Below are 1,153,433 nucleotides of genomic sequence, written 5' to 3' on the forward strand. Positions count from 1 at the left end.
GAAATGCGTGATTCTTTTTTCTTAGTCCATAGAGCAATCTGGTTTTCCTTGTATGACTATGCAAAATAGATCTGTGTTGGTACAGGAGGTGGGGAAGCAAACCTTACAGTGATAAATAGCAACCAATAAACTGTACAGGGAAAGCAGTCGTCTTTTCCTCCAATACCGTTACTTACAAGGTAGCATAGGAAATAATCTTGAGAAGGAACTCGTGTTGTTTGTTTTGTTTAAAAACCAAACCAAACAAACAACAAAACAATCTACAACAGTCTTCACTTGTACTGTGGCTCCTCTGAAGTGCTGCCTTCTTACCTTGTCAGATCTTAGGAAAACTGATCAGTCCTTGCTGGGCTCTTAGATTCTGCTTTGCTGACACTTTCTTTTCCTGGAAATCACCATCTTGTCATCTGTGATGGATGGAGCCTGGAGATGTCCTTTGAAGTTCCTCTGTGAGGTGTGTTCAGCCAGGGGCTGATTTTGGCAATTCTGCTGGGCCTTGGGGAGCGTCTGGCCCAGGAGTCAAAAAGAGTGCTGTGAAACATCTGGCAGGGGTCTGTACTGCCAGCGTTCGTGACTTGGCTGATAGAGGTGTTTGCGGTAATACCTGTCAGCTCTGCTCGTTGTATCTGCTCATGCGGGCTATTGAGTTGCTAATTGAGCAGATGGACCCACTGGTGACAGCAATGGAACAATTCTGGGTGGGGGAAGTGACCAAGGCTGCCATGGGCAGTTTGTGACAGCTCAGGAAAGGTAGTGCGATTCCTCTGGTATCTGGACCTACTGCACCCTGAACCACTTCTGGTGGCAATTCTACTGTCAGGGTTGAATATCTGCATTATTACATATAAACTGTGAGTCCAGCGTTGCCTGGGGCTTGGCAGGAAGAATTTCCTCATTGCCTCAAGCAGTCCATCACTTCTAACCTTGAATCTGGTGTGTGGTGCGTGTTCTCTAGACATACAGGCAGCCTGGAGAAGGACCTTGTGCAGCCTGCTCTATTAGGGACTCCAAGATCTTCCCCAGAGCGTGCTTCTAGTTCCCTTGACTGGGATTGAGACAGAACTTGCAGTGGATGGCGATGGACAATTCAGTGATAGTAACGGAAAACAAGAGAAATCACCAAGGAGGCTGCAGCTGTGAGTCTGATCCCTTGGCACTTGGTCTTGCTGTGGATGCAAGATGGTCATCTTGCAGGCTGGACACTGCTCTTGGCCCATGGCTGTAGATAGTGTGGCTTACCCAAGTCATCCTGGGGAGGTTAAATCATCATCATCATCATCATCATCATCATCATCATCATCATCATAGAGGTTGGTTTTAAATGTAGAAGATCCACATGTCCTGCAACCAGTTTCAAAGCTGATCAGCTGCTGGCACTGTGTGTTTGTCCTCTTTGGTCCTTTTGATCCTCACAAATACTGTACTTCATAGACTTTAGTAGGTATGGGCAACCACAGCAGTCCTGAGGATGCCGTAGACTATTGCTTAATGGATGTTCGGTGTAGAGGTTGTTCCATGTGGAGGAAAACTTGTCAACCATCCTCTGGCTGTGTCAGCAGTTGGATCTGCTTCTCCAGCCTGAGAGCAGCCCCGTGCAGGGAGCTCCGTGTGGGGCCAGAGCTGGAGCGCACCGTGACCACCACCACAGCCTGGATGCTTCGCCTGGCGCTCTCTGCTTCAGCTGGTACTAGTTCAGGTTTAAGGCAGGTGGGGTTTTCTGGCAACAAAGTGTCAGAAGGTCTTGCTTTAGTGCTGTCCTACCAAAGATGCAATGAAGTTTTATCTAAGCAGGTATGTAAAACCATGGAATTTAGTTATTGTATATTAATGTCGAAGCTCAGGCCAGAATCCACATCCCATTTTGGTTTCACCAGTGAAAATTTGTGGTGTGGCAATGCAAATAAATATGAAGTGGCAAAGAAAACCATTTGGTTGATACCAACCGCATTAACACTCAGGTTGTCAGTTTGGGCTCTTCATTTGAGACCTTTCTGCTGTTACCCTGGTGCACATCCTTGTGGAATGTCTTAATTACACAAGTGTAAGAGTTCATATAGAGTGAGTTTAGATGAAACATTGGAGAGTCCATATGTAACCTCGACATGATAAAAATAATTCCCCCAAAATATTCTTATGAAAGACTATAAAAATGAATTTTAAAATTTGATATTTTTACCTTCTCCATTCTTTAATCATTTTACACTTGAGTCGAAACTGGCCATCTTTAAACAAAATTTCAGAAATCTGATACTGCTGCAGATTGGGTTTCCTGATAGAAAGATAGTTCTCTGGGCTGCAAGGGATACCACATCTCCTGCATCAGTAACAGGATTCTCTAGAGACAGAAATCAGAGAGATTTTATCTTCCTTTCTAGCTCTCAAGAGATGAAGCTACAACCTTCAGTATGGACACCTGGGATAAAATAAGCAGCAGCAGTTGCAGGTTGGATTCAATTTTTCCAGTACAATTTTGTATAAGCTTATTATCTGGAGTAAGACATAAGGTCACGATGGAGAAAGATTTGTCCTTTTTGCTTTCTTTGTTTCCTACATTTGATTAATAAATTCAAGCAAAAGAAAGCAAATTAATTTTAGGGACAAGCTTCCAAAATTATTTAATTTGTTACTCATTTCATTTATTACTTCAGTCTTTATGTTTAAAAATGATTGTACCTTACGTTTAGGCACACTTGAATTCTTAGATACCCACCCACTCCTCTTTTTGCTTCTAGCCCTTCCTTCACACAGCTCCTGCCCCTTGAGCATCATTGTATTGGTAATGGAATTTATCAAGGATTAGGTGTCTGCCTCCTGACAGCATCACTGTCCAAGCCCCTCTCTGCACACAGGGTTGTAAATTAAATGAAATCTTTTGTTTTTGCTCATGTGTGTGAATGGATGGGAAGTGAATTATCTGACTAATTGAAAAATGCAGTTAAACAAATGGACCTAAGTGGTAGACGGCCACCAAAACAGAGTGTTTCTGGCTAAATGTTTTACTTTGGCATATCAAGGAGCGCCCTAATATTTGATTAAACCATCTCTACAATAGTGCTGACTGGAATCGAAGTCAAATCAGCCAGGTGAGGGATAGGAGTTTGACCCTGATGAAAGCTCTGCACGCTCTGTTTACCATACCTATAGCCATGGTCATACATTTTGTGTAGTGTTCATTGACCTGAGCATCAGATGTCTAAATGTTAGATGCCAAATTGACCCAAGGCTTCCTTTGCAGTCACTGGAAACACACATTGACCTTCAGAGGGGGATTCGTTGACATGAATTTTAGTCCTGGGGTATTTCTCTCGTGGCTGTAAAAGCAAAATAGTGTGGATGGTATAGAATCAGGTACGAAACTTTTAGCCACCTAAAGTAGGGCACGTTAATCCTACTTTGCTGGTTTGTTCTGCAGTGAAGCCTTTGGTGTTTGCAGCTGTGTAATTAGTTCAGCTGCCACTGGAAGACTTTTTTCTTTTTTCAATTTTATTTTATTGGTTTGCTCTTAGAAAAAAAAAGATTTCCAAATGCAAATTCCATCATCCTGCACCAGCGCTCAGAAAGTCTCCCCCGGCGCTGCGGTACTGCAGCTGCTGAGCTGCCCACCTCTGTGCCCGAGACAGCACCCAAACCAGTCACAGCCAGCACCAGAATAACTCACAGGTGCACCTGAAGAGATCTGTTTCTTACTAAAATGAGTAACTCGAAGGCCAGGTAAGATCAGCTCTAAGCTTGACGTGCTCCTGGGGAAATGCTGCTCCTGTTTGCAGGGAGCTGTAGGGGTGGTGCTGCTTTCATTCTTCACCTGTTACACTGAAAATCCCTTATGGCAGTGCTGCTGCCAGATGTGAAGATGTGATGCCATCGAGCTGTAAAACCCTTCCAGAAACACAGAGCCCTCCCTGCTTGGCCAAAATCCTCTGTGTAGCGCAGACACTGCGACGTGTCTCCTGCCGGCAGCTGCAATCGAGGGTACCCTGTGTTCAAAGGGAGCAGAGGTGACAGACACAAGGCTTTTCGTATGTCCGTGATGTTATCTTCAGGCTGTAGCTTTGCAGCTAAGTCAAAGATACTCCCAGCAGACCTTTATTAGGTGACCAAACAATGTTTGCAGCGCAGATAAAAACAGTACAACAGTTCTTCCTTGCAAGGTGGGGGAACCACTGACATTTTACGCTCATCCTCCATCCATGAATCCTGGTTCCAGTCTTTTGTAAACCCATGCCATGAAGATAAGACTGTTTCCAAGTTTATTTGGTAAGTTATTTGTTCATCTGGCCTATGTGGATGGCAGAAGTAGCTCTAGGATGGATGTGGATGGCAGAAGTAGCTCTAGGATGACAAGCGGAGGCTGCACAGGAGCCCTGTTTCTGTAACAGGCTGTGGCTCCCGACATGTGCTGTTATTGTGCAGGCAAACGCAGCAGGAGGGGTGAAACACAGAATTTAAGCTGCATTTCTCACTTGTTCTTTGTTCATTGCCATTTAATCTAATAGTTCCTGATAGCAGATAACCAGCACTGAATATAATGAGGCGAGCCTGTCCCTGGTCTTATGAATATGAATGTTATCCTGGGACGAGGTCTCTGGTCAGTCTTCCCACTTTTTGGCTGTTGAGGGGTCTGACTGTTCACAGCTCTTGCTTGCTTGTGCTACAGCTCGTTTTCACAGCTCAAGAAGCTGGCTTAAGCAATTCCTTCCTCTCCTGAGTGCAGCTGCATGTTTTGCTGCTGTACTGTCTGCTCCTCCAACCCAGGCGTGGTTTGTTTTTAGCATAATTTGTTAATATTTCAGCGGTGTTTATACCATGAGCTGTATCGGTACCGATACAGCACAAGCAATGCACTGTGGTAACAGAGTAGAAACTTGAGGCTGGCTTTTTGGCTGCAGAAAGTGTATTGTGTTGCTACACACAACAGTGATCACCGGCATCAACTTTGAAATAAATGGGAGCCATCGAAGCTATTGAAATGAAATTAATTCCCATTGTCTACAGAGTGGAATTTATACAGTGAATGTGAGTAATGTAGATGGCCAACAATTCTGGCCTCAAGGTGACATAACGCCACAGTTAGAGACAGCCATTATTTCCTATGGGCATGTTGTGCATTTCAATTGCTCTACAAATACTGTTTTCTAGATTAGAAAAACCCCAGAAGTTCAAAGTATGCAAAAGAATAATTGTGAAATAATTGTTATAACTTGGAGGAAGCAACAGATGTTTCACTTGTTGCTGGAACTCTCTGAAGGAGAACTAATTTTCCAAGCGTATCGAGTACATGCTAATCAGAAACATTTTTCCCTATGCAGCAGCATAATAGTATTTCTCAAAATGCTCTTTGTGTTAGCTTAATAATAGACAGCTGAAGGATGCACTACTGGGATTATTGTAGCAGGTTTTGCCACTACCTTTATATTTATTTCTTTCAAATTCTCTTAACTGGGCCAGTAAACTTTCTTGAAATAAAAGACAAAATCAGTTATTAATGCTTAAAAATAACATTAAAAAATCCAAGACCCAGCTGTAAAAAAAAAAAAAAATAACAAATTAAACAATCTAGTTTTACTGAAGATAAGGCTGATGCCTTATTGAAGTTACTACTGATAATGCAGATTTAACACCTGGAGCTCACATATGGGGAATATACTGAAAACTGCAATGTTTTTTGCCTCAAATCTGATCTTTTGAACCAGCTCTTTCTATCAACAGCTGTGACTTCTACTCTTCAAGATACCAGCCTGGCTCTGCAAAATTAATATCTGTCATTGCAGTGCAAGAAAATGATGCGGATTAGATAGCTTAGACAGTGGTTGTGGTATCACCAAGATCATTAAAATATCCACTGACCTTAGACATGGACAGGCTGGGAAGGGTCCAAAGGAGGGCTATGGGGATGATCAAGCCACGATCTGAACCTGCCCTATGCGGAAAGACTGAAGGAGTTTGGTCTTTTCTCCCTGGAGAAGACAAGGCTCAGGAGACCTCACCAAGTATTCCAGTGACTAAAGGGCAGCTCCGAAGAGGATGGTGGCTCGCTCTTCACAGGGAGCCACACAGAGACGACAAGGGACAACAGGTACGAGTTGCCTGTTTCAGCCACAGATTTCCTTGCATACACAGATATATGTTTTAAAAACGCAAAGGCTTTCACTACATCAGAATGCAAAGTAAACCAAGAGATAAAAAGCAACAAAGATCAACGAGCAATGCTGTGGGACTGGTAATTCCCTGTGATGCTCTTTATCAAATGCAATTATTATTTGAGAAAACATTTCCAGAGCCTCTGGGATACGGCTGTGTGAGCCCAGCCAGCGCGCTCCTCTGGCTGGGGCTGCCGCTGGCTCTGCACAGGGCGTTCAGAGCCTGTGCGGACTCTGCAGAATCATCACCTGGGAGCACCATTTCTGGTTATTCTTGAGGATTGTCACGTTCTATACCAATGTATTTCGTTTAATACCAGCAGCAGGATTATCTGTTCAACACGCCTGTGATGCTACAGTTTTCAGTTGACATGGCAGAGGGAAAAATCTGAGTATTACATTTAGGTTGGAGTGTTTATAGAAAATTTTCACTTGGATGTACGTTGAAGTCCTGCCTTTTTGGGTTTAAGCAGCAGTAAATTACTGAATGTTTGTCTACAGGCAAACACTGTATGTGTCCCAAAACCTTAGTGGCTGTGATTTTGCAAATGGTTTTAAGCATCAGTATAATCAAGCTCAAAGGACCAGCGATAACCCTGTGTGGGGGTGTGCACAGCCTGGTTTAAACCAAGATGCCCTGAGGTTCAAGAACCATTAGGTGAATTTTATATCAGACAAAAATAACGGAGGTAGGCATATGAGGTTGTACAGACTATTTAGATGGTCTACTCAATAATATGAGGATTTTTTCAGTATGTTTAAAAATTTTGAGATTCCTCATATTCCTTTGAATTATCCATGATCAGCTGACAGTTTATTTTAAGATTTGCAGGAGGTGTTGGTTTTATGACAGAGCGATGTCTTGTTCATGAACCAGGTGAGGGAAGGAAGAGGAATTGTGATGTGGTGGGGAGGAGCAGACAGATGTGTTGCTGAGACGAGGAGCGAGAGCAGCGTGTGCTGGGTGCATGGGAGGAGAAGAAAGGCTTAGGGCAAGACCAAGAATTACTAGCTAGGATCTTGAGGAGAACATATTTTCCCCACAGAAATATGTCGTTGCCTCATTAAGGGTGAGTACATGAAAAGCTGGTGTTATTTAGAAAAATGATAGAAACTGGGAGTAGGATTGCATGAAAGCACAGGTCTGCCCACACTGCATGTAACTCCTGTGTGGTGTAGGGAAGCAGAGAGGTAGGGGAGGAAGCATGTCAAGCTGAATGGAGCACAGGTGTTTTCCTTTGAGTCTTGGTGCCCAGGATTTCCTCCCATGTTTCACAGGGGGTGGGAGAAGAAGGAATGTCTGTCCCTGGGTCTTTTCTCCGTGCGAGGTTGAGGTGGCTGTGGTGCACACCTGGACCTGGATAGTAGGAAATCATAGAGTCATAAAATATCTTAAGTTGGAAGGGACCTATAACGATCATCAAGTCCAACTCCTTAGTCCTTGCAGGAATACCCAAACTAAACCAGATGACTAAGAGTGCCCCTTGAACTTGGACAGTGTTGGGGCTGTGACCACATCTCTGGGGAGCCTGTTCCAGTGACCTACCACCCTCTCAGTGAAGAACCTTCTCCTAATGTCCAATCTGAACTTCCCCGGACATGGTTTCACATTCCATTTCCTCATGTCCTGTCGCTGGTCACCAGAGAGAGGAGATCAGCACCTCTCCCTCCTCTGCCCCCGTGATGAAGATGAAGGCTACGATGAGGTCACACCTCAGTGATGAGGTGATCCCTGAGCCTTCTCTTCTCCAAGCTGAACAAGCCAAGTGACCTCAGCCACTCCTTGCAAGTCTTGCCCACAAGACCTTTCACCATTTTGGTTGCTCTCCTCTGGACATATATTGGGGTGCCCAAAACTGCACACAGTGCTCAAGGTGGGGCCACAGCAGAGTGATGTAGAGCAGGACAATCCCCTCCCTGCCTGGCTGGCAATGCTGTGCTTGATGCACTCAGGACATGGTTGTCCTCTTGGCTGCCAAGGTCACTGTTGGCTCATGTTCAACTTGCCATTGACCAGAACCCTCAGATCTCTTTCCCTGGTCCCAGGGCTCTGGGAGTGAGGGAGAGCTCGTGTGGCTACAGGCATGGAAAAGGAGAAGATACTTTGTAGAAGGGTGGTATTTGTAAAACAACCCTGGAATGCTCCATGCTCTTGTTAGTGTATCAGAGAGATGCGGGCGGCATTTCTTGCTTTTTTCTGTTTGCAGAGTTAGCGGCACTTCATCTCTGGGTACTCGTGCCGTGTACTAAAACATATGGCAAATTACTTGCCCATATGGGTTCAAAGAGTGATGTGTGTTCGGCAGATTAAACCCCAGAACAATCAGAAGATGAGCTTTGCATTCTGAGCTGGAGAGCATGGCAATAATCTCACATTGTCTAGACTTTCCTCTCTCTGTCATTTTTACATATTTTGCGGTGATTACACTCATTTCCTCTGGCTTCCTTTCTGCCAAGATCCATCTGCAGCTTAGAATCAGTTAAGATAGCTTTTCATGGTATTAGTCACTGTGAGCATATTTGGGGTGAGTACTTCTGATGCTCCCATCAATTTTTGTTATAGTAAATTTATCCCCTTCTGTGAGGGTAATGGAAACTGTGGTGTTTGGTTTTTATTTTATTTTTTTTTTGTTTATCTATGCAAATATCATAAATAAAATGAAAAAAATCAAGAAGCTGATGTTTCAAAATAATGATTAATCCCATTTTCTTGGAAGATATATTATCAGACAGATATGATATAGAAAACTCATTACTTCAGCCATAAAAATGCATTAATTAAAGGACAGTGTCACCAAAAAAAAAAAAAAGAAGACAAACTTATTACAGAGTAATTTTCATTTGATACTAATGAAAGTGCAGTTCTTGGCTAGCTGGATTAAGGGGCTAATATTCCCCTTTTCAGTTTGCTGATGTTGATGGGATTTTAAATGACTTTTGACAAGTCTGAATAACATTGCATATATTAGCAAGCTGTCTGTCAGCAGGCAAAGGAGAGTGCTTAGATAACGGTGAAATCTCCAAACACAAGGAAGGGCTAGAAGGTGGACTTTAATCAAAACCTCCATACTCCTCATGTTTTCTCAGCTGAAGGGAATGTTCTGTTACCCAAAATTACTGATTGAGTTGTACTTTCCTTTTGCCGTGGGCTGAAGCTAAAAGGCTTGTTCTCAACCACTTCTTTTCCAAAGAAGGAGTAAGAAAAATTTGCCTTTAAGATTTTGGTGCCTTAGGGTTCGGACACCAATTTATCAAGCAGACAAAATTTTTGGTATAGGCGGGAGCTTGATGTTTATTCATGTTTGAGGGAGCAGTGAGGTGCTGTACAGATGCTGTAGAGCTCACAGCTCAACTGTGCGTACCCCCTCCCCAAATTCTTCATGTTTATTGCCCTTCAGCTGGAAATTTTGGAAGACATCTGGTTTATTCATGCAATTGAGATGTTCCAGTGCAGTGTGAGACTGGGGAAGCTGCTGTGGTTTGGGGGGTGGTTTGGGTCACTGGAGCAAGGTGCTCGGCTGACCCCCGCTCCAGCCGCCGTGTTCCTGCAGGGCTGGGTGCTGCTCTCCCTGCGTCCCTGCTGCTGCCACCCTGCCATCCCTGCGTTATGTGCTGCCACCCACACACCCCCTCTGCCTCATGTGCACAAATGCAATATCTGTCTGTGTATAGCTTTTCCCTCCTTAATTTTAAAATTATTGCTTTCTGCTTTTTTACCAAAACAGGTGTGTATGCATGTTGCAAACTTGTACTTAACCCTCAGCCTGACTGTCTGGCAGAACTGCAGAACAACTCCCCATTTACAGCCATGCAAGGAGACCGGACCCCTAAAGTGTTGGCGGGTAGGTGATGAAGTGATGAACGGTAGATGAGATTTTGTCTGCAGATCACTGCCATGATTTGCACAGCAGGGCTGTTCTTCATCCTTCATTGCAGTGCTGTGGCTCTAACCCAGCTCAGCCCAGCACCCCCGACCTCCAGGCCCAGCTCAGGCCAGCTGGGGTGCGGAGCTGCTCTGCTCCATCCTGCCTGCAGATGGGGACTGAAAACTGCATTTTGAAGGCACAGCTACGGCGAGTGCTGCAGCTCACTTCCAGAAGGCAACTACTCATCCCTTGCAAGCCAGGCTCTGCCTCCTCCGAGACCCGCATTTCTTGAAGAGGGGAGCGCGGTGTTTAAAGAGCAGCAGTTCTTCCCCTTGAGCTGACTTCCCAGGTCCTCTGCTGAAAAACAGAAAGAAGCTGAAGGACCAGCATTAGAGATCATTTATCAGTGCAAAACGCTGTGAGAAATTTTCTCCAACATGTGTAACTGCATACGTATATACACACATGCACACATACGCATTTAATATGCTTTATTTCATATATATCAAATAGAAAATGCTAGATAAACAAAACCATAGCCAAACTGTCCTTTATGTTGCCTGCACTGGGGCACAAAGCAGTGGGGAAAGGCAGCTTGGGCATTCTGCATTTGATGTCCTGGGAATGGGTTATTTGGACTGCAGGTGATCCAGCTTGCATTTGTCACACTGATAGGCAGAGCTGACTGCTGTGCATCGTACTCTTAGCTGACCTATAGGGTCGTCTGACTGTGCTTATTCATATTCCCAGGACAGCTCAGCTGCGCAGGTGACTTGAAAATGCATGACCAAGGCACCTCGGTAGCTCTGCTTGGAGGTGTCCGGGTCTCACCAGGGCAGGTCCGAGCGACGGTGCAGCACTTGGCACCCCTGCAGTGACCACTGCGCTTTGGATGGAGCAAATCTGGATATCTTTCCAGAATGTGCTGAAATCTTCCATGACATGTATGAATTATTTTTCATTTTGGAGAGAGGCAAAGACAGGGGACTCAGCACGAGGTCTCTGGCTTTTATCTTCCTCATAAAAGGCCTGAAATGCTCAGGTAGCCCGGTACTCAGCTGGGGGTTCTTCTCCCTGTGCTGTAATAAGCTGGGCATAGCAGCCAATTTCCCTTCCAGGTGTTATATGAAATTCTGTCCACCCTGAAATCAGAGGTTTATGTTTGATTTCAGTGGAGCCAAGCTTTCATTTTTATTTCATGGGAAGTTTGCTCTGATTTATAGGATTAAGAATTTTATAAAACTTATTCTTGTAAGGATACTTCTTTTTTTCCCCCTTTAGAAGCTTCCTAAGCACGGAGGGGCAGGCATACCCACAAATTATGTCTCTAAGGTGAGGGTGTTTTTGTGACTGTAAGCAGTAAGATCAATAAACAGGGAGAAACCCATGACGGTCTCGTGCTGCCTTGCACCCCCCTAGGCAGAGCCTAGAGACTGAATGCATCAATGAGGACGTGCTCAGAAAAGCACAAAACACGAACACCTCCAATTTAGCAGCCCAGTACAACTGCCATGTGGGGATGGAGGTGTGCGAAGCAGATAATGTCACTCTCAATTTTCTTCTCTGCCTTGAATTGGCCCTTATGAGTTTCTTCTCCTAGATTTTCAGATTGAAGGTGTATAAACTCTGCTTGTTTACATTTGCAGATTTTTTGTATAAAGATTTTTTTTTTTTAAATCAAACGCCTACTAGTCTTTCTGTGTTCACGTTAAAGAAGACCACGGAATGAGCGACATTGGACCTTTGCCTCAGCTCCCACAAAGAGCTGTTGCAGGATGGCGGCATTAGGATGCTGGTGCTGCAGCTGCCCTCAGGTTCCTTAGGGGGACAGAAACCTTACATTCGTCGTTGGTTCTCTAAGGTTTGTGAGTCCCGGCTTTGTGCTACACCATGTGTGCTTGTGTTGCAGGATGTAGATCTCTGAACTCTGGTGGTGTCAACCATTCTGCTCCCCGGAACAGCCCTGCTGGGACACAGGCTGCCACAGCTCATCCCACACACTTGTGCTCATGAACATCCGTCTTGCAACTCACACGAAGTGTCTTCCTTCCCTTTCCATCTCCTTGGTGTCCCTGAGTTCCCACCTGTGTCACCCATGCTGGCCTTTACAAGCTTTACAATGTCTTTTGTTAAATATTTATACCTTTTCCATCACTTTGTCAGGTTTTACAGGTTCCCGAGAGACGGAATTTTCAAAGCATTTTTTGTCAAACAGCCCAAACTTTAAGTCCCAGCTGTCTCTCCAACTTGTACTCTCGCTCTGCCAGCAGTTACAGCCTTTGATCATCAAAATTTCTATTAAGCTACTTGATTAAAGGTATTCAGAAATCAAGGTGAGAGCAGAGATAGATTTACATTTCAAGTGATTTATTAACCTGCCATAATTTAAGGTCATGATAGTTTCAGAATATTGTTAGTCCTTAATTTCTGTCTCTCTTTGTGCTATCCAGTAATAGACAACTAACGCTACTTTAATTCAAAGGCTTTTTGCTTCCTTGGAGGAAATATTAGAAGGAAATAAAAATTCTGTAGTTGGTAAAAGGGACTAGGAAAAAAAAAAGTCCTTTTGAATTCCTGTTCCCAAAATCCCCAGGCTATAAACACAACTGATTAAGATATCACATAGGTAAGAAATAAAATATTACCTCTGGTGCGTCCCAATTTGCATGGTACCCTTTGTGTCACCTACTCAGTAGCAACCAGGTGTCAAACTGAGCTGTGAATGGTGCACATACACTGTAACTACAGGGTTTGCTTGGTAGTGCTACAATCTCCTTATGACATGAAAAAATCCTGGATGGGTTAATTCTAGAACAGACAAATGCAGTTCAGCTGAGATGCTCAACATATGACTGTGATATCCTGCTCATCTGCCAATGTCACTCCATCATACAGGGTGGGGATAACAGTTTTAATCACTTTGTGTGTTAACCACCCCCTAACCATCCTTCCAAAAACTGAGGAAGTTAAAGAGTACCTTGGGATTCAGGCACGGTACAGCTGGTGCTCGCTAAGCACTCCCTGTTCTTTGTCTTCATATGATACACCTTTTGTTTCCTTGAGAACAGAATAATAATTTGATATACATAAATACAAGTACATGGTTAACTTAAGAAAATAATGTCAAATGCAAAATTCAGGTTTCATGATAGAAAGCCAAAATGGTCCCAATATGAGAGAGCTTCAGGCCTGAATATACAGAATCACAGAATCACAGAATGTCAGGGATTGGAAGGGACCTCAAAAGCTCATCCAGTCCAATCCCCTGCTGGAGCAAGAACACCCAGATGAGGTTACACAGGAATGTGTCCAGGCGGGTTTGAATGTCTGCAGAGAAGGAGACTCCACAACCTCCCTGGGCAGCCTGTTCCAGTGTCTGTCACCCTCACTGAGAAGTTTCTTCTCAAATTTAAGTGGAAACTTTTGTGTTCCAGTCTGAACCCATTAGCACTTGTCCTATCATTGGTTGTCACCGAGAAGAGCCTGGCTCCATCCTTGTGACACTCACCCTTTATATATCTGTAAATATTAATGAGGTCACTCCTCAGTCTCCTCCAAGCAAAAGAGACATAGACTTCACTGGCAAAACTCTGCCTGAGCAGGGCTGCTTGTGTGACTGGCGAGACGTGTTTTTGTGAGTGTGCACATGTGTGTATGTGTGCAGGTGTAGATTCTCTTTGCCATGCTGTGCTTGGGCAGGAAAGTTCTGCTTCATTTTCTGTTCCTCACCAATCACACCACAGGTGCAATGAAACTGAAAAAATGTCTGTGTTTCAAAAGAAAAATGAGAGTACCCAGGTATTGATTTCCTCCATGTTCTATAAGGATCTGCTTCTATTTCTTTGAGAGACTCAGGCTTAGATTTTTAAAATATCCAGTATTCTTTGAAAATAGAGAAAAATATCACAAGGGCAATTTATGGAGGAAAAAAGCAGACCACACAAGTAAAATAACTCAGGAGCTCTGCAAAAAGGAAAGGAAAACAAGTCTGGGGTAGTTAGAGTTGGGATGGTGGGCTGTGTGTCAGAGACAGATGCATTGATGGGTTCTAGGCAAAAGCATCTGAAAGGATGGACCCGTGATGACCCACGCAGGAACCACACTCTGAGGGAAACCATGTGTGCAGGCTGTTAGAAACAAGCAGTTTTGTCTCACAGCTGTACACCAAACCCTGAACTGCTGCCTCTAGACAGCTGAATGCACGTCATGGTGAAAAGCAGCGTCATCTCATTGGGAAGAGGACGCAGGTTCTGCCGTGCAAATGTGAACTTCAGAAAGAGACACTTTAAGTTACCAACATGACACCTGTTCAAACACATTAGTAATTACCTGTTAGTTAGATGCACTGCAAAATATTTGTTCTTATAAACCTGCGACATCCAGTTATTCATTTTTGTGTTACTTTCTGAGTGTTGCACATGTGTTCTGCTTCGAAGGACTCAGGGCAGGAGCAGGGAGGGCAGTAACAGAAGCTGGGAGCTGTGGCTTCAGCAGGACTCCCTGAGTGGGAAGGTCCTGGCTCTCAGGGGTCCTGGCCACCCCTCTTCCCTGTCAGTGGTGGTGGCAACCCTCTTGGTTGCTCCACATCATCAGAGCTGGAGCTGAGCTGCTCCCTAATTGCTGGACGTCTGAGTGGGGATGTACACAGACAATATGACTAACAGCTCTGACTGAACCCTCAGAGTTTTCCTGCTTATCTCCTTCACACAGCCTGATCCTATAGATACATCTCAAAGGCGTTTGGGAGCATTTTAGTAGAGACTTTTCTATCCTGAGTTCAGGAAGTTAGACATCAGATGTGACCCAGAGCTAGTAACCCCGCATGCACTTTCTAAAAGTGTCTATTGGTCTCCTCTGTAAGAAGCCTAGAATGAGTAACGGTAGTGTAGATATCTAAACTTGGACGAGATGTATTCTGCTCTGCATTCATATCCCATTAGTCTCTGGAGCAGGGACTGAACTTGGGGCACTAACATTCATCTTCCTAACTGTTGGGCTACTGAATATTCTCAGTTCCGCTTGGTCTATATTGCATAGATGTTTATAGGGAGAGAGGATTTGCCTTGAATCCATAATGACTGGTTGTGCATCTGAGCATTGCAGCAGCACCGTGTCATGGAGGAAAGCCGGAGCAGAAAGCACACGCACACATATTGCTGTTAAAATCCCGGTTTTCCTTACTCAGTGGTGTAGTAAAAGATAAACTTATAGAGACGACTGCTGAGCTGCAGTGGCAGAATGTGGCAAATGGGAAAACCAACAGCAGAGCTCTTTCTGGAGGTGATGGGGGAACCTCCGCAGATATGCAGCAGCATTCACCATGTGTGGAGTCCTTAACCAAGGGAGAAGGGGATTGAGCAATTCCTTTCCCTCTTCTCCCTTTGATCCCATTCTTGTAGGGTCCATAACTGCCTTTTGTACCCTCTTGCTTGTTTGTACTGTCAATCTATGCAGTATATTTCATGTTATGTTGTCTGCAGTGCCCTAAAAACTGGTTCCTCCCAGCTTTTGAGGTCACGCTCCTTTTGGGCTCACTAATTGGAAATTCGCGCTTTGTGTTTGTGACCTTGGGACCCAGATGACATCCTGTTCCTCTAAAGCATCCTTTGGGGAGTTCCTCTGCTGCCATCCTACGTTCGTGCTTTCAGAGCTCCTTGCTATACAGTATAGACTGAAACATTGATTATCAATTCCTGATATTGATTAAGGCTCTGTGTCCTTCAAGTTCTTGAATGTGACCCGCTACAAAACAGTTAACTGTCATGCTGGAAGAAATAGAAAAACTCGAAAAAGTCTTTTTCATACTGGAAAACTAACTAAAAAGTCATTGCATAGTGAACACACAAAGAAGAAATTACAAATCTTCTTGGCTGAAAGATCTTTTTCTTGTGAAGCTGACCCCACTTGGTGTTAGGCTGACCAGATACCAGCCAGATACCAGCCTGGGGAAAGATATTTCATCTTTGCCAAAGGCTCAAAGTTTGATATTTTTCTTGTTTGTTTGTTTTGTTTTCTGTTTTTTTTTTTTCACTATTTTCTAGTGCTATTTTCATAGAATTATGTAGTTGTAGTTTACTGTTTATGGATTATATCCATTGGGTTACTTAGGCTGTAGGTCAGATTGTGTAACTGTGTTGTTGTGATTTGAGTTCTTATGACTTCGTAGTTTCTCCTGTGTCAGTTTTATTCTGTGTTTTCATGCCTTGATTCCATTAGACATCTTAAAATATCTGGTAGTTCCCTAGGGTTATATGCTTACAAGGTAATTTACAATAATTTCTTAAAATGGTGAGATATTAGCTAACTATAGGAATTCTATGACTATGTATATTATTTATGACTTAATGGACAAAATTCTTTCCTCTTAAAATATTATGTTTTTCACTTTTCTACTGAAAGACCTTAGTAGAAAACATGATGTTTGCGTTTTCTACTAATGCTTACTGCTAAAGCTCGGAAGATCAGTGCTGGGTCATAGAGTCTATTTTCTCTTGCCTATAAATACCTCTATATACGGAGGAGAAGAGCTTTAGCAGGGTCACGCCAGCATGGCTGGCACCCCCTCCTGCCAGTGGCACGGTCCCAAGTAGGCCTGCCTTGGGCTGGAGTCATCATGAAGATCACACGTCCGAGTTGTCCTTTCCCAGCAGCGAGGCTGGGAGGGAGAGTCAGCACCAGCACCAGCGCTGCCTCCTGCTCTGCTGCTGATGTGTGTGTGGGCGCCTGCGCCGTGATCAAGGGCACAAAGCAACATCATCAGCAGCTCATCACATCGAACTTTCCCCCGTTCCCCACAGAGCAGCTCCCACTGTTCCTGTATCCTAGAGAAGATGGCCATGGATGGCTTTTTGACATACAAAGGCTGTCTCTAACTGCAAGAAAAGGGAGTAAGAGGTGCCATTAAAATGAACAGCTCAATTTATACTTCATATTTCACATGCTACAACTGCCTTTTTGCTTTTTTTATCTTACTTCAATACAATCTTTTATTAAAAAAAAAAAAAGTAATAGTTCCTTAATATCCCTCAGTGATTCTGTGATCCCCCAGTCTGTGCTGGCTGAGATTCCTACTTAGCTTGACGTGAGAGTAATTGCTAGTGTTGTACAGCAACAGCCTATACCACCCTGCTTTGACTCATAGGGCCCATTTATTCCATCTGAGCCTCCAATGTTTGCAAGACCAGCCCTGGATCAGAGATCCCAAGCACTTTTCTATGTTGCCTGGGTCACCAGGAAGCAATCCAGACCAGGGTGGTAAAAATCAACATCTGGTTCTTCAGGGTAGTTGGTCCCAGCCACCCTGCTCTTGGGCTGACGGTGGCAGAGCGATATGCTGCTGTGCCCCTTATTTACTGGGTCCTCCTGGTGTGATGAGGAAAATGTCTGAAATTAATGAGAAAATCAGGGGGGATTTGTCATTAGGCTGGTCCATCATTTACTCCCTTTGGACTTCTGCAGCTGCATAAGCAACAGGGATTGCAAAGCAGAACATGGACACCTCAGTGGGAGGGTCTGACTAAGAGCAGAGAACTCTGGTGACATCCAGGCCAAGCACACTTGGCACCTTGTCACCTCCAGCCCCACTGCTGCTGTACTAGCTGGCATTTTGCTGTAGCTAATGAAGCTCAGGGATGCTAGTGCTTATAAGTGGGGCTGAAGTATGAATAATTTCTATGTAATGTGCAAAACACATTAACAATCAATCTTAAAACCACCAGATATCAAACCTTCTGAATTTATTTCAAAGTCATTTAGTCTGGGAAGGAGCTGCTAATCAAAGAACATAATGGACTTATACAACTGTGAAGTACAGACCTACTTGTTAACATCAGGGGACCGAAGGTATGGAGGGGATCAATTGAGGCTGCATTTGCATTTGTATGGCATCATGGGAAACGTTCCATATAAAGAGAAGATAAGAGGAAAAGAGAGAAGGGAACTGGGCAGAGGCTGCTTGAGGAATCTGCCCACAGGGAGAGAGGTTACTGATCCTCTGGACTTGGTTTCTGAGCAGCTGGGGATGGGCTTTTTCAGCTTTGTTAAATGTGAAGTCTATCTTGTATTTTGGGATGTGAGATCAGGGCAGAAGCATTGCTGAAGCTGCCCTCTCTCAGGAAAACTGCCTCTCTATCAATCAATCTGGCAAATGAATTAGCAGCCAGGTTAATGGGGCTGTATGCCCCAAAATAGGATCACAGGATAAACTGTTGCAGTGAGGGGAAAAGCTTTTTCTCCTTGGCACAAGGCTAGTTTGGGGGCTCGTGCTGTCGGGTACAAGTTGTTTGGGAGGTGTCACAGCACAGGACTTAGTGCCACGTGCCCGGAGACACAGAGCTGTTTGTGCCGTCCCATGGCCAGGTTTGTGACCCCTTTTCAACTGGATGCCATCTGGGCCTGCTCTCCGTGCTCCTGGGTGTAGGGGGATGCTGTGGGGCTGGTGTGCAAGTCAGGCAGGAAGGTGCCTCCAAAAAGCTTTGTGACCTGCTGCAGCTGCATGGCATGGTGGCACTCAGGACGTGTCTCTATCAGCAACCACCCCGAAAAGCTGTGCTGTGCCAGCAATGTGGGAGACAGGAGTCACTCAAGAGGAGGCACATGCTCTCATTCATCTATCCTGAGATGATATAAAAGGGTAATCAGTTGGTATTGTTTGTGATGTTGGAGGCTTGAGAAGTACTCTGAAATATTCTGTACTAACTCATCACAGTGCTCCGTGTTACCTGCTGGGCTTTATTTTTTATAAACCTCTGGAGTGACTGAAGTGCTAATTGGAATATGTGTTTTGTACATGGAGAGCTTTGTGGACTACACAGGAAGAGGTCTGATTTTCTTCCTGAATTAAATAGGTACCTAAATGTAGCTCTTTGTACTTGCTGGTTTAGAGACAGGACGGACAATTTTCTGGTTTGTAGACTGCAGTTCTTTACATACTTTAGTTAAAGCTCTTGGCACAGTTTTTAATCACTCTGGGAAAGTATAAACAACAAAATTCATTAATTTCATACATATATATGCATAGAAACTTCAGAGCAATGGGCAGCCCTACCACTTGGTGATGGCAGAGGGGCGTGTTTTTGCCTGGTTTGGTTGCCTTCACTACTTACAAGCAAACAGCAATCCAGGAAGTAAAATCTTAATTTTTTTAGAGTGTTAGAAAAGCAGTGTAAAAATTCAGGTGGTTTCAGTGACAGCAAGGGTCAAATTTACTGGGATGGGAGGTCTAGAAGAACACCAGTACCCTGGCCTTTTTCCTGCTGGGTCTCCTGTAGTAGTTGTGGTTCTGTGGTTGCTCAGATCAACTGGGGTTGGAAGGAACCTCTGAAGATCATCTAGTCCAACCCACTCGCTAAAGCAGGTTCACCTAGAGAAGATTGCATAGAAATGTCTCCAGGTAGGTCTTGAATGTCTCCAGAGAAGGAGACTCCACAACCTCTCTGGGCAGCCTGTTCCAGGGCTCTGGCACCCTCAAAGTAAAGAAGTTTCTCCTCATGTTCAGATGGAACCTCCTGTGCTTCAGTCTGCCCCCCTTGCCCCATATCCTATGATTGGGCACCACTGAAAGGAATCTGGTCCCATCCTCTCAACATCTACCCTTGAGGTATTTATAAGTATTCATAAGATCACCTCTCAGCCTTTTCTTCTCCAGGCTGAACAGACCCCGCTCTATCAGTCTCTCCTCATAAGAAAAATGCTCCAGCCCCCCAATCATTGTAGCCTGCTGCTTGACTCCCTCCAGTAGTGCCTTGTCCTTCTTAAGCTGGAGAGCCCAGAACTGGACACAGAACTCCAGATGCAGCCTCACCAGGGCAGAATAGAGGGGGAGGAGAACCTCCCTCCAACTTCTTAATGGACCCCAGGACACTGTTGGCCTTCTTGGCCATAACGGCACATTGCTGGCTCATGGTCAACTTGTTGTCTACCAGGACTCCAAGATCTCCCTCTGCACTGCTGCTTTCCAGCAGGTCAGTCCCTAACCCCTACTGGTGCCTGGGGTTATTCCTCCTCAGGTGCAGGACCCTACACTTGCCTTTTTTGAATTTCATTAGGTTCTTCTCTGCCCAGTCCTTCAGCTACAGCACAGCCTTCTGCTGTATCAACCACTTCTCCTGGTTTTGTATCATCAGCAAATTTGCTGAAGGTACACGCAGTCTCTTCACTTGCAGCTGCACCGGGGCTCTCACCACGGGTCTGGATTTGACCTTCACATTTTTATTAGTCCCCCCACTACTTCCACATCTACAGCATCTTTGGGTGGGCAACAAGGCTGTCCTTTGGCGGTACGCAGCAGTCCTGGGGCACGGAGATAAAGAGAAGCGTCACAGGGGTTTGGATTCTTGACCTTTCTACATTGCAGGGAAATAGTTGCTGCTGCCAGGCTGTCACTGCAGAGCCAGTGCACTGCTGGGGCGGCTCAACATGCTGGAGAAATGGAGGGATTAGTCTGTGTGGAAGAGCCCATCAGCACCTTGGAGTTGCCCTGGAGGGTAGGGGACAGTGTGTTCCCCTCTCCTCTGGTACCATCCCTCTCCTTGTGTTTAACTAGGCATTTTACTTACTTTTTTTTTTTTTCTTTTGGAAATGTAATCACTGAATATCTTTTCTTGCCACCACCAAAACTCGCAGTGCTTTATTGAAACATTTCTTGTGTTCTATAGGTCATCTTTTTTTCATTTTTAAGCTTGAAGAATTTGAAAATAGAGCAGGTTAGCAAGTGGCCACATCACAAAAAGCCCTGTCATTCCTCTTTGTCACCACTCCCTTTCTTTCTTACTTTTTCAGTTTGAATATTTCCTACATTTAAAAAACTTATTACAGTTCATTTGTGGACGACCAATAGCTTTCTCTATCAGTCAGCATCCTTATGTGGTGTTTTGTTTTGTTTTGTAGGTTTGTGTGTGGAGTTTCTTTCTTTCTTTCTTTCTTTCTTTCTTTCTTTCTTTCTTTCTTTCTTTCTTTCTTTCTTTCTTTCTTTCTTTCTTTCTTTCTTTCTTTCTTTCTTTCTTTCTTTCTTCCTTTCTTTCCTTTCCTTTCCTTTCCTTTCCTTTCCTTTCCTTTCCTTTCCTTTCCTTTCCTTTCCTTTCCTTTCCTTTCCTTTCCTTTCCTTTCCTTTCCTTTCCTTTCCTTTCCTTTCCTTTCCTTTCCTTTCCTTTCCTTTCCTTTCCTTTCCTTTCCTTTCCTTTCCTTTCCTTTCCTTTCCTTTCCTTTCCTTTCCTTTCCTTTCCTTTCCTTTCCTTTCCTTTCCTTTCCCTTTCCTTTCCTTTCCTTCTTTTTTTTTCTTTATCTATCTATCTATCTATCTATCTATCTATCTATCTATCTATCTATCTATCTATCTATCTATCTATTTCCTCAGAAAGACAGGCACCCATATCAGCCACAGATAGTTGGGAAGTCCTGAGTGGAGATGGGAGGTGGTGCTCCAGGACTCTGTGTGGGTATTTGCGCAGTGGTGTTCCCCCAGCTGTTTAAAAGATATATATTTGTACCTTGTAAGCCAAACTCTCCTTATTGATTAATTGAACTGGCACAGTAACTTACAGCCATACAGGCACTAAAGGCAGGAAAGGACAGAACATCATTTTTATATTGGCTATAATTCAGAGATATTGGTTATGTTACTGTGCCTTGAAGATATATTTTTAAAAAAATTGCTCTTAGCTTAGGAACAAGCTATGGAGATAAATGTGCGGTCACGTCATTTTACCAAGAAAAATATTTGGGGACTGGGAAGACTGGGCTGAGCATGTCTGTGCTGGCTGCGGGAGGGTGAGGGTCTACGTGGAGCTTGTGGATACTTATTTGGGCAGCAAGAAGAGGCTGTTGCTCCAGGGGAGAGGCCATCCCTGGGTGCTGAGCAGGGGACCTGCAGGTTGGCCAGCGAGGGGTTTGGGGCATAGGTGACATTTGAGCCCTGGCCCCTTCCGAAGCACAGTTGTTTCTGTCCAGATGGTGCACTGGATTTTCCTTTGGGAGTAGCAGCTAATTAAAAAAGTCTTGCTGTTTTGATGACAGCTGGGAAGGTAAATGTGATGTTCAGCTCTGATGTGATAGATGGAGACACAGCCTTGGGAGTCCTTGAGTCTAACAGATGTGGGGGTGGGAGCCCCGCATGACACAGCCAGGGAAACTCTCTCCAAGTCCTCTGTTAGTCATGAGAGCAGGCAGCCTGCCTTGCCTCTGTGGCCTTTTTAGCAACAATTACGGAAAATATCCTAGGCGTCAAGGGGACAAAAGAGGGAAAGGACTCTTTTAGAGACTTACAGAACTGAACTGTGAAGTAAACTTCTAATGAGATCAGTCATCCCAAAGCCTTCTCTAACTTTGAGCTCCCTGGCAGTGCACCAAGAAACTTTTCCTTGTCACACCAAAGCTTCCCTTCGAGCAAGGAGAAGCATGGAGGGTGACATTCTCATTAGCTGAGCTGTGCTCTTCTACTTAGGCCTTTGCAGTTCTGGCCCCACATTTCTGCTGCAGCAGTGGTGCACAAAAAGCATGTGGTGGCTAAGACAGAAATGTGCCCATGGCTTTGCTTGTCCTTGCCTTTGTAAAACGAATTTGGAGATTTCCAGTAGAGATCATAGCATGTTCCAGCCACAAAACCCGGCCTGAATGCTTGGATCATTATCAGTACAGACATTTAGCTATAACAGCACTGAAAGAAAAACATTATTTGTACTTGCAAAGGGAGTTAGAATTAGTTAGAATTAGTATGTCTAATCAGTAACCAACTGCTTCTGATTTCTGTGTGCAAGGTAGGTGATTTGCACCGGGTTTAATACAAGGTGTTGGGTGTGTCTACACGTTTATATGACATGCAGGAGTATGTTAATGACTTGGCCAGTGTTAGTAACTGGTCATGACACCTCTTAATAGAGGTGTCTAAGGTGGACCTGCTGAGGTAAGGTAGAGGCTGAGAGCGTAAGGTAAAAATGTAAGGTAGAGGCTGAGAGTGGCAATTGATGTCAGCTGGTGAGAAAGGGCTGGAAGGAAAGAGGAGAAAAGAGGAAGACAAAGTTCTGAGGGATGGAAGAGGAAAATGGAGAATGGAAGAATCAATACACTGGAAGACAGCAGGACTCAGAGATAGGACTAAGAGCACAAGCAGTGGGGAGCTGTGAAAGAGGAGAGATTCAGGATAGATACGGCGATGCTGAGGGCAGCTGGGATGTAGGGAAAGCTAAGCATGAGATGTTCATATTCAGTGGAGATGAAGCAAATCAGGCTGAAGCTGATCTTTGATGGAGATGAGAAATTCTTGGCAATGGTGGACGGCTGCACATTCAAATAGGAAATTAAAAATATCAGGTAAGAAACAGATCCGTTCTTGAACTTCTGCATCAATTCCTAGCAGACAGCTGTCCATACTGGTTCTGAATTGTTGGCAGTCTTACCACGAGGCCATGGAGTAGGTAGATATAGGGATATAGGAGGGTAGATATAGGATATAGGAGGGTAGATATACCTCCTGTTTAGGGGAGGGAAGTGTAGTGAAACCAGTGCAACCAATGCTCTGTTGCACCTAAATGAAGAGTGCTATAAGTCCAGCACCTTTCTGGAAGAAAGGATGGCATATTTGGCAAGACCTTGTAGGAGTGCAGATACTGTACTACTACGTTTAACAGAGAAAGGATATGTTACAAAGTTAGACCAGGTGAGGCTATATGGCTTCAGCACCCTTCCCCGTGATACCACACCGTCTGAATCAGGCCCATAGTCAGGTTTCTGACCATGAAAATGATGGCTGTTTAAAGAGCAGCAACTATTTTCGCAGTATTAAAGATGCTTTACATTTCTTATGTATTTATTGTAATGAAAAATGATGTTATTAGTTCAGCTGGTTGAAATTTTTATGTTGAACATTAATCTTTTGAAAAACAAGGCTCTGCAGAAACTGACTTAGGGTGTATGAAGTAAAATTAGTGTTCTATGAAGAAAATTATATTTTAAGGAAAAAGGAAATATTTATTTAAAATAATGTCACATTCATATGAAAAATAGTGCTAGTTTTGCAGCCAGCACATCTTAGGGTGTCTACAGACTGTAAACTGGTCATTTATTTTGCCTAACTGAAAGGACGGAGCATTTTTCTGTTCCGTTTGATGGGGGATGCATTAGGCCCAAGAAGAGGCTGTGCGGATACAATTATATTTACACCCTTAGGATGTATTCTGAGACATTGTTTCTGTAAAGTAAAATGGAAATCAGATTATGCCCCCTTCACTCAGCTCTTAAACAAACCTTTCCAGGGCTAGTTAGAGCTGCCAAATTCATTTGTATATATGGTGCATGCCCAGAAGTTGTCTCCCAGTGCTGGGAGTCTGGCCACCTTGGTCCTGTGTCCCCTGGGGCTGGAAGGAGAATAAGAGGTCTGGCTTCTCCACCAAGGGAGAGATTTCTCAGCATCTGTGTAACCTCTTAACTTGCCTGTACAGAATTTGTTTGGTCACCTACATGTAAATTCGTAATTTTTACCCCTTTTCAGAGTAAGAAATCAAAATGGGCCATTCCATTTTTTATAATGCAGTAGTTGTTTAATTCTACTCATATGCTTGTAGAGATTGTTTCTTGGTGTAACACCGAAACCTGTTGCTCAAAATTAAAAGCTATGTACAATTGAAAAAAAAAAAAAGATTTTTGGATATATATTTTATTTGACAGTGGTTTAGAATATCATACAGTAAACAAGATTTCTGTAAAAGTTAATTTATCCATAGTGGTGCGTTTCATAAAAATAGTTGCTCACTTACAGCCTTTCTGTGACTATTAATACATGGAATTATATTTATAGAGATAGAGCTGTACAGGGTAAATTCACAGCTAACACTACACAGAAATATTATTTGGAATGGGGTTTAGATGATGTGCTGTCTTCACAGGTTATCGATTACAGCCGCATAAAGCAATTACTGCACAAGGAGTAGCTGTGAACTGTGCAAATTAGAGTTTATGCAAGCATAATCTCAACTGTTTTTCAGATTTCATTGTTTGCTTTCTTTATACATAAAAATAAGATACTGGGACGTGCATTTACACTACAGAAGCATTGTCCAAAATCAGATTCAATAAATTAATGGCAAATCATATTGGATTCTAGTTCAGGGGATAAAGATTTTTTTTTTTTTTCATTAAATAAGAGTTTTATAAACAGCTACATGGACTTGTGCTTTTTTAGAAATTATAAATGGATTTTTGTTCCTAAAAAAATTGTTTGAAAGCTGCAAAATCCTTGACTTGAGGCTTTTCGAATAATTGGACAGGAAGAAACATGCCTGTAAATTTCTCAGTCCAGTGCAATGTTTGAGACATACAGTAATGTGCTAATTTCTTGGAACAAAGCCAATCTCAATCTAATTTTTCAGCAGAGCATGTGAGGAACTAAGATTGCTACAGAACAATAGTTTTTAAATATGAATTTTTGACATTACTTAGCTTTATGATTTATTTTTTTAAAATCACCAATGCATTATTGCCCAGGATTTTGATTTAATTTTGACAGACAAATAAGCATATGCACACTTACACAGGCACACACACGTCTTTTTGAAACAAGATAATGACTGATTGACTAAACTCGGAGTTATTTCCTGTGAAGGCAGACTGGAATGTTTACCTGGCACTTAAGGCTTGAAATTCAAAACAGACAAGCGAGAAAGATAAAAACAAAAAGACCAAAAAGTAATAAAAAAAAATGGAGGTAGGGAAAAAATGATAAAATGGAAATATGTCAAATTAACTGAATGAGGACACTGACAACTGTACTTCAGAAACCAGTCTAGTCATTGTTAGTGTGTGCCGTAGAGGCACCTGCTCTGCCAAACTGAGGGGATGAAAGGTGAGAGTGTCCTAACTAAATGTAGATGGGTATGAAACATAGCACTGTTGATAAGTGAAGCTCTTGTGTTCTGCAGGAGGGAAAGGCCTTTCCTTAAGGAAACTGCAGCTTTTTCTCTGTAGCACTCTTCCTTTCCTTGCAAGGGCCTTGCAGATGTCTGTGTTTTGAGCCTGACCAATTGGTTTGTGTGCTACCTCGCAGGACTTGGGGAACCTGTCGTAAATCACTTTTGAGAATAATTTGCAAATACAACTCCACTCTAACTCCTTTCCAATGTACAGAAACGTGGTTTGTTCACAAAAATGGCAGTAGAAATGGTATCACAGAAACTAATCCACTGGATTCCCCACTCCTCCTGTAGCTCCCAGTGAACTATGCTACAGGGTATCATGTGGACTATCCCAAAGTGTTAACAGTGGAGACGTGTCATGGGTGTACAGTTCCAAACGATGCTTCAAAGAAACCCTTTAACCCCTGTCTAGATATGTCGAGAACAATTTATTTACAACATTTTAGCTCCATGAAAAGATCCTCTCTCGTTTTCAGCTTGCTCCGTGCAGTTTTATTTAAGGCGATGTTCCAGTTTGTGATTGCTCTATCTTGTTCCAGTTTCTTGATACAAAGTTTGAATGAAATCCAAGTCCTTCATGCAGTGGGAAAAAAATGCTAAAGCTACACTGCACTATTCTTCTCTGATGTACTGTCCTTCATAGTGTTTTGGTTTCTTCCATAGCTGCCAAAGTCCCTAAAATGGAACTGGGACTTTAGGGTCGATTTTAAATCTCCGTGTTGACTATACGCTTTTGAACTTATTAGATACTGTGCACATTGTCATGGAATTACACACTAATGTTTTCATCCCTCAATGCTTTGTGTATATGTGTGATAGTTAAAAATAAATTAAAACAAACCAATGTGAGACAAAAACTAAGAAGAATGTTCTGCGTCAGTTTGAGACAGTTAGAGGGCAACAGTCCCTTGCTTATCTGCTCATGGCAGAAGTACCAGACTTCAGGACGCTAGGTAGCTTATCCGAGCCAGGGATTTTCCACGGCCCCGGGGAGACGGTTGCCTTTCGAACTGTGGTGTTGGTGCTGCGAGTGCTGATGGAGTGGAGATGTCCCTTCCTGGGGAACTCGCTGGGTTTCCCATCAGGGTCCCTCTGGCTGTGGTCCATATCACTTCCAGGCGAGCTGCAGCGGTTGCTACTGTACGTCTTGGTAACACCTGGATCAAGCTTGACATGGTCGGATGCTGCAGCTGACTTCTCACTGGTATTTGTGGATTTGTGATCTTCTCTTTTGCCAAGAGATCCTCCTCTCTTGCTTTCCGGCTTCCTCAGCCTCCCAAACTGTTCATCACTGGTTCCAGCACACACGTGCTCTCTTGCGCCAGCCTCGATCATAACGCTGTGTCCCACCACTTTGCTTTCTGAGGTGGGCCTGCCACCATCAGCGGTCTTATTTTTGCCTTCTGAATATCCTTTCCAAGAAGCCTCTTCATGCTTTGACCTGTCTACCTTTTTAGGACTTGCTGACCTTTCTCTTTGTTCTCCTAACCTTTTCTTTTTGTGACCGTTCACCGAAAGCTCCTTTGGTTTCCTTACATCGTGTTCCCTCTTGATATCCCATGTTGGCTCTGGGCTTATCTGGTGAGAAGGGTCAGAGGGTGGGGCTATGTGTGATGAAGATAATGGTGAGATTATGTCGTCGAGGGAAAGCGCTACTTCCGGCAGACCTGGGGAGGTGGCAGAGGGAGCACTCCAGGAGTTTGGTTCGTCTGTTGTAACAACAAAGAGAAGGGAGTTAAGGGCATATTTGACAGCACAGGCATATGTATTCTGAGCAACATCAACACCCAAACCACATACCAGTCTTAAACTCCTCTGTTTTAGAAATACAGAACTTAAATTCCTCTGTCTTAGATAAGGCAAAACTCCCAGGGGAGTCAGTGGGGAGGAAAGCAAAAATAATATCCCTCCCCCCCAAAAACAAGTTCAGGAGAAGCAAGAACCACAGGGCTAGTAACTTCAAATGCTGAAAGCCTTGATCTTTTTTTCATATAGATTCTACCTTACTCTGTCTATGTTAAGTTATTCTTAAAATAATAAAAGCACACGCTCATGAAATCAAATTGCCTCCTTTGTAGCCTCATAAAGGATTTCTTAGCCGGGCAATATTGGAGCTATCTCTCAGGACAAATGAGAAAAACTTCCTGCCATCTCTTAAACATGTCCCTACAAGTGTATAATAATTGACAAGAATTTGTAGCTAAGATAAGGTCATCATTGAATTCTGTCTCATATTTTTTCTAAACACATATAATATTACAGTGTTTATGGCCCCACAATTCTTACAGGGTACTTACAAAGCTCTGCCTTTGTATCACAGCATCAGCTTCTTAGTGTCTTGCCCATGCATTTTGTATCTTTCCTGGTAACTTAGTCTCAACACAATATGTTTGGATTGTGCAGATCCTGTTTAATTTAGCTATATAGACGTCTCCTTTGCTGAATCATGATGATTTTCCTAATCCATTGGTACAAAACAGAATATTCTGAGATGCCTTTCTCTTGCATACGTGATCCTCGTTTCTTTTGATTAATGTTCCCGCAGACAACAAATCCCTCATGACTAATGACAGCATGGCTCCTATTCTTGCCCATCTACACGGAGGTTAGAGAAATCACTGAACTTGGCTAATGTCATTCCCTATTTAGCACCATTGCCTGGCACTGAAAGGTATGAGCAATAATCTGTCAGAGATGAAGGACTATCTCAGGGATCCATGGAAACGAGGTGGAACTCATGGCAAGAGCTGCAATTTCATGGAGGGGAGAAAATGTAACCTTCCAGCAGAAAGACAAGCATGGACTTCTGCAGGTCAGGACCAGAATCTCTGAGTGATATCAACTGTCCTTTAAAAGATACATTTATTTTTCTCAGTGCTATGGCTGCCTTCAAATTATCATGAAGATGCACATCATCTCGAAAAATGGAATGGGTTTTAGTGCCCAGCCTGGGATCTGCAGCTTGCTTGACTCAGACAGCACTTTTAAGTTAATAGATTGATTGAGTGATTGCTGTCTTGCAGATAAAAATAGGAGAGACAATAGTGAGGTGGGTGACGTAAAGGGAGAGAGCAGCGTGGTTAGCTGAGGAGCTATTTATTTTCCCAGATGGTGTTTGTCATATGCTTTTGCATAATGAGCATATGTGTAGAGAGGATTAGCATTTGAGAGGGGAGAAAGTACAAGTTCTGTGTAAGACAAATAAACTTTGAGCTGGGAATCTAAATGGGCTGAGGATCTCATTTTTTTTTCTTTTTTTTTAATCACACTTTCTTACCCTCCAGTTAAGGCTGAGTAATGTACCATCTGCTGCCTGCTTGGCACTGGAGCGAGAAAAAATAAAAGGAAGGCTCATGAATGTAGAGTGATCAGCTCTTAGGAGATTGCCTACAAAAAGCATCTGCTTCGATAGGCTTGTTCTTTAATACTGGTCTTCATCGCCACCCCCCTGGTGTAGGACTGCAGGCTGTGCCCAACAGGGGGGGTGCAGATCCCACCCTGGTTCTTTTAGGATCTGAAATCCAGTGGCTCCCCTTTTGGCTAACACTTGAATCAGGGACCGTGCCTGGGGTCCAAGTCACCTTGCCTGGTTCTCTAAAACCACGTCTGACTTTGCCAAGCAGCAGTAAGCTGCCTGTGTACACCAGCAAGGTACCTGAGCCAGCACTAAACCAGACACTTTGGGTCTTAGAAAATTAAGTTTGTGCTTGTTATGGAATTCTCGCACCTCCCCAGGGTAGAGGTGGTGCCAAGCATTGCCCTGATCAACGTATTTGACTTAACTAGTCTTCTTTTCCAGATGTCCATGGGATTATGTTTTTCACTGAGTAGCAGTGAAGAGCAGTGGGCCATCACCAGATCTTGTGTGAGGCCCTGGGAGCATCTAAAGTTACAGAAGTATCAGCTACACCCCAGTAAAAACACCCCAAGATGCTTTCAGGTAGCAAGACTGCCTCTATGCAAAAGGTGCCACTATGCCCAAATCAGCTGTTTCTCATACAGGTGCACAAGCCAGGTGTCCACTATTCAAAACCAGGGTGGCAAACACCTCTCATGGCTCCTTTGAGGCATGAAGGGCAATATTGTACCAGTTATTTGTGGGACACTCAGGGAAGGAGACCCAGGGGTTAGTGGCCTGTTGTTTTGTTCCCTGGAGATGACAGAACTGATTTATTAATGGTCTGTCCCCCTAGACAATTTACATTTAAAACAAAAATTATCCCTTGGATGGGAGGGAAAAACCACCAAATTTTGCAGTGAGAAATTGTAGCAGTTTAGAACCTATTTCAACAAAAGTGAATCACCATATTTGTTACAAGTAATGATATACAAATATACATATCTGTAAACTTGAATGCGCACTGTTATATACGTTACTGGATTACTGCCTCTCCCTCAGAAAACCTTAAGCAAAAGAAAGCTTGGCTAGCTACGCAAGACTTGTAGCCACAGCTTAAAGGGAAGTTTGGTTGTGGGAGAACCCCAGGGGGCCACTGGCTGCAGTTTGCTTAAGACACTGTGCCTGGTCTTCTTGCCTGGAGACACCTCCAGAGGCTGTAGTTCTGGTGGCTGGGGGAAAAAACTGCCAGGAAATAAAAGTACCGTTCCTATTCTGCGGTAATATTGTACTTGTAAGTAAGAACTCGAAAAAGGACTTTCCATAAGGTTTAAGTACCATCAATCTGAGACAGCCAAAACCCAGACTAACCAGCTTTTTCTTTCAAATGAAATGAAATTATGTAGAAAGCCATTCACAGCCTTCGTAGACACTAGTGTCAACAAGCCATTGTTGCCATATGTCACTGGATAGTGCAGAGAATACTGATAGGAGAGTATTGTAACCGACTTTCCTCTAATGTTTGAACATTATGGGAAAATATCAAAATTACTAGGGTAGAGCAAAGTGCAGTAATGTAAGTAATTTGTTGCTTGAAAGAGAAGCCTTTTAAAGGGCTGTGTTCAAGCCATAAGGGTTCATTTGGACTTGTTCAACCAGCACTAAAGTGATTGCTTTTCCATAACAAATATACACATGAGAAAAAGGCAAAATTTTATTCTGCAGGGGAGCTAAACCAATGATTTCTCTTTATGGTTATTCTGGGGTTATAGCTGCATTTTGGAGAGAGTTATTAATAATTCTGAATATTTTTTTCCTATAATTTTTAAGCTTTATATAATACCTATGTGTTAAGTGTGAACATAACCTACTTTTACTGTTATTCCAAAGTAACTCAAAACATTTTGCAAACATAGTAAACCAGAGACTGAGCAATGATTTTATTTTTTTCCTCCTTCACCTCTTGTAGGAACTGAAGACAGTATTTGTTTAATAGAGCATGAACTACTAATGCCCAAGTAACTTACAAGCAGAAGTGAAGGTTATTGTATTCAGTTGAAACTGCAGGAGAAATTTAGAGATGATGTAGTTTTAAATTTGTTTCTGACTTTGTCACTATGGATATCACCCTTACTCTGGGATAAATTGTTTTTCAAAAGCATAGATCTCACTGAAGGCTAATAGATGCCTTCCTCCCTTGTTTGAAGGGAGAAAACCTCCCTTGACCTACTAATTTAGGCAAGATAAATGAGCTGGGAGCAGCACTACAATCTGTCACTGTGATGGCGTTTGATTTGGGGTAATTTAGTAGGTGTTTTCTGGGTGGCTTTTAGTTTCCACGAGCTACTGACATGCAGGTTGGCGGTACTTCTCCATGGGATGTGCAAGAATGACTCAACCTACGACCTGTTTCGCATAACTCCCAGGCGAGGAGTAAATTGCTAACTGAGTAAGAGACACCACAGACACAAGATCTTGAGTGTGTAGGAGGACAAGTAGGAGATGAACACAGCCACTTTGGAGGATGAGTGACTAGGGGAAAACATCAGGAGCAGAAGTTTTCTGTCTTAAGACTTTTTTGTTTGAGGTAGACCTGCCACATACACGAATTGTTTGCTTTGCTGTGTCAGCTTACGTGTACTGGAAATGACGGTACTACTCTCATGAGTCTACTTGCTCCTCAACTAAAGCCCAGTCCTCTACTTGGATCTGGTGCTTGCTGATGGCTTATGTCTGAACCCCTACCAAAAGAAACCGGGCTTTATTGCTAACAGAGAAGAGAGGACTGCCTGTCTTACTTTCTGAGCATTGCCTGTGTACTGTCAGAGGAAAGAGTTCAGACTACTGATTAAGTTAATTTAATTTCCTTCAATACTTATGTTTTCTTTACAGATTCCCATTCTAAGATTCTCTCAAGTCTAGTGTTGCTGTGCTTATCTGCTGTACCAAGATCTCAGGTCCAGAGAGGTTAGTCTCAGATTTCTGACTAGGTACTCCTTTTGCATTAAAATATTTTAAATAATTGCTTGATAGTTATCAAGAATGTGGGATTTTTCATCAGATAAAATTACAGAATCACAGAATCACAGAATGTCAGAGATTGGAAGAGACCTCAAAAGCTCATCCAGTCCAATCCCGCTGCTGGAGCAGGAACACCCAGATGAGGTTACACAGGAATGTGTACAGGCGGGTTTTGAATGTCTCCAGAGTAGGAGACTCCACAACCCCCCTGGGCAGCCTGTTCCAGTGTCTGTCACCCTCACTGAGAAGAAGCTTCTTCTCAAATTTAAGTGGAATCTCTTGTGTTCCAGTTTGAACCCATTACCTTTTGTCCTATCGTTGGTTGTCACTGAGAAGACCCTGGCTCCATCCTTGTGACACTCACCCTTTATATATTTGTAAACATTAATAAGGTCACCCCTCCGTCTCCTCTTCTCCAAGCTAAAGAGACCCAGCTCTTATAGATTATAGATTTCAACTGTCCCAAGGAGAGTTGAATCGATGTATCACATTATAGACATGGAAGGGAAGCATGTGAAGTCTGACATAGGGGTACTTTGTTTCAAATATTTATTTGGTAGTAACAGTAAGAGTAAAAATTTTATTACTTAAGTACAATAAAATCTCAATGCCTTTTAAATTTCCAAATTATATGGATAACAAACAATGTATTAAAGCTTTGAATGCTTTTGGTAGTGAGAATGAACCATTTCCTGAAATGTCTAAGCAGCTGTTTTTTTATCTTCCCAGAATTATTTTCCTAGGGAATCAAAGAGTTTTTGATTAAAAAAAAATGGTACTTTATTTTTTTCTCCCACTTTTTGTGCGAAATTATGTATTACCAGAAGGTGGGAAACAGTTCTTACAGATGCTGCTAATAAAGAAAAATGGGACAAATTGTCCCCTGGTGAGTATCCACTCATGTTGGCAGTGTTACATCAGGAATGCATTTGTCTCTTTCTCATCATAGCTTGACATGTCTGTGATGTTCCTGATTGCATTGGTCTCCTGCAGCTTGTTTTTAACACTCACTAAGGAAGGATATTTCAGAATATTTGAAGAATCTTTAATCTTTCATCCTGGAGCTTCCACAACCCAGACATACAGCACCCTTTGTCTCCTGAAATAAATGATTCTCTGAGGTTTTGATGGTTAGAAAAGCTCTTGGTACCTTCTGTGCAGCTGTCAGCCTCATGAAAACACGACATGATGTGCCACCCCTTCCCCAGCCTCTCCCGGATAGCGAGTGGCAATTGGCTCTGGCCTCACCTCACAGGCTCCCTGTACCTCTGGCTATAAACTTGCACTTCTTGTCAATTATTCAATAGTTCTGTGCAAATGTTTTCTCACAAATTTCACTTTTCTTGGCTTCCCTTCCACTGCTCTTATCCATGTTAAAAACACTCAACACTGATAGCTCTGGAAATAAACATCAATGTATTCAGGGCCTTTATTTGGTCAGTCACCACGGGCACACCCAGGTGAGACAGCCTTGTCATCATTAGCATTGCCCTTACGTGTTTTTTTAATGATGGCAGTGTGCTATGGGTGCAAAACATTGATCCTCTGTACAAAAATGACATACATGCCATATACATTTGCAAAAATAAATCCAGGTTGTGCTTAGTTATTTTGATACAGAACTCCTTTGCCTTTCCTATACATGCAGTTAAGTAGATCTGTTTGGTATTGTAACGTCCTGTTGCTGATGCAATGAAAACCTAATCTGATTTCTTGCTATCTTAATGTAACCACATTCATTATACTGCTCACCTGTTTATACTCAGCAATGTCATGGTGACTTTGACTGTTTACAGTAGCCTGTAAATGTAACTTTGCTAAAATGAAAATGAACATGCATCTGAGTTCCTGCTTCTTTTACTTCTGAATTTTGTGCTCTGTGTTTTCAGGAAAGAATAATGATTTGTTACGAGAAGACTGATGTTTGGAGTACGACACAGTGCCATGCCTAGTGTCTCTGTGACCCGAGTCATCGTGGACTTTTATTTTCATCACTGGTCTAATAGTGGAAGCGGGGGGCACTACTACTTCTGCAGGTGTCCACAAGAACTGAAGAGATGTGACTGTAAAGGTAGGGTAGATGAGGAATAGTTTTATCTCCTCTGTAAACTTCAAATGCTTAATTTTACATGCAAAGAATTCTGAAAATTCAGGCATTGACCTATCCCAACACAGGGAAGCATAGCTCTACTCCCTGCTTTACTCCCTGCTTTATTCCCTTCCCAGTGCCATTCACACTCTGAATCCCTACTTCGTGCTACTAATTGTTATTGACGAGAAACAATTTAGTTCCTTTGGGTTCATTATATCCATCTTCCATTGTATACTTTACCTAGACACTAAATGGGAGATGTTCCAAATATTTTCACAGTAGATACGGTGTTCATAAAGTCCTTGCAAAGGCCATCTAATGAGACTTTGAATGATCTCAGCTCAGGTAAGATTCACTTTTGTCACTGTTTCTGTGCTCTGCATGGAGGTTTATTAGAAAAAGTGCTTTCTGGTTATGAGATCTAACTGGAGAACTATTGAAACACGCTTCAGAAAGAGCAGATTGTTTATTATGCTTGGAAGACCAAATCTGCAGAAGTTCAGAAGATTATATTGCTTGTTTTGGGGGAAATAGGGGAACAGAACGAAAGAGAAAATTTAAATATGGTCAGAGAGGGCAAACCAGCATATTGCGGGGAAAAAAATTTAAAAAAAACCTTTAGAAAAATGCTGAATGTTTTCTTGAAACAAGAAAGTCACACCCCTTGATTTGTGTTGGCTTTAATCTTCAGAAAGTGCTATAGATAAAAGCACTTTTCAATTTTTTGTGTAACCTATATAAAGATGGTTAGCAAAGAAACATGGGAAGTGATTGATCTGACTTGGAGAGTTTCTGTTCTTATTCCGCATTGTTTCTGATCCTACACTATACTCAGTGCATCCTCAGTAAATCCCTTTCCCTGAGTTAGTTCTTTAATTATGGGAATGCTTCACCAGTGTTTTACTGTTCTAATCACTTGAGATAATAATTTAGTTGCCTTGAAGAGTCAGAGAGAGAGAGGTGTCTCCAAAGACCTCTGGAAAGAGATGTCTGCTCTTCTGTTGAACGTGTACACACTGATGTTGGGGTGCTCCTTCTGGGAAGCCCGTGCAGAGGCTGCAGGTCAAAGCTGAGTGGATGGACATGAAGATCCACACCCTTCGCCCCACCTCAGGTCCCTTTTATCAGACATGGCCCACTGCAGGTAAGTGGCCCGAGACCTTTCAGGCTGATACAGGAGATAACTAATGAGTTCAGAAACACCCAGGGTTTCTGCCCTGGATGGATTGGATTGTCTCCAGGGCTTGGATGAATTTGGTGCACTGTATCTAATTTCAGCTCTCTCCTGGTTATGCTGCAGTTCTCCACTTAAATAAAAATCATATCCATAAGCAATTCACAGTGATTTTGTAAATAATGCCTAAGCACTTCATCATTTGGCTGTCTCCAACATCAGTCACATCTTCCAGCAGGACCAAGGTAATTTTAACACTGCTTTTACAATAGCAAGAATAAAAAATAGTAATTGTTTTATGCAGAAAAAAAATACCTAAAGTGCAGAATGGGAGAGGGAAAAAATAATCAAGAGCCACACTTAGAAACAGGTTATATTTCAGACCTGAAACAGGTAAATAAATTGAGCTAATTTACTCTAATAGTCTCCTGGCTGTGCATCTTATGGCCAGATGATTGATTAGGAGTACACAGTTTATCATTCATTCCAAGACCCATTTTAGACTCTTCAACAGATATAGATCTTGTAAACAGTCCTATCCATTAAATATTTAAACCAATGATCATGATCACTAATCTGAGTGAACTTGGTAAATTTTATTTTCCCTTGCATCAAGTTAATGTATCTGCATAGATGTTACAGGATTACCCACTAATGCTGTGAACAGCTGAAATGAAAAGTTGCAGCCTGTACAGTCCTTTTATCTTCCACAGCAAACTCCTCACCGCTCCATCATTGCTAAATCTATGGACAGCCTAAGTGTTAGTCTTGACTAATGTGCTCTAACCATTCATTATCATTCACTAGGTCCTTCAGGTGGTCTCGTATCCTTTTTGAAATGCTGAGCATGTCACATATCTATCAGATCAGAGTTACTGAGGCAAAAAGACCACATCCCTCAAGTAAAGAAGGTTCTCTTTTTAATGTGTGGTCAGGCAGTAGAATAGAAGCTGCAGAAACCTCAGTAGTTCTCTTCCTCAGCCATGTTGAAGCTGGACAATCTACATAGCAAGTTACTGTATAATTAAAAAAGATAATGACTTTCAAGTTAGTTTTTATTAATAGAATTAAGCCACATTAAGTCATAAAAGGTGTTCATAAATATGCTAATAGAATGTGTGGTAGTAATGAAAAACATTCTGCAGAGACTGAATAATTTAAGAGTTGGATATTACACAATTAAACTTAAATATTAAAATTATTAATTATCACAGCTAAAATGGATGTTAACAGTAGGCATCACATCCTGTCTGGTCAATAAATAGCTGCCACTACTAAAAGTATGTAAATAGTGTATAACATTTATTTAATAAGTGAGGAATTCAGAGAATTTTGACTGTGCATGAAATGCCCCTAGAAAGTTGTTCCTGGCAGGTATTGAGTGCTGGCAGCTCTCACTTAAGATCGCAGCAGGATCTTAAGCAAAACACATAACTTGGTTTGAACACATCCTTATTTACAAAGCTCATGAATAAGTATTCCTATCCTGCTTAGGGCAGAAGCTGCAGAATTAGTTTAGTCTTTCTTTAGCAAACTCTTTTCAGACTTGTGGCCACTGGGCACTGAAGGTGCGGAGCTGGCCCTGGGACCGTGTGTCAGGGCTGTTGTGGTATCTGATATCTTTTTGATGCTGAAACAATTTTCTCTGTAAACTCTATAATGAGATGGAAGTGCTTGAATAAATGAATGTCACATTATAATATTCAGCTCCTAATGAGTAAACATGAACTACATGTTGTTAGAAAACCCAGATGTTTAAAATTCTGAGTTGCACATGTGTTGCTGTAGCTCAACAAAATATAACATGCTCTGTGGTCACGTACATTAATTGTCTCTTGGAGAGCGACAGTTACCTCATAAATTAAAAAAAAAAGCGTTTAATTTTCTCAGTGTTTTTTCCCCAGCTAGGCGTAAGAAGCCATAAGGAATATGACAGAGGCCAGGAGCTTTTCTAACCTCTCTCTGTTGGTCAGGTCACAAAGCACCAGCCAGGAACTGCACCACGGGATGGTGGAGCAAGAAGAGCCAAGGCAGGACCAGCTGCAGGTCCCCATGTGGGCAAATCTTACCCTGCTCCTCTCTAATGGTTGGAATTAGATTTTTTTTTTAATGTCACTCTCTGTGTGACCATTTAGACTCATCAAATTTCAGATGTCAAAGACTAGAGTCATAAGAGGCCCTGTTAGTCTGATTTAGTCTTAGGTAACACAGCATCAGGCTGCCGGCGAGGCTTTTCAGATGCACCTTGATTGCCTCTTCTTGTACTTTTATATAACTTTTGGTACTTACATGGCTGTGCTTTTGTTCCTAAAAGAGCTGATGGCTCTTTTAAAATTCTTCTAAGCAGGCTAAAAAGCCAGATCTGTTACACCTGGATGACCACAGATCAATTAAAAAAATCATATAAATGAGTTCAAAGCTATTGTGTCCTAGCTCAGCTGATATTCCTAGAGCTGGTGCCTGTGTTGGGAGGTACAAAGATAAGATATTCTTGTTTCTGTCAAGTCAGAGGACACACAACAGTTTCTGGATCCTTCTAAAGAGTATGAAGTTTGGCCCCTCCAGATTATTATTTACTTAAAAATGTAGATAAGTGTCTCTGCTCTCCTTTGGGGAAGTGCATGCCATTGCAGAAAACTGACTGTGCTGAAGAGATGTGGAACTCCTTTCAGACAGCCTGAAGTCTGGCCATTGAAGCAGCTCCTGCACAACCTTTGTGATGAGAATTATTGGGCCAGGCCACCAGAGCAAAGGTTTGTGCTTTCACACCGTCTCCTTCGATGCAGAGATCTGTATGGGGAGGATGCCATCACAGACATGTAGGGAAGCTGACTCTGGTTAAGAACAAGTTGGGGTGATGCAGTCTTGCTATTAACGGGGGGCACATTGCAAATTTGTGAGAGGAACTGCAAAAGGAACAGCAGGAGAGGGATTTTACGGGACACTACCCTGCAAGAGCAGAAGCCTGTACTGAGTCCTACGGCAAACTGCAAAGACATAGTGAATGCCACTGAATTCCTGTTTTCCCTATTTCTCTGGATTACACGAAGAAAGGAAAAACTGATGCTGTGGAGTTGGGGGATGACTGTGTTCTTTCAGGCCCTGTATTTCAGGTGCTTATTTTCAAATATTATCAACTGGGTGGAAATACAGGAAGCCACAGAAAATGTTAGAAAAAGATTTGTGGGTGGGACTTTTCCCTTCTTTGGGTGGGAAGTCTGCTTGCCAGTTCATGTGAACAAAACCAGGGATAATGTTTGTTCATCTGTTTTATTCACTGTAGTTTAGCTGTAATCATCTACACTTTACACCATATTAGTAAATCTACTCCAGAATATTACATTATAATAATTAAGCCTTAGTAATAAGAGAACTTGCTCAGCAGCCTTATTATTAAATCTTTACTCGGATGTGGGGGGACACTGCCAATTTTGGTGTGGATTATGTGTGTGGATTAGCGAGGTTCTGCTTTAATAATAATATTGAGTAGTCAACTAGGAATTTTAATCTTTAAAGTGTTTTTCAGGCATTGAATAACTAATCCCCACAACACTCCCATGAGATAGGTAAGTAAATATTACTATCCCTGTTATACAGATGGAGGAAGTGTGGGTTAGAGAATTCAGCTGGACTGGCCAAAGCCACTGGGAATGTAATTGCCAATGCAATGTTTAGGACTATGGAAGAGACTTAGCATTTTTGCATTTAAAAAGTAGGGAAAAGGTATCTCTTCCCTGGAAGCACAACATTGCCATAGAACTGAAAATGCCTTCCCATGTGTCCCTCTTCCTTTCAAAACCATGTTTTCTATTTCTACATCAAGGGATACCTATGTAAAAGGTCTACATATATTTTAAAATAAAAATTTGCATAATGAGACAGAAATAACCCAGATATACATACACAGACACTGTTACTTAACAGAAGGTTGTTCTACTTTCCTACCAGCTGCTGTATATTTATTAAATACTAAAGACATGTTCATAAAGCAAATTTTAATATTCAGTTTTGTCCTTGAATAATTTTTACCCATAGCAATAAAACAGCTAGAACCTTTGGGAGCACATATTCAAATTGCCTGACGCTTTTAGACCAATTTTGTTAACCAGTATACTGATTCATTTAGTTAGTCCTTTTTTTTTTTTTCTTACACACCACAGGTTCCTGAAATTAAGTTGATATTGCTAGAAATAAGAAGGTGGTATTAGAAATGCAGCAGGAATATGAATGAATGTTTGCAGTTCCACCAAGGTGGTCACAGATGGAAAGGGCACTTTTCCAAAATTACTATTGATTTTTGCACTCACATCAGATGAATGATATATAGGGTAGTTCAAGTTTCAAATAACACTCAACCTCAGCTCTAGTGATTTCTAAAATGGGCATTAAAAATAGGATGAATTAGATGATCTGATCAGTAAACTGAACAGGTAGGAGTATCAGGCCAAGAGGCTTTAGCCATTTATTAGACAAACATAAAAGTTTCAGACATACTAACAGAATTGAAGAACTAGAAAAATGCACTTTGGAGCTGACTAGAGATTTCGGAGGGAATTAACTGTATTCAAACAATAAAAACACACTACAAGATCCCAATTTTTCATCTGGTTTTTCAAATATAAGTGTGGTGTTCACTAGTAAGAGCTAACAAACCTGTGGTGTAAGAAAGCACAGGCACACATCACTTGACATCTGGCACCTGCATCTCTCCTGTGCTATATCTAACTTCAAGTAAGCCTATGGATCATCTTCCTAAGTGACTATTTATACAAAATGGAACAATTCCAGTGGGAAACATGTGGACTCATAACAGACCACACTGTGATGTTATGGGAGAGGCCTCTCCTTAGGTGTGCTAGAATGGTTAATGTATCTGTTCTACATCAGGAAATTTGAGTTACATCCTTGATCAGGGCTCTTATGAATGGTAGCACAGCCACAATTTTGGTTGGGAAAAGCCCCATTGCAAAACTAGCTGTTTAGGAAAAACCTTCCCCTCAAAACACCTGAAATGGAAACATTTTATAACACACCTATTTTCATTTGACCTTCTATTACTTTTTTATCAATCAAGTATTTCAGTTTTGGTGTTGATCTAAACTAAATTGCTTTGGATTTTCTGGTTATATTTTACTGGGAAAATAATTCTGTCCTAATGCGTCCTGCCAAATAAATAATCAGAACTATTCACAACTGAGTGACTCTGCAAAACTAACTTTAGCTGCATTTATAAAGGATTTATGTTTCTACTTATTTCAGGAAAAAAAATACTAATTTCCTGTGTCATTTATGCTATAGGAGGAAAAACAAAGATAATGCATAGAAAGCTGTGGTTATAAATAGTTGTAGTGAAACTGCAGTTCACTGAACTTCCTATGCTTGACAACTGGAACTTGTAAAATGGCCCTAATGTCAGCCTGGATTTTTAATCTTGTGACATCGCTGAACTACTTTTGGTGAAAGAACAAAGCAGAAGTGAGGCAGGAATGATTGCAAGGAATGGCACAATTCAGATTTCTACAGAATGCAGAAACTTCTTTGTTGCAAGGAGGTCTCTGATGGTGACATAAATGCTTAAACTACATGGGTACAATTTTCAAATGGCCTCTAGATGTGTCCAGCTCTGCACTAGCAAAGTATAGGGACATGGCTGTGTTCAGAAAATTTTTACTTATAGAAACAAATTGGAAATCACCTGTAACTGGCAAGACACGCAAGCAATTGATTAGGCTACCTGAATTTGCATGCACAAGACTGATACATTAAGCACTTCTTAGTACCTGGGTGCTGGGGCAGGAATTCTGTGGGTGTCACACTGGAGGAGCTGCTCCAAGCCCAAAGGCTAGCAGAATACCTTTGGGTATAAATCCCTTTCTATTTCCAGTCTACTTCAATAGTGTGATACTGGCCTTCTAATTTTAGGATACATACAACACTGTGCAAAGTAAACGGCAGACAGACTGAGTGCATCTGAATGCTTCTGCATTTCCCATGACGACAGCAATCAATAACCAAATAGGAAAAATAAGTTTTTCTTTTCCTTTGCTTTTCAGGTATCATTTCTGGGCCTTGACTCTGCATTATAGATTTGCTGTATCTGAACAAGCTGTGCAGTTGGATCTGATTTATGATGAAAATAGCTTGAAATCAAGTGCAAAGTGCTGTGTGTAAATTTAGCATAGCCACTGGGTTTAAAAAATAGGTATTGCCTAACAGCATGTTCCAAAAAGTCTTCAATTTTGCACTAGTTATTTCTTCAAGAGGATGCATATAAATATTGTTTGAGATCAGCATCTAACTTCTACCCTCGCATTACTAATATTTTTGCAAGCCAAATACCATAATAAAGAGGAAAATTATGGCTTTGGTTCCCAAAAGTTCAAGATTTTCTAACTGAAAAGTCATATTCAGAGTATAAATTTTTGTCATGCGAAAAAAGCAGATACATAGCAGACCTATGGCTGTGTTTCTTGCACTAGAAGCAGTGTAACATGATCAACTAGTTATCTAGGATATTAAAAGACATTTGTAAAATGCGCAGCTGCTTTGATATCTAAGATAATTTATTATGAAAGAAATGTTGAATACTGTAGAGACTAATAAGCAAGCTAGCTTGTAAGACGTTGGAAAAGCGTCTATTAACAGTTGTGAGAAACAAAAGCATATTAGAGAAAGATAGTACACATGCAGAGTTTACAAACCGTGTCTTTAGGGTGGCCCAATAAGTAGAAATATGGGGACCCATGCTTGTCACTTTTCATGCACATGGAGAGACTGGAAGGTACCATTCCTAAAGGAAGGGGAGGAACAGCCTAGGACCAATCATTAGAATTAACAGAACCAGTGACATACAGATATTTCACTATTGTTAGAGCAGAGAATTCTTAGTAAGTTTAGAACAACTGAATAAAAGGCTTATATGTAACAGGACAGAAGTATTTCTGAAAAGCTAAGACAAATAAGCGTGCTGTAAGTCTAAATATTAGTGGATGACTGGAACTACTGTGCATATATATTCAGGACATAGATTCGCCTGGACTACAGATGTGGAGTACATCTTGAGGTGCTTTCTGAAGGAGTCATAACAAATCAAAAGCAAAGAGTTTAATGCATTTCAGAACTCTGCCAAATTACTTGTATGAAAAATCTTTGTATTGGTATCAACTCTGACATTTTTTGGATTTGTTGGTGGCGTCTTGTCGAATTATGAGCTGAGGATTTCTTCAAGGCCCTGACTTACTACTAAATAACTTGTAGCTTTTATCTGTTAACCAGCAATGATTTTCTGTATACTGAAGCTTTACTGTTGCATACAGAACTCTTTCTCCCTTAAATAGCCAAAACTGAATCTAAACGCTAGTTCTGCAAAATCATTTGAATGTCATGAACCAATGGGATGAATTTTGTACATAATTCAGCACCGTGTGAAGCAACAGAGATTCCAAAAATGTACAATGCGACCCCAGGACATGTCTAATTAAGTCAAACAAGGCTGGGGACAGAGGGAAAGAACCACCATTGTGTAAATCCATACAGCATTGACCAGCCATGAGACACAGATTCTGCGTTCAGCAAGTCTCACTGATTCTGGTTCTAGCAGCTCTGTGTGTGTTAGCGTTGTACCATGAGCCAGCACGCTCAGCGACAGATCCAGATTTCCAAGGCAGGACAATGGAAAACTTTTCCAAAATCTCAGTGTGAATGGGCTGGAGTCTCTAAAACTTTCTGTAGGAGCTCTCAAGCAACTTAAAACTAAGTGAAAAAACTACCAAACTTGATAGAAAGTATGATTTTGAAGTCCTGCTGTGAAAGCAGGAATTAGCTTTTTTCCTAGATATTCCTTATGGGTGAAACTCAGTGTTTCTTCTTCCTCTGCAATGCCAGACAGAAAGTATCTGGGGAGGGAGGTTGTGCCTGGAGTCAACCTGCAAGTGTTAACTGTGCTTCAGCCTCTGCCACCTTCATGCTCTGTTTGCAGTTATTTGGTTATAAGACTCGTTGCTTTCACATACTTCTAGGAACTTATATATTTCAATGTAGCCTTGAGTAATGAAAGCTCCAGCTGGGAAATGCCAGAAGTAAACCAGAAGAAGCAAGCTGCCAGGACTGCTGGGACTGAGAATGAAACATCCCTGGCTTTCCTAGGCACCGTCTTCCATAGATATTTAGAGAAAACAGTGGTTGTTCTCAGAGAAAACTGTAGCTTCCTGGGGCTGATCTGTCATTAGAATTAACTTGCCTCTTGCTGAGCTCATTGCTGGATGGAAAGGCTATGTTTTGTTAGTTTTATTTAATCTTTAATGTTACTATTTTGGGATTTTGTGAACAGTTTTCCCACGTTTTGCCTTTAGGGATGTCTCTTCATCCCAAAGTTTGGCTGCACATTGTACATGTCCTTCTCACAGTGTTTATACAGCTATGGCTAAGGCTTGAAAAATAGGAGAATCTGTAATTAGACTCCCACAGTGTGAGCAGTCTGATTTGTAGAAGCACTGCACACCCAGTAGCTCCTGCTGAAGTCAATCAGCTCTTAGGTAGACGCCCATGCAGGGAATTAGGCAGCCATTGCAAGAAAAATCTTGATCTGTCATTTTATGCAAATTGTTTTCAATGCCAGGGTGAGAAGTGTTCAGTGCTACAGTGATAACCATGAATTTTGTGTCCTGTGACATCTATGAAACCTCACACTCCCTCCAGCTGGACTCCCCGGGCATTAAGTACCTTTTGAGGTCAGGATTTCCAGCAGTACTTCTAGTCTTTGTTGCACAGTAATGTGATTTCTTACTATGACTTGGTTCTTCAGAGAACATGGCTGGCAGACTATTTCCTATGAAACACGATGCTGATGTTCTTCGGGTTTGGATGAGCTGTGATAATTCACCTTCAGTGGAAGCTCAGTTCCTCTGGCTATCCTTATCCTCAGCAAACATGTTCTGAGATGCTGGGTGATAAAACATCTGTTTTCTAAGCTTCTTTTCTTGCACCCTGCTGTGAAATCAGCTACCATTTTGGAGCATTAATCACATCTGTGCTCCTTCCCATATAGTCTGATGGTACTGTGCACGCTACAAGGGGATTTCTCCCTGTGAAAAAGGATCGCTGGAATTTGTTTTCAAGCAAAATCAGCAGCTGGAGTTGAAGTAAATGATGCATTTGCAACACACTTTATTTCTTCCCCTAGGTTTAAGTAGTGCTTCAGCTCATCCAGAATTTTCCGAGATGCACTTGTAGGGACAGATTTCCTGGCAGCAAAAAGTGACATAACTCATTCAGGAGATTTACAGCCTCACAGAAGCTTGTTCTTAGTTTCTTTACTGAGTGCTTTCTTCTTTTCAATACACATTCTTTTCTTTCACAGATCACTTTCTTACTATTGATGATTTTTTTCTTAGCACTGCTTTTACTGATGTCAATAACATCATAATTCAAACACTTTGCACTTAAATATGTGAGGTCATATTTTGTACTAGCAGAAACATGACTCTAGAATTATAAAAAGCATTGATTATATTGCACAAGGAAAATCAAAAAGCTGAAGACGGAGAGACAATAATGTGGTGGGTTTTGGCCAGTTGGTTGAAGTTGTTCTTGGTAAACTCTCTTCTTTTTAATGCTGTAAATCTGAATGGAACCGCTGTTGGAAAGGTCTTTGTCCCAGTTTTGTTAAAAACAAGTTTCTCTTTCAGTGAATTTGCCTGTCAGCTAAACCTTCATATTAGCTGCATTTTCCTGGAAAACCAGATACAAGTTTTGGTAAACATAGTAATGGAATGCAAGGTTATTGATAATGACGGATGCCCCTCGTGAGAGGGGCAACGAGAAACAGGTGACCAAAAAACTGACCAAAGAGTATAACATCCCATTCACGTGAATACTTCATATAAAAGTGGGAGATCACGAGGATCTCGCCCCTTTTCGTTATGGCTGACATTAGGAGAGGACCTTGCTAGTCGTCCCTGTGAACTGAGGCCTAGTGACAGACTGAATCCAGTTCCGGTTGGCTGTAGAGTCCAGTCCAAGACTTCGGGTGCTGGCCCCTCATCTACTGGAGCATTAGTAAAACATTTTAAATTTTTCCAGCTCTCTTCTCTCTGTTCTTCTTTCCCTCTCAATCGCCTGTCCTGAGTGGGAAGCAGGGAGAGGGAGGGACTGAAGGAGGAAGGAGGCAGGGAGGGGGTTAACAATACATCTGCCATGGTTTTATTGTCACCCTGCAATCAAAACCTCGACAATCTTCAAACACAGACTTGAGAAGACTCTGACCATTTCACTTGTCAGAGACTGAGAATATCCAGGAAAGGACTCTGGTATATTTGCTCTGTTTTTATGTTCCTCCCGAGGCTTCTGCACACCACTTTTGAAATATGGATACCAGCTCAGTCCTCCAGTCCTGCATTGTTGTAATCAGCTAAGTCTTATTTCCAACTGATGGTCTCCAGAGCTGGGCCCTGACGAGAATAAGAACTATTTCTGACAGGTACTTGCTAAGAAAAAAAAAAAAAAAAGCTGATTATTTCAGTAAAAAAGCTCCACTTAGTTTTGTCACATCTCAACCATGTAATTGTGGTGGGAAGAAGAGGGAACTACTAAATATTGGCTGGTTTATCTGCTGTCTTCAGAGCCACTTTGTCCTTGAGCTTACTGTCACAATCTTCTCTGTGTTCAGTCTTCCATTACTTGGAAAGGACATTCTTTTCTGGGAGTCCTTGTCATTAATACTCTGGCAGACATTCTTTGCAGCACAATTACTTCCCCTTGAGATTCTGGCCTCCAGTTTTAATAATTTCTGTTTGTTAATTTCTGGTTTAGCTTCCTAAGCAGGTTGCTGTTGATTTTTACGTGCACCTTCTGTTTGTTCTTAGAGTATTTCTCATTGCTTTGGGAAATGACCTAGGGACAACTTTAATATTTCAGTTAATTTCAACAGGCTTCTTCTCATTTTGCTTCCATTCTGCCTGCAGACTGGATACAGCACTGATACTTCTCTGCCTATGCAATGCACATATTAAGAACTGCAGACATGTGGATGTTATCCTTTGTTGTGATGCTTTCTCTAGGTTGTGTGCACATTGCAAAGTAAATCCTGAACACTTTTACTGCTTTTTCAGTGCAGTAGGACAACACAGCTTTCAAGCACACCTACTTAGTTCTCCTCCCGTAGAGAGCTGTAGGCTGGGGATGCAGCTACAAAGACGCTCTGATTAGACAACACTACTTTGCAGCAACTTTTATATCACAGTAATCTGCATTTTTACACAGCCTTTCTGCTGAAAAGTCCAAATGCGTTTTGAACGGTGAGCATGGCCTTAAACAGTCCTGTGAAGTTGTCTTGTTTCTTTCTGTTATCATTGTAAACTGTGCCCAGATTTGTTGTGGTTTATCACTATTTTCTACTCAGGTTCTTCTGAGGAAGGGAAGGCTCATGAACATTTATACCTTTTGGGAGATTTTTTTCCCCCAAACAATGCTGTTTACGCTGAACTTTTTTTTTACATCTATTTACATTTTCTTATGATTCTGTAATAAAGTACAGATTTAGAAGACTATCTAAATATGGACATTTATTTTGAATCTCTTGTTAGCCAAGGTTTAAGTACCATCCAGAACTGGGATCTTAACAAAGTCAGATTTGAAGTGGGTCTGAACTGCAATCCTTTGCTCATAACAGCCTCCTGTGACCCTCCTTAGACTAAATAATTTGCTGACAAAACAGAGAAGTGCTGATATTCTGCTATTCTGCTATTTGAGGATTACTACTGCTGTATCAGTCCCAGAGGTTTGTTTGTTCTTTCATTAAAACTGATGCACCTTTCCCTGCAAAAGAGTTTGGGATGTGGTCTGAATCTCCACTGGAGGTTGCCCTGAAAGGATTATACATTGGTTAAAGTTGATATTAAATGTCCTAATAGCAATTTATCAATAATCCCTGAATGCAATTTGACTTTGTTCCTACTCACTAAAAGTATAACTCACTAACTTTATTATCAGATGGGTGAGCTATGGCCCATCCTTGCTGTTCTTATTCAGGAGCTCCTGAAAGCTGGAAACAATTCAACAAGCGCTGTCCCAAGCATTGGCCCAGCCACAGAACTGGCTTTAATTTAGAGAAGAAAATGTTGCAATTACCAGGTATACTGACAGGTGGCAAAGCACTGACTTCCAGTGGAGTTGACTTTAATGTCTTCAACAGAGGTAATGAGTTTATGTTGCTAACAAAGACTGACCTGAACCTACAGTTAAGCCTAAGTGTTACTTTGATTTTTTTATACACTACTGCATTTTCTGATTCTCATGGGAAATGATGCTGGAATTTCAAAAGTAACTTTAGAGAAGTTTAATAGAGTTTTGGACCTCCTAGCATAAGGAAGTCAAGGAATTAAAAAAAAAGCAAACCTTTCCTGTGAGATTTTAGGCCCATCACAGAACTTATGTAAATATATGACACTGTCACACCACGTTCTAGAATAAGCCCTGATTTCAATTCTAAAAAGAGCTTTTTGTCTTTGAATTACCTTTGGATAATTTATTTCTACTTCTTGTCATTTCAGTAGTGAAATAACGTTACTGAGTGACTGATACTTTTTGAAATACTTGAAAAAAAAGGTCCTAGAAGTCACCCTGAAAAAAAACATGAGCAGAATGGATCCTGCTTTCTCACCATAATGAGCGAAGTCTCCTTTTTATTTCAGAGTTGGCTTCTACTTGATTATCCATGTATATTGTCAGAGATAATATAATAAGTGAGGTTGTCAAAGAAGTACATTCTTGTTAATGCTTTGAGTTTAAACTTGAGCCACTGAATTGCATGGCAACAAGATCATCTGCTGTGATTCAAAATGTGCAGAGAAGTACCAATAGAGGAAGAAAGGACAGTTTTTTGGCAAATCAGCAACTCCCAGCACACTCAGAGATGTCCCCTAAAGAGTTCAAAGTGCTTCCTCCAGTGCACATCTTACAGGCCATTGCCTGTGTCAAGAAGGCAGCAGATGACAGTGATGTACACACATATACTGTCTTGAGCCAAGGAAGCACTTAAACACACAAATAAGTCCACCTCTACTCAGGTAAGCACTTAAGCCCATAATTAATGTGCCTCAGGACATTACAATATAAATATCTGCAACAGCTACTTAACTCAAAAGCAATGTAATTAATTTACATAGGTTTGTGCACATAGAAAAATATAAAGATGAAAACCCACCATATTCTGGGACCTGGCCCGTTCCACGTTTCAACAACAGTCGCACTCTCCTGCCACCAGACTTGATTAGCTCTATTGCTCTGGCATGTGTCATGTCCCTTGTGCTTTCTCCATTGATTTCAATTATTTGATCTCCTACCTGTCGGGTAAGAAGAATATTGAGTCAGACAGAATTGCAGTAAAATGAGCATTTCAGAAAAAGACATATTCAATGGATTGCAGGTTACTTGAATGACAGACAGACACATCAAGGTAAATTTGTTCCTGTCTGTCTGAGGGATATTACTGGCAGATTGAATAACCTCCAAAGTGGATTCTGAATGTGGTGTATCAAACACTGCTCCTCCTCTGCCAAAATCAGTGCAATGAGTTTGCAACTTGCCTCATGTCTTCTACACATAACAGCTTTTTTTTTTTTTTTAAATTGCTTGTATGTTGGAATCACTGGAAATTTTATCTGTGCTATCATTTAATTTGCAGTATTGTATGAGCCCAAGAAAGCTGTTGCTGCATTTGACTTGCTGTTTTACAGAGAAAAAAGAGGTTCAAAGTACAAAGATCCATCACTTGAATATAGAAATTTTGGTAGCAAAGTTTCACACCAAATTAAGGATCGTTATGAAGCAAACTATTAAACAAAGAAAGATTAGTGGCTTTGGAGCAGATCACACAGATTTGCTGGAGTTCTTAGGAGAGCATGCTTTGAAATATTTATTCACAGAAGGTTGTTGCTTGGAGTAAGCACAGCCCCTGGCTGAGCCTTCTACTCAGAATAGCTGACTTCAAGGTTACAGATTTCTGCCACTCATCTCCAGGCTGGCTTTCCAATCACAGTTAGCTTCATTATTATTTTTCCACCTCTGTTTCTACAGCTGTAAAAGGCGGTACTGATGTCTGCATCTCCCATCCACCCTGATCTCCTTCCTGGCTTTGCCTCCCACTGGGATGTTTTGGTTCTGCTCTTCTTTCCATGAGAAGAGATGAATTGCAAAGCTAGAAACCTTCTCCATGAGCAGGAGAGCAGACACTTTCCGCCGTGCCTGGTTGACATTGCAGACAGCACACGTAGCACGCAGCAGCTGTACAGCTTGTTTGGTGCTGCAGTATCACAGCCACCCACTCTTTTTTTTGTGAGAAAGTTAAACAAACAACACTGTGAGGTAGTGTGTGAGCCTCGTACTAGCAGTATCACAGCCTTTGGAGTTCATGTTTTGCAGCTGTGTTGCAGAAGCCTCCAGCCCCATCACAAGGTGGCCCAGGTGAAGGCCAGAAGGAGGGCTGATCTCCTGGCACTGGTACAGGTGAGAATCCAGGTGATGGGCAGCCAGGAGGGGTGCGGGAGGGACTTAGGTGAGTGGGTTCAGCAAAATCGTTTATCAGAGTCAGAGATGCACATCTGCTCAGGAGGGTCACACCTGCCTCGGTCTGCAGCTCCAGCTTCCTCACCGTACGTGTCCACTGCACTACATTAGCAACACTGTGTGCATCCTAGAGAGGGTTTTAAAGAGACTATACAGATATCAAGATGACAGGCACTTCCTTTTCCTCTTACAAGCTTGTCTTGACAAAACCAGCTCTTTGCTGGCCTTGGACATTGAAATATTTTCTGGTTTGTATGTTTTATTTGCCGTTATTGTATTTCTGCCAACTAAAAGTGTAATCCTTTAGAGGTTTTCCTTCCTTCCTGAGTTTGAGATATAGTATTTACCAAATAAATGTGCAGAATATCAAGTGTCAACAAGACTCCTAACATCAAAGAAAACTAGAAGGGATGTTAAGAAGTTATCTAGTCCCTACTTTTGTTCAGAGACAGAAAGGATGCTACTAAAATCACTATGACAGTGTTTCTCAATAGGAATTCATACTTTGTCAAAACGGGTTGTAGCCTATTTTAAAAAGTCTCTCAGGATCCTGTACACAATCTATGCCAGTACTTAACTAAAAAGCCATTGATCCAAATAAAACCTCTCAGTCTTGCTATCACACATGGTAAATACTGCAGACTGAGCAGTGGGGGAAAATAATCAGGATTATTTTGTGCAAAAAGGCCTTATTTTTGCAGTGCAAATTTCTTCCTTAGCAGATTTTCTCTGTTAGGTAGAATGTGTTTGGTTGTACCATGCAGTACACACGTTCAGACACTTCTGATGACCTCCAAGCCACGGTGACACACAGTGTAGGTTCTCTCTGGATCTTGGAGAGATCTCCCCTGGGTTTGGCCATGCAGGGCTGTTTGCATCACCCTGACTTTTGGGGTGGGTGGTAGGGTGTAGTTGCTGCACACAGAGCAAAAAACGGAAAATCTCTTTTATCACTTCTGTAACACAGACAGAAGATGAATTTGTAGCATCCCCACAAGGACACTAGTCAGGCCAAATACAGACAAAATTCAACTGTTTTGGGGAAACCTGTTTCTAAATATCGTGAAACAAATTAACCTGGGTACGAATCCTATAAAAGTAAATTCAGATTTTCCAAAGGCTCAAAGACAGCTCTTTTTTTGTGTCATGTTGCCTGGATAGACAATGTTTTGCATAAGGTATTTAAAATGATCTTGTTATCATGCTTTGAGAGAAGATGTGCCAGATTAGATCAAATGAAGGAGGTGTTTTAACACTCCTTGATAAATAGCCTTTAAAATGAGTCCTGATGAAAGCTGTGCAGAGCACATACAGTCCTTCAAATAAAACCCTCTGCACTTCAGAGCGGAAACACATAGATTTTAATACAGTTTAATATGTAAAAAGGTTAAGTTAATGTCACATTTTTCCCTTACTGTTTGTGTTTCTTATATTCTCATTGGTCAATATGGAGGAACTATCTTGTATTAATGTAACTTTTACTGTATTTCAGTGGATTAATATTTTTTTTTCTCTGTAGGCAGCATGTAGCTGATCTGATAGTTCCCACTTTTAATATAAAACTCTACATGCAAATAACCTTGGAAAGCTTAGAAAAGGCCAGCATCTTGCTTATGTGACTGAAGGGGGGGAGATAAACAGGCTTGTGAAAATTAGGAACTCTGAATTTTACAGCAGGTATGAGAACAGAGTTAAAATGAATATTTGCAGGAGCAGAGGGTTAATTATATTCCATGCACTTGTGTCTTGTGGCTGACTGAGGTACAACTGAATTATACCACCTTTGCAGCACAAGACCAGCTCTGATTAGATAAGAAAAACAAAACAAAAAAGTTACCAACACTCTTATGCTGAGAAAAGCTTCAGTTAGACTTTACATTCATATCTGGGGAATTCATACAAAAGAGAACACATCAACTGAGAAGTGGTTCCTCAAGTCTCTAACAAGGTATAAAATGATATTCTTAATTTTCTCTGCAGTTAAACATTTATAACCTTCCCCTCCCCCTGCCAATGTAGATTCTCTGATGTCTGATATGGGAGGAAACCATGCGGTATGCTTTCTCTCTGTCCAGGCATTCAGACATACTCACTCTCTCATATTTTCTATCGTGGAACAGATTTTTAGAAATTGTGGGGCCTTTTTAAAATCCTGTGGTTATCTAACAGAAGCTTAGATAGATCCATATATTGAATATGCATGAAGGTGAGGCCAAAGGTAATGGTAAGCATAGAAACAGGTCTGAAAAGAACTTAGTGCTTTTTATATGGGATCCTCATTACTCTCTTTTCAGGATCAAAAGTCAATTCCTGCAGTTTTATGCCACACACAACATTTCCCTGTACTTCTCTTCTGGATCCTTCCAAGTCTGTCTGCAGTCTCCAGACTGGAGACAATACTAAGCTGAGGGTGGGCAGAACAGATCAAATGATAACATTCTTCCCATGTGGGAGAAACACTTAACAATGTCCCCAGAATTACACCTTTGCCTTTTTGTAACACACCATATTTGCAACTTGCAAATTTGCCCCCCGCAGTACTGTCTAGGCAGTTATCCCACACTTCACATTGTGCATCTGATTTCTCTGCCCTAAACCAAGCACAGGGCACCTCAGTGACTTCTGTCAAATTGACTGCATTAATATTATTCTTTCATTTTGAAATCTAAGTCAGTTCCTCAAAGTTCTTTTAAACCCTTTGTGAATACTGACATCTTGGAATCAGCAAATTTTATTTTAGTATTTATAAACAGTTCTGCAGTTATTAATAAAATTATTGAATAGAGATAGTTTCATCTCAGACCGATCAGAAGCACACTTGTAACTTCACACTTGGAATTTCTAGGCAGGAGCAAACCATTCAGAGCAGCCTTTGAGAGGGTTTATTCTCAGTAACCACATGACAGTGATTCCACCTAAAGTCCTCTTTCTGTGAATTCCACACAAGCCAGAGTTGAAAGGTCAGAAGAAGATGCCTCATACATTCTCCTTGTCCCTTTTTCACAAAGGAATTAAAATGAAAATCAGAAATGAGAAATGAAAATTAGACTGATATTACAAGATTTGCTTTCCACTATTTACATGTCGATGGATTTTTTCAACTCTTCGATAACTTGGCACAGATGATTACTGAGAATGAAAGTCAAAGGAACTTTTCTCATTTATTTCACTTTAAAAGTAGGGAGTATGTTTTCCTTTCTCTAGTCTGCTACTAATGTTCTTGTCCTCCATTAATTCTTGGACATGCTTTAAGTAGTTTTTAAGTATGCTTTAAGTAGTTTCTCCTTATACTGATTTATACTAATTTGTCTTTCCTGAAGTTGATGTAGTAAGTTTATGGTCCTGAACATTTCAAAGAGACTGATACAAAGAAAGCACTGAATATTTCATTCTCCACATTCTCAGCAAGCAATGGACCTTTTCTTTCCTGTTCTTTGTATTTCTTTTAACATATTTATGTTACATTTTCTTGTTACCTTTTATACTTTCCTTGGGGGCTGCTTGGATATAATTTTGACACATTTAATCTTCTCTCTGAATCTAGAGGGACAGCAGCCACCTAACAGTTGTTGCAGCATCAAGCTTTGAGTGTCTAAATCTTTTATTGGATACGGACCTGTGGCTTTAGCTCCTTTCATGGAAAGTGACACATTTGAATATCAGACCATTATTTTTAAGAGGCATTTCAACAAGCTGCCTGCTGTGGAGTTATAAAGCTTCTCAGATGAAACACCAGAATATTTTAAAAGATAAACTTCAATGGAACAACATTACCTTTTTGCACGGCATTTAGGTCCTCTGTCATTTTACATTTTATGGATTTCATTTTTGTCAAGAAATTAACAGAAAAAACAGTTCCCTAAATCTGGAGAGTTAGCCATCACTAAAAATGATACCTTCAGCTCCCACACCACTGAGGTACAATTTTTGCATGACAGCCTGACAGGACGTTTGGATCCGAACCACCGCGTTTTAAATCCACAAATAGCAGGGAAAGCGTTTGAGAGCACGTAACTTGAAAACCAATATTTTAATCTCACAAAGCCGCAGACTGCCTTTGGCTTTTTGGAATAAACTTTAATCTGAAGGTGTTGTTACACGGGATGGGTGCGCGGGGCAGTGGTGGACGCGTCCCTTTGCAAGGCTGGCAGCTGTCTGGTGGCCAGTCATGCAAAATGAACCGACGGGACCTTTCCCGCTCCCAACAGGCAGGACACCCCCCAAACTGGCATCAGCTCTGATTTGTAACATTCCTGGCAGTCTTCAGCAAAACTACAAAGCCAGACTGATTGGCTTCCACACCCTCGAGACACTCCCAGCAGCTTCGGGTTGAAGCACATTGGCAAGCCAGCCTGGGAAGCTTGGATGGCTGCTGCCTGACCTGCACTATATTCTGAAGAAACATGCTCTTTGCAGTTATGAATCTAGCAATTTTACACACTTTGATTTTGCGTTATGTTTCTTTCTTTTGACAGAATGTGCCCTGGCTGAGTTTCTATGCTGTTCAGGATAAATGTCTGCCCAAACCCACCAGTTCTCCTCCTGACCCGATGGTATTTGATAAAGAGAATGCTCCTCTATTATGTTCTTACAATGTGCAAGCACAAAGTAAACACCAAATGCCTCACCCATCTTAATGTTTTTAAAGGTGAATATTAATGTTTTAAATGTAATTATGGAAGTAGTTTGTGTGTATGGGAAATGTCTCTTAAAAATTCTGTTTCAGCTCAAGTTAATTCAGACGCTCCATCCATGTATAAGATCAACTGAGCTATAAAATTGGGCAGCATGTTTTCTGGCAATAATGAGAAGATAATGTTTCTAAGGAGTGTTTAAGTGACATCACTATTGATAGGTTAATTAGAAAGACTATTGTAAAAGTTCTCTGAATCATTAGAATTAAGTGCCTCTAGTAAATGTGAGTTTAGCTGCAGAGTCTTCATTCTGGACATATTTTATAGTAATTATCACCTGTCTTGTTAAAAAAGCCCAGCCATACATATAAGCAGAATTTCAGAAACAGGCTAAATTGGAAGGAAATACATATGGCTTTAATGTAGTAAAAAGGTTTTTCCTTCCTCAAATGTGCTTTTAAACTACTGATGGTAGCCTTGTGTATGTTTGTCTCTGTCAGCGCATGAGGAATGGTCTCTAAGCAGGTGTATAGTTCTCAGTTGCAGGAAATAAAGTTAATTGTGTATGAATATTTTCGTTCTATGTTAAATAAGGAAATCTAATGATAAAAGCAGACTCAAACGATTTGTTGAGAAGTTATCACTATCTGTCATTTTATTAATGGATTTTATAATTAAACCTCAGGAAAGGGACTAATTACACTTAATTCCTTTTATATAGGTGTTGTATTTTTATAACTGAAACATTTTTTTGCATATTATTTGTTGTTGTTGTTATTGTTAATGAGTCCAAAAAGCTGAGAGATTGTCTGTATTTGGAGACTGAATAGCAACTCCAGAATATCTATTTTGGTGAATTTCCAAGTACTGTCAAGCCCCGATATCATTGCCTGGAGTCAGGCACAGACTGGATATCTGCTGTGCAAATTTCCTCACAGCAGAGATCTGTAGTGCTTGGAAATCCCAGGTGTAATGTGTGGCCTGAGCAAAGCTACGGGATATTTCTAGCCTTGGACTCACTCCAGTTCATTTTACGTACGTGAGCTTGGGTGTCTCAGTAAGACACATATGCATTTCTCTTTGCAGGAATTACAAAAACGTGTCCCATGGCCACTTTTGAAGCAACCACCCATGAGGGTGGTTTCTGTGGCCAACCAGCTTTTTAAGCAGCTGAGGCTTCTTAGCCCTGGAGATGCTGTGCTCCTTGTTCCTGCAGAGGGCTGCTCTTGGCTCCTGCCCAAAACAGGGGGCACGCTGCGGGGAAGAGAGGGGCCACGGGACATGGACTGAGCTGCTGCAGAGCATGACATGGCTTTCACACCACCCCTCTGCAGGTGCTCCAGCGTTTTTCTTTTCACCTTTTCCTGAGAGAGGGAGAAATGTTACAAGTGCTGTTACAGAAAGAGAACTTGGGAAGTGGAAAGTGTGTGTGACCAAGTGTCTGTGGGGAGTGCAGGAGAGAGAAATGAAGTTTGCAGTGGTAGGTGGCTCACGAGACAGCAAAGTGGCCTTCTGGTACTACAGTAGACTTGATGCCTTCTGCATCATTGCTGCAAAATAATACATATATATGTGAATTAGAGATGTCAAAGATAAAAAGATAATTCATTATCTTACTGGAGTTAATCGATATACGATTACTTTTTTTTAATTTATTTTTTTTAAATAGAGCTAGGATTACTCTGTGTAGCATAATGTAACATTAATAGCACCTAGTGCTTATTTCACCAACACAACTGTTGATAGGAACAAGTAAAGACTGTTAAAAAGGAAGAATACAATTTTCTAGTATCTTCTTGATGGTATCTTCAGACAGTTCCCATTAGGCAAAAGCAAAGCAAGTTCAAGACTTGACAATTTGTTTTTATAGATCCTACATAGAAGCCTAGGCATAAGTGTTCATGGACACTGCTTTGCCCAAATTTGCATCCACACAGAAAAATAGAAGAGAACATAAACTCTGACAAGTTACACATAAAACTGCATGAAGATTTTGAGAGGAAAAATGCTGAAATGTAGGAGCTAAGAATATACTTTCAAACACATCAGAGTTATGGAGGCTGTCAGAGAACCAAGACCTCAAGAGAGAGTTTGGGCACAAGGCAGAAAAGACCACAGAAAACAGAGAATTCTTTGCCTCAACATTTGCTAAAGAGGAGGGCGGCAAAACTGCTGCAGAGGGTCTGCTTACCACAGGGGTGAGTCTGAGGAACTGACTCCAGTGGCAGGGTTGGTGGCAACTATTTTTTAACAAACTGATGAAATGGATAGTAAGAAACCAACAGAAATAGATGGCTTTCCTCCTCAACTCTAATGGAATTTGGATATGAAGCTGCTGAACAAGTAGCTACAGGACATAATATACTGCCTAAATCAGTAAATTGCTGAGTAGCAGAGGAATGGGAAGTGGCAAGTGTGACACCAGTCTGTAAAGATGGTCCTGGAAAGTAACCAAGCAAGTCTCATGTTCAATTGAGCAGGCGGAAGGAAGCAGTAAGGATGGTGAGGGATAGTTGGCACATGGATAATAATGATATAGTGGGGAAGGGTCAGTGTGGCTTTTGTAGAGGGAAGCCATCCCTCACAGATCTATTTCAGGTCACTGGAGCTGTCAATGACTATATAGATAAATGTGATCTGGTTAGTACACTGACATTTTCAGAAAGCTTTTAACAGTAAAGCCTTCAGTGAAGCCTTCATCCTGCTGTGGGATGAGAAAGAACAGAGTCTTCTAGATAAGAGATTAAATTCTAGGAAAAAATGCTTTAAATAAGTGGTCAATTTTCACAATCAAAAGACCTTACCACAGTGATTATTCTGTTCTGCATAGTTGTGAAAGGCATGGTGAAGAGGTTGAAGTTGAGAGTTGAGTGGTGATAAGATTTGCAGGCAACACAATACCATGCAGGATTATCAAATCTAAATTTGAAGTTAAAAGCTGTAAAAGGATAGTGCAATACTGCGTGGTAAAGCAGCAAGTGAAATCCAGTGATGCTAAGTGCTAAACATTAAGTACGGTACAGGTGGAAAATTACATACACAATCAGTCTAAATTAACCATTACTCCTGAAGAGGCAGATCTCATAGTCCTTGTGGTTAGCTCTCTGAAAATGTCAGCCCAGTCAAAAAACCAAACAGAATATTAACCGTTAGGGAAAGATTAGAGAAAAAAGGAGAAACCATCATTATGCTGCATAGGAGCACCAATATCTTGAAAACTGCAGATTGTTGTGGTGCTTCCACCTCCAAATGAATGTCATAGAATGAGAAATGTTTCACAGGAGGTCAAAGAGTCTGGTCAGGCAAGATGAAATAGACTGGTAAGCTCCAGTGGGAAAAAGGTGGATATAATACAGGTCAATAGAATAAGGACTGATATGGAGAATGAGGAGGCAATCATAAGATTATTATTTTGTTACATATTATGTTGCTACAAACAAAAAAAAGAGCTTTTTCAAACAATGCAAGCATTTATCTTTGGAATCCATTGACACAGTGTATTAGGAACGTCAAAAGCATGAGCAAATTCAAATAAATGGTTAAGAGATATTACGTATGAAAATTCTAGCATAAAAAGCCCCTGTAAACTGCTGATTGCCAGTTTCTTGGATCTTTTTATACTCAGTGAAGAATAATTTCATACTTATCCTACTTATCCTACTTTTCCTAGGCATTCTCTACTTGTCCTTGTTGGAGTGAGGATAATGGCCTGGGTGGGCCATAGGAATGGGTCTAATATCTAATATCCTTTTACCTTCATAGGTGATCTCTCCCAATTTCTACTTGTTACAGTTTGGGAAAACACAGAAGAGAAGCTACCTCTATCATTCCTGTTTTTGGACAAAGTGTTTCTGTTATCAGAGTGGCATCATTTGATGTGTTCATTTTTTTCTAACACTCTTGATTCTTATTTTCATGGAATCATAGAATGTCCTGAGTTGGAAGGGTCCCACAAGGATCACTGAGTCCATCTCCTGTCCCTGCATATGACAACCCCACAGTTCACACCATGTGTCTGAGGGTGTTGTCCAGTCTCTTCTTGAACACTGTCAGCCTTGGGGCCGTGACACCTCCCTGGGGAGCCTGTTCCAGAGCTCCAGCACCCTCTGGGGGAAGAACCTTTTCCTAATGTCCAACCTAAACCTCCCCTGGCACATCTTCCTGCCATTCCCTTGGGTTCTGTCATTGATCACCAGAGAGAAGAATTGGGCACCTGCCCCTCTTTCTCCCCTTGTGAGAAAGCTGGAGACCTCTTGTCTAGGCTGAACAAACCAAGTGACTTTAGCTGCTCCTCATACGGCTTCCTCATCAAACCCTTCACCAAATTTGTAGCCCTCTTCTGGACACTCTCCATTAGCTTAATATCTTTTTTATCCTGTGGTGCCCAGAACTGCAGCCAGTGCTGCAGGTGAGGCTGCACCAACGCAGAGCAGAGCGGGACAGTCTGCTCCCTGTCCGGCTGGCAATGCTGTGCTGGATGCACCCAGGACAGGTTTGTCCTCTTGGCTGCCAGGGCCGCTGTTGGCTCATGTTCAACTTGCCATTGACCAGAATTCCCAGATCCCTCTCTGCAGAGCTGCTTTCCAGAATCTCATCCCCCAGTCTGTATGTACAGCCAGGGTTGCTGTGTCCCAGGTGCAAAATCCGGCACTTGCCCTTGTACTTCATGGGGTTGGTGATTACCCAGTTCTCCAGTTTGTCCAGATCCCTCTGCAGGGCCTCTCTGCCCTTGAGAGTGTCGACAGCTCCCCCCAATTTTGTGTCATCAGCAAATTCACTAAGTAATCCCTCCAGTCCTGAGTCAAAGTAATTTATAAAGACATTGAAGAGTGCTGGCCCTAAGATGGATCCCTGTGAAACCCCACTAGTGACTGGTCACCAGCCTGACGTAACCCCATTTACTAGAACTAGAATTTTTTTAAAAGTTATTTTTTAGACCTGAAAACCATTATAAACCTTCAATAGAATACAGACTGAAATATGGTACCACCTATTTTAGACTTAAAATTTCATAGTAAACTATTTTCAGTAAGATTATTAACTAGTTGGTGTTTCTTTTTTTTTCACAGCTGGCTTGAAGGATTTTGTTTTTAGGCACAGAGTTACAAGGATGCTTTAAATGTGTCAATTTGAGTACATTTTTGCAAGACTGATGTTAATTACATGTGTGAAAGGAATATTCTCTCTCTTTACCTTTCTGTAAAAAAATTCTGAAAAAACACACTGATGTGATGCTGAATAATAGTTCACCTACAGTTAATTCATTCTTGATTTATTAAGCTTTTACACTGTCAAAATATTCTGGATCTCTGAGGATTTAAGTTTACATTTCTTTGTTGTGCAAACAGAAGGATGCTGATCACCTTTATGTCTGCTTGTCAATATGTTCTTCCCTGAGTTCTGCCAATTACACTGACCCAGCACCAAGCTTCTCTTGCCACAGGCTGGCATACAGCTCATATACTCGAGTATCCCAGCTGAGTTCCTGGAGTTCAGATCAATCACATCCACTCTCACCACAAGTGAGGTTGGACAGTGATATATGTAGTAGAGAATTGGTGTGTGAATGAGTTTACCCCAAAGGGACATGCAATTAGGTGGGAAAGCATAGCTAACATCTTCCTGTGCTGTTCAGATGGATCACAAATCACGGAATAAATGGATGAGACTAGGAATATCTTTTTGTCTTTGTGCTCCATTGTAATGACAGTATTGACATTCACTGAACACTTACTATGCAGGTAAGATTTATATTACAGCATAAAGTAAGCCAGGTATGCCGGAAGTTTTAAGAGTAAATGCTACTTATGTAGAAAAGATTGACTACTTAACCATCAGGAATCACTCAGTATGCATTTGTCTTTCAGATGTGTGCACAAGACCTCAGTCAGAGGCTGGTGGAGCACTGTGTACTCCTGGAGCATAAATCTGTCCCTTATCTGTGGGCATAACATCAACATTGTATATCTAAATATTAAAAACTTTTTAGTGGGGTTTCTGACAGCCTTCTCAAGCCCACACTCACATCAAGTGCTCAGCAGCTGCCTCCCAGTACACCACCTGGGGAACACCCTTTTCTCTCTTAGAACCTGTCATTGCTTCTTCCACCTTCATGCTTGTTATGACTTGTGTAAACTTGTGAGGGGCTTTCCAACAACAATATCCACTTTTCTTCAACATTCTGAACATCTAGGAGAGGCTCCATACCAGTGAGGAGCCAGTGCAAATTGTGGGATCTGTATGGCAAATTGCTTTTAAAGATTTCCATTTACTGTAGAGGATTGAAGAAATAGTAGTAATGTGTGGAGAGCAAAATCACAAAGATTAGGGGGAGGTCCCTGTCTGTAAAGCTACAGGAACTATATGTGATTTTTGGTACAAAATTTGTCTGTGGAATGGGAATCTCATAAAAGAGTATACATGGCAGCCCAACCATTTCTGCTTGGATTTTCTCTTCTCTGAGATGCAAGAAAACAACTACTAAAAATACATTTTAAAAAGAATGACAAACTTTATACATGATGACATAGGCTTAAAAGAAGTGTCTGTGGAAGCTGTATTATGTTAAAGACTCAGACATGGAATGATTCCTGAATTGGTGGAAATGGATGACTTTGATATTCTAAAAACCTAGAAATAAAGGTCTGCTAAAAATGGGTACAGTGATAAAGTGACTAGATGAACTCCAAATTGAATGTGTACAACAACAAGAAATTAAGAAAGCTGAAATGGAAAAAACCCATAATGAAGACAAAAGAGAAAGACTTCTGCTTTGTGTAGTATAAAAGCTGTTTCAAACAGTGCAGGGACATAACAAGCTATAGCTGCTCTAAACTTTGCCTCCTTTTCAGCTCTGCCTATCTATCCAGTGAACCCACAATACCTCAAATGAATTCTGGGTGCCTGACTTGGGACATTCGGGAGTGTCCTGCTCTGGGGAGACAGTTTTATGTTCCTTTGTTAAACTCAACTGCTATACAGTGTTTACAGAGCCCCTACATATTGCCTAGTCCTTTGAGAAGCCTGAAGAGTTAGTCTTGATCCTAACTAATTTACTCCAGGAGACAGAGTTAGCAAAAGCCATCTATTACACGACAACCTACTGTTCAGAAGCCTGGCCTCCAGGATTTTTGAAGAGGATTCAAAATTACGCCTCCTATGGCTCAAGAGAAGGCTTTAATGTCAGGTTATGGGTTTCATATATGCGCTGTCCCTCTTATTGCAAACACAAATGCACAAGTCATGTTGTCAGATGTTGGCTGACCTCGTCTTTAGGACACTTAGAGGGAAATGTCAGTTTTGAATGCTGTTGAATGCTTATACATGGGTTTTGACAGCAGTTCCATGATTTGAAACTTCAGTTCTGTTTCCTTCCAGATGTTAATAAGCGACAGGGTTCCTCTTGTCTGCCTGCCTTTTTTGATGCTTGGCTCTTGAATACTGAATTCTCCATTTCTGCTAAGAATAATTCTTGGTCTAGGTGGAACCACCTAGGTGGAACCATCCCTGAACCACCACAAATAAGATTGGTGTGGACTCTATTATCATGGGACAGGATGAAATACACAAACTGTGCAAGTTTGTAGAATGCTGTGAACCTGTCCAGAGCACAGGTTGGTTACTGTTGTGAGTCTCACTGCACTGCTCACTCTGCCAGCTACAACAGACCAAGCAAGGCCACACAGACTCCTATGCAACAACACCGCAAAAGCTCAAAATTAACACTGTAGGAACTTCCCGTCCCTTGTGTCTATTAACTCCAATTGTACAAATGAAACAAAGAGAGGGGCACAGATCACAGGAAAAACAACAAACAAGAAAAAGTATCAGAGTCAAAGGAGGAAGGCAAAGCATGAAAGATATAAAATGCTGCAGTGCCTGTATTTCAGATGTCTGTTCTGCAAATATATGAGAAAAATCTACAAAGGAATGAGAAAAATCAGGTAGTATTAGGAGATAGGAGGAAGCTAGAGATAGGACTAGCTGGTGTACGTGGCCTGAGAAAAAAGCATTGACAAGGCAATGAAACTAGAAATGTCAGAGTTGAGAAGTATGACTTTTAAGGAAGATGTGGGAAAAAGATTGTAACTTATGAAGAAACAAAATGACACAGATGAACACTGTGTATAAAAAAAGCACATTTCGCCTTCTTTCTTCATGAATTTCACATCTCAAAACCCATTTGTGCAAGGTACTCTGTAACTTTACAGCCCTCAGCCACAGGCTCTTTGCTTGATGCCGGTTTCAATAAACACTCTGGCTGCAGGAGATATCATTCAAGGCAGTAAGAGATCTGTTGATCATATCTCACATGTCTAGCAAGCACTACAACCATCCTTAACAATTCTCCTGAGAGCAGTGAGTAGTTCCCCTTCTCTAAGGCAGGAAGGGATAGAGATCTGCAGGCAGAGCTCTGCGGATCATTGTCCTCAATGTGAGACAAGAATAAAATATGAATTATCATCAGCCTTATCTAAATAGACCTAAAACTGTTGCCAGTAGCGTTTGAATCTTCGAAGGCTGTGTGGACTGTGCTCCACATTGGCTGCGTTGTGTCCTTCATCTCTGATAACTGATTCAACCCAACACTGCGATCATGGTCAGTGTGTGTGTGTGCCATATTTTTGCCCTTCTCTGAGACTAGGCCTTGCTAAATGTTTTACAGGTAACATGCTTCATTATATGATCTGTTATTTTCAACAGCTTAGCTATTTCTTTTTCTTTTCTTGGCTTGCTGAGTGGGAATGATGTTGGAGTTATATGCATTATTTTTTTCTGTAAGCATGACCTGCACCTCTTGTTATCTGCTTCATGTTTTTCTGTAAGGCTTCAGTTAGGTCAAAGTAGGCTGCTCAAGGAGGAGGAAACAGGAAGCAAAACAATAATGGAGATAAGTAGATCATGAGAACTATTAGCTGGAAAGTGCTCCTGATAAGATCCTACTCCATAAGCACGGTTTACTATCCCCAGTGCTGTAAGCCTAGGATCAGAGAATCTGATCTTTAAAGATGATGGTATATGAAGTGAGAAACCACTAACAGATTTTTGCATATTTTGTGACAGAGATGCATCTGTGAAACAGAGAGATACAGAACTGCGGCAAGCAGGCTGGCAGTCGCAGCCAAGAAATGGGAATGAACGTGCATTTTTGACAGCAGATGTAAACTTAGGCAAGGAGATACGGGTACAGAATTCTGCTTCCTTTGCCCATCTTCCCATATACTCTATTCCTTTCAGCAATTACTTTTTTTGTTGTTGTTGTTTTGGTTTGGTTTTCTATTTTTGTTTTGAAAAAGCTCTTTCTTAAGCTTCTGCTGTCCATCAGTTACAGGTCACTGGAGATAAAAGTCTTGCAAGTTCCGAACTGATTTGTGACTGTCACATTAAAATGGCTGTTAAACAGGAGGATACAACACAAGATTCAGTGACAAAGCTGGAGGGTAAAACCGATTCCAGAGAAGGATGCTTTTAAGGGGGAGAAAAAATCCAGTTACCGCTGTCTGGCCAGAATAATACTTGGCTGTATATTATGGCCATGTCACCAAAAAGCTTTAAAATAACTTATTTTAGAAAATATATTAACATTTTTCATTATAAGTTACAGTATTTTTCCTAATGAAAACACACTTGGTATAGAGTGGATAGTCTAAATTTATTTTCTGGTACTAGTTTATTCAAATTATGCATACATTTTAATAGGTTATTTTTTTGCCTAATGCAGGTTATTATTTGAAATGAACCCTATCTAAAGGTATTGTTCTATCATCTTAGCCCTGTGTTTCCAAAAACATGATTCCAGAGCTCATTAAAAGCACAACTTATTTCTCAACTTTAATCACATTATGGTTGATAACATACACCTGGCTTACAGCTTTTCACGAAGAACAACTGATTGTGATAGCGCTACAGTAAAGAATGAAAACACTCACCAGGTAAGATATTCTTGGGTTGGAGTTCTAGCTGCAGCATTAATTCACCTTATTTCATACAACAAATACTGTGGGAATAGTTCTCCATTCCTGCTTGCCTTCCTGGCTTCCTGAGCACAGGGACTGTTTATGCCATTGCTCCTCTGTGCAAGCTCCCAGTGCCAGGGTTTTGCACTCCCTGGTATGACTGAGAACTACCTGACTTCTAAAATTCTACAAAGCAGGCAAGTTAAGGGTGATTTGAAGCATACTAAAACTCCTGAGTTATATACAGGAAGTCTCTGACTATATTTAGACCGATGACAATGCTTTTTCAGCATGAAGTCAAACTTGGTGAGATCATTAGTATCACAAAAAAGAGTCTGTGTAACAACTGTGACATTTTCAAATTCTGCTATTACTACTGTACAGAACACAAGTTCCATTTCCTGTCTTTATAATTAAATATTGGTTCAACAAGGCTGCACTAATTAGATACAGGAACAATTTTTTTGTGTTGACTCCAGTACAACTGAACAGATTAAAACAATTTACTTTGATTAGCTTATTTTTTCCTAAACAGAACATGTATGTGATAGATTCATTTCCTCCCCACTGCCCAAAAACTGCCTGACCAATAGACCACTGTGGTCATGTATGTGGTCCTTGGTCAACAGACAGGGCCCTTGACCAATGAGATGTCTTGGTTGAGAGAAGTTTCTGGACAACTAGCACAAACGACCACAGCTCAGATTCAACTAGGGTATAAACGGAGCTGATGGAGACCCCCATTGAGTGGGTCTTCCTTGAAGCAGTGGGTCTGCAGTCAAAGACTCTCCTCCTTAGACTGGCCAACTGAGGAACATTCCTTGAAGACCGAGACACCTTGCCAAACTTGTAAGAGATCTTCTGGGTATCTTTGAGAGTCCTCACTTTGTAAAAGTAGGAAGATGCACATTTTAAATCATCACTCTAGAGTTCTGGGGTCTGATCTTTTGAGTCTGAATCACCTATATAGTAACTGAACTCCTAATCAGTATCTGAACCTGTGTTTTATAATGTTGTCAATGTTTTTAATAATTTTGATAAATCCCATTTCTAGTTGGTTTTCTGTTAAACAGTTCTGGTTGGAATAAAGTCTGTTTGGAGCTTATTGTCTTCATAAATTGACTTTTAGGGTGCCTCCGTGACAACGTGTTTTTTTTTAAAATAATGGAATTTCTTCGATGAATGCTTTTACATTTAGTATTTGGATGTGGTATTATGATGATTTCTACCAATGGAGGACTCAAACGCACTAAGACCTATGTAGACAAACTGTAGTTAAAACTGATCCCTACAAAAAAGATTCAATAATATCAATAAACAAACTTAGCAAACACTATGAAAGCAACTTGATTAAATTAGTAAAATAACACAGATCAAGTCTTAGGTTTTGTAGCTATCCAATAAATGTCATATAGCTACCGCTTTGCTTTTGTGATTACAGACATAACTGTTAATTTAGCTGATATTATCAAAGAAATACCAAACTCTTTGTCAGAGATTTTTAAGTTGCTTAGATATGAATGAAAGAATAATGAGAAAAATGTATAAAACAGTAAAAGGTACTAACAACAAGAAGTAATACAATTATTACACAAAGAAACTACACAGGCTTACTATATGTTTCAAGTAATTTCTTCAGCTCTTCCAGGACAAGTTTATAATATTAAAGGTGTTTGGCATTGGTTCTTTAAAATCTGATCTGAGATTAAAAAGCTGCTTCTCTTTGACCCCATCAGCAAACATATCTGTAAAGGCTGAAAAAATGTTACAATACATTTTACTTACCCTCATCCTTCCATTTCTTATTGCTGGTCCATCTTCTGCTAACCTCAACACATACAAATCCATTTTGTACTCTCTTCCTCCTCGAATACTAAACCCAAAGCCTTTGGCTCCTTTCTCCAAATCAACAGTGAAATAATCAAAGTCCTGTATAGAGAAATACAAAATGAAAGACAACCATATGAATGCCATGGTATATATTCAAGAAAACTTCAAATACAAGTCTTCAAAATGCATCTATCCAACTGTTCCCAGCAAAAGGACCTTCAAAGTATGCTTCCACACTGATACTGGCCATTTCTGAAAAGAGACTTTAGTAAAATGTAAATGCTGAAGTCTAAACCACTCTGAGAGGGTGTCATCCAGCAGTTGCCTGGTACCAAAAGCTCTCTAGATGGCTTCCAGATTCACCTTTAATACATTCATGGTACCTAAGTGTGTTTATATCTATGGAAGAAGTGCTGATTTGACAAATGAGGTATCAGGCAGTTCTTGTATAGGCACCATCACAACTAAAAATAAGTATAAGAGACATCTAGATGCCCCATCCCTGGAAACATTCAAAGCCAGGCTGGACAGGGCTCTGAGTAACCTGATCTAGTTGAAGATGTCCTTGCTTATTCCAGGGAGGATGGACTAGATGACCTCTGAAGGTCTCTTCCAACCCAAAACTATTCTATGATTCCATCTCCTAAATTTCCAGCATGATCAGCAGGCATGGAGTCACAAAGTACAGTGACTCTCATCAATTCAGTTAAAACGTGTTTGAGGAGGAAGTAGAAAGTAGGAGATCTCAGTTTCACCCTTTCTCTGTCCTGCAGAGCCTCAGATTCATCTTTCCAGTTTTTCCTTGGTGGACCCTAACTAACACCCCGTAGAAGACTCTGGGTAGGAACTTGCTTTGTTGCTTCTGGTCCATTGGCAGCCAGGAATGCAAGAGCTATGGGAGCATGAGGAAAATGAGAGTAAGCCTGTGGTTAGAGAATTAAACCAGAAATTGTGAGAAACAGGCAATCTGAGCATCTTTGTAGATGCCAAGAAGCATCTTATAGGGTATGTATATGGGGATGGTGATTTGCTATTTAACACTGAAATGCAGTCTGGCCTTAGTACATCCACTGTTTGATGACTGTATTAGGTTCCTAGGAAAAAAATATCTCTGCTGATGCAAGGAAAGCTTACTTTAGCACTTCTATTTTAACACTCCAATACCTTAAAAATAGCATTTGTTTAACATTATAGTTGCACAGTTATAAATACAGTGTTATTTGACAGATCACATAGTTCTTCACCAATATTAATGATTGTGAATTCATTTTCTCTACAGAAAGTTACCAGGAGTAAAAACAATAAAGGTGCCTTTTTCTTCTGTAATGTCAGTTTTTTAACCAATATATATGACTGCTCCCAACAAAACCTAAAGCTTTCTGTTTAGGAGTGCTCTAAGTGTTTCAGGTTGTACCTGGGGCTGCCTGTACTCTGACAGAGGGTACTGCCTGGTGTCGGGTGAATGTTGCCTGTAATCCATCAAGGGTGGCTGCCTGTAGTCGAGCGGTGGTGGCTGCTGGTAATCCATCACCGGAGGATGCCTGTAGTCCAGCGGAGGCTGTCGGTAGTCCTGGGAGGACTGCCTGTAGTCTGTAAACGGAGGTTGCCGGATGTCAGGTTTCACATCCTGCCTGGCTTTTACTTCTGACCTATAACTGAGAAAGGCAAAATGACTGAGTTTCAGAAAGCGGCAAAACATTAAAAATACATATCTCATGCAATATTGAAGAGTGAAAGCAAACTGCCTGAGTGCAAAATTGCATCAAACAATTTTTCACAGAGAAGCAAAACTTCCAAGGGTAAATTGTCGAGGCATCCAAAAACAGTGAGTGCTTTTGAAACATGGACATAAGCAATTTTACCTTAGGTCACACTGTGCAATTTTACAGCTCGTAGCATTGAGATCAGGATTAGGCTCAAAGGGGCAAGAAGAGGAAAAGCATCCTGATTCCCACTTATCTTGCCCGCTTGAAAGATGAAACTGCATGTGAAAACACCCACATACTCACTACAAAATAATGCACTGAGTTTATAAAGATTTCTATAGAGTAAATGAAACATCAGTGCAGACATTTATAAACCCTCTTTCATTGACGTAAACTGTTTATATTGTGAACTTCTGAAGATTAAATAAGGATATATTATTTGTACCAGGGGGTATCTTTTTGATGTGTTCTTTGATACATGCATTCTTCTTATTATTTCTACACACTCCCTGTAATACTGTCTGGCTACCAGCCCATAGCAGGTCATATCAGCAGTTACACACAGAAGTAACACAAAGTGAAAGGAAAATAAATTTGGCTAATGAGGAATTAATAATGAATAAAATTTTGCTTTAATTGGTGACTGGTTATGGGAAGATGAGTTCTAACATTTCAAAGAAAAGTGACTTTCTGTAGTACAGCAACTAGTTCATTAATTTACTCATGGGAATGAGTGGCTCCCTTACCACACGGAAATCAGTGCATAATGGCATTTCACACTTCAGGGTGAATTATGGAATATTTCTCACTGCAAACCTCTGTGCCTCAGCTGTGTAACATGCTGAAAGGGCACAAAGGAAGTTCCGAACATTTTTAGCAAGGTAACTCTGTAACAGTGGTTTGAGTTAGATTTAACAAAATTTTTCACATAGTGGATGTTTTTACAGCATCCTCTAAGTGATGAAGGAAATATTTTTTTTCCTGTACAAGAAATGTAGACTTTGAACTCTGCTTTAGTATTGGTCTGGAAGTTTTCAGTCAACCAAGTGACCATGTATGTACATGTACATATACAGATACTTGAACTCATATAAACTATGAAAGGGATTTTTAAATATACTTACTGATTTTAAAAAAATACATTTTGAATAAATGAAAGATTGCTTTTGGTTATGTTAATTTATCTGTGAAAAGATAACCTAAATCATCTAAACATTTCAAAACATTTCAGATATGTTTCACAACTTCATTACTTTATTAGTACAGTTACAGTAACATTATGGCAAATCTTCCTACACACTAGCTTTAATTAGCTAAATGTCTAATCAGACACAAAAATACCAGAACTATTTCCCTTTGGCTTTTCTGAGAAGATGAAAATAGTCTACTGCCACTAGTTCTTCTAAAACCTGTACATGGCATCTATAAGACTCGCATGTATACATGCAATCCTCTTACTTTCTTTACTCAATATTATCATCCTATACAAAGAAGATGGAGAATGAGCAGGATTACAGTGATACTGAATCTTATTATTATTGGAAGTAGAAATTCTAGTTTTTAAACGTCTTATTGTATTTTGATTTTGAAAACGAAACAATGTATTTGACTATATAAACAAGCTGTAATCTGACGTATAAAACCTAATGAAAAACGATACTGTATGAACTAGCAACAATGGAGCTTTTTCTGGAATAAGAGTCATCCTTAGGCAGGTTCCCAATACATGTACATTTACAGCTGTATCCCAGAAGATGGTGTTTTTATTTACAGTTGGAGGCACTGTAATTTTTGGTGAATATGTAAATGGTGACACGATCGATTATAACTTATGCTTTTCAGTAAAACTGTCACAGAATTTCTTTTTGGAACTTTAAATAACAGAATTTAGTGGTCGCCTCTGAAAATTTCAAATTCAACAGACATTTAATACTGACTTACAACTGCACAGAGAGACTTCTGTGAAAGCTTTGCATTGGATTTTGTCACAAACATATGTCTCCCAGGAGATGATCACTTTTGGAAAAAGTACTCAGTGAAATATAAGACAAAGAAATTTGCCAAATGTCATTAATTGAGAGAAAATAATTTCAGGCAAGTGAAAGTGCTACATCTGTTAAGCAAGGAGAGTTAGAGGGCAGAATGCCTAAATCACAACTGAACTCAAGTATCCCCAGAAGCAAAAAGTTCCAGTTCTGTAACCACCATCTCCTATTTGGGGAAGAGGGTCTTGATGAGGTATGTGGGTTACTGAACATTAGCATAAAGACAGTCAGTGTAATCAGCCTCTTATAGCATCCCAAAAATTTACCCAAAGACTAAATAGTGTTGATTGAGGATCACAGAAATGTATCCTCTCACAGCCTGAGTGTGCTTTTTATATACACAGCTTTCAATACAGCTGGTTACAAAATCTCTATCTGTCTGCCATTTAATTTCCAACACAGACAAAATTTGTTAACACATATGCATAAATTACACAAGAGAAATTTACTGGAAAATGATACAACATAGACTAAGCCTGTTACGAAAATATCTTCAAATATCTTCCTGAGTCCAGAACTCTAATAGACCAAAAACAAAACAAAACAAAGACATGCAAGATAATGAAAAAAAAAAGAAAGGACACTTCATGATCAGACTCTGAGATACCCATACTTTGTAAGCTGTAGTGACATAAGAAAGCATGTTAGCAATGAAATTATTAGTGAGGAATACTTCAGTGTTTATTTCCTTGGCAAACATATAATCCTGATGGACGTTTGAGGAAGTTTAGCTAGACACGTTACATACCTGAGTAAGACTTCCAGATCATCCTGGCATGCACAATTTGTGCTCTGCGAGGGCAATCACAGGGCTGCGGGGCACCAGAGCCCCACAGGCGATGGCTCACAGCTGCTGGGAACATGATGAAGACCCAGCAGGAGGCTGTCCCGTGGTCCTGGAGGAGTCGCTCTTACCTGTTCTCGTGTCCCTGCAGCTGGAGGGGCTGAGGAGGCGGTGGCTGGGCCACGGGGCTGTGCTGGGCCACGGGGCTCTGCTGGGCCAGGGGGCTCTGCTGGGCCATGGGGCTGTGCTGCTGGGCCATGGGGCTCTGCTTCTCCGAGCCGGGGGCCGAGGCCGGGCTGTTCAGCTCTGCGTATTGGGAAGCTGGAGATTAAAGACCTGTCACAGCGCGGCATTTAATAAAGGGCAAAGGTAGGCAATAATCGTTTTTGGTCACACGCTACCTCTGAAAAATTTATGCTTTGTCACTTTTACTTGCTTGGGTTATAATTAGATTTTAAGACATCTGAACCTAATGGGCTCATTTTGATAGTGGGATCTGAAATCTTGGTCACTTCTATAACTCCCGTTGACACCTCCATTATTTAAAAGCTAATTGAACGAGACAAATGGCTTCTGTGTTCCATGTTTTCTTTTAAAGCCTAGAAATACTGATATTTGAAATTTTCCATTTTGAGAGAATGAAAAATTTTATTGCTTTCACCACTGTTGTAGCATGACAGACTGTCCTCACAAAAGCTAAAACTCTGAGGTGCTTGCGTTAGCTCCTGCTGGCTTAGAGCTCAAGAAGAGTTTCGTATCTTTTTAAATCTTTGGGGAAGGTGAACAGTAAAACCAATTTCAATAAATTCTGAAAAAACAGATAAACCAATGTTTTATTTCACTGTATTATGCCAAATGACCAGGGTTTCACATAGGAACACTGTAGAAAAACAGAATCCTTCTTTCCAAACAACATAAAATCCAAAAAGACAGGCTGAGGTAGGAAATGTGGCCTGTGGCCTTGATGCAAATAAGGAATGTCAATCTTCCTTCAGGCTTCCCGCTGCATTTGGGGGAAGACACATTTAGCACTGAGCTCATATCAAATAAATTTCTCCTGAGACACTAGAACAGTTATGTTGCTCATCATTTACCTATTAAGAAGCATAAATAAGAGAGGCTCCACCCACAGGCAGACAGAGCACTGCAGAAGCAGTTGCTCACGCACTATCAACAGCAAAGGTACACTTCATATTTCACAAAATCAGACAGAATCACAGAATGTCAGGGGTTGGAAGAGACCTCGAAAGATCATCCAGTCCAATCCCCCTGCCAGAGCAGGAACACCCAGATGAGGTTACACAGGAATGTGTCCAGGTGGGTTTGAATGTCTCCAGAGAAGGAGACTGCACAACCCCCCTGGGCAGCCTGTTCCAGTGTCTGTCACTCTCACTGAGAAGAAGTTTCTTCTCAAATTTAAGTGGAACCTTTTGTGTTCCAGTTTGTACCCATTACCCCTTCTCCTATCATTGGTTGTCACCGAGAAGAGCCTGGCTCCATCCTTGTGACACTCACCCTTTATATATCTGTATTTGTTTTATTTCTTCTTGCAACAGAACAAATGAGGCCAGCATGACGTGGTGCAAAGTGTCCAGAATGGGCATGTATATGTCTGAGTATTACTAATAGCAATAGCTATGCATCATCCAGGTGTTGCCTAGTTTTATATCTGAATCCAGTTTGAATTTTGAATTATTTTATTTTTTATTTTTAACATGTGATTTTGTCCCCTACGGCTGCACATTTCTGATGGCTCTCTACTTATTTATGCCTGTAATTATTTTAAAAATTTTGTCTACTTTATTAAAAATCTTTTCAATTTAGGCTTAATTGTCAAAAAAGCTTGTATATTTGCACTTAAAACACTCCTCATGCAGACATAAACAATAGTTGTCTGTGTAATTACTACGCTTAAAGCTTTAATTGCCCATTTTGCGTCTGTGAGTCTCTTGTATTGCAAAGTTTCAGAGACGAAGATTGGGAATATTGTTCCTCATTTCTACATTACTCTCATAACTATGGATGAACTAGATAAATCATAAGCTGCTTCTAAAACTGCTTTGCATTTATATGGTATTTTTCACCTGAAAGTGCATTATAGAGGTATTAGATTTTTTCCCAATTTTAGAACCTGGCAAGCTAATATCAGGAGGTAAATGAGTGTCACACACGGAAGCCATCACTTGGACACATAATTTCTCACCATCCAAGAACATCTTGTAGCACTGCATCTCAGATGCACCTCTGCTTTCTTTCTAATTTAAGGTATCCATCTCTAACACTGAAGTATTAGCAATTTGCTATTATGAATTTATCTGGATACCAGGGTGGCCTAAAGAAGCTGCACGGACTGCATGCAGCATAACACTTTTTTGTAGATGCTTGCAAACCTGACCTCAAGTGATTATACAGCAGCTCTTTGGTATGAATTCTGAACTTGTGTATGTTTGTATTTTTCCTTTCACTGAACTCATTTAACAAAGCAGATAACTTCCCCCAGCCGCAGTCCATGGTCAGTGTCAGACTGTCTCCTTGTCCCATTGCTGGATGCAGCAGCAGGTGAAGGTCGTCTAACTGGAGCATGGGTCATTAAGCAATTACACAACTTGCTGTGTGACATTCCTGGCTCTAATGGTATTTCTGAGATATAAAGCCACAGTCTCATTAACATAGTATAACTCATACACCAGTACGGCACATTACTAAACTAAAAAAAGCCCTGAAATCAACCTGAAACCCATGAAGCCAACATCAAAAGACCTTCACTGATTAGCTGTGGAGTAATGACCAAACTAATGAGTCTGTCCCCTTATCCTCACCTTGCAAATGAGATAATACAGGGTTTAGATCTTTTCTGCTTCGTTCATTTATAGTGATATATGTGGAAGAAACTACTAAATCTGAACTCTTCCTTCACATAACTTTGTCACAGGTAGTTGGTGGCTGAAGATGCCTGGTGATGACAATTGCAGTCTCCTGCAAGCCAGACTTGAGTCTGGTTTATAGCAGGATATAAGGGAATGAACTCAAAACCTGGCTCTCTTGTAGGGTGTTTTTCCATGTAGAAAACAATTATTTCAAAAGACATTAACACTGACTCTTTGGTACTCAGCTCTCGCTCCGGTTTATCCAAGTTTGCTTTAGATATCCTTTTCATAACCAGAAACTTTTTCAAGAATTCAGTTATTATTCCAGCTAGTTGTAAGGCTGTAATTTTGGTGTGCTGTACATTACAGCTGAGAAAGTGAAACAGAAGATATTCTTTCAAGTGGTGACATAATTCAAGGTAATTGGAGGCTACTTAAAATTTTCTTCCTGTTTTTAAAGGCTGCTGACTTACCCTCCTGAGGAATGATGCGAAGAGTTACACTGAGACCTGCATCTTTAATTAGCTTCACAATATCTGCATGAGGCATGTTGATAATAGACTGGCCATTCACAGCTAAGATCCGGTCTCCAACTTTAAGTTTTGCACAGCGATCTGCAGGACTTCCATCAATTATCCGCCCTATTTTATGGGGTACAGCTAGACAGGGAAAAATAGTCACAGTTAACATATGCTGCAACGAATGGTGATGTCCACAAACAAAAGAAAATGAGTTCATTTGGAAGAAAGTTCTATATGAATTAAAAAACAGCTTGTGTATAAACACTTAAGACTATAAATTCATATATAACATGATTTGCATTAACACAGTACAGATTTCACTAAGAATTCAGAATCCAGATGTGCATATACATTACATATGAAGTTCAAAATCAGATTATGGTTCAGCTAGTTTGCAAACCTGGCATGTAACAAGATAATAAACAGATCAGGAAAACAATAAGGCTTTTAAACCGTGAAGGGGATAAATTTGCACAATAAGTAGTAGTCATAAATTGCCTCCCACCTCCTAGCTTACGGAATTTCTTTATTTGTATGTTGCAATAGAGGCACTGCAAACATGATTTATTTTATATAGAAATAGATGCTATTACTGACAATTCCCAGGGTTCACTAAATTGTTCTCCTCCTCCATTCAAATAAGTTACTTGAAAAACAGAAATCAGACTGAAGATTTATAGAGATGCGCAGCTTTCTAATTAGATAAACACCAGCATGAATTTACACATTTGCTACATCAAATAGACATGCACGCACATGCATTCTCAAAACGTTAGAGATAAACTTTTCTTCCCTTTTTGTTCTTCTCTGTGGTTCTCAATCTTTCTGTGTACTCTATCCATTCTCTTGGTTTGCCATTTCCTTCATTTCCCAATGCATTTTCTAAATATTACTCTTGTTCTTTCTCCCAGTACATCTCTATTTTCCTGCGGTTTTTAACTACATGCATATACTAGATCTGACTCTTCTCTCTACCTAGGATCCCCAAAGAGCATGCTATTTTCCTTTTGCTCTGCTATTCATAAATACACTTATCCCAGTTAAATTTGGCTATATATTTTATTAGTATCGTAATGGTGTTTGAGTATTCCTCACCAATCGCACATTTCAGTCTTGGCAAATCTAGCACAAAGCTGCTTGGCCTCACTGTCCTCCTCCAACTGGTGTTTAAAAACAGTTGGCTTATTTCCCTTCCCCCTCCTCCCCCCCCCCCCCCCCTTTTTTTTTTTCTTTGAAATAATATAACCTTTAAAATTCTCACATCTGAAGATAACTTGGAAAAGGTGAAAGAAAAGATTAATCAATCACTTTTGGGGAAATATATAGGCTATCAATGCTTTTACAAAACAAAGCTCTAACAGGAGACATGTTCAGAACACTCCATCACCACAGAACAAATTTCTCAGCCCTCTGATAGACATTCCCTGAAGGTCACGGTGACAAACGCAGATTGCACATCTCATGTAAAGTCACAATACACACACACCTCAAAGTGACTTTTGTTTCTAATGTGGACGCAAGTGTTGTTTACACTGTTAAAAATTAATTTTCTGAGAACTAAAAATATGAGTACTCTGAAGTGCAACCCATAATTAAACTGCATGTTTCTTTACCACTATACTTCAGGCAAGAATACAGATTAAATTACAGCTTTAATAATATGGACACAGCTAGGCATACTTCAGAAATGTCTTGCTGCTTAGGAAATAAACACCCAATTTATGTCACAATGCCTAATCCTTTCTATTTAAAAAAAAATATATTAAGTATGAATAGCCACACTTTGTACACAATTTGCATTTATTTTGACCATGATGCAAATATATAACTGCCACCCATGCACATCAGTAAGTAAACAAGTAAAAGAGGAACTTGACAGTGAAACGGTTTACATTCACACAGAGCCTTTCACTGAATCTTAAAGCATCACCAAGTATCATTTAAGTTAAGACTAAAACTTGCCTGTTTCCAGTATACGTAATGCAAGAAATTATCATGCCTATAGTACACATCAGTGGAGATGTGAAAACGAGACTGCCATATTTGAAAGAGCAAGAAATTTAGTAGGAAGAAACAAGTGGATGTATTATGGCCAATATGTCACAGTAAAAATTCGCATGGTTGCCATTTGTAACCTTGAAGAAGATGTGTTTGCTAGCCTAAATAATTGAGTAGGAACATACTTTCAGTAGTGAGGTGAGGGGGGTGGGAAATTCTATTAATTTTCCAGCACAGTTTTTGTTGGGGCTGACGAGAAGGTGCAGATGCCTGCATGTTTGAGATACCTGCTAACTCAGAGGTGGAGGTGGAGGAGCCACGAGAGTCTGACCCAGCTCCAAATCCTGAGAAAAGGGAAGAGGGGAGAAAGAGGAGGAATGTTTTAGGCCCTTATCTTCCTGATGAAGGTAACTACTCTAAAAGTTTTGGTATCACTGCACCCCCTTCTTCCTGCCATGCTATGAAAGGATTAACAGTGTGACCTTCAGAAGAAAACTCGTGTGTCAAGGTACCTGTTCCACTGCACTTATTTTTTGAGGACTTAATGGTCTTCTTCTGAGGTTGTGTTGATGCAATGTGTTGCTGTATGATCTCGTTGCAGAATGGGGTGTGGAAAGCTTTTGCGGAAGGAACTCTATCAGAGTCTGCAAAAGAGACCACTGGTATACTATATCAGGTTTTTACTGGCAAATCCAGTTAATTACTAATGAAACTCACAGCAATTCAGCAGAAGTTGTTTTCTCTGCATTTCTAGATGATATGAGGAGAAGTTTACCTCCCGGCTCCTTCTCTCCCAGTAATATCCCAAGGAGCACCTGGTCTCTGCTTGCTCTCCCCAGTGGAGTTCCACCTGAGTCTCCTCCTAAGCCACAACATCCCGGCCACCATGGTCCCTACTGCTCCTTTGGGAGGGGAGGATTTATTCAAGGATTTATTTACAAGCATGAGTGCTTCTAAGGGATGTAGGTTATCTCATATACAGGTTGTTAATGAAAAAATGAACATGTCAGAATGTGTTAGAAAACTTTTAAGACCCTTTGGTGATGAAATACTGTGAAAGGACAAGGAGGTACTTTCAGAGGGAATTAATTAGGTAAAAGCTAGGAAGAAAATGTAGAAATGAACTGTGAGTTTTCATAATGGAGAAACTTTCAGAATGGTCACATCTAAAATAGGCATGGAAGAGCTGTAAAACTGTTGGTATTGAGTGGGCTGAGTGAAGTGGCAGACAAGATCTCATGAAAAGAAATGCAAGATGATGCACATGGGGAAAAAATAACCCTGGCTAAGCTTAAGCAGGAATGGGCCCTACATTAATTAATACCACTTAGGAGATCTCTAAATAAGTTTGCCTACTTCTCTAAAAACGTAAACTTAGTAAAACAGTAAAGAGAATTTTAAGATTTAGGAAAACACTATCAAACAGAACATACCCTTGTTAGTTACTGCTCTGCACCTGAGTATTGCTGACAGTTCCATTACCCCCACTCAAAAATCACAGCACTGAGGCAGCAAAGGTTCAGTGAAAGGCAGCATGGCAGTCAGAATAGGACAGCCTTTCTGCAAAGTAGTCCATGAGCTCACCATCTGCAGCTTGGAGAAGGTGCGACAGCCTTCAAGGAATGGTCAGGGTTGGAAGGGATGTCTGGAGATCATCCAGTCCAGCCCACCTGCTAAAGCAGGTTCACCCAGAGGAGATCACACAGGAATGTGTCCAGGTGGGTTTGAATGTCTCCAGAGGAGGAGACTCCACAACCTCTCTGGGCAGCCTGTTCCAGGGCTCTGGCACCCTCAGAGTAGTTTCTCCTCATATTCATATGGAATCTCCTGTGCTTCAGTCTGTGCCTGTTGCTCCTCATCCTATCAGTGGGCACCTCTGAAAGGAGTCTGGTCCCTTCTGAAGGGCCAGAAGAATGTGAGGATTCAAAAAGGAATTAGACAAATTGACAGGGGTGGATCTAGTGCCCGTTGTTGTGAAAGCTGAGGAGATGCCTGGGGAAGGTCTCTGTCTGCTGTAGGCAGTGTCCTCTGCTCCTGGTCGTGGCCAGGGACAACATGGAGCTCCACAGCTCTTCCATCTCTCACAGCATCACAGATGTCTCCGCAGGAAGGAACCTCCCATGTTTGGCATTTAATTACGGCTTTGTTAGTACGTCGTATTTTTCCTTAAATTGCATCTTTGGTGTTTCAGTTTTATCTAACCAGAGCAATTAATAATGGAGCCTTTCAAAGGAAGTCCCAGATCACTTGACTGGTGATAAATGATTCCACTCGCCCTTAAAAATTTTTACTAATCTATTCACACCTCTTTTAAGAATTTGCCACAAGCTGTTCTCTAAACATATGCACATCTTGAAAAGTGGCAGCACGTGCCCAGATTAGACTCTGCAGAGAATTTAATCCACTTATTTCAAAACACAGAGTTACCTAAGCAGCATTTAATATTAGCAGGCTATACAGAAACACTTGGATTTTTTTTTTTAATTTTTCATTTTTTTCCCTAGGAATGCCTTTATTCACAGTAAGAATGAACACAGAAAACAAACTGTCCCTTTGCAGGACAACTAATTTTTCAGTTCTCTCAGACTACACAAGGGATGAGACTGCAAGGGAGAAATATTTTGGCAAACAGGGATTTATAAAGATTTTTTTAAACTGTTGAAAATATGGGAAATTAGTGAGATGATACACTTTATATGTGTATGAAACATACAGTCCTTCAAAACAGATATATATAGATTTTTTTCTCTAATACCATCAAGTCATCCAAAATGTGATAGCTAAGAGTGATATATATGGATATCTACCTTCAGAAAAAAAGACCTTCCAAGGCAGAAATCATAATTCTGGATCCAAAAAAACCTAGCCAAGAACACAAATGCTGCAGAAGCATTTCGTAACAACAGATCTTGTGATGGAATCTAATTTTTCTGCAGTGTGTTTTACTAAACTTTTACTCTACGTGGTCCAAATTAACATCCTTCCCACACCTTCTTGTCATAGAAAAGCAAGAGTAAACTCTGTGACTTTACAACTGGGGGTCCATAGCTTGGGTCAGCTGTACACAAAGCCAGAGCAATTGCTGAATACTGAAGATACTGCTTCTAACACTGTATATTTCTATAACAGCCTCTTGCTTTTTGGAAATAAAAATGATTTCTCCTTACTTGGGAGACCCATATGCTGGAAATAGCTGTTTCTAAGAAGATGTCACCAACAAATAATGCTTTTCTGGTTTACATCAATAATTTTTTCCATGCATTCAGTTTTTCTAGTCATAGCTGTTGAGTGTGTATTTTGTAAAAAGTACCTTTCCTGTTTTTTCCCATTTATAGTAGCTGAATGTCAAAAAGGATCAGTTAAGGGGAAAAAAAATCAAACCTCTACTTTATCTATTAAACTCTCTGGCAGATAAATTCTTGCAATCTTTTCTAATATTAATGGATATAGATAGTAAACCAAGTAAATGAACCTTCCTGAGCCAGCTGTCCTTTTCAATTTTATGCAGCTGATCACATGAATATTTATTATATATTCAACTCTCAAAAGGTGCAAGAGTTTTCATTCAACCAGCAAGCTCCAGCATGACAGATTTTAATTGGGAGAATATATTAAATGTAAACATCTGTAATTTCACTGTTACTGAATAATCTAAGATTTGGGAAGCTTGTGTACAGTGGACTTTCTATCAGGGCTAATATTAGAATCAAGGTAAAACATTTTCCTGAAATTGATGAGTTTTTTATGTGACATCCATTTGGAAAATATAAATCTGTGTCATGCTGCATAGTTGCAAATGATAATAATTCCTTTTGTTTATAAGGTTAATGAACCTATGAATGGAAACATCCTGTTGTGTGCCAATACAGAGCATATTTACTTGCAGAGCATGATTTTGACACAGGTATAAGAAGACAGGTGATAAGGTATGTGTGTCACTTAGAAATCTAAAGATCTAACTAAAAAATCAATGAAACTTTGATACCTTAATTCAGGCTCCTCCTGAAAGCAAAATGGGACCTGTGGAATCATTAGAAAAACTTTGATTCCCTTCCCAGGTTTGTACTAAGAAAACTCTCGGAGCTTGATCTTAGAAAACACAAGAGCAGCCCCACTAGATCCAGACAACCTATTTGGGAACAAGCTGGAGGACACAAGTCGCCTAGAGAGGGGAGTGATGTGGCTGAGATTCTCCATGCTTTATTCTCCAAAAATATCAAATAGCAGATTGAGTAATTCATGCCTGCAAACTTCAACAATGTATTTTCAGTGATATAAAAAAATCTTTTTCACTTATTTCATTATTATTAATTTCATATATTGACTTGAAAAACTAATCAGGTAACAATTTCTTTTAGCTCCAAATTATACTATCAGTGAAATAAGCTTAGAAAGTGTATTTTTGTAGCTGAGGAGGCAGGAGAACAGCTCAAACCTGAATATTGAAGCCAAGCAGAAATGAGAAACCAGATCCTCTGCCTGTATGTACCTGCCACAGGGGATTCCTGCTGCAGGTGGGTTTTCACTGCTCTGTTCTAAAGACCTCCATGCTGGGGTAGGTGGACATCCTGATTCCTAAAGCTCTTTTTTTCTTCAGCATTTGTAGATTGGTCACAGAAAATTGTGTCCCCAGGCACCTTCTTACCCAGGAAGGACCATGGGTGAAATTGCAGCACAAATAACTGTCTCAGATCACACGGTTATCATTGATCAATAAGCTGTTTTTTATCTCTAAACTGCAAGGAGTTCAAAGAACCCTGGGACTGAATGGGACTTATTTCAGAATGCTGTTTTCTGCAGTCAGCAGAGGCTTATCTTGAATTTATGGTTTTTAGTTAAGACTGCATGTTTTGAGAAGTGAGAGAAACTTCTTTCATTAGATTCCGGTTTACTATTTTTTGAAAATCCAGCAGTCACTGACATATGCAGTGTAAGGGCAAATTAAATTTACACCCCTCCTTTTATAAACAGAAGGAAGATCATAACAAGTATGTACAGTATTCTGGCTTTAGTTCTTTAAAAATTGTTTTTTGATTATGCCTGTATTTTCAGTTTGTTTACGCTTTATAACTGTGCTAATTGACAGTATTTGCTACAATAAAATTCATGGAAATATTGTCAATTTTCCAATTTCACTGGAAGCTACCAGTTAATGGACCTGTTTGCAACACCTTTTTTGTTTTTTTCCTACAGAAATTAGGGTGTTAAGAGATTTAAAGGGGACAACATGTTCTACTAGAGGAAGCTGCATCCCAAACTCACAAAGAAAAAGCAGCAGGAAGAGATGAAGTGGGTAGGGACAAGTGCACTCCATAAAGCTCTGGGACAAATTAATGCAGAAGTCTCCTTTTGGCCATTTCCAGCTGTCTGGAAGCACATTTCCATGGGATGCAGATAGTGAACTTATCTTGATACCCTAAAGTCTCCACAAGAAGGAAGTTTTACCATGGAGGACACACACTGTTGAGTATTATCCTAAACATAATGCAATGAGTAGATTAATTAATTCAGTGTTTTAGCTGTAATGTGACACTCAGTGATGTCATGTGAGGCAATGCCACCCCAGGACAGCCGCACCTCCATAGCCTCACATGTTGCTGCAGGACACTGGGGACTCAGAGGGGACAGTGCCATGAGGAGCCCTTCCTCGCAGAATCACATACACTTCAAGTATTTTTACCAGGGGAATCATGAAGATATTCCTTGGGACAGGATTTCAGAAACAGGCTGTAACTTGCTCAGTTTGGCCACTTAACTCTGCCGCTGAACCAGGGCATCTAAAAGATGTTAATAATCTGGGGGGGGCAAAGGCAGTTGCCTGGGAATGTCTCCACAGAGACATGAGGTTAAAGCATTCCAGATCTACTCCAAATAAAAGTGAAAAAATAGAGTTTGTAGCTTCCAATCATTCAGCTGGGAATGTGACACTGAATCCGTTTAAAAAATACCACTGGAGATTACAACATGTTGATCATCTATGTGTAGCCCACACAGCAAAGGAAAACCCAGAGTAAGGTCAAATTTAGGCGGCCTATCAGGATGAGAGACAAAGCACCTTTAACCTTGGGATGGGGTCTGGGGGAAAGTATGGTAATATGTTTTATGGGCAGTGGAAGTTGATCCTTTCATTAGGAGGAGGTTAGGAGCCTGGTCAGGTGAATTTTCTTTTATTTTAATCTCTTAGTACTCTTAGGTCCTCTAGATTCTGCATTAGCCAAAATGACTTGCTCCTGGATGTACAACTCAAACACTTTTTTTTATTTGTACACTTTATCTTCTTTTACTGCATATACTGCAGTATATTTACTGCATATATGCATATATGCAGTATATTTACTGCATATAATTTTCAAGCATGGCTGATCTTGTCCTACACCCCTGCTTCGCCCTGTGAAATTTCTGCTTTCAAACTTTGTCACTCATTTTCCACTCCTGATGTGTGCCACATCAGAACTGTAGTTTGGTCCAAGATAATAATCTATGCTGGATTATAGAACATCTTGAGCAATGCTTTGACAAGGGGGAGACAAAATTTCTTCCATTATAAAACACAAGAAAAACGTGTCACAGGAATTGAATGTTTAAATGAGTACCAGTAAGTCAAAATTACATCCAGTTCTAAAGGTTGCCTCCTAACTAACTAGTAGTAATTTACTTAAATGACAGCTACTACAGCGATGCCTATAACAAAATGTGAAAGAGCCTATTCCCTGTAGTTTGCCCTCACTCTGTGCCTCTTAGTGTTTTGAATATTTCTGCAAGGCATAGGCAGGTCTGTAAATCAACAGTGGTGATGAACCCATTGCAAAGCATGTCAAGAGAAAAGCTGACCAAGACCACAAGACTTGGAACAAGAAAAACATGCTCTACTCTGGGAGCTCCTGAGTGTTTCATGGCTCCTTGCCAAGTCAGGGGGAGCATGAAGCACCCCTAAGGGGCTACATGGGAGCAGCACAGCGAACACCCCATCACAAAGGGTGGGAAAGGGATAAGAGACTCATCTGGAGCTCTGCTCCTCTGACTTAGTGGGGTGCTCCTACAGCTTCACAGCCACAACTGGTTTTATCTTTGGCAAACACCCACAGGCTGAGCTTTTGTGCAACCCCTTGAGCTTCAGGGCAACTGCAAAGCAGCAAACACACGAACCTGCAGCTCTGAGGCTGGTAGCAACTGTCTTTGAATTACTGCCTCACTTTTAACAGTGCTTGAAGCACAAGTGCCTACTGACACAAGGTTCATGCTTCTGTACTGAGCAAGAGCTGTTGTAATTTGTTGGGTTGTAAAAAAACAGTTTATAAGTGTGATTTCAAGAAAAAGGAAAATACTTCCAGTGCACAATTAATTGCCTTCTTAAGAAAAAGTGATGATGATACTTAACTTCCAAATTCTCAAGTCTTTTGCTTTTACAGGAAAGTAGAGGGGGGAATAGAGTTATCAAAATAAACATTCTTAAATCAAAGGAACTCTTCTTTACTTTGCTCTGAGGATGCTCCCAGTGAGCAGACTTCTTAGGTTATGCTATTCTTAGTAGTGTCTGTCTGGCACTACAAGATATTACTTTTCCTGACCTCTTTTGCCCATTTTGATTCTTTCAGTGTTGCCTTGCAATTACTACATCAACATTTAACTGTGTATGTTTATGGTATGTCTGCGCAGCATCATTCTGAGCCATGCTGGGATGCATGATCTGGAGATAATCACACTGGTTCTGAAGCCAGAAACACTGGAACACTTGTACAACATTTCACCAAATTAACATACTGCTGCTATGAGAAGTGACTACCAAGGTACTTGGTGCCATGCAGATCCGTATTTCTGTATTGATGTAAGCTATATTTTGGACATTACACCTCCTACATCCAGTTGATACTTTCTTCTTGTTGTATGCTTTCTACCCCTTATTGTGCATTTTAATTAAAGGATTTTAGGTTAATTCAAGCTGGAAGAGACCTAAGGGAGTTTTCAGTGGATGCTGCTGAACTTTCCTTGTCTTTCTTGTACTGAAGGGCCTAAAACTTGGATGATGTATTCTAGATAGGTCCTAATGAATGCTGTCAAAAGGGGGATAATAATCTCCCTGCAATCTACTGTCTATACTCCTGTTAATATCACCCAAATACATGTTAAGTGAAGAAAGTAAACTGCCCTCAAACTAGAAATGGCCAAGGATTTTTAGGCTGTTTTTATCACTAATGACAGATTATATAATTTTCAGCTTATTTTTCCTACTACATTTTTGAAACAGAATTCACATAGAAAGGTATTTTATTCTCTGTGCTGTCACTGTCTACAGCAAATGTAATTTTTTGGTTCACTGCTGTTCTTCTAAACTTAGGATTTGGGTGCTCTTTGGGATGACTGAAATGCAGTGCAGTTATCATTTGAATAAATTCTCTTGTCACTTCTGCATCAGACTGTCATTTTTCTTTACTACTCGAGGTGTTCAACAGTGGCTCCCTATGAAGTTTCTTGAGGAAGAAGAAAAGTACCACAAGAACATGTTGGAGGGCAGGAGGCAAAGCAGGATCTTGAGCCTGGGTCTGTTCTCCTCAGCAGGATACTCCAGCCACAGAACTTTTGGTTGCTTAGGCATTTTCTCTTTCTGCTTCCTTTCCTCTTTCCCTCTACACCTTCCCAACCACAAAGCCTATCTGTGAAATAATTTTCTTGAAAAATTCATGACTGACTTAACCAATTAATATGTATGTCTCAATGTCCTCTATGGATTATTCTTTTCCCTGTCTGATCTGCAAAGAACTTCCAGTTGGCTATTATATTCAATAAAGTGAAAACTTAGAGTCCCAAGAGGCTAATTATCCATGGTTTTGTTACAATATTAATTTTGGCAATCATGGAATTTTAAAATTCAGCTGAGCTAATATGAAAAGCAACTCTTTTAATAACTGCATGATCATGAAATACTGCAAAGAGGTTTTCTGAGATAATTTGCTGTTGTGCAGTATATCTTTCCCAGTACACTCTTAGTTGTTTTCCTGTAATGAATTTAGAAGAATGAAGTTTGGCCCTAAAAGTTGAAACAGTTATTTCCTCAGGAAGCAGTTTTGGGGAAAACAACAGTTCCTTCAAAACATGTTTTGAATGCAGGGAAAGGACTGCATTAGGCTGCGATTTACAAAATGACAAACATTATCACGTGTCTTGGTTTTTGAGCTGTGATTACCATTCACAATTTCAGATGGGTGTGGTGGGAGATCACAGAATCACAGAATATCGGGGATTGAAAGGGACCTCAAAAGATCATCCAGTGAGATTGCACTCCCCCTGCCGGAGCAGGAACACCCAGATGAGGTTACACAGGAAGGTGTCCAGGCGGGTTTTGAATGTCTCCAGTGAAGGAGACTCCACAACCACCCTGGGCAGCCTGTTCCAGTGTTCTGTTACCCTCACTGCCAGTTTCTTCTCAAATTTAAGTGGAACATCTTGTGTTCCAGTTTGTACCCATTACCCCTTGTCCTACCACTGGTTGTCACCGAGAAGAGCCTGGCTCCATCCTTGTGACACTCACTCTTCACATATTTGTAAACATTAATGAGGTCACCCCTCAGTCTCCTCTTCTCCAGCTCCAGAGCCCCTGCTACCTCAGCCTTTCCTCATAAGGGAGATGCTCCACTCCCTTAATCATCTTTGTTGCCCTGCTCTGGACTCTCTCCAGCAGTTCCCTGTCCTTCTGGAACTGAGGGGCCAGAACTGGACACAATATTCCAGGTGTGGTCTCACCAGGGCAGAGTAGAGGGTAAGGAGAACCTCTCTCAACCTACTCACCACCCCTCTTCTAATACACCCCAGGATGCCATTGGCCTTCCTGGCCACAAGGGCACAGTGCTGGCTCATGGTCATCCTGTTGTCCACCAGGACACCCAGGTCCCTTTCCCCTACACTGCTCTCTAATAGGTCATTCCCCAACTTATACTGGAACCTGGAGTTAAGAAGTTGATGTCTCTCAATGTAAAGCCTTTTATGCTTTCTGCTTCTAGCGGGTGCAGCTCTCAGTTAGTTAAATGCCACTTGAAACACCCAAGGGTGCCCCTGTGTCTGCAGCTGCCACTACCAAAGGGTCAGAGTCTCCTGTAGGTCCTGTGTCACATCTGCCTGACTTCTCCCTAGATGTATCTAGAACATCTTTTGAGATGGCACCAGATGCCTGTATTAAAGCAATGAAGTTGAGCCCCAATAAATATTAGTTTTCTGGACATAAACTAGGCTGTAATCATTAAGGGCATATTCTGCCACTACACTTACTATCTCTCTGTACACAGTCATAAATTTTACACTATGTATAGTCCAGGCAGTTAAAAAATCAAGCTCCCTGAATGTCCATGTAACCAGTTTTCCCATTTTTCAGTAGCTTCTGCAGTGCCAAAATTGGACAGCTGCTGTCATGGGGTTTGCTGTGATCTCAGCTTTTATTTCAAGTTCCTGAACTTCGTTTTGATTTAAAAAAGTGTAATTCAATTGCCCGTGGGGGAATCATTTATTCACATAACCCTGATGGTTACCTGCAGTGTGTCTCCTTGGGATAGAGGAACAGAGAAAATCTACTTTGGGGGTGAATCCTGTGGCAGTCTGACAGCCAAATGAGTGTGTGAAGCACAGAGCCTCAGAGGCCAGAATAACCTGTGTCCAAGGCGCAACAGACAAAAAAATGGTGCCCTTGGAAGAAACCTTGAGAGTCCCTTCAGTTTTGATCTCTGCAGCAATTACTAGCTTTTTTTTTTCTTTTTCTAATTTGGGGTGCACTTGGAAAAATATACTCTGAAAAATGTGGTTTACTTACTTATTGTGGACCCAGATTCGGGCCTGTTCAGGGAACTGATGATAACAAAGCCAAAGCCTTCATTCTCCTTGCGGTGGATCACAACGTCACTGGTTTGCAGGCTGTGAGCAGTGAAGCCCTCGGGGGGTGTAGCATTGCTACTAGAGACAGCGTGATTACTGTTAGCATAAGTAGTGTAGTCACTTCTTGGAGAACTGTGGTGTGTAGACACTGAGCCTGGGCTTCTGCCATTCTCTGGGCACGGTTCTCCTACAACATAAATCACACCAGTATTACAGTCTGACTAGCTCAGTGGCTCCATGACTTACACTACATTTGCTAATGCAACATGAATACAGTTGACTGCCTATAGCCCAGACTACCGCAAGTATTAAACTAGGAGCTGTAATAGATGCAGAGAGACAGGGATCTACACAATTATGCAAAACATTCAAGGGCAATCAGATAAAGCAAGCATGAACACTCACTGCTAAGCTATCTACGAGAGAGGAAAGGAAAGTAAGAAACAGTGGCTATCTGGATTGCAAAAACATTAGCAAGAACTGTTCCCTTGTCTGCCGGTTGATCTGTCATCAAGAGGAAAATGTGACTGTCTAATCCAATATAAAATTATTTGTGTTTGGATTAGAAGAATTTAAGCAGTCAGCTAACATAGAGTAATTAGGATTAGCTGCATAATGTTCTTCTTACAAGTTGATTAGCATGCTCAAAAGACATTAATGATACAGAGCAGTTATACAATGAAAAATAATCACAAATAGCTTTTCTGTGGGTGTCATGACAGAAGCAGTACTCATTTAAAGGTTTTGAAGATGCTCTTGTGTGGTGAGTTGGAAAGAGCAGAAGTGAAAATGGAGTCCATCCACACTTCACTATTGCTTTGTAGTAACAAGAATGGGGAACAAGTTAAATCTTGTGGGATTACACGCTTTTTTAGTACAAGCATTTTGGCAATTGAAAATAGTAAGGTTACACTTACAGACAGGAAAAAAGATTTATATTCATCACAAATCTCAGTTGTTTACACAAATCAGTATTTATTGGCAATTTTAATACAGAACTTTCAGATGAATCTAAGTAATACGTTTTCTGTTCGGAGTGATGAGAGTGGCAGAGTCATTCTACTGAACATGTGAAGAGCTTACGCATACACTCATACATCCTAGGAAGAGAGCCTGCAAATTAGACTTTCAGTATGTATATATTAATAAAATAAACGTAATCCAAGGACAAGCTGTTGTTTCCTTAGTCAGGTGTGTCCTTTAGTAGTCCTTCTGCAACTATGAAATAAAGTGATTAGAGAGAATAAAGAGGTAGCAAAACAAACAATTATTATACTCCTGCACCAGAATTGAAAATCTCCAGGAGTTATTGAACCAAATCTGCAACTAAATGCTATAGTCAGTGACAAGAGAAATCTCATTTTCTGGCTGTCATGTTTCAGAAAACTGAATACTGTTTATGTCAGTGTGGCTGCAACAAAAAGGAAATTATCTTACCCCGCAGAATGACCAAGAGCTGGCTTGGCCATAAATGAATGCAACTGAATGCCATTAAGCACAGAAAAAGAAAGATAAAGGAGGAAATGTTTAAATGGCTATTCGGTCGTCAGCTGTGCAACAGATATTCATCACAAAAAATGTGTTTTGCTTCTGCCTGTGAAAAAATGGCATTTTAATCCGCATTGTTCTGAATATCACATTTTCCTAATGAAATTGTTTTCCAGGGCTTGTGAATGGTGATTTTCTGTTCCAGATCTGCATAAATATCTGTGCAAAATGGTGATTCCAGGTGAGGGCTAAGATATGTGCATCAGCTGTCAGGCAGGTAAGGAAAACCCCAGATCCCTCTGCTGTATACATTCACACTAGTGAGAAATTCACGGGAAATCAATTGACCTGATGAATTAGTATTGCATTTTTCAGTCATGCTCAGCATCAGTCATTTAATTTTTTTTCCCACAAAGCTTATGTTGTAACACACCAAATTAAAATCCTGTTCAGCTCCTGAAATGCTTAAACATTAATGAGTTACGCACTCTACTCCCCGGTGTGGCACTCTCAAGGCCCAAGAATGACTCCAGGTGTTTTACCAGCTTGCCTCATTTTCTGTGCCAGGAGACCAGAGTGTCTAATAGACCCTTTTATTTAATATTTCACAAGCAGCAGCAAAGGCTGGCATCCACTCTGTGCTACCCCTCGTGCTAATTTTGCCTGCAGCCTGTACAGCCGCCTGACCCGGGAAAGGTGCTAAATCGCAAGCGCTCGGCGGATTACCTTGGTTATTGGCCATTTTCCTAGCGCTGGGGGAGCTGCGAGGGGGCGTCGCGCCGGGCGGAGGGGGACCTTTCTGGCTGGAGGACTCTGGAGTCAGTAACAGAAGAAAGTCAGTCCCGCGAGAGCGCGGCTGGCAGGGAGCTGCGGTGCCGCAGTGGGAGGGGGACTGGGAAGACGAAGGTGAGTGGGAGGGCGGCTTTTTTGGCAGGGGAGCGAAGGAGATCGGCACAGGCAACGGCAGCGGATCTGGGGCGCGGGGAAGCAGAAGACACGACAGGCTGGGGAGGTGATTTTGCTCATTTCTGGTGCCTCAGTGAAGTGTACTCACCACAAATGTCTCAAAAGTTCTGAAATAAACTCCTTTCCTCATGTAAGCAAAGGTTGCAATGGAAAGGCAGCAGATTCTCCCTTTAAAGCTTTAAGAGACGCTGCCACACATTTTTCCTGGTTCCAGTGTTTTTCAATAATTGAGATTGAGCTAGTCTAAACATTTAATTTACTTCAGATTCTTCATATTGTTTTAGGCTTACTTTCTGACTGTATCTGTTTGAAGAGAGGATCCGGCCCTGTTCCTAGGAGCTGCTTGTGCCATACCAATGGTTTTAAGGCAGCTGGTATTGCAGTCGGGGGGAAATCTCCAAGTGACATCAGTGAGACCAGAAATGGGCTTTTAACACATACAAGAGTGAAATGAGTTCTTGCCCTAAATGGTCAACAGTCTTTGATCCTTTCTCTCATTGCTTATTGACATGGTCAGCAATAACAACTTAGACTTAGGTGAACTTTTTGTCCCAAAAATGGACAAGAGGAGACAGCACAGACCAAGACAGCATGGAACAAATCCAGGGCACTCATGATCACCACACCGGGGTTGCCAATATTGTTTCCACTTCTAAAGGAAACAACACTCAGCTGCAGTGTTTTTGTCACAGAAACAAGCAATACATCTTTACAATTATTCTTCAAAATGACACAAACATTCAGTTTGACTTTACGTATCTCTATTTTTTAAAGCAGCACGTGTTTGCGCTGCCAGCATTGAGATCTGTTTTCCCTTTCACCTTCCCCAGGCTTCACTTACCCGTGGGTAGCACCTTTCTCCTCACAGTAAGATTCACTTGCCCATTTCGGGCAGCGTTATGCATAAGATCAATCACATATCGGTGGGTTTTGCCAGCCACTGGAATCCCATCTACATACACCAACTCATCACCAGGATGGAGACGGCCATCTCGGTCTGCTGAGCCCATGGCAATCACTGCTCCGATGAGAATCTAGGCAGCAAAGAAACAAAATCCTGTCATATGTACACTGAGCCTCCAATTCAGTGCTATGAATGTTGCAGTGATTGTCCCTTTCTTTCAAAATTAAGCTAGTGATTCAGTGCAGGTCAAGATACCTGTGTGTGTGTCTGAAAGCTTTGCTTCTTCTCTGTGGGTGTGACTGGAGATGCTTCCTTGCCTTTGGTAAGAAGGCAAGATATCACCTACCCACGTAGGAGTGATACACCTGAGAATGGATGATCTACCCAATCTACCCGAAATCTTCAAATCAAGACTGTCTATTAAGGTGTGTTGAGTTTATACAGACTACATTATGCAGAAGATCTAAACAGATTAATTCCATGTACGGGTCTTTTTGACTCAAAATTAGCTAGTCTGCATATTTTTTATTCAAGGTTCCTCACTGCTGTGTGATTTAAGCAGCTGGAGTAATTCACTTGAAGTCAGTAGTGGAAGTGGTCCCACTACACAGAGTTTGCTTTGGGCTTCTTTAGGGGAAAAGAAATGCTATATTAAATGCTGTTACTCATAATAAGTAATTGCTCAGCTAGTGGTTGATTAACAAAATGGAAAAAGGGGAAAATGTCAGCTTACTCTGGGCAGATGTTGTTTTCTCAAATTGACATTTTAATGTAATTTGTATGGAACATATAAACTGGAAAAAAATCTGTTCAAAACCTTTTAATGACTTTCTCCACTTTCTATGCACATAACTTCACATAATTTATTAGAAAACGACATATATATTTTCTCTGAGGAATAAGTGATAGAACAGTTGAGATTGATTCAAACAGAACCTGTTTTCTTTGAAAGAATATTAAAGCATTCACAGAGTGTGTTACAAAGTTTCCTTTTTCTTGTTCAGTGTGAGAGTGAGTATAGAATGATGGATATGACATGCCGTGTGACAATCCACTTTAAATAATAAAAGATAAAAGCTTTCAAGTATTGCTTTTCATGATGAACTGCAAAGGCTAGATGAGGTAGTCACGCAGGTAGTCTTACGGTTTTTTATGGTCTTAGCAACTATCCCAGCAGTGTGTTTAAATGAAACTCCACATGGAACCTGGAGAATTTTCCCCAGTTTCTAGCCTCCCTTTGGCTCACTTTTGCTGTCAAAACTTAGCAAAGAGAGAACACGATGTGGCACTTTCCTGCTTCCTGGTGTTCCTGGGATCCTGTTAAGCAGTGCCAGACTGAGTTGCCAGAGACACTCTTTCAGGTATCTCCATTCTGTTCTTCAAACAGTGGAAGAATATATCTCAAAGCTTTGCAAAATACTTTGTGCAAAATCAAACTATGAAATATGTATTTATGCTCCTTTACTAGACAAGAAAAAAAGCTGTCCAAAGCTACATTTATCTAGATCTCCACAAAGCATTCTCAAAACCTTTACATTTGTGCATCTTAAATGAGTAAGAATTTTTTCCTAGTTATCTTGGGAAGAGATGGGTGATAACCCTCTGCAGGTTGAAAGACTGTAGGTAATGACTTCCTCCTTTGGTTTTACTGATAATTTGCAGTTTCTTTATAATTGGCTGCTAAAGGATTGAACATTTTGTGCATCTTGATCATTTGGGGAAACAGAAATGCAGCTCATAGCAAGGTAGGTCATCAGTATGTCCAGCAAAGTGCAAAAACTCTTTCTAGTTTTGACTAATTAAGCAATTGTTGCTGATATTTCACATGTCCACAGTGAAATGTAATTGTGTTACTCATCTCAGTGGTAGAACAGACTCCTAACATAAGCATCAGGTTGGTGAGTTTGTCAAGATGATGGCCACCATATCTGTTATGTTATTGGTTATATTTAATAGCAAGAATAACTTAATTTTCCTTCTCTTTAATTTTTTTGTGTCTGAACTTGTTTCTTATCCAGTATCTGCTCTCATTTAATGGTTGAGTAGTTTCCATAATAGTTACAAATTCTATAAGCAAAACACAAATGGAAAAATATTTATCAAGATTGTATTTCTTCTGTAATGCAGCTTCATACTGCCATGAGATTGCTTTGAATGCATGAGGAAAAGGAAGATGACATGTAGGCCATAAAGAGTGTGTTGTAGAGAAAAGGGAAAGTTTCACCTATTGCTTGAAATTAATCATGAGGAATACTGAGATTAGGAAGACCGTGACAGAGCATAATCTGAAATTGAAGCCTGGGTCTATTAATTCGTACATGTTAATCTGTTGTGATATTGAGTTTCTTTCTGATACTTGGTAATTTTCTGACTTCGAGTTTCAGTTTATCTGAATATAATACAGTAAATTCACAGGCACATAGTAAAATCTAAATAATACACAGAAAATGTGTGACTCATCGCACCTCATTTTAAATGTCTGTGATGTCTAAATCCAAGCTAATAATCTGAACTCTGTCTAATCGCTGCTAAAACTAGGAGCTCTTAAGTAGTGGTCTGCATTACCCTAGTGTTTTACTCTATGGACATCTGTTATGTCTTGGCACTGTCTGTTTCTTGTCACTGATCATAAAAGGAATACAGAAATACATTTTGCAGGCATTTTGGAGAAGAATCCCAAATAATCTGTGTTGAAAAGGTGAAACAGTGTAATTATATATCCCATGATTTTGAGTTTGAGCTGCACAAACGTGTCCAAAATACTTCTCCGTTTTGCAACAGCAATTTTCAGCTTCAGTAAAATTCCAGTTTATGTATATTTGCAACCTTTTAGTGATATTATAAGTCATTGTAATAGAGTCAGATTATCTCTAACTCCTCAAGTAACCGGGAGATGTGATAAATACCTGTGGTGGTACAATCTCTTGAGATTTCAGAGATGATTAGAAGTGGCACAACCCACAGTCTTGATATTTGAAATTTCTTACTAAACTTAAGTCCTTGGGAAAGTATCTTTATGCTTACAAATACAGAAACTGCAGTAGCCCAGCAGCACTTTCTTCCTCTAAGGTGCCAGGTAGATGATATAACTAGAAGGAAACTCAAGCTACATTCCCTCTATAGTGTCAGTGCTACCCTTCTAAAAAAAACTTTGTGGATTCTGCTTATTTGAAAAACTTATTGCCTTATTCTGAAGGAATCATACTCCCTTTTAGAAACCAAACCACAAAGACAAAAGGCAAGGAAAGCTCCCTCTTGTTCTGTGTTACCTGACTGCACAGCAGGAGAGCTGAAACAAATATTTCAAAGCATTTCTGTTCTTGTTTCATAGGAAATACAGGGGTTTGGAGGACAGGCAGAAAATTCCTCTCCTTTTCTGGGGGTGAAAGAAATGGGAGGCTGCAGGTGGGCTGTCCATGGGGGAGCAGGGAAGCAGCGGAGTAGAGAAAACAGAGTTAAGAAATCTTGTGTTTTGAATACAAAATAGATGGAAACTAAAAAAAGTGGAGTACATCTATTGTCTTTATTAGTGATGAATCTGAGCAGTGAACACAAGCAGAAGGACAACAAAGAGACAGTGAGAATTGAGAGGTTCAGCACTGCGACACCTTGCTTTGAGGTGTCTTTTTGCCTCGTAGGATCCTCAACCTCAAGCTAGGATCTTGTTCATTTTGAGGACCTTGAGACATGGCTTGTGGGAGACATAAAACCTGTTAGATTGATACGTGTGGGGAAAAACACTTTCGTATTTGCAAGACCTGAAATAGAGACAGCGACCCTGAGGCTAAGTGCAGGCTGAGAGCAATTGTTCAGCAGGACAGTGAAGCATCTTAGAAGGTGGTTCATAGAAGGCAGAATTTTTGGTCATGCTCTCCAAAAATAGCAAGGTGCTTATCTCCGCACTTGGTATCCAGCTGTGACTCTCTGACTTTGGACACTAAAGCCAGGTCAGTCCTTTGCTGAAAAGAAACCAGAAAGACCTGCTTCCTCCGTAACAGGTCAGTGCATAATGCATGTAGCTGGGAGGCAAGCGACTCGTTTCCGAATTCCCACTCTACTGTACTGTTGAGCAGAAATGTAGATTCAGGTCTTCCACAACTCCAGCATGTATTCTTAACCACCAGAATATTAGATATTGTAAACCAGTTTTGTCACAGTCCTTTAGGTTGAAATAATTCTGTTTTATATAAATAATCTTCTTTTAGATGAGGCATCTGAGCTGCACTTTTCCTCATGAGAATGTCATAAACCTCCAGTCAAACACCAGGTCTGTGACTACTTAATTATTCATTTATAATTAAAAAAATACACTAGAGAAGACACCAAGACACACATTCCCAGAACACTGAGCAGCCCTGTAGCCAGGGACACTTTCCTGGGAGATGAGAAATACCACTAGACACTACTGTCCAAAGCAAGTAAAAGGATTTTTCTAAATCTTCGACTAGTGCCAGTTCTTTACAGGGTAAAATGATAAAATGGGACATTTCCTCTAGCTCCTAATAGATTTCCTCTCTGATTTCACCCAGTAGGTGAGCTTTGAGAACCTGTACTGGCTGGGCCATCCAGAAATGACAGGAAAAATGCTCAGGTGTAGAATTTGAAGATGATGGCTCAGTGGCCTCATTTTATGTGCACTGGGATCTGGTCCACGGCAGAAACTTACATGCCAGAGGGGCTTCAGCCACACTGCAAGTGTAGATGATGAAATGTTGTTTTGAAGTTCATCTGTACAGCTTCACCTTATTTAGCTTTGAAAATCCATTACAAAACACTTAGTCTAAAATAGAGTCTCTGCATTTAAGCCAGCACTTGAAGCACCTTTGTTAGAATACATTGCATTTGTTTCTTTTTACAAGAGGCATTGGTAAACAATGTTTATCAGTACTTCAACAGATGTTGACAATGTGTTGGTTAATGTTAATGCTTGAATGACAACTATATTATTCTGTATGAAATTGAATATGGAATAAATAAATCTATCAACTAGTTATACATTATCTCAGAAATGTGGTAACACAGGACTTGGACTATGCATAGGGTTGTGATAATAAAATGTTATCATTATTAACTTGGGATTAGCCCTCAATGGCAAACCATAATCATAGTTATTTTGAAGGAGTACTAATTCTGCCTGCTCTCTCAAAACTATAGTATTTATACATATCACTAATTTACCAAAATATGTACAAATTTATTTAAAAAATCATGTATAAGTTTTATTTTATATTTTATTTCACCTGCAATGCATCTGTGTTGGTTTTGTTACCTGTTATTTGGTTATGGGGATGTCTCCCTGTTAATGGTATAAAGCTACCATTTTTATGCCCGATGCACTATGTGATGCTGTCATCTAACCTAGAACATGGACTACTGTTCCCTGGTGGGGCTTTCTGTGTTTTTGGAAATAAACTGCACTGTCAACAGTACTTTTAACATTATACATATATATAGTCTGCCTATACTGAACAGAGTTATGCATAGTTTTACGTAATCTGGTTTTTAAAATTTTCTGCTTAAACTTGGTTTTGGAAAGTAAGGATTAAAAGATGCCAGGCCACACTCTTCAGCAAAGGGCTGAGAGTCCTGTATTTTTCTATGGATGAATAAAAAACCCATTTCACTCATAGCCTTAATAGGGCATTCATTTGGGCTCAGCTATGTAGCACTATTTTTCTGAACTTTACACAGCTTATAAAATTATGAAAAGGAAAGTTAGGAAGAAACAACTCACAGGCTGTCCAGGCTCATCTCCTCCCAGGATTCTGAAGCCAAACCCAGACTCCATCCTCCGAAGGTGAACATCCAGCTCCTTGTAATCGGGACCTGGTTTAAAGGGAAATCCCACTGAGCAAAGCATTTTGGCTTTGTCTTGAGAATATGCACCATCTTCCCTCCCACCTTGTGTTCACTGCACATGACTAATGGCATCCTGGTTAGAACTGGCGGAAACAAATGGGACACAATGTGTTGTACAAAGACAAGGAGGAGACTTGAAAATGTAGCTATCTTGAAGGATGATTATGCTCAGTAGAATATACTAAACCAAGCTAGAACACATTCACAGGAGAACAGTACTGGAAACGTCTGTTCAAAATAGAGGTTATAAAGGTGCCTTCTTCCTACAACTGACTTCACAATATACTGCTGTTCATCCACCTCTGGCATTTAAATTGCTTTCCTTGAAGTTTGTTAAAACCTAAAGAGAATAAACTGAAATGGGAGATAAAGATGAATTGAAAAGTTATTAGTCCAGCTTGGAGAAGATGAATAATCATTACAAGTTGCTTTAGTTTCACATACAGATGTAAACCAGTCTTTTTATGTAATGTGTCTTTTAAGTACTCCATTTGCAGGTAATACCTTCACTTAGGAGTTTTAATGAAAGCTATAATTATAAGCCTTTGACTCCTAGGGTTTAAATTGAAAGCTAACATCATTAACTTGAACTCCTTAATGCTACTCCATTTAAGTCTCAACAGGTTTATGAATCATTAAAATTGTGCTTCCATATGCCTGTGTAACTTGCCTGTAAACATACATTCTGCCCTGGAATATATCTGTTCAGGAATGTACTGCTCTTTAAAAGCCAGTTTCTTATAAAAGTGTCTTTAGGTTCATTTGAAAGAGACAGTTGTTTTGGATCTTGATACCCTCAAAATATAAAAGAGACATTTTGAATAAAATTTCAAATCATATAAAGCGAAACAATAAGGAGCTAAAGGACAAAGAAGTGGTCTATTTTGACTATTGCTTTGTCTGCATGTTCAGCGATGCTTTAGACTCATCACCCAAAGCAGGACAGTGATTAACAAGATGACCTTTCGTACAGCTTGCACTCTGGCCTGCAAATTGTGACAGCTTTTGGCCAATGTGAGCTAGTTGCTAAACCCAAAATACAGAACGGAATGAGTAAGTTTACTTCAGCAAACTGTAGTGTCTCCTGTTGTGACTTCTTTCCTCAGGAGGGAAGGGACTACAGATGGCTTAAACACAGTATTTCAGTGACTGATTTACAGATACCTCCCAGATGCCATCAGTGGACACCTCATAAACTGCAGAGTTGCACAGATCCCAGGTTTAATCTGGATTAAAGCTGATTCAGTTTTAGTCAGGTTTTGCAAAGATAGACACAGAACTACATGCAAAGGCAATATACCATGACTATGCAATAAAAATCCTCTCTGGACAGAAGCACAGAGATGCTCTTGTGCTTTAATGCTTCTTGGGTTCCCCCCCTATCTGGGACTAGAAAGTGCATTGTTTCAGCAATGTATATCTGTACGAGTGAGACTGAATCACAAATATTTCAGATGGAAATATAAAAGTATTACTTTTCCCTTCCAACTTGCTTCTCATATCTTTAGAAGACAAATGCAAAAAAATTTCTAACAGGTTATTACCCTGACTTTTTTCAATTTATTTAGAAGTGTCCCAACAGTGCATAAAAGAACAAGTTTGTGCATGTACAGTGTGTTAATATAAAGATTGTTTCAAAGTTGTGAGAGGCAAAGGAATTTTAAGATGAGAGCGATACTTAATCTTCACATGATCTGCTGTGCCAAGGTATAACAAGGATGGAGCTCAGTACTAGGGAGAGGGCTTTGTAGACAGACACAGTGGGATCATCATTTATAGCACTCATTTATAGCACTCAAAGGCGCTGCTTCCAGCAGTGTGTCACAAGCCAAGAACTACCTTTATTTGCACACACATGAATGAATATACACAGTTGGGAACACATCAAGAAAGTGTGAGAATATCAGGGTGTGAAGAATACATACTCTGGCATACTGAGATGAAAACTTCCCTCATGTACATGCATTGACAAAGCTCATCCAAATCAACATTGGCACCAGACACCAAAATAAGAGGTACCATTTTTTTAAAAAGAGGCTGATTTCTACATGGAATGGAAGAGGTAAGCTCTGTTGACCATGAAAAGGTTTAGGCTAAAAATACTGTATATGAGCATACTTTTTAATCAGTTCTAACACAGTTTGGAAACCTTTGGATAAACCAACCACACCATCATGCTTGTTCAGAAGTGCCTTCCCTCCCAAAGAGCTGGAAGTCTATGGAGTCCATTTTCTGCCAACTCTTATCAGGTCATTGAAAATTACTTTTAAAAAATAATGTTATTTTCCGTTCCACCTGGCAAACAAAACATAGAACTGGAAAGAATCCCTGGGTCATCTAGTCTAGCTCTCTGTTAATGCAAGTCTCTGCAAGCAAACAGCACACAGACCTTTCCAGTAAAGACACAGACAAAGAAGACACTGTTTGTTGTCTTTGTCACTAGGTCACCTGCCTCAGTCAGAATTTTCCCTAATGGATTGCACATCATGATTTACTTACTTTTTGACAGTAATATTGCACTATCTCCAGTGACTGACTAGTACGCTTAAAGTGTTTCCTCCAGTGCTGTTTCTGTTTGTTTCAGCTTTTGTGCTTGGTATGATACGGCTCCATTGGCTGCACTGGCCAGCTCTCCATTGGTCTGGAGAAAACTATACCACAGATACCGGAAGTTGTATGTCTAAGTGCAGACCTGATTTCCACCCTTAGATTTTGTGCTTAGGACATTATTGAAAAGCTCTCCATTAATGTTACCCTTTCAGTCCAGAAACTGTTCTTTTGGTAAAATTGCTTATCTTCTTTCTAGCCATTCTTCTTTACATTTTGTGCTAAGCACTGTCTTCTCAAGGGTAGCATGGAAGTCCATCAACTATAACTGGCATTTTGTAAAATGTCAAGTTGAAGTCTAGATTGACTAAACATGCATTGCTTTTTTGGTGCAAAAAATCTGCTATAAGGTTAGTCGATTTTTGGTAGACTTCTTTTGCATTAGGTCTCAGCTTATCTCTATATCACCAGTCTTTAATCAAAAATATGTTTGAAAGTCTCACTGATGATGAAATATCTTTTTTTCCTGTTTCCTAAAGACATACAAGTTGTTCACTACCATGTGTTTTTACTTCAGAAGCTCATGCTTGGTAGATATACTAAAAGTTCCCACTATTATGTGGCAGCAGTTTCAATATTCGTGAATGTACATCAATCAAGTATTCTCATCCATACAAATAACTACATTTCCTCTGATATTTCTTCAGTTCTTGCTTCTCTATGATTCTGATACTTCTTTTTTTTGTTATGTTTGTTACATAAACTAAACCTTTTCTTGCGGGAACAGATGTTCCATTGATCATACAAAGAAAATGACCTATATCAACAGGAAAATGACACTCCTGTTCTTTGCAATATACTGCAAACTGTTGGTTAATACAACCTCATCATGAAAAATAAATAAATTATTTTTTCTGTTTGTAAGCTAGATTAGCACCTTGTAGTTCATGCCAAGCACGAAGAAATGAATAGGTTTGCAGACATGGGAGTCAAGCCAAAACTAGAGTTAGCATAGTCTTTTGTACACTTTGCTCTTCCTTTGAGTCAGCTTAATACACCTGAATGTCTCATCTCCTACAAGTTTCATTGAAAGGAGAGTTGTAGCTTAAAGTCAACATTTCTGATCATATAATATGGGTATCCTGTGCAAGAATAACAATGTTCCCTGTTCTCCCTTGCCTACCTATGCATTTATATTAGTAAAAGAATTTTAGATTTGCCTGCTAGTAACTTCATTGTCTTTTTTATAGTTATAGCATTTTGTTTCTTCTTTTTGTGTAAAGGAAAACTTTATTAACTGATCATTTGGTCTAGAAGAGAAAAAAAAATACAACGTTTTGCTATGTTACAAAACCAGCTGGCTCCTCCATGAATTTGGGAATGGTATTGGATAAGTTGTGATTCGCCCATTGTTGCACAGTGAGAATGGTAAAGAGCATTGGGAAATTCTGTTGTCTGTTTCCTGAACTGTGAGGAATGTGCTTTAAATGTAAAAGTACCAGAATAGATTGTTACTGAACAACAGTGAGATCTCATAGGTAAAGATGTGATTATCAACTCTTAGCTACATTTCTGTATTGTATTCATCTTGATTCCTAGGTGAATTATGCAATGATAAGTGTACATGCAGTTGTTTCTTAAAAGTATGTAGAGAAAATATATCCCTGAAGATGATTAATTCATTTTCTGTATGAGTCAAGTTGCACAAGTGCTATGTGATTTTTATAGTGATAAACCTGGTATTTGCGGTGATGCTGTATATTCTATTTTTTATTAGTATTAAATCTGTTCTACATTGCAATTAAAACAGGGATGAAGAGCTTTGTTGTAGTAATTTTACAGTTTTTCTGGGTGTACTCTACTTTCCTGCTAAAAATAAAAATTAATTTGGACTTCTTTGCTGAAGTTGATGAAGATTTTTGTTCCATATAAATTATTACTGTGAAATGTGAATTGTGGTTGACATAAATCTACAATAACTTTTTATCTGAGGTGCAGTTGCTCCTGAAAGATGTGAAAAGCTTGAAAACAGTGATGGGTCTGCTGCTCTCTGACACGAGTAGCTTTTTAAAAAAACACGGACATTTCCTCTTGGGTGTTTATAGAGAGGGAAAACTGGTAAAGACTTCAGTATAAAAATCAGCAAAGCAAAAAAAGCCCCAAAAATAGAATTGGTGAGATAACAGTGTTATTCAATATATAAACCCTACTGGGATGTGCAAAACTAGCCCAATATCATATTCAAGTTAGGATGTCTGTCCAACCTGTGTAGGACTAGAAAAAACAGGATTGTCAAAACAGCCTGTTTTAACTGTTCACTTAACATGATCACATTGGGAAATCAGGTACTGCTGGTTTTTAAACAGGTCTATTGCCACTTTACAAGACCAATCTTGATTCAAACATCCCAAAAGCTACTATTTTTGAAAGTTTTTGCTTTTAGGTGTTTACAGAACAAGATACAGATATGGGAGCAAGGAATGGCTTGGTCTGCCTAATACACTTATTTTGTTCTTTTACAAATAAAGACCAAAGTAACTTCAGTTTTACACAAAATATTGCTTAAGCTTAAATTTGGGTATGAAGTATAGATATATTTTTATGTTAAAAAACTGAACACTAAAGTATGAGAGCACACATGAAACATCGTAAAACATACACAAAGACTGCCTGAAGAAAAATAAATACTTTTCCTTGCTCAGAATGATTTATCTTGCTCAAAAAAGACTTACAGTTATCATTCTATACCCCACAAAGTTCATACAAAACTAAAATGGTGACCAAGCTGTCATGACTGGCAATTATCTAGAAAAATGATTAAATAAAGAAGAATAACTAAAACATGAAATGGAGGACAATTGGTTTACAGAACAATGAAGGCTGAAGAATACTTGCCAGAGGAATCCGCTCGAAAACCAGTCCTGGGCAGCACTTGTTCTGAATAGGAAAATGGGGAATTAAAGATGAAATACATTTCTCAAGTTATTTAAAGATGCAGCATCAATTTCTCTGCTGTGTTTTGAATTACTGAAGTGCAATTTCTACTTTTTATTGCCTTATTTCTTGTTTTTTTTAGTCCTCCCCTCCTTCCTCACTTCCTTGGTGGTACATGTATGTGTTCTGTCTAGACATACACCTGCCTGTCCCTTTCTATGTGGAGGGAAACAGATGGTGAGATGGTAATGTTCCTTTAACATAACATAGGTTATGATGAAGTTAAAACCGTTAATGTGTTTAAAATTGTGTAAGTTAAATATAATGTTTATTCTTATTGAAGTACAGCAATAAAAGGGAAAATTTAATAGCTGTGTTTAGATGACTTGATGACTGCTTTTATTCATCTCAATTGCAAAATGTCTTTTATTATCAAGAAGAGCAAGATTTTGCTAGAGGGATGTATGTTGCCAATAACAACAACTGCTTGTAAGTTAAGGCAAATGCAGGTAAACCCATTTAACCTACTTTTCACCTGCTGTGTTAGGAGTTGTGTCATGCGGGCTATGGTGTTTTACTTTGTAGGTGGCTGCACATCTTTGCTTTGGTGCTTAAAAGAGGTAATTTCTTCACACACTTCAGATTTTGTAAAGTGATTTGTGATCCTTCAAGATGAGAGGTGATATCTAAATGTAAATTATTCTACCAGCACAACTATTGAAAGCCAGAGCCTTTGAAACTGATGCTGCTCCACTGGAAACTTGGAGAAATGATTTTTTTACTCACATTCCTTCAAGATTTTAGAGGGATTCTTAAAAGAGACAGAGTTATTTTAATGTACAGAAAGCAATTTCATTTTTATAGTCTCGATTAGCTTTTATTTTTGAAAGGACCCAAGCCTTTTCTGTTGGTCATCTAGCTGGAATTACTCTTTTGAGCTGCTGTAAGATTGGTTCATTCTGTGTTTCCATTTCTGCTTGCATTCACAGAATCACAGCATCACGGAATTTTTGTGCTTGGAGTGCACCTCTGGAGATCATCTGGTCTAACCCACATGCTAAAGCAGGTTCACCAGAGCAGATCACACAGGAATGTGTCCAGGCGGGTTTGAATGTCTCCAGACGAGACTCCACAACCTCTCTGGGCAGCCTGTTCCAGGGCTCTGGCACCCTCAAAGTAAAGAAGCTTCTCCTCATATTCAGATGTAACCTCCTGTGCCCATTGGCCCTCACTCTAATATCCCTCAGATCCGGCCTCAAGCAGCAAAATGAAAGAAGCACAAGTGTTCCCGACAGATCAGGGAACAACTTGCTGTGTTAGGATAGTCACATATCTTAAGTGAGTTAGCAGTATCTTTCTTGTAAACTGTTTTTTCTGGTCAAGCAGAAGTGCCTGTCAATGAGGTAGTTTCCTTCAAAGCTAATCTTATTAAGCTTGATCTGGCTTTTGTTCTTGGAAAGATGACTGTTCTTTGCCTTGCAGAACTTCATGTAGTGTCTCATGGTGTTAATTATCAACTCATAATCAACCATTATGAAATCTACCATTTTTTCTTCATTGCAGTTTAGAAATTCACACATATGGAGCTTGGAACTTTGCTATGCTGAAGATGTTGAATCAAGCCTTAAAGTTCTTAAACATAAAACCTAAGCGCAGACCTGTATTTTTGGTAAATACAGCAAAGCAATGTTCATTTTAGGAAGAACCTACTATCAGCAGTCTGGTTCTGTGTGCAGTACATGATATTTATAATTATGTCACTGGCACTTTGAAAAACAGAATATAATCTTTAAATTGTTGGCTCATTTAATAGGCAACTGTAAGCAGCTAGTCAAAAACTTCAAAAGTGGAAAGATCTGTGAAGAACATTTAACATACAAGAAGGGGCTTTATTAGCAATGTATTCCTATATGAAATACTGAGATATGGGTAGTTATTTTCAAAACTGATATAGTTCTGGGCTCAAAGACCCTATGGAACAGCAACTTCTAAGTGAAGAGGAAGGACCCCTTGGACTGGTCCTCAACCAAGCAACCAGTGTGTGCACATCCTGGTGCCCTGTATCTGCTGAGAACAAACTGATTGAACTGGTGACTTTACCAAAACACTGAGACAGACACTCCAGCAAGATCTGTTTTATAAAAACCCTGTCAATTAGGTTTTGTAGGAAACTAACCTTTACACAAGACAATTTGAAACTTTCCATTTACTTATTATTAAATTAATTTGGGCATTTTCTAAACTTTGACTAAGTTACACCTCATCTCTTAGGAAATGAGGCAGCAGAAGGCATGTTTGGAGACATCCAGACTACCCAAAACTGTGACCATGAAGAGGCATTCGAAGTGCAGAAATCTTTAAAATGTTGACATAAGGTTTGTGTATTCTCCAAACAAAGCCTTTTTGGTTGAACTTCCATGGCTGCATTGTCATGAGTAGCTGTAGTCTTTTCTGTGAAACAGGAATGAAATAATTGCAAAGTAGAGCTTGAGTAAATAACAAAATACCTGGTAAAATGGCTGCATTAATTTTTCTAGTTCAGCTAACCTGTCCTAGAAACAAGAATCAGGAAAGTAAAACTAAGAAGCCTTCCTCTGAACTGGTACTTCTATGTAAGTGTAACCGAAACGAATCTGCACCATGGGGATTGCTCTATGTACTCTAAAGAATGAGGATGCAGCTGTGGATTTCAAAGGTTCTTTCTGTACTTCAAGATTTCTTCCATACCAGATGAATGCAAAGTCAAGGTTAATTTTGCCATTAGAAGATAGAATAGTAAAAAGCTTGCACATTTGGCTTCATGCTTAATCTACAATAAATTACACTCATGGTTTTGAAAGTGAAAGCTGCAAAATATTTGTGAAAACAGATAAACAATAAACAAGACCTGGGATACAATCCTGACTTAACTGGAATTAACGGTGAAAATATCAGACTTCTTAGCTGGCAGATACAGCCCTAGGAGCACAGTTCACCTACAACATGACACAAGGGTACTCTTATTTGCAAAACGGAGTCACTGGTATTCTCTGGAGGAATGAAACTAGTACTAGGAAGCATTTATTTTTCAGCATCTGAGTCCTAGCTGTGCTTAGGTAACTAGGAGTTTTACAAATGAGCAGAATTAATATGATCATACTGCAACGTCCTTTCCAAACAGGGGCAAGCAGCAGTTTGAAACAGCACACAGGCAATGAATTTTCCATGCGCTTGTGACCAATTCCCCAATGCTTGCATGTTAGTTTTCTTAAATTATTATTTTGACTTCTTAAGCACACCCTATCACTTTGCAGATGAAAATCTATTTGTATACATTGTAGTAAAGTGTAAATTGTTTAAGAGAAAGGAATTCTGCATCTTTAATACTGCCATCAGTTGTAAAACTGACACTTCACATTAGTGTAGGCTGTTTGGGACCTACTTTGCAATCCAGCAATCAAAATCACTTTACATCCACAGTACTGTGATGATGTTAGTCTCATGATTTCATTTGAAAATGCTTTTGGTTTCCCTGTCAGTTCTTATAACCAACAAATCCATTTTGTCATGGCGAGTAACTCTTTCTGCAGTGATGAACAGTACAAAATTATTTGATGGTGGTCTGTTAAAATGTATCTCCTTTTGTTATGTATCATACCTTATTAAAAAAAAAAAGGTTACATTAATTTAGTAATGTAAGTTCTTAGACCTTCTCTATGCTATTGCTTGGGATAGCAATAGATGCAAGCAAAACAACGACCTGTACTGTCTAGAAATTACTTTGAGAAATTACCTTTGAGAAATTACCTTCATATAATTAAATTGCTCATGGTCAAGGAGTACTTTGATGATAATATGTAATAATTAGTAATTTCCCAATACTCTTTTATTTACTAAGTGAAGACAGGCAAGTCTTTACTGGTACAAAGGGCAGTAACTGCTGAACAGAAGTATTGAAAGTATGGCAAGCTGAGCTCGATGAATATTTTAAACTAGAACATAATTTTCTAAATTTGTAGTCCCAAACCCTTTACCCATTCAAATAAATACTTTCTACCTCTAGAATACTTCAGAATACTGTGTATTTAACACTAGCATAGTGCTATATACACATACATACGCACACATACGTATATACCTTTTTAAAGCACCATAACCAAAGTGTGAATTTTTTTTAGACTAGAGATGAGCAAAAATGGGAAAAATTGTTACAGGCAAAATTTTTGTTAGAAAAATATTGTCTGAAAAAAATGCATTAACAGTTATGTGAAAAATTTCCTTCCATTTTTAAGACTGTAACTGTGTAGGCCTTCGGGCAAAAGGCATTGACAAGAAGATCCTGCTTAGTTGTAGACCATGCCATAGAACCTCTCAGGTGATCATTCATTCAGTTCTATATAACTAGCATTTTTTTAATGCTCCACAAGTATCATGTTTAGGAAACCCTGATGGTCTTTGTATTTTTCTGCAAGAATGGTATTTTCAGAGTTACAGATTATGATTAAGTATAATGCTGTCTGACAAATCTTTCCTATTTTTGATACTTTAATACCTGATCTGAATACCCACAGTGGTATTTCAGATGAAAAGTATCCTGTGAATATGTATTGAAATACTTGTCTATGACCCTTAGAGAAAGTTATTCGTAAGTCTGCATAAGAAAACACCCTTATTTTATGAAGGCTAATAACGCATTGTTTTAATACATGGGCTATTTACATGTCTCACAGTTGTTGGTGGACTGTGCTTTTTGGTTCTTTTCCAATTTGTCTAACTATCTGGCAGAAAAAAATGTACAGAGTATAAGACAGATGATGGATTAGAAAGGAATTTGGGGAATTCGTGATACCATGGTCAGAGGAGAAAATAACATGGGAGATTTTGAAGGAAGGAACCTTTGTTATTCCAGTAAAAGGTGGAACTGTAATTATTCAGTTTTCACTTTTAATGAGAGCTTATCACTGGCTTAACTCATTCTTCTTACTGGCATTTCTGTGTCACATCACCAGTCTTGGTCTAATACACTCACTGAAGGACAAATGTAACCTTTTATTTTACTGCTTTCTTTGAAGGAATATAAACCTGAATTTATATTATACATTTTATAACTACAGAAATACTATAGCATTATGACGCCCAACAGTTCTGTGTCCCTATTTGCCTAATGTCTTCCTGCACAGGCCCCTGGACAAAGTTTGTTATAAACTGTGTATTTACAACAAACAGTATTCAATATAACATATAGGACAGGATAAAGAAAATGTTAAATTCAGGAGAATGAGTTCTGCCAATGGCAGCTGTGGAGCTCCATTTACAGCTGTAACAACTGGTGCATATCAAGTCTCATAATTTTTTTGTTAATATTTTTTGTTAATAATTTTGTTAATTTTGTTAATAATTCCTGATCTGATGTTCCATCTTCTAGCTCTTGTACCAAGCTTCCATGGATACAAGCAGAGTCACACTGTCAATTACATCCCAAGAGTTGTTGTAAGGAGAAAGAAGTTAAAGGATTGCCTTTCAGACATCTAAAATTTATAGTTGGATGTAAAAAGGAAAAATAATTCAGTTGTTTGAGCAGGTCTGCTCCTCCATTTCTGAGTTTTGAAAAATAATGTAACAGCAGAAAGCTTGGTAGGTTCTCTTTACCAAAGCGAAGAAATAAGTGGAGGGAAAAACAACAACTAACCAACCAACAAGAATCAGAGGGAGGGAGAGACATAGGTCCAGAAAAGAAAGAGAACAATATAATTTCCCGTCTTTTACTTTTAGGCAACTGGTTTGGATGATGTGATGCTCTTCAACAGTCTTTGGAAACACTTTATTCTCCTTTTTGGCTACTTGGAGCTATTGAGCAGAGCTGATGGGTGACAGTAGGAGCAGGTGAGAGCTAACAGGTAGGAGCTGACAGGTAATAGCTAACTAGTGACAAATAATTTTCCAAGGAGCTACGACTTAAAAAATATAGTTGCACTCCACTTCTGTACTAATGGATCATTTGATTTGTCTCAAATCTGTATTGATAGAACTGCCTCTATGGAACTGTTTTCAGTGAGAAAGCAATAGTCCTTTTTAATTCCTATGTGATCATTAAAAATTGAAATCTCTCTATCGCACAGGGTCAGGCAGGTCCTTGACGTGTCTGAGGTGGAAAGACATTCCTGTACAATTAAAATCTTCCCTTTCCATGGAGACTTTGTGTTTGAAGCCCCTTTCTAGCTATCATTAGGTAGGGATGAGCATACCTAGTGGCAAGAGCAAAAGCTTGTGAATCAGGCTCCTTGGGCTTCTTGCTTTGCTTTGAGTCGTGTGGCTTGTGCTCCTCACAGAACTACGCTGTGATGCATAACTGACTCATCTCCCTGACACAGAAGCAGGAGGATTTGATAAGGTCCTGGTGAGTGCTGTAGTGAGATCCTCTGACAAAAGGACCTATAGAAATTCAGAGGTCTAGCAGTACGAAAAGGAACTGTTTAGTAACAGTCTCACTGTAGAGAGAAACAAAAAATCTAGCACTATGTCTTTCTTTTTGAGTTTTCCAGGTCATAATTGTTCACTTCTTTGCACTATTTTTAGAAGATTAACCTCTTTCTTTTCTGGTCTTGCCAGCAGATAAGGTAGGCTTGCTTTGAGATATGAAGTACTTAAAAAAATCTGAAAGTAGCTGAACTTTTTCTGTACACTTTAAGGGTATGTCTTTACTGAAGATAACAAACCTGACACAGCCATATGGTAGGAAACTGTATTATCTTGAAACTCTCCCTCCCATATACTCAATTTAGATGACAATTTCTTGACTCAGTAATGGATTTTCTGCCTGTTGTTCCTCTCACTTCAGGAAACACTAGCACTAAGTAGAGAATAAAAGCAATCAAAGGCTTGACAAATTGAATTTTCTAAGATGTGTGGTTATGGCATTCAAGAAACAAAAATCTCAGGGAGAAAAGAGATGTTTGGAGGCAGTTATTTAAGACCAAGGAATATGAATATGTGCAGAAGAGATGTGGTTGGAATCAAGAACTAGAGAAAATGTTCAAAGGATACCAGTGTCAGAAGACAACAAATTGAAGCTTTCAGGATTAGCTGAAAGATCAGGACACTGCTGGAAATCTAGGAGGAGTGGTTACCATACTCTTGTTTTTTCTCTCTCACTTTCTTTTTTTGGGCCTAACAGCTTCATGATTTTTAATTCTTATTTTGTCTGGATTTAATTCTTATTTTGTCTTTGGCTGAAAAAGGCTTGTGTACTATTTCCAGTTGCCTCTTGAACAGAACTCAAATGCAATTAAACCATTTAAACACAGGCTTTAGCATAATTCCAACCTACAAGTTAACAGCTCTTCCCTTGGTGTAGAACATGCTCCTTAACACAGCAGAGTATATCAGTAAAAGACTGGAGTTTGTGTTGATCGAGAAAGAGGTGCAATTCAGGGACTACGTTAGAGTTAACTTAGAGCTGATAAAAAAAAACTTGGTGTTCCTCCATCCTATCCATCCTGCTGGGGACTGGAAATACCAAAAAATATCAGGAAATGCTGATGCTATAGTTAAAGAGCCAAGGAAAGTAACAGCATCACCAAACCCATATCTGGGACAATAACGTAGAATCACAGAATCATGGAACCATTTTGGTTGGAAAAGACATTTAAGATCACTGAGTCAAACCGTAAACTTAACACTGCCAAGTTCCATGAAACCACGTCCCTAAGTGCCACATTGTCATGTCTTTTAAACACCTCCAGGGATGGTGACTCACCCACTTCCCTGGGCAGCCTGTTCCAATGCTTGATTAGCCTTTTGATGAATACATTGTTCCTAATATCCAATCTAAACCACTTCTGGCGCAACTTGAGGCTATTTCATCTTGTCCTATCACTTGTTACTTGGGGAGAGCAGACTGATACCCACATCACTACAACCTCCTTTCAGGTAGCTGTAGACAGAGATAAGGTCTCCCCTCAGCCTCCTGTTCTCCAGGCAGAACAGCCCCAGTTCCTCAGCCACTCCTCATCAGACTTGTGCTCTAGACCTTTTGCCAGCTTTGCCTATCCCTTTGCACATTCAAGAAATTTGTACCTTGCAGATCATGGATTATGATAGTTTATGTTTATCTCTGTCTCAGGGACCAGGCAATATTAATGGGCTAATCTGGATCAGCTGCAGTGCAATATTTTATGTGTAATTTATAAAGTAATTTGGTCTATAGGCTGAAGTAATTTATGAAATTAATTGAAAGGTGGCATGTTCAAGTAATAATTGCTATGAAAAAGATTTAATTAAACAAACAAACTACTTTGAGGCTCTGATGTTAATAAGTGTAAAATCTCTGTACAATTTAGAGTAAAGTTTTCAGCTAAAATATTATTTATGATAAGGAGTATATAAGTTTAACCCCTTTTATACTTGTGGAAGATATATGGTACACCACTCAAAACCAAGAAAAATAAAATCAAGATGGCAATCTTGATGGCTCAGAACCGTTTTGTATAGATCTTCAAATAGTACTTATTAGTGCTATGGGTTTCCTTCTAACTACTGAAGACAATGTGAAAACTTGCCCAAGTAATTTTTATAAAAACAAAAAAAATCTGTAATTTCTTTAATAAATCTCACTTTAAAGTGAAAGTAAGGGAAAGAATTCTGTATTGATAAATTCACATCCTCCTATTGGTTAACTATGAAGAAAAATAGCACAGTAAAATGTGGTGGCATATATACTGTTCTTCACTAAGGACTTAACAATCAGAATGAGGAAAGTAAAAATATAAGGGAAAATACCTTCAGAATCTACACAAGATCTAGGAAAATGTATAAGTGTAGAATTTTCGAATCATTTATAATGGCCTCTATTACTAGGATTATAGTTGCTTTCTTTAAATTACAAAAGATAATTATGGAAATTATGCCAGCAGTGACACATTCACAGGCAAAAGCTTAAAGTATTAAATGGTCAGCAGGGTGAACAGGGCTTTCACTTACGCCTACTTTCATATATAGCTCTTGATTTCTCATACAGCTCATACGGGTCAGGTTTTCGTGGATCAAAGGCCTCTGTTGAATCGGGAAATGAACTCCTATGAAGAGCGGGTGGATAGGGAATATTCTGTGGCATAGCTGGAGCCGATAGGCTTGTTTGAGGGCTGCCTTGATTCTCCCATCGTTCCATCACCTGGAATAAAAACATACAGGGAATAAAGATAAAGTTTTGCCAAAATTGTGACTTCCACAGTGAGACCCAAGACGCTGATTTAAGTTAAAGATGTATTTTGTAAAATTAGCAAGTCCCTTTGCTGCCTTTTGAGATGAAAGGTGTGTGTTGTGCTGTTTATAAAATGATGTACTTAAATTTACTCGTCAATTTGTTGCTCATGGGAAGATGTGATCTTTCTTGGATAGTATGATCCCATATGGATTAGGGTTGAACGTTACCCTTGAGACATGTTTAATGCCTTTCCCAGCATGTGCTGAGCTGTTGGAAGTTTTGTGCTAATGGCAGAATCTATGGGTCTGTGAAGATACAGTTGTCAGATGCATCAAAATATATAACAGAAATTAGTGTTTAACAAAGAAGTGGCCAGATTGGGTAGCAACTGAATGATCTTAATGCTGTATCTTTTTGAGAACGCATAAAAAAAGCTAGCTGTCCAGGGAGAAGCAGATTACTGTAACTGAGCAGAATTCACAGCTTCAGTTGAAGAAAAAAAAAAAAAAAGGGGGACAATTATTGCAGCAGGTATTTGAACATCTAGTGATAGCTGAAAGTTCAATGGTAAACCACAGAACACAATGAGCAAAAAAGTGAGCATTAGCCTGATGAAGTCTTTTTCATTTCTTACTGTTTCTTTCTTATACAAAAATTACGTTGGCACCCTCCAATTAAACTCCCAAGCATCGAACAAGCTTTCAACTCTTCCAGACCATTTAGAGTAGAGAAGTACACAGCAGTTTATTATCTATGCATGAAAGCCACTTCTGTCCATGTTTTCTACAAGACTGCCCTGAGTGGTCTCACAAGTACCTCAAGGCAGAAAAGACATAATACAATAGATTGCACAAAAGATGACTTGGGGAATCTGCATTTTTCTTTTTGAAGGACTTGGCTACTAATTAAATTGCATTAGCAAATATATTTGAAGAGGCTAAGTTAAACAAAACACAAATGTTTATCCCAGGAAAAGAATATTTGCCTTTTGCTGTGATCGCTCCTGAAGCAAAGTATGGTAAAGACTTCACAACAGTATGTGCTTGCACGTAACCCAACAATCAGTTAATTATACAAAAAATGACCCTTGGATACATTGTGAACTGTAATTAAGTACCACCAACTTCTAGTGTTTTATCAGCAGTGCCTTATCAAAGATGATCGCAGGTTTACAGTAAGTTTGCTCTACAAATTCTGTGATTAACCTTTGCCTTTAGTTCCTGGGTTTCAGAAGATGTTTGGCTCAGCAGGCAGGCTTTGCTCTCTGTTCTGATGATTAACAGCATCAGGCTTTTTGCATATTGAGTATGTGTGGACTACAGATGTTTTAGAGTCCTCCTGGTGAACATGCTGAGTAACTATCACTCTGTACATCCCAGGTGATCTGACACTTGGCTTCATACTTCAAAATAAATAGAATATGGATATTGACCATTTTAAATTGTTGAGGACCTCATTCTATATAGAGATTAGTGTTACAAATCAATCTGTGCTTCTGTCAGAGTTTCAGCAATAAGTAGGGCTGGTTCATTAGAAACAATGAAGAAAGATCTCGGTATCTCAGTCAATCATAGGATGACTCTCACGCACTAGTATGCATTTGGTATGATATCTAAGTTGAGAAGTGTTATGAAGTGCTAATGATGAAGATATGGAATACTGTATTCAATATTCACCAATGTTGTTTGAGAAAGACACATTTATTTTGAGTCATATACACAAGATGGCAACTAGGATGTGATATAAGAGGGAACTATAGATATGTAGATCCTGTGTGATACACTGATATATGGACATACCTGAGTTACCATCAAAATAGCTTAGGTACAGGAAAGTACCTAGGGTACCCTCGGGTACCCTTTATACCAAGATAAACTCATCCTCTTTGTTGGGCAAAGTAGCCTATGTTGTAAATCACCTGAATGTCACTATAACACTTCTGGTAGCTCTTCTGGATCTAAAGGAATCTAAAGGAATTATCTCAGGTATATATACAAATATATACAGTATATCATTGTATCGTGGAAGTGTAAATTCAAAGGTCTACAGAAACAAACCTGATTATGACCCCTGTATCTAAATAGGAAAGGAGAACTGGGCTCAATATATGCTCCTTATGATCAAGGAAAATAATGGAGAATTATGTTTAGGTTTTACCTTCAGAAGAATCTAAAAAATAATACAAGTCAGTGAAACCAAACTATTTATCTTATTGCTATGAAGCAGAAAGACATGTGGGGTCCTGTCTATCTAGAAGTGAAGTTTTCCTAACTTCTTGGTCAGTGCCAGAGAAATAGAACACTTACCTCTTTCAAAATGTGAAACTAAATAAAATTAAAATATTTAAAGAATGCTTTAAAAGAGAAAGGAAAATATAATTATCTTTGATGAGCAAAGTTTTCCCTGGAGGAAGAACAAGAAACTGGAGATCAATTGGTAAAACCCTGCTGGGTCCCATATGTCTAACTCTTGCTTGCTGCTTAGCTCTACATCTTCAAGAGTGAAATTAAAAAGCAAGGAAAACATTCTTACTTGTGGGTAATACTGCTAGCATAGATAGTTATATGAACAGATAAACACAAATTGAATTATATATTCCCAAACCTGTATCAAATAGTTAAACAGTTACACAGTGTTTTGCAGTGCGAGTTATCATAATGTCAGCTCACAGAGCAAGGTGCTCTTGGAAATGAGTAAGCGTGGTATTGAGTGCAGGGCATCAAATCTAAGTCAGGGTAATGGTTTGGTGACATTGCTCAAGTTAATTTTGTACTAATCAAATTGTATTACATGTGATATATATAATATATGCACTATATACATAGAAAACACAGAAAATTTCTATCAGTCCAGGTTACTCTGGGATGTTGAGCACACTAGGATGCAGTGAACACCATCCTTAAGCCTCTGCCTCAGGGAGAGGAGCTTGTCTCTTCTCCTCTTCCAGCCAATGGCCCGTGGTCCCCTTTTTGCTATAAAGAATGGTGGGTGCTTCTCCTCTGTGTAGCCAGAGAGGTGAGGGGGCAGCAATAGTCACCCATGCAGAGAAGAAACCTGCGTTTGGGCTATCTACAGTTTTTCTTTCCCATTACACACCTACAGGGCTGTTCTGGGATGCTGGGAAGGCTTTCTGAACCTGCTGGTGCTGGCCTGATTGCTTCCGACTGTCTGCAGACAGTCAGTGCTTCAGGGGAACCTTGTTTCAATCTTATCTTCACATCTTGGGCACTAGAGATTTATGTCTGATCATTTCTCTAGTTAAAGTGCTGACAGAGGAATTGCATACTACCTTTGTAAACTCCCCTGCTGAGACTATCTCAAATAAACTAGCTGTCAGTGGTTAGCCTGCATGCAGGTATGGTATCTGCGAACAATGGTGTTATGTTATTTTGTGGGCCCTGGTTTCCTCAGACTGTTGCATGAAAAACTGCATCACTTGGGTTGTTTATCCAGATTCTGATTATTGGCAAGTGCTACTTGAATATGAACTACTATACTGTTTATATAACAAAAGTGTGCAAAATATCATCAACAATATGCTGATGTTTATACATCTGGTGCATATGTAAAGAAGGTGAGCATTGACAGTTGTGTCAGCTGATTAATTAGTTGCCATTCATATTTGACAGGCTACACAAATTATTTTGGTATGCGTTAAATGTGTTATGATCCAATATGAGAGGATGTGAAGTTGTCCAGATTCAACATACCACCCCACTCCCCCTCCAAAACATAATAAAGGTATAAATCCTGTAAAAAAATATTGCTATTGTTATTTCTATTCCTCTCAGAAGCCTTCAGGCAGAGACAGGGCTTTTTTTGTCCTTTACACACCTCTGATGAGAGACAGGCATTGCTTTAAGATCTTTACATCTAAATAAAAAAGCCAAATTAAAAAATCCAAAACAAACCAGACAACCAAAAAAATAGACTATGATTTCTTTTTACACTGTGAATGTTGTCACAACTTCAAAAATGATATAATGTGGCATCAACAGAATACATACAGTCACTGCTTACAGGTCTTACAGTAGCAAAGGTCTTCATACCTTGGGATTTAACGTCAAAATCATAGAAACATAGAAATATTGCTTAGAAGGCACCTCAGTAAGTTACCTAGTTCAAGCTCTCACCCAAAGTGTGACTATTTCCAGCTCTAGAACTACTAATGCAGGAAAGAGTAACAATCACTTTAAGGATGTTAAGCTCAATCCACTTGTAAACCAGAAAAAGTGCAGGTTGTCCATTGCAAAGAGGTTACCAACGAGAAGGCCAACTAGACTAGCCTCACTGCTGAGGCCTTCTGCTGCCTTCTCCTCCAGACCCCTCCACTGCATTTCTGGTTCTTGACACCCATCTTAACAGCGAGACGTTCCTTTCTCCAGACCGCTGCTGGCAGACTCCAAGTCAATAGATTTGCAGAGCTTGTTAGTGAGGCCACCCCTGATGCTGTCTCACCTAGAGCTGGGGTACTGCTGAGAGGTATCTCATGAGCTGCGAACAGGAAGGTTATGTGAAAGTCTACAGAAATTTGCTTTGAATGACACTCATCATATGATGCCGATGTGTATAATTTTGAAAGGGAACTTACAGGCTTTGGAGTTTTCCATGGAGAAAAGAAACCTGAAACAAACAAAAAATAACATTAGCAGATTTTTCTGATGCATAAAGAGTGGAGGCTAAGTGGTGCCTATACTCCCATTCTCATTCACGTCTACAGATAATATTGGTATATATGAAAATTTTCTACACACAAAGGGTGAAAACAAAAACCACAGGGGATAATTTCTAAAAAAATATATGCATATATATATTTGTATATATATACACATAAATATGCAAGTGGAGCTATTGAGATCATTGCCATACTTTACAAACAGCATGGAATTAGGTGGAAATTAAAACAACTTAAAAAAAGGACTTCCAATTGTCTTGGTGGACATTGGATAAGACACCAAATGACCTGGTATTGATGTGTCAAATGCAGTTGCACCTTTAAGAAGAAGCAATGCAGATCATCCCATCAAGAAAACCTAATAATACAAGAGATTTTTTTTTAGAAGAAAAATGTTGAAAAAAACCCCAAACCTGTTTTATCAGTCTAGATAAGGTAGGCAAGTCTTGGGAGGGTTGCTTGTTTTGATACTGTTCTGTTTTTTTTGTCATAGTTAGCAAGTGGTCAGACATGACTACCTCTGCACAACTGGTTATCATCTCCTATTCCTTGGCCATTGAGTGACTGATAACTTACTTTAGTGACTTTCATGAATTTCAACTATTGTAGCTTACAAATGTTTAGAACTCTCCTTTTCGCAAAAGGACACAATTTGAATAGTCATTGTAAACACAGCTCTTGTGTAGCACAACATTAAAAAGCTTAGAAAATGTTAAATAAAAAGAAGCATTTCAAAGGATATTGGGTCACATGTTTTAAAGTATCAGCTTTCAGCATAGCTTTAAATAAAAAACTCAGTCTCAGTTTAATAGCAGGTAAAAAAAAAAAGAAGTATGTGGACCTTCCGAAGTAAGATTAAAAGCTAATAACAAAGAGCTCATTTGTTTTGTCAGAAGCAGAAATGAGGCTTAAATTGAGACATCTACTAGGAAGGCTACTCTTTCATTCAGAAAATGAATGAAGCTGTAAGAGTAGTACTTCTTTTTCTAAGGTGAGTCTAGAAAAAAATTAAAATCACGAGAACACTAAAGAAGTATTTTTTTATAGGCAAATCACAATAGGAATTATATTTGTGTAATATATATATATTTAATGCATGTGAGGTTCCTAGAATTAGGTGATAATGAGATATTTTTTTCTGTCATGATATCAAATTCATTTAGACTGAAAAATTCTTGCAGTGAAAAAGCACTTGAGCTGTTTGCGGAGAAACACTGGCTGTTTTCCAATGCTGATGTATAAGCTATTAGTGCTTTTAAATGAAAAGTATATTGGGAAAAGTAATCATGGAAAGGTTTATGTTTACTGACTCTACAGTATCTGGATAAAAATGGCTATATTAAAAAGTAGACAGATTTCATCTACAAATTCAAGTTGAGATAATAGACATCAAGGCTTGTAAATCACCTTTAGTATTAAATATTCTGTAGTAGAAACTTATTAAATAATTTCTTGGATGGCAGATGGCTACCTTTGTATTACCTGCTATTGTTATGTAGTGAAAGAGTGAAAGTATAAGAGTGAAAGTTAAAAAGTATTTTCCCTCTCTAAGCTAAAGATAAGATTTGAAGCTTGCAAGGTTTGCTGAAAGGTATCTGAAATCAACGTACTACACTGATTTGGTGTTTGGGAAAAACTGGTAGAGGTAACACTCCCTCCTCACTGGTACTGGTGTGCTTCCCATAACTCATAGGCAGCAAAAATTACTCAAGGTCAAATTGAACTGCCATTTTTTCCTGTTTACTTACTGTCTCCACCTAAAAATATGTTTTTCTGGAGTTATCAGAATTTTTTGTCATTGATTAAAAATATGATATGCATTCATAAATCAAATACATAATGAGAGATAAATCAAGATTTTTTAAAAAACCCTCTCAATTTAAAAAACTCAGTTATTCACCCAAATAAGGAGAACATGGACTTATATTTAGCTTGGAGGTTATGGGCACAGACTGCAACACATAAATGACAACATCTACACTCAAAACAAATAAAAGACCATATTTATTCACACAGCATGAAATTATGTTAAGAAAACTAATAGGTATAGGATGCCACAGAAGTAAAAGATCCAAAGCAAAATTTTAAAAAAAGTGTTGGATATCTATATGTGTACAAAAGCATGTTAGAAGCTAAAATTGCTAAAGGTAACAAACCTTGAAGCTGATATTGAAATCCATTCTTCAGATTTAAATTCAGCTATTAGACCAAGACCTCACATAAGATGAGATGGTGCTAGACTAAATAGATTAAGGTCTAGTTCCATTAAGCAAACTCTTATGCCTTTCATGTATTTAATTTTGCCTCACATAACATCTGTATTCTCAGCCAAACTAAACACCCTTTTTCCCAATCTAAACAAAACTTAACTTTAGACAACGTATGGTGTTATCTGTTATTCAACATGTCCAAAATAATCCCTAATATTTAAATACATGCAACTGTTGCTGGAAATTCAAGAATTTAAGAGCATAATACATATGTAGTATATTGTAAGTATAACGGAAACTTCACATGAAAAAACATAAAAGCAAAATGCACTTTCCTGTGTATTCTGCATGCTCCCTTCAAATTTTCACCTTTAAATATTGTTCTGCATTCTGCATGGGATCAAATCCGCTACATGTTGAAAATTACGGCTCGGAAATGCACCTGTAGAATGTATCTTAATAATGTGTACGTAGTGCATACTCAACAGTGTTGGCCACCTGCAGCCACATCTACAGCTGGCAACAAGAAGCAGTGGATTTTCACCTAGTTTGACCTCACTTCACAACACCAAGTTTCCCCTTGACTTTCTGGAGCTGGTTCATTACGTGCTGTAAAATTTCCTGGCCAGAGACAGAGAGACCACACCTGAACAACAGCCACCAGCAGACTGGCAGCAATTCAGTACTGACTCAGAGGCAAGACTGGAATTTGTGCTCTGAAGGGTGCAGTTTCTGCTGAGTATTAATCCAGTACTAATAGTGCTCAGCCTTCTAATCAATTAACATCTAACTAGGCATGCATACTGGATAAGGTCTTATAACCTCCTTATCTCACTTCCAGACCTCCACTTTTCCCTCCCCAGACTCCTAACTATATCTGTCCAACTTCTACTGTCCAACTTCTGATGTCCTCTATAAAAGCATGAGTAGCTGAGAATATTATATACATGTACATATAAACAATCCTCACCTCCTTATTCACATATACTTTTAAAATCTGAAATAATAAAAGTAAACTTAGATCCACCTAAAAATACTTCATGCAGTCTGTTCTTCCCATGAGTGGCTTTCTGCTCCCCCATGTGCCTGACAGCCACCCCTTCTCATAGCAGCTTCACCACATAAGTCGTGGTTCACTTTCTGAAGACTCACATATCTTTCTATTTGTTTTAAATAATTTTCTATTAACACTCTGTGTAAAGACAGCAGTACAGGTCTGAATTCATTTTGGAGAGTGGGGTTACTGGCTTCTGTCAAAGAGCGACCACCACCACGCATCAAGATGCCAGCAGGAAAATACTATAGTTACAATCTGGTGTATTGTAATATTATGTGTAAGCATGTGAGGATAAAATACATAACCTCATATGCTTCTCCAAAGTTAGTTTTGAGAATACAATGATTTATTTTTCAGTGTTGACCACTTGAACTGTAATGCGGTACAGCTGTTGGTGGCTGACACCTTTATTGAAATTTTAATGTTTTGTTTTAAATAAATAAGCTGAGGTACAGTAACAACCATATGCTTTTTAAAAATCAGAACAACATTTTCTCATAAAGAAGTGTTAGAAAAATTATTGTTGACATTGCTTTTTACATTATATTCACCACCTTCCAAAATGAGCTTCCCTGGAAATCAGAGATGTGATGGTTTCAATGTTGTAACTACTAAAAACCACCAGTGACGGAAAAGAGATTTTGGATTCAAGTGTATTTGTGGGAAAAAAGAACCTTTTTTTTTCACATCAAGGCAAATTCCAGCTTCAGGTTACTGTACTTCTCCTTTTTGATGAAGATATCCTATAACAAAAGACAACTCACATCACATTCATTGTGTCTATTTCTTCTTATATACAAATTTAAGTATGCTTTTGTCATAAAATATGCCTACAGATTTCACATGCCTTACACTTCAGCCAGTATTTATTGTTGGAAAGTTTAGCTTTCTAAAAGCAGCTTATCAGACAGGACTTAAAGCATTTGCAAGATAGAGTCCTGATTTGTTTGGGTTTTTTTTTTTTTTTTTTTAGAAATAACAATCTGAATTCATCATATTATGCAATATCAGTAATACAAAACCAGCATTTGGTTATTAGTCTGCTGCCATGTACATGCTTTTCATTAAATTTTCATCTCCTTATTCTTTTCCACTAGATAAACCAGTATCCTCGCTGTTTTGTATTGATTCCTGGAAAAGTTCTTATGATATTGTAAAATCACAAGTAACTAACATAGGTGTTGCTCAACCACAGGACCTTTAATAACGTTCACCTCTGTGGCACGTGTGTATGTATAATTAAACTGAAGCCCGGGAACAGTTTGATTTCTGCAGTGATGGTGTGTGGTAGTGCTGCAGGGAGGAACTCAACAGCATCAAAGTAAAGCCCTTTCATACAAAGCAATGTTCAGTGCATGTCAACTCCTCTCCACATCACTTGTCACACTGATGATACAGCAAGTGTTTTGCCCATTAGCTTTTTCTGGGCTTCTTATTTTGTGTGTGTGTGCTATAAAAGCCTTGCTGTGCATGGCTTCCTGAGCAAAGCTGTCCCAAGCACTGCACAGACCTTTCTCAAGTAGATGCTTGGAAGTCAACAAACAGATGGCTGACGAGCACTCCCAGAGCATTAACTGACTCCATGGGCATCTTATCAATGTCCATGTGACAACACTTCAACAAAAGTTTTCCTTTCTAGAAAAGTTCCTGTATAAATTTAATGTAACAGTACTTTGGCTTTTATTTTCTGTACTTCTTTCCCTTACTGGGATTCCTGAGATGTGTATCAGTTGCCTACACTGGGGCCTCAGTTCCAGAGCTGTCAAATACCAATTAACTTCAAATGGATCTGACAGTAGAGAGCTTCTTTGAGAGTTCAGACTTATTGTGTATGCCACTAGGATGCAGAGAACTGTTTCTTACCATTCGTGTTATATCTGGCTTATCGTCCTGTGTGTTTCGCTTTTGTTGAGCTATGCTAGGTGTGGCTGGATTAGGTGCACAGAATTCAAGCTAAAATTGGGCTTACTCATTAAGATGTAAAATATCCTTAAGCGAAAATTAAAAAAATACTGGTGGGAGAGATAATTTTTTTTTTTTGCATACATAGAACAAATATATAGCATCAATTCAACTATTCTTCAAATATTTTCCCCTTTTTAGGAAAACAATGAGAACAGGTAAATTAAATTTATATACTGTAATAAGCAAAATCTAAAAGGAAACAGTGATTTAAAATAAATAGAAATAATACTTATGAAAACAGTAGGTGATAAAAAGTTTGAATTGGTCATGTCATATTTAAAATATCAGATGATGTATAGGGAATGGCAATTAGTAGCTCCATTTCTAATAAAATCAATCATTACCAAAGAATATATTTTCAAAAGTCCATATTTTCAAAAACCTTTAAGTATTGAGCTCTTACTCTAGCAACAACAAAAGTTGATTTACCTTGAAATAAAGGGAAGGTGTAAGAAGACTGGGAGTCTAGCTCTTCAAGCATAGTTAGCTAGTCCTGTTGTCAGATGTGCTTCAGAGTGACAGTGCCATGCCGTGGAGGATCCATTGGTCTTTGGTTGGGACGGCACCCGATGCAATGGGTCAAAAATCAACACAGCCCACATGAGGGTGATATGAATGAGCCATCACGTTTGATCAGGCCCACAACGCTATAAAAGGTCAGACTCAGCATCTTTACCTTGCTACACACTGGCAGCGCCGCAAGTAACTGACGTATCGCTGCACTGCACTGGGATGAAAGCTGGTCACGGACAACAGCTATATCAAATACAGGTTCAGATTAATAAAGCTGTGAAATATGTCTGTCATCTTTAGGCCTATAACATAAGCCCAGATGTTATTAGCCATTTTTGCCTGAAAGAGACTCGCAACGGTACAAACTGATGCTCAGCAGATGCTTGTGGTGGCATTTTGCTTTATGCTTCACTATTCCATTGCTCCTGATCTCAGTCCACATGAGACTGCCACAGAAATAGAGCTCCAGTCCAAATCAGCACTTATTTTCATTCTCTTCGGCCTACTACACCTGTGAAAATTGACTCCAAAGAACAACTCCTTTCCTGCTCACAGATAATGACTCTATGAAGGCACAAGGCAAAGAGCAGACATGCTTCACAGGAAGGTTAGCTGGAGCTTTAGACCCCACTGAGGTAGCACCTTCTCTGGCTCACCTCTTCTCCAGATGACCTGGGGGCATCATGAGTCCAAACCTATATTTCTTCCCTTCAAACTTTCAGATTTCTTGATGACTAACATAAAGCGAGGGAAGGAGAAGTTTATCAGAAATTGTGTGGAAGCAGAGGAGTACCTTGGGAAATTAAACTGATCTCGTCTCACTGAAGACTACAGAACTGATACAAAAACTCAATTGACTGTGAGATCAGGTACTAAGTTAATATTCATCTTTTTATACATAGGAACACTTTTTATGCAGTTCATGAAGTTTCACTGACATAGCCTTCTTAAGCAACAGCTTTTCAGTAATATTCAGACCTTCACAAAAAATTAGAAAAAGGATAGCTATTCAAAGCTATGAATGATAGAAGTACTTGCTGTTCAAACTGGGACCCTCACTGGTCACCTACATCTATGAGAATATCCTCTAAAATACACCAGAGAATCTCAAGCTACCATTAAGTTTTCACTTTCATGAATAGCAAAGAGTCTTTGTTAGCAAGAATACCGCTATCAGAAAAGGTCAGAAGCTGGAATAGTAATGAGTTAATTTACATTCTAATGGACATACAGCTATTTATTTTGCTTGACTGATACAGCTCTGTGAATTGCTTATCAGTCAGAGATTTAAAATAATGTATGAAAGTAGAAAAAACCAACAAATTAAATATCCTCTCTTGATTAATCTGCATGTGAATCAGAGAATTTCTGGATCATAGCTAAAATAGTGCAGAGGTAAATGCAACATTATCAGTGACACTTTTTGGATACTTAAACATACCTGAATTGGGAAAAATAATAAAAATCTAAAACAATTTCTGGAAATTAGAAATATATTTTTGGAACAAGCAGTTTTTTATGTGGTCAACAAGAACAGATTATTTTCCACAGATGAATTTTGATATTAATCACTTTCACAATGTCTCATTGGGTGACAATTTAAACAAACCTTTTTCTCTTTTCTGGCACCTATTATCAGAACAGTGGCACACTGCTACAGATTTATCTCCTTGCTGGTAGCAAACTGTGTTATCTGAAGGACAACCATGTCTTGTAATAGATAAAATGCTGTTACAGTACAATTTGGAACAGATTTTCCTGGGACAACTTGACCCGGAGTAAAAAAAGATATCTTATGGAATGGAAGAAGACATTTGTCTCTTGCCTTTTATTACAGAAGCTCCTACTAAAAGTTCAAGTCATTGGGTCTATGTCCTGGTTTATGATTTGCAACTGAAAGTATTACTGGATGAACCATTACTTTCCTCAGTGAGCTCTCTCATATATGCATTTTATGTGAATACTAACCCAACTACCAAAAGTCCGCATGCCCAGGTACTAACACACAGTGAACGGAGAAAGAGCTAAGAAGTTTGCTCACATGTTGTAAACTCTGCCAACACCTTGAAAAGGTCAAGGTTATTTTTCTCTACATACAAGAAAAAGAACCTTTTCTTTGGCAGAAGGAAGATTTCCCTGAAGAATCTTCAGTTTTGCTCGTGTGTTCTCCAATCACTGATGCTAGTTCACGTGCCCAGGTGAGGGATTACGCTCTCTACCTTACTGCTCTGACACTGCAAGAGTTAGTAATGCAAATAATGCACCGTTTTTTGCAAACTAATTGTCACACACAACTCTTCCTGAGCAGAGCAGACAAAGCAAGGTGAAAAGAGCGGTATATGTCACACACACTGAATCAGCAACATAATTTAGAACAGAAACTGAGTCTTCAGGGTCCTGACAGCTCATGACTGTTGCTTCTAGAAGGGCCAGTGAGTATTTCCATACACATAAAGACTTTGTATGCTTGCTAAGAACACGTCTGACAACTTAGCCTGACTTTACCGAAAGCTAATTTAAGCTTCAAAACTAACTTTTTAGGAATACTGCATCATATCTTCAGAGCTTTCTGACAGTCAGAAACTCTAACTATGCCAGTGTTTGCTCTTTCCTGTGTTTAGAATTCACTCCCATTTAAGCTTTTACAGTTTCTAAGTACATTAGAGAAATCTCAGTTTACATTAGGGCATGTCACTTTGATGAATATTGAGGCACGTTCCCAATATTTTCTGTTAAAATGCAGATGGAGCATAAGCTGTTTGTAGTGTCCTAAAGTCCTTTTAATGAAAATACATTCAAAAAAGTCTTCAGCAAATGTGGGGGGGAAATATTCAGTAATAAATGTTTTCATTTTCTTACATGTGAGCTTCATATTAGGGCACAGGTGAAAAAGGTCACCAGATATTTAGTATTGACATCTGTGCTAACAGTTTCTCCTCTTATAAATTTATTCATCCCATCCATGCATTCTCTCAGCTATCTGCTTCTTTAGATATCTGTTCCTGGACTCTCACAGACTTTTCCTCCAGGATTTTTGTCTCTGTGTCCTCATCCCAGTTTGAAAACCAGCTAATCCTATCCCTGAAACAGTGATCAGAAGAATCCCCAATAAAAGAATAAAACCAGACAGATGTAGGGAAATGCCCATGGTGTCCATGACTGTTTCTAAGTGGGAGACAGAAAACCAGCACACTTCAACTAGTGGTGAATCATGCAACTGAGGTAGGACAGTCACGAACTGAGTCTAGAAAGATTTCAGACAACAACACAGAGATGACGATCTCACAGTAAGCTGAAAAACTGTCTAGACTCTGATGTTCGTACTGAATAGATTTTCACATGTCAGCTCAATTGTGTCACCATCTAGTGTCTTTTGGGTTGGAAGATGTATCCTCATGGCATTGCCAGCAGTGACGGAGGACCCATAGGTGGGAGGTGAGGTGGAATACCCAAGGGCATCTCGATTAGCATAGAATGCCAAAGTTTATGCTGTCTACTGAAGCTCCCATCAGTTGTAATGGACACATAGACACTTGCACCAAACTTAGACACCTATATGCAAACATCTAAATTCCAGTGTCATAGTCTGTGAATTTGGAACTTTACACAGATTCACAACCATAGGTTTAATATCAAGGGTCTAGTATCACGGCTGCCACGCCTTCTGTTACATAGAAGTCCATGCTGGATTGGAAGATATGACACAGGATATACAAGATACATCAGAGCTTCAGTTTTCAACCGGGGCAATATCAAATCTCCCACTGTCTCTGCCATTTCTTGATAACCTAGTGTATCTCAGATGGTCCTGGATGTCTGTTAGTGAGCTCAGAGCTCAGCTTAGAATTTCACTCCTATTGATTTTTTTGAGGTTTGAGAGCACTGGACAAAAGTTCATCATAAAGCAACAAATAAATTAAATTGCAGAGACTGAGAGAGCCTGGTGGTTTCACCTGCCTGTCTTTCTGTCATTATTAAATTACACTGTAGTAACTTCAGAATTTTGTGTTTAATATGCACCAAGCAGTCAGTGTGGTTCTGAATTTTATTGATTTGCCTTTGAAATATCTTCTGTGACAATGGGAAGTGTCAGGAGCTCAGGCATGTTGATCATAATTGGCTCATTTTCATACCACGTGGCAAAATCATACATGCTTGATGGCAACGTAATGAAAAGGTAATCATGCCATTTAGCCACGGTGGTGGAAACTGGAATAAGCAATAACACGGTTATTTCATTCTTCAGATCCAGATGTTATTCAAAATAATAATTTCCAATTTCCTGTTCTTTCACACCAGCTTGACAGACCAGTTCATTCCTGGTAATAAGGACTCAGATAGAACAGAAAGGTTGACAAACACTGGGAGAAAAGATGAACAGTAGAAAAAAAACTTATCACAAGATTCAAGTTTTACATGGTTGAATCTTAGCTGTGAAGGTTTATCGTTTAGTGCAGGAAAGCAAAATATTTGGCAAGGGATGTTAGTGAGAGGCCAATGTCCAAGGAGTAACAAAACTGTGAAGAAAACAGTGAATTTCCAAACTCTCACTTCTGTGGTGGAACCTCTGGGTAATTCACTTTGCTTTGAACTGCTGAAGATTTGATACTGTCTACCCTGACACGTACCTAATAGAGATAAACCTTTGCTTTCCTGTTCAGCCAGTCAAGGGGCAAGTCTCAGTATATCACTTACTTATCAAGAAGAACAAAGCTGAATTAGTAAAAGATTTGCAGCAATCTAAATTATAATGGTTAAATGACATGAAGTTCAGAAGATTTAGCATAAGACCATAGGAGCCTGAAAGAAAAAAATGATAGAGAAGTAATGATTGATGGATGTCATACTATTGCAGTAGAGAACACTTAAAGAGTATGAAGCATGATAAATGGATCAAGATGATCTGGTTTGCAAGAAAAAGGTTGAGAAATGTCACATTTTTCTGAATTCCTCAAGATTCAAAGATGAGAAATTAACATAAAAAAAGACTGAGTCCTTAAGTCTAATGAGAGAGGAACAGTACTGATGTGAATTTTATAATGTTTAGATTGTGTGCTGGTCATGTGTAGTCCTGTGCGGTATTTTAAAAAGTTAATGAACAGAACACTAAAAAATGATGCTGATAAAGGATCCTGACAAGATAGTCAGGAAATGATAAGTATTAAATGAATGTATTACAAGGAGAAGCAAGAAAAACCATGAATAGGTATTTTTTTTCCTGTGACAGTGCTCTGTCTCTCAGAGGAACATAAATTGATTTCAGACTGTTGAGTTTTAGACGACATGCTTAACATAATGGAAATAACCCCTCAATACTGAGAAAATTGGAACAGTACATAAACATCGACAAGTTAAACAGAGAAGATTATTATGCTGACAACCGTGAAGCACCTTGTGGACCTCACAGCTGGCCTAAACTTAAAAGTTAGCATTTTGAGAAAGACTTGCTAGGGTACCTAGCATGTATGCCACTCCTTTTTTAAAACCAGAATTTACTGCGTAAGAAAGCAAACAGTACAATTAATCAGTGATGGTCCTCAAATCAGATGTGATACATATTTTTTCCTTGTAGCTCCCCCAAGAACAAGTAAATAAAAAGACACTAAAGGTAGATCGGTATCCTCTTTACCCAGTCACCATACAGTTTTGCTGGCTTATAAACCCGATCAGCTAGGATAGGAAATTGTAGGGGATTTTGCCCCTGGCTTTGTTTGTTTGATTTTAACTCTTATGAGCTAATTTTGAAAGTATAACTCAGGTCATAGGGATCAGCAACAAAAGGTCTACTTCAGGGGAAGGAAAAGGTTGATTTAAACTACTGCTTGTTTTCATTGGTGGATGGTGATTCACTAAAGCCATTTTTGTGAAAAGTAGCTGCCTTTCCAGAATACACAAAACATTTAATTGTTAAAAATAAAAAAAAAATCAGCTCTTAGATGAATTTCTAGTTAAATGCTAGATAAAATACCTAGCAGCCATCTAATATTTAGCAGGACCACCTAATATCTAGCAAGCACTAAATATTAGATCCTCTTGATAACATGGAGCCTGAATTAATTTATCATATTATTAAAAGGCCTTTGTTTCTTATAACATAAGTAAGCTTTTTGATCTATCCGGCAATTGGCCATTGTAGACTAAATTGCTCACTTTCACAGTGGGTGTTCTCGTTGGTGAAATTTTTTAAAAGGTCTGGGACTCAATCTTTCTGGGAGGTGTTTTAAGCTTAATAATATTTCATAGGCTAAAGGAAACTAATTACAATTCCATACTAGTTTCAACAGAATTATACATCCTGCTACTCAAAATTTAATAATTCAGAAATTATTGCTTCAATTTGAAAATATTAGCTAATATAAAACAGAAAGCATACAAAAATATCTTCAGATCCTCTATTGAACAGCTTTTCCACGAAGAATGTTCTGAAAGTTATGTAAGTGTTCTGCTATACAAAGAAAGACCCTAAATGGGAGACGTAATGAACATCTTTAATCTGGTAAAGATTATTTACTGTTAATGAAAACTAGAAAAAACAGTGTGCAAGTAGCTACCACATATTAATGAATAAAAATGGGTACCTCTGTGCAAAAACGCAAGTAGTGAATTTTCATTCATCCCTTTTCCTAGTATGAATGAGTTAGAAATGCATCTGAATTGCAACTTTTACAGCAGCACTCTGCACTAGATACATTTTGATTTAATGACACAAATACATATCTTGTTACACTGCAGTTCTTTATCTCTCAGACAACACAGGGGAGCAGAATAAAAAGCTTGGGAATACTTGAGAATTAATTGCCACTCTCAGATTAGTTTTAATTCTCCAACCACAGAATTTCAGAAGCATTAATTTTTCTCTGTTCAATTTGTTTAATTTGCAACATTATTTTCCATAGGGAATTGGAAAAAAAATTCTTATTTATTGTATTGCTCTCTAAATTGCCATTATTTATTTTTATATCCACTATTATTTAAGATTTGTGTATATTTACAAATATAACCTTTGTAGTTGTAAATAGCAAAAGGGAAATTTTTAGAAAAGTAGCAGTAGTAAATTGCCATTTATGTCTCTTTTTCTGACTTCATCATTACAATGATGCAATTTATCTTTGTGTTTTATCAACACAAATTGTATAACTGGTGTAACGACACTTTGCCCTTTTGTAAAAATCTCTGAAATCCCTAGAATTTCTCTGTAATTTTGTTTCTTTATTACTAGATCTTATTTAAATAGCCACAGAAATTATGTCAGAATTACTGCTCAGGAGGAGAAACATCTTCACTTCTTAGTTCCAGCATTCAAGCCCTTGATCTGCAATGTGCAGAATATGCCAACCTGGGATGTTGATGAAGAAATTACTTTTTATTTTGTGGAAATGTAGCAAGTCTTGATTTGGTGTTTTATTCCTGCCTGAGATGGAATCACAGTTTCACCAAAGCTTTAAGTTAGATCTGCCTGGACTCCTCCTTCCAGACAGGTCCAAAGGCTCTCCAAACCAAACCAAACCCTAAATCAAAATCACCAGGCTTTACTATAATAAAACTCAAATACATAACTTTTTTCAAATAACAAACTGTAAAATGATTAGCTGGAATATAGAAGCAAAAGGGTTTTCTGAACAGCTTTCCCTACTCACTATTTCCCTACATTACAGATTCTTGTTTCCAGTCTAATCAATGACTTGTTAAAAAAAGCTCTATATCATTCCTGCCAGCTCCCAGAAGATTTTAGTCCCATTCCCTCTGAGGTCTACGTGTCTTCTCCCTGCTGACTTCAGCTGGTTCCTGGATTAAACTCCAGATGTCCAGCTCTTTTTCCTGAGTTGACTTCCACTTGCTCAGATTCCACAACTGTTGGAAATGTCTCTCTATGAGGAGGACACCAGGGAGGAGTGATCTGCCTTCACTGCAGGAGGACCTGCCCGACCCTGGTACTACTCAGAGGAAGGAAGGTCACATACACACTTGGAAGAAACCAAATAGATTCTCTGAATCAGACTGCTATTCTGTCCTTGATACAAAGGATGGTTGTAGCTCTTTTAAGTAAAGAGATTCTCATGTTAACCATAAATGTCTAACAATAAATTTTATATCTAGCAGACTCATGTACCCAGAGGTACATGATAATGAGGTACAAGGATAATCCTACAACATGAGTCCTTAGAGAATCAGTTCAATTCAGATACTTCTGAATCTGGGTATTAAGGAAACACCTTTCCATCTACCTTGCACATGGACAATTGAATCAACCATTACTTTTGTTAATAAAGAATTGTGTGCTGTCTACAGCTACCTGAAAGGAGGTTGTAGCATGGATGGGGTTGGTCTCTTCTCCCAAGTACCAAGAGACAGGACTAGGGGAAAAGGCCTCAAGTTGTGCCAAGGGAGCTTTAGATTGGATATTAGGATATTAGATATTAGGAAAAAAAATCTTCATGGAAGGGGTTGTCAGGCATTGGAACAGGCTGCCCAGGGCGGTGGTGGAGTCACCATCCCTGGACGTGTTTAAAAGGCATTTAGACAAGGTTCTTAGGGATATGGTTTAGTGCCGGAGTTAGGTTATGGTTGGACTTGATGATCCTGAGGGTCTCTTCCAACTCAAATGATTCTATGATTCTATGATTCTAAAATCCTAGAGAAATGCCATATTTCAAATGCCATTACTAACAGTAACAGAACTTTAGTTAGATAAGACTCCCACAAGAGTCTCGATCTTTGCATTGTGTATGGAAGTGTCATGCAATAACTTTGAAGTAAATGTGGAAAATGAGAAAAAGGATAGAAAAACAAATACTAATTTAAGAAGCAGGAAGAATGATCTGGAACAGGATCTCATTGATTTTGTTAACATTCATAATAAATACAATAAAATAGTTTACTGATGATATCTTACTGAGAAAAAATAAATAAACAATGTTTTATTTTAAGAAATTGTGCTGAATTTTCCTTTGTTATGGTGATGTTATGCTCAGTTGATTATTTGTAATGATTCAAAAGCACTTTGGCAAATTTGGACTGCATTCTTTTCTCTCCGTTTCAGGAATTAATTTACAATGACTGCATAAAAATTCTCCCTGTTTGCTGATGCTTAATTTATGAAGTATTCTAAATTGCTCTTTATCAGTCATGTGTCATCTGTCCAATGGCATGGACCAATCTCTCTGCCTTCTACAAACTTTATCAGTATTGATTTTGTTTTCTAAAGGATCTTCATAAAAAGACAATATATAGGCAAAAGCCAAGAACTTATTCCAGGGGAAGCTCATTAAAAATATATTCCCTCACTAATTTCCTACTTATAATTATGTTAAAAGATCAATCAGTTAACTAATTTTTCAATTCAATGTCAGCCAGACTAATTTTACTTCTCTCCATTTTTAAATAGAGAGGGGTTGTTACATGTAAAGCCTTACAAAATTCCATTATGTAAAAACAACTAAAATTTATAATCAAACTTGTAATATTAATAAAGATATTAATATGTATTTAATCAGAACTAATCTATTTTCTGCAAGCCCACATTAATAACTTCCCTTGTTATAAAGAAACCCAGATTACTTTCTACAGTAGCATAAATGGGATTCCAGATTTAGCTATAGTGCATAACTCAGATTCCAACTTCGGTGATAATATACTTTTTTTTTTTAATAACTTCAGTTCTATGCTTGCCTCTGGTGTGTGTGCAGGACTCATGGTACGCACCCTTGTCTGGCTGGTCAGATAAACTATGGTCCTTGGCCAGACTCCTCTGCAATAAGTGGAGCGTGATGCGCAAACTCAGAGATCAAGCTGCTTAAGCAACGACTGAAAAAAATGACAGAACCGATCCTCTTCAGATACTTATTTTACACTACTAACTGCAGGGGGGACTATTTTGACTAGTGTAGACTACAAATCTAACTTTTTTACAGTTAAGTTGGGATTCATCTAACCAAAAGTGAGTAGAAATTTAAATATGAAACTTGGGTGCGTGAGTTTTTAAAAACTGTAACAATCAACAGGGAAGAATAGGCTCTTTTGGAATACTATTCATTTTAGCTACTCCAGATGTTCGCAGTAGCTGAGATGTGCCAGTTTTCTTCACCAGACAGGGATCCCTGCTTGCTGCCCAGCTCAAGTGAGGAAGGATGCCCTGTAGCTCTACACAGGATCCCTGATAACAACATCTGAGCTGAACGTGTCTGTATGCATTGCAGGGCAAGCCTGGGAAGACAGGCTGAAGTACATAGCATGCAAAACAGTTCCAGCCTCTTTGCCTCTAAGGACCTATAAAAATGTACATTGACAATTAATTATCATGACTATTTAAAAAGGGCCATTTTGACTGAAACTGTATATAGTTTCTTCTTCTTTTAGTACAATGCATACTAATGTGCTTTTAGTAGGATAAAGAGGTTGATAAAGTTGGAAGTCTGGTATACAATGAACAAGTTACAAGATAAACCTCTTCCTTAATTAAGATTAACCTTAGTAGAAATAATCATTACAGTTGATATTCATGTAGTGAACGTTAGCTGGCTCAGATTATCTAGCTGCTCCTATTTTAGAGCCAACCTCACAAGCCATTGAGATCGCTAAGGAATATTATATAATAATTAAAAAAAATGAACACTGTGATTTTTCATCTATAGTGTGAGAATAATTTGCTCTGTATGTAATGTCGATGAACACATCTGGCACACTGAAATAAAAAGCATATCTTCATTCTTTCTGTCTGCATCAATTTCTAAAGAACTTTTGTATATAAAGTCATATCTATATGTGTTATATAAAATATATATATATATACATGATTAAATAACTTCTCTTTCTCTCTGAGAAGTATTGTGAAAAAGTTGAAAATTATCCAGATGGTGATTTATTACATTCAGTCAGAGACCCTCTCTTTTAGCAGCTTGGGCCCTCAAACATGAGAAAGATGGAGAACCATAGAATAATAGAAGTGTTTAGATTGGAAGGGACAGTTGGAATTCATCTAGTCCAATCACCTGCTCAAAGCTAAGCTAAGTTCAATAACTGTGCTGACATCAAAGAATGACAGCTTCTCTAAATCGCTGAAATAAAGGAAAATGGAGCCAGAATGACAAGCAGTAAACATACAGACTGAGTAAAACCTGGAAAAAGCTAGTGAGAAAGGGTAGAAATTGGATGGAGATGACTGTTTTTGGCGTTATCACTACTTCACAGATACGACAGTGTTTATACTACTATAGGGAGGCACTGCTTGGCCCCAGATGCCTAAGATAATCACGCTTACTGAGAACAAGTATTTTAAAATACAGGAACTATTTCACATGAACAGTAAAAAAAGATCTTGGCTTTGTATTGACAAATTTGTTTAGTTAAGCTATTAAAATATATGTAGATCATACTATGTTATTTCCCATAATCAACAAACTTTGTCTATGATGCTGACTAATCCCTGAAGTATTACTAAATGATTTTAAAAAAATATTTAAGGAAAGCGTACTATTATTATTGCTATCATCATCATCATCATAATTTATCGTTTTTAAAATATTAGCAAGCTTTCTGCTGGGGAAAAAAACAACTCGTGGAAATGGAAATTAATTGATGAAATTAATTTAGAGATCATTAAGCTATTTTCTCATTCAGAGGTTTTGAGTCTGTGCTTTTATTCATGCACATGCTGTCTTTTTCTAATTATCACAGGATCTTTAGAAGTTCTCTATCTAGAACACATGAAATCCAATAAAAATGCTTACAACAGAGAAAAAAATATTCTGAAAAGTCCATCAAATACAACTTTCACCTAACTGAATTATATACTAAACATAAGGTGATGCTAGGAACGTGTGCATAAAAAGCTTGGCTCACGGTAATAAAAAATATGAAAAAAAAAAAGTCAAAGTTTTTCTCATTTAACAAACACGAAAACAGCATGGTATGTTTCTTATACACTGAAATACTGTTCCAAGTTATGACAAATCTGGCTTTGGAAAGAAATCGATTTCTTTTTGAAATCTGCTTTGACACACTTGGGAGTCAGCTTTCAGAATTTGTGCCTGACAGCTTTGGCTTCCATGTCCTTTTTTATACTGTATTCTGAAGGTGACACGCAAAGATGTATGTATCCTGGTGTTGGTTTTGATTGTGTTTGAATTATGAGTCACCCAAAGGCTTTCTGGGAAGGGCAGTGTTGTATTTAATAAATGCACGCTCTTGGTTTATAAAAAAATTTAAAAGTTGAGCGTTATTCACAGACGGTAAGTGTAGCCATTGCAAAGCCTTCCTTCCCTTTTTAAGAATGTGAAATAAAATTGCTTAAGGAATTGTACAGGTGTAAATACTTAATCTAGAAGACTAATTTAGTTTCTGCATTTTTAATTGACAGGCAAACTGCAGAAGCCAAGAGAGTTTTGTGGCCGTTGAAAGTGGTTTGGGAAGTGCTTGAAAATCACACCTTCCCATCTCCCCAGTGCTGTATCTCATGTCTGTAGCACAATAGATAATGTACTCACTTGTTTAATAGTGTATTAGCTTACTTTATTACTATAAAATATTGCACTATATTACAAATCACCACGTCACAACGTCTACACAATGTACTTTGACAACAGATTTGGAAAGCCAACAAATGTTGTTTAATAGGACATTACATTATACTGAACCAACAGAAACATTGTTCAACACATTCAGACTAAACTTAAGACATGCCTTAGTACACAAGCACAGTTTATATGGTACTTTTTTAGAGTCCAGCTCTGTAGTTCTCCTTCCTTAGGCTGAGATCTCCCAAATCTCCTCTGAGGAAAGCTAGGCTCACCCAGAGTAGGCTCACCCAGAGGCTACACTATGGGCAATTAGGAAAACAAAAAAGAGTTTCTTCATGCAGTGGGTTCTCCCATGTACTACACTTGGGAGGTATTTGGCTTCAAATGGTGCCATTTTTTGATTAGATACACAGTCCAAAATAATCTGGTTCATTTTCTGATAATACTGCTTGCAGTAACAGAGGAGAAACCTCTCTGGTCTGGCCAGATTCCAGTGTAGGCAAGCCAAAAGGTCTGTTTTCTCAAATAAACCATTGTTCAACTAGTATTAATTCATTCTTTAATATCAGTAAGACTGAAATCAGTCTGCAACACTGCCAGTAGAGCTCCTGTGTTCTCGCAGTGACATGGGCTGCAGCTGCCAGACACAAACGTGCCCTGGACTCCTCAGCAGAGACAAGTGGTTGCCTGTCCCACAGGCAGAGTTCCTGCAGCTCTCACAAAGCCTACGTGTGTGGCAAGTCTCTGCGTAGACCTAATAATGATAATGTCTGACTGCTTAATGTATGTACCCTCATCTTGGGCAGAAGAATTTAATGGCAAAATAGCCATTGGAGCTATGGTAGTTACCTCTTCATGCCACGCAATGATGAGAATCTGTGTGTACACACTTGTATTTCTTTTTGCTAAAAGGTCTTCTACAGCAATCTATTTCTCCAGCGTGCAAACTAACTCCTCTTAATGTCAACAAGAGTTAGGTACGCACATCCCTAGGAGAAGTGTCCTCATAAGTTTTAATAGAAGCACTGTTCAAATTTAATACAGACCATGTAAGCCTACATTAGAAAACGGTTGCACCAATAGTAAAAGTACTTTCAAAACAAAATGCTTGCTAATAGTCATGAAAAACCTTCTATGCAATACACATAAAAAAGATTTATCTAATGCTTTGCGAAATTATCCACAAATGTACCACATAGCGCACAAACATTAATAAGAAAGAAGCAGCAAAACCGTAACACTACCACTTTGAAATGCAATGCAATTAATACTACTTCCATTAATACAGCGTAATAGCTACTAACTATTATTGATGTCTATTTTTTCAGGAATCCATATTCATTAAGAAGGTCTATGGTTTCCTTTCCTTTTATTCAGAAATATGGAAGCAATTGCACACTGTTTCACTGCTAATCAGAGCCATACAAGAAAAGATATGAAAGTCTCATTAGTGTGAATTTTCAGATAACCGGTCTCCTGCCATGACTCCCTCTGTTCAAATTTGTCATTTCCTGCACTACTGAGAGGTTATGATTTCTCTTACTAACAAGATTTAGATTGAATCCCTTCATAAACTGGCTACATATGCAACTTATTTTTCATTTACCTGCTATAACATAAAATATTTATTAAAATAGATTTTATACCAGATGATTACAACAAGTTGCTTAAAAAATATTTCAAGTTGATCCAAAGTATAAAATAGTTTCAATGTGTGGGACGAAAAGGATGTAAATAATTTGAAAGATACTACAGACTTAACAGCTAAAAATATGATACTCCATGAGGTGAGACACACTTTGTAAAAATGAATCTGGAAAGCCATGCTTCCAGGAGTTATGTTAATATAACAGCACTATTTCTTGCATGGTAACAGTATTTTCCAAAAATCTTTCAGAGATTTTATTTCTGGAATTAACATAGGAAAGACAACCGCCCCTCTCACAAGGCTGTAATGGAACTTTCTGGCACAAGTTAATGATTTCTATGTAGGGAAGGCAGGCAGGGGCAAGTGGCCAAGGCTGGGGGTGGGGAAAGGGCAACATGACGTCTAACAGCAAAGTCAATGAAGTGGACAATGTACCATGACTCACAATATTTTTGATGGTTAAATACTTCTGGCATTACTAGCTAAGAACGGCAACAAAAATGCGAAAGAAAATGAAACAACTCAAAAGCCAGCATGAGAAGGATATGTTTACAGAGAACTCACGCTGAGGAAACTGTTGAATTCATGATATCATATAAAAGCTCATAATTTTGAGACGGAAAGGAAAAAGGTCAGCTATGAACCTTTGTTTTCCATCAGTTTGAAAGCAGACAGACCCAGGAACAACAAAGCACTTCATAGAGGGACGGCAAGGCAAAATGGTGTGGTAAATCAGAAAGAGAAAACTGAAAGAGGATGTTTTAACAGCACATTGGACACAAGAAGTTTATGTCATTGACTAGGGTTCAGTGGTTCACATGGTTCACTTCAAATGGGTCAGTGGTTCACTACTAGGTTCATGTGCACATTCCCTTTTTGGGTTTAATGTCCCTTAGACTCACAAACAAGAGATATATGTGTCATTTAAAAATATAGCAGGGCTAAAAATGCAGATGTTGCCAAATGGATCTAAGTTCCTCTCAACACCAGAATACTGTAAAGAATGAGGGAAAAGGGATCAGGCACAAATGTACAGTTGGAGTAACGGTCTGGAAAGGAGAAAGTACAGCAGGAAGCAGGAAAGCTGTCAGACCTTGTATCTCCTGATATCTCTCCTCAGAGACAACAGAAAGAAGCACATATTTGTGAACAAAGTAAGCATGAATAGACTGCTATTACTTCACAGTACCCATAAGAAGCAATTAAACCAAGACTGGGTCCTTTTAGGAAACGACTGGAAGGAAAAAATCACCAATGACTCAGGGATGTAAAAGAGTAGAGACAGTACAATGACAGAAAACCTCCATTAATCCCAAATCAAAAACCTACACCATTCTCCTAACAATTTTATTTCTTCAAACCCTCAGCACTGTTGACTAGAAAGTCAAAAGTCCTGAACTGGGGATGAGCAAGCCATGAGATGCAGGGTCTCCAGTTTGCACCAGGTTCTGTCTTAATATTTTGAATGAAGAACTTCAGAAGCAGAGTCAAAGCTCTAGAGACCTCAGTGGTGGGCTGAGGCCATGGAACCTGGAGATCGCAACTGCCTGGGACAGACTTGTCTTAGCACGGTGATAGTGCTGCCTGCAGCTTTATCTTGTGCAGCTTTCCCAAGAGAGAGGACAACTTGGAGAAAAATAAGGATGAGCTTTCCTGACCAGAGGAATTGAAAGACATCTTATAAGACATCTTATAGCAACCCTGGACAAAAAATATAAAGGAAAAAAAACTCTGAGATCAGTTAATGGAATGGGTACCGCGGATGTAGCTTTCCTTCCATTTAAGTCTGCTTATTTTGAGGGGCTAGGCTGATTCACTAGAATATGTAGACATGTTTTTTATGAAATTTCTGGCTGTTTTGGAAATTGCTGGTGCTTTGTGTGAAGTACTGGTATCTGTTTGCAGTCTTAAGGAATTATAAACTTCTACTGGGTTTTATGTAAAATCTGAGCAAGATACTTCACCATCCTTTTATTCTAATGGTTTACATCTACACAGTTAAATTCTCTGCCTTAATCTCGACTGTTTGAGCGTTCCATGTGGCCCACACTCTCTCCCATATTGTGTCGGAGTGAAACTGGCTGCTGGCTTATTCCAATCACATGCCAGGACTGGGCTAACAATTAACCAGTATGGACAATGCATCAGTTTTCTGGCTCCATTTCATACCAAGTGTCCCTGAGCCTGCTTTGATTCCGCCAGGATAAAATAGCCACCTGAGGTAAGAACTTTGTCAGGCTCTCTCCCACTTTTTGCATTTAGCTTTAATGTTTTACTCACAGCACTTGTTTAGGGGCCATCATAGCTTCATGAATCAAACCTAAGTTGTCTTCAGTTTTCCTTAACGACAGTGTTTCAGATGGATCTAAATTTTAATGTGTCAGTTCTTTTTTAGACAGGAATACTTCTGGGGCTGGGCTGCTGTCTATAGGTTCATAATTTTCAAAGGTATTTTCCAAAAGAGATGGCATGTGTCAGATACTTGGATAATTCTTTTAGTAGAACATGCCAAAGCCAATTTTTGATGTCCTAATTAGCTAATATTTTGATCTACACAAATTGGGCACACACTGATTCTATCAGTTAGCGCTGTTTTTCAGTAGCTCCAGACTCTATACTCAATGCAGGCTGTTGCAGAAGCTGGGAATGAAGTGTGAAGGCTGAAGCAAAGCTGGAAAGGGGTAAATCTGGGTAACACACATGTTCATATCTTTTTATTCATTGTTTTCCTATTATTTTTTTTTTCCCGCCCAGTATGTATATTCTGTCAGCTTATAGTAATCGATGGAAACTATATGGCTGGTCAGCAAAAACAGCAAACAGCAAAGAAATCAAACTAAGGAGCGCATCTGTGTTTAGCAAAGACCTTGACTAACAAACAGAAAGTTTGCAAGATCTCAAGCCATAGAGTATCAAAGTTGCCACCAAAACAAATGTTGCTCAGTATTTTCTTAGATATACAATTATATTATTTCCATGTTTTTTTTCTAAGAAGAAATGTTAAAATTAGTACTTCCTCCATTTGGATTCTACCTCATGACAAGTCTCTGCTGTTGTTTCAGATGGGCGTTTTTAGTGGCCTCTTCAAATCTGAGTGCTGCTCTTCCCTCCACCTTTTTGAAATGTGCAGAACTTTCTTTCCAGTTCATACTCTGTCTCTTGATCTCCTAAGCTTGAGGGACAATGGCTTTTTAAATGCTGCAGCATGCATACTATATGCATATGAGAGAGTGTTCTTTCCTGTTTAAGATGCTTTTTAGCTATAGTGAGAATATATCTCAGCCAATGCTGATTTTTTCTTGTATGCAATGTAGATAAGATTGCTGGATGAAAGAGAGGAAATTTAGTCATTTACAAAAATGGATTTGCCACAGTGTACTATGCAGTCAGGCCATATTCATATCAGAGACAGAATAAATTACAAGGCAAAACACAACCTTATGCAAAACATAGCCTTCGTCTTCCAAAGACAGGAACAGTACTTTGATCTTAATCTTAAAAATGAGATGCTAAAGACAGGATGCATAGGGCAGTGATGGAAAAGGATGGTATTATTCAATAAACATTAAATATAATAAAATAAAAATTGGATCCATGAGTAAGGAGAAAGTCTGCCTTGCTTCGCCAGTGTCACAGATTAAATATTTTAGAATCATAGCAGGTTTCTCTAAGTATTTTAGAATCATAGCAGGTTTCTCTAAGTACTAGAATTCTGTTTTGTATTCAGATTATCTCATATGACCAAATCTCATCATTTATTTCTTATTCATATCATGTGGGATAGACCCATACATCTGAACCAGTCATCCTGAATTCTCTTTATAGTCAGTCATGCAGAATATGTACTTTCAGGGTATACCTGACTTATTTGAAACATCTACCTTGGAATTACATTAATTGCACCCTAGAAAGGCCTATTTCTGCCCAGGGACTATAAAAGGAGACATGATGACTAGTACAGATAAAATTACCTGCATTATAGATGTATATTTGGTCACATGGATTCCCTTTTCCTATAAATTTATGAAAATAATCAAGGCTGTCACCTTAAAACAGTCCTCATGTTTCTGCTAAGCTATGAATTAACAATCTCAGATAGAGTAGGTTTGTCTCATACACTGAACTTTTTCACTTATTTTGAATAACTCAAACAAATGAGCCCTTTCTTTAATTTCACAGCCTAACAAACTTCCATTAAGGTATATTCCTTATTTCTGATGTACAGAATTTTCTGATAGTAAACTTTCATTTGTTCTGTATCATCCCATTAAGCTTAATCACTCTGTAGTACTTCCAAACAGTTGCTTAAGTCTTAGTCATTGTTTTACCATGAACAAAACGTATTTTTGTTCCCTTCTCTGCATTCTCTAAAGTGACCAAACATCCTCTTCCCCAGCAACAGAGGAATAAGACTCAGGAACACATCACTGCATTTGGACCTAGTATTTTGTGTCAGCTGAGTTAGGGTAACTATATGGACCCCCAAGCTTGTCCTGACAAAATTCAAGAAGGTGTAAATCTATACTGCTTTTATTGAGGATTGAGTTTAGTGTAGTGCAGTATCTCCTATCTCCATGTGCAGAAAATAACCACGGCTTGGTTAATGTATCAGAACTTGTTGAATCATCATGTTGATCAACATGTTTTGATCATGAATCGATGCTCTAAGAAGAAATTTTCATGAGAGGAGTTTTCCTCATGAGCTTGAGTATGTTGCTGCTTCAGTTTTTTTTTTTTTTTTTTTTTTGCTACTGTCCTGCACTGATTGCAGAAATATCTGTTTTCCTGTCTGTTGTCACTCAGGCTTGTTCAGCACACTGGATTTCACACTTCACTTCTCTCTGGAGATTGGTGTTCTGAATTGTTTTCCTCTAGAGGAGGATTAGTTTGCATTTTTCAAAATAAAATTCCACAATTTGGGGTTACATTAACTCCTCTAATCCCCTTTACACTCTTCTTTTCTGCTACATAATTTTTCCTAATTTGTCAGCATCTTCAGAAAAAAATGTTGCATACTCCATTGTTCCAGATGCTTAATGGATGTTGCATAAAACCAGATTTAATACCAACTAATATAGGACCTCTGGAAAAATTAACTTTCTCCAAGTTCATATATTATAGTGACACCAATTAGACTTGACTTATCACTCTTAATTAGGTTTCATTCCAAATAAATGTCAGATTCTGTCTCTTACAAATCATTCTTTTAAATATAGATATGAAAAAATACTTTATTGACTATGTGAATCTGCAGATAAACACCTTGTGTTTATTATTTCTGCAATTTGATAAAATGTTACTGTGTTCTAAGGCTTTGTAGGTTTTCTTATAACAAATGTGGCATACACAAATACTAAAGGTTCATTTTCCAACCTCTGCTCTTCAGAAGGAAATAATTAGTATAGAATCTTTTTTTTTTTTCTTTTGAAACATCGAGTAATGTACATTCAGTGACATATGAATGCCTTTAGAGGAATGAAGATCTTTAATTAAGGATATTCAATCATTATGCACTTCAGGTAATAATAAAGTGTGATGGATGCTTATTTCAAAACATGGAAGAAAATTTGTTTGGCTAAAATATTAAAAGCTATTAAATTACTTATCACTGTCAAGGTATTAGGACTTCTTCAGTTGTTACTGCTTTCCTACAGGCAAGTCTTGACTCCCCTTCCGGTGGTGTATATTCAAGCTTACTGTGCCAGGCTGGTCAGAAAAGACAAGTTGCTAGAAGCTATTTTTTTCAAAACAGAGAAACATGTACTATGGATCTTTGTTGTCAAGAAACAAGCAAAACAACCGTTGTACAATACTTTTACAGTGAAGGAAATGGAGGCAAAATGACTTATCAAAACCACTAACCTTGTACAGGGATAATAGATTGTTCCGATTTTGGTCTACTTTAATGAGTCAATATACACATTCATATCTAAAGCTTGCAGCACTACTTTGAGACTACATAAATTTGCTGCAGACACCATACAAATGATTATGGGGTAAAAGGCCTAGAACTGCTTTAGTTTTATCCTTATAGAGATGGGACCATTGACACTCAAAACACAAAAAGGAATGTACAATAAATTGTTAGATTTTGCCTAGGATACTTAATTGCAGATACACTTTTTCAGAACCAATGGTTTTACCTCCCGGAACATGGAAATCAATTTCCAATCTAGCACAAAAGGATGTAGTGAGTATATGTATGTCTTATGGTTTAGAACCTTTTACACACATTTTCGTAATTGTACAGACTTTCCAAACTTACCTCCTCTATGGATAATCAAAGAAGTTTCACTTCCAACAGGACATTCTTTAAGTATATCCACTACTTCTGCATGGCTCAGGTTCTGTACATTCTGCTGGTTGATCTCAACAATGAGGTCACCTTCACACAAACCAGGACATCCCTGAATGTCTAGAATTTGCTTCACCCTCTGTCCTGTAGGACTGTCTGCTATAGTGAAGCCAAAGCCCTGGGCCCCTTTCACAATGGTTAAGGTCATGAGTTCAGCTTGGGTGGCCCCAGAAGAAGCCATTGATACATTATCATCATGGGCAGGTGGTGGGAATGTGCTATCAAGCTGACTATCTGCTGGAATGGAGTGCAAGGAGTGTGGTGGTCGATCTGTTACGTCTGGAACAGACTGAGAAGTCCTAGAAATGTATTCCAAATAAGTTTCATAGTTATGTCTTCCATTTACCACTACCGGAGGCCTCTCCATTACTGCAAGGGGTGGCACCATGCTGTTGGCAGGATCTTCAGGATCAAAGGGCAAAGGGTATCCACGACATAGCACCAAGTTGACACTCTGACCAATAGGAACAGACTGGAAGAGTTTGACTACATCTGCGTGAGTATGTCCAAGGACACAAACTTCATTAATATAGACAATGACATCACCTAGAAAGAGAAGAAAAAATAGTGTCAACATGAGACGGCTTCAGCTACTATATATGCAGTGCAATTTTTTTTTACTAGATAGAATTGTACTGAAAAAAATAAATTAGATTAATATGCCAACTCAAATAATGAAGACAAAAAATTAAAGTTTGTCTTCCAATAAATGCAATACAAATAGGCAATGACAGTACTTTTTCTCTTCTGGGGAAACTCACAAATGGAGAATTAAGCTGGATCTAGACATACACCTTTTCTTAACTATCAGTGTAGTCCACAAATAATTTTTTATAAGATACAATGGAAGTATATTTGGAAGGTTAGTTGTCAAGAAATACCACTGTTTTGTGAAGAGTACGAGGAAAATTAAAATGAAATAGTAAGTAATCAAGGACTTGATTCATGAATAGGATGCAAGACAGTGTATGCATGTGCATGAGGAAATACTTGTTGCATTGATTGTGGTATTGACATTTTCCTATTAAATGTCATTACTTGCCATCAGACGTCCAGGACTACTGCAGTCATTTCCTATTCTAGGCATGAACTAAACTGTATCTTGGTTCAAGGACAATGACAGGAAAGATTTTGTTGGGAGGTATAGGAGCTTTTCATTAGAGAAATCTAGGCAAATGTCTGGAAATCAGTTTAATATTTCCGACTAAACCAGCTGATTGAACAAAAATAAAGATACTACCTTTACCTCCAAATGTTGCCTCATAGTATAGTACAGAGCTGCCAGTCAGAACATATATGAAAGCAGAATACTTTATTCAACAGGCTATTTATTGGTCTCCATATTGCTAATGCCCTACCCAGCTTCTGGTATTGAAAAGTTCAGAAATAAGTTTTTTCTTGTTGTTAGAATGGATATATGTATATATAACCATAAATTATTTTTATGGTATTGTCAAGGTGCCTATCAAAATAAAAGTGAATAATCAGTACGAATGATATTAAAAATAGTTTGATGACCCACAATCAGTTTCCACTTCAATAAAACAGCTTGCATCTTTATAACAAAGGAGAAGGATGTTTCATTAGAGAACTCCACAATTTCACGTACTTTTCTAAGTGAAGAACATCTTATTATCCAACAATTAATTAGGAAGAATAAATCATTTATACAGACAACACTGTTAGGTGTCTACAAAGTACACAGTTCAATAATTAACCTATCATAACATAATGTTTTTTAATGGTATTTCAAAATTCAGCAATAAAATGAGAATGATTTAGGGAGGATGAGGTGTTTTCTGTGGAATTGCTCTCAGTGTATTTATGAAATTATGTCTTTCAAGTACTTCAATCAAAAGATCTAATCAAGCAAACTGAGGAAAAAAGAACATCATCAAGATGCCAGTGCAAGGGCTGTTTCTAGGTGACAATGAAAGGCAAAAGCTGTTTCTCTGTGAAAATGAAATGGTCAATTCCCACATGATCAGCCTGTCTAACAGCCTGACAGTAATTAATTGCGTATGCACAAATTGTGATTCAGAAAAAAAAATTCTTCAGAGGGCATCTAAGGAAAAAAAAAAGCTAAGAGAGTTTGTTTAAATGTTTGTGCATATTATTCACAAAAACCTTAAGAGCTGCAAATACTGTGTTAAATTGCATAATAAATAGATTTCAAACTATAAGCAAAAGCAGAAAGGTCACTTCACAGGCAGTGCTGAAAGAACTCCAGTGTTTCTGTTTCAAGCAGCTGAGAGCACAACAGTTTTGAAAAATCAAGATTTAAAAGAGAGAAAGAATGTACTGTACTAAATTATCACAGCAATGGCTGCAATTAATTGTGATTTGCTCATGCCCTGGTATAGAAGATCTTACCTGCATTCTCGTCCCTGGCTTCCTCATTAGCAGTGAGGCTGACATTGCTCATAATAGGACCGAAACTCTTGAACTGAGACCTCTTCAATGCATGCTCCTGTTTTGGTAGCTTATGCCTTAATAGTACCCTTGCAACTTTTTCATCCATGCAGTCTTTATTTCCCTGAGTGCTGGCAATGCAGATATGTGGTGGGAGGAGACCAATCTGCTTGTTCATTCTCTCTTGCAATACTTAAGCGGCGTGCAAAACGAACAATGTATTTACTGTGCTGGGCAAGTAAATCATTGTCTGTTCTCACCGCTTCACTTTATACATTTCTACAGCATTAGCTATGATCTCAAACTTAATATGGTTTTCATAAATCAGAAATCATATAAACTAGTTGTCATTACATAGGTCTCCAGTGAAAAGAAATTAGCTTGTGCACAAGGAGTGCAGTCAGGAAACATCTAGGCCAAGAAGCACCTTTCCCAGTCACTAACCAGGCAAAACTGAGCATTAGAAGGTCTTGGGTAAGAAATCCTTCAAATACTAACCCTGCATTATCCCTCACAATAACAGAAAAAAAAGAAAATCAACATTTTCCAAGGTCTTTGTGGTTTCTGAGGTACAACACGAACATCTAGGCACACTCTGAATTGTAACTCACTCACAGCTGAACTGTTTGAGACCTATAATGCTGTACTGTCATATGGAGAACATACAGCTGAAAGTTAAGGAGGGGTGGGGAAAATGGCATGACTTACTAAGTTCAACTCAAAGAAACAGATACAGCGACGTCAAACTGGGAAGAAACAGAGTTTCAGATCATGAGACACGAAGGAGGAATAAAAGGGGTTAATTTCAGAAATGCTTCTAATAAATCACTGGATTGTAGGTTTTTCTCCCAATCCAACTCATTTTCCAGGCTGAGAGTTCCTCATTGCTGACACAGAGAGAAGTACCCAGCATTTGGTAGGAAGAGAGAGGTAAGAGCATTACAGAGCCAGTGCCATGCCAATGCAAAATTCAAAACCTCTCTACTTCAGGAAAACTCCCAGAAAGGTTCCTGTAGCAACTTTTCTGTCCAATCTCTCCTGGTGCTTCTAATAATAATGAGTGCATATGGACAAACATAATAGCGTTCCCTTCTATAATTCTTGCCTGTTTTCTGAGTAAGCTGTGTTCTGCCTCCAGAAATCACAGTTTCACAGTGAGTGGGTATCTTTGAAGTTATGTAGAACATTTATATTAAGCATCAAACTTTCCTTGGCTTTTAGAATTAAGCCTACTAAAAGACCAGAGCTTGCTTACAGATCTACAGAATGATTGAGGTTGGCAGGGAACTCTGGAGGTCATCTTGTCCAATCCCGCTGCTCAAGCAGGGTCACCTAGAATCAGCTGCCTACGATCACATCCAAGTGCCTTTTGATTATCTCCAAAGTGGGGACTCCACAACCTCTTTGGACAACCTGTTCCAGTGCTCAGCCAACCTCACAGTGACAAAGTGCCTGATGGCACCTCGTGTGTTTCACTTTGTGCTCATTGACTCTAGTCCTATCACTGTACACCACTGGGAAGACCTTGTCTCTGTCTTCTTTGCATGCTCTTTTCAGGTATTTACGTACATTGGTAAGATTGCCCTGAGCCTGCTCTTCTCCAGGTTGAACATCTCTACTTCAACATCCTCACTATCAGGTGTTCTCCCCAGTTTCATCTTCCTCACTAGCCTGTACAAACTCTATACATGCCCTGCCAGCCTCATCTTACTTGAGACTGTTCAGGGATGACTGAGACCAGGAGGGCTGGTCTATGGAGAAGGCATCTGAATGAGAGTCTCAAGATGAAGTGGCAGGTTTGATAGATACCCAGCAGAGGAGACAATAAATATCCTGTCCTACATCTCAAACATCTACATTGTCACAAGAAAAAATTCTTCTGTCTAGCAGCTGACGTCCACAATCAGCACTGAGTCAAAGAATGTTAGAGAATATTGACAGTGAACAAATTTGTCAAACTGTCTTACAATTAACTCTGCTTTATTTAAGGCTCTTGTGTTTAACTGACAAATTTAGGAACATAGGTCTGGAGGGGACTTCGTGGATGGTTGAACCTAGTCTCCTGTTATTCAGTACAACACAGCATGTTACACTTGATGAAATTCAATGTCTTCTTAATAGAAATATCCATGAATGCCCAGAATATTTAACTTCTTTAACTACTTATTTTGTTTATTAAAGTTTGCTGATTGTTACTTTGTCATGTTACGTAAATCAATCCAGCACCTGAATGCTTGGTTAAAGGTTACATTTTGTTATCTACATATTTCAAAGAAAGAAAACAGATCTAAACCATTATTCTATTTTGTTTGCTTAGTTACTGGTGAAGAAATTAGTGAGATTCAATATCCTCTCACGACAGATTCTTACTTGCATTCCTCTCTACAATAAGGTTACAGAATCAAGTCTGACAGCTTGAGGATTTTTTGCTGGCATTAATTCTGGAAAAACACCTTTTTTTTTTTTTTTATTTTCCATGCTTGAAGTGCTTGATCCAAACGTAAATTGTTTTATTGACATAACTCATTTCATTCCATACTATCCTAATCTTTCATATAATGCTACCAGCAATATTTCCCTCCTTTCTGAAGAACCTGTATGATTCAGTGACTCCAGTTATTGTTTCTGCTATGTTTTTATTACCCCTGGGATGTCTGTATACACATTTTGCACCAGTATGTAAAGTTCTTCCATTTTCTTACGCATATTCCCACCACTTGTATACAAACACTTTGCTTACTTCTTATTATTGTTTCTTGTTCACTTGGTTGCCTGGCTGGAATTTTTTATGGCATCTCAGTGAACTGAATTGCCTACTGGGCTGTCCTTCTTATTTAGAATCCTCGAAACTTTGAACTCTGCATGTAGAGGAAAAAATGCAGATTAGATCTGTTTTCTTAATTAACGATCATACTCAAAGTTTAGCAGAAATGTCTCCATTGTTTCTGATGAGTTTAGGATCAAACTCTTTGTATCTGTGTTCATGTCCTTAAAATATGGCAGAATACTGTGATGTGGTGGGGGGCAGAGGCAGCTCTGCTACCCTCCTGCAGCCAGCAAAAGGCAGCAGCAATGGAACCAACAACAGCCCAGACTTTGGAAAGTCATAGAATCATAGAATGTCCTGATTTGGAAAGGACCCTCAAGGATCATTGAGTCCAGCTCCCATCCCTGCATATGACAACCCCACAGTTCACACCATGTGTCTGAGGGTGTTGTCCAGTCTCTTCTTGAACACTGTCAGGCTTAGGGCCGTGACACCTCCCTGGGGAGCCTGTTCCAGAGCTCCACCACCCTCTGGGGGAAGAACCTTTTCCTCATGTCCAACCTAAACCTACCCTGGCACATCTTCCTGCCATTCCCTGGGGTTCTGTCATTGGTCACTAAAAATAAGAGATCAGCATCTGCTCCTTCTCCTCCCCTTGTGAGGAAGCTTTAACCACGATGGAGTCTCCTCTTAGTCTCCTCTTCTCTAGGCGGAACAAACCAAGTGACTTTACCTGTTCCTCATATGGCTTCCCCTCCAAACCCTTCACCAACTTTGTAGCCCCCATAAGGACAAGTGCAGATGATCTGGAGGTTTCACTTAGTTCCTTAAAGAATAGTCATCCGTGTCACCACCCTGGCTGGATGGCCCGTAATAGACTTTGTAGCCCTCTTCTCAACACTCTGTAGTCAGTGCAGGAAGCTCCAGCTCTGCAAGACTTTGGTTGCATTTTTTCCTTTTTTCTACCTGCATTTACAGCCCAGGTAAACTGTACTATAATAACTTCTCTAGCATTACTTACTCCCACTTGCATTTCTCAACCACACACTGAATTCTATGTATGCGTATCTTGCGTGAGCTTCAGACCTAGCAGTACCTGATTATTGTTGAAGTTTTCCCTTCCCCTGCCCACCCACACTATCTACTGTCATTACCAGCTATTTCTGTCACTTCTCAGCAGTGACCTTGTCTTCTCTTTCTGCAAAGTGCTGCAACATTGCTGACACTGTAGCCTATTAATAACAAATTCAGAGGTGTTAGCATGTTTCCAATACTGAGATACGAAACATGGGGGTTATTTTAATAACAACAGCACGTGACTGGTGGTCATGGAAGAAACAAAGATTGTTTAGAAATGAGGTATTTTTTACAGGTGCACATAGAGTTACTAGTAGCAGCACAGAGAACCAGTGTGCGAAGAATCATTTAGTTAAACAGTAGCAGAAAAATTATATTCTGAAACTTTGTATCTCCTTCTTCGTTCTGCCTGCCATAGGTGGTAATCCAGTGTATGAATAAATCATTTTTGTTATGGGTGTGTAGAGGCAATTCTTTGTTTCTGCATAAACAGAACTTCTCTGTTTTCTTGTAGTCTGACCTGACACACAACCTTGTGAAAGCAATTTGGCTCCAGCTGTTAACATCTGCATGGTATAACTGTTATAGACAAAAGATAAACCTCAGGATCTTGTGGTTCATGGTAGCCTGATTTACCTTTTTTTTTTTTTTTCTTTTTCTTCTTTTTCTTTTCTTTTTTTTTTTTAATTTGCCCCTGCTTTTTGTCAATACTCTTTATGTAATTACCCCTATTCCTTCAAGTAAGAATTACTGAATTATAATAACTTCTGAAAGGAGATTGCTGTGTAAGATGGCTATTGCATATTAATACCGTAATGCTTAAAAAACCTTCTAACTTATTTCTTTTAAAAATAAACATTAAATTATCTGCTAAAAAGTATCAAGAATGTAATATGGGGAGAAGTACGCGTATGATAACCACAGATACTGACTGGAAAAACTAAATTCAAAACTGACCACTTTATTATTAGCTTTATCACAACTTTATCTGATAGATAGCACAGCAGCAGCCACAGTGAAGTGAAAAGAGCTGCTGAGAGACATAACACTCAGCTGCCTCCACACTCAGAAATAACTTCAGGACCACTTACTGGTATGTGAGAACACCGAACAACCCAATAGAACAAGTCTGTTCAGACTGGCATGGAAGAACATGTCTGCAACTTTACCATATCTGCTGATTAAGCAGGTGCCATTTTTATACAATCAGTTTTTTAGAATCCATTTTAATTCTGCTGTGACCCAATGCACATGCTTAATTAAACGGCTGTTTATTCAAAATTTTTGTGCTTAACCAGCATGTATCATGTAATTACACCCAGGCAGATGTGGATTAGTAGAAGAAACTATTTACATTTTATTTGTATTTTGCATATAGTGGTAAAAGCTATTTAAATAGAGGCACTTAACTTTTTTGGGGGGGAAGAGGAATAAAATACATTCCAAAAAAATCTAAAGACCTTGATTATTTGCTGATCCAGTAAACATGAAACATTGCAGATTAAAAATGTAAGTAAAGCAATAGCAAAAGAACGTTTAATTGAATGCTGCTTAGAAAGTGCCAAAGAGCAGGCAAATTTTTGTCTTAGCTAGACAGTTTTTCACTTCTTCAAGCATCTGAAAGCATAGCATGGATGTTAAAACCAACACTTTTCAAAAAAGTAATTATGTAAAAGATAAGTAATTTGGAGGCAAGACAACCTACAAAGAAAAAGGGTCCAATTTTCAAGGCAGCCTTTAATTCACAAATTATGTAAACCTGTTCTGTCTGGGTTTTGCTTGCAGGAGCTACTTGGGCATCCTGAAATGCCTGGTGTGAATGAACTGTGTGACAAAACATCACTGGACCTGAAGAGCAAGATAAAAAATGTATGCTGTGTTTGCACAGCTATTTGGGATCCCTTTGAAAGGTGTCACTGTGTGCAGAGGAGAAAGGAAACAGTTTTTTTCTTCAGAAAAAGGAGGTCAAAATTTACAACACATTTGCTTTTGTATGCACAGTGTTTTATTTCTGTATGCAGAGCATCACATTTATCTAGGTAATATCTCCCAGGAGGAGGAAAGTAGCCCAGCCAGCCTCCCAGCAAACTAAGGGCATAAGAGTACGGCAAAGCATGACGTAAATGCTGAGCAGCCCCTGTCCCCACCTGGGAAGTCTGGCCATGTGCCACCTGTCCCCAGTGGAAGACATTTTCAGCAGCATTGTCAACTACACAGCATTGCAGTTGTGAATTCCTGACCTAAACTGCTAGGAAGGAAAGAGGGAGATGAATGAGGTGAGGAACTAGATGGAGCATTTACAAAGAGGCTGCAGCAAAAAGCAGAAAGTCTTTATATGTTGAAATATATATGTAACTGGGATTTTTCAGTAATAGGCAGGCATGTTTTACTTGTGAACCAAAATGGTTAATAGAATGTTTTTCTTTCTTTGAGTTATGCTAGCACCATGAGGAAAAGTAATAACCAGTCACACACTAACTTAGTACTTAGTGAAAGTAACAGCAGTTAGTTGGACACTTAAAAGTGTGTGCAAAAAAAAAGGAGTAGGATTAGCCTCCATTTAAAATCTATACAGGTATAACTTGAAAGTTCATTTTGATTTTATAGATATTATGGTTTCTGAGGACTTTCCCTGTAACTGTAGTGGGCACTACGGCTAGAACAGGGACAGTTTTATAACTCTGTTATCTCTTTACTAAGACTGTGATTTTTGTCATTGCTTGATCAATACTCTTTTTCTTGCTCTACTCAGAAAGAGTGCTCATCCATGTGCCTAACTTCAGCAGCTGACTCTGAGACAGGTGCAAAACTGATTTCACTACCAGTCAGATCATTAACTTAATTTAAAGCTAAGACTAAAAGCTTTGATTTGTGGTGTTTTTTTTGTATATTCATTGCTCAGGTCCACGGTCTGCTGGACAAGCTCGATGGGAGCTGCAAGCACTCAGCACCTCTGAAAATCAACAGCTTATTTCAGAGCCAAAGATGGATGTGGAGCCAAACGCCAGGCACCAAATCTGAAGGTGTTGCTCTGATGTATTGTTTAGCAAGTTCAATCTATTACCATAATATGCATCCAAATGCTTCCCATGAGAAACGTTTGCAATTGCTGTTGTCCCAGACACTGCTGTTAACACTATTAATTCACTCCCAGACTTTATGCTGAAGAATCTGATTCTGGCTAAACATCTTGTGTCCGTAATCCTGTCAGTTGTAACTAACAAGGTGCCCATTCACTGCCTCATCCCAGTTACTAGAGCATCCACTGTCTTGCCAAATGAGAAGTTCAGAATATCTATAGGAACATTCATATTTGTGTATATATATATAAATCCTCAAATCTGCCTGTATCTTGAAAGCAGTCAAGTGGATTTACAAGGTCAGTACCTTCCAAATCTGGATTACTGCAGGTTAATGCTTTTATGCAAAATTAAAGACAGGAAGCATTATAATTTTATCAAGTAGAATTTAAATGTATCAAAACAGTGAAATAATTTCCAGGTAAATAAGTGGATTTTTATTATACTAAGTATATATAAATACTTCAGTGCATTTAAGATGGAGTCATCTTTGATTACCAGTTCATTAACAAATATCTCATACAAAAGTATGGCTAATATATGAGTCATTTTCTACTTAAGAGATTTATAAAGGCTGTTCAGCCTTTAGGTTGATACATGCTTATCTTATGTATTAGCTCTATTTTGTCTTTTTTGATGGTAAAATCATCAACGCAGAACTTACATTTACTTCAGAGAGGTTCTCACATAATTTCTATACTTAAATATCTACTCACTAGTTTCTCAGGAATGTATATTACTTTTTTTAAAATTGTACAGAAAAGAGAAATAGTGGAGTTCCTTTTGGTACTCTCAGGTTTTACTGTATTTTTCCAAGTTAATAGAGGGTAATGCATTATCAAACTGACCTTCCTTCCAAGCAAATGTTATCTTAATATCTCCAGAGCCTCTTTCACTGCCAAGCACTCATTTTCAAGGACAATATATTTTTATTCTTTGCAAAACAATTTAACACCTTCACCACTGAATAATATATGCTTCCTTTTACAGCTCATTCCTGAGTCCTACACCGAGTCTAAACTACAAAATTCAGCTTACATAATAATTTTTTGCTGAGATGAAGGAGGCAAAATAATTTTAAGATTGCCTTATAATACAACAGGAAAATTCAGCCTTATGGTGGTTTGGCAAAGGTCACTTGTCACCCTTACAGCTGCATGGCTATGGATCATATTCTCCTTGTATGTGGATTATCCAATCTCCCACTACCTGTTCTGCCTCCTTGTATGTCTCATTCACCGTCTCTGTTTTCTATTTTGGTTTATAAGCTCCCTGAAAGAGAGACGAGAATTTGAAGTACTTTTGTATGGTCTATAACACTGTTAAGTCACAGCTTAATTACGACTTCATTTCCACTACAGTAAATATTTGAACAATAATAACACCGCTGCAGTGTAAATACTCTTATCATTTTGCAGTGCAGTGTAGGGATTCAGCTTAATGCTTGGATCCTAACCCTTGCAAAAAACTAAGGTGCATTATGGATGCATCAAATACTGCTCAACAGTCAAATCTCAGATTTTATATATAAAGGGCCGTTAATCCTCTGTTGTGTATGAAAACACACCATATCTTCCTTTTTAGGAAATAATTAATTTTCTGGATGCTTGAATTTATTAATTTGTTAATTAGATAATGAATAAAAGTACATTAAAATGGGTTATTATGAACAACTGTGATCCTGTGTCAGACTATTTGTTCAGACTGAAAAAGCAGTCTCACAGCATGCCTGCCATCTCCTAATGTTGTCACTGTGAATCATCCCATGGGTGGCTGGCAGTTAAAAAGCCCTTCTCAAATTGATCATTAATTTTCCTTCAAAAGGATATTCAAAAGGATACCATTATTGTCATTTGCTTCCATACAATATTTCTATCCTGCTCCTGAAAAAGCAGGTGGTACTATCTCTATTGAGAGTGTATTTCTTCTACCTCTATCAAAAATGGAAAGCAAGCTGTGGTCTCCCACCTGACTGGAGATAGTAGCGGGAGTGACAGAAGACAATTAATGGAAAATTCATCTCAAATGTATTTTTTGCACAACTTACCAATATTTGGCAAGCCTGTGAAAATATTGGGAAATAAGACAGCCATTTCACAAACTTCCAAGATCTGCTGCAAAGAAATGCACGAAGAAGGGTAAAAGTAAGATGTGTGCAGGGGTGCAGCGTGTCAGAGACAGGAGGTAACTAAGGATGTGCAATGGATGAGCATGTGTGCTGTGGGATACGGGAACGAAGGAGTGGGAGGAATTTGGGATGTGAACACCAGCAGCAGAGAGCTAGAGAAAGTGGAAAGAAAACTGATGTGTGTTGGGTGCTTTGTTCTTCCCTGTCTTTAAAAATATCCTAACAGGCTGCATGTCTAAGAGCCCTGTCCTGCTTCAGGCAGGCACAAAAAGCCTGGATTCTATTGGTGAATCCTCCTCCAAAATTAATGTTTTTAAAATGGATGGCAATTTATATTAAAACTGATTTTATTATTTTTGCTCTTATGACAGTTCAAGTATGAAATTATTAATTTTTCAGTCTTGCGTGCACACAATGTTCACATATATGCCCTGCCAGAAAGCAATTTCCAGACAAAAAGCCACAATAAGGTATCAACTGTATATATGAGCGATTTTTTTGAAATAAAGTGAAATGACAGAGTCATTAATTCCAACGGGGGTTACAATCAAAAGAAATTCACCTAAGGTTAAACTAAAAAGAATCAAAGAACCCTAGGTATAAAAATGAAAGCAAGGCCCCTTGTCTATTTTAATTCTTTCTGCATTTAGTATTATATAATCAAGATATAGTTACCTGAAAAGAAACCCAAATTTGTCTTTATGAATCACTCAAAACAAATCTAGGGCTGCTGACACTAATGAGGGTGACATCATTATAATTAATATTGTTCTACCAGTGAAGTTAAGCATGGTTGGGTGAAGGATTTCAGTGTTTATTTACTTTGCATGTTGTGATTTCATGGATTTTACAATGGATATAACAGGGAGAACATGTACTTGTTCATAGGATGATAAACCGAACTGTAAAATACAACAAGCTTTTACTATAATTGAAAACAATGTCCTAGATGTTATAAATACAAAATATAATTATGCAATTTTTTTCTGATTTTATACTAGTGAAACTTTATATATCATGTTCCCAATTAACATTTAGAGTAATGAATTACAGCATTTCCAAACTGGCAGTCCTTTAGCTTTTCTCAGCAAGGAATCACAAAACTGTTTAGCCCTGACAAACTTTACATACATAAAGATGAACCAATCAATCAATGAATTTAATGTCTAGTGAACCTGGAATACTGTAAAGTATTACTGAAACATTGTCAAGACTGGATCTTCAGGGTTAATTAATAACTGGAATTATAGTTAGACACTGTGAAGAAACAAATTCTGAAAAGTTCTGTAATTTTATTTCCATTGAAAATGAAACTATTCAGTCTTTCCCTGTTACTCCATAAATACGTATATTATTATCCCACATGAGAGAACTATGGTAAAAGCACTGCTACTATTCTCATGGCAAAGAGTATTCTGATTAACCGGGGACAGTGGAGGAGGTTTATGCAATGAAAAAGTTTGATACCATGCTGTTAATGTCACTATAGTACAATTACTAACACTATTTCTAAGAATGATTTAATATGTGCTAGAGATAACTAATGTGAAATGCTTCTCAGCCTGCTTATATGATGTCATACGATTAAGATAATATAAAGAGAGGACATGAACTCTGCTATTTGTGGTAGCCATATCCATTTTCTTTCTCAGACTTCACTGTCCTCTAAGATTTATTGTAATGACCTGAGGATTAAATGCTGAATATCATAAAGCACTCCTAGTAGAACTCATATAAATGGTGCTTTTGGAAAACAGAGGTATGCATTTTTTCACATTTATTCATATAGATTCAGCCAGCTTCAAAAAGAGTAGTGATTTAGAAGGAGAATCAATGATCCATCTAATCTAAAAACTGAAGAGTATATTTTGGATTCTGAAGTAATCCTGAATTTATATAACAGCAAGCATAAAAGCTTCTGTGGTGCAGTGTTGCTGATAACCACAGGTGGCACATTTTCTTCCAGCTGTGCTCACCTGGACTGGAAGGCACAGGGCAGCATTTACTCTGCAGGAGCTGAGACCATCTGCCTCCATGTCCAGCTTTAGGCTGTTGCTATCAGAAAGAGCTCCATAGCACCAGAGATCCCTGGAAGCCAGCCCAGCACAAGAGGGCTGGGAATATTGGAACTGATAATATTACATAAGTGACACAGAAATAAAGAAAAACACAAATACTGGCAACAATGGAGGAAGAATCATTATGATATGGACAAAGTGTAGGATAAATCCCTCCAGCATTAGGCTAGTGTCTCACACGCTGGCCAAAAAAGATGAAAGGCATTCTGTATTTGCACTATCAGTAGATAATCTTACAAAGAGCATGTCCCCCAAACCTGCCAACAACTGTGTCCTAGCACTCAAAAATGATACCATCATTAAAATGAGTAACGTCAAAGATGAGGTTTAGGTCTAATTGCAAGTCTTCTGCAAGCACAGGGACGAACTGTTTGCACATAACAGATGTGCTTTTCCTCCACTGGAGTCTAGTCAGGTTCTACTTTGCATTCTAATTACATATTTCCCCAATTTGGTTCTTACCCACTTTCTACATTTCTTCTGCTGAAGGATTCTCCCACTCCCTTGAACTATAAAAGAAGTAGAACAAGTGTACTTGTCTGCATGATTATTTTTGTGTATCTAAAGAGAATGTGCAAAAGCAAGGCTGTTTAAGATGACTGATAATATATTCTTCTTTTCACTTGCACAAATAGAATCCATTTGGGAGGGATGCTCTCGAGGCATAACAAAGATTTTGAATACCTAAGTAAGACACAGATGTGCTCAGATACCAGCAAGACGTGAAAGAGATTAAAAGCTGTCGTCATTAAAAGATAAATTAGTTACGTGAGCTTTCTGCAATTTCCTCAAATCCCTCACTCTCCAAAATTAAAAAACAGACATACTACCTAATTCATAAACAAAAATACAAGATATGCCTCATCTAATGGCAAATTAATATTGTCACAAATTGACTGAAATGTAAAGAGGTGAAAGAAAAAGGAATAAAAATTGTATGAGCTTAATGTGATTTCTCTGTTTTCCAGCTAAATGAAGGTTTAAAGGAACATCTAATTCCATCACTGATAGCAATATAATAGTAAGGCTACAGTGCATGAAAAATTTAAATTACCTTGAAGGAGCAGATTCGATATATAGCCCGTCCCTAAATAATACTATTGCAAGACACAGAGGTCACAAAGAAGTCATGGTAGCCCGTGTCACTTGTAACATTTGGAAGAAGAACTTCCTGACACTGCAATGAGTAGAAACCTTGCTGAAGTCTGTTGGAGCAGATGCAATTATACTGTACAAGAGATTATGCACCGCTCTGCTTGTCAATGGGATGGGGCCACTTCCATGGTATTTACAGGCAGGTTATCAGGGACTGACTAAACACACTGACTTTCCCCTTCCAGTCTTGACTCAGAAAGGGATTGTTTCAAGTCTCGTATGATATCTATTGCATACCCCAAAAGAAAATTTTTGAATTTGGAAAATGATGGATTAAAGGTTGTCTACATGCATTTGATGTGTTTGCATTGATTTTGATACAGACTTTATTGAGATAACACTACATATTTTATCTTGTGCTTTAGTGCCTTTGTTCCAGTCCCTTCTTTTTCCTGCACTTGGTCTGGCTTTTCCCCTCAGCTGCATTCCAGTTATGTCTGTGTATGAGAGAAAGAAAAGAGTCTTGGTGTTGATTTCTGTGGCCAGTGTCCCTCCTGCACTTAACTGGTAGGAGACCCAAATCAGGGAAAGCTCGTTTTTTTTCTGTAAGCCCAAGAAAAAGTCACACAAAAGTCATAGTGAAAGAAAAGTAGCTCCCAATTCTACCACACACATGTAAAATGAGTTAAGATCTACATGTGGATGTATTTCTACAAGAGAAAGTCAAAATTCATATCCCTGTAAAAGTGACTGATCCATGGCATGGAGCCCCTCACTGATATGTCTATAAGAATATCTGATACGATGAAACAATATCATAGTTCCTCTCTCTCCCCTGGTTCCTAGAAACAACTGCATTTTTTTTTTTTCTGAAATTGACTCAAATTTATGTTTATTTTATATTTATACATATACATATACATACATATGTAAATGTATATATATTCACACATGCACTTGCATATTTTTAGAGATACACCTTCAACATAGCTATCCACAGGCATACATATATAAAAGCACTTTATCATAAAAATTCAACATTTCCTAGTATTATAACCAATTTTATATTACTATCTAACACTTTTAGATACATCCAGATACTTGTACTACATATGCATACCATTGTTTTATAATGTATTACCTCTAACAGAACGTGATTAGAAAAAGTATACATTTGGAAGTGCAACCGAGAATTAAATTACTGAGGTGAAACTTCAGCTGAGATTGTATCTTTGAAAATGGTTATATAGTATGTTGCTGTAAAAAGACCTGGGGTGCTAACATACACATAGTTAACAAACTTTAAGAAAATTCTTATCATTAAGAGCCTTGGAGAACAGATAAGATATATTTTGTAAAAAGTGGTTAAACAAAGAACTATGTATTTTCTGAGAATTTTTTTCTAGATTGGGGTCAAGTAGAAGAAATTGCCAGTTTGTGGCAATTTTGCTGAAATAGTTAAATTTAAAAGACTAAAAACTAGAAACGTTATGGTTTTGTTTCTTCACTGAATTTTCTTAAACTTGTGTTATTTTCAATTCAAACTTGTTTTAAAAAACATATTTGCCAACAGTTTTTGAAAAAGATTACTTCCAGTTGACTTGAAATTACATATGTTATGCTCTAGAAAAGCAGAACTAATATTTTTGTAGCAAACGAAATGTTTAAAATATCACAATCCTGCACTGAGACCTGAACATGCTATTGAAAGATAATATTTACAACACTGTACATTTTAAAATAAAAATCCATCAGCTCGGCACCTTGGATAGATGAACAATTGTTCAAGTGCAATTCTTATCATTATCTCTATTTCCCAAAACAATTCAGAACTATTTTTTAAATAAGTAGGAACTGTACTAGAAACACTTGAATCTCTTATGTAATAGCCAACTCTATTTCCTTTTGATGCAATCAAGTTTGGCCTAAAAAACATACTCTGTCTGATATACAGAAAATAATTGGAATAAGACAGACTAAACAGATTGCTGAAAACAATCTACCAAAAAAAACCAGAAAGCTTTTTTGAACTCTGAGTAATGATGCTGCCATTCTAACCTGTCTGGAAAATGACCAGAGGTAAAACGATGGTATTTTTAACTTCTCTTGTCTATATTAGAACAAAATCTCCTTGAAATAAAGCAACCTTCAAAAATGATACAAAAAGTATGAACACATGGAGGTGATAAATATTTTAGTACCATGTATAGCATTGCAGTATCGCATGAATTTAATGTGGAATTTTACAGAGGAATCTAAGCCCGAACCCCCCTATTAATTAAACAAGGTTAAATAAATGTGTGATTTCTGCTGCCAGTGACAAGGTCTGATGGGGGTCAGTGTCTGTGCTTCTTCTCCAGCTGTATGAGGACAACCTGCCTGAGCCTTGAGGAGCATGGACTTTTCTAAAGGTTTCAGTGGAGGAAAATCAACCGGGCTACACTGAAAGAGATGAGAAGCGAGAGCCCTGGCTGGGGGTCTGGCCAATATCAGGGGAATAATCCTACTAATACACTAGTGGCAGAGGTACAATTAATGCCACCCTGCACATGGCTTTCCTTCCTATACAATCACAATGTTTCTGTTAAATTATGACCCGCACCTCTCCCTTACAAGATATGAAAGCACTGTCAGGTATGCCTACCTCAATTTCCTCATTTTTCCCGTTTCCCACCTCCTTCTGCTGCCTGCTTGCTCTGAATTGCCCCAAGGCAAACCCACCAATTTTTCCTGTGCTCTTTCCATCCTTCACCATGTTACAGGTACCCCCAGCTCAGCCCTGCCAGCTTCTGCAGAGCTAATGGGTTTGCAGGATTCAGCAGTGTGATTTCAGGTCAATAATCATCAACTGCAGATAGTCTTTGCTTATTGAGCCTGATATTTTGTGTACGTAGAGTTGGAATAGAAGAGACCATGAATAAGAGAGCAGCAGTATAACCCAGCATGCTTCATGACCCACTATTAGCCTATGGATAAATTCTCAAGGAACAAACCCATCAAGAAAAGACGAGTTGTCCAGTATTATCTGACTTTTTCTCAGCTGTATCACAGGTGATGCTCAGTATGGCAAAGAAAGTCCCAGTAAAAACTGCATACAACGATGCTGATTTTAATGCAGAAGAAATTAGTTGAATACAAAGAATTTTAATTTACTTTCATTAGGAGCTGAAGACGAAACAATACAAAAGGAGTGAAAGTGCCAATGTTTAAAAGATCTATACTCACATCACTGCTCTCAGACCCTTCTCACAGAGCTCCTCTCTTCTTTAGTACCTTGCCCTCCCCTCTCCCACCTCCTTCTACATGCACACACATGCATATAAAAAACACCCACTCTCCAGCCATCTCTGAGCATGAAATTACTGCCTTTTCTCCCCACCTCCCTGCAGAAGAAAAACAAATTGTCACATCTTCAGCTCCGACAAATCCTAGTCCTAATCCGTTTTCTCCCAGTACTTCACTCAGGCTCTGGAGACGGGACCCTCTTCTCCTGCCTCCACCTAGTCACCCCCTGAGATCCATAGCTGAGACCTGGCAAAACCCCTGAGCTCCAGCCACCAAGTATTTGTCTATCTCCTGTACACAGTCCCTGTGTCCCTGCTTACTTGGCAAGAGGGAGGAGCGGTGTTTAGGGGAGCCTGGCTCTGCTCTCCCAGCACCGCTCCCCTGGGGTATCTCCTGGAAGGGGAGATGAGCAGAAGCGAGTGCTGCCCTGGGCAGGTCTGGGCTGCCACATGCACAGAGCACATGTAGTAGCATTACAGCTCAAGCTCCACTGACCCTCCACCTCCATTTCACCAGCTCAAAATAAATATCCCACTTATGTGACTGCTGGAGGGGAGATTTCTGTGGGGTGGAGAGAGGAAAGGCTGGATGAAATTTTCCAGGGGCTTCTCACTTTTCATCAGGATTACCTTCATGCTCGCCTGCCCCTTTGAAAAGTGCTCCTTGTGTTATTGAGAAAAACTCATCACAGGTTTTTAAACAAACAAACCATTTTTTTAAATGTCCGAATCATCAGTTATGGAAAGGCAGTTGCATAAGTGCTGGAATAAACTTTGCTCTTCTGACAAAGGCTATGTGGAGAGCTAAACAGGGTGAGATGAGAGGTGCAGTCATGCTAATATCCTGACTCCAGCCATAGACAGTGAAAGATGCTTTAGAAGCAAAATCGTAACAAAATTGCCTGAAATGTCGCTGTAACCTCAATTAGTTAAAGGTTCACAAAGCTCCTGGAATATGATTTATATGCCTGGAAATGTTTCTTCATCTCTAATGCAACTCTGGATGTTTTTACTTTATGCCACGCGTAAAGTAAATGAGAAACTCAGAATACAAACAAAAAATTGATCTACATGCAACTGAGCACAGTTTTCTGTTTTAGCGTATACTGCACAATGGGACATACACAGTAGTCAGCCTAAGTATCTTAAGCTCAGCTTCACTAACGTTTGTAGTAGTTATAATGGGAGTTGCTAGCTGCAGTAACTGTTGGACTTTACAAAGTCCTAAAATTACTATTTCTCCTCTTGGATGGGGAAATTCAGGTACAGGGATATTAACTAATTTTTTTCAAGTAAAATATTTGCTAACTGTCAAGAAAGATATTCCCCATTCTAAATATACGGCAGAACTTGTATCTTAACAGTCATTACTTAGTTTTTTTCTTAATTTTTCGAAGGGTTTAAAATTTGCTTCAAATGTTAGCTTTAAAATTTGTGCTCAAAATAGTTAAAGGCAAGTGAAGAGCTGAATTTCTGAACTCTCAAATTTTACTACACATAGAGATTGTGTTTGGTTGCACAAATGTGGAGGCAGAGAAGATTATGCATTCTTAATGTACTTGATTTTTAATATTAAATGAACATAAATCCGAAACAGCTAAATGTTTGCTTTTTATTTTGATAATTGAATTGTGTAATAAAGTCATATCTGTCAAACAACAAAATTAAAAGAAAATCAAAGATGGCATAGATTAAATTGAAAAGTATACTTCTAGATTATTTCATTAGTACAAGATGAAGTTCTCACTTTCCTGTCATTTCTTTATATAGAAAGAAGCTCTTGCCCATCTCCTAGATCATTCTTGTTAAGCTATAAGATGTCATTCTTTATTTTACGAAATGGTACATGAGAAGATGATGACTATTATTTTCAATGTATATTCTTGTCTGTTCATACAAATACTCATATCATGCAAGACAGATGTTAATTACATTTGTCAGGAGAAAAGTTATTTCTGCAACTGCTGCATTTTTGGCAGCCACTGAGTTCATTGCACAATGCTTACTCAACTGGCAACTTGCAAACCTTACAAACATTGTTTTAATAAATGTGAGGATTATGACAATATATTTATAATTTCCTGGCCTATGTTAAATATCCTAATAAAGGAATCTACAGGCTTTGTATGATGGAGCTTAGATCGAAGAATGAATTTATGAGCTTCTGAGACTTGTCATACACACCGGTTTGCTGTTGAACAAAATGAAGAGTAAAATGGGATTAAAAGTATCTTAGTATGTGATAATAGAAAAATCAGTTAATATTTCTACTGCCTTTGTATTTTGCATACTGCAATATGTATGACATAGTTTTAGTATCCTTGTCTATGCTCTTGGCCTTTGTGGCCATGTTTTCCATAGAGTCAGGCCTTGAATTAATAGGAAAGTGAGGCTGCACATATTTGAATAATTAGTGTTCCAAATACTCTCTCTGCTTTTTCACCTTTCCTCTTTTATATTTTCCTTTACTATGTTTCTTGATTTCTGTATGACCTCATTCTCTGCTAAAAATACAGCTCTTTTGAGCACCAGATCTCCATTTACTCTTGCAGACCTAGACTCGTGGCTTATGATAAACAGAGTGTGTACATCTGGTGGTGTGTATGGTTTGTGTTGTGTTTGTCCACACGAGGCAGGATTGATTATATTATCATAGATAATATATGTCTTATGCCCACTCTTCCCATCAAATTGCTTCACCTTTGGTTTCTGGGTTAAATAAAAACATAACTGCAGTGAAAATCTGGTCAAAGGTGAGCCAGTTTGTTAAAAAGACAGTAAGTGCTGTACATGTGGAATCTAGTCTGGCTGGACATGGTCAGACCTCAGCCACCTGTAATGAAATGTGTTCCGCTTTCTACGGTGAGTGCTGGAAGAGCTGCTCTAATGGCTTAGCCATCAGAATTAATTTACTACATGTAGACAGATTAGCTTATATACTCTCTCCTGCAGAAGACTATGTGGCACACTTATATAACCTGGGATTTCACCTATTTACATGTCCAATGTTCTGCTGTTCCAAGTAGCAAGCTAATATTATCATTCTTAGGACTCATAAACGTACTTCAAAATATTGCATCAACAAATGTGAAATTATTTCAAAAGGAAATAAGTGCCACAAACCATGTACACTATGAGTTTTCTCCCATGTATATATATTTTATCAAAGCAAAATGAAAGTCTTCTGAAGAAGAGTCACTATAGGAAAGAGAACAAGTGACATATGTTCTTTAATCCTAATATTTGTATGTATTTTATGGGCACCAATAATATCTGAACAAAAATATTATAAGTGTTGGAGATGAAAAAGAATTTATAATAATCAGTATACACTTGAACTCAACCATCAGACTTCGTATAATGTTGTTGTTCGAATGGTTAAATGAGAGAAAATTAAGCCTATTAAGTTTAAAAGGGTTTTTGCTGTTTCTTTTAAGTGTTCACAAAACCACAAGTGTGAGCTTTGAATTAGGCTAAGGGAAACACTTATCCATAAAATTGTCAGAAAAGGGTTATTATTACAGTGATGAATCAGTCAATGCTTGCTGTAATGGAGGATGAGGGAAATAAAAGGAGTCTATTAGCACACAATTCTTGTAAGGCATTGAAGGACTGATGTGGTTGTTTAAATAGGCATCCAACGTCATTTACAACAGCCTTGGGCATGTGAGATGTTCAGATGGGACTTGCAGATTCGACACAGGCCTTAGAAAAGACTGCTGCCTGGAAGGGCACTTTTAATGGCACTGGACAGCTATGTTTGTGCAACTGAATTACACCCCAAACCTTGGTAGACTCAGTTTTGTGCTGCAGGCAATTTTTTCCTCCTTATTGACACCATATTCGGGGATCTATGTTCCTTGATGTGATGCTTCGAAACACCATGAATTAAGCTACTAACTGTAAAGCTTCCCAAAATTTCTAAATTATGGCAAACTTCAGGGCTAAAATCCAAGATATGGAGTCAGAAACCAGAGACACATTTGTACTAGTAATGCAGAAACAGAATCATCCCACGAAGTAAGACAGAGCGTGAGGTGAAAACAAGACATTCCTAAGTATTTTTTTCTAATTATTCTTGTGTCTTAAAGAACATACTATTCATTTTCAGAAGCATTTTGAAATCCAAGTTAGATGCCCTGCTGTAACTGCACTTCCAGCTTGTGTAAATAATTTTAATTGAAGACTGCAAGGGAATAGCCAAGTGACAGGGCTATAAAGAATCAATAGCTCTCTTCATACCTCGAGGAATATTTATGCAAAGTGGAATGGTTTTAACAGGAAAGATTTGTATGCAGTGCTTAATGAATGCTCAGTAGCTTGATAGATAGGCAACATGGACTTAAGCGCTAACTCCAGATCAGGCAGAACAGATAGCAACATATGGATTTTCTGCACCTTTGGGAGAACACAAGGCTATTGAATATCACACCAACCAACCAAGAAATCTGACAAAACAAACACAAAGACCTCAGACGCAGACAGCAACAGAGTGTAGTATACAAAATATTCATAGAAATTTTTTAGTCTAGGCTCATCTCTGTCCTGGTTATCACTCAATGAGTACCTAACAATCTAGTGAATACCGAAATAATAAAAATATGAAGAAAACACTAAAATAGGAATCTCATTAAGATTAGTGTTCAGTACCTTTTGACAGAAATGGACACTTTTCCCAGGTCTTTGGTTAACGTAAAAAGCAATTTACAGATATTACTGTGACCACTGTAGCAAGTTTGTTTTATGTGAAAGCAATAAAAACAAATTAAGAAACAAAATGATATATTAATATTAGAAAAGAACCCACAAGTAATAAAAATTTCTAGCAACATAAGTGCTATCTTCTGGTTTATGTATTTACGTGCAGAATTCAATAAATTGCGTACTTTAAAATAGGAAAGGGAGACTGAAAAATAATATATTTCTGTTACCATATTCTTCATTGATATCAATATTCCTAAAATGCAAGCATTATTTTTACTGTCACCATCAAGTATTCAAAACCACAAGCCATATCCCTTCCCCCAGCCAAAGTGACAGCCACAATACATGACAAAAAATAAACAGTAAAATTGGCATTTTTTTCTTTGCTTTCTGTTTGAAACCTCTTAAGTATAATATGGTGATACTTCAGAGCTTTCCTCTGTAATGAGAGAAATATAAACTTTTACCTTGTAAAATTTAACCTAAGATTCACACCTAGTCACCCTTAAAAAAAAAAACAGTTGAGCTCTAAAAAATTCTGGTTACATAAAGATTCAGGATAAAATTGTGAGGACTAGCAACACTGCATCAGTCTACCTTGGGGAGATTCTCAATCTCAGGGTTAATTTTACCCATACACCTCTTAAACAGTTCTGGCAATATTTACATGAGATATGGAGGCTTTTATGGCGAGAAATATAAAGAGGACTGAATGAAATAGGATGTTGCGTACTGGACAAACAAACAAAAAAAGTCAAGTGCAGCTCCTAGATGGCGATTCATCTTAGCTATGAACTAGCAGGGCATTCATTAGCTCCATCTTCATGTAGGTACAATGACCACAGCATACACACTGCAATTCTAGTCTGAATGCCCTCTCAATCTCCTCTCCTTGGAAAGCCAAATTAAATTGTGAAATGAAGAAGACTGGTTTTAGAAATCCAGGTTAAGGTTTTATCTGATGGTTACTCCTGGTTTGGCTCACAAAAAGGAAAATGTAACCAGTGTCACTGGTGAAAGGAACTGTAGGTGTCATGGCTGAACAGAGAATGTAAAGATTTTGGTTGTACGTGATGCAAATATACTGTTTCTGCTGTGCTTTGCACTGTTTCCTCAGCTGCTTGTACTGATGGGAGCAGGAACACAAGCAGTAAACATAACACAATTCCGCACTGACTAGGCTAATACTAACGGGAAAAATTCTCCCTCTCCATGATGACTGAAATATTTTTTCTTATTTGTGTTAGTTATTTTCCAGACAGTTAATTTTCCTTCTCTTTACTCCATGGGATTAATAGCAACACCTGAAGAGAGACCAATCTTCAGTCTGAGCTAGACTGAAACGGGGAGAGAAAGACCACTGCGGGTTCAGATCACAGAATCACAGAATGGATGGGATTCGAAGAGACCTCTGGAGATCATCTAGTCCAACTCACTTGCTAAAGCAGGTTCACCTAGAGCAGATTGCACAGGAATGTGTCCAGGTGGGTTTTGAATGTCTCCAGAGGAGACTCCACAACCTCTCTGGGCAGCCTGTTCGAGGGCTCTGGCACCCTCAAAGTTTCTCCTCATACTCAGATGGAATCTCCTGTGCTTCAGTCTGTGCCCGTTGCCCCTCATCTTATTGTTGGGCACCACCGAAAGGAGTCTTGTCCCATCCTCTTGACATCCACAATAGAGATATTTATAAACATTGATGAGATCCCCTCTCAGCCTTCTCTTCTCCAGGCTGAACAGACCCAGCTCTCTCAGTCTCTCCTCATAAGAAAGATGCTCCAGACCTGCAGATCTTTGTAGCCTGCTGCTAGACTCCCTCCAGTAATTCGTTGACCTTCTTAAACTGGGGACCCCAGAACTGGACACAGTACTCCAGATGCAGCCTCATCAGGGCAGAGTAGAGGGGGAGGAGAACCTTCCTCGACCTGCTGGTCGCACTTTTCTTAATGCACCACATGATACTTTTGGCCTTCTTGGCCAAACAGGGCACATTGTTGACTTATGGTCAGCCTGTTGTGACCAGAAGTCCAGGTCCTTCTCTGCAGTGAAACATCCTTGCTTCCAAACAAAGGAAGTGTATTAAGGGAGGTTGGTAACACAAGCTGGTTTTAAGTATGTTGCTCTGCTCCCACAGAACTGCCACGTGGCATAAGCTTGCAGCTGCAAGATTGATACTTGTTGAAACCTTGGCATATATTAAAAGAGTGTTTTAGCCCGCAGATGCATAAGGATAATGAAAAGATACTCCTTCCTCAGCAGTCCAACAAGTAGCATTATCGTAGAATGATAGAGTAGTTTGGCTTGGAAGTGACGTTCAAAGGTCATCTAGTCCAAGCCCCCTGCAATAAGCAGGGACACCTTCAACTAGATCGTGTTGCTCAGAGCCCCATCCACCTTGGCCTTGGATGTCTCTAGGAATGAGGCATCTACCACCTTACTGGGCAACCTGTTCCAGTGTTTCACCATCTTCTTTGTAAAAAAATTTATTCCTCATGTCTAGCTTTTTACTTTTTGTAAGTTTACTTTTTGTGGTGTTGCTGAAACTGGACAGCTTGCATCTCATCTGGTCTGACATTAGGTGAGATAATGGTTTGTTCATCTGAACTGACAATGGAAAAACAGTAAACAAACTACTAATAAGAATCTAATTGAACTTGTAAAAATGCATCCTTTTGCAGATGTCCTTGGTTCCTCCTCACTTAAGTACTCTACTTTTTACAGAGGTTGTGAGATATTAGCCTTACTGTGCAAAAATATGCAGGAATGATGACTAGATAATTATTCCCTAAGCTTAGTGACATTCTAGGGTCAGCCACCTGATAAATGGCTTTAGTTTTTTTCTTATTCAAGTGAATAACAACATTTATGACTTTGTAGATCAACAAGTGTGCAATCTCTCCAATTTGCTTACATTTAGACTAACAGTTTCATGAAAAATTCATCATGCATAGAAGAGTGTTATGGGTCTTGATGGTAGGCCCACAGATAGTAGCAAGGCCATGGGTTACTTCTTGCAGTATTTCTAACAGCTGGCTCACTACCCTTGGAGACCTCTCAGGTGCAGCAGAAATTCTGAGTGGTCGATGTGGGACTGATCTGTAGACTCTAGTCTCTAGGCTTCATCCTAATACAGTCATCTAGAAGTGGCAGATGTCTACTCATACAGTAGGTGTAGGCATCTGTCTTGTGGACATCTATATTTGTTAGCCGAAACTTATCTTACATTTATGCATTTTTATCTCTAGAATAGGTTAATATAGTGAAGCTACCATTCCTAAGACAACAGAATCTAAAAGAGCTCAAGTCTGAATTGTTTACAGATGATTTAGCATCTTGGAGCTGGCCAAATATATGCATGGCTGATTAAATGGAAGAGCATTTTCCTCATTTCTTGATTCACACTGTTGAGCTATGACAGTTTACCACAGATGGATATGTTTCTGGGAAGTTCAACCTGCAATGACCACAGCTATTCATCAGTCAGAAGGGTCATCAGCAGACTCCATTAATCATTTGTGCACCATGTCTTTGAGCTGTTTCCTGGAAATTTTCACCAAAGGAACTGGAACTTGCTGGAATACAGAGAGCGTGAATCTTTCCCGAGCTTGATTATGTGGGAGTGTTTCAGGTTTATCTAGTTTGTTGAATAACCTTGAGAACTGTAGAAAAGTTTTTCCCTTCACAGCTTGAGCTTTTATCTGACTCAGCCGCAGGCCTATATCTTTGTTTGCCTTAGAACAGCAGTCATTTACAATCACTCACTGTATAAAAATCTTTTCATGTAGATGCAGTCTTTTACCAGTGACGTTCACTCAGCATTTTAATGGGATACAGGGGCCTCTTAAATGCAGACAGTGTGTGAGGCTTCAGACAAGACTAAGCAATGTAACCTCTCAGGAAGGAATGTGGTATCAGTTCCTAGGCTGTCTTGAGGTAGACAGAGATGCTGTGGAGTGTAATGTTCATATCCAGCAGCTAGATTGAGCTCCAAATGCTAAAATGTGTCCTAGAAAGGCATTTGCAGTATTATTAACAGCCATTAGCTCACAGATGCTAGATTTACACGCGGGCATAATAACCCTTAGGAATTCTGAAACATCTGGCAAATGGGATCAGGAATGTAATTTTGGCTGTTTTTGACTCATCCACTGAGATGTGGTTCCTCTGAGTCTGCTTGTGAGGTTTGCTGTGGGTCTGGGACAATTATAGCTAGCTCTTAAGGCCCAGCACTTGGCTCTGAGTGGTGGTGTTAGATCAGCAGGACTTCAGATATCTCTTGTTGCATCTCAGTGTACTCAGTTTGCCTCATTGCTTTAATTGTTTCACAGCATCACAGTGATACCAAGTCACTGTTGGGCAGCTGCTTCCATGTTCCAAGGGATGAAATCCAGAATTGTTTCATTTTGAAACCTACAAGTGAAATCACTGTGTTGCAATCATGTTAAAGGGTGACAATAACATCTTATATAGATTCACCCTTCTCTTTGAATAGCATTTGTACCTGACCGCTGAATTAGATTTTGGGTGGAGAAGTAAACCCAAGTTACAATATTATTTCTCTATGAGCTTGCTTCTTTAACAGTCAGGATAAAATACAGCATTGGTCTCTTCAGCCTATGGCCAAGATCAGGTGAGATGAAGGTGATGGTGCGTTTTCTTCCTTTTTCCTCATATCTGTTGCAGGTCTGAAACACTAGGATTTTGTTTACCACTTGGTGAAAAACAAGTACTAGTCTTGCAAAGGAAAAACTTCAGAGTTGTATGATAGCTGGGAGCAACAGTACCTGTGGTGATCTGTTACACCCAGGTTGCTTCACAGATTATATATAGTGCCACTGTCCTCAGGTTTTCTACTATGATGTCCTACTGCCACCATATTTTTTTGATAATTTGTCAAGGCCTCCTATGACTGTGATCAGAGCTGGAATGCATAGAAATTGCACAACACCACACAGTTTGTGTCAAAAGAATACATAAAATCTATTTTAAAAGCCCTATTCATCATCCAGTGATGCCTACCTAACAGAAAAAAGCTATGTATGTTATTTCAAATAATTTTAAAACATAAGATTTTAACAGCTTTATGAAAAAACGCTATTGTTGGATCTCCCGTTGATTAGATTATAATATAGCTGAATAGGGAGAGAAATCTTACTTCAGGAAGTGTGAAAAGTCTTGGGAATCAGGAAATACAAGCACTAGCACTTTGCTGATCAGTATTTTTATAAATATTCTGACCTGAAATATATATATTTTTTTTCAGTTTAACATTATCATTTTTAGAAGTCTCTTGAAATATTCATAGAAACCATGTTAGATGCCACAATGAGCCTCAGATTCTCCAATTACTTTGCATCAGAACTCTGCCACTCTTCTCAAAAATGAAGACATTTGAGGCCAGAATTTATTCTGAGATGTTATTCTGTACATATCAGGCTCACATAATTATAGAGTGATTACATATTTGAATGTACATTTCTGTCTTGCATTCTTAATATAGTTGAATTAATTACCTCAGAAAAAACCCAGTTATTTCTATGCATTTTAAAGCACATTTTTCCTACATATTCTCATCACAATCCATGCCTACAATACTCACCACCAATAGTATTTTGATACCCATATTTAATTTCAGCATCAAAGTTTAAGTAAGTTGCAAGGATATTACATTTTTGAGATAAAATAACTGCATATGAACAAGTTCACCAATAACCAGCCCACACTTTAGATGGATTAGCAAGTAACTGTATTTGAGTGCTGCATCTGAGAATGCTAAACCCTGACAAACAAGGAAAATTTCTCATACGGGTAATACAAAATTACAAGGAGAACTGAAGTTCATGTTACTAAAATCTCCTGAACTTCAGGAAGTCTGTTGTATCCTTTGTTCACTTAATCAGCTAATTTAATTTTGCCTTTGGGAACCAAATTGCAGTAAGTTAAAATGGCAACAAGAACTGAGAATTAAAAAGCTGTTAGACTATTTTTTTTCTTATAAAACCAATGCCAACAATCTATATTCTACTTATTTATTACATTTTACTTTTTTTTTATATAGGTTATCTGTTTTATATCAGTAATATCATGCTGCCTGTAATATAAGACTTGAGGCAAACTGCTTGTTTGTTTGTTTGTTTGTTTTAAATAATGCTTCTCACAACCTTCACACTTCCTATTTCTGAAGTCCTGGAGAGTCCTACACAATAAACTAGTGTTCAGGGTGATTTATTCTGACATAACGATAGTCCAGGCCATTCCTTTGCTACATTAAAAGAAAGATGAAAGGAAATTTCTAGAAGAATCACTTGGCACTATTCTACCCACATTATTTGTACTCGTGTGTATATGTGTCTGTCTCCTGTACTGTGACACACTAAAAGGATCCTGCTCTGCTGCTGCGGTCCACGCACAGTGATCTGTCACAGGCCAGGAAATCTTTTTACTGTCACAGTGAATCTGGCCACCACGGACTTGGTTTTCTACAGAGACAACATAAACCTCAAACTAGCATTTCTTCTGAGAAGTCTTGATGTGAAATGGAAGGAAAAATGATGCACACGTCCCGGTACTAACGTGCAGCCTCACTGTTATCTGAGGAACAAGGATTGCTGGGATGAGATGGTACACAGTGACAGGGCTGCCAGAATACAGAGCTACACTCACTGGTAACCGATTGTACCAATGGAAATCCCAGCTGGATCTAAAGAACAAAAAACTTCACCATGAGAGTGGTTAAATATTGGGACAGGAGCCCACTTTCTGAAGTCCCCTGAATGAAACCCTGAGCAATCTGATCTATTGACAAAGTTAGACCTGCTTTGAACAGGAGGTTGGTAACTGGATGACCCTGCCAACTGAGATTATTCTGTTATTCTCTGATTTTCTTATCCTACAGGAGATGATAACTGGCTTGGAAACTGGGTTCTTCTTCATCCAAAAATGTTTAATATATATGTAGACCTGATGTGACCCTGAAAACCTTTAAGAAGGCAGTTTGCAACCTTGATCAATCTGTGAATTTGAAAATATTTCCAGTGGTAGTCCAGATCTTAAGAGCAGCTTTAAATCCCTTCAGAGGAAGTTTCTTTTATTTAGTTAGTTTTCACAGATTCTTTATTAGTAGGTCACAGATGTCTATGTGTCCATATGCCACACTGAAAACTCTTGTCTTGATGGTTCTAATGAGAACAATGTTGTAGCAGACTTGACTGATTATTTTGCAAAAACATCCTTTCTAAAAATAAATTTGCACTTAGTAGTCTGTGCTTTCTCTGCCTGTCTCTTCTTTCTGCACAGATTCTTCTTGAGTAAACAGCCTACAAACTAAAGAACATTCAATCCCATTTTCATGTAGGAGAATGCAGAGAACTTTTTCCCTTAAAATATTCTGAAAATAACCTACTTGGCATTACTAAAAAGAAAAATTACAAGAAATTTCAGTCTGACAAGCTTTTCTTACAGAGCAGCTGTTTTACACATTATCACAAAAAGTCATATGGAAAAATGTATGTATTTATGCAGAGAATGAGACTCAGAAATCTATATCTCATTCTGCTTCTCATATAGAAGAACAAAGGGAACCATCTTAATTACCTGTTTCCATTTTCCCATCTTGTGCTGCAGGCCCATCAGGAATTACACTCTTCACCTGGAGAAACTCATCCGGCTCATCCCCACCAATGATGGTAAATCCAAAGCCCATGTTGCTTTTTTTAAGTGTTGTGCTGAGGAAAGTCCCCTTCAGCTGCGATGCATCACGGGTGAAGAGTGGTTTTTCTACATTAGTCAACACAAACAAGAAAGACAAAAGTTCTGATCTAGTTACAACACAGCAGGGACAGCAGATAACAATACTGGCTGACAGCAGGTGACAGTGTATGAAAACCAAGGAAATAAAGAGTGCAGGCATTCCAGAAAAAGATATTTGCGAGCTCTTGTATTAATGCAAAACTTAAAATGTATTTCTTATCTATGGCAGATCATCCATAAGTGGGGAGTTAAAAATATTCTTTCACATTAGAAATACATTTAGAAGTGGATATTGTGTAGCTAAAATAATTACAACAATAAAAATGATCTGTGAGGTAATTTTAAAACCTCTTTCCTAACTTATAAATTCAGCTTTGTTTACAAAGTCATACATTCTCCATAATTTCCCCCCCAATTGCAACAAGGAAAATATCCCCTGAATATCTCATTCCATTTGTTAACAAGCAGTGCTAAATATAAGGTGAGCTTTGTGAGCTTTTCTCTCCAAACACGTGGGGTTTTGGCATCCAGCAAGTGACAGACGTAAGGGCTGTGCAACCTCCGCGTCCCCTCTCCGCGTGCCTTGGTGTGGGGTGTGGGTGGCAGGGGCTCCCCGTGCGTCTCTCCCGCGCTGTGCTCGGTGAGGAAGGGTGGGAGGAAGGTGCACGGGTTGTGGTTTCCACCGCAGCGGGGCTGGGCTGGTGGGCAGCGCGGGACGTACCGTGCAGCCTGCGCGTCCCGGTGGGGCACTGGGACAGGTCATTCACGCTGCGGGATCTCTTGGGAACAGGGCGCAGGTGGGCGAATTTGGGTCTAGGTAAGGTTGATGAGGAGCTTTGTACTGTTACAAAGGAGAAAAAGCCTCATTCTCTGGCTAGAACCTTACATTAAAGTTTATTCGTCTCTACCAATACTGTTTGCTGCTTATACAGCTCATTTTAAGCATATTAATTTTTATGTTACTGAGAGGCTGTATTCTTGTAAACTCCTACAACACAGTGCTTGAGGCTTTTAACTTAATTGATGCTTGCTAGATGAGCTAGCTTAGAAACATACCAAACATCAATTAATGGTAATTTAGAAAAAGTACAATTAATTATTTCAGTGTTGCCAACCTCGGGTGCTCAAGAAAGAGTCGTACGTTCCCAAGAAGAGAGTTTATGATTTTATTTAGAAAATTACCTTGGAGCTCTTATCGTGCTTTCTGTTTCTCAGCCTTTAAGAAACACTAGGGTCAACTTTTCTGTGTTTTCTCTGTCCCTCTGAGGGTTACAGTATTTTAGGTGGCTCATGAGTCTCACAAATCTGTGAGCTCGGACATTTAGGGAAGAAAATTCTAGGAGATTGGTGATAACATTGTGAGAATTGGCAACAACACTCTTTTAATCAGACTATGACAAAATCATTGTCACATCAACAGGAGAGCAGGATCTTTCACCTTAACTAAGACAGCTGACATGGTACTGTACCTCGGAAACCTTGGGCCTGCATAGGCTTTGTTCCAAGTTCTGCGTTGGGCATGTTATGCTGTTGTAGCTTCCTTTTTGCTTCTAGGACAGGGTTTTCAAATTGTGTTCTTCTATTTATGTGGCTGGAAAAAATTTGGTTTTGATTAAAAACTGGGTTCAGTTGGGGAAAATGAGCATTTTCACAGTACGATGCTGTATGTGACTTAGGTACATGGTTTGAGAGCAAAACCCTTATGAATCCCCAATGGGCCTGAGCATGTCCCTTGTACTCCACACAGTTTTGTTGGGGATGAGAAATGGACAATCTAGCGCATTGCATAATGAACAGCACTGAGAAGTGTCCTATCGTGTCAATATGCTGAACTCTGCTACAGACAAATGGTTTTGATGTATGGGACTATATATTAAATAACAGTACTGCTGAAGCATGCTACAGTGACAGTTTTTCATGTCTTTAGTGCAAGCATTGTTCTGTGCTTGATTCAGAGGATCTGCACCAGTTTTGTGCATTATTATCCATCAGCTATAAGTGAAATTACTTAATAGCTTACAGAAAAGTTAAAGCCTAGAACACAGAGCGATTTCATGATCATAGCTTAGAAATACATCTAACGTAGGAAATAAAATGAACATGATTTCATTTTAGTTCTATGTTATATATCTGCTCAACTGTAGAGAAAAATTGGATGTTGTGTAAACTAAGTCAGATGGTAGATTACATAGATAGATAAATATATGTCACTATATGTTAACTACACAGATAAATATATGAAATATAAGAAAAGTTAATGTACACATTTTTTTCTTGATGTTTTACATTTTCTACAACAGATCAGTAAGTACATCTGTCACTACATCGTCAGTTTTCTGTATTGTGTTTGGAACTATCTTAACTACACAGTATCATAATATCCTTGATTTTAAATCTTTAATTTAAAGCATACATTTTATCATCAATGAGTAATCCTACAATCCTATCCTGTGATATGTTTCATATATTATCTGGAGAAGGCAAAACGTTTTAAAAAGCTGCATTGAACAACTCCTCAAAATAGGGTCATGATAGGGCCACAACTGAGAAAAGAAGCTTATGCTGCAAACGTTACTCTGGGGAAATAAACACATGTACAAAAGGGCAGGTTTTCAAATGCGACTCTTTATTTGTTCTCACTGAGCTACTATGTATTGAGTTGTTCTGAAATCCAATCCCAACCATGGGCTTTAAATCCTCGGAGAGATGACCTGGGAACTTTTGAAACTCTGAGATCCCAAGAAGTGTTGGACACCTTCAGTTGATGTGGAAATGACCTTTTATGCCATGTCAAGCACTTTTCAGGTCCCTTGGGATTCAGATCCTACCACTGCTTCAAAGAAAGTAAGTGGAATTGCCATTGAGAAGTCAGGTAGAGGAAAGGCAGCAAGTCCTATGGGAATGCAATACACTTGGAAAATTAGGATTTAGTGGACAGAGCTAATGCAATTAAAAGATTTCCAGTCATATAAAAGAATATTTGTTTTAATGAGAGGAAGTACATGTGATAAATCCTAGAGTTGCTATTTTGTTAACATGGCTATAACTCATTAAAGTGTCTGCTAATTTACCCTGGTACCCTAAAAGTTTCAATAATAGTTTTCTTGTAAATTCTAATCTATGGTGCAGACAGAGAAAGCCCTTTTTCTTTCTTTCTTTCCTTCTTTGGATGGGCTGTTTAAGATTGTAGGCTTTCCTTTCCTAGACTTTTGTTTTCTAGTTAGATCACAGGTCTTCAGAACCTTAGTCTAATGCAAACCTGGAAATGTATGATGGAGGGGAGACAAACTTCACTGATTAAACATGGAGAAAGACAGGACTTACATGCATTAAACAGGCTAATTATGAATCACTAACATAAGCATGAAAAAGCTAATTTTCATGCTACCACCTATCATGTGATTTATTTCAATACTGCTATTAGAAAAGACAGTGATGAAACATCATGTGAAATACTACGGAAGGTTCTGATCCCCTGTGACCAAATAAAATGAATCTATAGAAAAGGTTTTACAGAAAGACCAGTGACAGAGAGTCTTCTATGACAGAAGACCAAAGGAGTTTTAGCTTTTTATTCAAGCAGAATTAATTCTGATATATAATTACATTTCATTAATACATTTGGAAATGAATACTGTAATGTATTAAAGATGTCAAGATTTCAGACTTGGAATCTGTAGTCTTCTGACAAGCAGAAAAGTGAAATTATGAAACAGGTTCAATAGCAGATACAGCGTAAAGTATCTAGCTTGTTTTATGTTAGCATTTGATAAGGTTAAAAACAGGGTTGCCACACAGTGGGTTGAATCAATTGCTTCAGGATAGATATCATGTTTTATTTTAGAGGCTCTAAAGTATCCTGCCCTGGTCTTCAGTTGCCCTTCGAGAAGAGTGCAGGTTTCCCATAGCCTTTGTGTCATCTCACGCAGATGTACTGGATACCCAAGATCACACCACAGATTCGCATTCAGGACCTTGAACTGTGCTTAGTGTCATGCTATAATTGCAGAGCACATCTCAGTGCCACAGGAGACCTCTTGCAAACCTAAGTTACAACTTATAATAGATGTGGTTCTGTGATACCATAAAAATATGGGATTTTAGCTAATATAGGACGTGTCCATGGCTCAAGGAGCATCAGTTCCTGTGGCACTGAAATCACAGCTAGAATCTGTTACGCACTGCCTCTCTACAGTTTCTACGCAGAGTTTAAGTTGTGGTTTAGTCCATGTACACAGAAATGTCTTCAGTAGCGGCTCTCTTGAAAATGACTTTTGTCCTAGTGGATCAGACAGGAAGACTAGCAGAGGTATTCAAGTTGTTGGTGTAACTTTAATAATTCTTATATCCAACTTATTATCATATTTTGACTGTTTTATGGTAGTGTGCAGTCCTGAAAGCACAATGTGAGAATTCCAACCATTTCAAGCAGCTGCATTAAATATTGTGTCCAAGAGGAGTCAAAGAAAAGAAAACTACACTGATAATCAGTTGTTTTTATCAGTCAGTAACACTGGATTTATGCTCCCAGACTGATGAGACACAAAACACCTCCCTTTCAGGCAATTTTAAGTGCTATACAGCTTCACGGCTAAATCAGAAAAATTGCTACCTGAAAAAGAAGTTATTAAGCTAAGTAGTTCCCTTGAAAGGACATTCTAGCCTTTCATCTAGCTACTTCAACTGCATATAAACTAGATATTACTAACCAAGGCCTTAATAAGACAAGCTAAATGTGCGTTTTAGAGATGGTTGCAAATAAGTACTTTTGTGGTTAAAATAGATTTTGGATGTGATTCAAAAATGTATTGCTAATTGCTTGTAGTATCTAATTCAGTGGGCATTTTTATCTTTACTTTTCTTCCTTTATTTTATGCAATGCATATGAAATATAAAAGCCTAATCAAAAAATGAGAATCCAGCTAATTTGTTCTCATGCCATTGTGGCTGTACCGAAGAATCACGCTGCCTTTTGTTTGCATTCTCATGTTAGGAACCCTGAGTCTCCCTCTGCAGAGAAGAAGGGGTAGTTGCTGCTGTTGTCCTCTGTTAGCTCACCATATGCTAACTGGGGACAACCCTTTGAGGCAGGATTTGGTTCTGGGCTGCATTTAGCCGTGAAGTTGAAATACTGTCTCTTGTGTTATGAGTAGGTACCATCATCACCAGTCAGCCTGTAAGACATCGGCACCGTTCTGCCATCTCACCAGTGAATGTGGCCAGGCTAAGTTGTTTCTGTGATGGAGTTTCACATTAGACATGCTGAAGACAACTGAAACACATTCTAAGAAGATTTATGGGCAGTAATGCCTAGTATGCAAATTTTAGTTGATGACCAAGATAACAAGCTCTGATACAATGGTCTAAGCACATGCATCAGCAGAAGGAGCTTAATCTATCTCTTTAGCTACATTAATGCATGTTTTTTTTTGTAGTTTGTGGCTCTAACTTTTAAAATTGTTGCTTATAACCCACCCAAGTAAATCTGAGAATCAGGATGCCTAAAAGATACACATTCTGATGCATAACTTGTTAGTGCCGAACTCCTCTTTACATTCACATTTTCTAGTTCCTAATATATTATAATGACAAAAAGACCTGAAATAATGTTTTCTAGTTGAGTAATAAGAGAGTGTTGTCAGAAATTGTATGTGAAGGGGGTATATTTTTCAGAACAATACCTGTACTGCTAACATACCTGTTCTATTAAGGGCACCATGTCTGGAAATTGAGCTCCGTGTTGTAGTTAATCATCCTTAAAGGGGAAAATAATCTTTTGGCAATTAGAATGCTGAAAGACCCAGTGCACTCTAATAACCACATTCTTTCCATAGCCCTGCACAGCTAAATGCTGCTAGTTCTTGGTTTATAAATTAAGAGAAAATTGCATGAAAGTCAACCCATGTATAGCAAACACTTCTCATTTATATCGAATGTCTACACCTTACAAATGAAGCCTGGGCCTGCATAAAAAGGCAAATGAAAATTTTAATAACGTTTCACACCTACATTCATGCATGATTAAGAGAGGAAGTTATACTGAAGACCTTATTTTTTAATAGAATTTGCAAGGATGTTGTGATTAGTCTTTATTAACTTCACTAGCAAGACCTTTGAGGTTTTCTTTGCCTCTTTTTTAGCTTTTCCTCTCATCTCAGAATACTGGAGCTGAGCATGGCTGGTGAACCTGACTCTGCCTCATTGCTCATCCTTAGAAACTTCACATGGGATACAAATATTTCAGTGAACTGAGTATAAACCCTTCTTTCACTGACAGTTTTAAAGGCCTGCATGTAAAGTTGGACTGAACTTGAGTGTAAGAAACTTCATAACCTAACTTTTCATGATTTACTCACTTTTATGACATAATTAAGAGAGTTTATTGTAATCTGATGTTATCTAGTTAAAAATGAACTCGGCTGTTGAATACTGGTAATAAAAAAGGCGCAACTGACACTTTTTAGCATGAAAAATGGAAAGCAATCTTTATTTCAAACTTATTGAGCTCAGACAGCAAATTAAAGTACAGCTACATTTTACTGACTATAAAACTCCTTATGAATTTAGCATGGCTGCAGTTTTAATGCCACCCTGTGAACATCCATTCTACTTCTAAAAACCTCTGAGCCTGCAGTAGGCTTGATATATCTTTCCACAAATCTTAGCTGTGGTAGGATTAATAAATTTGACACTAACAGCCTTAAAGTATGTAATTACATAATAACATCTGGGCTTGGTGCCTTGTGTCTGTTTACCTGTGGATGGACATAAAATGGAGACAAATACTTGTTCCTTTTCTGACTGCAGTGAAGCGTGAACCTCACTGGTGCCAGAATGCCTTTGGCTATGCTAACAACAAAGTGGGGTCTCAGTAAGAGATTAACACACCGAAATTGCACAACACCTGTTACTCACCAAAATACACTAAAAACCACCGGGGCAGAAGACTTATTCACACCCAGCAGCTGCATAATTGCATGTGCAGAAATATTCAGGGAGGGTTAAGTACAAAGAGATACAAGAACTCCAGCCTCTAGCTACTTGGGGACATTGTAGAACTCAGGCATAAAGACAAAGGGGAAATTAATAGTATTACATAGGGACTTCAAAAACTTACCTATATTTTGCTTGGATCTGGACCGACTAAGCTGATTTGGGCTGAGTAGCAAAGCAGATGGGGCTGCTGGCTCTTTCACCTGAGGGCAGGGAACAAGCTGGGGACAAAGTAGCAGAGCAGGTGCTACTGCATTTGGAGAATGGGACAGAAGGAATCAGCAGGGCAGTGGCCAAACACTGTTTTCATTTGTTTATTTGTTTTGCAGGAGGGCTAGGGAAGGTGCATGAACATCCACAACTGCTGCTGTTACAGAAGTAAAGGAAAAGGAATCTTAATCTTCCAGCCCTCCAGATATCAGATCTTTTTTTCAGCTGTATGTCCAGCTCTACCCTCTGTGTATTAATAGTAGCATATCCTGAGGTCTGGAAAAACTGCAGCCCCAGTATCTATTCACGGTGATCCTGCAGCCAAAGTGTTGGCACAGATTTGAACGACAAAGGGAATTATGTGATGCATAAATTAAAATTTTCTATTCTATATGAAACAACTAGAATAAATTTACTGCTTCAGTGCCAGGATTTGAAATGAAGATTTTAGGTCAGGGGCCACCTTCTCTGAAGATCTCTCTTCTCTAATAAAAGGAACTAATGGTAGGTCTTTCTCAGTCTTTCAAAGCGCTGTCTGCACAGCGATGGGGAGAGGCTTTCTTGCTCCTCTGCCGTATACTTTGTTCAGAGAGTGAGAATGGACCACTCTAAACAGGTATCAGAATTTTGCATCTAGATTCACTTTGCATAAGTCTCATTCACTGTGTTAAGCTAAAAAGCAGAGAAAATATTATCTCTGATTTACTTATTTTATGTAGAACTGGCCAGAACAGGTTCTACCCAGTATTTCAAACAAAAGCTTTCTGTTGCACTTTACACAGAGGAGTAAGAATTTTTTTTTCTTGTTTCATGACAAAAAAAAAAAATCTAAAAAAAATGAAAGCAAGAATTGTGCTGTGAAAATAGAAATTTATATTATTTTCAGCTGCACTTTTAAGTACAAGTGAAACATAGCATCGCTAAGATTTTATATAAAAATATAAATAACCTGCCTTCTGGTACAAAAAGTGTGAACATCGGATTTGCAGCAAGGAATGACTACCCAGAAAAGGATCTTAGCTGAGCTAAAATTATTATGATTTGCTCTGTTTATTGATTAATAATATCTTTACCTCACTGGATATCCATACCTTACATAGAAAACAAAATATTTCTTTAATGAATATGATCTTTGTACAAGTATCATCTGGAATGATACCATGAAATCAGACCCTGGAGAAAGAGAATGACTGAATGCCTGAGCCACTGATTTGAGACATACTGAATATACTTGGACACATTAGCTGTATTGATGACTGAGAATTAGTGTATACCTTCAGTTTAACATGCCAAGTGATCATACCCATGCCTTGCCAGTCTAAGCACTACAGGGAATGCTAGTATTAGGTTATGACATATTAACAGCAACTTAATATTGAACTTGGGAACTTACTCAACATAATAAGTGCCATAAATGGGATCATCAATTTTCTCCCAGCCATATGGAAGCTCTGAAAAACAAAGAGTTATCTCTCTCAGTAAATGCAGTACAGAATGCTATGATTTCTAGTAACAAAATTGTGTATCTTTGCAGGGCGTTGAGGGAAACAACTTCATAGTGAAATTAGATACGGTGACCAAAACAAATGTCAAATCTTGAACATGTACTATGGCAGCCACAAGTAGCAGTAACTTGAAAACTGGCATGCAAACACAGATCTCAGTCTCTACACATTTCTACACATTTTCATTGTTCCAACAGCTGTGCCAGCCATCAACTATAGCCCATCTTGTGTGACACCACTGCCGGAGGAAGTGAGCGCACTCTGTTTTCCCAAATAGGCACACACAAAAAAATACTTTGCTTTTTGAGCTTTTTTCTTTGCTAGAAAACCTGGAAAAAATTGCCATGAAGGAACAAAGAGTTCGCCTTCTGCCATGTAAGTACAGTAATTAAGTATACTTAAATGTTACTAAGAAGTTTGTACTATTGGTCTTACTGTGATGGCAATTCAACAGCCTCCAAAGGCATCCTGTTCCAAAGCTGAGTTAAATATCAGGGACATTGGAGTACATAGTACTATACATCAAAAAAAAGATATGACAGCAACTTCTGGCCTTAAAAATAATTATGTTTTGCAGAAATAGATAAGACATTTAATTGATAGCACCTAAACCACTCAGGTATGAACAATTAAAATGTTAAATACATTCATTTAATGATCTTGAAAATTAATCTGTGTTCATGTACAAACAAACTCTCATATATATATCCATCTACATCCATAAATACATTTTATTATCACTCACACTGAACACTTAAAACATTATTATACTGCCAAGACAACTTCATCTTGTGTTTAAAATGCACCAGGTGGATGTTGATACTGAGTAAATACCTCAGTGCCAGATGTGATGACTTTGAGGGAGGAGACTCACAAAAGGATGGGCATTACCATCACACACAGGTATTGATTTTTGTGCAGTTAAAGACTATGGCACAACACATAGAGAGTGGTACTGAGATTCTATAAGGAAATTTGATTCTGGAATTCCTTAGCTCAGATTTTTTTTTTTCTTTTCTAACTCAGTTGCACTTTTAAAGTAACTTTTTTGAGACAGAAGAATACTGAACTAGACAGAGCAGAACTCATATAACTCATACCGAACACAGTCACTAAACTGGCCATAGAGAAGTATTCCTGGATGATTTGAGCTTTGCTTTTTTTCTTTTTTTTTCCAGTGACAATGTGAAGAGACAATTATTTGTGTGCTGTAAAAGGCACATAGAAAGTAGAGCCTGACTGGCAACAGGGAGATCAAAGAGTTAAAAAACAATGTTGAGGAATTGCTTCACCTCTGCTTGTTACTTCCCCTTTAAACACACCTGTAACATATTGTCCTTTCTTGAGTGAACCTGCTTGGACTGCTGCAGTCTTCATGTGACATTGCCCCAAGAGGGTGTTCCTGCTCAGCCCTCTCCAGTGCTGCAATGAAGGTTACAACCCAGAACTGGACCCAGAACTCCAGCTGTGTCTCACCAGTGCTGAGTAGAGGGGAAGGATCATCTCCCTTGATCTGCTGGCAATTCTCTACCAAATACAGCCCAGGAGGCTGCAGCCCTGCTTTGTTGCAAGGACATGTCACTGGGGCATTGTCAATCCACCAAGCACTAGAAAACCCTGATGTTGCTCTTTCCAGACCTGCCCAGAACTTCAGTAAAATCTGTAGGAGATTGACCCTACAACGGTTCTCACAAAGTCCTGTATATCCTGAGACAAGACTATGGAATGTAATCCATAAAGAGTGCAAAAGAAAACAGCTGATGCACAAATCTTGCACTGCCCTGCAGGAAGTTTCATTCCCAATGCATAAATGATAAATAAGGCAATAATATGAAAAAATGATGCTTTCACCTCACCTTATGACACAGAATAAATAAAGTATTAGTCTAAATCCTACGGGTACATAGTTTTTTCCCCTAATTAACTTAATGTTGCTTTCATATCTGGTCATCTAAAATTACACTCCCTTAGAGAAAAGGGAGGCAAGGACCAGTAAAATCTGTATGTACTTCAAAATACACACACACATACATGCACACAGTGATGCGTGCATAGGGCCCTTTCCTGAAATGTATTAGTGGATGAAGTTTTTTCCAACTATGAAATTAAATAAGTAGAAGTTTTACCCAAATTTAAAAGTATCTTTCTAGGTATCTTTCTGTAAATATATACACTTTAAAGTGTATAGATGCAGAGGACACATTTTATTTTACAAATTGATCAGAACCTGAAATAATCTGAGGATTTACTATTAACCTATTGGCCTATTTTTTCCTAAAGTAATGATGTATAACTGTAGTTATGAACTGGCACAACTATTGAAAAGACAAATGGCAAATCCCATTTTCTGGTGTAAAAGTCTGTAAAAATTTAATGAACTGGACATATTATGTAGAACACACTTTTAAATGCATGGATTAAATCCCTGATTATCTAACATCATAAAATAGTCATGGGTTCAGAAGAAAGGAACTGAAAAATTACCTTAGTGCAGCACAACACATCTAAACTCTATGTAAGCCTATGCTCTAATTTCATTTTTCCATTTGAGATGCAGCCTATAAGCTATGTTTTATTAAAATTCTGTATTGATCAGTAAAATGGAATTGCTAGAGCACAAACCCTAAGCCCCTGCACCCCCGTAAAGTATGGCAGATAAGGTTAGTGGAGTGTAGTTTACTACAGAGCTTCTGTTAGAAGAATCTTCTGCTACATTTGCTTTCAGGACAACTGTGATTATTTTTCATTACATTAAATAATGGCATCTCTTCCATTTTTCACTACTGAAGTGAAAGATTACAGGACAGAAATACTTTAGCACTTCATAAAATAGGGAGCGAAGCATTTGCCAAATTAGTGGTGAGCGCATCACAGTTTGTCTTATGTGTTTCACTGTACCCAGTGACAATCATTAGGGATGAACGTGAACAGTAAATATTTATAAAAGAATATTGCTATAACATACTTGTGAAGGAGATTACTGTTGGCCACCATGATTTGAATTGGGAAAGGAGCTATAAATCATAGCGATCTCTGAGATTAATTTGGTAGCGCTAGCATTCTAGTTCACGTATAATTTCTGCAACCAATCAATTCACGATTACTATGCCATATATGAGGTCTTAATTTTCATGAGCTCCACACTTCTATCATCCATGTCTTTCAATTCTACTGACTCCAGGAGAATTTCTCTGTATAGGAGGAAAAAAACCCCAAAAAACCTATCCTTTGTTTTCAGTCTTCAGACTAATATGAATTTAAGCAGGTCAGTTTAATAATCAATATTAGTGTCTTTTCATCACAGGCTGCTTATGCTAATGGTCCAGATGCTCTTAATCTGTGTTCTGAAAGCTGTTTGGTTTCAGAGTGACTTTTGATAGTGCCACTTAACCTTCCCTGGGGATGAAGGAAGGAATACAATTTGGATCTCAAATGTGCCAAGATGAAAAAGCATAATATCGAACCCCGAAATTAATATTCCTGAAGTTTATTAAGTACTGTGTTAAAGAGAGTCATAAAAAGCTCTCAAGATTTCAGAACAACAGCCATCATTGTGTCACTACCCTACTGACAGGCTGGAAAGAAAGATGAGAGTGTTTCTTGAATTGGCTGCAATCGCAACATTTGTATAGTACAAACGAATATAGTATGAGAGAGAAAAAGAAAACATAATGCCTACTGTTATTGAAAATGCTGTCAATAGGGATGTGTAAGCTCCGGAATTCAGCATGAATGTGGTTCACTTGCTCTGTTAACACCCAGGTACAGGTCAGGAATCCTTTTGAAAACTATATACAAAACTTTTCTGAAAAATACTGCATCCTTCCACTCAACAGCCAGCGTTTGTTTTATCTCTTGCTTTCTCTCTTTCTCCCTGTTTCAAATTCGGTTTCACCTTTTCAAGTCAGTTACTTACTACAGAGTGTATCAAAAGAGCTGGGTTAAGAGTTACAAAACACCATGGAGCTCCACAAGCCAATGCAGTTGAACACTATTGCGATTTCTTTGAGAGGTGTAGTCTTGGCAAATATTTACCTGCAAGTTTAAACCACTGTTCCTCACTGCTTAGCTTACACAAAAAGTGTTGCCTACAATACCCTGAAGCACAGTGCACAGATTAGCAGAGAGGGGATGCTGCCCATGGCATGTTGTGCTGCTCCCCCAGGAGCAGAGGGATGGAGATGTCTGGTTTAATTATTTTGTTAGCACCTATCCACATCACCCAGCTGATATGTAAAACAGATACAGTAGTTGCCTTGCTGCTCCTGAAACCTTCTGTGACAGGTCACCATAAGAAAAGAGAGGACAACATTACTCACTGAAAGTCAGTATTTAACCTACTATTCATATACCTTCTGCTAGGTCACCTCTCTGCAGAACATCTGGGAGCTCCAAAAAACAACAAAAAATAACAGGTATTAGCTATGGTAAAATCCTTTATACTACTTCAACAGGTTCCTCCACTTAGCCATGTTTCATGCCTAAGCTGGAAAATGCAGTTACTAACATGGACTTCTCTATGTTAGTGTACAAATCAAAAGCTGAGGGAATAATAAATAAATATTTAAAAAAATGCACATTGAATTTCTCACTGTCTCAGTGAAAATAACAACAAAGGCATGAAGGACAACCCCAACTACATAGAAAATAAAAGAAAAAAATCACTCTTCCTATCATGGAAGACCTGGAAAACTTAGGGAATGTACCAACTCCAAGCCAAGCCATATTAGCTCAATTTCAATTAAACTTGTTGTTTTCCGACTGCCATTCTCATACCAGCAAATTTCAGAAAGTCATGACTGTTTATGTTCTGTCTGCAAACACAAACCATTCATGTGCAATTTATTCCCATGAATAAAATGACATTATGGATAATTTCTTCTTGCACAATAGAAACAAATGTCTAAGTAACATTCACACCTGATAAATGCAGCATCTTCCTTCTGGGCTGCTTATTGTGACATTCTACATTCTTAATTGTGCAGAACGTAGATTACTAAATATTACTATCAATTCAACTGTTATCAAGTGAAATATTCCAACATCCCTCTGACATGGAGAACTGTGTAACATCTGTCAAGATTTGTATTAATACAGTGAAAAAGTACCAACCGAATTACTGAGTTTTAACTATCACAAAATTTTAAGAAGGGCTTGTTAGCTATTAATTCAAACTAAAAATAAAAAATCCCCTCACAAACAATTAAAAAGAAATTAGGGGAACAAATATCTTAACTATTGAGAATTTAGTTAGGTTAGGCAGTGCCTGAGATGGTTTTCTTAATAAAGCATTAATAACAAACTCAGTTCTCCAGAGTTTACTGGGCAATAGCTGAAGTTTGTCAGAGTACCCTCCATGGAACTTTTCTAGAGAAAGCTTAGAGTTTCTGTTAAAATATTCAAAAAAACCACAACAAAATTCTGTTTTTCAGTGTATTTAGAAATAATAGACATAAGGAAAGCAGAAATACTGATTTAAAAACAATTGCTATTAAAACTAAACTTTTCTAAATTTCTTTTTTTTTCATCAAATCATGTTATCCTTTTGTCTTGTTCCCTGTCCTTTCTCCGGTGTTATTTGTGCTGGGTACTTGGTTTGTATTACAGAATGTTTGGGGAGAAAGAAGCTTAAACCAGTTCCTTGTTGGTCTCACAATTTCCACTGAAGTGACTTGTGTTTTACTGGGGTAATAGATCGCTAGGAAACACTGAAAAATCTCATTTTTTTGCTACAAGTTCTTGCCCAGGAGATAGGATATGAATGCATCCAGGCTTCTATGGAAAATTTAACAGTACTGTTCCTTAGCTTCCAAGAATAATTTCAGATTTTTTTTTCTGAATTCTGTGTTAATTACACGCTATCTCATTTTTAATACAACAATGGGTAGGTCTAAACAGAGTCATTGCAACCCTTGTCCTCACAGATGCTGCCTTTAAACTGGCTAATGTGCGCTCTCCTGGAAGTGAAGTCACTTCAGGGTGAATCTCGGTGCAGGGCGCGGACCTGCCGGAGCTCAGCCCAGGAGCTGTGAGGCTTTGGTACTTTGTCAGATACTTTCAAGATCACCTTTGGAGCCTCCTCACGCATGGCGAGGAGCTGTGACAGCTTTGCCAGCTGGTTTGAAGCACAGACACGCACGTAAAAGGGGCTGTCACCGGCACACTCGTTTTACCAGTGGAAAAGGAGCCCCAAGTCCATCAACTGCACGCTGCATTATCAATTTGTATTCCTCATACTCAGCAGATTTGCCGTACGCCATGTATACCTCCAATGTGGGAGATTCTGCCTTTGAAATGGATTTTATTAACATAGCTTTTTTTATGCTATATTCTTTAGACTTTGAAGAAAACAGGCTGAAAAGAAACATTCTTTTTGATCTTTTTGATCTTTCGGATGTTCAAATCTTTCAGTGCTTGTACCTCTTTACTGACTGTATCAATGCAGCCTTGTTACAAACCAGTGTTTTTGAACTAATAACTGCCTGATCTTATGAAGTCAGGCTTTTCTTCTTCTATTAGCTTTTCAGTCTCTTAATTTATTTATATTATTTCCTTTGCTGTTAATTGTTTAACAACATATGCTGTGAATTTATTGAGTTATTGAATTCACTGTTATTATATAACCTAAATTCTAAAGTTTTGCTGCTGACCCAAAAAGAGCCATAAAAGTATGTAGCTACTAATAGTGTGGGCTTGACCCTATGGGAGGCAGCTAGGTATTCTGTAACTAGTGTCTCAAATTCATATATAAGCTTTGACATACTCTAGCTAGCTGTTCACCTCTTAACCTCTGGTATGAATGAAAAAAAGCCTATTATTCTATGACAAACCCAAATGACACATTTTAATGCTGTTTTCAGTGCCAAACTTTGCTAAGGGGGAAACAGGATGACCCTCAGCTTTTCCTCACAGAGCAAGTGTCTCTAACCACCTTGGTGGCCCCCTCTGCTGAAATTGCTCCCCTGTATCAACCCAGTTTATCATGTACTGGGGGGTCTCAAAGCTGGACACAGTATTACAGATGTGGTCTACGGAGTCAGATCCCAGCCTGTGGAGTTGCAAGATTTTCTTCCTTCTTGGGTGCATGACATTGCATTTGTCCTTGAATTCTGCAAGGTTTCTGCTGGCCTGTTCGTCCAGCCTGGCTAGGTCCCTCAGTGGCAGTCCTGCCCTTGGCCATGTTGACTGGCCACCCTGGGGTCACCTACGAAGTTGACTTTGTTGCCTCCTTCAGGCTATACATAAAGCTGTCTAACATGACAGATTCCAATCTAAACCCTTGTAGTACTCCTCTTGCATAGGCATTCAGGTATAGTATGGTAAATTAACCACTACCTTCTGAGCCTCACCACCCAAGCAGCTATTTACTTGTACAGATCTCCATACATCCAGATTTTTAATGCCCTAAACATAAATCACAAATTTTGTGGGAGACAGTGCAAAAGTCTTACAAAAGACAAGGTAAAATGACATCTACTGCTTTTGCTTCATCCACAAATCTAGTCATTTTAGCATATCAATCAAGTTGGTCAGGCATGATTTTCATTGCATAAATACACACTGGCTGTTGCCATTCACCACCCTCTCCTTTGGGTGTCCAGAAATCTGTTCTTAGAGGACCTGTTTCATTATTTCATCAGGGACATTGTCAGGACCTGAGACCTTCCAGTATCCTGAGATCCCCTGACACAGTATCTTGAACTTCACTGTTCATGGTCACTAGAGCCAAATCTGCCATTGATTATCACATCTTCCAGTAGTTCTTGCTGTTAGTTCATGACAGTCCAGATGTGCATCACCCCCCAGTGGCTCATCTGGTACCTGTTTCAAGAAGTTATCCCCCAAAACTGCCATAAATCTTGTTGCCTGCTTGCTTCTGGCTTGCTGCCCATCTAGCAGATGTCAGCGAGGTTAAAGTCCGCCATGAAAACCAGAATCTGTGATCAGAGACTTCTTTGAGTTGTTCAAAGAAGGCTTCCTCACCATGATCAGGGGTCTGTAACAACAACCCCCCACGGTCTTCCTTACTGGTGTCTCTGATCCTGAGCCACAAACACCTCACCAGTTAGCCATCCATCCCATAGGAAAGCTCTGTACATCCAAGTTGTTCCTCTGCACAGAGGACGCCAGCTTTTCCTCATTTTCCCTTCTCCTCTGTTGATCTTTCCTGATCAAACAGGTTATTTTACCTTGTTTCTGACTGATTTTTAAAATAACAACACTAATTAAAATTTACATCAACATTAGAAATAATTTGTTTCATGACTTCATTCATCTCACTGGGTGTTGCGAGTCTCAAGCAAATGTTTCAAAGTAAAGCACACACTAAAATGCTTTCTGATTTGTTTTGTTTTGTTTTTCTGCCTTGTTGTAACGCCAAATGGCAATTACTTTATTTTATGTGACAGGCCAGTGAGGCAAATGGATAGATACATTATGAAAAGAGATAGGAAAACGTAGCATCTCTAGTGATAATGAAAAACAAAAAGACCAGCCAAGAAATACTTTGTATGCTTACAAGGCACTGATTGTCTGTGGGTGGTCTGCAAATAAAAAGCTCTCCTGCCCAGACTGTAAAATTGCACAGGTACATTACTCATTTGTGATGAGCTGCAACTGCCTCAGAAATATCAGCTACTGGCCTTGGATGGAAATCTCAGAGCAGATTAAATAAACTAGTGCTCTGATCAAGTACAAGACATCTTACATTTCTATATTTTATTTCCAAGTGGCCAATGAAGTTGTATGTAATCAGACAGAAGAATCCTCCCCAAGATACTTCCTACATTATCTGTTTCCATGACTACCATGCTTTTTAATAATGTGTTTTCATAGTTTTGAACAGGAACTGGATATATGTAATGCAGACACATTAGTTATTTCAAGAGTATTTGATGAAATAGATAAATCAATAAAATTGATGAGGGAGATTACATTGCACTGTGGAAAATTCAGGTTAACACTGCAGCTGCTGAGGCAGCAATTACTGATTTGTACTAGTGAAATAAGATTAGAATCAGATTTTGTCTCCTCAGTGGCTTCGTTGTCTTCTCAAAGGTTAGAATTTTACAAGTCACATATTTTACTACTTTTTACTTTGCTGCATGACAGATAAAAAGCTGCTTTAGTTGCATGTAACTGCTTTCGAAAACTTCTTGTCATAAGTTATTAATAATTAGTTATATTTATAAGGACACTCAAATTGATTCACTCTATACTTCAAACATTGTGTTAAAAATCCCTTGGCATTTGAATGAAAAAGCAATATATGAATTCAGTAGCTTATTTTTCTTTCTTTGAATTGTAATACCATCTGCCAAAACTCTCAGTATGGTTCTGCGACAGCATCAGAAAGGAACTTTGCGTGAGAAATAGGTGTGTCATCCTTTCTTAATCTACTAGACACATTTTGTTTGCATTCTTAAAGGGAACTTTGCAAATATGGTGTCCAGTTAATACACCAATCTGTGACAATGACAAAATCAGGTTTCTAAGTCACTTTTCTTTCAAGAATTTTAACTGTGTGGGATAATAATAAAACAATTAAGATCTATCAAGGTTTTCTTCATGTTTTAATGTTCAGTAACATTGGCATGTACTAACATGTTTTAAGAAGAAAGAAAAAAAAGGGAAGGAAAAGTTGTACCTTCGTGTGCATTTTGGTGCTCTGCAATGTCATGAAAAGTGACAACACACATATTTTTAACACTCCTTTCCCCTCCTCTCTTCCTTCTAAGTGTAAAACTTTCACAAACGTGAACAGAGTTGTAACCCAAACACTAGAGAGGGGACTAAGAAGGTTCTCACCGTGTTAGAGGGATAGGATGGAGATGGAGATGGGACAGAGAGATGGAAAAAAACACAAAGAGCAGGCTGTGGTTCTTCGTGTGTCCTCTTTATTACTAAGCAGCTCCAAACCCTTTCAGCTTCTCTTCACAAGGAAAATAACCTTTTCTCCCAAGAAAACCCAAATCTCATTCAAAGACAAGCTGCAATCTATTCCTACTTCTCCAAAAACGTAGTAGGTTTTTACCAAAGGAACGTGTTATTCCCCTTGCCTCCGTGAGAGTCCTTCCTTACAACCCCACCAGTGACACAGCCCCCCTAGCTGTGCTGGACAGGAGCACATTCTTTGCCATATGCAAGCTCAAATCTTGCCCATTCCCAGAAGTTCTGAGGAGAATAAGATTACAGAGATAAACAAAAGTCTGCTGTAGCTACCTCAGAAAAAGCATATCTACAACAGATAATGGAAGAAGAGAATGTTTGCTCTTTTTTTTTTTTTTTTCATTTATGTGCAGCACTAGCCTATTTGCATTAGTCAGGGGACTTTCAGCTTACTCAGTCATATGACTGCCTTTATTGTAAGCATCAACCCAGAGAAATGAGGTATCTGACTCCCGCAATACTGCTATACAAAATTTTGGAATCAGAAACTGATCTACTCGAGTTATTCCTGCAGAAACTAATTTTTTCCTCAGTGTATGCCCTTGCAGAGGTATTACATTAATAAATTAAATTCACTACTTTTAATGTGTTTGTACTTAATAACTAAAGGTAGGTCTCCACATTGAATCTCTACCAAGTAGCATAATAAACAAATATTGAAATTTAAACTCCTCTTTTTCTGTTAATCTTTAAATATTTGCTCTTCACTGTTCCCCAGTCTTTTCAGCTCCTTAAATATAAAGGTCGCTACAAGTTCTTTACAATAAAGAGACTCTGCAAACTGCTTCCTCTACAACTTATCCCAAAAGATGGATGGTCTGTACAAAGTTTGTACAGAATAGATCCCACAGGGAGCCTACAGGAACACCAAACGTGAAGCTTGAAAAGCTCTCTCACTGCAGTGTCTCATTTCAACCCAGCTTTGCCTGAATCTATTTTATACCTTTCTAATTCCTCTGTAAGCCACCTTAGAGATAATCAGGTACAGGTGTGCAAAGACATGCCTTTTACAGACTGACCCAGTGATATGTGTTTGAAATCTTCTGGCCCATGAGAACAATTCAGATGGAGTGGTTAGGCTGGGCCACCTGAGTGTCAGCACACCCTGGTCAGAAGGCTCAGTAAGAAGGGCAGCAGCATGACCCTACTCACTAGAGCCTCGGTTACTTCAAAAATACAGGTATGAAGGCCTAATAGAAAATATAAAAACTACTCTTCAACCAAAGCTGTCCCTAAATTAGTAGAAAGGAGTCTGAAGATACCAGACACATAAACTATAGAAATTGCAAGCAGGAGAAATGGAGCAATTAGGCTGTGGCAACCTGGATTTTAGGACCAGCTTTGTTGACTTTGTCTGTAGCTATGTATAGTTTTAATATATATCAGGGGAGAGCAAATAAGCACAGAACAGAAAAACTTTTAGTGGCTGGTTAGATTCCTTCTCATTCATCTGCAGGCTTCATAAAACTTAATAAACTCTACCAGCCATCTACAGGCAGAACTCGGAGGATGAGAATTTTGTTGGGACTTCTTTACTGGACAGGTGTTGAGACTATAATTGTCTAAAATCAGGCAGAACTGGAAGGGACTGATTTTACATCTCTCTTGATGGGCACTCCTGACCTTGTTACAGTAATTCTTGCTATGAGTGCTGTAAAATGTAAAGTCTGGATTATCTTCCATAATTTTCAGATGCAGCGCAACAGGCAAAATTGATTTAATTTATTATATATTCACAGTGTGCCCTAATCAATAGCTAGTTAAGTTTTTCCTTGGTGAACCTTAATTATTTTGAAGAATATGTTAAACGCTTACAGAATATGTGTGCTCAATTCCTGAGTTTGCCTTTTGTGCTGAGCTGCAGTCAGGATTTGTGGAATTAAACTAGTGTATGTTTTCTTCTTTGATATGTAATTAGGTGCTCTCGTTTCACAGGCTTGGTTTACATCTGGCTCATTGGTCTGTTCTCACCGAGAAAGATTATTTCTGTATCATGGGAAAAGAGAAGCCTGTAATCTTTTATAAAAAGTCTTACAAATGTGAAGAATTGAATGCTACATGCATTTCAGGCGCATATTTTTCTCTGCTTCAGTGACAAATTCAGTTGTGCAACTGCCATGTTTGTAGAACAGTTGGCTCTGAGCACTTGCAGCACCTGTGGCAGAGACACCTCTCCCAGCCTCTTAGTACACAGTGAAATGATAAAAATGTATTAGTTTTCCACTTTGCAGTTGCAGTCCTTATAACACAATACAGCTGATGCTCCAGGAAAATCCACACCATTTAAAAGGAAAGGAATTTAAGTGGAAGGAGCGAGGATTACTTGCAACTGTGTCTCTTTTATCTTTAATCTCTTCTTTCTACCATTTAAAATGAGTGGATGATGAGAAAGGGCAAACAGACAAGAAGTGTACAACAGATGGGTGGAAACGAGTGAGAGAACGCATCAGTGTGACAGTGAGGGGAGGAAGATATGTTGCTGTTATTGGCACGATGGCTGGGCAAATCTTGCTTGGACTAGCCCTGAATTTGTTCATTTCCCTCCATATCTTATTTCTCTCATCCCTTCTTTGTCAATCTCTTCTCTTTTGCCAGTTCTATTTCCTCCATTTTTCTCCCCCTTTTTTTAAAAAATAATTTTTAGCATCCTACCCTCCCTCACCCCCCTTTCTTTTCAATTATTATTTGAGTCAGTAACAAACAGGGTACCTTTTGGTTTCCTGAAAATTATGTACAACAATGGTATCATCTGCAAGTTAAAACAGGAAAAATGCTCATGCCTAAAAAAGGGAGAATGTTTGTGTTCATAACCTCTGAGTGTGCAAAAGCTGAGTCTGGATATCGGTACTAAGTCTAAAAGAGAGTGGGGATTTTATAACATGCTTTTAAGATCATGAGGTGACTGGTCCTTTTGGTCCTTTAAAACACAGGAAACCCTGTGATATATAATTCAGTAGTGAGTACTTAGGATTCTATAAAATTAAAACTCATTCACATGCCAGTCTAAGGTTCTCCTGAGAATATTTGCATTTCCTTGTCTTCCTTTAATAAAGGTAGTTAATGCCACTCAGTTGTTTTAGGACAATAACTGTAAACAGGATAATTATGGGCTGTTTCAGGTCTGTCAATTTCACATTGTGCTGAAGAGCCTGAAGTTCACAATACTCTTATGATAAGTATGATGATATTTGTTTACCTCAGAAAAACGGGGACCTCATGAGCGACTGCAATCCTGCAAGCACCAAGGTCATTGCCATGTCCCTTCAGAACAGGGCTGCTAAAAGCAATCGGTGTCAGATAGTATCTCTGAGCTAAACTCTGTGCACTGTTCGATTTGCAGGTCAGACTTCTGCCATGCAGACGTTACTAAGGTTCTGAAATAATTTAATAAAGTGAACCGAGGCACCAGCTATTCATAGGAGTCAATCACCAGCATCCTCATCCACAGTTAGTTGTGACAGCAAGCGGGAAAACATATTGAAATAGCCAATGAAAGTAACGAAGAATATTGCATTGGTATCAAGGTCCTGGTAATCTTGAAACATTCTTAATCAATTATCAATCCTGTCTGTTCACACAACAAAATCTGGAGTCTGGAGTCTGTTTTGACCTAAGAATGACCAGCAACAACACCTTCTTTGCTGTAGCAAAAGTAATTCACTGCAACCAGACAACAATTGACACCATTTCACAGCTCCAACTATCCTTGAATGATGGGACTTGTATTCAGCCCTGCTCATGTTTCTGCTCTGTTCTCTTTAACTATTATTTTTATGAAAGTTTTGCTATCTCCTTTCAGGATCTTTCTTTTAACTGTTAATAGCAAGAGGATTATTTATTTTAATTCCAACAGAAAACATTCAAAAAATCTTTAAAAGACTGAAATTTTGCTCTGGCTACATTGATGACTGTGCTATTTTCTGTAATCACGCTTGCCCTTCAGGAAGAGAAACTCTCAATAATGGGCTCAAATTGTGATGTGAAGCATACGACTTTGGTACAGATATTGTTAAGTGTTCTGCAAGTCAAGGTTACACTAAGAGAAGGAATATTTAAAAGGGCAGAAGGACCAAGGAAATACAGATATGCATCATGTGGAAGTCACCACAGAAGAAACGCTTCTGTGTGTGGACACAGGACTCCGCAAATCCCACTCGCAATGGCTTTCTGGCCCTGAGTGGTCTTTGCATCCACATGTTGGGATCCAGCTGGTGGGATTCAGCTCTGAATAGGCAACAGGGCAACCCCTGCCCCACAGCATCCACCAGTTTCACTGCTTCAGGGAAGCAGCAGAGTTTAACCCATAGTAATTGTTCATTATCCACTATCTCATCTAAAAAAACGAGAACTCTTGATGAAGGGGTTTTTCTGCCTTATTTTAGCTAGTCTAACAGTCAGGAGGAGACAAATCTTTAGATAAACTATTGCCGCTGCCTCATAAGTAGACTTCTCCATTTATCTTTTCAATTTTCGATGAACTGATAAACATTTCTGTTATTAAGGATAATTAAAGACTGTGACAATAAAAGGAAAAAATATAATAAAAAACAAAATCAAGGACATCAGCACTCGATCTTGTGAGAGTAAAATATTGGATTAAAGAAATGGAAAACTCATTCAATTACTGCAATATGAATGGTCTTGAGATGTCAAATATGAATAGAAAATTCAATTTTTAATCTATCTAAAAGTGTATGTCTGCATTTTTTGATTTAGCCTCATGTCTAATGCAAATCTTATTAAGTAGAATAAAATGTTTGGAAAAAAGAAGAGAGAGCAGAATAAAATGTATAACCTTCTCCCTTTCCCCCTAAAATAAGACCATGATTTATTAAGGATAGCACACAAAGGCCCTTAATATTTTCCCTAAATAATTTTTTACCTCTGTGTCTCTTTTGTTTTGTTTAATCTTAATGGATATTTATGCTAACCTTTGAGTTATCTTGAGGCCAGAATTGGGAATCTCTGACAGATGTTCTAATTCTAGCATGTCCTGTTCCCTTTCAAAGAGATATAAGCTAATAAAATGAACAATAGAAATGAAACAAATGGGTTTAAGCAGACTTTGAAAACAAAAATGTGTAATTTTTCAATTAGGATAGTCTCTGTTGTCCATTCCAAAGCATACAGTAGACTGACAACACCTACAGATTATTTTTCATATTTGCCAAAGAAAATACCTTGTAACCCCATTTGTAGGCAGTGTATGCAAGATGAAAATGATCAAAATAACAAAGCCAGACAGTGTGGCCATATGTTCCAGTACAGAAGCAAATTATAGTACATTAACACCCCATCACTATCATCTAAAAAGGCTGCAAAGATAAATGTTCCCTAAAAAATATCTGCTAAAGAAAAAAAGATGGGTAAGGTAATAGTTTTAAATAAAAAATTACAAAATAGTATTTTTTCCCATTTTCCTTTAAGATTCCTCTACTTTTTTCACTCTTCACATTATTCCTGTTGGTACAGATTGTTTCATTAGTTCCTTTTACTATTGTTAGACATCTTGATGTTATCCTTGACCAGTAGCTCCGAGTTTATTTTTCTTACAATTAAATTTTCCAGGAGCTGTAGTTTGAATAGCCCAAGAATATCTAAGCTTCTGTCTGATACACCAAAAAATCCTAGCCCACATGTTAGTGGTCCTCAGAGCCTCAAGCTGTAGTATTATATATGCTGGTCTGTCAAAATTCCCCCCTTTTTTTTTTTTCTCAACATGAAACATGCAACTTGTCTAATTTAGTATTTTAATAAAAGCCTAGATTTTCTCATTTCAACCCCATTTCTTTTTCCCATCAGAATTTATTTCCATTTGAAAGCAGTCTGGGATTAAGGTAGGCTGTGCTTTGCTTTTCTACAGTTCTTGGTATGCATGGGTATTATTCTGGAATAAGAGTATCTTTTACTAGGTTAACCTTCAGCTGAATACTGAACACTTCTACACATACACAAGGATGCAATGTTAACAATGAGCTAGAAATATGAAAAGGATGAAAATTCCTTGCATTCAATGTTCTGCTTCCAAAGTATATAGATGTACTGGATACTTCAGTTTCCCTTTTATCTTCAGAAGAAGAAAAAATAATTACCTATATGTTAATAACTACATGACAAACTCCAATGGAATTGCAGTCTTCACCTGAAATGAAGAAGGAGGTCTTTGAGCAACTTGATCTAGTGAAAGATGTCCTTGCCCAGTGGTAGGAGGGTTGGACTAGATGATCTTTAAGGACCCTTTCCAACTCAAACCATTCTATGGTTCTAAGAATAATAGGAAATGTGAATGATTATGGAATGTAGGAATGTGGATAACTTGTTTCAAGTAATTCCAGTTTTTCCACTTCTTTTATTGCTTCTCCTCATGCCCTCTTTTCTCTTAGAAGTTTCCAACCAGTCACTGTTAAGAGGTACTTTTTCCAAATTACCAGTTCCATTCTCATACAACTTCCACAAATGTTCTCCCTCTTTTTTAATATACATTCTTTACCTACTATCTCTAATAATTTGGGAAATGAATCGGAAACCTTCAGAAGTGTTGATTTCTACAAAATCTGTCAGAGAGAGGTTTTTCTCAGGACCGCTGACTCTTGATGATGGTGTAGGTGGGCTTCTTAGCCCAGCAAGGTGATTGTCACTGATTTTTGAAGTAGACATAAGACAAATATATTAGTCATAGAACCACAGAATCATAGAAACACAGAATCACATAATCATAGGATGTCCAGAGCTGGAAGGAACCCACAAGGATCATCGAGTCCAACTCCTGTCCCTGCATATGACAACCCCACAGTTCACACCATGTGTCTGAGGGTGTTGTCCAGTCTCTTCTTGAACACTGTCAGGCCTGGGGTTGTGACACCTCTGTGATCCAGTGTTCCACTATCCTCTGCATGAAGAATCTCTTCCTATTATCCAATCTAAATTTCCCCTGGCACATCTTCCTGACATTCCCTTGGGTCCTGTCATTGGTTGCCAGAGAAATGAGTGCCTATCCCTCCACCTCTTCTTGTGAGGAAGCTGTAAACAGCGATGAAGTTTCCTCTCAGTCTCCTCTTCTTCAGGTGAGTCATTTATATGGCATTCTTCCACCAAAGTAATGATGTTAGAGCCCCCTCAAGGCCTGTGAACTGATCTGGTGTGCGGTGTGCCAAACGTGACTGCACTGACCACACCGACTTTCTAGTCAGGGAAGGAGGGTTGTTTACAGGCTCCTTAGGAAGGATGAACTGGGAAGACGTAGAGTTGCCTTTTATATGAGAGAACAACTGGAATGCACAGAGGTCTGCCTGTGGATGGATGAGGAGCCAACTGAGAGTTTATGGGTGAGTATTAAAGAGAAGACAGGTATGGGCGACATTTTAGTCGGTATCTGCTATAGGCTGCCTGACTAGGAAGAACAAGTAGATGAGACACTTTACCGAAAGACAGGAGCAGCCTCACATTTGCAGGCCCTGGTCCTCATGAGGTACTTCAACTACCCCAGTATCTGCTGGAGGAACAACACAGCAGAGGTTCCTGGAGTGCATCAACAACTTTGTCACTCAAGTGACAGTGGAGCAAAGGAGAAGAGGTGGCTTGCTGGACATCATATGCACAAACAAGGCGGGACTTGTTGGGGATGCGAAGGTCAAAGGCAGCCTTGGCTGCAGTGACCATGAGATAGCAGAGTTCAGAGGCAGGAATACCTTCCACTAGACCAGGTTGCTCAAAGCTCCATCCAGTCTGGCCTTGAACATTTCCAGGGATGGGGCATCCAAAACTTCTCTGAGCAATCTGTTCCAGTGCCTCACCACCCTCATGGTGAAGAATTTCTTCTTTATATCTAATCTAAATCTACCCTCTTCCAGTTTAAAGCCATTTCCCTTTGTCCTATCACTACATACCCTTGTAAAAAGTCCCTATCCAGCTTTCTTGTAGGTCCCCTTCAGGCACTGGAAGGCTGTTACAGAGTCTCCTCGGAGCCTTCTCTTCTCCAGGCTGAATGACCCACAGCTCTCTCAGCTTGTCTTAATAGGAGAAGTGCTCCAGCCCTCTGATCATCTTTGTGGTCCTCCTGTAGACTTGCTCCAACAGGTCCATGACCGTCTTATGTTGGGAGCTCCAGAGGTGAACAGAGTACTGCAGGTGGGATCTCACAAGAACAGAGTAGAGGGGGAGAATGACCCCCCTGGATGCGCTAGCCATGCTTCTTTTAATTCAGCCCAGGTATGGTTGGTTTTCTGGGCTGCAAGTATACATTGCTGGGTCATGTTGAGCTTCTCATTAACCAACAGCCCCAAGTCCTTCTTCTCATTCCCACTTTCAATTAATATTCTTCTCAGGCCGTATTTGTGCTTGGGATTGCCCCAACTCATGTGTAGGACCTTGCATTTGGCCTTGTTGAACTCTATGAGGTTTGCCCGGGTCCACCTCTCCATCCTGTCATGATCCGTGTGGATGGCATCCCTTCCCTCCAGCATGTTGACCGTACCACACAGCTTGGTGTTGTTGGCAAACTTCCTGAGGGTGCACTCAGTCTCATTGTCCATGTTGCTGACAATGATGTTAAACAGCTCCGGTCCCCATACCAACCCCTGAGGAATAGCACTCATCACTAGTCTCCATTTGGACATTCAGTCATTGACCTCAACTCTTTGAGTGTGACCATCCAGCCAATTCGTACCAACTGGGTGGTGCATCTGTCAAATCTGTGTCTCTCCAGTTCAGAGACAAGGATGCCACACCGGACAGTGTCAAATGCTTTGTACAAGTCCAGGTAGATGATGTCAGTTCCTCTTCCCTTATCTGCCAACATTGCAGAAGGCCACCAAATTTGTCAGGCACAATTTGCCCTTAGTGAAGCAATGTTGGCTGTTGCCAAGCACATCCTTATTTCCCATGTGCCCTAGCATAGTTTCCAGGAGGGTCTGCCCCATAATCCAGCCAGGCATGGAGGTGAGACTGACTGCCGTGTAGTTCCCAGGGTCTTCCTTTTTCCCTTTTTAAAAACAGGGGTGATGTTTGCCCTTTTCTAGTCAGTGAAAACTTCACTGGACTGCCATGGCTTCTCCAATATGATGGACAATGGCTTAGCAACTTCATCCACCAGTTCCCTCAGGACCCAAGGATGCACCTCATTGGGTCCTATGGACTTGTGCACCTTCAGGTTCCTTAGATGGTCTTGAAGTAATTGGGTACCTCAGCCTTCTCCATATTCTTAATTGTACATGCCATCTCTTTCAAATCTAAGCTATAGGACCCTTAATCACACTCAGATATCCAGTAGGTTCACTCCAGTCATGCAGGTAACCTTTTATTGACCTATTTCAGTTCCAGCTCATTATGCACAGATGTTCTGATGTTTAAGAAAAGAGCAGAATCTAAAAAACCCACAAAACCAAAAATTAAGAGTAAAAATATAAAAGTAAGATAAACAAAATGGCCAATCTAAATTCTCAGGTCCATCCAAGGCCTTTGTTTTTTTCTCACTATGCACTGAGGTGTATGAGCAGAACTTCCAGTGAACAAAAGAGACTAAATATTGCCCCCAGTCTGTGGTGGGTAAGCCCCAAAAATTGCAGACACACACTATTAGTGTGAATGAGGTAGCTTAGATCCCAGAAACAACCTAGTCTAGACTTGGCAGCACAAAGCTGCATGCAAACTGAATTTATCCTGCTGCTTCTGATGCAGAATAAGACCCTTAAGACCTAGTCAGGCACCCCCTAAACATGTTTTGAAAGCTGATTTTAGTCTGTTCACTGCGTTGAAGTTGTCAAGAGATTTCTTAGACTGGAAGTTCTTCTGGGCAGAGATCAGCTAATACTAGTTTGTTTGGTAACTACAAAACAAGGCTGACATTCATGCTCCATGACAGCACAAATTAATAATCATAAAGCTATAGCAGCAACAGGTCAAGTAGTAGCAAAACACGGTTTCCTAAAACTCCACAGTAATTTAAAGTTATTTATTCTGGAAAACTTCTAAGCAAACACCAGAAAGAAACACAGGAAGGATGTTGTAAAAGTTTTATCTGATATAAATAATGAAAGGAGCTTTAGCTACTATAAACAGCAAATCAGAAAACAATGCTATATTCTTATCAGCAGGTTGGGATTGAAGCAGATGGAGAAAATGATATAAAATGGGATGGATGGCATTTTAGCTTCTGGGCCATACTGTTTAACATTTTTACTTTTCTGAGATTTCCAGGACATGCAGATATGTTTCTATTCAATTAAGGCCGAATTTGCCTCTAGTTACAACTCAGCATTTATTGAATTGCAAGGATTCTTATATTCAAGAGTTTATGTGCTGACTTCAGGTAAATCATACTTCTCTACAGTATCATCCTCACTACTGAGGTATTTTATGTTTGTTCTTTAAATTACTTGCCCAAAGCCATACTTGTTTTTCAAATGTGTAGCTGAATAACTAATTTCTCTGACAGCTTTGCAAAGTATTTTCTATACAAAGTGCTAAATCTGGTTACTGTGTTCAGCTTTCCTTTTCCACATGGGTACAGATATGTGTTTACAGATTATTCTAAAATATCTACAAAATACAATAACATTATGTTAAGAAGTATTTATGATAGGCTAAACTGTGCTTTTGATTCATGATATTAAACTCAACAGATTAACTGATTAAATCTGAAAAAATGACTGCACCTGGTTTTGAATGTGGAGCTGTTATTACTGGTGGCATCATTAAAGCTGCATCGAGATTGGTAGCTACAGCTTGTACTAAATCCCTTGGATCTGGGCCAGCTCACATTAAAGTCAATGGAAAGGAGATTTGCTTGCACTGAAATTCATCAGAAATGAACTCATGACATTTAGAGCTGGCAAAATTGTATATATTGGCTACTTAGTTTTCTCAAAGCACAGATGCTGTACCTGCAGAAGCTATGATTATCATAAGAACTGCAGGAATGCAAAAATAGGGATAATTTCAAAGGCACAAATGGCATTCATGTCCTTTGTTCCTATTAAAATTCTCTTTAAGTATTCCCTTTAGTAAGGTTTTGGTCCTATAGGGGGGCAGTCATGCTTAACCAAAAAAATGGAATATTTTTCCATTTTATTTAATGGGAAAATCAGCAGCTTTATAATGTCTTTTCTTCAGAATAAACCAGTGTTTTTAAATCTCAGATAAAGTAACCAAATATTATTATGCTTATTTTTGAAAATGGGGATATTCAAGTGTGATAAGATGGAGTTTCTCGTAATCACATATTAAATTACTGGCAATGCATGAGACAGTGTCAGTCCAGGACTCCTAACTCTCTGTGAACCACTAGACTACACTATGTCTCAGCATGATGTAAAGAACCACCCTCAATCTCAGAAGACAGATTCGGAAAATATAATTTTGCAACAGATTCTCAGCAGTGTTTCAGATACAGTAGTTATAATTCCATTTTTTCCCATTCATCCTATTTCCCAGTTTTTTGACTTAGCAATATGCTTTGGTATTAGCTCCTGAGAACCCTGAGTTTCAGTCAAAAATGGATTATGGATAGGATAATGCTAATTACAATTAATAATGTGGACAATAATATTGTACATTGAGAACTTACTAAGGCATTAATTTTAATTTTGTCACTGAAAGTTGGAATAATGCTATAAGAAAACAAAATCCATAACCAGGGACCAAAGTATGAAAAATATAGAATTTAAGACTGACCATATTTGTTCTGAATGGAGCTGGACGAAAAGTAAATTTGCCTAAAGATCAGAAATTGGTCACTCCATAACTATTCAGAAAATGAGAATAAGATTTGGGATAGATTTGGCTGCTGATATTTTCTCTGGGTGAGATTCATAAGGGATCATATTTGTTTAATTTAAGTGCAGAGTGCAAGTACTCCCCACCATGATGTGGCCTTCATGTCAGAGGAGATTTGAAGGAAATTTACCACTTTCCAGAAGTATAGCCTTACCAATGTGCTCAGTCAAAAAGCAAAGACTTTAATTTGCTTTTTCTCCTTCACTTACTATGACTATTTATTTAACAGCATAGAACCTGGAGTATACACATTTTCCTGTAAAGGGGGCATCCTTTTCACTAGGCTACAACTTGCACATAATCTGTATTTTTGCTGGTTGACTGTGTAAAAAAATATCAGGGATCAAGCACAGGAGGGATTAAGACAGCAATTATGTACAAGGGCCTGGTGCTTAAACATATAACTGAGTAAAGCTGTGCCCACACCAAGACTTTGATGATTATGATGCACGTGACTAACAAAATGTCTGTTCAGTACCTTAAAATACCACATTCAGGATTTATTGGAACAGGTGGATAAGTAAATATGTGTAATTTCTATGTTCACATCAGCTTTTTCTTTGTTTTCCCAGTGCAGGAGTTGGTGGTCAGGAACATCTATACAAATTATAAGGTCAGGTTAGAATATATGGAAAGAGGTAATTAAGACACTTTCGTGATTTGGTGCACTGTTTCTAAAAGCCATTCTTCCCAAACACCGAGTAGAAATTTTATGTGTAAAATTTTGGAAAATGGATAAATTTTTATGGTATGTCAAAATTTCAAAATTGACCTCTAACATGCAATGTTCTCCCAGAACATGTGAGCTTCTAAGTACTGAATCACAATATTTTCAAAAGTAGTTTTTGACATATTTAATTTCATGAAAAATTACAAACTACTTAGAGCCGTTGTGCAAGCAGCAAAATATAACTTCTAAATTAGGTGCTCAATTATTTTCACTAGTATCATTAGAGAACTGCTGACTATGTGGTATTATCCTCTTAGCCCTAGTTATGTATATTATTTAAAATTATTGCACTGGAATCTGTTTGTCCAAGGGAAAAATAAAAGCAAGTGATGAAACCAGAAGTTAACCACAATGGTATTCTTTATAATAGGCCTTCCAAACACAGCAAGACATACATTGGGCTGATTCTGTCATTAGAATAGCTGAAAGCTTGCAATGTTTATGAATAGACACTTCAAAAATACAAATTCTGATATGTACATTTTATTCTCCTAATTCAAAGCAGAAAATGGTAGATAAAATCATTACTGCAGAAATGTTTGAACCCAGCTTTACACTTGTTCACGTGTCTTTATCTTCATCCTTTCCCCAGCCTATTATGGCAATTATGTTACATTCTAAAATCCCTGTAAAATATAATATGATTCAATTTTTATCATTGCAGTGAAATATTGACTTGCATCTAAATCTTTTATTGATACTATTACACATCTACTGCACTTATACTAAAGCGCTTGGTGGAAATAAAAAACATTGCATATGTGTTGGATATAAAAATTGTAAATTCAAACAATGGTATACACCATTTTAATAAACTCTTGCACATCAATATCTGAAAACAATGAGTGATGCAACAGATGGCAATGCCTTTGTAGCAATTGTTTTAGTTCATCTGGAATCCTTAACTATTGAAGCATTTTATTTCCTGGTGCACAGGCATCATCAGCACACAGTATCGCAGAATGCTTAAAACTAGCAATCCCTGGTGGGTGCTTTGAAAGTATAATACAGATATGGTATTTCATTTAGTTTCAGTATCAGCCTGACATAATGAAGCACCAGTCACAAAACAGTGGAGATTTTGGAGAATGGCAGGTGACCCATGAAACTATTATAATAAATTAATCTCTTGAAGGGCTTCTGAAACTGTACAGGCACTTGAATTGCCAGTGTAGCACATAAAATTTGGAAAAAATGATAAACATTTTCAAATCAAAGTTAGAATGTATGATGCTGGGCTCAGGGTCCCAGTAATGCCATTAGCCAGCTCCAGGAGCAGAGCTGACTGTAGAGCAGCCCGACTGGAGTCTGAACAGAGCAGGCACACAAATATATATGCCTTTGATTTTGTGGATCTAAAGGCACCCTATACTTTGCAGGTCTCACTCTTGAACCTTTAGACATATAACACCTGATTTCATAATTCAATGTATCTTTTCACAGTATTATTTTTCTAATACTGACATTTTTTCCTGCTCCTTGCAGAAAATCCAAGCTAGCAGGGAACAGCTCTGAATCAAATGGAAAACCAACCCAAAATGTAAAAAAGAAATCTTAGTGAGGGAGTGATTGAGTCTTAACTATTTTAATGTAGAATATATTAAGCTTAAAGTTACAACATAGCATTTTCATCTTTAAAGTCTTAAATAACCTCAACTAAAAATAGAACTTGAGGTTTGCAGCCATTTTTCATGCAAAGCCATGCTGGAAAACAACGTTATTTAAAGACTTTTAACTTAGTAGTTTCAAACTTCTTTGGTATAACCACATGGAATAAGCCAACAGAAGAAATAAAATCCTGCCATGGTATCTGATGCTAACATCTCCATAATACCTTTTCTTAGAAGATAGAAATCTACCTGGTTTGCCTCTTTAAACTAAAGTCAGAAGAATTTCCTCAAATATATACAAATATATGGTCTGCAGTGTGACTCACTTCAATTTAGGATCTAGAAAGAAAGAAATAATTGGTCTTGCAAACAAAATGATCAGCATAGGAAAAAAATGCAATGCAGAACCATCAGTAATGAAATGAGAGTTTCAGCCAAAGACATTCTGGAGCAGAGGTAGGATAAACTTTACATGAATGAAAGCAGGGATGTTTCCTCCTGCTTGCAGTGAGGTGAGGTAGAGCTCAACAGAGCTAACCAATTCTTGTGTCATCACTCTCTGGTCAAGCAATGGAAAAGAGAAACTATCCAGGAAACTTGTCATACAAAGAGATTTGTCTGTCCTACCAGGGCCATATTCACCCTCAAACAGATGGCAACTGTATTTTAAAGAAACCAGCCCACGATTCTGTGGCAATTCTGATGATTAAAATGTGTGCCCAGACCTGGGTGGTTCTCCTGGCAGTTTTGTAGGCAAACAGAACATTCCTGGGTAGGACCTCACTCTGGAAGACAAGGTGTCCATGGAGCTGCTTTGTCGTGGTTTGGGAGCAGTTCCCTTACACTGTCAGCAGCATTGGTCACAACTACTGCCTGTCACCAGGCTGCCAGAAACCTCCCGTAGTAACACTCCTTCCACTCGCTTGGAATTTCTGATAGAAAAATTAAGTCAAAATGGTCCAGCTCTTTCCTAGAACAAGGCCAGAGAAAAATATTTCTGACAACAATAAAAAAATCACTATATCTTGACTTTGAAATGTTCCAAGGAGATATCTGCTTAGGAAGCGAACTTAAATCTACAAAGAGAATGTCTTTATGTCAAGGAGGGCCTTTTGTAGCCTCGAAAAATCACTTAATTTTCAAAACCTGCACTTTGCACATGGCTGTTGTCCTGTCCAGGCAAAATTTCTGAAGATTCTGTCTGTGTTGAGCACAGAAAAATCTGTTACCTGATGAGACAGATCAAACTGCCCCACTCTGCCTTTTCTTCCTGCAATTCCTTGCATTGAGAACTTTGCAAAAAAAGCAAAACCATCCCACAGCCTCAAGTCTGATCTTCTACAGAGCTTTGACTCATACCAGACTATACAAAGGGTTGTCCTCTGCACTCTGTGAAATTAGAGTCTAAGTGAAAAATACTCATACCCATGTAACAAAAAGAATGGCACAGTCTCTATGAACAAAAGACCCAAACTAAAGTTGCACAAGAAACCCAAATTTTAATGCATTCAGATTTTCAGGACTATGTTTCTGCCATCTTAACAGCATTATTTTACAGTTGGTTGTTTGATGTCTTTTTTTTTTTTTTTTTTTTTTTTTTTTTTAGTGTTGATGTGTTGAATTATATCATCTAGTCTGAACTTCTGTTCTGTCTCCAGTTGTATACTAAGCTTCAGGAAGACAATTATCAGATGGCAATTTCTTCATACCAGAGATTCCTTTCAATATATGTTTCACACTGATATGCTCACAGAAAAGCCAATCTACTTATAATAATACTGTTTCTCCTAAAAGCTCAAATGGAATGCAGAGAGTGAGATTTGCTGTGGTTTAACCCAGCAGGCAGCTAAACACCACATACAACCATTTGCTCACTCCCCTGCCCCAGCAGGATGGGGAGAGAATTGGGAAAAATAGGTAAACCTCATACACTGAGATAAAGACATTTTAATAGGACAGAAAGGGGAAATAATAATAATAGTAATAATAATAATAATAATGATAATAATAATAATAATAATAGAATATACAAACTGACTGATGCACAGTGTAACTGCTTACCACCTGCTGATCGATGCCCAGCCAGTTCTCGATCAGCAGTCCCTCACCTAACTTTTCCCTAGTTTATATACTGAGCATGACATCATATGAAATATTCTTTTGGCCAGTTGGGGTCCAGCTGTCCTGGCCGTCCCCCCTTCCAACTTCTCATGCATCTCCAACCTCCTCCCTGAGAAGTGCTTGACTTAGTGTAAACATTGCTTAATGACAGCCAAATAATCAGTGTACTATCAACATTCTTTCCATACTAAATCCAAAACAAAGAATTAAAACAGCAATTAGGAAGAAAATCAACTTTATCCCAGCTAAATCAGGACAGATTAACATTGTGGTTTTGGGTTTTGATTACTTAGTGGCATAAAGATACTTCAGTAAATAAGTTAATATATACAGCAACATGGAAATAATGGTATTCCGAGCAAGAACACAAGTTTTTAAGGCACCTAGAAGACAGAGTACACATCTCTGAAGGGACCAGAATGTGGACTGATGAAAGGCGGAAGAGGGAAGAAATAGTTGTATATTTATACACACAGTGACAGAAAAAGACACTGGGCAACTATTAATAGATCACTTGTATATGTATATTAAAATCAGCAACTGGGTTTTAAACAAGTTTAAACTCACTTAAATACCACACTACTACAGAGTAGTTGAAACAGGTAAATAAAAGGAAAAAGGAGATAGTGGATTATAACTCTTTAGAGATTCCATCTGATAATTAAATCCAACAACTAAATGATAAGGTTTTACTGATTCTACTTCCTGAGATCCAAATAAGGTGATATGACCTCTGAATAGAAATATTGTTAATTAATCTCATTCAGCAACATGATTAGCAGGGAAGTAGCACCAAGCCACCAACAATATAAATCTAGCTAGAACATTTATTACATAAGTAGCCACAGGCATTAATTATTTTAATGCTTAGTACCATCCTAGCTTCTTTTCTGATACTGGAGAAGTATGTGTAGGATGCAATAGTGATTTCACAGTACAGTTAGTTAATAAAATTGTCTTTTTGATATTGGATATTTACTTCTCAGCTGAATAGGTGCAAAGGTACACAGGTGTTACAGCAGTTTCACTAGCACTAATGAAGCAGTTTCCCTTGAGCTCCTGCAATAATATTAGTGGTTAATTTGGGTTTAGAACTTTGTAGAAATAGTTTTAGTTTGTGTCTTGGTAAAGCTTGGGAAAAAACACTGCGAAGAAAATCCTATAACAAATCCTTTGGACAACAAAATGTTTTTTCCCACCATCTTGTCTGGATACACGGAAATGAGCTAACTCCCAGTGCAATGGAACTTATGGCCACTGGCATTTTTACTTGCTTTGGAATTTGGACAGAATTTCAGTGAAAGCATCATAGGATTTTTCTGTAACAAAACAGATCTCCATCTTATGCAAAATAATATTCCCAAATCCACACCACTTGTACTTACAATGCAGTGTAAGAGCATGTGTGAGGCAAGGCTCGAGATTAAATTCACCAGTCACCCATCTCTTTTGCCTTTAGAAATGCTCTACATCAGGGGTGGCAAACTAATTTTCACCAGGGTCCACATCAGTCCCGTGGTTGCCTTCAAAGGGTAGAATGTAATTTTAGGACTGTATAAATGTAGGAGGCAACCACCAGGCTGATGTGGCCCTGGTGAAAACGAGTTTGACACCCCTGCTCTGCATGACTGCTCTGAGGCAACTCAGGTGTTACTACTCTGAGCAGGAGCTTTGGATGCATCTTGTGCTTTTGAGTATTGCTGATGCTGTCACAGTTACAAACAAGCCTTAAGGACAGGTCCAGGAGGTCTGCAGCTGCTTTAGGAGCCTTCAACCAAGCCACTGGCCTGTAAAGCAATAGTTGCCAGTTTGGGTAGGCAAGACTGCACACCATCCATCCTAGGAAGATCCTGGCATCACCTGTCAGAGGGATGCATGTATTAAAGTCTTCCTCCTTTCGTTCCATTATTCCTGCCTTTCTAGCATCAGCACTAGTGTCTCCTATCTCCTCCTATGAGGTCTGGAAATATTTCTAAAAATATCCTGAGAAGATGGACAGGAAGCCCCTCTTGGATTCCTTCCCCTAAAACATCCAAGCCCAACAATAGGGCTAGATCCACCACAAAACCCAGCTGGCAGGGAGAGGAGAGAAAAAGCTTCCATAGCTGTCTCTTCCAACTTCTGTGTGCTGAAGGAGAATAAATGGACAAGTACTTCTGCCTACACAATGCAATGGATGTAGAAATAGCTTGGAAGACTGCCTGTGGTCCAGGGCTCTTGGTAATGCAGGCCAGGTGTTGACAAGGCCATTGATCCTCAGCATCACACTGGGGAATTTTACCAGTGTTAAATAAAAAGGTAAAGGCAAATGAATTCTATACAAAGGGAGGCTGAAAAGACCGGAACTGTTTTAAATGGGGGTTGTTTTACAAATGGGTGTATAGAAAATAAATTGAACATGGTTATTTTCCCTCTGCCCTTTTAAATGGGAAATTTAAAGGCAGTAAATTTAAAAGTGACAGAGGCAAATTCTTTTTATAAGACCTGAGAAACTCACTACCACACAGCATCACTGAGACTTATCGGGATTTAAAACAGGTTTAGCAATTTATAAGCATAATTAATATTTGTGATAATAACTGAAGGAAAAACGTCCTTCAGAATGAGGTCATATCACCAGCTAATGAAGGTTAAGAGGAAACTTCCTCTAATTCAAATTAATCTTTAATTGCCACTCCTGCATTCTGTGTACTTTTCTCTGAAGCAACTGACACTGCCAGTGTTGATCAGGAACAGGAGTCTCTATGCTCACAATATATCACTCTGCAAAGCAAGACCACTAACATAAAAAAAACAAACCAAAAAAAACCAATGCAACTTCTATTGTAAGCCACTAAGAAAAAGAGTATTCACCTGTAACACTCTGCCAGTTACAGCAAAATGGGGAATACAGAAGAGGCAACATGCAGGGATGCAGGATGGAGAGAGAAAGAAAATTTTGTGGGTCTGAGTTTCTCTGGTATGTTTTTGTCAGGTTGTCCCAAATGATTGTCTTTAACACCAACAAGGCAATGGAAAACATCCTTTAATTTTTGGAATAAATTAGATACAAATCAGGGCATGCAGTGTAAAGGGTTCTATATCTGAGTATTTGCTGCGTATTCAGTTTTTGAATAATCATGTTGACGTTGCTCTCTGATGGCTGTCCTTTGTGAGTTACAGAAATTATATTCCAGAATCCTTCTCTTCAAACAAAATTTATATATAATATTTCAACCAGTGGAGCTTGGCTATGTGTATTCTTATGACAACGTGAATGTGGCTTATTCAGTGGAATTCCTGCCTTGGTAAAGGGAGGACAAACTGTCACCCCAAGTTTCTCCTGCCAGCTCAGCAGATTAGCAATATTCTTTGCACTCTTTGTTTAAAAATGTTTATTTACTAACATTATATTTCAGTAAAATGTTCTAATGTACCTTTCAGTACTATCCCAGACTGGAAAACCATTCTATTTTGTTAATCAGTGGGAGAATACAAAAAACACTCAGATTCTAAAAAAACTGGTAGAACAAAACTAAAAAAATTCTACTAATTAGGACTAATAAAATGCTTTCTAAGTCACTTTATAGCTATGACAAGTAACAAATTAACAAACTATTTACATTAAAAAACAAGTTTGTGTGTGTGTCCATTTACTTTCCCCTTTACACTGCTTTTCCAAACCCAGAATTTTAAAGATTAAAATAATTTTTCCTAAAGACAAACAATTTCAGAAACTCCACTGTAAGTGGTTTTTCAAACAGCTCATCAGAAGCTTACATTAGTGGTTCCAGGATGTCACAGCTCTTTTTTCTTTCTTACTGACAGTTTTACTTCCTGATAAATAAATAAATTTTAATACTAAATAAGTGTGTTTCAGTCTACTGCAAAACACATATCACATATTGACTCTAATTTGAAAGTTAAAAAAGAACACCACGTTCTTGGGAAAGCAGGTCTCTTGCATCTTCGGATACTTTTAGCCAAACATTTTGCAAGCAAGCCCTTTGAGCCTGATTTATTACATACTCAACTACTTTACAGGATTTGACTGGAAAGTCCAGAGATGGCCACTAATCTATTAGTGTACACACACATCTTCTCCCACAAACTTTTACACAATTAGGCCAGGCTATAAATTTAAATATAAGTGCTCATTATCTTAGCTACACAAATCTTTAGTTAATATTCACACACTATCATAGAATATGGGTCAACCTCATTATTTCCTGTCTACCGAGGATAATTCCTCCTTCCTGTTCATAAAAGCTGAATGTCATAACCTATGAATTAAAAACTTGCCTTGTATTCTAGCTATTATTATTATAATCACTATACAAGTTCCTCTAGAAACAGGACTTTTTGTTCTGTCTCTGGAAGTTCAAAGCCCAAGGTGAAACTTCAGACTAAAAATTATATGTGATTAAACTGGAACCTGGCAGAGACACAAACCCAACACGAAGAGTTCAACTCATTAAAAAAACATCAGGCAAGCAGGTGCTCGGCAGTTTTGGTATCATTGAGTCACACAGCAGATGGGGGTGAATACTAAAGGGCAGATCTTAGCTGGCAGATATTGTCCAAGCTCCGCTGGCTTCAACAGAGCTGCCACAGTTTATATCAGCAGAGATATGCTCCCGAATACTGAATACAAAAAAGCAGCTAGCCATGTATTTGACTTAGAAGCAACGGTAATGCAACATGAGGCTAAAAATTCCACCTTAAAATCTTCATATTTCATGAGGAAAACTGCTAACTCAAATTCCAGATTTCTTTTATTTTCTTCATTTTTATTTTTTGATGTGTACACTTTAATTAATAACTCTCTTTGATTGAATGGAAAAAGTAAGTAGTTTAGGATATAAACTTTTTAGAAACACTATAACTCCTCCACTATTAACAAAGTTTTATTAACAAGAAGAAAACTGCTTTCTAAACAAGGATGAGTGAGAATGCTCCAAGCTCTGCTGTTTTTCAGTGGAGAGTACTGTTGTGTACAAGCATTCAAAAAATGAGCCTTTTAACTGTTTTACAAAAGTACGACCCAAATTAAAAGCTTATTTTCTGCAGTTTTAGGGGCAAATCCTTATTTCAGAGGATTTTCTTCTATTTTTGTAGAGGTCTGTTAGTTATAACGATCTTATGTACCCTCTGAGAGGGCTATTGATTTTAAGCTTTTGTCCTCCTAGTAACAGCATGCATGCTTAATCTTTGCCAAAACTCAAATGTTTGGGATGCCTTGTGAATTGTCTAGGCTCCTGTGAACTGACGTTAGATAAAGGGGCATATGGGTACACCGGTATTAGTCATAGGAGAGGTATGTTGTGTTAAGGGAATGGGATGCAGCTGCAGCTGGTCAAGAAGATGTTGCCCAGGAGGACTCATTGCAGCACAGGGCTGTGCATGACCATGAATCCCTGGCTGCAATGCATCTCCTCATAGAATCATAGAATATCAGGTTGGAAGGGACACAAAGATCATTTGGTCCAGCAAAACCACAGTTCTGTAGCCTTGTCCTGCACTGGAATGTTCTGTATCCCAGATCCAGCAGCTGGATGGTTTTCCCCTCTGGACATGGTGAGGCTGTGCTGAAGAAACCTGAGAGAGCAGCTGTGGGGCAATGGGAGGTGAGAGCTAGTAAACATATCGCAAGAACATATGAGACTCAGCATATCTAAACTGGTTCACAAAAGAGAAATTCATGCCCCAGCCTGGGCTCTGCTGTACTAATTGGCATTGGAGGGTGTCTGACAGCTAGAGACTCCTGCAGCTAATAGGACTTGTGGCTGAAATGTGATGTTTGAATTGTAAAATTTCAGCACTGCATACGATCTTGCACGATACCGATCTGAATGAAAAACTCTGGAAAGTGAGTAAAAGTCTTGGAATCTATCAACTTTTCTTCTCAACAGGGTAAATTGGCACTACTCCTGATCACAGCAAAGCCAAGAGCTCTCTGGTCAGTATTATCTAAAAGCAGACACAGCTCACGATCACATAATGATTCTGTGGCTGCTGTCAGATTGACCTGACCTGCAGCAATTTTTTTATTTGTGTAATGATCCTGTCCTACAAATTCTTAATATTACAAGGATAAATACAAACCTGGACTAATTGTAAACAGTGTTATGCAGGATTGGGCACACTGTTTGTGCTAACAGAACCTCTTCACACTGACTTACTGTGCTTCTTAATTACCATGACCTTGTAGGTCATCATTTTCATTTAACGGAAATGCTTAATGAGCACTCCACTTAGTTGTTCAAAAATAATCAGAGACACTTAAAAATACAAGAGTCCTTACAGAAGTACCTGTCTCACCATGCTCCCACAGGCTTGACACTAATACCTGTTCTGCAGGAGCAGGGATTTATTTTCTTTCGCTGACAAGAAAAGGAAGACAATTTGAAGCTTCAGATATTATCTGAGGGCACTAATTCCTCCCATCCCCTGTCCAACATTGTTAAGGAAACAACACAATCAGAGGATGAGAGATCTAAAACACTAAGGATTCCATGCTCACTCCCCCCACCTTTCGAGTTACTTTTCTAGAGTCAGCCTAGGTTATTTTGTGGACAAAGAGCAGAACCACAACATCACTAAGTCCAACGCAAGACAGCCTTTGGCATCCATGGGGAATGAGTTTTGCCTCACCTACCAAACCTCAGAAAAGCCACAAACCAGCCATTTGGGCGTGGGGTCTGCAGAGGGGCTGCCCTGGCACCGCTGCAAACAACCCCCAGGTTCCGGAATTTCAGTGGCCATGTCACTTCACATGCTTAGCTTGATTTTCCCATCCTGACTTACAGACTACTTCAGTAATTCTTAATCTCTGTATATTTTGAGCTCCATTCAGCCTCCCGCCTTCACTTGACTATTGCCCTTCCTGGGAACTGTTGGTGGCTCTGACAAGAAAATGCCCAAGAAGTTATGAAAAGGGGCATTGCTTCACCTTTCCAATTCACTTAGTCCTTGGTGTGAGGAACCCCAGAGGGCAGAGAGTGGTCTTGCTCCGAGTGACTTCTTCCTTTGCGACAAACACAAGCACCAACACCCCTCATGCCTTCATCACAGCTGAGAACTGTGAGAGGCATCAGGAGAGAGCTGGGTGGTAGTGATGTGACAAATCATTACTTGACATCTTCCCTTTTTCCTGCCCAAGCAGTTTATTCTGTCACCAAATACACTGTATTCTTTAGGTCTACCACCAAACTCATCCCATGATTGTTCCTGTCTCTGACCCAGCTTTGCTTCTCCTGTTACTCCTAAAATTCTTGTTGAACAGGACAGAAAATGCAACAAGGTCACCATCTTGGCTTCCTCTGAGGACACGGTCCTTACCTTAAATTATGCCTCCCAAGAGTGCAAAGGTAAGGAAAGGACTATACTCATCAGTTTGTGAGGAATTTCCTCTTCCCAGAAATGTTCTTATTCAGACAGTCCCACTCAGTGGCAAGACATTTCAATTTCCCAGTTTGCAACAGAGAAACCTGTTGGCATCCATCCCCCTATGCACCCGTGTTGATGACTCCTCATGATCTCAGCTAGAAGATTCAGGCAGCGCGTTTTGATCCCTCTCCATTCCAACATCCTACTGAGGCTGAGAGATCAAAATATTATTTCCCATATATAATGCTTTCATTCTTCATAGCCCCATGAATCAAAGATGAAGCCGTGCTAATAGCCTCTGTTGCAACTGTAAGATTGAAATCGGACTGCCTGTGGGAGGAAAGGTTGCAGGATCAAGTATATTACTCTCAGATGACTCCAAAATAGCTCCACCAGGTCAATTATTGCAAGCTATTATGGTATCTGTCTCCTGCATTCATAAAGACCAAGTGCAAAGCCTCACTTAAACTGTAGATTCAAATGGAAAAGCGGTTACAGCCTCTACATAGAATTAATGACATATCACAATTCTTAAATATATTAATTATTTTCTGTTCATTTATAAAGAGAGAATAAATAAGTTATCACTTAAGAATGAAGCTACTTGGCACCCTTAGCAGATACTCCTCTTCTGCATCTTATATTACTATGTACTTTTGACAGTTGAAAACTGGACAGTATACACAATTCAACACTTAAAAATTATTTTAATCCTTAATGAAAGAGTATTGCAGCCAATCTGACAAAAAATAAAAAAAATGATAATTACTTCTTGACAGCTTATTAAATGATGAACAGAAGATTGTAAAGGAACTCCCTGGTACAACATAAACAACAGTTCTGACCAATTAAAAATGTATATCACCAAGACACAAGCTTTCATGTTATGGAGTAACTTCAGTTGATTTCTATCAAAGGCTATCTCAATAGAGAACTGATGAGAGACAGAAATCTGAGGAAGCTAGACACAGAGATATCATGAGCATCCAGTGACAAGATAGATATTATTAACATCAAGAACAACAAATATTAATTAGATGTCTGCAATGAAGTTTAAGCATTTCTGCAGCCTTATATAGGTTGAACTTCAATAGTGTACATGTCAAATGGCATTTCTCGCATCATCTTTTTCACTTGCAGTCTTTTGATGACGTCCCTAACTTTCAAGCATGGTGATTTTTCCCAAATGTCCTTTCCAGCTAGTCAGTGAGGAAGACATCAGATCAGAGACAGAGAATTTGGGTGATATATTTTAAGGTATATATTTTAAAGTAGTAGCTGATTTTGCTCTGTGGGTCAGCATTTCCCGTCTGACAATATCTTTCTCTTAAAAAATATTATGAACTGAAAGAATAACAAAAAAGACATGGCAAAAGAACTAATTGTGACCTTGCCTTCAGCTTGACCTTGGGCTCAGGGCAAGGTACCCAACCTCTCCTGCCACTCCACACCCTCCAGCCTCCCTCCGCCAAGCTCTCTGCTCTGGCTGGTCATACCACTTTCTTCTGCCTTCTTGGCAAACAGACATGATTCTGCTTTCCTTCCTCACTCAGACACGCTCTCAGAAGCGACACAAGCCTCCTGCGGGGTACTGGGTTTCTAGATGGCAGATAATTATTGATGTTTCAGCGAGATCTGTGTGGGGAAGGTTACTAATGCATTACAGGAGTGATGCAAGGCTGTCTGAAGGACAAAGAGGTGAGACTTTATTGCTATACAGGATCATAGACTTTGGAAGAATGTTTCCTTTTGAGAGGTACACCAGAACTGTACATTCACTAGCATTACTTTCAAAGAAAACCTGTCCTTTGCTTTTGTTATAAACTAAGTCAAATCTACAATTTTTAGATCAATAATGCAATTTTCCCTTAAAATCTAACAGCTCCATGGGAAGGACTATGGATTGTAGCTAATCAATACATATTTTCAAATCTGGAATACAAAACATGTGACAAAAACCCACCATCTGATTATGTTGGATTTACTGACAAATTTACTGCAAATATTTCTAACCAGGAAGAATCTGACGGATGAGCTTGGAAAGCATGGCGCAGAGGTTACCCAGGGGATCAGGATAGTGTGGGATAGGGATGCCCAGGGGAATCTGATGCTCATACATGTTTTTTAGCTCTTTCTGGATACATATTCAAAGTGGGACCAAAAAAAAAGATCAAGTAAGTTTCTCCGTCATTTTGGAAGTTGCATAATTTTGGGGGGCTTTCCAACCTCAGTAGATAAAAAGTTTCATAACTTGCTTTTTCTCCATTTCAGTGTCTCGTGTGTTTTACATAAGTGCCCCTGATGTGGCTTTGTTAAAGCTGTAAATATGGAGATGGAGGCACTTTTTCTCAAGCTATATTTATGAAATCTCAACTGACACTTTTTCAAAGGATCAGACGAATCTCTACAGCTGTGGAGACTTGACCCTGCCAGAGTTGGAAGTCAGCAGAGAGACTCACTGGGGGGCTGCAGAAGTCCCAGGTGCACCCAATTAAAATTCATCCATATCTCTGAAGGAAAAGCTGACATGAACTTATCTCTGAAGGGAATTATCCTCTCCTAGGATCCTGCATCCTTAGTTTTAGGGCTCAGAAAAATAATTCTGAAGTAATAAATGTTGCCTTTCTGATATACCAGAGATTTGCTGAGCATTTCACAAATATTACTAATTCTGCCTTATTAAAATCAGTACTTCAGAATATCACACAAGTTGTCCAGCTCACATCAGTCAGACTATCAATGAGTAATGACAGTGTGGAGGAGTAAAACCTGAAGATTAAGGACCTAACACTGCCTGATTTTGTGTGTGTGTGTGTGTGTGTGTTTGTTTGTTTTACTTCTCTTATGGTTTTGAAACTGCCATTGACTCCAAAAATAAAATATTGTTTTGTAATTACATGTTTGCATATTAAAGTTTTATTTTACTCACTTGCAGAATACATTTTCACTGAAGATATTTCTTTTGCTTCTTTGTATTACCATTTCTTCCTATGCAAGGTTGAAAATGGAAACAATTGGCATATGAAAATACCAGTAAAGGTACCTCAGTTCTACTACAAACTGCAATAAAGTGTTTTGAAAAATATTGTGCCTCTCAGTGGCACCAGAAAGAGATGGGACGCACAGTGCCTGATAAACTGCAGCTCAGTTGCTAGAACACCATTTTAGTGAGCACTTTGTGTTTCTGACAGGCTGAAGTTTAAAGAATTTAATATTATCTTTCAATACAATTGCAGCTATGCAAGTTTTGTTAAATGCTAAAGAAAAAGTACTTTCCTTTGACCATAACTTAGCTGTCAATTAACTCAAAGTCTGTGATACTCCTTTCAAAATACCTTGCAATATTTATCTGCTGTTTCTCAAGATGAACATTTCTTTTTGTCATTAAAATGATTGAAACTTGTTAACACTTCGGAGAAAATACTAAAACTTCATTTTCTTCCAAAGAACTTGGACATGTTAAAATGCACATACAAGGATGTAAAACATCCTTTGTACGTTAGGGTCATTTAATAAGGTAAAGCTCAACTTCAGTAATTAGGCTAAGACAGCAGGACTTCATTTTGAAGGAAGAGCATGAGTAAAGAAGTGGAACGAATAAATGATAGCAAAAAGAAAAGTACAGCTATTGATGGTTTAACATGCCTGATACATGCCATTCTAAAATAATTTTTAGTTACTTAAAGATTTTGTAAATCTTAAAGCCATTTAACCTAAAATTTTATGCGCTGGGTGTCTGCTATAATAACTGAGACCAGGAATCCTTTTTAATAAAAAGATGGAATTAACATGTATCTCAATTCACACAAAAAATATTGGACTAGAGTTGGTAATGCAGCCGAAGTTTTGATGTTTTCTTACCTTGGGAGCTTAATGTTTGTTATTTTAATGTATTCATCTTGAATTTAATTGTAAATTTAAGAGCTGTATAAATTCAGTAAGAGCTTTCAGAGACACATCTACCGCTTGAATTGTACAAGGAACTGAAACTAATCTTGGGATTGGTGGTGTGCAGAACCCGCACTAGGACTTCGCTGCAAAAAGACAGCATGGGCCCCAGAGCACAGCCTGGAGAACAAAACGAGTCCATTGAACTTAAACCAAACTGGCTTATGAAAACTGGCTTCCCACGAAAGAAGAATTTCCCAGGAAGTGTGCAGGCTGGCAGGTGTCCCCAGTTGTGGACTCAGGAGCCACTGGGAGCTCCCGGCTCCTCAGCTCCGATGTTGCAGCTCTCAGCTCCTTAGGAATGCACAAGGTGATCCCTCAATGTGAAAACAAGACTGAAATACTTTCCTAGAATCACAATATTTGAAAAGCTACTCTTAGTAGGTTTTTTTGAAGTCTTCTAATATCCTTAAACTCACCACAAATAATGGAAAAAAATACATCTGCAGGTTATAGGAAAATATAGCTCTGCTAAAAGCCTGCAAGCATTGGATAATTACAAGGCATTAAAATGGTGCATAGCACTGAAATGAGAGTGAAAGGTAAACTATTGAATGTCCAAAAGCATCAGCCTTTATGTGATCACCCTTTCTAAACCCTTGGCAGGTGCCATAGGAAATGGTTTTAATGGCCTCAAAGAGCATAGAAGAGAGGTCTGAACACACACACACACAAAAAAAAAAAAAATCTATGGAAATCTTGCTTCATTGTAAAATCACAAATTTTACATTACCTTGTAACACCTATAGACTCTTTTACTCCTGTTTTTCAGTTTTACAAAAAGTATTTATTGCTGTTCACAGAAATACAATTGTATAAAAGGAATGTTAATGCACTAAGGAAGATGCAGCTCATGCCACAGGTGAGCTGATGCTAAAATTGTCTCTTTTTCAAGAGCACAGTGCTACAGAGTACCTGGGAACTTGTGCTGACCTTCTGCACCTGCGATTCTGTCTTTTCGAAGATGGAAAAGGATTTTCTTTTTTTAAACACAAGAACCACTAGAGTGGTTTTTGTTCTATAGCTTGTAGATTTACTAGAGCAAAAGAAATGAGAGGTTTAGTCAAATGTGAAGGCAGGCCTCCTCATGAGATTACAAAATCAATCAGCTCTTGTTTACTGTACATTGACAGAGTCTCCTGCTGTGGCTAAGTTGCAGAGACTGTTAAAACACTAAAGAACATTACCAAAAACCTTATCTAGTTGGCTGAGTTCATCCAGTTGTCCCCTGACAGAAATGTAGCTTTCTCATTGGTGTAAAGTTGAGCCAACAACATTTCAGTCTGGGGTGAGAAGGTGTACAGGAGAGGATGGGAAGAGGTCCAGAAAAGCAAATGTGTATCCTTACGGCAGGGCACCCCTTTCCTCCTTTTTTGCTCCTTGGAGTCTGGAGGAACGATGACCAAACACAGACAAGGAGCTGGTGATGTGCCTTGGCCAGTTATCCCACTCTCTTCACAGTTGATCATGAAGAAATCCTGCTTTTCAGTCAGGAACTGGAGTACTGAAGATGCTATAAGAGATGGAGCTCTTTCATGCTTATCACTTCAGCCTATGTGCTGGGATGGATGGGACTGAAATACACCGGTGTGCCTTTACCCTTGCCATAAATGCTATGGGACTCTTAAAGGCCAGTCTCACATCTCTGACAATTTCAGCAGGAAGTATCCCCATAACTAAGCTGGGCAGTTGTGTCAGGAGTGTCTAAAAAACATGTGCCCTCTAACAAACCATCAGGACCTCTTTCTGCACTGAGATTAGAAAACACCCATGGATCTTATTTATATGGCAAGAGTGGGGACTCCATTCTGGCATGTCACAGATTCCTACGGTTGCACAGCAAAACAGCTTTACACCTTGATTCAAGATGCATGTATTGCATAATATACCTATTCTTCGCCCCATTTTAAACTCAAATTTAAACAAAGATTCCACAGAACTTTTTTCTTGGTTTAATATTCGCTATTTGGAATAGTAAATCAGTAACATTTCCTCAAAGTTGAGAGGTATGCCTCTATGGGCAACAATGCAGAAACTTTGGCATATTTGAGTCAGTGTAAATTTGATGTGTTATCTGTGGCTTTAGTCTCCTAAATGACAAGTTCAGACAACACATTACCATTATCCTTTTTGCAGTGCATTAATAAAGACTGCAGGACACAATACAGCAAGTTCACCAAAGCAGAAAAGCAAGCTGCTTGTAATGTACTTACTTAATTTTTTTTCTCTATTATTGACAGCATGGCATACCACCCATAGTTAACAATCACAGTGAAGAACTACATATGTTTTGTTTTCCATTTCCAGTTATTTATTTCTCAAAGATTATTCCTCCAGTGTTTTTTAAAAATACACCGTTTTCTTCTCTAAGTCATCTACTGTGTGTGCTTTAAAATCTATTCGTTTAGGCCTATCCAAAGCACAACTTCACATGGAAAACTTCCTGGTTTTGATGTCTGCATACAACAGAGCTGTTATTAATGCTGCAGACAAATGCCAAATGAATCCTGTTTTGTGGTGATGGATGACTAATCTAGAACCATTGGTTATTAAATTTTCCATATGCATAGGCATGGAGAGCTGGGTCCACATAAGAGAATTTAAGAAAACAGGTAGTTCAGGGCTATGGCATTGAATACTGTGTGTACTGTGCTCAGAGCAGAATGCACAGTGTGATTTAAATACCTTGTATTATCAATATATCCTTACTGAAAGTTCACTGAAATTTCCAAGGTGCTCTGCTCCAGAGAGAAAATCCAAACAGCGTGAACTATGGGCTTTGTTCTTTATCTGTACAGCTCAGGACAACAGAACTATACCAGTATCCAACAAACTGAATTTCCATATGGAATCAAATCAGCTCGCTCACCAAAAAAAGATTTATTATGCCACTTCCAATTAAACACCAAAATATTAGAACCACTGCTTTTCAATCCCCCAGCAAAAGGGAAATGATAATACATTTTGAATAAAATCAGCATTTGTAATGACAAAATCAGGAAAAAAAAAAATTAAGCTGATCAGTGTATTGCCTTGGTTTTGCAAACCTACAATAACTGGTTTGTAACTTTGACAACATCTTGAGAAAAACAGAAAATCTTTTTTTCTGCTCTTTTATCCAAACCTTTTCCTGCACAAATGGACAGACGGGTTTATCTTTTGTTTGGTATACATAAACAGAAATGTTCTGCTTATGTTTCTGTATAATTTTTTTAGTTTTTTTGTTTGTTTGTTTGTTTTACTGTGTTAAAGTTCTTTGCATTGCTGATTTTTTTTTTAAAACAAAACTCCAATGGATTAAAAATCTCCTGTTGAATTATTAGTAGTTTCTTGCCATTAGATAGATTTTTTTTTCTTCTATATCAAACCAATTCTGTAGAAGAAAATTTAAGATGAATATGTCAAGCTGCTAAAAAATCCTGAGCATTCATTGTTCAGTCATCAATTCTCATTGTCCTTTAACAGTGTGAATCACTACATTTTGAACTGACCTACAGCAAAGTTATAAAGGTAAAGTGATTTCTTCTACTTTGCAGACTGTGTAGATTTCAAATTTCAAAATCTAAAATAAGCACTAGAAGAATCATAGCAGAAAGTCTACTTCAATTTTTTTGAACGGGAGTAAGTTCTTCAATTTTTTTTGCTCTACATTTTCTTTTAGCAAGTACTAACAGTTAATACAAAAAATACAAGAGAGCTTTTTAACTAATAAACCGTCCTTTCTACAATTCCTGTCCATCATCTTCCTTAGCACTACTCAATCCTGGTTTTTCCCCTAGGACTCTAGCAACTTGATTAGATTTGGGGTTCTGAGACTGCAGAGGAAAAGGACATATATAACTTCCAGACAAACTATGTAACATGTATTCTAATGTTAACAGAGCTGAATGTGGAAATGTTATCCATAGCTTATGTTCAACAGCAGCTACACAGAGTAGTGGATTAATACTTTAGACAGAAGAAACAGAAAGAGCAGTAAACCAGAGAAAACTAATTTTAAGAATAATGTACTAGCATTTAGAAACACCTAAAAATAATTCTGCACTATTGCCTTTTATTATGAACTGCATTTTGTTTCACCTTGGTGAAAGAATATAGAGGAAACTATACAGGTGTACCATATACTCATCAAGACTTCCTTGATGAAGATGAAATCTAAAGCAGGAATATAAGAAGTTATGATTCTAAATACCAGAAATCTTCAAAGAAGTCTAGGGATTACTTAAAAGTTATAGGAAATGAACTGACAAGAATATGAGTACATTATATACTAGCAATTTTTTTTTTCCTAAATCTAGTAGCAAGTAACTGTATTTACGACATAGAATCATTATGGTGATTGTCTTGATTTTTGTTAGTTATAATTTTGATATGAATTCGTGGGTACATATTAGGAGTGAATGAGATACAAATAATATCGTTCTAATGCCCATGTTCCTATCTGAAAGGACATTGTTTCCATGAAGTTTGTCTTTCATACAATGGTAAAAGCTAATGGCAGCAGCTCAGAGCCATTCCAGGTGTTGGGTGATTATACAGTAGAACATATTAACTGGTCAAGGGGTCATTTAGAAGAAGTTGACATATACTGACATGATCTTGCTGGATCAAGTGTCTTTAATTAACTCTCAAGGATCAGAGGAAAAAATTACTCATGTCCCTTGAAAAGTCAACTTTTAATTGTTCATACTGTTCAGTAGCAGAAGATGGAGGTTAACTCCCAGTAGGGTGCTAGCAACAGGGTTAGGGTTAAACAGGTGTAGTAAATTTTACAGTTATGATTTTTTTGTGATTCTGTGATTCTAAACTGCATACGCATATCAGACAGCCTCATGGTATATTCCATACACAAACCAAACATTTGGGCATATTGGGACACTGCTTAAAGAGGAGGGAGTTAAAATATATCACCATGATTCCTTTTCCCAGATGTTTGAAGATTTGCAGTGAGAGGTACTTCAGCTGAATTATAAGCTTATTTTTTGGCCATGAATTTCCTAACATTCCTCTGCCACTAAATATCCAGCATTTTAGAAGTCATCAAAGCAACAGCAGCAAGAAAAAGTTCATTGCAACCAACTCTCTATAGAAAAGTTTCATGTCTCCTTGTCTGTAGATGTGGGTATTTCCCAAACCAAGGCCTCAACTCCCACTGTTGTGCTCTGTTTATCTAGCTTCCCGTCCTTCCTTTGGACAGACCCCTCTATATTTGTCTATCTATCTCTCCACCCCATTTTTCCTCCATTCCATTTTGCTTAATGGTGGGATGAAATTATGTGTCTTGTGTATGAGGAATCATATGTTAATTTAGATTCATTCATTATCAATGTTTTTCAACTGTATTAGCATCAGGATTCCTTGATCTTTACTGCGATAAGGGATGGAGAGAAACCCACTGTGTTTTTTGTCTCAGGACTTTCTTAGCAGTCCACAAAAAGGAAAAAGGCAGAATCCATTTAGACTACCAAAGCTTTGCGGTTGCTATTTCCTGTGCAAAAAGCAACATGTCAAGCCATGAAAAATTCAAGTTAACAGAACAGAGCAGAGAGATTGGTTCATGCACATCCGGCTGGGACAGGATGAAGAGTGAGGTTCATAGCTACTCCCTTTGTTGACAACTTAACATTGCTTTACTGGAGATGCGGTGGGTGCCATATAATGAGTGAGGTGAATGCTGCATGTTGTAGACCATTTGATGCATACTGAAAACCACCAATGAGAATCTATGTTTCCAAGAAAACAACTACCAGACATATTCTTTCTTGGGAAAGAATTATTAAATTCAGTGGCAATAAATCTGCAATACTAATTCCACCTTACACCTCCAGCAGAAATAACAAAAGCCTAGGAAATGCGTAGATGAGGATTCCTGAGCACTGAGAGAAGATAGCATTTAAAGAGAAATAGCTTCTAAATGTAACTGCAGCGAAGCTCATTTTTGTAGCTCATTGGGGAAAAAAAATGGACACAAGGTAAAGGAATATTGGGTATTTCTGGTAAGCAAAAATTGCCTCCTGAATGTGCTGCAGCTGGATTACACAGGACTTCTGCTGATGATTTCAGCTAGAGCAGAGCAGCTCTTTCTGTGGAATGCTGCCAGGCCCTAGAAAATATTTGGTGTCTGAAAAAACCTAACAAGGTGAAGGACAACGGTTTCAAGAGCACAGTTACAGAATCAGAAGTGGGAACAGTCCCCATCTGTGTCAGTGAAAGGAATAATCACATTTCAACAGAAACTTCCTTGCTAGGCTTTGTTCAAAGAATAAAAGCTGTCAGTATTATGGCATACTAGTAACAAAAAGAAAAAACTGATCTAAAAATCACAAAGCTGACAGAAACAGTATGTCTACAGTTACTACAGACAGCACTTGCCCCTGTTTTCAATGACAAAACTGAAAAGTTTCCATTTCATTTAAAAAGGTCAAAATCATATAAATGCATGATGAGGAAGTTCTGATAATAAAACAGGTCTCCCTCCTCAGCATAAGCTTTATCCATCTACTCTTGAATGAGCTTGTAATACAAACCTAATGAGTTGGGCTTTTACATATCTTCCTGGGAATTCCCCCCAAGACCCAGCCATCTCTTGTGCAGGTGTCTACGTAATTAAATGCCTCTCATTTATGCCCCCCTCTAGCACCTGCAGCTTGTGGGGTCTCTCCAGCCTCAGCCAACAGGGAAAGTCTGTACTTTAGGTTAATAACATGTCTGCAAATTGCTCATATCTGACCTCTACACAAGTCTGCTTTTACCAGGAATTTGGGAAAGTAGAGTCACACGACTATGGAGAACTGTCATACAAAATTATGAATGCGTTTATGTATTGCATTCTGATTTCAATTTCTGATTCTAGACTAAGCAAAACAGCTGGTTTCACATCATTCACTTTTTACTATCTTTAAAGAGCTCTGGAGTCCCATTCTGTATTTTCACTTCATTTTTTATAAATTGCACTAGGTAGAATAAGGCAGCATGGCTTCTAGTTCCCTGTATTTGAAAGGCAGTAGTTCTGTCTGACTTAGACTAATCAAGTGAAAGGCCATGGCACACATTCATGGTTTTGGATTGTCTGTGATTGGCACAGTGTAAATGTGCATCAAGGCGATACAAATTAATTTTGAGCCATAAAAACTCTGTTGCTTTTCTTTGTTCTAATCCTAAAGGCAAATTGTTCATAAATATTATTTGAGGTTAATACAACTATATGAATATCTATAAAAATATTTAAACAACCAACAATTTAACTACCAGGTAGTGGCAGTTTAACTACCACTACTTAGGCATTATTGGAGACTTTCCATTGGAAGTTATATTTTCATCAGACTTTAATACATAGATATAATTAATGGATAGCTGTCACAGCTGCTCTATCTGGTGATTCACTAAAAGATGTCTGAAAAATAAAATGTATTGCAGAAGTGCCAGCTGCAAGTGGCAAACTGGAAAAATGACATGTTAAATTATTAAATGAAAAATGATTGACTATGCATTGCAATATGCATTCAGATGAATACTAAGTTACTAAATTAGCATTCATTATAATAAGAAGCAACTCTACAAAAGATCTGGTCCTCAAAACTCTCTGTACTTCCCTGTCACAAGTTTAAGGACAGGTTTATATTGGAAGTCTAGGTCAGAGCAGACAAAACATCCACTCTCTGTCCATTTAATAAAACCCTTTGCTTATGCCAGGATGCCTTTTTCAATTATTTGATGAAGTCCTTTCTCTCGGGAAGGTGAAACCCTGTACAACTCAGAGAGAGTCTGAGCTGTATTTTTAGACACTCTGTAGAGAACAGAGCACTGAGCAATGCTGTGAGTTAAGGAGAAACTCAAGGTACAGTCAGATGTTTGCTTGTGAACCAGCTTCAGACATGATTCTGCTGGGTGACAGTTTCCCCCACATAGCAGTAAAGTTCACCAAGTTGACTGTCATCATCTTTACTGGGGAGTAGGACAGGCTGCACCATCAAGAACAGAGGAAACTTAGCTTCTTATCTCGCCCTCCATCCACTTAAGCAAAATAATGTGGTAGAAACATCCAAAACAGCTGTGCAGGCACTTAGAGTGAAATTTCAATGCTCATCACTTAATGAGTAATCCAAGCTTAAGAGACAATTACAAAATTGAAATTGCTGAAGAGTGGTATTTGCAGTACCATGAACATTTTGGAGCTGCTTTCTAGTGATACGTCACCTCAAAAACTATGTCGGACAATAGCCACAAAATGTATTTAGCAATTGCAACCACAGAAGAATTTGTGGGCTCGGGCCATTCCTTCAGCTGCAAGGCTGTTCATGTAGGAGACTCTCAACTGCTGATGTAAATGACCTTGAGGTAGGACTAGATGGTTAGGACTAGCTAGCAAAGTAAACCTGCCCAGTCAAAGATGATAGCGCTCACAGAATTTAATTGATGCAAAATGTGAATATAAAACAAAAATATAATACGTGGATATTTTTTTCCCCTTTAGATCACACAGCAAACTTTCACAAAGATTACTCTATTCATTATCAACATCCTAACAGAAAATGTCTAAACAAACAGCTTAATAGTTTTGGATGTGTCATTGCATAACAGCCAAATAGGTGACTCTCTTAGGCCAATAGCCAAGCTCTAAATTAAAGTTTATATTAATTGCCAAGCCCTAAATTTAAATTTATATTATTATTTTATCTAATAATACCTGCTCTGCAGCTTTTATTTTGGCCTTTAGTACCTCAATGGTAGGTTCTAAAATGATGGTAGATGTCTAAAATGGTTTTTAAAACCTGTAAACTGACCATAGAAGCATAGAACACCAGGTTGGAAGGGACCACAAGGATCATCTGGTCCAACCTTTATTGGAAAAAGCATGGTCTAGACAAGATGGCCCAGCACCCTTCACGGCTGAATCTTAAAAGTATGATATGTGCCTTTTTTACAGTGATGATTTTAAATAGCCATTTTAAATAAATAAAATGAGCTGGTGAGGTTTATCTTCACGTACTAGTGCATCAATATCAGTCTTGTTCAAACAAGAGCAAAAATAGTCTGTAGGTTTTCACTTCTTGTAGGGTGATAATACTGGATTTAGAGATGTTAAGCTGATAAGCAATAGTAACATTTTTGTTAGACAACCTAAACCCAGATGACGTAATTGGGAGCCAGCAGGGCTAAGAGCATCCTTTGGGTTTTACTTCAGTTCACTGAGTGGAAGTTGGGTCTACATGCCCGACACCATGAGCACGCAGCCTCCTCCCCTACAGAAGGGCTCTATAGCTGTCTATCTGGAGGAGACACCCTGTGTCTGAGGAACTTGATAAGAAAAACAACAGAATCTAGGGGAAAAAGTAACCACAGAGAGAACAGAACAACTTACATACAGATGGAAGTACAGAAGGCAGACTAACAACATCCCCAATACCCTTGTACCCCACTGGGTCTGTGCCTGGGTACAGGCACCTGCCTGCAGAGACCCAAGGGCAGGCTATAGAATTAGGGGCTTTTACAGTCCAGATAAACTCCAGAAGTGATAATGGGCAAATGCCTAACTAAAGGACACATGGGCAGAAGTGTTCAAGAAATAAAAGAAAAATCAAGAAAGCAAGTAGTTAGAAGCCATTAAAAAGGAAACAGACAGGAGAAAGGTTTACAATACACAGCAAAAGAAAGATATTTAAAGGTTAAACCACTATAAACAGAGGGATTTAGGGCAGAATTTAACAAAATATTAAAAAAAATGCAGTTTCCTTCTTTTCTCATTCTGTCTAAGATTTTTCTAGTAAGCTCAGCATTTGAGGCCTTCAGTTTTGCATTTCAGTGATGTATATATAATGGGTTTATTTGGGGTATTATGTGGTACAAATACTAAACAAGCAGGATTGTAAGTGGCTAATAGCCCAAATGCCAGCAAACATGGAGCCTCTGACACAATGACATTATGCAGATTAACATATACATGTTACCTATTAATTCATCATCAGTGCTCAATCTGCAAATATTTCAGCAGCCACCACTGAGGAAGATAAAGCATGTGTCGTATAGATTTTCCTTCTCTTAATAGGGTCCTGGGTAAAGTCCATGACAGATAATCTGTGAACTAGGACTGTTGTAGCCTGCTCCTGTATCTGCAGAGCTATCAGGCTGATGTCTCTAGCATATGATAAGGTCACATAAAGGGTGGGGAAGGAGAGAGAGATGGAAAAGGAAATAGAATGTCTAGAAATGAGGTAAAGCAGGGTTATGAGGCTGATAAACAGTTTAACAACTTTTGAAGTAGCCCTCTAGACAAGATGAAGGAGAGTTGGGCTTTTTATACGTGTTAAATTACCTCAATAAAGACAGGTTTAAACCCCATCTCTGAAGATATATCTAATAAGACTTAAAGAGAAAAAATATCCAAATAAATCTGTGACTAAGAATATCTGTACACACATAAAACTCTTAAAGCTGCACAATCCTCTTAGAATGGGCGAAACCCAGATGTATTAATAGCATGATGAAGTGCCCTCATTGTTTCTGTAACCTTATGATTGCAGTGACATTGCCAGAGCATAAGCAAGGGCAGCCGTAAACTTCTCCATGTTGAATAAGTTTTATGTTCTCAGTTACTATGGGGATTTTTTGGTCCGAAATCTGAAGGATACAGGTGATCCTGTTTTTACCGCAGGGCGGCTGAGCCTGCCCAGCTCTGCACGGCCGTGCTGGCAGCAACACAAACCTGGCTGCTGCTGCTTCTGCACTGCAGTGAGTGCCTGAAATGACGGATCACTCCAGGGAAACATGGGTCCCTCTTGAGCCAGGCAGCCCACATCTACGATCCCAGTATGAGCCCTGCTCCTCCATCTCCTCAGTACTGGTATAGAGAAGGTTACAGAGGCTGGAGTCTAGAGTAGAACCTTATGAAAAGAAAACCCATTCAAGGACAGCTGAATGGTGAGAGGAAAAGGACAGTTGGGATTTATCAGGAGGTACTTCTCAAAAGACAGCCAGGATGGAATGAGAGTTGTCCCCCATACAGCTAAAGTGGGAATGGGGACTTAAAATTAAGTACAAAAATAGCTGAGTTGTGTCCTTTAGGCCTGGAGAAAACCAGCCACACTGAAACACAGAAAATCTACTGCTTTTCCCTATTTTAAATAGACTTGCTCTTCAGCAGCCAGTACTTCTACCTTGGAAGAGCACCAGCACCTCTATGCCAGCTTTCAATCTGGTATATATTAAACCAAAGGAGATAGACATCTCCAGGAAATTGATTTTATAATGAAAGTAGTGCAGCGCTAACTGTAGTGGAACTCTAGAATGACATTCCAATTGATAATAAATAACTCCATTTTCAGTCCAGTAGTGATAACATATTTAACACTAATAATTCCAGTACTCATCAGACACTGAATTCTTTCTTTTGCTTTCCCTTGCCAGGTGTGGGAGTGGCAATCGAGGAGTACTTCTCATCCTCAGAATCCAGTTTAAGGTCAAAAGAGGTGGAACCAGACAATATTTGTGGGGTCCAGGAGAAAAACAAAACAGGTAAAGGCTTCTTAAACAGCAACCACTGCAGCAGTTCTCTGTAGAAAAAGCAGCATTCACTAACAGAGGCTTTGCAGAACAATTTACCAATCTCACCTTTCGCAAAAGGGAAGTTAGATGAGTGTTTTGTGTTTCTCAGGACAATATGTTTGAAGCTCCTGTTGAAGTATTTTCTCAAAGGGCTTTATTGAGACTTATCCATCTATGATGACTATTAATTTCAGAAATGAACTTGAGAATTTCAGTGAGGGTTTTGGTGCCAGAATGTGCTACTCATGGCTAGCAGATGTAAGCTGTCTTAAAGGGTTAAATGGATGAGATTTACAATGCTAAATGAAAACTCTATTTCTTCATCACAGATTTAGCAATTTATAATAATTAAAAATCTGACATTCTATGAAATCACAATGCCATGGATCTCGCAACAAATATCTGTGTTACTGTAATTGTCCAAAATCTGTAGGACAGATTAGATTTTGTAAGAAATTGTTTTTGCTGTCTTCATTTTGGCTCAGTGAACCTTCATGACATACAAAGTAAAAAGATAGAAGAGAATAAAATGCTTAATTCAGCCTGTAAATATTGTAATTTGCTTTTATGAATGGAAGGTTTTTTTATTTTACCTTTCTGCATTAACTTGTAAATAAGCTGATATACTGATGATGCACATCTCTGTACGTATATGTGCGAGGGATCGTTTCACATTTATGGTCACATTACCATGTTTATGTTACATTTATAGCAGTGTATTACAATGGATAACAGTAGGTCTTTGAATTCAGATAACTAAAGAGCATACTTTGTCATTCTTAATGTCTGTCAAAGGACACTGTCAGTTTGAAAAGCAAGATTTTTATAAAATATCTTTGCATCAAAAGAAACAAAAGCATTGGTTGGATGTACATAATACTTTTCCAGTTATTTTTAGACTTTAAGAACGTCATTACTTTATGTTAGTATATACTATTAGAGTCATGTTATGCAGTCCACCGCTTTCAAATTCCCATATAATAAAGTTACAATGGTCACATTTCATGCACTTTAATAGAATACTTTCCTTGCTTTCATACACTACAGAAATGCACCCAAATATGTAAAAAAATCATGCCTGTCCCTCTAAAGTGCTACAGCCTTTTTTTTTTGTTTTGTATTAGCACACTTCAAATCTGTTATTGAAAATAAAAGCCTTCTGTCTTATTTCCTTCAAGCAACAAGTGTGATTTAAGGTCAACATCACAAGATAATGCATCCTTTTGGGAGTTCCCCACTGCATTGCAGAGTTTTGCTAAGATCAGACAGGCTGTGCCCTTGGCCATTCGGGAATCCCCAACCGGCAATTTAGCTTACAAGCCTTTCTATTCATGCCTCTAATCAATGGCCTCTTTTTTTCCCAGGCTAATGACAACCTTTTGAAGCAGTATTTCTCTCATGTCTATAAGAAAAAAAACCACAATTAGCCATAGCTACAAAAGCCATTGATACAAATATATCATCAGATTGGTTTTGTAGTCTTAAATGGTGGATCCAAAAGTTGTCATAAATAACTTCATTGTCAAACCATTCAGATTTTAGATTTACTAGAAGACAGCCTAGTAAAAAGAAGTTATCATGTTTAAGCAGGACTTGATCCTGAGAGATGCAGAACAGCTGCAGCATCCATTGACTCTGCTGGAAATTCTGCAGTTTTGTCCTTCTCTCTCGGTTCTGCACTTCACGGCTCTGCGTTCCTAGTCAGCATTGCGCAGCACACACAAATGGCACTTTAAATATACCAGCCTCAAAAAAGCACCAATCTAATACTTAACAGAGGTGTGCATTTTCCCTTAGCAAATGGTTTTTGTCAGCCTCTCCTGGATCTTGTTTTTGAAGCATCTACTTTTATCGAGGCCATATAAAGCCTTTTGGGAAACTCAAACCAAAAGCTTCTCTGGGTCATTAAATGAGTTCCTTTTAGGTTCTGAGCAAATAAATACAAGCTGACATAGAAAAATAAGCACATCTAGTACTCATCTCATACTTTATGTATTTGTATGTCAATATAAATGGATGTGTGTATGCAGACATGCATTTCCCTTATAATGTCAGCAAACTTTGTAAATAATGATCTTTCACAGATTTCACACTAATCAAATTACTTCTCGCTAATAGGTATCCATGGAGGCTGCTCCCCAGGTTTTCTAATTTTGCTCATTATGTTCTCTAATTTTTCCAGAGAGACAACTCAAGCAACTATTTGATATACAACGGCTGTACCCAGCTGGCTTTCACTTGAGCAGTTGCTTTGATACAGCATCACATGATGATACTCATTACTTCAGATAAATTATTCAGAAACTCCCAGATGCAGTGTCCTGCAGTTTAGTAAGCTATAGGAGAGTTTTGCTAAAGTGTGATGCTTTTATATCACAAACAGATCTGAATTTGTGAGCATTATATACCCCTAATAGTCAAAAGAACCCAAGTACTGGGTCACCAAGTTGTAATTAAACATTAGCATTACTTCTTGAAAAGTTCTTTTAATACAATTTTCTGTATTTCCTTTTGTCAGAGTTAAGTTTACTCAGGAGCTATAACACAGTAGCAAAAATTTCTAAATGGTACAAGTTTTATATCTTGGAATTCTTAAAGTTTTTAATCTTGAAGAACAGTTTAACATTTTAAATATTACTACAGCATTCACACTTCACATTTCAAAACACATCACAAGATGAAGTTGGATTAAAGTTATTGGATAGATAATATCTATTTACATTATTTTAAGAATTGAAATGTATATATATATGTGTGTATATATATATATATATACATGTGTATATGTGTGTATATATATATATATATACACATATATATATATACACACATTTATATATATGTAACAACTTTTCCCCTTTACCTGCAGGGTTTAAAACCATCAAACACAGGAATGAATCTAGACCCCCATAACCATATTGCCTTTAGAAACAAGACACTCAGTAGATTGTAGAAAATCCTCTCAAAGCAACAAAGTGAAGGCAGCAGCCTATTCCCGAACAAATTTGACTATTGTCCACCTCATACAGAGCTCTTTAGTAGCACAGCACCCAAAGGAGGTTACAGGGGAGTGGAGATAATGTGCAAGCATAAAAGTCTTGTGAAAAGAAAGGAAAGTAATGGTTGTTGTTGCTGCTGCATCAGGCCAATTTTGCAGGAGACCCTGCACTAAACCAGTTTCTCTGGTGATGCCCTGCCCTGGCTAGGCACCTCATGGCCTATAAATGGAAAGCTTTCCATGGAGCTTGCCAAGACTGAAGTGGGAACCATCTCACCTACTTCAAAGACCTCCATGTCATTCTCACTCAGGGTCAATCCCCACTGATTCTCTTCATAGCTGCCTTGGAGGATGGGGCTGTGAGAAGGAAAATCCATCTGATTTAGAATAAAAGCCAAGGCTGAGATGAAACACCCTTTTGAGGTGCCTACAGCTACACAGAGCCCATGATGTCCAGCTCTGGATTTCAACATTACACTTTTCCATTGCTAAGTTGGGCCAGCTGGTTTCATTTCTGTGGAGTAATTAAATTTAGCTAATTAAACTGAGCTGCTGTTACCATGCATTCCTAAAGCCTCCATTTCAGAAACAAGATGACTGTATTAACTCTCTCTCTGGCTTTTTTAGCATGGTTTTAGTCCATTTCACTGGTGGATAAAAGTATGCCAATAATCATCTTAAAGTATCAAGCAAAACAAAGGTAAATAAAAATTGCCACACATTCCTTCTCAAGATCATGCGATTCTAAAGTCACCTTCCTAATTCTGAGATATTGATTAAAGACTCTGAAAGCTTATTCTGGATAATCAAATCAAAGCTGCCTGTGTGAACCTGAAGAACAGTCTCATAATACTGAGTGATAAAATGGTAGACGAATTTTAATCTCCATAAATGCAAAGAAATGCACAGGGAGAAAAATAACCCTAACCATGCATACACATACATACCTAGTGATGGACTCTGAAGTACTTATTGCCACTCAGGGAAAAGATCTTCAAGATACCAGCTTAAGCCCAGTGGTATTCAAAAAGCAAACAGAATGTTAGCAATCAAGAAAGGAATTGAGGCTAAAACATAAAGCACCATTATGCCATCAATAGTGCACTGACATCCCAAGTACTGCATGTACTTCTGGTCATTGAACCCGAACAGCAGAACTAGCAGAGGTGCAGAGGGGCACAGACACTGTCAGCAGAGGCTTGGAAGATCTAATTGCCCAGGGAGGTGGTTGAGCCACCATCCCTGGAGGTGTTTCAAAGAAATGCAATCAGGTTCGTAGGGACATAGTTTAGAGGTGAACTTGGCAGTGTCCGGTTAACAGCTGGGCTTGATTTTGAAGGTCTTTTCCAACCAAAATGATCCTATGATTTGCAAACCGGAGATTTAGCAGACTAGGATTCTCCTGCTGAACAGACACTACATAAAGGGATATGATAATGGTATATGAAATCAGTAATGGTATGGATAAAGTGCAAAGGGAATTATTATTTAGCACTTTGCATAATAAAAAACATCCCACATGATTATCTAGTGAATATATCAGCAAACACGTACCCAACAAAGAATTTTTTCCTTTTTCTTGTTCCTTCCCCTCAAGAACACATAACTGAACTCTGAGTCTCATTGCCCCAGAAGGTGAGGAAAGGGGAGAGCTGAAATGGCCCTAAAAAGGAATTCGATGCATTTATAAAGGATAGTTAAACCAAATGATCCTTAGGCAGTCTCCAGCTTAGAGATTCTTTAAGATATTGAGAGAGAGGAAGTAGGAAGGTGTGAGATGGAGAAGATTACATTTGCTTTGTTTTTTGTAATCTTTCCCCAGCCATCTGCTCCAAGCGGTACTTAGAGACAGGATACAGGTTAGGCAGAGAGCTATTCTGAGCCAGTAAAGCAGACCTTATGTTCTTACTAGGTTTTCCTCACTACGTGTAAATTAGAAACTTATATTTTTTTTCAGCATAAGATCTCTCTTTCAGCAACAGAATCATAATAAAAAACTCAAAAATTCTAATTCTAATTTCCCAATAGAAACACTTAATAATGTATCATTTTTATAAACAGTTTGAATAGTTGTTAAAAAAGAATTTAAAATAAGTTTCATTTGTCCAGGAATAAAAGCTGTTTTAAAACTATGGATATTTCTGTTTTTTTTTTTTTTTTTTTTTTTTTTTTTTTTTTTTTCTGGTCAATATCACACATAAGTTTAGACCAAAAAGACTTCTACAGCTAATCATCTAGCTACGTAATAAAAGTTTTGTAGGACTATATTTTCCCAGTTCTGACTGAAGTCCATAAAAACTACCAACATTGAATATGCGTGGAAGAACTTCAATATATAGAGTTGCTTTTACACAACCCTGGTGCATGATTCTGCTGCTGAAGGTTTGAGCAACTCGTCTTTATTTTCCAAGAAAAAAAAGGTTTATGCCAAAGCACTTTACAAAGAAAAATACAAGTTAAAACTATGATAAAGCCCATCATGCTAGCAACATTTTTTAAAGTCCAAGCTCATTTCAATTGAGTGTTTGCCATATATGATTTCCATTTTAAACGCTGCAAGGAATTTGGCATCTCTCATCGGGGATTCTCATCACAGCAGGACAAACATCCACATTGTATGAGATATGCAGCCTAGAAACACCTGATCACAGTTATCCTTTCAGTTCAACTCCTTTGACAAGCAATTCCCAAAGGCAATGTTTTAAGTTTGTGAAGAAAATATATCTCTGGCATTAAACTCAAAGATGTGATGGGAATAAATTACATAGAAAGAGAAACTCCAAAAAGAAATCAACAATTCTTTCAACTAGTTTAAAAGCTTATCTTGCTTTGCTTGGTGGTGCAAAATCCTGTGTGCATGAATATATGCAAAGCTGAACTAGAACTTAAAATAAGAGCTGGGACTCATTCTGGGAAGGATCAAGTCCATGGTGGCACTATTTTAACCTCAAATTCAGCACAAGTCTATGCAAAATCTCAGCTGATGGGCACACGAAAGGCAATGTACAACAGCAAAAGCTGAAGGGCAATATTCCCAGTTCAAACATCCCCTCTCAGTCACACACGATAGTAATGAATTTCAATATTCTGCTTTCCTTATATAGCTCCCTACAGCAACATCAGTGGGAGATCTGCATACTTAAGTAAAGCACAATAGCAAAACAGGGAACCAGCGGCTCAGAAGTTATGGTGAATAGGATGGTAGAAACAGGTAGATTAGGTCAACAGGACATGGGATGAGCGTGGCCTCCCTACTGCCCAAAGTATAGGCATTAAATTGGCCATACTACTAACAGCAAATACAATCTGAAATACGTGCAAAGTCCTTATCTCTGTAAGACATTGCACATGCAACAGGAACATAAAACACAACTTTTAAATGCAAGTCATCTTTTTGGGAAACACAGGTACTTGTTTTGGAAAGCAGGACATTATACAAATATCTGTTCCACCTTTCCCCCAGGCAAACATTTTAAAAGTTTTCTTACTGATTTTTCCAAGTCTACTGTATTTGTAAAAGCAATGTCTACCTAATTACTATGGCAATAGCCGAGCACATTTGCTATCCCAGGAAAGGAATAAGAATCTGCCATTAAGTCTCTCTCAGATTAAAAGCTAAGCAACAAAAAAATATCCTGAACACACTACCTACTCTAGCTGAACTTTCTACCACACTGGTCACTACTAAAAAATATTCCAAGGAGAGAAAAAGTTATTAAATTTTTGTGAATCTCCTCGAAAAATTGAAGAAAACGAGCAGAACAGTAACTCAGAGATGATGGCTGGCAGAGAAATGTATTGGGGGGGGGGTGTGTGTGATTTTTCTTTTAAGTGTGCTAGTAATCATGAGGAGAAAGCCAGCACACATGCAATTTGCCCATCAGCCATTAATTGTTAGGGACCACTGCCACAGTCACTCAAAAGCCATTAGAAGTGAGAGAAGGAAAACATATCACAAAAGCATACACAAACCAGAATAAACATTGTTTGCTCACAAATTTTAAATGTGGACTGCATTGCTACCAGAATACACATTTTCTCTCTCTGGAAAGAATATTAATGAAGACATAATTACGATATTTGGTGTTGCACAAACAAAATCTCAAAAAAGCACATTCCTCATGTGAAATAGGAAATCATAGAATAGAATCACAAAATGAGGGAATGGTTTGGGCTGGAAAGGGCCTTAAAGATCATCTAGTTTCAACCCCCCTTGCCATGAGGTTCAATCAACAATGGAAGCAGACAAACCTCCTTCTTACAGATGACATATCTTTCCACCTAATCCAATGCTCTTCAGTGGATTTCAACAGAAGCCATTCAGTGGGTTTTGAAGAAGTCCCCTGTCAGCTTTCACTATTTGAGAGTTTATTTGGGCTTCTTAAGAAAAAATAAATAAATCTGTAGGGTTCTTTCAACATTAACCTAAAAAAACCCGTAGCAACAATAGGATTTGCCAGCTTGCTTCTTCTCTTGTATGAGTGTAACTCATAATCTGACTGATGCTTAAGAGATGAAAGCATGTTTATTACCTTCCTTTATCCATAACTATTAATTCTAATTCTGCTTTTGCCCACCTAGTGATAGTACAAATAGAATAAATCAGCTCTTTACTAAAGGAAATGTTCCTTACACTAACAACTTTGTTTCTTGCAGAATTAAGATCAGAAGAAAAAAGATTGAATTCTACTCTTTTAAACCATGAATTAGATTCCATTTCAGTCAGCAAAACAACCGAGAATTCAAGGTGAGCATAACAAAATTTTAATGCAATACCATTTACTGAAATGGAAAACCTGTTTAGTTTATTCACAGATATTTACATGTTAATAGATATATTCTGGCTACGATCAATATCTTTTTTAACAAAAAAGTGTTGAGCAAATTCCAGCAATCAGTGTAGCAAGCAACAAGTAGCCAATATTGTTCTACTTGTTTGGCTGACAAAAGTCCAAAACCACAGTTTAGCTTTTGAAAAAATTAACACCCACATTTAATGAATAATCTAAGCTACTAATCAGATGTCAAATATGGCACTATGACACCAGATGTCATAGGGAAGAACAAGAACAGAAGGATGGAGAGAAGAAACTAAAGGTGATAAAATTCTACAAGAATTTGAAAAACAAAGACATTAAGAGAATAAACCACAGAAAGTTCAAGCAACTTAAAAAATCCCCTATGTAGTGAGCAGGTATTAGATAGCATGCCTTTGGGAAGCCATACAACATAAGGTCTTTCCAGTACTCATCAGAACAACAGTGTATAGCCTGGTATATCTATGTACAGGTTGCAAATACAGGCATATTCTTTGAGTTGTTAAGAGGCAGGATAAGTCAAGTAGTGGTGAGGACAGAATGCCCAAGCAGAACTACCATGTCATAGAAAGTGACCACAGAGAACTGAGGGGCAGAAAAGTACATGGAAACATCTGTCTCTCTGAATAAAGTGGACCACTAGAAAAAAAATGGCAGTTTTAATGGATACTAATAGAGGCTACATCCTGCAATAGCCTAATGACCCCCATTAAGCCTACTGAAAAAAACAATAACAAGACTGAAAATCTACAAAATCACCTGCCCTGTGAACCACCAGTGATGGCAGAGCTTTCCCACTTCCACAGCTGAACCAGGAAGAAATTAAGTGATTCATCTAGTCCAATTGAAGAAACCACGGGATCAATTCCAGACAGAAACCCTTAAAAATTAATGTCTAAGTATACAAAATATATCAGTCCCAAAAAAGCAGAAGCTGACTTTGTTAATCTTGTTCATAATGGCGAAAATTTTTTAAAAAGTGGCAGAAGTTGAAGATAAATTGGTTGTGAAGCAAAAGACACAGTATGAAGAACATGAATATCTTCTGAGAGCAGTGGCAGACACTTTCAGATTCAGTAGCTGCATGTGGTCATGTTGAATCTCTTAGGGGTTCCTGTAGTATCTCTGTTTAATTATGAAAGTGATTTACAATTATTCTGTATGCTTTTTGGATGGAAGACCCAGGACTTTCAAATATGGTTAGAAAATTTGGATTTCTATAATAAGAAAACTGGGATCATTGAATTTTTTTAAGGAGTAAAATAGGATCCCGTGGAAGTACTGGAAATTACTCCTTTGTACAGGAAAGCTCCCTGGGCAGCCTCCCAGTCTCAGGATTTGCCAGAATCTGGCCTGTGTGGCTACAGAAATCTGCACATATATAAATATGTAAGTATGGCTCATTTATGTTTGTTTATAGCAAATGACTACATTTATCTGGAATCCTTTTGAATTTCTATGGCCTTTTCATTTTTACAGTTGCATAGACAACAAAGACCAAACACTTCACCAGAATGTGTAATCAGAAATTATTATTTTGATGAAATATTAGACTATATTCTGTAGAATTTAATTACATATTAAGATCTGATGGTTAAAAGAAATAAATTCTAACATTTCCTATCTGGATTCCAGAGTACTGCACATTTGCCTCACCAGTCTTTTGTTCCTCTCTTTACTATGTGCAGAGTTTTCTCATATCCAGAAATATTTTTTCCTCTTTCTGTGCTGAAATAATTCTAATGTTTCAAGGCACTGCAAATCCAAATCTCTTTTTATATAGCCTGCAACACGTTCACCACATCTCTGCTTTTTATGCTTTCCACCCTTTACAGCCACTTTGTTCCAAAACCTTCCACTATGAATTCTGTAAATGCAGTTCTGCCCTTCCCAACTGTTCTGTGGCAGCCACCATCCACATACTAAATACCTACATATTCCTCCCACTTGAGCAGCTACTCTTCTTAAAAAGCATGAAATGTTACCACATTTTTTTTTCTTTCTCCCACAAACAGTGCTTATCTGCCACTGGGTCTGCAGAGGTATTAGTCATGAAAGACAGTAGCTTTTTAAAGTGCTGCGTTACCTGTCAAATCTTAAATACAGGACATCTGTGCTCAGGCAGTATTTTCCAGCTCTATTTAACAGGGACTCCACCACCCACTTTGAGGAGGCTGGAATCCAAGGCCAGGTCTCACAAAGGGAAAGTTACTGAGACCTTTTCTAGAGTGCATTACAAAATAAAAAGAAAATGGAAGCCAGGAAGTTGTAAGTATAAGGAATTCAGTCAATACTAAGAAGAAACTCTGAGGTAACTGTATTTGTGCAGCTCAGCTGCCAAAGGCATAGAGAAGTTTGGATTCATCTTCACTTGCCTATAAATGTTATTGCATTATAAGCAAAGAACAATCAAGTAATGTTGAAAAAAAACCCTAATAATCTACTTTTAAAACTATTTGAAAAATAGTGAGCGTTACTAGAGATTTTAGCAAGTTACTATATTTCTTACTTGGTAGCAATGTATTTTGAAATAACCACTAGGTCTGCAGAACAAGGCAAACTTTCCACCAAAGAACAGTAAATTGTTTTTAACTTCTAAATTTTAAGAAATTGCTGACCTTCTAGATGAAATTTTAAATGAGGCCATTATGAAGATTAATATTGAAAAAGGAGAAGATTGCCATTCCTTTTTCATTAATGATATCTGCCAAAAACAAGAGACTTCATAAAGAAGTCAGAGGGAGGAGAAATAATAAAAATGAAGGTAACCGAATATATTGCAATTAATATAATCCCACAAGCCCCTCTTCGTTAAATGCATCATGCTTCACTGCCGTTTAAAAGTCAAGGATTGAAGGATTAAGGCTATAGAGAGAATGGAATTAAAATAATATATTCTGATTTCTACTTATGATTAAAAAATATTTCAGAAGGAATTTCAGTCTTTTGTTCTTTATTGGCATCAAGGCCTTGGGTATGATCTTTGCTAACTATCATGCTGTGAAAAGATTTTATTTCAGAATTTTCGACATTGGAGCATTCTTCTCAATGGTCCTTGTAGGAATATTTCAGGCTCCCTCTATTCTCTTACCACACAATGCTTGCATTTTAGTGGCAAAAATCGACCTCTTGCAAGCCAGTGAGAATTCTGCTACTCGCTTCAATGGTGAGTGGAATCCAATTTATAACTCATTATAGATGTGAATTGTTAAAACTCTCACCCTGTTTCTCCTGATGAGCTTAAAAACATCTCTCTCCCTCTCTTTCTAAATTTCATTACACATTCCAGCTGAAAACAACTTAGGCTTAGACAGTTAACTTGGTAGCAAAATGAAATGGATGCTATCACAAGCCGTTTTGTGGCGGTCATGTAGCCTTGGACCATCTTCCAGTTGCAGTGTGGTTTAAACCATACCACCATGTTAGCTCGTTTGTTGGCTCTGTTTTAGAGTACATCATGGGTGTGTTTATTTTATTCCAAAACTAAATTATTATTAGAAAAATTTTCACAAAATGACAGTCAACCTTAATTCCCGTTTTAAAACTTACTGTTCATTATATTTTACATTACTGATGAACATGCTGCATTCTTTAACGTATTTATTTTGTTACAATAAAGACTTACACTATAAAGGGCCACATATCAAAAATACTTCATATTTCTTTGAACTTTGTCAGCTGAGAATCTCAAAGCATTTTACAAGCAAATAAGTTTCACAGCCGCACAAAAGCTGTGTTTGCATGAGCCCCTTTCATAAAGCGCTGAAACTTAAGCGATCTGTTTTCTTAACATCATGAACTAATTAGAATAAAAGCCTGTGATTTTCCTCATCAAGGACCATGGGGGGAGTTAGGAGCTTTCTCAGCCTGCATTTAGCAACCTTTAATATGCTGGGGTCACTGGAAAAGTTGCTATCAAGCTGACAGTGCCTGTACAGACAGGGATCCTCGCAGCCCACGTGCTGTGTCAGCAGACAGAGGACACTGCCAGGACCTGGGCATCTCCCTATTTAAACACAGCCTGGGTGAGCAGGGAGTGCAAGACAGCCAAGTGCTAGGTGAACAATCAAGGAAAACAGACTTTTTTTTCTAGATTTTTATTCATTCTTGTCCTTGCAATTACCAACTCTATTTAAGGTTATTACTCTACAGGGATTTGTATGTCTGAGACTGTGAGAAACTGTAATGGTTCTGAAAGCAAAGTAATACTTAATAGTCCATTACAGCTTAAAAGATTTATCTGTCACACTGACAAGTATGCTCCAAGGAAATGCCCCCTGCACCCAAGAGTTCCCCCAGGGAGATACCAGCAGGTTGCCCAGGGCTGGCCTCAAGACATGGGCAGACAAAGTATGTACATGTGGACAGCTATTTTGTCCTAAATCTTATCCAAGGATGAAGAATTACTCTTACAAGCTGTCTCACTGCAGCCAGGTTGTCCAGAGAAATGTTTTCTGAACTCAAAGGAAGAAACACTAATGAGGTGCCCCCTTTCTTATTATCATTTCTGTGACTTTGGCATCGAAGGGTTTTTTGTCAATTAATGCCCAGATGGTGTTGCCAGCACAAAGTGACCTTCCAAAGGTCATGACAGTTCAAGAGATTTTGTTCTTTAATTAGTCCAAAACTGAAAATGCAAGCTGAGAAAAGCACATCCAACATGTACTTAAATGACAGAAAAAAATAATTGCGATCAATATTATTACAAGTAATGCCAGCTCCATTACAAAACTGGTGGCATTAAACACTACTTAAAAATGAGGTTAATAATCTGAAAAAGTTAGTTCTAAGTAAAAACCCTGTAGTTTAAAGGTGCAGTATTCTTATCATCTGGAAACACCTGGATTTGAGTCAAAACTAAAAATGAATTTGGTAGTCTGTCAATTCACTTCTTAATTCCTAGTCATTTGTTCATATCACAAAGCCACCAGGCAGAAGTGCGTGATGGGCAGTCCCTACTCAGAAGTGACTCAGGCCTGGAACAGGGAGGGTTTTGATGTGTGAGTTGAAAAGCGTTTGCAGAGCAGTATCAAAAGTTTGCGGCAAAATTACTCATGCGTGCCTGGCACTCTCAGCTGAACTCTGTAAGCATTGCTTACTTGCCCTTGGGAAAAAACCCACAACAGTCCTTGGCACAGCAACTCAAACCATCCCAGAGGAGGCACTTTAAAATGTCTAGGGACAAGGTAATGCTCTATGTTGCTCTCATATTTTATCTCTGGATTGATTAATCTGACACTATATTCTGCACTTCACCTGGCAGAAGAGCTTACTCAACATGTTTTTCTCAGCTGCAGGACAGTATCTTTTCCAGGCTGTAAGAGAGAAAGTTGCTGTGTTTTAAAATAAAAGAAATAAGTCCCAACACATTTGGGTTTTTCTTGGTATTTTGTTTTTGTTTTAAGTACAAACACATATAAGCCCTATCGCCAAGACGGGATGCAGAGGAGGCCAGACTCTGGCTCTTAGATGGATGTGATACTTCAGACCCTTGAATATTTTGCTAAGCTCTGGAGAGGATCAAGATTCAAGATGCAAGCTTGTGATTAACCTTTCCTCTTTTCTGTCTTCACCTATCTCCCTCTTCACTTTGCAGTCTTTCTGGCTTGTTGTTTGTACTCGATTCCCTACCCACAAATAAATTTGCAACATTGGGACATGGATTCCATTTCGGACGCTGACTGACCACATATCAGATGGTGCAGCAGGTACCCATCAGTTGCCCACATCAGCTATGATGGGATTTTCTTAGTGCCTCCTCAGCCATATCCAAACCATCATAATCTACACTATGCTTCCTCTCCTATTTGAAATCACTCAGCATTCCATATTGAGACATAATGGTTCTATATTTTTCATAGAAAATATTAACTAGCATTTAGACTCCACACTCCAAATGGATTCAGTGAAGAAGAGTTAAGCTCACTTTAAATATTTCTGAAATTTAATGTGAGATGGACAGGCAGACAGGAAGTTTTTCCAATGTGGTTGGCAGCTATTTTTTCTTAATTGAGGCCAACAGAAATAATAAATAGAATTGCATGGCTGCCATGTACTGAAAACTGTATTAGAGACAGATACTTCTGTGGCCTTTATTTATCTGTGGCTTACTCATATGCTATAAATTAACATTAAGCTAACATTATCCAAGACAGATTTCCTGAAAAAATGCATATATGAACTGCTAATAAAATAAGCAAAGGTCTCTTTATATATAGCCATGTCTTATTCTATATAAAAGCATTATTTTATATGGTGATCTATTTAATAACCAACAACATTCCAGCATTTGAGGAAAATAATTAAGCTATGCTGGTATGAAATCTAGAAAAGAGACTCTCCTCAACATTTTTCCAACATAATCGCCTGGAAACAAAGTTTAAAATAGTAATGCTGGTAGACACTTAACTATAGTGGAACAAGTGGTACCATTTAATACATAATGTAACTAGCACTCAGCATTAGATATCAATCATGATATGTGTATGTTACAGGAGTTCTTGTTTTGATCAAGAAAAAGACTCCTTTCCTGAAAACGTTCTCTCTTTCTACCTTAGTTCCCTGTGGAAATGAACTTTATGGGTTTATACTGCTTATCCATTCACCATTTCCTTCTGTTAAAGTCTGAATCTATTCTTAGTTTTCAATTAAGTTTAGTTGAGACATAGCTATGTCAAAGATAAGTACATTGCCCCTGCATCTGACTATCTTGTACCCTGAGCTCGGCAGGTACTTGTCTGGCCTGCACAAGCTAATCTGGTTGGCAGAGACAACTTAAAAAAGAAAAAAAAAAAAAAAAAAAAAAGCCTTTTACAAGCCACTGAGAGAAAAAAAATTGTAGGAAGCAATGAGCAGAATATCATCTTGAGAGACACAGTGCTCAGGGTCACACAGCACTAGACAAAACCCAAAAGCTAGGCTTCTCTCCCATGGATCTGGGATCCATTCATTCAACAGAAACAGTTCTGAAGCTGCAAGAATGCCCTGCTAATGCTTTGTCCACTCAACAGTGTAGGGCACTTCCTCCTCATTCCATGTCCTCCTTTAACCATGTACTGCACTGCTCCATCAGGTTTCACATCTGAGTCTCTGGTATGGATTCATCCTAATCAGTCAAAACATTCCCACACCCCTTCATACTCTACAATGCTGAAAGATTTGGTTTCAAACTTTACTACTCTACTACTACTACTTCAGTCATATGAAAACCTACTTGTAGATAAGTATTCATCTGTTACAAGTTGTCACTAATAAACATTGCCACAAATAAATGGTATCCGTACAAGATCAAAGTTCAGTACTCGGTTTCCAGTTAAAATACGTCTAAGGGAATCAAGAAGTAATGATTTACCTATAAAACCAGCAGGCCTATGCCCAAATGCATCTACAAAACATATGAAGAGTCGATACGTCTTACTACAGCATAGCGAAGAATCAAGTAAACAATGTCAAGTTATTTCTCATTAGGTTTGTGATTTACTTTGAGCTGCAATGTTGGATAGAAGTTGTACATATGCTTAACTATAGAGCAGCTTGCACTTACTAAAAGGAAGGAGGTGTACACCACAGACAGGCATTCTGTAGTCTGATCGTGACAGAAATGCTGAAAAATTCTGTGCAAATAAGAAAAAAAGTTTGGCTAAAAGTACTGAAAAAAATGCTTGTGTCATAAAACAGTCTGAGTCACATCTCTGTTTTTGATGAAAAAAATATTGATAGGTATTCAGTATGGAATAAAAAAAGATCCCAAGTGCTCCAGTTTTGAGACCATCTCTTACTCATACATTCATTTGCAAAATCTTTACAAGGGAAAAGAAAAAATTTTTATAAACACAAATACAAACAAATTTTTAGGATGCTCATAATGAAATGGGTATTATGGAGATTAATGATAATGCCAATTATTTATTCTTTCTTTTCATTATTTCTTTTTATTCTGTATAAATAATCATCTTGAAGAAACAAATTAGCAAAGAACAATGAATTTCAAATCTTTTTTAAAGCAGTAGATTGAATTTTATGCCTAATAATAATAATACCTCATAAATCCACATGATCTCTCTGTATAAGATTTATTTGCTGGCAGCTGAAGTCAAAGTGCATTATGTGGTTTGAACTCTTAACAAGAAATTTAAAATATATCAAATGTAAGCAAGATGGAAATGACAGTCCTAGATTTTATTTCTTTCATGCTAATGGTCAGACCAATAATGCTATGAAAAACTGTTAATTTTAACAAAGTTTGGTGAAATTTGAGAAAATATTTTTTTGGGATTCCTGCTTACATATGTGCAAATATAACAACAGAGGTGTCCATATAAACTTTCCTCCCTCACTGGAAGTTTGAGTTTGATTTTTACCAGATGTAGGGAGGAGGAACACCTGCTGGAAACAAGAAAAGTAAAGATTGCAGACTAATTGCTTGGCTTCAGTGATTTCAGGATTAGTACAGGGCATGTAAAAATGGTGAAGTAGTAGCATTGAGCAGGAACATGAAGAGAGACTGTATGTTAAATGGTGAAGTTTTGAGAAAGAAGCATTTTTCAGCATTAAGGGACTCATATAATGCAAAATGGTTTGAAAACATTTTTTCTTAACTCTCAGCAACATGTAAAAAAGTTTCCAAACTGAACATGCAGTGAACAAAGGTGATCCTGTTTCTTATAAGAGAAGTGTCCAGCTAAAAATGCACTAAATGAAGTTTCAGAAAAAAGTAAGGAAAAGGGGGCTTATTTACTCATGTGAAAGATTATTGGTTTCTTGAGATAGTTATTTCCTTGAGATTACAGATAGCCTAATCAAAGATCATCCTTAGGATTCTGAATTTAACATTTGCCTTCTGTTTTGTTTGTTTGGTTTTTTGGCAAGAATCATATCAAATATATTAATATATATGTTTAAAAATTAAGTTATAGCAATAAATTTACAGGGATTTTTTGTTTGTTTGTTGGTTTTTTTGTTTGTTTGTTTTTTGAGAAATTCTGAAATGTGTAGAGATGATTGGTCAAGATCAGGACTGTGTTCTCAAATAAGGAAAGGGAGCTCAGTTCTTGAATTTGTGACTGCATGTGCTCACTGCATGTGACATGCAAAGCCCTGAGGAAGAGCTCTGCTGTCAGGGTAAAAAGGAAAAGGGAAAAGTCCTATATACCATGAAGTAGCAGAGCATGGATACATGGAGGTGGAAGGTACTGCTGTTAGCAAAAGGGAATTTTCTTGTGTTAGCAAAATGGAATTTTCTTGGAGGACTCAAGATAGGAGATATTCAATGGGAGCTGGCCTGAAGAAGAGTGTGGAAGCTGTGTGTGCCAGCAAACTCACCGAAAGTTATCAACTGTGACTACAGGAATGGGGGAAAAGATAATCCATCAAAACATGACAGGAGGGTGGGGTTCCATTCAAGATGAGGACACCTAAATGAAGCAGTCTGTCTGTGTGTTTACATGTGAACCAGATATCTGTGCCCTCTAATTGTCAAAATAGATCTGATATTCACAGTCAATGAGGTTTAAAGGCAACTTATCTCACCCTAAATAGGCATCTATATTTTGCAGCCAAGTTGGTGGGTGTGGAGGAGATGGAAAGGCAGATGACAGATTAATGCTAGGTGAAATCAAAGCTTTATTTATAGTCTTAAGCCCCCTTGTATTTGAAAACTAAGAGACAGGAGAAAGGAGGTTGACATAAAAAGAAAGGGAGGTTTAAGAGTGATAGAGACTGCTGATTGAGATGGATTAGTAAATAAGTGAAATTTGTAGTAATGAAATCAATAAAATTTGACATATCTGATCCCAGGAAATTTCAACAGCTGTTTAATCCCCAAATGGGATAAAGAAGTAAATGTTTATTTTTCTCCAATATGGAAAGTTTAACAAAAACTGAACTTTCTAAAACCTGAGATATTAATGTAATTAAGGCTGAACGACCTTTCAATATTAAACTACATTTTTTACTGCCTTATGGGACTTGTAATTATTTTTTCACATTCTCTCCCCAAGAATGGACTCTGTGACTAGACCACTCACAGAATATGCCTGTAATCATACAAATCCTGTGTTTCTGCTATGTAATATGACTTTACAGAAAAATGTAGCAACCAGGAAATCTAGCTCACAGAAAAAAAGGGGGCAGAAATATAACTTCTAAAGTACTCCATGGACAAAAATTAGTTAACCGATTATATATATATATATTTTTTTTTTTCTCATCATAATAAGTTAAGAGAAGTATTCCAATTCAGAAAACCCAAACATTAATTCATATTTTCAGGAGACAAAACACAATTAATTTTAATGAAGTTGAGATTTTCTGGAGGAAATCAGAAATGCACGAAAAATTCTAGTTCTTTTTGAAAAACTGCCAGCTAATTCTACCTATTGCTATTATGAAACTCAGGCACCACACAAACAGACAGTTAAAGGTATCCTTGCTTCAAAGACCTGCCACCTAAGTATATCTGACAGAGCAAAAGTCAAAGTAATTTACAGAATCTCACACAGAATTTCCATGACAGAGACAGAACTAAAGATCAGCCCTTAAAACCTCCTGACCTACAAAGGGTTTTAGAGCACTGGATGTCATTAAAGGAAAACAGAGTCCACAGCACAGAGGCAACGAAAGCTTGACTTCGTAGAGCTTGTCAATCTCTTGGCAAAGGCATGTGAATTTTTTTCCAAGAGGAGGGTTGTGCTGGAAGATTGGTTTGGATTTTGCAAAGAGAAATGAGCAAGCACTGGGATTTGCAGACACAGAAGCCAGAGAAAATGAAGAAATCACATTTGGCAAAGGAGTATGAAGAGCTGAAAGTGGAAGAGAAGGGATGCCTGAAGCAGAGGGGTCCCCTCAATATCACTAGCCCAGAACATCAGGACTCAAATACTGTACGCTGCTTGGACCTTGTCTGGTGTGGAAACTGCGTGATGGTGGCAGAATGGAGAAGGAGGATTTGGCAGGATTTGCACTGAAAGGAGAACACAAAAGTTGGGTTGTTCAGAATGAAAACCTGATAGCAGAATCTGATAGGTGATAAGGACATCATAAGGTATCTCAGATGTGACAAAATGAATGTCAATGACAAACACAGGTTATGCAGATAGCGATAAAGAAGCAAGGTAAGTATCATTTCCTATCTAAACATTGATATCTTTCTAAAATTTTGTATCTCTGAGTGACATGTGCCAGAATAAATCATAAAGTGTAACAGAAAAGATGTTTGATATTAAAAAGACCATCTATCAAGCCATAGCTGAAAGGCATGTGAAATTAATCCTTGTTCTGACATTAAAGAAAAATTCCAAATCCCCATGTCCTATAACAAAGTCCCTCAATGGTAAGGTTCAGTGATTTTTAAGAACCTTTTCTTCTGCAGGTATTGGATTAAAAAACCAAACAAGCAACAAAAAAACCCCAACAACAACAAAAACCAAAACAAAGCCACAATTTTGAACAACCGAAGAACCTTAGAAAAAGAGAGGATGTTGCAAGAAAAATCTCTGTAAGAACAGAAGATCTCTCCCTGTAGTATTTTAAGCTTTGCTTCAGGTACTTTGCATTAATGAGATGGGAAACTCCTAAAAGAACAATATGACCCAGCATACTATAGTAATTCAATAATGTGGTAGTCAAATGACTACAAAATAATGCTGTTTCTTTAATGCACTGATCTTCATTTTTTACTGTTTCAGATACTTTGGCTTTTTTTTTCCTAATATATTTCTTTTTTTTTTTTTTTTTGATCTCGGCATACAACAGTTAACAGAGAAAAAACAGGCAACACGCATTTACTCCGAATAACTCTGTGATACGTTACTCCTTAGATATTGGTGCATTTTTCTTCTGCTTTTTCCCCTGGTATTCCTTAAGCAGCAGGCAAAGATATAGCTTCATATAAGGGATGTGAGAGATTTATAACACAAAACTCATGTGCCCTTGTTTTGTTTCAGTAACACTCCTGTGGTATTCACTGTAGAATTTACTCTGAGAGCTAGAGTTGCCAGTGCTAGAATAAGCATCACAAAATCATTCAGACATGCAATTTCTGATGTCAGAAGAGAACGTCAGAATTACTGCTGAAATAATGAAGGTATTTTTGGAACATAACAATCTTTCAAAATGAAGTCATTCACAAAAAAAACAGGAACGTTCTTTACCGAACCAGTGACCCTGCATTTCATACAGCCAGCAACTCCTCAGTGACCTCTTTATCAGCCCCAAACGGCACCGAGTTTTATTTCTGTTAACAGTATTTCCATTAACTGAATTAATGTATTTTGGAAAATTTAAAATAAATGAGATGCAGTATATGAAAATCCATTAACGTATTTAAAATATTTAGGAATGCTTTTAATTAAAGCACATAGCATGCATGCATTTAGTCTTCTGTATCTCACAATAATAAAATAAGTAGCAGTCTTTAGAAATCATTACTTCTTAACTGGCTAATTGAACTGACATTGAACTGAAAAACAATGAAAAAAACCCTCCACAGAAAAAGATCTATTACAATACATTTTTACTTTGGTTTTGCTAAATGATTTTGACAACTGAGACTTTACCAGAGAAAATAGAAATTATACTAAATGCATATAAGCTAGTTCGATAAGATCTGTATTATTTCATATCTTTGAATCTGTCAATATAGTAATCTCTCCTGCACAACAGCTACAGCTCCTTTAAGCATCCTCAACAGCATTTATGATTTAAAATTTTAAACCATTAACAATGCAGTACCCCCCAAATCCAGTCTTGAACTCTGACAGACACTGATCTCTTTTCTCCCACCCAAATCCATTTTTATCAGACACTATTTTGTGTAAATTGGCTACTAAATAGCATGGCACTGTACCTTTAAATACAAATCAAACAATATTCATATTCCCACGGTGCTGCTAGTTTCCCTTATGCATTGAATCGCCTGTAGATTAAAAGCTCAGAATCTGAAAAGGGATTCTGTTCTGCAGACCAAAGTTCTCTGTAGGAGATGAGGGAGAGGGTCAGTCCCGGAGTCACACACACAACAGGCAGAAAACACACTTGTGATCCTCAGCTTTGGATAGCATCAGAAAGGGGAATAAAAAGCAGAAACACATGGCACACTGAGAACTGGTATCACTTATGGCTTCTAACCAAAGCAGCAATTAAACACCTTTCATCCTTCCCCAAATGCCTGATTTTGAAAGAACCGAGAGAGACACGCACACACACAAAGGCAAATCCCCTCTGAGCAGCAAGGAAAACTTAATAACCTACCATTTTCTTTGCACTCTTCTGGAGGTTTAGCCTTTTTCGCAAGTCGTGGATCCAGCCATGATGTTGTCTTTGTGTTATGGCTGAAAAGAAAAGAGATCACTCTGAGCAGACACATACTGAAAGGAATCAAGTTTATTCCTTAAGAAAAAAGGGTTAGTCCAACAAAATTGCAATCGATACACTTAATTTGCTTACTGGTTCTAAGTAGCCCTGAAGGAGGTGTAAGAGTAATTGTGCAAGGCAGCTGTAAATTTGGCAACCTCAGCTCCCTGTCCTCAAAGCAGCTATTTTTATTAAAATCAACTAGAATGTTGCCAAGTTAACCTCATTGAAAATGCAGAACTCATCCAGAGCAAAAGGAATTTATTACAAATACAGTGTTCTCCCGTTGAACGAGTGCAGGCGACAGGATTCTGTAGCATTCTCACAGTTTTCGGATAGATTTATTTTCATCTTAAATTTGTCCTTTTCATAAATACAGGTTTGTTATTTCTCACCAGCAGTACTGGCTAGGCATAGCAAAAGTGATGCAAATTACAGCATGCTCCTGCAAAGTCTACATCTCTGGACAGAGTGATTAATGATACTTTGTTTAACAAACCTTTATCTCTCCATATATAATCTTTCTATCGAGATAAAATAGATATGCACAAGCTGAATGAATCATGTGGCTCCTTTCTACACTCAGAATAGATCTTAAAGGAATCAGCCATGAAATAGCGTTGAACTGGCACAAAGTGTTTTCTGGGAGAATATTTTGCCAAATGAATTGATACTTAGCAGAGCTTATGACATCTTTTCAATGTATACTTTCCCCATAAACATTTGAATTTGGAGCAAAATTCTTTAAATATATTAAGAAAGGAAGACTATAAAACAGAAAAGGATATGATCATTACTCCTTTATGTTTTGAGATGCCTTGCCTACAATATCATCATTCAGAGTCACTTCTAACACGTTTTATTTATCTGTTACATCCTAGGAGGATGCTTGCTCCTTACAATTTATATGGTATTGAATTGTTTAGTTTATTATTAATTTGCTATGTCATCTTAAAGTGTACTTAAGACTTCTCTTATAAACATTGGTATAAGGTGTACAAAAACAGGAGACCTGGCACACAATGGATTAGGTTGCAATTGGTAATTAGTGAGTTACTGATTAACTGATACAGTCCATGTGGTCCAAACACCACTGCTTCACCTCAGGAAAAATAAACATATAGAACCAATTCCTTCTCTCACCTCGACTCCCTGTTTAGTCCATGGCAGATAACTTTGCCTCGATTTCTCTCTCTCTTTAAAAGCTGAGTGATACTGCCTACTTCTCTACTACCTACTTCTCATTATTATTGTCATAATATTAAAGCTTCCTCCACATTTTGCATGAGGAAAAAGGCAGATAAGAGTCATGTATGGATAAAGTGGCAACTAAAATGAAAATCAAGGCATTCAAATTCCTATTTTAAGCATGCCCTAGTCTAGAACATCATTCATGACAGGTGAATAGGATAAACAAAACCTTCCCCTATTTTGAGAAAAAGGCTGTATTTGCAGAGTATGAAGAATGATAAGTCAAAGGTAAGGTAAATTTGAAATGATGCCAGCAACTTGTGCTTGATTGCAAATGTAACTAAGAGGCTTTCTCTGAAGCTCTGGCTGCTTGTGGTCTCCTGTAGGGTTTATTTTTATACTGCAGTCACAGCCTAACTGCAGCTTGTGCAGACATACTTGAGCTAGCTTTAAATTAACCAGGGGAGATACTGGCAACCATGTCACTGCAGCAGCATGGAGCTCAGCGGGGGCTCATCACCCTGGCATCTACTGAGCTACTTGGGTGTATCCAGCAGCACACACTGAGCTTCACACTACCGTGGGTTCCCCCTTAGCAGTGCCAGAGCTCAGGGTGAGCTTGGATGTACCTGTGCAAGCTGCCATCACATCTCTGGAGTGTGGGCATGTCTGCACAACAGCCACTTTCTCCCAGCTACTAATTCAGAATGATTTTAGGGACCCCCACTGGTTGCAGGGACTAGGTCAGATTCACAGATAGTTTCTGATGGCTTTAAAGGAGCAATGTATGTATGACTATTAATAGTAATGTTTGCTGTAGTATAAAGTGCATCACAAATAATTTTACAAAGGAAACAAAAATCATCACCCGTATTTTTAAGGTGGGAACATGGAGTCAGAGAGTTGTCAAGCCACTGTCCACAAACACCAAACAAGCCAGTGGCAAAGACAGCACTAGAAGCCAGCTCTGTTGCAAGTTAGCTGGTCGGTGTTTTCCTCGCAATACCAGACAACATCAGACCAGACCAATTCACCAGCCCTGAAAAAACTCCATGACACTTCTAGAAAATGCCTGAGAAATGAGTTGTCAGGCATCTGCAAAGATAGGCGCCAAGCTGAAAACAGGCCAAATTCAGTATTGCTGTTTAAAAATGTGAATTAGTTGAATTACAGCTTCCAAGGCTTTTGCTGAAACTGAGAACAACAACAAGCAAATGGTTATGCTTCCCTTTAGTACAAATGTGTCTTCTATAAACCCAGAACTGATGTCTGCCAGTTTTGTGCACTGTGGCCATTCTAAACAAAACCATAAACAAATTTAGAAGTCAACAGCTTTTCCAACAGAAGAGTGATCCTTCAGTCTACAGTGAAATTTCAAAGATGAAGAGGGTTTCTCCTCTATATCAGCTCTTATAGCACTCATTTTCATGTTCTAGTTACTGTCTCTCAAACCCATCTACTCAGGAAAAGCAAAACTCATCCACAAGAACTTTTATCCCTAAAAAATAACTGAAGAAAAAAAGCACCTTTTGAAAACCACCTCCCTCTTCCTTACCCATCGCTCTGCCTGCTCCCTTGCCCTGCCATTTCACTTTATTATCTGTACTAAACATGCATACTACCTCTTGCAACAGGACTTTAAATGCTTCTACACAGGTGCTCCAGTGGGTAGAAATATTTTCCTGTTCTGAAGACAAACCCTGTTTGAAAGAAAGAAGGGTCAACCCTACCTGTCTTCTAACACCATTATAGTACCATCAATGTCTTCTTTAGTGCTGCATAGCGCTGATTGTTTCAGTCACCTTAGCAGCCAGGTACACAACACACAAACACTCCTACAATGAAGACAGACACAACTACTCTTGCGCTGTTCTCAGTAAAAGAGGGAAATAAGTAGCCCTGCATTACAGTGTAGTGCTTTCTTAATATGTCTACATCTGTTGTAGGCAGGAGGTTTATTTGGTAGGGTACTCTTCCAGCCTCTTGTGTGTCACTTTTAAGGTGTGAGTTTTAGAGAGATGCTGCTCTTGCCATAGCTGGTGCTACGCTAGCACTATCCTTTTGTTGTTCAGAATAAGTCCCTGTTAGCTATCTTCCATCAAGAACTGGAATTGGGGTTAGCCCACCATAGAAACAAAAGAGGGGAAGATTCTGTCCCACACAGATAGGACATGTTGGGAAGGAGAGGAATCACAATAGCACGGTGGTGCCAGCTTGCTGGATGTTCCAGCGCAGGCTGCAGGGACATCTCAGGGAAGATGTCCTGTGTCTCAGGGCTCTGGCTGTTCCCTCTTCAGCTCTGCAATGGACTAGAATCTGTAAAAGCTAAAGGGGATCAATATTTACCTCATAAACAGGTTTTAATATAATTTAGAAGAAACCTTGATAGGAAAACTCTAACTATGGGAAAGAGGACAGATGGAACACTAAAATAGCCAAATTAACACCAATGGCAAAAGTAGTATTAACACGTATCTGCTGCATGAGCACTGCACGCTAATGCTTCTTAAGCAGTAAAAACTCTCTAAAATGTACAGTATATGACCTGCCTGCCTTACACTAGATGTAATCATGGATGTCCGTTTGGAAAGTCTTACAGACAGACCAGAAGGAAAAGGGGGTGGGAGTTTACAGATTAGTTATGAATGAATTTCAGATGAATAGCGGAGGCAGTTGTGAAATAAATGCACAAATGGGCAGTCGGAGCAGTTGTCACTGACTGAATGAGAGTGAAGTCATGCAACAAAAGCATTCTGTTAGAAATACAGCTGTGGCTCCACCAGCATTTTCCACTGGACACTGTTTCATTACTCAGCAATAATCATATCTCCTCACGAAAGGGCAGGTTTAGAATGTCCATCCTTACATAAGTTCAATGACTTGAGTACAAGCTAGGACAACTGAGATGAAAGATAAGTGTTGGCAAATAATCCAAGCATGTCTTAGAATCTGTCTTAGACAATTCCTAATTTTGGAAAGTCTGAAAGCAGTCAAGGAAGGATCTCTTGTTTTGCTTCAAGCAGGTGGAGCATAGGAATAGCATAACATATTAAAATTCATCCTAATTTGTTACCTTCTAAATGAAATAGAAACTGAAGGCCTGAAGTGTATTGCAAATTTGAAAAATAATTAGAAAGAAGTTACCCAGTAAAGCAGTGTAGCTTTATATTGCAGCGAAAAGTCAATAAAATAATTATCGCTGAGTTAACAAATCCTCCCTCTTTACCAAGTATTTTCATTCAGCAGAAATAGTTTATTAGAATCAGAGTTCTCCGGCACCAATTATAGACAATTTTAAATGTACGTGAAAACAAAAAAACCCAGCCAGTTTAAGCAGAGTGAAAGAAAGCTCAGAATACTTCCCAGAAACCCTGACTCAACTCTCTGTTCTTCTGCAGCTTTTCTTTGTAGCTCTGCTTTTAAGACTTTGCGGAGACTGTTTATGCCCCAGTTTCCCGTTATCACCACTGGAACCTGGTACCAGGACCAGAGCCTCTCCAGAAGTCTCACTGTACACTCATCCACACCTTTAGGAAGGAAAAACAACAGAACTGTGGCCTAATTTGACCATGTATTATCTTTCTATTATAATTATTTGCTAGACAGTATATTATTTTACTTAAGGTTTGAATATAATGGATTTGTGTTAATAATCTGTCAGTTTAAAGCACTTTGAGAGATAGTTTCTTGTACTAACAAAGCCTTCCTTCTTGAAACATTTTTGAAAGGAATATAGAAAGTAGTTACTGACAGTAATAGCCTTACTATCTTTTGAAAACACTGCAAACCTATTCTAAAATGTGACTCTTGCAAGATATGTAATTTGCACGTTATTGTGAAAGGCATTTCAAAATGGGTATTTACCAATGCGCTGCTTCAGTGTATTTGGGGATAGCACATTTGGATTTGTTTGGGTTTTTATTGTGAATACATTACATTCAAGATGGTCCTCGATATAACAGCTTGAGCAAAGGGGAGTAAAGACAAAGTGCACTATAGGCCACTTCACTTTGAAAATGCTCACTGCTCCCTCTTTTTTGCATGCCTAAGGTTTGTAGATCTGCAGAGCTTTTCAGATAACACAGTAATTATTTTCAAGTAATTGATGTTCAGGGGGACAGTGAGATGAAAACAGAGCATTAAAATGGCAATTTTGCAATTCCTCCTTCATGGGGTGCTACCCAAACTTCTTGCACACATGTAGGGCCAGATAAAAAAGGGAGTTGTCCTCTGGCTGTGGTTTGGATGACAGCAGCTATGACTGCGAGTTTGCGTTGCATTTCACACTGCCAGTGTGTGTGTTAGATGTGTCTGGAGCACAGGGTCCTTAAGAGACACAGGTTTGGGGGTTCCTGTCCTGTGAATCCCAGATGGCCTTGGGCACTGCTCAGCCAAAATACACTGCTGATGCCTCTGAGAGCCTATGCATGATTTTGGGGGGAATAAATGCCTAAAGTCTTCTATGGTAACTTCTGCTGTTTAGGTTACTCTCTTTTAGGCAGTTAACTTCAGATAAAAAATGGGCTTCAACTCATGTGACTTCAGGCCGTCTAGAAATTACATAGCCAATTATGTAGAATTCATCTCTATTCAATGGAGAGGCATCTATACAGAGTAATTTATCTTGCCTATCTTCCAGTGGGACTGGGGACCTAACCATATGCCCTTAGTGACATACTAGGTGCTATGGCATCTCCCAAGCGACTTCTCGCTGAAACTCCAGAAGGGTGCCGCTTTTGACAGGTTCTGTGTCATATCTGCCATGTTCATGAAGATGTCTTGGGCTACCACTATCCCTCTACAGTAGTGCTTTGGCTCAGATAAGGAGGTCACTTTTCAAGTGAATCTCTCAATTATCTTCACTTATACACTGAACATTCTCCCAGCTTGTAAGGTTCTCACACTTGAATTTAAACGAGATGATACACAGCAAGAGCTCACCTAACGCACTATGAACCATTCGCAGGCATGAAGCCCATGGCAACTGAAAAGATCTAGTATTTGTGGATGCCAGGTCATCAGCACCAAATGTTTCACTCTGCAGTCTACTGATGTTGTGAATTTATTAATTGATATGGACATGGTTTAGATCAGAAGGAACTCAGGCTGGTTTTAAACGAAATCTGGTCTCATGGACTGAGTTCAAAGGGTTCAGGGGTTGGAGACAATTAAGTGTACTCCATCTCTAGATGAATTTTCTTTTTAGTTTCATCTGAAAGGAATTCAGTTCATGTACTCTGAAACGTGAACCAAATCACAGTGCATGGAGACAACCAAAAGTTTTGCTTCAAAAGTGTGTTCCTGACACAAATTACATACTACTGCAGAGGTACCCATGGATATCCAAGGGCATCTTTACTGGTAGAAGCACCTACATGAAGGCAAACTAATTCTGCCCTTATCTTCAGGCAGGATGAATCAGCCTCTGAAGGTAATTATCTCTCTTCATTGACCACAGGAGTTTTGGCAACTGCTTTATACTAGATACTAATGCTATATGGCAAGCCAGGTGAGCTGAATCTTCTAGTTCAATAAATACAAAGGAGAAAAATTATAATACCACTGCGAACATCAGAGAAAAGGTGTTGGAAGAGAAATTCTGCAGAGCAGCAGAGACCTTTGGGGAGAAGAAATAAGAAAGTGAGGAAAGACAACAGAAGTTGAGCTAGCAGTTTGACCTGGATGTCAGTGTAGGTAAAAACAACAAGTGAGAGCAAGGGACAATGCACCACTAGTACAGACTAAGAACGTCTTTATAACATCAAAAGGTGAGAGAAGAAAAAAATTCCGCATTGTCCAAGTTCTTTCCAGTTCTACCATCTCCTCATTCCTAATTAATTTTTCATGAAGCAAGGAAATGGTCTTAGGATAAAGAAACCAAGAGAGGTCTTTTCACCCTACATCATATTGAAGTCTAAAGAGCATCAGAAATCTGATCATCGTTATGCTGACCAAAACTGGAAAATTCAATGAAATATATAAGCAAGGAAAAAGCGTGATGGACATCTACGATCAAATTCTCATGAGCCCTGATGATTTAGAATTGTCCACACAATAAAGTCATATTGATGCAAGATGGCTTGTTTCCCAAGGAAGAAGAATCCCATCAGAAGTGAATATTAAAACTGCATGTGAAAAAAAAAATAATCCTTCATCTTAATTGCTACTTAATTATACTTAATTAAAGTAGCAGAAATAACCATAGAATCAAAACATGGTGAATTTCAGTACTGTGCACTGATACGCTGATGATGGAACATACTCACAAAAGTGCCAGGCTAGCTCATAAGAGACTGAGAAATCACTGCAGGATATGGAAATAATATTGAGCAGACAGAAGGGTGTACTTCCACCTCAGTACTTTTTGTATGTTCTAGTACAGAAGATAAAGTTATTAAATGGAATGGTGTAGCCAGGCTTAACTAATATATCCTGCTTTCTGATGCTGAACTGATGGAGCAATCAGGAACAGCTAAAACTATCATGATTCTTCTGGTAAGCAAGATGTTACGATAAATATGTTACTCCTACAATCAAAATACTTTCCTACCTTAAAAACTACTAAGAAGAAATACTGATCCCATTGAAGTCTGTAGCAATATCCTTAGAAACAAACTAGGTCAGGATTTTACTTTTCCATTTTGTAGCTGTACTTTTCAGGTAACACCTGAAATAGCACCAGCTGTATTAAAAAAATTTAATGGTTGTTTTTTACTGTGAAAAGGAGAGTCCTTGGCAGAGACCCATTTTATAGCTGTTTTGTAGTCTTTTATAGTGCTCTCATAAAAAAAAGCAGCTTTAGCAACTAGAAAAGATACTGCAACAGGTCCAGAAAGCAATGCTGACTATGCTGCTCAGAGTAGGAAGAGACTGAATGTCTGTGAGATGTAGTGGAAATGGTTGTTTTTAAACCTCGTGTGGCTAAATTCTCGTAAAAAACACCACAAGTCAAAGATGCTCCTTTAAAGATGTATTACAGAGGTTTGAATTTATTCTATATTTTCCCACATCAACAAAACAAGTATTAATGTAGTATAAGCAAAAGAAACCATATGTACTTTTGAAGAGTATAGAGTTAAATAGCTTTTGTTATGGGCTATGTAATGTCCTTGAGACTATTCATTAAGGCTTAGCTGTAGCTCAGCTTAATGAATTGCAGCTCTTCCTGGTTTAATCACTTACTCCCCCCGCACACCTTCCAGAGACCTCTGCTGCCTATAGGTGGAGAGAGGGCTGGAAAGAGAGGCAAAGTCAATTCTGCCTTTTATAAATAAGTATTGTAATGTGTAACTTTCTCTACAGGGGAGTCTACAATGTCATGGTGAATGTAATGGAGTTGGAGAATTGTGTGAGAGCAACATTTAAGGCTGATTGTATGTGACTGCAGATGCACCAAGAGTATTGGTCCTTTTTGTATTCCCTTCAACACTGCAGTGGACCCACACAGCAAACATCGATTGCCCAGGATCCAACACAGCTAACATTTGCTGACTTTGTGAGGAAAACACACTTACATCTCTAGTATGTGGTTTGAGAGTAGCTGCCAAGGTGAAGTCTGAAGCTATGGGGAATTGCAACCTTTTCTTAGCCCTGGGAGAGGGAAAAACTGAAAATCAGTGATTGCTATAGTTTATTTAGGCACACCAAAATAGGTCACTCCTATCACACATTTTAAAGTGGGAAAGAAGGAGCAGAACTGGAGGGATTTTTTGGTGGTATTCCAATTTATATACAGTGTTTTAATTATTACATGTTCTCATTAGCATGTGTTCTCAATGAAAGCAGATGCAGAAGATGGCCTCCTATTTGTGTGATGTGTGCCTGTATTTTAAAATTTGGATTTGTATGTAAGGGAGGCTGGAAACAGTCCAATAAATGTACTTAAGTAGCTCTTCCTGAAAAACAGTGGTAAGTTTCATGCAGTAAGAAGGGATCTTTTCCTGTTCTGTCTGTGAATGCTAATATAGGTAAACACTTAGGTCATGCACCTATTTCAAAGAAGGGGAAGAAAGGAAGAAACAGATCAAGCCATGCTCTAAAACACAACTGTCCTCTGAATCACCCAGTGAATCTTGTACACTTTTTTTTTTTTTTTTTCTTTTCAGACCTTAAGGCACAGGAAATTCCTTTTGGTGTGATTTACAAAATGCTAACTGGGCCATTAATGATTAGCAAATAATTAATACTGTCTACAGACAATTATCTTTCTTCTTGCAAAGTCACTCTCTCACTGTAAATCTGCCACGTTACTGCTGATGGCAGTTTTGACAAATGAGCTCACATACAAATTTTAAAGGTTAGTTTGAGGTGAATGAATGAATGAAAATGCTGCCATGAAACCTAAGACCTCTGGATATACCTGTGACAACCTGGACCTTGAGATCACTCAGTGCTTAAAGTCCTTAGGGTTTAAAGGCACAATTCAAAGGAGCCTTGAATAAAGCAATAAAAGATGCTGCCTAATATGACTTTTCTTTTCACCCATTGTGATATACACTTTAACAATGTTTGGTTTTCATCTATTATTTAATAATCTACTACACTCTTTACTACTGTTTGGGGAGATGCTGTTAGACAAATAGGTTTTTGTTATCTTTTTATCTTTCTGGTGTTTGCGACAGCAAATGGAGTCTCTTCATGCCATTAACCAAAGTGACTTGTAAACAAAGAGGCAATTTAACAGCATCCCCACAGCATTACATTCCTACTTAACCCTGTGAAGACTGTGCAATGTGAAAACTCAAATGATCAAAGAGTTGTTCCTATGCTGAGATTCTAGTAAATAACTGGTATTTTTACAGATGTGTAATTGCACTTTTTTGCAACAACATTATTTAATAATATAATTTCAAAGGCAAGGAGCCCTTATTACAGCCTTTCTATCCATTCTGCACCTCTGATTGATTTCTCTGCTTTACGTAACATTCATTTAGTGGAAGTGAATGATGATCATTGTCAGAACTGCAGTGCAAACCAGAGCATTTCCAGGAGAGGAAGTAAGCTGTAACATCAAAGGAATTTGTGGAGTGGAATGGCTGCTCTGTAGAGCAGCAAGGATATTTGCATTCACTGTATTTGTTACAAAATATACATTTATTTCCTATTAAAATGCAGGCTGCAGTATTTACCACTGTCAGTTTGGTGTGTAAGTGACCTATCCACCATCTCGTTCTTCACTCCCCAAACATATCACAGGTTTCTGTTACAAGCAAAATAAAAGTACCACATAATTCAGTCTGCTTGCTTTCCAAGCATTCAATTTGCACAGAAAAATTAAATTTGGGAGTGAGGTAAGAAGGAAACGAGTGTTTGAGCTAGCCCAGAGGTCATCCTAGTTCTTCTCCGCTTGCTTGGGCAAAGTTACTATAATTACTCTTTTTCTAGAACAAGCATATTTTTGCCCTTTTCAGCAAAGACACTTATGTTTTAATAGTTACTGCTCTTTTCAGGCTTGTATATGCCAGAAGCTATAGTTGGTAATGCCAGTGTTCCTGAAAAATCACATGCACAAAATTTATTCTTATAATTTGTTTACACTTCATGTGATAGTTGTAAAATTTTACATTAAATAAGAGACTTAAAGCACAAGTGCCCCAACCAAATATTATTTTTACCTGCTAATAAGCAGAATAATGACTAACACTTCAAATTGTTTGAGGCAGTTCCTTAAAGCAAACATTAATGCTACTGCTACCTCTGTAGTGGTGTTCTGCTGATGAAGATGTTAATTTTTCCTTTCTCTTTTTTTTTTCTTTTTTGGTGGAACATGACCTTATATGAACCCACTCATTTGTGTTCTTATTCTGGTAACGTGTATTAATGACAGCACTTAGAGAAGAAAGAACTTTCATATCCATTTGTTCAATGAGTTGTCTAATTAGCAACAGCAGCAATAGGTATGTATAGCCTACCAACAGGAAAAGTTTTCTACACATAATTAATTCTCCTTATTGTCCATTCATCTCTTATTATTTCTGAATATAGCATGGCCTCCCTTTACTGTTCACTAGTTAGTTTTTAGCCTATCTTTCCTTAAATTGGCAAAAAGCTCAACATTCTCTACTCCTGTCCACAAAAAAGGAAGAAACCAGCAATTCTGCTACTTTCTCATCAACATCAGAACAGCAGAAAAGCCTTGCTTTCAACAGAAGAAACAACAGCTTTAATTGCTTTCATCAAAGTGCTAAACAGTCCAGTTACCTCTCTTAAAACCCAGCATGCTTCAATGTAAGTCAGTAATGCAGGTATTGCCACGAGCTCTCAGAAGCCTTGACAGCCAGAACATTCCTGTTGTTTTAATGCTTCACTCCACCACACAAGCCATTTCCCCACCCAGTTAAATACAATATAGCTATAAAAAGAGAAGAAATAAGACTCACTCAATAAAGTAGACTTCCCCTTTTTCTGTATAAGCCATTTCCCAGTTATCAGGTAGTGGGCCCAAGTCATCACTCTCTTCAGGTTTAGTCTGCTTTGTTACATCCATATCCTCCTTTGTATCTTCAGGCTGAGTATATCCTGGCGCAGGACAAGGCTGGGTGGAAGATACCTCACCTGAGACACCTGTGCTTTTCTCTTCATGTTCACTTGATTCTGTAAGAGAAGAGAAATTACAGGTTTTGGATATCCAGGTTAATGGTGGAGAATTTACTGGGCGCAAGTCTCCAAGCAATACTCTATGAACTGCAAGTCTTGAAATAAAGAGAAAAATTCTGTTTGGTTTACACAAGGGTACCTCTGATGATGCATTTTATCTAGAACACAATAAAAGAAAATAAAGCAATAAACCCAAACTGAAACACGAAACTAATAAAGAGCTAAGAAACAAGCCAAAGAGTTCTGGCTTGTTCTGTCCCAGGAGTCCTTCCAGAACAGCAATTAGCACTGAGCAAAGGCAGCCTCATATCCAGCAACACTACTGTCTTGTGTCTTAACTTTTCAATCTATACACCATAAAACATGTACCCAGCTGTTTTACTACAGACAACAGGTCCTTTTCAATTAAAAAAAAAAAAAACAAAACTATATATACTAATTACTTTACCTATATCCATATATCAAATAAATCAATATGACATCCATAAACTTGTAACAATATATTAACTGTATAGCAAGTGGTTGTGATTTCATTACCAATACAATCTGTGGAAATCAAATGCTTCTTAAACTCCCTGTGATTGTGTTTCACTGTCACCAATAATATATTCAGAAAGGAGTCGTCTTTTCCTATTTCTTCTTCAGTACTTGATCTTTCACTTTTTATTAATTTTGCTTGCTATGAAGTCAGAATTAAAATATGTGGTGTCCAAGGGTATCTCTACCACTATCAGTTCACACAGTCCAGTCCAGACACTTTTAGTAGTAGAATTTAGCGACATTTGTTAAAACATCTGCTGAACACAAACATAAGACCAAACCACAAAAATACCTCAAAAATACCTCAAAAAGACCCAGCTAACTAAGGACCAGGTGCACAATATTAGGAGTCTAAAATGTGCCTTGTCCACATTGTTGAACACTTAACTTGACGCATCAGAGTCTACATGCTCATCTACGTGAAATGAGTATCACATAGCATGGCTTCCATGCACACAACTATAGACAGTGGAGAAAACACAATATTTCTTGACAACTACTAGCTCAAACAGAGGATGCTTCAGAGAACTTGTTCAATTAAAGAGAGTTCTACACCCTTGATGTGAATAAATGTGGTTGACTAGTCTATTAGGTATGCATTTGTAAGTTGTGTTTTATCATATGGTCTATGTAGGAATTATTTCTTGAAAATATGTGGCAGGAATCTGTTGCCTCAGTGGACAACAGAAGCTTTCATCCTTGGATCCTCTTTTTCTGTTGTACTCTGATGAAGCCTGATCTCATTGAAAAATTAGTCAGACCCCTACGTTTGGCCAAATGAACTGCAACTAAAATAATTTCACAATTTTAATATATTGACTGAATCTCTACTGATTACAACTAGTCAGATGGCTGAAATGACCCTACGTGTTAAGGCAGGTAAACCAAATTCAGTTCTGCTTAGGCTAGTTGCTCAGTTTCTAGATAGTTAAAATGAGAGGAGATGAATCTCAGACCTAGTGAGCATGGCTTTACATCAGCTTATATGAAGGCTAATGACATAAGCTCACCGACAGATATGATTCATAGGGACACAGACAATGAATATCAGAGGAGAACTGAGAACAAACTCTGAACTTGTACACCTGTATTTAATCAAATGGATACATATTTGCCATAATAAAGACTATATTGAGACTACTATAGCTTTTTCATAAAGATACATAAAAAATGATCTATGGTTTTGTATCATCAAAGATGTATATACACTTGCTCAAAGTAACCCTATATGGACGGTATTTGAGTCTGTGAATAATTATAAAAAAAGGAGAAATACGTTTTTAAAAGAAGTCAACAATGTAGTCTACAATAAAGTACAAAAAGAAGACAACTTCTTAAACGAACTAACAGTGCATCCAGAGTACAGAGCTATGCAGGTATTTTTATGACACATGTTGAAGGAAGAAGACAACTTGGGTTAAATGATCTAATTTGCAATGCTTAGGACAGCAAGAATGAAGAACAACAAAAAATTAAGAACAATGGTGTTAAAACCCCCCAGATTTTAATAAACTCACAGAATTAACTAATTTGTTGTTCTGGCAAGCAACAGCGAGGGAAAAGGAGTTCAGGAGAATAAGTAAAGATTAAATGAACAATACAGAGAATGCAAGCACAAATTGCTCTAATGAAAAAGAAAAATAGTAAGTACAATCAGAGATCATTTTGATTAAGCCATGAATTTTCAACAGTTTACCACTTGATATAGAATTGTACAAAAGGTGAAAACCAGATTGAGTTGTTAAGGATGAACATAGAAAAACAATATGGTCATGTAACAGCAAAGCAGAACAGTCAGTCTAGAAAATGGGATGTAGTCAGGGATATTAGAGGCGACAAGAAAAACTTCTGTAAGTGCGTCAATAAGCAGACCAAAATCAGACTCATTCCACTCTGTGGGAAGGAAGGAAAGCTAATAATACCTGACACGTAAAAATACCAAGGCAGATAGTGGTTTTTTTTTTTGCCTCTGTCACTACAGCAAGACAATTACCTGTGTTTAAATGACTAACATAATTAGCATCAGCAATAGGGCTAAAGAACTTAGAGTGGGCAGAGAACAGGTCAGGTACAGCTTAGATGAAGCAGCTTTTCTCAATTAGCAGAGCCCGATTAAATGAAACCTGGCCTACAGAGGGAACCAATGAAGCCGACTCATTGCTAGTAATGGCTACACCTGTGAGACTTGATGGAGAAAAGAAACTTAGAAAAGGTTGACACAGTCCTGGTTTCAGTAAAGTATCTAAGATTTAGGTTTTCAGATAGTTTTATGTTCTTAATTTGTGAGCACTGAAGTTCCCTTTGAAATAATTTGCTCAATTAGACTATTTTTTTTTTTTTTTAAAAAAAAAAAGAAGGATCCAAAGAACTGTAATTTCACTTCTTTCTATTTTTAATTCCTAGATGGACATTGGTACCAGCAATCAAACCACTTACATGTAAGCTCGTCAAAGGAGATAAATAATTCTCAAGTTTTTTTCAGGAAGAAACTGTGTCAAACTAATCTTATTTCTTTTCATGACAGAGCAACAGGTGCTGTTCCTTGGGGAGAAATAGTAGACACAGCTTTCATGATCTTACAAAAAGACTTTTGACACGGACACATACAGCCTTTTAGAATAATGTGACAAAAAATAGGTCCAGTCTTGAGCAGGGTGATGGTCTATAGCTCTACAGCCATGTGCAGCTCATGCTCCTGAATCTTAACTCATACTTAAACTATGTGATATTTCAATCATATTATGATGTTTGGAAATGTGAATCTGCCTGTGGGAAGAAATAAAATAGAAAGACACACAAATGCAAGTTTTGCTTCAATGCACCCCACACCAGTGCGGTATGATCCCAGGGGAGCTAAAGTCACCTTCTCCTTATCTACTACTCTTAAAACTGCCCCGGCTTTCCAAAATATGTAGCACCTGTCTTGTGCAAAGTGCCACATTCGGCTGTAAAAATACAAGATAGGGAGCAAATTCCTAGGCAGAATTCCTACTGAAAATACAAGGAAGGTATGGAGATGTGTAAGGGATGTATAACCGTTACCTTCAGTCAATAATAATACTATTGCAAAAGAAAAACAAGGATCATAATAGGGAGGAAGAGCAGGCATATGTGATACAGGTCTTTCCACCTTGAGCTACAGTAAAGTTTAATTAGGATACTGTGCCCAGTTTCAAGAATTTCATATCAAGGAAGATGCAAATAGTCTACAAGATAGAAAAGGAAAACCAAACAAATGAACAAACAAACAAAACCACCGCCGACAAAAAAAAAAAAAAAAGAAACAAACCAAAACCCCAAACCGAACAAACAAAACCCGAACAAACAAAAGCTACAAAAACCCAGAACAAAACCAAAAAGAAAAGATTGGAAGTATGCAAAAATTGCAAACCAGATGATTTCAGTTTTGAGGAGAAAAGACTGATGGAGAGGGGAAGGATTTTAAAATATGTAAAAGCTGTCTGCAAAGCAAAGAGTATATATGGTCTCCACTTCACCTGAGAATAGGACAATGTAATTGCTATAAATTTTTTGGTTTTTTTGCTCTTCTCTCTGCAAAGAAAAGTAAGTTCTCATCTGTCTCAAGCATCATTGACAGATCTATGAGTTGTATACCTGGGGATACATTCGGTCTTGACCACATTTCTGCTATAGAAAGGACACTGTACACTGAAGACAAGACATAAGGCCACACAGTACATATGACTGCAGTAGAACAAATAAATTTGGAGCACAGGTGCATCACACACAATGGCTAATGATCAGTCAATTGGGCTGAGAGAGCACAGATGTGGTAACATTTCTGTGTCTTGGGATTCCACCATGATATTTGTAATACGTCTTCTTTCTCAAGACCTTTTTTTCAACAGGTCTGTTGATGTCAGATTCTTGATTTTCAGTGACTATATTAACAAATCTGAGCCATCAAAATGGAAGAAAAAATGTGAAAATTAAGCATTGAGGATTAAAAAAAATATTCTGAGCTTGAAGAGATAGAGATTGTTATCAAAATATAGTGGGGAAAAAAAGAAACCTAATGCTTATTTAACAACTTTACAATATAATTATTTTAAAGCCAATCTCATGAATTATTAATTCCTGGATCATTATCTTTTAATAGCTTACTTTGATAATGGAGAAGGCATCGTGATGACTAAAGCCCAAGTAATTGAGGTAGAATTGCCTAACACCATTTAATAACATTAAGAACAGCCTAGTCACACTTATCTGGAATATAGACGTAAGGTATAATCTTATTTTTTGTTATATGTATCTGTCATTCACATACTCCAGGCAAGGCAGATTCACCTTACTGCTAATATATGTTCATATATAATGCTTGATTTAAAAAAAAAAAAAAAAAAAAGGAACTCTGGTTAAAAACTAGCAATGTCTTAAATGCATAGAGTTTGAAATACCACGGTAACACACTTCGAGCACAAATATTTATCTTCAGACAATATGATATAAAAGAGATCCTAAAACTGTACCATAATATGTGTCCAGAAGTATTTTAGTCACTAAAAAACCCTAATCAATTGACTTTATGGCAAGTGAAATAGCCTACTAGAGCTGCCATCTCACTACAAAACAAATTACATGGTTGAGTTTTCAAAAGCGGTTTAGCACAGTATCTCAAGAGTGAGTGTCCTGGGAAGTGACAGAATAGACACCAGTAAAGCATCATCAAGTTATTGCACATGTGGAATACAAAGAACTTTGAGAACAAGATAATGTGTATGTTAAAAATACCTACTTATCATTAAATACGGTAAGTTAATCTCTATACTACTCCAACTCCAAATACCAGCATACTGGTTGATATGACATTCTCTATACAGTTCTTAGCCAATATGGCAACCATTTAAAATGAAAGGAAACAAAACGAAACGAAATGAAACAAAAAAAAACAAAACAAAAACCAAAACAGTAGTTATGTCATGATAGCATCCTGTTTTCAGCAGGAATAGAGTTAATTTTCTTTCTAGTATCTGTGTTTTGGATTTAGTATGAGAAGAATGCCAAAAATACACCAAAGTTTTGGTAGTTGCAGGGTAGTCAAGAACTTTTCGGCTTCCCATACTCTGACAGATGCACAAGAAACTGTGAGGGAGCAAAACCAGGACAGCTGACCCAAGCTGGCCAAAGGTGTATACCTTAACTTATGATGTTGTGCTCAGTATATAAACCAGAGTTGTCCAAGGGGGCAAATACTAGCACTCCAGATCAAACAGGCTATCTGTGTGAGTGGTGAGCAATTGCATTGTGCATCCCTGTTTTGTTTATTCTATCATCATCATTATTATTATTACTATTATTGTTGTTGTTATTATTATTATAATTATTATTCTTTTATTTTGCTGTCCTATTAAACTGTTCTTGTCTCAACCCACGAGGTTTATATTCCTTTCTCATCCTCTTCCTCATCCCACTTGGCAAGGGAATGAGACATTGGCTGCGTCATCCTAGCTGCTGGCTGGGGTTAAACCATGACAGATAATGTCAGAATTTGAGCCTTCATCAATGCTGTTGTTTGCACTTTAAAATGTTTCTATTATTTACAGCATAACTCTTGAAATTTGCCATCTAAACATGTAATAGGACCTTGTCAGTTTATTCCTTAATTTTAATGCTGCAGATTAGTCATGCAGTAAAGTTTAAAAATTTATTCTTTTCTTCCAAAACTCAGATGACCTAAACAATATAATCAGAGAACATATTAAAGGAAATAATATTAAATATTAATTTATGGAGTGGTTTAAGCAGCTCTGAAGAAAAATATTGCAGCTCTTTATACCCTTATTGTATCTAAATGACTAATTTGTTAAATTCTCCACAGGAAACAGTCCATCCATTTTAAATAACTGTTGGATACAAGAGTAATTTAGCTCATGTTTGCCAAACTATGTGCATCTATTTTCTTGTGAAAATATCATGCTGCAGCCTTGGAGCTTCTCCCTTTCCACAGCGCTGTAGCCATACTTGGGTTTTGGTGCTTTGCATGGAGATGCGGTTCCCCTGACTACTAACAATAAGAACTAGGAGCCGATGTAGGGGAAGGAAAACAGGAGTCATGTAGACTGGTTGAGCATGGGGTGCTCTATAGGTCACAGGTTGTGACTTAGCTGTGATAAATTGAGTTTGGAGAACACAGCTACAACAGAAACATCAATGGATACCAGCTTTTGTATTTTGTAAAATCTCAAGGCTCTTAGATGCCCTGTGTGTTATTTTCATGCTTCTGGCTGTCTTTGCTATGTAAAAATAAAAGAATAAGCTCAACTTGTAGCCTGGGACTACTGCACCTTGCGTGGTGATTGATGGCATTGGGACTCTAGCCTTTTGCTTCGTTATCAACCTAAGGCATGGAACGATCATTTTGAAACTCTGTGTCATATCTTATCCTCCAATTAATTTGAGCCTGCCAGAAATTTCGTTCTCTGAGTGCACCTTATCATTGCTCAAGTAAAGTCAGATTACTGTCCATACATAAGCATTCTTTGGTTCTTCTGGAGTTTGGATGATAAATACTTAATCAGTGAGAAGTGTGAAGCAAATGTGACACGACCAACACAGTGTCAAATCATGATTTTGGTTGTGAAGGAGACTGACTTAATTCTCTGCAGACACAAACTGCAACTGCAGTGAAAACTGAGTGTCTGACAAGTAGGTTGTAATTTAACCAGGAGTCTTTCTACCTCTTTTATTAGAGCTTGGGATTTACTGAAATAGTTTCATTCAATGCAATGTCCATCAGGGAAGGCTTCTCAGATACAAGATATTTCAGTGAATGGCAGAGACCCAACCCAGAGCAGCCAGAAGTCCAGTAATGTGGGCAATTGCACTGGGTGTGGGAAACCCAATGCTGACTCTAGACTTGGCCATCTTAACAGCTAATATAGAAATTGTCTCTCTCATATGTTGCTTGGGAAATAGTAGGATTCTTCATTCAAATTTAGCAATCTAGGCTCTTGTGCATCTGTAGGCTGAATTAAGCATTCTATATTGCAGAGGTGATACCCTAAAATGGGTATATAAAACAGATATGCTCTCTTACTCTTTGGAATTGCCTCCTTCTCCTTACTTTATACAGAGCAGAGACAAGTAGCTCAAAGAAAAAGCAAGAAATTCAGGCATATAATACTGAAATTGAATGAGATACATCCCATCACTCGACTAATACTATTGTGTCCTGAGAGAACTTGATCCAGGATGAAGGACTGAGTGTGGTCCATTCTAAAATGGCAAAAGCCTCATCCTAAAGAAGTGAGAACGCTTCTTTTTGGGTTTGGGGATGAGAACAGGCAACAAAAATCAGAAAAAATAAAAACACTAGGCAGTACAAATTAACAAGAAGACAATTATGGAGCGCAGATGAAGATCTCCAGGCTGTCCAAATACAACTGTCCGAGAGAAATCTGATGGCTCACAAAGCAAGGCATGTGGAAGTGAATTAATGAAAAATTGATTCCTACTAATAAAGCTCAACAGGTGCACAGATTTTCTTGACGCTAAAAAGTGGTCTGAAAAATGAGACCAAAGCACAAAGATCTCTGCAACTACAAATGTCACTAACTGGCTTGATAAAGACATGTTTATTTTATTCAGATTCATCTTAGATCTGTTACTACTTCAACCTAGCAGTCCTAGGTGTTACAGCAGCCCTTTGCCTTGCAAGCACTCTGATACCTTTGGTAATTAATAAGTCATTATGTTGCTGAGCATCTATAAAAAATGAATCAGTGTTTCAGATGTCCCAAGAGTTCCATATTTAATAAAAGACTCCCATTAAAAGTGAAGCATTTAACATAGAATACACTTTCTAAAATAACTGGAAATAACAAAAATCCTGCCATGGTTGGTTCTTTATAAAAACTAGATTGCTTCCTCCACCAGGAGTTAAACAAAAAGAAAGGAAAAAAAAAAAAAAAAAAAGAAAAATAAAAGAATTAACATGCTATGGTTTTCCTGATTGCTCAAAGACACAAACTACAAAGGAACACACATTTTAGAGGCAGTTAAGACTCTGTCAGCTCACAGAGAAAATGACTGCAGAAACAGGGTCTGTGGGAGCTACACTGCCCAACAAAGGCAACACAGCATGTATGTACAGAGTTGCTTTGCTACAATCCCCAAGGTCCTCAATCAGTGTAAGTGAACAACAAAACCCTGCTTATGAAACCATGAGAGCCAACACAGGCGCTGCTTGTTCTGCTGGCCACACCTACAGGAATTACTTTGTGGGGACAAGGAGGGGGAGAAGGGGGGGCTCTCTTACACCGATGCTCATCTATTTCATTTTTTAACACAGCACATGCCAGTGACTGTTTCTTGGGTGCTGCCTAGTCATCGTTCACATAGAATTTGCCTGGGAGAAATGAATTATAGGTGTACAGTGCAAGGAGAAAAGCAGGTAAACACTGCCATTTGATCCAGTTTGAGCTGAAACATATTGCCCTGGAAATTGCTTCTCAGCAATGGTCTGTTATGTGGCACATTTCGAATAACTGCAAAGAATGATCTTTCTAATGATTTCTACAATACATATCAAAGAGCAAATCCTGCCTTTGCCTCTTTCACTGTGGAAGTATCCTGGCAACAGAGCCAGTGCTGATGCTTTATGTAAGGATTTCTGGGCTACAGCCTTTTCTGCTTAGCTGTGTAGGAAAGGTTTAAAGCACCGGGGCATTGCCGACAGATGCAATGTTGTGTGGAAGGGATGAGCAAGGCTCGTACAGCCTGTGATGGCAATGGCCAGGGAGTGATGCTGCAGACCTTGGACGAGCTGAGAAGGGAGAACGAAATCCACTCTCACCCCTCCTTCCCCACTACCCTCCTTGTACACGGGGATGGATTCTGCACAGGGATTTCCCCTTACATTTAATGTTAGGCAACAACTACAGAAAAACATGTGGCAAATGCATCCCTGATGGGAAGATATTCCATTTGATGTATTTTCTAATGCAGTAGGAGAAAAAAAAGTATATATAGAACCTGCAGTATGAAAATCCTTTTTACAGTGTTTAGAGGATTAGGTAATAGATTTTTTTGTTTCACATTAACCTACACTTTTTAGGAACTTGCAATATTCCTTTTTATCTTCTCAACCATATGATTGTCACTACAGCACTACAGACTTCAATAATTTGTTTCAGAATTTCTAAGTTCATGAAAAAGATTCACGGAGTTTTTTCTCAGAGATATAGAAAAGTCTGAATTGTGTAATTTCCTACTTGAACAACAAGTGGTATTTCAGAATAAAAATTATTAAATACTGCAAAATTATGAAGGGGAAGATGATTCCCTGCTTTGAAAAAGGCTGGAGTTTTTTCATGTAGGATACCAGTCAGTATTTTTATTAATGTTTGGACTCGATGATCTTGAGGGTCTCTTCCAACCAAAATGATTCTGTCATTCTATGATACTATGGTTCTATTTCAAGCCCCTTTTTTTCTCAGGTGCTGTGATCCAAGGGGTAAAGCAACAGCTGCCTTTTAGGACTAGATATCTGAAATCTTTATCAGCTTTATGCAAGATCTGGAACATTGCTGAAAAGAGTCTTTCCTGATAGTATGGCCAGCTGAGTTTCATTGGCAGTGCCACAAATTCATTAATATGACAATAACTTTATTCTTCCATGATATTGCTAAATTTTATGACAATTTATGAACGTTCACTTTATAATGTAGTGAATTCTCTTGTGAGTATCAGCACTTGAGAAAAAGGAGACCTGAAACACAGGGACTGCATTCAATTGACCAAATTACAGTTCTCCAGACTCCCTCTATAGTCAATGGAGAGAAACAGGCACTTGTGATTCATTTCCTAACTTAGAAATCTCAAACAGATCACATGAACTGTATTCAGAAAGCAGATATTTTTCTCTTTGGCCTATAAATAGGGTTCAAAGTGACTAGTTCAGAGACAGATACCTTTATAGTATTTGATGTAAGTGAGATGACTCCCCAAAATGGAGGTTAAGTAATTTGTTTTAGGCTTGAGAGAAATCCTGGTATCCAAGATTCCTGTCTTTCAGTTCGACAAGAACATCCTTATCTGGACATGCATACTATCACTGCAGAAAGAGGTAACTGAGGACTCTGTGAATAACAGAAATGCATTGCAAATTAAGAAGAACAGACCTGGTGTTACTGTCACGTCGTTTCCATTGACCACAGGTCTTTCTTCCTCTTCTTCCTCCGTTGGTTCAATACCTGTCTTCTCCATATTGCTCACAGACTTATTCCTCTTACGTTTGCCTTCAGCCCCGGGAGTGGCACCTGGCAGGATCTGATCTGTCACATTTAACAGCAATGGAGCTGGTTCTGCTGGGGGCTTTGGAGTGCCGTAGTAGTTGTCTGAAAAGGAAAGAAGAGGAATGACATGTAAACTTGCAGAAGTATGTGTACTTCTGCTTCTTCTTTTGTCTCAGATTATTTGGATTATTTAAGGTAGGATCTGGTTAATGAGCTAATACAAAGATTAGTTCAAAACATTTTGTGCAAAGCTAGATATTCACCTTTCATGAAATGGTAGTTGATTTTCTTGGTGGTAGCACTAGTGAACAAATTATGCCCACAAGGCTATACCATATTAAGACTTCCTGAAAATTTAACAGGGTAAGTCAACATTTCTCTCATCCAAATACATGATGAATAGGCCACATACCAGAGCTTTTTTCTTATTTCAGACCATTAGTTAGGACAAATTAGTTTTGCAATATCTATGCCACAATACAAGGATTTTTCAAGGATCAGAAGGACTATAAAAGTATTGGCTATTGACAATATTATGTCATTTTCACCACCCTTCAAATTCTCTCAGCTGCTTAGAAAGTAAATACTCTTTCATTGATTCAGAGATATGCAGTTTTCGGTAAAGCTTTCCCTTTCTCATTTTCATATTTGTCAGATTTTTGCTATTCATGAACTCCCGATTTATAATAGTTAACGCTAATATATTTTCAAAGAAAGTTGAAACCTTATGCTTTAGGGCTTAAAATTATCTCAAAGTACGAGGAGGAATTTTGAGAAGACTTAAGGTGGTTGACAGATTACCCTCTGTTTGTCTCGCATGAAATTTCTGGCAGCCTCCTCTGTCACAAGGATTATTAGATTAGATAGACCATGGTCCAGACTTACCAATCAATGTTTGGATTTGTAGTATATCTAGTCTCAAAACTGGTTTCTTACTAATACCTCAACTTTGTCTTTAAAAATAATGTTCAAAATAGAATATTAAAATAATTAAATAAAATAATACATTAAAAAATAGCAATTCCTTTCTAGTAGCAAACATTAAGAGTAATATAAGACATAAAAACAAAACAATGGTATTTATGCAGAGTTATCTTTTTCGTTTGCAAGTTGCATTGAAGGGCAGTGAACACGTTGCCTTACAAGTAGACTTGCAGCAGACAGCATGGGAAACTAAAAATACTGTTCAGCTCTTAGAAACTTTTTGAAATAAAAAAGAACCTATGTAAGGATATTAAGTTCCTGAAGGTCTTTATAGACTGCATGACCATTTTTTTAAGCTTTATCCCACAAGGGCTTCTGAGCGATCAAGTAATACTAGCAACTGTCAAAAAATAATTTAACCTCATATGAGAATTATGTTATATCTGCACAGTAAACCATCCTAAGATGCATTTTGCAGGCACAGTAAAAATTATTTGTGTTACTAATATTCCTGTGTCACACAAACCACCTCAATATAGGCAAGTAGTTGAGCAGTCTTGCAACTACTGAATACTCAATTATTTTTTTTCCAGTGGTTTAGCAAAACGATATTCATAACAGGTGTTTCTGTAATTGTAATACACTAGAAAAATTTGCTGTGTTAAATGGCCCTTGTACTCACTCCGAGCTTAGGGATGGCACAATGAAAAACTGACTTGCTGAAGATGATCTTTGGATTTTATGAGATGGCAGCAGGTTTACCACAAAGCCCCAGTGCCAGTACAGCAATGAGCTGTGACTTTGTATGGCTGCTTGTGACCATCCTTCCTGAAGCTTGCAGGTCTCTCTGACTCCCAGGGTTAAAGTAGGGAGCAAGATTTAGGGTCTAAGGCAGGGAAGGGAAATCAGCATCAATCCACTCACAAAACTGTACTTCCAAAATAGGTAAAAATCAGATCGGGTCACAGTCAAATTTCTAAGCTCTGACAGCACAGGGTATTTTGAGAGTACCTGAAAGCCAACAGTCCTGAAGGCGGTGCCCAGTTGGAGGTCTACTTTTGTATTTCTTTAAGAGCATGTTACTTTTTTTGGTGAGATTGGATGTCTGAAATATTACATATTTTGAAAAAAAAGGATTCCTCAATTTAAAAAATTCCTCCCTGACCTAAGCTGTTTTACCAGTCTGAAAGTTAATCAGTGCCACAGATGCTACAAGCTTCACAAAACTTGTGAAGAGGGCACTGTTTTCCACTGATTTCATAAATGTCAGCACACAAATCCCAGCATTATAGGACCAGTGTGATCCAAACTGTGAAACTAAAAGTGCAGTACCTTGGCTTTTTTGCTTTGTTCTTAGTTTTGCCATTGTCACACAGAATTGAGTGTCGCAGTAATTAGCAGTAATGCTAATATCCTGAAGATATGGAGATATGATGTTTTAAATGAAGGACATATTCATTCTATTTTTGGATATTAAACAGTTTTTCATTTTGATTGTCTGCATGCATTAGTGGGAGACAAAGACAAAATTCATAACAAAAAATTGCCATGAATATCACATATATAAAAATATGAGGAGCAAAATGCGCATTTAAGATTAGGAGACAAAGTATTTAACTCTTTCACTTTCCAACTGAAAATGCAGTATAATTCCCCACTTCTGTCCTCTAAGATAGCATGTTATTTGCTTTATGATCCAGTAACCATTGATTTAAAAGTGTTTTTTGCATTAATTACAAATATGTACCTATCTATCCTATCTATTAATATGTACCTATCTATCCCTCCTTAGTTCAAATATATGCATAAGCAGTGCAATGAAAAATAAGAAACTGGTCCATAGATATTGACATAATCAGTGCATCATAAAAATGATGAAAATATTCTGTACAATGCCAAAGGAAAAATGTTACAGGATGAGACCCAGCCATTTCAATGAAGGAGCAATGCCCCATTAAATAAAAACTATAATCAATATAAACTGTATCTTCTATCAAAAAGAGTTTCTCAGCGTCTCAAAATTCCTTACCTACGCCTTAGGATTTATCAGTAAAGCTAATGGCAGACTCTCATAAAGCCTCAGCAATTGTCATATCTAAGCATAATGCAGAGACTAAATGTTTAAGCACCATAACTTTTGTTGATGATGTTTGGAAAATTTCTGATAAAAAAAAGCTCTTCTTCATCCTGTTGAGCAAAGGACAGGGCTGGTTCAAGGTGCTACTGTTGAAACACTAATCATAAAGTACTGAAATTCAGCATACCAAATAAATAATTTCAATTGTGTTTAATTTAAAAAACAAACAAGCAAACAAAACCAAACTAAAAACCAAACCAAATAAAACCACAAAAAAAAAAGAAAAAGAATAAATCTTAGTAATAGAAAAAATAAATCCTATGCTCATTGGCAGTCAAAAAAATCAGCAGTTAAGAGCTTTAAAAAAAGGAATGGAGCACAAAACAGAAAACACCTTTGTAATACTATACAAATCCACATAGTACCCTCCCTTTTGTATACTGCCTGCTGTTCTGGTACTTGCCTCTCAAAAATTACATGGGGGATGAAAGAAGGGCAATTAGAGCTTGGAACTGCTTAAATTGATTTGGAGTTTTCAGCTTGGAAGTGGGACAACTGAAAGGGGATATGGCAGATATGTATAAAATCAGGAGAGCCCTGGGAAAGTGCCTAGAAAATAAATGAATGGATGCTTGGCTTCTCACTACATGAGAACAAGAGGATGCCCAATGAAATTAGCAGGTTTAAAACAAGCAAAAGAAGTGTTTTTTTTTTTTTCACACAGCACAGGAGAATAGTGGCATTCACTGTCAGATACTGCCAGTATCACAAATACAATCAAAAAGCAATTATACAAAGTCATAGAAGAAAAATCCCATGAAAGCCTATTAAATGTGAAATACAAATTCTGAATCAAAAGCTCCATACCATATAGATAGGTGGAATGGGGAAAATATCTCTGCATGCCTCCCCTGTTCTTACATTTTTTTGCCTTAACATCTACCAAGGGGCAGTAATAGAGACAGAGTACAGGGCTATACTTTCCCTTGGTTTGACTCAGTGCAGTCACTCTCTTACTCAGCTGGCACCTCATTGTACTTTAAAAATATTTGCACACTTCTCTGCCACCCCAGCACAAAGTCAGGAGGGCAGTTTAAGCCAGCAAAGGTTAAGCTAAGCTCTTTGCGCTGGACCTGACTAAAAGCCTTCACACAGACAGGCAGTGCAGAACGAGTATTTAATTGCAGGAAAATCACCACAGCTTAATCCATCTTGCTGCTGTGCCCGATTGCCCCAGTGCTCTCAGCCTGTTTCTGAATGCAGCTGAACACTGGAGAGTTGGCCTAACCCAATCTCTTTGCTGCCGAAACAGCTTGGAAGCCATTGCACAGTTACAATTACCACATATTCCTTGCCAGCACTAAACTGCACGAAAGTCTACTGGATTCTGCAAAGAGGTTGAGGAAAATTACTGGGGAGGTTAGCACTGATGACAGAGACCAGATCTGGAAAGCAGAAAGTAAGAAGAAGAAAAAGGAGGAAATGAGGAAGACAAAACAGCTATTTTTTTTCTTTCTTAACCTGAGTTCACCCCTGTCAGGAAGTAGTAAAACTTTCATTTTATCGATGAAGTGTTTGATGAAGAGCAACAGATCCTACATTGCTTCCTGAGATAGTGTAAGCCCTTACGGAAGAAAAAAAGACAAAGCATTTGGGTTGTAGTAAAGAAGAAGAAGAATCGTCATGCTGAGATGATAACAAGACTCAGATCTACTGAAGGTCACTATACGATTACTGGAAGCAGTTATACCTGTGTGTCCCACAATGCTGGGCTCCACCTTGCACCACATTGTAGGGACTGACCTACATGCACTTTGCTCTGCTTGGCCTCGCTGATCACCTTTGCTGTCAGTCCTCCAGCCCCTCTTCCTTTCTGCGAGGAAAGAACCCAAAACACAGCACATAGCTGACATCTGTACTTTCCACCCTTCTGCATGGGGAAGGGCAAGGAAGGGCTTTTTGCCAGGTCTGCGTCCTTGGCTGTGGAGAACATGCTCCCGTAGCTCCTGACACCGGCCAGCCTGAACCACCAGATTGTGGAGGAGGGTGGTGATTGTGGGGATAGTCTTTGGCCCCCGAAGCTTCACTGATCTCATCCAAGAAATTAAAAGTCTTAAAAGTCTACTTTAAAAATGTAAGTCTTATGAAAAGTTAAAAGTGGTGCTAAGAAATTAGGAAATTATAGTAAGAATGAATAATCAGACAGAAAATGAGAGGTGTGCTAGAACCAAAAGCTTTTAATGTGAATACTTCCAACCACAGTGTGACTCAGATTCTCAGCCCAGAATGAGATGCACATTCCTTTTCATACTTATTTTTAGAGTGGGATGAAACAATACCCAGCAACAAACACACACCTGCTTTTGCTTATTCAGCACCCTCATTTAGATTGATCTGTCTGTGCTGTTTATACAACTTTGAATTGCTGAATTATCAGTCAAAATTGTGTGAGCCAGCCACAGCTCTAGGAAATGAAAGACAAACCTTATTTTTCAGTTATTAGAACAATAACTGCAAATGTTATGTAGAATGCTAAATCTCTACATAATGCTTTTGTAGTCACTCACTAGTGATAATAAATTAAGGGGAAAGTAACTTCGAAGTCTAGTTGTTGTCTCGATATAAGAGTTCCATTAAGTATTTTAACAGTTCATGAACAAACACATATAGAAAAATAACAGATTGCAATGGTATACAGTGTTAGGTAGGCAGAAATAGGCTTAATTTTTAATTAAAATAATAATGTGAATAAATGTGAATATTTTATTATTCGATTCAAAGATGATAGCTGCATTTGTTTATGACTACAGGCCTGTCACATATAATGAAGGTGTCTGAACATCATATAAATTATATTGAAAAAAAAAACAAAACAAAAAGACAGATTTGGAACCAACAATGAAGTGAGATCTAAAAACAATATCTCCATCTGCAGTGGCCCACAGACTCCAAGCCCTGGGACGTCAGGCTCAAATCTGCTGCAGTCTGGAGCCCACACATCGAGCATTCTTTGGATGCAAATTTAAGTGTAGGTTTCTGGCAGCTTCCAGGAGACAGCGGGAAAAAAAGCCCATGTTTTTGGTGTTGCTTAGGGCAGGCCCAACACAGAGGCAGTATAACCAGCAGGGTAAGACCATACATGGTTGGTGATATCTCAAACCTTGCAGTACACTTTCACAGCTGACATAGCCCAGGTGAATGTGTCATAAGCATCTTCTTTGAAGGATTTTCTATTGTGTGCAAAGGATGTTTGAGACAGGAAGGGTTCCTAAGTGTGGTTCCATGGACCTCCTAAGCTCTGTGTCCATCTCCGAAAACCAAACATGTGGCATCTCCATGCTTTCAATTCATGGTCCTATCAGGTCGAGACACCACTTTGCTGTGGAAGTAGGTCCAAACAATTACCATCTTTTTATGAAATTATTTTATTCTAACATTTCTGGACACCTGTACATGTCACTTAGAGCATTCTTTTGTATGTCATGAAACATGTTCTGCAGTACAAATACACAAGTATAGAATATTTTAAAAATCAAAAAGCCCTCTCGCAAAATTCTTACAACCACCTTATGAAATGCTCAAAGAGGAAAGCAGTACATAGACATTGCTAAATATAATTAATGATATATTTTAGCAAAATTCAAGACAATTACCACCTCCTTAAGGAAGCCTAGAGAACTTATTTTCACCCACTCACCCTGAGTAATTTATTTTGACGGGTGACTATACTATAATTAGGGCTTATTTAATCACTGCTGTAGGGTTGGGTGAGTAGATTTTGTTCTTGGATTCACACATTTTCATGATGGTTTTGTAATGCTGCTTGATGGATCAAAGTTGCAGAACTCTTGCTGTGGTGCCAAAATTTGTGGTATTAAAAAACGAAGTCTTCTAAAGCCTTTATATTTTAGATTTACATTGGTATTAGCTTTACTCATGATCTTGTGTCGTTAAGATGGTGAAGAGGCCAGGAAAAGTCATACTACAGATCTCTCACGATTTAGGGGAAAAATATATAGATTTCTGATTGTGTTTTTCAACAACAGTTCTTAACTTCTATTGTGTTTTCTGAAATATTTATCAGTAAACTTACACTTTTACTAAGATCTTTGCTGTTACTTTTATTTTATCTATGGTCAGCCAGATACTGAAGAACCCAGAGAAGTCTTTGCCCTTCTTTTTCTAACTAAGCCTTTGAATCCAGATTGCTTAGTTGTCTGAGCCTTATTCTTACATTAATGTCTGAATTAAAAATACAAATTAAAATTTATTTACTTTGGGAGTGCTGTCAGAATGAGTTACACATGATATACAGAACTAATTCCATACTTCTTGGATCTAGAGATCCCCAGGGCTACTAGTTATAAAGTCTGTTTTTCACTCTTGCTATTTTCTAACTTTATTGGGCTTTACCTATGGCTAAAGCTACTCAAAAGGAGTATTTTCCAGAGATCTCAGGGTTCTGCTAGAAAAGAGAGGTCAGAGTTATTGCCTGTGTATTCCCAACAAACACTTGAGCATTTTCTGGCAGGGGCTGTCCAGCTGTTTCCCAGAGGCAGGGAGATTTTTGATGCCTTGTGTTGCTGCGGCTCTTCCCCAGGCAGAATTCTCATTTGGGTTGGTCTCCGTAGCTTATGCTAACAGACATTAGGCAGATATTCTAACTTTTGTGTCAACCAATGACATTTTAATAACTGGCTTCAGGATTGTCTATTCATCTACATTAAAATTAAATCACTAATTATAGCTGTGGACTTTTGCCCAGGAGTGTTCTGGCCCCCAATGAATGCAATAGCAGAGGAAGTTTCTAAATTCACAAATATAGGGATGGAGACAGACAGACTGTCAAACCTGCCAAAATGACAGACGTGCTCTTCTCTCACTATTGAAGCCCAACTGGCCCCCATAACAATATCTCTTTTCCAGGCAGACTGTGAAAGACTGTAAAAGTCCATGAGTTGCTTTTGGTTTCTTAAATAGCATTTTTCAAGATAAATATCAATCGCAAACCATTTTGTGTAACCTTAAGATACTGATAGGTTATTTCAGATCTGCTTAGGTGATGACCTAAAACAATTCTGATTTTCAGAAAATTTGAAGACCATAAAATTAAGGCATACAAAGTTAATTCTCAGCTAAAAAAAACCCAAAACATTTCTGTAGAGATGTCACTTCATGCTTTAGTGCATTTCAGAGACTTCCAACTTCCAAGTTGTTTCCATAGTTCCATTTTACACAGCTACTTATTCTTTTAATTATTTTTTAAAGCACCAGGGTAGTTTTATCTTAAAAGTATTCTTCATTCCTTAGATTCTGTTAATTAATCTTTCAGCTATTTGCAGTAGCCCATTTCAAAACTTAGGCATATAAATGAGACAAACATGCACCCAAAAAATTCTTTGTAAAAGTACAAGAAGCAAATAGAAAGAACAATTTCACCTTTACAGAATCAGATACTGCCTGGACTGTTTTCATCATCCCTTTAATTCCTATCAAGACCAAACCATGTGAATAGATATAACCCTCTTGAGCCCTTAATCTCTCACAGCTGGGAAATAACAGTTTTCCTGTCAGACCTGGGAATCCCATGGGCTGAAGGTGTAAATACGTTTCAGATAAAGTAACTATAAACCACTCTGCGTTAAGACCAGGTGGAGGTGGCTATGGAGAGGGAACTGTCTTGCTTTAGGATTCCTTGAAGATTAAGGTCCTGACCTTATTTCTCCCAAATATTCTTCAAGTTTGTGTTTCTCTCTGAGAAGCAGAACAAATCAATTGTGGATAATGTGCTGGAAGAGAGAAGACTGCTTATCAGATGCACATCTTCACAGATCTCCCAACCACCAGCAAATACGTAATGACCTTTAACTTTCATGTTTTGATCTTACACTGAGCACAGCACACTGAAATGAAAAATCCAGATAAAGCCCTTTAACAGGCTACTCAGTTAAGGAAAATAATGGACAAAGGGATGGGAATTAATAATTAAGACAAAATGGCATTTGGACTTCACAAGCAATAGTCACAGAGATATGAATGCAGTATATTGGAACAAGAGTGTGCAACAACATAGCTTGATAAATACATTAGCTACTGATTTATAGTATTTTGTACATTTTAAAGCAATCCTGTCATCTGACCTCATCTACTAAAAAGAAGTTATACAGTTAGTCTGAAACCTCTGCTTTCCCATGAGAGAGACATGGTTCAATTCCTAAACAGTATACTCTCTGCTGCACTTACACAGAGATACTGAGATATTTCTTCCCGCAGCATTTTTTCTCATTGTGAAGTGACTGTTGTCTGGATTTAACTCTTGAGTAATCACTTGTCATTGTGTCTGATCCCTAAATGATAATAGAATGTAGGTTTTTAACTCATTTCACTTTTGCTGCTTAAAAAAAGTAACCGTCTCTACCCACCTGCTCTGGGTAGTGATCTTTTAATAGACAGGATGAACTGGTCTTTGGAAATGTACATATTTTGGGTTGTGACCTTACAAGAAGGTCCAGACACCTTTTAGATGGTTAATGACAGGTGACATGATTCAGACCTTTAATAACCAAGGCCCCAGCACACTGAATTGTGCTATTGCTTTCTGCCATCACTTAAAGATTCAAGCTTAGCAAACCATGAGATTACCCACTTCCCTTCAACTCTGATTTTATATAATTTACACATTATTGCTGAAGTGGTCATAGAAGCAGAAGTTGTAGAAGTCCTTTGCCATATTAGAGAACAGCTTGCAGCAGAGTCCCTTCCTTTTGACAGTAGTGCTTGTATGGTTTGACACCCTTACAAATTATATTGGAAGGAAATATGAGAAAAGACTAAGAGCATTTCTAGACAAATTTTATCTAGTATAGTCTGGGCCACAGAAGTGGATGCTTCTGAAGCTTCAGAAGGAGTAAAATAAAAATATATGTATACATATGTAAGGGAAGGCATCCGGTTAGATTAAATTTATTATTGATAAAAGCAAATCAGGGAACCATCAGGCTGTAAAATGAGGACCCTTTCTAGAGAGATACTAGCTTTACCAAAGACAGCTCACTATACAGTGGCAGCTTCCTCCTGATAAATAATAAGCAAAGCTAGAACTGTAAACTGGAAGGCAGCTTATGGAAGGAATGGAATGATGTGGAATTCAAATGCTCAACCATGTGTTTAAGAACTTCATTGCATAGAGCGTTGGCCCAGAGTTTTTTAGGGAAAAAAATTACAGAAATAAAAGTTGTTCTGAGAAAAGCAAAGAAAATTATAAACTCCCTAAAATAAAAATAAAATGTCTTTCAGTTGTAAAAAATAAATTAATTACATTAATTAAAATGTAGAACTTCTGAAGAGTTTCAGATCAAGTTTTGAGTCAAAAATGAGAATGAGTTTCAAGAACACACAGTTACTATACAAAAAAAATTTTTGAGAGGTTACTTGCATGCTAAATCGATCCATAGTGGCTACAGATCTGAAAATGCTACATATAGGGGAACAGGGACCCCATGAAGGTTACCAAAAAACGTGTATCGTAGAGATCTTATCATCCTGAGAACTGCCTGATCTGCTTTTTGCCCAAAACAAGATTTTGGATTAATGCCCCTCACTCCCGGTTTGATTCGTCCTGTGTTTCCTTCTTTTTCATAGGAATTCAGTCTTATTTTAAAGGCTGTGTTTATAGACACCTTTTACAATTTTACAGTGTCATTTTCTCTGGTTTACAGTTGGAAACCTGTTGTCTCCAACTTCCTTGACAACCTCAAGACGGCGCTCTAGACTGTTAATTTTATCTGACATTTTATTCAACTTGCTTTTTGAGGAAAAAAAAGACATCCTTGTAGTCAATCAGTTTTGTATTCATTTATTCAAGCTGCTACCAGAGAAAGTTATCTATCTTGCCAATCGGAGAGGTACGAAGGGAATCCTTGCCTTATGTGCTCAACAAGGCATCTGCAGATTGCCCTGGATAGTCACCTTGCACAATGTGAATAAATCATATGTTCCCTATTGGTTCTTCCCTGGTCAAAATACATAAAAATGCTTCCCAGTGAATCCCATTAATTCCAGGTAAAGAAAACAAACAATGAAACTTAAAAAAAAAAAGAAAAAGGAAAAAAATATATAAATTCTGTTTTCATCAACAGAAAATTATTATTTTGCCACATTACTGTAAATTATCAGGTTTTTATTATTGTTATTATAAATCCTAAATACTAAGCAATAGCTAAACATTTAATGGAGACTCTGTTTTGTTTTCCCTTAAAGCCAGTATGGTATCTCTTTCTAACACAGCAATTTTTACTCAATTTGCTGTCTTCCACCTTAGTACCAATACAACAGAGACACAAAGCTTAACTTTTCTCATGTGAGTTTTGATCTATAAGTTTACATCCAATGAGTCCTTCTGCCACAACGAATTTTAGTTCCTTCAGAACTCAGTTACTACATAAATATGCATGATGAGGTTAATCCTCAGTCCTAAAAATCCATCCTAAAACCTCACAATTTACCTGTGTTGTAACACAAATTTCAGCCAGAAGGGGTTAAAAAAAAAAAAAGGTTTAAAAACCAATTATTCTTGAGTCATACAGAAAAATTCAAATTAGAAACAAATTAAGAGATATTGAAGAATGATGTTATCCGTATTTCCTGGGGTAAATTCATCGCATGTTTGCAGAAGAATAGAGAAGGAGAAAGTCTTGGAGTCTCTAACGAATTAACTTGGCCTCACTTGATGCGTCCTCTTGCTCCTCAGCTATATAAGCAGGCCTGTTCTGGCTTGCTTTTCTTCAGACACCGCAAATTACAAGCTTCACAGTGTCACTCTTTCAAAAGAAGGAATGTAGAGTTGCCTTCATCCAGTAGCTAGGACACTCTGGGAGCACAAGGTGAGTCATAAAATAAACCCTGGCCTTCCACTGCCTCTTTGCTTTGACCATGAGGCTAGCAAGAAAGTGGCCATGAGGCTACTAAGGAAGTATCATAACTACCATGAGAGCCTCGGCATCTTGCCACGTGTCCAGCTCATATTATGCATTCTCTGAGCAGGGATAGTACTGCTGTAGAAGTGTGTAGGATATAGGTGCTTCCCCTTCATTTCTTGACTATGATAGAATTTAGGCACGGGTAGACACTTTGGTCTCAAGGTAATGGAGGTCTCTGCATGTGCAGAACCAGAGAAATACAGCAGCTGTCAGTGCTGATTGAACTAAGTGTTACTGCAGCTGATGGTTCAAATTTTGACCTTAATTTTTGCTGGAAAAAAACAATATAAATGGAGTTTACGCCAATGAGAGCTTCAGCTCTAGCTGATCAACAGTGGAAAGGCTGGTTTTTAAAAGATGAAGACAGCTTTCACTTTGTCTCTAAGATGATATCTCATAATTGCCTGAAGGCAGTGAGACAAATAACAAAAAACAGAGTTAGAGTAAATGAATTGTTATTCATCAGGTGGACCGTTTAAATAATTTCCACAGGAAAAAAATATAGCAATAGCTGAAAATCCAGGCTTGTTTTGTTCTTGGTCAAGGACAGCCAAATGTTTTTGATATGTAGTCTGCACGGTCATTACAGATTGAAGCCAACATGCACAACTGTCCAAGTGTTTCTTATCTCTCTCTTTCTCATTGACACATTGTGCGGCCTCAGGCTACTTTTTGTTGGCTGTCCTTGTTTTCCTTGCCTGTTTCATTTTCTGATCCTAAAATCCGGTTCTGGGGTAAAAGACTTTTCTACTTTGTCATGGATAGCTCTTGACTCTGCCCTGCGAGCTAGTGGAAGCAACAAAGGGAATAAATGCACAAACATCTGTCTCTGTAGCTTTATTTTTTGAACATTGAGCCCGATAAAATTCTCTGGCAATGTTAAGCACAGGCCAGATCCTAAGGAAAAACTAGAAGATTAATCTCTAATCAACATTGCTCTATGGGAAAAACAAAAACCAAACCAAACACCAAACCAAACAATCTAAACCAAAACAAAACCCAAACCAAACCAAACAAAAAATGCCAACCAAAACCAATAAAAAATTTAGTACATGTAAATTCTTTTGGTAGAATATGCACCTGCGAATGAAGGAATCTTCCAATCTCTACCAATAGTGTGCTTTAAAGACTTGTACAATTATACATGTTCCTCCTGTGAAATAAAGAAGTCATAATCTCAAATTCTAAATGTATCAAATAGCCCTGTGTTATAACTGTACCAAAACCTTTATATTTATATACAAATATTTTCCAGAACCTTTATTCAGTCATGAAACTACCCTCTCACAGCCATAGATACCAAAGATCTGATTCTCCATTCGCATGAGCATAAATCAAACCCTTCCAATGAAGTTAATGGATTTGCTGCGTTATGAAGGAGATGCAAAGTTCAAATATTTAAAAAGTGCAATTCTGTGAAAAAAGTTTTTTTTTTTTTTTCTATTCCCGAGTAATTACTTATGACAGGATTCACCATATTTATTCTTGTAAATGGCAAATAATTTCCCTTTCATTTTCATTCTAGAAAGAAAATGGTTGGGAAGAGTCACAAAGTAATAACAACCTTGAAGAATTATGCAACACTTCACATTTCAAACTGCTTCAGAAATATAAACCAATTAAGCTGTCGTTATGATTTATGCTCAGGGAGACAAGAAATATATAAACAAAGTCAAACAGAGATGCAGGGCTTCAAACTAAAGTTCTGTGAATTACAAATCACAGAAGCAGTTTAAGTGTGTAGAGCACAGGGGACTGGGCTAATCCTGGGAACTGGAAGATAAAACCATGGAGGAGACTGAGTAATAGCTAATACATTATTACCTAGTTACTGGTGAATGGTCACTTCTCTCCATATGCAACACAGAACTCTTATGTACACCACTTGGCTAAATAAGCATTATCAGCTGTGCCATTCATTACTGCAAACATCTACCCTTCATTAGCTCATTAATGACTTTCTTGAGATATCTGATTTACAATGCAATCACCCCTAGTAGATCTGTCTAAATTGATAACCAAAGGGCAATTAAAATCAGTACCCAGACCAGGCTATTAGGTGGTTTAAGAAGGAATATCTATGCTACTGGTTCCTTTTAAAAGTACATTGTTAACATTAGGAGCATAAATGTTAATTAGAATAATGACTTAATTCAGCAATTTCTTTTCTACAAGACAATTTGGATCAGAATCCAGCTCCTCTGTTTGAAAGGGCAAGTTCTTTATAATTAGGACAGCTACTCCATTGGCACTAGTAATAAATGAGAGAAGAGATAAAGGTCTCACCCACCAGGAATTTTCAATTTTTTCTTTCTGTGCAGCATTCAGTATTTCAGAAAAAAAATAGTTTTATTCAGAAAAAAAAAAAAAATCAGTCCTCGTCTTTTATTGTTAAAGTACATATTTTACAAACATTTATTTGCAGCCCAAATATTCTCATATGGTCATTTTTGAGATAAATTCTCATTCTTGCATGCTTGAGTGGGCAGAGCAGTAGCTTTAGGTCATTGCTATTCCACTGGATCACCCCCCTAAGGCAGGGGTCTGTGCCAGAGTGAGACTAGTTAAGAAAAAGCTTCAAAGACTATTTAATTTCAAGCTTTCTCTGCTTTTGTGCATCTCTCACCCTTCAATCACACTCTGACCCTGTCAACGCACAAGCATGCAACTGGGACAGAACGGGCTGCTCTTAGCAACGGTAATGCCCAAAGCCTTGCCTGGTGCTGACCTGAGCTCCCAAGCAAAGGGATTTTGGTTTGAACCTGGAGAAATCAGAACAGGGACAGACAGAAGTAGCAAAAAAAAGTGTGGGGTGGGGAGAAAGAACAAGGAACACCCCACTGCACTGGAAAGGCAGGAAACCTTTTTCCTCATCTTTCTTGCCAAGACTGGAAAAGCCTTATGAACTTTCAAAAGGCCACTGCCACTTTTCCTTCTTAAAAGCTGAGATGTGATATTACGGAGAAAGTCGGATTCTTACAAGTTCAGTTCCTAGAAATATTTTTTAACTGCGTGCTTTTAACTGCTGGGCACATGTATGCACTGGGCATACAGAGTTACAGCTATTCGTGTCACAGAGGATAGTTGTGAGTCATCACTAAGTTAAACATGTCAGACATGCAGTGATGGGACAAGGAAGGATAGGCATAACAGGAGTTGCCTATAGAGGTACCACTTTTAATTTCTACCCATGAATCTGGAGCAAAAGGTAAAGAAGAGCCTCTGCCTCATGACAGAGAGCCGTGAGGAGGTTGCAGTTACAGTTACTTCACCTGCCAGAGCAGCTGGGTGCAAAGGCTGGTCTTGATACTCTCAGAGGCTCTGAAGTACCATGGGTCTCACTCCTGTCCCCAAAAGAGCAAAGGATAAGAAGGACTAGACATGACTGAGACTGGAAATGGGAGTCAGTCTTCAGCTGGCTAATAAGGTACAAATTCCTCCTGGACTCTAGTATTGCTCTGTGAGCTTGTGGGCAAATTACGTGTGCAAAAGCGTGGCATACAGAAAGTAATGATTAGCCCATAAGATAAGACTACTCTATGAAGCAACATATTGCCTCCTCTTAGCATCAGAAATGATGGCAACTCATGCAGCCAGATGTGTGCAGATGTATATATTAATACATATGTTTACACACAGACATGGTAGTAATGTGATGCTTGGGAAAGATTTCTCAGGTGCTTTTGAAAGTGCTTCTAAGCTTGTCCCTAACTTGGTCACCATGAGCTGCCCAGGGGAACATGCAGAAGCCCTTGAAGAACAATTTATTTGGGCAATACTAACAATTCCTTCCAAAGACAAAACACAGCATGGAACTCTCTTACTCAGACATAGATCCAGAACAGCATTACTGGAACCAATGTCTTTAATCCTATAAATGACAAAAAAGCAATATAGTCCTTGTTCACACTCATGGCCAGCTAGCACTTGGTCCAACTTCTTTGTACTAAACACAGTTATGGCAGGTGAAAATTGCAAAAATAATAATTTATTATGAAGTGTGCCAAATTCTTCTCAGCTCTAAAGAGCTTTGATGGTATTTTGGTCAGTTGTTACACCAGTATGTCCAAACAGCAAAGTTTACAGAATTACAGATTTGTCGGGTTCAAGTTATTACATGCATCAGTGTAACGACAAGGTGATGCAGACACTGCCCCTGCTGGGACACTAGGTATATTCTAACCAAAATTTGTAGCAAATCAAAGGAATATGCAGTTACTACTATGAAATAAGTCAATAGTATAACCCTTGCTATCAATGGTTCACAGTGTCAGAAGATCAAAGGTGACATGGAGAATGCACAAGAACGAGATCCTCAGACAGAAGGCAAGATCAGATGATTACTGGGCAAGCTGCAAGAAAAAACATATAGAGCTACTGTCCGTTCTGATTTTTAAGCCAAATGTCTCGCATTAAAAGCACCATTCAGATGATCCTAAAAGTTGCTGCTGTGTGCCATTAAAGTTCCGTGCTAGCATATACTTCATTGGTGCCTCCCTGCTACGAAGTTTTTGTGTTTTCTTTGGAAATGTTGAATTTCTAGGTACATTTTCTCTCCAGAAGAACTACATTTACTACTTCTACAGATGTCATTGTCACTATATTCACTAACCTTGCTGAGCAAAACCTATTTTTGTGTAAAGTTCCCAAAATAGCTTTGGGACTGCAGCAGTGTTGCTGGTTTGGAGAAAAACCAAAGGTGAGTGGAATTTGTACCTGGCCCCCCACCCCTCATTGTTGCCCTATTCCTGGACCATCATCCTCATTGATGTTTCACAGGAGTGCTCCTAGCTGACTTTTCTGAAGCAGCCAGAGAGTCAAGTATGAACTACTCTGCTGGCAGACAAATGGGAGCTACGGGAAAGAGCGGGGTGGGAGAAAGCAGCAGTGAGCAGCCAGCATAAGCGGTTGTCCATCAGGGCAGCTGGTACCAGGGAGGACGTCTGTCCGTGCCTCAGTGGAGGACTGAAATCCAGCTGTCATGCTGATGTAATTAATTCAACTCAAACAGTGCAAAATAAAGGATGTGAGTGTACTTTAACCTATTAGGTCTTCTTTGGCTCTAGTATTATCTTGACATCCAACTCTTCTGTACTGTATCTCTAAACTTCCTGGTTTATACAGACATTTCAGATTAGTAGTCAGAAAAGCTTTCTAAATGCAGAACTAAATGACCTTCAGATGACTGTAAAACGAAGAATGTTGTACATCAGTTGCATTGCAGAAATGAATAACTGGAAATCCAGAAACCTGGTAGTAAGTGGATGTAGAAGTTGTATTGGCTAGATGGGAAAGCAAAAAAACAAAACAAAAAAACAAAAATGAGGAGTGCTTGATTCTGCTAGTACCTCCTGTAACTCAGACTGACATTTAGGACAGGTAACTTGACTGCTCACATGTCAGTCTGTCTGTTCACTAAACAGCAAGACTACAGGAGAGAAAGCTGTTTAACAGAATTAACTGCTCAAACAGTGGTTAGATGCCCTTGGTCAAAATCCATTCAGAGATTTTATTTGAATAAAGTGAAGTATGGATTGTCATGAATATGGATGTTTTTCTCACCCAAGTGACATGTTTTATAAATTGCTATGCTGATTAATCAGTTGACTGTATTTTTTAGGAAAAGTGAAGATATCTAATTCCTTTAAAAATATTTTTCCTTGCATTTACATTTTTGCAAAAGGACTTTATCATGGAAGCTTTTGAGCTAAATTTAACTTACCTACTACCGGTGTAGATGTCAGTCACCAACTGAATAGCAGGCTAAACACACTAATAGCCACGTTATTTTATTTTTTCTTGTGTCTCCAGACATAACATTTCATTAGATGAAACTGAAAAGTTAACAGGCAGAACTATTTTCTATGAGAAAAGCTAGAAGGTATTTATCATTCAGCTGATTACAATTTAATATAAGTAAAAATTTTTGAACTGAGAACATTTTTTTTTACGGAATAGAAAAATAATGAGATGCAAATTGTTTTAGCAAATCTGTTCCTAAGATTTCACATACTTGCATCCTGATATTTTGTCTTTCTAAATGGGATTACAGCTTCCTACAGAACACATTATAAAATAAGACATTTGAGATTAAGAACTATATTTTTAACAAACTGGTTTGCCCACTCATGCTTTGCAACTTCAATTGTTTCCTGTACACATTGAGAACCTTTATTTTTAAAAACATGAGTACTTAAGCTGACTGAAAATGAAACAATTCCCTGGCCAGTGATGCTCTCTACAGAGTGGAGTGGTTCAGGAAGGACAGGAAGAAAACCAGAGGGAGCTTTTTCACTGGTTGAGGAGGTCAATGCATTGTACAGCTACCGTCTATCAGAAACCTCTGGCGCTGCTGCTGTGTTGGGAAGGTGCTGCACTGATAATGCCAAGTACCTCTGGCATTATAAAAGCAGAGAGTGGTCCAATGTTATTTGGGTTGTACAATGCAGATTTTAAATGTGCATTTTACATTTACGGACTAAAAGACAGCATGTCCTTCTGGGACAGCCCTATTATGCAGTTGCTAAGAAGCCAAAATCTCACGTGCACATGGCCCATGTGCTGTGCAATACCCGAGCAGAGCGCCTGCGTCAGAGATGGGTGTGGGCTCCTGGCACATGGCTGTGCCCCCAAAAGCTGTTTGTGGCAGCATGGGACATGCCTGCACCTCACACAGTGCCTCTGGCAATGTCCATGAACCATTCCAGCCCCTAACCATACCCAGGGTAGCTCTTCACATGCAAACCTGCCTGCCCCACAGTGTCACACCGGCAGCAGCACACTGGGAATGCCAAAACTATTAGATGTCCCCATCTCCTGTGAAAGCGGAGGATGCCAGAAATAGCTTCACTCATGATGTGATGCAACAGCACTGCACCAGGCAAGTCATTACTTCTGACATGCACTTGGAGAGAAGGACTCCTATCACGGGACGGCTCCAGCTCTGACCTTGTCCAGGCTGTTGTCATTTGTCACTGTTGGGGATGTACCAATGCAATGAAATACTCCTTGTAGCAGGGTTCTGCAGGAGCCAGTGTGATCCACAACAAGCCATCTCTCTTCTTCCCTATAGGAATCTTATTAATCAGCGAGAGGGAATCACATCTAGGTTCTCAGACTGCAAAATAGCACGGTACCTTTGTGGAGACATCCTTTTGTGAACTTCCCTGACTTAATTGCCATTTGAATTGTTGCCTGCCTTTTAGAAAAAGTCCAATATTAGCTTTAAAAAATTAATACACGGTAACCCTGGGTATCTCATTAATTGCCTCCATTGCTAAAAGCATGTATTTTATGCCTAATCTGATCAGGTTCAAGTTACAGCCAGGGGATCAGGTTATACTTTGGCTGCAAGACTGAAGAGCTGTCAGTTACCTGATACCTGTTTCTAAAACACTGCAGAAGTACTTGCAAAGTGTGAAAAAGTCACCCCTTCAGCTTTATTTTGCTAAGCCAGACAGATTCAGGTCTCAGTATCCCACATAAATAATGTTTTCCAGTTCTTTAGTATTTACCAGATTTCTCCAACTTGTCATCTTCCTGCTTGAACCGCATGAACCACAACTGGACAGAGTCAGACAGGAGAGCTTAATGCAGCTTCAGACACAAGGTGATGTCACCTCCCAGGTCCTACTGGCCTAGTCCTTCACTCTACAGTCATATTATCTCTTTGCCCTAACATCAGAGTGGGGGATCACACCATTAATGTGGCTTGCTGTGCTCTTTTACCTTTTAACTGCCACCAATTATGAGAAAACAAAACCAAAATCCACATGACCTATATAAATGTGCCACAGACTGATTGTTCCTTCACAAACACCCCCTTTATTTTTACAACTTATTGTCATTTACTTAGATCATCTAATGTAGGTGTCTCTAAAACAGTCATCTCTCATTTAGCACCCACTCCCCACCTCAGTAAAACATCTGTTTACAAATATTTGCATTCTGATTTCTAAGACTGTGTAGCACATGATTCAGTTAAACACATGTTAAAATCAAAGTGGAAGCACTGAAAGTTATGGCCTTTGCCTATTAGAAAAACACATTTTTAATGTACTGTTTTTTACTGACTTATAAGTAAGATGTCTGTGGGGCTGTGTTGCACAGAAAGAGCTGTGAGAATAAAATTAATTAAGCTTAACAGTGTCAAGCTAACACAGACAGACAAATACTTCTTCTGAAATATCTTGTTTCCTACTAAGTCATTAGTGCTGAGAAACCTTCAGAGCACTGGATGTACAAAAGTTTACATAACAGGAAGACCTATGTCAAAACCTTAGAAAACTATGAAATATCTCTATATAAGCCTGGATTCCATCCTGTTATTGACAGCATCTGCATGACAAACTATTGGTGCAAAAATGGTACACCAGAGGATATTATCTGCCTCTACAGTTTTTTAACTGAAGAATAAATGATATACAATATATTGAATGCATCACAGACTACTGAAACACTAACCTTGACCAAGCTAGCACAAAGTCAAATTTCAACTAATCTGACTTTTAACTGATGTAAATATAATTCTTTACACTAACTTTTGGAAAATATTTTCAAGTGCTCAAGCAATTTAATATGCTCAAGCATATTCAGACAGATTCAGGTCTCAGTATCCCACATAAATAATGTTTTCCAGTTCTTTAGTATTTACCAGATTTCTCCAACTTGTCATCTTCCTGCTTGAACCGCATGAACCACAACTGGACAGAGTCAGACAGGAGAGCTTAATGCAGCTTCAGACACAAGGTGATGTCACCTCCCAGGTCCTACTGGCCTAGTCCTTCACTCTACAGTCATATTATCTCTTTGCCCTAACATCAGAGTGGGGGATCACACCATTAATGTGGCTTTTAGCAATATTTCATGTTACAGAAACTCCTTATTCTGGGTCCTTGTTAGTCTACCAAGAAAATTAGCTGTTTACCACCTTTGATTTATTCAAATAAATATTTTAATACAATTTTTAAAATATTTATACAAATATTTATATTTATTAAAAATATATCACAAATTATATCCAATCAGTTTTCATTCATCTAATTGTACACCCACCCAGGCCATAACATACTTGCACACTATAGTATGTGCTGTAGTGGAAGAAAGATTGGAATCGGACGTTTAATTCTCTTCACCTGCTGCAAGTTATGCTGATGTCCAGTTTATAGCTGTTTAATGTGACTTGTTAAGGAAGACAACTTCATAAATTATCCTGAGTACACGCTGTGTCAATGACATATTAATAAATGTAGTTGAAAAACTACAGTTTTCACAAAATGACTGAAAAAGCCTTAGCATGTACATTTGTCTCAGACTGTAACCTGATTCTGATACCTGTTCATGAAAAATTGGCTTCCACTTGTCATGTTTATTTTGAGCAGGCAATGGAAAGAAGAAATATAAAATGGATATACAACCAATGTGAAGAGATTAAGCTTTGATGTTAAGAACCTATTTGGTTTTATTTAGGAATAATTGCAATCCCCACTCACTCTAAAAAGTTGTATGCTTTTCAGTGTTCCAAAGGATTGCTCTAAACTTATTATTTATTTAGTACCATTCATCTTCCAGGAGATTTAATGACTAGAACATCACAAACAAGAGGCAGAAAAGAACCCCATAGTATTTTCTAGTTCAGCCGCTACTACTACAGAGTTTTGTTCTTGCACTGCAATTGTAGTGCTTTCCGGACTCTATTTTAAATATAATTAAAATATAAAATCAGTCTTAATTCATCCCTTTTTGTAACCAAACCCCAAGAGAGAAAGGTGTATAGTTAAGATAATTTCTATTGAGAAAGAAAAATCAGAACCTAACAAGTGTCATCATTTGAATTGAGTACTTTACACATTATTTATCCAGTCACTCGCTGAATATTCCTACTCCTCAGAGTGAGAGGTAGGGGGATGTTGCAGCTTGGAAGTATTGCACTGAAAGTGATAAAACCATCTAGGTCGCTTTGCTGCAGTAGTTCTTTGCTGTCAATCTCTCCACTCTTTAAAGAATGAATAAAAAAATTTATTTTTAGAACTATTTCACTGATGCTGCTTCAACTTCCTTTTATATATAGTTTAATTCTCAAGATCTGATCAGTATGAGAATGGCAAATGAGCTTTAACTGACATAAGGCAATTCAGTGGTGAAATCTCTCATGTATTATATGACTTCATAGCTTTAGACTGGATTTGCATTTGTTCTGGTTTTCAATTCCAAATTCACTGTTATTGCTCTTCACAAAATACATATAAAGGGTCTCTTAAAGGAAATGTGGTTTATAAAGGGCTTTAAAGGACAAAAAGTTTGAAGACTTATTAGATTAAGTCAGGAAACCCTTCCAGGCATGCAAGAGTACAAGTAACATCGGACAGATAGCTGTGAGCAGAGGAGGACCCTGGAGGACAGTTCCAGAGAGAGTGAAATACTCCTTGTCATTCCAGCCAGATATTCTCCATTCTGCTTAAATGGTGATGCAGCACAATGGTGCACGTACAGAAAAATACATGGGAGATTATCTAACACATGGCTGGAGAGACCCCCAAGTCTCTCATATCTGTTGTCTTTAGCATTCCCTTCAAAATTATAGCCAAATTTAAAGAAAAATAAATCAAATTCTCAAGTAATTCAGACTGCTTTTGAAATATCTTTTAGAGTTTCTTTCAGTTTATAATGGCAGTTTAGGATTTCATTGATTCTTTTTTTCATCCCTGATACCTTCCTCTGAAGTTGTCTTTCTGCAAGTCAGACTCAAAGTGACATCAGATGCACTGAAACAAAAAGAAAGTGGTTTCCCTAGCAACAATATTGACACAAAAGCTCTCATGATTTTTTCTCTCACTGCTGTGTCTTCTTAACGGCTTGAATAATCCAAATAGCAGAAAAAAGCAACATGCATCTGATCTTAATGAACTGTAATGGCTAGAGACAGCATGAAAGTCGGCAAAGGTATCTGCGCTATTTATAAACTAGTGAATCAGATGACTCAGGCTCGCCAGCATTTGGAATTATTCATATTATTTTCGGTGACTCATTTAAGGAGATACTTTATTGTGTCAGGCTGTGCGCAAAATATTCTTACACTTCATTTTTACCAGCAGTTTGATCTGATAACTATAATATATAGGAGATTAAGAGAAGCATGGGTTATACCTTGAATACCACCAAGAGATGGATAAAAAAAAAGTGGCAGTGAACTAATGGACCATAGACTGGAGTGGCCATTTGGGTCCAATGCTCTGAAGAAGACTTGGGCCAGTTTGTGGCTGGTTGGCTGAATTCTCCCCAGACCTTATATCCAGGCATCAGTTTTGACAATTTGGGGTTTATCTTAACACTTTGGCTCATCCTGCAGTATTTGTCCTGTCTGCAGATGGATTTTTCCCACGGCTATGACTGTTGTGGAAAATATAAGGGAAACAAGATGAGAAAAGCAAAGTATGATGTTTTAGATGGAGTGTTATCAGTATGTTTTTGTCATTTAGCATTCATACCATCTTTTCAGCACTTATGGTTACAGAGTACTTTCACCTTTCATAAGATGGCTCATCCTGTACGGCTATACGCATCTTTGATATGAATATAAGTGATGAGGACTGTTTTTTCCTCATATCACTGTGGGAACTTGTACCATACTGGAGATGTTAATGGTAAATGTGATCTCCACAGCTACTTTTACACCAACCTGTTTTTCAGCTGAAAAGTTCTATCTAAAGAACAAAAAAATAGCATAATTTTTCTAAATGAAACCCTCTCAAACTCCAGCCATGACTAACTACCAAAGCTCACTCCATAGCCTGGCTACTAGATGTTGGATAAAACAAAGACCACAAGATCACCAGCTATAGAAACAAGAAACATTGGTCTACAATAAAGCAGAACACAGAGCACTTCCAAGTCTTCCATAGTTTAATTCTACAATGGCAAACTAGAGGCATTTGACACACAGCCAAATATTTGTCTGTGATTTTATGTGTAATTAACAAAAGTCTTTGCTGGTTCTTCTGGGACTGAGAGAACATCTAACTATCACTAGCATTCACTGGATGCCAAGACCAAATGTATAAATATTACATTACTCAAACATGAATATAAATGAAAAATGAAGTATGTGAAACTAGAGCACAAAGTGAACCTAGAAACAATTGGGAATATCAGAAACAGTGGAAAAAAATCAGTTTCTGCAACAGAAAGTTCACTGTTAGCAATAGCAAAGGCTGACACTGAATTTTTTATCTTCAGTCCATTTTGTCGGGTGGGATTGGGCAATCAATAACATCTGAATTTAGGTGTCTAGCATTAACGCATAATCTCCGAGGATATACACTACAGATTGGAATTACAATCCAGTTGACCAAGAGCAAGTGCCCTTTGCAGCTTTGGGCTCAGTAAGATACCTTGAACATTCACACAGGACTGGAAGATTTGAAACATGACCTACAGGAGACATGTGTCCTTCCTGAAGAGGAGCTGAAAGTCCAGTGAGATACACCGGATCTGCATATACATTAGCATTCAAGTTTGGATCAGAAAGTGCACATCTGATGCAATCCCCCCTTGCTCCTGTTTACTGTGCATTGTTGTGCATGTGAAGCCATCTCAGAGCACGTGTACTTCCTGATGAAACCAACACAGAAGGTGTCCTTTGGCCACCAAAGTAGAGCTGGGATAGACTATAACCCGCAGGATGTATTATACACAGTGCAGGCAGTGGGACCACAGCACACGTGTGCTTCTCTTTACAGGTCTGCTCCTACATTACCCTAGTCCCTACTAGTGCAAAGACAGTCTATGTTTTTCCAAATGATACTAAACACCTTTGTTTAAGCAACTGAAATTCCCTGGCCTGACGCTGTCTGTGGAGTCAAGGCAATGATTCCATTCAGCCTGAAGTTGGCTAATTAACTGGATCTCATTAACTGACAGCAGCAAGACATCCAACTCCAAGACAGGTGGTCTGTCAGCAATGATTGAAGTGCTGTGGGTGATCCTGGGTATCTGGTAGGTAAGCAGAGCCCTTTGATGTTCTTGTCTATACATCCAATATCCTTCAAAAGCTCTACACTAAATATCAAAAGAAAACCTAAACAAAACATCAAGTACTGCTGAAATGTTTAATTAACAGGGAACACATTGCAGCTAACACACAGAAACAAGAGACACAGGGGCAGGTTAGTGCCTACAACCCCTAAATTTCTGAATTTCTGTTATTTGTAGCCAGATGTTAGTTTCTGCTGATTTTTCATTTTAGCTTAAAATAGTTTTAATTCATAACACTAATAAAAAGGTGCTCAAATCTTGTATAACATGTACATAAAAAACACTTGTTCACCATGTGACACTAAGATAATTCTTGTAAAATAAACAATTGGAAATCAGGTAGCATTTTTAATAAAAATTACAGATGGAAAAGATTCATTTTGTTCTTAAAGCTAGGTTCCAGACACATGTAGGATAATAATTCCCTAAAAAGATTTTCTCAGTCTATGCTTTAGTTTACTTTCAGTTTCCTAAATGAGAAATTTTCTGCTGCTTCTTTTCAAAAACACTCTACACTCCAAATGATTTTGCTGTCAGAAATCAACCCTAAGAGCTGTAAGAAATCCTTTCTTTTTAAATTTAAACTGGCTATTCTACTAATGCTCCTCACAACATCCTAAATAACCACTCTTCCTTGTGGACATTTACACATTTCAAATATTTGAGAGTGTGTTTTGCAATCACTTTTTCATTGTATGTATATAGATAATTTAATCTTTTCAGTATGCTGGTCTCTCTGGACTTGATTAAAAATTAAATTGATTAAATACATAAATACTCTGAATAATCAGGTAGAGTTCCCAATCTGCTTTATCTACACTGCTTAAAGCTTACTCCTTTCTTGGGATTTATTTCCAAAATAATATTGTAAATGTTAAATTGAATGCAAGCTTTAAACAGGATTCAACAGAAAATCTTCTAAATTACCTTGGCACTTCTAAGATTTTTGCCACAAGTATTTTTAATCATCTTAAGTGCTGGTCATTTTAACATAAAGTAACTGGATTCAAAAGTTAGGATAAATCTTCAGAAATTAGATAATTACTTTAGTTAGTGCTGAAATAATTGATAACAAAACGGCTTAACACCAGAGACATGACTCCCAATACAGGATCTCGAGTTTTGAAAGGCTCCTCTAATGATTAAAAAACTCCGAGGATATGAAAGTACATGAGAAAATTTATGAGCACCATTAAGTGTTTTCTGTAGACAGCAAAGAGCACCTGTGGAAAGACTTTTTTCCTCCACTATATTAATAGTGCAGACTCATGTGAAGTAAAAGAAAACAAACAATATGTTTATAAAGATATGTCTTGTCTTTTCATGTGGGTAACTAGTTTGTGGATGAGTTCATTTCAAGGATTATTAAAATTCTGAACTATGATTAGCGATTTGATTTGAACAGAGAAGTCATGTGTTCTGGTTTATAACAGAAATAATAATATGCAAAATCCTAAATGGAAAACAATCATGAAACAGCATGGAAATACCGCAACAAATATTTGCATTGATTGTCGATGCATCTGCTGATATACAAATACCCAGAACACAGAATAAACTATAAGAAAATCAGCAAAATTAAGAGTACAAACTAGTAGTGTACTAGATTGAAGGGATATTTCAATTCCCAAAGTAATAACCACTGAAATAGATGTCATATTATTTACTGTATTTTCATTCTTAACACCATTTATTTCAAACCCACAGACTAAATAGCATCCATTAAGATAATTTTTTACAACTATCAGTGAAAGATAATTTTATCACCTATCAGTGAAAATATAATTTTAAATGATAATGGAACACAAATCAGCACCTACTGATTTAGGCTTTTCCAGGTTCATTAACTGACCTGGATGAGTACATAATAACTTTACATTTGAATAGCATGGTGATTTTGTAAGTGACTTAAGATGGGAAAATAAAAGATATAATATCCAAACCCTAAATATCTAAATCCATCTCATGAGTAATTTTCAAGTTGAACTACTTTATTAGCCTTATGGTAGCCATTTCTCACTGGCAATAAGATGCTTCTAGTCATATGTTTTTCACATTATTTCATGCAGACTGCATTCAGGTTTATTTTTCAAACCTGCAAGTTAAAATGTGCATCTTAAGTGTAGGGTACTGTGAAAACATAAGTATTGATTTTGGAATTAATATTTTAAACATGCATAGAATAAATCTGAATTACCTCATGATGCTTTTAACATTTTTTTATAGAACATATCAGTTAAAAATGTATGACAACTTGCCCCAGTAACAAGATGACTAGAAAAGGACACTTTCCACTAATGACTGTAGCTTCTCCAGGACAACGCACATTTGGAGAGCTTTAGGATACCGGTGATGCAATTGCACCTTACAACTCAAATGTTAAGCTATGGATATGAATCCCCTGAATGATACTCCTGTGAATCTCCTGAGAACCAAATCCCAGTTGGCCCCTCAGTTGTCCAGTTGTTTTCACTAACACAGATTCATTTTATTTGCAGACTTCTAAAATGCATTGTTTAAAAACAGGCCTTTGGTTCTTTAACTATGGTATATATAATTAATTGATTACCCAGAACTTTAAACATCTTATTGGTTTAAGAAACAGTGGCTATGACATTACGAAAGGCAATATACAAATTTTTCTAGCTTTAAATGTTTTACTCTACATGATAAAATATTCAAGAACTATTTTTCTCAATTATCCAAAACAGAGCAGATGCTCCTTAGATCTTCTGCAGAACAGGGAGAGGAAAATCACCTAGATTTCTTATTTTTTTCCTTAATTGTGAAATGACTGAGTACTAATTGAATTATTGTCACAGTAACTTGATTGAGAGTATGAAAAAATATCCCTTCCAGCCCCCTCAACTAACATGATTGCATTGGGAAAATCCCCAGACTGGACATATTTATATACCAAAGAATGCTTTTTGTTGGGATGGTTTACCATATTCAAGGAAACAGTGGGAGTTCTGTCCTTATAAAACCTCTCTTGCTAACATAGGCTACATCTTTTTAAGAATCTCTTGCTGATTTGAACATATCAACAAATATGTTTTAGTGTAAGAAGTCTTTAAGTAAAAAAATAATTAATACAATTCAAGCCTTAATGCTTTTACTCTAAAATTAAGACTAACATATCATAGTTACGATTAGTGATATCAAAATATTACCTCTTATTCAACCTGATATTTTCAAAAATATTGTACACATCTCAGAATTCAGTGTTTTGTGTCCTTCAGATACACCGTTTTTTATCTTGTCTCTTTTAGAAGAAGGTTTTTCTAATATTTAAAGTCCTCTCCAGACCTTTTTGGAACCTTCCAGCTTGTGTCTGTATATCCTTCCTTCTGTACCTTCCTTTCTTTAGTTCCTTGTTTGCCTTTCCTTCTGCTGTTGTCCTTTTAGCTATTTAAAAATTATGCTGTTTGGGGAAAAAAAAGGAAGCCTGTTTTCCTACTAGGGCAAGTTTATTTGCCTGGAACCTAAATGAATTGCCTTGGGAAACAGGAGACAAAGTGCTCAGATACAGTTCCTTTTTTACATGTGTTTGAAATCTCGTTTTATTGCTGTGCTTCAGAAGCTATATTTCAGCGTCACTGATGTCTTTACTGAACTTACTGCAATTGCAATGCTTGCTCCCCAAATATAGGTGAAAGACACTGATTTTCAGTCAGTTACTCATGGTTCACGTGGGATCATTCAGGAATGTATCTGTTGTGTAAAAATATATCTTACACACAGATCTTCAAAAAAGCTTATAAGTTGTCTAGAGGAAAAGATATCACTGCCAGGTATACCACACAAGTACCAGGACAGATAGAAAACTGCAGAGTCTAGAAAGCACAAATAATAACTAAATCAAGAGAAAATATAGGTCTCATTAGAAGATATGAAATAATGAAATGGTGAAAATTGGACTATTTGGTGAAATAAACAATAAAAATAGAAAAAAGGGTGAAATAAATGATTGCATTTATTAATTTAAAACATTAACTTATGTGACAGATGTTCTCTGGGGATTTAAGATATTTAGTCCTTATGGTTCTTCATAAGGCACCATTGAAAACCTTTCCTTGGAAGAAGGCTGGAGAAGCTTGAAAGGTGCAAATAGGATACTTGGTACAAGCAAGAATCGCCCCTGAGGAAACAATAAAATAAATGGGTAAGAAAGCTCCTCCAGGAATGACTTAGATTTGCTACAATGAAAACAAGGACCACTTAAGGTTCCACTTAAAGTTGAGAAGAAACTTCTTCTCAGTGAGGGTGACAGACACTGGAACAGGCTGCCCAGGGAGGTTGTGGAGTCTGCTTCTCTGGAGACATTCAAAACCCGCCTGGACACCTTCCTGTGTAACCTCATCTGGGTGTTCCTGCTCCGGCAGGGGGATTGGAGTCGATGATCTTTTGAGGTCTCTTCCAATCCCTGACATTCTGTGATTCTGTGACCCACAAGTCAGTGAAGGTGTGCAGGAAAACAGTAGTGTCAGGAAAGGACAAAATGAACTAATTCTATCTGAGAGAGAGAAAGGACATATGCTGTACTTGATTTGACTTGCAAATACAATATATCAGGGGAAAATTTCTGGCATAAAGCAAAGCTATTAATAAGTAATGATAGCTGGTACTGAAACCCTGCTGAAGGTACAAGGAGGGCCCAGTGAGGAGTGTGGAGCTTCCAGCTGCTGCTGTGGGCAGGGAGGACTTTTCCTGGCCCTTCTGGAGGGGGGACGAGCAGCCCTGCTGTGAGGACACATCCCTCTGAGCAGCAGGTCTGGGTGAAGAGGCTGGAGGGACACAAGCACCATTCACTTGATCTTCCTCGTGCCACAGAACACAAGACTTTTCTAAATCAGTTCTAACATGAAATAAAACACAGATGGGATCACTTTCTATGTATTTGTTTTCTGAAAAAAAAAACACCCAACACTATAATTACTTGCTTCTGTAATATGCATGGTCCAAATTCACTTTTTGTCCACCTTATATTATCTACTTAATTTCCTGTCATCTTACAAAAATTTGGGGTACCTCAAAGTTTTGGTTTCTTTCAGACTAAACATCCTGCAATTTCCCATCACTCTCATATAAGACTTAATTTTAATACCACCTCACTCTCTTTAATTTAATCAGCAAATCACCTTTTTTTCTAAGTCCTTCCATTTACTTTTTCAGCTTTGTTCCTCTTCTCCCTTCCTGTGATGTTTTGTGATGAGGTCCGAGGTTACATACAGCAAACTCATCCACATGCTAGTGAGGAGAATGTTAAAGCAGTGAAGCTGGTGGAGAAAAGAGAGTGAGAACTGACTGGAAGAGCTGCAGTGAAGTGACATGTTGATAATTTACACCTAGGGTCCAGAATTCAAATCATCTCAGTGCCAAAAACAAGTCAAAAAAAAAAAAAAAGCACAGCAGGAAAGCATTGCATCAGAATACATGCACTGATTCTAGGAATACTTAGAAAGTATTTTGGAATAGCCTAGTAATGGTTAGACTGAAATAATTATAAGTTAGATTGCAGAGTGGGAGAAATCAGGGAGGAATGCGATCGTTACCTCTTTTAGGAGGGTCAAACCAAGATCAAGAAGAAAAATGATTTAAGATGACCCCAGTGGATACAAATAGGAACAGTGGATTGACACTGCACAAAAGGAAATCTCCAGTCAAGTATCAGGAGGCATTTTCTCACCATTAGGATGTCAGATTACAGAGATTTCTCCCAAGGGAGGTGGTGCAAGGAGCTTCACTGTATGAGTCATTTAAAATTAGACTGAAACAAAGCACCTGCATATACTGCAGGCAATGTAGCTTTGTTGGCAGGCAGACAACCTCAATGACCTGACAAGTCTTAACAAGCTCTCCGTTCTACCATTCAATTTAACTTTAGTCTGTTTGTATTAAGGAAAATGAGAAAAAAAATAGCACTCTGTGAAGCACTCATGTATTTGTTTCCTCAAGTGACTGATTACAAATGAAAAATACATAAACTATCAGAAATATTCAGACATCTGAGAGGTAAAACTAATGATTAACTCAACTATTCTCTGGTTTCTGTTATTATTTAGGAAGTTGTTTTAAAGCATTCACATTTTCCCCCTACCAAAATGATGAATTTTCCTTGCCAGAAGGTGAACCAGCCAGGGGTAATCAAAAACATACACAAGATTTAGTTATACCCAGAATGATTATGGTTAGAGCATTTATTTTTGGACTCCTACTGCTTGAAATATCTAACTTTGCAAGACTCTCCTTGAGCAATGCCAAAGAAAAAATGGTAGCAGCAGAAAGGAAGATAGTGCCAGTAGAAACCATTCATATCTGAGCAGCAAGACATCCTAAATTTGCTCCCCTGAGTCCTTCAGCACGTAATTGAGAGGAATGAATACCTCACTTGCTTTTCCTTCAATTCCAGCCATCATGGGCTCAACAGAGAAAGGAGAAGTTTTAGCATTAAGTTTTGAGGGAGTTTACATGGAAAGAACACAGATAACAAGTTGGTAATTGATTCTTAATTCACTTCTGCTATTGAAATTCACTCTCGTCTTTACTATTCTTTACAGTTATGTTCAATGATTGGAAAAGAATTAACATATCTGTAATTATGTTGCAGAATGTGGGGGCAAAAAAGTAGAATGTCAAAGAAGAGTTCAGCGTTCTTCAAACAGGGGTAACAGGTAACCTCCAATGCAGAAAACCAGCACATGATGTCTTGGACTAGTGTTGAGGAAATGTAATGTATTTATCAAACTGTATGTTTGAAGAATAGCAAATGAAATATCAATATTTAAGCAAGAGGGAGCAATATCTAAGAACACACTGACCCATTATTCTGACCTCAAAACTATGCAAGGCTTTAAACACACTTTGAAGAAGTGACACAGTAACCTGATCTCTCTTCAGTTTGAGTTTTACTTGGATCCTTTTATAGCAAGATACTAAAATAACAAGGTTCGTTCAGCTTAGCAGAACAAGGATGATGTGGAAGACAAAGATGCTACATTTGTAAGGAGTGATGTAAGAGTGAAATGAAAAATGAATGGGTACTTAAACATAATTTTTAATGTTGTTTCAGACATTGTAGGCTCTACCGTGTAGCCTCTAGAAACTGTTCCAGAAAATTGCACATCTTACAGGTCACATGTAAAATCTTCCAGTCCCGCATGAGAACTATCTTGGATATCATTCATACATAACGCTCTCTCAAAAATGCAAAGAACAATTAAGTTTAGGCCTTCGATTTTCTACAAAAACAAAATCATGTACAGGAAATGCAGTACTGACATAAAAGTGAATGGCAGGGCTTATAACAAACAAAGGCCTGAAATTAGAGATAATTTTCTATGTAGATGGGGAGTGATGTTCTAGAGCAGTATTTCCATATGAAATAAGGACAAGATATTCTATGTGAGATAGACCTTGTTAAGTTCACAACAGCAGAAAGCTGGAATCCATTTCTCAGTAAGAACCTACTGATGCAGAATGAGAGAGGAGGCTGTTGTGGCCAAAGCATGCAACCAGAAGCATACTATGTCTGCCAACAGGACGGTCAGACTGAGAGCTTTAAACTAGGAATTACAGGAGAGGCAGAGATTTCTTAACAAGCAAGCGAGCAAGTTGTGGATGGGATAGGCAAGCTAAGAGCCAGGGGAGATGGGAACAGATGGGACACAGCAATCAACAAAACAATGCTGAAGTCGAATAATTTCAAGCATGAGGAAGGAAGGAAGTGCCTGTGGAACAATGTTGTGGGGAAAGCTCTTGAGACTGTTCTGGTGAAGGAGCGTGCTTGAGTGCCTCTCTGAAATACTTTCATGCTAGTGGACGTAGGAAGAATTAGAACTCTATGTGCAGTTACAGTCATTGAGCCAACGGACACATGATGGCATAACTCATACAACTGCAATGTCTGGATAGAGTCTTTTTTGGAAAGACAGGCTGGGAAAGTGAGGGGAGCACACTGACCTTTTTGTAAGACTACAGCTGGAATGCCTGGAGCTCTGCCTGGGCACCACAATGTACAGGTGCTTCGAGATATTCTTCCCCAAGTGTAAGACTCTGCATTTCCTTTTGCTGAACTTCATGAGTTTCCTGTCAGCCTAATCCTCCAGCTTATCTAGGTCCATTTGAATGGCAGCACAACCAGCTGGTGTTTCAATCACTCCCAGTTTTCTATCATCTGCAGACTTGCTGAGGGTGCACTGATGCATTGCCTACATCATTAATGAAGATGTTTGACAAACAGTGTTGAGGACAATATCAGCCCCTGGGATACATCACTAGTGGCTCACCACCAATTTGACTTTGTATCAATGATCATAATCCTCTGGACCTGACTGTTTAGCCAGTTTTCAATCCACCATACTGTTCACTTACTCATATTTCGTCAGCTTGTCTATTGTTGGAAATAGTGTTGAAAGTCTTACTAAAGCCTATGTAGAAAACATTCGCTGCCCTCTTCTCATTCACAAAGCTATTATAGTTGCTAGATGATCTGAAGAGGGCCCTTCTAACCTAAGTAATTCCGTGAGTCTGTGATCCTGAGGATGACCATTTCACAGTCTGTGCCAGACAAGAAGAGCAGACAGATTGTGGCAATCTGTCTGTCAGAGAGCAGATAGCCACCGTAATGTCAAAGTGGTTGTCACTGAGTAATATCAGGTTTACTGATATCAGTAAACCTGGAACTTGACCCCTACCTGCCAGGCTTCTTCTGCAATCCTAGGGAATTTTAGAGCTGACTTCCTCTAAATTGATGCTCATCAGGGCTACCGATGAAAGTAATAGCTCATCTCTGTATCTGTACCCAATAGACTAAAACCCTGATGTATTTCACTGTCCTCTGATCATCAGCCCTGAAGCACAGTCCCTGTTCTGCTAAGGGCCTCTTCTGGCATCTTAAACAGGTCTTTAGCTGTATAAGAGTGTTCAACTTATGTACTTAACTCCTTCAGCATGTGTCCTGTAATTTAGTGCACCCAAACTTGAAAATTGAAATTTGCAATATAGAGAATAGAATGGAATGCCTGTAGGGGTGATTAAGAGCTTTAAGCTAAACACTTAGCATAGTGTAAGTAACCTCACAATCACATGCTGTTTTTCCTGGTAAATTCCTGATTCATTCACAAAATGAAAATGTACAATGAAAAAGTTCAGTGAGAAAGATGGGTATTCAATATTTATTTTTGTCTGAACACTATGTGTCTTCATAACACATCTCATGCAAATATTTTCAGTTGATTAAGTAGAGGTGCAGTGGAGAACTTTTTTCATTCCCTAATCAAAAAGCACAAGTAAATCATTGAAAGTAGCTGGTTTATTTTACCTTCTTCTGCTTTGATAACTTACGTGGAATGACACTTCTGAAAGTAAATGCTATCTCACAAACCAATGTATTACTGAGGACCCTCAGAATGAAGACTGAAAAGAATGAGATAAATCAACAAAAGAAAGTAATTATTCTGCAAATTGCAGTTCATCTGCATGAAGACCACTGTAAAAATATATCACTACACTTTGCCCAACTCCTTTTTACAAAGATAGATTATACTGACAAGTTGAAAAGTTATGGCAGTGCTGAAAACAGTGGAAACTGCAACCTGTAATTAAAACAACAGAACAAAACAGACACCACCACCGAGTTTTTATATATAAATTAAAAGCATTCTGTAAGAACAAAGCATTTCTAAGGGGAACAACCTGTTGCAAAAAATGTGCTATGTAATGCAGGTTTCTTCCTGAATCTTGCTTATCTAATTGGACTGCCACACTTAAAAAAAAAAAGGGCCTCTTGAGTTCATACTTGCTATCACTGTTGGAAAACACAACACAAAATTTAGACTCCGTAGAAACCATGTGCCACTAAGGTAAACACTCCAAACACACACTCTGTACACATAAGATGAGGAGCTGATGAAACATTCAAAAATCAGACTTACTTTCCTAAGACCCTTATGCCTGGAGTGACTTTTTTCCCCCATGTGACTTCCACTGACAGAATCAATAGTACCAAGAGTCAAAAACAGTCTAGGATACAGAAAATTACTCATAACCGATTAAAACAAAATAGCACACAGAACTTAGGTAGAGACTTCTTAGATCCCAAAGAAAATCACAGATGCAGGCTCTGCTTCAGTCGATTCAACCTAAGCTTCCACTTCCTCCTTGCTTTTCTGAGCTTGCACTAAAGATTGAGGCAAGAAGGTTACCGAGCCATAGTCAGCTTAGCCTCCTTGCGACACAAAGCACCTCCTGTTGACTGTGTTCCTGTTAGAGGAAGTATAATATATATATATAAATATATATATATATATATATAATAGCCCCATCTGTCCTATGGATAGCAAAACAATATATTTACTTTACCCTAATGAACCAAGAGTACTCACTTCATCTCTAGGTTCTTCCATTAGCTAGAAGAACCCACCCTGACATTGACAGTAAACCCTCAGTGTGGGGGTTCCAATGAGGTCGCAAAGGCTGGGGGCTGAGGCGGTAAAGGCACTGTCAAGTGAAGTTCTGAAGAGAATTTGTCAAATAGTGTTATAGAGGGAATTCCTTCATTTCCATCACTTTTATTCACTTTTCTCTTTCCAGCTAAATTTCACCACTGAGCATAAAATCATGCACATCTTCATACCATATGTCCCCTTTCATATTTTTTACAGCTGAATCAATCAGAGTTTCAATTTGAATTTCCATCAATCAAGAGATTTTTATCCTCTCTCAGACAGAGAAGCAGAGGTTTTCCAAAGATAATAACAATATCAGTAGCCTATAGGAGATTTTATTTCTATTTCTTCTATCTATGGAGTTTTTATACTCAGCAGACTAGTAGCCAAATACAGCTGGGAAAACTATGACAATAAAAGGTGTACTAGGAATTAGCAGCGCAACTACTTGCAACCAAAATCTCCACAGGGAGGTTAGGCAGAATTCTTCTCAAAGGACTCTCAATTATGAAGTTACAACACCCAGCAGCTTTTGGTTAGGTCTAACTCACAAAGCAAACTTCTGTCTGACATACGCCATGAATCAGATTGGTGAGGAGGATCCTGCTTCTCTTGGCACACTCCGTCCATCTGTAGCAAGTAAGGAGCTCCTCCAAACAGTGGTGGTGTGGGGTCTGCTCCACAGCCTGTATACGTTGCTGTGGGGTCTCTAACAGGCCTTGCACATACTGGGCAAGGGAGGAGGAAATACCTGCACCTTCCACCTTGTCTCTGTATGAAAGTCTTTCAAAAGCTCATCATGGAAAACTGCTAATGGGATATTTTGTGTTAGTAAACAGCCTGTGGAGCCTACTGTAATATAAAAAAAAATAAACTAGCTTGGTTTAGAATAATCCTTTTGTGTCTATTATGAACCAAACTGAATTTAATTCTCTTTAACAGAATGTGTTAAAAATGCTGACAATAATATTGTTACATACCAGAAACTGTGCTTTAAAGTTTTTTAGATGGGCATTAACTCTCCTAGTAAAGCCTTAAGCGGTGAAACCATTCATCTTCTCCATTTGCAAGTATTTAAATTAATATAACATATTTCTTGTTAAACTGGGCAAGAAGGCAGCTGTGAGATACACTATTCCCAGATCTTCCCAGTGATGGGACCTTCCGCCTTCATAGAGTGAGGGGACGCTGTACTCCCCATTGTAAGAACCACGCAATCATCACTGTATTTGCCTAGCTTTTAAACACTCTTACACCACTTTTGGCTAATTTACCAGCACCATTTTTTTCATCACAGCATCCACCTCTTCTCCCTTCCTCACTTATTTTCTGTACTGGCTACAACTTCCCACCTACATAACTCCTAACTCATCTCAGCATTTGCTTTCACCTTTCTTGTTCTTGCTAGCATCAGCTCTTACAAAATCTCTTTGATTCTCCCTGTTGCTACTGACATTCCCTAAGAAAGAACTATTTATATCCACAATATAATGTCACCACGTTTACGATTTCATAGAATCACAGAACTGTTGAAGGTGGAAGGGACCACCAGAGGTCATCTCATCCAACTTCCCTGCTCAAGGAGGGTCACCTGGAGCAGGTTGCCCAGGACCATGTCCAGACAGAATCTCCATGTCCAGATGGAGACTCTACAACCTCTCTGGGCAACCTGTGCCACTGCTTGGTCACCCTCACAGTAAAAATGTGTTTTTTGATACTCAGATGGGACCTGTGCTTCTGTCTGTGCCCATAGCCTCTTTATCTCTTTTTCACCTCTTTCATATCTTTCTCTAAGTGTTCCTATGTACAACTGTGACTGCAATCCAATCATTGATCCCTGGAGACCGACCGCTTGACTTTCAGCTGCTTTCCCTACTGACTGCTTTCATCTATTTCTGCAATCATAAATTCCCAAGGGAAAGGGCTCTCTGTTTTTTTCTCTGCTTCTGCAGCACCCAGCCAATGGTTTCTGGCCTATGCCTGAGGCTCTCTGACACCATGCAAATACAAATAGCAACAAGAAATTGGATCTTTTATTTAAAGCTTCTATAACTTCTGTGCTTATTAGGGGAGAGCCTTCATATGCACAGAAGACAAAGAACTGTATCATTACCCTGCAATCAATGTCTATGTCTGTGAAAGACCCTGCAAATGTGTCTATCCATGGATAGAAAAGGTATTTGATTCATTATTCTTATCAGGCACCTCATTATGCAACTCGTAAGAACGTAGACACACACAGACACACATACATATATATATATTCTATTGTAGATTTTCTCCTGGAGTCCTGAATTCAGTGATGGAGTACGTAACATAATTTGGGGGTGAACTAAGATCAAAGCAAGATATTTTTTCTTTGCATTCCTCTGATCTTCAGCAGCCTTGAGGAAGCTCTAAACTAGGTCAGATATCAACATGCTGTGGTCATGTCTAAGTCGCATCCTATCTCTTCTTGGTGATGACTGAAGAAGCTTAGATTTACACTTAAATGAGTCTGGAAAGATAAATTTAAATCCTGAAAAGTCACTCAGTTTCCAGATGCTGTGACACCTCTCCTCACCATGTTCAGTGCTAGTGCACTGAATATATTGCATTTTCCCTAGGCTGGTGTAGGTTTCTTCTGTATCAGTAGGATCTTTTAAAGCTTATTCTATATTCCTGGCTATTTTTTTCTGTATGCATGTCATAAAATAACTGTGTATGTAGGTCATCAACCGGACTACTATGTTTCATTCTTTACCAGCATATTTGACCTTGATTTCTGATTATATTTCCATCGCTTTTACTGGAAATGCAAGGGTAGCCTCCCATTGGCCAAAAAAATCCCTGTAAATCTATTTAGTCTTTCATTTACACAAGGTAAAACAGAAAGGAATTATTTTTTGAAAACAGTGTAAACCCAATATATGGATTTTCCTACACTTGAAAGATTTTGTTAGTTTGTTTTTTGTAACTTTACAGTTTTTTCTTTCGCTTTTAATCAGAAACTGCCTTGCTTTGAAACACAAACACTTCTTTTAGTGCTTGGGTTTTGTTGGTCTTTTATCTTGTTTTAATTAGCTCACTTGGGAAGTAATGTAACTCTGTTGCAGAAGAAGCTGTTATCTGTAGCTGAATCCTTCTTTTCAATTAACCATACAAATCCAGGCCTTCTTCCCACATTTACACTGCATTGTTCCACACTTGGCACAACCTGCTTCTCTCAGTGTCCTTCATAATTTTAAGGTCATCCTGCCAAGAAGCAGCCCATTGCCTTGATTCGTGCCAGCAGGCAGTGAGATGCACACTTTTGTTCACCTGTCTGTAGCCCACCAGAGCAGCTGTGACCAGGGCTGCATGCGGTACTGCAAAGTCCTGCAATACCTTGCTGTTGAAACGAAGTAATCAAAGTGTGATTTCAAAACCCCACAGCTCCTCCCAATGCCATAATAAAGGAATTTTTTATGTCTTGCTGCAAAGCAATTTCTGCTGAAAGAACAGGAATACAGAAACTATGATCCAGTCCTTGCTACTATAGAGAAGGCTTATCCTGGAGCATTGCATAAACTGGGAGATGCTCTAAGGGTCAGATTCGCTCCCAGGGAACTCATCACCGTAGATGTCTCAGGAAGGCAGAAGCACTGATGGGCAACCAAGGAGAAATAGCAAAATGTTTCCTGGGTACACAGGGCAGAATTAGGAAGGCCAAAGAAGAGCTAGAGTTGAAATTGCTGAAAGAAATCAATGGCAGCAGGAAAGGTTTCTACAGCCACAACAGCAACAAAAGGAACATCGGGGAGAATGCAGGCCTGGTGCCCATTGTGGTAGGTGAACCAAATGAGGGAGAGCATGGAAAAGGACAACTCAGTGAAAGACTCAATGTCTTCACTCCCTCAGCCTTTACTGGCAAATTCTGCTGCTCACTCCCAGGCCTATCAGGTCTTTGCTTAGTAGCAAAACTAGAAAAGACAGGTGTTACCCACAGTACAGAAGGACCAAATTAGGTACTAATTATGTCATCTGGCCATATGTAAGTCCTATCCATAAGACTGGATAGGATACATCTGAAGGTGCTGCAAAGCTGGTTTAATGTTATTTTTGGACCATTCTCAATTGTGTTTGAAAAGCTGTGGTGATCAAGGGAGCAAAGACTAGAGTTGATAAAACTATTTTCAAGAAAGGCAAGAGGGATTTAGGGAACACACTCAGAAAAAATAATTTGATTCATAGGAAGATAATAGAATTGTTTTGGTTGGAACAGACCTTTAAGATCATCAAGTCCAACTGTTAACTTAGCACTGCCAAGTCCACCTCTAAACAATGTCCCTAAGAACTCCATCTACACATCTTTTAAACATCTCCAGGGATGGTGACTCAACCACTTCCCTGGGCAGCCTGTTCCAATGCCTGACAAGATATTAATAGGAAGGTATCATGGAAGCTTGTCTTTAAAAAATAAAACTGCTTAAATATTTTTTGAAAATTCTGAGGTTGACAAAATGGAAAGACTTGTAGCAATGGGGATTTTCTCCACGTATTTTAGGCAGAACCTTCCAAACACTTTTTGGATTGCTGTTTACAGTATTTAGCAGAATACTATTTGCTACAAGAAGATGATAGTTTCTCATCTAAGCTGAATAAAGAGGAATATCACAAACACAAAAGTCTAGTATCCAACAGAATATAAAATCCAGAGGAACTTCATACAGACAAAATAACATGACAATTGCATGTAAACTGGAGATAACATAATAAACGCTGTGTCTTTCTAGTAATGTATTAAAAAAATAATATCTGTGTAACTGAGCAATGTAGCTAAGCATTTCTCCAGAGCAATGACATGTCATTATGATTTGTAATTTGAGATGTTAAATTCTTTAATGTGTTCTGTAATAACTACAAATAAATGTGCCTAAGAGCGTAATAGCATGATAGCTCAGGCTGTACAGGGTTTGACAATGTTTTCCTAATACAGCCTGCATTTAAACTAAAACAGCACAATATATACAGCAGCCAAAGCTCAGTTACAAATGTATCTGAAACGCGCATATGCACTGGTTGTGATCTGTTTTATAAAAAAGCCCCACAGTCAAAAACTAATGTGTCACGGACACAGAATTAACAAATACTATACTGAAGTAGACAATACTATACTACAGTCTTTAAGTAATCCCTCTACTACTGCAGGAATATTTCTGCTAATAGCTACTTTTAAACTTCCTAAGAGATTAAACTTGGATTTCCACCTCTGGAGGTCATTCTAACATTTAAACCACATTAGTATGAGAAAATTTGTTCCCAATATTAAATCCAAATGTTCATCTTTTCCAGATTCATCACATCAGCTCTGGTTACTTATTTGACCAAATTTAAATTATTCATACATTGGGTTCACACATTTTAAATTCTCTGAGCTTCTCAGTCATTACTCAACAAAGCTCTATCTGATGAGTTCTCTAAATTTATTCCCTACAGCTCTCCCGTTAATTTGCATTACTTTTGTCTGGACACTTCAGTTTGTTAATACCTTTCTGGTAGTGACTGCACGGAATTAGAAAGAATAGGACAGGTCTTGGGCTGAGCTGACACATGGTCAACCCAGCTCAGAGAAAAGCATGAAGGCAAAGGTTGTTTCATGATTTCTCTGCAGCAAAGATCTTCTTGGTGCTGATCTGGTTTTGACACAAAATAAAGTACATTGACAGTTGTTTCAACAAGCCTGTTTGAGCAGAAAGGGTTTGTGGAGCACACAGACCCATATTATAGACGCTCTGTGGCACCTGGTCTTGCTCTACATTCTGGGAACACACAAGCAAAGAAAAGTATTTTGTGACTGGTGAACACACATCCATCTGATTTCCTTAGGTAAATTGCCAGCTGATGTAACTTAAAGGAACCCTGACCTGGCAACAAGTTGCTGCTTGTGGTAGCTACACAATCTCCAGAGAACACAAATTAGATGAATGGAATTTCCATGCACACTTCTGAAATACTTAGCACCAGCCAGCAGAGTTGTGTTCTACCACACGAAATGTGACAGTGGCTCATCTCTGACCTTGTTCATGACACAACGGCTGAAAGAAGCACTGCACTTCGACTCAGGGACAGCACCAGCTGCACCCTGGGATGGTCAGGAACACTGTTCTGGTCACCTATCAGCCTCTACTCAGGCAGCAGAGCTGTCTTGACAGGCCAGGCAGAGAGTTCAGTCTGGCACCTGACTGCACAGAGCTCAGTCAGGAGCATCCCAATCAGCTCATGCACAAATCCAGTGCATCCATGGCCATGCTTGGTACAACCATCTACTGGGTGGGGGATATGACCAGAAAGATGCTTCTGGAAACAGAGACAATTGCAATGGTTGTTGGGTTTCTTTCAGCTGAACCCTGTTAGAAGCCATGGAGAAGCTGTCAATCTCCAGTTTCTCTGGAAGTGCACAGGTTGAAGAAGCTATCACACCTTTGCATCATGGTGCTGTTTGTTTAAAGGAATAACAGTCCCATTCTTCTAATTTCATGCATAAAATTATAGTCACATAACCTACTGTTTCCTGGATGCCCGTGGGAGTGGGTTTGACCTATACTGACACACATTGCTCAGGTGCCACTTTTTTATCCTACATTATGATGAACATCTGGATGACATGTTTTCTTATTGCTTGCATCCTTGCAGTAGGCCAAAACTGACCATACTTTCAATATTTCTGAAAGAATAGTATTTGTTTATTGATATGGCCTGCAGCCTCAGGTGTCTGTAAGCTTTCCCAAGCCAACAGCCTGGTTGAAGTGTCACTAGTCTGCTATGGAGGATGGTGACCTGCTGCAGGACCCACATGGGGGAGAGAACCCTCTAACCATAAGCCGTGCGGGAATATCAATTATTAAAATGATGAGCATTTATACAGCCTCCAATTCAGAACAGAGAGGAGGGATACACTCTGTTGCACAAATCCTATATTTTGCAAATTTTAAAAAGGCACTGTAAAAGTTATGAAAGTTGCCCTTGATATTGAAATAGTATAATTTTTAAAAAGCAGCTTTTTTCATAAAAAAAAGAAATAATATTTATTAAATTTTGATTCCTGACTTATTACTTCCCTGAGAAAATGATAGAATACTTAAATAAACTTTAAAAAAAGAGTAAATGTGATGATTTATGCCTTAAAATGCATTAACGTATGTTGACAGGATTCCTTACACATGATGATATATCCACTGGCATTATATTTTTGAGCTTCTGAGCATTTATCTTTTGAGACCTATGCTTCCCTCTTTCTTTTTTAAGAAAAAAATAATTAGTTCTTTGCATTACATATTTAATGATATTCAATTTCCTCCTCTGCCCCAAGGGTATGGAGGGAAACAAAACAAAGCCTATAAAATCTTACTAATATAGAACAGGTAGAAGAACTCAATCAGATTATTAAGTCACTGACTACATTTAAGATTTCTTCTCCTATTTTTTTAACCTAAATGTTAACATATTCACGTTTACATGTTGTCTGAATATGGTGGTGAGAAATGGACATCATATTGATATGGAATCTACCACTTCAACAGGCACTTTCAACAGGAATGTGATCTTTACTATAAAGTATCTCATTTCATTCCTCTATGCCCTTGAAAACATTTCTACTATCAAAAGACACGGCTTTTGAAAGACTACTTCTATTTTTATCTGTATACATCTACCCTCATGATCCATTTTCCATTTTAAATTGGAACCTTTCATTAACTACTGTGTTTAGGTCTTAGGAGGGTAGTATTTTATTATCTTTATTTTTATTCATTTCCTTTGTATCCCTCTGCTGTAGAGTCTTCAGCCCTGCTCAAAAGGGAATGCTGCATACATAAGCAGGAAGAGTTCTGAATTCCTTACAATTTTTTACATGGAAAAATTGAATAAAAACTGCTGGAATGAAACACTACATTTTATAAAACTATCATTACCACAATGCAGTAGTTAAAAAACTCCATTTCCTACCTGGAGCATTCCTTAAAACACATTTTAGATTTTCAGAAAGTAAAATGAATTGTTAATTGAAAATGCATTAGCTGAACAGAAGGGTTTAGATTGTTTAGAAGGTTTTAGGCTAAATTTGGCTTGAGAGATGGAATGAAAACCTATGCAAAACATAATGTCTCATTTGGTAAAAGGACTCTCTGCAGGTGAATGGAATCAGAGCACCTCCTGGTGTTGCTTGTGTGCTGGTGTGTGGGAAGAGTCACCAGCAAGACCTCAGCTTCAGCCCACATTCACTTTCCCATGGGAGCTCATCATAAGAGTGACAGAGCAGAAAACACATAAGCTCACCTGTTAAAGCTGTTCCTAAAACAACTGTAAGTTTTGTGTCCACAAATAACCAAGTAACACAGAACACCAAGGTTTTACCAGTAGGATGTATTCAAGCTTTAAAAAAAAAAAAGATTTAATAATTATGGAGTTCTGGAATAACAAGGAAATTCAAGCTAACATTCAGCCTTCTGCCAAATAATACTCTGTCAGTAAAAAAGAGAATGGATGAAATTCTGTCTCCATTTAAGCCAGCTGGAATTTTACCATGGACTTCAGTGAGTCCAAGGGAAATCCATGATCACGTAAGTCATTAAAGAGCTTGTGTGAGCTTTGAATTTTAAAGAGTGAGTGAATTTGAGATAATTCCAAACAGGCAAATGATAAAAAAGTGGACTTTTGATGAAATTAATGGCACAATAACTAAAATGATTGTTTTTCATGGGATAAAATTAAGGACTATTCTTACATTAAGAGTAAATCAGATGTCTTTTATAAAGCAACTGTTATGGTGCATTTCTGAGACAAACAAAAATTTGATAGAAAAAAAGAGAGTTCTACTTAGTATATTATTCATAGGTACACTTGTTGAATTCACTTATTTTCATAATTTTGCTTCACCTTTAACAGTTATGAACAAGCTTTTTTATGTCTGCATTTCTAATAGAGTTCCACATCACTAAAATCCCTCTTTCTTTTGTGTATTTGAAATGCGTTTATGTCCTTATGCATTATCAACAAACATGTTTATTTTTCTTTATACACGGGATGATTCTTGTTATTTCTGGTACTGCAACTGCATATGTTACTTTTAGAAGGCAAGTCTACCCATTGCATGCATTACTCTTACACTCTTACATTATTGATACTATCTGGGTTTTGGAAATAGTATTAAAGTTCTTCCATTTCTGGTTATGAACATTGGCATTCTTAACCAATATACATTTCAAGTACATTTCTAGTCTACTGGTATGCTGCACTGGCTAAGAAATTTTGCTGATCTAATACAGAGATGGTAACAGCCTTTGAAGTCAGTGATCCATGAAGTCTCCATACAATTTTGACTTATCAGAGAGATGAGAATATACCAAGCCAACTCTTTCATTGGAGAAGTCATAAAAGACAGCACACACACGGTTTGTTCATCACAGCTTTGTCATTCCTCGTTTTATAGATGTGCACATATTATGTTAATTCAAAGACCATCTATTAACTTCATTTCAGAAACTGGAAAAGCAACATAGATTATTCTACTGGGGCATGTTGTTCTGTGCCACTTGAGTCTTCTTAACAGTGGCAGGTGGCTTTCTCTCTGCCCAGGAACACTTGCTCTTCTGGTACAGAACTAGGGTTATTTTACCTTACCCCAAGTTTTGGAAATAAGTTTTATCTCCAGTTAAGTTATCATTCTAGGCCAAATCAGAATTCCTTTAATCATTACAGTAAACTGGAATTCTGCAAAAAGAAGCCAAGTGAAACTTTTAGTATTTGGCTGACCTATTATACAAAGACCTCCAAATAAATGAGTTTGGTGTGCTTCAGGCAAACACTTCCTGCAGTAGTAGCAGTGCGTTGGTGGAATTCACTGAAATGTTTTTACAAGTTTAGAACTCAGTGATAATTTCACAGAAGTTAATGTGCCTTGGACTGATAATTTGGGTGAGAGTGGAAGTGAGCTTTGCATTCTTTCTCTCAGTCTGCACTGAATAGTGTCACCTAGATTGCCATGAAACTTCACCACAGGCAAGCTGCAAAATGTGCAGCAACTGTTTATATACTGTTATGTAGATAAAATAATCAATGTGTGTAAAGATGTCTTGGTCTTTCCAGCAGTTTCTCAAAAAGCCATAAATAAAAATGTTCAAAATAGTAATGTATTTGGTCCTAGTGAAACTAAATATTTTTTTATTTGCAAAATTGGTAGAAAATAAATTTTTAGAGTTTTTATCACTAATGTACTCTTGCTTTTCTACAGCACTTTGGAATACTACAGTCATTCACAGTTGTCACAAAAGTGGTAGACAAAGAAATGCGTATTCAAAGCCTAAGTAGTAAAGAGGTCACAGAGCATCCTATTTTTAATTCTGAAGCTTTTACAACTTAAAAATCTATTTTAAAACTCAAAAAATAATGTGTGCTTCAAAAGCAAAAAGGAATTATAGAAATTTTCTAAGAACGTATACTGGTTTCACTTTTAGATTATGTCCTGTCCAGGCTGGAATCATGACTTATTTTCTTGCACCGGAACAAAAGGTTTTGGGTTGTTATCACTGGTTTTCTCAGAAAATATTGCCCCTTCCAACAATACTGAATACTATAATGAACACTGCAAACAGTGTCAGGTAAGTCTCCACTTGGTCTCCTTCTCCTCTGGTTTACCTGGATATTTCTGATTCTCTTTGGAATTCATACAATAGAAGATAAATTGACTGAATCAACCCTCTAGTCAAGAAAAGTGGTGAAAAACAACACACAAACACAGAGTTTGTCTTTTTATCTGAACTAAATGAGAATTTGCTTATTTAAAACCTTTCTTCTGGTAGAGACAAACTGGTACATATTGACCATGGTTAGACAATCAGCATTGACCGACTCAGCTAAATGTAGAAATGTAACTACAGAATGGTGATTGGAGACAAAAAACAAACAATAATCTGCAAACCAATCTATGAACACTGAGAATCATTAAAATGAAGGCTGATTCATGTCAGAGGCCAGAACATGTATACTTACATAAGTTCCATGATCTATGGAAGGATTCAGAAGTCATTTTCTCCTAGTATGGGGAACTGAAAATTTATTTGCTTTGATTGGTATAATTGTCACCAGTAAACTTAATCACTGCAGACTTAACGTGCTCAGGAAAATCTTGTGATGGAATGATTAGCAAAATCCTTCCCCCAGGAAGGTACCACAGTCATGAGGAATTAATCAGAAATTGGGGCTGTAACTTTCTGTGGTCATGTCCAAAAGCCCTTGCATGAGAACAGGAGAAACAGTGTCTGTGAACAAGGCGTATTTTCTCATGTGTTACCTAATATTTTCCATAATACACAGACAGATAATATATTATCTATTATTTGTCAGAATGCACATCTGGTGATTGGGAAACCTGGGAATCAAAGAAAGGATTTATGCAGAAATTGGTATTTTGAGCTCCTTTTGTTTTGCCTTCAGTTTCTGACTTCCTGGCTCTGGTGAACTTGTCATCTGTGATCAGTGAATGATGTGACAGACATTGCACAGTCACATATTTGGACCTCTCTTCAGCTAGGTCCTCAGCCGGTTTGAGGAGCTATTCAGTCTTCCCAAACCAATATTTCACCTTGCTGTCCACTCAGCTCTGGTAGCTGGTATTAAATGACACCTCTCAGAATCCCTCGAGGGACAGAAGAGCACTGTGAATTAATTTAACCTAGCAGTTCAATCTCTGTAAACTTGCTACAAACTAATGAAATTACATGGTCAAGCAATGACAGACTTGTGCTATACTTAAGCTCCTTTAGCTTCAAACACTTAAGGTAGCAAAAAGGCACTTCAAGAAGGGCTTGTTTTTTAATGAGTGTCTGATAAACGTAAAATTGTGGTGCTGTACTTATAGTAACGTTTAGGTAATTTCTACCATTAGGTGTCAGAAAGTGGGGAAAAATCTAGGAAAGGAAAAGAAGACACCCATTCCTTTATTTGACCTTCTTTAATGGAAATCTTCGTTACAATTTCTGTATTGATATATCTCTTTATGAAAATGTATTTACTTTCCAATGGGTACTTTGTGCTGATTAGATGAGAAAGGATTACCTTCTTTCCTGCTATTTATAACACAGCTAATGATTTTCTTTGGGATGAATAGCTCCTTATTTGTCTTTAGATGCTTTCTTTGACAGGGACAAAGTCAGGACAAGAACTTCTTCATTGCTGCTTTTGCTACAAGATAAGAATGTGTGGCTGCTTCTTTGTAAATGGTTCTACTCACCCACATATTCCTATAAGTATGGGTCATTTTTTTCATATAAAGGGTGTGTCCTGACATTTTATTTTCAAGATTGAAGATTACAGTAAAAAGACCTATCCATTACTCAATCACCTTAAATACTAGTGAATCTCTAAGCATCATCTGTTTTAAAATAGTATAGCATTATTCTGGTGTTATTAAAATGCACTACTATGTAACTGCCCCTTCGTTTATTGTAGTTTCACTTTCAGGATCACTATATATTGAAAAAGTTTAAAATCAAATGAATTATCAGTTCTCCTGGGAAATACTGTTCTGCAATAAGCTCCTGGCTCTTTGTCCCATATGCAGACATTTTTTAATACAGTCACTAGGACAGTTCCTATCCTTTTGTCATATTACAAAATTAATGAGTTCTTTTCAATAACTTTACAAAGCTCATAAGTCCTGACATAGCAAATCCTTCCTGTTTTAATTATATACTGAGGTTTTAACCTCTGACATAGATTGATATTTGCAGGATGGCACATACAAAGGAAAAGTGTCAGTTTTACAACTGATTTCTGTTTTAGTTTTTTCTTTTTTGTCCTATGTTAGAAATGTAGTTGTTTGCTGAAGGTTTGTGGAAATCTCCTCAAGCATTTGGCACAAAGAATTAGTTTTTCTTTCCTATAAGTGCAATGTATTATCCTTTTTCCCTGAGCCAGCAGAATATCCTAAAATTACAATGAACCCATCTACATTTAGCTTTTAAATACGAAAATATTTTTATAATTGCCACATGGCTCTTCACAGACTTCTGATAACAGTAGTAATGACATATTTGTAATGGGATGTCCCAGTGCAATTCCATCGAAGCAGAAAAAAGCATAGTGGAATCATGAGACAGATTTGGCAGTAAAAGCAATGCTTACCTTCATATGTTCCACTTTCTAAGAGAGCACCACTTTTCTCCAATTCCATAAAATCTTCAACGGTGATGAAAATATAGTCCACACCAGGGACTTCCCCCTCCTTATGTGGCCTTGTGGTGCCTAATAATAAGACAAAAGACACACTGTCAAGCACATGACCTAAATGTTGACTGATCTTTTTTAAAGTTTCAGAAAATTCATGAAGTAGACCGTTTACACAACACATTATATAGCACACCCTCCTTGTGAGGATGTCTTTCAAAACTATATAGCTGCATTTGTTGAAGATATCAGAGGTATACAAGATGCATGTTTAAGATCATGGCAGACGTTCTTTGAATCCATATAATTTATTCTCACTAATGAAAATGTATCATACTGCTCTTCTTTTTGTGTTGCTAGAAAGACCCTCAGTGACATGAGGCATTCAGAGGTAACGCAAATCTTTGATGTGTATTTTCTATGGCTTCAGCTTCAAACAAAGACTTGTCTGCAATTAATCTGCTTCATGATCTTTTAAACATCTACTTAGTACACAAAACAATAAATCTGTAAGCAAATCTGTGAAGGTTGTATTCACATTGCTGTTTCAATCCCTTAAGCGGACTTGATAAATGGTTAGGCTTAAGGGACTGAGTGATTCAAATCACCTGCTAACCATGCTGTCAAACTGCAAAGGTGCTTATATTTAGTTACTGCCTCTATTGTAATCTCTGGATTATAGAACTCCATAAATGCCAAAAGACAGTATTTCCTACATGCTGAGAAGCAACTGGGCTTAGCTAGCAGAAGCCGAGGTTTTAGCAGGAAGCATCTGAATTTGACCTAGTTTTCTAATGGTCAATTTTATTGTGGTCAGGCTATCCCTATATCGACTGAAACCACTAAATACCTCACAAAACTCCATTTGGAAATGGGAGAGCCTTAGGTCCTCCCCAGTTTCAGAGTATTTGAAACATCTTAATTAATCAATTCTTTATCAATACTGTAGTGATTGCATCATACTCGCAACGTTTGGTTTCAAGACTGTTGACAGTGGGACACGGCTTGAAACCAGGTCTTCCACTTCCTGGACAAAGTTTAATATTATGATATTGTGCAGAAGATATTTTATCTTCCTTAGTTATTAATCCACCACCTTAAACACCGTTTTATGTCTCTCATATTATGCAGTAGTTATTCAGACATCTCTTCAGGGCAGCTAACAAAAAATCTATTTCATCTACTTTTTGATGTATATTATTCAGACATCTGCTTTTAAACCTCTTGAATCATTTTGTGTGAGATTCACCATAAGATTAAGAAGTAGTTTTCTACATTTCTGCCATCTGTATAAACCATTACAGTCAGTAGAGATCTCATCAATGGTGGAAGCCAAAGAGCTATTCAGCTGCCTTTCATATTTGCAGAAATGGGTTCACTAGGATTGTTACTGTTGTGTTTCTGGGATGGTAAGGTTAAAACATTCAGACACTTAGAATGTCCATAAATATGTTGAATTTACTCCCCATGGAACATGTGACCCCTGGGGATGTAGCAGCATCCTTGAAGATCTCCAACCCTTTATGAGAACTGTGCAGAAGCACAGGGATTCTGGCAATCCCCTGAGCTCCAGGGACCTCTGCTAACAGCAAAGGGAGCAGATGTTTGATCTGCGTGCTCTCTTCTGAGGAATTGTTTACTCCCAAAGTCTATCGACAGGAACTGTCTCTTCCTCATAAAATGCAAGAGACAAGCAAGCTTTGGCAATTCAATGCCAGGTTGTTCCTAGACATGGCATGGGGAAGAAGCTCGCACATTAGATGAGTACCTCTAATTTACTGCTTCTTCAATAGTTTTTTATGTAGCCAAACTAGAATTACAAGAAGTTTATCAATCAGATAAAAATACAAGTTGCATAAGATGTGGAGGTAAGCCCTGCTTTGAGTAGAAAGTTGGACTAGGTGACCTACTGAGCTCCCTCTCAACCTAAATTTTCAATGATTCTGTGATATTAAGTGTTAATACACTGTAGTTTGCCTTAAACAGACATATATTCAACACTCATATTGAGCAGGAATGACTGCGAAGTCTCACAGGAGGTCCAAAACCAAACTCAGATATCCCCATATATTTCTCTGCTTTTGTCACTGTCTTCTGTCAGCTTGCCTAGAAAAGTGTAATGGACTAAATTTCAGATTCTGAATTCCTCTCTTAAATTGGAAGCTACAGAACAGACCTTTCTGCCCTTAAGTGACTTAGTCCTGTTCTTTTGGACATGATACATCTATGAGAACGTTTGCATATGCCCTGTACTACGAACTGAATATTCTGTCTAATCTGCTTCCCCTATTTCAAATGAAATGCATTGTCTTATTCTAGACTAATTCTGTATTGTTAACACACAGCTTAACTCTAGCGTGTCTGTTCTCCAGCTGAATTGCTCATCATCTATTCCTATGTGTAAGGTAATCATGAGATGCCCTGTATTTAGAGTAGCAGATGTATTCATTATCTTGTTCTATAACAGTCCAAGATTTCAAATTTCCCATTTTGCTTCAAGATTAAATTAGTGGATTTTTGTGGCAAAACCAAAAGACCCAGAACTCCACTTTAGAATCACCAGTGTGCTACTGCATACAGCAGCTTCTTAATTTAGTCTTCCTGAATCTCAGTTTCCCACTTATGTTCCTAGGTGACTAAATAGCTACTGGTACTTTTGCAGCACGTTTTCCTTTCTCCATTTGTCTTGCACCCCATGGTTCCACTAGATATCCCAGCACAGAAATGAGGAATTCTTTCTCATTAAGTTGAATTGAAATGGGTAAATTACACAAATTAACATTGTTAAGGAAAAGCAGATTTTCTAGAAAATTTCTTGGCATCTCTACCTATGCCTGATATGTTTGTCTTACAATGCTGGAAGATAATACAGACGGTAACATGGAAAGTTCCACTCTCTTTGCACGTAATACCCAGGGAGTCTGCTCCAAGAGCTCTGAATGGTGTTGTGTACTGAGAGTTTTAGTTCTATAAGATATCTGCTACTCACTTCCTTCAAAAAATGGAGAAAAGAGCAAAGCATGATCACTAGTTGCACATATTCAGGGCAACTCTTACCCCAGGTACAGCAGTTTTCATCCCCACTGGAACTTTATTGCCCTTGATAAAATCTTACTGAGTCCCATTTCCCTCCTGCATCTGTTCTTATTCCCTCAGCCTGGAGGACCTGAGACCCTAAAAATGGTTGATGCAATCCCCTGGCTAATGGAATAATCAATAGTTATTGCCTCTTTTACTCCTTCACCCTGGAGGAACTGAGTTGCTGTCCTTTATACCTTTCTGTAAGCACCATAGAGTTTGCAATGTGCAGGTTAACAGACTTGGAGGCAGTTACTGGAGAATCTTAAGCACTCATCAAGATCTGAACATTAAGGGCTATCTTTTAGATCTTTTAGATCTTTTAGACCACAGGCAGTTTTTCTTTTTCCTTGCTTTTAAACAAATGTAGAATTACTGTTTTTAATAGATTTCGTCTTTAGCTACATTCATATAGACAGATAAGCAGCCCCAAAAGCTATAGTGATTCAAGCCTTAAAACAAAGAATTAATTCCAAGCATCATAGTTTTACAGAAACACACCTTCTGCTTTACAGCATCAAGGCTTAATAGGGCACACTTGCTACTGCTTATAAGAGTTAGCCTTTTACTAATATAAAAGGAAAATAGGAACCCAGTTACCATTTTGTTACCATGGTAACATGAAAAAATAATCTTTGAATTCAATAATGAAAGAACATTATACTTTTAGATCTTGCAGGATCAAAACCAACAAAGGATATTTGCACTATGCGTATTTATGACAAATGCAATCTATTGTTGCTGTTGAACAGAAGAAACACAAGGAGTAGCTTGCAAGTAACCACGACCAACCCATACAAGTGAGTGCTGTCACGCAATGTGCAGGTACCTTAGAGACTGCAGCAGCTTGATCTGGACTGATACTGATTTTCTTTGATATAACTTACTGCAGTGCGGGCTTTCCATGCCAGTGTTAGGTTATATGGGTTATATGATATTGCTATGTTTCTGGAGAGGAATTAAGTGCTGTTTACAAAAACAACCTTTGAAAGAACATTTTTAACTGAGTATAAGGCACCTGAGAGTATAAATTTAGACACCTAAGAAATCTTTACAATGAATGAGAAAAGGAGAGTGTTAATTTAATAGCAATAAACTATTTTTGAAATACTGCGTGTGTGTGCTTAGGGAACAATAAATAACCTCTAATATGTAAGATTTATGTTGACTGCTAGTGCAGATTGGAAAAATGACCAGTTCATGTAGTGTTCAGTCCAGATTCCCATTATTAGTAAAAAACTATGGAATTATTAACTCTGGAAGAACTCCAGGGTTGGAAAGCTCCACATCAGTTTGCATAGGCAGGAGAACAACTAGGAATTTATGTCTCTTTCTTAACCTCAGCATCCAAGTGTATAATTATAACACAATACTGCTTATTTGGGAACGTGGTGCTCAGTTTGACTTTGAAAAGATTTCCGTTTCTTAGAAGCGCTGACTCTTCACAGCCTCTATCCAGCTCTGCTATTTTCAAGTGCAGGAAAGGTGTTCTCTCAATATTTCCTTTATTGCTAACACCATGTAGATATGCACGATAGGAAAAGAGGCAAATTTATTTATGTGTGAGTGTAGGAATATGAATATTAGTTAAAAACCCCAGAACTATGACAGGAAAGACTTGGAAAGGTGTTCTCTGCTCAGTACCATAGATACATTTCCAAGAACACTTGCCCAGTAAATAATTTGTATTTTACAGTCTCTGGCAGCATTAAAAGGATAATATCACATGAGTAGTGTTCCTGTACACTCTGTATGATGATCAGGAGAAGAGCAGAAGTCAAGGCCTTAGTCCCTGCAGGTCCGATATCTACTCACAGACTTTGTGCACAGGTTTCAGTGCTCTGAGCTTATAGGGATATTTTAAATATTCACATTATTACATTTTTTAATTGCAAGTTAAGGGCAAACATGGCAAACCTCTTTGCTCCCCAAACACCTTCACTGTTATTTAGTTGATTTGCATTTGGATTCCCAGATTGGTTCCTATGGCATGAGGCAAATACAAAAGCAAAGGTGTGTCTTTGTCACAAGAATTTACAGTGTTAATGAAAGACACAGTAAATACCTAGCCCTTTTTGTATAATAACTCCTAGATTCATTTTGCAAATGCAGGGAAGCAAATAGAGCCTTATTGTGCTTATTTGTTCCAAATATAACAAAACATAAGAAAATCTTTATTATAGAAAGTCATTTTATTAGGCATTCTACTGAAAATTTGTTCTGTAATTCTGCATTGTACAACAGCTTGTTGTGCAAAGCGGTGTGCCAGGCTGTCGTACACCACAGTAGCTGGAGGGATCCCTCCTGCAGAAACAGACTGATAATCTTTAATAAACTTCAGCTAAGCCCTTGGTATGACCTTGTATACACTTTGCCTTAGAAAAATTAAACAATGTTTAATTAGCTCTTCTGTTTGTTTGTCAAATTACTCTGGGACACTGTTACTGTGAGGAACTGAAATGTATGGGAAATTATACCTATCTTGTCAAATTACCAACTGCATTAAGCAGAGGAACGCCACATTCATCTTGATCTACTGAATTCCCTGCTGAAGAGAATAATAAACATCATTTGCAACTAAAGTAATTTTAGATGTACTACAATGCAGGAAGCTCTTAAGTGTTTATAATACTTCTCATAACAACAACATAAAACGCAATGCCATAAGCCGCTTCTTGGCAAGGGTCACGAAGACGAAGTTTTTTCCACTTTCTAAGTGTGCGATACCAGCAATGCCTCTGATACATGCCTATAAAAATGCAGAAGCAAAAGGAAGGAATTCTGGATTCTGGAAAATGTTTTTTTTCAGGGGTAACAGTTTTGAACTGCTTTAGCAAGCAGGATGATGGCAAATGTGATCCTGAAGAAAAGAACTCAGGTTAATCAATTCAAACGCCACTAGCAAAGGTGCTAAATGCTTTACAGTGAGGCAAAGCCAGGCATTTAGCATTTGCTGAGTTGTGAGACTGAAGCATTATTTGCAATGTTACCTGCACACAGAATGAAATCTCAGACGCTATTTGGAAGAAGCAGAGTGTTTTTACTGGCTCCAGTAATTTCTGGCTGAGTTTTAGCAGAAAGGGAAAAACACTTAGCCATACTTCATCACAGAACTAATAGTTTCATTGCTGGGTGTTTAATTCCTGTGAATTAAAAAGGAAGTTTTCCGATCTCTGTACGCCACCAAAATCCACTGATATTAGCAGAAATGATAGATCAGCTATGTGGCTCAATCCACTGTCTACTAAAATTAGGTGGAGAATTTGGGTCATATATAAAAAAACCCACAACAACGTAAATACCCAAAAAAAGTATATTTTAGGATTAATGACATTGTTTGTTAAATTTTGATTTTTCCTGAAGAAATAAAAGGTAAGATTGTGAAAAGCAGTCTTAAAGGACTGTGTACTGGATTGTAGTTCCCACATTCTATAGTATACAGTATATAATTCCTAGGACAATATATTTTATATTTTATCATTTATATTTTATATCTTATATTTTAAAACACAGGCAGTGACTTCCTGGATTGGAGATCTACAATACACAGAGTAACAGATAAGCATCACCTTTGTGGAAATAATATGATTTCAGCCTGTACTTGGGTAGATTTTCACTTCTTTTAAACTTGAGACCAAGGCATTAGGTAAGCTAGTTAATCTCCTGCCTGACGGTTTGCAGGATTATTACACTCCAGATGTATACATCCTTTCAAATACTTTTCTTTTATTTTAATATTCAATATTTATTCAGTAGTCTCCGATTAAACACAGCCTAGGTTTTCTATTTGTTCTTTTGGTTTCGTGCAATGTGACAGTGTACAATGCACATAAAAATAGCTCAAATAATCTATGCATTTAAAAAAATTAAATCATATTAGAGCTGAATAGCAAAGTAAAATCAGGAGATGGGAATGACAGTAGTTTTAGCTTAGGACTGCTGGTAGGAAGATTATTTTTTTTTAATTTGGTTAATTATGAGAGGACCACTAGAACCAGCACAACACCCAGAGAAGAAACACAGCACAAGAGCTATAGGCTGAGACAGATACTTGAAGACTTTTCTTTAAAACAAACTGTGCCATATCTGGAGCTACTCATCACGCCATGCAAAGATCTGACCATTGCACTTCCATGCTGTTACCCTGTGGCAGGTACAGATATACTGGATGTTTCCTCTATAAAGACAGACTCATTGCCAGGTAATCACAGCATGAATTGGGTCACTTTCCTGCTGTTGGTGAATTCCTCATCAAGTCTGCAGAGCACTTTCTTTTGAGAACAACTCTGACCCAGCATTAAGCCCAGCTATACAAGTTTCATCGCCAGCACAGCATTGGAGCAAATAAAATGTCCTTTTTTCAGTATCTTTGCCAAGAGTATCTTTTAAGATGTAAACAATAGATTTCAGAGATAAAAGCTAGTAACAGAGAAGTGTGAATATTTTGTCTCAAGTTAGGTATGGGATATTGCAGAAAATACTTGTAAAAACAATCAAAAAAGCTTTTTGTAATGCAAGTATCATCAATGCTTAAAATAAATTCTATGTAATTCCTGGAAGATACCAAATTGGGAAATTATGGGTATTCTGGCAATTGGAAGTGTAGACCTTACAGGGGTTAGCCACATGCCTAATGGAATCTGATTTTCAGTGCTCAAAAATTGAACAGATGAAAAGAAGGAAAATAAGGTGTGAATCACTCTGCATTTCACATTATTGCCTCAAAAGTTTTGTTTTTTGTTTTTGTTTTTTTTCAAAAAAAACCAAAAAAAACCCAATAACAGCAAAAAAACCCAAAACAAAACAACAAAACCAAAACAAAAAAGAATAAAAGAAAACAGAAAACCCACAAACAAACAAAACAAAACAAAACCAACCAAGAACTAGTACCAAGCCTGAAGCTCTAGAAGACACTGCAATTTTATTCATAAAGCATGTTATGTCTTAGCAAACACCCTTTCAATATACGCCAATATCTTTCATTCTTATTATAAACTAAAGCACCATATCAGCGTCACAAACAGACAGGAAAGAAAGCTGTAAAGTACTATAAAGAAACATTTCAGAATGAAAATATGAAAATATAACAAATGGATGGTAGGTTGTAGTTGTAGAAAGTTGGAGGTTTTATTTTGGTTAATTAGGAACTTGTAGAGCTAATAAATAAAGACCAAGATTCTTTTTTTTTTTTTTTTTTCCCATGGATTTCCACTGGTTCAAGCAAAGATATAAACTGAAAAAGTATTATAAATCTTTATCCCTTTTGGAAGTTTAGCCTTTATTCCCACCGCACAAAGTTGTTTACACCCCCATAAACCTTTATTCCAGCTATAAACAATAGTTTTTTACATGAAAGTGAATATAAGTGCACAAGAGAACTATCAGAAGAATCAAGCCATGCATTAGGGCATTTTGATGAGAAAATCATGTATGCATGAGCATTTATGTTTCCATATATTCCTTCAGATTTTTAAAAGTCTTCTGCTAATGAGATCTAGACAGAGACTTTTGATGTTACTAATGAAATAAAGGTACGCATAATTACATGCAAAATGCTTTCTACTGCCAGAAAAGATTAATTAGAACATGGTTTCTTAAGGACTTTCAAAGCCTTTTCTGGGAAATGTCTGATTTTTTTGCAGCTCTCCAAGAAGTTAGATGATGTAGTTAAAGGACTACTTGCATAGTAGTCTGCTGGCATGTGTAGGGCTGCTAAACAGTCAGGTATTACAGATGAATTTTTGCCCAGTGTTAGTAATTCCATTATTTCTACCAATGGTCCAAATGGTCAGACCATCAACAGAAACATTAAATGAGATTTAGGATAGTTTTTTTCAGCTGTGATGTCAAAACATCTATTTGTACTGCACATTAATGCAATTTCAGAAACACAACATATCTGGACTAAGGGACAACAATTCTGCTGTCAAAACCAGAACATGCTTTTATACCAGTTGGTTTTATTAACATTATTAATAAATGGTTGTGGACGTCATTTGTTAGGCAGCTTGTATGCATTACTACAGAGAAGTGAAGAACCTGCTTAAATCATACCTAGACCACAGTGTACCTTGAGGGATTCTGCAATACCTTCAACAAAAACTTCTAAACTGAAAAAATACTGATATTCTTATACATTCTATGTATTTTTTCAAACTTAAGGAGCCAGCCACCCTGTATAATGTCTATTTAATAGCATATTTTAAAAGGATTTGTGAAGTTGTTAGCCGCTGCGGCTAAATCTCTGAAAATATTTATAAATGGATTTTCTAAATCTACAGTCTTACTTTGAGAGGCATTAAGAGAGGGGCTGTGGAACAGGCTGCCATAGAAACCATCCACAGATGTATTCCTAATCAAACTCACTTCAGCTGTTTTGGAAGTTTATGTCGATAATATAGAACAGTTAATTAATGAATTCATAGAATGAACAGTAACAGGACTTTAAGGTTTATTTACTGATTAGGGCAGATGACATACAGAAAAATGAGGGGAGTTTATGCTTAAAATAGGGCACATAGTTAATATATGTGAATGGAAAAAAAAAAAATCTCTACTTAAACCAGGGCAGCCTTCAGACACAAGTCTAAAATTCTCCCTCCCTAGTCTTCATAGTTGTGTTCTGCTGCATCTTTGAACAATATCTATCCAACAACAGAGCAAGAGCCAATCCAGAGCACATCACTTCTGAATTAAAAAGTACTTTGGAAAACTGCAATGGATGGTGTCTGAATGGTAGAAGAGAGTTACATGTTACTTGGTTTTCTCTCTCGCTGTCCATAGCTTGTTTTGATGATTTTATTCCTTGGCTTTCACCCTCAAAGCTGATATATTCAGCCGAATCTCTGTACCGTTCACCAGACAGCTGGACCAGACCTTGGTTTGGTGGAAAAACATGCTCACATGTAATGGTAGTTACTGTTGCACTCATTTTTAATGAACAAGGGTTCAAAGAAATGAATGAGTGGCCGTGCAATAATACTGTGTGCAACACCTGCAGCAGATTCACAGCTGAGATCGCGGGTGGCCAGCTGCTATGCAGACAGCAGAGCAAAAGCTGAACTGAGACACAGGGAATTGCACTCCCTCAGTAGGGATCCCGTCAGCGCCAGGTAGGGTTTCGTACTGTGGGATGCCATGCTGCGGGAAGGCTGCGAGCAGCAGCAGAAGTCGCGCTGTGGGGCTGCTGCCTGGGGCAGATGCACATTTCTCACGGGAAGGTTGCAGGCCACCAAAGGCTGCACCCCCTGGGCACATCAGCAAAGCAAGCACGTTTTCTGGTTTGCTTCTAGAGTAAGAGAAAGTACCTTGTTCCCTTTTTCCTCCTCTTACTTTTCACTACAAATAGCAAAAGTAGGACATATATACACAATAATGATGTGAACTCCTTGGTAAAAACTTTTCTGTTGCTCTTCTTCATCCACCACTTCTCATGGGCAACAAAGTTCTGATTGAACTATGAACTTCCAATTCCAAGTTACAAAATGTTTGATTTTTCTGTTCTGAAAAGTCCAGTTTAAATCTGTGTGACAGAAAATGTATTCTCCTTCCTTCTGATAAATGAATGTATCATGGAACAATTCTACTATGCTATTCAGAAAAGAAATGTATTGTTTTGAAACCATATTAGTTTTTATATTAAATTATTTTCCTAAAAACATGACTCCCCATTAAAAAAAACAGCTATTTGAAATAGATTTCTTCCCATCTGTTTTTAGGAAATAACTATTTTCAGCTTAACTCACATTAATTTTTTAAAAAATCACTTCTCAGTAACAAGTTGAATAAATTATTTATACAGAAGTCATTATTTTATAGCATACTCACAAACTTACAAGTGCCTGTTGCAGATTTAGATACTGTGACGATCTTCAAGTTTTTAAAAGAAATTTTAAAACCTTGATCATTCTTCTGAAGACAGAAAAAAAAATAAGCTTAGATTTAACTTCAAAGGAGTAAAATACAGTGAAGGTGAAGAAATAAATGTCATGTAATTCTGAATGCGGGGAAGCCCACTGCTATTCTTATCTCCTACATGAATTATTTCTGAGGTGTAACTGCAGCACTGGTGAAGGTGATTTCATGAAGAATACACACTTCAACTGATGGACAATTTCTTTATTCCAAGAGGAACATAAGTGGTATGTGGAAAGTTATGTCTGAATAAAGAAGGGCTTGGAACAACCGGAAAGATTTCAGTTGCAGGTGTGACCTTGATATTCTTCTAGTATTGAGCAGTGTTGAAAGAAAAGTTGTTGGTGAGTGGCAAGTGTTACTCCGCTTGGTTAATTAAAATTGCTGCTTTGCATGTACAGTGAGGCTTTATTTTCTGATATGATGTAATAATCGACCTTGCAACGTTCAATTCAGAACTCACTAGAGATGAGTTAATTCCACTTATTTTAGCTCCAAACAGATAGCAGCTACTGGCATCTCTTGCTGCTGATGATAACAGAACAAATTAAATGTACCTATATCAAATCAAAACATATTTAATTATACTGCTTTTATTTTTATAGATGTGATTAACTACTATTTAAGAATTTGTACCTCTAATAATTAGTATCAGGAAACTGATTTCCCTGAAGAGAGTGGGTCAATCATTCTAGCTTCTCAGCTATCAGAGAATGTGAATATTCCGTATTTTATAATTATGCCCTTTCTTTCCTTTCAAGCATCTTTGCCTTTCTGCTTCTTCAAAGTCCTGTTCATGAGCTCTGTATAGCTACGTACAGCATTGCTATTAGTTTTTTTGCAGTAATCATTTATCTGATCCAAATCCCATGACTTTTTTTTTCTGACACCACATCATTAGTGCAGTGGTCCCTTCATGCCAATACATAGAAGTAAAATATGTGATGAATTTATAACTTGTAGATTTACTGAAAGTGGTGTACATGACATAAATATATTGCCTGTTAAATAGCTCATTCTGTGAACTCAAATACATGCCTGTCACATTCAGATCTTACAGTTCTAGAAAACTTCATGCCAGCCTTAGCTTCACCTTATTTGAGCAGTGGGTGATCACTCTAGCTGAACAGTTCCTCCTGAAAATAAAATATCTTCATGAAACAAATGCAGAATAATCTTTGTATTTTTACTTATTTCCCTTACATCTAGTAGACCTAGAAGACTTAAATCACTGTTTTGGGGGTATTATCCTTTTAGTCTCATCACTTATCTTGTGATTTCTGGAGACACTTGACAGCTGCTCAGTTTCTCAGGATAGGGGGAAAAAAACACAGTTATAATTAGTTGTGTTTATATTGGTGAAACAGTTTCTGACAACTGTTGAAGGTAGTCCTCAGTGCCTTGACTAACAAAACTGTATGTTCTTGCCCCCACTCATGAGAGACTTGAAATTCTGGTTATGTGATGGAATTAACTTTAGAAGACATTTAGGTTCTGTAGTCTCCTGAATTATTAGCTTCCAGTATGTGATTAAAGTTAGGTGAGATTAACCTAATCTAAAGTGTATTTGCACAAGGCACCTGCTAAGAGGCTTTTATTAGATAAATCCAGCCAAGACAAGACCTTTCAGATCCATAGTGTTTTCTCCCAATAGATAATCAACAAGCCCACCAAGAGGTTTCTCAAATTGTCTAAACATCACTTTTCTGAAAAGTACTTATCTGAAATACGGTCCCAGCTACTAGAAAGAGACAGTTCATACTTTGCATAAGCTGTAGATGAGTTGGGTTCAAATACATCATTTCAGTAACTAGTCTGCTGGCTTAGAAATGAAAACTTCAATCAGTTCTGCTTGTTTCAAACCATCTCTGAAGTTGCAGAAAGTGAGAAAGCTTCCTTACTCTCATCTGAAAGCCACATGGCTAACAAACCTGGAAAATTTCCAGGCAGTGCCCAATCCAACAAGCAGACCTGGTTATTGATAGACTCAGATGATAATAGCTCACTTGAAGATCTTCTCATTAACAAGAGTCTGAATCAAAGCATATAAGTAGGATACCAACAATAAGCCACAAGAACATGAATTATCTTCTAAAATCTGAAAGCAAATTCTAACCACGGTAGGAATTGATGTAATAACCCAAAATGTCCTCAGCAGACATATCTTTTTGATTTTACCCACAAGACGGGGTGCACACTGAGTGTTTGGCCACACACTTTTTCTCAGTGATGCCTATTACTTACCTCAAGAGCATGGTTGATACATGGTTAATGTTCTGAGGTGGCTGCTTATGAGCATCTGAGAATTGTTAAAGAACAAGAGAACATCAGCTGCATTTGACCACGTAAATGATCTGTCAGGGTTTTTTCTTACTCTTTTAGCAAAAGAGGTTTTTTCCTCTGGACAGCAGAGGAGGCATCAGACACAGTATTTTGCAATTGGTAATCTGATACCTGATAATTTGGAAGTGACCTCCCTAAAGTCAACAACTGAAATAATAATAGGCCTCTCCTTTTTAACTCCTTTGGTCAATAGCAAAACTGCAAGTTGCTCAAATGAGAGTATGATTGGGACCAAAAATTAATAAATTACATCATAAGCATCAATACAGAGTGCTGTATCTACCAAATCATGAGCTCTCTGTGTCATGAAAAAAAATGTCACAGATGTGCATGACATTTACATAACAACTGAGCATTTCCTCTCTCCAGTGAAACTGAAGCAGAAGCCTCATTTTAGTGTTATTAATGAAAGCAACACAGTATACCTTAAAAGAGCAAAAAATAAAAATGAAATAAAATGTTGTTAATTTGAAGAATGTGTAGAGGAGAATTGTCTCCTTTGGGACAATTTTTCAACGTTGTGATCCTTTCTAGGAAAAGGTGGTGTCCCTACACTTACACTGCAGGGTTGACTTGCTACCATTGGTATCATAGTGATGGAAGACAGGCAGTTTATTTTGCCTCAGGCTCCCTCCTTGTGTTTTTGCGGCACACGACATTTGTCACGAAGCTGTTTAAACATGAATACTGCTGTGCTCACTCAATGCTAGTCAGGATATACTGCTGTACGCAGACTTGCCAAACCACAGCTAGTACTGCTGTTACAATTATTTCTGCAGGGGAGAACAACAATGAGTTCTGGAAGGACGAGGCACTGCTGCAGTCTTTACTGGAACAGCCACACATCAGCACTACAAGCATCAACTCTTGGGCCATTATGCTCATTAGAAGGTAGAAGACACCTACACCTTGGGAAGTGTCTTCTCTGCTCAGTTACCAACATGCCTCATGTTTGCCACACAGTAGGACTTCTTTCTTTCAGCGGTTGAACCAGCTCACATGGAGTAACATTCAAATCATGCACCTTCCCTGCCAGGTTACCAGGCTGAATTTCAACTTTAACTCCCACTTTGTAGAACTAGTTTACCACAGACAGTCATGGAAATGAAGAAATCCTCCAGACAGAACTATCAACCCATGGACAACATAGGTGTTTCACTGGTGGAGCATCCTTGTCAATCATGTCACAAAAATAATATATCTCCAGTGACTAAGTAACTAGCTCTCACATCAAACTGTGACCGTAACTTCTAATCTGCACAGTTTAATACTAAGTCCCTTGATTTATTAGCTGTGTTTATTGTTTTTAAGAAGTTTGCTTGTTGGTTTTTGTTTGTTTTGTTGTGTTGTTTTGTTTTGGTTTTGTTTTTTTCCGTGTTTGTTTAAAAGAATGTACTTCAAGGAATTTAATTTGAATCCCAGTATAAAAAGCTCCCTGAAGAAAGAAATATTAAATCTAATAACACTTTTTTTAGGTTTTGAAAACCTAGTCAAGAACACTAGTTCAGCTGACCTTGAGGAAGGGAACTGACGAGAGACAAGGCCTTTATTTGTTTTAGTTAAGGTAAATGGTTTCCTGAAAGCAGAATAAAACAATGGCAGCAACAACGAAGCTCTGTGTTTGCTGAACACCACAAGAAGAAAGTATGATGAAGTAGAGCTTTCAATACATTGGGTTCGTTTAAAGCATGAAGCTGTCAAGGACAGCAAGCATATTTTTATTGAAGTATCAGATGCAAGTGTGCATCTAAATTATACTGGTTGGTTGAATTACGTTTAATAAAAATAATAATTACAAATGAATTAATGCTATAATTACTGCATAAACTCACCTCTTACATATCCATTGAATTTAATTTTCACAATATCAATTTCTTGTGCATCATTCTGTATAAGAAACAGCGAATTTTAATGACACTTTAGGAAGATTTAAGGATGTAAGAATTATAAGTCCAAATTGGTCTATATATTATTTAACTCACAGTTGTCCTTATTGTGAAATTTTTTATCTGAGTAGAGAAAATTAATTTACCACCGATATATTCTGTGATTCACAGAATCCTCCCAGAAAAAAGGAACTAATGATGGTGATATATGTCCAGAAATCTTGCATTCAAGTACATCTAATGAAACATTTCAACCTCTTGTTGAGATATTATTAAAAGCACATATGCAATAAAGCATATTGCATACCATGGACCACTGGAATGTAAAGCATTACTTCCCAGTTTTACTAGTCAACAACATTTTGAATAAGTCATCTTATAAACTTCTGAAGATTTTGGAAGTTGCCAGTTCATCACTAGAGGGAGTATGTTATATTTGTATCTGAAATGATCTATTAACAATCTAAATTCTGTAGCACTTTCACTTTTTTTTCCCCCTGAGATTTATTCAAAATTTCAAATAAATTTACACCTATCTCTTATCTCTTCAAAGAAGTCCTAAACTGTCACTATGTAAAAAGGTAAAGGCATAATATAGCCTGTTGGATTTTTGATCAGCTACAAGTAAAGAATGACCAAGTTAAATGGGCTCGGCTGATACAAATGTCCCATGGGAATCAGTTCTACAGTTCCTGACATTCTGAAGTGTGACTATGGGGCTTTTCTTTTGAAATATCTGAAGAAAAGAATACAGTAATGAAGAAACTAAAAATATGTAATCATATATGCAACTAGCATAAATTAAAGCAATTTTATTGATTTATACCAGCCAAGAAGTCAACCTGTGGCTTTAAACACTTCCAAGCAATTGAAATCATGCTCATAAATCACGCAGCACAACTTCCTCATACTTTAATATTAATTTCAGTCTAAAATTCTAAAATAAATAACACTCTCTATCTTACTGCAACTTTATCAATCTTATAAACCAGTAAAGTCAAGGAAATTACTGCAGCCAAATTAATCCCCTAATATCAGAAAGCACAACTATATCACCTTGCCAAACCTTCATGGATTCTTGTGTAGGGTATTGGGGGGGATGTGTCTCTATTTTTTTTTTTTTAATCTGTAAATAGCATGAGATCCATAAATTTGACCTCTATCTAAAATGCAGTCAAGTCCAAGTGTTTTGCACAAAGCAACAGACTTCACAAAGAAAATGTTAGGAAGACAGAGCAATTAGTATTACAAAAGGATTTTTTTTGGTATGGTAGCCATCTTAACAAGAAATACATTTTGGTAAATGAAATAAAGCACTTTTCTCCCAAGAGAGAAAAAAAAGTAAAACAAGATATCCTAAGGTAAAACATAATGGGTCCTAAACTCATTCAAAAGTATCCTCAGTATGAAGAAACAGCAGCAGGAAAAAAATCTACAAGACAACCTCAAATTATTTGCCATTATCCTATGCAGCACTACCCTAGAAGGCCTTATTTTATAGCAATGTGGATGTATCTTTGTTCTTTGGTTCTCTGACCTTGGATGTTGCTGACTGCATAGATGTGTTAATTTTTTATGACAGTGTCACCTGAGTTTATACTGTTAGACATTGTAATGGCAATTATAACTGTCCTTCTAACAAAGAAAAACTGAGCAGTGCCATAAATATTCTCTTATTATTGCTCTTTCTTGAAAAAGTTGAAAGTCAAGATGTTACAAAGGCTGAAACATATGTCAATCTTACTTATATTCGCTAACTCTCTTTATAATGGTAATGACAACAGAGGTACAGGAAAACCTGGTACATAGAATTATGTACTAGAACTAAATGTACTAGACACCAGAAAACAGAAGAAAAATTATGAGACTCACATACACATTCTTTATCCAAATGATCCCAGAGTCCCTGAAGATTTTGTGCTATTATAGGAACACATTTAAACACACGTAAAGTAAATGAACTCATAATATGTTGACTCTGCTACAGCAAGTAGTGTGTAAATAGATAACAGGAAGATGGAAGGTGGAAGAGTAAAGATGAGCATAAGTGAAATCAGATGCAGGTCCAGGGCATGTATGTTCTAGGATGTCACAATGAAGGGCTTTAATAACTATTTCAAATTTTACATTATGGAAAAGTGACTGATGTCTCCCATTATAAAATATTTTTTAAGCAAACATTCAGTTTAATGAATAATAATGCACCTCATAAAATGTCTAGTACCAAGATCTATCTAGTAGCTAGAATCTGAGCATTCATGCACGTTTTTAATATAGAGGCTAATTAAATATTTGAATTATTATCAGGTAGTAGATTCTCTGTATCTTTAAGGTTTTGTTTTCATAGAAATTGGTCTTAATTGTTAAAAAAGGTTGAAGAAATCTATCATTTACGTAACACAGGAGGTCAGACAAAGTGAACATAAGGATCCCCTCTGGCTGTAGAACTTATGACTCTATGAATTCAGAATGTTGTTAGTGATATATTTAGCTACAGATTAAAACCATCTAAATGCTGCTCAAGAATGGGTGATCAATCTCAAATATTTTATGCAAGCCAACTGTCACTGTCTGCTCTGTCTTTTTCTTCATTTAAAACAAACAAACAAACAAACAACAACATAAATGTCTACTGTTTCCAATTGAAACTGGATCTACCAATACAGTTGTTTTGCCAGAGACATTCAATAATGACAGGGGAACTAATTTCCTCAGCCTAAACTCTCTTCTAGTCATGCCCAATATACAGAAAGAAGCAGTATCAAACACTATCAATAAAGCTATTAAGAGGGGGAAAAAAAGCCATTAGGAGTAATCAAACACTGGTTGCCCAGAGAGACTAATATCTGTGTAGGTGCTCAAAGTCAGCTTGACAGTCATATGCAAAATCATCTACCATCCAAGATGGACATAACTTTTAAGTTGGTCCTGCTGCAAATGGGTAGTTGGACCAAATGATCTCCAAAGGTCCTTTCTAGACCAATTATTTGATGATTCTGTGACAATGAATTTCATCAATACAACACGTGGCTGCTGGTAATCAATCACAAATGCCCAGCAGGGTGCTGCCTTTCTGCAAGTGAAGTTGAAGTGCATCAGCAGCATCAGCCTTTGCTTGAGATCTGTTTTATGCTTCTGAATCTAGAATCAAAACTTGCCTTTAGGAGGGACCATTCCTATTCATTTCCAGTTAGATACTTGAGAGTGTCTAATACAACTCCCAAAACATGTAACAGACTTTTCACTATGCCATGTCCATCTTGAATGTTCATTTACACTTACATTTTCTTCTCCCTAGCTGCTGGCAAATGGGAAGACATTCAATAAAATGTTATCTGATGTAAAAATGGAGCCAAGGAATATGTTATAATTTGGTTACAGTAAGCCAATCACTGGGAGTGAAAACAGGAAGAGAAATTAATTGTATTTTAAAGAATGATCTGTTACTTTATGAAAAATGACATCTATTTGCCTTCTGCTGAGAGATATAGTGCTGTAATAAAAAGTGAAATGTTACACAAAAGTAACCATAGCAATGTTTATTGAACAAAGAAACCTAAGATCTTTAGCACTTTTCTAAAGCCCCACAGGAGCCCTTCAGGAACTCATCCTTGTTAGTTGGTATTAACAGAAGAGATACTACCAACAAAATGGGTTGTAGACAAATGTACAGATATATGTTTTCTGATGCAAGGACATGTTACATGATATTCATAATTAGGAGCAGGACACAGATGACAGATGAACCTAAAATTTCATCCTGTAAAGCCACCTCCCTTGTGCTGGGACGTAATGATTCAGTTTTGTTGATCAGGGAATACAGAACTAATATATACAGGTTTACTGGAATACCATTTTTTTTTTTACTATAAAATTATTTCTTGCTGTCAAACAAAACTAATGACTGGATTTGCAGTTACCTCATGTGGCTCTACAACACATTAAGATGAAGGGGATATGTAATTTCCGCTTTTTTTTTAAGCTGCAGGTAAAGCCATGATGGTACAGATGTAAAAGAGTCACTTTTTCCCAGTGGCAACACACTGTTTAATTTTCTTTAATTAACAGGTTTGAAATTAACTTTTCATTCTGCATGGAATTCTTGATTCCACGGCCTGTTTAGCAAGACACTTTGATGATGAACTTAAGGTTTGTAAAAAAATCATTGCTGAGAATTTTACCTTTCTGTTGAAAAGGTTTTGAATGAGTTACCCATTATTCTGCTGGTTGTAACAAATCTCTAAAAAGCAGCAGTTTTGGTGTAAAAATACATGCAATATATGAAGAGATAATTTTCAAGTGCACAACTTATTTGCTTTTTTAATGAAATGATTATGCACAGCTATTTTATTTTTGGAAGAGATAATATTTTTGCTGACATTTTGTACTGAGGTAAAATAAATATAATGTGGCTGAGCCTGTAAAACTTGCTACCATGTCATATTTATTTATGGAATGATTTCTACAGAGTGGCTACTAGAAAGAGCACTATTCCTCTCCTGCTTGGAAATAAGGTCCTACTTGGAAAAAGAAGAATCTCATTGTAATTTCATCCTTCTTTCCAATTCATTTACTACATTTTTCAGCTGCAGTCCCCAAAGTTCTCCAGGACGGTCTTATTTCACATTGTTTCATCACACAAAATATAAACAGCAGGAAAAATATGCAATTATTCATAAAATAGGCTGATGTTTCACCAAAATTTAGATTAAGATACCTAATTATTACATATAGGCCCTATTTGTAACTTTTGCAGTTAAGTAAAAAAAGTAATCAGAGAAAAGAAACAATGCAAACTACACAGCATAAAACTACAAGCAAAACATACAGCAAAAAATGACAGAAAGGAGAAAATTACATATAGTTGGCAACAGAAGCCCCAGTGCAGACATTCGTTCATATAAAACACAGACATTACAACTAATACAACTGAGTACTCAGCAATATAGTATTTAATGTAAGAATGAAATGAATTTAATTTTGTTACCTAACACATTTGAACTGTAGCACTCAGAGGACATCAGTTAAAGTATAGGACACTTCTTCAGCCTTGAAAGGTGAACAAGAAAATAGCACCTTACGCCTGAAGAAGAAACATTTCCTGCACTGTGTTTAGAAGTACAACTGAATACCCGGTGTCTTTCCTTGATATACTATTTTTTTTCTTATCAAGAGTATTTTTTTTTCCCATAACATTCATTCCTGCAGAACCATAACCTCTATTCATTGTATAAATTTTCTACCCCAGCTGCAATACTATCTTCTATATTTGACTCACAGCATGAAGGGAAATAATTTCACCTTCATGCAATAAAATGAATTATTATACCATTTTATGTCATGCCATCAGGAATATTCCAGACTTCAGACTGGTTGGCAATGTACCAAAAGATGTAAAAATGAAACAGAAAACTTGTTGATCTAGTTTATTTGAAGATAATTAAAGGGAAAATGAAAACTAAAATTGAAATATGAAATCTATACTATGTAGTTAGCAGTAGCAAAATTATTACCTCGGTACTTCTTTCCACAGAATGAAAATGCCAGGATGGATAGAAAAATTATTCAGGCTAAAAGTTAATAACAGAAAAGTGCAGTCCATTCTTTGTATATTCATGTTATCCTGCAGTGTTAGAGAAATAATGGGTAAGAAGTAGCGAACACAGGAACTGGTGCTTCATTTTGAAGATCACTTAAAACACCATTTCAACCCCAGAAGCATTTGTCATGTCATGTCATTTGTCATCACACACTGTGATGTCCACCTTGCACCCAGCATTTAAGAACTGCATCTTTTAAAGTGCCTGTAGTTGCTCTGTTCATGTTATGTGTAACAGATCAAGCAAGTAGCGCCTATTGTCTAACCGTGCAAATAAATTGTGGCTGACTGTGCTCAACACACTTTTCTTCAGATTATTTTCACCAAGAATATATGTTGGGAAAGAAAATGAGCTCAGAATCTAGTTAACCATGAGGTCTGAGAGCAGAAGAAAAGACGTATACTGAAGGCAAATGTAATATCCACGAGAGGGGCTGCGAAAGGAGAGGTGGAAAGGGTCAAACTGTTCTCGTTGGGCAGACTTTTGCAGAAAAAAACAAAACAAACAGAAGAAAGCTTAATCTCATTTTTAGTAAACCTCAACACTCAGACTATACATCTCATCTCCAAGATATCTCAGCCCTGTCTGCTCACTCCACAGTTGCATATTAATTCATTATGGATAATTTAAAGTGAAAGTCTGGAAGAACATTGCTGCTTTTATCACCCTTTGCAAATATATATACAGATTTTTCCATTCATGATCATCTGACAGAACACTACAAGGTGTGGTGAAAGAAGTATTTTTCGGATATTTCTGATGAGTTTTACATAACAGATTTGTCTGCGATATAGATATGCATGGTGCATACACACACAAACCTGTAAGTATGTATGTTATAAAAATATGCCTGTAACACATAATAACCTTTCCTTATTCTTGATTTAGTTTCAAACATACATCCTGCTGTCCTTTTCTGAACTTTTTCCACTGTGTACAAGATTGTCTGCTTTCATCAGGTTGGATTTTAAATAGGGGATCAATTGGAACATATGTGAATCCCCCTGAAGGCAATTCCATTTAAGGACCATGCATTGGCCATGTAGAAGTATTTCTCCTGCGACTTTAAAACACTTTGACTGCTCTGAAAATAATTTCTGAAAATACTTCCACCTACTCAGGAGGAGAAGGAGGACTAATTTCAGATTCGGTATCTATGGCCAGCTGATGGAGCTATAAATATGCCTTTTGGTGTGGTCCAATTTATAAGCCTGAATAACTCACACTCCTGAGGATGGAGGTCTTGAGCACAGTGTGACGAGAAAAAAGTTCTTTCTCCCACAGAGCAATTCCAAGACATTTACTGTCATTGCTGTAATCTCTGAGGCAGCACTGTTCCACCTCCTGTCCATGACCCCCTTCTAAAGGGATCATGTATCTGTGTGCTTGTACATACTCTAGCACAGACAAACGGGAAATTTAGAACATTGACGCTTTATTCTGCTGCTGAAAATGTGCTGAGTCCAAAATCATAAACATTTCAAGTTACGGTGGATAACCATCGGATAGTAAAAATAACAATAGCAAGACTGACTGTGTGTATTTACAGTATTCTTATTTTCTATTATCACTCGGATCACTGACTGATTTCTAGGTAGGAAACTGCTCCAAAGGTGCAACTTTGGCAAAACCTTGAGTGATGCTACTTTCAGCCTGTTTGCACAAAATATTTAAGAGTTTGAGAAGTCTGCTGATCTGCAGACACAATTGCCTTGCTTCTAAACACTCGTGTTACCTGTGTTACCTGTCCAACCTACCTTATGCAAACCTCACTAAAGAAATGGAAAAATTAATAAAAAAATCTCTAAATACTGAAGGACAATTAAGTATCTGCAAATCATGCTGTCTGGATTAGACTCCTGTACACCTCTGTTTCAGTAGCCCGCTTTCTCATCCAAAATCACAACTGAAAATACTGTTCACCACTACTTGCCCCATTTCTTTTCAACTCCCCCTACTCCCTCTTCTTTATCATTTAATTCTCATGGATTTATAATTTTAATATGTAAACCATCTGGGGAAATATCATGCAAGAAAGATTACCAAGAACTTTACTTTGTTTTACACCTACATGAGCACAGTTCTTTTTAAAAAGCACACGCTCATTTTGAAATATCCATTCTGTAAATCTAGAAGTGCATAAACACTTAAGTGCATAAAAACACAAAAAGTCTTTAGGGGATTAATAATTACAAAATATTGACAGATTACTGTAGAATAACCACACAGTAAAGGCTAAAATTATATTGGTAAGAAAAATACTTAGCACATTTACAATATCAAAATTAATTGATCAGCCACATATTCAGCTGCATCATTTCCATTACAGTCTCTTCTCCCTTGACAGAGACTCTAAGATGTACAAATACCGCCCACTCTGGTTCCGAGTTCTGGGTAAGCATCAGTTACGTTGGCAGGCTTAGTGTCATTGTAAAGACTTGCAGAACCTCAGATGTTTATCTGTTTTCCTGGTTTCTGATGCTATTTCTATTTATGTACTATTGACTCTGAGGGATTTACAAATATATTTAATCTATTTGCTAAAAAGAATAAAACAATGATAATGCCATTCCTTGCCAGAAACAAACAGTCAGACATTTTTCTAGATGTACTGAAGTGCTGCCTCATGTTTTCATATGTTAGCCTTATTCTATATACCAGACATTAAGTTTTTATTTGCTGGAGAGGCAGGAAATCAAATCCACAGTCTGGCATGAAAGAGATTACACCATTTATGGGAACCTATTGCTTTGTAAGAATAACACAGAAGCTGTGACAGCTTCTGAACTATGATGTATGAAGGACCAGATCCACTTCTAATGTAAATCCATTGGGTTCAAAACAACAAAAACTACTTGGTTCATGAATCCTGCTTTCCTTAAATAGAAATTACATTTCATATTTCAAAAAACTGCAGCAAGTCCTCCTGCGGGTTCGAGTCAGTATTTTTGAAAGCATTTGCCTTTCACTGAGATTCAGGGCAGGCCTGATTTTCAGAGATAGAAATGTATGGTTGAGAACACCTGACAAGACTATGTTACACTAATTACAGACTGCATTTGTAGACCACACAGGGAGACAAGGCAACAAGAACCTTCAAAACCACTTTTTCTTCCCAAACAGGTGCATGTGCATATTTAGTTTTTATGTTCAAGGAAGCCCACGTTTTTCCTGTTCAGAAAATGTCATGTATAAACCACTGCACAACTGAGAGAGATCCTCACCACAGATCAGGCCATGTTCAGGGTGCAAGATGGGTGTTAAAGGAAGGCAGAAAGCCTCCAGGGAAGGCCTGACTTCTCCTCCATCTCCCATGCACAACTCCTGTCCTAGCCACTGTGGTGATCCAATCTGGACTCTGCGGTTATATGGTCTCAAAAGCTTTGGAGAACTAACGTCCACAAGCACTTGTCTCTGCAACTCATTGATGTGTAGGTTCATAAAATTATCCTTGGAAAGGTTTCTGAAAAAGTACTTCACTTTGAGCTATGGAGTGAAAGTCAAGGTTGGTATCACTGTGACTTTCTTACTGTTTTAATGAGAAATGTATATTTGGTATTGTTGACTGTGGATCAGCTCCCTGAAGTGCTGAGCAGTGAGAATCATAGAATATACTCTATGATTTTGTCATAAGGAAATTAATGTTTAAGCATAAATTTGTATGAAGAAGACTAAGCCCATTACTGCTAGTTGTGTTTATTAAGAAAAATAATCAGTGACTCTTCTCTTTGTGGTCTTTTTTATACATTCATAGATAATTTTCATGCTTTTCCTCTGTATTTTCCTGCAGGGAACATGGCTAGATCTATAATCATCCTTGTTAGCTCCTACTTTTAAATTTTTTTTTCTTTTATCTAATTGTTTTCTAATTTGATCTCTACCTCACTGTTTTCTTTCCCCTTTGTCCCCTATAGACTGGAGTCAATGATGCCATTCCTGTGCCTTCAGCAGTTCAGGATCAAGATGTGGTTCTTAATACTCAGGAGAGTAATTTAAAATAAAATTTGCCATTGCTGATTGCATCATAGGTAACATGCTTCTAGTACACAATTTTTAACATGTTATTGACACCAGAGAGCTCAGAAACACAAATGTACACAGCCTGTACACACATTTCCCTTTATTTAAGACCTAATTTACTTTTTGTCCAAAAATAAGTAACAGCAATTCACGTTTTGTACATAATTGACTCTCTAAAGAAAACAGCAGGACATTTCTATTACTACATTTTATATTTTTGGAAGTAAACGATATCACACTAAACCACCTGCAAAGCAGACAAAGGAAAATAACAAATCATCAGGCACCAAGGACTTTTTATTTTAAGTATATTTTTTAAAAATACAAATACTATTAGTCAGACAAAATAGTACTGAAAACAGTTCTACACAAGGTATTATATTATTTTAAACAGGTTATACCCATTATTGCATTGCACTTCAGTGCTCAATTTATGGGCACTTTATTTGTAATCTATGGAATAAATACCTCTCCTTGCTATTTCATGGACTTATTTAAATCTTATATTAGTATAGAATTTTCAAAGCTATCTACTACACACAACTGTATATATTTTTAAAAATCCTGCAACAAACAGCACATCCAGAGCTCTGTCTAGAGCTCATCAACACTGAAACTGAACTCTCTTCCTAAAGTAAGCAAGAAGGAATAAAAAGATACATTGCACAATCAGAAAGTAACCTGGAAAACTAAAGACTTAACTTTGTTTCTTTTTTTCAAGTTCCCAAAATAATGGATGTCCTAAGAGAGCAGACAGGACTTTACTATGCATGCACATCTATTGATTTCAAACAAAAGGGAAATTAGAACTCAGGATGCATAAAGACAACTCAAATTATCTCATCCGACCAGACAGGATGTCAGATCATGGCTCAGTCTAGATTACTCACAGGTATAGACAGATATTTGAATGTTTTTATTTGAATGTTTTCAATGATTTCTTTTTTATTTTTTCTTTTAAAAAATATTATTATTATTACTGTTGCGTGTTTGAAATACAGGGTCACCCCCTACTCCTAAGATTACAAGACAGTAAAATCCATATACTATATTAATTGAGGTTGAAACTGGAAAATTACCATCAATTCTCTCTCCAAAGAGTAAGGGTGCATTTGCCAGAAACTTTTGCCACTAATAATTTAAAGAGATTAAATGTGTACACTTGCACTTCTATGATTTACTCTTCACTATTCACTTGTGGAGAAAATTGTACAGATAATATAATATAAATAGGAGAAGTTTGCAAAAGGTCTTTACAGACACACACAGAACACTTGATATTAATAATAACAGATCCCTCAAAGACAATCATATATTTTATCTTGCACTTGTATGAACATTTTCTTAGGATCAAATTTAAATACATTTCCCAATATTTTTACTTGTTTATGTTTAAATCCCATTCAGACTTTATTATTATTCATAGTAGTGTTCAAACAGACCTCACCATTGATTTTATAAGTAGATGGGAAAGAGAAACAAATTCAGACCATTCAATTGTAGATTCAAATTCCCAAACAACCATCCACCGTGACACGGTTGGTAGATTGTGCGTGCAGGAAGACCTATCGTATGGGCAAATATTACATTACTATATATGATTATTTCTGAGTATCCACAACATTAATCTCAAATTATGCTCCTACTGCATACCTCATTCAGAAACCTCTGAAATGGGTTAAGAACTATTCCATCTATTCACAGAAATGCTATGCAAAGACACAGACAGATGAAATGAGCTGCCCAGTGTTATTCATTATCTGAGTAGACAGAAATAGTCTGAAGCCTGTGGCAGAAATAAAGGGAGAATTTGTGCTTCTTGATGAGCAGGTTTTGCACCAGACCTGGAAGGACACACTTCAAATGATATTTCTCAAATATGATGAGAAAGAGGAGAAAGGCAGGAGGTAATAGTTTGTTGATGGGTTAAGTCTTCAATTTAATTTAGAAGAAGTTGCCATTTGTTGCAGTGGAATATTTCTGAAATATTGTGGTGGAGGGCTGATTTTTTTACAGGAGCTGTTTCCTACACCAGTAGGACAAGGCCGACTCTAATGCATTAGTTAACCCAGCATGACATGTAAGACAATTAAAATCATATCACAAATTCCACTTGCCCAAAACAAGAGCACACAGCTGTAATAAATCTAATTACAATATGATGATGTAATAGGCAAAGGCTATTGTTTATACAAGAGGCCAGAGACTCTTTTTTTTTTTTTTTTTTAATTTCCTCAATTTCACTCAGCCAACTGTCATTTTGATAGCTTTATTCATAAAACAGAAACTGAGTGTTTCACACTATGGTCTCTTCTCACATGGTGTATTTCTCTTGTGGAAGCAAAAATGTAACAATAATAAAAGAATCTTTTAATTTATAAGGTAGCTCATGCATCTTTCTTATATGCTCTCTTATAAACAGGTCTTTTAAAAGCCGAATGATGGTCACTCAAATGAAACTTCCAATGATGTACACCAAATTTCCCACAAAGGTCACAGTTAGCACTGGGACACAACATTGGCTGTTCATATTCCAGCAAATAATATTTTAATCTCCTTTGTGAATTTTTTTCTTCAAGAATATCAGAAAGTCGTTCATATTGTCTCTTGAAGTTTCATTTGGAGAACTAATAGTACAAAATGGGTTAAACCAGTGAAGTTTAATGACAGGATTTGTTTTCCTCAGTTGAAATGATGGTACTGAGTTTCATCTATTTTCAGTACTTCTACTTTTCTGCTACATAAAGAAATATTATTAGAAAAGGAAAAAGGATAAATTGCAAATCAGGATTTTACAGTTCACAAATTTTCACAGCTGCACCAACCAGCATGTGAATAGAAACTTTTCTATAGCTAGATGACTGAATAAAGTATAAAAAGGATTTCAGATGATATTTAAAGTTCGGTTTAAAAAAACCACAAAACCCAAACAACCAAAAAAAACCACCAAACCACAAAACAAACTATCACCAGTCTTACTTTCCTCATATGCTCCTATAATATTTATGGAAGGATTTTGATAAGGTAAGAATAGTTTGTTGCATTGTGGATTTTTTGTTTGTTTGTTTGGTTGGTTGGTTGGTTTGTTTTGGTTTTGTTGTGGGATTTTTGTTGTTTTGTTTTGTTTGGGTTTTGTTGTTGTTTTTGTTGTTTTGTTGTTGTTGTTTTTTACTAAGAGATGTTAAGAAGGGTCCTGATTTCATCAGAGTTACTTATCCCAATTTAGACTTAACAGACACAAACCCTTTTGAAAGAACTGTTTTCTTTTTTTTTCTTTGAAAAGAAACACTGAAAGAATAAGTAATTCTCTAGAGTACTTTGTCTAGAAAACTAAGAGAATCTTAATTACCACAGCGGAATATTCTTCAACTGGAAAGACAGCTTCATTAAAATCAAAGTGTATTGTCAGAACATGTCAATTTCAAAAGTTGTAACAAATGTGTGGAAATGAGACATTACGATTTTACCGTTTCATCCTTATTATTTACTTTGACTTTTTAGTCCAACCAGAATGAATGAAAATAGCAAAATCCTTAGGTTTACATATGAAAACTTTTGTGACTTGCTGTAATAGATAGGAGTGTTTTCATTTTTAATTAATAAGTTTTCATGTCTAACCTATGTATGATTGTGTAAAATCATGATCCATTGATTTGTCTAATTCATTCAACTGAACATGGAATCACCCGCATCTTGCTACCAGCAGACGGGATGCTGCTTTCTGTGCATTCCATGTTTGCACAAATTTTGTTTCAGGCCACTGCTCTGAGTCCAGCTGGACTCTAAGTCCTGCTCAGACTTCCTAAAGCATTTTCAGCGCATTGTCAGAGAACCTCTGAGAAGAGAGCAATAAAATATAATATATGGCAACAAAGTGGTAACACCGTGTCCTAGAAGGAAGCTTTCTGTTGTCCCAACATATTAACTACCGCCTCTTTCTTTTAAAAATAATAAGATGCCGAGTGTTGCTCTGGGAAAACTTTTAGCATAGTTTAGGTAAGATTTCTGAAACAAATCTCTCTATCTACATACAATGCTTTGCTCACCTTTAGTTCTTCAAAACATAGTTCTTCAAGCACAACTTTGCACTGTGCCCTTATATCTCTTAGTTTGTAGGGCACATAACAATTGCTTTATGATAAAAAACTCTGTCTACTCTTTCTGTGTCTTCCTCCCCAGGGCTGTTTATCTACATTGTCATCCATCATCGGATACTTACTTAGATATGTCTAAGATTAATGAGGCATTTATATTCGGTTTAGATGCTACAGAAGTTAACATTGTTTCTCTGTTATGGAATAAAAATGAGCTAATTAGTGCTCTTCAGATTTTGGATTAATTTTTTTCTTTGGGTAACAGGAAACATAACAGAGCACACAGAGCCAGCAACAAAAATGTTTAAAGATAAACAGATGTATGACAAACCTTTAGCATGTTTTTCTGTGAGGAAGCAGAGAAAGTAAGCACAGAGAGTCAGACTTCTGATTACTGTTGAGCAAATAATTGACTTTTTATGGATGAATTGGAAAAAAATAAAAGTAAAATAACCATTTTTACATTGTGTGGATTAAGTATTTATTGTTAATCAAAGTGAACTATGTCATTTTGCTTTCCAGGTTTACAACAGATTTAAAAGAAGACAGCCCGCTTAAAATCTGTGGACTTCTTTTTTTCAACTCTAAGCTGAATTTTGAAATAGAATCCTTCCAATATTTCAGTAAATATTTTTTTTTAATCTTTCTTCCTTTTAGGCTAAAAGCATTCTGTGTGATTTCATAAATAGTTATAGTTTTAAAGTAAAATTAATGTTTCTATCTATAACTAAGCCATAGGACATTTAAAAAGAAGCAAGCAAGCAAACAAACAAACAAACAAACAAACAAAACCTCCATAGAGAAAGAGGGAAAGAATGAGAGAAGGAAACAAAAATAAAAGATGAAAGAAAAAGAAGAAAAACGGGAAAGAAGAGGGACCTGCTGGAGCTGCTGCCTTCTTACAGTTTGTCGTTTCACTTTATTTTGTGGGTTGTTGGTTCTTTCATTACTCCACTCTGGGTGAGGTTGCAGGGGAGCAGGGCTGAAGGAGGGAAGTAGACACATTTTTGGGGAAAATCTTTTGCTTAATCTGTAGATCTGAGTACATATGTGGTGGGGTGCTACTGCCATCTGGAAGTGCCATTCCAGTGGTCCTTCTGTGGTGACTGAGCAGCCTCGGGGACCGCGAGCCAGGCAGGGATGCAGCTCTACTGTGGGATGGTGAAAGCTCAGCCACGTGCTAATAAGAGGCAACTGCCCAGGCAGGACTAGTCCAGTCTGTGCATGTCCAGGGTACATGTCTCTCCAAATCTGCAAGCTTATGAGCTCCTGCTTCAGGGCTTCATCTAGTAATTCAGAACTTCATTAAAATATTTATCATCTTTACATTGATTTCAGTACACTTGAACAAAAATTTAAACAGTCTGGTATTGTAAGAGGCAGCTGGCCTCACCTAACTAATTTCTATCTTTTCCATAGGCTCTTAACAGACCTTTTCCTGCAAGGAACAACTTTTCAGAATTGCTTCAGTAAAGGCATTTCAGTGATAAATTTGCTTAGTATACTTGTTTCAATCGAAATGGGCTAAAACCAGTAAACATGCAGCATAGGTTTAAAGGCGCTTCAAGTGTGAAGAGTCAAGAACCCAGGGAAGACAGAGCAAGTTTTATGTTGAAGGCTTTCCCTCATATGAAGCTTTTAAAATGAAAGCTACAAGGTTCAAGCAAGAACCATTTGTGACAGTCTGAGGTTTGTGTAATGTGGTCTGTCACAACAGATGATTGAAATGACCACTTCTCATTTACAAATCAAGTGTGGGTCTATGAACATTAGAAGCAAATGGACTTGAGCTCATTAATAGATCCAACAGGTCATCCAACAGGTATGCATGACAGGCCATGCCACTGCCTGTCCAAATGTCTTCAGTATCAGATATATTTCAGACTATTTAAAAAAAGTAAACCAACAACAACAAATACACAATGAAAAAAATACCCAAACAAATAAACCAAACCAACCAACAAAAAACCACAAACACCATGAGATTTTCCTATGCTTTCAGATGATTTTTGTCCTATTTCATAGCAATACTAAGCTACTTTGTTTTGAAATTGAGTTAATGTTACATGCTCACTTCTGTTACCTATTTCCAAAATACAGTCTCCTTGAGTAACAAGATTACAAACATGTCCTCATGTGCAATTTTTCAGACAGGTTATGCTTTCATGGTTTCAATCAATAGAGTTGGCTCTTCTTAAGAAATCGACAGCTTTCAGATGAAAACTGCCAGGATTTGGATGGCATGGAATAGCTGGACATATGTATGTTCTCAGCCTGTTGCAATGCAAAGAAAATGGCTTAGCTTAAGCCACTGTTGTTCTCAGCACTGATGAGTGACATCTATTTCTTCCTCACAGATGAGACCAGAATTCTCATACCCTTGCATCAGAATTAAATTCTGATAGTAACGCATTTCATTCCCATGAATACGCTTTAAACTAACTTTAATATCCTGGTTCCCTTAATTATCACAGGAAAGTACAATCTCCTCTCTAGCTAGCACCGAGAATCATTTTCTGCTTAAAGGTCAACCATTCTAAGTAGTCTAAAATCTGCAGTTATTAGACTTCACTGTGGTTTGGAGAAGGGAGAAAGAGACAGAATTACTGATCCAGATGTGATATCATTGACAAAAGTCAAACTGAATGAATACACTCTAAGAACCATTGTTCTTGCCTCCATCTTCAATCTGACCTTAGAAAGTAAAAAGAGAGCTTATATGGCAAAGAAATATCAAAAGTTTTATTAAAAGAAGAGATAGTTTTCTGAACTGCTATAGGAAATCTCACCCCATCCTCAAAAAAAAAAAAAAAGTATACATATATTTCCAGAAAAGCTGATTTCATGTAACCTTTGGGAAATTAGGACCTTAAACCTCTGCTACATCCAGTCACACACTAGGTTTGAATGTCAGTCCTGGTAGGTGCCAGAAAAAACTCTATGCATTTTGTTACTGTTCACCTCAGTCAGAGGAGACAAGAGATAATCATGCTGGAAGGTGCGCAAAGAAAGAGACCTTCACTGTATACTTTAATTGACTTGGTCCTTTTAGGTGTCAGAATAGCCACATAAAAAGTGGGAAACTGGATACAGAAGAATGAAATTAGATATATATCTCAATATCTTGATTTTTTTTTGAAGTATCTTTCCATGTAACCAGTGATTCAAGAGCACTATGAGTAAACAAGCAAGTAAAACAGAAAGTATGAATGATGATACAATATTTAGATGCATCTCTTCTCTCTCAAGAGCTACTACAAATAACCTGAACAGTTATTTCAGTTATCATATTTATCTTTTTTAAAAAGAGAAACTAGTTTTGTTTAGGTGTGTTGTAAATGGAATCTGAAGGTAAACCAAGAAAGAAATGAAGAGTTAAAGGAACTGACCCAGATCAGAACTTAAAACTCCATTGTAAGGCTAACCTCCTCTTCTGAACAGGACTCTAAGGGGAGTTTAACTCTGCAAATACATGGAATGTGGTCTAAAATATTTACTTATATCTTTGATGGCAAATATGAATTCATATTCCCATGTATTCCACACTGAAAGGCTCACAAAGGTATAAAGGCAAAACCTTCCACCCTATGAGCATTTAAAATGTGGTTATGAGTTCTGCAGAGTGAATAACTCTCACAACTTACTTTCAGGCATGGTTTTCTCTCCCAGGAGAATAAATACCCAAATGAGTCTGTGAGGTGAGGTGTCGCACAGACAAGTAAAGAATTTTGCTCCTCTGGGGACCTCACACCATAAGACACTACTCTGCCTCTCCTGAGACTCCACCAGTCCCAACTAACAAAATAGTAAGAGTTCATAAGTTATGAAAATTATTTTAAAAAATAGATTTTAAAATAAATACACAGTCTTTCTACTTGCCTTTTGGACTCTGAAATTTCAAAATCTTCATTTTTGTTATGTGAGGAGAATTAGCAGTCTGTACTCATAATCTATAATTATGAATAGTAATGACTAATAGGATTCATTCATGTTTCCCTGACTCACAGGACCTAGGATTTTGGGGAAGTGTTATTTTGCATATTCTTTTACTTTAAATTTGGAGGAAGTACATATTTGAGCATGGCTTTAGTGTGGAAACATTCATGTGAAATAACAGAGTAAAATCCATTATTCACCACAGTTCATGAAATTAATGTTACAGCATTTTTAGAGCAATGAACTTGTATAGATTAGTGGCTTTGTCCAGTCCATCCCTTCAGAAGAACCAGACTCAATACTGCTTTTGTTTTGCTGCTGATTATACATCACTCCCCATTTTGAAATTAGCCATTTTTATTTTCCGATTCTGAAACAAGATCCTTGGGGCTTAACAGAAGAATCCAGGATGCGAAACCCTGGGATAGACGAAGTGGCAAAGTTCCATTTTTATGAGATAGCAACCTTTGTTGAAATAGAGTTAGGGTAGTCTTCTAACCCCCATAACTAGAAGAACATCAAATTCAGAGGGAAGCTAGAACAGAAACATTGCTCCAGGAGATGCTACCCAGGCATGGGCCAGCTTCCAAATTAATATCCTCTAGTGTAAATTTCAAGTAGCCCTGTTGACTTGTGCAAACTCCACTGGAGCTCCTGCTGGAGCGAAACCAGAGTGAGGTCAGTATCTGGCAGCTCGTTATTGAATGCTGTCCATGTCACATGCCTACTGCTTTCTAAAAATAATCCTGCTGTAAGAAGGTGGGCTGTGTTTAGTCCAAAATACACACTGTCTGTCTACTCTAAGCTTTGTGATGGAGGCGGTTTGTAACTTCATACTGAAGATTTGAAGCAAGGCTTATAGGTGATTTTGAACATTTGACACCCAGAATACTAATTCCAAATATGCGCCACAACATTAATTTCACTCTCCAGTCCAAAATAAATTAAGAAATATGTTTCCACGTCTTTTTTTTTACTTTACATCTGATGTCTCACTAATTTTCACTGTGAACCAGCTCTCCATCTTCACCTGCCTTTGCTAGAAAATCATATTACAGCAATAGGGCAAGCTGGTTCCAAAACATCTATTTGCTATCATGATTTACACTGACTGAAAACCAAATTGACCTTAGTGTAAAGCAATGTAGTTTAAAGAATGACTTAAAATCAGCTAATCTGAAAGGACTACAGGCATTGTTCTGATGGTTAGGGACTGCCAGCTGGTCTGGTTTGCCTTGTGCCAAACCCCCACAGGAGTCTTCTTTAAAACTGGTAACTGAGGGAAAGAAGTAGCAGAAGGGAAGGAAGTATAAAAAGATTTACACCTGACATTTCTATCCTACAGGATAGATGATTTTTTCTTTTTTTTTCCTGTAAAAGTGCTATTGAGGCTGATCTCCAGGCCAGGGTTAGCCGGTGTGCCTAAGAAACAAAGTAAGAGCAAGAACTTGGGACATTGCTAAACACTCAGTTTTTCAGAAATACTAATAACTGGAATTGAGTGCCAAACCCTGCCTCCGCACTGTTTGAAGTCAATATCTGTTCTTGAAAAAAAACACAATAGAAATGATATCTGCTTTCTCCCTGGAGCACTCCACAGAATAATACCATGCACACTAAACAGTGTGTGAATAACGCTTTATAGTGTTTATTTCCTATTTCATCTGATTCGCTGCCTTCAAGTGAAGATGTATATACCCTTTTATTGTTTGTTTTAACAGAAAGGGTTAAATTAAAACAAACACCTGGTTGTGCCTTGCTATATATATATATATATATATATATATATATATATATGATAGAAACTGATTCAGAGGCAATACTTGTTCCTACAGCAGACATTCTAATCCACTCATTTTGCTCTCCAGTAGGCTTTATCAGTCTCCACTGATTCCATTCCAAGCATGTTTTTCACAGAAAAGACCAAAAAACCCAAAAACTAACAAACAAACCAAACCAAAACACCAAGCCTGAATGTATTGTTGTAGGGGGACTGTGAACAAGCTGTAGGGCATAACTTCGAAATCTTACATAAAAGACACAGTCTTTGCGGAGAGATAGGCAGGACGTTTTCCAACACTGAAACATTCTGATAGTTACACTAAGACATTAATTAAGCAAGATCTGTGACAGTGATAAAGGGATGTTCAAAGTAGCCAATTTTTCTAATACTGCACTGTTATCTGTGTAAGGACAACCGACGGATCTCTAAAGTCAACATGAAGGCACTTTCTGCACCGCACTGCCCAGATCAAATTCAGATCCTTCTGGCATGGTTCCTACTACCAAAGCATGATAGAAACTGATAGAAGGAGAACAATGGATACTGACTAAACAAGAAGTCTCCTATTGATCTGTGATTACCCATAAGTCTTTTAACAGTCTATAGATGGACTGTTCAGTGAATATACTTTCACTTGCACAGATTTACACAGGTACAAAACCTCTGAAAAGCTGCAAACATGTTAAATGTGAAATTGTGATTTCACACATCATATGAAGTTTGACATTTTCTACTGAATCTTTGCACAAAAGGTAACAATTCCATACATATTCATTAATTTGGAAGCATCCAAAGTACATCTATTTAGAAATTGTGATTCCAATACAAATACTTTAACAGATTGTATTTTATGTATATATCTTTTTATGACATAAGGAACTACATTCAAATGTGGAAAAACTCTGCTCTGGGTAATTTGCATCCTTCTGTTCTATTATAGATTTTCTTATTTGGATTTCCATCTGGTCTTCAATATCCTTCTGAGTTTATTACTTTAACGAGGTCATCTTGGGTTTACATACCTAAATTTTATTACTATTTGGAATTAGCATTACCTGCTTACCTATACATAAACTCTTTAGCTTTTCCTTCTCAGCATAATAATGAACAATCTTTGGGTAATGCCAATACAGAATGAACAAAAGGACTAGAGGTGAAATAATGTTGTTCTGAAGAACCCCTAACTAGGAAAACAGAGCTCATGCCAACCTTTTTCTTAACCATTCATACCCTGATCCTGAAAGATTTAAAAAAAAAAAAAAAAAGTAGTTTAGATATTAGTAGTTTAGTAGTTTAGAACCAAAGATTGTGATCCACAGCTGATGGACCTGCAATTCAATCATTGCCACCCGCTTGTAATATCACCTTGAGTAAGCTAATGTCTTTGTATCTTTGGCAAACTAAAACCAATATGTGCCCACTTGTAGGGATATCAGAATGTTAAATGCGTTAGCAGAATATTTTCAACACTTTAGCATTACACAGCTACTATGCATAAATATCGGTAGGAATAATGCTTCTGCTTTGTGAAGTTCATCAGAATTTGGGATAAAAACCCTGGAAAGGCATACAGTAAGATACATAATATTATCTGCATTTATGGTTGCATATGTAATGCAAGAAAGATGACTGAATTACCAAATCCAGTCCACTCTTCCTGTAGACAGGTCCTATTTGCACTTGCATAAGGCTACCAGCTTAAACTAAAACTAAGGTTTTACCCTTACACTTTCCCTGAAAAAGTGGTCTAGGACCCTTGAGTAATAAAGCACATCTTCCAATTTCCAACCAACATCTGTTCATGGCCAAATTATTCCCATTTACTCCAGTGCCAAGATTGTGTTTCAGTAAAGTATCTCTTTTACCACCTTTGTGTTCGCACCTTGGAACAAAGTGATCATTTATCAACACACATTTTGCTTTGTACCAAGCTCTTTCATTTTCCTGTCATAAAATAGTCTCTTAATAAAACTGGAAGAACAATATCCTTCTCTGTTCCTAACACAATTCCAATTTGTCTTCTTAAATAGTAATTACCACCACTGCATAAAATTCCAGACATGGTCATACTGGTTTAATTAGTGTATGCTATTTTATCTCTTTCAACATTTCATGTTGATGAGTCTCCAAAATATTTAGTGCAAAGCTATGTGATCTCTTTGTCAGATAATCTTAGATTTCATGTTGTTTGTGCTCTTTTATGGTATTCCATTCACCATTTATACTGAAAATTCATGAGTCTTCTGTGTTTTACACTAACACCATTAAAGACATCATTAAATACAATTTGTCCTAATAATGATCCTTGTTAGTTCTATTAATAAAATTCCTTTCAGACCAAAGGTGCACTTTTAGCAAAGCCTGCTATTGTTAGCTAGATTCCTTTATGGTCCACTGCCTCATAATTCCTTTATTAATCCTCATTTTCTAAGGTTTACCTAATAATTTCCTATGTGACACCATATTAAATGTTTTTCTGAAATCCTGACAGATTAAATTTAGCTTTGTTTGTAGAAAGTTATTTGCTTTCTTTTTTGCAGAAAATGAGTTATCTTATAAAGAGACAACCTTCGCACAATCGACCTTAGTAAACCCTGATGCATTTCTCATTTAACCACTATATCCCTAATTATTCTCCTTTCAAAATTTGTTCATGGTTTTTACATGCACTTTAGGTCAGCCTCCTCTATATTCCAAGCCTTGTCTATATTAAAATCCTCTAGCTCTTCATTCCAGTTGACTTCACTAATTAGTTTTCTTAATCTCTCAGTCTTCCCATTTCAAAATTAAAGTCTTTAAATACAGACCTTTTTTGTTTATTCTTCCATTTAATTTAAACCAAACAAACTCATGAACATTCAGTCTGGTTTCATTCACTCTGTTTTCTAGAACAGCTTCTATAATATTTTGCTGAAATTAGGTTGAAAAGACCATTGCCTCTTCTTGGTCTGTTGATTATCTGGTGACAAAAGGAGTGTAACTGGAGCTTACTGCTATTGGTAAGGACAGGCTATAACTGGATGTTTACAACATTCCATTGTGACCAAACTTACTGCAGTTTTCATAACCCCCATTAAATGGCAGAACTTCGTCTCTATGTCTCAATCTGACCAAAAAAGCCTACAGAAGAGTTGTAATATAATCCAAACAGAACCGTTTATTATACTTACAGCAATAGTTTTCACAGAACTATGTTCTCTATCCTGTTTTCTAATTGTTTCTCTGATGTGTCATGCTATTTCACGACCCTTGTCCCTTTATGTCTACTCATCTCATTCAGTGTTAGTAATTTCTTTCCACGCCCATTCCGTTTTTTCCTAGTCTTTCTTAATCCATTAATGCCATTTCTTATACATTACATTAAAATCAGCCCTGAAAATGACATGCTTTTTTCCTTCAAATTTATTTCCTGGTATAAAGCAACAAATTCTGAGTCCTTTGTTTATTTTCATGTGCTTTCAACCTTCTTCCTCAGGAACTAGAGCGATTTAACAAACTGGAAAAAAAAAACAATGAGGTTTCCATTACTGTTTTTCTTAGCCCAGCATAGTGAAGTGTTATTTTCTTGTAATGCAATGGCATTGTTATGTCATTTACGTAGAAGTAAATGAGGAACCAAAGAAAATAGCATAATAAAACTAAAGTGTGTATTTTTTAGAGTAACAAATCCATTTCTCATTTAACGGTCATGGTTTTATCATCAATTTGTACCCTTCTGTATCAAAAGTATACATTTCTTGCAGAACAACAGATGAGGTGTTGTTTAAAATAAGGCAGGGTTAGTTGCAGGCATAGAAAAATACCTAACTTAAACCTTATTCCCTTGATGCAAAGAAGAATCTTAGTAAACAGGATTTATAGGTCATGTCCACAACAGATCTTTCCCATCAATAACACAGATAAATACCTGACATATTATGAGGTGCTTATGTCATATATTATGCCTGTTATCCTTTCCATAAAATGGATCTATTTTTTTTTTCTTGATTTTTTTCTCTGTCTGGTTGGGCTCAGTTTGTGTCCTAGAACAAGCTAGGAATTTTCTCTTCAAATGCATGTGCATTTCAGAGCCATTACTATTAATATAATAGCAATCTGATTTGTGTAGGCATCTCTAAACAATACTGACATAGGAGGAAACAGAAAATGTCTGCAATAACTGTATTTTTCAAAGAATGCTATAAAGAAATAAATATGAAATTAATGGCACAGACTTTGACTATGAAGTACCATGGGCTTCACATGAAACCTGACTTCTGTCTTTCTTTTCTCAAAACCACCGATTTCTTACTAAACCATTGTTAAAGTCAGTGAAGGTTGCTGTTTGATAAGGATAACTTATCATTGCTAATAAGTTCATTTCAACTGAAGAAACAAGCATGTGACACTTAGACTTCACCTTATTTTTATTGATAGTGTAGTGTCATTTCACTACATTCTTCTCTAACAAAATACATTAAAACGTGGACTGTTAAAACCGGACATACTAAATTACTGTTTTGTATCATATTCTTACTCAACCACTTCAATGAATGTATTTTTGAAAAAGTAGATTGCCACTGCAAATGCACTGATTTTGGCTCAGAAAGCCTTCTGTGCCCTAAACTTGCAGCAGTCACACTGACCCATGATGCCTCCCACAGTATATCAGCCTGAAAGGGACCCATCAAGTCAACATGACTCCAAGATGTCCTTGGTTTCAACAGACAGCTATTGTGACCCTGTGCAGATGTCCTTCAAAGGTACTTCAGAAGTTGTTTCTTAACAAATAAAAACCCAAACTTTCCTGAATTGGATAGGACTTATTCTAGATTATAGTGAAAAACAAATATGGGATTTCTCTTGTAATGCTGCTGAACCTCAGAACTACAAAGAATCCTAAAACAATATTGTATCTTTGGCAGGTAAATGAGCTGAGAAAGCGTTTATGGAGGAGGAAAAAGGTGCTTGTGTGTGTACTTCCCTCCCAGCTGGGCTGTTTACTTAGTCTATCAGCAACAGTTGATCTCCCCCAGAATAGTCATGAAATGTTATATTTAATCTCTGCTCTCTTGAAGGGCCTCTAACTTTATCCCTATGATGATGGCCTTCTGAAAGGGAACTGGGGTGTGATGTTTCTCCTTCACTGCAGTGCAAACAGCAGCTCAAGGAAGGTGCAGTGCCAGCTGTGCCCTCCAGCTGTGTCCTCCAGCTCTGGCTGTGGAGGATCAAGGAGCACTTCCTGAAGAGAGCCAGTGGTGAACCACAGCATCTTGGTGCCAGGATTCAGGATGTCTTTTGGAAAAATGTTTCACAAAAGCCCATCCAGAAAGCAATTCAGTTTCAGGCTTTCTCCTTGGGCAGTCTGTGCCCTCAGTGCTGTAAAGCCCAAGGACCTGTCCTCCTACTCATCACTCTAGAGACATGGAGAATACTTGGTTCCAAAACCTACCCTCAGAAATCCTGAGGTTTTACTGATCCACATCGTAGACAAATGAAGGGAAACCTGCAAGGAACAGAAGGGTCTTGGAAATGTTTAGTCTATCATTTCTAAATTTTCTAGGCAGAAGTAACCCTCCCATACAGGCTTTTCACGCCAGTCCTCAGCTCCGTTAGCACGATCATCAGAAGCGAATCTTCCTGTTCCCATTTTTCCCAGTTTCAAACAAACAAAAAACCCTAGTCCCTGTGCACACTGCACCGGTGCCTATTACTGCAGTTAGTACTTCAGCTTTTCCAGAGAGGCTTGGGTACGGTTTCACAGTTTACCATGCAGTTTAATTATTAAATCTATATAAGTGAAGTACAGAATCTAAATTTTAAGGATGATAAGGAAGTCAGAGAAATGGCAGGTTTTCAGGAACATTTCTTGAGGCAGCTAAAGTTTATTTTGGGGGACTGTCATACAGTAAATATATTCATAACGTCTTGCATTGTCTCAGACAGTGCAAATGCACGGGGATAAAAATGAATCTATGGATTCACATCACTCAGCTTTACAATGTGAATTGCAAATAGCATGTTACTTGTTACCAGGCACAGGACCAATTAACTGTGTGTGCTTAGCAAGGATCCAAGTTTATAAACTAGGGATAATATCTACTTTAAACTGACTTCAGAAAGCCTTCCTGGGTAACATTTAAGAAACAAATCCAAAAATAGCTGAAAAATACTGCGTTAGGATAACTGCTTTAAGTGTGTTACAAAGCTAATAATAAATTCTTATCATGATCTACTAAAATATCTTTGAAAAGTATACTGCTATTATTAAAAACACAAAGGAATTATAAAGCAATGTACCTCACAAATAAAAAATAAACTCATTTTCATCTGGATATATAACATGGAAGTGCCCAAACCTTTTCATAAGATGTCTACTTCTGAATACAGCTTGATAAAAAGCAGATCCTCTTGGTAAAGATCTGAATGTTAAAATAAGAGGAAAACAATATGAAAAACAGTAACAGAAGTAATAGAGTAGTGGATAGCATAAGTGTTCAGAGTACAGTAGGGAAGACGGTATGAGTAAGATAAACTTTCATGTATCTATGAAAATGCTGTATTTTATTTAAGATAATTAGATTATTGAATGTGCAAATTAGTGTTGATAAAATAACTAGATACAGATTAAGTATCTGGGAATTTACTAAAAACCCAAAGCATCAAGGTCTGAGATACTACTTACACCAAGTAAAATAAACAATTAATATTATGTGACATATGATAATCTTTGTATTTGTACTAAATGTTACTCTTGTCTTCAGTGTACAGCCTTATCCTTTATAAATGTCACCAAGAACATGAGATTATTCTCATGAGGAAAGTCTGTAGCAGTAAGTAATTGATTACCAGCACAACAACATCATAATTGCTAGGACATTTATCTAGGCAATCAAAACAGATCAGTAATCTGCATTTAAAACCTGTTGCTAGCATTACTCCTTCGTATCAAAAAAAAAAAAAAATTTGCTACTAAAAACCACCAAAAGTATCTCCCAGGTACATTACTGCTGTATTACATTCTAAATAATAATGACCTCCTCTGCACTACCCCTTCCTCCATCCCCCCACCCTCTCCTTTTTTTTCCCCAAAACTCACAACACCCAAACCACAATGAAACAAAAATCTCCTAATTCAACAATTTGTCTGCTTAAAGAACACATCTTTCCCTGCAAGACAACGATGTAAGAACAAGAGCCTCAGGGCAGATTTAGATGTTACTAAGCCAGTATAAATGAAGTGTCACTTTCTTGACCTCAGCAGATTTACAGTTAACTGAGATCAGAATAAGGGTGAAACCACTTCTAGTTTGGGCTGGGATGACCATCTAGATGGTGCAGTTCTCCATGCAATGTTTGAGATTGCCCAGGGAGGTGAGGAGTCTTCATTCTTGGGGATATTTGAAGTCATCTCAACATGGTCCTGGGCAGCTTGGGTGGCCTTGCTGATCAGGGCGTTGGACCAGGTGACGTCCAGAGGTTCCTTCCAAACTCAACTGTTCTGTGATTCTTTAATGACAGCCTATGGATTTTCTGCTCAGTCAATGCTATCTGGTTATTACAGACAGACCTAAAAAGATTCCACTTCTTAGACCTAATAACTATGGAGATGCTACAAAGAAAAACCTCATATTGGTCTCCCATCACCAGAAAAGGAAAAAGACCTCTACCCCTACTATGCCCATCAAGTCTTTCTTGAGTTACTATTCCAACTGATGATGGATGTTGTCCCACCAGTCAAAATAAGTGCTTTTCACAACCAAAGGCAGAAAACTCCGCAAGCAAATAATCTGTGTCCTTCTCCCGTGGGTCTGCCACCTGTGCATGCAGTGTGTTTGGTCTAGCTTCCTAAGGGAGTCAGGCTTGTGCTATCTGCCTTGTGCTAACCCTTCCTCAACCAAAAAATAGGTTTTATAGGCATTTATAATCTTACCAATGTTAAACAGAGATAACTAGATATCAAAAATAATGTTTGAACCCTGGCAGCTGGGCAGACAGACCAAACAGGTAGGGCTAAAATGAGGCCTCAACATTTGCGATCCCCTTGATCTGCTTGCTAGTCAATCAGCTCTGTTTATGGACTGTCTCCAAACAGCCCCAACACCAGGCACTTTTCATCCATAGATCTGAATGTACTGGGAGTCAGGGCCTGAAAGAACTAATGGCATTGAAAGGGTAAATATGGAATAAGGGGGACAGGGGTGTCTGCTGCTGGGGTAGACAGAGTGGGAATGCAGGAGACACATTCAGAGAAAATCAGACCTTTTGTGCTCCATTGCTCTGAGGAACGACGTATTTACTTCTTATCTCCCAGGCAGCAGAGATATGTGCTGATCCATGCTTATCCCTCATAAGGACCTAATATTTTCTGAATGTTGTGCCTTAAGATGAAGGATATCTGTCAACGATAGTACCTATTAGCCATGCTGCAGTATAGGCTGCTGTATTGAGCAAACTGAAGAAAAAGGGAGACTTTAGAGATCATTCATTTCCTGAACACTTGCTTCCCCTTGCTCCATGTCCTGCCACTTAGCCTAGAAGCTCTTTGCTGCAGGTCAGGTACATTTAGGCATTACAAGGAGTTAAGGCATTTGGGGTGATGGGAAAAGGTCAAGTAAATCCAGTCCTACTCTCTTAATGGGCAAGTCAAATGTGGCCTTGGTCATTATTCTCCTTGTTAGCATGAGGTATCAAGGGATCACTACACAGAATTAAATGTCCAGCTTGTTTTGGGGGAGAAGGGCAGAAACTAGGGATCTAAAGCCTAGGATTTTAGGTGATTAAGGTATGTTCATAGATGGACAAAGTAAGATAGTGCTGATAAGTGTACATCTAAATCCCAGAGAAAAAGACACATGCCAGAAAAGGTTTTCGAAATGCCATGTCTACCATATTGAAAGGAAGGAAAAAGTAGGAATATCTCAATATTTAAGTTCCCAACACTTATCTCACCCTGTCACACTCCCTTCCCTTGGTCCAATTAAAATAGCTGTGTAGAGGAGAAAAGAAGAACAAAAGAAGGGAGAGAATTAATCAAAGAAAATCAGAAAAGTGAGAACATTCCCATCAGCTTTTGCTTTTATCCTTGGAGACACCCTCTCACCCATTCACCAGTCCAAGTGTTAAAAGAATTTGCTTTAATACTTTGTTATCACAATCAGCTTTTCCATCATAACCTGTTTGTTTGGGGTTTTTTTACTCCTTGTTTTCTTAGTGTGAAGACAGAGCAAGGTTTTTGCTTAGTTTACTGTTGACTTACCCTCTTTGAACATGCCCAGACAACAAGAAACCAGTTTCTCTGGAAACAGAAGCTACGTTAAATCTTTTAGTACTTGTATTCATTTAAAGCTGTTTACACATATGCAACAATAAGGCACCAGACCTTCAGCACGTGATTCAACTTTACCAGGCAAGGTAATGAAGGAGAACACTGCCAGTGACACACCAGGCTGCTAAAATGAATTGGTATAATTTGAATGTGGACAAAAGAAAAATCCCAGCACCTAAACAGCTTAGTCTGTGTATAAACTCTTTTAGTGGTCATAACAATAAAGAAAGCAGCAGGAACAATCTTGGAAGCATTTATACTGTGCGTCATGGAGATGTAACGTGATCTTTTTGACGATATGGAGGCAGCATGGGCACATATTCTGAAAGCCCCTTTATGGAGAACAACACATTAGTCCCTGATGGTACTACTAGAACTAGTTAAAAATATTCAAGACAAGATAAAGGCTTCTTACTTTCCCATTTTAAAGAGACTCACAGTGAATCTTGGATTCGGCAGACTTGCATGATGGTGAAACCAATACTTGCAGTCCACTTGATGCTTTCAAGGCAGTTAGTAGTCCCCAAATACTCATGTCAGAAGCAAAACACCTACTATGTTCACAGGGTGGTATTAACATAAACCTCTGCTCAAGGTCCTTCAGGATAAAACATAAGACTGCAAGTAGCTGTGGCTGAGATATCAGCACAAGAATATTGCTTTTGCTTCCATTGCCGTTGGAACAATAACCTTCAACAAAGTTGTGGCAAGAAAGCAAAGATGGTAATATCTTCATTTATGTCTGCTAAATTTAAACAACAACAACAACAACAACAACAACAACAACAACAACAACAACAAAAAGCCAACCATGTCAGAGCTCAGTTTCCTCACTTCCTCAGCATTTTTCAGCAGATAGCATGTTTCCTGACTTTGTTGATGACATTTCCCACAAAATTCCACCACATTTGGATGTGCTTAAATCTCATTGTTCCTAAATTGTTTATGATCAAGAATGCTTACAGATCTTTATGGTGCTTTCACACTTAAATTAGAACAGCAGGACAGTGAATGTCAGGGAAAAAGAAGTAATGAAGCCCTTCCCCATGCTTTCCCATGGAGAGATTTCAGGAGAGAAGGAAAGTTACAGATTTTGCATAGACTAGGCAGGAATAATCCTATTTCAATCAGTGAAGACAAAACAAAAGTATTCATTGATGAGATATTTTAAATATGATGATGGAACTGGATTTTGTGGTTTTAGAAGGAAGCAAAGATTAGTTAGGAATTGGGATACAAAGGTAGAGGGGGATGACAACTAAGGAGAAAAGAAGAAAACGATCAAGAGTTATGTCCATCATCCCATCCAGCACAGAGAAACAGAGGAAAAGTCCATTTATTCAGACACATACACATAATACACACAAACACATACACTTTTATACAGATATTTATATATAAAATGGTAAACAAGCATGGTTCCAGAGTCTCAGGTGAACACTGCTTAAGAAGAAAGATCTTTCTCTAGTTGTAATGTCTTTTTTTATGCTTCAAGAGGGAAAGCTATTACAACAATACCATGAAAACTTCCAACAAATAGGATCAAGTCGAGGAACACTGAAATGAGAAGGTCTGGTAAGAGGAAAAAAAAAAACACTCAACCCAACTTTTGCACAATCCATTTGAGAAGAGAGAACAGAATCAGCTCAGTTTAGCTTTGTCTGCCAGATCCTTTCAGCATATTAACAACATCTCTTGATGAATTAGGTTGAATTCTGCTGATAGACCTAAAAGTGTGAATACTTGTCCTTAGTTGTTATAAGAACATGCATCAATCTAATGAAAATGTATTCAAAAGGTTCTTGGGTTTTGGGGGTAAGAGTAAGGCAATTACCTTACTTAAGTAGAAAAGATTAGAAATAGGATGGCTGTTGGCAAGACAGACTAGTTTAGAGTGATATTTTCTTGAGCCAGGGCCAGATTATAGACTGTTTTAGCAGTGCTAGTAGATTGCCAACACTGAGGGAGGTGTTGACAATCACAGCTGATCAGAGTCTCAGTTACTTTTCACTATTTTTTCACTAACCAAGGAAGCCATTTAATTACTGGCAGTTTCTTCACTTCTTTGAGGGTGTATGTTTGCAAAACAGCCTCAATGTAGTCGAGGCACAGGTACAAATCTGAGATGAGGCAGTGGCTTGGAAACTCAACAAAGCCAGTGTCAGTTGTCTTCCCTGCTGTGGGCAAGAAAGTTAGGTGGATTTCCCAGATATGTCCACTAAAAAAAACCATACTGGTTTGCAAAGCTACCTGAGCCCAGAAATGAGCTACTATGGGAGTATTAAAAGCTACCAGATGGTGCAGAGCTCTGCCTGTCTATCTGTCTGTTCTTGGAGACAGTTTATTTGTCCATCTAGTGCATTACATTCAAAAAAAAAAAAAAAAAAAAAAAAGCTGTTTGCCTCATTTCCTCCACTGTAAAAAAGGGAAAATTTTGCTGCCTCAAAGGAGCATTGGGAGGACGCAGGAAAGATTTTGATGTGTCCAAAATCAGTTGTGATACGTGTTTGAGAGAGAGATAAACCACAGTCATAAATATAACCCCATGAGGGAAGCAGGATTTTTATACTGAAATGTGTCTATAGCCTGAGGCTTCATGTTGCCAGTATAACTACCTCTAGGGAGGCTTTATTAGGCCGCCACGGGCAAAAGGATTCTGAGAGTGTTGTTTTACCAGATCTTCCCTCTAGAATTTGTTCAAGAGAAATGGGCCTTTGGCAGACCAATTCCCACCAGAATCAAGGGAAGTCTAGGAAGAATTGCTTGGATCCTCAAATCCAGTTGTCTCCTGATGGAGTTTACCATGTCAAATAACCCTAAACATCAACCAATCAGGCTTTGGGGTGGAAGCTAGCAAATTCTTGACCCTTATATTGGAAGTTCATTTGAGATCCTCATTCTGAATAATTACAAAAAGCCTTCTAATCTTTCTAATCCTCTGGCTAAACTTTATTGTTCAGAAGTGTCTGCAGCAGCTTCTGCTCAGTCCTTAGATGAGCCAAGAATTCAAGGAGCATGATGCCTACCAACAAAATTACCTGAAAAGAAAAATCTTGATGAGAGCAAAGCTAAAATATTTCCTCTCCTTTAAGGACATACTTGTTAGTTTGAGATAATCTATGCTATGCCATAGGTGTCTACAGAATAATATTTTATACTACGTATCTAACTCCCTGGTCCATTCTCTGATGCTTATAAAACCTGTCTTCCCTAACTCACTCAGTCTTTACACCTGTTAATCTCATAAGCACAGTTTTATCAATGTACTCCCAGCAACGTACACTCCCGTCAATAAACTGGAAGGTTGACTTGTCTTTAAACAATTATGACTTGACATTAATAAGTACTTTTTTGTTTTAAGATGGCACTATAGTTTACCATCATGTCCAGGCAATTCTGAAGATTATACCTATTACTAATGAACTCTCACTTTTCAGATAATTTGGGAGCTAAATTCAGCAAGACATTAATCTGAAACAAAGCCAAAGAGGAGCGGGAGAAGAAAAGCTCAGAATTGCCTAGCCGCTTTCATATGGCAAAGGTGATCGGGGTCATGATTTATGGTAGACTGCCATGGATAGAAGGTCATTCTCATTGTTTTAGACAAACAATGATAAGATAGCAAAGGGAACTGAAAAGATCTTGATTGAGTTACATTTACAAATAAATGTAATCTTCAAATTTTCAACCTCTGTGTGTCTTTGTCCACATTAAATCAAATTTTAAAGTCCTCAGAAACTAAATAAGAAGAAATAAGTCATTTCTAATAACACATTCAGTAGTTAAATATGGTGTGATGGCAACACCTTTTGTGTAAAAGTCTACATCACAGAACATGCACATTCTGCTCATCCAAGATGTTTTGTGAATGGAACTTAAAGAAAGATCACTATTAAAATCAGAAGGCTCTAAAGAAAGCAGAGTATCAGTTTTGCTTTACTGACGGTTGTTTATGTTTTCTGAAATCAAAATATTCATGCATGTCCAAAGAGATATGGAACTGGATTATTTAATTTCTGTTTAAGTATTATCCTTGAATTTCTTCTGTAAGGAGGAACAAACAAGCTTTTGTTGTTGTTGTTGTATTGTATAGTAAACTGAAAAATCTTTAGTTCATCTGGTACATACTTCTAAGAATATATTCTACTATCACACAGAATCACAGAATCACAACCACATTTATAGTGGCTTCTCATGCAGTTAAGGTTGAGAAAATGCTAGAGACTGGCTAAATGTCAAAGGTTCTCACACACTCATTGCGTTCTTCCATGCCTGATCCTGACACAAATGCCTAATTCTGCAGCCCTTGCATAGCCTCAATGCTTTAATGGTGTATGCAGAGTTGAGCTCACGGATGGGTCCTTGTGGGATTGCAGATTTTTGCGCTATTGATATTTCATCTCAAACATGGGAGATGCTAATTGCCAGCTTTGCAGTGTTCCCCTGGTGGCCATACTAAAAATATGTTGCATATTCGAACTCAGAATGTAGCTATGGCAAAAAATCTTACAGCAAACCATCCCAGCAAGGAATCAAAATTTCAGTCCTGTACAGCAAACATTTTACAACAGCTCTATAAATTTTAGTCTGTGTAACAGAAAAATCTTCTATTTATTAAATTTCTACATAACAGTAAAACATACTTGTACTTTCTTTTCCTCTTCCCCTTATTTGTCATTATATATCAGAACTCCCTGGAAAGCTTAAAAGCAGACAATACGGCTTTCTTAATCAAGAGAAATGCTGTAAACCAGCTCTTCACAGACAGAAATGTAAGTAGAAATTCGTAAGATTAAAGAAAAACAGCTTTAATAACCACCCACAATAATAAAAAAGATAATTAAGCTTCAAAATCAATTAAAATATAGTGTAAATATGGCATAATAGAGAACAGATTCAAATTATTTTCATTATTAATATTTTCCTTTTTTATTTATATCTGCCTTGGCTGGCTTTTTCTCAGAAGCCTGCATTAGCACCTTGTTGGCAGTTCTAGAAGAAGATTCATGAACTCTCCAGTCAAGGTCTGAGCAGGTCACCAGGAGTCACTCAGTTCACCTTTAAAGTCTGAGGCTTGTACAGCAAAACCACACAAAGCTCAGAGGGTATCTGGAGGCCAGAAAGCTAAATACACATGCTGCCAGGCTGATTTCCAGTGGAGAACAGAGCTGGTACCATTTTTATAATTCTCCTCCTACCCTCGCAGCGTTGACGCTGCTGCCCAGTGCTACCTCTCTGAAGTGAATAAGCGCCACTCCTGGTAATTATGCAGCCCTTCAATCCACTTACTTTTAACTTTCCTTTCCACTGTGCTATATTTGACACAAAATGTTTAATCACGTTCATTTATCCCGACTGGAACAGCCTGACTCATTCCCCATTTATAATTAGAAAGGATTTCATCTAATAAATACCGAGCGCTCTCAGTGACCAAAGTCATTGAATGAAGAGTTTGTTCAGCACCATGCAAGGCTGAGGGTACATAAACCCATTTTACACAGAATTAGAAGACTAGCAGTTTTCTACAGAAAATTTTCAAAATTTAGGGCAGTTAAATGTTTACTTAGGTCCTGTGTATGAGGCTTCAGCCTGGAAATATGGAGGCAGCAGGGAAATCATTCACCTTTCTGCCTTAGTCATCCTGCACATAAAATGGTGGCAGTGAGGGTTTTCTTTCTTTGTTAAGTACTTCTGGAGGAACCTAATTACACATCTTCTATCTATTGAATATTAAATAACAAGCTATTTCCCAAGCAGCTAATATCTTGAACATGTAAGAAGAAAATCACAATTGTAAATTTAATGAAAATTTAACCTACAAAGAACAAGTTAAAACAAACAAACCAAACCAACAAAAGAAAAACTCATCCAAAGGTCAAAATAAAACAATGAGAGATTGAAATGTTTAAAGATATCTGAGTGGAGACATAGAAAGCTGCCCTTCTTTATGTCTGCAGTCTAAAGGCATCCTGCATTTTTTGTATTTTCTCTTGCAATTACGATGCTGTGTTTGCCCTCTATAATACGCCTGAGCAGTGCAGATTGCTTTAACCCCACTGAAAAAAGGCAGATCATTAACAATTGCCAAATGCTTTAAACACTGGATGGTCAGCCCTGAAAAAAAAAAAAAAAGCCATGATTTCCTATAATAGAGAGTCCTCATCAGTTCCTATTGTAAATGAGTGAAAGAGAACTACAGGGAAAAAGAAAAGCATAAAAGAATAACACAAGGAACAACGGGTGAATAATAATGAATGAAATGTCACCACTGCTGTATTCTCTCTGCCTGAAGGCCTTTACTGGGGAGGAAAAGAACTTGAATTGCATGTGCTAAATCTTGAAGTTGTATAAATTGGAATTTGGCAGCTGATGATGGCTACATTATCTGAATATGTTCTATGCTAGTAGACATTTAACACAGATGGGGCCATAGCTTAGCAATTAATCTTATAAAATAGGAAACACTGTAGTTTATACACAAGTTTATACAATGTGAATACCTATGATGACAATAAAATGAAGTACATATGCTGTGAAGGTGAATTCTTCCTGCTAAGGTTTTTATTTCTTGGATACTTTTAAGGCATTTTGGTACTCCCTGGAGGATTACTGCTTTACTACCTACCAATTAATTATCTAAATTTGGTATTCGATCTAACCTAATGCATTGGTTCAATGCTTAAAGCTAGGTAGGGTGACTATAGGCCTATTTGTAGGCTGCAAAGCAGGCTCAGTTAAAAAATAAATATCTTGTTATGAAGAGACAGTTGATTTTAAGGTATTCTTTGTTAAGTCTGCTATTCGAACTTTCATTTTAGAAATTAAATGCAGTTTTATATAGTCATTTTCACTGACTGATATTCTGTCAAGTGAATTATACCCTGCTTTTAAGTTGTTACAGTTATGTCCCCTTCTTTAACTGACTCTCTGACCATAATATCTTCTTCCCCACCTATGGCTACTTACAGTTTCCTGATCTTCATTTCAAAAGATCAGTGTTTCATTATTGCCTCCACCCAGGACAATTATCCATCCAGTTCTGTCTTCATTTCTCCCACTTTATCTTCCCTTTGCTTTTTTCCAACTATTATGCATTGAGCACATCTCCCGCCCTCCCTCACCGCTGGCCCTTCGCCTCACCAGAGTCAGACAAATCTCTCTTTCCTAATTCTCATCACAAATCTTTCATGTCTATTGCATTGACTTCAGGAGGTAAAGAACAGAATTAAAACCCAGCAGCTGGAAAGGTTAAGGTGTCTGCCAACCACTGTGCTACTTCCCAGCTCAGTGCTGTCCTGTGTTTCAGCAGCCGATTTCCATCAGCGACACCACCCTGACAGGTCAGTCTAATGCAGCTCATCCTGTCCTAGGGAATGCATGCAGTTCACACACTCCTTAGTGGTACCTGGCCTCACCCTCACATCCTGGGATGGTCAGAAAAATCCGGGGCCAAGAGGGCTTCTTTCTGCAATCCCAAGTAATTCACCCAAAGTAAAACACAATGAAAACTTGTCTCTATATACAGCATATGCTTGATGTAAAGCAAATTATTCAACAAGAGCATAGAACGGTTAGCTAAATTTTTCATTTTAGTAGAATTTAAAAAAATGTGCAATTCATAATTCATATAGCAAATGTGGATTATATACTGTAGGTCATTCCAGCTGACAAAGAAGATTTTAAATAATTTAAGATGACATATCTATGTATAGCCATTAAAACGCAAAAATTACTTCTTCATTTGAATTCATTGCTCAGCCTTATAAAGCTGTACAAAACATTCATAAAGAAATGGAAATACAAAACCTTGCAGATTTTCCCTTGCAATGAGCACCAAACAAGCAGGGACTTGAATTATAAGTGAGAGTGGTGACATATGCTAATGGATTTGTCATCAGCAGATAATGCAATGCCATTAACTCATCTCATTTCAGATTCTAGCAACTGCATGTCATGGTAGGTAACACAAGCTGCCTAAGAGTCCCAGAAAAAGAATCCAGAAAGAGAACAAGAATTTTGCAATACTATGTATGGCTCATGGGCATGTCTCACCTCTGGTCAGCAATGTCTATTTTAACTTTGTTGGATTTCACGTTTAATGAGCATCATATTCAAGGATGAGTAACTTGACTCACTAGGTCTCTTCATTCTACTGAGAATGAATACAATTATTTGCATCCCATTATTTTTTGTATAATAATATGCACAGGGAGAAAAGAAGGCTAATTTCTAAGCGTAAAAACTCAAAATTGTCAGAATTACAACAAAATTTGAGATAAAAAATTATTTTCATACAGCCTACACAAACTCTCCTTTAGGTTGCATCTAAAACCCAGGTCTGACAAGCATTTAAGGAAAAGAATACATGAATTCATATATATTTTCACTAAAATCAATACTATTATGCACAGGTAGAGAGCTGTTCTTCACATAATAAAACTAAAGATAATTTCCTCTTTAGTATTTGCCTTAATAGCATTATTTTTTACTTAATGTAAATATTAGAATAATCTAGACCATAAATACATGCATAATATTGATTAAAACTTAAGCTACTATAAATGTACTCTAAAAGAATTTGTAACAATTTACAGCAGCTAATGATCTTCCTCACTAACACCTCTACTATATGTTTATCTCTCTCTCTTAAATATGTAATTATGCACTCATCCAATGGACTGAAATGACTTGGAACAACTCTAGTCTATTGGATGAATAGGAGTTCAATTTAATATAAACTAAATACAGTTTCTATAAATTTCTTTACTTAGAGTGGAAATGTGTTTACATCAACTATCAGAAAATAAAAGTTGGTGGTATTACAAGAAGCAAAAAAAACCCCCAGATACCAGTGTCTTTGTCTCAGCCTTCAAATATTATAGAAAACTCCCACTTGTATGGTCCTGCTGGCTCCCAGATAAGATTTAGTGATAAAGCAAATCCAGCTTTACGGCTCCTAGTACCAGATCACAACGCCGTAACCATAAGACACAAAGCACTGATCCTCTATTAACACACGTTGTCATTTCAAATTTGTCAAAGTGTTTCTGATGGGTTAAATTCTAATGGAAGGCTTTTTTTTTCCCCCAGGCAATGGCTGCCCAGGTATCTTTCTGCAAGTCTAACCTGTTTTAAAACCATCATAAATTCAGTAGTGTTTGCTCTTGCTAGATCAGCAAAAATACAGTTGTGTACCCACTCAGGATCAAACATCAGCTGCTGGATGACCTCAGAATGCACGAACCTGGCAGGTGGGAGCAAATAATCCTTCACCAACACCCATCTTGGTCAAACTTAAATTGTGCACTTGAGCCACCCCGCTCATCTCCACTGAGCCACTGACACGAAGTACCAGCAGGCTCCGGTCTCCCTGCAAATACCACATCCAGCCTTAAAAGAATCCCATAAATAAAAAAAAACGTTTTCCAATAAGTACTTTAAGCCATCATTTTCAAAAATTGTTACCAATGCTGCATAATTGGCAAAACATGGGAGTTGCAAGCTGTATTTAAACATAAACCTACATTTTAAGACACCTCAGCCTGTATGCAGGAATATTAAATGAGGCCCTGATTCTAGGTGTGTTTATCACTGTTCAAACTCAGTTTTCCAGTGTCTCAAAATTTTGGCACTAGTGGTTTCAAAATAATAAAATGAAGTTTATTAATACAAAGAACTCTTAGAGCTTCCATTCCCATTTCAGATTTTACTCATTTGGTACAAATATATTAAGAAGAATATTGCCAAAAGTCGATATGAATAATCACATTCATTTTTAATTAATTAATACTTGATTAAACACGGATATCTGAAGGCACATAGATCTGTATATTTGCTGCTAATTATTGAAATCAGTCATTAGTGAAAGCCGATGTGCAGAATCCTTTTCAGCATATTTTTTGACTGCAATTTTTCTACCTTTATTTGCAAATGTTTTTTTTTTTAGATTCAGTACGAAGAAAAGCAACTCGATACCAATGTCCAGCTCAAACAATAGCACGGCAAAGAGTTATCTCCTACCTCACTGTTTTGCACGGTTAATGTCAATCTTCCAAGAACTTATTTGGGCAATAGAAACTGCCTGTTCATCTTTGGAAGTGGTCTGTCAGGTCTGACATACAGAACGATGTATTAAAACCTAGCCAGGGTGTATCTAAAATCTGGGTAGGGATATAATTCTTAACTGTGCACATCAAGACAGATGCAGGAAGCTTTGGAGGAATTCACATGGCTGGAATCTGTGCGACACAAGCTCCACAGCTGCCCATGCCACCAACTGCCTATTACTTGGTGACCAGAGCCACTCCAAGTGTCAAATCTTGATCTTGCTCAAACAACCATCCAGTTGATTCCACATGAAGATTCAAGGTTTGTAATGGATTTAGAGGCAGTGTGGGCTTCCTCAGTCTATTGATACACTCTGCTCCAGCAACATCAGGTACTTGATCTTTTCATGAACGTCTTAGAGCACACCATGAGGGGAAGGAGACTAGGAGATTGGTGTGCCCAATCCAAGGAGAAACAGTGGCGGAGATTTTCCTACAGGTCATGATTAGAGGTGCAGAAGAGAAAGCAATTGTGGGATAAAAGAAACTTCCTTTTCGGGTCCAACACAAGCAGTTAACACAAGAAAGAAAACACCAAATTTTGATTTTACAGACACCTGAGAAACAGGACAGTGGAGTTTGAAGCATGCAATGGGATGTGGGAAAAGGTTTCTGCTGGAAAGCTGAAGGACTATTGGACTATTGGGCACAGAGAAACTTTATGTCACTGGTTTGTTTGAAGTCTCCTGTCTTCTGTACAAACTTATGTGAATCTTTCTTTAATTCTAACCCATGCAACTGACACAAAAAAAGTGTCAGTGTCCTCCAAACCCTGTCTGCCTACCATTTAATCAGCTACTGTTATATGGAAATAGTATTGGTCATAAGTGGAACCTCTTTCATATCCTATGTCTGAGACTTCTTAAAGTCACTTAAGGCATTATAACATGCTGTTTCAACTGAAATAGGAAAAGGAAAAAGGTTTTTTTGCTTTGTTTTGGTTTCATCCTTTTTTTGTCGTTGTTTGGTTTTGTTTTTTAACTAGCTGATACACAGATGGTATATACAAGTCAGAATATCTTAAATACTGAGTTATGGTATAGGACTTAAGTCCCTGGAGTAATCCAGCCTATTTTTTATTTTTATAATACCACATGGAATCCTCTGTGTAGTCATAGGATTTTGTTGCCTGCTCACATTTTAGTTGCTCTCTCTAACAAAAGCCCAAGTTCCCTAAATGAGTAGTTCCTTACATAGCAGTGATAAGAAGACATAAGCAATAGGTCTCCAAGTAAATCTTGTCTGGCAACCTTGGGCAGACAATAATCAACAAAATGTGAGTCCTTTACTGCTGACATTACTGAAGTGCTTATATAGGTTGTTAGCATTTCCATATCTTACAGGTTATGGAGAAAATGCTTCTGATGTCACAAGGTCTTGACAACTGCTGCAGTATCATCTTCCAGCTCACCTTGAATTTGCTTTTTAACAGAGCTATAAATACAATACGGAAGTTAAAACAAGTTAAAACATACTGGAAAAATGAAAAGTTGATCATCTTTTGAAGGTCAGGCCAACAATAGGTAATATTCTAGAAAAAAAGAAAAAAAGCTTGCTAAAAATAAGGAATGTAGTTTGTACACTAAAACACTTGTAAATGAGAATTGTGTGCAGCAAAACAAAGATGATCTCCTCTTCAGCGTCTTAATCTCTGAATGCCACAAATGTAAGCAGTTTTTAAATTCTCAGTTTGTTAAAGTGAATACAGTATTTTATAAAAGAAGTACTCAGCAGAAAAACCTTGTTCATTTAACTCCTTGGTTTATTCAACAAGGCCCTGGTTCTCCAGTTGCCTTCTGGACCTGTGAGGACTACTTAAGTCTTTAAATAGAGATCTGATTAGGTGTAAGTGTCCTTCCAAATATCCATCATGTGAAGGATGAGTCCAAATGGGAATGAAAAAGTGATCACTGAAAATAACGTGAATGGCGCAATGTTGTAACATTAGTCTGTCAGAACTTGCATTGCTGTTGCATAAAAATACACTTTAAAAACCAAGACGCTGTTTTATCACACAAGTCCTTCAGTCACAGCCTTCTTGAGACTACTACAGATGATTTTATGCTATAGGCACCTGAGAACTAACAGACTGATAGAACTTATATTAAATAAGCAGTAGATACATTGCATAGAAATAAGCACTGAAATTTGTAGGGATTGATTAGACCTTAGGATCACACAGAAATTGTTCACCTGTCTCACATAAGATACTGAAGATCTGTGTGGCACTATTAAATGTGCTTTTGCATGTTGTAAGTGTATAATGACTTTTCATCATTAGCTTCTGCTGGCCTACTATAGAAATGTTGACCAAATGACAAATTGTTTCTCAGTTTGTCTTCATAAAAGTTATCAGGTTCCCTCATTAAGCAGCATTTTCATTTAATGATGTGCTGTAACAAATAAATTTCCCTTTAAGAACCAAAGTTATTAAAAAATAAACCAGAAATTATGAGAATGGGTCAACACATCTGTTGTTATTAAGTACACATTTTCTTCAAGGAACTTAATAATAATTATTCTAAATAAAACAGAGAACATCATGGGAATACAATAAGCAAAAATTGTATAAAAGGTATAAAATAATTCCAACTTGCTAATGACAGCACTGTAAAAGACCATAATGGGTCACACATAACTATGAATACATTCAATAATGACAGCACACAATTTAAATAATCAGACATAAAATGAAAGAAAATCTAGTTTTAAAGCACACATCATGTACACTGGAGGAAAACAGAAACACTTCACTGAAGAAGAAGTTGAATGAAGTCAGAGAATTTTTAATGCAGCTTTTACTTTCGCAGCTGAATTGAATGTCTCAACAAATCTTTCAAAAATCCCCTCAAATGTTTTTGTCATGAAAAGGAATGATACATCATGCATCTGTTAACTTATCCTTCAGAAGGAGAAGGAACAAAAATTTTATTTATGATAGGTATGGTGAACATTTTACTTGAGACACTGTACCATTAGGAAGATGTTAGTGTTTCTGTGCTTTCAAAACCATTCTATTTAGAGAAAACAATGTCTCTGAGTAATTTTTCTGTGCATCTGAGTTTCTTGCCTCACCTAGTACATTATTGGAGACATTTTAATCTCCAAGAATATTCACTAAAAACAGGTTTGATTCTGGAGGAGTTTCCTTCCCTCCTGTAGCTTGCCTGCTTATCTGCCATCTGACATTATTCTCTTTCTAAAGAAAATGCTAAACCTTATTCTACATAATGTGACGGTTTGAACATCACCATGATATTAGGTGAGGAGAAACACTATCAGAAACATTATCATTATGGCAAAAAAAGAGCTATTGAAAAAGGAAGATAATACCAGCGCTTTTTCCCACTACTCAAAAGATAAGGAACATATTTTGCCTGGACTTAGAGTTTTGGCAACAGCTGGTGACCCAGACCACAAAGAGACATTACCTATTAAGATCAGACACATAACACAGGCAGATACACTCAACACTTCTCTGCCCACTTTCTTCCTCAAAGCACTATCTGTTCTGCTGATAATGGCCTCCCATGGATCTCAGGTCTGTGGACCAGACAGTACGACTTCATTGACATGAGTTATTTCACTCCAACCCTATCACCCCTGCTCCATGGTCTTTTGTAGCAGATGTGGTCTTAAGCACAAGAAACAGCATTTCCACCTTTAAAAGACTGCAATCTCATGCAGTACCGTTCCCCCTTCACCCTGTCCTGTTAACAGTGAATGAATCAGAAAGGGAGATAACAAGCTATCGAGTTTTAAAGGAAACTATTTTTTTAACAAGGCACTTTCCAACTTTTCCACATGGTGTCAGTGGCTCCTCTCGCTCTTTTCAAAACAAGAAGTTAGATGAACAGATTTGCAAACTCATCTATGTTAAGTCACATTTGGGTTGTACATTGAGTCCGTAAACACTATTACAGATAATACTTTTATCACTGATAACTTGCAGTTTAAAAAATTGTTGTTTGCAGTTTAAATGAAGAATTTATTAGTCATCCTCTTTAAAAATGTATTTGAGTGAACATTTTTCTTTAGTGCCTAGCTTCCCCCTCTTAACCAGATATCTTTATTTCTTAAAATAGGCAAGCATGCAAAAAAAAAAAAAAAAAATCCTTCTTTAACATAACCGCACTAGTACTGAACAAACCATACATCCAAAATACAACCCATTGACAAAAGTGCTACCCTTTTCACACACACAAGTCCAAAATAGATGTTTTACTTTAATTGCACTAAATCAATGGGCTGTCCTGCAGAACATTCTTATTGATTTCTGACTCATGACATACATTACAGCCACAGCTATTTTTAGTGTCTCTCTGAAAAGGAAGCTTGACTATGTAAAGAACACCAGCAGTACAATAATCTGTGCATCTCAAAGATTAAGCATGGACTTTAGACTTACTTCTTATTGAACATAGATTGCAGTAGGTTTCTTTATATTAAAAAAAAAGCAAGTTGCCTTTTAAAAATAGCATATGGCACTGTGCTCTGGCAGCACAGTTAGCCACCTAAACTGTGTCCTGGTGTTCCCACTGGTGATGCCCATCCATGCAGATATACCTGCATCAAGGGCATACCTGTCTATCTGGATGGACAGAACAACCTGTCTCAACCACAGCCTTAGCATGCCCTTCAAAAGGCAATTTAGATACATGAACTGTTACCTACAAGCTATTAGGCCTCATTTCCCTCCATAATCTTTATGCAGTCCTTACTACTATAAAAATTAGTAATATTAATATAATGCTCTTTATTCCTTTCTTTAACCATAGACAGCAGTGACCTAAGAGCAACAGTCACCAGACAGCAGGAGAGGGACAACCTTGTTTCCCACAGATAAACTCTTATCTTTAACAGACTCTAGAGAACCCTGTGGAGAAAGACTACAGATATGCTTGCTAATGGTTTTATTTCTAGTCTCACTTTTTTCTGTTCTGTCTAAGCTAATTTCCAGTGAAATCTCTGAAATCAAGTAGGTATGGCGACACTTGCTTTGATTTACAAGAACAACCTTTTCTTCACCACAAAGCCCTTCAGTTAGGAATGTCCTGTCCAGGCAGTCATTGCCACAAAACACAAAAAATATTTATCCTCTCAGGTATCTTAAGACACAGAAAATGTGGGCAGCATACGGCACGACGCGGGAGTCAAGCTGGCGCCCTGCCAGTTGCTTCTCCTAAGTCTTGACATTGTGCTTCCAGGAACAGTGCCCCTGGCCATGAGGAACTTTTTCTTGGTATTTGCTCTTACAGACAATCTTCATGTCAGACTGCTTCTGGTTCCTTCAGGCAACCAAATGCTTCTAACACTGACCGTCACACACACACCATAACCATGCATACGTACTTCTGTCCTCTAGCATGCCCAATGGTAGCGTCCAGCTCAAACACAGTCAGCTCCAGCTGCATCAAAATACTAAAATAAACTACACGCTGACCCTGTACCATTGGAGAGGCTAGCAAGGAGAATCAACTATTTCAGACCATTGTAGTACCACTAATTTTGATTTTTAAAAGGCAAATGCACTATAATTAGAGTCTTCTTGTGTGCATAATAGGTTTAAGATAAAACACATAACATTGCAATTCCTGTAGCTGGAAATTACAACAGGGGAATCATTACTACTACTTTTAGTGTACTGATAGTGCTATTATGAAGTATAATCTACATAGTTGATTCTGTAAGCGGTACTTTTTTTTTTTTTCTTCAAATAGACTATCAGTCACTTTTCAAGAAATGGAAGACATAGATTTATGAATTGATAACACATTACAGCCTTTTTTTCTTCTGGGTTAGTGTCAGAAAAACTATTTCTATTCATAGCCTGCATGAAAGGAATTAGTGACCTCAATAAGTTACTGAAAAATTTATCCAGTTCTGAAAAACCACTATTGCATCTATTATTACAATTAGTCTTACCATTACAACTCACTGACAGGCTGCACATGAAGGGGAATGCAGGCCTGATCTAGATCCCGCAGAGGAAACAGAGTGATAGTGATAAATTTTCCATACCATATCTGTGACCAATATTTATGCTTCGTGGCCACATTTTTCAAAAGTAACTGGTTAAAGGAAGACACCTTAGTCTGTTTCTACATTTTCTAAAATTCTGAGCATTTCTAACTCAAGAATCTAAGGGAATTTAGTACATGTAAAAATCAGGCGTTCATTCAGGAACGACTACTGATATATAATTTGAAATAACTGTTATTGAAGAGTCAGAATGTTTCACTATGTTTTAATTTAGATTTTTTTAAAGGAAATTCTGGAAAAGAAAAACGAAATACAGTATAAACTAACAATAAACCAGAAGCATGGAATGTGATCTGTACCCCACTGCTGTATCCCATAGCAGTTGTTACCCACTTTGCATATCAATCTGAGGCTTAATTTTGCTCAGTCTCTCTGGGATATAGCTTGACATATCTTCTAACAGAAAAGAATTACAAAGCAAAATCCAAAAGTTATAGACTGATGAAAGGAGTAACTTTGATTCCGCAACACAGATCAATTGGCCCAAAGGCAGATAGCACTATTAGTAGAGCTTTCCAATGAAAATTACCTTCAGAGACTGAAACGCAAAGTGATGGTATAAGAACAAGTTAACTGTTTAAAGTCTAAAGTGACTCTCTTGTGAAATTTCTATACAGCTCTATATATTTGATCATGTATATGGTGATGATAACCTCGAAGAAAGGTATCAAAGCAGGCATAAGACAAGCCAAGAAGTCACTGCCCTCGAGTACTGTCAGTTATGAATCCTGAGTGAGCAGTGTGAAGAAAAGGACAACTTGTAGAGGAAGAAACTGCGAGGTTACTGCTGCTCAGAGGAAACCACAGGCATTCAACACATGGTCAGTGGCAGGGAGTGAAAGTTGGAAAGGACACATCAGACAGCTCAGAGCTCCAGGAAAAACAAAGCAAACATATGTGGTCATCACTGTTTCCAGTTTGCTCTGTGCACCAAGAATGGAGCAATATGAGAAATTCCTGATCCCGGGTATTAGAAATGGCTGTGGAACTACAGTGTACAATATCTAGATCATTCCCTTTAACCAGAAATTTCCATGTAACGAAAAAGAAAATCTAAAGCTCTTTATAGGCCACTTAGGTGATGCTGGAGTATTTCTCTATTTTTTCTATCTTTTTCTGGGAGTTAATGTATGAAAACCCAGGTGAATTAAGATAAAATAATACATAATATTTTTTTCAGCTCACTACACAATCACAATGTAAAGTACACTAGCATAATAAAGAACCCTCAGTGTTTGTTTTTTTTTATTTTGTGCAGATTTGTACACTCACTGTGAACAGCAGGAAAAACATTATCTTGAAAGCATCCTAAACCAGTATCAATTTAGAATAGTACATACACAGGATATACAATTTTGCATTCCTCATATGTTTGCAAATGGAAGTAAAAGAAACACACCAAGGGAGAAAATATGATTCTCTAAAACAATATCCCTGTCTTTAAAAGCTCACAACTTACATAGTAGATCTTGCAGGAAGTGAAGACTATAACCTACCTTAGGACCTTAGGAAGGGAATAAAACCAAAGTCTCTGGAAAGTTTTTCATATCTTTGGAATATATTTTCCAATTTTAACAGGCACAGCTCAGATTCACTGCAGAAAATATACCAGGACAGCACAAGTTTTAACACACAGTGAAAATACGAGCAAAATGGAAAAACTACTATCCTAGATTATTGACATAGTTTGGTGTGCATTAAAAAATAATTTATCTGAAGCTAGATGGAAAAAAGGAGGTATGCTTCAGTTCATTTGTGTGATAAAACAGACTACTCAGGATCTAATAATACAATATGCCACTGCAGATCTTACCATTGGATTATGACTTCCCCTTACGCATGGCTGAGCTGTTTCTCTCACAAGTAGCTCTCCACAAACAAAGATGGATGAGTTGGAAAGACACTGGCCTTTGTGTTTATCTCATGAGTGTAAATCAGGAAAAACTACAGCGAAGTCAATGAGTTTACTGTACTATAAAATGGATGGGAGAGCAGGACGCAGTCTCCTGCATGCAGCATACAAGGTGGCATTTTAAAGCCACACTTTTAGTTTACCAGTTTCTTTTGCTAATTTGAAATCATTTAATGATTTTTTTTTCCTCCCCTCCCCCAAGCATGACTGCACATCACCTTCCTTCCTTACTTTAAATGCCCTAAAGTCTAATTTAGCATCACTGAAGCCTGGTTAGCTCATCATCTGCCGCTAAGCAAACCTCTGCACGCTCCCCCTGCCGCTCCAGATGTGGCCCAATGCAGCATCAGCAGTGCAGGAAAATGCTTCTGTGCCTGGTCGCCCGCACAGCAGCAAGGCCTGAGAGTGGCAGAGGACTCTGGTATTGCCTGAACGTAATTCCCCTATTGCAGTGGGTTTACAGGGGCCACGGGAAGCTGCACTGGAGGAATGATGGAAGGATTTGAGTGCAGTGCATGGAGGGGCAACAGGGCTACGACACAATGGGCATTTCAAGTGCGGCGAGCAAAGAAAAACTGCATTTTCATACCAATGACATTTTAGAGAAAGGAAACAGGCAACATAAACAAAGAAAAGAGGGTGTGTTTTTGCCTGGTTCTGGGCTTCCAGAAGAGGCCCCTTCATTTAAAGACGTGGTGCATATGAGAAAGCAGCACTGCATTTTCTGCTAATTACCCTACGGTGTGCATTGCACTGCTGCCTGCTCACCGGGAGCACTGTGACGGGCTGGCACCAGGGAAGCAAGTCTCATCTTTAAATCATCTTTAAATTGAGATGCAAAGTCTTTCCTAAAGATATGCACAAATTCTACCAGAGGTTCTTAGGCCTAATACTGTTTGCTAATATACTACGGAAGATAATTCCTTCTACTTTAGGGATCATCAGATAAAGTTCTGTGCTTAGAGATATGCATAAAGTTGGACTACTCAAGCAGAACTGTCCTTCCTCGGTTTAAATATCTATGCAGATAGCTCTCATCATCTATCTAGAGTATATAAACCAAAAAATTCATTTTCCTAAATTAAGATGAATTGATAAAACTTCTCAAAGAGAAATTATTTAGAGTCTTTGAAAAATAATAAATATGTTGGAAATAATCTCATTTTAATACCAGTAGGACAGTGGATATGGAAGTTTTTTTTTAAAGATCTCAAAGAATAGAAGAAATGTAAAAGTACATCAAAACTATGTAGAACAATAATTACAACAAATTAATTAGCTGGCATTATAAGCTATTTACATGTTAATGCTCATCAGTATGTATTCTTGTATTTCCTATAACATGAGATTTAATGTGTCTTTAGTTTTGCAGGGAGTTAGAGGCACTTCAAGGCAGTGATATGCCTCTCATCACATCCTGCCTTCATCTCTTCTCCCTTTGCAACCACAAGTGTATTTGCAGGCAGGGTGTGCAGCAAGCTTGAACCAGGCTCTGTGCTAGGACAGACAAATGACTCCTTCACTGTGAATCCCATTTTCGCAGTTACGGCACAGGCTTCTCTAGGGATTTAAACCATAAGTTTAAAGCAATTTGTACCATCACAGCGCTAGAGACCGTGTAATGCCTACTGATAGTGAAGTCCACATTGACATATTCAGTCATCTGAAAAGGAAGGACAGCTTTGCAATTAGGGTGGTATGGGACTGGATAAGATAGGACACGATAGGATAGGAATGGAACTGATAAGAGTTGCTCCCAAGTTGTGCCCATTCCTGTAACATGGTTGCAGAGCACTCACAGAAGGTTCAGCAGTATCATCATTCCAATTTAAAAATTAAAAATATTAAGATTGGAACTGATTCCTGGTCAGGCAGAAAATGTGGGCAATGCTGAAGACTGAACTAAGCCCTCCAACTCCTGCACCTGTATCCTTACCATCAACAAGTTGATTTCTAGAAGTACATTGTAGTGGAACAATCTTCTGCGCTAAATACAATTTTGAATTTTGCATGAGACTTCAGAAATCTTAGTGTTTCTGCTAAGGTTTTGTGATAGCATAGTAGTATGGTCTTTTGAAATGTGTATGTATTGAGAGGTTTTGTGGATTCTTTCTGTCCTCATGGGAAAGTACATGTGTCTCTTTGCAAATGAATGAACAATAAAATCTCAGCTGCATAAAGCAGTGGAGAGGAACAATACCGCCATTTCTCCCTAGGGAAGGACTACATGCTTTTTCTTCTTTCTTTCTTTTTCTAATTTCTATACATTTGCAAATGCCTGTAAGCCCCATGAGTTCCTACTACTGCTTTTCTCAGCAATTGGGTTACCACTGGAGGAATCTATGGGAGGAAGTGTTAGCTGAGCTGTAATGAATCCCCAAAGGCACAAATGACATGTGCCACCATTTTCAGCATGTTTCTTTACACCCGGGAGAAAAAAGTTGTCAAAAGCATTTCTGAGAAGTAACTCTTCATCTGAGATTCTTGGGTCATAGCCAGCTGGTCAAAATAGTTTCCAGGTAAAAAAAAATTATTTGCGTGATACACACACTCTGCCTGTTTCCTGAGACTCATCCACAGTTTACTGAACTCCCTACACACAAAGTATTGACAAAACTACCATGACATTTCTCTTATTAGCAACATATGGTCCCTAAAGCTCAACACACAGCAGAACCAAAGCCATTTTCACCTGTTGGGTTGCTCCAGACTATAGGCCAATTTGTCTTCTCCTTTAACCATCGCTATAACATTTTAATACTTAGCGTGTGAACTGCACCCTGGGACGTCATGATGTATAGACACACACAGTGGTCGCTACCTTTGATGGCCACACTTTCCTTCTTCCTCTTTCCCTGTGCTGCAGCCAATGGCCCATGTGGCATCTCGCCCGGGGAGCTGTACGTGCATGGAGCCTGCTGTGCCTGCCAAGCCTCAGAACACGTTTGAAAGGCAAGCGGCAGAGCTGGGCAGCACACAGAGGTCTGCAAGCAGAGGTGGGCAAAGCCGAAGAGGAAACAATCGGTGTGAGGTTGGGCTGCATTCCTGGGAAGGAGCACGTGACAGTGCAGGAGCTGTGTTATAAAAAAACACTTCTGGTTGTGTTAAGAAGAGGACAACATATGGCTTGGTAATTGCCTTCAACTCTTGACTTGGCAGGGTTTAGCTAAACCAAATCAGTCTTTCGGAGGTTAGGCCAAGAGCTGCTTAAATTTCACAGGCCATGTTGCATTTCACATGACACCTATTTATAAAATCCTAGCTACGTTTGTGAAGTTATCATAGAAACAAAACTTCTGGTTAACAACCAACTTTACAGGAGCCATCTGTGTCGCTCCCCGCCTTCAAACTCAGACCACAATTCAGCAAGTTTCTCAGTTCAGTATGAACCCAAAATAAAACTCCAAAGTTGAAGGCTTCCAGACTTTTATTGGTGCATCCTCACATCCAGGCTGACATTTGGAGCACTTTGTCTAATGAGAGAAGACAGATTCTGAAATTTTTACCAACAAGATGTAGGATTTCTGAAGCGATGCTATCTCCTTTTAACCTACTGGGCTGCAGAGTTTGCTCTATAATTATTCAATTCAAACTTGCTCGTCTGTACCTGGTATAAAAGAGAGATACGCATATTTATTCATCCAAACCCATTCTCATCTACAGGCTAGAAGTTGTGTGCAGAGATGAATGCTGTTACCAGAGATACCAAGTTGAAGTCATTGCTCTCAAAAGATCCAACTGAGCAGCTACGTTTTAGCCTGGGGTTTACGTACACACCATGCTTTTCCCAGCCACATTTTTCTGCTCTGTTTTCTTACTATAGTAGAGAGGTGAAATGTATAAGCATTTTGCCTTTGTGAGTACTTCACAGAACAAGAGAGCAGGATTTTTGCATATCCCACCTAGCTGTCTGCCTGCAGGAACAAAAACACAGGGAAGTGAGCGAGGAAAACTGCTTGTGCAAGTGCACTTGCTGTCATGAAGAAAGTCAAGGAATGATTTCCTGCAGTAACTAGAACCTGAAAAAAACAAATAAAATGTAAATGTGCTTAAAAAACAGCCCTGCAAGCTCATGCTCTTTCTACAAACTACTTCTTAGATCCGTGATGAACCCACTTGAGCAGCTTTCGGATTTTATGTACTGCAGGCCCCTCTTCTAGGAAAAGGCAACTAAGGTGACTGTAGCTTGTCAGATGACTGCATGATTTTCTGTTAAATAGTCACAATGCCCATCCCAGCCTCAGGATGCCACCTCTATGATGCCATCAGCATCTGCATCTGATCTTTTTGAAGTCTATATGAGTTTTATTACTCAAATTTTCCACTGAAGTGATCAGCTCTCTCAAGAACAAGAAACTAGAAGGGGGAATAGATTGCCTTCTTAATTGACAGTAAAAAACAACAGCAAATGATTAGCTCCTGAGAGCTTTGAACAGTTCAACAACTAGGTTGATTTGTTATTACTGCTGCTATTCCTCCAAAAAGATCACTTTGCCCCTTGGACCTTTTATCTTTTCTTTCTGTAGTTGAGTAAGTAAGCAAATGAGGAAAATAAGCCTTAAGTACGAATGCCTGAACTTCAGTGTCAATAGCACTGGTATCACATATTTATCTACTGCACTGTGTTGGCATTTATCCATTAGAGAGCATTAAGGAAGGGAACCATGCAAGCCCAGGGAATACTAACCCCACAGGCAGCCAGACCTGTTCATCCACGAGACAGGCAAAGGCAATTACAGAGCTGCCCCAGGTAAGGAGCGCTCGTTTAACTGAGCTCCCCGTGCCACACGTGCTGCTTCGCACGGACCTCCAGACATTTTTCATCTCTTTGTCATGCCTCTGCAGCTGGCAAATGTTAAAACAGGGATGCAATGGCTTTTCTTTCTGTGACCTTTTGGTCATCCTGTCCCCCAGCTCCTCTTCCCTTTCGTTATGTCTGAAACTGAAAGCTAAGCTGTCCATGATATCTCCAAAGCACCTCTTATGTGGTCAGCTGATGTTCAGTGGAAGGACTGTATCAATATCTCCAGCAGAGAGGGAATAGAAGTGTTCATAATGGAAAGAATACCAACCAATTTCTCAGGTTTTGCAGCAATTTGCACTGGCTAATGCAAATTTCCTCTACCCCAGTGCCCTTCCTGCCCAACAGATCTCAATGTCTATGAATAGCTAATGTATTCCAAAGGAGCAACCACAGGAAAATAAATTAATTTAAACACTAGCAATGACTACAAAGAAAGGAATATAAACCAACAAGGCAGCAATTCAGACTTCATTCTTCTGTTCTCCAGCATTGCAGGTTCACTCCCGCATTTACCCCAGCATCCCACATGTACCTCGTAAGGCCAGAAGGGACATAACTTTCTCCAGTTCCCCTTTTATTATAACTTAGTATGAACAGTTTTCACTCTTTTTTTTTTTCTTTTTTTATTTTCTTTTTTCTCCCCTTGCTGGGACATTGCTCTAGCATAATTTTGCCATATATAAATCTATATCTTGCTACTTAAAATTTTCACTACTGCTCCACAATCACAATTTGTAAGTTAGTTTTTTATTACAAGTTAGGAGAAGAGGGTACCTTTAAAAAACATTTTGCATTTCCCAATTTTGCTGACTTGCTGAGCTTTCCAGCATGAGATCTGATGAATCAATATTACATTATTATTACTAGCACCTACAAAAACTTAGTTAGAGTGCTAAATATTATTTCAATGCTTTGAAAACCTTATATCAGTTTCAATTGTCTGCCAGCTCATGAGAAGGAGGTGATGACTTATAGGGAGAGCAGAAAAAGCAGCAAATTTCTCAGAGCAGCTTGGAATGATTCATGGGAGAGCAATAGTGGGAATTGCAGGGCTCACAATTGATGATCAATAGACAACCCAGAGAACGAAGTCTTTTGTGAGATATCTACACCAGCTATGGGAGCGCTCTGTGTGTGAGGCCATGAAGCAGAGTGTGAAGATTGGATCCTGGGCTGAAAATGGTGCAAAGCCTGTTGGATGGATCCTCTGGACAGACTGTACCAGTAAGCAGCAAGGCTGGACAGTGTAGGGCTTGCTGTGTTCAGAAACTAGCCTGGAGCTGCTGGTGTGAGAAGGCTACGCTAGATTTGAGTCACACAGAGAAAGCGTGCTAATGGCTCTGTGTGTTTTTGCAGCCATATCCGGCCAGCCTGCCTTGCTGAAAGACTTCTAAGGGCTACAGACCTATTTCTTCGGACATTTGTCCCTCTTGAATGTTTGAATACCTGTAAAAAATGCCATCATTTAGTTCTGATTTGCGACTCACCGCAGTCTGTTGGAGCCACTGCAGCCAATGTGTTGGAGGAAGTGTTTTCTTTGGATATTATCATCCCTGACTTGCACACATGAAACAGTGTGAGCTGTTTGTGAGTTTAATTTCCCCCACTGTTTCCACATGCCTGCCGATGAGTGGGATGGTGGCCTCCTTTCCACATTGCTGGGAAGGAGCTGGCAATCCTTCTTCCCTTGACTGAACGTAAACTGACACTGCATGAAAAGCCTCCCCCCCAGCATGAAGCATCCCTCACTGCATTAAATTAAGAGACTGGCCCTAAACAGCCAGTGCTGACCTTTCTATGCTGTTCATACTGTCTTGCCTTTAAAAAAAGTGCCTCTTCCCATTTCTCTACTTTTTTTCCTAATCTTTGTACTTTCTTCCTCCCTGTGCAGCTTTTTACATGTGGGTTGGGGTGGTAAGTGCTACTGTCAACTCTAGTCAGGCACAGGAGCTTCAGGCAAAGGTTCGGCTTCCTATAAAAAACTTACATCCTAGGAGAAGTGCTGCATTAGGAATTGTGAAAAAAAGTGTACATATATATATATAAATATATATATACATATATATATATATTTAAAATCTTTTTTTCTTTTTTTTTCCTTTTTTTCCAGCTAGCTTTGGAGAGAAAATGCCGAGGAAGTTCTGGTTTGGCCTCTGGAGCCTGAAGCATCCTAATCATACACCACAGGTCCTCAAATATGTTGTTACGCTTCAATGTTCATTTTAGATACCAGCAAACTGTGGCAGGGCCTCATGCGAAACCCTGAGCATGGGACTATCTGACTTAAGAGACTTTACAGAGAGGAAAGAAGTATCCCAATCACCAAGACCAGAACAGCGGATTGGAACTGCCTTGCAAACAGCTGGCTGCAGGATGGAGATGTTTTCTAGAAGCAGTATATAAATGTTACAAGAATAGAGCTGGGCCAAAAGTTATCGACTGTTTATGAAAGCTGAAGGAAATTTCCATGTCAGAACCCATGAATTAGCAACTAGGGACCCCAAAGTCAGCCTGGGAGCTTTTGAGAGCATCAAGGAGGGAAGGCTGAGAACCCGCTTGTCCCTGCTGCAGCACATGCGATCAACAAGAGCCGATCTCACTCAGCAGCATTGCTCTGCCCAGGAGCCAGCAAGGGCAGGCTTCACATGCCAGCACACTCAAACTAGGGATGTTTGTGCATGTTTGGTTAGTGGCAACGCTGAAGTGATACACTGACTTATCTCTGCAGTACGGATGTATTCTAAATTACCACCCAATTTGAAGCAGCATCCCTAGAAATAAATGGACCCTCTGGCTCATGGACACTGCTTCAAGTCATCCCCTGCTTGCTGCAATTTTAAAACGTCTAGCCTTTGAAATGTTGGCTATTACTGTAGTATTTTTATATGGGAAAAAACTCGTAGGGTCTCTTAACAAATAGATCCTGTCAAACACTAATACAGACACTTCTGAGAACTCAGATGATGGCTGGTATTAATGACTAGGCGCTTCTGACTGCATCCTAGTGCTTTGTTCCTCATAGGATCTTTTCCCAAGCTGTAAAATGTGATGCCAGATTTAGTTTCTAAAGCCAGAAGAATAACACTAATAGACAGTAAATTGGTGTTAGTTGTCACATATACCAGCATTACAGAGTTAGTGTTATGTCTCAATTAGCACTGGGCTTGAAAATCAGTGGGGACAGCACTTCTGTTTTCTGTTGCAGTTCTTGAGTTGCACAGAAAATTTTAAGAGAGTTTATGTTTACTGGTGAGCACAGGAAGCTGGGACTGAAGTGCAGCCATGTCCCTGACTTGCCTGCTCAGTGTTTCTGGATACTGCTGTGCCTCAGTTTATCCCCATGCATGCAGCTGAACACTAACACTGAGCACTTTAGCACTTCACAGAGGCTAAACCATGCCTGGCTCCTGATGGGAAAAGCCAGGGCAATTCTCCAGACTACAGTTGTTAGGTATGTGCAAAGCACAACTGTTTATGGGTGTTGTTAAAATTAATTGATGGTCCAGCTTCTGCTGGGCCAGTTTTGCACGTGTAGGAGTGTATAAGCTCCAATGCTTCGGAAGTCAGCTGCATTTTTACCACAGGGGGACAGAATTTTCAGGGGGACAGAATTACATTTTCTCAGTTATGATCTGTTTTCCAAAGTACACAACAATCCCATTCATATTCACCTGCTGTCTAAGGCGATGTAATGGTTACAGGAGGTTAAAGAGAAAGTGAAATTAAGTCAACAGTTCATCAGTTCACCCTCATACAGTGCATTGGCAGAGACCTTCAGAAGGGGAAGGATGTTCTAAGTCATGTGGTGCTGCTCTTTAAAGTACCTGAAACACATTCTCATGCAGTTTACACAGAGAAACTGCTACACATAAAGTTGACATAACCTGCTCTACAGCTGAATCATCTGATGCCATTTAATATTGGTACAAGAGTTGAAGACAAGAAAGTCATCAGGTGCTGAGGAAATCCGTACCTCATCTGAGATTTAAGTATGTTTCAATTTAAGCAAGGTTCATAGATATTTTTTAAACATTTCAATATTTAGTCACTTTTAATCACAGACATACTTCAAAAACTTTTATCAGCCATGTAGCTTTTCCATCATCTAAATTCCAGTTATATCAGTTAGGGCACTCACAATAACTCTGTACAAAGCATTTAACAGTTTCTACACTTTCCTTTTATTCTCTGAAGTGTTTAATAGGCCACAGACTATAGGTCTTTCCTTTGAGAAGCTCCTGCATGTCACTGTCAAAGCTGGGCCTCTAACACCTGAAAAGTTCACTTACATCATTTGAGAACAAAAGCTGAATGGCTGAAGCTAATAGTGGTGCAAATAAATTTAATCCCCAAAAATAGATTTAATTATGTCATATTTAGGTATGCTTATGTTTGTTTATTTGACCCTTAACTGGGGTATTAAGGATGTATTTGTCAGAACATAAAGCAATAAATAGGGAGTTGCTATGCATTGCCTATACAAATGTATCCTCTTTATGCACTTTAAAATGCATTCATAAACCTAAAGGTAAGCAAAGCAAGCATTAGTGTACATCTTTCATATCTGACATGCTAACAATATCACCCCAGGATCAAGAGAAACAGTCATATTGATAGAAATAAGGATCATAGACTAGTGATCTGTGGTTAAGTGGAGCAGTCACTCTGAAGTCTAACAGTCTGGATTTGTCCTCATTTAACCCAATTCTAATTAAGCACACTAGAAATAACTGCTCAAATTATTCTTAAGCTTATCCACTTTACAGCTTTGAGGGAAAACTGAAACCAACACCAACTCAAAAAATAGCATATTTTCAGTTTTTCAGTGCTAAACCAAGAGCTGAACAGACCTCACACAAAAAAAATCTTTTAGCAGAGGTTTCATCCACAACTCAAAATGTCAAAGGAAAGGCAACCAGAGCCTTTGCTGTATTCTTTGTATAATGACTTTGAACAGTGTATATTTACAAGACCACTGTAAATATATAGCATACTAGTAGCATCAGTGAAGCTGAGGAGTAACGTGACATTTGTGTCTGGTGAATATACGTTGCACCTGAGGATGGAAGTGAGGTATGAAACTATCCCCAGTGGCTTTGCACAACTGCTTTCATTTACCAGCTTGGGCACATGAGGGGACCAGACGTGTCCCAGCGCAGCACTGAACCTGCCCTGGGTGAGGTCTTGGCACCAGCACACATGCATTTTGGTGCATAACAGTGATAAGCCCAACAGGGTCATGCTCTGACGCTTCACCCAGTCACGGTGGTATCATTGCACAGAAATCAACAAATTTGTGGTGATGCCGAGGAGATGCAGCGGCACTGCACTGGTGCAGAGGGGTCCTACCTGGTCATTAATCCAGTTGTAGCCAGTGCTGTTTCAGAAGCAGGGCGGCTCTGGACTGGCCCTGGAGAGAGATTTCACTGGATTCCTGCTGCACTGTATCTAAGGTAAACGTTGCTAGGCATGATTTGGCTCTGTAAAGGACTATCTTGGTGTCTCTTTTGCTGTTGTACAGTTAATCCATATGGGAGATAAATCAGCCCTGCCTGAGGTTTGACCATACGCACAAATTAGAGAAACTGGCAGAAAGTATCATTTTCCAACTATTTTGGCACATGACATATAACTGATCTTCGCTGAAAACTGATATCAATATCATGACTATGTCACTCTAGCTGGTAAATAGACAGTCCAGTTAAATGGTCAGCTGGGACATACACATGCCTCCACGTACCATCCTAAAGACCTGTGCTTTATTGCTGTTTGGAAAAATGAAATTATATTTTAGGGGAAAATAAAATGGTTACATTTCCCCCAGTTTTCTTTGTAACTATCTCTCATTGTATTATCGCCTCTTTTTACAACCTATTCGTGTCAGCTTGCACAGCACAAAGAAAGCAAATGAGTACTGCCAATAAAATACACCAGCTTATCTAGTCTAGTCCTAAATCTTCCACAGGTTTGAGAGCAGTTCATCTTCCAGCTCATAAGGAAAAGGAAAAATAACTCTTTTCTTGTATGAGAGGCCCTGTGTATGTCCTTCCCTTACACTGAAAAGTCACAAACTCATTTCTATCTTGCTGTTTTCTTACTGTTGGTGCCTGTACTTTCAGGCTACTGAAACATAAAATGATAGCTTTGTCCTTTATAAGGTGCAGCTATATTAACAACACACCAATAATCCCAGAGAAAACAGATCATTCATGTGCAACATGAAAAGTAGTATTAAGGTAGAGATTTGGGGTTCAAAGAAATTGGAAAGTTAGCTAAGAGTAGTAATTCACATTTGTATGTTTAAACATAAATGCATTTTAAAAAATGACCTTAAATGAGCATCATTATCCAGTGTTACTGATATATAGACAAAGATATGCAATGACTTTCTCCAAGGTCACAAAACAAGTTAATTGTAGCCAAGGAAAGTGTGCTAGAGAATTCTGATCCATTAATGCAGCACTTGGTTTGAACTCTTCAGACATTTTGAAAAGCAATGAGTACATTTGAGATACTGAATTTGGCTATTTTGATTTACATTTTTCAGGGCAATATCTTGAAAGAAGAAAGATGCTGCAAGGAAATGAACACCTTAGTACAATGCTTTACAAACATATGTTAGGTAATTCCTCGCTTTGAATATGAATTCAGATACATCAATTAGATTTAAGTTCTCAGCCCATTGAGTTTAGGCATAATTGGATTTTTACCCCTGAAATACTTAATCAAGGCTAAATCAAAGAAAAATTCCCTTTCAGAAAAATCATGTAAAATACAAAGAGAATACTTCTCTATTTGAAAAAGATCTGCCAACTTTATTAAGTTTCCTTCATTTAGAGACTTGTTTTTTTCTTTTATCCAATGCATTAAATCACTTTGATGTTTTGCTTTTTAGATACACAGTATCTGCACTTATATGAAGTACCAGACACATCAGCACCATTCATTTTCCCAAACTGAGATAACACTGTGCTCATCTCAACAAGAGAGATGATTTTAAGGTGAGTTGATTATTTTCACAGTGTTAAAATAAACCTTTCATCAGTTTTAGAGTTACATTGCTGAAGCTTTTTCTTCCCTATAGAGCAATGATTCCTGACATCAAGTTAGCATGAGTCAAAGAGACTCTAAGTAAAAATGAGTGGAGAGCAAGTCTTGTAAGATGAGCATATTTCAGAACTGTAATCCTTTTCCTCCATCTTACACATCTTTTCCAATAGAAAAAGTATGTGAAGTACGTGAAAACTGATTGCAGTCTTGTTATCAGTAAGCTTAATTCTCCCTACCCTTGCATTCCCAAAAGTGGATATTTTTGGAAGTTGCTATGCACCTGATAGAAGTGGCAGCATTCTTATGAAAACCCTAGACAAAAATAAGATGTGAATAGAATGTTCAGCAATTAAGCCCACAAAAAATGAGCTAATCAGCTCATTTAAGGTCATGATGCTCATTTAAGGTCATTTTTTTAAATGCATTTATGTTTAAACATAAAAATGTGAAGTCAAGATATCCAACAAATCTTACCTATAAAAAGCCATAATTCTTATTATTGCTAATAAAAGTCTGGTCACTCTGGAAAATGAATATTCATGTATTTTATCTGTAATTTTTAAGCATGTTGCATAGAAGGACTGGCATCACTAACAACGTATGTACTTGATGGGCAAAAGATCAAAGGCATTACAGACTTAGGTATGATTATAGACTAGACCACTAGCAAAAATAAACCCAAACAAATCCAGAACACGCTTCAATCCCAGTCCAATCCCCAGTGCTGTCATTGCCTCTAAAAAGCCAAGTGACTGCTTGTTCAGGCCGACAGAGTAAAGTTGAGTCACATCTCTGAAGGGGGCAACACAAAGCAATTATCTCAAAGAAAAAGCTTTGCCACAAACATTAATCTCTGTATCTGTATTGATATATTTGGGATCAGTATAATTCCCAGATTTAGGTGGATGCACTCAAGATACTGTAACTTGTTCATACGAAAAGCTGTTGAGTTCTATTGTTATATAGAGTCTAAGTAAATACATGCTAATTCTGATTTTACCTGATATAACTACACAGGACACACAGACACGCAGACTCCGCAACCCATCTTTACCAAACGTGGTTATAAAAATTCAAAAATCGGAAGAGCTGCTCAACCTGTGTGTGTCACCTATTGGGAGCTGCTGTTCCATTGAGGTGGTACAGCTCAGAGAAACTGTTGTATGTCATTGTCATGGCAACGCGGGATGCAGCTTCCAGGCATGACGCAATCTGATAGCCCAACTGCTCCGTGAACTCCTGTTCTGCCTGGAACTAAAAGCCATGCTGAGAAGGATTAGTACTTTCATTTCTTCAACTGCATGGTTGAAGAAATGAAATGGGAAAAGCTGGGACAGCCTTAATACTTCATGAGAGGCTTTAGCCTTAAGTAAAACCTCTAGCTAAGGTTATATGAAAGGTTTGAGCAGAAATATTGGACGTTTCCCAATGACTCTGAAAAAGATGTATGTCTAGAGTTATACAATTTCTGTCGAGGCTATGGGTAATTCTTTAAGAAAAAAAATATGTATATAAACCCAGCATCTTTTTAGGCTAATAAAATGTACTTTGAAATATTTTTCTGTCTGTCTGAGATATGCTTCCCTCTTTTGTAAGCTCTTTTGTGTATTCTGTACTTGATGTATTTGAAAAATAAACTTGCTTTATGAGTGGCTCTCAGCTTGTGTCAGCACTTTCACAGTGTAAACACAGAAAGCTTTACATTAATGTAGTTTACAGTTAAAATAAAAGTGTCTTTCTCAAACTCCCAAGTATGCCTTTTTTCATTAACTACATGAATCTTAATGAGAGCAGAATGACCATGTAAAACAACAGTAAGAATGAGTTCAGCCATCCCAGTGACATCCATTGCTTCCCACCCGCTTTTTGGATTGAACCATGTTTCAATTGATGAGGTCTTATGGTTGAGCAATCCAAAAATAGTGCCCCATTATGGGCTTGGCACTTTCACAAAGTTAGCACTGTATCCCTCCCTCGTAATTTCTAAATTACTGAGTTAATCTTTAGGCGTTTTTGTGATTTCAGCTTGTCCAGAAATTTCTATCAACAGCAGAAGCAGTTTCTATGCATCCCTCCAGTTGCTTATTGACCTTTATGGATTTTGTTTTTACAGTAACATTTTCTTTTCAGAAACAGTTTCTGCACTAACACTATCATCAGTTTAAGTGGAAAAAATAATAATATCTTTCCTTTAGCAATTACACAGCTTCCTACTATGTCAATCCCTTTGTTATTTTCTAAACAAATGCACAACATTTTTCTTCATTATTTCTCCATTTACCACAATCTGTGTCACAGGTCCTAACACTTTCCTCAGCGTGATTTTCTCCCTCTTTCATTTCTGCAAATTTTGAATCAGCACTCATAAATATAGGTGTACAATCCTTGGATGCTTATCTTTCAGTTTCTTGTTATGCCATCACATTTATTTACTGTGATTTACTCTAAACCAAAATTAAAAAGTAATTCATTCCTGGGACGTCAACGTTGTGAACATTAACACATGCAAAGCCCCCTTAACACCTACTTTTGCCGGTACAAGATAGTTCAGCTCAATCTGGGGGGTACAAGGTGCTATTGGTAGAACAACTCCTGTGCAGGGCTGGACACAACCTGTTTTACATGATCAGAGCAGAGGCTGAAGCTTCTTTGAGATGTCAAAATGCTGGTCTGCTGGACAGTAAGCTACACGGGATGAAAAGCATGGTAAATACTCCTCCTACATCATGTTACATGTGTGAAGAGTATTTAAACTTCTTTTTTAATTTACATCTCTGATGCCAGACATATAAAACTCCCAGTAATTTCTTGTGGGTGTTTACCAAAATGGCAGCTTTTGCAGAGCTTATCTGGTTACACTGTTTTGAAAATCTTATGTGAAAATTTATTTCTCATTAAGAATTCACTGGTCACTGTGGTATTTCTTGTATCCCTCAGTTGTCCCTTCATAGGATATAAAACATTTCTCACAGGAAAAGAGAGAGAAAAAAAAAATATAGTGTTTCAGGAATGTAAATACCTTCTCCAGCTAAACGTGGAATAAATGGATGTTCACTTTGACTGTATTCAGTGCTGTGGCCATAAAAACTTGGCAGCAGCTTTTATATATAAATTCTAAATCACTAAACTCTTTCATCAAAGGCTAGAGCACCCAGTTGTCCATATGTGCCCATTTCTTACTTCTCTTGTACCTGATTTTAGCCCACTCTCCCTTCTATCACTCTCCCCTTGTCACTTCAAAAGCAGCATCTCAAAGCATTTGGGAATCTGGCTTTTTCTGAAGTGACACCTCAGAGTTGAGAGACACTTGTGAATATAGCTAAAAGTTACCACTTCACTACTGAGTTCAGCCTCTAATTTCTCTGCAGGCGATGCTGTCTGTAAACCGACAAGTGGTTTGAATTCTACTTGACAGAAGGGTCTAGAGATGAAACAGCCCAGAGTCACAGCAGCTCTTTAACGGTCAAAGAAACGCTATTTTAAAGATCCAGATAAAACAAATATTAAAGAAACAAAAGCTACCTCATCTACATGGCATAGTTTGTTTATATTACACAATTTATGACACAAATTGCAATTTTAAGAACAGGAAATATATATATTTTTTCCACAGGACTGTGTTAGCACAGTACCTAAACTACTGTTAGAAATCCAGCTTTTGTTTTCTTCCTGTCTGGAGCTTTAGCTGGGCAAGTCCCACACTGATGTAAAACACTCTTTTGCAATTAATCTCATATTTTTTGGTTTTGTTTTTATTATTATTATTATTAAAAAACCCTGAAAATTACCATTTGTTTTGTATCTTTTCAACTCCAGGAGGAAATCAAAAGATGACTGTTAATATGAAGACCTGGCTGCTCTATAAAGAAAAATTATTTCTTCATCGCTGTTTTCCAATACTCAAGAAACTATTATAATAGTCTCCTGAAACATTAATTTTAGTTGTTGAATACAGGTTTTTGAGACCCCTACAATGAAACATTGTAGAAGGAATGGCCTGTATTAACTTTATAAGAAAATCCTTTAATGAAAGTTCAGATCAACCAAGGTTACAGGAAGATTAATTTAAGATAATGATGAAATGTGAAAGCACAAAAAGGAAAAAAATGTAATGTGATCAAAGGTTGTGACATAACACCTCTTAAATTAAAATTATGTGAGACTAAAAGGTGAACACATCAAACATCACGGTTAAAGGGGCTACACCTAATGAAATGTCACATATCCAGTAGTGAGGGCACAGAAAATACAACCATCCTGTTTATACACGAATACTGTTTTACTGATTCATCAGCACCACAGATAGAACCAAGAGTTCAGAAGACTATTTTGCATAATGGCTGTCTCACCATCAGGCATTTTTAACAGTTTAATAATCTGCTCTCTTCTGCGGTACCTGCCTTGATTCAAGTGCCAAGGACAATGCTTGTTTGTGTTACCAAACTGGATTTGTTTCACACAAACTGGGTATGTACTTGGGCAATGAAAGTTAAACCAACTTCCGTTGTGAACATAATTGCTAATTTCAATTTACTTTTAAACATAATATAGAAATTATTCTCCCTTGTATTGATGGACTCATCAAAAAATTACCTCTTTCTTAATGTATTATGGCTATGATTTTAAAACAACAAATAAAAAGGAAAATAATTCAGTGGAGAGGGAGTATGATCACAATGCAGCTAGACAGGTGGAAGAGTATAAAGCAGCAAATCTGGCTGCTGGATGAGAGATTATTCTGCAAAGTGTCTGTATTCAGGTCAGCAAAGGTGATATGCCTAGCTAATTAGTGAATAGAGCACAGCACTGTGATAAATGAAAAACATTGATAACCGAAGAGAATGTAGTTGGTGCTTCACGCATTTAGTGTAGCAAAACTGACATACTTATGCAAGAGATTATATGATACAGTCGCCAGTGATTGTAGGGGGACTGAATTCCATGGCCCAGAGGTCTCCTCCAGTTCTGCACTCCTAAAAAATGCTACAGGTATTTTAATTGAAGTGATGCTATCTGTGATACAGTGTTAGGACCCTGGTCATATTGATAGGTGGTCACTATTTTGCTTCTCATTAACAGGAAATTGTAAAATAATTTAATTTTTTGTCCCTAGCATGCCAGCAAGTGTTCAGGTTTGGTCCCTATTATGCAAAAATAAACAGAAAACTATAATTTTGTATGTGAACCTCTTAAGAGTCTTTCTATTATGGATGGATATGTTCTTTAAAATGCTCTAATACGGTGTAGTTTATCATTCTAAAAAATAACCCCTGAACAATATGCTTATCTGTTAAGAATCCTAAAGTCCCGGAACAGTAGAAAACTTTGTATAGCTACAGAATATGCCAAATTACCTTTTAAGGTAGACACTGAATTTCTCCTTGTAAGTGTGTACAAAGGATACTGATCAAGATCTGTAGGACTTATTGCATTATAGATAATACATAATAAGTTAATAGTTGTCTTAATGAGGGGAAAAAAAAGAATTGTCTGGGAAGGGCAGAACAGAAAAGGGAACAACTTGCATTACAAATAGCACACGACATTACCGTAAAAATATAAGGATGATGAGAGATTAGGACTAATGGTCCTAGAAACTAACTCTTGTGATTATTTCCTGGAATATCCTCTCAGTTTGACACCGCCACCTGGGATGCAGAAGAACAGTGTCTAAGAAAATAAAATTATTCACCTCTCTCATGCATATTCACTCTTAGCCTCTTGCAAGGCCACCTGCATCTGTGAGACGTGGTCAGGTCGGCATCCTAAACATTCATTTTAATATAAACGTCAACACTGACCCTTCAATAACCACCATCTCCACCTCTCCTCTGCTAAACCCAGCAATTTAGTCATTATTCTCAACTGACAAAAAGCCTTGCACCATCCTGTAAGTTACTGCATCTCTAAATGTGAAAGCTGAGAAAAAAATGTTAGCAGCATTACAGAGACAAGTAGCTCTGTGTGGTTTTGATATGCATTTTCATGTTTTGGGAGCCATTCCTGAGCATGGAATTTTACCGTAAAATAAAAGGGTGAGTTTTATCTACCATAAGTTTTCTACAGTGTAACAGAAGGTAGAAGACATAATGATTTCACTTAATTTAGTATAACTGCAAAAGGAAGGCGATACTTAATTTTAATCATCCAGATGAAAGTAAGTGCCAGCACCACACCAGAAGTTTACAGTGCCAACAATGTGCAACAAATTCAACCGTCTGCTTGGGAGGACGTGGTGAACCTGCTCTCTTCCACTGCTGGGATAATACCACTGATTTCGAGTGAGTAGAAGCAGATTTACACTGCTGTGCCTGAGATCAGAATTTGGCTCGTAATAAAGCTTCAGTGTGTTTCAGGAGTGAAGACATTTCTTCTTCGGGGACTTTAAGATAAAGCACATGTTTTAGAGCTTTCTTCAGGCAGGTTTTGTTCAGGCTGAGTTTCAAAGAACCTGCATGACAAAGTGCTAGAAGGTGACTTTCTATCAAAAAGCACAGTTATCTCTAACTCTCATATAATAATAAGCCATAAAGCAGCAGAGATTATGGACCATTTCTCTCAGTTTCCTCTCTGCCTTTTCTCATGAGAAGGGATGCCAGGTGGAGGCCATGAAGACTGGGTCTTTCTATCTTCACCCTCCCACCCTTCCCTCCTTCGGCAGCCCAGGGTTCACCAGGATGCTGAAAACTCTAAGAAGACCTTTTGCCATATGAAGCGCCCTGGCACCGACCCCTCCCAAAATAGCCTTGGTGGAGAGGAGCCTGGTACAACACACCAGCCCCAGGGTCTCTTCTGATGAAGCAAAGTCATGGATGTGGGATATGGATGTTGGAGGGGAAGAGGGGAATGGTGTGAAGACCATGGGCGAGGAGCAGTGCCTTCGGTGGAAGGGAAGGGTCCTGCTGCCCTGAAACATCACCCACTCGGGGAAGTAAACTTCAGTGCTGGTTTAACTCTCCATGAGCAGACCAAAGGACACAGTCCAGCTCAGACACACAGCTCTTTTCTTTCTGAAGATATTTTTCTCCTTACCTTTCAGCTCCCACAATGCAACACTATACATTTATGTTAAGGCAGCACAGTGGCATCCGGGTGCCAGCTTTCTGGCATTTATGTTAAACAGCACCCATAAAGAAGGGCTTGTGAGAGACACTAACTGTTCTTGATGTCAAGTCTTCCCACAATGGGGAACTGCTTTTAAATAATTTCTCTGAAGAATAAAACAGAATTGTTTCGTGATAATTGTTTTATTTCCATGGAGAAGTGAAGGAAAAGCTGTAGGGCTTACAGTCTCAACCGTGACAGCTTGAAGATGCACATGAGGATTCCTGTTTCTGCTTTCACTCTTTTAATTTCTCTTTCTCAATTCTTTCATTTATTTATTTATTTCCTTCCTGTGTCTCTGTAAGTTCTTGAATTTCTCTTCCTTCTTGGAGCTTTACTACAAGCTCTCTGCTCGCAGCTTTTCTCCATGCTCCTCACTCACAGCTTGTTAGACACGCTCTCTCCCATTGACCTCTCCAGTGCAGCAATAGCCAGTCAAAACCCCTTGTAGACAATGGCCAATTCTCTCTTTCAGTGTGAAGGGTTCAAGCCAAGACTCAAGGATAGCCATTTTCAGAGAGGGTCAGCAATTCTAAGGAAAATCAGAAGCTGTCTCTCAGAAAAAATGGTACTGCACCCAAAGACAAAAAGCACGTATTCATCGGTGTCTCTCTCTTTCTATCCAATCTCTCCTCACACCTTTGGGGAAGTGTGGAAGAATCCTAACAAGGATGAGCAAATAGGCAAACCAAAATCATATCCACACTGATAAGATGAACTGCTGTTTGAAGGGCATGCTTGATAAATGTTCTTGTAACAGAAAAGGTAATTGGTAGAAGCCCTATTACGATCCCAGCAGAGAAGGCTACGATCCCATAGAGAAGGCACATTTTCCATTCTATGTCACACGCTTTACTAATTTTTTTAATAACTTCCCAAAAAAAGGACTACAGCAGTACTTTTGTCTCTGCCAGGCATGACTTACATGCACAAAAATGTTTTTATCAGAAACAAAACACATTTTCAGATTTATATGCTGAAGTAGCCAAAGTATAAAGCTTTTGACTTTTAAAGTTTTAAAGTATTTTTAATGATGACAGAAAGGTCTGATGTGCTTGAAGATAAGAGGCTCATCACCAAGGCAGCAGTAAGCTCTGGTGAAGGCATAACGAAGCAATTTTCTTCCATGACTGGGTCACCCTGTACTGGGGTGCAGAGGTCTGGTTACATACACACCAGTGAGCATGTATCCATAGGACCAATGCTGGAAATGACATCTCTTCTGCTTTCTGTGGCCACATAAACATCAATTTATGCTTTAGAAGAAGAATGTCATATCACTTGGAAAACACCATAGTATCTTGGCAACTTATACTGGAAACTGGAAGGTATAAAAGCAAAATATTACCCTATACTGCCTTGGTGCATCTACTTTTCCCAGCATGAAAAGCAGGATGTTGAGCCAAATACCCTGATGTTACTTCAGCTGGGGAAGTAAAATTCTTATCAAACATTTATGATATTTTCACAATAATTCTTGTCTTTCCTGTTCAAATGCAATCTGTGCTGTGTTATTACATGTTCTCATCAGAGTGGAGAATTCAAATATACTAAGCTTTACACAGAGAAGTGATTATCAAACACACTGTACAATGAAAAATGATGTCTGGTAGGAGAGTGGTGACTTCCACCTTCATGAGCTACCAGACCTGTGTTTGGTGCACCAGCATTTCCAGCCATGCTCACTCACTTGGTGGGAGCAGAGACAAACTGAGAACCTTGGCAATTAAGACCCATGGCCAGTCCCATGGAAGAGGATGGGAGCACATGAGACTTTCTATTTAAATGAAAGTGAGAAGAAATTAATACGAGAAGAAAATGTTCAAGGCCTAATCACTGTGCACTGTGCCCTGGCAAAGGACAATCTGCACATTAACTCCTGGAGGTACACGACAACAAAAACTTTATCTTTCCTTTTAGGGCATCTATAGGTAAGCACAGCGCCTTATGCTGTGGACTGCTGTGGCTATCACAAAGAGTCTTGGCAAAGGAAGCACACTTGTATCTAGTACTGTAGTGTTGAATTAGCAGTTTACACCAAAATAGCTAAATTTTCTTGTGCTGTCTCTCCTTTTATTTATTTCTTTCCTGCTTGTTATTACAACTATGCCATAGAGAGTTTTCTTTGGAGCATTCTTCTAAATGCAATAAGACAGCATACATTCCCTATCTGAAGGGAACAGTGCACGGGGTAACCACCGTATTTCCCTTCCTCTGAATAACTTCAGGAGGGAACATGGTGAGATAAAACCAGGGTACACTTTTTCTAGTCAGAAACCAGTGAAACCTCACAGAAGGCAACACATGTGGATGAAGCTACAAAAGTAGGAGCTGCAGGAACTAGAAAGCCCAACTTTTCTTCTGTGCTACTGCGTCATTGTGGCAACAGGTACTTAAAGATCAATCCCTATGGAAATTCAAGAGCAACGAGCAATTAAGGCCACTTATTAGGAAGGGCTGTGAGATACTGACTATCTCTACGGAAATTATTTAAAGTTAACTCTGCATAAAAATGTTCATGTACTTGTTATATCTCAGCCTCCCAGTTTATTTTTGCACTTATGAATGAGTGTGACTTTTTAGTAGAAGGAAACACATAAATCTAAAATATTATTTGTGGAAGAGAACTGTCACCACTTAGGAACTGACTTCTTTACCTACCAGCAACAAGGTCTTTTTATGCAGGTTCCACCATATAGGGAGCAGAAAGCATTTACTGCTGTGAATTAACACTACCATTATTTTGTTGGTATGAAAGCAGCAGCAAACATGCTTCTTCCGTTTAGTTGTGAATCCCAAGCAGAGCGCATATTTCACACAGTAATAGGCAGTAACTTCCACAGACGGGAAACATAATTACAATGTCCTAGCTCCTGATGGCTGAAGGTTGTAAAGGATAATATACAGCACCTGCTGAATCTGCAGAAGGAAAAAAAAAAACCACAATAAAGAGCTCCCTATCGGCACACTCCTCCTTTTCCAGAAGGACTTTCCAATAGGCAATACATGCAGGTGTTTTAGGATGGTTATGTCACTGCAGCTGGTTTGAGATTCGTATTTGATGTCTGTGATGATGAATGGTAGGTGATGGGAACAGACTATCCCCTCAGTTATACCAGGTTTTAAAATGCAGCAATGCAAAAGCCAGGAAAGTTCTGAGATACCCCTTCCTTTTGTGCAGCATAGCCCTCTTACTGCTGTCTCAGGGATAGCTGCCACCCATCCCATAAAGATTTCTCAGAGATACTCACACTTCCACAAACTACTCACTTCTGTTTCCCAGGACCTCTTTCTATTGAATCTTCTGAACAAGAAGCACCAAGAAAGAAGTGTCTTTTCTGTCATTCAGGAGCTGCAGAGCTCTGAAGACAGAGGCACATGCACTTCCAGTTGCCCCAGTTACAGACAGTGAACTGACCAAGATCCTGTATTCAGACTTCTGCAAACCTCCTTAGATGTTCTTTATTTGCAGAGTACTCCAGAAAGCTGATGTCATATTTAAGCTTTGCTTTTGGACACACTTGATCCCAACCATGTAATGGGGAACCTTAATTAGCAAGAAAAGCACTATTCCTCACTCCTCTTTAGGTTATGTGCTAGATCACATCATTGCTAAAATACAAAATGCTGGATTGTATCTAATTGCATAGCATTACAGGGCGATGTCAATTTATCTTTTGGAGTTTCTGTCAAGAAGCAGGCTTCTGAGGGTGAAAAATCCTTGGACAGAAGGGAACTCTGCCCTGAAGGTCCTGCACAGGCTCTGTTCACCAACATTTCACTATGATCACTGTCACCCTCTGGACGCATGGCTTCTGCCGTCATGGTTCATGAAGATGGGCACATTCACTCCAACAATTTTGGCCAACCTTATGAGTGTTTCTGCAGATTTAAGCCAGGATCTTATGAGCAGGGTCACAGAGAGAGCACGTGCAGCACAGCAGTGCCATGGCTCTGTGCTACCCTTGGTGCCGGTTTCTCAGCAGATGACCAAGTCAGGAGTGAAGCAATCCATATCCCATTAGCATGCTTGAATCAGTTCAGACCCCAAGAGTTTCTAAATTTTTACTGACTTCCAGAAATCTTTACTTTCTATTATCTAGGACAGGCTTTTATAACTTATGTCATCTCTGTCATCAGAGAAGCAGTCTAGCTGCAATAATTTTTCACACTGTACATCACTGCAATTTATTTATTTGACTGGAAATGAAAGGATAACTGAGAAAGAGAGCTTTTATTGTGATGTGCTCTCTATTGCAATGCTTCCCACATCCATGCCCATTTGTATTCCATCACCTCTGGGTTATGAGCGTTTCTGTCAATGGGGATTGTCATGGCTGTAAAGACTTAGCTCCTAATACCTTCAGATTAAAGAATTTTTCTCAGGCACTTTTTTTTTTTTTTTTTGGTACACATTTTTATAAGGCATAACAGTTACAGGGTTTAGAAGTTCAGTAATCACCCACTGTCAATCATATTTGCTTGTTTTATTTGTCAGGAAGGCACTAAAATGCATTTAACCTGAGCCCCTCTGTAAGATCAGCTTTCTTGTCTCTACTAAATGTTCTTGGCACCAGTTTCATCAGATGCAGAGCTGAGCCTTAAACCCCACTCTCCTTTAGGACCATTCATAGGATGATATAAGTATTCAGGATACAGATTTGGATGATCTAAGTGTCCTCAGAAAGCCACCAGCTCTCACCGCTTCCTTCAGCAGATTTAAAAATGGGAATATTGGCCAAGTTCTTTATGGTAGATTTGTCTAATGCTGGGATGAAAAATAATTTTCTTTTTGTACTAGGGAGACTGATGAGATCAAGAGTATCTCATTCCATAGGCATCTGGATACGCACTTCTGTACAATCTACTTCCCCAGCATCAGACCCTGACTTTGCCTGGACCAAAGAAAGGCCAGATGGCACAAAGTGAATCTCACTGTCACAGAATGTGGAGCTGGGGCAGGAAGGGAAAGTCACAGATGGTTGGCAAGTTTAAATCAAAGATTTACATAAATAAAGAAGTCTGTGGATGGTTAAGAAAAAAGTATGAGAGGTAAAACCAAAGAAATTAGAAGGGTGACAGGGAAAAGATGGTAAGGTCAGGTTAGAAATATCATTTCTGGATGAGAATGGTTTTCTTTCTTCAGCTGAAAAAGTCAAACTAACCTTCCACGCTCAAAAAAGAGCAAACCCAGCCAGAGCAGTTTTCAGATAACCCTACCATCAATGTTTCATTTTCTATAAAATAATGGACAGTCACTATTACTTGGGTATGCTCTGTATATAAACACCAAAGGCCACCACAAGAATCAGATTCCTCTTAATGGTACAGTATAATATAGTCAGGAGAAGTCTGTTGCAACAGTGACAAGAGATACACGAGATAGATTCATCTCTGAAATTTTCATCTGGTGCTAGAAATGAAGACACCTGGGTCTAGAATGTGCCATATAAATGTGGAAGCAGTGACAGAGGAGCAGCTGGGATGTTCTTATTAAAAAAAAAAAAAGAAAAAAAAAAAGTAAATTCTGCTGGCCATACTCTTTTCTTGACTCTGGGTTATACTCTGTTTTAGTAATACCATTTACAACAAACTTGATTTAAACTGGTTGCATTACAGCAACCAGGCATACTATATGGCCTTTAATGTTCCTAAGCTTGTTTTGCAGTAAGAGCCTGATAGTTTCTTACAGGCATTTGCTGCTGAAATGGGAAATAGGTGGGCTGTTTGCTGAGTCTGTCAGCTGGAACACTGACAATCACTACTTGGACTGCTTCAATGTAAATACAGTTTTCTCAGACTTCAATAATCTGGATCTGATTCTTCTTCAATGTTAGTATACATTGATCTACTCCATTCTTATTATTTCTTTACATCACAACAAGAAAACAAGTCTGTCCTTTATATTTAACCATAGGATGTATTTACTTAGCTTGTAGGAAGTGATGGTGAGAAATTTTCAAAGAGCCTCCATTTTATTTCTATCTTTGTTTTCCTCTCCCCCTTTACAGAGGTGCAATGTGCTCTGAGAAAATGTCTATTTGCAAGCAAAACCTCTGGGCAGTTTCCATTTCATAGTGAGAATAAATGTCAGAAGTCTTGTTCCATTTCTTAAGTCAGATTGTCACTGTTAAAGCCCACTTTAAATGATGTTGTACTTAATAATAACATAATAAGTAGACAATGATACTAGTTGGATGAGTGTGCTTTATTTGGGTTAAGTGTGCTCATTTTATTTCTTCTAGAAACTTTTCTGCCTGATCTTCAATCCAATTTCTCTAAATGTGTCCAGTTCTGAAATCTAATTTGTTCCTGTTCCGTATTAGACTTCCACACTTTCTGATTATGCACATACACATCTGGAAATCAGTCTGATTTGGTTTAGTTTCTAAAACTACAGCTGCATTCCCTTGTTTTATAACTACAGTCAATATGAATTAGGTATCTGGAATGTTTCTGTCACTCAAACCATTTTAACTCTATTCATTTCAAACATCTCTTGTTGACATTTCCGCTTGTCTGATGGTTTGCAAGATGTTTGTTTTCTTTTTCACATTCCCAGAGTGCAATTGTGTCACTTTCCATGAAGCAAACTGTTTACTACTGTCAAATTATCTACCTGTACAAAAGCAGTAATGGGATCTGCATGCGGTGTTAAAGTTCCATTTTCACTCCTATTCAGTGGCAGTGGAATTTTATACCATGACTCCAAGCATTTAGGTCTATGAAAATTAAGCTAAAAAGGCTGTAACAAGTTTGCTAAGTAACATTTGGGGTTTTTATTAGAGCTCCATACAACATGCTTTCTAAGCACTGACTGAAATATAATGCCTCTTGCAATGGGTAAATGGCATAATATTGATACTATTTGTTTTCTATGAGGGAAGCTTTTAGAGTAATTCTTTGCTTGCTGAAAATCATATCTGTAATACAGAGAAACTATTACCTTGAATTGGAGAGAAAGTGCAGGAGTTCAGTAAACAGAGTGATTTTTCAAAAGCATCCATAGGCACTATTAAGCAGCCAAAAAAAATGACACTGGCCACATTTTCTGGAGAGAATCCACACTATTCACAACTTCTCGCAGCCAACCTCCTACTTGCCCTACTTTCATGCTATGGAGCCACCTTATCTCAGGGAACATTTAAAGCAGCAGTTTCCAGAGGACCGAACTCCACTGCCACTCCACGAATCACCTGGCACAGGTCACTGTGGTGAAACATGGTCCCTTCCTTGCACACCCCACACATCCCCAGCCAGAGGCTTCTCCCACCCCAGAGCTGCAAGTTCTGCTGAGGATCGTTCTGGCAGAGCTGCGGTGTCCGACTGAACGGCCGCTCCATACACGGCTCTTCCCAACCAGCACACTTGGAGTACAATTAAAGGAGTGCCGTCCTCCCTCCTCCTCCCCGACTTGCTCTTGTAGTAGCTGAACGTGAACTTCTCCCTTGGATAAACAAACACTCGTACTGACAGGTATATTTCTGGCCTTTAAGGAATTTATTCTCATGCATTTTTTTAGGATTTTCAGTTTTACCTGTCAATTGCACTCACTACTGGCTGGCACTTCTTTTTCACCTGTATCGTCAGTGACACGATATCTAAGTCACGTTTTTCCAACACATTTACCTAATTCCAGCAGTACAGGCAGAAACTGCTTTATTAGCAGTATTTATACAACTCGTTTGCAACAAATACTTATTTTCCTTTTTTTGGTCAGCAGCAGTATTGACATGAGGTCCTGCTTTTAGATAAAACAGCCCCTGCCCACTACAGCCCCTCAGCTACTCAAACAGTCAAAGCAAGCAAAGCAAAACAACCCAGTCAGATATTATCAGAGAGAATGGTGATTAGAACAAACAACAATACAGGGGGGGAAATGCATGGCTATTCAGAAACCGTCTTTTGGGGGCTGAAGAAGAGAAATGGAGCCATTTTTTACTAGGTTCACGAGAAAATGTCAGCACACAGATGCTGCTGCACTGTCAAATTGCATCTTAATTTGGCCAAAGGGGACCCAGGCAGTCACCCCTCACAGACAAATTTTAAAGGCCCATTACAAATCTGATTTATTGGTTGCTAAGAATCTCCCTGCTATGGTCTGCAGATTTTGCATGACATGGAGCTGAAATCCAGCTACAGATAAATGTATGCTTCTCTGTATGATTTTAATCCATCTGAATGCAATATTTCTTGGATGTTGTTCAAGCCTCCCCCCTGTTTGCCCACCCCCTTTCCTCCTAATACCTTAAGGCAGTTTACTTTAGGATGAAGTAGAGCATTAACCTCCACAAAATTGCTAATTTGTATATAATTCCCTTGCTGCCATTAAAAAAAAACAAAAACAAAAATAAAAACCACAAGAAAAGGCAAGTGCCTTTTGTTCTGAAAGGGCAGGGGAAAATTTTCAGAACAAAAGAAATGTATCTGTCCAGCAAGAGAAATGAGAAATTCCTGGAATTTCTTTTAGATGTTTAGGCATGCTGGTGTTAACAACAACCCTTCAAATAAAAACGTTAATTTGCTTCTGTCTTTCAACCTTTTAAGAAATTCTGTTGGCTTTTTCTTCCAAATAAAACCACATTCTTTGCCTTCAGTGAAAAGCTAAAGATCATAAGAGTGAAATGCATTTGGAATTGCTGAAGAAACACCATTCAAACTTGCTCTACTTGAACTGCCCATTGTTACGATTCAGACAATGTACAACAATCACAGCTCAACTTCTAACCATGCCCGCATCACAAGAAATTCAAAGTCAACAGCTCTTTTTCTTCCCATAAACATCATAATCAAAGCCTTCATTCGCAGTTTCCCCGGCAAAATCCTAACAGCATCTGAACAGTCATCTGACAATTCCTGAGAGAAGCATGCAGTTCATTTTAAAGCATGCTGTTTCCTATAGGAACTATTCTAAACAAAGACAACATCAAAAGCAACACTAGAATCATGCAAAGCAAGTCCGACTCAGCCCAAGTTTGGGTTCAACATCTGGCTGAATGTGGTAGTACCTTTCATTTCCATTTTTTTTTGTGGGCTTAAACCCCGTCTAATCCCTTTAACTGACTCTGTCTCAGGTCCCAGCTATACTGCTTTACAAATTAAGAGAAGAGAAAAAAAAGGAGGGGGGGGGGGGGCAAGGAAGAGTCTTATCCCACCTTTCCATGGCTCTCAGCCCGTCTGTCTTCGCATGATCTGCAAACCACCTGTACTGATCCAGCCCATTCTTTGGGTGTGGGGGGGCAGAAAATATCTTCCCGGTAGATGTAGCCTCAGCTGTGCTTTGATTTTTCGGCACGAATGTCTAGAATCTTCTGCTTAAGCCAGACACAGCAACACAAAACTGCAGCCGAGCTCTTCTTTTGTTTTCCCTCCTCTCCGGGGCTGAGGCAGCGGCGCTCCCGGCGCCCCCGCTCCTGTCCCCACCCCCGGCCCCGCCACCGCCCCCCGGCCCCGCCGCCCCCCCAGCCCCGGCAGCCGCCACCTACCCCGGCCCTGCCCAGCACCTGCCGGGGCTCGTGGGGAGCAGGGGCAGCTTGAGGTGTCGGTCAGGTGATCCTCCCGTTAAACACAGGAAGGATGCTCGGGGGATGCAGCGCATGAATCAGTGGTGGTTTTCAAACTAGCCGTTTACATTACAAAGCAGGGAGAAAAATATAGCTCTGGGGAGACGGTTTGGCGTTCTCCTGCTCTCCAGTGCTCCACTAGTAACCCACGAAAGCAGGCACAGTGGAAAGATATGTAATTAAACTTTTCAGTGGTAATAACCACGCATAGTTTGTATGCCGTGGCACTCCTAAATATTTTACAGTAGGGGCTTGTTCCTAAATAAACATAGTTATTTTCATATTGGAAAACAGACGCTATGCTGGTTCTGTAAGTCCCTTCACAGCTTCTTCCCAATTGTATTTTTTTTACAATACAATCTTTAAATATTTATGCTGAAGCCATATTTGACATCTTAACAGTAAATGGACCATACATAACTAAAACCAATCATTAGTTTTTTTATTCATATTATTACATTGTAAATCAATATATCTTTGACATAAGGGCCACTACGTGTAAACCTGACTTTCTGAATCATATCTTATCCAATGGCCCTGTACCCTGGGATTACCATGATTAAAGTTACCATACTGTGCAGGGCTTTGGAGCTCAAACTCTAGAAGACTGAAAGAATTAAACTGTAGCCCCAGGTTCTGTGAGAGTCCTAGTTATTGCCAAGTTTTCAGAAATACCCAAATATTTTAGCAGAATTTAGATTTACTTGCAAACAATGTGTTGCAAGCAAATATTATAAGAAACAAAACTGTACATCTTGATAAAATACTGAATTTTTAATCCCAGTTGCCATTAACATTTTTCTATCAAATTTAATGACACAAGAATTTCATCCAACACATCTCCTTTGCATTCCTTACAAAATGTTACCAAATGGGAAATATTTGCAAAAAAAAAAGGCATAAAAGGTAAAGTAGGTCTTCAATTTAATCAGTCTTTCTGAGAAAATTTAAATGCGTAGATTTAATATATCACCTGTTCCAGAACAAATCTAAGCCCACCCTCCTACAACAAAATTCTGAAAGACTCGAATTAAAGCCAGAAACCCTATTCATCCACCCATCACCCAGCACAGACCCTTCCAATGCTTCCCAATGTTTCCAACAATATAATAGATAAACATTTACCCATCTCCTGGTAACTGCAGATCTGTCTACAGATCACATTTCAGTTCCTCTGGCACTATGCATAGAATGCACATTTCCACTTTTTGCTTTCCAAACTATCACTCTTCTAATGTGATTCTCTTACTAAGTGTACAAAGGAGCAACCTGAATTTGTTTTAGGGTACTGGGGAAAAAGAGCTATACGAGATACCCAGGGGTTATCTGCACCATATTGCCAGGTGATCTCTATGAGATCCATACTACCAACTTTCTTTATCTTGCTCTGACTTTCAGAGACCTAAGGTTTTTAACTCTGACACGTTGTTAGTGGTGCTGCAGCAGGAGGGCTTCACACCATTCTTATCATAGCCATAGTTTCTGCCATGGTCCATGAGCTTCCAGCAGAAGCCAATACTGACTCCAAGGGGATGATGAAATTCTCATAACTACAAAACATGAAGTTCTTTCAAAACAGTCTTCCTGGATTCCTGCTTACACTATACTTCATTTAATTATATTTGAAAAAATTTTAGAGGCAGGACTCTTGTCATGCCAAAGTAAGCATATCCTTGTAGAAAAATATGTAATGCCTTGCACATTTAACACTTGAACACCTTTATGACGATCCCAACAACAAAGGCCACAGGAACCAACAGAAGCCAGAAGACCCAGACAATTCCACCTCAATCATCTAAGTTTCTGGATGTAAGTGGAATTCTGCATTTTTTTTGGGATTCTGTATATCCACACATAGTTACTCTATTAATAGATTTTCTTTCACAGTCCTGAAACAGCAATAGTAAAAGAAGGATAATGACATATTGGCTAGAGTGGGTCAAATAGAAGAGAGTCAGCTGAGAAAGTAATCAGAAGAGGCCAGCAGGGACAGCCAAATCATATTTCTTACTCTTATTTCTTTAGAACTCATAACACAGCATTGCATACATATCAGTGTTTTCTAACTTGGCTATCAGCAACAGTCTTTTATTGCTATAAAGTCAACATAAAACTTGTTTTTAGGAAAGAAATGGGCCTAAACTATAACTGCTGAAAAGGCAGATATACACCATTATCCTGCCAGCCACTTATAGTAGTTAAAACATTGTGTAAATCATGGGGCTGCTTGACAAAATTTCCAACCAAAAGTCAACTACTAGCATGGAGTTGTGTTACTCTTTGCACAGGACTCTCACTGAACGTGATGGGTTTCTTGATGAGCAAGAGGATCACATCTTACTTATTACAGCCACCAAAAATGTTCAGTTTAACAAAGCAGAGCATACTCCAGATTTTCAACAATGAAATGCTGTGGTCACCCATCTAGTGCCAACTATAGTTTATGGCTCTCCAAAGACAGTCATTTAATTTCTAAGAAATAAAGCAATGAATTTAGAGTTCTGATAAAGTCTTTTACAATAGCCAGGATGCCGTACAAATTGACAGGAACAAGACATTCTGAATTTATTCTGAAGTAATAAGTTGATGTCTAATACACTGGAAGAAACTGGAAGATTATCTTCCATCTAAAGAGTATATATATACATACACATAGATATATAGATACATATACACACATACAGGTATACATAATTAACCAAAACCATGTAATAAATACAGATGAAAACCTCTCTCAACCATGCAGATAATAATTATGTTTTGGAAATGGTGTGCAGTAATACTTATCAAAATAAAAATCTGCACAAACTGATATTTACTTAAGAGCAAATACAGTATTTTTAATCATTAAGTTTATAATCTGTAATCCTTCGAGAGGAATCTGAAAGTTTCCTGGCAGAATCACTGTTTTGAAATGACACTCTTTAAAAAATTAGAGCTTTAATTTGAACAAAAATACTTACATAATCAAATTATTGAGGCATGACGAAAGTAAATTAATGGTCTACTTTGTTGTAGAAATAGTCTCAATATTTGCAATGTTAATTTCAAAACAGTAAAAAACATGCATACATCAACATAAAGTAACAACAAAAATCCCTATTTTCTTTGTAATACATATCAGCCTTAAGGTTGGATTTATTCCTAAAAGAAGTAATAGAAGTAGGTTGCATTTTTTCCAGTTCATTTATATGCAAGTCAGAAAGGTACACACTTAAAAATGAAACTTTGCCCAATCAGTAAGAAAAAGGAAATGTCTTGTAAGTGTAGTTATGAAGTCTTTTTGAATCTGTGCACCAAACAGGCATGAATGTTTTCCTTTTCCATTACTCTTCAGATGTAGAATTTGCAAGTCTGTTAATACTAAAGGAGATAAAAGAATATTAACTTCAAAACCTTTACATCCGTATTGCTGATGAGTGAAAATATCCAAGTGCATACAAGTTGCATTTGTAATTTATACAATGAAGAAAACCATTACAAAATTAGCACTGATGGTATTTTAAGTGTCTTGCACCTTCAGAAATACTGTATGTTACATTCACTAAGGTTAATAATTTGGGAATAGATTTGGTTTGGTTTTCAGATGTAGCTACAGTCCTTTGTGCTCATAGGAGAAAAGTCACCAGGAGGAAAGAAAGAAGGAAGGCTGAGGTGGAGATGTGGTCCTATTCCAGTGACATTAGAAATAAGCCATTTCACATGTCTAGGCTATGACCCATGCTAGAGGTAGCATTTAATGCAGGCCTCTCTGCGGAATGAATTAGTCATTATTTTTGACTTTAAAACAGACATAAAGAACTGAGAGATGACGAGCAAGGTTAATATAAATATCATTTGAGGCTTCTGGCATTTTCTTGTTCAAATTGTGGGAAGCTGCAGGAAGAGATTATGGAAACTTTCCCTTCTTCAAAAAACATGAAAAGAATTGAAGAAACAAAATTTCTTTGAGAGTAAGGAGGAAAATTACCATTCAACCTGCTAGAATGTCCACGCTGTTTTTTTTCTTTATGGGAATGACACCAGAGTGACATCAGCTCTTGGACACTACTAAATAAACTGCTTGAGTAAAACGGAAATTGAATGGGTAGATACCATTGCACACTGATGTCAACAGGAGACCCTTATTTACTGCTTCAGAAGACTGTCTTGCAGGAAACCTCTTAACAATACAAAAATGAGGGATTGGACTGCATGTAGCAACTGAAATAACTCACAGCTATTTTTGTGAAGCAGGAATTCCATGCCAACATCATGGCTAGAAACTAGAGGCAGGATAAAAGTTTTGCTGACCCAGACTGAAGAGAGAAATATTTTATTCCTTACTTTGTCATATACATACGTGTACACGTGTGTACATGCATGTGTGTGATCACTGCTCTGGGTAATTCCTATCAGTCTCAAAAATGAAAATAGGCTGTATCCCTCAGAGTAAGACAATACAGTTAAATAAATATATAGTTATAAATAAAGTGACTTTTGTATCTAAGCTGCCTTCAGTGCTGTTGTTTATCTCTAAATATTAACTGCATTCCATCCATGAAATGGCAAAGTCATAACCTTGTACACAATTTGTAGAGGATTCAATTAAATATAATGCAATTTGCAGAGGCTTTGGGGGATGGAATGTGTAACTTTCAGCCAAACTTTCACAAAAATTCTTGCAAGCTCATATGCCAACCAATTCTGAGGTGTGGCTTTTCAGAGCAGACCGAATGTCTTGAGCTAACTGGTAAGCACACGAGACCTAAGAACTTTGTCAGAAACAGGTGGGTAGTGATGGAAAACAAACATGCAAACAAAACAAACTGGTTATTTTTCGGAGGATATTAATCTAACTTTCTTGGAATAGTTCAACTGTTTATCCCTGAGAGTGTACTAATGCTGATACAGGCCCATGATGGGAAGAAGATAATTACAGTCCTCTCCAAGATAGTGTGTTCATTAAGTGTGCTATTTTGGATAAGTAAGTTTTTAATTGGTTTCCAGTGCCTGTAAGGAGGATGGCCTATGGTAGCATGGCAGTGAGGATCTCCACCCCTACTGCTTTTCCTTGTTGGAATTCAATAAACATTAATTGGATTACAATGGGGGTAGCCACAAGATGTCAATTACTGGTATATTCACAGTGTGGACCTCTTCTTCCAATGGCACCTGATTGACTCACTTTGCACACTTCTCTTATTACAAGACCTCTTCCCCTTCTTTCCAGAGAATAAGTATTGTACAAAGATGCCATATTCTTTATTAAACATCAGCATAATCGCACAACTCTCATGGCACTGCCTACAAAAATTAAAGCTTTACCTGGTCTGTGTTTACAGCATGTGACCTACTTTATTTAAAGTTAGTTCTGGAATGTCCTTGCATCTGGGACTTTGCCCATGTGTTGATACTCTCCCTCCTCAGAACTGGGAGAAGATACCATTTTATGTATTATGCAAAACTATTCTTTGTCCAAGGAGGGGGGGGGGGGAAATTGTTTGTTCATATGAGAAAATAGATAGAATAGTTTGGAAAGGATCTTCCTAGATTTTGAATGTTTAAGGTATGTGAAAGAAACAAAAAGAATCCCTTAACCTGTCTGAGTGCTTTCAAGTCCTCTTTCATCTGATTTAAGATCTGAATCTGTAAAGACACCAAATGCTTTTGTTAAAAGCACTTAGTACGTTGCAAAACAAATTAACTAAATCCATTAAAACTGGCCAAATAATTTGCCAGTTCTCCTATTACAGAAATGGTATTTTGATGAAATATAATTTTAAATAAAAATTCGTATTTTTGTATGTTTGTTCTTTCCTTTGTTAAATAACCAAGCATAATAAGTTTTGTTTTGTAAAACTTTTCCATGGAGAAATATGATTTCCTGACCTGTGAAGTGCAACTAAGGTGTAGATTTGAAAAATCACTGTGGTTGTATCAAGATTAATAATGATATGTGATTTTACTCCAATGCTATTTCACCCTGATTTAGGAAGAGCAAAATTACATGCTAGCAAACATTCCTTAATCCTGTATGCAATAGTGATCCTACCACTAATAAGAATGAAAACAGAAAGAATTAAAGAAAAATTAAATTTGCAGGAGGGATAGATGTAATAATACAAAATAACAAAACTCTTGACTGAGCCTTCTTCCATTTGTATTTCTGCACTGTGCTTTCAAGTTATTACATCTTTGCTCATCTGCATGTTTGCTCAGCACTCAGTCCCTATATATGATACAAATGCCATTGAAAACAGTTATCAAAATTTTAGTTACAAATTTTGGATTAATATCATGTTAATAACAAAATAAATAATAAAATTGTTAAGCACTAAGACTATTAATTTGTTATATTTTCATTCATTCTTATTATCAAAATGCTATTTATGTATTAAATGTCATAATCAAATAAAGGAATTTACAAAAGAATGAACAGTCCATTTTGCTATTTTATTTGTATATACTTTATCAAAGTACCTTGTTTAAAATTATGTTATGCTTATATGGGGAAGCTATAGTACATTTGCAAAAGAAAATTTAAGTCCTATATTATCTGCACAAATAGTGCAACTCCACAGTTTGCTACTTACAGAATAGTGACACATTCACTACTGTAGCTCTTCTGGTTACTTACCAAAGACTTTAATTTTCCACTGAAGACAAAAAACATTTTACTGAGAAGTGACTAATTGAAAATTTCCAATGTAATCATTCTAGAGAGATCTAACAGTTGGAAATTAGTACATATTTTTTCATTTTTTTTTTCCAAGGTCATATAGGAAGAGGAGGTAAGCATTTTCCATGCCATTGCTCTTATACTGTAAGATTCCTTATGTGAGGAACTCATTGAGAACTCCACTGGCTAGAAGTTTAAAATGAAATTATGGATTTTGTTTTCTTTTGTTTTAATTCAGTAGGTCCTACTAACAAAAAGCCATCATGAAATTACTCAAAATATATTAAAAACTGTATCTGTTTTTAAGTATGGGGTATGACAGGCACTAGATGGATCAGATACTATTTTAATTATTTTACTTCATATTTCTTATTGTATTTTCAGCATTTTAGCTATGTGTGGTAACATTTTCTAGTTAACAATGTGCTAGCATTATTATTATTAATACTATCCATCTTTGTATTCATATGCTGTTTTAAAATACATCCCTTTGCATATTATCTACATTTTAAAATATTCTGAAGAAATAGAGAACTTATTTCCTATATGCACACATAAAAAATGATAATTTTAATTTTGCATTCAAATTAATTATTGCATAGTTGCCTAAGACACTGTCAGACTTTACTGGTACCATTTTGATTTTTTATTTCTAGAAGAGTTTGCCTAAAAAAAAGCCTTGTGTTCATAGAGTACACAGTAATATTCCATCTAGTCATTAATAGTCAAACACACACACAATGGCACATCTGACATAGGCAGCTGAGCTGGGAATTGAAACCACAATAATTAACAATAGATTTCCTGATCGCACCGTGACAAGTAAATGAAACACTCTGCGGTGTGCCTGCCCACTGGAAGAGGGAATTAACTCAGTATGAAAGGCAGAATGGAAGCATATCACTGATTAGATCTAATGCACAAGGAATGCAACAATGGGAAGCCTGTGTCAGCAGAACACATCAAATTCTTTTCTAAATATTGTGCATGAGCATGCAAAAACCACACACATACACATTCCCTGTAAGAACCATAGTGAAATAGCACAAGATGCACAAAACACAACCCCAGCACCAATAAACAAATAAGTAAAATGAATGATTGTATCTTCTTGCTTCATATAAACAATGTCATCTGATATTTAAATTTCTTGGGTGACTTTGGCCTCGGTCACTCCGGGTTTCCTGCCCCCAGGACCCCCCTCTCTGTCACGCCCCAGTTGAAGCTCGCGGCTCTGCCTTCAGCACCTTGGACAGCAGCAGCCCCGGCGCTGCCTCCGAGGCCTCAGCCCTGGGGCTGCGGAAACGGGGTCACCTCGCTTCATTTTACACAAATTATCATCTGCTCTTCTTCGGTACATCTCCTGCCACTGCTCCATCCTTCCTTTCTGCATCCACAAATTGTCTTTTTCTTTCATAGTGGCGTTGCAGCAACTTTTCCATTTACATAAGCTGCCTTATATTTAATGGTGACAAATATCATCATGGAACACGCAACAGAAGTATTGTATTGTATCAAGCATTACAGTTTTGTGTTTTGATATCTATCTGAACCAGATATACTGCATTCTTTTACACTGTGTACTCTGAATCAGAAATTATTGTGATTGTAGTCATATAAATTAATTCACTACAGCCATAACAATACAGTTGCATTACTAATCTTCCTTCATGTATTAAAAACATTTGAATGACTTAGATTATCTTCAAAGCTAGAAAGAACAGTTAAAGTTTGAAATTATAACTAAAACTCTCATTCTGCAAAAACTTAACAAGGGTGAATAATCACAGTCAGTTCACTGGAATTGTTCACCTGTACAAAGCCACATTCTATGTCCTTGCAGGGTCTGTACCTAAATGATCTCATTAGGGCTCAGAGTTTAATTAACTCTAAGACAGATATAGATTAAGAATGATTCCCAACAGTCAGTAAAGATCCAGTGGTGTAACTCCATGAATTTTTTTATGTTTGTTTCTTAAGGAAAATCAGTTTTCTGTGATGGTATTATGAGAGGAAAGCAAGATGGGTGGAGAGGAGGATGTGGGTAGGATGTATACACATATATGCATTTGTCTGTGCATCCTTCAGTTTCCCTACTAAGCTTGAGTACAATGGACAATTTCAAATGATTTTTATAGTGCAATTGAACTCATTCTGGAGCTCAACTATAGGATTAATAGCAGACCTGCTTAGTGGATTGGGCAGCATGCAAGCATTCTTTCTTTAAAAAGCTCAGAGAGTTCTGAAAATACACTTCACATCTCTCTTTTAATACTGTGGCTTTTGCAGGTTTACTATGCTACATGGAATTCAGAGTGCATCCTCAGCAACGGCCTCCACATCAGAATAAGGATCAGCAGTAGCATTACTTTCTTCACAACAAACAAAACACCCATGCAATGCACCTTAGAAGATTCAGAAAAAAAAAATCCTCAAATGAAAACAGACAAATTGTTGAAATGTTGTGAAGAGCTGCTTATATTGAAATGCTGTCAAGAACTGCTTATACTGGATCCAAGACACCTTCTACCAGAAATCCACTTCCAGTCAAAGCACTTTTCAATACGCAGTAGGAAAATCAAGAATTATAAAGTGGGAGGTCTGAAGATTAAAGCTCACATATTTTCAAAAAAACAAATAATATGTACCCTATAGACAAGAAAGAGGAAGTCAAAGTCCCAAACAAATATCACATTCAAACATCACCAACAAATTATAGCCTTAGTGTGGATCACTCAGAACTCAATTTAGGCTCACCTATAGGTGTGCTGGTTTGACTGAAAATGAGTTAACTTTCCTTCATGCAGTCAGAAACCTTTCTTTCCATAGCTAGCACAGTCATTGTTTGGATTTAGTTTGAGATCAAGAAGATAATATCCTGGGACAGAGTCAATGCTTTTAATTGCTGTAGTCTGAGAACCAAGGCCTCTGAGCTCTGCCCACAGGTGCAAGGCAGCTAGCAAGGGGGGCATAGATGGGGTAGAGCTTGACTGACATCCAATCTGATCAATAAGAATAATTCATGTAATTAGCATCATGCTTCATATTTAGGGAGAGTCGGGATCTTCTGACTAGGTGTGGAGTTGGGACTGAGTTGGGATGGACAGGGATGGAGACGTATTCTAGTTCGGCCTTTTGCCATCCTGCCATTTTTCAGTGGTCTCTGGGACTTTCTGCTTTTTTCTCCATTCTCTCTCTGGGATAGGCTGTTCGGGACCAGGGTGCTGCTTCCTGGGACTGGCTGCACAGTTCAGACAACAGAGTTTGTGAGGAATTGCATTGAGAGTCTTTTATGTTATATTTCTATTTCCATTTTATACATATTAGTAGTGGTAGTAGTATATTAGTGTTATTTTATTAAGCTGCGTTTATCTCAGTCCATGAGTTCCTCCCTTCCTTTTTGATTTTCTCCCCTACTCAGGGTATGAGAGGGGTGGAGTGAGTGAGTGACTATCATGGTTATATTGCTAGCTCGGGTGAAACCATGACAACAGGTCAGTACGCAACATGGTGACTGCAGATGAAGAACAGTCTGTCTGCCTGTAGCCACTACCTGAAGAAAAAACTTCATAGGTTTGAGGTGGATGTTAGACTAGAAAGCACATTGGGCTGAAGAAGAAGGTCTCTTTTGGGGAGATCTCACAAAGACACAAAATCATAGGTCCTAGTTCCAAATGCAGTGAAAGAGGAAAGCAAGCCATCCCCTTTACAAGGACATTAGCTCTTCACTGTGCCATTACTATGATCCCATGCCTTCAAAATTCAAAAGCAAACCAAATAATGCCACTCACTCTATAAGCACTGAAAGTGAATGTCACATGGAAATCAAATTTGATAGTGTGCTACTAATATTAATAAATAATATATAATCTCTAATGCCTTTTTTTTTCCTAGCACAAACAAAAATCTTTTCTCTGTAAGCATTTCTGATGACTTGACTATGACAGAGATCAAAACTTATTCATAACCTACCAGAGTGTTATTTTGTAGAAGAATTCTAGAATTAAGCAGCCCCGCATTTGGCAGAAGAAACTTGACATGTATGCAAATCTGTGAATTCAAATGTGATCATGTTTAGCGGCAACACAAGATACAAAAGATCTTCTGTAAAGAACACCCACTCCAATTTTTTTGTTTGTTTTGGGCATATTACAAAAAAAATATCTGTTTTTCTGCTAATCTTAGCTAAAAGTTATGACTAGTAATGGGTAGTTAATAGTATCAGTAAGATCTAGTGTAGAGCTACAGAGAGTTACGATTTCCTAGGTCTGACATCCTATGTAATGGGAACCTTAGAAATAGTTAAAACATAGATGAACAATTGTAACTGCTATACGGAAATATCAAAATAATGCTAAAAGCTCAACATTTAATGATACTTTAGGTGGAAATTTTATGTGATTTACATTTAGGAGTTGGCATCCCAAGCACACAGCTTACAGTCTCCTCCCAAGGTAGGTAGCTGCAGCTTCTGATTTCAGGCGTCAGGCCTTTATCCAGTTGTCACACTTAACATCAAAAGCCTAATCTTGCTTTTTCTTCTACTGTATTTTTCTTTATTCTGTGGAACACCTTTGCACATAAAGAGAAATCCATTTTTGATGTACATGTCAAGATTTCTAATATCACAGTTTAGCTCACTGCACCTGTTCTCCACTGAAAAGAAAAAATTATTGTGAACAAAGGTTACATATACCAAAATTCAGTGCATATTCATTCCATCCCTTCAGTATTGAATGTTAGCTTACTTTCTGATATGAAATTTGATCAAATAATTTTTGAGCACTAACTTTTGAGTATTGTTGCTAAAAACCATTTATAGCCTAGCAAGCACAACATACAAACAGAATATTGTATTGCAAACCTTTCTAGCTTCTTACTCCATTAAAATATGATACAGAAGGACTTTTCATTGTAACAAAAGAGTAGAACAAGAGTAAATTATCTATGGGTACCACTAAATAAGAGCTGAAACCTTGGCTAGATTATGGATCTTGACTGCCGGTCTCATGTTCGCTGAAGGATTCGTAAGGGGAGTCGTGGATTTTTGTCTTGCAAATAAGTCTCATCTGATTCCAGTGATGGTACAGGCAGCACTTTTCATATATAGAATATGAAGGGTGTTTCTAACTGGGAATACAGAACAATGGTTATTCAGCAGTACTCCGATGTACTGCAGATGCTGCACTGAGCTTTTGGCGTTTATTTTTTTCTGCTAGTCAACTTTTTCATATCATAGCAAAATATTCTATTTTACAGAGTCTTATATAAGGAAGAGGAAGACTTGCTTAATCAATGCAATTATTTTATTGCCAGTAGAGTAGCCTATTAAATACTATTGGCATTTCATCACAACAGGAAAAACAAATGATTGACAAGTGGAGAACTCTTTTATTCCAAATCAGGCTACAGTCAGATAAAGTGTATTCTGAATTGAAGACTAGAAAATGAATGACTGAATTGCTTCTGTCCTCTCTTTCAGAAGGTGAAGCAGGATATATTGTTAGGAACATCTTTCCTATTTAGGGTATGGTTAAAACTGTCATCTATGCAACTCATTTCATGAGATAAGTATCCCAGAGGGAAGGAAAAGAATGATCAGAGATGAGTAATGATCTGGACCATTGCTTTGAGGAGCAGTGACTAAAAGTAGCACAATGACTCCTTTTTGAAAATTATGGACCTGTGTATAGAAGATATGCACCTGTCTCATGATTCTGTGGCTACAGTTTTCAAGGAATACATATATCCCACTGAATTGCAATGGAAAATCCATGAGATAAATCATAAGAAAAAAGCTCTTCAGCTGTCTGCTAAGAGTATAAAATCATGTTATATAATTCTTGTTCACATTCTGGATGGGTTTTCATTTTCTATCTTCAGAACCCTATTTTCATTCAAATCTGATCACTATGCATATTTCTATTGTAAAATGTATTGATATTAAAAACTTAACCTTAGCTGAGCTGCACAATGTCTTTTGCATTTGGGGGGGCAGAGGTTATTCTACTAGACTGAGAAATGAAAGAATAAAAAAAGTATGACATGACTCACTAAGAAGGCCTTGCTACTCCTGGACCCATATATTCTAATGACTAGCACCATGGTATCATTCTTCCCTGAGAAAAATGAATAAATAAATAGATATTTCAATTGGCAGAATCATTCCTCAGGCTCTGGCACAATTTCCAGACACAGTTCTCTTGGCATAACTGCTTTTACTTGTTTTCACTCCCTGACCCTGAAGTCCAGATTTCTCTCTTTCTGGAGTATTACCAATGGATTAACAATTTTGAAAGCCAGCCAAGCTAATACTGGTGGTGCTGACAGTAGATTTTGGTCTTTCCTTGGAACACTGAATTGTGCAGTTAGTTAAACTAATTTGAGAGGTGATGAGATAATCTAATGATCTGCAGAGTCTAGTATAGTTTCTCATTCAGTCAATGAGATGAGCAGCTCCAGTGCTGGCAGGATCCTCAGCGGAGAGCTCCAGCGCAGTGCACAGCAGGGTGTCCCAATCCAGAGGAACTTTGCGGGGGGCTGAGAGATCTGCCAGGAGCCCACAGCTTGTGGGGCCAGGAGCAATGGTGGCCAAGTCCCCACCATGTGCAGAAGAAGACTTTAAGAAGTGTTGCGACCAGGATGGGCAAACATGGCATGGCAGGTCATCAAGGGCATGAAGGGCTGTTGACATGTCAGGGTGTGCCGGAGGGGCACTGAAGCTCTGCCAGCTCAACCAGGGAACAGTGGCAGCCACCTGGCAGAAAGCCATGGCCTCTCTAAGCTCTGCATCCACCACAACTGATGCAGCTGCCCAGACAGAGCTCTGGTGGGAACACGCCACACCCCGGTGTCAGGTTGCGGGATGTGCCCTGCTCTTACACCAGTGCAAGATGGCAGCAGCGAGCACCCTGTGGGAGGAGCACCCAGGTAGAGGAACTGTCAGAGCTCCAGGAGGAGGTGAGCAGCCTGGGGAGCACCAGGGAGTGCGAAAGGGAGAGAAACGACTGGAATCACACTCTGCCTGCCCTGAGACAGGCCTGACAGGCAGACAGAACGCATGATATGGAGGATTCCTTGTCCTCTCTCTGTCTGGCTGAACACAGTGACCTAAGGGACAGGAGGCAATGGTGACCAGCTCCTGCCCGGTGCAGCAGGTGTCTCCTCTGTGACCGCCCCACCTTCCCAGGTGCCCCTGCATGAGAGGCACGACGCTCTGCAAGTGTAACCGAACACTGATGAGGATGATGGTTCATCCAGCTTGAAGGTGTTGCCAATACACCCTGAATCAAAATTGCTTCCACAAAAAAAAAAAAAAAAAAAGAGTGGGTCATTGCCATTGGACCCTCCTTTCTGAAGGGAACAAAAGTCCTGATTTGCAGACCATACCCACTTCTTCGGGAAGTCTTCTCACTCCCTGGGGCCAGAGATAAAGATGTGAGGACAAAGCTTCCTGCCCTGGTACGGCCCTCAGATTATGATCCGTTATTGATTTTTCAGGTAGGCAATGATGAAGTTGACTGGAAGTTGGCTAATGTGATGCCCATCTACAAGAAGGGCTGGAAGGAGGATGCGGAGAACCTACCAATCTAAACTCAGGGCTGGGGAAGGTCATGGAGCAGATCATCCTGAGCGATATCACATGGCACATACAAGAGAACCAGATGATCAGGCCCAGTCAACATGGATTTATGAAAGGCAGGTCCTGTTTGACCAACCTGATCTCCTTCTATGACAAGGTGACCCATCTAATGGATGAGGGTAAGACTGTGGATGTTGCATACTTAAGACTTCAGTAAAGCGTTTGACACTATATTCCACAGAATTCTCCTGGAGAAACTGGCAGCTCATGGCCTGGGTGGGTGTGCTCTGTGATGGATAAAGAACTGGCTGGAGGGCCGGGCCCAAAGAGTTGTGGTGAATGGAGCCAAATCCAGTAAGCGGCCAGTCATGAGGGGTGTTCTCCAGGGCTCAGTAGTGGGGCCAGTTCTATCTAATCTCTCTGTTAATGATCTGGATGAGGGGATTGAGGGCACCCTCTGTAAGTTTGTAGACAACACCAAACTGGGTGGGAGTGTTGATCTTCTAGAGGGTAGGAAGCCCATACAGAGGGATCTGGACCAGGCAGATTGTTGGGCTGAGTCCAACTGTATGAGGTTCAACAAGGTCAAGTGCCAGGTCCTGCACTTGGGTCACAACAACCCCAGGCAGCACTACAGGCTTGAGGAAGAGTGGCTGGAAAGTGCCTGGGGGAAAACAATCTGGGGGTGTTGACTGACAGCAGCTGAACATGAGCCAGCAGTGTGCCCAGGTGGCCAAAAAGGCCAACAGCATCCTGACTTGTATCAGGAATAGTGTGGCCAGGAGGATCAGGGAAGCAACCATCCCCCTGTACTGGTGAGGCCGTACCTCAAATACTATGTTCAGTTTTGGGCCCCTCACTGCAAGAAAGACATTGAGGTGCTGGAGCATGTTCGAAGAAGAGCCATGAAGGTGATGAAGGGTCTGGAGCACAAGTCTCATGAGGAGTGGTTGAGGGAACTGGGGCTCTCGTAATGGAAAAGGTTGTTGAGCATTGGAACGGGCTACCCAGGGAAGCAGTTGAGTCTTCCTCTCCAGAGGTGTTTAAAAGATGTGTAGATAAAACATGGTTTAGTGGTGGACTTGGCAGCATTAGGTTAACAGCTGGGCTTGATAATCTTAAAGGTCTTTTCCAACCTTAATGATTCCATGATTCTATAACAATAGCTGCCCTGGAAAGCTAAGAGAAAAAAACAATTGTGCCACTAGAAGTACAGGAAATTCCTGCCTCAGGAAATTATGAAAAATCTGTGCATACAAAAAAAAAAATAAATCTATGAAGTAGGAGGACTATAACTTCAGATGCCTACATCAGAGCAGAACACCTAAACATCAACACCCTGAATTACTGATAGTACAAAAAAGAGGAACATTCCTCCACAAAAAAATAAATTAACATGCTGGGATTACATTTACTATGCCAATATTAAATAAATAAAAATTAAAGTAGACATTTGGACCTTGGTTAGGAACTGCACAGCAGAACAGACAACAGAGTTAAGCGTGCCTGGAAATAGCATAGCTGACAGAATTACAGGGGAATAACAAAAAAACAAACAAAACAAAACAAACAAAAAACCACAAAGAAATAAAAACCATTCATGTACCATGAAACTTGCACTTCAGCAAATATGAGATCGATGGATTATATGGCTTTCTAAGGCTTTCATTTACAGTTAAATCCAAACTGAAACACCAGAGCATTAAAGTCAGAAAAATCTGAAGGTTAGCATTTTTTTCAATGAACAAAGTATTAAAACTACTCCCTAAGTGAGCACTTCTTTTGTTATATAAATCCCTGTTCACTGAACCGATTTCCTGTTAGTGGCCTGAACCATGGATTAGGTACATTTGATTTGAAGAATGTCACTAATGAAACAAATCATCAGGAAAGAAAATTTTGAAGTGAGCATAGTGCATTGCAGGGTTGTAGTGACGAGGTTTTGTAGAGCAGGGTAGAAACTCAACGGAAAAAATGAGGGAAAAAAGTGAGCGTATAAAAAGGGATTTATGATGTAGGTTTGAAAAGCTGAGCCCTCTGAAAGAGGCACTTGGAACTGAGGTAGCTGATGAAATATAAATGTCAACAACCCTTATAGCTTAATGCAAGTGAAACATTTGTAATACAAAGTTATAAAGAAGCGAGGCTGTAGTTGAAGTCACTCTGGGTTAATGGCAGCTGTACATTCTTACAATTCAAATCAAACAATTGGTAGTCAGAGCCCCTGGCTTCCACCACTAATGTTGTCATTAAATTGGTGTAATTTTAAGCAAGTTGTGACTGCAATGCCTCAGTTTACCCATTTATGAAACCAGAATGCCATTTAACTGTGCTGCAGGGCTTAATTATGCTCATAAAGTGCACGGGATCATTGTAGGAAACATTAGATGCATGTGAATTTTTATGAGCATAACATCTGTATCAACAGTTCTTTGAATAATAAGAAAAGACATGAATTCTGCAGGATTGCAGGTGTAAAGAAGGCTTTTTTCCATCATTGTATAGTAAATTACACATAATTAGAAAAAGCAAATCTGAGATAAAATGGGACAACTTTGTAACTGTGCTGAGAGTCCAACACTCATCAACCCAAATGTAATAATCTATAGCCTTAGGACATATTCCTGATATTTGTCTGGAAGACAGTCAAGGTTATGCACTGAAATCTAGAAGTCCATTGTTCATACCGTTACAAATTACATTGCTTATCACTTTGTGGCACAGACACAAACCATGATCGGCTCCTTTTTTCTATGCCAAGTGATAGCTTTAATTACAACATTTGCATTATCACCAGGACAAAAAATTTCAGCAAATTATTTTACCATTTAGCATGAAGCCTTTTCTGTGTTTGAAAACACTGTTATATGTTCTTCTGTGGAGACAGTTATGCTGAAGAAGCAGCTGCATCCTCAGCACCTTTCTAAAGTGTCCTTCTTGCCTTCTTTACAGAGTGAGATATCTGTATAAGTGGTGCCTTCGACTTGCCCAACAGTCTCAATTAAGTTTTAATGTCTCTTCTAGTTTTGTCTTTTGTTTGTTTGTTGATATTGCAGGGGGGCATTCTGTGTTTTAGTTAGGTTTTCAGAATATCTCTGCATGACAGAAAATGTATATAAATCTACATCCTTCTACATTAAGAAATTACATTCTTTGACAAAAAATTTTGTTAATGCACATTTAAGACCCTCATTAGTGTCTCTTATGGAGTACTAATTCAGAAAAATTAAACCTTCTGAAAAGCATAAAGAATTACAGTACATGACAGCTCAGTCTAACTCACTCCAGTTCTATCTCTGAAGCTTGCAAAAGCCACTGGGAATACCTGTGACAGCCCATCTCCAAAAGCAGCTCATGACAGGGCGGAGTGGTAAAAGACTATAGTAACGGGAAAAAAAATAGTGTTTCTGTGGAGTAGGTGAAGTTTTTTTTTCACTATTCTTTCATATTATCTGCAAAAACGCAAGGCAACATATATATGGCAGGCCACTGCTAAGCAAGGGCAGAGCTAAGGTGAAATTTATATTTCCTCATTTCCCACAGTTTGAATTTGACAGGTCAAGACATTGCTGATTAGCTTGTGAAACAGGCTACAAATGGAAATTTATAGAACTGTAGGTAACTTGTATAAATTTCAATCCATTTGTTGGACTATTTTCTATAAGCTATAATTTCATTTTTATGAAGTTTTGTGAGTGCTAAAATACAAGAGCAAAAATCTTTTTAGACTTGACTTAAGTTGATTTAGGTGCCCATAGCTATTGCAAAAGTTGCAAGCTGAGATGCTGCTGCAATAAGACAAAGGGGAATATTTTTTTACCACATTACCACAGTGAAAGGGTAATAATAATTCCCATCATTCCCATCACTGGATGCTGGTGTTCCTAAGCTACTAAGAGAGATGGATTACTAGTTTTTCTCAAATCTAAATAGTGTTAGTCTCTGTGGATTACAACTACTTCTAAGCAAAAAAAAAAAAAAAAGGGCAGATGTTTCACAGATCTGTGCTCTTGGTAGAATATGTAGAGGGTGAAAATTTCTCAACTGCAGGACTGCAGGCTCCTTGTAGGAGTTTCTTAATGATCAGCTGAGAGACTGACTGGTGAAAGAACCAGTGGAAAAGAAAGACAGAAAAACCCAAACAAACAAACAAAACCCAAACCAAAAACAAAGAAAAAAACCCATCAGACATAATATAGACAAAGATTGAGTGAGAAAGTTATGGTCACAATTAAAAGTATATCAGTAAAATGCATTTAAGTAGCAGACAATTGCTTTTTGTATGAAAGCTATCTAAAAATGCTTCATCCTAGAAGTTTTTCCTAAAGACAGGTTGTACAGAAGCACCATAGTCTTGAAAGGAGAGAGAAAAACTACAGAAAAATATGTTGTGGGGAACAGAGCAAAAGATGCGTTCTCACTATTGTCACTTTCTGCTGTCAGATGAAAGGACATGTGGCAGACTCGGGAGGAGACAGTTTTTCTAAGAAAAGAGCAGGCAATTTTGAAAATTGGTTTTGTCATAATAACAACTTGCCAAGTGTTAGTCTTCTGGAAAGTCAGCTCCAAGTTCATTTTTCCTGACTTCTGCTGGATTTTGCGGAAAGATTATTTAGAATAAATAACATCCTGTGAATTGAAATACACTATCTGGGCTTTAAACCACATTCAGCTTAAGGTGGAGAACTGCAAATCATCGTGGTCTTTCTGAATGATAGACAAATTTAGATAAGTCTATACATACTCAAGAGATATAGATACAGTTAGAAGAAGTATCTAGTCTACAGGAATTTTAGAAGAAATTAAAGTACTTGAGTTTATCTAAAGAAGTCTTCAAGCATAGTATTTGGGTTATTATATTCAGCAAACTGCAAGTTGATTTGAAATGGAAATATAGATCTTTAGAGTAAAAGAAATGTGCAGATGGTCTTGGATGACTGAGAAACAAAATGAGTACTAGCACAAAGTGAGCACAAATTGTTCATTTTTTGAGTTGTCATGGAGAGAATTATGAATGGAAAATATTCTTACACACTAATGAAGGCAGGAGAGCCCGGAAAGCTGCATTAATTATACTGTAACTGCATTATTCCAGTATGGACAAGTTCTTGTACAGTATTTCTTATTTCAAGTGCTGACAAACTACCTTGTAAAATTTGATACAAACACATCAGTTTCTTGAAGAGCAAAACAAAACATTTAGATTGGAAGGAAGAAACTAGGTATTTGAAAAAAGTTTGCTCATTCACAGAAAATTACTTCAGCAAACATGAACATGCCAAACCTGAGAAAAGGTCAGAAAGGACAGGAGTGCTGCATTTCATATTCATTTGAAGGCAGGAGACTAAAGCAGAAGCAGAAATCATTGTGTTTCTCTCTGTAAACCCAGAGCTGAATAGGTGATGCAGAGTATGGCAACAAATAAAAGCACTAGTGAGAATGAAAAGCTGATCACAGTTTCGGAGATAAGGTGATAAGGTATGATATCAGTATGAAATTACTGATTGATGAGAATTCAGTGACCTAATAAGTTGGTAAAGTTACTATAAAGTAAACTCCTTCATTTTAACAGCTTATCCAATAGAAAGGAAGACTGTGAAAGCAATATAATGTGTCATATTTTCAAAAATACGGGGAACTGAAGCATCCATGCAAAGGGAAAAGACAAAGCCATTAACATTGGGCATAGGATTTCCAAACAAGCCTATAGAACCGGCAAAGAAAATGCCATAGGAAACCCACCCTGTTACCCATCCACAGCAACAGAAAGTGAACAATCATTTACCTATTTAAGTACGTAAATATATGAAATACCACTTTAAATAAACACCTTCAGGACTCATTAAAATAAGTGGGAAATGGTGATGTAAAATCGAATTTAGCAGCTTATGTTTGAGAAGTTGCTAAAATTAAGGAAAATTTTAAAATCACTGCATTCCAGTCAGCAGTTGAGAGTACCAAAATCTCACTTTTGGTGGTCATGTAGATTTGAAGTTGTTCTTCACCTCCTGATAAAGCAGTCACTATGTTGTCAAGACAGTAAGAAACAGAGGCAACCCCCCTCTCGCCTCCCCTGACACACCGGTTTGGAAGTGGCATAATGCTGGTTCCAGAGGCAGTTCCTCCATGTAAAGTGGTTTTACAAATTTTGAGATCAACTCAGTCTGAGGCAAAGTCCCTGCAGACTGCCGCAGCCTCTAGTCATAATTTGTTGACCGCATTGAAGGATACACAAAGAAAAAAGCAGCATCTATTTTAATTAATGATGATCTGATAATATAAGTAACAATGGTGTGAAAACAGATGTGTATCCCAGAGGCATGCTATTTTTTGTTTAATAGGATCAATTCACTGAAAGATTTGGTCATTCAAGACTAGTATAATATACAATACACTGTTATTTCTGAATAAGGAGAAATGCTTGGTTTTCTTACTCTTCAAGAATCTCCAGAGGCAATTTATTTCTCAAGTTAAAGTCTATCAAAGTCACATATATAATAAAATTAACACTCATGACCAGTGCTTGTTGCTTTCTGCATCATTTTCTTCAGTTATTTTATTCAGTCTGAAGATTCAGCATTTGCTTTTTTCCTCACCTTGTATATAAAAGTATGCTATTTTCAGTATCTGCATCAAAAGAGAGGTGAGAGATGTTAGATGCATGCATGCGGTACATGCATGAGAATTTAGTCTCAATATTTGTAAAGCATTTATTATTCACAAAATAAAACTGGTGGGGTTTTTTTGTTTGTTTGTATTTTGTTTTGGTTTTGGATTTGGTTTTGTTTTACTTTTAGGAGTCTCTACTTTTCATGGCAAGGCAATCAGCAACAAGTACTGGGTGTCACTGGATAAACCTGGCAGGACCAGCTGCCTTATTTATGTTTATATTTGCAATAAGTCTTTGTTCTGTAATATGAAAATGTCTTTTCTTCTATTTTTTGTTTCTATTTCACACAACAAAATTATTTCTGTTTTGTGCAAGTTTTTTTTGCAATAATTCTTTGTAGGAATGTACACTGCCTTGTGCTAGGTGGGTACACATTTAAGTGGAAGAAAAATGTGCTGTTGCAATTTTATTCCTATACTTAAAGACTTGTGTAATTTTTCTCAAAAATACACAAATTAAAAAATTTTAAGACATACTCAAGTTGTAAAAATACATATTTTAAAAACTCAGACTTCTAAATTAAAACATTTGAAAAACTGTAAGCAAAAGTAATACCTAACTGCTGTGAACTGCTCTCTTCTATCAAGGATTTGTTTCATTTTGTTCACAAAATTCATTGTTTCTGAGAAGTGCTCTAATTAACAGCTTAGCTACAGTTATAAAATATTTTCCGTGTGACTTATTTTTGTCTGGTACAAGACAGATAAGGAAATAAATAGATTTGCTCTCCCAGAATTGCAGTTAACCCTTTGAAGTCAGCAGATTCATTCCAAAGCAACTTCCCTTAATACACTTAGTACTTTATCCAACAAAAGAAAAACAGAACAACTTCATTTGAACATTAATAAAGGTTTTCCTTCTAGCTACCATTTTAATTAATCACACGATCAATAATGAAATATTTCTAACCTCATTTGTAACACAATATAGATCTAGTTACTTCAAAGACAATATTTCTCATCTCAGTGAAATTTACAACAGATATCCATCAAGTCAATCTAAGGGGAACATTTCAAAGCAGTCCTGTTTCCATGTGAGAAGCACGACTTTGCCTAAACTGCTATTCCTTTCAACATTATTGTATGATGTCAAGTGATTTATACAGTGAAAGGTAATAATTTTATAAATAAATGAAAGGTAATGGAGGATATATTTGCAGCAGGAAAAAAATCTTCTAATTTGCAGCTGTATAGCTGTGCCCACACACCTGACTTGTTCCCGAAATCTTGTTCTTTGATTTATACCTATAGTCTCATATTGAGAAAGATAGAGTTGTTTATGCCAATGTAGAGGAAATTTGCCATAGAATCATAGAATGGTTTGGGTTGAAAAGGGCCTTTAACAACCATCTAGCCTATCTCTCTTCCTCCATTAATTATGCGAGTTCAATATGTTGATCTGGACCAAAACTGAACAACTTTTACAGGAATAATTATGGGCCAGATCCACTTCCCAAAATTGCTCACAAGTCACAAAAGTCCCCATGCTAGCACAAAGGTGCAAGCACTCTTTAAGATATGGCTACCCTAAACTTAAATTTAGCTACTTAAGCTACCTGAAAAATAATTCCATTCTGTATTGCACCAACACGTCTATGCAAACGCAGTATAAATTTCACAGCATCCTGCTAAGCAATATGTTTTTGTTTTGCTTTGCTATTACACTGCACATTACAGATTTAACTCTAAGGCTGGACTTTGAGCAGCTTATCACAACACTTTGAGCCAGTAGTTCAACCAGTTTTCAGTCCATCTCACTGTCCATTTATCTAGCCCATTCTTCATCAGTTAGCCCGTGAGGATACTATGGGAGACAGAGTTGAAAGCCTTACTAAAGTCAAGATAAACATCACCTCCTGCCCTTTTCTCATCCACTAAGCTGGTTATTTCATTGTATAAAGGCATGATTAGGCATAATTTTTGCTTCACAAATCCATGCTGACTGTTCCAAATCACCTCTTTGAGTAATGGCTTCCAAATTATTCACTTCATCACCTACTCAAGGACTGAGGTGAGGCTAACAGCTTGCAGTTCCCTGAATCTTCCTCCTTGCCCTTCTTAGAATTAACATTTTCTTTCTTCCAGTCCCTAGGAACCTTTCCTGACAGCCATGACCCTTCAAATCCAACCAGGAGTGGCCTCACAGTGGCAGCAGTCAACTCGCTCAGCACTTGTGGTGCATCCCATTAGGTCCCATGGACTTTCCTATGTCTGATCTGTTTAAATGTTCCCTTACCTGATCCTCTTTCACCAAGCGTATGTGTTTCTTTCTCTAGACCTTCCTACTGGTCTGGAGAAATACCTTCTTGGAGCTGCTGAAGGTCAGTCTTATCAGTAAAGACCAAGGCAAGAAGGCATTGAATAACTCAGCCTTTTCCACATCCTCCATCACCAGGTACACTGCACCATTCAGCAGCAGGAACACATTTTCCTTAGTTTTGTTTTAGCTACTGATGTACCTGTAGAAGCCTTCTTGTTGATTTTTCATGTCCCTCACCAGATTCAACTTCAGTTGGACTTTGACATTTCTAACCCTGTTTCTGCATGGTTGGATGGTGTTTTGATATTTTCCCTAGGTCTCATGTCCCTGCTTTCATTGGCAGATACTAAGTTTTCAGTGCATACTAAGCTTACTTGCAGAGTTGCAGTATACATTTTGTGTGTATGTATACTTTAATTCTATTTAGTAATTTGGAGTTTGGTACAATTTTTCCTGATGTTGCAAACACTGTTGTTTTGAAAACCACTGTCTTGGACAGTTGCATATTTCTAAAAAATAATAATTACAAAATTCATGATTTGTTATAATTACCAAGTTAATTCTAACTACAAAGGAAAATGCCTCATTGCCAAATCATGGTTTTCCTTCATTCAGTATAATCATTTGATTAGGCATTTTATTCCATATTTCCCTAATGATTTTAATTTTTTCTCTGGAGATTTAGTTTTTAGTCTTGTTTTTTAGATGAATGTTATAGCTCATAAAAAAATCAACTTACTTCTAGCTTGTTCACAGATACTGAAAACAAAATGAGGGATACATCAAGGATGATTTATTATACCACATTAAGCAGTGAAGAAAGAAAAAAATACCTTGTCAGTTGTGCTCGCTTATTTTTATTTAAATGAATGTGATAATGTCCTCCTTCTCCATCTCTTCCAAAGTAATGTTTATTTGCAGCTGATTTCCCAACAATGCGGCATCACACAGAGGAATGAAATGGCATTTCTGAATGCAGAGTTGATAGACTAAATATGCGCTGGTGTCTGCAACTTGTTTAACTGATCTTAAAACACGTGCATGCCACATTTCTAGACACCGCTGATAGCCCTCTTTAAGCATCATTTCAAATGTGATGTACATTGTTAGGAGAAGGTAAATTGTTGGGGACTGATAGGCAGTAACAGTAAGTGTCAGCGGGAGAGATGCAGCTCTGTGGGGAGCAGTGTAGCACAGCACATCTCCCTCTCTACAGCGTGTTGCTTTGGGCACCAGCCTCTGCTGTTATTCTTTGTGGTTTTCTGAGGAGATGTGCTCAGCATTTCCAGGATTTCCACTGACCCCGATGGGCAGTGACTGCACCCATCCTTTGCTGAACTGACCCAGGCTTCACCGGCTCATGGTCTAGTTGATGTTACACAAAAAGGAAAAAGGATCCAGCTCCCTTTTTTCACATCTGCAACACCTCTGTAGGTCTTGGAATAGTTTTTACAAAAGTCAAAGCAACCCTCCAAAACTAACATTGTTTTCCATACTAAATCCAACCAATGTGAATTAGCAGTAGTTATAAAAATACTTTCATAACAGATTTACACTTCAAGAATAGAATGCATTTATTTCTCTTCTCACACATTATAGTCAAAACCAAACAAAATACTAAGGGTTTTTTTTTGTTGTTGTTTGGTTGGTTGGTTGGTTGTTTTTTTTTTTCTGGAAAACTTGATTTCCAGTGACATATGGGACCCACTTCTATTTTTGATGGTTTGCAAGGTAATGCAGTGACCTCTAAGACCAAAACAAAACCATTGCCTGTTTAGCAGAAACCTCCTCTTTCAGAATGTGAAAGTGGCCCTTCCTGTCTTGTCATCCAGAAATATCCATCTTGGAAGGAAACTGATTGTGTCAGCCCTTGGAAACACCCTGATAATGAACAAAGGATTGATGGTACAGGGGAGGAAAGGGGACATCTGTGAGGGTTATAGCTCTGTCTCTTGAAGCGCGGCCAGTGTTTTGTTGCAGATCTCCTGCCACGCGACATGGTGCCAGCTACAAATGCTTCTCACATTTCTAAATGAGCTGCATCCCTCCTTTCTCATGCTTCTAACAGACTCTTGGAGAATGAACAGGAAGAAGGAGAGAAGACTGTAGCCTTTGCCAAGCTTGGAAGCTCTCTGCCTGAATTGTCATTGGTGTAATAGGACATCAAATGCCTACAATGAAGACAACAGACTATTGTCTGATTTTAGAGACGAAGTGGCAGAAACTGCCAAGAGTGAGTCCCGTGTGTGCCTGTGTGTAAGGTGAGAAAAAAGAGGGCCTGGAAGAGAAGTTTTATTTAGAAGCAGCACGTATGCTGCTTGCAGGCTTATTGATACAAGAATCCTTGTACTGAGAGATTTTAAAATGAAAATTAATACCTTTTAAAAAAATAATCCTTCCACATTCTCAAGGCTGACAGTACTTTATGAATGGAGACAACGAACTGCACGCTTCCCAGAAGAGGGCATATAATGTTGCTTTGGATTAGGGGAACAACACAAACTCACAAACAATATAAACCATTAAATAGATACAGGACTGAATTCTTCCTAGCAGAATTTCAGAATAAATTCAGAGGACATTGATAAATTTCAATCTTTAGCATTCATTAAGTAGTACATTGCAAAGATTTTTAGCTCAATTTTCATGCAGAAATGGCACTGTTTATCTATCAACAACAAAGATAAATACTTCAGAGACTCTGAGATCTGATGAATATGATATTAGACTGGTCAAGACAAGTAGTTCTCAGTTAATGAAACTTCCACTGCAAGCAGTGGGAAATCACTAGGGAAAATGCTTGCAAGATCAAGATCAGTCTCAGGATCCAAATCAGATTAAGGAAGATCTGAAGTTGCTTTAGGCTCTGAAAAGATAAGGACTCAGAACCTATACTTAAGTACTCATTTTTTAATACTGGCCCTAATTTTTTAAGTATGAGGACAAAACTATATTGATGAATTGCATATGAAAAAGAGCAGACAATGTAAAGGAATTTTAAGAGGCAGATCTTGCCTGTTATACATTGAGGAACACTTTACTTCACATGGAATCTGACAGAAATTGATAGGTCAATTTGCCAAATAGATGACGGATTAATTTTGTCTAATTTTAGCAACAAAAACAGCTAGATGTCAAATCTAAGCTAATCACATAGACTGACTTACAGAAAGAGACAGAAACGTCCGTAGGGCAATGTGTTCCATTTACCTTTAATATTTATCTTAGGGTATATAAATTAGCCTCTGGCAGTCGACTGTTAGGAAAGCCCAGGCAACTATCTCAGATTTATATGGTTAATTGATTATTGCACCTTACTTGTGAAGTATTTTTAATGTACCTAAGGAAAGAAAGCTGTCTCCAGATAGTTCACTCAGAAATCTGAGATTTTTTTTTTTTTTAATTTTTTTTTTGGTCCTTATATTTATTTGCAGGAAATCAGAGAGGAATTTGGTACTCACAACTTCAGTGTGTCCTCAAAATGAGCACATCACTGAGGTCAAAAGTCATCTTTGATGCTTATACTTACTCACAAAAGCACAATAATATTCTCATTCAACTTCCAAATCATACATGTGCTTGCAAAGATACACAGACTCACACAGACTTTTGAAAATGTTTAGCCATTTAACACCCAAGGTTTATAGACACAAAACTGTGTTAGGTATGTACACTTCACTGGGTGCTCAAATATCAACATAAATGCTCTTAAAGATGCTAGAAAATCTGGACTGTTCAAAAGTCATGGATTGCACAGTGATCTAAATCTATTGTGTGTGTATATATATCTTCTAGCACCAAAGTAATTGAATGATTCATGAAAGTCAACAGTAAGTTCTGACATCACTGGAACTAATAAAACATGATTTCTTACAGAAGTATCTTGTGACTGATTGACCTTGAGGTTCAACTGAAACATTTATAAAGCTGTGGAAATCTAATTATTTAATTAACTTGAGTTCTTTACTTTTGTCACATGCAGTTAAAATGCACCAAGCTCAAAAGCTTTTAGAGGGAACACAAAAACAGACATGCACAGGCAGTGGGGATCTGTGATTTTGCCTCCTGTGCAAATGATGCTACAAAGGAAAAGCTCTGCTCTGCTTGCAAAAACTTGGAGCCATTCAACCTAAAACTCCAACTGATCATCACAATTAGAACAATGCGCATACAGTAAACACATCTGAAACAGGTCTTTTCACCTTCCTTTGCACAGGTAAAGGTTATAACAGAAAAGAGTAGAGCTCCAGGCAAATGTCAGGGGATACAAATGTAACTGGAAAAGCAAAAATAAGACCACAGCTGCAGAAGTGGTCTGCTCTGGGACTCCTATAAATAATGGCATTATTTACCCCATCTGTAGCAGTTATGTCAACTTAACCAATAGTAGAAGAAGGAATTCACCAGAAGGCAAAGAAATGTAAACACATGAGTCAAAAAATATATATTTATCCTATTGGGGAAAAATATTTTTCAGTGTTTTCATAGACAAAGTCAAAAAAGGCTCTTCCAAGTATAAAGCCAGTTTAAACAACAAATTTCTTGTTTGTCCTTACATCTGCAGAATTATCTGTGCTCGCCCATATAAACTGAAGAAAGGTGATGTCAAGTTCAAATGAACTTAGCAGTGGCTGATAAAAGGGATGTCTGAATCCTTTGTCAGAACCACTCTTGTGAGAGTATCTCTAAAGAGGCCTTCATAGCAGTGTATGGGTAACTGAGTCCATGAGAAATGTCTTCACTCAGCTTCCCTGAATAGGGCATTTTCAGGTGCTAAAGCTACCTCTGAGGTACACAGCATCATAACCTCGCAGCCTACTCCTCTGCACATTTAAGACAATGCCAAAAGTTCCACCAGTAGGTCTTAAACAAACAAAGATTTTCTCTGCATTTCTCAGGTCGAGCACTAAAACCAGTCACTGGTAATCCATGGGGTATCATCTTGTGTCTTTTTCTAATAGACATAGAGGTAATATCTGGCCAGAAAAATTCCCAAAGTAGAATTGTGTAAGAGTAACTGCTGTGAAAGTGAGGGACTGTCATAACTGGAGCCAATGCATCTACCTCAATTGCAATCTTAGCTGTAGCAAGCTCATAAAGTTTTACACTAATGAGTAAGATGGAATTCTGATAGAAAGGGCATGAGAAGGCTACAAATCTCTGAGCAAATGCAGGCATTAAGGACTGGTCATGAAATCCAAGCATAGTTAAGATCTTCACCAACAAACAGAATAAACAACACCATAAATCTGTGCACTGAAAAAAGGAAAAAAGGGTATCAGAAATGAGGCTTAAGGATGAACAAAATAAATTCTGTTCTCTATCTCTCTTCAAAAGAGAGACTTGAGGATTCTTGGACTAATTTTTTGGCAAAGACCGGTGAGTCTCCATTGTGGTCTAGAAACTCTGTTCTTTGCTGGTGAGCCCTGATCACCAGGACATCTAGACAAGCACAGCCACAAGGATTTCTGATTTATACCAGGGCACCAACAAAATCATATCCGACACACATGAGATTTTGCTCCATTTTCCCTTCTGTCCTCCTGACTACCTTCTTATTTTTCTTCTCTTTACTGATCTCTCTCTCAATTTCACAGTGACCCTGAGCCTCACTACACTTCTCAGCACTGGCAAAACAGGCTGTGGGAGCTCCTGCAGAGAAGGAAAGCAACTTGCCTGATGGTGTCTCAAGCCGTGAAATAATCAGAAATAAAGAGAGGTGGCTGCAGAGGACAGATTGCAGTAGTTGTTGACTACAACTGTGGATACCACATTAGAGTGCCTGTTTGTGATTGTCATAGCCATTTACACTGAGAATATGTTCTGCTCTTTCTACTGCATTTTTCTTTTACAAATTTGGAAAAATAGCCATTATTCACACTTATCCACTCAAAATCCAGTGACAGAACTGTTCTATTCTGGCTTATATTTGTGTGTGGGTAAAAAAAGCAACTCTAACCAAGGTCTTCAGCCCGAAAAATCCATTTTAATAATTTTTGCATGAATTAATTTTGCCTATGCATTCTGATTTCAATTTATTTTTTTTCACCCTATATAGCTTTATCATGGTGTCATGGTTCAACCCTAATGGCAACTAGGACCATGCAGGTGCTCGCTCACTTCCCTCCCCGAAATGGGATGGGGTAAAGAATCAGACAGGGAAAAATATATTTGTGGACTGAGATGAGAACAGCTTAACTGGACAGCAAAAAGTGAGAAAACATTAATAATAATAATAATTGTAATAATAATAGTAGTAATAATGCTACTACTAATAATATATACAAAACAAGTTTTGCACAATGCAATTGCTCACCACCCACAACACTGATAACCTGTTCGTTCCTGAGCACTGGTATTTCTCCCCCGGCCAATTCTACTTTATACACTGAGCATGGCATCATATGGTAAGGAACAGCCCTTTGAACAGCTTGGGTCAGCTGTCCTGGATGTGCTCCCCCCCAGCTTCATGTGCATCTGGCAGAGCATGAGAAGCAGGAAAAACCCTTGACTGCCCAGCAACAACCAAAACATCAGTGTATTATCGGCATTCTTCTCATTCTAAATTCAAAACACAGCTACTCCACCCCAGCCAAAACCAGGACACTTAGGACCAATTGACTAAGGCATCTGTTCTAAAACTCAGAAGCTATTCAAATGTTGAATTTTGTACGTGGTAGGGTCAAACTCTTAATTGGTGTATTTCTATTATCTACAGTGCAGTTATATTACAGATAGGGTCAATTCATTCTATCATATTGTCTTGCTTCTGTATTGAAATACATTCAAATAAATTCAACCATCAGCAAAAAAAATGGTCAGCATTATACAAAAAATATGCCATCTCAACTTTCAGGAGTCATTCAGTGCAATGCTCTTTAAAAATAAAATCTAGTATATATTTATACAGCTCCTGTATATCCCTCAATCATCAGACAAGTTTTATTTTTTACTAAGATTCATGCAATCACTGATGACTTTCACACTGGCTTGTGGAGTGTAAATGATAGCAAAGTAGGATAAGAAGAGTGCAAAAAAAGTGCAGAAAGTAGAGGATCAAATTAGCTGGTAGCAAATCCCTGCTTGACTCCATGGGCTTTGCTGCCAAGAAGCTTTGCTGCATACACAGTTCGAAATATAACTGTAGGAAACGGGATCAGCATAGAATCAAATTACAGCTAGATGCTGATGGATACCTCTCCTATAATCGGGTAATGTTGAAATGGGCTATTATGCCAAAAATATACGAAATCACAAATACATGCCCATGAACACATTTCAGAACATCTTGTGTCTCTTCCTTTTATGACTCCAGATGGACAATGCAGAATAAATAGAAACTAGATGAAAAAAGATGGCCTCACTGTTTAAATATGAGAGTTCATTAATTGAAAGTGATTACTGATCACTCAAACTTCCAGCTGAAAACTCCGCAGAACTATTTGCACAAGACAATCTTAATATTAAATTACTGCCGTATCTTCTGTTATCTCAAAGCGCTATATAGATTTTTACACTTTTTTTTTTTTTTTAGTCATACAACATCAAGCAGGCTTTTGAATAAAAATTACTGAAGTTCAACATAATGCCTATTCAACAAGAAGTCTGTTCACTACCACTGAAAGAAACCCAGGTTTAAAAGAGAGATTGAAACCAGCTGGTTTTCCCACTTTATAAAAAGCACAAGTGGAGATTAAATTTCGTGAGTGCTCACAATAAGATTTGTTTGGGCTGTTTAAGTAAATTAGATTTAAAATATCATTCAGTTTTTCATTTAAAACTCGGGAATGCTAACTAAACTAACAACCACTTTTTAGAGATATTTAATTGTACTCCAAGGGGTCAAATAATTAAGGACTTAATGTTGTAATACAGTTTATTCTCAGCTTAAACCATGAACCTATTATCTGTTCACTCAGAAAGAAAATAGAATAGACAAAATCACTTCACCAGCTCTGCTATACATTAGAAACTGCAGTGCTTACACTAGTTTTGTATCTTAATTACCAAAGATATCATTAGCTTTGCAGACTGGGACACTCCTCCTTTATCGCTGCTGTAATTTTATTTGTCAGGCACTGGCTTTCATTGCAGGATAATCTGCTGTGTATTTTAAAATTTTGCCTTTAGTAACTTGCTTGATTAAATATCTTTCTTTATAAAATTAAAAGCAGTTAGAGCTCACATGAATGTGCGATGAGACTTTGTGGAGGTTAGACACAGCTGTGTCGCAGGACGGTGGGTGGCAGAAGTAGTCTCAGAGTGGTGGGTTTTGGCAAGACCGAGACATTTCCCTCAGGCCTATATTTAGGATACTAACTATGGAGGTCATAAAGAAATACTATGTAAAGTGCTCCTTTCTGTCTCTGCCTGGGAGAAAACCATAGGGCAAATTATACTGGTATACTAATCACTTACTGGAAATGAAATTGTTCAAATTATAGCCTCCCTCTATAATCTAGGAATATAGAAAAAAGAGAAAAGATGGAAAAACACTAGAGGAGAGTAGTAAGGACTGCGGGAACTCTGGAAAAGATGCCAATTCATCTTTACAGCCATCACCAAAGACAGTGTTTGAAGTAGAGTCCCAGGAGAGAGACCCTTTTGAGTCAGTTTGTCTTTTCCTGCAGCCAGATGACACATGTGGACAAACCTTGTTAAAATGATTTCCTACATGTTTCAGACAGGGACATTTTCTTTAAAAGCAGAAGCCAAAACAACCTTGCCTCTATATTCATCATATGGGAAGAAGGCTGTCTACAATGAATAAATCCCATCCATCCACATAAAAAGGTACTTTCTCCCAGGATGAGATTTATTCATCTAATTTCTTTAGGCCCTTGAAAAGATTAGCTCCTGAGCCTACAGATCTACAATGGCGCCTCGGCCTTGATTGTGTGATAATGATGGCTTTAGCATTCAGTACGTTCATGTTTAATATAAGCAGAGAAAACTGCAGGCAGTTTACCAACTTATCCTCCTGACTTCAATCTTCTTAAATATATATCTAGATATATAAATCTAAATTCATATATGTGAGTACTCAAAGAAAGAAAAAGAGAAATGAAGAATTCCCCAACTCTGTCTATTACAGTACAGACATGACCATGACCCTAAAAAAATTAATAAACATAGGATACACATAATATTTCAAAGCTTACATAAACTGAGGAAAATAAAGAGAAAAACAATGCTGACTGAGTTCTTCCTCTACTCAAGCCTCTCTTATTCATACTTTGTAACTGGTGCAGTTGCAGTGACATCCCCTTTGACTCCTTAGCACCACCTTCCAGACTGAGTTTTAGTCATGGATCAACTCATCCATTTACCACTTGCTCAAACTTATCATCAGTTTGCTTTGTTTCTTGTTCTGTCCCACTGGATGCATTTTGTCTCCTTCAGCATTATTCATCTTCTCCATGTCTATCTGCTCAGTACCTTGTAAGCCCATGATCTATCAGTTTCTATTAGTTTGCCACTTCCAACCTCATTTTCGCCATTTTCTACTTTAGCAGCTTCAGGTTTCTTTGCCCACCTACCACAAAACAACCTGTACTCCATTATTTTCTACTATGACCCTTCTTCCACATTTAGATTATCTTGATTTTTCTAAAACTAGAACACTGCTAAAGCTCTTGTAATCTTTTGAAACAAGACCACAAACAAAACAAAAACGAACATTTTAGGCTGTTTTTGTTGCAGGCGATTGGAGAATGATGTCTGAATGCTGTGCACGCACATATTGTAGGTAAGCCTAAAAACTTGGATTATGGAGAGATATATTGGAAGCTGGTATTCTCTCCAGCTTCCTTATCCGGTCTATGCAGTTGTTGTCTGACTGAGGCATTTAATCATTGAGAAGGATTTTCTCTTTTAGGAAAAGTCTAATAAAGCAAGAACACAAAACTGCGCAGCCTGAAAGGCTGCATTACTGGTGAGCCTGCACTTGTCCAGGATTACTTATTACTGTCTGCCACACGAAACTCCATCGTGTAAGCAGCATCATATTTGTGCAGTGTGAATCAGTCAACTTTAATATCAGCATTTGTAACCACAGATAATGAAAAATACAGACTCTGGTTGTACCTTTTCCTAAAAAAGCAAGAAATATGTGTTATGTTAAGTTGAAAAAAAGAGCTGTTAAGCACTTCGACAACTTTTTTTTTCTTTTATAATCATCGTAACATTTGGAAGATTAAATACAGTTTATTTGTTTAGGATAAATCTAAATTTTGTTACACTAGGACTTTATGATCTCAGTGCATTCTGGAGCAGCATCCTATTTAATGTCTCATCGTATTTAATGACTCAAACGCAAAATGTACATATACACATATATGTAAAATAGGTAGGTAATTCAGTCTGTGCATGAAATGTAATCTTGAGTTCCACAATGGGTCTTCTCTGATGTTTGCACCATCTCTGCAGTCGGACACATAGAGGAGTTTTCAGAACTACTACATTTAACATATTAATTCATGTGAAAAGTAGATTTCATCTGGTTGCTGTATGAGGGAGGCTGTAACACTAAGCTGTGGATGCAGTATGTTCTCTTAAGTAGCACAACTTTGCACTGCAATTTTCTCTTCCTTGAATTTGTGCCAGACACAGCTGGTCACCCACACAAGATCAGCCAACCAGCTGCTTCTCAAACATGGGACCACACAATGCAAAAAAGCTACAGTGCTGAGCTGCAAATGCCTGAGAAAGGACTTAATTACAGAACTGTGGAAATCAGCTGTTCACTCAGTGCTTGACATTTGAAGATGCCACTTTCAATTGCATGAACTGAGCAGCCTCCCATACCATTGGGACTCCTGGTCAGAGTTCCCCAGAAAAATCCAGGTCACTACGTGAAAAAATACGGACAAGTCACCAAGAAGATTTGTTACCTTCACTAGGTCCCTGATGTCAGATAATACTAAAAATAAAGGCACTGGCAAATGAATGCATTAAGCAAGTCCATTATAAGTCTAAAAAAACCATCTTGATTCCTGGCTAATGTCCTCTCCTCTCCTCTCCTCTCCTCTCCTCTCCTCTCCTCTCCTCTCCTCTCCTCTCCTCTCCTCTCCTCTCCTCTCCTCTCCTCTCCTCTCCTCTCCTCTCCTCTCCTCTCCTCTCCTCTCCAAAATACTTGTGTATGGGGAGCTATACATACATACATTTTTCCTTGGAATTGTCTGTATTTTGGGTATGGGAAAATAATTTGAGAAAAGATACTTCTTGAGCCAGGTGAGGCAGGATGCTGCCATCTTCTTGCTCAGAGGACTCATTGCCATTTCATGCTTTGTAGGTAAACTATCTAGCTAAAGATATAAAATAACAAACAACTAACCAAATTGTTAGGATACCAAATAATAGCAGACATGACATAAAAATTATGGAAAGCCCAATGTATGAAATTTACTCTGTCCCTCATGCCATACCATGTACTATTCTCAGACTTGGGCTATTCATCCAGTACAAGAGAATTCATCTAATGTGTTCCTGTTTTAACTGGTCACCCAGTAAGGACGGTTACTAGTCACCTGAGCATTGAAGAGATGAATCAGTGGACCCTGTCTGACAGCTTGGATGACTTGTATGGCTTAGATGAAGTTTAAAGATGCTCCAGGTGCCCCCATGGCCCCAAGAAGCATAGGGCTGTAATGGCTACCATACAGCTATTTATAGAAATGCACACAAGAGATTTTTGCCTAGCTCAAGATCTCACTACATGTCTGGCATCAGAGACTAAGAGCAGAGTGCTGCTCTAAATGCTACTAATGTAAATCCACGGTGATCAAGACCATTTAACCTCATATTTCTAAACTCTCACTCCTCTCCTTTTGCCACTTGATGAGTGGCCTATCAAGATTTTTGTTTGTTTGTTTTGTTTTTCCATAGCAGGCTATTATCAACTGAATTACACTGGGACTTTTAGAAGTGGTTTAAACTAGATAATCAACTCCTATCAAAAGCTAACACTAGAGTGCAAAACTCAGTGTTGCTAGATCCACCCAGTATTAGTCATTACAGAAAATATGGGAGAGACATTGTTCTGAGAATAATGAATCTTGGCATTTTCCTTTTTTATCCATATATTCCTTTTCCTCCCAGAAACATTGTATCATTTCTCTAAGCTTCCCTTCATCTTGTGATCAGCATTTTGTCCTTCCAGTGATCACAGCTGTCCAAAACAGTGCAAAAGCAGACACAAAAAACCAACAGAACACAGATGAAAAACACAATGTTCTCTGTGTCCTGATGTACTTGTTAAGCAGTAGAGATTGCACAGAAAAAAAGTTTATTGTTGCATTAGTTAAATATAACCCAGGGCTGTCTGTGCATACTCTCCTTGAAAGCCAAAAGTAAGCCAAGAAGGAAGGAAAGGACTCTTCTTTTTTTCAAGCACTCTTCAGAATAAAAAGAACTCCTCCTGCTATTTCTCTAATGAACTGATGATTTCATTATACAGATCTGGTAATCTTGCAGATGATGAAAGGTATCTACATTTATTTTTATCTTATTTGTCAGTCTAATGGACCAAAAATGCTTAAAATGTTGTAACCAGTCTAAGTGTCTGGCACACTCACTACTGGATGTTTGTTCCACAAGGATAAGCACATGCAGCAGACAAGTGGTATCACAAACATATATTTAACTGGTCAAATACAAACTGGCTTGGCTATCAGAATGTACATCACCGTAACTACTGGTGGATTTTGCCAGGGTGAACAGGGCTTGCAGCGTGGCCGAGTGTAGTAGTACAGGTGAAAGGTCATGCTCGTATGGATTTATACCTTCTTTGGCACTTAGATTAGCACAGCTGTTTCTACAGTAAATGGCATTTTGGCAAAAGCTCCAGAAATTCTCACTTCAGGATTATTATGGTGTAGCAGAAATTCTTGCAAGAATGTCTTCCCTGAAAAAAACACCACGCTACACAGTTGCTTTCCTCTTCAGCAAAATGTATGAGCTTGATTTTCTTCTCCTTTACTTTGATTTTATACGGAATTATTTGAGCTGTCATAAGGAATCAGACCAATTATCCATCTAATCCACTATCACATCTTTGACAGAGGCCACCACCCCACACTTCAAACGAAGGTGAAAGGAACTCTTCAGTTGACAATTATGAAACAGCCAACCCATAGGCAAAAAAATGCCATTAGTTAATGGTTTGCCCTAAATCCAGAAATCTATGGGTTAGTATCCCTTTCAAAAGAACAAGTTTTATCTGATATGACTGTGGAGATTCTTCATAGTAATTTGTATCGGCTGGTTGCTTTTTTTAATACTTTAAAAGTCTGAGTTTCAATTTATTCAAAGACAAATTAAACATTATTCAAAGGATAGGACAATAGAAAATTATTAAACACATTACCATTCAATATTAGTGATTATTTTCAATTTTAGTAACCATTCCCTTTATTTGGTATAAGGATAAAAGATACAATAGGGACGATGATTACATTACCAGTACTTCTCATGTATTACATTTTACTATTGTTATTTGTCTTGTATACGAGTTAGCTTCAGAATTCTCAAGCTCTCTTCATGCCTTTCAAGGTCTGTTCTGCTCCTATTTATTTTGCTCTCCAAATTATTTCCATTTATTTTCTTGAATGAGGTGATCAAAATTTAGCACATGAAATTTAAACTGATAAGATGATACTGAATACTCTCCACATTATTTTCTACTTGGTTGTTGATCTCTTTAACATCATTGTCTATTTGAAAGCTCCTGTGCTCTGCAGAGTTATTAAAACAGTCCCCGAAATGGTACCTTGGTTCTCTGGAGGAACAATTCCAAAATCTTTACCTCCAGTGACGTATATAGATAATTCAAGTACATATTTAAATATTCTTTATTTTGCATCTACCATCTTCAAATTTCTTCTGTTACCATATTATCAACTATGTAATGAAGGTTCATTAAGCCTCTCAGAAGCTAAGTATGCCTAACCCTTAACTATTGTGATTTAATTTGTAAACCCCTGTGCTCTACTGCTCTTTCTCTTTCCCAGAGACTTTTTGAAAAATTCTGCTCAAAAAGAGTGACAGACATTGTCAAATCAAACAAATGAACTGTCAAATCAAACAAAATCACTGTTTCTATAACCTCCTGATCCAGAAGCTGCGTGGTTTTGAAATAGGTATATAACCTCAGGCACAGCGATCTAACAGAGCTCTGTGCCACCTGGACCACCGCTGACTGGCAGGCAGGGCCACAGGCAGAGTGAATAGACGATTGATTCTATTTACTTGTGTAAACATACTCAAATCAGTCTGATTTTAGTGGATTTTTTTCTGATTTACAGTATACCAATGTAACTATCAGAGTTTCTACTAGAATTTAAGCATCTGATTGTAGAGCTTGTATTAAATATATATATATATATATATATATATATACATTTTGTTTTTTCTGTCAATCAGATTTCTGCCACGAAATGTCAATGAACTTCTTTTGGCTTGAAAGAGAAGAGAAAACTCAAAGCTCATGAAAATTGCAAGTTAAATGAAAGCAGTAACACACTTCAGGCTATATATTGTGATTTCATGGCCTGATCCAAAATTCACTGATGTTTTGAACAGTCTCCCTTTGACTCCTGCGAGTTTTCCATGACCTTCCAGGCATGCATCTTTTTGGGCATGCTATATTTCTCTTTCATCATATTTTTGCAACATTGAACATATAGTACTTCTTTAAAGACAGGTACGTTTACATTTGCTTGGTAGAATATAAGGATTCAGTTACATTCTACCATCCTTGAAGACTGATACGTTAACTTCAATAATCACCTTTCAATATTAGAAAGTCACATTAAGACTATTTAAAATTACAATTGCAAAAAAGGAGAAAAAAAACAGGGAAGAATATCACCTCTGAATTGTCAGGTCCAGTGTGACTTAGGGTTTGCAAAACCACTTCTTATGTAATTCCAAGGAAACAAGGTCTATCGAAACCTAAAGGCACATATATTCTAAGAGAAAGGTAAAGCTTTCCTTTGCTTGAAAAGACAGCTGGTGCAGAAATTCAGAGGGCAGTTAGGGAATACTGAACAAACATTACTTTCTTATAATGGCCAAAATGTATTTTCATTTCCACTTCATTTTGTGTGTTTAGTACACTATGATTTTTAACCTACTGTTCATGCGTTCTAATCATGTCAGATGTGTGGGCGTCCTGTAATTCTTTATGAATAATAAGGAATGCAAATAGTGCTATCTTCACACTCACAGTTGACTGCACTCTGTTGGCTCCCCATCAGCACCTCATTTATCAGCTACTAATTTTCAGAGAGATAATGTTTAATGCTAGAGGAATATTTTCATGCACATAGCATTACATTTTGGATGGAGACTGTTAGAAACATCTGACCAATTATATGTGCTCCAAGACAGTCTTATTTGGTGGAGTTAATTTAGTAAATTTCAGTCACCTTATTTATTAAGACTATTTATTAAATGTCAACTGGAACTAACAATGAGTTTTGCAATCTCAAAAATAATCATTTATCTCTCAGCTAATAGAGAAATTCTGTCACTGAAGCAAATTTATATTGAAGTGTGAATGGCAACGGATCACTGTAAATGAAGATTACAAAAGAAATGCTAGTAGCATCATCAAGCATTTTAGATGACTGAGACGTACTGCACATGTCACTATTTTCCATTTCCTTCCTTCCCTACATCACATACACATTTCTGCAGAGTTAAATTAGAATCTAAGGTTACCTTGTTTGAGAAAATTGATTTAAAACTTCTGGTGAAATAAGCAAATGTTTATGTTTGCGGTTTTTTAATTTTTAAAATAGATGAAGAGTAACATAATTAAATATGTTTCATATTGTCAATAAGCTTCCAGCTCTGTTCATAAGAACTTTGCCATCCGGCTTGTTTCTTATATAAATAACACTTCCTCACAGAAAATAAATTTTGAAAAAACTAAGGGAATTATACAACCTAATAATTCAGGTTGCATTAGCAAGTTTCCGTGTTCATAGATGTGAGCCCTGGAGGAAATTTGATTCAGATCTGCATTTGTTTGTTTTGATGTCATATTCTAAGTCACTACTCTAATTTTATTATGTCTTATTAGAAATTAACTTTTCAGGTTAGGAATTTACTATGCCTGGGTAGCAAACAGTAAAATAGATATTTGAATCTCTGAAATACCTATCACTCTTCAAATGTCCAGTTATTAATACTTCTGCTGACACTAACTGCACTATCAAAAATGAAAACTAAAATTTTTCAGTCCATGAACTGTAGAAAGTCTGTTTTATATTTAGATTATTTTAAACTGCTGGCAGAGGCATACGCAAACTCTTTTAACCTTGACCTTATAAGATCTAAGTGTTTCTGTGATGTGGCAAAAAAATGTTCATTTGTTATAAAAAATAATGGAACTTCTGGAAAGTCATCAATTGCATTGAAATTGTTTTCTTATATACACAGGGAATCTGATCTGCCAAAAGCATTGGGGAAAATCCTACATTTAATGAATTTAAAATCCATTTCAGGGAGCAGGGGGTTTTAAATCAAGAGCATTCCTGTCTTGCACTAGCTTTTTGTGTGACCTCATGAAATTTATGTGACTTATTACATTATCAGGTTCACATCTTCACAAAGACATTCTGATTATGATCTTTTCACAGTATTTTGAGTTCTGCAGAAGAAAATATTCTATAAATATTAAAAAAAAATAAATAAGCCTTATCTGTAGAGATGAAGAAACTCTTGGGTAAAAGTAAGATACTTTCTAAGTATAGCTCCTAATTGATAATTTTTTCTATTTTTGTTCTTGTAGAAGTTTGTTTTGTTTTGTTTTGTTTTGTTTTCTTTAACAGAACAGCAAAGTACCAACATGTACAGCATATTATTTGAAGATTCACTGTAGTCATCTTATGAATAGATAGCAAAAGAAAAACAAACTAAAAAGTTTTAGGATAAACATACAACAGTATTCTGTGATGTATCTTTCCCATTATTGAAAAACATTGCAGTGATGCTTTGCACTCTAGTGAAAATTGTTGGCTACCGGTTTGTTTTGACACAAGAATCTTTTATCAAACCCAGCTTGTTCACCATGTCATCTTTTCTATTAAGCTCAAGGGAGGATGATATTTCCCATACCCTCTTTGATGTCAGGACTCAATTATGCACTTGTCTGAACTCTGCCTGGATGCTGCCAATCCATGAACTGTTAGTCCTGAGGTTTTTGCAAGAATCACTTACTACATGAAGCCCATCCTTCCAGTAACTGATCCGCAGAGAAATTATGCAATGCCTTTTTTCCTAATTAATCCAACCCTACTCTTCTCCTGAGTAAAGCATGCTATTTCTGTCTAGTGTGTAACAGTTTTGTTACATAAACCAAGTGACTGAAAAAAAAGATGTCAAATTCTATTCAGTGGGGATTTTTTATAGTCAAAAGATCAGAATGACTTTCAACCAGTTTTGTCAGGACTGAGTGTTTGGCCTCCCTTACAGAGTTATGCTAGCTTCATGTTACCACTTCTTCATGTTACTGTAATTCCAAAATATTTGCTGTTGAGCTTTCTTTCAAAAAAAAGTATGAACAGCATTGACTTTTAAATTTCATTCTTTGTACTACAAGCATAAACAGATACTTTAATACAGGATCACTAAAAATGAATATATGTTGTTCCACATTTCAGCTGATTTCAAATGATACACTTGCAAGTATTTTTAATTCTTTATTTAGTCATTATAGAAAGCCAGATCTTTTTTTCTGACTAACTTCAAGTTTAAGGTACTGACGTGACATTGCATCAATTCACATTGCTTCTTGATAATTTTTAAAAACCTCTTATGCCAAGGAGTATGTTATATATTAATTAAATTGTAAGAGAGACCGAAGAGAGAGGTTTTTGGGGTATTTCCACCTTGTCTGTGGAACGCACTAATTAAACATATCAAACTACTGAGCCGAAAGTTGTTAATCTTTGAAAAATAAAAAGCTATTGCTTACTCCCCATTTAGAAATAAGGATATAGTAAAATGCAAACAGTAAAAACTCTGCTATTATAATTTAATGATGCATACAGATATTTTTAAAACATCATCGTCTTGGCTTTTCAGCTCCACTTATTTGTTTACCTGGTTTTGCTTCAGTGGAAGACACTTAATGGATTATTCAAGTATTTGAGACACAAATTCATCACTCCAGGGATGAATAGAAATCGTAAATTTCAGTGGATCAACTTGGACTTTTGTTAAAATGCAAATTTTCAGACATTTTAAAATGTGTGCTCAAGCTTCAGTAACTTAAAAGTACTTCTTCATATAACTCTGGGGAAAAGGTCTTGATTGTATAATATAGATCTTGGTTTATTTTAAGGCCCATTTGTTTCTTCTCACATGTAGACTTTTAGAGTGTCATTTTAATCTGAAAGCTACTTTAAGAAGTCGTAGCTCCTTCTATCTATCCCAAGTGACAGAATTCAGTATACCATGCATACTAGCAATCTTACCTGATTTTCTAAGTGACTAACCTATGCATTTGGTCATTGTGTTTCTATTAACAATGAACAGCTGATTTAGTTAAAGAAGACATGGATGGTGGACAACCAATGGAATTTTCACCTAAGCAAAAACCGGTTGGATGACTTTGTAAGTGCATAGAGTGGATAATTATGACCCCACCCGAAAAAGAAAAAAAGCTATAAATTTAGCTCTGATCTTTAGGTTACATATAAGGCATTCCAAATTTCCATCCTTACAATTACTTTTAAAATGGATATGCCTGTCTCATTTCTTAGATTGCTAGAAGGTATGAAATTTGGTTATGTAGAAAGAAAAATTAATGACAGTTTAGGCAGAAGTGGAATAGCTAGGAGGCCTCTAGCAGATCTACTTCTGAAGAGATTTTTGAGTGAGCAGGTATCAGCCACTTTCGTTTCACTATCATTTCACGTGGGAACGGCTCCACAGAACAAACTCCTGCAGGCAGATCCTCTTGGACACTAACACAGGCACAGACACTGCCGTTTGGTCAGTGGTTTTGCTCTCCTCCAGTTCGGTTTGTTATTTTGTATACCATAGCTAATGGTCAGAATCTACACTAATTTCAGAGATCTCCAAAAACCACAGCTAGCACTTTCATCCAGTTTTGATGTTACATTAATGAGTGGGAGAGTAATTTCATCCAGATGTTTTTTTAGGGAGAAACTAATGGATTGAGATATACACCGTTTAATAAAATAATACTAAAATACCACTACTAATACTATATAAAATGGCAATAGAATATAAAATAACAAAATATTCAATATGACTTTTTTATGGTTGGATTCAATGATCCTGAGGGTCTCTTCCAACCAAAATGATTCTATGATTCTATGAATTCTTTTCAAACTCCATGCGGACCAAGCAGTCATTCCCAGGAAGCAGCACCCTGGTCCCAAAAACCCAATCCCAGGAAGAGAGAGAAAAAGGCAGAAAGACCCTGAGGCCTCTGCAAAGGGCAGGATGGCAAAAGCCAAACTGAAAGAACTCCTGAATGGAACTCAGCCCAAATAGAGCGGAACCAGAATGGGTCCCCATCTCTATCTATGCTTAGCTGAAAAAATCCTCTCCTTAAACATGAAGCATGTTGCTGATGGCATGGAATATTCTCATTGATCAGTCTGGATGTTAGTCAAGCTCTGCCCCATCTGTGTCCCCCTTCCCAGCTGCCTCACACCTGGAGGCAGAGAGCTCAGAAAGACCTTGGCTCGCAGGCAACAACTAAGACAACAGTAAGCTCATACAGTCGTCTTTGTTCCAACTCCAAGACACTGGAAAGTTACTTGAAGAAAAACATTAACTCTGTCCTGGGGTGTTAGCTTCTGGTTCTTAAACTAAATCCAAACAACAACTGTGGTAGCTACAAAAAATGAAAGTTTCTAACTGCACGAAGGAAATTAACTCGCTTTTAGTCAAACCAGCACAGTATCTATCTGCACAAACAGGCTGATGGAGTCTAGTCCTTCAAGAAAAATACCTGACTTTTGAATAGAGATATTCTTATGTATACCACAGTTTTTCAAGACTTACAGGAGTAGAAGTTATACTTTACATGAACTTTTCTGGTCTTTATTGAACGAAAAACTGAGTTATGAATATGCAAGTCTAATGGAATGTACTCATCCATTTTAAAGTGTTTTAAAATTTTTATTCTAAAATGTTGGAATACCTAATGAAAAACTTATGGGAAATAGATGGTTCCTTCCTGTTAGGTTCCATACTAAATTCCAGACTTCTTCACAACCTAATTAATTATTGATGATAATATGAAATTACGTTTCTTATTGACTCCCAATTAATTTACTAAATTTTCTTCAGCAGTAATTTTCTGCTTGGAAAATTTACTGCTTTCTGTGTACCTTGGCTAACGAATGAGTTTGAATTTTAGCAAAGAATAGAGTTAATATCTTTTATTAATACTGAAAAATATGGAAATATATAAACTTATATCATATGAGTGGGAAACTTATTTTATTTTCTATTCATGTTGCAACTAATTTCATTCTGGAAGATTAAAAATGTAAGGTTTCCTACTCTCCTACCCTTATAGAAGCGTAAATCAGAAAATGGAAAACACTTTCAGGTAATATGCTTGTTTATCCTAACAATGGAGAGTAATTCCTTTAGTACAACTAGCTATGGTTGACTCAAAACCTGCTGAAATTCAAGGGACAGGCTTCTGATGACTTCAAAAGATTTCAAAGGTTTTTGAACAGGCCCCCTAGTGTCTCATCCACTCTAATTTTTAAAACCCCAAGCAATAAAACTCCCTCTAGTCTTCTTTAATTAGCTCACACAGTAATTTTGTGAATTATTTTAAATACAGAATCGATTTTACATCCTTGCTGATTTCACAGTTACTTGTATAGAACTCTCCTATTAGTGCATTGTCAGAGAATTTAATCTTTTTTTTGAATCAATTCAGAATGCGTTTTCTTCCAGATGTAATCTCAGTTTTCACAATCACAAGGATAGCTCTTTTATAACTTAGGAAACCCTTTGATGCATGTTTGTGTGACTTTGTTATACCAGTAGATATCTAGATGATTAATATTTCATTTGACTTGGATATATTGTGCTTTACAGCATCTTGGAAATACTTTTTTCCCTCTTTTTCCAGCAGAGCTAATGGTTTGAAGTAGATGTTTCTGCTGTTTCTATATAAAACCAAACCAAAACAAACCAATCTCATTTGCCAAAACATAGTTTGCTGGAGTTGTGATTAGTTTTCATATGCTGTTGACATACCATTGCTACTTCCTTTTGCGGAATACTGTAATACATTGACAGTATATTCTCATTGACATTCCAGCAATATGAGACATAATGTAAAATTTATATCTGTCCATTTAGTCTCCCTACAGTGTAACTGGTGTTATCTTTGAATTAATATTCAGAGGTACTGATTAAAACAATATATTGCAAACTTCTTAACCTTCATAGTGCTTTGCACTTTCAGTAATGGTATCCTACCTTTTATACTGAGTCCTATAAACATGTCAAATTGTCCGAAAATATTTTCTCAGTACAAAGTCATATATAAAATATATATATATATATATATATATATATATATTTAACTAGGTACATGGGTATGGGGTATGTTAATCAAAACACTGCAAAGGCATTTTATCATCTTAGACTGATAGGAAGGATAAGTCTTTTATGGCCATTTAATGACAATGTCTTTACTAGAGTCAATCACAAACTCAACACCAACTAAACCGAACTGACAATCTGTACTTTAAAGATGACTAGATTCTTCCTGACTATGAATGACAAATTTTCTTACACAAGTAAGCAGTATTTCTTCAACATCCGTGTTCAAAGCTAGGAAAAAATGCTAGAACGAGTTTTACCTCCCAGACTCTCACACCCTTAGTGGACCAATATAAAAGGTGGCTCACAGAGGCACACCTTTTCATGTTCGATGTATTTACTCCTTCATTCATTTCATGATTTGTGTTCAGATTTTAGACACATGACACCTATCACACGTAATATCATGCCAAGGTTTACTACGACTCCTATGGTATAGCTGTTGTTGTTCAAGAATTGTAGCTTTTTTATTGTAATATTTGACTTGCAGAGCCACTTTTGATTTGCTTAAAAAGCATGGGCATGCCTTAAAATCTTCAACAGTGTCTATTCAATAACAAAACTATATTTTTATTATACAAAATAAGTTAGAAATCACAGGATATTGTTTCTAGATATCCTTAAGAAAAATAGTTCATGGTTTAAAAATACATGAAAAAAATATTATCCTTTTTGTATCTTATTTTTTAAAATAATGATTTATCTCTTAAGAAGATTTTTTAAAAGTTAATATGCTGAAAAAGAATCCTCAACCTTCTTCTCCTTCCTATATGACTGAGATGATATGACTGAGATAGCTTATCCATCTTCCAATAGCTCTGGTACTATTTACACATCTATATCATGCAATCTACATAAGAATACATATAACCCTGAATTAGAAATTTTTCTATTGGTGCCCCTTTCCTCATTCACTTTAAATGTCTCTAGGATTCAAATTCCCATCAAGTCTGGAGGAAGCTTTAAGATCCTGTTCCTTCATGAACAGAAGTATCGCCTTTTCATTTCTCTTCATTAAAATACCATCAAATATCTGCTGTAAACTCACTGCTTAGAAAGAAAGAAATCACAGTTGTTTTCACCGCTGAAAATATTAGCTATAAGAGCTGTTACACACATACAACTGATGGTGGTTTACAGAAGATGATCCACTTCTTAGCCATTAAAACTTCTCGAGAAACTTCCTGACTGCCACCTTTTTTGACACTATTGACTTTTCCCCAGATGACTGACACAAAGAGTCCAATGAGAGGCTGAGAACACACACTCTTAATCAGTGCTCTTAATGACTACAGAAAACTGAAGTTGTTCATGTGTTCTTTATTGACAGATCTCTTATGTCAGGTGTTCCATTTACAAATCTATTTTAAATGCAGGTCTGGCTCAACTTCAGAATAAGATATTACCTGAAATCTTGTTTAAAACAAAGAAGTTAAAAACATGAGTTCAAAATTACTGTAATACCAGGTGTTCTACACAAACTGTGACTGCCTTCAGAGTGAAACAGTCAATATACTGTGGCACTGTTCTCTGATCAGTAACTGTAAATTCTTATTAATGATTTTTTTAATTTCTTTTTTGGGAGGTTGGGGGATGGGGAGGTATGCATAATTGTTGCCTTTTTTCTGTCAGGACAGAGAAATAGTTGCTCCTCATCTCCTATGCTCATCTACAACAGAAACAGGGAATATGGCTTGCACAATTCCACAGGCATATACCAACCTTTGAAAACATCCTCTCAGCTTTGATATTCTTTGCTTTCACTGCACCAGGTTATCACTTATGTTGTGCCAATATACACTCTGGAGCGCCCTGCCTCCACACCGGCCACTCGTGATTCCTGTCACCTGTGGATATTCCAATGTGTGTGGCACAGCATTTTGACCAATCTTTCTGGTCCTCAAAACATTTTGTTAAAATCCAGTACGCTGGGCCTGGGCACTGAGTCTGGTACAAGAGGCCAGCAAGTCCCAGGGTACTTGAACATTGTGAACACTTATCCAAGAAGGTGGCTCGTCTCATGAGCTAGACTACTTTGGGAAAGTTTAACCTGCTTTGGAAAAGGTAAGAGTTTCACTTTGTAGTTGTTTTAGTAAGGAAGAGATTGGAGTCTGGGGACCCAAAATAAACATGATTGCTTACCCAGTGTGTTGGGTTTGTGTGGCAAGGTTTTGGTAGTGGAGGGGCTACAGGGGTGGCTTCTGTGAGAAGCTGCTAGAAGCTTCTCCTATGTCTGATAGAGCCAATGCCCGCTGGTTTCAAGACAGACCCACTGCTGGCCACGGCTGAGCCCATCAGCGATGGTGGTAGCACCTCTGGAATAACATATTTTAAAAGGGGGAAAAAAAACCAAACAAACTGTGCAACACCAGCAGCAGTCAGAAGAGAGGAGTGAGAACAGGTTAGAGTAACAACTCCACAGACACCAAGGTCAGTGAAGAAGGAGGGGCAGGAGGTACTCCAGGTGTGGAGCAGAGATTCCCCTGCAGCACATGGTGAAGACCATGGTGAGGTTGCGGGTCCTCCCACAGCCCAAGGAGGTCCGTGGTGGAGCAGATACCCACCTGCAGCCCAGTGAGGACCCCACAACAGGGCAGATACATGCCCAAAAGAGTCTGTGACCCCATGGGAAGCCTGTGCAGGAGCAGGCTCCTGGTAGGACCTATGGCCCCAGGAAGAAAGGAGCCCAGGCTGGGCAGGTTTTCACAGGACTTGTGACCCCAGGGGGACCTAGGCCGGAACAGTCTGCTTCTGAAGGGCTGCACCCCACCGAAGGGACCCATGCTGGGGCAGGTCATGAAGAACTGCAGCCCAAGGGAAGGATCCATGTTGAATAAATTAATGGAAGGCTGTCTCCCATGGGAGAGACCCTATGCTGGAGTAGGGGAAGAGTGTGAGGAGTGCTACACCTGAGGAGGAAGGAACGGCAGAGACAACATGTGATTAACTGACCACAACCCCCATTCCCTGTCTCTCTGATCTGCTTGGGGGAAGAGGCAGATAATTTAGCAATTAAGCTAAGCCTGGGAAAAGAGAAGGGTTGGAGCAAAGTGTTTTAAGGTTTGGTTTTGTTTCTCATTACCCCACTCTGATTTTAATAGGTAATAAATTAAATTAACCTTCCCCAAGTCAAATCTGTTTTGCCTATGACAATAATTGCTGAGTGATCTCTCTCTGTCCTTATTTCAACCCATGAGCCTTTCGCTGTATTTTCCCTCTTCTGTCCATTTGAGGAGTGGGGTGACAGAGCAGTTTTGGTGGGCACCTGGCATCCAGCCTTGTTCAGCCCACCACACCTAGAAGCAAACCTTTTGAGAAGTTATGTTCTGCAAAAGACAGTTGTGAGGATATAGCTAAACATCATGTGCCAATCTCCTACATGGTCTTTTACTGAAAACCATGTAGCTAATGAGTTACCTCTACTGACACTGGGCTTGCAGACCTCAATCTCAAAACTACAGCACAGTCACTTGTACTCAGTCAAAATGTTATGATGCTATTTCGTGTCCTCGACAGCTTTAACATCACTATGATATATTACAGTAGCTCTGCTAAGCGTGGTTCCTACTTTTAAAGTCTTTATAGTAAACAGTAAAATGAAATCCTGAAGAAAATAATTAAAAAAACAAGCAGTCTACTTAGCAGGAATCTGTGATTTCAAAATGGTACAAAATATGATTAGTATCATAAGACAAACTGATGACATACAAATGACAAAAGCAGGTTTTCAATTTCTGCGGTGAATTACATGCAGTTGCATGTATTAGAACCACAGCTGTATATGCCCCGCACTGCATCCTATTGGCAGCCTGTAAAAAGGCCACTTGCTGAACAGGAAGATACCTGTTCAGATGGAACCCCAAATATTTATCTAAAACAACTGGGCTGATGACAATAAGCATTTCAGAAAAGCAAACTTTCAAAGGAAAACAGATCATTGTGCATATTTTATGGAAATACCATGTTTTGATCGACGTACAAGAACCCTCCCACATAACACTGGGAAAATGTCCAGAAGATGAGCACAACCTCATCTATAGTGTGGTACTGTGAGGAGTACACAACTCGGATACAGATACAAAAGCTCAGGACAGCTTCTGGGGAACTGCTGGCTAAGGATGCACCCTAACACACTCAAACCTAGTCATCAGGTGAAGGTAAAGAATAAGCATCTAGCAAAACAAGCTCATTCCTACGTGCTGTTCTACATTTGGGTATTTTTTCCTTCTATTTTTATATAATTTTCAAAAACATCTAAAGACTTTTTGTTTGTTAAAAAATTCATATCGGAAGATATTTTTAACTTTACTATGCTGTTCAGTGGAGCATATAAAATATGAAAATATAAAGCCTCCACAAAATATTCCTGTACTTTAAAAAGAATACATCATATTGAGATTCTCCATAAACTTCTGCTAAGTTAGCCTCTGAAACATAGACCACCCAGACCTGAAGATAACAGTGAGAAAACAAAGGCAGAATACGGCAAATGATTCTTGAATTACTCCACGTCTGAATTACTCACAGGCAACAACTCATATTTTCTGAAAAAAAAACCTGAAAACACTACTTGTCGGGAGAACAATAGTTTACACTTTGACCCTCCTTCATGTAACAAAGGACACAATAGATTTGCCATAATTTAGGGATCTAGAAGTTAAATCTGTTACTCTGAGCCAGTCACTGCAGGTTCTCTTCATTGTTGTCAAAGAGAAACAAGCACCTCCAAGAGATAATACCATTCATCCTAAAATAGCTTCTAAAGTAGGCCAGATTATTTATCTTTCAGCTATGCCTATTTATTCCATTTACTGGAAAGGAAGTCTGTGTGACTAGCATGAAATTAGACAGGACTTTGAGAGGACTGAAGTTACATAAAATTAAACCTGTTCAAATGATCTGTCTTTCACTTTAGGATTGGCATGAGAATATGTGCATTTATTTGTTTTATATCTGTAAGGATTTTTTTAGACAGTAGTTAAACATTAATTTGATACCTCATTGCACTCTATACAGTAACACATAGATTCCTTACCTGGGTTAAATGCGTTGATCTAGTTAAGGTTGAGCCTGCATGCAAGGTTTATTAAAAGAACTTTTCATTGGATCAAAGTCCATTACTTTTATTTAAACATTCATTGCTGTCATGTTGGTTGTTCACCTAGCTTAAGTTCTTCCTCATCTCTCAGCAAGGAAAATTTTGAAGTCTCTCCACTAAAAGCTTTAAGAGTGTTCTACAGCCTTCATTTCTCACAGGCCCATGGGAAGAGAGATCAAACTCCATCTAAAGAAAAAATCTATGGCACACTAATTGAGTCTGAGCTACCAGATGAATATAGTTTTCATACCATGGCTCTGCAAAAGTGGTCATAAAACCCAAATACATTGACAGATGTCAGGTACTGTAGTTTTCTGCACTATGTCAAACTATTTATTAATTTTTTTTTAAAGCTAACATTTCTATATTGATTTTCTGCAACACCCAAACTCTCTTCATTATTTTTCTCCATCTATCTTTTCCTTCTTTCTGTAATTTCTCTATAAAATTTTCTTTATTTCTCTTGCATTTAATCAGATTTTGGTTTGGAATTTTCTTCAAACTTTCTGCTTATTCTCTTTGCCCAGTCTTTTCTAAGAGTTGGTCATCGCCATAATTCTTAACACAGTATATAACCTATTCACCACCCAGGCAAACAGCACCAGGCAGAAATGAGCCATATTTTAAAAGTCACAGGTTTTCAGGTCCTGGAGGTTACCTACAGTGCCCTCCTATCCTCGTCTCTTATTCTCTTGTCTTCTAGCAATTAAGCCTGTATCTTATATTTATAGACTAACTATATTGTGTCTGGGAGTTTTCCACACCATGATTGAATTTAGTGACTACTTAAGCTGTATTTCAAAAGTCTATTCAGGCACCCATCATCTTCAGTACAATCCAGGCCAATTGCAGGCAGGGTGTAATTTCTGAAGATTTATTCTGGTGATATTTTCTGCAGCAGCTAGAAGTGTTGTAGCAGCAGAGAAATAGGCCTGGGAAGCATTTATAGGGCTTGGCAGTTTCCAAAGGACAACCGAATATGCATCTAAAGCAGCTTCCAACCCTCTGAGCTTGGCCAGTCATACAGGATTTTAATCTCTCTCCATTTCCACCCACGATTAAGTTTTCTATGGGCAGGATAATTTCTACAATGAATGGAAGTATTTAACTGATTTTCATCTGATGTTCCTGTCTTCTGGGCTGATATGGTCTCCTGCCTCTCATGTAAAAAATCTAAACCCACTTGGACTGGAAGAAAATTACAAAGGCTTTCAGTTGTTTCAACTGTATGATGGACTCTGAGTATTTGTGGAGTTGAAACACTTTCTGATTCTCAAAATTATTTTCATTTATGGTGGAATAAAGAAAACAACCTTAGGCAAGAAGTGATTTGTTTCAGCCTGGCTTTGAAAAGGGCAAAAATCTTAGTTTTCTAAGTTTTTCTGCAGGAGAAAACAGGATTTTTTTTTTTAAGATTCTGCTGTGCAACATTACAAAGGGATATGATGTTTATCATATTGGTATTAATCATTTAAGGCTAATTGTACCTTTAAAATGTACAGCACAAGGCTAGATTGACATCTAAATGAAAACATAGATCACTGGTCTTGCAGCAAAACGATTCCTCTGGTGAATGGGTTAAACTGTTGCTGTCAGTTTGAATACAATTAGTACAACTGATATGCAAAGAATTGCTCTGTCAGGAAATGTCACTGTCACTGAGCACTGTTCCCAGACTGCCTTCAATTTTTTGTCTGGCTCAGAAAATTTTAATAATGGGTCAGAATTCAAATGCAAAAATTTAACCGAAGTACATAGCTCCTCCCCACCTTCTATTCCAATTTTCATTTTCTGCTTCATGCTTCACATAATTTTTTGGTTACCAGGAAACTATTCTTAACTGCCCATTTTCTGGCTTCCTTAACTCTTCTCTTCTTTTTATCTTTGACTTAAACTAATTTTTTGTTGACATTTCTTACAGAACTTGGTCCTTTGATTATTTTTTTAAATAACCCACTAAAAAACCCCACGGACAACCAAAGATAAGTACAGAGGCAGAAATAATTAGTGTTTGTAGAGCACCAACAAATATCTATTCACTGTAACGCCCACCCACACCCTGCAATCATGTATTTTCCCACCCTTTCCTTACTGTGGTTCCCTGAAGGTTGCTTTTGGTGCTAATCTTTTTTCCATCTACATTTTTCTGTTCAGTGCCTGATACATTTTAGGATGTTGTACCTCTGTGCTAACTCCTCCAGATCATCCTTTCTATTTCAAAGGAAACTTTCACCTTTTCAATGCCTTCCTGATATTTCCCTAGCAGGTCTCAAATTCCTGCTGGGCCAATGCATGATGCTCTGTGCAAACCTGTGACTTGGTTTGCACACTTGCAAAGAATAGGCAACTACGCAAATGCTTCAGATTAGTCCTGCAAGGCTGGTGTCCAGGGAATAATAGTCAGGGGAGCAAAATTACTCCTAGGTAACTGGGGTGGGCGTGGATCAAGGGGAAGGTGGGAAGCACCTGTTCCCAGAGTCAGGTTCTTTTATGACCTGGTGAAGAAGGCAGGGAGCAATGCTGTTATGATGGCAGGTAGATCATAGAGGCATTGAGTTGGAAGGGATCTTCAATGGTTATATAGTCCAACCCTCCTGCCATGAACAGGGACATCTTCACCCAGATCAGGTTGCTCAGAGCCCCGTCCAGCCTGGCCTTGAATGTCTCCAGGGATGGGGCATCTACCACCTCTCTGGGCAACCGGGACCAATATTTTACCATCCTCATTGTAAAAAATTCCTTCCTCATGTCTAACCTGAATCTTCCCTCTTCTAGTTTAAAGCCATTACTCCTTATCCTGTCATAATACGTCCTTCTAAAAAGTCTGCCCTCATCCTTCTTATAGGCTCCTTTTAAGCACTGAAAGGCAACAATAAGGAGCCTAAATGACTACTGGGATGAGGAAATGAGTGATCGATATGGCCTCTCAGCTTGACCTGTCTGGGAACTTCCTGTTGGAAGGACGGCCATTGAGTGACTCAGTGATGGCAGTGCCATGAGCTTCTCTGAGTCCCGTTCTCTGCTAGTCTGCCTTTGCCAAGAAACATGTTTTTCTATATGTGGTACTGTCCCTCATCACTCAGATCCCACAGGTGGCTCATAAACGGGCTGACTTGCAGCTTCTTCAGTGTTTGCCACCCAGCTGCCCTCGCAGATGGGAAGAGCAATTGCCACCTTTCCTGTCAGCCTCATGGGGGGTTTGCTGACCTACCTGGGCTGAGAGTGCAGCGGAGCTGCCCATCAGCCGGGATGCCGAACCCAGCAGCCTTGTCTCTCCTCCTGCCTTCAGCCTGCTTACACAACCATTGAAAAACCTGAACTTGTCACTTCCCATCTCCTCCGTCTTCCTACCACTGCGAGCAAAGACATTTCCTCCGATCCAACTCAAGCACACACATTTACTGGTGTCTTTAAATCCATGCTACCATCAGTTCACTGCTAAATTACAGACTCTGATCCTTCAGCCAGAATCCTGCTCCAGGTGTGGACTAAATTCCCTCTCTTTAGGGAACAACGTCAAAGAGTGATGACTAACCCCACTCTAACTCGCCTCCTGGTATGCTGAGGCAAGTCTGTGGGCAAGTGCTTTTAGCGGAAGATAAATTACCTTTCTTACATTCAATTTAACTCAGTCTTGCAATAATGAATGGATTTTTTTTAAACTCTGACTTCTACCAAAAAATATGATGAAAACTAACTTAATTTGAGCACATGCCCCTGCATACAGCAGTACTGAGAATCGTGCCTTTTCTCTCTCCCCTTACCAAAACTCTTCTCCCGTCATTCTCATTTACTCAAATCTCTTCAATCTGTCTTTACTCAGGAAATTTCAAGTTCACTTAATGTTCACTGTGACCACTAGTTGCTTTTTGTTTGAAAGGTTTTTATGTCCAGTAAACCACACAGTGAGCTGAGGGAATGACTATTGCAGTGTAATTGCCATCTAATTTAAAAATATGCTTCATAAGCAGAGTCTAAAATTTCAACCTTAATTCACTAAAATATGTATCTCCAAACCTTTTGGCTGTGAATGTAACACTAAACATGTGAACACAATGTCTTTCTAGAAGGACTGACTTCTTGAAACAATATGGCTTAGGTGCAAGCAAACTGTGCTAATCATTTCAGGGAAAACTTGGCTCAAAACATTTTAGTGGAATGATACAACTGATCCTTTGTCAGTGGATGTAATGGCACATAATGGGGCATGACCTAGGAAAACTAGCTGCAGTCAAAACCCTCAGAAGCTGCGGAATGAGATAATCCTTCTTCCCAGAACCTAAAAGAAAAAAGCAAAGTTTCCTCTTTCTCAAGATGGGATAGAAAATTCATCCTTTCCTCAATATCGAATGCTTCGGTAACCTCTAGATGTGTGAAATACACATCATTCATGTCAAAAGTCCCAGATGTCCACTAACCACTTGCCAGTATCTCTTTTTTAAATATTCTGCCATACTCATAGAGAAAGTGCTAAAAAGTACAGTATGATATACACATATTACATATAATTATGTGCTGTAGGTTAATTTAATGACACAGTTAAGTGCTTACCTCTCTTTTTTAAATTTTTTTGATTTCTACCATCCTTTTCTCTACATTTCACCAGATCAGAGAAATTTTAGCTAAATCAGATATCTAACTATGCAAAATGCTAAAAGAAATACAGATAAGACAGTCATTCCTATATAATATTTAATCCAAATATTTTTATTCAGGAAGCATTGTGAAATATGACAAAAGGGTGAAATTTTCAAATTCGGTTTTCTTGTTCAGATAAAGAACTCCAAAGTAGTTGTCAACAGAGGAAAAGTATCACAATTATTTTTTTGAAAATTGTGTATTTTTCCTCAGCTTTGAGTGTAATGTTAGATAAGAAAACCTTCTCGTTTTACCCTGTTCATCATTCAGTCAGTGGCAGGTGAGTAACTTATAAGTGATTATAAGTGATTATAACTTATAAGTGATTATAAGGTGAGTAACTTATAAGGGATTTTCTCAATAAAATTATAGGCCTTGATGCCTTTTCAGCATGTTGAGTCCTCCGAGTGAGTAAAAAGTGCTAACGTTGTTCCATGAAGTAGTTTTGAAACAGTTATTATTACAAATACGGAAGAAACATACTAAAAGGTAATTGAGTTTATGGAAGTTGTATCTCCAGTTTTCTAATAACTTCACTAATTAATATAACTAATTCTGCATGTTCTGAATGTTGCCTTATTTTTGTATAATCCATTTTTATGTAGTAAGCTGCCTAGAGGTTTTTGCTAGTCGTTTGCTGTGAATCAAGCCATCATATTAACAATGTTCTTATTTTCGGGACAATCACCTAAGATCATAAACAAATTTTTATTTCTTTTCAAAAAAGAATATAATTACTCCATAAACAAATTCTCAATCCTTTTGTTAGACTTGGAATTTGCATGCTAATTTTTTTGTAGATAATTCAAAACATGCAGATCGATTTGTTTAAGTGCAATAACCACTTCAGCCTAGGACAAAGAAAATATGATTGCTTTAAATCTCATATATGCAAGTTCCCATGGGAGTGGAATACAGATGAGCTGCAAATGAAACACTCTCACCACCACACTGCCCACAGCAATTTTCCAGTATGCCCCCTCCCCTCAGGACATATTTTACTCCACCTTTACTATGTTTATAACATGATTTACATGTTAATGAGAAGTGACAGGGACTAAGTAATTAGGAAGCAAGACTGTAGCTTGTCATGCATTTTAAATACTGTACACTGCAATTCTGGAATAAATATTCAGCCTCTTTGCTCATTTTCTTCTTAATTAGAAAACACAATCAATTTAGTCTTTATAACTCCAATATACATTCCATAGGTAACTAATAGAAAATAAATGAATTGTTACAATAAGTATGTTTGATCAGCCCTAGTTATTTTTTATTTGACCATTCTTATTATATTCTGTTTATTGAGGTTGGACAATACAGTGAGAGCAACATAAAACCTGGAATAAAACCAGCCCTTTCACTGAGGCTGTGACCATGACTATGCAAAGTAATAATGGTTTTCACTGGATGGGTTTGCATGGATGTGTGGATGGGTATCCTGGATAATTTTGTGGGCCAGAACTTCGTGTTATGACTCTGACCTCTCTACCATAGGGCTATCAATGGCCTACAAAAAGCTCTGAAGGCATCTGTGTTTGGACAGAATGGAGTTCTGATGGCTTTTAGGGAGAAAAGCGAAGAAATGCAGGACAGCCAACAACCTTGATGTGCAGAATGCAGGGAGTGGGAGCTGCCTGAGAGTACGGCCATTCCCATGGCAGGGATGTAAGTGGTGCCAGGCAACCACAGGATCTTTCCTCCGTCTCCTTCCACACGCCTCCTCTGCATGCACTGAATTTGCTCTTACAAAGTTGTTTTTCACATGGTTCTCTTTGTAAGATCAGGACCTCAGTAAATAATGCTTAACATTTCAATACTAATTGTCTATGACGCTGAGTGAATTAAATTTCAGAATACACTTCTGAAGTATGAACACATTACCATGCTAATTATTCAGGTCAGGAAAAAAATCAGAGCAAAAAAAGTAACTTGCTTCAAAGTATTTTAATTGGAAAAAAAAATTCATTCTTCTTGCAGAACTTCGCAGTATTTGTGCCAAATATATAACAGAGCTTATAGACCTCCAAAGCTGTACCTGTTGGGCTTACATAAACCATTTTATGCATTTTACTTTCAAATATTGTGTTTACAATATGTCATACCTCTGTGGTGCTTTTCCAGTAAGATACGCTGAAGTAAATAGGATGCATTTTTACAAAGCCTTATTTCATTCCCGAAAACAATCGTAATTGGGGCACAGAAAATGGAGGTTTTTTGTTAAAGAAGTGACCAAAATGGAGCCTGTAACTATTAGTTATGTGGTGATAGGTATACTACCCCTTCTCTGAACAAGAAATACTTTTTATCAGTCCCTTTACACTCCATGACTGCCTGGTAAACCCTGTTTGTCCCCAAGGACTTTTAGACTTTCAGGTGCTTACATAGTACTAAGAAATCTAAGTACTCTCTAGGGGCACATTATGCTATAATTGGTACACATGCGAGGTCTTTACAACCATTACCATGAAAAGAATCATGTTAATACAAGATTTGAGAACTAATCATGCATATACCATAAAGGTTGAAGTGTAAATAGATTTTATCCAAGTTGAAGAGCTAAGAGACTACAATGATATATGCAAAATAATAATTTTTAAAAAATAGTGTAAAAAGCTTACTTACATCTATCTTCCCAAATAATTATGCTCACATCTTTTCTCTCAGTAAGACAACTTACACTCTAGTTATCATCATACATTTGAAATTCCATCATTACAATATTTAAAGATGAACATAATGTCAATCTGAGAGCTACTCAAAGGTAAACATAATATGGCAGTGACTAATTGTTTGTTTTTTTGTTAGCAATTTTATGGCAATACAACTTAAGTATCTCAGCTTGAGATACTTGTCTCACTCTTGTGAGACATAAAATATGTAAAATAATTAATTAAAAAAGGTCAGTCAAACTATTTCCAGTTCCATATTACATATACCAAATATATATGGAAATAAAGAGCCAGAACTCAACAGTGAAAGGTAAGTGGCTAGCACAGAATTTTCTTGTAATACCTTCTGAATTCAGCTAGCCAGATAAGCATAAATTGTGGGCTGTCTAGCCATTGAATAAGGGAAGATAAAAGATGAGTTATTCTTTTGAACTCATCTTTGACAGGTGAAGTGCTGGCAGTATTGTGAGACAGACTTTCTCATAGTATTTAAAAAAAATTAATAACCCAACTTGACCATATTTTTACATATCATATTGTTACTACTGTACCTGAGTGTAAATATGTCATTGAAAAATGCCCTTCATAATAATCTGTTTAGTAAGTTAGGGTTTTTTTTACAAATAAAGAAAGAAGAGTTTGAAATGCAGAGCTTGTAACGGGGCAAAATAAGACAGTTTTGGAAGCTGAAGTAAGTATACTCAACAAAGAAAGGTGAATTTACTCAGCATAGGTGAAGGAGCATTTCTATAAATTAACCCAAGGCCTGTCTCATAATTCACTTGACAGTTTATCAGCCCTGAAAATGAATTCAGGCAATTTAGATGAAGGATGGAGGCAGAGGCTTCAGAACACTATGAGGCAGCTCAGAAATATTCCTTGAGCTTAAGCTTTTCATGTTCTAAAGGTTAATGGTCCCCAATCATGCCTTCCACTGGGTTTTATTACTGTAAAAACCAGCCTGCGAGAATACTTGGGGTGCAGCATGAGGAAGGTAAACAGCATGAAAGATAGGTGTTTTCAAATCAAGTTATCTTGTTATGTTTGGCTAAGGGAGGATGAGTTTATGAGTCTTCAAAGCCACCCTGAGGAACAACCAGGGCAATGGGAAAAATCATTCATTTTAGATGAGCTTTTACTACTGTTTGCTGGGTCCTGCCAGTATCTAAAATATTCTATTTGGAACAAGACTTTTAAAACATGCAGTAGATATGAATGTGTCTTCTAACCACTCCTTAATACTTAAGTGTATTTAAGAACGAAATCTAGCATATGGTCATTTTAAATTAGTTAAAAGTATTTTCAAATATTACGCTTAAGCCTGATCCTCTCTGCAGACATTTGCAGGTTTGGAGTCAGAGACCAAAAACATCTTTTGCAAACTGAGCAGCTACATGCACAACGAGGTCTTTTGTAATCAATGTAGTTTTTCATATACACAAAAATAATAAAAAAAAAAAAACAAACTGATAGGATTATTTAATTTATATCTTCCCAGAGTTAAAGGGACAGATCTCACTTTTGTGTGACAAAACTCTGTCAGTTTTACTGACAAGTTTACTAACTGGCAGAATGTTCCTGTTATCTTTTTTCTTTAATACTCATAAGGTTATGAAGATGACTGTCTCCAATAGGAAACACAATGAATAGCCTGATAAACATGAGAACGGTAGTAAGAAACATGACTTTGGTTGACACATAAAATTCTTAAGTATTTATTGCAATGATATATACTAATGACCTGGATTTTCCTCTTCTATTTTTACTTTTTACTTCTGGCTATCATGAAGTGGTGGTCTTTTTGCATAAGTTTCTACTCTACAGTAAAATTCTGTTCAGAATTTCACATGGTTAAGGTAGTCTTTATTCCAGCTCCAAATGGATTTATAGAATTTCTACGCCCTATTAAACTGCCTTATGCCATGCTAAGAGAGTGCATGAAACAATTCCTACAGGTGCTGTGGGTTAAGACATGTAATACTGAAATCATATTGCATCATGAGTGTCACCACATGGTTCTGTCATACAAGTCATAAAAGTTACTGGATTTAATCTGATTAGTTATTCTTCCTGGCTCAGTAGCTCTCTGCAATTTTTCCCCAAAGTTCCCCATCTTCATTGCTGTGCAGAAAATGGTACTGGAGGGAGCTGTTGCAGACATCAAAGATGATCACCCATTGCCTTGGTATTCCAGCTCCAGTGAATTCGTGAAGAAGAAACTCAGTTTGAGACTCAGGTTGGACTGAAAGGGAAAATTTACCTGTCCTGGGCTTGCAAGAACCTGTATTGAAGGACTGGTGGGGCAAGAATGAACCTACAGAAATCACAGCAAATTAGAATTATGCTCACCATGAGTTTTTTACTGCAGTAAGATGATTTACAGGGTCTTTTACCTTTCCTCAGAAGGGCAGTAGTAGCACTGCCAGTGCCAGTATAAGCTCTTAGCTTTCAGTTCAGCGTCACATTGCCTATTGTATAAAAACCCACAAAGAATGCCAAGGAAATGGCAGGTTTTCCATGTATTTTAGACAGCTGAGACAAGTTTACGTACTTTAACCTTTTTTAAGATGTACCTATACTTAGTATTGCTGTAATGGTGGGGAGGAAGTTGAATTCTTTTAATTAGGGTCTCTATTCTAAGCCAGCTCTTCAAGAAGCTTACTGATAACAAAATCAACCAACAAAACCAACATTGTGAAGTAGCATTAAAATATACCATCCTTCATCTTGTAAAGTTAAACTCCTGATCTAGGTCCTTGAGCTTGCACATTTAATCAGAGGGAAGGTTTGAACACTTCTTCAGCTAAGTAATAGGTCTGACACTTCTAAATTTTTAATCCAGTTAAATTTTCATCTTCCTCTGATAATCTCCATTCTGTCTTGTGATAAGAATTTTGTCTACATTTTTCAGACTTCATACCCTAAATAAATACTAGTAATTTCACAGTAGACAACAGAGGTTATTGCTTGAGGATGTTTTTCTTCCTGCTGTAAAAACATGTTATGTAAATGATTAGAGAGCATTAAAATGGTTCTATTTTCTTTACAAATGAGAAGAAACATATTGAAGTAACACAAAACTGATGGAATGATTCACTTAGTCTCCTAAAACAGGATAAACAAAATTCAAAGAGATTAATACATACGATATGTCATAAGTGAAGAGAGAGCTGCATTTTCTCTAACTTTATTAAAAATAAAAAACCCATGCAGTACTTTCCCAGCACTAAAATAGTCTGTATCTTTTCACTTCTTCACAGGAACTGCTACTAGTTATTTAGTCAGAGATTTTTATATGGCCCAAGGGAACCATTGTGATCAGCTAGTCTGACCTCCTCTATAATCTTTTCAACAAATTTTCCATCTGAGGAAATGTGTGCACAGAATTTCACAGAATAGAATATATATATATATATATATATATTTCAAGTTCCTTTCATACTCAAGTTATTTCAAAGCATTTTACATAGTAATAAATCAAAAGCTGATCAAGCAAGCACTTTGCAGAAAAGATCCAACACTGCTGCAATGGACTACCAACCCTTAGTCTTCCATTGGAAGTGATTACATATCTCAGAGACAGAGATGATTCAGAATTTTAAAAAGAGAGGGGAACTTAACCAACTATAAAATTTAGCATTCATTTACCCTCTGACATATTTTAAAGCCTTGCAAAAAACACATTTAATACACATTTTTCCCTAATTTGACTTTTTTTAGAATATTCCATACTTTTTACAGAACACTAAGTTTTATTTTAGTGACTAAAACAGAAGAAATTTTAACTTTTTAGTACAGCAAAGAATGTAAGTGCATACTGGGATGACCAAACCAGAAGAAAAGCTAAAATTTTGAAATTTATTTCTAATCAGCTAGAAGAAGATCATATTGCATTTAATCCAGATATAGTGAAAATGGCATATCACTGCATTAACATGAAAGAATATGCAGTGTTATTTCTCAAGTACTATAAAATGTTTAGATATGTAATTCTGTGATTACTTGGCATATTGAAATAAATCAATGCATTGCATTTTTCACATAGGACTTTAAAATTTGTATAGTACAAAAATATATAAATTCAGTGGCTTCTTTATTATTAGTTATTACTTTTTAACCTTTTAAAAAAGGATGCTTTTCTGGTTAGAAAGGTAGATATGAATTATGAAATACATATTTTATGCCAAAGTGTCTTACAAAATCTTCATTTTTCTTAAGTCAGAAGTATTCTAGATGTTAACCCATAACAGCCAAACAATCTCTAATACTTGTGCTTGGATTACACACTGTTATTGAGTTTGACTTGGCTCCCATCATCCAGGAATGTAAACGGGACGTCAGACCAGCATACAGCTTTTCCATCATCTCACTTGATGCATCAGGAGCTCCAGCCAGCCCTGAAAGTTCCCCTATGCATTCTCAGTCCTGGGCAGCACACACAAGTGAGCTGCCTCTGTGCTCATTTGGAGATGTCGGAATCAAGTGCAAGGCTCAGTACTTATCCACAGGATAAGCCACAATTGTCCTTTCTTTAACCTAAGTCCAAAAACGTATGTTTTTTAGCAAAAATACCCAGACATACACAGAACAACGTGAAAGCTCAGCTGATATATTGGACAACGTGTCTAGAAAATTCTTTATTATTTCTACTACTTACATAGGCACAACTGCCTTTAAAAAATGCTCCAGGCTGTAAGGAAATACATGCCTTTCATAGGACTATATGACAGATTAATCTGAACTTTTCAACAGCCTATACAGGATTCCATCCAGTGAATACTGTATCAATACAGTACAATACAAGTACAATACAGTACAATACAATCATCTCCTTGACCTAGAGAATATTCCATGGAAAAACATGAAAGAAATAATTTGCTTTGAGATAAAAAAAAACCTGATCACAGGTGTCTATGCTTAAGACAGGTATTTTAACTGTTATTAGAGTCAACAAAAATCGATACAACACAGTAAAAGACTCTATAAAGAGTCTGAAAAATCAACTGAACAATCTGCTGTCCTTCAGAGTGCACTGGAGAGCTATCTGCTCTCCTTCATTTTCCTTTGGGTCTGTCCAGTCCCCAGCTATAGCTTTTCTTATGTCTTTGTCTTTTCAAGTAAAAAGGTTTCTGCCCTCAGAACATACGTTTTCCGTAAGTACCGCTTCCTTAAGGACTTATTTGTATGATCAATTCAGCTTGTCATTTCTCTTTTTTTACACTAAATATGTTCAGATTGTTTGCATTTTGTGGCAGGTTTTCTATAATTTGAATCAGTCTTACAGTTATTTTCTGAATACTTACCACATAAGCAAGTTTTACTTAACAGAATATATCTTTTACTTCTGTCATGAAACATCTTTTCTCTTAGACTAGTGAAAATTCAAAATGATGGATGCTTTCCAAGTAACTCCAGCTGACAACTACTATAGGTTTTTAAAAAAGTGTGGTGGTATGAAGAAGCACAGTTAAGTCTTCAATCTTGTTTCAGTAGCTTACAAACCTCATTAAACTGTTTTTCCTTTTCAGATTAAAGGCATAAACTAAGACAGCAAATGAATACATATATGTTTAACTTTATGGATGTAGTTAATTTCAGCGATTTCAAAAGGGCCACTCAAGCCCTAACCTCAGCAGGTACACAAACTTAGGGTAAGGTTATAATTTTGAACCACTACAGCAAAATAAAATCAAAACTCAACTGCATTCTCAGTGTTTAGTACTTCATTGCTTACACATACATTTAGGAGTGTAAAGTGTATCCTGAAATCTTCTGGCACTCAAAATTCAGGCCGAAAAATTTCAATTATCCCCTTCTATAAAAGACAGGAGCTCTAAAATCCCCACATGACCACCAGTCAATTACAAACAGTATGGACTACTGCTCAGATTGAGTGAACTAGGTCAGATGGGCAATTGCTCTGCTGGCAGGTTTCTCACCACTACTGAATTTTCATGAAGAAACAAGGCAGGACAAAAAGAAAGCTGGAAAAGAGATTTTCATTGATAGAGCTTAAGCTATAAATTTTAAAAAGTTTCACTCCTTGTAGCCAAAGAATGAAAATAAGATCTCAAATATCTAATGGAATTATTCAGTTAGTCTGGAAAAGAAATAATTCATGCAATCTGTTCTTTTGGCTCAAATACAGAAACATGAAAGGTAATAAATTATAATAGTTGAAGAGGTTACCAAGAGAAACCCATGAAACAATATTAAATCAAGTTAGGTCAAAATAGCACAAATCTTATGAATCATGCTTTTGTAAATGTGGCCAACATTTTAAGGAAAGCTTTTTAAAGTTCTTGTACGTTGGCTGATTAAATTTTTTGTTAGAAGAAGAAACGCAAAAGTTCAAGATTAGAAATAATGTTCTTGCTTGAATGCATACAAGGTGCATTTCTGTTTTCTAGCAGTTTTTAGTCCAAGAGTTTGCAATTGAAAGCTAAAAGGCACAAAGTTATAAACAACTTGTAAATACATATTTCCTTTACAGTAAAGCATCAGTTGATGAAATAAGTATCTATGCTATCTCTGCTTAAGACTGGTGAAGTGTTCTGCCATGAATATTATAACTTTGTAAGTGAAGTCATCAAAACTAGGAGTCCAGCAGTAGTTCAGAAGAGTATATGCTATGTATATTCCTCTTGGTCTAGTTATAACACACCTGTTTAACAACTACACATTTCAAGGGCCTGCTTCTGTCAGTGCCTTGCATACTTGCAGGGATGAGACATCAGCTTCTCTGGGCAGCCTGTTCCAGTGCCTCACCACTCCCATGGTCAGCAATTTCTTCCTTATATCTAATGTAAATCTACCATATTCCAGTTAAAATCCATTCCCCCTTGTCCTATCACTACATGCCCTTGTAAAAAGTCCCTCTCCAGCTTTCCTGTAGGTCCACTTTATGTACTGGAAGGCTGCTACAAGGTCTGCCTGAAGCCTTCTCCAGGATGAGCAACCCCAACTCTCTCAGCCTTTCTTCATAGGAGAGGTGCTCCAGCCCTCTGATCATCTTTGTGGTCTCCTCTGGACTCGCTCCAACAGATCCATGTCCTTCACCCAGAGGTGAATGCCATACTCCAGGTGGGCTCTCATGAGAGTGGAGTAGACGGTCAGAATCACCTCCCTAGACCTGCTGGTCATGTGTCTTTGGATGCAGCCCAGGATAAGGCTGGCTTTCTACGCTGCAAGTGCAAATTGCTGGGTTATGTTGAAATGAAGACCTGGGGAACAGCAAGGCAGTCCGTCTCACCATCGTGCCCAGCAAGATCATGGAGCAGATGCTCCTGGAAACTATGCTAAGACATACGGAAAATAAGGAGGTGATTGGTGACAACCAATGCAGCTTCACTAAGGGCAATTTGTGCCTGATAAATTTGGTAGCCTTCTATGATGGGGTTACAGCATTGGTGGATAAGGGAAAAGGAACTGACATCATCTACCTGGACTTGTGCAAAACATCTGAAACTGTCCCACATGACATCCTTGTCTCTAAATTGGAGAGAAATGGATTTCATGGATGGGCCAATTAGTGGATAAGGAATTGGCTGGATGGTCACACCTGAAGAGTTGCAGTCAATGGCTTGATGTCCAAATAGAGACCAGTGATGAGTGTTGTTCCTTCAGGGGTCAGTACTGAGACCAGTGCTGTTTAACAACTTTGTCAGTGACTTGGACAGTGAGACTGAGTGCACGTTCAGCAAGTTTGCTGACACCATCAAGCTGTGTGGTGCGGTTGACATGCTGGAGGGAAGCGATGCCATCCAGAGGGACCTTGACAGGCTTGAGAAGTGAGACTGTCCAAACCTCAGGAAGTTCAACAAAACCAAGTGCAAGGTCCTGCACATGGGTTGGGGCAATTCCAAGTACAAATACAGGCTGGGCGGATAATGAGCAGCCTGAGGAGAAGGACTTGGGGGTGTTGGTTGATGAGAAGCTCAATATGACCTGGCAATGTGCACTTCAGTCATTTTCTGGGAGTGTTTCAATAAGGACATGCTATGTAGATACTGAAAAAAATCCCCTCTAAAACTGTGAAAGTAGAAAAATATAAGTCTGAAAAAAAAAAAAAAGTCTCACATGAATGTCTGCTGGCTCTCAAGAAATGAAGAATGTTGCTGTGGACATTTTCATCCTCCTTATCTGTCAAATGTACCAAGTATGTCTAATCAGATCTCTTTGCTTTCTGATGGTAGAGTGACTATATAATGTTTCACTAAATATATGTCATTGAGATGTCCTGACTAGGGCTTTTGTCTAAGTTCAACTGAGCAATTTTGCTCATGGAACTTCTATCACCTGATCACATAAAGTATTGTTATTTTATTATCCTCTCAGATCAGTTGGCACAGATAATTTGACAGCTCTAATGAGTTACACATACACAGTCCTGAAAATTCTGTAGAATTTCTATTCTAATTCATTTGAAGAAAAGGTCAGTTTATGTATTCTGTCACGTTGCTGTATTAGAAGTGTATAGTATATAATGTCTAAAGGCCAGTTCCTTCATTCATTAAACAGACAACACTTGTGGTGTTGTAGATTCCATAGTTAAAATATATATATTTATGAATATTTTTCTCTGATATCTATTTCCTAAGAACCACCTTGTCAATGCAAATATTAAACAGTTTCTAATAATTTTGCTCTAAGAACTTATTATTTAAAGTGAATAGGGCTCGCTTTGATAGAAAAAGATTGTGTTCACTAAGACACCAGCATAATTCTTGGAGAGTTGAAGGCACAGAATTCTCAGAGACAGAGAATATACTGATATCCAGACAAAAATATATATCCCAATATATTTTCTCATTCTATAAATCTATGCTTTTGAAGAAGTGCAATATTTCTTCTTTAGTATTTAGATAATTTATTTGAAGAACCATTATTTTTGTCAAAAAATGTATCAGAGAGGAAGCACCAGAATTTTTTTATTTTGAAAACATGAAAAAATAGTTGGTGGCATATTTTCATTCATAGATGAACTTTTATCCTGCAAACATTAAATTGCTCTGTGGCACCACTGACAGAAGCTCTGACTGTGTTGTAAAGTATTGGTGCATGTTACTGGACATTTTCTGATTAATTTGGTGCACTTTAAAGCATTACAGAACACAGTGGCAGACGGAAATGACCCAGCGGCGGGTTGGGAAGAAAAAGTTTGTACAGCAGACCAGGAGTGAATATGGCACAATGACAGAGGTATGTAGGGAGACCTTCACAGGGGCTATTTCAGTGCATTTGGATCTAAGTCAGTAATATTAATACCCCAGACCTGTGTTTCTAAACATCTTATTCTTGTATCAAAAAACCCCAAGCTGTGAAATATTTTTCTAGTTAATGCTGCAGAAAGAAGACATTCAGAACATGTATGAAAAGAGCTTCCTCATAAATGGTGAGAGCAGCAGTTTGAAAACAAAACAAGATTGTGAAAAACAAGTGTTCTGGAGCACAGTAAGAGAAGACTTGTTTTTACATCCGCAATGGCTTATCATGTAAACCTGTATTCAGTGTTCTCTCCACAGGTTTTTGAAAAGGGAAAATGTCACTATAAGCTGACCTTTTCCTGAAGCATTTGCTAAAACTCTACAAATGTCAAAACAGCAGTTCAAAATGAAGACAGCATCATCAGGAAGGAAAACTCCAAGGGTAGTTGTGAATGTAATTTAACAAAGTAACTGAAGGCATAAACTCTCTTTTTACTTCCACTTGTAAGACCCCCTTCAAACTAATAGTCTTCTAGCTGTATATGACAGTAAAATGTAGCCAATACATTTTTCTAGCCTGCAATGTTCACAGCTTTCCTGGTATTAAATGGTGTTCAAAAAAATAATGAGAAGAGCAAACTAATAAGATTTAATTGTCACTGCATAACATGCAGCACCAAATAACATGACGGACTTTCAGGGCAATCAGACAAGAGTACACACTGTCCCAGGTGTTTTTTTTATCCTTTTTCATATTTTATTGCAAAATCTTTTGCCTTTTGTATCACAGTCAGTTTTAATACATTTCTCTGTCACCACAGTAAGTGAATCCTCATTTTGTTTTTGAATGGGTATTCACTATGCATCAGGAAGACCTGTCAATTGAAGTGGAAGGCTGAGAGAAACAAAAATGTGCAGAAGTACTACATAATTTTTTATCCAACCTTGTTTTCTCAGAATTGCATGACCCTAAGATGATGACTAAGATTATAGGTTTCTCCTATTTAACTATTAAAATGTCAGAGAGCTAGAATGGAGAGTAATATAACTGTCTTTGAACCTAACAAAAATGTCATTGCCTTTGAGATTACTTGGTAACTTTGAAAAGTAATTGTCATAAGAGATTCTTACAAATTTATTCATTTAAATGAATCAAACAAAAAGAGTCAGTGTTAACCCTAACCTCATTCTTTTGGATATTTGTCCATCTCCTGCTTTTCACATTCACTGTCATGTGCCTCACCAGACATTACAAACACCTGTTCTTCTGAGCTGTTGCAGAAAATAAACCCATGTGACCTCATTCATGAAAGCCTCTAAAATAAGTGAAGTTTATCAATTCACTTATGATGCAAGAATAAGCAATATGAATGAAAGCCAAGCAACCAGAAAGTCACAGTGACTGAAGCTGTCAGGGCAGCAGACAGCACAGTAGTCTCAGAATTATTGACTCATATTAGTAAGTAGAAGCACACGCATGCAAATGTTTTTGTGCAATGAGTTTGAGGAAGATACTATTAAAGACAATTTATTCCAATATAACTCCAAAATATTAATTTACTAGAGAGGTGTAACTAGTAAAGTAAAATTAGAATTGCTTTATCAGTACAGATTTTTGAGGACGATTGGAGATAAAATTAGGTTTACATGGGGTATCAGTGAGGATTGTGTGACTCTGCTGGATGCATAGTTTTGACTGCTGATTTTTTTCTAAGAATTGTAAAAAATAAATTACTTTATAGAAAATGTTTATACACCTCATAATTTTCATCATCCAGCCTTTTACTTTGGCCTAGTCCTTTAGTAACCTGCAGCCAAACTTCCTGAAGTTGCTGGGTTGCAAAAATGTTGGAGAAAGCCAAATATGACCTCCAAGTAAATGGAGATCATGAAATAAAATCATTTCTTGTTATGGAAATTTAGAGGGTAGGTTAATAAAATACAGACAGATAAATCCTCACAGTATAACATAAAGATATCAAAGCCAGTAAATGAATGCATTCTGTTAGAAATATACCTTATACAAAAGTGTGAGGCACTGGAAATCTGTAGAAAATCAGACCAAGCTGGATAATCAAGAAACACACAAGATGTTATATTCTGTTTGAAGAATTACGCCTGCTGCACAGCTTTATGGCTGTCTAGAAGCCATTAAAGTGCATTTAACTGGAAATGAAACAATATTTTTCAGTGTTCAAATGTGGCAGTTTTAAGTGTGAGACAGAAGACAATTTAGGAACCTCTGAAACACTCGTAGGCATAATAGCAGCGATCCATCCTCCCTAAAGCAGCAGCTGATGTTTCCTTTTTCTCCTCCATTTAACTAGCAAAGTGCTCAGATGAGCTTTTGTTAAGCCTTGGTTTTGCAAAGCATGGGTTTGCAGGTCTGGAGTCCCAGCATTTTTTTTGAGGCTCACCTGTTCTGCATAATGCTTCATCCCCTTAATTCATGCATTGTAAGGCTTTTCCTCTGCCTTGTAAATAAAGTGTGAGTTTGTTTCCATAGAAACAACAAAAAAACAGGAGCTGTTCCTGTTTCCACTAGTGCGAGGACCCGTTTGCTTCCTCAGGAAAAGGAAGGGAGCACACACTGTTCCCTCCATGGAGGGGATGCAAGTTCAGTTCTTGTCCAGATCAAGTCTAATTCTCTTAACTTTTATTTGAATCATAAACTGGTCTTGCTACTCCTCTATAGGCCACAAATTTAAACTTCCTAATTACATTGTTATTACCCCATCGCCATAATACAGCTTTTGGCTCAAGTTAATATTTTAATATCTTGGCATTTCATTCAGAATTGGGCCCTTTAACATTATCTCTTTGGAAACAAAACTATTCAATAATATCAAAATTCAGCATTAAAAATGCGTCAAAACAATCAGGTTATCATATTCTGTAGAAGCTGACCTAAATGGAAGGAACAGTCATTTTTGTTTCATGGTTTACTTTTCATTTTCTTTTCCTTTTCTCTGCCCATATTATACATATCTATATATATTATATTATACACATGAAACATTAATTTCTGTTTGCTGCAGCTTCACTAGTATTGCAGTACAACAAACTCTGAATACTTCAACCTCTGAGTCCTCAGCACTCAGCCCTTGTTTCACACAGTGATTTCCTAAGACTACAGGATTGACTCAAGCTCTTAATTCAAGTCCCTGGTAGGTAGGATATTTACCATCTAGTAAAACTTTTTTTTTTTTTTTTTTTTTTAAACGGTCATATGTTTGCATTTCCTTATTTCGCAGCTTCTACGTATGACCCAGCCTCTGGATTCTGCCCTGCCCTTTCCCGTATGCACTCAACACATGTGCATCTTGTCCCATAACATGGACATAAAACTATTTGCACAACTGCACAATGATCTGATAGTCGTATTGATTGGAAACACAGGTACTATGTGTCTTCATCAGCAAGTGACACATGAAGAAGTACAAAGGAAATGAATAAAGAATATCCTTAAGGGTCTGAATTTGGAATATTATGGTGCAGTTTGCAAATTCCATATTTTTCTTTGATTTTCATAAAACAGCTGCTTTTATAATAAGCATTAAACTTATCCTCAAAATGTGCTAATGGAGCATCATTCCCAATCATGGTAACTCTTCTGTTGTTTCTAATATCATTCTCCATTTAGTTTTTATGTGCAATCAACACTCATTCATTTCTACAGGTACTATAACTTATCTGAAATCATAAGAATGTCTGTCCTGTTCAGATCTGTCTTTCTGAAAGTTTATACCATTAGCCAGCTGAGCTGTTTCATTGATTTCAGTGAGCAAAGAGAGTATTCGTGATTAGTAAGTACTCAACACAAACCCCAGGTGCAGAAAATCACTCCACTTATCACTATATTCTGCCTTATCCACTTTCACACGTAAAAAAAATGTCCTGAACTTTTATGTGCTGTCATTGTCATGCTTTTTACAGAGGGGAATCAAAAAAGGATAGTCTGAAATAAAAAGCAGGTCATATCTCAACAATTCTAAGCCTCAGAACTGAACTGAGACTCAGGGATAGAAATGGGACACAGAGGACGAATTCTGCTCTTTCCAGGGCTCACATGAATGAACAGGATACTCGAATCAAAATATCTTTGTTGATTCACGTGTTCTTTGAGACACTGTGCAAGACTGGCCTTAACTATGTTGTAAATCCTGGCTTCTCAGAGATATTCCTGGTCAGACAATCCATCACCTTGGTTGACTTAAGGGCCCTCAAGAAATACAACAAAATCTCCTGTCTCAAAACTTCACATATCATCTGTAAAACCACAGAAAAAAGCTGGCATCACCTTCAGCAGATTCCCTAACCAGACAGGAGCATGAAAAATGTAAAATCTACCTGCCTATCAGGGTGACATAGCTTTTACTTTCAAACAACACAGCACAAAATAAAACAAAACCTTCTACTCCAGAAAACAGAAAATACTCCGTGTGCTACAGGTTCTACTTTTACTTGATAAATTAGGATAATCTTGTCAAGATTATGCAAAGCTCTACTTCTTTCAAAATTACATTGTGAATATAGGTCCTGTTGTGAATTAGTTCATCACAGTGCTTCATCTACAGATAAGAATTGAGCTTGTGACATCTAATAGATTTATAATAGAGTGTAGTTTGAAAGTATATCATGATGCAAAAGTATATCATAATATAACATGCATACACAAATGCTTCCTCACAGAAACTACTGTTCTCAGGAATAAAGAATGTGATCAAACCATGAACAGCAGCATCACCAATAAAATACTGAAAAAAATTCATGGTTAGAGTTTCCTGTTCATTTTTTCTGTATCTTGGAAAAGTCAAACAGTGGGGTTTTCGTTTGTTTTGTTGTGTTCTGGGGGTTTGGTTGTTTTCAAAATATCTTTTCTCAGTTGCTTTCATCCGATCTGTTTTAAATGAACTCTTCATGGTTACAAAAGCTAACACTATTTGTCAGTGAGACAGTGTTCATTCACTTTTGAGATAATCCTCTGATCTCCACTGATAGTCAATGGAATAAGTATCTCTACAATACATTTAACAAGTGGAGCCTAAAGTGACTAGTGCCTGTGTTGGTGGCCACATCACGTTGGAAGTTCAATGCAAGGAACTTCACCCTATAATTTATGGCCATACTGTGACAGATACTAAGATCAGGAGATAAAATGTAATTGAGGTCACAGATGGACAGGATGCTTTAGTGTTTAGAACAGAGACCTAGGAATGGGGACATATTACTTCAGCTTCCCATTTTGCTCTTTGTGGTCTTGGGCAAATTATCTAATTGCTTTGAGTGTGATTTGGCTTGATTAATCATCTTCTCTGTAGATATCTCAGTTACTTATTCAGGCTACCTTTGTGGTTAATAGGACAAGATGACTCATGTCCTCAACACCCACTTCTCTCTGAGGGCTACAACAAGAGTCTAGCAACTAGTTCAAATGCGAAATTTGCATTATAAATGCACAAAGGTAGGTGAGAGGAATCACACTCTGTGCTACAGTTCTAGGTAGACTAAGCACACTGGATAGAAAAGACCTTATATTTTATCTGAATTTGAAAGGAAAACTTAAAAGTCTCTTCAAAACGTACCAGAAAACTGAAAAAAAACCCCACTTTGAAACACGTTAGAGCCACTAACCATTAATTCCTCAACCATTTCCTAATGGTGTGCCTAAAGTTCCTAATGGAGTTATAGGCCCAAATACATTCTCTTGCAAAGCTGCTGTAAATTTACAACCCAAAAATTGTGAAGCACCCAGAGAACATGATAATGAGATCATACAAGTACCTGGGAGAGACGCTGTATACAGCACTAACTTTATATGATCTTGTAAAGGTGTTGAATGGCCTAAAAATTGAATGAAATAACCCCCCTGTACTGCACCATTATGCTGAGGCTGAACATAATACAAATTTAAGGCCACAAATGAAAACTTTAAATATTTTATATTCATGTTTTTGCTTCCTGCCAAGGCATGAGTGTCCCCTATATAGTTTGCATATACATGTCTAGAAAATTCACTGTGTATTTATCAGCTTTCACCAAGCAAACATTTGGGAACAAGCAGACTGGCAAGCAGATACAGTGAATGGAATAACAGCTATTTTTACAAATGACCTTTTGACCTTCATGATTCATTGATCAAATGCTGATTTTCCTCTTCCTATTTTATACATGAAAAATGTGTACACCTCTTTATCCTGCTTGGTTGAACCAAATAGCAGAGGTTAAGGGTAACTGAACTCTTTCTCATCTGTTATTCAAAAGAGTAACCCCATTTCATATTGGGGAAAAATAACATTATATCAATGTTTAAAGACATATACTTAACATCAGCTTGAGCTTCTGAAACATCTTTCTAATGCATTCCCCATTGGTGATACTTACAAGAGTTCTAGACCCAGAGATCCATGATGCTATGGTGGCTCTATCAATTTTATTTATTTAAGGGTTTGTAGGGAGCAGATATGCATTCTGGATTTTCTACTTGAGCTGGTACATTGCTCAAGGCACCAGAAAAACTACAAAACTATCTTGCAGTTTCAGTGCATCTTACTGGCTCAAATTGTGCAGGGGAGTACTCACAGAAGGAAGGGAAGATTAAGCATGGCTGGGAATGGATGCCAAACACCAAGAGCTGCTTCTGAGCCACTGGTTGGAACATCCAGCCTAAACTCTAAGTGAGGTCAGCAGATCACAGGCCAAACTGTTACTTAATCAAGAAATGAGCTCAACTACATTTATGTACCACAATCACAAAGGTTTATATGCTGTGTCCGATAAGCAATTGATTTCGGTCTCATTTTGGACTTCAGAAAGACAAGAATTCAGGACCTCCTCTTTGTTCAGCATATCAGTTATCTTCTGATGCAGATCATCCAATAACTATTATGTTATAAATATAAATGTAGAAAACAAACACCCTTCAAGTTAGTAATCACATATTTACTATAAAGCTATAACGTTGATTAATACATTGGATTAAGTCTCTGCTTCAGTGACAAATCAGTTCACTTGCTAAGAGTAGTGGCTTTAAAAAATCCTATTGCATATTTTCCAATAAATCAAATTCAGCCATCTGTATCAGTCTGTATCAACAGCATTCAAAGCATATTAGGTATAGCATAATCTACTAATTAGTAACATTCCAAACAACTCAGCATAGTAACAATTTTAAAAACACCTCAATGTTTTCTTCAAATATTGCGTATTGATGTAGTGGCAAAAATCATTAAGGCAATCATTCATTCTTGAGATTCAGTCCTAACACTGTATATCAAGAAGTAATAACCAAAAAAAATATATATCTATTATTTCAGTGTCTGTCCTTTTATGCCTGTCCTGTTTTACATGTTTCTCACAGAAACAAACACCAAATCTCATTTCAACATGCAGAATATAAAATGTTCCATATACAGGAGAGACCCTTCAAGCTTGCTGAACTGTAAGCAACCATATGAAATCTTTAGTACAAATGCATAAATCAATGTACAAAGCTTCACCTGGTAGATTATCATTACTTCCTACTTAAAATGGAAATGTGCTCTAAATAATTTAACAGGGATCAAGTTACCTTATTGTTTTGTACATGTGGCCCTCTACACATCCTTTAATACTGTATGATGTGCCCTGCATTTACTTTAGGGAATTATTATCCATTCCATCACTTGGAGTAACACAATAACAATCCAAATCAATTTCTAACATGCTAAATGAGACATATTTTACATGCTAGCAGTGGTAGGAAAACTAGAACATAATCTGGTGATTTATTTGCACAGACTTAACTTGCACTGTTTATACAGAAAAGTATTTACCACAAAAAAAAAAAAAAATGTAAAAGCTGCTTATGCAATTGGTGGAAATGCCAACAAAAGAGAAATGTTTTCTAGAAAATGCAGGGGCCATACAAGCAATTTTGCATCATTACAGCACTCCTCCCACAAAGAACAATCCATTTACGAACCTTCTCTGGTCTATTTTTTCCCTGTCAACCTGCTCACTACATACTGCTTTCTTATCTCTGTCAATAGCAATTAGAACTGATACTGCATAGCATCTTGGAGGAGGCACTGAATCCAATACCAGATTAAGTCCTTTTCTTGCAGAACAAACCTGCTTGTTTGATCAAAAAGATGCAGTGGGAATGCTTGGTGCTTGTTAATTGTTTCCAGACATAGATGAGAAAAGACAAACAAAAATCAGCAAAAAGTATCCTGAAACAAACGACAAAAGTAAATACATACAAGACAGTGTGTCAAGGATCTACAAGTACTATCATTTAGCATTTGTCCTTTAGCAGCTGGAGATATCTGTGAAGACTGATGCTTTCAAAATATTTAGGTAGATAAATATGCATTTAAAGTTTTCTATTTTCGAAAGTTTTGTTGTTGTTTTGTTTATACGCAAAGGAAGCTATCCTACTTTGCCACCTCGAATGACCAGAGAATAGAATACCCAACCCGAGACTAACATGTCATGGCACAAGTTTGCAGAAGAAAAGTCATGTTTTGACTGTCCACTTTGTGGCTAATTTAGATATGTAATATGTAAAATGAAATAGCTGGTGTAAGTGTATTCTTTCAGGGAGAATAAGTGATGTTCTTGAGTCTGAGACTACCACAGAGTTCTGGTGAAGTATATTTAACACATTTAATGCGTGATACATTGAATAGGAGGATACTTTACACATTGCTAATACAAAATTTATGAACAGGCACGCAGACTGGTGCCTCAGAGATATCTTCTGATTACAATTCAGAAGAGAAGGGTACTTAACAGAAATATTTTACAAGATGGTTATTACTAACCATAGCTGCAAATCTCACCTGACTCTGTACCTGGAAATCAGCATATATTCTGAGTGCCCACGAAATAAAGTGTAAACATGAAGTTAATTTCTCCTTATTTTTGGCAGGTTCAGCTATGGCATCCTCAGGACATACTAAATTGCCTGGACTCTGGAACGCATGGCTTCATTTTCTTCTAGGCTTTGTGTTACATCTTAGATTCAGTACCTTGGAGTAATTCCTCAGGAAGCAGGATTTGCTTCATCCAAACTCACCAAAAGATTTAAGTAAAGAGAAAGACTACATTTCACATCTACGCTCCATTTGGTTCAAATGTTTGACAAAAGTTATGCTCCACTGCAATTACAAAATGTTACTGGTAAAAACTGTATGAATACCTGCACCATTTGCCCCTTGGTTCTGCAGATGCCAAATAGCTTTGCATTGCCTTTATCAGCATTAAAGACCAGGCTTTACATAAGCATATAACCAAAACGAACCCAGTTCCCTGAAACTTCCTTCATTAGCAATCATTTCTAGATAATCCATAATTATTTCCTTTCCATAACATTAATAATAATAATAATAATAAAGCTACTACCTAATTATAGCAGAAAACTAAGTTGAGTTTCACCTGTGTTGTGGTTTAACCGGAGTGAGCAATAGAACCACAACAGACACTCACTCACCCTCTCCTCAACTCCACCAACAAGGGAGAGAATAAAAAAGGGAAGGGAGAAACTTGGATTGAGATAAACACAATTCAATAAAATAACAAAATACTAATACAGTACTAGAAAAAATATATATAAATAGAAATAAAAGATACTCAAGGCAATTCCTCGTGAACACGCTGAGCAGCCAGTCATAGGAAACAGCACCTGGTCCCCAACAGCGAAAAAATGTGGAAAAAAGGCAGAAAAGCCCAGAGGCCTCTGCAAAATGCCAGGCTAAACATCCTGACTGAAACTCCCCTGACTGCAACCCAGTGCAAGCAGGAGCGAGAGAGAGGGGAAGAGAAGAACCCACCTGAAGGTCCTTTATATACAAAGCATGACACTAATGGATTAAATACTCTCTGGATGTCAATCAAGCTCTGCCCCACCCATGCCCCACTTCCTTGATGCCTCACACCTGTGGGCAGAGAGCTCAGAACGTCCTTGGCTCACAGTCCAGAGCAATTAAAAACATTAACTTTGTGCTGGGGTGTTATATCTTGTTCTTAAACTAAGTCCAAATAATGAGTGTGCTAGGTATGGAAAAGAAAGGTTTCCAACTGCACAAAGAAAATTAACTCATTTTCAGTCAAACCAGCGGAATCTGAAAAAGACAATACTGTATGGCACTTCATGAAGAAGGTGGATTACCTAGCGAATATGCCAATCGTTCCGGAACTTTCATTCTAGGAGTACACATAAGCAGAGCAGAGGCTACTGCACTGTGCTGCAGCAGGCCCAGCTAAGGCACTTGTCAAGTCCACTTTGGATGCTGGTTTAGACTTTTCCTCTGTTTCACAGCTCTGCACTAAGTCTGAAATGATGCCACTGGAAATACTAATATATTATATATGCAGGTATGTTTGTCCTTTCTGTGAGAATAAATACTCCTTAAAACCATATTATTCAATCCATTTTCATGTTAGACCTTCTTACTGAATAACCCAACCTATGCACATATATTTTGAAAAAGCTTTAAAAAATCTTCAGGAATGTCAGCAGGCTTTCCATTTTTTAAATGTATATTTATCTTTTAGAGAAGCCCATAGAACACCTCAATGTGTACAAATAACAAAACGTCTCAATGCAGTATAAGAGCAGAACTAAGGCTTTTTGATGAAGACAGACCCAGGAAGGATCTTAAGTTCAAGCTGAGACAGAGAAACGTTACATCTATTTCAAACACTCACTGACTTTTAACGGTTCAGAAGAAACATGAAACAATTTCTGTAATAAACCTATTTAGTGATCAACCTACATGGTGACATTCTATCCCTAAGGACAACAAAAAAAGAAAAGCAGTAAATGACAGAATGAAGGCATCAAGCCTTAAAAATAATGAAACACTGATACACCAACTAAAAGTATATTTAGGTGACTAGAGGTTAAAAAAAATCATAGAATAGAAGCAGAGAATAATTTTGGTTGGAAAAGACATTTAAGATGATTGAGTCCAACTGTTAACCTAACACTGCCAAGTCCACCACAAAACCATGTCCATAAGCACCACATCTGCACGCCTTTTAAAAACCTCCAGAGATGGTAACTCCAGCACTTCCCTGGGCAGCCTGTTCAAATGCTTGACATTCCTTTCAGTGAAGAAATTTTTCACAATATCCAATCTAAATATCCCCTGGCACAACTTGAGGCCATTTCCTCTCATCCTATTCATTGCTTACTTGGGAAAAGAGACTGACACCCACCTCACTACAATCTCCTTTCAAGTAGTTGTAGGGAGCTATAAGGTCTTCCCTCAGCCTCCTTTTCTCCAGGCTGAACAACCCCTCTTCTCTCAGCTGCTCCACACTTGTGCTCCAGACCCTCATCAGCTTCATTGCTCTTCTTCAGACATGCTTCAGCACCTTCTTGTAGTGAGGGGCCCAAAACTGGACACAGGATTCAAGGTGGGGCCTCACCAGTGCCCAGAACAGGGGCATGATCGCTTCTCTAGTCCTGCTGGCCACACTATTCCTGATACAAGCCAGGATGCTGTTGGCCTTTTTGGCCCCTGGGCACACTGCTGGCTCATGTTCAGCTGCTGTCAACCAACACCCCCAGGTCCTTTTCCACCAGGTAGCTTTCCAGCCACTCTTCCCCGAGCCTCTCTAAGTAGCATAGCAGGTTACTAAGCATTTCCCCTTGTATTATGGGGCCTTCATTCTGCTCCCTGTCTCTGTCTTCCAGCTCAGAGGGCTGGGTACCTAGAGAACAACTGGTCTTACTATTAAAGACTGAGGCAAAGAGGGCATCAAGTAACTCAGCCTTTTCCTTGTCCTCTGTTAACTATGCTTCCCTCCCACATCCACTAAAGGTTGGAGATTCTCCTTAGCCCTCCTTTTGTTGCTAAGTTAGTTATAGAAACATATTTTGTTGCCTTTTGCAGCAGCAGCCAGATTCTAGTCTTCTTGGGCTTTTCTCCTTGCATAAGTTCATGACATCCTTGTAGATCTCCTAAGTCACCTGCCCCTTCTTCCAGAGGTCATAATTTCTCCTTTTATTCCTGAGTTCAAGACAAAGCTCTCTGTTGAACCAGGCTCGTCTTCTTCCCCACCAGCTCATCTTTTGTCACACGGGGACAGCCTGCTACTGCACCAAGAAGTTTTCCTTCTTGAAGGATGACCAGCATTCCTGGACTCCTCTACCCTTCAGCGCTGCCTCTCAAGGGACTCTGGCAATCAGGCTCCTAAACAGGTCTGCCCTTCACAAGTCTGAGGTAGCAGTTCTGCTGACCCTCCTCCTTGCTTCTCCAAGAATCAAAAACTCATTCATTTCATGATGCTGTGCCCAAGACAGCCTCTAACCATCATATCACTCACAAGTCCTTCCCCATTCACAAACAACAGGTCCATCAGGTGCCTTTCCTAGTTGGCTCACTGACCAGCTGTGTCAGGAAGGTCTCTTCCACACACTCCAGGAACCTCTTAGACTGTTTCTTCTCCATTGGATTGTATTTACAGCAGACATCTTGTAAGTTGAGGTCCCCAAAGAGAAGAAGGGCTAATGATCATGAGACTTCTCCTAGATGCTTGCAGAACAATTCATCTGCCTCTTCATCCTAATTGGGTGGCCTGAAAAGAATTCCACCAGGATATCTGCCTTGTCCTTCCCACTGATTCTTACTCATAAACACACAACTCTATCATCACCATCATTAAGCTCTAGACAATCAAAACACTCCCCGACATACCCCACCTCCTCTCCTTCCTTGCCTGTCCCTTCTGAAGAGTTTATAGCCATCTACTTCCCTTCCACATTCCACTTGTATGAATCGTCCCACCATGTTTCCATGATGGTAACTATATCATAGGTTTTCTGCTGCACAATGGCTTCCAGCTCCTCCTGTTGGGTTGTTGCCCATGCTGTGTATATTGGTAAGGCAAGTGACTTCCTTACTTTTTGGGACTTTACATAGAAAGGCAGTAGCATACAATTATTATTATTGTTATTATTATTATTTTTTTACTGCTGTGTCTTAAAGTTATAAACTGTTCCACTCTGCTAAAAGGACACATCACAGTCATTTTAAAAGAGGTGACTATCTGCCATTATGTCACATAATTCTGATATCTTACAAGATTCACAAAATAAATACAAAATTCTAATTATTTTATTCTGGCTACACTTCAAATAAACAGCCAATGGTACATGATCTTCAATATTTATGACCTATTAGGACTGTGACATTGTTATTGGCAATCCATCCCTTAAATTTGGCAGATGTTTCATGTGAATTATTACCACAGGATATAAGAAAAAAAAAAAAAAGGAAATAAGCCCACAGGTATAAACTCATTAAATAATAAATGGGACATATGATGTAGGTACTTTGCTTTACACATGATATATGCCATAAATACATTTTACACTTTGTCTTGTATTTGTGATGCTACTCTTTTCTGCAAACCCAGGTCACCTGCCATGTACTGTATTAGAGTTCCCCCTACTGGCTGAGTTACTGAAGCTGTTCCTTAAGAATTTGTAAAGTGAACTTTTACTCACTCTGTTTACTGAAAGTCTTCTTTTGGTGAGATATTGAACCAGAAGACCAACTCACATATACAAAGCAACAGATTTCCCTGATCAATTGTCTTTGAAGGAATATATTGTTCAGTTTGTTGATTATGCAGTGTTCAATACAAGAAGTATTGAACAGGGAACTTATTTATTCCACAACAGAAGTTTAAGAAGATTCCATAAACTTAAAGCATCAGGGAAATGTGGAGATTTGAAATGGAAATAGTATTTTAATGTCAATGATATATAGTTCACATATACATAGATCATTGCTTAGTCAACAATTTAGAAAGTTATATTGGTTTTACTTGCTGCACAAGAATTCATTGAGGTAAGGAGGATTCAAAATCTGTCTTTCTTAAAGAACTCTTTAAAGTTTAATTAGGATTAGTCAAGACCTTCACTGCAGTCTAATAAGAAGAGTAATTTCTCGGCCATGGTACTTTGCAGCTGCTGATTAATGTTTAAGATCCTCTGCTACCACTCATGTCTTTCATCTTTAGTCACACTTTCAGAACATATTGTGACAACGGTTTTTCTGGAACTCAAAACAAATAGTCAGCCAGATGTCACTCACAAAGATTGTAGGGTTCATAGTTTTCCAAATCACAGTTGATTACGTCTGAAGATAGTGGATGAGCTACTAAAATTCTTGGAATTTCACCCAGTCCCTGAATGTTCGCAGCACAGGAATTACATGAACATACTTACAATTTTCAAAGGCATATGGGGAATGCCACACCAGCAGGAAGAATCCACTTACTAAACTGTGACAGAGGAAATATCCTGCCTTGAATATTAACTATTGGAAAATTGTAAAATGTCAAGCAGCCACAAGGTTCTTTCTATTTTCATTCTGATGTTAACTTATCATACAGCACTGAAATCTACAATGAAATCTAACCTAGGCTCAACTTCTATTTCATATACTAGTTGAGATCTACTGCCTGGTCTTTGGGAGCTTTACTATCATTGCTTAATGTTAGGGTTTTGTGTATTTTCATGTCCAAATCCTCCACAGGAGGACATTCACACAGTCTGAATGTCAAGTATTTATGTGAAGGAGCAGAGGTGAGAAGGAACGGCATACAAATTACAGATTGGCTAGAAAACAGTTGCACAGCATCAGTGAGGCTGTGTATTTCCTACAGTGCTAAGGAAGAAAGGTTAGATCACCAGAGTTGCTTATTCAGACTTTGCCCTAGTCTGAACTTGCTTTTAAAAGAAACACTTCATCTTAGGACTTGGGGGAATGGCAGGAAGATGTGCCAGGGGAGGTTTAGGTTGGACATGAGGAAAAGGTTCTTCCCCCAGAGGATGCTGGAGCACTGGAACAGGCTCCCCAGGGACGTGTCACGGCCCCAAGCCTGACAGTGTTCAAGAAGAGACTGGACAACACCCTCAGACACATGGTGTGAACTGTGGGGTTGTCATATGCAGGGACAGGAGTTGGACTCAATGATCCTTGTGGGTCCTTCCAACTCAGGACATTCTATGATTCTACGAGCTTGAGAATTTTAGCAAAGATAAAGTATTAACTGGTTTTTATACAGTTAAATTACATGCTGCAACAGATTCCCAAATCCATTTTAGTTGTGTGTTCAAACAGTGCCAATGTAAGAAATACGCTGGGACCTGCAACTGAGTCATTCTCTCCTGACTAGGTCACAGGTGAGAGTGCACATCTTAATAATATTTAATGATGATATTATGTAGAGCTTTGCATTTTTAAGATCATAAATCCAGTCCTTGTTGATACCATGGTGGCTCTATACCATAGATTATTCAGTGTCACCACATGCATTAAAACACCTGTGTTATGAGAATGCAGTCCTTCATGAGCTGAGGTGACAGAACACAGACACAGATTGAGTGTTTGGAACATACTATGAAATAGAGGTAAGTATAGGAGCCAGGCCAGGGCCCAGTTTGGCAAACTTGTCTGTAAAGCACTCATTCTGCATACAAGCCATCTATTGAGATTATGACACCAAATGATCCAGTTCATCTACAAAGAAAATGAATAGTCCAGAAGAATGGAATGATCTACATGTCAGTTAATCTTTTTGTTTTCATCTCAAAAATGGAAATCATCGAGATTCTCTATAATTTAAAAAAAAAAACCTAACCAAACAAACACAAAAGGTATGGATAAACTTATGAATAAACCTGTCTGCCCCTCTTAAACTCATTTGTATTTCAGAAAGTCCCTGAAACAGGTTTAAAATGCAACAGAATGTTTTTGTCATTTAGAAGGTCAGTATACAATAGAATTCTGCACCCTTGGATTCCTGCTCCTTGTCAACTGTAAATGTAAAAAAATGCAAGGTTTTAGCTAAACAAGCAGAAAAAGTGAAGAGACAGGCAGCCAGATGACAGCATCAAGCAACTGTCTTTGCTGTGGAACTGCTGACCTGGGCCTCCAAGAACATGACAGTAGTAAAACCAAAGAGATGCTAAATGCTTTGTAGTATTAAGGATAATAGTAGGAAGCTTATGATACTGAAGAATGCAGAATGAAGGGCAGGAAAGGTTTTACAGTGATACTTGCAAAATATTAGAAGTCTGGTTTTGGTTGACCTCAACATTAGTATAGCATGATTAACATCATATTAATTAAACAATCCAATGTTAATCTTATCTGTTGAATTAATTTTGTTCAGATATTACTATGCTTCCAGGTGGATTTAAATTCACATTGTACTCTGATGAAACAATTTTTTCAACAATTAAACAAAAATGCCTTACACCTAATTCATACTGATGTTTAGGTTTCTCAAATGAAACCACTGCCTGAAACTAATGTCTACTGTACGTGATAATGGAAAAAAAAAAGGACCAGAGAAAAAGCAAGGAGGTACATGTAAGCTGAGTTTTTATATACATGTATTCAGATATATTAGTCTAAACATTTAGACAGTGGAACATTTGAAAAAGTATGAAATTCAGTGGCTTCAGAAAACACTCAACGTCATTGCCATTGGTCCTGACCTGCAGTCGAGAGTCCCAAAACATTTGGCATTCCATATGTGCTTTGCTTTTGATGTCAATGGCTTTGGGATTACACCTACTTTGAAATCGCTTCCTCTCCCGGCAAATCTATTTTGAATATAACCACAAAGGGTAAAAAATAATTAAATGAAATTTTTAGTGTTCTAAGAAACATGAATATTTTTAAGATCCATTCAAAACAGGTGGAGACATATGGCTTTCTGCAGCATTGGCATGACTTTCCACCTCCTAAATTAAATACAATACTTCACAGTTCTCAAAAAGCTATTTTTTTCAGTATGCATTTCTAGAGAACCATTATGATGTGTGATATACTGGGTTTCAATTAGATAGAGACGTGGTAATAAAGTACTGTATTAACATTTCATAAAACAACCAAGTTTTGCTGATTTGTTTCACACCAAACTCCCTAGCTTTAATTAGCAAGAGGAAAATATCCATTCAATCTGATTAAAGATCCCCAGGTACTCCACGTCCGTCTGAGGAGGTTCTTGTGAAGATTATGATAATGAGTAATTACCTTAGGCTAAAAGCTGTTTTTATTCCATTGTCTGGAATGAGGAACTTGAACTGATTCCTCTCAGGAAAGAAAAAAGGGAGAAATATTAAATTAGATTCAAACTCTAGTTGAACGTAAAATTTACCTCTGCATTTTCTCTCTATTGATATTTTTTAACAAAACCTCTTTTCCATGAGATATGCTCATACCATGTATATGGCTGACGGCAGAACTTCTCTCCTGCTTAAGGCTGACAGTGGTGATCTCATTGGAAAGTATTCACGCACTCTGTAGTGTTTGCTTTTTCTTTCCTTTCTTTCCTTCTTTCTTTTTCTCTTTTTCTCTTTCTTTCTTTCTTTCTTTCTTTTTCTCTCTTTCTCTCTTTCTCTCTTATTCTTCCTCTCCTCTCCTCCTCTCCTCTCCTCTCCTCTCCTCTCCTCTCCTCTCCTCTCCTCTCCTCTCCTCTCCTCTCCTCTCCTCTCCTCTCCTCTCCTCTCCTCTCCTCTCCTCTCCTCTCCTCTCCTCTCCTCTCCTCTCCTCTCCTTTTTTTTTCTCTTTCTCTTTTACAGCCTGCACCTCTTTGATAGGTACTGACATTTTTGACCTAGATCTAAAAGGAAAGAAATTACAACTTCCCCCTTAACTGCTTAGGAAACATGAATACATTTGTCAGATGTTAATTTTAGCAGCATTGAGCTCTCATGTCACGTCAGATATTTGATTTAAGGATTCGTACAATTGAGAAGTTCCATTATAAAAAGGCACTTTCAGCTGACCTTTTTTTTTCTCAAACACTTTTAATCCGTCATTACTAAGAATGAGCAGATGAAAGAAGCCCTCAGAGAAGCAAGGGTACACCCGAGGCAGGGTTGCCACCTACCACATCCCATGGAAGAAAGGATGGCCTGGGCAGCAGGCAGATTGCCCACACACACAGGCTGAAAGAAAGATGCCCATGGTGCTGAGCCTGGTGTTGGGTCTATCCAGGCTGCAGATCAACAGTTCCCTTCTTGGGCCTCCTTCCCACATGGAGGGCAGGGACATGTGCTTGCCTGGGCCTCACCCTGTTGTGGCATTTTGACAAGACTAAGTGCCTACCTAGATTTAAGAATGCCAAAATTGCCACTGGTCCACTGGTCCAGACAGAATCTGACTGTCACTCATAATCCCGGTGTTTCATTTTTAAGGGAATAATCTCCTTCAGCTCCTTGGCAATGGTGGCTAGGACACTGGAATGAGCATGTGATTTTGTGCGTATGTGTCTGTGTTTGTACGTAATCAGAGAGAAAGAGTAGACGACAGGTACTAACCAAATGACCCTTCCCACAGACATTCACTCTGGTGGGATGAAGGGTTACTCCCTAGCTCTTGCACACTTGTTTGGATTAACCTCCTAGCTGGTTCCATGATTCCAATTACCATAACCAAGGATCATGATAGGATCATGATTAATTCTTAAGGAAAGTACCTAACAAATGTTTTAAGAAAAAACAAGATCTGCAGACAACATTGCCCTATTGATTTTTAATGATTTTTGCATATCCTCAAGATTGAAATTATGCTTGGGTGCACAGCATATGTTAGGTAGGATAGTAGTGGGGAAAGAGTTGTGTGAAAGGAAGAGGGAAGAGAGTTGGTTCTTTAAACTAACTGCTTTCAGACACTTTATCTCTTTGAAACTGTAAAATATATCTAAAGTGGTTAAGGAACCATTAAATACATATGCCGACTCTCCTTCCATTGCAGTATGAAAGCACTATATACAACAGCATATTTTTTAAGCAATCTGTTATCTATAAGGACAGACGGAAACAAATTTCCTATGGACAGATTTACCTTTTCTTTGTATTAGTTCTGCATTTACTTCTCCTTCATAGGGCAAGCTTGTATTTCAACATTATCAGGTCACTATTTAATGCCATCTAACTTTGTGTCAGAATAAAAAAAGTTCATTATTGAAACTGCTGTTTCTCCAAATGAAAATGCCCCCTGTAGAGGCATCCTGCTGTATTTAGTTTTCTTGAGAGCAGAGAGGCTGCTGAAAAGGCTCCTCTATCCACAAAGGCCCTTTCTGAGAATCCACAGCCCCATTCACGGTGCTGAGTTGTTTGATCACAAATAAGTGTCCACAACAACCTCGCTGCAGGTGTGAGATGGCTGTGAGAGTCAATACCAGAATCCCTCAATTTTTAATGACTTGTTATTACTACAGGACTTTAATTTTCCTGAGGTGGAGTGCTGGTGTATTAGCTTCGATGAAGCTGACATCTGTGGTTATTCTGATTCATTTGGAGTGGACTCATGACTGTGTTTGCCAAAATCCACAGCTGTTTGATCCAAAGTAAAAGCTCCTGTGGAAGACTGGCATTTGCAGGTCCAGTTACTCAGTGAAGTGGAGACAGGCCTTTTCAAAGTCTTTCAGGCAGATCTCCATAAACACAGAACACCAAAAAGCTACATTGTCACTGACACAGTGAAAGCTAATTTATGGCACAACAAATGTGTCCACAGAATTGCGCTTTCTACCTCCAAAAAATCTTGTGCTGATTGGTTTGCTTCTGATGTAAAGGCCTCCCATTGTGCATTGCTGTCTCTTTTCAATCTGATGTTCTTTCCAAATAAAAATAATGCAGTGAAAGTTCTGGACACTCAGATAAAACAATTTATATGAAAGACACAAAGCTTTTGCACCTTAGGTGGTGAAGAAGAGGGAAAAGATTTGAGTGACGGCATTATATCAAAAGCATTATACCCAAAGAACTATGCAAGAAGCCCCACTTTGTTCTCTGAAGTGACCTTCACTGCCTGCAGGTACCTGATGATAACAAAACAGCATCTCACTTGGGAAAACAAAACGGTGATTGCCATGGCAATAAACTCCTTGCGATCAAGCTGTGAGGAACTACAAGATATTTAGCAACATCCTGGCTTCCAGGAAGGATGCTTCTCCATTGGGAGGAGTCATTTGTTGTTGCTGAATTTCAAGGCTTTTTTAAGGAACTTTATCTCTAAATGCCTTATCTTTACTGAGTTAAAGTGGTTCCTTGGACAGAGAATGGTGGTAGTTTCAGCAAGCCAGTTCCCTCCAACTCACTGGATGTAATTGGAAATCTATTGAAATATGCTGCATACCTGCCACATAAGATGGAATGGCAACCTCATTAAAAGCTGCTTGTAAAATAAGCAGCCTAATTTTAACCACTCTATAAAGACAATAGGAAAAAAAATAAAAAAGCATTAGGTAACCATACAGACACTTCTCATAATTTCATTGCACCTGTGGTTTTGTAGTTCTTTTGGATTAGGGATTTTTACTGTACGGACGATGCACACGTACAGAAAACAAAGCCCAACCAACAGCCCAACTTGGACTGTTGTTCTAATTTATCATTACCTTGACTTAAATACAGCTTAGCAGAGGAGTTTTGGCTTTTTTTGTTGTGTTTTGTTTGGTTGTTTATTTTGTTTGTTTGTTTCTGTTTTTGTTAGAATTTGGGCTTTTTTTCACCTTTTTTTGTTTGTTTGTTTATTTTGTTTTGTTTTGTTTTGTTTTACAGAAATATTGAACTCTTCCTTAGCAATTTTCTATAAAGGGCCAGTATGCAAAGTTGTTCCAGATGCAACAGAAGAGATGGAGAAGAGCAGAAAGCCTTTGCTACCCTGAACAGACCATTAGTGGTTATTAGATGGCATGTTAAGCAAGTTCATGTCCTCCATAAACTTCATGGGTCAGGTAGCAAATTGGCCTTGAGTGCAGGCTGGGGTGTGCAGGTCACTTTGAACTAAAATTTCTGTGTCTCAGCTGGCACGTCAAATGGCCAATGTATCACCTTGTATAGGAAAAGGAAAACATGCAGACATCACTGAAAAAATTTTAGGATATTTCATTCAATACACACACAGTGAAAAACAAAAGGAGAGAAATGATGAATGTAATAAGTACTTTGAAGACACAGTATCACACCTAAATATTTTTTCACCAAATAGATTTTTTAACCATACTAAAAATTACATTGTTCTTTACCCTTTTACATTAATAAAGACCAAATGACATGCAATCTTTGTGAATGAATTCCCAGAAGATACTGTGGTAGTCATGAAGCAATGTGCTCTGCAGGAGATGAGTAGTTCTAAGGACGTCTAGCAGACCAATTGTGTATGCAAAAAACTTAATTAAAATTAGCAGTAATTCCTTAGGCCATTTCCTCTTAAGTAAATATTCCACATCTTTCAAATTCCTACATGATCTACTCTGACAGTTTTGGAAGGGTTGCTCCTTTTAACAGATTGCAGTCTAACCCCAAAATAAACATTTAATAAAAGAACATTTTTAATGCAACAGTTAATTTCATTTTCTAGTGGAGCCTATTAAACACATATTCAGTTTAAAAACAAATAAAAGTGACATTTTTGAAGGCTTTGCTTTAGGAAATAAGATTTTCCACTAATTTTTCTTCCAAAAAAACTCTGTAGTTATTCCAGGGACTGTAATAAAGGTATTGTTGGTACAAACTTGATTTTTTTTCCCATGGGCTCATAAGTTTTATTCTTCTCTTTATTGCTTCCCTCCTCTCCCCCTCCACCCCCTGGCGTTACTTGATACACAGCAATTACGGTAGTACTGGATCTGGTGTTTACTTAAAGCTGGTAGGCACCAGCCTGCAGAACTTATTTTACTATTTGGATACAGAAAGCTGGAGATAGCACTACTATTCACTGTAACTATGGAGGAACCATTAATCTCACATCTCTCTAGCTACATCTGAACAAAGTAATCTAGGGAGCACTTTCACAACTGAAACACTTTAACTTAGGAGACATTTAAAATGCAAAATATAAAAAGCATTACATTCGATAATTCTGTACTCCAGAAATTTATAGAAAACAGAGGCCTTAAACATAATTTTAATAAAAATAATGTTGGAACAAATGTTATTTGTATGTATTGCTTTCAGTTTTTTTTACACAGGTTATTTAAGAATTACTGAGAAAAGGAAGAGACAGTTGCCACACATGTAATTGCACCTCTGAACAGGGCTTTCTCAGAGACAGTTGAAAGGAGAATTCAAGCTGTTAAAAGCTCTCTAGAAATGTCAGAGACACATAAAAAAAGAACAATAAAAAAGGCAAAGTATTCTCTGAAGGATATAATGTCTTTCTAGGGAGAAAAAGTATCTAAAATTGTACGAGTACATCTGGAGAGGATGCAGACGCTGCAACCTCCCTTCAGAGTGGCGCTGACGGCAGACCAAAGAGTGAGTCTTACTCTACCAGCACACCATCCAGTGCTCCTGATTACCTTCTCCCCTGATAATATCACTGCTTCTGTGATCCCATTACCCTTAAATGCAGTTTCACGCTATTTTTGATAAAGAGGAAGATACAGGTTTCTAATTAGTAGACATCTTGGTAATACTTGTGAGTTGAGGAGGACAAAAATGACCAGGAACCCTTGAAAATGTGATTAAATGCAGAGTCCCACTACTGGAAATATGGGAAATTACAAACAAAATACTTTACCATACATTTTGTTTTCAAGTAGGCTATAACTTTGCAGAAATGCAGGAACAACTAACAATGTCAACATGTCAGACAACCAGACATTCTAACATCTCAAAGTTTTCAATTATTTTGTGCAACATTTCTCTAAGGGCAGCAACTCAAAATGATAAATGACTCAGTATAGCTATTCTTAGAGCTTAAGTTATCTTAAATTAAGAGAAAGGAAATACTGTCCCCACACAAAACAGTGTCCTCCTTTCCACAATGGTATGATTCTGTTCTTGCCTTCCTGGCCATTTGTTTAGGACCTTGTTCACTTTTGACATTTCTATCACTATAATTAACTAAACTCTGTGTTCTCATTTTCACTTCTTCCCTCACTTCCTTGACATTCCTGTTCTTAAAAATGAGGTGACAGAAAGGAAGTTTTCCTTGTGATTCATCAGAAAGAGAAGTTAATTATTTTACAGAAACTATTCCTCACATTCAATTTTTGTTATTCAATGGGCTAACGCCTGCATTTTTACTAGGAGTAAGTCAATAATATTTTTTCTTCTGGTGTAAGAAATTAGATATTCTCCATCACTTAAAGCATGACAGAATTGTTTTTTTACTTTGCGGCTGCTCTCCCATGCAGAACTGAAATGCAATGCCGCACTCTTGATATCCTTCCTCTGACTACTGTGCTGCTGGGGTACAAGGGAACATGTATCCTTCTGATCTGGGATTTTTATATGCATAGGCACACCTCCCACTGAACATAAGGAAACAGCTTTTTACTGTGAGGGTGACCAAGCACTGACATAGGTTGCCCAGGGAAGTCTCCAACCTTGGGAGATATTCAAAAGGTATCTGGACATGGTCTCGGAAAACTGGTCCTAGGTGGCTCTCATTGAGCAGGAGGGTTTGACCAGATGACCTCCAGAGGTCACTTCCAACCTCAGCTGTCTGTGATTCTGCAATTACTGCTTGCAAGTAAATATAAATTTCTAATTTTCTCTGATCAATCGTTCCAAGAGTAAATTTTCAGTGGAAAACTGCCCATATTGTTAGGATGTAGCATCTTGTTTCCATCTGAATATTTCAAATTTCTATTTCCAGCAGTTGGATCTTAAACTATTTTTTTTTTCATATAGACACAAAGATGGGTTACTCAGGTTTCTCTACGGGGAAAAGAGAAAACTAATTAGTGTTATTACTGATTCTGATATGCTCACACAATAAATCCGTTCCTTAACTGTGTTCACTGGCACACAGATTCCAGCCATCACACTGAACAGATGAATGACCAATCATCTTTTTATTTTTTCCTTGGAAACGGTGAAGATTACTGAGAAAAATGAATGTTGCTAAGTTTTTTTCCAAAGAGATTATTTTGAAATTACTCCTAAATTGAAATCATGAGCAGAAGTAATTTGAGATTGCTTCCGTTGTGCTATAAAAGTTTTCAAATAGGGGTAATTTTACATCTTTCAGGTTCAGAGATCTAAAGAATGGGCCTCCCAGTGTGGTGACATTTTCCACACAATACATGAGGACTGGGGATAACAATGGAGTGATTCCTTCCCCACTGTTATTACACTGCAACTTGTCAAGCAATTATCTCTGGCAGATGTAACGAGCAGAAAGATCGTACCCTTCCATCCTCCTAGTACTGAGGTTATGATGAACAACAAAATATAAAATACACAGAGACAAGACAGACAGCACGACACCAGGTTGTAAATCATGCATGAACATTTTTTAGCTGGCTCTAACTCACTTTTTTTTAAGGCCCACTGAAACATTGTTGAATTAAAAGCATTCTCAATAGATTCCTTTTCCATGACAACAGCTTGGAGGAGGTTTCAGAACAATTTTATGATACAATTTTTGTGCTGTGCCATATTATTTTCATGCAATTGTGGAGCGTGCTGCAAGAAAAATATTGAAGTGCCGGCATCTTTAGGGTATAGTGTGTGGCAGTAACAATCACCTGTTTTTGTGTTGGTCTCTGCTGCGTGCTAGAAGTGACCTTGATTCTGCTGTATAGTCTTTGATTTCTGATGTGTAACTCACAGCATGGCCATTTAGCCAACAGTCAAAAGTCCAAAGCAGACCTAATTGCCGAAATGCCCTCAAAAATAAATGGGTTCTTTTATACAAAAAAAACACTGTATTTAAATGAAAGCTGACAAAAAGCATGGAACTTGTTAGCTGTGAAAAGTATGAACAATTTTCACGCGTGGCAACATAGAAGCAATTGGATCATTGTGTTTTCTGTATTTGAAAGGACAAATCATAGAATCATTGGATGGTTTGGGTTGGAAGGTTCCTTGAAAATCATCTAGTTCCAACTCCCCTGTCATAAGCAGGGACACCTTCCACTAGACCAGGTTGCACAAAGCCCCATCCAGCCTGGTCTTGACCAATTCCAGGGATGCAGCATCCACAGCTTCTCTGGGCAGCCTGTTTCAGTGCATTGCCACCTTATGGTGAAGAATTTCTTCCTTATATCTAATGTAAATCTATCTCCTTTCAGTTTAAAGCCACTCCCCCTTGTTTTATCACTACATGCCCTTGTAAAAAGTCCCTCTCCAGCTTTCTTGTAGGTCCCGTTTAGGCAATGGAAGGTGCTATAAGGTGTGCCCAGACATTTCTCATCTCCAGGCTGAACATACAGACACATGTTACATATATTTGTCCTGTGCCTGTACAACATTACATCTTTAGCATATTCTTGAAGAAATCATACAAATTTACTTACAGCAAACTCTGTGGGCATGCTGCCTCACACTCATGCAAGAGGAAGGGGTGTTCCACACACATCAGGACGTGATCTGTAACTTGAAGACCTAGTCTTTTGTGTGTTTAGTAATTAAATAATCCAGTTCATACCAGGATGCTATTTTTAATCATTGAAAAAATTAGGAAAAGCAAGCAGAGTAGTTTGTTGTTGTCTAAATAAACAAGAACCTTGAGATAAAGTTGTGTTTTCTTTTTCTGTGTTCTGAGGTCTTCTTCTGCACCTGCACATTTGATAAATGGATGAGATGTCAGATAATTTACTCCCTAGTCCAAGAGAAATTTTGCATACTACCTTTTTTTTTTTTTACTACTGATTCTACCCAGTGATATAGATTAACAGGACATTACCATGTTTGACAGTCAAGGAAAAATTATGTTCTAAGATTTTTTATTATGAGCATATTTCATCAATTTTTGTGGCTTACAGCGTACTAATTCTGAGTTACAGTATGTGCTCTTTTAAACTTATCAGAAATACTATGAAGCTGTCAAGCTTCAGCTGCTTGATTTGAGGGAAGTGATAAACTATTATTTTAACTGTACTGTCCATATAAAACTCTTGTATGGGACAAAAGAAAAAAAAAGGTAAAGAAAAACTTAATCAGATTGCAAGAGTCCATAAAACTATGAAATCAAAGTTTTAGAACTGCATGTTTAGAAATAGCAGCATCCGCTGTGACATATACAATTTTTAAGACTTCTCATAAAAAAAGTGTAAATTATACATACATTTCTGGCTTGCATCTAAAATCAAAGATATGAACCACATGTATCAAATCTAAAAGGTTGAGAAACCATGCAAAATTCAACCCTAGCCCTCTACAAAATTGGAGTTCAGATACAGAAATGTCAAACATTCTCATGTCCATCCAGGCTTGGTTCCCAAATGTGTTCAGACCACTTAGAATCTGACCCATTCCCTACACAGCATCTGTCCCCAGTCAGTACAGGAGAACAAGGGGGCATCTGTGGGGTGTTTGCATGGCCAACACTTGGCAAAAAGGCTTGTGTAACCAGGGCTGTTAAGAACATCTGAGCAGGTGTTTTCCAAAAATTACACTAAAGAGAAAGATGGATTAGCTGGATTAAACAGTAATAGGGAGTTATAAGGAGGCTTTCAAAACAAAGAATGCATCAGGTTTAAAGAAGTATAAAAGAAACATGGAAATTCATAAAACAGGGGAGAGACCTGGGAGTAGGGACAGCAGAAGCCAAAACCAGGTTTGTCATTATCAGCAGTTGCCCCACAGCATCACAAACTGCCTGTCCAAGTGGTGCCACGGTGAACCCGCATCCCAAAGGAATGATGGTGTGGGGCACAGTGCCTGGGACCTCGAGGGGGTGGTCATCAGTTGATCCTGTAGAGTTCAGTGATTGCCAGAAAATTGCTGCTAATCAGTTAATAAACTGCTTTGATCCTGACTTGCTTTGAACTGCATGAACTGACTCCATCTGGTACCACCTGCCTATCTAAGCCGCCTCAACTTTGCCTAAATTTTCAGCACTTAGTGAACTGTTTTTCCTGGGTACCTTCATGAGCTGTGTAGTGAATAGAAAGAGGTAGGTGCCTTTAAAGGTTTTCCTGTCAAATTTAGGTGCAGGTACTCAAGTGGATTTGATCTTTCTCTGGGGTTCTTTGAAGACATATACAACTTCCCTTTGTCTATATGTGGTACTTTGACCCTATGTTGTGACTAGGTGCCCATATGACTGAGATTAAATACTAGGTAAATGGGAAACTGCACCGGATTTTAACCTAAGGTTAGGTGAGATGAATGAAGGTCTCAATGTAGAGAACTATAATATCTAGAATAACTAATCCTACAATTTTATCCAGCTGGAAGTTGTTCAGTACCTTCAACAGTTACTGATTTCAGTGCAATGGATGGCTTGTATTTGAAATGAAGGCTTTATTTTTGAAGCATTTTCTTCCTCCGAGCAACTGAGAAGACAACAAAAAAGGCATCAACAAATATAAAAACTGTATACATAGTTTGCTGACAAACACCTTCACAGATGAAGACAAGTGCAGTAGAGTTGATGCAGTACCTGCTCTCTCACCTCTTACATTCAGTCTGTACATTAGAATTTTACAAGGATATTGTTAAGTCCCAAGACACTGTAGATGTTTTTCAGAAAACCTGACAGGCCTTTAATTATACATGTCCTAGAGGACACTGGTACAATACCAATTTAGTTTCCTTGGTTACTAACTCATGTAATCATGATGTATATATTCTACCACAGCATTATTATGACATGCCAAAGAAATCATGTCATTATTCAGGCTGGCAAACACTTAATAAAAACCAGCTGTACATGACTTTAGATTATTTAAATTATATCAAGCATTCTCCTTTCATTTGACTTAAAGAAAATGGCAGGAGTAAGTCAGAGAACGCATTCAAACTAAATTAGGATTATATTTCTTACATTTTTTGGCAGTGTTACCTTTATAATCAGCTACATACGGTGGTATTTCAGAAGCACTGGTAAGTGTCAATGTCTTGTCATGAGTATTGTATGAACACAAAAAAATTCAGTTGTCCAGAAGTACCTAGATAGATCCTTGACCTCTTCACTAGGAAAGGAAAAAAATGTCTCATGATCGCAAAAGAAATATTTGCAACCTCAAGCTTTCATTATAATACAATAAAATACTTCACTTACCTCACCTTTTTCCCCTGTTCATTTCTACCTCATGGTAAAAGGATGATAACTGTTTTTTTACTCAGATGTGACAAATAGACTTTGTCAATGTCTGTTTAGCTGTATGGTCTCTTCTGGGGTCCAGAATGGATGTCTGCAAAGATCACACCTCAGAAAAGTCCAACTCAAAAGGAAAAGTTTTATAACCTTGTAACTCGATCATGTATTGGGAGTTATATAGAAATGTAAAATAAGGGATGGGGATAAGTATGATCCATAGGATTTTAATGAACACATGCCAGAGCAGAAAAACTCTGTTAATTCCTACTGCAGGAAGAGTTTTGCTTTCCACGTGAAATGCACTGCTCATGACAGAAACTTCAAGGGTTTTACACCTTTGGGGATGGGGACGTGGTGGGGAGTTGTTCACCTGCTGAGGAGTCATAAAATAGCTCCACCTGCTCTCACTGCATTTGGCAGTGGTGAACGCAGTTCAGTATTCTTTTTTAATGACTTCTGTTCATTTTCCAAACATTTTCCTTTAGCCTTCTCTGAAATTCACTTAGAACCAGTTGAAGATCACTTATTTACTTATAAAATACACAAAATATTTTCTATGAAATGTTGGATGCAAAAATCACAGCAAGCGAGGCACTGCTGGGATCCCAGTGCTGCAGGGTTTCTTCTGCCTGTCCAAACTCACCCTAGAGAAAACAGTCCTGAAGAAGAATCAATTGTAATGCAGTTTCTTTCATATATACTTCAAAGTGAATTAAACCTTCTTGATAATTCAGTGGATAAAAGATTTTAACTTTTGAAAAAACTGTCTTTGCCAAGGGCGTTTTGACAGCCAAAGAACTTAAAATACCTGCCGAAGGAAAAATGGAAAGGTGGAAAAATTTACCAAGTAAAAGCAAAATTGGCACCATGAATGCAAAGGGTGAATTCATAGAATACTGACAGTTGGGGGAATTCATGCTCTCCAACTTTATATACCTAGACATGCATATTTAAGAAACTTATTTAGCCTATATATATAATTGGTGAGAAATGAGCATTGTTTTCAAAGACAGATGTCAAAATAGATCAAATGCATTGTCTGGAAAACACTCAGAAATAAAACAAAAGCAAAGCACCATTGTACAGTGGTGCAGCCTTGCTGCCTCAAAGTGAGACCAGGGCAACAGGAGTGTTTTCATCACTATTTAGTGCAATGTGACCAAAGAAATATTTTGTTACTGTAGGAAACAGTGTCTACCGATAGATTTGGAATCCTAAAAATATGATAATGGGGAAAGGCCCAGTAATTTCTGGTATTTAAATCTAATGACTAAGATGACAGGCTGTGAACTTGGTATCCATGCCAAGTTGAAAGCTGGTGATAAATAAATTCCACATATATTAGCACTTATATAGAAGAGAGAGCCCTGTAAGGAAATCTGCTCATTAAACATTTGTGATTATCTTAGTTATATGATTTGGAACAGATTTTTCATTACTTAAACCTGCACCATGGGGAGAACTCAACAACAACTTTTAGCTTTGCCTGTGTCAAGATGATTACGCTGTGGCTTGGACTAGATGCTCTTTGAAGTGATGAAGGGATGACTTTGGGCTCCTGCATGAATGGGGAAAGGTCTGTGCGGGAGAAGAGCATAAGGGAAACAAGAAGATAATAGTATGTAGGTTCCAGCTTGGAAAGTGAGAAGGGAAATTACATTTATCTTTCTGTGCATAAATGTAGATCTGCAGAGATAGCAGCTGTCACTGCCATTGATGGGTGGCAATGGAGCCAACTAGTCTAGAAATTCCTGCCTAACTCATTGCGTAGCTTTCTGAATCTATACGAAAGACACACGGAGTGTAAAGCCCATTAAAAAGCTCTCTGGATAGCTTTTTAAGTATTTTTGAATGTTTTCCTTTGAAAGACTTTCATAAATCAAGACATTATTTTTATTATTGAGAATGTTCTGTAATCATTGAGCAATTCTCAACTCTCAAGACAGGCAAACACATAAAAAGTCAGTCAATAAGAAAGTTAAAATGAGGATTAAAGCATAAATAGATGCAGCATTGCTGATTTTCTAGAGTGATTTTCTTAGTAAAAATCCATGATGCAACAACCCTTTAAAGCTTTCTATTCAAAGATACAGAAACTTAGCAGAATGGTTTAATGTCTACAATTGAAATTCACAAGCAATGCTGCTGCTCTCTTGTGAGAGAGAATGAAAATTTTCTATGAATAGATCCTGCAATCAAGTCCCTTTCTTGATGGGTCAGCTTTTTTTTTTTTTTGCACTTAGTGAGGACATTAGCAACCACTTTGTGACAAGAGAAAGTCTTCCCAAAAGCACTAATGAAAAATCAATAGGTTTGATGGCGGAAGTGTATAAAAACATATTCAAAACTGTAACCAATATAGAAATGATTGTTTTATAAATAATAAACATGACATTTAATTTTCAATAACCAGAAACACAGTTATAGAGATGGAAATGAACAAGTTTTACTAGTGACCATTCCCTATGCTCAAGAAAATGAATTATATTGGATTATATACTCTCCATGGATGACTGCTGCACAATGACCTAAACTTCCTTATAATGCTAAGTCACCGTACCAGTAACTGCTCAAGAATATCACTACTTTAAACTCTGTGTTGCGACTTTTGCATCTGAAACTCTAGGAGTAAATATCTAAGACAATATTGCAAATTAAATATTACTTAATTTTTTGTGTTCTGGTTAAAAACGTTTCTACTCACAACAAAAACTTCATGCTTCGTTTGTGTGGTCAAAAAAATTTACTATTTTGTTTAGTTCTCTGGAGGTCTAATTCATGTAGAACAGAGTTTACTGTCTTGGGTGACAAATGTCTTCTCTGTTCTTTGTAGACTCTTCACTTACTCCTAAAATTTTTAGGGTAGTTAAAGATTAAATCTTTCTCTGATTTTTTTTTTTCTTTTGTCTGGAAGAAAATTCTGAATAGTTTTATGTTCTCATCTTCCAGAATCTCCAACCCCCTGGCTATGATTTTCTCAAATTAACTGACTTAGTATAGCTCCTTACTTTTCCAGAAAGAATATGTTTGAATAAAATATGTAAATAATACAAGTATACACTTTAATATGTGAACATAGAATCATAGAATTGTTTTGATTGGAAAAGACCTTTAAGATCATTGAGTCCAGTGGCAAACCTAGCACTGCCAAGTCCACCTCTAAACCATGTCCCTAAGAACCTCATTTACGCATGTACTTGTTTTTGTGCTCATTTTTCAAAGCATCATTCATCCTCATTCTGCTTTTTTCATGTTCAACTGAGTCAAGCACTACCTACATTTTACTATCAAATGGGAAAATAAACTGGAAAAAATGAAAGGCAAACTTTCTTTGTGGAAGTGAATGACATTTTTCTCACCTCATTGATCAAAACACTGAGTAAACACTGAGTGGAAAGCTATGAGACATTATCTGATAATGGATGTTCAGAAATTAATTCACATATATGTGGTCCACCACTGAAATGATACTTCACATTTTTCTTAGATGTTACTTTCTCCTATAAAAATGTCTGTGCTATAAATGTGTAATTGAAGGCCTTCATACCAGTGATAACTGTGTTAGCTATCATGCTTTTTGTGCCCAACTGGAGATGTTTTTATCTAAAGAATAACCATTATTTTTCAACATGAATTACCATAAAGAAACAGAACTGTTTCTTGTCCAGAGAAGTTGTGCTTGAATATAAAGTGGCAATAAGCAAATACTAAAGAAAAAAGTTCTCAGGGTGATGAAATAACACTTCTAAGAGTTTTATCAACCTCTGCTAACATATTTAAAAATATAAATAAGAAATTTTATGAATAATAATCAGATGTATGCTCAGCTGCAGTAGAAATGTACTAAGGCCTATAAGAAACTTATGATCAGGAACTTTAATTGCAAATCTTTAATTCTGACTTGAGTAAACATGTAAGAACTGGACTTCTACCTCAGTCAAAGGTACTGCAGAATTTCCATTTAACTGAGCTTCTATTAGCTGAAGCTAATATTGAGGTATAGATTATTCATGGACCTAGATCTGTATTTGAAATCTCACATTTGGAGAGGAAGTTTAACAATTTTGATTTTTCTTTTTATCTTTTTTCACTCTCCTTACATGAGAAATAATAAAATCAATTAACTCATAGAGGCCTAACATACCTACTCTGCAAAGACTAAGTCTTCATGACATAAGGATACCATGAAGTTAAAGAGATTACTCATATAAAGAATGTTTTAGCATTTTTCTCAAGAAATGTTCTCTTTCCTGAAAGGTATGAAATAATTTATTAACCATAACCATGAAAATAAACAAAATGTTCTTAGACCAAAAAGAATATAAACCTGAGGATTTTTTTTTTCTGGTTTGAGTAATTTTTTAGAATTTGATTTTGACAATACTAACTATATTTAACTCGATAGCACGTTTCACTTCACATTACACTTTGTATATGAAATCAGGTTATGAATCTTCATTAATCTGCCTTCAGAAGAAACCTATAAAGGCTATTATTTCTCTTGACTTATATATGAATAAAATTAATTTTCAGCAAGTTTAGTGACCTTCTTTTTCACCCTAAATAACTTTCACTTCTAAGCACAGGTTGATGTTCATTTCTTACAGCAGATATGGCCAGATCCAGCACAAAATCCTGTGAAACCTGGTCAAGTTCATATTTCACTTTGGGCATTTGAGATCGGCATATCTCAATCTACTCATGTTTTAATTACCTTTCTTGCAAGTAAACTGATGCTTGCATCTTGCCAATAACAGGAATCATCAGAATAATGTTCACCTATTCAAACATGTTTAAATTAAACTAAATTTGTTTAAATCATTTCACTATCCATTAATTTGCAAACCCTCGGTGCAGCGGGGTTATTCAGTGACTAAAAGCCACATAAAAATACCTTTTCAAAAACATTCTCCTACTGGGTCTTCTGACACGTCATTAACAGGAAGGCATTATAGCTCCTGGCTCTCACTTGTGAATGTGAGACTGAGAATCACTTATTGAAAAAAATCTCAGTAATTAACCAAGAAACTGTTCACATGTACTGTCTTTTATTTTGCTCAAATGCTAATATACTGAGGCAAGAAAAAAAGAGACAGACACAGTAAGACGAAAGGTGAATGCCAAGTAATAAATACCATTCAACACTGACTTTATTGTAAATATTCAGCTAATCTAGAATGCTTTAAATCTCTGAAGATAAAATAAACTAAATATAGACTTTTTCTCTGTAGCATCAATATGTAGGTTTCTCTTTTACTGCATGTCTGAGCACCTCTGACTGTACGACAGCCCATGGACATTTCTTGGTAAGACACACTGCGTAGTACTGCTGTGTGGAGAAAGTGCCTTGACAGTTCAGTCCACGCTATCATCTAGACAAAAACATTTCTCATCTTAAACAGTATATCATTGCAGTGTATTTCTGAGGCCCCCCAGCACCCACAATGCATTTCACGTGCTTCTGATTTTGCCACAAACCCTGGAGAAATGTTTGAGATTAAAAGAGCATAATCTACATTAACTGACAGCAGAAAATATTAATTATTGTTCTTTTCCTTTCCCATAGCTCCACTGCATTTTTCTAAAGAATGCTGCTGGCTTCCCCATCTGGTATATGAATGCCTGCTTGGCACAAAGATGATGAACTAGTTCTCTCATATTTTATAAATTATTTCATAGCTCACATAAGCTTTATGCAGCTACTACAAATAAACAACATAATCTCAGCTTTATGAACATTGGGCTGGACATGCTCTAAGCAAGTTTCTATTTTTTTCAGAATTTTCCTTACTTTTGTTTTCTGTATCATTCCAGACTATCAGCTGCAACTGCCAACAAGTATTTTTATTATTATTGTTTTTTTTATTTCCTTCAGCAATGTCAGAACTGCATAAAACTAATAAGATATTTGAAAAAAGTGTAAAACTATGTGGAGAAAGTGTATCTGATAGGGTCAACTAAAATTTTTATTTTAATATTTTAAGTGATACTGTCTTTTCTACTAAGAAATTTTTTCAGTGTTCACACTTAGTGAGAGCTGTAGTTACTTTACATTAAAAATAGCATGAAATATATTTTTTTCCAGAGTATTGTTTAGTGCTGCCAGCATTATAAGCAGGAACAAAGCAAGTTAAATATCTAAATTTCTTCATTCTTTTCTTTCATCACAAAAATCTTGTTTCTACTCTGTAAGTTATGACAGAAGAACGTTATTACACTTGTAAACCATAGTACTCAAAAAATTAGAAAATGTCATAGTTTAGCAGTTGTTTTAATTCATCTCCTTTTGGATTTCTATTATAATGCAATGTTTCATGATCCTGTCACACACTATTTTCCCCACAGGTTTGCCACTTCAATCAGTCTAGTGACAATTACACCTTCTTCTTTTCATTTGTCTTACAGAACCTCATGCCCACCTCCTCCACCCTCCCACCTGCCGGCTATGAACCCATGATCACAAGCCCCCCCACAGCCTCATCTCTCCCTCCTCTGATTCTTAATTCTCATGCAGAGAATCAATATAAATGAGTGCAAGTGTACACAAGCTTAACATGTCTGCAGTGTGGGCAGGAACCTGGAGAGCAAAGTTAATATGGCACCACAGCTCATACAGCAGCTGAGGAGGGCTGGGCTGCCTCTGGCTGAGGCCTGTGACGGGGCTGCGGCCCCTCAGACCACATCCAGCCCGGCCTTCTGTTTCTCATGTTCATCAATATGCTTGCATGTGTCACGCACTGTTTGGGCAGCTGCCTTCTGGCAAAAAGGCTTCTAATTTTGCTACAATCTCTGCCCTGAATTGGTCCAAGCTGGGGATGTCTGTCACTTTCTCCGCTCTTTCTGTTTTGAGGTCATTGTCCTGCATAAAAAGATATTAAACTGCTAGAGAGTGTCCAGAAGAGGGCTATGAAGTTGGTGAAGGATTAGGAGACGAAGCCATATGAAGAGCAGCTAAAGTCACTTGGTTTATTCAGCCTGGAGGAGACTAAGAGGAAACCTCATCACAGTCTAAAGCTGCTTCACAAAGGGAGAAAGAGGGGCAGGCACCAAACTCTTCTCTTTAGTGACCAGTGACAGAACCTGAGGGAATGGCAGGAAGATGTGCCAGGGGAGGCTTAGTTTGGACATAAGGAAAAGGTTCTTCACCCAGAGGGTGCTGGAGCACTGGAACAGGCTCCCCAGAGAGGTGTCACGGCCCCAAGCCTGACAGTGTTCAAGAAGAAACTGGACAACACCCTCAGAGTCATGGTGTGAACTGTGGGATTGTAACATGCAGGGACAGGAGTTGGACTCGATGATCCTTGTGGGGCCCTCCCAACTCAGGACATTCAATGATCTGCCCTAGTCCTTCTGAGTGTTCAACGCCATGTTCCCTGCTCCCCCTGTTTACTCATTGCTGTCATCTATAACCAAGCTACAGATCAACATCCTCCTGCATTACTCCTCCTGCTTCTCTCTTGTGTGCTTCTCAATCTGTCACATTCATCCTGAAGACTACAAAATCCATGCTGCAACATATTTTCTACCTCTCATGTCCTTTTTCATCTGAAAGTTATAATTCAACCTTTCAAATGACCAAAAGCCTGTTTAAGTACCTTCTGACTTTGTAGAAGGTTGGTTTATCACAGATTTCTTCAGAAGAATTATATGATAAAACATCATCTTTCTCCTCTTGTCATAAAAATATACTGTCTCAATCCAACGTCTTCCTTCTTTCAAGGAAATGTGTACCTTTTACCTATGTGAACAGCCCTAGCCCATGAAGAGGGAGATGCTGATCTCTTCTCCCTGGTGTGCAGGGACAGGACACGTGGGAACGGTTCAAAGCTGTGCTAGGGGAGGTTTAGACTGGACATTAGGAAGCATTCCTATACAGACAGGGTCAAACACCAGAACAGGCTTCCTAGAGAGGTGGTCGAGGCCCCAGGCCTGTCAGTCTTTAAGAGGCATTTGGACAATGCCTTTAATAAATGCTCTAAATTAGTCAGCCCTGAATTGGTCAAGAAGTTGGACTAAATGATGATCATTGTAGGTCTCTTCCAACTGAAATATTCTATTCTATTCTATTCTATTCTATTCTATTCTATTCTATTCTATTCTATTCTATTCTATTCTATTTTTTCTCAACAGGGTATGCTTTGAAATCACAAACTGTAAGGTCACCCTGTAAGTCTCATCACTCTTGTGGTCATACTGTTCTGCCTCTGTTCACAGAGGCACATGTGGGCTAAACCAGTCCCAATCAAAATCACATTTATGCAAATGAGACCAGGTAGAATTGCAGCTTTTCACCCTGCCTTTGATTAAGATTGGTGCACCTGGGATTAGCAGTGAAGCCTGCACCAATTTCATAAAAGTAAGAATAAGTAGATCCTCAATTGCAGCTGCATTCAGGCATGCTATTGTTTATAACAGTGTTTAAGCTAAAACATGACATTTATTTTCAGAGGTAAGATTAAAGAAAAAAATGTGGAGAAGTGACAGAAATACTTTGGTAAAATATCCCTTCCCAGGCAGCAATTATGACAATTGGCTCTTCACTGTGCTGCAAAACTAGCCTGCAAAAATGAATTCTGTCAAATACAGAAAAATAAGTGAATACAGTTTCTTAATTTGAACTTGAGGGTGAGTTTGTTTTGTTTTTAAAACTATGGAATTGATAATAACAACATATTATTTAAAGAAAACAATAAAATTCTTGCTTTTCACATTTGCAACCTTTTACAGCTCTATGATTAAACTTTTATGTAATTTATTTTGTAATTCTAGAGAACAAAGCAATTTACAAGTCTCTATGGAAAAATGCTACAAAAATACCAATTTAATTGTTTTGATATTACAGGAGCATATTTAGCTCAGCAATGATCAGAGCTATTTGTGCCAATCTATGTCAGTAAAAAGAAGAGAGCTGTTAGTATTCAATAATCATTTGAAAATGGACCTTCATGTTTGCTGGCAATCATAACAAGGTTATAGCCTGAGAGAGTGTTAATCTCTAAAACACCCCAATGGCAATGAAGTTATACTGACTGACATTATCTGAGAATTGTTTGGTGGTGTATATTCAGAATACTGGAAACTCTGAAATGTACTCACTTAAAATTCATGGTACAGAAAAAGTTCCAAAACAGGATGAAAAGACCTCTGGCTGCAGACCTTATTCAGCTATTAAATCAGTAAGGTACATGCTCCAAGTCCCCTGTTCCACCCAAGTTCTTGTGAGCGCTACACTTGAGACCCTGATCTCACAGGATGGTGTGTGGCTCACCAAGGATGTACAGATCCCTTCACATCCTCAGTCAGTGTAGGCATTGCCTTCTCTCTACATGTATGAATACAATAATTTCGGGCAGTATGAATAGACAACATATATCATAATGAATATAGAACTTAAATACAGGCAAACACCTTCAGCCTTTTTAGAAAGAAATAGAATTGTGATGCATTACACTTCAGTTGTCATGCACTGAATTTTCATTTGAATAATACAATAAAGGAAAAAAAAAAAAAGAAAGTGAAAATAAAATTAAGAAGTTATGAAGTGGTTTATTTAATTACCAACTCCTTTTCCTTGCATTTATGTTAAATAGGCTGTTTTCTCAAATCACCAAACACCTCTAGTAATCATTACTTTTATGGCATTGATCATCTGAAATATATTGCAAAATCCTAACCAATATATGAACACTACACAATAGCAGCATTACATCCAATCAACGGCATTACTGCAGCACTTCTGTATTCATGAACAGAGTGAAACACAGAGAATGAAAACCTTGCCTCTGTTGATGGCAAGCAAGCCCAAATTCTTAGCAGAGTGATACTGGTGTTTGTGCTACAAGCAGAGAATGAACACACAAGTTATGCTCACGTATTTCTGCCTTAACGAGTGAACCCACATAGTTAGACTCTGATTATCTACACTCATCACTTCCCTACACTATTGCAGAACTCATTTGTGGAGCTGGAGGGTGAGAGGAAGGGGAGGTTGAAGTCTTTACCATTAGTCACTCCTGTGCTATAGGACTGTGGCTGTTTTTCTCTGCTCAGGATTTTTAGTGACACAGAAAGATGAATAGTAGATGGCCCAGATTTAACAAAGCAGCTGGCTGGAAACATGAATCTGACCAAGGACAATGAGAATATAACTGAAGATTTTGACTCACAATCTTTTAAATAATCCTACATAGAACAAGGAAAAAGACCAAACCAAACCCTACATGTGTTCTAAGGGCCATATTTCAAAACTACTACTGGATGCTTTGATGTAATAGCTTCAGAATAATATTTGCCAAGCTGATGTGATACTCTTCAGCTCCCAGAAGTGAAAATTGGGCTACATCATTCAGAATCAGTTTTCTCATCTCAAACTTGGCAGCACGTGTCACTGGAAAATAATCCTGGAAGTACACTTCTGTGAGAGATTCATGGAGCAGAGGAGACAAAACTAATGGAACATTTAAAAATGTTGTATGTTTTTAAAAGTGGAGATGAAGGGAAAGAAATCCCTTCACACCACAGGGTCACTATGTTCCATTCATCTCTGTGTGTTTTTTTCTAGCACAGATACAGCCATCACCTTGAAAAGGGTAGGACTGTGTTGTTGGCACTGGACACCCCATATTTGCCAAGGAAATTGCTCTTTAAGTGTTCCCATGTTTTCTGTGATCTCTCTTTGGGGTACGAAAGGAGAACTGGGGTATGAAGGGAGACCACAGCACCATAGGGAGTACTGTATAGGTGCACATTTCTCTGCCACATGCTGCAGTTCTGCACAATTCTGTCTGAACGGGGACAGCACACAACTCGCGGGGAACAGAGCAGCTCTGCACAGGGGTGTACATACAAGGTATGAACCAAAACACAGGCCAGGGCATTTTAAATGTTCCTCTCTTTCTCTGTCTAGCAAATTCTCCTCTCTCATCCTCCTCCTCTGTTATGGCACAAAATTAGAAGCAGTTTCTATAAGCATATATTTAAATAATACAATGGAGTACATAACAGGAGAAAAAGATATTTTCAACCTTGTGCCATGATCCTGCAACAGAACAGAACTGCAGAAGAAGGAAGCACTGGAGCACTGCAGAGCCTCCTGGGAATGATTTCTGGAATAATAAGGTTGAGAATCTATTTTCCATAATCACTCATAGTATATAACTATATAACTCTTAAACATTTATTAATCCTTCTGGCCAGCAGCATGAAGTGCATTGTACTTTGTGTTTCATGGACATCGATTTGTTTAAGCTTTAACTTTGGAGGATTGTTAGTGTTGCACAAATCACATCTTTAGAGGTGCTACATGGAGTCACATAACGAAAGAAAATTAAGCTGCTATAAACATCACTGCATTGTCTGGGGAAGTGCTGTGTCATTTTACATGATGCAGAAAGTTAAGGCCTGTAGTAATTCAACAACAGGAACACAGAGAACTAAATTAATTCTCACTTCAATTCAATGAAAGTTCATGATGATATTTCACTTGAGCAGTAAAAACTGCGCTCCAAGTTACGACTGTGCTTCTGTACATTTCATATGTAACTGCTTATGTTCTTACCTGGTAAGTCAAAATCACCCCTCCAGCAAAACTATTTTTTTATTGCTTTCAATGCCTAAGCCAGCATAAGGTGATAGTGTTCTAGCTCCTTTTTAGATCAGTCACAGTGGAACTGAGGAAACAAATGGCGATCACTTCAGAAGAGGCTTCATGAAATGAAACAAAAAGTGTTCTGCCTTTTTCTTTAAGTGAATATACAGCATACCCTGGTTTTAAGGTGATCTTAAGTCTAAAACAATGGTCTGTTTTTATTAAAAAAAAACATGATACTGTAGACAATTTTCATTGTAGCACACAATTCTGAAAATTTATCTTCAGGAGTTATCCATGTGTTCTTCCACCACCCAAAAGGCTTCACAGGCAACTGCCACACGGTCTAATCCTTTGTCATGTACACCTGGGAAGTGGCTCCATGGGAGGATAAGAGGTGCATTTTCAGTTTAGAGCTTACTGTCTCTCCAAAAGCACAATTTTCCTGTTAAAATTCAGCTTTTGTCTAGTCCTTGGTAACTGATTATGAGCACAGACATTTCCAAAGCAGAGTAAAAGACCAGTTACTGTACTTGAAATTGCAGTCCATACTATAACATGCCCTTAAAGATGACAGTAACACTGGCAGCCTCGGGAAGTTCTCTCTCAAGTCAGAAAGATTTCTGCCTTTCTAGGAGAGCACAGTCGGGCCTCTGGCCATAATTCATTTACACGCCCTCAGCAACCCCTCCATGTTTTCAAACTCGGTGAAAAATACCACTAGAAGGTTACAGTGACTAATGAGCTGTAAGGAATTTATGAGGGGAGTTTTGCTTTTTAAAAATAAAAGTGATATACGTGGTACATGAATGTTTAACATCTTTTTGCTGAGCTTTATCCATGACCTTGAAAGGCAATTCTTTAAGGGTTGTTCCTTCAGAACAAAATATTCCAGCCTTATTTCTGGAATTTCAGTTAGAAAGTTTTAAGTTTTGAAGTCGTTATTAGATTCCCTTCTTCTAAAGTTACCAAAACAAGATACATCATCGCCACAGTGTTACGAAAACATTGGTATATGTGCACACTGCTCACTGCATGAAATCCTCATTGAAAAATGACAACGTCACTTCCAAGGTCTCTGCTGAGCTAAAGGACAAAGCTGCACTTCAGCTTCCCCCATGACGTGTCTGCATTTCAGGCCACTCCACTGTCTGATGAACAAAAACTGCCATGTGGAAGACGCAAAGAAATTTGTTTTTATAACTAACCTTTCTACTTCATCTTTTCCATTTTCCTTTATGCTCATCTGCTTTTAAGGTTCCTTCCTTTGTAGAATAGATAACTTATATGTGTAACCTCTTTTTTAAAAAAAAAAAACAAAAAACAAAACAAAAAAAACCAACCAACCCTTTAATCTTTATTCAGAATTCTCTTTTATGATGCTAATGGAGGATTATACAAGAACTAACATTTTCTTATGTTTATTATTGTTGCCCAAGACTTCCACATTTAATAAAAGAGAGACAATATAATTGCATCTTGCAGAAGCCTCCTCTTTTCTTTTACAATCTACTGCCTTTTTTCAGAACTTTTAAAAGAATTTCAATAAAATAGGAACTACTTAATGGAAATAAATTCTTATAAGCATAAAGCTTGGATATTTTCCTCAACTTAGTAGGCAGAAATAAAAGCTCTTAGAAACACTGGACTTCATACATATTCTGGAAAAAATGGAGGCTAGTGGAAGCATGAAGCATGGTCACCACTGAATCCCTCAGACAGCTGGGCTTTGCTTCCACTTCTTTTTTTCCAGTTCAGAATCAGCAGCTCTGATCCAGACCAGAAATAATCTTTCATCTTACTCAGAAGAGTCTGAAAAATAAAAATCCCTACAAAAGCCCACCAGACACATCAAGAGTTGGGAGATGCAAATTGAGGATAATGACAGGAAAGAACAGGAGTAATTAAATGCTCTCTTTTTGTGAAGATGATGAAAGGAAGGATTTTCTCCAAAATTCATCGCTCTCTTCCAGGACATGGCATTATAAAGTACAAAACCAGAATGAAAACTATTATCCGACAGCTTTAAAATCCAGATTACTAAATTGTTTCTGGCTCTAATTGCCATGTTTCTGAGTCAGTACAATTTTAACTGTGTATTTAAATAGTGGTGAGTTGGTGCCCAAATCTTGATACAAGTACAGATGCATTTGCACTGCAGAGAAAAGTGACTGATTACCTCACAGTAAGTTTTGAAGCACTGCAGGAAATTATCATTATTTCTGAAGTACACAAAGATAAACTAAAGATTAAATAGTATCTGTTATAGCTAACCTCATTTTATGTGATGCACAGAGCTAAAAATACACAACAAATCCTGCCCCATAGCCTTTGGTAATCAATGGGGAACTCTGTTAATACATCATGTATTTCTTGAATGAAACCCTGAAGAGCAGAATGACTCACTACTCAGCTGTACATTTCACCATCTCCTCCGAGGACTTAGAAGGAAAGAAGCAAAAGATGGAAATATAACAGCAGCCTGAATTTATTCTATCTTTGAGAAGGTCGCTGCACTAGATTACCCAGAAGACATAAACCTCGAGGGGTACTTGGGAAAGAGCCTTGCTTATTGTATGGACTAGACTTCACAAAGTTTCATCATCACTTAAGCATTAGGTTGGATGTAAGCTGCTTTCTCCAGCCTGTGTAAAACCTACAGCCTCAAGTCATAATTTCCTCACCCTGCCCAGTTGCTGGAGACTTGGAGTCAAACACCACCTGCCCGTTGAGCAGGGTCAGCCAGGGTTTAGTAATATGGAGTCAAAAACACGGGGTGTTTCTTCTCTCCACCAGCAGTTTTTTCAAACAAAAACAATGATTTCTACCGTGCTTTGTACGGTACCTGATAAACATCTAGAAAACATACTCCTCGGGAGACCCAAATATTTGCCTTAATAGACTCAATCTTGACCTGAGCCAGGACATTCACATGCCTGCCCAGACCAATGTTAGAGCTGCTAAAGTACTTGTAATGATGAAAACTTAAGCAACTAAGAATTTTCTCTCTTTGTAAAGTTAGACAGCAAATGAACATGGATTTTAATAACCACAGATCTAGAAAAACCAAAAGTCTAGGAAGCTACTTATGTCCCTTTGTGGTTCTAACCCTGAGGTCCTGTATATTGCTATGGAAATACAAAGTCACTGAAGTACAAATAAGAATGATGGCTTTAGGCATGTATCACAGTTTTCGACATACAAGCAACTACCTCCTATTTCATTTTCTTCAGACACATGAAAACCTGGCACCATAAGCTACATATACTACACAAGTAATGTTTTAGCTGCAACAATACTAGCTTCTTCACAGCAGTATTCTGGTAGTGTTGGCCACTAAGCGCATTTGGTGTGCTAACTCAGACACCACTGAAGAATTTGAATGCTTTTAACCTATTTTTAATCTACTCTATGTCCTGGCTTTGGCTGGGATAGAGTTAATTTTCCTCCTAGTAGCTGGTATAGTGCTATTTGGATTTAGTATGAGAAGAATGTTGATAATAAACCGATACTTTGCTTCTAAGCAATGTTTATACCAAGTAAAGGACTTTTCAGCCAGCAGGCTGGAGATGCAAAGAAGCTGGGAGGGAACACAGCCAGGACAGCTGACCCCAACTGGCCAAAAGGATATTCCATACCATACCGTGTCTTGCTCAGTATATAAACTAAGGAAAAGTTAGTTGGGGGATTGCTACTTGGGAACTGGCTGGGTATCAGTTGATGGGGATGAGCAATTGCATCACTTGTTTTATATATTATTTTTTTACTATTATTATTATTGTCCCTTTCTGTCTTATTAAACTGTCTTTATGTTAGCCTATGAGCTTTACCTTTTTTCTGATTCTCTGTCCCATCGCACTGTGGGAGGTGCGATGTGAGTGAACAGCTACGTGTGGTGTTCACTGCCTGCCAGGTTAAACCACAACTGCCCTTTTGGCACCAACATAGGGCAAAAACGTGGTCAGATGCCATGAAGTAGGTGGCAGTGCCTTAGTTGCATGTGTGTTGTACTGGCCACTGGGGCCTCTTCCACCCTTATGAAGGGGAGTGCGAACCTTTTCTCCTTCTTTCACACAACATGTATATGGTTAAGGCTGCAAAATACCAGCTATTAGGAAGAAAATTAACTCTATTCCAGCTAAAAACACCTCTCAAATTTCAGTAGTGTATTTGCATCTTCTTCTTTAATCAAATATTGTATTTTTTGCCTCAAGTTCAAAAATATTTTTGATTTTTTAGATTTATATCTGAAAAATGTAATCACAAGCCATATTATTCTAAGTTATTCTGATTAGATAACACTATGAGATGAAATTAACATACAAAATGTAGTCTTCTGCTTTACACTTCTTAAATCATACAAAGGTATTCATAACAAGAAAAAAATTATTAGGTATTGGTATTGACAACATATATACACACGGGTTTAACGAGGAATGATAAAATGTGCATTCCACAAACCTGGCATAACCAGGTATGTTCCAATTAGTGCAAGATTAATTCTTTGCCAAAAGCTGTAAAATAACTGGAGAAGCCTCATTCTGCCCATAATGCTTTAGGGTACCTGCACTCATACACGTGAAATGGTTTTGCCACCTTTTGCATATAAATTGTTTGTATTTAGACATGAAAAACAGAAACAAAGTATGCAGCCAGCTGGGCCTCATCAGCTGCAATTGAGCAAAGCATGGGGCAACCAGGAGAAGCTGCACAATGTTGGCAGACTGAGGGGCTTTGCACCAAATTGTGCTAGCTTCTGTATATTGCAACTATTAGCAAAAAATGTCAACTGTATAATAGCACTGTACAGGGATGCGTTCCTGATACCCTCTTTTTGTCCCAATCGCTCCCTCTGTCAGGACTAAAGAAGGAAAGCCTTTGTATTACATGAGACTGCCCCAAATAGATTTACAGAGGATTTGCAGGGATAGAATGAAAAGGCAGTAGCCCAGCTCTTCACTGCATGTGGTATTCAAAATGGTGAAGAGCTGCTGCACCATAAGTGCAAACCCAGTCAGGAAACGCAGGCAGTGCTGACAATCTTCCACAAGCAAACAGAACCTGGGCAGGCTCAGAATCACTCATTACTTGATGTATTTTAGTGGAAGACAATGCAGAAAAATCTCCAAAGGAAAAAGTATTGTGGTTTTGCGTGTGTGTGATTGTGTGTGTGTTTTTTTTTTGTTTTTGCCAAATAACTATTTTGATGCCATCGTAGTTTATGTTTTCCAGTGAACTAAGGTCATTAAGTGATAGGCTATTCTCTGGATTCTAAAAGCTCTTGGAGAAGGAGCACAGTGCCATGTGCATTTGCCAATTAAATTAAATATCCTGTGAAACGAATGAATCATAGCAGGACAGAGCCCTACTGCCTGATTCCTGACACACCTCTGATGAAACTTGCCAGGCAGGGCTCCACAATGGCTTCTGCAGAAAACAACAGACAAATAAACAAACAAAACAAAACTAAAATACTATTCTATTTTTTTTTTTTAAATGAGGTAGGGTGTTTTCAATTTAAAACATTGTGTCATTAGCTAAAGGCCACTAGTACACAGGCAGAGACTGCACTAGTCAGCAGTCTGGCCTGAATTTTACTCTTTACTACCTATAAAGTGACCCACTATTTTATTGAAAAATGTGAAAATATCTTACTGATATATCATGTGTACTACTGATTACTTTCCACTAAAATAAAAAAAAAAAAAAGTTGAGAAGATAATTACACATGTAATTTATTATTGTAAAATCCAATATTAAAAAAATCTAATTTCTAACTGGAAAGCATATTTTTTTTCTAGAGCCTTTTATATATGTTCATAGCAACCTTCTAAAATTTAAAGACAAGAATTTAAAGCTGAAATTTTACCACTGTTCTGCTTTGAAATCCAGATTGCTGCTTTCATTTGAAATACTATCTCGAACCTCTGCTTTATTATAATTTGTATTAAACCCAAGTATATTTCTGCCATCTCCACAGTAAGAACATTTCCTTATTCAGAATCATTGAAATAAATTTGACAGAATGATTTGAATAATCCATATTAGATTGATAGCTAGTCAAGAGATTGAGGTGTTAATAACAGTAATACATTGGAAAAAAGAAAGTGCATTAGGTATAATAAAAACCTGGAGACACAGGAGAAATATCAAGTTGTGGCAAAGTGTCATGGGACAAAAGGAAAGGACAGTGGTACTCACAGGATAAAGGGAAATTAAAAGGAGAGGACTTGAAGAAAATAGCTTTTCCCCGCAACAGTTTCCACCATTAAATTATAAATTAACCTCACCCCTACTGGGGAAACCAAAGCTTTATTCACTCTTCAGATGTTAAATAGCACCTCTTTAATCTTCATTCTCTATTTGTTTTCCTCAAAAAGATTTATTCCAACCAGGACAGTTTTGACTCTAAAACACGGTGCCACTAGAGGTACTTGTCCATTGACCCTGACTTACCACACACACAAGGTTTGAAATCCTTTTTTCATAAGATCCAGAAAAGGTGCAGGCATAACGAAAATCTCAAAGCTTGAAAAAAAGCTTTAAAGTAGTCTCAGTTGTATAATCTCATTAATGCAACATAGACATGACATTTCGAAAGGAAGGTAGCAGTGGCACAGTGTGTGGTGTCCAGAGAAACTAGTGAGGACCTGGGCTCCAGCTGGTGTGAGGAAGCTTCCAAACTGCAGGTGCACTTCAGAGATATAGATGTGACCAAGTTCATTATTTAGTGAACCTGAACTTGACCAGCTGCTTAACAGTTCAAACAAATTTTCTTAATATGCACCAGATGATCTACTCTCAAGGATGTCCATGCTCATTACCACTGATTTGCTTTTGTTGTGATTGCAAACAAAAGTCTCAGAAGAGAAAACCAAAAGAAGCACATCCTGCCAAAACTGATAGTGGATCTTATTGCTCAATGATGCAAATATGGATTTAATAGCTTAATTTGGGAATCCAATTCTGAATATCGATTATTTTACACAACCCTTTTTCTTTTGTTGCTATTGTTCTGAATTTCTAATAGCTGCTGTTGATGCTCGATGTTCACCGCTCAGTTGTTCTTCTGATGCAAATCACCAAGTTAAGTCAAGATTAACCACTGTCTCTGACAGTTTATCTTCAACACACTGAGAGAAGCCAGAAAGGGTTAAAAAAATAAAAAGGCTTTAAAATGATACTTTAAAAAGACAACAAATCCAAAGGCCATCCAAAGACATTAAAAACTCCAAAATGAAAAAGCGTTTTGAGGCAACTTCAGTCTAAGCAGTTCTGATGTTCTCAGGTGAATGGCATTGCCCACGCTTTATCATAAAACTTGTTCAACCTGGCATGCACTTCTGCCTTCATGTAAAGTACCTCAGGTTCTCTCAAGAAAAAAAAAAAAACAAAAACCAACAATTCTTTACCTATTTGACTTTAGATGAAGACTGAACTCATCTAGAGGATATCTTTTAAATTATTTTAATATCAAGAAAGCAATTAAAGAAGATCATATAATAAATAAAAAATGGTTCATAAACCATAGAAATGTTTATGTTCAACAATGCTGCAACTTCAATTAATCATATTTGTAATTTTCGTAATTTCAAAGATAGTTTTGTTATTTCAGGAAAAAGGTCAATAGTACATCTAAGACCTTCAGGCTGGAAAAGCCAACTGTCATAGGAAGATACAGTCTCTACCCAAAACTTCAAGCTGCTTTGGGCAAGTCAAGAGCTATGACTTTTACTTGTAAAATAAGTCAATTATGGCCTCTTCTATTATTTGCTGTGCTTGTTCTGCAGAGACAAGGTACTTTATCAGATTTATGCTATTGCCCCTCTAGTTTCCTGCTGGTTCTCAAGTGATCAATCAGATTAGTGCTATAAAGAAAATTCACTTAAAACTGCCACTATCCTTTATCCTTTTGGGATCATGTGAATTAGAGAACTCTTCTGCAACACTAGAAAGCCACCTCAAAGTTTAAAGCAGAATGGGTCAATTCTTGGGGGCAATCAGCACAAATACTGTAACTAAACTTCTCAGCTGGCATCACGCATGTGTTATATCACATATATGTAATTACAGACAGATATAATTAGCAACCTAAACTGCTTGTCAGATATGTTAGTCTTTAAATCACATGCCAGTTAACATCACTTAAGGAAGATATATAATATTTTTTGGGGGGAAAAATGCTTTAAAAGAAAGTCAGGTTTGCAATTTCAGAACTTTTTCCTGCTTTTTTTTTTTCACTGGAAAAACTTCTAGTGACTTCAGTGGTATTATATCAACTCTCCAGCTGGCAGTGCATCAGATTACGTGTTATATTGGCACTGTAGTATAAAAAAATGACTGATTTAGGATGACTTGTTTTTGAAAATGGGAAATAAAAACACAGTGTTTAAGGGAGCAGAAAAGAAGGAACGAAGGAGTGGAAAGAATGGGAGTAGGGGGCAGAGCTGGCAGTCTCACTTTCTTACAGATGTGATCTGGGTGCAAGGACCTCAGAGAAGCACAAGCTGTTGTGACTGTACAGTCAATCAAATCACCCTAATGTCTTCCCACAATCTTTTATGGGACATTCCAGCTGTAATGTCATAACAGGTAAACAACTACTGCTCTTTATTTTGTTACACCTCACTTCATACTACAGTTATACCACATCACATACTTCCCATCTCCCCTTCGTCTTGAACAGCATTTAATTTTTTTGAATACTTCCTATTTTAAGCTATTTAAAACAGATGTATTAGTCACTGAATAAGATGAGAGCTGATTTCTTCAATATGTACAGCTGTAAAATTTCTGAGAAAAGCTGACAGAAATTGTGTGTTCTCTCTCATCACTAACAACCAGAACAGTATTTTCTATCATCAGCCTTGCTAGTAGCAGACAAAGTTTCGGCATCTTTTTACCCTAGATCTCAATTAAGATAAAATCATAATTCACTTTGATAAATATAATAAGTCGGAATTGGGTTTTACTTGGTTGTCTTTTCTCTGAAGGAGAGGCAGCGCGATGCTGACTGTAACCTTGAGCACCCTGCTCTGAAACAGACAACCCATAAAATCACACAGAAAAGTCAATGTAAAGATGCATAAGCCAATCTCTTTTAACCAGACATTGCTAAGGTCTTCAGAGAAACAGGTCAGTGTACCGTCTGCATTTCTAGGATGTCATTAGGAACACTACATGTAGCAGTGGAAAATAAAGCAAGGACTGTGGGCACCAGTTTAACCACTAGTCCACCTCTTGCAAGTCAACTCAGGCACTCTTTGTGCTCTGGGCTTATTTGTCAGCTGTTCTTTGCCTCTTCTATTTAGGCTGTCAGTTGTTTGAAGCAGTGACCTCATCTGCTGATACATGTGGCTGTGCTGCATACAGCACAGTGGGGCCCTCATCTCAGGTAATTACCTGATTTGGTTTAATTTTGTGTGAGATATAAAAAAGGCTGAATACACTTGCCAATGGTTCTGCTTTAAATACACCTTAGAGGTGTGCTTCCTTAGATACACAACAACAAGAACCTTTCCCTAGAGCTCTGCGTTGCTCTATTCTGAGCCATAAAAGCAAAGTCTACGTAATAACTCACACTTGTCTGAAAGAATAAAGTAGTCATTAAAGTTAGGTACTGTTATTTCCAGTGATGCAGACATTTCTCGGTGGCACAGTGTGCTAAGCACAGGTTATTTTATCCTAAGAATAGTTCCAAACAACATCAAACTGGCAGATCTGTTAACTGACAATATCTGGACTTTCTAATTTGTTTCTTTTAAGAACAAAGCTGTGCACTGAATTTCCACCCTTGAAATATACTTTCGACACAAACAATAGAAAAATATATGAAACCACTGGCAAGTCCGTTGCATACATGCCCCTTTGAATGGTCTTGGATATATACTTTTTAGAAGAGAAAAATGTATTTTACAAATTAAATTTGAAAGGCCTCATTTTTGTCCAAATATAGATTAGTCAAGTATATCTCGTATCCTTGTTCAGAGCAGCAGAACTCCACACACAGAGCTTCTAAGTGGGATGTATCCTCAGCCACTTTACCCCTCTTACCCACTTGACTTCTGCCACCCTTTCCTCACCTTTACATTCAGAAATGTCAGATGAAAAACTGGACATGTAATTGAGATTTCTTTCAGTATTTATTCAATTTGTCACTTCTTTGTTACAGTGATTAATATAAAATGTATTAGAACTAATACAAACTACTGTTTTATGATAATACCTATTAGCTCTGACCCCAGGGAGGAGGCAAAGGAGAGGAAAACCCCATCATAACTCAGTATATACACACCCTTACTTCTTCTCCTTGGTACCCATGAAGAAAAATAGGAATGACATGGTCTCCTAATATAATACACCTTTCTGCCAGAGGGAGAGACCCTGATTGTTTTGGAGACAGAGATTTCCCCAGGTCTGAAAGTGTGAACTCCCCTAAGGCTGTGTCCTCACCACCCTAAAGTGAGTCCAGGAAATAAAAGAAAAAAAAAAATAAAAACAAACAAACAAATTTAAAACCAAAACAAAACCAAACCAACAAACCCAAAACCAAAAACAACCAAAAAAACCAACACTGCATACACTGCATACTTTGTATGACGTAAGGCTTTAGCAGACAGAACTGCAGCATGTGGGTTAAATATTTTTATACATAGACCAGATTATACTAGAATGGAACAAAACTATGTTTGAAAATGAAGGTCTTATTTAAAGTCACCCAAAATGACCCAAGAATCTAACTATTCACAGAGATGGATAAAAATAAGAAATTGCAGCAAAAGATGTTATTAAACACTCATAGGTTTCATATCTGCAGTTCAATGTGTTACCTACATTCACCTAACACAGAGCAATCATAACATCAATAGGAAAATTAGGAAAAAGAAGGAACTATTATCACCATATCGAATGTGGGGAACTACAGCACACAATTACTATATTTCTTGCCTGTGGCCACTCAAAAATAGCATGTGGCTGAGTCACAAGCTGAAACTTTTTTGCCTGTGTTGCTGAAAAATGTCTTAAATAAACCATCCTGCCTCCAAGACTTGTGAGTTAATTGTAGCACTGCATTATCCAGTGCAATAAGCCTGAGCCACACACCCAGTCCTCTCCATTCTTTCATCATTGTTTTTCTAAATGCAAACACTAGGTAGAAAACTTCCTCACCTCATCGACTTTCTTTTTTTCCCCCCTCTCTCTTTCTTTTTAATTTTTTATAATTACTTCACATTATCACTTCTGACACGTGACCAGTGTAAATCAGTGCAGCATGACAGAGTAATTCGCCTGAGCTACTGTCGATGTGAGATTATGTCCTGGAGGATATCAATGGGAATCTCTTCAAATTCATAAACGTTTTTTCACTTTTGTGAATGAGCTTGTCATTGTTTTACTTTTTCCAGTGCTCTTTTACCAGAATGTCTTCCACCATCATTTCACATTCCCTGAAGCATACAGACTATATTTTCAACTACAGCTCCACTGTTTTGCCAGCTCTTAACGAAATAGAATTTGCAGTTTCTTGGAAGGACATATCACAGGAGACAGGTCTGACCATGACTGTCACTACCAAAACTACTTTCCTGTCATGTACTCTCCCCAAGGTTTTATTCTTTGATGACACAAAATTAGAGCTCTCTCTTCTTGCATTAGTGAGGACTAGAAAGCTGGTTGCCCACATGGCAACTGTAGTTTGCTGACAGCACTACCAAGCACAAGGTGTAACACAACTAATTTACTGTTTGCCCAAAGCATTCCCAGTCCTAGATGTACTTCTGGCCTTTGTCTAGATCCCTGCACTTGGACAGGAAGTGTCAGATACTGCTCACCTGTATTTAACAACTACCACTTCTTGTCATGGCTATTTTTCTGTGTTATAGGACAACCTCAATGGTCAGTGCCTCTAAATAACTTCAGGAATAAGTTTGGGGTATGAAAACTATGCTAAAAACCCACAAAACAGAAAAAGGGGAAGAAAATACACGAGAGAGTATATTTCAAAATATTTATCATCTGTATTACTTTTGGTTTCCCAACACCAGAATTTCAGTTCTCCTGTTTGCATTAAAACAAGACCTGTGCCCTGATAGAAGACCACTGCCCAGTCTTCCTTCTAAAGAGAGTGTATTTTCCTTTATATTACTTGCAATACTATATATTTTAAAAAGTTTTGGTTGCTTGACCTTGTTGGTTGAAAGCTTTATTGCTTCTCTAACTCAGCTTCAAATTAACAGAATTTTTTTCATTTTCTTGCTTATGTATCGGCTTCATTACTGCTGTCACACAGCTCTGGGGACAGAGCTAGTTAACGGCTGCATCTCAACTGCTGCAAATACAATCACATGTTCTGCCCTGGGATATATGCGTGTAATTCCTGTTGACAATGCAGTGAAAATCAATTTCATATGGCACTAAGAATTGCAACCACTTCTGGAAGGCAGCATTTGACTTTTAGGGTTACACGGTCATTTTTAATTTGGTAGAAAATGCCACGGCTTTATTAAAAATAAAGAAATGCAAGGATCACAAACACAGTGAATTCATCCCATCCACAGGGGCCTCAGTTTCCAAGGGCAGTACATATCCATGTAATGCATTTTTTGACCACCCATCCTTTCGTGCACACAGGGTAAAATATAATGTACAATTCAAATTCTTATTGAATAAATACCGGTTTACCTGTTCTAAGTGGATTTGGCTTATCCTGATTTAGAACAGGCATGGATTTAGTTCTCTGCTGCCTAATTTCACAGAGAATACTCACTCATCTCACATAAGTAAAAGATGTTTTAGTCTGACGTGCAAGGTTGAGAAACCACAGCACTGCCAGGGCTGTCAGTCCATACAACAAGCAAAGAACACTAAAAACTCAAGGTCAAGGACTCTTGTAAACATCCTGCCAGTTTCACTGGCAATTAAACCTCTATAACCGAGGAAAGACTGTAGGTGCATTTTTAAAGAGAAGAGGTTGACACCTATTTTTCAACTTTTTGTTTTTCCTTATGTTATAACCTTGTCTTTGGAAATACAGGGTACATGGCCTGCAGTTGGCTTTCGCTCTCTATTTTTCTGCACAGGAATTTGACCAAATTGAGTGCTGCTTCTGCTGTGTCGGCACCTGTTGCAAAATTTGTAATAAGTACATGGTTAGTCTGTAGTCATTAAATGACCTTGAGGGCGATGGCATAGGCAGTTAAATATTACTTTTGCATACTAAAGAAATCTCCCTACCAGTTGTAAATTACACTGCCCAAAGTAGGAATTTTTGAATACCAGCACCCTTTACAAGTTTTCAGGATTCAAAAATTTCCTAAGTTACTTGAAAAAAAACCAAACAAACAGTTGATAACATTTTCCCTCCTAAACATGAATGCTGGAGACAGAATAAAATTGCATTAAAAAATATTTACCTCAATTATGATTGAGGGGAAATCTCAGTTACAATCTATGTGATGGTGTCTTTTTCTTTTACCTGATTATGGAAACTTCTTTAGCTAACCACATATCACTCTGCCTGCATTTGCTAATTTCTTTATTTTAAAAAAACACATTTCAGGAAGGCTACTTGCATAGGATTTTCAAGAAAATTTCAAAGAAAATGTGCCACACAGGCACTATTTTTTTTTCTACCACCACTATTGAAAAAGAGTCTTCTGGACCATGAAGGAACATGCCTACTTACCTAGCAATTCAGCAGCCGTCGTCTGCAGCACTATACTATTTTTGAAAATCTGATTCTTACTTAGCAAAAGATGCCCAATATGTAATACAAAATCAGTCTAAGAATCTAACCACAGAAATGGATAAGTCACAGCAGAAATGAATAGCAACGGTAAGTGTTTCTAGGTTCCAAATTGTGGTCTTTGTGGTTGTAGTGCTACCTTTTGAACGATAGATTTGCTTCTGTGAGTACTGTATTTCACTTGACAAATGAGAACACTTTATTATTGCCTTAATTAAAACCAAAACAAACCCCAAAACTACTCATCATGCCCATATCACCAACAGACAGAATCTGTTACACAAGTGCAGTAGTTGCAATATTGTTGGGTTTTCCTTCTTTTTAATCTGGATCTGCGACATTAATAAGCATGTGCTGGGGCTATAATAAGTAAACTCTTATGCTAGTGACCCTCCCAGACATCCTAAAAAGTGGGATTTAATCTCAAAATATATTTGTACTTGCATCTGAACTTCAGCTGTGATGTTTCTCAGCACCTTCAGACAAACCTAATTCATCATAAATCTCACACAGACGTAAAGGTTTCTGTTTTCTGCATGCAGGTAATAATTATTTTTTTTTTCTCCAATTTCATTTCTAACTAGGGACAAATTGAACTCCTGAAATTAAGACTTAATATTTATCTTCAGCTTCCAAAAGAGAAGATAAATGCTTGAGTACCTTCTTTTTGGTGGAGCTTTTTGAAGTTCCATTCTTTAATGTAAAGAAAGAAAATCATACACAACAACACAGGCTTCAAAGAGCACCCACTCATTACCATAGAAATAGCACAGTCACTCAGTGCACCTTCCTCTGACTATAGTTCCAGTGTCAAGACTGCAAGTTCAAAGGTGCAGTTTTTTTGCCAAAAAAAAAAAAAAGACCTACTTTTTGTCTACTAAGCTATTATTTTGTGAGGGAAGAATAATGGAACTTCAGTCCAATTTAAATGACACATTGTCTGTCAGCCAAGTAGATCCGTTCTGAACAGCATGCCCCTGATGGCTGGATATGGCTTACAAACTCGGCTTAATTTCATGCCTACTGCAGAAATAGGTGAATAATGTCAATAGCTACAAAAATTATTTTAAAAGTTTCAGAATACTTCAGATATAGATACCATTGACTCATGCAGCAACAAAAGACAACATATGCAAGACAATACAAACTTTCATTGCCATGCCTGCTGTACCTAAACAACACTTCCTAGTTTACTTTTTTTTTGGTTGCCCTATTGTATTCTAAATCCCATGGTATTATTATGTAAAGTATAATACGAGGCAGATCAAGCTCTCTCTGTTGGGCATTAATTTAACCAGCCCAGAAACATGCTTTTTTCTTCATATTTGTGCTTTCTAAGACTGCAGAAGAAAAAGATTATTATTCTGGAGCCACAGCTGATGAGAACTGCAACTTTGAAAACACCATTCGTGTTCAGAAATTAGTTCGGCATCAGATAGTTTAGTTCCTTAACAATAACTTAGAAGACATGAACCAAGCCACTGATTTATTTACAGAAAGACTGTTTCATCCACAGTCCACCTCTTCACACCTTGCATATTGCCTCAGCAGTATTAATTCAGACAGTGTGTTGCCAGTAAGAAAACAGATTTGCTCATCTCCATCCTACTCACATGGCACTGTGCGGAGGTAGAGATTGTCTCTTATGATCTGCTGGAGCTCATGGTCTACTGAACCTTTCTGGAACCGTAAATTGAGGTAGTGACGAAGGTCCTTATCAACAATGCCTCCTGTCAAGGAAAAGACAAATGAAAGCGTGATTTAAAAATATATTGCTTTGACGGAAGCAATGAATCACTTGTAAAGTCTCAGTGGCTCATTTTACTTCATTTTTCTCTCACAACAGATGACAGAAGCACAAGGAGATTTCTGGTTAAGGCATGCAGTTGATATAATATTACTTAGTATTGATAACTGTAAAGACTAAAACCAGCTAATGACAACTAACTGGCTAAATCTGTACAGTTCAGGAAATACATACAGGATTACACACAGAGGTGTCATTTTTTTTCTGCACAAAACTGCAACATCTTGCTGGTGTATCACTACCAACATGTGTAACTAAATAATACATTATTGGGTTATTATGTTCCCTGTGATCTTGTACCAATTTTCCACCTGCTTATTAAACCAAGGAATCATAGTTCAAAACATCTCTGTAATGTTTGGTGATTTCAGTCCAAGTATGATCAGAATAAAAGGCAGCAATACTTAATGATAATATAGATACGATATAGGCTTTCATGTTATTTATTTCTAACAGCACTGAGATCTGGAAAAGACGTTATATGAAACAAGGGTATGTATTTTATTTCCACCACTGATAAGAGTCATTAGTAACACAACATCTGAGCATAAGATTGCAATGTGGAAAACAAATGAGCTAGAAAAACCTGTATTTGCCACTTTTAATATAATTTTAGGACAAGACAACTTAAAGTACTGTTTAGTCACTGACTGGTGTATCATGTTCCACCATTAAATGCATACCTATAAATCTAATCCGACATGATTAATCAGCATTTCCCGATATAGTTCCTCTCTATTTCTTTTAACCTGGAGTATGGATCACTTTTATAATTATGGAAAAAAAGTCTATAAATAACTGCATTTCTTCCTTCTCTGAAATTATGACATAAGAAAAATATAGAAAATCATTACTACACTGAGTTCTGACATATGTTCCTGAGATGAAAAATTGCAAGCAGATAGATCCCTAACTTGTTGCTTCCTACATTCAACCTTAAAACATTTTTTCAAATGGCATTTGCTATTGAACCCTCTGCCAAAAGTCTTATTGACTTGGACTATATAAAGATTTTCCCGTAAAAAAGAACAAGTAACATTCCTACCTCATTATTTGAAAGGCACTGCAGAGCACAAATGGATATAAATTACAATATAGTTCCTCTTACAGCTATTCCTATTTATCTGCCAATTACAAATACATAATCTTATTATTGCTGCTCTTTGTCAATAGCTTCAAAACCTTTTGTTTCAGGTTTATAAAAAGCTTATAAATATTTCCTGCCATCTTTAGCAAAAGGCAAACAGCAGACTTTCATAATCAGAAGAAAAAGAAAATACAAAAACAAAACAAAAAGCCCCAATTTATAACAGACACAAAGAAATACCTGTGTGCCCAGTTCCCAGAGGCTGAGAACTTCCATCCAGATTGCTGTTATTCCAGGATTCCAGCTAAGCCACTTAGTCTATGACTTGGGTACCACTAACCCTGTTTCTAGTGATGGGCTCAGTCTGCAGACCAGACCATCCTTAATCCTGCTAATTTCTGATGAGATTTCGGCGGAGGTGAGGGCTAGATAGGGCTGCAGAGAGCCGCTCTGCTCCTGATCAGAATCAGCTGTCCTTTCTGATAGGCTGCAGAGAGTAAAGGTCCTGCAGCTCTTGCTCTTCTCTCTCTAATATACAGAACATGCCCAGTGATGCAGATGCTTTCTGGCAGTCTGAGGAAATGCCAGCTCGAGAACAACAGCTGTAGCCTGCCCACTGACATAAACCTGAATCATTCAACTTCTGACATAAGTAAGTTTAGGAACCTACACAGATTTCTGACCCTCAAAGAGCATTTTTTATTTACAGCCTTTTGCTTCAAACACAGCCATTTACTTCACCATGTGTTAACGAATGCACTAAAACCTCCCAAGCACTTCATAAAAAGAGTCACCTGATATTTTTGGCAAACTGCATATTCCAGACTGGAGTATAAAAATGTATATTCACATGAGGAGATACCCACAGCTTTGTGTTTGTTAGATAGAGATTCAAAAGCCAAAGTTTGTAAAAGAAATAAAACCTGTACATGGTGCAGAGGAAAAAACATGTCAGCCTTCAAGCACAAGGGAAAAATGTGATTTTTTCTTAAGATATGAGTATATACTGTAAGATTAGCAAAGTCTATTTTAAAGAGCAGTCAGATGAACTAAAGACAGCACATGTACAACTGACAAATTTCCCTCTTCGAAAGTCATTCTGTTTCCTGACCTGACATTTTTCAGTTCTTTGGGCATAAGCTATATTTTTTTTTTAATCCACTATAACAATGAATTTTACACCCTGGAAAGTGTAAAAAATAAAATAGTTCAGGAGTCCGGAAGGGCAGATGCAATATTTTCAATTCATCCTTCCAATTGCCATTCTTCTGCTTTTCTCCCCTAAAAAGCTTTTGTCATTTTACCTGATGTTTGTCAAAAGCGTACTTGACACCAGACGTGCTTTCCAGGTATTTATAGTGCCTGGGCTTTTGAGCAGCCTGAGACTTTTAAAGTACAAGCAGAACAAAATCTTGAGTGTGCTAGTATGGTGCCATAAGACTTTTTCCAAGAGACTGTAGTGATTTGAAGGTATGTAAACCAGCCTTGATATAGCAGCAGCGAATTATATCTTGAGTTACAGACTATATAAATCAAGAATAACATGAGTAATAATAACAGGACTATGTCCTCCAAAAGGCTGAAATAAGAGATAGAAATTAGTAACATTTTTTTTTACTTTGGAGGGAAAAAAGAAACTTAGTGACATTGTCAGCAAGTTCATAGAAAGAGTAGCAATCAGAGATTGTTTTTACAGGCAGTAACAACACTCCACTATTTAGTGGTCCCATCCAACCCAGTTAGACAAGTGTCCGGTACCCACGACTGATTTGGTTTCTATAAAATACAACTTCCCATTATTTTCTCTTTTTGCAGTACAGTGAAAGCCACAGAGATGTTGAAAAATTCCTGACATGAACCTAATCCCCTAGTTCTCTATCATTCCCAGTCAGCCCGCAGTGTAGGACCTTGGGATGATGCTCAGGGGCCGCCTGGTACCACCAACCCCGCCGAGGCCGCACGTGGCTCCCGAGGAGGAGCTTGGAGAGAAGGAGCTCACAGAGGCCACGTCCCACTCGCTGTGCACGTGAAAGGAAGAGCTGGTGTGTGTCAGGGGTATTACACAGCGCGATCTTTACAAACCCAACCCAGAGACCATCGTTAAAGCGGTTCTTTGGCCGCTGCCGCAGGAGGAGGCCGACAGCTGCGCGATGGAGCGTGCACTGGCTTGCGGCCATGCAGGGCTTCTTTTTTTATTTCTTTTTCCTGGCTTTAGGCCTATACTCTGTTTCAGTTTCATTTCACTCCAATGAATCCCATTGCTTTGCTAGCTGGGAAATATAGGACATGTATTAAACACTTCCAGTAACGATCTCTTGCATAATGTATGTCTGTTTTAGGTACAGCTACCAATCATGATGGGAAACTCATAACCGTGACTAAATTTGATTCCAGAGATTATAAAATTAGATACACTTGGTTGAACTAAAAAATGCTCTGTTTGCATGTTTTACTTATGAATCTAATGAGGAAAGTCTATATTTTTTCAGTGTTTTAATACATTTCTGTCAGGCTTCCTTCCCTTCTTAAAATCTAGTAGCAAAGTCCAATCAGAAAAGAAATACAGTAAGAACAAATATACACAGGGGTAGTGAATAGTTTGTAGCTCATTAAAAGATTCAAAACTGAAAAAGATAATTGCTATTTCTGAAAATATGACAGGAATAAAGGTTTATAATTTTCCCTACACACTCAATATTGTAACTTTTGTTTAAAGCTTCCCATTTGGTAACACACTGATGCTGCAGCTGGAGTCTACTCTTGTATTTTATTTTTCAGTGAAGGACTTGTAAACATGATCATCCCTCTGCTTTTCCCACAATGTCAGCTCTAAATAATTTATTTCTTACTGAACCTGGTTTGGTTAATTATTCGTTTTTTAAGAGTAAAATCAATTTCATCACAGTCAATAAAAAATGTCTTAGATATTTTATTTGCTGTGATTAATATTTAAAAGATTTCAGGTTCTCTGGGTTCTATAAGTACTCCTAGTTAGAAATATCTATGAGCAAGCAAGATTCTTACATCTAGATTTGCATTTGTACATGACCTGTGTCTGAGGAAAATAAAGGAAATATCTCAGGATCTGTACCTTCTTAAAGCAGAAAAGCTCATAAACTTTTAGTACAAACTACCTCCTGTCTTCCACTGTGCTACTTGAATCAATCCGTGTCTCCCCTTGTTTTCAACAAGCTCTCACTTCTGACTGTAATTATAAAACATATATTTGGCCAAGTCAAATGCGTTTGCTGAACAGGCTTTCATCAGCTTCAGTAGGACTATTCCACTGGAGAGTTTTACCCCAAATATTTACTCAGGTGCTACCTGGAGCTTCATATTAATACTATGCTATGCTTCCATGGATATCTGACAATACCTCTAGTTTCTTCTGCACCTCTTCAGTGGAAGACATGCAATGTGGTGCAGGTGAGACCAACCTGTCTTTCATCATTCACAGATGATCTAAATGACCTTTCAATCAGCAGCCTAAATGACAGCCTGAGTTCTTTAACCTAGATATCAGGAAGGTCTGATTTATTAGTCCTTTTCTCTACTGATCAGATAAAAAAAGTATTTTGGCCGTGAAAGCGGCTCCAAGATTTTGTGTGTGTGTGTTACTCTCTCCGGAATATAAGTAAATCATAGCCATCATAAATACAAAGCTGTGTACATGGTTTAATTGCTCATTTCTGAATATTTTTAAATGGTCCTGTAAGAATTCAGGATACCCAAAATTATCACATACAACCTTCCCCAGTCATCCACATCAGTTTGTGACACCATGCCCAGTCACCTACAAAAATCTCTATGATTTTTTCATTCCAGTGTATATGACCTAGCCAGAGGTGACTCACAATTTACTCCTCCAGTCCTGTTCTCCTGACCCACACAGCTCCAGGCTGGTGCATGCACAAAAACCAACAACACAAGCTTGAGCAGCAGTGAGGGACTGGTGCTATCGAAAGAGAGCCCATGTCAGCCAGGGCTCCAAGAGACTCCCGCCAACACACACTTCTAACTGTGAGCTCCATAAAGCAATTGAAAAGATTTTAAACATAAAATAATATTAAAACTGCCACATCCTTTATTTTCTCAATGTTTCTTTTCCCAGAGGGTCCTCTCAGGAGAAGCGCATCAGACTTTTTTCTTTTTCCACAAGTCCAGTGATATTTTATTGTGATAAACTTAAAAAAAAAAACCTTGAGAAAACACTCATCAAAGAGGAATTGAGTATTATAGTTACACATATTAATTGCTAGTGTTAGAAGTGCAAACAATACTTTTTAAACAAATGATGTCTTATCTTAGTACTTGATTAATAAAGATGTAATGCATTTAACATTTCTGAACCAGTATGAGATTATGTGTTTTAACAATTTATTTAACTAGCAAGAGTAACCAAAAAATAACTTTAAAGATAGAATATGAAAATTCCCAGTAATATCAATATTGGTTGGATTTTAAAAGGATTCATTATGAAAATACAGCCTGCAGCTAAGCCTATTATATAAGGGAAATTATTCTCAACAAACCTATGTAGTGCTCAGAGGACTATAAAGATGAAGGCTGGCATTTCTCTAATCATTGTATATTGTGCATATTGAACCCTGGAAGTTCCTCCAGGTTTCCACGTAAAATATGTAATCACTGTTACAGTAGTCTGAAAACAGTGCAACAAAACATTGCAACAAAGCAAGTATTACATTCCAGTCATCAGCTGAAGATTACAGATCTTATCTCCCTAGATTAAACTCTGTGGGTCTTCTTTGAACTTCTGCCTATCTTCTGGCACTACCTTCAGCCAAGTCTGCCATCAGACTTATCTGCAAAGTCTCAAACCATCAGGGTTGAGCTATCATCTCTGTGGAATGTGTGATAAGATAAAGTGTGATGGAGAACCAAGAGGGAATTGTGCAAGAAAAGTAGAGTCCTCAGGAAGAAAATTAATTTATTCCATACTTGAGACTACTAAAATGAATCCTATTTTGTGGTCCTTTACTGGAGACCTAAACACATTTCAATAGTAAAGGCTTTGGAAATATGTACACCTTGTACATGCGACATATGATGAAAAATATTTTAAGGTTTAGTTTGTTCACAGTGAAATTACCTACTCTTTTATAGCCTAGTATTTTGTAGTTTTTTCTTTTCTCTTTGTGTATGGATTAGATTACTAATCTTTTCGCTTATTGTGTCTTTTATATTATATCTCATACACATGTATGTTGTATTTCTCACACACACACTTCCATCCTTAGATATATCCTTCAATTTCTCCCCCCTAGCATTTTAATATCAAAGCTGTAAAATGCAGGAGTGTAGGGCTTACAGGATAAATTGCACAAGGATAGCAGTATATACAGACTATAGACTGTATTAAAAACCAAACAAAACCAACAAAATCTAGCCAAGCAACAAATAATTATCCCCATGATGAGCATCCATATTTGGATGTTGTCTCAGTGCAAATATGTAATTCCATAATCTCTGTGGGTGATGTCTTTCACCTGCTCTCCTCAGACCAGGAGACAGTCCGAGGCTTGTACACTCTTTGATCTTCAGAGTGGACAACCTGGGTTACATCTGCCCTTGTGGCACCTTCTACTGGGGCAGTCTGAGGAAGGACCAGATCAACAGGACACTCTGCAGCAGCAGCAAGGGGAGACCAGCAGCACTGGGGGTAGACTGATCCTTGGAGTAAAGTGAAATCATATAATGACCTGGATTTATTTTTCTTAGTTTTGTGGCTAACCTTAATCCTCTGTTTGAAATATAAGACCCAAGTGTGCACTCTGCCGGAAGCAAAAATGTGGTTTGTAATGATATAGGAGACTGTATCAGCAGGAGACTCAGCTGAGCCAAACACATCTGCGTGTTGTCTCAGATTACTGAACTTCAGCTCTCATTGAAGCAGTAGATCTCCAGCCCTCGTGGCTGCAGAAAGAGCCTTCCATCGTGAAGCCAGTTACAGCACATTCTAGAGTCCACTGGCAGCGTCAACATGGACTTTGAGACAGCCGCCCCTAGGTCAGCCTCAGAGAACTGCCATTTAACAGGTAAAACCATTTTGTAGCTCTGTTATTTAGAGGTACTTTGCTTTGTTCTCTTCAGTTAATTGACTGCCAAGCACAGATGTTGTAGTTTCTCGGAAATACCATGATTTAATTGGCTGGTAAAAAAATAAAAAAAAAGCCAAGCTGTACTTCATGTGACAGAGAGGGCACTTTGCTTTCAGAACACTAAGGTTTTATTTGGTGTTCTAGTTAGAAGGTGTATAAATAAAGCAAAAATGATATTCAAATACTGCTGCTGCACCTACACAAAGGCTGTCTGGAAATGAATTGCCTTTTATTCTAGTTTGGAAACTCACTAAAGTAACATTTCCTAATTATGAAGGAGAGCTGTTTGTAGGTGCCTCCTGTAAATCATTGATTTGACTGATAACTTACAAATAAACATTAATGTTTGCTACTCAGATATTTAAAAGATTGTAATTGTTCCTAAAATATTTACTGCAAGCAAAATAATTACCTTTATGGATGCTTTTGACAAACACTAAATTGTAAGGTATTATATGTTTACTTACCAAGTGAGAATGTCAAAAGTGACACTCTATAAAGGGTGAGTGTCACGAGGATGGAGCCAGGCTCTTCTTGGTGACAACCAATGATAGGACAAGGGGTAATGGGTTCAAACTATAACACAAGAGGTTCCATTTAAATTTGATAAGAAACTTCTTCTCAGTGAGGGTGACAGACACTGGAACAGGCTGCCCAGGGGGGTTGTGGAGTCTCCTACTCTGGAGACATTCAAACCCCGCCTGGACACCTTCCTGTGTAACCTCATCTGGGTGTTCCTGCTCCAGCAGGGGGATTGGACTGGATGAGCTTTCGAGGTCCCTTCCAATCCCTGACATTCTGTGATTCTGTGACTCAGCCTGCGCAGTCATATAGAGCTCAGCCACATCTGCAAGGACACATTTGTTCTCTTGAGACTTAAACATATTTACAAAATGCCTACTTCAAATACTGCCTGGCATTTGGATGCTCCCACTCATAGAATTCTCCTTTTGTTTGGATAAAGAGCACCACAACAGAGCTTAAAACTTGCTAAGGCCACTGTTTGTTATGTGACCTACCTGCCAGATACAGCTCCCAAAGGAAACGATGGAAAGGTCCCAACTGACCTCAACAAGAACAGTTCAAAAAGGGAGATCAACCACCTTATTGGTATTCTTCTAAAGACAAAACTTCTTTGAAAATTGATGGCACATAATGCTGAAAACTCATAGAATAAGCTTATACGAGGGATTGACTGTAGCATAGTAAAAACATTTGAACAGAACTAATAAGGCTTGTTTTAGCTTCAGAAAAACCCCACATTTTTATTGCTATTTGGGCTGGATATATTGCCAGGAAGCTGTTTTGAATTCTAGGAAAATCCATATCAGCCACAAATGTCCAATAGGAAAGTTAACCAAGGGGGAAAAAAAAGTCATAAAGATGTCAGAATTTTATGTTTTAATCAAAATATAGCAGAATATTTATTCATGTATATACTCGGGAAAAAAAATATCATGTTTCTCTCTGTGTGCCGCTTACTGACATGCTCATTAGAAAAAAACACACTTACAAATTGACTTCTGTGGAAAAGCTCAAATGCAGCATTAATCTCTGATTCACAGTAATGGTGATAATGTGGGACTCATTCATTCTGGCTGGGTACAAATTATGTCTCTTTGCGTCAGTTTAATTCTCTCTGCTGTGAGTCACCCAACACCAAAACTCTGCAACCTCTCTTGGGGTCATATGGCAGAGCAGCAACCTTAGTGCCCAGAATACCTGCAACAAGGGCATGTTCAGACAGTATTCATCAGGAACCAACCATATGCATCTCAGTTGTACCCAAACCCATCCCTCATCTCCAAATCTGGAGCCTCCATGGTCCTCCATGGGCTCCCCTCCAGGCTGTGCTGAGGGCTACATAGACAAATTGCTGGTCTTCAAGAAGAATCTGTTAAGAGTTTTATAACTGAAACAAAAGTAGAAGTTACAAGAGTATATTCAGAATTGTCTTACTGTGGACAAATATTCTGCTACTGTTCTGTTTAACACTCCTTTTTTCTTTGAATGCAGCAATGTGACTGTTCATCTACTAGGGACACAAATGTTCCTTTTCTCTAATGCTCTTTTAGTTTTATCTTCTTTGTGGAAGACAAACGTGATGAAAGTTTGAGGTTTGACAAGTGTTTGAATAAAATATGAAAGACTGGATTGGAATAGTGGCATAGTTTTACCAGACTTGAATTATTTGAAAGGTATTCTACTTAAATCATAGCTGCACAATTTTAATTGCTTGAGATAGAGACTTATTTTCCTTACTTCTGGAAGTAATATTGCCATATTATAATAATAGGCTGTGAATTCTGTGCTGACATTTTGTAAGAAGAGAGAGATTAATCTGGGTAAAAAGAAATCCCAGTAACACACAATTTATGAGGGAAGTGAGCTCACAGAGACTGCCATTGTATGAGTTCTAATAATAGTTACAAACAAGATTTAAGTTGCTATCTGAATCATGGGAGCCCAGTTTTTTAGTTTTTACAGCATCTCAGTCTGCACCCATAATGTACCATGAAAAATCACTACCATAATACATTACTTCCTGGCTTTCTAATAGCTTATTGCATAAATAACAGAACACGATTTTGCAGATTTTATACTCATGAAACTTACCAAGTGCAAACTCATCTTGCAAAAGATAAACTGCACTTTGAAAGCAGAGGTCACAAAACTGTTGCTGATGTCTGAGACTGAATGGCAAATATGTTTTAAAATGCATATCCTTCACCCAAAAGACTATTTTCCTGAATCAAGTGTCATGGCATTCCTATCAAGTCAAAGCAAGAGTAAAACACTAAGAAAAATCAGAGTGAGATGTGTTTTACAGCCATTTCTCAGTAATGGGAAATTAAGGCAACATAAAATATGCCAATAAGCCTGAGGTTGAGAAGCTGTCTCCCAGCTTGATACACAATGCAGTATTCAGAACACTTAACTGACACGGTCCCCTCTGTTTCTCCTCTGTGTGATGTGCCTTTCAGCTTGAAGTCACAGTGATACCACCTCCCAGCTACCACACAAGTTAAACAGGGTTGTGTTCAGTCAGTAACTGAGCAGAGAATTCCTCAGCATGTGAAACCAAAATGAAGTCACGGTGGAGATTGAGGAAGTGATGCTCTTCCTTCTGAGCCAAGAGAGGGCGAGTGCCTCAGCATGTTGAGGCCACAGGACCAGTGGATGCATTGTATAGTCCTTGCAGGACAGTGTCGGAGTGGAGTGAAAGTTGCAATGCTAATTGAACAGGTCATTATCAGGCTTAAAAATAAATGAATGAAGAAATAATTCGACTAGCAGTGGACATAATATTTAGAGCTTTACAAAAAGACTGACACTGTTAATCCCCCAAGAAGTATAGCCAACATATTTCTAAGGCTATATATTATTCCCGTTTTCATTTTGCGAATTAGAGCCTTTCACCAAAAAGTGGTTTTCTTTCCCTGTCTGAGGGGTCCATTCTCTCTAAGGCACCAGGATGGTTAAATGCTTCATAGGTAATTACTACTAGGAAAAAAAAAATAAACAAATAACAAACTCTTAATTAATTGATTAAAAGTATATAAAAAGTTGGAAATAGTTCACAATTTCAGTATAAAAGTAGTTTTTTAAAAAGCTAGATATAACTAGAAAAATCTATTAAAAAGTAAGCATTTACTGTTTAAAATGTCTACATAATAAGGCATAAGTAATCCTATTCTCTTTCTTGAAGACATTTAAAGGTTCACCATTCTTTGTTTATGCAGTCTTATAAACCGATTCATAACCTTACAAGAATAATTAATAATTCATACAAATAATTAAAGCACTGGCATAAAGTATAAATTTTGGTATGGGAAAGAAAAGTGAAGGTACAAATAAACCAACACATTTGCTTTGTTTTGACATAAGGTTGAAAGAAGTCCTTATTTGTCAGTGAAATGTCTTTTATCATGACAAACTTATTCACCATTGTAGCACAACAGCATTACAGATAGTGTCTGTTACCTTAATATAAAACCCATTCAAAGTATTTTCTGGCCCAATCCATCACATTAAGCAAGCCTCAAAAATGTACATGCAAGTACAATCAAAGCAGTGTAAATTTTGGTAAAAGACTGAGTCATACTTCCACATGAAAAATTAAAATGAAGTTGTTGAGCCCTCAGTAGCACTGTGCAGGATCATGCGTTGAGTTTGCTACAGAGTGTCTCTAGAACAACTTCGACATTTTCCCTTACTTATGTGTGAATTATATCCAGCAACATTTGCCACGGTCTGGGCCATCTCACAGATCCACAGAATCACAGAATGTCAGGGATTGGAAGGGACCTCAAAACATCATCCAGTCCAATCCCCCCGACGGAGCAGGAACACCCAGATGAGGTTACACAGGAAGGTGTCCAGGGGGGTTTAAATGTCTCCAGAGTAGGAGACTCTGCAACCTCCCTGGGCAGCCAGTTACAATGCTTTGAAGTTTCTTCTCATATTTAAGTGGAACCTCCAAGTATTTTGCCAAAGCCAAGGAAGAACCAAAGTGCCCATCAGAGCCTGGGTGCTCTGGCTGCTGCAGCAGGACGGACAGACAGCCTCTCTACTGCTGTCTCTGAGTCACTCTCACTTCTACAGTCCCTTTATTTTTCACGTGTAAAAAGGAAAATCTTACTTGTTTCAGAGAGAAGCTAACAGGATAAACGGCAAAAAAGTAACTAAGCACCAAATACAACAGACAGATTTGCAGATGACCAAGCAAATGGCTTCCATGCACTTACTGCTGGCAGTGTTTTCTATGCAGTGACAATATCACAATTCACTTCTATGCAGGGACACGGACTGCATTGACCCGTGTCTCTCTATCAGTCAACAATAGCAGATCCCCAGCCCGCAAAGACAAGGTAGATGCAAATTAGCTTCTTCTCAAAAAGCCACAAAAATAGGTTAGATTTTTAAATTAAAAAATGAAGGTCTTTGTAATGTCACTCAATCAGCACTTTCAAATTACTGTATGTCGCTAGGCCCAGCCAACAAAGCAACAATTTTAGGCAATCAGAGGTACCTTTTTGTAGCATGGTACTTTAGCATAAAAGACAACACTTGGTTTTGGAGCACTGGACCAGCTGCTCGGTGCATGAAGAAGCTGTTACATTCTGGGACAGTCTCGGTTGGTTAGTTGAGTCCCCTTGTGTTGATTCAATTAGCACTGCAAACGACCGAAAGAGACACTGTGCATTGTGCAAAATTACATTGTGCAAAATGTGTGCGCTTACATAATATGTTGCAACAGAGAAATGAAATGCTCCTGTTCCCAGGAGCTCCAGGCAGGCAGATGGTGGGTACTCCAGCAAGATCATACACTTTGCCTGCAGAGAAGAGATGCCCTCAACCTCTGGGGAAGAGGCTGCTGCTCCGCTTCTGTAATAGCACAGTTTGCTGATCCACAGAACAAAACGCAGGATTACAGCTGGGCTAAAACTGCTCACTCTGCATCCCCAGAAGCAGGAAGGTGTCACAACAGGGGACAAAAATGAGATGACAGAATTCTTTTTTTTACCCTTCAGGCACATTGTCCCCATGGCAATGATCTACTGGACTGAAATCAATACAGTCTGGAGTTCAGAAGAATGCTTAGTTATTTCATACAGAATTTATTACATTTTCACAGTTGTTACTTAATTAAAAGAGAAAACTAGTGGGCTAAAATCATGGGACAATAAAGGATTTGGCAAGCCACTGAGGTGTGGATTAACAGCTACACATTTTCAGCTTTATCTGTGCATGTTAAGGTCAGTATCAGTGTGCACATGGTACAAAGCCATAAGAGTTCCTCTGACAGAATATTGTTAAGGAGGATGTGCCTGTAATTTCACCTGCCTTTCTCTGTTGAGATTTTGATGCACATCTCATAAAATATTAAACCTGTACTGCCCCAGTGCCATTTCCTTCTGCTAGTGCTGCACATCAAATATGCTATAAGTAAGCTTTATATCATATAAGAAATAACAGCAATTTGCCTTTTAGCTCTTTTTTTTTTTTTTTTAACAGCTTGACAATATTAAACTAGTATGCATAGATAATAGAGAGATTTATGGTTTTAAATCAGGAAGCTAGTAAAAAAATTCTGTTTTTATAAGACTGCAATAAAAAAAGAAAATTAAATAAATAAAGGGCCCGATTCATGGATTCATACAGCTTAATGGAATTAAATGTGTAAAGAGACCCTGTCTAAAACTGCTGCTTTTTCTTCCTTTGCTCTTTAATATTTCCCTCTTTTCAATATATATTCTTTTATCTTGAATTTGAGTTTCCTTCTTGCCTTTCCTTCTATGCTTTTGGTTCTCCTGTTGCATTCTTATCTTGCCTTTCACACCTCTCCTCTCTTTTTTTGATGCCCTCAATACCTGTTTATTTCTAGCGTGATAACTGAAGACTGCCATAAGGTGGCGAGTGCTGTCATAAGCACCAGCTGTGCCAGTATTAAACACGTCTGTGTATATCTGCATGAATCTCATGCATCTATGTCCTTATAGCTCTTCCATGCAGCAGTTCAGAACCAAGGAAATAGCTTGTAAAACAGAAAAGATCCATATATGTCTATATCAATATTTGTGATGGTTGCGCTCGACCTCCACTAAACAAACCAGCAGCAGTTTGGTATAGGCTCCAAAGGAGGTAAAAGCCTGAGCTGCAGTTGGACCAAGAACTAAGCACAACAAACAGGGATGAGGTGTGAGTGCCAGGAGTCTCGTGCAGACCTTTCCCTCTGTATGCAATGTGGCTACGAGCCAACCACTTTATTCCATAAATACGACAGTCTGGGTGAGCCTACTTTGAGCTCTCCCTGCCAGACTAGCATGGCTGTACGGCAATGACCTTTTACTAATCACAGACAACTGGATGACACCAGGTTAGGTTTTATATTAATCACTTGGCTTACATAAGTAAGTTTTAAATAAAATGAGTCACCTCAAACTATAAGGTCATGTGATTTTTAGTATACTGTCTATTTAGTGTTACTTAGTAACTAAATTTTCTTAAACTGTATGTTGTAAAATTCTGCTTATATTTACCAAACTTGTATCTACTTGAGCAAAACAAAGCAACTATAAACCATCAACATCACTTCCAAGATAAGACCTGTATTGTATCTTACTGAGTGAAACGGGATCCATTCAATCAAAATAACACCTTCAAGGCCAGCACGAAGCAGCAACATGTGCAGCTAAACTGGGCCTGTCTGAAGACAGTGAAAGAATCCAATGAGAAGCAAGAAGACCATCATGTGAGTGGTGAGTAAGTAGTCTGCAAGGGTATAATTACCCAGGAACTTCTATGCTTGGTTGGGCACCTCTTCAAAGGCACTGAGCTTGAGCCAACTCTGCAGCTATACTACTCCATTAGCTTATTTACTTCTATGAACTTTGGTGCCTGAGAGTTTGCTTCAAAAGACCTAAGATCCAGACTTCAGAGCAAGCTGGCACCAGACCCCTAGAGGGGAGGTAAAGAGGTTGAGATGCAGGATGATGAAACTGGAATCCTAGCCAAGCGACAGAAAGAATCAGGTGTGCACTTTTAATCCTTTGGCCACAAATACATATAGTGCCCTACCTGTTTTCTCTTACCCTCTATGTCTCTTAGACACGAACCATTAATCAAGTCTGGACTAAGTTTGGATCCAGCTGCACCCAGACTTCTCCCTCAGAAGGAGTTTGGAAAGCAAGGGGATACATTCTGAACTTCATCAATCAACTGGAGGGCCCCCCTTTACCTTTTCACATCTCTTGTCCCTGTATAAATCACTCTAAACCAACTCTCACCTGATTCTCTGTGGCATATTTCCTCCATGCAGTAATAGAGTGAACCTTGAAAATGAACTCTATCAAGTTGCACTCTTCTTTAAGTGATCTAAACATTGCTTTGTGGCAAGCAAGACCCTAAATCACTCATCCACAACAGTATATTACAGGCAGAAAAAATGTTTTTGCTTGCAAATAAAGAGCATAATAAATGAAATACCATTTAGAGCCTCTGCTAATAATATCTATAATATCTTTTTTTTTTTTTTTTTTTTTCTTCCAGAAACATCTAAAGCAAGTTGCAATAGTGTTGGAATGTCCGTTAAACTCCAAACCCAGATTCAGGACTAGGCTTTTGATATGAAAATAGTGGACTCCTGAGAGGGAATTATTAGAGCCTCTCTTGTTTCAACTGAGAAGATGAGGGAAGTGCAAATCATATTTGCCTCTGGAAAACAAAACAAAACAAAAAAACCCAAACATTTCAAGAAGTTTCCAAACATGTAATGTTGGTTGAAGCTTGGAGCAAGTAATCAGAAAGAATGGCTGGCTGCTTCAAGACAGACTTCAGTTGTTGAAGCTGTGATCTTATTCATGAGGTGAATTCAGAGGTGTTCCATAAAGACCTCTGGGTTTTGGTGTTTTAATTAAACAAATGGAAGGGAGACATTTCAAAGAAAATTGAGTAGCATAGTCTCTACAGTCATCTTTCTAATCAGCAAAAGACTGAAGATACCAGGAAAAAAAAAAATCTGTCTTTTGTTCTTAAGGAACGCATAAAAGATATACTAATTCACCAGTTGTCAAGGAAGAGATGGCAGATGCAGTAATTCAGAAAAGGAATAGTCTATGTATGGAGTTAAATAGTCTATGTATGGAGTTAATAGCTTTTTTTGCTTGGAGATATTTCAATGATAAAGGGAATGCTGCACATCAAGGAAAACCGAGAGGAAAGCTAACATCTGAGGATACTGTCAGCATTGTAGTATCTCCTAAAAAAATATTGACAAATACTACATGCTTTTGTGAATGTTTAATGAGAGGCTATATCTATATTAGCAAACAGAGCAGTTCAGTGGCAGCAGACTGGTAAAGCGACTGGTTGAGGACCTGACATCCAGACTCGATGTGCTCAATGGGTGTCACGTAGCGCTTATTCTGATCCTATGGACTTCATGACCACTCATTGTTGGGCACTTCCTGGATTATTCTCATCCAAAATGAACCCAGTCTGCAGCCTGGGAGACCGATCCTCAGGATGAACTAAAATGTGACAAAGCAGGGACCATCAAGATATTGACTGCAGCAGAACATTCCTGATCTGAACTGAAATGCTGATGCACATGCATCCACCTTTGCTTTCTGACTGATTGCCATCAATACACTGAACTCCGAAATAAAAACTTTGCTATGACTGCAGATTTCAGCTCCTCGTCCCACAGCTGTGGAGATGTATAATGTGTGTATAGATTTTCCACTGAGTGTTTTGATGAAAGGAGTGACTAAAGCAGGTTCTGATTATATTTATAACTTTTTCAGTAACAGCTGAGAGGAATTTAGACTATGGTCATTATACAAATTTGATTAATTTCTGATGGGAATAAATCACTATCCACTAATAATTTTTTTTTCTGATAATAATATAAAATTAATTTCTCATTGCAGGAAGTTTTCTCCTGTTTTTCAAAATTCTTTGTTTTTCTGCTGTACTAACGTGTGCTCTGCCTCTTGTTTTTCCTTCTCTTCCACAGGCAACACATAAAGGTTGTACATGGCCTTAACAAGTACCTGAGGAGATACTTGATAGTATCGCTACTTTTGTTTTTTATTATTATTAATCCATGTATTGATTAATGCCCAAAATCAAACACCACAAGAGGAAAAAGGATGTATTTGGGGACAGCAGCCAACTATTGCACTGCACACAAGAAAAATGTTACCAAAAAATACTGGTTATTATAAATAATTTATTCAGATTTTCAGATTCAAAGTAGTCAGGCTGCCAAAGGCTACTGAAACAATGATTGGTTTAGAAAAATGTCACTGAGCAATTTGTATGTCTGTAAAAATGGAACTGAACATGAGACAGACTTTGTATGACTGTTTGGAAAAAAAATATGTTTTAAGGCAAATTACATTTTCTGGATTTCTGCATGACCAATGTGGGAATTTAAAAACTTTGTACTGAGAAGTCAGATCTATCATTTGATGGCTGCAGACCTGGAAAGATCAAAAACCTTTCCAAAGACAGGCAAAGGCATACAGTTATATTTTAAGATTACACTTATTAATGTTCTATGTTCAAGGTTAGAAAAAAAACATTAGATCATTTAGTCTGACATCCCATACACTGCAGGACATGCTATTTCAGCCATCTGTGTTAAGCTTATTAATTTATGTTTGCTACAGCACTTTCCAGAAAGGTCTATAGGCTTGAAGTTGGGAAAAGGTGGAAACTTCCCTCTTTCTTTTGTAGTTTAGATGGCCTCAGTCTTACAAATTTATGCCCTAATTTTAATTTGAATGTCTCTAACTTCAATTTCCAGTCCTTGGCTGGACTATCTCTTTTTCCCTGCAACAATGAAATACCTGGAATAGCTTCATGAAAAAATGTGTGCACCATAAATGAAACCATTTCCTTTTTCCTTCCTCCTCTCCTCTCCTCTCCTCTCCTCTCCTCTCCTCTCCTCTCCTCTCCTCTCCTCTCCTCTCCTCTCCTCTCCTCTCCTCTCCTCTCCTCTCCTCTCCTCTCCTCTCCTCTCCTCTCCTCTCCTCTCCTCTCCTCTCCTCTCCTCTCCTCTCCTCTCCTCTCCTCTCCTCTCCTCTCCTCTCCTCTCCTCTCCTCTCCTCTCCTCTCCTCTCCTCTCCTCTCCTCTCCTCTCCTCTCCTCTCCTCTCCTCTCCTCCATGACCAGTATGAGAGATGCTCTAAGGAGCTCTTTGAAAAGACAAAGGTATTTAGTGTGATTTCAAAGTCAGGCACTAAAATAGGTGGTGGATGTCTATATATTTGTGCTGATCTGGGCCTAGAAAACTTCAGCATCGTAAGATAAATATGAAGGAGAAAAGCTGAAGACAAACAGAAGAATGTTTGCAAGAAGAACAAAGACTTAAACATTATTTCCTCTCTGAAAACTTGACTTGCACCTTTCTGCACAAATATATCTAAAAATCTAGTTTCAATATTTCAATAACTTTCACCTACTTGCCTAAAGTTTATAGGTACTGATATATTGAGCTGTTTATGATACAGAACAGACTGCATTTTATAACACAACATACTATGGTAGAATCATATTTCTTGCTATTACTGAAAAAGAATCTCTTAAACCTTCTAAATCTAGGAAAATAAAAACTGCAATTTGATGAGACAATAGCTGTTTTGGGATGTGCTCATAATTACTGATATTTCCCACCCCTTTATTTCTAGTAGATATTTGCACAAATTTAAAATTAGTATAAAGCTGTGATTCTCATCCAAAGTACATTTAAAACCTTACTCACTTTTAAATTGTAAACATAATGGGAGGGCCAATAGAAAATAAGCTCCTTTTCATCTTTAACATTTCTGCTATTATGAGCCATATGTAATAACAGAGACAGATCTGAGGTCGTGTGACATTATACAGTATTAAGTAAGCAATCATATCATTAAGGAATATCAGAATATATATGTGCACAGGGGACAGAGGTAACACTATTTATTCAACCTTAGCTGGCATTTCACAGCTTCTGAAGGCTTAATCATCTAACATTAACATTCTTCTTACACTCTAGGGATGTACTTTACACCACACTTTTTTCTAAGGCAAATGCTGTTGTATCTAGGTGGTTTCAAGCCCCCATCCTGCAAAGCAGTCAGTAGATTGTTCAATAGATGCTACACTTAGAAAGGAAAAGATGTATTGATGATTAGTGGAACAAAATAATGAGAAAATTATTCTAATGAACACAAGATACTTGAAATATCCAAACTCCTTTTGGCACACACAGAAGACAGGACATCACTCTGCTTGATAAGATCATATTAGACCTTCTACTTAACATGTGCTTCTTCTAAATAAAAACATAAATTAATTTTCATACGTTTTTCTTCAGCTCTTAATTTCATCAAAAAAGGAAGATAAAGTAGTCAATGCCCACAGAATCAGATAATTGATTATCTAGCATGATATTTCTTATTTTTTAATCAGTTTCTCTCAGCATACTTTAAGATTTTTCAGCTTTTCCTAGACCATTCTCTAAATTATGGCACATCCCTATAATGATGGGTATGGTACATCACTCACACCTTTTCCATAGCCAAGACATCTCTTCTAGGAGCAACGGGAACTCTGGTGTCTTCCCGCACCTGAAAGACTGATGACTTGGTCAACTAAAGTGCCACGTTTCTGAATTTCTCCGATGGCATAACAGGACATTTAAAATTAAAGATATTCTAGCCTGGGCAGATTTCTTTTCCTACAGTATTGCTATTATCATGTTTGTCAGCACTGCAGTTAAAGGTTTTCATCACTCAAGGCCTTAAGACACCTTCCATTCAGCAACCAGAAGTCCCAGTGCTTTCAAAATGAATTGATATTGCCTTGGCCTCCATTAACAGGTACGATCCTTTCTGGCTGGTAGGTTAATTTTTACATTCCAAACCAGACACTACACAAAATACTATTTGCTGCAAATTATTTTCTGCATTTTAAAGAACAGCATTTGGGCTGGTCCTTCCTCCAAGAAATATGAGCTATCATTCCTCTAGAAGAAGCTTCTAAGAGAGAGTGGCTTTTTGACTTTTTAGGCCTGTTTCTCAAGAAAGATATATATATATATATATATATATTAAAATTTAAAAGTCTCAAGATGTAAAGCAGTAAATAAGGCTTGCTTGCTTTAATTATTTAAAAATTTTAGAGGCTTTATTTTAAGAGCAATCTAAGTCTGGATGTAAATGATATTATTCAGTAACAGTTTTCCTTTATTCCAATGACATATATTCCTTCAAAAACTACTTTGGAAGATCCTTTTCTTGAAACAAAACACTCCTTTACAACATATTTTCATTAAAAGACACAGAACATCAGTGAAATGTGTAAACAGCTTCTTAAAAACAGGATTTTACATATTGCAGTCCTGTAGCTGGCACTGGGCTTTGAAAACACTTGTTTAAACAGTGATTCCTGGAATGGAGCTGCATTGCTTAGAAGCACCATATCCAATGCTGGTGCATTAGGAGTAAAACAGATATGCTGAAAATCATTGGAACTTCCCTTACCTTACAGTAGTATGGATGACTTTTCTCTGCAAGAATTAACAGCTAACAAGGGATAAAAGCCTATAAAAAGACCAATATGGCTCTTTAGTTGATATTAAGGCTACCTATAAATGTTAAATGCACCACAAAGCTGAATAATCTAGCAAAGTATATACACATTCAAAATAAAACCTTGTTCTCTTTGTCTTGTATATTAGGTGGTCGAAATACTACCTGTAGTTTATGTGCTGAAGGTCAATTAGATCAATGCTGTCCTCCCGTCCATAGAATAAAATCAGTTTGAGTACACACCTCCTGGGCTGTCTAATAACTTCCTGCTGAGGTGCTATCTGAGAAGATCATTCACCAGCTTCTGCATTTGAAACCACCATTTAAAAGCAATTTGTAAAACCAGCATGTTTATGAAGTTGCATTCTGGACCATGCAGCTGCTAAATTTACTGCGTTTGGAAATTCTAATTCTACACATACCTACAGAAAATGGGTAAGATCAAATTTCACAGATAATCTGCTTCGTAACCTGTGATTTGCACATGAAAATCTTTGCAGCAAAATATCTCAATGTTGTTTTCACATCAGTAGGTTTCAGCCACAGCATGCTATACTTTAACAAAAAGAAAATTGTTGTGTTGTTACAGAAAGACTTTTTAAAACATTTTGACGAGTCTCAGAAAAGTCTCAGAGTTTCCTTGCAACAGTATTTTTACCATACCTACAGAAATATGATCTTTGGTTTTCTTTAAGGCAATCACTTTACAATTTCATAGATTCAACTGGATAAAAGTAGAGGTATTATGCCATTACCACCTATTCTCATCAATCGGTTTGCTTCTCCCCGTACTCTTTTCTCCCAATGTAAGACAACATTGTAGCTCTTATACTGCGTAATTCTGAATAAAAATGCTGCATTTATAAAACTGGGGAATGACAGTTACGGAGAAAAAGGCATTAAATCAAATTCTTTTTATTCTACTTGCTATCCATTTTATTTTGTCGCCACTGCCTATAGTTCTCATCTTTCACTTCTGTATCAATAGTAAAAAACCCCACAACTCTATGTAGCTCTATTATCTTTGAGGGTATAAATTTCAGATTCTCCCTCAAAATGCCTTTAGGACAGTTACAAAACTGAAGGCACATATTTTTTTTTCCTGCAAAAGAAGATACTCGTGTCTAATCTTCTGAAGTTACAGACTCCAAGCATGCCATGAAGGCAGAGGGATGGCCACTGCCTGCTGCTCTCCCCAGCCACGGGGCATCACCCAGGCTGTTCATAGTTCCTGCCTTTCTTCACTGTCATACACTACTTGCTTTCATTTCCTTTCAGCTTTTAATTTCTTAAAGGCGTCTCTGATGGCATTTTGACTTGTCAAGGATTTAATGCTGCAGATATTGGAAAAGGAAAATTAAAATTGAAAATGACCCAAACCACTGAAGCTGGGGGATTCATGACTCCCACAACCCCACGCATCTTCCATTTTTCACTCACTAGGGATAAATTAAAGGTTCCATGGAACAAATGCGATTCATCTTTAGCTATCTAAGAGTCAGACATCCAGCCTGAAGTAGTCATTTGGTCTCCCTCTGCAGTTAACACAGCAATACAGGTACCATCGGCCAATACTGAAATAGATTTCTGAGTTGGGAGAACAACTGCTTTGGACAGTCTGTTTATTTCCAATGTCAACAGAGGTGTTGAAAGTTATACACCTAATGTTTACACACTTAAACTGAGAGGGCGCATCCTGCCCAGCACCTCCACAGTGCACAGCAGAGCACATGGAGACCGAACCTCGGTGCAGCTGCAGCAGCACGAAGCTCATGTTGCAAGTCCTGCTCCCCAACAAGGCTGATCTGCTGGAGCCCGACACGGTGCTGTGGCAGTGGTGACACTTCCACCATCTGGGCTGGGCTAACTGCAGCTACACAGGCTGAGTTACAAGACCTGGCTGTAGACGTGGCTTAGGGAAGGTTAAAGAGAGAGGGTGAAAGCGAAGCAGGATCAGTAAGGAGAAATGAAAAAAAACCCATAAAAATGAATCCTCGGCTAACACAGAAAAATGAAACACTGGCATTTAGAAACCAAAGATGGCCCACAGTGAAATTTTTGTTCTCACCACTTCCAAACTTTCTACCAGCAGCTTCACCAGTCCTTCCAAAGCACTTCCCCCCATCCCCAACATTTTGGCATAATTCCTAATTAGATTTCATGATGGGACAGTTAGTTTCCTAGCCAAACTATGAACTAAAAATTTGCCAAAGTGTCCATCAAGCTTCATTTTATATTTCTTTTTAGAGTACCATATGGAAAGTAAATAAACTGTGAAAGCTTTTCTTGTGTTGTACTGGGATTATTACTTTGATTCCTTATCTGATTTAGGAAACATGGGAGATGAAGTGACATAGAAACTGGGATCATTTAATTCATTATTTTCAGGCATCTAATGAAATGTTAAACCTGCTTACACCACATTATATAGTAGAGCGACCAAAACCAGAATTTGATCCTAAATCTGTACGGATTATTCTTCCAAAGGTTTAATTGAAGAAACTGAAAGCAAAACAGTATCGCTGTCAACAGAAGTGCTATTTTCCAGAGAGCCTTAGGAACATTCAATAAAGCAAACATATGGATGCACTTTATCCTATCAAAAAATAATGTTAAAAATTGTCTCTAGAGTAAAGAGTCAAGGGTCACTTCAGAATCCATTAGAAGCTCTTTTTGAGGGGTGGAAAGTGAGGTATTAAAATGAATAAAATATGTATGAGTTGTAGTAAGTCATCTTTCCAGTTCCTTAACTTCTAACCTCTTCTACAAACCTTAAACCCTGTTATTTTTCTACAGAAGTTCCTGGCAGGAAGATTGACTTTCAAACTGACATGTTCTGCACTGCAACCATTAGCTGGTAACATGTTATTTTTAAATGTTTCCATAGTGCCCCATGTATGACTCAACCACTCTTCTTCCTCTTTCACTGCAAAACTATTTTTGCAGTGTGCTTCTGGCAGGACTATAGCGATTTAGACGACACAGTACAAGTTAATATTATGAACTTCAGTTCATGGTCTGTTGCACCGAGAAGACCTATTAAAATAATTGTACATATCAGCACAGGAAAAATAACTTGTTGAAGGCTTACTAAAATCCTTGGGTGATTTGTTGCTTTCTGAATAGTCAAACACAACAGCCATATCCTTGGATTTGAAACATTTATGGTCATGACCTGTCCAGTACTTTAAATACATTATAATCCTTTCTTTCAGCAAGTATTTACCATGTGAAACACCTTAAACTGGATGCCTTCTAAAAAAAAATAAATCTTAATTTCTGAAGCATAAACACAAAACACTAATAAATGAAAGACCTTCCTTAAATTGCCAAAAAAGGAATGACTACTTGTACAGAATTTCCTAGTTAGACAGAAATATGTGTGACTGTTTTAGTGCATAAAAACACAGGCTCCTGTGAACAAAACTAAAACATACCAGTTTCATATCTGACTTATCCGTACTACTGTGACTTAACCTTTGCCCTGATGTCCCTTTTTCTAACTGGTGAAGGCGAACACGTATATCTCACCCTATATCTCACACTATCAAAGAACTATTAAACTGTGCACAGGTCCTTACTCACTTTGCAACTGCCTATGATGTGCTTTGAGCCCAATCTGGAGAAAAGATTTAACATACTTCAGGTACAAAGAAATAAAGTTGAGATTCCCAAAGCATTCCCTGAGCCCAGAAGCATTTTCTTCATGGTTTGAAAATTTCTCAGGCACATAAATTTGGTTCACAACCAGTGTAGCTACGGCTGAGCAGAAGGAGCCTGAGATCCTAAACAAACTGCGTGTGGATCTAGAAACTAGAAGAGAATAAAAATCCCTTGCTCAGGTGTACCTAATATACTCGCTCTTCTTCCACATTTTAGAGATTAAAATAATAACTGCTTGAAGTTGCTCTCTATCCTTATATTTCAAGGAGACAATTTGGTTGCTCAACTGTCTTCAGATTCCCCTCTTGGGATTAGGGGCCTAGAATGTGAAGACTACTGCTCTTAAACTTCTAGTATTTAAATCCTTTAATGAATTTGATTTAAACAAGTCTAATCAAGCTTGCTCTTGCAAAAGGAAGACAGATCTACTGAGATTTTTCAGTAACTTCTCAAGTTGCCTGTATTAAGTCCTTCTGCCTGAATCACCTGTATGAATGACTCCTCTTCCTCCCTTCGTCCCCAACACATTGCCAGTAGGCTAATTTTATTCTAGTGTTCCATTTCCACAACTAATTGCCTCCCAACACAAAGTAACAGACATTTTTCACCATCATCCCATCATTAAGAGCAAAGGTTTCTACTTCTGTTGTTTGCTGATATTTCTACCTGCCATTTTTCCTGGAAGGAAGGTCCACTTGATACGATTCCTCAGTCCTCCCAGAAGATATTCAGCTAACAATATTTTTTTTCCAAAGTTTTGAATAGCTGGAAAGGTCTCATTTGAATTCCAGCACAAAGAACCATGAACTCATGTTTGAATCCAGGACAACCACTTTTATTCACTCTTTATCAAAAATCATTCTACAGAGATCAACCAAATTGTACAGATGCTGCATAGGTAGCTAATAAGAATTGGCAAATATGGGTACTGCCCGAGGGTCTGTACATTTTGAAAAGAAAACCTCAGACAGGTACTCTGGGCTACCCCCACATTGGTAGCATAACTGGGCAATGCAGCATGAAGCCCCCAAGAGGAGGACTTTTGCCCAGACACTTTCACAACAAATTAAGTCAGGATAGATTGAAGATAATTTATGTGAATTTTCTAGGTAGCAGTACGTGTAGAAGCAGGTAACTTTCAAGCAGATATTTTAAATCACAGTCTTTAACCACTCAATAAGCTGTCATCTAAAAGCAGGAATTTGTGGGGTTTTTATCTTCTGAACCAGATATTTTAAATGTCAGTGCTGAAACACAGATGAAAGACTGATCTTGGTGCTTTTTTTATCATTTAAAATAAATTTTGGAATGAAAAGCAAACAAAATCACCTATTTGTAAAAAAAAAAAAAAAAAAGAATAAAAATATTAATTCATCTTGTGCATGAATAAAACTAATAAAACTATACCTCGAGGGTGCTTTCAGAATTAAAAACCAGGTGGTATTGAAATGCAATTAAGAAACCATAATTATACATTAAACAGAGACAGAAAGACAAGGGACAGCTTAGTATCTCAGCTGTGGAATAGCCATTGAGGGTAAATGAACTGAATTTAGACTCCTTCTTAGAACAGATTGAAGCCACAGTCTTTTCTAGAGGTGTGTAATTACTGAAGATCTAAGCAGCTGCTCAGAAAAACTAAAAAGCTGGTATTGGCTTAGCAGCTTATTCACAGTCCTGGATGACAATCCTTTAACTTTTCTCAAGGGATGGTTTCAGTTTTATCTGTATATCTGAGTCAAAAGCCTTCTGAGGTAGGTGTAAGAGCCAATTCTAAAGACTGTTTATGAGAGCTAATAAATCAGTTTGGATGTTGCGAAAGCCAGCTTATGTCCCCCTTCTTACTCAGGCACCACCAGGGCCCACACCGGTGACCGTGGGGCACTGACCAGCCCACGCACCCTGCGTGGGGACAGAGCCCACGACAGAAAGGAAAATTTGTGCAAGAAGAGCTCTGACACACAGGAACGTCTCTTTGCTGTCTTCCTACAAACAAACTGGATTTGCATCTGGATCTATGTTGGGAAAAACCACATATAAATTGTGAAGTAACAGTTATTCCACATGCCACCAATTGCCATTGCAGTGCAAAATGGTGGCTTCTGTCTATTTTAATAAATCTCCACCTGTTTGTTTGGGAGGGTTGTTTGTTTGTTTGTTGTTTGGTTGGTTGTTTTTTTTGTTTTGGTTTTCTTGTTATTGTCACTGGTTTTCTTTTTAATGTATTGGCTTGACTTCAGGAAGCATAAGAACAGCAAAATCTTGAATTAACATTTCTGAGCTATTTTGAAGTTCTAAGAGAGAGGCATAATTGCCCTGTGAAAAAAGTATACTCTCTTTGAAATGTTTGAATACCAGTAGAGACATATTTCTGCTAGAGATGGGTCCACAAAACTGAGTGGTGTTTGTGTATTTATGCACATTAATAAACTCTCATGATCACTGATAAGAATATTTATACTTTTCACAGTATACATGTTCTTAAGCTACTTGCTTACCTAAGAATCTGGTAATTTCTTCTTTACTCATGGATTTGTTTAGAACCCAGTGATGTCTCTCACCACAAGAGAAGTTCACATAAGACAAAATGCTACTGCGGGAACTGTTATAATAAAATAGAATGGCAGCTTATTTTTTCTCTGTTTCGTAAATAAAGTTTTGACCTTATTGTCTAAAGTCCAGTGTAAAATAATTACTTGTACTTTAACAAGTCTGCTAATACAAATGATAAATTTGATTTGACAACTGGATATTCTCCTGGCATGTTGTTGACTCATGTGTCCTCTAATCTGAGTCACAGGCCAACATTTTGTCATTGTCTTACACAGAAAAAATAAAGAGTTGCACAGAGCAAACGTTCAAGTCTTAACTATACCTAAATTACTTAGAATTAAGTTTATCAGATTCATATTTTTAAATTTTCCGCTGGAATAAAATATGTTCAGAGTGAAACAGAGTAATTTTTTGTCAGTGTAGAAAAAGAGTCATACAAAGAACTATTCCAGAAGGTAATAAAGCTTAGCATAGTTAAAACCCACTGGACAACCAACAGTGTCTTTCAATATGGCTCAGTAAGATATGTGATCTGTGTTATGAATACTAAAAATGTTTGCCCTAATAGCTCCCAAAGCAGTAAGAAAAACTGCCTTTTTTTCTGCAGAGCTTTGTAACACTCACTAGCAAAATATGACGGTTCAGTGGTAGTTTGCTGTAAACTATGGTTACAAAGATCTGTGCAGCCTGAAATGAGTGCCAAGTAATGAAGGCCTGCTCTCTGTGCCCTCACAAAGTGAGATGCTTCAGCTTCAGGAGGATAAAGCCCAGTGTGTGCTGCGCACTGAGCTTGTGTGTCAAGGTCAAGAGGCCTCATAGTGAAGGCAGAAAAGCCCTTGCAGACCCACCAGTGCACACAGAGGCTGTTGGTCTCTTCTCGCCAGTAGCAAGTGATAGGATGAGAGGCAATGGTCTCAAGTTTCAGAAGGGAAGGTTCAGATTGGATATTAGGAAACATTTATTCATGGAAAGGGCTGTCGGGCATTGTTACAGGCTGCCCAGGGAAGTGGTGGAATCACCATCCCTGGAGGTGTTTAAAAGGCATTTAGATGAGGTTCTTAGGGACATGGTTTAGTGCTAGAGTTAGGTTATGGCTGGACTCAATGATCTCAAGGGTCTCTTCCAACCAAAATGATTCTATGATTCTGTTCTTATGTGAGCAGCTGGAAGTGTTGAGACGGCATTCAGCTCCTCTGCTGAGAGTGAGACCCGTGAGTCTCGCTTGGCCCTTGGCCATTTAACAAGACACCGGGAAAGATGTTCTCTTGGGACAAAGCACATTTCATGACCGACTTAACAAGAATTAAAGAAGTTTGTACATTCAGACAGTACAATCGATCCATAATGAGCATCTCAAGTAAGAAATGCAACCACTTCCCCCACACCCTCACATCCTCCCCTTTAGTTTATGTTTTAATGCATGTAATTACAATGATTTCTGATAAAAAGAGAAAATCACAGAAGATCACAAATTGTAAATGGTTCTAGTCAGGAAAATGCTTCTAAACAGAATCCATTTATTTTCTTTTTTTAAATTTATTTTTGTATGGAGGCTATACAAAAGCTACAAATAAGCTCTACCATGTATCTCTAAAGAGTGATTTTTTTTTTTCTTATTGTGTATATGTTATTGCAGCATATATTCAACAAAAAATAAAAGAAAGCAAAGAAGAATTCATTTCAGAAATCAACAAATGGGGTCCATTTAGTCCAGTGAACTCCTGACTGTAGCTCATCTACGTGCTTCAAAGCAAAGTGCAATAAAGACAGCATAGACATTATTAGATTACCTAAATTTATGTATGCATAGTTGCATACTAAGTGGTAATTGCATTGTTCACACACTGAAGTATGAGAGGTTGCAATTCCTTTTGAAATACATTAAAATTAATAGGATACTTCTGCATTTTTCCCCAAAAGAAGCCCGTTAATTTTTTAAAAATATAGCTTAAAATTTACATCATTCACTTATTGATTAATCTGAAAGTTTTAGCTTTATCTTCTGTGTTAGCCTTAATCCTACTTGGGTTTCTGTACTGTTGTTTGGTGCTTTCCACCCATGGATGAAAACATCTAATTTAACACTTCTGTGGCAATAGCATGCACATTTTTATTATGATAAATATTAGCATTAAAAAATTCAATGGTAATGTCTGCTTCTGAAAGCACACTCATTCACATGGCAAACTGGGTAATAAAAAAAGAACAGTGACAGCACTTAAAACTGATGCACTACTTCATTAATCGATTCATTCAGATAAAACAAAGGTCAAAAACCAGCAAGAAGTAATAAATAAGGAATTATTTTCAGTGTCTGGCCAAATTCTGTTTTTGATTAGAGGATTCCCACTCATCCCCTGCTCTCCTGTATAGCCTCAATCTCTGCTCATCGGCTACTTGTTCCCAGGTGGCACATGAACTCATCTTTTCTTTACAGAGTACATATAGATTGTTCAAAATAAAAACAAAAAGTTCTATATAATTGTGAGGTCTATCAATCATATTCTAGACTGAACCCAGCAAAATTATGCTATTGTTTGGTCAAGGTGCCTTGGAAGTGCCTTTTTTAAAAAAAAAAAAAAAAAAATAAGATAAAGCATCAGCGCTTTTCTATAGAATACAGTGTCCTTTTTTATTTACCTTGAGGGTAGACTATATCTCCGAGAGATGAACCCGATCTCACAGAGGCCACATATTAAGTAATGAAAAGAATATAAGGAAGGAGCAGATGCTGAGCTGTCTTGCTTCTTGAAAAAGTAATTTGCCCATATGCATATTCTGTTTCCACTTATTTTAATAACTGTCAGACTTTCAGCTGAGATTGAAATGGTTTCCTGAGCTGACAGAAGGTATGTCCTCTGTGGTTCAAGAGGTGTAGTCATAGGAAAAATGCCAGAAAAGTTCAGTGCAATCCAGCCCTAAAGGAAAGAAAGAACACACAGATTTTTCCCTTTTCCCATTTAGAATCCACAGTCAGGCTGATGCTATGGGCAATGCTGAGAAGAATTGGATGCTATGGAAAAAAGGGATTTGCAGCAGATATGCTGCATGTGAAATTACACAAGGTAAGGAACAGGAAACCTCAACCTTGAACTCCAGTGTGTAACAACAGAGGAACCTCATCCTGAAACGGAGGCACCTGGTCCAACCTTTGCAGCTCTGTGCTTGAGCCCTGTCTTTCAGAAGCCATGCACAAATCAACACTCTCCTTTAAAACACAGCTGAAGGAAACGGTGATTGGTGTTCCAGTCATGCTCCTCTGCCTTTCAGCTTTTAAAATGTGCTCAGAAACGTGTTAGAAGAACTATGTTCAAAACCCTCTTCCACAAAAAAGTGATTCGAACACATCCAGGTCCAGCCCAGCTCGCAAGGCATGCCAAGCACAAGCCTGCAGGGTATTCCAGAGAGGGCTGCAGGCAACTTCAAATCATTCCTGCTTTCCCTTTTGCATAAATATTTGCTGGGTAAAAGACAGACTCAGCACAAGGCTTAGTTTTAGGGCATTTATCTGTGATGGTAGTTCTGGCTTCCAGTCCTTGTTGTACCTTTTCACTCAGCATTTCCTGAAACCAGAACTCCTGTGCTCCTCAGCAGTATGGCTAATTAACTACGACAACCACATTCTTCTTCTCTTTTATGTTAACATTCATTAATGTTCCTTCTTTTTAGCTAGTGCATCTTAATTGTTTAGGCCAAGTGGAGCAGCCCTTACGAAAGGAGTTTAGAATAAATCCCTCATCAAAGAATTGCTGATGGCCTAATTATTCTTCTACACAGAAAATAGAGACATTTACTTATGAGGTAGTTATACAGACTTCCCTTACAGTAAATGGGGAGAAATGAGCATTTTTAGACATGATTCATCTTGTCCTAAAGCAGCTGTTTAGTACACGCCACACAAGCCACACTCCACAAATGCCTGCAGATATCTAAAATTAGGTGAACCTAATCACATTGTAATTACTGTAAACTGCCTCTACAGTCAACAAAAGAAATAGGCAACTTCAGCAGGCGAATCAGTAAGATCTTGATTTCCATCTGGAACTGCTCTGTTTCCACTGACATACCAGGGACCTAATGCACTTCAGAAGCACATGTTGGTAGGTGCGATCAGTCGAGCTACAACCCTCTAAGGGCAGGAATCCTCAAAAGTCAGTTTTCTGTCCAGACATGTCAAGCAGACGATATACGGACCTTAACCATTTACTTGTTTTGCCAAAATGTAGTCCCCAGCATGTGAAGAAGGGTGAAATAGCAGCTTCAAAATGAGAAAGGTTGAGAGTTGGAATTGTCAGGCTCCAGGACAGCAAGATGAATTCCTTGGAGATGAACCAGGAAGACTGAAACTAAAATTATCCAACTGAACAGATTTATTTTTATGAAGAGGGCATGCAAACTGTAGATACTGAAAACTGCTCAAAGATTGATAGCTTTGGTTTGGACACAGCAGTGAGACACTGATTGATCTGAGCTTATTAAAAACAGAAGGAAATTCAAAGCTGTTTCTACACAAATTTCTAGTTGGCTCTCTATCTTGTTCCTAACAGTAACAGATGCTTCAGAAAAAGGTGCAAGAATCCCATATCATACATATGTGCAGCATTCTACTGTCTACATTTGATCAATATCTATTTCTAAAGGCGGAGATTAGTATAAGCCTTGAGGTGTACATCTTCACAGCCTTTTAAAAATGTTGAAACTAATTATGATTAAATAGTTTAAGATCAATACATATTTTCCACCCTATCAGATCTTCAATTCCAACATGCATTTATTATTAATTCCCTTTCTAAAAAATTAAATCTCAGTATTTTTCACATTTTTTGTATATGAGAATTTCTTCCTAAAAGTCCCTGATCATTTACATTGCTTTTCTGTGAAACCTCTCTTGTTTAGTAACACTCTTTTGGAGAGAAGGTGAACAGAACTGGGTCAATTTTCTTCATAGTATTAACCATTCTCTTCCTTATTAAATCTAATTTTGTTTGATTTGCTATCATCTGCAGGTCATGCAAAGGTCTTCACTTGCCTATGAACGATGCCATTTTGGCGTGGATTTGGGCAGATTATTTAAAACTATGTAAAGTATATTAAGTGTGCAAGTATTTCAGAAGTTGTCCTAGTGAAAGATACTGTAATTCATGGTTTGTTTAAAAAATATGAAAGGAAACACAGAAATCGTATTTAGTTTGTAATTTTCTATTGCTTTCCTAAATATACCTTTTTATATATTTATTATAACAACTCTTTTTGCCTTTGCAAAGATGCATGACAATTGTTTTACAATCAAATTACACATTTCAAACATATTTCTGATACTGTGATGGCAACATAACTACCAGTTTGTTTAACAATTTATTTTACTTTTAAAGAAACAGTCAATTTTTTCATAACAAAGTATTTCTGAGAGGCAGAGAAAGTGGATTGTCTTGCTGTGATTCACTTATTTTTTTTTTCCTATTAAAAGTTGTTATCTTATCCTTATTACTACAGAAAAAAATAAGTCAAATATTGTCTTGCTGCATTACTTAATTAGTAAGGACATGAAATTTTGCTTATCATAGTTACAGTGTTCTGTCTTGCTCAATAAATTTTTTCATCAGTCATATTCAGTATAAATTGTCTGAGCACAGCCATAAAAACTTTTAATAATATAGTTTGCAAAATTTGATCTAGTTTATTATTATTTGAACTGCTGTGACCAGAGAAATAAAGACAAATTCACAATGTTGCTTTTTAAGAGAGGACTTCGGCTGTTCCTGTATCTCAGTTCAGCTTCATTCTTTTCATATTTTATATTGTCCACATATGTTTAAACTAGGGTTTATGTATGTACTCAGCAACACAGCTGTGAAAAAGCAAACCTGACACACCTGATGTCAAAGAACACTGCAAAATTCATAAAGAAGTTGCTGCCCAACAAACTACGTGGATACCATATGATGAAATATTTGTCTGTAAGAGTAACTGGCTTTAGCCTGAGGTTTGCTGAACTGCTTTGTCAGGATAATTTTAAGTGTATTTTGCCGTTTCTCAGTGCTTTGGTCAGTAACGGCCTGCACATCCTCTTGAGCTGGTGCTGATAACAAGGGTTATCAGGTAACGTCTGTAAGTGACTGGGATGTATAAACGTGCAGATCTCCTCGCTAAGTGTTGTTAAAACCTCCGCCTCCTCAGGCTGAAAAGCTTTCCCAATGCACATTAATCCAACCAGCCCCTGGGGCTTTTTCCAAAGGCTTGTGCTGCTGTGTCCAAGCAGTGTTACGATGAAGAGTGTGGTAGAATTATACATCTGCTTCTGAATTCAAAGAGGCCAAGATTCAAACAGCGAAACTGTTGCTTTTATTGTTTAGAGCCAACAATTTCCCATTTAGGACAGCACATCCATCTCTCCGAACAAGAGAGTGCACAGTCTGACCTGCCTAGCCCTGGTGGAAGGCAGTTCCGTATTGTATTTTAAATTAGATATAGTGCCTTGCAATGGCAACAATATCAAGTCTTTCAAGATTTTATATATATATAATTAATGAGGTAGAGAGTTACCTCAGCAAACAGTTTGTGTTCCTATTTACATTTCTACACTGGGATTAAGATTTAAAAGATTTGTCCCTCAAAAAATAGTCTTAAATATTTCTTTTTCATTATCCTGCAGCACCTCTTGTTTAACAAATCTTTCTTTTCGTATTATCTCTCTCCCAGACTTATTATTTCACATTCATCAGTGCTGCACAGCTTTCCATGGATACTAACATACATGAAGTTTTTTCTTTTTGATTGCATCATTTGTGGGGTTTTTTGTTTGTTTACTTGGGATTTTTATTTTATTTTTTTTCTTTTTTATCAGAAGTGACTGCCTAATGTTGCTGTGGAACAAGAAATAAACTCTCTTTTAGACAGAAAATTAAAAAATATGCTTAACAGTTGTAAGTACTGCAAGTGTCACAATGAGTAAGATGAGCAACAAGAAAATTAAATGTCACTTGAAAAAGAGGAGATGTAAGTGGTAATTTTCTGCACATGGATTTTTATTTTTTCGGCATGAACACAAAATCTTAAAAGTATATTTAGGAATATAAGACAAATTAAAAGAGACATTCCTTCATCTGTTTGAAGGGGGGTTTCTTGGTTTTGTCCTAGTTGGCCTTTTGGTAAGTGACTGGTGACTTAAAACTATGTTATAATACAGCAATATCTTTACTATTCTTCCCTCCAATAAAATATAGTTGGATTTTCCAAATTTGATTAAGGCATTCTTACGTCCTTCTTGCTGCTGGCATATCTCCTATATTAAAGATATCAACCTACTTGTCAAACCTCCTTCAGTTTTTACACCTCCTAAGCCCTTTGCAGAGAAGCACTAACAACATGCGGCAGGCATGGTTTGAAGGACAAACATTATTACACAGGGGAAAGATTCTGAAATATCTATTATTTGAAGCGTTTTCTTTCATCGTGTGTGTTCAGCATATCGCACAAAACAGGGGCGGCACTTCTCTAGGTGTGAAGGCAGAAGGCACCACATCCTCCCAGTGCTGCCAGGGCCTGTCAATGGCATCCCAGGAGTGCTCCAAGTGACACCAGGTTGACTGCGTCTTCAGGTGACATCGCCACAAACGAACATATTTGCTGATGGGGAAATCCTGGCATGCTGAACTCAACAGAGTTTTGAACACCCGCTGGATGGATCTAAGATTTTACCTTAAACTTCTTAATTGTTAATTATATTTAAGTATATGATTTGTGATGAATATATGTGAATGTATGATTTCAGTCTTAAATTAAATTTTGGCTTAAACATAGTAGTGCTGTATTACACATATTGAAAAATTTAAAGTAAAATACTGTATGCTTAAGAAACTGTTTTTATTTTTATCCATTTAAACAGTACCTTCAATCATCTGCAGTGGAAGCTACAGTCTACCTAACAAAAAGATTTTTGCACATTTGTAAAACTGGTATATAGTTTCTGAACAGGAAGCCATCTACTAATTGTTGCAATACTGCTACAGATCATAATTTAGATAAAACAGATTCCAAATACCAAAAGACAGTCTTCAAAGAATAGGAAACTGACATCTGCACTTTCATAAGGCTTCTATAAAGCATGCCACAGAATCAGAAAAGCAATTTTCTTATAAATCTAGTACTCAAGATCTCTGAATATGTTTTGTACTGGATGTCAGCTCCTAAACTATTGAGAATTGAAGGATATATCATATTAAATTTGAAATTAATTTCTTACAAATATATATTAAAGTCTAGAATTTGACCTAAAACCTCTATGCAAAGCTCATTTAGTCATTCACAGATAACCTGTTTCCCAGACCAATACCTTGGCTGGTAGTTACCTAAAGCAATTGATGCAATGAAAATACAAAAATAATCATTCTAAGTCATCTCCAAAAAGTGCATAGAATTTAAATGACATAGAAATGCATTATAGATTAATGCAAATAAACACAAACTGAGCGATATTTTATTCATACTTCTGTATTCTGTATTCTAAGAAAAACATCATGCTGTGGTTCAAAGGTGAAGCCACAAATTGGTTATCATGTTTTTTCCTACTGGACTATTTTAGCAGTCTCTATGGCTAAATACCACAGAAACATTGAACACATTTGCATATAGGGCATTGCCAAACAGCGGCGACTACTGATCTATTCAAACAGCTGCCCAAAATATACTGATGGGTAAATAAGTACAAAACTTTAAAAACACCCGGTCTCCCATACTAGACAGCGGTTACTTGAGGGTAATTCTTGCAGTACTGCAGGAATGCTTATCCAGGTTTGGAATCTCGTTGGACAAGCTGAACATCAAGTGCCCTTCACAGACAAACATCACTGCTTTCTGAAATAATAATAATAACAATAATAATTCAGAGATATTTAGGCTTTCCTTGTGACCAGTGCCTTAGAAGAAAGAGCTCAAAGTTCACTTGCGTATAAACCAGAATCCCCTTGTCATATTTTATAGATTTTACTGACAACAGGAAAGTTCAAATAGCTAAGAGCAAGGCAAGAAACAGATTCCATAAGACAGCTTTAAATGTTAGTCAAGTATAAAGAGACTGCTTATGTACTTTAAGAATTGATTGCTGCCCTTCCATGAAAACAGTTTTTCACTAAACCGCAGCATAAACAGAAATAAGAATTTTAGCAGTATAGTTATTCTTCTAAGGTAACTAAAGCCTTATTTATATAAATGTGCAGGTTTTTAAATCAGTTGTGCTGGATAATCAAAAGAAAACATAACTTTTTAGATTAGTTTCACGTTTTATGCAGCTGTTTGACAAGTTGCAAAGTAACAGACTTTATTTCATTATGCTGCACTCGGCACATCAAATACTGGAATATTGCCCTGCTGTTTTGTACCATGAACTGAGAAGTGTTACAGCAATGACAAACAGGGTCTTAATCACTCTTTTTGTTAGAATACTTACACGCCTCAGTAAATGAACTTTCACATTTTCCCATTTATTATCACTTCTAAGCTCTACATAATTGCCACGATATTTATCAGTGCCAAGCAATTTCATTTGTTTTATAGGTGACTTCCCTCAAAGTGTTTTTCCTATAGAAGTGCTAGGTGGAGCTGGGCAGCCCTGTCCCTCCTGGCACACCAGACTTTTGTCTTGCCTCTGCTTGCAAGCTTTTAGTCTTGAAAATAATAAAAGTTATGCCAGAGAAGACTCAGACATTTTTATTTCTGTGGCAACTAATATATCAGACACACTGAACACCAACTGCCGGAACATGAATAAAATTTCTCCACAGGGAGACTGGTCCATAGCAATGAACAGCAAGGAATCATATCCTGGGTTTTCTACACAGAAAATACTAAGGATTCCTCCCTGCACTGCAGGATCCTTAGGGCAAAAGACTGTTAAATCAATACAGCTCCAGTTCTAAGTTGTCTGAGATCTCTTCAGTGGTTGTAAAGAGAGAAATAATGTGCAAAGCTCTGGAAGATATTAAATGGAGGAGAGAGTAGTTATTTCTGCACTACAGGTGACTTTCCCACAGGCAGTGATTCCCACCCCAGTTTGGCACTGGTGAGGCTCCAGCTGGAGCCCTGGAGCAGGTCCTGGCTGGGGCTCCCCAGCACAAGACCGACGTTCACATACGGGAGCAGGTCCAGCGAGGGCCACCACGGTGGTGTGAGAGCTAGAGCACAAAATGGCTGCATCAAGAACCCTGACAAAGCACCGCGCATCTCGCATTTTTCTTCTCCCCTTGCAAGAACATATAATAGCTGCTGTCCATTATTAGCTACTTGGAAGGTGCATTTCCCTGAAACACATATGATTTTTATGCCTTTTTTTTTTTATATACCATTTGCTTTTAAAATATGACTAATAGTGTATCTTTCCGTTGCCATACTGCCTTCTCTTTGTGGATCATCCAGCAGAAGTTTTGCTTTCCAGCACACCATGAGATACCAAAGTATTCATTATTATGCACAGTTTTCAGAGAAGAAACTTAAAGTCACTTGCTGAGGGGCAATGAAGAAGCTGTTAGAGCGTGAGGGACAGAGCACAGACCTTGTTATTTTAACCCATAGCCAATCTTCTGTTATAAAAAGCAGCCCTGCTACACTGAACCAAGATCTCATGTTAACAGGCCACTGAGGTTTTTTTTTTTAAATAATAATGTACTGTTGTGCTTGTAGCAAGAACCAACCAATTAATAACAAAGAACAGGGAGACTATTAAACCCATGTAGCAGAAAGAACATAACTACAGAGAAAACTGTGTTTGTTTTGAATGACTTTCTGTGAAGATGATGCAAGGATCAGAGCTGACCTCCCTTGGTGGCAGAGAATGACGCAGGAAGGATTTTGGAAGTCATGGGTCTGGTCTGTTTGGTCTGCTTGAAGCATCTACTCCAAAGTGCCAGAGCACATCTAAACAGATTATCAATTACTTAGAATATAAAAATTAGTTGAAATAAAGAGTTTAATGTCTGTTTACACCAGGCTTCAAACTCAAGAGTCATGAGCAGACTGTGAATAATAGTTTAGTAATCACAGAAAAAACAAAATTTACACATTGCTTCAAGGAGATGTACCCCACAATCTTTCTGCATAGATGTGAAAATACAACAAAACAAAATAAAACTGTCTTAAAACAAACAAACAAACAAACAAAACCACCCACACCAAAACCAGCATTCCAGTCCAAAGGACAAGGCACTGGATCATTACCTGTGACAGGACATGAAGAAGTAACACTCGGGAATTGGGCTACCTAGACCATGATCTCTTCCAAAAGGCAATGTTCTCATGCTTTTCTGCTGCTGATGTCGTAACATTATTATATTTATCAAATTGTGCTTTTTGTGCAATACTGTATATACCAGCATGAGATACAGAAGGCCAATGGCATCCTGGGGTGTATTAGAAGAGGGGTGGTGAGTAGGTCGAGAAAGGTTCTCCTTCCCCTTTACTCTGCCCTGGTGAGACCACACCTGGAATATTGTGTCCAGTTCTGGGCCCCTCAGTTCCAGAAGGACAGGGAACTGCTGGAGAGAGTCCAGCGCAGGGCAACGAAAATGATGAAGGGAGTGGAGCATCTCCCTTATGAGGAAAGGCTGAGGGAGCTGGGTCTCTTTAGCTTGGAGAAGAGGAGACTGAGGGGTGACCTCATTAATGTTTACAGATATATAAAGAGTAAGTGTCACGAGGATGGAGCGAGGCTCTTCTCGGTGACAACCAATGATAGGACAAGGGGCAATGGGTACAAACTGGAACACAAAAGGTTCCACTTAAATTTGAGAAGAAACTTCTTCTCAGTGAGGGTGACAGACACTGGAACAGGCTGCCCAGGGAGGTTGTGGAGTCTCCTACTCTGGAGACATTCAAAACCCGCCTGGACACGTTCCTGTGTAACCTCATCTGGGTGTTCCTGCTCCAGCAGGGGGATTGGACTGGATGAGCTTTCGAGGTCCCTTCCAATCCCTGACATTCTGTGATTCTGTGTGATACAGAGAAAAATGGGAGTTCTGCTCTCCTACAATACGAAAAATTACTAGTGCTGGCAATTATTAAAATTCAATTTTGGTGATCCTCCTAACTCATCTGAATAAAGGCAGCAAGAAGAATGGAAAGAGAGAGAAAAAAGCTAATGTAGTTTCTTAAGTGTAGTGTTGTTCCTCTTATTTGAAACAATTTTCAGATTAGTTTCCTTTCTAAGATGCCCAGTAAGAGCAGTAAGTGGTGAAGATACTCACTTCGCCCAAGGGATACATTAAGAAATGCTATAAGATTATATCAAGACATCGAAGATATTCACTGTATTGTAATCCTTTATTTTTGAGATACCTTTCTTTTTTTATTCCCAGAGTTATTGACTGCTGCTTTCTCACTGTTGTACTACAGAAGAATGAAACAATGCAAACAGCTTTGAAAAACAGCACAGTAGGTATAATATTCTCTCATCTTTTTTAATTCCATCCTGATTCTTTGTCTTCTTATAAGTCTCATTAAATACAGTAAAAGATAGGGGACTTCCATAAGAGGGTTTAAGATACTGGGAAGAGGACTAGAAATACCACGATACAAATATACAAGACTGCACAAACCACTCCAAGCTCTACGCAATTGAGGATGTAGCCAAATGATCAAACAAGGTCAAGTCACGGCGGTGAACGACGTCACCTCTGAGCAGCCAAGAAAGTATCATCAGTTGCAAGGACTCTCCTGCCTTTCCAGTGAAGGATGATGAAGCAAATTAATATAACCTCATGACTGAACACGCTAAAAATACATGCATTGTTCTGCAGCTGCTCAGCATTAATTTGTTATACAACTGTGACTCGTTTGCTTTCAAATATCAGCCTTATCTTTAGTTCCCACCACCAAGGTTTTCCTGCCTTATGCAGACTGCAAGGTCTTCTGGGAAGAACTGTCTCCTCCTGTTTCCTTTGCAATGCATGGCAAAATGTGGTGTCTGGTTACTTTGTGGAACTCTAGTTGCTTGTGAAATAAAAATAAATTAAAGGGGAAAAAAAAAAAAGAAGTAGAATACTGCTTCATATTTACTAATATTTTTCCTGCCTGCATTTTTTACACATATTCTGTTGTGTTTTCATGGAGTGGCAAAAAAACTTTATCTCAAAGACAGCTTTCCTGTTTGTAAATATTACTCTTGGATTCATATTTTCTGGCTAGTTTATAAAAGCAAACATCTATTTTGCACAGGACTCATCCTTATCCATCATTTTATATGTGCTAGTGACAGCATTCAAACACAAAAAATAGTTCTAATGCATTTGTATCCGCTCTTCTGGTGAGTTCTGCATTCATGGCACATCTCTACTGCAATTCATTGCTTAGTAAAACACTTTGAGCTATAGTACATGAAAAGCACTAAATAATCTGTAACAGAATACAAACTGAACAATCTTATGTTTAAAGATTAATGTTTCTTCCAGCTGAATAACTGTCTTATGGAACTCTCTGTGTTCCTGTGCAGTGGCTGTGTTTAGATTGAGTTAAAAATAGGGAGAAAAGGTTAATACAGCAACATTCTGCTTTGTAACTATTTACCTGCACTCTACACATGCTCAGTGGGGAAGTAACACATGAATTTTAAAAGCCCTTAATTTCACTGATCCTCTGCTAGAACTGGTTTTAATCCGGATGCTGTTTTTTCTCCAACTGCTTAATATTTCTTGTTTATTTCAATTTTCTTATACTAGATTTCTCACACATTATTATCTTAAGAGAGGCCTTGTAGGTTTGCCCACACAGTGAAAAAAACTGTAAAGGTTAAAAGCAGGTCTGGGATAGGAACACCTGTGATGGACAGAGGTGAGGAGCACGTTCACATTCTTTCCCAGCCCTTTGAGAAGCTCAAGCTCAGGCAGTTTTATTGAAATCCGTAACTATGTGAAGGACAATTGCTGAAAGGAGCACTGACCCAAACCTCCCACTGAAATTGCAAAAATGTCAGATCTGGGTAGGGAAGAATCCTAGCACTTTTGCCACCAAAGTGCCAACACAAGCGATACCCCCTCCTTTGCTGTTTTACTCTACAATATCAAAGAAACATTAAATCCAAGTGAACAATAACCTTGCAAATTGTTAGACCTCACAATCTGCAGCCCTTGTAAAGTGATACACAGGAAAGGCTGATGGCAGAAAGGGTTAGCGACTTCTGGGATTTGCAATGGGCAAGTCCAAAACGTTCTCCAACCAGCACAAATATGGAAGGAGTGTTAACACCATCAACACTCTCTGGAAACCCCCAGCTTTCCCATGTTCAGTGGCGATGGCAGGAAGAACACGTCGCAAGGTTAAAGCAAGGAGATGCAAGAGATGCATTCTATGAACCACCTCCTGTTTGAGGGCTACATCTATTGCTATGAAGTCTTTTCTATCATATAAATGCCCACAAACTCTAAAATGGTTGCTATTCTAATCACATACACAAGTTGGCACCCAGTAATATTAAGGGCAGTTTAGTAAATATTACTCAGCAGCCGGACACTACCAATGGAATCACAGAGGCAAAATGCAAGCCATCCATACCACACAGCTTCTAACATTAGCAGTGATTTCAGGCTTTGTTTTCAACTCAAATTAAATTAAGAATGAGTACTGTCTTCCCAATTTCCAAATACCAAAATATTTTGATTTTTCTATTAAGTTCCAAATGCACCGACCAGGCAGACCTGCATTATTATTCTCTACTGCTGCAGCAGCAGCTATTGTGGCAAGCGAGAGGAGTACAGCATTATGCTATGCAGTGTAGGATGACTGCGTCAGAAAAAGGCTCTGAAAAGCTTAAAAGCTTCACAAAACTGCAAGAGGGACACCAAAGAACGTGAAATGAGCTGCACAGAGCCTTGGGATCAAAAGAAGCATCTGTCCAAGGATGTGACTGTGGGACAGCAGTACTTCTGACATTTCCAGGCAGTGCACTGACTGATCAGCTGGGTCTTTTTTTCTTACATTACTCAATACCATGGTGCGCTATTGAATGTCCGTTAGCAACTGCTTTTGTTTCTGGTCATAAGGAATTTTCACTGACAACGATGTATAGGGATGCAGAAAATTCATTCCCATTCAGGCCTTTTACTCAGATGCTGCTGCTCTAAGTACCTATGAATGATTTTAATGTATTTGTGCTAGAGGGATTTAAAGAAAGGCATTTACCAAGATCTGCATTTGTCCTATACACATTGCACTACAAGTAGAAATGATCTATGGCAGTATTCAGACTCAGAGCCCCGTGGCTTACCAGTTTTATGTTACTGAGAACTTTGCCTTTGGCTTTCTGAGCTTAAAAATCAATTCACTACTTTATGCTGCTGATGTCAGTTTTTATTGTTGAACTCAACACACTGAAAACTTCAGAGAACAAGATCATGAAAAATCGCTTCCCATTTCCCACAATTTAAAGCAAAAGGTCACCAGAGTCTTTAGTTTATCTCTGCACTTGTACAGTCTAATTTCTTGTAAGGATCTTGTCACTGCAGGATCTCAACGTCATGATGAGCAGAACCACATTTGAATCTCCAGATAAAGCCTTTGGCTCTCACATGTTCTGTTCACATCCTTTTCCACTTTAACAAACTCCTAATACCTGTCTATTTTCAGTTTTATGACTGATTTTTATAGATCACTTTCTGCTCTTAGCTATGCTTACTACTGAAGTTAGCGGTTTATAGAAATATAATCAAGACCAGATTTTACTTCAATGCCTGTGAAGCCATTTGCCTAAACAACAGCAACAACAAAAATATATATATGTTTCCTAAATAATTCTTGGCAACATCTCGATACTGGATCTGATTTTATTAATGTTTCACTCTCCTTTGCGCCTCAGTATCAAGGCACAGATTGTACATATCCACCCGAAATGTAAAACATGTAATTAAAAATCATTCACTTCCACCTGGGATCTGCTGCCTCCTCTTTCTCCTTTCAAAAGAAGGGATGGCTTAGCTGCATCACCCAGTGATATAAATTCTGAAAAATTTCTGATTCACGTAGGCCTTTTCCCTTCAGTAGGATTGCCTTCCCTCCTGCTAATGCTGCCAGGCAATCAAAGGGCACATTATCACTGGTTTGGTGCAAGAGGACAGAGAACATTTTTGTCAGTTGACAGTGTTTTCACCATTTGCTGACAATCAGTAGACTAGATCTGGCCTGAAGCCCTCGATGTTGAAAAGGCCTGGCTGATACTTTTCAGTCTTCATGGTAATAAACTGAAATTACTATGCATTATAAACAGATATTTGGTTAGATCCATTACTCTGTTTTTATTTGTTTTCTTCTATAGGCAGGCTTTTTTATTTAAGTTTCCTTCCATTAGCAAACTTACTTCTTCCCTCCCCTCATCCCATAACTGTACTTAAGCAATAGATGACTTTGTGTTTATCTAAATGTTTCCTGCCATTCTAAATGGATTGTCTCGGTGACTGTGCCATTTGTTGTCTGAAATTAAAGCTCTGAACATATCAGTGTGTAAGCTACAATGTCTTAGCTTTACTTATATCAGCCCACAGAGTGCCTCCTCAGATTCTTGTTCTCTTAAATGTGTTTGAATGGAACTATAAAACAAGCCTCCTGCAAGAACTGGTAGGTCAGCGAATGGTTATTGCTTCAGCGGGAGCAATCACACAGTATCACTGAATCTGTCAGATGGACAATGTTAATTCTTTGGTGTTTGGCTGGTAATTACAGAGCACAGGAAAATGCCTCTTAACCTAGAGGCAGAAATGGAAAGGGCAGTAACTACAATCATTGACACAGTATAATAGCAACTCACTGGTACCCTGAACAACTTGGTGGTGAGATTAGTGTTCCCAAAGTCAATACTTGCCAGCAGTTATAAGCATGTGTTGTGAGATCCTGTGGAAAGTTACAATAAGTAGTAGCTGCATTTGGTTCAGATATTGCAGCTCTATTTATTGAATTGCAACTCCTCCTGTTCCAGGAGGCACAAACCCTTGTTTCCCTCTGTGCAGGCAGCAGGAATGGCTCTACAACCTTCATCTTGAATAATCCATTTGAGAACTCCTAACTGTGGTTTTGCACTCAATAACAGGACTTTTTGATTGGCAATTAAATTATTCTGTTTCTACCACAGTTCCTAAGCCAGGGAGGAGAGACAGAAGCAACAATCCTTCTGCAGATGGGGAACTGCTTCACTCATTTAATAGTAGTTTATCTCCAGGAAAAGCTTTCAGATCAACTTATCTTCCCCTTTTAAGTGTAAGGCTTAGAAAAATGAGCATAATTTCTGTCTATCCGATTGTTTCAACTTACAATAGGAGGAGATACACCTGTGGGAATGGGATCAGCACTGCCAGTGCCTGGGCTGGTGGGCCAGCTTTGGGGTAAGTCAAGGCAAGAGCTGGGTGGGCTCCAGTTGGGATCACAGCTCAAACACACAGATGACTCAGTGGCCAGTTCAGTTCTCAGTGTAAGGCTGTATTGGAAAAACATATGTTTTTTTTTCTCATTTTTCTAAGTAACAACCATTTTCCTGCCCACTCCCAGCAACTACATCACAAGGAATTTTATTCATGTCTTGAAGAGCTTTCAGGACAGTCTTACTTGATAAGGTGCATGTAAAACACATCTGGTTGTAAATTGCAGCAAAGTCAGAAGCTACCAGAAATCTGTGATGTAATTGCAGTGTCATATACAATTAATTGTTTCAATTGTAATTCTACTGCTTTTGTGATAGTGCTGAAAATTTTATTTTAAACTAGTGTGACAAAAGATGTTTCTCACATTACTACCAGCTGCCATGAAAAATTTTGGACTGTGCTTAAAATAAAACTGTAAATGAAATATTCTTCTTTTCCCTTGTAAAATATTGCTGAAATTGATTAAAGAAATGGATGGTTGACATTGGAATTATGAACTGGAGAAAACCAGCAAGAAGGATGGGAAAGAAAGAATGTCACTTTCTAACTAACCTTGGATAGGTTACTTAGGTAAAAATTCTCGGCACATATTAGAATCAGATTTTTTAAAATCCTCCCTTCTTGAGATTTACACAGTTAAGATTCCTTAGGTAATTTCAGCAGTATGGATGCTCTTCAGCCTCCCAGTAGAAACAGCTGGTCTAACAAAGGCATAAGAAGCTTTAAGTCTCTAAGCTCCTGACCGAGTTAGGCAATGATCACAGACTTACCATATGGTAGTAGTTACTAGTTCAGTGATCATCACTTATCCCTTGCTCTGACCGAGACAAGAATTTTGTGGAGAAAACCAGAGTTTGGCGGGCATTGAGGAAGAAAGAAGGAGGTACCAAACTATGAGCAATTTTCAGCCTTATTCCAATTCCACTTCTTCAGCACTTACTCTGTTTTACCTCCTGTTTTTCTTTTCCACCTCTGCAGAACCTTTCCTTTCATCCCACCTTGCAGAAATTCTTCCAATTTCCATTGTGTCTTCTGATATGCCTTCTCCTGCCTTTACTGCTCTCTGACAAATCCCGGCTACTGCTTCCCCACAGACTCTGAGCTCCCAAATGATTTTGTCTGAAAAGATTACATTTTCAGCAACTAAAAGCAGTTCTGCAATAGGCAGTACTAGGCCAAACCTGACCCATATGCATCTGAAACCAAAGCACAGCCAACTAACATTTTGCTGCTTCTTAATTTCTAATGTAATTCAGAAAAAGATTTTGTCTAAACTTCAGTAACCTGTAGCCCCTTCTTCCTTTAAGTCAAATAATACCTTTACTCCCCTCAGAGCCTATTGAATAAATATCTCTCAAGCTTATTTGAACTTCTAGACATTAATCTTCTGAACTTTCACCAATAATTGCAGGATCCTGTAACAACTGACATATCAATGACTTAGAATTTTTAAGAATACTTCCTTGAAATATGTTGTGGAAGGAAGAATATCATCAGGTTTCCATTCTTGCAAAACAGACATACTGGTGGCTGCTGTTTTAAATTTTCTTCTTAATTTTAATTGACTATCTTTCAATTAACAATTCTAAATATTTATATATATATACATATATATATATAAAACATATGTTAAAAGCTGCAGCTCAAATAACCAGTGTGACAGATGTCATGTTCTTTTCTGTGTGCCAAAACTATCTGATGGTCCGAGATATCCTGTGTCAAGGGTCAGATTTTATTACCAAAACAAAATAATAGTTGTTCAAATGAATAGCCACCTTTTCTCCTTACTGCTAACTCCTAAATTCTATTAATGCTAATGAGTTCCATGCATTTATTAAAGAGGGAATATATCTACCTCTATAAATAGATTTACATAATGAGACTATACTTCAGCTTTAAGTACTTTGCTGGAAGGGAGACAAAGTCATAAACCCCATCACCTTCTCTAGCACAATACAAAATTCAAGCTTGTTTTCACCTTGAAGACCTCACTGACCGCTACAGTTCCTTACGTATTAGTTCTCAGCGTTGCCTTCTTATGCTGCTGATTTATAAGTACAAAACCAGAGCATGCTCGACAATAGTTCCTGCACTAAGCTTACTCAGTTTAACTATTTGGTTGCCTCGTACAGTAGAAAGCACTCAGAGATGACTAGGGTATTCATAAAAAAATATTAGATGGAGCTCATGGTGACATTTAGAAAAACATGCACAGCTCTGATCTTTAAATAGCAGACATCTTGGGAACAAAGCGGATTACAAAGTAAACCAGAATGGAAATTCAACTGAAAATTCTCACAGGGAGTTGTACAAACTGCTCTTAAAGCTGCCTGCAAACACAATGTTTCAGAAGGTGGACATGAGTGACTTAAAAAATCTTCTGAAGTCCAAAATAAGGATTTAGTTGATGAAAAACATACCTAAAGTGAAGAGATTTTTCAGTAGATAAAGTGGATAGGATAATCAAGTTTCCAGCACTATGGCTACTACCACTGCCTTTGACTGGGAAGAACTGTGGCAATGGGGATGTGAGCCAGACCTCACCGCCTGCTTCCGAGGCCACAGACTTGAGTTTATGTCCTTGTTTGTAACAGAAATTGTCTTTGAGCTTCACTCTCTCAATATCATGTAGGACTTCTTCAACTTGTAATCAATTAATCAATTGGAATGATTTCTATTCTACTGAGAAAAATAAGGTTCAGCGCTATTAGGAAAGTGGCTTTACCGAAGAAATTGATTAACAGCAGCAGAGGTTTTTAGAGCTTTAGTCCTATGTTTTAGTATTGTGGATACCATCTCATTAAGCCCCACAAATTCAATAATTTACTCTGAAGTTAAGGAGTATATAGATGTCCCATGTATTATATTTAATACTAGCTTTTTCTTTCTTTGATCCTCACAGCTGGATAGTTATGAGATTTTTTTATAAAGCTGTGCAAGTATTGTAAAGATGTAATCTCAGTACAATCAAACCACCCGATGTTTCTAATTCTTTGACTCCAGTCTCAAGTTGGCAGTAAGCTGCTCTGACACTGGGCTGAGTGGCTTTTTCAACAAGCTTTTTGCACAGTACAAAATATTGCACAACACATACAAAGACACAGTAAAGAAACATCAAAATATGTCATTTAGACCCAATGACACTATCTCATCTAACAAAAAAAAATGAATGGATATTGTTAAACTCCTGATTTTTTTTTAGATAATGCAATACCTTCCAGCAATAGGAAAGATGACTGATCCCAAAGAGCTCTGTGGAGCACACATATCACCAATATCACTTACATCTTTAAAATGGATTAGAGTCAATTGTAGAACTCACAAAAGAAAAGAAGCTGATGGTTTATTCACTTCTATAAGTTATTCAGTACTGGAACAGCTTGTCAGTCTTAGCAGGGATGTGTATTTCTGTTGTGCTCAATAACTGCAGTGAAATACAGTCTCTGATTATGAATGGAGTTTATGCAATTCAACTTTTCAGATTCTGAAGTTTAAATTGAAATGACCAAGAGGCAACGAGGTTATCAGTTCCAGAATATCCTTTCTCACTGCCAATGGCACCTCAAGCCCATCAAAATTTCATGGACTCTCACCATTTACTTCAGTAGCAGTGGATCACATCCTTAACGGAATGAAAACAGATTTTTCAGGATTAACAGAGACACTGAGTAGAAAACAACATGTATCACAGGTATCTTGTATTTCTCTTAAAGCATTTAGATTGTGTCTTCAAAAAAACAAAAAAATCATTTAAAAATATAGCTTCGGTTTTATCACACACATAACAAATGTGACTGTTGTGTCACATTGTGACTGAATTCAGCATGGCCACAGAGAAGATGTGTAACAGAAGACAAAGGTTAGCTCCTAAAAAGGGAAAGAACATATTGTTCATTTGTGTTCACAGGAAATATTTTTTTCTAAAGGCAGTGATTCCAGTAATTTGAAAACATTACAAAAATATGTCTCATATTATTCCAAATAGTGGCACCTTTATCCTGAAAATTAATCCATCAGGAACAATTTTGATGTGCATAAAGCTTTGCCTAGCATATCAACAATGCATTGATTTTCTCATTCAAAGATAATGTACATATCCAATTAAGGGGGTTTAGTCTAGTCTAATGCTGCTATATTTTTCGGCTTTAAAGTGAAAATAAATTTGTAAATGGGACCTGCCTTTTCTTTTAAAAGTTTGCTATTTAATGCTTTGATCCACTTTTCCCCAAATTTTACTCCAAACATGTTCATTATCTCTACCTCTGCCTTCACGTGCCTCATGCTGAAGCTCTAGGGAAGGTCAGGTGAAAGGAACAATCAGTCTTGACCAGTGCATCCCAATTCTGTTCCTTTAGTCATTCATCTTGCAGACATTTTTGACTTGCATTCAATCTCTGAATTTGTTTGGTCAGCACCCACAGTGTCTAAAATTCCTAATATTTTACCTCTTTATTGCCATTGTTGTTTAAAGAAAAATATTATATATATATATATATATCATATAGCAGCTGACTTACCCAAGCTGCTCTCTCAGATACTTGGAACAACATGAACGTAAAAATTATTTTTATGAGAAAGGATTATCTTCCACCATTTGTGCTGTCCCTATTTACAAAGAATCTCCAAGGGAACAGAGTCAAAAGAAAACTGTAAGTGGAGTGGTAGATTTATAATAAAAACCTATTCCTTGATTAAGCAATCCCATTTTTTACATTTCATGAAGCTAACTTAAGAGTAAGAGTGCAGTTATAATCTCAGTTGAGGAATTCCAACTGTTAGGTGTACAGTAGCTGGTTTACTGAACAAGATGTCAGGCATAGCTTTACACTTAAAAACTAGTTTTGCTCACAATGCCCAGAAGCATTTCCTTGCTACCAGCTATCCACAAGATTATTTTTTTCCCCACCCCATGCATATTTGAGTAGTTGCAGATCACGTCCTCTTTGTCCTTCAGGCTTCCAGGCAGCAATAGCAAATCTTACCAAAGTATTGGCAGTTTCCCTCTTTTGTTGATTGGGAAGGTTTTCTACAGTACAAGTGCTCAACCCCCAGGAAGCCAGAGCAGCATCAATTCACATTTGGAAGACTATCTTTATAGCAATAAATATGTAGCAATTTATTTCTGAAGCTCCAAATCACTCAGGGCAATCTTTACACTTGAAAGTGCAAACAACTCCTAAACCCTGGCGGTTTGAATAGGGCATAAAAAACCCCAAATAAGGATATTCTGCAAGCTTCAATAATCAAATTAATCTCAAGCCATTTTAAATTCAAGGATTTAATTTAATGGATTTCAACAGGGCAAGTGTTTTGTGTATTTTTGGCAGAAACAAGATGGCAATTAAAAAAAAAATATATATATATTTATATATAGGCATTTCATCGAAGGTTAATAACGTTTTATTATGGAAAGGTCTTTGCCCTCCATAGGCAGAAGAACATTCCTATGTCCATTATTAATTTTAGGCAATGCCACCATGTCCGAGCACTGCTGGCATGGGGCCAGGGCTCAGCGTCCAGCTGGATCCCCGCAGCGCTGGACCCGACATTGGCCACCGTGACACAGCTCCTCTGCACCCGTGTCAAAACCGCCTCCATTTCCACAGCAAGATTCTATAGATAAATCAATTAATTAATTACTGGCAGAAGTTTTTGAATTGACAACATTAATTCAGCCACATTTGGGTCATTTTCCAACTCCAGTCGCCCCAGTTAACTCTCTGATTCAATCAAGCTGGAAAGGAGTCTTCACTGCTGAGAGTTTTTATGTATGTACGTGTGGTCCAAACAGAATCTCCCATGAAGAGGAAGGTGGAAGAGCACATGATACCATGTAGGGCACCTAGGTACTAAAACAACTCCCCATCTTTCTTTATGCAAGTCTGACAGACCCGAGGAGAACTTAGATATTAAAATAATAATGCAGCAAACCTTAAGATGGGCAGATAATACAAAAAGAAACTGCTTTTCCACTCTGATGCAGGTGCATGCTGTTGCAAAGCACTAATAAGCATTTTCTGTTTCCCTTACAAGTTGGCAGGTGGCTGCAACAAACACCTGCAGTTATGCAGATGTGTTTCAACCTGCAGAGTTGTCTGGGATGTGACAGAGGATACAATATCTTTATTTTATGAACAGATACATTCCTTGCCTTACAGATCTTTTAAACAAACTGCTGTAAGTCACGCTCCAGGGAAATGCTGTCGAATGCCAAGAGGATGCACACACTCATAAACAAACACTGCCTTTCTCTAATTGAAATGAAAATTATTAATACAGCACCTCTAGCATTAAAAACCTGTACTAAAAACCACACATTTGTTTCTAGAACAACTTTCAATCTGTTCTGAGCTGCTGTTTGAACAAATCTCTATCACTGTGATTTTATTTCAGCACATGCATGGACTCAGTTACACTTCACTGAGTTCCTTTTTTCTCCCCCCCCACCTTTTTTTTTTCCAGATAATGGAACTGTCTCAAATTAATAGGCTGTTTCAATAGCTTATAAGTTCTGTCTGCCCTTTAAATACAGAAGCACGTTTGTTGCAGTTTAAATTTGTTTGCTCCAAGTATACACATACTTCTGAAAACTCATGTACAAATAGAAATAGTACACTTGTATTCCAAATAGCACTTGAAGTTAATGGTCTTTTGCTGCTGCCCCCATTCACAATGTCAAAAACAATACTCCCAATCTGATTAACAAGCTGTGTTTCCAGCACTCCACTTGGGTTTTCAGTATAACTTCTATTCTTACTAAACCTAGCAGCATTTGCTCTTCATTCCAGTTCATTCATACTCAATGTAAATGGAGGAAGAGGTAAAAATTTTAATTAAGAAGCAGTGATTTATGTTTGCTTAAGAATAACAAGAGATGGTCACAGTCCATTTGTTTTGCACATTCTTGATGTCTACATACTTAAACATGCATGATTCAATATTATATGTAAAAATATCCCCATTTCATTTAACAACAAGATGATGAAGGTTTATCAAAAATTGTGTAGGAAAAATGTTCATGAGATTGTTCCAAATGTAAAAACATACAAAGAAAAGAAATATGTAAGAGAAACATAACATATAAATACTATATAAAAATTATAAATTAAACAAAAACATATTTATCTAGATGGTGAAGACAACTGCAACGGATTTGTATCATATATGAGCACTAAATTCTGATAATGAGTTGTAGATAAGTATTCTGCATTTACACCATCAGGCATGCACATAAAGATTGACTACATACAAGTACTAAGCGAGACCATGTCTAAAGCATCGAGCAGCTACATATTTGAATGAGAGGTGGTAAGAGATGACAGACCTTGTAAACTGGCAATAGTTCCAAATGTAAATGGACATGTGAAGATTTGACTATTAAAAAAGAAAAAAAGAAAAAAAAAAAGAGCTAAATTTGAGCAAAAATTGCTAGGCAGCTTCATTTTCCTTTAAAACAAACTCCCCCAGGCTAAAACTCAAGCCAGCAATTATAGGCTCACAAGAACATCTGCTGGTCTCTCTAGGTATGTCTACAGGTTTCATAGTTATGTGTGAATAAGGACGAGCCTAATAAAAAATTACATTGTAATTAATGCAAACCCACTGTCACACTAGGATACAGAGCACCTTGAGGATACAAGCCAGGATCACAGCCTCCCTCATGACATGGACAGAACAAGAGAGCAGGAAACATCAGCAGGGCCCTACACATCATACCTGATGCTGACATGAGGAGCTGCTGGGTGACGGCTTGCAGCATGTTGTGTAAAATTATCTACATAAAAGTAAACACGTTTAAAAAAAAAAAAATCCCTGGTTATTGGAGCATTACAAGAAATATTAAATTGCTTTAATGGTTCCTCCAAGTGCCTAGCACACTTTTGGGAGCTGTAAAAATAAAAAGCAATAATAATATTGGCAAGACCAGGTGAAATATTGCTAATTTCTCACTGCTACTAACCTCCCCACTAACAATATCTGAGTTTATAAGACAGAAATTTGCCATCTAATGACAATGACCTATGGTGCAACCATTGGATAAAATAAAGGAGAAAAAAGATCCACGCATGCCTCATGTCAGAAAATTATTTGCTGGATAAACAGCAATGGCAAAGCACATCAAGCGCTACAAATCTGCACTTCACAGGCATTGTGCTTCCTTACAGAAATGCAAATTATAGGTTTCACCAGAAACACATACTTGTGTGTTAGAACTACATAGGGCCTGAATAATTTCAATCATGTCCTACATATAATAGGAAGTCTATATATATTTTGTGTAATTAGGAATATCTTGTTCATATACCTATTGACCTTCAGTTCCCATTAGTCAGAAACCCAAAAGATGCTATTCCTTCAGAGTTGGTGGCTTACAAAATCCCAATTACCTTGCACAGCTTCTCTTTCACCTATAGCACTCACCTACATAACAGTTGCTTCCATGAGTGAAACACAAAGCAACAAAAAGTCCTCTTTTGCTAGGAGTCAGGTGTCAACATTAGTGGAAAATAAGCATGAACGTTAGTTTTGCTTGGTTTTTTTTTATCTTTTTTCTTTTTTTTTTTTTTTTTTTTTTTAATTTAGCTACTCAAAAGAAGGAAAAAAAAAAAGGTAAAACCAGTAATTTTGAGTTTTTGAAGTCCTGCCAATCAGAGCAACTCTAGTGGGATATGGGATAGAACAGGAGCATTTCACATCATTTGCTGAAATGTCAGCAATGGATGTCTATGTCATTTGCTGAAAAGTGAAAACATTACCTTGCTTCAATTACTAGTCATAAAAGTAGGAAACAAGTAAATGGCTGTGCCTACACTTTCTTTAACTGAATGTGAAAATCTTGTGGGTAGGTACCAAAGTCACACACCAACTACAAATGATATAATTTAGCCTCAAATATGGGCCTCCTAGCATGAGCTTGACTGTTTCATCAGCTCCCAACAGCTTCCAGAGATGGAAGACGAACGAGACCTGCTGAGAAATCTCTGAGCTGTCTTACGCATGTTGAAGCACTGACTTGACAACACACTCGCTTTATTTGAACACTAAAATCTCCAGGACTTTCTCTTGAGATTTCTGTTACTAATATAGTAATCAAAGATCTTTTGTGCCTCATTTGAGTGAGGTAGGTAATTATCTAGTAATGAAAGCACGATGTCTTGTGTGGGCTCTTTTCATACGACCAGGAGACCTGCTGCCTCTGAAGCTGACCGTAGTATTGGCACAATATTTGGCTAAAGCAAGAAAAGATCGCGGGTGTGTGTATGAGAAGGCAGATGTTAAACTCTTGCCTTACTTCATGAAGTATGCATTTGTACGTGCCCTACATTAATATGTCTATGTGAAAGTAGCCTGAAGTGACATAAGAGTTCCATAGACAGAGGTATGATTTGACGTTTAAGGATTAAAGCACATGAAGTATAAAGGTATGCATCAGCATTTTTTGGGATAAACACATAATCATAATGAACTCTATTGACTGAAAATGCAATTACGTTTTCAAATAATTTCAGATAGATATTCCCTATGACAAATCTTCAATAGCTATAAGCCATTTCCTTAGTTACCACTTTGAAAAGACATTCAAATTTGTAATGAATAATACTAGAAATCATCTGACCTCAGGAAAAACACAGCAGAATATGCAATTAATTATGTGTTTTGCAGTTGAAGACACTGTAGCTGTAACAGAACATATGCAATTCCATAAGCACATGCCTATGAGGACAGTCTGAGGGACCAAGTATGTTAGCTCCAAGGAGAGAAGGTTTCAGGGGTAACTACCACAGCCTGCCAACAACTAAGAAAAGGGTCACCAAGAAGATAGACCCAGGCTCTCTACTGAAGTGAAGCAGAAAGAGAGATGATGGGCATAACTTGAAACAGAGGGATCACACTAGGTATAAGAAAAGTATTAAATCGCTGTGAGGATAATTAAGCACTGGAACAGGTTTCCCTGAGGCTGCAGAATCTCGCTCCTTGGAGGTTCCCAAGACCCATTTGGACAAAGCCCTGAGCAACCTGCTCTGAATTCAGTGTTTCTTCTGCTTTGAGGAGATGGCCTCCTGAGGACATTCCCACCTGGGTGAATATAAGCTGCTACAATTACACGATGAAGACAAAGTTTCCAGTTAAGAATTATAACCTGTAACCTGACCAAAAAATGAGAAAAGTGCAGGTATGTTTTTTCTCTTGCACATTTAACAAAAGCAAAATAAAATAACATGTATTTTATTTTACATACTTGAGAAAGCAATGTGGTATAAAGACTTCTTCTCCCAGAGATATTCAAAATTCTTTAAAGAAAGGAGGCAAGGATTTAGACAAATGGCTGAAAAAAAACCAGAGGCATGCAGCAAACTGTAGTTCAGAATAAAGATTGGCATTTGGTCCCTGGGAGTTTTTTTGCATAAGGATCACACTACAGAAAGATAGCTGTCATGAGTGATGGTGTTCCTGTTGTCACACAATGTGTACCTGCTTTAGCAGGTGGGTTGGACTAGATGATCTCCAGAAGTCCCTTCCGACCCACCATTCCGTGATTCTGTAACAAATCCGTGTAAAAGATCCAGGGAAAATAACAGTTTTCCAATGTTATTTATAATAAATATATTTTGAGTTCAATGAATAGTTAAACCTAAAGTTATGGTGCCAACAACAAACATTTGCTCGTAGACAATCTAGTCTAAACAATGCAATACCCAAGGAAAGCCTGGTTAAACTGAGCTTTTTCAGTTTGCTTTTCTGGTAACAGGATGTTTTTGTACTAGACTCAACTCTGCTTCCATTTAAGTCACTGACAAAAGTTTTGTTGACTTAATGTGAACAGATTGGGCCCTCATGACCAAACCATTTTTCATGAATCTTCAAAAAAGTGGAAAAGACACACATCTGTTAATCTAAATGTATGATTCAGGAGCTGTAGCACTGGAGACCCCCAAGCATCTCAGGCAATGCAGAAGCCATGAAGAGGCGGCTCTGCTCAGCACATTATTTGTCCGCAAACTCATCTTTTAAGTCTTGAATTCAGGGAAACATACACTTGACAGTAGTTGCTGGAAATCTGGCTCTGATTACAAGGCCTGAGACCAGAACATAGTTGGCTAAATGTGCCATAAAGTCAGTCTTTCAGGTGCAACCACTCCATGCCCACAGTTCTAAACTCCTACTATTCCTGTGTTCACCAAAGTCCTTTTCTGGATAAAATGATGCCAATGACCAAAATGGTCTGGGACAGAGAACGTGGGCTCACAATTCCGTTCATACACTTAGATGCTGATGTATTTGCCTGCCCAGCCCTGAAGAGCTAGCTTAAAAGTGAAGATATGATATTCTGGTAATTACCTGGGAAGATTTATTTCATACGATTTGAGTACTTTTAATAATTTTCAGCACTAGTTATGGATTGTTTTGTTTCATACAGCTTTTCTTATATCTTTCACTGCATCAGAGAGGATGCAGATATTCAGGGTAAATCACACTGCTTCATGACATTCAATTTTTGGCATAATCCGTGATGTTTTTTCCTGGAAGCCCAAGACTACACAGCAGGAATGACCACTGGGTCACCAGAGTCCTAGTTACAGCACCAAAACAAGAAGTCTCTGCTTAATTCAGGCCCAGCCTGATTGAGCTTGGTCTTCATTCCCTGCAAAAAGGAGCTGCAACCTCACATCTGCTGTGTGTTTGAACCAGGAATGGACACGTTCAGGACTTGTGTCTGCTTAACCACAGGCAGAATTAGAAAGTCCTCAGCTCACAGTTCCTTTCCTTCGAAGCCTCCTGTAGAGATAAAAGGTACTTGCCAGGAGGGGAAAGATGTTTCAGGAGGAGAGAGCTTATAAAGACAAATTAGGAGGCCACCTTCCAAGCCCAACAGAATTTGGAACTAGCATTGATTTGACAAAATTGTGCAAAACTACTTTTGCTGCCAAAATCCACCAGTCTTCTTTCTCATTGCTCATTTTCAGAATTTAGCAGCCCAATTCAGATTGAAATCAGCTCAGAATTTAAGTGTCATCACATCCATTGCTTTAAAGTTTTACAGATTATATTAACAGCATTTAGGTACATATTATGGAACTGGTTTTATTTGAAAATGCAAAGGTTATAGACTAACAGTATCGGTTCACACGTACCCTGAAAATATTTTTAATGAAAATGTTATCCTTTCTGTTCTTCCCCCTGCCTCAAAATTTTAAAGATTCCTATTCCCATTATATTTTCCTTTTATCTTTCCATAATGGTAAAAACATACTTACTGCATGAGATGCCTTTTGTAGCTCCAGCTGCACTTCAGCATTTAATCAGCTATAAAAGCCATTTATTGCTTCATAGACTCAATCCTCAGGAACATTATCACTTATTTATATGGTTGCCCAAAGCAACAAAAAGAAAGCTGTCTATGTAGTACATATACACCCCATTCATCTTGTTGTGTAGTTCTAATATCCAAGAGTAAATTATGGCTACTTTGTATCACCAGTAATGTACCTTTACAAAATCAGTGAAAAGAAATGCACATACTATGCTCACACTAAAACTATTTTTAGGGAAAGCCACCAGCTGGTAACTTGACTCCCAAATTATTAAAAAAAAGCATCTTGGATGTTTTACAAAGCACAGAATGCAAAACGATGCTACTGCAGTGCTCACTGCTGAGCCAGAAGTAGGTGATGTTTCTCTCTCATCTGCACCAGTTTGCAGTTTTCAGTACTGAACATCCTGTCCTCTGCCATTGGATTTCTCAGTTATTCAGTGTAGCTCCTCAAGTTGGCCTTCGGTTTTGCTACACGGAATAATTTACTATCATCAGCAAGTTTTACCATAATTTTCCAGATGAATCATGACAAAGATTAAAACCACAAATTCTTTTAAAACTCTACCAATTAATACCTTCTAATATGAAAATAATTATTTCTATCCTGTTTCCTGACTTTTTAACCAATGCAGGCAAGTCCTCTCTTATCTTATTCTTTTGTAACCTTGCCTTCTGCCCCCTCAACTTGAGGCAGATCTTCTGCTTCTATAAAGAACAGTTCCAGCACAATAGCCTCCCTAACGCTCCTTCTAAGTGAAGGCGGCTACAAAAATCACGTTAATTACCCTATTAGTCTTATCACCCTTGAATACTCCTTTAAATCGTACAGAAGGAGGCCTCTAGAATACACAGGATATATCCTGTACCCCTTCCCCATTCACATCTTCTGTGAGAACCTCAGAAATTAATTCTTACAGCCTATTTCAGATACTGCACATCCCTGCACAAGACAGGTGTATCCTTTGCTTCTCTTCCCCGTGTACTTTCCTGCCTCGTATATGAGTTATAAGCCTTCTTATACTAACAAAATTACCTGAGTTGTACTAAATAATTAATTCCTTGTTCCTTCTGGGACCTCTAAATCTTAACATAAAATTTCAGTTCTCTTGGAAAGTCCTGTAGCAATCTAAATCAGTTTTGGCTTACCCAAATCTGATCATATGCCTGCTGATAACTTTTCAGAAGCTGTTGGCTAAAGTTTTCACTCATCACCCACTGAATCTTGGTGATCCACATAAAAGCTCTTCAGCTTTTGACAAAAGAGTGAAGGAGATCTAAACCATCCACTTGACGTGTGACACCTTCACATCATTTGATCTTTTCTCTGAAACATTCTCCTTTCTAAAGTTGATTATATGCAATGCAGCCTTGACCCTTTGTGAAAAATCATGAATAGCCTTATAGATCTAATTACTTATTTTTATATTTTAGAATTCCATAAATCTAGTATTTATAATAATATTTTTCAGAATAATCAAGTAATCACCCCTCAGATCAAAACACTCAAAAGAAGAAACACATTATATTTCACTTATTGTTATAGACAGCAGTAGTGTGGTTTGGTTTGTAGTTTTGTTTCCTTTAGTTTGGTGTTTTGTTTTGGTTTAGTATTTGTACAGCGTTTCAATCTTGCTCCTTCCATAACTACACTGAAAATGATATATAAACTGAAGGGAATCACTCTGCCTATTGCTTAAATTCACTGTGATAAAAGGCAACAGATGTTGAATAACACAAATCAGCAGCTGAGGACAGGACAAAAAAAAAAAAGGAAGCAAAATTAATTTACAAAGGCATCCCAGGACACGGGTTGTTTGTATGTCTACATCAGTAAAGATTATGAATTCAGTGGACATATTACCCATCATCTAAACAATATTATAGTAACCAGAAGTACAAAGTGTGCCCATGTGCATTAAATTGTTCATCTCCAAGAGAACAGAGTTTCCTACCAAGAAGGTAGAGAGCACATTTTCACAAGCTTCACAAGAAATCAGGTTTCCCTTCCTCACTGCTGGGCGCTCCCTTTGGTGTCACTGCTCTGCTGAGCGAGGTCGGGCGCAGGTCAGCGACTGCTCCATCTCTCCTGACTGCCACAACATGGCACAGGACCAGGTGCACCTCAAAGCTCTGGGGCTTTCCTGTGTTTATTTCAAAGCTCAAATTTCAAAACTCAGCATGCCCTTCCTCATCTAAGGCAGAGTGCTCTATGTACCAGCTGGCCACCTCAGTTCAACACTGTCTTTTCTTCAGGTAAGGTACATAGTGTTAGCACAGTCCCCCCCAAATAACACCTCTTCAAAACTGGAGAAGACTAGGCTCAACGTAGTACAGTAAAGCAAGAAATTAGCAAAAACCCAGCTCACACATCGGTGTGTTAAATAGCCACTTATGTCTATGAACTAATGGAGTGTAAGAAGCAATGACTACTTCAGGACCAGTTAAAGTCACATTTCCAAGCCATGAAAGCAGGTTGGGAGAGCCTTGGTTGGAACTCTTGCTGAGGCTATTCCACATAAACATGTAACTAGTGTGTTGCACATAACAGAGAATATTAACTCTAGTACAGACAGAGAGGTTTTCAAGGGATTCAGTGAGATTTTTAAGGGATTATGCTCAGAAGACCTAAGTTCTTTTAGTGTCCTGATAAACTCTCACAGTCTACATCTAGTGAATGAAGCCAAAAATAATAACGGACCCGATCCAACTGCTACTACAAAGGGAATTTTTTATAGGTTTTATGGACCCAGGTTTGAATTAGGACTACTGCAGATTTCTTGGAGCAAACATCACAGCCACTCTTTCTTCAGTTTCCTGCAGTGATTTGCAGCACATAAGTTTGACCAGTGAGTAGGAAGCAGAAAAAAGAAAAGGACTTTCCCATCGATACTAACAGATATTAACCAGTCGTTTGAGCTTTCCTGACCATACTGCACCAAAGTGGGGCAGAAAGAGTTGTAGCAAAGAAAAAGCAACTGGATAAACATCTGACATACACGTAGGGCTGGGCCACTGAAAGACATACACATCATGAAAGCAAGGCAGAGATTGGAGCATGAGCAAGGTTACTGTATATTCTGGATCTAGGATAAGGGGATTTGAGAGGAAATAGATAAGGGGATGTGAGGAGATGAAAACATGTGCATGAAAGTAGGAAAGATTATGAAGAACACAAAGCTTGCTGGCCACAGGCAAAAATGTAGAGCTGGAATGTGAAAATCAGGACTGTGAAATGATTCAGGGGATTACAGAGCCAGGGAAGTGAAATATAATGATAAAAATAATGACAGAGAAGGAGAAAGGAAGGGAGAAACTGAGATTTTGTGCATGCAATTAATTTGGAATTAATGTCAAGGTAAACAGGGAAGAATTTTGCTCTGTCTTCTGCAGCCCTTGTCCACAGCCAGAAGCTTTGATACCTCACTGTTTGATGAGGAATAGCAAAGATTTGGTTTAAATTTTCAAAATATATCAGGTGAATTACTTGATATTTAAAGATACTGGATGAACCATGTCAACAACTGATCAGCTCCATTAATGTGCTTGCAAGACTCTTAAATAATGTTGCTAAACACTCAGTAAGCAACAAAATCTTCAGTGGGAGTTAGAGATGACAATATTCTTATAACCTATCTTGTTGGACCTATACAAGCTATGCCAAATATGGCTTTTGACTATGATTTGCACGTCCCTTGAAATTTAAATGCAAACAAGAGTAAGTGTGGATGTCCCTGTTTAAGTTACATGTTGGACACACATTTCTAATTTGATGAATTATGAGCTGTTCCTGACATGTAACTCAGTGCAGGTTGACTAGTGAGGTTCATATCTTCTGCAGTACATTAGGTAATAGGATGAGTAACAGGAGTCCAGGCTGGGTCATTTTCTCTGAGAATTAATAATTTTAAAGACCAGAACTTAAGTGAAGGCACATCTACAAGTTAACCTTTTTCACTAGAACACGTATATGGTATTATCACCATAGAGACATGGCTGAGGTCAAATTACATGTTCTACTTTCACTTGAGCAAATTTATGTGAATATTTTCTTTGTATTTTTTCCCAGAACCATTATGAATAAAAGGAAACCTGTAGATAGCTGTATTTTAAAGCTTGTGGGTAGATGCCAAATTTCTACTATTATAACTGTAGCCAGTAATAAAATAAATAAATAAATAAAATAAATAAAATTAAAAAAAAAAGCCAGCTACTGCAAATGCTTAATAAGACTTCCTCGTGCAAATAGAAATAAAGAAATGGTGGACATTTAAAAAGGTGTTTGACTGAAGTACTGAATGAAGTAAGCCTAAGTGGGGAAAAAAGGACAAAATTGTTAGCATATTTGAAAAATATAGGGTTTTCAAAAGCTGTGACAATCCTCTACAACTTCTGTGAAGAAAGGCTGTGATAATGTCTTCACAGAAAATGGCATTCCATCACAGGAACAATCTCCAGAATGTATGGCCTAAGTTAATCTCACTCACAGATATGAACATATTTAGTTGAGCAGAAGCAGGTAGAACATGCAAACAGATTTAATCATCTTATATAAGAGACTAAAAGAGAAAAAAAGATAAGGGATTGTAAAAATAGACTTCAAGACCATATTACTAGCTTTATTAGACAATGTATTTTGATTTTCATTACATTTCTCTGAGCTTACTGCAAGATCTTTCAGTTCTAGACTTCACCAAAAACACGTCCATTGGTGATGCTGAAATCTGAAATCTTTACTGAGGCTTTTAGTGATTTTTCAGATTGTGGAGGCCACGAGAGTTCTTGGGTGGACAGAAACTTTGGCTGGGAACCAACACACCAGGGTTGTACGCCAGGCTCTCCCATGGGCTCCCTCAGCTCACCCCGCAGTGCAGCACAATGACAACCAGATTTCTCTCCCTGGGCTAAGAATCCCAGCACCTAGTTACTGAGATTAGCCAAGCTACTCTCTGCCAGCACATGTGTTTACGGCCAGCTGTGAACAGAAAGTTTCCCTAAGGTTTCAACTAACATACAGTATCTTCCTCTAGCCATGAAAGCAGATTAGCCAATGTGTCTTGCTACTTATTTCAAGATGACAAGAAGAGCACACGCAGTGACCATTTCTCAGATGAGGGGTTCTCAGACAAGAGAGATGCTACATTGATCATTTGTCATTTCATGAACATACCCTTATTATATGGACACAGAGCCTCAAATAACAGATACTTCACACCTGATCCCCAGAACAATAATATTTTAGCCTTTCTGCCGTGCTGTTCCTTTATAGAATGAGAACTGCCTTCTCTCAAGGGGATTAGAGCTGACACTCACTAAACTGGCTGCAGTGATGAGTTGGATAGTTCTGTCCTGGAATAACGAAAAATAAGTTGTACATGACATTTTCAACTTTCCTTGAACTTCCTGCGATTAAAAATATTAACATTTTAAATTCTAATATTTTAACAGCCACATAGGGATCTGCTTCGCACTATGAGAAAATCCTGGTGCTCTACAAGGAGTAAGTGCCAGTATTTCCTGTGTTCCCATCCAGAATCACCAGGATCTTCCAAATGGGTTCAAAAGGTACACTTAAAAGAATACAGCATATTAGTCTACCTTGTGTTTGCAACCTTTCCCTGGCCACTCAAAGCAGTTCTGCCACCCAGATGCTACGTACTAGTCACAAGTCTTTCCATGTCTTCTGAGTACAAAAGGCAGAAAAGTATCATCGTGCAGTGTGGTTTCATGACCTTAATTACTCATCTAGACCCTAAGAATAAGTTCTGGATTTTTTTTAGGGGGCGAAGGGCGAGTATTTTTTATCCAAAACATTCGAAATGTATGTACTTAAGCCTGGTTGAGAAGATGATTTCATCTGACAGAGATTTGAATGAAATACGGCATAACTCCTTTAGACACTGAATACAGCTTATACCACAGTAATCCTTGGAATTAGTGAGCTGGAGATGAGTTTGGTTCTCCTGATACCTTGGTTCCCTGTGCTGGACCGGCCTGCACAGAACAGCACAACATCTCTGTGGGAGGAAGGGTGTGGGCACAAGATTCAAGTTGCAGGTTTAAGAGCCCGTATTTAGGCTTGTAAAATTTATTATAATCTAGATATAAACACATACAGAAATCTAACCTAAATTTCACATGGTCAGAAAGTATTCCCTTCCAAATGGCTACTAGAGGGTCAGTGAGGAAAAAAGCCCCAAACAAAACCCCACCAAACAAACAAGTAAACAAAACCCACCCAAGAAGGGGTGGTATGATACAGGGAGAATGAAATAAAGACAACAAAGCATCTGAGATCCACCTCTCACCACAAGACTGTTGTACCAACTTAGAGTGCAGGGGCAGGTTTTAATTGCCTACCAAAAAGAAGACATCTGGGGCTGTTTTAGATGGTTCTTGGACACCTGGCCACCAAGCTGCCCATCTAGAATACCACAGGTCTCCTTTAGCTCCTGTGCCACATCATTGTACCCTCTCAGATGCCTCAGATATCTCAGGCATCTAAAATGGCATTAGGTGTCCATATTCACACAACAGATTCCTGCTCCAGATGTCATGTCCTGGCTATTTACAGAACTCTTAGTCTGCAGAATTATTCAGGTTTTAACTCCTCTCCCCAAATATCAATCTGTCTCAACATAAGCTACTCCTGTGTGTCATCGTTTCCTTCAAACAAATACAATAAACTCCTTTTATAATCTCAGCAATCTGTCTCAACTCAGCAACAGAAAAAATAACCAGCATATTAGCACACATTTACTTCTAAAAAGCAACAACACTGAGTCAGACTGAACAGAGAGTTTATAAAACAGAACTATCGTAGTAGTAGGTAAGAAAAGACAACATATTGTATGCAAGACAATACAATAAAATACGCTTTGTGTAAGTTATTTATCCCACTCAGCTTATTCCAATTCTGTTTTAACTGTATTCCCATACATGTAAACTCCCTGAAAACCAGAAACAACAAAAAATGTGAACAAATCTGTACAGGAAAACATCCCAAGATTTTATTGAGCCCAATGCTGATTTAAATATAACGAGACACTTCTCAGAAGAAAACAAAGTCCGATTTAAGAAAAACATTAAGTAAATGAGCGAGTAGACAAATGAGAGCAACACCTCTGATAGAGCAGTATTATGATTTCCTGACTGGTCAAAACCATATCACAACAATGAAATGGAAGACTACGGTTAATTTGAGAAATGGACAATTGTTGTTACTACTCCACAGGGATCTGCAATAGTATTAAATTCCATTGCAGCTCTAGATTTCATTTCTGCTGCCTGAGAACAAGAAAGGCAGAATAAACTCAGACAACACTTTATCTGCATTGCAGCTCGCTCCAAGTCAAGACCTTTGTTATGCTCAAATGAGCAATGGGCAGGCTATCACTGCTCTCTGACAGCACTTCCCCAGGCTGGTCTAATAATTAAAAATAAATCCAGCCATACCATGGCAATATTTACACAACATTAGCCACTGCAACAGCTTTTGTGATTGTCTTCTTTCCTTTTAATATTATATTTTAAAATGCATGCTTGTGACTTTTGTAGAATCCCATCAAGAGGGGAAAAAAAATGTAATTAAGATGTTGTAGGAAGTACCTATGTGCAGAACCATCCAGAGTACAGTGCTGGCAAACCCAGGGTACTAGAGATGTATTTGAAGGCCAAGGAAACATAGCTGACTCCAAATCTGTAGGTACTAAACTTAGACAGGGACTAGCTTTGTCTCATTGTGTCCTCAGGGCATATTCTCCCCTCTACACTTTCTTACTACGTGCATTTTCACCAGTCCTTGACTGCCTACAAGTCCTAAAGCCTACAGGGAGATTTAATGGTACTTTATGCAGCATTAAACAAGGCAGTTTAAAAAAAAAAAAAAAAAAAAGTTTTATCTGAGGTTGAAGCAATCCTTATTTCATTAGTGTCTGTTCCTCTGTAGTTCCTTAGCTGTTTCTTGGTCATACGCTTTCCCTCCTGCTCATCACAAGGGTCAAAGCAATTTTTTGAGGGAGTCTAGAGGCCACATGAAAAATAGTATTCAATCAAAACACAGAGAATACAAAGTTATCTTTCTCTAAGGCCTCAGTTTCTTCTGAAATTCTTTATCTTCAACTCATTTTTCTTCTGCATGGTAAGAACAAGCACACAGGAAGGTTTGGGCTGGCTTTCTTAATACAGTTTCACTCTGTAATTATTTCTTTTAAGCATACATCAGGTGTTCGAATTCATTAAATCTGAGTTATTTTCAAACAAACTAAAACAAACACAGGGAACCGTGAACAGCTAAAATTTAAACATCACTTTGAACACAAACAAAACCACTGATACTTGCAAACCTAACCCACTCATTTCCTGACTTGTCTTCGGTTTTCAGATTAACAACATAACATTACAATCAAGAGCTTGAATTTTGCTCCTAGGTTGGTGTTTAAAGATTTCCTTTTAAGGTTTGTTATCCATCACCTAGTTCTCTCTCTTTACTAATTTATTTGTTCCTCTATCTCAGGACTGGAGCTAATGAGATCAGGCTGACCTGGGTGCCCAGGGATGCAAGAGATTTGCCCCTTTTCTTCCATCCTTCCCCTCCAGAAACCAGACACGCTATTGCAACAACAATACAGACACTCTGCAGATCAAGAAGACACATGTAAAACCTTTCGTATAATGTAATGGTGGATATACCCACTGTCTTTCAAATTAGAAATTTCCTATTCCAGTAATAGATGTTAATGTAAATAAGAGACTCACAGTGATAATATTCAGGTCTTTAAGACGGAAACATAGATGAAGAAGAAGAGACAACTACAAAGATGTTTCCATCACTATGCACTTTCCATAGATAGAAAATTATGGATGAGTGTATATTCTTCATTCAGTGTTCCTCCTCTTCATCACCTACAAATAGCAATTGTCAGAAGCAGCAAGGACCTGGGTAATAGAACAGAGAGCAAATTTTCAGAAGGACACCAAGCTGGGAGGAACTGCCAGTACCCCGAGGAGCATAATTAAATTTTGACAAATTGGAAATGCATCTAAAGAAAAAATACACTGCTACTCAAGAAGATCACAGGGTACGGGGACAGGGGACTCGAAGCAGGAAAATGAACTCTAATGAGGAACAGAATTTCTTACATATTTTCTGAAGGATGAGAAACAGTCCTGGCAAAAGGACTCATAGATTTCAGTGGATCCACCATCCACCACTTAAAATGTCAGCCATCTCAGGCTGTGACAGAAAGGGCAAACATCCTACTAAGAGGCTCGCATCAGATGTATCTCCTGTCAGTCCATTCAGCCCAGGTAAATTGTCACAAGTGGACTGCTGTGATCAGCATTAGGCAGAACCTGAAAAAGTGCATTAACTCCTTAGGGACTCAACAGCGTAGCTTTTCCTCCCTACCAAAGAAATACGTGCACCTCAAGGGCCAGGCTCTGATTTCCAGCTGAAAAGGCTTGAAAATCTTCCAAGTTAGGGAGCAGCTCTTAGGAAAGCCTGCTCTGAAAAATTTCCATCTACTTCAAAACTGCAGCTCTAAATTGCGGTAGCAGTCTCTCTGCTGGCTGGAACAAAGTATGACTGGTGTGTGACCATAGATCATGAGAGATGTTCACCACTGGACAGAGTCCACATGGCAGCAGTAAGGATAAACAGAAGGATGGGGGGGTGGAGAAAGCCAAACCAACGATCAATCAGGACAGTTTAGTCTGAAAATAAGATGACTAATAAAGAGATAGAACATGAAAACAGTCTTCAATTACTCAAAAGGCTGCTGCCAAGAGTAAGAAAGTGGTGTTTGCTAGAGCTTATTAGCAAATGATAGACCCAACATCTAAGAATGATTAATATGAGATTACTAAAGAGCTCACTTGAAAATTTCCTCTGACTCAAGCCAAACAGCATCGTGTAGCTGTTGCAGAATTGGTTTTGCTCCTTTCTGCCAAACATTATTTGAATGCTCAATGCAACTTCAGGTGTTTTTTTGCTTGTTTGGTTGGGGTTTTTAATTATTATCTTTGGCATTGTTTCATGACTAGGAAAGCTCTCACAGAACGGCAATGAGGCTGTAACAGTGCATTGACTTTCAGGAATGTCCAGTTGAGACTACCAGAAATACAGCCCTTACTTTTCCACAGTTAGGTAAAAACTGTATTTTATTTCTTAGTTGAAATGTCACAACATTTGTAAAACAAAGAAAGTAAGAAAAAGTGTGCCCATTTTCTTTACATTTTTGTCAGATTTCTACCATGATTCATATATTATTTGTGCTCAGGACTTTCAAATGACATTCGAAGTGCAAAAACTGTATGAGGGAAGGAATATTATCAAATGGAATATTTAAAGTGAATTTATACACTATTGTAGACATTGGAAAAAAATCTTTATGCAAATCAGACATCAGGATAGGGGATCATATTTTAAACAGAAAATGTACAACAGTTTTAATAAATATTGTATTACTTTGTTGAGATTATTAGGGAAAATAATCAAATTAAAACAACTGGTAATTTTTATATTTAAATAAACATTTTATGCACCTTTTACTGGATTTGCAGAACCATTGATTGTTTTCAAGCAGGTTATGACAGATTGGTTGTGGTTGGGCAGGGACCTCCAGAGATCATCCCATCCAGTCACCAGCTCAAAGCAGGGTCACCTAGAGCTGGTTGCTCTGGGTTGCGTCCAGCTTTGGGGTATTTCCAAGAACAGTGATTCTAAAAACTCTCTGAGTTATTCCTGTCAAGTGTTCATCCACACCAAGGGTTTAAACAACAAAAAATCCTTTAATTATTACATATGAATGGATTTTCCTACACTTGAATTTGTGCCCATTGCCTGTGCCCTGTCACTGAACAGAGTCTGACTCTGTCTTCTATAGTCCCCCATCAGATATTTATATACATAGTTAACATCCCACTGATCACCCTCTCTCAGTGAATTTCCACTGAGAAGAGGATATAAATTCCTGTTTTCAAGAGGGATGTTATGGAAATCAATTCTAGTCAATGCATGAGGTCAGGGTCAGCACTTAGCCTGTTCCATCTGCACTAAGGAATCAAAGAACATGAGTGGCAAGCACACTACAGTAAAAATAAAACACTTTTTAGGTCCCAGAAAATGAGAAAAATACAACTGGTATAGACCTGTGGCTCATTTAGTCTGACAGGCATAGTTACACATCACAAAATGCACAAGGTGATCAGAGGCAGATGTGAACATGACACATTGCAACAGTGCTGTAGGTTAGCACACTGGGATGCAAGAAATTCAGTAATGATGTCTCTGCTAATCTCAAACACTAGTCTTAGTGAAATTAGTGGCAAAATTCCCTCTAACATTACTTGGGGCTAAAATCTGGACTTAAGTCAGGCAGCTGGGAATAATGAACAGTGCAAGGGAAAGTTCAGATTTTGTAAAAGTCTGGACTTCAGGGTAGTGTCCTTCTTACATCTCTGTTCCAAATGAGTCAGCTCCACCGAATCCACTGGGAAGGGGACTGGTACTCTCCTTCTGTATCCTCTTTCTTTCATGTTGGGACGTTTATGGATTTGCCCTCCAAATATCTCATAGCCCACCTTCCTTCCTTCACTTTGCAAAAGACTCCTCACCTCTGCCATTAGTATATCAGCCTCCTGCAATATCTGTGTATGAGGGATTTGCTTTCAATGAGTAATGAAAGCAGTGAATTTCCATTTAATGTCTCCTAAGTCTGTCTGGGGTAAGCATCCAGACTGCTCTTTCAGGGCAACGGATTTGACAATGAATAGGTTTCCAGAGGTTTAATAAAAATCCTGTCTCTAAAATCCTAAATTACCTGGAGGCACTGAGACTGATAAACCAAGCTTAGGTTGTGATTATGAGCCTTTGCCTTGATCTGGTAACATCCTTTGCTTGTGGTCAAGTTGTTAATTCTGACTATCCCGTCTCATAACTTAAAGCTACCCACAAAAAACCTGTCATTATACTTGGAGTCAGAAAACTGAAAAACACTCTGAAAATACTTTAATGACGTTATTTTAAAGCTATTATCAAAGACAAACCAGACATTGCAGGTTACCTGCAGTTGTAAACTGAAGCTCTTTGCTGCCCTCTGTAGATGCAAGAAAAAACTGAAAATTCAGGACACTGACAATCGTATTTCCTTTCTAACTTTTACACCCTGACTTAAAGGGCATGCAATATTACACTGTTTACAGTACATTAAATAGTTTCAAGCACTAGATTTCACTCTCTCCTCCCAAAAAGACACATTTACCTAGGTCTAGTTGTTTAAGACTGATACTGAGGTCAGACAGGAGAGAATCGAATCCTTGTGCAATGAGCCATAGAAGGTGAGAAGTCTATGAATAAATCTAAACTTGAGATCTTCTCTCTTAGTTTTGTTCTGATGCTCTCAGAATTTCAGTAGTAAAATGTACAGTTTGGAAAATGCAAAGGAAAAAGAGGAGTTTGCATGAAATAAAGGACGGTTGTAAAGTTTTCCTGAAAACATTCCTCTCCCTACATACCCTTCTCCTTTTTACTTTAATCCTAGTTCTGACAGCAACTCCTTTCGTTGCCTTGGGCAAGTAAATTACTCACTCTATCACTGGGGTGTTGTGGAATTATCATTTGTAAGGCACTTTGAAGCTGGGAAGTGCTAAGTATTATTATTATTACAGATGAAAGGCTTGTTGAAGCAAATATGCAAGACTACTCTTATCTCAAAATGTAATAAAAATTCTAAAATCCTGTAGGAATAAGTAGTTTATAGACAGCCTTTCATTGCAACTCTTCTACTCTTTGTGAAACCTGCTAAGGAAACAGCACCTTTTCTACAACTCAAACTGGATGCAAATGACTACTGAAGGGATCAAATAGTGACTTAAAACATATTTTTCCTAAATCACATCCAGTTCCTGGACAGAAAAATACATGTCCCATACTTCTAAGTACACCTGCCATAGCAAGTACAGTCATCCTAAGTATTAGTGAATATTTAACTGCATCACAGAGAATTTACTGTTACGTAGAAATACCAACCAAGTGGACACAGAAGGACTATGGCAACTTTCTGTCAGACTGCCTGCTATATCAACCCCTCTGCATGGTGAGAACCAGTACTACATGAGGAACAGCATGTGATTCGATATCTGTTCCCAGCTCAGGTGCAATCAACTCTGGAAGCCTTGACCGTGGTACCCCAGGTTCTGTAATTCCACCTCCCACTGCTAATGCGACACAGTGACAGCAGAATATATCTAGAGATGCCAAACAGTGTACAGCAGAACAACAAGGTGAATCTCCTTACATCAGCTGACAGAGTTGGGGGTGAGGACAACCTCTTAAGGCTGCGACTCAAGATGGACACAAGGATGGTCAGATCTTCACCCTTGGCTCCATTTCCTGGCCTGGAAAGCCAAATAATATCCCCAAGCAAGGGATTATTTTGCCAATGATTGGTAAAGTTTCATCTTTTTTTGTGCCTTAGAAATTAAAACTTTCCTACTCATACTGGTTAATTCCAGATACATTATGAAGATAACAAATCGTACAGTCAATGGATGTAAACAACTGTTCTTGATGACACTAATTCACATGACATTGAAACTGCCTGTGGCTCTAATGTCTCTTATTTAAGACTCCAAATATTGCTAAAACAGTAAAGCTTCAGTCACAGGAAACTTAAGTTTTTCTAATGTAGAGCAGGCCATCAGGCTAAATATTATCAACCAATTATCTCACTTGCACAAACTCAGTCTGGCGGCACTGACAAGAAAAAACAACCTGAATTTGGACATGAACTTACACCGTAAACTAGATGTTTTCTGACAACAGGGCTTTTAATGATAATTAACTGCTTTTTGTATGTGTCACCCCCTGCTCCCTCGTCATCACTCAATAACCCATAACCAGATGAAGAAGAAAGGAGGAACTGTCAGAATGTAGGGCACTCTGAAGGTGGTGAGGACAAATGACTGTTAAATCTATTTCTGGAACAACCATGCTTTTTCAAGAAAATATCAGATTCTTGTAGCCTTTCACATAGCTCCAGGAAAACAGCCCCTACAGACACAAAGTGCCAACACATGAACTTTTCATAGGGTGCATGTACCCTACATTCAACAGGTATGTTGGCAGGAAGCCTCTTCGATCACAAGTCCATCTGAAGAAGAAAACATAGGTGTTAGAGCCATTTAGTGCAACACTGAACAATGGGGGTGCCCTTAGGAAAGAGTGACATATTATTTGACACTTGAATTTTTCTTTGGTTTCTGAGGGACAGAATTTCCAAATTTTTACCCTCATGCAAGTCTATTGCTACGATATGTGCTCTTAAAACTTATTCCGATGCACAAGACAGAAGCCTGCAGAATTCAGCAGACTTTTCCTTAAACTTCGAACCATGTTGCTCCTGGCAGTTGTACAGGAAAAAACAAAGAGCTTTTTGCCTCATCTCACCAGTGGGCTAATTACTCACTGCACATAACACAGGGCTCGGTCCTCTTTACAAACCTATCTCAAATAGAGTAGTTACACAATCCCCCTATTATAAATATTTTAAGAGGATAAATTTATGCATTCAATGTATAAAAATACCTTCTATAACATATTTTTCTTAAGAAACATTCTTGCTAGCACTGAGGCAGGGAGCTGTAGTGCTAATTAACATGATTCACTCACCACTGCCTACAAGATTAAAATATCAAACACTCCTGTCAAAGACCTAAAAGAGACTCAATGCACCATGGTTTTTCTAAACTTCTGGAATACCACTGAACAAGAATGTAAGCTTGAAGGAAAACTACAATTAGAGCTTTCTAAACCTGTATCTTAACAACATCACACTGTGTCTCCATGGTGCCTCATGTTCATTGCCTTTCCACAGAAAACCACCGCAAGAAATGGGTAAAGCCTTTTAAAAAAGATGTATTCCCATCTCCAAAGTGAGCCGTACTGGCCTATCAGATATTTTTCAGTACTGGTTTTGATCTTAGTTTGAAACCAACACAGGAGTACTTATATCATCATGATGAAACTGTGTACTCGCACAGACACACAGAGAAATCTAATTTGTAAAATTCTTGTGGGAATCAGATAAAACAGTTTGAGTTGAAAATACAATCTTTCAGACATTGACTTTCTATTAATTTCAAACTTTTCAAGGCTGATTACTCAAACAAGAAAAGGAAATGGAAGAATGTTCTTTCTTGCTTTAATTTTGTAACATTTCCAGGGCAAAATAATCTGTCTTGCAATTTTTTATATTTTTTTTTTTTTTTAGAAAATAATAATATATTATAACAGTATAAAGGTCCCTCTGAAAACCAACCAAATGAAAAAATGCTCAGAAAAGACAGTGTTTAGATCTTCAGCATATGCCTGGCACAGCCATGGAATACATTATGAGGTGAGATGAAATAGGACACTTTGAAACTCCTTGTCAAATTATCAGATATGGCGAGCTGCATCCATAGTGATTTGATTAATAACTAGCCATTAATGCAAAGTTTGATAGACCACTTTAAATACTTGGAAATCTCAATCAGCAGATGCCAGTTGGTCAAGGATGCCTATTACAAAAGCAGGCCAGACTTACCTCTGTAATGTCACTTCTCCATTCACTCTAACACAGCCACACCAGGCTGTGCTCATGGAGGCTGTGACACTACAGTCTCTCCTGTACTGGCGTCACAGAATCACAGAATGTCCTGAGTTGGAAGGACCCACAAGGATCATTGAGTCCAGGTCCTGTCCCTGCATATGACAACCCCACAGTTCACACCATGTATCTGAGGGTGTTGTCCAGTCTCTTCTTGGACACTGTCAGGCTTGGGGCTGTGACACCTCCCTGGGGAGCCTGTTCCAGTGCTCCAGCACCCTCTGGGGGAAGAAACTTTTCCTAATGTCCAACCTAAACCTCCCCTGGCACATCTTCCTGCCATTCCCTTGGGTTCTGTCATTGATCACCAAAGAGAAGAGTTTGGTGCCTGCCCCTCCTCCTCCCCTTGTGAGAAAGCTGTAACCATGATGAAGTCTCCTCTTAGTCTCCTCTTCTCCACGCTGAACAAACCAAGTGACTTTAGCTGCTCCTCATATGGCTTCCTCTCCAAACCCTTCACCAACTTTGTAGCTCTCTTCTGGACACTCTCCAGTAGCTCAATATCATTTTTATCCTGTGGCGCCCAGAACTGCACCCAGTGCTGCAGGTGAGGCCACACCAGTGCAGAGCAGAATGGAATAGTACCCTCCCTGCCTGGCTGGCAATGCTGTGCTGGATGCACCCAGGGCATGGTTGGACCTCTTGGCTGCCAGGGCCACTGTTGTTAGTCATTCCTATTCCAAACCCATTTCCTGAAAGCTCCAAGCTCCATATATGTTAAACATGCCCGCAGTGGCTGCCGGAGATGCAGATGCTACCCTTTGCTGTGGGGTGGCTTCTCCAAAGCACAGGCCTCCAGCTCAGCACAGAGCCAGCACTGCTCACTTTGCACTCCTGATCCTTATGGCCACCTGGATCCAAGTTCTGGGTCTCCTTCACTGTTGTTCTTTGCTGTGTTCAAAGCTGTCCCTACTCTTCTGCCTGCCTCCACTTGCTGCCGGGATGTTTTGCTTGCCCGACCCTTCATTCTAACCCCACCTCACCTTCAGCAAATCTTTCTGAGCCCTGCTACTTCACTGAGGAAGAAATTTTTTACAATGAGGGTGGTAGAATACTAGAACAGGTTCCCCAGAGAGGTGGTAAATCATAGAATGCCTCATCCATGGAAACATCTAAGGTCAGGCTGGACAGGGCTTTGAACAACCTGATCCAGTTGAAGATGTCCCTGCTCATGGCAGGGGGGTTGGACTAGATGACCTTTGAAGGTCCCTCCCAAACCATTCTATGATTCTGTGATGATTATCCTGGTACATGCCCAAAGCCTTAAGCCTAAGGTTTGACTGTAAGTAGCCCAATCGTTAGAGTTTCACTGGCTAAGAGTAAACGGCTTGAAAAATCTTCAATATATAGCAAGAACACTAATAATTGCAGTCTACAAAGAATTTTGATACAGTTAAATCTAGTTTAATGCAATGGGATATTTTTGACTTAGTAAGCACTAGCGAAGTTATGATTGCTAGGACAGACAAAAACTATGAAACATTTCTCTGGAAACAGACTCTGTCTAAGAAGTGCTGGCTTTAAAGGAACTGACCTTTGAAATGTCCCTTCCTACAGAAGTTTCAATCGGCAACAGCCAGAACAGCAGTTTCCTCTCTGTTTTTCAAAAAGATGCCTCTGCTTGTTTTAGGACTACATGACAAAGGGGTAGTTTTAGATCTGAGGGAATCCCAATGGTTTAGAAGCTTCCTGGCCTTTCTCTGGCAGCTATAAGACAGAATAAGAAAAAATATCTCCTTTTTGTGCATGAGTCCTATAACTCACCCAGAGGGAAACATCCTTCCCTAAGCGTTTCCTAAGCCTTATTATTCGTCCTCTCAGTGTTATTTCTTATCTTTCCTTGCAGAGAATTAAAGAAGAAAATCCTAAATTATTTTGGACCTGATATTCTAAAATTCTGAGCCAAATGTAGCCATTGAAGCCTGCTTCTTACATCTGCTCACTCTGGTGTGAGTGATTACACAAGGTTCATGTGGAGAATCATCACGATCTTACAGGCTGCCCCTATAACCTCTACACAGGCTGCCATGAGGTAAAACCTATTTCTTTGACATTATTTCTCAAGCCAGTGAAGTAATTAAGATCTGAAATTACAGTGCAGCACTTTAACCAGCAAAATTCTACAGATGCTTTTTGAAAGTAAATTTTTAAAGCAACTATTCCTGTTAAAAATTATTCCAAACCAAGGCTTCATCTAAAAAGTGCACATTGAGGATCACTTCACCCATTGCATGCACACCATAGGGCTGTGTTGATTGTTAAAGAACAAACCGTAGTGTCTCTCTCTGATAAAGCAAACTTGGAAAATAAATCTCCACTAGTCTTCACTTCTGCATCAGCAGAGTGCCCTTACAAAAATTTGGGTTTGGCGGGTCAGTGGGAGCTAGAACCCATCAACTCTAGGCTAAGATTTTTTCCAAGAAATTAGTTTCATTACAAATGTAAATAAAATCATGCACCAGTGTAAAAATATCAGAAAGACAGTGTAAGGTATTAAGAATGAACTTAAAACTTGATTAGAGTAAATGCTCAGAAAATATCATCATGACATTGACTTCTAAGAGGAAATCAATAGAATATTTTGCACAGTTAAAAATCTCCTCCAATTTGAATTTTATGTTGTGGCTTCAAAGCCAATTAGGCAATGTTACAGTCTGATGATTCACCAAATTATCCTTTCTAAAACAAAAGTAGTTTTTGACTAAGAGAGGTAAAGGAAAACTGCAACTACAGCATTTTGTTCCATTTTTATAGTGTAGTATATCTAGGGACCCATCTCAGTAAAACCATTTAAGCATATTTGTAAATTCATAGATGTGAGAAGCCCCTACTAAATTACTCTTTCAACATAATGGCTTTTCCATTGACTTACCTGAGACTGGAAAGTCACTTCATGGGGGCAATTGTGTGTGACAAGTAACATATATGTTCAAGTGTTTGTCAGCCTGCTACAAAACTCCCTAAATTGAAACAAACATCCACTCTTAATTCCCAGGAGAAGAAAACAGCAGTGCCAGAACATCAGAATATAGTGGAAATAAGCCAACAGAGGTCAGCAGTACATAACAGAAAGATCTTTTTAACACCAGTCATGTCATCTAAACTTTACCTACAATCATAAAAAATTATTAACTGATATTTGGTGAAAAAAATTCTGCCAAAAGCACAGCATTTTTTCATCATGAAAAGCATTTTCTTATTTCGAAAACCATCAGTATTTCATCACTCACAACACACACAGCAGAGCTTCAAAATTTTGCTAACTCCACTTTGCTAAGCTCTTGTACTGTGTCATTCCCTGGATGTTGGCCATGTAATGGTTAAATTAATATTTACATATCTGAGAATTTCATTGCAAGAGGGCTTACTGGAATAAATAGCTAGTAACTCAGACACTCCAGACTTTAATCTCCTTTACTTTAGGAAGTAATGTTTTTCAACCAGAAAACTTCGGGTTTTGCTTCTTTGATAAAAGTATGTATTTATCTATATTGCTAATTACACCAGTGTTATAAATGGGAAGATTTTTTTTAAAATGAAGTTCAGCACATCTGTATTCTTCATCTCAGTTCCTATTAGGCATGATTGCCTCTTGCGGATAAGGTCCTGGATACACAGCTGAACTCTGACTTACACAGGTTTGTAGATTTTTAAAAACTATTCAAAAATATTTTTGAGGAAAAATATGATTTCAAAATAATAGGAGATTGTTATGAACAACAATCATTCTGCTTTAATTCAACTGTAGTGTTTATTTATGTCCTATAAAGAACAAAATTTAGATGGACAAATCCCTTCTAATGGATATCTACTTGAAAAGCATCACATTCTAGTTGTCTAAAGACGTGGCTGCATACAGTCTGGCAATCATGGATTACAGTTAACTAGAGGAGCATTAAGTTTGGAAAGTAACAAAGGCAGAATGAAAAGCAACAGCTTAAAACAAAGCACAGAGCTAATTACTTTTTTCAGCAGGCAAGAGTGTTAAAAACTTATTTGCTACCTGCTGTCGCAGAACGAGTCTTGATCATCTTAGTAATGAAGTAGTCAGCTACTTGACTGTACAAGTTAGATTATATTTGAACTTGATGAGGGATAAGACTACATAATGAAGTAACTGTAGAAAGAAAGCTTACTGCTTTGTAAGTTATTAAATACAAGCTCTTTGTACCTATTAATGTTCTGGAAATAAACTAGGGCATGTTTATTTAAAAAGCAGGATCTAAGAAGTACTGTAACACTTTTAAACTTTTTTATTTTCCTTTTAAAACAATGAGTTTTATTAATCTTTCCTGTGTATATCAGCTTATATGTAACTTCAGAATAATGAAATCCTACAGGTTTCAGTGGATGCCACTACATGCTTCCACAGAAACAATGGCTGAGGTTTCCAAAGCAACCCAGGGAATTAATGGAATTTCTTCCATTAATTTTCAGTGCACATACTCTAGGGGGTTTTGAAATTCAAACATTTCTCTCTTTAACTTTCCAAGTGCAAAGACATAGTTGGAAAGATTATCCTCATGCTGTGTGTGCACTCCTCTCATCTCCAAGGATTTTACTCACTAATAAACCAGCTCTGCAGCATTCGGCCTAGCACAAACCACAGACCTGACAGAAGACTATGAATTAAGATCAAAGTGACATTAGGCCTTGATCATTAATGCTTTTCTTCCATTTTACACAAAATGTACTGTCACAACTGAGTCATGAGATGGATCATGTCTAGGTTGATTCTCCCCAGCTCAGAGATGGCAGGACAGGCTTTACTCCCATATTTTATGCACCTGTAACTTCATGGACCTCATGCCTAATTTACCCTATTGTCAGGTTAGAATCAGAGCCACAAAGTACAGTAGAGCTATAATGGAGCTATAATGACAGCAATTTATGAATACATTAATAATTATGAACTGAAACCTGCAGCCCTTATCCAGATGAAAACTTGCACTAACTTCAGAGACCAATTTCACCCATAGTTTTAGTGAAGCAAAGATGCAAATTTGGGTGTTAGAGCACAAAACTTTTCATTTTAAAATTGTACATGGTAAAAAAATATGCCTGTACATAAAAACATCCAAAATTTTTCATACACAAATATACTTTGCTTATTAGTAGGACTCCTGGTTCACTGTGCTTACAGTAGTAAGTACCACAGCCATATAATCTAGGCTATATTAATTCACATACATGATAAAAATAATCACCTTTAGTTATAACACTGAATTTGAACTAGACAGCTATTCTCTAGCTCTAGTAATTAAAGTAGATTACTCTTCATTTCTTTCAGATTTGGAGGATAACTTAATTTGCTGGGGAAAAAAGATTATAACTTCCCCTGGTAGTCAGCAGAATAAGGTTTCTGGGGGTTTTGCTGTTTGCTTGTTTACCTTTTCTCTTTCCAGAAAATGTTTCACTGCTTTTAAATTTTGTCAGCTCATCAGTAGGAAAGTGACATTCAATATTCTATTTTTTACAGGTTGTTTAATTTATCTAATTGTTTTATTTAACATTAAAACATTATTGAGGTATTGGCTTCTTATTTACAAGGTATAGCGTCCTCTCAAAAAATCTATGACATGTCTAAACTGTTTATAGACAAATGTAATTTCTGACAACTCAAAAATGGAAGATGTTTTGGGAGAAAAGCAACTGTTAAAGGCAGTTACACTGCTGAAGATGAGTACATGAGTATTAAAATAATCACCACCGTTATTTATAATAAAGATGTTGCAATATGTACTGGATTTTGACTATTGCATTTCAGTTCAGATTCCCAGATGATTTTGCATCATGAAGGTGTATCTACCAACCCAGACACCTGAAAACCAGAAATACAGTATATTTTTGTTTTGTAAGAGTTCAGACCCGAATTCTGTGTTTCCTCAAAGAAGTACATTTTCAGTCATAATATGGTGCTTCAGTACAACATTTTTCCATGTGGAATCCGGTCCAAACAGCTCATCCAGGCACAGACCAAATCTCAGCCAGATCAGTTCAAAATAACGCCTATAAAGAAACGTCCTTTGAAAATATTCTCATAGCCAGTTAGAACATATTCAGCTTGCTAGCTATCAACAAATCAATGAGTTTCATATTACATTGTTTGCACACCTGGAACTCTATTTTTTTTGTTTACTAATCAAGTAGTTTTATTACTAAAAACTATTATGTTGAGCTGCAAGAATCTTACTTCATGATAAAAAGAAGCAAGAGAACATCCCAAGTCATTATTTGGTTACAAATTATATCGTGTAAACTCTGCTTTTCATTGTCTGCATTTTCTCCCCTGTAATATAGTCAGAGAAAGAGATTCAATGTTGAGGAAAAGAAAAAAATAATGTGAGTTTGCTATTGAGACTTTTTTTTAAGTTAAATATAAGGGAGAGGCCAACTTTATAAATTGACAAAAGCTGTTGGGAAGTTACACAGACAGCTTGGTTTTGTTTGCTATTAATTTTCCATAACTGTCCTCAAAGCATGCATCAAAAGCATTTTTAAAATTCAAACTCTAGTCTTAGTGTTTCACAGTTAAAACACATCATAAACACCATAGCGTATGCCCCTGACTTCATTTTCACTGACTAATCACAGGAAAGAATTCTTAGGCATGTTGTGACCTATTTAATCAGTGCTTTAAAAGCTTATATTGGAAGTTTCATTGAAAAAATCTCCCACAATCTATATAGGTGTCCTTCCATTTCAAAACATTCAGTGAAAGCCAGAGTTTTCCAAAAGAAACAAAAATTTAGGCTTGTCAATAGGAACAGCTACCCAAATTGTCCAAACAAGTGATGTAGTTTTCCAAATTGCCAGGGCCTCATGCTTTCCAACAAAATTAAGAAAAAGTGATTTAGAACCTGTCTTACTCTGTTGTGTTCCTCAGTGGTCTAATTTAAGCACGTTAATTACATTAAAATTTCTGTGAGAAGAGTCTATGAACTGAAATTAGTAAAAAGACTCTATGAATTTTTTTTTGTCCTGTGCTAAATTTTTACATCCAAATGCTTTCAGATAAATCTTTCAGCCCAGTTTCTGCCTCATTCTCTGATCACAAACTGCAAGCTGTGGTTATAAAACCTCATTTCTTGCACATAGGTCAGCTGCTTCCTTTCAGTTTATCCCTTATTTCTCCCTCAAACATCCATCCCCACTTACCCACCAGCTCCCCTGACAGGCTCAGCTAATTAAGCAGCGCATCAGCAGGATCCCAGTGATCTAAGGTCTGCATCACAAATCCACCTGAGTGTATAATACTTTCGGTCTCAATCTAAGGAAGAACCAGTTGAAACTCTAAGCAAACAAACTATCAGGGCACAGTAACACACCTTTGTCAGAAAATGTAGAATAGGATGCTCTGTTTGATGCTGCTGAAGATACAGCTCAGGTCCAGATTGCCTGGACTTGGCAAAAGGAAGGTTGTGTCCAACAATTCTCCAGTACAACAACTGGTCTGACTGGGCAGCAGACACTGCTGCTGGAAAAGTAGCAGTAAATGCACAGCCACGTGTCCCTCATAACTTGATTGTGGAAGTCCCAAAGGAAAGTGGCTCTCCCAAGGGAAAGCTGTGGAAGTCTTTAGTGCACAAAGATTTAACTTTGCCTCATGAATAACCAAAAATGAAAAGAGAACAGATATCCCACTAATTGGATACATTCACCTGTTCAGATCTGCTGCTAATTTTCACTGCTTCATGTATAGTCTTTTACCCTATGAAATCAGACAAAGGCTTATTAAATTGGCTGGTACTGTCCAAGGATTTTTGTGGCTTTAACTTCAACCAGTACAGAACTTAAGCTGGGAAGACCACAGAACCAGGAGTCTGAAACACCACCAAAGACATCCTCAAAATTATTTCTCATAAACCACCCCACAAAGATCTAGATTTATCTACTTCAGAGATTATTGTTTTTTCAGGATTAATTTCAAAAATACAGACTTGCAATAAGGTTATCAGAAGATGTAGACAAAAACATCTCTATTGCATCAGCATCTTTTATCTGATAGTGGCAATTAAGAACAGAGTGAATACACAGCAATACTGCCTTCACGTACCTTCCAGAGTCTGGCAACCCATTGCTTAGGGACTTTGTAAACTGGAAATTGCATTTGAGAGATGGTGATAGGTCTTTTTGTTTCTTTTAATGAACCTGTCCAATCACATTGCAGCTCATTTCTACTCTTGACGTGCACAACATCCCATGACAGCAAGTTCTACAATTTAATTCTACAGAACTTGATTTTGAAGTTCTACATTAAGTGCTGCATGAAGCACTTAATGTGTTTTCTTGTATTAAATGCCTGCTAATTTAAAACTGTTACTCTATACCAATTTTTATGAGGGAGTTGTTCTTCTTTCTATCTGTTCATTCTTTTGTAAACCTCTACTGTACCTTACCTTAATCATCTCTTTGTTAAACTGATGGAAAAAAACAAACAAAACCTTCACAAATCAGGAGATATAATAGCCGTATGGGTCTCAAAGATCTTTGTGTTCTGCCTGAGAATCTCTCTTGCTCAGGATGCTGTTATAGCGTCCTTCAAGAAAAGACCCTGTCACCACTGTCTGCTTTTCCTCTTCAGTTTAGACCATAGAACTAGTGGACAATTTCAGACCATTCAGGAAGAGTTCCCAAAAGACGTATCAGAGCCTGATACAGAGGACTTTGTACCACTGCTCTGGGAAACATACTCTGGAACGCACATTTCATTTTATTTGCATTACCTACAATATATAAGTGCCAATTCCCTTTACAGCACAGGGATCCAGCTGTCAGCACACTGACAGGCAGAGGAGATGGAGAAAACATGGAAAACAGGCTGAAAACACTAAAGGCAGTAAGATGAAATTAGGGATTTTTGAGGAAGAATGTTTACAGAGGATCAGAGAACCAGAAGCTCTTTGTGCACATGAATATGCAGATACAGTGAAACACAACAAACTATTTTATTATATGTAGTATCTTGAAACCACCTTGACTACAAGAGCCAGGTTCTCAGGGAGAGGTAATATCTGTTACCAGACATGGTTGGAAAAGTTCTGTGCCCAAAAGCACATATATCACCTCTAACTATGTAAGGTGATCTTGATTCACAAAGTGCTCCCAGATAAACACCAAAACCCTGTGACGTCCCTCCTATACGTTCCGGGCCACAGGAACATTGTGGCAGTGACATGTATTCCCTTCTCACACTCCAGGCTCTTTTTAGCCATGGCTGTTCACACCTCCAGTCCTTCCAGCCTTGTGCCACTTGTCCACAAACCTTTCTTTTCCAATAGCAAGGAGTGAGCCTTTGATATACAGAGTGTTTCAAAAAGATGGACCTAATTTCAAAGCAGTATATTTCATTATGGCAACATGTTACAGTTAGGCTGGGAGAGGAATACAGAGGTCATCATTTGAAACCGTATGCCCTGTCCTTTCAAGTGGTAAGAGTTTCATTCATGGGTGGTTTGTGGTTGCAGAAATATGGTGATTTCAAGTTGGGTCTATAGTTAAAATTGGGTCCATCTTTTTGAAACACCCTGTATTTTCTCTATTTACTCTGTTTTGTCAGAAGGGTTGTTCTTAGTGGGGGTGCCCTGTAACCAACTGCCCCTCACGTGGCACTGCATGCTGACCAGTAAAGAACAAGCAGGAAACCCAATCTGGAAATACAAGCCAAGCAAAGTTTAGCAGGAAAATAAAAAAATGTTCCAAAAGACATTTTTCTGGAAACGTGATACTTTTGTGTACAGTAACGATTCTGACAGAGCTTTGTTTAAATCCTTTTATGGCTCACCCTTAAACAAGGAGCCCTAGTCTTTAAATACCAGACTTTTTGATGTGAGAACTTGATAAAGGTAGTAAAGTTCAAGTATAACAAACTGCAGAGACTAAACTCCTGGAAATATTCAAGGCCAGGCTGAACAAGGCTCTGAGCAACCTGATCTGGTTAAGATGTCCCTGCTCATTGTAGGGGGGTGGACTAGGTGACCTTTGAAAGTCCCTTCCAACCCAAACCATTCTATGATTCTACAAACACTGTTCATAAAACACACAGTTACAAATTTGCTAAGTTCAGGCCTTCTCCCCACTCTTCCATGTAGTCACTAATATTTAGCTGCTATTTGCAACTAAACAGTTAACTGCTTGACTAATTGCTTAATTAACTTAGCATTTTGGAAACCATAGCTTCCTTATTAACATCCATTAATATCAGCTAAAATCCCATATGTATTAAACCAAGGTCACTTCTTACAATGCAGTCCACAGCCCATAGGACTCTTTTGACTTAACAGCTATGGAATACTTATTATTATTTTGCTATAAACACCTCTGTGGAAGCATAAAGACTTAAAGACAGCAAATATGTCACAAAATGTACTTAGAAACATCAAATATGCCACAAATACTGGAACAAATGTATAATAGTGGAAAGACAAGAGCTGGATGAGGGAGTTTTAGGAGGAACTGAACTGCAGCTCTCATACTGGTGACCATTGGTAAGAGCCTTCAGGCCAGAGCTACAGAACTAGAGAGACTCTGAACCCATTTATGTACTGAACATTTTTCAACTTGGAACTTCCAAACACATGATCTGCTGAAGAAGATGATACTCTTCTTCCAGCCCCGTCAGAGAGGATCTCTCTTTTTGTAGTGCAGCCCTGCAACATGAGCACAGGTCATGAGCTGGGACAAGGAGATTTATTGGGCCTGAGAACCCAGTATCTGCTTACAGAGCCAAGCCCTCGATTTTAATTGCTAAGAGCATATACATTTACATAGCTTGGATCCCTGCAAAACAGACAGTCACAGAGCATAGTAAATAAAAGGCCTGAGAAATAGCATTTATCTCCTCTTCCTCCTTCTCTACAAATAAATTACAAGTAATAAAAGTCAATATTATTTTACTTAGATTTCTTCCTCTCCCCCTGCACTGCCACAGCGATGTTTTTCAGACACCTACAGGAAGGTATATCCGCACTTGGATTTTAGCAAATCCCATGATCTCAAAGGTGAATGAAACCTAATGGAGTGGAAAGATCTACATAATACTTCCTTGCAGAACAGCATCATTTATATCACAGAAAATTCCTATTGTAATTTTCTTCTTGACATGTTATAGTCTAACTTCAAATTTCATGAATTCACAAGGGGCTTTTGTTTTGTTTTTACCATAACTACTCGTTTTAACTTTGGCTATTTTTTTTCCTTAACATTTACTCCACTATGTCATGCTCTGTTTGAGACAAGTAATTGGTTCATTCCTTCAGGGGAAAAGCAAAACACGAGCAAATACAATATTTGCACATAACGTTCACACACATTTTTGCTTTAAAGCAAAAACAAATAGTCTTTACATCCTCTACATATTAAAACCACAAAGTCTTTGCTCTGGTGAATAGACCATTAGTTGTTTCAGATTTATGGCATTATTATACCATAGTTTAATAGTGTTTCTTGCCAACCAAGGGAGAAAGCTTAGCTACACTAAGTAAATAATACTAACTACTGTAAGGAAAGAAAATGCTGTTCTGGTTAAGGCAATGGACTAAGATTAATATGGTCTTAAATTCCAGATTCTGTCACAGTCTTCCTATGTGACATTGGAAATGATATATCTTCATGTCCTGCCCCTAACTCCCTTCTATAAAACAGAAAAGAAAGAACTATAAAACTATCCGGCAGAGCAACATTCTGGTTTTGTGCTGAATCACTGCCTAGCACAATGGGGCCATAATTTTGGTTAGGGCTTATCTGCCATACTAGAATAATTAATAAATTATAGTAGTCTATGTCTTCACGAATAAAAATATCTGGATGAAGACCAAAGGGCTCCACTACATTATTCAAGAAACTGAGTTAAAGGAGCATCTCATTAATAAGAGGAAATGCAAAAAGCATGAGTACCAGCCCAAGGATGAGGGAAGGGGGTGCCAAGAATTACTTGCCATGAATGCAGAGAATTTCAGCCAGGTCACTAAGACATCTGCATCACTTCCCACTGTCACTGCCAGCTGAGAGGACGGGTTGTGCTGTGCAAGGACGGAGCAACTGCACTGCCGAGGAACAGTTACCTACCCAGTTACCCATCAGCCGACTCCATCGACCCCGTGATCCACCCCATTGCTCAGTGCTGCCTCCACCATTGCTAAGTGGTTTCAACTAAATCAGATACTTTCATTCCTCAGTGGTGTACTTAAGAGTATGAAACATTATTTTCAAATGCACCGATCACTTGTAGTCTATAGGTACTGTGTAGAATCAGCGTGTAGTGCAGTTGGCTTTGGTTTTAATGTAAAGGTGGAAAAACTAGTGAAACAAAATTAGTCTCGTACAAAATCCTGGGCATGGTATGCACTTGTTTTATTCTCTGTAAAATGGTAGGTAAATCTCTGCACATGTTTTCAATATTAATATTTGCTTACAGATTTAAATTTCCAGGTAAAATTGAACCCAGCTGCTGACACATATAAGACACCACATCTACCATGGAGGAGAAAGACTGAGAACCATTTTTTTTTCTTTCCTATGTGATTTATTAGTCTCTCACAATCTGGGGGCAGAAAAGACTGTAATGGATTTGAGTGCCACAGATCATATTTCTTAAGTAATTTTTCAAAAGTGCTTAAATACTCACAAGAGTTCATAAAGACTTCAGAGAAGACAATATTGCTCCAAAGAATTAAAAACAACAAGAGATATAGCACTGGAATGTATACAGAGCAATTAATTAATTGCTGTGTGCTTTTTTTTTTTTGCTCTTCCTTCTAGTGGAATCTCCAACAGAAGCCAAGATGAGTACAGTAATTAATCTTTTTTATTGTCTGAGATCAGCATGATTACTGGGCACACCTTTTAAGTGAAAATCTAGTCTGACATCCTGCTTTTAATTATTCAGGATCACTATTAAAGTTTATGATAAAAACAGGAAAAAAAAGGAAAATAATGTTTTTGCAATACATTTTTGCAAAATTACGCTCAGTGAAGGGACAAACCCCAAAGACCATCTGCAAGACTTTAGTCACAACATCCTCTCTGTAATATCAGCCAAAAGGAGGAGGGAACTAAAAGTTAGATGTGAAAGTATTCCAGGCACTACTGGAGAAACAAGATGTTGCTTCTGGCCATACAGAAAGTAGCAAACATCTCACTTACACACTGCAGAAAGTGAGAGACTAAAATGAAAACATTTTAGAATGTAGTTGACTGAAAGACACTTGACATGACTACATTTTAATGAGTCATTTTTAAAGTCAGGTGGTTTGACAGGCCATCGTGTAATTGCACGAGTGAATCATCAGCAAATGACTTTCAAAAATCACTGAAAAACATAGTCAAAATCTAATTTACTAGTTGTGTCATTTATTTGGATTATTGTATCATTTATTTTGACAATTGCAAATTCATTTTCAATATGAGTGTAAAGAAAACTATCATACAGAGTGCTTGATGGCTTATTTTCTAAGATGAGCATAGCTGTGTCACGGCAGCCTTGGCTGTCCCATTTTTACTAGTGCTTAAAAGAGTGGAGTTCAATGACATTTCAAACTACTTCAATTTAAAACCAGTAACTTGTGAAAAGCCATTCACTGTTCAACAACTGTTAAATACCTCCCATAGCCCTCTCTAAGTTTTCTTCTAGGAATGTAAACAGTATTTTATGCTGAATAAGTAAGCAAACCAGGTTTCTGCAAAACAACTGAAATATAAGCAGCTTAAGACAACCCTAAGAGGTGTTGCCTTAGATTTCCTGATTTACTTGTCACAGTATAATAATACTGTTTATAATTTAAAGCGATAAAGGTGAAACAGAAAACTGAGAGCTTGATTCTGCAACTTATTCACGTGATTTAACAGAATGACCTGAAGCAATAGGTACGTGGAAAAGACTTTCAAGCCTGGGTAAGCTCTCTCGGTAAATACTAGACTTTATGATGGTACATTGAGATTGGTCAACAGACAAACTGTACTTCTGTTTATTGAATTTATTTATTGCCAAAAACTGATAGTCAGGTGACAAAGTTTCAGTAAGCTAACTTTTAAATTCTGTCTTAGTAATACGCATCTGAATCTGAATGCAGCACTGACCACCCACCTGGCACTGATGGTTCCCCACTCTTGAATCGCTGTGCTCATTTCTATCGTCTATATATAATTTTTTTAAAAAATCCTATCATGTCCCAACTGTTATAGAGTTCTCCACACAATTCACAATACTTTAAGGAAAATATTAAAAAGTGAGAGCAAATCCAGACACAAACCACCACCTCACCTCCCTAAAAAATGTGGAAACAAGAATTCACGAAAACTACAGTTCATGCACACCAAGCCAAAATTCGAGCTTACTATTCTGACCAAGAAGTAACACCAAATTAATTTTGCAGACAAGCTCAGATGATTTGTGCAATACCAGACAGAGAAAGTAAGATCAGAAAAGTGGACTGTTTTTTGTTAAAAGCCATGAATATAAAATTATACATTTGGCTTCTTATAATGCCATCTTTTGAATAAGTATTAATAATAATATCAGATACTATAGCATACAAGTCCTAGCAAAAAGATTTTGAATATACGTGAAGCTAAGGGTAAAGAATGGATCTTTACAGCTATTAGCATTTTCAGGAAGCCGTCCTTAACAGTGCTATTAAGGGGTGTTCTGGTATGCTACAGTGGTACACTCTCCCACTCATCTAGAACATATATGGAAGCATTTGTACTTCAGCAGTGCAAGTATTCCCTACTTAGAATTGAAAACCCACTGTGATAGGTAGTAAGTGTACAAAGTGAAAGATGTTAGGCTGGTAAAATGTGCATTTTGTTCCAAATCAGCTCTTTAGCCCCATAATAAAAGACAAGAAAGAGGCGGAAAGCAAAGGAAAACAGAAATGTTTATATAGGTCTGTAATTAACCCTTCCACAGTGCACTGTAGTTATTCCACATATATGACGATTTGAAACAAATCAGGGCACCATGATCCTATGGTTTAATTTAGAAGGCATGAATGTGTCAGCAAAGGATGTGGTAACAGGTAAGGACAGTTGATAAAGCCAAGAAATACATGCAGCAAGCCAATATGAAAAAGAAGAACTTGGTTTTTATTTATCACTTCAATAATAAGGTAGTGAAAAATTAGCAATTTACAAAACATATGTGAGAGCGTAAAACCACTTCATGTTGACTGTTGGTTCTGTGACAAAGCACGAGGGCAACTCCACCTGTCCCTTTGTGAAATTGTCAGCCATTCTCCCTTGCTCTCCAATGGCCACTTGGCCTCTAGTTCATGGTCCCTGGTTTAACTCAAACAGCTGGCTCTGCAGAATCAATCGAATAAATCAGAGCGCAGGTTCATCCATTTGTGATGACAGTTCACTCTGTTCTCCCTGCTTGGAACAACGTTTGGATGACTGTATAAGGAAACCAAGTGAATTGTTTACGATGGCCCTGGGACCATGCAGCCAGTGCTGGTTTGTGCTGGATTAGATCTAATAAGCTGAGGCTGTGACACAAGCATCCCACAGCACACTTAAGAGGCACTGTTGCTCTTCCTAGTTGCTCAGGCAGGTGCTGTAAGTACATCACTCATTGGGAAGGTGAGTGTCTTTTACATTTTCTGGTGAAATAAACAAAACAAGAAAGTTGCAAATGAAGTACTGCATTTAAACTGCATTTAGGTTAAATCCTTTTAAATGTAACTACCGTTTTGAAAAATTCTCATATCTGTTCACACAGATATGTGAATTACCTTGTTTTAAAAGTCAACATTTTTCATATATATTTTATCTTACTTGTTTGTTGAGCTCAGGTTAAACTATTCCCATAAAAATCCATTTAGGAAAAAAAAACTCCCATTTTCCAAGCAAGATTAAAAAAAAAAAAAAAAAATCACACATTTTGAAATAGCATTTCTTCATCCTTCAAAGCTGTGTTAGTAGCCATTGCTGGAAGTCTATCCATTATGCTTTAGGAAAATCTTACAAAACTAAGATGCCAGATTGATTTACATGTATCACCCTTAGATTTGCCTTTCTTTTGACTAATAACTGATGTCTAAGCTTCATTCCTTATTATCAGAACTCAAGGCAATGTTTTCTGTTTTCATTACAGGGGTATCAAACATTTTATATGAATACGAAAGACTACATCTGCTAATGAAGATTTCAGTGAAAACTTTGAATCAGTATTCAGGCCTGAATTTGTGCTGTACACTCTTTTATCCATCTGTTAGAAAAACTGAGAGGCCAGGAGTTTCTCTGAGGCTTTACTGGGCATTCGCACACTTCAGTGAGTCAACTACCATAGCTGCATTTCTGCACATTCTGTGACAATTTGACATAACTTTGTTTCCTGAAATAAAAAGACAGTAACATATTATTTGACTGAATTCTATGAGAAATCAAGTATTTATTTTTCCCACTCAGGGCAGTCAATGTTTTGAGCCTGGAGAAGCAGTTCAGCATTGGGGTGTTTCCTCCTGCCCGCCAGCACATGGCCTGGGAAGAAGCTGCAAGAGCAACTCCCCGCCTGCCTTCAGACACCCGGGGATGTGTCCTCAGTCTGCCCAACGCTTTCCCCACAGGGAACTACTGCTCCATCTTTCCCTGTTCCCTTGGTGGCCCCATCTGATTCTCCCTGCCTGGCTTGCCCCATTCTCCATGCACAACGTGGGGAAGGGGCAATTGCCAAGCATGATTGCACAGTTCTGTGGCCATCTCAAGGCACAGAAAACCCCGTCCCTGCCAAATGCACATTCAATATTTCCACTTGGTTCTGAGCCTGATAACTGAGCCAAGCAGTCCTGTCTGTGCCATCAGAAGATTTCACCAAAGTGAAGAAGTGGAAAAAGTAGGTGAGGATTTGGACAAGCTGGTTCTGGGAGGAAAAAGGGGAAGACGAAGCAGAAAGGCAAGGAAGGGTTGTTAAATTAGTGTTTTACCTTTCTAAAAGTACTGTTTTCATGCAATAATCAGGCAAATGAGAGGATATTTTATCTATGTAGCCAAACAGGATCATACAAGGTTATAAACTTCTGGGCTAAGAAATTCTCCTGATTAGTCAACGTAATAAAAAGGAAAAAGACTAATCTATGCAAATTAAAACACTCCACAGAGTCTCTGTAATATCCAAAGCTGCTTAGTCAGTCTTCAGGAAGACAATACACGTTTTATGGTTCACACACGATGCAGCGCAGTTGGGAATTGGCTGTTGGGAGCTAAATTCCACCTGCAGGATTTGGTGCCCCTGCTGAACGTCACCTCATGCAAAGCCAATGTCAATGGCATATTCTGTTAATGCGCTTGGTTGCTGCCAGCAGTCCCAGCATACTCCTATGTGTCTTTGTACGGAAAACTGGGTATTTGCTCATTTCCGGTTTTAGAAGACACAGCTGCAACAAGAGCAAGATTTTGGCCCTTAAAAACTGAAGATATTGTTATTAGACAGTTGAATGTATTATTCATAAAGGCATCTTTGAATAAGATAGATACACTACATTTTGAAGAATGAATAAATACTGGAAAATCTACTGGAAGACCAAGCAAATGCTATTAAGTACTTCACTGTGGAAGCTGAACTACTGCCCTGGTTAAGGAGCTCAAATACTCTTTCGTCTATTGAGGCACATAGTATCATGTAACAGGTTTTATTTCAAATATTTTCCTAGAGTTTTCTCAACAAAACAAAAGAAAACAAACAAACAAAAAAAATCAAACAAAACATTGACCTTGAGTGGAGATGTAATATGTTCTACATTATTCTCCCATGATAATAATACTTTCAATTATAGATAAAGTACAGCTGCTATACTTGATGACAGATCCTTCTTAAATTGTCAGCTAAGTCAATCCACTGCAGTTTGCATATTCCAAGTTATCACAGTGTTTGGCTTCCTTTGGGATAGCATGATAGGGACTTTTACGGATTTTTTTTAATTTGGTCAAAAATAACAAAACTCTATAAATAAGGATGGGCTACAGAATAAATAACAGTTACTAAAGTAGATTATGTATTAACGATTATTTCAGATGGAAGTAATAGGACTTAATCTCACTCTGAAAGTGAACACTTAATTGTTCAATGATTAATCAGTATGTTAACTGTTAAACCAAACATAGCTTTACACGGTTATTTTACTTCAGTAGAAATAATCATCCTGCTGGTCCTTTAGAAAAGTAAACTACACAAATAATATCTGGGCTAGAAGTATTCAGTTGTTCTTTGTGAATGGGAAAAACGTATATGAAAACTTCTGAATCCAGTGAAATGGATCGTTTCTTTTTTGAAACCATTCCTCTCAGTACACAATGTCCATTTGGTGAGCAAGCTGCAACCAGCAGAGCTCCTTGTAATATTTCTTTGAAATATGCATTTGTGGCTACTTTGTTAACAGAGAAAACAAACCCTGTAGGGTGTGAGCGCTAATTTAGTACCAGGAGGATGCAAGTGTAATGACAAATTATTTAGGAGTTCTATTGCCACAGGTGTGTTTAATGAGCTGTACCTAGAGTCTGAAAGTGGGAAAAAAGTTAGATCAAACGGCATGACATAAAATGTTAAGTGAATGTTAGTCATATCTTTTGAGTGGTTGTAAAAGCTGAAATTTAAGATATTTAATACACACATAATAATTTCCTCTAAAAATATCAGGGACTTAGCAACAAATTTACAGACACTAATCTATAAGCTATCAGTTAATCTGAAGTAACTTGTTAGAAACACTTGCTATTCATTGTAACGTAATTATCGCTATCATAGAACAGCAGAAAACGGCATGGCATCTGCAGCTCCTAAACCAAAACCTTGCAAAGACATATTGCAAAAACTGGTATAACCGTCAGTTCGGCAAAAGGTGGAGGAAAACCCACAGCTGACCAAGGTGCTGTTATCCTGGCTGCCCCTTCCCTGCTCCTCTGGGCCTCTGCTGGTAGGTTTGCAGTATCTGCCTCTTCTGTGCTTTCTGATGTTATAATAATTCCTCTCCTGCTAATTGCCGTCGCAGTATCTCCTCTTGTCTTTGCTGTGTCTCCTTTAGGCAGATAATTTCTCTTTGGCAGGCAGGTGGAACGGCTGGTAGCTCTGGAGCTGTCAAGGTTTAGCTACAGGCTTGAGTCAAATTTGCATGAAGCTTTAGGATGCCTGCTCAAGACTGAAGAGAAATCTCAATTTTACTTTCTCTTGCATATCTACTGCTGGACCAGCAAAGAAAAACAGACCAACAAACAAACAAACAAAACCTCAGGAAGGGGGCAAGTTCTGTCTCGATGAGGGAATGAACAATGTGGTGGGGAATATAAACTATTCCATGGAGAAAATTCGCAATGTTGCAGAACTTCAAGACACTACATGATAAGAAAGACATAATCAAATATAAACAAAAGTGAAGTGATCCATGTGAGGAAAGTAATTGTATGCTGTGGTTGACTCTGAAATAGTTATTGCCACTGAGGAATGAGATCTTGAGGACAGGACTTCAGACAAAGAAACCCAACAAACACATAAACTGTTGAGAAGTACTGGCAGAATGAATACAGAGCCCATTAGGTACAGTAACTCAAACTGAAATAAAGCAAACCAGGAAGTATTACATAAGATGACACATACTGTATATACTGGGACTTTTGAACTTGGAAAAGATAAAACTGGAGTGGGACGGGAAAGAAATCTAAGAAATCTGGAATGATGAATGAATACATAATGCTCATTTACTGCTTCCCTATACAAGGATTACGGGGCATCAAAAGGTAGTATAACATGACATGTTTGAACAGAAGATATTTCTCCACACATCTTGCTGCTAATCTCTGTTAGCCCTTCCCAAAGGACTTGCAACACTTACCCTGGTTCACAAAATGAATAGATAAGTTTATGGAAAACAAACAAACAAACAAACAAAATCTATTGACAGCTATTGAATATCAAGTAATCTCCTATAATGTATGAAATCTGTGAGTTGTGATGTGCTAGAAGCCATCAAGATATTCAAGTATCATAACCTGACTATCCTATCCTAAGACACCTTCTTGAACAACTGTGGCAGCCACCACTGAGAACAGCGATGGATCTTACATCTGGGCTTAGAACATCCAAAATCAGGTTACTCGGGTAGGAATGACCTTCTTGTGTTCCTTGTTCAACAGATTTGGCAATTTAGTCACTTTTTAGACCACAGAAAGACTGGAGCTGAACTTGCACTGAAAAGAACAAGGAGCATTTCTGCATCTGGAACAGTGAAGAACTGGAACTGGTATTAGGGAAGACTTGCATGGTCACACAAACCAAATTCAAAATCACCATGGGAAGCCATGCAACACTGTCCAGTGCAGGACTCTTGGCAACATACAAAAATCCTACTGAACAATATTAGTTGTATGCCTGAGGTAACTAAGGTTTAGTTACTACAGTGTTGTCTCAGTAAAATATTTCATAGCTGTCCACAAATGAGGTCTGCTGTCTAACAATCCCCATTTATTTATAGTGAATACCTGCCAACTTCTTTTCCATGGATGAGAATTGCAGCATCTTACTTGGACACGCATGCTGGACATGCCTGTAATTAAATTATAACAGTTCAATGTAGCAAACTGGATCTAGCTCAGGGCATGGAGGGGATCTCAGATCTTTAACTGTACGAGCTGCAGTTTTTAAAAAAAGAAATAAAAATATCCATTTACCTAATTATGCTCTTGATCTGTCCTTGCCTTCTGCCTCATTCCTGCCTTTTTGGGTCCTCCCTTGCCCACATGCTCTAGCCTGGAAGCAAAGGGCTGAGGAGTTGCCAGATCCGGGGGGACCAGGGTGCTGGGACCCACGTGTCCCCTCTCCCCACCTGGTGTGATGGGGCCTGATGCACAGCCAGCCCTGGGGCCTGCTGACACTGCTGCCTCAGCAGATTCCACGTGCAAATGTGGAAACGGAGAAAGGGACCTGTGGGTCCTGGTGGACAGCAGGATGACCATGAGCCAGCACTGTGCCCTTGTGGCAAAGAAGGCCAATGGCGTCCTGGGGTGTATTAGAAGAGGGGTGGTTAGTAGGTCAGAGAGGTTCTCCTTACCCTCTACTCTGCCCTGGTGAGACCACATCTGGAATATTGTGTCCAGTTCTGGCCCCTCAGTTCCAGAACGACAGGGAACGCTGGAGAGAGTCCAGCGCAGGGCAACGAAGATGATGGAGTGGAGCATCTCCCTTATGAGGAAAGGCTGAGGGAGCTGGGTCTCTTTAGCCTGGAGAAGAGAAGACTGAGGGGTGACCTTATTAATGTTTACAAATATATAAAGGGCGAGTGTCATGAGGATGGAGCCAGGCTCTTCTCGGTGACAACCAATGATAAGACAAGGGGCAGTGGGAATAAACTGGAACACAGGAGGTTCCATTTAAATTTGAGAAGAAACGTCTGCTCAGTGAGGGTGACAGACACTGGAACAGGCTGCCCAGGGGTGTTGTGGAGTCTCCTACTCCGGAGACATTCAAAACCCACCTGGACACATTCCTGTGTTACGTCATCTAAGTGTTCCTGCTCCAGCACGGGGATCAGACTGGATGATCTTTTGAGGTCCCTTCCAGTCCCTGACATTCTGTGATTCTGTGAAATCATCCATTGGCAGGGTGCAACAGAACCATCGCTCACCTCCAAGCCAGAGGAAGCACTGGAGCAGCACAGGGCCTGCTACACAAGCCCAACAGCTCATCCATCTGGCTGCAAGCACTGGAGGCCTATGTCAACAAACCTGGGGGCTGCATCCTCCATTTTGGCAGTGCTGCCATAAAGAAACGTCCAAGAACTTAATTTTTTTCAGGGAAAATACTTGTATTGTACCAGAGAACAAAAACAAACACAAACACAAAACTAGCCAACAAAACAATAACAAAAACCCAAACAACAACAACAACCAACAAATCTGCAATGGGGAAAAAGGAAAAAAAATCAAAAAGAACCCCAGATCAGATCACATCTTGACTACCTGTGCTTATTTCTGACTTTCACATTAAATATCACAAGTTAGAGACAACACAGAGGTACAACAGCAGTTGTTTCTATTGCGGTAAAAGACCGCAGTATGCACACAAAATCAAGCTTCTCAGTTCTGCATAGTGTAGAGGAAAGAAAGAACAACTGCAGAGAGGCCAAAGAAGAACCACAGGAGAGCCACAAGATCACTTGGGGAGTGAAAGAAATTGCTAAAAAGATTGTTTCAAATACATCTGCAATTCAGCTAACCAACAGCTTATGAAGGGTCTTGGAAAGAGTTTTGTAAGGGACAAAAGCTAATACTGAAAGAGTTGCTTTACATTAGCTCACAAATGTGCATTTAACTGAGTAAAAGACAAAGGCCGAAGCCTCTTCACAGCTTTCTTAAATTGTGAAATAATTGCTTAAGGCAAGTTATGGGAACTCTACCAGTTCTGGGATATTTAAAAAACTACAGGGGTTGTAATCCTAGAAACAGCATTCTAAGAGGCATTTTTACCAGCAAGTATTTAACAGAGAATCTCCATTAATTGATTTTAACCTTTTATTTATTAAAACTCTAAATTGCTAGGGTAGTCCGGGAAGTTACTTTTTATGTTACCTTCCCTGAAAGCACAAATTTTTGCAAGCTTATTAGTGCCACAACATTACCAGTTTATTTGAGAAAATTTGCATGCAGCATTTCTTAAACATCAACTGCCGAATACACCAGTTTACTACAACTCTGGATTTTATTTTCTTATTGCTTTAATTCCTCACGTAGCCTCTTAAAGCTCAGTTTTGTCTTATTATAAATTTTATGTTGTTTGTATCTTCATCCTTCCGTTAATCTTCTATTCCATTTTTTCTACCGCTCCTTTAATCTCTATTACTTTCTCTTTTCTTGTCCTCTCCTGCACATACTACTCTACTTTGTATTTTTCACCATTATTGTCACACATGCCCCACCAGAATCCACCTTTAAGATTCTCTGCTGTTTTTTCCCCCATCTGTCCTTTCTTTTTTTCAGTTATCTCCCAGTCTTTGTATCTCTCCTTAGCATTTTTCTTTAAACACAATATTTGCATTTGGTTACACAGTGCAAAGCAGTATCATAGCTCAAATAACAACACAAACACACTTCTTGTGGCTGCCCTTTCTTGTAGCTTCTGTTCAAATAGTATACACATTTTGTTCAATTTTGTTTAAATGCCACAAGGACAGGACTAGGAATAGCTTTGTCATTTTAAGACTCCAGAAGTCAAATTGAAAGGGAATAAAACATTTCAATAGGAAGTAAGATGGCTTTTTAACTGTCACCTATCAGAAAATAGAAATGAATAAAAATAGAGACTAAAAATAGGTTTAGAGGTCAGCTACCAAGGATATTTTTTTAAGAAACTGTTATCTTTTTACTTCTAACAGATTAGCTATGTACAGAAGACATTTCCTCTCACCCATTCCATCTTTCCACCACGCACATTTTTTCTTTTTATCTTGACTGGAGATATATTGATGGGAAAACCCATGCTTCTTCAAAAAGCAGTTTTTTTCTCCGAACATTTTGGTCATTAATCCTCCATAAGAAGAGAATTCTGAGGTATCACACATTTTTTCTCCTCTACTCAGCTGTTCAACATTGTCTCTTAACCCACCAGATCTTTTGCTGTCTTGCAGTCATTGCAGGTACCTGAGAATTTAATACTGATGACAAGCAAAATATATAGTCAACGTTTTTTTTTCTCCTTCCCTTCCTCTCCCCGAATGGAATCAACACATTTCTGGTTCTTTTTGAGCACCAAAATGATATTAAAGAAGCTTGCAACAGGGGGAGGTTAGAATATCATCAGAACACAAAATAAGTGAAATTCTCCTTGGCACATGGAGCAACTCTTCCTGTTCCAATGGCTTTAGTTGCACCTGCACACAGATGCTGGAAGAGGCTCAGGTGGCCCTGGCTGGATGCAAGAGGCCACCAGGACTTGGACTTAGTTTGCCATTATGTTGTCCTTCAGCTGCTGCAGCCTTCGCTCATGTTACCCTTGCACAGTTGAACACTAATTTAGCCTTTTCATTTCATTTGCCTGCTCACAATAAAGACAATGAGAAGGGAGGCTGCTGGTTCCTCTTTCTTTCAAATGCTCAACCAAGATTACTCAACAGCCCATCTCTGATCAGCCAGAATAGCGTAAACTGTGCAACTTTTAAAATCATAGCACATTACAAATACTTGATATTTTTAATGCATAGAGGGAAAGCTAAAATAACTGCATACTAAAAGGAGAAAAGACATAACAAAAGTAGGAAAAGACTAGTCAGCTCCTCTTCAAAAGAAAACAGAGGAAAACAACAATCCCATAGTAACACTGATTTTCACACACTGATTTTCAGTCTAATTTCTATGCCATTCTCTGATTAGTAACAGAAACAGCATAATATTTCAAACACATCCAGATACATTTACTGAGCCACTGTGCTTTAGAGGGCTCTTCATTTAAACAAGAAACTGGCCTGAGGCAAGTGCCTCACAAGAAAATACTTTCTAATAGATGCTCAGCCCTATATCTTAGCTCATAAAATTAAGTAGCTGTCGAAACAGATTAACCAACTGTCATGCAGAAAAGAAATACATACACAGTGGCACTGAGAAGACAAATCACTAAACAAATTTGATGCCTAGATAACTCTCCATTTTTAATTTAATTATTTATTCAGTCCAGTGCTTTTATTTAAATAGCAAACACCAATTCCTACTTTCTTAGCACTAGCTACAAATAAGCATTTTGTGTAAAAGCCATCTTCTCCAGCATGGCCAAAGGCAGAAGATATGAAGGGGTACATTGTAAAGAAAAAACCCATAAGCTTTTATAGTGCCTGGAATAAAAATGGGCAACTACTATAACAGATTACTTAAAAACATCTTTGTACAAGATCCAAGCACTTATGACAGACTTGAATTCTTACTGTTGTCCTTGCCCATTGTGTCGACTGAGCAGCAGCAATTACAGCAGGGCAGAGATCACAAAATGTTTTCCTGCTGTAATGCCAGGAGCTCAGCGGTCCTGACCTGTGACACAAGTGCTGCGAAGCTGACGGGTCTGAGAAGGGAACTTTTCATTCACATTTTCTGTGGGCTGCAATATTGTGTGATAATCACATCTTGCACCATTCTTGATGGATTTGCAGGCCACGGCTGAATTAGATCTCTTTGTTTTAACTGGAACAGTGGAAGAAAAGATGCTGCTCATGTTCAGTGAAGCTAGGGACTTAGTCCGTAACATTTTTGCAGACATAATTACATCAAAGCTGGATCCAATTAAGAACTAAGGCCTTTAAATAGAGCTTGTAAGGCTCTAAAAGTCCTATTAATGGTTTGCGTAGTTTTTCATAACAAGCTCTTTAGAAAATGCATACAAAGTGTTCAGCAAAATCTGAAGATAGGATGTGTTTTCACAAAGGAATATAATTCTTTCAAATTACATAGTTTCAAAACCAGACTAGGATGACCTAATACTTCTGGGATCATAAAAGAGACACCACCAGTATCATCTTCACTTGCCTCCCTGACTAATCTTTATGAAATTTTTATTCTCTCCTCCAAATCTGTGCCCCAAATAATGCATTTCAGTCTTTTATGCAAGGAAGAGTCCAGGAGCCTTCATGACCTTTTCTTCTAAACTTTATGTAAATTGGAAATGGCCAGATTATGCTGGAGCTGGAAGTGTCAATGATGAGAAATGCACTCAAAGTGAGAGAGAAGCTGGTGGAGACTGTACTGCTTTCTGCATTGATTTACCAACCTGGTATGTTATCAAGCAAATATATGTTGCAAAAGTTCCCTTGTTTAATATCTCTAATATGGGAGCATTCTGATGGATTCTGAAAATATCTTCCAGGTTGAGGTCAACAGTAGTCCCCGAAGAATATGTTTTGTTTTTTTTTGTTGCCCACTGTAAATGTCAGTCTAATTAAATAGAAATCGATATTGACATCCAATGAAATTACTCTAGGTAGCAATATGTAATATGACTAGCTGGCTCTGTGCTTATTTGCCTATATATCTGAACTGTTTCTACTTTTAAAGAATAGAAACAGAAATGGCAAAGGCGTTTTTCTTTTGTGTTCTGCTGAATTATTGAAAACACTCAAGGATAATACAATTAGTTGACAGATAAAGTTCTTGATGGATGGGACTGCAGTGACACTGAAAAATCTGGTGCTCATTCTATTAGGAGAGATTTCTGCATCCAGTGCAATTAAGGGAGGTACAGATGTGAATATGGTAGTAGCTGCAAGAAGAAATGGCTTCATACATTTGTAATCCACTACAAAAGACATCTGAATTAAGACAAATAGCGGGAGAGAGATCATCTTTCTTCTTGTGATGAAGAAGGTCAACTCAAGGGACAGCATTCACAGACCATGTCAGAGCTGTGAAACCCAGGAATGTTTCTGGGATTGAATTTGCCTGTGAATTTCTTCCCCATTGAAAGGAATTGAGAGGTGTGGAGCATAGGACAGCACAGTCTGTGGGACCAGCCCCCATCTACTCACAGGCTGGAACAAGACTCCCAAGATGCTGTGGGAACACCTTTTTAAGAACTTTTAAAGACAATATGAAGCTTGTATCCTGGCTTGTATCAGGAATAGTGTGGCCAGCAGGACTAGAGGAGTGATTGTGCCACTGTACTCAGTGCTGGTGAGGCCACACCTTGAATCCTGTGGTCAGTTTTGGGCCCTTTACTACAAGAAAGACATTGAGGTGCTGGAGAGAGTTCAGAGAAGGGCAACAAAGCTGGTGAGGGGCCTGGAGCACAAGTCTAATGAGGAGCAGCTGAGGGAACTGGGGCTGTTCATCCTGGAGAACAGAAGGCTGAGGGGAGACCTTACTGCTGTCTACAACTACCTGAAAGGAGGGTGTAGCATGGAGGGTGTTGGCAAGTGATAGGACAAGAGGAAATGCCCTCAAGTTACACCAGGGGAGGTTGAAATTGGATATTAGGAAAAATTCCTTCAGTGAAAGGGTTGTCAGGCTGCCCAGGGAAGTGGTGGAGTCACCATCCCCGAAGGTGTTTAAAAGGCATTTAGACAAGGTTCTTAAAGACATGGTTTAGTGATAGAGTTAGGTTAGGTTATGGCTGGACTCAATGATTCTGAGGGTCTCTTTCAACCAAAATGATTCTATGTTTCTATGATTCCAAGGTAAAAGCTGCCTTTTGGCTTGAATTTATTACATGAGTTATAAGTTAAATGAGCGTTTTTAAAAATAAGCTTTTATTTTTTTCCTCAAAAATCTACAAACAGTAGGAGTGATGCTTACACACATGAGAAGCGGTGTCAGAAACAACATCGTGTTCCAAAAGAAACCACAGAACACTACACTGCTTGCAGCTCTATTGTGGGGTGTGAATTTTCCTAGAACCAGACCAGACACAGAAACAAAACAGTAGAAGATGATGAGGTTGTTTTGGTTTATACTTGCTAATCTTTCTTTTATTTACAAACACCAGAACAATAAAAGTATTGGCAAAGGTACCAATCCATTGGGCATTTGTACCAGCTCTTTCGCATGGTAATATTAGACAGCGGAGAATTCACATGTTCAAAGTGAAGCTTTGTATTTGATTCTCCCATGTCCAAAGCTCACAGTATCAGAGTCATTGGAAGTTCATCTTTCTTTCAAACCTTGCTTAAGTTGGACAACTGTTTTTGAAGTTATCACCTGCACCCCGCTACCTGCTTTCAGAGACAGCATAACTCAGGGGAGACGCATGGAAATGAGCTCATTAACATTTTAGCACAAAAAATGCCAAATTTTCAGGAAATCTCCAAAGCCCTGAGGGAAAAAACATGTTTTCTCTCATGCAAATAGTGCTGGCAAATCGACAGTACTACATACTTTCTGCTTGGAAGTCTTTGTCTGCAGTTGTAGCTCCACAAAAGAACACACTAAGACATCCACCCTACCACAATGTAAACTACACATATTTTTACTGTTTCATTGTTTGTTTTTCTTTTTATGCCCTTTAATCATGTGTGCAGATCCATTAAAATGGAAGATAACTTTCCATCATAACAATAATTGTCACATTTTCTGCTAATAACAAGCACCTCTGGATATTTAATCTGCTGATGCAACTTCTACAACCAGAACTCCACTCTTCTTTCCTAAACTACAGAAGCATTATGCCTACTTGGTGTTTTTTTCCTTAGTGTCTCTTATCACAGATCACAGGCATGACAAGTCTCTAATTTAACACAATGATAACTTCTGATAGAAATTTGCATTTATAAACCTGTAAATATTCTCTAGGTTCACCAGGCAAACATATCTTGGTAGATCAAAAAAAAAAAATAAAGAAAAGGATTTTTTTAAGTAAGCAGAGTTTTCTTACTCTTTAGTGTAAATATAAGGAGAATTATCAAAAGAGGATTTTCATAGTATCATCAACTCCAATATGTGAAAACTAACTACTCTTTAAATCTGAACAGCTCAGAAGAAAGAATGACATGTTCTTATTTACCTCTGGCCATTGAAAAAGAGACGCCTGCTCAAATTTGTTACCAGGTGACCATTATAAATAACTTGGTAAATGCACTATTAATGTTTTCAGAACACTATAGCATTCTAAAAATCAGCTTCCATTACAGAGCATAATTTCCCCACTTTGATTTTGTAAGAGCACTGATGATCTTAATGTTTATCCCTGAAATGAAAAATAAACATTTATCACATTTACTGAGGAAATTTGTGGTTATGGCTATTAGGAGGACTTTTCCAAAGTACAAGTATTATTCTGGGTCTCATCCAAGAAGGCTTCTAACTCAGCTACTGATCATAGTCATGTTTTACTCTAGGACAAATCAGAAAGCATTAGCTATAAATCCACATAGGTAACACTGCTAGAAAGGCTTCCAAGGGGATGTGCTGACTTCTAATGCAGATTCTTTTCCCTTAATAGGCTAAACGTAGGCCTGTTTAAAGGGACCATTTTAATGAACGTAAGAAAAAACACATTTAATGCAGCAATAGGACCAAGATAACCAAGAACAAAGATACTAGACACAATACATTCACATTTTTTGCTTTGACTCCAACAGGAGAATAAGCCAGGTTTGTTAACTTCACTATAAAGTTCGTGAAAGTGATCACCGTTTCTGCTTTGAGTTGCTATGAACTGAGAGATGAATTTGATAACTTAAATCTTAATGAAGAAAGAAGTATGTTGAAAATCCTGCTCTCATGCTAATCAGCACAGTGAGCCAGAGCCTTCTCAGCAAAAACCCATGAATATTACTGCTGCTGCTTCTTTCCGGTACTTTATCTGGCTCTGGAGAGCTATATGAAGATATATAGCAGCAACCTCTCCAGTCTGCAATACACCATTTATCACCCATTCAGACGAGCTTTGACACTTGAAGAGACCACAAGATGTTTCAGAAGTAGTACCAACTTGACTTACAATGCACAAGGATATTCTGGGGGCAGGTTTTCTCTACCCAATTGACCCTGCAAGCCTTGGTGCTAGTTCTCTCCCTGGTACTGCTACCTACTGCAAGAAAGATGCTGATTTTTTTCGGTTGCAATGGGCTATTATTTATCTTCCAATTTCTTCATGCAAAGCCTGCCAGGCACACTGGCTATCATAGTGGGAACAAAGCAGTTATTCATGAGAAATGACAATGGTCTTTTCAGATTCAGGGGATATTACACCTTCTGTATTAGATGCCCAGTTCCCAAATTATTTCATTTCACTATTCCTGATAACACGTGGCTAGGGATCATTTGTCAACTAAATGGGTAAATCCCTTAAAAATGGATGACATTTCGGATCTTGACTTCTGCCAGTAGGGTAATATGATGCAGTATGGAGGAATTACTGGAGAGGATCAATGTGAACACCAGTTCACTGAAGCATACCTGTAAAGGAAATTACAGTTCCCAGATGGTTTCTCTAAGAGCTTGCGCTGGTTTTGGCTGGGATAGAGTTAATTTTCTTCATAGTAGCTACAGCGGGGCTGTGCTTTGGATTTGTGCTGGAAACAGTGTTGATAACACAGGGATGATTTCTTTACTGCTGAGCAGTGCTCACACGGGGTCAAGGCTTTTTCTGCTTCTCACACCACCCACCAGTGAGTGGGCTGGGGGGTGGAAAAGAAGTTGGGAGGGGACACAGCTGGGACAGCTGACCTCAACTAACCAAAGGGACACTCCATAACACACAAGATCATGCTTAACATATAAAATGGGAGGGAGAAGAAGGAAGGGAGGTGGGAAGACAGAGTGATGGCTTTTGTCTCCCCAAATAAACCTTACGTGTGATGGAGCCTTGCTGTCCTGGAGATGGCAGAACACCTGCCTGGCCACGGGCAGTAGAGAATGAATCCCTTGTTTTGCTTTGTTTGCACGTGTGGCTTTTGCTTTACTTGTTAAACTGTCTCTATCTCAACCCTCGAGTTTGCTCGCTGTTACCCTTCCGATTATCTCCCCCGTCCCACCATAGGGGGTGTGAGAGAGCGGATGTGTGGGGCTTAGTTGTTGGCTGGGGTTAAACCACAACAGAGCTATAGTTTTGTTTCCGACATAGACGTGTCTTTAATGACTCTCTTCAGCCTCTTTAATTACTATCTTCTTTTTCTTTAATGACTATCTTCACTTAACATCTTTCCAAGATCAGCTTCTACTAAAACAGGCTGCATATTCCATCCAGGCTTCCCAGCATAGCAATTACTACACCAGGTCTGCTTTTTATCACAAGTTATATTACATTAAAGAGCACATAGTTATTTTTCTGTCTCTGCAGCAAATGAGGATCAGCAGAACATGTTTTCATCTCCTATATTTTTAAACACTGATTTTAATATTCTAATTACCTGAGGAGACTTTTGCCTATTTAGAAATATTCCAATTAAATTAAAATTATTTATATTCAGCAAAGGTAATGCCCTAAATTAATAAAACCACCTGTGTGCTGCAGGAGGTGTGGACAGTGTGTAGGGATTTAACAACAGGTATTCAGAGATGTAATCCTGGTTTGCTTTTCATGCTTTATTCAAAGACTTTCAAAGATCCTACACCATTGTGATCCAACATCCATATTGCATGGCTTGTAATCCACTGGTATCTTTGTTGCAAGATTCTTGTACAGCTCCATAAGTTTCCCACTCTGGACAATGTCTCCTTCCCTCCTTTTGTCTGAAGCAGTCAGCTGTCGGTTCCCAGACTGAAAGCTCCTGGCTAATGGCAGGAAGTCCAGGAAAGGTGGGTTTGGAGCTGTACAGCTTGCTCTAAGGTCTGGAGTTATTTCAGAAACCGCTTGCAAAGTGATACTCCCCATTGGTTTGCTTTGGGGACATCTTCAGACTTGCCACTCACCACATATTCCCTTCTGTGGACTCTGACAGAAAGAAAAAAATAAAAAGGCTCCCAACCAACCATAATTGATTCTGGTTAGCCTCAAGCTTTCTGCAACATTTTCTGCACTCGAACGAAGAGCTGGGATTTGCCAGAACATCTAATTTCAGCGTCTATATATCAGTTTCAAAGATAAACCTCTGTAACGGAAGAGGGTAAGTGGAAGACTATGCACAACATGCTGACACAGCTTTATCTCACTCCTACTGAAGTGTTGTGCGTTTGTTTGGTTTGGTTTTATATATATATATATAAAAGAGTAGAAATCATAAATTGAGCACCAGTGTTGGATCACTTGTGAAAGCAAGGTCGCAATGTTACATGGTATTTCAGGTTTTTATCTTCATTGGTATTAGGCTGATGCCAAAAGTTTGGGTTTGAGGTGGTTTGTTTTTTTAATACACAGACGTGGGAGTTGAAGTTACGTCTTTGATTTGCAGTCTGGGAATGGTCAACATGAAAAAGAACAAACACCTCCAAGTCAAAAACAAGGAAGCAAATCTTTTCAGACAATCATATATATCAAAAGTACAGATATTGGGATTGATAAATTTCAAAGCCTCACAAAACATAGGGAAGACTATGTGTATCTCAGAGGTGGAGCAAATAAGATGGCACACTAGTAAATGTATTGTAAGCAAGAGACCACTTATTCTTCTGTATCAGGTCTTCTCCCCTTAGTCATGGGAAGAGAGGAGCAGAAATAAAAAATTGTCATCTGCAGCAGCAGCTGTGCTACTGATAGACATAAGTGCACAGAAACTCACAGTGGCACTGGTGGTACTTTGTGGAAACAGACAGATACAGTTTTTCATGAGTGGCAAGAAAGCTTTTTTCCCTCAGATTCAGCTTCCTAAGCAAAGTGAAAAACATAAGTGGCTACAACTTTGCTAGGGCAGGTATACTTTTATTCCTCTTAAGTCTACATTCACCATACTTGAAATTCCAGTTGGAAGAATAACTACTTATACATAAATTGCCCTTTAATCTTTCAATTCACATAGGTGTCTTTTCTCCCTGAAGGGAGGAAAAAAACAATTTCAAAAAAGGTACCTTTGAGTACATACCTCTTGGGTAATCAGCTTAGATCTGTGCCTTGTTCTTTCTTCTTTAATCTCCATCATTTGTTGGAAGGCAAGAAGGGGAACTGAAGGCCAAAAGATTATCCCTCCCTACCGAATTGCAAAAGTAAGAAGCAGCAGTGCCAAGAGATTATCTTTTAGACCACGTGCTCTCTTTACATACTTTGGGGAATCTGTCCCTATGATTCCCTTGTGGAAAGGTGAGCAAAACTGAACTCAGACATTTCCAAGGGCCTACAGATGTCTCAGCTTTCCAACAAACAGGACTTCATTTTCCTCTGAATTCCCTTTGATCCCAGGAAATGGTTCAAAATCAAGACCCAAAAGTTCTGATCAGTGTTACCCCTGAGGGACTGAGATATCAGGACAGATCTCCTGAGAAGCCTAGTGTGGAAAAGCAGGGCAGCCCTCAACTCTGCATGCTCAGTCTCCAGTACAGAAAGTTTAGTTTTTCATCCAGATGAGTGAAAGCCAGGACAGATTAAGGACACGAGTGTCCCTTGGCTGTCCCACTGGCACCAACCTGTTTAGGGAAAGGAAGCAGGGGATGCGGAACCTTTCACACTTGGGCCAAGAGCTACAAGACTGTGCTGCTTCTCCTGGCCAAAGCAACTCTGTGTGGTATGGAAAGCTAATTGGCAACACAAGGAAGAATGACTGAAGTAGATATTTCTGCTTTCCCTTCTGGCTTTCTTCTCCATTTGAAAACCAGTGCTGCCAGCATCAAGGCAGAAAGACTCAGCAAAAAGCAAAAGCCAGACTTGGATGAATAATCTAAATTATTATTCAAAAGCGCTAAATGAGAAGCTTTTGGAGCTGATCCATTGGGCGTTTATGAAGCACAGAAAGCCTTCATCAACACTTTGCTAACGATAGTGATTGATGGTTCTGATCCACCTTTCTCTTTGCTGTCACTCCAACCATGTACACCACATTGTTCCTTTTAAACAGAAGGTAAACCTTTGTGCACCAAAGAACAGCACGTATTACTTAAGATTACAAGTTTTATACAAATACTGAGCAAAATATACACTATATGCATGAAGCTATGTTGAAAGGACCCAGTGCAGTTCAACTACAGTAATTACCTCTCCAATGACTCTGAGGCCAAAAGGCCTACTTTTACACCACTTAAACACTCTCTAAGCTTCCACTAAAGTGACACTATTCACCTTTAATGAATTAAAATATTATAGGAAAGAATGCCTGCTACACCATGAGATGATTTTACAGGAAACTTTGTTAACTTATTCAGAATTGGGAATATCGTTTTGCCTATCTTATACCTCTACCCTGAATATCATAAAATTGTAACAAAAAGTGGGCTGCCTCAGTACAGATCTTGTTAGAAAGATCCACCTAGCCCCAAATCCTGTCTCCAACAGGTGCCAAGATGGGATATAGAAAGAATGGTGAGAAAACAGTGTACTTGTCTAGCATACTCTGTATTTCAAAACAGTTTGCAGCTGAGGGAATTCCTGACCCACAGCTCATATCCCTTTGAACCCTTGTAAATTAGCACCCACAACACCCTGTGATTCGAGTGCTATCTCTTAGCAAACATGCACTATGAGCAGCAAGTTAAAAAAAACCCAACCAAACAAACCTAAAAAATGACATCAGCTAATATGTGAAGTCAATGTACAGAACACTTATATCAGGCTCTCTGGAGCACCATAAATGTTTTGTAATTGTGTTCCTCCGTGTAGGGTGGAAGACAGGAACAGTAGAATTATTTCCATGTGCTAAATTTTTTAAGACATCCTGTACATATCACATTTCCAGAGCCAAAACAAACACAGGTGAGAGGAGTGATGAAGTTTTATCTACCAACTCATAAAATTAGAATATCATATTACATTACTCAAGCTTGGAAGGAATAACTTATCTCTTTCCCAAGAACTGCCATGTGTTACAACAATGAAGGCTGACAAACTACAGCGATGAAAAACCAGAAGCGAGCTGTGTGTACAAACTGAGATCCATCCACTGCCATGCTGGAAATGCTCATTCTAATATCAGCACCAAAGACTGGACGTGTAAGAGTTGATCATCCTGCTCATGACTTGCACTCCTCTGGGGAAAAGAAAACACTGCCCTTAGTACTCGCAGCCACACTATGCAGCTTTTGCACAGGTCTGCTCTAAGAAACAAAGCAGATCAGGAAAGCATCCTTGTCCTGGGGGCTGACAGGGATTCTGCAGGAGTAGAAAGCCCTTGAACAAGCAGCAGACTAGGCAGGACAGGCAGATGAAATGTTACCTTCCCCCCAGCCCACCATCTAATCTTTCCATGGGCTTTTATAATGTTACAGTTTTCTTTGAGATATAAAATCTCCTTAGGATGAAAGAATGAGGGCTGAGAACTCCAGGAACAAGCAGAGGCCGCTTGGGGCACTTGTCTCAAAAAGAGAGAAGTGGATTCAGGCAACTGACTGCTCAGGAGCAGGAGAGCATGGCTGCTTGGGGGGCAGGAGAGCCAGGGGCTGTGGGGACACTGTCTCCCATGAGCTGAGAGAGTGGGTCGGGGTCCTCCGTAACCCTGCCCAGGGCCACTCAGTGCCATTGTCCACGCAGGGCTCTGAGACTGTCTTCATTTTGAGGCAAGAACAGGGAACTCAAGTCATTCCACAAGACAAACTCATTCTCAGCAGCTTTTCTTGCATGTGAGGGGGAAACTGGGCTTGAGCTCATGAAAGACAGGGAAATAAACTGCATGGTCTCTGAATAAACATGAAACCAAAGGAATTCACAGCCAGCAGGTCAGCCCTCTATCAATGCTACCAATGCGAAAGGACTGCACACAGCCACATCTCAGATCAATAGCCATTCTGTAATTAGAATATTTTACCCAAACAATGCAGTTCTTACCCTGTGTTCCTGGCGGGATTCAAAAGGCAACTGTGCCCATTACTTCAGTACAGAGGCAATGAGGAATAAATCAACAAACTTCACTATGACACACACAGTTTAGGACCATAATACTGTAATACAGTGGAGTGAGATGGGATGGAAGAATAAATAGACAAAAAAGGACACATCATAGAGTGACACCTAGAATAATTTGAAGAACACTGAATGAAGGTGCAGAGGTAATGAGTGTGATGATCTCTCCAGTGATGAGGCTTCAGTAAAAGAATAACATTAACAAAGTTATTCTTTCTAGGAGTTGAACTAGTAACAAAGTATATTTGGCATATACTTAGAAATAGGAAGTTTTGATATCTTTTTAAACCAGCCACTGATATTATTATATTAGAACTCCTAGACATACATAGTTTATTTTTTTTTAATCTAGTTCATTTATTTTCACTATCCTTGTTTTACATTTTGCACAATAATGTAATTTATGGACTGGTTCTTTTTTGTTAGACAACCTGAGAGGCATATAGCAGACTTCCATTGAGTACACCGGAATGCTCCTGCCCTTTAGAGCACAGAATTCTATCTCTTAGGTCAAATTCCCCCAGCCAGTTTCTGCCTTGCAGTCCAGTTAGACCGTTCAACTCTTTCCAAAACCAGAATTTCAGACACTACCAGTTTGTTTTGCTGTTGCTCAGGAAGAAGCATAGACTGTGTCTGATGTCCCATTCAGCAATAGATGCTGGACAAGATACCATTCCACTTAATCACAACAATTAAGGAAGAGACTAACCAGGGCTTTTCATAGTACAGGCTCTTTGAGTCTGAGATAAATCACAGAGTTCAATAAAGTGAGACAGAATGCTTCCAATAATTTCATATCTTATTTTTAGGAGATACTATGGCGTTCATTATAGGAACAGGCACTAATTAAAAATAGCTAGATTAAGGGATTTTCTTCCTGTTGTTTTGGTTAGTGTTTCTATGTTTAGAAATTAGTGATGTATATGGACTAAAATGGTGCTATTAAGAGAAATGCATAGAGTCAGGAGCTTGCACAAATTATCAAAAGGTTGCAATTGAACCTTGTGAAATAAACATTCATACCTGAAAATGTGCTGTGGCACATTCTTCAACTTGCAATACAAGTCAAAGTGAACAGATTTAGCATTCAGCTTTCCTGAGAGAGCAAGAGCCCATAAACCACTTCAATCCAAACTCAGCTGGAATCCAGCTGTGCACTCTGTTACTTGAGCAGCAAAAAGAAAATCTCCAGTCCACCAAAAGCATAGTCATTCCCAGAGCTACCAAAGGGACTACAGCCACATATCCACACAAGATGGCTCATTTAGATGTTTGCTAAAGCCTGGTCTCCTTTGAAACTTTACTGTACAGCGTTACGAGAGTCTATAATTGAGTCAGTGAAAACAGCCAGTTACACGACTGTGCTTATTTGTAAGCCAGCGGTCAAGTTTCCTGTCAATAATTTCCATAATGAGTAAAATGATATTGTGCAGAGTCAGCTCCAGTTCCTAAAACTCATCTTAAACTTTTGTAGTGCACGGCTTGCAAGAGCTGGGACAGCTAAAAGCTCTGTTTTTTCCAGAGTTCATACTACCCGATACATTTCATTTCTGTTAGTGCTGGCAGAAATCAAGATGTCAGTTTGCAAATGCGGCACCTGAGGGCACTCCAGGGACCCCAATGTCACTGTCTGCCCCCAGGACTCCCCCCACCCTGCTCATGCCCCCATTCCAGCCCCTGGGACCATTAGTACCTGCCCGAGCAAGGCTGTGGGACACCATCTCCAGCCCTGCCTGACCACATGTCTCACAAACTAGGTACCCCTGTCCTGGCCCATCCCTGTCCCCACAACCGTGCCCACCAATCCCCGGGCCAGGTCTTACCCCAGGTCCCCTCACTGGGCTTCATCCTGACCCTGACCCTGACCCACAACTCCTGATCCCAGCGAACCCCCCGACGGTAAATGCGATTTTTTTATATGCTACATTTTGAAAGTGCATTATGTGATCCACATGTAAAGAACACCACGTAGAAACATGGGAGCCCAGAACCACATCTAAAACTGAGACCATCTGATTTCTCTTATTTTTGTTTCCCCCATGGGTGAAAAAGAAATGGCAATAGCTTCCTACTTGCCAGAAAGAGCATGGGGCAATGACCTCATCTGCGTCCAAACACTTTTGTTCGCCAACAAGCTAGAATGCTCCAAACCAACCGCTAAATTTAAGAATTATATATCATAGGATTTATTATTTGACCTTTTCTCTGGTCACCTCACCAATAAGCAAACCCCATATTGCCTTATTATTTTACTGGTTTAGTATAGCAGTCTACTAAAATAAATAAATAAATAAATAGATAGATAGATAGATAAATCAGTAGCTGCTTATTTTTCAATCAATACTTTAGCAAAAAATAAATCTTGCAACATGTATTAAAAAGAGCATTCATGAGAACTCGCCAGCAAGACAGAAACTGCCCAGACGCTTTACCAAGATTACTCCAAAAACAGCTACTCCCGAAACAGCTACACATAAAAGAAAGTTTTTAAGTGAAGAGGGTAGTTAATATAATAGAATAACAAATGTTACTCAGTTCTTTTATCCTATTTTAATTATGTTTGAATAAAACATTTTTCAGACAAAAAAAAACAACTCGTAATATCAGCTCTTTCTTCTACACACTACACAGAGTGGGAACAGCCCTGTTATTATTCTGGCAGAGAAGAGCACGGAAATCTTGAGTATAACAAAAGATTAACATGCTTATTTCAGTGTTTACCTTTAAAGTAATATTTTCAAAATGACGTTTCCAAAAGATACCTCTTTTATCTACTTTTTTAAATTTACATTTTCCCATTTAAAATGCAGCATTTAGCTCCTGAAGGGAAAAAATAAAAAAAACCCACTAACCTGAGCATGATCACAAAGAGGGAAGGATTTGAACAGGAGTCCTGAAATACTGCTCAAGAAAAATCCCCATGCTGGCAAAGCCATTGCTGTTTCATGGCCAGGACTCTGCTGACTGGACATTACCAAAACCACACAGTAGCAAGCTGGTCGTCTAAGGAAAACAAACACTTAAAAAATACCAGGTCCACTGAGCACATTTTCTCTTTTGATACATTTGGGATTTTAGCTCAAGTGTAATGCAGTCTCTTCTGCTTTCTCTCTTCCCCCAGATTTTTTTTTTATTATTTCCCAGTGAAAATCAATGCTCATGAAAGCTGCAGGATGGAACTAAAAGTCTCTAATTATCTAGAAAAGCACAAAAATCTATCCTCCCCCATTCAACTCCAGGAATGCCTCAACCCCTCTTGCAGGGATCACCTCCCTAGGAAAGGAAAAGAGAAACCAGTTCACGGGAACACTCTGACCTTGAACTTCCTGCTCAGCCTCTCCCAGTGATGCTAATTACCACCAAACATGACAAATCTTCCCACGGCAGTGTCACCTTGCTGTTAGAAAATACACTAAGAGCCAAGTCACAGGAAAGTGGTCACTACAATGAACAGCTCATTCACCAGGGGGCTGGGTACAGTATAGTCTAAAAGTCATTAAAACAACAACAAAATATTTTTAAGCTTACATTGATCTTTTCCTCCCCCATCCAACCAGCACAAGTGATTTCTATTGACTAAGAAAGAAAAATTGCTTAAGAAGCAAAGAGGCATTCTACAGCAAAAGGCTTCCCAACCAGAAGTCCAGAAATGTTATCAAGTTTTATCGCCTCTTGGGATCAGAAATTCAAATGTAGAGCCTTTAAAGTTCATATTCAACATACTAAAATGAAACAACCAAACCTGGGCTTTTTGATCTTAAATTATTTCACTCAAGTTAGACCAGAATAGAAATCATCTGAGAAAGCTGCATTGAAAAAGCACATGCATTGATCTGGCTGCTGCTAACTCAGTTCCAAATTCTTAAATATGTATATCTATATAATAGCTTTAAATTGACAGTTTCAAGGATTTTTCTATCACTTCAATCAAATGTCTTCTGTTTAAATGTGCAGCCAGACAGAGTCACCAGGATGGCTAAGAAACTTTCTCAGAAAAGGAGGCGGGAGGTAAATTACAGTATTGATATTTAGGTGGGCCGAATAGATTTCTAACACTGTTATAATTTAATAAAGCTATAATTTAGATGCACAACTGATGCAAAATCATACATTACTGTGATGTACTTGGTTAATATACTGGTTGGCAAAGTACCTTCAACATAATTAGGGTAAAAAAGACTCACTTTTCCAATTCTACCTGTCTGGCTCACATGTCATCCTGAAAATTAAGTGCAGAAGTTTGTATGGAAACACTGAAAGGAAAGTCTGATAATAGGGCACAGATGAGGCTTTTCATTACCAACAACAAGTGGTTGAATTCTAAACAGGTAAACAATGCAAAATGTTTTAAAATAAACCAGCAAACCTGAACTTCTCTTAGAGGCAGAGCAATGCTGTTGGGCACTGCTGTTGGCAGCTGGTGAGCTGCACCTCCAGTTGTACCACTCCTTTGACAACACTTCACTGTCGACTTTAACCGGGATTTGTGCCAAAGGTTTAACCCTCACAGAGGCTTCTCCTGCCCTTGACCCATCCAGGTTTAGAGATGCTATCAAATCATCAAGTCATATGTTAGAAATCACTTCTTACTTCAGTCAAGGCTGGGAGCATTTTTGAAGGGAAGATGCTGGCACAAATCATTAGTGTTCAGAGTCTGTACAACCTTCATAAAACTCTGTTCATCTTCCCGGGGACAAGCAAGTACTTCTGCAGCAGACAATAAAACAACTGATCCTAAAACATTAATATACACAAAACAATCAAAAAAAAACAAAACCAAACAAAACCCAAACAAACAAACAAAATGAAACCAAACAACACACACACACACACAAAAGCCACACAACCAAAAAACCACCCCCAAAACCCTCACCAAAAAAGCAGAGGCCCATCCGTGCAGGCAGATCAGCACTGTGCCTTTACACCACCACAGCTTTTTAACAGTGCTAACAAAACCTGAATAGCTAATGTGAACAACATTCAAACAAAAACCATAAAATACAGCACAGAAGAGGTTTTTTTCCCAATGTATACTAAAAATAAAGCATACACAACAGAAAGATAAATCCAGTAGTTTTATCTGCAGTACCAAAATCCTAAACAGGAGTTAATAAGGCTGTGAAAAACCTTGAAAAGTATCAGGAAGATAATACAACACTCTTATTCAGATTTTACACAGAGCTGAAAATATATTTAATACTCAATATTTTAAGCAGCCCAGACCTTGGACGGGCTGACCAATTTCACAGTTGAAAGCCATCTATGCAGTGATTTGTACTCCTGGCACAGACTCTTCCATCTCTGATCATCAATTACCTGGATAAGGAAAACATATTTAGAATAAGATATTTTTTTCCCTAGGTCTGCCTTGAATCATTTTAGGGTATAATTTCACAGTCTATATGCACCAATATATACTGAATCACTATTGAATCATCATTGTAACACAGAACAGAGTGTGGAATGGAGCTGCAAGATAGAACATACACAAACTAAGTGAGGCTGCAAAAGCAAGAAAGCTTAACACATTAGAAAAAACACAGTAGCTTACAGCACCTTCAGCTATATCTTAACACAAATTCAAAATCTTGCAGATGCCATAATCCATATCTTGCCACATCAATGCACTATGGATGTCATTCTTCACTATACAGCCATATACAAACTATTCTGCAAGATCTTTGCCCATTTTAATGCAGAAAATGGAGGGCAAACTTCAATCAATGAACAGATACTTAAAATCTGGCTTTCTCCTGAGTGTTCAGTGTGTGACCATATGCTTTGTTTAAAATGCTCCCTTCGGACATGCTCTGTAAACTGAATGATTAATTTTCTTGTGAAATTTTTCTAGTGTTCCTTGATATAGTATCTAGCAACCAAAAAACTACTAGTTTATTTTCAAAGGGAACCATATTATCTGCATATTTCAGGTGAAGAAATGCAAGATAGAAAGAGCTTAAAATAGGTGTCCAAAAAAAGAGCAACGAAGCTGGTGAAAGGTCTGGAGCACAAGTATGATGAGGAGCAGCTGAGGGAACTGGGGCTGTTCAGCCTGGAGAACGGGAGGCTGAGGGGAGATCTTATCACTGTCTACAACTACCTGAAAGTAGGGTGTAGCATGGAGGGGGTTGGTCTCTTCTCTCAAGCAGCAAGTGATAGGATGAGAGGAAATGGCCTCAAGTTGCACCAGGGGAGGTTCTGATTGGTATTAGGAAAAAAAATTTCATGGAAAGAGTTGTCAGTCATTGGAACAGGCTGCCCAGGGAAGCAGTGGAGTCACCATCCCTAGAGGTGTTAAAAAGATGTGTAGATGAGGTTCTTAGGGACATGGTTTAGTGGTGGACTTGGCCGTGTGAGGTTAATTGTTGGACTTGATAATCTTGAAGTCCTTTTCAAACCAAAATGATTCTATGTTTCTATATTAGTGATTCAGTGCCTAGTTAGCAAAGAAATCAAGCTGATACTTTCTAGAACTCTTCACATTACTTAGGCTTTACATATCTAAATCATTCAACTTCTCTATCAGTTCGGACTGCTCAGCATGCCTGTAACTGAGACCCCAGCTTCCCCTTTCTGTGAAAAATCATATTTAAACAAGTTGATTAACACAATAGGGGAGTTCTGTGGTACAGGCATTGCTATAATCCAGTCCTTCAAAGCAGCACTGAACTGCTTCAAACACAAGATAGTCTCTTCCTTCTCTTCCTACCGTCCTGCTTAATTCATTCAATACTTTCCAGTTTCTGTATTAAATGAAGCAGGGTTATAAAAATCATTCATGGTGAATCACAGGAACCCTGAATTTCACAGTTTTCTATAGAGAAAGTTTTTTTTTTTTCCCGTGATTTTGGCATTCCCTGGCTGTAACTCTTCTCAGTCCCCCAGTTTCCTTATCGCTCACTATGCAGAATCTCTTCTGCCTAAATCCCCTCCACCCTGTCCACTGATGCATCTAGTGCCCTCACAGAAAATAAGCAAGTGGTCAAACCTGTCTGTGGCATTTTGGGCAGAAGGAGAAGATTGGCTCTGTACTGCATACGTTAGAAGCAAGAAGATGACCATGAAGGTTTTATTGCAAGTGTACCAACACCTACACATACCCAGGCTTCTGCTGGCAGACAACCACAGCTTGTTGTGCCACCACCACCTTGACAGTGGGTCACTCTGCAGCCGGAAACACCAGATTTACTCCCCCAGAAGACAACAAAAGACCACCTGGACTTGTCTTGGTGGCCAGCAGCACTGTGGGGGGCTGGACTCCCTGCTCCAGAGCAGGGGTGGGGTTGGTAATCAAGTGCCTGTAGGACATGAAATGCCTAAGTAGTCTGGGGACTTCAGGACAGGTGTCTCCTTCCTCATCAGAATGCCTTGACCTTGCACCCTGAGCTGTGTAACAGCCAACTTCAACAGGCAACTGATGATACAAGAGAGTGATGCTCCTCACCCTGACAAGGTAACCCGCAGCTTTGCTGTCAGAAGCTCTGGTTTGGATCCCTTTATATGGGAAACTTTGATCAATCAGTTGCTATAAATACTTAAGGACACTGGCACCTCATGCTCCTCTGTACCATTTCTAACCACGTTCTTCGTGTCAGCCTTGAGGAGTCAGCTTGAAGATCTGCAACCCACAGTGATCTCCTGCTGTCAGTTTTGGAGATGAGCAGGGATTTCAAACATTCCCCCAGGCCTGGGAGCCAGTGAACACAGAACAACAAGTTCCTTAGCTCTGGACGCAGCTTTTTAGATCAGCAACCAAAGCTGCTTCATTCTCCTCCAGGATCACCAAGGGAGCCCATGGAAAAGATCGTGTTTGGGATTCTGCTTTGTTGGGGAGGTGTCCAGAATTTAAGCCATGTATGAGCTATAGAAACATTTACGTTGGAAAAAACCTTCATGATCATCAAGGTCAACTGTTAACCTGACACTGCCAAGTACAACATGTCCCTAAGCACCATATCTACGTGTCTTCTAAACACCTTCAGGGATGGTGACTCCACCACTTTTCTGGGCAGCCTGTTGCAATCCTTCACAACCCTTTCTGTGAAGAAATTGTTCCTAATATCCAATCTAAACCTCCCCTGGTGCAACTTAAAGCCATTTCCTCTTGTCCTTTCACTTGTTATTTGGGAAAAGAGACCAATACCCAACTCGCTACGACATCCTTTCAGGTAGTTGTAGACAGCGATAAGGTTAAGACCTCCTCAACCTCCTTCTCTCCAGGCTGAACAGCCCCAGTTCCCTCAGTCGCTCCTCATTATACTTGTGCTCCAGGCCCATCACCAGCTTTGTTGCCCTTCTCTGAACTCACTCCAGCACCTCAATGTCTTTCCTGTAGGTAGAGGCCTAAAACCGAACACAGGATTTGAGGTACGGCCTCACCAATGCTAAGTACAGGAAGACGATCGCTTATCTAGTCCTGCTGGTCACACTATTCCTGATACAAGCCAGGATGCTGTTGGCCTTCTTGGCCACCTGGGCACACTGCTGGCTTATGTTCAGCTGCTGTCAATCAACACCCCCAGGTCCTTTTTCCACAGGCACTTTCCAGCCACTGTTCCCTGAGCCTGTAGCGCTGCCTGGGGTTGTTGTGACCCAAGTGCAGGACCCGGCACTTGGCCTTGTTGAACCTCATACAATTGGCCTCAGCCCATTGTTCCAGCGGGTCCAGATCCCTCTATAGAGCCTTCCTACTCTCCAGCAGATTGGTGTCAATGCTTTGTTTGAGTTTTTTTTCCTGAAAGACTTAAGTCTTTGTAGTCCTCTTAAAATAAACCTGATGTATTACCTGCGTGTTTCTGTATGGTACATTTATTTCACCGGTGATGTTTAAATTCCCCTTGAGTTTTACAGGCAAGCTCCCAGCAGCAGGAAGAAACTAAATTGGACCTTTGAACTCATATTTCAATCTCACTGCTGAAAGAGTTTCACCTCCTTGACCTTGAACTTTAAATTAAATCCTAGTCACATTAAGAAAATCATGTAAAAGGTTAAAAAATATGCTGTGAAAGAACAAAAAAGCTTATGCTCCAGAGCACAGTTCTACCCAGGAGATGGACCTGGAAGCAAGTTTCGTATTTCAGGGTAACCTACAGGTGAAACCCTACCTTGGTTCAAGTAATTAAGACCTTTGCCCTTGATTTCAATGAAACTAGGGTATAGACGTAAGATGAAAAAAACCCACCCAAACCAGACTGTAATAAGAGAGACGGGATCTCCAACAGGAGAGCCCTCAAAGCTCTCTGCAATACACAGACAAACATTTTGTGCTTGCTTGTCACTGCTTCAAGCTCACTTGAACAACCCAAGCAGTTGAATTTCTTAAATTCCATAAGTATTTTCTTATGCTGAGAGATTTTGTTCTTTATTGTCTGTTTTCTTTCCTTGGAAACTTAAATTATTTCTATTGCAGTTGTGCTTTTGATCTATGTTTTTCTTGCTGATGTTGTTCAAACTACTCCAAAATTTATCTGCTTTCTTAGAAGCCAAAGAAGGAAATTTGTTTCTGCCAAGTTAAAAAAAAATATTTAAAAAAAGAGCATTCCTCACAGTCATGTTTTAGTATGAGATTTCAACACTTACATTACTTGAACAACACCTGTTTGTACAAGCCGAAGAACTGATCCCATTAGATTTAAAAGCTAAAGAAAAACAAGATAAAGTTATCAAGAGAAACTCCAGTCCCAAAATAGCTGAATTACACATATCTGGTCCTGATTTTCCTCTGAGCAATCACAGAGTTTGAGGGATAAAAAAAGGCCTCAGCAAGTTCCAAACATTGTTTCAATTATTTCCAACCTTTTCATTGGTAAGAACTCAGAAACATGATAAAATTATATGATCTTCCCACCAGGTTTTTCTCCAGTTTGATATTAAGAAAGGGAATTATATCAACTTCTCTTTTCCAATTCTCGTTTCCACTACTCGGCTTGGATATTTCTGTCGTCTCTATTTTCCCAACAGTAGATGGCAGCAGTAATTTCTATATTCATTATAATTCCAAGGGATTTTGTTGTTGGTTTTAAAATTCACGGTTGTATCTTCCTAACCACATAATATGTGTTTCTTTAATAAGTCACCATTACAAAACTCTGCTTGTGAAAGTGACTTAATTTATCAGCATGTGCTTCATGTAAGTATCTGCTAATTATTCAAGGGTTTGGGATAACGCTTCCTAAACCTATAGCTTGATACAATGCCAAAACAGTAGTTTCCTGCTTTAACTTTAATTGCGTCATGGAAATTGCATTAATTCAATAACTGTAACTTTGATTTTTAATTCCTTCCCTGAAATTGCATTAATTTAATAACTGCAACTTGGAATTCTGCTAGCAATATTCTTGTTTTCAAAAAAGAAATTATTTTTACCACATAACTCAATTTAAATTGTTTCACAACCATCTTAGTTCAGCGAAAACATTTACAATGCAGAAACCATTGCCTAAGACAGCAGATCTGCTGGTGTGTAGATCTATGCTGTATTTTACCCTTACACTTGTCTACAGGTTCATACTTTTTTGTGCTACTCAGTACTAAGTTTAATCAACCCAATACCATTGCATCAGGTTTTTTAAAAATATATATAAATATATATACACACAAGTACATATACACAAACACTTTTACACAAGAAAACAATTACACCAAGAATTCAGCTCTGATTGCCGGATGTAGGATACATTCTTTCGTTTCTCAGGCTCAGTCCCCACTGCTACTATCCCCCAAAAAATGCCCCATAACAAACTGACCTTAAAATCTCCTTTGTGGATACACACATTCAGATGACCACTACAAGTTCTTTTCATATTCTGTGGGGATGTATAAACACTTTTAGGATGTATTTTAGTTAAGTACAGATGGTCAGATGAGTCCCACCTTTACTTTTATACTATTAAAAAGAAATTCATTATTAAATTAGCAAATATTTTATTAATTTTGAAAATACTTTCATTTTACCAGAAACAAGTTGTAATTTGTGTTACTACATACAAACATATATATATTCCAACATAAATTCCAAGCGACTCTAAGACAACGACCATGAACAGAAGGTTGAAGAGACAAGATTCTTTGGAATCACAGTTTCAAAACTAATGATAAACCACTCCTGTACACCATATAAATGCATCACTAATCTGAAAGGAAAGACCATCGCTCATGACCTACACTCCATATGGATTGCTGACCTATTGAGTTCAGAGATCAATTTGCTTCCTGAATCTCAAGAACATGTACAGCAGGCACTTACAGCACTCTGATCAATAGGTTTCCTTTCTCTATGAGCTGCAACATCTGATATGTGTACAAAGCTGAAGTTCATTCCCACTCCCATCCTAACCTAATGATCCCCAAATTCCTGTTGGTGCAAGAATGACCCAAGTCCAGGCCTTCATGTCAAGAATCTGCCATCCTCACAGAGAAAAGAAAAATGTGTTTGAGAACAGTCGTGGCCACTGAGATACCACAAAAATAAGTATGACAGGGAAACAGATAAAAATAAGCTGAATGCCACAGCTGTGAAGCTCATAAGGTTTTTCAAAGCTTGAGCACACCAGAAGTTACAGTAGATGTTTCTGTTTGTTATTGGCCAATGCCTTCTAGGGAAAGAAGAAGGAAAATAAAGAAATAATTGTAGAACATTAAGAATGAGGAAAACACAAGGACAGCGTGTAACAAGTTGTTGGATATTACTGATGAGTACCTCTGAACTTGTATTTCAGCTCACTCCAACCTGCTGACCTGAAACTCAGGAGAATACATTGCACCCGCTTGTGGCTGTGCTGCTCTTAGAACTAAGAAAACTTAGAACAGAAACCCATCTTACAGTGAGAGAGAGACTGCTTCTAATACTGAGTGATTGGCAGTGAATCTAAAAGATAATCAGAGGTGTTAATGTCTGGTCTCTATTCAACTGGTGTTTCAGGTGCTGTGGGCAGCCCCCTTCCTGGTCCTCCCCTCTCTTCTGTTTCCCCCACGGCCACCCCCAGCCCTGCCTTCGGCTCATCACAAATGTGTTGGCATTTTTACATTTCCCACTTGAAAAGGCTAAGGTTGTTTTTTGGTTTGTTTTGGTTGTTGTTGTTGCTTTGTTTTTAATATAATTGGACTTTCAAGTGAATCAAGTCTCAATTGTTAAAACCCCTTATGGGATACTCTGCAAAACAGTATTATTGGAGATTTTCTGTTTCCATGCTATACTCTATTTGTAGTCCCTCATTTCAACAATATAATTTTTTAGGATCATTCTGCTTTTCTTCCCGCATGAAAACAAAAAGAAAACAAAACCAATCAAGCAGCCAAGTACAAATGCAAATTCAGTGGATTCAATATAATTCAGTACATGTTACTTCAAGCTGCAGTTTCCTCTGAATTTTAAAAAAGGGAACACAAATTTTTCTGGCTTTTATAATTGCAAAATAAAAAAAAAATAAATGAAATAGAGATCAGTAAAAGCTGCAATGATCTGCCTAATACTTGCAACTCAGTACAAATGAATTGTAACGTTTGCTGCAATCTTATAATTGAATCCCCTTCAACCTCTTAATAAATAGGTTCCTTACAATTTTACACATAAAAATATAATCTCCCATATTTCACACTGTTTCTATAACAAAATCACCCAAATTAATACCAATTTGAGCATTACAATCTCCACTTTCTTTCAATATTATCATACACAAAACTTGCAACAAACATGGTATGTACCTGGGAGCAGTACAGAAATGCTATATTATTAAAACAGTACATGCACCACCTTCACAAAGTTAAAAGCTCTTAATATTCTACATGCCTTCTCTTTTCCCATCCTGGCATGACAGTCATTGGTGACATCACAAGTATCTGCTAGAATAAGCATCTATAATTAAGAGCTACAATTAAAGTACTCCAAATCACTGTAAGTGCAGATATATCCACTATACTACAGTTTCTAGATTTTAGTACAATCCTGGATTAAATGTTAAGTGAAGAATGAGTAGTATTTAACCAACAGAAGACTTGGGTGGATATTAAAAACCCTTTAAATGAATACATGGAAGCTGATGTTACAAATAAAAGAATTCTCTTGTTCTACAAAATGACCTTGAAGTGCAGTAATGCAGATTCAGGTTAGAGAGCTGGAAAAAAAACACTTCTGGTCTAAGAGAGGCACCAGAACGGACTGCCTGGCTACAACTACGGAATTTCCATTCCTGAAAATCTTTAAGAAAGAGCCAGATAAACATCTGTCAGGAAATACGTAGTTTTAGTCGATCCTGCCTCCAGATCAGAAAGGAGCTAGATGAACTCTCAAGTTCCCAGGCAACCTTCTCCTTATTTTATTTCTAGGAAACAGAGATACTACTTCTATGTTCTTATTAGATACCATAATGATAATGTAACTCTATTTCTAATTTCTAAATTATTTTGGCAGAAACTTCTGATATGCTCTCACCAAAGAATTCAAAAGTCACCAAATTTGTTTTGCTCCCCATAAAGAAGAAAACTCAAAACCCCAATAAATTCTTCTAATTAATTGTTGTACAATAATTATTACCAGTTAACATTTGAAGTCATAAATACTATTTTTTTTAGAAGATAACTACTATACTTCAAGTCAAAATTAAGTACATAAATTAATCACACTTCCTTTTATAGATTTTTGATGTTAACATAACACTCCTCTTTAATGGCAAAAAGCTAGCAAGAGATCTATTTTACAGTAAATTTTACCAAACAAACCAGAGCTTTGTACTTTGTATGATCTAATACATGTCAAAATAAGGTACATTTTTTCCTCTTCCTTTGCCAAACAACATATACACGTGCACATGCACTCATACAACTACACGGTTTAGACTATGTCTCCTAACTGAGATGCTGCTAGCTGCTAAATGTTAATCCTGGCAATGAATTTTGGGGGGGTACACACATTGCTGGTTTCTCCCTGGCGCTATTTACCTTATGACCAATGTGAGTGGAAATAAAGCATCTGCTTCCTATTAATAACATTACAGCATGTTAATAAGTTCGAGCATGTGAAAAGTCCCATTAAGTAAACACTACTTGTGTTTACATAAATTAAGCACACGCACACAAGTCTCGGTGGATCACAACATCTGTGAAATACGTTTGAGAGTGTATCTTCCTACATTTGTCTACAGCAAAAATGTAAGCCTAAGGAATGAAATCTTTCTATTATTTACACATTTCAACAATTTCTCTTTGGTCACCTGACACTATCCTAGACCTTTATCATCCCCTCTCTGCAGGAGTGAACAATATCACTTTATTTACAAATTTACATTTTATCACGCAGCTGCCATCTGCATTTATGTAGGAAATCTGCCATTTTTACTCCCATTGTATAATTTAGAGCATCGTCAAAAATGTCACCTAGGAACAAAAGATGTTTGCTGATGTGGAATGTCTGTGGGGTTTGTGGATTTGGACTCTTCCCAACATTCCTTTCCTTTCCTCACCTCCCTCCCACTCCCAGCCCCCCATTTAATTTCACTGATTTCAAGCAGGTTTTTTTTTGGTTGGTTGGTTTTCTGTTTGTTTGGTTTTTTACACAAATATTTGCACCATTTACCTAAACCATACATTCTTGATAACATTAAAATCTTTATTCCCCTTCCACTCCTCCAAAAAGGAGAAAACCAGCCACAGCTGTGACAAATTGCAGAGAAATCTGGAGACTTTTAAAAATTTAATTTCACAGACATTTGCTTAAAATCAACTGTCCAAGCCAGGTGTAGACTGGAGCCAATCACCAGAAGTGCTTAGATGCAGTTGAACTTCTATTAAGGGAATGGGAAGAATTCTCATCAACAGTTAATCCTTTTACCTCAGGGGACCTAGTTACTTGTTTCAGTTTAATACTATATACGCTGGTAAGTTTGTGAAGTGTGTTCTTCTTTTACACCAACGTCAAATTTTAAGATTTGTAGCAGCAAGTTACCCCAGAGCCAGAGAAGGCACTTTTGCTCCCAGCTTATTGTTCTCCAAGACCCAAGACCTCCTAAAAAGACCATCAGCAAAGATTTCACCTGACCTCAGGTAACTCCTTCCTGCTCTTGGTCACAACAGAATTCATCCAGCCAGGCTGAAGCTTTTTCTGCCTTGCAAAAATAACCTACAGAAACCATCTGAGAAACTATGAGGGCAACAATAGCAGCAGTGGTTCTTCTCATCCTCTTGTAACACACATTAAATGCAGCATTAGTCCTGACACTGAATTAATTCTTCAGTAAAATTATTAAGTCTTAAAGCACATAGAAATAAAAACAACAAAATCCATCATGCATCCTATCGATCATTGTAGGTCCAAAATGGAGATTTTCAAACCACTTTATGCACTGCAACACCTTCGCTCTCAAGGTAAGAGTGGACCTCAGAGCTACTCTGATTAAGGAATCTGTTTCAGGCCCTCGCAGTGTCCTACATTTAAACAAATTTCTTTGAGCAATCACCCAAAGGACAAGCTTGTGCTCGTGTTTAAGCAAGTAGCTATAAACACTTTAAAAGATTTACATAAGAACTATAACTAGGCTCTACTGTTTTTGTTACCACAGTATACTTAATGCAGATCTGAAATATTCTAAATATATTGTCATATTTTTGCCAAATTTTGGGGAAATCTACCCAGCAAAAAGCTGTATCTGTATTTGACATCAAGGAAGATGTCCATTTGATTGTTCTCAGCAATTCCCATGGAATTTAACAGCTTTTCACTCATTTATTGCAATTCTGCAGGCTCACAGAAAGGAATGACCCAGGATTATGACCTTTCTGCTTGCAGAGAAGTCACTTTTTAATTTCCAGATCAAGACATGAGGTATCTCAGTTGTGACTTTGCATTCAAGAGTATCACACATTTTGACTGACCTGAGTGTGCCGTCCCAGCCAGACAAACCTCTCGCTGTCCCACAACAACCTGCTGCTGTGTCTTCCCCTGAGCCACACGAAACGCTTTGCATCCCAGATAATACTTCCCTGGCTCACCACCCAGCTTCCTTGGGATGAGGCAACCCAAAAGAGAATGTTCAAGAAAAATACAGGATTTCTACCTGAAGGATTTGGCAAACACGAAAAAAAACTTTAAAAAGCTTAAACTCAGTTTCACGGAGTTTCACTCCACCCCACCGATGGGGGTTTCTGTGCAACTACAAAGGAGATAAAACTGGAGCTAAAACTTAAAGAGCTGATGCTGCTTAACTGAGAGACTGATAATGTTTTTCTAGAAGTTCTGATATGAAAGCAGGTAACTCTAATCTTACTTTCCTGAAGCACAGCAGATTCAGTCAGTTTGGTCCTACAACTCAAACTTAGGAACGATTTCCCTTTGAGTCAGTGGGAGCCATGATTTGGACTCCAGGATTTTAACTAAACAATACATTTGTATTCAGTGCACAAAGGGAATCTGGAGTCAATTAAATCTGTAAAACAAAGATGGACCAACACTGAGGAAGATCCAACAGCTCAGTCATGCCTGGCAGTCTCCCCCTCCAGAAGCACGTGACTTAATTATTATTCTAATAAAATAAAACATGAATATGTAATTATGAAGCATTAAAAAAAAAAGTGCACACATATTCTTGTTGAAAGCAGTTGTTATCCGCCAGCTGCCTTGTTTTATATTTAACGCCTCCCAACGCAACTTCCTTGAGAAAGGGCAAGATCAGAATTGAAGGAACCACAGTAACACTGTCAGACTGACACCTTCATTTCATTAGAAAGCTCACATGCAGATTTTATTTTTCGAAAGCAGCTTGGGCCTCTTAAAACTTACAATAAAGAAAATATATAATATTCACAGTCAAAATTTAAAAGAAAGTAAACAGTTCAAATGAAAATCATTTTCTGAAGCACTAGGCAATCAAATAACGAACTATTTTGCTAACTTAAAAAAACGGTTAGCATAAAGCAGGGAAAAAACAGACTCGCTTATTTATGCTTTTCTTAGTGAGCAAAATCCAACTGTTAACTAACATCATGACTCTTTACAGTTATTCTCACAGAATTCCTTCATTCTTCATCATTTCTCGTCAGACATGGCAAGTGTAAAGCAATCCCTCAATCAGAACAGAGTACTTTTAAAAATACTTCTTCATGGAAAATTTGAAAGAAAATTATTCTACATTTATATGCCGAGTTCTTCAAAACAACTTCAGGTTATGTATTGGCAGACCTTAACTCATCGGAAGAGCATTGCTCAGCGGCACTGTTGCAGGTTTCGGTTAATCAGAAACACCGTTGGGAGGAGGAATGAGCCTGATGAATGTTAATGTCTCAGCCCCAGAGGAAAACACAGCCCCTTGCCAGAAACCTTTGCTACGTGGGGCTGAGCTTGCTGCATTGGCAGAGAAATAAGGACTGAAACAATGATATCAAGGATGTTCAGCGCTCCACATGTGCACGTAACATCTTGTAGGTGTGTTTCACTGAAAACTGCCAAGCACCCGCCAGTAATCAGCACGTAGACAGGTGTGGGAAGCAAAAGAGGTGGCGGCTTTATTTCCCTGACTGGGGCACTTGAAAATGTCGGACAAGACCTCTGTCAACACATCGCACTCCTGCACTCTCACCAGCCGATGAGACAAGGGCAAAGGAGCACAATTCAGACAGAGCTGACAGAACAGAGCAGCCGGGATGCTGATGCGCACACCCTGATGTGCTCAGACAGGGGGAAGTCACCCTGCAAAGCCAACCTGGATGCTGGAGGAGGATGAACAGCTCCACTCACCACTGCAAAGTGTATTTTGGAAAAGCCAAAAGTACTCAATCCAGCATGGCACAGAAGAGGCTGTGGTACAGAGTGACAGACTGGAGGAGTTTGGTGCTGCTTGTTATTCATTCAGAAAGATGTTAACCAAAACAGAGGAAGGAAAATAACATCTGAAGAACAAAATTTGGGTTTAGACCTATCCAAGCATGGGAGACTTTTCCTCTTACATTACAGAATTCAGAAACACACCAGAATTCAAATCTCTTTCCCTAACTAGTTTTCATTAAAAGCAAAGAAATAAATTTTTGATGAAGTATTAAAAAGCTTTTGCCACTGTCCTCTTCTTTCTGCTTGTCTGATGTACAAGTCCATTAAAACTTCAGTGACAACTGTTCCAACCCAGTTATAGAATGATTCAGAAATAGGCCCAGCAGTAACACCAGCCTTTACAGATAAGGATGCACTGAAATGACTATTTCTTACAAAACTGACATTTCCCCACTGTTATTGAGGTAATCAGCTTCCACCCATCATTAATGGATAAAAGTTGGGGTGATTCTAATGTCCTCTACCATTAGTATTAGTCATCAAGTAAAAAAAAAAAAAAAAAGCTTTTCTTTTCAGAAAAAAAGGTAAAGCCAAGACCATGTATTGTGATAACATCTTACTCTCACTTCAAAAATGTGTAAATCATCCATAAGACAGTAAGTAGTGGAACATTTGACCCAGGCTTCTCCTCCAGGGAGTAATGATAATGTGCTAGTTTAAGGTAAGTGGTATTAGAAATGGCTATTTAGTGTATGAACAAAGTTGCACGTTCAATAATTACAGAGTTGAAAAATCAAATCCACCACATTCATGACCACTCCAGAAAGTATTCATTACTATAGAGCTGTTTGTGTCTTTTTTTTTTTTTTTTTTGCTTGTTTTGTTTTGGTTGTTTGGTTTGTGTTTTTTTTTTTTTCCATCTCTTCTCCCCTGCTATTTGTTTAAGGTCTTAACATTCCCTGCATTTGTACTGTCAAATCAGATCCCTTTAAGCGTACTAGAATTGTATCCATACAGCATATACACATGCAGACACATGTATGTGCCAAAATAAGGGTTTTCCTATATGTCATCACATGCCCTGGAAAAGGTCATGCTCCAGACACTGCAGCAGGACAAGGTACCTTGAGATCTACAGCCCAAGTTCTCCATCAGGAGTGCGGTGAGGATGGGAGGCTTGGCACACAGACCCAACCGCTGCATACATCTCCAACAGTGTGTAATGTGTAATCCTGTGACTTCTGGCTGCACCTTCTGCATCCTGAGACCTGCCTGTGTGAATCTGTTTACAAGTCTGGAAGCAAGTTTGCTTTGTCTTAAGAAGCAATCACAGAAACATACACACACACAAACGTATTCTCATCAGGGAATCATTTATTTACTGGTGGGTTCAAAACTGATTCTGTGGACAAGCATAATCTCTTCATCCCAGCCAAGACCAGTATTCTTAGTAAGAATAAAGAACAGAAGACATGTGAGACACACTTTCACTTTCCTCATAGCTAAAATAATTTTTCTTCTAGATTAAAGATCTGCAATATTTTACAAGCTGCTCTAGGGTATGTACAAACTTCAGTCACTAAGGAGTCCTATCCATTTATGAATTTTGTGTAGAAGGCTCACCAGATGCACTTAAAAACAATCTTGATTATTATCTTTGTACCTAACCACCATGCTTGCTAAATAACACCATTTGTAGCATCTCTGGTGTGCATCATGCAGCCAAATGAAATTGTGGATGACTTATTTCAGTTTCTGCAGCAGTTCACTGAAATCCCAGTCCTGCTCAAGGGTTGTCTTTAAACTAATTTTGCTCATCATCTGCTATTGTAAGAGTGCTCCAAATCCATAGAGTTTGATCACACTCCAGTGTGACTTATGAAGGGAAAGATGCTATCCAATCTCTTGGTCTAATGCTACCTCTTGTTTTAAATATCTTCAAGCAACTCATTGGAATCAAGCAAACATTGCCACGGGCAATCAGCACACAGCAAAGCCCAGAAAAGCCCTGAAGGATCAGGGCTCTATTTGATGCACTTTTCTTTTTAATCCACTGTTTGGTAAGAGAGGATAGTAAAATAGCTCCAAGTCTCCAATTACTTACATCATGGAGAAAGTGGCAAGGAAGAAATATTTTGCATCTTCTAACTTAGTGACTTGTCATCTCCTCACTGACCTTACGGTGTCTCCTAGTCAAGTTACTGTGTGCAGATGTCAGATTTCTCCCCAGTCCCATTTTTTATTTCTTGCATTTTGTTCTGCTCAACTTGAATGATCTACTAGCGGTAACAGAAGACATTGCCACTCTCTATTGCAGCCTCTCTTTAAACAGCCTTAAAATGCTGGCCTCTGAACTTCTTGTGTCAGAAAAGATGGAGATTTGTAGCTTTGTGGCTTTGTCCCTTTTGCAGATACTCAAGGAATAATCATCATAGATTAATGTTTCCACGAAGCAGCCTCTACACACTGCTACCTATATATCAACAAACCTGACACTCATTGTCCATAATTTAAGTCTCTGAAAAGGACACCTCAGAGGCAATGAGTAGTAAACACTGTTAAAAAAAGAAAGGAAAAAAAAGTGGGGAGCCCAAAAGGTCTATTAGGGAGTCTTATTTAAAAGTGAAATACCTACCAGAACACTAAAATTGGTACTTGGAGAAAGTATTCCAATTCAAGCTACCTAGGGTTTGCTGAGAACAAACTAAAAAACTCACTGAGTGTTTGCTCATGTTTGCTGCACGTCCCTTTATCTAATTATGCTGTTCACTCTTTAATAAGAAATAGAAAAAGAAGGGAAAAAAAAAATAAAAAAAACCCAGGAAAGAGCAGGGGGCTCTTAATCTATTTGAAGTGCATCACAGGTAAACTTCAAATTATGCACTTAATATACGCTAAATAGCCATTTCTAATACCACTTACCTTAAACTAGCACATTATCATTACTCCCTGGAGAAGAAAAGTGGGTCAAGTGTTCCACTGCTTATTGTCTTATGGATGATTTATACATTTTTGAAGGAAGAGTAAGATGACATCACAATGATCTGTTCTCATTTCATGCCATAAATGACTGCACAAGGTTCAAGTTAGCAAAGTGCCAGTTCCTTTCACTTTGGGATCAAAAGATTCACAAACCCAGATGTTATAAGGCCATCCACAAAGTTTTTCTGTCCTAGATGATTTTACTTTAATGGTAGCAGACTCAACCAGGGTTAATGCCTCAAAAATGAAGGTGATCTGAAAGCACTAAATCCACAAGTAATTCACAAATGACAAATTTCTTTTCACTTCATTTTTATAAGGCTGAAAATCGGATAATAGGGAAATTATTTTATATGTCTCCTTGTTTTCCCCTCCTTTGCCATTTTTGATAACTAGGTTGTGACGTAAGACTTTACAAGACAGAAATAGGAAAACTGGTGGAAATTACTCATTTTTTCTATTTGACTCTGTGCATTTATTGCCTGGGATTAACAGCAATGGTTTTCTTATTGAATTTACTACTGAGGAAGTAGGTAAAGTCTGAGATGAAAGAGAGTGGTAGGAGAGACTCACTTGGAATGTCTTAGTCATGGAAAAATTGAGTTTTAGTTATTAAGTGGGCTCAACACTGGACATAACTTTCAGAGTCCTTCCCAGACACTTCTACAGAGAAACAGAAGCCATGTTTTATAACATATTCCATCCATTGAGCTCTTTCTCATCTAGTTGGCCGGGGTCACCAGCCACTGAGCAAGAGTTTCAATGAGGAAAACCAGTACGGACATCACTGCATGTTCTCAGGATTCCCTTTTCTCTTCAGAACTTACCCAGAGCCATTGCCTAGAACAGCCCAAGTGAGGGCGGCATCTTAGGAAAGGGGTTGCCATACAACCCTCATCACCTCCTGAAACCTGTAACTGGTCCAGGTTCCCCCAGGGAACTGTGAGGATACAACCTTCCTGGGACTCTGACACATCCATCCATTCTACTGTCAGATGAATTATGTTCTCTTCACTGAGCTCAATGCTGGCACATGTAGAGGACACAGTGACATTAAAGACCTATAAACTGAACTCTTCCTTTTAATGATAATATTGCTGACTTGAACTGGGACTGGAAAGACCACTCTGACCTCTGTAAAGTTACCCCACCAAAAGGGGTTCAGAAACATGGAAAGACGATTGATTTGTAAAGACTTGTTGGCTGCTCTCATCCTGTTTTCATCACCTCGTCAAATTTGCAACCACACAAGCCACAATCAGCCACATCCAGCAGCTTTCCTCTGGTCATGTCCTTTGCTTTACTAAGGATTTCAAGAGAAAAATGCATATTAATTGTTTCTTTTTTAATACTGTTCTCTCAATGTCCATTTCTGTCTATGTCCTTTGCATCTTTCTATACCTGGAATTGTCCTTTTCCTCATATACTCTACTTCCTCCAGTCTTCCTCTCTTCCCACCCTCTCACAGTAAAATCCCTTCTGAAGCTAAGGTCTTTCACAAAGTTGAAAATGAACACCCTATTCTTATTTTATAATTCCTCTCATACTTCTCCTTATCACTACATCAGCTCAAACTTGCATCATATCCAAATGTGATAGTTCTCTGTGATAACTTCTGATCATCCATACTATGATTGCTTAAGAGATTATCCTCCATCCCACCCCTTGCTTCCATCCTCATGAACATGCGCATTCACCACAGAATACCACAGAATCTTATGAAGTGCAACCTGTTGACCAGTAATATATATTTATAGATAGATATATATATATATTTTCAGTAAAATCCCTCCACTTTTCCTGTACAGGTAGTAGCCAACACCATGGAACATAAGGGGTCAAACTCTCATTAAAAAATAAAATATAGAAAGCAAACAAAAAAATATTTCAAACTAGTTTTCATAACTCTTTATTTTGGCTGAGGTCTCAACAGTATGAAAAATATCGCACTCACTTTGTAATATTCAGATGACAGCCTGGACAGCCACATCATTATCATTTTGTGCAATGGAATAGAATTTCAGGGGAAAAAGAATAATTTCAGCCTTGGATGAAATTTGGTTTATTTTTCCAGACAGATTTACATAGGCATTACCCACAGTGGTAAAATAAAAATCCACATCCCAGAGGAGTTTCATAAAAATGTCAGCAGCAAACCACTGAAATCAAACTTTCATGGCAGGTTTCAGGATTACACAGATTGTAGAAGAATATGAGTGAATGTAAGTTTTGCCCTTAACAGGTCATGTAAACACAGTGAGGAACTGTTAAAGTGCACTAGTTGTAAATACCATGTTTAAAGCACAAATTCCTGGACAGCTGATATTTCTTTCATAAGTGAGCGAAAGACCTTGCCAAGCAGTGCTCTGAATTCCTGATTGATTTAAAGTGAATTTTAACATTTACCACTCTAGAAGATGAGAACACAATTCACTCTTCAGGTGAAGATCATTTTAGTTGCTATGTTTTACAGAACAAAAAAATCTGCACGTAAAAATTTTTAAAAGGTCCAAAAACAAACAGAAAAGAAAAACAAACAAATAAATTAAAAAGGCCACTCCAACAATCTGCAGAACCATCTGAATTCATGCAGAGACTGGCCCATAATCCTTAAAACATAAAACATTTGCTGGAGTTTGGCAGGCGAACAAAATGAACACAAGTCTGGCAGAAGTAGTTCACTTGGGAGAATAAGGAATAAAATATGATTGCTGATTCTGCTAGAGGTGGGAGAGGAAGGGTTAGAGCATGTGAATTCTGGAACTGACCCACAGAGCTGGGTAAAAATGAAAACATTTGGAGATACGAAATGAAACGCATTAAAATAAATAAGAGAAAGATATGCTCAAGTCAAATTGGATTCTGTTAAGTGAGAAAACTACTCACATCTGGCCCAATGATGGAAAGATGTCTATGTATCTATTTGAGATTCATAGTTCAAAATAATAAAGAAAGAGTCAAGTGATTGCACTATGCATCACTGAAGTCCCTTTCTTCTGTTTAATCTGTTTGAAAGGGATAATGTAAGAAAGCTTCTATCCTGTAGTGCACATAGAATAAATTTACATGTATTTTGAAACCTGAGAAAGGTCAATATTTTATAACAACTGAATTTGCCAAAGATCAATACTATTAGACTCTTCAAAAATCTGTGCTGGATATCCCATAAATACTGTCTCCATCACATTGTTTCAAGAAAAAAAAAGGCAGAGAAGAAAAAAATCCAGTTCAGCAAGGTGTTTGAGTCCATCACTAAGCACAAGTCACTGTTTCTCATTTGATGGAAACATAGGCAGAAAAAACAATTAATGTAACCTAGATAAATTCAAAAACCTCACCGTTTCCCCTGTAGTTTCCTCTTAGCCTCATCAGTGGTTATTTCTCCCCGCTATCAGCACTTAATAGATGACTGTGGGTAGTATGAACTACAAGACTGTCAATTCATGAACTTTCTATACTACCAGACTATTTGTAAAAATTATTATTGGCTCCAATACTAGAAAGACTGAAGGATGTGATGTATTCTCAAAGATCAAGGTAATTGAGGAAGATGCTATTGATCACTTTCTTACATAGGAGCCTAAAGGCAAAATGGTGCCTAATTTAGGAAAAAAAAGCACGTTAATACTAACGTAATAATGGGAAGGGGTTACAGGAATGTCTATGAAATTTAATACAGGTGCCTTTACAGCCATGAGTTGTACTAGATCCTACAGCACACACTAGATATTTAATCTGCACTAGAGTGTGCTTGTTCACCAACTCATTAAAAAACCGTTTAAGTGAAAAATATAAATGAAAGCCATCATCCAAACTGCAAATGAGCTGGAAAATAATAATTACTATGTTTTAGCATCTGGAAATGAAAATAATTTCATTAAGTATAAAACTATGTAAATCACAATTTTCCTTAAGAATAGCTCTCCCTCTAATCATATTTCTAAAGGAGATTTTAAGTAAATTTCTTTCCAAGGAAGAATTCTAATTGTTCAGTTCACACAAGCTTTTGGATACCATCTCTCAAGAGATTTATACCTTTACTAAGTAAATATTCTCAGCCTTAAATATATGCTGGCTAATTTATTCTTTTTATTCCCCTTTTTTCAGTTCAGGCTATTGTAAATAAAATAATATGAAACAGAGCAAAACTGCACACGTGTTGCTTTGAAATCCAGTCCTGAAGGAAAAGAAGATTAAAAAGAGTGACAATTTTTTGAATGCTACATGGAACAGAGTAGCGAAATATTTCAGCAGTGGAAAAAGAGGTATTTTTAATTGAAACAAAATTAGCAACCACTGAGCAATTTAGAAAACATCATCAGAAAATATAATCAAAGGAGGTGCATAAAAGGTGCCTGACCAAAGCGTTACAAGCCATGCAGTGCTGCTCTGTGGCCAAACAAATAATCCTGAATATTTGGCATACATTACCACAAAAAGTGCCAACCCGGACAGATGAAGCTAATAAGATGATGAAAGAAAAGGCTGATTATCTCCCCCAGTCTCCTGTGTGCCTTGTTTTGTCACAGAACTGGCAGGGCCATTATAATGATTATTGGTACAGTAGCTATATTTAAAAACAAAACAACCAACAAACAAAACAAAAATGCCAGTGTTCCTTCTACCTCACCAGGGCCTGGAAGAAATTAGGTCTCCAGATATTTAAGGAAAAAAGCCCTAAAAGAAATACCTTTCTTAGAATCTTCTGGTCTTACGGACCCCCAATCACTAGTTTATTTCAAGAAAAAGGAAAAATGTGCATGTGCGTCTCCCCACCTTTTTTTTTTAATAGCTTTTTTGGAATTACTTCATGCTCATAGCAGGTAGTATAAATACTACTACTAACAGTGTTTTTGCTGTTATTAGAGTGCTATGTAATTGTACTAATTTAATATTGCTTCCAAGAGTTTTTATATTCTGTATTTAATGAAACATCAACGCTAAACTATTTTAGCCCTTTTAGACTACATACTACAGCAAAGTCACTGCATGCAAACATCAGTTCTCTCTGGAAATATTAGATATGAACCCTTGCAAGGGAAACAAAGGCAGAAATTCAGTCTAGACTCTGCCTATGATTACCTGGAAGCTAGAATAATGTACATTTTGGCTTGAAATAATAAGCTGATCAGAAATGAAGCATTAGAATAGCCGGTGGCTCATGGCATTGCTCTGTAAACAAACCCTTGTTCTGCAGAAGCATAAGGGTGGTTTCAGTAAATGCACAAAGTTCGACTGAGCAAATGAAATCAGAAATCACACATTTCTGAAGTAAAATTTGGTGTTAAACAACCCACAAGGGACAAATTTGTAAATATATAGATATCTAAGTATTTAATCCCATGGAAACTGCTAAGAAAATTAGGGACAAACAACGTTTGGTGAGAGGGTCAGGAAATGTTCTCGTTCACCCTGCCAATGGAAGCACCAGTGAATGCTCAACACAAAAAAAGGCAGCAGCCGCCTCGTTTTGTGACCAGTGCCCTGGCAGATCCTCTGCTGGTTTGGACTGATGCTAAACTAGCAATTTTGCAATCTGCATCTCTTATCCCTCCATGCCCAACCTCCAGGTTCTTCATGGGTATCAAACAAGATCCTCCTGTGGCACCAGATGACACCTGGACAGAGTTGATTAAGCTCCAACAGCATAACACCTTGGTACAGGCTGAAGAGTAGCAATAGAGCTGGGAATAGTCACCACAAAAATACACCTGCAAGCATTGAAGAGATATCGTAAGAAGAAAGCAGTTACCATGCTGTAACACAGCCCTCTTCCAGCTCCTTATTTATAAACTATCCCCCTTTCAGAAGTTGGAATTTGCTTTGTGTAAAGAAGATAATTCAAATCCATTGAAGAAAAGTCAGTATACATGAACAACATTCTTCAAGAAACCTGGCTATAATGTCATATCGTGATATCACAAGTTCCTAATAGAGAAAACATTATTCTGCCCTAAGAGGGTGTATGAGCACCATATAATGAGTGAATTTTTGTATATTTCAAAAAAATTGTAATATTCTTTATCGGTAGCTCGTTCCATTATTTGTCTAGATGAAAGCACATAAACTTAAATATTTAAGCTCTTTTATGCTAAATGTTTGGTATATTTTGATTTTATATGTACATTCATAATTTACAACATAAAAGAGCATTCAAGAAAGCAAGCTGCTGTGTGACCCAGCAAAGGCTGCAGAGAGGAAAGGATGGTATTCCATTAAGAGATCCCTTCACAGCACTTTTGATTTGATGATAAATACATGTAAAGGCTAAAGTAAAAAAATTTAGAATTAATAATCCAATATTCTCCTTCAAACATTTAGGAGATATAAACCTCAGTGGCAAAACTAAGGTTTTATAAGTACTTTGTTTCCTGGCTAGTTAATGGCACACTCTGTAAACTGATATTCTATTGTATTTTCATATGAAAGGCAATTTTTAAGTACATTTATGGGACCATACTTAAAATTAATGTCTTTGTGAAATTATCTGATTTCTTCCTTGTCTGAGAGATGACCTACAAGCTTAAGAAACTTGTGTTCTCCTATCTCACTTCAGGGCTACCCATGTCAGCACTGAAATCAGAAAAGAACTGCAAATGTTAATTTGTATCATATGTTAGCACTTCACAATCCTATGAGTGAAGTGAGAAAAAAAGTAAATTTTAAGTAGATTTTAGATTTGTTAAAAAACAAACAAACTTTCTATTATCTACTCAATACTGTCTTTCCATTTCTATATACATGTCAATAACATTGTCAGAACACCATCTAGATACAGTTTACCTGTCTTTTGAGTGTGTTTGCTGATTGATTTCAGTACAGAAATGCAAATTAGATCCTTTAAAAGTAAGCCAGAAATATACTCATAATCAAGTAGCCAAAAAAAAAAAGTAAGCTTCAGAAAGGCATTACCTATAATGCACAATGCAGCATCATCCAGATACATTTCATCTGGCTTCAAACAAGCCAACTCTAAATTTCAAGCCAGCCCTAAACTTGAAAATAAAAGCTACTCAGTTGAGAGCCAGACGCTGCATACTGGGGAACATGGGAATCCACATCTCGAGCTGGGAACTGTTGCAAATCTGTTCAAACATTTCAGGAGGAAAGCTGGGCTGGCAGAGTCTACCAAGGTTCATCTTTCTTTCCTGGAGGAGTTAGCGGAGCAGAACAAAACAACAACAAAACAAAAAAACACACAGCACAGTCTGTAGGCAGCATATTACCTGTGGTATTCGATGTCCTGCAAAGCAAACCAAGTCCTGAGCTTAGACAGGGCCACTGGTATAAATCAGCCCCGCTACAGCCCAGCATTGACACCACCACCTTGTCTCCACCTTTGGAGCTCCTGTCCCTGTGCTGCGCTGCTCTGTACCATTCAGTCACACCATTCACAGGGAAAACAAGGAGACAGCTCCATATTTCTCCTACAAGGATGAAAAGTTTTTCTCCAGTTTCTCCAGAAAATGTTTGATATCAAAGTTTCATAGCTACTTTATTGGGACTTTTCATAGCACCTCAGCTCCAACTGCAAGTGAAATAGCTATTTCAATGACATGTTTTCCATACTCACATTTATTTTCCCTTTACCCACCCCACCTTTTTCTGGGACACAGCAGTATCCACTAAAACTAAGGAATGCAGCTCCCCTTTGAACTTCTGTGGTTTTAGCTCTTAATTCACAAAAAAAATCTAAGCAAGCAATAAACTCTTCTCCTTCCATGCCATTCATCGCAATACTAATCTGCTCAAGAAATTGTTGACTACTGCAGAAATCACAATAATTGGATCATTTGCAGCAAGGCGGTCATATTCAAATATAAAATGCAGTAGAATCCAACCTCTTGAGATTGTACTATATTAAAGTCACTAATAAAGGTCCCAACTCTTTTTCTATTAAAAGTACAGTGACACCACTCAATTCCACTCATAATTTGATTGGGCCTAATCTAGTCCTTTCATACACACGGTCAAATATTCACCATGTGCTCTGGGAAAAGTCTAGCAACTCTGCCCTGGATCTCTTTTCTGCTGGGCATTAACTGATTTACTTTCTATTAATCTCAAAAGAATTCAATTGTATGGTTATGAAAAAACATTTCTCTTTAGAAAGATAAAGAATACATTATAACCAGAAAAAAAAAAAAAAGGCAACTATAGAAAGCTATATAGTTTTGAATCTTTACTTGAAATACTTGTCTTGGCCAGGATGAAGTAAACCAAAACCTGTATGTAAGTTCAGCAGTTTATGGCTCTTTCTTTCTGGTTTGCTTTGAAGCAAACAAAAGAATGCTATTAGAAAAGCAAAAAAATACACAATTCAATATCAAATTTTTTGCTGAAGTGCTGCATTGTCATCCTATTTTTCTTTATAACTTTTTTTCAAAGCCATAGTCATCGCTTTGTGTGGAAGTCATGCACTGCTATGCTTTGGCTATTCTGCCTTCCAGAATGGTATTGTTCAATTGACATTCAGAAGGAAAATAATGAGTAAAAAGCCAAACATTCTTGCTTCAGACCTTGAACACAAGGTGCAAATCAACTGCACAGAAGAGCAGAGCAAAGAATAAAACTTCTGCCTTGAGTTAGAGAAGCTATCTATGACTTGTGACCTACCCAACTGCACATGGACCAAAACTACAATGATGTTGATGCATAAAGGGAAAAGCGTACTTCCCAAAATCACAAAATTTTCTTTCTTTCATAAGCTAACAGGCCAGTCACAAAGCAGCTATTTGTTTGATGCTCACTTCGATTCTTCATGTATTCACTTCAGTCATGCTGAGCTGTGTCAACCAGCTTCAACCCAGTGGGTCAGGACACTGAAGTTACCTTGGCAGGTTCAGGTTCTGCTGACACACCCTCCGATTTTCACATTTGCCAGACAATTGTTTTTTTCTTTATACAAAAAAATACTTGGAAAAAGGGAAAAAATAGAAAGCAAATTTATCTCCTTTCTGGGTTAAATTGAAAGACAGAAAATGCCAAACTTATGAAGGTTTATGAAAGTGCTTCTACATTACAGCAAACCAAAATGTTTACATACAAGTAGAAATGTAAAGTATGAGTATGAAGATGTAGGGTATTAATGACAAAGCATTAGGGGGGAGGAATAAAATAATAATAATAAAAAAAAAAAAAATCACAAGAAGCAACCATGTGTTTACAGAGATAGAAAAATAAATTATTAAAAACAAACAAACAAAAATAAAAACAATTTTTCCATACTGGTTGACTACAGAAGGAATGCTAAACTTACATGAAAGCAATTCCTGTCTTATAGAGGATACCAACAGGCCAAGAAAGCACTGAACGACTATAACAGGATTCCAAATAAAACTGGAAATATAGAAGGCTCCCACACCTATGGAATGCAGGACCCCCTAAGAGAACTAAATGAGTAGATACACAACCTCTCCTCCCTTCTTTTTGAAACCTTGGAAACTCCTAAATTCTGCCACAAAAAGCCCCAAGTTTCTCCACTGACACCAAGGACAACCTGCTGGCTCTTCTCTAATTGCAGCTGGGAAGTTTATTTAGTAGCTATAGAAAAATGATTGCAGGAAAGTGTTTTTATAGGTCCTTCCACTAGTCAAAACAAAAGGGAAGGTAGTCTAGCCAAAAAGTATGCAGGCAAAGCTATCATAAGAATCTTGGCTTAAAGGGGAAGCCAGTATAACTAAAACATTGCAAGTATTGTTGAGGGACACCGGATGCATCTATATTAGCAATGTAATGCACTGAAGGCATTCATCAAATAGCAAGAAGTTTGTCTGGCATCTGCACTTGGTGTCAATGCGGTTTGTACTCAAGCACATCTCTAGTGTACTTGAAGTACTTTATCTCCTGATAGAACTCAGGTTGAAGCCACCCACAAGACAGCACCCACAAGACCCAGGCTGAGTCTCTACTATGTGAAGTCCACCCCACCCCGTCTCTCTACCCTTTCACATTTTTTTTGAGCTTCAGGGCTCTCTCTTCATGCAATCCAGCTCCCCACTGGACCTCACTTCTTTGTCATGCCTTTTCTTCAAGGCCACCAGTTCAGCCCCTGTCCTTTGCTCAGCCAGAGCTCCTTTCTATGATCCTTGTCTTATCTCAGTCTCCAGCTGCTGGTTGGCCACACAGATAAGCACAAGCAGATACTCCATCAACATCCTAGTCTTGCCACTACTTTACTTAACTATTAATAACAACCACTCTCACCCACCTGCCCAGTTCCTGTCTCTTCTGAAGTTTAATCCTCAATGTTTAATTCATATTGATGTGCTGACTGATCTCAACAGGGTGCTCACTGGAAAACATGACAAGCAAATTCTTTGCTCTCACTTCGTCTAGTTGCACTGGTTTGACTTGCAGAAATTTCAAGGAAAGTCCTATCTTGAGGGAGGCAAACATCCAAAACATACGTAATCTCTTGGAAATGTAGCTGCTAACAAAATCTAATAAGACTTGAGCAAGAATGTGTGAAATGCAATTTTTCAAATGTTTATAACTTTGCCAAATGAGGGTGGATTTTTACAGGCATAGTAAAAAAGCGTATCCATGCTAGAAGCTTCAAATCCCTCCACTGCACCGAGATAACCTAGATGTTCTGAAAGAAAACATACCCAGACTTTCAATGTCAGCACATCAAACTAGTATTGCAAAGATGTTCACTGGAAGTTTGCCAGTTCCATCCAAACAGTAAACTGACAACCTAATACTTTCAAGTATTAATCCAAAAATAAGCCCCAACCCCACAGAATAGAAAACTTCTGCAATCTTTAGCCATAAACGTGAAAAAATCAAAACTCATGAAAAACTTGAATGACCTGAAGCCTTTCAGTATTTCTTTGAAAATAGTATTTATGTTAAAATTCAAAATCAAGAAGCATTTAAACAGGGTATCTTTCAACATTGCCATAAAGCGCTTTTCTAGACTTCAGTAACATTAATCAAATGGATAGTATAGATTTCTAAATGCTCCAGGGGAATGTGAAGTCCTTGAAAAATATTAGAATTAAAACAAAAAAGCTCAGCAGATTCCTATTTGGGGGTCAAGTGAAATTAATATGGGTGTTATACAAAATTATTTTTATAAAGAAAATTGGTTATCAGTTCTTATAAATAAAACAGACTGCATTAAAGTCTTATTTTTATTCAAGTATTATTTGAAAAGTTTCATTGTTTACACAGATAAAGAACTCAATTTTAAGTGCTGTGCTCCTAAAAACTCCTACCGGAATTTTTATCAAGCTCTTTAATCATATTATATGCTTGGCAAATGCTGGTTCTCCATCAGTTAAAATATTTTCCCTATGAGTGGTATCACAGAATCACAGAATGTCAGGGATTGGAAGGGACCTCAAAGGTAATCCAGTCCAATCCCCCTGCCGGAGCAGGAACACCCAGATGAGGTTACACAGGAACATGTCTAGGCGGGTCTTGAATGTCTCCAGGGAAGGAGACTCCACAACCCCCCTGGGCAGCCTGTTCCAGGGCTTCATTACCCTCACCATGAAGAAGTTCCTTCTCAAATTTAAATGGAACTTCCTGTGTTCCAGTTTATACCCGTTGTCCCTTGTCCTATCATTGGTTGTCATCGAGAAGAGCCTGGCTCCATCATCGTGACCCTCACCCTTTACATATTTGTAAACATTAATGAGGTCACCCCTCAGTCTCCTCTTCTCCAAGCTAAAGAGACCCAGCTCCCTCAGCTTTTCCCTCAGCTTTTCCCTCAGCTTTTCCCTCAGCTTTTCCTCACACGGGATATGCTCCACTCCTTCATCATCTTCGTTGCCCTGCACTGGACTCTCTCCAGCAGTTCCCTGTCTTTCTGGAACTGAGGGGCCCAGAACTGAACATAATATTCCAGATGTGGTCTCACCAGGGCAGAGTAGAGGGGAAGGAGAAGCTCTCTGGACCTACTAACCACCCCCCTTCTAATACACCCCAGGACACCATTTGCCTTCTTGGCCACAAGGGCACAGTGCTGGCTCATGGTCATCCTGCTGTCCCCCGGGACCCCCCAGGTCTCTTTCCCCTACATTGCTCTCTAATAAGTCATTCCCCAACTGACACTGGAACCTGGGGTTGTTCCTACCCAGATGCAAGACTCTACACTTTCCCTTGTTATATTTCATTAAATTTTTCCCTGCCCAACTCTCCAGCCTGCCCAGGTCTCACTGGATGGCAGCACAGCCTCTGGTGTATCAGCCACTCCTCCCAGCTTGGTGTCACTAGCAAACTTGCTGATAGTACACTCTATTCCCTCATCCAAGTCATTGATGAATATATTGAATAGTACTGGTATAACACTAATCCAGTTAAAAGTAATTGTGCAAGTGCCATGAAAAACTGGGGGTGTATGACACTTAACAGAATATGTTTTCAAGACAATGATAGGTTTCATGTGTAACAAGGGTAATTACTTTCATACCATATTGTGTTCCCTATTCAAGGTTCTAAGAAAGGCTTTTGCAATATTTTTTTACCCCAAAGAAAGAACATTTTAATGCCAAACACAAACCTCACCAGCTCCATCACACCATCTGGTGCCCTGAAAATTACACGTCTGGCTTCAAGAAAGGCTTGGGGGTTTATGTTCTCTTTTTCACCTGTTGGTGCACATTATGTCACATTTACATGTTTTTTTCCCACCATCATGGGAACCAGCATCTTACCACTTTCACACTACCCCTAAAAATTTTCCAAGTAAATATTTGCTTCATTGAGCTGGGTCTTTAACTAAGCAACAAATATGTATAGCAACTGAAAAAGAAAAAAAACGTAAAGGTGGGTGGCTTCATACTATCTTATGAGGTTGCTCTGGTGGACCAAAAACTATGTAATTTGAAGGCACTTGTCTAGTGAATGCTAAAATCTGGAGACTGGGTGAAACTTGTAGTGCAAGTGAAGTTCAAGGGAGAAGGTGATCACATCATAATAAGGTCTTCAGGACAGACTACAATAGTTTAATGTTTTAGAAGGTCTTGCTAAATAGTGAAGAAAGGTGTTTGAAGTTATCTGTGCCATGGATCACGTGAGGAATGTTAGTTCAGAGGAACAAAGGAAATTTAAGACACAGTGCAGCCACAGCGTGGCATAGATGATGTGCTATCAAGCAAAAATATACAGCACCTAATGCAAAGCTAAAGAAGAAGAAATGAAAGAAGAGTCACAGACATCTGAAGAGACAAGCAATACAGATACACTGAGGTCTAACTTCAGCATTTCAGACTTAAAAGCAGCCACAAGTCCTGCGGTGAGAGCACAAATGGCTTTTCTACAAGTCCTCTGAGCTCCCCTTCAGGCAACAAGAGTCACAAAGGCCATGTGCTGTCCCTGAATGGAAAACCCCATATGCTAGGACCATGCTATTTTTTTCGGTAAGTTGTCCTTGTTGTAAAAGCTATTGCTACTTATTAATGAATCCTACTGGAGGTCATCACTGGAGATGAAACAGGCTCTAGAGGGTGTAACTCTAAATTATCAGGACTTGTGGATGTACAAGTGACAGATCAACAATGTCTTCACTGCTTAGTGGTTTCATTAATAAATGTCCACCAGAAAGGATGACTCCTTACATGAAGTCCATCTCTCTAGCCTAAGTTGTGTTGTGTAGCACAATCCCTGGATGGAAAGAGCAAGCCCAAACATGCCAACAGAACAAGTTGCCATTTGAACAATATTGCAAACACATTGACTATGCTAAAGGTCAAACAGGCCCACTGTGTAAATTAAATTGACTTATTATCTTGTTGGTTCATGTTTTCTAATTAGATAATCCCAATTATTTATACATTCATATTAATTTCAGTACATTTTTACTGGGCAAACTACTTCCTGAGCATCACCCCTTGCTGAAGTGCTACTTCCCATAAGAAGGAACAACTAAAATTCAAACCACTCCTTTTCTCATCTATACAGTTCCTAGCCAAACCCATAGGCCATCTCCTGCAATTTTTTTCTAGCTATTGAGAGCATGAATTCTATTTTGGTCATTATTGTACTCCCAAAGGCCCCTCTGGGTTTAAATCTCTTATTAAAAAAAAAAAAAAAGTCAAGTTTATTTCAAGCTTATGGAATATATTTATCTGATCTTCAGTATGCACTGCCCATGTAAAAGCAACAGATCTTAAAAATACTTTTGAAAAAAAGGACATGCAATATTTATGGAAATAATCTAGACAAGCTCAGGTCCCTGAAGACTAACATTAAGCCAAAGATATGCCTAATTTAGGAGAGAGATCAGTCAGAGCAGTTGTTAGTAAGCCACTGAAAAGGTTCAGTTGAGCTTTGATGGCAAAAGATTTATTATGATCAATTATAGTGAAAACTGGAGGCATTTACGCCAAGGTTTATAACCGTAACAGCAGCAGCTAGCTAGGGATCAATTAGTTAAGTAGTAGCAAATGCTCTCTCTAGTGCGGTCTTTTGTACGGTGTTGTATAATAACAATTTTAATGGGCAAATCCAACTTCTCTGTTTATGAATCAGACTCCTGTCTTTGCCAGCCTTCCACTCCACGTGCTGCTGATCTTATACTCACCGCTACTGAGCACAGCCTGCACCAGAGGAGAGCTGGCTGCATTCCTAGCACATTGTACCGATAAATACTAACTACTCTAAGTCCCACAAAATAACTCTGCATGAATTGTTTATAAGTCAATATGTTTACAACTAGCATTTATGACAAATTAGGCTTTATTCTATAAAGTCCTGCTATCAGACTAGTAAAATTATGGTGAAGTAGCACTCTGTCGATTAGAGCAACCAGTTAATTTCATTTAAAGGGAACTTTTGGCATTTTGTTTGGTCAAGATCTACAAGATTACTGTCATAAGCAGGAATATTTTCTGACATTATCTGTTTCCACACATATTATATTATCTGTAGCTACAGAACTATGCTGTTAAGTAAGAAAGCAGGCAAACTTTAACCTTCATCTGTCTACAAGAAGACCTTTCCTCCCTTTAACAGGTTTCTTTGGTATGCTAGATTTCCCTCCAAGCACTGCTACACAAGTTGAGATTTGAAGTAAATCCTCTGCCTGACATTAAATACGAAAAAAAAATACTTAAAAAAATATCACCAGCTAGCATTGACATTGCAATCAGAGCATGATATTAGGAATGAAGTGCCATTTGCTCAGCTGACAGGCACAAACAAGTGACGAGGTCACTGTGAAGAGGGAATGCATTTTCCTAGTTACTTGCTGCTTACCAAACAAAGGTTATCACTGCAAAATAGACCTACTCTTTAAAACTGTAGCTTTTAGGAGAACTAGTGCTCAAGCAACCCCTTCAGCACATGGATAAAGCATGAGAGGGTTTGCAGAGGCCGAGCACAGCTCACATGGATCGGAAGGCAGCCCGAGTTTGTGATTCTGTGTATTGACTTGTCATTGCCAAGGTCACTGCTGGAAGCAATGATAAAATAATGTGATTATTTATAGCTAAACATTCTGTTTCAATGGTGGAAACAGAGGCAGAAGAGTACAAGATTAATAAAGTCACTACTAGTGAGCATTTGATGGCAAGGTTCTTCTTTAGCTATTTGGCACTGTAAGGCTCCATCAAGAATTGTCTTGTCTTGCAGCTTGCCATGGATGCACATTTGCTTTGGTCACCAGAGGTGGCTACCGGGCCCCTCAAAGCAGCTGTACCAGGCAAATTCCTTCTTTTACAGAAGGACCTGATTGATGTTGGCTTCCATCTCAGGGATTGTTTCTTCATCCTCTGTAATGAAATTTTGTGAAATTATTGGAGAAGACTACAACTGTGGTTATGTTTGACTCCAAATATACTACGCTAGACTTCTCCTTCCTCACTCATTTTGCCTCACGCAATCCCTCATTTTAACACAAGGCAGAACCTGCTCTTCTCTGCAACTCAGATTCTATGAATCCTTGATGATTTACCCATGAAGTACATCGCAATGTGAAAAAAACAAAAACAAGCAAAGCACTTCATTACACCAATTACCAACAATGAACAGATTCTTATCTTACAGTCTGTTGTCCTGAAAGTCTCAGAGGATGACAATGACAGACTCAACTGGGCAAAGCAGAAAGTTTCATCTGATATATCAAATGCCAGTCAAGCCTACAAGAGTAGGAACTGTTACTTTGTAAGGAGACAAAAACAATGAGATTATAAATCCAGGGAAAACCCCGTGTCACTATTAGTTATATAATACAGGGTCATCCATCAGAAAGAGAGTGTTTGGCCAATTCCTTGTCCCTATACTGTAGTTAAAATACTTAGCGTAAGATAGCGTAAGAGGTACAGTAGCTCTTTATATCAGGCAATAATAAACAGCAAGCTAAAAAAAAAAAAACCCCACACATAAGTATCAATGAAAACATTATGTGGCCTACAGTGTATTCAGACTTACAGTATTTAACAGTATCATTAGACAGGAGTTGATAATTCTGGCCAGCTGTGCCCCAGAAAAGCAAAAGTTAATGGTATAATTAATTGTCATTAAACTAGCATAATGTAAGATTCACACAAGACCTTTAAAAGGATAAAAATACTATGAATTGTATTGGTAAGTAAAAAATAAAAGGTCATTCACTTACTGTGAGACATTTAAGTAACTTGGCTTCCTTTTAGCAGCAAAGATGAGATTTGTCTTTTTCAACTCTAGAAAGCTAAAATTCAGGTATCTAAATCAAAGCTGGCCACTCTGAGTTCACCTACTCATCTGTGGAGAGAATCAGGCACTTCTAAAGGGTTACCTATCAGATCTGCCTTAGATTCTTATATGTGGTCAGGGGCTGAGGAGGAGAAAAGACAAAACGGGTTGAACAGAGACACCCAATTCAGTCAGTACCAACAGGGAGAGGACATAGGTGCACCTTTAATATTATTCTTCAGAAAGTTTTAGGCATTCTCTTCTGTACTCAGGTTTCATACATCAGTATCTGCCCTAAAAGCAGACACTCAAAAGTCTCCTTTCAAGGAAATCCAGGAGCGATCATTGTGTGTTAAATTAGTTGCCCCAGTTTTATCCAACAGCTTCTCAGAGCATCACCTGGGCAAGTACTACAGCTATATTCAAATGTAATAATATCCTCATTTGAAGGGACACAAATCTCTCTTTTACACGCATTACCTAAATGTTGTGGTACAGAAAAGCCTGGTCCAGGAACTCTCTCAGTTTTAAGTCCTCCTCCAGAGTGGGCATACTTTGTGAACTGCTAGGCCAAGAACAAAGGAACAAGCTTTGGTCTGAGTCTATGGCCATCTGCATAGCTCACTTGGGTGAAAATGAGGTCAGGTGATGAAGATATTTACATAAAGATATCTACAGTCTAAGACTGAACTCTAGTTAGTGCTGTTCCACATTTCTGTGAAACAAAACTTTTATTATCTTCTTCAGAAAAAAGCCGGTTCTCATTGAAGATAACTGTAGACTATTTTTCACTAAATCAGATGCCAAGAGTCAAGGAACAGTCTTGCAAGATTTGTAGCAGATATTAATGTTCAGGATGGTGGTTGTGAAGACACCGGGATTATGTATCTCAGTACTTCCCAGCACCTCAGCCATCAAACACCTCGGCTTCAAGGTTACAGCAGCAGTTTTAGCTGCAGAGCCACTCAACTTCAGAAATCTTTACCTACCCATGTACTTCACTTCAGAGTACCAGTGGTTCCCACGAGTGTCCAGGACTTACCATGTGAGTATCATGTTATATTCAAGAAAAAGAAATAATGTGACCTAAGTTATGTTTTCATGCACATGAAGCCTTCAGTACCTTTTAGGTTAGCCAACAACTACAACAATCAGAGTTTGTCTAGTGGAAATTTTTGGAATTTAAAAAAATGTCACAGGTGCACAGTCTGCCACAAGCCTTTGAGAAGGTCTGCACAGTGACAATGCCAAAGGACATGAAACTAAAGATCAAGTCTCAGGAATATTATGAAAATCTAAAAGAACAAAGTATTTACCTCTTTTTAGATAACTGTTTGGTTTAATTTCAATCAATGTGTTTCCACCTTTTCCTGTTTACTTCCTCCATAGCAATTAAAGTTCAAGCTTTTTGAAAACACAGCGACAGCCCCAGCTTTACCACCACGTCAGTTTAGGACTTGGTCCAAAGGCAGCTTTAACATGAATCCTTTCCAAGAGCACTGGAAGTGTTTGCCTTAGTGAAACAGATTTTCTTCCCCACAGTCTCCCAATGCATTGCATTTTTGATAATGAAGATTCTCCTCTTAACAAAAACTACCATGATACTTGTAAGATGAAAACCACATACCTCCCAGTTTTCCGTGAAATGCGGAGTGAATACAAATCCTCACAGACTTTCCAGAGTATCATGAATTCTGACTCACAGATTTCAGTTTTGTGCATTACCCTTGGGCAGGTAAAAAAAGCAAGTAGTGCAAACAAAAGCAGAAATCAAGGGGAATACCAAGCCAAAATAAAAATAAAAAATCACAACAACAAAAACAGACACAAAAAAGCACCAACCAAAACAAAACACCACACACCCAAAAACAGCGGCTTAAAAAAAAATATCTGTTCAACCAGCATGAGGAGAGACAACCTTGGAGAGCTGACAGGTTGCAAAGCAGATTGCCAGCACTGTGTTTTGACTTGACAGATGATAGGAATGACAATTATGACACAACAGTCTCTCTGCAAACATGGCAAGCAAGGGTAAGTGACTTTAAAACAGACTTTAGCAGGTCTCAAGATGTGGTCAAGTCAGGCAGCAAGGCAGGGATATGTTCAATATATTTTGAAGACTCAAGCCTCCAAAAATAATTTAACTTTACTTTTCTAAAGCATGTTTCCCCTAGATGCTTGCAGAAAGGTGGGCTTCTCTGAGAAGATTATTGTCTCGCAGAGTAGTAATTTATTTGAAAATTTTGGTCATAAAAAACTTCACTTCACCCTCTCTATTCCATTCCATGAACGGTGCACTCTCCCTCTAATCAACAAAAGTGTACAATGCTTAAAACTGGAAAAATCACCTGACATTTTAGCCAATCATTATGACAAAATTAAGCAGCTGGAATTGAACTGTTGCAGCATGCACATATTATCTTAATAACGTGACCTTTAAGTGTTAGGATGTCATTTAAATGCCATGTTAATGAACAAAATTCAAAAATTCATTGTGTCCACTTAATCAACCCCCACATGTAAAGCAGTTGTGACAAAGTGCACAGGCTGTCATGTTATTGCAGTTTGAACAAGGTAAGTGTGATGGCTTCAAAGCATGTTCCTTCCATAAAGGACATCCATGGAACAAGAAGAGGACTGGGGCACCCCATGCTTCCAAATGAAGCGTTACGGCAGTGCAAGCTACAATGCCTTCGTGATCCACAGGGTCTTATCGCAGTGATTCCGCAGCCATAGTCTGTGCTCCCAAGTCTGCTCCCAGCTCCTGTCTCAAGCCTCAAGTGCTGGTCTTCACTGCACTCACACCATCTGCTTCCACTGCAGAACTACCCAGCCTCACAGCCTGAGGGACATATCTTCAGTTTCAAGAGGTTTTCCTTCTGAAGAATCCCATTTCAGGCTAGAATATTAACATTTCATTCACATTCACTTTTAATCAGGATTTATTCCGCTTACACCAAAAAGTAAAAGCTGGTATAAGTCACCTCAATGTAGAGTTTTAAGTATTTCCACAGCCAACTCTGGATTCTTTCCAGGATGAAATGAAAGACAAATTTGTTACTATACTAGAAGAGTTTGATTTTCTACGTGAATAAAGCCAAACTTAAAAAGGGAGGAAAAAACCTCCAGTGGATAGCAAGTGACAAACACACAAACTGACATTAATGAACGTTCCCATATGTCCCTAAATTCATACACAAAATAGGTGGCAGTAATGTATTTTATTATGCTAGTTTATGCACATAAATTTGTGCACTCCTTATCACCTTAATCTGTAAGATATTTACATCCAAGTTAAAGTGCAGGACCACAGTGCTTTTGCAGAAGAATCAAATGCCATTTTATAACATTCCCCCTCCAGGCAAATCACATAACTCAAGTTCAGTGAAAACATTCTTGAGGCCTCTCAAATAAAAGCAGATCTTCTATGAGATACACAAAAACAACATGGAAAGCAAATTAAGATACAATATAACTACACAGCGAGATGTAATAAAAGCAACAACAGATAATGCTCTCTACCAGCTGCCTAAGATGATAAAGAAGTTAACAGTGGGAATCCCTTGCCAGACCCAAATATTAAGACACTTAAAAGGAACAGTAATGCCTCAGGGTGAAAATCATAATTACACATGCATATTTCAGAAAAAAAAAAAAAAAGGCAAGCAAAATAAAATGAGCTCAGAAAACAAGAAACATATCCAGCAACAAATTGCCTCTCACCCAGTGCACTAATAGCTGTATTGCAGCTGATATAATGAAAGTGCTGGCAAGGGAACACAGCCCCAAATTTTTATTGTAGAAAACACTGACTTGAGCATTGTAAACATTCAATATGCTTGAGACCCTCATGACCTCAGAAGAAAGTCTGTGGCCAGTGTAAAGAGATGAAGAAAATGCTGGTTTTCTTTTCTCACCCTGTCTGGCAAGGTAAATGCTTTCAATAAGAGTGAAGACTGCATTAAAATCAGAAGAACACTTGAAATAACAGGTTTGTAAGAGACATATTAAGGAGAGAGACTGACACGGGTACAGCACTAAATTAACATGCTGAGAGCAGCAGTGACGGCACTGAGGAAGGCAACGCTCAGCCACGCTACACAGAGTATTTCTTTAGATATAAAGAAGAGTTCTTGAAGATGTATGAGAACCAACTGCTTTCACAATGGGCTTTTAAGGAACTCACTACAGAAAGCAGTTTTCAATAACCCACTCAAAAAGTGCAGATTTTCTAGATAATAATGGATAGAAAGTATTATAGAGAGCTAAGTATCATTTATGCTATTAAAGTATACCTAAGCTGAACCATTTTACATGAGACAGGGCAGCTTTGCATGTGAAAGCAAGTCCAATCAAGAAAAGTAACAATTTAAGACTAGAGCCAGTGTATGGTGTGTATACATCTGAATGTCTGGATTATTTTGAGTAAAGATATACTATTGAGATTTATTTGATAAAACAATGTGTCCATGCTGTCTGTGCCATCTATTAGGGCCTACTACTGATCAGTTTTAGAGATTTCCTTGGAGCCTGCATTACTGGCCTGATGAGCCTACCTGGTTTCTTCAGAGGCCTAATCTGTCACTTACAGAGATAATGAAGGGATTGTAAATGGGAATTTTATTGACCAAATGACTAATAAAAGTCTCTTAGTGCTGCAAATGTACATGGTGCTTTATAAACAACATAAGATGTGTTCCAGTCTAATGGCACTGAAAGATATAAATACATTTAGAAGACTTTTTTAAAGTTGAATTATTTGTTAGATATGTAGTCATGTTTGTGCAGAAGATCCAGTCAGTCTTTCCCAGTTATTAGATCATTGCTTCAGTACAAAAAGCTACAAAGAAAGCAGCCATTTTCTGTTGCATACACACAGTCTATTTTCTTAAATTATTTTATAAACTTTATGTTGTGGCAAAAAAATAGTTTAAAGAATTTATTTGAACTGATTTGCGAGCAGAATGACCTAATTACTTCCACAGCATAAATCCCATTCCTATTTCATGTATTGTTTGCATTTCTCTTTTCCAGTTCTTTATTTAAAGGATCATGAGCAAGTTTGTTATTCCTAAGGGACTGGAGTAAATTCAGTTTGACATATTCCACAGAAGCCTTTTATTTACCCTCATTTGCTGTAATGTTATGAGCACTACACAATAGTGTTGTTTGTCATCTGGCAGAAACTTAAAACAGAATAATAAGATGTTACATTGCTGCTTAGTAACACAATTATTTACATTTTCATACTTACAATAATATGATATACATATTCAGTGATGAATTACAGTGAGATAAGAAAATTTTAATTAAATTGTAACCCTTCACTAGCATGTTCTATGTGAAAATAAAAATAAATTAAAAGTAGCCAGTTTGACCTGGTTACCAAAATACTCAGATTCACAGGAAAATTCTGTAGTTATCTCTAAACTACACAATGAAACAACTTCTTGTAATGGAGACATTGGTTCCAAGATGCTGGCAGCAGCACCAGGACTCATCTACACAAGTCCAATTCCTGATTCTTAGTCCAATTCTAGTGCATAAACACTGGGTAAACATACAGATTTACATCATTGTAATTGGAAGGTAAAAAACCCCTACTTTCTGATAAATAGATAAATGTGTGCTTTACACAGGTACTTGACATCTCAAAGCCAGACCTACCATACCCTGCCTGGTTTGTTGAGAAAACTAGTAATAGTAAGATCAGTGCAGAATCCTACCATCCAATTTAATTTCAGCCGCTAGTCACATTCTTCACTTTGACCAGTGCTGAGAAAAACAACATTCCTCTCTTTAAAATTTCAAGGTTATACTACTGGACAGATGTTCCAGGAGCATTGTCAATGACCTCAAAACAAACAGAGCCACCTGCATCGGGCAATCATCTTAAATCAGAAATTAACTGGATCAGGTGAAAGATGATGGAAGTGCTATGACTGAAAAGTTGCAGCCACCACAAGCACCCCAAACTATTGTTAACAGTTTATCTTTAGGCTTTGAAAAATCCTCTATTTACCACACATTTAAAGGATACTTGAGTGTGATGCAGACAGTCAGAAAAACTCTGTATTATGTTCAACAAGTTCTACATTTTCATATGCATTTATTCAATAAATTAATGAAACTTAATTTCAGCTTTTCAGTAGGCTTCTCCAAGTGCTGTTGAATTTCATCTTGCTTATATTCTCAAGTTATTGAATGTATGTATTGCTTTTATTGAATATGATTTCTCAATTTAAGAGTCAAAGTTAAAAATACTTTGCTTATAAAATACTTTGAAATTTTTACCCTTTTAAAATATCTGCTTAAGTAGTTTATATCATCAAATTTCAACTCTATTTGCAATTTACGACCTCATCAAGCATTGCATACCAAAAGACAGAGGATGGAGAAGCAGTAAAGCAGTAGTAAGAGATGCAGCTTTTGCTTGAGAAACATTAAAATCTCCAACTGTGGAAAAACAAAGTTCCGAATATTAGTTTTTTGTTTTTTGGTTTTTTTTAAATGATGCTGTGTTCTATGTAAACTGTACTGAAGTAAGCAAATGCAGTGGATTAAACTGCCACATGATATGTAGGGATGTTGAGGTTTATGCTGTTCTTCCAGTGGTGATGTATTGTGGGAAGAAATTAAACAGTATTTCAAACCATAAGTCTCTCAGCCAAGGAGTATTATACAATCAACAAGGGCAGCAATAATTTATAAGATGCACCCAAGTATACACTACATTCTTTATAAGATGTCACACAACAGGTTTAAGAGTGAACAGGTTTTACATGAAGACCAAAGCAATTAAGAGGTTTTTTTTATTTGTTGCATGTAACATCCTTAAGTATCAGGAGAATTTCAGTACAAGACTTTCTTACAAGGTAAAAACTTCTTCCTGGTCTGAAGAACTTTTAGTTCAACTGAACAAAAATGGATAAGAACATTTAAGGACAGTGAATAAAGGAAAAATTTCTTTGTTCTTTAAGCACAGCAAATTTGTCAGCACCCATTACACAAAAGCACCATGAAACAGAGATGGATTTCTCCTTGTCTATCAGGTACCACAATAACAGAACTGTCTTTTTCCCATTTATAAGCAGAAATTGCATATAATTAAAAATACGATGTCTCCAAGAAAGAAGAAGGGGAGAATAAAGGAAAACAACAAAAACAAAAAATCCACACCACACACAGAGACACTGACACCAGGTCTCAGCAAAAAGGGAATTACTACATCCTAGAATGATGCCAGCAGCCTGATTCCCCTGGCACTGACTTCAGCAAGATGAATCCCTTTCCATTCAGAGCTCTGGTACGGAAAGACGGGTGTATGCATGCGAAGGAGTCTGTGTAGAGTAAATCAATCTGTCAGGCAGTATCAAAGTACATATTTAAGAATTCATGGGCTTTTCATGATTGGAGTTACATAACACAGATTACATTTCAACTCCTCAAGTGGCCCAGATGTGACTTGAGTTTTAACTAGCTGCAGAGTTTTCTAGCCCATCCTTCAACACACAAAAGTAATGATTTAAAGTCTTTTCACCAATCAAATCTTCACATTACATTAAAATGTCTATTAAAAAAAATGAGAAACAGTAACCTCAAAAAAAATAAGAACAACCCACAACTGTATAGAAGATATCATGCTTAGTTCTTTGCAATGCTTTTAATTATATTCCAGCTCTTGAATTACAGGCTCAATACAGAAAAAAAAATCTTAAACCAATAACAACTAACTAATCCTTTTATTGGAAATGGAGTTATGCTCAGAGTTTGAATATTACAGATTCATAACCACATTCACCTCCAAGCTGATGGTAGCACTTCCAAGCGAGGTACCAAAAGGTACTTATACCTGCTTCCCCACCACAGACCAAGTCAGATAATAAAGTCCTTTTTGAATGTTCTTCTGACACCGAGAGCACCTCCAGGATGTGCAGACTCTATATGATTACTAACCAAATTTACTTATTGGCAGAGCAGCTTCTCTTTCAAGTCCTGTGACAGCTACTGTGACTCAACATGGAGAGAGACATTTCCCTGGCTGGGAAGCACCAAGGGAACCATGAGAGGGATCATGAGCACTTCTGCAGAGTTACCTGGTGAAGAAGAGTCCAACCAGTTACAAGCCCATTGGATGTACATTGTGATCTCAGGTAACTAATTTAAAAGCAGTTTGTAGCAGTAGAAATAAGCGAAATGGAAGCAGAAAGCCCTCAGAAAAGATTCCTTTGCACATGTACTATTCCTGAATGAGAGATAGTTACAATCCATGTAACCCATAAATCACAGTTATGATCCTTTAACTAAAATCAGACCCTTACAAAGAGAGAAAAGTAATGAGTACAGCACCTGTGCCTTAGAATTGATTTTGTACACTTTGTAAAAAACAGAATTTGAATTTACTTGCAACATGTCCTTCAAATAATTGAATTCAGACGTACTTTTCATCCAACTAGGAATAACTGATTTATGAACTATTCAAGACAATTTCTTCTTGAGGTAGATTGCATATGTCTCAAAAAAAAAAAAACAAGTCTCCTGACTACCATGGAAAAAAGAACAAAATTTTCTCTTCATGACAGGCAGTAACACAAAAGAAGATATTCCCTTCTTTGCTAAACTTCAAGATGTTTCTGATTTTTTGTTTAAGTATTTATACTACCTTAAAAAAAGCAATACAAACAACTTTTATTACCTTACCCATTCCAATTAATCTTCCCTAAACAGAGCAATGCTCAGACACTCTTGGCAAACTTTTACATGCATTTCATCAAATATATACGGGTAACTACTTGAGCATTTGATCCTACCCCAGAAGCAATACAAACATAATTGCACTGTGGCAAGTACCAGCAATCTCATCTGCCAGCAGACTGCAACAAAAAATAAGATTTTTTTTTCAATTTGCATGAAATTACACACCTTTCCAAAACAGTGTGCCTCCTGGCACAAGTTTTGCATCTCCTCTCTCCTCCCCAAAATACAAGTTAATCAATTCCACACCCTCCAGCCCTAAGTTCTTCCTTAGTTCCACAAATTAACACCACCACTACTAACCTCACAGGAACACACTCTGCAACTCTTTCAGACATACACACACACCTCTTCCTCCATCAGCCCCAGGATGCTCCTTCATTACCTGTGTTAATTGAGATTCTTCATCTCCTACCAGGCAAGTTTCAAGAGTACTTCACTTCCCCCAGCTTCTACATGAGGCAGAAGAGATGGAAAGTCAGAAGGGCTAGATAATGAGTGATAATGGAAAGTCAGAAGGGCTGGATAATGAGTGATAAAGCCAACAAAGTAATCAGCTATTAAGCCAAGTTCACTAAGGGAGGGCTGAGTGCTTAATTAGCTACCTACACCTTTGTGCATACTGACTGAGAGGGGAAACCCCCTTTGAGCAGCAGCTGGCTCCTGACCAGCCTCCTGCCCTGCAAGTATGATAATAGGAAGGCCAACCATCAGCCAGGGTGTTTGCTTTACATCCCAATTAAGGTGTTAATGAAGGTAGGTAATTCCACAGCCTTGCTTCTACCATCTCCTCACCTTCTTATATGCTAAGGCCAGAAGGCCAGCTTAAAACTTATACTGCTGTTTGTAAAAAATCTACTTCTACTAAAAGGAAAACCATGAGGAGGTTTCTATCTGAGCAGGGAAGTGAGCCTATAAAGTCTCTTGAAGTCACAGAATCACAGAATGGTTGTGGTTGGAAGGGACCTCTGGAGATCATCTAGTCCAACCCACCTGCTAAAGCAGGTTCACCAGAGCAGATCACACAGGAATGTGTCCAGGTGGGTTTTGAATGTCTCCAGAGAAGGAGACTCCACAACCTCTCTGGGCAGCCTGTTCCAGGTCACCCTCAAAGTAAAGAAGTTTCTCCTCATATTTAGATGGAACCTCCTGTGCTTCAGTCTGTGCTCGTTGCCCCTCATCCTGTCACTGGGCACCACTGAAATGAGTCTGGTCCCATCCTCTTGATATCCACCCTTGAGATATTTGTAAACATTGATGAGATCCCCTCTCAGCCTTCTCTTCTCCAGGCTGAACAGACCCAGCTCTCTGTCTCTCCTCATAAGAAAGGTGCTCTAGGCCCCTAATCATCCTTATAGCCCACTGCTAGACTCCCTCCTACCTGTCTGCTTTAGCCTTTGACTTTGGGCACGAAGCATCACTGAAAAGGGGGAGGTCTAGGCTTTGCTGCTTGAACCAGCTGGAGGTTTTCAGACAACAACGCAATGTAAAACACACAAAAGTTCCAGGGAGCAATGCCTATAGCCTTAATTCATACAGAAGTGCGGGGCTCTGTATAGTGATTTTAAGATTACTGACAATTAGCTGTCTTCCTTGTTCCTTTTCATGGGTTCCTTAAAAGTCCATAAAACCCTATGGTTTGAAAAGCATCCCTATTAATATACATAAGGTGGTTGCTGGCACACTACAACCTGCCACCAAAACAGTCTGGGCAGATTGGATGCCAAATGCATTTCTCTAACATTTGCTGCTGTTTCTCTCTAGTTTCAGGGAAGGTGCTTGGCACTGATTGAGTAAGTGTCTCAAGGTGCTGCAAACCCCCATGCAGTCAAAGAAGAGTAATGAGTATTTAAATGAGGCAGGCTGGATCCTCTAGATCTTTAGAAGTGCCTCTGTTGAATGCATAGGGGAAAAAACAAAATTATAGCAGGCAGACTGAACTGAGTGCTACGAAACCAGGCATTTATGCTCCTTGTGAAGCAGCTGGTTATTTAAAATAGCAGACTGGATTCTGAATTGCGTTAGGAAATTTAGAGGTTCATCAATGACTCATTTCAAAGACCAAAACTTCAAAATGAAAATGAAGTATAATTATTTTGAATTATCTCTTAAGAAAGTATCAAAATGTAAAAAAATCCAAACACAAAGTGATCTCCTGTAATAAAAAAATATTATTAACATCAGATCTGTCAGGCTCTTCTGGCAAGTGAGGTATCTATGATGAAATCATTATACAGGAAAATCAAATCATTGTATCTGCTAAGCGAAAAAAGTCATTCAAACATTGCATAAATTAATCATTACTTTAGTGCTGAAGACGGCTTGGTTTTTTATGCATCACAGGAACAGGGTTTTACTGATTAATTGTCAGAGGAGACACAAAACATTTCCTGCCTGAGATGATCTGGAAAATACTGAAAGTCATTTTATCAAGACCTTTATATTAATGAAACAGGAAAAGGCACACGTGTGACAAACAAAAATAACCTTCTGGCCTAGGAAAAAACAATGTCTAAAAGACAAGTAGATGCTATGATGCCTGGGGCTAAAGAGAAATTTCCCCTCTAAGGACTGTAGTTGTGTAACTTGTGTACTGAGGGAGAGTAACACATTTTTGTGAAGCATTTGGAAGTGGTTGTTGCAAGATGCTGAACGAGATGAATGGCTGAGCTGATGCACTATGGCAGTGGCTGTCGATCTCGGAGCTGTGAACAAGTGTAAGGCAGTTTCAGCCACTGTCCTGCTCCCACTATGCTAAATAGGAGGGAGGTCTGGCTACTGAAAGGTTGTGCATGAAGAGAGAGGGGAGGATGAAGAGGAGGTATTCTGATAGGTAATCAGTGGAACACCATTATACTAATGATAAATCAGCTGATTTTATCAGCTATCCAGTTCTGCCCAGTTGTCTGGACACTTTGCCATCACCGGTGGCCTCGTTTCCTTCAGGCATCCCAGGACAGATCCAGCTGGGAAGGGATGTGAGCAGGGAAGGATGGTGCAGTGGTCCTGCAGGTCTGCAGGGGAGGATGCGCCATGTGCCAGCATGAGAATGGGAATCGGTATGAGGCAGAGAAAGCAAAGCGCTCGTCAAATCTGACCTCGCTGGCAACGTGGACCAGGTGGGTGGATGAGTCAGCCTGACAGCTTTGTGTAAGCTGAACATCGCAGCTTTCCATCTGCTGGTAGTGCTTTCACATTCACAAATTTTCCAGGTAACTCATGGAAGATGATGGCCTCAGGAGTCTGTGTGCTATAAAATGAATTTTATAAGCACAGAGAAAAAGCTATCAGTTTATTTATGAGTATTTCTGTTCCTTCTCTCCCCTTAATTTAAGGCTTTGCATGTATGTTGGTCCTTTGGGCAGAGTTGTTCTGTTTCCCAGCGTAGTCAGTTCCTTCAGTTGCTCTCTGGGCTCTCTGGGGTATGTTGAACCAGCCTGCCCTGAGTTTTGCTCTGCCAGGGAGAGACGGAGCTAGCTCATTGAAAGATAATGCCAACATCTCTACAAGAGCAGCCTCTGCAGTGCTGATATGTGAATGCAAATGTATAAGGGGTGGTCCCACAGCAGCTCCACACAGTTCATCATGCGACACAGTTACGACTTTGCAACTCCCCATAGCACACCACGCCAAGCCACCTTTGGACCCTGCGCCTAGCAAAGGCGACGGCAATGCTGCCGTCACAGCAATGAATCAGAGAATCATTTTGGTTGGAAAAGACCCTCAAGATCATCGAGTCCAACCGTGAGTGCATTAAGTGAATGATCAAACTCTAGCACTGTGCAAGAGAAGAGAGAAAAATCATCTTAAAAAGAAATAGGAAAACTGGTAGGGAGGTTATTAGCAGGTTTATTTATTTTTTTTATTTAATTTATTTTATTTATTTAAACATTATTTATTTTATTCTCCTTCTGTTTTTAAAATGGATTAGGTTTCCATCTGATGACATTCCTTTAACCCAGATTGGCAAAATAGACCACCAGCTGTAGGAAAACACACAAGTAGAAAACATTTGAAATATTTATAATGATATTTTTCTATTTAATGACCAACAAAATAACATTAATAAAATGTAAAAAGTACGTGAATCCATTAGCATAAAACATTCAGTTTTTGCCACATGCTGCACTAAAATAATGGTAGTGTATGCTTTTCTGTCTAAAATTTACAAAACGCCATTTCCCTGTCATTTGGTGGTATGAATTTACTCACAGAAGCTACTAAATAATGATGGCACATTATTCAAGTATAGGTGAGATCCAGAAAGAGACACAATCCAGGCTGATTTTCTCAGCTGCCAGGAGATGCTTTTTCTAGAAGCCCGTGTGGGTCTGCACCCTGCCCAGAACTGCCTGGCTGCCCAGGCAGATGCTTTCCCCTCTGCGCTGGGTCCTGAGCTGAATGGCCACACTGAAGTTCTCTATAAGACTCATACAAGAATGCTCTTCAGTGTTGGATTCCGGCAATGTAAGAAATTTCCCAAATCATGGAGCATCATAATGTCTGTTAGGGGTCACATGTCTGGAAATTTGCATTATTTCACCAGCTGATTAAAAAAAAAAAATCTGTTAGCTTCTGGTCCATGCAAGAGAACCCTCTCCTGGGATAAAGATGACTTTGGGCTGAACTCTCTCCTTACCCTGAGGTGAATGAAAGCCACGTTTCCCAAGACAGTGTGTGAACTGGCAGGCTGCAGGTGGTCAAACACCCTTGTGCTGATGAAACAGAGGCATCGCATGGGCAGGAAGCAAAGCGTTGTGGGGACACAGAAACCTAAGGCATGGAAAAACAGGCTCTACCTGAGCAATTAAGGCAATCACCAAGAAGGGGCAGACTTGATCCATGGAGCCTGGTCTGGAAATAGTTTCTATGTTTTAATCAGTGACTATTTCACGTGAAATACTTAGGTCTGCACAGGTCACCAAGGTCTGCTGGGGCACCACACTGCTGGGTCAGGCTCTGTTTTGCACCCTCAGTTCTGTCCCATTCTTGCGACGTCGTTTGTGGGCTGAGCAGAGTGTGCACAGGAGTGGGAGCTCAACCACACCAGCCTGGCACATGGTTTAAGTTCTCACCTGGGAGACATGTGAGTGCAGGCTGCAGAAGGCAGCTCTCCTACTTCCCCTGCCTATAAAAGGCAGGTACTGTCATGCTACTCATTTTCCTTACAAGGATGGCAGTAGGTTCTGTTGAGTTGTTCCAAAAAAAATATCAGGAAGTGGTTAGTACAGGGAGAGGACTCCCAACTCTGCTCTCTCCATGGATGGAGGCATCCCACTGCTGGATCAAACAGCGGAGACCAGCTCCTGCCATGGAGCTGGTGAGTGGTCTGGAGCACAAGTCTGATGAGGAGCAGCTGAGAGAACTGGGGCTGTTCAGCCTGGAGAACAGGAGGCTGAGGGGAGACCTTATCTCTGTCTGCAACTACCTGAAAGGAGGGTGTAGCATGGAGGGGGTTGGTCTCTTCTCCCAAGTAGCAAGTGATAGGACAAGAGGAAATGGCCTCAGGTTGTTCCAGGGGAGGTTCACTTTGGATACTAGGAAAAAATTCTCCAAGGAAAGGGTTGTCAGGCATTGGAACAGGCTGCCCAGGGAAGTGATTAAGTGACCATCCCTGGAGGTGTTTAAAAGCCGTTTAGACAAGGTTCTTAGGGACATGGTTTAGTGCTAGTTAGGTTATGGTTGGACTTGGTGATCCTGAGGGTCTCTTCCAACCAAAATTATTCTATGATTCTATGAAGTAGGAGTTCAGATACCCTTCTTGTACCCCCTCTAACAGCTAATTTGTGGTGACCTCCCACTAAGCCTCAGGTTTTCAAGTTGCTTCTTTGAGCTTCCAGTTCTCCCCATTCAGTTTCCTGGAGCTCAGGCACCCACTTCTCACTGCAGCATTCTCAGTGGGTCATTATGTGTATAGCAACCACTGACGTACCAGCTTGCAGATGAGTCTTTTATAAGCCTTAGCCTTGACTTTATTCAGTATGAACTTTCTGAAATATATAACGTTTTCATCGAACTGTTTTAATGTTGTTATGCCCTTCGTGTAAATAAAATACTTTTTTGTTCCTTTCCTCTATGGAACAAATTAGATTTTTTTATCATCTCATTATAACATCTGTTCAGCAGAGTCAAGTCCAATACAGTTCTGAGGTCAGTTCCTGCAGCCTGAGAAAACAGAAAGTTATTATCCTAATTTAGCAGAGATAAAGTGCTGAGGCCAGCAGTTCACATTCAGAATTCCCTGACGTGCTCAAAATTCTTTGATTTTGGATAGTTCCAGAGCCAAGGAACAATGTCATTCTGTAGAGAAGAACTCAGACAGGGTGGAAATAATTTGGTTTTGTAGGACTCTTGCTAACACAAAGGCAACTGAGGGGCTTAGTGTAGGATCAGTTTAATCTCCAACCTTAATACATCATTTAGGCTCTTATCTTGCAAATAATAATGTATGTGCTGAACTTTAATTATGCAACTGCTAAAAGATCCACATAAACAATACACTGGAAGCCTGGTAAAATTCAATATCTAAAAACTGTTACTGATTTGAGGATAAAGCTCTGCATTCCTGAGCACCATCTATTGGTATTCCCCATTAGCTCATTATTTACTTATGAGCAACCACCACACAGAATCACAGAAGGACTGAGACTGGAAGGGATTGAGATGCTTTTGGATATCCTGCCTGTGCTCCCAAGAGTGCAGGAGCTTCATCGCCCTGTGTTCTCCCATCCTTCTCTCCTGGATGTGCTGTGACACAGACTGCACTACATTTCACATAGCTCTAGGGGTAAATGTGTAGGCAAATTTTGTGAGTACTCAAGATAGAATCCCCATACATGAATAAGAATTTCTCTTTAATACATTAGAAACTGCAGAAACACTAATTTTAACTCTCAAAAACATTTCCATAGGCTACAACATTCCTGTCTCAGAAAAAAACAAATAAACAACGCTAATAAGTTTTCAAGGTGAAACCAATGGACAGCAGAAAATTGAATCCATTAAAGCCAATGGCAAAATTCCCTTTGAGTTAGAGTGCTAGATCTTTTCTGGTCTAAGTCTTTAAAGTCCCATGTTACAAGAATGCATTGACATTCTACACCATATTGAGGTATATGTCCTATAAAACTGGCCTAACTCTACCCAGAAGAATTAATTAAGTCCTAACACTGAAAATAATGCAGTTCTTTGTGTTTGAATGTTGAAGGACATTAGTGCACACAATTACAACTTTGACTGCTTGAGCATTCAGCAGCACGCCCAGGCAAGCAGATCCTTAACTTCCTACAGGCAGAACAACTCTACTGACAGCACAGAAGTTACCCTGAAACAATTACAGGCACTTTGGCATATATGGTTATCTAAAACATTTTCTTTCTCATAACAGCTAATACTTCAACAAACAGAGCTCTGCACTGGTTAAAATACTGGACTAACACATTAACAATTTCTTGCCTTTCTACATACAATTTTAAGATGTTACAGTTCCTAAAACTTGTGTGATTTCACCAAACTACAGCATGGATGTGTCTCAAGTATTCAGACATACATTTATCATGTACCCAAGTTCCTACCAATTTCAACTACAATACAAGTATGTACTCACTAAGGTTCACACTGCTTTACATGGTACCTCAGTACTTCATTACAATGGTCTTGTTAATTCATCCATGTTTTCATAAATCCTTTAATCAAATAAATTAATACTGCATAATAAACAATAACATTGCAATCTAATTTCTGGTCAAAATTCTGTACAACATAAAAATCAAATATGGCCAAAGTGGGTACAAGTTATGAGCAACTTATGGAAAGACATTTATTCATCTCTCAAGTCCTCAGTTTCGTATTTTTTTATTAATTGTATTTTCAGTGTGTTGTGTTCTACTATAACAAAAAACAAAGAAAGTAAAGAACAATCTTAAAAAAAATACAGACATTCTTCAGTGTTTGAAAGCTCTTTATGGAAAGGCAAACAATCTTTTCCTGGAAATCTGCTATTAGTTTGCCCAAAAGCAGAATGTTTATTTAAAATAATATCCTGCCAAGAAGCAAACATAACTCAGAAAAAATAGATTTGCAAGTTTAATCTATACATTATTATACTGGCTTGTCAAAAATCAAGATCAAGCATATATATGACATTTTTGTGCACTTAGAATTTTGAAACTTATAATAATTTTTTTTATACATATGCAAACTGCAAAAAGGTTCAACAAAAGTTTTGCTTTATTGTTTCACGGTGGAAAACCATGAGGGTTTTGTTTGGTTGGTTGTTTTAAATCTGCAGTAGCAGCTGTATTATTTCCAAGTACATCACCTCATAACTGGACAAGGAATTGTTCTTCCCAGAACACCATAAGCACCACAATGGATGTGATATCGCATGAGTAAGTGTGGAAAAAGCCTGGTGGCTCTTCTTATCTGAACGTCAAGAAACTGAACAAAGATTAAGTTCCCAAAGAGAAAAGTCATTCATCACTTTCAGCCAACTTTAAGCTTTGATTCCTATATTTATACAGTTCATTACTTTTTCACAAGAAGCAAAATGTTCTTGTTCCATAGCTGAATCAAGCTTTTGAGAATTTAGCAGCATATGTATTAATCATTGCATTCTCTTCATTTTTTAAAAGAGAATACGTAATACAAAGGAAGACAACAAGTTTTATTCTCCAAGAAAAAACAACAGCTCAGCTTCACAACATTAACTTTGACAAATATTCAGGAAACCATAACTTACTGAGACCAAAAAAGGAAATAGTTCATATTTAAATAAATTCATTTTCACAACTATTCTCATTAATCTCTTCTCATGTAGGCTCATATTTTAAACATAAAAGAATTCCTTGCTTCAATTTCCTGCACTATTTTAGCTTCATGCTTTCTCAGAACAGCTGTGCCTGACTTCATATTTATGCAAACATTTTCTCGACACTGTTTTTCAGCTACTCATCTGTTAGTTTACAGAAATGTGTGTTCTTAGATGTAGAGGGTGCACTTTTCATAAGCTCTTGTGAGAGTCAGGATCTTGGTGTTCATTGAATTTCAGATGTGATTTCACTTTCTTAGATCACTTCAAACCCAGTTTTATTCTACAGAACAGGAGAAAACCTGTTGTCTACAATGTCACTTAATCTGCAGTTAATTAATTTTAACTTCTGATAGATTTAATACAATAATCAGAATTACCTTATTACAAAACCTATCGTATAACACAACGTAATTTGCAATTAATGCAATGGAATCTTATGTCAGAGGCTAGAAATTAGATCTCCTAGATAGGCTTCTATTTCTGTATATGCCACTACTTTGCTGCATTGTTTCCTTATTTTCTCTATAGCTCAATTTACTCAACTGTAAAATAAACATTAAAAGCATAATTATAAAAAAAAATACTTTCTTCAAAGTTCTAGGGTAAATTTGTACACAATTTTGAGCATCTGGACAGAATAATGCAGTCTACCATTCTGCAGATGTTAAACCTGAACTAAAGTTAGGTAGCCTTTCAAGAACACCACCTGTTATCCAAATGAAATTCTGTTTTTTTTCCTCCCTCTGCAAGATATTTTCTTCTTTGCAAATATTGTATGGTCCTTCAGAACCACTTAGCCTAGAGAAAAGCAAGGACATTTTTATTTGTACACAATCTATGGATCTGACCATGAAAAAGGTGTTTCTCCTAGCAGCATATAAAAATCTGAAAATCTATAAAATTAATCTTGCCTTGCAGAAGCTGGAGAAAACCTGAGCTCCCAGAAAACATATAATGAGAATAAGAAAGCTGTCCAGTATGACAGAACTGCACCATTAGAGTAAGGATGAGGTGGGCACACACTCTGGAGAAGATCTAGCCCAAGCCCTTTCCTCAGAGGAGACTGAGCAGGTTGCCCTGGGCTGTGTCCAGGTGGGTTTTGGGTATCTCCAGAGATGGAGTCTTCACAGCCTCTTTGGGAAACCTGCCCTGGAGTTTGTCCACCCTCACAGTAAGAGTGTTTTTTCTGATGTTTACACGGAATTTCCTGTGTTTCAGTCTGTGCCCATCGCCTCTTGTCCTGTCACTGGGCACCACTGGGAAGAGTCCAGCCCTGTCATCCCTTTAGGCAGCGCTAAGATCCACCCAACCGTTCTCTTCTCCAGCCTGAACAGTCCCAGCTCCCTCAGCCTCTCCTCACATAAAATATGCTCTAAGTTCTTCTGTGTTTCAGTGGCCCTTCCCCGGACCTGCTGTGCTCAGTCTGTGACCTTCTTGGACTGGGTAGCCCAGCTCTGGACATGGCACATGCCAAATAATGTCCCTGTTCCTAAAAAGCAGATCTTATTAACTCATTTGAAATAGTATGGTTATACCTTCATTTATCCTCATCAAATGAATTTTCATTAAAAGCTTTATCTTTTACCACCCTTCTACAGATGAAATACCTTGTAAAAATCAATGAGTGTTTAAGGTGTGGATCAATGGTATAATATGGCATTTAGTCTTCATGTGAGGACAAATTGCTTTAATTGGCAACTCATTTAGTTTTAGGATCTCTTACTGGCAGGCTTGGTTAATGCAGATTCTCTGTCCTTCATATTTGTACAGCTGAAACCAGGACAATATTCTTTGACTTTTTGAACTGTTTTTTCACTGCTGCATCCTCAGCTTTGCTCATTGCATCTAATTCAAGAACACTTCAAGGCAATAAAGAAAAATATTAATGTGGATTTAATATTCAGCACTTTATCTTAAAGTTGTTCTATATGGAAAATTCAGATGGAGTCAATGGGTATTGTGGGATCAAACTGACAGCAGGCTGTTTAGCCTTCTGGTAAGAAAAATATTGCTAGGAAAGTATTTAGATAAGAAAGAAATTGCAATCTAAAAAAATGTTTAACTCAAAATGTAAAAAAAGAATGCACAATAAATGCAAAAGACCCTCTAAATATCTGTAACTGCATTCTCAACAGTGATGGTTAACACCGTAGAGAAAGGAACACAAGTTTCAATCAGTTTAGACTAAACATTTCTTACATTATCTTTCATTGTGTTCTATGCTCCTTATATATAACACCATGCTGGTCTCACAGACAATAACTGGTAATGCAAACATTCTTCTTTCTAAATAAATCCCCATTTCACTAGCAAGTTAGTGGTGAAAACACCAAAATGAAAACCAATTTACATTTCTTTGAAGAATCTTAGGAAAAACAGACACATTTAAAAAAATACTTCCAAGCAACTGCTAACTGAAAATCAAAGACCAGATTGTTTTATTTTTGACTGGCGCAGAAGGGATAACGAGGCCATAAAACTAGCAGAAGGTCCTAACTAAAACTGGAGAGACAGCAGGTCCCAGTTCCAGAAGTCCATGGGAATTCTTCAGGCAGACAACGATCTGTGTGTCATCTCAAGGTAGAGGAAAATCCCGAGTTTACTTGCACAGAGGCTGCTCTCTTATCTAACATATATCTCCTGCATAGCCCGAGGGGATGGATAAGTAAATATTTCCTGCGAATGAAATCAGCAGCTCTCCAACAGAAATGATTAAATCCTCTTGCAGCAAGCTGGAAATTTATTATTTACTTTGACTATGGATGCACCTGTACATATTAGGTACTGTGGACTCATATAGGAAAAAATATAAAAATTAATTATTTTACAAGCACATTAACTATATGATCGGAAAAAAATACTCGTGAAAAGAGTACAACAGGAGAAAGTCACGATCAGCTGCTTAAGCAGCTGCTTAACTTCAGTGCTCACAGATGCTTAACTCTCTGAACGTGTGGTAGTGTGCTGGGAAATCTCAAGGAAGGATTTAAATGAGGACAACATAGCGGCTAGGCAGACATTTGTCAATGAAACAGTGCTTTCAGTAAGAGTTATTCCATATATTTCTTTTCTTCCCTCAGGCAGTGGAGTTTCAGGTGTGCAGAAAAGGGATCCTTAATAAGTCTCTGATTGAATCAGCAACATTTGCTTCTGTAACTAAGAACAGGTGCCGCATGTTACCTTCTGTAAAGTGTGGTAGAGTATTGGACAAACACTGGGCATATGTTTTATAAGTAAGCAATAGCCAGATAGCAAATATATTTGCAATATGCTGTAGGCATCAAGCACCGAGGATATAATGAGATTTCACGATAAAAGTGTTTTGACAGGACAGGAAAATAAAAGCATTAAAATTTTAAGCTTGAAAATAAAAAGAAATCAAATATGACATAACAGAAAAATTTATATGGTTTGGGAATTGATGTAGTACACAGTAGGAATTTCTGTAAAAAACACCCATCCAAATTTCAAGAACTCAAATGATGCAGGTATAAACAACAGCAAGTTTGTTTGAAGTTGAGTTTCAAGTTCTACCAGATACCCAGCACCACTATCAAGTCAGAAAATTCAAATTTATTATAAGCATCCAGAGTTGGGCTGTTTAAATTTGTTTACTTTAAAAGTCTTCCTGTTATTATCAATATCTATTTACAGAAAGACAGCTACAGCAGGCTATGGAACAGTTGGAAAGATCCTTCTTCAGCTCAGTGCTCAACACCAAGCATCTTTTTTTGAAAACATGTGTAGGCAACATGGAAAATATTTACCCCAGTTCTCCAGATAACATAGAAGTGTACAAAGATGAGCTATGAAAAATACTTTTTTTTTTTATATCCTTTCCAGTTTCTATTACTTGAAATCAGTCTAGCTGGAGATTGCAGTAAAAAGAGATATGAAATCATACAATATTTGGAAGTCTACTTTCTAAACTAGGATTAAGAGAGAAAAAAACAGAAAAAATGAAACTGGCTTGTGATGTACAATGTACAATGTCATACAATGTGATTAAATGGTTCACATTAGCTCTAAACCTCTTATCACAGCTAGTGTAAGTTTTTCCTAAGATGTAAAGCATCCATTTGGGCAATGTGTCTTCTCTTAGATCTCCTAGCGAAGTTGCCCAGCAGCAAAATCTGATCCTGTCCTCACTTTTTCTCCTTTAACCAGCAAGCTGGATGAGCTGGAGAAGCAAGAGTGCCTCTTATGGCGGGCTCTGCTGTAGACTCACACAGAGATGAGACGACACATCAGTAGTTACAGAATGACAAGTGACGCAGGAATTGTTTACAGCAAGAGGTATGTAGGCATCCATATCCAACATCAAACAAGTGGAGAGTGAATGGCAAAGTCAACAGTCTGAAATTCAATGGGATATGGTCATAAAACGTGTTCCAGGTGTTGAATGGTCTTGGAGCAAGGAATGGAAAATAACCAAACAGGATCAGCAGGCAACCAGACTGCGCAATCGGATAAGGTCAAAGGCTCAGGAATAAGTAAGATAAGCTGAGTCAATCAGCAGGTCTGACCCAGGAGAGTCAGAAGAATATGTATGAACAGCACAGACGGATCAGTGGGTATCTACTCAACCAAACGAAAGATGCGTTGGGGCAGAAGCAAAAAGCAGCACACAGTAAAAACAGGAGAAACCACAAAGGACTATTAGGCCACCAATATGAAATGGGAGATGAAGACCTCATTCCTAGAGCAGGCTATTTACTATGTTCACACAGAATCAGCTTATTTTCATAAAGAGCACAATAATTTAAATGATTGCTAACAGGGAATAAGTAGTAACCTATGTGAAAATCAACAGAGGAGACTCAGGCTAGGAAATCTGAAGAGCTATGAAAAGACACTACGAAGTCCCAGTCTCTCACCAAATGAAAACAATGGTAGTGGAAACTGCAGCCTCTCCATGAGTAGCACCACTTAACTAAACACAGTTTGCCCTTGCAGACACAGAAACTGCCCATGTTGCCACCCAACTTGCTCACAGGGAACATCTGACCTAGCCAAAACAACACAGACAAACAAAACTCCATCAATAGCATTTTTTCCATATGATAAATGGAATATTGGAAGGCAAACTCAATAGAAACACTGATATAAAAGAAAACATTGTACTTCCTGATTATACACTTACGTGTGAGTTTAAGATGAAATAATACCTTTAATTAAAATGTTTAAAACCTCAAATCACGGTTGTGGTGTTGCATAAATGAACATTGCCATTACAGTTAGTGAAGAACTGCAAATATCTAAAAGCATCAGAAGTCTGGTAAGCATTTTTTTTCCTTGAGAATTAGCCTACTACACTGCACACAGCTACAATCCAAAACACACATAGAGTAGTGCATCATTAAAAACTGTTACAACAGACCTCAATATTTACATTAGCACCTGCAGTGCTGAACAATTAAAACTGCTGTGTATTTCTATTATACTTCAGCTGCCCATGAGTTGAAAAAGCACCATCACATAGCACACTTGGCCTGCCAGAATGAATGCAGGGCTTTATTCATGTTGAATATGTCTCCACCATGTGTCAATGGAGGAGGATTTCCTCACCTGTACCTTTCTGTGCTCCTTGAGTCTTTTGAGCATTTTCCAGATACTTTCTTTTAGCCAATACCTTTCCGTTCCCCAACACAGTTATCAACACCACTGCAGTCTCACTGCAGTTCTCTTCAGCAGATTGGTACAGACAGATATTAGCTTTGCACCTGGCTCGCAGGGAATTGATGAGATCCTGGCATCAGTGTTGTTTAGAGAAGAACTCCAACTGAGTCAGCTGAAGGCACGATTTTACCTAAGGTGTCTAATGGCTGCCAATTTATTAAGTTCTTATAGCTAAGAAAATCAACTGGATGAAGCATATCACATATCCTTAATTAAGTCAATGAGAAAAATCCTATTCACTGTGTACAAAGGAAACATTAAGAGCTGCAATAGCTGCTCAAGACTGGCACGAACTAATTAATACTCCCAACGCCTTTATGAGGGAGATTGTTACCCCTGTTCATATCAGCACTGGAAAACGGATACAATCTAAGTGACAGCTAGTACTGGTGAAGATTGATTTGAAGAAGACTTTGCAGACAGGTATATCTAGAAGATTAGATTTACAAAGCATTCCCTATTTTTTCTGTTTTAGAGACAACGACAAGATTAGGGGGAAAAAAAAAATCATTTTGGGCATAAGTTTCCAATGGCTGCTCAGATGTACAAATACAAAATCAAAGTGTCACTGAAATGTAGTATTGTTCTCTGAAGAACAATCAAAAGCTGCACATGAAGAGAGTTTACACACATCAGACAAGGATTCAGTTGTCTTACTTTCATCTACAGCTTCATGTTAACACTTGATTCAACATCAAAACCTTGTTGGTGAAGTGGTCAAGGTCTATAGTATTCTTGTGATCTCAAACACTATTAAAACCAGTGCAATTCAAAAAGTAAAATAAAACACTTGGTATTCATTACCAAAACATATATGTGGATAGTCTGCACATTTCTGGGGAAAAGATTCTTCAGCATAATATTCAGAGAAAATGTTTGATAAGGTTTTGCATACCATATGAGAAAAAGTAAGTTGCAGTTACGCTATGGAGGTGGAGCATTCAGCTTCTCAGCCTGTTGGGGGTTGCAATCGGGGCAGTTTATGCTGACTTTCTCACCTGTGACAGAGGTGCCCTTTCATTCACAGAACACTCAACCTGGATGAAGAAGAGTGGGTATAAATATTCTTAGTCATTGTTACTCTTAGAGGAAATACTTGAAACAGCACAACTAACATTAGCCACAGTTATTCAACTACTTTTTGAAGAAAAATGCAACATAAAATAGATGATATTTAAAAATAGTTCTCTTTTTCAGTGAGACATACAGTAGGGATTGAATTCAGCTCACAGATTAACACACCTAAATTTAGACATCTGCATGTGAACTAAGGCCATGGTTTACATGTAGGTGTCTGGTGTCACTTACGTGTGCTATGGTAAGCCTGTCTGGCGTTCAGCTCACACTCTGGAAGGTGTGGGTCATGTCCGTGAGCCCGCACAGGTACCTCAGATGTCTCAGATAACCCAAGGAAACTCAATGGCTCCAGCTACCTATATGTGCTCATGAAGTTCTATGTGTTTATGGTTTTGTTATAGTCAAGTGGTCTAATTGAAATAGCCAATGAAGAGCTAGATGGAGTCTTCCTACTGAGCAGAACAGTCTCTACGTAAGCTTCAACAGATGGGACTTGGCTGCTTAAGCATTATCTCTGAATGCTCTTAAAGACATTCTGGCTGGCAGATGTGACTGAGGGACTACATTGCATGCTCCAGGATAACAACTGGAAGTCATACACCATATTCTATGCCATTTCCAACTGCCTTGTGCACTTACACATCAATGCCTGAATCAAGTCGTACTGACCAAACCTCCAACTGCTATAATGGCAGGCTATGCATGTAGTTCATATGTGGACATGACACCTAAAGTCAGCTGTTTTAATGTCCAGAGCGAACCCCACCACAAGGTAAACACAGATATCTTATCTCTGTCTTCCTGGATAGTCTTCCTACCTCCAGCTTTCAGATGAAAAGGACTCATGAAGGTCTTGGGTGATATCTGCCAGCCCTGAGCAACTGTTGTGGATACTCCAGAGCATCTCTAATAAACTTTATTTCATTATCCCAATTTTCAATCTCACTTTTAAGACCTGAATGGAAAAAAAAATCCTTAATGATGTTATCAGACAATATCAGAAGCATATTTTGCCAACTTCTGTATTGCATAAACTTGCTATAAAATAACTTTTTTGTCTACAAGAAGTCATATGTTGCACTGGAATGTGGTTAAATAGGTTCTATGTTACATTTAAGGTCTTGTTCCACAGTTTGTTTTCCAGAAACTGAATGATTTCTGGATCTACCCTGTTGCCTGAGGTAAAGAATACTTTGATTAACATGATACCAGCAGGGTCCTAAGACTGAATATTCTGCCCTTTGATTCTAAACCATGTTCTCCCAACCACCAGCAGCCCCCGATTCTGTGCTAACTGGACTGCAGCTGAGCTGTGCAACCATTTCCTTTGTGATGCTGAGAGTACAAATGGAGAAATTAAGAGGGCTGGAAACAGTCTGCAAGCCCTAAAATTTTGAAACTCATTGATCATGCCAGTAGGTTGCACAGAGCCGGTCTACATTCATAAGCTGCCATTGGTTTACTTTAGATGTCCATATTTCACTTACTGGTCATTTCTGCAATACCCAAAACGTCAGGAGTAATAACAGGATAAGTTTTCTGCTTGTGGAGTAATTCTATTAAAATAACAGCAATAGTTTATTTGGGTCAAAATATTATTTTAGCATTTACTGTAACCATTTCTGAGATCTGGTGAAATACCTTTTTAATTTCATACCAACTTCTGAAAAATCGGGAGTGTGTAACAGAAGGTAGAAAATTATTATATTAGTAAATTAAAATATTTAATATGTATTTCAATATATTAGCCATCTTTGTGGTCTTACAGTAAATCTCCCATAGTGGAAAAGAAATGGAGCTCTCAAAACCACACATGAAAGGTACCGAAGTGTCATCAAACAAATGAAATAAGGCACAGATGTCTGCCTCAGATATGACTCTGGTTTTCACTCAGCAGCTTATGCTCAGTGCTTCTTGAAATATTGTTACTATAAAAGAAATTTAGAGATGGGCCGTGTGCTTGTTTTAGCAGGATTTTTAAAAAATGTCTCCCAACACCTCATTTACAGAATATCATTCAGTCAGCGGATTGTTCGCTTCCATCTACATTCTGGCTCAACTCTGACAACACAAACAAGCTTTAAAATTTATTTTTTATTTTCTCTTGCTTTGAAGAAAGAAAGAAAAAGTGAAGAACAGAAGAAGACAAAAAACAACAGCACAAGTATGATGCAACACAATAACTAACCAGACTTAAATGTCATTAGCATTCTGGAAATATTTGTGGCCTTTCATACTCATAAAAAAATGAGTCTACATAGGCAATATTTCATCTCAAGAACAATACCAACAGCCTTTGATTTAGCAGGGAAACTGATGCAAATGTGACATTAAAGTGGAATTAACTTTTTTTGGATCAAGATTCATGTCCAAAACTTGTAGTCCAATATCCTAAGCATATTCCTCCCTTACATAACAAATAATATAATTTTTTGGTGATGCCACTGAAAACTGTTGATCAACCAGAATGTTTACTCCATAATTTCAAAGCATGTCTGAAGGTCACACAGTTGTTCACTGCCACAGATTTAAACAAATCAGCTCAAAAATAATTAGCAGAAAGTCAGGCACAGAGTCAGAGCAACAGATGCACTATAAATTCTTGGAAAACCAATACAAAAGGAATTTACAATGCAAAGGAAAGATAAAGAGCAGGTTTACCCAGGGAACACTAAGAATCTAACAAATGAAGGAATAAATAGTGCTTATTGCCAAAGGTGTAAATCTGAAGATCTTATACAAAAAGTGATTATTCAGAAACAACTTAGAAAATAGGAGATGGTATAAATCTTTTATAAATAGGGAAGTTTCTTTTGTGGTAGGACATAACATGCAAAACCATAGTGAGATGAGAAATGTTTGGTACAGAGAAGCAATACACATTAACTGAAAGAAAGAATATAATAAGGTTAGTGAGGGTCATAAATGGCACAGTTGGCATGAGTAGCGATGGGAAAGAAATTAATGGAAATAGAAGCAAGAGAAGCAAATAAATAGTTTAATAAAACTGAGAGAAAGCTTATTAGATATTTTTTGTCCTGCAACTCTTTTTCCAGAATACAGCATTCCATTTTCACTAGATTTTTCAATGAAAAATACTGACCTTTTGTCACAGAAAACAGTTTTCCTTTAAACAGCATTTCCCCACAATTTTCTGAGGCTCCTTATGAAAGGCTGTTGCCAACCTCATGATACATCTATTCTACTATCTTGCTGACAAAGATACACACATATAAACTTTATGTCAACTTAGGTACGAGGAATGGCTGTGGGACTGTGTTTCAGTGGAGACCACAAAACCCACCTGAAACACTGTGCGTTATGATGGCTTCATGCATCATTCTGAGCTGCACTGCCCGAAACATCCACACTAATTCAGGATTTACTTGTGTAGGACAAGTCAGGCTGTACACTGTGGCTACATTTTGCGGTTTGACTTGAGTGATTTGCTCCACATTTCTAAGAGCTTGAAAAGCTGCACCATTTCTTTGCATCCTGCTGACTGACCTAAACTCCTTATCTGGCTTTGTCAGGAGGACCTGAGTCATTACGACCGGCAGGACAAATGAGTAAGAGGTGCTAGTGAAACAAGGAAATTTTGAGCTATGAGATTTTGCAGATAAGAAGAAAGCAAAAGGATAAGCCAGTGGATGAGAGTCCACCAGAGCTCAGCCAAGGACCAGGAGTGCCTAAGGCTGGGACAGTGGCTTTACAGAAACAAAGCTACAGAGCAGGGAGGGCACGGGAGGCTCCTTCCAGATCCTGCAAACATTGTCTTTCCTAAGAAATCCTTTACAAAAGGATAAAAAATATTCAAATCAATTGGGATTTATCACAGGTATTAAACTCATTTTACGTACAACTGTCAGTAGATTGGAATGGTTTTCTGCCTAGTTCCTCTACCGGAACACCTAATGAATAACCTACTGTGTTACAAATACCTTATCCTCCAGAATGTTTTACATCAGGAATCACTGTTAATAAAGTGAGAAGAAATAACATCTATTATCAGAGAAGCTATTATCCAAGCGGAATTACTTAGTATAATTTAAATACTAAAACAAAAAAATATAGAAAAGGACTTAAAAATAAAGGAATCTGAGCCAAATGTCTCCAACCTGAGGCAAAAATTAATCTCAAGAGTAGATGTATTGTCAGTCTCTTGAATTCTTCCCCAGTCTGCTTTTACTCTACATTGAGTAGCATAAAAAGCAAGAAATTGAAACCTCTGCCTTCTGGGATGAATAGATCTGTACAAAATGCATTGCCTCCTAAAGCATTAAGTAACTTCAACATTCAAGAAGCACATCAGTGAAATAATACAAATGAAATAGCTCAACCAGTTACTCAGTAGGAAGAGGACTAAGTCTTCATGCTTGCGTCTGGAAGCTTTTAGTCAACAAAGTTTTATAAAGTAAATATAAAACTCTTATAATAATCCAGTGATGATTCTCCAGACCCTACAAAAACATTAGAAATTCCAGTTATTTTTATTTGATTGGTATTTTGGGATAGCAACAGAGATCAAGGCCTCTTTGTGCTAGGCATTGAGTAAGAAACTAACGAAAGTCACCTGCTCTCTTGTTCTTTGTAAGAAGGATTTCTCAAGCCAGCAATACCTGCAGGTAGGGTTGTTGAGTTTCCTTATGCAAAGGTGGAGACTTCATTGTCTCCACATGGGGACTATGCTATGATACTTCAACACCAAGAAACTAATGACTGTAGCTAAGTTGAAACAGCCATTAATTTCTGTGTGTTGCTACTCTTGATCAAGAGTATGGGAAACTGAGTATTAAATCCAGTACTGAAGATTAAGCCCGGAACTGAGGATCAAGCCCAGAACTGAGGATTGAGCCCCCAAAAGTCAAGCATTGATATTGTGACTTCTCTGCGTCCAAAGAATTTCCCATAATAAGCCTGTGTAATGTTCACTACACCTCTAGTAACTAAATCCAGAGAACATTTTCAGGTATTAGCACGCTGCCTGAGGTCATTCATATGATCTAGAGAACTCTTTTGGAATTAGAAATCTAGCAGCCAGGCTTGTTTAGCAATTCAAACAGTGTGAAATAGCCAGAAGGTGTGATTTCTTTAGATTAATAAAGAATAACCCAAAGGACTCTGAAGTCAAAGCACAACTAAAGAATCAGTCAAAGCTTCAGCACTTCATCTCATCAGACTTCTGACAGTGTGTCCTGAGAGAGACTGTTTTATCTTCAAAGTGACACAGACTCAAGTTTTGTTCACTGAACCAGGAATCTGGTGCTGAACCAACTGCAGTCACATTACCAATACTGAAATCCATGTTAAATACTGACAGGATTATACTGACCCTCAAAGGGCACAATATTTTTCAAGTACGTTTTTGGGTTTTTTTGCTTTCCATCAGAGGAGACTGAATAACTGAAACTTGCTGTGACAAAGCTCTGTTTTTATTCCCCTGACGTAAATAAGCTCTGACTAGTTGTAGACCTGACCCTAGCGAGTTACTTCCCTCCCACAAATGGTTTATTTACAAATACAGGTAAAACGATATCAAGGGAGCTTTTTGCCAATAAAAAAAAGAAAAAAAAAAATATGTCACACCCCACTTCTACAACTGTCTTTTCCTCCCCTATCAGTCTGTGAACACTTTCTCCCTCATTTTATAGCCTATATATCCCTCTCCCACTATTGTGGTTATAGGACAGCCCTTTGTCCTAGTGATGGTGGAAAATGCTGCCACAGAAAAATGCCCCAAATCTTCATTTCCTCTTTGGCTGGTACATAATGGAATAATTGCAAAGCAAAGCATGTTCTACTTCTGGTACAGAGGCTTTTACCCTGTGCTTGTCAGTGAATAATGTACAAATTAACAATGCGTACTGACTGATGCCATAATAAGTGATTTACAAATTTTAATTGAATGGTATAACATCCCCATGAACTCAATTCATGACATCTTTTTTAACAACTCTGGCTTTAATTCAGTAATGTAATTAAACAAATTAAAGCTATAAAGCTTAAGAGTTTAAGCTAAAATCAGTGAGTATCCTCAGACGTAAAACTATGCACATGCGTAAGTAACTTGTTGAACCACAGTTTTTGCAAGGAAGAAATAATGGCCTTTGCTAAAAGTCACATATGCCCTATACTTCAGAAAACAAGATCTGTGTTATTCAAAATCCAACAATCAGCAGCATGAGTCACTACTTATAGAGCACAAATTCTAAATATTTCTATGAAAACGATGCATTTATCACTCTTGACTGGGGTACATGATTAATCAAAAATAAAGTATTTTGCTTTCTTAAATTTCAGAAAGTGAATAAAGTGCTGACTCCCATCCCTCATTCCATTTGTTTGTCTGAGAGATGCTTAGTATGGCAGAAGGAATGTCCTTTTTCTGCTGTTTTCTAAAAAGTCTGTTACAGGGATGCTCAAGTACAAAACAGAGACATCAGAATAACATTGTAGAAAATGTGTCTTCTTCTTTTTCACGTTATCATTTCAGCTGCCTTTAATATTTTGTTTTTAATATTTTTTCACTACTCTTCACATCACAATAATAATCATCATCATTATAAATAATCCATCTTATCGCAAGATTTGTCCAAAAGGCACGTCCTCCCTCTTTACCGATCCAGAGTCACCTGGGTCTCTTCCCTGGTGAAGCCAGCACAACATTTTGGGGCTCTGCCCTCCACCCAAGAGCCAAGAGCAATGTCCCTGCAGGGCCACCTCTGGCATTGCCTTGGTGCTTGGGTGGAGTGAGCAGCAGCAGGTGAGCATGTGCCTGCTGGGGACGCGGCTTGGCTTCTGTTCTGTCACTTAGGCTTATTCTGTGCGACACTGACTTCTCATTCTAAAACAAGGCCTTTAATTTTTTAAGTCATATTCTTCCTTTTTATTTTAGACAAGCTGCCCTTCAATTCCTGAAAACTCAGCCTGTGTCTAATCAGCAGAAAAGAGAACAAGGGATGAGGACTAAAGCTGCACATCATATGAGACTACCCTAAAAATGCTGTAGAGATTGTCTCCTTTAATGAATAATGAATCACAAGTCTATTTGGAAATTCTCCAGCAAGTCGTTCCCGTACCCTCAATGACAATACTACTGGGATAAGAAGTTACAGCCAACAATGTCATGGAGATCAAAACAGCCTTAAATAATGTTGACGTCTGTATTTTCAGCTCAGATATTGGCTTTTGGATACAATGAATTGGCACTGAGCAAGAAATAGACCTGTTTTAGGATACTGCATTTTTTGTGGGCAAACAACTTCTTCAACAAAAAAACTCAAATGACACTTCTTTAGACAAGGTCTGTAAGAAATAGCTCAAAACTATGAAGCCACAACAAAAATCATACCCTATAAACGCACAGCCCTTGTTCTTATCGTCTGTAACATAGCGACAAATGTACATCATACAAGACATTTCCTACAGGTCAAGAAAACAAATCTGAGGGGTTAGCAACAGTTTTAGGGGAGCATTAAAATTTACACAATCATGCAGAGTCTTAAAAGATGACCTGACCATCTGCTTGCTTGGATAATCCTTCCATGGGAATCTTTTTAAAAAAATGGCACCTTTTCTAGGCTATAGTAAACAAAATTCCCCTGGCATCCTCTTTTTCCTCAGCCAGTATCCAAAGAGTTTCCTGCTCCATGTCAACTGACCCGAACCATCAGTACACCTTTTCATAAAACAACTTAAGCAGTCACGTTCTACCTGATGCGGGTAAGACTATCAGTACATTACTTTGGTAATGAGAAGTTTGGATTCCCTGAGAAACAGGATTTCCCATCCATCAAAACCAAGGTGTTTTGTACAATGTCCATTCAGACCCTCTCCACCAGTTTGCCCAGTCTGTGCTGGGAGGTCTGAGCTCTCAAGATCTAGAGGATATCTACTGGGGTTGCAGCCCTGGGAATGGATAAAGATTGAATCACTTCTCATTTGGTGTTATTGTGACATCCACTGAACAGTTACTTGGACTGCTTTTTTTAAAAAGTGGTTTTGTTTAGGATATGTAACATCACCTTTTTCTATGTGGATACCTATCTTTGGCTTGCTGGCATTGCTGACACACATATTAGTCTACTGTGAGCTAAGGAAGACAGGAATTTATATAAAGTAGGCTGAAAAAGTTGCTGGCAAAATAAACAGTTGGTAGGAATTTAAATTACAAAGTTGTTCCCTTTATATATCATCACGACATCCCATGACCAATGGCAGATTTCTCAGCTTCAAATTAATGGTTTTAAATATCTTCCTTTCAAATAAAAAAGCTTTAAAGTCTGTAGGCTTTTTCTCCCTTCACTTTCAGAGGTTAGACAATAAGTAGAGATCTAAATAAGGCCATCTCTGTCTTTTAGCCAGCTAATGCCTTTTAAAGCTTGTGTGGCATAAAAAACACTGGCAATGGAGCTGCATTATATTAAATCATCCATTGACAACATACAGAATACATTTGAAGATAATGAATCCTATCTTACGATCCAACAGAGTAGCTGTGCTTTCACATCCTTTTCTATTTAGACAATATCTTTCCATGCCATCAAAATAAATAAATTTACTCACATATATGAATTATGTATTAAACTTCTTAGGCTGATTTGCACATAAAGAAAGAAAATTATGGTTGAAGCCAACAGTATAAATTGCCTTTTTTTGAGGTTTTATGCTAAGCTCTAGAGATTTATCACTTGAAAAGTGGCTATTTGGTCATATTTATTGACCCTAAACTAGAAAAAATAACTTTCTTTTAAAGAGTTTTTGCCTCTTAGTGATTTAAGCAACCACATAAAATGGCAAAGTTCCTTCCCTTTGTCCTCATCTTGTGTAATGCCAGCTATCTTTGTCTTGTGCTGCGGTGAGGTAAGGAAGTATTTATCTGTTCTGATTATCCATTGTTGAATAAAAGTTCAATCTGGTGTTGGAAATTTATTAGGGGGCTTATCAATGAGCTGCATATTTTACACTATGCAGGTGATGTAAGCACGTTTAGAAGGAATAATTTCCATCTGTATTTAAAGGATTCTACATGTACAGTGTCAAAGCACAAAGTCAGTTGTCTCTGTAGTTCTGTGCCCCTTTCCCACAACCCCTAGAGACACAACACCAAGGTCACAGAAAAGTGAAAGAAGATGGAAATATGGACTTGAATATCATTTTTTTCTCATCTATAACTTTCCAAAAACCCTTTCAAAAATTTGTAAACAGTTATATGGGCAAATCTTCTTGCAATCTCTTAGGAACAATTTGAAGAAAACCTACTGAAAACCGCTCCTCCCTCTCCTTGCTCCCATCACCATATCCACTCTTCTCTCTCTGCTGATACTTCATCACACAAAGCAAACTGAGGCTACATTGTACTAAGACATCATTATTTTATTTAAATTCTCAACAGTATGTTTTTTGGTGCTATCAGCTGACATTGTATTGTCCCAGCTACTTATTCATTGTTTACGCATCATTATTCTTTGTCAGTTTATTGCCTGTACATTATACTGCTCAGTCACACAAGGCATTGATCACTCTAGGAGGACCAAACCAAAGCTAAAGTTCATATTCTATTTTCAGAATCCAGTTAATCTTAACAAGTCTTGGGCTGGATTTGTGGAAAATCTAGTGTTTCACATTTTCTCACAGTCATAGGATAAACTCTTCGGTTAGAGTGTTTTGAGTTTTGATAAAAAAGGATGATTTCTTCACAATGTGTTCATAAAACAGAAAGTTCTGCTTTCCACCAAGTTATCCTTATTAAGATGCAAATGGGAACAATGTATTGACTTATTTTTGGACACCAGCCTAGGTCTCTGGCAGTTTCTGTATCCCTTTATACAGACTCTGTTGCAAAGATGTAACTCAGACATCTGAATACTTAATTCTTTCCATCTATGTGGTATATTATTTCTACAAATACTAACCAGTTGCAATTCATGAACTACAGAAGTTTTCTAGAGTTCATATGGATTCACAAAGGTAACCAAGAGAGACTGCAAGCTGCTAGATATTTAAATCCAATGTAAAGAATAGAAAAGCTTATTCTAAAAAGCGTCTCTCCTTCACAGCTGAATATTATGCATTAGTTTTTCAGAACACAGATACTAATGAATTACATAGGTTTATCACTGTTAGTATTTCTGCCTTTTTTCTTCTTACTTTAATACTAAAACAAGAGGAGTGTGAAAAGTCTTTGAATAGAGGTCACTGAGCTGAAAAGGTTAAGATCTAAAGCACAAGATGAGACAGACACAATCTAGTTGGCCAGATTCCATTGCTACATTCTGATGATGCTGTATTTCTTCACACAGATTTAAATGATGTGTAAAATTTCTAATGGCAACAACTCCACAAGGTGTCCAATCCAAAATTCCTTTAAGTCAATGAAGGTCTTTTAGATTACAAATCAAAATATCTATTATCAAATTAGAAAATAATGTACATATTGAAGCAGCCTTTTAAAATCCTTTTTAATACTGGAAGTTGTTTGCATTAATGAGTTTCATAAAATAAAAGACAAAAGCAAATGGAATTTTAAAGTTTTTAATCATAAACAATTTCTACCTTTTTTACAAACAGGCCGTGCTACTTTGCTTTCAAATTTCATTTTCCAAATAAACTATTTTCAGCTGTTAAAAATGCAAGATGGAACTGGTTTTCATTTTATTTGTCATGTTACATATGTTACATCTGGTCAAGTTAAATCAAATAAGGAAAGGTAAGTATCAAAAATAAAAAATAATTATGTCACCTATGGCTGTTTGCAATTATATTCTGTACAAGGTGCTCTATTTCCTAAGCGTTCCAAATAGTCTTTCCCAGCAAAATTTGTACGTTTGTATTTCTCTGCACATATCCCTCAAAATCAAGTCAGGAGTTTACTGCTTCATTTTTAAGTACATCAAGCATGACTAGGAAAGTATGAACAGTTAAAACTCCACAAGTTCAGAACAATGTCGTAGATTTTCAGTTTTGCGGTAGGGAAGTGTGAGAACTGCAGCCAGGCTTTTCATGGGGTTTTGAATCTGAGAGATCAAAGTGTCAAAAATAACTGTTACAAGGGTTTTATATACCTTAAGTACACAGGAGCAGATTTCCCTTAATCTTCCCTTAAACTCATATCTCCAGTTTAGCAACTTAGAGTCTCATGTAACTTAAGAAGAGTAAGTTCTAGATTGCTAAATAAAACCACTGTCTAAGCTAAATTAACCAAGAAATCAATGAGGGGATAAATTTTGCCATAAATGAGGGCAAACCTGAAAGAGGCATTTTTGGAATCACACCTCGTATCTGTACGATTTTTTTGATGGCAAGAAATGTCTATGCATTGTTATATCCTACCCACTGCTGTTCACTGCACTGTAATATCGCCAATACTTTATCTCTATCCTAGTGAGGCTTCCATTCTGTGCTTGTAAAGCTCTGTGGCTTCTAAAGTGCTTTGAGCTGCAATGTATTATACTAATGCAATCATCATTCTTATAACGATGGACATTCTCAGAGTACTTCCTTTTATCTAGATTAACACAGTGTGACAGCCAAATTGAGTTCAGTAATGATAGAAATATCTTTTTTTTTTTTTTTCATTTGTTAGACATCAGTTGATGCCAATGTATAATATTGAACTAAAGTGGGCATATACAAAACTTCCAGTCTTCTTCTTGCAGTAGAGTCCCCATTCACCTCGGGAACCCTGTGCAAGCCCCCAGATTTGGGAGAAACATGGAAAGTTGCAGGTTTTTAATGCAATGACTGCTTGAGCAAGATAATTTCTTCCTGGTCTTTCCTGCTCTGGGGGTTTTGACCAAATGGTGAAGCTAAAGGGAAGCTCCCTGTCCTTTCCATAAGGTCTCAAAAGCAGAAGAACCACAAGCCCATGGACCTGAGTCTTTCACCATTTTCATGTTCCACAGAGTGGTGGGATGAAGTAGGATGAAGCGGTTTATCCCCATCCATTGTGACACTGCCTCCATCGGCCTCCACTTCCTGCTGTGCTTGTGTCCAAGGAACGAGGAAGACCAAGGAACTTCACACTGCTCCAAATTTTTCATTAAAAAATAAAAACTGCATTTTTTCCAAATTTAGAGTAGATTCTACTGAGCACTAGAGGAATTAACTCTTTGTCATATACCTGATTGATGAAATGAAACCTAAGCAGCCATGGTGCTTGTCCAATTATGCATCAAGCCTTTTCAAACACCTTTCAGCCTATAAGTTCATCTTAACAAAATCCAAAGAGAAGGTCTTTGAGATACTGTGTGTCTTAAGCCTTGGTCACACAGGATAGAAAACATAACCCATATTAATTACCTTCTCAGACAACAAGAACAACACGTGAGAGAAAGCCATTATGAACACCTGAACTACCAAAAAAAAAAAAAAACCCAATCAAACAAAATCAAACAATAAAATAAATAAAAAATAAAAACAACAAATGCCCACACACACTTCTACTTTATTAAATATGTAACATTTGAAAACTTCATGGTATACCAGGCAGAGTTCTCCCACACTTTTAAAGACTGTTCTGTGTTTTTTTCTGCCCTAATTCAGATAAACTTGAACTTTCCCATCAAATGAGTAGAAGAAAAAGGAAGATGATGAAAAGAGAATAAAAGTTTCCGTATATTGTGTGGGTTCAACCCCTGTAAATGTTTACCTGTGGCCACTGACTAAGCAAGGGAGCGACAGGTCACCAGTCTCCCTCCATCAGTAACTGTTAGATAAGGTTAAGGAAGAAGAACAAGGATCTGGGAGTCTACTGAGGCTACAAAATAAAAGATGACACCAACCTGAGTCCAGATCTGGCTTACAACCAACCCATCTGCTGAACCATTCTGTTCTTGTAAACAAGACTGAGATTCAATCAACGACTAACAGGAAAATCAAGGTAAGAGAGAAACTATGCTACAGGTGGGGAAGACAGAAATACAGATTTAAGCTTATATGAAAATAATGCTATTAATTTGAAATTAAAACGTTTTAGAATAATTGCATAAAACTGAGGTGCTTTATTTACATACAAGCAGAAAACTTCCACAGGGATGTGTGACAATACTTACCTGTATACACTTCATACTCTGAAAACTCCAGAGTGAAACATGATTAGATATACCTGGTAGCTTTCTGTTAAAAAAAAATGAACAAACAAGCGAAAAAAACAACCAACAAAACAACCAAAAAATGACAACAACCACAAAAAAAACAGCTAAAAATCCCAATTCTCTCAGCCTTAAAAAAAATAAAAATGCAAAATAAAAAGACAACCCAAGAAAGATCCTTGAAATAAAACCTCATGTGCAAAGGTTGTTAAGCCAATTCCAGACCATCAATTCCTAATCCCAAACCAGGAGGAGCTTTGTACCTCTGGCAAAATAACTCAAGTGCTATTATGGTTGAACTGTTTGATGGTACAACATAGGGAACAATTCCTGCTGGCTACTTGGAAAGATGTGAGTGCTCCGATACCTGGAGGGCTTTTGTCAGAGCTTAATGAACTCTAGATGTAGGAAAAAAGCAAAAAACATAATTCCTTTATTTTTTTGTCCTAAGTCCTGTAATTTTCACTGTTAAACTCCTATAACCTAATTTTCCTGAGGAATTTAACCATGTCTTCTATCTTAACTATTTTCTTTATGTCTTCATTTTCTCCTAGCATTTACAGAAAGGGTCTGCTGAGTCCTAGATCCAAGGAGAATATCACTCTATGTGCCTTCTTATCCTGGTTGTCTTCAGCCATTATTCCTTTGGGTATGCATTACTCCAGAAAAAAAGGTGAAAATGGGGAAAAGAGCAGAGCTCTGAGACAGCTTCCTTTATTTGTATCCAATAACTAATATTGAGTTTTATCTCATCTTAGATTTGTGATCTGTTTTCACATCTAACAAGTCGGGGAAATGTTCACTGGCAATCACTGAACTTCATCAAGACAGTGAGGACCTGGGGTGTACTTTCTGTATGTGTTCACTGGGGGTTCTGCCATCTCTTTTTGAATTTTCCAGACAAATTTCCCAAGAGGAAGGAAAAACCCAACTAAACCCTGCCTTTTTTGGTACTGTTTTCCACTGTCTCTGTGTCTCTCTGTTGGAAGGGCTGATGAATGAAGAATCGGAGCTGAGCCTAGACACGTAACACCACAGCTGAGTCCTGCAAGTGATGGTTGGAATGGGCTAAGACGCTGTTCAGGCACCGCACGTGCTGCTTTGGAGATAAGCCATCCATGACAGATGATAGCCCTGGGAAGATCTACAGCATTGTTGTGTGTGTGTGGTACCTTTGTTCAGCATTGCAGTGACACCGTGACTGCTGCAACGGCTGCGGTGGCACCAGTGGGTGACAGAATGGCTATCTCTGGTCAGAAGAAAAGTCACAAAACTATTTCTGGAATTTTTGTAGCTACAAGGTTTGTAATAATGGCTTTGTATCGTAAGACACATTGTGAACTGACAATGGCGTAGCGGTGATACTGAAATTATGTCTTGTAGACAAAGTTTCAGAGGCAAGAAGCTAGATTCATGATCATCATACAGACTAAACAACAGAAAATCTAGTAAAACGTCACTGCTGGTCTTGGCATTTCTGAGAAAAGGTCTAAAAGGTAAAGTGCCCCAACCTGCAGAGTCTTGAGGGCATAACAGTCTTCTGGAGTTCCATGTTCCCTGAGAGAATTTTGATGAAGATAAAGCATAGTCTTCGGAGCAGCAGCCTGAACTGTGAGCTGCTATTGCAAGGACTTTGCTTCCAATCTCAGTAATAAAGCAAACCGAAAAGTTTCTTCTAGTCTTGGAGGAAGAGAAACTGATTGCCCAGTCAAGGCTCATTGCCTCTTGTTGTTTTTCCCTGATTTTTTCTTTTTCCTGTTACACTGCAGAACTCCCCAAAGGCACACAAACTCCCAGAAGACTCTGCTGCCGGATTAGGTTAATTTTTAATACCCGGTGAAGACATGTCTGGTGGACATGACGAGAAATGTCTATAGATTCTGCTGCTTGTGATGCAATGAGCTAAGTCCATGTCACCAATTTTTTATAGCTAGTGTGACTTCTGCAAGACACTATCTAACAACAGAACCTCAAAGTATGTAGGGAGACACTACCAGTAGTTACTACTCTCTTTTCTAGTATGTGAAAAGACATTAGGCTCTAATGTTAGTTTCAGAAGCAGCATTCTTCAGTATGTGAAATGCAGTCTCCTCACTAACCCTGCAAACATTAGAAGCAATAGGTGCAATGCATCTCCTCTTGACATATTTTATGATGAATAAATTTAAATGAATCATGGAATTGACCATAATCAGATAGTTTTCCTGTTCAGTCACCAAAAATACTTGTCTCACAGGGGAAAGCATGGACTAAATATGTAAACCACCCTATATCCTCTTGTTTTTCTTTAAAAATACATTCTTTTTTTCAACTGAGTTTTACACTCCTGTTTCCAAGTGCTTTCATTAATAGTACACAGTACAGAACTCAGTAGTTTTAGGCATCCTCTTAAAATATTGCCTCACTGAGCTTCTGGTATGTTAAATAGTATAATTTATCATTGTCGAGCATGCAGAATTTTGGAAATACTATCTCCAATGTAATCTCCATTTTTACATGGTTCTTCTTTTAACAAGAATTTATAATCTCTTTGCCCATAAAAAAACACAGCTCAACAAAATTATGCCAGAGATTATTCAGCTATGTGGCTCAGCAAAGCTTCCAAAGAGACAAATTGGTTTGCCTGTTGCAGGTACAGTTCTAACTCCTTAGGAACAGATGGAAGACTCAGGGAACTAATCCAAAAACTGAGCATTCCCTCTTAAAGTCCCTGACTTTGCCTATACAACTGCAAACAAGCAGCCACAGAGAGTGGCTCCTGCCTGTTAACTCCTGGGTGTCTTGGGACCATTAGGGGTTTTATGTTCCAAGCACATCTGGCCACATGCTGGGTATGTGCCTGGCAGGTCAGCCAGCTGGAAGGAAGCCCTGGGTAGACCACAAGCCATGGTTACTGCTTCATGAGCTGCTGCCTACACCCAACAACACACATGAGCTGCAGGAGGATGGGGGGAGCAGGCAAGAGTCTGAGCTGCTCTGACACACAGAGCCCGCACAGGCTTCTGCATCAATCTGTGTTTACGCCAAAGTGAATAGCTTGTATCATCCAAACGTTAACCCACGTTTTCATTGATGAAGCAGGTACGTAAATGATGAACAAAATTATAAAGCAATATGACTTTCACAAGAGAAAAAAAAACCAAATTCCTGATCCTGGCTGTACATTATCATGCATATGGAGTGTCAAACACATACAGAAGTATAATTCTGTCAAAAATGTGTATCCTAATCCTAAAGTCAGATGGGCTTTGTGACCTCTTCTGGGATGCAGTTCCAAAGCCCAAGACCTATTGCAGAAGATGTCCCAGCCCTTCTCCTGCCACGTCTGGACTGATTCAACCTCACAATAACACAGCTTTCAAAGTGCCTGCAGCACATTGATAAAAGTGGGTGTGAGCTACAATAGCAATTTTTTTACTGGCATGAGTGCAGGTGTGGGCATATGTAATGCATCTGACATTTCTATTATAGGGCTGATCGTACCTTAAAGCGCAGCAGCTATTTGCTACATAATCATGAGTCAGCTCTCATTGACTCGGTGAGTACAGATCATCGTTTTCTCAGAAAGAAATCATCTTCTTTCAACAGCTGCAGAGTTCTCACAGTAGCCTCTGATCTGAAAATGTATATTTGTCCTCATCTTCCCATGCTAGAATGCACATGGCAATGATTAACAGGATATATATTTCTTTCCAACACACTTTTCAAACTACTGTAATTACTATCCGTTAAAAGGACTAAAGTAGCAATTAACTAAATAATGCATGTTGCTCATCAAAAAAATATAAGTTTTCTAAAAGTGACTCAAATTAAAGCCTTTTTCACCACTTATTCCACCATGCCACAGGTTACTCATCCATCAAGAAATCATCATGTACTACCCCAGCTACATAACTTTCCTGTTTAGAGTTAGAGGACTACCTTATACAGGGATATCTGACCACTCAACTACTGCTCTAGTTTTACTCTACTAAATGGCTTATGGGGTGTCTTGATTAATTCATGCCAGGTCAATCTAGTTAATCCAGTGCTTTCAATATCATTAAAGTTCCTGGAAGCTAAGAGTGCTCAGCACCTTGAGAACATTGCTCAGCTGGATCAAACCTTTCTAATTTTCTATTGAAGTAACAAAGCTGGAGTCACTGAGTTGTATTAAGAACATTTGGAGGCAGCCTGATGGAAGCAAGCTCTTCTTCTCCATCCTGTGTAGGAGAGATGTAGCTGATAACACTGCTTATATTAAATATAAGTTAAAGGGCTTTACATTGCTAATTTATAGATGGGATATTTTGAATTTATCTGGGCACTAAAGATGAAACACAATTCTTGGTATCAAATTGCTGAGGCACTGTGGACTATTTCCAACACTTGAGGAACTGGTTCAATGCTTACAGTCATGCCAACAATTGAATGCTCCTTCTGCAGGAGGTGAAGTACTAGGAAACCACAAAATTCAGCCGAATTACAAGGAGATTGTGGTATGTTCTACAAAGAGAGTAATCATCAATAACAAGACTAGCAGCATCCAAAAGGAAAAGATGCTTGGCATAGAGCATCTCTTTTTAAGGCACTATGACATGATGACTCCTATGAGCAAGGGTGTGGTGCACCATGGGCTGAAAGCTACAGGAAATATAGTATTAACCCACTGGTTTGTTAATGCTGTGATTTTGCACAGATGCTAAAGGATACTGCTGAATAACAAAAGAAAGGCAAAAATGGCTCTGCTCCACATTGCCCACTCTCTCAACAGGACAATTCAAACTCAAAAGATCAACACTTGACCCTGAATGTTCATCCTGACTCTGGCAACACTGTCTGTCCTTGTTTCATGCCTGGTGAAAACTCATCCATGAACAGCAGCATGGAGAGTGAGGAATTCCCTTCATAGAAAATACTATTCCATCAAGACCTATATTTAGGGATGAACTAGAAGAAATGCTGATCGATTGTAGCACCAGCCTTGATACAGCCCTTACCCTTATGTGTCACCACAGCTGAGTGCTTTGGGTGCTGTTTAGGGACCATGGAAGGATGGACGGGCATTCAGCCTGAAAGAGTCATTTAAATTCTTGACTGAGGCTTCTCAAGGGACCCAGCTGAGGAATAAATGATTCCCTCCTTAAATCCAATTGCAAATATAATCTAGGCAGAAGGTAAGTGCTTATCTACTCATGACAGGAACCCAGGAAGCTTTCAGGCTAGGAAAGAAGCAGCTTACTAGGTTGAGCAGTCCTGGAAAGTAAATTTGCTGAATCGCCATTTGGGTTGGTGGGGTTTTAGTTGTTAAGAATTTCAGTGCACAGGATTTTACTTTGGGTCCCATCACCTGAACCCCAGCCAGTTCTTAAGGTTCAGGAAATCAAATCCCCTGACAGAGGGAAGGGGTGACCTCCATCACATGTAGATTCAGTAAACCTGAGATGAGTTTTTCCATTTAAACTTACAGTTCAGACACCTCTATTTATGTTTATTAATTCCAATTTAATTTCTAGACCAGAAAAGGTCTAGCTAATCACAACCAGCACACAAAATAAGTATTTCTGATGGTGATATTCTCTTTCATATTCTGCAATTCTTATACTATACAAATCTATAGTTCTACATTATAATTCTAAGGACAGAAACAGGTCTTCCAGCAAATCTTTCCAATTTCATATAGCAATCTGTCCTCCTGTTACAAAATAATTATATTTACAACTTCTCCCACTGAAAAAGTTTCAGCATTATAAATACATCGAGTTCCATTGCTCAGTTAAAAAAAAAATAATCTCTGTGCAGGGCGTTTTACAGAACTATGAGTTAAAGAACAGTACTCTTTATATAATAAGCTTAATTCTTAAAGTAAAAAGACTAAAGGAACACATACCAGAAGGTAAGAAGTTTCATAACTGAAAAGAAATCAAACATCATGTGCACAACAAGACATTGCCTCCATATGGAAAGGCATTAAGACTTCCTGAAAGGCTGTCTTCTCCATTTAATTCTGAAAGGCCACGCCCGCAGTAATGCAAGTAACATCCTTGTTCGAGTTCAAGACACATTAAAACATGGCATACAGACTTCCACACTTAACCAATAAAACCACGATCATGCTAGCTACAGTGCAGATGTACTACGTGTTTCCAGCAACAGAATTTGTAAGGGGTTAAAAAAACAAAACAAAACAAAACTCAAAATTTAACAAAAATGCATTTAATACAGGCTCTGTGATTATATAAATGCACGGAAATACTGAGCAAAGAAAATACCAAAGAGGAAAAAAAGTATGCCATTTATCTTTTCCAGAGTTTGGGTACTCTCCCCCTTGAGAAATGTCTCAGTAGTTGCCTGGTATTTGTTTAAAGTCACTGAATTAGTAATAGGAATTGCCATAATTACTAACTAGCCTTTCAAAGAGGAAAATACATTAGAACAGAAATCGTGAGCAGTGTTGAGAACACTGACTCAGTACAGCGACCAAGCCCCTGCAGTCCCTGTTTTGGACACCCTGGGCGTGCTGCAGTGCTTGTGCCCACTGGGAGCAGCCGGGAGGCTCTGCTGGGCAGGGCGGGGGGCTGAGACCCACAGGTCACTCCAGCAGCACAGGAGGCTCTGGGGGAACGGGGGCACCGAAGGGGATCACAACACCTGGGGTGATTGGAGGCAACAAATTCTCTTTTAGGGCAGAAGAGTCTCCATTCTCCAAGAGACAACTAGCACCAGTTACTCAGCTGTAAGCTAGAAAATGTTAAGCACAGAAAGAAACACAAAGCCATGATTATTAGTATGATATCTCAAAAGGAAATACCAGAGAAGCTCTAAAGCTTTCCCCACCCCCTAAACAAAGCAAAAGCTCCTTCAGCCTCTGTCACGAGTATTTCCAGGACACCAGCAGTGCCTTTTGGCACCAACATAAGCATCCATCCCATTGCACATGTAGTGACAGCACAAGTGTGCAAATACTGAAGACCAAAGGCCTGATCTTGAGAAGTCTTTTCACACTGACAGCAGAGGATCTTGAAGGCACTTAGCACTTGATAGCATCAGGGTCACCGAGCACTGAGACTGAAGTTTTGTTTCTCAGGGTACCCTAGGTAAGATCTCCCACAGAGCCTTAACTTCAGACTGCTTTTCCTTTTTAGCACAAATGAAGGATCTTCTATGGTGCTCTTTATAGATGCTTTTTAAAAGTAAATATAACTCAGTACCTGAGGCAGCTCCCATTTCATGCTGTGCCTTGAGGCTGCCTAAGGTGGGTTTAGTTGGGGCATCTAAGGAAAATCTTTCTCAGTCTTAAGCATTCTGACTTACAGCATCTGATAAAGATTCTATAAAATAGATTAGAATTCATAAACTTCTTACAAACTAGAGGTATAAACTCCTTGCTCCCTAATTCCTGATGGCTGCAGCTAAACTACACCGTATGGAAATTTGCAGACGCAGAATATTTACCCAGCAAATTATCAGAACTTGAAGTAAATTATCTGAACCATATTTAGGCACTTTCCAAAGGGCACTAACAAACCCATGGAAAACCAGCAGATCCAGACTATTATATTACTAAGTACAACGAAACCGCAGGAATTTTAGCCTACAAGTTATTATTTAGTTCGCATGTACCAGTGTCCAGGCCTGGTTTTTGTCCCTTTTTTGTCTAGATTTTTATTAGATATATCAGCTGTAAAGAACAGTCATTAGCTCTATGATATATCACTATCTCTATATTAAGGCCCAATATTTTTTGCTATTTTCATGGTAGTTATCTTATACAAATTTGGCCAGATTTTTTTCCTTCTCTTCTTAAAAAAAAAACTATTGGTGTAATACTACAGCCACAACGTACAAAGATCGCAGAGTTGGTCCCCTAGCAATGTTTTCTGTAAGTACATTGTTATAATCATGCATAAAAAACAAGCAAAGATTTGGACACACTTACATTTAAAAAGACATTAAAAAGAAGGCTTTACATAAACAGTCAACAGTTATTAATAGTCTGTCCTCAAAACTCCCTTTGTCAAGTACAAGAGTCCTACTACCCACTCTCTACAGACAGGCAATTTAATAAATTCAAGTGAACAAGCCACAGAAACCCTATTTAACTGCACAGCCTGCTGAGATCTCGCAGGCATCTTACTTTTCACCAGGCAATCAAAGCAGCATCTGGAGGTCTCTGACTGCATACATCTAAAGTCACCACCACCTCAGCAGAACTAGCCAGTGCCTATGGAGGCAATAGTTCAGACTCATACGCTTACATCCCTATAGGGGTGTAATTTGTTAGCTTGCTCTAAGGTTACCTGCTCTGCCCCAAAGATACCATGTTCAGTCCAGTTGAAAAGACAGAGCCACTTTCTTACCAAGAAAGAAGAGACTTGGTTACTACCCATCTTTAATATATAGGCAGGTATTAAATATTTAACATAATGTTTAAGCCATTCAACCAGAAACTGGAAGAGTTGGATCTAACTGAACACTCTGAGAACATTAGGCTGACATCCTCCCACCCCATCCAGCTGAAGCTCTTTAGGCTTCATTTCGGCCCTATGCACCTCATGATTATTCTCAAAACATAAAGACTCATGACTGTAAACTGCATACTGACTCCCCAGTGAGAATCCACAACACCCTTCTCCCTCCCAGGGCAGCACAGGTGTTCATTTATTCTCCCTAGCCACATGGACCATGCACAATTCCAACAGGAGTGGTGCAAGTTTTGCTCAGTGCTCAAAAGCACGAGCGAGGCCGTGCTCTGTGTGATCTTTCATAAGTCACTTTGCCTTAAGAAATCTGCCACAGAAAAGGTAACGAAACCTACCATCTACCTAATTCTCTACAATTTCTGTGACTCTTACTAAACCTGAATTATTAAAGAGTCCAATAAAACACGAGGGGTGAACTGCCTGGACCTGCACTGAGCTGGTAGGTCAAGGTCCCCAAGGACCCTGAGGTGCAGGTTACAATTGCCCACTTCTGTCTACATTAGTGACCTTGTGTTCTGCACCTCAGTGCGACATCAGAGATGGGAGCCTTTCAGAAACCCCAGATGCTCTACAACTCAACATGCTCCACCCAGCTCTCTTAGCATCAATTGTTTCCTGGGTAATCACATTATGCACTGAGAAGGGCTCAGTTTGTTGGTGCTCTCCTGCCTTCACACGATCTTGCTGCATTACCATCCTAAGACAGATTAATACTTGCAAGGTTCAGTAAAAGCAGGAGGGAGCTAAAGGCTCCAAGGAGGGCCAAGCAAATGGAAAAAAACCATCATCAGCTTTGCAGTGACAGGCCCTGGGTTTAGTTTAAGGGCTTCTAGACTCTTACATTGTCAGCAGATCTGTCAGGCTTGCAAGGCCATTGCTGTACTGATTGCAGTTCCTTGCTGAAGATGTGCAAAGCCAAGAGATGTAGTAATGAGCAAGGGTCCAAATGTGATATATTTTCCCCTTCAAGGCTGCTGGAGGAAATACATTATGATTATGATGATAAGGGATATAATCCCACCACAGAATCAGGCTTCAGAAATCTCCATGATGCTGTAAGAACTTCACAGTCAAACCCATGTATTCCTCACACGTGTTCAGAGCTCACGTGCTTTCCAGGACACAGTGGTGTCTTGTTCCCGTAACAGAACAGAAACTCCCACTATGTGAGAGTGGAAGTACTTGTCTTTGTCACTGGCAAAGTTATATGTTCTCTGATGCCACAAGCAGCATGTGTGATCCTCTCCAGTTACCACAGTCCCCAGGAGTTTCAAACAGTCCTCAGCTTCTGCTGAGTGACAGTGCCTATGAGATGGGCTTGATGTAAATATCTGCAAAGACAATGGGGAACCCTTAAAAATAATGTTGGGGCTGTCTGAGGACAAGGTTCTCCAGTCCTGGCCCAGCAGCAACCCTGGAAACAGCCCTAGTAAGACAACATCTGCAAACAACTGTGATCTGCAAAGCCTCCTGTCCATCACCAAGATCCCCCTATGCCAGCATGGTGCATCAGCTTTATTTTGCAACTTCAGGATCATCTCTTTTTCCAGTCCTTTCAAACTGTGTTGGTTTTTAAAACAGTTCTTCCCCTGTTTTTTTTCACATTTGGCTTTCTGGTACAGCCAGATATAGACTATCATTGCCTGGAGAAGACTTGGAGACAATAGACTGTTCTTCCTTTAAGTGCCATAAAAATAGCAGCTTTGTTAAGAGTTAACCAATGTCAAAGTTCCCTATGTCTGCTCATCCAAAGCATTTTTTAAATGTAGGAAAATAACTTATTATTGTTTAAATGCTGTAGCTACAACTTAGGGAGGCTTGGTCCATCCCAAGGGTTATGGGGAACTACAAATTCGCTCAGCACTCAAGATAAGGAGCAGCAGCAAATGTCCCAGATGCCTGCCAAGTCCATGGGTTTGCCCAGAAAATACCAGTCACGCATTTTCCAACATTTGTCTCTTTCCTCAGTACAGCAGCTTTGCTGCTGAGTCAGGTCCCCCACATCCATGACAAATTCTCCATTTGTCTCTGTAAGAAGATAACAGTCCATCCCCAAACTGTCCCCCAAGCCTGGGACACATGGCATTTGAGCTCCATAGGATAGCTGAGGCAGTCATAAAGCTAAGAATCTTCCCAAAGAATACCAAGTACAGAGAACAGTCACATACTGTACAGTGCAAAAAACCTTTATTTGTTATCACACTTGTTTTCTGGTGTGACAAGTGCAGGGCAACTGTATCAACCTTATATAGAAAAACCGCTGGCAAGGAGTAGCCCTGAAAGCCAACCAATATTTAACTCCGTGGATTACCTACCACAACAGGACAGTGATAAGCAAAAAGAGAGGACATTTCAAAATGGGGCAGCTGTTCTTGTTGCAGCCAGCACATTCAGAGTCCACAAGTAGAATTGCTCCACACATAAATTTTCATACAGGCTGCCCTTGTTCCCTAGGACCAGATGAGATCAGGCACAGTCCTGCCACACAAGACTGGGAAACTGGCCATCCCTAGTGAGCGAGGCCTTGAGTTCACACAAATTACAGGCACCGAGGGGCTCTCTTTGGGCTTTACCCTCTGGTTGATGACAGAGAGAAAGAGAACAAAAATATCCCATGTTTGTATGGGTAACCTGATTAAAAAAGAGTATATCTATAGCACCCTCATGTCTGTTGAAATGTGCTAAATGAAGTACGAAGCTTTCTAGTCTTCTCTGTCCTACAATCAAGCTCCATGGGTCTGTCTACTTCCCCATTACATCAGAACATGTCTAGACTTAATTAGAATTACCAATCTGTGACAAGGAATCTCTTCCAACTGCCAAAGTCAAAGGCAACAACAACAACAAACTTTAAAAAAGAGAGAATACTGTGACCTCCAGTCACACCAAAGGCTATGAACATCCCACTGCTGGTATTAATGAGTTTGTAGGTGTCCCTTCCAAAGCTGCATTACACATCACTGCAGACATCTGAGTGGACTTCTAGGCTTGAGAATACAAAAGCTCACAAAGTCAGCCAGCAGATCAGGCACCATGAAGGCTTGGAATGGTAGGATCTGGGCTGGGTGCTTGGAACAAGCCCTCTTCCACATCAGCTGTCAGATGTGTATGATTCAGTCAGAGGGCTCAGAGCCAGCTGTCAAGTGTTGATGGCATGAAGATGAATAGTTGAGTCTTGTCTGTGAGCTGGGGCCCGCTGGCAGACCACTTGGCTTTCTCAAGGCAAAGACTACAGGTTGGAGCATTTAACACATAAGTGGGGCCTGTTTCAGGATGAGGATCAGGCCAAGAAAGATCTGGCAATGTTTCTGGTTAGAGGTTGGTTCCTCACACTGGTGGCATGATCTCCACTCGTGCGTGCCTCAGTGCACTGCAAGCTTACCAGAGGTGAGAGGAGGCCTGAACCTACGTGGACATATCAGATGTTTCACCTCTGTCCTCTCCAGAGAGCTGAGGGTTGTTCTTCATGCCACAGACAGCTTGACATAAAAGCACGAACTGAATGGCAAAACCAGTGAGCTCTATAAAACCTTATACTCAATGAAGAAGCCCATGAGCAAGGGCAGGTATGCTTGACCATGCTCTAACCTCCTCCAGCTTTTCTGTCTTAATGTAGCACTGGTGACCAATATGCTGGAATGTTCCCAGGTAATGAGTTCATTACACAAGTGAGGCTTTGGCAAAGTTGTGGTTCCAGGTGTACTCTTCCCGTGTGAAGAGGAGACACAGGTGTCCTTTGGGTCATGCTGACACTGAGGTGCCTGTGCCAAGCGAGGGCACAAAGACGACCAGCAAGAGATGCAAGGACAGCGAGGGAGGGTGATGGCACCAGTCTTGCAGACTCATAGAAATCAAGCTCTTCCAGGTAATTTTGGTCATTGAAACTGCCTATTTGGTCCTCAGAGATAACTAATGGCACTCCAGCTGGGACTTCCAATGGCTCAGAGAGTTTGGATAATCAGTATTTTTGAGTTGGAGAGGCAAATCTGCAGCTTTCTTGCAGAACAGGGTAGAGACCCAATGCTATATGTTCTGTACAAACCCACACCAGAAGCATTTTCCATGCCTGCAGCGCTTGTACCTTTCAAATTCATGTATAAAGGTGCCAGAATCTGAAACTGTTTTTGTGAATTTCTGCTTCTATTTCTAAATTATTTAAATGGCTAATCGCAGCTGTCTTTGTTGCTGAATTAACATTTACCGTCTTGTTGTAGCCTTTAGAAATATATTTATCATGCAAATGCTGGTAGAATGTTAAGTATAGCTGAGATAATGGGTAGTACTGTAATAGCCTTCCTTAATGGGTATTGTATGATAGTTGGTCACAACAGTCCAAAAATAGAGAGATTGTTCTCCAAATAAGTAGCACACGCAATACGCGTTGCTCATCTGTCATCACAAGGGACACTTCTGTTTCATACAGCTGGACTCTTTCTTGTCTAGATTTGACTGGTCACATGCTGTGTTTAGTTACTTACTTATTAGGAATTTTGTTTGCTTATTTCTTCATATCATTCAATGCCTCATATTTTAGCACTGATTTTATTTACCTAAAACATCTATCACACCAATTTATATCAATTGCCTGTACCACCTGGAATCTTGCTTTTGCTAGTGACCAAAGGGGATTTTTAAAGAAAAGCAATCAAAAAATATGTGTCTAGGTACTACTGCAATGCAGGTGCAGACAGAGCAGTGGGAATTCTGTCCAGACGACATCCACGTAGTCAGCTTACACAGCAACTAATTGGCTGCTCTTTCATTACCTTGAATTGCTAAATATTTTCTTCATACTTTACAGAAAGAAAACCCTGCCTCTTGAAGCACAGACACAATGCCTCTTTGGATGATTTCATACTGCAATGAGTTTCACTGCATGGGACTGAAAGCTGCCAAACCTTACACAGCTCTGAGAAATGGAGAATTCTCAGGACCTTCAGGGATGTGAATCTTAGAGAGGGAGGGGTGGGCATATCTGTTCACACACGGGCTTGCTTTCCTTTTAATGAGCATGAAGTTGTTCTCATTTCACAAGAAGAAAAAAGAAGAAACAGAAAACTTCAGTTTATACCGGAAGACTTCACAGTTTTTGTTTCCATGCTAAATATATGTGTGTATATATACATATATGTATGTATATATATATATAAAATCAGACTTGAGGAAGAATCTGTGTGCCCAAAGTATGACTAACACTATTTTTTTTTAAATAGGTATAATAATTGTCTGACAATCTCCCCTATAAATCTTGCCTCCTGTATAACTTTGGATAAGAACAAACAATTCCTCTCTCTGTTACAAAAGGCTTTATTTTTCCTTCCACGGAAGAAGTGTATGTGTGCCAATTCTTTCACCATCAGAGCCTCTTTTCCCTCAGAGGCACCAATACAATGGCACAGATGCTGCCCATTAATTTCTTGGTAATTTGAACTCTTTCTTGACGTATCAAATTTATCCATTAGGTCTGACAGTGTATTGCAATTTTTTAACCTGGCGGAGGGAAATACCTAACTAATTCTCAGAAGAATTAAAAAATGCGGGGTTTTTTGTGATTACTATTTCCAAAGTTTGTTTGCTTGTCTAAAAAAAAAAGCAACAACAACAAAAAACCACAAACCCAAACCAAAACCAAACAAAAACCACAAGGAGCTAAAAGTTAGGAACAGCCAAACACACTCTGCCTGAAGTTAAGTGAGTGACACCACTTCAATGGAAACAGAAAAGGTCCCTAGAGATAAGAAAAGTGAGAACAAGGTTCTAACTCTTCCAAATTTCCCATGTGTGGCCCCAAAACTAGATAACACTTACCAGAGGCAAGTTACTTGCTGTAGAGCAGAACATTAACAGAACTTTCTACTCTCTAAAGGTGCTGAACTATGCAGCTGTGATTGCTTAAATGCAGATTACACTATGTAAGATTTATCGACTGAAAGAGAAACCACAGAGGGTGACTAAGTAGAATTAAATTAATTTAATCTGACTCATTATTTTTATATCTAAAACAACATCAACAGATTTAAAAGAAACTACGCAGTTCTTGTTTTTAAATTATTTTCAATATCTTGTAGTACAATAAAGATTGTTTACAAATAAATTGCCATGTGTTAAAAACAAAACATCAGCTAACTTTCACAGAAATGCAGGACATCCAAGAGAAAAACTTTGGATATAAAAAATGCTAATTAAGGACCAGTTCACAAATACTATATGTGCCCTTAGATTCCCTAAAATGCTGGGTTTTCAGATTAGGAGTATATTCTTTTGATTCACTGACATACCAAATTTAAATTTGATAGGCGTATTTGGCTGGAGACAGCTTTTATGAGCAGATTTATTTTTTCTTTCAAAAAGAATGCTTTGAAGTGGTGCTAATAAATTAGGTATTTAGAAAACTGCCTTTTAGAAATAGCGTAGATAATTAGCCATCCCTTTTAGCATCCTACCACTGTAACTTTTGATATATAGTCAAGAATAAACTACTGAACTACAAACTGTAATTAAAGGGCTATATTAACTTTCCAAAATGAATACATGTTACAAAATAAGGATTCGGTCACAGGAAAAAATGCCTAAATCAACCAGGGCTAAACCAGCCAGGTGCCTTCCAGATGAAAAGAAAATAAATGGGCACATCCACACCCACGCAGGGCAGTTTCTGAGCTCATTTTAAACACTTCACAGTTCTACATATAGAAGACTTTCCAGCAAAAATATTTTATGGTGTCATGGAAGGAAGGAGTTTTACTAAGTAGTCCTGCTACTGAGACATCATTACAGACTGTACCATAGCACTTGCACAAAACCCCCTGAGATCAAGGCCCCATAATAGTAGCCGGTGTGTGAAGAAAAAGCCTGTATCTTAAGGAGCTTATCGTCTAAGCATACAGACTGTAATCGCTATGGTGTGAACTCAGTCTGCACAGCATTTAAGCTATTTATTTATTTTTTATTTTTTTCTTTTTTAAAGCTAAGCTACCCACAAAAGAAGACTTAGAAATGAAACTGGACCTGAATCTCAGCGTCCGGTCAGCGTGCTGTCTTTCAGTTCACAGTGTGCAGCGTAAAACATTACTTTAACATGTACAGCTCAGTTTTCCTGAAATTGTAAGTTCCTTCTGTACTGCTTATTTCCCACAGTGAAAGACACTATATTGCAAAATCTGACCTAATATAAGCCTGCGCACTAAGCAGTACAGGGCAGACTTACAAAACAACTCACGGTTGCTGAAAACGAGGAAAATTCAGAACTACTCATATCCATAATTCTTTGTGCCACAGGGGACTAATTTGGTGCTTAAACAGTAATTGCAATTTTGGAGTAAGAACTTAATTACTTGCTATAACCTTATTTGCATAAGCATGGCGTGTCTGGTAAACTGTGTAAGTGTGTTGAAAGATGGCAGTCATGGCACACAACACACTTTCAACACACATGGCAGCGTGTTGAAGATGGCAGCTACTCCAGGGAGGTGATTGTTGTGCTCTGCTCTGTGCTGGTGTGGCCTCACCTGCAGCACTGGGTGCAGTTCTGGGCACCACAGGATAAAAGAAGATATTAAGCTACTGGAGAGTGTCCAGAAGAGGGCAATGAAGTTGGTGAAAGGTCAAGAGGAAGCCGTATGAGGAGCAGCTAAAGTCACTTGGTTTGTTCAACCTGGAGGAGACTGAAGGGACACCTCATGGTGGCTACAGCTTCCTCACAAGGGGAGGAGGAGGGGCAGGCACCAAACTCTTCTCTTTGGTGACCCATGACAGAACCCAAGGGGATGGCAGGAAGATGAGCCAGAGGAGGTTTAGGTTGGACATTAGGAAAAGGTTCTTCCCCCAGAGGGTGCTGGAGCACTGGAACAGGCTCCCCAGGGAGGTGTCACAGCCCCAGGCCTGACAGTGTTCAAGAAGAGACTGAACAACACCCTCAGACACATGGTGTGAACTGTGGGGTTGTCATAGGCAGGGACGGGGGCTGGACTCGATGATCCTTGTGCGTCCCTTCCAACTCAGGGCATTCTATGTTTCTATGATTTCTCTACCCCAAAAGCTCACCAAGCAGCTGGGCCAGTGGCTTTTGTGCCATTTCTAGAGATTTGTTTACACAAAAACGCAACAATGGCAAATGTACAGCATGCTCAACGTGCTTACTGTAAGCCTTAATCCAGGTATGGAATGCTAATCAGAGTCATGTGCTGGCCCCAGGCTGATAATTTACCATATTTCAGAGATATCAATCATAGACCAAGACTAATCCACCACTCTGGGCAGATCCCCAGCATTCTTCTTTTGAGGTCCCTTCCAATCCCTAACATTCTGTGATTCTTACCAGACCACATTAAATGTCAAAAGATTATGGTTCATCATAGCTTCATTCAGTAATGACTCTCCATGTAAAACCAGAGGAATGTGAAAGATTACTAACACAGCTGGCCACCAATGGCCAAGGTTCTGCACAACTCTCCATCTGACCTTAAATTCAGAGAGCCAGTCACCACAGTGAATGGTGGTGTGACCTCAGTTCACATGGAAATCACAGAATGAAAGGAACAGACCCAACTGCAATTTCGACATTTCTCAAAGGAAAAAAAGAATGTTGAATGTTTTAACTTCAATTGCCTAAGGCACAATAAATTCACTAATCATTATTAAATTTTGCACTCCTTGCTAAAACTAGAAAAGGCTTCATATTAAACATATTACAGCAAGATGCTTCATTGGTGATGTGCTAAAAAATAACACGAAATTAAAAAAAAACAAAAACACAAACACATACCAAAAAATAATAGACAAGAACCCCAGGTTTTAGGTTTCCCAGAGATATTGTGTTAATTCTGTCTGCGTAATCTGTGACAAATTAGGTTCAGCAAATTCAGACCTATTCCCAAATCTCAAAGGAGCAACCACCCACCATGCACAATTTAGTAAAACACTCTTCCTATGTTGATTTATACATAGAACAGTGGGCTTGATAGTCTTAAACATTTAATTTTAGGCTTTTGATAAGTACATATATCAAACAAATTATTTAACTGCCTGAAAAAAATGATTCAGAACTAAAAGGGCTCAGCTGGGATGACGCCCCCACTGTATGTGATAAACAACTGCAGAAGACAATTTTAACTGCAAAGACTCCACTCTTTAAAGGCAAAACTAAAGAAAAGCAGACAATGTGAAAGCAGGCCAGCCTGTATGCAGTTCTTCTCAGTCATACCATTTCAAAAGTACTATATAGAGTGTTTTCTCACTGTATAAGTGAGCCTGGCATCTTGGCAGAGGGCATCTACCTAGAGGGTAGCAAATGAAGTGGTTTAGATTTCATCAGAGAGAGGAGAGGAAGAGGGAGAGAGAGAGGGAGAGGGAGAGGGAGAGGGAGAGGGAGAGGGAGAGGGAGAGGGAGAGGGAGAGGGAGAGAAGAGAAATTTGCAACTTGGTGCTTCCACTTCCTGGGCAAGGCATCTAGTTACTAGGCTATGACACATAAATAACAGAGGTTAGTGTGTATATATGTTTCTAGATACACACAAACACATACATATATATGCAAATGCCACCATTTTTTAGGTACCTTTTAAAGGACAGAGCATCCTACTTGTATCCCAAGCAGCTCTGTACAGAGGTGTCCCCTGCCTCCACCTGTCTGCTGGCACCAAACCTTCAGAGAGGGCAGGTTTCGGCAGCAGGACAACCTGAGAACAGCAGAGCCATCTCCCACCTTGCACCACACAGGCTGCTGTGAGCTTCCTCACTCTCTACCTTCACAATGTACAAGGTAAATTTAGGGATGTAAACTTCACTCTCAAGGACCCGTAGACTCAAAACAATAAAAAAAGAGTACTGCCAAACTCTTTTCAAGAGAAGAAAGCAGGGAAATAAGAACAATCAACCACTCTACAGCTGGGCTCTGCTGCAGCAATTTTGCATCTTATCTGAAAAGTCAGGGAAAAAAACACACATCATCTGAACCTCTAGTTATTTATAGTTTATGTTTACTCTTTGCTCAGTAGAGTAAATGTGCAGAGTAGTACTGTGATAAGACAGAAAAATGTTACTTGTTACACTGACACATATGCTAGTAAAAACTTTACAAATGGAAATAATGTGGCTAAACTTCCCTTATTTATGTTTCTAGGCCACTATATTCCTATTTACCATATCATTCTTCATGCCCTAAGCACCTTCTTGATAGTCTGCTTCTTAAATTGCTTTTTATAGATTAAATAACTTTTCCCAGCAAATCACATTTGTTTGGTGTGTAAGCCACACAAATGAAGCCAAATGGCAGCTGTGGGGAAATCAGATGGAGGAGCAGATTAGAGAGCTTTGCAACACCAAGGTTCATGCTCCTATCTGCTGGCACTACCCTGTGTCTGACTAACCCCTTCCCACCTCTCCTCCTGGCGTATGTCTTTGTCCATACATCCTCTTTGCCCTCTGCAAATCCCCACTATTCTTCACATCTCTCTCCCCACTACCACCTGTCTCCCCAGATATTCTCACCACTAACAGTATCATCAGACCCCATTTTCTCTTTTCAAGCCCTACCTTATTGTATCTCACTTGCCCATTCTTACTGCCCATGAGGGACAGACCCACCTACTTGTTCTCCGAATCATTATCCTCCCCCATGTTCCCTTCTGCATTATCTGACTGAGATGTGCTTGGCCATGGGGAGATGATCTGGACCTGCTCTCTGTGTGGATGACCATCCAGTTGGCCTGCCAGAAGTTGCACCTATACCAGTCAGCAGATCAGATCACGCATTGTCTCCCAGGCACCCATGGCTAAAAAACTGTCATATGCTTTTATGTTGTACAAAGCTGCCCTAGATGATTGGACGTGAGCTATTGACTTACCTGAGGCAAAAGTTGAGGCAGCTCAAAGCATCCTGCATCATCCAGCTAAGACCAAGCTTGACCTGCTGAAGCTGCAGTCTCAGACACCACCTGCCCAATGCAAGAGCTGCCATGTGGATTTCCCAAGTTGCCTGGCAACTGTATTCCCTTCACCTGGACAAGTGGTGATGGCCAGACCAAAACTGTCCTTTTAGGAAGAAGATGGACCTTGCCTTTTTTTTTTTTTTTAATTTCTATCTACCCGCTGTGGTGTTTGAGTGGAATATGGCAAACTAAAAGCTTTACTACCCTCTCAAAATTGTGACATGGAAACTGTGATTAGGAGCCCTACCTAAGCTTGTTGACCCATTAATTATTTAATCTCCTAATATCATTTTGTCTTACTTTCTTACCATACCTCTCAAAATTGCCTTTGCGTAAGAGTGGCATAAATCACCAGTAATGGCTGGGTTACTAATAAAGGGCACCACTTAGTAATGATATAATTCTGTTTTCTAAGTTTCTGGATGAGGATAGAGTCCTATGGAATTACTTTTTTTCACTGCAAAGAAATGTTAGATATTTGACCTCTGCCTTTTTCCCCACTGCAATTGTTAGAATGGTGACTTTTACACAAAATACTTATGACTTTAAAGTAACGCTGTGTAATACACACACATTCTGGAGCATGTAAGTAAGGAGACAAGGTCCATTTTCACAATTCACAGCTCTGTTCACGCAGAATGTATTGCCTAATTAGGCATAAATCCTACCGTTCTCCGTGCCTTAGAAAAAGAAGCTATATAGTTACACCAAGTGGTGGATAACACGTGGCGATCCAGTGCATCAGCATTGCATGGATAAGAAGGTGAATATTCAAACAGTGCTCAGATTCATTATTAGCATTCCGGCTTCATAAGATCATTAATCGAATACTGGACTCAACTTTGGTGTCTGTATTTTAAACAGATGTTGATAAATTAGAAGGAGTTCAAAAGGATCTACAGAAAAAACTGGAGATCTGGAAAATGGATATTACTGAACAAAGTTCACGTGTGGAGTTTGCACATAGAAGGTCAAGAAGCAATCTCGTCTTCCTCTCCAAAGACAAGTATGACGATATTTTTGATACTAGAGACTTCTTTAATTTCCATTCAAATCCCTAAAAAAAGTTCAACAATTGGAAGTTAAAGCTAGAAACATAAACTAGAAATAAATTTCTTTAAGAGTTTGAATAATTAACTGTGGAACAGTTCACCAATCATGAATTTCTCATCCCTTAAGGACATTAAACCAAGATGGTACGTATTTCTAAAAGATAAGCTTAACCTAAAACAAACAAACAAACAAACAAACCCACATACAACGCCATAAAACAAAACACCGGCTTACAGCCCTCATGAGAAAAACCCATCTATTAAGTTACATGGTGAGTATGAGGCAGAGTCAATCGTGTGACTGTAATAGTCCTTCCTATGCTAAAAAACTAAATCCTAAAATGAGACATGCTACATGATGTTATCCAAGAAAGGCCAGACTCAGCTGAACCTTTGCTGATGAATCCACAAGTCTAGAATTAACACCTCTGCAATTCTGAGTGTGATATTGCACAATTACCTAAAGCATTATTCAGTAAAAGGAAATTTCACACAAAAATTAATACTGTTACAGCACATCTTATACAGTCCTGGAAAAATCATGCAAAGAAAATGACAAAATAACTTAAATGTAGCTCTAAAATCATGCAATTGTTCAGAAAAATAAAAGTTGTTTCTGTTAAATGGGGACCATACATTTTCTGTACATTTTTAAAGAGAGAGGGAGAAGAATCACCCACTCCAGCAGCTTCTTCATCCCGGACTCAAGCAACTATTTAATCTCTTCCAAGACAATCAAGAGCAGTTGGCTAGAACTGAACAAGCAGGTTTTGCAGCTGGCCTTCTCCAAAGCATGGGGAATCACCTGCAGTGATCTCTCTGCCAGTCAATGTCACTTTGCAGCCTGAGGCTCCTACCAACTGGTCACGGCAGCAGAGACATTCAGGCAACTCCTAACACCATACCCTGTTGTGTACAGTTCGCAGAGGTCATGATTATCTCCCTTTCCTCGGCTAGACGTTCCTGTAAAACACACCTCCAGCACTGTGAGGGCTCGTACTTCAACACAGTGCTCAGGATGTCTGACCGTATCTGCAGATTGTTGCTGCCTGTCACCTCTGAGGGGATGGGGGTTCTCCAAGAGACTTCTGGCAGAAGCTGGAAGTGGATCACAAACACAAACCAGAATGACCACTGACTTTACCATGTGCTGAACCAAAAGCTTTAGCTTTCTCACAAAAATCTCTTAGTGCACCTCAGAAAACACCACAAAAATATCAGCATATATTGAAAGGAGAGAGCAAGTGGCTGAGTATTGCCACCCCTTCCCATATTTATATGGGAGACATTCAGATAATAACTCACAACCTTCACCTCCTTCTCCTCCAAGTACAAACGATCCTCTTTGAGCCATCCTGCTCTAACATAAAGTTACAGCAACACATATATAGCATAAAAAAAAACCCCAAACCAACAAGAGTCTTAAAAAAATACAGCACTGAAGGCATGATTCTTCCCTGGGGAGAGGATAAAAGAGTAACATGTGACAGATGTTTGTCATGTCATTTTATATAGTATTCAAATGCACTCAGAAACAATAGAGAGTAGTATAAAAACCTAAACAGAACAGACTGAAACAAAGAGTTACAAAAATAACACTCGAATAAGAACAAAAGGATTTAAATATAGAAAGACCAAGAAAGTGTTTTTAGGAAGCTCAGTTTGGGTTTTTTATGTCAATTAAAAAAAAAAGAAAAAAGAATAAAGTCTCTTTTAAGGGCTCTCTCAAATCCCAAATTTGTCTCCATTATCTGCTGACTCAGAGACTTCACAAGACACTGTGGCTGGGAAACTGCAGGGGTTGCTTCCGACATCATATAGTATTGATGTACCACTGAAGGAATAACAACACCATGAAACACAGCATCCTCTTAGCCTGCAGGGTTTCTAGCTATTTTCTTATGCTCCATATTTCCTTCTTGCAGCCAAAACCTCATTTTCCCTTATGTAAAACTCCTTTCTATACTAGTTTGATAAACAAGTAGATAAAAAGAATAAATAAATTATCCTCTGGGAAAGTGGCTGAGCAGTGGAATGTCAGAGTGTAATGGATACCTGATGATATAGGCATAAATTTCAACTATGAAGTGTAAAGACAAGTGAGACACTCTAATAATTCACATTCACTCATATAAATATGTATGAAGGCAACTTAAAAAATTGTTCACCCAGTCTGGGCAGTATGTATTTTAACATGCAAACTAGTGCACAGTGGTTGCACATGCTCCTATGGGGAAGATAGCACAGATGCTTTGATTTTTCAGGATGCTGCTATTCACTAAAAGAAAGCAAAAGCATCATTCTTCAGTTTGAACTGGGTATTGGTATTCCATTCTAGACCCGAGATGCTGAAATCATTCTTCAAACATAAGCTGTTAAACAGCCAGAGCAAAGAAAAATCCTATATAGCTTTTTTATTTGCGTTCAGGTATTTGGATTCTGCAATAATTAGCTTAGGAGCTATCTCCAAACAGTTCCAGATACTCCTACTGCAGATGATAATAAAACAAAATTAAAATGCAGTTCACCTGCAGTTGCTAGGAAAAAAAAAAAAAAAGACAAAAAAACCCATCTGTCATCTGCCGCCATAAACTTTAATTCCTCACAGAGGCTCAACATCAATCAAAGTCCCCTCTCTTCAGCAGCTTGTACTTTTGATCTCAACTATTTCCCACAACCTGTTCCCAAGTTTAAGAAGGTGCTTCCACCCATTTCTCTATTTCAGCAAATGTAGCCAAAGTTTTAGAACGTAAGTAAAAGTCTTATACACAGCATTAAAGAGGTGTCCCCTCCTAAGGTGGTGGCATATACGACAGGGAAGAACAGGACAGAAAAACATGTAGCTAGCTGAAGAACTGAGGTGGATTCAGGGTCTGACCAACATGTGCCGAAGCAGAAAAATCAGATGGTCCAAACCCACCCCCTGTGCACACATGATCTTGTTCAGAGTCTGGAGAGAGGAAGGGGCTGCGAGCACCACCACATTCCCAGGGTTGGTGAAATCCTGAACATCACACCAGCTACAGACAGGCATTCTTCCTTTAGTAAGAGATTCACAGATAAGGAAACAAAATAAACAAACAAACCAACCAAAGAACCAAAGCCTCTTCAGTGATCTTTAAGGGGTAGTGCTGTTCCAACCAAACCATCCAAAAGCCTGGAGCCAGCTGGGTAACAACTTTTTCCTCTCTCCTGCATCACACACCCTCAGTGAACAAGGTGAAGAAAGGAGAAGACCCTTGGTCAAATCACTGAAGAAAAGATCCCCTCTGTTTTTAAAAGAGGACATCGACTCCACTTTAATCCATTTAGGAATTAGAACGGGTTGATTCACATTCTTACATTTAATCATGAACATATTTAGGTTAGAACAAAATACAGGCTTCCTGTTCATAATCCCATATTAGCACACAGTGGGGAATATGCAGAAAAAAATCTGGGAGTGTAAAAAGATGCAGCTGTTAAGTAAAGGTTTCCTAAGTGCCTAAAGCACCTGAAAATCTCACTGGCTGCTTTTACACCTTTCAGCACCAATCTTTAGAAATAGGGCTGATGGTCCTTGGCCAAGTAATCAAGGATCACAAGATCATACCCTGATTTTGGAGCACTTCCTTAAGCTCCAAGGGGATTATCTGTTCCAGTTACTACCCAAAGTGATTAAATCACATGATTCTGAGCACATCACAAATAAGAGACCAAATCTGCTTTTCTTCTGTACAAAATGTTTTCACAACATGTGAATCAATATAACACGCAAATGAGGTAAATTTTATCTTCAGTGGTCAGAGAAAAGAAGACAAGTTTATTCTTTTACCATGCAGTAAAAAGACATCAAAACCAACGCACATATTCACTCTTCACTTCTGTGTTCTCATTATTGAAACTAATTTCTAAAAAGTGCCCTTTAAAATTGATTTAGACTTTTTAAACTCAAGTAATTTTAACATAGTCAAAGAGAATTCTTCTGGGCAAAAATTCTGCAGATGAAGTTTGAATTTCTTGCTAAATTCCACCATGAAATTATAAACCTGAGTAATAATTTGGACTCTGAAAGGCAATACTTCCCTATTTCATCCTCATGGATTAAAAATCTAGATGTTTATTTATTGCAGTTAAACATCCGCATTTCCAAATGACATTAATGATGATTCAGAGAAGCTGTGAAAATCATCTCAATTTCACCTCAGTTTCAGCACTCCACTCTAACAAATGGATTTAGGCCTTTGATACTAAGGCTTACTATCAAAAAATGTCAAATATCTGTAATTCTAACATCAGTACAGAGTAGAATTGCTCACCATTTAATAAAAAATAAATAGATTAAAACAATAAGAAAAAAAATCTAAATGCTCCCAGTTTCTCTGGTGAGTCTCAGGTAGGATTGTCAAAAAGTATTTTCAGCTTCAAAACACTTTTGATTAATTTGGTTAGATATAAGTCTTAATTATTGCATAGGTTGCTCTTGCATTTATTATATATAGAAAAAATATTCGTCTTTCATTCTAGGTAAACTTGATACTAATTTTAACTACCCTATGGATTAATCTCTAGTAGAACTTCTTATTACTTCTAAACTTAAGGGTTTGTATTAAAACATATCTATGAGAAATCATAAAAATGTTCTCAAGGCTTATACAGCTGCTTGGCAAAATCTACTTGTTTACCTGCATCACACCTGATGGGGAATTTTTAAAAAGCAAATCTGACAAGAGCTTCAATTTTGCTCAGAATGCAAAGAAAAAATATGTGTTACTGCTTTTTTCCCAGACAGTGTGATCACAATATCAACCTTAAGCAAATGCTTCCCCTACAAACTGTTTTTTCAGCCACTGTGATGCAGCCACCTGAATTTGAGCTTTTCTATCTGGTTCTTACACCAGCTGTAGTGCAGTACTGATCCCTTCTGAATACAGGTTTGCCACAGTAATTTACCATGCAGTGTTTAACAAAATAAAAAATGCTTTTCTATGTATTGGCTAAGAGCTTGAGCTGAGGAAGCGCAACTGGACTTCACTGGCTCCTCCCTCTCAATTGCTTTGCGAGCAGCAGATGATGAAAACTTACAATACTGGTTCTTGATCTATATGTGAATGACATGATTATTAGATGGATTAAGATATTTACAGTTGTGTAGAAAGATGGAACCAAAGATCACTTCAAGCTAGAGTTCAACTCTCATGCTCCATAAGACTGAACAACAAATCCTTCCCCCGCAACTCCTCATACTGGACGTTATGATAAATAATAAAACAGAAATATAGAACAGAAATATGGAGTGCCTGAAAGTTAATGTTCTGTTGGATAACAGTTTGCTATGCATCCAAGCCAAATATTTTCGTCCCTTCTACTCAATATAGAGAATTCAACGTAACTTTGAAGGGATAAATGAAAAACAAAATAGAAAATACCTATCTTCAGTAAACCCCTGTAAACAGAGTAATGACAGTCTCTGGTACACTAAAATAAAAACAAAAAAGTGGAGCATATTATGTTTTCAGTTTTGTCCAGGAATCCAGAACAATTCCTCAGCAGATTTAATCAGGATTTCCAATGTTTTAACTGACAGCAGATTTTGTTCCCTAACTGTGGGTAAAAATCTTCAAATATAAATAATCAATTTCAGCCTTTTAAAATCTTATATTTTTTCAGGCAGGTGAATTATTTTCCTTTTAAATAATTGTTCTTTCATGACTGTGTAAATAAACTACCCATAGTTTTGAAAAATCACTTTGAGGCAAAACGAAAGAAGAAGGCACCCTATCTTACCTGACATCTGAGAACAACAAACAACCCCGGTCCTGGAATTCAATATTCTTAACAAGCTACATAACAAATCTCAAACAGTTTGAAAGTGCATAAAAGAATCAATATCTTCACAAAAAATGCTGAAAGTCAATATCTTTAATATAAAACAGAAAGATCAAAGAAGTAACTTGAACTTTTTTTCCTTTCAAAACCACTTCATTTGGAACCAAGTTTAAAACTTGGTTGTGAAGTGGGACCTTGTATTTTTTTTTGTCTTATCCTGTATACATCTAGTTCTCTTAACTTTACTGAAATATTGCAATCAGCCTGTAGGATCTGGGCAATTAAAATCCAGCAGACACAGATTATGAATCAAATCTAGTTACCTTCAGTATTGACTCTGAGACCAGGATTTTTATAACTCTTCCCTTTCAGTGTTGCCTCTTCAACAAACAGGAGAATGCCCAAAAGTATGAATTTGGATGACAATGAAGTGCAACAGCTCAGAAAGGAAAAGAAATAAAATTCAGAAGGTAGATTCTTTATATAAAGAAATAAAATAGACAAATCGCAGAATGAGAAAAATGCAGAAGAAAAACAACACAGGGATGTATTTTTGGCCAGATATCTTCCACAGTGTTCACAAACCCTCAGGAGAAAAATCTAGTGGAAAGATAACAATCACAAACAACATTAACTTCTACTAGTACAGTTCTGCTGGAAAGTACAGAATTAAATTGTCTGGAACTACCCCAGAGTCCAAACACTTGGCCGTAAGTATTAAAGATATGCTTAAATAAAACCTTCAGCACACATTCTACCCTGGTGAAAGGAGAAGGATAATGCACTCTAGTGAGCATCCTCCTTACCCCTCCCAGCTAGCAAAGACAAACTATCCCTCTGGAAAAATTATAGTAGCAGGAAAGACACTTCTCAGAAAGACATAGTGAAAAAGATCACTGACTTCAACCTATGATTGTCTCAAAACTGATATGGAAAACATCTTGAACCACCGAACAAAACAAATACATCCTTGAACTAAAAAAAACACAAAATACACATATAAATTATCTCTTATTTACAAGATAAGATTCAGTTTTCTGAGTTTAGTTTTCAAGGATCAGGTCAATACTGAATAATTAGCAATTACATGTCTCCACATCATATTAGTATGCAACTGTTATTACTATAGCAGACAAATGCACCACAACTATTAATGAAGTTACTCTTAGAACATCCTTCTGAGAAACAGACCTACTATTAGTTTAATACTCTATATGATTTTGTTATCATTGGGGATTGTATTGTCACTGGGGAACTAAGGAAGAGACACTAAGAAACTTATTTAAGGTTTCTAGAGAACCAGACAGAGCCCTGATCTCCTGACTACCTGCCCATTGCCTAATTTACTAAAATACCTTTAAATCTACATCACCAAAAATACTGAAACTACCTGTAGATTTGCCACTTTAAAAAAGGTAACAAACCAAATACTGACACTATCATATCTCATTAATGTTTATAAATATATAAAGGATGAGTGTTACAAGGATAGAGCCAGGCTCTTCTTGGTGACAACCAACAGTAGGACAAGGGGTAATGTGTTCAAACTGGAACACAAGAGGTTCCACTTAAATTTGAGAAGAAACTTCTTCACAGTGAGGGTAACAGACACTGGAACAGGCTGCCCAGGGAGGTTGTGGAGTCTCCTACTCTGAAGACATTCAAACCCACCTGAACACATTCCTGTGTAACCTCATCTGGCTGTTCTTGCTCCAGCAGGGGGATTGGACTGGATGAGCTTTCGAGGTCCCTTCTAATCCCTGACATTCTGTGATCTCAACGTGGCATCAAATGAAAAATATCAAACACCGCAGTTCTTTTGCCATGGCTATGGTATGTCCCTATACTGCATACATACATAGCTGCATATAAATAACCATAAAAGTGAGCTTTCAAAAAGTGACTGGTAGGTCTTAACACAGTTAGGAGTGGCCATGCAGCCCATCTCCAGCCCTTTCTCCATCTATCCCATTCCTCCACCACAGCCCCCCCTGCCCAGCCCACGCTGACCCCCAGGCACAAGCACATCTTTGAAACCCTTTGCAAATCACAGGACCAAAGACTGTGATACAGGAGAGTGTTTATTTGATCGATGCCAAACATACCCAAGACACCAGTAAGGACCCAACACACAGAGTTGCTCTGGATCTCTTTTGACATAGTACAGGAAAACTGAGCTTCTTCCACTAATAAAATTTAAAAAGCATTCCCTAAATCAGAAAAAAAGAAAATACCAAAAAAGGATATTTTACATACATAACATGCTTTACAAAACTTGGATGAAAAGACAGATTTTTTTTTCTAATTTGGAAATCCTTGGTTATATTGGTTTAAAACAAATTCTTAATGCTACTTAGCCAGTTCTGCATTAAACATACAGTTTCTCCATCTGCACAAAAATGGGGAGGCACATAAAACTTTTTTAGATAAAGTGGATTTATTTCCTGTGCCCAGCTGAACTGCATTGTATGATGGACAACAAACAGCTTTAACAAGCTGTTAAGATGAGGCTTTTCAACACATATCTGCATGTCGATTCTGGCTCATGAGGCACTGCGGAGGAGCCAGCCAAGAGCACTGGCCTCTGTCCTGCTCCCAAACCCATGGGACATGCAGCCAAGCACAGGGATGTAGGACAGCCAAGAGATCATTGGTGGGTGACCCTTCGGGCCAGCACAGCGGTGACTCCACACGGAGCCAGAGCCTCAGCACTGGGCTCCTGTGGTGGTGGGGACATGCGACAGAGACAGGACAGGGCAGCACTTCTCTGCAATACTCAGTGTGAAGCCCTTGGCAGATTGTCCCTCTTGAGGTGCCAGTCTGGCTGGAAGGGATGTTGGAGGAAACGGGAGAGGAGCAAAGTTCCTCTTGAGATGGGCAGGAAGAATGGAGGGGTGGCAGCTGTCCCAGGGCTAAAAGCACAACTGCCCTCTGTCTTCCATGGTTTTCAGGAGCAAAATGGTCTGGAATCACCTCCCTGGGGAGAACAACCTCCTTCCTTTCTCCTGCAGGACGAAAGGCTTGAACCTTCCCCTCCATGGTCAGGGTGAGGACATCAGCTCCGGGCCTCTGCCATCTCCCACCTGTGGCACAGCCCTTCCCACGCATCAGGGCTCAGGAGTCAGAACATCTCCCACTCCCAGTGAAACATCCCAGCTGTTAATTAGCTGCTGGACTTCTCAAAAAACAACTGAAGCATCCTGTGCTAGGATCTGTATTCTGAAAAGATGTCATAGCAGTGGAAATTCTCAAGCACTGGCATCAGCACTGTAGAGTGACAAATCTTTGTAGCCTGTTAAGCAACTGAATGGAATTGCTCAGCACTGTCTTCCACTCCTACCTCTTCTTTTCCTCTTTCCTCACTTTTCTTTGCTGGCCAGATTATTCTTTATATTTTCAATAAGCAATTGCAGAAATACTTTGCAAACCTTTCTGAAAAACAAGACAATCTAAAATTTCCTTTTTTCATAAACAGTTCTAAGACATAAACAAATTACAGGCATTGCTTGCGGACAGCTTTAGTAAGCAAAACTCAATTATAAACCTTTAAAACACAGCTCTAACGCACAGAAATGCAAGATCTACAAACAGCCAACTGGCAATTCTCCTAGAAGAGAAACACAAAATATCCCACACAGTGCTGTGAACTCGATAATACTGATATGAAACTGCCCCGAGTAGTTGATATTGGCACACAAAAATAAAGCACAGCTCAGCAAGACACATGAAATTCATGCATTTCCAATGTAATTCCAACCAGTGTAGCATAAATCAGCACGGGCATGTAATTCTTGGCTGTCTTGTTTGACATAAGCGAAGCAGAAATTATGTGTTGTTGCAGGTGTTTTGCAAGCAAACATGACACCCAGCTGACTGTCAACAGTCGAGTGTTTTTCAGAGGAAAATGAGCTGAAGAAGATCTCCAAGCCGATGAATAAAAAACCCCAGGTGGAAGTAGTCATGACTATCCCTGGGCTGGAGCAGGCAGAAGCAGCAGCTCCTGAAGCGTTGCTGGGGACGGCAGCCGCGTCCAGCTGTGGGGACCTCAGCACGGGGTGGGGATCTCAGCACAGGCAGCTCCATGGGCTCAGATGTTATAGGAAATGTCTGTCTCACCCTGAAAGCTACAGAACACCTGCAATTCATGCTCTGAGAACACTGCAGTTTCTAGCCCCTCAAAGCCAAATTCTGAACTTATACTACCTATAATATTGTCAATCAAATTGATTATTCTGTTTTCCAAATGCAGTGGGTTTTTTTTTCTTATACAAAGCCCCAAATGTGTATAACACCCTATAGAACACAAAGATGGAGCCTCTCTGCTACAGGTCCCTTCTACTTTTGAAGAGATGTTTTACAAAAAATTTCAAGTATTCATGGCAGTCAGATAGCCCTTGCAGTGTGGGGGTTAGAGCAGCAAATGGCGAAGAAAGGGGTCAGAAAAAGAATGTGGTCTTTGTAAAGTCATCTATCATTTATAATAAAATTTAACCATTTGATTTAGAAAATAATTACTGCAAATTCAACAGATATGCTCCTCATAACAGGAAAATATTAAGAAAACAATTTAAAATATAAAAAGGTTTCTTTAACCTGGAGACTTGGGTGAATTGTCTTGTTGGGGGGTTTTTTCCCTATCTGTTCTGCTTCCCTCTGAAAAATTCCTGTGTAAATCACGCACTGCAGGTCCACCCTCCCTAACTGCAGCTGTCCAGAAGACAGCCATATCTGTAGCTGCCAGCCCAAGGCGAGAAAAAAAAATAAGACTACAGAGACACAGAGGCTGTTCCTGGATTTGGTCAGAAATTGCCTCTCGGCAGTGACACACAACACTGTTTTCAGGCAAAACAGGAATAAACGTGCATAAACTTTTGACTTGGAGCAATGCCACACTGGTTCTGCGATCCATCAGATCTTAGAAGATAAACATGATGAGATGTGGTTGTCTTTTGGTAGGAAGGCTTCTGAACAAGAACTTGAAAGCTGCAAGTAGTTGGTGACTGAGCAGCTGGCACTCTTCTTGCTGTGCATGATCCGTGCCCAGCAGTTAGGCGGTGAGCACCTGCTCTCAAGTTGGACAGGTAAAACTATGCTGAGAAACACTGGTCAGGAAACACAGATTCTGCTTCAAAAATTTTTTTTGAAGGGTTGGCATCTGGTTTCATTTTGTGATTTTAAAAAACAAAACGGAAGAAGGAATCTTTCAAAGAGTAGTTGAGGACTTCTTACCCAAGAGCAGTCCTGCACCAAGGGTCACGGAAGGTTTCTGTACAGACCTGCTCCACAGGACGGTCTATGAGTCGGTTTAGGAGCCCATTCAGGTTACCTGCTTGCAAGCCTGTGTTTGGAGACAGCTTTATGATGCCCCATCCAACATTCCCAGAGGGAAAGCTCAGGTTCACCACCACCTAGCTAGCTATCCCCTGTTCACTCATCTGTTTTGGGATGTGGTTGGCCCCAGCACTCTGTGCAGCTTTGGCTATCCCATCCTTCTGATGACAGTGGAAGACACACACATGCACAAGAAAAAACTCAGTACTCTCCAGGGCAGGATGACCCCAGCACCCTTCAAACACAGCTATTTTCATCCCCTGCTACAAGGACATCCAGCATGCATTAACAGCCCAAATGCTGGCTGAATTCAGGACAGCAAAGAGCTAATGATGGTCCCAGGAGTGGAATGATCCCAGTGCTTTTCCACCAAGTACAGTTTGGACTTTTTCTCTACAGTAGCATGGATTGTTCACTCTGGTGCCTGAGCCAAAAGTCCCACTCATCTCACCTACTGCGTGAGTATACTGGCTGCAGAGAACATCTATTTGCTGTACCAAATTCTTGTGCAGTACTGCCATGCACTGCGAACTGGCTGTACTTTTTCAGGCTGGAGACATCTGCTTTTCACCATTTCCACTGTCCTTAGTCCTACAAATGACTGCACCTCTACAAAGTCTTGACAAATTAAGAATGCAAATGCAGGGCAACAGTGCACTCATTATCAACTTCATGATCAAAGTCCTATTGAACTAACTACATAATAAAGGGTGCGAACAGTAGTACACGGTTGTCAAAAGGAGATATGATCTTTTTCATCAGTTCAGGTGTCCTTAATGTGCTGCACTGGCTTGTGCCAGTTTATTTAGAGCACCTAGAGGTATTGTAGTATATAAAAAGGGATTAAAAATAAGGATTGCAGAACCTCAGCTGAATGTCGCTGTTAATGTTACGCAACTCCTTTTTACAGAAAAATGAAGGTGGATTCAGCAAGACCTAAGTCTCACTGCTTGTTACAAGGCAAAATCCTACTCTGATCTCTCACTGATTGTCTCTTAAACTCTGCACAGGCCCCAGGCACTGAAAGAGGACGACACAGAGACCATCTAGAAGATCCTCACAGTGAAACATACTCCAGCAGCTCAAGCAGATGTTCCTCACACCAGATAAGTGCTGGGGAGCCACCCCTCCCTTTCCTTCATCCCAGCACCTCCAAGGGAGCGGGAGTGAAGAGCTTCCAGTGAGAAATGAGAAACCCACAAAGAGGGACCAACAGCTCTCCACAGAGAGACAAAAGTACAGAGCCACGAAGTATAACCTTCGGTGTAACTGCAACTAAAATGGCTTTAATGGAGCCCTGCCTAGCACTGCTGCATGTCCTCAGAATGCCAACATAATCCCACTCATCTGCAACTCCTCAGTCATTTGGAAGGATGACAACTCTAAAACCTATACCTAACTTTTTACACGTTGGGCTAAATCTAGGATTCTCCCTAACTTTTTGCAAGTTGGCTAAATCTACAATTCCGACAATAACCCCACCCGATCAGTGTCAAAAGGTGGCAATATCAGGGCTCTGGAAGTTGCCACCATCCACCAAAGCCAATCTGAAGTGCCCCGGCACTGTGAAACGTGAGAGGCTCCCACTGGGTTTTTAATTGGTATTTTGTACGTGTCACTTTGCAAGTCAAACTTCGCCTGTGGTAACATTTTTAGGACTTCTCATATTTGCAAAATAAATGAGGAGTTTTCTTAAAACAAAAATTAAATTAAATTAAATTTTTTAAAAAATCCCCAGAATCCCCACACAAATTACTTATAATGAGCCACTCATCAGGCAGCAGCTTTAACAGGCCAGAAAAATGTTCATAAATATACAGTGTGGTTGGTGTACCTACGTGTCCATTAAGCACTGGGAGCAAACATAAATATCTCATTGAAATGTATAAATGTGTATCATTTCATTTTCATACACTTTGCCACCTCCAGTATATTTCTGAAAGGCATTTTATTTCAGGAGACAACACTCCATCACTCTCCTCTGTGCAGATCTTTCCACGCTTGTGATTGTTTGTTATTGACAGTGTTTCTGCTTTACACGTGATTTGTCATGGAATATAAAAAAATGCCTACAAAAATATTTTACTCAAGCAATCAATAGAAATCCTCACTGAACAGCAGAGCGAGGTTTTTCAGTTTGTGTGCCTTTACTTGGACACAGTACTGCTTGCATAGACTTTAAAATTGCATTTCAGGGTTCTTCACTCTGTTATTGATTGATCTGAGATTTTTGGCAAGTCATTTCACCACCATGCAGTTCTGTCTCTTCCTACCTATCCGCTGTGTCTAATTAGCCTTTATAAACCTTCTGGGGCAGCGACTGTTTCTCACTGACAGCTTGCAGTATTATACCTGTCTCCATGAGATCTGATTTCACTTGTCTTGATACACTAATAATAACATTAATGTTCTAAGGAATCATTTTTTAAAGAATAAAAATAAAAACCTAAGCAATTACAGTGGAGAGATACAGTGCCAGTTCTATTGGTAAATGTTTTCTCTCTAAAAAGCTAGACAGGCTGGAAACATTAAAAACAAACAAATGAACAAACAAACATAAAAACACATAACACATGATGAAAATATAATCACTACCACTGTGAAACTCAACAGTTTCCTAGGAGATTTTAATAACATCTTATAGCCTAGATCAGGAAACCAAAGCTGCAAGGAAGTTTTATTGCCGTCTAAGCTTCCCTCCAATGGAGGTTGAGTGAGGAGCCTGAATGAACTCTTCATGTAAAGGATCTTTAGAATCTGGAAGCTATTCATATAGTTTGATAACAAGAGTAATATTAGTGTTTAGAGGGATACATGTGAAGACTTCTGTTGTAATGTCTCAGCTGCAAATCTCTTTCCCAGCAGCATCCTCCTCGCTGTCTGGCCAACAACATGCAGATAGAGAGGGATGAAATCTGTAGCTCACTGCAACCAGTTCCTACAGCAAGAGGTGAAAACGATGCTTACTACCTAGTAGAAAACTACCTGATAATGACCCTAAAGAATGCTATTGGATCTCCTACATTCACTAAGAGAAACCAATACTGCCCTCTTCACATGCAGGAAGTGATTTCTCAGGTAAGCAAAAAAAAAGCTTCAGTTTCTCCAACTTTTACAGTTAGAAAAATTAAATTTATTAGCCTTAAAACACATACATGAATGTGAATCCTTATCAAGGCAAAGCAGCTGTAATACCCCTCAGTTCCAGAAGGACAGGGAACTGCTGGAGAGTGTCCAGTGCAGGGCAACAAAGATGATTAAGGGAGTGGAGCACCTCCCTTATGAGGAAAGGCTGAGGTAGCTGGGTCTCTTTAGCTTGGAGAAGAGGAGACTGAGGGGTGACCTTATTAATATTTACAAATATGTAAAGGGTGAGTATCACGAGGATGGAGCCAGGCTCTTCTCGGTGACAACCAATGATAGGACAAGGGGCAGTGGGTACAAACTGGAACACAAAAGGTTCCACTTAAATTTGAGAAGAAACTTCTTCTCAGTGAGGGTGACAGACACTGGAACAGGCTGCCCAGGGAGGTTGTGGAGTCTCCTACTCTGGAGACATTCAAAACCCGCCTGGACACATTCCTGTGTAACCTCATCTGGGTGTTCCTGCTCCAGCAGGGGGATTGGACTGGATGATCTTTCGAGGTCCCTTCCAATCCCTGACATTCTGTGATTCTGTGAATACTTCTTCAAATCAAATTAAATGTACACAAACACCTACAATATTTCACACGTATTTAAAGGAGACATTTTTAAATTTTATGGGTTTATCTGTTCAGAAGTGTATTACAGTACACAGGCATGACATAAAAACACAATATAAACATAAATCCAGAAGGCTTTTTAATTACTATTTTAATCATTGACTTTTAATTTTAATTAAGAAAATGCAACATCTTGATTTTCCTTTATTTTCTCAACAAAACCTCCAGTGCTGTGACACATTCTTTTCCTGAAATCCTTTATGCTATTTTTACTGGAAAATGACCAAAGAGAGTGAGTCTTGAAAAAGCTTTTTACTGGCTTATCAGAAATTCCGGTAATTCTTCTACAAGTTTACAGGGGAAAATGTTCTCCTTCAAGTAAATGGAGTAGATAAAGGAAAAAAAAAAACTAAATTGTTCAGGAAATATACTATTTGTATTTAGAATAGCTAAGGTTCTGTAAACAGACTTCACTAACAGTAGCTGTAATGGAAAGACCACGAGACAACAGACCAGTGCTACCAATAATAGATGCTCCACATTAGTCACAACCGGGTATTTTCTCGCAAATCCTATTGCTCAACTTTTATCCACTTCACAGCTTCTATCATCAAGACTGAAATATTGTCAATTTGAGCTACAGATCCTGTGTTAAAATGATACAGGGTATTTTCAATAACTATTACCAAGAAAGTCATTATGGCTAACTCTGAATTTAATGTGAATACTTACTTACATTGCCATAGAAACTACAGACTCACAACTTGAAAATGTCATGCTAGTTGCTATAACAAAAAGGCAGTTCCTCTCACCAAAAGGTTTCAGACTTTATGCATGAGACAACAGGCAGATATAACAAACCCACACGGAAAGAGAAATCAGAAATACCAGCAAAAACAATCACTGTCAATATAATGAACAGGAGTCACAGCACATCACCTCATGTTGTCAAGTGCAGAGTTGGCATCTCAGCCCAACTGAGCTTTGAGGAGAGTTTTGCAAAAGAATAGTGTAGTGGGTGTGTGGGAAATCTGGGGGGGTAATTACACTTTACCTAAGCAAAGCACACAAGAGTTTAAATGGAAAAGGTGTTCACCTCCTGCCCCAATCTGCTATAAGAGTTTGGCAGTTGCTGCCTTTCCCACTCCATGAGAATTGGGCTGCCACGATGGGAGCACCCGGTCTGCAACAGGACTCTGCAACGCATTGAAGTATAAAATGCTGTTCCTATAAAAATACAAGGACAGAGAATTAAAATATAATGGGATTAATTCTTGTTATATACTAACGTACCATTTTGGAAGCATAAGAGAGGCTTATGTGACATTTATTAATGCAGTTTTAGCACAAAAAAGGACTTAGTAAGGAAATAATAGAAACTAACACGGCCATTTCATTTCATACTAGTTAAAGAACCAGCTATGGGAATGCAGCTATTCAGGGTAACTCATACAGGGCACAAATGGGACTGTTCCTCAGTTTTCAAACTGAGTTTAAAAATCAAGCAAACAAAAAGAGTGTGTTGTAACAACTTACATGTTAAACAGATGTCCTGGAATGAGACTGAGGCCCTAATTTTGTTTCCTTTCAGCTTCTGCAGCAGGAGTTAGGTGTGACTTTATGAAATTAATATATTTTATCAGAAATATGCAGATTAATTGATGATTGCCATGAAGGAAACAAAGCTAGACGTTTTTTGTTAAAAAAAACCCCACATAAAATGTGCAATTTAACAAATCATATTCCATATTTCATTTTGACAAATGCAAGGACAATGTGAGACATGAAGACAGCAAGATTAAATAGGTAAGTAATAAAAGACGACTTGTACCAGTTTCCAGGAAGGATTTCCACTCTGGAATACTAATGTTACATTAACACAGCTACACAATTTACTTCCTAGTATACAGTGTAGAAAATTTTGCTCATTATATTCCTACTATTATTTACCAGTTGTTCTGCTATTCATTGGAAATCCATCAGCACCACTCATTATTATAAAATGTTTGGTTGTTTTTTTTTCTGCATACTGAGGACACAGTATTTCTTTAATTTTGTTCTCAGTGTCCAACCTAACAGATTCCCAAAGGAAAACCCTGGCCCCCAGTGTGATAATCTGGGGACTCTGCGAACAATTTAATAATTCTGGATAATTCAATAAAATGACTGCACCAATGGCTATAGAGACTACCATATGTTGTCAAGGCTGTGTCACGTATCTTCCAGACCAGGGACAATGGGAGATTGTTATACCAGGCTTGCTCCACTCAGAACAGGAATGATCTGGAATCGTGGAATGCCAAAATTCTGGGTCAAAACAAGTTTCTGCATGCTTTCTGAAGTAAATTCAAGCATGGAGGGCAGAAATATCTTACTGCTCAGAATTAACTAGTTGGTGCTAATGCCAGACCTGAAAGGCACAGTGCTTGAAAGGGTCACGGTGAACTCCAGGAAATAAAAGGTATATGGGGGAGCTCCTTGAAGGACACTGATCTGAATGAAGAATGATTCAAGAGAGTCAACAAACTAACATAGAAACGTAAGCAGCTGTTCTTTCACCTATGGATTTTTTCTGCTAGTGGACATAGCCCCTCTGCTTCATCTGCAGACGATAAAACACAGGCATGTTTGGGTTTTTCTTCCATTTTCACATGGTCTTGAACACCTGAACTGTAACCCTTGCTTCCTAAGGTCAGAGGTCTGAAAAAATAAAGGCACAGAAGTTACTCGGTGCTTGTGGGCCAGCACTACTTCTGAAGGTCAATGGCACCTCAACCATTTCAGTTCCAGAGAAGGAGAATGCACAAAGTGAAACAGGGAGGTCAAGGTGCCACCCCAGCAGCAGGACCCACATGCACTTCTGGCGTGGTGGTAACTCAACACCACTTGGTAAATCTCTGTTTTGTAGGACTGTCACAAACATATGAAAGTCACGCTACACAAATATGTGTCATCCAACACAAATAAGTGTTTCCCCCCCCTTTCTCAGGAAGCACCATTGTTTCACCCTGCTTTGGTAGGAACTTGGGACAGAAACATATTAATAGATGCATTAATAGCAACTCATAATTTCAGCTAAAGAATAATAAAGACAATTTTTTCATTGGAATGAATCAATTGTGGGTATTTTAGAGAGCCAGCTTTTGCTCAGCATGATATTTCAACATGTTTTGAGGAACTAAGACAGACCTGGGAAATGCGTGTTCCCTGTGTTGATTTTCCCTGTGCTAAAGAACCTCCTCAGGGCTGTACAGTCTCTCTTGAATATGACAGAATATGCGATTTCTAAAACCAGTAATATTTTAGTTTAAGAATCTCTGAATTTTTTTTTTCCTGGGACCTTCTCTCCCACATTTAACTTTCTCCATTTTGTTCCTTGTCTTTTCTTCATCTTTAGTTTGTGAATTGTAGAAATAATCAAAGACATCCAGGAGAAAGATTTGAAGCTGATAAGCAAACCAAAACAACATTAATCATATATTACTAATCGTAACATATATGAATGAGAAGACACCTGCAAGTGCTGTGTTGACAGCAACACAACTTTTGATTAAGCTGCCTGGATCCCAGCAATCTGCCTGTGCTCACTGAATGCAGAAATAATGCATTTGTGGTTCATTTACATATTGTAAAAGGGGTAAATATATGGCAGATATAAACAAACAACAGCCTTCTGTCAACTAAACTTCTACTGAAGAGTCCAAATTATGGATAGGAGGTTTTAATAAATGAGACTTCTTACGCTACTGTTAAAAGAACATTCAAACCGTAAGTATTGTTTTAGAGATTATCAATTACCAGTGAGAATTTTTGTCCAGTTTAGGAACATTAGGTAAAGTTCCTTTTCATTAAAGCCCTTCGCTCTCTTCCTTTTGTCTTGCTTCCATCTGCTTTTCCACTTTTCCACCGTGGTAGCTTCAGCCTACAGGGAGAAAGCTTTACAAGTGGCCATCAAGACTATTACACTTTCTCACTGGGTAGATCTCTATGAGGTTGAAAGAAAGCTGATTTGTAATAAATTAGGTGTGCTGAAGAAACACTGTTGCAATCACCGCCTCTGTGATTTTAGAAAATTTAGTTAAGGCCAGCATTGCAATGAAATTCAGTAACAAAAACCGAAGATAGATAAGCACTTTGCTGCTGAAATCAATACCTCCAAACTCCGTGCTATAGATTGCACCTGCTTGGGTAGGCAGCTGGTCAATCTTATTCCAAAGTTTATGATGATTTTATTTCCTACTGCAGAAAATCGTGCCATACTGCACATACTGTTCATTGTAACTACCTTACATATATGCATCAAAACTTCTATGAAAAACATTCTAGATTAGTGTTGTGGCCTTTAAATATAGTTCTATATTATAGTATTGCATATATACTATAGTGTAGTGTAGCAATACTACACAAAGTCTTACACACTCTCAGCCTACAGATAAAAAGCCCTACCCATAGCCCTCCAAAAAAAAAAAAAACAAAAAACAAAAAACAAAACAGAGGTGTATATATATACTCATATATTTGTAAACACATATTATAAGTATGGAATTCAAACAAATGCTTCCAGAATGTTAACACAATCAAGCAATAGTACTATGCTCTTCAACTCTTGCCCTGGTGCTCTCCAGCAAAAAAAGTTTCCCCTTTTTAAATTTGTTGACGCCTCTATGATGAAGAACAAGAAACATCTGCTTCTACAACCACTGCAGCAATTTTCTCTCCATCACTCTTTCTAAATCACAGTTATGACCACCTGCTCACATAAATCCCTTCTGAAGGAGCACTTTTTCCATATATACACCACTGCTTGTATACAAAAAAAATGTAGATGAACAATTTATCAATTCTTTCACATTATGAAAGGAGGTCCTTACCTATAAGGAGCAAGAAATCATGAACACTGAAAGCAAAAGCTCAGAATCCGTATCTTTCATGAAACGCTGAATTAATGCAGGTGAGGCTACAGGATACATAAAGTAAGTCAGATGTAATTTTACCCCCTCATGCCAGTACTTGCCTTTGATGTCAACAGTATCAGCAGATGGACAGGTGTTAGCGTGAGATGAACTTTACCATATGTGACTCAACACAAATAAGCCAAGCAGTCTCAATTATTTCATTTCTTCAAGGAAATGATGTATTAGCAAAGTCATGGCCCCATCCTTTAATGACACATTCGTAATTCTCAGAGAAGGAAAAAGACCGATGAATGTAATTCTACCGCCAGTGAACACACAGAGTTCCTGACATGAAACATCACAATCTCTTTAGAGGAGCTGAAGAATAAATCACCAGCTACGTGAGTCAGAAGTCAGCTTCAATGGTCTTTAAATTAAGACAGGCAAGCATAAGAATGACATAAACTAATGGTAAAAAGAGAACTCTGAATTTGATTTCTGGAGTTAGTAAAATTCTAATGAGCGCAAGTTAGGGAAAAGGAGTAGGTATGAAGAACAGTTTATTTTGAAATACTGTCTTTGCATTATATATCAGAAGTGCAACCATGCAGGTTTTCATAGTTCTTTGAGTTTTGTTTCTGCTAGATGCTTGTAATTCTTTTTTTTTAATTTAGGAAAATCACGCAGCTTTCTAGTAAAAAATATTGTTCTTTATATTAGTGAAGAAAACTTTATCCAACATTCACATCTTGGAAGACAGTATATGTTGCTACCCAGGAAGAAAAAACACAGAAAGACAATCTGTATGCACGGAGTATTTTAATGAACACAGAAGAGAATTACTGATGAACTTATATACCCAAAATATTTCTTAAAAACATAACTATCTATAGGCAAACGTGTATGAAAAAGTCTGCAGCAAAATAGTAACATTTTAACCAGCTGACATGGTGTTTACATGAGCAGGGAAAAACTTTGGAAAACCAAAACATTCCTCAACTTCTCTGTTGAAAGGCTTGACACAGAGTTTTAAATTAAAAATAAAATAAAATTATATATTTATATATATATATATATATAAACAAGGCCAACTGTAAACCAGATTTTAATTGCAAAACTAACAGATGAACTCATTAAAAAAAAACAACAAACAACACACAACACTACGAAGTTACTAAATCCCTGAGCCACAATTCACTGGGTGCTGGGACAATACTGTCCTGTCCCTTTACTCTTTGCTGGGAAACCAGCGTCACCAGTTCCAGGGCTGGAATGTGGAGGATGAGGATCTCCAGTATGCCCAGACACTGGCACTCTTGTCTCCAGCCTAAAGAGGGTCCAAATCTTCTGACTGGGAAGCTACTTGCAAATATGCTTAAGTCCATCTATAGCCAGGAAAACATTTCAACGTATAGTTACTCCTAAGTAAGTTATTAGACTGAGAAAGCAAAACTGGTTTCAAGTCCCTACTTACATCATGTGTACTAAACGCCTTTTTGCATAAGGAGCTAAAGCATTATGGGTTGAAGCTTAGCAAGTCTGATGATTTAGAGTCAAATCTGAGACGTGAGAAAGTGTCAATATAAATATGAAAGTTGTTCAACTACTAGTTTCCAACAGTCATACAACTAAATGCTTCTAAAACTAAATTTAATTGCTCAGTTGGTAAGATCACCTGGTTACTTGGCATGTCCAAACCATTTTCCTTGAGGAAGAGACGTGTCAGGCCGCAGCTCCAGGACAAAATCTGCTACAATGCTCCCGAGTTCTGAAATCCACGTTTCAGACCGTTCACTGGGATTCTGCTCAGTGCATCTGTGGAAGTTTATAACTCTATGCAAAGAATAAAGACTGTGGTTTATGCAGTATAACTGAGTGGGCTGCTCCTACAGCTCTTCAAACTAAAACCAAAGCTGTATGGGAGTCTGCGCACATCACAGACATGAATCACCTACTGATGGGAATTACTGGAGAAAGATGCTGTGGATCTGAGGCAGCAGTGATGAAGAGAGCGTGCAACTGGAGACAACATTGGTCCTCACATGACTCTTCCCCGTGTGATTACTTATCCAAATTAGGATTCCTTTCCTCAACACATTGCTACTTTTACAACTACGCATCTGTGCATCTGTGGGAAGAAGACAGTACTTGGTCTGAACTGTTCTGCATATAAAAACAATCACCTTTGAAATTCACAAGTATTTTTTTCAGAAACAGTAGGGCTCTTTTCTTCACCAGAGACAGCAGAAGGTAGGAATGCGTAACATCTGCAAATATGCCAAACTAATTTGACTGCTGTACAAAATTATCCTGCTGAAAGGTATATATTCAAAAAAGCATTGGACTTTACAAAGGAAATCCTGTCTTCTTCATCTGATGTGATGGACAGCTTTGCCATTGACTTCACCTGGGGCAACATTTTGCCCCATGTGTTTTAAGAGAATCTCTGTGATTCTGCCAACAGTAGCACAATAAGCCACTTGCAAGAAAGAAACAACAAAAAAAAACCCAAACAGGAAATAGTCTCTAAGGAATACTTCTCTGTGAATTCTCACAATTAGCTATAATAATATTAATAATAACAATAACAATAACAATAATAATAATAATAATAATAATAATAATAATAATAGCTCTTACACTTTTTTCTATCCATGCAAAACCAGGCAATAATTTCCTGCATTAAAATCTTGTTTATTTGGAGTCATACTTAGGAGAGTGGTATGTCAGATCATAACGTGGAAGTGCTAATTAGTTTCTCATGATGTTTACTTCTCCTGATGATATACAGCAACTCCTACATTATATGATTGTTATTTCTAAGTTAATATATCACAGTATCACAGTATGTTTGGGATTGGAAGGGACCTCAAAAGATCATCTAGTCCAATCCCCCTGCTGGAGCAGGAACACCTAGGTGAGGTCGCACAGGAACATGTCCAGGCGGGTTTTGAATGTCTCCAGAGAAGGAGACTCCACAACCTCCCTGGGCAGCCTGTTCCAGTGCTCTGTCACCCTCACTGAGAAGAAGTTTTTTCTCAAATTTAAGTGGAACCTCTTGTGTTCCAGCTTGATCCCATTACCCCTTGTCCTATCGTTGTTTGCCACCGAGAAGAGCCTGGCTCCATCCTCATGGCACTCACCCTTTATATATTCATAAACATTAATGAGGTCCCCCCTTAGTCTCCTCTTTTCCAAACTAAAGAGCCCCAGCTCCCTCAGCCTTTCTTCATAAGGGAGGTGCTCCACTCCCTTAATCATCTTCGTTGCCCTACGCTGGACCCTCTCCAGCAGTTCCCTGTCCTTCTGGAACTGAGGGGCCCAGAACTGGACACAATATTCCAGATGTTTTTAGCTCAAGATGTTCAGCTCACATAAAACAGCAATATTCCATTGGACTTATTTTAAAGAAGTACTTAACCTCATAATGTGATAAGTGTTTCATTATTTTTGAAGAGAGGGGTGTTTAATCAGACACAACTTAATGAAAAAGCATGAAAGCACCTTTATTTTCCACACTTCAAAACAGCCAAGCTAACTCCTGTAAACTGAATTAGCCATTCCCTGATTTCATCTGCAAGTGAATCTTCAAAACTTTCAAATAAGATAAATACTCACAGTCTCTTAAGCACCACATTATAAATAGTTGTGCCCTACCTTCATATTTCTCTCTGACTTTATTCCTAGGCAGCACTGAAGAAGCAGCTACAGTCACATGGTGCATTCAAGGTCATACTATTCTAATTTACAAAGATATCATTGATAAATTATGCAGAAACAATGATAATGGACTCATTAACCTTGTTCTAGCATGCTAAAGTTGTTTTATAATTAAAAGGAGAATAAAAGTTACAAAAACATATAAAGATTTTATTGCCCAGTTTTTTCTTTCCGACACTCTGCTGCAAAGTACAGTTGAGGAATAGTAATTTGTTCCTGTAAAGAGACGCCTGCTGTCTGTGATTTGTAATCCAGGGGTGCAGAGATTAGACTGAGTGACACTGAAGGAGGAGTCAGGAGGTAAAATACACAAACCATCGACATTTTTCTAAAAAAATAGGAAGTTGGATCCAGAAGGCCTCTCCCTTTGGCAAAGTAAAGGATGAAAGATCATTCCAGCCAGGAACTCTCTCTCAGTCCAAGAATCTCTGCAGAACTGTCATTTCCAAACACGCAGTCATCTGGCCAGTGCTTTGAGGACTCGCATCAAAAGCGTAGTGTGTTAACATACTGAAGTGGAACTCCTTGGAGATATATATATATAAACTAGGCAGAATTCAGAATGCATGCTTCATGTCTCATTCAAGAAACTTGCAGTAATCCACAGACTAAAAGCCTGACTAATGTCCCTAATTCATGTATGACAGATATCTTTATTAAGGGTGCAGACATTAATGAATCACTGGTAATTGCTTTAAGAGAAATATTACAAAAACAAGGTGGGACAGAGACTGTTTCACATAGTAAATGAACATAACCTTAAACTGGCATTACTGTAAAGCATCTATACAATTTCTGCAAAGAAAAAAGAGTTTAAGTAACTTCACAGACAATGTACCCTCATCTTCTTGACACTTCCACTGCTGCTTCTTTTTGAATTCCTTCACAGTAAGACCACTTGCACTAAAATTATTGATAAAAAAAGTACAAAGCAGGTTTCCTGGAGTTCAGGTGACCAGAGATAACACTATACTGCAAGACAGAATCCATTATACTCCTTTCTAATTTTCACTTATCACACAAACTATTTTGTCTCCCTGCATTGCCTGACTATCAAGATAGGATCTACAACATATTGCTCAACTTACCCAAGAGGACAAATAGAAAAATCCCAGATTGTATCTTCGGTTAGAGGTTTGACCTTACGTAGATATATCATAAAGTACATTCTGAAGGCCTGAGTGAAAGTCAAATTCTTTCTACTGATTCTGCCATGTTTGGATAAACTTATAACTGGCATATCTTTCAAGCATTCAGAAGTATCACAAATTTAAACAATAAACCAGCAGTTTCAATGAGGAAGTTAAATTACAAAATTATACCAAATGTCAGAAGAACTCTCCTGTATGTCCTCTTAGCAAAGGCTGCCAGCTATAGTTAGAGCACAAACGTCTCTGATGCACGGCATCAAAGATCTGCCCACTGCAGAAATCCCTAAGTTTTCAAGGGCTGCATTTAGTGCCCGGCTGAAATGCGCACTCCAGCAACGCGTGTGCAGCTGCTGCACCATCCATGTCCAAGGTGTACCTACAGACTCACAGCTCCTCTGCTTCAGAAACGTGGCTGGGGTACCAGAAACCGCCTGCAAGTGTTCAGCTGATGACAGCCCAGCTCAGCATAGTTTAAAGAGGACAGAAACAAACATGTAAACAGCATCTGTGGCATCTCTTCTCTATCGACTTCCCTGGAAATGCATTAATCTATTCAAGTACTTCAAAAATAAATACCAACAACCGAGGAGAGGCAAAAGTAGACCGTTCTCTCCCGAAAGTTTCTCCTTGCTTCTCCCTCCCACTTTTTTCAGAGCTCCCCGTTCCCTGGGATTAGGCGATCGTTTTCACCGGGGATCAAATGAATGACTTTTCCGCTAATGACACTTAAGAGATGCTAAAGCCGCCCTTGATGCCACAGGGACCCGGCGCGCAGCAGCGGCAAGCCCCTGCCCCCAAGCCCGGGAGCCAAGGGCGAGCCCCGCTCCGCAGCCGGCCCCGGCCGCTCCTCTGGCCCCGCCGCCAGCAGCAGCAGCCACCGGAGGGGCGGCCGGTGCCGGCGGATGGGGATGCAGGGGGGGTGCCCGGCGCCGCCGCCGCCCCCCCGTCCCCTCCCGCGGCATGGCGAAGCGCTGTCACTGACGCACATTTAATTCGCCCGGCTGCGGGCACCGCGCAGCGCCGCTCGCATCCTCCCCCCGCCGGCGGGGAGGGGGCGGCTCCGGCGGGGAGGGGGAAAGTCAAACTGCAGCAACAAAGTTGCTCCCCCCCAGACCTGCCCTGGCCCCCGGAGGGGGTGGGGGGGTGAATTTAGGGGCCGTGCCCGCCTTACCTTGTTTGACGCACTTGAGCCGGATGGGGTCCTTGCAGTGCTTGATCACGGCCAGCACATCCCTGATGGTGAGCCCGGCCACGGGGGTCTCGTTCACCTCCAGCAGCAGCTCCTCTGGCACTAACTTGCTGCCGCCCTCATAGGCCACCTTGCCGGGCTTCACCTCCCCCAGGTAGGGGAACTGCCCGTTCTCGGCGCCCCCCTTCAGCTCGAAGCCCAGCTGCCCCTCCGGGTTCCTCACGATCACGATCTCGTGGACTCGGCTCGTCCAGTGGTTTTTCTTCTTCAAGCCCTTGGACATTGCCGTGGGGATGCTCTGCCCGACTCCCTCCCTGTATTCCGTGCTTCTTCCCTCCCTCCCTCTCTTCCCCACCCTCCCCGGGGCAGCCGGGCTCCTCCGGGGCAGGCTCGGGGCGGGGAGCGGCCGCCGCTGCTGCCGGCCGGCGGGAGGGAGGGCGCGGCGGCCCCGCGGGGCTGGGGAGCTGGGTCGGGGAGCGCCTCTCTGCCCTCTCCGTCCGGCTTTAGCTGATATCCATGGCAGCCGCGGCGGCCGGGACCCTGCCTGTGCGTGGATGTACTAGTTGTAGAGAAACTGGCAGCGAGGAGGGAGGGAGGAGGGAGGAGGGAGGGGACGGACGCGGCAGGAGGAGGAGGCAGAGGAGGGGTGTCGGTGTCGGTGCCGGAGCGAGGCGGGCGCTGCCTCTCCGCTCCCGCCTCGCCTGACCCGGTAGTGAAGGCCGAGAGAGAGGCTGCCTGGCACGGCCGGCAGAAGGCGGAGAGCGGCCCGGGATGGGGGAGCAGCACCCGGCCGGCAGCGTGGGAGAGCGGCGACCCCCAGCCCGGCTCCCCGCCCCGGCCGGGAGGGGGCGCCCCCGGGACAAGTTGGCGCGGGGGCTGCGGGCGCCCCTCGGGGCTCCCCGGCTCCCCCTCCGGGTCCAGGGTTGCCCCTCGGGGTCCGTGGCTGCTCGGACGCCTCCCGGGCGGCCTCGACTCCGCCGGGCGGGCTGAGCCCCGTGGGGCCGCAGCGAGGGGTCCGGCCGCGTCCCCAGCGTGCTGCCCGTGGCACCCGCGTCGGTGCTGAGCGGGAGTCTGGGGAGGCTGCCCGAGGTGGAGAAGAAGAGGGATGCTGTGTTCCAGTGGTTCTGCTCATGGCAGGGAGGGACCCAGCAAGAGACGGGCTTTGAGTTGTGGCCAGGAAAACCAACCGCAAACACTTACTTGGACGTTGCGAGTGTTCACACAGTGTTTTTCCTCCATTTGGAGGTCTCACACTTCAGTTTATTGAGTTGTATATAGGCATAATTTTTAATGCCGGTTACTGTGGCCACAGGAGCTGGTAGCTCAGGTGGGTGATAACACAGAAGAGGGTATAACGAAGAGAGAGGTGGCAGTTTTTACTATATAAAATCTGTTTCCATCACCTGCCAAGTGTTTCACCACCCTCACTCAGGTTGCCATCTGCTCCTTGGCCCCAACCCCAAATGACCTTGGTGGCCAAAGACCAACATTTCCAACCTCTAGGTTTTTGCTCTGCGCAAGCACTCAGACGCATTTTGTTCAGCGGGTGATACCATAACCGGCTCCTTGTACAGGCTCTACCTGTCTTTAGCTCTGCCGCGTGCCCAACATGTGTGCCAGCAGTGGAGTGTAGTAGTTGATGTGTCTTTCTGAGGACATTGTAGTTTCCATCTGAAGGGGAGATCAACAATATACAGGCAGAGCAATCTCCTGGCTTTAAGAAGAGTAGTTTTTGTGCCTGCAGGTCATAGGAGAGCAGGATACGTGAAGGCAGGGGTCTGCTGACAGGGTACTGAATGGAGGAAGGCAGGAGAAATGCGGCATGTGTTATGGCACATGATTTAAAGCTGGTCAAATATTTTTAAAATTTCAATTAAAGTGGCTCTGCAATGAAATTTTTCACAAATTGTATTGCTGTTTTCCCTCTGGGTTCCTATGGAAACAGGCTTTTATGTGATCATGCTTGGCTGTGTCTCCTTTACTTCTCCAATAACTTTTGAAGCTGTTGGGCAGTTTCACCCAAGTCTATCTCAAATATAATTAAGTTATTTCATGAAAACAGGCAGCTGGGTAGGGCTGAGAGATCCTGTAAGTGTCCCAAAGGCTGTAACATGAACTTGCCTCTTATTAAACAGTGATTCACATGGTTGAGAGACCATATAAATGTCTCGGTAATGAGAAAAGTTTCAATTACAGCTCATTATCAGCCTCAGTATAAGTCTCTGGGAAACGAGGGTTCTTCAGTTCATGTTCTCCCACAATTACTTGTTTAATGTCCTCGTGCACTCAGAGGTGGAATGGGCACAAGCCGGGGAAGAAAACAATGAGAAATTATTAAAGTCTGTATCCTGCAAGTCATTTCACCTGCTTCGCTGGTTGGGCCTGACCAGTGGTGCAAAGCTCTGCATGTAAGGGACTTCACAAAAGTCAGATTAAAGAATACAAACAATTAAAATAAAGAAATAAGAAAGACCCCACAAAACTGGAAGTAAGAGATCCGTAAACATGGACAGCTGAAGATGGGAGGGAAACTGGAAAGGTACTTCGACTGGAAGGTACCAAAAGGTTTTCACTGGTGGGAAAAGGATTACAGTAAGGGTCTCCTTTTCCAAAGACCATCAGGAGTGTCCTGCTGCCACTAGGAACAGAGTCTCTGCTCTAGACAGAAATGGGCTAAGACACTTGGAAAGAGCAAGAGAGTCAGCAGGTTTGTTTCTTTCTGTAGCCCTGCCCTTACATTTTGTCTTGCTTTTTAGTTCAAAAGTAGGGTAAGACATCATGGCTGAAAAGAGGAATTGCAAGACATAATCTTGTTATCCTTCAGTTTCCCAAGTTGCTTCTTTGCTGAGCCCTCTGCTCTGCTAACGCCTACTCTACTGAGGTGGTCACCATTTCTTTATATAGAGTTTGTAGTCATTCCAATGGTATAGTATTGCACTTGTTGATTTGTCTGATAATTAAAAGTAAGTTTCTAAATAACTTTGTGTTCACAGTGTATGTACACACCAGGACATCTTCCAAAAATGCGGCTTTTAAAAATATATCAGGAAATATATGTCATTAATATTTGAAATATTCATAGGAGATGGAGGAAGGGAATCCTATGGGTGCTATTTTCCTATTTCTTGAGGGTCTCCAATAATTAATTGATCAGCTTTTTTTAAGTTCCTATTACCATTTTAAGCCAGATGACATTAGCACTAGGTAGTGGTGGCACAAGCTCTGATTTTAAATGGCCTACAGGTGAGAGCATTTCTGATTTGACATGTGTTGTGAACAAATGAAGATGAAAAAGCTCTTCATTTCTAACCGCTTTAGATAGCTGTGTTCATCATAAATAGCACCATGTAGAAGTGGTGGTCTAGCTGTGTTAACTTTGCCATCTGGAGGTGGGCAGCAATGTGAACCAGACCCCAACACAGGCATCCACAGTTTGGCAGGGAGGTGGGTGGTAGATGGAAGGAACCTTAGCAGATTTCCCAAAACAGACCTGTGTGTCAGTGGATCTTCATCCCAGGAAAGGGTGGCACTTTCAGGTTCAGAGACGAACAAAAGTTGGTGAGTGCAATGGCAGGTCATACCTGTTAAGGTGAAGATATAGTGAAGGATATTGCAACTGAAGGATGATGGAGGGATCTGATATTTCCCTGCAGCATTCTCTTACAGGGGCATAAGTTTTTAGAGTTTTGGGTTGACTGTGTATAGATAAGGTCTTGCCATCACATCATCTCTGGTTTATGTTCTTGAGGTCTAGGGCAGTAATGACACTAATAGAAATGTATGGTTTGCTTTGGTTTTCTATTGGAAAATATATTCTGAGGAAATTAAACCTCATACAAGGTCTTTTTGCAACAGCTACACTCTTTCAGATAATTTTGTTTCATTTTTACAGTGATAGAGGGCTAGCTGTAAAACAGGATTACCCTTGCCACTGACAGAACAAGTGTCCCAGCTTGTGTCTTAGGGAACAAGTTTGTAGATTTTCTGCCTGGCTCCTGAAGAGGCTGAAAAGGGCTTTGTGACTTCCCAAAGGCTTTCTGTCAGTCCCTTCCACTTGGCTTCGTCTCAGGACGGCATGAACTGGTCCTGAATGTGAACGGAAGGGTATATAACACAAGGGATTTCCTATGGGTAAAACTAACAACAGCTCATGATGAAACACGTTCACCAAATACAACGCAGATGACTTTTATTATTCCTTAAAATCTGAGCCTGTAAACGCAGGAACCAGTAAGTCACTGTACTTTTGGGAGTAAAGTTGAGCACATGAGTAAGGTGAAACATGAGACTTCAGTAAATGAATGTATTTTGTATCTGGAAAGTAATTCTTTCTACCGCAACACTACAGATATAGTAAAAAAAAAAAAAAGTAACTGCTTTCTGTCTGTATTTTCAATATGCTACATTTTTAAATAAGTGAATTCCTCAAGTAGGAAATGATGCATTGCATGTGCCAAAGGGGAAAAAAAGAAAATACATCCATTACCTGCTATTATTTCGGCAGGAATGGAGTTCTCTACCTTGTAATTATGTTTCTAACATTGGACTTGAACTCAGAAGATGTTAAATTTCCTTCTTCAGCACTTGCTTCCTGTGTGACTGGCTGCTAACTACATGACATTGCCATCTCATTTTTTCCATTTCAGCATGGGTATAATTCCCCTTTTCTCTCACATTTTTCTATTTAGCATGTCAGCTACCTGACAGCCCTATTCGCAAGTGAGGCATCTCAACATTATAACCTAGCTTCACCACAGGACATATGTTCATCTAAGACTTGGGAAGCATTCAGATGTTTAAATCCAAATTCACAAAGACTTTGCCTGTGCCTTTAGCTGGCTGAGAAGATTGTAATAGTTTACCCCATCAGGAGAGCTCCAGAATGTCTTTGCTGCTTTTACTGTCTTCTGCTGGGGGTTTTAAATGTTCTCCTTGGGGTTCTGAGGAGATTCTAATTCCTTTATTTCTTTAAATAAAAACTGCAAATTCTTAGCCTTTGCAGTGCAAATTCCACTGAAAAGTCACTAAAAGTTTCTTATGATATTTACTACTGCCACTCACATCTTTAATGAGCCTAGGTTTACTAGTATCAGCCTTCTGTTATTTCTAGTAGAATCTTTTCCAGTTTTCTGGCTTCAGATTTTGAGAATGTTTGATTCAGAAAGGCTTAAACTTCAGGTTATTTATCTAAAATGTCTTTTCCCAACTTCTCCACTTTCTGAAAGCTTTGATAAAAGGACACATTTTATTTTGCTACAAAGATGGATTTTTTAATTGTTTTTTTTTTTTTTGAGTCTGTTATTTAATTTTTTAATGTTTAATGTTTTAAGCTGTTGTTTAATTGTCCACTTCAAAAGTTTGTAAAACATGTATCTGGTTAGAATGGAAAGTAGTAGGAAATACTCGGCATTCTCAACCATTAGGGGATATCTGTTGTGACAATAGCTCTTGCAGAGGGCAAGCCTGACCACTTCTGGATGTGAAGAAAATATTCTTCATTTTTGTACTGAAATAAATGCAGCATTTGGAAGTGAATAAAAAGTTATAGAGTTCATCTAAATAGTATAATTTGCAATGAGTTTATAAGATTACAGGAGACTTTTTGCTCTCTCCTGATCATCTCTGCATTGGTGTTTGTTTTACCTGTGATCTTTTCCAGTTTTCTTTCTCTCTTTTCTTACCAGACCTCAGTGTTGTATATTTCCTGTGCTGCTCTTGCTAGCTGCTCACAAGTTGATTAAGGTGAGGTGTAGACAACTTGGAGGTCAAAAACTTCCCCAGGGACAAAGTTCTGGGAGACAGGCTGTCAAAATAAGTTTGGTAAGAGCCATTAAAATAAACAAATGATGGCCTCTTTCCACAGAAATGCAAGTTAAAATTGCATTCCAGTAAATACCCAAGCTAGGAGACAGAATAAGACAGAAACAAATCTGTGCAGAGTACCCTTTCAGAAAAGAATCCTTTAAATTTGGCTTGACACTAAAAAAGACAGCAAAGCTACAAGTATCTGTTACTATGAATGGAGAGAGAAGCATGAGGCTTGCACAGTGAGTTACCGCTGCTGAGATCCTCACGGCACACGGGGCTGTCATGGCTGAGATTCTGATAAATACCAAATGCAGTGACCGCGTAGGTGCCTGCGTTTGGAATGACAACTTCTCCACTGCTGTGGCACCGGTTTGTCACTCACTAGCTTAAATTACCCCATACCCACTAGTAAACTGCAGTGGATGGCACTCGGGTGTTAATGCATTGAATGACGCGGATTAGCCCGTTTCTTTCACTGAATTTGAATTTCTGGTATCTCCCTTTCTCATTATCATATATAGTATTCAATTATTTATTTCACAATTAAAATATCTATAAAAATTAGTTATCGCTCTTAACATGATGATATCTTAGATTAAAAAACTACAAAAGACCTATTTTCTGAGTTCTTTTTTCCTTCTGCATTTTCATTTCCCTTGGATTAGACCAAAATGAGGTTTTCCCCTTTCATGTCTATAATCAGTTTCATTTCCCATTTCATGTGAACTAACAGTGCTGCTGAGATTGATCTCACAGCCTAACTGGGAAAGAAAATGAATATTTTATGAACTTGTAAAAGATAAAATGAAAGCATATTATTCTAGGGACGTATTGTTCATGTTCCACGTAAAATTGTGACAGCATGTCCATCCAGAACCTTATGTGCACATCTCTCTCATCTCTTTGAGAGGAATCACCTTTCCATGTCAAAATTCTTGCGCTTAATGTGATTGCAAAGACTTTTTGTCATGAAAATGAACAAATACTTCTGAAGCTAGAAGTAACATGTTTTCACACAGACATCACCATGTACCTTTATAAGGGGTTAGACATATTTTAGATACATTTACATAAATATTAAAGCATGGTGTAGTGAGGAGCTTAGAGAAAAGGGCTCTAAAACTGCATGAACTCACCCCTTGCTTGTGCCTGCTCAGAGGCTGAGCATGAGCAAAACCGTAGGAAAGACCTACACCTCCATTGATTTAGCGCTTCAGTCCAAGTGGTGCCAAAGCACTGAACTGGACAAATTCTCGGCTTTTTAAACTTAGTAAGCCTGAAGTTATAGATACCTTAGCTGGGTGAGGATAATATCTTATTTCCATTACTTTGCCAAGCTTTTGAATTCAACAGAGTTGCTGACCTGTGCCACCCCATGACAGCTTTAGGGACAGGACATCCCGTGCCCGGGCAGAGGCCACTGAGGACCAGGATCCAGGTGCTCTCGACTCCCTGCTGTGGGTGCTTCTCACAACTGCAAAAACATCGATTGCTTCCAGAAGCTGCTTGCATTGAAAAATTATCTAGTGCTGGGTGGATGTTTAGGTGAAGGTCTCATCACACTGAGATTAGTGGTAAAAATGTTTTTGAATTACCAAGGCTTCGTTCCAGAGTGATATGTAAATACTCCCAAAACATGAATACTATGGTGAACTTAAAGGCTGATAACCCCTTCTCTCTACACTACACCCAGAGCATTCTCCAAAATGATGTGACATAAAGACATTTGCACCACCATACATATGCATAGCATCCTCATTAAAAAAATTGTTACTGAGGTTTTGTTCAGTTTTGTTTATGTAGTTCTGGATTTGGTGTACACATGCTTAATGGCACGTGGCAGGCTTTGCTTTGGAATTGAGATCATAAACAAAAGTGCATTCAAGAAGCCTAAATTACATTGTTGTACATTTTTGTTGCACAACAAATCTCAGATTATGGCTTCATGCTCAGTCATGCTACTGGTTGTACATGAGGCTCAGTAAGAACGTTTCTGCACAGGTGCTTCCATCACTAGTAGCTCAGAGTAGGACTGCACTGTGTTACCAGGTCACTAATGCTGAAGGTCTGTTCTCAGATGACTTTTCAGAAAAAGAAGTAGGCTAAGCCTTACCTAAATCTAATTATGTGAAGACAGAAGACTAAATCAAGATTTCAATTCAAGATTCTTACTCCTGTAAATTGTAGGTCAAGTCCACAGTCTCCGGGAATATTTGTGGTTCAACCACAGAACCCCAGGTCATCTGAGGCAAAACTCTCAGGCACTTGCACTGAATTTGAAGAAGTGTGTTCACTGTCATGAAGCAAGACAAGCATAATTTAGTTCTTTCTGCATTCAGCTGAAAGATTTGTGTTGAACACTTAGAATATAGAAACAGATTAAAAAAAAATTCAAAAGTCAAATTATTCTGGTTTAGTTTTTAGAAATGTATTTGCTTGTGCTTTATCATTGCCTTGCTTTACGATAGCTGGAAATGAAAGAAATACTGTATTTGCTAGACTGGCATAGGTGTTGAATATTTTATCACTGTTCAAAGGGATAAAGATTCTTACTAACTGACTATGTAGGTAGAAACACACATGAGAAAGAAAGGCTGCATGACCAATTAGATTAGTTTGGAAATATCCTGCAGATTATTTTATTAATATGAGATACTTCAAGGACAAGCATATTGGCTTTCTTCTACCTAAATAACATTGGAGCTCTCATAGCCTTCATGCCATCATGGTATTTTGTTTTCATAAGGATCCTTTATTTGGAAGCCATGTAATTTCTTGTCATCACCAGAGTCCGGGTTGCTGTATCTGAAGACAGTAACACTTATTCATTTGTCCCTTTCAACTAATGATGTATGAACTGGTGCCTCCAATCCACAGTTCCACTGCTGCAATGTGATGTCCTTCACGCCGTTGTTTTTCACTCAAAAGTTAATAATGAAGTAGTGGAATAAGCCTGAACATACCATCTGGTAAATAAAGAGCATGTGTTGAGATTTTAAAATGAGTTTTTTAATAGGGTGGAGAGGAAGGAGGAAGAACTAGTGTCATCAGAAAGAACTTTTGAAAGGATCAAATTACTTCCTCAAGATATTGTGAAACATATTGATTTGGGATGTGTCTTGTTTTTACTTTATCCTTCAAATTGAATGATCTTCTAAGCAAATACTGTTACTTGCATTTCTTGTAGGACTCCTGCCATCACCATGCCTTTGTGCTGTGCGGTTATATTGTAAGAGGTGGTTTGTGCTCTGAACAGTTTATAACCCAGATGTCATTGGTAATATTGGTAAAAGCAGGCAGGATCACATACCTCCAAGGTCACTTTCTGAGCATATAACAGAAGTTGAGGATATTTGAACACTAAAACAGGTTGTGCAGAGAGGCTGTGGATTCTCCATCTTTGCAGGTACTGAAAACCCAAGAGGACTTGGCTCTGAGCAACCTGCTGTACTTGGCCTCACTCTGAGCACAGTTTTGGACTAGGTGATCTCCAAAGCTCCTGTCCAACCTTGGCAATTCAGTGATGCTGTGCTATTGTATTAGGTGAAGTCAACTGACCGTAAGTCTCTGGAGTCTTACAATATAACTGTTCATTGAATCGTATCATAGATTCATTCCAGTTGGAAGAGACCCTCAAAATCATCAAGTCCAACCATAACCTAACTCTAGTACTAAACCATGTCCCTAGAACCTCCTCTAAATGCCTTTTAAACACCTTCAGGGATGGTGACACAACCACTTCCCTGGGCAGCCTGTTCCAATGCTTCACAGCCCTTTCTGTGAAGAATTTTTCCCTAATATCCAATCTCAACCTCCCCTGGTGCAACCTGAGGCCATTTCCCTTGTTCTGTCACTTGCTACCTGGGAGAAGAGACGAACCCCCTCCATGCTACAACTTCCTTTCAGGTAGTTGTAGACAACGATAAGGTCTCCCCTCAGCCTCCTGTTCTCCAGGCTGAACAGCCCCAGTTCCCTCAGCTGCTCCTCATCACACTTGTGCTCCAGACTCCTCACCAGCTTCACTGCGTTTCTCTGAACTCTCTCCAACACCTCAATGTCTTTTTTGTACTGAGGGGCCCAAAACTGAACACAGGATTTGAGGTGGGGCCATACCAGTGCCCAGTACAGTGGGACAATCACTGCCCTAGTCCTGCTGGCCACACTATTCCTGATACAAGCCAGGATGCTGTTGGCCTTCTTGGCCACCTGGGCACACTTCTGGCTCATATTCAGCCAGCTGTCGATCAGCACCCCCAGATCCTTTTCCACCATCGTCTTTGCCATGAAGTTGTATGCAACCAGTATTCTTATGGTTGTAGGCCAGTTCTGCAATCATTAGATTTAGTAGCACTTCTTCATACCAGTTATCCCATTGACTTATATATTAAATTGACTTCTGAGCACCTCTTGACCTGAGGGTTAAGCTGTTAATATGCAATTCTATTTAAAAATTAATTGGCACTATTAAGACACTTCTTCCAAATCCAGATTAATATCCCTCTTAATTTCTAGACCTAGGAGCCCTGAATGAATTAATAATGTATTAACTGGGTTAATATATTGGCATTCCTGGAGTAGTAAATGGGTGCAACTGGTATTAGTTCAGATGCTCTCAGGTTTCTCTCATCCCAGTGATGAGAGAAAATGGCAAATTATTCATCAGGATATTTGACAGGATTTTGTCTCTGTGGGATACACTTTAGAAAGAAGTGCTGGAAATTGACTAAAATGTTGCATCATCCTATGCAGATAAACTACTAATGAATTATTTTTTTACTTCTTTACAAGAGGTCTCAGTCAGTGAGACCAAAGTTTCAGTGGGCCCCTCTCACTGCTGCATTTACTGTCTGACTTAAATGTCATGTGTGCATTTTTATATGTGAATGGAAAAAATATTCTGCCCTTACTGCTTGCACTAAGAAAATGAGCACTGCACTGGCAGCTGTTTCACACACTACTGGTATGAGGAAAAGTGGGACCTACTTGATTAACAATATTGTTTTCTCAATGTTTCCTTGTTTTCCTGATATTGCCCTTTCAGTTTGGGTGTTTAGTAACCTCTGGATGCTCTTCTCTCAAAAAGTACACTGCTTTCCACCTGCAGATTTTGTGTATTCACTGATCTTTCCAAAGCAGACCTGAACAGTTGTACCTTGGCTCACACTGAAGTCCATCAGTCTTAGCATTGTCTTCAGAAGAAATAAAGGTGGTTAGATTTTTTTAATCCTTTTTGTGTATCAAAAAATACTAAAAGTTACTGCTTTTGCATTGTACTGTTGCAAAATCTAAAATAAATTAATTTTAAAACTAATATCTTCTGATGTTAGCCTGTTTATTTTTAAAAAACTAAACATACAGCAAACGAAGAATCAGACGAGATCTTTCACCATGTTTTTATTACAGAAAGACTTTCAGAAGAACATACCTTCAGTCATCGCAAAAGAGTAAGAAGGCACCTTGTTTCTCAGCAGTAACCCAACTGATAAGAAATAGGTCAAAGTTGAATGTGTTCAAGGCTTCTATGTTTTTTATACATTTAAGGAAAATAAGTGTATTTTGGGATTTAGGAACAGCAAGTCCATTCCAGCCAAAAAGAGGAACTAAAGTAATTTACACTCTTCTTTGTGTAAATATTATAGTATTTAACTCCATCAAATTGATTGGTATAGCATGTATGGTACAATTAATTGTCAAAACAAAATCTGTGTCAATATTAATAGACTCACTTTAATCCTAGTGGGAAAAAAGAGTTAAAAATTAAAACTGAGTTTCTATTCTTAATGATTTATTTTGAATTTCAGTTTTCTACTACGTGTGCATACATCCCTCAGTTTACCTTTGGTTTGACACTTATGTGTTATCTTTGAGTAGTTCTGGGATTAGTTTGTCATGTAAAAAGTGGGTGATTTTCTAGGATAATTGCTGGAGATGTAGCAGGCAACATATTTTTTTTACTTTCATCTGACAAAGAATGTAACTGCTTATATTTTTTTATTCTGAATCACCAACTTTTTTTTTTTTTGAGGTTCTGGAAATTATGATTCAAGCAGCGATTTTGACTGTTATGAGTGCTTACTCTTTATGAGCTCTCTCCTTTTTGCAAAACCATGGCACTTGACAGTATTTGTTACTACTAACACTTGGCTTTCTGCAGCGATCAGCGGTCGGCAGTAGGCAGGTGTTACGCTGTGACTACTACTTACCAGGAAAAACTTGCTCCTTACCCCAGCCCTTATTCTTCCATCTGCTTACTTCACTCACTGTTGTGTCTGGCTATAATCCAGGTTTGTAAACTCCTTTGGGGACTTGGATTTTTTTATATTTCATGCTTCTAGATGACTTAACAGAGAGAGCGGAATGATTATCTGTGCTTGTAAGACTGAGGGCAAGTGTTTTACTCTGCAGTATTGCCTCATGACCATCAAAACTTAGCAAACTATAGGACCACACTTTGGCTCTATCCCTGACCATGCAGCTCAGTTTTCTTGTAATAAGAATATACCTCCTTAAAGTGTCCTTATTTAGGTTAACATTTTTTTTTTTTTTTTTTTTTTTTTTAATTCTACTGATTTACCTAATACATTAGTAAAGAGATGTAACCATTTATCATCATGGTGTCTTGGTGAATTGAATTTAATCAACTCTTTTTAGTTAAATAAGAGTATTGCAACTATTAACTTAAACTTCTCTTCTAAATTGACCAGTGAGCTAATCTTTGAGTAAAATAAAAATCTAGTTAGTACTTTTAAAAATAACCTGCATTTTTCCAGGTTTGTTTCATTGTTTCGCATTTGGGGTTTGGATGTTTTTTTCATGGAAGTTTTAACAATTACTGTAGCCTGTTGTAAAACTGTGATTTATGGCAATGTAAAACAATACAAATGGATTTAGATTCTGAATGCACATGTTTTCAAGTATGAATTGAACTTTAAATAAATAAGTCTTTACTTTGGGGGGAGAACTCATTAAAGGAGTACAAAATTCCTGCAGGTGTTTCTAAGACCAGTGATCTAAATGCTTACATTTACATAGAAAATGGGCTTAATATGGCCTTTCAGAAGCAAAAGGGGAGAGAATTTTCAATTATGCTTGATGTGTACAAAATGAATGAAAAGATACTTTATCTACAGAGTCCACAAGCTTTTCTCAGGGTCTCGCTTATTTTCTTCAGATGAGCTCTAAAATAATTCTATACTTACATTTCCTCACATTATTCTTAGGTTTCAACTAGTGCAATGAATTATGAATCTATTATTCTATTTTATTAGCACAGTAATGAAAGTCTGATGCTCAAATGCTTAAACTTAAACGAATGAAATCTTTCTGAATCTACGGACCACACACTTGGGAAAGAATCAGCTGGACAGAATGCTGCCCCATGCAATGCCCTTTGCAGAATGCCAGTCTCTATTACATTATTTATTATACTTCTAATGCATTGTTGCACTCAAACAAGATGTACTAATACAACAGGACAGAAAAATGATTTGTGGAGTAGCAAATGGAAGTTAAAACACATTGCTTTCTATGTTAGAGAATATTTGGTTAGAACTTAACATCATGAAAGATGCAACTTGTGCCTATTTTTTCCTTGTCCTAATCTTTTCTATTTCTTCTGTCTACATGGTGTATTTAATCAGATCCATCAGCCTGAAGATCCCTACGTCTTTACATATCCCTTGTTGGAAGAAATTAATGTAAAACTAACCAAGCTCTGACTTGAGCAGGAAATTATCTTAAAACTGGCTTTGAATGACAGTCACGTTTGATTTTTTTATGACTTAGAAATATTAATATGCCTATCATTCTAAAAAGCTTTTGATAGTGAATTAGAAATCATTCTGTCTCTTAAGTGAGCTCTTTAATTACCTATATACACAAAAGTGAAAAACAGTAACGTAATTATTTAGAAAAAATATTGCTATTGTGTCCAAATTAAAGTTAGTATAATACCTAAATTGTTTATGGTTGTTTCCAAGATGTGTTAACAAATGTGTACGTGCAAACATGATCAAATCCATACTACGACATATAGTGCAATGTTTTTAATGGAACATGATAGTTAGATGACAGAAAGAGATGCAGACTGATACTTGATAACATTATTAGGAAGTGGATGAGCTTTCCTTCCTGTGTTCCTTCTGTCTTCTCCAAAGGGTTGGATACAAGATTGAGAACCATTTCTGTAAGGTGCTGCTCTTTATTCTTTTTACTCAAATGAATAGGTGTTAGATTTAGTTTTGGTGTCTGGAGCTTTCTTTGATAATCAGCTAAAAAACTGGGTCTACTCAGCAAAGTCCACCCTATCCAGAATCCTCTCAAGCACTTTTGGAAAGTCTCAGAGAAATAAGTGAGCTGTCAACATACAAGAGGTTGGTGGAATCCCCTGACTATGGGGGTTTAAATCTGTTTTCAGTGTCTGGTGTTAGGTCAGAGAGGTGAGATCTTCCTCTGCTCAGTAGCTCTCAAGCAGGGAGGTCCCCCCAGCACAGCTGAGCCCAGGCTGTCTCAGGAGCACCAGGGGAGAAGCCAAAACTCTGGTCTCCAGGAGCTGGATGGAGAAGGGTGTCCACTTGGGGAGCAGCCCCATGGTGGGAGAGCGGTGCCCACTTGGGGAACAACCACAGCACTGCACAAGGTCCCAGGAGCGATACAGAAAGAGCAATGAGGAGGCAGAGCTCCGAGCATGTACGTAAGACTCACAGGTATACTAGGTCTGCAACATCTCTTAACACTCACTCACAAAAGTGTGTTGGGGTTTTGCAGGTCTAGCATTTCCTTTTACCTCTTTTTTCGTGTGTTCTGGAGTCCCAGTTCCCACCTGGGGGTAACTGGTGGGAAAATGGAGCTGCAAAATCATACACAGCCTCTACCTTTGCAAAGCCAAGCATGGTGTTATACTACCCCTTGGTAGTCCAGGCAAGTGCATTAAAAGTTGTAAAATGCTTTGCAAATTATATTTACTAGATTTTATTCCTTTAGTATTGTGCTATATTTCTGCTCAGATAGATATGGTAGCTGAAGTATGGATATATATTTGCCTCCTTGTTTGTGTAGGAATTTTGAATCATGAAATTAATGTCTATAACAGGTTATGTTCAGAGAAATTAACATTAGTGGCTGCAAGAAACATATAGATAATTCTTTATAAGTTCTACTTTTCTTAATACCCTTAAAACTCTACTGCACTGTGGGCAAGACTCCAAATGCTATATTTCTGTAGAGTAGCTACCAAAATAGCTATTGTTCATTTAAAGTATCCTTTGGAAACAAGGTTTTCATGAAAACAGAAAAACTTAATTGGGAAAAAAAATCCATATACTTTGTAAAATATTGTAGCAAATCCACATCCTACAGATAGCAGATGACGTGGCTGTGGTGAAACTTTTCAAGCAGGACTAAAAAAATGGAGTCCAAAATCCCCGCTTAGGATTATAAATAATCACCTTGATTTCTAAGCACTCCTGCAGAAGAGAATAATTGATTTATACTAGACCTGGGTAAGCATCTTTCAAAGATACGTTACACTTACTTCACATGTGGAACTCCAGAGGGACTTGGGTCTTGCAGCCTTATAGCGTTGCAAGTCAACTTTGGGCACTAATGGGAATCTTGGAACTGCATTTGTTGAGATGTATTTATCATACAAACACCGTGGGAGGTGCTAGGTAGGGGGCGAGTGTTTTTATCAGCTTCATAATCATAAGATTGTAGACCCATGGACTCGTAAAGTGTCTTGAGTTGGAACTGACCTTGAAGATCATCTAAGGGCGTAGGAATGAAAAAAGGAATCCTCATGGAACAAAAGCTGGGTGAGTGGGCTTGAGACAGGAGGGTAAATTATGTTCATTTTTTCAACTTTGTTTTCCAACTAGAGAGATTTTTTTTATTTTTTTTTTTTTTTTTAGAACAGTCAGTCTAATTTTAGCTCATGATAGGAGGACATGTGTGAAACCATTTAAATGAGCAGTTGCTTAAAGGAGACGTAATCAGGCAGATGAGGGGCTTCTGTACTTCTACAGCTTTTTATGTCTATATCTACCTGTGCAAGAATTTTCAGGAATTAATCATTTAGTTTCACAAATGCTTTGGGCTTTTCAAGTAATTCTTTTTTTAAGCACTGATGTAGCTGCATATTTTTCCATTCATGGTTCAGAAATAGGATTTTCTTCCTTGTTTTTTATCTGTCAAAGTCAGTAGAAATCATAAGGTATTTATGACATAGTAACCAACTTATTGCTCTGTGAAACACAGTGTAAAAAGGTTCCGTTTTGTGATGTTCTGGAGCTCTCTGCATGGAACACATCCAGGTAGTATTTTGAAAGCTTTAGGTCTATATCTCTATTTACCCTAATGGAGAGAGATATTTAAGTAAAAGTCATTAAAATTACTAATTAAAATTACTAATGTCTTCAAGCCTAATGATGGTTTTGGTCATTATTATAGTGACTGACTGAGCTGAAAAGAAAATACAGGACTGATTTGAAGGGCCTAAACACCAGTCTGGAACTTGTACAAAAATCGTAATCTAAAAAGAATAATTTGGAAGAGCAGGTTTTCATTCTTAAACTAATGAAATCAATGTTTGGAGTAAGTCAGAATTTTTTTCACATATTTTTTTCATTGTCATCTATAGTTTCAACTTAGCCAACTCAGCCATTCCTAATAAACAGCAAAGGCAAATAGTAAATTCCTGACTACGAGCACAAACTTCTGCTGCTCAGTTGCAAGAACATCAGGCTGGCATGGAGGACGAAATGCTGGAAATTGGGAGTAAGCATATGGAATCTGCTGTTATGAACAAAGATAATTAAAAGATCATATGAAACTGCTGTGGACAAAAGGATATACTGGAAATTAAGAATAAAACCTAGCGCAAAAATACTTAATAAAATAAAATTTTTCTTTTCAGTCTTTCCCAGGAAGTGTCAATCAGTTATTTTAGCTATGTATGTTTTATTCTTTCTACTTTTATCCTCTTTTCCTTTTCTCACAAAAAAATTCTTTAATAAGTACTGATAGAAGCAGAGAAGTCAAAGTTCGTGCTTAGAAACAAGGGCATGTGGAGGAGTGTCCACTTTTCCCTGCTGCAAAGGCTTTTCAGAAATGTCGCCCATGCATGTGCTTGCTGTGCAAATGGTGAGGCGTCCCTCAGAGGAATGTGCCAAGCAATGTTTTTAAAAGCAAATGGGAAATTCTTGCTGATGTGGGAGTCGCCAACACTCTCCCAAGCTAAGGAAAAACTTGAGACCGGGATTAAATACGAAAGAAAAGTGCCTGCTGAATGGTTTTTGTTGTGTGTGGAACAGGAGGAGCTAGAGGTAGAGGTGTGGATCCCTCCTGACAGGCTGGACACTGCTGGTCATGGCATTATTGTCATCTCCCAGCTGCAGGGAACCATCTTCAGGCTTCCTTGCACTAATCGCTGTTGCGGTGTCTTCTACACTCACAATTTGCTGCTTGTTCTGCTCATTCAGCCCTCGATTTCCTTTTCAGCTTCTGCTGAGGTGACTTGATGTAGCTTTGCACACCCGGTGGTGGTCACTTTGGTATTAAAACCCAGCGGGTGTAGGCGTGCCTGGGCTCACGGGTGCTGCTGCTGCCATGGTGGGTGCTGCAGCACACAGAACGAGGAATTTCCAGACCGCAGGCGTAACTGCGAAAGCTTTGTGCCTGCAAAGGGGATGTCGTTACCCATGTCCTACGCACTTTTCTGCTTGGGAGTATTTCTAGTAATTTAGTTATGAGGGAGGGAGGTACCTCGGCTGCCAGCAGCAAGAGCTGGGATGATGCTGGGTATTCTGGAGTGCCATCTGCTGGCTCTGTGTCCTCTTGCTGTCTGCAGGAGGAGTGACATCCGTGTGACAAGAGATGTGCAGGGGGTAAGTACCACTACGTGAGAATGATCGGTGAACATTGTAAACTGCTCTGCCCAAGGCAGGGACTGAACTATCACGATAATCAATGATCCATAATTGCCTTCCGGTCCTCCTCCTTCCCATGAGTGAGCAAGGCAGACTTGAGACACTGGGGCCCACATTTTTCCTGGCTTTATATCATAAACATTAGTTACATTTGCATTAAAAGCATTGCAAGTCATTACTTTTACCAGGTGTTTCTGTTTGACATGACACATTTACAGACGGTTTGGTTTCTCCTGCTTCGTTCAGAGCGCTGATTTGAAGGGACTGAATCTATATTTCCTTTCCATTTCTATGGAAACAGCTAACCTTCTTCTAATATAGCTGTTTTGTAGCTGCTGGGCCTGATTCCCTTCTCCTGGGGGCTGTTTTTAAGCCCATATTGCACTGTTGATCCCATCTGAGTTACTTGAAGCTGGCAATTATAATTGGGAGCATTCAGATCTGCTGCACATCCCAGCACATTGCAGAAGGGACTCACATGCAAAATGAAAGCAAGTTTGGAGCAGATATTGTAAAATGTCTCTTACCATCCATCATTTTATTTTGATAGCCCTAGTTCTAACTCCAGAGGTAGAACAGCCACAAATTTCCATTATAAGTCTCACACTGACCTGCCAACTGTGAAGAATCAGCGTTTTTATATTCATTAGGAGTATAGAATTAGAATGAGAGTTGTATTTGGCTGTCTGTTTTTTCTCATTTGCCTTAAAACACAGAATTTTATTTGTTTCAACACTTAAAGTTCTTAATGATTGTTCACCCTCATGTCCTGGAACAGAAGGAGGAGACGCCATAGGTATGAACGCCTGACTGTGGGAGAATTTAGTTGTTCTTTGGTTTAATACTATGTGCCTTCCTTGGTAAAACACAGTTTCTCTTGGAGTTTACTATCTTTGTTACATTTGATGCTGAAATGAGGCTGATGTCGAATGGGTTTGATCCTCATATCAGGTGGTTGTGGCCCCCAGAGAAATCGTGAATGATGCATGGAGAGCTGGCAGGTCATGACACCTTTCATATTTCTGATGAGTGAAACCACATGGAAAGTTAGGTGAAGCTGAGTACTTTCCTAAAGTGGGTTTTCTGTGTTATTTGTTCATTCAGAGGCTTGGTAGAAAGATATCCTGCACAGCTGTATATAGGGCAGGAGTGACCAGCGCCTCTGTAGGCTTCTTATGGCTCGTGCCCATCATGTGCTGTCCCTGGTTCAGAGGACTTCTGCCCATTTCTGCTGAGCTGACAACAGCAGCTAGCAAGGCTGCAGGCATTTAGCCCTTGGGAATACTCCCCCTCCCCTTGTTGTGGCTGTGAAGAGCTGAAATGTGTGCACGTGAGACAGGCTTTGTATTTCACTGCGGCTGACACCATGGGGCAAAACTATTTTTGAGTCATATTTGCACAGTTCCCTGATGGGTTAAGTAGACGTTTTGGTTCTTAGTGATTCATGGTCTCCTCAATTGAATCAGCCCATGGGCTGGTTCTTCTCTGTGCTACTTTAATTTTATGGTAGTAAATATATATGCTAATTTACCGGTCACAGCAGCTTAAAAACAGAGTAGTGTTATGGAAAAATCTGTTTTTTGACCTGCAGCTTATATTTTGTCTGAAGAGCTAAAATACACAGAACACTAAAAAGAAGTTGTTTATATGCTAAATAAACCAAAGGGAAAAATAAGAACAAAATATTTAAACATCTGCTGAAGCATATAAAAACGTATATATCATTTCACATTTTCGGCTAACTTTTACCGTAGAAATACTGACAAGTCATTTGCTAGAGGGTAAAAGTTGCAGTTGTGGTAGTATGACCAAAGAAGAAAGTATGGTAGGTGGCAATCTATGTGTTATCCAGCTTGGGGAAGGGAGCTGGTGCTGTTTGGTGGTGTTGCTTAGGGGATTGGTGTGGTTTTTTTCTTGATTTACTTAATTATTATTTAATTTTTATTCACTTATTTATTATATTGTCCCTAGAGTACTGTCATATTCACTTCCTTTTGGGGGATATATTTGTGGAGAGATCTGACAAGGTTGACATTTGCATTGGGCAGTTTTGAAACTCTCAGCCCTAAACCCATTTATTAATGAAAAAAATGTGCCTGGTGTTATGCTCTGTCTTGTAATCCACATAGAGGTTTTGGGTCTGAATGAGCTCATCTTCCTAGCTGAGGGGTACTCTCTAAACAGGCATTTGCCTGGGAAAATATGCAGAGGAGCTTTCAGAGCATCTGCTTTTCTGATTAAATCGACATGGGAGATTCATGCCGTGGGCCAGGTAGGAGGGGCACAGTTTATATCATATATTGTGATGCATACAGCTCCTCGGAGGCCACAGGATGAGGAGGAGAGTTGCTGTGCATCAACCCTAGTAGAAAATGGCATTCAGCAGGACTTCTTTGAGTGCAGGACGCTGGGCAGGGTGTCTGAGTCCCAGTTGCTGCCCAGGGATATGAAGTGTCCTGCTGGACCTCTCCGGCTTATTAATATGGCATAAATGTCAGACATTGGCTCATGGTGCCAGCATCAGGAATGTGTTATGGTGATGTCCTGGGAGGAGCAGTGTGGAAATGAGCAGGTGTAAACCAGGTTATTCTTTAAGTTAGTCAGTGTTTCAGCATCACAGGGGCATGGCCTAATGCCAGTGCAGTTGTGCACTCTAGAAACTGGGCTACCTTTTATTTGGTGGTGGGAAAAAAAAAGATGATTCAGGCACTTGTATGATACTGAATTTCTCTTGCAAAGGCTGGGTCAAGCACATGCATCAGGCTTGAATCCATGGCCATATAGATCCCAGGGACACTTGTGTTGGTATTAAAAGGATAAAATATAAAAGCAGCACGAGACGGCTTCCAATAAAAGGTTATCACTGCAATTCAGAAAAATTGTGTTTAGAGATTTAGAAATCCATTTCTAAGGTCTATAAGTCTTTCTGCCTTGAGCCTATCTTTTCCATTTTATCTCAGTCTCTTAATTGTAGTTCAGTTTTAGTGCTAAGATGTTAACAGCACATGGAGGGACCGGTAAAGTCTCTCACAGTATTGACCATCTATTTTTTTTAAGATATATAAGACTGCCTGTATTATTTAAATGTCTGTCCTTGGTTTCACTTCACAGAAAGGAAGAAGAACTTTTTCCTTTCAGGGTAGCATAAATTTAGCTCATATGAGTTTTAGTAACAGCAGTTTTCTGGCCATTGCGAGGGCCCACGCCATAGGTGAGAGTCTCAATTTCTCCTACCATTGCACATTAACATTTCTGTAGATATTTGGTTTCTTGTAGTGAAAGGTCTTAGGTCAAATAAAGTGGGATGTTTAATGTGTAGTGGTACCTGGGATAGAGGGGACATCCTTGTACACCCTTCTGGCCTCAGTGATGACGCACTTACCTGAGATTATGCAGGACTGGACTCATTGACCCATGTTGTCTTTTCCAGTGTTAGTTAAGATGTCATATAATTCCACAAGCTGAAAGATAATTTAATGTGGCAATTCCACTCTGCACCTGCAAGGCAAAGAAAATGCTCGATGATATGGAGAGTTGTGGCTGCGAATGTGGTCATTTGCTTGAGATAGTCTGGAATTCCATGGCTGATAGACAGGAAACCTTGGATAAATGCTCATTCTTTAGGCCAGATCCTGAGATCTCGTAAATTGCACACATCCTCAGGATGTGACCCTCTGTCATCTATATAAATAATGTGTAAGTCCATGGAAAATACATCCATAGTTGGTCTTAATCTGCCTACATTTTAACCTAATAATTGCCCAGTGTTCATGCATCACACAGCTTCAGAAATCAAACAATCAGTAGTCGGGAGACAGAGTTAAACTTGAAAACACAATTACATGTCTTCTTCCTGTAGGGCCTGTTTAGCATTACAAATAATTGCTTACTATCGGTCAATACCTAATTTAATGCAAAATGCAACTTCTTATGCATGCTGGCGTAGAGCAACATTCAGTGTGCCTCTCTGATTTCACAGGGTTGTAGGAGTAAAGGCATGACTTCAGCTGGTTTAGATAACAAAAGGTGATGTAGCTCAGTTATAATGATAAAACACCATCACTCCGGGGAGGCTGCACCCTCTAAGCACCAGAGCCTGGAGCTGCAGTAATGAGTTGGTTTGATGCATGACATTTCAAGGAGATCTACAGGGTGTTTCAAAATGATGGAGCCAATTTGAAATCACTGTATCTCTGCAACCATGAACCACCCAAGAACGAAGGTCTTACCACTTGAAAGGGTGGGGCATAGAGTTTTAAATGATTGCTAAAGGTTACTGAAACTTAATAACTCATTAAAACATTTGTAAATTTTTTGTGTAACTGTAACATGTTGCCACCATGTTGCTTTGAAATTGGGTCCACCGTTTTGAAACACCCTGTAGAGCTCATCTGAAAATATCTGACTTTGAGAGCGATCTCTCCAAGTTACATCCTTGTTTTCTTCCAAATATGTCCAGACTTTGGTGAATTCCCAGACTAGGGTCTTCATTGTGTCACTGTGGATCCATGTCAGGAATGTGTTTCTTATGTCTGCTTTCTTCCTTTCATACATTGCCAATTTTTTTTTCCTCTTCATAATTTGAACAAGAAAGACAGACCATTATGCAAAACTTACTTGGAAAAATAAAATGCCTTGAACTCGTACAGCTGCTTTGCTATAAATAAAGTTAAATGTACTGGGGTTTTAACCTAGCTGTTTCATTAGGTTAGATTTAGAATAGCTTCACTAGCTGCAAGCCCCGTGAATAATATCCCTGAAGAACTTATGTTTTATGTGTATTTCAGTTCTCATGAGCAGAAGAACGCAGGAACAGTTTGTTATGAACTGTTATTTATAAATTGCAACTTCAGGCACACAGAAGACAGGCACTCTGTTGCATATAAGCAGTGCATACACTGCGAAAACAGAGATGGACCTGCAGCAGTGTATCACATCTGAATATACCAGACGTCTGAGAGATTGTGACCTTCTTAGATCTAAAATCTTGAAGGACTGTGGGATATGAAACAATAACTAGTTTTCACTTTTCAGTCACCTTTCAATAATAAATGTTTTTGATACGTGATTTTTCCTTCTTTGTCTGCAACACATGAGATAATTCTGCATAAATAATGATGAGGCGGAACTGAAACGTCTGGCATTTTGAAGTGGATTCTGATTCCTGCCAAAGCAGGAAATCATGAGTAAAACAATTAATAAATACCATTCCTTACTTTCTAGCACAATAAAATGAGAACAAATTAAGACAAACTGTATAAGCTTTCAAATGCCTGCATCCACATGGCAAAATGTAGGATAAAGATAATTTCTGTTCTGTCTACAGTGTTTTAACTAAACGAGGAGCAACTTTTCTTTAGAGAAGTAAGTACAGATCGCATAAAAATAAGATGAATACAGATGGCTTCATCTGGAGATTTTCTTGCTTCTTGATTTAAAGAGTAATAATAAGAGGTAATGAAAGCTTGTTGGAGATTTGCATTAAAACTGGGAGACTCTGAGTCACAGTTTGAAGCTTGTCCAGCACTTGTAGCTGACCCGCTCCTGTCTGATGCACCAGGTGAAATTTAAAGGTTCCAACATTTGGGGACTGAGGGACTTGAAGGGGTGTGAGAAGACTGAGATCTAGAGCAGAGCTGTCGAGCTTTATTGCACATGCAGTCAGAACTATTCCTCAAATTTCAAGAGAGCAGATGTTGCCTGTGGTATTATGACCTTTACCCTGATGTTCAGGTTTTCTCTGTTTATACCAGGGATAAGCTAAAATAAATATATTTACTTCAGATTGCCTGTGGCTCAAATGGCCTAAAAATATTGAAGCTTACTGTAGCATCTCAGCAGTGAGTTCATTTGAACACAATCAGCATTATTTTTATAGAACACAAAAATATTTTACATGCTTATGAGTAACGGAGTTTGTTATTAAAAAGCCATCCTCGGGTCTCCTCCAAACTATCTAACCTCATGTGTAGAGAAACAATTAATATCAACTAAAACCTTGAAACACTTTCTTTCCAGCTTTTGAAACACTCCCTGAAAAGCTCTGGGGAAAGAAAAAAAAATCCAGTTACTAGCCAAGCATGGAACAAAACTTTTAATTTGAGTATCAGCGATATACAGTGTTGGCAGTCCCTGAGCTCTCATGATCAGGTATCTGGTACAGCAGACATTCCTACTCAATACTACATAATATTTTAAGTATTTTCCTTTAAGATCTGATCAAGGCCTTAAGAAACTACAAGGTTTTGAAGGCTCTCAGCACCTTTGCCTCTTGGACTCCAGGTGTAGAGCATCAATTCCTGGAAAAGTCAGCCTGTCTCCAAAATATGTCCAATCTCCTTGTTATTTGTTTTCATTTGTTCTTTATTCTTCCTGAACCCCAAGGGCATGACATTCAGAAAGCAATTTTATTTATTTTTTTATTTTATTTTATATTTTTAATACTGCTTACTGTCTTGGTGGCCACTTTTCCTACCTACCCATGAGGGCCTGGTATGATTTTCAGAACATACCATGTTTCAGCAGTGTGTTTTCCTATGTTTTTCTTACTCATTTCGGCCTGGTGCAGATGGATGAAGAAAAAGTCCTGTAAGAAAGGATAAAAAGTATTGCACTGAAGCATAAGGAATTGGGTCATTAAGATGGTCAATGTAGGAGGGTCCTGCAAAAATTCCTTATGCTCTGCATGACCTTCAAGTTCACACACTCATTTTGGAGGTGTCTGACTTGAGAAGTCTTGTATATGGTGTCCAAGGAGGCCAAATGATGTTTTCTTTAGCTAAAAGTTATGAAAGTTTCAAACACATAACATTTTTTTTATGAAATAACAGGTAAATGACAGGTAAATGAAATTGATTTCCCAGGTTTTATTACATTCAGATTAGATGAACAATTTTGACTTGACCTCTCTACCTGAGTTTTCCAGTCAAAAAGGCAGAGATAATAATCTTTCTCCATCCTGCACAATCAATCTAAGGCTGAATGTGCTCATTTGCGTGAAATGAGGCTCAGCTGCACTGGGTTTGAAGCACTGTGGAAAGGCCTTTGCCTATGGACAGTAAAGGCATTTGTAAGCAGCTGCTACTCAGAGACGGCGTTTTTACTTCCCTGTGCCAACCCTTCAATAGCTTCATAAACATGAAAGGAGGGCTGTGGTCTCCTTGTGTGGTATTGTTACTCATCTTGTTCATGTTGCATTTCAAGCAACATTGAACATAAACATTTTTTACATATTTCTGTCAGTAATTTTCCTTGTGGTAAATTCTTAGACTCTGACATATTTTGAACTTGCCTTCAGCAATCTGTACACATGTTTCTTATTAGGATCTCCCTTGTTACATCATTTATTATAACACTGTTTTGCCAAATGTTTGAATTAGGAAAGGCATGCAATTTTTACATTATTCAGGGATTCTTTCAGGAAAGTAAGGTAAGATATAGATGATACTTAGTTTTGAGCCCATAAGCACAGACGGTTCTGATTAGGGTTTTCAGCAGCTTGTAAAACCAAATGGGATTTGATAGGCGCTAGCTATAAAGGAAGTTTTGCAAAACTTCTTAGAAATATTTGAATCTTTAATTTGTATGTATTCCCAGCTGAAGTTTCATTGTGTAGGGAAATGAATTTGGGGAGCTGTTGCATAACTGGCAAACTCCAATTCTGATTTCAGAGAAACATAATAAAGTGAAAATAAATTACATGGTAATAATTGGTTTGGACTGCAGGGCTAGCGCAACTTCCAGGGAGAAAAACAAAAGCTCTGATTCACCACAGTATTATTCAATTTTTTACTGATTTATCTGTATTGCATTCAGGGAAAAATACTGGCAAAAGAATAGAATAAGGGCAAAGATAACTCAGGTCCCCACAGTGGTGGTTTATTTCTTATTATAACAAAGCACATACAAGGAACCTATAAAAAATGAGTGCACCTCATTCACTAGACATTTTCTAGTGATAAAGTCACCATCCATCCAAACCTATTTTTAATATATGATTGATTGTTCAATTGTATCCATCAGCACAGTATCTGGATAAGTGTCCCACACTGAGGCAGGAAAATGTTTTTACTCCATTATGAACTGAGGCAGAGAAAGACTTACATACTTGCTCAAATTCAGGCAGGAAGACTAAGTTGGAGGTGAGAATGGAAACACCATCTACTGTTTCCCAATATAACACCTTCACGCAGGGTTTGCCTGGTTTCTTAAAGACGGGGTTTGCCTGTTTTTTTAAAGGTGGCCTTCCGCCATAGTTACGGGAGCAATGGACCACTGCTTCTCCCTGTTCATCCGAGCACATCACAGTTATTCATTCATTTTAATGTGTCTGTCTTCCATGAACCGTGTGCTGGTTCTTTGCGGTGCCCACCACGAAAAACTACCTGTGTTAATAAATTTCACCTTGATTTCAGAGTTGCTTATTTTGTGTCTGTGCTATAAGGAACACTCAGAATAAATGAATAAAGATGAAAGGGGTTAAAAAGGCTTCTCAGTTTGTGTGCTTCGTGAATTGCCAGGGTTTTCTCTGCCATTTTCCCTCCTGTCCTGCCAGCCAGATTCAGTGACAGCTCAAGGTAGGTTGGTCACTGGGAGAAATGACTTACATATCTCTCACTCATAGCTCATCTTTCTGTTGTTCTGTTGTTCTGCCTTCTCTTTATGGAGATTCTGATATTGATATTGAAGATGAAACCAGTGCTCGTTTTGGAAAGGCTCAGATTTTCAGTCTCCTCACCCAACACTAAAATTTATTTGCTCTGCTGAGAATATTGAAAAGAGATGCCTCTATTTTCGGATATGTACAGATGATGTCCCGAAAACTTTGCTACATTATTAGATTCCAGAACATACTTTCCTTTGGCTGTTTCTGTCCAGAGAATCACTTTGTGGTTACAGGCTATCACCATACTAGAAATACATTGATTTTTTTGCCATTATTTCCATGAAGATGAATACAACAATATTATTAACTAAAAAAAAAAAAAAAAAAAGTCATAATTCTTAAAGCTTCCCAGAACTTTGTGTCTAATCTGGTGCAGCTGTTGTCAAAACCTGAATGTTATGTGATACTGAGTGCTTTGTCAAATTATAAAAATAAAACAATCAGAAGGCCAGGGTACCATGGGGTCAGTCCCCAGGGGAGTCCAGTGGAAGGTCTGCCCTTGTGCCAGGGTGGTTGGGAGCCCCCAGCAACTTCTCAGCATCAAAATCACTGTTAGTTCTCTTCACAGCAAAGTTAACAAGGGACTCGGTTTCACTGAGCAGCTGCCATGTCGAGGGACATGGCATAAAGTTTGTACTGATTTGCTGCTTCATTTGATTCAAACCAAAATCACATTTCTGGAAAAAAATGAGTCTGAAAACTGGAAACTTGTTTTGTATCCAGGTATTCTCTGTATTTTTTGAAAATTTAGGCTTTTTAGATCTCTAAGTAGGATTAAAAATATGCAGTAGTATAGGTAGGTAAATAGGAAAACATACCTAAATAAATAATATTGTTGCAATAAATTTCTGTAGTTTGCAAGAAAAGCCAGTACTACAAATCTACAAAAATACACATTAAAAAATCTGGGTATTAAAAATAATTACAGTTTTGGAGATTTCTGAGTCTCTTTTCCAAGCCTGTAAATTTCCAACATTTCCAATAACAATGTAAGGATTAGAAAATTCCCATTAAAAAAAAAAAAAAAAAGTAGAAAAAAGGTATATTTCCTGAGAATTTAGGAAAAATGCCAAATGTTGTGAGGTTGTGAAAGAGGCATGGGTGTTGGCAACATCAAGAGCAAGAATAACTTTCTGTAAGCATTGCAAACACTGCTGCTCTGACAAAATAATGTGACATATTTTGAAGAGTAGGTCCCTTTACTATGTTAACATGCTGCTCTGACATGTTCCTTATTTGCATTGTGCCCGCTGTTTTTACCCACTACTTGCTTTGTACTTCATTGTTTTCAATTGTGCAGTAAAATTATCCATGTGCAAAGTAAAACTATGTGGTACAAACAAATGCTATATCATGTTGCTTATACACGTAAGTAGAAACTGCATTATCACTTTATAAACTGACAAACATGATAAAATATAACAAACAAATAGTGACTGTGTATTGTGTGTTTCTCAGGTACCAGTGATCAGATGGAGAAAATGAACCACTGATGAAGATGTCTTACATCCAACCTAGGCTTTGCTATCTATATTTTGCAATACTAATGCTTAAAATGGGCATTCCTAATCTTCCAGCTCTGCTGGAACTTTAATTGGTACAAATGTGATGTCTGTGTGTTGACGAGCAATCTCCTTTTGGTATGGTGTTTGTATCTCATTAGGTCCTTTTCCTGGAGCAACACATAATAACAAGGCAGAAAATAACCTTTACAAAAAGGTCCTGTACCCATGCCCAGGACATGGTGAGGTTCTTCAAGGCTTTTCTGTTGTCTTCTCCTGCATTCACACTAAAGGCTAAGCTGACAAATATAATTATTCTGGAAGATCAACTATGGTTTAATTTGTTTTGAAGCAATTTAGCATTATAAACATTATTTCAGAAGAGTAAGGTCTGGAAGTGGATATTTACACAGAGAAGATACTCTGTAATAGTTGTCACAGAGCAGCTTATTTCACAGTAGCAGCTGTGGCAGTCAGCATCCCTGGTGAGCAAAGACTCACTGTGAGCAACCATTACCTGAACCTGTTGTATAGCAGCCAGACACTGCTTAACTGGGTACCTCATTCTGCCAGTCCTTATGAAATTATTTATTGGAATAGCCCACAATTTGTTGTTTTTTTTATTTTTTTTTCTTTTTGTGGAAGCTTTTGGGAAGAGGAACCTGACTCATTTGGATGCCCTTGCTTGGTTTTCTATGGAAGTCTCCAAACAATGCTGTATTATATTTATGTGCCTACAGTTGGAGCCTGAACTTTCTCCTCAATGCAGCTCAGGAAGCATTATATTGTATATCTGGTAATGAGTCATTTCCTAGGCAAAATTATAAATCAGGCTCTGTTAGGTGGATCCCAGAATTCTATAGTTTTTTTTTTTTATCTAGAAAGCTAAACATGAAATGTATTGTGTGTTGCAGAACTTTGTGTAAACCTGTTAATGCAATGGTATACTTACATTTCCCATATTCCAAAAATAAACTTCTTCAGGGCTGACTTGGCTCATATACTTAAATAAAAATCTTCATGAAAGCAGTCTAATTCTTTTTCAATGCAACCTCATGTGGAAATCCCAGCTGAAATCAGTGGGAAAGCATCAGCCCGTTGGAGGTATGACGATCCATCTCAGAGATGTGAGATGAATTCTAACCAAGCAAAGAAGATCACCAAACTAAGCTGGTGGTTATTTCAAATGAAGCGCTAAAGGGTCAAATTTAGTTTAATAAATACAATTTGTATTTTATTTCTCTCAAGTTTTTCTTCATTACTTGGCCATTTCAGTGTTGGACTTGATGCTAGAGACCATAATAATGTGTACAATGAAGGGAATAAAATCCTTTCACTTCTTTTGAAAATTTATCATACACTCAAGTGTTTTCGATATTCTTTCCAAAAAAAGCAGTACTTGTGAATTTCATCCCTTGAAAATGACAGCACAGTTGAGCATTTCTTTGCTGAAATGTTCATATTCTTTAGCAACTAGGCAACTAGCGTATCTTGGATCTCTCCAAGTAGGAATTTGTTTACTTTTTTAACAAGCGATGTAGTCATTAACAACAATCTTGGATAGGCAATCAGCAGGAACTTGTTTCTTCTGCTACCTTATTAATGCACATTATTATTCACAGCCTCCTGCAAAACTAAAATACTACTGGCTTCTGAAAACTTAAGAACTGTGGGGAAATGTTACTGCACAGGCTAAGAAATGAACATTGAGGTCTGAGGACCCAAAATTCTGCATTTTCCTGTATTTTACACAAGTGTCGTCTTATCCAGTGGATGTGTAGCACTGATGTTGAGATTCAGCAAAATTTCACAAGTATTCTGAGTTTACATTTAGAAACCTCTGTGGTAAATCCAAGTGCCAATGGGAATCAGAGCTTTGAAACTTATGTTATAGAATGAAAGGACAAGTTACACACTCAGGGAGAAAATACTTTTGATTAGGACCATACGGGTGCAATTAAAGATGGAGTGTGTTAGTTTAATAGCTACTTTGAAATAATAGATGGTATAAAATCTGTCGATAAAATATGTACCTGCACAGATGACTGCCAAAATATGTTTTGCCATTCAAGACTTCTCCAACCAGAGGGAAAAAATGAACTTTAATTTGCTGCTTTCATAGGTGAGTAGTTTGTCTATTAGACTAATAAATAAACAAAGAGGGATTATCTAAAAAGATATTGGCAACTTTGCTGCATTTTTCTTTTTCTTTTTCTTTAGAAGAGGACAACCTGCTATTGTGTGTTGTTGTGGTCAGAGAAAATTGTTGTGTTCAAGGTCTTATCTCTCGATCACAGTGTGACACACTGGAAACCAGGTGCTGAGGTGCTCAGCCTACTGGTGGCAGTTCAAGACAGGCCCAGAGTAAACCAGCATCTGGAGAAATATAAGGTACAATAATGAGGCAAGCCGGAAGTGCAGATGCCTCCTGGACTGCATTCATCTCTTCTGTTGCTTTCAAATTTACATTGTTTTGCATTGAACACCTATGTTTTGCCTTTGCCCTCCTGAGGTGGCGAAGCCCTTTGCTGGCTTTGCACCTTGGTTCCCCTTCCCTCCTAATAGCAAACCGTGACCCCTCCATAACAAATTTTATGTACCTCATTGTAGTTGGCTGCAAGTCTTTTGTTGTGCATAGCAACTCTCTCAATCTGGGAACGAGATATCTAGTGAACTTCAGAAACCTGAAAATCAGCTGATTGTTCTAAAATAGCTGCAGAGCATGGCAGACACCTTGAATCATAGAATCACAGAATGTCAGGGATTGGAAGGGGCCTCGAAAGATCATCCAGTCCAATCCCCCTGCCAGAGCAGGAACACCCAGATGAGGTTACACAGGAATGTGTGCAGGTGAGTTTTGAATGTCTTCAGAGAAGGAGACTCCACAGCCTCTCTGGGTTTGAAGTGCTGTTTAATTCCTTTTAGACAAATAATGGAGGATGACATGAATGCTGACCTCTTTCTACCTACAAAGTGAATGCAGATGACCAGCTTAGGCTGGATACCTAACTTTAGGTGGCTAAACATAACATAAATATCACCTATATTTGGGAATCTTAACCCTTAAAGACAACATTTCCAATGGCTCAAGAGTCACTTCCCTTCAAACTCAGAGGAAAAAATACTTCCTCAGGATTATCCATTTTTCCTAGATGCTTTTACTTTTATCTAAAGGTATCTCTAGCTTAGGGTTTTAGCTACATGCTGACATAACTTCAGAGTCTGCAAATTATAGTGATCTTTGGATTCTGTAAAGATTTAACTAAAGCAGTAGATTTACATGACTTGTAATTGTGGTTTTCAAGTGCTTCCCAGAATTTCTCTGGAAAAAAGATCTTACCAGATTTTGGCCAATTCTTTTATCATACAGGTATGAGCAAGTTCTAATCATTCTAAATCCTACATTAGAATTAGAAGTATGAGCAAATATAAAACCTTTCTCTTCCTTATCCCAGGTATCTATAGCATTTGATATTTGGCAAATGTAACTGACCATAGAAAGGTAAATAATTTGTCATTTTATGGTTTTAGAAATCTGTACATACCGTTGTGAGCCATTTTCAATAAATTAAGCGATGGGAGTTAAATTCTCCACATACAGTTGGTAATAACTGCAACAGTGATAGTGGATTTTCTGCCACTTTCTCCTCTCATCTGTCTGTCTCTCTCTGCCCCCATAATGAACCAGCTGGTCATTAAAATTTGCAGCCAAATACAGAAGGAGTAAATTACTGCCCTCTGCTATGGGAAAGGCAAATGTACCTGCAAGCTGGTTGATCAGCATGTGTGGCTGTCAATCAGTGTGTCCCAAACTTGGAAGCAGACAACACGTGCTGCCACCTACTCTGAAAAGTCATTAGGGATGCTGAATGGGAACTTGGAAGACAATGTACTTGTTCAGAGAAAAAGGGGCATGTCAGGTAATTATCTACAAGGACTAGCCCTCTGCTGCTCACATTGTTTCTCTCTTGCTAGTGAAAATGAGGGATGAGGAACAGAGCATCCAGAAATAACACAACTGTTGGTTCTCATGTACTTGAAGTTGTGATGGAGAGTGTGCATGAGCACATAATGTCATACACTTGAGAACCAGGAATCAGAGGTGAAAATGTGTATTACATACTAAAGTGTAATGTATCATATTAAATAAAGTGAGGTGAGAATTTTTATTTAAGAAGTCTCTGTTGTGTTTATCTTTACCATTTTGAAAAGAATCAGAATTGCCATGGCAGCAGAGCATAAATAAAAGCAGATAACAGTACACTACAGAAATGATCAAGAGTTCAGCTTCAGAGAGCTGACAAGACTGGCTTACCTCTGCCATTGATTTTAGTTGTATAGCAAAACAGTTTAGGAGATCTTAAACCTTGTGTTTAACTGTTTGTCACTTTTGTATCAAAACATCCTCATAACTGAGACCCATGACACCTTACTTACCCCATCTTCAGATATGGGCCATATTTTATATTCCTGGGGAGAACAGGAGTATACAAGATTATCCAACAATAAGACAGAATGGTATGCATAAGGATATGTTCAGGTTTGCTAAAATATTTCATCTGGTTCTGCACTAGAGACATAGACATTGATGGGGAACACTCAGAAGTCACTATCATCTTCAGGATATCACAGGATCTGTAGTATGAATGAAACCCTAAACATACCTGTAAACTATGCTCTGCTAAGCATTGCCATCTTCTTTCTAGAACAAAAGCTTTCAAGTTTCTCAAGGTTGGTCACTTGTTCTTTTAAGTTCCCGTCTGTTGAAGTGGTTTCAGGCTTGGAAGGTGGAGGGATCTTCAGAGGTTTTCTCTGAAGAGTTTATCTTATAACTAGAATCCAGATTTGGAAAAGAAAATAGAATAAACTGTCTGAACAAAAATCCTTCTACCATCTGTAATCTTAACATTTTTAGAGACTAAATTTATGGCTGCCGGCCTCAGTCTGGCTAACCAGCAATTTTTTCATCATCCTAGAGGTGAATGTTCTCTTCTACCAATGGAAAATACTGCAGTATTCCTTCACCTCAATTTAGACAAAGACTATGATTTCAGTATTTTTTTTCAGAAGTCATAATATCACAAACCACATTCTTCTATCAATTCTGTATGTTTGAGATTATAAGGATGAAAGTATCCTTGGCACTAAAGAAAAAAGTGCAAGGGAAATTTGACTTAATTGACAACATAATTTGCATAGTGATCGTGCTCTAACAGTATCTAGAGGGATAAATATCAGAGACTCCATTATTTTGTTTACTGTATTTTTTGTTAAATGAAGCCCAGAGGGAACAAAGGAAAGGAATAGAGATTTGAAAACTTAAATATGAATAATCAGTTATTATCAATATATATTCTGAATAATACATGCTTTTGCGGAATACATCTGCAAAACTGTCTTCCAAATGTTAATCTGTGAAACTGATTCTGTCACTGTAAGACTGGAACACTTGTGCACTGTGCTTTCTCTTTGTCTTTGGCCACTGTGAATCATGGGTTTTAAGAATTACAAAGCCATTTGCAATAATCTGCTTCATCTCAAGTCACATCAGGATTGTTTCTTGCAATTTTTTGTTTGTTTGTTTGTTTTGGCTTGTTTTTATTCTGTTTGTATCTTCTGTTATTACCCTGTGACACATCTCCTTCCTTGCTAGTTATGCACCTCATATGTTTAGAGATAGTTATCATGTCTTCTCTTCTTGGTTTTCATTTAACACACATACGAATGTGATATATATTAAGTGCAAAAATTGTATCATAAACCACCAGATTTTAAACTGAGAAGGAATCATCTTAGCTCAGCTAGAACTAAGAGATCTTCAGTACTTGTAGTGGGTGTTAATTTAGCTCTTTTAAGTAATTAATGTGATGTTAGTGATTTTAGCCAATGCAGCTACATCATTACGGTGTGGTATATACATGAACAATATTTAATATTATTTTTCTTGCATAGCACTTTATCATGAAAGGAACAACTTTGCTCAAAGGATTTACTCTAAATATTTATACACTTATAAACACTTTAGACTTAATACTCAAAGTGTGTTTGCTGCAATATGATAAATCTTTCAGCATTTATTCCGTGTTCTTTTAAAAACATCTTTGTACAATTTATTTATCTTAATATATTAGGCCTGAGAACATTTTTCTCTATGAGAACTTTAAAATTATTAGACTATGTTGCAGGGGAAGATTCCACTGATAGAAAAGAGAACCTGAGGCACAGGGAAGAAAACTCTTTTCTTATAGGCACATATTGAGTCCATGACAAATTTGGGATTGGAGCATAAAATGCTTGGATTAAGGTTCATGTGTTTGTTCATACGTATGTCTTTTAATTTTCAAAACTACTTCTGAAATCACTGCTCCTCATTTTTTTTTTAACATAAAGGGTGTAACCTTTATATGTATTTATCTTAGATCTTTGCATAGTGAAAAATGTTCTTTCCTGGCACGCTTCCAGAGTCCCAAATTTTTGAATTGCAATCCTACCTTTGCCCACAATGCTCATTTGTGTAATTTCTTTATTTGGGCCAAAGTAAAATCGCTGTACGTCAGGTGCCCCAGATGACAGCCATGCTGTCTGGCTAGGACAATGCTGATCAAACATTCAAGCCAGAATCTGCCCACCACCCAACCTTCCTCTGGGTGGGACCTGCAGGCTCAAAGAGGGGACCCGCCAGCAACACAGGGACATGTGCAAATCAGCACTTTGCCCTTGCAAGCCGTGTGGGTGCAACTAGTTCCAGTCACATGGCACAGAAATTTTGGGAACACAATTGGGTTTGGCTAGCAAAGACTACTATCTAGATGAAGTCTACTGCACTTAGATGCTTCTGTAAATGCCAATGAGTAGGTACTACCCAGTATCTTAAGGTGCTGAAATACCTTTGTAAATCCACCCCTTTGTGCAGCTGTGTCTGTAGTGTAACTGTAAAAAGCATAGCTTATTGTTGGTGAGCACTATCTGAAGATGGCCTATGAAAATTATAAACATAAGCAGGGCACAAAGGCTACCTGACAGCATCAAAATGTTACTTATTCAAAACCGGGTAAGCAGTTTCTACTGTGAGAAACTTCAACAGATACTTTACAATTTCTAAATCATATTCTGACCACAACCTGCTATGTACAGTGGAGAACTAATTAACTTGCTAATGTTAACAATCATTATTATTATGGAAGTGTAGTGTTAAGCAAGAATCTGTTTGCTTTGTTGTCAGAAAGGCTATACCCCCGGCATTTTTAATGCAGAGCCTTTTCATCATGTTATTTGCCTTTCATTTCTTGCTCACAGTACAACACACTAAGGTCAGTGTTTCTAACACACTAGGAGCATTCTGAGAATATTGAAAGTCCTTTGGCCTCTTGTTTTAACCCTCAGTTCAAACCCCAGAAGCATATATTACCCCATAAGAGGTGTGTTACCACTCGATTTTAGTATAAAGCACAATATTAAAACATGTTCTAAATAATTCTAAAGAATAGCTATTATTGATGGACTCAGGTTAAGTAGTTTGTGTGTTATGTTCATGGCAGATGGGATACAAAAAGCTGTTGGATTACATCACTTTATTAAGTAGGATAGAAAAGATGCAGCGTATGTAAACAAGATTGGTGTCTGAAGGCATTGCAAGGCTTCACAGAATGTGCGTAGGTGGGATTGTTGATCAGGGATACAATGATGTCAAGTGAAAGATAATCAAAAGAATCTTTCCTAATGATAATGGCAGAAAGAACAGATAAATTTAGCTAAGTACACTCAAACACTACAGGAAGGGGGTGAGATACAGTGTCCAGAAAATGAGAAACATGTGGATTAAAGAGGAATAGGATTTCTCTTGGGGTCAGCGTTGTGACTCTTGTGATGGAGTTCCAGGGTTTGAACACATGGGTCAGACATCAGTTCCAATACAATAACATCAATTTCTGGTATGAATTCATGATGTCCTGCGTTCTCCACCTCAGCTCAGCTTGGGGACAGGGGAGCGGGTGGGTCTGGGGGATATGGAACAAGTTTTTCTTTTCCTTCAGGCATCAGAACTGCACCAGCACCACTCTGTGGTGTGGGCATTTCCTCCCGTGCTCTCTCTCCTTGTTTCCAGACTCGGTTAGGTACTAGCATGATTCTGTATGTAGAGGTTGGTTGGCTACCACCAGCATGCAGTCAGTCCTTGTCAATTCTAGTGCATCTGGGGGAGTGAGAGAAAAAGATTTTTGCTGGCACTGTGTAGTGCATGTCTTCTTTACTTCAAGATATTCCTCACCTCACAGAGAGTTCAAATTAGAAATTTTAGTACGACCATTTCAGTCACTTTGTAGGTTGAATGGGAAAGAGCCATGTCTATTAGAGTATAATTCTTGTTCTAGTGCGAAGCCAGTAGAAAACAGATCTTTGTGACAATGCTGATATAAAAATTGAAGTAAAAATCTTGTGAAGTAAAAGAAAATAAAGAATACCATCTGCTTTCCTGGGACTAGTCCCTGCATTGATTATATAATATTACATGTCGGACTTGCTTGTCTTCTAATCCGCAAGCTGGAGGTAATGGAAAAATGGCACGTGGAAACTTGTGTCAAAAGGAGCAAGCACAAATAGTGCTAGAATAATACCAAACTCTCTCAAGGACCAGGGTCCTATTTTATTGTCACCATGCAAACTAAATTCAGCTAAGGGTGTGAGACTGCCAGCCCAGAGCAGTTGCAGGTAACTTTACACACCTCGTTCAGGAGCCTGCAGGAGAAGTACAGTTGTTGTAGCATCTTTCTTCAGCCAGAGGAGAAGAATGGGCACCTCTGGGGAGACTCAACCCACCCAAGCCATGAATGGCTCATGGGAGTTTCTTGTCTTTCTCCATTGATTTTTCAGGAACTGAGGACAGGTACTCTCACTAAAATAGGTGTCTAAAAATAGGTGAGATGCCCCTGAGCTGGCGAGTCAAATGGTCAACTCAGGCAAATAATCTGAAAGAATAAGGTAACAAAATGATCAGAACTAGCAGAAGTACTTATCATTGTCCCCTTGCAGCCTGAGATGACCTGTAGGCTTTTTGAGAGGTTTGGTGAAGAGTGCTGGACAATATCTTGGAGAGTGGGTGTTCTCAGGGAGTCTGTGGAGTCCAGTGAATAGGAGCAAGATGTAATGATTTCAAGGACAGAATGCATATTCTGCATTTAGGAAGGGATTTTACTATGTCAAAGATTTGAAACTAGCAAGCAGAAAAGAATTACAACAGCATTAACTCATGCTTTGTTCTCTGCTGATTAATTAACATTTATCCTGTTATGTTTTTTAGTTATGATGTTGTTTGTATCACAGCTACTGAACAGGAAGATTTTTTTGTTTTAACTGCTCTACCTGTAAGGCTTCCAAACCAGAGTGACTCTTTAATTTGCAGAAAGTAGGGCCAGTTCAGGGAGAGCTGTGGCGCAATGGAAGTTCACAGAAAATGAAACCTAGTTTGGAGCTGTCTTCAGAAGTACAACATCAAGTTCCTGAGTTGCTAGCACAACTGGAGTCAATGGACTTGCTGAGTTCACCCAAATTAATTCTGATGTGTTTTGTGATGAGATCAAACTCATGTCTCATGGGTCAGACAGAATTAAAATATTTCCAGTTAACTCAGTATCATTTTGAATCATTAACTCTGAGATGTAATAAAGACCTAATGATATCAGTCTTAACTGTTTCATTTTGGATTGTTTTAAAGTGAGAAAGAGCTACTGTTCATGGGTGGACTGGCAAGCAGCGGGTGAGTACCAGATGTGGTTAGAATAAAGATGACTGTCTGCTAAAGTAATAATGCTTGAAGTGCCATTTAAAAGTATTTCGAGACATAGCTGCCCAAAGGGGTGAAAAGATTCCTTTTGCAGTTATAAATTTCTCATTCTTACTTCCCTGGAGTATCATAGGAGTGATGGAGAACATAATACAGCAATTAGGTTCTGCAGCTAAATTGCTCAGCAGAGATGCGTATTGTAGCAGGCAAAAAATGTGTTTTTTCTATAGTTGTTAAAAAAAGACAGACAGAAAATGACTGACAAAACCTTGCATAGACTTTGGATGACCCCTGTGATGTTTCATATAAGAACTAGTATAAGAAATGCACATAAAGCCAACTAAAATCACCTGCCAATTCCTGCTTACCTGGAACATCCTTCAGTATTTTACCTCAGCTCAATGTATCTTGACCTGTCTTAATCTAGGGAGCCAGCACTTCAGAGTAATGTATTTTAAAATATTTTTTAAAATTATTGTAAGTTGTTAGTCATTTTATGCAGGTGGCAAGAATAATTACATTGACTTACGTAAATTAAATGTTGCAAATTGGCTGATAAGGGAAGTATCTGATACAGGAAGTGCTCTGAGAGTCTTGCCTTATTGTTGTGTCAGTCTGACTTGTTTGTTGAGGCAGCCGACTTCATCCCACTAAGACATTCTGTATCTGTTTTCAATTGCCAATTTCTTAGCTGTATCTCTTGGGGAAAAGAAAAAAAGCCCTTTTTAAAACACGAACCACATTCTGTGAGTTGATTAATTCAGATGAATGGCATTATGGAAAGTTAAGAAAAAATGAGCTTTAACTGACAGAAGTTAATAAGATTACTACTTCAACTTACTAGCATTCTTCAGTTCTTTCTGATTTCTGTTTCCTTTTGGAAGAAGAGTAGAAGAAAAAATGAAAAATATCAAAGGCAAGCAAACCCAGATTTGTCACAATGGATTATTTCCTTTTATTTAGGATTTCAAGATTGTAGTTTTAATAACATAAAATTCCGGCTTTCCTTTCACCCAACCATTTCATTTCAAGGTTACAGTGTAAGACTTTCTGAATATCACAAAAAACTGACCAAGATTCTGTGAAGCAATTAACCTGAAGTAAAGTGAGAGAAGCACTGAAACAATGAAACCCTCATATTCAAATAACTGGATTGTGAATATTCTTGACAGCAACGAGTTAAGATACAGTAAATATGTCTCAGGTGTCTAGGCTTCTGGTTGAAGTTGAAAGCATAACAGAGTAGGAATTTGATCACTCTTTCATGTGCTCATTAAATGCTGTATTTCCTATGTAGGCATTGCTTCCCCAACAGAATTTCCTCTTAGAAATAAGCTGCTGTTATGTCCTCTATTCTTAAACTGTTGACAGGTTCCTGTAAAGTACAGTGGCCATAAAATGCGTGCACTGCTGCAATGGGAATACAGCATCGTTCTGATGTAACGGTAGGAGTTATGGTAACTTTACCTAGAATCGATCCCAATAAAGAGATTTTTATCCCAATAAAGATATTTGATCCCAATAAACTCTCTAGCAGTATTTCTTGAGACTATCACTACACCTTTTCATTCATACAGAGAATAGAGTTTGCAAAATATTAATTTAAGTCATCCTCCTGTTTGGAGATCTTGAAAAGCATTATTTCCATAAAAAAGAACGTGATAGGTTGATACCTCTATGCTTCTCATGTATTAAAATGCTGTAAAAACATTTGTCTTTAGAGCAACATACTGTATTTTTTTTGCCTAAGTGAAGTTATTCTTTTAAACCAATTTTCAGAAGGAAGGCACCAATCTTCCTTGCATTTTGAACAAATTGACTCATACATTTGTGTTCTTAGAAAACGCTATTTTGTAATAGGCAGTCAGTGAATCCTAATATTCTTGAGACTACCAGTTACATTGATAGTATGTGACCAGAAAAGGGTGCTGCAGAGAAAGAAAATGAAAAGAAGGCAACATCTGAAAGCTGCATATTTCAATAGTTCACTTTTATTAGCATTGTATTTTAATATGTACTTGACTAGCCAGGCATTTATTTTCTCATGGAAAGCTTGCATAAAGACAGAAGTGGATGGAAGATTAGAGCTCATCTTCAAAGACACTGTCACAATATTAACATATGAATAGAAATCTAATCCATATTTCAGATCACTGAAAAAATAAGTAAATGTGAAGTGCTTGAATGATAATGGTCTCTAAAAAATACATTAATGGGGCCAAGAAGAAACTGGAAATGGGCAACAAATGTTTAGGATTTAAAGATGGTGGAAAAACAAAAAAAATATTTTTTATTTCCAGAAGCATGAAATGTATATATTTAAATTTCCATCTGTTCCTACAGGGTCACACTTAGGACAAGTCCAAACTGAAATAATGATTTTCTGGTTCTACTTTAGGCATAGGAAGGACATCATGAGAGCAAAATTTTACCAGTTTGGGGTGGCAGAGATCTTATAAGGTAAGCCTGCAGATTCTGGCCATAATCAAAACCTAGGTAATATAACTTAGATCTAAACTTCGAAGCCTCAACTGAAACTTAAATCCGATCTGAACACAATCACTGTCCATCTATCTATAAGAAATATAATGAAAACAGACAGGAAACCTTTCTCCAACATAAACTGTCTGTACAGTTCAGCAGTGACCTATTACCACTGCAGAACAACAGAAATATCTAATAGGATTAGAGTCAACATCATTGGCACTGAGAAAAGGTCATCTAGAACCTGAACATGGCCGATAAGCACCCTGACCCATCCATCCATTTACATGTTTTGTACTGTTGCCAGTCGCTGCAGCATCTGAACAAATTCCTGGGGAAATATTGAAACAAAACCTACCACGGAGATGTTAAGTTTCTGGCTTTTTGCCTTCTCCACATTATTAAAAATTTTTCATGCAGTTGGATTTGGGGCAATTTAGGAAAGTGAAGGTTATAACTTCTTTTTAAGTATTTCTCTGGGGAAAAATATTGTAGAAATTTTATGAAGCATTGTCTTTTGATTGTCAGATTCTGCTTTTATCCAAACCCAGGTCAGGACTTCTTTCCTAGCTAGAAAATGCTTCAGCATGCTTCATAAGCCATTTTTCCTCAGAGAAATACTGAAATAATAATTTGTCTGCTACCCAGCTCTTCATCATGTAAAGAATGAATTAGCCATTGGGCAATGACTGGAAAATATTTGATTTTGGATTGTTTAATGTTTATTTTTTCAAAGCATATTTGTTTAACTGAGAGCAAAAATAAGGTCTAAGTTAGAACTTTGTTCTATGAGAAAGAAATTAACTGGCAATTCTTCCAGTATCACTGAAAGCAGGGACTATTTTTTCTGAGTTATTTCATTTGCAAATCATAGACAACGTTACAGGAGTCAGTGAAAATACTCTGGTTTTAAATCAGCAAAAAATGGAGAAAAACCTGGTCCCAGATTTATATCAGCATTTCCAGACTACAAAGGAACCTACTACTGACATAGAAGGCAGAATTAAGGTCTAAGAGCTATCGTCTGTTCCTGGGCTGTTTTTCTCAGGCTGACCGGAGCTGAAGGTGTGTGTGGACGGGGCATCCTCGTATCACAGGCTGATGCTCAGCCAGGTTGGCTGCTCCCACTGGGGAGCAGGTGACATTTCCCTTAGCTCTCTAGGTACTCAGTACTGAGTTATTAATGCCTACACAAAGATGAAGTGGTAATCCACTCTCAAATTTCCTTTTTCATGTCTAAATAAAATGTATTTGTTAGAAGAACCAGGTTGAAATGTTTATCTCTGAACCTGTAGGAGAAAGAAGCTGATGGAAAGATTTAAAATAGCATTTGAGGATTTATCCTAGCCATGGGTAGAAATATTTGCCTTACAAAGACTAACCCCACACAAGCTGATGATACAAAAAACCAGGTTCAGAGTCCAGAGCTCACCACTCTGCTTAGCTGCAAGGATTTCAGTGGCTTTCCCTGCAGTAATACTGGAGTAGCAGTGGAGAACCAAGCTCTCCGGAGGGGCCTTGCAGCACTACAGTGAAGAGGATACCTACTTAGAAAGGTATTGCACTTTAAGCACTTATAAATATCAAAAGAAAGCAAAGAAAAATATAATTGGAAGAAGTGGAAGGGCACTCGACCCTGGCCCTTGGCTGCCCCCCAAATGGCCAGTGTCTGTGCAGAGCTGCAGCAGCTTCTGCTGGGGCTGAGGGTCAGCTTGGAGGAAACCCAGGACAAGACCGATGCCTGGGGCAAAACACAAATGCATGTGCTTCATTTTAAGCATATAGCTAGCCCTAGAAAAGAAATAAGTAAAACCCTTGTAGGCTTGATTCAATGGCACTACTTACATATTGAAGCTACTCATGTGCTTTTATGACTTCCATGCTTTTATGTACCAGGGTCTGAACCTGACAGGTCATTGAGGAAGTTAGATTTTTTACTGTTCTGTGTTCCATAAGAACAAAGCCTAATAGTAGCTCAGAGAAGTTTACAATGGACAGGTACCCTTCTCAGAAAGCTACCAACACATTTAGCCACCTTCACAGGACCACAGAACATTTGAAGTTGGAAGGAAGGGACCTTGGGAGGTCACCTTGTTCAAGTCCCCTGTTCAAGCAGGGCCACCTTATGGAAAGACTCATCACACTATCCAAAACCTGAGCAGGCAGGTTTGTTGGGGTAGTTCTCCTGGATCATGGCACAAAGGCACTTATGGAGCTGTGCAGGAAAAGCTGGTTTATAGCATTTTTTCTGGGTGTAGAAAAAGTTTGCTGATTTAACATTTTCTCCAAACACTAAATTCAATTAAATGTATAAAACCAGAAACAGATAATTAAAGGCCGGTATTTGTTCCCTAAATTTGTGTTGTCTGCAATAAGAAGAATCAGCCTTTTGGTTTTCTATACAGTTTTCTTAAACTTTTTATAAAGCAATCTGGGCATACTCATAAGAATCTATCATCAGGCTCATTCCCTTGTGCATGTTATTGCTAGTTTATTTTCTGTCTTGCAAATGTATTTTCACTGCACTCTCCACCCAGCCACAGTCTTACAATTTTGAAATTTAGCACCAAAAAACAAACAACCAAACAAAAACCCAACAAAACAAACAAAAATCCCACCCACAACAGACAAACAAAAGACAAACCAAGAAACTGTGAATAAGAGACCATTGACTGATATCCATCTTCCAAATTATTTGAAACATTTAAATACAAAATTGCTTTTGTCCTCTTTCTCTAGTACAATATTCCTTGAGACTCAGTCACTGGAATACCTGAAATGTCCATATTTTCTGTTTGACATTTTTCTCCGTGAATACTGGATAAGATTTTCTTATTATAATGGTTTGAACTTTAGAGAAACAGTGATATATAAAAAATCTTCTGATTATTTTTCACAACTTCCAGTAGCGTGAGAATGGAAATGTAAATGAGTGGCTCTCCCAGCTGCAAGAAGAGAACATTTACCACTGTGCCTCTTAGAACAGACCTGTGGGAACTTTCCTGTAGGAATTAGAAAAGACATTTCACATATATTAAAACAGAACAAATGAGGGAGACAGGAAAGACAAGGTTCAGGGAGATAAGAATAACAATCCTGCTAAACGTAGGTGATTTGCATTTAAATATCAGAAGCTAGAGTGAACAAATAAGAAAAGAAAATCCTCATTTTTTTCCCCCATGGTTGGTGTCAGACACTGTAAAAATAAATGATTAGATGGATTCTTAAAATTGTATGTACACAGGAGAAAATGCAGCAGTACAAATAAGTATTAAAAATTCCTTTATCTGGTATTGGATTATACACATACAGGTTGTAAACTCCCCTCTGGTCAAACACTCTATTTACCTGAATTTATTCCATAGCCCTTATTCCAAATAAATTGTATGGAGAAATAAAAGACCAATAGCCACAAAATACTAAAAAAACCTTGTTGATGCAAGGTTGAAAGCAACCATATATTGTATAAGACGTGTAAAAAATTAGAATTTGTATTCTGTCTTATTGAGCATGTATAAAAGCTTGTAAAATTACTAGACAAGTTATTTACACACAGCTTTTTGAATGTACATTTCCAATTCTTGGAAAGAGATTTGCCACCCTGACATTCTAACTTGCACTATTAATCCTTCCATCCATACATTATTTATCCTTGCATCTGTGCAAAGTGCAGAGCTTTTGGTCAATGCCCTAAAGTTAATTGGGTCAGGAGTTTCCACAGGTCATTTGCTCCTCAGGCACAAGTTCGGATCATTTTGCCACTTTCTTGGAGTCTGATGCTTGTCATTGGACAGTCAGTTTACCTGTGGAAGTATCTATCTACCATGTTTAATCAATCAAATAAAGATACGTTAATGAGTTTGTTTCTCACAGTGGAGTTGTGTTGATCACTTTGATCTCATAATAGTAACTAAGCAAGCAGCTTTTTTAGTGCTGTCTTGACTTAACAAAATGAAATGAAGCCTTCTAATTCTGACTTTGGGTAAAACTCGATGTAAAGTCTTTTACTGGACACCTTATAATTTTGAAGATTATTTTTAAACTTTTATCTAAACAGTTTGATGGGTAAGTATTTAATCCATGAGACTGGAAATCATGCTGATTTGGTTTCTGCCCTGTCTTCTGATCTACTGAGTGACTTTGTGAGTCACTCAGGCCCCAAATTGCATCTCCTGTTGCGGACTGGAATGTTGTTTTGCCACAGAGTAAATCCTATTGAGTTCGAAAGAGCTACAACTAGGTAATAGTAAACCCCTACTGAGACTACACAAGCAGGTATTTCAAGTGACTGAAATATAAGAGATAATATCTAACTTAGGCCAACTTCAACAGTTTCTGACTACCTGCAAAGCAAATGCAATAATGGATCAGGTATGAAAATTGAATTCTTATTGGTTAGTGGATTCCTTAGAATCGTTACTTTTTGTTTATTGTTTGTTTTAATAGAAAAGAAGTGGGAGATCCTTGCATCAGAAATTTCTCTCCTATCTGATTCCATTTTCCACTATTCTCACATATATTCACATATTCTCATAAAAGTTCACAACAGCAAAGTTCCAATATTTCAGATGATCCCCAAATGAGGCTGAGATGGGTTACCCAGCTCTTTGGCACGAGATAGAAATGTAATTCTCTCTGTGGCCTCACCTAAATTTGGATGGAGAGTCATAGTCTGAGCGTATGAATCTGGAAAAACAACCTCTGCAGCTGAGGCAAGGACCCAGCTGTTCTCTCCATGTGGTGCTGGTTACAGATTGAAACCTTTCCTGGCATATGTTAGAACAACAGACAGTTTGCTTTAAAGAACATAAAGGAAAATGAGCTCTAGGATGGTTGGCTGTATCTTTCCCATTGTATTCTCACCTATAACAAAGACTTCCCTCTGTAATGAACATCCTCTATTTGCCTAGCAGAGAGATTGGGGTTCTGTGCAACAGGTTTCCGTACAGGTGAGATTACATGCATCTTCTTTATTGTGAAGAACATCAGGATTTATTGTTGTTCTAGGAGAATATTGACCTTGGCAACTCCTCAGTTAATATTTAACTCTTGGGTCAATAATTCTGGATATTTACTTATTCAGAAGTCAATATCAACTTAATTGTTATTGGCAGCACATACCGTAAAAATCTTTGAAGGTGGATAATTGAGTATTTACTACTAAATACTATGAAGAACGTATATATCATAGTAAATACCTGATGCAGTGATGACAAAAATTATCTCATGGTCATAACATTTTTGTATATGGAGCCACTAGTTGTGTTTGTGTAGAAAAAATGTGGACACCAATCAGCAGTATGTGTTTTGGGTTTAGTTCTTTCTTCTATTTGTTTAGATCAGTAGCTGCAATTATTTCAGTGAATTAGGAAGAAAAACAAATTTCTAATTCCCATTAAAAATGATTACATGGTAATTAGATGAGCACATAACCAATATTTGAAGGGAGCACAAGTACTTCTTTTTTCTGTCCGTCTGGAAATCTGTTAAGCATAAGCACATTTCGAAAGAGCTTTGGTTTTAACCTGTGTGTGTTCATCACATACAAAGCACACTAAGGGCACTGATCCACATCTGTAGATAACACAGGAAGGCATCTGATATTTGACAATATCCTCTTCCCCTGGTGTAGCATGATGCCATGGTCCCAGACACAGGGAAAGAAGTAGGATCTGAGCTGTGAGCTCTCACTATTCCCGCACTCATCACCAGGAACTATGATCTCCTGGCTGATGAAGTGCTTCGGCTGTGCTGAATTCATATGAGATAGCTATAGAGCGTCATCTGCCCAGCTACCTTCAGAAGTGGAGGAGCATCGAACTGTGATACAGAGATAATTCTTCATGCCCAGGCATTTCATTTTTGTCTTCAGACCCAGTGTTGCATTTTTCCTCCTCTTTAACACTAAGGCTTTCCATGGGAATGACGTAGACATGATTAATGACTTGAATGAAAGGGATATATTAGGTACTTTCTGATTTCTGCTCATCAATATAAATTCACTTAAAGTTCTGCTTCTTGGAAATGTCTTTCGGTTAGGCTGCGTTTAACATGCCGTAAGCATAGCCATGTCCACTGTGAGATTAGTGGAGCTTTGGGTGCATCACTGTGACCAGCAAGACCCCGATAAGATCTGCCTGGTTCTTCTGGAGGGCTGCTCTGTACAGCAGTGACAGACTCATCCCTAATAAACAACAGAACCCAGCATTCCCATCGGGAGTAATAGGAACATCATTTGCCCTGCATGGAAACAGAGAAGGATGGCAACGATTGCATCTGTTTTTGTTTGGGGACTGATGAGTATCCTGTTGCTTGGCACCCTTTCTTTTATCTTATTGCGTAGTCCTGGGATGTACAGGAAGTAAAAATGGAGAAACAAGAACCTTTCTGGGTTAGAATCACTGCCAATGTGATGTTCAGATACCCAGCCTCAATGAGTATTTAGGGATAGTTCCAAATGAACAGCAAAGTGGGAATTAATATTAGTATAATAACTCCTACACAGTAGAAAATCAACAGTCCATGTGTAGCTTTTGCACCAGTCTCCTGAGTTAGCAGCACTCAGGATGAAGGTACAAATAGTTAAACAGGTGGCAACAGACTGATTTAAGAAGAAACAGAGGTTTAGATATATATAGATAAGCAAATATATATTGCTTTTATAAATAGAAATCAATTAGTCTTCTGGGATGATGAGCTTTATTAATTAGTGTGATGGATATATGTGTAGGCATGCAAGTAATTTACTTTTGAGGTTGTAAGACATTTTCGAATTCAGACTGTGTTGAGGCCAAACATGTAACAATACTGGCTAAGTCGAGCTCTGACGACACTGTGACCCTAATGATGTGGCTAATGCTGCAGTGATGTAAATGTAGTGTCTAACAAATAAAACAAGATATTTCAAGGATCATGCCAAAATTCACAGGTAGTAAAAGCTGACAATTTAAAATGTATATAACATGGCTACAGAGATAAAGGAACATAACTGAGAGACAAATTTTCCTGCATTTCTTTTTTTTTCAAAGATAAATTCTCTGATATCTATTGTTCCTACCCAGACAATAGGGCTTTCAGTATAAAGGAAATAATCTTTGAAATGGGTCGTTCAGTTGAACGGAGTAGTAGGAGTGGGATGAGCTCCCATATCCTGCCTGAGGGTGCTTTCTGACCAGATGGGGACCCATTTCTGGCAAAATTCCCAGAGAAAGTGCCCATGTTCAAATGGTCAGCACTGCAGGTAGTAATGATGCTCCCCCCTATCCTGCCTTTTTGTTCTTTTGAAGACCAGGTTAATAATTAAGAGCTGTCCATCAAGAACTTGGGTGGACTTAAGCTTTGAACTTACATTACAGGGTATTTAATATTTCATTTCTGTTGTGTAGAAATACAGTATTCTCATAATAACTCTGACAGATTTTCGTGGCTGTTTGCTGGGATGAACTTAATTAAAGAATTGGTATTTACCTGGCTAATAGTCAACAGGAGTAAAAAGCTTATGCAGCCTGATAAAGAAAAAGCAAGGTAGCTTCTTTGAAGAACAGGGAGGACAAAATTTCTTCATCAGCCTCTAAATAGCTCAGTGAATGTAGTGTGTGAGGACCCAACAGGCGTTTTAAGACAAGGTAGAACAAGAATTAATGGTTAAAATGGCATCACTCAGCTGATGGGGTTAAAAAAAAAAAGGCACTGAATATGTTATAGTTACCAGATGTGGTGGTTCTTAGTGAAATTGCCGTTGCACATCTGAAGCCGTGTTTTCAGTGCCTGATACATAACACCTGGGATCACAGTGCTTCTGCTTTTCTCCCTCTCATTACACTCACTTGCTCAGGAATGGTGGTGAGCAGAAACCTTTCCCTACCTGGCTGGCACTGTATTCCTGCAGATGGATGCAATTACATCTGCTCATTTTGGACATGATTTCTAACAATGCTACGACGATATTTGTTTAAATCTGACATTTTAATTTTGTGAGAGGAAAGCATTCTTGCACTCCAGCTGGCAGCACGGTGTGTCCAGGGCATTTCTTCAGCTGGCTGAGGTGGGGATGGCGTGTTCTGCCAGTCCTGACACCGGAGCGAGTCTGTCTGCAGCAGCGGGGAAACTCAGTTACCTGGGAGCTGAGCAACTCACACTGCGTTAGATCTGCCACGGGGTTGTCATTTATGATGCAAGACTTTCATTATACTTACAGGGCTGAATTCAGGTTGTGTTCTATAAACAGAATTCCTGTTTTCAGCAAATTATTCAAACAGAAAGAACAAGTAACCAAGTTGCCTGGCCTCCTCCTAGACATTTAGGTCCTGCTTTCTTGACTGGCAGTGGTTTGGCTTTAACGGGAGAGGGACAAAGCAAGCTGATGCAAGAGTGTACCTGTGCTCCAGGAACAATATTCAGTGCTGTGGATTCAGGATTTCCATTACTTTAATTGGTGGACTAAAGCGCAAGTGACACAGAGCAGCAGTCCTGGTCCGTTAGGTTCTCAACCTTAGGAGAGTGCTGAGTAAGTCTGGATGACAAATGGATGAACAACCTTGACATTTCTTACTAATTTCTTGTACTCTGCATGTACTTTGCAGTGACTTTGCAGGTTTTCAGCAGCACCAGTGAGAGCACAGGAATCTGAGCCAGGTATTTTTGGCATCATGGGCTGCCCCCGTAGCCAAGTGTTTACCATTTTGGTAAGAAAATACTTATGTTAGGAACTTCTGTGGGTGAGCGGGTTTCTGCTTGGAAGAGATGTGACCAGCAAGCTCATTTGTATGTGTACCTCACAGAAAGCAAAGCCTTAACCAGATTTTAAGGAGGACATCCCCTTACAGGACCCTGATGATGAGACAGTCATGCAGCCACCAAGTTGTATCTCTGTGTTTCTCTCCTGACAGCATAGAAAACAGATAGGACTCAGAAAATAGTGTCTCTCAATTCTCATGATCACCTTGTCTGCTGCAGCTTTCTGGGAATACTCAAGCAGCAGCGGTTGGGTACTGCTAGGACGTTTCTGTTTAAAACAACTATGTCAGTATGCTTCTCTGGTTTGCACATGGCTCTCACCACTGTACCATTTAAGCATTTGAAATTGCTGTAAGCAATGTGATTATCTACCATCATTTGCAGTTCTTTTCCTTCCTGAAGGTGAAACTTTGCAAGCATCTTTGAAGATTATTTAATAAGCGGTATGCATACTGTGCAATGTGTGCTTGGAAACAATGCTGAAGTTGTATTTAGAGGGAAAAAATGGTGGTGTTTCTGATTAGTGCCATTGAACAGTTGTGCTGTGGTCTGAACTTGTCTCTGGAGGTCCTGCCTTCCCAAGCAGTGAGTCTGCACTGGGCAGCTCCAGCCAGTGTTCCCAGCAGTGGGGCCACATGGTGTGGTCCCTCCCAAAGCTTGGGATATGCTGGGACTAGGGATCGTTTTGAATGCAAGGCTAATCTTGCTGTGCTGAGTGCATTAGGAATAGCTTAAACAGGAGCCAAAAAGTGATTAAACTATTACTAAACAAGATTCTCTCTCTTGGGTATTGAAGATGCCTGAATTCTGGAAATGGCCTTTCACAGCATGGTCTGTCAGGAATAATAACACTTGGTAAAAGCTGAACTTCCCAAGGAGCAAAAGGTTGAAATGGGAGGTTTAACAACAGAGGAAGTGTTGAAATCACACGTTGTTTCAGCACCTTCCTCTCACCATCCCAAGTAACTGGCACGCAAAGGTAACAGCTGTTTCTGAGACTTTTGTGAAGATCTTCGGTTGTAGTCTTCCCTTATGGAGGAGTGAAGAGTGTGACAGTGGCAGTTTTAAGATTTGTAGTGAAATCTGTTCTTGTGAAAAGCACCTGATCAGCAGAACAGGAGATGCATGTCTTTTTTAGGAAGACAGAGGGGTTTTGTTGCTGAGGCAACAGTTGTACATGGGAAAAATAGATTTAACTTTTGACTCCAGCACAGAATTTCTGTGTATCCTTAGGATCAGTTAGGCATTGATTCAGTGGACCTCAGTGAAAATGAGTTTGACATCCCTGCAGTAAAGCAACTGGATTTTCTGATCATGTGACTGATAGTATGTGCTTAAAGATGTGGTCAAATGGGAACCTTTTTCCTGTCCATCTACTTTGTCTATTTTATTTGTAAGCCATGTAAGCTCCTTGGGACCAGAACTGTCTCTCGCTGTGTGTTTGTGTAAATGCCTAAAACAAACGAGGTCCATGGTCAGGTCCCAGGGTGTTATCATAGCACACAAACTAATAGTAGTGGTAAAAACACATAAAGCTTATTCGAGTTAAATGAAAAACTGCTTTGTCCTTTTCAGTGTTTTTTGGTGGTGGTGTTTTTATTTTTGTTGTTGTTTTGATTTGGATTTGTTTTGTTTTGTTTGTTTGAATGTTTTTCCCCTGAAAAGCCAAGTTCTATTATGAAAGCTCCACTGAATATAAGACAAAACAAAATTTAATGCCTGGATTGTCAGCAGATCCATTGGACCAGGCCCTCCCTCTGCCAGGACTTTGCCTGTCATGCCTTCAAGCAGTCATGTGCTTGAGGGGGTTGGAAGTTGTGTTTCCATGGTTATGTAGCTCCCGACTTTCTTTTAATAACCCAGACAAGAGATTTGTTAATGTTCATTGCTGATAATGGGAAGTTATAGAGAAAAATAACTCCCATGGGTTTTGGATTTTGTTCTGTACTGAGCAAAGGAGAAACATAAGGTGAAAAAATAGCAACAATTCATCCACACAAGCTAGGAGCTACTTGAAAACAGCAAAATGTGGCTCTTATGCCATTGCTTGTGAACAGCGCAAAAGTTACAGCACAATGTATCTGCTACTGTTTTAAATGGAGCTATCCTAGCCTAAGTTATTTACCTTTGGTGGCATATTTGCGAAGAACATCATGATGTAGGAAGTGTTACTATTGCAGTCAATGGGCCATTCTTTGTCCATGATTGTACCACAGTCCAGGGATCCTAATAAAAATAGACACTATACCTATGAATAATATGTTGAAAGAGGCTTTTATTAATCTTCTACATGAGGGCGTGTCAAGATCCTTATTTTCTGTGGTCAATTGAAAGGTAATTGATGTTAATGATCAGAACATGAAGTTAACAATATGGCTTTCAGGGCTTTTAAAATCAGTGCTGCAGGGTGAATAATTCAGTGTTAATATCAATTGTCTTTTATATGTTAAAAGAACAGTTATGAAGGAAAAAATTGACTTGAGCATACACTGAAATTTTCAGTTTGTTGAGGAAAAATGAAAATACCTTCTGAAAAAACAACATTGAAGAAATGAATGATAGAATCACAGAATCATTAGTTTGGAAAAGACCCTTGAGATCATTGAGTCCAACTGTTAACACTGCCAAGTCCACCACTAAACCACATCCCTAAGTGCCACATCTACATACATTTTAAATACCCCCAGTGATGGAGACTCGACAACTTCCCTGGGCAGTACCTGTCAAAGTTCGTGACAGCCGATGGCAAAAATGAAACTGGGAAGATCTGGTTTGTACTAACAATTCTATCACATTCTCTGGTCATCTTCAGGATGTCACTTAGGTGAAAAGGTTCCAACTTTATGCCTTCATTTTTCAGAGGAATTGAAAAACAGTTTAACTTAAGCTGGCGTTATTTAGCAACCTCGAGAATCAAAGCTCACCTTAACATAGAGACAGAAATAATATTTGAAAATTATACTTCATGCGTCTAATTTTAGACAGACATGTTTGATCTTATTACCTATATGGCTGAAGTTTCTCAGATAATGATGAGTGATGATGGGCAACAATGGGTCATTTTCAAGTGTAACAAAATTTTTTCAGCAGTGCACTGCAGTGTTTGTATACAAGGAGTTACAGAAGGGCAAGATAGTATTTAACATCATAATAGTTTCAAATTATCTTAGCATTAAAGAAATTCAGGAAATGCAGATCCAGCAACTCTTTTAGGATTTTATTTAATTAGACACTTGAGGAAGAGACTAATTTATAACCTATAAACTGTATCATTAAAATTAGTGGTTTTAATGACAGCCTTAAGTAGCAGTGACCATCCACAGCAATTACAGGAGTGATGGAAATACCTGAAGGCAGGTTTTGGCTTGTGAAGAACATACTATATTAAATGCATATTTTAGTAGTGAAATGAAATGACCATTATCAGAGCACAGTTTAAAAGTTGCTGGAACTGTTTTCAGTAGAACTGGAAATGTTTTCATTATATTGAGTAGATTAAATGAGGTAGGAGCAGATTCAGGGAGGTAGATTTCCACATGCTAATTCATAGATGGCTACTTGTGGTTGATAATCTTGTCTTAAAACTTTTAGGAATAAGATTATCCTTTCACTTAACTGTTCATGTGTGCTCGTTGAAAATGTTTAGGAACTTTCTTAGAATGATTACAGTTTGTTAGTTTTAATAGTCTAAAAAGAAATCCATATTCTTATTTGTGTGGTACTGACACATTACGTGTTATGTGTATATGACTCATTTATCATTTTAGTACCTGCTACATCCAGACCTATATGCCATCTGACTCCACATTGTTTAAATACATTGTTTCAAAGTAGGAGCTATACTCCTTTTCTATGATCCAGGGATACCAAATAAATAATCATTTACTTAAAGTAGTAACATTTTAATCAATATGTCAGCTCTGCAGTTGTGAAACCTTAAATATGCTACAACATCATTTCCCCAAGTGACAAAATTCTGCTTGAAAGAGATTCTGAAGTTTCTGATTCTGTTTGCGTTTGATGATTTTAAGGGAGGTAAAATGATTGTCTAAAGTGGAGAAGAAATGGTTACATGCCATGTTACATGACAAGATTGCTACTAAATTTTGCAACATCATCTGAAAATAGAATGGGTCAAGAGTTAAGGAAAGGAAGAAGGGCATCTCTAGGCTGCAGTTTCAAATACATAAATAGATACATGTAGGAAAGTAATTGCTTTGGAGTTCAACCACTAATGTCCATTCCTGCTAGAAGAAAAGACAGAAATTTTGGCTGCTGCAGGTGGACAGATAGATTATACATGTGGAGATTTAAAATTTATCCCAGTCTGAGACGCCAAAAGAAAGTCTACCCTAAAAAGTGAAGGTGGCCTTGAAGACAAATAGGCACATGGAAGATGTAGAGAAGTGTACTGGAGAGGAGACTCTTGAGCTGGTGTATGGGTCCCCAACAAGAGTTACTAATGTAATCCTGATGAATCAAATCCATTTATGTGTTAGATTTGATCCTAAGAGAAACCTTTCCTTCCTTTGTCTCTGAAAGTCAAGTTGGAGTTGGTGAATCTCACAAATAAAATCATATAATCTATTACAGTTTAAACAGGTAGAGTAGAATTTGTTCCCCACCTCAGACTATTTGCAGTCTTGAGTTTCTTGTAAGAGACAGAGCTTGCAGATGTGAGTCCTTTCATAGCACTGGTGGAGCTGGATGTGGCTCTTATACAGCTATAAAACCACAGAACTTAAAAATAATCTTTATTTTTCCTGGGTTCTCACAGTTGCAGGGCTCAATGCACACACATGAACATTTTTCCCAGGAACAAGTTTGCAGAAAGAACAAGTGTCTGTGATGAGGGGATGAGTGAGACTGTCCTGTTCAGAAGGGCAAAGCATGAAAAGCCACTTCCATCCTTTGTGCTTTAAGAGAAGGTGGGAATGGCTCTGCCAGCTCAGACCTTAGTGCCACAAGTCTCAGTGCAGTGGATCATTCTTAACTTCTTGGACATACATTAGAGCTAGAAGAGCATACACCCTCATGTTTCCAGAGATTTTTGATTTGGGTACTTATCGACTCCATGCTGAAGGGATACTGCTGGCACATCTCTCTTGGTACCAAGTAGCTCAGGTTGGAGCTGAGTTAGCTGTTCAAGTAAAGAACTTGTGAGGTGTTCTAGGGTCAGGTGGGATTCACCAGATACCACTGTCTCCTGTGGGTCTGTGCTGGTTTCTTCATAGTAGCTGGTATGGGGCTGTGTTTTGGATTTGTGCTGGAGACAGTGTTGATAACACAGGAATGTTTTTGTTATTGCTGAGCAGTACTCACCCAGAGTCAAGCCCTTCTCAGCTTCTCACACCACCCACCAGCAAGTAGGCTGGGGGTGTACAAGAAGCTGGGAGGAGACACAGCTGGGACAGCTGACCCCAACCAGCCAAAGGGACATTCCGTGCCACATGATGTCATGCTCAACAATAAAACTGGGAGGATTGTTGGTGGGGGGAGGGTGGGACACTGCTTGGGGACTGAATGGGCTTTGGACAGTTAGTGGTGAGCAATTGTTTTTATTTGCATCACTTGTCTTTCTTGGGTTTTATTTCTCTGTTATTTACCTTTCCATTAAAATTTAGTATTTATTTATAATCACTATTATTATTAATATTACTATTTTAAAATTTTGTTTCAATTATTAAACTGTTCTTATCTCAACACATGAGTGTTCTCACCTTTACCCTTCAAATTCTCTTCCTCCATCCTGCTGTGGAAGGGAGTGAGCGAGTGGCTGTGTGGTGCTGCTGGGTGAGTGGCTGTTTCACCTGCCTGCTGGGGTGAAACCACGACAACGTCCTATTAGATTTTGGTGGCTCTTTGCTGACACAGTTCTTATTATTCACACCATTTTGAATTTCTCTGATGATAAGGAGCCAAAGAACACAAACATCAGGACATTATAGTGCTCAGTGCTACAGTGACTATTTTATTTTATTTTCCCTTGGAACAAGCTGTACCTATAATTAAACATCTTAAACCTGATCATAAATATCCCATTTCATGACATACGCATTCATTACTTTTTCGAATGAACAGATTTTGAAGTCCGAGTACTGAGATCTAATTCTGAATCAAAAGATAAATCTCACATCTTCAAAGGGGACCAGCAGGATATTAATGAGTGATGAGGACATAATTTTACTAAGACAGAAGTACTGCTTGAGCTGCTCTGAGAGACCAAACATTCTTTAAAGCCAAATTCAGCCAAGCTTCTAAGTACTGGTCAACACTGAAGAATTGTGTTCAATGAGACATTTTACATGCTGAAATAGAGATTTTTTTTTTAATTACCTAGTTGAGCTGGAGTCAAAAATACTTTGCAATCAATAATGTAATGAAGAGTTTATGAGAAACATAAATATTTCCTACTAGTCAAGGAGAATCTTCAATAAGAGATGCAGAAGTCAATGTAAAGTCCTGAAATACAAAGAGAAGATGGTACAAATTACATTTTGAGAGGAATAGATGAACTTGTCAAATAAATTTATTTGTTTTAAATTGAAATAAATTTATGCAGATTTCAGAACCAAGAAATATCAATTCGTAGAATAATGATTTACTCATCTCAGTCACAATAGACTTAAATCAAGTTGTTCAGAGAACTCATGCAGTTCATGAAGCTCTGTTCTTTCTCTCCTGAAAGAGCTGATTCTGGGATGTTTGCAGAAGAGAAGGTATTGAAAAATAATCAAAATAAATGATACACAATTTCACTTGTTTTTTCTTCCTTTCTTTTTTTTTTTTTTTAATCTTAAAAAATTACACAAGCAATTTCCCTATATAATAGAGGAATTCTGGTCCAACAAAAAATGAATTAAAATATCTCTAGTGTTTTTAGTCTTTATTTTGTAAAAGACATAAATCTGAATTTCATCTGAAGTTAATTGAAAATTCCAAATTTTTCTTGTGATGTTTTCCTGTTGAAAATGCTTCTCCTATGACAGGAGTTTATTCAATATCAAAGCAACTGAAGCATCTTCCTCCTCCCAGATACAAAAAACTATTAGCAACACTTATATCTCTACATCATGTCCCTATTATTTTATGTATAGGATATCTAACAGTGATTTTGGTTTACATTATGGATAGCATCTCATTTAAAGAGAAAAGAGATACAAAGCTATTATTTCATGGCTAACACAAATAATTTCTTACATCTTCAACCTTTTGCTGGAGCACCTGCGACTGTTAAGTCTTCTCAGCTCTTGTTCAAAGCCAGAGCAGCACCTTTGGCTGTGGTTCCATTGGTAACAGAGCTGATTTAAGCAGTGCCCACCTCTGCTTGCTCTGTTCCTGTATCACACTTCTTTATGGCAGCACAATTTTTGTGGAGCACTTATTGGACCAGATCAGGAGCTGATAATCAAGACCTAATAAGTGGTTTTGGCTGTTTGCTTGCTGGGTTTTCTTTCTGAGTTGTTTTGACTGTGGCTGCACTCCATCACCAGGGTCACTGCCCTGTTCATACAGCAGTTACTATTCACAAACTGGTAAACAAGTGCAACTGAGAAGGTGGTATTACATTCAACATCTTGTTTATGGGCAAAGAGAAAGTACACTGTATATATTGTAAAGCCAAGAATTTATTGTTAGAATTTATTGGATCTATTTGTTACATAAAAAAAAGAAAATAAGAATGAAATTGAAGTACTTCTATATTGAAAAAGTCTCAATAATAGTAATAATACACTTAAAATGTTAACATGACATTACTAGTTTTCTCTGTCTTTCTTGGCGAATGTTCACCCCTGCATTTATCCTCTGAACTTATTGTCAGTAGCTTTGTGCTGCTGGAGAGGATAAGACCATAAGTCATCAGCCTCCACACTCCTTCGCTGGGAAGAATCCAATGTCGAAATTACTGGTTTCTTCCTCCTCACTCTACTCATTTTTATATATTTCCTAACACATATTTGCATCTTTCCTTTTTTTTTTTTTTCATAGTTCTGCAACTCCATGTAACATTCAAACTCACTATCCATGGTGCTCTTTATGTTGGATACTACTGTTTTCTTCTCTTTGTTACTGTGTTACTGTGTTACTTTGTTACAGCTTTGTCCGGCTCCAGGTCTGCATTGATTAACTGGCTGCTGGTGAGTGGTTTATGGCTGTGGGCACCCCTGTGCCCCATCTCTTATCATCCCAGACTTGCATTCTTCTATTCTGCCTCCTACCTCTCCACTCCTCAAGGTCCCTGCTGTTGCAGCAGGCTTGTATTTCTCTACACGACATCATTGTGTTAGAGTTATTAGAGTTAGAAATATCTCACTCTACACAGAATAACTGCTTGTTACAGCTATCTGTATAAAACTATGGTTGTACCACACAGAAATAAACAAAAATAGAACAAATTAGCCATAGACACCTCAGAGAATCAATTAGAGAAATTGCTGTTGCAGCTGAATTGAGTAAAACAAAGCTGCAGGCAGGTCAAGAAAAGTGCAGGCAGAGCAGATCTGGCAAGCTCCAGTCCTTACGGTCTCCAGCTTAGCCAGGGCAATCTTGTATTGCAGGATTATGGGGTTATGATGGTGAAGAGTGAGTGAATGAGAAGCTTCTGAATTAGGGGCTGTTGAAGACAGCTCTGTGCAAGAGAAAACTTCCACAGGAGTTTGTTTTTAAATCTAAGGCTATCTGTTACGACTCAGCTGTTTTTTGAACCTATGGGGACTGAATATGTCCTAATTGCTAAATAGAAAGGCATTTAAAACACATGGAAAAGGTGTGAGTTCATTGGCAAGGTGACTTGAGCAGCTTCTTTCAAAGATGTCTCCCTCTGAGATGCACATTCCAACTCTCTCTTGTGACAGCACCAGCAGTCACCCAGCTAACAGAAGCAGGCACCTAATCCAGCTGATCCCACCAAGGTGAGAGACGCAACTGAATTGAGTCCCTGACCTTGCTTCCAGCTTGGTTTCAAAAGCTTGGGCGATTACAGAAGAGGTAATTGGAGTAATTCACTAGGGTCAGGGGAATGATGGGACTGCTTGTTCTGGCAGGTTCTTGAATCACTGTGGTGTTCCACCCAAAGATTAACAAGAAGCTATTCAGGATGGATGTTTGGCTACCACGGTATCTACCTGGAAGCTTATGGGCATTTTTAGCTGAGTTTCTTTATCCTGTATGTGTTGTGCAGATATAAAGAATACACAGCGATGTCTCCTTTCCGCTGTTTCTCTCCTCTTTTTTTCAGGACATGACATAGTAAAGCTGGCTTAGGGTTGGTTATCAGCAGATCAAAATATGGTAGCTAGATGAGGGAATAATTTATCTTGTCTAAAAATAGCAGGTCACTTAAGAAAAAAAAAAAAAAAAGAAAGTTAAGTGACCTTTCATTAACTAGAGCTTCTCCACAGCATGGATCAAAGACAAATGCCATATGAAATGTGGGCATTCAAAAACGCTCTGGGCTGTATGCTAAAAATAAACTTTTAAAGATATAACAGTGTATGGATGCTATTTTGAACCACAGTGTAAGTGCTATGGGAATATTACTCAAAACTCATGCTGTCATGTAGAGAATCAAATGTTCTTTAAATGGCTCTAGAGGTCTAAGCAACGGACTAATGTATGAGGAAGGCACATACATCTCCAGGCAAGGTGGTTCTGACTCAGCAGCTCACTGAGTCTTAAACACTAGGAAAAACACAGTCCTGCTCTCCATCTGTGATGACTGTTTAGTGTAATGTACAGCATATAGGAGAGACTGAAATTCAAACAGAAGAATGCCATTAAGACTATTATTTCTTTTAGACTGGAAATGTGAAGTATAGCTATTAGCAAATGCAATGTGAGGTTGTAGTTTACATCAAAACTGTTCTGTGGTAAAAGCACTCCAGTTCTCACTCTTTCATTAACAAACACAAGGAGCACAATTCAAACATACAGCATTAAAAAGATTTACTGTCTTAACAACCCTGTCAATGTACCACTGTTGTCATCCGCTATCCAGTATCTGGTTTTAGGAGGAGGTTACAGGAGATACAATTTTTGGTGGGGAAGCTGGCTTTCAAAGTTCCTGTTCCCCTCTGTCAAAGCCAGGTTTGACTGTTTGTGCTGTCCTGGCACGATCAGCAGGGTTTTGTGTTGCGCCAGTTAACTATTTGTGGTGGTGTACTTTAGACAGGTAGCCAGAAATTTGGCTTAAAGAAACACAAACAAACCTTTTATTCTTGGAATACTGTCTTTGACTGGATCCCTTTTATCAGGCCATGTGCAGTTGCCCTGACACAGCTGTACTACACCGCTCTGAAAATGGAGTAACCAATGGGAGGATTTCCATCATACTCAGCAAATGTGTCCTCCTTTCATTTTAATTATTTCAGAAATAAACATATTACACTTCAGCTAGGGTTTGTGTGTGCTTATTTTACCAGTAAATTTCATGCAGTGGAAGAATTTTTAATATAATCAAAAGCAACAATGAAATCAAGCCACTTCCAAAATACTCATGGATTAAATAGGTCCGAGCTTCCACTCAGAGTAGATGTCAGCTTTATATTATTATTATCATCATCACCATCATCTATTCTAAACTTTTGAATAATACATGCCATAAGACTTTTCTGAATAAATTTTCTTGGATTAACTATTCCTTTTATAAAAGAAAAAAAGCCAACAAAACCAAACAACCTAACAATATAACTAACAATAATCTTGGTAGGTTATCTCAGTGGTTAATTATCTCTCTTCTTAAAATTCTCACCTTCTTTTATTTCTGAATCTGAACTTTCCTTGCTTCAATTTGTAGTCACTGAGTCTTCTTTTATCTTTATCTACAAGGTTGATGAGCCAGCCACAGTCAGATTGTTACCCAAATTAGCATTTACAGCCCATAATCAAATCACCATTTTTTAAAAACTAAATGGATTCAGACCTTTGAAGTTTTCATTGCACGCAATGTTTTCCAATCCTTCAATCATCCTGAACCCTCTCCATTCTTTAGTTCTTCTTTGGTCCTATATGGCAAGAATAAACATAATAGTCTAGTAACACTGGTACTGCTGTTAAACCAGAGATATAATTTCTCCACATAAATCCAGTATTTTCTCCTCATATATCAGAGAATCACATTATTCCTTTCACCCAATGGAGCCTTGAAGGCAATCAGATAGTTGGCTAACAATGATTGCTCCTGTCTAACTTGCTGTTACTTGTATGGACAGGAAGACACAATATTTTCTGCCCCTGCACTTGCTCTCTGTCTTCTCTGAGGATACAAGAGCATCCCATGCACCAGGTCCAAACTAGAGAATCCTGAAGAGCCACCTTGCACTATATAAGTGCCATTATCTCAAAATCTTTGTTTGAAAGTATGATTGAAGAAGAGAAAAAATGGGAGAGAGAACAGAGAAAAGAGGAGAGAAGGGAGAAGGAAATCAAAGCAGTTGAACAAGAATTATATATGTGCCACTTCACAAAACCCCCAGTCAGATTATTTACCTTCACTCTACCTTACCTTTGATTTCTTTATACACTGTAGAATTCAGGTTGCTTAAAATGTTCCAAGCCACAGTAAGCATGCCTGTCACTAGACTTTGTTTCTACACTTCTTTTGACTATTCGAAAACAAAGAGACGAACATAAACCTTTATCTTCTCAAACTCTTCTCAAATGTCTGAAAGGGAGTAACAACAGGAGTTATTACTTGCTTGTGGCACCTTCTCTTCCAGTCCAATGTGGAATAAATAGACCTCAACCCCTGTATGCAGAGTAGGAGTGACATATTTTATCAATATCTGAAATCCAGTAACACTTCAATTTCCAGACCTAAAACTACTAGATTGAGGTCCTGGCAGGTTGTTTTGATGTGCCATTCTGCCTTGGGGACAAGTCAGCTTTTAATGCCGTGGCATAGGACTACCCGTCTCCTGGGAGTAACCTTCTTCAGGCATTGGGATCAGGTACAAGCTGTTTTGTTTTAGTGCCTTCCACTGCTGATGAGCCTGGCCTTGGGTTTGAAACAGATTGACAGACAGATATAACTGAACAGACTATGGAAGGCTTGCAGTTTCCATTTTGAAGACAGAGTTTTTCTTCTTCAGTCAGCTAGTGGTGTTGTATTACACATTATTTAGCACGGTCATGCTGAGTTTCCCATTATGAGTTATTACAGGCCTGATCTAGGCTCTATTCCTTGGACTGTTCATGTACTTGACATAATACATTAACTGGATTAAAAATTAGAGAAGGTCTGTGAAGTGGATTCATATGTTTCTGCCTTTCCAAGTGAAAGCCCTAGCTATCAACCTGCCTTCTCTAGATTTATTTCTGACTGTACAACATCCTAGTTTCAACAGAACAGAGTATATCTTGACTTGGTATGAGCAGCCTGGTGAGGCAAATAGAGCCTTAAAATTTGGTAAAATTTGGTCTAACCCACTAGAATAATTTTTTAATGCTTATGTTAGCCCAGGTGACTTGGTCAGATTTTGATGGTTTGCACAAAATATGACTGAACCCTGCCTTGCTTAATACATTTTTTAGCTTGAATTTCAATTATTTCTCTCTGCCAAAATAAAGCCCAACCTAGTATTCTTTCATACAGGGGTGTAACAAGCTCTGAATTAGGAAATGGCCATCTGTAAGAGATTCCAAGTGTGTGCATCCACCAACTGTGATGCAGCGTGCTGTGCTAACCTGGTATTTTATCCTTAGAGAAAGTAATCTTTTCACTTTTAGTATGGAGATCACAAGCAGAGACCAGTAAGTCTTACTAATCTTGTGCTCCATCTGGTGTATTGGCATATATTCGGCAGCAGAGTTCAAATTAATAAAGAAAAGTGTCATCATGGAAATGAGCAGTAGCAGAGTTTCATGTACTTGGGAACTTAAAAATTAAAACCTGAGCATTATGGAGCTCTGGCAGTTGCAGAGTTAGGCAACGTTTAAGTGCAGAATTCTCAAAATCATGGATTTGAAGCTGTGCTCTTAAATCCAGTCTAAATCCATGTTTAGCCCTTACATCCATTGTGGAGCCAAGATCTTGGTTGTTAAAGTCCCATATAGAAATTACTGGGTCTTTTGTATAAGTCAAATGAGATTTTGGTCCCAAGCCCTAAAAGTGTAGGTCATCTTTGAAAACAGGACCTATTCTTTTCTGTGACTACCACTTTGAAAAGAAACAATAAAATAATTATTATAGTTATACACATAAAACAATGTTATTTCAAATTTTCCATAAATTCTTGTTAAAAATATATGAGGGATTAAAAATCTCTCTAGCTCTGACGATGAAAAATATATGCTATGAGTACTGTCAAATTATGTGCAAAAATTACTAATAGCATGCTCTATTATGATTAGGTATTAGAATTAGTACAATCCATGATCTAGTATGCATGGAGAGAGAAGTAATAGTAAATCAGGAGCATCAGTAACTTGGAAAATCTCAACTTATTTTATTCAGTAGAATAAAATTTGTGCTGATAAACCAAGAATGTGGGAATTACGGAAAAAGTTAATTCTAGCATTGCAGGGCACAAGCAGAGGAGGACAGTAAGTATTGCATAGTCAGCATGAGTTTCTTGAAGAAGACTTCTTCCAAGATGTTAACAGAGGTTTTAGAAATTCTCAATATTATATAGGAACTGTGTTTTGGCAGGAAATCCTTGATAAGTTATATTTTAAGTGAGGGAAGTCAAAATATTTTGGAAGTGTTAGAAGAGATGAGTGCAGTAACGTATATTATAAATGAAGACGATGGAGAGAAAAGAAAGAACAAAGATGAGCGAATGAAATAACCCACAGGCTGTGTTATCCATGAGTGCTGATCGGATGAGCACCACCTAGAACAGGTGCTAACTGGGCATCTACCAGCTTGAAGAGTAACCCAAGAAGGAGGATGGATACAAATAAACCCCAGAATCATGGAAGAGATTAAGAGAGACAAAAATAGAAGTGAAGAATTTCCATGAATGAGGGAGAGATTGGGATCAGACAGAGCTGAAGGAAGGAAAAAAAAGGAATAGTCTTAAAAGACAGGAAAGTAGAAGAACAGAAAACAAAAATGAAAGCAGTGCTCTTGAGTGCTGTGAAGAGTAGAAACAGTGAAAGATTGTTTATCTAGCTACCAGACTGGACATATACAGAGAAAAGACACTGACACACACTGGTGTAAGGCAAAAAACGGAAACATTATTGGTAAATGGAGTGAAATGGGATATCAGAGGGGTGTCAGAAATATGGCAGAAAAGAAGTTTTACTATAATGAGAAACAGTGAGAACAATTTGGGAAAGGTGGGAATAAAGATACACATGGTAGGTAGTTTTGCATATTAATCATACAACAAACTGGAGGGACAACTGATAACGCAGGTAAAATAGAAATCCTCTGGTTCAGATTGCTTTGGGGATGACAATACTAGGAGTCTGCAATAGGCCTTCAGGGTAGGATCCATTAAGATAAAATTTCTGTAGAAGAAAGTGAAATACCAGGTGTAAGTTTGGCTCTAGGACTGTCAATGTAGTAATTTATGGCAACCCATAAGATAGAGAAGTATCTTTTTAGACAAAGAGACCAGATATGGGAAACTGGACTGAAATGGCTAGTAATGAGAGACCTGATTAATCAGCCTCCAACTGAACTTCCACTTTCTGGAGAGCTGCCTGTCAATGGTTGTTCATTCTGCAAGAAGCCATTGACATGGTTCTTGACAAACTGTTTGAATAAAAGGAAACCTGGTCAGTGTGGGCTGAGCTCATGTCTGGAGAAGTTAGAGAATAGGTTGGTAGGAGAATCATAGCCTTGAAGGTTGGCACCTGTATCTGTCATCTCCTCTGTAATTTTTAGAAAACAAGTGATAAATGTGCCTGTCCATTTTGGGTAGAAGCAAAGTTCCTGTGCTCAGTCTGGAGGGAAAGAATAATGTGTATTGCATAATACTGGAAAGAGATAATACATAAAGTTTTGAAGTTGGCAGCAAGAAATTTTATTGAATCTGGCAAACTGAGTATGGTTCAGCAGCAAGAACAGCATTACAGTAATGGTATCTGAAAGAAGGAAAAATATAACCTTGAAAACTAGAGTTCTGCCAGTTTGGCCTAAGTATAATGAAAAGCTATGAACAAATTTGGAAGAGAAGAATAAGTAAGACATGGAGATAAATGGAAAATGTGTTCAAATGCAACATAGTTTTATGGAATCAGATCAGTCCAAACTAACTTTCCGTAATTCATCTAAGAGGTGACTGGTTTTCTAGAAAGAAAATATTGTGAATCTCGTCTGCTGGGATTTCAGTAGGATGTTTTAAATTTCTAGGCCAGCTAAGAAGCACATTACATGCCCAGCCTCCTATTTAAATATGTATTTGTGAGCAGAATGAAACCCAGATCAGAGTTGTTTAGGATTGTGCATAATATTTTAAAAGGTGACCATAGGTAAAAATCAGTTTGAAATCAATTTTTTAACCAGTTATCCACTTATCTTGGATTATTACCTCTTATTCTTATTTCATTACATTAAAGAATATACTTTATATAATGTCAGAAACCTTATTAAAATCGAGCAATACCACATATTTTTCTTCTGTTCTTTTCTAATAAGCTATTTAATGAAACTAGAGTGGTTTCATATTAACTTGCTTGACAAAATCACGTTGGTTGTTGTCTATCATCTAGTTATCTTCTAAAAACACTCACAAATTCAACCTTTAATAAGTTTTCCAATATATTTCAAGATCTGAAACTAGGCTCATTAAATCTGCATTTCGTCAAGTCCTCTTTTCTCCCCATTAGTTTGGAGACAGAGAATTTGGTGGTCTTTTTCCAGTCCTCAAGATACCAGCTGTCTGTCATGACTTCTTAAATATAGTAATCAGAGCTTATTTTGTCTATTTCCTTAATCATCCAAGGATGAATTACATCTGGCCATTCCTGCTTCAATGCATCTATGTCAGCTAACTATTCTGTAAGCTGTTTTTCTTAGTCTGACTTGTATTCTGATTTCCTTGAAAAAATATTTAAGTTATGTCCATTAAAAGTTTGGGTTGTTTTGTTTGGGTTTTTTTTAAGGGCTGGAGCAGAAAAAGCATGGAAGTTTTACTCTTTTTTGAATCATTTGCATTCTTCCAATTTAATGTGTAATTCCAATGTAATGTGCAATTTCATATATAATTTGCCGTGTCTATCTTTCGTCATCTAACTTTGAAAGCAACTGCTGTGTTCTCCTGGGGCTCTCAATGGGTTTCAATAATTACAGCAAATCATGCACTCTGAAAATCTAACCTTATATGTGACTATTGTTTTGTATCTCCTCAAATTAGTCAGTTTGTTCTACAGCTATGCTACCTGCCAAGTATTATGTGGGTATTTGCATTTGAATTTAAGAAATGTTTTAGTAAAAAATATTTCTCCTGAGACAAATATGAACAGGCAGAAGGAAATGATTTAGCTTGTGCTTGTTGTTTTGTCGGTGGCATATCTTTTTTAGATTTGCTTGGCAGGTAGTGCAGCTTTTTTGATTGCCACATTAGTCTCCCTCACTCCAGCATGCTCTGGTGCAGTGTGAACTGGCTCCTTGCTCCACACAAATTTGTGTTTCTCTATTGTAGCCAGCTCCACAAGTACTGATTACTGAGGATGAGGTAAATTAGATCAAAAGAAGTTTTCTGAATACAATCCTTTTAACAAATCAGTGCCAAGTCCATTTTTCTTTTTTTTCTGGAATCTATATTTTGATATTTTGAGCTTTCCTGCCTTTTTTTTTTTTGTGAGAATTTTCAAGTGCAATTTTCCTGTGCATAATGCCTTTTAGAAATTAATCTTGGCTTTCTTCCATGTGCTAAAATTCAGCATTATAGATCTTGATTTAGTTTAGGTGGCACTCATGAAGAGTTTGGAGGCACTGCACAATCATGTAAAGTGTTAAGTTTCTGCAGCTGTGTGTTGTGGTTTGGTAGCTCATAATTTCCCACCATTTTACAGCCTGTATCTGTACTATGAAACTTCTATTTTAACATTATTTACAAATCACACTGTCACTTGCAAATGTTCAAAAATGCAGATGTGCTCACTCCTGTGTCTCTCTCCTATGTAGATGCCTTAGCCACATCTATGACAACTATGGAAATGCTGTTTGTACTCAGTTTTCTTAATAAAGATCTTTCACCAGCAGATAAAGCAGGCAATGCTTGTAATTTATGTTAATTTAGAACAGACATCTCCAAAATAGAGATGATAAAATAATATCAGACTTGCGAATGGAAATATTCAACAGCTAACAATGGAACAGGAGTAGATGTAAACCTTTCCCAAATGAGATGTCATTTCCTGCATATGAAAACAGAGTGTATATGCAATATATACACCAGGATGGGTGATTTAAATCACACAATTTTTAAGTATCATTTAAATCAACAAGCATTAATTTAAATAATGTTTATTCTTCTTTCTGCAATATATTGCAAAATAAAATCTGTTCTAGTTAACTGATATAAATTGATGTATTTAATGAGGCTATTTTTTCAGTGAAAAATGCATGTCTGCTACATATTTGTCAATGCTGCTATTAAACTACATGCATTTATTGTGCTTCTTAGTACTTACAGTTTTATTACACTGGAAATCAATGAATAGTGAATTCAGTATTTAGTGGATAATTTATCTTTTTAATTATTATTTGTGTGAAGTTGCATTTGAATGGAAATTCAGTTTAACTGACAATTACTTTAAAATGAACCAAACCAGTATTTTGATATTGTTTATTGGGGAAATAAAACTATAGAAACTGGAAAAAAGAAAAGGTTCTCAAAACAAGTTCAATGTAAAATTAATTAATGTGTTAAATGAAGAAAGCGTTATCCATCACTAGTCAATTGATTATTTTTCCTTACCATATTCTTCAAGACAGGTGTTAATCTGTCTTATCATTTCACATCTCATCATTATTTACAAACTGAAACTGGAAAGTGAGCTTTCCTGATTTTTCAACGTGTTCTGGATCTCACAGCTTTGCTTCAGCTCAGCATTAAACTAAATTACTCAAATAAACTTAGACAACAAATAATTTTGTGCATCTTCATGAAACACAACTGTTGTAAAAAAATTAGCTTAAAACTTTCAATAGATAATGGTTTTAGTTTAACCAATAAGTTCTAGCTCTTCATGCTCTGATTTTGTTTAAACTGTGATGGAAAACTTGCACTGTTAATTGAATGTAAATGATGTTAAGGGGTTATTAAAGAGTCAGAATGTAAACTATATTTTCTTTTAAAGGAAAAAATATTTCATTTGCATTTAAGAACATGCATCTTATAAAATGGCTCTTTACCTGTAGTGATCTAATATACAAACATGGGTACATAGTGCACCTTTGTAAATAATCACTGGCTATTTATGCTTTTATGCTACAATTTAAAAGTTACTCTATTCAATAGCTATTACATCCCCTGAAAAGCAGCCTCTTCACTGGGTTTGCTTAACCAGCTGACAATGTTTTAGGAATTTCTCCAGTATGACAGATTATCCCAGAAAACCTGTGACGTTCATTTGTTATACAGCCTGCCTTATCCCACAGAAGCCGTTGGAAAGAGAATGAGAGACCTCACTGCAAGGAAGATCTAAGGTGATTGATGAGATATGAAGACACAGGAGGAGCAACTAATCCAGGCATGGAATGCAAGGGAGGAAATCAGTTATAGTAAAGGAGAGGGCAAGACAGGTACTTATTTGTGGAAGTGTGAACAGTCATGGAGTATAGAACTGTAGTTAGAAAAAGAAATTGAAATTTGCAACAAAAGGGATCAAAAGGAATATCAATGAGAAAGAATAGAAAGGGAATGTGTATGTTGAGGTTTAGATGAACAAAAGGAGATCCTGCGGTAGGCAGTGGGCTTCATCTGTGGAATCGGTCGAGCAAGTGACAGTCATGCAAAATTATAGGTATGTTCAGGTAAGAAAAATAGTTCTGCTATTCAACACATAGGCACTGTCTTTTACAAACCATTAGCACATCAGAACATAGGTCATCACTTTTGTCCTGGCAAATGGTCCTTATAGATCATCGATTCCACCAGTGGCCATAAACAGATCTCTAGGGAAGAGTAAGGAAAGAATCAGCTGTATGAGGACAAGGTGCTGCCTAATGCTTTCATCTCAGTGCACTTCCCAACCCTAATAAAGTTGGTCTGTTTACTAACCCTGTATAGGATTACTCTTCAAAAATTTCATCCGGTCTCCCCTTGGACATCTAAACATTCTTCATGCAGAACAGCCTTTGGAAAGTAGTAATACACCTCTGCTATCCATTGAGTAAAAAACTACCTCCTTTTTTTTTTCTTTTTTAATGTTTCCACTATCTTAATGTTATGGCCTCCAGTGTTGTTATTGATATTGAACATTGATGAAGACTGATTATTTTTTGTTGATTGAATTATTGTTGAGCAGTTTATCCCTCTTGTTATTCTCCATGATTTTGTAGATCTCTATCACACCTCTCACAACATATATTTTTCAAACTGAAGGGTGCAGCGTGGTTGAGTTGTGTATTTATACAGCAGTAAAGAGGTGCTTTCTTCTTTGATCTCTATTGCTTGTCCAACATGTTACTAATAGCCCAGAACTGTGTTGTTTTGTTTTGTTTTGTGTTTCTTTTTTTTTTTTTGTAGAACTGACTATCATACCCCAAGTTCTCACTCTCAAGAAGTAAAAGTCAGCTCAGAATAAACTACTTTGTCAGAAGCTACAGCTGGTTTTCTACATGACTTTTGCTTTGCATGTACCTACCCACACTAAATTTCATAGGTTATTTTATTATCCAGTCTTGCCAATTCTTCTGCAACATTTCACAGTTGGCACTCATCTTATTACCTTCAATGGTAGTATCATCGGCAAAACTTATCATCAATTATTATCTTTCCCAGGTCATTTATTCACCATAGGTGCCAGAACAGATCCTTACAGAATCCACCACTGACATCCCTGATCTTTAAGAACTATTTATCTACTTCTTTCCTCAGTTTCATATATTTTATTGAATATTTTATACTTGCCAGGGCCTTCTCTCTAAACCATTGCTTCTCAGTTCCCTTTAAAACTTCTTTGGAAATCAGAATAGATTAAATCAATCAAATAATTATTAATCATATATTTGTTGACCCCTCCAGAACCCCCTGAGAACTTGTAAAGCAGGACCACCTTATAAAGAAGCAATGTTAATTTTTTAATCAGGCAGTATTTATTTTTTTATGTGGAGTTATACGACAGCCTTTTCCACAGCTATTTTGGTTTCTAACAGATTCTGTGTGGACATCCTTACCCCTTTTCTCCTTGTCCTCAAGACAAGGCTTCAATTTAGGGATGCCCATGCAAGGAATCCATCTGCTCCTTCAGTGGACTTGTCTTTCTTGAGCAGTCATTTATACTTTGGGCTCCAGCAAGTTTCTTCTTTGAAGTATAATCCTAACAGTGTAACTCAGACACCATTATATTTTGAAAGCTCTCTCGCAACTTTCTTGATTTTAAATACCACCTGGTTTGTTTTCTTATGGTTCATCTCTCCTATTCAGACCACCTCTCTGTACAATGAATATGGAGTAATTTCCCCTTTCCACCATTTTCTCACCAACTGTTTTCCTCTCCTTTGCCTTGTCCTGTTGGGGTTTTAGGTGATTCAGGTTCCTTATGACGTCTACAACATTTGTGGTGAACAAAAAGGAGGTCATTATATAATAATCTTAAAGGCAGCAAACACATCTATCTTTTTTTCCTGATGATTACATCTTCTGTTCCTATCAACCTTTCCCTTTCCTCCAGTTTGTGTTCCTGATTTCAGAGGAGTGTCCTTAACACTGGTTGCTACATCAATATTACCTAATGGAGAAAACCTGTCACTGAGATCTTGTTTTACCTTTTCCAGCTTCTATGGTATTTCTGAACCTCTCTTCAATGAACAGCTCCACCACTCAGTTTGCTTTTTAGATAGGATTTGTACCTATTTGAAGATTAGATGGCTCCAACAGGCCACTGAAAGTGCTGTCTCTCTCAGTTCCTCTAATTCAGCCTTCCAGGTCTCATGGGTTCTAATTCTCTCTCTGAAGCTTTCATGCTGCTGATCCTATTGCTGTGTGCCACTTTCCCACAGGGAAGACACTCATCATTTGATATGTCATAGAGTAAACCAGGAAACTGCTTCCCTTTTGGCTGAGGTTCTCCTTCATTTCTCCTCCAAATGAATGCAAAGGTGACTTCCAAAGCTGTTCTCTATGTGCATGTGATCTAACTCATCTCACTTCTGATCATATTTCCTTAATACAAAAGCTACAAAATATGAACAAGTATTGTAAGAGTAACTGCTGTAGTAAGTATTTGAGGTTTATGTTCATAAAGCAACAACTGGGAAAATAATTTCTTTGGCTTTATCTTCATAAGAATGACATGTATGCCCTTTTGAGGATGGGGGAAACAAAATGCAACCCTATATCATCTGAATTTTAAAATATATCCTTAAAGTAAATTTCTGCGAAAAAAGAATGTTTTAAAAGGGCTTCTCATCTCATATAAATTCTTAAAATTCCAACAAAATTCAGTGTCACATAAAAATTATCCATATATATTCCCCCCAAAAGAAAGACTGAAAAAATATTCTAGGCAATCTGTATGCAGACCGTAGAATAAGGTTGTTTTGTATGGCATTTTTTGGGATTGACATTAAAAAAAAAATTATTTCAGTGTTTCTCTCAACTTGTAACAACTAACAAAATACCAAAAGAAGATAAGTCTGCATCTGCAGACTGCCTTTCTTAAGCCAGTGCATGGGAATATTCAAAAAAATGCTACTGAGAGTGCAAGACAGTGTTGTTGAATACTGAAACTAAAGCATCTCTAGAAGTACAAAGTGTAATCAACGTAAGGTGGTATGTATTGTCCAACTGTGAGGTTCTAGGTCTGTAAGCTAAAAATGTAAGACAAAGACTAAACCCTAAAACTGTTGTTTTCTCTTTGGAAACTCAGAATTTCATGTGCGTTGGTGAATCACAAGTGAGACTCAGTGCTTCTATTTGCAAAAAAAAAATGAAATTTTGTAAACATAATTGTGCATCAAGATGCCATGCTTGGCATTCAGATCTTGGTTTTCACTTGGCAGATCTTTACTTTGAAGTCTAAGCCAATCTGAAATATGGACAAATATCCAAATCATGGTGAGACATGTATTTTTAAAATATTACACGTGAAGAGAGTCAATCTAACTTATATGTATAGTATTTGTGAAGAAAAAATGTTATCTGTTTTTTGTGCAGTTTTAGCACCTTGAAAATACTGCCCTGCTGTGTGCTGGCATCTTATGAATTTTGTTATTACACATGATTTTTCTCTAGACTGGTTAATTTGCAAACAACTATGTGGTTTTCTACAACTGTTTATGAGCAGACTGAAGTAAGAGTAACTCAGACATCTGCTATGTAAGAATCATCTTAAAATCAATAAAAGTGAAAGCTGTCATTATGCAGTAACATGGATAGATCTGTTGCATTCAAAACTGTACAATAGAAATTGGTGCCTTGCTGTGAATCTGTGAAATAGCTACTGAAGAGACCCATGAATAGAGATGGACATATGACGTTCCAATTACTTCATGTGACAGAGATTAAATCTGGTTTTACCTGGATACTTGAACAAGAATCTCCAGTTGCTGCAGTGACACCCTTTCTCAGTGTGTATTTAAAGGTTGTTCCATAAGTTCTTTTTGCAGGGAAAGGTACAAAAGCATTGACTCCGTTCCCTGTTGACCAGTCTTCCCAACAGGTCGTTTGTGGGAGTTTTCGCAGAATTGCAGAATGGTTGAGGTTGGAAGGAGCCTCTGAGAGTCATCTTGTCCAAACCCCTGCTCAAGTAGGGCCACCTAGAGCCAGCTGCCTAAGACCTCGTCCAGACAGCTTTTGAATATCTCCAAGGACGGAGACTTCACAACCTCTCTAGGTGACCTCTTCTACCTGCAGTTTTCTACCTAGAGTTGTTTCTTGACCATCTGGGATATTAATTTATTTTGCTTTTGTTTATAAGCAAAGCATGCTCCTTGAGATGTTAGCATGTTACTATGATGATGGAAACGAAAACGAGAGAGAGAAGGAGGCCTAGCCAGTGCCCTTCATGCCCTACACCAGTTAGATAGCTTGCAGACCAGAACTATCTTGTACTAGACTGGCTTGAAGCACGTGTGCAACTCTGTGCCTTTAGCTCATCATGGATGGTTTGGTACCTGCAGTGGCAGTTGGAAGAGCACAAGATGAATGAGAACATCACTTAACTGCATGAGTGTTAGGCAATGAGTGACAACACATCTCTCAGAGCACTTGGGCTTTCTGGAATAAAGTGATATCTGTAGCAAAAGGTGTCTGATTTCCAAATAATATTCATGAAAACTTTTTTACTTTCCATCTCTTCATTAAAATGTTTTACTGTAGGCCAAGTCACAGAGGACTAATGTGCAATTAGGAGGCAGCTATACAATCTTGGGCTGTTGAGCTTTGGTAAGCAGCAAAGTGTTTGTCTAAGTGAGAGTCCGACACAGTGGCACAGACTTCCCTGCGTGTGTGTTGGCAGGGAAGGTTTATACAGAGAGACCTGCTTTCTAGATTGCACGTTAGTTGCCAAAAGCCCTGTTAAAAGAATGCTTCACTGAACAAATCTGGTTTAAAATGTGTGTGATTTGTCAAAATTATAAACTGTGGGGGTGACACTCAGCTGACTCTGTAGCTGTCTATTGTAGAAGGCTATATTTGATCTAGTTGCTTCTGGCTTCCTTTGCAGCCAATAAAGAGAAATAGGCACTTTTAGATCATGACTCATCTACACTTAAAGTAGATGCCATTTATGCCCTAATACAGAAATGGCTGTAACTGACTATAAGAAGAGTTGAGGTTGACTGCCTTAGATGTAGACATGTGAAGTGAGGTGAGATGGTTCCCACCCTGAGGCACTGTTGTTCCAATGTGACTGTTCCCACAATACAGTCACAAATAGGATATGCGTAATTGAAGAGAGAAAATGTGTGATTGATACTTCCTCTATCAGAGCTGCCAAGCTATGAATGTTATGAAGCATCAGTCATTTGTTAAAGGAGGCCAGTTAATGGCTAACCAGCAAGAAACAAATAACCAGGGAAAGATCTGTAAGAGTATAGTAAAAATATAATTTGACAGAAACTATGCTGGGTAATGTGCATTATTTTTACATGACAGTTCACTGCAACACAGTGATACTAATACAGCTGAATTTTCCTTACTTTGAGTTTTATTCTGCTCTTACAGCACTCTTACACACATGTAACTGCATGGTTTTCAATGAAGTTACTCCTCATTTAGGCAGTGCACATGACAGTGACATTAGTCTTCTATTGCAATTTGTTTCTGTTTAATGTAGTTGTTCTTAGTAAAAAATATTTCCTGTCAGTTCCTGCAATGCAGTTTTATGCTGTGTTTTGCAAAGTGCTTTCTGCATCAGTATTTCTAATGAAACATTGTCACCTATATTTCTTTGATTTATTACTGAAAATTTACATTCTCCTTTTGATGTTCTAAATATCTCTAAAATTTAAAAATTCTGCGTTTTTGCTCTTGAATCTTAATCTTCATCTGATTTCCTTCTCTGCTGTTCTCCAGGCTGTGCTCTGCAGATTGACACGATTCTTGATTCTATGATTCTTGAATCTATGGAGACTTGGATATTATGGTAATGAGCATGATAGGTACATTAGACTCCAAGAAGGATTTCGGGGTCATCACAGATAATTACCTTAATGTGAGGTGTCTGCAATGCTGTGACTAAAAGGGATTGTGTGAATCTCAGTATTACATTAAGGGGAAGATATATCAAGCAGTGGTAGGAAAATAATCTGAGGTTTGTGTGCGTGTGTGCATCTTTGTCTGAAATGCTGCTTATGGGGCACAGCTGGAGGCAGATCACCAGCACAGCTCTGCCTGTGCTCTAGTGAGTTGCAGGGAATCCATGTCCTTAGATGTGCTGCATGTATAAAGCAATCACACATTCATGATCAAGGTGATTATCAGAGTTTGGAAGAACATTTTCCCTTGGATTTGACAAATTAGTTTGGACTGTGACTTGGAACTTTTTTTTTTTTTTATTTAGCTTTTGCAGTGTGAGGTAAAGGATATTCAGTACATTGCTCTTTTTCTCTCCTCTTGTTCTTACAGTACTGAGGGGCTGGGATCTTACAATCCGTATGAGGTGTCCGGAAAAAGCTGTTTCAAGTGATAACAGAAGTCAGCCTAGATGGCCTCATTGGTTCTTCTCCATGAATGCATCCATTCTGGAGGTAGTTGTGCTCTGCATCATGTCCCATCCCATAGCCTTAGTCCTTACGTGGCAGTTTCCAGCATACTCATTTTCCTCAGTTTTCTTTGGAAGCAAACGTGTTAGGTAGGCAGAAGGGCATACCATGCATTTTGATAGATTGTCTATATAAGCAACCTGGGAAGAAAGGCTGTGCAGCAGGGACTCATCTAGTTTGTAGGAAAATTTACATTTAGCCTGCTACCTGTAGTCTGTAAACTACCTGAGTAACTCCTAGGAGAGGATCTGTGAGAGCCTGACCTTATGTTTGTGTAAGAGTGTGACAAGTGAAATGATGTCCCCAAGTAGTCTGACAGAAAATTCTGTACTTTCTACCACTGATATATGTGCTCACCAAAAGGCCTAATTCTGAATACAGGCAGCGCCAGAAGAAGCCTGGGATTTCAGGAAACTGCGTCTGAATTTGTGCTGCAATGTTGGATGATTCACATTCACCCAACGAGCTAAACTCTTGGATGAAAAAGAGTTTTGCACTCTCATTTCTTTAATTAAATGCTCAGTATTTGCCCCTTTAATACAGAGAGAATGACTGTGGTATGTGTTTTTCAGAACAGAGCACTGATCTAATGAGACCCGCAAAATCAGTCAAAAATTTTCCCAAATTTTCCCAAGGTTACCAATCAGGGACAGAAAAAAACAGAAGGAGCATTGCTAGCCCCCGGTGTAAACACCTCGGGAAATTGTATATTTCTTTGAACACAGGCCTGAACATCCTTAAAAGTAGTTTATATTAAGCTTGCAAATATGGGTTAGAGAGGCAATCTGCCTAGTATGTGACCTCAAAGATTAACATTACAACATTATCATGAGATCAGAGAGAAGGAGAAAATCAGATAAATGTTTAAAATGGCAAGTCGTGTCAGACTAACACCAAGGACTTGAACAAATGAAACTTTCTTGTTAACAAACTGACATTATTGTATTTAAAGGTCAGCTGACAAAAGGGTATGAGTCCCAGGCAATCTCTCACAGACTGTGAGCTATACCTCCCTGGGGAGACACTGACCTTTTCCAGGGGAGGAGCTATCAAGGCTGATAAAAGTCAGCCATTTCCAAAAGAAGTATAACAATAATTATGCACTGAACTTGGAGTGGACTTTTAACAGCTGCATGGTTATTCCAGGACAGAAGAGACACTACAGAGTCCAGGTTTCCTTTTTCTACATGTTTTCCATGGTGGCTGCATGCTGATGGGTACACTGATGGTGTGAAAGCAGCTTGCTGGAGCCCAGATGAGAAATGTTATTGCCACAGAAGCTGGGCAATAAGCCCTTTCCAGGTATTATTGCCATTTCAGGAGTTTTGGAAGATGACTTTATCTCCATCTGGTTACAATGGATTTTCTTGCAGCTTCCTTGGCTTCAGAAAATTAAACCAATTCTGACTCAGCTGAGAACTGAGACTCCTTCCCTTGAAATAACGTTAAGATTAAATACTCATGCAGCCTCCATTTGAGCAGATCTGTTAATATGAGTGTCAGCTGAATGACTGCAAGATCCTTACACCAAACAAATCATTTATTGGATGCCAACACTGATCCTGACACAGCTAAAGGCAGATATGCTGAACACCCACAGAAAACTTGTCTGAGATCCATCTTGCACATTCAGACATTCCTGCACAGAGATGCACAGCGATCACAAGTGCAGAGTGATCTGACAAAAGATTTGACAAAAGGGTAATAATACAGAGCAGAAGCCGATGAAGTGCTCAGGTCAGGTACACTGTTCATTACAAATATACCCTCACTTCAGAAGTGCACCTGTGTTGTGCCACCTGTGCATTACGTCTCTTACTTGTCAGAGGTGATACTTGCACAAATTGTCAATGAATATCTCTCATAGCAGTGCTCAGTGAATGCATTTGCTTTTAAAAAACAAGTTCAGTTTAACTATATTCAAAAGAAAATACGGGAGAATGACAAAAAATATTTTAAAATGAGGTTTTTAAAACTGTAAGGTTATTTGCATTTTCTCAATGCTTTTCTAGCAATAGAGCTGCTGTATTGCATTACAGAGCACACTGGGCTACACTACATCATTATTATGGAAAAAATCCCATCATTCTCAGGGTCTGTACTCTAGTTCAGCTGTAAATTATTGGATTTGACATTGGAATCACTTGTGGGAAATTCTGTAACCTGAACTATACAGGAAGGCATAAATGATCATAATAATCTTTATTTGGCCTTCAAATTTATGAATCTATGTTCATTGCAGACTGCTTTTTCCCTGCTATGGACACATCTTTTACTCTGAGTCTGTAATTCTGCAGGGGAAAGCAGTGCTGCAGTGAGATTTTATCCTGCTTTCTACCTACTGTAGTCCAGTTCTTCCTGCAGTTAAATGAAAACAGAACTGAAATCCACTGAGCTACCTATGAGACAGAACAATCCCAGTGGTAACAAAATGAGGTCCTCTGTGTTTAAAAGATCCTGTAATTTGACCATTTAAATTATCAAATTAGAATGTACACTGAAACGCAAAAGCTTAAGAAGAGTTCTCCATGTACAGCTACCCGAAACTCACCACCTATATTCATTATGCTGCAGAGACTAAAGAGGGACCCTTAATTTCCCACATGAGCCACTGGTGAGGTTCTGTCCTGTCTGATAAATGATGCTGCCTGTGTTTAGGGACTCTGGTTAAGACTGTTTTGGCATTTAGACTCATGGAACAACTTTGGTAACAAATGTGTGGCTGGAGGCCCTTATATTAGTCTGGAGTCACTGAGCAACTGAGCAGTATTAACAGTCACTGGGAAGACAGCTGCCATCTGATATCCTTACCTGAGCCAGACGCATCTCTCTAATGGGGGAGGATTGCTGGAGATTTTATTCTAGGGTTGTCAGGTGGATGTTGAAGCCTATTGCCTCCCTGAGGCTGCTGATCATCCTGTTATGAACACTGGGTGTTATCCATGAGTGCTGTTTCCTGATATCTCTTCTGCTGAAACCTTCATCTTAGCTCAACCATGGCAGGACTCATCTAGTCAAGATTCACCTTGCTAATCCAAGCATTTTGAAACCCCTAATTGCTGCTCTCATGCTATGTTAGGAATACAGGCTCTGTCATCCACCTCATTAGTCACTTCACACATAATTCAGTAATCTGGTACAAATTGCCCAAAGATCTTCTAGCTGCTATCTTCTACCCATCAGTAGAGCAAACCATCTGAAATTCCTGTCAAATTCAAAGAGAGATAAAGTGTTCAGCAGCTACTAAAAATTACAGCTCTTGATTTTAAAGACAGATTTCCTAGTTTTATTTCTCTACTGTCTTCACCCTTTTCTGCCCTCTTTTCTGACCAATCCCATTTCCCTAAATCTTGAGCAGAACAATTCCTCTGTGGCATGCCTACCACATGACAGAGACCTTAGTTTCTTTAATTTCCTAGTTTTCTTGCAAATATTAAATGTGACTTTTCTATTTGAGTTTTTATCTGCATTGTGCACACTAGAACTTTTTGGAGATTCTGTTTGTGTTAATGGCAACATTTATCTGAAAATGATATTAAACAGGGGGCCTACTTTGCAAGAAAAAAAGATCTACTTATAAAAACTGTCACAAGACATTTGCATGTTGCCCAGGCTGCAGGCACACATTGGTGCACTTGCAGTCGAGTTGAGTGGACTGTCACCCCCTCTGCTGCTGAAGCACAGAGTGCTGCCTGTGAGTGAGGCTGCATTTATTCTCTTTGTTGGTAAACACAGAATGACTTATATAAACTTATCTGCAACATCATTATTCAGTGCTTCTTGCTGCACAACATCTGTTGCATGACTTTTCTTAATATCTGGCTGGAGTACTCACATTCACAACAATTCTCACATTTTTGGTGAGCAATGGAAGATCAGTTTACTGTCAATTTTCTTCCTCTTGTACTCGCCTACTCTAGAAACAAATCTACCTAGAGGTGTTACTGCAGGTGTAACACCTCTTTCTTTTTGCAAAATATCAGCGAATCACAACTGTCTTGCAAACCTGCATGATAAGTGTGTGGGTCTGTGCTACTAAAGTGAATACAGGATTTGTTGAACATTTTTGCAGACTGGCTTGACTAATGTCTAATTTTAACAGCAGAAGTTCTTCTAATTAGTTAAGTATTCACTTACCATTGATTTCAGCAAATACAGATATTCACTCCTAGATTCTCTTCATATCTGTAACCAAACTGGATCACGTCTCCTTTTATGCATTGCAGCTGTATCAGCGGTGCTTCAAATGTCACAATTGGTATAAACAAATAGTATGTAAGTGTTGCTCCAAAAATCTATATGCTTCACATATGGTAACTGGGAGTTACTACTAATGCTGATGCCTTCACAACCCATGGAAACCCCTGATGTGCATATATCTACTTTTAGATATACAAGGACAAAAGAAGTCTATCATCTATATGTACTTTTCAGCAATATAGGAAGCCCATATGAAATTGCATGTTTAAAAATTCATAACTTTTCAAGTTGTGGCTTTTTTTTTTTCATATATCTCAGTAATAGCAGCAGAAAAGCCAAACCATAAACTTTAAGTGTGGTTTTTTTTTTCTTTCTGTGGAGACCATTCTACTAAATTACATCAGCAAGCTGTGCCTGCATATTCAAAGTGTTTATACTAAGCTCAAACAATTTTGCTGAAGGGTCTGAAAACATTCCTCTTCAGGTTGAGAGCAAATCAGGGCACAATTTCAGAAAATGGCTTTTTTTTTTTTTTGACATATATGTGGTGAGCACTTAAAAATATGGGTGATTCACAAAACAAGAGACCTTTCCTTCTTAGTTACAATCATTGCTATTACCTTCTTTAGAAATGTATATTCATTTTCTCTGGCAGTTGAAAACATAAAGCTATATGTGTAGAAAGAATTACACTTTTTTGGGAAAGGAGATTTTTTCAGTTGAGCTCCTAATTGGTTTCATTTTTGCAACCTGAATATTTTGACAAAGGCATGTGTTCTTTCTGTTCTGTTTCACTCTGTTCTACTCCACCCTGCCCTACTCTACTATACTCTATCCCACCCACCATCATTCACAAATGCCTTATCCTGTAAACAATTAAATGCTAAAATAAGAAACAAAAGATTTTTTTTCCCTAAGTGTTTCCTTTGCTAGAGTGTTGAGCTCAGTTTTGGCTTGAACAGATGGCTCAAAAATAACTGGAAATTGTTCAGTGGCCACAATTTAGGCATTTAAAATGTAAAAGTTATTGCACATCGTTTGGGAATTTTGGGTTCTCTTATACTGAAAAGCAGGCATTAATTGATTTTATTGATATAAGAATATCAGAATTCAATTTAATTTCTTACTTCAGTGTCCATTTGGACTGTTAGAGTTGAGTGAATTTGTTTAATGAGGAATGGATCCAATTGAATTAGGATACTGCTCCGATATTTCTCTCCTTATCAGGTTCTTTGAAACAACAAGGAGATACATCAGTAACACTGTTTCCCTCTTTCTGATTGTAAATCATCACTATTGCAGAGAGAAAGATAGCCCTTGTCATGCTAAGCAAAAATATATTAGCTGTTCCTAAGTCTGAGACAAGTTGTCTATAATTCGGACAAAGGTGGGGCTCATCCAGATCATACTCTTCTCTCAAATTTTATTAAGCTGGCACACAGCTCTTTTTTGAATACATAAGTCTTGAATTACTTCAGTTACTGGGCTGCAGTTGAATGATCTTGCTTATTACAGCACTCAGTGATTTCTTGCAAGGTTGTACTAGTTTTACAATTTAAGCAAGGGCAGGTGCAGGATTGCTTTAGATTACTCGAGGTTATGAAGACACTGATTTGCATAGCTTCAATGCTGTTGGAATCCTTTGGGAAGTGAAAGCAATTTTCTTTTATTTACTCTCAGTTCCACAGTTTCTCCTGCCACTTATTCTCACTGGGTCAGCCTTTCCCTTTTCTGAAGTTTATCTCAGGATATTTCACCAGAACTACACAGATAGATTTCACTTGATTTCTTGAAAGGATAGCATAAAAGTTTTTCTAATCCAAAATTTTCCTTCTGCTTCTGTCGGAAAGCAGTTGACAAACCTCCTTCTTTTATTTCTTCAGAAGAAAAATGAAATGTTCTTTTGATTTTCTACCATTGTCCTTTTCCACTTTTTGCCTCACTGTTCTTTGCATTTACCACCCTTATCCCATTCAACATAAACAACCTGCCCCTAGTTACTTTTTCCCAATTTCTCCCACTTTTCCTGCACCTGTACCCATATTTAGTACTTCTGATAGTTACCCATGTAACTTGGTCTCAACTTTATGTAGTATTACTATGTTTCTCAGGAAACAGTGGTTGTGTGCATCTCTGCTTCCTAAAAGTTTCCCTTATTCCCCCAGCAATTATCTGTGAACCCTGTCTGATCCTCACACACCTCCTCCTTATCCTTTTCTAGCTATTCCTCCTGGTGCTTTTACTTTTGCCAGCTTCTCACATTGCTATTTGTTAAACCCAATGTTTTTCTCATGTCTTGTCCAGCAGTTTCTCTCATCCTGTTCAGTTAGCTTAACCTCGGGCCAGCACATAGTCAGCATCCCAGTCATCCACCTGTGACCCGAACATTCTCCTCCTCGCAGGTCATGTCCCAAGGAGATGCCCTCATCCATCTCTGTGCCACTGAGCCCAAGCAGGCCTCCTGTGGTGTCCCCAACATGGGCTGCACACATTGGGGCACTCCAAGGGGTTTAATCTGTGCTGGATGTCCTGGGCTCCAGTGCAAATTCTCACGATTCCCAGCACCAACAGGAGCCTTCAGCATTTAGTGGGGCAGTTTAACTCTGTAACACTCCTGTCAGAGTACCAGAGCATGCCAGACATGTTTGCTCCTCTGGCTTCACTTCTTCCAGCCTCTGCTCTGTTCCCATGAACTGAACACCTACTAGCTGGGAATTGCTTTCTTTTGTTTGAAAATATTTTTGTTTGTGTGCTCTGAGAGACTCTGGGAAGTGAACCCAAGCATGGTAAATGAGGGTGACTAGATCTGCTACAGAAGTGCACTCCTGATCTGAACTAAATGCTAATGCAGATACATTAGCATCATGTTAACAAATAAGCTTAATAACCCATTTATGTACCTGGTCTTCCTTGAATACAAGCAATGAGAACTACATATAGAATTTCACTTGATGTCTTACTTACCTTAGAAATCCCTTGCCTGAGGGATTTATGATTTTTCCCCAAGAGACAGCATGTCTTGTGGTCACATAGCACAGTGGTTGGACTGGCCAGATCCTTCTCTTTATTGTAGCAATGGGCCTAATTAGACACAACTGAGTACCCATGTCAAAAGTTAAGATGAAGAGATGAGGCTGTTGAAATGGTTATGTCTATCTACAAAAGGAAGCTATACAGACAGTGATAAAATTAACATACCTGAGTAAGTGCCAAGGGGAATTAGGGGCAACAGCTTCCCAGTAATTAAACTGGGGTGCATGGGCTTGTGGTTTTCTAAATTATGTGTGTAGCAATCAGAATAGAAATATCTCAGAAACTTTTGGGCATGGCAAGGGCGTGTAGCCAAGTCACTGATGTGTAATACTGTGCCGTATCAGGTTTCCTGCATTCTCAGGAGCCGGTACTCTGTGTCTGAGGGCTTTTCACCACCTCTGAGTTGAGTTCCTCCAGCTGCTGGGCCAGTGATGTGCCAGTGTGAGGCTTTTTGCTAGACTTCCTAAAAAAAGGAAAAACAAGTGGCAGTTTTGAGCATAACCTATGAACTAAGAGGACAGAATTCTTGTCTGATAGGAAGAAAAAGGGAAGAGGAGTGGGAAAACCAGCTTTTATCATCTACAAGGCTGATGTTCTTTATCTCATGCTCTTTTCCTATGACATACCAGTCCTTCTCTGTGCTGACCATGTCCCATTTCAGCAGCATACCACTCTCCCTAGTGTGTACATTGCTGAAAAACATTTTAAAAGATCAATGGTAGAGAACAGTATCCAGATTGGTATTTCTCCCTCAAGCATGACCAGGTGACATTTTCTGTAAGTCATTTCCCTTTCCTATCAGAATTCATTTACTAATTCCCACACAGTCAGGCTTTGCCAACTGTTTTCCGTAAAGCACCATATTTGAAGATCAGATATAAAAAAATAAAAAATCCTGCTATATTTAAATTTTCCTATATAAATAGTTCATTACTGAATTATCAGGCAAACCTCGGACAATCTGTTGTTTGGTTTATGCAGATTATGTTTTATCCCATTTTTTGATTTATCTGCATGTTTTCAATTATTTTTTCTTCTAAAAACTTATTCTAAAGTTGTGTGTGTATATATTAAGGCCAGAAAAAGTGATTTTGTAACTACTGATATATATTTTTCCTGTGGCATATGATTTCCATTTTCATTATTCATAAAGATGAATTTCTGACATTTATATTTTCTCAGAACTATTTTTATACTTTATCATGAATTTTGTCCAGATTTTTTTTAAAATTTATTGTGCAGTGGAGATAGCCCAGTCCACCTGAAATGCTCACCTTTTTACTTCCACCTCAGGTGAAAAATTTGACATCCTGCTCTTAGATTTTCAATGACATTTTCAGCATTTATTTGACATATCTGTTCTAGTGAAATATTATTTTTAAAAAATTCCTTTTATATTTTCTCTCACGTCTTTATATTTACATGGATAAAACCCATTCTTGTTTTTTTGTATTTTTTTTTTTTTATCATTTCTTATTTCTCATAATCCTTTTCAAGTTTTTCCTAAGTATTCCCTTTGACAAGTCTCCCTTAATCACAGTATCACTTTATTTCTAAATATCAAATCAAAGTGCGGTAATGGACCTTGGGAGGTCATTTAGTTCATCTTCCTGTTCTAAACCAAGAGCACTGAAACATGGTTGTCTAACCTGTTCTTTAAAAATCTCCAGTTACAGAGGTTATCCTATGTCCTCACACCTAGTATTTCACTATTATTTCTATCAAAACACTTTCTGCTGTTTGATTTTAATGTTTCTTTTTGAATTTAAGCTTATTGCTGCTTGTATTTTTCGCCAATAACATGAATAATAGATTGTTTCCCACCTCTTTGCAGCATTTCAAGTAATTTCAAGTGATTATTATGGTGCTGCTCATCTGTCTCTTCCTCTGGCCAGCCAGTCCCACTTTTTTTCTCCAGGGTGAACCTATGTCCATGACTACGGCTTCATCTCGTTACCCTTCTCCAGACTTTGTCCACCTGATTCTTACCATGCTTGAGCCCAATGATCTCCATCAGCTGAAGCTTCTGGGGTGTTTCTTCATGCACTTTGGAAGCTGCATTCCAGCTTATAGGCCCTAGATAGTATTTGTCATATTTGCAACACCACCACTTGATTGATTCAGGTTCATTTTGCAATCCTCTCTAAGCCATATACCCTGGCAGAACTGCCTCCTAAGCTGTTTTCCCCTTCCTGTATTTTTGTAGCTGATTACTCCTGCCCTATTTAAGTATCTTGCTCTTTTTCCTGTTTTGTAGGACAGCCTTATGCTGTCATTACCCCATCTTTCTCCTTCAGGTAATCTCCAGAATTATCAAGATTGTCTGAATTCTAGGTGAATGTACTTGTAGTTCCATCCACGATGGTGTCATTGCAGATGTAAGAAATACGCATAATTCCATCATTCAAGTCATTCTTGAAAATATTAAATAGTTTCTATCCAAAGCAGACTTTTTCAGAACCTCGTGCAATAAACCCTCTCATGTTCACAATGAACTTTTGATAACTGCTCTGCCAATCATTTGCTTTAATAAAGCATTTTCCTGTTTTTATAGGCTCAGTTAGATGTGGAATCCTTTCCTACAGAATTGTTGTCGTGGTTACTCTTAGCACTTTTATCTTTGAGTAGTTCCAGGTTGAATGATCTGAATTCCTTCTTTCTAAGTAGCTTGTTGTTGTTGTTACTACAGCCAAGTAACTTGTGCTTGAAAGGCACTATACATATATCTGTCAACCAATTGATTTGATCAGTACAACAGATTTTCTTTGGGACTCTTGAAAAACTGTTTAAAGGCAATTTCACCCTCATATACATCTAAGCTTTGAAAATATCATCCTTCAACCCTCACAGTGTATGAGATGACAAGGAAAATTTCTTCAGGCTAAAACTTAGTACAGAAGCTGGCATATAAAAGCACATATTAAGGTCATATAAAGTAAACATATTTTCCCTGGAGATTTTATGTTGTTTTGTCCTTAAAGTTTGTTGGGATTTTGAATGCCATTATGTATATTGAAAAGACTGAGTTACATTGTCTGATTAAAGTAATAGAAAATGCTAGCTCAAAATGGAGAATATACGGCAAATGATGGTATAACCCCCTACAGAAAAAAAGTGTTGGGTTTTTGTTTTTGTTTTCTTTTTTCTTTTTAATATAACAAGACCTACTTCTATGATATCTCTTAAATAAAAAAATCCAGCAGGTGTTTACAAATCTACTTTAAAATAACAAAATGGAAACATTTGCAAGTATCTCTTTCACATGATTGTAAGGTATCTTCTATTTTTGATTGACATGTATGAATTAATATACAATGCTTTTTTTTCTCCAATATTAAATTCAGAATACTATAAAAAATAAACTAAAACTATTAAATAGAATCATGTTATTTTTCATGCATGTAATATTTTATTTCAAACTATTATTTATTGGCAGGGTGAACTGAACATCTCCCTGCGCCATAGAATAACTTTATTTGTCTGGGGTGGGTGGGTTGCTGAGTTTCACCATTTGTGTATGTGAGCACTAGTCCCAACATTACTTGATACACTAGCCATGATATCTTTTCTCGTCCCCTAACTCTGGCTGCCTTGTAAATGTTGCTTTTCTTTTGGAAGAAACTGTCTCTGACTGTATAGTGCTTTGTATTCAATTTAAGTCCGCCTCTGACAATCTCTTTAATGGTGAACTGGCTATAACAATGTAATCCATTAGCAACATGATGATGTTTTTTCTCCCCTTTGTACTTGAATCCCTCATATTTTTTTAAGATGAGAATTCTATCAATAGTAGCAGTAAATAATTGCACATGGTGTCTCCATAAGCCTCTCTAACGTTGCCCATGGAAACTGAGGGGAAGTCTTCCTTCAACACAAGGGATGACAATAAGACTGAATCAATAAGTGGTGTCTTCCCTTATCAGGAGATCATTTCTCACTGGAGGTCATTCTGGACAGAACTAATTCAGCCTAAGAAAGCAAATATACTCATTGTATTACTCTTAATTTTCTATTTAGTAACTCATAGTCCTTTTAGGACCAGGCACTGTATGTTGAAATCTGAAGAGCCACTGCCTGCAGAATGATTTGAGAACGTTTTGTTCCCTGTGAATAATCCAAGGGGACAGGGATCTACAAACCAACTGTCGCCCAAACTCTCAACTCATGAGTGACATTGTCCACAGAAACTTTGCTACTTGATTTGCTGCTTTCTTTCATCAAATTTGTGTCTTTATTTTTAAAGGTCACTAGACATGAGCAGTTTAAAATGGTGACCAGCAGGCAGATATTTCTAACCCACTCCGAATTTAAATGCCTCATATTAATGAGACCTGAAGCAATAGAAGCAGACTTACAAATGCTATGAGAAATCTACATTATTTGTGAGGAAGAGACTGATGGACAGATGCTTTACTTTCCGTGCCATAAGAGAGACAGAATCTTTTTCTAAGCCCAGCACTCCGGTGTGTCACCTGTGCTGCAGGCCATCTGTAAACCAAAACATTTTCAGACAGTAAGACCAGCAGTGGAGATACCAAGAGACTTACAAATGCATGACAATAACCAGCATTCCTACTAAAATTGTAATATAAAGTTTTTCTGGTAGTTGAAATGTTTTATTCTGGCCATCTGGAAACACTGTTCTTCTTTTAATATTTAGATATCAAATAAACTTATATCTTCCAAGTATTATTAAAGGGAACGTGAGACAAAAATAATAGTCCCACCATTACTAATGATTGCATTTGATAAGGAGACTCATTATAATCCAGAGGAGTAATTAAAGTAGTGTTAGAACTATCAAAACCAAGCTCATAATGGGATTAGTTTTGTTTGGTCTAAGAGATATATAAAAGGGAAATAATAATAATGGTATTGTGGTTTGTCAAAGGTTACAATAGAGGAGAATAAGCTATTTTTCTACTTAATTAAAGCAAGCAGGAAAGTAAGCTAACTTCTAGCACAGATGATTTTAAATTAAATTTTAGGAAACACTTTCTAATCATTGTGTAAGTGATTTATTTAAGGTCATAGAAGAAGATTGCAAAATCTCTTTACAGGCTCTTAAAAATGTCAAACAAGGACTCATTCATGAGAACCACAAGGTACTGGATTAGATCATCTCTAGTGACTTCCTTTATATTTTCTGCCTAAATTTCTATTTCAAGATTGTTCCTTAGAAGAGTCTTTGTTTCACGTAGCAGTTGTGATCAGTGAATACTCCGTACAGAAGTGAATTCTTTAGGAAATTTACCAGTTTTCTGTGTTGGCTGTTAAAAGCTGTATGCATCCAGTATGCTCCAAACTGTCCAAAAGGAGGGTGCTGGTTATATCATGTCTGTTGCACTTTTCATTTCAATAACTTGAAGGGCAAAAACCTTCAGGCTGTTGCTGACAGCAGATTTCTAATGAGGACCAGGTATTACAATGCATTGTGAAGAACAGTGTTCAAGGGCACAGACAGGAATGAGCTCGCTGTTCACAAGTGGTCCACACCTTCATTTTTTTTTCTGAAGTTTTGAGCATAGAAACCAAGGAGAATTTGGATTTTTTTTTTCTCTTCCTGAAAACACATATGTGTAGTTCAAAGTCTGTGAGCAAGATTCCCAGAAAAAAACCCAAAAGATAACTGTCTTCTGTCTCAGACATTCTAGCATAGTCAGGAGTTAATTAATATTTTTAGAAAAAATGTCCAAAAATAGATGTATTTTTTGAATTACTGTATGTTAATAAGCCATGATGAGAGCATGAGAATCTCAAGTATTCTTCAAAAATCAATACAATATGAAGTGTTTGCCAGGAGGGATTGTATAAAGAGATCCAAATGATCTGTATTGTAACCTCACAAAAGTGGTTCATATTACAGTGTAGCAATGTACTGCAACATTACTCCCAGAAAATGTCCCCCTCTAAATATCAAAACATTAGGCCATTAAGTCAAGAACTATTTTATGACCTATATACACTTTACTGCATATGCAAGCTACAATGAGAATAGCAGGAAGTTTTGTTGCAATTTAGTTTTTAAGGAATTCATTGATGTAGAATTACATGATATGGAAAACATCAACACACAGGTTTCTTTTTCTTTTTTTCCTCTAGCTGCAGTCTACATTGTCTTTTTCAGATCTTATGTTCAGTTCTGGAAACACACACAGTAAAATATATGTAATTCCAATCTATAAGAGAAATTTATGCCTGCATATCACCCTCAAATAAGCTTTGATACTTAACCTATATTAATATACTATTAGTTTGTGATTACAGCGAGTAGCATCTCAGTTCTCTTGAGATGTCCATATTATTTTACCCAAAGCACCAAAAATAGCTCTCTCTTTGTGAAGCTTTTCCATATGCAAAGTTGGAGCCGGAGCTGAGTATTCACATTCACCCGTCTAAGCAAACACACAAACCCAGTCAACAAGAAGCCCTTGAGGCTACTATACAGTGAATATAGAGTCCCTGCACAGTAAGTGTCAGACCTGTTGCACATTGTGACTTGTAGCAGTGGATTAGTGATCCAGATGTTTTAAATAAACTGCATTTTGCTAGTAACACTACACATTGATGAAATATCCGGCCCCTAAGCACACCAGCCCCTGGTGATATTTCTTCAGTAATGCTAGGCCGTTTACCAAGAATAAGGCCTGGAAATGTGAGACCCTCTAAATCCACTTGGACCTAGGGAAAGCCTGGTAGGTAACTGTATCAGCTCTGTACTTTCTGTTTTCCCACGGGACTGTATTAATTGCTGCCCTTACAGAGTTGTTTTCCCTCTACCTTCACTATAGTCAAATGTTTTGAATGATTTGCTGAACAGCATCATCACAAAGAGTGGAGAACACTCCCACCCCTGCCTGCAGACTTTGGTGCCTCGCTTCCAAAACAGGACCCTAGGGGCAAATGCCTCTTCCAGGTCTATTTTAAAGGCAAGAAGCTGGAGCTACAATTCCAGAGGAACAAAATCCTTGCAGAGTCTCTTGGGGAAGTTGGCTAATGTTCCGCTGAGCCTCCAGTCTTTCTCCCAGCTGGCTGGGAGCTTGGCACCCAGATTCTGGCAATGGTGCGATCCTGAACATGCATAAAAACAGAAAATCAGGGGCCTGGGAACTTTCAGAGTAAGATGGACATATATCTGTTGATTTAAATGCTCCTACAGTGGGTGGTCAACATGAAAGATTACCTTCAATCACAGTTTTTGATTCAGACATCTCTATCCTACCCAACTTTGAACAATTTGTCCAGTCGTGGAACTCAAGGTTTTGCATGTTGTTTTATGTACACAGTGGATCCTAGGTGAAAATGAGTACACTGTATTTTCAGAATAGCATGCATGAGCAAATGGCATAATCTTCTTAATCTTCTTTGCTGGTTCTGTGATAGGAATGTCCTTTACCAAGGGAGTGAGTTTTTTAAAGCAATACTTTTTACTGAGCATTTTATCAGTTTAGTAACTACTGAATCCCAGGACAACCTAATGTCAGTTAGAAAGCTGAGGATTATCTCAAAAAATACTGTACAGTAGATATAAAGAAAATTCTTACTTTCACGTCAATAAAAGGTTCCTATAATCCCTCCCATTTAACTTTATGTGCACTCATAGCTTTTCATTCATTTCATATACTGAATGATTCAGTGAATATTATCTTTGTCTTTTCTTCCTCTATTTTCATTTCTCTGATAAGCATTTTCAGCTGTTACATATTTAGGTTATTAGAAATGTCCTGTTAGAGGTTCAAAACTATCAGCTGTCAGATAAATAGTTGTGTTGTGTGCTATGATACCAGTTATTTTTCCCTCTCCAGATAACTTGCCTTCTCATAAGCTGGTCTATGCATTTTATATCTATGTAAATGGGAAAAGGGCGTCTGAAAACTGAGTTGCTGAATACTTAACTAATTAGAAGAACTTCTGCTGTTAAAATTAGACATGAGTCAAGCCAGTCTGCAAAAATGTTCAACAAATTTCAGCTGAACATAGGGCTCTAGAACTTAGCTTTGTACTTCAGATTTGGATATATATATTCTCAGATTATTATCTCTGTACTTGGTTGTATATAGGTCAAGGTCATCTAAACCCATTTTTGCAGTTGCTCCAGGTAGAGGTCTGCCTGGAGCTAGTGAGCTTTTAGAGCAAAAGATTGACCTATGCCGTTTGTACATATCCAGTCACTTGTATGGAATGTACTACTGTAACCTCTTTGGGTGCAAGGGGATATAGCCTGTAGCAGATGGTATCTAAATCATTCGTGTTTTTTCTCCTATTTGGAAAGTAACAGTCTAGCACAATATTCACTAGTGGGCACTTTCTGAAGGTCTAGTTATATTAACTCTACTGATCTGTCAAATTTATAGTTTGATTAATTTTGCCAACTTAAAATTCCTGTTGCAGCTCCACCTGGTATGTTTCATTTCCTCTGATAAAATATTGTTTAGATTTGATTCATGATGTGAAAAAGGTCATTTCATTAAGGGGGAAAGCGAATCTTTTAGTGTTTTTGGCTCAAGTACCTTGAAGTAATTTTGAAGCTTAAGCATTAGGAGTTCAGGATGAGATCCAAAAGTTGAGGTATAAGAGGAGAACTTGAGCTAGATAGTATAAAGTTGGTAGGAAGTTACTGAACCACAGGCCTCAGACAAAGTATCTGTGTACACTCCCAGTTCAAAGCAGCACAAACCTCTACTGATGGTTTGTTGAACCTGAGCAATAGTTGGACTTCATTGCTTATTTACATGGATATATTTTCTTGTAGAAGCAAACTGCTCTAGTATTGATGAACCTAGTTTTCTGTGACTTTGTAGCCTACATCCTATACCTCCCAAAAGTCTCTAGATCCTCTGTTTCCTACAGACCTTCCCAACAACCCATTTCTTCCTCAGTTCATCACCCATGGCCCTCCTGAGAAGCAGCTGAGATAAGGCTGTGTCACCATCGTTTGCCTCTGCAGTACTAGAATAGGAAAATAACTTGTGTGTCCTAAAATTTAGGAGGTAGAGTTGGCTTCCAGGCTAATAGTAAGAGTGGTAAAATGCAAACAATTGCATTTAAAATTAAAATTAGCATGACTAAAGGATTTCATTTGCAGAACAGGTTTTAGCTGTAATTTGGCATTTGACTTACAGTGAAGATGACAGGTTACAGACTTGAGAATAATAAAAACTGCCTCTGGAATTAATTTTCTTTTACATCTTGTTGCAACACATTATATACATAAATTATTTATCATTGCATAGATCTCATCTCAACAAACTCCAAAGCCTTAACCCAGTCGCATTCTCTACTCTGATTAGACTGCAGCAGAAGATAATTTTTCCAGGAACATCTCAGTGGTGAAGTTTCCCAGCTGCTGCAATCTGCTAAAACAACAGAGCTAACATAAACATTGATAACAAATAAAACCAAGGATTCTCCATGTTTTACCATTTCTTGCCAGCAGATACAGAGAACTGAGAAAGGTAAGCACAGAGACCACAGCCTTCCTCTTCCTCCAAGTCTGTTTCGCTGTCTGCACAACCAAACTGACTCTGGTTTAGAACAAGAGGTAAGGAGATTTATGAGGTCCCCTTAAGAGGAAATGCATGCTGTTTCCAGAACTTGCCTGTGTCAGGAACAAAATTGGGTTTTGCTTAAACTCAATTAGTTTAGAACCACAACCCCTCATTATCCCACAGAGGGATAATGAGGGGTTATGGTTTTAAACCAATAAAAGTGAGATTCAAACTAGACATGAGGAAGAAATTATTTACGATGAGGGTAGTAAAATACTGGCCCAGGTTGCCCAGAAGGGTGGTAGATGCCCCATCCCTGGAGACATTCAAGGCCAGGCTGGACAGGGCTCTGAGCAAACTGATCTGGTTGAAGATGTCCCTCTTTATTGTGGGGGGGTGGGAGGGAGGAGGGTGGACTAGATGAGCTTTGAAGGTCCTTTCCAACCCAAACTATTCTATGATTCAATTTGCAACACTAGTGCCTAGTGGGAGCAGAACTATTGCAGGTGCTGACATCAAGTGTTTGGAATGGCCAAATAAGGATACCACTGCCAAAGTTTGTAAAAATGGCTCTGGACTATCTCCACTAATGCTGGGAAAGGATCTTGATTCTGAGACCCCCTTCCCAGACAAACATCAAAGATGAAAAGCAGAGCTGACTTCTACAATTGAAACATAACAGTGCAGTGTTCCATTTCTGTTTATCTTGCATTAGGAAAAAAGCAAGAGAAAGAATAATAATGCAGTCAGATTATAAACCCAAAGTCTTATTCCCAGCAAATACAAATTTCTTAGAGGAATACAGAAGAAATGTATACTTTTATCAAAAGAGGCAAGATGTGGATGATGAGAATGTTTTTTTTTTTTTTCTTCACTCTTACATCAGTTTTACCCTGGAGTAGCTCCATGGAATCGGTAGTGTAAAGCTGACAGGCAGAATCAAGAATCATGCTTTGTGTTAATGACCTCTCATGGGTTTGCCTGGTGAGAAAGTAATTTTTGGAACAAGAACATGAGGGATCTGAATACATTTAATATTTCCTTCATTCTGCTCTTCCACTTGGAACTGGATCTAAAGTACACAAGGTAGGAGACAGCAAAACCGTGTAAAGAGGCTTCATATGACTATTAAGAAAACCAAGTGGCTTATCTGGCTAAAAAATAGTCATAGAATCAGAGAAAAAAAATATTTTTTTCCACTGAACAACTGTTATCTCTATTGGTGACAGAGGTCTAAGACAAGTTGTATTCTAAAAAATGTAGTATGAGAATTAAATTTTGATTTTATTTTAAAAAGTGTATTTGCTAAATTCCCAACTGAATCCAAGATGTCAGTTTTTACTCTCTTTCCCAGACTTTAAGGGTGGGGATTTGGGTGGTTATGACAATATAATTTCTTTCTTCAAATGATAAGGAGTCACAGTATAAACATTACACACTGAGAAATAGATGAAATTTGATATTTCGGTGCTTGATAAGCAGTTCAGTGCGCAATGCTATTCTCCCTTTCTTTCTTCCTAGTATCTTCTGGATCAGTCCCCATGTTGTAAGGAAGATAAAAAACTGGTGGAACAGAAGAATGTCCATGAGGAGAGAAAGACTAGACTAGATTAGACTAGAATAGAATACTTCAGTTGGAAGGGACCTACAATGATTATGTAGTCCAACTGCCTGGCCACTTCAGATCTGACCCAAAGTTAAAGCATGTTCTTAAGAGCATTGTCCAAATGTCTCTTAAGCACTGATGAGCTTGAGGCATTGACCATTGCTCTAGGAAGCCTGTTCCAGTGTTTGACCTCCCTCTTGGTAAAGAAATGCTTCCCAATGCACAGTCTAAACCTCCCCTGGCACAGCTTTGACTTGTTCGCACACATCCTCTCACTGGATACCAGGGAGAAGAGATCACCACCTCTCCCCTCTCTTCCCCTCCTCAGGGACCTGAAGACAGCAATGATGTGCATCAGATCCTTGGCACTGGTCTTTCTGGTGTGGACCAGACTGCTCATGAAGTTCTTTTTTCTGTTTCCATCACGGTTAACGCACGAGGAAGAGGAGCCTGTTGCTGTTTCACTCTCACTCCATAAAGACCCAGCCCTGCTCCCTTCAAAGCCAATGACAGAAGGTGCACATCTCGTTTGCTCTCAAAGACACTTTATACAGTTCTGTACGTACAAAGAACCTAAAAGCCCCTGACATTTAGGTACAAATATCTTTTGCAGTCACCACCTCTGTGTTTTGTCTCAATAAAGTTTCTAAGAGTTTCTCATAAGGCAGTGTATCCCAGTATCCCAGTATCCCAGTATCACAGTATGTTTGGGATTGGAAGGGACCTCAAAAGATCACCTAGTCCAATCCCCCTGCTGGAGCAGGAACGCCTAGGTGAGGTCACACAGGAACATGTCCAGGCGGGTTTTGAATGTCTCCAGAGAAGGAGACTCCACAACCTTCCTGGGCAGCCTGTTCCAGTGTCTGTCACCCTTACTGAGAAGAAGTTTTTTCCCAAATTTAAGTGGAACCTCTTGTGTTCCAGCTTGATCCCATTACCCCTTGTCCTATCATTGTTTGCCACTGAGAAGAGCCTGGCTCCATCCTCATGGCACTCACCCTTTATATATTTATAAACATTAATAAGGTATGTACGGGGGACAATGTTTTGACATATATCTTAATTAAAGATAAGTAATTTCCTAATGGGGGAAAAAAAAATGCACCAATAATTTCCATCTAAGAAGAATTTCACTGGGCTGAAATACACAATGGTTGTAAGAAGAGAAGCTTCCTTTGACAGTCTGTGTGTAAAAAAGCTTCTCCTAGAGTGTCATGAAATTGTCCCAAACAGGAGATTACAAGACATTGACTTGCAAAAAACCTCATTAACTGCCTTTTAAAATTCTGCTTTTAATAGCTTCAATCTGGATATTACAGACCTTTTTGATGCTTAGCTCTGTAAAACAGCCTAAAGGAACTGCTCTTTTTACTATTTCAAATAAGAGAAAAAATGTTGGAAATTGTTAGTCACCACAAAGTTTTTTATCAATTCTGAAGATTTGGTCTGTTGGATGTGATCCAAAATTTTAATGTCAATAAGCATTTTCTCACTGATTTTGCCAGCTTCTGGATCTGAATATTTGTGATCTCCAAGTATGGGTTTTGCTAATCATGAAAATAGTTTTGTAACATTTTTTTTTCCCCCAAATGACTATGCTTAGTGCTGAACTGTTAAGGAGAAATAGATTAAGAAGTAACTCAGTTCCAGAAAATATTGTCTCAAAAATCTGATGTTCCGTGGAATGGTATCACACACAGTCCAATGTCCAAAATTACACTACCTTCACCTAAGCTATAGACCTAAATGGGGAACGCTGAAATCTATATGTCTTCCACTTAGCACCTGGAGGAGTACACAGCTTATGAAATGAGTGAGATACATACCAGTGACAGCAAAAGACTCCCAGGAGTTTATTACTCCTTCATCTCATGAAAGTTAGGAATTAAGATCACCGTCATCATCACTTTCTAACAGAGAATTAAAACACTAGGTGATTGTCTGAAACCCCAGCCACCTTGAAAATTAACTGTATTATTGTTTTAAGAGCTCTCCAGGTGGGAAATTCAGCCTATTCTAGAGATTCTACTGGGCAGGTCCTGCTGTTTCAAGTCCAATTTATGTGCTTAAATCTATTGATTAATGTCATGGGTGGAGTGTGACAGAAATTCTTACTGCAGGATCAATCAAACTGTACGTGGACAAAACATTTAAATAGTCAATATAAAATGTTCCTACAGATGCAGAAAGGGTCACGTAGGACAGTTCTTTGGTAAAGTATTTTGGAGAAGTTTTGTATATAGTTGAGACAATCAATAACAATGTATTACACATGTCCTGAAGTCATCACGTACAACCACAGGCCAGCTAGATTATATGAAATGAGCAGAACACCATATCAGGGAGTTTCACTCTATCCAGCTGAAGATGCTGTCATAAGAATCCTTGCAATGGAGTCTCCTCTTGCCACCAGACAGCCACAATTCCCTATGCCCTGTGAAGGACCCTATGCCACAATACAAATATATAAGTTTCTACACAACAAATTCTGTCCCTGAGCATCTATACAACACCAGAACACAGGTGGTGGCATCTGATGACAAGAAAGAACACAGATTTTTTGTAGTGAGTGGGTGGCAAAGAAAAGCAGTACTCTGAGTACTTTTCTGGATGTTGAGACTGAGATTCACAAGAACAGTCCAGCACTAGAGCAGCCTGATCTGATTTCAGGGCTGACCCTACTTTGAGCAAGAGATTGGACTAAAGACCTCCTGATGTCCTCCCATCTGAATTTTCATATAGTCCTGTGATAAGAATATGACAGAAACACAAGATGAGGTTTACATCTGTATCAGAGATGAAAGCTCCACACAGAAGTAAAATGGAGTCTCCTCAGAATAAATGTGCTTTAAATGCTGTTGCTCGGTGACATTATGCAGAAGGGAAGGAGCAGTGGACAATGACTGAACCACCTGAGACATCTGTATGACCAACATGAGGCCAAAACCTAAAAATTAAGAGAGCAACAACTCAGAAATATGAGAGAAGCCAGTCTTCAGCAAGGAGTATTGGAGACGGAATATTTGCTTTATAGGAAGCAGTTATCCTACAATTTGACATGAGCTTGTTTATTAGGGAGGCATGGGCAGATGTCTTTGAAAATGGTTTCTGACTGCAGAAGGAAAACACAGTGTCTGTAAATGATGCATATGCAGTATTTAGAAATGAAAGGGAGGAAAGGGAGTAAGTTTTTGGAGAGGCAAGAATATGGAAGAGGCTCAGGTCACTTGGAAAGCAAGATTCTGCGTAGATGGAAAGGACTGAGAGATGGATAAAGGGGTGGAACGGGGGTGGAAGGAAGAAAAACAGGAAACTTTTTCTATGCCCCTCACAAGAGTGTCCAGGTGCCTAGTCAAGGTTATTTCACAGGAATAAGAGTCTTTGTAGACTTTTGTAGATCTTTGTAGAACATCGTAAAAGTCCTTTGACTTCGTGCAGACTTTATATTCATATTAGGAAAGCTGATGATATTTAGGTATTGACTTGAAATACAAAAGAGTTCCCAACAGAGCCTGGGATAAATTTCAAGTCTGTTTTATAGCTTTAGCTGTTCTAAAGCCAAAAGAGGATATTAGAAGAGAGCTAATTATAACTATTACTCTGAGAGACAATGATAATATCAAAGACATTTCAATGTTCACCCATTTCAAAGGACCTTATAAAGTTCAGGAAAAATCTGGCTCACTTCATAATAGGAATCCTTTTCAAAAGTACCGAAGTGATTTTGGAGCCTGAACGACTTAGGTCCCCTGTATATTTAGAGGAAGGACTGGATGTAAGGACATGAGTCATCCTTATAGAATATGGATGTGCATATGAGGAGCTTGGGAATAAGCATCTGTTATTATTTTACAGAGTGTTAATATTTGTTATACCAATCACTTGCTTCTGTGAACAATATTTTAGAAAGACACAGAATCAATTTTTGCTGGACTACAGTAATTTATTTTTTTAAGGAATACCATGTAACACTCAACAAAACAGACTGTGGCACAATTCAGTGGTCTGCAAATAGGAAATGCATCAGACTTACGTTTCATGAGATCTAGGGTACCAGGTTTAGTCCCTGCGGAGTATGACCCAAGATACACTCATTTGCAAAGTCTTTTCCTGTGCTTCCTCTTCTCCTCCCATGCTTTTCCACAGGTGCCTTCAAAGTCTACAGCTCCTTCAGTGGAGGACGGAGAAGAGAAAGAGAGACAGTGGTGGCAGATTTGCTGGAAGTACACAAAAAAAAGCTTGCTTCTTCTGCCAAATCCTCTGCTCTGTTCCCAGCCAAATCTTTCCCCCATTATAGTTTTCATCTTCCCTTGAGGAAAGGGAAGGAGGGGGGATGGGAACCCTACACTGTTGAGAATCTGGTGAACTGGAGACTTCTTATCTCAGAACACAAATCCATGAGTCACCAAGACGTGCAGGCTGCTTTGGTATATCTAGACTGACATGGGAAATACAATATTTCCTGGTCAGAACCACTTGTGCAATAAATTTCTAGAGATCAATGTGTGTTCCAGACACGTGTAAAAACTTTCAATAAAGTTGTGTTTTGTTTCGTTTGTTTGTTTGTTTGTTTTCTTTTCCTCAGAACAGATGCTCATAACAGCAGCATTGCCTAGAATTGCACTGGTTTGTCCTGGTCAGATGGAGAAAGGAGCAAGAGGAATCAAAGAACCAACGTAACAATTTCTCCTATGTGCTCTTTAATGTGAAATGTTTGAATGCAATGGAGATGGGAACAACATTAAATCACTGGAATCTGGATTCAGACAAGCAACTAACACACAGGGAGCCCTGAGTCAAATCTTATTTGCATCATTTTTTTAGCTGTGAATTATTGTCAGCTTCAGTGGATTTTGTTCTGATTTACAGAATGAAAATTTTTAAAAGTGGGCATAAGCCATTTTTCTCTATTCTTGATTCTGAATTCATTTCAGTATTTCAGTCAAATACATCTGCGTTTTTTGTAGAGCCAAAGTCATAAATACTTGGAGTCTTTGCTTCTCTGGATAAAGCACTTTAGACTGTTTTCCACAAGCTATTTTCCACCATTAAAGGGGCACTGAACAAAATAATGGAATTGACACCATGACAAACATTACCGTGACTAGATCCATTAAGTGGTTTACATATATTACCTGTGTAGAAACTGTGGGATTTTTTTAAACAGTGGGGGTTGGAAAATATCCTTCTGTAAGTAACATTTACTATGTATGAAAAATATTCTCTGATGCTTCCAAATGCAAAGAAAAGCATTTTTCTGTAACAGCCAGACAGTAGTGTGGGATATAGGATAGCTTCAGAACATATTACGGAGAATCTGACAGAAGACATACTTAGACTCATGGTTCTGTCAGTCTAATTTTGGACATCTTTTAATTAAGGTGATGATTATCACTAGGTTCCCAGAGACTTTACTAGACAAGTATACATACTGAAATTTTATATTATGTTCTCTTGAGAAATCTTGAACAGTTTTACTGTCAATGTGTGTTTCAGTAATACAAGCCTGTTAGAATATCAAATAAAAAATTCATCTTTCTGATTTTCATTTGAATTTTCCAAGTGGGTTACATCTCAAGTAGGCATGTGGGATTTTAGAAAGTTCACACACAAAATGTTATTCAAAAGCACTGTAATGGATTTTTTGGCACGCATTGGTGCATGTGTATGGACACATGCTTGCACATGTTGCTGTACGTGAGTACCATTGGCATCTGCTGGGTGGCATCAAAACTGACCACATTTATATCAAAGATCAGCAAATCACTTTCCTTTAGCATAAAAAGAGAGAGGTTTACAGTCTGAATTCTCCTGACGTGAAGCATCTATCCAATATGGATAAGTGGCTCCTGTACCAGAACGTTTAGAGATTCTGGAAGATATTTGATCCAGATGAGTTCTCCTACAGCTTATTAAGGAAAATTGTGCAGAGCTGTTGAGCAAGATCTTAATTCTGTGTGCAAATTTTGTTGCAAACCAAAATCTGAAAGGCTAGTGCAATCCTGCATGAAATAGTTTGCTTTTCTAGTCCTAAAATGAACTGTTTCTTTCCACAAATGTAGCAGCATTACTTGCTTGATGGACAAGATACCCATCTTCTCTGAATCTGCACGTCTTTGTGGAGTTTAACAAGATGCAACCATGTATAAAAACTGAAAATCTGTTCTGTGAACTGCAGTCTGGCAGAAATCTGTATTTGTATCTTCTTATCTTCCTAGCACAGACTGAATGAGGGAAAATTAAAAAACTCATGAAACGAGTCTTACACTTTGTGGTGACCAGATTGGTTGGGAATGCTCTTTGAGTTTTATAGGTTTTTATATGTTTTTATAGTTTTATAGATCATTTAAGACATAACCAGTTCAGCTGGATGGAGTTCTCACTCAGCTGCCAGAATAAAGTACAAGTTACTTCCCAAACTCCGTATCTTCCTCTCAATTACTTTTAATTAAATAAAAAAGGCTCTAAGAAGGGACTTCAGCCTTAACTGTCTTGAGAAGTGATGCTCTTTCCTCTGCAATGTGAAGAGTGAATCAATAGAATTTCTTGGTTTCTGTTGAGCTGTTCCTTGTTAAAAGCATACTTTTCATTTACCATTTGAGGTGAAGGACATTGTTCTTCTTATGTATATCTGTTCAGTTCTGTGATAAATGGCACTTAGGATTTTATTGCTTACCAGTTAGTGACCTGATGTGTGTTTATTTTTAAGTCCTTTAAGCTTCATGACCATTATTTTTTATTTAGACTCATTTTCCCTTGTCCCTTCGTTTCACCTGCTGTTAGTAGACTGCTATCATTGTCTTTAAATGGATGTCAGATGCGTTCCTCTCTACAGGAAAGGTGCTTTTAATCTTCATTGCACATTGCAACCTCTAGCTTTTTCCTATCCATCCTTCAAAGACAATACTGAATACTGAAGGCTCATGTCTCTTTTAAGGGCACTGATGGTCTCCATAGCCTGTTAGGATGGCTTTTTAGTCCTTGTATCATCCCTTCCAGATGAAAGAATGACAAATTGACAAGTATTTATAAGAACCGTGGTGTTTTAACAGGCCCTTTACCTCTTTTAATCAATGATTCAGAAGTGATTGGGCTGTGATAAAGCACGCCTAAGCAGAAACTAAATAACCAAATGTTCTGAGTTCTGTTCTAACACTCCCTATATAAAACTGTGCATCTTTTCATCCATATAAAATGAAATTTTTTTGACTGAAAGCTAGCTGATATTCTCTTGATCTAGAGACCTCCACAAATATCACTGAATTTGAAAGGTTTTGACCTTTAAGTCCACTTTGCAAGCACTTGCTAAGCTAGGATGTGCAAATGTGTCCAGAAATCCAGTAAGTGCTAAAGGATGTGACCTGTAAGAAACATTGCATTCCCCTTCAGTGTTACAATGCTTTATACATTCAGACCAAGCAGTGGGATTAAATACTGGATTATTACATAATTAAACCCTTGTCATGGTTTAACCCCAGCAGGAAGCTCAGCAACACTCATCCACTTGCTCACTGCCCCCACAGCAGGATGAAGGGAGAATCAAAGGGCAAGAGTTAGAAAACTCATGGGTTGAAGTAGGTAGTCTATTAGGTAAGGCAAAAGCGGTTTGTGTAAGCAAGATAAGCAAGGAATTCATTCACTACTTCTCATGGGTGTTCAGCCATCTCCAGGAAAGCAGGGCTCCATCATGCATAACAGTTAGTTGGGAAGACAAACCGCATGCCTGCCAATGCCCCCTACTTTCTCCTTTCCCCTGCTTTTATTGCTGAACACAACACCATGTGGTATAGGGTACCCTCTGGTCAGTTGGGGACAGCTCTCCTGGCCGTGTGCCTTCCCAGCCTGTTGTGCACCCCCAGCCCACTTGCTGCTGAGGTGGTGTGAAGAGCAGAAAAGGCCTTGACGCTGTGTAAGCACTGTGCAGTAAAAGTTAGAATATTGGTGTGTTATCAACACTGTTTTCGCTACAGATCCAAAACATAGCACCATACAAGCTCCTATGCAGAAAATCAACTGTATCCCAGTCAAAACTACTGCATTCTTGAATCACTCAGGCATCCTCTGATACTGAGCGCATTAGACTAACAAGGACTTTCAAATACACTGGCCAGGTGCCTATGGGATCTGTGTTGGCTGGCCAGAAGTGCCAAACAGGCCACACAGGTATGCATAGGTGGGCATGGCAGGGTGTGGTGGAATGCAAAGAGACAAGGGGTGCATGAGGGTTGCTGTGTGCCAGGCCACCTCTCTAACTCTGCCTTAATAACTGAGCAGGTGAGGTGGACTCCGTCTTTGGAAGAGTCTGTGTCTGTAGCATTTCCTTAGTCTTCAGCTCTTCCTATCAGTCACTTTTATGTCAGACCAGACTATGTGCAGATTAGTAAATAAGAAGGCTAAATGCTCTGCTGGTTTTGTGGAGATTTTTAAGATACACTGTTTCACCTTCACCCTTCCTCCATGCTCTGATATCAATTATCATCTCACGTGGGAAGGCTGGACCAGAAAGGACGCAGGCAGAGTCATTGTTCTTTAAAATCCCGATTTCCTTAACCCAATGATGTAGTCCAAGATAACCCTTCACACATGACTACTGAATTGCAGTGGCAGAATGTGGCAACTGACAAATTAAACAACCGTGTTCTTTATCTGCTGGGGATCATAGAGGAACCACCATGGATTTGCAGTTGATCAGGTGCAGCACCTTTAACCAAGCAAGACAGGGCTGGAGCACTTTCTCTGTTTCTTCACTTTCCTTGCTCTCATTCTGGCAGAAAGTATGACAGGTTTATATCATCTCATTACTGGCTTTGTTTGGGATATACTTCCTGTTGGAAATATGTTCTTCATTCTCTTTGCTATGCTCTAAAACTGGTTCTATTCAACTCCCCACAAAACATTTCTTTAGAGACCAGAGGCAAACTGCCTGTCCCCAGATGTCCCTGGTATCACCCTGTGCCTGTGTTCTCAAGGATCACTGTGGTCATCTTACACTTGTACTCTTCATAGCTCTGTGCTGTGGTCTGGTGGGCTGCAGCAGCACTGAGTACAGCATGAGAACATGTGGCTGTGGGTTGCACGATTGTAGAATTTAGGTCTTCACACAGGTGTAGGATCTAATGCTAGGTCATTCAGAATATCTGAGTGGTGACAACCCTAGGATTTCCCCTGCAGCTTAAGTGCAACGACAAATTCTGGTGCTTACCAGGATTCCTTCAAATCCATGGCATAGTCTGATGGCCAAGGAATTTGGCCTGAAAACTGCAGCACAAACTGTTCTTTAGCACAGTGTCGAGTAGTCAGGAAGACCATAACTGCACTAGTATAAGAAATAACCGCAGCAGAGCAGCAAGTTGACAATGTAATTAAAACAATGACCAACCTCTTGCAGCTGGGAGCCACACCTAGCCCAGTGTTCACCATCAAGACTATGCTGAAGAAGTCAAACTACAGATAGAAGCAATTCTCCTGCATTCTCTCCTCTGACTTCATGTTTCAAGCCACATTGCTCATTCCCTGTGATTTCTACATTTCCCTAGTGCTTCAAAACTCTGACCTTTCCTTTGCAGGAACACATTTTAAAAATTCTATACCTGGCCTTACAATCATAGCGAATGAACTTTTCAGCTTGTTTTTACTTTAAAAGTACAATCTGCATTGTTGAGAGATGACTTAGTAGTTTTAACCTGGGCTCTCAAAGGCATAAATTGAGGTGGAAAAACATAAGTTCTTTAATTATTTCAGTCTGGAAATCTGCCCAGCCTACATTTTTCTGACTGGTTCTGCCTCACTATTAAATCGGTAAGATGATTATGTTATGATTTTATAAATAATGTGTGTCGAGAAAGGGATGTAATTCAGGTGGAAAATTGAAGCTCAGGGATTCATGGGGAGGCAGGAACTTCTTGGAGAACAATTGCATTGTAAACCTGGGAGGAGAAATATCTTCTGAAAGAGGTTTGGCTGTTTGAAAAGGAATAGGTTAGATTTGGTATTCCTGGAGATTTGAAAGAACACAGGACTGCTGAGATCTACACTTTGTTTCCGTCTCACTCTGTGGCTTAGTTTACAAGAATACATCAAGCTCAGAAACATGATTCTTGGTTCTCTCTCCACAAACATTTTGAGTGTGTTTTTCAGATATTATTTGATTTTGTGTCCCTAATAATAAACGTGAGGTTTCTTTTGAGCTGGAGAGCGAGCTTCACTATCAGGTGTTTTCTGTGCTGCTTAGTAAGCAGCGAGACAGTACATAAGTCTTAATGTTCTGCTGGGTGTCCTCCAAAATGGCACTATGATTACTTTTTTTTTTTTTTTTTTAATTTACTGGTAGGTGCTGGAGAACATATCATTATCCTCCTACAGTGGTGCCCTGTTGCATCTGTTCTTGTGGTTCCCATTGTTCCTATAACAAACTATATTTGAAATTAGTGAAGAAAATAAAGAAGGAAAGCAGGAAAGAATGGAAGAAGCTAAAGTTCAGCAGGTTATAACATTATCATTTGTCAATTGTGAAAGACAAACTGAGACCATTTTACCTTGAAGTTGGCTTGGAGGCAGAATATAACTGAAAAAGTTGTGGTTTCACTTCAAAATTGAAACTCTATCTCTGAAGAAGTATGTGAGACTTTTTCCATTGGATCAGTCTTCATCCCAGTTCTTAGTGAAGGGAGCAAACTACATCAAGCCTCTGAGGAGCAGTCTGGATACTGTAATGCCAAAGTACCTCGATACTTCTGAGATCTAAGGCATATTTTACAAAGGTACCACTTCCAGGCATGGCAGCTGATTTCAGTGCCTATCTGGAAGAGATGAGCAATCTTATTCACTACTCTTGTGTAGCTTGAAAGTTTTTTCTTAATACTCACCTGAAGGACCGTTTGTTCGTCAAGGAGTCAAAAAGACCATTTGTAGCCGATTGAGCTGATACGTTCTTGGCATCTTCCCAGTGGCAAAAGAGAACGGTTGAAGGATCATCTTCCTGTTTCTAACACACTGATGTGTACTGTAAAGCTGTTACCATGTCTCCTTTCAGTCTTTTCTTCCCCAGGTGATTTTCAGCCTTTTTCAGTTTGTGGCTCTTAAACATTTTCCAGTGAATGTATAAACCCTTTCACGGTGCCTCGAACACTGCTTTCGGCAGGTTCTATTTTCCTTAGTTACCTTTCAACCTCTGAGAACGTGTTCACAAACACTCACACATTTGAGGACCTCAGACTTTGGCAGCAAACTTTTTTGGACCCTAAATTATCAATCCCTTTATGCAGGGCATTTTCCCTACCATTTTATCTGCATACATTGTTTTTTCTATTCTATAAACACTTTATCTTTTCTTGCCTTCCTCTAGTTTTCCTCCAAGTTATTAACAGTATTCTTAAAAAGCAGGTGATGAACTAGATCCAGAATCCAAGCTACACTCATTCGTGCAAAACACAGTTTGATAATTACTCCTGATAAATTATTACCAAGTGCGAGATGTGCTTTTGCAAAGAGATCTAACTGCTAACTTGTATTTTATTGCATCTTCACTGAACCCCTTGGGTCATTTTATATTGTTGTTTAGACAGGGACTTACAATTTCATACTTTCATATTTTCTTTCAGATGGGATACTCTTTGGGGGCTGGGATAAAGCCTATGTTTAGCTTTAGTTATTCATAACTGAAGACACTAAGCTTTCCTGGAGTTTCTCATGTAATGCCACCAGCAATACCAGCATGCAGCCCTTGAAAGAGTCTCTTTCAAACTTAGGTTATTAAATGACGGAAAAAGCTCAGGCATATGGTAATACAAAACATTTCTGTCTTGAAATTCTAGCCAGTAACAACATTGTTAGAGGCTTAATTTTATGGTTTAAAAAGCCACTAAATCTCTCCTGTGAGTACAGACAGGTATTACATAGTTGTTAATTTTATTTACATTTACTTAACCAAACAAAGGACCATTCTGTTGGTTTACAAGAAAAAGAGATTTTAACACATAAAAACACTAAGGATATGTGGTTGCAAAACATAAAAAGTACAATTTGATGTTTTGCTTCCTTGAACTGGCTTTGGGAGACTTTTCAATCAATAAGTATCCCAGGACATTAAAGAGGCAACAAGTAGTGAGGAATATTTAATTAACAGGTTCTTCCTCACAACTGATTTACCTTTCTTATCAGGGATTAAAGCCTGATGGAAAGAAATGTAACTTGAGGGTTCACTTTATTATCAAAGAAAATTTTGCTGTTTTCAATCAAAAATTACACTCTTTTTTTTTTTTCTTAAAATCAAAGAGAGTGCAAATGACTGAATTATATATCAAAACCTAAGCTAGACAAGATATGTGTAAGAATATAAATTTTGTCCTCTAAGCTAGCAGAATAAAATTAGAAATTATGCATTTAGTGCTTCTGTAAAGATATACACTGTCAGATTTACAGTGCAATACAAAAGTTCATAAAGATTACTCATCCAATTTTGAAATCCAGAAATAAAAATTAAATTAACCAAAAAATGAATATTATTACAGAATTGGTTTTACCCCACTTAATTTACTCTGGTAAACCTAGGGTTCTTATTACAGGACTGTTATTTCACACTTTGGAGCTGTGTGAAAGCCATAGTTCTGGAGGGCAAAGGCAGGGTTCTTTAGTACTAAGACCTGTACAGGGTAAACAGGACCCCAAAGACCTTTTTGCACACCATAAAATACTGGATGCACTGGCGTAGGCAATGTTTAATGAATTGGGTCCCACTGTAATGTCTTCTCGTGGCGGTTTCATGTTCTAATAGCACATTCGCTCTGCAGTTCAAAGGTGTCACAAGAGGTCATGTAGACTCAGAGGAATTATCTTAAACCAGCTTCAGTGTTAATGGTAGTGTATCTCCAGCAGCACAGAGCTAAGTCTGGGCTAATGACCCAGAGTCCAGGCCCTGGCTCGTGCCCTGAACCCTGTTCCACAGCTGCATTTTTCACCTGAGCTTACTAAGTGAAACACAGCTTGGGTGTGTACAATGCAAAGACTCTGAAAGCTTAGGGTGTTTATGTGTACAGAAAATGAAAGGATTTGATGCATATCTCATATATGTTAGATTCATGTATCATTTATGGTTTATTTCCTTAAAAGAGAAAAGAAAAAAAAAAGAAGAAAAACACATGCCAACTCCCCTCACTGTCAGGTATCTATGTTCAGGCAACTGAATTGCTGGGCAAGGAGCAATGCTTCCCTTTAATTTTTCATTTTAGAATGAAGAGATGCACCTTTTGACTTGTTAAGAAAAACTTTTTTGCCATTAAAATTTGCCTAATATTCTAAAGTGAACTCGGGGAAAGAGGCTGAAGTGGAATTGATTTTACTTCTCTGGGTGCAATGAATCCAAACAGAGCATCATTGCAATGTTTGTGCCAAAAATCTAAGAGAAGCTGGAGATCCCTGGGCATCACTTCCTATCACAGTGGAAGAAACAACTGTCAAATGAAGAGAGAGGGTAAAAAGCTCTTCTTGATTCACATTATTCTATACGTTTCAGGTAAATGTTCAGAAGTGGGAAGATACTGGTAAATTCCATGTCAGCATAACCTGGTAACGAGAACTTCAGTCACATCTTTGGTGGCAGTTCAGATGTCCCTTTTGAGATGCAGCACGTAGTCTCATTATTAAATTACAAACGTGTATGGCCCTGTTGCCTTAAGCTTTTGTTTTATCAGTTGCTTGAGTGGAAATCACTACTATTGTGATTTAAGACTTACATCCACATGATATGTCTTGCAAATCACTAAAAATTTAGGGTAATGCAGAATTGGACCCAGGTTTTTTTGTTTTGTTTTGTTTTTTCAGGGCACCACTTTCGTGACAATTATTTGGATGAATTAAAACAGAGCTTTCCCAAAGACAATTAAATGCTCAATGTGGCTGCCTGCCAAGGTCATGCATAGAGTGATAATTTGAATGAAGCTGGAAGAAGCACAAGCCTTTGTAGGGCATAAACAAGCTTTGAGTATGCCAGAAATTATACAAGCAAAATAATTATAACTTGAATAAAACCAGCTTCCTTCTTTTAACCTTTCCCAATATATTCAGCTAATTTATTAAACTCTGGACACCACGGTCAGAGCTCCAAAGAGCTTTTTTGCTCCATTTTGCTGTGCTCTATTGCATGAACAATTGAGGAACATAGCAGTGCCCTTGATTCAGATGTTTACAAATCACAGGCCTGTAGTATTTGCCTATCTTGTCAGCACACATGATGTGGGTAGGAGCCTATACACAGCCTTGGTAGCACAGAGAGATACTGCCTGAATTATATTGCTGTAAGAATCGCAGGGCTGTCTTTCAAATGTCCTGAGGTATTCCACTTCTTAAAAAAGATCATCCACCTTATTGAGACTGTTAACATGAAGTTAGCATCACTTCTAGTCATAAGCGTACATTACTATAAACATAAACTGAATCTGAAACAGTTAAAGACTCTGAAAATATTTAATCTGTCCCTGGCACGATACTGCAGCAAATATTATCTGTGGGTGGAAATTAAAAAAAAAAAAAAGAAAAAAAAGAAAAAAGAAAAAAAATTATATTTCATAGTAGAATATGATAATTAATTAGATGTTAAAGTGGTATTCTGATGACAATGGACCTATGGCTAACTCTGCCTTATGACCTATTCAACGAGTTTTTACATTTCTTTTGTTTACTTATGCATCTCTGACTCAAAAAAGATAGATAAATCAAATTATAAGCTTGTTAAAACTATACCATAATTATAGCTGACAATGTTATAGGTATATCCTTTACAGATAGTTGTGCCCAATGTAAGTTTTACAACAACCTGTTGAAATGTTGGCGAAATCTGTAATGAAAGTATTGTCCTTGAAGTACCATGGTGGATGAGACTTACTGGAACATGTTTCTGTGCTAGAGAAATCATGTCTGTCTTGGGTAGTTTCCTTCATATACAATCTGTTTGGGCTGGAGTGGCAGTGAACTACTGTGTGACCTGACTCTACCCCAACATCTGGGGGTCCATGATGTCTAGGAGAAGGATTAACTTCAGATTCTTATGCAATTCTTAATGCCTTATATGATATATATAAAATTCTTGAAAATTTTGAGAACCTAGAGCAGATAGTTTTCAGAATAGTGCCCCTAACCTTCTGCCATGGAGCTAAAACTTGGGGAATATCTAACAAGATCTTGTACCAAGGTTAGGCCAGGCAGATGGGCAAGGTGTTGCAAATACATCCTGACAGCAAAGAAAATATATGATGGTGCTAGATGAAATGCAGAATTCCAGACCTGAGCGTAGACTTTATAGAGCTTTGTGTGTATTATTCATTAACGTTTTTTCTTAAAAAATGTAAAGTTATTCCATTAAACTTATGGTGAAAATTCTCTGTGAACACATGCAAGCAGGGGAGAGAAATTATGGAAGACAAAGCATGATTATCTCTACTACTCAGCAGAGACAAAGGCTGAAGCGTTCACCCATTAAAACAGTCCTATTGTATAAAGGAGATTAGTTTGAAATCTCTTGTCAATAGACATATACATGCAGGAAAGCAATTTAATGTGTCCTCATTTGTTAGCCTATTGAATTAGGCAGGGATTTTTGGCAATAGCTGAGAGCAAGTAAATACTTTTCATGGCCTGATTAGACTACATTATTGATCAGTTAGACACATTTGTCTATAAAACAATCGTCCCAATCCTTTTGCTGACAGAGATAAATGTAATGCGAACATGCAGAAACAAGTCAGAAACATGACAATTTGTCAATCTGATAGTGAATTATTTTTAGTTCAGGTTCTGATTGATAAAGCAAGATTTACGGTGGCCAGAGAAAGAAAAGTATACAGATTTCTTGTATATGAAAGGCTTTCAAGTGCATACTCACAGTATGTTCTGCTAGGGAAGACAGATCTGTGAAACAAAATGGTAGTGCTTTGCTCCACAACTGGCTGGGGAACAGTGATTAAAAACCTTGTTATAAATAAAATAATAGTGTTTGATTTTAGACTTAAAAGTATTTCATTCACTGACTGCAAATAGGTAGATATGTGGCCAATGATTTTCCTAGAACTGTTTATGGATCTGAAGATCTTAAAACATCAAGAATTTTACAAAAAAAAAAAAATTCACATCAGAAAAACATTTTTAATTTGATGCTATTTTAAGTCTCATTATTTTGAGTGTTCTTTTTCAGAGAAACAGATTGACATTAAGTAAAAATGACTTCACTTTTGGCCTCCTTTCCAAAAGATTGATTGATGACCTTTCCAACCAATTACTTTAATTTTTCACAAATAAATATTCCCCTCTGTGCATTAAAAACATACTGTACATGCATAGATCTGTATTTTCTGGACAGACACATGTTTGCTAACACTCCTACCACATTCCAGGCAACATTTGTGTGAGCAATTACCAAGCTTGAACTACGTGTTTAAAAGACAATCTGACTTCATATGCAAATATTTCATGGAGATTTTTGTCCTATCTAACTGCATATATATTTATATACTTTCAAGAATCCATTTATATGCATATATATTCCTGAAAGTTAGCATGAGTATGTAGGCTTGTGTGCTTGCATCACTTTGATAAACTGAACATATTGTATAGAGAACATAACTCTGCTGGTAGAGACACAATAATTGTAATAGAGGGTATTGTAGGTCAGTATAAGATTTAAGATTTTGTATGAGTCAGCTTCAGCTGCTGTTCTCTGAATAAAGGAGAGCTTGTAACTGCTCTGTCCTATTAGCAGTCTGGGAGAATACCTGTTACCCTTTTGCTTGGTAAGTTATTGAATCTCCTGAAAGAGTGTGATTTACTCCTCTCTTGTTGCCAGCTCGTTATTCATGGCTGCCTGGATCCCACCCATCCTCTCTGCACACCCTTGTGTGGGGGCTGAGCAGCAGAAGCTCCCAGACAGGGCAGGGCAAGCTGGGGACCACCAGGTAGCCTGAGCTCTGTGGCATCAGGCACTTCCTTGGGGTCATGGATGTGACATCAGCCACAGGTGTGCCTGACTCAGGGTAGCCACGGCTGGGAAGGACAGGGCTGTGGTGGGGCTGGACACAAGTCCTATGGCCTCACTGGGGTGGGGACTGATGGCCCTGGGGGCTGGAATGGGATCCTGGGCTGTGGGCAGTGCGGGGAGAGCCTCAGGGGTGCGCAGGGACATCAAGGCTCACGTGTACAATTAGGCGCTGACAGAAAACACGACAGACATTTTGGGGCAATATCTGTTGCCCATTTTCTGTAGAAGTCCTAGACCACATGACAATACAAAGGAAATTTCTCAAGTTCTTCAATGACCTGAAACAAGAAGTTTGTTCGGAGCAGGAACATCACTGGAGTAGGAGCAAAACCAGTGGGAAACATGCATTTCTATTTCTCCTATATAGCTGATAAAAAAACCCCTAACCAACAAACAAAACCAACATGCTCTCAAAATCTGTCAGTCCCCTGTTACCTGATCAAGCTCTCCTTGAGCTTTCCATGTTGCTCACTTGAAGGTGACTTTCCTAACATACGCGTTAAAAATTATTGACTTGCTCTTATGATTCTTTGGCAGACAAAGCCCCTGCTAAATTCAGCTACTGTTACTTTATTGTTATCTACTGAAACGAGCCTCATCTGTTACTCTAGCTGCATGTTCAATACATGCATATCACAAATACACAAGAGGTTTTTAATATCACCTCTTAAAAACACTTCTGTCCACTTACCACATCTTTCCACCTTAGAAAAACCTGAATTTTCAGTGAGCCAAACAGACTCAGGATTTCTTTGCGTGAAGAGTCTCCAAGCCATTAATACAAATTAAAAACACAAATTTAAAGAAGATGAATGTTATTGAATCTTTGATTTGGTATCCTTATTTCATTTATTTCAGTTTGAAAGTGAATTGAACTACTCACACAGGTTTATTGCCATTTAACTAACAAATGTTCAACTCAAGTTCATATTAACTTTTAGAGTCTCTGTGCCATCAGACTGTGGTTACAGGTAATATTTTTCATAGATAGATACAAGATGACTTTACTATATAGAAGGGAAAAAGTTCTTCTTAGTCGAATTAGCTCTTCTTGGGAACTGAATATATTTCCAGTAAGACTGATTTAATAACTGAATGCCTGAGTGAAAGAACATCTATGGGATTTTCCAAATAAAAGAAAGGAAATTCCAAATCGTATATGTATATATATATATATATTTAGAAACTCCTGTCCCAACCTCTGTTCTTCCATTCCTTCTCTTTTAGCCTGAGTTTGAATATCTTTAGCTTTTTATTTTGTTTCGCTCCCTGTAGTGTCACACAAGCAGATGGGAAGAAAGGGTACTTGCTGAATCCCTACTATTTAAAATGAGCTAGTTTCTGAGAAGCTCTGTGCAATTCTTTACTCTTTCCAAGGGCTATTCCTATTTAAAGGATACAATAATTCAGGCATTATGCATTTATATATATATACATATATATAAAAATTTCACTCTTTTTCCTCAGCATGATGCATTTCTCTGCATGTCAAACTATATAATATTGCCTCAGATATTCTGTGAAATTCAGCATAGATAAATTTCATATAATTTTAGTGGACCAAAAGTGTACATGGGAGGGTTGTTTTCTGCTGAAGCAGACAAGAAAGCTGAAATGAACTTGAAAGAGATATGGGCTCTTGGCTGCATGAAAGAAAATGAAATAAGATGTTTAGAATGTCCCCTCCTGAATTGCTGGGTGTCATGCTTGGGTTAATAGAGCTCACAGCCTGAGATTTTTACAGCAGTCATGAATTTATGATTAGGTCAGCAATGAGGTAGAGAGTAAGATTTTGTGGATCTGAGCAAAAGGGTTTTCAGTTTCAGATGCCTTCAGCCATCCCCCCCTCTAGGCCCTGGAAGGAGACAGGCCACCACTGTGGTGGTGTATCTGTGTCCTGATACTTTAATGACAAGGGCACTTCCTCTGGATTTATTTTGGTCATTTATTGGTTTGATATGGGTAACGCATATTTTGGTGCTGCTTAGGAGACTGATAAGAGCAAAGAGTGTTATGGAAGTAGCTCCTGCAAAGAACTTCCCTTCTTTGTATTTTAGCTGGCTTTCTCAAAGAAAACATTTTATGATCTCTGTAGCTTATTGATAACCAGTTTCAGGTGGCTTCTCATGTGTGGGGCTGAATGTGCCTTGTCTGACCATAGACCATCATCAGGAGCACAGGACTCAGAGTCCTTTGCCTCAATCAACCTTGGAGTACATAGTCACATTGATGCTTGGGATGGGTTCGGATTCATGATTAACTGAGCATGTAGACACATGTGGACTGAGCTCAGAACTGTAACATGCTTGTGACTGAGCTCCCTTTCCCTTGTTAAAAGATGGCATGGTGGGAGTTCACTGGGAAAAGCACACAGAAAAAAAGATTTTGTAGGCTCATAACTCCTTGACCACAATATAAGTCATGTGGATCATCTGACATGTAACCCAAAAAGTGTAATGAATTAACAGCCATGATTAGGACCGAGATTTTCACAGGTCTCACTGTCAAATAGGTGTGAGATCCTACCTGAACATGAAAGGAATCAACATACTTAACCTGTTCAGCCAAGCATATAAAAAAGGTAGGATGAGGCTAGGTTCATTTCTGGACTAAAGACCTGTGCCACAGGTTTGCTTCTGTCACACGAATGGGGACCAAGTATTTTAGTGTTTTCCTTCTGTGTTTTGTAGTGAGGCTGATAGCCAGCTTGGAGAGAGACCCAGAAGTAGAACCCCAGTTTTATCCCTTTTTTTTTACAATCACAATACTACTTCCCTCTGATAATCCATGTGGGCATCTCCCACTGAGGTTTTAATTTGTAAGATGGGGAGATAATATACCATGCTTATTGTAGTTATTGTTGTTTACAATAGGGAAATAAAAGACAAAAACTTCAGTGTGCTTCTGTGATCAGGATTCAAAGCACAAATAAAGATGTATCATAAGCTTCATTACTAGTTTTTAATTATAGCACAGAAGAAATGTTTGCCCTACATAAACTGATTCCTAGAGTTTACTTGAGAGAAATCCAGGTAAAAGACATCCATAGCTCTCCCCTTATCCACTGATACAGCCACTCCACTGTAGAAGGCCACAAGAAATACTTATATCTATTTACCTCTTCCATGAGGATGCCAGAGCCCTGGGACAGTTTGCCCAGGGAGATTGTGTAGTCTCCTCCTCTGGAGACATTCAAAACCCTCCTGGACACATTCCTGTGTGATCTGCTCTGGGTGAACCTGCTCTAGGAGGTGGGTTGGACTAGATGATCACCAGAAGTACCTTCCAATGCCAACAATTCTGTGATTCTGTGAAAATGAGGGAGAGAGAGTATCGCCTTCAGGGAACCCTCTTTTACACCACAGAGAAATAAGAGGTGTGATACTGTGGCAGACAGTTGGACTACGATTTTTCTGACCCAGTTTCTCTCTACAGACAATGGGAGTTGAGTGCCTAATATGTATTCGAAAATACCAGTATTAAACAAAAGCTGTCACTGAAAGTTACTTCTGTCTAATGAAAGTTCACTAATCTGTAGGAGAACAGTTCCAATTGACTTTCTAAAGGTTCATTTCTTTTGGCCATCAGAACACTTCCATGGGAAATCATTGTGAAAGGGAGTAGTCTACTATACCTGTATATAAAGCCTTATCTTTATAATCACAGAGTAGAAGGGATGATTTTAAAAATATCAGTATTCCAGTGCAAGAATTAGTGTAGACACTCTTACACCACCATGAGGTGTTTTTTAGCAGTAGCATTCTATCAAATAAGAAAAGGTTATACTTTTGTTTTGGTATAATTCTATCTCTCCTAGAAGCCAGTTTTATCTCTTTATATGTATCAGAAGAGTTCAAAGCCCCCAAATGGTCATTAATCAGAGTCTCTGAACATGTCTTCTTAGGTGTGTGACTTTCTGCCTAATAGGTAGGTTAGATCACTAATAAACTACACTGCTTGTGTTCTGAGTTGTCTGGACAACAGCAGTCTCCACTCTTGAAGCCAAAAAGCTAAATTATTCTGTCATTATCCCACAGTACCTTCACCTTTTACCATGGCTAAATGCTTTCTATATCAGAGCTGATTTGCCTTTAGCCATGAGCCAAGCTTTCCCCACATGAGCCCCATGCAAACATCCCACCATCGTTCGTTAAAGTGTATCCACATTCAGTGCTGAAGTATCATCATCTTTTCATCTCAGCTTGAAAGACTGTTTTTGATCATGGTCACACAGGGAGTATAGAGAAGAAGTATGACCCAAGCTCATCCTTCCTCCCGGAGGTTCTCACACTACGATAAAACACAGCTGTGCTACTTCGCAAGGCTGTGTGGGAAAATGTATCTGTGCTGTACCTGCCTGAGTGTTAGCAGACTACCCCATAGTGCCAGGCTGCCATCCTACATAAGTTCCAGAAGTATTACAGCAATTTAACTTTAAAACATTACAAGAAATCCATGTCGTTTGCCTAACTGCTAATGACAGTCATTCCAGTTCTGGTGACAGAGCCCTTTATATGTGACAAGGAAAAATTGGCTAAAGATGTGTGACAGCTGCTTGTGAACTCATTCAAACTGATAAAGCTCTTGAAGTAACTGCCTGCATACACAGTGGTGAAGAGATTCACTGCAAAACCAATCACTTTTAATTGTAAGAATTCCAGTAGCTCATGATTTCATTTTGCAGTGAGTCAGATTTTCTTAAATCAAGGACAGGTTACAGTTTAGGCTGCAATGGTATTTCAGGTCTATCCCAGTTTTTCAGCCCAATCTCTTTTTTTTTTTTTTTTTTTTTTTCAAAATACTTTATCCAGTTGCAATATTCTTCTAAAATGTAAAGAAAAATATATATAAAAATTGTAAATTATTTTATCTTTTGACCTGTCTTTTTACTCAGCCCATCTGCTTAAGCTTTGATACTGTAATTTTTACATGTATCTAAGGTGGCCAGATGCACAGGTAATGGAATTTTAACGGAAGTTTGATGCCTAGGACTATTTCTACTTTGCTTTCCCTTTATGCAACAAATTGTTTATTTGCTTTCTCCAAGACAGCAAGCACAGTTTTTGTCTCATTATGTCATTCAGCAATATTTGTCTGCTCTACCAGGTGGATTTTGCAGTTTGAACTCCATGTTCCCACGGTATGTGACCTACCTGAGTTTGTCAGAGTTCAGGTGCAAGGTCATATCTTTAACCGCAGTACTGATAATGATAAGGTCTCTAAGACTTGTTTCAAACACTTGGGTGGGTGTTTAATTATTGATAAGAGGCTGTGAAGTCTTCTTAGTGAAGTTCAGGAACTTCGAACTTGGAATCTCTGGAACAAAAATGTAAAATAATATTACTTTGGGCTTTTTATTCAGATTCACATAGAACTGAATTATCTACAAATTAGGTGCAGAGATTCTCTGTAGAGTATCATAGTCTGCATTTATTTTTGTCATTAATCACAGAATGAGTGCCAGGGATTTTAAGAAATACACAGATGTACACATACAAACTCATAAGTGGAGAAAGTCTTGGGAACAGAAGAGACTGGAACATGCCTATCAATACATAAAACATCATAACTAGCTATAAAGAAGAAGCCAAATGCAATGGTAAGAAGCAACAAATGAATCATGGAAGTATTAGTGATTGTTCAAGATGCAGAAGAAAACCCATGTAAAATATTACAGGTTTTCTCATTATTTTTTAAATAGTTGAATCAAAAACTTGATCAGATGATGAATAGAATGGAGAGCATTTTTATGAAAAGTTACTAAAAAAGCTTTCCTTGTTTAGTTTGTCAGATGAAGTCTTAGAGAGGATATGACTGCTCTATAAAGATCCTTGACGGGTAAGCATCAGGAAGGGAAAAACTATTTATGGTAAAGGACAGTGCTGACACAAGAATAAATGCATATAAACTAGCTATGAATGCAATTAGGCTGAATATGAGGAGATTTTTAACCATGAGAGAAACAAAATCCTGGAACAGACTTCCAATTAGAAGTGTAAGGGTATAAAACCCAATTGACTTTAAGATTGAGCCATATTGGTTTATGAAAATAATAATACAATATGTGCTATTAGCAACTAGAATTTAGGAACCAGTCTTGTGTTCCCTTATTGTCATGCATAGACATATGTGTGGTTTACAAACTGTGTAGAGCACTAATGTTTCCTTCTGCCTTTTAAAAATTTGAAAGTCATTATCCAGATATAATTTTAATCCATTATTACTATGCCTGTACAGTACCTTTCAAACTGAGTAGGATTCATTTTGGTGCAGTAAAAGTGATTAGTCATCAAATCAGATTTATGAAGTAAGTAACCAAATGGGATGATGTGACTGGCACATTATCACCTTCCATTTTAAGGTAAAGCTCAACTGCCAAAACAGAGGAAACTGTGAAACACAAAGAGAGGGAAATCTGAGCTGTAGAAACCATCATCTGATCAATGGTATAGTGAAAGGCTAGATACTAATTTTCAGTTGACATGTGACACCCCTTCTCCTCCACTAAAAATATTTTGGATGCTAAAAAAATCAGAGGACAGCAATGCCTTGTAGAATTAATGATAATTTCCTGAATATATATCAGGACAAGTAAATCAATAATACATTTTTTTTTTCTGAAATCTATGATAATTAGGTGGATAGTTGAGAAGGCGTGAAGGTTGAGACTACATTTAATGAACTACCTTATGTGCTTTTCTGTTAACAAGGGCACTGAGTATGATGTGCATCTTTGACCTTGTAGAAATAGATTTTCATGTACCTGTTTATTATATATGTATTGAAATCTAGAGATTAATCAAGAATTCCATCTCTAAAGCTTTTAATTAATTTTTAATTTTTTTAAAGAAAAAAGCATGCCTCCAGTGTTGTTATCTGTGTTGTTCTTCACCTGATTCCCACCTCAGTAATCCTGTTTCATTAAAGAAAGTAAAAAAAAAAATCGTTATTGGAACTTAACCGGATTTCACACCTAACTGTATAGTTGAGAAAATTATATAGATCTGCAGTTATTTTGAGTTAAATTACAATTAAATTGTCAGTAAAATACCTCTATGGACTTTAATTTAATAGACCTGTAATTACAGCTGTTGTTTACACAGACTCAAACAAACAAAAAACCCCTGGTATAAGTCAAGGCTTCAGTTGTCCAGCCAATAAGGAAAGACAACAAAAGAAACTCTACTTTGCCGCTCCCTCTGACCAAAACTGCAAGCTTTACCACAGAGCTGTCAGATCAATAACTTCTGCATGCATGAGAAGATCTCATAGCAGCTCTGTGAGATTGGTTCCACGCTTCATGGAAAATGCCCTTCTGATGAGGCCCTTTCCCTCAAAAAAAGTTCTGCTGCATGGCCCCCACAGCCATGACGAGTAAAGGAACAGCTGAGTTACCTGCCTCCACTTCTTCTTGGTTGGGGAAGAGAGAACCATTGGAGAATATGGTTTGAAATCTCAGTGTATTCACAAGCCTGTTGAGATCAAAAGTGATACTGTGATTAAGAGTTTTTACAGAAACTGCAGTTTCAAAAAGCTTTAGTGCTTTGTACTCACGACTTCATTTTCCATAGTATTAGCTATTTCTCAATTTCCTTTTTTTCCTGTAAATTATCTGATAAAATTGCAGGAGTGGTAGTAACGACCTCCATTGTGCAAAAATCTAAAAGAACAACACGTTGTACTTTAATTGTTGTCTTAGCTGAGCATTTGGCAGCATTGGTTTGCATTGACAGAACTTGTGCATGACATCACCTCACATAATCTTGGTGTCTGAATGTATTTTTGTTTTTAATCAAAATAGACTTGTGATCAATGCTAATTTATTGATGAAATTAAGACTCAAAAAGCACTGTAGAGATAGATACAATAAATTAGAGCTGATTTTAAAGATGATTTAATCAAGATGGGTCCAATTTTAAGACTCCGTTAGCATTACACAGTTCAAAGTTTCACTGATTGCATTAAAATGGCTTTAGACATGTGGTGTCATATCAGACAGAGTTGCAAATAGACCGATTTTCTTGATCAGAAAAAGCATTTCATAAAATTTTCAGGACATCATTCATTATATATTTTCTTTTGGTTCCTCCTTCAAATGCTGCACTTCAGACACTGAAAACACAATCAATATCACACTTCTTCCTGCAAGTACAGCCCCCAGTTGTGCCCCAAATAACGAGTATATTCGTTTTATTTATTCATGTAGTCCTAAGCTGTGCAAGTAAAGTTAGAAATGACACCGAAAACCATGACATGAGCAAAGTTAGAAATCCATTGCTATTCTACAAACCCTAAATTCTAAACATTTTAGTTGCCTTGCTGTGCCCCAGATTGAATTATGTTTGTTTGTTTGTTTTTTTATAATTTCTGTCTTGAGGAATTTAGTGAGTTGAAGCAGAGTAGCTGCTTGTGTAAAATATTGGAAGCAGTGGTTTATATCAAGAGAAGAGTATTTTTCTGTTGTGTATAAATGCCACATGTTTCTTCTTCCCTGAAGAAGACATTGATCATGAATCAACATAACCAACGTTTTATGTTATGGACTTCCAACACTCTGTGCAGGTAAATCAAAAGCAGATGAAATTCTAAGCACTTCTAGCTGCCTTTGATTAAACATGATTTCATATTTCTCAGCACTTTGTAGGGTCAAGAACACAGAGTGTCAAAGCTGAGTTTGGCATGAAGAGTCAGAAGTGGCCATAATGTAAGATATTGCAGAAGGTTTTTCTGCCTCAAGACCCTTCTGGAAACTGCAGTCATTTGAATCTTCTATAGTAGTGTGAGATTGAATTATGAGTTGGTTTTGCTGCATGTCAAGGACTTCTGCTATCAAAGTGTGTAGCTAGCTGTTCTCCGATATGTAAAAGATAAAATACATCCCTCTCCTCTTGAAAAACAATGTCAGTTACAATATTGATTTTCATCTAGCACTGTTAAATTGCTAAAAAACATTTCCAAATGAGCTCTGATATGCTCTAATTTGTATATGGGACTAAAATATTTGAATTAGAGTTCATGAAAGCCAGTCAGTATTTTTCTGAACTGCAATAATGAAAATCTAGTTTTTTTCAAAAATATTTTTAAAGACTCTTTACACTGTCTCAAACTCAATAGGGTAATAATCCCACACACATTGCAGCTTCGACATATTGAGCATCAGATTAATAAAATAGTAATAACTTTGTTCTAGCACCAAATTGCCTCTGCTGATATTCAGAAGTCTCAGTTCGTACTGTGCCACAACAGAGAGGCTTCGCTGCTTTTCTGGATAAGGATCACTCTCTCCATAGATTTCAGCACTGAAGACTGAAGAAACTAGCTGATTCCCATACCTTGCCTGGTATGGTATGATTTTTGTTGTGTATTGTTGTGGTTTAACTCTCAGCTAACAATCAAAACCATGAGAACTGCTCACATACTCACCTCCAAGTAGAGAAGAGAATCAAAAGGGAAGGGGAAAACTTATGGATTAAGATAAAAACAGTTTAATAAAGCGACAAAATAAGACTAACACACTAATACTAATACTATAAACCTAATAAAAATAAAACATAAACCAAGTGATAGTTACTACAATTCCTCCTAAACTCCCTCCATGCTAAGCAGCCAGTCCTGGGAAGAGAGCACCCTGGTCCCAAACTGCCAGTACTGGGGAAAGAGAGGGAAAAGGCCAAAAAGGCAGAAAGGCCCAGAGACCAACTGCAAAATGGCAGAAGAGCAAAAGGTTGAACTAAGGGAACTCCCAAACAGAAATCAACTGGAAAAGAGTGGGACCAGAACAGGTCTCAAGAGCCAGAAAACTTGGCTCTCGTTAAATACAAAGTACCATGCCAATGGTGTGAAATTTTCTCATTGATCAGCCTGGATGTCAATCAAGGTCTGTCCCATCCATGCCCACTTCCCAGCTCACTCACACCTGCAGATAGAAAACCCAGAAAAACCTTGGTCTCCCAAACAACACTGAAGATATCAGTAAATTCTTACATTCTGTTCATTCCAACTCAAAAACACAAGAGAGTTACTTGAAGAAAAACATTAATTCTACCCCAGAGTGCTATCTTATGGTTTTCTAAGTAAATCCAAACAACGACAGTGCAAGCTGCGAAAGAGTTTCTACTGCATGAAGAAAATTAACTCAATTTTAGTCAAACCAGCACATATATCTATAAAAGGACTGTCCACACTGCTTTCCTTTAGAAGTGGTTGTAAGTAGTAGGTTGTAGGTTTACTTGTTGGTTTCTGGTTGTGTTTGGTTCGTTGGTTGCTGTTTTTTGTTTGTTTGGTTGGGGTTTTCTTGTTGTTGTTTTAATCTTCTAAAGCCTTAAAAGCCTACATTGCTTTGGCATAAAAATTGTCACCACATAACAAGAAATCCTTAGAAAACTGTATTATATGATAATTATCAAAGTGCTGCTTGTGTCAATCAAAACCATGTGAATGAAATTCAGTTCTAAAACAAGACAAATCTAAGTGTATAAAGGTAGGTGTCTATACGATAGTGATGGCATGTAAGCTCCCTTACAACCTTTAGATATCAACTCAGTTCTGAGAACAGAACCCATACAGCAAATCACCTTAGATGGACAGTGGTACCTAAGGCTTGATTCTGTTGTCCAAATACAGGCAGAAGGGTGCTGGGTTCCTCTATGGTGTCTGCCACAGCTGAGTGGATGTCTCAGATACCCCGGAGTGTCACATCATTAGGTATTTATGCCTAGGCAGCTAAATAACATTGACAGTAGCTGGTCTGCTTGTATAACCTTCCCACTCGCTAGTGCTCTCATAACTGCTGAAACTGTCCAGGTGAAACTGTTCAGAGCTGGAATCTCTAGAAATCTGAGATAGTATCTATGAAAAGTCATTATTGAACTATATGAAAACATGCCAGAAATGTGCTTTGGAAAACAAAAGATACCCTTGTATCTTCTTCTTGAGGGCAGAAGGATATTTACATTCTTATGTAAGAATTAGGGCTGGAGAAGTGGTGGAGGGAAGGAAAAAGGGAAACCAGAACAGAATGACTCAAATAGCTCTACAGGAAAATGAAACAGTTTTTCTTCTCCTTTTGCTCTTTAGACAGGTTGTGATTGTTGTTTACTAAATATTTTAAGTAGATTGATTTTGCTGGAATTTATTCCTGTTCTTCCAGCTCTAACCTGGAGTTACAAAAACAATACTAGGAGCCCTAAGAAAATTTGCAAATGATCACATATACAGTGTTCACTGTGGACCACCAGGACTGTATTTTTCCAAGGACAATCAGTTTCTGCTGGCATTTTCTGCAAATCTGCCTTTGTTTGTTTGTTTGTTTGTTTGTTTTTTTAATACACAAAATCTAAGCTCTGAGGAGAGAACCTGACCTTAAATACAATATCCTGATCCCACTGTAATCAGTTGTGAATCTCCCCTGGATTTCATTTGGAAAAGGATTTGACCTTTAGAAAATAGCTGTGTGTGAAAACAAGTCCATCACTTAATAAAGTGTTCTGGGATATTTTATTTAAAAATATGTGCTGTATTCATACCCCTCAAAAGAAAAGCAAATTTTTTTTTTTTGCTTTGTGTAGTGTTTCACATGGGAAAAAACACTTAGGAGCTGTGAATGGCATTTTGAATCAAAGCTTTTAAAAGATGGGTGGAGACTGAGCTTTCCTGAACCTGCTGCTGGCAGTTATCATGTTTCTGTAAAGTGTAATCAGTTGTGGCACCAGCAGCACGTGAGCTGGGAGTCAGTGCTGGCAAAGGCGTTCCTGTTGTGCCTTATGACTGGCTAAGCATCTGAAGGGCATCAGGAATCATTTTGCTTTAAATACCAAACAGTTATTTTATACTTTAAACACAGAAGCTGTTCTTCTGAGGAAGGTATTAAAACTAGTAGAAATACAGTTTATGGTTTGTCACTGGGGAACCATGTCACTTTCCTGTAGTACAGTATGGTCAGGATAAATAAAAATGTGCTGTTATTTCAGTTCTTCGTGAAGCAATTTTTCAGAGCCATCAATTACTTTAGTGATACTTTGTGCTGTCTGTAGGAAAAAGCGTACCTTTGCATGAAATACTGAATTGCCAAAGGCAAACCACAAAAATAAATCAAAGGGCTGGGGTGGGATTTGAAGAAGGATTTAGAAAGGGAAATCTGTGTGTTCAACTTAAGAGGTGATGAAACATTAATCCAATTTATACATCTTTTATGGGTGGACTTCTGAGGTCAGGAAGGAGTGTTCAGGACAGCACTCAGCAGAACAGCTGAGAACAGATAGAGTTGTATAGAGAAAGAAAGAAGTGTAATAAAACATGAAAAAGGAAAGCTTCCTTTGAGGGAGAAGCACTGGTCTATAGAATAGTCTACAAAGACAGCGATAGAGATACTACTATTTTGAACTCTTTATTAACATTACTTTATATTACAGTACTGAGCAGACTCTAAATGAGATCAAGGTCTTTCATACTGAGCCATAGCTGAGAGCAAAATACATCATGAGATAATCCCTGCCTTGAAAATCTAATGAGATTGATAAAGCAGAAAAAAATTGAGAAGAAAAGTGAAGGTGGCAGAAACTTTGCTAAGGTTACAACCAAAGTCAGTGATGGATTGATTTATTTATTACTAATTTAGCTAATGGGATAAAACCATGACACATGGACTTTAGAATTACAGCTGTGCACTGAGAGGAGGTGAGTTGAGCATCCCTTGCACCTGAAAAACTCTCTCATTTGCTATAATTATCTCACATGAACAAGCAGATCAATGCACTGGCATTTGAGTACATTGTAAATTATTACCTTTTACCTCATAATCAGAACTGTGTTAGACAATAACTCTGAATATTGTAAGCACCTCTTACAACTTACAGCTGGTGAGTACATTTTCCTCACTGCTTCTTATTTCTGAAAAATGCATGAAATTGGAGTCAAAAGTCCCTCCGGTGAAGACCGCATCATTCCAGTCAAGGCATTTCCATAACCTTCAGTTTTATGTCAATTATCATACCTTTAATAAGCTTACACTAATTTGGGAAGATCTTATGATCCTTAAAAATTTCTAGGAAGTCTTGGAATCTGTAATAGTCCTGCAGATCTCTGCGGATGCAGAGAGGAGGGCTCTGTCTGGTAATGATATCACATTTGATAATCATAATTACCAGAAAACAGGATATTTACATGCTGACTCTGGGCTCTTAGAAAGGCAGTATTTATGTGAACAAATGTATTTTTCCATGTATCAGCAAATGCTACAAGCATTCCTAGCTTTCTTTTAATGACAAAATGCTGGGTCACAGCCTTAGCAGTACCCAATAAATTGTATAAACACCATTTTCACATGCTGGAAGAAGATGCAGTAAGTAATACACCTCACATTTTGCTGACTTTTTGCACTCATTAGTGAGACAAGATAAAAAAAATATTTCAGATTTTCACAGAGAAGAAATAGTATTAGCAAGATTTTTATAGCCCTCTGGCATAACAGTGCAAGAGCAGGACACATTTTTATGCAGAAAAATATTGTGCAATTTATTTTAAAAAATACTCTTTCTCAGAAAATAAAGATTACACATATGCTTAACTTTACATAGGAAAGTAGTTTTTGTTGGGCTTGGTCTGAATATCCTTTCCTTTTTACCCACTTTTTCTCTTGTGTTTTTTTGTGTCTAATTTTCCATTTGCCCTTTTCTGTCCTTTGTAAGAGTATTTCTTCACTGGCCCTTCCTTCTGCTTTCCATGGTTGCCTCTGTCAGGGTCTTCCCAGGAAATCTGCACAACAGAAAATCAGTAAGTTTTAAATGAAGCAGGGTGCTGGTGTAGCATTAATCACAAATGTACATGCCTATAATATTCTTCTACCAAATAATAAACCTTAAAATCTGTGTTTCATAAAATCACATTTCAGGCTGTAAGACAGCTGAAGATACCCAGCAAACACATTGAAAAAATGAAAGCCTTAAATATAAGTAAATTTTCATTCAGCAGCTTGTCTTGAGTTTCTTGCATCACAAAAAAATATGCTTTCTGCTTTCCTTTTCTCGCTGTATTTCACAGATTCTGTTGCAATGTACGTGCAGTCTAAAGAAATGAGAGATAAAAGCAACACTCCAGGTAAACCCTTGTCAACATTTCCTTCTTTCTCCACAAGGGTTTCTCCTGACTGTGCCTTCTCTCCAAGTGCAAAATGTCCCTGCACAGATATTTAAGGGTGGTTTGGTTTCCTTCACCTCAGATCACCATCTGGCAGACTCCTGTTCAGCCAGGCTGTGGGAGACAACAGTCACATGGGAGCTGGAACACAAATGGTTCTGTCTAAAACGCAGGGACTTACCAGCCCTGGTCTCCTATACTCCTCTCTCACCCTCTCCAGTCCTTGCAACCATGTTTATTCACTGCTTACATTCTTCCATTTCTCAGAGCTGATTTGCCATTTTTCCCTTTCCTCCCTTTTTTGTTCTTCACACTTGAAATGAAGGCTTTTTTTTCTTCCTTTATTTGATGGCTCTTTTTTTCCTTCTTTCTCTAGCTGCAGGATCCTGTGATGCTGGTGAATCCTGCAGCACCTCTTCTCAGAGGAGACCAGGATCCAGTGTAAGAAGACATGGGCATCCCTGCGGTTTGACAGCTGACAGCAACCACAGCACGTGCTGTCTGCTTAAGTTGTCTCCAGTTCTGATTTGGGGCTATATTTAGCAGTGGTCAATTTTTTGTAACTGTAATTCAGGCTTTTAAAAATTATGTGGCATTTTTAATCCTAAACACTTGTCTTTTCTTTTCCTTCCAGTGCTTGTGCCTTTAGTTGTAACATCTTCTGACTCTGCATGTGACAAATATTCACATCATGAAAAATGTGAAGTCATAGGAGAGCCAGAACTTCCAGGAAAATCCCCAAAGTCTATGAAAGTGCTTGATAAGACCCAAGGAGTTGGTGACACAGAGCAGGGTGCAGAAGAACCGGCAGCCAATACCAGGAGCTGCATGCACTTGAGGGCTCAGAGTTCAGGGAGATTAATCCCTCGCAAGAAACACATACACTTTATACCTCTTGTGAGTAGTTGGGCCTAATAAGGGATATTGACATCTCTGAATAGACAGCAAATATACAGAAAGCATGAGGGTTGCAGCTAATATGCCTGCAGTAGCTGAAGTCTAGCTGGCTTAGATGTCAATAGCAGAAACTCACAGCAACATAATGTTTGGCTAACAGTTATATGGTTGCACTGAATCCTCAAGCATCATTGCTTTTGGTACCTAAGACAGCTATCTTAGAGCTAATTATCTCTCTGTTATAGTCAGACTGTCTGAAAGAAGTCGTCTGTCAGAAGACAATCAGTATGTCACATAAATCTTCAGTGGACTATTCAAAATACCATCCGCTGTTCTACCCACCACCTGCTTCTCCTCACTGATCTGAACTATGATCCATGGGCATCAGGGACCTGAGGTGAGACATCTTTCTTCCCCACCCCCTGTCTGTGTTTAGGATGGAAATTCTGCTTTGCTCTTGGATGCTTCATGGGGCAGTGGTGTGCAACCCTGTGAGAGCGAGCAATGAGGGAGGACGGGTGGCAATTCCAGCCCAGCAACCTTTGCACTGGAACTGTGCAGAAACTCCCCTTTTGACAAGGTTCACCAAAATGTAGAAAACTTGTAAAATATGCTGCTACCTCAAGATAATTTATGTGCAAACTCAGAAGGAATGTGACAAGCTCCACTGGGAAAGAGCAAAACTAGGTAAACAGGCAGCACCACTGGAGATGAAATTGGACTCTGACAAGTGCAATATAATGCACATTGAAAGGAATGATTTAAATTATAAGTACACACAGATGGTCCCTGAATTAGCTGCAATCTCATGTAATAAAATATTGGATTTTGCAGCAAACAGCTCCCAGTCTGCTCAGAGAATGGGAAAGCAAAGGCATTTATGTACATTAAGGAAGAAAGAAAATGATGTGTTCAAAATCAGTGCTTGTACATACATGTGGACATATGGCAATGATTTCCAAAGTGTTTAAATAACTTAGATCCATAATCAAACTATTTTTTTTTCTCTACAAAAAGTGAGACTAGAAAGCCTGTAGGTAATTAATTTTGTGGGAATAAGGGAGAACTGTTACTTGCCAACAACTGTAAGCACCAGCATGTTTGTTCCCAGCCCTCATCGGCTGAAAATGCATTGAAGACCAGATCGCTTTTATGGGTAAGCATTCCTACCTCTGTCTCTCATGTTCAGAGAAAACCAATTTAAATTAACGGTCTGGTATTATAAGTCTGAACTTTGGGTTGCCCTATGCAGGGCTGTGGCTGGGTGTGGTTCTGTCCATCCCCTCCGTGGGGTCCCCTTTGTGCTGGTTCTAGGCAGGTCCTTGCTGGGCGTGTGGGAAGCTGAATTACCCTGTTAGGAAATACGTGCTTTATACAGGCTAGAGAAACAGGTGCCATCTTAAAGCTTTCGGGAATTTCCTTTGGAGAGGTATTCTCCCATGTTTGGATAAGGATTCTGAGTGTTTAAGGAAAATTCAATGAACCAGTCTTTCGGATCAAATACTTGTTGTTTATATATCTTTAGATAGCAATTTGAACCCTACAGAGTTTACCTGCTACTGAATCAGCAAAGGATTGCGGCTCAGTATCCCTGAGGATCTGAAGCTGGTAGAACCTCTGAGCCCTAAGTTTTAACAAAGATATTTTGAGGATTAGAATTCTGCTAAAGGAAACATATTTCAGGTGGTCAGAGCTACTGTGAAAGCAGAAGGTTGTGACCAGTGAATGGTTGCAGATACTTAAGCCCTAGATATAGCTGGAATATTAGCAGAAGACCATCATGGCTCAAGAGCAAATGACAAGTGTGACTCATTACAACTGAGAGATCAGCTTTAAGTAAAAATCCATTGAAATCAATTATTAGAAATAAAGCCACAGCAGAGAATGTGTGAAAATAATTTCTACCATGCAGCACAGGAATTACTAAAGATGTGTGCTCTCCTCCTAAAATCACAGGTTTATTTTTATAAGTGTTTCAGATCTGCAAGGGTAATCTATAACAAAACATGACTAATAGTCTTCAAACAGAAATAATTAGACAAAATAATAGTAAATCGCACCATAGGTCGTTATTTGAAAAAGAAATTAAAACTCCACTACATCTAAATTTTCCCACTAAATTTCCCCACTACCCAGTAATTCTCAAGTAAGCTCAGTTAATGTTCCAGTAAAACATTCAGGCACAGCGAAGCTGAAAAGCATACAGAGCACAAAGCATTTTTAAATAGGCAAAACCAGTATTGCCTGCAATTAAATATAAGAGATGTAATTTAACCATATATACAAATATGGTATCTGGTAGCAGAAACCTGTATCTGTACAACTGAAGTCCAGGAAGCCCCAAAAACCATCAGTAACACCATTTAGGGTGGCAACTCCACTATATTGTGCATGGAAATGAGCCTCATTGGCAAAGTGATGAAGTACTTTTGCAGTAATCTCACATTTTGATGGCATCATGATGTTACTTCTCAGGACCCTCAGTGGTCCTACTTTGATATTTTAATGAGATTATATACTAGGAGAGCTATCTGCTTACCTAGAAATAACTATGTATGCTGCTTTCTGTCCATCACAATGGTGCCTTCATTCCTTCACATTTGCAGTAAAATTTCTTTCCAATGCAATCTCAAGGAACAGTGATTTTATATTAACTTAAGTGGGGACTGCTAAATATATACGAATCCTTTCTGCCTGCCCAGGACTGTGTGTTCATCGCAGCATGACTGCAAATATATCTCAAGAAATAAAAATACAAAATTGTGTGTTCTAAAATGGATGGGGAGAAAAACCTTGCTATTCTTTTTTCATGTTTCATGCTGTATATCAGCTGGCAAAACTTGCATAAACCAGCTAGTTGAAAATAATAAGAGCCCGGGTATTTAATTTCATTCATTAATTCACATACACATCAAAAAAGGCATATGTCCAAACCAAAAACTTTTAAAACTCCGAGATATTGGCAAAAATATGGGAAAATGAAAAACAAATCACAGCAAAAGTTCAGTTCAATGTAGTCTCTCTTACCTGCAAGCTCAGAATTCAAAAGCTTAAATACAGTCTGAATTCCAACATTTCCCAACCTCCTAGTTTCCTGTTCTTCCTTTTCCTATTCAAAGAAGTCCGAGGACAGAAAATAAGGTCTGCAGCCCTGCAGGTCACCAGGGCCAGGTGAGCCAAAGGGGAGCAGGAGTGCTGGGTGATGTGGCTCCTTCAGGGAATGCCTGAGCAGCCACTTCTCACCCGTGCCAGGGAAATGATAAACACAGGCTAGACTTCTGTTACTGACACAAAAAGGCAGTCGTGCTCACAGAACTTGCTCCTTAACTTGAACAGTTGCAACTTGACTTTAGAAACACAATTTTAGAGTGAATGAGTTCTGGGCTTTGGAAGAAAACTTATGTGAGAAGAACCTTTTCCTGAAGCCCTGTTCTTGGGAGGGTTTAGCTTCTACAGCAGGTCAGCATATAGCCACCCTGTTGCAGGGATTATACAGGGTGACTATATCCCAGTGTAATGCTGTCAACATGAGACTATAACTAATATAGCAGCAGAGAAACACAGCCCATGCGTTTGGTTGCTCTCACATTGCCGGCATGTCATGTGCAAACAAGCAGCCTTTCACTTTCCTTGTGCTCAGAGGCAGGTGTCAGCAGGGTTGCTCTGATCTGCTGGCCACAAGCTACATGAGTGTCCAGCTATGTGTCTAAATGGTTTCTGGAGCAGAACTTGTTTGTGCAGCCCTTGGCTGTGAGTGCAAACAACACTATAATGGTAGCACCAGTGCCCACCTTGGTCTCTCACTTCTTTTTTACCAATACAGATGTGGAAAGGCCACAGCTGGCCAATGGTATCCTGGGCCGCATTAGGAAAAGTGTGGCCAGCAGGTTGAGGGAGGTTCTCCTCCCCCTCTACTCTGCCCTGGTGAGACCACATCTGGAGTACTGTGTCCAGTTCTGGGGTCCCCAGTTTAAGAAGGACAAAGAATTACTGGAAGGAGTTCATCAGAAAGCTGCAAAGATGATGAGGGGTCTGGAGCAGCTTTCTTATGAGGAGAGACTGGGAGATCCGGGTCTGTTCAGCCTGGAGAAGAGAAGCTGAGAGGGGTTCTCATAAATGTTTATAAATAAATCAAGAGTGGGTGTCAAGAGGATGGACCAGACTCTTCTCAGTGGTGCCCAGTGATAGGATGAGGGGCAACAGGCACAGACTGAAGCACAGGAGGTTCCATCTGAATATGAGGAGAAACTTCTTTACTTTGAGGGTGCCAGAGCACTTGAACAGGCTTCCCAGGGAGGTTGTGGAGTCTCCTCCTCTGGAGACATTCAAACCCACCTGGACACATTCCTGTGTAATCTACTCCAGGTGAACCTACTTTAGCAGGTGGGTTGGACTAGGTGCTCTCCAGAGGTTCGTTCCAATCACAACCATTCTGTGATTATGAACCTTGGTCACCAAATACTCTGTCATCTGAAGTTAGGTTTTCCTGGTTCACAGCCTTGCCTTACTGCTTTTTGGTTACCTTCATCCCTCCCAGAGAGAAAGGAGAGTCAGCTATGATCCCAGTTGCTACCTTTGAAACTGCAGTGCTACAGCAAAGAGACAACCTTGAGGTGCTCCAGCCTTCCCAGGCTAGGGCCATGCACAACCCAGTTCCAGAGCTTAATTCTGTTTGTTGAATGAGGTGTTACAAGGGAGAAATATATATTACTTAACACAGCAAAAAATAAAATGGGCCTTTCCAAAGTTAAATGATGTAAACTGGGGACTATATGCACGAAATATGCAGAAAGGTCTGTGAGGAGCTGCTGAACAGAGAGTTTTGACAATCTATATGAAGGCTTTCATCTAGAAATGAGAATCCGTGACCGAATATAGTTAACTGAGCATAAAGCCTCAGCATCTGCAGCACTTGCAATGGCACTTAAAAGGCAAAACATCGTATGTAAATGAGAAAACTGCCTAAACCACAGTTACCTATACAAGCTAGAACACTACACTCTGGTGGAAAAAATGAAACCCCAATTCTACTCAGTACAATGCCAGCAGAAATACAATTCAGTCCATGTTCTAGTTAAATAAATGCAACAATTTCTGAATTGGTCTTTGATATGCATTTAGAAAAAAAAAAATAAAATAATGCTACAGTTAAATAGGCCTTTAACCTTCAAAATCCCATAACAATAAAGAAACATGCTTTATAACATGGAATAGGCCAAATTTATCCTTTAGCAAGTTTAAGGAAGTTACATCGAGGTTGGTGTGAGAAAAGGAGACAGGTTCCTCTTTGGTGTGAGTGGTTTACATGATTACTGTTTTTTTTCCTGGATTATCTTTGAGAGTGGATAGGTTTGCCTGAATCCCATGTCATGAAAACACTGTGTGAGGTACTGGTATATAGCTGAGATACCTTTACTCTTTTCTTTATACGCAGCCTTAGAAATACGCACTGCCATCATTGTTCTGTTTACTGCCTTTCAACAGGGCTGAGTCCTCAATTTTTTTTTTCTATAATGATAAGGGAGCCATATTCAGCTGTGTGATGTGGAGAAAAAAAACATCTTCTCTTCCTCTCCTCTTGGTAACCCTGGATTTTGTTCTCTGAATGTTCCCAGATTATTGCCTTTAGTACTGATGTCATTTAACATACTCAGGCTACCATCAGATTTTGGTTCTTTACATGCCAAGTCAAATAAATTCAGCTACTATGCCCAAAAGATAAAACGACTTTTGCATTTGTCATCAAATAGCACTTCTGGGATCCATTAATATTGAATACTATTCTCTTCTCCATTAATGCTGCAGGGCTTATTAGAAATTGAATTCACACAGTAGCAGACGCTGGACTTTGAAAAAGAAAGTTTATCATTAAAACCTTCACATTAGAAGCTAAATGTATTTATAATATACTTAGGACTTACTCTCTTATAAAGTTTTCTTGAAATGCTGACACAGAACATCTCAGCCAGAAACATAACTTAGCTAATCAATAAATAAAACAGCATTCACTCTCTCTTTTATAGAAGTTGAGTTTTAATTGCTGATCACTTTTGAATTTTTTTCACCTGATAGTATTCTTTATGTTTTGAATTTTCTTACATTTTTATAAAGCTGTTAGGGGTTTTTTCCCCGCTTTATTGCACTATTTGTGAGCTGAAATGTGAACTACCAAAAGACAAATATTTACTTTGCTTTTGAACAGTTCCTCAAGGAGAAAAAAATTATACATGGATGTTAGCAGAGAAAGGATTATTGAAAAAATGTAACAAAAGATAAGATTTTATCAAATATGAGTATTGTGTTACAGAGATAGATGTCAAATAATTTTAGGATTTATTTCTGATGTTAAAAATTGAACAATAAAAGTACAGATCACTAGCTTCAGAATAGGTTTTAACATTTGTATTCTTTTCGAAATGTATTCAGGAAGGTTTTGTACATTAAAAATGTGAAAAAAACCTCAGAATTTTACAGGGAGTTAATCAAAACGCTGAAACAAAAAGTCCAAACACTATTGTACGTGACATACTATAGAGACAGTGAAACAAAACAGTTGATATGCACTTGTAAAAATAAAAGGACTTTTAACAAAGGTTGTGGAAATCTCACAAAGAATAGAGAGTATGCTTGAATTATGCTAATGATGACAAGTTCCCAACAAAGCCAGGACAGTAATCCAAGAGAACAATGACTTTTAAAGGTAATACCATTTATGAATTTACCTGAATAGCCTGAATTTGAATATTGCCAATATTAGTTGAATTTTGAATTTATTGAATTTATTTGAACATTGCCAATATTAGTTGAATTTGACTTCTGGCAGGATTATCCCAGATCTGACTGATAGATACAGAAAAACCCATACTTGTCATGTGAAATATAATTCATGAGTTAATTGAGCTGGACAGCTGAGTTCTGCTGCAAGGTTGAAGAAAATGGACCATGGAGAAATGCAATGATTCTCGGACTCCAGCTGACCCGACACTGAGATGCTGCAGTTCCTTCCAAGGTGGTGGCTTAGTAGGGTCAAATGGACTTTGTATGCTGTAACATCTATGAGCAGCCTTTTAGTAGCTTTGTGAAGTTCTACTATCTCAGGGAAACCACTAAGAAACCCCTTCTATAGTAGCTTACACACACAGGAACAATATTTTTGTTATCAAAGTCCGGGAGTTAGAGTTCCTATGTGTAATGCTGCACAATTTCCCTTGTTCTTTCTTTGATTTGTATTATTATTCCATACACTATTTCAGAGGAGGCAGCTAGTGTTGTAAATATTCCATATATATGCCCACACTCTTACATTTTTACCAAGTCTTTATATTGTTTATGTTATGTACTCTCATGTCTTGCAAAAGATTATTTACATGATCAGAATATTAATAATAAAATATACATCTTTTACAGGAAAAAAACGTGTTGCCATGTATATCAAAGACTTATATGTAAGCTCTGAGGTACTGAATACAGAGACAGATGTACTTACAGAAATTCATTAAACAATAATGATGGCAATTGCTCTAGCAAGGATCCTCTATAGACAAATTTGCTGTGAAGATGGGGTAGATGCAGTTTTCTGTTAGCAGGCAGTGAAATAAGACACAGCAGAAGTTATGATGGCATTGGGGTTCTTGAACAAAACTGAAGTCTGTTGAGGAAGGAAATCCTCAAGACGGAGTCTGTCTGTCTAGCCCCTGCGTTGTGAAGGCATCATTAAACTCCAAGATTTACTATTCAAATAAAATCTATATATTATACAAAGGAATATGAGCTAGTGGATAGCTCTCTTAAGAACATGATAGTTCTGTGCAAGTTGGGAGGATGGAAAGCATTAAGAAACGGCTGAGGCTGGATCAAGAGCTGGCAATGTAGGAAGGAAATCTAGAGATGGCAAATCAAACCAAGTTGCCAAGGACAGATAAGCAGAGATAAGGATCCATGGACAACAGCAGAGAGCACAAAAAAGTGCAAAATGAGTTATGGACTGCAAGGGGCATTAAGATGTACAAGAAAACATTCTCTAAGTGCCATAAGAGAGAAAGGAAGAACCCAGGAAAGAGCTGTTGAGCTACAGAATGAGGATGATAAACACATCAACATATGGAGGTGGCACGAGTGTTTTTTTTAATGGCAAACTTCACAAAACAAGGTCAGCTGTGTTCAGACAGCTGACACAATTAGGACAGAAAAAAATGTAAAATCAAGCTGCACAAAAAAATGGATTAAAAAGTACTTCCATTGAGTAGACATTTGAAATTGTTGAGTATTTGAACAGTGAGACGTTATATGGGAGACAGCGCAAACATTAAGGTTTCACACACAAAGTTTTAATTCTACTCTTTCAAACACAGCAAAAGAAAACCCAAAGTATTATCTAACTGTTCGTTTAACTTTAGTACTGGGAAAAATACAGGATCACATTAAAAATCTACACACTTTCTGTAGAATATGGCCAGGCAAGTAGCAGCCAAGCATGCCTTTATGAAGGAAAATCACGTCTGGCTATGAATGTGTTGTGGACTTCTGATCACTCCATCTCAGAGAGGATGTAGTAGAACAAAGCTGATCAAAAGTTCAAACAATTTGTATAAACAAAGATGATTAACCGAGTAGAACAATTAGACTGGAAAAGAGATGATTTAGACAGTTTGGATAAAAGTCTATAAATTCCTGAAGAAAGTGAATAGAAATTGATTATTCAATGTTTCTCACGATCCAACCACAGCAGGGCAGACAAGGAAATAGGGTGTAATAGGTTTAAAACAATAAAAGGAAAGCATTTTTCAGAGAGTACATTGCAGAACTGTGGAACATATTGACATAACACACTGTGGAGACCAAATGGGATTGATTAAATTCATGGACGGTTTACCTATCAGTGACTACTAAACATAATGAATAGCAAGGAAAGTTGTAGAGAGTCTAGAGGGGAAAAACAAACATGATCAGGGATCTTGAAAAATTCACCTAAGAAGAAAAATTGGGAAAATCACTATTGTTTATTCTGCTGTTCTTGTTATGCACTATAGACGAAATGCCTGGTAGGAGATATGATTATCTCAGATAATCCTCTTTAATATGGTATTTTTCAAATAGTTTCTGTATCCTTCTTGTAGTTCAATGATAAGTACAATGCTGAACTCAATAGAGATTCACAATCGACTTTTCCATTAATTTTCGAATTTTCACGATTTATTTTCTGTTTCCTATCCAGTTCTTCACCCATAAAAAATTCTTTGCCTTTTGTTCTGAAGACATTTTTCTGCTCATGTAAATACATTAATTATCTTGTTGAATCCTCTTTCTCCAACTCTTTAGCAACTTGTTATTAATTTGCATCTCATTAAAAAACTATTATCTTTTTGCAGCATTAATATGGTTTATCAACTTCTTTTAACATGTGAGTAAGAAGTACTCATAACTTTCTAGGACACACTGCACATACACAAAGTAGCAAAACTGTGAGAGGAATAGACAGAAATGTAAGCAATCACAGATCCAGGACACATAACCTGCAAGGAGATGCTGAATAGAGTAAAACTCTTTAACATAATGGAGATATAAAGGAGATGTAGTGAAAAATTGAGGGATTCTGGTAATGCTCTTTAAATATATGAAAAGCTGCTGCAAAGAGCAGAGCTACTCTCTGTGTCCCTGAAGAACAAGAATAAAATATGGGTTGGGTGTTAGGGGAAGGCTTTTCATGGTAATACAGCAAAAGAGTGGAATATATTGCTTGCAGAGGTTCAGAGTTTTCTGCCATTGGAGATGTTCTTGGGAGCAGGTTGGATTCATTGCTGCTGGGGGGGGGGACAAAGTCGTTCCTGAGGATCTCTCAGGGATTCTGTACGCAAAATTCATTAAAGCTTCCCAGCTGCCTGTCTTCATTAAGCCCTGAGGGGAGTGCTGTGAACTCTTTTACTCTTCCTTCAGGAAAAAAAAGAGACTTTTTTGCTAGCCTTCTGGCTATTCTCTTTTCTAGAGGAAAGAGGGAACACTGCTAAGTGATCACATGGGTCGCGACCCTCTTTCTGTAACAGTTAATAGGATTTTTGTTTCTTCAGAGGGAGTTGGACCAGAAGCTGAGGTAGCAAGTTTTAAACTCACAGATAGAACCAGCAGTGAACACTATCTAAAAGAAAAGCTGGAATGAATGTGAAGGTCAAATAGACAGATTAAAATAAAATGCATTCCCCTTGATCTTTTTGTTTCTGGTGCTACAACATGTTCTGCTGTTCCCTTTGTTGTGCTGCATCAACTTTCTTGAAAAATAGGGAAGATCAGAGTTCAGTGGTACCTTTGGCAGCAGGACACTTACTTTCCAGCCAGACCAACCTGAAAGCCTGAGTAGCAGCCCTTGGATGAATAGAGCGGTAGATGCTGTTGGACAGTACACTGCACTTTGCATTGGATACACGAAATTTAAAGCATTATCTATTGATTTTGGAACTGGTTAAAAAGAAGAACTCATAAATCATAAGCATTCCTTTTTTTTTTTTCTGACTCTAATTCATAAAATGTTTAAATAATATGTGTCATGAATTAGTCAGTGTCCAGCCCTATTTATTATTGATAACCAAGAGGAATATTTTTGTAACAGTGGACTCATTATCATGTTACTTGATACGAATTTCCAATGTAGTCTTGTCAGAAAGAGCAAGCAGTCCTGAAGATGTTTTCCTAAGCATGGTTGTGAAGACACATTTCAGTTAAAATTTTATTATTTTATCAAGTACATTCTGCCAATTATTAAAGTAAGCAGTGACTGTGGCTGCTATTCTGACAAGCTTTTGAATAACAGCAGACAAATCACCTGAAAGAATATACTTTTCAGGATCATTTCCAGACTAAAATTCAAAATGCACGGTTTGAAAAGACCAGAAAATATGTAGACATTTTTAATAATTCTTAATTTTTACTTTTGAACATGCATATGTTAGATGTCTGAAGCATCCCAAGATGCTGCAAGAAAGACTGTTGCAAATTTTTCAGGTGAAACTCAATTCTGTTGTTGCTGCAACAAACATTCAGAGATGAGATTTGTGAATTTGCCATTCTGGAAAGTAAGTCACACGGTATAATATTTGACAGTGACTTGGAGCATTTGTTAAGGAAGGAATAGTAAAATCACTTTGCTGCAGCAAACCAATAAGCAAACTATTTTGTACACTTCATGCAGATATATATTTCAAGCTGCAGTCAGCATTTAATTCCAATCTTGTGATTTTTTTTTTATTTTTTTAATTTGATAGTTGAATGAGTGCCTCCAGTGTCTTGGAAATCCACATTCTTATAGTACAGAAGATCCATGCATATGTATTTCTACACTGACAGAAGATATTAAATTGGTCACTTCAAAGATATACATCTCCTTTCCTGTGTGCATCTGCAACACCGGTGTTCACAGACACCTGCTCACCTAGGTTTCCTTTACAGATGGTGGAGAGAAACAGGGCAACTCATCAGTTGGGTCTTTGGACCTAAACAGGATCATCTATGCCACATTAATTTACTCTGTCCTCATAACCAACCAGCAATAGAGCTTCCAAAACCTCCTTACCCAATGAGTGCTTCACCTAGCATTAAATATTGTCATTACATCTAGCCTTAATATCTCATGCTCCATTTTAAGCACATAATTTCTTGTCATGTATACCTTCTTTAGGGGCTAAAGACTAACAGTCTAAAATACAAACCTACAGGCATGAGTAGAAATGGGAACTGCATCCAAGAGCAAGAGCAGTGAGTGTTGAAGGTACCCAAAGCTCTGTGTAGCAATGTAAACATTTCTAGTCCTCTTCTAGTATGTGTTTATATATGTAAGTGCTCTTGACCATATGCAAAGTTTTGCATAGAATACCAAAAAAACCCCAAGGTTTTTCTTCAGGACTAATTCAGGGGAAGATTTAGAAGTTGGGTTAAATGCTTAATAGAATTCTCTGCAATATGAAATCCGTGCCCAGTCCTTGCATGTGCTGCACACCTTGAGGAAAAGGACTGGGCAGAGATGACTAATGAAGTTTATAAATACATGGACCTGTGCTACAGGCATCAGTGTGGTGATGAGGTGCTTAGTGATGTGTAACAGTCCCACTGGTTCTTCTTAGTTCTTACTAATGCAAGATCAAGACTCCTTTCTTCTATGTCTCTTGTGCTTCTCAACTTTTATCTTGTGTTTGCATGCAATGTTTTGATTCCTGCACTCTTCAGATAAAAACAAATGCTTTTATGGCTATAATGAATCGCAATCACATGAGCGGCCTTATGAGAACAAACTTAAAATAAAGCAGCATTATTATGAAAACATGGGGATGTTAATAAAAAAAACCAACAACTAATTATCTGCAGTATGTTTACTAAGTGTTGACCAGAAGTTTTGGCAAATAAATCTCTCAAGACAAATAAATCTCTCTGTGGTGTTTTTCACCAGTTGTCATAGTTTCCATCATATTTGCATCTCAAACAATAACTTTTATTAATAAGCAGCCAAAATATTATTCTCCCTGAAAAATATGAAGATGACTGTCAAGTAAGGCATGACTCTCTTGCTGGCTCGCTAAGCTCAAAGTCAAGGCCTTTGATGGTACTGTAAGTCTCTCCCTTAACTTCACTGGATACCAGAAGAGATGAACACAAATAAAGGCTTCTGCATCCTGTGAGTCAGCTTCAAACTAGATGTGCTAGTATCGGAGAGCTGCCTACCAAAACAATGGTTGCAACAACAGCAAAGACAGTTAACAAACTCTGAAATCCTGTATTGAAAAATAAAGTGCTAAAAAATGTCTGAAAAGTAACTACTAGCAACAGTTTCTGAAACTCTCTGATGTTTTTGTTTTGATTTGCTTTGTTTTGTTTGTATGCTTTTGTTTGTTTTTCATTTAATGCATTACATCATTTTGTGAAAGTGAGGCAGAAAGTGATAATTCTCAGAAGTGAACAGAGCTCAGCAACTGATCCAAGATAGCCATAAAGAAATAATGAAGAGGAGAAACATGAAGTTGCCCTGCGACTTTGTCACATTATTCCAAGCTCTGTGGGTTTTCCAGTCTATTAAATAAATGTGAGTTTGAGATAATGCGCTGCTGCCAGGGCCTCTGCTGTTTCTGTCCTTCCTGGGGATGAGGGGGAGCAAAACCTTCCGAAATGCTGCCCGATGTCTACAGTGTGCCTGAGGCAAGGTACCAATCATGCAGTTAACCAGCTCAGGAGTGCTTGTTTGACACCACTTTCCTGTTCTTTGTCAAATAACCTCCTGAAGGGCTAAGATGAGCTAAAGCAGATGTTTCAAACTCTGCACAATGTATCTGATTTTATGTCTTCAATGCTGATAAATAGGGATTGTTGCTTCCCAAAAGCATGGCCACGTAGGTTTACATCTGAAGGGTTGCATATAACACAGAATACCTTTTAGTTACTAAGAGAGTAAATATACTGTGGAAGCATGTCTGCAGTGAAGCCACAGGCATTTTTTTGTTAGTTGGAGCCAGAATGCAAAGCGGAGCTGTACAGCCACTTGTGGTTGCACGAGCCTAACAGCGGGCACAGTCTGAACCTGAGGCTATGCTGTGTGTAGTGACAATGGGCCAGTTCTGCAGCTGGTACCCACTGATGTGATGTCGGTGGAGCTAGGCTGGTTTATATCAGCTAAGGATTTAGCTAAGAGGTGGTTTTCTGCATCGCTTCAGCAACTGATATCAACCATGGGATTTTGTTTCTGCTTTGCCTCTGAACTCTTTCATTGCACACATGGCAGCAACACGATCACTTTGTTCTCACCTCTAGGTAGGGCTGAGGTATAACTGATGACTGGTGACACCTTTTATCCTTGCTTCAACTGTCTAATCGAGGCACAGTAGCTGATCACAACCCACAGCAGAACACTGTAACTTATCATCTCTGAAAGAGAGTTTAGATTGGCAAGCAGCCATCAACTAAGTTTGTGAATATGGTCAACATTCTGAAGATAGGATTTTATATTTTCTTCAGAGAACACAATTTTGTGGAAATAAGAAATAAGAAAAGATGTCAAGTCAGTAATAAAAGAAAAATAAAGTATTACTGAACACATGATTATTCCTCGTAATGCTGAGTCATTTATTTTGAAAAATGGGGGGCTCATTTATGTTTGGTTTAAAGTAGTAGAACCGTGGACCGAGTCAGCCCTCATTGAAATCAGTGGGAGTCTTTCTATGAACTTCACTGGCAGATAGAGCGGACTATTAGGTGAAAGAATCAGGAAGAAAATGGTTCAAGTTCCTTTCACTGCATGTTCTTAAATGATTTACCTATTACTGAAATGCAAGGGGTCAATGCATCAAAGGAAGGTATTTTTGTGAAAGCATGAACAGTTTGAATTTAAGGATTGCAGGTTATTAGATTAATTCAGTGGAAAATTACTGTAGTAATCATAGTGATCTGATATCAAACCCGGTAAGAAGACTCACATGCTATTTCTCATTTTTTATAGAGACTCATTTTTCAATGCTGGTAAAGCTGTTCCTCATCTCCATTATATTATCTGTGAAACATTGACAATGTAGATAATAATTTACTTTAGAGATATAGAGTTTAAAGTTTGTAGAAGGTTATGAAGATTTGTAAAGGAGTTTTTCATCTTATGACAAAGACACTGTACTTAGCTGTGCTGATTTATTCCATCCATCCTTAGCACATAGGTGTCTGGACCAAGTTCAGAAAAGTCAACACTCCACAAGGCTGCCTTTCTACCTTTGTTCCACTTGTATTACTCACGCATTTCCAGGCTTATGGTGGAACTCAGAATTACTCTAAACAAATGTCTTTTACCTCTTGTTTATGCTTGTTCACAGGCTATTCCTTCTTGGGACTGAAACTAGGCATCATATGTCAATGTCGTACATCATTAGGAGTCAAAATATCAAAGAGAAGTCCTTTATCTCAAGAGATTTACAGTTGAGAAGTCTCAAGAAAAATAAATGTTTCTAGGGCATGATTCATCCCTTTCTAAAATAGTTGTTCAAGATAGACATTCAAGCACCAATTCCTCTCCACTGACTGGGAAGGTAGGGCTGACAAGTTCAGATTTGACTATTGCAGAGGTCTAAACTTAAGCAAGATGAACCTTTCTGCACCCATGTGTTTTCAAGACATCCTCACTGAATCTATAAGCTAGATGACTGTTACGTTCCCTCTTTAAATTAAAAGCTAATTGTTCAAGCAAAGGGAAGCTTCGTTATTGCTGAGTTAATTGAAAAAGACATTTCCCTTCACAACTGCGTGTTGATGCCTCAACAGCTTACACTTGTGCCTTGTACATAAGAGTCAGTTGTATAATCAGAGAATCACTTTGGTTGGAAGAGACCCTCAGGATCATCAAGTGCAACCATAACCAAACTCTAGCACCAAACCACGTCCCTAAGAACCTCATCTATACACCTTTTAAACACCTCTAGGGAAGGTGACTCCACCACTTCCCTGGGCAGCCTGTTCCAATGCCTGACAACAGTTTCCATTAAGAATTTTTTCCTAATATCCAATCTGAACCTTCCCTGGCACAACTTGAGGCCATTTCCTCTCATCGTATCACTTGTTACTTGGGAGAAGAAACCAACCCCCTCTATGCTACAACCTCCTTTCAGGTAGTTGCAGACAGAGATAAGGTCTCCCCTCAGCCTCCTGTTTTCCAGGATGAACAGCCCCAGTTCCCACAGCCGCTCCTCATCAGACTTGTGCTCCAGACCCCTCACCAGATTTGTCACCTCCTCTGCATTCTCTCTAGTATTTCAATGTCCTTCTTATAATGAGGGGACCAAAACTGAACACAGGATTCAAGGTGGGGCCTCACCAGCACTGAGTATAGTGGCAAAATCACTTCTGTAGTCCTGCTGGCCACACTATTCCTGATACAAGCCAGGATGCTGTTGGCCTTTTTGGCCACCTGGGCACACTGCTGGCTCATGTTCAGCTGCTGTCAATCAACACCTCTGGGTCCTTTTCCCCCAAGCACTTTCCAGCCACTGTTCCCTGAGCCTGTAGCGCTGCCTGGGGTTGTTGTGAACCACCCTGGGGTTGTAACCTGTGTCTCACCTCAAACTATTTAGGACTGGATTCTGTTCATCGTGCACCTTTTATGTGTGGTTTTAATAGCTGAGATTCTTCTGATGATCCTCAGAGAATGGTGCAACTGATAATACAAGAAATATAGTAGCTTTCTTCTTTCCTAGTTTTATTGCTAAATTTGGGTTAGCAGATTTGGATTTTTGCCCAAAGAATATTAAAAAAAATCATCTTATGAGTAAATAAAAACAAAATACTTGAAAGAAGAGCATATTGATGTGTTTTTGGAACTGTATCAGCGTCTGTCACAGTTAATTTTCTCTTCTCTGTCCATTGCACTAGTAATTATAGAAAAAGGCATTCTTATATGTTTCAGGGGTGTCTTCCTGCCTGGAGTTTTGTCAGTCTTTCCAACATATTCTCATAGATATGCACATACACGAGCGCACATACACGAGCTCACACTCATCCCATGTGTGTGAGAAACTGCTGGCACTAACATCAGCTGCCTCTTGCACTGCAGTCACTGAATCAGCAGCTCAGAGACATGGATCTTTCCCTCTCTGCCTTGTTTCTGTCCTCAATTAGAACATTTTGTAACAGCTCAGATCTTTTTGTCTCATAGCCTTCTGCTGCAGGAAGCTGTTATTTCTTGATGGTCAGGGATCTTATAATGTGTTATTGCTTAGTTTTCTGAGCTCAATGTTGCAACTGCAAAAATGAAATTCACACAAAAACCCTTAAAACAATTTTTAAATAAATAATCATTAAGAAATAATAAGCTTTGGAAAGTGTAATTCTGATAAATGAATAGTTTGTTTTATGTATTCCAAACATGTGATATAGATTGATTTAATCTGGCCTTTGGGACAGTAAATGTTAAGAAAAAAATGAGCAGAGCTGTGTCAGAAAAAGAAAGTACATGTTGAGACACATCATTAAAGAAAATTTGTATCGAAATATTGTATTACTCTTTATGAATCTTTGTCCCTCATATTCTCTTCTATAAAGCCAGTCATGTTGCTATAAAGGCATAAGGTCCAATAATTCCAAATTAGCTAATCTCTACCTATTTCATTTTCTTCAGGGTTTTCTATTACTATTTTTCTTTGTTCCACATCAGCAAAGTATGCTGGAACAGCAGACAAGCATTTGCAGCCATTCATCAAAATGCCTTTTGACGTCTGCCTCTTTCTTAATGTCTTTTGGAAGAGGCAGAAAAGAAATAAACTTTCCATGAAAAAGCTGCATTTGATTGCAGCCAGGCTACAACACGAGATATTTTTCATGAACAAATATCTCCTCTATGATAGTTTTAGAAAACTTTGTTAAAGTCATGTGCAACACACATCTTTCAGTAGATTTGAAATTCCTTGGTTGGGATTTAAGTTACTTTTGTTTCAGATTCTGGCTTTGTCACTAATCTTGACAAAGCCATTTGACTGCTTTGTACCTGTATTTATCTGCCCATTCACTGCCTTTTCTGCTTAGATTGTAGACCCTTCATAATGAAGACAGTTTTTACTATCTATTTAATGTCACCAGACAGAACCTGCATATGTTCCTTTTGAACAAGCAATATGCCCTTTGTGATGACTGCACCACTTACTTCCTCTTACACTAGTTTGAAATAGGCACTAGCTACAGAAATTAAGATATTTCGTAGTTTCCATGGGTATTGATTTTGCTTCTGCTGCTGGTGGCTCCTGGTGTGGACTGACACAGGTATTCCTTGTCAGGGCTCATACCACACTGATTCCTCCTCAAAGACCACCCTCTTTCCAAGAAGGCAGAAGCCCAGAAGTTTCTCAGGATCCTTTGGGTCTTATAAATCCAGGTGAAGTGGTGCTATGAAAATATACTTGAACATACACATGTATAAGCAAAGGCTCAATTCAGATTTTATACGAGTTATCAAAAAACTTTTAATTGAGTTTAGAGGATTTTAGGAAAGGGACACTGAGTGAAAAATCAGTACTGTGGTAAGTTTCTCACACAAGTTAATCATCTAAGTTCTGTGGAAATGGTGGGGATGTGTCTGATAATGAAGCTTGATTTTGCTTCTTTGCCACAGCTTTTCACTTCCAGTATTAATTTCAAGAAAATTGTTAGTTTCACATTGCAATCATCCACATTGATCTGAAACTTAATGGCCTATTTCTCCGTAGTAAAAACTCCATGGCAATTTTTTTAAGTGTTCATTTACTGAACATATCACAGAGAAACCGAACAAGAAATGAAAATTCTCAGGAATAAATAGTTAGATGACCAATTACAGTTTATTGATGGGGAATGAGAGAGAATTGAAATATTGGGTGAAAGTCTGCAGTGCATGAGAAAGATTTTTGTTTTTAGTTTTATTTTCATGTGCCTTTCCTATGAGTACTGAATATATTTTCCAAAGATGACAGAACTAAAAAAAAAATAAATAAATAAGTTGTAAGAGGGGAAGAATTTTAAGCCCCAGATATGAATATTTTTTATGGATGCTTAAGAACACATAGTTCTTTGTTTGACCTTTCAGTCCTCTGCCTTCTGGAACAAAACATTAAAACTGATTGACTTACGTAATTTTCTATTCAGTGGGATTTTGACTCCTAAATAATTCATATGTTTTAAGAAATTCTAGCCTATACTCTCCCCTATTTTATTTTTTCATATATTTTTTATCTTGAAAAAAAAGATTAATTGGCTTGAATGGTTTGTTTAACGACATTACTATTGTTTCTTTTTGAATAGCTAGCAAATAGAAAAACAGAAAATTTCCATTCTCAGTCAACTGACAAGAGACAATAAGCAAGACTTGTATTGCATATTTAAACTTTCTGTCCTCAGGAACTTCAGCTCACTTAGTGGGCCACTCAGACAGCTGATTTGGTATAGCAGCTCTCTGTCCTGTTGGTAAAGACTGTTTTCAGGATCTTAGTCCCCAGAACTTTCATGGAGAATTGGAATTTTAAGTTATTTATATGTAGTTCCATTTGAAATACACTTAACAACAGATAAGAGAAAAATTAGGCAAAATGAGACAGGATAAAACTGTGAGCCTGTGGGAGGATAAGAACTAAGATGTTAAAAAAAAAAGAATCCAAAGAATCTACACTGAGCCTCTGATATTTCTTAATGACATCTGCTTTGTCTGCTCTTTCTAGCAGTCTGTGATACATTTGTGGCCTTAACTTTTAGAGAATACTCCTCAGTTTGAAAGCAAAGTTATTGTAACAGAAATGAACAAATGGACAGTGAGGTCTCAGTTCCTCAGGGAACTGACCTTTTCCATTCTAGAATAGAAGAATATACCTGCCTTGCTAAGATGTTCAGTAATGATGTACCAAATTTAAGTATTTCCTCTCAGTTTAAGAAACCCTTTCTCCATTATTGCACAAATCCAAGACCGCTCAAACATTCTCTGAGCTTGACTTGCAAGGATATTTCGGTCCTGTCATTTTTTGTGTATAAAATGCAACAGTTTTTAAACAGAGGATGCACCTTTGAATTTGTTTGAGTAGCCTAAAGAAACACTTGAGTCAGTAGTCTTATATAATTCAGTAACCATAAGACCACCATTTTGAAAATGATGTTCTTGGGTTAAATTTCTTGTTAAAAGGTGTTATGAGATATTTATCCAAGCTATAAGGTTGCCTTCCAAAACTATTAGTTCTGACTAGGATGGAGGGAAGAGGCTGAAAAAAACAATTCCCTTGTTTTTCTCTGATCTATCTGGATGAAATAAATGTCTTTGAAGATGTTTTACAGACAAAATAAAACAAAGCAACCTAAAAGCCCAGAAAGCGTGTCTGATGCCCACCCACTTCAGAGCAGCAGAAAGGAGGATTCCCACTCAGACCTCATCATAGCCTCCTTGGACATCTAAGGTTTCAGCCTAGGGTTCCTGCCTTCCCCTTCCCTGCTGTGGAGGTGAGGTCTGAATCTCAATAACCTCAAAAATATTGTAGGGTGAAGCTCTTTTTTCCTGTGGCTGGTAAAGAGTTTCAGGGTGTAATCCAATAACTCTTCTCCATGAAAGCTGTATATAGGTTATAGTGTTGTTTGCAAAGCTTTTTGGAAAAGCAGGACCAGCTCAATACTACACGCTTGTACCACAATTGACATTCATAGACTGGCAATTCTGTTAAAAGGCATATTGAATTCAAAGAATATGTTTTCTGCATTCTACTGTACTCTGCTCACGTAACAGGCACAGTTTAGCCCAACTCTTACCAATTTTCATATTAATAGATTAGTTCACAATAGATTAGGTAGGTGAAGGACCTGCCTAAGAATTACATGAAAGCCATAGCAACTTGGAATAATAGATGGAACATCTAATCAGTCACACAGTGCATGGGAAATCTGTTTAAATCAGAAACTAAACTGGAAAAGTGGTACAATCTTTTATTAAAAACTGCAGCAGAGCATAAATACTCTTCCAGATGAAAGAGAAAAAATGAACATGTCATAAATAATTGATATCTTAATAATCATCAGGGAGCAACAAATAGTTCTTTATCATATTCATATATTACACATAACTTTCTAAGAAATTTAGAGTTCTCTTTAGGGCTGACCTCTGAGCTAAGAGGGTACGTAACTGCTGACTACACTGGCTGCTCTTAATATGTCCAATTTCTTGAAATAATTGCAGTTTTGGAGACTTTGGTGGAGTTGATCATCTTTCAGATGCTTTATAGGCATAAAGGGGCACATTTTTTTTCTCCTATAACTTTGTTCAACTTGCCCTGGTTGCATATATAATGATTACTGTTGATAAACTGCAATATTACCAGTGCTGAATATGAAGTGGAATCCATGATTCCATTGCCTTCAACAGCTGTGGACATGAATTTATCAACATGGTGGGTTGTGGATGTTTTATTTTACGAAATGCTTCAATGAAAGGTAGAACTGTTATTTACAGAACTTGTGGACAAACAGCAAATACAATCCACAAGTGAAGTCTGAAATGTACTTTCAGTTGAGTTATTCTGAAAACAATCTTATGGTGTATATGATACAGAAAAGTAAAATGATAGTTTCATAAATAAACTTCTATATGCTTAATTATACAAAGGGATCATTATTATTTCCAGCAATCTCATACATTACGAGATATTATGTTTCAAGGGAGGCAGATCTCATAACTGATTTTTAAAGCACACCATTCTGCTTTCTCTGACTATTTTAGCATCCTCTAATTTTGAAAAAAACTAATGTTGAAATAGAAACATTCATGTGGAATGAAAATTCTCTTTTCTGGTTACCCATAGGTTTTTTAACTATTGGTAAGCTTTCTCACTATTTTAGGGAATTTTGTGAAAATTAAGGTCATCATATCCTCCTCCATCATTAAATTAGAAATTTATTTCTCATTACTTATATGTGACTGTATTATAGAATGTCTACAGTTTGGAAATTATCAAGTTCCTGCTTGACTACTGTTGTCAACTTGGTAATTAGTATATGTAGTTTCTGAGGAACCCTCTAACTTCAGTATTTTATCTCTTTTCCTCAAAGTTGGCTTTCAAAAGTGTTACTGGGAAACTTAAGAGAAAAACAACAACAAAAAAAAGTAATGAGGATTTTCCCAAGTATATTTCCACAATAGTTTTGGAATTTTTTGTCATAGCAAACATGTTATTCTGTGCAACTGTTACTAATATTAATACTAATACTAATACTAACATACTAATGAGGCCTCATTTCCAGCACATTTAATCTCACTATATAAACTTATGTAAGTTCCTATCATTATTCTTTCTGTGGTTGGTGTGTTAATAAAATGTAGTTTCTGGGTTGTCTCAAACAGGGGTGAGCTCACACTGTACTTCATGTACTTTATATACTTTGCGTACAGCCTGTTGTGCTGGTTTGATTTTCTTCATGCACTTAGAAACTTTTCTTTTTCGTAGCTAGCACAGTCATTGTTTAGATTTAGTTTGAGAACAAGAAGGTAACATCCTGGGGTGGAGTTAAAGTTTTTAATCATTGTTGTCTGTGTTGTCTGTGTTCAGAGTGTTATATCTTTTCTGTAGGATACCAGGATAACAACCAGACTGATGGACCTTTCTCTGCAGAATGGTGATTCTGCATTCTTCCCCTCCTTTTCTTCAGGAGCTTTTACATCTAAATTATTCCACTGACACTAAACCAAGGGCAGCATCCTGTCTGACAGACATGGGAACAGGGCACAAGTGGGATCTGTGTCAGCAGATCACAGGCTCATTACCCTGTTCACTTCCTTCTCCCTGTCCTGTAATAATAGCTGGTTGATTTTTTGTGATTTCAAGTCAGTTGCCCTGTTCAGTGTAGTGAGAGACAGTTCGTCATTTGCACATATGGGAGAAGGTTTAGTGCCGTTTAATCTGTTGTTGTCTTCAGAGAATCCCCACTGCATGCTTCAAAAGAAGACCTAGTCCTGGCTTTGCGGCTGTCTCCTGTTACTAGTAGCATTATAGTACAGCCCATAGGAGTTAGCAAGATTCAAAGTATATTGTAGAATGATCTAGCTTTTTTCCTTCAGCTATCTGTTATAATAACCACAGTACTAATAGACAGAAAAATCTGTTTATAATTAATTTTATTTTTCAAAATATCCACCACATTATCCCTTTTTGTTAAGGTGTTTGTTTTCATGGCTCATTCTAATGTATGCCATTTTAACCTTTAAGATATTCTCTCACTTGACTATCAGAATAGAAATAGTCAATTAGTTCCTTCAAATCTAGGGTCCATGCATTTCTTTGATCCCTAATGGTGTGGTTGTGGAAAGGCAGTAATCATCTGGATGTCCCTCTAACTGTAGTGAGAGGCACTTCATGGTAACCTGTGATGGATAAGGTAACAACAACCTTTTCAGCCTAGAATGAGTATGGAGTCCTTTGTTGTAAATATTAACTGCTTTTTTCCTTCTTTCATCGTTGACAACTCTATTTCATATATTTACTTATTAGGGAGTACATCAATGCTTCACATAAATAATTAATATGCCATTTTAATAATTCAATATAGAAAATTTAATATAAACATTTAGAATTAATGCAGCTATTTTTCAGTGCAACAAATGCTTGTGTATTGCAGAATATTAGGAAAACTTAATATTCTGGTGTTTATTGAAAAAGGATTTTTGATATTTTATTATCTGTTAAAACTGAAAAAAATAAGATAGAAAAATTGCAGATGGTGTAATTGTTGTGGCAGTCTAATCCTAATGTTATCATGTTCCATCACAAGACTTTCAGAAGCACTTCATTAATTATAATTAGCAAATGGAAGATGAACTTAAATCTAAAGAGCATTAAAAAAAACTTTTAGTGAGCTGTGGTTATGACACTGGGTTCTCAGCTTGGAAGTTCGCTTAGACTCAGCTGAAGGAGTGAGAATGAAACGTCCCCCAGGTGAGTTACCAGGATACTTTCCACCTTTCAGATAGTTTTTTGTATTGCAACTACTGTGATGTGGATGCCAGGAAGGGTCTATATTTAGTTTATATTAGCCTGGGAGCTTGGCCATTGGTAAGCAGCCAGAAAAGCCGATATGCTGCCCTTTGACTTATTTCACCATAAATAATAGAGAATATAAGCCCAGTACATGCTCATCCACAGCCATGAGGTTGGGAGGAATTCTGACAAGCTGACGGTAGCTGAACAGATTTTCTGTCTTTGTCATTAAAAATGAACCTTCGGAGCTATGCTGCATGACTTAGGTTGCCAATAGGTACCAGTAAGGCTGTGTGATCACCCAAAACACATGCCCAGGAATAAAAAGCAGAGGTGCAGGCTGGTGGGCAAGGGCCGGCCTTGCAGCAGTGTGTCTGGGAACATAGGTGCAGGAGATTCTGATTTTACCTAGGCCAGGTTTTCCTCCCCCTTTTTTTTTTTCGCTCCAATAAACCAAAACTGCACCAATGCAAATTAGCATTGCCTGAATGTGAAATACACTGTTTCTCAACACCCATTCACGGGACACAGAAATTAGACCTCAGGGTATGTGATTAGGAGTAAGGTGTATTATTATGAGTAGAGTAGCCAGAAGATCAGTTGAGCTTCAGTGTTGATGTCAGCCTTTGCCAGTGTGCCCAAAGTAAAAACTTTCAATCTGTCTAGAATATTTTATATGCAGTTGGAAAGCAAAAGGAATATGGTCATTTGCAATAATAATAGTGATAAAGCCTTACTTCATCCATTACAAAAATTTGGATTAATGAAACCTGAATCTTAATAGGTTGAGTAATACTCCAAATCTTTAATGACTACAGCAATTGAATGACACTTAATTGTCCACTTTAATTATATTACCTCTCAGGCAGCAAGCCTGCAGATACTAGGAACAGCAAATGGAACTATGAAAATCATAAACATTTTACTCTGAGTTTTTTCCACATCTAGCTGGCTTCAAAATTCCAGGTCTAACACTTCATATACCTATATAAAATACAGCTTTATTTGTTACTTCTTCAGGCTGTATCACAATTTATTTAGCTGTGATCTTTCAGCACTTCCTAGTTATTATGTGTTTGTGTTGTCCCCAGCCAGGGCAAGACACTGCAATACACCACTTTGGTAATTAGGAGAATAGTATTTTTTCCCTTTCAGTTGCACTGATAATAAACCATTGCATAGTGTATGGTAGTAGTAGAAGTATCACGTTTTAGATCTGTCACAAACTGTGAATCTTGTCTTTATGATTACTTAGGAGACAAAACTCTTTCATGAGTTGCAAAACTCTGTAGGAGCTTGACTTCTGGATTTGCGATCCAGCCTAGGTTCATCTCTTAGGCTTCTTTCTTTTTTGCCTTTATTTATTTCAACAAGTAATGTGGGGTTTTTTTCATCTTCTTGGACATTTTTTCTTTCTCAATAAATTTTCGATTGCCTTCATCAAAGTTACTGCCTACCTTCTGTTTGAATCCTGCTTGTCTTTTAAGGAAAATCCTGAGAGATTTTAGGGGTGACCTAAGGTGGGAAGCAGGTTCTTCAGAAGTCTGAGGTTTGCAGAATATATGATTTGAGGTATCTTATTGCCTGAGGAATGTGATTAATAGCATATGTATAACAAAAAAAAAGGCATATCAGTGGAAAAGCTCATGAGTTAGTCTCTCTCAGATAAGAAATTACGGAAAATCCTGATGATTCTCGGGTAACATGGAGAGTCTGAATATGAGAGGAAATAATATCTTATATGTAAGATCAGGCTTAATGAATCAGGATGTTTCCTATGAGCAAATTGTTTGAAGGAGATTAGACAGCATATATACCGAAAGGATCTGAAAATGTAGAAAAATCACCTTCTAATCAGAACACTGGAGGAAAATGTGTAGGCATCAACTGTATTTTGCTGTGAGAGTTTCACTCTCAAGATTAGACTGAAAATTAAAAATACTTAAACTCTTATTGAAAAATATTAGAATTCCATGGACAGAAAAAGTCTAAAAACTAGAGAAATTTGATGTGCCAATACTGAAGCAATTAAAAGAAGGAAGTCAGCATGTTTTGTACATGTAGTCAGACATGAAGGAAACTGAAAAATTCAATTATTTAAGCATATCTGGGAAAAAAAGTGGATGTTCCTTAGCATAGCATAGGGAAAGGACAAAGAAGAGTGAATGGAGTTGGAGATTTAGGATTAAGTTTAGAAGACTGATAATGAGCAGCTGTGGAGATGAATCCCCTCTTGAATCAAGAGTGCACAATCTGCATATTAATTGCTAAATACAAGTTTATAAGTGTTGGAATTTCCTACCATTTCTTATTTAACCTACTGCAGTTTTTATCCTATCTGTTCAAAAAATGCCAGTAAACTGAAAAAAAAATAGATAAAAAGCAAGCACCATAATATATGCCTTTGTTTTATGTCTTATAATGACAAAGCACTCCAGTATTGTGCTTTCAGCTTTGACAAATATTTTTATTGCAACAAAGCTTACAGGAAAAATCAACTACATGTTATGGGAACTTCATCTTCAGTCTCATCCCACCATATCAAATATCTAAGCAAAGTCAATGAAGGAGAAAATTATTTCTCTACAGAAAGATTTTGAAAATCCTTGTGGATGGAAGATGTTATGCACTTCTGTGATATATTAAAACACTTCTTTAAATGACCAGTTTTTAATCTTTTTGTCCTTCAATTTTCTTTTCAGGCACAAAGATATGTGAATCTGGACTTGAGTTATTTGATAGTCATGACCTCACCATGTGTTCAGAGTAAATCATGGGAACACTGCTTGGAATGTAAATGTTGTCCAGCTGGCCAGGCATCTCACCCAGCCTTCCTTTATGGTTTAATTCTTTGCTAAGCTTTGCTTTCATGTTCTTTTATTTCACTACATTTTGTGCAAACAGACATTCTCCTGATGCTGTTTCTTTCCTGGACAAGAAACCAAAATTCTCATTTATTAACATCGTTACTGCTGCTGTTCTCCTTCTCTGGAGACATTCAAAACCCGCCTGGACATGTTCCTGTGCGACCTCACTTAGGCGTTCCTGCTCCAGCAGGGGGATTGGACTAGATGATCTTTTGAGGTCCCTTCCAATCCCAAACATACTGTGATACTGTGATACTGTGATAATTGTTATTTAATGATAGCAGTAATTAATTCACACATAATCAAGGTGTGCAGAATACTGTACAAATATCTGGACACAATAACATTTTTAATGTCAGGAAAACTTGTAAAATTCCCAGCTGCCTGAAACCTCAGAGTTTCTGAGATGTCCTATAGACAAGGAAAAAACCACAAACTATTGCCATAACTATTTATTTTCCCTCCTTCTAGACCTGCAAAGAATGGTTGCCTGGTTAGTTGCACCATACACAAAAGTTCAGCAAAAGCTTATTGTTTCCCCATACAGTGTATACAGAGTCTTATTTATCCTTTTCTTAGGCTATATAAAATTTTATAGTGGAATTGAGAGCTCTACTCCCCCCCCGTCCCCATGTCACTGTTATGATGCCAATTGCCATTACCTACTAGAAAAGAGAAAAACTGTTTTCCCTCCCCTGCCAAACGTGGATGTGAGAGGTTTTCTTATGTTTCATCTCAACCACCCAGGGAGCCCAGCAACTAGCTGGGTGTTTATAGTGTGTTGGTACCGTTGTACTTTCACCATGCAGGTTTTCAGTCACTAAGGGATTTGTTCAGCTCAAAATAAACCAGAACTGGTATCAGGTTTAGAAGGTATTATTTGAAGAAAGTAAAGAATAAAGTTTATGCATTTGTATAGCTAATGCAATCCCTGTGTAGTTCTTTTTCCTCATGTCCTCAGTATCATCAGGAGCACAGAGTATTTGCAGTGATACTGCAAGGAGATCGAAAGTTTGGTTTACTTAAACTTCATCTCTCAGTGTACATCTCTGCTAAAAAACCAAAACAAAACACAAGAACAAAAAAGAAACCAAACACAAAATAAACAATAAAAAAAAACAACCAACCAACTGAAAAAACAACAGAGGGTGACCCCTGACCCCTGGACCCCTCATCATCCAGCTTGTTAGTTTAATCCCCAGTCATTTTGTAATATTTACTCTAACACCATGAGATTATCTTTGTAGAAGAACTGAATATTTTGACTACTTCCTGCTAAGTCTGAAGGACAATTACGTTCTCCATTTCCAGTTCATCTCCATGAAAAACATGCAGGGTAGCTGATGCATTGCATGGAAATTTCAGCAGCATCCTCCTGGGTGGCTGCATTGTCACATCACAAACAAAACTGTGAATTCTCTTTGCTTCTGTCCAGGCAGTTCTATTACTTGAGCTAAAACAGATGTAGAACTTCACACTGCTGATCTCCTCTTCTTTAGATTCAGAACATGTTAAGACATAAATGAATATGAATTCTTTTATGATTGAATTTAACAAGCACTTTTTATTAAGAATTAATACAAGCAACACTGTCATATTCAGAAAAGAATGCTTTACAGCATTTTTTTGAGAAGATTCATCAGAGAAGGCTCCATGTAGTCAAAATGAAGAAGCTCTAGTAATTCACTGGGCGTAGAATTTTTGGAATTAACATATAAGTTTTTCACCCCTCATACACTAGCCTGGACAGTACAAAATGTACAGCAACATCATCCCCTCAGAAAATCCTAACAGTGTTAAAACTCTCAAAGAAATAAAGAGTTGTTAAAGGAATGTTTGAAAAGAGTCACTGCTAAATGCTGGCATCTGCACAATGAGCAAATGGCACGTCACAGCATGAAGCAGAAATGGCAGAGCGTGTACTTAACGTGTCCCCTGCATGTATGGCCCAACGTTACCAAGTACAAAAGTGTAGGAATTTCACCAAAATTAATGTCAAGGATTGATAATGGTACTAATTCATTTTTGTCTTGCTTCCATTTCTTATAAAATTTGTGCTTAATCTTTGCCCTACTTGCCAAATTCCTTTAACCAGCCTCATTCACCCATTTGTTGGAGTCCTCTGGAAAGAGGGCAGGAAGTAGCCCAACATTTCTGCCATCGTCTTGAGAGGGGTCCCCTGGAAGGCAATTTCCAATGGTTATGAGAACCACATTTTCTTCCCCTCACTGGTCGTCTTCTGCGCTATGAACTAAACTGTCCATCTAGATAAACTCCGTTCATTTCAGCTCAGCAACCTTAACTTACATCCTCTACAGAGCTGCACCCAGGTTAGTACTAATATTTACTGACTTGGTGCGAAACCTCTTTCTTGTGTTACGGGATTATTACCTTGTTTTTCTTTGCTTCTGGAGTTCTCTTGTTCAGTATTGAATGCTGGTAATTCATTATAGTTTAGCCTTGTCTGAGCATGTCTGTTATGGTAAATATGATGCATGATTACTCTGCTTTGTTTTTTGCAGGAGCTGATCTCATTATGAAGACGACAAGCTACTACTTCATGATGACATTATTAAATGAGGACATAATGGCAAGAGTAGTTAGTCATGTCATACTGTAAAGAGAAAACTAGAGGAAAAGTTGTGCTTAGCAGTGACAATGAATGATTAAATATTTACCCAACCATGAGCAAGAACACAATATTTCTGGTGCTGGGACTTACTGCTGAAAGTTAAAAAAAATATTTTTGGTACAGTAAAAATATTGTCCTGCCAAAGCACTTATTTTGTTCTACTTGTGAAATAAATGCAACATATAAAATTATCTCGTAATGGAGTGTAAAAATAAAATAATCTTGCTTCAATCACAAGAATAATTACAATGTCAAGAAAACATATTCTCTTTTCAAGCACTATATTTATTCTATGATACATTAAAGTGTTATTGGAGCCAGCACTTTCTTGGTTGTAATCTGGTCAGAAATGTGTTGATTTGAAAAGGATCACCCTTACAATTGAGAAGAAAAAGGCCAAGAATTAACTTAATAGTGAATTGATGTAATTTAAGCCAAAAAGTCAGAGCAATGCTGGTTTCAAAGTACATTAAAAATCATGAAAATAAGTTTAAACTTCAATGGGCAAATAAAACAAATCTAAAGTATGAAATACATGAAAAATGGAGCAAGTATGCATTGTGCCTTTTTTATTAATTTTTTTAAACTTTCCAGAAATAAACTGTTTAATTGTTAAAAGGGATTAAAGTATATTTAAACTGGTCATCCACCAAAGCAAATGAAGGCACACTTCTTAAGTGTAACCTTTGAGCCCACTTACATCTATACCAAGAACAAAAGACACTGCATTGCTACAGAGAACTTTGAAAATATAAAATACAAAACACGAAGTGTTCGTGTTGAACAGCTTTTAGCCCTCCCAAGTAGAGAAAACTTCTCTTGATATATCCAATCCAAATGACCTTTCCACCTGCAAGATTTGTAGTTTTGATCCAGGATCTGTAGCACAGAAAGCAAAAGTGCTAATCAGGGCGGCTTTGCTGTGCCCCAGGCGGAGGTTAACACATGCTGCAGACATGCATGGTCTCTATCAATAAATATTCAAGGTATTTCCAGCACGTACAACATCCTTTTGTTAGGACTGTATGCGCGTGGCCTCCCCCATAAGGCTGAATGTCAGCAGGGGCTTGAGAAAAAAAGGCTGGAAGCTCAGCAGCCCAGCCAGGCTCTTCTCTGTGCACCAGGCAAGGCCAGATAACCTGCCCTTTCCCTCCAGCCCTTAGAGGGTGTCACAGGGGAGCTGCAGATGGCTGGCTGGAATATTTTTCAAAAACTTCAAACTTCAAATACCGACAGTCCAACAATACTCATAAGGATCCTGCTGTGCTAAACTGTTCTTGCTATTCTTTTTTTGTTTTCTAGATTGTTAATTTGAATCTCCCTTGTCCTCATTTAAACACGCTAGTTCTTGCCCCACTGGCAGCAGATATTTAGGATGGTTTGTTTCCTTCCCAGTTAAGGTCACTTTTATGTATTTGAAGACTCTTATTGTATAGATATACAATACTACACGACTTTTTATCTCTAGATTAAATAACTCTAGTTCAACCACTATTTGTCTGTGAGTTATATATCCAAGAGCTGTGAACACTCTCTTTGCTCCCCTCCAGTCTTTATCCAAGCAGTCTACACTTGAACTGTATGCCCCAAAATTAAGACTCGAGCTAAACAAATCACTTCATATGCCAGTGCTTTTTCAGATTCAAATATAATGTTTGACGTCTTTAGCAACAGCAAAGACGTTAGATTTCTCTCCAGCTTGGGATTCGCTATTACACCTTGACCTGATACTGCACTACTTCTACCATGATTAATAATTTCACACCCTGTATTCCCACTGTTCCTTGTTTTTCTCAAAGTATAGAACTTTGTTATTGGATTGCATCCCGATTTTCCCAAATATTTATTCAATTTTTCAAAGTCATTTGAATCACCTCACGACATATTTGCAGTCCCTCTAAACTGGATAATGTTTAAAAATTTAATAAACTTAATAAACTCCAAGTCATTAATGAAAATATCAAATAGTATCGGACCCATAACAGAACAGTGAGGATTTTCATTTGATATGTTTTCCTTTTTGTCAGTACACTGATTATTATTCATCCAGGGCTGTTATCTGACCCATTTGCACTGACCTTGTGTTAGTTTCCTTGACTCAACACCTTCCTATCTTGCTTAAGTGACAATATGTGACAAGACCTCTGTCATCTTCTGCCTCTGCTTTAAACAGACTGAAAAATTAATTTATGACCGTAACAGGCTGTCTTCTTCAGATGGATTTGTTCTTCCTTTACTAATGAAAATACAGAAGCCTTATGAGCTATGACTTGATATAAAAATTAAACTACGAGACTTCTCTGTATCTTTGACAGTGACATAGACTTCAGATATTGGTGTTTCATGCCACATGGGTTTTCAACATCATCCTTACAGTCATCTGACTCAGCATGTAGAACAGGATTTCAAGCACACCACAAACCTTTTTACTGACACTAGACCAGGCAGATGTCTTTCACCGATGTAGTTAAGAACTAGTCATTCCATAATTTATCTATAATACAGAATTTATCTATATTTGTCAGTAACATAATGAAAAAACAGTGTATCATGGATAAGCAAGTAAGTTCAAGAAAAAAAAATCCTATATATTCATGTGCAGATCAATTCAAGTGGTATTGCTGTAGACAACATTGTTTTCTAATTTTAGCACTGATGTGCTTGCAATAATGAGGTACTGTTAAGAATTCTTTTCTTCACCAATGCTAAAGGTTTTTGAAAATATAAATAAGTTTTAAAAATCAAAGAAAAAAAAAAGAAAAATTGTAAGGAAAATAATAAAGAACAAACACCTTAAGAACTTTTGGTAGTTCTCTGTAGAGAAATCTTAACAATAGCTTTCCTTTTTGTGATGATGTTTATATCATATTTAGATCAGATGGATTATTTTACAAATGAATTCTGTTAGTTCCAAGTTACAAAACCAACGGCAGAAATTCAGGTCATCCATCATGCAGTATACATGTATGACCACCCAAATAAAAGTATAAGTGACAGTTGTTTGTAGGATGTCAAAACAATGATCTGAACCTTTCCTGTAGTAGAAATACCACTAGACAGACATGCATACTTCTGATCCTAAAGTTCAAAGGCAGTAGTAAAACATACTTTAGTTTTGCTCAACAAAGCTTTAAAAATGTGACTGTCCAACAGGGCACAGAATTCCCTTGTCAGAAACAAAGCAAAAGAAAATGAGAAGGTTAACCCTTAAAGATTGTAAAACATTTTTTCAAGGCTCTGAAGTCCTCCCAGTTAAGGTGAGAATAGAGTCAGACACAGGTTTAGCACATTACCTGCCAGAATTCTTCAACAGGTGAACAGAATTAGCAAAGAGGAAAAATGGGACTGGATTAATAAAGGTGAGATTAGCAAGGGGTATTCTCCTAGGTATAATTTTGCACTCATTACCATGATAACCAGTGCCGACACAGAGACCGTGACTTGTAATAAAAAGGATGCTCAATAAATAGTTCAGCTTTGAAACAAGAGAACACACTGAGAGTACATGACAACTAATTCAACAAACACTCAGGAGGATACTGAGTATCAGATACAGAATCTTATTTTTCAGTTACTGGCTTTAGATAACTTTCATCCAATAACTTTAAGAGACATGGCCAAAGAGGTCTCTGGCTCCTTCATGCTGATTTTCAGGAAGTCTTGGAGCACCAAGGGTTTCGAGCACTGACGGGGGGCAAAAGCTGCTGCACTGTAAACAGAGGGTTAGAGGCATGAACTTGACAGTCAGTCCCAAACACAATGTCATAACTGTTAAAATACAATTAATAAACTATGTAAAAGGGGGTAAGGTACAATTTAAAAAAGAATAATTTGTTACTCTTTTTTGGTTTTTTGTTTTGTTAGGGTTAACAAAAGGAACAGTCCGAAAACTTAGGCTTCCGTGAAGTATTTAATCTGAGATTGATAACAATCTCCCTGGGAAGGCAAAATCTGCCTTGAATAGTTTAAAAGCAAGGCAACTGCTACATGTCAACTTGCCACTGTAAGGTGGGCTTTTATCAGGGTCTCTTAGAGATTGGTCTGGATTTCAGGTATTCTACGCTATGTTCCTAATCCAGAAAAAATTCAAAATTTCTGCTGACAAAGTTCACAAAAGACACAAGTAATAAGAATGGTAAGTAATGGTGGGGATATGTTACAGAAGTAAACCAAACACAATCATTACTAGATAAATCAGGCTGCTAGCAATTAATTTAGGCTTCAATAAAACAAGCCATAAAGTTATTCATTCAGGAAGGAGGAAGTGATTACAGAATAGGGAGTTCTATCTACATTAAAAATGGCTCTGAAAAAGGCATTCTGAGACTATAGTGGATGATCAGCTAAACAATGGCTCCAGTACACTTATTTTGCCAAAGGGCTAATTAAATATTGGTTGTGTATATGGGAGTTGATCAAAAAGAAAGTTGCAAGCAGTGATCCAAATGTCTTTTAAATATCTACATGTTGAACAGAAATCTGATAACAATAGAGGCACCTCTGTCCCACAGAGACTTGATAAGAAGATACGAATTATTGAAATTAAGCCTAAAGAAGGCTAATCCAGAAGTAAAGCACACACTATAAACAACAAAGGACAACAGTCAGTAGTACAGTTTACAAGAGCTATGGTACATAGCTTCTCCATCACTGGAAATCTAAAAATCACTGGCTACTCCCCTAGCTCCTGCTGCAAGCAGAAGTTAATCAGGAAAATTGAATTATTTGTCTTATGGGGTGCTCAGATTATAGTGGTCTTGTCTGTCTTTTCCATGTACAAATATATAATACAATTTTTAAAGTGCAAAACAGTCTATAATTATGCTCTAGACCTTAATTTTAATACCAGAGTCTCAGGCCTCTGTACTCTGCAGCACAAAAAGGCAACCCTGTTGTATTCAGCTCATACAGTTGAACAGTACAAAAAATATTTTACTTTGATTTTGTCTTGTTTTGATGTTCTGTTGATAAAATGCAAACATGACTATGACTGAAGTATCTCTGTTCTTAAGGGGAAAATGTATCCCTATTGAAATACCAGAAAGTTCAGTTATGGCGTTTGCCCTTAAATTTATATGTAAATATACAGGAATCACACAAAATATTCAGAATGAGTCTTTGGAAACATCCACACAGATGTCTTAGTCAGGGTTGTGAACAATTGTTTTTTAAATACAAGAGGAGTAGCTGGTAAAAAATTCAGTGTATTTTCTTTCTTTTGCAAACATCTGTGATGTTTGTTGTTAATAACATTAATGCTGTATTGAGCTATCGTGTCCATTCAGAATATGATCCTGTTGTCAGCTAGCTAGTTATCGATGGTAGTAAACTATAGTGAGTGATACTAGATCTGTGTTTCATCTGAGGCAACAATAAGAATTGAGACAAACTAACTAAAATAATTGCACTATCAGCAGCACCACCCATTCATAAGTGTATTTTTGGCAAATTTTAAAAAATCACCTCTGTTCTCAGGAAGTTTTCTTGTAGGGCAGGCAGGTTCCAAACTCGTGCTGCTAATTATTGCTTTTATGGCTAAGAGATATTTTACTCAATTGATGGGATTTATGAGTTTCTCCTAAATAAGACAAGTTGCTAATGGGATGGCACAAGAAGGAGACAACCCATATGATGAACCTTTCAGAAAAGGAATGAGTGAACCAGTCCTCAGGAGTTTACTTTCATGATCCATGATGCTGGCAACCTCAATGGAAAGCTCCTTTCAAGGAACAAGCAACTTGCACCATTCAGTAATTGCCTTATGCTAGTTCTAGCTCAAGCCTCAAAGAAAGCAAAGAGGCAATAAAGAGGCCTTGTCCCTGAATGCATTACAAAGAGACTGCTATCATCCAGAATATATGCCACATAAATATCACCCAAATTTTAACACCTGGTTTCACCAAGTTACCTTTGTTATCACTTGAAACACACATCTTATTCTAAACAGAAGAGGATATTTTAGAGAGTATTGGCTAATTAATGCTAGGAAATGCTTTTTAGTAAATTGGAAGTTTATAAGACCTTTTAATTATGAAAGAAAAAGACAGCTACCATACTAACAGATAAATACTTGTGCAGTCTGCCAGAAGCTGCCTGAATACATTAAAATATATGCTAATTAGCCAGTGTTCGTGGTACAACGTTTTCAAGAGGTAGTAAGGCATTTTTTCTTCTGATTAAGCAGTGAATATGCAATAGTAAAAGGTCAATTCAATGTGAGTCTGTCATGCGATGTACTAATAGCATGATGCTGATTTAAGTGAGTAGGCATCATTTAAAGTAGAAACTCCTTTTCTCAATCATCATTTTCTGTAATGTCTCACAACATGGGGCACATTAAGGGAGCAGAAAGAAATGTAAGACCTGACTTCAAGGCAGTTTTCATTTCAGCCATAGTGAAATACTGAGACAAGTCTGGTCAGACACTTGCAGTCTCTGCTGACAGCCCGAGTGACCTTGGAATAGTGCAGGGTGAAGTGTAGGTAACAAAGGGCTATGAAATGTACTTGCCTTTGTATTTATATCTTGTAATTAAATACTGTAATTTTAATTTTGTATGTAAGGAAGCTCAGGCAAATAAATGACATGGCTATGTTCACCCAATTCCTTAACAAGGCTAAAACACAATGAAAAATTTTAATTTCCAAACAACTGCCTAGGACTGCATTATTCTGATCTCCCTGTATCTTCTGTGGTTTATCTGCAACTTGCGTAGAAATTGCTTTAGTTCTCCCTGCCTGAAAGAGATATTTTCTATAGTGTAGCTGTTACATAGTATATAGCTGTAGTTTGAAATGAAGGGTTGGATTAACAGGAGTCACATTAACCTCTATACCTTCCTTTACAAGGCTGGTGCTGATCCCAGTGACCAAGCTTTACACCTTCCTTCTCTGTTTTCCATTAATGTTATACCAAATTTCACTTCTTACTCTACTTCCTGTTTCCTTCCCTATCCCATTTGCCTGTTACCTCTTTCTACTCCTATTTGCGAATATTGAAAATGGCTCTGAGGCTGCATCCAAGAGCTTCAGCAAGTCCTTTCAGTCTTCTGTACCAGTGGATACATTTCCCACTGTTGCCCTCCAGGAATTGCCTGGCTCACCTACACTAACGTACCTTATCCCTATGCATCCAGCTCCTTTGGAGTTTGTTCTTGCCTTTAACATTTTAGCCAGATAGTCCCCACAGTGAGATATATATTGGAAAGTCATTGTTCATATCAGCAGTTCTCACAGGGATGGGCTTAAACATGTAACTAGTATCATGTCTTCTAGTATCAGGGTGTTAATAAAAAGAAAGCACATTTTACACATTGCACTCAAACTGGATATAAAAGAGTTACAGTGAAGTGCTGTGCAGCTGGCTACATGGTTAAGCTGAGCTCTGTGTATATGTGCAATGCAGTAGCACAGTTTTAATGAGAAACTCCCTGAAAGTTATTACCGAGAAGCAAAGTACTGCTATGCAGTTTTATTGCCAGATCATAGAATTCATCTTCTCTGACTTGGCCTGAGTTAAGCACACAGCAGAAGCCAAAAAACCTCTTCTCGTTCTAGCAGTGTCTTTGAAATGGCTTTCTTATCTTTAAGGTTTGCTGCTTTAACTCTTTCTATTTATTTCTATACCTGTCTGATTTAGGGGGTCCACATGCACGGATCTGCCTCAGCTGCACAGGATTTTCTCCTCCCATACCTCCCCCAGCACAGAACACACTGGCGAACTGCCAGCTCTGTTAGCTGACTTGGTCACTGCAGTATGTGATTTGCATTGACAATTCTGCTGTATGAAGAAAATTTAAGAGCAGAACAGCAGCACTCATGTAACTGCTGGGGGAGTCATGGAGGTTGCTCCAAAGGTTTGGAGTTAGACACTCAGGTTTTGTTACTTAGGATGCTGTCACACAGTGAAAATCAGCATTGTCGTCTGAAGTGTCAGCTGATGGAAGATGAGGGGGAGGCTGGCAGGAGATGCAGCTGATGAAGAGCCCAGAATGGAAAAGGAAAAATAAGGCAAAATTGATAGGGAAGAAAGGATGCAGATGCTGCCATTTTGATTAATGAAGTAAAAGCTGTTAGAGACACTCTAGTAAAAGACTGCTGAACAATCTCCAGCAAATCACATACTCAGCAACCTAGTAGCTCTAGTGTGAGTGTGACAGGGATAGCTTCTCTTATGTAGGCTTGCAGAAAAGGAATTGCAGGGCAAAAGGACAATAAACAGCCAACATTGCTCAGTTAACTGATCACTGACATCACTCTCTGACTCATGTCTTCACCTTAGGATAGGGCTTGCGGGGGGGCCTTAATGCCTATGTCTTCAGCAGTGCTGGTGCTGTGTCCTCCTATTGACTATGCATGGATACTCTGAATTACTGTCCTCCTGACTCATTGTGTGTTCTGGAGCAAGAAATGAAATCTCGGTGTTTCAGTCTCCCCCACATCATTATCAATACCATGGTTATTGGAATGTATGTGTCACTCAGAGAGGTACTATGGCAAATCGTTAAGTAATATTTGAGCAGAACTGAGGTAATAATATCAACATTGTCAAAATATTAAACGTTTATTTGACCTTCCAACACACATAAGTGGGACAAATAACATAAGGAATTCTCTGTGGTAAGAATTTCCTTCATGAGCTAAGTTCTTCTTTTCATAAGCATTGTATTTGAAGTCAGATAATCAACTACTGTAATTAAGTACATGGTGACTTATACCAGAAAAGAATCTGACCTAAATTCTTTTCTTTTGAGGTTAATTTGCTAAGAAAAAATGCATCCCTTGTGCAACATTTAGTTTGCTCCATGTTCCCTAAACCCCTTAGAATATCTCTGTTTTCTCAACATGTCCCCTAAAGTATCATCAGCTTCTGCCCATGGTCTCCATTTACCAGCTGTCAGACTTGAAGCTACAGATCTGTTGACCAATGAACTGACATAAATGTCTATAACACTAGCTAATAATACTGATTTTCCACAGTAGGGGTGTTGATCTGGATTTTTCTCCTCTGTAGAGCTACCATTTCCAATGAAATTTATGGGAATGTAGTATTTTTGGGACATAGGCCCTAAAGTCAGATTTGGCTGAAATCGGCCAATTGGTTCACAGGAACTGAAAGATGCATTGGCAAGACACAGAAAGACAGGCACTTTTCAGGAAAATCAACCCCTTGTGGTATTTCTTGGTTTAGCAGCTTTCCAGTACCTAAAGACCTACAAGAAAAAGGGAGAGGGACATTTTACAAGGTCATGTAGTGACAGGGCCAGAGGAAACGGCTTTAAACTGAAAGAGGGTAGATTTAGACTGGATATAAAGAAAAAATTCTTCCCCATGAGGGTGGTGAGGCACTGGAACAGGCTGCCCAGAGAAGCTGTGGATGCCCCATCCCTGGCAGTGTTCAAGGTCAGGCTGGATGAGGCTGTGAGCAACCTGGTCTAGTGGAAAATGTCCCTGCCCATGGCAGGGTGGTAAAAACTGAATGATCTTTAAGGTCCCTTCTAATGCAAACCTTTCTATGATTCTAATATCATGGAAAAGGAATAAAGATTCCCATTTTTCTGGAAGTTAATTTTTATCAAGAAAACTGCTAAATTCTCACGTGTGCAATTATTAATGAAACAAAGAGTATGACTAAGCGCCCTTCCCACCTTAGACAATGCAATCTGAATTAGAGGTTTCTTGTTCACCAAGCAGTTCTCTGATTAATCCCAGAGCACTCCTGCAAAACAGGAAAGTGCACTTAACACAGGCACGCACAACAGGGAAAATAATTTTAACAGAAACTTTCTGGTCTTTTTTTGTTCATCACATAAGAGCAAGGAAGAATCTAAGTTTTTTCTCTTTGTAGGTCACCTTTACATTTGCATCCATAAATTAGGAAAATGCTGTGATACAGCTAATAATCCATAGGGAATTCATGCACTGCTGGAGAAGGTTTTCAGTCCTTGGAATGATAAATACTTTCGTTAATCCAAAATAAGGAAAAAGTAAATTATTTTTTCTGTATCTAAACAATTAGGTTGGCTGAGCAGCCTGGATTAGATCCATGTAGGAGTTAGCACAACACCCAAAAGAAAACAAAAAGGGGAAAATGTCTATAAAAGTGAACAAGAGCAGCTTAAATTTCTTCCAAAACAAGATGCTCAGCTCACAGTGTGATGGCAGATAAACTAAAGGGTAGATCCTGTAATGTAGTGCATATTTCAAAGTAGTAGCATGCTGAAGACTCTGGAGGAAATACAGTCAAACTCTATGGTTGGCTATGAAAAATGATATTACTGTGGATTCTTGGCTTGTAAATAAATTACTCAGTCACTCTAAACAGAATGGTCAGTGAAGCCTCTTCCCACACAGAAATAGAGGCTTTTTCAGTGGCTCTTTGCTGCAGGAAAGGACCCTCACAAGTGTTGAGGTAATAAGTGTACTTTTGACAATTGACTGAAAGAAGTTTTGAAGCAAACTCTTTCAGCAACTAATAACAGATCATCTTTAATTTGTGTGATATGGGCCTGTGTTTACATATGATGATTCTGCTGTCACTGCCATAAGTTGCATAAACACAACTGAACAAGGTTGCTAAAGGCATCAATTCAACAAGTTTTGCATTGCACCTCCTGTTGTTCTTTTCACCCATTGATGCCACTGATGTTTGACTCCTGCTTTACGCAGCTATGTGGTGTTATTCCAGCAGGACTTGTCCACTGAAACCATCTTCTGTATCACGCTAATCTCTCTATCTGAAGTTTATGCTACAGAGTCACTACTTTGGCACTTGGCAAATTTGGCACCACCAACACTATGTTGAGGCCTTTGAAATGAAAACCAAAACGATTGGGGCCTCAGTGTCACTAAGTGGTGCCCAGCAGGAACCCAGGCTATGCAGGGTGGCACAGCTGGCGTGTCCAGGAGGGAGCAGCCTGGAGCAGCGCAGATGTGAGCAGCTCTGTGTTACTCTGTGTTGGCCAGAGACAACTTCTTGGTGAAAATGTCTTTAGCAGTAGGCAAAGCACAACATTCCTTATCTGGAGTACAACTTCACTGCCTTCAGAGTAAAGCCTGACTATGGATGATCAGGGTGTGAAGAGTTATGTGAGCTTGAGGACGGAGTTATCACGACTGCAACAATGCAACTAAACGTAGTTTCAGAGGAGGAGGTTCTCTTAGCATGGTCAAGAACTTGTGTAAAGCTTGTGTAAGGCCAAAAAGAAGAGGTTTTTCACCATGTTCCTCAGTGCTGTGGTGACACCTGGTACCAAGAACAGTGTAAAGAAGAAGGAAGCCCAGAGCCTTTTTCTAGAGCCTCCTGCAGCAAGTTGGAGACACACGAGTAGTGCCCTGATGCTTCTCCTCTACCCTGTCAAGCCACATTTCATTAAGGCAGAGAGCTTCACCTTGTAGCCATGATTTTCTTTTGGCCCTGAAATTTGCTTCTTGTCTGAATCTTGTGCTGTAGCCGAAGGAAGTTTTAGTACATGGATAAGCTGCAGAATATGGACTCCAGGCTACATATACATATTTATTATCCACCCAAGATTTATAATTGAAGTGGACATTCTGGCAATGTGATAATGATCTGATTATAATTTTTATCACTGTTTCTCAGAGTATCTAAAAGGCCCAGAAATGTAAAATTTATCTCTTCCCTCCACATTCCACTGCAAAGTCTGCCAAGGCATGTAAACCCCTGTGTGCCGTTTCCGAGGGCTTGTTGTGGGAAGATTCTTTGTTATCTCTACTTAAGCCTTGGCCAAGAGATCTCCTGGCTATCAGCCTAAAACAGACTCAGTGAATGGCAGATTTCTCTAAGCTTGCCAGGTACCCATTTAATGTCTGGTGCAGCCTTGTAGACTATCAAGACTTGCCTAAGGGATCTGCTACTGATGGGTTTTTTTCTGTGAAAACTGAAAGGACAACATTTTAACCATATAAGTTGTCAGTGATATCCTAAGTTACAAGACAAAGAGTGAAAGGGAATTAAATAGGGAAAACGTGTAAAAATAGTATGCATAGTGCAAGAGGACTATGAATATGCTTGTTCTACATTGACTGTATTACTATTTGATAGTTTTGATTGGTTAATGTGTCATTTCACTGGACACCAAATTTCAGTTTTTTATGGAAATTGTAAATTGGATTCCTCATAGTGTTATTTTATTTATTTTCAAGTTTTGTGTATTTGGAGTATCTGAAAATAGCAGGACTTTTATTTTTTCACATAATTTTATGATTCTCATTGAATAAAAGAAGTGTATTCAGTTTTCCCATCTTCGAAAAGGGGAAATAGGGGCAAACATGCATTCAAATGAACTAGAAAAAAAATCTGGAAGGTCTTGGGGCACACTGAGGAATCTTATTATTTTGGACCTCTTGTTTTTAATCACAAGCTCAGCATTTTATAAATTTAAACTTATATTTTTCTTGGTTATCCGATAAAGTCAACTAAAAATGGTGTGTGGGGGGAACAGTGATTTGAGATAGAATTGGAATTTTCTGCTTTTGTCATCAGTGCAGTGCCAGAGGGAACACAAAACAGCTGATAATATATTTCCTCTTACACAGAATTTTGGATGGCAGTGACATTTTCATCTTTCTGCACACAAGTGATCAGATTTTCCTGTTATCTGTCTCGTATTTTAATGGGAGGTTATAGCACTCCATGGGACAGGGATGCAGAGGTTCCAGGTTGGGTTTCCTCCCTGGCTCTGCTCCTGGGTCACTGCAGACAGGGATGGGGATGTCAGCCCTGGATTCAGAAACGTTGGGTAGTGCAGAGAGGGTTTAAATCTGTACAACATGCCCTGCTCAGTACTGCTCCTCATCTTTTCCTTGGCCAAACCCTGCCAATGGCAGCACATAAATGAACTCTTATTAATTCTTAATCCAAGTTGGTATATTCATGAGGTGTTGTGCACTCTGCTTGTTACTAGCCTGGACCTGTGCTACATTAAATCTCTGTACAGTCCTACACTGCATGAGATAGATCTGGCTTTAGTGATTGTGATTCATAACCTTCATTTCACATGTCTCTGGTCATTTGCCTCTGGAACTGGGATGAGACATATCTGCTTTGCAGGTGTGAGTCAAAGCGCAAATGTCCATAAAATCAGGAGTTTCAAAGCAAGGCTGCAGCAAAGCTTTGCTCCCTAATTGAACAGCCGGCATTCACACACCTGCAAACTCTATTTACTCGTGTGCTGAAATTTTCTGTCTCCATGATCACCCCTTGAAAATAAGTATTTTGGAAAGTCTGATGAAAACAGAAATTATGTTCCAATAATTAATTTCCGGAAATGAGATAGCCCTTTGGAAAGCAGTAGTAGCACTGTGCCTTAGCAATGTGTACACAGGAACAACCAGTACATTATCCCATGTCTTTCTGGTTGCCAGAAATGAGGCCTCAGATTTAGACACAAAATCTAGGTGTTACAGAGGTGGTGCCTATGTGTGTGATGGGTTTAGACAATTATAGACAGTAGAAATCTAATAAACATAGTGAATCCAGAGAGCTTTTCAGCTTTCCAATGCAGGTATCTGTTCTCAGAGAAGAAAAATAACTCTCTAGTGGCAATGTTCAATTGCCAAAACATCAGTGTCTAAGACTAGTTAGACGCTGGGGGCTGACCTGTGAGTCCTGCTGCTGCAGCAAGGCACTGATCTCCCTCTGGGAGGAGGTCACATAGCCCAGCCCTGTGTAGATCTATCACATCCTTCAGAGTGTCTCAAACAGCGTTAAATACCCATATTTAGGCAACTGAGTTCTGTCTCATTTAATACAACAACTAGATCTTCATATAGCTGTATGAGGGCTGATTAATCTTATTGGTCTGTAAACACCTATATTGTAGACACTTAAAAAATGTGTGTGGAGCTGGTTACCACCCTAATTTCATACGTGCTTCTCACAAGGGCATCAGCTGTAGTCAAAACAGCGCAGCAATCATGTTGTGTCCGACAGCTGCCCGGCAACATGAGTGATGCTGGCAGGGAGTTAGTGCTGGGACACCGTGTCTGAATCATTCATCTTCATCTCCACTAAGCTGAACAGAAGCCACAGAACGTGTCTGATATTTCACCAGATTTCTCCGATACTGTGTATAAGTGCAGTGAGGGTTGTTGTTTTGTTTTATTTTGTTTTTTCAAGACTTGTTTTCCTGTGGATTTAAACCAGCACAGCCGAGGGCTGTGTCACTTCTCAGCAAGACTGATTAGTCTGCGTTAAGCACTGCCCTGAGATAGACACGCTGCTCCCAGCCCAGAGTGATAACTTGGACATGTCTTACTGGGTAGACAGCTCTACATGTCTGCGCATCCAAAGACTGTATTAGCCACTATATCACACTGAAAATGTATGCCTTATACATAATAAAAATGTTTTTCTGATTCACTGCCTTCTAAAATTCAACTCTTCCTCCTGCAGGTGTGATTGAAGTGTGAATTTGCAGGTGAACATGTCTTATGAATGAACTAATTTTGCTCTATGGAACAGCCCTGGCGTTATTTATCAGGCTCCTATGCAGTGCTGATAAGGGCATTACTGGACTGAGGTCTGAAATATGAACATCACTTCCAGAAGCAGAGAGGTTTTCACCTGATGCCCATTTCTATAGCAGACGTGACTGCTTAACTTACAAAAGCTGACAGCAGCTCTGAGTTGGAAAGATTGATTCTTCCTTCTTTATTCTTTAATTAACCTATCCTCTGCTGCACTGCCTAGTTAATATTAATGTGTTCTCCTTGAGCTCCATTACTTACCCATCATACTATGTGATCTTCTAGTGCCAAACAATTAAAATATCCCTTTCTTTTTCTTTTTTTTTTTTTCCTTTTAATTAACTTCCTGACTACATTTTATGAGATTAGAAAATCTAAGTATTCAAATTTATTAATGTAGTGAGAGTGAGCAAATATTTGGAATACAAAAAATGTCTCTTTGGTTGTTCACATAGAAAACCCAAATATTTGCTTAGCTCTAAAATGAATTAATAGAAATTGGATAGTTTGCCTACTGGTACTTATGCTAAATGTATCTGACAGATGAATGAAAATTGCAGAGAAACCATATGCTTTAGTTTAAAATGATAGTTTATGGAAAAGCATTCAACTTCATCAAAGTTCTAATCTGAGTCAAATTTTTTTTCTATTTATTTCTAAAAAAAACCCTGAAAAATTATGTTCTCATAATTTTCCATTTATGTTGAATGTTTTACTAAAAATGAATAAAGACTTTTAAAAAGTGTTACAGAAAGTTCACAGATAATAATCCATTTCAATCCTCAGAGAATGAAAAGGAGTTTCAAATTTACAATTTTTCTATATCCAAATAGGCTGTTTTTCCAAGGTATGTCTAAATATTTATTATTAGTTGTACCTTACCTTTGTAGTGCACTACACTTAAAGGGATGTGTTTAGTCATCGTAAATAAATTAAAAATTCAAATATTTCTTGTAACTGAATACACTTGACAATCTGTCTAGATAGACTGCAAAATCATTAAAGCTTCATGAGAAATGACATGTATTTTGAATGTGCAGATGCATAAAAATGCAAAAAGAATAAAACAAATTATCTAAAATTCTCTCTATATAACATGTTAGTAAAAATATTCTTATTCTTAACCATGTACTCCAATCCCATTGAATAATAGAGTCTGAAAGGACATGCATATAATAGTACATTCAATATCTGTTATTATCGTACTGTCAGACAATGCACTGTCTTTAGGCACTTGGAACTTGCAAAAGCACTTTACCTGAGCGCTAAGCCCCAGGGAAATGAATAACTGAATAACTTGTTCTTACTGTATTGTGTTAGACACATCAATGACAACTGCTTGCAGGAGTTCAACCAGTGGTGGCTCTGGTTTTGGTCTCAGCGTCTAATCAATCCAGTTAGTTTATAACAGAGATTCAATAAAAAAGTGATTGCAGAATTTTACATTTCATTTATTAATAAGCAGAAGCTGAGGTGGAAGCTGAGACCTGTTCACTCAGGGTTTACCAACATCAGGTCACTGTGTGAATGACAGATAAAGCTTACAAACTATTTGTTTGCAACCTGACTGATCAAGAAATAGAGCTCCCCTTTCCAGACTAGCTCATTTTTAGTTTTGCCACCTCAGTATTTTGAGCTGCATTATTATTTGTGCATCTTCACAGAGCCAGAGCACTTGCTCTAGGGATTCACCAGATCATCTCTTTCCATGTGATTGAGGAGGAAATATGAAATGTTAGATGTGCCTTTTCCCACTGATTTTTCAATGAATAGAATCAAGCTCCTGTTTTATGATACACTTCAATAATAACCAGGTGAGTTGATTTCTACCAACGATACTCTGTAATCATCAGTAAATCTGTCATGAAAAGTGCTTATTGCGGTATATTTTACTGCAATCTGGTAGGTATTTACATTCATCTTGGCTATCCTTTCCCTTTGCTCATAATTAATGGTCAGTGCACTGTAGTCCATTAAAGATGTGTGAGATTTTGATACACAACTTAGATGTCATATTATATTAGCACTGGACAGGTTGTACCTTACAGGGCAAGGAAAGCAATTGCTTGGTTTATAGATAATTGGGCTGCTTATCATCGTCATGACTGATTCATATAAGTTGCTGCAGAAATCAAATAGTGCTGTAATATGAAGGGTGTGATTTTGGATGAACTTTTAATTCTAGTTGGAAATGTCCTAAATCTGAATGAGGTTCTAGGGGTAGCTGTACCTTCTGACATTCATTCTCAAGCCACTCTTTTTAAGTGACAGACTCACCCTTAGATGTCTGTTGGGGTGGAAGTCTGGCATCTGTCCCACATTCAAACCCCCAAGTCACAGGGCTTTCCTCCACTATTCAAGATTTTGTGACAAGTATCAGCTGACTTGGCTCCTCAGCATTCATGTAACCATCAGGATAAAGGGCAACCCTCTGGATCAAGGTATAACTCATATATTTATATTACAGAAGGGAAAAAATGAAGACAGAAGAAAATCTCTACATGGCTAAATTTCATCCTTCCCTTGAAAATCTTGGAAATCTCCCCTTTGGCTCACTTGTTCCTCTGGAACATGGGACAGAACATAGGAGACTTTCTTCAAGCTCTCAGTCTAATTCTCAGGTGTTAACCACACACGGTCTAGTTTAATCCAGATTGCATATCTTTTCTCAAGCTACACAAATTTTATTGAGGCTATTGTAAAGCCTCTGGCTTCTTGAAAGCTGAATCTGGAACACATAATAACATGAAATACTTTGGTACAAGCTTAACGTTAACTACCTGATGCTGTTTTAAGAGGGGACTTGCTTGTGCCAAGGCGATTAATATATTTACATGCACAACCAGAGACTTCAGCAATTACCAGAGCCATCTAATTATGACAGAAAAAACCATCCAAAACCAGACAAAATGTAGAGACATGTAGACCTGAGGACAAACTTGTTCACAATCTTGAACAGACCAGCAGGCTCATACACCAGATGTTACCATCAATCCAATCAAACACGCTGACTGAATTGCTCAATTTTAATAGGTGAAGTACTGTAGTAGATGTATTTGCCCAAAGCACATATGCTTTGAATAATTTTATTGTTCTTTACTAGTTTACTGTGAAAGTCACTAAATGACAGCTTTAAATGTAATTTACTCTAATCAGTAACTTTGTTTTAAAGGTTGCCACTGTAAGAGCTGTTTTCTCTTAACAATTTGCTGACGATAAACAGGACAGCAAACTGATTGCAAACTCAGATACATGTAAAATATTTTTATACAGGATTTCTTCTACTCCTTCCAAGTATTTCTGCCCATTTTAATTTGTAAGTTTTATTCCTGTCCTGCCTGGAGACTTTGGGAGGACCCTCGCAAGTCATAAGAAATCACCATTATCCAAAGATTAATTTGTTTGAAAGAAGGCCAGCACAGAGAAGACAAAGGGAAAAAAAATAATTTTTCAGTGAATCCTATATCTACAAGTATTTCAGAGCTGTCTCTGTGTCTCTGTCTCTGTGTTTTGTCTCTGTGAAATCTGTCCACATAAATTTTTCAGTGTTACCTTGAAAATAGTGAAATCTGTTCATCTTCTTTCTTGTGATTTGTTTTTAAAACTTGAAAATGTTTGCAATGCCTGTGCAATTGTATTGTTCCAATCTGTTGAAAACTGCCCTAAAAATGTAATTCAATTGTGCAAAAAGCACTGGCAAATCCTAAAACAGTGTCTGCTACTTTGGACTGGACTTCTCTTTGGACATGAAGTATTACCTCAGACCACCATAAATTCACTGAATGCAAACTGAAGATATGATCATTGATAGTCACGAGGTGTACTACAGAATAAGGTAAATTTTCACTTGTATTAATTTGTATCCACAAGTCAGCGCTTGCCTAGAATGCGGTAGATAGCATATGGAACTGTCTACCAGCTATCTACTGACCTCATGTGTATCATCCTTTGAATATAATGTCACAGGTATCGTTTTCACTAAACACCATTCTTCACAACTCAAGTACCCATCCAAAAATTGTGCTGAAGTTATCTGCACTTAAAGCTTTGCAGTTTGCTTTTGACTTCTTCTCCACTGTCGTTTGGAGGCATCTACAAGTGCTTGCATTGTTTCTTGTAGCAGATAAGTGATGATTCTGGTAGTTTTTGATTTAAAGACTGAAATGTTGCACCAGAGCCATATTGATTTGCTCATTTTAGATATGATCTGATAGTGTTTGGAAACTTAATCTCCTTTAGCTCTTTTTGAAGAGATATTTTGTGAACAGATTTACAAGAAAAAAGAAGTTGCTGAAATTCTGTTTCTGAAGGCATTGGAAACCAGCATAAGCAACAAAACAGCATAATTTGTTTATGAAGAACACTCACACTACACACCTCTCCCATGTTCTCCATAGGGGCATAGTTAGGATAAAAGGCAGATAAAAAATGAAATGTGCTGCTTTTGCCTTGCATCCTAGGAAGACTTAAAGTGTAGGTTATGAAAACAAGTTGAAATTTTGGGACAGAAGATCTGCACTGAGACACATTGTTCTGAATCATAGCACACTAAGTTGTAACTACCAAGTTCAGTGGCTCTTCTTCCAAGAATTTCAAGAAAATTCTACAGAGGAGATATAGATGTAAAAGGGGGGACCATCTGTGATAACAGGAAAAATAAATTTATTAAAAACAATTTTTGAAACTTGCTAATGGTAGAAATAAATAGGTTTAAGATGGAAGCTAGTCTAAACTGGGCTCAAATCAATGGCTTATCACTATGTGTGGCAGTGAGATATTTCAGAGCAAGACACAAATCTCCCAACACCTCCTTTTGAAAAAAACATATACAGGGTGTTTCAAAATGATGGACCCAATTTCAAAGCATTCTTGTGAATGACTGGGGCTGAGGGCTGTTTGTGCACTGGGAGAGGCATCATGCAGTAATCATTTGGAAGTCCATGGTCCACACTTTCAAGTGGTAAGAGTTTCATTCATGGGCAGTTTGTGGTTGCAGAGATATCGTGTTTTCAAATTGGGTCCATGGTTTTGAAACACCCTGTATAACTAGAAAAGATCTTCCTAACCGCCTCATTTTGGAACACATTAGTCTGTGACTTTCTTCGTAATGTTTGTAAAATGATGGAAGAAGCCAGGAAGTGGTCCTCACGTTTCTGCCTTGGATTTCCTGGACTGAAAGACAAGCACACGTGTTGCACAGATTACTTCTGTATTGTGCTCCAGACCTATTGAACTCACAGTGCAAAATTAGTTCAATTGTAAATTCTGTATAAATGGCCCTAATCTTGTTCTCCTATTTAAAGAAGATTTCCAAGGGAGAGAGGCTGTTTTGCTTGCTGTTCCTATCCAGGAGACAGGACTTCACTCAACCATCACGTCCCTTCACATCTGCTCTGTCAAGATAATTGTTCTGTGTCTTTTCTGAGACAGACTGGCACCCAGCTCTCTAACTGAGATCAAGAAGAGTGTGGAGTAAAGATTTTCTTACTTCCTACTTTCTTAAACATGCTGGCAATGTGGCAGGGCTTTTAGTATTATTCCTACATTGTTCAAATTTAAGTTCTTCAATTCCTGCATAGGAACTGTAATACAAATGTCTTTGTTTTCAAAGGAATTTATACAAGTATCTTGGAATATTTTTTGAGACAGAGTCTACCCATGCTTATGTATGAGATTTAGGTGGGTACTTCTGACAGCTCTGATGAAAGCTTATTTTGGCAGACTAACTTTGACCATAGAGATGTCATCCTTAAGACAGAAAAATGGTATCATATCTAATGAGTTTCATGTCAAAACAGCAAAACCCATCTGTTTGCCTTCCTCTTCCTACAATTACACTAACAATAAATAGCACATCCTCACTCTGCCCACAATTCAGTACAAACTGTGAATATGGGACTCTGTTTCCCATTAATCAAGGAGAAGGGAAGAGACTTTTGTGAACAATTCACTCTCCTATGTTCCCTGGCACATCCCAGCCATGTAACACACACTTGAAAATGAAGGTGACTGGTGTAGCATAGCTATGGTATACCTAGTGATTATTTTTCAGTGAAGATGGCTCTGTTTCTCCTTAGAACCCAAAGGAATTCCTGTGACATAAATTGCTGTGTACAACATTGAGGACCTTCTCCATACCGATCAATCTAAGTGCAATTTATGTGCAAGAACCATGAAATGAAGCTAAGTTATTCTGGCACCCAATAAGTGAATGAGATGACATTTTTCTCTGATTGAAAGCCCACAACTCTTTAATTATAGAGAACTAGGCCAAACCCATCTTCATTTCATGCATTTTTAGGTTGACCATAATGGGTTTTCTTGTTCTTACTTGGATTTAATCTTCAGCTTGCTTCTTCAGTCTGACACCCTTGCAAAGACTTTAACAACTGATCTGCCAGCACAAACATCACACTCAGTAACCTCTCCAAAAATATGGTGGAAAACAGTCTAACATCCTTCTGATCAGAGGGGAGGGCTGATGCTACTAACCAAAAGAGAGAGTAAATGATCTAAATTCCTTGTTATATGATTTCAGTTTCTAAATCTTGGATGATAGCTATAGGCAGTTTGTTAGGTTGTGTGCATGTAATTATTAGTAGTACTGTTTTTCTTTTTAAAAAAAATTTCAGATGCAAATAGTCTGGATCTTCAAACATAGGTCCTGATTTTTCATGTTATTTGTTGTTCTGCCAGTTATCTTGGTATTTCCAGTAGTCCTTGAATAAATCAGTTAGTAAAAAGACCCCAAAAATCAGTTTTTCTGTCACCCTTGACAACACCATTCCATGAATCTTCTTGCTTATTTTGTCTGCAGAATGTCTCTCTCTGACAAACCGACAGTATCACAACAGCCATTTCACCATGTTGACAACTCACTTCTGATGTACAAGGGACATTGAATGAATCAAAACAATTGGAGACCCTGACAATGACATCACTCTGTCAAGAAGATATAGTCTGGAGGGCATAACTGAGGCAATATGTTCTAGTCATGAGGGTAGCAACATGTTTCATGTCAAGAACATTTTATATTAACCAGAAAAAAATATTCTTTACTGATGGACAGATTATACTGAAGTGTGAAATGGTGCAAATTAAAAATGGACCACTCATCTTTAATAATTAACATCCTAATTTAAAAGCAGAAGTTTGCTACAGTTCTAACAGCATATTCCTTTTCTTTTTTATTCTTTTTCCTTCTGCCATTGCAGTGCGCTTTTATAGTTCTTATTATTGGAAAGTACCTGGCTTCTCACGAGCAATATTGGCTGATGTTTTATTCCCTTAGGAAGGCTCTAACATTTCATCCAGAAACACTTTAGAAAGGAAGTAAATCTTCCACTGGATTTTTGGATGGGTTTACTTACACAATTAAAAATAAATGAAAACATTCAGAATTCAATTTCATGTCTGATCTCTCAATAAAATGCACAGAGATCCATGCTGGCAATTTTTATTAATACTAATGGGAGTTATTAGGTATGTCTTCCCCAGGTGTTGATGGAAGAATTTCCTGCTCATTTGCAAAGTAGGTGGAAGTGAATGATCCTCCTGGAAATAGCTTCAGGAAATGTGAATTAGGCATGGTTATGAACATTATGAAGGAAAATGAAAAAGTCTGTTTCCAGAGGATGCTCTGGAAAGGTGGTAGAAGTTAGAAAATCAAGGCATGTGGCAGCATACTAGGTTAAAAAGTGACCTTGGCTGATATTTGTGTTCCAGCAGGTGTTGTCTCTGATAAATGGCTCTTGTAAATCAGGGGGAATGTTCTACCACCCCATCTGAGATAAAAAAGTGCTCCTGATGAACTTTATTAATGCCAGCTGGCAGAGGCACTTGGGGGCTATTAACATTTGTACACTTTATTATACAAATGAAACATGCGTAGGACTTTTGATGCCCAGAGAGGAGCACCAGCCTCCACTGCCTGCTGAAGGAAGACACGTCTGACACATCATTAATAAGAACAAGCTTAAACAAATTGTACATCACCTGGCAGAAGAAGTTTGAAAATAATTTTGTATGCTGTCTGTAAAGTTGGGTGAATGATTTGTGTGTAGCTATTCAGTGAGTCTTGTTCCCTATTTTCTTACAGGTTTTTGGGCACTTGATTTGCTTTTTTAGTAATTTATTCATGTACAGGTTTACTCATTTTACCAAAACAGAAGTGCATACAGGCTATGTTGTATTGCTACTATGACGTGATTTCCCAGATGATTCAGAGTGTATTATGTTTCTGTCCTGTCTAACTCGATATTGCTGTGGGAAAGAAATGCAGGTAATCTGGGCATTGCTTCTTCACAGATTGGTTCATGTTTTCAGAACCTGATGAAACAGAATGGCATTTAAAATCTTTCTTCTTCATTTATAAATGTTGCTATGGCCATAATATCACTGCTAGAAAATATATATAAATTTATATTAATTTTATGTAAAATTGTGGAACCATATTTTAAATCCTCTGTTGTTTACTGGAAAGATTTACACTTGCCCTGTATTCACACTATAGCTACACTATTTAAGACTGATTGACTGAAATGTACTATAAAACATAAAAAATTAAGATTGTACTTGTCCATAAAGTCTTACAAGTTAGTTGAAAAATTCAGAGCTGTTATTAGTTTTTCTCATCTAGAAAGAACCAGCTTGCAGGGAAAGTATAATAAAAGACAATTTCATAAGTTTTTAATGGACATAACAGGGAACTTCTATCTTAAAGATGAACTAGAATAATTTGAACAGAAATAACTTCACAAATTAGGATTTCAAAACATCTGAGATGATACTGTGGAACAAACATGATTAATGTAATTGTTTAGGCATGCTGACAATGCAAACCACTCTGCAATTTTAAGGTATGGAGACAACAAAAGACATCAAATTTTGAAACCACTTTCTTACTAATCATCCCAGCAGGAGACAGTGCATGTATGATCTTGAGCCTCCTGACAGAGGTATCACAGAAGAAGTTTGCCTTGAAACTTTCTATAATGACTTCTCCCCATCTTGTTGGAAATATTATATCTCTTAAATTTTTTAAATTTATAATAGGTATTTGTATTACTTAAAAATATGGAAATCAGAGCCTATTTTTCAGGTGATTCTGCTCTTTTTCTCATGCCTTACAGCCTTCCCTATTTTCTTGCAAATTGGAACAGGCTTGAAAATGTCCATTCAAAGTACAGACCTTGTATACAGACCTTCTCTGTGCAAAAACTCTTAAAACAAAATCCTGATTTGGAAAGCTTTTAAGATTTTCCATTTCAGAGTCATAAAGACCCTTCACTTCCCACCTAGGCAGCAATGAAGCAATGAAAGATTTAGAAGAATAGGGAAATACCTGAGCACACTAAGAGCATAAAGCTCTATTTATCAAGAGTTACTTCTACTTTTCATACAGCTTTACTGAATCTTACATCTATTTGAATCTCATTTCAAGCTGATATTTATAAAGAAAGATGTGTAAGACACATACATACATGATAGTATCAAGGCACGTGGGTGTCCTAGTTAAGGATTTCTTTTAGGAAAACTTGGTGATGAACTAGGATCATAGAGTTGGCAGAGAGATGAAGAAATTCAAATTACTTAAGAAAATGAGACTACTAGTTAGGCCATAATGCTTGGGGTTTGGTCATATATGACTTTTTTTATTAAAGAACATAAGCCATACACTGAGCCTGAAGTATATTACTGGGGTAAGTCAAGCACAAATCAATATAGCAGAGCAAACCAATTCAAAATTTCCTGAGCACTGAAAGAAATGATGGCTGTGCAGTCCAACTAGATGAGAACATATTTGAGATTCTTAGATGTAATGCACGAGACAAATGCGTATCTTTACTTAAGGATGGACACAAACTCCAAAATTGAAAAATACCATGCTCGCACACAGAGAAGTTCATTAAATTATTTCTCTCTTGTTCTGCTCATGTGTTCATCTTGTTAAATTTCAAGCTCTAACTGTACCTGCACCTCAATATCCAAAATTCACTTGAATCTGATTAGATTCACATGGGTTTTACATCAACATACATCTGTCTTGCATTTGTTGTAATGACTGATTGTGCTGGGCTGTGTTCCAAGTAGGCAGTGAGACCCCCAGATGCTGGTTACCTGGTACCTGATACATCATTTGTGCCACCTCTTCACTTCAACAAGCTTTTCCTCATGATCTTGTAGAAACAAAGTATAGCTCAGCACAATAAATCAAATCAAATCAGGAGTTACAGCTCATCTTCATCAGATCACAACGCCAATGAGAACTAAAATGCTGCAGTGAAACGGTACTACTGCATGTGAATACAGCACTGCAAAGCAAATAAATATGACATGTTTTTTTTCTTTCTGTGATGAATACTGTAATACTTGTCTGGCCTGGGACCCTTTCTCTGACACTAGACTAGTAGCCATGTGGAAGAATAAGGCAAATAATTCCCAGTCTCTAGTAATTTGTACCTCAGGGATTTCCAGGTGCCCTCGTAATTGGTGGTTCTCAGTGAGTTTCTTCTTTACCTTTGTCTAAAGGTTTTCGAAACACATGAAAATATTTAGTAGCCAACAACATCCTAGGTGAAAAATATTTAACATGTTCATTACATGAAGAAATAGTAGCAATGTAATACAACAGCAGTAGAGCTACTGAGCTCATTAATGGTGCTGGTTACTAACTCTGGGCTATTTGCAACTGCATCCACTTTCTAGCTCTTAAACAGCAAATTCAAGGCAAATTCTTTAATTGCTATGAAGAAAAAGAAAAAAAAAAAAAAGAGAGAAAGCAGAGCTAAATTTACACTCAATACTCTGTGGTGTCCCTGCTGTGGCCATACACACATACAGTTCAAGTGAACAACTTCATATCGTCTTCTGTTTGATGTGAATCCACTTCACCCAGGCAACAAAAGTTTCCTTGGTTTTGGAGAATGAAAATAATGTTCCCACTTGGCAGCGTTGTAGTCTGTACAAAATACATCAACATTCAGCTAAAGTAAGCTCTGCAGTTCAGGTATGTTTAGTGAGGGATGTAAATGAGGGACTAGAATATTTTTCTTCATTTTCCTGTCTTGGCCAAGTGTTGGAAAGCAAGTGATACACAGCAACCACAGAGCATTAATAAATGCTCACATGAAATGGTGTGGGGCATTCTGGGTTAGCCCACAGACAGACACTGTGGCTACAGAAGAAAGCAACGCAACAGACAGCAGCAACTTCAGCAATTGGAATGTTGCTGGAACAATGAATAGAGACAGATAGGTAATATTTGCAAAGTAAAATTAAACAAAATAAAGCTTTTAAAGCTTTAGGGAACTTTGTTGAAATGACTAACTAATGGGAGTGTTTATTTTGCACTCCAAAGGTGCTGAACGGCACAGCGGGAGTTCCATCCCCTGCGCACACAGCGGCTGCCATGCCCTACTGCCTTACACTCAAAGTGTTTTCTCATTGCATGGTGACTGACTGGTTTCCTTTTCTTTGAAAATGGATTTGCCCCTCTTTCCTTTTTGCCAGAAAGTGATCCTATCTAAAAATAAGCAAATTTACATATACACTTATATTTTTCTCCCTCTCTATATAAACATATATTTATACATATTATTACATATTATATATAAAGATATATAGAAAAGAATGTGCAGATATGCATAAATATATATTTAATTTATATATATGCACCTGCATATTAGAGAAATATATTTAGATATGTATATGTATAACACCTATATTTGAACTCATATGAACTAAATATATATATATATCCTTAAAGGTGTAGTTAAGTAATGAAAAACAACTTCTTTAATAAGAGCAAGTTAAATGAGTAATTAAATTTTAATGTGAATAGAAAGTGATTAAACAAAATCCAAAGGCAGGTGCAGGGCGCTCACTTCCAAAGTCTGCTGGAGAAGTCCTCACATCTCTGGGTTGTGGGAAGGTGACAAGGGTTGGGGGGTGTCAAACGCAGGGGTGGGGATGGACACAAACATGATGAAAATTGACCAAATATGACCCAGGCTTACAAACTGGAGTGTCCCTGGAGGACACAAAGGAGCCCTGCAAAACCCTGGGCCAAGGAAAAAGCAGAGGCCAGCCCTGAGAGGTCTCTACCAGCCCCTACCCCACAGAACCTTGTGGTGATCTTGGGGCAACCTCAGGGCTCTGCTCAGGGCTGCCCAGCATGGGCAAGATGGCCCGCCAAAGGGGAAATCCAGAATAAAATGTCAACAACAGAGGAATGTGTGTGAGGACAGTAAGGAATAGCCCCAAGAAGATCTCCAGAAGAGACCATGTGAACTTGAAGCACTGTGTGATGGACCCATGAATCAGAAATTGCACTTCCAGGGAGTTTTCACACAGAGGGCAAGTGGTGGGATCTCATGGCTGGGAAGAGCTGATAGCACTTGTGAGGCCGTTATGGGGTGCAGCCCTTGTGCCAATGATGACTCTGTAAAAGAACTTCAAAACTTGGGGCCAAACTGACAGAAGAGGGAGAAGTTGTATCACAGCAGGTGCCTGGTGGGCAGAAACCATTAGAGGGGCTGGTGAAGGCCCTGATAAGGCAGCAGAGGCCACAGTGCCTCCCCAGACTAAGAGGGCTTTGCCAGACCCTGTCTGCCCCACAGCACATCCTACTTCTGCCAAAACCCCCTCTTGTGCTGGGCGGGGGGACCAGGAGCATCCATTTTTGATACCTCCTGCAGACCTACTGGGTTTTTCTCAGGAGCATGCTGGTTTTGAATATGTCTCATCGTACTCTTCAGGAGCTGGTGGTGATTAATCTTTCTACTTTGTCCCACTGCTGTGAGTCAGTAGGATTTAGTCACTGTATCTGCTTCATACCTGTTTCTTCAGAGAAATTGCAGGTAGATGTGTGCTAGGATCTTGAGGACCTGCTACTGGAAACCTCAGCAACACACTATTTTTATAACCCTTCTCCTGCTGGTGTTTTGCATCCATGCGTTCATATACTCTCTCAATTCAAATTGATATAAACATTTTTCCTACAATTTTCCACAGTCCTAGAAGATTCCCAGACTTCTATTTCCTAATATATTGTAGGCACTTCAGTAACTGCTGGCAAAAAATGACAGTTACTTGTAATAATTCATAACTTTTCTTAGAAGTCACCAGACCTGTGGTGTTGCCCCTCAATATACAGCAGTATACTATGGTAAACTTCCAATTTTTCTGGTGCAGAATTGCAAATTTATATTGTAATTGATTTTCTTCTACGCAATTATTTTATCTATAAATTCTGTTTGATCCTGTGTTCATAAATATCTATTTTATTGGTTCCCATGAGCTTTATGGTGTGCCTATCTGCTTTCTCATTTTACATTACCTTACTTTATCCCTTCTTATGCAAGAAAAACTGGAAAAAAGTTTGAGAGGAAAGGGAAGAGACACTTGCCATTGACAGGACAGAAAGAAATCTGTTGAATAATGGAAAAAAATATTTCTTTTGCTTTTAAATAATCTTCCTTTGAGCTATAATACTCTTTCACTTTCTCTCCTGCTACATATTACAGGGGCCTACATCACTAGCTAATCATAAATTTATTGGTTATAATGGAGATGTCATTTGAACTCAGATGTAGATGTTGATTCAGGATCAAAAGCCACATTTGTGGTTGGAAGCAGCAACTGACTCTCTCCCAAGTTTAGCAGCACAATATTCAATGCCAGACAGATAATACAAAATTCAGTTCCACAAAACTGCTGTGCAAGAACCAGTTATCCATTTTTAATGAGTTTGTATTAGTAATAAGAAAGTTATTTTCTGCACATGATTCCGTCCAGGAGCTTGCCTCATACAATGTTAAACACTGAAACACAACTTTAAAAGCTGCACGAGGTTTGTATCTTCAGTCTCACATTCTGTTAGTAACAGCTGGAGAAATAATATTTCATAATATGAAAAAAGAAACTGTTCCAATACTTTATCATTAGACTAGTTAAACAATTTGGAAATCTGTTTCAAAGTCATTAGTATGATCATGAAGTCCTGCTAATAAAAGTGCGTTCAAAGACTAAAGAGCAACCTACATAGTCCTTTATGTTGGTTAGGGTTATCCTCCATAACAACTCTGGTGTTACATCCAGCTCCAGATACCAGGGTTCATACAAAGGTAGAACAAATAAATAGTTAAAATGTGTTGCATATGACTCTACTACATCTCTTGCACCCTGACAGACTGGAAGAAAGCTTGAGAGCAGCAATACATACCAAATCAATAAAAAAACCTCAATTTTACTGCATTGTGGCACCTCAGTACAATTTTATGAATCAGGTACACAGATAAAAGAAAATACTGCCCTGAGGCATCATTGTGACAAGACGAATGCAAAGTTTCTTTTTTCTTTACTGACCTCACACACATTCTTCTGCTATTGGCATTCTGCCCTGGAAGGGTCATATTTGTAAACACTGATGAGATCCCCTCTCAGCCTTCTCTTCTCCAGGCTGAACAGACTCTCTCAGTCTCTCCTCATAAGAAAAGTGCTCTAGGCTCCCAATCATCTTTGTGGCACCACATATTTATGCATATTTATACACTTTTTCTATGTATATTTATATAGACAGAGACAAATAAAATTGAATGTCTAAACATATCTTTAGAAAGCAGAAAATCCCAATGCAAAGGAAAGGTGCAGCCAACTAGAGGGTGCTTTTAGGTCATATGAGTGTGTCGGTTCCAGAATATAGCAACCAGCTAATCACAGAGCAATATGAGAACACGTGGGTTATGATGTCACAGAAGGCTTTCCCCTGAGCAGCCCAGAGGATGAGGTTGTCCTCCAGACAGCATGCTCTGCCAACCGCTCTCCTGAGTCACAGTGCATAAAATCACATATCCAACTTAATTTTACTGAAGATGGAGAGTATCAGAGATGAAGCTATTTCCAAGATTCTCTATAACTGAATTTTCTTCTTTAACAATTTCTGTTTAAAAGAATGTCTTATGATGGGCTTAAACCTCAGATTATGTTCTTCTCTGAAACAAAAAATACTGAATTTGGATGAGTAAATTCATTGCCAAGTACAGTGTCCACCCTGCTGCCTTCACAAGCTAAACTCTGTCCTTGCACTGAGTGGAAAACACTCCTGTCCCACAGCTGCAAGAACACAGCTTCCTTTTTTCCATTGGAGCATGGGGTTTGCTCCCAGCTGGTACCGGGTCACCCAGGCACGTTCACTCTTGGAGGTGACTCTTGCGCACCTGGTGCCATGTTCTGTGGGTCTTTCCATTCAGTCCCCTGTTGCCACCCATTTTTTCCTGTGTCATGGTTCTTGGAATGTTTTCAAGTCTTCCTAGCTTCTTACTTTTTGTCTGCGGCACAAATGGCTTTATGCCAGGTAAAGATGGGAGAAGCTACATCCCTGTATTCATGAACTGCATATTTTGTCACTGGAAGGGAATAAATCTTGTTTCTCACACTCAGAACCATCAGCTGGAAATTCTCTAAATCCAGACTCTTCAAGTTGCCAGACCACACAAGATGACATTTCTTAAATAGTCAAAGATGTTTCTTGATTATGGAAACAAGTTTAGATATTCCTGCCTATCATGGTCCTCAGGGGGGATTTTAGAATGTCACTTAGGTGCTCTGTAACTTAGTTCTTCTTTTATAAATTGTGGATACATCAAGATTTTCAGCTTCAGTGGATTGGAATATCTTACTAGAGGGCTATAAATACCCTACAGAATAAATGCTCATAATCAATTGGGATTTCTCGGTGCTGCAAGAGATGTAAAGAACTGCAGTACATAGTACTCCAGAATCAAATTGTATGAAGGAGAAGAATTATAGTACAATCCCTCTGTTGCAACAGTTCACATCTGTCTGTGCTCTGAAAGCAGAAAAATATATGAATCGTCTCAGGTGAGCAAAGTCACCTATGTATGCTTTGTAGAAGAAGAAAAATAAACCCCACACATTTGGGAACACACACATAATTACTGTTTTGGGCTTCTGTAGAAATTATCAACTCCCAGTCTAGCAGAACTCAACTTCTGTGCAAAACAGAGAGGTGGCAACATTTATTTTGCAAGGGTGCTTGGAAAATATGTTGCTGGGTTGTGTGGCAACGTGTTCCAGAATACCTCAAGATGAAGATGGGCTATAAGAGACAAGAATCATCAATAAGAAAACTGCAAGGACTGAGAAAGAAGAATGAGTCCTGTTTTTACCCAAGACAATGTGTGCTAGCATAAGTCCACATCTTAGTGAAGACACAAAGATTTGTGGTGTTTCTGTACACTCACTCACAAGCTTAACATTGAGGCACAGCCTAAAGTTTACCCTCACATCAGAACACTAGCAGCATAACAAACAAGTACTGTTACTAACAGTATAGAAGTACCTCAAGGCTTAAAAATACAACAATGTGAATTATTCACCATCCCTGACTTTGAGTGACATAAACTGGAACAAAGAACTTCTGTGGCTAGGGAGACTGGGCTCTGTTCACCTTTTCAACCATCTGTAATTGGGACTAGTGTTAGAAAATGAAGTTATCCAGACTGAGGAACTCCTCAGCACTTTTTTGTTCTCTTTTTTTTTTTTCTTCTTTTTTTTTTTTTTTTTCTTTTTTAAGAAGAGGAAGAATGAGAGCTGCTGGGGATCAGCTGTGAATGTGCTATTGATTTCTCTCCTACTGTTACCATGAATAAGAAATGCCTTGTAAAGCATTCTCATTTACTTGGAAATCAGAGCTTTTGCAGCACAGTGCAAGAGCACCACCAGAATGCTTCCAGCACAAGCGAGTGTGCGTTCTGCCAGGGACTGTTTTTGGTCAACCATACCCGTGAATAGACACAGAGCTTTGAACTTCTCAAACTTACCAAGACTAAATCACTGGAGTTGTAGTCAATAATATTAATCATGCTCTGTGAATGCCACCATATGTGTGGATTGAAGCCACGGATGAATTACATTTGTCTGCAGTGGCACGTGGCAGTTGCCCATGCCAGTCTTCTCGCTTGGCAGCATCAGGCGGCATCAGACGGGCTGCGTTTGCTTGGGAATTCCCACGAGGCAGCAAAGCAGATGGGGGAATAGTTAAACCTTGCAGCACTTAAGTTTGAGCTGTGCCTGTTATCAAGTGTCTTGGAGTATTTCCAACTTGAAGTGCTCTTCTGGAAGATCTGAGGGAGGATGGGGTTCTGTTTTCCCTAAATAGTCAAAGATTTAATGAGGAATGAACAGCCCGTTTTGTGACCTGCGCTACCATTTCAGCCTCTTAGTAAAAAAGGTATAGGTGGCCAAAGTTTTGGACACTGCTCCAGGTGATTTTATTATTTTGAGGGAATATGTTGAAATAGGAAATAAAATTAGTCTTGTGCTATTCCAGCATGTTTTAAAATCAGAAACGTAACACGCTTTTAACTTTAAAGACAGAGCTTTACATCAAATTTGTATGACTGCTGAACAACATCCGTTAAGCTTAAGAATAATTTTTCCTCAGTACTCACCTTAATATACCACATGATGCTTTTCCAGTCTAAATGTACTAGACTGCTTAAAAAGTCATTCATCTTGTCCTGTTACCTATATGAGATCAAAGAAGGGCGATAACTAACCAGGTGTTGCTGCATAAATTTGTGTCTGTGAATCTGTTTACTTAGGCTGTTTTAAAGAAACACTAAGTGAAATAGTGTCATTGTGGGAACAGGAAAATGGGAATAATACAACACTGTATTTTTATTGTTAAAAGATTTAAATAGATAACGGTGAGTAAATCTACATTAAAAATATGAAGTCTGTATCTAAAACCCAAATTATTTCTTATATCCTCTTCAAAAAGAAGCACATCAAAATTTATTCCCCATGCTCTTCCTACTTGTATACTCAGCTGTAATATTAGGTTAGTGTTTAATAGTATGCATAGCTATGAAAGTGTTTCCAATTCCCATTTGAATGTGTTAAAGAAATCTAAAGGTTACAGTACAGTGCCCTGGGCCTCAATGTGCTTCCAAAAAGTAATAGTAATAGGGTTTTATATTCTGCAGAGGAAATGATTCAGTAATCCCATTTTTGTTGCATTTCTTTAAATTACAGATTAAAATATATTATGGTTAAAATGTAGCAGTTTCAATAAAATGTAAAGTATATGAAAGTCTGTGTAATTATACACACGTGAATAAGAAGATACTTTACCTCCTTTGACTCCGCAATTCTAACAGAATTCAGAGTCTCGGAGAATGTTTCCATGAAGATGAAAAAATGATGAACAGAAGTAGCTGCTTTTGAATGAAACCCTGTCTATTTACAGAAATTCCGGACAAAACCCTACTTCTGCCAACACAGCAGGAACAAACCCAAGCAGCCTCTCCCCTCCGTGTGGTTCTTAGGCTCTTTCCAGGCAGTGCCAAGGATGCTCTCTTCAACTCTTTCGTGCCCGAAATGCCTATATAGCAGTATCATAGCTTTTCAGATTTGTTGTGATTTGGTTTTATAATTTTCCTGTTGGCTTTGTGTGTCTACCTCTAACAGAAACAGACCCATAGTTCAAGCAGTCCCCTCTCTCCATTAGCACAAACCATGAGGACACTTAATTACCCCCCTCCGTCAGATTGAACTAAAATATGTTTCAGCAAAACAATACATGATTATTCCTGTGTGAATTCTGCCACATTTTTTCCCCTCACATTTCTGGTGGTTTTAAATGAATTAGCCCCTAACATTTTGCATTCTGGCTACTGAAGCCTCATCTTCAGAGCTAGAAGAAAACTCTTTATTGTCACCATACTGCCAGTGAATCTCAACACTGAATCTTATCATAATAAGCAGATTTTGTTCTACAGGAATTTAATTGCGACCATGTTTGTCACGTTGTCATCTGTGCTCTTTGAAGTCCACCTGAAATCTGAATGACCCTCTGGAAGTGTCTTTCCCAAGAAATGCAAAATCTGAGAACTTCTTTCCTAGTGCGGGTCTCTCAGGTCATTGCCTAAAATAAAGAGGAATGACTCCAAGTTGTCATCAGATGAATCAAAGATGATATCTGGAACTGGAGATCTTACAGTTCTTAACTCTTATTTCAGGGATCCTGGAGGTCCATTTTCTTTTCTTTTCTTTTCTTTTCTTTTCTTTTCTTTTCTTTTCTTTTCTTTTCTTTTCTTTTCTTTTCTTTTCTTTTCTTTTCTTTTCTTTTCTTTTCTTTTCTTTTCTTTTCTTTTCTTTTCTTTTCTTTTCTTTTCTTTTCTTCTTTTCTTTTCTTTTCTTTTCTTTTCTTTTCTTTTCTTTTCTTTCTTTTTTCCTTTTCTTTTTTTTTTTTTTTTTGACCTATGCAATATTAAATTTCAAGGAAACAAATGGAAATGGTTCTTTTTAGACAAAACTGTGTTATCTATTTGAATTTTATTTCCTTCTGATGCAGCTCATCAGAACTGGGCACGGCACGGATTTGGGAAATGATGGAGTTTCAGGTTAGTCTTCAATGTTTTTCCTGATGCATCAGGAAAGAGCCACTTCATGGGAATTTTAAGTCCCTGTTTGAAGTGCATAGGATCTGTAATTAAAAACTTATAATGTGGCATGACTGTATAGAACATATATCCTGCCGATAAAGTAAGATCTAACTCCTACAGGATGAGCTTTGTAATGTTTAGAGTTGGCTGCAACAAGCAGGAACTCTGCAGTTCTGCCCTCAGAAGTCTGAAAGTATAACAACATTTTTCCTATGAGAATGACTTGGCAGCCTGAACGACTGGAAAAATATATTTCAGGAATTTCCTAAGAAAATTTGTTTTCCCCGTTACATCAAAGAATGGATTTACTCAGAAAGATTCTGCAGTGTGGAAGAATGTGAGAGGAATATGAAAAAAAATTCTCCACCAGAAAGGAATAGATTAACAGAATTAATCAGAAATGTTACAAGGTTTTTGTTTTGGTTTTTGGTTTGATTTTTTTGTGGTGTTGATTTTTTACAAATTTATGGAAAGATTGAGCCACAATGCATTTTTCTCTCAAAATTTTACAGAATTATTTCAGCAACATTTCAAAGACGACAGAATTTTTCATATTAAGATTGGAAAGGTAGATTTATCTTCTGTGTGGTGGAGTGAAAGAAAATAATCAAAGCTTAAATATTTAGAAACCAATGTAATCATAGAATCATAGAATGTACTAAGTTGAAATGGACCCACAAGGACCTTTGAGTCAAACTCCTGTCCTTGCATATGACAATTAAAAATCTATCCAGTTTTTATTTTTAATCTCTTTTGCAATAATTATTTTCTTATATCTTTAAAATTTGCATCAATGGGAAAGTTATTTCACACATCTTCTAATAAACTCAGTTATTCTTACCCTTTGGTAATGAGTGGTTGTCTCATACATCTCAGCTGTGTCATATATGCAGGAGATCGCCAACTAATCCCATGAACCTAAAAAACCTTTTTTTAAAAAAAAGGATTTGGATATATTATAGTTAATTTATCTTTAATTTTATATCATAAAAAAACTGTGCTTTACTTTTGTGCAGTCTGATTCTCCATTGTAATGCATATGTACTAACTGTTGATATGAGATAAAATACCCTGCTATAATAAAGCTAATCCCTTGTTTCCAAGAGGAATGTTTGGGTTTTGGGAGATGATTTCTTTTTTGCTAAACCACAAACGTACCTTGAAACCTGAAATATTTCTAAGCACAGAGTATTTATACCTAATCTGTTCTCCTTTCTTGTTATTGCTAATCTGTGTTCCAGTGTTAATCTACATTCCTGTCTATTATGTAATTTACACATGTGCAATCAAGCCACAAAAAGCAAACTCTCCTAATGAGTGCAGAAATGTTCCACCATTTGAAATATAATGTATATCAAAAATTACGATGCCAGAATCATGCTAAATGCACATGTTCTACCACTTCTTAACTGTTGTGAGTCACTTTTGAATGGTTCATCGCAGAATTATATGTGTAATTTTCAGTAGACGGAAATACCACTGTCATGTTAAATAAATTAAAAATATTTCAGAATTCACATCTGAATAGGACTTGCCGGCTTCCCATACATTTAGCGATAGAATTTATGTTCTCCTGTAAGGCATATTGGAGTAACCAAGGAAGAGCTCTAAAAGTGTTAGGTATTTTTCATCCACACTATGTAAAGGAAGTAGCAGTATAGCAAAATTAAAAAAGTCTTAAATCATGTGTCAGCAATGTAAAGGTTTCTTATATTGACATTGTGTCCATATGTATATGCTTTCCAGATAGTTTCCAATTATGTTATGGAACTAATAAGATACAGTATTTCTATGTTTCCTTTATTGTAATGGAAATTCTTCATCAAGGTTTTATTCTGCTTAAATTCAGCTATTTTTTGAAAGTATTTTTTCATAGAAAGTTTTACTCTCTTTCAACAGCATATTTTTTGAAGAGAACATACTGAGCAAAACTTTCAGTGAAAAATTGCAAATAAAAAATGGAAGTAAAGCAACCATGTAATTATGAGTATCCATTTTATTGAGCCAAACTATATTCCTGTGCAATAGTTCTTACATAATTAAACATAATTAAACATATTTCTGTATATTTCCATGCTTTAAATCTTTATTTTATTTTCCTAATTACTTAAAGTATTTTTTTGCAAAAGCGAAAAAGTGTTTGACTGTAGAAAGACTAAGAAATTAATTGTGCATTGTCCACACATACTTAAGTGCCCATACTTGCTTAGTCTCTTCAACATCAACAGAATAACTGACGTATATTATCTCAACTCTTAATACGTTAAATTATTCATAGACTTAAGTATTTTCGGGATTGGGCCACGATCTGTTAAATGACATGAGTCTCTAGATACTTGGTCTTTTTTATTCTTTGAACTTGATAGTAATGCCCATAAATACAGTTCCCATGTTTCTTTAGTATATTATGGCACAGAGTTTTACCGGAATGTCTCTTTACATTTTTCATCTTGCAATTCATATTAAATTGCACTGAATAATGCAAACATACAGACTTCTGTTGCAAAGTGACTAAAAGTCTATCAAAATCTGAACTGTCCAATGTAATCAAAATTTCCTTGCTAAATCTGGTTCCCTCCCAAAGCTATTTATACATTTGCTAATGCCTCACTTTGTGTTACACTAGATAAGTCACTTTACATTACGGTTGTGTAGTGTAACATGTCATGAATGGCATAAGCAGGTGTGACATAGTGGAAAGCAATGACTGGAACATGATATTCTAAAAAGTTATCCTAAAACACTATGCAGGAAAATTCTTACTGTTTGGTTGGTTGTTTTTTGTGTTGTTTGTTTGTTTGTTTGTTTTTCTTCATTAGTATATATGTATATGCAATGTGCAGTACTTATGGAATCTGCTGAAAATTAATGAAACAGCTCTCCTTTTAATTTACTGATATGAAGATCATCAGATACAATCAGTGGTTTAGGTCTGGCTTACAGGGTGAAAGCCATAAAACCGTCAGTTCTTGTATGATCTATTAGTCCATGTATGTTATTTTTACTGTTATAGGCCTGCTAGTGTATGTGTTGGTTCCTCCACTGATTTAACTTATTTCACATCACAAACTGCAAGACACATGCCTGTATAAACCCTTGTATACTGGTGTAACAGAATTTCTCTTTACGTGTAACGTAACTTTTACAGCAATAACATCTCCTACTACAGTCAAGTTTTATTTGAATATGATCTTTTATGTATATGTCATGTGTTACCTGACAATGAGGGCCTCATATGTTTCTTTGCATAACCATTTGTATTGTCACAGAGTTGTAGAAGAATTTCCACTTGCTCTTATTGTAATTCATTTAATTAAAATAATTAATCTGAAAAAAAGTTCTGGGAGTCATGGTATGGCCTGAAGTAGTGTAATTCCCCACACAAATGATACTGGGGCACCTCAAACCTAGCAGGAAGATGCCTGCATGAAACACATTTCCCTGTAGTCCTTGACTCCTTGACCTTCTTTCACAGCTTGCCAAGGGTAGAATGCCATGCTGTTGTGACTGTGTCCTTTATGAACAGGGTGTTTTTCACTAGGAAAACAGATTGAGGTTATTAGTTAAGCAATATCCTGGTTTTAGTAATAATTACTTTCAGACACTAGTAATTCAGGTAACATCCAGAATAGAGCCATCTGTTTTTACAAAATATTGCTAAATGAAAGGGTTTTCATGTCCGTATAAAATGCATTAGTATTACTTTAAAGGTATGTTCTTATTGAATAGGACCATAGAAGAAATTTTGAAAGAGAGCTCTGCACCATTTCATGAAATGGAGTTGTTCATATCTTAAAACCGAATACATGAAAGATTTGGCTATGTCAGAATGGAAAAGCAACTTCAGTGTTTCATGTGGAAGATGTTAATTACCAATCACAGACCAAGACAGAGGTAGTAAATTATTTTTGGTATAACTGGTACTAGATATGCAATTGGATCAATTGGGTAATACAATGTGATTGAAGAATGTGAGGAAAATTAAGGATCATATCATAAAATAAGCTTTAAATGATGAAAAATGATAAATTATGCACCTGACTACTGTTTTCTCATTCCACTGATTGTTACAACTAGTTAAGACCATGACTAATACCTTTCTATTGCTTAGAAATGAAAGGTTTTACATCGTTATTTAGAATATCTAGATTGGAAATATTTGACCATAAATAATTTTGATACAACACTACTTTTAATATCCAGTTTTGAAGGTATCTGATGTATCTTTTATTTTCAGAAATGTTAGAGCAGCAGAATATCTTAATTAGCCATAGGATTAGGAGTTGCTTTACATAAGGTGATGTTGTGTCCTAGACATCTCATGCAGTACTTCTCTTTGTACCACATTTTCCCTTGATAAACCTTTTATCCCTCTGAACTGAGAAAGGAAGAGACACGAAAGATATGTTGCTGCCTGGAAGACACTGTTAATATAGATAAAACATGGTTAAACAGGCTACATGAAATACGCAATGCTCTTCTTCTGCAGATAAAACAGCTGCTATATTTATCACCATTCTCAAGTGTTTTAAGATTTCTTAGTTAAGTCAGTGCTTATAAAAAGTGCAAGACTGACAGCACAAGAATATGAAATCTTTTGTCTGTCTCCTGGAAAAGTACTGAGTAGGCAGCAAAGTCCTGGTTCTCTTTTCCTTTAAAATTATTTGTCATTTGTGTCATTGTTGAATTTACTGCATGATTTGCCTTTGATTGACACCAATAATTCAAGGAGTATATGCCTCTCTGCACTGAGGTACCGTTATTTATCAAATGAGCGTGGAAGGCAATATTAAAGGAGAAAAAGTATCTTGTTTCTGTAGCTATTCCATGTATTCCAGCACTGGACCATAGAAATAACCTGATGTTCTGGGGAATGCCCTGAGCAAGCACAAGCTGGTTCCCCATCCCGTGAGTGGTGAGGGGATGCTGGCACGTGAGTGTGACACAGGGCCAGGGCCAGGGGCCCTGGGGCTGGGGGTCACTGGACAGGCTGCATGGCAGGTGGGCTGCTGGGTGTCTGGAAACCCAGCAGAATGCACACTAAATGGAGTGGAAGAGCTGTTGGCAGTACAGTAGCTAGAGATGCCTTTCAGTTCTTGGACTCTATGCCAATACTTCCTCTGGGTGCTACTGCACCCATAGTTTTGTCATGTGGGTGTTTCTCTCTGAGGAAACAGACTGAAACTGCAAAGGGATCCCATAGAACAGGAGAGAGATAGCAGTCCTCATTCCCTATGCCAAAAGCTTAATAGGCATCTTAAATGTTTCTGCGATAGATGCTGATCTCCTGCCAGCTGGTGCACAGAGTGCAGTGTGTGCCAGCTGGGCTGGGTGCAGCAGGCAGCTACATTCCAGCATATATATTTCTTACCCACTTCATGGTATTTTGTCGCAACTGCCAGTGTCTCTGGAGTAGAGGATTTATCTGCCAGCGTCCCTGCTCCTCTGTGTGGTGTGAAGAAAAGATTCACGCTCTTGTTAATATTCTAATTTCACACTCCAGAAGCACATTCTTGTCACTAGTGATGCCCAAAAGGTTAAAAGCAAATGTGAGGAAGTGTGGAGGTTTTTTTTCAAACCTGTATAGAAGGATGCCAAATTCAGGAAAAGGGGAGTCAAAAGCATGCGGCTGTGGATTAGCCAATGCCGAAAGTGATGGGCTCCAGATGTCAACCAAACCCTATACATAGTTAGAGTGAAGCAGATGGCAAATTTCAATACATTCTGCTCTATGAGGAATGTGCTTTTTTAAAATGAGTTGCTAAAATCTACAGTGAAAATTCACAATAAGCAAATAAATCATCTGCATGGATTGTCTGTCACCAAAGTAGTAGGATTGGTTTGGCTGCACAGTGAAGCAGCACAGTAGTTGTTGCAAACCTGTTGATAATTTGTTAAAGAGTTCAGAACTGACCACATATCTTAAAAGTTCAACTAAGCTTAAGTGATATCCCAAGATATAAACTACACTTAGAATTTTTTTTGCCTGAGGGACTCTTCAACATTCCAATTGTTCCTGCAGCCTCTGACACTATCCCATCTGCTCCATCTGTTCTTGTCCAGTTAACATTGGTGGAGGTTAAAGCTGTGCTTTAGTCTAATAAAAGTCCTTCTCTAACCTGATTATAAGAACATTCGTAGAACCACATGCAGGAGAATGGTCTTGTATTATGAGCAATGGAAAAGCAATTCCTCCCTCCTTTATATATATATATTTTTTTTAGTAGTTGCTTCCTCAACCTCTCTGACTGTCAGGGGGTTGATGAAGATCATGACATCTGAAAGCATAAAGCTTTCTCTTGTTGCTGGGAGTAATACCAGTTGAGGTAGGGGCCACTCTTTAGTCAGGAGATTCTTCAACATAACCAAGCCACTCTCTAGCACTCTGTGCTTTTACTGGTGAAAGGGGCATGGAGAGGAAAAGTCTTGTTCTGCTTTCTCCTTCATAATGTTCATTTCAGATTTGGACTCAAGACAGGTGATTCAGATTCAGGGATTACAGAATCACAGAATCGACTGGGTTGGAAAAGACCTCAGAGATCATCGAGTCCAACCCTTGGTCCAACTCCAGTCCGTTTACTAGATCATGGCACTAAGTGCTGTGTCCAATCTCAGTTTAAAAACCTCTAGGGACGGCGAGTCCACTACCTCCCTGGGCAGGCCATTCCAATGCCTGACCACTCTCTCTGTAAAGAATTTCTTTCTAATATCCAGCCTAAATTTCCCCTGGTAGAGTTTAAGCCCATGCCCCCTTGTCCTGTTGCTAACTGCCTGGGAGAAGAGACCAATCCCCACCTGGCTATAACTTCCCTTCAGGTAGTTATAGAGAGTGATGAGGTCACCTCTAAGCCTCCTCTTCTCTAGACTGAACAACCTCAGCTCCCTCAGCCTCTCCTCATAGGTCTTATGTTCAAGTCCCTTCACCAGTCGTGTTGCTCTTCTCTGGACCCGCTCCAGCACTTCAATGTCTTTCCTGAACTGAGGGGCCCAGAACTGAACACAATACTCCAGGTGTGGCCTCACCAATGCAGAGTACAGGGGAAGGATCACTTCCCTTGTCCTGCTGACCATGCTATTTTTGATACAGGACAGGATACCGTTGGCCTTCTTGGCCACCTGGGCACACTGTTGGCTCATGTTGAGCTTCCTGTCAATTAGTACCCCCAGGTCCCTTTCTGTCTGACTGCTCTCCAGCCACTCTGCGCCCAGCCTGTAGTGCTGCAGGGGGTTGTTGTGACCAAAGTGCAGCACCCGGCACTTGGCCTTATTGAACTTCATCCCATTGGAATCAGCCCATTTTTCCAGTCTATCCAGATCCCTCTGCAGAGCCCTCCTGCCTTCCAGCAGGTCGACACTCAATTTATTTAATTTATTTGAAGGCAGAGTTAAGGCAGTGGCACCCTGGCCTTCTCTGTTTGGTCTGTGCTTATCACTGCTGACCCATTTCTGCAGGACTTACCTCCCCAGTATACTGGTTTAGCCCATGACAAGATGCTGCAAAACCACTGCAAAATAGTGCAAAAAATAAGGTCTTGACCTGCTGTTCCTGGAAGCTCAGGGTGGGCAGTGTGCTGAGATTATTTAAACTTCTAGCACAGAAACAACCTCAGTGTTAAAAATATTACTTCTGTGGGGTTTATTGTTGTTGTTGTTGTGTGGTTGTTGGTTTTTTGTTGTTGTTGTTTTTTGTTGTTTTTTGGATTTTTTTATATAATAATCCTTAAACCCTTTGGATCCCCAGCTCTGTACCAAAATGTCTGGACTGTCAGGGCAACCATTACACAGATACATCCATGCACCCCGTCAGACCAATGCTATGTCCACCCATTGCAGAAACATAGGGAGGGGTGTGTTTCAATCCAATACAATGGAAGCATGTGATAATACTACAATACTATGATGTGCTTAAATATCCTTTTCACAGCTGATCCTAAATGCTTAAAACAACATTTCACTTCTGTAATCTCTGATATTTCAATGCATATATTCAGTATGCTTTTCTGAACCCACAGAGAGTTCTGTGACCGATCTCCAGTTTCTTCTCTCCCTTAGCCAGCTATATCGTTCCTACCTGATAGTTTTCATTTCAGCTTCCAAAAGCAAAACAAATGAAAAACAAACAAACATAAAACAACAAACAAAGAAACCTCATTGTTTTTATCTGTCATATATGTCCTAACCTGTTTTTAAAGGCCCTGAAGGAACAAAGGGATGAGTGAGGGAAAAGTTAACTGAAGTGTGGGTTTTTAAAACACTGATTTAGCTGCCCCTTATCCTGCATGAAAGCATACTTGAGTCTCTTTTTAATTGCAAAAGATTAACTCCAGAAAGGAAAATGGCTTTTAATTACTCCAGGCTGGCATGGGTGTGATTGCAGTGAATGGGAAAATATGTAAGGACATTTTTCTCTTATACAAAACCTTACCTCTAAGAAATTTAGTGAGTGGTTGAAGGTTCACGCAAAGATACATTCAGGACCTTTGCATGAGTCTGCTGTCTAGGGAGCAGATAGCTGAGGAGGAGTAATCACAGATAGGACTACACATTATATTAAGACTGACTTCGAGACGCCAGAAGTTTAAGTGAGGTTAGAATCAGTCCCTTTCACTTTGAAGCAGAGACCAACATTTTCCTGAGGAGTTTTAGATCAGGCCATATAGACTTATAGCTTAATAAAAATCCACATATGTTATCTAACTCTTCAGGAGGAAGCGCAGATATGTGATAAAACCAGAGCTACAGTATTACAGACTGCTAAATGCATTCCCTAAATCTGGAGGAGTTTAGTTCACAAGAAGTCTTTGCATTCCAAGTAAATGAGATACTGCAGCTCTGTAGGAAATGGCTTTAATTGAAAGTCACATTCCTTGCCTCCCATGTAAACAAATCATGGTACTTGAATTTGGTCGTGGCCTTTGTCTAGCATGAGGCCAACACCACTCTAAGGTAATGTTGTGAAAGTTAGAAATAATGTGCTGGAGGCAACCCTCACATTAACAGGGTCTGTAACATGGTAGGTAAAACAGAGGTATCTCAAGCTGGGATAGGGATTTTACTTCATGCCTAGCTCATCTGGATTGAAATACACGTGTGTTTATGGATGCTTGAAACATAAGCTAGTGCCTAGACTAAATGTAGCCATTTCGAAAACTGATGGAAGCCCTAGCAGACTGCAAAGATGTACCCAAGTGTTTTAAGAAGAGGTAAAGTGGGCCAAAAGAACTGAACCACATGATCTTAAGAACATATTAATACAGTAAAAAATAAATGCAGTGGTAATGCTGTATTTGATTTGGAGTAAATTTTCTTAGCATATAGCAAGCTAGAAGAAGAAAAATCAACCTTCTTAGCTAAACTGAAAGTGTGTTAAGGCAGTGCTTATCATTTCTTATTGAAATGCATTTTAAAATACAGTCAGTTAAAAGAACTGCCACCAGTGAAGGTAATGGTGATGTTTCTGTTGTCCTCAGTATTTTCTCATGACATTAAAAAAAGCCCGTAACTCTCCCATAGCTTAAGAAAACAAGGATTAATATGTTAAAATTACCAAGAAAAAATAGTTATGATTTAATACTTATATTATATTGTGTTCCACAGTGTGTTAGGTGCTGTAAAAAGGCAGAAAAATCCATTCCCGATATGAAAAAACAAAACAGAACAAAAAACCCTTACAGTGTAAGATAAGCAGCAAAGTAGGGAGTAAAATAGTTTTGGGTTTTCTTTTTTTTTATAGTAATTCTCTGAAAACATGGAAGAAGATATCTAAACTCCCACAGAAATCTATCCTTTATCATTACAACTCTTTTGCTATTTGCTATGTAGATGTGTCCTTGTTGATACCACAGGGAACTGTATGATTTTGTCATATCTCCAATCCCAAAATATCCTAAATACACTAGGGGAAATTATTAATAAAGTTACACTTTGAAGCTTCTATATGACATTTATAAGAGGGACTTAGTTAATCTCCTGTATCAGACTAGTTTATACATTGGAAAATGTTATGCTTTTTACAGAGTTACATTTTGCCTTTCAATCCTCATGGCTATATATTTACTTAGGCTTTTTACTTAAAGAAGTACTTACAGAAGTTTATGTTACTTTTCCCAACAGCATGAACTATCCTATCAGGTCATGGTTCATTTCACATTATAAAATTTAGGCATGCAGCTCTGATATTCCTTTATAGCCAACAGATAGATGCTGATTCGAGCAAGTTTCTCTACTCATTATGGAGAGTATTTTAGATGAACTGATCACAGTGACACGTCACTTTCACATATCTAAACATGAATTAGTATCATCTGTGGTTACTAGTGTAAAATCCTGTGTTTGGTTGAAAAGCAAGAAGCCTTTGCTGTGAAATGACGTCAGCCACAGGGAAGTGGTTCAAATACCAAACATTCTTCTTGAGCCTAAGAAATGCAACTGTCTGATTTTCTGGAATCAGAAAATATTTCCCTGAGGAACTCTCAATAAGCAGCATTTCCCCATTCATAAGCACTGAGTCTATATGTGAAAGATCAAGAACTTTATTATGGAAATTAGAAAAGCTGCATGAATGATAACTAAAATGCACTCCATAGTAGCTTTGTCAGCAGCCCATAATTGCAGTTCATTTCCATTCTGGTGATCACAGAACAGGCAAGTACCCTTAACTGTGTAATTTATTTCTTTTTTAGGCATTGTCTACACTGCCACATAATTTAGCTCCTGAGTTCGCTGCAGTTGGTGGATCCTGTGCCCTTACAGTCTGCATTGCATGGACGCCAGTTTGCTTTTGTAATTTATTTTACACTAAACAGCCAGAGCCACTGACACACAACCCGGATGCAGCCCATATCTGGGACCACTGTGTGTCTACAGGGCTACACCTCTACCCTTAACAGTCTTTAGTGACAGAAAGACCTACTACATATTCCAGTGCTTACCCTCAGTTCCGGACTATAGAAATATCAGTTAGATGGCTTGCAACACAAATCTATCCATGTCTGAACTGAACTTCACTTAAAAAAAAAAAAAATCAGAAAAAAAATAAAATTAAATTGTTGTGTCTCGAAGTAACCAGGTTACTACATAGATACAACTACCTCTGAGCCTACTTAGAGGTGACTAGCCCTGATCAGCAAAAATATTTTCTGCTTTTCACCAGATTGCCGTAACTCCTTGGGTTGGATGCGTTTAGCAGTAGGGATGCAAGTGAAGCATATAAAACCCTGCACACGGTTTTTGGGCAGAGTATATCCAGTGTCCTGAGGTGCAGGCAGACAAAGCTGTCTTCAGATCTTTACAACGGGCTGCTCAGTGGTATTACTTTTACTGTTTCATTACATAAAAAGGCCTCACAATTCAACAAGTGATACTGCTCATTTTCCCTCAAAGGCTCATTTTGACAGTCAGAGTCCTCTTCAGATATAAATCAATAACACACAGGACATATAGGTGGAGACAATAAGGAAGTACTTCTTCTCAAAAGCAAAAATAATTAATTTTTCTTTTATTTCAATTATACTGCCTAATCAGTTCTGAATTTCTCTCTGTTTGTGACAGTTCCCAAAGTGTCTTGGGAATGATACAGAAGAAAACTCCTCAAAATAATCTCGTTTAGGAATCTAGTAAAAGACCTCCACCCATACTGGGATGTGGCAGAAAGCCCCTGGTATCTGGAGTTCTAACAAAGAGGAGCTATGTTGGGGAAAAACTGATGAATGAGGGTTTTTTAACTGAAAAAATGCTGGTTCAAAAACACTGGGATGTTTTGGACAAAACATTTCATTTCAATGAAATTTTCAACAGTTTTAAATAGTGTTTTATTTTCTTTATTTTTGTTTCAATTCTATTTTTAGTTTGCTTTCTATTCAACATTATATTTTAATATCACTGAAACTTCAATTATTTAAACTTTTAAAAGATTGATTTTATACCGTATCATTGCCTGTTACATTTACATGAACCACTCTGACACCAACAAAATAAAGCTTTCTGATGAATTGTAGAATTTTCTAAAATGAAATGGTTTTGAATTCTTCTTCCTCATAAATTTAAAAATGGATGTGCTCCACTGGGTTAGGAGGAATATGAAAATGACAGCATCTTTCACAGGAAGAAAAACTGTTAACTATGATCTTAATAGGCAGAGAAAGCAGTGGTCTATCTGTCCGCCCACTGGTGGGAGTCCATCTCCTTGCAGAGAGTGCTGCAGCCCAGCCTCGGGCAGAGGAGAAATGAGTTGCCTGGCTGAAATCAGGGTTGTCCAATATACCAGTGTCCCAGTCCACATTCTTGTCACCCACCATATATCTGTAACCAGAAGGAGGCTTAATATAGTGTAACTAAAAGATTCAGCATCTTCTTTGTCAACTAGGCAGATCAGGAAGACTGAAGAGAGGTGAGGTTCATATGTGAGACATGAGTAAGAACCTCTCACTTCAACTATAGTGATAGGAAGCATTTTAGAAACATAATCAAAGCGGTTAAATGCTAGAGAGTTTCTGAAACATACTCAGTCTGTGGTTGAGGTACCTCATTATGCTCAAAGCTGTCCCCTAGGTGTTACAAACATGTAGATGGAACACCAAAAAGGGTGGCCATGGGAAAGTACTTTTGGGATGGGCATTTGAGACACAGGGAGGTGGAGGTTAGGTGTGAGGTTTCTTGCAGTAATAGCAACTGTCACATCTCAGCAGAAGTTGAGGGGAACAGACTGCCCTGCAACCCCAAACACCATGGAAGGTGCACATCTGGGCATTGGGGTTGTCCTTGAGCTCAAGAGCAGCCTAACTGCAGGCCATTAATCTGCTGTGTAGACAGATAGACATCAGCAATGCTTCACTACAGCTTCTCTTAGCCAGTTTTGGCTGGAGAAGGTGTTTCTCAGTTTCTGTGATAATGCATTATATTTTGCTACTAGTGTGCAGGAAAATGCCTGCTTGGATCCACCCCAGAGGAGATGACATTTCAGACAAGTGATCCCTGTGGTGTACTGAGTCTGATGGCTTCTAAAGTGCTTTGGAATCCTCTCAAGGGAGAAAGTGGATATTTAAATGGAAAATGGTTATTATTTCTCCCATCTTTCCCATTCTATCTCATGCAAGACTCTTGAAACAGAAATAATTTCATAAATCTTGATTAAAATTGAGTCCAAGCTTATTTTAAAATGTCTCTGCTGCTATTTGGTCCCTTTAAGCAAGCAAAAAAAAAAAGTTATATTTTCTCAAAATAAAGTGCATTCTCTTCACAATTCTTATTGTCCCTGCCTGAAAGACTTCTGCTAATCTTAAAATAAAGCACATTGGGGATCCATAAAACTTCATGGTATGTAATATATTTCAGAAATACAGTTCATAAGCTCTGGGTTTTTTTAAAGCAATATTTGTAAGTACAAGATCATTCTGTCAATGCACATCACTCCTACCTCCCTCTGGCACTCGCAACAAAACTCAAGGGAAGAAGCCAAAAATCTGAGCAAAGAACAAGCATCAGCCTAGTACTGAACTCTGCAATGAGTTCAGCAGCACAGAATTATTGCAGTTCCTTTTCCTTCCTTTCCTGCAGGTCACTGGTCTAATTTATGTCAAATATTTTAAGACTACCAGCAGAAGGAAGTTTTGGTTTTGGTGGAAATTCCTAGCAAAATACATCAACAACTGTGTCGATACAAGCCATTGTTATGCTGTAAAATTGTGCAGACTATAAAGAAGACTGTAATTTTTTTCTACTGGTTATATTATGGGGAAAGACTGGTAAATTGAACACATTTCATTGCAAGGTTGGTCTGTAGAAATGCTCCTTTACTGAGTAGTGAAGCTTTTCATATGCTTTAAGGTCCAGAGTAGATAAAGACCCTCTGCAAGTATGAAGCCACTTCATTGCATTCATTTTTAAATAAAACCCCTGAGAATGACTTCTGCCCCATTTCATGTACCACTGGAGGATGTGCTGAAGAGGCCTGTCCTGTCTTGACTTCAGTGCTCAGGTTTTATTTTCTTCTGCTTTGGTGCTTTGAAATGAGACATGTTGTGGCATGGACCAAGGACCGTACAGCCTGGTCTCTTGCTGATCCTCTTTGTGAACCTGTACAGGTGGAAACTGATGCTGAGAAAAGTTTGCTTCACAGAAGCAAAGAGAGAATAGAGATCTCTAGCTGGAGCTTTCAAGCCACACATTTGAATTCTGCAGCAGGAACACTCTGGCAAACGTAGGACTACTATTAGCCATCAAAGGATACAGCCTCTTCCGAACTGTAGTCACAGTACATGACTCCACAGCCTCATCACTGTCGGTGTCACAGGTTGTCTTCATGCCATGGCAGCACATGCCATCTCTAAACCCCAGAACATCAAGTAGCAATTAGCGAAGTATTTTGTCTGCTTAAGGATGCAATCCTTTTTCTATTAGATTGCAGGACTCTAACGGAATCCAGTCCTGAGTTTTGAATTGTGATGGAAATAACCATTACAGAAAAAGTAGCCATTTCTTCCTGGAAGTTTAATCAGCTCAGTCATAATTACACTACATCTGTTGTTACTAGATTATTTGCTAACACACACATGCATGCACACACTGATAAAATAAGCACATGCTGGCATTTCTCTGAGATGTTGACAGAAAGGCAATACGTGCAGCTGAGGCATCAGGCATGCTCCTCTCCTAATTATATTGTAGTTTGAACTCCCTGCATTGTTACAAAGGACTGAGAACACAGCAGGTCAAAACCACAATTCATTTAACCTTACAACTGCTCTGATTTAAAATGTTTTTTTAATGCTTCATTGCAGAAACAAAAGGAAATTCCTGCAATAACGTGGAAATGGCCACTGTGTATCATTGTGTACCTTCGAAATGCTGATTTAATTCCAGCCCTTATATGTGGAGTGCTATTTGATGAATTTTATTCCTATATACATCATCCTAGAGCTACTGTTCTGGGCTTAATTTGCAGTGAGTAGGCAGATTACTTTTCATTATTTACTCTGTCATAGAATTTTATTAGCAGATGCCAAAGAATGGCTGGTTTTCTTTGTGCTTTACACAAATACTGAAACAATTCAACATGGAAATTCAATCAAAACACAATCTCACCCTGAAAACATCTCCAATGTTACATTGAGCTTATATTCTTCATTGATTGTATTATATACTATAACTAGACAACCACCTACAGATCAGTAATAGTGTTTGTGTGAACCCTTAGATACTCTGTATCTAATTCAGTTTGCCTGTGAGACAGTACTTTGCATTATATGTTAGGCTTCCTAAAGCCAACAATACCGAATTTGAGCAAAAAAATCATTTGAAACAACATGTTAAGTACCACAGATTTGTCGTAACCGTCCCTGCAACTCATTTCTAAATAGCCCTTTCAGTCAGGAGCCTAATGATGCCAATTTACACTGAACAGAATGCTAAAGGAGTGACTGTAAAATTGCAAACCTCTCATCAATCTGCTGTGCTTACTTTCCCACTGAAACCATATTCCAAATTCTGCATATGGTCATAACTTAAAATAGACCTGGAAATGGTAAAATACTACAAGTCCAGTGACTAGTATATCCCCAGGTGTGTTCAGATCATCTGAACATTTCTGTTTACAAAACATCAGTAGCATTGTTTAACAAAGCATAAATCAGTGTTTCCTTTCCCCTTGATAACTGTAAAAAGACAAAGCATGTTTTGTGTGATCACCATAATCACAAGTTCATTACTTATGGAAAATAAATGCTTAGCCAGTGCTTGGCACTGATCCCTTTCCAAGGTGATAAAGTATAAATCTACTTAAGGGATTGATCTACCAGACAGAAAATCAGCTCTTGCCTGCATGCCAGGAAAAGTTCTGCTTGCAAAATTCTGCACATCCTCGTTGGAGGCAATGATTCAAAATTAAAGCTGCATAAATAACAGAGGATTCATTGTGGGATAAATCCAAATGTTTTGCTTGACTTCAGAAAAAAAAGGATAAAATGCTTCATTTATGGGTTATTTAACTTTTCTCATAAACCTTTTTTCTGTAGCTCTTGTCAATTTAAAATTCAAAAATATTTCCCAAAAAAAAGCTAACAATTTTATAAATGTAAAAAAATTTCTTATATGAAAATTCATTTTAACATTTTTCACTTTGCACCATTTAAATAGAACCTCTCTACTGAAGTATTCAAAATAACATTTCTGCTGAATGCGTTATTTGAGGGAGAAAAAATATTGTCATCTAGTCTTTTTGATTCATTGCTGGCAATAAACTTACATTGGAAGAGAAGCTGAGAAGATCACCATGGTTTGGGGTTTGGGGTTTGGTTTTTTTTTTGTTTGTTTGTTTGGTTGGTTGGTTAGTTTTTGTTTTTGTTTTTTTTTGGTTTTGTTTTTGGTTTTTTTTTTGGTTTTGGTGTTTGTTTTGGCTGGTTGGTTGGTTTTGGTTGGTTGGTTGGTTTTTTTTTCTTCTACTTATGTTTTATAGATCCATGACTGCTTAAGCTGGCTCAGGTTGCCTGAGTTATGACTGGATGGCACAGTGCAGGTGCCTGAGCCCCTCCTGACTCAGAGCTGTGACTGTCACTGTCACAAGACATTTACGTGGAGCACCATCATTAACTGTCCTTGGCAGGGCTGTGACTGATTTTCAAGCAGCAGTCCAACACCGGCAACTCCTGTGGGAACTGAAGAGTAGTTGATAACTTGGGTCAGAGGACCTATGTTTTAAGCCCAAATATATAAACACTTCTGATTAAATCTACCTATAAGAGTACAAGAACTGTCCCTGGTCGTAATTGCATTATGTCTGTTCTAGCTGTAGAACTGGCTGGTGGTATCACTCTCATTTGTTCCTGTGTAATTTCATTGCTTTCCTGAGTGATGGTTTATACAGCTGCAGCAGAAAACAAAAAAATGGTGTCAGAGCTGCCTGCTTTTTCCTGAGGCTATTTTTGTGTTTTGCCTAGTGTATCTTTAATGTGCAAAATGTTAGTATTCTGCCATGTTCAGCACTAGTGTTTTTCACAAGTAAATGAGTTATGTTTTGATACACATAGTGATATCTGTCCAACACATCATATTTCCTCTTTATATGCCATTACTCCTAATTACTGTTTTGTGCATCTCACTAAATAAATATTCAACCACATTGTGATTTTATAAGCTAATTAATTTTACACATCACTGCCAACACTTTTTTTTTTTAACTCAAACTATACATATTTTCAATTTTTAACCTTTATGTTATCATTTAATCTTTCAGCAGCTACAGCAGTTTTGCTGCTTTACGCTGAATACTCTCTAATTTTGCCACCTCTTTCTGGTAATGATGGATGCAATCACAGCACTTCAGATGTGAAGATACTTAAATTGCCCAGAGAAGGTGTGCGAGCTTGTTGCTTTACCGTGTGGTGCCTTGGTCTAGAATTGATAATTTGAATGTCTGAATGTGTTTCTGTTACTTGCTTGTCAAGCCACCACATGAACATTTGAACGATTAAAGACCAGCAGAAAGGATAAGAAAATGGAGACATCATTCAACATAACGTATCGTGTTCTCTAGCCTGCTGCAGGACTTCAGACTTTCCTAATAAGATGCAGTCAATAACAAATTTTATACCTGCAGTTATACCTGAGTATAAGCAATAAGATGAAAGTGTAAAGTGTGATACACTGAGCTGGATTTTTAAAGCTCACTGGAAAGAGCTGAATTCTCTGATACAAAGGAGCTGAACATTTGTTCATGTGCTATGCCACAGAGGAAAAGAATCAATTTTTTATCCAGACCAATTAAGTCCCTGAAGCACTCTTAAAATTGCTTGATATTTAATAATATTAACATCCCATTTATAGAATGCTTATATCAATATACATATTTACATTAATAATATTTTAAAGTTATTTAATAAGTACTGAACAATTATTTGAACAGCTGCTAGGTAGACATAGTTACTTTAATAGCCTGGGACTTCTGTGAAGGAGCAAGTCATGGAGCTTAGTGCGTTATTGCTCCCACAGCAGAGGGAGGCTGTAAAAAGTGCAGTTTATTGCTGCGAGAAATCTTGTTGACCCAATGTAGAATGCAGGTTTCATTAAAGCCAGAAATGAAACTCTTGACTGCAGGTCCTGGATAGCATCCTCTGTGAATTGGTATTGATCCTGGATACCCCATAACCATCTACATCTCTGGATGGCCTGTAATGTGCAAGTCGTTTTCCGTTATTGGGATCTAAATCTGTTCTGCAAGTAAATTAACTGAGAGAGCTAGTGGTCTGGTTTATCATTTGTCGCCTAAGAAGCACTGGTAAAGACACTTCTGGATAAGGCACAGGACAGGCTCCAGGTGTTTCATCAGCCTCTGTGGGCAGGTAGAGGGGAGTAGGTGAATGTTTTGAGGAGGAGACCCCAGCAGCCCTGAGGACAGGGTGTTTCCCTGGCCGGCAGAGATTTACCATTTTTCCGATGGAGCTGTGGACCCTAAAGTATGAAACCCACGGAGAGTAGTTCTGCTTTTCACAGCTTCTTTTCGTAAACCCCTTAGTAATCATTAGTAGATATTCTGGGGTTCAGAGACTGCATTTAAAACAAAACAAAACAAAACAAAACAAAACAAAACAAAACAACAACAAAACCCTGAGGCTGGCACAGCCTACAGTTGAAAGCAATATGGCTTGGAGTAGGACTAGAGATGCAGCTGCAAACCACACAGCCCTTTGCAGAAGATGGGTATCATCTCTGTGCTGACACTGAACCTCCTTAGGAGGGTTCTTGGGTCCCGTTTGGCCTCCATCTCTCCACCCTTCACATTATACACTCACAGAATGCACTAGGGGAGAGGGGATTCCCACAGATCTGCTTTCTCAAGGCCTGTGTGTTGTCCAGGGTACACCACTGTCAGCAGTGGAAAACCAGATTACGGATGTGAGAAATGGGACAAGTTAAGTCTTTGTTGTGGAAGAGACATGGCCGAGGAGGGAGGCTTCAGCTCTTCCCCTGCTGAAGCAGAACTTGTATTAACAGAAGATGGAGGGGTAAACTGGAAGCTCTCAAGAACAACTCCTTATATCTGCATTTGCAGTGACTGGTACCTCAGAGTCCTGCTCAGTGGCTGCAGCAGTTCAGTGTTAGTACAAAAATGATGAAGAAGAGAGGACTAGCTTGGATACGCATAGGTCATTTTGGGTGTGGGACCATGTTCAGCTTATGTCTACAAGAGGGTTTTCTGACAGGCCACTGTGATGAGATGCTAATCAGCATATTTGTTTCTAAAATATTTGCAAAAGCATCCCACAGGTTTCTGCTTTATCAGCCTGTCATTTCCAGCATCCAATGCAGATAAAGACTAATGGCTGTATTAATAGAAACTGAGTTCAGAGTAATATGATATTGAGTTCAGGGTAACATGATATATTCACTGAATTTCTACATAGTGATTAATTGGCATCTTTTTGTAATAGACCTTATATATTCTAACATCCTCAGCTGATATCCACCATCAGCCCATATATTTCTTTAATACGAGAATATCTGAATGGGCCAGGTAGGAATTTTTCTGTATTTGCATAGCATATGTCAGTTCTTAAAAGAATATGGCCAGTGTTCCCCACGGTGTGATGTTAGTTGTCTATATTTTTGACAAAAAAAATAGAAATGTGTTTGCACTTACACGTTCAAACAGTCTTATAAACTCAATAATATCTTCATATGTAGAATAAAAGCAAAACACCTGATGGTAATTTGAGTAATGGTGACTAGGTAGCTGATACATTAATTCTGTGAGCCTGGCTATGGTATGTCTAATTAACAGCCCATCATTTAAACTCTTAAAATCTAATTCTTTGTATTTTCTCTATTCCGTTAGCTAAAGAACTTAGAGAGGAAATTATGAATGAATAGGCATGTATAATAGCAAGAATTGTCTTCCAATTAAGAAGTATATAACCAACTGAATTTGACAGACACCAATCAAGCAGTGGTAGCTGTTTTCTAGCAATGCTTTCCTTAGTAGTCTTTGGACATGCTAAATTTACGTTAAATCCAGGCAAGTCATAAAATATCAGGTGGAATAAATTATGAAAAACCAAGAAAGAGTTAATAAAATATTACATTCTGAAGGCTTAACAGAACTACAGATACGCGGCTGAGTGCATCTAATGATGTGTATACAAGGAGATGCTATTGCAAAACACAGTAAGAATTATACATTAGATCCCAGTTATTATTCCGTTTTATCTTCCCAGCTTCCACTCAAGCTCATAACTATAGGTAGAAACACAGAAGAGACAAGTGAATCTGATTTTGGTCACTTTTGCTTATGCTCTAGAAGCAGAATGAAGTGGTCACAGTCATGGACAAATGGCAGGAACGGCAGCAGTTGGAAAGATGACAAAAAGAAGGGTATGTCCTGGCATCCTCTGTATGTAATGTTGATGTTCAACATACTTTCAGCTGGGACAGAGTTAATTTTCTTCTTAGTAGCTGGTATAGTGCTGTGGTTTGGATTTAGAATGAAAATGACATTGAGAACACACTGATGTTTCAGTTGTTATTAAGCAGTCAAGGACTTCTCAACTTCTCATGCCCTGCCAGGTGCACAAGAAGCTGGGAGGGGACACAGCCAGAGGAGCTGACCCCAACTGGCCAAAGGGATATTCCATACCATGTGACATCATACTCAATATATGTTTCAGGGGGAGACGAAGGAAGGGAGGGATGTCCGGAGCGATGGCATTTGTCTTCCCAAGTAACTGTTGTGTGTGATGGAACCCTGCTGTCCTGGAGGTGGCTGAACACCTGCCTGACCATGGGAAGTAATGAATGAATCCCTTGTTTTCCTTTGCTTTACCTGTTAAACTGTCTCTTATCTCAACCCACAAGTTTTCTGACTTTTACTCTTCTGATTCTCTCCCCCATCCTACTGGTGGGGGGTGAGTGAGTGTCTGTGTGGGGCTTAGATGTCAGCTGGGGTTAAACCATGATAATACTAAACCATGGTCATGCTCAGATACACTTGTCTGAATTGGCATGTTTGAAGTTTGGATAGTGTTTTTGTTTTTTTGGGGGTTTGTCGCTTTGTTTTAGTGTTGGGTTTTGTTTGTTTTGTTGGTTTGGGTCATGTTGTTGTTTTTCTGGTTTCTTTCAAAACTTTACTTTCTTTTCAAAACAGTTGTAATGTTCTTTAAGGATAAAAAAATTTACAGGTTTATGACCTCAAAATTATAGGAAACCTTAGGAAAAAGACTGGTATCAACCTAAACTATTTATTTTCTCCCATGGTTGAGCTACTGAACTATAAAATCCATTATTTTTAGAGATCTAGTACTATAATGGGGCATGGGGAAAAGCAAAGAGAATATTTTTTAAGTTCTCTCTGTGTCTGAAATGTCTTGAAAGACAGGCACTGGAGAGGAGATGAAGCATGTCTCTGCCAGTGTCTCTGCATCTTTCTGCCAGAGTGCTTGATAAAGCACCAATAAACATAATTGCCTCTGCATATCACTGATACAAAGAACAAAAAATATGTGCCCAAGTATGGCTCCCATTTTCCAGTGAGTTACTAATGCATTCTTCATCGTTCTGTGTGCTGCATAATCAGGAGCTACATCTTGGAATTCGCAGCAACTCTCATCTATGTGCTGAACATTTATGGGATTTATTGCCATTTTTATAGATATGGTAAGTAAATATAAACTGAGAAAGTATCATAAAATATAAAACTCATCAACAGATGCTGATTAAGGAGAATTATTATATAAGCTTTATGCATTTTTCCATTTAAAGTTTAGCTTGGCTGGTTTATTAGAATAGGCTTCATATGGGAAGGATATGACACAGCAAATATAAAATGGAAAGGCAGAGAGTTGGAGACTGAAGGTAGCAAGTGGTGGATACAGAATAAGTATCTTTCTTCCTTGGGGTGGTCCTAGCTCACCACCTGTGAAGGCTGCATCTGCAATGTGCTACAGGCTCTCCCCACCAAGGAGGGCTAACAATTATTCATATTGCCCCTTCCCAGCATCAGGTCTAAATGAAAGCAGTCAGTGGAAGGGATACATAAGATCCCAGGATTTGTGGGTATCAATGCAAACATATTATGTGAAAAACCTTCAGACCAAACCATTGTACCCTAGAAAAAAAGAATCAAAGAGGGATATCGCAAGAGATTATTCGATTTGACCTACAGTGATATAAATAGCAGTTTTATTGTAGCGAAATTCTGCAGGCAGGCTCATTGGCAGCAATTGCTTTCAGCAGTCGAGAAATTAAACTTGCGCTATTTCCACTTTGTTTTCATACAACTGCTTTGCTTGGTCATCCCACAACACGTCAGGAGCTGAAGGGTTCAGTAGACCTTCGTGTGATTTCAGAGATCATGGAAAGATTCTGAAGGCACATTTCAATGTGTGAGGGTATCAGGTTTTGTGGACAGGGCCAAAGGGACTTCCTTGGATGAATCCTACAGATATATTTTGCAGTTGTGTTTATCCACCATGTTTTCTAATTGAAAATATCAGGCTTCAAAGATGAACAGTTCAAGGAAGAGACGTTGCTGCCTGAATTGCTTCATTTTCAGTGCTGAAGGCTGGTTTCATGCTTTCACCTGCTCAACATGGGGACCAAAGAAGGCTGGCTGTGATTCAAAATGAGAATCAGGGTTTGGGGACAGAATATTAAAGCAATAAATTCCTGTTCCCCGAGCTCTGGCCTGACGAGCTGAGGTACTGTGGAGTATGGGATGCTTTTGCAGTCACCTGCAAAAAGACTGATGACTGTGTTGCCAGAAAGATCCTGTATTTCTGCAGCTGAAGTTGTAAGCTGTGGCTATTACAGGCAGTGGGTTTGCTGCATTAGGAGCTACACATTCAGCTATAAAAGTAACCTAATTGCTGTTGGACAGAAGCGTTAAATACAGAGTGAGTTCATTTCCTGCAGAACCGAATAATTGTTGTGTGCAGTTTTACACTTAGAGGGTCAGATTCTGATGTGTTAAAATTATACAGTTCAAAAGTGATTGGCTTTCTTCTAACACGGAGCAATTTGGCTCCAACAGCAGATAACAGCCCACAGCACTCCACTGCAGCACTGACTCCACTGCAGTATTTCTCATTTACTGGTCAGGATAAACCTACAGCTGAGGGTTTGATCCAAAGCCATGTTTTTTGTCACTGGTTCCAGTAGGTACTGACTCAGGACCTAAAAAAGAAATCCATGGTGAAAAACCAGAGAGCAGAGTATATGTCCTACACAATCCAGCTGACTATTTCTATGCTCAGAAGCTGATAGTGTAGGGCTGCAATATTGATTTGTGTTACTGTATTTTATAGCTAGTATGTTACAAGATTAATTTTGTGCTACTCAGCATCTGCTTTCTCCTTGGGAAGTTTTGTAAAGAATTCTGCTGACTAGAAAGAATCGACCTTTTCTTTTTCTTTTTTTTTTTTCTTCTTTTTTTTTTTTTTTCTTGCAAACCAGCAAAACAGATCCTTTATACCTGCCCTTCCAAAGTAAAGCATGACAGATACCATTAAGATGATTATGCTATATACTTATATATGCTACTGTTAGTTCACAGGCTAACAGCTAACATCTTATTAGTACAGGTCAGCATCCCTGTTGAGTCTTTCTTCTCTCCCTTACTTCCAGCCAATGTTACTGTGATAGATTATTGTTCTGCTAGGGTAGGCTTTGGTTCCTGTCCAAAAAATAATATAAATCTATACCCTTTTACAGATGAGTATTATTTTCTTCTTGCATTTACTCATACTTTTAAATAGGAAATAACAGGGACTGGCTATGCATAAAAGGGTGGAGATTCGGTTCAATAAATAAATGTATAAAAAGCTCAATAATAAAAAATGTGTGAATAAAATTTGCCCAAAGAGAGTTTATTGGTTTAGGTGTCTATAAATATCAGTGAAGTGAAATCTAATAACTTATCACTGAATAAGTATGAGCAAGTTTTTGAATGCCTCTGATTTGGCTGTGCCTCCCTTTGGGGGTCGTTTAGGAGCAGGCGGTAAGTGATGGATGGCAGGCAACGTAATGGGTCTTTATGCAGCTTAACAGCAGCCACTGCAATGGGCTCATTTCAGAGAAGCAGAGAAGTAAGTTGCGTCATTTCAAGCCTGTCATAAATTCTTTCTCTTTGCATCAAAGGGAAGGAGCTGTGACCCCATTTGTTTCTGGACAGAGCAGTTTTGTGCTGTCTCTGAGGGAGACTGTGCTTCACTGCGCTGTGTGGCTTTGCAGGTTTTTGTGCCTGTGCTATACAGCAGGACATAAAACTCGTCCTCTTCAGCTTAGTCACTGAATTAGAAGCAATAGAGATGTGAATAGTACATGCTCAGTCAAAATGAGAAGAGGAAACAAAAGCATGGATGTTCCTTAAAGTTTAACCCAGGCTTTGCTTCAGAGGCTGGGGCAATGATTGATGCTTTTTGAGGAATCCTGAATGTATTTCCCATGAAGGTCCTTATGCAGTTGCTTCTTCTACCTTGCTTCAAATTTGTCCTTACTGTTTTTTATGGCAGCAAAAGCCCTGTTTTTTTTTTTCTTTAGGGAACACCATGTGGTGGGGGGGCTGAGGGAAGGGCAGAATTACAATGCCAAATGTTGCAAAGGCTAAACCAGATCATGTCTGAACATAAACTACAACACCTGATGTTTCTGCAGTAGAAGCATGCTGACTTAAGCCCAGTGAAGGTCTGTCCCTTTTAGCTGGCAAAGTGCCCAAGAACTAGGAATGGATGACAAGTTGTAAGGTGAGTTTTCTTTAGGAATCTGGAAGCATGCAGGTTTTAGTCTGGAGAAAACAGAATAACTGCTCTTCTCCGTCAAATATCTGTGTCCTTCTTGCAGCGTATGCTGTACACCATGGCACAGAGGACAATTCAATAAAGTCAGCAGTGTGTGAACGAAATTGCCAGGGCCCTTATCTCAAATGATCAAAATGTACACGTAAGTAATCCTTCAACCTTAGAGATTGTAAATAATAAAAAAAAAAAAAGGTCAAGAAGCCTTGGTAAAGGACCTGTGGCAATGTGCTATGATCTGGGTAAAGGGAGCCGTAAATCACTTTATTTGACAATCGCTCACAAACAGAAATGGTTTAAAATCAGTAAGACAAGAGTAACCTTGGGAAAACAGCCTGCAAACAACCAGTAGATGGTGGTAAGTCTTGTGAGAGGAGTACAATGTGTTTATTACTGCACCATAAATGAGCGCTGTCCTGCTGAGATAAATAGACCATAAATCTGATTCTAACTTCAGCTTACGACGCCCTTAGTGTCGACCAGAGCTAGATCCACTACAGCTGGGGATTTCTCCTTCAGAGATAGTCTCTATCTGTGTTGCCATCCTCAACAGCTCTACAAAAGAAGGAAAAACAGTTCAGTTATCCTAGAGTACTTTTCCAAGGTTTTTTCAGCGTTATCTTCTTGTAACCACTTAACTTCCCAAATCACAAAGGTAAATAGATTCATGCTATGTCTAAAAGTTAGTGTCTTAGTCTAAATAAGCCTCTATGGGTTACAGGATAGGTGCTTCTAGAGGGCAATTCACCCGACAAATGTATTTAAACTGACCCTTTTCTCTTGAACACTTCGAACGTAGATCAGACTTTAGTCCATACCAGGACTTCTAAATTAAGTTGCCTGCAATGCAGGTGTCTACATGTGAACCAGCCATGTTAGGTCCAACGTTAGTCCTTAGAACTGAAGTCAATACTTCCAGTGGAGACACAGGAGAGGACATCTCTGATAAGACAAGTAAGTAGATTTCTAAGCCTCATTGATTTGCATTGACCAACTCTTCATTGACTACAATGGAAATTTGGGAACTTGGCTCAGTTGTGTACATCTAGAGTGAAATTCACATACCTAAAAAATGGGCACCAGGTGTTTTCTGGGATGTCAAGATATCCATGTGTGAATGACAGGAGGACGTGTGGTTTGCAGAAGACCTGTGTCCTTCTGGAGGGGCAATAAGAAACTATGTGGAATAACCTCAGGAACCTCAGACAGCAGTAGATCCTAATGTTCAGATGACTGAATTGTCCCCCTTCATATAGATACCTGACTTCATAGGAACATGAACTGAATCCAACCCCTAACTGCTTGTGTTAGGGCAAATCAATCCCATTTGTTGTTACATTTGTTCTCCTCTGTCTGTGACATCTACAGGCCCCATAGTTTGAAAAAAATCTTAAGTTCTTTTTTGTGGCATTAACCCATGTTTCTGTATATTTTCCATTTTTAAAATTATTGAAACCTTCTGCCTGGCACTGACCTATTGAATTTTGTCATGTGGGAAACCAGGGCTACTGCATTCTTCTCTGTTACTCATCATCAAGGGAAAAAGATGCATTACTACTGCATTCAAATTTTTGTAAACTTACCTACAAGACTTACAGTTACTGCAGGCTCTGTTAGAACCCATCTAAAATGAAAATGATCTTCCCTAATCCATGCTGTGTATCTCTTTTTCGTTGAATTTGCCATCCGTTCCATGTATAAATTTCTTGCAGACATGTAGGGAACAAATATGCAGTGTGTAACAGAAGATAAGTTTGAATATGTAATTTCAAAAAGTTAAAACAGCAGGATCTTTGAATTAAGATGAAAGAAGGTTCACTATCAGAGGAAAAGAAAACTGAAACACATGGTGATGGAGCACACTTTGTATTGTTCAGAGGTTTTTGAAAACATATTTTTTGATAGTTCTCATATCTATTCTAGGTCAGGACTCTCAGTATGCTCATCATTATAGAAACAGTCTGAACAGAAAGAGTAGGCTATTAAGCACAATGAATCACCTTTTTCCACTCAAGTTAGCAGCATTAGGATGCAGCAGTAAACTATAGAGAGATTGTACAGGAGATGAAGAAACCTAGAGCAGGAGCCAGACCTACAAAGATGTAAACGGAACAAACTCCACAGATTTCAGCACTTTTGGAGAAGACTCAATAATGCTACTGAATTTCTGCCATTATACATTAGAACGACTAGATATAAGCACTCAGTGTGACTTGCAAACTTACAGTAAAATTGGAGAACGGGTTGCTAAAATCAGATTTCCCAGTAAGTACTAACGTTGCATTCTGAAAGATAGTTTACAATTACATCCCTAATTACCTCTAATTGTGAAGACCATAGTCATAAGGTTAAATAATGAGATGCTTGTTCTGTATTCTGGAAAAGTAAATATTAACTTCTGGAAGTTCTTTAGGCTTTGGTCCATAGACTAGAAAAACAAATGTTAATAAAACCATTGTGGAATATCTTTTCATCTTAACTCTGGGTTTGGTTCCTTTGATATCAATATTGTCAGTTAATAATGAGACAGGTATTAATTACATTTTAGAATACTGGGTTTGATGTACAAAGTTGAAACAAACTGGTACTTATGCTGAGCACTGTGGGAAATTATATATAACCTTGTTTTAACCCTAATTTCATATATTATAAAATGTAGCATCAGTGTGGAGACAAAAAATCACTTATGGATAGTAGAAAGGTTCATTTATCTTTGTAGAGTTGCTGTACAGGAGCCTCATCTGAGCAAAACCTTAAGTTATTTCAAGGAAAGTGGATTTTTGGGCACTTGTGAGAGTAGATTTGCAGAAAATGTTTCCTTTTCAAGATACTACTTTTTACATTCCTTCATTTATGCCTGTTCATGATTTTTGAAGCAAATATTTTTCTGTTCTGTTTTGTTCTGTTTTTAAATGATTTATTTCAGCCAGAAACATGATAGCAGCTACAGAAGGAGGTGTTCAATAGTTGCAAGCATGACAGTGTAGACAGGACATTCCTCCAAGAGTTAGAGCAATCCAGGGTACAGTGCTTGCCCCATACACTAATACTTTTGAATGAATGGGACACTGGATGAACAGCACTGATTGCAAACATAACTTAATTCTCCCTGTCCTTAATGGTGTGGCCAGTTAAAATCCCAGAAAAGGAAAGGCTGAATATTTTGGAAAATGGAGCCGTCTAGCACACTTCATAAACCCTCTGGATGAGCATTTATCTACTCTCTCACATCACTTACCGCTGGTTTCCCCATTTTTACTTTCCTGTCTCCTCAACCCTGGCCTCACCAAGCCTGTCCCCAGCAATCCTTCCTGCAGACCCTTAACCTCCATGCCAGAATCAGCCATATATGCTCCTTACACAACAGCCTATGATTTTATTCTCTCCCTGGACATCTGAGGATCACTGAGATCACGAGGGACGTGTATCATCCTTGGAAATTGGCAGTCCTTTTAAGCAATTAAAAATAAGGTAACAATGTAGGCTGAAGCCTATGGCAAAGTAACTATTGACTCTTTCAATTTCAGTCAGTATTTTGGGATGAAGGGGTAATTTCCTGACACTTTACAGCCTATGTTTGTTGAGTATCCTTTATATTATTATTATTATTATTATTATTATTATTATTATTATTATTATTATTATTATTATTATTATGTTTACTTTTTCACCTCTCAAGTTCTGTAACCCTCAGGGCTGGTTTGCACCAGAGATTGGGCTAACTAACTGCTTCATTGTCAGTGCCCACGTGTTGTGTCCCTGACCTGAGCTGCAGGCAAGAGAAATAATTAAAGAGTACTTGCAACTGTTCCAGATTGCGTTTGGGTCTGTGTCTATAGCTACAGGGAACACCTCCAGCAGTCTGCAGACACTGAGATGCGCATAAGTATCCCTCATTGCCCCCAAATTACTGGCTGCGAGGTCAGCATGCAGGCAGATGGTGAGTTAACTGCCTGGTTTGGGATGCAGGACGGAGTGGTGGCTGCTGCAGAAGTACATCTGACAAAGCTGGGGTCTGCCACTGAACCTGCATTTTGCAGGTGGGAGCTTCCCTGCTCTGAGCCAGAGTCTGGCGTGTGCTGAGTGAGCAGGTTTAGTTCCTTCTGTGCAGTGGGTTTCTGGTCCCTGCCCGCGCTTATTTGTCTGGCTAATTTGTGTATTTTCATCTGTTGGTTCCTTGTTATTCAGATTTGTTTGTTAATTGTAAGGATTTGTGTTTCAGTCATATTGCTATAAAAGAGAAGCTCTCTAGCGGAACACAGCAGCTGTTTAGCAGTTTGTATCAGCAGTGCACAACCAGTGACAATGGAGGGTGAAGAACAATGCTCTTCTCAAGAATTTGGGAGAACAGAATAAAAATGCACTACCTGAAGCTTTCTGAAAACCATTGTAGGACCTCTAAAAGTCTCTCGATGAGCCATGGTTTTACAGAGATAAGAGGTGCCAGAATCTGTGCCAGAACTGAGCTTGTGCCCCAGCATGGTGCATGAGGTCCAGACTCACAGATTACAAAAACAAAATTACTGAGGTTTTTCTCTTGAGGGCCCTCTTTTGAGCATAGCAGGATCCTACTTATTTTGTGGAAACATGAAAAGATAAGAGTTTGCAATGGTTTACTTTGATTTCCTCTGCACACAGTATAATTGCTAAAATAACTGAGTAGCTACAATTATTGGCCATGCAATTTCATGCATCTGTGAAAATTTATTAAAGTACAAATCCTTGCACTTGCTCTAATTTGTGCTGATGAAAGAGCTTGGCACATTTGCTAGTAAGTCTTATGAAGAAGAAGATTCAGAGGGAATTCAGAGGGAATCACTGTAATGATTTGAAATTAGAATAATATATTTGACTTTATCACATTAAAATTAATAAAGCTGTTGTTAGTGATTTGATTTTCCTCTATTCTGCACCTAGTGTAGAATATAAATTTGGATCCTTTTTTCAATAAGTTATTGGCAATCCACTTGGAACTTTTGATCAAAGCAAAACTATAGATTTACATCTCAGCATATTCCTTATTAAGAAATTTTACTCTGAAGGAATTATTAAAATCTGTAAGAAAGTGTGAGTAAAGAAATATAAAGGCTATCCAGCTGGAGAATGATAATGAAGTCTAATGAACACTTGGTTTGGATTTTAACTAATGATCTGATTAATGATAGAGTTATATTTTTCCTCCAGGTGACAGTATAATCAGAAAAGTGATAAAGGTGTCTACCATACTAGTGGTATGGATATCTCTACTTTTCATACTTAAATACTATGTTTGCTTGAAGACCAAACATATTGCTCCTAAGCTGGTTGAAGCTGCTCTACAATGAACATATACATTATGCTTAGCTGTCAGATTTCATCTGTTTGTCCTTCTTTGTGTTGACTATCACTTGAAAACAAAAGCTTTCAAATGTGCTTTTTCCTTGTGTCTTCACAAACATAGTAAGTTTCCACATGAATGAGGACAGAAGAAGCTGAGAAGTGCAAAACTGTTGAAATTCAGCTGCATCGTATCGTCCTGCAGCAGAATGACCCAACCAGTCCAGAGGAGATGGAGATCATAAGACTTCAGGAAGAGCCACTGAGGGCACTGGAGTAAGGTATGTCTCTTAGTGGGCTGCTGACTCTGGCTTGACGTTGCAACCAATAACAAAACAATGTAAAGAAAACAGTGAAAAAATATTTTGATTGCAATCACAGCCTAAACCACATCTTTCATTAGCTATCAAGTAGAGATACATATTTCAATGGAAAAAAAAAAAAAAAAAAAGAAATGAGGGAAAAAACTTTTTCGAGAAAACAGAATTTCTCCTGGTTGGTTTTGGTTTTTTGTTTGTTTCTGGTTGTTTTTGTTTTGTTTTGTTTTGTAATATTTATGGGGGAAAGGGCTCCGTTTGTAGGATTTTACAATTGTTTTTTGCCCAGAGTCAACATAGAATCACTATCCAATATCTACCACAAAATCATACGCTGTTCAGTTTTTCACTCCAAGTCCCTCACAGTCTGGATCAAGCAGCTAAGTACCAATCAACAGCATTTACAGTTTACTAATGCAAACCAGAGATAGACTACAACATGACTCCCTCTGCTCTGCTTAGATCTTGGGTTTACTTGCAGCCTTAAGGCAGATGGACAAGGCACTAACTAACCTATTCCAAGACTAGGATGTACAACAAGAGCGCTATCTTCTGAATATGATTTGAACCTATTTGCAAAACAATAGCCTAGTGTTGCAAGACTTATTTTCTAAAGTTATAATGGGACTTTTTTGAAACTTGTAAGACAGAACAATTTTAATTTAGGACTTCCCATTCTTCCTTTCCATTTTTGGTTTCCTTTTCACAGAGCAAATGCAGTGTATCATGATGTTCTTAGTTGGCATGCAACACAGTCATGTTGATGAAGACATTATTGTAGTACATGTTGTGTATGCGTGAGGTGTACCAGAAATTTAGAAAAAGTATTCTAGTAATATTTCAGAGTTTTTGAAAGAGCTGCTTGTAACAGTCAACTTCTAACTCTTACCTTACAAAGCTATATGCCTCCCTCATCAGGAACTCAACAGCATAAAGTAGTGAAACCAAACTAACAAGAACCTAAAAAAGCTCTAAGGTATCTGAGCTTCAATAGATGTTTTATCAGGGTTTTCTGACACTTAAAGTTAGAAACTGAAAATGTATGTGTTCTGAAGGGATACAGTTCCTACTTGTAGCATTGCAGGAAAACAAAACAGTATCTTCATGGATATGAATTTTTTATCTTAAATGACAGATTGGACTGATCCACATTCATGCTGTGCCTCAGACTGGAATAAGTTTGGGCAGAAAATACTACATTTGCAGGAGACAAGGATTCATTCTCATCTACCCTGCAAACCACTTACCTATCTGCTTGGTGGATTAAAATTAGAATAACTCCAGAGGGAGAAGGATTAGTAAATCGAGAAGAAGGAAGTAAGGAAGTGGCTAAGGTACATTGTAAATAAGTTTATCAGCTAGTTTATTACTGCAGTTTATTACTCATAAATTCTCTCTTAGTGACAGCTAGAGTGCTGCAAATTACTCTGTTACTAAAATACACATGTCTATTCCACATCAATCTGTCTCCTGCTTCATATTCTTCAAGGTGGTGATACTGCTTAAAATAATAGGTACAGTCTGATTGCCATAAGAGTTTGAAATGAATTTTAATTAATAGATCTGTTTTGAAAAACTGCACTGAGAATTCTTTTTCAGATAACTGCATTTCAACAACCTCTCACAACAAAATGCATAGACCATCTGTGGCAGAATGCAAACCTCCATCTCTCCCCTCCCTCCTTCAGTATGGAAGGAGTGGGCACATCTCCCTCTCTCTCTGCTACTTGAGGCTAACAGCTTCTTTTGTTTGGCCCCAGAGCACCCTGGCCAGGGCCATTAGGAGAAGGGAGTGCCGAGGCGCCACTGAACTGCTGGGCACCTGCAGCCAGTGTGGGGGATGTTTGGAGGCTTCAGGGGCACCCACAGCCAGTGTGGGGGTGCAGAGAAGCTTCTAGAATGCCTACAGTCAGATCTGATCAGCCAATATAAAAACGGGATTCTCGTCGAGATTCCACCCATTGTTGTGGGTCTCTTGGAGCATGAGCGAGATGCTGCCGCCGAGAGCTCCGTACCCGTGATGGAGACTCCGCTTGCCTTGCAGCCACGGGTGTGAGTAAAACTTCTCGCAGGATTGCGAGTATATTTATACTTTCCGTGCACATATGCACATGTATAAATTATTTCCTCGCACAATCGCGAGTGTATTTTCCTCCAGTTCTTCCACATAAGCACGTGTAATATTCCATGCACATTTGCACGTGTAAGTAAATTTACCCTCGCAGGATTGCGAGTGTATTATAAATTTACCCTTGCAGAATCGCGAGTGTACACTTCCTGTACTCACTACGAGTACGTGTATCTCTTTAAAACAATCCCACACCATGTTCAGGCAAGTGTGTACTCCTCCGGGACTCAGGGACGGCTCCGACATTGTTTCGGGCGAAGCCATGTGCATGCACTCTGTGGACCGCCTGTTGTATTAGTTGCTGCCCCTTAATAATTTTCCTCAGCTGATATCTGAACCTGTATTTTAAGTCACTTTTGGAGTGCTAAAACCCTGTTTCTCACTGGTTTAATAAAAGTTGTTTTGGACCCTTTTGTCCCTTAAACTAACCTCAGGGTGCCTCTGTGACACCATCCCTAGTTCATACTGACCTTTGAAAAAATATATCCTGGAGTACAGTTCAATATTAGTCAAAATGGCCACGTCAGAAGTACATGCTTCTTGTTATGGTTTACTCCCAATAAAAAATAAAGAGGGACAGGGGGAGGAATTGTTCCCACCCAGAACCCCTCTTGGGGTACTCCTGGTACAGCTTATGCCATAACCTGGGTCTTACCCTCCTGGCAGGAGAGCGGGATGAGTTGATGGAAGATGGTTGTCCCTTTCTCCTTGGCCTGTGGACACACAGCAAGCCCCATTTTCCACAGTTAAGCAGCACAAGGCTCCCAAATCAGCCCCATAGTTGTGCCCATTGGACAGAACAGATCATGTCTGTTTTTCATGGACGTGTACGGTGAACTTCAACAGGAAAAGCAGACATTCTCAGCTTCAACTTTCCAGGAGGTCCAGCCCTAATGATGTTGTTGCTATAATTGTCTTACCCAATTTGATGTTTTGAAGAAGACTGAGCAATGATCACTTTTTTTTACAGTATTGACAAGTAAATGTGTTTATGAAAAGCAAATCGATAGTGACTTAGAGACATCCAATTTCATATATTTACTTTGCAAATTGTTTCCTGAAGATTTTTTTACTTTTTTTTTATATAAAATCTCTCAGCTTTATAGAAAATCAATTCTCTGTCATCTAAATGTTGTCTTATAGTTCAGCATGCCCCCAATTTATTTTTGTAGTGCTTCCTAGTAATACAGATATATATTAGAAATAGCTGTGAAAATATATACTGTTCTTTTTTGCTGGAGAGAATCGTAGAGAAGTTTGATGAAATTATATTTAAAGTGAGTGCTCTAAATTTTAAATTTGTATAATTTATGTGTCCAGAGTGACAGATTAATCATAGGTGACTGTATAACATAAAACTCCAATTAAAATAAACAAAAATTAACTTGTCAGAGTTCTCGTGTATGCAAGGTTTGAGTAATAAAAGAAGACTTTAAGCCAACTTTTTCTTATTCTCTCTCTTTTTTTTTTTTTGGGTTATAAATGCTCTCTGCCTTGAGTCAATGAAATGATTGGACCAAAATTTATCATAGGTGTCATAGGTGGTTATGTAATATTTCAGAAAAGACTGATGTGAATGAGAAACAAAATGACTGCTGGCCTTGTATGAAAAATCCATGAGAACAATCTGCTTTGTGGACTTCAAGCTAATGAGTTGTGCTACTATAAACACTAATGAAAAAGCAGAGTGAAATTGTGAGGCTGGAAAGGCCATGTCAAACAATAGTAGTGGAACATGTAATTGGAAAATCCGGGGTTTAGTGGAAGTCATTGATATTGAAAATCAACTATTAAAATTAACATTTATTTTTGAGCATTGAAATTTATCTGACAAGCTATAATCTTCAATTGGCATTGGTTTCCTTCTCCATATCGCCAGCTACTAAAATCAAAGGGATGTCTATTCATCTCTTTTTCTGTACCCTGCAATTACAATTTCTGTTCAGTTTTAGTACCTCCAGCTGCCCAGAAGAGGGGAAGAGAGGTGTTAGGAGAGGGAGGAAAGAGATGATGGTCAGTCTGGAATTGAACAGAAATATTTTTCAGGGATGCAACTGAGGAAGAGGGTGAAATACATAGGCAAGAGAGTATGGCTGCTTAACGTGGATGAGAGAGGCAGTCTTGGCAAAATCACATCTGCCAACTTTCAACAACTAAAACTGGGTCTGAATAAACCAATTTATAAACCACACCACCCTCATAAAAATAATTTTATTGTATAACTTTATTTTAATAAATAAGATAATGTTGGGAATTTAAAATATTTACCTCTAGTAAATCTTGAGTTTAAAATAACACTATGCATGAAAGGAGCAGTATAACATGAATGTTGTCCTCATTTTTAAAAATTTAGCCTTAAAATTAGTACTTACAGACAAATTCTGCAGGTAAGTGGAAGTACTAACAGGACAAACTGACTTTGCCTTCAACCATTTATTCACAAGTACAGAATCACAGAATCATAGAATCATTTGAGTTAGTTAGAAGAGATCTTTAAAGATCATCTCATTCAACCCCCTGGCAATGAGCAAGAACATCTCCAACCAGAGCAGGTTGCTCAGAGCTCTGTCCAACCAATCAAAGGTAGAAAAGTAATAGAAAAACACATGTATTAGTTAAAATATGATGATAGTATAATGTATTAAAACGCCACCTCCAAGCATCTAGATCAAAGTCTTTTGCAAATGGAAATTTTTACACCACCAAATGGAAATTGTGAAACATAAATGAAGATACAAATGGAACAAAGCAATAACAGTTATGTTAATTAACAGTCAAAAGGAAAGCTGTCTCATGCTCGGCAGACCTTGGGACATCTTGTTAATGGACTAGAAATACATATGTAAAGTTGTAGCAATGGTCCAAAAGTATTTCCAGCCCAGGAAAATGATAGTTATTTAAAGACTGTACTTACAACACCATAGGAAAACTACAAAATAAGTATATTGCCAGCCTGTGCAAAATGGCTGACTAATGATCAAATCTTAAATTGTGAACCAATGTTGTGATAGATTAATCATGGCCATGAAGTATGAAGGACCTCAAATAGGAATACTCTGACAGCCCATAATAAATCAACCAAGAGCTATATGCAGAACAAGTAAATAAGCTCAGAACAAAATGTAGAGCATTTGAGTCAGGCACAGAAATAGACCATCAATTAATACATATAAACATGGAAATAATAAGAAGGATGTATTGAACTGTTACAAAAGCAAATGCAAAAATACAAAGATAGGAGATAAATATAATGAAAAATAAAAAGTGAGCTCTAATGTCAGTTTAAGAAAGGTAAAAATATTTCCAAGTGCTTTGTCTGGAAAACGATACTGACAACTATCATGAATGTGAAGGTAGTTACATCTCTGCAGCCTGGGCACAGCAGTCACTCAAAAATGACCAACAACAGTGTTCAGCCGATGAAAGATAGAACGTGCAGGTCAGAGAGGCAGGGCTTGAATGGATCAGCGGAACAGCCAATGGCAACCCAGAGCCCAGGTGGGAGACAGAAGGGTCACACAGCATCATAGACCCTTCAAACACCTAGAAAGAATATGGTGAGTATATCTAGAACTGGATAAATTTGAAATTTTGATTATTTGTGGAAATATTGGGATATGGGCCCTGGAAAGGCAAAATCATTACAAAATCTTAGTGAAGACAATAAATCAATTTAGAAACACTATAACAAATCTCAAAACCTCAAAATATCTTCCATAAACTGCAGGTATTTGCAAACTCTGAGGCACTGATTTGCCAAAGAATGAAACAACCATTGTTTCTTCAGCGTGATGCATCTATCCCATATGTCAGAGAACTAGTGACCTATTCTAAAATACGATTTGAATGAAAAGGTAAAGCTAAAAATGATGACACAGGCTCAAGAAATGAGGCACCTTCCTATGAAAGGGAAAGCCTCCAGTTTTTGCCTCAGTGACACTAACATAGATGGAATAAAGGTAAACCCAAACTGAAAGAAAGGTCTTGCAGTGATGTCTGTGCATGAAAAGTTCAACGAGCTCTTTCAGGAGCAGGAAGCGATTCAAGGAGAACATGACTGTAAATCACTAGAGGGCATTTCTTAAAAGCCACTACAAGCTGCTCCAAAGTGTTTTCAGCCCACACTCTGAGAGGCACTTTAGATGTGTTTCAAAGAAAGAGATTGAAATTACTGACAACTTATCCAGGTAAAAATTGTAGCACTAAAGGAAAGATAGGTGAATAAGAATATGAACTTGTAACCCTGGAAGAAATATGGGAGAATATTGAGACCATTGGACAATAAATTTTCATGTTCCTTTTAAGAAAAAGATCTGGAGAAAATCATACGTAACACATAAGGCAAACATTTACAAATATTCATAACATCTTTTTCTCAGGCTCTTCGATTGACAGAACGAAGGCCAAACTCTTTCTGAAGTGTGCCAGAAAGACTGACATGTGATGAATATCCAAGAGCTCATCAAATTGTACATTGCAAACTGTAATGTCCAGACTACTGAAAAAAGAAATTCTCCATTCCAGAATACAAGCCCGTACCTGGAAAGCTTGGGCACCCTGTGTATCAGCAAACAGGTCTGAAGATCTCTGAGATTTGGTGAACGGATGTGATACGTAGAGGAAAACACCAGGCGAGCCATGAAGGGGAAAATAAAAATCTACAACATTCCTCATGGTCCTTCAAGTGAAAGTAAAATAGATCTGAAAGTAAAATAGATCTTGTGGTCACAAACCACTCATTATAGTAGAGTGATTTCTTGACTGCCTCAGTGACAGATGAAGCAATTACTTTTGTAAGTACATTTGTTATCACAAAGCATTATTTCAGACAACGGCAACAAATGAAAATAGGAACCACTCAGGGTCAGATGAAATGTTCATCTACTCCTACTTCTGTAGGGTGAAGAGGAAATACTTAGGGATGTGTAAAAGAGCAGGTCAAACACACAGGTGGTTCCCCAAAATGTCCTTTCAGCTTAATATTGCCTGGGACTTCCTAAACCAGAAGTGTTGCTTTTGTTTATTAGCCTCCAAAAAGTTTTTCTTTCCATGCATTTTTGTTTATAGCTGGAAGATTCAATCATTATTTTTCATTATGCAGCATGCCTGTGTGTATTTGAAGTGTATTATATTTTCATCTCTCCATCTTCATCTGTTTTAAAAGCTATTCCAGTACTTCAGTGTTTTCTCTGGTAACTGCTGTTGGTCTCATGTGAACTTTCTCATGTGGACTCAAACCTTTATTGAAGTACAGCGACCCATACTGACACTATATTTCACATGAAGCTTTACTAATGTGGCATAGACCAGAAGATTAACCCAGTACATTTTACAGGTGAAATGTGCATTTCTCAGAAACTCAGAAGAGCAGAGACAGAAACAGCTGGAGTTCTGTTGGGCACAACACTGTTTCTGTGAGAATGAAAGCGTATTTCTTTCTCTTCTGCCAAAAGTATTGTAGGGATGCTACCCAAAGCAGGGCTGATTCCACTGGAGGTTATATTTCTGTCTTTTATCAACTCATAGTGAAGAAAATAGCTCCTGCATAGTGCAAAGTACGAACACTGTAAAGTCACTCCCGGTTTATCTGCATGACTGTCAGGCTCTGTCTGTTACATAAGGCATGAGCACTGAAAAGTCAGCACTGAGATGTCAACATAATAGACAGCTGAGAAATATCTTGTATGAAGAGAAAGATTTTGTACACCAGTGAAGAACCATGAGCTAATGAGTCATGGAAGTCCTGCTTGAAATGCCTTAATCCTATTATATGGCTTATCCCATTACAACCCCAAATTATCTCACCTTGTCTGACTGTGGGGAAGGGGGAGATGTCTGCATATTCTTCTTAGAATAATTTTCCATCTGTGTGATGAAAAAGGAGAAGAAAAAAGGAATCATCTCATTTGTAGCTGTAGCATTCAGGGATGCAATTAATTTTCTCAGTGCACTGCTCATTTCTTCTGCAGAAGAAAGCATACACAGCCCTATATGATGCTGTGCACTCCTCATGAAGGACCAAGATGCCTCATTAATTCTTTTGTCAGGGGATCTTCACAGTTTTGGAAGTCCTTTAAATGTAACAGGTAAAAACCTCATGCCTCTTACTTCCTCTTCATCCCACACTAGAAGCAAAAAGACTTTGGGGTTGGCTCTGGGAAAATTCTGCCAGTAGAGCAGTGCTGAAGTGCGTGGTTTTCTGCTCCTCCTTACAGCCTGTGGGCTTCTCCTGCTTTACTTTAGGAGCTGGTGCAAAACCTGAAAGATAAAAATACGGGACGAAGCGCCCCAGTCTTACCTTGGGTTTTGAGGGAGACAGAGGATCTGGATTTCGCTGGCAATTTTTATCCTGCCCTGATATGTCTCTGGTTTCATCTACCCTTGGTATGAATCTCACTCCAGGCATTAAGATTGTGATTTGAGAGCACTTCTGCCTAATCACCTTAGTCACCCCAATATCACACAAGTGCTTTCAGCCTGCAGCCTTGCAAGATCAGTTGTACCTCCTTGCTGACTCCCCTCCACACTCAGCAGTCAGCTGGAAAGCAACAGCTGGTCAGAAGAGACGAGCAGCAAGCAGTGGAGCAGCTGGTGGCATCTTCCAACCCTTAAAAAGGACACTCCCAAGACCCAGATCATGATCCAACCATGGGTATCAGGAATTTGCAGCCAAAACTGTTCCTCAGATCCTGCAGACACCACTGCTGGACAGTGAACTGGCTTGAGGGATGAGAGAAATAAAGAGATTTCTGCAATGTAGGGAGGGAGTGGTTTGATTTTCGAAGCTCCTCATCAAAGGAACATGAAGCACTTTCAATGTTTCACGCCTTAACAACTCTATATTAGCTTCTTATGTGTTAAGTGTTGCAGAAACATGAATACTTTTCTCATCAGTTTTGCTGTGTTTGCAGTTCTTATGAAGGCATAAGTATCTCTTTGCAACTAAAGTGAATTATACCTTTCTACAGCATTTTTTATTTTGACCCTGCTTATTTTTTTTCAGATGGAGATATCTTTAGTTGTATATCTTCCCTGAAAACACAGGTTTTTATAACATATTAATAAACATATATATGTCCAATTAAACAAAAAACTCCCAAATAAATTGAAATTTAAGTCTCTTCAAGTTTCAGAATCTATGAATGTGCTTTTCCCCTGTAGTACTTACCACACTTGACAAGTACATTTCTGTGGACAAGCTGGAGATCATAGAATAGAATTCTGTGTTTATGATACAGAGTTTGCAGATAAAGAAAAGTATCGGGATCCTGAATTAAATGTTGTTCATATTTCAAAAAAATAGTTCTATTTTAACACAAATGCAATTTTTAATTTAGAACCTTCTAACATTTTTATTTCTTACAGCAAAAACATTGCTGTTAATACAGGTATTTTTGTCCCCAGTTGCCCAGGAATTTTTACACCTGGTCCTTCTAGCTATGTTGTTAAATATATCTTTTTTTTCAGGTTAGCTTCCCAAGACCCGGCAGAAAATGAGGCACACAGCTTTAAACAAGTAACAATTATTTACAGACAAATCCACTTTACTGTCAAAGGTGAACAGAGAAACATGACTTTAATGATGTGGAATACCTGTGGACAGCTGCACACAGTTAAACAACACCAGGGGGATTTACTCTTTTGTTTATTCAAGAAATTCATTGTGTCTATTTTATTCACCAGCAGTTTATGAATGCAGAACGGTTGTTACTTGTTTTACTTGGTGGACTCAGCTGATGAAAGAAAAGAAACAAAAGCAATTGCTTACACACAAATTGGTCTGTATCACTTTTCAACTATCATGATAATGCATTTATAGAAAAAGAAAGCAGAGGGAAGGGAAGTACTTTTTCCATAGTTGCTGCCCTGTAAGCTATTCATTCACATCCAACGAAGATGTCTGGGTCTGTTTCCCTTTTACATTTCCGGGGACAAGTGGCTCCCCTCTCTACAAGAAAGGGACAGAAATGCACAAGGCAGGAATCCATTGCACCCTTCCAGCTTTCCGAGTGGTTCTCAGGGATGAGCTGGACATTGTTAAAACACCTCCACCCACTGGGGATAGGATGGCTTAACTGGTGACTAAGGAAAAATGGTTCCCCAAAATGAAAGCAATCGTCCTTGCCTGGGGACGTGCTGATTCAAAGCGACGTTTTCTTTTCATCACATCTGCACAGCATCTTATCTTCCCGCACACAGCTCTGATCTCTCTGCTGCTCACTCACCTTGAACTTTGTGTCCCTTTTTTCTCTCCCTTAGCCCTGACATGTTTTTCCCACCTTCATGGAGAACAGCATCTATGTTTTCTTCTGGGGACTTAATTTCTCATATCATACAAAACATTCCCCATCTTCTTCATAGCTAAAATGATCTTTGAAAAACTCACAGCTGGGTCACAGATGGGTGTCTGAGGAGTTCTTCATTAGTTCTTCAGTCTTCTTCTAAGTCTGTCTATACATAGGCTATTAGACTTCTCAGGGCAAGCATCTGCCTTTCCTGAGTGTCTGGGAAATGTTTGTCACCTCATAATCTCACAACCAAATATAAGACAACTATGTCTGTGTAGCTCTGTGTAGTGAGCCACATATGGAGGCTTCTCTTGAGATATCTGGGCTCCTGAAAGCACCACAGAGCAAGGTCCTTGATTTTGAAGCTGGGATGGAAATAGGAGAGGGGCAGCAAACTCAGATGCCAAGGAATGGTGAGGAAACTGTAAAGTACACTCATGAGGCTTGGTTTTCATATTGAATGCCACCTGCGTTGCACAGAGAAATTTAGACTAACGAACAAAATACACAGGAACGGGGCAATAAGCTGAAGCAGAAAATTTCATAACCACGTTGTCTATACAAATCCTCCAATAAAACCACCACTAAAGCTTCATTCACTTCAGCTGGGACCTTTCTAGTCACAGCAAGTTTTATTCCTCAAAGAACAACTCGAGGCAATCTGACTCTGGCCTTAAACACAAGGATACTTGTACCAGAAGGACCTTTGTGCCCAGTTAGGTTGTTTATTCAAACAGTAAAATAAATGTCCCAGCTCAGGATTTTTAGGTGCTTCAGTGAAGCCTCCTGTTCAGTTTGTGGAATGAGTGGCACTTCCAGAGAGCAGTTCTGCTCTCTCTCTGAGGAGCTGAGGGATTCTTTGCTTCTGCTGAGGATGCCTCAGCTAAACTAGACTAATTTGGGCCTATATTTCCAATCAAAATAAATTACTATAATTAGAAATGTAAATATCATTGAAGACCTCTTTTCACATTTACACATAAATACCATAAGTATCCAGCATATTTACATCAGGGCAACTTTTGCGATACAGAGCCTTATACATATATTCTAATTAAGTTAAATTAGTGTCCCTCTCAGATTAAACTTTGCCAAGCAAGATAAACTGAAAACGGTGCCCATTTTTCTGAATACAAACCTTACCTTGCATTGTCAGGGCTTTTTTAGGCTCTTACAAAAATTTCGATGAACTTCTAATGCACTTGTGCAAGATCTTAGCTCAAACAATCTACACTCAGCAATTAGCTGATGCACAACACCGCACCGAAGTCTGAAACAGGAACATCCTCCTGAAGTTGGACTTCAGGTGATTCCAGGCTGAGTTAAAAACCCAGCCTTCACAGCCACAGCCTGTAAGAGTTAAATATTGGCTGTGAGTTAAATCCAAAGGAGAATATAACAGACACTGACTAATGGTTTACACTTGTGCAGTTCCAAAAACAGCAAGAGAAACTAAGCTAAAATAACACATTCGTTATACATTCTTTGCATAGCTCATTGCTGACATTTGCTTATGCTATTAATTTTTTTTCATTGTAATTGGGAAAAAAAAATTAGCTGTACTTCATATCTAGTATAGGTCACTGTCCTATATAATAGAAAATTATAGACTTGGGTAGGGTAGCAAAGTTAGATCAGTGACTGTAGTAAGTACCAAGGTTCTCTGATGCTTCCAACTCTGTCCCTCTCAGTATCTTCAACAAACCTCATTTGAAATTATCATGGCAGCAGCATTTCTTTGTGGAATGTAGGTGTAAAGTAAGAGGCTGCTCTCGATCACAAGCACATATTCATTCCAGCATCACTCTCAGTCATATTTGACAAGGTTGTGTTGCCTTTTCTCTGAATGGATTGGCAAGTGAGTAAAGCCACAGCTGCTCATCTTGGACAACTTCTCAATTAACGCATGGACAGTGAAGCTCTTAGTTACCATGATGAATGAAGCCTTGTCACTGTGTGTATAATTTAGAAAGTACAGCTGACCCTCTGTTCTGTCCTTACTCATCAGGTGTAACTGCTTAGTGACTAAAATCAGAAGCTAAATCCTACATTTATGCGTGTATATCTATAAGTCTTCCACAGTCAAAAGCTCTCCAGATTGTTGCTCTATGAAAAGATCTTGCCTTTGTTTGAAAGTATAGTGAGTCCTTAATAAATATATTTTTTTTCTTTTTACTTTGAGGGATTGATCCCTAGAACAGTGACACTGCAACACCATTTTCATCCTATATTAAAACCACCAGCCAGGCATCTAAAAAAGGACCCAAATTGTTTTAGCCACTCCTGAAAATACTGAAGTTCAAAGGATTGCACAAAATAATAAGAATTAATTATATGAGGAAGGGAGAAAAGTCTGGATCTCAAATTCAGGCTTAATACTGCTGAAGAAAGCCCACAGAAAAACTGCTTCGAGGAACATCTCCCCACATCACCCCAAGAACCCCACTGCTCTCAAGGACACTGGATTATTTCTCTAATTCACCTCGCTTTCTTCCATGACTGTTGCAGCCAGGCAAGCATTTCTGAAGCCAAATATCTGATGAGGCTGTCATGGGCACAAATAACATTTGGGCTGTGTAAAGCTAAAGACTCAGGAAAGAATCTGCACCCTAAGGAAAGTTTGTTATTGCGGCTTGCACACAGCTGGAAAATCCCATCCCTCTAGTAGCTAAAGCAATTTAATTAGCCCTAACTGAGCTGCTCTGTTATTACAGTGGTCCTTGACAAAACCATTTCATAGTATTTTCCCCTCGGTGTTTACTTTAGTGCATTACTGCTAGCAGGAGGAGTATTTTTAAAGCATTTGGGCTCAGCTGCCTGTTCCTCCTCACCAGCCTTTAAGGACTGCTGAGTAAGTTGTTCTTATCTGTTAAACTCATATTATTGCCTCTGGGTTACGGCAGTAACTTTGTAAACTAACAGATCCCATTTAGGCAACTCAGGATTGTATTTTATATGTGGCCATCAGATCTAACGAGGGAGTAAAATGAATCTGCCAAAATGCAACTTTAATTAAAAAAATCTGTCTGCCATCAGAAGGAAATTGGGGGGTCTAAGGAAGAACCATCAGGCTTTTCACCTCCATGTCTTTGGTGCTGCTTGTACCACCATCCAGCTGCTCCCTGACAACCTTGGTCCATTGCTCCCTAGAACAGGTGGTGAGGACAAAATCACTGGAAAACTGCTAATGAGAGCCTCAGCACACAGTTTAGAGAATTAGCGTCTCCCCAAAACACTCAACCCACCAGATTAGAGTTCAAATTGATTAGGAACGAGTTGAGATCTGCATAAATTTTTTCTGTGGGTATATAGGTGATTTTAGTTTCCAAATATTGTGAAGTTTACTACTTTCACTTAGCACCTGGTTGCTTTCATACACACAAACTCAGAAACGTTTACTGATGCCATTTTTTACTGCACTTCAGCAATACATATAATCAAGCCTAAAGCCTTCTTTGGGCTTCCCCAACCTTTTTTTCTCTGTCAGACCTATAAGACTGAAGAGAACCCCTCTAATGGTGTCTTTGCTTTTGAGTGAAGCGACAGTAACAGATGAAATCCACTCACAAATTCTGATTTTGGTAAAAGCTATTTGAGCCTCTGAGGTTCATAAGACACCATTGTAAACCGAGCTACTCACAGCCCAGCCATACGGAACACAAAGACTCTGTAGGTCCTTCCTGTCATTTTATTAAGGCTTTTGTAAAGCCGGGACTCATGTAAAGACTGAACTGTGTGAATTTGAAGTGCAATCTTTATCAAGCTATTTGCATTAGGTGTTTGAAAGGTGCCTATGCCCCATTTTAGAGAACTAAAACCAGGGTTTGAGATACTGAACTTCAGATTTTTATATAAATCACTTTTGCTTTCTACATTCACACCACAATAACATCACAGAAAATGGGATTATTGTTTTTGAAAGTAGATATTAAAGATCAGCTGAGCAATTGATACAGGTTATAGGTCCAGACAGCCTGAGTATCAGTGTCAAGCACTCAATATATAGCCACAATGGTAATTTGTTTATGGGGCAGCTGGCATTACCTAAACTTGGGCCTTCAATACCAGCTAACCTAGCTGCTGAAGTCTCTCATAGCATCCAGCTACTGATACTTTTACTTATGTCTTTCCAATACAAGGATAGTTTTATTTCTTTTTTATATTAACTAAAAAGGTCAGGGAAATACACACAGCATGAGGTTTTCAATAGATGTTTTGCAAAGATAAGAGAAGGGAACATGACATAGATCATCACTCTTTCTCCTTGTAACCTGGGCAAGCCCGTAGTCAAGAGACAGATATTTCAAACATTACCAACTACCAGACACAGCCTGGAAACCAGAATTAAGGCTGGAAACAGCCCTGAGCCATCAATCTTTGAATGCATCCAGTACCCAAGGACTCTCCAGGATGTTTAAATTCTTCATCCATCTAGGCTCCATCTTTTTATTAAACTGCTTGTTAATGTGTTCTTGTTACTGATGAATGTTAGCAGATACAACACTGCAATAGCATCGTGTTGATTTGTGACAACTTGTTTTTTGATATCGAGTGTATATGTTACAAAACTGAGACAAATGTTGTTTTTTCTGCAGAGCAGGAGAAGAGGAATGAGAGTTATTAAGACCATTTATTTCAAAACTTGTGCAATGGAAATTGAAACTGCTCAATGCCATATTTCAGAAACCTTGATGGACCATTATTTTCTAAAATTTCGTGTTGAAGCGTAATTGTTCATAAACATCATTACTGTGTTTTGTAAGACAGCTGTTTCTGCCATTCTGCTCAGCCTGGCAGTTTTTCACTGTTTGGGACCTGGAACCTACTGGTTTGGGAACTGAAATTATTATGATGCTGCTGCTTTGTTGTTAGGGCATGTAGTCAATACTGAAGCTCAGAAAAGCACTAGTGATAACCTATGTTTTGACAGCTTGTCAATAATCCTGGTGTTATGATCAAAAGGATTGTAGTAGGACCTACAACCTGTGTCAGATGAACAGACTGACCTTATTGAGCGTAAGGGGAAAAAAACTCAGTTAACTTTCATTGCTAGAAAGTAAGCCAAAGGCAATAGATTACTTGGCAAAAACACACCAAAAAAAGGCAAAGTAAACAGATATTCTGAAGTATACGGTCAACACCTTATTAATAGGAGAAGTAATTAGTCATTACATATTGTGTTTTCCTGCCTGATCACTTTCAAAGCAAAGCAGAGATTCATTAAATATTTCATCTTAACTGTTTTGTCTGTATTTCACTACCACAGCCCACAAGTCTTTAAGGAATACACACAACAAAGTTTTATTAAAAACTGATCCATGTTTTGTACTTGTATATTAATATTTAAACAAATATAAGCTGTCACTGAAGATACATGAACCCAGATGGATAGGACATCAACAGTTAGAAACATCTTGCAGAACCCAGGGCATTCATGGAAGAAACGTACAGGAATAGTCAAAAATTTTTTGCATATAAATTATTATGTTATATATGCATCCACATCTTCCCTTGTGCACCTCAGGGTGGGGACTGGACTAAATGATCTTTCGAGGTCCCTTCCAATCCCTAACATTCTCTGATTCTGTGATTTTCATGAAGGATGAACTTGGAGCCAATTTGCAGCCAGTGCTGTTCTGTGGTGGGCACTTGGTTTGAGTTTGGGCTCCTCGAGGCACCAGCACTCCTAACTCAGCCCCTCACAAGTGCTTATTTGTTTCTGTTGCCTTCACAGAGCATGGCCTTTCGAATCACGCTCCTGGGGTCTTTTGAATCACAGATTAATTAAGATGTCTAAGTAGCCTGAGTAGATAGTACAAATAATACACTATGCCCCACCATAATTCTCAGAATATTGCAGCAATTTCATTACAGTTCACCCCACCCTTGTTAAACTTGGCTAAAATAATATTGCTTTCATTAATTAGAGAATCTGCATGGAGGTTTTTGTGTCTGGCTGAGGGGTTATTTTTGTGGTGAACAGTGTGTGATACTTAAGGTCTTATTCTATTTCAGTAAAAGTGCTTGAAAGGCGTAGTAATTAGTCAAACAGAAATCACATAAAAGGAAATCAAATAACAAACAGAATAGATACCTCATGGCTGCAATATTAAGGAACTGCTTCTCACATTAGAAAAAGGTCATGTAAAAGGAAAATGTGAACCCAGGCTTGATCAAGGTGTTTTCAGTGGAGACAAGGAGGCACTGATAACAATTTCCAAAACACTGAGAAAACCTTTTTTTTTTAGAATATTGAGTAACACTTGGGTCAAATTGATTCAAGGAAAAAATTATTAATGTTGGGAAAAAGTGCAGTGAAATGCTGCTAGGGAGATCAGAATCTGTCTTGCAGGAGTAGGCTTAAAGGCAATTCCTTGTTGATCTTAGAAAAAACATTGGAGTGCAGGAGGATTTTGCTCTGCAAATATTCTAGGAACAAACAGAAAAGGGAAAGAAGAAAGATTTAAGCTATAAAAAAGCTAACCCTCTTGGAAGATCAGTGCAGATGGGGGTCAGACAATCCATATTGTGTTCTCTAGCTGAAAAACAAAGTAATCAGCTCAAATATTTCTGAAAAGAGCGTTGCCTGACCATGTGGCACTCCGGAGAAAGCTGGGCAGGCAAATTGCCAGGTCTTCTTCAGTGTCCCTGGGCAAGGAACCAAACTGCGTGCACACAGCACACCCCACAGATTTCTCTTTGCATCCATTTTCTTTCAGAAAGCCCACTTTCTGCAAAATGTTGAAGGCTTCAGTTTTTGTAAGCAGGCTTTTTATTTTAAAATATTATACAGAAATATAGTGTCTTATTGCTTCAGAAGACCATTAGCAAGTTGTCAGCAATTTACTGTGGAAGAAGTAGAAGAGAAAATCCACCCATCTGTTGAAAACTTCTAGGGTGATAGGCTGAAATCAGTAATCTCAATTTATACTGGAAACCTATGCGGCTCAGATAGGCTCAATTAGAACTTACTAAACCAAACAACTATTACTATACACAGCTCCCTGCAATACATAGATCAGCTCCCATTTGCATTGGGATACTCCACTGTGTGCAGAAACCTGCTGCTTATGTAGAAGTAAAAGTATATGATCTGTCAGATCCTCCTGCATAATTGCACTTCAGATGATTGCACTGAAAGAGAAATCACAGAGAGGCAGCCAGCTAAACAATCAGAATAGTATCCTTATATGCAATTATAACTATGTGTTGTCATCCAATGCAAAACATATAGTATCCACGTAAAAGGTAAGGCTAGACAAAGGGTATAGAAATACTTTGTAAAGTTGTACAAGTAAAAGAAAATTGCCAGGCTTCTGGTAGGAGACTACCCTATTCATTATTTGTCATACTAAAATGTCTTCAATTCTAGCAGTAGAAAAATTTGTAAAACCTGAAAGCACCACGAAGCTAAGTGTAAACCATTATTTGCTCAAGTATCTGAGCAGCAAATTCTATATTGGTCATCTATCCTTATTGCTTAATAGATAAATAAATAAATAAATAAATAGATAGAGAAATAAATAAATAAATAAAGTTATTTTTACAACAGAAATTCTAAGGAAATTGAAGAAAAATTCTCTTATTCTGGTGGCCATTCACATACTCTAATGTAGTTGATTGCCATAAGAAGAGCTGGTCTGTTTGCTGCATAAGCCATTTATTTAGATTTGTGTCTCCAAGCAGAGCCAAGGGCTGTGTTGGTGCAGGGCTGTCACTGCCCCATCGTCTGCACAGGAATGGGACCTGCAAATTCCCTTCTTCTTCCCCTCTACCTGTGCTCAACAACCATGATGCAAAAAAGACTAAATCTGTGTACACTACACTGCACTGCAGTAAAGTAATACCTAATTTAACACATGTACATACTAGAAATAGCTCATTTAATGAAATGCAATTTCCTTGATTTCTTTGTGTGAACTAGAGGACAGATGAGTTGGATTAGGCACCCTCTATTAGCTTGACTGTTGCATCTGATATGTCATTGTGCATGACCAAGATACCCCTTGTAGCAAAGCCTCGAAAACCCAGCCATGTACTTCCTGCAACTGACATGCTGGAGTTCTTCAGCACAGTGAGTTTGCTAGTGTGTTGTCTGTTCTTGATGTTTATTTGAGTCTCTCTGATTTGCATTCATGGATTTCATAATATTTTTAAATTTTGTTTACTTTTAAAGAACATCATGAACTTTGCATGTTATAAACTGACTTCTGAAACCCTAGAAACATATTAAAAAATAGGATCAGATTTCATAAGCCCAGGAGAGACACTTTTGTTATGAGTCTTTAAAGGGAAAGCATCACCAAAAAAAAGTAATTTAGGTATGACTCTGAATGTTCTGCAACAGGAATATGTTAGAAACAATGTTCCGTAAAGGAAACTATTATGCGAAAGCACAATCTTTGATCTGACTTTATTTGGGAGCTTTCTGGAAAATGGAAATGTAGGAAAGCTTGCAATTGAACAAATATTTGAGGTTGAGGGCACATTTCAGATGAAGAGAGAATCGATAATTTAATCATTCTATCATCCTTGTCTGAATTTCCTCTCTACCTGTAATAACACTAATGCTGATACACAATATGCAAGAGGCAGCAGAACAGATTTTGTCAGGAGGAAGACCATGCATTCAAATCCCCGGAGTGATGCCTGTCTGAATTTTGATTCTTTAACCTAGCAATACTACACAGGTTCAAAAACCAGATTAGCCTTATTCCCGAGTCTTTAAGATATGAATTTCCTACATGCAATTTCATCAGCTTTATCCAGTGCTGAATCTCTCAGTGTCATTACTGCTGCAGAGAGAAAACTTTTATATGTGGATCTTCAGGTCTATAGGAAATGTAAAAACAGAAACTATAATAAATTCCTCCCCTATGCTTTGTTTGTGAACATGAAAAATTTCTTTAAAAATAAGCCTTGTAAAGACTTTGATAACTCTCACTTGTCTATAGTTTTCGCATCTAGAAAAATTGCTCATGGATTTCTCCTCTCTCAGAAAAAAGCATCACACCCTACTATTTAAAGTTTCATCCCAGAAGTATAAAAATATCAATTTTTCATTAAGAAAGTGATAGTCACAACATTTAATCCAGCTTTTCCATCTGTATGTCGTGTCCCATAATCACTGGCCTGCTAATCACTGGGACTCCTACTTTTACTGAAATTTAAGTGCTTTCCTACTGGAAGCACTTAATTAGAAGAGCTGAAACAACCCACTTGTGCTGAATACCTTATTGTTGCTGTTTAGAGTATTGGATATGAGCCAGGGAATTACTCTTTACTTGAAAGAAAGCAGAGGAAGGGTTTGAACTTGGCCTTCTACATCCTTTGGAAACATGATGCTCCAGACTGAAAGGAGACACCCCAAATACCTCCTTCTCCTGGTTTTTGGAAGAAGCCTTTTTTTTCTTTTTTTTCAAGTTTCCAGGCACTTTTGTCAAATGTTTGAAAATTAAACCATTTTTGTTTGTTCAGTCTCAAGTTTGAGATTGAACTAAGCTTTGTTCATCCACAAATAGGCACATTCATCCTCCAGAATATAATTTTTTGGCTCAATGCAGTAAACCAACATAAAGTTATTTTACTGCATTCTTACTGGTTTCTCATTGCTTACAGGGAGTGGATGAAGCTTATAACTGGTGACACAGGGAAGAAGTGGTGAGAGGAGGCTGAGGCACTGAGGGACAAAGTGGCTTATGCAGCTGGATGGGAATGATTGCTGGAGAAAGAATCCGGTTGTCTTCATTCCTGTTCTAGCATCTGTCTTGATAGATAATTTTAAAATCTCCTCCTGCACTGGATGAACTGGCAGCCTTGAAAGAAGTGAGTGGATCAGAATCAGAGTATATCAGAACCATGTTTTAGAGGAAAAAATGTTGTTTAGGGTCTGTGTTGTTTAGGTCTAAAACACACCTATACAATGTATGTTTTCTTTTTCTGTTATTGTTACAATCTTTCGGAGAAATATGGTCCTCCAACAAAAGAACTGTTAAGTCTCCAAAACATATAAACTTATATCTGTGAGAGCTACGGCTGTTCTCATGTTTAACTATTAATTCTATTAAGTGTTGGAAGTATGACTTTACAATATGTCTTTTTTTTTTTTTTTTTTTTTTTTTAAACAGGGAGTCAGTTAGTCCTTTAGTGTAATGTATGGGTAGAGACAGTGGTGAAGTATTATGAATTGCTGGAAGCAGTAACCAAGAATGATTTCTAATCATGTTATCTTTTTTCCTGTATTAAGTGTTAGAGTCACCAAACAACAGACATTCAAAGGTGTTCACTAGCCATCTCAAACATCACTTAATTTACATTAAAATCTTGCTGTTTACAAAGATATATTGAGAGAGGGATGATTAATGCTAGTAAGCTAGGCAGGTAATTTAATTAGCTGGGAAGAATTCTGTCTTGAAATGTCTCATTAATTTGTTGTGATCAGCTATCTCCAAAGTGTGTGTATTAACACTACAAAAGACTATATTCAAATGTGACAAACACATAGAATCCAAGACAGTTAGAGCTAGAAAACTGCTTTTCATAACTCCATTGGAGCTAGAAAATGCTTTTATTTAGCCCTCGACAGTCTAGTGTGTTCAGTACCTTTTAGATGCCAACAATTCAGCACAGAGCAAGAGTTGAGCAGATCCTCAGGGGTCGCTGCTGAACAGGGGTGAAATAAGGTGCCTTGGACGTGCTGAAGGAGACATACAAAGATCTCCTCCTGCCTCTGAAATCAATCCTAAGAAGAAATTTGTCACAGTGAAGTAAAAAAAAAGACCCTACTGCAGAGGCTTTGTGTGTTGACAGGTAGAGAGGGGAGGGGAGGGGAGGGGAGGGGAGGGGAGGGGAGGGGAGGGGAGGGGAGGGGAGGGGAGGGGAGGGGAGGGGAGGGGAGGGGAGGGGAGGGGAGGGGAGGGGAGGGGAGGGGAGGGGAGGGGAGGGGAGGGGAGGGGTTTTCCCTCATAGTCTGAGATTCCCAAAAGAGGCCAGCAAAGAGCCAGCAGACTCCTTCCTCAGACCTGATCTATTCCTTGCACCAAAGGAAAACGACTTCTCTGCGCCTTAGCTTCATCATGCAGACAGGTATTGAGATGACAGGGTCACACAACTGGCAGCTCACTCTTACTTTGTTTTTCCCCTTCCTGCTAAGTTGCTGTAATAACCAGAAACTATTTTGCTGCTTCATCTGTTGGTGGAACAACACTTTGAGAACTAGGAAAAAGTGATGTAAAAAAAACATCTATGGGCTGCTTTAAGTAAGCTAAGCTTCTTCTGAAAGGAAAATAAACATATTTTGACCTGACAAAAACAGCTTTAATGGATCAAGGGATTTATAGAATTAGGCTACGTCAACATTGTTAGGCAGATGGCTGCTGCGGTGTAAGGCAGAGCTGCCTTCAGCCTACAACCCAGCTTTCCTCTCTGCAGGAGGCAGCAGGGCAGAGTGGGGTGATCTCTGCCTCTGATGCTCTCAGATGCAGCCAGAAAGCATGTGTAGGCCGTCCCTGCTCCCTCCCTCGCAGCGCTGGGGATAGCATGTCCCAGGCACACGGCTGGGTGGCCACACTCTCTCCTGCACAGGAGGAACCTCCTTCCCACAAGCTCTGCCATGAGCCACAGACAAGCAGATAAACTCCATCTAATCCCATGAAGAGTGCTCTGCCTGTCATAAAAGTCTGATCTAGTGGTGGGCACCCACTAATTAAGGAACTAAATTAGCAGAAACAGAGCTAGGTTTGATTGTCTTTGCAGCCTGAGGGGTTTCAATTATGTGATTTTTGTGACTCCCACAAATGTATCATTATATATGACCTTATCTCTTCTGTAGCTGGTAGGTGTTCTCACACTAGGTTACCCATCAGACCCAATGGCCAAGATTAATCCAACCAGGAGAAATTCTGTTAACTACAGAAACCTGCCCAGGGCAGCAAGCTCCATGTATCCAACAGTCATCAGTCTGGAAACCAAGACACCATATACTTTATATAGGATCAGTTAGAAACACTCCTGGATGATTTAAGAAATGTTTCACTCCATCCTGACTTGGACCTTTGGCCTGTGGCAGATGCACTCCCCTCCCCCACCCTCCCAAAAGCACCAGAAACTTCTAGGTTGATGAACCTCTACACTCATATACACACCCTTTGGTCAACAAGCAGGGCCCTTGACCAGTGAAACACCTTGGTTGAGAGAAGTTTCTGGACCACCATCATAAATTACCAGAGCTCAGATTCAACTCAGGGTATAAACGGAGCCTGACAGAGACCCCCTTTGAGCTGGTCTTCCTCATAGCAGTGGTTCTTCAGTGGAAGACTTCTCCTTAGACTGGGACACCATCTAAAGAAAGTTCATCAAGAACTGAGATACTTTGACTTATTAGTAAGTGATCTTCTGGGCACCCTTGAGAGTCCTCACTTTTTATGAGTGGGAAGATGCAAATTTTGAATCATAATTCTAGAGTTTTGGGATCTCTTGAGCCTTAACTGGCTATATAGTAACTAAACTCCTAACTGGTATCCAAATCTGTGTTCTATAATGTTGTCGGAGTGCCGAATGATTTTGGATAAACCTTGTTTGATTCTCTGCCAAACAGTCCTGGTTAGAATAAAGTCTGTTTGGAGCTCATCACCTGTCTGAATTGATTTTTGGGATGCCTCTGCAACAGACCAGAAAGAGATACTGCAGTAGAATACTTCCAGTCCAGGAAGTCCAGAAAGCACCCAAAGAGTGTGACTGCCATCACTGCTAACACCACACACAGCCAGGGAGACAGCACAGGCTGCCCAGACTCACAGCAGTGGGATAAAATCACATCAGGGATAAAATTATAAAATGTCTCTCTCCTTCGCAACCACTCTTACAGTACAAGGTGTGGCAGTAGTAAAAGATGGTACTCATAGCAATAGCTGGAAACCCAGTTCAGACCAGCTTTGCTCCTGTGTGGAAACACAGCACAGATGAGGGATCTCATAGCAAGGAGGAGGGATGAGGTTCCAGCACTGGTACTGACGGCTGCAAACAGAGTAGGTGATTCTTTCTGAAAAGTATAAGACTAGATGCTTTAAATGACATCAACCATAGACAAATGTTCCTCCAGCAGTTACGCACTTTATAGCAGAACTAACCTCTCAATTGCCTCAGGCTGTTATATATACAGCTAAACAGGATAATCTGGCTGTCTTGTCTTTACAGAGAAACATATAACAGAGTTTAGTGCTCAGGCAGATGTGCCACATTATATAATAACTACTTTGTCTGACAGGTTAATAAGGCCAAAACTGCCCACTCCTCCACCACACATATACACAGGAAGGGAGGGATCCTGCTGATGTTAATCTTTTCTAATAGAGCTACAGCACATGTAACTTAAACTAATTCACAACACTGAGGCTAGATACACCTTAGTTACCTCTCCACCTGTTTACATTTTCTGCAAAGGTCATGGGTACTATGAAAAATCATTGAGTTAAAGTCAGACTGACAATTTCTCACAACTGCTATGTCCTGTCTAAGGAAGCCAAGGGCTGCCTCTGGTCTGCTCTAACTGTGCATTTGGGTAGAAATGTGCAGTAGCTCCAAGGGTCTGTTCTTCAGCCCTTCATTACATACGTGTTTTTTTCCATATAACCTAGAGTCATAGTCTAATCTAAGTCTGTGGGATCAAAAACACTCAGAAAAAGATAAACCAGAGAAAATATAATACTTAATGACCAAGAAAGTGTCTGTGACCTTCTAGAATAATTTATGAAGTCCAATACAGAGGTTAAGCTCTCTGGGAGTGTCTAACTACTGGAAAAATACTGAGGTCCTTAAAACTACCTGCCCTTTTCACTCCTGTTTCTCACAATGGCATCATCAGCTTTGGAAGTCCATCACTGCCCAGACTTAGCTCTGCTCTAGGCAGGTGAATAGCTCTGCTCATAAAATAGGATAAATGGTACATATTATTATTTGAAGCCAGTTTTCTTTTCCTCTTTCCCCCCTAGAAATTACAAATAGAAAGTGAAAATTTTTGTATGAAGTTTAAAATGTTGGAAATCAGGTAAATAGATGGACTATATTTTAGATAGATGCAAGGAGAAAATGTACTTTCCTTTTAAAATCATGTTTTGAGTGGAGGGATAGGGAAATAAAACCAACTAGAAAGCAGGAAGCATTTTACAATTCAGAGCCAAATAAGCAGGCATTTATGACTGGGATATGAAATGGTGGCAGCAGCAGCATGCTCTGTATGTCAGGACTTGGGGCATGGCCCTAGACCAGCTTTCTCCTATAGGAGACAATGTCAAAAGAGGGAAGGAATTACACCTGAGTTTTTCTAAACCTCCTGAAATTACTTAAGTTTGATGACTTGCTGCACATAAAATTGTACTTATACACACACTTCAGTCCTAAAGTGCTTGTGATAGGTGGCATTTAAACTGCAACAAAAGCAGTCAGGTACTTAAACTACAAAACAATAAAAAAGCAGCTGAAAACCACTACAGAAGATTACTTGGAGGAGGGATATGGGTGCAAGTGGTGGGGGTATTTACACTCTCAAGCAGACAGGTACATTAATAATCATGATTAATAATCATGAGCTAGTAATTAACGCTGTAATTACAGAAAACACAAGGACAAAAATGATGACTTGGTAAATGGTGCTATGAACTGACCCTTCTCACTTCAAGGAATGTTAAAGGTGCAGCAGACTTTCCACTCACTCCAAGTAAAATATCTAATTACAGCTTTCTGCTCATCCTGAAAGCTGCAGTAAGAAGATCACATCTAAGAAGTGAAAAAGTATATAGCTAACCTTCTCGGGGGTTTCTGTAGGAAAAAGTTAAATTTAATTCATAGGGAAGTCATGACGTGCTGTCTCTGCTTTCCATGTAAGTCTTTCAGGGCCCGCTCATTACTAGGAGACACAATGTTTTGTAAAAGATCCCAGCAAGACAGAGACACTATTTAGACAGGAGCTTCCATCATTCTGCAAGATGAGGTAGATCCTCCTCCCACCCCATCATATGAGAGATATCCTTCTAATACCCCCGTTCCTCCACTCCAGCCCCCATAGTCAATGCATGGAAGCAGGTTTGCACATCTTTCCGTCTGGGACAATACAGCTTCTGGATGCTTCTTGCTTTTGGTGGAAAGAGACACTGTCTCACCTGACCCAGCAAGGGAGTCACTGTGGTGTGCTGCAGGATGGAGCAGGCTAGAGAAGAGAAAGGACAGGAGACACACACAGCTACTAAACTCTCTCAATTCTACCACTGTTTCTGAGGACACTATAGGTATAATGTCAAAGTCTCCCTTAGCAGTGCAACAAGCACATATTACACTTCAGAGCCAGGGAAGGCCATGGCGTTACGTATAATATAGCTGCTTTTCAAGTGACTTGCTGATCCCCAGACACCTGCTGCTGGAGTAAAGGTGCCCCTTTGGCTACCGTGATGATCAGCGCTCTAGGCAGGGGGGCATGAAGAGAACATGTTGCTCAGCTGCATGTGAGCAAAGAATCAGAGCCAATACTTATTCTTTCACTGACAGAGAAACATTTGCAGCAAAGAATTCAAACAAACACTGCTATCAAGGGAATGCCATTTCAGGCGAAGCACAACACCGCCATGTGCACTTGTAGTATCCCACTGACGATTAGAAATGACAGCCAAGGCACAGCCCACCTCACGAGCTGCTGCATGCGGCTCTGCGCCAAGCACCGCAGCTGACACAATGCTCCTGTCCTCCCACAGGACAGGGTACAGTTAAGAATGAGACATATGTCTCCTGTCCTTTTCTGGAGTCGTGTGTGAGAAAGAATGGGTTTATTTTACCTCCCCAAGGCCTTTTAGTTACGTTTGTACTTCTCCTCTTCCACCACGTGCCATCACCAGCAGGAAGGTCAGCTGTGGGTGGCTGTGCCAGTTCAGAGAGCAGACAAGAATCCACCATTTTGCTTTTCTTTCCAACGCTCCCTGACCCATGTGGCTGCCAAGCCCTCCTGTCACACAGCTCCAGATTTTCAGCATAATGATGATACTGGCCAGAAGCTGTCCTCTCCAGCTCCTCCACTCCCATTGCAGGCATGATCTCACATAACAGAAAGCACATAGTTGCTCATCAACCTTCAAAGCTATGGCAAGGAAGGAGCAAGTGACTCATAGCACATGTTAGATGGCATGTCCTGAAGAGTCACCGTAATGCAGACATGTGATAGATGTCTGTCTGTGGCTGACATGTCCCTTGCTGACAGGCTGGCTACAATCTCTTGTTGCTCAGAAAATATCAGGCAGACATAGTGGGTGAGATTTTTTTGGTATATGATGGTGCAGGATAAGTAGCATGAGGATCTTTCCCAGTAGTAGACCTTCTAGAGCAGTGTCAGAGAAGAAAAGGAAGCAGATCTCTGTCTGACTCTGAAGCAGTTATTCTATAAATAGTTCACAAAAATAAACCAGATTTATGCAGACACAGAGGATTTAATGTTGTGGTTTAATCCTAGCCAGCAACTAAACACCACCTAGTCACTCACTCGCTCCCTGCTGTGGGATGGGGGGGAGAACCAGAAGAGTAAAAGTGAGAAGACTCATGGGTTGAGATAAAGATGATTTAATAGGTAAATAAAAAGCCATGCATGCAAACAAAGGAAAACAAGGAATTCATTCATTCACTACTTCCCACGGGCAGGCAGGTGTTCAGCCACCTCCAGGACGGCAGGGTTTCATCACACACAACAGTTACTTGAGAAGACAAATGCCATAAGTCTGAATGTACCCTCCCTTCCTTCCCCTCCCTACCACTTTATATGCTGAGCTTGATGTCATATGGCATGGAATACTGGAAGAGGTTGCCCAGACCGGTGGTAGATGCCTCATCCCTGGAAACATTCAAGGCCGGGCTGGACGGAGCCCTGAGCAACCTGATCTAGTTGAAGATGTTCTTGCTCATGGTACAGGGTTGGACTAGATGACCTTTGAAGGTCCCTTCCAGCCCAAACTATTCTATGAATATCCCTTTGGCCCATTGGGTTCAGCTGTCCACAGCCCCATATCAGTTACTATGAAGCAAATTAACTCCATCCCGGCCAACACTGACACACTTACTGATGGCCAGATCTGGGCGTGCAGCCTCTGGAGAAGCGTGAGATATGGGGAGAACTGAGTGAAACATTTCATAGCATGAGGCATTACTGGGGATCAGAAATCATCAAGAATTCGATGGACATGAGTTTTGTAGCTGCAGATGTCCTCTGCTGAAGTCCACCCTCTTCTGTCCAGCAAGACACCTATCACCTATGGAGTCTACCTCTGCTACCTGAAATGATCCAGGTTGCTACTGGTGAAGAGAAAAGCAATGGAGGTTGTCTTGTGGAGTATTGAGCCACTCTGCAGACTGAAGCCACGAGCATTGCGGAGAGGCTGTGAGAACCTGTCAGAGATCTCTGCAAATGTACAGGACTGGTCACTGCACGTAGTCATTGTTTCCTGAAGTAGATCCTTGGGTGACAGCCTCCCTGGATGGCTTCTGGATGTTGATGTAAATGCCTTTCTCTGTGGCACCACACCAGGGAAATCATGTCTGTGTGAGCAAGTTTGCAGGGGTCATTTCTGGACACCACAAGTAGAAAAAGCATTCTCCCTTCTCAGAAGGAGGATACATGCCCAGCTGGTGACAGCTGTCAGTCAATCAGTTAACCATACGTGCACTGGCAGCTGGTGAGTGTTGGAGGTCGAGCCCATCTCAGAGGAGGCTGCCTGGGAATTCACAGCTTTGATATTACACTTGTTAGGAAGATCCAGGAAGCTGGACAATGACTATGAGTAGTCTCACCTTCCTGTTATTCACTTTTTCAGATGAAGAATGGAGTTAATACACACAGACATAAACCCTGTGGCATCCCTTAAATTCTCTTTCCTGGCCTTACACCCTTGCATGTCCAAGGATCAGAATACAAGTGCACAGTGCAGATGTCCTACACATTCACTTGGTGTGTGTTGAGGTAAATTGCTGCCAAACATCAGGATGCCTGAAGCAGTAGTAGGACCTTATTTGAAGTTGTAAATTGTGCTGTAATTGCTGGGCAGCCTACAACATCTAGGGAGCAAGTAAACCACAGATCTGATAAGCTTTGTATTACCTTTGCAAAACCTGATCCAGGTCCTGGGAGTGTTTCCTTATGTTAGTGTGTTTAAGATTAATAAACCTTGATCTGGTGTACACTTCAGAGATTTGAGGGGCAAGTCCTATGCTCACCAGGAAAGATAAACAAAATAACTATTTTGTGAAATAAATATTTTATGAAATATTTTAAAATAAAATATAAATTCAGAACTTGCATCTCACAGGACTAGTGTATCTTAACATTTATGCTGGAATGATTCTGAGGCCTCAGATATTTCATTCCCCTTGCCCTTGAGCATAATTTTAATTTAAATAGGCAAATAAAGAAACAAATGGCTCACAATATCTTTGAAGTTTAGAGCTAAGTCTGCTGAATCAGTATTAACCTGTTCCTGCATTTCAATTAACTCTTTGAGAAACCACTGCTTCATGAGACCTTCTGTAATTACTGATGTGAATGAGTAGAATTCCAGAGGTGATGAAGACCTTTTAGCTAATTGATTTTGAGTCTCTGGTTAGACAGACCATGCAAAAAAGAAGAGTGTATCCCTGGAAGTGTTGATAAGTAGCTTAATCTTCAAGGGTTTCTGGCTTTATTTTTTAAAGGAAAGCAAAGTCTAAGAATGTGTGTTCTCAGAGTTCTTTTGAGGATCAGCTTCTGTAGTTGAAACAAATGTGTTAGTAGCTAAAAATAAAATCAATGACTGCAGCAGCCTCCTCTAGATGTAATCCTAGAACAGCGCTGACCTGAGTCTTTTTCCTTGCAGATTCTTAATTATATGAAGACTTTCTCTTCCTTATTCTGCCATCAGTGTAATGAAACAAAGCCACTTTCTGTAGTGGATTAGGTTCATTTTTTTCTAAATTTGGGAGACAACAACTTGGATGAAAACTTGCAGTTGTGAATTATTTGCTGCTGGAGTACCAGAACATATTTTACAGTGTGGCAAGAGCACTTATCTCCTTTTATGAAGTCAAGCATGGACGAAAGCAAGATTTGCATCCTTGCCAGGGCATCTGAGTTTTATTGTTTCTAAATATGCTGGCACTGTACTGAAGCTTTTACTAATACACTATAGCACACATTGTTAATATTTTTGTAGCACCTTCTTTCTTATTTCCATACCTTCCTAAAGTAAGAGGTTCAAGAATTTCAACAGAGCTTAAAGTACAAATCTTCACAAGTTCCTTGAGATGTAGATAACAGATTTTCAAAACCTGGTTACTAAATTCTCAAATCTGGTATGTACACACCAAATCTTGGTTGTTTGTGTGAGAGGGAAGAACTTTCACAAATCAGTAGTTCCACGCAACAAGCATCCCTGGGAATATTATTCATATTTGGATAAAGTATGAATAGATTGGTTGCTCCCTCTGCACTTTGATGTACTGTTTTAGATGGGGATGCTGAAATCACCAAATAAATACATACTGTGTGTTGGCAGAATTGCTTCCTTGGGCTCTAGGCACAGCACTACCAGTGGCTCCTGCAGAGCTCTCACAGCTTCATTATCTGAGTCCTTTCTTACTTTTCCATACAGCGAATGTGACACCTTCCCTTCTCAAGACAGTCAGCTGTGGGTTTAATGGACTGGACAATTAGCCCACACACAGACCTGTAGGGTCTCCTACCTGTGGGGTACATACACCTCCAGTATTGTCATACCCGAGGCTGTCCCTTGTAGCACTAGGCACGTACTTTTGGGCAACTAAGCTGTATCCCTGATGTTGACTTTAGGGCAAGCTGAGTCGCTTTGTACCTTTCACGGAATAGACCAGATGATTGCTGCTGTCCTGCTCACCTGTGGGCAGTTGCAAGCACCCATTTGGTGTTACATGTCTGAATCCAGAATTGGATCCCCCTCACATCCTCACTGCTGTCGGGGACATCACCTCCCTGACCAGCTTCAGCCTTTTTGCTCTTCTCCACCTTCTAGCATTATTTGGAGTGGCGTTTTGTTTTGGAGAAGAAAAACTTTTATGTTGAAACTGGAATATAAGAACTTACAAATTCTGTTTTGACTGAGCAATTCTTTTATGAAAATGTTTTATCAGACTTTCTCCAACAGTTTTAGTAAAAAGCATAAAACACTGTTATGATCTCTTGCTTTGCCAGCCAGTCAATACTAACTTACTTTTTAAAGATATAAGCTGAAACTATTAATGATGTGGTGAAAAGATAAAATTTGAGGTATTTTTTGAGACAAAGCTGTGGTTTCATTTATTTTGTAATTCCTTATAATGAACTGGTTATCTCAGTTCAAAATAAAGTGAATAAAATTTTTATCAGAACAGTTTATCAAGATCAGTGATAAATAATGTTATTAGACTTAATATTTCAGCCTCATTTGCTTTTCACACAGAAATTCAGAACAGCCAATAGGACTTGGCTATTTAACAACATTGTCTTAAACACTATATTTATAACATTGACATGTATTAAAAAAAAAAAAAAAAAAAAGGAAAAAACACCACTTATTGTAACAGAAGAAGATTCCAGCCAGACTCAATAAATGCTTAGTTTGGGTTCTTTACACTAGAAAAATTTGAAAATATAGTAACCTTAAAAAATAATAATAATTTTTAAAAGCATTTGCTGCTTTGATGAAATGTGAAAAATAGTAACATAATTGTTTATTTCTTCACCTAAGTGTCCTTTCTCCCTCCTATCTGTCTCCCTCTCTAGGGGAGCAGTGGAGAGGGTCAAAAGAGGAGAAAGATGAGAAAGAAAGAAAAACCCAAATCACTTCAAAAAGCTAATGTTTCCAAACCTAGAGTTTGTAAATTACTTCGAAAAAATTAAAGAAATGTATATTCTAAGCCTGCAAATGGAAATTATCTCTTTTTGTATGTGAGCTTTCAGTTCAGTATTCTGATGTGTTCCAGCTTCTCGTTGCTTGGATATCTGTTAATTACTGGCCCATTAAGTACTTCATATCATGGTCAGATTTGTTCTTTTATTGAGTAATCTATTAAGTAACTGGAAAAAGCTCAGATGATGCAAATTAATTTCATTATTATAGCACTACCAATTCAGATCCTTTACCAGGAAAAAAAGAGCATGAGGAGATATTAAGCATAACTTCCAGTTCCTTACCAATCCTCTTGCCCCATTTCCCTCCTGGGTTCACAGAGCACAGCCTGACATACCCATCTGTTTCTAACTAAGTGTTTCAAGATCTGAATTTTATTGAAGGCTTTTGCTACAAGGCTAGAAACAACCTAAAACTCTGACTCAAACCAGACTGGTACTGCTCTCCCAAGAAAATATTGATTCCAGGAAGGGAAATTTCCTTTGCCTCTTTTAGAGCAGGCTACTGCTTAGAGATAGCACAAACACCACTGTCAGCACATTAAATGTGTCTGTATTAGCAAGGACTGTTCCACTGACCTTGATAACACCTACGAGCAGAGGCATCTGTCTGGTCATGGCAGCCATGACAATGTTTTACAATGTGAACCTGAGTGTTGCAAAAAGTGGTATTAAGGGCAGGCAGGAGGTGAATTCTCCTCGTTCCTCCCCCAAAACCAGCTGCTACTGTAGACCCCACAGGCCCAGCACACTTTATTTCAGCAAGGCTCAGCCAAAAGCGCACAGAGGCATCAGCTGGTAGTTCTGTCAGGAACGGGGCAATGGATGCTGCTGGGAAAATTTGGTCAAGAAGATGGATGAAAACAGAGCAATCCACAAACTATGTAACGTTCCTTAAGTCTTCCAAATATCATTAATGTATTTTAAATTGTATGGAGAGGTTTGAGTTTATATACTATTTGATTTCTTATGATCAGTGTCAACATAAACAGTCCCCAAGCTGTGGTGACTAAGACTTGCCCTGGGATTATAAACTTCTAGGTTTCTCCAAAAGTGTGTTTTCAGCAATACCAGGTATATACCTATAGGTATTATTTTTTACTCATTTGTTTAATTGTGTAGAACTAGAAAGCAGTTTCAGACTCAGTTTACTGGGCTGAGTGGAAGCCGCACATGGAGCCTCCCAGATTTCATTTTACCATTTTCATAGCCAAAGGCCACTTTGCTGCCTATTTAGTTGGGTGGCTCTATAAAATAATCCCATCAATATATTCAGACTGGAATAAGAAGGCACACATTGACCTTCTTTTTCCCAGTACCTCTGGGCTGTTGTTATTATGTTAAAGATCTGTTGGTCGATAAAAAACGCTTATTCAGGAGAGGTTTTCTAAATGGAAACATGACAGACAGTGCACTCAATCCCCGTCTCCAGTTTCATAGCAATATAAATATAATCTTCTCTCTTCCCTCTCTTTTAGAAAGTGCCTTTCTTCAGTGCCTTTCTGTTCATCCTCAGTTAAGTGGCTAGTGTGAGTCTCTATTCGACTAATTTCAGGTGTACAGAACCAAAATAGTTCAGTCTGACTCCATAGATCTTCTGCTGCTAGAAGTGAATGATTCTGCTGATACAGAAAGTCTGAATTCTCAGAATTTATTTTGAAAGATATAATTTATTACTTATTTTCTCTTTCTTCCTTCTTAATTTTTTTTCCTTTGAAGGTGCAGACCTATACTGTTTTCCTATCAAAAAAAACCCACAAAACAACAACAAAAAAACCTTTGAAAAACCAAAATCCTTGATAAATGAAAGCAATTGTCATTGACACAATTTCCACTCATTTTGACTAGCTCTAGTTACAATATAGTATACTACGTAGCATTCTGAGATGAAATAAATGACCCAACTGAATTTCACATTTATCTATTCATTTATTTCAACACTATTTAAGCAGATTATCTGACCTAGATAAACTATGTAGGTTCATTGCATAACACAGGTATGATGAAACAACAGGTTTATGAGAGTGCTTTTCATTAATATATCGAGAGATTAAAAGGGCCGGAGCAGACAAATATAATGTTCCAAAGAGCACAGAAAAAGAGAAAATAGGAAAAAAAGAGCTATTCGAGTAGATGGCAACAGGTCACATATTAAAACTTCAAAAGAGCTGGCCACAAGGGAAATTAAGAGGAACATTTCAGAGAGCGTATGATTAAGAGGTGGATAGAAGCACTGCAGTCAGCAGTGGGACCTGTGCTCCTGCTTCTCATTTGACTTATATCAGCCTCATTCCAACAGCACTAGGTCATCATCAGAAAAAAATGAAAATCTTACTGCAGTGAACTCTTCTTATTCTGAAACTGAGAAATTAAGGTTGTCTGGACATGAAGCATAAACTCCCATTTGTATTGCACAGTCCTTTAGCCAACACCACCTTTAGAAAGATGGATTTCAACTGGTACTGGTGGTTTCTCTGTTTCCCTGCTCAAGGGGGAAGGTTTCCATCCATAGTGGTGGCTGCAGGTTCCGCCCTCCGATGCCTCCTCCAGCTGATACCATGAAAGATTATGTGGTGGGAGAATACAATGTTTATATAGGCAATGGCAAAGAAGAGCCGTTGAAAATCCCTGGAGGTGAATAAATGGCTTCCCCCAGGAGAACCCCCAGAAATCTCGAGGCAACAGAAGGAAAAGGCCCTTGCAGGATGCCATTTATCCCAAGAAGGACATGACCAGTGGCAACACTAGTTCTTTTGCTCAGTCTCTCTCTAACATGTAAAAGTTTTCCATTGTATATTCTATTGTATTCTGTTTTTAAAACAATACCTTTACTTCAGATCCAGTCAATCTGAAGAGCCAATCATGCCTTGTTTTCTGGCTTATACTTCCTAAAGAACATCACCTTGGTCCACCAAAAACAAACAAAAAAACCTCAATGAACATAAAATGAAAAAAACACAAATATTTATATTTAATCTCATAGTCAAGTATTTAAATTGATTCAAGCCTTTTGAACTGCTGAGTGCACCAACAAAGGGAGGCACCTAATAATAAAATCCATGGTTTTTTTTCTGTAAAGTAATAAAGAAGGCAGATTTATGTGCTGCTTTGAATTGGCTAGGATTCTAATGAAGTTTGGGCATCTGTTTATCTTATTTTCTTTTCCTCTATCCTCCTTTCTCTGTCTCTCTCCCTCCCTGCAGCCAAGTCACTGGTGTAGGTTCTGAAGTCCCCCTGCCAGAAGCTTGCCCATCTGTTCTGCAACGTCTCCTTGTAACGATGTTGGCATTAATTTTTTTCTGTAGTTTTTTTTTAATGGTGTTCATCAGAAATGTGCAATCTCTGAATCACAGCCCACTTCACATCAGAGTGATAACTTGTTTGAGTAAAGCCCTAGAAGGCAGAACCTCTTAATTTTGCATTAACATGCACTTCAGTTCTATTTCAGCAGAGACGGGCAGAGGGAAAGCAGACCTGAGTCACCTCTTAGCTGAATGCATATTTAACTTCCACATGCACTAAACAGGGAAAAGTTTACTTCAAAATATTTCTAAGAAGAGAGAGAATGAACTGCTGAAGTCAATTAAATCTTGTTATTCAACATGTTGTAATGGACAATGACACATTTTTAAGCTCAGGCTCTTACATTCTTTGAGTACCACAATGCTGACCAAAGCAGTACCTTTTTCAAAGGAATATAGAAGTAAATACAGCAGGAGAGTGTAGACAGCCTTGTTCTCACTTCAGCCTGTGATAGGTACTTTTTTTTCCCCTTCTACTTTCTTAGGAGGCTCAGGGACTGATAGACTCTAGGACATGTTTCCCTCCCACTATACCAATATAAATCAGAGGAACTCCATTTTAACTAATAGATTTTCTGTAAGTCCATTGAAGTGGATCACAAGTTCTACACATTTTTCATCCTTTCTATTTTGCATCTCATGGTTTTCAACAAAAAATAGAAAAAAAAGGCAGCTAATATTACTTTATATATTTAGCATATGCTATGCTATAAGTCTTCCCACAAGTCCTGCATAATCCTCCAGGAGAATTTTAAATGAATACTACTACTTAGGAAGTGAGATCTATAAGTTAGTTGCGTGAGAAATATGTAGTCTAAACTCAGAGGGCATACACTGCCATCTAGCGGCAAGAAGAGGAAATCTTAATATATAGTCGCTCATGACCACCCAGGGTTTAAAACATTGGATTTTTAAAAATATTTTTACTCGTTTTTTAATAGAAAATAGCAATAGGGAACAGTCAATGCCCTTCCAGTGTTTCTGATGGCATCTCACAACAGTCAGTGCTTGTAACAGGAAATAGGCTCTGCATTTTAGTTATTTTTTTTTTAATTATTTTGTGAAAAGTGATGGCAGCATTTTAAAGATTGAAAATCTTTTATAAAATATGAAAAACCAAAACAATAATATGTATTCAATAAGTGTAATTAGAAACAAAACTTATTAGAAAGAAACTAAACAAAATAAGGTTCTACTTTACATTTTCCATAAATGTTTAAAATAACACTTGTAAAATCAACTGAGTTTGATTCTGTAAGATTATAGGTCAAATAAATATTTTCTCATACTTTGCTATTGTTTCTGTTGATAAATTTTGATAACACTTCTGAGACTGACTTGTAAAAGGATATTTTAGGTTGTTTTCAGGACCTGAAAGCAGCTAAAGAAATTTTTCATTTCCTAATTCAGCCAGATGTCTAAGGAGCAACATTTATTTCCAGCTCTCTAGCAGCTGTTATGTTGATTTGCCATTCTCTGCTTTATCAGGGAGGATGCTTGCCAGCAGGAACAGCAAAAAGGACCCTGGGTTTGTATTCCGAGCTATTCATCCTGCTGCCTGTAGCAAGAAGCCGTTTTACTTATCTGATGTCTATGGTTGGACACATCAAGTTGAAGGTGTTGTGGAGTTAATCTCCCCAATGTTTCTTAAAGAAGCTCTCAGGTTCTGATAGGTGCTGGTGTTTGATTAATAGTTTTGGCTGTTCTCAGAATGAATTTTATCATATGGCTTATGAAAGATAATTCATTCTTGCTGTAACCCATGGACAACAAGCCCTGTGCTGAGAGCCAGTTTAAACAAATTTGTACAGATCTTTTTACATATGGTCCTAAAATGAAGCTGTGTCTGAGGGGAGCTAATTAAGGGAGGGTCACTAGGTGGTAACTCCTATCTTTCTTTATAGTCAAGAGAGAGGAATTTATGCTCCCCAGCAGGAAGGTAGAGGCAGAAATTTGTTTGACCTGTTTCAAGTAGCTGCTCTGGGCTGAAATGAATCACAGCCAGGACTGTCCACTTCTCTCTGTTGGTTATAGGGGGAACAGGCAAGATCATCTGTAGCTAACCTAGAGATGAGGTTTGCCCAAAGGAAACATGCTGAGGACCTCAGGGCTGAGAAAAGTCATCAGTCATGGTCCAGATCTTGGATGCTGAGCAGAGACATCCCCTTAGAGGCAGGATGTCCATTCAGATAGTTTGACTGGAGCCCTACAGTCTGGTTGTTCAAAACCAGCCTGCAACTAGTGATGCAAGAGAGATGCTGTTAAGGCGACGAGCCTGCTTTGGTGATACACTCTTCAAAATTTGGACATGAGAAAGTAGAAGTTATGCTTGAGCTCGCTGGGTGTCATTTATATAATGTACCATTTGTATAATGGAACTTCATATTACCCAAGAATAAGGCAGTTTATCAAGCCTTGAAGGCATGAAACTCCATAAATGAACTGCAGTGGCTTAAAACCAGCACAAAGATCCGGTTTTGAGCTACTTTCTCCTTTTTTGTGCTTGCAACAGCTATTCACAAAATAAATTATCAAGACTCTAAAAACAAAATGCAGTAATAACACAGAAAAAAAAAATATGCAAAATATTAAATAGATGTAGAAATAATTTCTCAAATCTGAATTATTGTTTTACAAATGAATAAAGAAGATTAGAGATTGATTACTGACTGTGACCCAAATGGTAGGAAAATAAATAGGACTTGTCCTTAACCCCTACACAAGTGATAACGGATTAATTTTGTGAGCATATAGTACAGAAAAGTCAAAATGCCACTTTTAACATTAGAGTCCTGTAGGGAGGTTTATCTCACCTACTTCAGAACTCTGTAAATTATGTGTATATTCTAAATTATTTGACCATGATTTTCCTTTAGTCAATGAAGAGGGATTGACATGTTCAAAGATGACCATCAATTGTAGATATCTTCTGTTAAGGCGTCTTAAAACCATTTTCTGTGCCCATCTCTCTCCCTTGCCTACAAAGAACCAACACAAGCTGCTGCTTTTAACCTCAAACCCTTCTGTAAACCAGGTCACCATGGCCAATCTGGGCCAGTATCAGAGAGGGGAAAGCACAGAGGGAGGAAGGAGTGACCATTTTCAGGAGAACTGCTCTGACCTTAACGCTCAACAGACATTGCAGCAAAGTGGAACCTCGTGGTGACTGCAGGGAATTTAACTGAAATTTTCAATGATTGCTTACTGCAAGATTTTTATCACGAGTCTGCTGTTTTATTTATGTCCATGTAGATGCCTGTCTTTCACGATGGGTTCCCGGCTGAGAAACTCCGGTCATACTTGGCATATGTCAGCCTGACTGCTCAAAGTGCTGCTGGGGGGCTGGTTATCACTCTGAAGTGCATCACACAGAGTGGAGTCTACAACTGCAAAAATAAACAAGAAAAATATTGGAACTTGTGGAGATTTGTTTCAGTGCATGCACAGCAGATTTATACACCGTCAGCCTGCATTCATATCTTTATTTTACAGAAGAGTTTTCAACAGCTCATCCTAAACCCACCTCTAACCCTACAAGTACCACAGCATTTTTCAAACTTTCAGAGGCAAGAATCACACATACCTTAAAGACCTGAAATATTTGTTGGTCTTAAAGCTAACAACTATGGGTTTAAGGATTTCATTTGGAGCTTACTGAGTCCTAAATTTAATCTGCAGTGTATTTTCTCAGAAAATACTCCTTTAAAGATCTGCCTTGTTATCACAATTGTAATTAAAAGGATTTAGGATCAATATTCTCTATATACACAAACAAGCTGATGGATAGGATTTTGTGTTTTACAAAATGCCATTACAATCCTGTGTTTCTGAGTCAGCTATGACATTCTGCAATTGATCCTGAGGCAGAACTTCATAAAGGCTGTTAATGTTTGCACTGTTGAACAAATATTCTAAGATATTTGAAATCCCAAAATCTCATCTGTGCATTCCAGTGCAGTGTGCACAGAGTAATTATGTCAACACTGTTGTCTCCCACGTGAATAGCAAGGAGATGCTTTTCATTTATCAGAGTAGAAACATGAGGCTGCAAAAATCAAAATTACCCAGAGATGCAGTGTTGTATTGAGGGCTATAAGGCAGTGCCAGGATGCCATGAAGCCTGATGTCTCTGACATCTGCAGGCTTTTCTACACAGTGGTGTGTAGAGACCAGTTGTCTGGTCAATCTGCCCATTTTCTTGAGGTTCCAGCAACCAAGATCAGAGATAATGTCAAATAACAGAAATAAAGTCATGGGAGGGCAAAGCTGGGTTCCAAATACATCACAGCAAGTTTCTATTCAAATACTCAAACTACTCTGAGGAGGCTGCTTTGGTGTTCTGCTGCAGCTGCCTTATATTTTCTCTGGAAGTAGACTCCTTTTGTAAACGATGTAGGGAAACGCTCTCCTCTGACAACTGTTTGACAAGTTTTGAGATGGGTTATCAGCAATAGCTGGTGAGAGCTGTGTGCAAAAAGGCAAAAAAGAAATCTTTTGCAATTTTCCAAGGATACTTTGGAAGGATCCAGACAATGTGAACCAGAGATCCGTGCTGTCTATGCCCAGGGCTGGGCAGATAGCTACAAAGTGCCAGGAAAAAGTAATTCACGGGCCCCTCTCCTCCGCTGATCTGAATGAGGTGTCCTCAGTTTATGCTTCCTTGTTATTCTGCAATTTCAGACAGATACGCGTATTTATATGATTCTCCATGTAATTATTTACAGCTGTCATTAAAGGACAGGTGAGAAAAATATTCTACTTCCAAATATGACTGTTGCTAAATTAAATGCACAAAAGAGGGAGATTCCCAAAAGCCTGAAACTTTATGTCTCGGTCTCAAAGTTAATCTCGTAAAATGCAAAGGTTGTTAAAATCTTACTGGATGTTTCCCGTCTTAGTGTGGTTCTCTCTTGAGATAACTCTTCCAACAGCATCATTTTTGCATGAAATAGAAAAACATATTTATGCCTACTTCTGCACTCACTTTTAAGCACAGTTAACACCTCTTTAAGAGCTTTTCTTCAACCAAAATTATGCCTCCCCAATATTTCTAACTTCTGAATACCTATCTAATCTATAAAATCAGTGTTTTGTTTGGGGGAGAAGGGGGCAAGGATTGTGCTCAATTTGGCAAGTGAAAAAAAAGGTGAATTTTACTCCTGTATTATACTGAAGGGAAAGGTGTATTTTGAGTGATCAACGTCCTTCAGTGAGGCGAACCCATGAAACTCTCCTATGAGATAAATGGTTTTCCAAGACGTGTCTGTGAGTTTAACATAAAGAATTGTTACATACATATTATATGTATAGATGGCAATATATATAGTTCGTCATTTATAGTAAGGTTTGCACTCTGCAGTTAAGAAGGAATTCAACTGAACATTCATACTTCCATTTTTTCTGTCTCCCCAAAATAAATCAGTTCAACTGAACTTCCTATGCTGTACCTCATTCCAAACCAAAGGGGTTTGGGCTTTTTGTTTGTTTGCGTTTTGGTTTTGGGGGGGGCTTTATGTTTGTTTTGGGTTGTTTTTTTTGTGTGTGTGGTTTTGAGAGGTGTGTTTTTTCTTTTCTTCTTTTCTTTTCTTTTCTTTTCTTTTCTTTTCTTTTCTTTTCTTTTCTTTTCTTTTCTTTTCTTTTCTTTTCTTTTCTTTTCTTTTCTTTTCTTTTCTTTTCTTTTCTTTTCTTTTTTCTTCTTTTCTTTTCTTCTTTTTTTTTTTTTTCTTTTCTTTTTAGCAAGTTCATTTAAAAACAAATAGCAATGAACCAACCAAACAGGAAAAAAAATTGTGAAGTGTTTCACAAATAACTCAACATATCTCCAAAATGCTCTTATTCTTTGTTTGCTGTGAGATTTCAAAGCTATGGGGATTAAATGAGTAAGGAAAGTAATGCCACATAAGCTGGTAGTTCTGCATGTATACACAAACACTTAAGGCACACGTTAGTAAATACACATTTCTTCTGAGCTAACACTTTTATTAAATTGTCTATCAGTTTATTAGAAGGAGGGTGGACTTACAAGCAAGTAATTGTGGAGAGTTTTAAAATATATAACATATGTATACTGATCCTGGTTTATGTCATCATCTATACAAGCATTATTTAGGTAAGACCAAGCTCACGGGTGTTGTGACAATCCCAGCTGCAGGGGCTCAGCTCTCTGGTATGATCAAGCAGAAGACGGTGTGAGGGCTTAAAGACACATACCTGTTACAGGTGCCTACTTGAAAACTGGTAGATGAGGAGATTTTGGGTTTCTTTCTTCTGGGAGGTAGGATTCAGTGTACACTAACAACAAGTGCCAAGGGAATAGCTCTAGCTTGAGGCTGGTGCTTCTCATTCAAAAGGAGCTGCAAGATCCCAAACATTTTCAGCTTTGCCTATTTTCAGCAATCCTATGCTGCCTCTAGTAATTGCAGAGTGAACTGGGAACTGCAGATGTGATGTCTGGAAAAGCATGGTACAGAGGATGAACAAACAGGCCATATAATGTCTAACTTTATCACAGCTTGAGACTTCCAACACCCAAATAAATTCTTGGTCTTCTGACTGCTTTTCCTTATGCAGCATAATCCAGCCCTTCTTAGTATTCTCTGCTGCTCAGCATTTTAAGTTGGCTTTTCATAAAGCTTGCTTATTAAGAATTCATAGGCAATTCTACTCATGAAAAATTATTCCTTTTAAAGCACAGAGGGCAAAGGCAACTTTTTCCAAGGTTGCCATCTGTTAGAAAGTTGGCTGTTAAAATAAAGCAATCCTGCTGTAAAGCTGCTTTTCAAACTGAAACAAATTCTTTAAAACTGAGGCCTAAAATGAGAAAAAAGGACAACCAGAGCTGTAGAAGGTCTGAAGTCCAGAGTGACAACATACAGCAGAGATAAGCTAAGGCAATCTGTTCCCTAACAGTACTTAATGGAAGAAACTAATAAGTAGGCATAAGCATGTTTTTTACCTTCCTATTTTACTACAAGTGAAGACATCCACATGAATTAGATCACCCTGCCATAAAGCTGAGAGAGTCATGGAAAGCCCAAGCACGAGATGTGTCTGTGTAAGCAGCCCAATGTTATGCGGGAGATGGAGGGTGCAGACCCCAGGGCAGGTCCTGGGAGGTTGGGGACAGAAGGGTGGCAAGAGGGTGGCAGAACCCCAGGACTTGATACGGAAGTACAATGGATCTATGCCAGAAGCTATAGTTTATGACCAACCACCTCAGGAGTCCCTCACCTAAAAGAGGAGGATGTTATTATCACTGGACTTTGGGGATGTGATAGTTCTTTAAAGTTAAATTAGATTTGCATTGCTAAATGCTAAATTGCTACTGGGATCATGCGGGCAGGGGATGAGGTGCTCCTGCAGCAAGCGTGGTCCTTTCTGCCCTCCAGGGAAAGCACACTACTCCTGCTTGCTTTCATAGGCTTCTTTAAGTGTTCTCACAGTCGGTCAGGTTGTTTCTCTCACTGGTCCTTTCTCTTTTCACACAATAATTTCTCATCTCCTCCATCCAGACAGGTTTGAGATAGGTCCAGTTGGTTACTGCTCTTCTGGAGATCACAGATCATCAATTTGGTTTCATTTTAGATCAATGGATAATCTATGCAAAAGAAAAAGCAACTGGAACAGAATTTTGTTCCCCCATCACTGCACTTTTTGTGTGTTCTTGCAAAAGGAGCAAGTGAGATATAGCCATCTGGAAACATTTACAGGTGTGATAACACAGAGTCATAGCTAAACTTTTATCCTCTTTCTGGGTAGAGAGCACCATTCTATATTTTCACAAAATTCAAAGTGTTTTCCAATCATGAGTATATTTACTAACTGATTGCAAAATCTGTTTCTAGCCTTACATAGGCAGACACTTACCAGGGAAAAAATTAGGGACTTTATTTCCCTGTTATTGCTGTCTGGATCAGTATGTATTTTTGTACGAAGTGATGAGGTTGCAGATGCAAAATACTCTTTTTTATTTCTCGTACCCTGTATCTCTCATATCTCCCATATACAAATGTGAAATTAATATTTTACAGAAGAATGTGAATTTTGTTCTCTGCTAAGACACCCATGCTGGTTTGCTAACACTTTGCTATATGGTCACAACCTACAGAGCTAAACACTCATTGGAATTCATATCAAACACTATGTATAAATGCTGGACCAAAAACAAACAAACAAACCAACTCCTTTACATATTTTGGAATATAACATTAAATAAAATTATAATAATAATGCAAAATAAGAAGTATAATGTCTCATTCAAGTCTGTGTAATCAACTGACATTTTATAGCTGAGATTTCATTCCATTTGTGCAGACAATGAATGTTTGTGAAATTTTGACGAGACTTGACAATGTGGCCATTTTAACAGCAGAGGTAATTAGAGGAAAGAGTTACAATACTGAGAACATATACTACTGTAAAAAAACCCACTCACTACTGTAGTTAATGTGAAGCTAAGACATTCCTAAGTGGCAGTGCAGAGGTGTTGTGAAATCATAAAATTAATTTGTAACAAGCTATTCCCACTGGAAACTGTATTTTAAGACAGAAAACTTCAAGTCAGGAGAAGTTCAGCATTCCTTTGAGAACTACTTTGCATTGCATGCAACCTGAGGTTCAGGACATAATAAATAAAAGATCTGCAATGTGAGCTACAATGGAAACATTCAATTTACCTTTTGAATGGCTTTAACCATGGCATACAATTTTTCCCTGGTTCTTGAAGGCACAGATATTTCAGCAACAGAAAGGTCATTTCTTATGAAAAGAACAGTCAAGTTTTCTCTACCATGTGAGACCAAAATCAAAAGACATCATTCCACAAACGAATCACTGGAAAAGTCTATAGATATATAGACATCTGTAGACTTTTCCCATCTATAATCCACAGGGATACCTGAAGTACTATTCCTGTGCCTAAGAGTCTCAAGAAAGAAAAATTTATCAAAAATACCAGTGACAAAAGAAGAATGTAGTGATCTAAGTTCAAGGAATTTCTATGATTGTACCTACTTACAAGTAACTTATTTTCCAAGTTTTGATATTTGATCAAATTTAGAAAATTATTTAACTTCTTGAAATTATAATAATTTATATTTAAGAGAATCTTAGACCCAAGTCATATTTCAAATACAATGATCTAGTTTCAGCAATGAAATAGATTGCTTATATTGCTAACAGGTAGTCAGGAAGGACTAGATGGCTCTAGGCATGAGGGTAAAGGGCCCAGGCCCTTCCTTGGTCTCACTGGTGAAGGGGAAATGTGTGTGAAGGAGCAGATAGTTCTGCAAATCGATATCTACTTGTGCAATCAGTGTCATAAATAGAGGTTTGGCTTTTAAAAACACAGGATGCTTTTTGAGGATTGAGGACCACTAGAGAGACATGGGATCCACCTGAAAAAGTAGGGCAAGAGGGTGTTTGCCAACAGGCTGGTGTGACAACCTTGAAGCACTCCCCCCATGCTTAGCAGAACAAAGACCTTGTTATGCCTTAAAGGTCTTGTTTTTGTTACTTTGGGAGGAAGAGATAGATGACACCTCATCTTATCTTTCCCGAAGATTTAAGTCCATGAAGGCAGACACCTTGGAAGATAAGGACAATTAACAGTGTTGCTGTGAAAGTCCTCATGGCCTAATTGGGATGACAGAGACGAACCATCTGTCTGACAACCAACTACCAGAAGAAACCATGAACCAACAGCTACCCCTGATGGCAAGACAACTCACTTCTGGTCAGTACCGTGAACTTTCCCCTAGTTTGAAGGCCACAGTCCTATTTCCAGAAGAGTCTTCCTAATTAGCATGAAGAGCGAGCAGAGGGAGGAGATGAATCGTCTTCTCCTATCTCGCATGTAAATCAACTGGGTTATAAAGCAACTTCACGTATGATACGGGGTGGCAGCGTGTAAATCTTCATCGCGTCCCCCCCTCCAGAGGTCGTCGCAGGACCAGTGTACCTGTGGAGTGGTGATATCTTACTCTCCCTCTCTGTCTCTCTCTCTCTCCCTTTCTCTTTCTGATATCTTAGCTTTCCTCTTCTCTCTCTCTCTTCCTTTTTCTTAAACATATAAAGTAATACCATTGTAAGTTCTGCTGCTAAAGTCTTGTTAAGTTTTGCATTACAGTTACTAGTTGTTGCCAATCCACTGCTTTTAGAAGGGTTTTTGCTGTCAATGTATTGGTAAGTTTTGTATCACAGTATCACAGTATGTTTGGGTGTAAATCGTGTAAATCTTCAACGCGTCCCCCCCTCCAGAGGTCGTCGCAGGACCAGTGTACCTGTGGAGTGGTGATATCTTACTCTCCCTCTCTGTCTCTCTCTCTCTCCCTTTCTCTTTCTGATATCTTAGCTTTCCTCTTCTCTCTCTCTCTTCCTTTTTCTTAAACATATAAAGTAATACCATTGTAAGTTCTGCTGCTAAAGTCTTGTTAAGTTTTGCATTACAGTTACTAGTTGTTGCCAATCCACTGCTTTTAGAAGGGTTTTTGCTGTCAATGTATTGGTAAGTTTTGTATCACAGTATCACAGTATGTTTGGGATTGGAAGGGACCTCAAAAGATCATCTAGTCCAATCACCCTGCTGGAGCAGGAACGCCTAGGTGAGGTCGCACAGGAACATGTCCAGGTGGGTTTTGAATGTCTCCAGAGAAGGAGGCTCCACAACCTCCCTGGGCAGCTTGTAAGTACTATAGTACTTGTAGTACTATAACATACTTTTGCCAAGTCACTGATTGCTGTAATTTGTATGCCACCATGTCCTTTTAGTAAATTCATAATTGGACCCCCAGAGTGATTGTCTGTCATTCACTTCACATTGCCATGCAGAATTACCCGGAGTTAACTCTAACCTGATCTCATCTGTTGAGTCAGGGCATGTGTCGCGTTCAGAGTTAACTCATCTCTCCTCCCATCTGTTGGGATGGGACAGCTGGCCAACCTGGTCAGGTGAGCTTTAAACTAAAAATGATGAGAGAACAAGGTGGCAGGAACAAGAGTCACCTCAGAATCAATAAAAACGATAAAGAGACACCAACTTTATGAGATACAGGTTGAGACTGCCACTGCTATGGTCTTTACTCAACACTTTCTGACTTCTCATCAGGTCACATAGTAGTGTCAGTGACTGAGAAAACCTAGAAATAGTCCCTTTTATTGAGAAGTGTACATAATTTCCTTAGCATCTTTGGTCTGGAATGGTTTTGCTTTCTATATAGTTCTTTTTTTAGCCAGCACCATACTGTTCTTGAGAAGGTATGATTTCACCAGCCATCCCTCTCCAGAAGGACAAGAGCCACTATAGTAAGAGGAAAGGTCAGTGGAGTTTTGGCATATATTTCAGAGGATTAAATTAAAATAGCGTTTCGCAAACCACTCAGGAAATCATGTTCCTTTCATTCAATCCCACAAGCAGAAAACATCAAAATAAAACTACATAGCCTAAAATAATACACCTTCATTTTTTTTTTTTTTTTCTTGGTTTCATTATCTTGCTTATGGACAAAACACAGCTGTTTCTGAGATGCTAAACAAAAGACAGCTTTGTTATAACTAAATATAACCCAGATGGGAGTGTCTTGGTGCACAAACTCCCACACTCAATGCAAGGTTTTGCAAGGCATTCTTTTAGAGACCCTGTTATTTCAGAAGTGCTTATCACAGCGCTGTACAGCAGCTTCCTACCTCCCTCAGGATTAGGTGCAATGCATCAAAGCACCTATGCACCCACAGCCTGGCTCCTGCAGCCCAACGGGTCTCAAAGGGCTGTATGTGGTAGGGGATTCCACATTACAGAGTGAAGTCTTCTATCTACTCTGAAAATCATAACAGAGTAAATCCTTGGAAGATGCTGTGTAATTAAAAGCTTTAACAAGGCTAAAAAACTAACTATTTTGGACTTTAACAAAATAATACAAATCTTGAACATTAAGAAACTTAAACCAGACAATATTTAAATAAATGTGTTGGCTAGTTCATCCCAACAAACGCTCAGTTGATACTGAACACATGGCTACTTTTCTAGAAAATTATGTCCTTCTAGGAAGAGCTGTTTGCCTGAACAATATACAATGCACAGCACAGTAAGATGCAAGTTTGAGAAGTAAAAACATGCGAAACATAAAAACAGAGTCCACCAGTAGGTGGCAAAATAGTGTTTTCAAAGTAATAAGACCAGGATCGATGTTCACTGACACTGTTTTTAGAAAGCTTGCTTGCCAAAACAGGGATGGTTAGAAATAAATAGTGCATTGTAATGTTGCAGTGTGTTTCCATTTGCTGGAAAACCACCATTGATCTGTAGCTTTACTTCACAGTGTTACTGATAGGATTTCTCTTACTGCGTAGCTAGTCTTTGGCAGAAGTCAGTAGGCAATATCTGCTCATTTGTATGCCCAGCTTTCCAGGTTTTTTTTTCATCTGACATAATGAGTTTGATAAGACAGCTGGTACTAATCACTCACAGCCATAGGGTTGCAGACTACAAAATTTTCTTAAATTTTGTCTCGTCTTGCACACTATAAAATATGAACCACTTTGAACTCAGTAGAATTATACAAGTATGTAATGGTGAGATGAAAAGTCATATTATGTTCATAGGTAGAAGCTAGATAACTTTTTAATGATGCTGTGAAAAAAAATATAAAAAATTTTATGCTACCAGATACATAATGCAGATTTCCTCTACAAACTGGGATGGGATGTGATGCTTTGAGCTGCTGAGCAGCCTCACCTTGGCTGGTCCTGAAGCATCCAGTGCTCCCTAGAAACATGACTGCAATGAGCAAAGGGTACAAACACTACACTGCAGAAAAGTAATAAAACAACTACTGTTAATATCTAATCCAAAACTCAAATGAAAAAAGGCATTGTGGGACATCCTTGAATGCTGTTAAGGCTGTGGGGCTTACCACTGTTTATTACTCTCTACACTTGGCTCCTAGTTGCTGTGACAGTGAAATAACTTTTTCTCTGTAGATTGTGATCCAACTAACTTCAAGCTTTCCCGTCTATTCCTTTACAGTGTGCCCAGTCCAGTTCACATGTTTGCTTCTTCTCAGTCTATATTGGTCTTGAATGACTCCTTTATCTGTTCCACAAATTAAATTTGCCCTTATAAACCTGCCTTAGCTGCAGAACACCTGGCTTTCTAGAGAAACACCAGGATTTAACAGACCTACAGACTGCAGATAAACTTGTAAAGAGAAAAATGTACCAAAACTGTCACAAATCAAACAGAGGCCAAGCACAGTTTTCTTTGCCTCTGAACCTCTTTTTATTACCCAGTAAGTTAATAATTAAAGAAAAGAGCAGGATTTGAGTTTGCTCCAGGCTGCGGGACATTGCCTGCCTGGTGGTGAGATGATGTGCATGGCAGCTGGTACTAACCAGGCCCAGCCCCAAAGGCAACTTCAGTCTCAGACAGTAAAAACCCTCTGACATCTTGTATAAATTATTTCCATTCTGCTGTACTCTGTCAAATCAACACGGTGTGCTCAAATAAAATATAAAGTATGTTTTAAGTATGCTGGGGTCCCAACAAGTATCCCACTAGAAATACCCTCAGGTCTGCACTGCAGCTTTCCCAGAGATGTCCTTCTGGTCCTGTGTACACACATCCAGCAGTTATTTAATGAAGTCACAAAATTAGGTCATTAATGAATGGACAAGGGTAAATGCTGAAAATCTGGAATATGAATTCAAGGTGAACTGGCTGTAAAACAGGGAGGAAAAACAAAATAAAACAAAACAAAACAAAAACACAACAAAAAAAACCCACACCCACATTGTAAATACTTCTTCTGTGCTTCATGATTCAAACTAGTTACTGAAAGATTGTAATTTTGAAAATTGTCTCCAAGATATCATAATTATATTGTTGGCTAACTTCTGTGCCTTTGGTTTATACTATGAATCTCTCAAAATAAACTTTTTAATTAATATTTGATTTTATAATTATAGTCTTCAGGGGAAAGTTCACTTTCTATTTACAATAGAAGACAGTTGCTCTTTGGAGAGGGGACTGTCTATTGGATTGAGGTTGTACGTTCTGTTACTGACCAGAAGGTATGATTCACTGTCCCCATTTTGATTTGAGGTACAGCCTCATTCATAAACCATTTTGAACAAAATATTAATGAATCCAAAGGTAAAACTCAACCTTTTTTTTTTTTTTTTTTTCTATTGGTGTTGTTTGATTGCTTTTCTTTTCTTATATTTCTGGATTTAATTCCAAAGCTTGAATATACATTTATACAGCAGAGAAGCAAGACCTATGCTCTGGCTCCTTGTGAAGAAAAGTCAGAGGACAGGACATAGATGAGTAACATTCAGTTTCTGGTTTGATAAATGCACTCAGTTTCTGCAGGAATACAAGCAAAGTTACAGAGTTCATGGTTCAAATTCAATATACATCCAAAATTCTTTCCAAGAAGACAAAGAGAGTTCATGTGATTGTGGTATGGCAGGTAAACTACTTTCAGCATATCTGCCACGCTTGCCAGTATATTTCTACTAGTATGTTTCTGAGAAACAGGAAAACAACCCAAACTTTGATAAAACTTAACTAGCCTCAGGCAGGTTGTGTTCCAAGAATAGAAGAACTGATACTACCTATGGAGCACTCACATTACAGAGAATCAAGGGAACAAGGGTGCAGTAAAAACTGCACTGACAGATGCAGAGCTACATCAATCAATGTTATTGTGCATAATTATCACATTTGTAATCTAGTAGGAAAACCTCTTAGTTAGGACATGCTAATGGAGAGTCTGTTCTCTCTTGAGTGGCCATGCTGAAGAAAAGACTAGTTTTTAAAACTGTCTGGAACATAAAAATGAAATAAAATACAGACCTTCCTAAACATAATATTCAGTACTTTATGTCTTAGCTTGATATTTTTTATTTTTTCTTGTGATCCTAATCAGGCCATGTCTTTATAAAGGCTGGAGACTGAAAATGTAGGCTTCATTCTTATTAGGCATCTGACCTACCATCAGCTGACCTCTTGGCGTCAGCAGAACACATGTGTATTGCACTGTAATTAAGTTAATAACAGAAAGCAGTGGTTGTGATATACCCTGGTCACTTCACTGCCTGATGTAATGCATTGTGGTTGTTCCTGGGTGATTTTTGTAGAAGCTGCTTGAGTTTCAGCCCTCTGCCAGAGCAAGTCTCTGGAATGCAGGCTCAACTGAACCGCCAGTGGTCACCGGGGCCTCGGCGGGGACAAGGTTCCAACTCCTGCTGCCAAAACTGGAGCTGTCAAGCTGAACACAACCACAGGCAGTTTTGAGCAAAACCAATAAGTGGAGAGCTGGTCAGAGAGAGTCAGAAAGAATCCTGAAGTCACAAATCCAGTAGCAGTGGAGCTGGGACCAGGAATAAGTGGTTCATGGCAGCTTAAAAGCTTCCCCTCGGGCTGTACCATGTTTTGTGTGTGCCATAATGCGTCACACTTGGGCACAGGAGTGGACAACTTGTTTGCCCCTCTAACAGCTCATCAGCTGGTACAGACTTCCCTGTCTGTCTGAAAGTGATTTATAGCCTGTATTATCACAGCAAATCATTTTAATAGATATACTCATGTTTATAACTAAATGCATATAGCTAATGTAACTCTGCATGTGAAGACAAAATATTGTCCCTTGGTGTTTTATTAAACAGTTGAATGCTTTCAAAAATTAAAATGTCAGAATATGTGATATTGCACCATTTCACAGTTATTTTGGAGTGAGCACTCCAGCAGAAGTTATTTATTCATTTAAAATAAGTGAAATTTATGCTTCAAGGTATCACAGACATAGCATTTTTTACAAAACTGATGGAAATCATAATCTATGACAGATGTTGTTTTTTCCCCAAACAGTAAGGTCACATGCAGAACCTTTTGCTGATCATTTTAGTTTACTGTAAACCAAACACACCTTCAGGCCACACCTTGTCCACATTGTTTTTGTGAAGGCATTTGGGCTGCAGCCTGTTACAATGAGATGCTGAGACTTCTCATCTCTGTGATTGAAGGGGACCATTGTCAAAAGAATAAATGTTAACTCAGATACTTGGGATGAAAACTAACAGAAGAATTTGATCTACTCACACACTTCTGTACTAATTAGAATTACTTTGAGCATGTGAGTTTTTCGATAGAGCTTGCCAAACATGATTTGTTTGACCAGAGTATTTTACTTTTATAGAGGAAGTTAGTGACCTACAAATATAATGCTTGAGAAAGAAAAGTCTAATAGTCTTGAATTTTCCACTCTATCATTGGTAGCATTCCAGACTAAGTGCCTCTCACACTTCTGGTACAAACATACAAAATTTTGCAAACTTTACAGCATCCACAGCTGGATACATTGGGCATCTTGAATGTATTTTATTTCCATAGTTTGCTTGTGGATTTGATACTCCCTCAAATCGCAGACCTATGTGTTCTCATGCATTCCTACAAACCCCCAAAGTCTGATCCCTGGCCACCCCACAGCTGCAGTCTGCACATCACCACAGTCCTGGTGCAGAGTGAGAGGGTCAACGCAGCCTCATCTGGGAAGCCTCAGGATTCAATCACACCTCCTGCCCTCAGCCCTGGCAGACAATATCATTCTTTGAGGACACATGAAAACATGGGATTGAGTCAGCTGCTCCAGCTGCATCCATAGTTTTCATGCTATTTCAGATGAGCAGTGAGGTGCAATCAGCACTCCATTCATTTTCACGAGAACTCCCTTTCCTCCCTGTGGGGACGCAAGCTTGGAGAACATAGCCACAACAAAACAAAGACTATGTTCTTAATTTAAGAACCATATCTATATATTCTGCACGTGGGCACTTATTTCACAGAAAAAAATACAACATTTTCTAGACTGTAAAGCTGAAACATTTATTTGGGCATGCTGTCAAGATCATCTATTTGAACTACTGTCAGCCACTGTTAGAAGCTACACAATATACCGGTTGTTTCCATTTGATAGTTTACTGTGTGCTATAAATAAGAATGCACAAAGGAAGAAAAGAAGCAATTGTGTTTCATCTTGGGCAGTTAAAAGGAGTGAATTATTTCTGTTTTCAGAATTCTCTTTACGCTTTTTATATTATGGAATTATTTTTCTCAAAGCTTGCCATCAAAATACATAGCTCCAAACTCACCATTGGCATGAATCTGTATTAGTATACTTACACGAGTGGAATTCTCTTTATTTGTACCGTTGGTAATTTGCTCCAAGAGTTTATGTGCCTAGACATTGGCAGCCACAGCTCGATGCCATTAAAACATTCATGAAGTGTTACTAGGGTGTACAAATAAAACTGCAGAACACTGTGAGCTCAGCTAGTTTTGAGGGTGGTGGGTTCAGCGGAAACCAGGAATTTCAACACACAAGGTAATGTCCCCACTTCTGGGGTGTACTGTGGCATTTTCTAACAAAGTTTCATTACATTAGAAACTCATTTACAATACTTTACTACAATGAAACATAAATCTATTGTTTTACTACTCCTATTATTTTACTTGTTAGCTTCTATGCAGTCCTGTATTTCAGCTTCCCTCACTGAAATGGTTTTTCAACCAATTTTCCTGTCTCTCAGGTTAGGTGGGACTCATATGTCCTAGCTCTTATCATCTGAAAAGTGGCATAACCTAGGCTAGTCATACAGGTTTCCTTTGTAATCAGTGTGGAAGGAAGGATAAATCTAGGGGGTGACTCATCTAATCCTAAAATGTTTGAATACGATAGGAGACAAACTGTCTTTCACAAGTTTCTATCTCTCCCATTGCTTACATGGAGGTAACACAGATTAAAAAAATTGCTTAGATTAAACACCTAATTAGTAGATAGCTAAAATGAGAAGAAAAAAAAAGTCTTAATTAGTGATGGGAGCACAATTTGGACACAGCTGATCTACCTCTAACCACCGTGGCAGCCCTGACGCTGGCATGCACTGCGAACCCATCCTTGGCGAAGAGAAGATCAACCCATGGCCAGCTCCATGCTGCTCTCTGAACTCCTACAGTTCCAAGAACAGGTCCAGTAAGCACAAGCCATGTCCTGCTGTGGGCCGTCCAGGAGTAAAGATCAGAAAGATGGAAAGTGGAGGCTGAGACAGACAGGTGGTGTCAGAGAATAGTTCTGGTACTATTGCACATCAGGGTTCACTGACCTGTGCACATCCAGCTTGTGTCCTGGGGGGAATCTGAAGATTCTTCATTTTCGCTGTATACAGAGTTCTACAGTGCATGTTCACATCTGTTACGTGTCAATATGTTGTAGAATAAACTTTTTCTATTAAAATGAAGATGCATTAGCAGCCAGGGGTCCAGGCTTCTCAGTTATGATCCTTCCTATTTCTTTCTTCATAATGGAACACACCCACTTCCTCCCCTCCACCAATTATGACAGCAATTAAAGTGAATACCTCATGAGTCTCTCTGGCAAACAGGATTTGTTTGATATACTAATGTCAGCATTTTACTGCCCTCAGCAGTCTCTGTGTTTTCTTTGCTGTAGGTTATTGCATCTGCAATAGGAGGAGCAAAAGTTTATGTTTATCAGCTTCTCAACTGCTACAGTTCACTGCCAGCCACGTTTGTTTACAAGGATACTAGGAGACAACAGGGAGAAAAATGAGCTGAACACAATCTTATAACCATAGCTCTGTGAGTTATATTCACAAACTGTTAAAGGACTTGTGTTGTTTTACAGAAGAGCAATGAGGAACTCAGCCAAACTCAGAGAACTCAGATTATCTGTTAATGAAAAGGACAAAGCTAATTTCTTGCAAATAACAGCAAAAATTAACAAAGTCATCATGCTGATTAGCTACAGTTTGGGTAAATAACTGGAATAGAAGAGATGCATAGAATTTGGGGCTCTAGTAAAAAGATCTCAACAACCCTTCAGCCCTTCCTTCCTCCTCCTCCCCACCACGCCTACCAAAAAGACTCTCTCCCTCTCCCGGGGTGTGAGACACAGCCAGGGACAGAATCAGAGCCAAGTCATGAATCTGAGGAAAGACAGCAGAAAACTGCACAGATTAATGATTAAAAGTCATCTGATTGAAAAGGGAGAAGTCCCTAAAGGAAAAGCATTTACGATCTGTCTCTGTGTCACCATTTAATTGCAGGGTGACAATAAAAAGAGGCAGATGCTTTGTTGACTCCCCTGCTCTCAGCACCCCGTCCCCACCAAGGAAAGGCAATAGGAGGGCAAAGAGAGGCAAAGAGAGAGAGAACTTACAAATTGGAAAAAGTTAAAAATGTTTTACTAATGCTGCTAAAAAAATAGATAAAATAGTACAAATTATACAAAACCAACCTTGAAATTCCTGGCACAGCTCAGCGCTGGTTGCTCCAGCAGCTGCAGGGCAGGCACCCAGAAGTCCTGGGTTGGACCCTGCAGCAAGCTGGAACTGGATTCAGGGATGCAGGGTCTGTCACTAGGCCTCAGGTCCCACGGACAGCAGACAGGGTCCTCCCCAGATGCCAGCCATAGTCAAAGACAGCAAGACCCTCATGATCTCCCATTTTTATATGGTGTTATGACATGGACAGGATGGAATACTTGGTCAATTTTAGTCACCCGTTCAGTTTGCTCTTCCTTGCTTATGTGACATGGATTCTTATCAGAGACCTGGAATTTCATTGCTATGTCTACCAAAACATGTATCCAACTTCAGAAAAGTGCAGTTACTTAGAACTTAGCTGAAAGGAAAATTCACTAAAAGAGAAACTGGTCTTGTTTTAAGCAAAACCAGGACACTCCGCAATGAAAAATATGAAACCAGACCAGGTATACAGCAAGTCTACTGGAAGTTAACGATTGCAGTCAGAGTTTTCTTTTCCCACCATTAAAATGTTTCTGTTGTCCAATAGTAAATAATATAGTGTGAGCAAGAGCTAATATGTAGTACAGTGATTTGGTAAACAAAAAACAGATTATACTCTTGTTATATTTATTCTAATTGACAGAAAAACAATGACAGGCATTTCTCCAGTATTTCATAATTTGTTGAGAAGCAAAATGAATGAGATTTTCTGTAATCAATAGTGGCACTGGCCCCTTCGGGGCATGTTTTTCACACTAACCATGGTAACAGTATTAAGTGTTTCCATTAATGTAATCCTGTGTCATCTGCCATAATATGCATTATTTAGTGACCTTTGTCAGACATATAATTGCTTTTTAAAAACAGCAGGTGCTTTGTAAGACTATTTGATTGTATCCATTGGAGTTGGCTCTTCGCTCCAGCCCACCTTTTTGCTGGTTTTAGGAGCACACGGAGAAATGAACTGGCTAATTAGAGAGGAGCAGTGTTCACACAGTGCCCGGACTGGAAACCTAGAGGGATTTCATAGTAATCTGATGCTCAGAGAGTGCAGTAGTATAAACGACCAGTTCAGAGACATAGAAACAGGTGTCGAGTTTAGTAAAAGGTCCTGCGATTGTCTGTTAGTTTCCCATTTTGAACAGTAGATCATTTCCTGATGTTTTTCCCTGATTGATTCAATGACTTTATCAGTTTTTAGTGACAGTATTTGATTTCTACATCCTTTTCAAAGTTTCAATATAAAATCAGAAGCTCTTTGTCAGACTTGGTTGTCATCCCTCATTCCTTCTTTTCAGCCGTGACTGTTTATTTATTGAATTTATTCCACCTACCCTCCAGCTATTAGCTATATATTGTCTCCATAGCAATCCCTCTCTTCTCATCAGCATAGAAGCAAAAAGAGGCTTGGTAATTGTGATTTTAGATGCAAGGTGTCATTTGAATTCTTTCAGGAGTGCAAACAGCAGGAGATGTGGCATTTCTGACACTTTTGGATAGCATCACTGTGTGCATTATTTTTTCCATATTCATGTTTCATCAACCATTTGCAAATTTTCATTTAACTTGGCTTACTTTAACATTGGCTTTGCTCACATTTTGTAATCATTAAGAATATGTGTTCTTCCCATCAGGCTGCTTTCCTCACACGATTTTACATTTGTACATTTACATTACAAGTCTTAAGAGGCCTTTTACTAATTATCCTTCCCATAATGTGGGGAGAAATTACTTGCTTAAACTCCCAAGATAAGAGGTGAATATGGCAAATCTTTGCCATATCTTTTCTGTCATTTGGGCTTTTTCTACAACAAACCAGTATTGTTAATATCAAGAAAGTTCACTTTCTCCCCACAGCCAACCATGCTTAGTATACATCTTTTTCCTTGAACCATTCACAACTAATCCCATATTTATAAGAAAGAATACATTTTTGTATGTGTACACTATGAAAGTCATCCAAGGGACCAGATGTTCTGTTTCTGCTTCGTCCATGTTTCTGCTTCCATGTTCAAACAGTCTTCATGTACTAACAAAAATCACACCCCACATTTAGAGTTTATTACAAAGAATTAAGCTGAGTACAGATTTATCACTGATTGCAATGTTGCTAGATAGAGACTGAAACACAGTAATGACATCTAAGTCACCATTAACCAAAATATTTTTTAATTTTGTATTATTATCTATAGAGTGAATTAAGAGCAGGTGGGTCTTCAGAACACAGCAAGCTTTGGGATACACCTTGTGTAGTCTGCCGTCTACCATAAGCCTTAACTAAACACCATGTAGAAACATGTCAGTAGGGACAGATAGACTTATACACAAAAATGGGGTGGAGAAACTAAGCCAAAGAGGGTTGAGAGACAGAAATTTGATAGAAAAGGTAAAGTAATACGGAAAAGCAAGCTATGCCCCAAAAAAGGTCAGTGAAATACAGTCACTATCAGACACTGTGTAGCAAGAGCCTTATCTGATTTTCACTTCAATTATTTAAATAGTCTTTATAAATTTACTGGGATCAAGAGAAGGGCTAGAATATGATCTTTATATCCTTTCTTTTGAAAAATACTACAGCTTTCAGGAAACCTTGCTTTTTTCTCTGTATCTTTCAGTTTCTTCTCATGCAAGTTCTACCAAATTTTATTAGATTTTGATATATTGTAGTTGGAAAGGTCTTTATTAATTAGTAAGTATATTAACCAAAACTAAAGAAGGAACGATTAATCTGTCAGGCTTTTGACAATTTGTTGTCAAGCAGCGCTGGATTGCTTTATGACTTCTTTACATGATTTTGGCAATGAGCTGATTCAGTGCTACTTTCATAATGAACACGTTTCCTGCTATCAGGGACCTGTCATTCCATAATTCTACACTGATAAGCAGAGATGATGCTCTTGTTCAGTTAAGGACCAGGTATCAGGTTCTGCATAAAGATGTAGCTCTGCTCATTTATGCTGTTTCCCCAGCAGTCTGTCCATACAGGAGCCTGTGTGGAGGAAATGAACTTGGAAGAACAGAAAGAGGATTTGGAAACAAGCAGTCTTTAACAAGAAGATCAAATCATGATATTTGCTGTTATTTAATGGAAAGAAGGGCTTCATGGAAGCCCTCTTCATGGAAGAGTTAAAGCTTAAATATTTGCATATTTACTGTGTTAAGAGACTGAAGTATTTTTGAATAATTCCCTACCTAACTAGGCTTTGGGATAAAAGATCTGCCAAAAACATCCTTGAGAGATTAATTAGCATCAAATTAAGGACAATTATGTTCATAACAGGCATGGATCGACGACCTATATTATAAAAACATTTCTTACTAAAAACCACTTGCTCAATGTTCGGTATTGCTATGTATCAAATTTAATTTTCACTCTTCTCAGATTCAGCCTTTTGTATTATCGTTCCACAGATGGACAGCATATATCTTGACAAAAAGCGATAGTAACCAAAACTAGTTATCCTCAAAACAGAAAAGATTGCATGACAAGTAATAGAGGCCTTTTTATGATTTAGCATTAAAAAACCTGCTTCTTGATAAAATTCACCCCTGTAATTCAGTTTATACCTATTAAAATCAGGAACTTAAGGGCAGACATGGAAATCTTGTTCTTAATGAAACTTATAGTTAACTTCTTCACGACTAAAAAGTATTTTTGTGGGTATATGAAGGTTTAAGGACAAAAAAAATAGACCAGAGTGAATAGTAAAGTATTTCCTTTAGTTACACAGAATCAAGATACTAATGTTTCAATACCAGTTTATATAAAACCATTTACTAGCCTCACTTACAAGAAAGTTTCCTCACTGATTTGTTTTTATATGATTGGCCATCACAATATTTTAGAATATCTACTGGGGAGCGTTAGGGCCAGCTCTTCTGAAAGAAGGGATATCACAAAAGGATAATTAATTTGAAATGCTGCTAAAATTCATGTATGTCAGTAGTTAACACTCTTGGTTTCATCCTGGAAGTAAATGAGAGAATGCAAAGGAAGACCATAAATTACCCTTAAATCAACAGATTTCTCTTCAGGCTAAAATGAAAAAATAATAGCAGAGAGAACAAAGAGGCTCATGCTACAGCTCTCCTGCAGCAGATTTTTTATACATATATGTATCCAAGGCTTTTTAATGTACTTTATTTTGTATATGCAGAGAGAAATATACATATATCTCCTTGTAAAGCCTTTGGCTTTTACAGTGTAAATTAAGTACACCGAAATGCCACAGTCCCATGTAGTTTAAGACCTTATTACCATTGACAGCAAATTCACACCGCTGTAACATGGCGTTTACAGATGCAAGTGTATTTTTTCAGATGTATTGTTGATATTTTTATGTGAAAATACTGTTTTGGCATAAGAAAGAGCAAATAAGCATTAACAAAAAATACTAAGCAACGTTTTTTGCACTGGAAAAAGCAGGAAGCAAAGCAGAGGTGGCAGGACTCCAGCAGTGACCTAAATTATCCGGATTTGTGAATTCTCTAATTCAGTTCTGTAACTAAATTAGTCTATAGGTATTTTAAATGCATATTAATATATTTCTAAATAAAACCACACATATTTCATATAGATCAATAGCATATACAATCACTAATCTGTAGTTTCATAAATAATTTACAATATATTTATGGATATTTTCACAAGCAGGTGTGTCAAAGTTTGAAGACCTCCCAGATTTCTTATTTCAGCCTTTTCCATTATTGCTTTTAGTATTTAGCTTCCAGACTACAAATAAATATTTCTAAATCTGAGCACTATTAATTAGAAAATTGATCAGCATACTGAAAATATATATTTTTTTGTTTTGTTTCAATTTTGCTAAACGTGATTCTCATTTTGCAAAATGCTGAAAAATTCTGTGTTGGCTGATCATGACCCATCTGCATTATGTCACTGTCAAAAGCCTGTCTTGGCCTTGGATCAGGTTGAAAGCAGCTATTGTACAGAGGGTCACTTGCCATTTTTATGTAATTGTCCAGAGAATGTCCTGGTTCACATTTAAATGACTCTATGATACAAAATTTCTCCCAGCATTCAATCAGGCTTTTGTCTTGCTCTGAATAGATCCTATTAAAAAGCAGAAATGTATGAATAGAGAGATATCCCACTGCCTGCTTCAACCCACTAGAAGCTGTAACATGCTTGTGAATAAACAATATACACACACATATATAAAGAGGAAGTTAAAACGAAAAAGTTCAGTGTGAGAAATAACATTTATATTAGGATCGACTAGGCTGGTGTGGCCAGGTCAGTACCGCAACACCTGCTCCTGAGAAAACTGCCTTGTTTCTGCCATACCTTTGTTGTTCCTTGTCCCTGAAATTTGTGTTGTTTGCTCTCTTATTATGTGCTTAAATAGGGCATAGCAAGCTATGAACGTTCATTACTAATTTGTACTGGGGACACTAGTGGAGGGTGTCTGGGTCACACAGACACTTTCAAACCCTGCCGAGGAGCCAGAGGAGCTGAGGACCCCATTCTGCAGTTTGGGCAAGGTGATGCAGTACGCCCGACCTCACAAGCCCTCCTTGGAGCACAGTAACGCCAAGTGTTTTTCTTGCTCGGTTCTGTTAGCTCAGAAATTGCCACACTCCTGAACAACGCAGTGTGGGCATTCCCTCTGTAAAATCAACTCACTATCAGTGCTGGTCACGGTGTCCTTGTAATTTTCATGGTCAAGTCACATTTTTGCCTCACATGTTCACCCATGATGTCATAAATGGAAAGAACTATCTGCTCTCTCTCCACTTCTCATTGTCATATTTATCCATTACATAGACTACCCTGTTTGGGTATCAAATGAGAGGTGAAGAGTGACACTACTCTGCACAATAATATAAGTACAACAGTGATTTTTTTTTTTGTGTAAACACCAGCATCTCTTTTCTGCCAGTCACCAAGATCTGAAACTTTAGTAAGAATCAAAATTCAGCAGCCAGATCTACTAAAAGGCTTGATAAACCTGGTAGACAGACCTGTACTGCACACTTACATGCCCATACTTCTCTTTTCCCACGTTTTTTAGGTGACTTTTAATTAGTAACATAAATCAGGCTTTGGACTATAATTGTAAGGCCTAGCAGCTGTTAAGCTAGCAATGAGCTAAAAAGTTGTTCAAAGGAACATGAAAGGTGTCAGGTATCTCCACCACGATTCACAATGAATTAAAAGGTTCCTTTTATTCAAATTACAGAATTCTGTACTGCAGCTATCAGTGGCAAGTCACATAGCTTGAGTTTAACTAAGGGACAATTACGTTGTTTTGAGAACTACCTTAATTTCTGGGATCTTCTGCAAGATCACATTGAGGGAATTAATAATCTCTAATTAGAAGGGATTTGCTACAGTTCATTCCTAAAGTATTTTATCATAGGTATACTGACATTAAGGAAGTATAAAAAATGGATTATCTATTTTGATTTTCCAACTGTCACTGACCCTTAAATTACATACTTGTCATCTGAGAAAGTTTCAGTGGTATCCTCGGTGCCTTTTAGTGGCTTTTGTCCCATGCAGCTCAGCCCGTGGTGCCTCCTGTCGAGACTGCCCACGCCACAGCCAGACACCCCACACCCAGCACCTCCACTGCCTGCTCGCCTTCGTCGTCCTTATTAAAGATTCTCTCTGGGCATTTCTATGATGATTTATATGTTGACTGTAAATTTTCAACTTCCTTTTTTTCATGCATCCACTCTAGCTATGTAAGTAGTATTTCAATATTTGTCTTATTAAAGCTTCAAGGAGAGGCAAAATCCCCTCTTTATATACCTATAGAATCGTAGGATCATAGAATAGTTTGGGTTGGAAAGGACCTTCAAAGCTCATCTAGTCCAACCCCTGTGCAATGACATCTTCAACCAGATTAGGTTGCTTCAGAGCCCAGTCCAGCCTGGCCTGGGATGTCTCCAGGGATGGGGCATCTACGACCTCTTTGGGCAACCGGGGCCAGTTTTTTACCACCCTAATGGTAAAAACTATATTTCTTCCTCATGTCTATCCTGAATCTCGCCTCCTTTAGTTTAAAACCATCCCTCCTTGTCCTGTCGCAACAGGCCCTGCTAAAAGTCTGTCCCCATCCTTCTTATTGGCCCCTTTTAAGTACAGAATGGCCACAATAAGTTCTCCCCAGAGCCTTCTTCAGGCTGAAAAACCCCAACCCTCTCAGCCTGTGCTCACAGCAGAGCTGTTCCAGCCTCTGATCATTTCTGTGGCTCCTCTGGCTCCTCTCCAACAGGTCCATGTCTTCCCTGTGCTGAGCTGGACACAGCACTGCAGGTGGGGTATTCTTTGTTTATCTATATAAACAACATTTCCCCCCCCCCCCGCCCACGGTTAAGCATTACAATAATGTTTTGTTGGCCTGTGTGGTGTCACGTGCAAGTTTTATCAGATATGGGAAGATAATTAATTCAAAGTTATCAAGCACTGTGCTGAACGGAACAGAAATGAATCCTGCTTTTTGCACAACCCTTCTACAAATACTATTTACTGGTGAAAATCTGGACATAATTTCTACATAAATGTCACAAATGACAAAAATACATATCCAAATAAAGATAGAAAATTTTATATAGATTTTAAAAATCTGCCAGCTCACTTCTCTTAAATACCTCCAAGGTCTGAATCACGGATAAAGCATATTGCTGCATTTTCAATCTGAATGTCATGGAATACTCAGTCTAAAACCTTACAGGTTTTCACCAAAAATTAAAAATATTTATTTCTGGAAAAGAAAACTCAGTAAAATGTTGATTGGAATTGATTTTATTCCAACCTTTGAATTCATAAGGAAGTGAACTGTATATCTGTTTTCTGTTATTTTGACTCAGGCTGACCAGCGTAATGCAGCAGGGGGTACCTCAGCAGCACTATTTCAATGTTAATATTTTTTTAATAATATTTCTATATATGTCATCTCATTGCTACTCTTCAATAGATAATACAATAATATAAGATCTGTTTTTGTAGGAACAGACACTTGTTGTAGAAACTTACTGTTTGTACATTAATTGAGCATACTTCAGAATATCTCTGGAACAGCACAATACAGCCTAAACTCATGCTGACTTTGCCCAGCAAAACCAAGGGCTGTGATGGGACTTACTCTTCTTTTGCTCTAATATGCAAAGAAAGCATAGACCAGAGAGAGAAGGCTTGTTTAAGATGAAGGAAATCTATGACATGGGTCAGTTTAGTACTTATGAGAACATTATAAGGTTTTTGGGGTTTGTTTGTTTGTGATTTGTTTCGGTTGGCTGGTTGGTTTGGTTTGTTTTTTAAAAAAATATGAGGTTTGTGGATTCCAAACTGTTTTGGTCGCTCCGTATCTGGTTTCAGTTTGAGACACAGTTCTGCCCATTTGGTTGAAGACACAGTGCCGGTTGCTGGAAGGTCTGCTCTGAGAGCAGAGCCTCAGGCTCCAGCCCAGCGCACCCTGGCAGACAGAGGAGGGACTGCTGTGAGCCTGGGGAAGTGGAAACTCGTGAATTGCAGCTGTTGTTTAACATAATAATTCTTATCTATCAGCAAAGGAGCTGCTAAGAACTTCAATGGTTTCTCTAATGACAAGTTTTACTGAGCAGCGAGCCCTTCGAGCCTCAGGTTTCCGGGACAAGCAGCACTGGGAGCCCATTGCCTGTGGCCTCAGTACCCATGGGAGCGCAGCCCTCCAGTCACACCACGAAGTCATGACAGCATTTAAACCACTGCCAGGTCATCCTTGTTCCCCAGGCTTTCTGTCCTGCAGATCATGACCCATTTTGTGTGCCAGCACTGCACCTGCTTGTCCCTCATTCTGACCAGGTCCCCGTTTCTGTATCCGCACCCATCACCGCGCTGCGGCTGGAGCTCGCTGCTGGGCTGCACTCCACAGCTCGCCTCCTACCTCTCTAACTCCAGCTGGTGTGTGTTCTCTGGAGCACCACAGATCTTTTTCTGATCATAATTCTTGTCTGCAGCTTGGTCCTACTAATTTAGGGGATAGTTTGAATTCTGACTCCTTGTCTCTAGTTCCATTTTCAGCTTTTTTTAACAGAAAAGAACCTTGTGGACCTGGATTGCCTGAGCCTGGGCTAAGTTTCTGTCAAAGCTCTAATCATTAGGGCAATGGTCATTCTGCAGACAGCATTAGCATTCTGCAGTAACAAACAGTGTTCAGGCTTTCCTGTTTAAATTCCTGATAGCTTTTTCCCATCAAAAACATTTCCTGTTTTTGTTCCCTTAGGCAGTTTTATCAATACATAGTTTTCTTAATCTGGGTTCCTCAAATTCTTGCAGCAAAGGCTCACAACTCAGTTTTATAGTTCTGCTTCATTTAGGGAAATATGTGGATCTTCCAAATGCCTCTGATGAGACAAGTTGAAAACAGCATCTACTTTCTCGGGAATATAGCCTAGATATAGTAGCCAAAACTCATGACAGAATAAAACACGTAGAACTGTCTGCCAGAATATTCAATCAGGTGATCTCGTGACACAGATGAGGAAGAATTCCTTTTGTATACTGGAGAAGAAATTATTTTGTTAAGCGAGGCTTTTAGTTCTGGATACTTTTACTGCTTTCTTCAACACTGCGGAATCCAAAGTTACAGTCGTCTTACAGATATTGATGACAACCTTCTTTCATTACAGTGGATCTAGTATTTGGTATTAACAATGCTGACAGTATTTAGGTAATATATATTATTTCTGTTGCTAACCATAACAATTTGAATACAAAATATTCTAAAAATATTTTCTTATTATTTTAAAATTAGATTTTATTTGTGTTTCATCATTGCATTTTTATAAAAAAACATTGTGTTACTTGATTTTTATCCTGTTAACACAATTGATTATACAAACCTTATTCAAGAAAAATAAAATCTTCTGATACATGTGATATATATATATTTTTTTTTTTTTTGGCAAGATTTAAACAAATCAACAGAATACTCCAAGGCAAAACTTCTTAGCTTTCAAAGGAAAGACTATATTTAAAATGCCATTTATAATAGCAGGCACCATTAGACTTAATGTATTATTCAGCTAAACACTATAATGGTATTCAATTCACAATTAACTTTAAAAATTAATAACTTTGCAAGCATTGATTTTCTATATTCCACACAGGCATTGAGGATAGTGAACTAGTCTAATTGAAAAAAGGTATCATCAGCCCATTATTACTACAAGCTTTAAGCACACTGAACATGTAAACAAAAAATAGAATGAATAACATAACCCAGGCAGCTTGGACTTATTTATATGAGTGAGCCAAGGCAAACAAAGGAGCACTGAAATATAACCAACTACAGGTTGGGTTTACTTGTTCCTGTTCGGAAGATGAAGGAAGAAGCATTAAAAATCACTGTTTCCCATAATGAGGCTAATACCTGTTTTTCTCCAAGTAATTATTCATTTCATATAAATCAACAAAATACAACCCATCTTGTCACTGTATTAGAAAATATCCTGTGCATTTATCTGCATATCTGTGAGGACGGAAGTGTTCTGCTTTTATTTTAAGCTACTGAATGAGAAACTTAAATGAGATTACTCAGTCCATAGAAATACAAAATTCTGAATAGAGATGGAAATTAACTTAGACGTTACAAATTCAAGGCCTAAACTATCCTTGTATTTTTCCTCCTAAATCATTTAAAATCAGATTTTAGACAAAAATTTATAATGACTTTCTTCATTTACCCAATAAAAACAATGTTTTTGAAACACAATAAGTGACAGTGTAATCTGTCTAGCTACATGAGATGTAATTTTCAAAGATGCTGAGCACCCTGGCTGTAGATCAGGAATGCACTTAAGCACACGTACAACCTGGCGCACTTGAGCAGTTCCAAAAGAGAAATCCTGGCTATACCGAACTACAGTAACGGTAAAGTAATAGTAATGGTAACATTTCCACTGACTTCAGTGAAGCCAAGATTTGAACCATGAACTTTGTTGCTACTAATAAACTGCTTAAAACTAAGGTTTGTTGGTAGAGGTAATGTCTTTTGTTTAGATTTACTGGTGTAGCCATGGAAAAAAAGACGAGCTTTATGGCCCACAGGCCACTCTTCAGAGGCAGCGGAGTTCAAAGCTAAGAACAAGCTAAAAGTAAGAGCAAGCAAAGATGTAAATATAACTCTGGATTAAATCTGAGACCTTGTATAATTGAGAACAAACAGGAACATTTTGAAGATTCAGCACACATGTAAACCATGGCAAAGGCCCTTCCTTCAGACCTGCTCGGTGTTGCTGCTCAGTAATAATCACTAAAAGGAGACAGGCAGTTTTACAACTTTGTTCCTTCTCCATCTTTTGTAATGAAGAAAATCCTATGGAGTCACAGTAACAGAATCCCAAGGTCTAGTATTAGGCTTCATGTCATCATACCTGGGGAAAAGGAGGACAAACTCATTTTGATATATATTTCATAGTTGTTTTAGTTGTTTTTTATTGTTCAATGATCACAGTTATGCAGCATTCTAAAATGTAAAGAGTACTGTCATAACCCACAAATAAATGTTTGCAAAAATAAAAAGGACCAGATATTACAAATATTTTTCATTTACATGTAAATATAATGTACCTTGCACTTGCAAGAAAACAAATAATATTTATTGGACAACATGGTCATAGTCTACTCCAATCAACAGAATTTATCTGCAATTTGTTTTAAATTTTTAATTATGAAAAAGTCTCTGAATAATAATCAGTTGTTATGCTTTGGTAGCAAAATGGTTGCTGGACTTGTAGTATATTTGTAACTAGGAATTCAAACCTTGTATTACATTATATAATCTATTTAGCACAATAAGTAATAATTGAATCATCATAGAATACCATCCTGGAAGGGACCTTCAGGATCACCCGGTCCAACCTTTCCTTGCAAAAGCACCATCTAGACAAGATGGCCCAGCATCCTGTCCGGCTGAATCTTAAAAGTATCCAGTGTTGGGGAATCCACGACACGTTCATATGCAATTTTCAAATGCAGTAAAAGAAAACAGACTATTCAAGCTACCTACTCATAATAGCTGCCTTTCAGAGCACATGTGGAGAAACTAGATATGACAGTCAGAAAGTTCTTATATTTTCTTATAGGTACTCCATGCTTACGAGAGAGGCAAATGGAACATTCTTGCAGTAATTTTCCTCAATGTCTCATTTAGCGTAACATCTTAGATAGCTTTTTCACTATCTGTATATTTACGGATCTTGAATAAAGATGTTTATCTTAAACTAACTAAAAAAAAAAACAAACTAACAAACTTATGATGACCTAGCATTGAAGAATAAACATGATACTGGTAGATATTTTTGCATGAACAATGATGTTTACTTCCTACAATTCAAAACTGAAACAGTCACTACAAAAAAGATTTACTGGCCTACATGGAAACGCCTCCTCTCTCTCCCAACAGCACCATCCTCGAACAATATGCACCTTGGAATTTCCTTGGATCTCCCAAGACATTGACAATAATTACTTGCATCCATATTAACAAGCACTATTGGTGTTAGTTTGCTACTGAGCTATAGCTTAACCAATTCAGCTTTGTTCAGCTATGGTGTTAGGAAATGTTAAAACTGAATCTGTTTTGTGGTTCCACGAAAAATTTAATTTTGAATTAAACATACAAAATCTCTTAGAGAGGCAGTTCACAGAGGTGTTGCACGTGACACCTGAAGTTTGCCCTGTCATTAGTGATATTGCTGAACAAGGACATTATGATAGCTAATTAATGTCTAAAGTATACACTATCTATTAATTAATCACACTAATGTGGGAAGAGAATCAGCTTTTGTCGAGGGTTTAGACTGCAGGATGACAATAAAACCCTGGCAGATGTATTGTTAACCTCCTCTCCTCTCCCCACTTCCCCCTTTTGCCCCTCCCTCTCCCCCCTTCCCACTCAGGACAGGCGATCGGGAGGGAAAGAAGGACAGAGAGAGAAGAGTTGGAAAAATTAACAATGTTTTACTAATGCTACTAATAAGAATAGAGAAAATAATACAAAATATACAAAACCAATCTTGAAAGTCTCAGCAACTGCAGAGCCGGCAAACAAAGTCCTGGATTAGACTTTGCAGCCAACCGGAGCTGGATTCAGTCTGTCACTAGGCCTCAGTTCACAGGGACGACTAGCAAGGTCCTCTTCTAATGTCGGCCATAAGGAAAAGGGAAAAAGAAGGAAAAGGGACAAGATCCTCGTGATCTCCCACTTTTATATGAAGTATTCGCGTGAATGGAATGTTATACACAGCTGGTCAGTTTCTTGGTCACTTGTTTCTCATTGTCCCTCTCGCAAGATGTCCATCCATGTTTATCAATAACTTTGCATTCCATTGCTATGTTTACCAAAAGATGTATCTGGTTCGCCAGGAAAATGAAGCTAATATGAAGGCTTTAGCTGACAGGCAAATTCACTAAAAGAGAAACTTGTTTTTAACAAAACCAGGACAGCTTTGGCTATGCATACATTGTAATCCAGATGTTCTTCAATACTGCTTGTAGTTTGCCAGGAGAAGACTTAGCAACAGGGCAGAGGAACATTCAACCTTTAATTAATATAATGGATTTGTATTTGCTAACTAGCTTTGATGTCTGTTTTACCATTAGTTCAACTGTTTACATTTCAAATAGTGTAATACAGCTTCTAACTGTCAGTTGATTTAGATGTGGTGCCATATGGGACCACAGCATCACATGGGAGGCCAGTAGTTAATCTGGAAAAAAAATGAGGGTTAATAGAATTGTAAAGAAGTCAAGAAACTGGATAAAGGCAAAATTGCAATATACACAGTTTAAAAGTAAAGCAGTAGTATGGAAGAAGATACTTTGCTTTGAATCTTGGCAGCATTGTGTTTTCTTAGCACAAAATTAAATTAATTAGATTAAATTTTAGTTTAGCTTAGGCATTGAGTTATAAATAGGCATATAGTCACACGCTTTATTCAGAAACTATTTTACTTTCATCTATTCACTTTCCACAGATAGAAACTGAAGTTTTTTCCCACTTTCCTCTATTTCTTTCACAACAATTCTATTCAATTTCTCATATGTGATTTTGTGTACCGTGTCTGGTTAGAGACGAGAGCAAGTAAGGTGACTGAATCAGATGATTTAAATTTAAATCTGAAAAACAGCAAAATAGAAAGGTAAGAACTGATCATTATCCCCACATAACACTGTGTATTCCATACTAAGCACAAGAAATTTTATCTCTTAAGCCAAAGCAATAGCAGCTAAATATAATCTTATAGAAAAAAGAGCCCAAGAGCAAGTGATGGGGACTCAAAAGGAGGTCATACCAAACAAGAGGTATTTGTTGTTAAAGCAGGCAAAACAAGAAAATCTCTTGAAATAATCCTCTCTCAGGAATGAGGCCATAAAATGCACTTACAGCTTCTGAGTAATCGCCCAACTTGTCAGATGAAGCTGTACAATTCCAGTATAGGGATGAAATACACTAACTCATAGAACCATACTGCTGTGAAGAAACTCTGAACAATGCGTTAGAACAAAAGCATTGCTGACACTTTGGAATAAAACTGATAGATGCTGTACTACCCAAATACAGACTATATTAAACTATAGTTTGTTTTGCTATGCAGTAGGATATTTTAAATGATAAGAAAATACTTTAAGGTACACCAGAAGTGAACCTCTGCCACCACATACAGATCTATACTAGCTCCTGATATAGATTCAGGCCTCTTCTACAACTTGACATCGTGTGAGGCATCATTTGTTGTGAAGCACTGCATTGTCATTTTTTTTTTTCTGATTATTTGGAGTTTGTTGGCCACAATAGTTAGCACAATCATTCTTCCACCTTCTTGAGCACTGTAAAAAGAGTATGCATGATTCCACGATCATGAGACCTTCTCTTGATGCAAAGTAACTCTAGAATACAAACATCTGTCAGCCGGGCCATTATTCCACAAGCAGAAATAAACAACTGACATGGGTGAACACAGATCTTTTATTATTTCAAAGGAGACTACATAAGTAAATAATACTGGCGGATCATATGTAACCTGTAATGAGTATTTCTTCTGCTCCTGTAAAATTAAAAATCAATACAAATTGGCTGCAAATTTCAACACAAGTAACATGCATGTTAGAGAAAACATATGCAAGCAGATCTTCAGGACTAGCCCTGTTTCAGGTGATGTTGTTCATGCACAAAAAGGTACACCTTATCCACATGACTGTAATAGGAAAAAGGTAGGAGAAAAGTCCCTAATTAAGAAATAAAGTGCTTTTAAGATAAATGGGACTAAAGGGATAATTAAATATGTTTATATTTAAGACTAGCTATATGTGTAAAAGAGCAGACACCATACAGTTGTTTTCCTGCTACAGGGTGATGAGAAAAGGATCTCAGGCCTATTTCACCCTTTATACCCATGGGTGTAGTGACAGTGCTAAAAGGGCAAGAAGAGCAGAGACAAAACCTCAGCAGACGCTTTCAGTTGAAAGTATAAAAATCCATGTGTTAGGAACATGATTAAATGAAACAAAATCCATGCAAAGTTGGGGTGTCCTACTTGTAGTATCCCCATCCTTGTAATGTCTACTTCTCTCATTATCACGTATTTCTATCTACCATAATCTCTGTTTATTACTTTCTTATCCTTTAATCTGCACACTTTCACTTGCCAATATCCAAACCACATGTTGTTTATCTCAGACATAATTCTTCATCCTTTATTTCCAAACCAGAAAACTATCCCTAGCTTATTAGTCCTCCTCTCCTGTAACTCCATGCTTTCCTGAGCAGCAGTCTACATGACTGCCTCTGCCAGTTTGTCACAGGAGATGCCAGAAACCCTAACACAAGACTTAGGCCCCCATATGTGAACTGAACTGTTTTGTAAAAGCCCTTATCCCACGGTGCCAGGGTGGGATAGTCTGCACAAGAAAGCAGAAAATGGACTGTGCAACACGAACCACTCAGGAGGGCAAATGGCTGGTGGCAAAGCAGCAAGTGACACTTCTCAGCTGCCCAGCCATTCTCCGTAACAATACCACAATGAAGATGCCAAATAAAATGGCTCTGAGGTCTTGCGAGGTGTAGAGTTAAAGTTGTTCAGGGTTTCTTTAAGCGAGGGTTTGCCAGTGTTGAGCACATGCTAATCAACCAGAAAATGTCAAAATTATCTAAGTCACAGTTTAATCGAGCATTATCTACTTCATTTTACATCATTACTTACAGTTTATTTAGCATTAGCTTTCAAACACCTCTGTAAAGAACACAATCCAACACATCCAATAAAAATCAAACATTTGATACACTCTTCCTTAAGTATTATGGGGAAAAAAACATTTGATTTACCAAGTATAGTAGTACAGTCTGACTTGAAGTCTTTGTACTCTAATGGTAAAACACCTCCCGTACTGTAAAATTCTGCTCTTTTCGAACTTCTGGGGACAGAAATTCTTGAGATCCTATAGAAACAAAAACCCCTAAGGACTCACTGGGGAAGATGAACCTTAATTTAACCGATTTGCCTTGTAGAGTCTTGTGCCTTATGAGATGTTTTGACTGAAACTTTTCCTGAGTTTCACAAAGTTTTATCTCATGTGCAAGCAAGGAATTCCGTGAGATCTACTTCGTTTCCAAGTGTCTGTGCTCACACGTTGCTGGGGGAAGTGGTGGATATAAAGTCACACCGATGCTCAGCTGATGCCGCTTTGAGCAGGAGGTTGGACCCGATGATCTCCCGGGGTCCTTTCCAAACCGGATTTTTCTGTGATCCTATTACAAGCTAATAGGAACCTTCTTTTGTAATCCAAACAGCTCAATACGTGTGTGGTGGGGAAAGAGCTGGAGACATTCCGTATCATTTTCTTACGAGTTTTATACTAAAGAATGAGCGGCAAAACAACCCATTGATAGGACATGGTTGTGCAGACAGCCCTACACTTGAGCTCTGAGAAAGCACACCAGGCACACCAAGAGAAACCTGCCTGAGTCGTTTTGAGCCGTGGGGCGGGATCGTTCCGCCTGGCTTTTTCGTGGGGGAAAAATGCTGCTTGACCGCCGAGTCTCCAGAGCAGAATCCCCGCTGCTGCCCCTGGATCGCCCCCAGCCCAGGGGGCGATCGCCGCGCAGCCCACAAGCACTCAGCGCCGGCGGGGGCTGGACCCCGCGGCCCTTTGGCCGATCTCGGCAGCCGAGGGGCGGAAAGTGAACACAAGGCAGTCGGTGACAGCGGTACCGAGGGCGGCCGAGGCGGCCCCGGGACTGAGAGCCACCTCCGCATCTGGAACCGCCCCTGCGGGCGTTGGTACAGCCCTGCCCGGCGCTCCCCCGGCCCGCCGGGGAATGGAACGGCCCGTGTGGAACCGTTTAAATTGGAGCCTTCACCAGCTGCCAGAGGGCTGGGGCTCGCGCACGATGACGTCACGCGGACGCCCGTTTTCAAACCTCATTCACGTTTCGGCTCCGTCGCGCGCCCCGCCCCAACCGCTCGCGGATGCTGTGCGCACGCGCAGTCGCTCGGCACAGCCCTTCTCGCTTAGCGCGCGCTCGCCCCTTTCCCCCCTCCCGCGCCGCCGTGTGGGCGGTGCGCGCGCCCGAGTGGCTCCGGCGGGCGGGGCGGGGGCGGCGCCGCGGGAGCAGCGGCAGCAGCGGCCCCGGTGCGCGGCCTCGCCAGCAGCGCGCTGCCTTGTCCCCCTCCGCCTGCCCTGGGCACGGCTGCAGGCAGCCCTTCTCCCGCCTCCCCCTTCTCTTGCCCGCCGCTCGCTTGCGTGTGAGGTAAACTCGGAGTGTGGCGCCTACGCCGCTGTTGCGTTTCAGGTGAGGGAGGGGGAGAAGGAGAAAGAGAGCGGGGAGGCGCTCACTCCCCTCCCTCCTCAGCGCCGCTCCGGGCGTGGAACCGCGGCGCTCCCCTGCTTCTCTTCTCTTCTCCCGGCCGGGTAGCGCAGCCCCTTTCCCAAAATGGGCTGCACACTGAGCGCCGAGGACAAGGCGGCGGTGGAGAGGAGCAAGATGATCGACAGGAACCTGCGGGAGGATGGCGAGAAGGCGGCCAGGGAGGTCAAGCTGCTGCTCTTGGGTAAGGGCTCCCGTGAGGTGCGGGGGCTCCCGTGAGGTGTGCTGCCCCCGCCTGCCAGCCCTGAGGTGGAGGGCCCGGTGAGGGCGGGGCAGGTGCAGCCGAGCCCGCTCGCGGCTCCGGTGGCACCCGGGGGTGGCTGAGGGGAGGCCCCGCTTCCCGGGCTCGGCGGGGCGCGGGGATGCCGGCCTGGGGTAACACGGCGGAGGGAGCGCCGCTCTGCCCCGCTGAGGAACGTGCTCATGGCCCCTCGGGAGTTTTCGGGGCAAGGGGGGGTGTGTGTGGGGGGGGGGGCACAGCAGCACGGTAACGCAGGTGGACACCTCGGCTTCTTTCAGGGTGAGAGGCAGGGACGTTCTCGGGAAGCAGCACGGCGTGGTTTGTTCCGGGGCCTTCGCTTAGAGCGGGCCCCAACTTCCACATAAAGGGGATAACGTCTCAAACTTTTGGTGTGGATTCTCTATACCTCTGCTCAGAGGAGGGAGATTTTAGATTGGAGGGTGTTTGTTCTTAATGTTTCTTGTAGACCCGAACATCTTGGAAACTGTTGCTGTAAGAATAAAGTGCAGAAAGCATCGAAAGAACACAAAGCAAAAGCATCATTTAACTTTGTGTTGTCTTATTTTTGTGCAAGTTGCTTATGTTGCTGAAATCTTGCAATGGGAAGTACAACCTTGATGTGGGTTCTAAATGTATAATATAGTGACTCACTATCATAAATCAATATAATACTATGGTGTTCTTGAGTTTTGCTTACAAGTACTTGAAGCTAGCTTTTTTTGTACATTTTAAGTGATGTGTGTAAAGATAAGTAGAATAAGCTGTTTACAATTACAAGAAAAAAGGAAGCAAGGGTTTTAATTAGAAGTACCTTTTTGCAGGACTAAAGCTACTGTACAAGAGCTGGATTCTGCAAGATTTGCGTTGTATTGCTGTTGTAAGGAGTTTTGTAGTATATACTGTATAGCTAGACCAGACTGGATCCTTCAAATCTGGAGTTAAAAAAACTATTGATTTGCAGCTTTCCTCCTGCTGCCCTTCACCTCCCAGAGCTACAGCTTAAGACAAACTTTTACAATTACTGACCAGTTTCTTAGTCTCATTGTAGATGAGCAATCCAGCAAAATCGGTGTCAGTGTTCTATTCACTACAAACACTGTAGTAGACCTCTAAAATGACTTATTTCTGTTGCAAAATTTTAAAATAGCTCCAGAAAGGCACAGGGAACTGTAGAGCTTTCATGTGTAGATGAAGAGATGAAACAAAGCTAGTATGGGAAAAGCAAATGTCCTAAAATGTGTTTATAGGTTTTAAATTTTGCTTGTGAGGGAAACAATTAAGGCTTTCATTTTTGGTTGGTTTTCTAGGAAGTGTTAGGGTTTTGGATGGTAATGTGCCTGTTCCTGTACACTTTTGGACTCCTCAGAATGTTGCACGGGGAGGTTATCCTGTGTGTGATCAGTAGTGATACTGCAGAAGATGTTACTTTCTTCTTTGAAGGTGGTGCCTTGTCTTCTAGCAAGGCATTAAATTATTTTCCAGAATTTTGCTGTTCTGTAAGGAACTTCTTGTACATGTAGTTTGGTAGTTGTCTTAATATCTTTCATCATATTCCGTGGATATGGATAAAGTCCACATCTCTAGAAAGATGCTTTAAACTTGAGAATGAGTTATGTCACTCTTTTCAGTTCTTTAATGCTCTTATATCCATCCTATGTTATGATGTTTTATTTCTCTATTTTAGAAATTGTGTGTTTATAATACTGAAAAGCTTTTGATGAAAATGAGTTTTTTCTGCTATAATCTTATGAGATCTTAGTATATGGAACAAATGCTCAAATACATATGTTTTCTAATCGTGTTCTGAGCTGTAGCTCACTTGGTTTAATATTTCCTCCTTCCATATAAAAAGAGGTGTGAAAACTAGCATGTGGACTTATTTTAGAACCAGTGTTTGAGTCATTATTTAAACAAAAATTACCTAAATGTTTAATGAACTCAAAATGAGGTTTTGTACATACACCCATGGATGCATTTGTTTATTTCACATGTCTGGAAAGAAAATTTTTTCTGTTACTTTTCCCTTTTCCTTGCGACTGTGTCAGATGTGTTAAATGTTATGTGAATGCTTTATCTGATGGTAAAACTATTTAAAGTTACTTCCACTAGAGTCATTTTCTTCTCACTGCTCACTTTCCCAGTTGCTTGTTCAGCCCATATGTCATAGTTTATAATCCATTCAGTTGTACACCGACATCTATATATGGGCTTGTTCTATTAAAAAGATACTGAAGGAAGGAAAAGTACAAATTGTGGTCTGCTGCCAGGAAAATGCAATGTGTGCAAGGCAGCTAAAATACCTTGCTTATGTAGAAGAAGAGCATGTAGCTGTGTATCTGTTGGCCCAGGAAGACAGATTTATTCCAGCATGTATAAAAACACCTATGTTTTTGTGTGGTGATTGGAGAATCCTACTAGATACTAGGTGAACTACAATGCTCAACTGAGGGAAGGTGTGTTTATAAAATCAATCTATTTCTAGCCTTTAAATTTAGTTTATTCCATTATATGTTTTTCTAACGGTTTTTCTAAAACAGGAAATTGTAGTGATTTCATTAACAGATAGATGTGACATTGCTGCATCTAAACCATGACTTTGTGAACAATAAAACTGATTTGGGTGAGATTTATAATTTGTTGTCTTGTCTCTAGGAAGAAGCAGACATATTTAATGTGTGTAAAATACTGTTGGCCTGGATTATCTACTTTCTTTCATCATATCTTTAAATAGATGCATCATTTTGTACAAATTTGACTGCAGCTTGTGCATCAGGTCTTGGGATGAAAATACTAGATTCTGAACATTATCCATGGGCAACAGTATTTTAACCTTGTAATTCGATGCACTTCGATGTTCTATACCAACAACAAGAGAGAACCTTTTCTGGAAAATTTCGGAGAGCTATCCTTGTTATTAGAAGTAAGCTGAATTTGAGCATGCAGTTTGTAAGCCAAATGGAAGATGCCTGTTTATACATTGAATTTGGTGATTTTATTTTAAAAAATCATTAAATAGATTTACTTCTTTCATTTACAACTATTTTCAATCAACATGTGACAAAGAAATACTTAAATTTCATGGGAACTCAACAAAAAATGTAAGTGCTGTCTAGTATATTGTCCAACAGTAGTAATTTAACATAGGAAAGTACTTATCCTGAAGTACTTTAATATTTGTGTCAAGGTGTTCCTAAACTTCTGTTTTCTAATTGTTCAAAGGAATATTTTGGTTTATTGTATTTTTTGTTATTTCTTGTAGATAAACTCATATACTTAGTGTGAACGAGATTTTTGAAAAACAATTTATATTTTGGCTAGCTTCCAGCTAGAGAAAGCAGTAGACCCAAGTTGTTTTTCTTTTCAATAGTTCCTCAAATTAACTTCTAGTGTTCAACAAAATTCTGGTGGTGTTTGCAGAATGAATGTAGTTGGGAGATGGTTGTTCTATGTTACTGATCTGTGTGTTGCATTAATATACATATGATTCAGATCAGGTGTGGATTTGCAAGTACATTTCTGTTGAATTAGCTAAAGCACATAACACTGAATTTATGCCAACTGCAGGAGAACAGGCAGTACCTCATTTAGTAGAAAGCCTTTTGGTATGAGGTTAACTCATCAGGTTTTATGAATACATGCAAACTGGCAGCACGGGTTTATAGGATTGGTGCTTTGTCTTGTGGTGTATCACATTCTTCACTTTATAAAGCAAATTAATTGTTCAGGTTCTTAGTATCTTGAATGAAAAAGGCAATGGATACATCTTAAACATTCTTTAGGAGTGCATCCTGGGATCCAGGAGGCTACAGACCATATATTTGACAACTGTAATTATGCGTCATCCTTCTGGATGATGACGTTTGCAGATTTAAAGTCATTGGATACCGATATACTCATGACCAACAGAACTGCTTTTCCATTCCTGGATAGATCTTTGTGATTCATATTGGAACACTGGCAGGTTGTGTTCTTAAAGATACCTGTTTTTTAACTTAAGACAGAGTACTGCTCTTAATCTTTTTTCATTGCAGTTCTTCCTGTTCCTTAAGGCAGTAACTAGAACAATTCTATTCAGTTGCTCTCCTAAATCTTCACATCTCTGAAATTTTCTTCCTGTCTGCTTTTCATTTGTTGCAGACCTGTATCTTTCTGTGTGCTCAGTCAGCTGTCTCTCACTGCATACTCATCTTTTCAACAGCATGATCCTCACAGTCCTTGCCAATACCTGCCATCCTCCAGACCTGGCTGCACATTAGTTTTAAAAAAAAAAGTGTTGCTTGTATCATTTCTTCCCTTGTCTTTCCTCCAGAGTGTTGCCTTCCACAGTTGCAGACAAAAGGAACTTTAGAAGTCTGAATTTATGGGAGCTCTCAAAAAAGCCTTATTCTCACACACAAGTGTTGCACTCTTCAGAGATGTTGACCTCATTTTTATAAGTTATGCCAACCTCATCTAAAACATTTCTGACGAAGTATTTCTTGTGTCACCTTCAGAGACATCTATAGATATTTACAGAGTTCAACTCTTATTTAAAAGGTGTTTTGTGATACTTAAAATAAATGTTAAAAGTGTTTTCTTTTTTTTTTTCTTGTTGGTCTTGTCTGTCTGCCACCTCCACCCTGCACCCAACTTTGTCTGCCTGCTTAGATTTTGCAACAGTTCTGAACTAGGAGCTCTCTTGCATTTTAATATGGTACAATTGGACCCTGGCAATCAGGGTGTTATTTATGTGGACTTCTATATCTGACTTTTTAGTTAAGTCAGTGAAATCCTCAAGCCTTTGTACTAAATACAACAATAATTTCAAGCAACAGAGTCAAAATTACTATATTCAGCTAGCCTAATAATCCCTCTTTTGTGAAGTAGGGCTCATGGATATACAGAAAACACAGCCGCTTGGCTATGGTTGTGATTTTAGAATTACTGTTTGGGTTGTTTTATGCTTGTTTCTTTCTATTTGACTGTTGGTGTATTATAAAAACATCATAATAATGCTCTTTAATGTGTGTACAGACTTAGCTGGCGTACAAATTTTTAGTCATTTCAGGTCATTATTTCAAATCTTAATTTTGCAGTTTTCTTTATAAAATCACCATTTATGATTGCATCATGATTTTAATTCTTTGATGTTTCTAGGAAAAAATCTGCTTCAGTACATCTTGTTTTAGAAAGGGCCAAAGAGAAACGGTATGTTTTTGTACTATGTCATAATACCAGTCATAGCAACTTTGCTTTTTTTGTCTCTTGATTAAAAAGTGTAGTTATGGATATATTGAAAGTGCTTTAACTTATCTTTTGCATCAGGCACTACAGCTTTTAAGAAATATTTGAGAGTTTAAAAAAATTAAACTTAAGAATTCATTTTCCTCCAAGTTGTCTTTTAAAAACGATGTAATGTTTCCTTTTTTGTTGTTGTTGTTTGGGGTTTTTTTTGTTTGTTTTTCTCCCCTTCCCCCACCTCTCCTGAATTAGAGACCAAAAAAGCTCTGGTAAGGTATCTTTTGGTAAGCCATTCATTCCCAGCATCAGTGGTGCCTCAAGACTATACATAAGTTCTGTAATACACTGATTTAATTTTTCTTCCTACTTTGTCTGGCAGCACAGTTTATTGTATCATCGTTGTGCTGATATGACAGGTTACTTCAGTCTTATAAATTATATTACTGAAATGGTTGTGTATCTAAGCTAACCTCCTTTTGTGAAGTTATCTCACTTCAGAACTGAAGTTTACAGTATAGCTCCTTTCATAGTTGTGTTGGCACAACTTGAACTTGGACTTTGTGCTATTAAAGACTTAGGCAGCACTGATTTGAATAATCATATTGCCAAAGTGGATTGTTCTTTTGCTGCCACGTTTTACCCTTTAGTTGTTTTGGTTCTCTGAGAAGGAAGAATTGGATAGCGGCACATCATAAAGTCCGGCTAAATATTTTGAAACCAAGCAATGAGTTTGGCTTCAGAGGGCATGAAATTTTGAAGTGAGTTTTGCTGCTGAGCTTGACGGATGTCTGCAGTGTTTCCTGTAGTACGCTATCTGGCAAATGTCAAGGTAGAAAACCGGAAGCAGAAAAGAGATAATTAAGATGTTAAAGAGTGAAGTTTTTCTGCCATGGAAGCACAGAAATAAAAGGTCTGAACTGACTCGATAATTAGCTATTAAAAATTTATTGTATATGATATGTATAGGAGAACTGGCATTGATGAAACTTGCTGTTCTGAGGTTGAGTCTTAGTCATTGCCCAGTTTTACTGACATCAGCTGTCCTATTTATTGCCTTTGTTTGCTTAGTGTCCTACTCTTATCTCAGGCTTTGTGTAAATTGCTGTTTTGTTATTCTGTAAATGGAACTTATTTGGCTGCACCTGAGAGATTCTTTATCTGAAAAGTATTTAAGCTGGTAAGGTATACAGAGAGCAGCTGGAAAAATCAGAACTTTGAACTTGTGAGTGTCCCTGTTCTGAGTGACTATTCAGAAAAAGGCAGTTTTTGAAGTGGCTCAACATAGTGACATTTCTGAGGGGAAGGATAATTAAGATATTAAAATTTATTAGATGATTAAAACAATCTATTTTTGCTAAGACACTTTTTGTACTAGTGTCCTGGTTTTGTTTGGGGTAGAGTTAATTTTCTTCTTAGTAGCTGGTATAGTGCTGTGGCTTGGATTTAGAATGAGAATGACATTGATAACACACTGATGTTTTGGTGGTTGTTAAGCAGTCAAGGACTTCTCAACTTCTCATGCCCTGCCAGGTGCACAAGAAGCTGGGAAGGTGGTGTTGTGTGTTTTTTTGTGTGTGTGTGTTGTTGTTTTTTTTTTTTTTGATGAAGCTGTTGTAGTTGTTTGGCTTATAATGAAATTTGTTACCCATCAGCCAGGGGAGCTGACCCCAACTGGCCAAAGGGATATTCCATACCATGTGACATTATACTCAGTATATATTTTAAGGGGAGATGAAGGAAGGGAGGGATGTCCAGAGTGATGGCATTTGTCTTCCCAAGTAACTGTTGTGTGTGATGGAACTCTGCTGTCCTGGAGGTGGCTGAACACCTGTCTGCTCACGGGAAGTAATGAATGAATCCCTTGTTTTCCTTTGCTTGTGTGCATGGCTTTTGCTTTACCTGTTAAACTGTCTCTTATTTCAACCCACAGGTTTTCTGACTCTTACCTTTCTGATTATCTCTCCTATCCTACTGGTGGGGGGTGAGTGAGTGTCTGTGTGAGGCTTAGTTGCTGGCTGGGGTTAAACCATGACAACTAGGAATGTATGCCTTTGCAGTGAAGTATTTGAACTCATTTCTTCTTAATGCTGAATGTATTTTGTTTTCCTTGTCCATTGAGTATGAGCAGACAAGACAAAATAAGATTTTTTTTTTTTTTTTTAATGAGAATCAGGGTGGGAAATGAAGGAAGGTTATGATGTCATAGACTAATTATCCATGTCTGTGACTGCTCAAAACCCTTTCACAGTGTAGCTGTTAGAAGTGTTACTTAGAGTTGTGGATTTGGAAGATGTTGCCCATCATCATGGCTTTGCCCTTGGAATTTGCAAAGCTGTGGAGCCACCTTTAAAATCTCTGGAATTATCTATAGCTTGAATATGTAACAGGAGGTAAAGTATCATTTATCTGTTTATGCTGTCTCAACAAAATGGCCTAAAAATCACCTAGTGTCGCAATAGCCATATGCATTATTCTGTGATTTGAAAGTGTGTTAACTGTCCAGGTCAAATTCTGACTTTGTTTCATTTTGCTTTAATTGATGGCCAGCCACTTCCTTGAAAACTGTATTTCTGTGTGATTTTTTTTTTTTTTTTTAATTAATTTTGATGTTATTCTTTCAGGATCTCAACTGATGGGGGTAATTGACATAGAGCATTTAAGAATCAATACTTTAAATAAGAGATATGTTAAACGTATGGTAGGCAAATAAATTGCTTTCCTTCCTTTGGTAACTGAAAGGTCATTGAAGCTCTGAGTAACACTGTTTCTTGTATGTTTAGGTATCAACTTAGTATATCAAGTAGCGGTGTTAACAAGTATCTATATGTTTATATGGGTGCTATGTATTTATATTTAGAGATGCATGTAAGCTGCAATATTATATGTACCCATATAAATTGATACTGAAATTAGAAAATACTTTTTGTAAAGCTACTTATTTAAAGAAATCAACACTTTTTGAATATACAGTGCTTCAATTTATGAGATAAACCGTACCTCATTACTTCTTTGTATATACTGCTTAGAAATGTAGTATTGCATTTGAAATGTGTAATATACTTAGCAAAGGTACCTGATTAAATCTTCAGTGCAATATAACAGTATCTAGGCAACCAGAATGGACAGGAAGTCTTTACAATCATTGCTCTAAACAGATTGCTTTTAAAGAAGAAATCAATGTACTGTAATGAAAATACCTCTTCATGCTGTGAAGCAGGTTTATGACTCTTAGTATCTTCTAAAGCTAATATAGTCTGTTTCTTGAAAATAAAATACTGTTGGAATCTAATAGTTACCTGTATCCCCTCTTCCTTTTGCAAAGTTGATAAAACAGTTTATTGCATACAACGTGCTGGTGCTTGTGTGTGGTATGTGGCGGTTGTTGTTGGTGGTGTGGTGTGTTTTTTTGGTTTTTTTTTTTTTTTTTTTTTTTTGATGAAGCCGTTGTAGTTGTTTGGCTTATAATGAAATTTGTTACCCATCACAATCATAAGGATGTTATCTATATCTGTGTTTTTTTAATAGTTTCCAGTAAAACAGAAGAGGTTCTTGCCTGCTTTCTAAATCCATATCAGAATGCTGGAAACAAGCAGTGCATGTGGTCTAATAAGCAATTGAGCTGTTCTAGAAGTCCTGGGCTGCTAAAAAGGAGTGTGTTCTTACAGCATGGCACTTCTAAATGCTTGGTGCAATTTTGTGCTGGTTTAATAGTCAGATTGACTGACCTGTTTGGACTTAGTTTGCTGCTAGAATGGTCCATTTAACTGATGTTTCATAATGGACAGGTGAAGACCTGAATAAAAGCATGATGAGGAGTAGAGATAAATACTTTATGCAAGTGGAGTAGTGGAAATGCATAGCAGTGGGTGGAGGGGAAAATGGGTGCAGAACAGGATTCTGTCAATTTCTGCATTTGTGTCACAGTTTACCATAGAGTCAGATTAGGAACAATGTGAAATTGTGTTCACCTGCGAGGTCCAGTTGGTAGACATGTTAAACTCTTTTGAAAACCCACTTTTGTGAAAGCCTTATTGCTGGAAAAAGAGAAGGTGCCAGTCTTTCTCAAGGGGTGTGTTGCTTTGTCTTGATTAGAAAATGAAGGTAGGAGTTTGTTTTAATTCTAAGCCCAAGGAGTCTCAGACTTAGGTTTCTTTATGCTAGTCTAATTTATAAGTCATAGTCTTGGCTTGAAAGAATCCTCTTTACCTAGAACTTTGTGAAGAATGCAAGATGGTAGTGGACAAGCAGCATAACTACCAGCTCAGTGTCCAAAGAGTAAAGAGAACAGAGATATTAGTCTCTGGTTAAAACAGTGAAGTTGTAGTAATATTATAAACAGAATAGATTGCAATTATAGTATTGGAATGCAATTTTAAAACTTGGTATGACTAGAGATAAATGTCTTGCAATAACAAAATTGGGAATAAACAAGACAAATGTCTTCAGTACTTGTAGATTTTATTTAGTTAAATGTTATTTTGAATGCTCATTGATGTCAGAATCTACCAGTGATGTACTGTATAAGAGTGGTCTGACAATAAGCTTCTAAGTCTCATATAAGTGTTGTCTGTGTTCTTGATGGGTTAAATATGTCTTGAAGTGTTTTGAAAGTAGATTGCTCAGCTGTATGCAGATTCAGTTACTGATCCTTAATAAATCCAATAAACTCTTAGCAAAACCATTATATGCTTTCTAAAGCTCTTAATGACATTGACAGGGATTCCTTCTAATATGCTTTAGTGCCTCAGTGTTCGCTAGCAAAGGCTGTCATTTAATTCCTAGATGAGAGACTGCTTAGGTTATTTTCTCTGTGCTGATCTGGAACATAGTACCTTTTGGTGTTAGATTAGATCAGGCTTTGACAACATACTTGTTTGAGGCCTAACAGTCTGCTATTTATGTAGGTATCTTATTCCTTGCTTCTGGGCTTATTGGGTGCAACTGCCTGTTTGAATGCACTAAAATTTTTATATGCGTCAAAGCTTTCTCAGCTTAATTTTTGACCAGTTAAATACACAGTCTGTTTAAACAGCAAAAACCAGATTTTTTTTCTAGTACTGTTAACCACAAATAATATTCTGCTTATAGGTAACTTTGTGTGGAAAATGCATGTGCATGTAACAAAAGAATATAGTAGAGTATACACATGAATATTATTTTCTGATTCAAATACAAATAAGAGTTCTAAAGATGCTTGCTTTTGAAAAAGATCAGTCTGGGTGGCTAGATTGTTTCATTTAACACTTCAGCCTGTGTCACTTTGTGAGTCCTTAAAATTTTTTGGTGAAGGTGGAAACCTTTTTGCAGTGACTTTAGGTCATCTATTAATGTGCTTATTCTCCTTATTTTTGTGGGTGTTAGTCCTCAAGCTACAAGATGAAAAACACTGTTAAGTTAGACATGGATGAAGACTGAGAATTAATGTGAACTGAAGTTTATTGTGCTACTTTTACAATAGTGGACTAACTTGTAATATAACTGCATTTGCCCTGGCATAAACTTTTACAGTACACATTTATTTCATTTGCAAGTAGTGCCTTGGTGTTACAAGTAGAGCTTTGAATAAAATCAGTTTACATTTGCATAGATCTTTTTCCTGTTTTGATAGGAACGCACACGTTTTGCTTTCTGATTTTCCCAACTCTTTGTATAGTTACATCGTAATTTGAAATAGCAGGGACAGTCAAATCTGCCCTAATTGTAGATGATACAACAGTAGTGTTGTTCTGAATTGCAAGTGGAGCCTTGGATAGAAATATGCTGTGAATTTCAAGTTCTGTTGTTGTATCTTTCCACTGGAATAACCTGCATAAAGTATGCCTCTGTTGCAGTGGGTAATTTTTTGTAAAGTATATTTGATTGTGATTGATAATGGTCTGCTTAGGAGGGAAAATTCTCACTGGTATCTCAGTCACTGAACTTACAGTCATTACCCACTGTATTTATAGCTCAGTGAACAGTAAAAGGTCATGAAGGCCAGCCACACTGTCAAGAAAAATGTCAGGGCACTCTGGATTTCTAGAGGTTTATTAGATATATAATTGGAGGTCTGGATGAGATATGCTTTACTCTGTTGGCAGGAATTAATAGTAACTGTCTTGGTAAACATTGTCAGAGTGAAGGAGGTGGTTCTTTCTGAAGCACACAGCATTTATCTCATGTAGTGTGGTCATATACAATATCCACTCAAACTCATGTTTTGGAAAATCTTTAATGTTCTTTCATACTATAATTTCAAATTATGTAGTAATTGTTTCTGAGCATGCTACTATGTAAGGAAGAGGAGAACCACTTTACTTTTTTTAAGTAACAAATTTAAATATTATTTTAATTTTGAAGAGAAGATCAGTTATTTGCTATTAACGAAGTTCCATTAGAAGCACTAACAAGTTTCTGGACTTTGAATTTTGAAGAAATTCTCAGATCTTTGGAGCACTGGAGGCTGGCCATTGATACATTTGTGTAGTCAACTGATAGTCTTACTAAGCTGCTATCAGCATCAATGTGTTGGTTAAACCTGGAGCCACACACATTGTAGCTGCTGGTGACGTGGCATATAGTTGTCAGACAGCAAACATGATTACTATGTGGTTTTCATGTCGAAATGTGCATCCATTCCCTTACTTAGTTTCTGACATAAGAGGTTTATTTCCACAACTTTGAGTCTCAGCTTGTCACAGTCATGCTGGGTTTGGCATCTCACACAAAGGAAGCTGTGCCTATACCTTAATTGAAGTACATGCTTCAGATTTTAAAGTACAATGGAACTGCCCCTCTGTAAGGCAGTTATACTGTTTAAGAGATCTCTTGTACGTTCTCAAGAGATACACATTGAGATACGTTTTTATTTTTATTTTTTTTTAAGTAGATTCAATTCACAGGTACCATATTTCCTTTGGAATGTTTCACAGAGTTTCTGAAATGTGACACTTTGGACTGTATTGAGTCTTTCCTTCATAGTGAGACAACGAGTCCACAATATGATTATGATGTAAGTGATGCACATAACTGTAAAAGGCTTCCTACTATATAGCAGTAGTTGCACAGCCAGTAATTTGAAGCAGTTGAGGAATATAAATATAAGAACAGTTTTGAAGAGCTAGCTATTATTTGTATTCAGAAGCTGCACACATTTGAGTGTGTTGTACGTAAAATTGCACATAACAAAAAATTTCTGCTAAGGTGTCATGCATGAAATTCTAAGCAAAAATGAAATTTCATAAAACCTTTGTCATAAAAAAATATTAAGCACTAATATAAATTTTGAAATAGCTGGAAACTTAATACTTCTGGAGATAAAGATGTGAATAAAAGTTACCTTACGGTTTCCAAAATGGGGTGTGTGCTCATTTCACCATAAGCTTTATTTTTTTAGAATTTTTTGAGTTCCAGAGGTTGTATTGAATATAACACCATACTTTTTTTTTGTTGTTTCAATGTTAAACCAATACAGTCTTTATCACTTGCTCGTGTGTTTACTGTAATAATAGCCTAGGTATCTTTGAAACTTAAAGCAGTTTATTGGAGGTCTATGTCTAAATAAACACACAGGATGCTAACAGAAGTTAATATGTGATTGCTTCTTGTGGTAACATTTTATATTAATGTTTTCTTAAATTATGTTTTATATATCATATATAGACCACTTTGTACACTGTTGATTTCAAGCATCTACTAAGAGCAATACTGAAGACCTGGGAAAGAAATGATTAGATGTAATTAGTTCTTGATTTGTTAGGTAATTTACAAAAGCAACAATTGCTTACAGGCTTAAACGGTGCTGCTTCTGTAGAATTAAGCCAGCATGCAGCTACCAACACCTTGCAAATGATCTCAGATCCTTTATCTGAGTCAATGTCGTAGTTCTAAAATCTGTCACTCCTGTGGTTTCAATCAGTGATATAATCTGGGATTCGCACTCTGTTACTACAAGGCTAAATTACTAAAATATTTTCTTCCTGTTACTACTCACACAGTTTCTTTCTTAACTCTTTCAAAGTTTCCTGGTACATTCAAATTCCAGTAGCTACAGAAATTCCAAGACTAATGCCACCTTATGAGTACAGTCAGCCTTTGGTTGACTACATGAAAACAGTTGGGAAGGGCAAAAGGAACATAAACTCAGTCAGTGGCAGCAGCTGCTCCAGAATTAGAAGAATACAAGATGATGATGATGATGATAAGCTGCTGGGTGGCTTCAAACAGGGGGAATGGGGACAAAAGACAGGAGAGAGGAGAAAACAAACAAACAAACAAAAAACACAACAAAACAAAAACAAACCAAAATGTAGGGAGATAAAGCAGTGTGAGTGCTGATGTCAGAGGATGTTTCATTTAGTGGTCAACCTGTCTAGTGGATGTGGAGCAACAAGTTTCCATCGTGGGTTTCATTTTCTAGACTTGATGTGTTTTGAATTTAGTAACAATGATTAGTGGCTTGAATTCTAGTTTAATTCTCATGTCTGGTAATGTGTCATGAGGTGAGAAATTTAAGATATTATACTTCCAAGCCATCTGCTTGCCATGTGCTTTTGTAAGAGCTTACTGGGCTCATTGCAGAAAAAGTAGATATCACTGGGCATTTAGCTTGTGCTGTGAGCAGTGGCAGCTCAGGAGCAGGCACCATTGATCTTCTGTCTTCTGTTGTAAAATAACTAAGGTCTGACAGAAGACTGGATAGGACTGTTGTGGTGAGAACTGGACCTTAAGTGTATCCAACAAGGGACAAGTCAATGTGTTTTGCTTTTAAATTTCACGTGTGTGTGTGTGTTTTAGTTAATCTGATGCAAGTCTCCTATTTTACAGTCTGAAAAGCTGACAAGCATCCATTAAAAGTTTTATATGAATTACTCTTGTCCATACTTGTACTCTCTTCTGGCAACATAAGACTATTCTACTTGTTTGTGGGTTCTATTGTTTTGTCTGACTTAGATGGTGGTTCAAAGCCAGCCCTGTCAACTCTTCAGTTTTCATCTTACTCTTCTCTTCATGTAGTTGTGTTGTGGTGGATTTTTGGGGGTTATTTTGGTTTTTTTTGTGTGTGTTTTTTTTTTTCTTGTTGTTTTTGGGTTTGTGTGGTTTGCAGTTTTTTTTTTTGTGTAGGGGTTTTCTTTTTTTTTTCCTGTGTGTGGTGGTGCTTTATTGTTTTGTTTTGTGGTGTGTTTTTTTTTTTTCTCTGAAATCTAGTCCACAATTTTTTCAGTGTTATATTTGTGCCATTAGGAAGTGTTGTACTTAACACTTGGTTTCTTCCAAAGAGGGATACTGTGAACTTTGGGAAGTTTGTGTTGCTTTGTATTTTGGTATTTGATTAATTTCTTTAGTAAGCAATGAGCAAGTGTTTCACAAGCTAGAAATCTTGCTGTTGAGATCTCAGAGCTTACAAACAACAGTTTCTGTGCTTGTGTGCATAAAGCATTTGTTTCAGAAATTTGTAGTTCTGGAATGCTTGCTATGTAGGCAGTGTGTGGGATAATAAATCATGAGATGCTATGAGTAGTTTAAAGTAATATTTCTGCTGACCTGTTATTTTAAATCAAATTATAAAATGCTTATTTAAATTCTTTTTAAACACAGACTTTCTCCATTTGGAAAGTAAAAGAATATTGAATCTGTCTAAAATGATGTTTGTTACAATTTCATGGTAGTGAGTCTAGGCTCATAGAATCATTTAGGTTAGCAAAGACCCTTAAAATCATAGTGTACAACCTAGTCTGTCTTTTTAATAATTTTTGTAGAAAGTTCTTGTGTTATTGGCCAAGTAGGAGCTTGGAGAATCAAATATTGCTTTAGCTGTTTCTTAAATTTATTTCACCTTTGCTACCCCTACTTTGTTCCTTCAGAGTGCTATACGCAAGGTTGATCTGTTACATGTTTTTTTGGTTGTTTTTTTGAACATGAAGATGCATTGATTTATTTCTTTCTATTTCTGGAGTTAAAGATTGGCTCTTAAAGAAAAAAATTAATAGAAATTTAATACCTCTTACTTAGCTGAGCTTGAGATGCCATGGATGGTGCAGCAGGGTTAGTCATAGACCTGGGTTTATGTTCTAGATAGGAATTCACTAAGTGCAATCACAGCTCATGCTGGATCCAGGTAAAAGGCTGCCTTGGATAGCAGCAATACTAGCTGTGGAGGTATTGACATATGAAGGTAGAGCCTGATTGTAAAACTTTGAGGCAGAAGACCATTCAGATTACAGTAGATTCTATGGGGGAAAACATGGTTCTGTTGTTTTCTGTGTGAATTTGTGCTGATAAGTTGGAGATGCTTCACTTCCACACTTTGTCAGTCTGTACAATGAAGCATAAGGATCCACTTGCTTTCTGTCAAGCAGATGTAGTAAGACTGTTAGACTTAGTTGAAGTTATATTCCTGCTGAACTATATGAATAAAAGCTTTAAAATTCCGTGCTTCAGGTTGGGTTTTCATAGAAAGTGTTGCCCTGTTTTTTTTTTTGTTTGTAATGGGTGCACAAAGGACACAAAGTGTGTGAAAGAGACAAAAATACTTACCAGTTATTAAAATTTTCTTTTGTCCAGCTGATGACCTAATAGTTTAGACTTTCATTTAAAACTGAGCAAACAAAATATAAAAAAAAAAAAATGACGACCATTCTTTCAAATTTGGAACAGATACCCTGCTGTTTACCTAATCTGAGCAGCACTGTCATGACTTTTTATTAATTTTTTCACATTGTATCTAAACAGCGAGCCAATAAGACTGTTCAAGTTATTGGCAGTAGTGAAGCTGAAATCAAGTTATGACACTTAAGAAGTAGGCAATAAATAGCATCCTATACTAGATGATTGAGAAATATACAATCAAGTCTGTCTAAATTCGAGTAGGGTTTGCTTGTGACAGTACAGCTAGCTCTGAAATTTTATATGCAGCTGTCACATGAAATATTTAATACTGCTTCTGTCTAAAACTTTCTAAAAGAGTTCTCATTTTGCTGCATGGACAACTTATTCACACTGAGATAAGGAAGGAAATTTTACAAATACTTCTATCAGAAAACCTGGTTGAGCTCTGCATTCAAGAGTGCAAAAAAAATGAATCTCCTTTCAGTATTGGGACCATACGATGTAATTTATCAGAGTGAAAGTAAATGACATCCATTGGTGTCCTTCATCCCAAAAAACAGCTCTATCCTCTTGAAAAGTTATCAAGTTAGGCACTTTGTAAATCCATGCTGGCAATTCCCAGTAACCTTTTTTTCATTCATGTGTCTGGAAATGACTTCCAGGAGTATTTGCTGTATAATTAGTCTGAGGGTCAAGGTGAGGCTGATTGTCCCATAACGCCTCAGATTCCCCTTTTTGTCCTTTTTTGAAGATGAAAACAGCCTTATTCAGTGGCTTACTGTACTCACAGTGACCTCTCAAGAAGAGCAATTTCTTTGGTTGTGTTGGAATTGGACAACTGGTCATCTGTTTGCATAAGAAACACCTGTAGACTGTGTGGAGATTATACTCACTTCTGTAAAACCATATTGAGAAAGAGGAATGTAAGAGGGAGAATTCAGGACAAGTCACAGGCAAGCTGGGAGAGTGCTGTCTAAAGGAAGTCGATCACAGCTCTAGGAGTTCCATAATTTTTTTGAGAAAGAAGCAGACTAAAGAAAGTGAGAGTAAGCTAAGGTTGTTGAAACAGCAAATACTGCATTTTTTTTTCTCTGTATGCTGACAGCCATACTAATTATTTTTGTAAGCTTTGTATTTTAACATAGCATGCTGTTGTGGTTTTTTTTGTTTTTTAATTTGTTAAGCATCGAGAATGGTATTGGCATGTCTGGAAAACTTCATGCAAAAAGTAGTCTGTCTGTTGGTTTATTCTTGCAAGGGCTTGGTTACAAGGACTGGAACCACGAAGAGTTTGAACATGTTCATTTGCAACACTGAAGACTATTGATACAGCGTGTAGATCTTAAAAAGAAGGTTTTTGATTAGGTGTTGATTAAAAAGGCAGTTAGAAGAACTGAGCTTCAGACCTCTTTGAAGGTGAACAACTGATGATCTGTTTGCATTAGAAATACCAGCAGACTGTGTAAAGATTATGGTCACTTCTGTAAACAGAAAAGTAGATTTTTTTTTTGTTAGAACTGAATTATCTGTTCTTAAAATATCTTGATTTTGAATCTTCCACCTTGGCACTTACATTTTGATATTAAAGCTTGATTTGTAACAAATAAACATTTAACTGTTAAAGGTTTTTAAATTGGTTAGATATTTGCAGTTTAGAAACGAAATGTGACTTCATATATTAATAAAACTAATGAATTTTCACACATCTATTTTTCAGGAGCTGGTGAATCAGGGAAAAGCACAATCGTGAAACAAATGAAGTAAGTATGGTGGAATACTATGATAGAAGGTTGGATTTTGTTGTTGTTTTTTTTTTTATTTGAATAGAGAATGTTTTTTTTTTTTGTTCCATAGGATTATCCATGAAGCTGGTTATTCAGAAGATGAATGTAAACAGTACAAAGCTGTTGTCTACAGTAACACCATTCAGTCCATTATTGCTATCATTAGAGCAATGGGGAGGTTGAAGATAGACTTCGGTGATCCAACCAGGGCTGTGAGTATTGAAGTACACACACAGATATGCAGCTGAAATATCCATTAATTTTCAGTTTTTATCTGTTACTATTTCCTGAAGAAATCCCTTGATATCCAAAACATCATCTTTGTAGGATACAAAGTTTGATTGAAAACTAAATGTCATTGGGTTTCACATGACAACATGACCTACAGAGCAATCAGCACTGGGTTGATTCATGGCAACTGTTTGGCTTAGATACAAGTCTCCAAATTATATCTAAATTTGGAAGATTAAACATCTGAGTCTTAGGGAGTTTTTGAAAAACTTTATGCTGTCGTGTCTATTTGTATGGATTTGTGGGCTGTTGTGTTCTGTAAGTCACTTGAGTTAGACATCTTCATGTTCCTTAAAAGCCACAGCTTAAAGAGGTAAGCATCTAGCAACTATTTACACCTCTCAATTAGGTCATAGGCACAGTGGTGCCTAGAATATTTCAAGCCTATTAATTCGATCCTGCTTTGTACTGATTTCCAGTGTGGAAGACTTTATTTTACTCAACGCAGAGACATGGGCGTAGCCCTTCTGCAGGTATCCTGTTTTTTTTGTGGCACCGTATGGATTAAGGATTTTCCCCAGGAAATGGAATACCTTTTTCTGAGGTTTTCTGCTACTTTTCAATCTCATTTCATCTAATGTCCTGCATACAAAAAGCTCTGATGGGTCTATCTGCTATTCCACCTATTGAAGCTGGTCTGCAAAATTCATTCTTTTGGCTTATTATTTCTTCAGTCTTAACCCTATGTTCTTACCTGTGGTGATCCTGATTACATCAATTTCTGGTCAGGTGGTTAGAGACTCTGAATCTCTGTAAAATGCTTAGCTTAAGTGTTTTTGCTTGTCTTCTTGTTACAGGAATCCACTCTGTGCTGCAGTGCTTAAGTTGATCACGAAAGTTTTTAGTCTGAATAGCACTGAAACTTAGTTCAGGATGTGTGCCTTTATTTTCTTTCATAGAAATCGATGTCAGAATAGGGAATGCTCACCAGTGCAGTTTTTGAAACAGGAACTGCCTGCATTATGGTTGTCTTGCAGGAAAGATGCAGGAAGTTTTTTTTGCTGTTCATGTATTGAAATAAGTATATAGGGTAGTCAGAAGGTTATTTTGTCATAATTAAGTTCTTTCCATCATGTCAGGGTTGAATTACAGTTTGGAGGAGAGGAGGGTCTTGAAAAATAAGAAATGGTATGTAAATTCTTCATTCACAAGAAGGTTTTGTGTTCAAGATCTTACTGATTGCTTGAAAAACAATTTATAAATTGTGAGGTCACCTGTGGTGACCTCGTGAAATGTGTTATGTATGGTTGCCATAAGGAAGGCAAACATTCATAAGATTATGTGAAGTGGGTCATAGAGTTGTATTTGAAGTCTAAATTTGATTTGCAGTTCTGAATTGTTAATTTTCATTTTGATTTTAGATAGTCATTGTTTTGTGTACATATGTTAATTCTGCCTCAAATCTCTTTGATTGTAAACATACCCAAGGAAAAAGTTTTCACTAGTTATTCCCCTCTCCATTTATTCTCATGTTTCCTGCTGTTTTCCTTTAAGACTAAAGTTTTCTGGGGTAGCACAAATATCTTATTGTGTGTTAGTTCAGTATTTGTGCAATGGCATGCTCGCTGCTGTCTGGCAGTGTTGGAAAGAGGCAGATGGTAGAATCGTGTTACTAAATACATAGTAAGCGAAAACAGAGGAGGAATAAATTTAGGCATAAGCAAATAAAATGACTAACAAGAAGATTTTGAGGGCTGTTTTATATAGGATATCAATTAGAAGTCATCTGAGTTTCTGGGCTTCAGAGAGCTATATCAATGATGAGGGGAACTTTTGTCAGGGATAATCTTAAAATAATTGTCCATCCATTTTCAATGAGGCAGGTCTTGGTTGTCCATATTCTTTTTTTCAGAGCAATGCTGCTATAGAACATCAGTACTAGATTTTTGCCAATTGTCAAGTCAGAAATAGAAAAAATAATTCAGAGCTTGTCTTGTACATCAGTCTCACTTAAAAAAAAGTATGTTTGCTCCTTGATTATAAAGTAGCCTTTTAAATTTTATACTATTTTATTGTTAAAATGTCACTTTTCAGCAAAGAAAGCTCAAAACTGTAATTCTTGATGAGAACTGCTACATTCAGACTCTTCCTTAAATTACTGAGGGCTTTATTCTAAATCACTAAGTTTGTTTAGAAAATCATGTATTCTTATTTCTATCAGAAGATTAATGGTAAAGCAGCAAGTTGATAGGGTGTTTTTTTGTTGTTTTTTTGTTTTGGTGTCTTTTAAGCTGTTGGCTCAAGGGAGCAGCTTCAGTAATGGTCAATCTCAAGACTGGTTTGTGTTCCTTTGCCCTACAGGACATATCAGTACTGAAGTATAAACTATGTTTTGAGAGACATATAGTGAATGTGCTTTAAAAAGCTATGGACCACTTTCTGAATGTAAGATTTTTCTATAATTCCCTAGAGAGATGGTTAAATTAATTTATTTGTTATCTCATTTATGACATTTGGTATAAAAATAGTGACGTCTAGAGAGGAAGCTGCCTCTTTCCTGTATAATTAAAGGAAAGTATCTATCATTGGTTAATAGTTGAAAATAAGACTTGATCATTGCATATGGCCTCACTTGTGGTGGTCTGTAGTATTTGTCATGCTCAGAAACAGGAGTATGATAACAGAGAACACTTTTTATTTTAATGCTTGGGCTTTTAAAAAACTGAAATTGATTCTCTTGTTCCACCTCCCATTTCCTCCTCCTGCCATTTTAGAGCATGTAGAGATTAAAGCTGTTTGAAAGACAGTAAATTTTGTATGTTTGAAAGTCAAACCATGTTAAGTATTGAATAGTATAATCATTCATGACAAAATTGACTGTCAGTTTCTAAGCTGTTTCCATTATGTGTCTTAATGTATTAGCCCTTCTTCAGGATGTGCTGATTCTATGATTTGTAGGTCCTTGGCATTTGCATCCACAAACAATATTCAAGACCAGAATTGTCATTCAGTTTTCTCTTATGCCTGTATATTGCTAAAACTACAATCCATGAAATGTGACTATCCAAACCTTTGATCTTTCTGCTCTGTTTTTATGTAATTATTAGGATAATCCATTAAATTTTTATTAGTTGTCCACAATTTCTCCTGTGCATGTACAGGAATCAGTATTCTGTTAATTTGTTTAGCGAATGTTCATTTTTAGATTTGTAGCCTCTCTAGCTTTAACCAGGCATCTTGAACTATATATCAGACACCTGTTGGTCATATGTATAGCTGCCTGTGTATACATATAGATATATATAAATCTCTTCAAGTTTGCCTTGAGCTGACTGAACTCCAAACTATGTTGTTTTCAAGCTGTGAATATCAGCATTACTAATATTCTGCAAACAATTTCCCTGTTAGCTGTCATAATCTCTGATTTTTTTAAGTCTACAGTGGACAGTATCTTCAGAGCAATTAGTACTTTCTGTACTTATGATGATGACTTTTTTTCCCCACAGTTTGTTTTTTGAACAGCGAAGGTGACAGAACCAGATTTTTCTACAGATTTGCATCTCTCTCTACACTTACTGTTTTGTGAGAATGACCTTGTATGTTGCTTTTTTAAATCCTCTTTCTTGAAATACTCTCAGTTCTCAGCTGATGTGTCTGGGTCTCTCTTTTCTGTCCTCGTTTTCAGTATCACCTGTTCTTTCTTTTAGTTATTGGAGAAACAGTACATGTTGTGAGTAGTACTTACAAGCCACAAGTGTCCTGATTTTTCTGGCTGACATACTTGGGCAGTATTATACATCACATACAGCTAATAACAAGGTCAAACAACTACTACCCACAGGAGAGTATTAATGTGGATCTCTTTCCTTCACCCAGCTGCTATGTTATTTTTCCAGCGCCTTACAGGTCTAGCATTTTAATGTTTCTTTCCTAAGTCATAATTGGATAAAATTCCATTACATCCTGTACTCAGCCTCATTTTCATATATAGTCTTAAAATCCAGTATTTGCTCTCTTGAAAAATCTTTTTTTTCCTTGATACTGCATTACCAAGAAAACTCAGTCTCAGTAATTAAGGTAGTAGACATTTGTAACTGATTTATCTGGAAAGGTTTTAAGAAGTAGTTTTCTATTTCCTGACGCATGATTTGCGAATAAATTATTACTGGTTACTTTCAAACAGGAGTTGTTCTTTGAAGCTTAAGTGATGTGTTTTCTTCAGTTGATCTATATACATCTGCATTGCTGAAGGTTCTAGTGTGCATTGTAACCATTCTCTTCTGTTTGTGGTATTTAATAAGCAAATAAAGTTAACCTTAGACTTGAGTACAAAATGTTACTACCTCTGCTTATAGAAGCTTAATTCAAGTTATAAACAGATCAGAAGCAGCTTTGTCACCTAATAAGAAATTTGGTTTACTAGTCTTTTTTTGTTGTTGAAAAATATAGGAGTGAATAGTTGTTTTTGTTTGGTTATGTTCATATTTACCAGGTTAAGAAAGTAACTTGTTTGCTGAATATAGTTCTTAAGTGATAAGACTTGTTGGATTTATCAATTTTTGTCTCTGCTTTCTGTTTACATCCTAAAGGATGATGCTCGTCAGCTTTTTGTGTTAGCTGGAGCAGCAGAAGAAGGATTTATGACGGCAGAGCTTGCTGGAGTTATCAAGAGACTGTGGAAAGACAGTGGAGTTCAAGCTTGTTTCAACAGATCTAGAGAATATCAGCTTAATGACTCTGCTGCCTAGTAAGTACTATGTGACGAACAAGATACTCTTTTGTCTTGTAAATAGTAGGTAAGAGAACATAAAAGAAGTCTGATCTTTTTAGGAATTCTGCTCCCATGTAAATGGAAAACTTAGAAGTGTCTGGACGAAGATGTTGTTTACTCGGGTCAAAATGCTCCAACTAGGTTTCAGGGTTTGAAAGGAAGAAGTGTAGTACTGTGAATGAATTTGAGTTGTGTTCTGACCAGTTGTTTCATCCTCTTGAGGAATGCAAAAAATGCTTTAAGCAATTTTTATTACAAAAGCATGACTCAAGTACCTGTGCAGTATCTGAACATGTCTATGAAACTTGATTATGTGAGGTTAATCTGTGTTACCAAGGATAGTACTTTCATGTTCATAAGAGTTTTTCCTATGGGTCAACACTGCTGCATTTTTGTTGTTAATTAACGGTCTCTCTTAGAAATCTGTCAAGCAAAGGTAACAATCATGATGTGTATTGTATGATAGGATACTTCATTAAAAAAGCAAAGTAGTAAGGAATCAAGGGTGTGAGAAATAAGATGTGATAGGAGCAAGTAACGGTCAGTCAAGGAAGAGACCATGGAGGGAGAGGTGTGATGGTGAAGAAGGGCATAGCAGTGATACCAGCCTTATAGGGCAATTTTTTAAAAGCTTTATCCTTTTTAATTAATTTGTGGTATTTGAAGTTGGTTTCTTCAGTTTTTCAGCTGGTTCTTCAGTTTTTTAGAATAACTATACATAAATAAACATGCAGATGAGGTAACTGAATGGAGACTGCAGCTGGATTAATGTAATAAATCCTGAATAAATAGAAATGTGATCAAATTATATTGAAAATATGGTAACTTCCAGCCTGATTGTTACTTTTTTGCTGAAGTTATTTTAAGGATAGAGAGGGTAGATGGCAACAAGCTGAGCTCGTAATGACAGATCTCTTGACTTAGGAGTTAGCACTTCTATAAACTTTCTTCAACATGAAGCACTTCATCTGGAGGATCACTTACTTTCCTCTGTTAACTTCCTTTGTTCTGTTTTGTTGGTTTAGATACCCCTGCCTCCAATTTTGTAAGAAAACTCTTACCCCTGCCTCCAATTTTGTAAGAAAGCTCTTATTTTAGCCATACAATTGTATCCTTAAAATCACAAACTTCAGTTACACCGAGAGAAGAACATTCCTCCCCTATTTACTATGGGAAAAGCACAAATTAGATTTGTGTGGTTTGTAGAAATGCTGGGCTGCTTGGCCTTCATCACAAGAATTTTGGCAATGAAAGCATTCTTTTGTAGAAAATGCGTGCAAATAGAAATTTTCGAAGTTAATTGTTAGGCATTAAGCATTTTCTTAAACACATTAATTCCGGTCAAAACACTGAGTTCTTTTCATACCTATTATCAAATTCAGGGTAATTTTGGTCTTTGGTTCTAGTTAAAAGTAACTTGTTGCTCAGCAGGTTACGAAGATGAAGGGGTCTAGGTGGTGCAAGTAATATTGGTGTATGTATGAACCATGTTTGCATTTTGAGATTTCAAAAGAAGAATTCTATGTAGTGGAGTCAATTGCATACATTTTTCCCCTTCTAGGATGAAATATCTGTCTTTGTCTTTAAAGCTTATTTCAAAAAAACTTGGAAAACTGAGGGGAATAGTATGTCCTGTGTTTTGTCTTAACTCAGAGAAACCTATTTTACAAAAGTCAGACACTATATAATGAATGGACCTAGAACTTATGTAAGTCTTTGTAATTATCTTGTTACTATTTTATGAATAACTGAAAGTAGTATTTATTTTTACCTTCAGTTACTTGAATGACTTGGACAGGATAGCACAAACCAGCTACATTCCAACCCAACAGGATGTTCTCAGGACTAGAGTGAAAACTACAGGAATAGTGGAAACTCACTTTACTTTCAAAGATCTTCATTTTAAGTATGTAAATCATTCTTTGTGTTCATCTGTCTGTTATGGTTTCTGTAAAGTTCTGAAAGATGGATTTTCAGTGATGTAATTTAACAGATTTGTCTAACTATAACTTCAATTCCCTCTCTCTTCTCCCACCCTGCTTTTATTCTGAAAAAAATTTCTCATGCTTGACTCCATTTTTCTGAAGGGATGTAGGAGTTGTTGGAACTCCTGTAATAACTCAGAATGATTATGCAGATATTAAGTAATAACTGCTTTAGTTTTATTGAAGTTTTCTGTAAAAAAAAAAAAAATTATATGTAAATTAAATCTCAAAATACTGTTTTCTGCCATGTTAAATAGCTGTTCTTCTGTCAGATTCTGCCCTTTAAATTCAGTTGGAGAGGAGGAGACTTAGAAGTATTTGCTGGTGTTGTATGAAAGAGTAAATGCATTTTCCTGAAGAACTGTTTTCAAATGTGTTGTACTTTAAGGTAGTACTTTATTTAGTGATGAAAATCGTGATTTACTTTCCTGTGGTGTAGGATTTACAAATAATGTTAATATTCTAAACGTTTTATGTCCAAAGACATTCTATGATGAAAGCATAGGTTAGTATAAATGTAATAAGATTCTACCTCCTTCTGATCTGGAAGAATTAAAAGAAAACTCAGTACAACTCACGTTGCATCTGCATTTAGATTGTGCAGAGATTGTTGTCAGTATGTCTATACAATATATTTTAGTATCTTCATGGAAAGTTTGGTTTTTTCATTGTCAGTGCATTGCAGTACTTGCTATATCAATGCTTAAGACCATCAGTATTGTGTAAATATGTTGTTTCCTTGTTTTAGGGTTTAAGCATACAAAATTCGTATTCATCCATGAAATAATAGCTGCCAAATGGAAGCAAATGTCTTGCAAACCTAAGGAGAGGAGTCTTTATTCAGGCCCCTAGAGAGGTCTTCAGTATTCTGAGGAGCTATCTAATTTCTCACTCGATTTCCAATGTTCAGTTCTCTTTTGTAGATGGGTTTAAATTCTTCTACACTCTCAATGAATTTGTATGCAGATTGCTACTTCCAGTCTGTACTGATTATTAGAACTGTTACAAAGACCGTATGATTATACTTCTATAAAACGTCTAACTTTAAAATAGGCCTTTAGGCATGCTTAGCTGTAATGTTGTACATTTAAACACTTGTACAGCAGGTGTTTAAGTTCTAGGTGCCTTAGGAGATAGGCTCAATGATTTACTGGAAGGGCTTGAAAAAGTATATTCTTGCATAACATTGAAAAGAACTGCTAAGATGAACTAAAGGCATAAAAGGCTTGATTATACCAGGTTGAGGGTACATAAACATGACTAGCTGTGCAATATTGTGTACTTCAGTTTTTTTCTCATTATCTTTTCTTTCATGTTCTACTCTGTGTGTTCTTTGAGGTTGAGCGTCATTTCAGCCTTGTCTATGAAGCACTTAGCTTTGATTATTGATTCAATCTAAAATGCAAATAGCAACTCATTTTCATCCTGTTTCCATAGACAGTTTCAGAAGTTGAGTCTGATTATTTACTACTTTTGTCTTCAAAGAATACCTTATTTTGTAGAAATCTTCTGAGAATATAACAATTTCTTACGAAAAATCAGGTCTTAGTGTAAGATTATAAAACATTAGCATTAGAATTAACAGAAGTAATGACTAAAATTTAAGGTATTAATTATTAAGGTATACATGTACAAAATATTTTCCTATGGGTATAATCTTTAAAATGTTTTAAAGATGGCTTTATTCCATTGTAGAACATTAAATGGGCGAAGAGCATTGTCACTTGCGTGGCAGTATATACGAGTAGAAGACCTCAATTGAGGTCATTATGTTTCTCAATTTTTGATCAGAAAGCCAGGGGGTCTTTGTTTTTTCTTTTGATTTGTTTCCTTCTCTAGTTATTTTTACTGGATTTTTTATGTTGTTTTTGGTTTTTTTGTGTGCTTGTTTTTAAATAGAAATTGAACAACTCAGAACACTTGGAAGATTTCTAAAAATAACAACTGTAATTTAATCCCTTCTAGTGCAATTTACGTAATCATGTAGTACACTAACATTAAATTCGTAGGTTTTTTATCTACCTGTTCCCTCTGCAGTCTTACAGGCCATAGAAGATAGGAAAGGGGGATAATAAAATATATGGGTCAGTTTTAGTAAGTGTGTAATATGTGAGACTTCCCACATATGTATCATATTTTTATAAACACTCACCCTGCCTCAAAGAAAATATTTGTCAAATTCAGAGTCTTTTGCAAGGCTGGGGACTGGAAAGAACAACTTACATAACTTTAAAAAAGGAACTAAAGCAATCATAATAAATATCTGGTGTCCTTTTGGCCCATATCACATTTTATATGGGTACTGGAATCATGTTCTTTGCTTAAACAGTCTGAAAGAAGCAGAACATAGCAAATCTGGCAACACTAGCTTTCAGAAATATATTGTGCTAATGAAGGGACCTTGCATAAGTCCTTAAATTTGCACAGTTGCAGGTAAAGCATTCAGAAAGCTGCCCATTTAATAGAGCTAAGTAACATAGCTTAGCAGAGTGGTGACTGGGGAAGTGTCTTTAATGCTTTGTGTTTTGTCTTAATGTGGTATAGTCACCTTGTAACTTCATTAGGGAAGTCTGGTTTCTTGAAATAATGGAAAGCCGTTACAGCATTTCTCTAACACCTTCATTCTTTAGATAAGGGGGGTAGATTCAGCTGTTAAAAAATTCGATTTTTTTCAGCAGTGCCTTGTATGCCTTTATAGTTCATCATAGACTTTAACTTGCTTAAGCAAAATATGGTTGAGTAGTCAAACCATGGACGTTACCATGAATTTTAGCACTTGAGGCAAGTGCTTGAAAGACGGGTATGTACACCTTCAATAATTGGAAGGAAGAATTTGTAAATCATTAGTTCAAAACTTTTTAAAATTCACGTGCAGATTAAGGAGCTTCTATGAATGTTTCAGTCTTCTGGAACTGTGACTTAACAGGCTTCAGTATGATTTCTAACAGGACAGATGGAAAGCTTATGGAGTTTAAGACCACTCTGTTCAGAATAGCTCATTTTTCTGAAAGATGCTTTCAGCCTTATCTCTTTTTGTAAGAATTTTGTATGCCAAATAGATTTTTTTTTTTTTTTTGTTCTTCTTCTTTTCTGTGTGTCTCTTTCTCTGTATTCATATCGCACGGAGAAGCAGCTTTATTATGTAAAACAGTCCATGTTCTTATTACTTGCTCTTGAGCTGTTTGCTGTGAAACTGTGGTGCCAAAACTTCATCTAGTACTAGATTTTAGTATATAAAAATGTCAGTGAGTGCAAAAAGATCGTTTGTGTAAAGAACTGGGAGTTTGTGAGGTGCACTATTAGAAAGACAACCCCAAAAAAGAGGCAGACATCACTGTGAAATACACCGTGGGCAGAGAGGCTATTCTGAACTGGAGCAAACATTTCCAGCTAAAATCAGTATCTGCAAATACAAACTGGAAACCATACTTAATGCTCCAGAATTTCTGTCTTCTGCATGTTTCCTCTCTTCCCAGGATACATGCTGGCATCATAGTCTGAATAAGCCAAAATCGTACGGTACCTCTTGTGCAGACCTATTTTCTTTACATGTTTTTGCTGTTATTTGAAATAATACTTTTTCACAATATTGTTTTTATTAATATGGGAAGTTGTGCCATGTTTTCTTATACCTCTCAATAGCGATATTGATTGTAATATTTTTGCATTGAGCAGTGCCGTATTATTGAACTAGGTGAGACCCATGCAGATGGACACAATAGTACTGCCATCAGCATAAAGCATTTACAGAATCACAGAATCAACTGGGTTGGAAAAGACCTCAGAGATCATAGAGTCCAACCCTTGGTGCAACTCTAGTCCGTTTACTAGATCATGGCACTAAGTGCCATGTCCAATCTCAGTTTAAAAACCTCCAGGGACGGCGAGTCCACTACCTCCCTGGGCAGGCCATTCCAATGCCTGACCACTCTCTCTGTGAAGAATTTCTTTCTAATATCCAGCCTAAATTTCCCCTGGTAGAGTTTAAGCCCATGCCCCCTTGTCCTATTGCTAACTGCCTGGGAGAAGAGACCAGTCCCCACCTGGCTGTAACTTCCCTTCAGGTAGTTATAGAGAGTGATGAGGTCACCTCTAAGCCTCCTCTTCTCTAGACTAAACAACCCCAGCTCCCTCAGCCTCTCCCCATAGGTCTTATGTTCAAGTCCCTTCACCAGTCGTGTTGCTCTTCTCTGGACCCGCTCCAGTACCTCAATGTCTTTTCTGAACTGAGGGGCCCAGAACTGAACACAATACTCCAGGTGTGGCCTCCCCAATGCAGAGTACAGGGGAAGGATCACTTCCCTTGTCCTGCTGACCAGGACAGGGCAGGATACCGTTGGCCTTCTTGGCCACCTGGGCACACTGTTGGCTCATGTTGAGCTTCCTGTCAATTAGCACCCCCAGGTCCCTTTCTGTCTGACTGCTCTCCAGCAACTCTGCGCCCAGCCTGTAGCGCTGCAGGGGGTTGTTGTGACCGAAGTGCAGCACCCGGCACTTGGCCTTATTGAACTTCATCCCTTTGGAATCAGCCCATTTTTCCAGTCTATCCAGATCCCTCTGCAGAGCCCTCCTGCCTTCCAGCAGGTCGACACTCCCTCACAACTTGGTGTCATCAGCAAATTTGCTGATGATGGTCTCAATCCCCTCATATAAATCGTCAATAAAGATGTTAAACAGGACTGGACCCAACACTGACCCCTGGGGAACACCACTAGTGACTGGCCGCCAGCTGGATGCAGCCCCATTCACCAGCACTCTCTGGGCCCGGCCCTCCAGCCAGTTCTTAACCCAGCGTAGAGTACACTTGTCCAAGCCATGGGCTACCAGCTTTTGCAGGAGTATGTTATGGGAGACCGTGTCAAAGGCCTTGCTGAAGTCCAGATAGACCACATCCACAGCTTTCCCCTCATCCACCAGCTGAGTCACCTGATCATAAAAGGAGATCAGGTTGGTCAGACAGGACCTGCCCCTCCTAAACCCATGCTGGCTGGGTCTGATCCCTTGTTCATCCTGAAGGTGCTGTGTGATTCCATTCAGGATGATCTGCTCCATAACCCTGCCAGGCACCAAGGTCAGGCTGACAGTTGCCAGGGTCAGCTTTGCAGCCCTTTTTGTGGACTGGGGTAACATTGGCCAATTTCCAATCATATGGGACCTCCCCCGTGAGCCAGGACTGTTGGAAGATGATGGAGAGCGCCTTGGCAAGTTCTTCTGCTAGCTCCCTCATCACCCTAGGATGGATCTCATCTGGTCCCATAGACTTGTGAGGATCCAGATGGCTCAGTAAATCACCAACTATTTCCTCCTGGAATACAAGGGGCCTGTTTGGCTTCCTATCTCTGTCAACCACCTCCAGAGATGAGTTGTCCTGAGGGCCACCTGTCTTACTGGTAAAAACTGAGGCAAAGTAGGTATTAAGTACCTCAGCTTTCTCCTCATCTTTGTTAACTATATTTCCCTCAGGGTCCAACAGAGAATGGAGGTTTTCCTTGCCCCTCCTTTTGTTATTAACATATTTGAAGAAGGACTTATTATCCCTGACAGAATTGGCCAAATTAACTTCAAATTGCACTTTTGTTTCCCTGATTTTTTTTCTGCATGATCTAGCTATTTCCATAAATTCTTCATAAGTAGCCAGCCCTTTTTTCCACAGTCAGTAAAGTCTCTTTTTATTTCTGATTTCATTCAGAATCTCTCTGTTTAGCCAAGCCGGTTGTCTTCTTTAGTTGCTTGTGTTCCTTAGAAACTGTTGTCTGCAAAAAGGGAGCAATTTTCTTGTTCAGTTTCTCAGTTAATTTTTCTGTCTTGTATTCTATCCTGCCCTGTAAAGAATGAGACTTGTTGTTGTTTGACCCTACATGTCCTAGCGGCTACTGAAAAAGATACTTTATTGATTCATTTGGACTAAAGGTTGAATAACACTTTCATCTAGTTTACATTTAGTAAAGCTAACTGTGTATTTTTTATAGATTACAATTAACTTTGTTAATGAATTATGCTATTGTAAATAATTGGCTTTGTTTAGCTTTCATATCACACTTTCATGTCACACTTTCTTGTGTTTTGTAAAATGTTGTATAGGAAGGCTTTTAAGGTTTTATTAAAATAGTTTTTTTTTATTCTGAGATGTTAAATAGTAATAAAGGTTGCAGATTTTTATGCCTTTTCAAAAATTTTGTGATCAGACAGGCACAGGTGATAGTTTCAGATTTTATTGGTTAACATTCAGAAAGTTAGACAATCCGAAGTTCATTCTTTGCTTTGCGCTTCTGTTTTGCAGAATGTTTGATGTCGGTGGCCAACGATCGGAGCGGAAGAAGTGGATTCATTGTTTTGAGGGTGTTACAGCAATTATTTTTTGTGTGGCATTAAGTGATTATGACTTGGTCTTGGCTGAAGATGAGGAAATGGCAAGTACCTTAATGCTGAAGAAGGGAATAGTCGTTGGATAGAACCTAAATAAGTTTGAAAGGAAAGCTATAAATACATCTTTTGGAGTATTGCTGCTTTATAGAATGTATGAGTTTTGTGTAAAAGATCTCAGAGAAATGGTGATAGAATTCATACTTTTGGGTTTCAAAGCATTTCTTTATTCTCAAAAGGAATACTATGAGACAATTATTCTTTTCAAATACACTGATGTTTTAAAGGATGCATATATTAATGAGGGTAGATTGTCAGTAGTACACATTTTAGTCTCTATGGATGCTAAAAGTGTATAATAAGAAATTGTTTGACTTACTTGTTTGTACTTTAGCACATGTTTTATTTTCCTTTCTTTCCTTAGTCTTCAGCTTTTGTTTCTTTCTAAATGTGTTTATCTGATATCTTTCCCTAGTCGCAGAAATCTTGCTCTTCCTTCTCCCTTCCAACCCCCTCCACTCCCTTCTCCTCTTTCAACTTGTGACTCCTTCTTTGTGTGTACTCCTCAGTATACACAAAGTGTGTGCTTTTTACTAGCTGACTGGTCTGAAGTACTGCTTATCTATTGTGTGAATCATTAATAAACTTCTGTGTTCTTCCTCATTCTACAACTTCTCATAAAACATAGGGGAGGAAAGAGAAATTAAAAAAACACTCTGAAGTCAAATGTAGTCAAAGAAGGTCATAGCTAGCATCCTGCTACTTAAATGTGACTGAAGCTTGGCTGAAGTTAGATCGTTTTTCTATAGTGTTAAAAATTAGGATAGGAGGAAAAATATCTGCACACTTGATTTTCTAGTTCCATAGAATTTATTATTTTTTTTTTTACTGCTGGAATCTCAACGAGGTGCAGAATTTGGTTTTCAATTTCTGAAAGATCTAATCAGTATAAAACTAATTCAGGTAACTCAGCGACTCTGTAGAATATCTCTGCTGCAAAATGTGAAAACACGCAGAAAACTTCTAACATCTTAAACAGCATAAGTCTGGAAATTAGAAATTAATAAAATAAATAAAAGTAGGGAAAATAAAAGTAGTTGCTTATACTTGTGAAAGTGTTCTTTGTAGTGGTCTTGGCCTCTCTGTATATCCTGTGGTAAAATGGGAATCTGTATGCTAGAAACTTAGTTTTATAACTTCTCTAGTTCATTTGTAACTACTCAAAAATATGTATCCTGATTTTACTACTGAAGTCTGATAAAATACAACAATGTGTTTTTTTTTCCAATTACAGAATCGGATGCATGAAAGCATGAAATTGTTTGACAGTATCTGCAACAACAAATGGTTCACAGACACTTCTATTATTCTCTTCCTGAACAAGAAAGATCTTTTTGAAGAAAAAATCAAAAGGAGTCCTCTCACTATTTGCTACCCTGAATACGCAGGTATTGGAGAGATGCCAAGTTTGTTTGTTTTTTTTTTTGTTAAATTAGTTCATTTTTGATGCACAAATGAGGAGTTTAATGGCTCCTAAAATACTTAAATGAAATAAAGCTGAAGATGGTGGGGAGATGTATTTTTGGATCACAAATAAAATACTGGTAAGTCAGATTAACCTTTTTAACCAGGTGAAGTGCTGGCCCACTGATACCACTTATGTTACTGCTGCAACTTTTTTCAGCCTAATTTATTTAGCCTGTTCTTTTTTCTCATGTCCTGCAGGTTTTGTAGTTAGGTGTAGTTTTTTTCACTAGCAGAAATCCTTGAAGATACATGAGAATTTATTTGAGCAGGGAGTGTACTTATGTGTTAGAAGTAGGTTACTTACTTGGGAAATACGTAGCAAAAGAGGATGAATTAATTGAATGCATCTTAGAGCCTTTGTTTTCATTGTAAATTCAGACTATGCCATTGTGTAGAAAATAGCATGTTGGAGGTAAAAAGCTCAGGAGAAATATGGATGTGAAATCTTTGGGAAAAACCCAAACCTTTTTAAAGCATAAAATTTGAAAGTAAGTAACTTGAATGAAGGAAACAAATATCCTACTCTAGGCAACAGTGGTGGGTCATTGACTTGTTCTGTCTGCCACTTCAGTAAATGGAAAGGCTCTTCCTGCAGCTGGAATTGAATTGAGCTCTTAGTTTCTATTCTTAAAAATGTGTCCAGAAGGCTTCCTTCAAGTTTTATTTATGGTATCTTAAAACAATGGTTGTGGAATTACTCCTCTTCGGGTTTAGGTTAACTATTTCCAAAGAACCACATCCTTCAGAGATATAGTACATCTTGTTCTTTCTCAGTTTGAAACCTGCTTACTGAGCAATTTTCTCCTTCTAGGATCAAACACTTATGAAGAAGCAGCTGCTTACATTCAGTGTCAATTCGAAGATCTGAACAAGAGAAAAGACACAAAGGAAATCTACACTCACTTCACATGTGCCACAGACACAAAAAATGTGCAGTTTGTTTTTGATGCTGTAACTGATGTCATAATTAAAAATAACCTTAAAGACTGTGGCCTCTTCTGAAAACAGACAAAAGGCTGTTAAATGGTAAATTACATGCCTGAAAACAGGACTTGGGCATTTGGAATATGCCCATGTAAAACCTGCATAGATATACTTAATTCTCTTTTATTTTATTTCTAGGTTTGGAGAACGACTTCACACAATTCTAATCTGATTCTTTTCAAGGTGACAGAAATATGGAATACATTGTGCTGAATGATAGATCAGTACTGTACTTGCCTGTTTTAACAGCTTTATTTATGTTTGTCTTGTAAATTTAAGTAATTAGTTAACACTGAGATGTCAGTTGATTGTATGTAAACTTATAATTGTAGTAATGTATTTGTATAAACGTTGGATGGAATATTTTAGTAACTTGATGTCCTCTAAAATTTCCATGTTTTATGAAGATACTCTTAGAGGAGACAGACACTTTTTGCCTTGGGATTATTTAAACATCTTGTAAAATTAAATTTTCTTTTCATCTTAAGGGTGCATGCTGCCTTATTCTTTACTTTTGTTGGTAATACTGTATATGGTATTAGCTTTTTTGATATTTAAACAGCCTTGTACACCTGCTCAGATTTAAAGAAACATAACCAATAAAACTTGTTTTTGCCTTAAGTTTTGAAAAAAATCTTTTTATAAATTTAAAGTAAATGCAAAGATTATTTTTTAAATTGAAGTGAAATCCACAGTTTATGAAATCTGAGCTTTGCAGTCTCTGCAGTGCAAATGTGGAAACACTGAGTAATTTAAGGTTCAACTATCATTGAAGCTGATGGAAATGTGAAAAGGAAATTGTTAAAACCATTCATATCAATAAAAAAAAGTTTGAAACTGTGGTCTTTGCTCAGTGGAGTCAATGGCAAAATTACGTTTGGGGGTTTTTTAGTAGACTGTTAACAAAGGCTGGACTTCAGAGTAAAATTTTTTTTTCTCCCTGCTTAAGAAGCAAAATCATTTTCTCAAACTTTTTGCTGTTTTCTGGTAATAAAACTAGTGTGGTAGTTTAATAACCATAGAAATATCAGGTCCTCCTACAAGACATGGCACAGTGGGCTCATGGATTAAAGCAATTTCCTGTTGCGTATAAAAAGAATCTTCAGTATTTTGAATAGGGTGTTTCAGTGACTTGCAAATGGTGATTCTTCAATTTCCCCTATAACTATAATTAAAGTCTTACAGGTTTTTTAACTTAATAAGGAATATGATTTTCTTCTGGTTATGCTTTCATTATGTTATTTGCTATCTTAGGTACATATCATCAATTGCCTTATGGGTAGTGCCAAAACTGATTTTTTTTTAATACCGATTTTAAAATGAATAAGCTTCTATTTGTAAATAAGTTTATGGATGGTTGTCTTAAATGTATGTCATGTAGAAAATACAAACCTACCAAACTTGGAAATACAATTTTCTATAATTGTGAAAATATTTCAGGCAGCTACAGTACACCTTATGTTCTTTGAGAAGTAAATAAGTCTTTGAATCTGTTGCTGTTTTTCCTATAGTATTTTAGCATTTTTGTTCTTAGAAATGTTCAACCAAAATATTTAAGTAATTGTTTTGTTATTTTTAATTATGTATGTGTTTCATTTAGCCCTCAGCTTGAGTAAAACTTATCTGCACTTCTCATTCTTTAATGCTTTCTTTGTTAGGTACAGAATTGCTAAATGCATTTCAAATGAAAGATTAGAAAGGAGAACTTATTACTGGAGGTTGTTAGATATATTGGTACAGTATGAGCTCTTTCAGCAGTTATGGTAAGCAATCTGTATATCCTGGGCTGCTTTTAATTGTGCTTTACAGTTCTGGATACATAACTGATTTTAAATCTCGTTGAACTACTTTGTGGAAATTGTATTTACACTTACATTCAAGTTGTTTTTTGTACTTAATGTGAAACAAAAAATTGGAATTAATCAAATTACATAAATAAATCTAAATTTTGTGCCTTGCTTGAAAGAAATGTTTTTTCATTAAATGTGCTGATTGAAGTCTTTTTGCATTCATCCTGTGGAGATAACTAGGTAGTAAAAATGAGAACACAGGAAGTCAAGAGTAAATTCAAAAGCTTTATGCAAGAAACAGTAACATGAAAATGAACATAAATTTATTATTATTGTTTAATGCCTAAATGTTTTCCTAACAACTTCAATTGGAGAATTTTTGGAATTTCATAACTGGTGTTTTCTGAAGTATTTACGGCTTCACACAGAACAAAATTGTGAAATGCTTTTGCATGCTAGTCCAGGCAGAAGAGCTTGCCTTTTCTGACTTGATGAGTGGGCAGCGGGTATGTTCCCTTATAGCTGCTCTGTAGTGATCGATCAGTCTTTCTCCTGAGATGGAGCTTGTCAGCCTAGGCCAGTGCTCTAGGAAAAGCTACAAGAGGATTTCTGTGTAATAGTGGGAGCCACACACTTAATTTTTGCTGCTATTGTACTAAGGCTCTGCCCCATCTCTGTTCTGTCAGGAGGCTGCTTCCCAGTCTGAGAGCACTGCAGAAAACAGAGGAAATCCTATAGGTCTGCCACTGTCTGAGAAGAACACTCTTGTCCCTCAGTGATCTGAGATTCTGTCCTCTTCTGGTTCTCCAGTCCTCTCATTTCTTCATGCGAAGTATCCAGGCAAACTGCTTTTTCTAGCCTTACACATGGAAGCTTCCTCTACTTGCTTAGATATTACTTCAGATTATTTTTAAAATTCCAAATTTAGTATATGTAGTGAATTACAGCCTTGTGGAGGCTTCTCCAGCACCCCTTGTGATGTGAGCTGTGGTTGAAGTCTCTCAGTAAAATGCAGCCATCACTAAATATGTATTTATTTTTAAGGGGATTAACTGTAAGGAAGCATGGTTTGGAAAATTTGGTATTTTGCTTCATGATGCTACCTCCTGATTTTGGAGGAAGTTTGATGTTAAATGTAGTAACTTCTTAGTAGAGTCTGGAATCATATAATGGGAATAGCATAGCATTTGCTGGATTGCCATTTCTGTTTCCTTGTATGCAATTAGCAGCTTTGTGGTTTAAATTCTACATAAAACCTTAGGGAGCAAAAGAGATTAATCTGCAGCATGCTGAACAGCATGATGGTGTGTGTTTAGAATTGGGGAAAAAAAGATAAGCTTTGTTCCAAATCAGGCAAAAAGGAAACCCTACCAAGGTGCTGGCTGTCCTACTGTGTGGATGGATGTCTTTTGAAGTCTTTTGAAGTTATTATACTTAATACTAGTTTTAGTAATAATTTTCTTGGACAAAGGCATAATTCAGATTATTTTTTAAAGTGCAGCCCATGACTTGAGATTGATGTGTAGCAGTGGAATGCTATACCATTTTTGGTCATATTCCTTTCTGGATTTTGGGAAGGAAAATTGTTGAGCCCACAGTATAGAAATATAGTTCTGTAGCAGAACAATATTTCTGTGATGCAATGCCTCAATTCTGAAAGAATTTTCAGAGCAGCTGTTGCAGAAGAAAGATATATGTATGTAAGGATGTGCCGATCAGAATGCAGTTTGAAATTTGACTCTGTTTTTAATCGTCATTGAACAAAAGATGTTTAGGACCAAATATGTTGTCAGTGGAAGTCACTGCAGCTCCACAGAACTGGCTGTTCCCAGCCAACTTCTTTATTCTCCCTCCTTTTCTTTTTCCTTCCATTAATAGAGAAATTTGGGAGGAAGTGGTGTCACTGTGCTTTCCCTCTCGTAGGTTAAGCTTTTGTGTAGATATCTAAGCAATGGGCACCTTGAATCCTGTGGAATATGCCAATCTTTTAATTTCTTCTGCAGATAATAATCTTACGTACAGACATCTGTATGTTCTTTATGATGGTAATGTGAGAATATGCAGACTGATCAGAGAATAAGTAACTGTACTTGAAACTGCATGTTTGTATTGAAAAGCATGACAAAAAGTCTAGGAAACCAGGAACTTGAATGGGTGAAGTTACGCAGCTGATAGTTCCAGAGTGATAACATGGTCTGATCGGGAGTCCTTACAGTATGACACAGAGCACTTCTCAAATACCTCTTACAAATAAGTGCCCTCGTTTCTACAAAATCAGAATGAACTTTGAGACTGTACAGTGAGTAGGAGATACATTTTAATAGATACCAAAATGCTTCCAGAAGAGTTTGGCCATTTTTCAAAGTAAAATAACAGTTATTTTAACTAAAACAAATAATCCATCAGTTTTGCACGTAAGCTCAAAGGTGTAACAATTAACTTCAGGAACCATAACATCTTACTCTGAAAAAAATATATGGAGGTAGAGTTGCAAATCCTGACTCTTCCTCTGTTGCAATGGAGTGATTCTCTTACAATGTGACAGAAAAAACAAAGATCTATTCTAAAAATTCTGTGAAACTAAGTCATCCTGAGAATGTTACATATATTGAAAAATGCTAATACTTGTCCTGTATGCCAGGATTTTTTTGCAGATTAAAACAAAGATACAACTATTCCTGATTCCATTAATCACAAACTTGAAATACTTTATCTTTCACCAAGAGCTTTGTTTTTAAAGGAAATATCATTTTTCCAATGAGAATAGTAGTATTAACTTTGTGTAAATTGCTAAAGCTTATTCTTCTCAGATCTTTGCTCTGAACCAAAGCAAATGAACTCATTTGCCTGTATCCTGAAAGTGTCCCCTGGCCCCTTATGTTGTGTGATACTCCAGCTATCTCCCTGCTCTTCACCTTTGGTAACAAAATCAGGCTTTTGCACCCTTTTTCCAGATACCATCATATTATTGTTATTATAGTTGACAATGTCTTAATTCAATTTGAAATGAATTTATCAATTATTTTTTTGAGCTACCGGCAAGAAGGAAAAAGTTACAGGATTGCAAAGACTGATCTAATCACACATTAGCTGTTTCTTTGAGCTGGAGGGCTTCAGCCTGATGAGACCTGTATGGTTGGGTATTTAGTCCTTCATTCATTCTTGCAATTCTTTTCTGCATTAGTTTCCTGTTCTTTTTGTGTATCTTGAATTGCAAAGCTATTTATAAGTGAAAAGGGTTTAAAAGTGGATTTTAACTTTCTTTTTGGTGGAATGGATGGGAAAAGAATGAGTGCTTTACCAAAAAAACCCCAAACAAAAACAAAAAAAAGCACGGTTTGAATAATCTCAACAAGCTTCAAAATTTTCCATTCCCAAAGCTTAAATATTACTGAGCAATTTAATACACTTAAATATGTGGACTGAAAAAACAGAAAAATACATTATCGTAGGCTGAAATACCAAAAATGCTTTCTGCTTTCCTGCTGTTTCTGGTCAGACTAGAATAATTAATGGATGACTTCCGTTAAGTGGTAATGTTATTAGACCAGGGAAAGATCAACAAAAATCAGAATACTGTGTTCATTCTGGAATAATTCAGGTAGCATATTGAGGAAAATACATCGATGAATAGAATATAATAGAATCATTTAGGTTGGAAAGGACCTTTAAGATAACCAAGTCCAACTGTTAACCTAACTCTTCCAAGCCCACCTCTAAACCAACCTCATCTGTGCATCTTTTAAACATCTTCAGGGACGGTGACTCCATCACTTCCCTGGGCAACCTGTTCCAATGCCTGACAACCTTTTCTGTTAGGAATTTTTTCCTAATATCCAATCTAAACCTCCCCTGACACAACTTGAGGCCATTTCCTCTTGTCCTATCACCTGCTACTTGAGAAAAGAAACCAACCCCCCCGCCATGCTACAACCTCCTTTCAAGGTCTCCCCTCCGCCTCCTGTTCTGCAGACTGAACAGCCCCAGTTCCCTCAGCTGCTCCTCATCAGACTTGTGCTCCAGGCCCCTCACCAGCTGTGTTGCCCTTCTCTGAACTCTCTCTAGCACCTCAATGTCCTTCTTGTAGTGAGGGGCCCAAAAGTGAACACAGGATTTGAGGTGCCACCTCACCAGTGCTGAGTACCGGGGGACAGTCACTTTCCTGGTCCTGCTGGCCACACTATTCCTGATGTTCAGCTGCTGTCAATCAACACCCCCAGGTCCTTTTTCCCCAGACACTTTCCAGCCACTCTTCCCCAAGCCTGCCGTGCTGCCTGGGGTTGTTGTGACCCAAGTGCAGGACCCGGCACTTGGCCTTGTTGAACCTCAGACAATTGGCCTCAGCCCATTGTTCCAGCTGGTCCAGATCCCTCTGTAGAGCCTTCCTACCCTCCAGCAGATCAACACTCCCACCCAACTTGGTGCCATCTGCAAACGTGAGAGTGCCCTTGGTTCCCCCCCTGAAACAGGACTGCAGAAGTTTAACTGGATAGCAGAACACTTTAAACTTCTCGAATGAAGGCATGCAGCTTCTTTGCAAGGTATTTATCCCTTGCCTGATTTGATTTTGACGAATGGCTACTGCAAAAGTCAGACCAAAAATCTGCTCTAGAGCAATTACTCTTTTACTACTGGGTTCAGAAAGAGATTCTTACTAAGTCAGTTGTTTTTGTTTGTTTGTTTGTTTGTTTGTTGTTTAACTCTTTTAGCTCCTTAGGGGTCTTGTATGTTCTTAAGTGGGCAGTGGCCCAGGAGATACAAGCTGCTTTAAAGACAGATCTTTCTTATAAGCTGTCTTCTGGAAAGCAAAGTAGTGGAGTGAATGTGTCTATACAGGCTTTTGTGCTTCAAGCCCAGCAAACTGATGTTGATAGCTTTTTGTTACACCAAAATAAGGTATTTTGTTCACCATTGTATTAGCCTAGCTCTTTACTTGTATTCTAAATAGGTGCCAAGTAGTGCTGAATTCTTTGAAAGAGAAATTACGTGAGAAGATAACATAATTTACCCTCCTGTATCTATTAAGCTTTAAAATCTGATTATTTTTTTTTTTTATTGCTGTCATCAACGTGCAGGGCATGCCACGGAGCATGATAATCCTGAAACAGCATAATCAAAACGTGTTTTGAGTCAGAAAGATGGATTTGCTTTGAATTCCTGAGGCTGTAGATAATGGAGAAATAAGAACCAAATGACAGAATTCAATACTTCAGTGGGGTATTTGAATAGTTTGGCTCAATGGATCTTTGCATTAGATCTCAGCTGGCTGCTGCTCAGTGCAGGCTCTTCAGCTCGAGAGGCAGGTGGTTAGTTTTGTGGCCTTGGTAGTTTGTAGCGCTTTGAGTAAAATCTGTAGTGTCTTTGTTGCAAAGTGTTCCATTGTAACTCTGCTTCTCTTCCAGAGTCGTGATCTTATGCAATATATGGAAAATGCCTCACATAACCATCTTTCCATCTTTCTGCAGCTCTATTTTCATTGTCCTATTATGCGTTTAAATATTTCATGGTTTGGGGTTTTTTTTTTAAATAATTTTATTTTTTTTTTTCTTTTGCTTTCTTTCCCATGTTCTGTAGCACTATAGCTGTGCTAGAGATAATGAGGAAAAAAAAAGCCCACAGGTACTTACAGTTTTGGTGATACCATGATTATTGTGGACCACAATGATTAAATGTTTCCTCCACAGTTTAGAAATAACATGCATGTTTTCTTTCTCTGTTTTGGGACTCCACTTGAAGGTTTGAGTGCTTTTTCAGGTCACTGTAGGCTGCCCAAAATCTCTATGTAGCAGAACTTGGGCCATTAGCTCATGAAACAGACAGACTGGTAAAAGCTGAGTAGTTTAATGAAGCTGTGAGCCAGTGTACCTTTCCACTTACTTACAGGGTTTTTTTCCTCTCTAGTTATTTATCTATGGCTATAATAAATGCACTTGCCAAATAGCATATTGATTTAGGGGGATTTAGCGGAGGGAGGTAACAGGAAAGGCAGTGAGTGGATGTTGGGGAAGAGGAAGCATCTGGGGATACCAGTGGCTGTGGGATTCGTTATAGCTGAAAAATACAACTTTAACATCTCTGTAATGCTATTTTTAATGTTCTGGAGAGGATGCAGATGGAAAGAGACTGTCAGATCTGCACAACGTGGAAAGATAAAGAATAAGTCCTTTTAAAGCAATGTATAATCCTTATGGATTGGTCTCTCTTTTGTAACAGTTTCCATATGATGATCATATGGACATACAGCCCCTGGCTGTATTCCACGCAACTCCTGAACTCCATGCCATACGCGTGATCAAAGGAGGTTTTGACGTGTGTTTCTGAGCACTTGCTGTGCTGTGTTTTTAAGTGTTTTGTGCATGACTGTCAACTATGTCATGTGTGGCTTTATTGGGGTTGGTACTTCTGAAAGTGCAGATTTTGGTCACTGTTATCCTGCTGATAGCAAAAGAAAACTCCTGGCTGGGTGCTGGTGTACTAGTGGTAGTTGCAGCTGGTCAGCCTGCTACAAGGCAGAGGAATGCTAAGTATGAATTAGAGATGCAATGATGATGGTATAAGAGGATTTAGAGGACTGCCGAAACCACACTTTCTAAATCTTTCCCATTTAAAGTGAACAAGTTCATCCTGAATTGGAAATTGCCTCATTTCCTAGACAAATTACCCCCTGTAACCAAGAATGCAGTGTCCTTTTGCCATGATAGATGATCATTTGAGGTGAACCATCTGGAATAGCATTTCATGGGAATAAGACATGGGTAGGATTCAATTCCCCACAGTTAATTGTGACACATAAGTCATTCCACAAAGTGAATCACAACCGAAGGAGTCTGCAGCATGTGCAGATGACACTGTGATTTACTGGTCAGATAGGATTTTACCGCAGTAAGTAAGCTTGAGAGATTAGCTTGTGTTGAGAGGGATATGAATCCTCTTTAGGAAGAAAAAAAAAAAAAAAATCAGAATACTTAGCACACTTCATCCATCAAAAAGCAGCATCAGAGATAGGGAATTTCTCTCAAGACACTAGCAAAAGTTACTGGTACTAGGATAACTAGAATACAACAGTAAAATGTACCTGACAGTGCTGCTCAGTGCTGCCCATGTGGACAGGAGTTTTGTGTTCAGCATTGCCTGACTCACACAACTGAATTCTGCTTCCACCAAGGTTAGAGGGTGGCTGCCTAACATAGTGCTGACTTACCTGGGATAACCACAGAGCCGCATGCAGACTAGTGAGTCAGGTGAACAATCACCTTCTAACATGGCAATAATTTTAATGGATGTTGTCTGATGCATAATGGTTTAGTAGCAGTACTTTTTAGCAAGACATTTGGTATACAGCAGGTGTTTAAGATGGTGTCTGTTTAGTCTGATGCAATTAGATCCAAATATTCCCATAAATAGCATCATATAACAACTAGCAACAAGACTTCCTGTATTAATACTACATTTTAATGAATCTGAATAGTTCTACTATATACGTTAAAATGCCACTTTTATTTTGAATTCAATTGCTTTTATTTATTATGTATGAGTATATAAACAATAACATGTACAGCACAGGTGAGGATGGTTCTTGTACCTGTAAAACAGGTGATGTCTTGTTTTTAAGATATTTTCTGTAAGAACACACTGGCAGTTCTTTTCCACTAATGAAAATTACATGGGGTATTTATTACACTATTATGGAAAACAAAGGCCAAAACTGACTTCATTAGAATCTCTCAAAGATCATTTCCTTACATACCTAATTCATTATTATTAATTTCTTACTCTAAGTTGCACGTGGAGTCAGTGACAGAATATGTGAAGAAGAGATAATATTATTCAGCCTTACTCTTTAGGATGTCTCCAAAACTGCACTATTACTCCTCAGCCATTTCTGAGATCTGGTTTTTTGGGCTGCAGTGATATAAGACCGGACGATATATTTAATACTTAACTATCTTTATGGCCTGGAAAGGCACTGAGCCTTTCTTTACAGGCACAGGTTAGAAAGCAGTCTAAACTTTCCAAAGAGACAGGGTAAAACGCTGCTCTAGAAATTAGGTATATAACCTTTTTATTGGAAAAAATGTATGTTTATGACCTTTTAGAATGAATGTTTACCTGAACCTTATCTTAGTCTGTTTTATCATGTCTGCCATAAAAAATAGCTGACTTTAGAGTGGAATCATCTTCTTGGAAATATATTTCATAGCTTCTCTTTACATTTTGTATGCATCTCAAATCCATTTGTAAGATAATAAGTGTTATGTACTAACATTGTTTACAGTATCATCTGTCAGCAATCCTATTAAAGGAAAACTGAACCTCTTTCCAAGGGTTCATAAAAACTGATACTAAAACCAGTTTGTAGCTGAAACAGAAATTGCCAGACCTGACGTGCTTTTTATATCTATTAGAGAAAAACAGAACACCACAAACACACCTTGAGCATAGAAAGAAGCTGAAGAAGGTTGTGTCTATGCTATAATAACTTCAATAGGTGTTATGGCATGCATCTAAGTCCTCCCAGGTGCTGCAGACTGGCTTCTGTCCATCCTGTTCTGTATCTCTGTGCTCTGCAGGGCTGTACCATAGTTCAACTGCAGCACAAACTGTTGCTTCTTCTGGACCATGTCTCTAGTATTCCTTGTGCTCACACATTCCAAGTGCTCACACTTGCCTTGGCTATACCTGTTAGAGAGCAGCACGGACCAAGGGAAGCAGATTTGTCGAAGTGCCTGTTGCTACAGATGCAATGCCCAAGCTCTGTGCATTTCAGGGGATTTTACTCTCAACTAGCTGTAATCTGCTCTTTTGGACCAAGTGCCCGTTAGCAACTGGAACATGGTAGGTGTGCTCCTGGTTCAGATGTTGCAGGACTTGTCCACATTGGGAACCAGTGAGGGTGACTGGGAAATTTGCTTTGGAAGCAGATTTCTGATCAAAACTAATGTAGACACACCTTATGCTATTCACTCTGTGTAAGAGCCTACGCACAGATGCTCAGCCACTGTGTATCACTGGTATAGAAGCAGGCAGCAACCTGTCTGCAATTACCATGTCCAGTGCTCTTATTTCTGCTCAAGGGTCATATTGTTTCCTGGAAACTCATTCCTCTGGAAAAGAGCCTTGCCAGTGCCCTCATGGAAATCCTTCACTTGCACTGGTCGCTGGGAGATCGATTCAAAGTAAGAAGACCATCTGCTGGTGGCCCAAGCCTGTGATGCCATATTTTGCTTTCAGTGTAGTTTGGTCTAATGGTTGCACACCTGAGGTTAATCAGGACTGGTGGTGCTACCAGGGTTCTCCCAACTGAAAATGATTACACATTCTTGTATGCAGCTTTCATAACATAATTATGATTGTGTTAACTGATAATTACAATTCTATCTTTTTACAGCCCCTGTGAACCATTATGGAAGATCAGCGGTTCCTGTGAGTTGCTGCACCAACAGCTTACATCACAAATTGCATCTTCAGTGGAAAATAGCTGAGGTATAAAAGGCATTTCTTCTTCTCGGAGAAAACCTCATCCTCCAGAGTGCCAGTATATGAATCCACATTCTTCATTACCATTCAGCTCTACCAGTAAACCAAGAGGCTCATGCACTTGCTTTGAGAGGGTCCTGACTCTTCAGTGTTGATGTTCAGAGTGTTTTCTGTCATCTCACTAAGGACAAGGGTGCTGTGGGACAGCCCTTCAGCCAGCAGTGCAAAGTGCTTGAAATCAGCCTGCAGGGAACAGAGAACTGTGAGTCGGGGTGCACTCCAGTGAATTGTTCAGCAGGACAGGGCTCAGAAAACTCAAGCTTGTCCCAGAGCTGCCTTTGTCCAAACATCCCTGCCTCCCTTCCAGCACAACTAGACATTACAATCATCTGTATTGTTTGTGGTTCCCTGCCTAAAGCACTGATCATTTCTCCACAGTGAAAGTGTGCTATATGTACAAAATGTCCTATAGTATATAAGGACATTTATAAGGACACTTGTATAATACAAGGCATGACCAGTATGGTGGGTTTTATTCAGACCATTTGATCCTCATGAAAGTCGTCCCTGTCGTCTACAGGGCTAGGAAAGTTATTGTGGAAAACTTTCAGGCTTGTATGCTGGAAGGCTGCTCTCTAGGACCACCAAACCTCTACAGGCTTCTGGGCGTTCCTACTTCCTGCTGCCAGCCTTTTATCTTGAGAGAAACTGTTCCTCCGTAATACCTCTCCTGTTTAGCAACTTGGATTTCTGTATCAACCCTTTTATGTGGGCTGCCTTCTTGGCAAAAAGTTTGCTGTTTGGGAGAGTAATAGGAGCAGATAAGGATCCCAACAAAACATTGAAACAAACAAATTTTTTTAAGATTTAGTTTTACATTTTTGGTAAGGATCCATCCAGCCTGTGTGTGAGGAGGAGACTGTGAAGAGATTGCCAGCTGTCCTGGTGAGAGTCTACTTGGCGTCTGCCAGAGAAGCTGTTTCCTGGTCACCTACTATTCCTCTGGAGCCAGAGAAGTGTCCTGCCATGGGGTCTGCTGAGGCTGGAGGCTTAGATTAGAAAACATGACCTGGGAACTGCTCTTTTTTTGGTATCCATGACCTTCCTTGGAATGCAGCCCTGTTTTTCTGTTGTTCATTTTTCTCTTGTTTGCAACATTTAGACAATCGACACTGAATTGTATGGGCCAGCCTGGGAAGAGGTGAATCTAAATTCTCAGATTATTTTTGTGGTGAAGAACTATGCTATACTGAAGACACACTGTTGCCCAAATCTGTACTTACTGGGACCTCAAAAACAGAGTTTTTAGTAAGAACCTTCAGTTTGATGATCATATCAAAAAAAGACTTTTTAGAGAAGGGCCTTCACTGGGATAACTTACTGACGACTGCTAAATATGCTTCAGCAGGGAGAAGGAGTGCATGGCAGTGCCCTGTGTTCAGCCTGGATGATCTCTCTTGATAGTAACCTAGAGACAAGAACCTGGAATGAGCTTTCCTGTAACTGTGGAAAACAACAACTGAGATGGGAGGTTGGTCTGGGTCATTTGTGGGAAGGGTTTGATGCCAATGGTCCATCCTTGTTTTTTCCTTGTTGCCTACTCTGGAGGGACTGGATTGATTCCTTTGTGTTGTTGCAAGGATTTGCTCCAGTATTAATCACAGTAGCCACACCATTCTTTGGGGAGACATCTGTTGGGAGTTGCTCTTACTCTTGCTGCTTCTCAGCCAGATCTGGGACTAAGACTATGTGATCTGCTGCTCTTCCTGGTAGTGAAATACCTGAAGCAGGCACTGCAGGAAAATCTGCTGATGTTCCTTCTCTTAAGGAGGGCAACATTTGGGATCTGTACCATGGAAAGGCTGTCCTGATAGAGGAGAAGCAGCCTCAGGAGCTTGGAGTGGTCTTGTGGAAGAAGGTGGAGTGCAGGGAAGATGAGAATGCGATAGTAATCAGGCCTTCTGTACTGGATGATTTGTGTTTTGTCATGTCCATGTCCTAGGTGCCAGCAGCTACTTGCTTTCAAACCCTACCATATGTCCCCAGTGCGCAGCCTATGTTGGTACTTCCTCCTGGCCCAAGTAGGCACGATGAGAGCAAAGCAATGCAGCAGGGCTGTTCCTGTGTTTTGCCTTACCATGAAGCATCTGGGGGTGAATTATGATTGAGGCAGAAGGATGGGTGATGATGTCTTATTTAAAGCTTTTCATGGCCTTAACACCCTCCAGGGTAGTAAGTCCATGCAGTTATAGAATATGGAATACTTAGCATTTCCCAAATCCAAGGAAAGCTGCCATGAAGTTGTGGATTCTAGTTCACTGGGATGCCAGTAATGGCAAACCTGAAGATCTATAACTTCCATCCTTGCCTCAATTCAAGAAAAATTGTTTTAGAACTGACTGGGGTGAAGAAAAATCTAGTGAAACAAGAGACGATTTCTGTCAGGAATTTTGTGGCAGGTAGTATGGCAAAACAGATGCTGTTGGCACAGGATGAAAAGAAAAGGATTGCTGCTGGAGGTTTCTGAAGTCAAATCTCCTGAAGCTGGTCTGTATCTCTAACTCGATTGCATGATCCGAATTTTGTATTGTAGATGTAACTGCAGATGTGAATCATTGTGTTTGGAAAAATAAGATGTGACCTCAATTTGTTTTCCTGCTTTTTGTATTTTTGTTATTAAAATTATAATAAAAATGAACATAAGATTATTATGTTGTTCTTTCCAGTCTTTAATGCTTGACTGCATTATATAAATCCACCATTGTAGTCTATATAACTTTGTTCTTCATTAACAAAAAAAAGCCCCGGTTGGATCAATGAGGTTTAGCAATTGTACTGTTTGCATATAGATTTGCTCACTGGTAGAAACATTCAAGGATGTTGCTAAAAATAAGCATCCTCTTCCTGCAAGGCTGTGAATACAGACTGTAAAATGCATCTTTAAGGGAGGTATTCAAGGTAACAGGAAATTAGCTCAGACTTATTTCAGTTTACCAGTGCTTGGTAATGATGTCACCTTTCTAAAACCAGGGTTAAGTCCTGAGAACAGAAATAGTAATTCTCTTTGTTCCACAACCCTATGCTTGAATGCAGTGATGTCTGGGTAGCTATTTGGCTGAGCCAACGTGCAGTTAAGAATAGGAAGGCAGGGTTGTTTGAGTTTTCTTCTGGGGCACTTACTGTCCTCTTGGGAAAAAAACATATATTCATGTAGATTTTTCCTTATATGATAAAGCCAATGATCAAACTCATGGATTAAATGTTGTGTTCCTTATGCCAATGCAGTTAATAAAACTGCTTTTTGCAGGTCCTTATTCCATTCATTTCTCCAGTTAATTAAATCACCTGAAAATGGAGTGACACAAGTTAGCAGTAAATTTGGGTTGTCAGAATTCTTGTTTGTCACTTAAAAATGACAAGCCCAACCAAACAACAACAAAAAGAAGAATTACTCTATTGTCCCAGCAAGGGAGTGCAGGGTCTGTTCCATGAAGTACTCCCCTATTTTCCAGAAAACAATGAAAATGATTTTAGCAGATTAAAACTTTTTCTTTTGAATTACCTTGACAGGTTTTGCTTTCAAATGAAACATGTAACCAATAAGCCTATTTGAACTGGTTACTTTAAGAGCCAATAGTATTTTTGTTGGGAGAAAGAATTGCAATTATAACCCATATTCCAAATTTCAGTGAGTTTTCTTACTTTTGCTGTTTACTTTTTGTTTGTTTTGGACAGAGGATGGTTAGATCTTTTTAAATGTGTTAATGGCTGCGCACTAGACTAACAGAATTTTAGTCACGGAAGTGATTACATTTCAGTGCTGAAGCATCTCATGTTTTCTCTTGTGTCCTTTCTTCAAGTCAGAGAAACTTTTATTAGTGTTTGAAGAGTTTAATGTTCATGTGTACTTTGGCACTAAGAGGAGGCATTGTCTTCATTGCATTCATAATTTTTAGCCACCTTTTGCATTGTGATTTTTAACACTTTTGTGAAGTGTTTCATCTTAGTGCAAACATTTCATCAAGATTCACATGAATGGCTTCCTTAATTTCTTCATTAAAAATTTGTTACAGTTCTTATGTTATAGAAATAATTCATTGTGCAGAGTTACAGAATTTATTCATATGATATTAATATTAATTCACAGTGCTTTATTAAAAGAAGTCAATACAGTTGTTCCCTTCCTATGAGTGGGAAATTGAAGGAGAGTGAAGAGAGTTGCTGAAGCAACATATCAGCCTACTGTTAAAATCAGAAATATTGTCCTGATTTCAGAATTCTTTTTCAGTGCATCCCATGTCATCCACATGGGTGGTATATGTACCTCCCACATAGGGCGAATCTCATATCCACAGGCAAAAATACTCTGTTCAAATAATAATGGCTGTTCCTGTCCTACTCAAAAGACAAAAATCCTGTAGATCATGGTAAATTTTCAGAAGAAAAAGCCAAAACCTGAAGTTCACATGTGTGTGACTCCCTTTTTAGGAAGACTTACATCTGTAATTCATATTTTGGATATTTCACAGTTCATGAAGTTGTTTGTGTCCTGTCATATTGAATACGGTCAGGTGTCACTATATGTGATATGATTTCCTTTCTGGCTTGAAAAGAAGTAGACAGTGAAGCTCTGACTTTGTTCTGCCTAACGCTAGGACTCTAAGAGTTTCTGGATGTCTGACTCCAGCTCTGTTCATCTTGTTTAATAAGCTACATTGGCTCTGAGTGTCAAAAGCAAATGAACATTTACCCTTTTGGTAGCTGTAAGAATGAAAGAGATCAAGAATTTCCCAGGGTTTCGGTGTTCAAGTCTTAAACAGTGGAACAATGAGTATCCAGTGAAGGCCTCTTTGTGCTAATACATCCAAGTTGCACATTTTATTAACACAGGATGCTTTCAGCTAAGTCACTGAGACTGATTCAATATTTGAGATTCAATAATCCCAAAGCAAAGAATATTCCAGGTGTGTTGGAAACTTTCTACACTCTTTGCAGCTTAATGCTTTCAGCTGCATTCAAAGGTGATGTAAATACATGTGCTCTTCACTGCCAGGCATCCTTACTACTATCAGATATGTTTGCTTATAATTCTTATAAGTCACTTATGAAACATTCACATGCATGACCAGGGATTTCAATGTTCCTCAAGAGTTGATTTCCTTCAGGAAGTGGAGAGAAAGAAACACAGAACAGACAAAACCATTACAAGAATGATTTCCCCGGTGTTTAAACTCAAGTCATCAACAGATTTGGAAATGTGGTGTAAGTGACCTTTGAAAAACGTGAACTACTATCAGAACATGCAATTTTTAAGACATATCTCAATGTTATAGGAAAGATGGAAATTACGTCAGTTGCCAAGAGACATATTTTCCATTTAAAGATTAACATTTTCAGAAGGCAAAATGTCTATTACCAATGAAGACAGATTTTTATCTCTACACTGAGTGGTATGTTCTTGTTGTTTTGTTTCATTCTGTCCATATAAAGCAAGCTTTTATTTTTTTTTTTTGCTTATGTCTGTGGGTGAGGAGGAAAAGAAGCAAAGATCAAATGTTCTTTGGAGTATTCTAGATCAATTTACATACTTACCAATTTGACATTTCAGGGCTTTGCGAATGTTTCTTTCTACTTTCTCCAAACTGTATTCTATTTCACAGCCACAACAAACATTTGGCAGAAGCAAAATGGTACAACTGCAGGAATGGACGCAACAAGGTAAATGAAGCATTTTTTTTCTCATGGGATGTAATTCTACATGTTAAACTTACTTTCTGCTTTGGGTACTCCACACTCTTGTAGAACAACATCTATTTTAAAAAACTCTTCAAAGCAACAGTGTGGAATATGGTGATTCTCTCTTTGCTAGAGGTTAGAGAAATGGCACGGAAGATGAGTGGGAGAGTTAAAAGCAACAAAGATTGTTCTGTAGATCTGACGATACTGTTTCTCTCAATGCTTCTGGACAACACTGGCTCTTGTGATAAGCCAAACAAACATCTCCATAATGTGGGTGATGTTCTGGAGGAAATATTTTCTGCTTTCACTCTCTGCTTTGTGGAAGGGAGAGTCTGGTGGGTGAGGGGGTGGAATCCAGCTCTCTTGGACCTTCCAGGCTCTCTGTTATGCAGAGATTCCCCAACAAATGGAGCTGCTGTGAGAGGAGAAGGGGCAGCCTTTGGCCCTACTGCATGGCCCAACTTGGGTATGTCAGAGCTTTGGAAAAAGGAGGATGTTGCCCGGAGTGCGGTAGGGTCCTTTGAAAGGACCCCAGGGCCATGGGTCTTCACTTCCCCCTCCTTTGGGGCTCCTCCAAGTTGGATTTAACATAATGGAGAGTCTTTTCTCCTGCCATCCTGTCAGCAGTTCTCACAGATTATTATCCACGGACAATCTCATTATTGTTATGATTTATTATGAATTACAGAAGGCTAGTGTGGCTGAATAACAGCACGGGCAGCAGTAGAGTTACCAGAAGAAAACATTCAGAGGTCTTTTGTCACCACACATTTGCTTGACATTGTAATATCAGTCACGGGCTGCGCATAAAAAGTTTGGCGTTTCCCACCTAGGAAGGCTGAAAGGAAAAAGTAATTCGGCGATGCTGACGCACAAGTGGCACATAGTGAAGACTAGAGACTTGTTATATTTTTCTTTGCTTTGAACCAATTTGATCTCCAAAACGCTATTTAAATGTGGTCATGATGCTGACAGCTTGCTTTCTGGAGAGGTATGTACAGCTGTGTGGAATTACTGTTGTACATTGTAGCAAGGGATTAAAATTAAAAATTTAAACTTTATGCTCATCATTGTGGTTCTTTTAAATACTTGATAGCTGAGTCGCTCAGCCAGGTAATTTGGTCTGGTTACATTAAATAATTGCGTATTTGTTGGATTGTGTAAGCTGAGAATTTGGCTGAAAATTTTTTATCACATTGGGTCTTGCAGTACAATATTATCTCTGTGTTGTGATTCAAAATAATATGCAGTGAAAGAAAAACAGTTTAGAGAGTATTATAATTGAGTCATGAATAAACAGTTGCACATAATACAATCTATAGAGAGCTTAATGGCTCTTGGTTTCTTGCCTGCAAGAAGTCTTCCTTGGCACTTGATTTTCTTGGTTTTGCAGTATCTATCAGAGCTGGCTCTGGAGCAGTTTAAACATAGCACACTGAAATACATTTACAAGATCATGTATAAAGTTGCCTTACTGCCCTCCTTTGGGAGGAGGAACACCAGACCTCTCCTGGCTTTGTGATATGGTGCTGCAAAATATGTGTGACTGTTGGCAGCCAAAATCTGCGTCTGGCTTTCAGTCTTCATTTCAGGTGAAAAACACAGCCTGCTCCAAAGGCATGGAGGAATGAACATGTTAAAGCACACAGGGAGATTATGATTAAGTGAATTAGTCAGAAACTGAAGAACTGGGTATTTTTGCAAAATAACAATGAGTCAAGAAGTTGGCTGAGACAGAATAGAAACTGGCCTTTCACACATCCATGTGTAGTCAGCGGAGCAGCTCAGCCAACACAAGTTATCGCTGTCAGCCGAGCTGTGGGATTAACCATGTGTGCACTCCCAGTCAACAGCAAATGCAAAGTCAACTTTCAAGGTGTTTTCAGTTGAAATGCTTTACTTTACAATGGCACTGGAGTAGCACAGAGTCATCTCACCTGGTTGTGCAGAGAAGTGGTGACACACTAACATCCCATATTTATAGTGTTCACTCTGGTAGCATGTGTTGCTAGTTCCTTAAAGACCTACCTGAAATTTCTCGCTTTTATCTGAAAATTTATAAATAAAATATATGAACTGGATATGTGAGCATCCACTGGGGGATCTTTGTGTATTAGGAAAGCATAATTCAAAATGCCTACAATGTTTTTCCTTCTTTTTCTCCAAATTTCTAAATGTTAGCGCAGAAAAAGTTTCAGCTAGCTTTGGATGTCTTTGGGGAGTCCTCTCTCTCCTAGAGTTATTATGATTCAGCATGCAATCTTATACAAAAGTGTTCTTGAAGCATTTTGAAAGCTTCCCTGTGAATTATTTCTGGCCTTCTGGTATTTTATGAAGCATCATATTTTGCAATTGAAATATTTTTAGCATGATTTTAGCACTTCTGATTTTTCAAAATCATAGAGAGTCTCTCTTGAAACAGATGGAAAAAGTGATAAACAGCTGAAGGGGGGAGGCCGGAAATAAAATGGACAAGTTACAAATGATATTCTGTGTTGGACCTCCTTCTATTAACTTCATCTCTTTTGGTCTCAGGCTCTTTCTGCACAGAAAACTTGAAGCTTTTCTTTCCCTTTTTCCCTTTTTCCCTTCCTTCAGAAGGGGTGGGGATGGAGGCTGTGAGGGAACATCCTTTTGGAATTAATCTTCAGTACTGGAAGGCAGAAAGAAAAATCTCTTCTGGCTTGATTATTTCATAATTTGGCTTTATTGTAAGTTTCTTGAAGCCTCCTCTAAAACATTAATTACTTTTGCTGTAGTCCTGGCACCATGATTCTGTGTATGGCTATCTTTGGTTTTTCCCCTACTTTCAGCTGCTTTCAGATGCATTTGATGTCATTAATTTCCTGAAATAGACTCACTGAATTTGTCCAGGAGACAAAAATAGCACTCTAAGCTTCTTCCTGTGCCCCAAACCACAACTTCAGGGGTGAATCTGGGTCCTTAAAGAAGCCATCTAACCTCTCTCGCTAATGAAGTGTGAGCTCTTGCTTGTACACCAGGTTGTCATCATGCTTTTTGTCCCTGCAAGGAAGGAATTCTGCCTGCTGTATGTGTTTGCTTCCTCGCTGCGAGGACACGATGTGCACTGGGTCAGCAGTATGCTCAGGGGCAGAGTTCTGAAGCAAAGCCCTGAGCTGGAGCACCAGGCTCTGCCCATCCAGTGGGCAATGGGGAGTTTGTGCTCCAGTCTTCCCAAAAGATGCCTTACAATTAAAATTCCAGCCCTGTAATTTCTTTCTCATGGTGTTTTTCCTCCCACTGAAGTAAATGAAAACAGAATCAGTCCTGACAACAATAATTATTTCCCAATGATGGAAATGGGCACAGTGGGAAAGTACTCTTGCAACAAAGATTGTAATGCGTGAAGAAGCCAATATTTTTGGTTGCTGAGGGAATGCTTTAGTCCTCAGACCCCCCAAAGGCCGGGGCTATCCGTCATGTGCTGTCACTGGAGACAGCTGGGGCACAGCAGGCACCAACTTTGTTGCTCTAGGCCTTTGTGTTGCTTTAAGATTTTTGTAATTAAATATGAAGCAGCAGTTAAGTATAATACAAACTCGACAGGATGTTTTCTCAGTAAGTCAGCGCAGTTCCATCGGCTGAATTTATAATAGTTAGCCCTCTGGTGTGCTGAGATTCTCAACAGTCATGCTGACCAATATTGTTTCACTGCTCTTTTACACCAGTCTGTGTGTAGACTTGACATTGTGCTGAGGCCATAGAACTTCTTCAAGGTTATCATGCATCTTGCTGTATGTTTTCAAAGTACTATCAGTCCTGTTCTTCATGGTGTTTCTTGGTGTTATGAGAATAATAATCAAAGCTCCAGGGTAAATTTTATGTTGGAAAGGCACGAGGTAGTGATTGAAGTCCAGAAGGGGGGTTTGAGTTCTGCTGGGTAACTGTGAGTTTGGGGGTTTCCTGCTGTGACCTCTCAGTCCTTCAGAGGGGCTGTATCCTGATTTGCTCCATACAGAGGTAAAGGTTTAGCAATATTTGCCTTAGATGCTCCGACCAATCTGAGTACTCTTGGCTGAAATATGCCCTAAAAGCACCTAAATACTAGGTATGTCCAAAAACCAGCTACGAATCAACATGGTCTAATTACAGGGAGTGGGTCAATGATTCCTTCCAGCATAAGCACGGAGGTTGGTGTCACTAATAAAATCATGGTGTCACTGCAACCAAACTTTACATAAACCTGATGTTTGACAGATTATAGTATTTTCCAAAGAAACCAGTTGTACAACCTTTACAGGTCATTTTAACATATACACATATATAATATTTTAACCAAATGGAGGATAAAATGTGTCCTAAGTATTTTCACATGTAGTTTTGTAGTTTACTTTGACTTTATATATATATATATATATATATATATATTTACCACTTGTAGAGAGAAGCATTTGGTCTATTCACATTTTTTGGTTAATTATGCCAGTTTTATAATTTATTATCAGAAAGTGTAAGATTTGTATATCTTTATACTTAGACCATAGTTGATCACCCGCTCTGTGGTGCTGTTCTTACTGGGACAAGGCACAGAGAGGTTTGATCAACACAGCGAGCATCTCTCTCCAAGGCTCCCCCTCTCTCCTCAGTATATCTTAGCCCATATTACATTGGTCAGCCACTGTCAGGAAAAGACCTAAGTTATATTCAAGAATTTGTGTCACTGGGCCAATTTTGCATCTGCTACAAGCCTCAAGACAGCAGGAATTAATGAAAAGCAATGTTTTCTCTATTCCCCCGAAATCACACGGTTGCACTAAGCCTGTCTCATATGGTTTTAACTTTGTTCACAAGACAGGCACATGATGGAGCCAATATTTCTCTTGGGTAAAACAGTGAGGGTGCTACATAGTTTCTAGTAGTAGCTGTGTCCGTGACTGAAATCAGCATCCGAGCTTTCTAATTGCTGAACACTTTAGTCAAGACCAGACACCCCTCTTCTTGCTGGCACCAGAGCACCCTTCTCTTCCTCTGCCTGGAAACAGCAGAGCATCCCCTGACCACCAGAGCCATCATCCTGCCATCTGCTTGGACTGTAAGGAAGAGCAAGTCCAGAGGAGGCCACAAAGATGATCAGAGGGCTGGAGCGCCTCTCCTATGAAGACAGGCTGAGAGAGTTGGGGTTGTTCAGCCTGGAGAAGAGAAGACCTCGTGGAGATCTTGTAGCAGAGTTCCAGTACTTAAAGGAGACCTACCAGAAAGCTGGAGCAGGGCTTTTTACAAGGGAGTGTAGTGACAGGACGAGGGGTAATGGCTTTAAACTGAAAGAGGGTAGATTTAGATTAGATATAAGGAAGAAATTCTTCACTGTGAGGGTGGCGAGGCACTGGAACAGGCTGCCTGGAGAAGTTGTGGATGCTTCATCCCTGGGAGTGTTTAAAGCCAGGCTGGATGGGCTTTGAGGTGGTGTGGTGGAAAGTGGGTTGGAACTGTATGGTCTTTAAGGTCACTTCCAACCCGAACAATTCTCTGATCTGTGAAACCAATGGAGGATTATTCTGTCGATGTATAAGACTGTGTATCTTATGACTGACATGAGTGCATTTCAGCACAACTTCTGAACATGTTGTGTTTATGTTGGAGTAGTTTATAAGGCTGAACAGCTGACAATAGAGTTGAAGATCCATGAGACCGTCCAGGACATGGTGAAAATAGATACTAGAGAAAAGTCTGAAACCCACCTCTCATTCAGCAAAAGGTTTTGGACTTGTGAACCCCATTTTAATGGATCAAGCTGTTCTCTCTTTGTCTTATTTTCCCCGTATCTGTAGACTCTTATGAAGATAAAGAAGGATATGGAAACTCTTAAATGTTATTAACATATTTTTATTGGATGAGAACTACCAGCCACTGCACAAAGTGAATCTGATGTCCCCCTGACACTGTCCAGTGCATCTTCCCTCAGTAACAGGGCAATAAAATTTAAGTGGCTGCTATCTTGAACCTCCATCTGAGTTTCTGCCCAGGAAAGGACATTTAGCATTGTGTTTTTGTTATTTCTTGTTCCATAAGTCTTTGTCTTCTTTCTAATAAACCTGAGGTACTGGGGGCTTTCACTTCATTTTGAAATGAGTAGAGGAATGGGCATTCGATTCATAGCCTGGTTTAAGTTCAAAAGGAATTGTAATGAGACTATAAAAAGAAGAGGACTGCATGGTACGTAATCCACATGAGGCATTTTGCTAGAAATGAGACATCGTTACTAAAGCCTGCTTATGTCATTTTGTTTTTCTGAATATGTTATGAAAAGGATAACATTCCCATGACATGGTGTCTGGTGGCTTTTATTGAACAGTTACTTTATGGCTGCTATTCAGGGCCCCAGATTATATAGCTCCCCAATGTAATTCCGATTATTTATTCACTGAACACACTGAACTAACACTATAGAAATTCAAATGATGCATCCTGCCTTAGCTTCTGATTAAGCAAGATGGCTGGTGGATGTAGTCATGATTGGTTTTGATGTGTTGAACCCTGCAATTTTCATAAGACTTTGGTCAGCTGCTTCATGCAGCCTTTTATGGGTTTTTTTCTTGTATGACTTGTTGCCTATAAACAATAATAATAATGTATATTTAAAGCATACATTTGTTTTCCACTATGGAAAAAAAAAAAGACATCCATGGCTAAGCTTAGGTCAGACACCAATTAGAAACTAATTTATGATGGTAGCCTTTAGAAGTAAGAGTTATTGAAGAAGTATTTGAATGTTTTATAAAAAGAGAAGGTCGATTTTATACTACCGCAGCCTTCCTGCTAGCTGCAGATCTGCTTTTCCTTCAGAAGACATTCTGCAATTGTAAAGGTGTATAATTTCAGAGGATGTCACAGTTGTCATGGTGATTGCATTAATATTACATGGGCATGAAGCGTGCAATGATATCGTCTTAGTTCCTCCTGCCCTCAGGCTATCACAAGTTGTTCATTTTTTCCTTTAAAATTGTGTTAATTTTTCCCTATGAACATTCCCATTACAAATATCAGTTAAAGTGTCTTTTCAATTGTTCACTCTTCATTTGTGTAGACAAGTTTCCACTCTACTTGCCATAGGAAGGGACATTTATAAACTTAAATGTAAGATTTAGTTGCATTGGTCAACAAGCACTGTGAGGAAGGAGTAGTAGTGGATATGGTAAGAGCTGCAGCTTAAGATTAGGACATGATTATTCTTTCATCTGCTACATTTTTGTCTTTTCCTCTCATATTTTGGTCATTTTTCTTTTTCAGGTTGCAACTTGCCCCTTTTTGCGTCAATCAAAGTTTGGCTACTGCTAATCAGGCAAACCTCCATGTTATCTTCAAAGATCCATGACAACAGCTACAGGGTAGCAAAAATAATAACCATAAAACCACAAAAATTCCCCATTTTTCAGGCTGTGTTGCTATTGCTTGTGTTTTACTTGCTCTGCCGGAGCTGAGGAAAACTGAATTTTGTGGGCCAGGAAAGGTCATGGAGGTACCTTGCTCCCCCTTTCTTTTCAGTTGACTTCAATGGGATTTACTAAATCTTGTAAGGATGCAAGAGGTGTTATTGTAGCTGCTTTCTGCATATATTTGATCTCATTGAAAATGGAAAACTCCACTGTAATTCAAATAGCTAATCCCAAAAGCATGCTTCTCTTATGTACACATGTGCAAGGATGAATTCGGTCTTGTAACATTTCGATAAAACCCATTTTGAACCGACATCTGCTGCAGCGTTCAGCTCCCTGCCTGTCAAGCACTGTTTGAGTCAACAACCTTCTGCTCCTCTGCCTGCGCTTGCTGACTTTGATCTGGATGTTCATTTTAGGACTTCAAAGCCTTAAATAAAGCCTGTCTGTCCAAGCACATGTTTGTTAAACAGTTCAGGCAGATGCATTTCTCTCCTGTTTCTGTGTGGTTACTACTCTAGCACCTCCGGTGGCTGTAGAAGTGGCAGTAAAACAAAGGGAGAAATGTCTTTTAAGACAGGGGCAGTGAGTTGCCTGCACTCCTTCACAGAAAAAGTCCCTTGACCAAATTTCATGCGTGTGCCATGGTGAAAATGATATATCCAGCATCTCAGAGGGGTTTGTTTGATGTCTTTGCATGATTTATAAATAAAAGGCTATTTTTCAGCATGTAGCCCACTGTGTCCACCTAGAATATGTTGCATAAACTTGTTTTCATATTTTCCTTATGCCCTGGTTGTTTTCCTCACAGCTTTAACCCCGCTGGTAGGGAAGTGAGTGAGCGTGGCTGACTATCACCTTTCAAAGTCTGCACCCTTGAACCTGCCTCCTCCTTCCTCTCCGCAGGCTGGACTTTGCTGTCCTAAAGGCTCTGTTTGCCCTCAGCTCATTGAGAAGCTGGCAGCTGTGTGCTCATGGTAGCTTTACAGAGCTTTACATTCATAGTTTTTGGTACAGGCAGTTTATCTGTTGGATAGAATCATAAACACTTAGAGCTACAGGTGTAATGCCTTTTATAGGGAAGAATGGAAGATTGTAATCAATTAACTCCTGAGAGCCTTATAATTAACACTCTTAGTGGGATGACATTTTTCTTCAAGCTGTTTGGAACACTAAATCAAAGTGCGGCACTAGAGACCTAGGAGGGCCCGTCAGTGAAGCTGTCACAGGCATTAAACCCGGAGCAGAAGCCCTTTGTGGAGCAAGTACCACATTACTTAGGAACATGCACTAACTGTGCTCCAGATCGCTTCCTCAGTATTAAAATTCAACCTTGCAGCCTTCTTTTTGAGCACCTGAAATATTTCAGCTACTTTGTTTTCTGTTGTTTTTCTACTTGAAACAAACAAACTTTATTTTTTTCAGTGCTAGCTTATGATTAGCAGTTAATGGGAAGGTGGAGCAGGGCCAATATTCCATTTGATTGAGAAGATCTTCACTGCTGTTTTTGTGAGGAAATGAAAACCATGAACTGCAATAAATTTGGTTATTAAAGAAGCATTAAAGATTTGTTTCCGAAATAGTATTCTTCATGATATTTTTTTCCTGAGTTGGCTGAGTCTTGTATTTCTAGAATTAAGAAAGACATTCATTAAGCTTAGCTAAGCGTTTTTTATTTGTGATACTGTAAAACAAAAGGAACACATGGTCTGCAAACACAAATCAGCTTCATTGGTGTCAGTGGCTTCACCACAGATATACACAGATCTTCCCTTATTCTTTGCAAGAGCCGTGGTGTTTTTAGTAGATCTGTAGAACCAGAAAATTAAATACCCCTCCAACTAAGTATTTCAGGGAATTTTTGGCATTATTAGAACTAGAAAACATCAGAAACCACAGTAGATCTAGGTGTCCCTAGAAGAGACATCGTTCTGCTATGCAGAATGTCACATTCAATGCAGCAGCTCAGCTGCTGGTTTGGTGCAAATGTCATCAGAAGACCTGGTCCACAATTGAAAAAGAAAATGTATATATCTATAAATATGGAATATAAAAATCTATTTTTCCCTATAAAAATCCATAATATTCTTACTTTGAGATATTTCATAGGGAAAAATGAAGTTCCTACCCTGCTATTATTAGCTCTTTTTTACTACTATGCAACAGAGTGCCTGTAGAAGGGTTGGGGAATTTTTTCCTCTTTTGCTCCCAAAGATTTCCCTGCCTAAGCAAAGTTGCCTTTTGGTTTGTTCATTATGCCATTTGGTTTATTCATTCATTATGTTCAGAATTGCACCTTGCTGGCATCCTCCATGGGGACCGACAGCCCAGGATGAAGTCAGAGGCATTGCTGTCACTTTGGCATGGACCAGTAGAGCTTTCATGAAGCGCATCTGAAATATATTGAGAACTTTGAGGCAAAGCTCCTCCCAAGCACATTTCCTAGAATGTCTAAGGGTGACCACAGGCCTCCAAATGGCAGCATAGACTGAAGGCTGTTGAAGATCCATCTTTGCCGTCCTAAAAGTCCTTACTTGCAAAGCATAGACAGAGATTGCATACATCTCTGCTTAAAAATATGACAGTGCTGCTGCTTTTAAAGTGTGGCTCATTTCCATTTAACATAGTTGTAGTACCTCTGTGATCATGTTTAATATTGTAACAAAGTCCCTTTGAAGACACTGTCTGATATTTCTCACACTGAGAGGACAATAACATTCAAGGTTAAGTAACCTTAGTGGTGCTCTTGGTGGGTTTTATTCCTGATATCATTCCTGTAGTTACTGTAAGCGTGTATGAAAAGCAACCATTTTATCAATATCAAGCATAGTAAGCAAAGACACCCCCATAGTTTGAAAAATGCGTCAGTTTTCATACTGATGGGGCAAGTCTCTGTATGTTAAATGGGCCACTCACAGAAATATCTGGTCTTTGTCACTCTTACCATCAGTGTGTCCAAGGTTCAGTTTCCCTGTAATCAATAGTAAATGCCCTAATTGCTGTGGATAAATTTCAAACCTTGGCTCTAATTATCCCATCCTGTAGATAAAGTCAATCTGTTCTCATCTAAATACTTCCAGATCGTTCTGCATATTCCCTACTTGGCACTTTATCTATCTACATAAATCTGCATCAAAATATTTATCTTTAGTCAGCTGATCAGCAAAGGCCAACACTGCCTTGGTTCGTCTCCACAAAACTAGCGCTTCCATCACAGGATGTTGTGGTCTGTGATGCATCTCTCTTGGGAGGGCTGAAGTAACACAGTCATGGAAACATCACTCTTGGTGACTTTTAAAATGAAAATAAATTCAGAAACATATCAAAATGTCTTTGCTTTCTTTTCTTTGTAGTTGAAGTACAGCTGGAAAAGGATCTTTTTGTCTTTTTTCTCTGTATAAATGTAAACTAATGAAAACATTGTAACAAATTCTTAACCTTTGACAAAAAACCTGATGTGTATTGATCAATAAATTGATTTAATTTCCTCAGAGGAAACCACAAGGTCAACATCATCTGCTGAGGCAGCAATGCAGCAGAAGGTGGTGCGGTATGGTAGTATATGTGGAATGAGAATTTTCTTTTTTCTTTTTTTTTCTTTTTTTCTTTTTTTTTAGGCTACTGTTTTATTACTTACTATCTTGAATCATGGCTCCCACACTATGACCCTGGATCAAGGTAATCTCCAAAGTTATAAGAGGGCTGCTCGTGGTCCACAGCCTGCCCTGCACTGCAGTGGAGTGGACCTAATGTATTTCTGTCTGGTACCTTGTGCTTCAGTGGAGAGACAAAATCTCTCACCCCTTATACGACCTCCTGGCATGCAGCAGGATTCGTATTAGGCCTTGCCACTGGAGTGGTGACCCAGCTGGGGACGAGGGATGTTGGAAAGCCACTGACATGGACTGTCCAGCAGCACAGACATGTGGGACCAGATCCAGGAGTTGCCTTATTAGTCTTATTAAGTTTCTTCATTTGTCTCTTCTGTGAATTGCTATCGTTCTTCCCATGGAGAAAAGACACATTATCAAACTTGGCAGAGCATTAAAACCTTACTCATACATGCTTGCTTTGGCTCTGAAATCCAGCGCGTGGAAAGGGTCAAAGTCCTCAAGTAATGGTTGATTGAGCTGAGCTGATAGAAGGCAAAGACGTGCATCCTCCTCTGTCCTGCAAAGGGAGCCTGTGATACAGTTCACCAGTAAAAATGTGCAAAAACCCTCACAAAAAGTGTTTTCCAAAATAGTGATTGGCATATCTGCTGTTCAAAGGGGTGCCTGCAATGCAGGTTTCTTGAAGAGGTGGGATAGCTGAGTTTTGAGGAGAGATACTGTGTTAGAAGTGAACAGAGGAAGCAATGTTCTGTTTTGCACTCCAGCCAGCAATAATCTCTTTCCCTGCTGAATACTGCATTTTTCCTTTATAAAAACATTAATCTTCAGGGTATTGGGACATGGTCAGATCCTGCCAAGAACAAATTGTTAAGTAGTTGCTGTGCTTGTTGCCTCTTAAAGCTGTAACTATTGGTTTTCATTTTGCAAAATAAGTATCATGGGGCAAAAATGTATTGGCTGTGATGGTATAACTATTTCCCAGAAAAATTAATTCCAAACTGAGAGACTTGGAAACAAATAGTTCTTAGAAGGCTCTGTTTGTTTAACAGCTGTTGTTTATATATGAAACAAAAGGAAATTTGGTTAAAGTCGTGTGATATGCCCTTACATTTCAAAAAAGGACCCATTTTGAAGTCTCTATTTTCAGTTGGCTTTAACTCATCTACAGTCATGAGTTTCAGACTGGCAAGGAACTGATGATATCTTCACAGGAGCTCAGCCTCCCAGGTGTCAAACCCAAACTGCACCATCCAGAGGCAGCACAGCAGCAATTCCTCTGCTTGAACCATGCGCCCTCTGCTTTCCAAGGGGCCTCCAGCTACAGTCAGCACTTAAAATTCCCACCTCTGCGAGCCTGTGGTTATCCAGCCTTCCTAAAATACAGCATGAGAGAGGGAAAGTTTCAAACAGGGACATGCACCAGCTGATCGTCTTAAAGGCACTTTTTGGAAATGCCAAAAAAAATGTGCCAGGCGTCTGTCAAGGGCATTTCCAGAAGGTGCGTCTATTCATTCTATGGGGCAGACCTAAAACTATCACACATACAGACACACGCAAATCAATTGCCAATTTTTGCAAATAAATATCTGCTGTAGCATAATAAGGTTCAGTAAAAACTATGTTCATAATGAAATATGCAATAATTCTACAAAGGAGAAGTCTGGAAATACACAGTTTGCACCAGTCTGAGGTTTAGTATAAGTTGACATAACTACCAAAATCAGTAAGACTTCTGGTCTTCTATATCAAGATCATTTTGTCCTTGAACTTTACTCACATTTTTATGCTGTGTCACAAATTAAAATGGAAATATTGTCAAATACTCTATCAGCCCATCAGACAGCTTATTTTTTTCCCCCATGTAGTTTGTTATTAAAGCTGTTGCCAGTCACTGTAATGGAAGCTGTGTCAAACTGCTTGTATTCCCAAGTTACTCATAATTTCGGAATGTATATGTCTGTCTTCTTGTAATGACAAATACTGCTAGTGTGCTGGTGACAAATTCTGCAGTGATTTCAGTAGTATTTTTGCTGTAATTTATAAGCATTTTTAAGGCTGAAACAGCAGAGGGTTCATAGGAAACCTAATTCTTAGGGCATTTGTTTGCAAAAAAAGAAAAGGAAGGTCGTAACCTGTTTTTCAGCACTGGAATACTTTGACCCCTTTCATGTTTGGCTAGATGAACTTTCCAGTAATTCTAGTGTATTAATAAAATGCTGGGTTTAATGACACATCAGTTAATAAATCCTTTCCTTAGGCTCTTAGTTAGCTTCCACAAGACAGAGGTCTTTAATTTAGTATGTTATTGACCACTCTCAGGTATGAGGTTATCTCCACAAATCTTTTTCTACTGTCACTTCTTGGTTGGTTATTAAAATGGTGCTGTCTACAAATTTATTTATCCACAAATTATTTGGCAATAGTTGAGAAGTTCCTTTCACCCTATCTGTTGTTTTCAGGTGGTTGTTGGGAAGCAAAATGGAAATGGATAATTTATTTTTCATGGTAATTTAAAAGTGCTTGTGAAAAAGTAGAATATAGAGGAATTTGCTGGGGCTGTTCAGCCTGGAGAAAAGGAGGCTGAGGGGAGACCTTATCGCTGTCTGCAACTGCCTGAAAGGAGGGTGGAGCATGGAGGGTGTTGGTTTCTTTTCTCAAGTAGCAAGTGACAGGACAAGAGGAAATGGACTCAAGTTGTCCTAGGGAAGGTTTAGATTGGAAAAAACTCTTAATGGAAAGGGTTGTCAGTCATTGGAACAGGCTGACCAGGGAAGTGGTGGAGTCACCATTCCCAGAGGTGTTTAAAAGGCATTTAGACGAGGTCCTTATGAACACGGTTTAGTACTAGAGTTAGGTTATGGTTGGACTTGATGATCCTGAGCGTCTCTTCCAACCAAAACAATTCTATGATTCTATATCTGAATTTTGTTTTCCATATAAATGCAAAATAAGGTAAGCCTTCTGGACTAGACATTATAGAATATTTTTTCATAACTCAGACTTCTAAATACTGTTATATTTATGTTCAAAAATAACTTGATGAGAAATTTTATGTATAATCAACTTAAATAATTCATTACTACACCAGTCCTGCTTCTTTTAACCTGAATTTGGAAATGAACGTAGGCCCAAATGCCATCAAAATATGTTTGCCTCCAGAAAACATAACAGCACTGCCCTTGAGCTATTGACTTTGGTGCAGGAAACAGGAATGTTATTTCTGGGTTTCTTTCTCTTGAAATACTGTCAGTATTCGAAGGACACTGGATGCGGAGCACGTTGGGCACTGGGCACCCTGGGATCCTGTAGTTTGGCTCGTAGGGTCTCTGTGTCAGGAGCTAAAAGTTTCTGGTGTGAACAGGAGGGTGGAGCTGGAGGCGCTTCTGTGCGGGGTTCACAGCAGCATTTATGGTGCTGAGCTGGAGCTCACCCACCGCACTTCACAGCAGGTGCAGTGCTGCAGGATCTGCTGCTTTATGCTCCATTCCACTTGTGTTTTTTGCCTGAGGAGGGTAATTTCTCCCAACAGCCAACCCTTCTCTAATAATAAACATGTCATCCAAATTTCATTATTTTCTATTGGTTTTGGTGATGTTTTTAGTGTTGCTAGGCAGAGATTTTTTACATGATGGCATCAAGGACAGAATAAGGAGCATTAAGTAGCTCACAAGCCACAAACAAGTATCACAGGCTCAATGGTACATAAAACAGGTTACTGTACATTGATTTTGAAACAAGCTACTTGAGTAGAAGCTAAAGGAAGGAAACATGGTGCACCACAGCTCAGCAATTATTTACTACCTGCAGTAACCTGTGTTCTCACTAACTTCTGGAACCTACTTAATCATGTGAGTATCAGCACATCTGGTATCAATCATTCATTAATGACCACAAATATATTAGGGAATTATTTGTCATAGCACTTCTCCTACCCCCAGCTTTACATATTTTATTGTTCTAAAAATGCATCGCTTTCTGCAAGTGTTACAGGTAATTTTTACACAGAACAGTCATAGCTGCAGGGTCTGGCCCTGTATCATTATGTTACCTAGATACATTTTCATATTGATTATAATTACCATCTAAATTACTGTTTTAATGCATGTCCAAATTTGCAGATTCTTGCCCTTTCCTGCCCTCTTTTCTTCCTTCCATGCTTCTAAAAAATATGAGCATGTTAATTAAAAGGAATACCTGATGCAGTAGAACACCTGATGCAGTAACTAGATCAGCACATTGCTCATCCTACAGTTGGTTTATATAGGAGAAATCGATTTCTGGATTTAGTTCACTCCAAATATTATTTTTTTTTTCCCAAAATGCCTGTTTTTGTGAGCAACCCCTTCTTCCTCTGGGACTGGGAGTGACACCAACTAAACTACTGGCTGGGGTGAACACTCCCTGACCCCACAGGAACCAGCCTGATTAGTGATGCCCTGTGTAGTGTTAACGCTTCATGACAAGCTCCAATCCCACAGTTGAAAGAAGGTAAAAATCTCAAAGCTTTGGATTGATTTTAATTTGTGCCTCTGTAGGTTTCCTACATGGGAAACACTTGAATGTGACCTTCCTTTCTCTAATGTAGCTGACTGGTTTTGAAGTCCCATGAGGCACATAAGTTATTCTTCTTCTTGATAAACAGAAGATCTCAATGCCAACAAATTCCCTGTTTTCATCACATTTCAGCTATTTTTATTTTTTAACATGGGCTTGGAAAAATATATTAGTGCATATAAATGAAGTTCTGAGTCTAGAGAGGCAATGTGATAAGTTTTTATGTCTGTAGCTGGAAACTAGATCAGGACTTAATTGTTTTTGCACTTATATATTTCACTAAAAACAGAAAAAAAAAAAAAATCAAAGAAATATCTCTTTATTCTCCCCTACAAAATCTTTAGCCTCCACTTTGCAAGCAAGGTGTGAAATATGTAAATAATCAGTGCATGTGCTATAAAAATGACAAGACCAGGATAACTGATGTTTGGTCATGTGGTATCAGAATGATATGTAGATATTCATTAGAATGAGGTCTGAGAATCAAAGGCCAATGTTTTAGCAGACATAAACTGTTACAGACCCATGAGTTGCCTGGAGTATACTGTATTATTGCTGTTAAAGATACATAGCTGTTGGAATATGATACTGTTTTCAGTGAAAATTATACTCAAGCTCATATTTAGATTCTATGTTGGTATCTCATTCTATTAATTTTTCCTGCAGCATTGACAAAGTGGGATAATATTTCTTTTGTGGAAGCCTAAATTCTCCTTCTCCCATCCCCCAGCCCTCCTGCCCCCGATGCACTAGTGATGGTCCAGCATTTATCCTGAGCACACCTTCTAACCGGTACCAAATGGCATCTTGTGTGTTTCCACAGCATCTAGGGTTATACTAATGCAAACCTGCAAACATTTTCCTTCAAACAAGACACACATTTCCCATCAACTTTTGCTTTGTTGAAGCAGAAATTACTCCTTAACTCTTGTTAATTTTCTAAGATGCCGGCATCTTTGGGTACTGTGTACTTGTTGCAACAACTGAATGAACATTTAGTCGCTGGAAATAGTAAAATGTAGAAACTTGAGAGATGATGCTACACTTTTTTATTTATTTGCACCTGCCCTGAAATCTTAAATTTTCCTTTTGCTAGACAGAATAGTCCTTACTGAAATATGTATATATTTATTACTCCGAAATATGCTAAAAGCTGAACTGATTTCTGCCCTTTTTTGGCTGTTCCAGGTCCATGGCATTTGAAAGCTTGTGTCCAAAGAGGGTTCAGTTGACCTTGGTTTAGAGGAGAATCATGTCAGTCACAGGGTGAGATTGGGATTTAAAGTAGGCACAGATCCATCCCTTTCTTTGCTGATAGGATCTCTCAGATCATTTGACTGAACATCATCATTTCCTCCTATTCCTCCCTGCTAGATGTCACAGTTGAGGCTAAGACCTGGAGCTTATAAAATAGAAAGAACAAGCTTCTTCCATTAGACTGCATGTTTGGAGATGGAAGCAGATAACCTGAAGGTTTAGCAGCACCGTCAGTTAATCCATATGAAGTTCATTTCAGTTTCATGCAGTGATTGGTCACAGCTTCCATACGCTCTCCTTACTCAATCCATTATCACGGTACTCAATTTTCTCTAGGTTAATTTTTAGCCAGATCAGTTCTGGTAGTACAGACAAACAGACAGTCCTCTGTTGATTTGTTGTCTTTTGTTTTTTCCCTCCGGAGTTTAGGAAGGAAGGAAGGAAGGAAGGAAGGAATGAAGGAAGGAAGGAAGGAAGGGAAAGAAAGAGAAAGAGAGAGAGAAAGGGAGAGAGAAAGAGAAAAAGAAAGGGAGAAAGAGAGAGAGAAAGAGAGAAAGAAAGAGAAAGAAAGAAAGAGGAAAAAAAAAAGAAAAAGAATGATAGGGTTAATGGTTTAAAGTTGAGGTGTAGTTGGATAACCCTAAATAGAGCAAGGTTCTTGGCCATTGTATTACTTTGCTTTGAATTTCATTGCATGTTCTGAAATCCTGGAGGATTTGCGCATGGAACACTCCAGTACATTTCAACAGTGATGTGACCATGTTCATCCACTCATTTACGACAGAATTAGGTTTTATATGTAGGACATATTGTTTTCTTTAATTCTGTAAACATCTCAATTAAAACCAATGCCCCTAATGAATTTATTAAGATTCACAGAACATCTCTAATAAAGTAAGCAAACAAACCATCCAAAAGAGATTTCCAGACACTCAGTCTCTGCTCTGCCTGGTCAACCCAAGCTGCAACATCTGCATCCCAGCCACTTGATTTCCTCACTTTCTGCTGTTGTTTTGCAAAGACATATGAGTTTTGCAATACCTTAATATATTTCTTTTAACAGAAATGTATCACTTACTCAAGGTCTACTAGATGTTACTCTGGAGGAGGAATAAGTACTAAAGACCTAAGCCACAAAGCATTGACAATTTTCCTCTACTTTTATTTTTTTTTTGACAGTCTATGGCAGCCCTGGCACAGTTCAAATACTGTAATTCTGTCGACTCTTTCAGCCCGTTCTCCTTGATCAGTCTTTTTTGCATTCTTGTTTTTCTTTCTTTTCCCACCTTTCTCCCTTTGCTTGTTTGTGTTCTGTTTTTTCCTACCTGATGCTCAGCAGACCATGTGAGGCAGCGGAGGGATTATTCAGCAGTGGCTCTGTGGAATTAGGACAAATTTCCAAGTGTTTCACAAAGCTGGAAAAAACAGTATTGAACTTCTATAGAGAAGACAAATGTTGCAAAGTTTAGGAAATGTTAAGGATCCCCCTTAGGACTGTAAATCCTGTTCTTAATAAACATTGGAATATAGGGCAGTCAACAGTGAATGGCTTTGTGGTGAGGACTAACAGTGTGGATTTATATTTTTTGACCTCTTTTTCTAAGTAGATGTTGCATGGTGATTCAGTTTGTTTGTGTGATCTACCTTTTCCCCTTTTCTTTGTCCCAAATATTTTTGGACCTGCTGCTTTTAACCAAATTCAACAGGAATGTGGGTGTCTCAGGTGTTCCCATTAGTTTCATGAAAATATTTAGCTGAGCACAGGAAACAGCAGAACTGAAACATTTTCACAAGTGGGTAGATGCCCACTTTTTGCCGAGGATATAAAGGATCTACCATTCCCAGCTTGCTTCACTGTAGTGAATGAATATGCAATTGACTTTCTATGCTGAATGCCTCATCAGTGTCCAGGCTCATGATTAAGAGAACTGAAATAAAGTGCAGCACTTATTTTACACAAACATGGGTATCATGAGTGATTCTGTTAGTTCCATCCTAATAAAATCAGGGGAAAAAACCAACAAGTTTGACAGAATGGTCCCAAACTCTACAAGCAGTTTCTTGATTTGGGAGCTTTTCCGTAATTTTTCTAATGCACAGGAAGGTTCAACTTGCATGTGTTGTTTATAGTTAGAGCCCAAGCTCTTACGTCTTTTCTCATGCCTTCAGGATCTACACACCACCTGCAGGAACTATTAGATGAAATCCTGGGACTTTGGTATGCAAACAAACAAACAGTTCTGTTAGCATACTTCAAACTCATTTCAACACACGCACTTGTTTTCTCTGAGGCCTATGTCCTCAGAGAATATTGCTGAATGTCACCATCCTGCCGCACAGCCCTAAAAATTCATGTCTGACATCTGAACTCCGTGTTTTATTTTGAACCTTCCTCTTTAATCTGTAAAATGCTCACTATACTGTCATATCTAGCTGAGAAAGAAATATTTCTTCTTCCATGGATGGCACTTGTTGAGAGTAGTACTGAAACTACTTTAGAGGAGTGATAGGTCATCCAGGATACAAACCTGACATCTTCCATCACTTTTCTGCTCTTCTCCTTTCCTGATGAGCCACTGATAAAGAAAATTTGTCACAGATTTACTGGACTCTATTAATTTATTTTCCTTGGGGGAAAAAATGATAAATATTCCACAGTACCAGGAATACTCTTATCAGAGAAGTTTCATCTTGAATAAATTTATTCTATTGGGCAAATTCAGCAAAATAAATCCACCATAGATGTTGCACACTGGTTTCAATGGATGTATCTTTAATTATAATAATTAAAATGACTTTTCAAAGATCTTTGTTCCATACACCCCTTTGTTAGACCTTAGAAGGCTGTTGTTGCCACCCAGCTTCTCTGGAGGGAAAGGTGGCAAAAATTGTGGATGCATCTTCCTCTCTGCAATAAGATATTTCTTTTTTTTCCCCAGTTTTCATGTAGGACTTCCACAGATCCTAACAGCTCCTGCTCAGCATGAAAACCCAGGTAAGAGGGGTGGGCAGGAATGGCAAGCTTCACCTTTGACACTTGCTATTTGCATCCTCTTACATACCAGTTACTTTGGAGAAACGTGGCCAAACCCATTAACCCCAAGGCCCCTTGACTGAAGAATGTCCTGAATTTCCAGGGAGTGAATTCCATACCACACAACCAATGTGCAAAGCAGAAGCAGCACTGAGCAGCTTCCCTGGCCCACACAGGCCCACACAGGGTGTCCTGCTTTGGCTGTGATTAGCAGGATGAATTCCAGCTCCCTGTGTCATTCATTCACCTGTTATGTTTCATCCCATCTCCATCCCCTCTTAACATGCTTTACTGCGTTGAATGTTGCCTCTTTCTTATATGTCCCTCCTTTTAAGCCAGCTGTGAATTTCTGAGCTGATTGAACTCTTGCTGGGAGATAACTGTGTGTTGTTTTCTTGATCAGCAAGGTCTCTCACAGACCAGCTTGTCTTTCCAGAAAAAAATCTACAAAATATTCACAGTAGATTTAGCTCAAGCCACAGTCCTGTTTGAACATAAAAGGCACTATGAAAAGAGAGATGTTTTCTCTGTCTCCCTGGACTGTAAATGATGCCATCCAGCTACACTGGATGAAAGCGTGGTGTCAGAGCTTGTAGTAGCTGTGAGCTTTACAAATGCAACCATGAAATTCTTCATGTACAAAGTCAAAGGTGTCTGTCTTCTCACAACCTGAGTGGTTTTTGTCAGCAGGTATCCTCTTGCGCAGGTCTGAGGTAGCAAAGCGCGTCTCTGTATCTGAAGCAGTACTTTTCTTTGACTATTTTTAGAGACTATTTTTAGGTGGGCTTTTTTTTTTTTTTTTATCAAATGGAGTTTAAGAGAGCCTCACTGAGGTTTGACTGTTTGTTTTATTCCTTACGTCTCTTCAGTTATCATTACTCCAGGATGATTCACGTTGCTTTCTAAATGCATATGTTTGGATGCCTATTGTGGAGAGTTTAGCAACTGCATCACACTGAACAGCCCATGCTGGCTGAGGCATGGCTGATGCTTAACCTTTACTCCTCTCTGTCAGGAGAAAGGTCATTGCTATGAGCTCATGACTGAGCAATGCTCTGCAACATTTGGTTATCCTGCTTTCTACCTCTTCCTTCCTCCTCCCACCATCTTCTCCTTCCCTGGTCTCTATAATATTTCTTTAACCTTGATACTTGTTGTCCTGCAAACAACATTTTGCAGTGCTGATGGTCACACAGCGAGGCAGCATAGGTATATCAACAGTACCCTTACTCTTGGCCAATAGTTCTTAATTTTAATTACATATTCAGGAATCATGAGCCAGACTTTCCATTGCCACTCTTCCAATATATTTAACTGGATTTTCATTGACTAAACTGAACAGACAGGCTTCAAAACTTGGGACTTATATCCCAAGCCTTGCCTACAAGTCACTTTGACAGCGATTTGACCTAGTCTCTCTTCATCCTAATAGACTTTGGTTATATTCTTTATTCACTACGTACAGTTAATTTCTCAAATTTCTTCTTAAACCAGTAGGCAAAAATAATTTCAGATAGAATATGTTTTATTTCTAGCAACTTTGAATGACATTATTTCTAGAAATTTCAAAAAATGAACCAATAAAGAAAGGAAGAATTTAGCTTTTTAAAACTAGGTCTGCCATCAGTATAGACTTGTCAATCTGCTCAAAAGCAAAGATAAATAATAGTGCAGAAAGGAAAGCTACTTGTCAGGTTTTAAGCACAAGCAAAATCACAGACTAACAAATTGTAAAAAGCTTCAAACTCTGTATTTAGAAAAAGGTCTTTTAGAGAACAAATTTCTACCACAGTTTATGCAGCTAAAGAATAAAAGCTGTGTAATGTGCCAAATGGAAAAGGTAGGCAGGATTAAATGGGTATTACTGGAAACAGAGGCCCCACATTCCATTTGATTTGCGTGGGAATTATGAGTAATAATAAGAGCTTCAAGGAAAACTTAGAAACTGAATTTACCATATATATTCTTCAAGCAATTACATACAGACACTTTCTGCAGCAAAGCTTGGAGACCTTTTGGCCATTGTACTTTTAAAGCTGTCAAGGTCATGGACCTCAAGCTTTGGGCACTTGCTGCTCTTGAGCTGCCCTCAGTGGCCGATGCCAGAGCTCCCAGATTCTCTCATTCATGCTGCAGGAAAAAACAAAACCATTATATTTTTTTATCTACCTTCAGCATCTACTTTTGATTATTTTACTATTTTGCTAGATCAGTGTGATTAGGTTTATCCTCTTTAGCCATTGGTGGCTTAGCAGAGTATTTAAAAACATAATGATAACAAACCTACCTTGAGTTAAAATTGTGCTTGTTGGAGGTGAAGTTCTACCAGTTTACGTGGAACAGTCTCAGTGCTTCAACCACTTATGAGAATCCCCATCACAAAAATAAAATATTTCTTTTCAAACTCTTTGTTTCCCAATCTGTTAGTATATACTAATAAATTCAAGGTTCCACATCTGCGGGCCCAAAGGTCAACACTGAGCCTCAGAGATCTGTTTCTCTAAACCGGTCCCTTGAAGAACCTACCTCACAGGCATGAATTCCCTACATGAAAGGTCTTTCACCATCCAGAAATCACAAAGGGAAAACCTTGTGGCAAGACAAATCAGAGTTATAAAATTTGGAAGATACTGGCTGGATAAGAACCAATATCAGCATCAAACTTAGTGATTCATGTGCCAAAACATGATTTCATTTATAAAAGGAAGGAGGTCATCGCAAATTACAGTAAACACATGAGATTACATAAGAAAGTAGACACTGAATGTTAAAAAATGTTTGTTTTTTTGTTTTTTTAAGAAATATATACAATTTTCATGGATACCATGAAGTGTAATTTCAGTTGTTTTCTGAGCAGACCATAGTGAATGGCAGCAATTCAAATTTAAGCAGTAAAATCAGCAATGACACATTAAAAATATTTTGTAGCCTTGTCTTCTCTTTCAAAATGGAATTACTGAAATTGTTTATAATGAAACTAGAAATAACAGACCTGCTGCTCCCACTCTTAATTACAGCCTGAAAATTGGTCGTTGTTCTGAGGAAGGTGAATCCTTGTAATTAACAGAGCTAATTTCACTGAAACAATGCAAAACCTGCTGGTTTGCATACAATAGTACATATGATGGTTCCACATGAGTGTTGCCCTCACATGTCTTTGTGTAGTTAACTCAACTCAGTATAGTTGACACAAATGCCAAAAAAATAAAATTGGCTGGATTAAAATCATGAGACTTTTACAAGCAAAAAAACTTGTTCTTTTTTCCCAATTTTGAGATTACTGATACTGAGCTCATTCCATAGAAAATAAAGACCAAATAAATGAAATCAGAGGATGTCTTCTAATTAGTGCTTGGTGGGAAAGGTTTTTGTTTTTAGCTTTTTCAGGTTTGGTTTGTTTTTTTTTCCTTCTGAATGAGGCAGACAGGACACAGACTCCACACCCCAGCCCAGGTGTCCTGATGTCTGGGTTACCCACTGTGCCTGAATAAATCTCTGCCTCTCTGCTCCTGTCTCCCTCTTTCTTCCTTTCCTCTCTTCCTTGTTTTGTTCTATTCCTGATCACATGTTTCCGCAAACTATTCTTTCTAGGCACATTGACAGTCACAAGATCATTTGGTTAAGGTCATGAGATTTCAAGTTCTGCTTTTTTTTTCCTATTTTTAATGGGCCTGTTAGAATTCCTCCTGTTAAGTTTAACTCTACTGAGTAAAATAGAAGGGTTCAGTATTGGCCAGGCCTCAAATCTCAAGTAGAGCTGGTGATGAAATACAGCATGAAAAAACAATTTCTCCAGTGAGGCACTGCACGCAAAAGTTCCTGCAATTCCACACTTCTCCATCCCTGCAGAGTTTGAAATACAGCTCCTTTTGTTCTCCTTCTCCTGGTCGGCACCACAGATTTGAGTGGAATTGTTGCTTGGATTAGGTGGGCAGGATGGACCTGAAGATTAATCTTTCAGCCTCATCTTTACCAACCTGGTAGCTGCATTGGTATTGTTTCTCATTTAGACTGAAGATGCTGAATCGTGGTGTCTAAGTCTAATGTGCTGAATTTGAGTATATCCTGAAATGAGAAAAAGGACCATCAGCACGGTAAGACCCCCATGATACTTTCGTTGGTCTGGGTAATATTTGCTAAAGTTATTAGCACGTGTAACAGCCATGTAAGGACAGGTCAGCCAAGACAACTGAAAATAGCAGTGAGTTTGACACTTGTTGTCTGTCTGTATCACACAGTTTTTCCTGAAAATTTCCCCAAGTTTCCTGTGCTCCAGCTGGCTCTGGAGCTAGATATCACCTTCTTAGTCCTCTTAGCCCTGATGCAAAACTGGGTTGGGCACTCTGGGTGCAGCTCTCTGCTAATGTAACTGAGCTGCTTTTGTGGCTCCTGCAGCACTGTGCTGCAGAGACCCTGCTGAGATTGCCCCAGGCTCCCCAAGCAGGACAAATACGTCCTTATTTAAAACCTCAGTGGAATTCAAAAGCCTGAGGAGGTGGTTTTAGTCAGGATTTTTTCTTATTAGTGAAAGAACAATGCCTCTCCTTTCTCCTCTAAATTCATTTGTGCAGCTCTGTTTCTGTTAGTGGGTCTAAGCTGCTCCATGCCACCCATGGGTAAGGTCTGTAAAAGGTCCTGAAAGTAACTGTGATGTTTGTGAGACAGTGCCTCCACCCGGCTTTGAAATTGCTTAACTTACAAAGTTTCTTTACAAATCTTCTGATTCAACCTATTGTTTTCTAACGTTAATATTGCTGAAATGTGTATGAATAAACTATCCTACAGCAGGCAGGATATTGAAATGCACTGTTTAAATACAGTTATGCATTCTACTGTACTAAAAAGATGGTTCAGGATTTCCATTGGTGAATCTCATTACATTTAATTTGTCAGTGTAAATCATGACCCATCTTTTGATGCAGGAGAGAAGATAATTACATTCATAACATATAAGTTATAGGAGTTATTAAAAAAAGAACACCAAACACAACAACAGCCCTTGCCAACCCATATAGTGCTACGTGAGACCCTGCACGTTTGATGGAACCAGGTCATTAGCCTGCACTACTCAGAAGGCGGCTATTGATTAGATTTCACTGATGACTGTTACTGAAGTACTCTGACATAAACTTGAGATTCCTTGTGTAGCTTTAGATAAGTGCCTCTATTCAGAGCTCAGGACCACACACAGTTTGGTTGTGTTTTTTTTGGTGGGGTTTTTTTGAGAACACTGTTAGTAAAACCCAGTATTGTGTCCTTGCTATAATTTGTTACCTTGTCTTTCCTTTACTTTGTTCTCTTATCTTGTATATTTGAGTTCCTCACTTCTACTGGCTAAAAGAATAGCCTACAGTGTGAAAAGTTCTGTTTATCTTCACAATAGATTTAGTAGCCAGATATCTCAGCTAGATAAACTAGTCCAGCAGAAAAAACCCTCCCACTTTCTCAACTATCAAGGGAAATAGTTGCTGGATCCTACACAGATCCTGGATGAGATCTTATCCTGAGATGTTTGCATACTACCCTGATGCTCCAAGAACTCATTCAGAGCAAACATGTCATCCAGGGAGTGAAGAGAGAGCAACGTATTCTTGCCAAGCCTCAAATATTTGCTCTGAGACAGCTCTTGTCAGCTGCAATCACAGGCAGCAAAGAGGTCAGGCACTGACAAGCTGTCATTCAGGCTTGGCAACCAGATTATGGGACTATCATGTAGTTTTCAAATGTGGACACAAATATTTATTCTCTTGCTAGGGCCCAGACTTCTTAAAAACTTCTTAACTTTTGTGGTTAAATGATTTTCAAGGAAATTTTTAAAAAAAGTCTCTTGAAGTGTCCTGTAATAAATCTGGTGGGATGGGGATGATCATCCTAAGACACGCAGCCACTCTGCAACTCCTGCTTCTGAAAGGAGCTGCTGTTCAAAAAGGTCCCTGAAATTGAGGTGGAAATCTCTCTTCTGCTTGATCATCCATCCTCCAGAGCACCCCAGAAAAAGTCACGAAGGGCCTTCTCATGCACGGCATGTCTGGCAAGTGTTCTCGGTAAGAACATCACTGCTCTGAGCTAAGCAACTTCTGCGTGAAGGTCAGAAAACTCTTTTCTCTACCCACGCGTCCGTCTGTGGGTGGTGTTTTAGTTAAGATCAGTGCAGCAAGCATAAACACAGGTTTCATGGAAAGCTGATGATCCTGATAAAATTATTCAACATAAGATAAGCAGTAGCATGTTAGGTCCATCTACCATTTCCTGTTCTTTTGATTGTAAAAAATGCGACTAGAAAGGAAAGAAAGCTCCATATAATACTATTTTTGCAGCCATAGCAACATATTTTGATCAAAAAGTGGATAATTTTGGTTAGAAAATGCCACTTGGTACTCTCAGAGCTAGAGGCAACCCATGACCATGTTTTGTACAAGGGATGAAACCTCCCACTACACTTCCAGCTCCTGCCATCCCACTCTTCTGCACCAGGAGAGACCTGATGCTGCTGGCACCAGAAATGTGAGGGCTCCAAACTGCCATTCCCACAAAGCACCACACCAGCATTCCTGAATTTTAATAGTATAGCCTATTATTTGATTTTAAGTTTTATGGAAAGCAGCTATTTTTTAAATAGAAAGAACTTGGTTTCTTTAAAGAACAGATTTTATATTAATTTTGATGGGTAGATTTTTGATGGGCAACAGTCTTTGTTACCCATGGATACCGAACTTCGTAGAAGTGAAGATGCTGATGTTGCAATTTAGATCATGTTCCAATGAGGGTAATTACAAAGTGCATGTCAATACTCCTCCGCTACCTTATCTTTGAGGATTTCTTTGCAGCTGCTTTAATGGGTGTATGCTGATAAACAGCACTGTTTTTGGCAGAGAAGTTATTCAGTAAAGCATGTTTTGAACGAAAACACCCAATAATCAGTTTTCACTTTATTACTGTGGACTATTTGATTTTCCTTGGACTGGGATAAAGTTAACAATGTAGTAGTATGAATTTCATTTAACCTGGTAGCTAAACAAGGAGGAAATACCAGGTACCAAATCCTGTTTGGAGGTACAGCTTGCAAAGTCTCAGCCATGAAGCTGTATTTCAGTGCAGACTTTGGCTGAGAGGTGGTGCGTTTCTTTATGGGAAAGAGAAGTTTCTTACTATTTATTTGTTAAAAGACTCTCAAGGTGGAACACTACAGTGAAAAGTAGATTAATCAAGTGAAATCATCTTCTGCTGTGCAAAGATTTTACTGATGGATTCAGCCCTCCTCTTACTCCCATGACATATGAAGTCAATTGGAGGAGGCAATAACCCTATTAACAAATAAAAGATGTAGAGGATGGTCCCTTTAAGTAAAGGATGGTTTACTAGCCATGGTGTGATGCTTCTGCCCTTGAACACTCTTCCTTCTTTGATGTCTTCTATCTATTTATACAGTGCTCTGAGATTGCAAAGATGAAGAACCCTATATAACGTACAAGGTCTTTGTCTGTATTAAAATAAGCCAAGACAATTTATGTTTCAAAAAGAGTAGGAAAGAATTCAGCAAAGAAAACAGCTTGCTGTGTTTTGTTTTGAGATCTGAGAAAAACTTCTGATAAAGCTGACACATTTTTCCATTGCAACCTAAATCACACACACAGCTTCAGACAGTTTCATCTAGTCAATGAACCTGAAAAATTAGAAACTAAAACTTAACAGTAAAAAAACCCCAGAAAGTTGAAATGGATGCAGAATTCTGGGTTCTAGGCTGTAATTACAGTCTAATTCAGGCAAACTGCAATTATACCTAAATAACAAGTTGAAGCAGCACTGCCCTGTGCAGATGAAATACTGAAACCAATTTCTATCTTAAGGGAAACCTGCTATGACCAAGTGGCATATAATATGATGAAACAATCATAAAAAAATGTTTGATCTGCACAGCAGACTTTGTTTTATTAAGCATGTTGAAAGTGATACACCTAAAAGTCACTAAAATAGTGGTTCTTTTAGTTGGTATTATGGATTTTCAATTTTACAGAGCAAATCAAAAGCATGGAAGATAACTCCAGAACGTGTCCTCTATCATGTGACTTTTCAATGCAATTTTTGAGGGTTTTGTTTTGTATTTCTATACTAGACCTACTAAACTTATGGTGCCCAGATCCTCCTTGGCTGAGGAAAGATGCGGAATTTATGAATCCTATGACAGCTGGCTGGAGTTCTGCTTTGGCTGGGCTTCTGATCAGCCTCTCAACCCCCACCACGTGCTGCTGGGTTTGGGAGGCCAGATGCTCTCCACTGGGTGCAGTAAGTCCCCAGATGGGGTCTCAGGCTGAAGAACATCCTATGCTGTACAGGGCAACATGGGGCATCCGCAATGCAGTCTATCCTCCCCAGCTCCTTGTGTTCACTGACAACAGGCAGGACAGCTTGGGCAGCCCAGCTGCAAAGGACTTCAAATACCTGACCTAAACAGTCCCCATTCAGCAAAGCTGCCAAGTGCATCTTTAATTGCAAAGCTGAATTACAAGCAAGTTCCGATGTCACATTCATTTGTACACCGAGGTCAACGAGGCTGTCATGCTGGCTGTTGTGCTGGATTAGAAAGAGAAGATCAAAAGTGACACCCTTTTTTCTTGTCTGATGTAGCTAAGAGTTTTTCCACTTTCTTTACACTTAGCAGTGTGTGAGTTGTTAGAGACTGGCCGCTTCTAACAAATCCAGTTAGCTGACTGCTGAAAAGCCACAAGAGGGGAAAAAAAGCATCCTAATACATACTAAAGATTAAAAAAGTTGTATTGTCATTCTTTGTGTTTAAAGCTTTGAGGCTGGATTAGCCATTAGCCATCAGCCATATGGCTGAAGTATACATTACATCAAATAGCAGAAAATAGGTAATTATTGGACACAGTGCTCATTTATTCTTGCCTAACCCTGAGCTCTGTGTAAGCGCTGCTATTGTTATTTCGCACATGGCAGACATTTGATACGGTGTGTGTCCTGTTATTGTGACTCTGTAAAGCTTCTGAGGATTAACAAAGAAAGGCTGTAGAAATCTGCTGCCTGGAATGTCAAACACAAAAGAAAAGAAAAGGTAAAATATAGGAAAATGGACACGTTGAATCTAAAGCTCTGAGGGAATCAGATAATGTAGGTTTAATTTCTGATTCCACTAACAGCTTTTTTATGTGACCTTGGGCAAATCATTTAACTTTTCTCTCTCCATTTTTTTCTTCTGTCAAACTGACACCATGGTTTGTGTAAATGAAGGGGAAAGGGACAGGTTTTGGCCTTATTTCAGGACAGAGATCATCTCATGTGAACAATGGAACATAATTTGTAATATGTGCTCCTCCTGAACTAATCATAAAATATGCAATTCTTAAATTTTCCCACTTTTTGTTATTTATCTCATATCTGAGTAAAAGAGCATGTACTGAAAATTAACTTCCTATGTCCTCCCCAACACACGCACACAGATAGAAGCAGACATTTGACCTCTTAAATCATAAAAAAAGCATTCTACTCATTTTTTTTTTCTCCATTAAACCGCTAGAGTTCTTTTATAGAAGAATCACCTTTGGCAAAAGATTAATTTGTTGTAAATCTTCAGAAACTATGGCAGAAGCCTGCATTGTAGCTTTCCATTTATTGGATCTGAACAAAGTCTTACACATTTCAACAGCAGCTATAAAACAAATTGAGAAGATTAAGGTATCTCTTTTGTCACCAAGCAGACTTTTGCTAGATCTCCCTTGGGCTGACAGCACTTTTAAACATTTGTATGGCCTAGGGTTTATGTCCTAACTGTGTGCAAGTAAAAAATTATCCCAGTTGGTATCAAAAAACCTTAGTGGATGTGCTATTCGGGAAATCAGTTATTTAGTTTCATGCTGAACTGAAATCACATGTTCTGCTGTGAAGAACTGCTTCTATTCCACTGTTTACATACTGTGAATAAATGTTTAAAACACTCCTTCCTGTGCGTGACGCTCCCAAGGGAAAGCTTGGTCAGGCTTTGCAAAAAGTAGGCGAGATCTGGTCCCACACGCCGGCTCCTGAGGGCTCCCGAAGAGCCGAGCTCTGTCCCGGCCACGTCCCGCTGCGCCGGGGAGAAGGTGCTGTGTGGATGTCGCGGATGCTCCTCTGCAAACCCACAGGATACAGGGTTAGCTGGGGAACCGTCGTGACAAACGGGCATTTCCTCTGGTAAAATAGGGACACAGATTCTTCAGTAGATTATTCTGGATTGTTCCGTATGGTGAGAGCTATAACCTCGTTCCTGCACGTGTATTTCAGAAATACCAAGAGTCTGACCTGTAAAAGGAAAGAATGTCTCAAAGCAGAAATTAATTTATGATAAAGCTAAACAAGCGTATGTTGAACTCTTGTAATATAGTTATTTGGAATGGAAAATAATGTCTTAGGACTACATAATTATCTAATATTATGAATAAATAAAGAAATTGAATTAAGGTTCTTTGGGTCTTTACCTTATTTCTGTCACTTCCTAATTTTTCTGTGTTTAACTTCAGTCATGTCCTTTGTACTCCTCATGAGTCATACAGAAAGTATTTGGACAGCATACGCTCTCTGAATGAACAGATTTTTAAACCATGATTATTCATAGTTGTATGAGCAAACCCCCCTTCTCCAACATCAGTATGTACAAAAATCATAGTCATCTGAGTACTCACAGGAAAGGAACTGCCACGATATGAAATGGAGAAATTCTACTTGGTCTCATATTTCATAAGCTCATTCATTCAATCTGCTACTTCTTATTTGTGAAACTCAGGCCCGTCTAAATACAAATAAACTTTTTTGTTTTGTTTTGTTTTTTATTTTTTATTTTTTTAATAATTATTTGATAGCCCCTTTCTTTCTAAGATTTCTGGCCTTTCAATGTGTCCCTGTAGGACAGATGTGACACAGGGATAAGGCTGAACTGAAACTCTTTTTGTTAGGAAAATGCAGCAGGTACAGGTTCTTTCCTTTCCTAAGACAGTTTTTTATTTCCTTTCACATTTAAGGGACAAGCTTTGAGGAATACCTAAGGTAATATGCATTATGAATTGCACACGCCATGCTGACCTATTTTTAAATCCACTGTATTTGTCTTTTTTTAGTAGATAAATGCCTTCAGTTTTTTTTCTCATGTAATGTTTGCATCCAGGACAAGGATACAGCAGCACACAGTGATTCAGGCTTATGAGTTGTTCTGCCTTGTTAAATTCACACACCACATCATCATCTTGACCTCATTTACCTCTTAAGAAGCCAGTGCCAGAAGCAAAGAAGATTTAGTTTTTAAGCAGTTGTTTTGGCTTCATATGTTTGAAGCTATTGAATAAATAGATCTCTCTGTAAAAAGGCTTGAGTCCCTGCAGCTATTGTTTGGTACACAGACAGTACCAGAAAGCATTATACCACACTGTAAGAGCAAGTAGGCAACCTTTGACAAAACATGAAAAGAAAACAGATATGTCAGCTACAAACATTTCTTGTTCCTAACCTTTGGTTTCACTGCTCACTAGGCAAAAAAAAAGGCTTTAAAGCAGCAAATATGCAGGAATGTCACAGACACAATGGTTTCTTGATATGTAAATGTGGGCTAAATAAAGATGTGGGTTGTGGCAGAGGTCAGTTGCTCCCTGAAATGCGGGACGTCCACTATGGGACCTGCAAATTTTTGAAGAAATGCATTGAATACGTTTGGTCAGAGAGTGTTTGCTTACATGGACAAGGTGCTCCACAGTGCGGCTGGTTGAAAGGGGACCTGCCCAAATGGATGGGCAGGTGGAGGGCACTCAAACGCAGGTGTAACTCCCTTCCAGGCTAAACCATTCTATGATTTTACGATTTGTCCCTTTGGCACTGTTTCTGTTGCCATGTAGACGAACACGTTTTGCCAAATCCTCTCAGTACCTGCCTTGCTGGCTACAGCCATCTACACACAGAACCTCAGAGACAGTCTCCTCTCTCCCTTTAGCTGCTACGTCAGGAGTATGTTTCTCTCTCCTGCCTCCAAAACCATCCAAACTGCTATGAACTAGTGCTAAGGCTTGCTTTTTTGTAGCTGTTGGTGAGCAAGAAACTCTTCTGAGAAAGATGATAGTAGAGGGCACTAAACTTTAGTCCCTACGGTGGAGGTGGCTTCTTGTGGTACACACTGTTGTCCCTTGGAAGGGCACATGTAAGCTACATCCCTTCCAGACAGTCCCTGCAAGGTCCTTCCTCACCATGGTGGCTTTTCTTTGCTCCCCGGTCTCATCATGCCAGGACACCCATCTCTTAGAAGTGACTGGATCATGCAAAAGTGAAAAAGTAGTTTTTGTAGAAATCCCACTAGTGAATTTCAGGTTTCTCTAAGTGTGCCATATCCTTGAACCCCACAAGCATTCCAGCACAAAATGCTGGCTATACGCTCCAGCATTACTTGACTGGGCTGTGGTAACCCCTCAGACCACCCTAGTGCAGCCTACTTCACTGATTTGGAGACAAGAACAAACTGCGTACCCTCAAATCTAATTCAGTCTTTATGTGCACTGCTTTCATAAAACCAGTGTGTGATTCATGGAATATTGCCTACATATTTTCTTTTACAGCAACCCATTCGGCAGCTGCTTATGGAAGTTGTTTCCACCTAAGACTTGCTTCCATGGCAGCGAATTTTCTGTTTTCACTGACTGACCCTTTAATTGTGGTCTCCTAATGCCCATCCATTACAAAAGCCTGTTTTACAAACTTAAACACAAGCTCTCCATGAGCCAGCATCCACTTTTACACTGTGGAACAATAAAGAAATGGGTGTATGTTTATAACTGCATTGATGATCCATCTTCAAGATTCTTCCACATTAAGCTCAGTACAACACAGGGTCTTTTACTGAAGCTCAGCTTTATTGCCTTCTGCATTTTTTCTAACCGTTACTTCTGTTAAAGCAAAGAAGAAAGTGATGAGACCATCTGTATAAGACCATTTAGGAAAGCATCTCTGGGGATGTCATTATTGCTTTGAGACTGAAAAAAAAAACACAAAAAACAAACAAAAGGGGAATCAGAATGTTTCCTATTTGTACAGTATTTTATCTTCACTTAATTCTGTGGGTCTCACAGTTCCCAAAATCTGCACTTTCAGGGATCAGCAATTGCAAACTCGTTAGTGATAAAATTAATTTCTGCATTTCAAGAGTGTTTCCAGAAGCTGAAAAGCTTCTTGCCCCTTCTATAATTTTTATTTATACCATTTTCCAATTTTTTTCAGATTTTTGACCCAAAGATGATTATTTTAATAAACGAGTGCCTTTAAGAAGATGTGACATTGTTAATTATGTAGTAAATTATATTAAGAGACAAGATAAATGATAATGAGATAATAATAATGAGGAGATATTATTTATTTATTCAAAAGGCACAAAAATATAAATTAAATCTTATTTGAAAGTATTAATTAATGATTCTTCTATTGTTGCTAATACTCCACTTACAGGGAAATGGAATATTATGTCAATGCAGTACATGGGAAGTGATTCAATTAAAACTATAAAATATTTATGTCTCCAGGCTGTGAGCTGGCACTCTACGTTAGAAATAAAACATGAAGTATTGAGGCTGATAATTTTAAGACAGATAATTTTGCAAAGTGGTCTTTTTCCTTTTTCACACTGCTCATTTTTCAGCATGTTTTCTGATGACTGCATTAAGAATGTTGGTCTTTGTGACTACAAAGGAGTCAGTGTCCCTCAAGGCATGATCCACGGAACCAGGTTAATCAAGACTTCACAGAAGAATCACAGAATGTCAGGGATTGGAAGGGACCTCGAAAGCTCATCCAGTCCAATCCCCCTGCCGGAGCAGGAACACCCAGATGAGGTTACACAGGAAGGTGTCCAGGCAGGTTTTGAATGTCTCCAGAGTAGGAGACGCCACAACCTCCCTGGGCAGCCTGTTCCAGTGTCTGTCACCCTCACTGAGAAGAAGTTTTTTCTCAAATTTAAGTGGAACATTTTGTGTTCCAGTTTGTACCCATTACCCCTTGTCCTATCATTGGTTGTCACCGAGAAGAGCCTGGCTCCATCCTCATGGCACTCACCCTTTATATATTTATAAACATTAATGAGGTCACCCCAGTCTCCTCCGAGCTAAAGAGCCCCAGCTCCCTCAGCCTTTCCTCATAAGGGAGATGCTCCCCTCCCTTAATCATCTGTGTTGCCCTGCGCTGGACTCTCTCCAGCAGTTCTCTGCCTTTCTTGAACTGAGAGGCACTTCAGTATTTCAAAGGCATCTATTGCTGTTTTCAAATTTAATGGAATTCAGATTCTTAAAGATTAAGGTGTTCTCAGTATTTTCCAGAATACATCTTAAAGATTGAGTCTTATCCTGGCTTGTAAAAATGCATAGATAACACATACTTCACACACACACCTGGCCTCTTTCAGAAGAAGCTACTTTATGAGTAGCGATATAGTTGTGGTGTGTTTATAAAAATAGCTGTGGTAAACGTGTCTGTGCTGAAGGCTTCAGTTGTGCATTTACAGGCACCAGTGAAGGGTCAAATCTTTGTCACCAACATCAACAGTAGACTCTGGCATCTTACTTGGGATTCAGGGTTTCATTTACTAATGTCAGTGAGTCATGTTGAGCCTGTTGCGATGTACCTGTACAAATACAGATGGTTGTACACACAAAACATCTAATTCTTCACATGCCTTTGCAATTTCACTTGCAAATTATGTCATATTGCACAGTGGCTGAGAAAGTTAGCCAAAATTCAGTTACTGTTTGCACCTCATGCTTTTGTTACTGGGGCAACTGAAGGCCTTTGCTATGGAAATGTTCCTTTCAGAATTTGAGATATTGGCAGTGCTACACAGACTTATTTTGACTACTAAATAATTTTGAATGATAAAGCTGGAATTAATGGGCATGCCTTGAGAAAGGACTGGAATACTTTGTTTGATGTAAACAGCTAGACTAACTATGGCAGTAGATCAGCAGCAGATTCACAAAATGGAAATAAAACAAACTTCCAAGTCTTTTGACATAAAAAAGATTAACCATCAGAAGGGAGAAAATATGCTTTAGTAATGTGCTGGAACATGATTTAAAATCCAAGTTTATGTCTTGAAACTTGTTGCTCTTGAAAGACAAAGTGGACATTAAAAGTACCTGCAGAGTGCTGGCTGTATAAAAACCTGCCTAAATCTTTTATGATCCTCTCTGTTTTATAATGCTTCCTTCCCCGTTTTGTTTGGTCTGATACGGCTTTCTAATACACCGTGATGAGTTAACAACCAAATCTCAAATCTCAGCTCCTGTCTGATGTGCTGTGACTGTGTGACAGAACCGGAGCAGCAGCTTCAGAGCAACAAACCAAGTGTCTTAACTTGCTGAAATCACAGAAGTCCAGACAGAGCTCCTGCTGTCCTACTTCAGCTGTTTCTAGAGGTTTGCAAAGGGCCATTTGCCAGCAGTCAGACACAGCAGCACCATATGTGGTCCTGACAGATTCTTACTTCACTTCCAAAGTCTTTTCCAGGGAGTTGCCTGGGGGGACTCCCTGTGTTGTTCTCTGTTGATAAATGCTGCTACCCCAGCTGCTCCCCACAGTGGCTTTTCCTCCCTTATTTCTGGAATGAAGTATTCAGTGCAGAGGAATGAACAGAGGTGAGGCCTTCCACATTTTGTCCTCAAAAGGTTCCCACAGCAAAGGTGGCGTTATACTTAAATGCTGATCCTTTCCTAAGCCACTCTTCAAACTGAGCTCATGAGTATTTGATGGGAGAGGAGAAAATAATGAGTGATCTCATCTCAAATTATTATGAAGAGGAATGTGACTAGTATTCCCTTAATCTAGTTGTCTTCAGCATGGTGGCTTCTATCAGAACTGCACCCTTGGAGCTCCCATTAAAACCAAAGGAGAAAAACAAGGCATCTTTATAGCAAATCACCTGGCTTATTTTATCTTTATTAGGCTGCTCCAAAAATGCCTTTCTCTCCATGAGATAAACAGCCTAAATGACAGGCACTACACTGGGGATGCCTACATTCAGTTAGATGAATTCCACTGCTTCTGACATTTTTTTGACATGTAATGAAAAGCCATCTGATGGAGTGGAGACACTAGTACCTTGTCACCCACACTGCTGTGAAGTATCATGAGGGGGCAGTGGAAGGAAGTGATCACTCCCAATGCTATTTCTGGCCTGAAAATGCATGCCTTACTTGGAAAATAGCAGTGGGGTTTTTTATCTGAGTAAGGATGGGTAAGGAGAGAGAAGAGTCAGCCAGTTATGGATAAACAAAGGATTTGTATCCCTGTCAGCATCAGTCTGACACCTCTCACCTTCTCTGTTCACCAGAAAACCACACATGCAGAGAAGTAAAAAGGCACAGAAAATTTAAAATGCTGCATGAAAATTACCTAAACAGTTACAAGAATTTATCAGAAAAATGTTTTCCAGAGCTAAGATACCTGCTGTTACCTATTCTTATCTATAGCTGATGCTGTGCTCTGAAGTACCAACGTATACTGTTTCTCACTAGGTTTTCTGTCATATTTGCTAGTTGCTCATTAAAAAAATCCAGCTTCTGACTGTAAGAAACAGAGGAAAAAAATGTTTCCTCGGGTTTTTGTTATGCAGCTCACAAGCTGAGTTCCAGCTGCATGTGAATCATCACCTCCAGGCTGGGCACAGCCCATCCATGGCTTTTTGTGGGAGGCTTTGTAATTTGTTTCAGGAGCCAGATAGGAGACTCTGCCATCTCCTTGTAGGCAAGGATTTTCCTGGGGTTTAGGCTACCTGCTAAAAAGTATTTCTAAATTTTGTATTGCCCAGTGTAAAAAGTGCCCTACAGATTGCAGAGTACTGCTCCATTACCTTATTAATATTTAATAATGAATATTAAGTGGAGTATTTCTCATGAAAGATTAGGAAAGAGTGACTCCTATAGTTTGCTTGCAGGGACAAGCCCTTAACACTAGTGCTCTTGATTCCCAGCAGGCTCTGGCCCTGGGTTGCCATAGATGAGATCAAAATGTTTCAATAAAATTCCAACTTTCAGTGAATTTTTTTTTTTTTCCAAAATTTTTCAACCAGCCCCACATTCTCATTGCATTAACGGGCCATTGTAGCTCAAGTATATTTTTCATTCAGTGGAGAATGCCTCCTGGGATTCAGAAATCGGAAGGTGAAATAACAGCTTTAAAAAGATGAAGTTTTGCAATGACCTTTATCTTTAGTGTCCTGAAAACTGCAGCTAAAACCTAACTTGATGAAGAAATACAGGACTGGCTGATTGATCGATAGCCTGAAGATAGCTTTTCCCCAAGTTAATTCATCCAGACAGATTCTTCAGGGAGTTCTTAAACACTGTGAAAATTCCCAGGAGGTAAATTGGATGGATGAATCTTCAAATGTTAGTCACATTAAAATGATCTAGTTTAAATTTGTCCTCTGTCTCGTACTTGCTATAATTGCCTAGAGACAGTAAATTGGATGTCGTATCTGAACATCAGTGCAGTGGATCTCGTTTATGCGGATAACAGTGCTTGTACAGAGCAGATAGCATGGAAAACTCAGCCTGTGGATTGAACACCCACGTGCCAAGCCTAGAAGCACAGAGCTTAATTTAATATGAGTTGTGACAGTAAATTAGTGAAAAGCAGGGTTATTGTGCTATTTCACATGTAGGAATTGCTGGCTTGCTACCAAAGGCAGAATAAATATTCAGCAAGAAGCAGCTGAAAAAGGAAGCGGTTGTATTTTGTTGTTCCTGGTTGTCTCAGTATTTAAATGAAAAAGGGGAGAATCCTCCAGCCTCCTCTTGGAGATGCTGAGTTCTGTTCTGAGGGCCCCTCTTGCTCCAGGCTGGGGTGAATGGTGTTAATGGGTGAATGGAAGGGTCTCACTTGGGGAACAATGGGGGAGTTCAGACACACCGAGATGTCCTCAATGGTTGGACAGGTGGGATGAGGTAGCTGATTTGAAAAGTTTCTCAGATCATATGAACCAGACCACTGAAAGTGGAAGCTAACTGGACTGGTGTGTACTTCTCTGGATAACAGGAAAACACAAACTGAAGCAAGGTACTCATTTTTGAGTATTTCTGTGTATAGACCAACCGTAGGTACAGTCATGATAAACCAGCTGCAATGTCTGAATCTCAGAGGTAGTCCCAGGGCACGGGTGACTGAACATAAAGCCCATAAAAATGATGTTAATGTTTTGATGGGCTCCTATGGCATTTGGATTAGGCTCTTAGTGGAAGACAGTTGCTGTCTGTGTTTTGTCTGAGGACACAGGAGTGCTAAACCCAGTGCTTTGTTCAGGGAATTCAAGTGACTAACAAGAGACTTAAAATATTGGATTAAAACATCTGTAGAGATCATTTTAATAGTTGTACATGTAAGTTTAGAAAGGATGTTGTAATCACAGGTAAATCCCCACTTGTATTTTACTTTAGTCTCAGCATAACCTGTGGAGGGGAACAGATCTGGAAGGCTTTGTCACAAGGGATCCCAAGCAAACCTGCATCCTCTCCCTCCTCTGGGCAGTCCCCTGGGGGTCACTGTCTGAAGTGTGTCCACTGACTGTGTTTTTCAGTGTCCCTTCAATGCATGCAAACTTTTCCCTGATGTGCATAAACCTGGCAGCCTGGTGAGTAGAGAAGTTGAGGGATGGGATGGGAAGTGACACAGTGAGCCCAACACAGGAATAAAATTTAATCATTACATCTTAAATTTGCCTCCTCACAGCCATGCTCCCAGCAGGGGCAGAGCAGCAGTGACTTCAGTCCTGGTATAAGCATTTTATTTCCATGTGCTCTCATGAGAAGAAGTTTTCTCTTCAGCAGATGTCCAGAAGGAGACCTGGTTCACCTAAATTATGCACCTGTTTCACTAAGAGTATACCAGTATGAAATGTTAGATGCAATATCCAGTCAGCATACTTCTGAAAGCAGGTGTGTAATGAGCGGGTGTGTAATGAGGTGTCTGTACCCTGCTGTAATTTCTGTAGCTGCCTGGGTGACATTGCTATTTGAGGGAGCTTGGACCTACACTTACCCCTATTAGAGTAGCGCCTAACGAGGAGGCTGATGTGCAAAAACTATTCAAAGCCATCCCTATCTATCTGCCACAAGAAGTTAACAGTGGTCAACACAATAGTTAGTAGCAAGGAAATGTAGGTGCAGGTTAGGTGGGTATCTTGTACCCAACTTTTGTGTCCCCAGCTCAGAATCACAACAGCATTCTTTATGTAGTGGATAACTCTCAAAATCATGAATTTGAGTGCCATTTGTGGTAAACAGGGGAGCATCTAAAAAACTTAGCTGCCAATAGGCCAAGCTGTTTTGTCAGTCTTCTTTCTAGTATCCCCATTGTAACATATCCAACAAGACTTGCTTTAAACTTTTTCATAAACTTTATTACATTTTTGTCTAATATTTATCACCAAAAGAAGCCAAATTTAGTGATGGTAATGATAATTCCTTTTGAGATTCTGATATTTTTGGACCCTGAATTTCAAAATGGATATGAAAGTAAATATTGCTGGCCTCTATGAAGTGATGTACAAGATAAATTAAAAAAAAATTGTCATGCAACCTGCTGTCAAGATTGATCACAATTTCTATATCACAATTTGTATTTCTTTGCAGTTTATGAATATCACACTCCTGATATGAAAGAACAATTAATTTCCTCTCTGTTTTTACCTAGCAGCAACATTCAAGCTGTGATGAAGTAACCTTCACTCTTCTTGTTCAAATATCCATTGATATGGGGTATGTTACTCAAGGGATTTGAACTGATTCCCCAAACTACCTATAGATTTTAAAATGCTTCAGGCTGTAATACAGTACCAAAATGAAAATTAACAGTTCCTATGGCGACTACTGTTTACAGGTAGAAATCATCTGTCATCAATAATCCATTCAGTGATGCCCGAATCCGATACTAGTAAGAATTACAGCATTTTCTATTACCTTAATTTTAAATCCTAATTCTTTCTCACTAAAGCTAAAATGACATCAGGTGAACCACTAACCAGGCTGTCATCTTGCTGAGGTGCATTTAAATGACCAGACCTGTTTGTAGCAAGGATGCTGACAATTCATTCTAACAGGCTTTGGCAATTCATTATTGCTGTGTTCTGTCTGAAGACCTTCTGTCATATTCATATAATCTCTATCAGAGATTTCCAAACAAAATGAATCATCAAGGGCCATAATTAATTGGAAGAAAGCCAGATATCTAAAACAAACACTACCATTAGCGTCTCCAGCAAGCCCAAAATAGTCTCAAGAGATGCCGCTGTCACAATGTAAAAGCTTTCAAAACAGCATGAAGATGTATTCTACATGTTAATGGAATGATTCTGCACAGTCCAAGACCTGGCGAGCTATATTTCGAATACCATTTTGTGAAACTAAGGTGATGACATCATTGCTGCCAGCTGTGTAACAGCTGCTTCTCATTTAAGGACGAGGTCATGGCACACTTTGTTTGCCCAAAGTGCAAAGGAAACTCAAAATGTCACCTTAACCCAGCTGAAAGCTGCAGCCTCAGAGGGCGGCGTGAAGGAAGATTTCACTTGACCACCATTTGCCATCATCTCTATGTATGCAGGAAATTGTGAAGAATGTGTAAATTCAGTAGTCAAACTGGCAGCTAATTTGATCATGCAAACAGCAGAGTGCACTGTATATCTTACAATAAACCTTACCATATTTTTCTCTTGTTTATCTGAATTATGGGAAAGGGCATATACCTTGAATAAGCACATCATAGGCATGTTACTGTTATTAATTCATGAAAAAAAAAACCTATTAGTAATCAAGAGAATATTTCATAGAAAAAAATCACAGGAAAATAACACAGATAAAGGAGATAGAGGGTGCCATTCAAGACATCTTTAACTGAATTTAACATTCTTCATCAGTAACTTTTCCAATCAATAATGATGCTGAAAATATACATAGTTCATCTTTTAATAGGCAAAATTTCTACTTCATCAGCAAGAGCTGCAAGTAGCAAGTTGACGCTCCCTGGTTCTTTGCCCAGCATTGGCTTGTGAGCTGGTTGGAGCACCCTGGACACTGCTCATGAGGGGATAAGCTGTCCAGAGTCCCCACTCAAAAATTTGGGGCTGGGGGTTCACCAAGTGCACAGTTTTCTAACCACATTGCCTTTCTGCCCCTCCTCGTGTCTGATATTGACCCTGACATTGGAGGAGGTAGGAGGGAAGAGCAAAAATTAGCTTAACTTGTATACACATAAGTGAAATTGTATATTATTGGTTTACTTGTGTGCTCTTCAGGGTAAGAGGCTGTTAGTCTTGTTTACAATGTATTTTATTGATTCAGATACATGAATGAGTTTGTAATATAAATAATTAGGAGACTGATTCTATGGGTAACAGGGAGAGAAAGCTTTATGTGCCTATGCCTGTATTGTAAAGTAGGTACCAACCAGACTGTTCAATGCCAGCAATTTGTGAACTACAGCATTCAGGTTTATCTCCCTGATTTTGGAGGCCTGAAATGTACCTGAGTGAAGGTTCGCATTGTCACCTACTTCTATACTTTCTGTCAAATGAGACAATCTTTCAGCTCTGAGCTTTGAAAGGCTGAGAGGCTTCTGTGAGCATGTGCTCTACCCAATGTCACATCAAAATCTATGTCTTTATCAACAATATACTTACTGTAACTGGGTTTTGTAAAGAGGTGTTTTCATGCCATGTTTTTTCCTTTCTGCAAACTTTAACAATATTGGCTATATTGAATAAAAGAGGGTAAAAGGAGAAAGAGTTTTATTTGGAGTGTGCATACTGCTTGATTGAAATCTGAATTACATGGATACTTACTACTCAGCAAGACTGAATCTGAAATTCAAGCCAAACTCTGTATGTGCCTAGAGGAATTTAAGATATATTTAAGCTACCCATAGAAAATAAATTGCTCCTCTCTAGTTTTCTGTTATACTAAAAAAAATCAAGTTCTGTGAGAGATCTGCCTGCGGATATGTAATTTCATACAGCATGGCACAGAAAGAATTGCGTATAACTGATTGGCTGATGAGGAAAGATGGGTGACCACAGGAAAGCTGTGAAATGAAACATCCTGTCCATGATGCATCAAAAATCTACAAGTCTGTACTAACCTATAGGTGTGAATATTTCTCCTTGAATGTAAAGCGGAAGCCCCAGAGCAATCAAGAGCAATCTTAGAAGAGATTGAGGAGAAATGCCTGTTATTACCCTTGCCAGGGAATGTAATGAAGCACTACCCTTTCCCATTAAAACGGGATGCTAATCTGAAATGTGAGTATGCTGACCACCAAGGAGTAAGATTAGCTGGAGCGATGGATTTGTGGATGGGTTGTGCTGATTAGCAGGGCTATAAACAAAGGTTCTTTTAAAGGTCTGTTTTGCTTCTGTGCTACTGTTCAGCTCTCAGACAGAAATAAAAATGGGGTGAAAATCAAAGGGGATTTAAAAATTTCTAAAATCTGTGTTTCATCTATTTCTGTACAGCTTTCAAGATATATTGGTTTGATAACTCAGATAAAAAAAAGCAACACAAATTTACTTCAATCAGCTGCTCTGAGGGAAGAGCTACTCACTGTGTTCTCTCCCCCTTCATGCAGTAATTCACTCCTCATCAGGCTCAGCCGCTTGTTTTCCCAGTCACCTCTGCCTGTTTCCCTGCCTGCACCCTGCCTGTGATAACACTGACCCCCTGCTGGAAAGCTGCTGCTTCCCTTCCCAGCACAACTAGAATGCATATGAATAATCCATATGCTGTGACCCAATCCTTTTCTATTCAGAATAAAAATGTTTTAGGGTCAGTAGGTGGATAAGATCCCTTCAGCAGCTTCAAGAGTGTTTGACTAACTTACTTGGATGAACTTGGAGATTTCTGTAAGAGTCCACTAGCTTCACCTGCCCTCATCTCCAATCCTACCCCATTGCCCATCCCATACACTCTCAGGAAAAGAAACATGAAGATGACTGATTTGCTCACATTCATTCCCAGACATTGATGTGCTTTCTTCTTGTCAATAAATTAAAAGTGGCTAAAATCACCATTGATTTCTATGAGAAGTGTTTAATTTTTATTCTGCAAAAATTAGAAGGAAATATGTCCCATTTACCTGCCGCATTTATCCTAGATGATAATACCACCTTTTGTACTCTGTTTTCCCTTGGAAGTGACAGAATTAGAGATATTGCCATGTCTAGTTCACTAATATGTTGGCAGTGGAGTTGCCTTCCAATAAACATTATAGCTAGGAGATGATTCTGTAAAAGGTGTTTGTGAGATGTCAAGTCTGGAGGTAAGCCTCTGAACATGCAGGTATCCCGAAATCATTAAGAACCTTAATAGACATTAAGTTGAATGGACCAGAAGGACACAGTGTTGGTTGTGAGAAGCTATTCCTTTATGGCTTAATGGTACAATCAGAGTGATATCCTCTATTATTCTTAGAAAATAGTTGTTTTGGGGCTTTTTCTTTGTTTGTTTGTTTTAAAAATAATATTTGATAAAAGATAATAGGAGTAAAGGGAGCCATAGAAGGTATTTGATAATTGAATGGATGGTCAAGACATGTAGATACATGGAAGATTCTCTATCTCTTATTTCCTGCTCACTGCATTCTGATGGTATGGACAAGTGGTTAGTCCAGGAGTTTCCATGACGATTGGTTGATGGAGGTATAGGTAGAACCTGGATGGGCATCTGCTAAAATGAGACCACACTAGACAACTTGTTATGAAGTGAAGTAGGCACTTTTCTCCTCAGAACTGTAGTCTTGGAACATGAATGTGCAAAAAACTACTCACTTAGGATTGCATTAAGCAGGGCTCTATTTATAGAGTTGCTGCTGGAAGGTTGTCAGATGACATCTAAGTGGTCTAGTCCAAGCTCTTTCCTTGTGTTAGCAGGGATAGCTGAGCACATGAAGACTAAGAATTGGCTCAAATTTAACATTCCCCTCTCTTTCTCTTTCCTTAGGCCTAAGAAGACATAAAGTGTAACTCACCAAAGAGATAACTTCTTTATTTTTCAGAAATTTGGGTTGTGTCTTTATGTCTTAACACAGAATGAGATCTTTGAGAGGGAACTGGGAATTAGTATCTCTGTCTATGGAACACATGATCTTTCTTAGAAATGCAGTGGAATGTGGATGCAGCTATGGACTGAGAAACTTTTCCAACTAACACAAAAAATGAAATTTCTGTGATATATTTTACACTGGTGCCTTCCATCTTCATTTACTTGTTTTACTTAGGGATCCTGATGGTGGCTGCCTTGTGACTGCGGCTACACTGATACCTCCAGCTAGAGTGAAAAACCCTATTGTGTCTGAAAAGATTTGCCTTTTCCAAGGAGGAATTGTGCTGAAATGGGTTATCTTTCACACCCAGGAAATGTTACAGGATATCTGCTGATTTCATCTTGCTTTGCTCCAGATGGTATTGCTTAGGCAATTAAAACATTCAGATTGTGATCTTTCTCCTTGTGTTTGGTGGTGCTGTTTCTTTTTCTCTTTTTTAATCTTCTGATAAGAATAAAAGGTTGCCATACCTTTGTAGGGAGATGGGAAGTAAGAAAGAGTTTAAACCCTGCTCTTGCCAACAGAAATAGAAGAGAGTGAGAATCTTATTCTCCTTATCTCTAGTTGGCCATTTTGCATCAGGACTAGAGCAAAATGAAATAATCAGTATCATATGTCACCTTACCCCCTAGCTGAAACAGATAAAGAACGATGAAACAACTGTACTCCTGTCCTGAAAGAGGAATTCAGGTGCTCAAACAGCCTTCTACCTACTGTTTTGTTATAACTTACTCCTAATAGTGCATATACCACAGCTTGAAATTCTGGAAGAGAACGAAGACTATGTATTAATGAGCCTTTGAGAAAAAAATCTCACGCAGGTCCTGCTATTGATATATCAAAGAGCCAAAATAACATGCCAGGAACTATTTAATGGCAGTAGCTCTTCAATGATTAGGAGAAAATGTTAAATACGTTGAGTAAAAACCACATCCCATAGGAAGACATCAGTAATTCACACTCATGAAAGACTTTTTTCAATAGGAGAATACAATACAGATGTAGAGCCTAAGTGAAATGTCACCAGAACTATGATCTCTATCTCCTGTGGCATCCTTCATGTCATTGTAGAGATTTGAGTGAAGTGTGTGCTTCCTTTCATTTTTCATTTCATCTACAAAGGGAAAAAAAAGCACTAATAAAAAACTCTGTTCTCTCCATGAGAAATAAAGTGTGCAAGCCCTTGTAATTGGGATCTAAATGTATCAGACTGCAAAGTGAATTCACTTCTGGAAATCCAATTAAAATTTAAATTGAGGTCATGTGTTATCATTTTAATATGCAATATTAGTATTGTTTTCAATTGGAGTCTACTAATCACTCTGTGAAGAGTAATAAGAGGAGGTTTGTTTTGTTTTTGTTTTCCAGCAGAAACCAGTTTGGCTCTTAGCTGATTATTCATACTAGCCCTTCTTAGATTTTTTTGTTTTTTATTTTACTAATTTTATTTTTGTAGTTTGGTGGTCATGGAAAATATGAATAAGAGAAAATTCCACTATGATGTATTCTACAACTGAGACAAAAAGGAGTTGTTGCTTATCTTATGAAACCATGCAACAAGCAGACACCCATATATGAAAATATATCTTCTGTCTTTTCACATAGTGTTTGATGGGTACACATTTATACATATGAAAAGTTTAATGTGTATATAAATATATATAAGTTAATCAAAAGCATGATAGTCATAACTGACTGGACTAATATGTCAGGTATCACTTTGCATTAGACTTTTCTACTAGTGCTTTTTTGACTCATCATTAGATCAATTCCTTGTCCAGAAATGCTGTGTCTCATATCGGTAAGCAGGCGAATGGCAGGGCTGGAACAGCGCCACCATCAAGCAGCAGAGGTGTCACCAGCACAGGAGAAGAGTCCCAAGCATGGAACTTTTTAGAACCTGAAATGATTCTCATTTATTGACTCTTGGCCTGTAGAAAGGTCAGCAGAGCCACAAGTTCCTGTGGGGTATCTGCTCTGAGAAGGGCTGAACTTAACAAGGTTGGTTCCATTGACTGTGCCAGGCTTCACATTGGCAAGCAGAATGGCTCTTCTGGGTCAGACCAGCCTCTATCTAACTAGGAGCTAGTCTCCAGTACTGTGATTTTAACCTTGAGAGAAGCTCAAAGAAGAGCTACAGAGGACAGCAGCAGGATTAACATAGCCCACGGCATGCTATCTTCCACCTCTCATACTTGGTGGTGGAGTTGTCCCGTGATGAAACAGATCACCTAACAGATTGGATCCTTTCTCAGACTTTGTTTGGGGCTATTTCATTAAATCATACCTAAGGATATTATTTTTTTTTTAAAAAAAAAGTAAATATTTTGACTTGTAAGGTATATTTTTATGTGCAGCTGCAGTTGATCTTGCTCCCCTCATCTATACAACAAGCAAAAGCCAATTTGAATCTGGAAGCTGTGTGAATAGAGTTCATTTGCTGAAGAGTGAGATCTAATTAGCCATGCTAAAGGGGAATTTTACCAGCTGAGGAATGGTGTTTATTATGACAGTCCAGCATACAGACGACCCACTTCTCCCTTGTAGCTATCCCCACCCAACTGTAGGGATGTCTGTTTTGTGACTTTTGATCTCTGAAACACCCTGTATGTCTTTACTTCTTCTACATCATTCAAGTGTTTAATCTTTTATTTTCAATTAATGTCTTGCTAGTTTTGAGGATGTTTCTGAGGACTGATCGTTTCCCCGTTCTTATAAAACAGGCAGAGCAGATGTTTTTACTTTGTCGTCTGTAACCTGTGATTTTCTGTGTGCATGTGTTTGTGTGAGCAGTTTGGAGGTCATGGAAAATACAAATGTGAAAAAATGCTATTATGATGTAGTTTTACTTATTCATGGTGTTCCTTTGGTAGCCAATATCCCACTCCTTATACACAAGTTATTTTGAAAAGAATACTTTCCCAGATTTCTGACACTTTCATGTGTCACCTAACAGAGGATTTATCTTTCTAAGTGCACTGAATAAAGTAAGGCTGGGTCACTTTTTCTGTTTCCACTGTTATTTTCTCAAGTTTCAAATAGATTCAAACAAAACAGACAAGCACACAAAAAGTTCCTTCAATCACAAAAAGCTTTGAAATTTATTGAGGAAAGCAGGAAATAATTTATAGAAAGTCCTTGATGCCTACAAAAACACAGAGACCTTTGGGACTTCAGATGACTGAAATTCTGATAAAATGAAATGGAAAGACAGAGGTCAGACCTTGAGATTTGCAGAAGTTTGGAAGGAATTCAGTTGCTAGGAAGCTGTATATTTTTAAATTTACTTTATTACAATATTTTGAAAGGATTTTGAAGTATGTCAGACAATATTTTCTAAATTTACACAGTTATTTTATTATATGGCCCGCTTTTATTGTTTAGAAATGGTAATGTCAGCTGTTTTCTGTCTTGCAAATGTGAAGTTACGCAGTTTAACCTCTGTGTTACTATGTTAGTAACACATTGGAGATTAAGCCTGCAAATGCCTGTTCATCCGTGTTTGTACACAGGGGTCAACTCATGAAAATGAATGGGAAAGTTTCTCAACATGTAAAGGTTGTAATCTGTTTGAACTTTCTTCTGAAATCTATTTGCTTTGCCACTTTTATTTAAACCAGAGGCTAAGAAGAGCACCCTGCTATCAGTAAATTCAGTGTAAATCCAAAACAAATCTTCTAAATCCACTGGAATCATCTGGGATTTACACCAGAATGTACAGGGAATGGCAGCACCTCACTGATGCCTCTGGCAGGAGGAGCTCACGGCCATGGCGCAAAGAGTATGGGGAAAAGAGGGAAACAAAGACAGGAGTTGGGTGGGTGGCAGGTCCCTTGGGTCTGGTCTGTGCCTCCAGCAGGACTCTGGGGGTGGCTTCTGATGGGAAAGGGCAGCCGGTTGTACACACAGCATCTTCTGCTTGAGGAAAATACTGCCACAGCAAAACCCCCTGCTAAACTGCATGAAAATAAAACCATGAATAGACTTGAAATATTTTGATGCAAGGTCAGTTTCACACTCTTCTGACAGTCTGGCTGTAAAATGACATCAGGAATCAGCTCAGATTTTATAGCTGTACATTTGTCACCATGCCCAGAACACTCCCCTAGAGCTGTGTAGTCTGTGTGATACAAACTAGATCCCCAAGGTAGGACAGGCAGCTGTCTGTCCTTCCCAGTGATTCCGGTTACAAATTTACATTCTTACGATCGAGAAGAGGAAAAATAGTATCCCATCCTAAAAACTGCCCGGAGAAAAAGTTCAGCAGACGGAAACAGAGAGAAAAATTTGCAGTGATCTAATATTCCTATTATGTTATGATTATCTGCAGAGCTCTGGCTCTGCAGTCTTTCTCTCTTTCTCTTGCTCTAATCTATGTGGGCATTTCTATTATGCCTGTCAGTGCAGCATCTGAATGCCTTCCAAGCAAGAAGAAATACTACCTCTTTTTTCCCCCCATCAGCAAAATACAGACTTTATCTCAGCTAGCATGCCGTCTTCTAAAAATGTCATTGTTCCCAGAAGAAGACCATGGAGATTTACCATAGATACAACACCTCGTTCTACAGTCTGTTTTCTGTTCTGTTTATGTATTGCGTTAGGTCCCTCTCTGACAATGAGAACAAGCTGATGACTATAGTACTAATAGGGTATTTATATAAGGAATAGTTCTTTAAGTATAGCGACAAGGTTAAGTGTGATGTAGCAACTCAAGAAGTGCTTTCGATAAACTGGGTAACTTCTCCAAGAAGAGCATCGTCTGCTTTATTTATATTGCACTTAAATGTAAGATACTTAGTGATACTATTTGCAGTACTAGGTCTGTCTTCTACATGGTTTTGTTGTACGCAGTCTCTGCAGACAGACACTGACCATAAGCCACAAAGTAATCACAAGTCACTGTGTAATAGATGCTTTACTTGCAGTTTATATGATGTAAAACTCACAAAATGATGCTCACAGGAAGTTGTGCTGTCTTGACAGGGCTTTAATTAAAGTTTCAGCTCAGTCAGCCCCTGTTCTGCTGCTGACCAGGGAAGCAGAGTAGAGACCTCTCATTTCCATTCATATTTCAAAATGAATGAACCCACCGACAAACCTTTGTTTGCATCTTCACTGAACAGAGAGAGAGACAGAGAGGTAATGTGTAAAGGGCCCTATAATTTTAAGAACATTTATTTTACCTTCATACTTCATATTAGTAATTCAAACTGTCATGCAGAATGAGACAGGAAGAAGCTTGTTCACTTCTTTGTGTGTTATTTCTTTTTTCTTCTCAGAGCAGCCCTTTGAAACCTTATTTGCATTGAAAACACTTATTGAAAAGCTGAGTCTCATGTCAGGGTTCCTATTCTACTCAGAGGATGTAATTTTTCTTTGTAAATTGGTCTCTTATACTGAATGAGCAAATAAGCATCCTGGTGGATGCCAATTACATGAACTTTTGTATCCCAAGTAGTACTGCTGAGAGCAATTTTGATTTTGCATTTGAATATGCTTTCAACTGGATCTAAAACACATTGTAAAATCAGATTGACCTCTCCAGAGTTTCTCCAAAGAAAAAGATTCCAGCAATGTTTAGACATTTTATTTGGACAGATTCAGAGCAAGACATTTTGATTCCTGTTTAGTTACTAAAGCTTTTTTATTATTTTTTTTTTTAACTACCCAAATATCATATCTTAAAAAGTCAGTGTGAAAATATTTCAGTTTTGCCAAAAGTAAACATTGAGAATGACTCCAACTTTTTTTGGTTTTGTACTTATCTTCAAGGAAAAATCTAGAACACTGATTCCTATCAGAGTCAAGTCAAACATTGAAGTCCTGACACTCTTTTGAAATGCAGCTTTCATTCTCTCAGCTCATCTGGAGAGGGAAGTACATTGGTTGCTTAAAATGTTTCCAGCTGCAGTAGTCTAAATCAGGAATTTAAAAACATTTTTGATAGACGCTGCCTTTGGTAACGACGGCACTGTGTATAATCACTGACAGGAATAGCACTGATTACTGGTATCAGTCAACAGCACTTCCAGCTCAGACGGT

At 38.4% G+C, this 1,153,433-nt stretch overlaps 2 protein-coding genes and 1 non-coding gene across 17 annotated transcripts; 1 reads left to right on the forward strand and 2 right to left on the reverse strand.

The window, feature by feature from the left end:
- Window positions 1-21,289: 21,289 nt before the first annotated feature.
- Window positions 21,290-763,561, reverse strand: MAGI2 (membrane associated guanylate kinase, WW and PDZ domain containing 2). 14 transcript variants are annotated; one of them, XM_065049176.1, is made up of 24 exons: window positions 762,939-763,561; window positions 534,528-534,644; window positions 322,571-322,690; window positions 273,858-274,073; window positions 262,959-263,172; window positions 251,287-251,366; window positions 181,074-181,131; window positions 173,947-174,068; window positions 173,199-173,318; window positions 172,322-172,504; window positions 142,017-142,652; window positions 115,760-115,791; window positions 110,946-111,135; window positions 101,949-101,990; window positions 96,382-96,473; window positions 90,585-90,777; window positions 89,504-89,590; window positions 87,228-87,476; window positions 74,387-74,572; window positions 71,178-71,352; window positions 67,926-68,166; window positions 66,467-66,610; window positions 48,731-48,869; window positions 21,290-27,614 (listed from the first exon to the last, which is right to left on the reverse strand). In XM_065049176.1, exons 1-24 carry the CDS (start codon window positions 763,237-763,239, stop codon window positions 26,818-26,820), a joined length of 4,734 nt encoding a protein of 1,577 aa, XP_064905248.1. In that variant the 5' UTR covers window positions 763,240-763,561; the 3' UTR covers window positions 21,290-26,817. The 14 variants fall into 14 exon arrangements, with proteins under 14 accessions (XP_064905248.1, XP_064905245.1, XP_021156301.2 ...); XM_065049173.1 differs by lacking the exons at window positions 101,949-101,990; window positions 173,199-173,318 and adding an exon at window positions 42,231-42,319 and having other exon boundaries at window positions 71,178-71,367; window positions 762,939-763,559; XM_065049174.1 differs by lacking the exons at window positions 101,949-101,990; window positions 173,199-173,318 and adding an exon at window positions 42,231-42,341 and having other exon boundaries at window positions 27,378-27,614; window positions 71,178-71,367.
- Window positions 523,120-523,250, reverse strand: LOC135578378 (U6atac minor spliceosomal RNA). Its single transcript, XR_010469892.1, has one exon. It is a non-coding gene; the product is annotated as a U6atac minor spliceosomal RNA (small nuclear RNA).
- A 288,900-nt stretch (window positions 763,562-1,052,461) lies between the features above and the next one.
- Window positions 1,052,462-1,088,402, forward strand: GNAI1 (G protein subunit alpha i1). 2 transcript variants are annotated; one of them, XM_021300614.2, is made up of 9 exons: window positions 1,052,462-1,052,924; window positions 1,070,506-1,070,548; window positions 1,070,643-1,070,784; window positions 1,075,393-1,075,550; window positions 1,077,352-1,077,480; window positions 1,083,840-1,083,969; window positions 1,085,217-1,085,370; window positions 1,086,261-1,086,475; window positions 1,086,572-1,088,402. In XM_021300614.2, the coding sequence occupies exons 1-8, from the start codon at window positions 1,052,807-1,052,809 to the stop codon at window positions 1,086,449-1,086,451; spliced, it is 1,065 nt and encodes a 354-aa protein (XP_021156289.2). In that variant the 5' UTR covers window positions 1,052,462-1,052,806; the 3' UTR covers window positions 1,086,452-1,086,475; window positions 1,086,572-1,088,402. The 2 variants fall into 2 exon arrangements, with proteins under 2 accessions (XP_021156289.2, XP_013225733.3); XM_013370279.3 differs by having other exon boundaries at window positions 1,052,468-1,052,924; window positions 1,086,261-1,088,402.
- The last annotated feature ends 65,031 nt before the right edge of the window (window positions 1,088,403-1,153,433 follow it).

Source organism: Columba livia, chromosome 1, assembly GCF_036013475.1.
Source record: "Columba livia isolate bColLiv1 breed racing homer chromosome 1, bColLiv1.pat.W.v2, whole genome shotgun sequence".
In the NCBI taxonomy this organism is placed as follows: domain Eukaryota; kingdom Metazoa; phylum Chordata; class Aves; order Columbiformes; family Columbidae; genus Columba; species Columba livia.

Coding starts and splice junctions, on each gene's coding strand:
- MAGI2 (XM_065049176.1), bottom strand. CDS start 763,239: ATGTCCAAGGGCTTGAAGAAGAAAAACCACTGGACGAGCCGAGTCCAC. Junction 111,136..115,759: donor CATGGAAAACTCCAAAGCCT/GTAAGTTCCCTT, acceptor TTTTTATTCCAG/GTGATGGAACGATGGGAGAA. Junction 68,167..71,177: donor CTGCAGGGACACGAGAACAG/GTAAGAGCGACT, acceptor TGCCTTTCTCAG/TTATAGGTCAGAAGTAAAAG.
- GNAI1 (XM_021300614.2), top strand. CDS start 1,052,807: ATGGGCTGCACACTGAGCGCCGAGGACAAGGCGGCGGTGGAGAGGAGC. Junction 1,070,785..1,075,392: donor TCGGTGATCCAACCAGGGCT/GTGAGTATTGAA, acceptor TACATCCTAAAG/GATGATGCTCGTCAGCTTTT. Junction 1,077,481..1,083,839: donor TTCAAAGATCTTCATTTTAA/GTATGTAAATCA, acceptor TCTGTTTTGCAG/AATGTTTGATGTCGGTGGCC.